This window comes from Cladophialophora immunda (assembly GCF_000835495.1).
Source record: "Cladophialophora immunda strain CBS 83496 unplaced genomic scaffold supercont1.1, whole genome shotgun sequence".
Classification (NCBI taxonomy): domain Eukaryota; kingdom Fungi; phylum Ascomycota; class Eurotiomycetes; order Chaetothyriales; family Herpotrichiellaceae; genus Cladophialophora; species Cladophialophora immunda.
The window spans coordinates 2,805,939-3,653,516 of NW_015622541.1; the positions used below are offsets into that span (position 1 = coordinate 2,805,939).

The following is an 847,578-nucleotide window of genomic DNA, read 5'->3' on the forward strand; positions in this document are numbered from 1 at the left end:
TATAAATATAATAGGACTTCTAGAGTTTAGAATTAGATTTAGTAAGTTCTTAGGCGTATCGCTTCTAAGAGATTTTAGTGGAGGGACGGTACTAGAAGGGCTAGTAATACGTATTCCCTAACTCGCGAGCTACTATCCTACCTTAATCCTATAGAAAAGTCCCGAAATCTTTAGCTTCTTTATACTTAGATTAAGGGAGATCGTTAAAGTTAGTGACTTAGGTCTAGGGGTCGTTATCTATAACTATAGCCGCTTTACTATACCTAAGATATCAATTAGGTTAGCTTTTATTTAGTCTACTTATTCTATACTCCTAATAATAGGGCGTTCTTCTCCCGGTTTTATAAGTTATATTAAACTTTCTTATATTATATCTACTAAGCTAGACTATATTAGAAGAGATCCTTACTAAGGCCGTATAGGAACTAGGACGACTAGCGGAGAAGTAGCTAGAAGGACTAGAGGGGGAGTTTAATCTTATTAAGCGATACGTATATTCTAGTGTCTTAAGGAAGTATCGGAGAGGCCTATAAGTTCTATAAGACTTTTAATCTATAACTATAGTAGGTTCCCGGTTTTAGAACGGGTAACTAGTTAGTAAGTTACTAATATCGAAGTATTTCTAATATTCTATACTTACGTATTAAGAGGGGCTATAGGTCTTAGCTTCCCTTCTAACGTAAGGAGGTTAGTATAGTTCACTAGAAGAACTCCTATCTAGTATAAGTTATTCCTTTCTATAAAACTATATTATATAAGTATCTCCCTCTACGCTAGGAGGTTACGTTCTACGCTCTAGATATTCAGATTAGGTAGGTTTCTATTAAGGAGAGTTTAGATATCACCCGTAATTAGGTAGGCTATAGCGTTAAAGTGTCTCCCCTCCTGAATTCTAGTAAGATAGGTAATTATCTCGTATAATGCGTTTTATAATAGAAGAAGGGGTAGTATATCGTACTATATAGGGTGTTTCCAGGCGAATTAATATTAATCTAAAAGGGTCGTTATATCTCCCCTATAGGGAATGATTAACTTATCGAAGAAGGCTTTAGAGGTCTACGTAGGGAGCTTTAAGAACTCACCCTTTAGTATAGGGATACCCTTCTCTTTATATTTATAATTAAAGAGACTTATATTATTTACTCTATTATATTCCGAAAGTAGTTTATTACGCATCTCTATCTGACGATTACGCCTCGTGTCAAACTCCTTCTTTCCTTTTAATAGCCTAGCGCACTTCTTAAAGGCTTCGCGGGCGTTAGGAAGGTCTTTAGTGAGGTTAAAGATACGTTAGGCTATAAAGTCGCGAATATCTCCTATCTATCAATATTTCACTTTAAGAGAGCTGTAAAAGTCCCTAACTTAATTAATATTATCCTAGTTTATAGTAACTATTACGTCTTTAAGGGAGACTTCTTAGAGGTTATTAGGATATTTAACGGTAAGAATAGACTAATTATTAACGGTTCTAGTATTAGGTACTTAGTATTGAGCGCTCTTACCGACCGTAGACATTAAAGTAGGGTTTAGATAGATTATTAGAGATTTTAGTAGTAGTGCCCTTAGATTCCTAGACATCTTACTAGTGAGCTTATAGACGTATAGAGAGAGGAGTCTAGAAGGAAGGTTCTAATGGAAACATTAAGTTAAGAGCGCGTTAAGTTATCTAAACGGTAAACTTAAAGATAAACTTATATTAAGATCCCTAACCTACGTCTTCTAGGGTTTTACTTAAAAGATAATATTAAGAGTAGGTTAAGACGAGAGAACCCTAAATAACTCGCGAGGGTATAGGAGATAGGAGATTAGGTCGTAAGACTATAGTAGGAAGAAAGGTTAGTTAAAAGGTAAGAGATAGATACTTATACCTAACTATTTAGATATACGTACTCCCTGGCGTTTCTACGGTAGAACCTTCCTATTTCACGTTTTAGATTATCACCCTTCGAACTAATCCTATACTAGGCTCTAACTCCTAGTGATAGAGTTATCGTTAGTACTATCACTAGTATATAACGACCCTACTATTACCTAGTAGTAACGCTTAAGACCGTTAAGTTATCATATCTATAACTAGTCTTTCTCCTTTCCTCCGCATATAAATCTTCGGTATATTCACCTAGTCTATCAAGGTATTCTTTAGAGTCTCACATTAGTCTTACCGTTAACAGTACTAGGCGCGGATAGCTATTTTTACCGTCCTAGGCTTCGACTAATCAGTGTACTTCCTTTTTCCCTATATAGTATATAGGTAAATTCTAACTAATTAGAGTCTACGCTAATTTCCTTAGCGTCAACCTTAAACTTTCTTCTCTAGTATACCTTTTATCTTTATCTTTTAGTTCTTTCTTAGTCTAGCGAACTACGTCATTCCCTCCCTCCTTCTTTTTTTTAATAGCGAAGTTCCGTAGCTATTAAGATTATAGAGCTAAAAGTATCGTAGTTCGCCCTCTTTTAGGAGTCCATTAGAGAGGAAAAGGCATTTCTAAGAAGTCTAGACTTAGCGACTTTCACGTCGGAGCATTACCTCCCCTACCGCTTCGCGATAGCTAAGCGTAGGGATAGTAAAGAAACCTAAGCGGTTTATATTTTAAGAGATTCTCCGAAGATAGTTAGACCGCTATATTCTCTCTATATTTATTCAGTCACTAGAGGAATTTTAACTACTATTATCGAGAGTAGCGGCATTATTATTCTATTTTAGAGTCTATAGCTACGGTAGGGGTAAGTCTCATCTAGGTCTAGGGGGTAAGAGTCCTAGTCTATAGTATCTCCTATCCCCATAAGATATAGCGGATCTTATATTACGATTCTTTACGAGTTTTCGTCATCGATAACCTCTCCTAGCGCTAAATCTTCCTTAGTTAGGAAGTCTACTAGCCTAGAATAGAATCTCTTTAAGCGATTAGTAGCGTAGGTACCTATTAGACGAGTACCGTCGAGTTCCGCTAACGTATACGTACCCTTCTCTTAATTAGCTTCTATAATTCTAAACGGTCCGAACTATTAAAAGACTAACTTCTTTTCTATAGATATATCTATTAACCCTATAGTATTATAACTAAGTACGAGCATACCTACCTTAAATAGTTTAGGATATAAGCTATGTCGTTTATCGAACTATTCCTTCCTAAGTCTTCGCATCCTATTTAGGTAAGCTACCGCCTCTTCTAAGTCTTTATTCCGCCTTTCGAGGGCTTAGGCCCTTATAGTAATTAAATCCGTAGTATTAATAACTTTATCCTAGTTTATAATATTCTAAGTCGTAATCTTAAGTTTAATTAGTAAAATTAGTCGGTCTAAGAATTCAATCTCGTATAGTATTATCTTAGTTCTAGCTTTAACGGTTATCTAGTCCACCTAAAGGACGGTATAAAGATAATTTATCTATATATCTCCTCCGTTAGTTTAACACATTTTTAAAAGGGTATTTATAATACCTTTATATCCTACCTTCACTTACCCGTTAGCCTAAGGGTAATAGATAGAGGTAATAACGTATTTAATCCTATATCTTTCGGCGAGTTCTTTCATCTATCCCTTATTTTCTAGCCTACCGTCATATACTAATTTCCTAAATAGTCTATAGCGATAGATAATCTCTTTATATAGGAACTTCACTACTATCGCGCTATTAGCGGAGGTAATACCTCTAGACTCGACCTAACTACTTATGTTACTCCGGGCTTCTATAAGGTACCTTTTTCCTTACGATAATGGTATCGGAGTATAGTTAACGCTAATTTATTCCCATTATATATTAATCGATATGAGAAATATCTTATTATATAGCCTCCTACTTTCCTAGAATTAGTATTTAGGGTAAGTCTTTACGAATACCTAGATATCTCAATACTAACCTTCCTAGAAATAGCGATTAGATACTCTCTAATAGGTCGCCTTACGTCTAAAGTATCTAGAGTTATTATATATCGACTTAAGGATCCTCTTCCTTTTAGTACTACTATCGATAACTTATTAACTCGGCTTATTTACTATCGGTTTTCTAAATAGATAACTATCTTAGATAAAAAAGTATATAGAATTCTTCTATAAGCGTTTAAACTCTTCATTACTTATCCTCTATAGATATTACTAGTCCTAGAGGTATTTCGTAAGCTACTTCAAACGTTCTAAGTATTCGTCTTTAAAGAGCTAGACTACGCGTAGTTCTCGTAGGTCTATAGTCTAATCTCTTATGCGAATCATTACCGGCCTTACTATTATAAAGTCTCTTCTAGTAGTAGTCCATTTAATAGGCCGAAGGCTCCTACGTATAAAAAACATTTAGGCTTCGATCTAATCGTTAATATCCTCCTCCTCCTTAGCTTCCTTTAGATCTTCTTTAGTCGGAGGACGTTAGGATAGTGCGTTAGTGACTACATTCTTATTACTAGGCATATATCGCACTTTAAAGTTAAATTTTCGGATCTATACTAACTACTAATTCACCACTACCTCTAGGAGATCTATAGACTACCGGTTAAGCTACGCCGCGAGAGTCATTACGTCTATCTCCACTACGAAGTAGACGGCGTATAACTATCGTTTAAACTTCTTTAAGGCCTTTAGAAGTCCTTAAGCTTCTCATTTTAAGGCATTATATTCTAGTTTAGCTTTAACTTAGATACCGCTCTCGTACTAAGTAGCTCTCTATTTCTACGTTACTAGATCGATCTATATAATTACCGCGCCCTATCTACGTCTACTAGCGTCAACCGCTAGGATAATAAGACTAGCCCATTCCCCATAGTTAAGGCTCACTAAGGCTAGAGGAGAAGATAGCGTAAGTTTAAGGGCTTTCATACTCTAGTCTTAAATCTCAGTCTATTTCTAGGGTACGTTTTTCCTAAGTAATATATATAGGGGCTTAGCTAGTATTATAAAGTATAGAATCTAGATACGATAATAGATATAAATCCTAAGGAACCTATAGAGTTTCGGCTAATTAGTTAGGACTAGCTAGGTTAGGATTTTATAAGTCTTTAATTCTTAAGGATATTATCTATCTCTATTATAGACGTACTTAACTACCTCTATTCCATTTATATAGAGCTATAATTTCTAGCCTATAACCGTAACTCTAGCTCTTTTAAGATCGAGCATTACCTTATCGAGGTTAATTAAGTACTCTAATACGAAGAGACATATTCCTAGCGCTACTTCCTACTATTAATAGTCTATCTTCGGACCCTTTATCGTAATATTATCTAGAAACGGTTAAGTACGCTTTAGGATTTATTCCTATAGAATATAGTTTATAATCCTTACGAACTATATCACTAAATTCGTAGCCTCTTAAGATAAGGTTACGTATTAAACTAACCTAATTAGAGTCTAGATAGCTATAAGGTTATAACTCTCCTTTATAAGTTCTATTTAGTCATAATTAGAGAGTTAATCTAGTAGAGAAGTTATATATATCCCCGAGAATTCTTCCGCGAAGTCATCTAATAAAGGGAGTAGATTCGTATCCCTTATAGTAACTTAGTTAATATTTTAAGCCGCGATAACTAGCTAATACTCCCCTAGCTTTTTCTTCTTAACTAGGAAGAACGAGTTTCTATATAAACCGTAGCTAAACTTAAAGAGACGCTACTAGATCTTATCCTTAACTAGTTTAATTATAACCGGTTTAAGTACCTTAGGAACTAGAAAACTCTTTATTTACTATAGGGTATAAGGAATAGTCTAAATAATCTACGATAGTATAACTTCGTATTAAACTTAGCTAATTTCATTAACGTCCTATACTAATACTCCTTCTTAATTATATAGGATTTCTAGAAGGACTTCCTTCTTAGAGAGTATTAAATCGGGCCTAATCACTAGCTTTTCTAGACATTCTAACGTTAAACGTTCTCTATGGGGGAAAGATACGAGTCTCGGCTTTATCCATTATAAAAATAGATATAGTCGTCTATTAGAGGTAGCTTATTCTCTTAAGATTGCCTATACTCTCTAGTCTGGAAGACTACTAGGCGTTAAACTATCTTACTAGTCTATATCTATAGGCTTCACCTTATCTACCTTTTTCTTATAGAGAGTATTAATTCGAGCCTTAAAAGGTCTTTCCGCTTAATAACGTTCATAACGTTACTTATTCTCCAGATCCTATCTTAACGCCTTAGTATCTACTAGCCTTAATAACCTCATAAACTATCTATTATCCTATATATCGAAAGGCTTAGCCTCGAATTATAAGTTCTAGAGGTCTTCGTTATCTAATTCGAAAGGCTTACCTACGGAAATTAGTTCGTTATTTTAGTCTACTTAGAAGTCGATAGTTAGGGTCCTAGATTTCCTCTAAGCCCTTATGGATATAAGTATGGGCTTCTTTATCGTTCTATACTCACCTAGCCTTTTAAAGATGTTAAGTATATAAGTTTAAATATCGTAGATATATCTCGATCTTCGGTAAGGTTAGGAGTAGTCTAGGTAACTATCTATACTCTCTTACTAACGTAGCTATCTATTAGCCTAATAATATAAGTATCTTTATCTTTTTCCTAGACCGACCCTTACGCTACCTTCTAGAATAGTCTTCCTAAGATAAAACGGTAGGTTAGATCTATAGTATTCGTTACGTAGACGTTTATTAGGACCTTAACTCCGGCGATACTAATAATAAAGTCTTTAATTATGCCTACGAACTTTTCTCAATCTCTATTAAACCCTACGGCGTTATAGATAAACTTAGCCTTCCGTAGATACTAAGATAGACCTATCTCTTCTATTAGGGTAAGGGTTATTAGGTTGATCTCTACTCTAGTATCTAGTAAGGAATCTTTATATCTCCCTCTTATTTTGACTAGTAGGTAGGGACATCTACTGTAATATAATCGCGGCTGAATTAGACGGTCTACTAATAGATTTATTTACACCGTACTAATCCTAGTAGTAGGCTCGCCTTCTACCTACGTAGGCCGTACGCTAATACCTCTTAAGGCATAACCTTAATAGATTAGCTCCTATTTATTTTCGTCATAATGCTAATATTTACGAGAGAACTACTCGTCTCGAACTTCCTTTATTAATAGTAAATCCCCCATTTAAATAGAGACTTCTTAGTTCAGTAGGTAGTTTATAATTCTACTAATACCGTTTAGATCTTATAATAATACCTTTTGGAGAGGTCTAGGTCCGGGCAGTCTATACGTAACCTCTTTTATAGCCTAAGGGCGTAATAATACCTAGTGAGGCTAGGAAGGCTCTAATAGATCTTCTATTACGGTATCCTAGGAGAGTAGGTTACGTAATTAGTTATCCTATATATTATATAGGGAAATTCCTAGCCTCTAATTAGTTAAGTTAATTAGTCCTAGCGAATTATCTATAATCCCGTTATATATGATCTCTTTAGTCAGTCTCGCTCTCCGCGTTATATATTGTCTTAGTCCCTCTATAGGCGGTTCATAAGCTCTAATCTAAGGGTGTTTTACCTATGCGTATCTACCTTACTAAGGGACTAGGCGCTTTCCTAGGGTATTAATATAGGCTTCGCTCTAAGGCTAATTAATACGAATCCTCTTTAAGCCTACCGCATTTGGGACTTAGGAATCGTCCTCTAAGTCGTCTAGAGTAGTATAATTAGGTTTTGATCCGGCTACGTAGACGGCGTTTATCCTTACACCTAGCGGTGCTAGGTTAGCGTCTCTCGTACCGTAAGGCTATCCGAACGCGATACCGGAATTCAGATTAATTTCCCTTATAATCTATTCTAGCCTTTTAACCTTTATCTCTTTAATAGGGATCGATAGAGCGGGTAAAGGACGGTCTTAGCCTCTAAACTTTCTAAGGGCGATTTTATAGTTAGGATTAAGGTATAACGCTCTAGTAGCTTTCTAATGCACCTACTAAGGGTTTTCTCGTAATATATATCCTAACTACCTATAAAGGAAGTAGTTACCTCTAGAGTTACTTAAGTTTAAGCTTCGCCTACTTAACTACCCGCCGTAATACTACGGTTTCTCTCCGAACCGAACTGAACGATCTTAAGCTAACTAACTACGCGAGGGCTAGATTACTTCTTAAGACACTCCTTTTAGTACTTTAATTAGCCGACTTATAAATTCTAGAGTAATAGCGTCTCGTACCTAGACTAATAGTATTAATACTCCTATTAGACGAGTTAATTCTTTCACTAATTAGTCACTATTTTTCGGGGTAGGTAGTTAATTTACTAAAGATAATAAAGCATTCCTATCTATCTTTATTATATCCATATAGTTATCCCGGTAGCATTACTCCCTAAAGTCTTCCTTTTAAGCGGTTAAAGGTTAAGTCTCCCTCTTATATACTAACTCTTAGAATTCCTTATTAAGTACTCCTTATATAAATTTCTTTATCTTATTATTAATATCCTATAGCTCCTTTACTTATTCTTAGTATTTCTAGAAGTTTAAATTCTCTAGTTTTCGGTCTATTAAGTTTTATTTCTTCTAAATCTTATCTATATAGACCTTTAGTAATCCGGATAGAAGGAGCTAATAGTACGTATAATTTATCTTAGCCCCAGTCCAAATTAAGTGAGTTATAGTCTTACGGAATTAACGGAGATATAGTTCTAGACTCTAGGACTTTTCTCGCCGATACTTCGCGAGTACCTAAAGATATTAAATACTTAATATCTACTACGTTTTATCCTAGTCTTTATATTTATTTAAGACCTTCTCTTTAAACTTCTCCTAATCTATTATATCGAACTTAGCGAGCTCTTTATAATACTCCTTCTCTACCTTTAATATAAAGCGAATAGACCTATGGATACGTTCTCTACTTACTATCACTTAGTTATATTCATATAGCTCTTCAAACTCCTCGAAGAAAGAAGTTACGTTCTTTCTATTAAAATATAGAAGATTATTACTTCTATCCGAACTCTAGGGCATTTATCTTATTAATATTATAGAAGGAGGGACGTATAGCGACTACACTATAGAATCCGGCGTTAATAGATCTTATAAGCTAACGCTTAACATTATTAGTAGTCCTAGCTTTCCTTTACCGTTTAAGCCTCCCGCGGATAATATTTCGTTATTTTTATATTTTTATATACGTTTTTTAGTGTTTTTATCGGTTTTATTAGTTATATCTTCGTAACTTCTCTCCTCTCCTTTATTAAGTCCCTTACTCTTCTCATTCCTTATCTCTACTAGTAATTTCTATCGATACTATAGCTCTACTTCCCGGTAATAGCGCTCTAACTTTATCTACCTCTACGAGCTTAGTCTTCCTATTCGTTATTACTATTCCTTAAATAATTCTACGTTTTATTAGCTTCCTCTAAGTTCCTTAGCTAGGGGTTTTTTAGGATTAAACGCTTTCCCTATCCCTCGAGGGATATATCTCTTCCTTAGTTCTTCTATATAATCTAAATAGTTATAAAGTCGTTAGTTTCCACCCTATATAGTGGTAGTAAACATATATAGCTAGTAGTTCTAAAGGGCACCCTAAGTAGTGGTCTCCATAAATAGCTAACGTAACCCGTCCTATATAGCGAGATAGACTTACTTAGCTAGTAATCCCTAAGGTATACCCTACGTAGCGGTTCTATATATATAGCTAGCGTTCTCCAGATTTAGTTAGGTAGGTAGGTAAGTAAGTAATTCTTCAGTTCCGTTAGTCTAGTCGTTTATTATAGTTATATTATCGTTTCTTCTTCTTTAGTTTTGATCTTCTCCTACCGCTCGTAAAGAGACGCCTATGCGTAAGCATTTTTCCTATTAAGCATTAGGTTCTTATTGGAGGCACTAATGAACTAGGGCGAGGCTTCTAGCCATAGGCGCTAACTCGTACGGCAGTAGGTAACAGGCACGTTCACATCTTGTTAAGCAGTTGATTGATTATCTTATTGTCTCTCTATCTACCTAGGCGAATAACAAAAGAAAAGACTACTAAGCTAAAGCGGTACCCTCGAACTGACTAATCAGAGAGTAGTAACGTTTACCTATATAATATACAGCTAAAAGTTGATTAATCACCTTACTCGCCCACCTTACATCTCAGGTCCTCTCTAAACCTTTCCCATTATATTAGTAGTTTTATAATGAAGTCGATTATAATAGAGTCCTACGGTTTATTCAGTATTTATAGTATCATAAGTAATCCGTATAGTCTATATTGTTCTTTCTTTATTTCTTATAGGTATCACATTTTCTGATGTATTCTTCAATATCTTTTCTAAGTCCTTTCTATATAAAGTCTCTTATAATTAACTCGATCGTTTTTATAATTCTAGGGTGCTCTATAAGTTAGCTATTATATCTTTCTTTTATAATATCCCGTTTTTACTCTTTAGTTAGCTCTATATCTATAATTACTAAATTATAGTTATATCCTCTATATTATAGTGTCTACCCATTAGTCTTAAGTAGTATATTAGGTTTAGGTCCTACTACCCCTATATAGTCTAGTCTTCTACTTAATATATCTACTCGACTATTTTCGGTTCCTTTAATATAGTAGATTCTAAAGTCGTATCTTACTAAAGTTTCTATCTATCTCACTTATCGTCTATTTAGATTCTTTATCGTTATCTAGTAAGTAAGGTTCTTATAGTTAGTAAATATCTATACTAGATACTTTATCTCTTCTAGGTATACTCTCTATTATTATAATGCTTCTATAATAGCGAGTAATTCTTTATTATAGATATCGTAGTTTAATTCTAGTTAAGTTATTTATCTTAAGTAGTAAGCTATAGGTCGTGATTAGCTATTCTTATCTTTCTATATAAGATATATCCCTATTATCTTATCTAACGTATCGGTTTCGAGTATTAACTCCTTTTCTAGGTTAAATAATATAAGGATAGGTATAGAGATTATCTATCCCTTTAGTCCCTTAAAGGCGTATTTACATTTATTATCCTAGTTAAAGATATAGTCTTTCTTTATTAAATTTATTAGGGATACCGCGATTCTCGAAAATCCTCAGATAAACCTCCTATAGTAGTTAATAAGACCTAAGAACTATTATACTTCTTTTATACTTATTAGTATAAGCTAGTTATTAATAGCCTAAACTTTATTAGGGTTTAGCGCTAGTCCTTATAATAATACGATATAGCCTAGGAATGCTATTATATATATATAGAATTCGTATTTACTTAATTTAATCGGTAGGTCCTTTTCTCTTAGTGCTTATAGGACTTTCCGTATATATTAGATATACTTATTATATATTTTAGAAAATATAAGGATATTATCTAAGTAGGCGACGATAAACTCGTCTAAGTATTCTCTTAGGGTATCGTTAATAAGTTCTTAGAAGGTAGCTAGTGCGTTAGTCAGTCCGAAGGGCATTACTTAATACTTATATAGGCCCTATCTAGTCCTAAATACTATCTTCTACTCTTCTCCTTCCTTTATCCTTACCCTATAGTAGGCGTCTCTAACGTTAATTACTAAGAACTATTTAGCTCCTAAGAGTTAGTCCTATAATTTATCGATTCTTAGTATTAGATATCAATTTTTCTTTATTATTACGTTAAGGCGTCTATAGTTAATATATAGTCTTAATCCTCCGTCCTTTTTTAGTATAAAGAGTACTACATAAGCTACTTTTAACTTTAAAGGTCTAATAAACTCTTTTATAAGGTGTTTATTAATATACTCTTTAAGGAAGTCTTCTTCTTTTTTAGATATTAGAATTAGTTATACGTAGTATTCCGGATTATTTTCTTCTTCTAAGGGTATCTCATAATCTTATAGTTTATATTCCGATAAGGCCGCATTACCTTCTCTTTCTTTAGCGAGGTCTTTAAAGTCTTTATATTCTAGTAGTATCTCCCTAATACTAGAGCTAGTTAGTATACGTTCTATCGGTCGCACTAAAATCGTTCTTTTTAGAGTCTTTAAGGATAATTAGTCCTCCCTTTATACGGTGCTATATTTCGTAAATGTTACTATCCTCGTTTACTAGTTAATAGTTAGGTTATGTTTTTAAAGCTAGTCTATTCCTAAAACTACGTCGTATCCTAGGATATCTATTATATCTAGATTTATTATTTCCTTATGTTTCGTAATCGTTAACGGAACGTTTTTTATTTCTATTATTACCTATCTTAATAGTTATCTATCTACTATCTTTAAGGGGTATAGAAGTCTTTTCTTCGCTTTATATTCGTATAGTTTCCTAGCTATAGTTATACTTATATAGCTCTAGTTAGCTCCTAAGTTAATTATAATAGTAATCTAAATATTCGCTAACTCTACTATAAGGACTATATAGCGATTATCTAATATAGTTATTTCTCTCAACTCCTAAGGCTTTCTAACCCTTAGGTTATTATTATAACTCCTCCACCTCGTTAAGTCATCACTTATAAGTTTTTTAGTTAGTATATATATCGCTCTCCGTCCTATTAGTACTTAGTGTCGAAATACTCTTCTAATATCTTAAATATCTTAGAGTATACTAGGATATTTTCGACGTCTAGGTCGATATTATAGATATATTAATACTTTATCTTTATATCGTACTTTTCCTCATTTAGATAGTAGAAATCATTCGTTATAAAATCTCCGTCTACTCTATTATTAACTATTTCTTCAATAATAAATAACCTATACGGATCTCCTCCGCCGTCATTACTATTAGTAAATATTATATTTAGTATATCTTCTTAGTAATATAGGTGTAATTCTCTCCTCTATTAGTATTCTTATTTATCGTATATTTAGCCTACCTCTATAAGGTTAGCGTAGACTCCTCTAGATATTAGTATATAGAGCCGTCTTAGATTGACATTCTAGTAATGTAAATAATCTCTATATTACTATTAGTAGTCTTTATCTTCGCATAAAAGTCTTTTATAGTAATAGTCTAGATCTTCGCGTTTATTAATTACCTCTCTATTCCTTAAGAGTCCTAATATTAATAGAATTAGCTTAAGAATGACTCCTTTTTCTCGCTATACTTCTTTAAGTTCGTTTCTTTTAGTAATAATTCTCTTTATAGTCCCCTCTAGAAGTCTTATTTTAACTATTACTAGTTCTATCGGTTAATAGATATATATATCTTCTTTATATTTGTACTCTTAGTCCTAGTACTATTTTATATTAATTTTCTTAAGTAGTAACTATAGTAACCTAAAAGAGTTATAAATTATATGTTAGTATAGTATATTAAGGCGACACTTAGTCTCGTAGTTATCTACCTTCTAGAAGTTAGTAACAATCTTAATATTATACTTATCACTTTCTAGTACTACGTACTATCGGTATATAGTATCCTCCCCTAGCATAAGGTTCTTATTTAGTTCTTAGATAATAACGTTATCGTTTACATAACCGTTATAAAGTGTATATATTAGTCAGTAACCTATAAGCGGGTCAATATTATCGTATAATTCTCCTATATTAGTCTACGCCTCTCTAATATACGCGACTACCTAGTAGTCCCGGCATCTTTTATAGGTATAGACTAATTATACTATTCTAGTACCTTCTAGTACTATTATTATATTAAGGCTCTATTCTTATAACGGTATGATTAGTATTATAAACGCTTTATTACCTCTTCCTATATGCAAATACATTCCTAGAATAGTGTATCCCGCCTCTATAGCCTAGTAGATCTCTATTATAATTAAAACTAGTTCATCAGCTAGCTACCCTAGATCAAATATAGGATAGAGGTACTCTACTTCTAGTCCGTAATTATCTTTATATTAGTATTTTAATAATCTCTAGTAGAGTATAACTATTATTATTTCCTTATCGTTATATTTAATTACGATAAATATAGCGGATTCTTCTAGTTCTAATATATATATTATCTAGAATCCTTATTCATTATTAGTATCCTCGTAGTCGGCCCTAAATACTTCCTAATACTTTAGTTTATTAGCTCATCTTACTACTCTTCTTTATTATTTTAGAAACTATCTACTCCTAATCTTTTCCAAGTAATAAGTTATATATCTATTATCGTAGTATACTATCTATAATAAGAGCTAATACTATAATTCTTCTTATTATTCCTATTCTTCTAAGGTAGCTTCCTCCTTAGGTTTTATATCTTATTTAGATCTACCTATCTCCTTTTGAGATTCCGTACTTAGGTGGTCCCCCTATACTATATTACTCTAGCTATTGGCTACCTTCTGAGCTCTCTATGAAGTGTCGGCCTTTATTTCTTCATAACCGGCTATACCGTCGTCCATTATATGTAGCGTTAGACCGTTCTTATAATCTTTTGTACGGTGTCCGGATTTTCCATATCCATAGTGTTAGAAGGTCTGAGTGTACGGTCGGAGGAGGTCATTTACTAGATACTAAAAGACTTGAGTTGAGATAACTATCTAGGAGGTAGAAGCGTCCTTATATAGATAATAGGTGGTAATAATAGAAGATAAAAGAAATCCCTTGAATCGCTATTAATAAGCGATCACACCACCTAGTATCGCCACTTATACCACGTGATCTAGTACTAGTATAGACTAGTAGTATCCACTAGTCACGTGATAAAGCGCTAGGCCTAATTAGGCCGTACGCCCAAATAGCGATATTCCACACATAGTATAGATTATTTTTCTTACGTTTCTCTCGCTCTAACTATAGTAATCCACGAGACCTATCGTTCCTAACCTTAGGTTATCCTCCTCGTGCTTTCTAGTGAGTGGAACTACCGCGTTAGATTATGTCTAAGTCTATTAGTTCTCCGTAGTATTGTTTATTCTTATAAGTCGTACCCCCTATAAAAGTCCCTTTTCTTTCTATCTAGCGCTTATATAACCAGTTATTAGTCTCGATAGAGAGTTCAATAAGCGATTTATACTCGTTAGGACGATCTATCCTTATCCTATCTTTAACCGAATCCTTCAGCCCCTAATAATAGGCTAAGGCGAAAGCTTTATCTTCCTAATCTAGTTTCGAAGTATAGCGCTAGAATATAGCGTAATACTACGTAGCGGATCCTATCTACTTAAGTTAATAGATCCTCTAGACTACTAACTATTCCTCTCCTAGTATCCTAAAGATCTACTTAATTCTTTCTTCAAAAACTAAGAAGTTTCTAAAGATTTCATTTATCTCTAGACTTCGCTACGCTAGTGTAGAGCCGAGGTAATCCCCTATGATAGGTTTAAACTACTCGAACGCTAACCCGCGGAGCTAGAGTCCTATAAATAAAACTTTTTCTACGTAGGTAGAGTATTTAGTACGTTATAAGGTAAATACCGCCTTTAACTATATAAGATATATACTAAGTTTACTTCTATCTCTATAGTACTATTTAACCTTAAGGTCGTCCTTTATCTTTCCGGCCTCCATATTATTAATAGTTAAAGTAGTAATACTTATAGTAGAGGTATTAGATTATTAGGTAAGTCTAGGCTTGGACGACTTAGGGTTAGAGCTACTAGATATCGTCGTTAAGTCCGCTACTATCTAAGTAGGTAGTTAATGTATTACGAGCTACTATATAATATATAAGGTATCCATAGGTAAACCCGCGGCGGTTTACTTAGTGATATAGTAGGGAGGGACGTTATAGCTAAGACTAGAAACTAAGTGTATAGTATATAGACCTATACGTATAGTAGATGATCGTGAGGAACTTAATTCTATATAACTATTATTGACTACGAGGAGAACTATGTAGCTAAGTGTGGCTATATACTACTTAGGATATATATTTAACATATTACTCTATTAGATATATTAAATATGTCAATATATTTCTAAGCCTATCTAGGTATATTACTCTATTATCCCGCTAGGTTATGCTAATATATTTACTAAGACACTAGCGTCTGACATATTCTCCTCGGTCAACCTTCCTCCTTATCTTTCCCCTTGGCCTCCTATATGGTCGGTTCGTAACACCTAGCTATTAGAACTTTATATCCCTTACACCGTATACGTCTTAACTAATTAGGAGGTAGTATTTCGCCTATACATTATATAGGTAAATCTTGACTAATTAGGAGGTAGTATTTCCTAGCGTTAGTCTTAGCGCTAGTTCGCTAGAACTAAGCCTTCTCCTAAGTTTAACCTATTATATCACCCCCCCCTCCTTCTATACTTACCTAGGAAGCCTCGTACGTATCTAGTGCGGTAGAGTCTTATAGCGCGTCGGCCGGTTCCTACGTTAGTTTGGCGTATCTAGTCTATTTCACTAGGTATTACTTCTAAGATCCTCTTCCTCTTCGTACGACTCTATCTTCTAGGATCGCCTCTACCTCGTATTCTTTATCGTCTTTAACTATCACCAGTATAGACTAGTTATTATCTGTTCTCTACGAGTCGAGAGAGTCTATTAAGGCCGTATAAAGGAGGTCTAAGTAGAAGATATTATAAATACCTAGTAGGGTATTTAGGCGGTAGCTATAAGATCTCACTACCTCCGTAACAGTATACTTCACATTCTTCTAGTCTAGTTTCTTATTAATACGCGTCATTTGTACATTTCTTAAGTTAAGCTATACCTTATCGCTAACTTAGAATTATAGTACCTATTATTATATTTAATTTATTCTCTCCTCCTACTCTTACTACGCGATAGTTATTAAAGACTACGCCTATTCTCTCGCCTCTTAGAGTCGCTAGATAATAAAGTCTACTTATTATATAGGTTCTTAAGGAGTCTCTACCGTATAAGGGGGTTCTTATATCTAAAGTAACTTAACGTAATACTTATATAGTAGGAAGAATAGGCTTACTCCTATAGAGTATGCGTCACGATTATTAATTATTAGTTCCGCTATAAGTAGGAGTTCTATCTAGTTATCCTATTTTCCATTTATAAACGTACGAAGGTACGTTTTGACTATTTAGTTTATTTACTTAGTAGATCTATCTATCTCTAGGTAATAAGCTATAGATAGTTACTATATAATACCTAAGAGTTAATAGATCCTTTTCTATAGTATACTTACGAATTAGGGGCCGTAATCTAATATAATTACTAATAATAGTCTATATTACTAATAGAACGTCTATAGGAAGACTTCTACTACGTCTTTTAACTTAATTATATGTAACGGTTCGAGTAAGACTCCTTTCCCTAATTAATCTATAATAACTATTAAGTTCGTATAGCTCTAACTTTCTAGAAGTTCTATAATAAAATCGACTAATACTTCCTTCTATAGTTAATTAGGGATTAGAAGAGGCTTTAGAAATCTCTATTTCTATTCCTTCTAGGTCTTTATCTATCTATAAACGTCGTAGTTCCGTATAAATCTTTAAATATCTTATAGTATATTTAGCTAGAAGAACTACCTTACTATTAAGACTACTATCTTTTCTTAACCTAGGTAACTAATAATCTTTAAGTCATATACCTATTAAATAATTACCGTACGGAGAGCCTCTAATTCCAATACCTAACGTTATCCCTAAAATAATAGTTACTCTTCCTTATTAAGAGTATATTCTATAATTAATACTTTTAGACCTAGACTAAAGGGGAACGTATAGGCCTCTCTTTATATAGACTTAATAGCCTCCTAATATATCTAGTTATTTTATTAAGTCAATCTCTATTATTCTTTAATTAACGGTCCTTCCGTTAATATTATATTTACTTATAGCGCCTTAGATCCCGTTCTATCTAGTATCTCCAGCTTAATAAGGCGCGCTATATAATACTAAAGTCTTTCGTTCTCTTAGTCTTAAGATATATCCTACTCCCTTTAGGAGAGGGTGTCTACTTGAATATTTTACCTTCTAGGGACGTACGAGATCGTAAAGTTATACCTCGATAGGATAAGGGACTAACGTATTTATCTCTTAGTAAGTTTTCGTACGGACATAAAGTATTCGAGATTCTTATAGTTAGACTAAATCTTAAATTTCTTAACGCTTTATAGTTCGGTATCCTATTCCTTTAGGCATTATATAATAGCGAGTATTTCCTTATCGTAGATCTTATAGTTATATTTAGTCGAGTAATTCTTCTTTAAGAAGAAGATATAGGAGCGTATAACTCCCTTATCGTCAACTTAGAAGAGCGTCCCCCTAATATACTATTTTAACGCATTAACTTCTATAATAGTCTCTCTCTCGTAATCGAATAGGATTAATATTAGGGCCATCGTAAATATCCTTTTTAGCCATATAAAGGCTTAGTTTATCTTCGTTATCTATTGAAATATCGTATCCTTCCGTACGAGAGTCATAATAGGAAGTATAATCTTAGAGAAGTCTTATATAAACTTCCTATAGAAGTTTATAAATCTAATAAAGCTTTATACTTCCTTCACTAATTTAGGGACTTCTTAGTTAAGGATCGCCTTTACCTTCTCTAAATCTATTTATACGCCTTTCTCTACTTCGATAATAAACCTTAGGTATTTCATTAACTTAATCTTAAATTCGTACTTATTAATATTAATCTATAGTCCTACCTTACGTAGGCGTTTAAGGACCTTCTAGATATAACTCTAGTACTCTTCTAATAACCTATATAAATAGATTAGGATATCGTTAATATAGGCTAAGTAGAAGACGTTAAGGTAATTACGTAAGGTCTAATTAATATATTTCTAGAACGTATTAGGCGCATTCACTAATCTAAAAGGGATAATAAGCTATTTATATAGTCTATATCTCGTATAGAATATCGTCTTCTATTTATCTTCTTCTATAATGTAAATCTAATAGAATACCGTAATAATATTAAGCTTTATATACTATTTAGCTCGTCTAATATTCCGTAGTATTTCGTAGATTAATAGTAGAGAGTACCGATCCTTCCTTATAATCTTATTTAATCTACGATAGTCTATATAGAATCGTAGTCCTCCCCCTAGCTTCTATACAAAGAGGACTAGTATTACTACTAGTGAGTTACTTACCTAGATAAACCCCTTATTAAGTAGCTCTATAAGTATCTTCTATAGAATAAGTAGTTCTTCTCTTAATATATTATATAGTAGGCCTTAAGGTACCTTAAGAGTTCTCCTATTATCCTATATAAGGTCTATTATATAGTCCACCCTCTTCCCTTAGAGCGGTAGTAGTTTATCTACTATCGTCCTATTAAATATATTAAGGAAGGAGTATAGGTATTCTAATAGCTTTATATAGGGGTCTATTATCTTTTTAACTACTAGAGCTTTATCGATATTAGCTAGACTAATAGCGAACACTTATATACCCTTCTACTTATATTATTATTACGTAAGTAGAGAGAAAGCTACCGTACTTATAAGGCTATAGTTAATCTTTAGGAGGGTCACCTTTAATTCGTTTTATATACGTATCCTCTATAGTCCTAGATATAGATAGGACTCCTTTAGGTAAAGCTATATATTATTCCATTTTATCTAAGGAAGTCCTAATATAATATCGTATAAGACTAAGCTTAGGATAATATATAGGAAGGTAGTTTCCTTATATCTATTAATATCGATCTCTAATTTAGTCACTTTTAAGATTAATAAGTTTATTAATTCATTAAATCCTATAATAGGTTAAGAGAGAATCTATATATACTAAAGATTCTATCGAGAAGTAAAACGAACGTTAATAAGGTCGTATAACGAATACTTAGAATCTATAAGTATAGATATAGAATACTCTTTATTCACTATTAAAGGTACTAAGAAAGATAACTTATTTATTAAGCCTTGAAATCCTCGCTAGACTTCCTAAATCTTCGTACACTCCTAATAGCGACTTTTATTAGGAGCTACTCGTTTTTTAGATCCTCTTTACCCTCTTCTTCTATAGTTATAGCCGTAGTTACCGTACGTCCTACTTAAGGATACATTACTAGGAGTAGGGAGTATTAGTATACGAAGTGTTCTCCTAATCTATATTGAAGATAGCGTCCTACTTCCTTTCGCTTATCTAATATTTCCTTAGACACTTATTAAGTACGCTACGTATATATAACGGCCGCAGTAATAGCGTCTAACGGCTCCCACTCTATTATATCTTCCGCTAGAGTAACCTTAATTAGCGTCGATAAGCCCTTTATTATATGGGGCTTATCCTGTCCCTTCTTTTATTAGAGGTTCTCTAAGTTAGTACTAATAGTATAAAGTAACGTATAGTACTCCTTATAGGACCTAGGGATAGGAGTTACTATAATTATATTCTATAGTTTATATAATAGATAGTTAGCTAGGAAGGTCTTCTTAACCTAGTCGTCCTAGCTAAGACCGTTAGCGTCTAGTATTATACGGTTGAATTCAGTAAGGAACATACTAAATATCTTTATCCCTTACTATATAAAGCTAAGTTTCTAAGATACTCGCTTAGTAACTTTATAGTCTTTATACGCCGTCTATAGTTACGTAAAAAGACCTTAAACTATTATCTAGTCTATTAAAGTGACTATATTTACTTAGGCGCTAACTTACATAAGGGCTTCTCCTCATAGTCTACTATATATATACTAAAATCGTATAATCTTAGTATCCTTATCCTTATTAACACTAAGCTTCGCCTTTACCTATATAAGCTATAGTCGAAATTCTATCCGCTTTCCACTAAACTTAGAGAGTTTAGGGAGTTTCTAATGTTTCTAATCTAATAATTTATGTACGGCTATTAGTTCCCGTACGTTACTATTCTTCTATAATATTAACTCAGGAGTAGAGATACTCCCGCTATTCTACTAGTTCTAGAGTAGCTACTCTAGACCTTCTATTCGCTAGTTCTATATCTAAACTATCTAATATAACTACGCTACCTACTCTAGGGGTAGAGTTAGACCTAATATAGACGATGAATCCATTTCTATTATCAATGCGTACGGAGGAGGTACGAGAAATAGGAGATTTATCCTAATATAAGGGTTTAGAAAGAGTTCTATAACTAGCTAGCTAATCTAGTAATAAGGAGGATAAATCTAAGGAGAGAGAAGGAAGGAATAGCTATCCTTCCTTTCTCCTTATATCCTCTAACGCGCCGTAAGGAGGTAACTATTATCCTCACCTCCTTACTCCTTTCCTTACGTACTTATTCTAGCTCCTTACCTTCCCTTACGTACTTATTCTAACTCCTTACCTTCCCTTACGTACGGTGTCTTAGCTGTTAGGACTTTATATCCCTTACACCGTATGCGTCTTGACTAATCAGGAGGTAGTATTTCGCCTATATATTATATAGGTAAATCTTGACTAATTAGGAGGTAGTATTTCCTAGCGTTGGTCTTGGCGCTAGTTCGCCAGAACCGAGCCTTCTCCTGGGTTCAACCCATCACACTAACTTCTACGAATTAGTATTAGGGCACCGCTCCTTATGGCTCGCTTAGTGCTCTAGCGCGCTCCCTCCACTCTACCGTGGCTCCCCCATACTCGGCCAGGCCTCCTCGATACTCGATCACGTGCTAGATTAAAGCGGCCTCTCTCCCTTTCCTGAACGAAAATGGTAATGGATAAAGTAGAGTTCAGAGTAGTTATAGATAACTTATAAGACTAGTATTAATTTATAGAGATATTTATCTAGTTTCTTTATTTTATGTGGAATATCGCCGTTTAGACGTACGGCCTAACTAGGCCTAGCGTCTTATCACGTGACTAGTTAACGCTACTAGTCTATACTAGATCACGTGATATAGGTGGCATTAAGGGTGGCGTTACTAGTAGTGTGATTTATTACTAATAGCGCTTAGAAATCCAACTACTAGGTGTTTCTAGTGCTATCTAGTAGTGTTTCCATTTGTCTATATAAGAGCGTTCTCTCCTCTCAGATAGTTAACTTAATTAAGCTTCCTAACAGTCACGTACATTACCTAATGGTACGATCCTATGAGCCAATCTAACTATCATACTCTATGTCCTCCGAACACTAAGCAGCTGGGGAGGTAGGCACTAGGAAGAGGCGATATTCTAAAGAATCACGCTATGTTGTAAAACGCTGTACCACCGCGATAGGGATGAGCTCGAAGTGAGATGATAGTATTAAGGGTAGGAGGAGATACTTAAGGTCCGAAAGAGTTATAAACGAGGTAAAAGAGTTGAATTAAAGAGCGAATTTATGTTCTTAATTGAAAAAGTATTAGAGATAGCGCGGGAGGAGGAAGTAGGGCGACCGGTAAGAAGGCTACGCCGACGACTACGTCGGCGAGTTATTATTAAAAGCGACTCCAAGGACGGGATAAGGTATTAGACTCCTTATCTAGCTCTTACGATGATGGAATTTCAGTCGTGGTGCCTCGTTAGAGAGTTTCATAATACAGGGGGTAGGATTTAGTACGTAATTAGACCATATGCGTCATTAGACCATACGGCACTCTATATATATATATATATATATATCTGTCACGCTCAGGGACTACTTCGTCATGGAATCTTGATCTAACCTGGCTGTCCTCCAATTCATGTGGCTGATGACTAGTCATTATTATTGCTTCTAGTGGTCAACGGTCCGAGATTTTGAGTGGCTGGATAGAATCTCCCTGCACGCGGGTCAGGACTGCAGAAAGTCCCAGGTGGCCGCGGCATGGACCTTCGTAACGTGTAGAAAGTCGCTGATGAGCACACATTCGTCCGCCTGAGCCACTGTTTGTCGTCAGCGCGTGCCCGTCAGAACCGTGGCAATCCACAGGGGCAGTAGGAAGTGAGCAAGAGAGGGGCCCGGGGGGGCAGAAACTTACTGGTGTTCGGGCTGCATCCATAGACGTAGGCCGGGATTCCTCGATAGCGGTAGTGTTTGCAGTCGGTGGCGCCGATCGACGGAATGGGGACCGGTCGAGGTCGATCCGACTCCGGAGCCACGAGCGCGGCGTTCTCGGCCAGGAGGCCGACCATGGGGTGATCAGGGGGCGAGAAACTGGACGGGTTGCTGTGGGCCTCGTGCACGGCCAGGTCGATCTTCGTTTCCTGATACTTGGAGATGATGGCTCTCATGCGTTCGAGAACAGGCTCTCGCGTGAGGCCGGCGGGCAGTCGAATGTCGAGTTCGGAAACACAGATCTCCGGGATCATGTTGACCTTGAGACCGCCCCTGATGGTTCCGATATTGACGGTCGGTCGACCGAGAATGGCGTGCGTGCCGGCCCCCATGATCTCGTTGGCGACGGTTTGGACCTCGTGCTTCTCAAGCTGCTCCAACAACGCCGCAGGCATGTTCACCGGCATGCTCTCGATCTCCTCGACCACCTCCTTGATGAAGTAGGCCGAGGTGCGGACAGCCCCCTTGCTGATGTTGGTAAAGGCGCCGTGAGCCCCCTTGGTCTGCACCGTGCACGTCAAGCGTAAAGTGCCCTTCTCCGCAAACCGGATGCTGCTGCGACCACCTGGCTCGGCGCTCAGCATCACATCGCCTCCCCAGCGTCGGCCATCCTGCTCGAGCAACCACCTGGTGCCCCATTTGCCCCCGGTTTCCTCGTCGGACACGGCGCAGAAGGCGACGCTACCACGCAGCATTTCGCGCCGGTGGTAAAGGCTGGCATACGCAATGAGCAGTGACGCCGTCCCTGACTTCATATCCACGACGCCCCGGCCATGGATTTTGCCATCTTCAATGTCACCCGACCAGGGGTCTCGAGACCATCCGTGGGCGTCGCCCACCGGAAACACGTCGATATGGCCATTGAGCACAACTCGTGGGCCTTCTCCTCGGCCGCCCTGGAAGTCACTCACAATGTTGGGACAGTCGGCTTGCGGAGTTAGGGCTTGGTAGGGAATCCCTTGCGACTCGAGATAGGAAGTGAGCACCGCGGAAGCGGCCGCCGTCGAGCCTGGTGGGTTGGGCGACGGCGCTCGCACAAATTCTTGGAGCATGCGGATTTGAGCCTCTTTGTCGGCATCCAGAGCCTGAAGCAGGAGTTGTTTGGCATCCATCTCGGCCACGGCAAATTCTATTTTTCGAGTCTCCTGTGATTACCAAGACCTCGAAATGGGTGGCGTCGGCGTGTCTGTATCGGAGAGTTGTACGTATCTACACTCCCTCTCGGGTTACGTTCTCGCTTGGCTTAAAAAGAATACGTATAGATGAGTATGAGTCACAAACCGAGGGCGTAAGACCTTCAAGGTTAGGATTGACTGTGAATTTCGACTCTGCGGATGAAGGCGCCCAATTGAGCCCCAGAGTCTTAGTGCCATCGGGGGAGAGCGACAGCGCGTTCTCCCATGCGGCTGGGTGGAGTGTCGAGTCCCTCCAGTCGACGAAGAGGGTAGGCCATCCCTAGACAAACTCACAGACTCATACGACCAGCTCTTGGGCTTTGAAATCTCGGGCCACGAGAGAGTTCGAACTTGATGGACGCCGGTGGTGTGGCCTCGATACGAGTGCATCCCACTTCCGCTCTCTGGTTCAGCCTTGGACCTTTCACGGCACCACAATCTGGGGCGTGAAAACCCGCGCTTCCACATCGCTGTATCATGGGGGCTTGTCGCCAAACGGACTCAATGCACGGGGACCATCATTCAAGGGGTATGCCTTGTTTTCCGATGGTACAAGACATGGGCTGTGTGTATATATATATGCACGTCTTTTCTCGACGCCACATCACGGGTGCTTCTCTTTTCTGCAGAGAGAGCCGCAATGTCTACCACCAAGAACCATCATATGCTGAACAAGCAAGGAAATCCGGCGCCTCTCGGGCCAGATGACATGGAAATCTCGACCAAGACTGACACGAAACTATCTCAGATTGTGGAAGGGGAGACGATTGAGGGTGAGATTCTCCCAATGTACCCCCTTGGTCGCAAACACATTGCCTTATAATAACCACTGCTCAACGCTGGTGAGAATGTTACTGACGACTATCTATTCCCCCCAGTGTCGCAGCCTGACGAGCCTGACATCAAGCGACTTGTACGCAAAATCGATAAGCGCATCATACCGCTGCTGTGGGTGACATATGGTATTCAACTGATCGATAAGTCTGGCATTGGCACCTACGCTACCTTCGGCCTCAGGAGCGACCTTCATTTGGTCGGCCAGCAGTACGCTTGGCTGACCACCGCGTTCTATCTGTCCTACATGGTCTTCCAGCTACCCTTGACAACCATGATCCAGCGCCTGCCCATGGGCCGCACTCTGTCCATTCTCATCATCCTCTGGGGTGTGGTGACCATCTGCGTCGGCTTCGCACAGAACTTCGCTCAGATTTTGGCCATGCGCATCTTGCTGGGGATGCTGGAGAGCTGCGTCAGCAGTGGCTTCATCCTGACCATCGGAAGTTGGTACACGACGCGTGAGCACGCCTCGCGCTCCTTGGCCTTCACGACCGGGGATTCGGGCGTGCTCATCCTCGCCAATTTCATCATGTACGGCTTTGGCTCCATTACCTTCTCACATCCGGACCTGGAGGTGTGGCGGTACATGGCATATGTCAGCAAGCCCACGCTGCCCAACTTTGGCTCTAGAACCGATTTGCTGATTTGTGACAACAACACAGTTCTTCGGCGGCCTCACCGTTGGTCTCGGTGTCACCGGTCTATTCCTCCTCGGCACCCCGTCCGAGGTGCGATGGCTGACTACGGCGGAGAAGGAGCTTGCCATCTCGCGCATCCTTTCCAACCAGACCGGCCACGATGAGACCGGCAAACAGTGGAATTGGAAGCAGACCTGGGAGGCTGTCACTGACCCGGTGGTAAGAATTCGTTAGCCCGCAGAAGTTTCATTTCCATCTCGAGTTAAAGGAAATGTAGCTCGTTAAGACTAATTTTCGACAGCTGTACTTCCATTCCTTCAATGCCTTCCTAAGTGCTGTCCCAAATGGGGGTCTGACGGCTTTTGGCTCTCTCATCAACGTCAGCTTGGGTTTCAGTAAGTGGTCCCCCGAGCGTGAAAACGGTCCACGCAAAGAACACAAAACATGCGCTTTGCTGCTGATGATTTTGGGACGACCAGGTAATCTCCAGACCATCCTGCTCGGCATTCCGCGATACAGCCTGATCGTCATCCTCCTCGGGCTCGTGGCGTTTGTCACCACCAAGGTCCCCGGCATGAGACTCTATTGCATAATGGCCGCCACGGTGTCGCCCTTCTGCGGTCTCATGCTGATGTCCCTGCTTCCGCAGAGCGACGCATACCAATGGCCGCGGTGGGGCGGGTACTTCATGACGCTCACCTTCACCATCGCCTTCTACGTCTCCTGGACGCTGCTGCCGTCCAACATTGCGGGCCGCACCAAGCGGACTCTCGTCGCCTCGGGCACGTTTGTGGGGTATTGCGTCGGCAACATCGTGGGCTCGCAGATCTTCCGCGCCGGGGATGGGCCCCGCTACATCCACGGCACCATCGGCTGCGCGGTATGCATTGGCGCTCAACTCGTCAACGCGGCGGTCTGGCGAACAACCCTTGCGCTGCGCAATCGTCGACGGATGAGGCACATACACGAGCTGGCCATCTCCGACGACGAGCGAGTATCACGCGGCAAAGAGCTCGGTGAACAAGACTGCACAGACAAGGAGAATCCATACGTAAGCCCCACCCCCCCCCGGGGAACACAACGTTGCACGAGGAGGGAGTTATACTAAAGCATCACAGTTCTTGTACACGCTTTGACTGGGGTTGGTCTTGTAGATGAGGCATTCCAGGCCTTTTGCTCGAGCTGGAGTGAAATGGCTGGTATCGAAACATGGACGCTGCAAAAGTGAAAGGTCTCGACAACAGAGGCTCCAACGAGTTAAACTTTGCAATTGTATTCACTGGCTTTTTCCCAGATATACATATATATACACGTGATCAGTCAAATGTCAACCATACTTCACGCTGCCATGCCACGCTTGATGAGCTCTTTGTTCAATCGTTGGAACAGCTCCGTATACACATCCAGAAGGCCGGACATTCCCGGCCAGCGATCGGCGCACCAACGCAGTAGCATCAAGCAAACGGGCGACATGTCGATGAAGGAGCCATAGTCAAGGATCTGCTGCGGAGTCTGGTGCGGGTCTACACCTTCGACCGGCGTGCCCTCTTCATGCCACCGACGAAAGCACCACACCTTGCGTACTCGTCCGTCCAGAGCAATCAGGACGTGGCCCACAAGCGTGCTGGCCGCCAGCCACATGTACTGTGCAGACAGAAAGGTGAGCGGGTATGAGCCTAGTAGAGACCCGTCGTGTGCTCGGATTAGACGCTGGTACGCATGTAGTAGCTCACATGCCGCCCAAAAGCTATCCGCTACGATGATACATTCCTCGGGCGACACGTCACCTGGACGGGTCTGTCCCTGTGTGGTGGCGCCCGAGTCGAGCCCGCCACTTTCCACTTGTGTACTCCGAAGGGCTTGGAGCAATAAAGGCTGAAAAAGAAAGCAGATTGTCTGGTTGTAGCCTTGGACACAGGTTATGGTCGAGAAGCCGGCAAAATCATCGCTCACAGCCAGGTCGCGGCGCCACGCCCGGATCGCGGCATATTGTTCGCATAGCCATGGCGCCTCCATCACGAATGCAGGCGTGACGGAGGGCACATACATGGCACGGTAAATCATGGAGCGAAGATAGACCAGTCGATAGTGATGGACGAACGCTACAGCCTGTAAATGTGTCTGCTCGGTATCCTGAAGCGCTTCACCTTCAGCAAGATTGCCTTGGCACACGCCACTATTGGCACTGTTTGTGCAAGGGGCAAAGGGCATGTTGGAGGCAGGCAATGATGGTCCTGAAGATATTGTAGACATCTCAGGCGTACAGGCTGTTGGGTAGCTGACGGTAATTATGGATTCTGGAAGGTCGGATGCTCGCCCAAACATTTGACCCATGATGCGCTCGAGAGCATAAAGTGCCCAAAATGTCAAGTGCCGTGGCTGCCGACGTAGGTTGGAAGTGGCTATATTTGCAGGAGGGATTGCTGAAGCAGTTTCGCTTTCCACCGATGTGTTTTGTGCATGGAGATCGTCTTTATGGTATCCAAGTTCCAGGGCTAGACGACAAGCATAGTCGAGGAGCCGCCAGATTTCCCCTTTGCGTGGATAGAAGAGACAAAATATGATCAGTAGCAGCAAGGCTTGGAGTGACGCAGGCGATGCCTCAGACGTTACTTCCTCGACACAGCCTAGCGCGTCTTTGTAATATGCCAGACTCTCAGCGACGCGAGAAGGGCGATGACGCGCTTGCGTGGCACATGCTGCCGCACACATAAGCGAGATGCGGAAGAACCGGTGAGCTGTGTCGGATTTAAGGGTTTTGCTCGAAAATTGAACCCGACTTCGTACTTCTAGATAGTCTTGCAGGTCATCGAAGACGGTGGTTTCGTCGACAAGCACATAAATGGTGTTGAGTGTGCGCATGTAGAAGCTGACAAGCTGTGATACGTCTGCCTCAGGTGCAGGTGCCATCTCCCGGTCTAGAATATCAATATCAGGCGGGTCAGGTCTACATGACTCTGAGAATGCGTCTATTGGCTTCGACAACTTCTTTAGACTCGCGTGTTGCAAAATCTGAACGACAGGTGCAAATACAGAGCTGGCACCCCAATACCGAGTCTTTGGCTCCGGTGCCATGAATGGGATGATGACATCGAAAGAGAAGTGACCCGAGTCTGACGGTGGCTGGTTGGATATTGGATCTGGCAGAATGGTCTCGATGGGTTCTGAAGAGAAGGAACCGTCTATGGGATGATTGTTGGTGGCGCTGTTAGAGGGCTGCTGTGCAGCGGTTTGCAGCCTTTCAAGCCGAGCCAATAGTGATTGGATGTGGCTGTAGTTGCAATTTAGCTGCTATTTGCTGCTCCGATAGGATGGCCAGGAGGAAATGATCAGGGAGCTCCTCACCTTCGCGAGATGACCTGTCCCGACGCATCATCAATGAAGTCACAATCCTGGTCAGCCTTCTCACACCTTCGACAGCGCGGCAAATGTGTGTCGCATCTCTTTCGCAGGCGCCGACAGCGGCGGCATGATGGAAGGTGCCGTTGAACAGTCTCGGGATTCATCGCTGGGGCGACTACGCCGCTGCGCAAGATTACTCCATAGAATTGGATGAAAGAATGAGCGGCGTTGGAGGTTGCAGCAGAATAATGACGATAAGACGAACTTTTGTCTGACGGGTTGATTTGTGACTCTCGACCGCCCCTGGAAGGAGGCCCACAACCGTGTCTAAGGATGAAGTGACGATTGGAAGTCTAAATCGACCCCGTGTGCGCGCGGAAAGGCTCGCGAAGCTACTATATGCTACACTATATGCTACATATTCAGAAGATCGCTTGGATGCTTCAGATTCTACCAGTTCTCCACCACATCACAATCTCGTCGATAATATGTCCGGTGTAGTGGGACGCCGACCCCTTATCTCCTTTGGTTTGACAATCACTCCCAGTCATTGCATATAGATACAATGATTTGTGCCACAGCTGGGTCGCAAGGATGGACTTCTACGCATAGAATATCTGAGAGTCAGTGGCTGTCCTGTTTACTACAGCATGGTGTCAAGAGAGCATATCTGCACGGCCGATGCGATTGCTTACACGCTTGCCAACCATATTCTTTGTGACGTTGTCTGCGCATCGAAAGATTCTCCCTTCGACGAAAAATTACAGCTCAGATGGGCACCAAACAAGCGGAGTAGTTTTCAAGAAGAGAATTTCATGGATACACCAATTACCTCAGAGAGTCTGTAACTCGCCATGACAGGTCTAGAAGTTCTCATGAGGATCATACGCAGTGAAAGTGGACCCAAAGTCGAGCGCTTCAGCGTTGTCCGGCAAGGTCCACTGTGAGCTGTCATATATTCCAGTTTCGTGATCAAAGGTAGGCTCGGCCAGTGATTCAAAGTCAAAAAGTTGCCAGGAAGTGTCCCAGATATCGAAATCAGGTTGCCATTCACCTTGCTCTTGATGTATATCGTGACCCAAGCGCAACTTTTCCAGCTGTGCCGGACTTGGATACAGCAGACGAAGCAGTTCTGCATCCTGCGCCGGAGAAAAGCATGATACCGCCGTCGGGGACAAGACAGGCTCGAGGAGGGTGCCAAGGAGGCGCTCGTAGATACCTGCGTAAGCAGAGACTTCTGGCCAGCCTTGGCCCGCGATCAACATAAAGTTAACCGTAAGCACCTTGGTCATGTCCAAGACATTGTGAGGAGCAAACTTCGCTCGGATAGCGTCGCATCCATGTCGTAGACAAAAGAGCACCACCATGGCGGCCTCGAGCGTGTAATGTGCTGATATCCACAGTCGCCGCAGGGAGCCAGAGGCGATTTGCTCGCGGTATGCTCCAGCTGCGGTGCAAGCAGCCTCAAAAGACACCAGGAGACTCGCTTCTGACGGTCTCGGCACCCTCGGCGAGGGTCGGTGCAAAATCATGAGCCCTCTAGAGAGTGCGAAATCAGGCGACTCAACCAATCCCGTAGTGTTGAGGCTCTGTGAGTGCCACTGTCTCAGTCTACGCTCCATATCGGTCAGCCAGCCGTCCCAGTCGAGTTGCTGAGGCAGAGGCTCTCCCTGGAAATGAATCTGCGTCATTTCCGAGAGCAACTGGTGATATTGAATTGAGCTGAGAAAGGCGACTGAGGCGCCAGTTTGGGGTAGCTGCGTATCGATGGTTGCATCAAGGGTAGTCAACGGTCTCTGGAGCGAGGAGCAAATGCTGCGATCAATGCAGTACGCCGTCCAGAACACCAAACGACGCGTCTCGTTATCGTCAAGTCCATCAAACCCCATAATACCCACAGGTAGCTCACGGTGGAGGCCAAGTTCGATGCAGGCGCGCATGGCGACGCCAGAGAGCACCCATACGTTGGCAGATCGTGGCACAATGGTTGCGTACAGGGTAGCGAGGAGGATCGCTTGAACCCAAGTAACGTCAGAAGGGCAGCTGCTGAGACTGCTGAAGTGAGCAGCGCCTTCGATGAATAATGATGCCGACAGAGACATGCAACGAGTTTCGTGCACAGCATTAACGGTGTCGACGGTCAGCGCAATAGCTAGCACCAGATATGCTATGAGGAAGTGGTGCGAGGGGTCCACAAGGCCAGTAATCCCGCGTTCATGGTTCTCATGCTGCTCCGATGGCCAACCAAGACTAAGCCCAACGGCTTCAATGTGTCGGCGAAGTGCATCAGTATCGATTAGTGGATAGTGCGGCTGGAAGGCTGAGATATACTTGCGTACGAGTCCGCGTACGATTTCAGGCGGCATACGAGCAAGGGCGCTTGCACTGACCTTGACGCCGTCGTTTCTGTGCGTTGCGACAGGACTGGTTCCTCGTTGGCCGATCTGAGACAGCGAGGGCGTCATACCCAGGCGGACTCGCATCAGCAAGTCGGTCGCGCCTGAGACACTAGGCATATACGCCGAAACCAGCGATTGCATGACAGAGCTTGATAGAATTTCCACACGTGAGAGCTCATTGTTGTCGAGCAACGCAGATTGTGTTGTTGCTGGACGAGCAGCATTTTCAATCTCATCGCCAGGCTGGCTTCCCGGGCCATACGACTCATCCTGTCCACAGACATCCTGGACCACAGAAGATGATTCTAGCCGGGGCTCTGGCGCATTGACTTCGTCCAGGCTCCTCCTCCTCGCCAAGTCGGCCTCTAGCTGAGCAATTTGCTGCTCGAGGGAGAACAGGAAGCTGCGTGGGAGCTCATCAGCGCTCTGGGAAACTCCTGTACAGGGTTTCCCGTTTCGTTGACAAGGCGAACACGATGGCAATCGCCGGTCGCACTACATAGCTGTCAGCTGGCTCGTTACTTTCACCGAATCCGTTGCTGCCCCCATCTTGGGCCTTTGCCTTGCCGCTCTCGGCAAGCTGTGCTTTGAGGAGACGAACCTTGATCTTACGGCGTCTGCAGCGCGCACATGACCGAATAACTCTCTGGCAAGACGAATTCATGGGTGGCAATGACCGAGGAGCCCACAAAGATACGTGAGCCAGACAAGACTCAAAAGGTGGGAGGCTTCGCGGTTTCGGCTTTCAGCGTCTCAGGCCTGTGGACATATCTGTATGGTCACCTGTAATGACGCCAAGAAAGTCGCGCCGCACGGAGAGACGCGCTTCATCAAATTGAACGACTGACGGGTCACCGCGACACTTCTTTGCCAGAGACCCCCTCCCTGACTTTGGTCAACTTATACGCCATAGCTCGGCTCATAACGATCTATGGGCATGGATGGTCCCAGCCGGAGCCTTGATATCGTCGGCTGGTCAGCCGGCCGGTCGTCACACGTTGGATATAGTCTGCCGATATTTCCGCAGGCTGTGTGTGATGAACCCAGCTCAACCAGTGCCGCTGTCGAATATGGCGTGAAGTACTCACGATGCAGAAACAACTCCATCCTCTAGATCCGTTGAGGCCAGAGGAAATCTCGCGGGTACGTCGAGATCAGTCTCTATTCTGCTACGAGTCTGACGAGTGGTCGAGCAGGCCTCGCAAATCCTCCGGCAATCTCAACCAAATGAGCACATTGTTTTCAGGGTCATTACTCTGCAGGAGCCGGCCAAGTCGGTACTGCTTCCGTACCTGGAAGCAGAGCACCTTCACCAACCTCTGCCACAGCGTCCACGCCGAGAAGCAATGGTGCAATTCTTTTCGGGCTCATCTGAGAACTTTTACCAAGTCATCATTGATTTGGATCGTGCCAGCATCGTTTCTGGGAAGGATCTCCGGGGCTATCACTCGTATACCGATTTTGAAGAGCAAACTCGTCTAGAGCAGTTGTGCCTATTCGATGATCGGATCTTGAAAGTGATTGAGAAACTTGCGTTGCCTGAGGGCGCCGTCATTAATGTTGAACCTTGGACGTATGCACCCGACGGGGTCGAGGATGCCATGCAGAGATTGACTATGGTACCAGTGATGTCCCTGATATCTTTTGAGAAGCGCTGATATGTATTCTGCAGTGTTACTTCTACATGAGCCTTTCTTCCAACGCTGATTCAAACCACTTTATGTATCCTCTCGATTTCTGCGCCGAAGTATCTGACGATGGGATCAAGAAGATTTTCAAACTGCCTGGCACTGCCGAGGAGCGAGTGCAAGAACTCCGAGTCGAGGATATCAGGAGATTTGATCGCCGGAAGATCCATTCAGGCAGCGAGTACCATCCTGCCCTGAAACAAGACCACCGGACCTCAACCAAACCATACCAAGTTTGGCAACCAAAAGGACCTTCATTCCGCGTGCAAGGTCAAGTGGTTGAGTGGGAAAAATGGCGCTTCAGGGTGGGCTTCAATTATCGAGAAGGACTTACATTACACGACATTACTTATGACAGCAGACGTCTGTTTTACCGATTATCTCTGTCGGAGATGTTCGTACCTTACGGTGATAGTCGAGCGCCGTATCCTCGAAAGGCGGCTTTCGATCTCGGCAATAATGGCGCTGGTATGAGTGCTAACAATCTAAAACTTGGTGGGGGTTTCAAAGTCACACAGCTGTGGAATTGCTTACTGACTGGGTCACGCAGGTTGTGACTGTCTGGGGCACATCAAGTACTTCGACGCCTACCATAACACTCTAAAGGGACAGCCAGTCGTTCTGCCAAATGTCGTATGCTGCCACGAAATCGATGATGGCATTCTCTGGAAGCATACCAACTATCGTACACAGAATGCGGTTGTCACCAGGTCGAGGGTTCTTGTCTTACAGACCATCATCACTGTGGCGAATTACGAATATATTTTCGCATTCCACTTCACTCAGGCGGCGAGCGTACGCTATGAAGTCCGCGCAACAGGCATTCTCTCCACCGCGCCAATTGAATTGAACGAACAAGTCCCTTACGGCAAGGTGGTCGCTCCTGGTGTCATGGCACCCTACCACCAGCATTTGTTTTCACTTCGTATTGATCCGTGGCTTGATGGCCAGAAAAACTCATTTGCTGTTTCCGAGTCAGTTCCCATGGCCCTAGATCCACACACCAACCCCTTCGGCGTCGGCTACACGACACGTTGCGACATTATCGAATCCGAGTCAGCCCATGACCTCGACATCACAAAAGCACGCACATTCCGCATCATCAATGAGAACTCAATCAATCCCATCTCGGGCCGACCTGTGGGTTACGACATCGTGCCCAGCCCGGCCCAAATGCTGCTGGCGCACCCGTCCTCGTTCCACAGCAGACGCTCTGAATTCGCAGATCACGCCTTCTGGGTGACTCGCCATCATGATGGAGAGCTCTTCGCCGCTGGAGATCATACCATGCAATCTCAAGGAGGTCAGGGCATCGCATCATGGATCAAAGGAGAGAGGTCAGCGGGGCCTGCAGGGCAGCTATATCATCGTCCAGGGCCCCTCAGCGTACGAGATGATGATATCGTGGTGTGGCACACCTTCGGCACCACCCACAATCCACGGGTCGAGGATTGGCCGGTCATGCCAGAGGAGCGCATGACGGTCACTCTGAAGCCGAACGACTTCTTCGAGCGCAACCCCAGTCTCGACGTGCAACCGAGCCGACAAGAAGACAACAAGAGCGTATTGGTGGTGGAAGACTCTGAATGTTGTGCAGACGCTCTGAAGTTTCGCTTGGGCGAAGGAAAGCTATAACAACTGTCGATTTTTCCATTGTCATAATTTCATCATAGAGGACCGGCAAATATGAACGCCTCCATCCACGTCGTAGCCCGGCAATGAGGGCCTGTGTCACGGCTGGCGGACCTTTATCTACTATAGTGCCTAAGAATCTGCCACTACTGGCGAGATATTCCGTCTTTTTGGCCGTAAGGCAGGGAGGGAATCGAGGCACTTATCCTGACAGCCTGGCTTCGCACGTTCCGCCAGGCCAACTTTGCACGCCCCTTGACGTAGCCAAAGCGGCGTGGTATCTCGCGAGTCCGCGCTGCTTGCAATGGAGGGATGTTCCGGGGGAGCCCGCTTCGGATCGACTCAAAGAGGACTTGCACGGTGTACCTAGACCGAGAAATGTACGAGGTATAGCGAGGAGTTCAAGGTCTTGGTGACACATTGCGGACCGAAACCCACGCGTGCTATCGGCATAAATAGGGCCCATCTCGCACTTGGTCTACTTGTTGTCCCTGTGTTGTCCCTGTGTTATCCCTGTACACGCACCAGACTATGCACGCACAAAAGGCCACTCGCGCCTATGCAGCTCGGGACATTACGCCATTAAGGAAGGGCCTTTCAGTGACTTCCTCCTCTGTCTCCTTGTCAAATAAAACGAAAGGCCAAGCGAATACAGCTCGATCTCTGGGAATTTTCTCGCATTGCTCAAAGAAACTCTTGGTGGCTGATTCGAAACAGCCAAGGTCGCTAATTTACATTGTGTAAGATCCTGTACTCTCCCAATTGAGAGATGTCTCTTTGCCCACTTGGACCTAGGGGAGGAAACCCAATCCATGGGACTTTGAATGTTGTTACATTGATTGACATGCCCTACACCACTTGTGACTCAGTTACTCCAGTATGCGCTTTCGGTCTCTGAGAAGTCCCACAAGATAAGAAGAGAAGGAATGATAGACCTAATCCTGCCAGGAGATATCACCAGAACACCGCCGCTGAAAGTACAAAGGAAAGGAAGAAAGGGGGATATTTTGAATGGCTCACTGTACACAAAAGCACATCAGACCATTAGCGCGATCTCAAGCATGACAAGAGGTATTCCGCAGAGCTGGGCAGGTGAGGGCTGGCAAAGGCCAGGATGCACACGTCGGTAATGCAGCCCAAAACAAAGACGCGCAAGAGAACGTTGGGGATGAACATGCTGGCCATGTGTCCTGAGACCATGAGGGTTGCGAACTTGAACAAAGAGGCCGACCTGGGCGGCGCAGGTGGGACTGTGACGATGTTGGTGGTCTCGCTGAAGATAGAAAAGGTGGGCGAAGGCATGCCGGGGGATGGCAGGCCAGGCGATGGAGGACCGTGGGATTGGAGTGCTGGAGAAAGGAGCTTAGCTGACGGCAGTGGGTGAAACGACCTATTCCGGGGAGGTATCGAAGTCTCATCCGCGACAACTTCTGGGAGAACTTCGTTGACGAGCGGGCTCCGTGCAAGGTTTTGCATCGACCAAGTGTCTTGCACGCCCAGAGAGAGCGATCTATTCCGTGACATCAGGGTTTCCTTGCGAAGGACAGAGCTCACCGTTGACTTTACGTCAGATAGCTCGCTCCGACAGGACACAGTGGATGCACTGAAGTCGTTCCTGAGCACTTGTATTTGCCGCTGCAGGTCGTGGATCTCATCCATGGCGTGGTTGAGTCGTTTCTGCCACACCAGTTCACTGCACTGTGCGTATGCTGGTGGAGGGGTTGAGTACTGCCCCCAATTCAACAGTAATTGTTTCCTCTGGACAGCAGAAGTTGGCGTGCTGCCGTGTGGTCTGGGTGGCATGGTTGGATAGTTCAGGTTCGCAAATGTTAGATCAGTGACCATTGGACTGCCCCAGCTCGCAGTGCTACTGCTGACGGGCGTGAACTCGTCGTCTTCGAACCGCCAAGGAATGTTTTCGAAAGTGGTCTTCAGAGATTTGATCAGCAAATCATTTGGACATGCGGTGTCGAGAGTCAGCCGGGTTGCGCGCGGAGTTGGAGGTGGCGTGTCTTCCTTGACACGCAAACGCTCCAGAGCGGATTTGACCACAGGAAGCAAATGAGTAACACCCCATTTACCGATGGAATCAATCCAGACGAGGAAGCTGCTGAAGTGATCATCCCTGCTGAGATCAAACTTGCATAGTGGCGACATGCAATAAACTTGACCATGGTCAATCCAGTGCATGTTCAGAATTGCAACTGTGTTGTCGATCGAACAGGAGAAAGCGATGGGTAATTCTGGCATCATCTGTCCTTTCCAAGCTTTGGCATACAACATCTGAAGAGCCCTGACACACCATGCACCGCCGATAGCACATTGATTATTAGCAGCCTCGAGACGATGCTCCTTGTTGCCCCATGCGCGCTCAAAGACCATGAAGGGGCAATACAGAGCGGCGCCGGGCGAGATGTACCCTGTTTCAAAATGAACAATAGTCCCTGTCGTCACCAACCACGAAGGTAGGACGGCTAGCTCCATTTTTGTGAAGGCCGAGCGGGCAAATCCACACCCGAGACCACTGCGCGGGATGCTGAGCTCGTACAGCGGGCCCAGCTGATTGATAGCACGCTCGGGGAGTGCCTCCCTGCTGAAACAAGGGACCATGCAGCGAGCAAGTCGGGGTTCATCATCGATAGGTGGTAGCAGGTTGGGAGGGAAGAGGGGTGAAGGCCCAAATCCTCGGCCATTGACGACTTGTTCGCGAAATTGCTCCTTCTGCGGTTCATACTTGGCGACATCATGTAGCTCGGATTCGATCGCCGCCAGGAGCTTTGTAGGTAGTTTTTCCTTTGATGCAGAGTCCATGACTCTGATGCGATGCTGTGCAAGCACTTGTTGACGAAACAACTTCCATGGTAGGTGGCTTCCGTCGTAGGAACAAGGGGGAAGGTCATCTTCCGTGGAAAGAGCAGTCGCACCACTGCTGGCTGACATGCTTGCCCAGGGTTTGTGAGAAAGAGAGTTTGGGGGAGCAGGGCGTCTGGATGGTAGAATGCGAACAGGGCCTTGGTGTAGGTCAAAGACCCCAGACAGTGGCGATGGAAGAAGACCTGATGCAGCGTTGGGGAGCGCGGATGGGCTTTAAGGGCTGGCCTCCGGACCAGCCATCAGCCGACTGCGAATGCATGCGTGTGAAATACTCGAAAGCGCCCAGGTGATAGAGAAAATTCGTCCAGCAAAAGTGAAACAAGCATACCCCCCTACATCGGGCTTTCTCCCTAGCAGAGGCTGCAGTAACAAAGGAGGCTGGTGGCTGAACCTTGCGTCTGTAGGCACGTGCTGTGCATATTTGCTCGAGCTTATGGTCCATTGGCGGGGGAATCTGCCCGGAATTGCAAGTCCCAACGAGAGTATGTGCGGAGAGACGACAGGTCATCAGGTCGTCGGCCTCCAGATACGCTGGTATTCTCCTGAAGACCAGGTGGTGCAGTGGAGAGAGGTGAAGCGGCAAGAGATCAGGCTCCGCCCATCGGGTGACTGCTGTTGTTCACCACTCACTATGAAGCCAGGCTGGGCCATGTCAGGTGTCCATGTGCCTTAGACGAGGATATGCAAGCAAGTCAAGCTGAGCTTCGGTGTGACTGAGCTGAAACGTGGCTGGCGCGTAATGCTGGTAGTTTGTTCGCGAGGGATGTGGTCGATATTAAGGTCAAGCAAAGCACCACCCACCGCCTCCCCGGGCGCTTAGAGAGCCACCAGTCATACGACGACAATTCATGCAGAATCCTCTTATCACACCGCAAGCGAGACATCCATCTGCAGGTCGCTGAAGACGGGAGCTGCAGTCGGAAGGGAAATAGCACATCATGCCCAGCCCTTTCTTCTAAATTGAGTTGTTCGGCGCCATGAGGCGAGCCGGGGAGAGGATACCAGTGGATGCTAAGATGCACCCACTGTGTTCTTCCAAAGGATGGCCAGTGCGCTCATCCTCTACCCAGGTCTGCACGTCACTTAGCCAATCTAACCCTTGACGTCCCAGATGTTCTGGTTGCATCACTAGCCTCAGCCTCGTCCTCCGTCCTTCCCCAGCTTCCCACCCCCGTCACACAGGAAAACACCTGTACGCAACTGCCTGCAACTCGAGGAGTCGGTCCCTCTTCACCTCCTGGCGGCAATGCGAGGAGTCCTTCAGACTTGTCGGGAAGTGCCTGCCCCCCGAAAGCCTCATCACATCACGCCCGACTGGTATCAGGGAAGGGTGCAGGTTACACTAAGCCTCGACAAGGCCAGATGTGTTGTTCATGGAATAAATCAGCTTTTGCACAAAGTCGTCGTACTCGTTAAGCGCTATCCAAATTCCTCCGCCATTTCCAATCCGATTAGACCAGTCCTGACTCCAGACAAATGCAATGCCTCCTCCAGACCCGACTAGAATGCCCTAGCCCACCGGGGCAAGCTTTCCGCTATGACGCCTTTGATGATGCTTGCACGGCTTCTGGGGGGATTTTTGAAGTTGGAAAGCTCGGGTGGGTCATATGGCACCCTGTTCTGGGCCATGTTGTCTCTGCACAGCTTCACACGCTTGTCAAACGCGCTCAACAGGTCGCTGATGGACTGCAGCCTGCAATTTTCTGCCCATACCAGGATGCTGCTGATCCGACCAGCCATGGATTCGACGTCTTTGTCGTTGTCAAGCCGATATGTTCTAATCACCGCCACAGCGTGAGGCAAGCAGCCTTCCGAGTTGTGGGTGTTGAGGCAAGCTGTCTTGCCGTTGATGGAGAGGGAAAAGGACTGCGCAGCTTTGCTCAAGCGCCAGAGGAAATTCATGTCACTATAGTACCTCTGCGGCTCCTCGGCAACCCCAGCGAAGATCATCAATGCGTTGTTGCATGTCGCTGTCGACCCAGCGGAGGCGTTTCGAGCAGCGAGCATTGATTCATCCTGCGCTTCCACAATGAAAAATGGCCAATAGACGTCTGGCACCGGTTGGGAGAGCTTGGCGAGATTACAGGGCTCGTTGTGACGGTTCGAGATGATGCCGTGCTGCAACTCCAGTTGATGCGAGGAGAATGCGCTGCTTGAATAGCCTAGAGTGATGGTGGGTTTGGGGGTTGGCATCTGCATCTTCCACCCACCCTCGACCTCAAAGTCGGGCACTTCGTCCGGTACACCATCCCGATGGAAAAGAGTGTTCGTCCGACACTTCATGATCCTGTGGTTCTTGGCCACCGAGACCAGGAGTGGTAGGAGGAGGTCTGTCATCTCTTTGGCGCTCACCGACTTCCGACTTCTGACTTGCTGGGCGAATTTGGTCGCTTCGGAACTGGGACGCTGCGTTTCGCCATATGGCATACCGAGGGCAAATGCCAACCGGCTCCATCTCTCGTCGTCCATCTGTCTGTCCTCGACAATAATGTGGTTCGGCTCGAGGGTGGTCGACCGATAATCGGACGAACCGAACGAAGCTCTTCTCTCTGACACATTGCTCTTGCTTGATGACGAGGGTTTGCGAATGTGACTTCGTAAGCTGGTAATCGTGGTTCTCGAGAGGTCACGCATCATGGGGGATGGTCGGAGCCCGCACTCAGGCTGACCTCTGTAAGTTGGAGCCTGTGAAGTTCGAATAGCTGTGGACGTATGCTCCCGGAGTGGGTGAGGCAGCCGATGAAGAGGCCTTGGGCGTCTTATATCCAGCCCTCATAATGACCGTCACCGGGCGTCATTGCCGCTCAGCCCCCTGAGGAAGCGCTCAAAGGAGGCTCTTTTGTCGGTGGATTCATTTCTATGGCCTTTAAATGTCGTGGTCGGGCGCCGTGGGGGAAGAGGGCCGCATGCTGGCTGCAGTCCGCCGAGCGCCAGACCGGCCAATGAATGGCTTCCATAAGGCTGTAGGCGGCTACGAGGCTGGCCAGGCTGTCATTCTTCATCCCAGCTGGGTAAAATTGCTGCATCTGAATTGGGATCTTCACGCTTGTACTACGGGCTGAGGTCCCTCGCACCTTTCGCCCCGTCCATCCATCTCCCCCTTGGTCGGATTCGCAATTCCTGCGGACTAAAATTGGATCCAGACACGCAAAGGGCCGAGCCCTCTCCGCTTACTCAATCCTCCACGACCCCCGCAAAGGACCAAGAAGTCTAGACCTGCGCTGCTTACACAACACCTCTGGAGTCTGCCCGGCCTATCCCAGTCGGGCGTGGCCTTCTAGCGAGTCGCGTATCGTCATATTACGGCATGGAAACCACACTGCACTCGCTCAAGAGAGCAAAGATGCATACGAGAAGCCATCACCAGTACACGGCGAGCGATCGACTATATGAGGCGGGGATCCCTCTGTGTCGTGAGAAGATTGCAGGTGCAAAAACAACCTCTCTTCTCAGCTAGGCCGGGAAATATCTGTCAAAGATTCAGCACATCAAAGACAAACATGGCACCAGACTCGACATCTCCAAAGCCGCCGAAAATCACACACATCCTCGAGACGTGCCTGATGGTCAAGGACGTCGGGGCCGCGACCGAGTTCTACAAGAACGTGTTTGACGTCGAACCATTCATGAACACGGTAAAGCTTCCTCTCCTCCTGCTTTGCCGCTATGAGGGAATGGTCTTTCTCTGCAAGCCCCCCCTTCTTGCCGGTGCTGTCTTTGCTCACGTCACAACCCTACGGCTCTAGCCACGCATGTCCGGCTTCGCCCTGTCTCAGACAACACTGCTCCTCTTCCAGCTCGGCGCCACCGCCGCGGACAGTCCCATGCCCGACAACCGTGGCACGATCCCCGGCCACGGGCCCTCGCAGGACATCCTGGATCTGCTGCTCGCCGCCGCGCCAGATGCCACCGCCGGTCAGTCATCGTCACATCATCCGACCTCCAGCCCGGTGGCAAGGCCGGGCCGGCTGAACCAGCACTTCTGCCTCGCCGTGGCCTCGCCGGCCGATGTCCAGGCGTGGGAGAGGTGGTTCGAGGACAAGGACGTCGAGATCCTCGGGCGGGTCAATTGGCCCCGGGGTGGGAAGAGCGTGTACTTTGGCGACCTGGACGGCAACGTCGGGGAGATTGCCAGTCGAGGCATCTGGGAGCATTATTAGGACAGGCACGGAAGACTGCAGACTGTGACCCTTGGCCTCATCCTTAACGTGGTCCTCGGGGTATTGCACACAGCCATCAGTCTCGACAAATTGGCTCGGCAGTTAACCATGGGTCTATCAACGTCAAAGTTTGTCCGTTTCCAACTGAGCCGCGTTCGACGCGCCACGCGAACCAGAAGAGTAGCCGTGAGCGTGACTCCAGTGCTAGAAAACATGCGAAATGCTCCATGCTTGTACTTGTGCCTGTCATTGTCCAGCAGACTAAAAGTCACTCTACCATCGAAACGATAGATTAGTCAGTCCGGTCCTAAAGTGTCTGCAGCAATTGATTGGGTATCCATTCAAAACGAAATGGCCTGTGTAGACGGGATGAAACCTTTGTATATGGCTCGCTGTAATCTACCATGCCCATCTCGATTGCTCTTAAGTATATAAACACCCTCCTCCCCAGGCAAGTCTCTCTCTTATTCAAGAACCCATCGATACACCCAGCGGTCTCTCAAACATCAAAGTCAACAACCCATCACATCACATCACACAAGCCACACAACCACATACCACGACCTCCAACACAGCAACTTGACACCTCAACAACTTCTCTCAAAACACAACACCAAACACAAAGACAAACAATACAACCAACGTCGACAACATGGGTTGCAGCAGCTCCAAGCAACAACGCAGCAGTGAGCCCGCAATTCCTGCCAGAATCACACCTCTTGCTTCCCCCACGCCAACAGTCAGAAGCACTCTATCAACTCGGCCAAATCGGCCAAAGGCCAGAAAGTGCCCAACACCAAGCTCGCGCTCCCATTACGTCCACTTTGAGCGCCACACCACCATCAGCAGCCAGTATGGCCATCCGTACCCTGAGTACGACCCCCACCCCGGTGCATGGTACTAGCCACAGGCACTGGAGAGGAGAAGTGAAGGACCCATGGGAGGATTGATCCAGTCTAGGGATCTGAATGGAGTTTGGGTTCCGGGAGATTGGAAGTGGGAAAACCCAAAGGCTGAGAAAGAAAGTCAGCAGAAAGAGGAGGGGGCTCTGCAATTCGACAGCCACCTTCACGTGGTGCAGAGCGTAAGTAGCCAGCCGCAATTGTTGGCTGGTGAAACCAAGAGCTGTCTCCCATAGTCTTTTGTAATTTGTATCGATAGCCGGAAAGAAATGAACAGTGCCAGTACCCACGGTATTCTTCCGTATTTCGTGATTGTCGATTGATCACGTCACAGCCAGCAGTCAATGCCGCCTTTGGATGTTGTTTCCCTAATGTCTGTAGAAGTCAGACATCCACCAGATTCAAATCTTGTCTTTTGACATCAGAAACATAGAGGCTGAACATGAGCAGGCGAAATTGCCTCAACAGTCGGGTCGGGGATGTGGACAGATCTGTGAAGTGAGCCTCGCGGTTTGTTGCCGTCTGATGGTCCTTTTTGGGCCTGGAAGGAGGTGTGTCCATTAGAGAGGGCCCAGTGGACCTTCAAATGTCTTTGAGACAAGCCTAACTGGTGGCATTTTGGCTGCAGCCTAAAAGACCCCCATACTTCCAGCGGTCTGAAAGTTGAATCTTGTTGACCGCCTCGAGGATAGCTGGTGTTAAGCATTGTGAAATGGCGCGTATTCTGGGACTGATCATCACATAAAATCGTCGTCCTCCACCTGGCCCTTCTCTTTCCGAGCACGCCTCCGATCTCTGATCCTCTTCTCCGTAGCCATAAACTCTCGAATGCCAATAGGAATCCCCTTGAATAGGATATCCTCCTCATTAGCCTCTGACGAGGGTGCTGTCCAGAGGCTTTCACTCCCGCCTCCATCATCGTCCATGCTTCCCGACGCCTCGTGGACTTCGGGTCTCGCCATCTCGACCTTGGGAGCACCTCGCCGATGCTTCGGCGCTTTGGCCTGCGCCTCGTGAAGTCTGGCGGCCCACTCTTCCACATCGTCTCGATAATCGTCCCAAACGCAATGCACGCAGCCACTCATGCAGCAATTGTCCGGCTCGGCAGGTTTGGGAGGGACCGCTACGCCGTTGATTGTGCGCCACGTCGAGTCGGGCGTGCTTGACGTCCGCCGTTCATATCCCGACCCACGTATTGCTCCAAATACCTTCCTTGCTCTTTCCATCTTTGACTCGTCGCCTGGTTGCACGAAGGTAGGCAGGTCTGAGTATGTTGTGGGATGCTTCTGGATTGGAGTCGATAGCAGCTCGGTATAGAAGTCGCCCAGCGGCACGGCTTGCTGCTGTTCGTCAGGTGCTTCCTGGAGCATCCGTGCGGTAGTGTAAAGGTATCGCACACCCCGTACTGGGCGGTGTTGCACCAGAGTCCCAGAGCTGATCGGGGGAGAAGCCTTGCGCAGGCTAGAGGTGGAGATCCGGCGCTGCTGGACTTTCAGTTGTTGCTGAAGACAGGACGCACAGGTCCATCTGATCCTGGGAAGCATGTTTAGAGTTGGATTGTGAAGAGCCATAGCTGTGGACACGGCTAGTAAAGACTAATATCTACAACGGAGCGCCAAAGCAAGACTGCCCGTTGCGATCGATGCGGTTTTTCCCTTGTATTTTTATCGGTGGCAGCTCTCCCTGCGGGTGATGTCACTGCTGGCGTCCTCGCTTATTCAGCGCTGCAGCCTCGTCTGTAGCGGCCAGCGGCCGGCAGCCCAGCCGACCGCGACAAGGCTGCGCCTAATCATAAGCCCGCTCGCTCTCCTTTACTCGACGGGGTAACAAAGCCTGGAGATCGCGGGTGGCACCTCGTCCCCAGCCCCTGAACGCCTCAGACGGGCCCCCTTTGGCTTCCAGACTGCTCTACCGTGTCAAATTTTCGATGGCCTGCGCGGTTTTCATTTTTTCCCTCCTTTTTTCCCGCAACGGCCTATAATTACCTTGTGTTTTGCACGGTTCCTGATCCTTTCTAGCCTTTACATTCCTTATAGACTTCCTTCACTTGTGTCCCTCGTTTGGTTCAGCGCTAGACACGTCGGTACACCATAAACAAAACACCACGCTTTTTTCGCACCCACGCACGCTTGAATAGAATCAGCAATACAAAATCAAACAAAATCAACCCATAACCAAACGAAAAATGTCTCACTTCACCATCGGCACCTTTTTCGCCTCCACGGCCACCGCCCTCGCGCCGTTCCTGATCGTCTACTACATGCCTCAAAAGGTGCAAAAGACGCAAACCCCTTCGTCGGCGCTGGCCACGCTCCCCAAACCGCGCCCTCTCGCTGCTCTGCGCGACGCGCGCGAGAACGCGAAGACGGCGCCTGAATTCAACCTCCTCTAAATGTGACAACACACAATCTGCTCTACCCTTAGAGGGGGGCGTATCGCGGCTTCGGGTCAGTTTGTGGGGTTATGCGGGATGCGTTGACGACGGTTGCACGAAAGGTTCATGACTGGGCGCTTAATACATGATGGGAGGGCTGGGGAAGGGTTGTCGCGGGAGCCAGGTCATATTCGTGTGGGACTTGAGTATAGACGACGACGGCAGCGCGTGTTTGCGAGGAAACGGGTTTAACGACATGGGGTTTTTGTGAGCAGTTGCTACTCTTCTTTGCGCATTTTTGCGCTTGTCGCAGTAGCAAAGTCGAGTCGAGGAAAATGATTATTGTGTCTTGTTCTCATCATTCCTCGTCAATGTCTGGTTGCAAGCGAATCTTTCCAGTTTTCTGCTATGTCTTCCAAATGGGCGATCAGTCTGGTCCGTTTACATTCACGACGAAGACTTGCTCAGGGTGCGAAGCAAAAGTGATCATGCTAGTATTAGGGAGAGGGGTCTCCTCTGCTATTCACTTGGTCAATTACGCGACTCCAAGATCCAATTACTGCGAAGAATCGGTGACAGATTAAGTCCGCCGTTGTCTCCTGAAAGCATCAAAGGTACTCAACACACGGCTCAAAGTCCATTTGTTCAACTTGCCAATAATCACCACGACTAACACATCTCTCCTTTCAACACACACCAGATCACTTCAGGATAGGTCTGGCGAAGTAATGCCTGCCATCCCTCTTCTCATCAAGTAGCTGTCCCGACGTTCAACTCCTCACCTGAAAATCGACGACACCTTGTCACTCAGCCTGCCGCTCAACGACCGAGCTGTTCTGCGTGTGCTCTTTATTCTCTCATGCAAGTTCCGAGGGGCCACGGCGGCCTCGAAATAGGACGGCGGAGGAGCTGAGCTGTTTCCCTCGGGTAGGCTTACATGCCTTTTGCCCGGTAGAGGGTTCGCTTCGTTCCCTGCTCCCATAACTTGCTTCTCGTCAGTCGCAGCCAAAGCCGAGGATCGCGTCTTGCTTGCGGCCGGCAGTTTATTATAGGCATTTGACGCAGGGCGAGTTCTGATCGGGGTCTGGAAAGACGAGATTCCAATCGCGGATATCCCAAACCCTCTTCTTGCGTTGACATGGTATGGTCTCTCACGAATCGAGGCAGCATGCGCAATGACGACGGCATCCCGCAGCTTGCGGAGGTCCGCACCGTAATGCTTCAGGGAATAAAGTTGCTTCACGAGCTTATCGACGCCCTTGGCATCCAAGAGCTCTTCGTTCCTCCCCTTGTCAAGATTCGACTCGAAGAGGTTGACAAGCTCCTTATATTCGCGACGATACTGTTCAAAGGCATCAAGTCGTTGTCTCTTGCCGCCAACCGCAACCTTAGATTTCTCCTCTTTGATAAGATGGTCCAGGTACTCCAGCGTGGCGTCGTTGTATGGCGTGATGGAGTGGTGCTTAAGCCAGAGGCTGAACTGAACTGCCGCCCGTTGAATCTCTTTATGTTCGTGTCTGAATTCCGCGATTGTGGCCTCTTTCGCCTTAATTGCAGCCTCAATGACAGTGGTGACCTTGGCATTTTCCTGCAGCAGCATCTCAACTTTCGGATCTTTGATGGTTCTCGTTGTCTCTCTGTGTTCGTACAGAATATGCTTGTGCTCAGTCCAGTGATGCCTGCAACCTTTACAGTGCTGCGACCCTCCGAATGCCGCGCATCTGACTAACTCTGGAGTTCCCACTCTCTCAACGGGAACGTTGGTCAAACAGCAAGGGTTGTGACAGAGACTTTTGTGTACGGTGTCCTCTCCGTTGGGGCCGGGAGTGTCAACTTTCCTGATGCATCTCGCATTAGTACAGACAGTCTTTGGGCGAGTGACTGGGCTGAAGACCACCGAATTTTGGTGCACGTCTAGCTTCTTCAGCATTTCGTCCTTGCTCAATCTGCTGTTCCGCAAAAGCTCATTATCTCGTTGGTTCAACTCGATGGTATCATTGATCTTTTGCGCGATCTCGGCCATGGGCTTGGTTAACTGAAGGATCAGCCGTCGAGCCTCGTTCAGACTGAGGGTATTCTCGACTTGATGGGGCTCTAATTGGCGGATGTAGTCGAGCAAACGCCGAGATTCTGTAGCTGACTGCTCCCAACTTCGGAAATAGTCATCGAAGCTGCCTAAGTTCACCCCTTGCTTGTGAGCAGCTAGGTAGCGGAAGCTCTCCGAATCGAAGCAATAGACTGTGTTGTGAAACAGCCCAAGATTGACATCTCGGAACTGCTTTAATACAGCCTCAAGTGGTATAAAGGTGTCTCCGGGGTGGTAATTCGAACCACGAGTGTTGGTAAAACCAAAAACCATGTTGCGAGCTGCGTTGCGATGCAAGTGGGTTAACAATTCCTTGATGCAAAACTCGAACATGACGTTCAATCGGGAGTTGTTTGGCTTGAGGAGGATCAGAATCCCATGCAGCTCCTTGTAGTTGCTCAGCATTGACAGGACGTCGGCCATGTTGGCTTTGTCCTGGTCCAGACCTCTGGTATCACCGATGCCGGGAGTGTCAATCAAGCGTACCATCACCGAATCAACGAAAATGGGGTACGTGATGGCCCTTTGTGTGGCCGACTGGCCATCAGACGCGTCGTGTTCAAACTCGTCCACTGCCCCAATTTTGATCTTTCTCTGAATAAGTCTCTTGAGAGGGTCGCTCTCGTCAATCGTCTGAGTCGCAAACGAACATGGAATGACATGCTCTATTTGACTAGAGTCCATAGCTTCTTGCAAAGTGCTGTGAGTGAGGTAGTTCACGAAGGCATTAATCCATGTGCTTTTGCCGACACCTGTCTCGCCTAGGATCAAGATATTGACCTCTTCAAACGGATCCATGGCATCAAGCAACTGCAAGAGTTGCCGATCATCATATCGCTCGAAGTTTGGTCCATGCCCTTGGCCATTGCACCTGAAACTCCAGTAACGGTACTTGGTGCGCCCGCAATCGCAATACAAGTAGTGGTCTCGTCGGCCATAGTCGATGGTAGAGTAGCATTGGGAACAGATCCATTGAAGATGTGCTTGTTGCGCACAGTCTCTTCCCGGACAGGGTAGTTTGACGGGCTTCCGATCTATCGGTTTCTTGATTCCCCATGTATCGAGATGAGCACCGTCGAAATGCATCAGACATTTATCTCGGAGGAAATCTTGGAGTTTCTTGAAGTCGTTGGTGATCAGGTTGCCATCGCGATGGTACACGATATTGGACTTCTCGATAGGGCCCCCGCTGCGGTCACAGTCCACAATCCGGACCGATTTTCGGGTGTCTCGAGACTGGAGTAAGTCGAAAATCAGCTGCGCATTAGGGCCCCATGTCGCAATATCGTCCATAGCGTTGCGGCTAAAGTAAAAAGTGTACGAGTTACCGCGCGGCGTGGGGATCCCAACCTCATTTGAAAAGTAATCTGCCCCATTCCTTGTCGCCTGGTCAATGAAAGCCAGCTTTCGGGCATAGAGATCTGCCACGGCAGTAAGCTGAACGGGAGAATATTGGCCACTCGTAAATCTTTCAAGCATTTGCGCCAGCTGTTTCGACCCCATCCGACCATTTCGAAAATCGCGCAGGGCGATGCCGTATTGCACCCTCAGCACGCCTTCTGCTTTATTTGCACGATCAAAGGACTCAGAGACTTCACGGACATGTTCCTCCGGCACGAGGGTACGTCGAAGAGAAAGATAGGTCCAGTAATCCTTGAGCCGTCTCTGAGCACTCCGAATCTCTTCAAACGTTTTCATGAAATCAGACAGGAGGTCCTCATTGGGCTGGATGACCATGACTTCGGCTGCGGGTTCAAAGTTCAAAATCAGCGAGAGCCAGTGAACCGGGAGGAGTGTGTAGATGACAGGCTGTCCCCATCCTTGGTTGATATCCAACAGTTGATTTGGTATATTTCGCATGAACTGGCAGGCGCCCTTTAAGTCGGTTTGTACCGGGTTGCTGCTGGACAGGTCTGTGTGGAGGCAAACCTGAAGTGATTTGCTCAGGTCACGGAATTGACAAGAGTCTCCAGTCAAGGGCTCCTGCTGGAAGGTATTTTGTTCAACTTTGGCATATTCCTCCCGTAACAGCCTTCTCACAGCATTCTCATCCTCGCCAGCAGATCTCTGATAGTTTGCTGTGAGAATGCTTCGACCACCCCATGTGATTTCTGAGACTACATGTGTGGCATGGCTTAGCTGTATATTCTCTCGAGAAACAGACTGCCGTATTTCCGGGGTTGCAAAGTTGACTTTCTCATGAAATGTGGTAATGACATGTTGCAGGGACATTTGCACTGTGAAATTGCTCTCGTGTCGATCGAGAAGAGAAGCCGCGGAGCGCAAAGGAACAATTAATCCAGAAAGTATGCTAGCCTCCAAGGAAGAGTGCACTTCAATAGCGTTGAATTTGTCTCTGAGACCATGGGTCTCGATAACTCTGAATCTTGAGGATGGACGTGCCTCTATGGCGACTGCAGACTCTGGAGTCCGGTCATTCAGCAATGAAAGCGGTAAAAAGGAATCGGTCCGTGCATCATATAGACTCCCCAGGGCGGCAGCCTCACCCAGCGAGACTCTTTTCAGGCCTGCGGAAGACATATTGGAGACTGGATTGAGCAGAAACAGAATGATAGCGATCGTCAAGTGCCTCTCGCAGGCAAGACGGGGAGTCGGCAGGGAGAAGAAGTAATCACAAAAAAGGAGTCGGAGTTCCTCTTTTATCAGGCAAATATGTGTGGATCAACTGACCAGGCATCGCCGGGCGTATTAGATAGAGGGGGAAGAACAGGCCCAAGTCAGCCTATCATCAACGTACTTCAACAAGGCGCAAGATCAGCATACCTCCTGCGCCTTGTGTTGGTCCGCAACAACAGGTAAAGCTGGCGTCAGGTCGCCAACACCGAATCAACCCGTCGTCACACGGCATGTGTTGTCCAGTCCCGTTGTCGTAACTAAGCCAAGAGCACTTACCGGGCGCAAGAAACTGCGAATTGGGGTCCAAGGTTGAGCGATTTGGAGCCGCTGCGGGACAGGTGGAATGCAGGGCGCATACATATGGCAACGTTAATACGGCTCTGGCATCAACCAGGCAAAGGAAGGCGTCCATGGTTCGCCCGACTTATAATGTAAAGAAGGGAACAATTGATAAGGCTAACTCATGTGGAGACACGGCAGAAGGAAGGGACTGTTCTAGGGACTTGCCTTGAACGCGGCCAAAAACGCCTAAATATGCACGAGCTTGGGTCATCCGTGTTCGGGTCTGAAGTCCCTAGTGCAGATGTATTCGATCTATCCTTTGTCTTCACGCAAAGCGAGGGATGAGGCCGGATCATTGAAAAGAGTAATAATAGAATGGTGCGGCTGAAGACGAGAACAGCGCAGGCATATTAATAATGATCCACCGTATCCTTGGCATACGGTAGATCATAGTGTCCGGCCCGCGAGTATCTCCACTACGAGCTGAAGAGTCAAGACCATCTTAGATTCTTGTCTTGGATTCATGGTGGTTGGTTCTATCTGCTGCTTCTTCTCGTTGCACAAATACTCGTTACAGATTCTTCACTCTAGTTTTGTATCAAATTCAGCTGCGCGAGGTCGTCATGGATTGCGCCTTCGAGGTCGATTTGGTGATCATCGCCGTCTAGCAGCCCCAAGTAATACGATAGGTCGCGACCGTCAAACTCTCGAGTGGCAAAGCCATTACCCAGGAATTCAAACATGTTCAATGAGTTCATGTACTCAATCTGGTAGTCCTCAAATCTGGGAGTCGCCAGAAGGTCCATATACACCAATCGAGACGCAGGGAACATTGGCAGCGGACCATCGATTCTTCCTTGCTTGAACCACGAACTACATCCCTGTGGTACGAGAGGTATCAGTGTCTCGCCTCTACATGGGTTTTAGGGTTCCACCTACCGAAGTCCAAGCTGTTCTATTCAGAAACAGTTGTGCGTGCTCTCTAAACTGCTCGGCGATCTCAGGTTTGGGGGTCAGACTCTTGATACGGTCTTTTTGCATCTTTTGAATGCACTGGATGATGTTGCCCGCAAGCGTCTCGATGATGGGTAGGAAAGACCCGTGCCCAAGGGGACCATAAGGCCCGCCCATCATGAAATAGTTCGGCACTAATCTATGAATCAGTGGTCGTCACAGCGATTATATTTAGGGGATTCATACTGTAGGGAACTCCGAGGGAAATATATGATGTAGCCTCCTTGGCCCACATCTTTGCAATACTGTGCCCATTTGCTTCGACGGGGAACCTGGGAATCCAGCTTGTGTTGAACCTGCCATGCACCAGTCAGCGAATCGATCGAGCCCAACTCATGTCCACAACGTCTCAACAACGGTCGAATGGTCAGCGCGACTGTAAGCTTACCCTGTGGCACAGATGATAATGTCCACGTCGTGTTGCTGTCCCTCACTATCGACGAAACCATTGGCGTTTATCTCTTTCATGGGCGAGATGAAGACTTGGACATTTTCTTGGTTCAAAGCTTCAAGGAAGCCGTTTCCAGGCTGAGGAACCCCCGAATCAGTTGGTGCTCATGCACGCTCTGGAACAAACTCACAGTCGGCCTCCTGCATCCCACACCGAAATTCTTGGGTATGATCGCCTCTAGGAGCTCCGGTTTCGTCGTCCCAAGCTTCTGCATCATCTCGTTTCGAGCAAACTGGTGACTCAAGTCAGTGTGTTGGGCAATTCTCTTGGTAAGCATCTTCTTACTTCTCTGGCACCTTCGGCCTCCTTGGTCCCATTCAAAATGAACTTGAACCTGACGTTCAGCTCAGACTCGATCATTTTCGAATATTTCAGGAATAAGTCTGGGTTCTCGGCAAATTTCTTTTGCTGTTCGGGAGTATCTGTCTTCAGGGTTAGAAGGTCACCGTCGCCTAACTATTAGAGGGAGACATATGATCCATACAGCGGAAATTTCCTCCATCCGGTCCAGCAAACTTCTGGGCAAACCCGGCGGTGATCCACGTTGGCGATCTGACCCAAGTGTAGAGTTGCTTTACCTGGGACGCAATCTTTGAGATGATCTGGATGCCGCTGCTCCCGATTCCAATGACCGCAACACGCTTACCGTTCAAGTCGATTTCGGGGTCGTAATTGGCGCTGTGCACGAGGATACCCTTAAACGAATGCAGGCCTTTGATATCTGGCCACTTCCAATTGCTATACACAACACCTTTGTCAGCAACGGACACGCAGCAGTCAAGTAGGGAAGAGACGCACTTCAGAATCCCACCGCCATTAACGAGGACATTACAAGTATCCACGAACTCGGTCCCATCGGGCCGTCGCACATGCACTTCCCAGACGGCTTTCTCAGGTTGCCAATACGCTCCGGTCACAGTGTGCTGGAGTTGGACGTATTTGATCAGACCGTGCTTGTCGACCACGTTCTTGAAATACTGCCATATTTCCGGCGACTCCGAGTAATATTGGGACCAATAAGGATTCCTTTCCCAGGTGAATTGATACGACGCAGAAGGGATGTCACAAGCACAGCCGGGATATCTTTTGGACGATGGTTTCCTCGTCAGCAATCTCTCGGTTTCCTGCTGCAACAAGAAGAAACATCACACTTCAGATTGAAAGGGTTCTAGCAAATACCTATTCTCGAGCCACGTTCCTCCGACGTCCTTGTTTTTCTCGTATATCTGCAACTCGACGTTCTCGCACCGTTCTTCGATGAATTTGGAAAGCGTGATTCCCGAAGCGCCCGCGCCGATGTGGATCACTCTGATCTTGCGTGGTGTTGCATATGGTTCTTCGTGGATCCTGTATCCCCTGGCATTCTGAACCATCCACCCCAGCTCGTTGAAGACCTCGCCGGTCGAATTGGACGAGAAGCCTTCGCCGTCCTTGGATGGCGCCATCTCGGAATCGCAGAAAGATAAGTGATGCTGTGCAAACCACAAGTCGGAACCCTGTTGTCGCGGTCGAGGAGTACAAAGGTTGCGTTGTATCGTGTGCTCAAGGTCTATCACCCAGGAGTGGACCTGTGAGAGACTGGGTATGTATTTATTTCAACAATCAGAACAGCGCTCGAGCGGCACATCCACCGTCTATACTCGCCTGATCCAGTCAGCAAGGGGTGTCTGTGAAGCCGTTTTTGGAGGTAGACCTCGGTACTGGGATCCATCTCCAAGGCCTTGTCTGCGGGGATCTAAGGAGCAAAAAAGCGAGCGATTCAAGTGGCACAGAGCCGGCAACGATGTGCTAAGCCGGATAACGGCACTGGCCACAAACCTTCCCTACGAGGATATTGGCTGATGGCGGAGATAAAACACCTCTGGCTCTACCTATCAGGCCACTGGGCATGTGTTCACAGCTGACTTTCTTCGACGTTCAGTCCAGTCCTCCTCGGTCCTCAGGACGGAATAGACGGACGGCCAGGGAGTCGATCTTTGAGAAGTCCGAGCCCTCTACCCCTTCCCAGCAAGATATCACTCCAGAGATTGTCATGCAATAAATGGAATCGGGGACGCTTTTCGACGGTGACCCCATGCCGCAAGGCTGTAAGCAACGTTTATTCCCTTTCTTGGACAGTGGATACCACCACTACATCAACACTGTACGGCCGAGTCGCGTTGTGTCCTCGAGGCGACCTCAAAAGTCCCCCCATAATCCTTTTCTGATGAAATGAGAAAAGCTCCCAAATAAGCAGGGCGAAGGATACAGTCAGAATTGGTGAGTTTCTTCCTCAGGGGTGTTTGTCAGCAAGGTCGTCAGAAGAGCCGGTGGGCCTTCTTGTCCTGAGTCAGTCTCATGGGCGTGCTAGAGTGTGGATTGCAACGGCCGGGGCGCGCTCTGGACATATCGTGGACATTAGAGACGTCTACATATCGCCGTCGCCACAGCGTGCCAACCGAGCTGCTGAAAGTGCTGTACTAGGTACTGTACTGAGGCATCAAGCAGCATTTCCACAACCACCGCTTACAAATGCAAAACAACCTACAGGACCAATGTGCCTTCATCCACAGCGCATGGCCCCCTTGATCCAGCCATACCATGCGCCTCAGAGGTCGCGCCTCTCGACTGTCTCTTTTACACGCTCTTATACCTGCCAAGACCTAGCGGGACGTGGTTAACAAACATATCCCAAGCGAAACCCTTTGAGGCGACTTTGGTTTGGCACGGCGAGAAATTAGAAGTAATTCGCCTTGTTAGAACGCTGGTTCGTCGGCGAGGTCAACTCGAAGCATAGTAGAGACAAGACCCCAACGAAATGCCGGGCGAAAGTAGGCCTGGAAATGAACACATAGTACAAGAGGATGGTACTAGGTAGGGCTCAGGGTGAAAGATCGTGGCTTTTGTGTTCGCTATATAATCTAGAAGGCAGCTTCAAGCCTCCATTTGGGAAAGTCCATAACCAAAGCCATGTGCGACTCTAATGTGCAACGACAAAGTTTGGACTCACCTCGAAATTCGCCGGGACCAGGGAGTTATCGTATGCGCTCTGATACTCAGAAAGACGACGCTGTTAGGCTGCTGTTCTCCAAGCCTCAGCCTTCAGCACCAGGCGTATTTCTCCTTGGCGAGCCAAACAACTTCCTCGCCCGGTCCCGCCGCCCATCTGAGACTGCACAAATGCTCTTTGTCGCGGGAAATGATCTCCACCTTGCCTTGCTCTTCTGTCCTCAGCCTCTGAGCCGAGGCAACTACCAACTCCAAAGGATCCCAGACCTCCACACCCGCAGCCATCTCCCACTGATGTGCCTCTAATTGTGCTCTCAAAAGAAGTGCCGACATTGCGTGTTGGGTATCTACTGAATTCTCCACCGAAGGTGGGATAACAGTGTGTAGGATATGCAGTTGCCACTCAGACTCCTTGGCAGCATACACGCGACACCAGATCAGAGCAAGGCCGGTGGCTCGATGGATGGCGCCCTTGATTTGGGGGAAACCTTTATTCAAGACTTTTGTCTGGAACTCCTCTCGGGCGAAGTGCCATTCAAAATGCTCGACGTCAGGACGGATTGCAATATGATTTATGCCCGGGATAGCCTCGGAAATCGCATGCAGGCGATGTTCAAGGTACTCAGCAGTGGGGATATGCTTCAGATCTTCCGTCGTTAAGTCTTCAACAGCAGGAAACATGGAACTGGCGGAAGCATAGGCACCTTGATCCATCGGAGCGAGATGAATGTGGTTGCTCGGGAACACTTTCCAGCCGAATCTGGCGTAGAACTTCTGGCCAATGTCAGAGTATAGAACCGAGAATAGATTGGTTGCACCAGGCGCTGTCTGCCACGACTCCAATCTGCTCCCCAGCTCTGCCATCATTCTGCCAGCGTACCCTTTTCCGCGGTATTCGGGACGCGTATAAACCGAGGCAATGCCATGGGCCTGGGTCCTGTCCACCACGCCATCTTTCGCCACGTATGCTTGAACTAGAAGGCTCTCACAACAGGCAAGTATGGGTCGCGAACCATCGGGGTTTGGGGGTAAGGCGTCAGACGTCAGAATCCACCCGGTGATGCGACCATCTCTTGTCAAATCGACTGCCTGGAGGATGACCTCGCGTTCCAGGTATTGATCCAGAGTGAGCGGCCCTTGCCATTCTTCAGCATTGAGATATGCCGTCTGGACATATTCGAGAGGGGTGGCAGCCACAAGTATCAGATCTGGCGACTGAGCTGGTGGTTGAGAAGCAGGGTCGATAGCGGGGGGTTTTGAGGCCGATTTAGTCGCGGTTGGGGGCACTTCTATGGAAGCCATCTTATCTAGTGTCCAACAATGCCTGTGCTAATGAGCAAACAACGAGGTAAGTGGTAGTGGAGGGCATGAAGAACTGGGGGGAAAAGTTTTCATGCGGTCCTGTCACAAGGCGCATCAACCTACGTTGCAAAGTAACAGTGTCAAACCTGGGTGAAAGGCAACAAAGACCACAAATGTAGAGTCATTCGCTTCCTGTGAGCGTAGAGAGCATCTTCCGGGGGCTTTGCAGGTGGGCGGGTAAAGATGCTCTCATGGTGGAGGGCTGAGGTGCAGTCAAGAGACAGCCTGCGGTCGCTGGGTTTACCCGAAAAAGGCCCGTGATCACTGCGGCTCCCAAACGAGGCTTAGAGAGCCTTTGAGCCTTTCGATCGACATTTGAACTCTGACTTCATCGACGGGAAAGGGATGCAAGGAGGGAAACAAGAGATGGAATTCAGTATGGACGTCGAACATAGCCTCATCACCAGCCTCGCCGCCTTCTGCCTTCCTCCCTTGCTTCGAAGCCACACCCCCAGCCTCCAGACTGGTTCATCCTCGTACAAGAAGTGAAACAAATGACAGGACGCAGGGACTCTGCTACCCCTCCTCGCCCTCTTCGCCCTCCTCCGTCGCCGCCTTGTTTGGCTCTTTTGGGCTCCTCTGACTCTCCCTCTCCCTCTCCCTCTCCGTGCGGCGCTGCCAGCAGCGTCCTTCAGTGGTTGCGGTTCGTATCTGCAACCTCCTGCGATTGATGCGCTTGACGCCCTCCGCGTCCTCCGGTGGTGCCGCCCTCTTATCCAATGGGTTCTAGCTCACCCGGTTACTGCTATCGCGTCAATTGATCCAATCCAGTTCTGCCAGCACCTGGTGGGTGCCTTGGATCGCGCACCATCCAGTTCGACCTCACCTCTTCCCGTCACTCGACCATGTCGGATCTGCGCAGGAACCAAATAAACATACAAGGCTCTCCCCATTAGAATTTTGCTGCTTCACAGATCCTTTCTTTCTGCCGCATTACTCCTTGTTCTTTTTCTTCTCTTGGCTTCCCATCTTTTACATTTGTACCATCCCACTTCGTTCACCCCTTTGGTGCATCTTCTATCCTTCCTACACTTCACCAACTGCGCCTAAGCAGTAGGCTCGATTACTGGTACGAGCGCAGGCAGCGGCAGCTCCTTCATACCTTTCTCCCTACACTCGCCCAAGGCGCCGGGTCATAGAGTTCTGTCTGAAATTCAAGTTGAGCCTGTGCAGCCCATCGTGTTGCGCAGAGAAGGCCACTTCCACGAGAACAACCTGAGAAATCGACCAACTCCAAACCCACGGATATCCAAAGGCTCTTTGCATGGGCGGACCTGGTTCACCTCGACCTCATGAGTCGCCCGTCAATATGTCCTATCAGCCTATGACCCCTCGGTAAGCAACTGTGTTTGCGTGCAGGTCTTCCCCGCTCAACTCCCTTGTCCTCTTGGAATGGCGGTCTTGGCCTGCACAATTCCCTCAGAGCCTCAACGGTCCAAAGGTTTCAGTCCTGCAAAAGTTGAGCATGTCTCCATAGTCCTGGACACTAACCGTCAATTTTCTAGGCTGGCCGATATCCCCACCGACCGGCACGACTTAGCTCGCAGTGTGACATATCGATCTCCCACACGCCTCTCGGGCATGGTAACCCGGAAGAAAGATATCATCATTGAGGTCTCTGACGATGAGTCTGACAATGATCCACCTCCTCAACAGTCGCCTAGCCAGCAGTCTCTCCGTCGACGCCCACTCAGCACAGCTTTGCCATCCATCTCATCCAGTGACGCTGATGTCTCCGATACGGAGTTCGAACTGGATGCCCGTCTTGCCCGTCCTACGCGAACCCTCAAGCGAACATGGACTCCCAGTAGCTCCTCAGCCGGTTCACCACAAATTGCTCCCGGGGATCGTGGCAAGCGCCGTGCAAATCCGCCCTCCTCTTGCGCTCTGGGTGACATGTACGGCAAAGAAGCTAGTCCTGGTCTGCAACCACAGCATCACAGATTCAGCCGAGATGGTGCTGTACCCGAACAGGCCTTTACTGGTTCAAGTCTAAACAATATTACACAACGTTACACAGAGTCCGGGAAGAAGAAGACGAAGAAGAAGAAGAAGGCGACGCAACAGCCACCTTACTATGTCGATGGTCGGCTTGATGTCAAAATGTATCGAGGTCCAGGCTACGAGCGCTTTCCAGTAGTCCTTGGCACTGTTGAGGGACACCAGGAGCTGTGTGACAGGTGGGACGCAGAAAAGCTGCTCAAACTGGAGAGGAAGGCGACCAAGTTACGGCAAGCAATTCGGACTCCGTATGTCATCCATGATTCCGATTCCGAGTCAAGCGACGATGAAGCAGAAGGTGACGGGAAAACAGCGTTCGAAAAGAAGTGTCTTGCTAGCGTTATCGATGTCTTCCCAGACATTGAACGCGCATACGTCGAAAAGAAAATTCAAGATGCTCCTCCACAACCTCAGTACTTCAACCAAGGTGACCTGCAAATTGTCGACATCACCGTCCCACCCATTGTCGAACAAATCATAATGGAAATTCTGGAGATGCAGTCATATCCCAAGCAACGTCCTACTAACCGGATGGCTCCTGCCAAGGGGGCTGCGGAGGATGGAACCGGCGTTACCATCACCTGGAACCGAGATCTCCCAAAGGACCAAATGTACACGAAAGACGCCATCATTCTGCTTGCGAAAAATTTCGTGAATGTCCCTTCCCATTACATCGCCAAAGTAGTAGAGGAGAAGAAATCCATCTTCGACTCGTACGTCACCATCCTGGGACAAGAAGATCAGTATTACTCGCTCCAGCCCAGACCCTACAAGCGTTACATCAAACCAAGGACCGAACTGGAAAAGAAATACATGCTGTCGGCAGGAGACCGCCGCATCCCAGCAGAGTACGCCAACAGAGTCAACGAACTGCAGGCAGCCAAACAATTCTTCGTTCGCGAGGGAATTAAAGAGGCGGCCAAGAAAGCTAAGGAGGAGGCTGAAGCTTTAAATTTGGCCGAGCACATCAAGACCGGTGCGATCATGGAATGCCAGTGCTGCTTCGACACAGAGACTCCCCTCAACCGTATTGTCTCTTGCATGGCAGATGTCCCTCATTTCTTCTGCTTCACTTGTGTGGAAGGCCTGGCTGACAATCAGGTTGGAATGCTGAAGTATGAGATGCGCTGTATGGATGCTGGTGGCTGTACCGCGGAGCTGTCTCATGAGGATATTGGGAGAGCAGTCCCAATCACCACCTTTGACCGTCTGGAACTTAACAAGCAACAAGCCGAGATCATGGCCGCTAACATTGAAGGACTAGAGCAATGTTCGTGCTGTGAATACAGAGCGATTTGCCTGGATGTGGTACAGGAACCCATCTTCTATTGCCAGAATCCGGAGTGTGCTCGCGCAACATGCAGAAGATGCAGGAAGGACAGCCACGCTCCAAAGTCTTGTGAGGAGAGTAATCGCGACAAGACTTTGTCCGCGCGACATCTGGTGGAAGAGGCGCGGTCGGAAGCCATTATTCGAACATGCCCCAAATGCAAAGCCAAAATCCTGAAGGACTTTGGATGCAACAAAATGAGATGCACAAGATGCAGCTGCCTCATGTGTTATATCTGCCACACAGACATAACGCATCTGGGTAATAATGCCTACTCTCATTTTGGGGGCAAATGTGTCTTGTATGACGAGCAAGGCATCAACCGGCACGAAAGTGAAGCGAACGAGGCAGAAAAGGGCGCCATCACCAAAGCCAAAGCCATGGATGCCGAGCTCGATGAACGCCAATTGCGTATCGACACTGACAAACCCAAGCAACGCCCCTCAGCCTTGCTGAATCACCCCGCCGCCGAGGTTTTCCTGCGCGATTTGAACAATCGTGCTGCTCGTCTGGACAACCGCCAGGCCCGACTTCGGGAGTTGCAAGTCCGTGTCAATCGTCTCCAAGCTTTTCGCCGAGATCCAGAGCTCGAGGACATCTTGGCAGGTATCCATCGCCTGGAAGGTGCACGTGGACATGAAGGGGGGCCACCGCCGAACTCAGAGGAATACATGCAACAGTTGCTTGACCTCCATAGGCGAGCACAGCTGAATCTCGCTCAGCATCAACTTGACTTGCATGAACAGTTGCAGCATCAACGTCACTTGGATGGACAGTTGCAGCAGCCTGCACCGGCAGCTCCTCGCACGGCAGCGCACAACCAATATCCAGCGGCTCCCAATCCAGCAGTCAACCCACCTATTCTTTTCCCCTTCACTCACTACAGGCCGGCTCCTGCCGCAGCAGCCTTCAGCGACCTTGGCCGGCCAGGTGACAACGCTCCCAACGGTACCAATCAGGGCCGCCCTTTTGGTAACTTTGACTTCAATTCTCCTGGGGTACGAGTGGCTATGCTAGATCCAATTCCCTCTAACACACTTACCGGAGTAGGCCGTGGGACTCCTAGACGGCATCCAGCAACTCAACCACCTGGGCCGCATGGTCTCTACCTTGAAGTACCTGGAAGCGGTGCTAGCTCTGCCAGACGTGAGCCAAATCATATTTACGGTCCAGCTGGTGCTGCTCTCCCTGCCCAGGGTCTTCAAACCCAAACACTACCCATTCCCGCTGCTTTAGCCGCTCACAATACCCCCCTTGGTATTGCTAGGAGCGGAGCAGGGAGCGAAGCAGGAAGCGGAGCACCAGATTTTCGTCGTCGTTGACCTTTAGCTTGGATTTCCATGACTCCTTGGTGGAGCTCTGTGGGCGACAGCACAGTCTATGCTTTAGTTGTGGCGGTGTGGAGCTGCAGTGGGTAACGCACACCTTGACAGTGCGAAGAGAGCGCTGCGGACAATTTCTGACGCTCTCAGAGAGCTTTGCCCAGGGGCTGCTCGGGCAGCAGAACTGATATTCTCCAGGCTCGTTGTTCGGCTCTTTAGTCAGCACCGCATGATCTGGGACTTTTGGCCACCTTTGCTATGGTCGGTCTTGTTTTTGCGTTCGTCTTCCTTCCCCCGAACACAGGTTGCTTTGGGGCATTGCTATGGGGACTTTGGCCCTACGGCGGTGATTCAGTCGAACAGAAATTGGTTCAAATGATGACGGCTATTGCGTGTACGGGCGGTGGGATTGTTGGCTGCAGGATTAATAATGAACGGCGATGGCGCAGCATCGGCTTTGAATGTATGTGTAAATTTCACGGATGGATGGGCTTTTGGCAGACCGTCTCACGAAGATTCGTTATGGTCAAACGTAACGAGCTGGCCCAGGGGCGAGACAGAATGAATGCAATGTGCCTAGCCGACTTGACGAGAATTAGAGGAACGGTGTGATTCTAGTTCCGTGGCACCAGGTTGATAATAATCCAATGCAACATTAACCCGTGGTACGTACCTAGGTACTTGGGCAGGTAAAACATTTGAAGCGTGTTGTAACATAAGCCATGTTCGTCTGGATGCTGTTCTAACTACCATCTACCCAGGGATTAATATCAGGAATCGTGGATCCTACTTACCTTTCCCCGTCTGTTTACCGAGAGGCGCCTCGAAAGCATAGCTCGTTGTACCGAAAGGTGGGTATACCGAACTTACCGAACTTACCGAACTACTTCGGCGCTCTAAATGTGCCGCAGCCTTGTCCTCAACGAGGGGTTGTCGCTCTCGTCCCGGTCTCCGAGGACTGGGTACCAAAGTGAAAAAAGAGTCAAGACAGTCTCGCCCCTACGGTGGCGGCACTCGCGCAGCTTCCTGCCCGCCTAATCAGGCCATCAGGCAAAGAGCATGTGGCGCTTCCAAGCAACAGTGGCAAGGAATTTTCTAAAAGGCTTTGCGAGCTTGTTATTCGGACAGAATCACTGATGCCACGTTGGGGGTGGGGGTTTTTTTGACCCTCGAACCCGTGCCTGCAGCCCCATCTCACCATCATAGCATTGAGAAGAGAATTGCAGAATCAGAGATTGTATTCACGATGCTTCTGGATGTTGAGGATAGTGACAGCTTCGCAAAGGGCTCTGTTGAGACTGCTTGCAGATACTTGGCATTTTCACTCCTCTATTTCAGTCTTTTGTATGTATTCTACGACATGAGCCAATCTGCCTGATCTTACTCTAAAGTCCTGCACGACTCGGTTGACGCTCAAGTCTGATTCCATACAGTTGCTTAGAGTGTGTAGTGGAAGCCCGGCAAACCCTCGATCACAGCCTGACCACTGTCGACTTCCTTGTTCTTCTTCCTGAAATATATCATCAAGCCAGTGACCACTGCAAGTGCGATAGCACAGGATCTACAATTCGTTAGTCCGATCTTGAAGCGGGTGACAATGGGGGCACTTACGCAAGCGAAGCATAAATGCCTGGGAGGTACTGAGGCGAATCCTGCGATCTGAAGACCAACGCGCCGACAATGCCTCCCGATGCACCTAATGTGATCAAGCTCGCGCTGGCAAAAGCTCGTTTCCACTGTCCTCGAATGTTGTTTGCCTGATATGCCATGACGGTGGGAATTGTCGAATTCGAGCCTGCACAAACCAGAAAAACCCCAAGGTACTGCGTGCTCGCAGCGGTGGACCAAGCCTGGAGACACAATCCGCAGACTGCAATCAAGGCGTTGGCAAAGATGATCGGACCCCTTATATGGTATTTGTCGCCCAGCCAGGCTTCGAAGTACATGCAGGCCGCGGCGAAGAAATTGGGTGGGGTGGACAGCACCTGCGAGACGCCAACACCGTAACCCATTTTCTGGTTCAGAATGATGGGCAGGAAGAAGGAGATCGAGTATGCCATCATGGTACTGCAGCTAGGGATTGGTGTCAGTGGTAGTCCTGAGACTGGTCGGTGGGTGGGGTTTACAAAAAGAGAATGGCAAAAAACCAAATCTTCATATCCAGCCCAGATCGAAGGAATTGACCCCAGCTGAAGGGCTCATGGTGGGCATCTCGGCGATCTCTCTCCAGAAGTCGGATCACGTATGCCAACTCGTCCGGGGTGAGGAAGTTCCTGCTGTTCTGTGCTTCTTGAGGGAAGTCCACGATCAGATAGGCTCCAATGAGGGCGATTGCGCAGGTGAGCACGCCTTCCCAGACAAAGATATACGTCCAGCCCAAATAACCGCCCACGCCTCCCATTTGCATGAATCCGTAGGCCATGACTCCGGAGAGGGAGCTGCCGACCACGCTGATAAGATAGAATGACGAGTAGCGCTTGTGCACGTCGTCTGCGAAACATCGAGAGTCAGAATGGGCCGATAGAAAGGAAGGGGCTGACTCACATCGACAGTACCACATTTGCAACAAGTACAGTGCCCCCGGGAAGAGGCCCGCTTCAAAGAGGCCAACAACCACCCGAAGGGCAGCCAGAGCTCCCCAATTCTTGACGAAGCCCATGCCTATCATGGTAACACCCCAGGCAAACGTGACAGCGGGTAAGAATATACGGGGCCCGATCTTTCGCGCCAGAAGGGCACTGGGCCATTGGAAGACGAGGTAGGGGACAAAGAACAAGAGAATGACCGTAGACTGGGAGTGTCAGCTTCAGTTTCACCGATGCTGTGCTTTGCGAGGCATACAAAACGGAATCCCACTTCCAGATGGAGTTGTTGCGCCATCCCGGCAATGTTGGCTGACCCCATGTTGTTGCGGTCCATCAACGACACAGCGAACATCAAGCCCAAGGCGGTGATGAGTCGCCGGTCGATCTTGTGCACGATCTTACGGCCTTCGGTGTAGGAGACGGGCTCAAGGCCATCCCCAGGATGGGCTAATTCAATTTGTTCAACCTTCTCGGCGTCGAGCATCTTGAACGCCATCTCCTCCGATGTCGAGGTGTCTGTCACAGTCTTCTGCATACTCACTCCTCAATGACGGTGGATGGTTTTTGGGGGGGATTGAACGGTAATGAGGGCAGAGGGTGAAAGGAAATGGTGCTGACAACGGGTTTAAATCCCTTGTTCAACTTGCAGCTCGAGCATTTCCTCCATACCGAGAGTTACCGAAGTGCGCCCCCATGGGACAAGAAGACAGTAGTGAACTTTCCTCCACAATTTCCCCAGGTCTTCGGTGGGTTGGGGTATCGACATTGGCTTCAGCCGAGCAGCTTCGGTTTTCGGTAGCTAGGACAGATCCCTTGAACTTACAGCTCTAGTGTTTCCTTAGCACTGAGAATTACCAAAGTGCGGTGCTGGGACGTCGACATCGGTCTTCAGCCGAACAGCTTCGGTCGTCGGTAGCTAGGACTAAATGAGAGGGGTCTTGAAGATGCAGGCCCATTCACACCTCGACTTGCCTCCTCGATGCTGATTATATAGCGTCGCCGTGAGGAATTTCGTAATTTTCAGTGTGAACCTCACTCACTGATATCCTGATTCACTGCTCGCTTAGGCTCGATAGGCTCCACTGCCACCGAGTATAACAATTCATCAACCATGTCGGCAGCGTGCTCTGGATCATCTGACAACATCTCCCCTTCGTTCGACGACACCGAGGACTTCACAGATGCAGACAGAGGTTTCATCACCTCGCTGAAACCATGCGTTGTCAAAAACGCTCGGGGCGACACCATTTGGAACAATGATGAGTATGATTTCGTCAACCAGCAGCCGTGCCCAACAACCGTCAATCCCAAGTTATGGCGCCAAGCTCAGCTACTCTCGAAGCAGGGATTGTATCGTATCAGCCCGTCCATCTACCAGGTCCGTGGCTTCGACATTTCGCACATCACGTTCGTCGAGGGTCACACGGGCATTGTTGTGATTGATCCCTTGATCTCGTGCGAATGTGCAGCTGCAGCATTGCTTCTCTACCAAAAGCATCGGGGCGACCGTCCAGTCAAGGCACTCATCTATACACACTCCCACATCGACCATTTTGGAGGCGCTGCAGGGATCCTAACCGATCGGCAAGCGGACGACAGCGTCCCCATCATAGCTCCCGAGCACTTTCTGGAAGAAGCCACTTCTGAAAATATTTTTGCTGGGCCAGTCATGCGCCAGCGGGCGACATTCATGTACGGCACCCAGCTTCCAAGATCTGCTCTCGGCCAGATTGGTGTTGGCCTAGGCATGGGCACCTCTCGAGGAACCACGAGCCTAATCCCGCCGACGGTTGACATCACCCACACGGGGCAAACCCTGACCATTGACGGTGTCACGATGGTCTTCCAGATGGTACCAAACACAGAGGCACCGGCCGAACTGAATGTGTACTTCCCCGACCAACGCGCCTTGCTGATTGCGGAATGTGCCACACATGCATTACACAACATTATCACTCTTCGAGGCGCTGTCGTCCGGGATGCCAAAGCCTGGAGCAGATACCTGGACGAAGCGCTGATGCTCTACTGTGAAGACGCCGAAACAGACGTCCAATTCGGTAGCCACAGCTGGCCCACCTGGGGCAACGACAAGATCAGAGGGTTCATCGAGGAACAAAGAGACCTGTATGCCTATATCCACGACCAGACGGTCCGGAGGATGAACCAAGGGTGGAATGGCACGGAAATTGCGGAGCGAATGGAGCTTCCGGCGAAGCTGAGACGGGCATGGCACACGCAGGGGTTCTACGGCAGCGTCAGCCACAACGTCAAAGGCATCTACCAGCGCTACATGACCTGGTTTGACGGCGCCGCCGAGAATTTGTGGAAGTGGCCACCGAAGGAAGAGGGGATCCGGTATGTGGCCTGTATGGGAGGAGCGCAAGAAGTGCTGAAAAAGGCCCATGCTTTCATGGACAGGGGTGATCTGCGGTTTGCCGCCACCCTCCTTGGTCACGCCGTGGCGGCTGGAGGTGAAGCAGACACTGACGCTGCCACGCAAGGGCAGTGCAGAGAAATGCTCGCGGTCGTGTTTGAGAAACTCGGCTTTGGCGCCGAGAACGCGACGTGGAGAAATTTCTACCTGAGCCAGTCGATGGATCTGAAAACGGGAAAGCCTTCTCGGGCCAAGAACGCATCTCGCCTGGCCCCCTTTGCGCCCGATCATTCGGTCGAGCAATGGCTTGGGAGTCTCTCCATTCGGATCGACGGAGAGGCGGCAGGGAAGGAGGAACGCATGCGACTGGATCTAAAAATGACGGACAGCAACGAACTCTGGACGCTCATCTTGAGCAATGGCGCGTTGACGTATCGACGCCGGGCAGAAGGACAGGACACCGATGTTTGTGGGAGTGGAGTTCGTCTGGCCCTGACGAAGGGCCAGCTGTGGCAGATCTTGAGCGGCTCGGCGAGTGTCGACGCGCTTGCAGGCGTGGAAGGCAACCTTGAACTTCTCATCAAACTGCTGTCATTTGCCTCGATCAACGTCGGTGTCCGAGAAAGAAAGTCGAGTCATATCTAGACAGCAGAGACAGGAATAGTATGGTACCCGTCTAGTTTAGCACAGAGGAGGAGTACCCGAGTCTGAAGCCAAGGTAGAATGGTAGTAGTCCTATCCATGGTACGTACGCTGGAGCCGAGAGTCCATAACAGTATATACCTGTTCCAGTGTTGGTCCCTGGATATTGAATACAGAGTTCCCGATACGTGGCAGCCGAGGCTCCTGCTTCGAGGGGACTGGAGTGGGTCAGTGGGCCCCGCGATATGGCTCCATCTGGGGCAGCCTTGTCCCTCTCCTCGTCTCTTGCTTCTTTTTTTATCGGAGCGACTGTGCGTAAATGTCCATCTCCACCGAGTGCATTTCTTCTTCTTTGGCCTTTCGTTCTTTCTTCCCCGGTGCTGTCTTGTATGGCTTCTAGCTCGGCCGAGCAGCTCAATCCTTCGAGCCCACCTCGGACGCTGCGTGACCGTTCGAGAGTCGTCTGCCACCGATGTCATTCTCGAAAGGTCAAGTGCGATCTGATCTCGCGATTGAGCACTGGCGCTCCCTGCACCAACTGCAACAAGCGCAACGAGCTGTGCCAGAGAAGACATGGCTCAAGGAAGCAAGCCACCCGACATGCACCAGATGTGCCGTCTTCTGGGCCAGCTTCGGATCCGGCCATGGTCGGGTCGCCGCCAATGGCTCCCTTGATAGAAGATTGCATTCAGAATATTTCAGAAGGCGATCAGAACGAAGGCCAGCATCACCACGCACAGCATTCCACCAACCCCGTGGGCACGATAGACGTTGGCTATCTTGGGGAGCACTCGCTCCTGTCCAATCATCCTCCATCGATGGCGGATGCTGGCGTTAGCCTGGGCTCGTTTGGCAAACCTCTCGAGAAACAGTGCTTCCAGGCGACTGAGGCGGACCGGTTGCCCCCTCAGTCGGCGATTGATGCCTCGGTCGCGGTCTACTTTCAGTTCTTGTACCACCGGGTCCCTGTCATCGACCATCAAGACCTTGAGTGCAACAGGCCCTCAACCCTACTATTGCAGACTCTGTGCTTCATCGGCTCCTTTCTTCGCCATCCTAAGTCGTCGCGGACTCTTCAGCAAACCGAGCTGCTGTACACGAGAGCCAAGATTCTGTTCTTCCTAAACCACGAGAATGAGCCCCTCGCTCTGCTCAAGGCACTGTGTTTCTTTACCCTCTGGAATGTGAGAGTTCCTTCGGTTGTTACGCTGGACTGCAGCTGGAACTGGCTGGGCCTCGCCACACGCCTCGCCACGCAGATGGGCCTCCACAGGGAGTCCACGCACTCGCGGCTATCAAACCCAAGTTGTTCCCGACGGATAGCCTGGTACGTCTATTCGATGGACAAGATGCTCTCCTCGTGCTTTGGCCGACCTCCAATGCTGAGGACAGACGAGTTCGACGTGCAGCCACTCACAGTGGCCGACTTTGATCCCACGACGCACGACCAGGCTCGTTGCTTTATCATTTACACGGAACTGGCCCAGATATCGGCCAAGATGCTGGACCTCCAACGCCGCGAAACGACAAGTGCAACCGCAGAGGTCTTGTCCGTGCTGGCGGATCTGAGGGCGTGGGCTCTCAATATCCCGACGAAGTTTGTGATTTGCGACCGTCGAGGCCGGATGATCTATCACCTGGCGCTGTACGAATTCCTTGCCTGTTATCTGACGCAGATTCTGACGTACTTCCACATCTTTGGGAAGCATTTTCAGCCATCAGTGGCTTCCCGTATCTCGCTGGTGGCGTCATCGTGCGTGATAGCCATCTATCAAGAAATCGACTATCGAGACCATATGAACTACCTAAGTGAGTTCAATATCTCGGTTCTTCCAACATTCTCCTCTCTTTCTCCCTCTGGCTTACTTTGTACCCTCGCCATATCCCTTGTATGATGATGTCTGCTAACCGAAGAATTCGAAGCTGCCATCAATAATTGGTCAATGATGGCTGCCTCTGTAGCTCAGCTCAACAACATCTCCAGGGAGAGCCAGGTTGTAAGCGCCGAAGCAGTTGCCTCTGGCGATCCTTGCGGGCGTTCATCGTCACTGCAAGAGCTCGATGCCCTCATCGACATCATTAAGCAACGGAGAGTCAAATTCCCGGGCGCGAGAGCCATTGTTCACAGAGTTGAGCAGCTGAGACAGGAGGTCCTCTCGCCCCGACAACAAAACAACGACTCCAGTCAACCCTCGTCAGCCCGAGCCTCCATCAGGCCATATCCGCAGTCCGAATCACGTCTGATGACGGCATCCGGCGCTCTGGCACCTGTATCAAACGTCCGCGAATTTTTTCCGTTTCCAAAGAGCTTGACACCCAGGCTCGAGCTGCTGGATGCCATAGAGGAAGAGTCCCTAGCTGAGACATTCTTCAATAACAGCCCCGACTGGTTTGACACGGAGAACCTCTTCGGCTTCGACGACATTAACCTGTCGGAGCTGGATGTGATCTGACTGTCATGGTTTGTCCCAATTTTTGAAGCCTGCAAGTCGTCCATTTGGACTTCAGACACGCTTTTTCGAGGCCAAGGGCAAGGAAGCGGGATTGAAAAGTTGAGGGCACTGCTTCAAGGGGACAGGAGCGTGGTCCACAACAGTACTTCATTAACCACTCTGGAACATGACAGATGGCAGAGGCTTTTGATCTGAAGGGGAGTGAACTCGCCCACGATGACAAGAAGCTTTGCACCTCAAGGAAAAGATGTTGAGACATTGTTTTGGGGCACAACAAGGAACAAAACATGCCCACCTGTATCTGCAGCTTCAGCTCCCCAATGCGCTACGTAGTGCCGCTCACAATCTCCATCCTCGACTAGATGTAGGTGCTCTGCCAAATTCACGCCGGCATCGAGTCCTCACTTGTGCCCTTTGCTGTTGATCTCCCTTCAACATGCTGTGCGCCGAGTCTGACGAGAATTGTCGCGCAAATGGGAAATTCAGGCACGTGACTGCGCGCGTCGTGTCAAAATGCACGCGACGGCGGTGCATACGTCATGATTGGCCCAGACCGAGTCTGCACAGTTCGTTCTTTTTGTCTCCAAAGTGCAAGGGAGCCAAAGCCACCATGCTATCATCGACAATCTGGCTGTCCATCCGGTCCGCTCAAAAGACCTGAGCCATCGTGCTCCGATCTTGACTGCTTTGCCCCTTCTCTATGGCCAAATTGCAGGCTGCCACCGTTTCGCAAATACCGGTCAATCGCAAACGGAAACGCCCCGCCAAAGATCAGGGACCACAGGAAACTGATCCTAGCCTCGTTCCCCCCATCGCGGCCACCACGAAAGTCCCCACGAAGACTCATGATGGAGGTTCCAAACCCAGAAGGTCGAAAGGCGTATCGACACCCGCACTCAGCCGAACAAGTTCGTCCTCAAGCCTGGTGGAATCAGAGGTACCATGGCCGGATCACTTCAAGTATCTATGCCAGCTGCACCGCGCCTTGAATATCGTATACACATTTTGCTGCACCCGGAAGCATTTTGCGACCACGTGGGACAACATCAAGAGTGCGGTGGAAGGCCACATCAAGAAGCCGTTGATTGAGGATGATGTGGCGCAGGTCAAGGCCTTGTTGCCCCGAGCCATCAATTTCGCATATGTCGACGAGGAACACCTGATGGTCACACTCATGGGCGAGGAAGATGGCGTCAGAGGTGGCAGAGCCGATCATTTTCGGTCTCTGGAAGAGGATGAGAGCGCTCCACGAGACAGGTCGGAGTTGTCCAAAGAACTTCTCCTGTTCGAGTTTGTGGATGGCGACTTGAAAAGACAGGTTGTCGATCCCAAGACGGGCCAACCCACAAAAGCGACCCAGAAGTTACGCAACGAAGATCTCAAAATACCCGTCTTCAGTCAGAAATCGATGCTCAAACTCATCGAAAAGCGAAACGCCAAATTCACATCGGCCGTCAATGCGTTCCTCAATCAATGTGCGGAGGAGCAAACAGACCCCGTTGAAAAGATACTCCAACTAAAAATGCAATATATGCCCTACCCCTCAACTAGTCGTCCTACGACACCCGGCCCAGATGCTCGCCTGCAGAAGGCGATCCCCAAGGAGCGGAAGTCAATATCGGACATTGTGAAGGAGATTAGCGAGCTCGAATGGTATACCGGTCAGATTGTCCCAGATGGACACCGTGTGTTCGATCCCCAGCCAGCCATCTATGGTGACCTGAATTTTCAATTGTCCCAAAACCTGGTGAATGCGCTGTACAACAGCAGAGGTATAACTCAGCTGTACTCGCATCAAGCGGAAGCCATCAATAATCTGCATGACGGCCACCATGTAATCGTGTCTACGTCGACCAGCTCGGGAAAATCGCTGATCTATCAGATACCAATGCTACACGAACTCGAGAAAGATCCAGAAAGTCGTGGGCTGTACATTTTCCCCACCAAGGCACTTGCTCAAGATCAGCGCAGGAGCATGAAGGAGCTCTTGAAGTACATTCCAGGATTGGAGGAGACTGTGGTCGAGACCTTTGACGGCGACACACCCATGCGGGCACGCAACCAGATTCGGGATGAAGGCCGCATTATCTTCACGAACCCAGACATGTTACACATTACTATTCTTCCCCAGGAGAGCGGTTGGCGACAATTTCTACAAAACCTGAAATTCGTGGTCGTGGACGAGCTGCATGTGTATAACGGTTTGTTTGGTGCCCATGTGGCCTTCATTATGCGCCGGTTGCGGCGAATATGTGCTGCGGTGGGAAACCGCAAGGTGAAGTTCATTTCGTGCTCTGCAACAGTGGCCAATCCAGAAGAGCATATGAAGACCATATTTGGCGTGGAAAAAGTCAAGTTGACGGATTTTGATGGTTCTCCATCCGGCAGGAAGGAGTTTATCTGTTGGAATACACCGTACAAGGATCCCGGCGATCCCTCGTCAGGCCGTGGTGATGCATTCGCAGAGACGGCGAGGTTAATCTGCCATCTCATTCTACGGGGGGTTCGAACCATTGCGTTTTGTCGCGTACGGAAGCAATGTGAGGTCCTGCTGGCGGCAGTCAAGGCCGAATTCACAAACCTTGAGAGACCAGAATGTGCTGCTTTGGTCATGGGCTATCGTGGAGGGTACTCAGCTCAAGACCGTCGGCGAATCGAGTCAGAGATGTTCGGTGGCAAGCTCATGGGGATAATCGCCACCACTGCTCTGGAGCTGGGGGTGGACATAGGATCCCTTGATGCGGTGGTTACGATGGGTTTCCCATACACGATTGCCAACCTGAGACAACAGAGTGGCCGCGCGGGTCGCCGGAACAGAGATTCGCTTTCTGTTCTTGTTGGTGACTGTTTTGCTGTGGATCAACACTACATGCAGAATCCCGACGAGATCTTCACCAAGCCTAATTGTGAACTCCAGGTCGACCTGCAGAATGAACTTGTCGTGGAAGGGCATATCCAGTGCGCTGCTTTCGAAATGCCCATCAAGGCAGACGAGGATGAGAAGTTCCTGGGCAAGATGTTGCCCGAGATATGCGCGGAACGACTGTCCTATGACCCTATGGGGTTCTACCACTGCAACGAAAGATTCCGACCGCTGCCCTCCAGATGTGTGCCCATTAGAGATACCGAAGACAATCACTTTGCCGTGGTCGATATCACGCACGGCCGGAACGTGGTGCTTGAAGAAGTCGAGGCCTCGCGAGCCTTCTTCACTTTGTACGATGGGGGAATATTCTTGCACCAAGGTCGGACATACATCGTGAAAGAGTTCTCACCTGAACGCAAAATCGCGCGAGTTCAACTCGTCAAGGTGGAGTGGACCACGCAGCAAAGAGATTACACAGACGTGGATCCAATTGAAACTGAGCAGGTCCGTCGGGTTTCAGCGAACTCCCTGACCAAAGCATATTTCGGTCGCATCAAAGTGCACGCCGTGGTGTTCGGGTTTTTCAAAGTCGACCAGAAGGGGCGTATTCTTGACGCGGTGGCTGTGGATAACCCGCCGATCATCATCCACTCCAAGGGCCTGTGGTTGGATGTCCCCAAGTACGCGCTGCAAATCCTCAAGGATAAACGATTGAATCTTGCGGCGGGTATTCACGCGGCAGAGCACGCATTGATGTCCCTCATGCCGCAATTTGTGGTCAGCATGCCTGGCGACGTTCGAACAGAATGCAAGAACGCGCTGAAGGAATTCGCAAAGAAGGAGACTCAGCGGAAGAGGCCTGCCAGGCTGACCTTTTACGATGCAAAGGGCGGGCCCGCCGGCTCCGGAATAGCGGCAAAGGCATTTGAATTCATCGACATCCTGCTCGAACGCGCCGTTGCAAGGGTTGCGGCGTGCCACTGCCTCGAGGGCTGTACGGAATGTATCTGCGACGAGAGATGCAAGGAGAAGAACATGGTCATGAGCAAAGCCGGTGCAGAAGTGATTCTGAAGTCTCTCCTGGGCATGGAAATCGACATTGATGCCCTGCCTGAGGGCGAGGAGGAGCGAGTTCCAGCCGGGGTGGAGACCGTGGTGTTTGCCACTGAGGTGATGGGTAGGGATGGGAGGAGGGTGCTTGAGAAGAACTTCATCAAGAGAGAAAAGAGTGATGACGACGCTATTATCATCAAGGATGAGCCCGAGGATTGACGTTCGTGACTCGAGTCTTGTGTATGGTATATGAATGATCATGACGACGCTTTTAAGGTTACAACGAACCAATGAATCAGGGGGTCAATGGCTCCAATTGTGTCCTCCAAATTTATCAGTCTATTTATCTATTTGGCGCAGGGGTGGGAGCATCCAAGCCCCTCGTCGCGTGTCTGACAAACGCCTCGGCCTCTCTCCTCACGCTGGCGATATTGATCGCCCCGGTCCCGTACGCCCTCGCCACGGCGGCCTGCACCTCTTCATCCTCGTACAGGCTGTCGTCGTTGTCGTCCACGGAGGTGCCGGCGCCGCCGCCGCCAGGTTCGGTCGAGCCCTCCACGGCGACCACGGCGCGCCAGTACGCGTCGTCGCGGTCCTTGAGGGCCGGGTTCCGCACCACGGCGTTGCGCGCGATCGAGTACGCCCGCAGGTTCGTCGCGGCCATCTGCAGCGCCAGGTTGGCCTGCGTGAGCAGCTCGTCGGTGCGGCGCCGCGCCAGTTCCGGGTCCGCAGCTGGGCCGGAAGAGGAGGTCGGGAACAGGTAGAACCGCCCCGTCGCGGAGGCGTAGATGCAGAGCGCCACCAGCGCGTCGAACGCGCACAGGCTCAGGTACCGCGCCGTGCGGGCGACCCAGAACGTCCCCGCCGGCGCGGTTGTGCTGGTCGCCACGGCCGGCGCGTACGTCGATGTCAGGAACAGGTCGGTGCCGGCGAGGGCGAGGGCGCCGAGGATCGCCCCGCGCCGCCACGTCGAGGCCTCGTACCCCGCCACCGTCTCCGAGGTCGCGAGCCCCAGGCACAGGATGTGGAGGAGGTGCGGGAGCACGGTGTTGGTCGGCAGGTGGTACAGCAGGTACGAGAACGGGTCGTCCGGGTGGCAGAACAGGCAGTCGCGGAGCGTCGAGGGCCCGAACCGGAGGTACAGTTGACGGAGGCTGTCGATGTATTGTGTTGGTTAGATTCATCACGTCATAGCCAACATAGACTGGGGAGGGGACCACGTACGCTGGAGAAGTCAACTTGGCCCTCAAGGCCTCGTCGGCGGCCGAGAGGACCCTGTTCTCGCGCAACAGCGCCAGCCGCTCAAAGAGCACGTCCGTGGGGATCGACAGCCGTGACTGTGTGGCCACGAACACATTGTGGTCCGCGACGTCGCCCTTCAGGGGCCACGACGCGTAGAGGAAGACGCAGATCGAGGCGAACAGCGCGTTCACCCCGCGGCTGGTCCGTTTGGGGAGCGGGCGAGGCGGCGGCCTGGTGCGGTACGCGGTCTTCAGGGCGCCGTAGTAGTTGATCGCTCGCGGGAGGACGAACGTGAAGAGGAGAGGCCAGAATGGCTTGATGCTTTTGGTTGGAATCCCCAATCGAAATGTTACTCATTTTGTACCCTTTCTCTTCCAGGCTCTGTGGTGCGACTGAACCTTCTCATTCGAGGGAGCAATTGGGGGATGAAGGGGATGAATGGTGTAAGATCGGGAGGCGTTGGGGGGAATCGACTTACCTGGTCCACAGCGTCATTGCTCCGAGAATGAACGGTCAAGCGTCACATTAGGAGAAAACAGAAACTGAGGCAGAGATTGAAAGTCTTTGTCGAGTTCTATCAACTGACTGTCTAGTGGGTTGGTATCTAGGGGTTTCGCTCTGTGAGGATGTCATGAAACTTCATTATTCGAGGTCAACCAGGGTGCGGGAAAAATAATACTCCGAGAACCGACGAGGCTGTGACATAGCATTGCAGCCTCGCAGGCCGACCAATCGTTTTTACCATATATCGAGGCACATGAAAGCCTTGCACATGCGTTCAACAGCCCAGAATTAGGCGGAAAGGAGAACAGACAGCATGACACGTTTGCCCTTTGAAGAAACAGCGTGATATACTACCGCCCTATCTGGGCATGAGCCACCGCGCATCCACCGGCGGACCACGAGGCAGCAAGCCAAGAGGCTCCCTTCTTTACGTTACGCCTTGGAGTCAGTATACGCCAGAATGCGACTAGACACGTAACAAATAGCACAGTAGACACGCCAAGTATATCTTTGCTTGGTTAGATGATGGGCGCTGGACAAGATGTGGGAGCCGCTGCCAAACTGCACAGGCAACTCCAGATTCCAAACACTCCTCGCAAAATGCGTCTCGCACAAACTCCTCGCTAAGCCTTTCAAGTCGTCATGAGCGTGGGAAGGAGCTCTTGTGGCGTTATCCAATTGCAGATCCAAGCAGCTCTTCTACCCAGCTTCAGACTGGGTCATTTACTCTTTGCATTGGCTGGCCCCGAATCGGACTTCTTGGCTTCCGCTGTCACGCGTGTCAGTAGACAGCCCCATGTATGCAGACTGCAGTGGCGTTGCGATCCCACCTTTTGCTTGTTTCTCCCGCATGATGGCCGCTTGCGCTTCTTTCGTCCGCTGAAACTCGGTGCCGGACTGCGTATTCTTCTTTTTCTGCGGCCGAACCCACGTTAGTCTAGTTCTGTAGCACTATTGCAACTGTCGAAAGGCGCAAATCTGAGGGTGAGGCGCTTCGAACCTGTCCAGCCTGATCCTTGAGATTCTTCTCGCGAGCCTTTTCTCTCTGATTCCCTCGAGTCATGGCTGCGAAAGGTTGGGGACGGTCGAGTCTCCGGTTCGCGGGATGGCGGGGGTTCGAGAAATGGAAGTCGTTGAGGTGTTGCTAAGTATCAGCGAGGAGTATGAGGAGCAGGAAGACAAAGAGAAAAAAACAGGTGGTGAGGGCCTGAGGCGTGAGATGAGCCTCGCGGAGAGCCGCAGTTTCTCGGCAAAAAGAAATCGCGCACCGATGCAGCCTTGGCCCGACAAGGCTGTGTCTTTGCCTTCTCTCATACCTTCATCTTCTTCACTAACGCGTCAATCTCTTGAACTCACGCTGATGATCATCTCTGTTGTCAACAATTGAGCAGCCGTCTGATCATCGACAGACTGCTCCCCCAGAATGCGGCATAAGGCTGTGGCAATACCTGAAATGCGCCCGGCGTCAAGGGCCGCAAAAAAGGAAACGGGCCCTCAAGCGCGTTTCAGATTCTGCCAACCCTTGACCAGCATTCAACCACAGCCACTCTTTCACCTCTCCTCTCCCCGGCCTGAGGAAGACATGGAATCTGCAGCAGCTGCATGATTTTGGACCGAATTGGGCATCACTTGACTCGATCTCTCGGGACAATGCCACAGGTGAGAGGGCCTTCGTTTCTGAAACTGGGTTTGAAGACTTCTCAGACGGTACACACCATCTGACCAATAGACACGTCTTTCCCGTGAGTGTCGCATCTCAGATACTACAGCTTCATCTCGCGCTCGCGCTTATGACGGTGGTGACTCTGAGACTTTCTCTCTCCGAGATCAATGGGTTGAAGATCAAAAAGGCCCGTTAAAGAATGCTGCCGCTACCTCCTCTGATGTTGGCCACCACTCGTCTCTTTCCATGTACATTCACTTCTATTGATGCTCCGGCTACTCAATAGCCTGCTGTCATCCTATTGTTCTATTCATCCCAGCGTTCGAGCCAGTTAATTGCGCCTACAAATATTCTTTCCAATCCAAGTCCTGAACCCTTTCGTGATACCCAGTCCTGGCAATAATCATCATTTTCCCCCAAAATCTACACCAAGGATTTCAACCGACTTAATCAAGATCCAATCCGCAACATGCGCTTCTTTGGCAAAACCCTGGCCGGCGCCGGTTACGTCGTGCTCAACATCATCCGAGTTATGAACATAATTGCCCTTTTGGCCGTCATAGCGGCGAGTTCGGTCATGCTGGTCAAGACCTTCATAGTGTCAAAATTTTTCTTTTTCGACGCCTGCGAGCACGTTCTTCGGGTCGTCATGAGTGGTATGTGCCCGCATTGTGAAGGGGCGGATGGGATGTGGTGCTAAGAGATTCCAGGATTCCTCATCCTCACCGAGCTCTCTCTCTTCAAGTCCTACTTCTCCAAGAATTGGCCTCTTTTCAGCACCCGCTCGAGTTTTGTCATGCTCGGCCTTGCCATGATCTTCCTTGGGAACAGTCTTCTTGGGAACCTCAACAAACACGCCACCAGTCAAGAAAGCCTGGGTCTGCCATTCTGGCGGCTTGTGATTGCCGCGGGGATCATTGTGTTTGTGATGGGCTTTATCAATCTCTTTGCAGTAAGTGGACTGGCTTCAAGGAATCACAGAAGTCGATGATCCTAACGCATGTTGATGCAGAGCTATGTTTTCAGAGATACCAAGGCGCATCTCACGGCTCGACAGGTGCGGTCGCATGGGGCGGTCGCATCACACAAAGCAGACGTGGAAGCGTCGACTCCGAAACCGCCGAGTCGGAAAAGTCACTATCGGTCGTTCTTCCTGGGCAAACGAGATTCCCTGCCCTCATACTATTCTCGCAAGAATACGGAGCGCGCCAACATGGCCGAGACACCCAAGATGCATCTGGCCATTTCCAGTCCCTTCCCACAGAACCAGCCCCTGACTCGCGCCGCCCAGAGTCCCGGTGCAGCCAGTTCCAAGTACAGCCAAAGTCCCAAGAGTGAGCGATATGCTATGAGCCCTGAAGTCAACCGGCCGGATTTGGCGCATCATCCCGCTATGACACAAGGCCATGCTATCTGAGAAGGCTTGCACAGCGAAGGAGGTGAGAACGGGGATCAGAGCATATTTGAGATGTAAAGATGGAATACGATGATCGTATCGATTGATCTCCACATCATTTACACTCTCGAGTCCTCCAGCACGGACGAGAGGGACCAACAATCAAGGCCGTGCATGTTTTGCTATTTTTGATTCTTGCAGCAGATACCCAGACCCAGGCGGCAAGAAATAATCAGACAGTGATGAGTTACGAAACACCGATCAATCCATGCATTGGTCAACCCGTTCTTGATGTCTTCTCCCACCCAGCAGCGGCCAGCCCGGCTGCCTGTCTGTTTGCACAAGCCTCGTTATTGCTGAGAGGCCCAGGGAGTCTGTCAGTTGTGGTCCATGGAGTTAGTCAGACGGAGAACAAAGCCGTGAAACCGTCGGGCACTGGCAGTCGGGGAACTTGCGCCCCTAGGCCTCGAATCGTCTCTCTTTGGGCGTGCGTGTTGTAATATCTGTCGTTGACTCAGACGGGCTCGACCCGATCCCCCTGCCCCTCTTCTTGTCCTCCATCTTCGCAATTTGCCACACGCTTTCTCTGGCCTTGTCCCGTCTCCCCCATCTTCCCCTCCTCCCTGCCCACCGTAACTAAGGTCCTCTCTCCTATCCCGTGCCATCTTGGAAGGGCTACTCCCTAAGCTTGCATGCATGAAGAATGGCCCTTGAGGAGCTCTCCAACTCCACCCCCTTCGCCTCCTATGGGCCGCTCGTTCTTGGTACAACTCCTGGCCCCCTCTCTACCTACGCCCGGGTTGTACGCCCCCATGCACCAAGTCATGTACCTCTCCAGATCAGGACATCTGGCTACCCAGCAAGGCAGTCTGAGCTCGATTTCATGTTCCAGCAATGCGAAATCGCCACTCAGGTGGGGTATCGGCCTCGGTCAAGCTTTTGTTGCTTGCAGGCCATCCCATGCATTGGGCTGGACAAGTTACAAGGTACAAGTCAGAAGTACCCAGTCTCGGCCAGGGGGGGGGTTGTGGCGAATGAGGTGCCACGCCTCCGCGCTTCTCTGGCAGGGAAGAGGGTGAGTAAAAGCGAACAGCAATACATGTTGTGGGTGTTTTCTTCTATCGACCTACAGTACTGACGAGATCTTTCAAGGAATTCACCCTGCGAGAGGAAATCAATCTCCCACGGACAGCGCAGACGAGGAACGGAGGATCCAACCCAGCAGCCGAGCCCTTCTTCGACAGTGTCCCCCCACGAACCAAGTCCTGATGACCCCGCAGACGCGTTCAGCTGGCCCAGCTGCCCAGGGTGAACGCTGCGAGGCAGGCAGATACGGGCGATAGAGGGAGAGAGGAAGAGCAGCAAGGCCTAGACAGCTGGCAGACACAAAGCGACGGACATGTTCGAGGTCCAGCTGCCAGGTCCAGCTCCATATCCACCGAGGCACCTCTGGCGTTCTTGTCGCCCCAATAATCACGCTCCACGGCCTCGTTAAGATCCACAAAAGGTACGTACCACCTGCAAGAGGAACAGCGTGCAGCTCGCGGGCAAGAGAACCCACTCCTACACCCCCTCGCTCGCCTCTCCCCCAGTCCATCACATTCCCATCCCCTCTGTCTCTGATTCAGCTTCCTGCACGGCCTCCCACGCTTTTCGTTCGACCCATTCACCATAACCTTTCTTTAGCACTTTCTTGAGGGGGTGGGTGTTGGTCTTGTCCTCTTTATTGGGTTGACGCAGAAGCAGAGAGTCTTCCTCCTCCTCCCCTCCATCTTTGCCTCTCTATCAGCCACCAAACCCCTCCATGGCCGCCACCACCACCACCACCACTACCGCCTTCACAAAACTACGGCTCGACCCTCCTCTCCCTCCCTCATCCCGCCTCAGAGAGCCGCATCAGCTTGCCTCTTTGCGGGTTTCCGGCTCGTTCTGCCCTTGACATGTGAAGAGGAGGGAAGACACAGGCCACACATCCCGTCCTTGGTATTTGCCGTCCCTGGAGTCCCTCTAAATGGTATCATAACATGTACCTCGTACTCCGTATCCGTTCCGCCATTGGGAGGGCAGCCCAGTCATGACCATCCACCAACGATTTTGCCACTCGTCCCCTCCCTCCCATTCCTTCCTTCAGAAGGGGGCTTGGACCTAGACTATGACTAGTCACGCACCCACTCGTACTCGCTTTGGGACTGTTCGCCACCACCACACAACAAAAAGTGTGTACTTTCTTTCTGATCGCCTGCACACTTACCTTGGACCTGAGGACCATTCCTTGTTCATCACTTCTCCTACAACGATGGCTCGTGCCGTACACACTCGGGGGAACTGTATAGTTCTGCACGACGGGTTGTTGTTCCATGTACATACTGCGACAGCTGGAACTTGCAATCTACGCAATTCATCACCCCTCACCAGCACATAACCTTTACCGGAAACAAGTTCCCCCCCAAACCTCCCCCCTAAGGATCCAGGTCTTTCTTCTGCCCGCCACCCACCCCTTTGGATTCTGGGCCTTCATGTCTCGAACAACTCAAGTTACCCGCTAAACAACCCAACCCAAGTACCTCTGAATGGTAGCAGCTGGCGAGGATTTTGTTTTCCTTTTGGCAGAGTGGGAGTCGGCCAATGTGATTGAATGGATACCTACTGAGGTAAGATAGGTATCTAGTAAGACTAAGTAATGTAGAGTGAGAGAGGGCAGACTGTTCTGCGTACCGAGCACATTCTACTCGTCCATTTCCGAGTGCCTCTGCCGGGGCGCGTAGTCCCCTAGGCCGCAGTCTGGTCTGCTGGGGAGAAAGAGCCGCATCCTCCACCAACATCCCCCTCCCATCATTCGGCTTTAATTCCTGCTACCCTCGCGATTCTGTTCGTGTACGAAGACGTGAGACATTCAAATCTCGTGGCCGCTGTGGTCTCGCATGTTACCCGAGATGATTCCTGTTGCTGGTAGTGGTTGTATTCTGTATTCCTAAACAAAACCTGGATATGGGATCGTCAATATCTGAGTGAGAGTAAAACATCAAACTATGTAGCCCTTTGGTCACCCCTGTTTGAACCTGGCGAGCGCTCCCCATATTCCACGGACCAACATAACAATGCAATTCGTTTATCTCATTACTTCGTCCCTTCCCTTCGTTGGCACAAGCCCAGGCGTCCAACATTTGTCCCCATGGTTCTCGTCGCCATCATCACAGCATTCGTTACCAGCGGCCGTTAAAACCCAGCGTCAAATCCATCACGATCGGTCGACCCGGATGCCTCCCTCCAATCTATTCCCCACCCACCTCGCTCCGTCTCTTGCGCTGCTTCTCTTGCGCTGCTCCTCCTGAATCACTCTCAAGTAAACATCCAGCTCGTCCTCCTCGCCGAGGGGCTGCGGCTCTTGCTCTTCTCGCGAACCACATACATTCTGTCTCCCTTCTTCACAAAGCCGTGGTCGTTCGGCGTGAGCGTCGTGATCGTCTTGGTCTCCTTGACGTACGGCCCCGTGATGAGCTTCCTCTCCTTAATTTTGCGCGTGTGCTCGAACAGCTCGTCCTGCAGCGAGTGATCAATGTATTTTTTGATGATGATGAATTCCTCGTCGCGCTGCACCGTCACCCAGGCGGGAGACGGAAGAGTTAGCAATGGCAACAGACATCCCAATGGGTTACACATGGCTTTTTTGTGCTCTTGGTGATGGAGCGTGAGGAGAGGACAAACGGATAAGAGCAGCGGAGACAAGGCGGAAGGTGTAACCAGGAAGAAAAAAAGTGAGTGGTACATACCGGATCCCATTCCCAGGGTAGCCCGTAATGATCGAGTGTATCCGGAAGGAGATATTTGCGGTTGACTTTAATGTAGGTCGGACGGTGGAGGTCGATTGCCAGGGTTGCACGCTCGGCTTTCTTCTTGTGGAGCACTTCGTCAATGTACTCTGGACTGTAGCCTGTAATTCCCAAAAAGAGTGACACAGATTAGCCTGATGCTCAGTCCAGAATCAACCCATTACCACGTCGACCAAACCCATCCTCCAAAGGAATGACGCTCGTCCTGGGACCACCGCAAGTCTCGTTGAGACCTGTGCGTTTTGCAGCGGACGACTAATAGTAACCGTAATAGTAGCGATGGGGTCTGCGCATACCAGCGTTCATGAACTTCTCCTTGACCTTGCGCTCAAACTCGTCCTCCTCGGCCTTCTTCTTCTCCTTCTCCTTCTGCTGACGCTCTTCTTCATCCCGGAGAATCTTCTTCCTCAATTCATCTTGCTCCCTCTTCTTCCGCTCCTCCTCCAACTTGGCCTCATAGAGGATCGCCTCTCGCTCCTTCTTCTTCCGCAAGGCATCTTCCTCCTCTTCTAGCTTCCATCGTCTCCTCTCCTCTTCGCGGTCTTTCTTTATCCGATCCTGGATCCGCTTTTCCTCCTCCTCTCGGTGTGACATGCGGGCGAAGTCGAGTTCTTTTCGGAATTTGTAAGGGAGATCGTCTTCCTCGATTGGCTGTTTCTTGGGCGGCTTGTGGCTGGAGGGACGGCGGTGTCGTGATCTGGAGCGGTCGCTGGAATAGCTGGAACTGGAAGATCCGTCGCGGTGTCGGTGGTGGTGGTAGTCGCGATGACGGCTTCGACTCCGACTGTGATCGCGGTCACGATCGCCTCGCTCGGAGAGGGCACTTGTACCTATATTGACAATGGTAGGTGCCACGCCCGCGCCTTGGCTGGAAGCACGAGGGCGGGTTTGTGGCACCTCGAGGAAATTGTTGACCTCAATCGGTGGATCATAGGCACGGCGGCCTCGTCCTCCATATTCGCTGCCTGCAACGCTGTGCACTGGCATCAACACATATTCCCGGTCAGAGCCTGACGAGCGTCGGGACCAGGCCATGGTGTTTTCAATTGCTGCCGTTTTCCCCTCCAACTAGCGCACTTTTCAGCCCTGGCACAGAAGGAACGGGAACAAATCGTCGGGACGGTGGCGGTGGGGTAAACGCCCGATTGCGATGGGTCTCTGGGGGCGCAACGGTCACAACGAGGTGGCTGAAGGACAACGTCCAAACGGCTAAACAAGGTTCCAAGCTGGCGATAAAGGTGTCGATCTTTCGTCGTCGGGGAACTGCGAGGGACAGAGAAGGAGAAAATCAGTCACCGTAATTCAGCTCGGTGGTGGGGAGGCTGCTTGCTTTTATCGTTTTCGTGCTGCAAGCCAGCGCCGCCAATTTGAGCCTGGATCGCAGCCCACCAGCCCACAAAACCAAGCTTGGGGGCCGAGCGGACCAAAATGGTCGACTGTCATGTACGGTATGCTGGCCATAGCTGAGTCAAATCCAGAACCCCGTCGACCCAATCACCGCCTGTCCAGCGAGATTTCAGGCTCGTAAAGCCATTGCAATTCGTCTGAAACAGATCACGAGGTCGTACCGCAGGCCCTGTCGTGTGTAATAGTCTGAGAAGTGTTTGAGCATTCTCCTGAACTCGAAGACCTTCAGATGGCTATGGCTGGTGATTCGAGAAAGGGGCGGATATCTATGTTAAGTACAGAGTACTCCGTATACAGAATGCTTCCAAAAGTTCGCAGCCGGTTTCAACCCCTAGGCCTTAGCAATTTGGCGGCAACGAACCGCAATCGTTTGTGGGCCTGGGGAGGCCTGAATGCACGTCTAGTCAAACATGCGTCACTCGACGTTCCTAGTTTCGGTGCAAAAGGTGATCTTTTGCTCGCCTCATAGGGTCCCAAGAGCATCCGATAGTCCCCGTGATACACCGTAAACTCGCTTTGGACCCCCCACAACTGTCAGAGTTACCCAGCGACCGTCGCCTGAGGCAAGCTCAAGCGGTGTTAGCTAGAGTATGGCGGGCGTCTTCCGTCTGCCCAGCGTTCTGTCTTGTCTGTTGGGTCAGCGGAGTGCCTGTGCTCGCCAGGGATCCTGTAAGAGACGCATTTATTCATGACAGACAAACTCATGTCTTCCGTGGCAAAATATCCAAATTTCGGCGGTCAGCACGAGTGGCGCCCATACTTATCAGGATGTAATCTCAAGTCGAGGGTTCCGCATCAGAATTCTTCTCGCGATGTTTTTGTGATTTGTGGTCCTTACGGAGACTGAGCGACACAGCCAATGGGTCCAACTCCATCCGAAGCCCGATCCTCTGGGGATAATGCCGCGCAGGAAAATGGTGGAGGAACAGCTCGGTCTGGGAATCTGCTATCCATACGACATATGAGTTGGCTTTCGGGCAATTTGGCCTTCGTAGATACCAACCATTCGCGGAGGTCTTGCTTTGATGAAGAGCATCACGATCGACCACCACCAGTCTGCAAGATCTTCTCAATGTGCTGTCGACTATTTTTGTATGTCGTCTCTTGATAATGCAATTTCTTCTCCAGCTCCGTAATATCCTTGCTCAAAGCGGCCGCCTCAGATGCCAGACGCTTATTCAGGGTTGTCGAAGGGACAGCGATGAACCTGAGTAACGGGAGGGTCAGAGAACCAGCAAGCCGTTGGGGGGAGAGTCGCATACATTTTCCCGACCCCTTCATAGACGTTGGTGTCTGGGGACAGGGATTTCAGCTCATTGGACGTCAGTTGATTGAGTCGGGCATCTCGTCGTTTGGCACTGAGTTCTGCCTGTGTCTGCGTGATTTTTTGCTGGGAAAGCACGGCTTGAGTCTCGACTTCTTGGAGCAACTGCGAGTGGTGAGCAGGAAAAAAACGAATTGTCCAGGGGTGAGAGCAGACCTTCTGCAATGCGGCATTGGGGATGGCCATGATGAACGGGCGCGAGGTGCCAGGTAGTTGAAGATGAAGTGCAGTTTTGAGCCTCAGTTCAACTAACTTAGAGGATTACGGTATCCGCGCCCAGAGATACCTACCCAGGTAGGTAACCTTTGACTACGCGCCCGTCCTACACGGGGACGAGGGGCAACTGCCGAGGGGCTGCTTGATCTGTTAGGCTTTGGCCTCCCGAAGTTTAGGTGGCGAGGGGTTGGCTAGGATCTTCCTCGGGGGTTTCGAGCCGTTCAAGCTTGGACTTCCAGGCACCTCTTCACGTGTCAGGGCAGCAAATGATCTGCCTGAGGCTTCCCCCTTGGGCCGTTTTGCTACTCCCTAGCCATGCTGCATTAGGCAAGGCGACGTCATCTGGGTGTCATTTGCCTGCCCGCGAGATAAACAAGTTTATCGCTGCTGCTCCACTGCGAACATTTTTGTGCGTTGTAAGCCCTCGCCTTGCTCAACTGCGAAACCCACCCCTTCCATCCGCATCCGTAGCCACCACAGTAGTACCGAGTACTCTGGCACGAGCCTGTACCTCTTAAACCTTGGGAAGTCCCGTTTGGTCGCTATGCAATCGCCTTGATCCCAAGCCTCGAGACCACCGAGAAATCTGCACAGCAGCTCCCCCGTTGACAGGATGCCCGCATGGCTTCCCTCCGTTCCATATCCCCCGCCAGGCCAGCCGGGATACTGGCATCCCGTCACGAGCACTCTACAGTGGTGTGAAGAGGTACGATGAATACTGTCCTCAAGGAGAAAACTCCGAAATATCAAGACTGACACGAGCAGGACTACTATGCCACCTACTACTCTGCCGAGATCATCAACACTCTGACCAACCTGATGTTTATCTACCTGGCATACAAGGGCGTTCAGAGCTGCAGAAAACATGGTCACGATACTGTATTCCAAGTCGCATATTTTGGATATTTCCTTGTTGGATTCGGAAGCTTCATGTTCCACACCACGTTGAAATGTGAGTCCATGCTGCGCACTCAACTATCTTGCCTTTCTCGATCGATAGACCTGACCCGATCTCTGTCTCCAGATCCGTGGCAACTCGTCGACGAGCTCAACATGATCTACACCACCTGTCTCATGGCCTTTGCCTCTCTGTCCTACTCGCAACCTAAAAAGACACAAATCTATCTTGGCGTCTTCTTAGTGTTATTCTGTGCCTTCATTACCGCCTATTATCACTACCTTCAAGATCCCGCCTTCCACCAAATTGTCTACGCGCTTTTGACCGTCTTCATCGTCGTCCGCAGCGTCTACAGCATGGAAACGAGTCTGCGACCTTCCTTGAGGAAGTCGGAAGAAAAACACCGTCTGGAACGAGAAAGATCGGGCCTGCCAGTTGAGGTTTCGAGAGAACAACAAGAGTATGAGAATAAAAGAGACCTGGAAATACTGAGGACCATGTGGTGCCTTGTGGCGTTTGGGGTGAGCATCTTCCTTGGCGGCTTCTACATCTGGAATCTGGACAATCAGTACTGTTCCACCCTGATCCGTTGGAGGCGGAACATCGGCATGCCGTGGGGCTTCTTCCTTGAGGGGCATGGCTGGTGGCATCTCATGACCGGGGTCGGGGCTTATTGCTATATTGTCTGGGGCATACATCTGCGACACATTCTGAACGGAGATCAAGAACACTTCCAGATGATCTGGCCCAACTTCTTCACGCTGCCGGAAATCGTGCGAGTTTCAGATCCGCCGAGAGATGGCAGCAAAGAGGCCAACGGTACTATCGCTCTCAACGGGAGTGCCAATGGGAGTGCCCATAGGACGGCCAACGGGAGTGCGAACGGAAGTGCGAACGGGAGTGCAAATGGACATATCAAAAAGAGAAATTGAGATTTACGAACATGTTAGGATACGAAAATGGAAGACTTTGTTGGCTTAGACACTGAGAGGACTCTTCTTCTCTCCTCACGTCCTATTTTTCCACCCTCCCCTCCTCCATATTGAAGTGCCGATGGCGTACCACGTCGGACCCTTTGACCGGGAATCTCGGATGCGTTCGACAAAGACATAAGACCTTGCGCTCATGTTGGGTACTTGTGTAGACCGTCATACTATGCACAACGTCACCAATCTAGAACAAAGGCTTCCGGGAAGCCCCACAGGCACCGGCGGTCCGAGTGATCTCCGGATGGACCGGCACAAGGCTGTTTATTCAACGTCCTTTATCCTCCCAGCATCCTAGCTTCTCCTGTGACGGAGAACTTGTGTACGTACAGCAGGCGCAAGACTCGTTCGGCCGGCAAGCTCAGATCCAATGGGACGAAACTCGAGCTGCCGGCCGAGCCAGCCAAGGGGAACTCGTCTAGGCACGCGAACTATATATCCAGAGTGTGGAACCCCGCAGCCTTGCGCTCGCCGTGCAAGTATAGGAGATGTGTTCCAGGCCGCCAGATGTAGACGGACACAAGTGATTACGCGCTACAGTGTGTACGGTCCCTGACCACTTCGACAGCATTACCACGAGGCAAGATGGCCAGAATGCTCTGGGGGGAGACCTACTCTTCTCCCTCTTCTGATGCAGGCAAATTGGCTTAAGGGGTGTTTGAGAAAGACGCCACTTTGGAATGGCTCTTTGGGGCGAGACATGTCTCATTTACATTGGTTCTGTGTGGCCCCTTGCCAAGTCGAAACCCATCGATATCCCCCCAAAAAACAAAAACAGAGCGATCCTCAATATCAGAAGGCGGAGAATGAAGAAATAGTACCCAGAGCTGACACATCGGAAGACAAAAATCCGTCAAACCTCAAAAACGCCGCCGCAAGTCGGAATGAGGCCCTATATCCCAGCACCATCCCCTTGCAATGTCGTCATGCCTCCTCAAAAAGCCCTCGCATACACGGCGATTGACAGCTGAGATTTGCCGCAGAGGCCCACGCTCTGCCCGTAGCAAGGCACACAGTTGGACATCAGGGTTGCGGTGCCGGTGATCGCAGCGCCGCAGTAACAATCAGCCGTGCTCCCCGAGGAGGCGCTGACTGTGCCGAAAAAGTTGGCGCCGTTCTTTGTGATGCAAATGCTGGCGCACTGCGCGTCGATATTGGCGGTCGAACTGCCTGTGAGAGTGGTATTGAAGCCGCCATTGGTGCTCGCGCTGTCGAACCCATAGTTTCCCAGTGCAACGCACGTGCCGACGGAGTTGCAGCCTTGCGCCCAACATCCGAGATAGGCGAACTGGATCGCGTCGGCGCCTTTTGGTCCTGTCGCGCCCGTCGGGCCGGCAGGTCCTGAAGGGCCAGAGGGACCCGAGGGACCAGAGGGACCGGTCACCCCTGTGGGACCTGTAGGGCCTGTTGGACCAACCGGACCGGAAGGACCAGAGGGGCCAGCGGAACCCGATGGACCGGTCACTCCCGTGGGACCTATTGGACCAGCTGGGCCTGATGGACCTGATGGGCCAGACGGCCCTTGAGCACCAGTGGCACCGGTCGCTCCTACAATAATATAAGTGAGCAGGACGCAACAAGAAGATGGCTAGGGCTTCTTAGGTATAACATCAATTCGCTTTCTCAGAGTGACTTACCGGTAGCTCCAGTTGGGCCTTGGAGACCCTGGCTTCCCTGTATTCCTTTATCGAAGCGTCCGTCAGTATGTCTCTCTTTCGATAAAGTTCGAGGAAGGACAACGCAGTCCAAATCCGTCATCAAGACCATTGATCAGGGTGTTTTTTCTGCATAGTTCGTCCGACACTTTCCGCTAAAAGTCTACTAGACAAGTGTCGAACTCGGACTCCTTCGCAGGGAGAGGGCTTCGCTCTCGTGTCATTTTGATTTTTCTGGTGTGCAAAATGGACATATATTTATATTCGACATTAGGGAATAGTACCTTGTAATCCTTGAACGCCTTGTAGTCCTTGCGCACCTGAATAGACATTGTTAGTCATCTATGAACAACGGCACACCTAAATTGCGGTGGATGAGGAGGTCTCCTTACCAGTGGCACCTGTTGGACCTGCTGGGCCGGTGGGGCTATCGACGAAAGAAAAATCAGCATAAGAACATCCGTAGGCTTATGAGTCGTTGAAGGTCGGGCGGTATTCGACATCGAATTGCTGTTCCGACCAAGGGAAGGCTGGACTCTGCTAGAGCCAGACACGGGGCAAAATTCGACGGAGACTAAAAGAGCCACTTACCCGGCCGGTCCTATGAGGCTGTCAGCAACCAAACCAGCGCTGGTGAGCTCGAATCTTACCAGATGGCCCGCTTAGTTGTGGAGCTCCTACAGCAGCGGCGCAGCTACTGACTCTTGTCATGCTCAAGCTCACAAAAAGACAATCGTCAGGCGCCAGCAACGGGTCGCTAAAGACAGCCACAATTGTATTGTCCGGAAGGACACAAAATCTCGCCCTGTTGTTGTAGAACGCAGAGTTACTCCACATGAGGTTGTTTTGAGTGTCGACGGAAAAGGCGGTGGTGATGTCTCCAGGACTTGCGCTGGCTGTAAAGTTCGCATAGGTTGTGCCAGAAGTGGTGCCGAACTGCAAAGCGCCTGCACTGGAGTTCGCAAACAACTGCCCATTGACCAGGTTGTAGACGACTGCATTCTGGCAGCTATCTGTCGCTTGGCCTGTTCCCCCGAGATAAACGTTTCCTTGCCGTTTCTTGAAGCGAGTATTTCCTTGCTGGTCGACTACCATCATGGAGAGCATGAAGGAATAGCTCTCCACGTACGAGAAGGATGGAGACGAGTGGCTTAGATAGTCAGTTAGTGGTCGAAGCAGAGTCCCCGAATACTTACGTTATGTGTGCTGGAGGAACCTGGGGAATCTGGTTCGACTGTGTCACGAACATGGAGCTTGTTCCTGTATAAATCGTGTTGATGCTTGTTGGTGCATTGGTAATATCGAGCTTCAGATAGTCGTACACCTTGAGAATCGTGTTCGCGTAAAAATAATAATCAATATGGACCTGCGATAAACGAATTAGTAGGCAGGGGAAGAAGATCCGGTCCTTACTCACGGGGATCAAGACCAAGACTTTTGTGACGAGGATTTCGACGGAACAGTTCTGATCTGCCCTGCGTGATATATCCTGAATGCTAGGCTGCGTTGAACTGTTCAAGATTCTTTCCTCTACGGCACTGGGAATATAAGTTGCGGCAGTGTTGATTGTTAGCAAGGACAGCAAAGTCAAAACCCAGACACCAAAGATGTCGAGCGGCGCCATTCTGAGCGAAAAGCAAAAGCGAACGAGTGACTGGATAGAGAAACAGACGGCAACAACGTCTAGAGAGAAAACAGACAGGAGCAAGCGAACATGATATGAGAGAATGAATGTCTTCGGCAGGAAAAGCAACAAATGCAATGCGAGGTCTGGAGCCTTGCGGACCGGACAACCTGAAGATGTGCCAAACCAAGAATGAAGTTATGGTCAATGCTGCGGCGGTCATCAATCAAATGAAGCGTGGACGAGTCTTCATCAGATCGTTGCTCCACTGCCGGGCATCGGAAAAGCTGGAATGCTTGTGTTGCGGGAGGAACGCGCAAGGGTCAAGCGGCTCGCGCCACGCACCGAAAGGAGGATGAATCATAGAAAAAGGAGAGGCAGGTTTCTTTCGAGGCCCCGGAGGCAAGATGCGGCATTCCTGTAAGTTCGCAGAATGGCACGAGAGAATAGCTCTGCCTGAGGGAGTAAGGCGGAAGATAGAATAGGAATGAACAAGACTGTGACTGACGGGTTTGCCAAGGTAAAATAATAATGGTCACGCTAGTCCCTAGGAGGCATCAGTCGAAGGCCTCGGACTAGCGCTAGTAGCCCTGCGTAAATTACTCGAAGATATATAGTTAGACAGTCTCTAGGACCTAGGTAGCATTCACTATATTCCTCTATCAGGTTATACCTCTTGTCTACTAGTCCCCCCATTAAAATTGCGCATACTATCTTTGTCACATTTTCGAGTCGCGGCATGGTAAGAGGTACTATGGTTGAAGATACCAATGGAGTCGAATTCCCCGTAACGGCTTGCTATGCCTAAAGGGAAGACAAAGAAAAGAGGCAGACCTCCTAAGTATGCGAGTAAGGAAGAAAAAGCCGAAGTCGATGTTCAGCGGAAACGGGCAAAGCGACAACACGAGGCTTCCGAAAGACGTGCACGATAGCATGATCAGCTTTACATCAATGATCAGAGGCTTCATCCGTGACTCGACTTATCGGCGAGGTAAGGAGCATAGGAATGCTAAGGACCGAGAACAGCCACAAGACTGTTTGAAACTCTTTTCCTTTTCCTTCCCTCTCTTTGACTTCTAGCGGCAATTGCCTTGGTCCTTTTGCCTACGTCGGTCGAATTCCAATTCCCTTGGCCTCCTCGAGATCGCCCGAATATCGCCCGCTTCAACCCTTCGTCCGGCTTTGGTCGCAACAACTAGATTTCTGTGAAGGGAGGCGGCCCAGCTGGTGTAACGCTTGAGAATTCTACTACACATGATCGCAACAAGGTCTTTCTGGGGCTCTAGCCCGGGCGTTTCCTTACTATGGCCACGCCATGATTGGCCGGTCCCTGGCGAACAGAGATGGTAAACCCAGTGCATTCGCGCTCCCGCATAGCTTAGAGCTACTGACATAGCGAAGGCGTGTCGGTCCTCTGCTACTACTACCGATGGATATTGAGATTGTATGTCCTGTAGGCCGTCGACACCGCTGTGTACTGGCTTTGTGTCAGGCATTCGAGGCGATCAGTGGCCATTGCCAAGTTATACCATCTCTACGAGGCACCGAGAGGACAAACTCTCGATCTTCTGGCGCACGCTAGTCGCCCGTCTACTGGCTACTACGAGTAAAAGCTTCGTCAAACCCCCCAGCCCCCAGCCGGGGGAAGGAAAGCAGAGCTGGGGGCAACCCCGCAATCTAAGTCGGTCCTCTCTACTCCTCTGGGTCACAGAAAACAAGGGCCCATGGGCCAGGACATCCCCAGAATCTTCCTCAAAGGTTCATCTTTTTCCCTTGGGTTGATTCCGAGATCTCCGCATTCTTCCAATTTCGACTAGGCATGAGAATTGCTGGACAGTGCCTCGTACAGCTAGCATCAGACAACTCTCGATTCTTCTCTCTCTGGCCAAGTAGAGATACCCAATGTCAGAACCCTCGACGCAGCCTGACCGATCACCGTTTGCATGCAGGTTTTGCAAAAAGTACGTGCCGCTCTCTCATCTGCTCGATCCACTGGCTACGTGGCTGGAGTGGTTGGACTCGCTGATGTGGATCGATCTGTGCCTTGCGCGCTTCTCCCTATTGAACCTCAAGTCCTTCGCGCTCGGTCCACAGAGAGCTAACCCGTCCTCTTAGGCGAAAGGTCAAATGGTACAGTGGACGACCACATCCAGATAGACAGATCCAGCTGATGTGAGATGCGTTCGATGCAGTGATCGCACCCTGCCCAGTTGCTCGATATGCATCAGGACGCAACAAGAATGCGACTATCCATCCGAAGCAGCAAGGCCTGGTCCCAAGCTGGGTATGCCCCGATGCCTCCAACATCCCATTTATTGTGGCGCGTTATACTCACCGATGTAGGCACAACCAGACGAAAACGACCCCGATCCAGCTCCCGGGAGAAGCATCGTGACATGTCTACCAGCACAGATTCTGCCTTGGCCTCTGGCGCAGCAGTTGAGAGCGCAGATAGCAGGACAGAAGTGGAAGCCACTACGAGTCTGGTCTCGAGTGGCAGCGCTGCCAACGGGAGTCCAACTCCCACGTCTGCCAGTTTCAACTCGGGCCCGATTGGTGGCTATCTCCTTACACCAGTTACGACACCCCTCGACGTTCGCACATTGGCCTTCATCATGCACCCCTCCCACGAGACCGCTGTGACCCTCTCTAACATGGAGTTCGTCTCTATCAGCAAGTCGGGCGCCACGCTGGGCAACGTGGACCGGCTCGCCCAAGCATGTGCCTTACTCAAAGTCCCGGCAAATGCTCTTCAGCCATAGTACGTGGTTATGTCTCTTTTCCCTTTCCAATCGTCCTGCATTGGCACGGGGCTGGTGAAAAGCTGACCCTCCGTCGTGTTCAACAGTTTAAATCTCTATTTCGACAACATGACCTCCTTTTCGCTTTTCCACAGGCCCTCTTTTGCCGCCAAGCTGTGCGCCATTGACTCGGTCCAGCAGCTCGCAGCATTGCTGGCGTCGATATTCTCGTTCTCAGCGCGATACATAGTCATCTCTGATCGAGACCCCGCTGACTTGGACGACGGCCTTGGCCCACGATTGCCGCCCAAACATTTCGAGGATATGTCTCAGCGATGCGTGGACCAACTATTGGCCGAGTACTCGGATCGCTCTCCGCCGCTTTGTGTCTTGCAAGCTCTGATCCTCAACACCTTCAGCCAACTGATCAAAGGGGTCCGCGGTGCAGCCTGGCGGCGGCTGGGTATCTGCGTCCGCGTCGCATACGAGCTTGACCTTCATCATGTTGATCGAGATAACACCCCCGAGCAGCAGGATCCAGACATCTGGTACAGCACAGAGGAGTGCCGGCGCGCCTGGTGGGCTATTTGGGAGATGGACAATTTTGCCAGCCTGATCCGGCGCTGCCCAACCGCCGTGGACGGCACCGATAACGAGACACGTTTCCCGGTCGCGGATGAAGAGTGGTTTGCTCGGCGGTTCACCCCCAGTTGCTTTCTCGAGACGAAGCCGATGGAGCGGTTGAAAGCGCTTCAACGATGCGGCACCCAGAGCCCCAAGGCATGGTTTCTCGTGCTGGACTCTCTCATGCGCGAAGGGCATCGACTCTCGAAATTTAGGAGCCCGTGCCCGGGCAAAGGGACACCACCTCCTTCAGCTTGGTCTCGGTCTGGCGAACCGTCAAAGGACAACACTGAGAGTTTGGCAATCCTGGCCAATGCCCTGCGATGCTTCAGCATGGCTCTTCCGAAACAGCTGCGTTACCGGGACGGGTTTCTGTCCTTCGCCGCCAACGATCCAGCGGTGCGGCAGCTACACAGCGCGAAGTATAGCATCCATGTGACCACACAGCTCACCCGCATGATGATCCACCATCAGGACGCGTACCACGGCGCCCAGCAAGATCTACACCTTAACGACCTTCAGGAGGGACCGGATCAAGACTCGGATGCCACGGCGGAGAACGAGTCGCTCAGCCTACGTCTCGGGCCGGCCAGAGAGGGCATGCAGCAGTTCATCGAGGCTGCCGACGAACTGCTCCGCATTGTGTCGTGGAGCTCGGAGGAACACGTCCGCTATGTCAACCCGTTCCTGGCAAGCACCATCTGGTACGGGGCGGTAGTTCACCTTGGCTGGAAAGTGCTAGCTCCACCAAGCACGAACCTCGACTGGGTTGAGTCCAAGTTTACCGTGCTACACATGATCCTGATGGAGTTTTCCGAGTTCTGGGACTTGCCCAAAACACTCCAGGAGAATCTGGCGTCGGTGGAAGGCAAGTTGCACTTGTTCAAAAACCCCAAAGTTCGCCGGCTTTCCCACCCCAATCATTCTACCAACGCGAATAGAGACAGAAACGCAACAAAGGTTACGGCGAGGACGCAGTCAACAGCCGCTAGAGATCTTCAGGCCGGTGGCCAAGTTGCAGCTGCACGATCTACTATGGGTCCCGGCCCCGTCGTTGACACAGACTGCCTCCCACCGGGCGATCAGGATGACGGTCATGTAATGGGCTCTCAGCGGTTCTTGCCGACAGGGCTGAGTATGAATCATGAGGGCGCGGCCATGGCTTCTGATCGCAGTAGTCAGGAAGGTCGCTATGCTTCCATCGACGAGGTTACCGTCCCAACATCGATGGGTGGTGATATTGGAGCCAAGGACTGTGGCGGCAACGATGACCAATACATGTTTGATGAGTCCTGTATGACAAGCACTAACCTGGTGAGTGCTGAAGGGCCCTACGCTGAGCAAGCCACGAGCAACTACCAGTCTCGCGGGCTATGGGATGACTTGGCGTGGGATCTGGATTTTGCGATGGACCCCAGGAGTTTCTTTCGAGGGATTATGGACTATAACAACTAAGCGGACCCGGAACACGTTCTACCAGAGATCAGTTCTTGCCTGATCTATGCTCAGTGAGAATCCGAGTCGAGCCAGGGTGGCCATCTCTAGAGCCAGCAGTGTTTCCTGCAAGCATTTAAGATATCTAACATTACTTTCCCCCGTCACTCCAGACACCACGCCAGCCTGTCCGGAATGCTTCGGATCCGTCTGAACCGGGAGCAATCCATGGTTTCAAAAGTCCTAGTACTCGTCCCTCCTCCATCGAGTAGAGATACGCAGCCAATGCTGCCACCACAATGGCCACCAGAATGCTGTAGAGCGTGACAAGGTTGGAGGGAGTTTTCTTCACCTTCTTGGTAGAGAGTCGAGCCTTTTCAACAGTTTCGGCAGACTGGAAACAACAGGCGACATCAGTGATGCTCTTGCTTTGTGGATGAGTGACTGCGCCGAAATCAAATCCATAGGAGCTTTTGATGGATATCAACGAGTCAATGAAGCCAGCACACATACCGTTTGATCTAACGACCCTATCAACAATTCTCGGAGCTGTGCATGGGCATCCTTTGAATGGCCGACCTCGTCGAAGGCCGCGGTACCATCCTTGCCAGAACAGTCCAAAATCACTTCCTCCCCTCCTCTGCAATCCCAAAAGGCAATCAGCACAACGTTCCCACTCCTCCAACATACCCAGGGGATACCGTCTCCTCCAGCGGGACTTACGGGTGTTCTTCGACAAAGCGGGTGACGTCGTAGACCTGGTCTCCATAGATCATGTACAAGTCGCCTTTTCTAGCATGTTGAGAGACCTGCGCCAGGCTGAATCGTTTCATGGCCTGGAAAGCGGACTACTGCTGGGTGTTTTGCCCTGCAGTCCTCACCAAGAACAGCGTGAAGGGGAAGGGAGTCGGCTCTAGCTGCGCAACGCACCGCGAATAGGGGTCGCGACCTATACCAAAGAGAAGGACGGTTTGTTCTAATGTCACACGAGTAGTGACCACTCTGAGATGAGAGCTTTTGTGGCTGAAGCCAAAATCACCATATTTCGCGTTCTTTGACTCGTTCATGGGTATCAGCACAATCCTGCCACATTTCCGTGTCAATCAGCCACCGGGGGCATTGTCGTGACCGGCCGTCAACCACCGTCTTCAAGACGGTCGACCGAACTCATTCCTTGCTGCGCTGGACGAACAGCCCACAATGCCGCAAGGTGTCAGAAGAACTGTCGCAACTTCATCCTCGGGCATTGGCATTGACGCATATCGGGTGGAGTGGAGTAGTCAAGAGAGTCCGCCCGCCATCCCCAGGAATCTGACCAAATTCGCCCGTTTTTGAGGGGGCGGGTCGCCATCGGTCGAATTATGGTTGGTTCAGGCTTCAGCAAAGTTCTCTTCACGTCGTTAGTCTCTGTGGAGACGGACACCAAGCTAGGACAGGCGAAAAGATTCACCTCGACGATGCGACTGGCTAGGGTATGTCGCTGCTCAACCCCACAGACACCATTAGATCAGGAGCAATTGCGAGGTACGTGTAGAGGGCTCTGCGGGCACGGGGAGTCACTAAGGTAGTCATTAACCCGGTGCCACCCTGGGTTTTTCCTTGAGACGCATCAAGCATCCCGCCGATCCCGGCGCGCAATTAACCAGCCTATCGATCCATTTCAGCGTCGGGTGGACGGACTCGACGAACCCAAGCATCTTCTTTACCTTTCCGGGCATACCTCGCAATAGCTTACACCAGTCGCCGTACATCAGCTGGGTCTATTTGTTCTAACCTCTGTGAACAGTAAACGCTGAACACGGGAGCACACGAAGCAAAAAGACCACGACACCGATCAGCAACATGAGCACCGGCCTTCCCTATAAACTGGACGGAACTGGACGTCTGCACCAGCGAGTTGCCATCGTGACTGGCTCATCGTCTGGGCTGGGTCGTGGAATAGCGCTGGCTCTGGCTCGCGAAGGTGCCTATGTGATATGCGCCGATCGTGTTGCCGAAGCACGCCAGGATGGCTTCGAGGAAGACAAGCACATGCCCACGCACGAAGTCATTGGGAACAACGGCGGCAAGGCCTACTATCAAAAGTGTGACTTGATGAACGTGGCCGAAATTGTGGCCCTGATCGAGTTTGCGGTCAAGGTATGCGAGCAAGCAAGCACAATCCCCCCGTTTCGTGTCGCTGGCCGGCTGGCTGGTCTAACAACGCAAATGCCACAGACATTCCACAAATTAGACATTCTCGTCAACAACGCCGGCCTGTGGATGCCGCTGCGTGACTTTGTAGAGGAGACCGAGGAGCAGTGGGACGCCATGTTCGCCATCAATGCCAAAGGCACAGCTACGGCAATGCGCGAGGCCATCAAGCAGTTCCTCACGCAGCCCATTGATCAAGTCTCTGGGTCGCGGGGGCGGATTGTCAACATCTCCTCCAGCGCTGGCGGCCGCACAGCCATCCGCCGAGAGGCTACGTATGCTGCGAGCAAGGCGGCGGTGGCCATGCTGACCCAGAACGTCGCCCTCGACCACGCCAAAGACCACATCAACGTCAACGGCGTGTGTCCCGGTGTGGTTCGAAGTGGCGCGGCCAGCATCAATTTCCGAACACCCGCCATCATCACCGAGATGCAGAAGGGCACCCCTTGGCCCAGGCTGGGAGAGCCACTGGATATCGCAAAGGCAGTGGTGTTCTTGTGTAGCGATGACGCCCAATGGATCACGGGGCAGAATCTGGCCGTGGACGGTGGTTTCACGATTGGCATACCACTGTAGTTGATGTATATCGCTAGATAGCGCTGAATAAAACTTGCTGTTGTGTATAGCGGAACTAAAACGCGAGTATCCCACCGGACGCACGGCTCCAATGCCTATCCCCGGAGTCTTCTCACAGGACTTTTTGGTGGGCACTGTCATCAAGACGGAATAGTATGTACCATGGGCATGTAGTTTGCCCGTTGAGACAATCGTCCCGACCGATGAAAATGTCGGACGGTCCATTGCTGAGCGAGGCATGGCGAACCAACCACACACATCCCCATAGCTCGTCTCCGTATTCTTACGACTCTGTCCTTAATAACAATAGCAATCCAAGCTTTGAACTTGGCCAACGCTTCCCTTAGACGGCCTTTTATGACACCGTTTCATACCCATTTGCACGCAACGCAACCATGTCATTGACCGGACTCGGACTAAAGGGGTGAGCGCAGAACTGTCCCCCTCCGACGCAACGAGGTTGTCATGCCCTAACTATTGCGAAGGGTCGTTCTCGTTACTGGAGCAGGTGGCGCTCTTGGACGGGCGATTGCTCTCCAGTTTGCTCGTGACGGGGTCAGGCGGATTGCCGGCCTGGATCTCTCAGACAAAGCACTGAATGAGACCGCTGCATCGCTGAGCGCCGAAGTCCTAGACGTGGATTTCCTGCCAATTGCCGTCGATATTTCAGATGAAGAGCAGGTGGCTCGCGCTTTCAAGTCGACGGTTGACCGATTTGGGAGAATCGACTACGCTATCAACAACGCGGCAATCGCGGCGCCGTTCGTGCCCACGGGGGAAACGACTCTTGAAGCTTTCGAAAAGGTCCAGAAAATCAACCTAAGAGGTACCTGGCTCTGTGAGAGGGAAGAATTGCGATATATGGTGAAGCAAGAGCCGTTGGAGACCCGGTAAGCGTTCGGACCAGTGACCAGATCAATCGCTTACTGTTAAGATGCATGTCTTGTCGTGCCGATTCTGACTCTCTCTCCAGCAACGGTAGAGCTCCTGCCAAGGGCTCGATCGTGGTTGTTTCGTCCCTGCTGGGCATCCGAGCCATGCCTTTGGATGGGCTGTACACCATCTCCAAGCATGGTTGGTCTTCACCTTGAGCCCCCCTTGCGTGTGCCATGGGCTGACCAGGAGTCTCTAGGGCTGATCGGCATGGTGCGGACGGATGCACTCGACTACGCAAAGCAAGGAATTCGAGTCAATGCCGTTTGCCCAGGGTAAGTCTTTCGGAGATGGCTGACATTGGCCGGGATATCCACCAACTGACCCAATTTGCCTCCTCCTCTAGATTCATCGATACTCCATTGGTGACACCTGCAATCCGGGAGTTGCTTGCTCCACAGATTGAAAAGACTCCAATGGGCCGGTTGGCAAGTCCGGAAGAGGTGGCTGATGCGGTAGTATACCTGTCAAGCGACAGAGCAAGCTATGTCACAGGCTCGGTGCTCTCGGTGAGTGGCATTCATTCCTCGTCCCAGCGGCCAGGCCGAAGATTAATGCAGAGACAGGTCGATGGAGGTTACAGTGCACAGTAAAAGCAGGAAGTGGACACCGGCGTCCGAGCTTTGACCGCCCTCAAGCTGGTCTGTTGGATTTGTACCTTGGACATGATTCTGGGAGCATATATACACCCCCGACTTCTTGGAATATTTCCTACTACTGGCCTCGCCGACTAGTGTGGTCTCATCTTCGGAGAGCCCAAGTAATGTTGCTTGGTGTAGGTGAATCATAACCAACCCATGAGGCTGCGTGCTATCTACAGGATCTGAGCGGGAAAATGGCTACATCTCAGACCCAATCTGCCAACTCCAAATCCCAAGCATGCCATCTGCAAACTCATGACCATGCGTCCTCCTGGTACTGATTGGCAACTCTCATCTGCTTGACGACAGCAGCCGCCTCGGTGAGTGGAATAGCCCTCTGCTCGGAAATTATCTGTTCCAGCAGACCACTCACGTCCTTTGCCATTGAAGCGTCGCCACAGACATAAAAGTGAGCATCTTTGGTGAGGAGCGAACTGATCTCTGCTCCAAACTGACGTATTTTCTCCTGGACATATACCTTTTTGCCAGGCGTCTGGCGCGAGAACGCCGTGATCATTCTGAAGTTGGATCCGAGGATTCGTCCATATTCCTGGACAGACCGTCAGCACGAAAGCCTTCAAGTGTGCCGTTGCGAGACGTGTCACTTACCGCCCACTCCTCCTCGTAGATGAAGTCTTCCTTTTGGCTGCGACAGCCGAAGAACAGCATGGTCAGTCCTACTGCCAAACCTGCCTTCCTTTGTTCTGCTCGCTCTTGCACGAATGCTCTGAACGGCGCAACGCCGGTGCCTGGACCGACCATGATAATCGGGGTGGTGGTGCTGGCCGGGAGGCGGAATGTGGATGGTCGGATATACAAAGCAGCTCGAAGACCGTCGTAGTGCTTGCGAGGTGGATCAATGATATAGCTGGCAGCGTAGGGGTCCTGATCAGAGACATCGTTCTGCTTCTGCTCGAGGGCAAGTAGATAGTTGGTTGCCACGCCCTTGAAGAAAAGCTTGGTGGATGCGATAGGGTGCGTTTCCACTTTTGTAGTGATGGTCAGTCGGTCTCGCATTGCCAGTGATGACGACGATATTGAGTAGATGCGTGGTTGTAAGGCTACAAGGCTTTCCAGTAGCATGCTGAAAGGTACATACTTCCATGTTACGTCCTGGGCTACGAGTTCGAGCGTCTGGGAGATATTCAACTGTCGCTCAGTGATCTGGCTGTGGAAGTAGTCCTTGTCGTTTCCCAGCTTTTCCATTTCTGCTCTGGCATCCGCGGTAGGCGCGTAACTGGAGAGCTGCTGAATAAATTGTCGTGAAACGGAGGCCCCGATCTCCAGTCTGTATCGCACGATCGTGTCATACGTGGTGGGAACAGGGAAAGCCACTTTGGCAGTCCGCTCGATGGCCTTCACGTCGACGATGGCGTCGCGTTTGTCCTCCAATCCGAAAGTTCGGAGGAATCGATCAACTTCGACGCCTGAGTTCATTGGCATGATGGAGACATGGTCCCCGGTCTCGTAACTCAGGTCCGAGCCCGTTAGGCCGAACTCCATGTGCAGGCAGTTTCTGTCTTTGGCCTTGAATATCTGACGAGCAACAGCCAGAGGAGCAGGAAAGGGGTTGTGGGAGTCAAAGGGGGCCTTCAGCACCCCCTGCAGCTGCAGTGTATTGGGCTCGCCGAGATAGACAGCCGTGCTAGACTTGGTGTGGTCGTTGAGCTCAGTGATCTCAAAGACGGGCTCGTACACTGCAGTACGCTCGGTGAGGTTCATCTCTTTGGCCAAGGCTTTCCACATGGGTTCCTTCCAGGCCATAAAGTCTTCATCTGTCGTTCTTTCTCCATCATCACCACGGCCGGCGGGCGCGATTCGATGAGCACCAAGGTTTTCCAGAGTGGCGTCAATCTTCTTCGAGACAGCATTAAAGTGCTCGTACGTGGAGTTTCCCAGGCCAAAGGACAAGTACTTCATGTTCGACAACGAAGAGCCTCCATTGTCAAACGTGACATCGTCAGCCGTGATAAAATTGTAAAAGTCTTGCGCATTGTCCGTCGGCTCTCCTTCTCCAAACGTGGCCATGATGAACATCGCGACAGCCGTGCTCGGGAACTCGTTCAGGTTGGTGCAGTCGTAGTCTTCCAGGTTGGCCAGCATGGTCCTCAGTCCAAAGCGAGAGTGGCCCTCCTTTGCGAGACGCGCAGCAATGTCCTCAGCAAACCCTGTCTGCGAGCCGAAGAAGATGACACAGTTCTTGTCGGCGGCTTTCATTTGCTCAATGATGTTTCGGCTGCCATTGTTGGCCAGCGGTTTCTTGAAGCCGGAGGATTTGGCTGGTGACTTCTTCCTTGTAAAGTCCTGAAGATACCAAAGTGCTGCCACGAGAAGGCAGACCAGGACAGTGGCAATCTCGGAGCCGCTGAGAGAGCCAATCTTGTGCATGAGGATATCTGCATTGGCGGCAGATCCAAGCTTTGCCGATGCCATTGTTGGGGGAGATGTTCTGTTGTCGAAATGTTCAATGTCCCAGCTCGTCGGAGGTTGCACAATCCATACCCCGTATACAGGATTGACAGGAAATATAACGGCCAGCAGAGAACCCTCTGTGACCTTTTGTCAAGACCCTCGCTCTGGCCTGTCTTCCACGGCGCTCGGGCTCTCCATCAGGGGGTGCATCTCCCTTGACTGGACTGGCGGACTGTGGCATGTAGCCATGGTGCTAATTGCCCGCATTTCCCTGCGTTGTGGCACCCACGGGGCAACCAGGTTATTTGCCCGAGCGCTATCTTCTGGTGTGTTCGTTGCTAGTTGTTGGCATACATCTGCCCAGAGTCGGGGGTTTCTCGGGGCATATGCTGGGGTGACGTGGAGACAACTGGCCCCCTATGTTGTCAGATTCCAATGCCCGGCACAAAATCCGGATGGTTTAGAAGCCTAGGTGATGGTTGAAGTCATACCACTGATCAATCTGGTCTAACTATACGAGCAGCATGACGTCTTGGACAGAGTGGCTATTGTGGGCCCCGCAAAAAGTGCAGGTCGAGCAGTGTGCAAGAGTCCACCGCAATTAGGCAGAGATTGCTTCTGGGTGCCGTACATCAGACAGTGCTATTCGGTCCTACTTGTTATGGTAGAGAATTCATTCAAAGTGGCTTTCTTATTGCAGAAGTAGAGAGCCATCTACATTTCTGGACATCCTCCAATCTCACTCGAATGGTGCAAGATCCTTCATCGATTTCTCATACTCGCGTTCAATCACTACAACGTGCTTCTCACTCCTTGGCTCGAAGATAACCTTGAACGGATTTGGTGCGTGCAAGAGGCCGTTCGAGTAGTCTTCAGGGTCGAGAGATGTAGTTTTGCCTGTTCTAGGGTCGATGGGTTCCTTGATTTCGAAAGCCCAGATCAGTTTCGCAACGATTCGCCATTGATTGCGCTCGGCAAGGTGGACACCAGGGCACATTCGACGGCCAGCCCCATATCCGTAGTGATGTGGAACAACGTTAGCGGAGAAGGCGTCAACGGGAGGACAGGGACTTATCTCTCAGCTTATAGTCCGCGCTTCCTGCGTAGTCATTCGCCAATTTGTAGTGATTGATGTATCGGTCGGGATTGAATTTGAACGGGTCATCGTATCCTTCTCTTTCCATGTGGTGGACAGCCCAGATGGGAAGAAAGACCGTGGAACCCTTGGGGATGAACATGCCTTCATACCAGTCATCTTCGGCGGTGCTGCGAGGTAGGCCTGTCGCCACACTGGTTTCATTACTTCAGTGGACACATTGTGCTGTGAGCTAGGGGCACTCTACTTACGCTGGTCGCCATCTCATACCCTCTTTCACGATCGAGTTCACGTAGGGCAGCTTGGAGAAGTCCGACCACTCGGGCATCCTACATCCATGTAAGTTCGGATTTCAACAGAGTCTGCCTTTCAAAAGTCTCACCGTTCGCTACCGCAGACATCAAGCATTTGCTTGTAGGCCTTCTCTTGGACCCATGGGTTCTTGGCCAGCGCTAGAATCATGGTTAACATGGAGGATGAGGTCGTCTCGGCTCCCCCTTCCACCAACTCTCCGAAGAGCTGGTCCAAGGCGTGTTGTGACATGGGGAAGCCTTTCTCGTTATACTCGTCGAGGAGCCTGTCTGCAAGAGACACCCGATGGTCACCTCTGGCACGGCGCTCGTCTACCAGGTGTCGGGCTTTGGTCCAAATGTCGTGCATGCCTTTCCCAGCAGTCCTTGCGCGTCTCTTCCAGAATGCAAATCGTTCTGGCACCAGCTTCAGGAAGGGATACTCGTCGACTGGGGGATTTGCACCTGGCTCGAGGGCTTCTCCGAACTATTCCGGTTATTGGGTCAGTGTTTGACAAGAAGAAAGAGGGCTGAGGCTTACCAAGTTGAGTGCATCATAGACAGCCTATATCGATTAGCCAGTGATCAGTCAAAGTGCAGTGTCAGGAACTCACATGACCCCAGAAGTTCTCAAAGGTTGGGCCTCTCTGACCGTAGATCAAAATACATGCAATGGATGAAGTGGTCCGTCGAACATGGTTGTAGAAGTTCTCGGGGTCCGTCAAAAGCTGATGGGTTAAGACAGTGACCCTGCAGGCGGTCAGAGACGACACAAATACTTTGTCCGTCTTGCACATACTCGGCATCTTGCACCTTGGCAGCATTCTCATCCAAGATCCTAGGCTTCTCTGGGTTTACTATCGTGTCTATGCTGGCACAAATCCAGACTCACCGAAAAGTTGTGGGTTGCGATCCGGCGCTTCTCCTTTGTCTCTACCGTGTTCGGGGCAAACACAATGCTGTCGCCGGAAGTGATGATGTCGGCAACATAGTTCTTGGGCCGTTCAGCGTAGATCAACCCCTTCTTGTCCCATAACTCGTGGATGGCCTTTTTATCACAAACAACAATTACATTTCGAGGGCCGAACTTCAGGGAGTAGACTCCTCCATACTGCAGACTCCACTCCTTGAACCTGGGCACCTGTTGTGAGTGACAAGTATTGGGTATGTATGCTTGGAAGAGGTCTCACTGCTTATAGAGTCCGGTAAGGGGGACCTGGTGTAGATTCCCGAGCAGTGGTAAGGTTGGAGGACCCGGCGGCATACGAGGGTCACGTCTGCCAATCCGCAATATCTTGAAGAGACCGGCAAGGACAACGGCAACTACGCCAAGGTGAAAGAGGGGGAATTCGTACATCTTTGTGGTGAAATGACCTGGGCCAGGCCTTCGACGGTCACAAAGTCAGTAAAGTGCAAGGAATCCTTCAAGATAAATGCTTCCTCTACCTAACGCAATGGGATTGGAAGCAATTCTTCATATAAGTACAAGCCTTGCCCAAAGGCTGTGTGCATTCCAAAGCCCTCATGTTCGCATTCACCCACCACCAGGTTATCGCGAGCGGTTGAATTCAGCGGTACGTTATCGGGTCGCCCTGACGTGCAGTGCCATATCGCCCTTGCGGAAGTGCATGGCCGCGGGGGGTTTACATCTCGAATGTGGAGAGCAATTCGGGCGGTCGGACCTCACGGACAGCAAACGGGGAGTATCATCTACACTTCACATATACAATGGCCCGTCAGAGTTGTTATGCAAGAAGCATATAATGATGACTTGATTTCACAGTAGTAGAATATCCGCCAACTTCCTTTTTTTTCACGTAAACACACAAGGGCAATAGGCAAGACATTTACTCGATATATCCATATTCTGCGTTGAGAGCTATCCGCAAGTGTCTTTGTTGATCACCATGGCTATCAACAAACCTAATGAAGGATGGTATGACGAGGTAACGGCTTCTTCCCCAGAATGACTGTACAGCTTTGACAAAGAGACAGACGGCGTACTCGACGCCAGAGGATACCTTGAAGAAGATGACCTTTCCTCCCAGCAGAGTACTCATGCCTTCTCGCAAGATGGGTTCTTCTTTATTCTGACTGCTCCCTTTCAGCTTCACAAACCCGAGCTGTATCAAGAAGAGCAAGAGATCTTGAACCACATATGCGGTTGGTCCCACGTAATGAACAAGCTCTTCCATCAGTCCATCGAGCCCGGGCGGCGTTTCTACGACTTTGACGATGCCATGACATACGATATCTACGGCTTCACCCCTCGCGGCGGAATGCTGGAACATTACAACCAGACTTTTCACTATTTTTCCAACTCGAGATTCGAAATGAAGGACCTTGAGCCCGTGGCGACCTCCAAGGCCTCGGGATACATCACCATGATGCAGCGCCTGGTGGGAGGCACATCCGATGATGGCAACAAGTTCGAGATGACATATCGCATCACGTACATTCTTGCAAAGATTAATGGAGCTTGGAAGTTCATTCATGAACATGTGTCTTTCCCGACTGATATGTCAACCATGAAGGCTGATCCCACTTGCACCATCGATCCCCTCAAGGCTTTCAGAGGGATCGCAACCTAGTAGCGACGAGTGCGGCTGGAGGGCACTGAGATAACTCTGGATGGCTGATCTAAGTCACTTAATACTATACAAGGCCATAATCATATATTCAGCTCCGGTGGAATCTGTTCACTGTTGCTGAAGTGCCGCCTCCAAGTCCTTGGGCAGGATGCCGTCCGTTGCCTTTGGCATTGGCATACCTTGACCGAAGATCAAGTTGTCATATCCGATCATGAAGCGGACTGGCCTAGCAAGCCAGTTGCCCTCGTCACCTGTAAGCGACAGTTAGTATTTGAGGTCCATGGCCCATTTGGGCGAAGCAAGAGCCCGGCCGCTGACTTACTGTTCATCTTTTCGACGTATTCTGAGCTCGAAAAGAACGCAGCAGCATCCCCGATGGATGAGACCAGAATTTCACTACATCCGTCGTAATCCAACAGCTCCATTCCCTCAACCAGAGCCTTGCCCGCCTCCTTGCACTCAGGAAGTGCATGGAACTGAACATCAACTCAATCGCAAGCTTCGGCTTTGGGGAGGTCATCATCAACTCACTTGAGTATATCGCTTGATGTTGAGCGCAAATGCCTTTGAAGCCACAGCTAGATCCGCGTGCACCTTGAATCAAACAGCAATGAGCATGGAATTAATCCATCAGATAGCAGACCGAGTAAGCTCACCGTTTCCCAATGCCTGTGGAAATCTTCATAGCTAATGTCCGGTCTTTTCTGGAAGAAGAAACTCAGCTTGACGTACGGTTGATAGTTGGGCTTGGAGTTTGGGGACAGCTGTTTCAAGGCAAAGTCATGCTGGATAGGAAAAGAGGGCGGTGACATCGTTGACAAGCTTCAAGTGCTGGGTTTCAAAAAGTTGGATTGGTTGTTGTTCCAACGAGAATAACTTGAGGAGGAGGACACCATCCGCTGATTTCATTCAAGATATCTATACAGAGCCTTTAACGGTCTGTTTTCGGACATGTCAACATATCAAAAGTGCCAGTCACTGAAGCTTTCTCGGGATATATTGACTGCGTAGCACTTCAAGGTAGAGGAGCAGGAAACCAGACGCCTAGTGGGGAGGTAAAATGCGGGTTTCCGGAAAGGTTCACCAAGAACTCTACGCGACTGCATTTAGATCTGGGGAGGGGGGAATCTTCGAACAGCACTAATTCTTTGGGTACCTACCGCCGTTGATTTCGAAGTGTTATTCGGTGTGAAAAGCCTGAGCCTCCAAGTGTTGGCGGACGGTTCTCGGATCATTGAGACTAAGTGCAATTGGGCCGAAACGGGTCGGTCTGGTCCAGGTCTAACGCGGAGTCGAATACAGCGTGGACCATGTCTATGCTTTCTGTAGGAGATGATCGCAGAAGACCTGTCACTAGAGATATATCTAGGAAATTTATTGACAGGCTGGCGCAAACATAGATTGACCCCAAATCATCCGCAGGCTACGAACAATGACGAACCAGATGGAATATACCAGGTTTGCAGCAGATCCCACGGTACTGAACTCCAATGACTGACCCAACAACAATTCAGACTTGGGACCTCAGGTCTAAAAATCTCAAAAATCATTCTCGGAGCGATGTCGTTTGGTAGTTCCAAGTGGGAAAAGTGGGTGCTGGATGAAGACTCATCTCTCCCCATCCTAGAACACGCATATAAATGTGGAATCAATACATGGGATACAGTAAGCTCTCTAGCTGACGAGGGTGGCAACAGCAGCGAACAGACTCACTCACATTGCGACGCAGGCCGACTTCTACTCTCATGGAGAGAGCGAAAGAATCATCGGCAAAGCGCTTCGGACGTTCAACATCCCGCGGCAGAATGTTACCATCCTGACAAAGTGTTATTTCGGCGTGAGCTATGACGGCAGGCAGTTACCTTTGACAGAATGTACTGTCAATGACGGCGCCATGGTGAACCGCGTTGGGCTCAGCCGCAAGCACATTCTCGATGCGGTTGATGCAAGTGTCGAACGCTTGGGCACGTACATCGATGTCCTTCAGATCCACAGATTGGACCGGGACACAGAAATGGAAGAGATCATGTGCGCGCTGAATGATGTGGTTCAGTCAGGAAAAGTGAGATATATCGGTGCAAGCAGTGTTCGTCTTCTTCCGGTCTATGGTGCATGGGTAACTCTCTAACCTCCGAGCTAGATGGCGGCGTGGGAATTCCAGCAAATGCAGAATATCGCTCAGACACGCGGCTGGCATCGCTTCATTAGCATGCAGAACTACCTCAACCTGCTTTACCGAGAGGAAGAGCGCGAGATGCTACCATACTGCAAAGCCACTGGCGTGGGCGTCATTCCCTGGTCTCCAGTGGCTCGGGGCGTTCTCGCACGACCTTGGAAATCTGCAAGAACCCTGCGGGAAGAGACAGATGCATACCTCTCGGCGCTGATCAGTCGAGAGAACGAAGCGGATAAGGCTGTTGTCGATCGTGTTGAAGAAGTGGCAAAGAAAAGGGGAGTGCCAATGGCGTCGGTCGCAACGGCTTGGATACTGAGTAAAGATGCAAACCCTATACTGGGGCTTTCTTCCAAGGAAAGAATCGACCAAGCCATCACAGCGATGAGTTTGAAGCTCTCTGACGAGGAGATCAGCTATCTAGAAGCGCCGTATCAGCCTAAACACGTCTCTGGGTATTGATTGATAGTAGGAGATGCGGTTTTGTGCGATTAGCGGTCGAGTAAGGGGCTTAAGATCTCCCATGGTCAGGTGTAAAGAAGAGCACATATCAGCTGGAGCGTCTATTGTGAGGCATAACACGAATGGACTTGTCCATATTAGACAATGTAAGTCAAAAGCCATGTTCATGTAAGGGGGGGCTGGTTTAGAGAATACTGCCGAATGATCAGACCCCCGCGGAATCACACCGTTCCATCTTCATCTCTCGGATGATCTTGCCTCAGTCCGACCGTGCTTCGGCATCCCACCAAAGGTCCAAAGCTGGCTGTTGTGGGCTGTCAGCCACAGCTGGTCCACGGGCTTTTAAATATGGAGGGACCTCCAGGAGACTCCAACTCAACGCTACCACCGTGTCGAAATGACATCGTTTACTGGAACAGTCGTGGCTGTGACTGGCGCTGCGTCAGGCATGGGCCTCGCAACTGCTAAGCTTCTGTACTCCAGAGGGGCTCTGTTGTCGCTCGCAGACATTCGAAAAGATCACTTGGACGAGGCCTTATCAGAGATTACAGGACCGAACCAACCTCCCGAAAATACCGAAGTCTTGACCTTCGCCGTCGACATTAGAAAGAGCGAGGAGGTAGACAGCTGGATCGACGCAACGGTGAAGCACTTTGGGAGACTGGACGGCGGTGCCAACATTGCTGGGGTGTTGGGAAAGTCGTTTGGGACAGGTAACTTGGCGGAGATCGACGACCAGGAGTTCGACTTCATCACCGGTGTCAACTTCAAGGGCCTATTCAATTGCCTACGGGCTGAATTGAGAGTCATGACGAAGGGGGGGAGTATCGTTAATGCATCAAGCTCTACTGGCTTGGAAGGCCACCCCAAGAACTCTGTCTACTCGGCAACAAAACATGCTGTGATCGGCTTGACCAAGAGTGCTGCAGGAGAGTTTGGCGGACAAGGTATACGAGTGAATTGCGTTGCTCCGTAAGTTCGATTTCACCCTCTGCCAAACAGCAATGGCTGAATGCAGCAGTGGCACAATAAAGACACCCATGGTGACGGCGATTGGTGGCTTGGACAAGGACAATATGTCTTCAGTTTTCGCCCGAGTGCCACTGAATCGCATGGGTGAAGCAGACGAGGCCGCAAAGGCGTTTGCTTTCTTACTGAGCGATGAGTCCAGCTACATGACCGGATCGACGGTCGTAGTGGACGGAGGGCTGTTATGCTAGCTAGCCAGTTGTGCATAGAGAAGAATGAATGCACACCCAATCATAGAGATCTATCGCAGCGTCAGAGTCACATTGGGGTCTGAGAAGCATCTGCCTAGCATGTCCTAAAGCTCTTCGACTGTTGAGCTGAGCCATTACACCTGGGAAGCCGGAATTTACCGTCGACCCTCTGCCGCCCCTCTTGTCGTCCGTCTTTTCACAACGCCTGGGCTTATGAATACTAGAGCTCGGGGCCAAGATCGCATCCTTTCCCCCAGCCAACGTATCTGGATGGCTTACCAACCGTTCTGGAGGCAAGGTTACCTGATGGATGCAGCATTTATTCAGCATTTGATCGGCAAGACACAATCATCCTCCCCCGCTATGCTCTTTCCCCGCCGAATTTCAACGGGTGGAGACGATTGTGGCACTATGAGTTCGGCTACAACGTCCAAGGGTAGAGCAAACCAATAGAAATTACCCCGATTACTTGGCTGGGTTAACTTAGATGAAATGTCCCAATTCGCCCGAGAATGAACCTCATTCCTTTCAGGCTGGGTCTCTATGGCAAAGCAGGGAGCGCCTCGGAGTAGCCCCCTCGGAGTCTCCAGGTAGTAGTAATGGTGCCGGTGATGGACATGTTTGAAAGGTTTAGTGTTACTGCCAATCAAATGGTTTGACATTGGCTTGAATCTCTTTTAACGCAGCGAACACTTCCCTTACAAGGTATCACTGTAGTCTGAAGCTCCCCAAGATCACAATGGCAGACTCACCAATCTGGTCGAAGCCTTACCTTTTGGCGGCAGTCGCCTTTGTCGTACTCGCCATCTATCGTCTGTTGCAGGTCGGCAAACGGGACCCTCGAATGCCCCCAGGGCCGCCCACTGTGCCAATTCTAGGAAACGCACATCAAATTCCTCGCACCGGCCTTTACAAACAGTACGTGTTTTCCAACCAAACGAAGTGTCAGTGCTCATCATACTCAACCATCCAGATTCCGCGAATGGGCCAAGGAATATGGACCAATCTTCAGTCTCAAACTTGGTCCTTCGAATGTCGTTGTTCTGTGCGATCGAAAGGCCATCCACAAGCTTCTGGTCGAGAAAGGCGCAATATACTCGGATCGCCCAGAGACCTACGTTGGCGAGCTACTGACTAAAGGCGATCACCTGGCCGTATCCCAGATGGATGCTCTCTGGAGAGAAAAGAGAAAGGTCATCGCGCACAACTTCTCCCCAAAGCCATTGGACGAGAAGCACTTCCGAGTTCAGGAGGCAGAGTAATCAGATTCTCCCTTCCGAGAAGTTGGCTCAAAGACTAAAGCGTCGGTGCAGAGCCACAATCCTCATGAACAACCTCCTGGCAACCCCGGAAGATTTCTATAGGCAGATCCGGAGGTATACAGCGTCGGTAGTGAGCTCAATCACGTATGGATATCGTGGCGACACCCCAGACTCATTCTGGGCTAGAGTAGGTGATATCTTCTACTCCTCGAGTACGTCTGCTAACGGGTACTTGACAGGGCGTCTATGACGTGATGGACAAGGTAAAGTAACAATCGTGGCATCATTCTTGGACTCACCTCTAACCTTTTATTCAGTGGACGGCTGCCATGGAACCTGGGGCCAATCCTCCGGTGGATGAATTCAAATTTCTCCGGTATATACCTATGTCGATGGCATTCTGGAAACGTCGGGCTGTCGAGGCTGGTGCCGTGATGGACAGTGTCTGGGGAGAGGCACGCCGCCGGATCGACGAGAGACGTGCCAAGGGCGAGCGACGAAATTGCATCATAGACACTCTCCTGGATGAGTACGAAAAGAAAGGAATACCATTCTCCAAGCATGGGTTCGACAACCTGATGGGTGAGCTTGTCGAAGGCGGTGCAGATACTACGGCGGCTCAGCTTCTTACCTTGATCCTGGCTTTTGGACTCTACCCGGAAGTCCAGGAGAAGGCCCGAAGGGAAATTGACGCTGTTTGTGGCACCGAGAGAGCTCCGCTATGGTCCGACTTTGACCGACTACCGTATATCAACTGCATTGTGAAGGAAGGCATGAGATGGCGCCCAGTGTACGTTTGCCGGTTGATCCTCATTGGCACAGTTTGACTTACCTATCTTTCGCAGCGCTGTCTCAGCACTGCCTCACAGGGCAAGGGAAGGTCAGTAATCCAGTTGTCGCCTAGGCGAGGTGTGGATCCGCAGCTAACACAGCAGTAGACGACATCTACGAGGGCATGTTGATTCCCAAGGATTCGACCGTCTTTCTACCCACATGGGCCATCCATCACTCTCCCGAAATCTACCCTGACCCAGAAACATTTAACCCAGATCGATATCTCCATCACCACAAGCTAGCTAGCGACTATGCTGGAAGTCCTGACTGGGCTAATCGAGATAAGTTCACCCTTATCGTCTACATTATGGCCTTATGAGACTAACTTCCTCTTCACATCATTACAACTATGGTGCTGGTCGACGGGTCTGCCCAGGCATGCATCTTGCCGAGCGTAATATGTGGCGTATCGCAGCAAAACTTCTCTGGGCCTTTGAGTTCTCCGAGTACGTAGATCCTCGGACTGGAGTTAAAGCGCCTTTGGATCCCGATGCGTATAACCCAGGGATTCTTCAAGCGCCGTTGCCGTTTAAGATCGCCATCAAACCCCGAAGCGAGAAGCACATTGAACGAATTCAACAAGAGATGTCGGACGCACTGGACTTTTTGAAACAATACAGCTGAACAGGCCAAGGCACAAAGATCTGGAGCAGCTCCAGGGTTGCTGCATTCGGCGAGGGATGCGGTATTTCAATGATCAATGAATGTGCAATAGCGAAAACCCGTTTCAAGTTATAGCAAATGAACTATGTTATGCCTGCAAGACTGCTACCTGGAGGACATAAGAGGTAAATTCTCAGACATTGATTCGTGGGGAGCATCGAAAATGTGGCTTAGAATAGACGACAGAAGTGATATCCGTGCCTCTTCGCACTGCTGGCGAACAATGTTCAAGTCACGCATACATTCTCAATGACCTTCTCTACTGCTTCAGGCCAGTGCACCCATCTATCAGTGACCGGAGCTGGTCTGACCGTATTTACTGCCACCAGTCCGCCAGCTGCTGCCAGAATCCACACGAAAGACCCTTTTGGTCAATGCCACCACAACATTTCTTAATAGCTTCACCTCTGCCCCGTTACGACCAGCACGAACCACCGAGGTCTTCCGAGGTCTTGTCAGGAGGATATAATTTCCAGTCTGCCAAGTGCGGTGGTCGATTATGGTCACGCTGACAGACGATCGTATAGAATGCTCGGTCGGGTGGCTGCGGGGCGCGGGCAAAACAGAGCAAAACAGAATTTTATTGACCTGAAGAGCCCTTACTCACACTTGTTAAAGATCTTCATGCACATATTGACCGTCAGAACCGCAGTAGGCAAGAAGAAGAAGCCGTTATCTGCCCGTTATCAGCCCGTGAGGAAGAGGGCTGCGCACTTCCAAGGTCCGACTCCAAGCGCAATAGTGACGAGGATGTGCCTCTTCTCCTCTCTAGCTGCAGCCTCCAGGCAAATATGAGGTAGTTTGGCGACAAGTGACTCGCTGGGCACCCTGCTGATTGTCTCGTTTCGGCCCATCATCGCTCGGATTGCCAGTGGTGAGTATTGCGTTTTAGCAAGGTTCATTTCCGAACTGGGGACCCCGCGGAACTGTCGGTGGATCTCCAAGCCTGGGGGAGCCCCGGCTAAAGCCTCAGATATGCTCCGTCTGAGACTTAGGAGCATCAAGATAGGAGTCCCATTTCATTTAAAGATGCGACTCTTGTCCATGGGCCCAGTTTGAAGGCTGGCGAATACTCCCGACCTTCCACGGACATTGTGACATTGGTGACAAGATGTTGCGACTCACGCGGTATAATATCTTGATTGTCTGCGCTGCCTGCCTCGGCGCATACTCTTACGGCTTCTCGTATGCGGTCTTTGTCACTTCCATTGGAGAACCTGGGTTTTTCAGTTATTTTGATTTGGACCGTGGGTTGATATGGACTGCCATCCTGTCTATCTCTTTGGCTAATCTGTGTATGTAGCAACCTCGGACTACACGGCTACTTTGATCGGAGCGATCAGTGGGCTCTTCTGCGCTGGAGCCGCCTTCGGAGCCATCATACAATCCTACACGAGTGACCGGTATGGCCGACGAAAAGCTCTCGCTTTCGGCGGTGCCATTTCAGTGGTTGGCTCTGCAGTTGTGGCCGGCTCTATCAACATCCCCATGTTATTCGTCTTTCGATTCATCACCGGCCTAGGAGTAGGCCAACTCCTGGCTCTGGTCCCACTGTATGTGGCGGAGGTCGCTCCACCCCATCGTAGAGGCCTTCTCAGTGCTCTGGTTGGCGTTGGATTCTCTTTGGGCTATCTCAGGTATTGAGCCTCGTCGGCGGACGTGCCGAATCATCCTCTGACTTCATTTGCAGCTCCGCATGGATTGGCTACGGCACGTATTTCACCACGAACAACACAGTTCAATGGCGCATGCCTCTTTGTTTGGCTCCACTAGCTCCCCTGGGGCTGGTGACTGTGTGCTATTGGATCCCTGAATCTCCCAGATGGTCAATTTGGGTAGGCCGCGATTCAGAGGCATGGGCAACTATTCAGAAAGTGCACCACGATCCCAATGACCCCCGAGATGCAGCGGCCCACGCGGAATTCATCCAGATCAAGAGACAAGTGGCGCACGACAAGGAAATGAAAGCATCCTTTGTCCGCATGTTCACTGTTCCGTCATGGAGGAAGCGCACTCTCCTGGCCATCTTAATCATGTTCGCCGTGCAGTCATCTGGCTATAACGGGATCACCTCCTACCTGGTTCTCGTCGCTCAATCGGCAGGAATGACGGGTGCCATGCCCCTCCTGATGTATGCCATTTATGTTGTCATTGCGGTTACTTTCAACTTTGTCAATGCGGCTATCATTGACCGGGTTGGGCGGAGAAAAATGCTGCGTAAGTTCATCCTGTTGAGTCGGGTTCCACTGTCATATAGCCCTATCAATTAATGTGTACTGCAAAACAGTCATCAGTATTGTTTGGACCGGATTATGTCTCCTTGCTGCCGCTCTCCTCAGCTGGAAGTATGCGGGTACCTCACATAAGGCTGGCAACGGTGCTGCAATGTTTTTCTTCATGATGTTCGGGCTAGGATTGGGACTGTTCCTTGATCCAACTCAGTTCGTGGTGAGTGACCTCCCGTCAAGCAGAGACAGAAACTGTTGCTGATCAGACGATACAGTGGTGCTCCGAGGCATTTCCAACCACCATTCGAGCCAAGGGTCTCACCATTGCACTCTTCACGTACTTTGTCGCGACGGTCTTGTACACAGCTCCAGCACCCAAGGCCTTTGCAAATATTGGTTGGAAGTTCTACCTGGTCTTTATCTCCTGTGACGTTGTGTGCTTCGCCATGCTGTACAGGTGGCTGCCGGAAACAGGCAACTTGACGTTGGAGGAGATAGGTAAGCTGTTTGGGGATGAAGTTGTTACCCACTTTGCCCAAGATGGCAACGGCCTAGTCGAGGTGGACGCCATGGCCGACTTCGATGAGAAACCCATCACAACGCAGATTGAGGAAGCCACAGCAGGCCGTGATGGAAAGTGATCTCGTCACCACCACCACCAAGTCCGCAGGTAGTGGCAAGCGTATGCCAGCTGGCGCTATAGTGGTGGCAGATTGTGCCCAGTTTGGTGGTAGGTGCCTCCCATGTAGCAACAGAGTGGGCCGTAAGGAAGCAGACGGGCGAAGCAGCTGCGGGTGAGCGAGTATATCTCTGTTGTCACCACATGGTGTGAATGGGCTGCAAGGTGCAGTTGCTGGTGTGACCAGAAATGAGGTGTTGTAATCAAGGAATTGAAGAGATTTGGCCTGCATATAGTAAAACTCTTCACGGAGCAAATGAGCAACAGGTATCTTCAAGGCAATATCAACAAGAGGCGACCTTAGATTGTAATCCTACAGCAGGACGAAGGCAATGTCAGCCGTTGTGGCTGCTGGGAAAGGCAGTCAGTCTTCCTGAAGAATGCACAGCCAAATGACAACCAATTGGCGGTGACGCAGCCAGCGCCATAGTCCCAAAACGCCACTCACCATCAGAGCCTCGCGTGCTGAGAGGCTCAGGACATGCCATGCCAAGTGCTCTGAATTTGCCACTGCTGCCCTGCAGCTAAACTGGGTTTCTTCCCCGTCATCGCGCAAGCGCGGTAGAATCGGGTCCTTGTCAGCATGTCAGTTGTTGGAAACAAGCCCCTGCGAAGAAAACGGAACAGACAGGTGTCCGACCATGAGCATCACCTCCAGTGCACCCGGCAGGGCGATAGAATCTCCTAGTTAAAGGGTACTGACCTTCACAACGCCAGCTGGTAGAGTCCTGACCGTGATCTGGCTCTGGGAAACCTTACAGCAAATAAGTGTCTCAGTCTATCTCGCCAGCCGTGGATTGAGCTGTCCACCGATCAAGCCAGTATAGCCTCCGATCTGAATGCTGCCTCTTACAATCAAAACGATCAGCTACCAATGATGAGCCCAAGCCATGGAATAAGTCCTGCCTAGTACCAAGATCCCGTCGCCCTGCATGCGATAGCTACCAGAGCTCGAGATTTTTTATCCCGCCTCATCGTCGACATATCCAGACTAGTCTCTGCTAGGTGCTCCATTACGGCCCACTATATTTGCATATCAAGCCAATAGAAACTCAGCTGTAGGTCATTAGCCCAACTTTAATAGGAGTCTACGAGTGAACCAGCCAATGAACGCAGCATGCATTCCATGCGGTCCCGGAACCGATGCGGGGATTGTTGGTGCCTATCTAGTGGCAAAGTGGGGTAAAGCCGGGGATTCGGGGAGAACTGGAGAGGTGCCAAGGGAAGCAAGGTCTGTACTTTCTGAATCCCACCCACCCAGTCTTCTCGCTACTGTTGAAACAACAGTCTTGCGATCCCAGGTTGCATATTTGTCTATGATACCTTTGCCCACCAATTTGATCTCATGGCTGCTGTAGACACCAAAACACGTGCTACAGCGAGGTCGGCTCTGGCATGTGATTTGTGCAAAAAGTAAGTGGCGTGCCCCAGTTTCTGCGCGATAGACCTAGGGAAGATGCTCAGCGCCGAGAAAGATACCCCGATAGAGGAACCATAGATGGCCCGGTCTGTTGTTTTCTCGTCGCGGCTTACTATGTGCCAATGACAAGAGACTGATCAGATTTGCAGGAGGAAGTCCAGATGGTCAGCAAGCTCGCCGCAGCCCCGTTCGCGCGTCGTTGCTAACGTTTGCGTGATTGCAGCGATCGACAGATTCCATCCTGTTCGTTTTGCCGAGAGACCTCCAACTCCTGTACATATCCTACGGCCCGCTTGAAACCAGGGCCTAAATTAGGTGGGTAGAATGCTGATATGACATCGTGGGAGCTCGACAGCTTACTATCATTTAGGCTCTAGTCATCGTCGTCGCTGCGCACGATCATCGTACCCTCCAACAGGGCAAGAGGTTATTCAATCACACTTCTCAAGCGCTTCTCACAACGGTGCGCTTCAACATCAACCCTCTCGGGGTGGCCTTACAACCTTCCCAGGGGAAGGTGACGGTATCCTCTCATCACCAGAAGAGTTTCCCGTCAATCCCTCTTCAGAGTCCCCGCCCAACATCACAACACGCCATGTAGCAGCCTTGAACTTCGCCAAAGCCATCAGTCTCTCCAGCATCCTGTATCCGTCTCATGAACCTTCTCTTGGCCCATCGCCTGTTCAGAAAGAACGCTCTCAACCCGGATTCTTGCTGGTTCTTGCGGGAGCCCAGGAGAACTTGGCCAAGGCATGCGAGGTGCTCCGTATGTCCATTCAACAAGCTCAGTCAGGGTGAGCGAACGCCTCCCTCTTTTCTTAGGTGTCAGGCTCGCATTCGTCTTCACATTGCGGCTGGATTTGGACTGTTCCTATCCCGCAAACCACTTCCTGCCTTGCGTGCTTTGTTGTGTACGAGTTAAGCTGACCTGCACGGGCTTGTTGTAGGATTGATCTCTTTTTTGAGATGGTGGCAGGATTAAAGTCTCTATCCATTTTTCACCAACCTTCCTTTCCAGACAAGATACGTGGAATCCAAGATCGAAATCATCTCATTGCCCTGTTCGCAGCAATGTTTTCTCTCTCCTCGAGGTTGGCGACGGAGGACAAACTCCCTCCAGGCGACAACTCTGAAAGTATTTCTCACCAAGAACTTCACTCGCTCTCTCTACAGTATATCAATTCGTCCTTGGAAGCTTGCACGAGTAATGCGCCTCCTCTGTGCATCCTACAAGCCATCACTTTGGCGGGCTTCTATAAGCTAGTCAATGGAGTATACGGACCTGCTTGGAGGCTTGTCGGCACCGGTGTACGCATTGCATACGAGCTGCGACTGCATTTGATCGATTGTAAAGGATACGAGAAAGTACCAACCCGCGACAGTGAGCTCATGATGTGGTCCTCGGACGAAGAGCGACGTCGTTGTTGGTGGGCCTTGTGGGAGATGGATATCTTTGCCTCGACCATCCAGCGCGCACCTACTGCCATCGACTGGAGCGCGAACGAAACGTTTCTTCCCGTTGCGGACGAATATTGGTTTACAAACACGTATCAGGCTTCCTGCCTTCTCCTTGGCAGTCCTGAAGAACGATGGAAAAGACTCAAGCACTCGGGCAATGAAAACTCGGCTGCATGGGCATATCTCCTGGCATCCCTAATGCACGAGGGACGGTTACTGTGCCAGGAAAGAATCAAAGGAATCACCTCGAACGCCGACCTTCCCAACGATGTCCCGAAGCTTGCCCAGTATTACAGCCAGGACTACCGGCTAAAGGCACAAGGATTCTCGGATCAGCTCTCTAGCCTCGTCAAAGCATATCAAGATGTAAGAGAGAACCTTCCCACTGCACTGGCCTACCGGGGCGAATATCTGTCTTTTGCCTTGGGCGAAGGTGACGATCCATATGCGACGCGGCGAACGAGCGCCGGAAAATACAGCATACATATGATGAGCGCTTCGGCATGCTTTATGATCTACCAGAATTATGTTTTTGCCGACATCATTGAAGGGCTGATCCCCTTACCATCGTCCCAGACTAGCCACGAATATTCTGGACGAGATACCGAGCTTAACGAAAGATCTTTCCTCGGCAAAGGGTTCAGAAACTATCTGGAAGCAAGCGATATGGTACTGCGGTTACTGTCAAATTGTCCCGAAGACCATGTGCGATATGTCAATCCCTACTACGCGAGCACTACGTGGATCGCGGCCGCTTTGCAGGTATTCAAGAGGTTCACCCTGCGCGACCATGACTCGACTCTCACACAACGCCAATACGACCTCCTGCGCCGATCGTATCTTCAGTTCAATCAGTTCTGGGAGACACCACGCGCTCTACTGCAAAACCTCGATTCTCTGCAGGCAAGGCTCGATTCTCGACACAGGGAACTCGAACTACAGGAGAGGAGCAGTAGTGCCAGGGACACTCAGATTGATGGTCAACCGTGTCATGGTGACACACAATCTTTTGCAAGCACCGAAACCATCATGGCTTCAATGTGTGGGGAGCAGCTTCTCCCGGACTGGTCGGGCCTCAAGGGTTCTTTGTGCAATACGTCTCAGCCATCAGTCGGTGATCCAAATACTAGCTACCCTGCATTGCTGCCGGAAGATGTGGAACTCCCATCAGGGATAGCCCCGAAATTCCACCCCTCGCTGGGTGAAGCTGCCTTTGCAGAACCATACCCCGATCCATGGCCAAACGAGTTGTTTTTGGACAATCTTGTGTGGTATTCATCGGATGTAATGGCGGGCCTTTCTCATGGGTACACGGCATGATAGTGCATGAATGGCTTGTCTCAACTGCAGTCTACACGAATTCTACAAACGCGAGGACTCGGCATCGAGATCCATATTACAATTCAAACAGAGCGCATGGACCTTCTTCCTTACAGCTCACGGGACTTTCAATTGGGGTCGGGGATCGGAGGCCTGGGCATGTAACCCTCTCGAGTATATTGTGTGTATCGACATACGTGGGTATGCAATTGAAATATCAACCGTTGCTCCAAACTCAACAATCGCCGAGACTGTCCCATCAACAAAAATACTCTACAGTCAACTCCGAGGCTCAGATAGCGCTGCGTCCAAGTATTGAACCAAGGACATCTGAGAGTTTTCGCTCACATGCCTCTTCACTTTCCAATGCCGCCGGAGCTCTCCAAGCAACGAAGCGATCAGGTCGAACTAAGACAGCCCCAGATTCTTCCACACCGCGAACCCGCTCCCAGTCATAGTAAACGTCTTCCCACTGCTGACGGAATCCAATAGAATGTACCGCAATCGGGATGCCGAGCTTGTCGGAGACACATTTGGCGGCTCCATACCAGGGCTCCCCACCAGCACCGGTGAAAAGGGTGAATGCACCGTGGCCGGCGAGGTCGATGGTCGACACAGGCTCGGTTGGAATGGCCCTGTTGAGCCAGACGTGGGGCAGACGGCATCCAGGATAAGTGCTCTTTTCGTAGTAAAGAATAGGATCCTTAGCGGCACGCCCAGAATGCCTGAAGGGTTCCGCTTCGTCGGCGGCGTACACGCCCGGTCCGCTATATGTTTGGTTCATCTCCACGCCGAGGCCGTGAAATTCGTGGCACGAGTTCGTGACGGCCGCTTGCAGCTGACGCCGACGGTCACTCCCGGCTATGGTCGGGGCGCGCAGTTCATCGAGGATGGCCTTACGACCCTCTACATCTGGATGAACCGCACCCAGCGCCTCCCAGATCTGAAAATGGTCGCGGAATCCATCGTTTGCCCGCGTGATGATCTGGTGGCCCACAGGCTGCCTCTCGATGCTGTAGGTCGAGAGCAGTGAAGGATCTGCCAGGCCGCGATGGACGTAGGCCAGCTTCCAGGCCAGATTGAAAGCATCTTGAATGCATGTGTTGGACCCGAGACCATTGAAGGGAGGGTGACGGTGGACTGCGTCTCCAAGACAGAAACTGTTTTGTGGGGGAACCAAAATGTCAGCTGTCAAGAACGTCAGATCAAAGACACCTGGACTTACACATTCCCTTCGGAGTACTTGACTGCAACAATCTCGTTGATGAACCACTTGGAGATGTCGATAATCTCGGCAGGCGTATCGTCACCAATGAAGTCTCTCACTCTCTGGAGGTATTCCTCTTTGGATGGGGAGATCTGAGGGTCGCAGTCTCGAGTCGGCAGTAAAATAAACATCCACTCGTTCCATGGCTTGACCATGCGCACAATCCCCATCATGCCGAATTCGGGATGCTCTCTGTCTGGCTGCAGGACCCAGTGCAAGTTTCCTCGTCGATGTTTGACCAAATGGGACAGGTCGGCCTTCACCAGCACGTTGATTGCCATGCCTTGACCCGGCTGGACCGAAAGTGGAAGATCGAGTTGCTTCACGACCTGGCTGCGTGCACCGTCGGCCCCCAACAGGGTTTTGGTCCGGATCTGGTACTCCAGGGACGAGAGATTGTCCCGCACATTGGCTGTGATCAGCCCGGTCGTGGGATCAGTTTCAAAGGACAGCAGCGTCGTATCGAATCTTGTCTTGAAGCCCCCCAGAGTGGCGCGGCGAACAAGCACTGGCTCAAGCAGTGTCTGGGGTATGTCCACCGGTGAACATGGACTGGCAGCTTCGTAGTCTCCCTGTAGGCTTGCAGTGGTTAGAGGACTGGACAATGCTTCACGCCATGTCCCCATTACTGACCTTTCTCTCAGGATCATTGCCCCACGAATAGATCCGCGCGTACTCTTCACCAGCCATACTATGGCACCATCGGGTATGAATCATGCAGTCCCCCTTGGAGGAGAGATTTTCCAAGTCTTTGTCAAGGCCAATATCTCTGAGGCACTCTTAACCTAGCTCAGTTACCACCATTCTCTTCATGTAAGGCTTTGGGCACGTACCCAATGCTGCCATGTTCGTGATATGGGCGCGGGGAGTGTTGGCTGTCCCGGGGGCATTGCTGATCATGACACCTTTCAGACCTGTGCCAGTCAGCTCTCTAGTTTACTCGAGTGCGAGGATGAAACCACTCTACCATAGCTCGTCAGGAAGGACGCCAGAGCTGCACCCGCTGGGCCTGCACCGACAACCAGGAACTCGGTTTCGAGTGGAGAGTCCCGAGAACTTTGTACTGACGAAGACATCCAGCGTATAGTACCATTTCCCAGCTTGTTGATGCCGACAGGACTGTTCGCCTTTAACCAAGCTTTGGTGTTGTTGGTGGCCGCATTACGCCTGCTCGATGTCGGTACGACGGCTCTGCGTGAGGTGTAGATCGAGCGAGATAAGCCTATGTTGCAAGGCCGCTCCAGACGTGTGAGAAGAAGTGACGGGCCCGCCGGCCTGACACGAGGGGCTCGACCCAAACGCGAGCAAAACAGGCTTGCCATGCTGTCTGTAAAACTTCACCATCAACTTCGACCCTTCAACTTTTCAGATGGGGGCGTCCACATATTATTGGACTTCAATTGCGGCGAGTCTTTTTCCATAGAATAGAGGATACTGGTTCTGATACAAGACCATCGGCTGGGGTACTGGGGTTAATCAAAGATAGCCCGAGGACTAAAGTCGGAAATGCCTTTCACTTGTAGACTAGCAACCTCACGGGCGTGTAGACTGGGGGTTTCTCCGTGAAGTCGGGGCAGCACGAAACAGCTGCTCAGAAGCTTGGTGGAAATCCAGCCGGTCAGTTGGCCCGTCCTCCTGTGGAACGGTCATACAACTTGTACAAGTAACTTCGTGCGTCTAAAGTTTTCCGAGATGTGACTCCGGACACTGAGCTGGGAATGCCAGACCGACACTGGAACAGATCAATTTTGCCACCTACTTGTCAGGCCACAGACAGGTGGTTCACCAAATGCTCGCCAACGTAGTATTCCCCTTGCAGCTATGCGAGGGATGTATCTGTACATCTATGTAAATAATGCTTTCGGAGCCTAGACTACCTAAAGGGCACCCGGCCCCTCGCCCTCGGATGTCACCATTCAAACCACGAAGCGAGTCTCTCGGCGCCTGACTTTCGTTCTAAGTTGCCGACCAGAACGGAGCAGAGACTAACAGCTCCCGGCGAATTGTCCAACGTTTGTATGGGTGAAATGTTTCCCATGACGACGTGATGGGTAGATTCAAGAGCCATCTTGAGCCAGTCTTCTCCCTGCTAGGTAACCGAATGTCATTCCCGGCCCAATGCTGGAGCCCCCTCCTGGATACGCCCCTTTAAAGACACTGTTCTGATCACAGCCTACCGCGTAAAGCCCCTTGATAGTTTGGCCATTCCGGTCTAGCACCTGCGAGTCGTTGTTTGTTATCAACCCGAACAGAGTGCTGACGTTGCCGGGGTAGAGTGGGAGCGCATAGAATGGACCCGTCGTGCAAGGTTGCAGATTCAGGTTTGGTTGCACCTGGGGATCGCCGTAGAAGCGATCGTAAGCGGTCTCGCCTCGGTGGTACTGTGTGTCGACTCCCGTATCAGCGAACGTATTATACTCGGAAACTGTCTGCGTCAAGGCTTGGACGGGAACACCGATCTTCTCAGCTAGTGCGGGAATCGTAGGCGCGGAGATCAGATACCCTTGTCGCAGGAGCTTCCAGATTGGATACGGCCAAGGCAGAGCCATGCCCATGCCATATTTGCGAAGATGCGAGCGGTCACCAATGTAGTACGCCTTCTCAATGCCCTTCTGGTGCATAGCACTGACAAACTCCTGGTACGGCTCCGCCTCGTTTGCAAATCGTCGGCCGTCGGGTCCAACAATGATAGACCCTGGCTTGGATCGATCAATCGCAAAGTGTGGAAAGCGGCGCACCGGACCACTTGGAGCAGACAGTAGAGAGATAGGAGCGAAGATGGCATTCGATGGGTTCTTGGGCGGCAGAGCACCGCCGCTGGCCACCCCAATCCGCTTGCCATCTCCTGTGTTGCCTCGCGGGCATGCGCACCATTCGTGGGGGACATACTGTTTGGCCTCCTCCGACCTGCCGAAGCCGCCACTGGCAAGGACCACTCCCCTGCGAGCGTAAACTGTTGTCTCTTTGCCTTGATGGAGAACCTGAACACCTGCGACACGACCATCCTCCATCACCGGGTTGGTGGCAGAAGTATTATTCCGCAAGTGCACCCCTTGCTGCTGCACAGAAAACAACAGCCTTCCCACAAGAGCGTTGCCATTCGCCATGTCGGTTCCCTTGCCATAGAGAGCGATATCCGTTGCATAGCGAAGCATTTTCCTGGTCACCTTGGCCAGATTAGTGATACTACCGAATGGGTTGGTCACCACCGGCAATTCCTCTGGATCCGCTTGCATCGAACCAAACGCAGAGTAGCCCTGTATTGGATAGCGAACGTGCTTGATCAAGGCACCCAGTTGACGTCCGTCGAACTTTTCCGTCAAGATGGTGCGGCCTGCCGAGGCACCCTTTTTCGAGACATGGTAGTCAGGTAGAGGGACAGGTTTAAAGCGTACGGCCGAGTTCTCCTCCATCCATTTCACCATCTCAGGAGCTGATTCGAGGAATGTCGGGATTTTTTGGGCGTCGTAAAGGTCGCCCAGCACCTCGTGAAGATAGACATCTGCTTGAGCTGCCGAATCCTTTACACCGATCGCGGCCTGATGCTTGTTGGCCGGTATCCACGCCCCTCCGCCAGAGTAGGCGGTGGTGCCACCATAGTACTGCGACTTCTCCAAGACCATGACCTTAAGTCCATGCTTTGCCGCAACGAAAGCGGCAGTCAGCCCTGAACAGCCAGAGCCGACAACAACAACGTCGTAGGTGGATTCATTATGAGAAGCTTAGCGAAGAGATCAGCGGAATCAGGGGCAACAGTGGGCACAGGCTGATTCTTGAACGTACCTCGCTGGGGGTGCACAATGCTAAAACTACGACGTGTCAGGGATACCGTGCCGTCAACAAACCGCGTCAGTCTTAACACGCGGGGAGGTCTAGAGAGGACAGACATGATGCCTTCAGAAACCCTTGTGTCACGCAACCCAGGCTCGGTCTTGTGCGAAGCTATTATAACAGTCACTAGAGCATTGATGTAGTCTAGGGTCAATAACAATAAACGGAGTCCAAGGGCGAACAAAAAGCCAAGCCTGTCATCTCAGGGAAAAACCCCCTGGGTGACCTTCACTGTCCGACTCAGGGCCTCTTTTGTTCTAGTGCAAAATTCGGCACAACATACTGAAAGACTAAAATCTCCACTTCTGAGGGAGGGCGGAGGACTGAATATGGAACCTCCGAGCTCGAAAGGTCTGGGCTTTTCATCTAGTAACAATGCTAAAATCTGCAATATCCTCCATCTCCACACCATGAGCCTGGCGGATGACATACTTCACATGATCCAGGGTGTCATCTGCCAGATACGGCTCTTCCCCTCGACCCATGACCTTGTCCCAGTTCTGGAGGAATCCCTCAGCTGTGTCGGACTTGACACCTGGGAATGTTGCAAATGTCTCCCGGGCAGCTCTGTTTGCACTTGCTGTGAATACCTCACCCGAGGAAGGACACTCTTCTGAGGCGAGACTAATGACAAACGGTACAACGCCCTATGGCGACGTCAGTCAGCATTTGCAAGCATTCGATATCAGGAAAACCCCCAAGCGTGTAGACTTACTTCTGGCTTAAAGTAAGTGCGTGTAACTTTCTTCGTGCCCTCAGATAGATCTCCCATCCTGGAGGCGGCTGAGGGCATGACGCAGTTGATCTTGATGCCATCCCGTGGTGCCCACCGACCAAGTTCTCGTGTAATGGCAAACACAGCTGCCTTTGAAGCACTATAGGCACAGTCTCCCCCAGCACCAAACCCGTAGATGGCGTTTGACGATGTATTGATGATTCGGCCGTACTTCTGTTTCGCCATCCAAGGGTAGCATGCACTGGTCATCAGTGTTGTTCCAAGAGTTGCAATCTCAAGCACTCTCATGAAAGTACCGGCATCCACATCGTCATGTGGTGACATCTTGCCAGCAATCCCGGCGTTGTTTATCAGGATGTCAACAGTGCCAAACTCCTTAACAGTATCGGCGACAATTGCCTTGGCTGCAGCTGCAGAAGAGACATCGTGGCCATCTGCAATTGCAATGCCACCGGCAGCCTTGATTTCGTCAACGACAGCTTCTGCGCGGGCGCTGGTCCCAGGTTGTCCGTCTAGAGTTCCACCATAGTCATTGACGACGACCTTGGCCCCTCTGCGTGCTAGTTCCAGGACGTAAAGCCGACCTAAACCCCCGCCAGCGCCGGTGACGATTGCAACTCTTCCTCGAACAGACATGATGAGGCCAGCTTGATGAATCCGTCGGCCGGGGGTGAACGCGATATCAGGTCTTAAACAAGCGTCCAAGCAATGAACCCAGCGCCAGCTAAGGATCCAGCAATGCGTCCAGGGAGGCGACCTAGTTTTGCTAGCTCCGTACAGCTAAACTCACGGCAGGATAAGACCGTTAGATCTTCCAGGTGAGGTCTGACACTACAAGCTTGAGAAGTAGCAGCTGATCCTACACCAACCAGGAGATGTGCATTCTCATCGTTTAAGATTGCAAACGACGACCGATTTGGTCACTTGGCCAGCACCCTGATTACGAACATGTCAGGTTGGAGGTCTGATCAAGACGAAATCATGAGGTCTCTGCCCTCGTTTGGGTGTATTTCCGAGAATTTGATATGAAGCGGCTCGGGTCGTCTTTGTTGTCCCTCGGATTACAGTGGCCAGTATTGTGGGCTTCACGGACTATATACCGGGACGATTCAAAACCAGCATAACCCAAATCAGGCTAGTTACTGCGTCGAGCCAATCATAGGGCGCCCACCGACATCCCATGACAAAACCTCGGTTAGGACTGGACAAAGTGGTAGGGACTTGCCAGCCACTCCGACTTCACTTTGATGGGATTAGAGCAGCCATATACATGGATCTCTCCTGCCATGGTGGCTGCTTGAAGGTGTGGCTCCCTCGGCAAGTCTCTCGAGAAAGCTGTGCCACCATTGGTAAGTATCTATCTGGCTGCAAATGTCGCTGCCATCTATGCCTTCCCTCACGGACACCAAACGCCCAAACTTCGTCATTCCGCTCGAAGGATGGTGGGCATCGGGGTTGTGATGTTGTATGTACTCTCCTCCAGCTTATACCGTTGAGACTAGCCATTTGTCCTCCTGAGGCACATCCTCACACAATCAAGACTGGATACAAAAAGGTTCGCTGCAAGAATATCTTGTTGTTGAAGAAGGGTTGCTTATGCTATTTCTGTCTCTCGTCGGGTTGATAGATTGAGAATTAGTTCCACTGGGACATAAAACTCATTGCGCTGGATAATTCCCGCTCAATACATGCAAGGTGTTCAGCGCTTCGCGGCACGATATCGACCTTGAACGGTAATGGGCACATCAGGATAGCCGACGTGTACGCATTCTCGTCGAGATGAATGACCTCACCAGTAACGGGATCTTTGGGCTCAGAGATCTCGAATGCCCATAATAGCTTCGCCGCAATCCGCCACATGTTACGTTCTGCCAAGTGCAAGCCCGGGCACATTCTTCGACCAGCGCCGTAGCCGTAATGATGTAGAAGCTAAAGTCAGCATTGATAAGAGAAGTCAGGGAAGTACTTATCTCGGTTCTTATAGTCAGGACTGACCGCGTAGTCGTTAGCCAACTTTGGATGATTAAGGTAGCGGTCAGGATTGAAATGGTCATGCTGTGGAAAATCTGCTTCACTGTGGTGCAGGGCCCATATCCCGACAAACACCATCGAGCCCTTGGGTATCAACATTCCTTCGTATTCGTCATCTGAAAATTGTCAGTAGTTCTCTTGGCTGGCAATGTGTATAGGGGGTGAATGACCTTGAACAACCATGTGAGGTAAGCCGGCGGGAGCTCTGGATGCGTCTACAGGTTAGTCTAACCAGAGAGTTAAGCCGATAGACAATGTCTGACTTACGTAGGTCGCCATCTCATCCCTTCCTTGACGATACAATTGATATATGGTAGCTTGTCTAAATCCGAAAACAACGGAGCCCTCTCTGTCCCGCAAACAGCATCAATTTCTGTTCTTGCCCGTTGTTGAACCTGGGGGTATTTCGCCATGGCTAGGATCAGTGTCAGAATGTGATTCGCAGTCGTATCTGCGCCTGCCTCGAGAAGCTCTCCGAATAGGTTGTTGAAAGCGTGTGTTGATAGCGGCCAACCTTTCTCGTTATATTCGTCAATTTTGGCGTCAATAAAGCAGTCTCTCTTGTCTCCGCGTGCTCTTCGCTCATCGACGATGGCTCGAGCCTTGTCCCACATTTCGTCCATCATCTTGCGGCACTTCTCAGACCTGCTCTTCCAACCTCCTGGAAGGTATTTCAAGATCGGGAACTCGTCGATTGGTGGGTTGGCCCCCGGTTCCTGAACTCGAAGCCACTAGAGTCGAGGTCAGAGCCAATTGGGAAAGACAGACGACGGAAGTTCTCACCAGGTCCATCAGCTCGTAAAAATCTTTATACCAGAATGAGTCCAGACTTGTAGCTCTGTGGCCCCATATAATAGATCCCGCTACCGAGACGGTATACAAACGGGCATAGTCGAATATTCTTGCTGGGTCCTTGAGAATATTGTTCATGAAGACAACCGCCCTGGATATTGTCAACTTAGCAGCGTGCCCCATTCCAGGCCGGCGAGGAATAGGGAAGACATGTCACATACTCTGCTTCTTGTATCTTCCAGTGCTTCTCGTCTAACGACTTGGGATTCAGATTTCGTGTCACAACGGTGCGCTTCTCTCTCCATGAAGCGCCCTGAGGCTCAAGGGTCAAATGGTCGCCATGAGTCACAAAGTTTGAGACGTAATTGAATGGCCGGTCCGAGTAGATACTTCCTTTCTTCTCCAAGAGATTGTTGATAGCTCGCCGATCACAAAGGACAACAATGTTAGTAGGGCCAACTTTCAGCGAAAAGATAGGTCCGTATATTTCGGCCCATGTCTTGAACCTGCAGTCATTAGCCACTGTCACACTTAGACGTATGCATCCACCAATCGTACTTTCTACCCAGCCCTGTGACCGGTATCTGATGGGCGTTGCCGAGGATTGGAATGGTAGGTGGCCCTGGGGGCATGCGTGGGTGTCGACGGCCAACCTGTAATAGTCTATATATTGGGTAGGAAAAGACCAGCGAAAGGACAACCAGGATAGCAAAAGGACCCATGGCCACAGCCTTGTGGATAGAAACTGACTATAGCACTAGAATGTGATGGCTTTAAGAATGGCTTCGTCTCAGACAGATGTCGAGCATAAGAGGAGGGGGGTAATGGCAACTCTTGTCCACACCGCAACGACTATATACAAGTATTCACTTTCGCCATCCTACCGCTACTATAGCCCCTGCAAGAGTCGGCAGTTTCCTTAGAAGATCAGCATCGGATGACCTATTGCTGCGCGCTCAATGCACGGTTAGCAAAACATTCATGGAGACGTGATGGAAGCACAATGAGATGTGAAATTTGTGTACGGAGCTATCGAGGATGAACACCCCATGGAGATGCCACAGAATCTAGCATATGGGGTAATCCGTGATAATTGGTGCTTTGCATGCGTCTCCGCATCTAAGCCCCGGAATATACTCCATTCGAAGCTGAAGAAGCACCGATGGGTAGGGTTCTTCCGGCATGCACGAGTCATAATCAGGCCGATATATAGTCCGCGATGAGAGTCATAGACCCATCCTAATAGTGGCTAGTGCTTCCTGTTTCAACGTACACATTGTAGCTGTGGGGATAGACACCAAGCCACCCCCTTCCTGTACTCTCCAGATCGCGAAGAGTATGGCTGGAGACCTGGAGCACTCGGGTTACAGTGAAGAAGCCACTTTTGAGATGCATCGCGATTCCCTCGAGTACAATCCTCGTTTATCGCAGCACTGCTCATTATTCTGGCCAAGAATAGGTATCCAGAGGTATTTGGCAAGACCGGCTATAGGATTGGATGGCATACTCGGTATCCAAAGTCAGCGATTTGGCCGGAATCTCCCAAATGGCGTATTTAAGACGTTTTCAGCGGCCTATATCTCCCACCAGGCGAGTCTAGATCTCCCCACATATGACAGATGCGATCTCTGTGCAGCCTTTCAATGGTCCACAAGGACATCCGTTCCCTCTTCTCCCTGGGGTACCCCGTTAAATCCCAAATTTGGGGGAGATTTTCCGAGCTCTGGTATCTGACGCCCCCAACTTCGTCCATTCCTTAGCCTTGCGGAGAGCAACAAAGATCCCGTCCCAGTCTCCAGTCTCCAGGATATTAGTAGCGAGCTAAGCGCCGATTATTCCTAAACTCATCACTTCTCTTTTTCTGCTTCTCTGGTATACATCACCTTTCCTTGTCCAGACTGCAGTTGCTACCTGCAAAGAGCTGAAACCATGTCTCCCACTACTGAGCTCGGGGATGGCCACGCCGCTTTGAAACCGCACACGACTTGGATCAACATTGTGACAATACTTGCAGCAGCAACCGCCAGTTTCAACTTCGGCTATTCTAACAATGCAATTGCTGGGACGATCGCTCAAACCTCCTTTGTTGAGTACTTCTTGATGAAGGACCCAACGTCTCGTGTGGGAGGAATGCTTGGAGCGTAAGGACTCATCCCGTTGGCTTCTTGAGTCTCTCTGACCTGACTGGCTAGGTTCTTTGGTGGAGGCTTTATTGGAAGTGTGATCCAGAGCCCCATATCTTCTCGCTTCGGGAGACGGCCTTGCAATATGGCGGCGGCTATCATTGTCATGGTAGCTGGAGCTCTCCAGGCCGGCAGCGTTCACATCGCAATGTTCCTCGTTGCCCGCGTCCTCAATGGAATTGGTGCTGGGATAATCATCGCGAACACGCCAGTCTACATGAGTGAGATTGCGCCGGCTCATACGCGGGGTGTTCTGGTCAGTTTCCAGGGGATCTCCATCACCGCTGCCTACATTGTATCGGCTCTCTTCGCGCTCGCGTTCCATTTTGTCGATCACTCGTATCAGTGGCGCCTGCAATATATAGTTCTGACCGGAGTCGCATTACTCTTGGTGGTGACCATGTATTTCATTCCAGAAAGTCCTCGATGGCTCATGGTCAGTACTATCAGCGCCTCCGCACAACGATACTTTGTTGCTGACAGCATACCCCAGGATAACGGAAGAGCCGACGACGCCTGGGCGGTTCTTCAGAAGTTGCACAAGTCAAAGAGAGACCCCACTGCGACACTTGCACGTATGGAATATATCCAGATCAAGGCACAGATTGAAGAAGAAAAGGTACGGTGCATGATTCAAAGCAGGCTCCATTGATGTTAACATCACTAGTATCTGCCATCCGGGTATTGGTATATATTCAAAACCCCTCATATGCGCAAGCGAGCCATCTGCGGAGCGATAGTTTGGGTCATGGGACAGTCGACCGGCATTGTTGTCATCGCAAACTTCGCACCACAGCTTTTTGCAGGCTTGGGATACAGCAACCTCCTTCAACTGGGGCTTTCTGTCGCCTGGGTGACAGTATGCGCGATTGGAACCTGGCTCAGTGGTCTTCTCATCGAACGAATCGGCCGAGTGAAGCAGCTTGGTGAGTGTCTTTGTATTGACACATACATCTTGCCCAACTAACACGATCCCAGCCTTGGGTGGTTACCTCTGCGCCGCTTGCCTGATTATCGAGGCAGTCCTCCAGAAGTACTACATCGGATCCTCGAATGAAGCAGGTCTGAAGGCAGCTACTGCGATGTATTTCATTTTCGTTTTCATCTTTGGGTTGCTGATTGAATGCCCCGGCTATACCTACATTGTCGAAATCTGGCCAACCCATCTCCGAAGTGAGGGTGCGACGATCGGCTTTGTCTCTTTCTTCTTGATGACAATCGCATATAACAGCCCCGCGGCCGAAGCCTTTGCCACCATCGGATGGCGATACTACTTTGTGATGATCGTGGTCTGTCTCGTGTCCAACACGTTTCTCGCCTGGTACTGTCCTGAGGTAAGATTCCACATCCCCCGGAGAAGTATTCGCTGACAAACCGGGAACAGACTGCTGGATTGACTTTAGAAGAAATTGGAGCCAAGTTCGGAGACCATGTAGCGGTAGAGATCTCTGCAATCGATGTCAACCAGGTCGAGTTTGAGAAGACTGGCGATAAGCAAGTGGAAAGTGTTGAAGCGTGAGATGGTCGCCAGGAGTAGTGAAGGTTGTGCAGAAGGCTGTGTTTCAAGGCCTACAGGAAAACATTGCACGTGGCAATCTCGATATTGTTCAAGATAGAAGAGTGCAGTAGTCTGTTTCCCGGTGGAAGAAGACATCAATGAATACACACTGTTATACAATATAAGTGCTAAGGAGGAGAGAAGTACTAACCAATCAGTTCACTAACAGGTAGACTCATTGACTTGAATGTCTGTATCACGAAATGCCTACTGACATCAACAAGCTTGTGCGCGACTGCAATGTCCTTGGGCATTGAAGATATGCCATTCGGTGTGCAATCAGAGTAATCAAATGAGAAGCAAAAGCCAGCACATTATTGGTGCAGCGCAGATATACCCACCCAAGATCAAAGGTAAGAGTCGACACCTCGAGGCTCTGAAGTTCTCTCTACTGTCGGCTGGCTTCTAGGATTGACCTGGTGACGCGTAATCTGAAGCAGACTCCAGCATCGGAAATACCCCTTGTCAAATGAGGAATTATCCTACGGAAGAGATCTTATAGGAGGCACCGGTGGTAGAGGAGCTTGAACTCTGCCCGCCACCACGTGTCCCCAAACCTTTGCGTTCTACCACAGCGCGGCGACATGGCCATATTGCGAGTGGGGCGGACTGATTTCGGCTGAATTTGTTGTAGACAAACTCTAGCGGTCGAAATGCGGAGGACACCGGGGTTTGGAAACCCTCGCAGTCCGTCAGACTCTCGCTTGAGATCCACAAGAGCGACTATTTCAATCAGTCAAGGCAAATCTGGTCGTGTCTTCCCTTGTTGAGGGCTGCAGTGATATGCTTTGCCTTGCCCGTGATCATTCTGTAAATCAGACGACTGTGCAAGGCACTCCCTAAACGCCATGGCAGACCAATCACAAGTTCTCCAGCTGATTATAGTGCCTCATCGACCGGTGCACACTGATGGCGAGATCAACAAAGACCTAGCTCCGGCCTTTGGCATATTACAAAGGTCTGCACAATACAGTTGAATCCCCATCGGTTGCATGCGAGCTTGACTGACGAGCTACGAGCAGGGCAAACGGACTGCAGGCCGTATGGAGAGGGAAAAAGCATGAAGACCGCCACACCCAAGTTGCCCTGCTCTTGTGGGAGAGCCTGGAGGCAAGTCACGCCTTCTTCACCAGCTCCGAATACACCGAGTTCCACAAAGTCATCCAGCCTGCAATGAATGCGCGGAAGATTGAATGGCAGAACCACGCGTTGATCAAACCCCAGGGGCTTAATGACAAGGAGCATTTGGCCAAGACACTTCAATCACCCGCTATTGAGGTTGCCCTGACCAAAGTCGTCGAAGGCGGTGTAAAGGGCTACTATTCTCGGTTTCAAAACATCGTCGTTCCCATCCTAGATAACGACCCTGGCTGCGACGGACATTTCATCAGTCCCTTGCTGGAAAATCCCCAAAACCAGCTGCTTTTGATCAACTGGAAGTCAGTGGATGTACGTACACCTCGCGTTTCGGTCTACTACGTGTGCAAGCTAATGGCGTTCAGGCTCATCATGAGGACTTTGAGAAAAAGCAAACATTCCGGGACTGCATTGACGGGCTCCAGGACTACTACGCAGAGTTTGTGATCCCTTGGCATATTGTGGGACTTCAGCTAGTTCAAGGTAGCCTATAATCAAAAAAGGGGATCTTTATTGCTTCTCCCTTCCGATATAAGAGCGCGCTATTCAATGCAACAGTAGTTCTTATCCTGTAAGAATGATGAACTACAGCGGCACCATGTGTAGGTTTAGTCCAGAACTCGCTCCAAGTGCTCTAAGTGTTGTTTTGTTCAAAGAAAAGTGTGAAGGACATATTCGTAAATTACTCGAAGATATATAGTTAGATAGTCAGTCACTAGGACCTGGGTAGAATTTACTATATTCCTCTATTAAGTTATATCTCGTAGTAACGCTCTAGATAGCCCTTGCTAACCCCTAGACTAAGACTCTTATAAGACTCTATCTCTTTGTGGAGACCGCGACATTGATATGAGTATAACGACAGTCTAGAGCTGGAAGATGTGGACATGGATTCCATTTGTGTAAAAAGACGTTGATGTGGTGGGAAGGCACTCGCTCAACATTCGATTGATGCCATTCATAAATGAGAGTACTGCGGTCAATCGGAGCCGGATAACCCAGCTTCAGCATTCCTACTACACTTTCGGTGAGCATTCTTTCCTTCTTGAACCCGCCTCCTTCACCATCTATCCACTTCCTGCTCGCCTCCGGAACCCGTCTCCCTGATGTGTCTTGTCAAATATGGCAGCCCTATTCCTGCTCCTGTCGATGTGTTAGGACAACAACGCCTTGAAAAGTAGCAATCCAACAGTGTAGCGCGCCCATCATCAGTCCCCCATGGGGCAGGTCTGGCATCTTGCCTTTTTATACGGCAAAGGTGTCCAACCTTTGGTGCCGATGCTCGCGACCGCCGGCCAGTCGCGTGTGACTATGCCGTATCACCCCAAGGGACCTTGGCGTAAGGGGATGTGAGGTCACCGGCGAGGCGGCCTCAGAGCTCCGTTGCGAATCAGTTGCTAATGCATGAATCCGGACTTAAGACCCTGCGATCACGGCTGGACAGGCCTGTTGACAACCACAGGACTGCCGGCAAGCATCACATGCAGAAGGAACTGATCCGCAACCGAGCAATGAGGCCGCCTCGTAGCTGACCCGACATCCCCTCACGTCCGGTCTAAGAACTCAGTCAGCGCAGAGAGAGGTGTGCAATCTTGCTTGTAGAGGAGGACAGGAAGATAGAACGTTACCGCTTGAAGCAATGGGTGGGTTAGGCCGAGTGTGATGAGGACTGCACCCAGTGCCTCGTTTCCGCCGTCAATGAGCACCGCGCCCAAGATGGCTTCGACGGTGGTCGCCATGGTCTTGTCGGAGACAGAGACCGTGCCCTGGTTCAAGATGACACAGTCCTGCAGACCATGTCTGCGGCCGACAGCGCTGAGATTGCTGTTCCCCAGCAGCGCCTGCTCGACTTGAGTCCATTGGCCTTTTACAAGATCAGCCCGAGCCACCGGTGAGGATGCGAACATTCCGACCTTTGTTTCGGCCACTGTCAAACCATCTTCGACACACGGCCGCCTTGGCTACTGCATCCCCAAAGACCGCCAGCCTATCGTTCTTGTAGACGCGGACGAAGCCATGATGCCACCAAATCGCATGGCCGGAAGCTTGAAGAGCTTGCAGACAGAGAATGGGGTCTTGGAACTCGTAATTGATGATGGATTCGCACGCGGCGACCTTGGCTTCATTCGTCGTCATTGTTGTCGAATTGTTCGAATCGTGGCCGCTCGCTCACTTTGAGGGAAGTTGATGATTCCTGGGTTGTTGTTGATGCTGCGTTCACAGCGACGAGCTTGAGTTCCTTTTATTTGTTTGGCTGCGGAAGCTTTCAGCTAGGAGGCTGGTGATTATGGCTGGGTGGCGGGCGGGGTGACCCCTCTTAAGCTAGCCTACGACTCAATAGAGGAACAAAAAGAATTCTTTAGGGTCCCCCGTCTACCTACTTGTATATGTCATTGAATAATTAACAAAGGGGTTACTAGCGCTATTCTCATGCCTTCGGCTGAAGACTAGCTATAATAGATATTATATCTGTTGGTGGTCCTGCTAGTCACGAGATGCGGAAGATTCAATCACGTGGCGATCCGCGCGCATACCACGTGATGATCTTGGCGCGTTTGGCGTGTTTTGTCTGCCTGATTTCATCCCCATGATATTGACGTGTGAATCTGACATGTCGCGGTTATACAGCTCTTCAACAGCACTGATTGAGAGACTTACTATTCCTAGGGCGAAATGCGAAGCAATATCAGCAACGGTCTGAAAAGGAAGCCAGATCAAATAGTGGCTCGCCTCTCCTCCCTCTTATCTGCTCCTCGTACTGCTTCTCGTCTCGCTACCTTAGTATACTTCAGCGCCGGACCTTCTACTCTGGGGGATCTTTGGGTATAACAGGCGGCGGCTGGGGCATCACCGCCATGGCCGGTCCTCAGCCGAATCCCACTACGGTGTCAAACTTCTTGTCTACGCGTCGTGCCCTCCTCGACACTCTCACCTCTTTCCTCACGGTTGCAACTCACCACATCCTCTATCTGCGCCGGATTTACCCTCCGGTCTCATTTCTCTCTGCAAGAGCTTACAACTATCCCGTTCGCCAGAACCGTCATCCCGCAGTCTGTGCGTGGGTCAATGATGCCGTGTCCGCAATCCGCAACCAACTCGATAAGAACACTGTCGAAAAGGTTCTACTATGCATCTATGAATGTGATGGCAATCGCGTCCTCGAACGCTGGACGTTTGATCTCCGGTCTTTCCCTTCCCTCGTCAACGATGACGTCGACATCCCGTTCGAGTCCACCCCATCAGATGACGGCGACCTACTGAACAACCAAGTCAATCTCGCTGACCTAGAAGCCAACTTTCGAGCCACCTTGTCCCGGATCAGCACATCGGCAGCCCGACTTAGACCTCTCCCCGAAGGGCCTGGTGCTCCTGAATGCAGCTTCACGTTGGCTATTGAAGTAAAGGATCGGGCTGACCGTCCCGTAGGCCGAATTGAGAAGGAGGAGCGGAAATGGATTGCTGCAGAACCACAGGCGTCTCGGACGTCTTCGACCCCAAGACGTCAAGGAAATGATAAAGAACCGACCTCTCCGTCTGCACGAACCCACCCGGTCCGTCGAGTTGAAGCAGGAGAGCTGCAAATGGAAGTCTGGGTAGAAGAAGCAGCGACCAAGTTTGAGTTTGACCCCCCATCCACGTCGCCAGGGTCGTCTTTACCCCCGGATCAAAGAGCAGCAAATATGTCATACGGCGCGGGAAAAGAGAAGTTCGATCCTGAGAACATGTATACATACGATCTCGAGCCACCGGATGTAAACCGCAAGCCGCAGGGCGGAGCCATGACAGACTATCAGCGAGGATGAAATTCGTATTTGGGAAAGATATCATTGCCACTGGATTTGCAATGGGTCATATTTCTTAGGGTGGGAGTGAGCGCGCTTCTTGACCAATTCGAGCTTTCTCGTGGGTAGGAGGGAATTGTGCTGAAGGTCAGAGGAAGTAACCTCAGTGGCCGGATACTTCGAGTTTTGTGCCGCCGCACTCATTCCATTGTCTGTGAGTTCGTCCACAAATTTTCTTTCCCACCGGGCTTCGATGCTCAATAGGAAGTCTGCATCGTAGTTCTCCGACCTCGTCGAGCGACCTCTTGGGTGAGCGTCAGCATGTCAATTTGCCCCAAAGTCATGACATCTCGCGACTCCGCTTCCTCAAATCAATCTGAAAGTCCCTTGCTCAAGCCTGATCTCTTCGTCCTCCTCCAGCATACAGCCATCAGAAAACTTCCTTGTGCAAAAACGTTTTCCCACGGGTAAGGTACCCTGTCCGGCAGACCCGATCGTATTCGCTTTGGGTCATGATTGCCAAGGCCACTGCATGCCAACTTTGGTATAAGAGCACGCGGCTTGATCTCTCATACCTCTCCGTCCATTCATACTCATTCCTCAGTATAGAATATTGTCTTCATCGTCGTCGTTGTTGTCATCGCCGTCGAGAAGGGTTCTGCACAGTATTGGCCCCGATAACCAGTGCTCAATGGCTCAAGAAGATCTTCTGTTGACCTTGATCAGCACGCCTATAGACGAGCCCATTCCACCACTAGAACTGGCCAAGGCTCTGTCAACTGCTCCATTCACTCTCGTCCCTGGCACCTTCAACACAAGAACTTTAGCTCATCCTTCCCTCCTACGAGGAGGCTTAGTCTACCGCTCCGGATCACTGTGGGACCTTACTGCCGAAGGCAAAAGACATATTGTGGAAGACCTCAACATCAAAGCAATCTTCGACCTTCGCTCAGCTGGAGAGAAGAAAGCCTTCCCCATGCCGGCCTTTCAGCCGCATCATAACGTTGAAATCGTCTCACTCGCATTCGATTCACCGCCTGCCGAACTGAACATTGCAGACTACATCCCTGACCCCTCCAGTACGGACCTCGGGACTGGTGGCTCCCGTGGCTACAGTAAACAATACCTTGAAGCCCTGTCCATCTTCAAGTCGGCCTTCCGCCAAGTGCTTACGTATTTACTCGTCCACCCAAACTCGGCGATTCTCTTCAATTGCACAGCGGGCAAAGACCGCACCGGTGTCCTTGCAGCATTGATTCTTGCTTTAGCCGGCGTTCCAGATGATGATATCGCTTTCGACTATGCTCTGTCCAGGATCGGCATCGAACCTCAAAAGGAGTTCTTGACCGCAATTGTGAAGAAGTGGAAGCCTGAATGGACGGAGGATACACCTGGAGTGAGAGAGTTTAGTAATGTGAGCGAGAAGTATATGTTGAAGTTTCTGGAAGATGCAAGAGTGCTGTATGGTAGGGGCGGTAACGGCGAAGTAGATGCAGGAGATGGGAAGATAGGAGATACCAATTGGGCCGAGCGATACGTGCTCGCCGAGCTGGGATTCTCGAAGGAGGAAGTCGAGACGCTTCAGGAGAACTTGCGAAATCAAGAGATCAATGCTTGAGATCCAAAGCCGTGGATCTTTCCGCCCGGATATAGTCACTAGGCGTTACGTCGTAGCGTTTACAAGAAATGCCTTCAGTGACAAGATAGGCGGTAAAGCATGCATTCATCCACCATTCACGAGGTGGAAAAACAAGTTTCGCCAGGGCATCGCGAAGACAACGAATGCAACGTGGATTTAGGAGCAATAGATCGAGGCCGAAGAGTTGTGAGGGTGGGGGGCCCACTACAGAGCATGTCCGCCTGGCTCAGCCCCTTTTTCGAGGTATTCGAACACAGCCTCGTTGTTCCGATCTCTGATTGCATTGAGAAGGCCCCACGGCGGCCTTTCGCATTTGGAGCAAAGGCTGTTCTCCTTTTCCCATGAAGAGCGTGTGAAAAGAGTAGCAAAACTGTCTCGGCAACTGGGAACGACCACAACGAACGACGGCCAGATCACCTCAGCGCAGCCCCCTGAAGGAACCATGGCACATTTAACACCGAATCATATTGTGGCGTTGAAGCCGGCGTGCTGGGCATCGACAGTGCAGGTGATAGAAAATCGACAGCAGGTGTTCATCACTGAAGTGAGTACTTGGACATATCGCCCGCACAACGTCATGCCAGAACTGATGCCCTGCTGCTCGCTGCGGACGGCGAGGTGTAAAAACAATTGCATCACCTCGAGTGCAACAGGGCACACCATGCAAACCGGCTTTCAATTTCGTATTGGGTCACAAGAACAACACCGTTTGCTTTGGACAACAGCTGGTTTGTTCAGATGACCATTTGTTTGATATAAAGCTCTCGACAAAGCGCCACGACAACGCTATCTCTTTCATTGTCACTCCGGGTCACAGTACCATATCTCTTTATTTCTTTGGACTGCCCTGTGACAATGATTGCTCTTTGTTCGTCGTTATAGGCTCTATATCTGGGCAGCTGTTCTGCAGGTAGGTTCCGTTCTTTCTCCATCTTCAAAGACAAACATTTGCGAGATTGCCTTTGGCCAATTTCAGCTCCAATATACCGCATATTACAACTGCAGAATTCTGCTAGCGACGCAGCCATCAAACACGAAACCCTCTCTACCAAACTTTGGAACACAATGTGGCTTGGTGCACTTGGACTCGCGGGACTCTTCATTGGAGTTTGCGAGGCTCTGCAATATCAACTCTCCAAAAATTACTCCGGTCCCGACTTCTTCGATCAATTTGACTTCTTCTCAGATCCAGATCCGACGCACGGGTTTGTGAAGTACCAGGATCTGGCCGGGGCCAACAGTACTGGACTAGCGGGCTTCGCGTCAAACGACGTTTTCCAGAACGTGGTCTATCTCGGAGTTGACTCATCCAACATTGCTCCGGACGGCAGGCAGTCTACCCGCATTCAGTCGAAAGATTTCTTCAACCAATCCTTGCACATCGCCGATATCAGACATATGCCTGGAGGCATCTGCGGATCGTGGCCGGCATACTGGCTGGTAGGGCCTCAGTGGCCGGATGACGGAGAAATCGACATCATGGAAGGGATTTCGCTGCAGCCCATCAACAAGATGGTCCTGCACACGAAAGCCCACCTCACCATCTCCAACATCTCGGATCCCAGCGTCGCGAACGCCACACAGATGCAGATGCGAGGGACATTCACGAGCCTGGACTGCAGTGCTGACATCCCCGGCGACCCCGGCTGTGCGGTGTCCGGAGCGAACAATTCTTTCGGACAGGCATTCAACGACAACGGCGGAGGCGTCCTTGCGACCGAATATGGCCCGCAGTGGATCTCGATCTGGAACTTTGCCCGCGACGAGATCCCCGCAGACGCTTTTAGCGGTAGTCCAGATCCAGAGACGTGGAGGGTGCCCGACGCCCATTTCATGTCCGCGGACGGTGGCCTGCTGTCTGAATACTTTTCCAACCTGCGGATTGTCGTCAACATCGCCCTATGCGGAGACTGGACGGATGGGGACTGGGCGACCTCTGAATGCGCGGCGCTGGCTCCAACGTGCCAGGACTATGTGGCCAACAACCCGCAAGCTTTCAAAGAGGCTTACTGGCTCATCGGAGGTATTCAGGTCTACCAGCCTGTATCCGGGGGATCAAACATCACAGCTGGCCCTTATGCGAGTGCGGGATACCGTCGTCATGTGCCTCGTACGCCAGCCCCTCGATCAGATCAAGGCTTCCAACATTGAGATCGGGCTGGGAAGAGAGAGAGAGAGGTTGGCATTCGAACAATTGAGGTGATGGGGGTACAAAGGAAAGACACCGGTGCTGCATGAATGATTCCCGACCGGCGAGTTCCGGTTTCAAGCACATATTCGTGTAGATACAGAATGATAAAGTCTTCTGGCAAATTCAAGCTGGCGATAAGTCGTGAACAGAGTGTTCTTGAGCCTGAGGGACAGGGCTGCGCCTTTGGCGGAATCACTGCATAGTTAGAGCTTCTACTCATGGGCAGTCTCTGTTTATTGTCTTTGATATCGTTATCATAAGTTTTCCTTGTTCTTCTTTGCCAGTGATGATATATCTTTCTTAGAGAGCCCATAATCCTCTTCGTTGATATCGGTTCAAAGTCCAGTTTGAGTCGCCAAGCTGTGGTTGAACTGCTCGCGGCTCCCCATCCGATCAGGAAAAGGGGTGATGCCGCCCTTGGTCACTCCCGGCTCGCGCGAGCTGGGGGAGCGATCACCCTCGACTCACCGGTCGTCGGGACGGAATTCAGACAGGATGCCTGTGCTAGAAATGAAATAATCCCAACTGTGTTGCCTTCTGATAAAACACCCTATCAATAATCCTGTCCATGACACGGATCATTTAGTATTCGAAGTTGAGTCTCCTACAAGAACCTCGCTGACAGACACCCCGTCATGGATGTTCTCCGTCAACACTATTGCCGAGACGTAGAGTTCATCATCCCATAATTCGCCTGATGTTATATGATTGGTGTACACATGCGTCCGTTGAGCAGCACGGAAAGCGGAGTTTGGACGGTGATTTGAAACGGGGACCTTCACATGCCGAACTCCGACTACGGACGCGGGTTGCAAGATACTAGCAGCTGTACCAAATAGCCTGGAGAGAGTATTTAGGGTCTACTGATAAGGCAGACCGATATGATGCACTGGGAGGGGGTGCATGGATTTGCAAGCCAGCAAACGGTGACAGCTTAGATCTGGGAATTTGGCCATGGGATCAATCAAAGAGCTTCCAGAACAAATGAGCGCTCCATTATCAGAGGTAGTCATTGTCGGTGCCGGTCCAACCGGCTTGACGTTGGCTCTGCTCCTTGCTAAGCACGGCGTCAAAGTCGTTGTGCTGGAAGCTTTGGCGCAAGTAGACCAGCGTCCACGTGGAATATCGTACGGGTCTCCTGCAGTACGGTACGTTGGAATTGTATCAACTTTGTTCTGCGCGCTGACAGACACATCTCAGAGTGTTGGAAAGAGCTGGCGTGCTCGAGGAAATACGATCACAGACCTTTGATATTCGAAACATGTCGTGGAGGAAGCTTGACGGGACCTATCTAGCGGGGATAGAAGGTCTTGCGGACGACCACAATCCCGACAGATCCTGCCTGTTTCCTGTACATCGACTATCGAATCTGCTTTTGGAACACGTCAAGAGACAATCCAAGATCACTGTGTACTTCTCACACAAAGTCATGGGGGCTGGTCAAGATGCGAACAAGGCATGGGTTGAGGTTGAGTCAGAGGTCGGACCCAAACGTATCGATGGGGATTACGTTGTCGGGTGCGATGGAGCGAGCAGCGGTGTCAGGAAATCTCTGTATGGAGAAGAGTTTCCTGGGTTCACATGGCAGAAGCAACTTATTGCAACCCACGTAAGAGCCAGGAATGGGAGAGACACTTTCGAAGAGTGCCATAGTACTGACTTGCAGACAGGTGCGCTATAATGTGGATCAATTCGGTTGGGGGGACCTACAGTGGATCATCCACCCTGAACACTGGGGCCTCGTTTGTCGACTCGAATCTGGCGGGATATGGAGAATTGGGTATGGGGAAGAATTGGGCTTCACCACCGAAGAGCTAAGGAGTCGCCTCGCACAGAAATTCGAAACCATGCTGCCAGGACACCCGAAACCGGAGGATTACGAGGTCTTCAGGTTCAGTCCGTTCGTCATGCATCAACGATGCGTCGACCGAATGCGGAATGGAAGGATCCTGTTGGCAGGAGATGCCGCACACCTGTGCAATCCAATGTGCGTCAACCATGAAACCTCGGATCTTCCTATGTTTGGGTCTTTGTTCAACATCGACAATTGGCTAATTATGGCAACAGGGGTGGCCTTGGATTGACTGGCGGACTATCGGACATCGGAAGCCTGGTCGACTGCTTCTATGGCATGTTGGACGGACTAACGGATGATTCCATCCTGGATAAGTGGGACGAGGTGCGAAGGAAGATATACAAAGAGTATATTGATCCAGTGTCGACCGCCAATCTGCTGAGAGTCTGGAAAGACCCGGACGAGGTCAAAGCGACTGACCCGTTTTTCAAGCTGATGGATGAAGCAGCGAAGGATCCCAAACTGGTAAAGGAGTTGCGAATGGTGAGTTCCAATTTCAGAAGCTCGGCAGCATCATTGAGGAGGTGAGAGGCACATTCTGACATCAATTATCTGTAGAAAGAGATGATCATAGGCCACGACATGTCGCAATACTTTTCAAAGGGAGTGTCGACTGCGCCAGCAAAGACCGTAGTTTGAGAGAGTACAAGAATGACATAGGTAATCGCACACTGGGTGCCGGTCTTCTTCTGGTATATATCTAGCATGTACGAGCCCTAGTAGTTACCCACAGAGCACTACACCGGTATATTGGTTCAGCCTTGTGGCGGTGGCATTGACCAATATTGACCTTCTTAACAGGAGAATGTCCCGTGAACAACCAGCCAGGATGTGACAGCGGCTGACTGCTGTTATGCCCGGCCTCTGGCGTTCGATGTCGTCTCGATGTCGTCTCCATACCTTCTCAGTGATTTAAGACCTGAGACATTTTCCAAGACAGTAGTACTCTAATGACCCTATATCTCCAAACTTCTCCGATACTTCTGTACGAAATCTTCAGTCCCTAGCCGGGCATGGTAGTACCTACGGAAATGGGTATATAGTGTCATTCATGCCCATATTTCTGAGGTGATTCCACATGCCATGCCTCACCAGCCGCCTTGCACTTAACCCGTGGTATCTTCGGATCAGAATGCCGCGCAACCATCTCACTAGTCCCTCTGCATCTCAAACTCTCGAGAAAAAACCTAACATCAGTCGGACTGGACTTGCTTCCACATTTCCTTCGGACCGAGTTGCGGTCCGCGTGGGCTGAACGACCTCCGATCATTCCTGCTCCTGGTCTTTTCTGCCTCTGGCAGAACCCAGGAGATCCATTTGCAGATGAACATGGCCAAAACCCCATGGGGTACATGTGGCGCCAGGTAAGTCAGCATTTCTTTCCCTTCAATCCCTTTATCATGCTTGCCACAACCCATCTCTCGCTAGCCCCGGTCTCTGGTCCTATTCTCCACCGGCTCCTTCAGAGGTAACACTTGCATGTACTGCTTCCCAGCTCACTTGAAGTAAACCTATCACCAGTATCGCTATAATGTCCGGGGAAATCAAGGAAGCTACCAGGCAACAGAATGAGCATCAGAGAGATGGGGATCCACAGGAGGCCGTCGACGCAGTCCCACATCTCCATGTGAAAACATACTTGGTCCTATTTGTGAGTTCTGACTACCCTGAGAAACCTGATGCGTTACAAAGACAGGTACAGTCGAAGCACTGCTAACCCCAGTGTTCGTCTGGTTATGGATAGTCCATGTTCATCATGAGTTTCGTGGGCGTGTTGACCTTGGCCGCATCCGGAGCGGTGAGTTCCCTACCTTTTGTGTTGGCCACGGACCCTGAGATATCTGACATGGCTGTGCGTGTGGCAGTATGGATCCGTTGTGGCATCGGTGGTCGGGGGTGCAGACAAGGCCAGCTGGATGGTCGCCGCCATCGCTCTGCCCATGGTGGTGCTTGCCACTCCCGTCAGCCAGGCGGCCGACTACTGGGGCCGGAGATGGCCTCTAATCATCTTGACGGTATTGGGCCTCGTCGGGGCGCTGATCACCTCGCGTGCGAACTCGGTAAGTTGTTCAACTTGTAGACCCGGTTCGGCGACTGCGACTGATCATGATCCAGATCGGCATGGCCATCGCAGGGCAAACGTTCATTGGCTTCGCTTTTGCAACCACAGTATGTCCCATGTGTGACAAATCTCTCCCCAGCCCCTCGGAGTTTGTTCACGCGCTGGAGAAGATTTCAACTGAATACAAGTTCGAACATAGGCTCTCTCCTTCGCGGTTGTCTCTGAGGTGTTGCCGCACCGACACAGAATGAGCGGTCAAGCTGTCATCAGTCTGGTATGAACGTCCCTTTTTGATCTGATTACATTTCAGAATCATACAAACCTCTAACGCGCGTGACCTGGAACGGACAGGGAAATGGTCTCGGTGGCATAACAGGAACGATAGCAGGCGCCTCGCTCATTCAGGATCATGGACCCGAAGGCTTCAGAATTGTGAGTGGAATGGTTTCCCATGACCGGAATACCGCATCAAAATCATCCACTGACCTCATGTATAGCTGTGGTACATCGCCGTACGTTCAAGCCCCGACTACTAGGCTTTATATGCCAGGCCAAGCCCCGAAGGGCTGACTGACTACATTGCAGGCTGCGTTGTTCGCATTGTCCGCAATGATCTGCGTCTTCTGCTATAACCCACCAAAGCGTGAGCTGCAAACTTCGTTGACATTCAACCAGAAGATCCATTCGGTATACATTTGATTCTTGTCTTCGCCATGTTTACAGCCAAGCACTAGCCTTCATGCTGACACTTTCCGCTGGGGTAACAGCTCGACTGGGTCGGTGGTACCCTGCTCGGAAGCGGGCTGACGCTGCTATGCATTGCCTTTTCGTGGGCGGACAACCCTTGTAAGCTATCAATCAGTTCATGCAAGAGACTAGATTTCCTCGACTTGTCCTACGTCTGACTGACAATGGGACTTCACCTTAGATCCTTACCGCACCGCCCATGTGTTAGCACCCCTTTGCATCTCGATCGGGATTCTAGCTGCGTTTGGTGTCTATGAATGGCGGTTCACTTCGCAAGGCATGATGAACCACCGACTATTTTCGTGAGGACCCCGGGCAACGTGTTATGTTCATTCAAGAGAGCAGCCCAGTTTGCTAAATGACCTCAGTCGAGACCGAAATCTTCCATTGGCTCTGGTTGGGATCTTCTTCGAGGGATCAGGTGAGGATCCAAAGCCACCAACATTTACGTCGAGTGGTTGTCGATGTTTTTTCAGCAGTTGCTAACCTCGACTTCAGCATTCATTGTAAATGACCCAAACCACATGAAGCTGCCACGGAACCAGACTAACTTCATTGTGTTCAGGCTGCCAACAACTACCTCGCATTCCAATTCGGCGTGCTTTATGCGTCCAGACACATCCTCATCGGGGTCAAGTGAGTTTGCGAAGCCTGAGATTGTTTCTCTTTTCTCATCCATGGCGCTCCCACTGATGGATATACGTTCAGCTTTTCCGTTTCATCCATCGCATACTTGGTCGGTTGTGTCGCAGCTGCCTTCTTCTGCTACAAATACCGGCGGCTGGTGCTTGTTGCGGCGGCCGGCTTTGGGTTTTTCATCATCTTCTATGCTTGCATGGCTACCACGACCTTGAACAGCGACACCTCGATATGGGGATTCCCGGTCATCTTCGGCCTGGGAATAGGCTTCGCTCTCAGCCCCCTGGTGGCGGCCGCACAGTTCAGCGCACCTCCCGATTTGATGTGAGTTTTCAAACACATCAGAGCTTGCTGATCGCCCCAGGTTTGTCTTATTTGATGAACCCACGATAAACTGACGGCCATTTTTCTTATCAGATCTACCACCAGTGGGTTGATGGCAACATCCCGAGGCGTGGGCGTAACCATGGGCACTGCTATCTGTGAGGATAAGATATCTCCCCTCTCCCAGCTTTTGGAGACCCAGCTTTATTGATTGACGAAATTCATCAACAGACACTACCATATTCACCGGCAAACTGACGGGTTTGTTGCCCCAAAGGATCGCCGAGGCCGTTCTGCCTCTCGGACTGCCAGAAACCTCACTCCCGCTGTTGATCCATGACTTGGTCTCTAGCGATACAGAGGCCCTGGCCGAAGTCCCCGGAATCAATCCACCCATCATCAGCGCCGCGGTTACCGGCATGAAGACAGGCTACCTCAACTCTTTTCGGTTTGTGTGGATCACCGCGGCCGCATTATCTGGTACTGGACTCATCTGTATGTGGCCGACCCTTCTTGTTCGAGAGATGCCAGAATTTTGCTGACTTCTTGGGGTGTACATTTGTCAAGGTGTCCTGTTCATCAAAGATTTCAGAGAGAATTTCAATCTGGATATCGACGCACCGGCCGAGAGCATTGATGCACTGTACGGCGAGAAAGCAAGGGACCAAAGGGGGGCGTGATTGATTCACTATGGATCAGTGTGCGATTGCTTGGGTCATCTTCACGTGCGATGGACTCTGAGTTTGTTTCCTGCCCCTTCTCACACAGCTCTATCTGCAGATCTGATGCCGGATCGATTGCAAGATTGCAAGGAGTCTGACATGGGAACCAAAAAAGCTGCTCCAATCATTAAACTGTATTTCATTTTTCCGATAGTTACAGTAGTCTTGTTGACTTTAGATGGTCTCTCCCGCCTCCTCCTGGCATTCAACTACCGACCCATGTGTCCCAGACTCAGTCAGCGCCAACTTCTGGTCCGGGATAGCTGGAACGCCAAACGCATTCCACCTCGCCCATTGCGTGTCACTCAGGTTCCTCCACAGGTGGTTGACGGCCCGCTGGACGACCATGTCGCCGGGCATCAGCCGCCTCGTCTCGCCCGAATCCAACACCAACTCGACCTCGCCCTGGAGCAGGAAGTTGTAGTTCAGCGAGATGGTGCGGTGCATGGCCGTCTCTTGGCCCGGGGGCAGGTCGATCAGTCGCGCGACACAGCCGTGGGGGAGGACCATGCCCGGGGGGTTGGCGATCAGAGACTCGTACGCGCCGATGTCCTTCTCGTCGGTGAAGTCGGGGGGCGTTTGATTGGTACCGTAGCAGAAGGCGATGCGCATCCCGTCCGGGAGGTCGCGGGATGGGGGGACCTCGGGCAAGGTTGTCGAGAAGATGGCTTTGCCCTCGCCATTGTTGGTGGTGATGAACCGGTGTGGCTGTCGAGGTCTTGCGCCAGTGCTACCCGTAGGGCCGCTGGTCATACTCATCTTTTTTTGGTTTCTTGTTTCTCTTGGGAGGTTTCCTGAGCAAAGATTTCTCCCTGCTGGGAATAACATCTCCGTGGTCCTAGGTCCAGCCAAGTTATCATATCTTGTTTCGGTTTGATCGTTTGCAAGAGACCTATTTAACGTCGGACCGAGACTGAATGCGGCGGCAAGGGATGTCCGAAACATGGCTGCGGCTTCGGTGTGCTCCTCGGGCCGCTTCACATTTGATTGTTCCTAACCAGTCTGCCGGAGCTGGATAATAACATACCAAGCCATGGATTTTCCCGGTCGAGAATCGAAAGCAAGCAACACAGTACGCCGCTCAAGTGTCAGTGGCCTTGGTTCAGCGATCGACCCATCGACTGGGCAGCAAGCACGACTCCTCCTCAAGGGCCTCCGTAGCTTCGCATCATCCAATCTCGTCAAATTTACGTTTTGTTTTACGAAGGTGGACCCTGTTCCACTTTGAGATACCCGCGTGAAGGCTTTCCGCCTCGCTTCTTCTGCGCTTCTCGAGATGGCGTCATAGGCCAGAGCGCTATCTGAGTTATATACAAGGACATTATAGCATGGCCAGTGGGTCGTAGCCTCAGGCCTTGCAGGCGAAGTCCGTACATTGCCTATTCGTCCGGAGCAAAACCCAGAACGTTATTGCCAGCCAGCATCCCGTCGTTGAGCACCATGGAGTATATATTCCACCCCTCCATGTCAAACTGGTCAGCATCAAATGATTCCGGCTGTTTGTGTTCATGTCATCAGCACTTGGAAGTTTGGACGATTGTCCACGAATGCGAGGAGCAGAGGAAATGTACTCACTGGCTGAAAGAGGGACTGAGCAGACCCATCATCCCTGAGCTCCGCCGCCGTCAACGGAGGGAGAGGTACGATGTGAGTGTCTATGGGCTGCTTGCGATTTGCTGCCCGTTCCACCGTTGCACGAGCCAGACAGGCGACCTCCCTTGCGAACAGAGATCCTCGCTGCGATGCGGTTAGATATTCCATGTGACTGTAGTGCCCAGCCGCAACGTCCAGCAATGCTACGTCCGCGAGAGCGGAGGGTTGATCGGGGCCGTTCAAAATGTACACAAATAAGTTGGTCAGACCGGCCAGGGGGAAGTAAAACGACGCCCATTGTGGTATGGTGGCGTCAATGTGCATGGACTTCGCGATGAGGATGAGCATGCGCGCGGCCTCGGCGACCTGGGTGGCTCTGATGGCCGCTTGCTCCTGGAAATGCGGGTGCTTATCAAGGCCCAGGATCGAACCGACCCAAGGGAATGCGAAGATGGCGTAGTTCGATTGAATGCCCAAGTAGTACATGACCTGGAGGTAGATGATGTGGAGAGGACGCATATTCGGTCTCAGCAAGGCTAGCTGGATTGGTTTCCCGGGAGTTTGGAAGTCGGCACCAACGCCTTCTCGCCACTCCTCGGCCTTACGACGGATATCATTCGCTGCTTCGATGATTTCGGCGGGGTTCTGTCTCAGGGCTTGGACGGAGCACAGTCGACTGCCCATGTCCGAGGCCAGCCGAGCGGCCTTGACGGCATCCGTGAAGAACTTCACATCAATCGTGCTTCCTGGGGGTGCCTGCCGGGGGATCTCGCAGCTGATGTTGTCGTCGTCGATTGCCGAGGGCCGCCCTGAGCGGAAGGATATCAGCTTCTCGAGACTAAAGATCGCCCAGAACAACCAACTGCGGTGCATGGCCTCGTTCTCCGACAGGTTCAGCGACTTGGACGGTTGTCGGTGCAGGCCTTTGGCCTGGGCCAGCCGGACGGCATTGGCGCACATCATGTATTCGAAGCACTCGTTGGCGGCCGCCTCGACGTAGAAGGCCATGGCCGTCACGGCGCGGATGGCTTCGATCCCCGACGGTCTGTAGATCAGATCCGTGTGCACGGCGAGCGCGTTTTGGAAATATCGAAACCCCTCGGCCTGCGCATCCGCGTACGGCGTGGAACCGTCCTTCAAAAGCAGCTGCCGACAACCGGCTGCGTAGACCGTGTTCCGCAGGGCGTACCAGGCCACATCCTCGCCGCTTCCGCCTCGGCCACCCGGTAAGGATGAGGATGAGGGCGCACCGCCTTGCCGAAAGTGGGCGTGCAGACGAGCCTCGAAATCCGGGCGGTAGACAACGCCGAAAACAGACTCGAAGCAGTGGTCGAAATACGCTGTGCAGTATTTCCACGCCGTCGCGGGTTCAGGCTCACTGCCGTCGACGCGGTTGCTGTTCGTCGGGGTTTTGGTATCGAATTGCCATCGTCGGTTCCACGCCGCCGTGAGTTTCTGGGCGCTTTTGGCGAAGTTTTCGCCGCCAATCTTTTCCGCGGCCCAGGAGACGCCGGGCTCCGAACACAGGGATAACCATGATCCAGGACCTGTATGTTCAACGATCAGTCCGAGGCATCTGTACTTCATGGTCGCTGCAGGCTTCCACTTACCATGATGCTCCCAGATTTGCGTCGGGGTTGAGAAAGTGTACTCGTTCGTGTCATCGTTGCCCACACTCCGGTCGTCGAGAGAGAAGGCCGAGTCGATGGTCGCAGTCTGTCCAGACCACGGTGGAGGGGTACGCATGGAAGGTGGTGGTGGAGGATGTGTATTCAGAATCTTTGCCGGCGTCCTAGGTTGGACGGCGACCGTCTCCGAGCCCGGACTCGACATCTCTTCCAAGACGTGCCGAGGATGGCCCATGATCGTGCGAGTCGTCGTCGTTGTCGTCGTCGTCTTTGCAGTCGCGGTCGACTGAGTTTCTCCGCCCACGCTTTCAGGAAGTTGCGGCAACCTAACGAAGCTGGAGCTCTGCATCATAGCCTCCATTCTTGCCATACGGTCTTCAAGCGAGTCCCGTAGCCGGGGCTTGACTCGTTTGCCTCTCTGTGACGGTGGATAGAAGCACTCCTTGTCATTATTGGTGCAATTCCTGCAGGGCGTTGTCCCGTCACATTTGACCTTACGCGTGCGACAGTAAAGACAGGCTCGCGGACAGTTGGGCACCACTCTGGCATTCGGCATCTTGGGGAATAGATAGAGGAAAGGAAGAAGCTAAAGAGCCAGCAACAAGGAAAAAAGGTACAGGCATGAAGTTAATCTTCGATTGCGGACACATATACACGCATACCCTGCCCTCGTGCTCCTCCCGCACAATTGCCCCAGTATTTCACAGATTTCGCCTGGCACGAGCACTAGAGTGGTGGCCACTGAGCACTGAGCACGCTCTGGCAGCACGCGGGGAAGTGGAGCTGTCACTGCCCAATGCTTTCAAACCTCCATTGCTGGTCGATTGGTAGTAGTGAGGCCCTGGGCCAGCCGCAGACATCGCGGGAGTGGGGCCCCTTTCCTATCTCGGTGTCTTCGGCGACCTTTGCACTCCGCACGGGCCCAGGCTGAAAGAACGAACTCCGTCAATTGTTCTTGGACGAGAACATCATGCCGGGACCTCGGTACGGAGTGCTCTTGGCCCGATCTCAATCCTCGTCTTCAGATCCTTGTCGCTCTCCCCGTTTTGCATCCTCTGTATGAGCTCTTCCGGGTCGAAATCGGTGCCGATAGCTGCAAAGCAAGACCTGGTTAGTAAATCTCATCCACGAACAGTACACAGCAGTAGCATCAGGTCCATACGGTTCTCTCCGAACAATGGGCCTTTGATGAACTCATCAGCCGCCTCCGCCGTGTCGAAGTTGTCGACCTGGGTTTCCAGCATGTTGCCGTCGGGATCCTTGTAATAGATGCTGGTGGTCGGGCCGTGGTTCACGCACCAGTGCGGCTGGATGCCAATTTTCTGTCGCTGGCGGTACGACAACAGCAGATCTCGGAGACTGGGATAGCTGTAGGCGATGTGCTCCAGGCCGCAGCTGGTGATGACTTTCGCCGACGTCCCGGGCACTCCGATGAACGCGATGCGGTGGTGCTCCTCGTCGTAGGTGATGAAGCAGATGAATTCGTTCTCGTGCGCCACGCGACCGCCCAGGAAACCAATGTAGAAGTCTCGCATCTTCTTCAGATTCCCCGTTCGTAGCACCACGTGCGCGAAACTGGTCGGTGACAACACTTTCCCATCCCAATGGTCGAAGTCGGACATGGTGGTGAGCGAAACTGGACTACAAATCTTGCACTCAGTAGTTCTGGAGTATGCAAGATATGCGCATATATACCCGGAGCCCTGATCACCTTTTTGAGGGCTTTATCAGCATCGCCAAGAATGATCTTTCTGTCGGCCTGAGACCGAGAGAGATGCACCGCTCCGATGGACTGGGCTGCGACCTCTCCGGACCGTCCGCCTCCGAATGACGGGGATACGAAGGTCGCCTCCACGCTTTACCTCCGGGCTCCAAAGGTCTTGAGATATCAAGATGATGAGTACTAGTAGGGGACGGAGGTGCGTACAGTTTGATCCATACTCACGCAGGTATCATCGCTCGCCTATAGAATCAGTTCACACGATGGAAGCGGTCCAGTGGCCACCCACACCAGTCTCGACAGAGGTCAAAGACCTGATGTCCCTCTTCTTCACTCTCATGGATAAAGTCGACCCAGCCGCTGGGCAGCCGCTTGCGGAGGAAGTGTTCACACCTGACGCATCCATATCGACGCCATTGGGGTCGTTCAAGGGCAAAACCGGTGCGTACAATCCGCGTTCCTCTAGCATTCGAAATTGAAGACATGGAGAGCTACGACCCAAACTAATCTAAAATCTTCTCTCAGCGATCGCGGCGTGCCGGAGACACGCATGGGATACCATCATATTCCGCAAGCACACCATTGAAAGAGTCTACGTTGGTGACAAAAGCGGGAAGGACCTCATCGTGGCGGGCACCGTGGAAACCCGGGAAAAGGACACAGCACCGAAATTCTCGCAGTTCGCGGCACGAGTGATCGCAAGGGGCGAGGCTGATGCCACGAGATTGAAGAGCTATCAGGCATGGGGTGGAATCGTCACCTCTGTTTGAGATCCTAACGGCATTCTTGTTACATATCCTTCGTAGTCGAGATGGTACGCCTCCGGGTTGACTGGGATGCAGTCAAAATATCCAGCCAGAGTATTTGCATCGACTTCACTGAGGGAGCTGTTCTCGCAAGGGTTCCCCGGCTATCGCAGGAGCACCTTTACCTGGATATTTCGTAAAGACAACCGGCAGCGATGCGGTGATGCCAGGACTCGATTTCCTGGTTCGCTTACAAATAGCGTTGGCGGTTAATCTCGGCTTTAGGGCGCCTTTTTCTAGCTACGGATAATTTCTGGTAATATAGAATCGGAGAAAATCTTTTACAGTGGCCAAGAATGAAGAAATCTGCAGCCGCCTCACCCCCTGCGGTCTCGGGAGGCAAGGATATGGAGTGAAGGGTAACTTATTCCATTTTTGCGAGAGGTAATGTCATTGGATTTGAACCCACATTCGATCTATAAAGGTTCAGCGCTAGAGACGGGGATGGGCTTGTCCTAGGCACAGATCAGACAGAACTTCTTGGGGAACAGCAGCAATTACTGTGGATGGAGTGGTGGAGGCGTCTTGCGAACGAATACATGACGTACCCAGCTAATCCTTGGCAGTACCCAATGAACTATTTACAGCTCCTCAACTTCAGGAACTCTAAAGTATTGTTTGGATAGACTGATACTTTCCAGCCCGAACAGTCACCAAAATCCCAGCCACCGGATGAGAATGGTGGAGATCATTTCAAGACAATCTCCACATCAAGGTCAAGCTTGTCCATAATGGAGGAAATGGCGTTATCGTATTGTCCTGGGGTGATCTCAGTTCCGGTGAGTCCGTCTGTGCGATCTCTGATGAGCGCTGAATAGATTGGAGGCGGTGATGTCTCCACGTGTCGCAGCAAGTCCGTGAGTGTGAGGGACCGTTCTGCGACAACTTGGATTTTCCTGAGTAAATGGACCTTTGGCTTTTTGCCATTTCCAGCGCGTTTGAAAAGATGAAGATCCACAAAAGAGTACGGTCGTTTCGGGAGTCCAATGATTGCAGGCTGTGGCACATCGATGTAGACAGGTGGCATTGTTGGTCGATGAATGGTGAGGAGATCCATCGAGGTCTTCCTTGAGGAGGTACTCGCGGCTATCTCCACCAAGCTGGATCTCGTAATGTCCGATGTCCAGCAAGCCAAGTCCAATGGAACACCGTCGGACCACAATTCCCATGCACCGGGTGCCGGCAGCCCATTCTTGTGGACAGCCGGCTGCGTCGCTCGAAGGAAGCGGTCGACGAAGATGGTGAGCTCCTACCCTCATCAGCTTCACCTTTCGAATTGTAGGACAGGCATCTCACTGACTTCAAAATGATATACGCTGTCAGCCCGAGCAGAAACGGCTTCATCGCTTCCACGGATCTTGAATCGAACGTGCAGTCGAGATAGCCGCAAGCGTAGCTCGAGGGGAATAGGTAGGGTCGCGGCCGCAGCGGCGGTGGTGGCCATTGTTGTCACCGACTTGAGCATCGACCTCTAGCCGGCAGGACATGGGGTGGTCTGAACGTATTTATCACCGTCAAAGTGAAGAGCTTAAACCTCAGAGAGGATTGACTTTCAATAGTGAGTCTCACTGCCTGCCAAGCTGACGTCACGATGGTATACTGGGAAGAGGTCTGCGGCGAAACGTTCCCGGACCTCGAGACATAAGGGCAACGTACTTCACCCCCGTCTTCTTCTATTGACTCTCTCGTCTTGCTACTCCAGCTAATTTTGAGATACAGTTTCCCTTACCATCGATCGAGATGTTGATCGAAGACGCTAAGCGCTTGGAGAAAATCGACAGGCTATACGAATTGCGCTTGGATCAGTATATCTCACTGCCCGTGGTCAGTTCAGGCCGTCTTCGTCGGAGGTGCTGGCTCACATAACCCAATAGCTCGCTGTCGTTGGCGACCAGTCGAGTGGCAAGAGCTCTGTTCTCGAGGGCCTCACGGGCCTACCATTGCCTCGAGACTCTGGCCTATGCACTCGATTCCCCACCCAGATTGTCTTCAAACGATCGCAGGCGAGGCGTATCGAAGTCAGCATCATCCCCTCGTCGGAGCCTGGTGAGCGAAAGAAAGTGAGGATCCATGATTTTTCACGTCGGTACAGCCAAGATGGCGATGCGTTTGATCCTCGGGACTTCGTCGCTGTTCTGAAAGAGGTATATTTATTCTAAATCTCTCGGAGGTCTTATGACTCAGTTCAATCCTAGGCTGCCGAGATTATGGAAGTCCCATCCGCAGGGCAATCCCCAGAGGACTCGTCGCATTCTTTCTCAAATGACATCTTGAAGATCGAAATGGCAGGCCCTCAGCATGAACACTTTAGCGTGATCGACCTACCCGGACTTTTTAGAAGTAAGCAAGACGCGGCGCTGTTGTGAAATAGATTAACAGAGCTGGACAGAGCCAACCCCGGGCCAAACCACAAAAGAAGATATGGTCCTTGTGAAACAAATGGTTGCTTCCTACCTCAACAACGCAAGAGCCATAATATTGTTTGTCTTCGTCACCCTCCAGATGTACCACACTGACCGGTCTTCAGAGCTGTGGTACCGGCAAACGTGGACTTGGCCACACAGGAGATTATCCAGATGGCCGAGGACGCCGACCCCGAACGGACAAGAACACTCGGCGTGTTGACGAAACCCGACCTCGTCGACCGCGGTGCCGAATCGGCGGTACGCTGCTCCAGCGATACGTGAAATTCACTAACGTTCTATAGATCATCGATCTGGTGAAAGCAGATGGTAACGTTCGTGGCCTCGGGTACACTTTGGTGTGTAATAGAAGTCAGAGCAATCTCGGAGCATCTACGACGGAGCGTGACCAGAATGAGATTGACTTCTTCAATGCGGGTCTTTGGAGCACCCTCCCTAAAGATAGGGTGGGCATCGCTGCTCTGAAGCAGAGGCTGAACGCTCTGCTTGTGGGGGTGACCCGTAACACCTTTGCAGATGTTATGCTTGATCTAGAAAATCGCATCGATAAGGTCCAGCAGGAACTCGACTCCATCGGGTCACCACGCACCAGCCCGGCCGATCAAAGGCTGTTCTTACTTCAAATCTCGACAGTTTTCCAGTCCCTAGCAACAAAAGCTATCGACGGCTACTACGGGCGAGACCTATGTTTCGAACGATGTGAAACTTTGCGGCTTGCTACAGTTGTCATGGTAGAAAATGAACGGTTTTCTCAAAACATGTTCCGCCATGGGTCACGACGCCGATTTTCCTCAGATGAGGACTCCACATCAGATGATGAGCCAGTGGAAAATGACGGCAATAAACCACCCACCGACTCAGAGAATGCTGTGAACGAGACGTTCGAGGAGCAACACAAAGAGTATCCCGAGCTGAGGACCCTGAAACCCGTATTGGCGAAGATGCAGCACCCAAAAGAGGAGTCTGTGCAAGAGTGGATTACTCGGGCGTATCGCAACTTCAAAGGATTCGAAATTGGCACGACAAACCCATCGTTGCTGCCTTCTCTGATCCGGGAGCAGACGAGTTCTTGGCACTATCACGCTGGTTCGCATACGTACAATGTCATTGTACGGATACATTCCTTCCTCCAAAGCTTGTTGCACCTTGTGTGTTCCGATACCAGCGTGTGCGACCGGATCTGGGTTAGGATCGCACCGACGTTGAAAGCGGCTTACAAGACCGCCATGGATCACGTCTCTTTCCTCGTCAATGTGGAGTCGTCCGGCTTTCCTGTGACACTGAACCACTATTTCGTCGATAATCTGAAGAAGCAGCGCCTGTCCCGGATTGAGAAGCGTCTGGGTAAATTGAAATCCTGGCATACGAATGACGAATCGAAGGAGCCCCTGATCCGACTTGCCGACACTGTGCAGAGTTATGTCAACAACGAACAGCACAGCATTGAGGACCTGCACGACATCCTCAAGTCGTATCACAAGGTTGCTCGCAAAAGGTTTGTAGATGCCGTCTGCAAGCAAGTGGTGGATCACCATCTGATATGCTCCCCGGAGGGACCACTATGGGCACTCTCGCCTCAGTTTATCGCACGACTTAATGAGGATGAACTCCATCATTTGGCGGGGGAAGATGAAGCAACTCTAATCCGGAGGAAAAATTTGAAAATCGAGCTCGAGAGTTTGTTGGAGGGCCAGGATATCATACAATTCTGACCGGTTGGGCACAAAGTGGCTATTCGCATTGCAGGAGCCTCAGAACGCACCAACGACTAAGATTTTTCTGTTACTATAGCGTCAATGCCAGAAAGTTGCAATGTGTCCGTAGATGATGGTCACTTCCGGGAACGACTACATGATACCTGACCACAGAGACTTGCCAAACCGGTTCCCTGCGCAGGAATAAACTCAGAGATCCCTTGATTTGGAAGGAAACTAACTCTACCCTCCAAGTTGCATCGAACAATCCTTGCCCGACGCGTAAAAGACCAAATTCAGCCCCGCGAGGCCTACTGTCAGGGTCGAAGACGGGAGGGCAATAATCGGAGGGGTTCGAAAGAGTTCTGACACTATCTAAAGCTATGAATGCTATTGAATACAAGACGAAAGAAGTGAATTGCACAACCTACAAGCCAGTATTTTGCCAGTAACTATGTTTTGTTTCGTATTATTCTCGTACGATTGAGCTATATATATACTTTGGTGGTGGAGCATCATGGATCTCGAATAATTCATCTGTAAAGTCCCTCGAATGCGCCAAATTTGAATGGGTCGGAGCAGACGCTAGCTGGATCGGTACTTCGAGAACGAAGTTTCCGACGCTCACACCAGTCGCTTTCAGCACAATGATGAGGCCATATTGCCTCGCTGCAATGGCGCTGCAAAAAGTGGGCGTAATGTCGTCGGGCAACTTGACGGGGAAGGAAATTTCGCTGTGCCACTGTGTTGGCAGTGTTTCGCTCTCCTTTATTGGACGGACGTTGTGCCCAATTGTGGACCCAAGGGTGCATCCTTTGCTACTTGATCCGCCAGCATTAGTGTCCACGAGTCGCCGAGAGGTCAAGGATCGATCGACCTGCTCTAATTTTAGGACTTGGTCATGGAGCCGATAAGGGCCGTTCACAGTCAGAAGAGTTTGTACAGGGAGTTTCGGGAATGGTTGAGTGGAATAAAACGTTTTCGCTCGCAGCGCGGGGATGATTTTGAACCCGATTCTGTGCAGAAATACGGCGAACGCCCCGGTATCAATGTTACTTCGTGATGCTGTGACACTGATCCGAATTATCATTTACGTAGCTTCGAATGGTTGGTCTTCCATGATCAGTGCGGGAGAAGGCTCCACAGCGGTAAGATCCATCATGTATGTCTGGAAGCTAAAGACCGACCGTCGAAGCGAACGGCTTTGTTTTGTCACAAAGCCATTGAACCAGTCTTCAGTATCGTATGGAGGGAATACCTCATGGGCGGCGCGAATAGGGGTCTCCAATTGGTGATACAATTTAGTGGTCTCTCTCCCTGCGCGAGAGCCGGACAGAGCTGCTACAACTTTGAGATTGTACTCAATCAGCGGTTGAGCGTAGGTAGCGGCGTCGGCGTCGGCGTCGTCCGTCAAGATAGGCCCGTGACAAAAGGTTGGTGGAAGGGGAAGACACTGTCTGGGAGAGCTCCCACTTTTTGGGGTCACCCATTTAGAAATAATGAAACAAAACTGAGAGGAATATACATAAACGCCAGCCTCTGTGGCATTTAATATTCCAAAACTCTCCAGGTCGAGTGACTGTGTCAGGAACTGGACGAAAATCATTAGCTGGTCCTATCTTGCTGGTCCGCGACTCACTTGGTATCTTGACTTTTGTGTTGTGATTTTTCCTTGATCCGCTTTGCAGACACTTTGTGAACTCGGAATTCCCCTATGGCGATTTGACAAGTTAATGAGACTCTCGTCGGCAACCCCCCAAACGTACACCTTCAAAACTAATTTGAACGTGCTCTATGGCGAGCGGCTCCCTACTCGTAAGGTTCACCACCCCGTTGAGCTCCTGCAGTGGGCTCCAAACCTCAATATTTGATATCTTTTCAGAGCCCCCGGCGTCGAAGGGATGGGACTATTCACTGTAATTGAAATTCGAGGTGCCATGCCAGGCCCATGCTGGGCAGGCAAAGCTTGCACTGTCGTGCGGTCCATGTGAATAAAAGAAAGGTCCAGTGGGTATTTCGCACACACTTTATTCCTGGAGGTGCGCCGCTGGAAGAGTCTTTATGTGGTCAGAGAACACACTCTTTGGTAGTTAATCAGCCTGGGTAAACAGATCGGTCCGGATGGCAGGAGACTCCAGACTTCTCTCTCGAAATGGTGGGAACTCTCACCGACTCAACCAAGATCAGCCGGAGTCGAGAAGGCATTGTGTCGAGAGATTCTGCCTTGATAGCAACGACTGGTGGTGAGTCAGCTCCTCCGTCTAATTGACGGCTGGCTTTGTGGGTATCCTAACTCGCCGTGTAAAAACTAGCTCTGTGTCGACTAGGTGTAAGGGCCATTGGCATTCGGTTTCCCTCTACTCAGCGACAGGTCTTCACCCTAGGGAGAAGGGCGAGCTGCTCTGGGAAGCAAATCAGGTGGTAGGAATGACAAATCGTGGGCTGGGGCTCCAATGCAACAAGTCTTGTACAACACTAAGCAGCGAGGATAGGTATCATGGCACTCCCCAATCTTTTTCATAGTTTTGCGCTAAATACAATTCGGGTTAAGAGACTTTAGTCAGTGCTTGCTGTTTATTGGCTCCGACTCTCACAAACTTCTAGTAGCTCCATCAGCCTGGGGCGCCGAGCACTTTGATTGAAACTTTTGTGTGCTTGATGGAATGCTATGCATGACTAACTTCCTTGTTGAGCTGATAGATCTATGGAAGATAATGAGTCGCCAGATGAAGCTACAGCATCGGTAAGGAATGGAGTAGATTATTTTTCTTCTGGCTGATACTGTGCTTGCCAATCTCGTACACTCTGTGCTCCCTGTACGTTCTCATTTCTCTGTGGTAAAGTTATAAATCGTGGGAGCGATTACTACGATTGTTGACACGATTGCTAGCCCCTAGTTTGCCACATATGGAGAAGATGGTAATGCACGGCTCATTTTCGCCCCAGTTGATCCGTCAGTTAGCGCCCACTCACATGTTGAACGCTTCCGTCACCCCTGCTAAAGAAGAGGTAACCAGCACAAGAGATCAACTTGCTTTTGCTTGACTTCCAACCTCAACACACAAATGGATCTTGTGATTGTACCCACCTGCATATGCCATTGGCGCGGACTAAGTGAGACGTTTAGCAAAAGTTCTCTCGTTCTAGCAGTACAAAATGATATATTAAGAGCTGACTATCAAACTTGAAATGCTCTTATTTACAAATTTCCGGGATTTTCTGTGAAAGTAAGATACAATTCTCCAAAATGGGTTCAAACGATCTCTCTCCTAAGGAAGCAGTCTTCAATACCAGCCCCAGCATTCGTCATACGTCCACGTTAAACATCCACGACCAGAGACGTAAGTCGTTGGCCGAGGCTGATAGGGCACCTGTTGGCTTTCCCACCTGCGAGCTGTCCTTGTTGCTGGCAATGATTTCTTTACAGATGCCTATGACTTTTTCAGCGCAAACTTCATCACCGCCATCATCGGATTGGTATATTTTCCAAGTCATAAGATTCCCACATCTGCAGATACCGCCCTCAAGCTTTCGACAAAAGCGGAAGCAGTCTTTAGTCAAGTCATCTTTGGATGGCTCGCAGATAAGGTGGGAAGGAAGAAAATGTATGGCCTGGAATTGATCATTATATTGATTGGAATATTCGGTCAAACCATAACTGGCGAGGGTCCTGCCTTTTTCTTTCGAGGTCCATTGATATTCTGGAGGGTTTTTTGGGTATTGGTGTCGGAGGCGACTGTCCTCTTTCATCTGTGATCTCGTCAGAGTTTGCAACGGTAAAATAGCGTGGAGCATTGATGAACGCGGTTTTCGCATGTGAGAACTCTTACTTCAATGGGGCAGAGGTGTACTGACCTGCTATTATAGGCAGGGATTTGGCAACCTATCAGCAGCGCTTGTCTCTTTTGCTTGCATCGTTGCTTCGAAGGATGCTTTATTACCGGCCGCCACAGCGTCGCAGTGCGACGAGCGATGTTAGGTCGTTGCTGATAAGGTGTGGCGCACCATTGTTGCATTCAGCACAGTCCCTGCTCTTTTAGCGGTGTACTTCCGCTTAACAATCCCAGAGACACCACGGTATACTGCGGATGTCGTCTTAGATGTCGAAAAGGCGCGAGGGGACGTTGAGGCATACCTTCGTAGCAAGCGACAGGGAAAAGCGGAGGAAGGTCATGCTCATATTGCTGAGGCTCGGAGAAGAACGAATCGCCCAAAGCAACATGGTCCGAGTTCTTCACACACTTTCGGCAAAGGAAACATGGAAAGACCTTGTTGGGGACGGCAGGTTCGTGGTTCTTTATTGACGACAAGTCGGTACCTGACAGGATACGAACTCTAGTACACAGAATTCGACACATCCATATCAAGGGGAACGTCATTTCCGAGTCACAGATCATGCCCAAGGTATGGGCTGTTCCCTATCCATCAACTCGAAAACCGCGAGATTCTTAACCCTGCAGCTTTGGCTTGTACCACAACCTAGTTCATTCCATACATCGTCAGGGTTGTTGCGACCACGAAGACCTGCAATGATCCTTGCGGCTTCCTCGCACGAAGTCTCTTCAGCATGGATATGAGTCTCTTCAGATGTGGTTCGGATACCACGAGGACGACAGTCGTTACCCAGGCCAGTTTCGCATCTGCGGTCACGGAGTTGGCACTCTATAGGAGCTAGAGTCTCTTGAGTTGTCGGGGGTCGGTTGCTGATTAAATTAATTTGTGATTCAACTTGTACTGGCTGTAGCGTGTCCATGCCTGTCGATAAGGTAAGTGGGGACCTGTATCCGTAATCGGGAAATTCTGGGCTACTTTCGACGCCTTGTTTCTCTTCATGCGCCCTTGTTGGTCCTGTAAAGTTGAAATCTTGGGTCGCTCTCGCCCTCCCCGCTTCCCCAGGGTTGGTTGCCAACATACAGTTGGATGCTAACTCTTCAGACACTCCAGACCTCCCCATTCTATTCCCGAGCTGAAGAGACTTTTGTGCATTAATATCCGTGGCGTTATTCAATTCGAAAAGGTATTTGCTGATTTGGTATGCGTCGACTCCAAACTGCGTTTCGAGCAGGCTTCGTAGGAGGCGATTTTCCTTCTGCACCTGCTGGGCTGCAAATTGCACTTCTTTCGTTGCCCAGACGCCTTCATCCTCCAGCTTCCGGATACGCTGCTCTAATTCTTTGACGTACGCTTGACGTCGAGTACGAAAGTTGCGTTGGTTAAGACGGTTTCTATCGACGGTTCGTCGCCGCAAAGAATCCTACCGTATTTAGCAGGGAATTCCAAGGGAAGGGGTTTGAGAATGCTGTGTCCGTACCCATGTAGCCATGCCGTATTCAGGGGGTAACAAGGCCTTAATGCTTCAGATGATCGGGGCAGCTTCCTTCGGAACAGTAATATGATTGGAGGAAGAGCGTGAGAAATAGCATTGCAAGGATATAGAGACCAAGGGCAGATATTCCATAATAGTCAGTCTTCACTTCCTCCGCGCATCTTTACAGAACAAAAAGAAAACCAAACTCTTTAGTTGTTGAGGTAGGCAGTTTAATTAGGTGGAAATCTCGAAGGTGGTCTGCTCTCCGCTTCAAAATGGGTAGGGACTTATTTGATGAATCAAGCTTCTGGCTGCCAAGTCATGCCATCCCGGAAGCCGCTTACACCGACCTGGTCAGTGACGAATGAACACCGCCGAGTGACAAAGCGATCTCGCAAACAAAAGCGTTCCAACTACAGGCGAATAATTCCCTCAATCCTTTGTAGCAGGGCACCTGGCGAACATCAAGGGTGCAGCTCCCTTCAGCGGCCTTTGAAACTGCGAGCTAACATCAATTCATGAGATGACAGCTCAACTCATGAACACTGCTTGTTTGATCACTCATGTCTTCAGCCTTGCGCAGTCATTGCTACTTCCTACCGAAAGGGCACTCAAATTTAGATACCACAAAACAAGGTAGCTACCGTATCTCGACCTCCTGTCTGCGCCAAAGCACACCATTCGCAGATACCCTCCAATATCCCCAAATCCTGACCAAACCACTGATGAATAGCGATCTCAGTAATACAGCCTCTATGCGTGTGATCGTGAAACCTGAACATCATCCTGATTTTGCGTACCGACCGCTTTCTATACCACCATCTGTTGACGAACCTACGATCCGTTCGAGATATCGACCGTTCCTGCTCTCTGGCAATATCCAACAGATACCTAGGCAGCCGAAATTTAAGAGACATAATGCTGGCTAGTGTAGATAAACTAAATGGTCTAGAACGAATGATGGCCTCTGTGTATCAGGTCCGGGCTGCGACTACTGGGCCACCAAAATGGTCTCGTTGGGAAAGCTACCACATTTGAAATTTCGACATCAGCTTTCGTTAAAACTCTGCTATCAATATCCTGTGCCATTAGTCTTGCCAATTCCAACGATTGGCGAGCCATCTCAGAAGATAAACAAGTGAAATCAAAACCGGAACTTCAATTAGCGGACCGACGGTAGTGGCCAGCGCCTCGTCACTGTTGGCTCCAAAAGTGGCTACCGCAACCGCAATTGCCAGCTCGAAGTTGTTGCTAGCTGCAGTGAAACTCTGAGTAGCTGCCAGTTTGTATCCAAACCCGATACGCTTGGTGATCAATAGAGTCAAAAAGAAGATAATTACAAAGTATACAATAAGAGGAGCGGCAACTCGGAGAACTGAGACAATTTGATGGACGACTTGCTTCCCCTGCGAGGCGAACAGAACGAGAATGGTGTAAAGAAGCCCCAAGAGTGACCAGGGAGCGATCCACTTGAGGAATGTCCGGTCGTACCAGGTAGCGTTAATGGTCCTAAGGATGAAGCGGGTCGTAATGGCAGCTCCAAGAGGTATCCCAAGAAAGACTCCGACGCTCCGGGCGACTGTGGAGTATGCGACTTTGGAGCCTCCGCCGTGACTTATAACGTTGACAAAGAGAATAGCTAGGGGTGCGTAGAGGACCATCTGTAGGATTGAGTTGAACGCGACGAGAATTGCGCAATACTCCTCATCGCCCCCAGCAAGACCTGTCCAGATTAGGACCTTCGACATAATCACAATTTCGTCAATGTATATTCAATCAAAATCTCATGGACTCGGCACGCTTACCATGGCAATGCAGCGTGCCAACCCCACGAATATAAGGCCATTTCGAAGTTCAGGTTTATCAGGGAGGAAGGCCCAAGCCAATCCGAGCTTTCTCGTTAGCATATATGTGAACAAGGATTCCTAGAGTACACCATACCATAAGAAGAGGCGCGATGATCCAGTTAGCCACGACGCTGAAACCAAGCTGAATCCAAATCTGGCGATGCGCAAAAATACGATGCATGGTCTCATATTTGACTTTGCAAAGGATTGGGTACATCATCACCAACAGACCGACAGCTAAACCGCAGAGTTCCAGTCAGCCATAGAAGGAGGAAGAAGAGAATCATTCAATCGCTCTTACCTATGGGAACGGAGACCTGGACAAATTTGCCTTTCTGGAGAGCTGGCCCAACACCGTCAACAAAATTGCCAAGCAAGATGCCGATGATGATTGCTAACAGAATCCAGAGGACGAGTAGTCGGTCCAACCACCCAAGGCCCGCATATACTGATTTCTTTTGTCCCGTTTGTTCTCGACTTGGCTGTTTCTCTGCGTCAATGTTGGTAGGTAAACCAGCGGTATGCCGACGAGACTTTCGATCGTCCCCGGTACCTAGGTCCTCGCGAAGGTATGACATTCTGACACAGGGAGAGAACCTGATGTGATTGTGTCGCACAACTATCTGAAGGTAAGGATTTCAGCCGATAGAGTAGAAAGGATTGAGCTCTGGTGAATGGTCCAGCGAGCGAGGCCTTCTTCAGCACCTTTTATTTGCCATTTCCGTCACGCTCCAGGACGTGCTAGCTTGACTAGGAAATATTTTCGACAAATGATAGGGCGCAAGTGACTAAGCCAAGACATCGTCAAAGGCTCCACATCAACTGGTGGTGGCGCTGTTTTCCTGCTGAAAGAATGCTTCTCCCGAAAATCTGATTGATCTCCCACGCAGGTCTATCCGACTCTGTCCTGCTCATAATAGAAAATACCTCCCATCTCATTTCTGTTATTTCATGTCTGACAAATCAAGGCTCTGTTTGATTCCGTGAGCTCGAGAACACTGAGTGATGGCCCAAATACCCACTTGGTACGAGGCATATCCAAAACCGCGAAACCAATCGCCGACAGCGGTTTCTCGACAAGAATTACTACAGTGGCTTCAAGGTGGAAAAGTCCCAGGGGTTGACTTCCTCCTAATCGACTTGCGCAGAACGGATCATGAGGTGAAGAGAAACGGCCATGCTGACGAGGGTCAATGGCTTACTGGTAATGTGCAGGGAGGAACGATCAAAGGTTCTATCAACCTTCCCGCGCAAAGTCTTTACCATAGCCTCCCTACTCTGTTGAATCTATGCCAGAGTGCTGGCATACGAACTGTAATCTGGTACTGTGGTAGGTCTTCGTCAAACATTTTTGCGGCTGCCGCTCACTTTCCGCCTTTTAGGTTCATCCAAGGGTCGTGGGACTCGCGCTTCTGGATGGTTTCAAGACCTGCTCGATGATCAACAAGTCTCTGGGATGACAAATGCAATCCTATTGGATGGGCTTGCCGGTTGGGCTCGAGCAGGCGATGAGTACACGCGTCTTATGGAAGAATATGACCCCGAGAAATGGTTGAATGAAAAATAGAAAGGCTTCGGTGAGAACATCCGACAACTTGGAAGGTGGCCACCAATATAACTAGATTGAGAGCTTTGGGTTAATGCCCTTGGCCATTTAGAGAAGCTCTAACTGGATCTCGCTATTTCCCATTTCCCAAACTTTGTACCCCGCCGTTTGCACAGCATTCGCACACCCCAGAGACAAAAGCTGGCGTATATATGATAAATTCCAAAATGTCTGGGTATGCAGAAAGGGCCGAGGTGTGACCAGACCTGCGAAGATGGAGCGCCACGACTTCGGAGACTTTGACCGATGGTAAGTTAACACTAAAACCTAAGCCGCAATACAGCAATGAGGTGCACGTGTAGTTGTCAGAATAACAATATTCAGTGCACGCTGCGAAGGAAGCTGCCTCAGCCCTACAACCTCACCACAAAGTGGAGTGATGATCTATCAAGGCGCTAGTGGCGAAGGAGAAGACCAAGCCACCAATCCTTGGTCCTGCCGTACTAATGCCGTCAAGGAAAACTTCTTCGAGGGAACATCCCAGAAGGCAAAAAGGAACTGATGTTCAATGGAATGTTCCGGTTGCTCGAGCCTGATGGGCTCGTGGCAATCACCATATTTCTAACAAGAAAGGAGCTTTCACAAGAACTAAAACTCGACATGGTCCAATACGTGGGATGAATCGTGGCTACAAGCGAAGTGAGAGACTACGAAGTGCATCTTCGTAACGCAAGGGTTGGTGATGTTATTCGATTTGAAAGGAGACGACGCAATGGTCGAGGTCCGACGTCTATCCTTCTCCTCCTTCAGTTCGAGTGCTTCAAACAACAGTCTACTTTCTGCATCCTAAAAAGCCTGATAGTTAGAGCAAGTCAAGTCAAGGCTAAGCTGAGGTCGGCCAGCCCTACAAAGGTAACTAAACACTGTGTTGGACACGAGTATAATATTTACTTGGCTGGTAATTTGCACTCGTATATAAAAAGCCCGTAGACAAATCCTCCGAATAAGGCGCCCCAGAAGGGAGCAACAACCGGAACCCACCAGTAATTGTCCCCGTATGTCCAAACTTCGGGTCCATAACCAGCAAGATAGCCGCGTTATCGTTAGCTTTAGGTTCAAATTATAGGACACTGTGGAGCTTACGCAAAACAACGAGGTCCAAAATCTCTAGCCATATTCATAGCGTAGCCCGTTTCGAGCCCAAGGGCACCACCGATGCAGAGGATAAGAAGAAAAACCCACAAAGGTGCCAAATCCCGTATCGCTTGTGCGTGGCCAACGTTGGAAATCGAAAATATACCCACACACAGCAGAGATGTAGCCAGGAACTCGGAGAATAGCTGACCAACTTTAGTAAGATATGGCTGAGGATAAGTGCTGAATATAACTGCTGTTTTATGAGTGCGAATGTTGTGCCCTTCCACGAAATCGATGCCGCTTCTGTAGTTGACATAAACAAGTGCGGCTCCAGCAAAGCCTCCCAAAAGCTTAAAAGGTTGGTATTTCTTGGAGAAAGAGAAAGATGGGAAGAGCATTAGGGGCTTTAGCATTAACGAAACGTACCTGAGAGATAATAAATCCAGGAGCCTTTCGAAGAGGGAATCATCGGAACACGACCAAGGCGATAGTAATTGCAGGGTTCAGGTGGGCCCCTGTGACTGGACCAGCGATCAACATTCCTAACATGACAGCGGTACCAGTAGCAATGTTTATAGACAAGTATGAGCCGTATTTTCGATCAGAAAGAGTAACTTGGGCGACGACGCCCTCCAGAAAAAGTACCATCTGCGGCCAATATGTCTTCAGCTGATTGCTCAAGTCTTTGGAGCGTGATCACATACAACTAGCGTCCCGAGAAATTCTGCAGAAGGTTCTCGAAGGCAGATGCGAAACCTACTCCATGCCGAAATCACCCCTTCATATATATTCTTGTCCACAGGCATCTCATCTTTAGTATTAACCCTTCCTCGTAGCCGACATATAAGATTACACGCCTGGCCGGTGCGTTGACCTTCGCGCATCTTGAGAACGAAATGATGTCCAAGAAAAGGGGAAAACCAACAACGTCCATTATAAATACTGTAGAGTCCGTCACAAGTGGAAAATGCCGCAATGACCTTGACCTACTCTTGTGGCATCAAACTCATAAGCGTCCCTTCTCAATCATCCTTGAGCGGATACTGATGGAAGAACAGGTCGCGAAGCCAGGGGACTCAGCCCAGATGTCGAGAGCCAATCATAAACAGGCAGTGACAATTCCCGACACTCGGTCATTAGCTCAATGCTCTAGACATCATTATATTACCTAGGAGCGCATCTAGCCATTGACTCGGCGGGTTAGACGGACGAATTAAGTGTGGAGTCACAACAACGTGCCCGGGCTAGGCAGTTTGCTTCAAGTGAGAGGAAGTAGGACAGAGAAGCTGGTGGTCATGGTGGAATAGCACAGAAGCTGATGTATATGCCCCTTTGCCACTCCTATCAGCGAGGACCAGTTTGTCACTCAAATCAGCGCCGTTACAACTTTTCTTGAACGCTTTTTCTCCTCCAGCTATGCGTCTTCTAGAGGCCTGAGGTAATATGCAAGTACTGGGACCACTTGATCCCCTCACTACCGCCAATACACCTCATAATACATGAACATTTCTTTGAACTCAACATCCAGCCGATAGTTTACCCAGTTGTAGTCGATGCCTTCACATTCATGATCTGACGATGCGCTTTCGGTTGTTGTTGGATATGTGCTCGGTGATCGTTTCATGGTGGCATCCACCTTTTTCATTACAGACCGGTCAATGAGTGCTTCTTCCAGGGTAGCAGCGCGGCCGGGAAAGCGACCTCAACCGAGAAGGAGAGCGCAGAACTTCGCCTTCCGAATGGGTGAAACACTCAAAGCTGGGAACCTTGGGACCATGTTGTAGAGGCCCTCACGGGCTCATAACTGTGCTCACGCTACTTAGGCCTCGTCTCAGGGCTCGCCAAGCTTGCTCAGGATTGAACAGCCACAGCTTAAATTGCTTTGTTCAGGCTCAGGATAAATTGGCAGGTGCTCGGTTCTTAAAACAGAAATGGTTTTCGGAGGGGTCAATGTTCACGTAGGGAATGCTCTGTACGGGTGACATTCCTATCCGCAGCATACGTCCACCCAGAAGTATTGGAGTCCATTATTTCTGGCTTGCTTGCTGTCCACTGGATTGAACTTTATTGTATCCAGCCTTGCTCTTGCCAAATCCGTGGCGAATGTCATTGTATGTAATCTCATTTTCATTCGCTCCCCATGTATGCGAGAGGATGGCGGAGATCGGGATGTTGTCCAGTGAATTCTTCGGATAAACGTAGATCGTCACCAGTACCAAATTGAAGGAAGTGCACCGAGTGACGGCTCGTCCCGAAGGTTGCGGAGCACGGCAGAAACGGATAGGAGCACAAGATCGCCCCTACGGACGAGTAATTGGAGGAGTTGCTGGGTCTCCGGATGGGTCTATCTGAGGTAAACTGTAGGAGTGCGTAATATCTGCTACAAAGCTCTGTCGAATGCAGGGTCTCGATCAATGCTAGAATAGACGTATTGAATCCGAGGGAAGCATGTTGAGGGAATCAGGTTGAGACGTGATGAGGATCGAGGTCAGCTAGTAGGCAGGCTGTTACAAACCTGGTCTGGCGCGCGGGCCACCCTTTTGAGGAACGCCAGCCACAGGGAAAGTCGAGCAAACTTCGGGTCCTGACACGGCAAGTTCTCGACGCGGCTGTCTCGCCAAGCGGCTTTTTCAGCCACAGGTCTTCTGAGGTCGCAGCTTCGCTGCCTGAGGATCTCCTCTTTCTTATTTCTGTTCAAGATTTGATCTCCCCAACCGTACTTCTTCGTGATTGAGGGCGCGACCAAAGACGACAGCTTCACTTGGTTTGGATGTGCGTCTGATTCCTGCTAGTACATGCTTTGCTAGTTTCTGCAAGAACGGTTTCCGTTGTCCAAGTAGGTATTTACTTCGCTTTAAACTGATAATTCTGATTTATGGATTTATTGACTCTGCCTAGTGACAACATTTCTTGCCCGAAGATATTGCACTTCCTAGTATAGTGACGTATAGGCCATGTATGTCACGATCAAAACATCGCAACGGACCTTTATTACCGACCCTGAGGGATGGCTAGGTCAGAGCTTATATTTCAAGGCTCTTTTCTCTGAGAAATGGGACAAAAAACAGGAGGATGGCTCATACTTCATTGAAAGTGACGCAAACATCTTCGAACACATCCTTCGGTACCTCCGTACTGGTGTTCTTCCAGTTTTTTATGATAGGCTGACGGGTCACGACTTCCCGCTGTACCAGGCTCTACTGGAGGAATCGAAGTACTTCGCCATTGATAGGCTACAAAAGTGGTTATGCGAGCGAAAATATCTAGACGCTGTTAAGATCCATTATCTCGCTACCGAGACTCAAGATCGAGGATCTTACAGAAAACACACTACCAATATGCCCGATGGTCGCACATTTATGGTCGAAGATCGCTTTGTTGAGATTACGACAAGCAGCAACACGGAGACCACGATGGTTCCCGTGACACGACAACGGAACTCATTTTATTGCCCTGACGCAAAGCATGGTAAAAGTACTGAAGAATACTGTAGGAGCTGTATCGGCCGGGCAAGGGACGGCGGAATCTCTGTCTCTGGTGGGTGGAGAACGGAGGACCAACTCATGTGGTGTATCGTGCGAAAAGAAGTCGTTTTCGACCACGATCTCTGCGTCAATGCATTTTTGGAAGATGATTAGTCCGCACACATCGAGTGGGCGGTACGACGAGTTGACACTCACGAATTGACTAGGATTATATTGAGTTGATTGGAAGGTACCGATCGGCGTAGCGACGTGGCATGAAGCATTACATCTCCGCCGCCACTAGGCTGATGATGACTTGTCTATACGATCGTGAGGTTCGAAGGCCCCAGGTATTCCTGTATCATGAATACTAATGGTAATGAAAGATCGGTGGTAGAGCTGCGATGCAGGTATCTCATATGCCACTGAAAAAAGACACTTCAAAAAGTTGGCAACAACGCGGCAACACCGGTCGCTCGAGACTGTTGTGATATGACGCTCAACCGACCATTATATCCGATAAAAGTGTTTTTGGAATCATTCTGCGTGCTTGAAAATCGTGACGAAACTTTAATATATATATGCTCTTCTGAGACCCAAGGAAGAAAAAAAAGAAGAACAATAAGAACAATATATACTTCCACTACCTTAATTCGCAATGGAGATAAGTCTTGCGGGTCTAGCCTAAGTTAAATATAGGACTCATTAGGGTCTGATATAGGTCAGTTTAGGGCGGGTTACGAGGGTTAATAACCCGTTCCTCAGCGAATCGAGTCGAGTTTCGACCTGGTTTAACCTAACTCTATTTTAGATACCTTCTACCAATTCCCACAGCCGGCATTAGAGACTTGAGTTTGAGAATCTCTTGTATCTTATATGGGTTACCGGGGCATCAACATCTCACTTTATCCAATGACTTGAACACTGTTCTTTCGCGGGCTTGATCCCTGGTTTGTTGCTGCAAGGGCTGGTTAAGCTCGACAGGAGACGACACCTTTCAATGCCAATTGGACTCAACGTCTGCGCGTAGCATCGAGCTACCCCGGACTCGAAAGCGGCTTCTTGCCATGCCAGATCGGACCTTCCCTCATGCATGCCTCGCCACGATCATCTCCACGAATTCGCCATACGTCGTCCCTTTGTCTTTATCAATTACCTCATCAAGGTCCGGCTGCATGAAGAGCGCCAGGGTGTTCCTGGCCACGTTGCTCGACCCGCTGGGCCCACGCACGAAATGCGGCACCGCCTTGAACCTGCCGTCCGTGATCATCTGCAGGGCCTCGCCGGTCTGGAAGGCGATGCAGTCGGCGGGAATGTCCACTTTCACGACCTGGTCGCCCCGAGACCGAATATAGAGTCCTGCCTTGGGGTCGGGAGACGCGGGCAGGATTGGTAGGGACGGAAAGGGGTGCGCGGCACTCAGTGGCGGCAGCGGGCTGGACTCGTCCATGTACAGCGCCGACGTCAGTGCCGTCAAACAGCCGTCGTCCAGGTGGGTGGCACACCAGGAGTCGTCCTCCGAGTCTGATGGACTGGCAGAGTCCGCGGACGGGGACGACGGTGGACTACTCTGCATCTCCGAGGGTGGGAAATAATGCAGCAAACGGGCTTTGGGCGTGTGGCTCGTCTTGACGACGTGCTCGAGATATCCCGGCTGGTAGTTGGGGATGTGCTTGCTGGCGTATAAGTCGACGGCTCGGGCCACGAGCACTCCGATCTCGATCAGGAGAGTGCACAGCTCTTCGAAGGTAGCCCGAAATCCAGGCATCGCGGATTCCGAAGGCCACAGGTTGGTCCCCGCGCCTCGGGTGGCGGGTTTGCCGGGGACGGGGACGACGGGGTGTTCGAGAAAGAAAGACTGACAATCCACATAGTAGGAACCCTTCATGGTGTCGTACTGTCCGTCCTTGAGGGCCTCTTTGCCGTGGCTCCATCCGATTTCGTAATGGGACGCCGCGTCGGTGAGGGCGTCGAGGTCCTTCTCCGGAAGTTGCGCCAGATACGATGCATAGGACAGCAGCTTCTCGCGCAACTCGGTGTATCTTGCCGGGAGGTCGTTGACGACGAGGATGCCCAGTGAGGATTCGCCGAATGCCTCCTCGAGCGCTGCAAACGGGACTGTCGCTTCTGCGAGCTCCTTGAGACTGACGGTCGTCGCTTTCATCGTTTCGCCTTCGGGTGATACCGCTGTGATGGTGGCTTTTCGTAACGTACCGTGACTCGCAGCTCTGCTCTCAGATATGATATGCAGTTCTACGCCGACAGCCCAATGGGTGGTACATTGATTTCTGACACTCCTTTTGGCGCGGTCTAGACCCTAGCATCAGCAATCGCAGGACAAGATGTCATCTGTCTCAAGAGGCTGTACTCCGTTGCTTCGGAGATGCGCGACGTTCTGCTCCAACATCCGGCAAAGGTAAGAGAGTATGTGCTCTGGCAAACTCCCAATTGACCTTCCTATATCAGTGCACTCGCTTAGTGCTGACGTGTCTCTTTATCTAGAGGTTAAGTACCTTCTAGCAAACAGTTTCTAGCTGGAGAGAGGCTGCGATACAGCCTGACCGCCTAACGCTATCAGCGCAGTTCTATAACGAGGCATTCTTCAGTCTTCTCATCTATAACCCTGCCACGAGTGAGAATAGCGAGGTCACTGGCAAGATGCGGTGTCTTTCTCTTTCAATGTTCCGTGGACGTGCCCGGGCTGGCAGTGTGGACGACTCAGCATCTCCACCGCCATACACGGTATCCGATGCCAGAGCGGCGGTGCCGGCGCCGAAGACGAGCGGCCACCGAGTCTTCTTCGGCCGCATCATCCACAGCAAGTCTCTCAAGGAGGTCGAGATCCTCCCTCAAGCTAGCCTGGGGGTCGACGACAAGGGCAGGATTCGCTTCCTGGACGGCAGCGTCGCCTCCGCCGCCGAGGCATGCGCCAAACACGCGGGCTTCGCCCACGCCGAGACCGTCACGCTGAAGCCGCTGCAGTTCCTCTTCCCGGGGCTCATCGACACGCACATGCACGCGCCCCAGTACCCCAACCTGGCGCTGGGCATGGAGGGCGACCTGAAGGAGTGGTGCGAGAACTGGACGGACCCGATGGAGGCGTCGTACGCCGACACGTCCAAGGCCCACCGGGTGTACCGCGAGATGGTGCAGAAGGAGCTCGAGAACGGCAGCACGACGGTGGCGTACAACTCCAGCATCCACCCGGCCGCGACCAACGTGCTGGCCGACGTGTGCCTGGAGTTCGGGCAGCGCGCGGTCATCGGCAAGCTGTGCATCCTGGTGGGCAGCACGCACGGCAACTGGGAGGCGAGCGCGGAGCAGAGCATCACGGACGAGGCCCAGGTCGTTCGGCACATCCGCGCCATCGACCCGGCCGGCGAGCTGGTGATGCCGTGCATCCAGCCGCGCGCCGGGTCGTACGTGCCGCCGCACCTGATGGCCGGGCTGGGCGACCTGTGCCGCTCCAGCGAGCCGGTGCGCGTGCAGGCGCACATGTGCGAGACGCCGCTCGAGGTGCAGAACATGCACGCCCTGCACGCCGGGTTCGCCAGCTACGCCGACATGTACGACCACCACGGGCTGATGGGCCCGCGCACCATCCTGGCGCACTGCATCCACCTGACCGAGCGCGACATGCAGGTCATGGCCGCGCGCCGGGTCGGCGTCGCCCACAACGCCAACAGCAACACCTGCCTGACCGACGGCTGGTGCCGCGTGCGCACCCTGCTCGACCGCGGCATCAAGGTCGGCCTGGGCACCGACTGCTCCGCGGGCTACTCGGTCTCCATCCTCAACGCCATGCGCCAGGCCAGCAACGTCTCGCGCCACCTGACCATCCACACGGGCGACCCGGCCTGGAAGCTCGCCTTCGAGGAGCTGGTCTACCTGGCCACCATGGGCGGCGCCGAGGTGTGCGCGCTCGACCACAAGGTGGGCAACTTCGAGGTCGGGAAGGCGTTTGATGCCCTCCTCGTCGACGTCGGGCTGGACGACAACGTCAACACTAACGGGTTCGAGCACGACGACATGGCCCTGTTGAAGAAGTGGGTATTTATGGGCGACGACCGGTCGATACGGAAGGTGTGGGTGGGTGGCCGACTGGTTGCGGGAAAGGATTTGAAAGCATAGAGGGGGATCGTTGGGGCGATCGAGAGCATAGGATGATAGATGCGTGCAAATGAGTGTGTAGATTCAGGATGCACTACTAGTAGCTAGCTAGCGACTTTGTCATCCAGCGTTCGTTCTCATCGCGCGAAGCGACGTTGCGAGCGCAGACGACAGGCCTTGTAAATATCACGAAAATCAATGCTGTACCCCAGACCATTCCGGTCAAGTGCCCGTACCATGTCGCTCAATCATAATAGTACAAGGTGAGGGTATCATAAAACTGAAAATCCACTTTGATCATGTCGTCGTCAGTTCATTCCGAACAAGGGCCCCCTTGATGTCGGTATACAAAGGAGGTGAACGATCCAGCCCACCAAAATCCCACAAATAATACGCCAGTCCATTCCGGACAAGTGCTTGTACAAGGTCGTAATGTTGTACAAGTGAGCGCTAAACCGAGTAAACCATCCTCAATTCTCGAGCCGCTTTGGGCTCGGAGCAGGCTTGACGTGATGAACATCGTCGTCGAGCCGGGGAACTCTCCCCTCCAAGATACCACCTCGCTGAGGACCAGTGAAATGGGTCCGCCCCGTAGTGACCCACGTAATCGCAGCAATCAGGCCGCATACGCCGACGGCAGCCGACGTGTAGTTCATGTTTTCGGCATTGACAGGGCTGACGGAGGGGAAGTTGAATACAACTGCAGCAAACGTCAGGTAGAGGATGCCGATGATGTTGAAGAACATGCCAAAACGGCCCAGAGAGTAGGCGCTGTCGATCCCCTCTCTACCCTGCAGTCGGCCCCAGATGCGGACCAGGAGCGGCATGATATAGGACAGATAGAAGCCTTCCGTGGAGATCCCAAGCACGGTGTTGAAGCCAGTGACCGATCCGAAGTAGATCGCCATCAGAGCCATATTGACCACAAGGACAGTCAAGATGCTGTACGTGGGGACATGCAGCGTAGGATGAACCTTACTGATGATCCCAGAGAAAGGTAGTCCATGGTCGCGTGCAAAGGAGAAGATAACTCTCGAGCTCTGAGCCATGAGGAAGCACAAACTGACCAAAGCGATGATGGTAATGAGGGTCGTCAGGCCGATTGCACCTCCCACACTGCCGGTGGCTTCGTAGAATATGGCAATTATAGGCACACCTGTCGAGGACGTCTCGATCGCCGTGAGGTTGCGGATACAGAAGAAGGATGCAATGAGGAAGGCGAAGCCGGTAAATGCACCAATCCAGACCGACCAGATGATGGCCTTCGGAGCATCATGCCTAGCATTGCGCATCTCTTCCGTCATGTGTGCCGTTGCGTCGTATCCAGTCATCCCAAAGGCTGCCTGTAGAATCCCCAACAAACTCGCGTACGAGTTGCCAAAGCCAGTGTTGTTGTTGAAATCCTTGAAGACGAAAGCGGCGCTCGCTTTATGCTGATCTTTTGCCAGAATAACGATGATGATGACCACAAAGGAGAGCAGGTTGAAGGTAATCATGACCTTCCCCATCTTGTTCAACAGATGGCGGCCCCAGACATTGACGGCGGCGGCGAGGATCAGAACAAGATAGCACACCAGGCAGGTGTGCCATCTCTCAATGACAAAGTCTGGATGGGCGATTTGGGCCATCCCGAGCACGAAGCTGGCGCCAATGAAGCCATTCGCAGCTCCTGCAGACAAGAAACCAATGACAATGAACCAGCCACACAAATAGGAGGTCAGTCTCGCCCATTTTGGCGGCGTCAAGATCGCGACCCACGAGTACTGGCCTCCAGCCACGGGGAAGGCGCTGCAGATCTCGGCGAAGGAGTAGGCCACAAAGAGGGAGAAGAAGGAGACCCCGATCCAGCTGTAGATGATGACCGGCGGGCCTCCTGCCTCAATGGCGGCCACTAAAGAGCCTCCCAGCGCGGTCCAGCATGTCAAGACTGAAAAGGCGAAGCCGACCATGCCGAAGAGCGAGAAGTCTCTTTTGAGCTCCTGCTTGTAGCCGAAGCTCTCCAGGTTGAGGACGTCATCCGTCAATGCTGCTGTGGTGCCGTTTGACTCGTGGGCGGCCATACTGTTGTGTTGTTGTGACTATACTGATGGGATTTGCTGCTAGACACCTCGAGTGCTCGAAGGTCTTTGTGAAACATAATTATCAATGCAAGCGACAAGAAGGTCTCGCCACGCGTTCTCCGTCCTTATCTCCAAGAGCCTGATAACATCGGGCCTAGACTTCAATCTGTCAGACTTTACCAGCTTAAGAAGGTCTCACCCCGCGATAAGCCAGGGAGCCACATGGGCATAACTCTGCTGGGAGCAATCGGCCAGTGCCATTGGCGCCAGGACGCAACGGCAGTGATACCTGCGCTAGCTTTCTGCATCCGAGATAGGAGATCGGCCGTGAATGTGTACAGAAAGCTCTGACTGGCGAGATGACACAGAAGGATCTGATGGCGCACCTAGCATTGCATTAGCGACCATTTTCGGAGTAACGCACGCGGGAATGTCCACTTGTCGAGAGTCGGGCGTGGCCACTGAGAACAGTAGGGCTCTACTGAAATACCAGGGACTAGAACCGAATCAGTCCACTTGAAAGAGAAAGCGTTGGATGATTCGCAAGCTGCTGGACTTGGGACAGGGGAGCTAAGCGAGTTATAGACATTGCCGAGATTCCAGACGAATATTCTGGAGAGACCTGGGGTGAAATCGAAGAATAGTGTTAAGGCGACACAATATGACAGACAGCATAGCTCAGCAAATACCAGTCTGGTTGGATGTTGACACCGGTAAGCCGAAGTGGTGCTCGTCTCTGAAGACGGAGTATGGTGGCTGCTGACCTCGCTCAGGGCATGATGTATGATCCCCTCCATCATAACATCCTCAAGAACATGACCAACTTGGACTGCAGGACGTCTTTGCCATTCTCATTGCGGCACATCACCCACAGTTGAAATTCCTGGGTGTCAGCTCAACCCATGGCAATGCTCCTCAAGTCCACACCACGAACAATTCAAGTGCAGTCCTGAACGCTGTGGGAAGGACAGATGTCAAGGTGTATCCTGGATCGTTGAAGCCGTTCTGCCGAGAAGAAGTCGATACTCCCGACATCCATGGTGAACACGCCCTTTTGGAGGGAAGACATGCTCAGGCGCTGACCATAACCAGGTCCCACGGGCTTGGGCGGCACGAGTCTGCTTCCACAGCCAACGACAAATATCGTTAAGGACGTGAATTTCCTGGTCGCCACTCGCGATGCTATTATGGCTCAGCCGCCTCAAACAGCGTGGTACGTGGCGACAGGGCCTTGCACCAACGCTGCTCTGCTCTTCTCAGCCTATCCTGAGGTTGCCCACCACCTTGCCGGGTAAGTCGATCTTGCTTGTAGGCCTATCGTCTGAAGAGAAGAGCTTGGCTCTAATCGTGGACTTTGCAGTGTGAGCATCATGGGCGGCGCCGTTGGAGGCGATTTTTGCCCCCAGATCTCGAAAGAGTTTGGCAAGACTCTGGGTCAAGGGGAGGGGTTTGGCAATGAGACTCCCTGGGCGGAATTCAACATCTATTGCGACCCTGAAGCTGCCCAGGCTGTGTTTTCGAACCCAGTCGTCTCAGCGAAAACCACTCTCGTCACGCTCGATTTGACGCATCAGTGTCTCGCCACCAAGGAGATCCGCGAACGGTTCTTGGGGTCCGAGAACCCAAGTCAGCTGCGCCTGTTTCTCCACGAAATCCTGACCTTCTTCGCCCAGAGTTATGTCGAGTGGTTTGATGTGTATGAAGGCCCTCCATTGCACGATCCGCTAGCGGTTGCCGCTTTGTTTGGATATTCAAGTGGCATCTACGATGAAGACGGCGATCGATACAATGTCAAAGTTGTGACAGATGGAGCACATAGCCCGCTGGATTCGGTGAGAGGACAAGTAGGCAGGACCGTCGTGGAGAAAGTAGAGGCAGGACCGGACGGTGTTGTTAGGGGCGTGCGAATACCTAGAAAGTTGCATACACATGCATTCTGGGATGTCTTGGAGCAGTGTACGAAGACTGCCGACGAGAGCATATCGCGTTGATCAATGCTTGTCGTAAGATCAATCGGCACCACTCTGTTCAAACAAAGCTCCAAACAAGCATTTCTTGCAGTAGCACAAACCCTAGACTCCGTGGCGAGTCGGCTAATAATCTTGTTTTGCTCTTATCGTTGAATATTAGGCTTTCCGTCGGCGCGTATGTATAGACCTCCTCGGACACCGGTTGAGGCTTGACCAGACATATAATCAGCCAAGACGAGGTGACTCGACACCGAGCTCACCCCTCTTTGGGCACGAGGGTGATGCCGCCCTGTGCTCACCTCCAGCTCGCGCGCACCGCTGCAACCCCGACGTTGCTCACCTTGGTGGGGACTGCCAACAGCAGTGATGATTGGTCTTCGAATCTACCTTCTGGCGATGAGCATGTCCAATGAACCCCCAGGCCTTTTCAAAAAGCAGCGTTGCTGAGTCTGCGCTTCAGGACTGGTACGCCTCTACTCTGCTTGACTTGTATGGGTAAGGTACTGCGGTAACCCCAGCCGGCACCGCCTATCATTCGCGCCGAGCATGACAAGTCTACCCACTCCTTAAGAAGGAGCCAGCATATATATTGCGAGCAAACCCTCTCGCTGCTTTCGCCAGCTACGTCCTTCCTATGTTACCCCGACCGCTATCATCCTCCCTCCTAACCTTTTGAGTGTTCGCTCTTGACTACTCCAAACCGATACGCAAGTAATGACCTATGACATACCACTGCAAGTCCATCCCACCGGCCGAGATCTTCGAACTAATGGACCCCGAATCGCCGAGCAGTCACTGACCTCTTCTCTCCCTCTCGTCCCTCCATTCTGGCGGTTTTGTACCTGCCGGAGTGAACTCTGACCCCCTTTGGTGCCTAAACGGCTGCGCCCACGACTGTTTATCCTGCATCTTCTTTACGCCTTGTCCTGGGCTATAGACGGTGGTTACATCTACCTACGCGAGCGGGGTTGTCAAACTGTCAGGCTGCGTGACTTCTCCCTAGAAGCCGCATTGTGATGATGTGGTTCTAGGGCTACAGTTGTTGATGCACGGGGGTGTGCCTGTCTCTTGATCAGCCCTCAAACTCCTGGGGCCAGAATCCAGGTTGAGTGCAACCGGGGGGTTAGTGCTGCCTACTACGTTCCCACCTTATCGTGCTATTGGGTGAGCATGCTCAGAGCCGCCTGATCTTCGATCTAATGGCAGAATCACCTCATAGCACCCTCTACCGATAAGTGAGACAGTGGATTGGCGCATTGTCCGCGGGAGAGCTACCAACGGCATATAAGGCCCGCCTACCGCCCACCTCGGCCAGAGGCTTCTTCCAGGGTGTGACATCATGTCTAACGATGTCTGGAGATAGGATGGGATGGTCTCTTAAAAACTCCAGGAAGAAACAGACAGAGGTGTCGGGATTTCGTGCGCAGTTATGCTGTGAGGAAAAGTGAAAGCAGAGGCGAGAAACTTCCACAGTCTACCCCCACGATGAGGTCATAGACCAGGGTAGCAACTCTGAAAGTTGGATCGATCTGACGTTCCCAATCATTGGTCGAGGAGACACGCAAAGAGCAGGCAACAGCATTTCGAACGCGGACGGCCAAGACTGGAAGTTTGCGGGCATATCATGGAGTAACCCTGTGAGACTCTGTACTGTACCATAACCTTTTGCTAGACATGAGAAGAGAGATTCTCTAGTTCAATGGGTCATACAGAGGAACATGAAGGCTCAGATGAGGTACGTGAAGCCTTGGGTTGAACTTGAAGCCATTACCGACGAATATTCGTACCAGCCCCTGATCGAACGTGAGAGACAGATTCTCGCACGTTATGGGAGTTTACCCAAGCAAAACGTACTCCTACGTTCTCAAGTGAAAGTACGTCTACTATCCTGGTTCGAAAATCGGCATCTTACGGTTGGAATTTACGCAGGAACGCAAATTCTTCGACTCGGGGGATTTTGCTATTTCCAAAGCCACACGAGACAGTGCGACTGGTCACCCTAAAACAGGGAAGCAACATCCTAACTTCAGCCAAATCCCTCATCTCTCCGCGCCAGTGCCCAGTGATAGCAACGTGGAATCGAATGCGAACGCCTCAAATCAACACAAGCTGAACGACGACCTGGGCAGGTCAGCCGGCGGGGGAAGCGAGCATCGCAGTAGTTGTGGAAAAGTTCAAGGCTCAAACCTGGTCCACAGCTCAGAGGACCGTCAGAGGAACGATGCAACTGCCATGCATTGAGCTGGTCGTACGAAAAAGTGAGCACTAACGTAAGTTCTGCGCACTGCTGGTCGTCGTGAATCTGTGTGCCTAACACTATGAAATAGGTTCGGGTAGGTTGATCCTCAACTGCACATTATACTGGTACTCGGATGCAAATTTACTCCTGGGTATAGAATACAGTACTTGGGCATTAAGGCATGATCGCGCGCAGAGAATTCCTTGCATGACGTACCCAAGGTGTCATGCAAGATTTATAGCGTTGCTGTGCGGAAGGAAATCCCGGCGATTATCCATAAAAGGTAATTCTGGAAAACTTAATTATCAAAGCTGGAAATTACAGCCAGTGTTGTTTAGCACGAAGGATTTCTTTATTCACGTGACTGCATTAAACAACCTAATCGGCACGTGATATTGTCATCAACAAACTGCCCACGGAGATTCAATTCGGATTCGCCGGGATACGCAAGATGAACAGCCTTCGGGGAGTGCTGGGATCTTCTTACACAAGAGCCGAATAAACCTCAAGTGGCAGCATGCCTTGAATGGAAGTGTTTGTTGGACCGAATGGACGGATTCTTTGGGGGGTGGTCACACAAGTTGTTCCCGCATAGATAAGGAGAGAACTCCAAATATCGGGATTGTACTAAACTAAGAGACTAAGCTCGAGAAGCAAAAGAGAGGAAGGTAGAATGGTGGCTCATCTCAAGGGTAGATGTGCCACCGTGCCAAACCATCGCGCTCGCTGATCCCTATAGGCAATACCGTAAAGTAGCCTTGCGCGCTCAGCCTTGCGTGAAAATGTCGTGATTTCGCCGAATCGTGACAATACGCTCCTTCAGTGCATATTAATCAACCCACGCCTCAGGTATATGATTGGAATCTTGTCCTACTTGGTCTTCCGTAGCACCGACACTTAGGCATGCCATCAGAGTCTCGTGAACACTTTGGATACGGTAATGTGAAGGACCGAGCACCTGTATATTCAATTTCAGTGAGGAAGTCATCAACTCCACAGCTTTGTCGTCCTTCCTTTGATCTTTCAGCGTATAAGCCAGATTGGCCATGCTAGTCAGTGTCGAGGATGTTCTCCCCCGAGCACCCTCAGTCTCGTCCCCATCACTTGCACAAAGAGCTCTTCTGCCTCTCTCCACCGACCCTGATTCCAGTATGCCGACGCCAATTTCGCCATGCTGATACTCGATCTTCCAAGCGGGTATGACGCTTATATCCTACGCTCTTCTCTCTCTTGAGTCCGCCATCGAAATCTAAGGCCCCTCCTCTCTCACTCCCGAAGGCCACCGAGATTCGGAGAGGGGAAGAAACGAAGAGACGAAACTTGACTTCTCGGACTTGCTGAGCTTATCGAACGATTGCCTAGTATTACTTGCCTGGTGTAAAGAGCAATGGCCTGGTATGGAGGGCATGGTGGACGCCTTTGCGAGACGTAGTGTTGAAACAATACGGAAGGTGCTGAGAGTGTAAAGAAGATGAGATCAATGCTCCTGCGTCAGAAGAGAGAAGACAGCGATAACGTCCGCCACTGCACCCAATGACTGCCTTCCAAGTCCATCTTGAGCAGGCTTCATGATGGAAGATGCGATTTACGACCTTCGACAGACTTTAAACCCCGTGCAATAAAAGCGAGTCATCTATGTTTTCATGACTTCTGTTTTGTGGAATGAGAAGTCGAACTATCTCGCCATGCAAAACGCTTGCCACTCAATATGATAAGAGTGGGATTTCCTGGTTCGAGCCGGTCGAGCTCCGGATTCGGAAGGAGGAGCTTCAGACCCTACCCTCCTCGAAGACTTTCTCATCGGCCAGGTCATTGATCGTTTCCTTTGAGGCGACTGGAAGGTACATTACGAGGCGTCTTAACTCACCGCTGGTGCGTCTCCTAAAGCGTCGGCGAAGGCCTCAATTCGTCGACCTTTCCAGTACCGGAGGTTGAGCCGGCTTCCCGTCTCTCGGGAGTTCATTAAGCAACTGCCAACTGCACTTCTTCTTATATCCCCCGCGTCTTCCAATCGTTGATGTCGGCATCTGGGTCCGTGTTGAGAAGAGGGAGGGTCTTGAGGAGTGACGCGTCGTGCGCTATGCAGATGAAGACGTCGTCATTCTCCTCGAGCTCGCACATGGCCTTGTTGCTCTGGGCAGCGAGTTCTCGGTCGGACTGTTCCCCGTGCGACAGTTCGAAGGTACTCATCCACGACCTCTCCATGTCGGGGTGTGAAGGAGGAAAGGGGGTGAATAGGAACACGGACACGGGGATGGGAATGTGGGATCTAGTGGGTCGTTGGGCGCTGGAAGTTTCACAAGTCTTGTGAATCTCGATGGCCGCAGAACCAGGCATAAACCGATCAGTGCACGGGAGGAAGTCGCTGCACATTGCCATCGATATCCTGCTTGGTTGGATATTGTTACATTGGTGATGTAAATCCCGACGTTGGTGGTATCTTGCGTGTCACACGGGGATGATTGTGTGATGAACGAAGACTTTGCTTCAGCGTTTTGAAGACATGAGAGGCTGGAGAAGCAGACTTCAGTCGTAGACAAGTTGGGGAGCGCGGCCCCTAAATAGCATTGACGCACCCTGTGAACAGTTCCCGCCCGACTGGGCTCCCTTGCTGAGTGGTGTAGTGGGCGGAGTTTGGCCAATTATCGGCCAAGTCGACCTCTTGTTTCCCCTATGCTGCCGTCCTCCCATACTTCCCTTCGAGACAGGCATCTTTTCAGGACAGCAATCCCGAGTCCCTCTATGTCCGGTGCGAAGCCGTCTTGCTCCTTACCTGGGTTCCTGGCTACGGACAGCCAATCCGCATGAACCAGTCCCTCTCTCTCACATACTCTTTCACATACTCTCTCACACACTCTCACTCACTCACGCTCTAGGAACCCGGTGCAGTGTGGGTCTGCCTTTCCTTCCGGCGTGCTCTGGTGTGGTCGCTCCACTGCCTTTCCTGGGCAGAATTGGCGGAATCCATTTCGCCTGCCTTCAGCCTGGATGTAATTTCGGGCATTTTGGCTCCACGGCCAATCCTACCGGAGCATGCCCTGCCATTCCTCAGACCTCGCGCAATGAACAACTTTCGCAGACAGAGGCTATGCGTCTCGCGGCCAGCCCACTGTCCCATCCGCATGCACGCCAGTCCCCGAGGTATTTCTACCATTGGGTCGAAGACCAGGTGAACCGCTCGACCTAGGGCATTGATTAACGTTGGACCACGGCGACACCAGCCATCCGAGTGGTCTAAGCCGTCCTCGATCTCGAATCCGGCGCGGGACTAGGGACAAAGCAGGAGCGAACCACAGTAGGGTTCGGTTAAGCAGATGAGGGAATCCAGCATGCCTTGCACGAAGGCTAGAAGTCGAGGGTCTCTTATGGGACGGTGGTTGAACAATGAATTAAGATACAATCGTCCATGACAGCCATTAAGTTCCAACTGGTCTTCAAGCCACCCCAAATCTAAACGTCTAACGTCCCTTGTGTTGCACGGAAAAGTCACCTCGCGCACGCGCAAGAGTCTCTTCCACCAGCTGTTTCCTCAGGGACGGCTTATCGAACACCTCGCCGTGATCGAGGTCCGGGCACCACACCACCTTCAGTCTGCCATCACCACTATGTTCTTTTTCGGGCACAGCCTTTTTAGAATTGTAGTCTGCCGTGATCTCATCTCCCTGAAAGCTGACGCGGTTGGTGTGTTCCTCCTCGTCTCCAAGAGTGGCTTGGAGATACTCATAAACGAGTGGGGCGTTAATAATTGAGTCTTTGCCGTTGAGGAAGACAGTGGCAGGATGGCTCAAGAGGTCGTCCTTCCACAGAATGTTCTCAGACCAGAAGAACGTGCGGGAGAGTGTATGCGCTACTCCCACGTCCTTCGAGCCAAAGTACCATAGAAGCCATTCGTTGGCGAACTTGGGTCTTCGGATAATCTGGCTTCAATGTCAGCCAATGCAGTTCATTCTCCCAAAATAGGTTTGGGAAGCTGTCTTACAAAATTATAGGCAACGTCTGGTTGATGTAGGAGGATAGAAATGGGGTCGACGAGAATAACGGCCGCGATCATGCTTGCTAGGTCGGGCGTCTTCAAAAGATGTGTGGAGATTACCGAGCCATATCTTAGGGCGACATTAGTAATGGATCTCGATAGTAGTTAGATGAGGGCAGACGTACGAGTGTGACACCAAGATATACCGTTCGAACCCATGGTGCCGTAAAGTGGCTTGAAGTTGTTGGCACATTTCTTGCTTACGAAGCAAAGGTGATGTGATTCGAGACGAGATGGGCAGGATCTCAAGTGCAAGAATCCCAATGACGCCGTCCTCGGCCTGGCGTCCCTGGTTCAATTCTTTTAGGTATTCCATATAAGGGTACAGGCCAACTCCGATACCGTGGAGGAACAGGATCGGTAACTCCGTCCGAGAAGTATGAGGGCGATACCAGTACGTCAGATTTTCGGCAGGAGCACGGTGTGTTGTCAGGAGAGTTTGCGGCCGCAGAGGGAAGACGTCGAAAAAGTGTCTGATTGAAGCACGGTAGTGGTGGAAGTGGTGGAAGCGCATGTAGGCATGCGTGACGATGTCGACGATGAAGATGCACAACAGAACGTTAGCACTAGCAATTCGAGAACAGAACGAGAACCTTACTGAGTACCACACTAGACTTCGATGGAGTGCATCGACCTTATCCAAGGTCAACCGTAGACACTTGACATCGGCACGCCCATCCTCGAAATTCAACCCAGTGCCAAGTTCGATGCTCTTCACATATTCCTCCACTTCATCGTCGTAGGTGGGATCGCTCAGGTCCGTGTTGAGAAAGGCCCATCGAAAGAACTCTTTGACGTTCTCGCGCTTGACGGCGGTCAGGGGTGCATAGAAGAACCAGCCTGACAGGTATCGGACGACATCCTGTGTGCTCTCTTGACAGAGGTGGAAGAGTTTCTGTCGCTCCTCTTGTGACGGAACAGGAGGATGTAAGGCCGGACGCTGGAGCTGGCGTCTTTGATAGAGATAGAAAATTAGACAGAAGATAGTCTCGGCTAATGCCCAATATTCAAAGAAGGCTGGAAGTCGCCAAGAGGTCGGCAGACACAAGATCGAGACGCAGTAGGCGACACAGATCGGTGCAATGGAATGTAATATGACAACCCATGACTTGACCCAGATATAGTCGAACGTCGAGGTTCCAATCATGTTGAGAGTGATTTTTTAGCTTACTACACCTGGTCGGCGTATTGTCGTTGCTGAGCTTGGTTACTTTCAAAGGACCTGAACTTCTAGGTTGAGAGAAAGGTCTAAAGTCCAGGTCCCCAGTCCTGAGATAAGTCATAGACACTCACACATGAAGAGCGACTTTGTTGGGACACGGGGGATCTCCCATGAACATCATCAAGCGTAAAAGCATGTGATTATGGAGCCGAAAATTATGGAAAAGGCTCGGGTTAACATGTGGTCCATGATGTGGATTTTCCGGAAACTGTCGGATACGGAGTACAACGCAGATCGATACAACGGCCAGCGGTTGGCAGACACGAGGATCAGGGAAAGAAAGCCGAGTGTCGCGAATGGCCCCCTCTGTGTTGCTCCGTTGACAGAGCACAGAGCGCAACAGAGCACGACGGGAATCCTCGGTCTATACAAACACACTCCTATACCTTTCCTTTGTAGTCAACTTCGTTCACGGTCATACCCATACATTTGGATGGATCATCTTCGCTCAAGTACATTGACTCACTCTGTACTCGCGCTCTCATTGATATAACCTTTCCCTATTTCCCACTTGCCAAGGTCTGTCACCTGATGTTGCGTCACCTCCTTCAGAATACTTTCTGCAGTTACACCACGTCGTCCCCGAACGATTCGTGGTAATATATCCTCTTCGAATTTGGTTGATATTGTTGACTATTCCGCGATGATGCGAAATGACCTGGGAGAAGAACGCCAACAATCCGAGAGGCATTTGTTCGAGAGATGCTGGGAATGGGACAGCCATTGGATGCATACAATGGGCTTGGTGGAATGATTGAGGCTCCAAGGAAGGGAAGAGCGGGAGAGGAAGTACGGCATGCGAAGCCCACGTGGATGGATTGAGGACAGAGTACCAGCAAGGTCGTCCCCGAGACTATGGGGTTTTGTGAGCATTTGTAGGTCTGGTGGGCGACGAGGCTGAAGTTGGATGCCGATGCACCCCACACAAGGCTGCGAACGTCGGCTCCCCCTCTCCTCCATCTTCATCCACCGGCGCGGAAAGACAGCCGCGCTTCGTCTTCAGAATGAGTCAAAAGTACGGAGTACCTAGGCATAATATTGACTGTGTCCCTCGATTTTACCTAAACTATTGCCTAATATCCGTATGTAGCTAATAGTTTAGTCTCCTTGTCAACCTCCGAAACTCGGTGCCTGAAGATTGAAGAAGTAGTCGAAGAGAAGGCGGGCGGGCATTGAGTCGCTCCAGCACTTTTGCAAGATACCCGTCCCTGACAGTTTAGCTCTATATTTTCATCCCCCCAAATCCCTCTCTTTTTCAAGAGACTATGGCTTCTGTGCAGTATCCCTCGCCGGTGCGAGCTCCGCCGCACGTCTTGGCCTTGCTGGAGCGACTGCACCAGGCCTCGCGGGTGCAGGAAGACGCCATCCAGGCCGCGGAGCTCGAGGCGCACGGGTTCGACAACTACATGCGGGACAAGTTCATCGCGCTGGACCGCGATAAGGCCGAGTTCGTGTACCAGGTCTGCCTGGCCGTCGGGGCGAAAACCGTCGTCGAGGCCGGGACCAGCTTCGGCGTCAGCACCATCTACCTTGCGCTCGCCGTGTCGGAGAATGTCCAGAAGGCTGGAGACGGGAAAGGAGGCGTGGTCATCGCGACCGAGTACGAAAAGGCCAAGGCGGACAAAGCGCGGGAGCACTGGAAGGAGGTCGGCGACGAGATTACGGGATGCATTCAGCTGCGCGAGGGCGATATCCTCGAGACGCTCAAGCAAGACCTGCCCGAGATCGACGTGCTTTTGTTGGACAGTAAGTTTTGTTTCTTTGACTCGGGCTCACTTTCCTTGAGATCACCTTGAACCTCAATTTCAGCTTCCTCGGCTGGTGGCGACTGTTCGTTGTTGTCGTCGTTGTTGTGGTACTGTTGGTTGTGCATGCGCGAAGACTGACCATCTACCCTCACCGACGCGCAGTCTGGGCTCGCATGGCGCTGCCCGTCCTCAAACTGTGTCAACCTCGAATGCGACGCGGCGCCGTGGTCATCGCGGACAACACAATCGGTTCGGCGGACAAGTACAAGGACCTGCTGGAGTACATGCGCGACCCGAGCAGCGGGTTCAGGAATTTGACCTTGCCCTACACGAATGGGCTGGAGATGAGTGTCTACATGCCATAGATGGAGGGAGCTTGATATACAGTCACTTAAGCCGTCATGCACAAATCATTCAGCATACGCCGCTGTGACTGTCTTGCTTTTCCTTGTCAACGATTTTACCTCGCGCGGGTCTTTGTTCTCCCCAACGTTTGCAGTGGCGCGTGCAGAAAACCATCAAAGTCAACAGCTGGAGTTCTTTTTTCCTTCCCCTTTTTTCATTGTTTGCTTTTCACAAGCCGACACCGTGCTCCTTGTTCGTTGTTGATGACTCGACGACCTCCCTGAGAGAGACTACCTCACCCTGTTGTCACATGCAGTCGAGGGGCTGTTCCAAGTTATTCGACTGCAACGATGAGTTCACGCCACTTCTGGCTGGTTGCCTTGTTGCTCGGCTTGCTGGGCTCTGCTGGCTTCGTTAATGCAATGCTACCTGTTGCGGACGGTGCTGCTCCGCAGAATGGAATCCAATTCAACGCCACCGATGCTGACAATCCGCTACGCGAACTGAGCGATCGCGCCGCCAACGGTGTAAGTTCTCTCTATCCCTTAGCTTGGTCCCAGGTCCTGTTGGCGGCATTTTCAATTTGACGCGCTTGAGGGGACCGCGGGAAATCCCTAGAATATCACTAACCGTCATCCCCCAGATCTACATCTGCCAACATCCGCACTGGGGAGGCACTTGTTTCTGGACCGCAATCGACCCCTCGTCCTACAATCAATGCGGTATCATCACGTCACATGGCGGCTGGGCTTCACTCGGACCTGATAAGGAAGTTAAGGTCGACCTTTATCGGTAGGTTTATGCGCTGCTGTCGACACACCCAACTCTCCTCAGACACCCTTATCACTTTGCCTCCATCTTTTTTGCTTGGGTCTGAATTGCCCTGCTGTGTCTGAGAAACTCGAGCTAAGACCCGCGACCGTGTGTGTAGGGATACCGCATGCCAGCAACCGTTCTGGGAAGGTCTGGTCTATCCAGGTTCCGACAACGTCCCTGCCCAAGTGGCGGCTCGAGGTCTTCCGGCAGTGACGGGGGACGTGTTCGGGGCAGTCTTCAGAGCGCTCTGAGGAGCCATGACGGTTTGGCACAAGATATGGATTTTCAAAAGTGGTGGTTAGCATAATCCCAATGGTGCACTGCGACTCAGGCCTCGCCAACGGGCCGCGCCTTAGGCTAGAGGTAGGGTCTATTGGGGCTTTGTCGCATTTTCAGTGAACAGCCTAGTGGCCCAAGGTAGCTGGGTCCGAGGCGGTAGCACTGAGAGCGGGGAAACATCGATCAAAAGATGATGAGCTGCGTTTCGGTGTAAGAACAGAGTCGTGAATGGATCTCAGATGCCGAAATGTAGCGAGCGGTGCGTTTTCCGCTCCTCAGACGCGCGCGAAAAGGGCCTCGACGCGTCTCCAAAAGTTGTGACGTCTTTTTTAATCGGCGCTTGCTCGCCAATGTAAAAAAGCCCCGACTCATTGACCAAACTAAGCAATTTGCTCTCTATCACTGCACCTCTTTTCTCTCCACGCTCTCTCTATATGTAACCCCCCCGTTCACGACCAAGATGCCTCCCTCCTCGGCCATCCAACAATCCCTCAGCAGCCTGCTCCCAACCCATGCGGCCAAACTCCCTGCCCCGCTCGTCCACCTCTGCGAATCCCTCCTCGCGCAGTCCCGCCAGCGAGCCTCGCACCTGAAAACCGACGAGGAGATCGCCCGGGCCTACGCATGCTGCGAGATCGCGTGCGCTAGGCTCAGGGTGAAGTGCCGGTTGCCGGCGGTCAAGACGGGAGGGGCACCGTGCAAGCCGGCCGTGTATAAGAAGTTGGTGACCTTTTTGGAGAGGGTGTTGGATGAGGATGGCGTTGCCACGACCACGACCACGACCACGCCCACGTCGACCCCCGGAAAGAGGAAGCGGACGGCGGACGGGGCACTGAAGCCGACTGCAGCGGAGAGTGGGCCGGCCACGCCGTCGAAATCTACACGACGGAACGAATTTCTGGGAAAGATCAAAGCTAGCGCGAAGAGGAGAGACGAGGGCGACAATGACGGCGAAGCACCGTCTTCCACGATGCCCTCGATCCGCAAACTCTGCAGGAATTTCTCAACGCCTCTGCTCGCCCCGCACGTCTACACCGGTACCTGCGTCGTCCTGAAACTCAGTGCCCTGTGGCCGCCGGACGAGGACGGGGCAGCACCAGATGAAGATTCCTTCCAGGAGACCGTGACGGGTCTCTTGACAGCTCTCTATCTCATGACATTGACGCGCATGCAAACGGCCAAGATGACAACGTCGGTGTACAAGTCTACGTGCGCGAGGGCGGTAGAAGTCCTCGGGTATCGGCCCGGGACGAAGGGCGTGGAGGAGTGGATCAGGCGGATCAACCGCGAGGGCTACTGTCGGGGCCAGGACTGGTGGACCAGCGTCCCGGAGAAGGTATTCCACTTTGACCCGACTGTCGACGGCGTTGGAAATCCTGGTGGTGGCGACGAAGAGGGAGAGGGAAGCCTTGACGGTCGGTTTGATGGCGAGGATGGCGATGACGATGAAGACGAGGATCCGATTCTGTCGGGTCGGAGCAGACGCAAGGCTCAACCAGATCCCGCGCGAGGGAAGACGGGCCAGAAGGGAATGGACGACGAGGATGATCCCGAAGGCGTCTTGCTCCCGGGCTTGGCGACCATGATGCAAGACGCCCTGGACCTCTTGAGCGCAGAGCGGACACGCGAGTTCGAGGCGTGGAAGAAGCAGTTCTTGCGCAGGCTGGAGAAGGTTGATAAGACGGCCGCTGTCGCCCCCGGTGCGAGAGCTGGAAAGCGCGCTGCTGCCACGGGCGCCGTTGACATTGCTGTGGAATGAAAACATGAATGGATACTATACAATCAACAGTCCCCATCCTCCGTAGATTGTGGCCACAAAGGAAGAGAGCACTGGTCTCGGGCTACAAGACTCGACGAATAGGAAGCTCCTTTGCGATATAAATAAGTCCGGAAACGTTCACTTTTTCATGCCTTGCGACCCTGTTCTTGTGTGTAAAGATGGATCCCCTGCCGCCTTCTCTTGGGTATCAATTTTGAAGTATTTGTCTGTTGTACATGAAATCCCTTCACCGTACACTGCCACGCTCTGTCACGCCGTGGATCGCCAAATTATGACCTTGATGGCCATTCACGCCCAGAACAAAGGTCGCCGACGAGGTGAAAAGCCTCTTCCTGCCAGCACCAAACCGTCATCGCATCGCTTTCTAAAACCGCCGTCCTCTACCTCGTCCTCTGTTGCCTCCTCGTCCACCGCCCCTCCAGCCACCGCCGCGATGATTTCCACGACCTCTTCCACCACCCTGACCTTGTTGACGGGATCGGTTATGATACGCCTGGAAGTCGGCGTTCTCGGGTCTCGGGCCCTGCTGCATCCTGGATTCTCTCTCTTCTTCGCTGATGTCGAATTTGTTGTCAATCCCGATCAACGCGCAGTACGCGCTCGTCTGCGGATTTGTCATCTCGCGGGGCATCTCGTCCGGTGCAACTTGGAGACTTGGGTCATAGACCGGCGCTGTCACGCTGAAGTTCTCGGGGATCTGCAGCCTGCCAGCCTTGACCACATGCTCGGTGACCCATTCCTGCTCTTTTACAATTCGGTCACGGTAGTACGACTCCCCACGGTGTGGAGGAACTTTGTCCTTTGGGGTACCGCCAAGTTGAAGCTCAGGGGCAAATACCCGCTGGATCGCGAGCCATTCGGGGTCGTAGAAAAGTTTGAGAGGACGGTGGAGCTCCTCGTCGGGAGAAGTCATTGATTGGATCTCGAGAAGCTGGAGAAATTCCTGGTACATCTCGCATTTGCCGAGGGCGAGGAAGTTGGTTGTTCTGTTGGTGATATCTTCTGGGAATGGCAGTGATGGGGAGACTTCAAGAGGTTCTTTCTTGACGAAATTTTGTGATAAAGCCGCTAGCTGATCTCTTATTTCCTGGGGCACGTCGTCATTGCTTTCCACAACTTGCGACTCCTTCTCTAATACTGGTTCAGCGTGCGAGCGTTCTGAGATACCTCCAGTACTTCGGTCGGGAAGTGGCTGCGGGTCGAATAGTTGGGCACGTGGATTCAGTTCCGGCTCAGAAGACATCCTGGAAGGGCCAGGCGAACCTTGAGAGCGATTTGCTTCGTGTTGCAGGGAAGAAATACTGGGCATCGGGGTGAAGGAAGAGGCCTGTGGATGCAGCTTGACACCACCGTCCTCGCTCTCTTCCGATAGACTCTGCGAAACATCCGGGTTCTTTATGTCATCACTGTCTCTGGATCTGGCTGTCTCGCCAGAGATTTGGAGGGGTTTGCTTCGAGGTGTAGCGGTATCTTCGCTGGCTGCTGCCGTAGTCTCGTCGTCGTCGCTCATGTCAATATCGATAGCATCTGGGTTGGCCACCGCGGGTTTTGGTGGTCCAAACAAGCTAGCATTGGCACCATCCAACTGATCTCCAGACGTGCCTGGTCGAAGTTCGCTGTTAGTCACGTCGTGGGGAGGGTTCGACGGCCCACTTTCTAGGCGTTGCCGCTTAGTCGGTCTTGAGCAGAAGCAGCCGTCGAGATTGGGGATTGGATCCGCCTCCTCTGAGTTGACCCGGCTTCGAGTTGTCGACACCACCGTACGCTCGAGGCCTGCCCCCCTGTCAATTCTGTTAAACGTCTCATCGTATGAGTATTGTGGACCAGACGAGGTATCTGTCTTGTCTTCTTGTAGCCGTTCCAGTTCCTGGTCCTCTGAAATTCTGTCTCTTTCTTCAGCGTCCGCTTGCTGAGAAAAATCATGCCATGCTGACACTTGCTGACGATCTTCCGGCCGTGGGGTGACATTACTACGTCTGCCAGCGGTCGGATTTGTGTCCTCTTCGTCGTGTGAGAACATGGCGGCAAATTTGGTGTGGAGATGTGCAGAGAACCAATAGGGCGGCCGCAGCCGATCTAAACACTGCCTAGCAGCCACGCTCCCCAACTTCCCAGCAGATGAATCGGTCTCGAAGTCGCGTCTTTTCCGGAAGAGCCATTTGTAGTCTCCATGGTATTCCACACCTTGTGGCCAGTCATGGGAGAGACCAATATCAACCTGCGATCGGAGAGACAAGAGCTTCCGGACATCCAGCTCTCGAACATGATAGATAGTGTTCATGTCCTCTTGATTGTAGGGGAGACGCTCGAAATGGGGTTTGCGATAGTCATATCCTTTCCAGATGCCCGTCAGCCCGGCGATTCTGAGAGGCCCTAATCGAATGACATTGGCAGCCCCGAGATAGTAGATGTTCGGGGCGACCCATCCACCGTGATAGAGTTCAAAGAGATGGTTGCTTGCTTCATGGTTTCCGCCGATGAAGATGGTGAGGTATGGGGCAGTTCGGGCACCACTGTAGTATTCATGGAAGTCCGCCATGCGTCTGTACTTGATGGGCATGGACGTGACATTGAGGTCATGTTGGTTCCTTACTGCCTAAAGTCCATCAGTTTTGTGGAAGATACACGCGTAGGACTACTGACCTGAAAATCACCGCCGATTATCAGCAAGTCAACACCATCCCAGCCTTTTACGCGACAAGCCTCTTCTACCGAAGCGTAGATGGCATGGAGTGTCCCATGGCCCTAGATCAGAATATTAGCGAGCCAACACCAAACCCCAACTCCACGACAACTCACGCAACCCTCGACAGCGATCCTGACGCCTCTGTTCTTCTCGTCTTCAGCTTCCGACATTTTCCTTCTCGTCCCAGCGGATCTCAATGATGAACCAACGTGGCTAATGGCTGCTGCATTTTCTGAAGTGCAATTCAACTTGGACCGTCCGGAGCCACGGTGATGAAACTCTTGGAGAAAGTACGCGGGAGGTGAAGCGTTGGCGAGTCTATTCAATAAGCGGACCCACGACGGGAATTTCAACAGCCTTGAAGAAAATAGCGGCGTGAATAGGGCTGTCTTGCGCATTTACTTGACGGCAGAACGAACCAGAGATGAAGGGGAAAAGCCAGCGACGAAAATGTTCGAAGCCGCTGTCGCCTTTTTCGCGTGGAAAATTCCGCCGCTTTTACCGCGAAGTCCAGCTGGACTGCCTTCACCCGTGACCACATGTTCGACACGACATATACCAAGAACAAGTAAACGTTCGTTACTTCATAGGAAATCCGGTGGTATATATTGCTGGAAAATATCTTCTTTTCAATTATGTCGCCGTCACAGCCATCACCAGGAAAATGTTTCCCCGACAAGGTCTTCCGACAGCTTCCACAGCTTGTCAGCCTCTTCGCCAGATATTGCTCGAGGATGCCCATCGTGCGAGATTTGACAGTCCTTGAGATATGCACCCCATCCCCCTTTGCCGTCTCTGATCTCGCTGGGGCCAAGTCTGGGATCCACCGCAGCAACCAGGCTTGTGGCAGCCCCTGCACCAAGTGTTTTGTAGGTGAACTCCCCTCTCTCAGCTCTCGCTGCAATAGCGTCCCTCTGTTCTTTCGACGAATTCCTCGACAGCTCTGTTGCGATCACCCCAGGGTGGACGCCAACACTCAATATGCCATAGGTTTCGTGCAACCTTTTTGTAAGTCCTATACCAAAAAGTACATTCGCCGCTTTACTCTGGATATATGCCTCCAACGGGATGTAAGACATATCTGGCCCATTGTGGATTCCCCACAGCTTGAGGATCGTGTAGTTCGGGCGTTCTTCCTCCGGAAGATCAGTGGACTTCTTGTCGAAATTGACGTCGGTCCATCGAATGCCATTGTACTCAGCTGCACCGGAACTGACATTGACCACACGTGTTGCTCCTTGTGGATTGGTCTTCGCTGATTCAAGGAGCTTTGGCATGATGAGGCAAGTGAACAGGAAGTGTCCGATATGGTTTGTGGCGAAATTAAGCTCAATCCCGTCTTCGTTGATGATGCGCTCCGGTACGCCACCGATGGCAGCGTTGTTCACCACAACATTGATATCTGGCACATCGCTCCACGAGAGGACTTCCTTGGCTGCTGAACGAACAGCTTTCTGACTGGACAGGTCGAGTAGCAGCAGACGATAGTCGACATCCGGCCATTGTTGTTTGAGCTCATTGAGACACTCCTCAAGCTTAGAGATATTGCGGCCAGCGATGACAAGATGAGCTGGAGACTGAGAAGCGAAAGCTTGGGCAGTGGTAAAGCCAATGCCTTTGCGGTTCACTCCAGTGACGAGGATGGTTTTGCCTCGAATAGCTTCAGGGAATGCTTTCGCAACGTCCAAGGCTTCGGTATCCTTGTTGTATTCTGGGTGCGTCACTGCAGTCATCTTGGCTTATCAGGCACAGGCAATCTTGACAAATGAATCTGGAAATGCTCCTCTGTGCTTGTCCGGTCTGGGTCATTGCCATTATTTGTGCATTGATCTCCTGTCCCTGCTCCTCTTGAAGTGCACTGCTGACAAGGCACGAAGTCGACATTGGGCAAAAGGACAGCCACTATCTCCTAACTCCGGCGTCTGGCCCTCGCAACGTTTCTCCCCTTTCAGGAAGTTCACGGCAGTCTTGCTCCCAAACAAGTCTTGTGCGTCGTCCATGGCTTGGTCCGGCTCGCCAATGAAGAACAGGCTGAACTATTGGTGGTTGGCCTTTGACGGTATTCGATTCTTCAGCTAGCTCGACTAGCAAAGGGTACCGAGAGACAGACCTTGAGCTCCATATTCATTCGCATGTGCACCAGCATCACTCTGAAAGCAGCGGATGGTCCGTAGAAGATGGAGTTTACGGTAACACGGACAGGGGCCTCATTACCCTGCATCGAAAGGATCCCCTAGCGAAATGCTCTCCAGCACAGGGCGTTGTTCATCCGCACTCTTGTTGTCTCGACGTCAGGGATCCGCTCGCCTCTCCGTGGTTCTATACATCCGTCAGACCTCGGCCCTGTTTCAACATAAAGGGTTAATATCAAACCTTATCCCGTAAATGATTCATGACTGAGATATGCTGTATCTTCGGAATCTGCAGGGGCACCTGAGAAAATACATATCTCAACACCGAGCTCTGCAATTCTAGCCTTCAATCGATCAATTTCGGCCTGTCTCCGTGCAAAATCCTTGAGCATTCTTTCGTGTTCGTTCTTCAACGCCTCAAGCTGTTTCTCAAGGGCCTTTATGTGGCTTTCTTTGCGCGCACGGAATGCTTGCTGCGATACACGATTTTGAGCTCGACGGCGCTCCTGGAGCAACGGATGAATTCATGGTCAGCGTTGACTATTGCCATGTGTTTCGTGTTTGCTTCTAGACATACCAACTTTGCCCGAGCCTTCAACTCCTCAGTGGCTTTGTCACTAGGAAGAGCCGAAGGTACCGCCGACCCTGACCCACTCCTGTTGACCGACCTTGGAGATGATCCCTGAAGGGTTGCACTCGGTGGAGGAACGGTGGATGTAGGAATCCCACGCCAATCGGGCTCAGTCCACGTCTGTGGACGTTGAGCGTGAGTTAGCACAATGACCCAACGGCATGGCTAGGAGCACAGGACTTCCACACCGTCTCGAGAGCATCAAATGCTTGGTCCAGACTCTGTGGAGCCAGGACAACGTGCATACTGTTCTCGTCATCGCTCCAAGGTATCGCAGCCACGCCATGCGAGCCTTGGCCGAAGCCACTGCCCAGCCTTGAGCTGCTCATGTCCATGGCAGGAACCGGCCTTGGAAAGCCTTGGGCCTCGACCTGTGCAGATGGATCCAGTGAGAAATACATTATGCACCGAATTCTTTATGTCCCACACCGAAGTGACTCTGGGCGCGAATGGTTCGAATACGGAGCTCGTTTGGCGACACGGCTGATGACGTGCATGCCGGGGGTGTTGGGCTTTATATATCGCCACCACCGGCGACGGCCCGGCCTCGCCCATAGGCAAAAGGCCATTCCAAGTTTCAGATGACATTGGGGTGTCCCGAGATCGCGCGTGATGGTTCATGCTGATGTGGTGGCGTGCGTGTGCTAATGGCGCAGCCAGCTACCACGCGGTCGCAAGAGGAAAACACCACCGCGTACGTCGGAACCGAGCAAGGGTGTTGGGTGTTCGATACATGCCCGATTCGGCTAACATGAGACTCGACTCATCGTCTGGGGGTTCGCGCTTGTTTGGGTTGTTACTCGTACTCGTAGGGAGGAGAAACGCCGTGGTTGCGCAGGTTGAACCGAGATCCGGGGTCAATCGCGAAAAACATGCCAGTCAGCAAGGCTGGTTTCCTTAACTAAGCCACGGTAGCCTGGCTTCTCACCGCACAGAACAGGTTGCGACGGACTTGCTCTCCGACAAGGCGAGGGCTGGGGCAGGCGATTCGTCTTTTGTGTGATGCCCATTGCCTACCGCGTCACCGGGGCTACACCCCATCTCGAAGCCCGTCTATCTCAATGTGGAAGTAACCCGCGACACCCTAAGCCAGTCGTCCGAACCCCAATCGGGTTACAACCACATATGGTGGTCGCTCTTTTCGGTGCCTATCAGCGTTGCAGTTCTTCTGTGCCGTGGGTGCAGGCCACGAGCTGCATGGGTCACAGCAAAAGAACCCATATCATTGTCCGGTTCGTACACCGCCACGTTTGATTTGTCAGGCGACTTGCGGCGACGCCTGTAAAGAGTAATTGACGCTTTGCCCCTAGCACCTGGCGGCAACGATCGCTGCAAGATTTACGCCCATGGGCAATGCAACAGCTTATTCTAACTTCATTCATCGTTGGATCCCAGAAGATTATTGGGCAAGGCTCCAAGGACCGGAGGATATCTGGACGAGGAGTCCTCTTATCACGAATTCTGTGGCTTCTTCCTCCTTCTCGCTGCCCATCAACCACCAAGGTCCAAAATCTCCGCCCACAGGGTTTTCCCTGCGGCGTCGCATGCCCGGTCCAGCCACAAGATGCGCTTCAAAACGTTTTTCTTCAGATCTTCAAACTTCTTGATCCCGAGTTGCGCAGACAGCCTTCCCAGCGCAGCAATGAACCATAGCCGCTCTTCCGCTACGTCTCGGGCTGCGGCACCACCGATGACTAGAATCCACATCAGAAGACGCTGGGCTTGGTGGGATGATGACCAGCCAGAGCGCATGTCGGACTCTCGGAGTGCGGATTTGAGCTGTCGAGCTAAGACGGTGATTGGGGCGGTCTGCGGTGGGAGGGGGAAGATCACCGTGAGGGAGTATATCAGGAGGGCAAGGCGGGTCGGTTCGTAGATGGGTCGGGGTCGATCCGCTGATGGTAAGTCTGTGTGCGAGGGAAGAGACAGTAGAGTGTGTTGGATGAGGTTGCGCCGGTCGCACAAACGCGCCAGGTCCAGGTCCGGAAGTGCACCGTCGACGAACATTTCAACGCCGTGTTCGTACCGCTGCATTGCAACCCACGCCACGGCAAGCCCAGCCGTGAGACCCAGATCAAACAGACTACTATAGGTAAACTCGTCCCGAAGCTCATTTGGGCATGTGCCCAGCATCCCCCAGAGCGTGGCGGTTCGATCACCGTCGTCTGTCAACGGCACAAAAGGAAAAACGGGTTGAGTTAATGTCCTGCTCGCCTGAATAACTCCCGAGCTAGCATTGAGAATCAACCGGTCAGCTACGGCAGTCCACAGGTCAATCATACAGCCAAGATCAGCTTACTAGGATATGATGGCGGCCAGACCATTGGTCTGGATATTTTTTAAGCCACCCCTCAGTGCGATCAACTGAACGAGGCCAGCCGCATGGATAGGATGGGCGCTGAGGAGTCCATAGACGTCCAGCCACTGAAGGCTTTTCAATAAAGGATCAAATATCGGCTGAGTTGCAGGTTGGGTTTGGAAGCGCTGAAGGGTCAAGTCCCAGGCGTTTGTCGCCAGCGCGAGGACAGAAACTATCACTGCATCTGTTATAGCATTGTTGGGGTCGCGCAGGGCTTTGTTAATCAGGGAGATGGACTCAGCCTCGCACCGCCGCATATCCATTTCCAGTTGGACAACGGCTGGGTCATCCGGCTGGGCAGAGCCTTTTAAGAGGTTCAGTCTCTTGTGGCTGAGTGCCCCGAACAAGAGCGAGTGCAGCGCAATGGTATCGTTGAGCGCCATCGGAAACCAGCCTTGGATGGCAGCTGATTCTGAGCCGCTTAGAGGCCGGGGCGTCAACCCGGGCCAAACAACCTGCAATGCTATGGCACCGCGTGAGGCACCGGTCAGCTACTGTGCGTTCACCCCTCCACGGGCGAAAATGACAAGAAGGGAACCAGTCAGCTTACAGTATTCATGACATTGCGATATCAACGACGAAGGGAAGGTTGAGGGATAGGTCTGAAAGGGATCCAACACTCCGGATCCCAATACGTGAATAAAGGGACGAGAAGCGCCGGCCGAGGCGGGAGAGAGCCCTTGGCGGAGGCGGGATGGGGCGGTGACGATAAGTCCAGCGTCATCTTCGACATCGTCGCTCGTGCTTTCTTGATCGAAATTACTTGCGCTGCTTGAACTGTCGGTATCACCAGGCCTTGCCACTTTTACCCGCGAACGACGCTGCGATTGTGACTGAGCCGACTCAACCGGGGAGAGCGAATCTGTCCGCGATAATTCCGGTGAGCTTTTTGAACTTGCACCCGCACTCGCAGCACTCTTGTTAGTACTCTCGACCTTCTGCTGATTCTCCTGCGTCCATCTTCCGATGTGTGAGCGGATCGCAGTCCGGGTCTGCCGCTTCTCAGCCTTGGTCTGGGGACGCGCATTGACGAACGAGTACCTCTGAGGAGGACTCATCTGCTAGGAGGGGATGATTGGATGGAGGCGCAATGTCAAACACAGCCCAGGATCACAGTGAAGGTTTGTTCGTCCAGATCGACCGTCGTTGGAAGCACCCAGCAATGACTTTGTCGTCGCCCGTCATCATATGAAACCGAATGTAACTGCGGGTCTGTTCCCCAAAGTCTCGAGTGTTCGAGGAGCCACAACTGACTGACCCTGCGCGGGGCCGCTTTTGTGTGCTGGGGGAAGGGGGCCAGGTCTTGGCATCAGATTTCCCTCGGACATCATCGCCCTTTGGCCCCTGGAACAAATCACCCTCCTTTCCATTATTAATAGTTCCCGTTCTCATCGCTGTTTAGTTGGAGCACGTGTCACAGACTTTTCCTTGCTGCAGACATACCTCTCGTTCGCCCCAGAGTCATTCTGATTCTAGCCTATCGAGCTTCGTCTTATCTCACTGTCAAAAGAGGCGAAACTTCATCCTTGGGACGAGTAGTGGTTCCTGCATGCGATGAACGAAGCTCAGGCTGCCCGAGCGAGATACTTGCGGCACTCGGCGCGAATGATCTTCCTCTCCGCACCCTCGACGTCTCGACAGCTGTTGCGCGAAAGCGTAGAACTTAATCACGCAGGAGCGTTGCAAGGCGACCGTAGCTCAGGGGGGGCGTGCGTGGCGTGCGGCAACCTGATGCTACCAGAATGGACAGTTTCTACAAGGATATCAAACAAGAAGATCAAGACCAGTAGGAAGGATCGTTCAGAGAAGAGAAATTCTCGGCGGAAGGTACGAGCTCGGCGATGCTCATTGTGCTACCGGATCACCAGAGACGTCGCCACAATGGACTCCAATCCCACCAGAGAGGACCGCCAGCCCCTTGCCGTCCCTGAGGAGGCGGTCAATGAACCAGCAGATCCCGTCCTGGAAAGGCCCACCAAGTCAAGCAGCAAGAAAAGGGCAAAAGCACGAAAAGACCGAGAAGGATTACAAGCGCTCCTCAACAGAAGCATACAGGCCAAAAGTACACCCAGCCTTAACTTGATGGACTTGATGAAGAAATGATGAAGACTTGGAACACATGCAAGACATGAATGAGCAACGGCGACGAGGCTGAGCGAGGCTCCGGGACCCTCGGCTGCGCAAAATCGGGCCTTGCATTAGTGCCCCTCGTTTTCCTTGGCAGACGTCGATCGTTCTGGGTCCCTCGAAAAGATTCTGATTCGAGAAGCGTCTTTTTCCGCCTGGCTTTTAAGACAACAGACAACGAATTGCGGAAAACCATCTTGAAGAGTTTAGAATACTGACGCCCACTCACACGTATATCGAAACGATTTTTCGCCGAAACCATGGCTGACACCGAAGCTCCTACGGTTGTTCACGCCGACCCCAATGAGACCGGAGTCTATGAGATAGAGAGTTTATGCATGAACTGTCGCGATGAGGTATGTTTACCAGCATGATACATGGAAGGAATATGCTCACTCTCCCAGGGTATAACTAGAATTCTTCCTATCAAAATTCCCTATTTCAAGGAGATCCTTCTCGAGTCCTTCTCCTGCGATCACTGCGGTTGGAAGAACAACACAGTCAAAAGCGCAGGCCAGATCCAAGAGAAGGGAGCAAGATTTACTTTCAGATTGGATAGCATGGCCGACTTCCAGAGACAGATTATCCGCGGCGATACGGGCATTTTCCGCATCGAAGATCTTGGGCTTGAGACGCCGCCTGCTCCAGGCCAGTTCACAAATCTTGAGGGCATGATCATGAAAATCAAAACAGACTTGGAGAGTGATCAACCAGCGAGGAAGGAGGTGAATCCTGCTATGTACAACTCTCTAGAGAACGTCATTCAAAAGCTGGAGAATATGTTACAAGGCAATGGTTTCCCTTTCACTGTTTCGCTCGACGATATCTCGGGCAATTCGTTCATCGAACCCTCTCCAGAAGACAAAGGCTCCAAATATTCGCGGACTGACTACCTCCGAAGCCACGAACAGAACGTGCAGCTGGGTCTGGTGGTTGATGATGACGAAACAGAGGACGGCGCCGGGATGGACGGCGTCGATATTGTGGATAATGAAGTTTACGAGTTACACGCTGAGTGCCCTGCTTGTGGAAAGCCATGCACAGTCAACATGAAAAAGACCAATATTCCGCACTTCAAGGAGGTTATCATCATGGCGACGGTCTGTGACCACTGTGGCTTTAGGACGAGTGACGTCAAAACTGGCGGCGCAGTCCCGGATAAAGGAAAGCGTATCACCCTGGACGTCAAGACGATTGAGGACATGTCGAGAGATATTCTGAAGTCGGAGTCCTGCGTTCTGAAAAGTCAGGACCTGGGGCTGGAAGTCCAACCCGGCACACTTGGAGGCCGTTTCACTACTGTTGAAGGACTACTTACCCAAGTTCGTGATCAGCTTCACAGTCAAATATTTAATGTTGGAGATGAAGACCTTGCGGGAGGCGACTCAATGACACCAGCCACGCGGACAAGGTGGGACAACTTTTTCGCCAAACTCGATGCGGCCATCGCAGCCAAATTCCCATTTTCCATCACTCTTGAGGATCCGCTGGCGAACTCGTTTGTGCAGTTGAACGCGGATCCTGGCAAGGATCCACAGGTCAAGGTCGAGGAGTACGAGCGGACAGACGAGGAAATGGAGGACTTAGGGTTGAAGGATATGAAGACTGAGGGTTACGAAAATGAAGGCCAACAATCATGACCAGCGGGAACCCTGGACTTCCAATAACAGATTTCATCCCTTTCATGGAAAGGGGGCCAAATTTCCCGCTTCCTTGTACGGACTGACTCAACCTCGCGCTCCGATTTGGGGACCCCGGAGACGTGACCCGGGCAGCAGGGTTTCATGGCAGAAAGAACAAGTTATCATCACTCACCTGGATCGACATGCCTCTATAAGGTTGATACGTGCGTTCAATTGAGCACTAGTCTTCAATCCCGCGGAGATGGAGTCTGTGGCTGGCAACTCGGACCTTCCTATCGGTAACGGCCACATACGAAGTTTCGGAATGGTCGCATGCCATTTACAAATGGCGAAGGGTGCATCCAATAGTTCGAACGACAGCATCTGCAAAGATACGGCTGTGAAAGGTCTTCCGCAAGTCATGTTTCTGCCCTATCTGACAAGGGATCTATCGTCACGAAAATGCTTGGGGCGGTTTTGCGCTATTTGTCATGCGGCCTCGGCCTCTCAGCTCTGAGGCGAAGCAAATGGTGCTACTGAACCTGCATCTTGACACTAAGGTTGGTAAAGGGCAGTTGCAACGTTGCTGCCCTACCTTTCCAGCGCGGCGTCCTCGAGTCAGCTGCTTACCAATGAGGACTTTCTTCCCCCTACTGCAGTGTCCCGTCTCTAGTCTCTTTTCACAAGCTGCGACATTGTCTTGGCTATTGAGTGCAAGAATGGCGTCAACCGAATTTGGCATCCTTGACCAATGGGATACGCGAATAGTTGTTCGGGGATGCTTTCAGCAAATACCATCCACAGTCTATACCTTTTATCTGGGGCGATTGCAACACCCCTTTTGTTGCAACTTCTGATAGAAGTCTACACCCCCCCATCCTCTCTGATACTGAAAACGAAAAGCATCATCCCTGCCTTGTGCGACGTACTTCATCTCTGGATTGCGCAACTGCAATCGTGCAAGCACGAATACAGTCGTTACTATTCGACCAGGAATTGCTGGGAAATAATGGTCTTGAATGACGTGGACGATCTCCTGCAGCATATGAGACCTGAAACGATGACGCCCAACGATGTTGTCAAGATCGAACCGCTACTGCCAACTGTAGCTCCGGTTGAGTTATTCTGGATCGACCAAGCCGGGAGCAAGCATCGGCGGAAGCTGATCAACACTCACACGCAGAAAAGATCGCGACGACTCAAGCGGTTGAACGACGCTTCGTCCTCCCAATCTACAGACCGGAGCCCCGAGATGCTGTCAGTGTTGAAGCACCGAAGGAACTGTAACGCGGCTGATGGCAAGACGACCCCGGGTGCAGAGGACTCCCAGCCTCCTAGATGGATGAAGGAACCAGCTTCTTCCACAAATGCTCTCAAGATGAGAGAGACTGCTACATACTGCATCCCACTCGCCCCTGAGCCATTTTCGACCAGCCTTCATCTTGGCCTTGAACCATTTGACAGTCTCTCGGTAGCATTGAACAATCAAGCCGGCACTTTGCTCAAATTTGCGAAGACTATGTCCCTGAGCACAGAAACCATATCAGCTCATTGGGGCAAATCATGTGTGGCTTCCCTTGGGCTTTCATGGTGCTTCTCGTATCCTGTAAAGCTTCTCAACCTCCTCGAGCGAGTAAGTGCTTATGTTGATACGGTTCAAGGCCTCGAGGCGAGTCCACGCACTATTTTCTGGCGTCACGCTGCAATACAGCGCTTGGCGGCTCTCATATCTAATCCACGTACGAGACATGGCGAGGAAGTATTATCCGGCATCGTTGCTCAGCTGCATGGGTATCTCCATCGGTATAGAGGCGTCCACAAAGGCTCGGCGACGACAGACGGACCTCATTCGGCCGGTCTGAGGAACTTTGTTTCGCATGTTGGAGGATGGAGTAGACTCAACCTCACGCCTCAAGTGGAAGAATATGTCAGAATGGCTATGATCATAACGAGCATTCGACTTGCATCATATCTCGACGACTTCGAGGGAGCCAGCGGCGGCAACGAAACGCTCCTCGATTGGCAGGTGGAAGTTGAGCAAGTGGCATCATTGTTCGCGCAGATGGATGCCTGGGCTCTACAGCATTACGAGGTTTCCTTCCAAGACAGTCCGAAACTGCCGCTAGACGAACTTGAACCACTGCTTTCAGAGAGCTCCGGAATTTGCGGTCATTGTCACAAGCTATTTGTTCTGGTGTGGCTTAGCCTGACGCGATGGCACTCGAGAAGAAGTCCTGGACAGTACGAGTATATCATCCACACCGTGAACCGTCACTTTCGAAGTCTGCCGCACAGGGCATTGCCGGATTTTTCATGGTCGATAGTATCCTCTCGAGCAGGGGACGAAAAGAGCCATTGGCAGACCATTGAGATCCTCAAGGTGTTGCATCGGACAAGACATTCAACGCAAGATCAAGTGTGCCGGTGGCTGTTTGACTTCATCCACGGGCCAACTAAGGATGGGTTTCTTGGGATGCAGAGCAGTTTACGCGAACAATTGTTGCGGGATGCTCTTGAAGGTCTCCCAGAGGGCTACGCCACAGGTGTACAGAGCGAGTCATAGTCGCCTGACTTGACCTTTGCCCTTTTTCATCCAGCTGTATCCGGCGGCACCGTGGTGAAAAGGCTCGTACTGGACGCTAGACCCGGGGCTGGACGCTGAATAGGCGATCTGCATTTCGCTTGCGACAGTAGCAATAGATATGTACAAGCAGAAGCATCACGGCCTGAACCATGCCCGAATAAGCGACACAATAGCTGTTTGCGGAAGGTGGTGTGCTGAGAGCTGTCTGCGTTGTTGGTCAATGTGTATTAACAGGTGCGCGATTTGCTCGTATCTGGGTCTGTCATGGCTGGTTGAGTTGGCACTGGATCAGCGTAGCGTTGGTGGCGTAGCCTAGACAGACGCGTGAATTTTCTCAGTTAGGAAATGACTTCATACAACGTAGCTTTTCGCTTGCGACTCCTTCTTCCTTTCCTCTGGCCGTACTCGTAACTGGCACGTTCTTGTGCAGAATGCTTATTCATGCATCGCGCTGAGCTACCAGTCTCACCAGTTTGAGGATTCTGTTCCCTGTCCCGGTTCCGAGTGCTCATCGTCGCCCCCAAGCATCACCACCATGCACAGTCATTCTGGGACGACAGCCCTTTCATCTCTCAATCTTTAGTCCCTCTGTGAACGCAAGGCTTTCGGATCCTTTGGAACATGTCCAATGGCAATGTCCAAAAGGTTCAGAGCTCCAAAAGGGCACATCCCACCTTTCATTTCTTTGCCGGCCTGACCTCTGGCGTCTCGAGCGCGGTCCTGCTACAGCCGGCCGACCTGCTAAAGACCAGAGTCCAGCAATCTCACTCCTCGTCCCTTCTTACCGTCCTGCGGTCGATCCTCGCTGGTCCGCATCCCGTGGCCAGCCTCTGGCGAGGGACCGTCCCATCAGCGCTGCGGACAGGCTTCGGATCGGCTCTGTATTTCACCTCCCTTAGCTCTCTACGCCAGATCTTTGCCAACAACACCGCGCAAGCGACCGGAAATGGAGCCCCTATCCCTAGAAAGAGCAGCTCGGTGCTGCCAAAACTATCGAACATACAAAATCTCATTACGGGCGCGACGGCGAGAGTCTTCGCGGGACTTATCATCATGCCCGTGACGGTCATCAAAGTGCGCTACGAATCAGACATGTATTCATACAAGTCTCTTGCCTCTGCGACGAGGTCCATCTTTGCGCAGGAAGGCATTAAAGGTTTCTTCTCTGGCTTCGGCGCCACGGCCATCCGTGATGCGCCGTACGCAGGCTTATATGTGCTCTTCTATGAAGCAAGCAAGACGCATCTGAACAAGATCTTTTCGGTACACACCATGACCGCCAACCAAGGACGAACACGGCCTTCTACATCGACGTCGGCCTCGATCAACGCCTCCAGTGGCGTTCTTGCAGCAGGGCTGGCAACAAGTATTACGAATCCGTTCGACGCCGTAAAAACTAGGTTGCAGCTGATGCCGCAGAAGTACGGGAATACGTGGAAAGCAGCGCGGTTAATGCTCAAGGAGGACGGAGTCAAGAGTTTTTTTGATGGGCTTGCGCTCAGAATGGGAAGGAAGGCGATGAGCTCGGCGCTTGCTTGGACGGTATATGAGGAGCTCATTGGACGAGCAGAGCGCTTTGTCTCGAGGCATGACGAGGAGAGGGCGGTGGTATGAGGGCACAAGGTCGAAGCCGCACACTTTGCATTCTCGCCGACAAACCACTCTGGATCCGGATCGAGTACAACGCTCTCACCTCTTGTCACCCTCAGGGCCACGTAGGTGGCCAGTGGTTAGCTCCTTTTTTTTTCTCGGCGTCGACTTACATGACCTTTCTGCGATCTACCATGTCACCACCTCAACTTGCGTTGTGATGGAGGGAAAGCTCTGCATTTGAGGTCGTCTCAGTCACTCACCACTCACAAAAATGTTGTATAATGTACCATATCCAAAAGCCAGACAGCCAAGACAGTGTATATATGTATATATCTCTAGCCCCAAGGCCGAAGAACCTAATCATCTCCCCCATAGTGCGAGGGTCTTGCATTTCTCCTGGCCCAAATCCTAACCCTCATACTCGACAGCTAGCGGGAGACGGTCCCTGATATTGATGTGGAGACCATGGACCGGGACTTCAACCGCAGAGTCGCCGATCGCTAAGCTCCTCCCCGCCCGTCGACTTGTTCCACTCCATGCGTATAGCTCGATAGTCACGGAGTATCTTTCTACCATCAGATCAACACCTTGACCTTACTGCTGAAGCCTTCCCTTCGTAGGTGGTTCATCACTATTTGTTGAGCCACCCTCTCTCTCACCGCCCAGTCTCATGCGGCTCTTATTATGAGAGCGCTCTGGCCCTTTCCATGCTCGCACAGGTGGCCCGACCATCCAGGCATGCTGTAGCACGACTATTCGATAGCCGCTGCTTGCTTCTGTTTGTGCGGGTACCTTCACCCCGGCTGCAAGGGATAGTATGTCGACCCGAATATTCTTGCTCAAGACGCATTGGCACCTCGGCGACGCACTTCCGCCGCTATCTCATATCTGAAGGCCGCACCACCACACCCCCGGCGAGCAAGTCCTCTGCGGGCTCATCCTCTTCCACCTCGTCCACTCCCAGACCCTCCTATCCCTTCTACCTGGAGACTGGCTACTCGGTCTTTGCCAAGCGGCCCTCGCGCCCTTTTCCGCCTCCATTCGTCTCCCTCCCCTCTGGCTCCTTCTCCGACCCGCTCACAACCCACAATCCTTCCTCCGTGTCGCGTGGCGCCCGCCGTCCGACCGTGAACGGGGAACCCGTGCGAGGCATAACAAACGGCGATGACGCGATCATTATATCAGCGGCTCAAAACTTCGTCGCCGTCAACGATGGCGTAGGTGCCTGGGCGCAGAAAGAGAGGGGCCACGCGGCACTCTGGAGTCGACTGATCGCGCATTTCTGGGACGTCGAGGTCGAGAAATCACTCGCGGGGCCAGACGGGAAGAACTCTGTGGATTTGGGTGATGTCGATCCAGTACAGAATCTGCAGGATGCGTACGACGCGACCAAGAAGGTCACCAAGGGCACGCTGAACAGGGATCGCGAGGATGAAGTCTACTCGGAGGGCGAAGAGGGGGATCGCAAGCGGGAAGAGGATGAAGATTCCTCTTCTTCAACTTCCCAGGAAAGCAAGGATACCAAGGACTCGACGAAAAATGACATTCTCGGAACGACAACGGCCTGTTCGGCGCTTCTCTATTATAAACAACCCGTTGGCTCGCAGTCCGAACCCACGCCCGTAATCTTCGCCACGACACTAGGCGACTGCAAGATCCTCCTCATCCGCCCCTCCCCTTCCTCATCGTCCTCCGACGCGGAAAGCAAAGAAGGTGACGGTGCCGACCGCATCCTCTACCGCTCCAAAGAACAATGGCACTGGTTCGACTGTCCGCGCCAACTGGGCACCAATTCGCCGGACACCCCGCTCCAAAATGCCGTCTGTGACATCATCGACAACGTCCAGGTTGGCGACGTGGTGGCCGTCCTGAGTGACGGGGTCACCGACAACCTGTGGGAGCACGAGATTTGCGACAACATCTGCGAGAGCATGTCCCGCTGGAATGGGTGGGGGGATCAGTCGCAGGCGGCAAATCACAAGGAAGAGCAAGAGCAAGAGGAGGCCAAGAAAGACGGCGTGATCTACGTCGCGCGACGGCTGATGAACGCGGCCCGAGAGATTGCCATGGATCCCAACGCCGAGTCGCCTTACATGGAGAGGGCGTTTGACGAGGGTATAGCCGCCGAGGGGGGCAAGCTAGACGACATCTCGGTTGTCATTGGGGTGGTGAGGAAGACGGAGTGAGGACACTAGGTCCCACTTCCTGCTTTCTGGTTCAAACTTGCTTGCCGGCGAAATATGACGGCGAGACCGGCCACGGCGCCTCTGCACCAAAAGTTGGAGATCGCACGGATTCGGGAAATACTTGCTCCCAATACCGCAGGCGATGTGGCAAGAGTCTTTACCTGGGTGGACCACTCGAAAAACAAGTACAGTGCAATGGCGTAGATACAGGGAGTCACAAGGGGGCGAGTACAAACAGGTGAATAGGTACAAAAGGGAAATCGAATGCTGTGAGGGTTATGGTGGGCAAAGGGCCAGAAATCAAGCCCTGGCACACTTTTTCCTGGTTTCATACGCCTTGATCCTCTTTTCCAGAAGATATAATGTCCGGTTCGTACAGGCCAATGAGGCTGAGAGCATGCGAAGCGGGACAAATGATTGCGTGTAATTCATGCGGAGCAATTAAGGGCACTTAGCATACCATTAATATGTATTTGTGCCCCCGCCGAACTAGCTCGACATCTAGTGTGGCCCTCAAACTCTACCCAGACTTGAACTGCAAAGGTTGGACTGGAGGCGATGAATGCGCAAAACGTAGGGGGGTAAGGAATGAAACGTGTACGGTACAAGAACAGCCGTTTGCCTCAAAAGAGAGGAAAGGAGAGGAGAGGAGACCGTCACAGACGTTGGAAGAGTTGAGTCAGTACCGCAGACTTTGCCTACGATATTGTCTGAACATCGTCAATACATAATCCCAGACTAGATGCGAGGCAAGCACCGTGACCAACAAGGGATGAAGGAGAGAGGTGAGTAAATCGTCCGTGATGGGAAGTCTCCGCCGCGTCCGCGCGAGAATTGGCAATGGCCTTGACAACAGAAGTCGAGTAAAGAGTGTAACCAGGGCAGCAAAAATCGGCTTCCATCTTCCATGCTGGCTAACATTGTGTCCAGGCTGAAAATGTTTCAGTCCAGTTCTTCGGCAGGCGGAAGCACCAGTCAGGATCAAGTCGACTTCCGACCCCCAAACTCAGCACGGACGACATGGGTCTACAAGCCCAATGAACAGACCTGATCTCAGCTTCAAACTTGGGATCAGTACGGAGTACCGGACTGGGCAGTACTGACGACCAATCAGTGTAGGCCACGTCACAGTATCTGTGTAACAATCAGGCTGCGCGTCCATAAAGGAAGAATGTGAACATTTCAAGAGGGGGATACTCTTCCATTTTTCGCTGGACATTCGTCACTTCAAAGGCTATCGATCATGAGTCAAACTCTTACACACAGCACGCGCTGCCCAAATTGCAGCAAGATAACATTTTCCGACTTTAGATGTGGTGGCCTGGTAGAGCTGCAGCCTTCTTTCACGGCCTTGAAGGAGTCTGCACAATCAGGCTGTGATCTCTGCCATCTGGCTTACACTGGCCTCACAGCCGGAAAACGGGCAGCTGAGATCTCAAAATGGGAGAATTCAGTGCGGAAAACAGTCATTTCTCTGCGTGGACTCATCTACGACAACCAACCCTGGGAAATATGCTCTAAAAAGGCCGAAACAGTCCCAGTAACAATTGGCACAGAACTCGCAGGCCAGATTTCTTCTTTTGTACGCTACTGAAGGTATGGAAAGCCTGCGACGCCAAAGCCGAACTTGAACTGACTCCAAATGCCTTAAAAGGAACTCCACCTGCAAAATATATCGTTGGACGACAGCCATCTCCGACGCCGCTCGATCCCCTTTGGTTATCTGCAATCAGGCGATGGCTCACAACGTGTGACGATGAGCATGAGAATTGCCGTGGCTCGTTTGACGACCCTCCCCTTCCGACACGAGTGCTCGATATTGAAGGGACGAACCCCACCGTGCTCGTCGCGGCAGGATTAAAGGGTCGATACGTGGCTCCATCATATTGCTGGGGCGCAAGTGGCAAGAATATTCGGCTCACTAAAAAGACATCCCCTCAGGGCACTGCAGCGACCTATGACGAGTTTACGTCAAAGGGCGTGAATTTCAACAGCCTTGCAAAAACCGTTCGAGATGCCATAACGGTGTGCAAGAACTTGGATATCAAGTACCTCTGGATTGACGCCCTGTGCATCATTCAAGACGATGACGACTCCATGGACTTCCATCTCGAGGCACCTCGAATGTGTGAATACTACAGCAACTCCTATTTCACCCTTGTCGCGGGCTCAGCTCAAGACTGCGCAGACGGGTTCTTGAATGATGTCCCCAGGCACAAGCACCTCCATGTGAACTGGAGTACGATCGGAAGAGCCTACCCGGACTTCCGGAGCCCGACATTACCGGAGTGGTCTCTCTCAGAATTCCCGATACCCTTGAGAACGAAAGAATCTTTCACCTCGCCCATCGCAGAGCGTGCTTGGCCTTACCAAGAGAAGCTTCTTAGTCGGAGGTACCTCTTCTACGGTTCCTCACAGGTACAATTCCACTGTCTCGACTTCTATGCCCAAGAAAATGGATATTTTGAAAGTGTTCTACCTCCAAAGAAGAGCTGGGATTTCGGGGATAGTAAGACAGCGTCCATTCATCATTTGCTTGATCATGGCAACGTGGAAGAAGTCCGAAAGTATGCATACGAGTATTGGCGCGGCCGCATCGGGCCATATACCTCTCGCAGTATGACCCTGGACTCAGACAAGCTTGCCGCGCTTGCGGGCACTGCCAAATATGTGCAGGGCCTCGTGCAGTGCAAATATATGTACGGACTATGGGAGGGCGACATGGTAAGGAGTTTATCTTGGAATTCCAGTGTCCCTAGTGGAGGACCAGGAAGAGGACGCATGGTCAGGCGAGTCGAGGGTCGGGCCCCTTCATGGTCATGGGCTTCAATCAACGGTAGAGTCTTTGCCGGCCTGTCGCCCCCCAGACATGCGGCTTTCGAGAATCCAAAGAACTCACGTCTGGAAGTCCTATCACATGGCAATATCTCCGGTGACCTGGACCCAATCGCGAACCCTAGAGCTATTCCAAAAGCTTTTGAGCTCCATGTGCGAGGAACAATGGCGCGAGTATGGATTTTTTCCACCAAAGCCGGACGACATTCTGGCATTCGGAAAACCCTCATTCACTATATCTAGCTCTAGAGAGCACGGGCGAGACGGGTCGGAGGACTACAGTGCTTTGGGGCAGTGGGATAGCACAGAAGACGTCGAGACTGAGAGGGTCTGTGCCCAAGAAGTGTATGCGCTTCATCTAATTCCTGGTTGGGGATTGTTGCTGGAGCACGTTGATGGCCAACGGTACCGGAGAACTGGGGATTTTTCGCGGGCGGGAAAGGGGTTTTTCGAGGGCGAGGAATCGAGGGATCTCATTCTGATCTAAATATGCACCCCCTTGCTATCGGCCTCTAGCTGAGAGACGAAAAGGTAGAAGTTCTAGTGTTCAATCTTGTCTCTGGGACTTCTGGATTCGTCGAACGCCGAGACCTGATGAAATTCAGCTGGTAAGCTTCTTCGCAATCCTTTCAAGGTCTATAGGTAAGATCTCGACATTGGTTATGCAAAATTACTGGGGAGGCCATAACCAGGAAGGCCATAAATGTGGCATTGATCTGGTGGGGTGGCCATTGTGGCTGTGGCGCTTGATTATTCCACACGCTCGCTAGGTAATTCCTTGAGCCCCGTTTCTCCTCCGCTGTCAGGGCTTCCCAGCCATCAAATCAAGGATGTTCGAGTCAATTTGGGGTAATGTACGGAGTACCTCGTATACCATGAAGCTGTCTCTCGGTTTCTCCGCATCCCAGGGGCAGCTACATGCTGGGGATGCCTCCATCCCGACATCGGACTAATGTGTCGTTGGCATTTCGGCATTCCACCTCCTGCTACTTTGATGTATCTTCAGCAAGATATCGCGGCGAACACATAATGCCCAACAGGAGAAGAATTGCTTCCGACCATTCTCCTGGGAAAAGAAGGCGGCCCTACCATCTCACCTGCACAAATTGCCGCCTGCGCAAGACTCGATGCGATGGCAAGCAGCCACGATGCATGGTTTGTCTGGCCTACAAAGACGAATGTCGATATGACACAGCTCCTCCTATGAGCCGCGTACTCGAGATGGCGAGGAGGTATGAATGTCTGGAACAAGTCATCGAGGAGCTGCGGCAGCTGGACAATGTTCATGTCCAGTCAATCCTAAAGAAAGCACCATTGAGTCCGTCCAATCCGACAGCCACCAATGCTCAAGATTCGTCAATGTCCACATCAGGCGCACCCGACTCGGTGGAATCGCGCCTGGCAGTCAAGACTACAGCTAAAGTACCTCACTATATACGCCCGTGCGAAAGCGCAGGCCTGCTAATCATAGTCACAGTCAGACTACTATTCGTCAACGTCAGCAGTCGACACTCCATCGCAGAAAATCACTTCGACAGCCGCTGGCGGAGAAGACTCTGTATCGCTCCGTACCCGGAAGGAGTCTTTGATGAGGGACTCTTTGCATTGGCAGAGTTTTGAGAATATTGCCGTCGAGATTGCTTCGATTCATCTTCATCTTCCCGCCAAAACGATCCAGCAACTGCTCCAGACCCACTGGACATGGGTCCATCCTGTCTTTATGTTTGTATATCGCCCCTCGTTTATGAGTACGCTTGGACTCTTTGCGTCAAGGATTTCGGCTAACCAGGGCCAGAGAATTTGGCAACCGGAGGGTCTGACTTCTCACCTTTGCTCTTGAGTGCCGTCTGCGCTCATTCGACGAGGTTCACAGACCAACAGTTGAGTGGCCAGCTGCTTTCCCGAGCTAGGCTCTTGCTTGGGCAGGAGATACACAATGCGCCTACAATCCAAACGATCCAAGCACTTTTGCAGCTCAGCGCGCTTGAAATTGGCAAGGGGATGACCTCTCAGGCATGGCTACTGAGCGGCATGGCGTTTCGAATGGCGACAGATATGGGGGTCTTTGCCTTTCCGTCTCAGCCGCTGGACGTCTCTATTGCCGCTACTCAGGGGCAGGAGATGAGGACTCGTCTTGCATGGAGTTGCTTCCTTTGGGACAAGTACCGATCCCTTTCGACCAATAGTCAAAGACCCGCTGACATTTGTAGAGCTATTAGCTTGTATCTCGGGCGAATGCCAGCTCTGCCAGATCCGCCGTTTGTCCAAGCTCAACTTCGTATGAACGAGGAATCCTCATCAAGAGCCAATGCTAACCTCATCTTCTAGTCGATGATACAGCCGAGACCGAGCCCTGGATCCCAATCTTTGACGATGAGTCGGTGACCAGATTCTTACCGACCCCGGCCAGCACAATCTCGTGCTTTACGAACTTTTGCCAACTTGGTGTCATACTGACCGACATCATAATCAATGTATACGGCCGGCAAGCGTCGAATACGGTGCTAGACTTCATACAACGGACGAGCGCTCGGTTATCGAGCTGGCGTGCGGCTACACCAGCCCACCTGAAGGTCACCGAAGACGCCGAGGACGGCCGTTGCCCACCGCCGCACGTACTCTCTCAGAAGTATTTGCCAATTCTCGCCCCGAATCCTTCGATTCTGACTGTTATTTAGTCTCCTTTACCATACTGCACTCATTCTTCTGCATCGCCCGTTTCAATCCTCGGCGGCCTGTAGAACAATATGTCGCAGGGCATCCGAGCAGGTTGAACAACTGTTACTGAGGCTTAAAAAGACCTTTGGGTTTACTCGAGTCACCTATCTCATGGCGTATTGCACATATACCGCCGCTACGATTGCGGTACAGGATTTGAGAGAAGGTATTGCCGGCTCAAGCCAGAGAACTCGAACCTACCTTGGTGCACTTGAAGCCGTCAAATGCTCATGTCCCGGTATCCAACGAAGTCTGGACATCATCACGGCTAGCATTGGCTCGTCATGTAATCTAGATATGTTGGAGGTCGATCTCCCCGACTCACATGCAACCCTCGATTCACAACCCATGCCGGCTTTCCCATTCTACGACCAAAATCTACATGCTGCGACTAACGTCGACTTTTCGGGACCGGATTTCAACCCACAGCATATATCAACCCTCGACTCCTTCCCAGAGAACTATATCGATCTGCCGGAAGAAATTCTCAACCAGTACTTCACCGATGCAGCTCTGAGTGGAGGCTAGGATCTCTAATGCTACTTTCTATACCCTCAACCATGTTCAAATCCTGGCTCGGTCACTGTTGTGTTCCCTCATACTTCCACAGTCTTCTTGGGTTGTCTACGAACAACGACTGAACTAGCTTCTCGTCGAAGTCGCACCACTCCAAGCACTTCTCAACAAATGCCGCATCGTCAATCTTCCGATAATCCTGATGGATGTGACGATTTCCGTTGATGTTTTTCTCTACTCCTCCCGAGTGTGGCCAGTCACTAGCCCAGACGACTTGCGTAGGAGCCTTCCGGACTATCTCCCTTGCGTACTCATCAAGCTCAGGCGTGTTAGGAAAGCGATATATCCCACTGACTTTGACCCACACAAGCCTGCGTTCGAGCAGGCTGACCAGTTCTGCATATCCTGGTTGATCAGAAGGTCGCGTGCTTGGATCGGGGGACCCCAGATGATCAATCACCAGCGGAATGTTCAGCTCTGGAATCACATCTGCGACGAGAGGGATCTGGTTGAGGGCAAGATAGACCTGGATAACCCAGCCCAGGTGCCGAATCTTGTCTGCGTACTGGAGAAGTTTGGCTGCCAAGGTTTCTTTGGACATCTGCTCGTCGCGGGTTTTCAGGTTGACCCGGACGCCGCGAACTCCCAACTGGTGCATCTCTTGCAGTTCTTTCTCGGTGATAGTGGCAGGGTCGACACACACAATTGCTCGAGCACGGCCCTCCAACTGCCGGAGAGCAGCCATCATGGAGCTGTTGTCGGTGCCGTATACCGACATGCAGATAAGGCAGACATGGTCGATGCCCAGCTCCTTCTCGAACGCTAACAGCTCGTCCAAGCTCGCCTTCTTCGGTCGGTACGGGTAATTAGGATCAAAGGGGTATTTATCCTTTGGTTGGTCAGCCACGATCTGGTGTCGCGAGATGGTACTTACCTCGTCAACCACATGGACATGAGAGTCCCACGACCCAGGAGGCAATCGGTACCTTGCTTTCGAAGGCACTCCCGTGGAGGAGACACTTGTGCCAGGTGCCTGAGTGTGAATTGCCATTGGGGGCGGTACCGAGAACAATGGACCTTTTCAGATGATCTGTGATATTCTAAGACAATGTGTCCCCAGATCAAGAATCAGGTCGTCAGGAGATCTGGTTTTGAGGAGGCCAAGCAACAGGAGGTCAGTCATGCGAGGCCCTGCTCATAAAATGCTTTCTGCCGCGTGCATTTCCGCTCAGTCGCCGCTCCCCGCATGATCTCCCCTTGTGTCAGTCTTTCTGGGGGTTCTAATATACCTTGCACAGTCTAGGGCGAGGGGCCGGCGAGGTTCCCGGACAGTTTCCGGGGACAGTCTCAGGAGATACAGTACCGTACTCCAACATATATGAACCAGCCAGTTCCTCAGCGTCTCACATGATGGCTTACCCACTTCCCACAACTCCAGAAGTCCGCCATGGCTGAATCGAAGGCAAGTGAAGTTTGGATCGACAGTGCTGGGAAGGCTGCAGACATAGGCCCCCAGAAACTGGAGGCACAAGAGCAGTATTACGCAGACCCCAATATTCAGGAACATCAGCATGTCCTCGACACTGATGGCGCTCGTGATGCTGAACGCCAATACATGAAGAAATTGAACCTCATTGTTTTGCCCACAATTTCGGCCTTGTACTTCTTCGAGTACTTGGATCGAGGCAATATAGCAGTATGTCCGTCTTTCTTACCTCAACCGTCATTCACTAACCCGAAGCAGAATGCCAAATTGTTGGGCATCGACGAAGGCCATGGCACTCCAGACAATGGTGTTGGCCCTGGAACCCAGGAGCTGTCCGCAACGCAGTGGCAAGCGGTCATCATGATTTTCTACGTTGGCCTCATCTTATTCCAGGTTCCCGGTTGTATCGGTTACCGGATCTTTCCACCTTCCAAGGCAATTCTATCTCTCTGACTGAAGGGAGAACCTACTGACTCTGGCAGTGGATCGCGTTTTCAGTCTGCGGCTGGTGCGTAGTCTGCGTCCTCCAAACAGTGGCGCTGAACTGGGCCGCTTTGCTCGTTTGCCGAGTATTCCTTGGTGTTTTCGAGGGTCTCTTCGGCACTGGAATCGTCTACTACCTGAGCATTTGGTACCACCGTGATGAACTCGGCGTTCGGGTTTTCTGGTTTCTTGGACCTACAGCCATCGCAGGGTAAGGATATACAAGATCCAGTCCTTTTCGAGGATTATTAACACCGTTATAGAGCATTCGGCGGGCTGATCGCATTCGGCATCGGCCATATCCAGTCCAGCGTCCAGCAATGGAAACTTCTTTTCATTATTGAAGGAATCCCCGGGTTTTGCCTTGGTCTTTTCTGCCTCTACTGGCTCCCGGATCGGCCGACGAAGAACTCCAGATTCAAGGGCGAACTGCAGAAAGTCGCACTTGCCCGGTATTGGAGGGAGACCACGGACCAAAATCCTGGTATCAGCAAGAAGCATTTTGTGCTGGCTCTGACCGATTGGAGACTCTATGTCCAATGTGCGCTCCTCGAAAGAGACCTTGCCATGCATCGCTAAGCATCCACTCTAGCTGCAATCTATGTCCCTACGGCTGCCTTGCTGTCCTCTATTTCAGGGTTTCTGCCCTCGATAGTCAAAAGCTTGGGATACAAGGCTACAACTTCCGCCAATCTGATGACTGGTATGGCTTCTCCGTCATTTCTAGCATACTTGTGCTCACATATACCTGGCAGTTCCACCGTATGCGTGTGCGTTTGCTTTGATGTATGTCACATCATGGCTCTCGGACCGCTATCGAAGCCGAGGAATTCCGATTTTCATTCTCTCCTGCACTGCAGCGGTGATGTACGCCTGTCTTGCGAATTTGGACGACAACCATTTATCGGCAAAATATGGCTGCATGGTACGTTCTTCTTGTGTCACGTTGGAGACGAGATTTTCTCTAACCCGTCACTTAGTGCGTCGCCGTCGCCTGTGTCTACGCAACCTATCCCCCAAGTCACGCTTGGGCAGCGAACAATTTTGGCAACGAAACCAAAAGAGCGGTCGGGATGGGCGCGTACACTGCGATCGGGAACCTAGGCTCGATCGCGGGCTCGTACTTTTATCCCTCCACGGACGCGCCGCAGTATCGCAAGGGACATTATCTGTGTTTTGCCATTTCGATTGCAACCGCAGCCATAACGTTCGCCAATACCCTGATCCTGCACAAGATTAACCGTCGACGCGATCGGGAGTACGGCACGCCGCTGAAGGGGCACTCCATCAATGTTTCAGAGGACGCCGACGCCAACCCGATGTTCCGCTACATGATCTAAACTTCGAGGCAACGGTCGGCGGCGATCACTCGGACAGAGACGATGTGAATCTCATTCAAGTCATGAGAAAAGAAGGTCAATCGCTATTGGATCCTAAAAGTTATCACCAGCAGGAGACGGTTTTCCCTAGAACACGACTCCGGTGTTTGACAGAATTCCTATCGTTACAGAGGGCGCTTGGCCTTTGTATTGCTTCTCTATAACATGCCAAAGTCTCGCTTTTTGATCCGTCATCTCGTTTCCGGACTCCTTTACCTTCGTACTGGCTTTGTATCCCTACCATCGATACTATCGAAATTCTTTAGTGATAAGCCATATTCCAAGTATACCCCCCTCTCTTATAAGTCTACGAAGCTACACATCCTCGTCCGTCGAGCCGAAAAGCAAGCAGTTCTTTCAAATTTTAAACAAGATTCAGCGGACAACGTTTTAAAGCCCTAGCTTCGCGCTGCAGCCCCATTCTTCAGCCAGAGATTCCAGCTTTTCGACCTCTTCGCGCGTGAATGGTATCCCGTCCGCTCTCCGGCGGTCCTCTGTCATCTTCTCGATCTCGCCGGGCGTGTATATCCGGTCAACCCCGGCGGCAGGCTCCGACGCCCGAACCCTTGCCAGGAGCAGATCCATCCTCTGCGTGTATTCCGCTGGGGAGTCGAGAAAGACGTCGGGGCGGAAGACCATGAAAAAGTGCCCGACCCCTTGCGGCTTGTCGAGCACGTGGTACTGGTCGTGGACCCCGCCCGCGAACGACGCCCCGGACATCAACCCGCCAAAGATGTCCATCATCATGGCGATCCCGGAGCCCTTGGGCCCCCCTATGGGGAGCACCACTCCCTTGAGGGCGGCGACGGGGTCTGTCGTTGTCCTCCCGTCGGCATCTAGCGCCCATCCTTCAGGGATGTCTTCGTTTCTTCGTGCCGCTTTGCGGATCTTCCCCTGTCGAAAAGGTCAGCTATTATTGCCTTACTGTGTCTCCATACTGGACACCGACCCGAGCGACCACGGAAGGGGACATGTCCAAGAGGAAATCGCCCTGTTGGCCCCCGGGCAGCCCTACCGCAAAGGGGCTCGTTCCGAGAAGAGGCTCCTTCGAGCCCCAGGCCGGCATGCTGCGAGATGCGTTGGTGAACGCCATGGCCCCGAAGCCCTTCTCCATGGCCCGCAGACAGTACGTGCCGCCCATTCCGTAGTGGCCGCTGTTCTTGACGGCCACGATTCCCACCCCGTAGGTCGTGGCCATCTTGATAGCCTCATCGACAGCCCTGCATCCCGCGAGGAATCCAAAGGTGTTCTGCGCGTCGATCAGCCCCATCACCGGGGTTGACGGGACGAATTGGAGATCTGGCGCGACGTTGAGGACCTTGGCCTTGACCCGGTCCAAGTACCCAGGCAGCCTGTTGATGCCGTGGGTGTCGACGCCTCGGAGATCGGCCAGCACCAGGGCCTGCGCGATGGTGTTGGCGTCTTCCCTCCGGCATCCAGCCGACTGTAGAAGCTCTCGGGCAAAGGTCTGGGCGACATCAGCCGGGACGTGAATATAGGCATTCGACATTATGGGGTGACTCGTCTGTCTTGAGGTCTGTCAGTTGCCTTCCACAGAGAAAGAGGGGGGACAGTCCTTTTGGCCTTGCATTGCTCAAGGCTGGGGAACCACATCATTACTCCATTCGTATACTGGGCTAGACCCAACCCCAACAGCATGTGGCCAACTGCCGCGGAGCATCTAAGTGGAGATGGCGGAATCTGCCCCGGAAACTGTCCGGGCCAAACTCCGGGGTCTCTTCCCCTTCGGCTCGTACTCCATTGTCTCCAACCTTTGAGCGATGCATGGCAACACGAGACTCATCTTCCGAGCGAGGTCCCAATGTACCAAACCTGCAGAAGGTTCACATGAGGATATCACGCTGTTCCACGAGCACAGCATGTCCCTCGCGGTGCCGAGCGACTATAGTCGGTTGAATTCGGGAGGAAGGGGTTTGCTGTGATAGCCTTTCTATTCCAACACTATACTAAGCGGCCTGTGACTTCCTCGCCCCGGATCAGGCTGCATAGAGTGTCGACGGCCGCGATCCCGCTTCTGCTCTGGTTCTCAATGGTAGAGGCACCAATGTGCGGCGTCATGATCACGCCGGGGTGCCTTAGTAGCGTGTCGCCGTACTTCTCGAGGCTGGGGGGTTCGACCTCCATCGCATCCAGACCTGCACCCAATATCTGCCTTTTGTCCAGCGCATCCAGCAAGGCCCCTTCGTCTACAATGCCACCGCGTGCGCAATTGATGAGGATCGCATTACTCTTCATCATCGCGAACTCGTCCTTCCCGATCAGGCCGCGGGTCTTTTCGGTCAGGGGCACGTGCAGGCTGACCACGTCCGCCTGTTCTAGAAGCTCTCCAATCTGCGAAGCTCGTTGGACGTCTTTCATCTCGTCCCAGGCACTCTCCGGGGCGTACGGGTCGTAAGCGACCACCCTCCCTTCCATGGCCCCAGCCCACTTCCGCGCAATGACACGGCCAATATTGCCGACGCCGACGACCCCCATCGTTTTGCGGAACAGGCTGTGTCCCAGAGTCTGGCTCCTGACCACCTTCTCCCCGTTTCTGACCCGCCGATCGATCTCACACACCCGTCTAGCAATGCTCAAGGCCAACGTCAATGTCAATTCGGCCACGGCTTCGCTGTTGATGCCCGGGGTGTTGCACACGATTACCCCGTGCCTCTGTGCGGCCTGGAGGTCGATGTTGTCGACGCCGGCTCCCTGTTTGATGATGGCTCTGAGGTTTCGGGCCTGGAGAAGTTCCGCTTCGCCGATCGTCGTCTCCGACCTCACGAGAATGTACGTCGCGTCCGTGTGGTAGGTTTTCGCTCGTGGATCTCCTGGCAGAATGACGGTCAAGTCGCCTTGGCTTTGGAGTTTTGTGATGGCATCCTCATGATACGGGTCGAGCACATAGACCACGGGGACATGTCCCATCTTGGAGTCCATGAGCTCTTGCTTGCTCGGGATGCTGAAGAACCAGATTTCGGTATCGGATTGTAGCAGGGTTTGGGGACGGTTCCGGCGTTATTGTAGCTCCAGTATCGGCATTTGACCCGGAGTCTGCCCGGTTCCACTGTTAAGTCGTGATACAAGTTAATTCTCCCATGTTCCTCAGGCTTTAGTATTGATGTATTCACATACTTGCGAAACATGGCTGATCAAGACTCTATCGTGGCAGCTCTCCGGCAGTACACAACGTAAGTACCCATGGGGGAGGCCGGGTCTACCCACGAACTGACACCTTGCCCAAGCTGCGATGTTTCCGATGCCTTGATGAAGCTCAAGCACCCGCACGGCGGGTTCCTACCAGGGCTCACGATGTGGTCCCCCGAAAGACACGGCGAGGTCAAAATCGTCGGCCCCGCATACACGGTGAAATATGTGCGGAACAACTACGAAAATCAGCCCAGGCCTGCGAGTCACTATGTCAGTCCTCTGTCGTTCGCCGCTTCTCCAATGCCCATTTTGGCTTGGAGTATTGATTGACCCGTCCCAGATCGATACGATCCCCAAAGGCGCCGTGGTCTTCGTGTCGTCTCCTCCGGGAATCGTCAATGCCGTGTACGGTGGCTTGATGAGTACGAGAGCCCAAGCCTCAGGTGCTGCGGGGACGGTGGTCGATGGAAGAATCCGTGATGTCCAAGAACACCGAGGCCTAGGTTACCCGGTATGACAGTAGGGTCTCTCAAGTGAAGATTGAATGATTGATCAGTGCAGGTCTTTGCCCGTGACGTTGGGACGGCCGCTCCCTATGAGGTTGTGCGCGTGAGCGAGGTATTACTCCATGATGAAAAAGGTTGTCGGGAAAGTCGTTTGACGTGCTGATCGTCCCGTGTCACAGATCAACGTGCCGCTAAGATTATACGACCTTACAATTGACGCCGTGGTGGAACCTGGCGACTACATCGTGGGTGACATCAACGGCGTTGTCTGTCTTCCGAAAGCTTTGGCGCAGAGGGTGTTGGAGCTCATTCCGGCGCAGCTGGAGGCAGACGAACGTGTTGCGGCGGATCTGAAAAATGGAGCCACCTTCGCTGAAGCCAGCATCAAGCATCGCGGGGCTAAAAGGTAGTAGAGCTTCGTCCAGCAATTGGCACGTTGTACCACAGAATAGATCTATAGAAGGTCGCTGGATGGCTACCGTACGTGTGTTAGAGGCATGTAATCCGGCAAGGGCATCGTACATATGTGTCAACCGCCCCACTAATGATGGTGAAGAGGCCTACTACGTCTTTACCGAGGACCACCACTATGCTGCTGTCGTATGATGTCAGGAGTTCGACCGCTCTTTCTCTTCACAAGTCGATTGAAGGCGCCATGTTCTCTATTTTAAAGCCCCTTTATGGTATGTAATTATCAAGACATGGCCTTGTTTGAGGCCAGAAGAAAAAACCAAGTAATGGCCCAAACATTCTCTCTGTGACGATTAACGAGTTGGATAGATTACAATTCTTGTTGATTTGCCGTTGGCTGTCCGCTTCTTCTCCACCGTCACTGTGGTGGCTTTATCGCTGTAGACGGATACGGCAGGATACACATTGTCCTCCCTTCTGGCGTTTTTCCTGCCTTCGTAATGGCGATCCTCGTAGAAGTCGTTATCATAGTGGTGTCGATATCTGTTCGACCGCTGCAAAGCATCTCTTTCATCATCGTATATGTCGCGCTCGTCGCTGCGCCTCGACACACGTCGTTCGTCCACTTCGGCATCATATATGTCGCGCACATAGTCGCTGCGCCTTGATCCGCGATACCTGTTCACGTCGGCATCATCTGTGTCGCGCTCGTCGTAGCGCCTTGATCCGCGCGGTCTGTACACGTCCGCATCATCTATGTCGCGTTCGTCGTAGCGCCTTGATCCGCGCGGTCTGTACACGTCTGCATCATCTATGTCGCGCTCGTCGCTCCGCCTCGATAGGTATACTTCGTTCACATCAGCATCGTGTATGCGGCGTCCGTAGTAGTCATTGCGCCCGGATCCTCGGCGTATGTCGTTATCAACAACGCGAACTCGTGTGTATCTGGGATGCCGTTCGGAGGTGCCATGGGAGGGGACCCATATATATCTGTAAGTAGCCATTGCCAAATTCCCTTGTTGCAGATAAACTATGATCGGGACCGCTTTGGTAAACTCTCTAAATTTATTGTTGTTGACCTCCTGTCAGACACCTGCCTCTTCGATGCCAACTTCTGGAGAATACAAGGATGGCTTTCAGGGACCGAGTGAAATAGGTAATGTGGAGTGTCTCAGGCTATAACAGTCTGAAGTATAGGAAAATTTGTCGTACTTTATAATGCATTGAATCACCGTCCAATGCACCCAAGAGCCCTTCCCGTCATTGACGTCGGCGGCTGTGTGAAATTTGGCCTTTTTGTAGATTTGGGCAGGCTGGCTACGCCATACGGGGCAGTGTGCATGCAGCCTGTAGGCCAACGTGCATACAGCACTGGAGCGTGGCTATCAGGATGTGCCTCGATTCTCTGCCTTGCGGGCAAAAGACGGAATATCCCGCCAATCCATAGGCGAATATTAGGCACTATGGTAGATAAGGGTCTCTGTCATTCGTGACAGTGGCAGAGCAGAGAACAAAAGGGCAAGCCAGGCTGCTAAGCCTCGACCGCTAAGCCCCAACAGCTAAGGTCAGCTGGCCACTCAGCCTCAGCAGCTGGATAGATCCCCGACCTCGAGCTTTGTCAAGATCTTCATTCATTTAAGGGTGCTTCACGGATGCCCTGTCCCGCAAAATACGCCTGCGAAATTGTTTTCTAAGAAATACAGTCTCAGATGTGGACAGTGGCATCTCGCACTCCTTGCAACGTTGAATCATGGCCGTCATGAGCGTGTCGGATTTCTTCCACATGAAATCGCGCGATTTAGTGATATTCTCCGAATTTGAAGGATGTAAAGCATCTATCATTGAAGTTGACAAGGTTGGGCCACATTTAAGGGCACCCCGTTGGCTGAGTGAAATCTAACAATAATGGACAAAGTTAGGGCAACCCAAAGAGTTTCGTTCTAAGGAGGTCAAGTCGCTAGACAAGCAACTAGAGTTTTTCTCGCAACCAACACCTACGGATACACATAGGGGCTCTTTACACTTACTCTTACACCGATGCACTAGAAAGAAGGCCGAAAAGGCCCCTCTACCCTTCGGAGATCAGAAGACTTTCGACACGGTGATTGAGAAGTTGAAGCTGCCGACGTGTTATCCTTATGATTACGCGAGGTGGCAGCACATTCCCGCAAGGACGACATTCTTTCGTTCCGGTGTGGGTGAGTTTGATAACTTGATAAGTGCCTTGAAATGAAATCTGATGGGGCTCAGAGGTGGTCTGTCATACTCCGAAATTCGGCACGACCTGGGCAAGCCTTGCGCTGTGGTATGACTCTGAAAGTCAGACAACGTCTGCTTTCCTGTCTGTGACTGAAGGCGAAATGGAGGAACTGATGGTGGAGACGGTGAACAGTCTCAAATTTCTGGCTAGCCATCCGCTCCTGCTGCCCATTGCGCTCTATTGGGTGACCTCTCAGATCCTTCGACGCGACAACCACGACACCCACGTGAATATGAACACCGTTCAAAAAGACACAGGCTTGTTGAGACAATATTTAAAGGTTGACAGTACGAGAGCATCCAGCACCACCGCCTCCACGACAGAAAAAGGAAACGCTAAAACTTCACAACAGAAGGCGCCTACTCTGACCGAGATTCACCAAGTTATTGTCGAACAACATGCGCGCCTCACACGTGGTCTCGCTGAATTCACTGAGGAGCTTGGAGCATCTTGCCTCTCTGCCCTCGATAGCATCGAAAGCATGGAAGAAGACGGGGACGAAGCGAAGAACGACAAGAAAATCTCGACTCTATTGATAGACAAGGATGCACATTTCGAGCTGAGGAAGCTCCTCGCCCATACGAAGGTCGGCACCAACTACGAACTACACCACCGCAAGCAGATTCTCAGTCGGGTAGAGATCCAACAGCAAGTCCTTTACAATCTTATGCAGTCCCGTCTTGGTGACGAAGCTCTCCGCGATAGTTCGGCTATGAAAAGCATAGCTGTGCTAACCATGGTGTTTCTACCGGCAACAGCACTAGCCACCATATTCAGCATCGGCGCATTCTTTGGTTCAAGTCCCGCCGATGGACACATTGTAGTTTCAGGGGAATTCTGGTTGTTTTGGGCAATAGCCATACCCCTTACGCTTCTGGTCCTGCTAATATACTTCCTCTGGGAGCAGCGAGAGTGGCTCCACAAGCAATGGCATCGAGAGAAAAGAGAAGACCAGGAAGCCCAAAAAACACCGCCGGCGAAGGGTGATCAGAAAAGAGCTCTCAAATGACAGAGGGGTCTATAGATTGGAAGGCAATCCAATTCAGGGTGAAGTCTGAATTCCGACGAGGAGATAGTGCACTTGACATTGTTTCGTGAGATGGTGTTGAAAGTCACTGAGTATTTTACAGAAAGGATGCAGTGTGAGAGAGATATTGCACTTGAATAATGAACACCGTTCTTCTTTTACCAATTTATGTCACCCCATTGCCTTACCAAAGGGCAAAATACATATCGGAAAAGCAGTGCACGAAAGGATGTATCCTTGCCCCATATGGACTAGCGTGATCTTTTAGTGAGCCGCCAAAACTCTGCACAAACTACCTACCGAGTACTCGGTACTCGTACGGTGCATCGTTACAATGTGCGAGATCGAGCTCAATCCCTTAAGGATCCCATTTTGGAGACACTTCTGACGGTTTGAATCATAGGTACAAGGAGTCTGTGCAGACGACATGGGTCACCGGTGCTTCTCACAACCACAGTGCCAAGTACTCCGTACAGCGTTGACCCTCGTCTCAACAGTAACCCCAAAAGTCAGATGCTTGCACGGCTTACCTTGTCCTTTCTCAGCTTAAAATGCCTCTGAAGGTGCCGTCGAAGTCGCTGTCCGGAGACAATGCCGGAGCTCTTGAATCCGCACTACCAAATCACAATGGATCCCTTCCCGTCTGTATCCTGGACCGCTTGCAATCTTTCTCTGATACTCTTCCAACCAACCTTCTCGGGCAAGAGGACAGTAGTATTGCCCCAGCTATGCGCCGAGTGAAGCAGCGCCCAGCCTTACAATCCAGTTCTTGTGTGCCCGTAAGACCGCCAGATTGTCCCCACGGTCTAGTAACTCTTCCTAGTAGTCTATTACGATAAGCTCTTCCAAGTCGCGGTGAGATTCTTAGAGGTGACCGTAGTTTCCGCCGAATGTCATATAGAATAGTCGCGAACTTTATAGAGCTTTTAGTACGTCGAGGTCTACAATCCACTTTCCTCTGTTGTCTATCGATACGAGGGTCTGGATAAAGAAAGCTTCTCCATCCTGGCGGCCGAGACTCCTGAGTGCGATCCAAAAATTGTAATCATTGTGTCGAAGGTGCAGAGACGTGCTCGCAAAGCTGTCTTCTGCCTCTCGTTGGAAATGAGAGTAGTCGTTGTTGGTCCACAGTTTCCGACATGTAGGAGAGTGTCGAACACTGAGAATTCTCCTTAAACACTCTTAGGAAAATTATGCCTTGCATCGGATAGTCTCAGTCAACCACAGCACACCTCATTCTGCCTGCCGAAGCCTTATAGCCTGGTCGTTGTTCGGCGGGGGTCTCAACTTGCATGAAGAACATCTCTACAGAAGGGGGCTCGGAGGAGTAACCTGGGATGGAACGGGATAGAATGATAACTTTGACCTGCGAGAGGTCTCTTCTATTCACTTTCTCCGTCTGATCTGCTCCCTTTCTTTGCCCTTCCATATGGACGTCGCCTTTCAAGTGACGGTCATCCTTCGGCGTCACCACCACCAGCACTACCTCTCCCCTGTCCGAACCCCATGTCTATCTAGCCGCCTTTTGAGAATGGGAAACACCATCTTTCTGCTACTGCTGGCCATATAGCTTGCTGAGCCGGTACTTGGCTCTATCTTTCAACCGTGATGTCGCGCCTGGTTACCGAATCGGTGGCGCCCTTCTCTTTTTCTGTTCAGTTCTTCGCCTTGCTCGCGCTTTACTCGCTTTCACATGCTTCCTGCTCGTTGAAGAAGCAGATCTCACCCACGAAATCCATGCCAGATGGTGTTCTCATTGGTGAAGTCAGAAGTACTGTCTAGAGATGTACACTGGGATCAGGTTGACTCATGTTGTATCGAATTGCATTGTTTCGTATCAAGAGCAAAGAAATCTGGTATCAGGTGTAGATGTGGTTCCTGCCAGTCAAAGCCGGTCCGGCAGGAGTTACGCCCAAAGATGCTCGAGAAATGACATCAATTCAATCCGTTGTCCTGCTCAGGCTGACGCGGGAAATTTTCAATCGAGAAAAGAGGCCTCGTTCTGTCGGTCAGCCGCTGAACTTGAACCTTGCCGCCTCCAACCTGCCCAATCCTTCACGTGGCGCCACATTCCGCCGCCGATACGAGTTTGTAAAGTCTTGGAGTAACACGCGCACTTTTCGGGCCTCGTTTTGCTGCAGCTTGTCGCTGATGCCTTTCATCAACTTGTTCGCTTCGGCAGGTTTGAGTGTGCCTGCAGGCAAAGCTTGCAGAGTCCCCTGAACCCATTGAGCTGCCGCTTGAGGTACCAAGTTGAACAAAGACAGGAGAATGCCGGAGGCATCTGGGAAGCAATCCTCGGGAAAGCTGAACATCATGCCGGTCAAGACTCGGTGCACAAGCTCCTGTCCTGTAGAACCTAGCACTTGCCTCACTGCTGCTTGGACCTCTGGTGGGTTTCCCGCTGTTGGTTCACCATTAGGCCCGTTGAAATTGGAGATCGGCGGTTGCTCGAACCCAAAATCAAGGAAGTCCCTCAGAAAGTGCAAAGTAGCTTGGATTGGTTCCAATGATTGCAGCGTCAGGGCCGTCAATGATGCATTGACCATCGGGAGGGCAAGGTTCGAAGTAAGGGCCTTCTGAGGATAGAACCGAACCGCATCAGATGCCAGGCGGAAGAAATCCTCGATAACGTCGGGAAGCTCGACGGGTTGCAGTTCAGCAAGGATCCTGAAGAAGACTGTGGCTTGCTGGGCAAAGAATCGATAGACGTTGTCGCTAGTAGCCTCGTCGACGAATTCTGCGCCGTAGGAGAATTCCCGAATGACCGCGTCTGTTGCCCACAGGAAACAGCCTTGTCGCGACGCTTCAAAGCCCTCGGCAATACTGGTCGCAAGCGTGGGTAGAAGCGGGGCTGTGGCGGTCCGGTAAGATATCACCATCGACCTCCAGCACTTGCACACCCTCTCCAGAATCGGCATGGATCGGGTGAAGTGCTTTGCAATCTGTGAAAGAGCTGGGAGCACCTCTTGGCAATATTTGACTGCCGGGTTCTCTTCGGATGGTGAAACATACGGTTGTACCCAGTCGAAAAAGACCGTCATGAGCCCTAAGTAGTCAGCAACAGTCTTCTCAGCACTTTCATCAGTTGCTTGTGCGGCAAGGGCGACCACCCTCCTCATGACTGGATCACAGAACATCTTCATCGTCTCATAAACCTTGCCAACTGGTTGTGCCGCAACAACCGCTGCGACTCCTTCGGTCACCTCTTCTTGGCTTGTCGATTTGAGCTTATCGATAACGCTTTCATAGAAGCTATGGAGCTGCGGAACGTGGTCGCCTAGCAAGCTGTGGCAGTCGGTTCCCAAGAACTTGAAGGCCAGGGCTGCCGCCTGAACAACTTCCTGGGAGCTGTGACTGAACCCAGAGATGACATAGTTGAGCTGCGCCTCAAGAGTCTCCGGATGTTGAGAAGTCCATTCGGTATAGCGAGCCAGGGCCATAATGGCTTGGAACTTCAGCTTCTCATGATCTGGCACCGTGGTAAGCAGAGGAATCACTTGTGGAAGCACTGTATCTTCCTCCGGGCTGACCATTCGGCCCATTGCCCTGAGGCTGAAGAGTGGTGCCTCAAGCTCCTGCCAATGTGGTACGGTTGTACCCGAGACCTGTGAGGCATATTTCTGTCCCCAACTCTGAATCAGGGCAAACGATTTCATCAGACACTGTGTGACTCCAATGACCTCACAACAGTCCTTGAGGACATCGCCCATGTTATGTCGGAAACTGCGGAACTTGTCTTCTGCCTCTCGATCCCCATCGAAAAGGTCCTTCTCATTCCCGTTCTCTGGCGTGGGGAATTCGAGGTGTTTGATCATGACATCCACGAGTTTCGAATAGAGGTCTGCAAGGGCAGCTCGAGCAGGCATGTATTTTTCGAGGGTGAGGGACTGCTTCAGTTCGTACCAGAAGATGAACGTGACCGAAATAGCTTCTCGGTCTTTATCGCGTACGCAACATTCGAGAACACATTCGACAAGCTCGCGGAAATCTTCCGGCATGCGTGCAATGAGTACAACCCAAGCCTCGCCTGCCTCTGCGAAAAGTCTCGTGATACCTTTCATGAGATCGTTGTCTTCCGTGGAAGCAGCTTCTGCAATCATGGGCCTCAGCTTGATGATTCGCGGGTAGAGTATTCGAATAACGCTTTGTGATTCGTCGACGTCTCGGGTGTCTCTGAACATAGTGCAAAGGCAATCCACAGCAGCATCGAAGGAATCACTGTCTTGGAGAGCGTCGATAATTTCATTCAATAGGGGGGAGTTCACAACGTCGATCGTGGGGATCTCTCGAAGCCATGATGCGATACAAGAATACAGGTGAGGATTGTGGGCGGCTTGAGCTAGAAAAAAAAAGAGGATGTCAGCGGTTCCAGTCGGACAAGAAGACAGGCCCTTACTTGATGACTGTGCGTAGGAGACCAAAAGGTTCAAGACCTGAGCGGCGTTGTCCTCTAGGAGTTCCTTAGTCCGATCGGCAAGTTCCTCTTCCTATATTGCAAATGCTGGATTAGACTGTGATCGGTTCCCAGGGTGGTGTTGCGGCAAAGTCGAGCATCAAATGCTGCGTGGTCGAACATACTGAAAGGTTGATCTTGCGGCCTTCTGTGACTTCTTCTGGTAAGATGCGCAGGAAATCGAGTAGACAGTCTCCGCCGTCACTACTGCTGCCAACAGCTGATCCCACTGTTCTTAAGACGTCTTTCCACGTTGTCAACTGTATTGCCAGGATTGCCAGGCACACGCATAATTGCGTCCGAACGGGTCGAGGACCCGAGATATAGAGTTGAAGCAAAGAGAGGAGCGAGTCTCGAAGAGGAGTGAGGGCGTCGGCTGGCAGCTGATGAAGGTCATAGGTAATCTGAACGTGTCAGTGCTGGATTTGCTAGACGGATCGGTAGTACAGACTTTTCCCTTCAATGTCGTCGCAGCAAATAGCCTGGCTTCTGCCGGGACGGCTGAATCTTGTAATATCGCATGAGTTGTGTTCCACGCTTCGAGCTGTTGCCACATGAGCACTATTGTCCCTGATGTGTGCGGGTTGGGCACAGACCGATTTTTGAAACTTCTCAAGGAATTCGTGGGCATTGGTTTTCTCTTCTTTGCCGGCGTTGCTCTGCATAGTCGCCAGAGCCGAAAGGATTGGCGCATAGCCGCTCGCAGGGTTTGCCTTATCGGCCATGGTGGTTGAGGTCGATGAGGGTGATGAAAATGAGGGGCAGCTTACAGGCGTCTCGGCCAAGCAGCGAAGGGGAATATGTGGTTGTTGTCATCCGGTGAGGAAATGAACAAAGGATTGACGCAGAAGGAGCAGATATTGATGATAGGCGCCGTCGCAAAGTGTCATGGAAGGAGAGACAGTGAGCGTAAATCGGCAGAAATCAGATGTTTTGGAAATGACCTCAGTTTCTGATTAGGTTGCGAGCCTTGTTTCCCGCCTCAGCCTTCCTCCGCATTTTGGATTTTCTGTCCTGCGCCAAAACTTCTCTCCTCTAGACCACGAAAGCTCTCCACCAACATACTCGACAGTTGCGCTCCCTGAGACTGAGAGTGTTAGAGTCCTATGAGCGGCATCTCCACCTGAACAGACGCAGCGCAAAATATACCCTTGCGGCGCAAAGTGTGCCCACAATGACTGGACGCGGCGGCGGTGGTGGCCGCAAAACTCTTCTTGCGCCTATCCATTTTATTTTCAGTCTGTTGCAGAAGCGCTCGACGGTCTCCATCTGGCTCTACGAGAATTTGCGCACGCGCATCGAAGGGAAAATCAGGGTGCGCCCTCTCTTGGACTGTGGCTGGGGATTGTGCGACTGACCGCTGAACAGGGCTTCGATGAATTCATGAATCTAGTAATTGATGATGCGGTCGAGGTACAACTAGCTACAAGAGATACCCCAGAAAAGAGAAGGCAGCTTGGTACGATCTAGCCTGGGCTTCGGTGCGTGTATAGCAGCTGATGACTTTCAGGACAAATCCTATTGAAAGGCGACAATGTCTCGTTGATCCAGTCGCTGGACTAGAATAGACAAGCGTTGGTCTTATTGCAATCATTCAGCACCAAGCGCCAGGCCTATCAGGCATCAACTCGAACGGAAATTAAGCTGTGCCAGAGGAACGATGCCGTCGGCGCATCACTCGACATCAGCAACTACTATTTGATCGACAATCCAGTCATGCTCGTCCGCGGGAATCGTCTCGCCTGGCGGCAGTACTTGTTGGCGAAGTGCAATCCCTACTGCAAGAGAGGGATTTAGTTGCAAAGCGGCTGGGAAGATATCGAGGGTCGGCCACTTACCCAAGAGCGGCATCGGTCGTCCACTTTGGCTCCCGCTGAGTGTGTCTTTGTATTTGGAGAGATAGCGGTCATAGAAGCCTTTGCCATGGCCAAGGCGACGGTGAGACTGATCGAAGGCCACCGCCGGCATGAATATTAGATCCAGACTAGGAGGGTCTTGTTGGTCTCCCGAAGAGTGGTTCAAGATCCCAATCCCACCAAGAGCATTCCTCCTGGTTTCGACTGAATCCTTGGAAAGCGACGGAATGCCCCAAGCATCAGGGCTTAACGAGTGAAAATCGTCCTTGTCATGTAGTTGCAGCATGTCCATTACCTTTGACTTTGGGGCTTCCCCTGCATGAAGATAAGGCACAAAGACACATTTTCCACTGTCGAGGGCATGTAGAACAATATCTCGGGTCGAAGCCTCCCTGCCAGGCATTGACAGAAATAGGGCCACTGCCTTCGCGTTTTGATAAGCTGGCATTTGCAGTACTTGCTCTGTGATGATGGCCGCTTTCACCATCAGCTAAAGCTTGGTATCGGTAGTGCGACGCTCCTACATTGTCTTTCTATTTGATTCGAGTCAAGTTTCTTTAGATCGCCTCCGATTCTCTGTCGCAACGCTGCCTTCTGATCCCTCAGAGCCATGGTTGTTGTGGTCTGTAGAGCTTGAAGCGACGACCACGACCTCATCGAGCAACGAACCCAAAGTGGCTGCTGCATTCGTGCATCATGGGCTTCTAGATCGAGTTCGGGACCAGCTCTTCGTAGTCCTTATGGGAAGATGATATGATTTGTGAATTGCAGGGCTGAAGTGCCGTCATATGGAGAGCAGCAGTCGGAAAGACACTATTTTTGAAACGTTGGTTCTGACAAACCGCACCAGCCTCAAAACAAGCTCCAGTCCGCATGCAAATCCGCAGCCCGAGACCCCTGCACATGCGCCTCAGCCTCCGCGTCAACATCCCCAAGGCGAGCAGCCTCAAAGGGTGAGAATCCCAGATTGAAGTGAGACAGATTGTATCAACAACCAACGACTGCAGACGTCCGCCCACTCTCTCTTTCTTCGTCCCTGTCCGCGGAACACACGACTATCCCTTCCCGTCCTACCTCGACATTCTCGACGCCCTCACACAATCCCTCAAAACAATGCCACAATGATCACCTCGATACAGACTGTCGTTACTCTTTCGCTTGGCCTGGCGGGCCTTGTGAGAGCGCAGTATGATGCTGCACTCGTGGGCACATGGACGACAAAGTCCAAAAAGGTGGTCACTGGTCCCGTAAGTGTGCTCTCCGTGTCAATGCGTGTGTCGCAGCATCTCGCGTGCGTTCATATCTCTGACCTGGTACCCAGGGTTTTTATGATCCTGTCGCAGACAAATTAATCGAGCCCGATCTGGCGGGCATTTCCTACTCTTTCACAAGCGATGGGTATTATGAAGAAGCATACTATCGAGCAATCTCAAATCGTATGTTTGGACCCCCTCGACCCAATAGATGGAAGACCCTCGATTTTGGCATCTCGAGACTCCATCCCTGGGTAAAGAGCAGGCAAAGAGACAATACTAACCACCCTCCTCTAGCAACAACTCCTCAATGCCCCTCCTCTATAATGCAGTGGCAACACGGCACCTACTCTTTGCCGGGCAACGGCTCGATCGTCCTCACACCCTTCGGCGTCGATGGCCGTCAACTGACATCCGCCCCCTGTTCCTACGACAACGCCGTCTACATCCGCTACGAGCAACCCGAACTCTTCAAATCTTACCAGGTCCTCACCGATGCCTTCCACAACGTGCCCAGATTGAATCTGTACCAATTTGACGGGAGCCCAATGCAACCCATGTATTTGATGTACAGCCCGCCCCAGATGCTCCCGACCCAGACGCTCAATCCGACGAGTGCACCGAGCGCGACGGGTAAATCGAGGGTTAAGCGAACGGATGGAGGAGACGGCGACCAAGAAGTGCTCCAGCCGTTGAACCGAGACTCGCATATCATCAAGCAACAGCCCGCCGATTTCTACAATGCTGACAGGTGGTGGTGGGCGGGAGTTGGGTTGACGGCGCTTGGGACGGTGATGTACATGCTACCAACATCCGTGTGAGGGCAATTTCAGGAGCAAAACAGAAAAGAGGTCAAAAGAGTTCGTGTCTGTCATTGAGAGGTTTTCGAGGTGTGTAGCCTTCAGGAATGGTGTTCTATAAATGCTTCAAACAAGGATTGTGAAACAAGGCACGCATTTTCGGACAGGCGTTGGGGGAGCCTTTGTGTGATATTCTGCCTCGAAAAATATGCCATGGGTAAAGTGATCATGAAAATGTAGCGGGAACCCGGTGGGGGGAGAAACAGGACGGTTAGATCAATGATTGCGAACATGAAATCCTCGTGGCTGGAGGCCACTGTCACATAGAATGGAACGGAAGTCCGTAATATCAACTTTGCTGTTTTCGCACTTGTGGACCGCACCGTTCAAATCAGATCCAAATCCTTCTGTTCGGGGTCGCGGCACGTAGCCTCCATATATGCCACCCCTAGTCACTTCTTCGCTACTCCCTTGTCTCTCGTGTAGATTGACTCCGTCTGCTGCTGAGAAAAGACCTGGAAACCAATGCCTTAAGCGTGGTCGAGAAGCACACCAGGTTTTGACAATTCGTCCTTGTTTGGGGTTGAGATGATGCGGCCGTTGACTTTTCTGTACACATGGAAGAAGCACAATCAGTATAACGTCCACGAGGAAGGATGTGTGAAGCAAATATCAATTCAACTCCAGCAATACGCCGACTCGGCACCCGCAATTTTTGCTATATTGACGCGACCACGAATTTGCAGCCAATTCGCCCAGAAATCAGCGGGATAATTTGGGAGGTGCATCAGAGGGGATCTTGATCCCTGCATTTCGTCCATCAACTTTCCTCAATTTCAGGGCCTCGACGTCGACGCCTTTCAATGTGCGCACCTAGAACCGGAAACATCAGCATCGCATGTAAGCGACAACAAGAGCGGAGGAGCAAAGAATTGTTTTTTGAGGGTCGCAGTGGTGATGGGAACCAGGTCAGGACTTGAGAGACGTAAGTCCTTACATTCAACGCCCGATTATCTGCAAAAAAGTTGGGATCGGTGCTCTTCCCGCCAATGCTCGTCCCGCAGGTCGAGCAGAAAGAATGAGCAATTCTCTCTTTCCCAAAGGTGTAGGTGGTCAATTCATCAAAACCACTGAGCCAGGTGATGTTGGACTCCAAGGGGTAGACCATAAGATATCCGTTGATGGCACAAATCGAGCCTGTACACGAGTAAGACAAGTCAGTCTAATGGTAAGAGATCTTTTGAGCCACGCCTGCAAGGCTTAGATTGGAGTCGACAAGTCGTAGGCTTACAATTGCAGCTGGTTACTGGGCCATCCTCGACCGGAGGGGAGAGCTTCATGGTGAATCTAGCATCGGTCAATAGGCCGGTGTCTACTTTGAGCACATTCACCTGCACACCTAACTCTGCCACAATGGCATGATCCTTCATATGACTTGGATTTTGGCTTTGCAGTCGGGCTAATCGGGCTGCCTAGGTCGGACATCGTGCCTTGATGTTTTGCAAACTCGAGCCTTTGTTGGTTGGGCAAGGTTAGCCGGCTCGAGAAAGTCTTCTTAATGCTGTTCTCGATAGTAGCATTGAAGACTGCATATGACACTGGGCCAACTGCTCAGACCGACTCACCTGAGGCCTCCTGTCGCGTGCTTTGATGGGATCAATACCCCTTTCGGTCACCGGCGTTGAACCACGTCAAGGTCGGCCAACGGACAAAGATTAGTCCGAGGTTAAGGGTAGCCTGACGAGTGTGGCCACTACACGTGCAAAATTGGACGGTGAAATTTGAACAGATGCCGACTTGAGATGGCCAGTCACAGCGCGAGATAACCTGGAATGGTGGAAGTTGCCCTTATCACAGATGTCAATGGGAAGCAGCTGGAGGTCAGGGGGACAAACAGCTGCAGAAAAGAGTGTGAATGGTCGAAACAAGTTGCATTAGCATCTTCATCGCTCCCATGCCATGATTGGAGGACAAACAAGCGGAGTCCTCAGTCAAACAAAAGGAGGGGGATGAAACTGGCGGACACACCACGCCCTCTTGGGACCTCAGTTCAGGCAAGGGTCTGGAAAAGGTGGGAACGTCCATCCACAGACTAAGCAGTGACAGCCGACAGGTCGCATGAAGCTGCTTGCCCTTGGCGTGGTCTGCGACCATGGCCATGCTATCTGTCTGGTCCTTTCGTCTGATCCACGTTGCAGGTTGCTCGCTGTTTATGGGACCCGTCTTCTCCATCATGACGCAGCCTGTTCCTTGTCGGAAGCACAGAGCTGATGAACAGTGGATCCAACACGGGTGATATCTGGGGGTTGTACGCGTGCCCCATGGTCTCATGAGACAAAGCTTCGGTTGTTGGCGGCGTATCTACGAAATAGTCACATTTTGGGTGGTGGAGGAAGATTGCGCTCGATGGGGGATGGAGAGGTGTAGAACTCGTTCGCGAAGTACCGAGTACATAGAGCGAGACAAGACTTCAAGATATATCTCGCTGGATCGACAAATGGCGTGGCAAGATTACTATACCTAACTGATCGATATCAAGATTTGGTGAGGGTGATTTCTGGGCGTGCTCTTCAATCCTGGGTCATTGGCACGATGGTATCGTCAACTAGTCTCCCGTGAGTAAGCGAAGCCCCCGTGTTACCCCCGTGGAGTCTGCTGCTTAACGCCTAGAGCCCAATCCACTGTGCCTCGTAAAAGCTGGGGAATAGCGAGCCTCCCGAATGCCAGAATTTTACCATGCGTTATGCTCGGATCAAGCCGACAGGGTGACAGTTACACGAGATGGTGGTGCGTGGCACAAAGTATGCGCGATGATGTGATTCGGCCCGGAGCTTCTTCTGATGAGAAATCCAACTGGAATAAGGTGCGGAGAATGTGTGGGAGGACTTGAGCAAGAGGATCCAGCTGGTTGGTTCTCTCGTCGACGACCTCTCGAGAGCCATTTAGCGTTGATGCCTTGCGGCCCTGCAAGGGTCAAGGGAGCGGCGAAAGCGTGGGGATGTCAAGCATCAGGCAGCCTCCTCAATCCGTGGATGGTGAAGAGCAGATGATCATCCAGTGTGTCCCAGATGACGGCTTTTTATAAATCCTGCGCCTTGAAAAGGAAGGCTTGACTCGGTCACTAGAGAGCGCGCCGAACGGGAGCGGAGGGATCCCTGGTGCAGGGTGGGATGTTGAATTCGGAGACTGACTGCGATGACTGCGACGGCCTTTCGCTTTGCATCGGAGTCGGGGATGGAGGGCTATCGATGGCCGGTTTTCTGCATCTTACGTTAACGAATTCGACAACTCCAAGACTTTGGAAGAACAGGGCTGCTTCGTGACCAGGCTTATCCCCCCTCTCTCCAAAGAAGCAATTGGGCGTAAGCGGTTTCTGACTTGGGGGTGAGCCGCCTCGTCGAGAATAGTTGATCTGCACGCCAGTTTGTGGCCAGGAGGGGCACCAGAAGGTCGTCTAGACTTTGCTCTAGGACGAAAACATTGGAAGCGAGAAGGGAGACGCGGTGGTTTTAGGCAGCATGTAGAGGCGGTTTGGGCAAAAGTAGCTAATCGCCTGCGTATTGCCGGGCCCCCCAGTCAGATGCCCCCCGAGGGTGTCAATGGGTGTCAATGGGTGCCAATGGGTGCCAGCAGCTGCCAACCGCTTTGTGCGCCGCCGCCCGCTGCCCGCAAGCCTCTACCCGTTCCGAGTTCGTAGTCGAGTGATGGCCCGCCCACATCACACCTAGCGCCATCGTCCTCGCACCACTCACCACCCTCCAAAAATTCCTCTGACTGTCTCTCTCGTCAGCCAGTTCGCACGAACCACCCAATTCCCCCTCCTCCTCTCTTTTGACCGCAAAACCTCCTCTCATCGTACTTTTATTCCCTCCACGCCGCACATCCACACGCATCCCGCGTCCTCTGCATCACCCCCCAACCTCCATCCCCCGTCCTCGTGCCTCTGACTGGCTTCTGCACTCCGCTCTGCACGACGGGGCTTGCCATTGCCTGATCCATATCTAGCCTAGATACTCCGCCATGCCAGTGTCGACGGAACTACAACCAGCGACCAGCATAACTGCAACCTAGACCCCAACAATTGCCCCGGTACCGCCTCCTTACAGAAGCAACGAAGATCCCGCTGCATTCGAAAGACCCTTCTCCGTATTGCTCTCCAGACCTCCAGGCTTTGTCTGGACGCCCACGCAGCACCAGACCCAGGCCCTGTTCTCGGCTGTCCACTTTTCCTCGCCACAGGCCATGAGGAGCAGCAAAAGCAATAAGTCCTCCGCTCATTTCTCACGAGCCTTACCCCCCGAGGTCACCTGAACAACGTTCATTCTGCGCGACCCGGTACCTGCATTCGAAGGAAAACTCGCTCGTGCCATTTCTGCATCCCACAACCCGTTGCGAATTCTTTCTCCCACAAACGCCATCTAGTCCATCTTAGTCTGCGCAAAGAACATCCCTTGATTGTCTATCGAAGTATTGGGCTGAGGCCGAGGGGGACACATACAAACACGGGGTACTGCAGAGAAGTCGCAACTACCTTAGGCAAGTCTACAACCGGGAAGACAGGTACTCTGCGCCAACCCAGCAATACCTCCACCCCCCACAGACCGCATAGCTGCGACAGCCCAGTGGGAAGAATTAGGAGCCTGTCTGAATCCCCTCGTCGACTTCCACTGTGAGTCTTGGCTGTGCGGATCATTGGCATTCCGATCATGCCGCATAACCCGTGATATCACTTGCCTGCATCGCCGCCTGGATCACTGTCAGGCTCTCAGGCTTGTTGTGACAACCGCACGTTCACGCATCATGGCAGAGCTCGACTCTGTGGAACAAAGGGAGCAGGATTCGCTCGCCCAGAACGGCTCCTCCGACGATGTCAAGGACGCCGATGGCGGCGGAGGAGAAAATGTCGGTGGACCACCGCCGAAAAAGAGGAGGAGAGTTGCAAAGCCGAATCCAGACAAGAAATTCGAGTGTAAACACGAAGGGTGCGGTAAAAGCTACTCTCGTGCTGAGCATCTCTATAGGCACCAGCTCAACCGTGAGTCTTTCTTGCCTGGTTTGTTCTATCCCTTCTAATTCCTCGAAGATACTCCCAAGACAATCTATCGTTGCGACTATCCCGACTGCAGTAGGTATTTTGTGCGTCAAGATCTTTGCATTCGACATCGGGAACGACATACAACCCATGGCTCCCAACTCCACAAGCGGGATGCTTTCGCCCAGTCCACCTCGAATACCCAGGTGATGCCTACGATGGCACCCCAGCACCACCACGGTCAACCTCAAGCTTATCCAATGTCTGCCCCTGACGTCAAGAGTGCCCAGGATGGCCAGCATCTCGGCCCTCAACAGGGGCATTCCGTCGACAGTCGTCACTATGGACAGCCGTCTCACATTGCCAACAATACTGTCCCTCCTCAAACGGCGTCCACCGAACCGAGATTTCATCCTCCCACCCCGCAAACCGCCGTTGCCAGACCGGAACCCCCGTTGCATCGTACCGGCAGCCTTAGTAGCAATCCTATGAGCCCACCGCAAAAACAAGAGAACTGGTCCTCAGTTGTCCGCAGACAAAGTTTCAACAATTCGGATCAGAGGAGGGACCAGGCATCTTATTCCCAGATGCAAGCAAGAGATAGGAGCTCGGGGCAAAATGTCCCGCCATCGCCCGTTCGGCAATATTCCGGGACGTCGGGACCCCCTCTGCAGCCGGTCCGATCGCACTCCGACAGTGCCATGGACAGAAGTGTATTGAATAACGGCTATATGCAGTCTGTTGACATGACTTCCGCTGCCGCGTACTCTTCGGCAGGCTATCCATCTGCCGGTGTGTCGCGGACGGCAGATGCTGCGTTTGCTGCTGCGGTCTCACATGGATTGACCCGGAATGATCCCTTCTCATACTCCCTGCTTAACACCAGTATGTCGAACGTGGACATCAACACCGGCTTCGGGTTCCCTGTCTTCGGCGGTGACGAGTTCACTCAGACGCCATTCACTGTGGCGGATGATTTTACGCAGTGGCTCTTCAACGATGCTCAGTCTGGGTCCAACGATTTCTCGCCGCCCAACTACGTCCCCGGTTACAGTGGCCATGACCAGCAGCAGGTTCAAGGTCCGTATTTTTCCCAAAGCCCATCATCATCTGGCAACAACTACTCCACAAGTACCGGCTTGCAGCATCCTATGAGCGTTACCAGCATTCTGGATTCAACTGCGACCAGCCAATACATAATGTCTGAGTCCAAACGTCACGAGCTCCTCGATCTGATGCAGACCCAATTCCTTGAACGCCCGCACGATGCAGTGAAAAAGAGAAAGGACTCCGTGTTTGAAGGTGACCTTGACAACGAGGGTCATATCTTGAGTTTGCGAATGATGCACACCTACATTGGTTCATATTGGTATCATCAACATGCGCAGTTGCCCATCCTACATAAGCCCACTTTTTCTGCTGATCGGACTCCCAACCTCCTGTTACTCATGGTCATTGCCATTGGGGCTGCGACGTTGGATAAAGCTTACGGCACGACTTTAACCGATTCTGCGGCAGAATTTGCCAATTTCGTTGTTTGGCATCTGCGCTGGGAAATTGTCCGAGATGTCGACTTCAGACCTCCTGCAAAGCTCTGGGTCTTTCAGACCCTTCTACTTATCGAGGTATATGAGAAGATGTATGCGACTCGGGCGCTGCACGAAAGAGCGCACATTCACCATGACTCGACCCTTACTCTCATGCGCCGCGGCAGCTCCCTCCTGGGTCGTTCAGCATCTGATTCCCCGCCCAGTCTACGAGGAGAGCAGGACAATGGGAGGATGTCGGTACCGTTCATGGGAGCAGAAGCCTCAAAATCCGAAGAATCTTGGCATCGATGGATCACTACCGAAGCAACGCGTCGTGCAGCTTTCGGAGCCTTTGTTCTTGATTCCATTCATGCAACTATGTTCGGTCACGCGGCGAAGATGGTCGCACATGAGATGCGCCTACCCTTGCCATGTGATGAAGGTCTTTGGTCCGCTGTTTCCCCCTCCGAGGCTGCGCGAGTTCAATCCTCGTTGCAGACCAACGGAATCAAGCCAATCATGTTTCTTGATGGTCTAAAGAGGACGCTGAACGGTCAAAGAGTACGCACGAATTCCTTCGGCCGTACCATCATCATGGCGGGTCTGCTATCCGTCTCTTGGCATATGACTCAAAGGGATTTGCAAATCTCTTCCCTCGGACCGCGAACAGCCAACTCCTTTGGAGGGCCAGACAAATGGAAAGGCGTCCTGTTACGCGCCTTTGACAACTGGAAGCGGGATTTTGACGAAGCTTTGGCAGAAGCCACACCTGCCCCGTCCTCCCCGTTGCGGACCCCCGTTGCACCTCCCCACCCAATCTTACGCCCAGTTGATGATGAAAACATCTTCGAGTCACGGACGGTGCTGCATCATCTTGCACACATTGCCGCCCATGTCGATGTTGTTGATTGCCAAGTCTTCGCCGGTGCGAACAGACTCCTCGGACGCTCAATAACCCCAAAGGATTACAGTGTTGTACGTGAGAAGATCGAGCGGTGGGCTACAAAGGCTTCGGCAAGAGACGCAGCGTTTTATGCTCTCAAATTTATTGTTCAGGTTCTCATTCCACCAGACGGAGATGGGCTGGATGGGATCAGCGGTCGCTTGTATGGCCACGCCAGCCCAATCCTTCCACAAGCATTCGAGCACAACCAATATATTGCTCGTGATGATTTCCTGTTGAATCGCCCCTGGGTGCTGTACATATCAGCACTCGTCGTCTGGTGCTACGGTTTCGCCCTTGAAGGCCCCATCAAGCCTCCCCCAACCGAAGCAGAATTCGAAACCTACGAGCAAAAGGAGCGAGACATGCGGCAATACCTCGAGAGGGTTGCTGGAGTTCGGGCACCCGATGATCTTGAAAACGTGAAAGGCAAGAACCGATGTCTCGGATTGCTCATGATTTTAAAGGAGTCCTTCGAGAGCACAAGATGGGAGCTCACCCATGAAGCCGCAGGTCTCCTGGGCAATGCCTGTTCCAAACTCAAAGGCATTGACGAAGACAAAATCGTGGGTCCCGGCAGTTTGGCAAGGGACGATCCCAGTTTGACACCCAATGGCTATTTCTACGGAAATTCCAACGGCCACACTCACTCGGGTATTCACCGTGAAAACAGTCGAGAGCATGTGACTGTCGCTAACGCGGCCAGGATATAGGCTGCGGAGCTGCTGGTACACACTGACGCGAGTTTCTTACTCCGGTTCGTTTTTCACACCAAACCCCGGTCAGGGCAGAAATAGTATAGTTTCCGGGTAGCCAGCACACCGGCTGCGTGCGAGAGCAGCATGGCACAGCACCTGCAGTCTCTTTCGGTTTCACCAGGCCGGTCGAACGTGGAGCCTTGCTTACAGGGAATAACGATCTTTCTTATTGCTACTATTGGATGCTCTTGTTGAGTGCAAAGGATTTCAAAACAGGTTCGACGAAATTTGCCTTTTTTGTTGCGTTTTGTGTTTAAGCAGGCGGCTATCTGATACCCCATCTGTTGTGACTTTTGTCACGTCTTGTTTATATCATTGTTCATGTCATGTTTGTTGTCAATTACATCGGCAAAGGCCACAGCATATATCCCTCCTAACACATCACCGAAGGGTCGGCGAGATGGCATTCGGCATTCGGAATGGGGCAACTTTTGCCACTTGGGCACCAATTAAAGGTTGGGACATTTATGCGAACATGTTTGCTTTTCCTTGTTCAGAGCTGCATGTACACGGTGCACGGAAATTGCTTTTGCGGTTTGCAAGGGTGTGCAGATGGAACCCGCGAAATTGTGGAGAAAGGAGCACATGTTTAAACAGAATGATGTCTCAATATGCATGCATACGATGCAAAGGCTGGGTTGATCAAGAGATGGCAAGTGGAAGCGATGGAATGCATCTTCCTACTTGGTCGCAGTCACTGATTTGAGCATGTTGTTCTTTCACGCGGCATGATACATCTGGACCTGGGACGATCTCATCACGCGGCAGTCTGTCTCTACCAGTCGGAGCATTTTCAACAGCGGCTGGTCATTTCTTCCAGCTGTGGTTGTCTGTCTTTACCAAACCGGATTCGTTTATTCCTTTCTTGAGCGACGGCAATCCATTTGTTGCACCACTGCACGTATGGACATGAAGAATATGTCGTCTTGCAGGCACGACCTCAGGAAGAATGAAATGGCATCAAACGTGCCAATCTACTAATGTCGATCTGTTGCGGGCCCCTGAATTTGTGGGCAAATTTGTTAGGTTTTCTCACTGTCATTATATTACGCATCATATTGGCACATGGCGGGGAGGGGACGGAAAAGGGGACAAAAATAAGCTTTATGAGGGATGGTTAGGTGGATGAATCGATGAGTGAATGGAAGGATGGATGAACAGATGATCGAGACATATGATAAACCCAGGTGGCACGGGGCACACAGGGGAGGAAATGGGCGAGAGGGGCGGCGACGAGGCTGAAATGGGTGACGGAGACGGAGAGGTGAACAATAGCTGTAGTCGAACATATGCACCTTAAATCCATACTACGTGGTGTGTCTGCACCACAGATCTTCTCGAAACACTTTTCCTGGCAAATCAGTCTAAATATAATACAGTATTCATGTACACATGCCGATACTTTAGCCCGTCTTCCTCCTTCTCCAGCTCGAATGCACCGTCGGATCCTTCACGATCCTGTCCCACTCCCTCGCCGCCTCGGCGTCGGGCCCGTACTTCAAGCGCGCAGCCTCGGCGGCCAACTTTGCGTACTTTTTCGCGCCCCTGGCGCTCCCCGCAGCGTTGTACGTGAGGGCGGCGTGGCCATAGGCGTCGTCCAGGAACGCGTCGAGCCCTTCCTGGCGGTACAGCGCGACGAGCATCTCGGCCTTCTTGACGCTGGCGGTCGAGTTGGCCGTCCACTGCGACAGCGCCCACTGCAGCGCGATCATGTCCTCGGTCGCCTTGTCCGCGTCCTCGAGCGGCCGCGCCGCCGTGTGCGTGCACCGCGCGCACGTGCACGCGAAGTGGAACGTCGACTGCAGGTACTGCTGCCGGTCCGCGTGCAGGCGCAGCGGCGGCGCGTACGAGATGGTCACCTCTTCGCCTTGCGCGATCGGGCGCACCGCGTGCACGAAGTGCGTGAGCAGTGTCGGGGAGAGGTAATATTGTGCGCTGCAAAAAAAAAAAGGTGGGAGTGTGTGTCAGTTTGTGTACGCTGCTTGCAAGGGAGCCTCGTCGGGCGCGAAGAGGTTGGCAAGAGCAAGAAAAGAGGTACAAAAACTTACTTTGGCCCACAAGCATGGTTCATCCTCGACGCCTCTGGGAACACGGCCAGATGCATCTGCCCTCCGACCTGCATCTCGAAGGCGTTCGCTTTCACCACGTCCTGGACCACGACGCTCGGCTCGCCGTAGATCTTCGCCAGGCTGAGATACACATCCCGACTGGCCGCGGGGAGTTGGTCCACGGCTATCCGGAGGAATCGCTCTCGCTCCGAGGTCGAGAGGACGTTCTCCATGTGCGCGAGCAGGTACGGGGTGTACGCCGTGATAAGGTCGCCGCGTTGCAGGGCCCGGGTGGCCAGCATGCCCACCCCTTTCCCTGGGATTGGCGTGGTGTACCACGGTCTGTCCACGTCGTCATCCAGGTTAATGCCACGGGAAGATAGAGCGGTTGGATCTTGGAAGGGGAGGAGCGACGCGAATTCTTGGGCGATTGGGGGCGTCGTAAAGATCGATATGCCCCGGCCGTTGCTGAACGTCGCGTCGGTGTAGACGCACAGTTGGTCGCCTAGCTCGTCCAAGAAGTCGGTACAGACCGGTTTATGGGACCAAGGAGAATAATCGGGAGCGGTGGAATGCTCGTCGTTGGAAGAATCAGCATCATCATCGTCGTCGTCGTCGTCCAGTTCCGCTTGACCTGATCCGTGGAGAAGACCATCACCAAGCGCGCTGTCCCCGGCCTCAGCAGCACTCTCGCTTTCAATAATTGGGCGCTCTTCCAGTGCCGAGGCCGCCTCCAGAGTGCTCGCGGCAACGATGGGCGTAAGCAAGCATAGAGCAGTAATGACGGAGACCAGCTCGGTTTTCATCTTGGCACGCAACAAACAAACAGGATTAAGAATAGACGGCAGAAGGTTAGAGTACGCAGGGCACAAAGGAGAGATGGAGTGAGAACGGCAACAAGAGGTCGACTGGTTGGCGACCGTTAGCTGTTATAGAGAGCATCTGGAGGACTTGAAACACTGTGCCCTGAACAGCGTTTCAGGTTGCATCAATCCCCCCCTGGTGTCCTACGGGGAGAAGACGGTGATGACACCTAGCTGTTGGTCATTTTCGATACCAAGGAGCCGAGAAGCAGACTTGGGTACGACGTGAGGTCTACTTGACTTTGAAGTATGGAGGTTGAGGTGCTGGTATCCATGGTGCTAGAGACGATGCGGTAGGAGGGGAGAGAGGAAGACGGAGAGTTTAATCACAAGGTCAAACGGCACGACTATTGCTTCAAGCCACAAATTGTAGTGGCATTGTCCACATATATTGACCTCATGCTTTTAATAGGACGCTTGTGGCAGATCCATCGATTTTGCATCAATAACAATGTCTCTAGAGACTCTGCCAGGATGTTTGAGCCTCAGTCCAGTCTTCCATTGATCCTTTCCTTCTAGTATACATCTACTTTTGTTTACAAAACGCATGCTTTTTCGTCAAATTCTTGTCTGCATTGGCAGACTGTTGCGCACATGTCGAGTATACGCGGCCACCACTATCAACGTGCTTCGCCTGAGCTGAGAGTGCTGGCAGGACATTCGGCAGGATGGAATAGCGATGGACGTCATTGGTTCTCGAAAGGAGGTCTGGAAGCTGCCACATCGAGACGGCCCCTACCCATCTCTCCAGGAACAGGTGGCCGTCACAGCTAATAGCAGGCGAAGTATGTGCAGCCATGACGAACGGGCGGGCAACGGGGTCGTCCTTCTCTAGTATTGCGTAATTGTCTCCTCTTTCAGTTGATGAAGTTGACACAAAATCCATGCAATATCAGACTGCCAAAGACAAAATCTGCGAACGCTCGCTCGGAACTGATTTTCGTGTTTTCCACTATTTCTCCGGTCACGCCATCGACGGTCTTGGTCGTTGACTTTTTGGCTACCGTAGATGCACCTGCTGGGGGTCTTTCGGAAGTTTGCATGCGCAATGAAGCGGTAAGAACAAATTGGCCGACGGCGGCAGAGAAGCCGGAGAGGAAGGCGTTGAAGGGCTATATTGACAAGAGTCAGCACAAGTTAGTTGGCAGCCGGAAGCAAAGAGACATACGTAGTTGCCAGCTAGCACACAGTAGAGGAACTGTAGGCCGCCCACGACGACTAGCCAGGCCATGAAGACATCCAACAACATGGTCCTGGACGGGGTATCTTGTAGATATTTGTTCCAGACATGGATGATGATGTCTTGTGGTGACGAACGAGGAGACAATGTGCTTGACGGTACGGGCTTTGTGGGGGGTGCTGAACTGGAGGTGGCCGAACCCGAGGGTTTGATGGTATGTGTTGTTGCGGCAGGAGGTTTGGTGGCGGCGACAGGAGCAGGTGTTTTCGTGGCCGGAGACTGGGCGGCTGGTTTCTTCGCCATGGTGAGGACTGTAGGTCAGGATAGACTAATTCAACGAGGGTGGTTGGTAGTGACCGGCTTCAAGATAAGGAGTTGACCTCGTCGCATGCAGCGCATGTTCTAACAGTTGTTGGAAGGCAACGTGGCCGTGTGGCCGGTATGGACGCACGGCTTACTCGTTTTGGGAAGTCGCCGGATGCCGCCCTAAGTGGCAGCCTCGGACTTTGCACCGTTCCGCCCAGCCTCGCCTGAGCCGAGCACATCGGGTGTAGTTTCACCGGCGTGAGCTTAACCGCTTCTAACTTTTCCTCCCCTGATTTTTATGTAAAGTCCGTTCCTGGCTTCCTGCGCCCACCACACCAAGCACATGCGCACATTGTTGTTGTTTTTGTTATTGTCTGCGCAAAGTCTGCGCAATCAATACTCCACCAACTCGACCCCCAGTCAATGCCACCATTCCCCTCTTGTAGTGGGCGCCTTTGAACCCTCCCGAAACCTGAGACCCTCAGACCCTGTGAACCACTCGCATGGGTTCCTCAAGATCGGCCGCCCCTGATCCTCGAGTACAAGCGCCGTTTGTTATCATCGCTTCTGTCAACTGGTCCAACCCCTCGTCGGCAACTGGGAGAGATGACGGCTGGGACGTCAAGATCAACGATTCGGCGAAACATGAACCTGCTCAAATGTGGCGCTGCCCCGGTCCACACTACTTGGCCGTCCTGGCTGAACTGGGTATGGAGCACGTGTGGGCGATTGGTGATAGGTAAGTCTAGTTGTGTACATAATTTTAAAAAGAGTGGGCTGGAGTCTTGATCCATACAGCATCATGCGATGCCAGCCTGCTATTGCGCGTTGGCTACTCCGTAGTCTCAACGGAGATGTATATCCCATGGGGACTGCTAAACTGCCTTTGTTTAGCCTCTCTCAATATGCCGTGCCATTTATCTCTGCGTCTGCCCTGCGCGTGTCCTCGTCTTCCACACAACCATACTGGTATATGCCGGACACAGCATGCGATGCTCTCTGTCTCTCGTTCTGGCCGCTGGTGCCGGGATAGCGGTCGCTGCTCCCTCTGCGCATGAATCTAGGGAATCACATCTTCGCACACGCAACATCATTGACGGCACGAGCATCGCGGACTCGTACGACTTTGTGATTGTTGGTGGGGGCTTGGCTGGGCTTGTGCTCGGTGCTCGCCTCTCAGAAGATGCAAACCACACAGTCCTTGTCCTCGAAGCTGGTGGTGACGGAGACGAGTTTCGAGAGCGAATAGGTGCGGACGCTCTTGCCGTTGACAAATTCCTCAAGTTTCTAATGGCCGGGCAGACACACCTGCGTATGCATACTACGAATCGCTCTGGCCGACTGATCTCAATTGGGCCTTCACAACAACGCCTCAACCTAACGCGAATAACTCCCAGTGCCCATGGCCGCGAGGAAAAGTCCTTGGAGGTTCGTCCCTCCCTCTCTCTGTGTCTGTGCGCCGATCCGGGAACTAACGCAGACTGGTTTTCACAGGCAGCTCTGCCATCAACGGAATGTACCTGAATCGACCGGGAGAAATCGAGGTCAATGCGTGGCAAGACATGCTTGGAGACATGGACGGCGCCGAGAACTGGTCTTGGGACTCTATGTTCGCCGCGATGAAGAAAAGTGAGACATTCAGCCCGCCTGTCGACGCTTCCATCCAACAAGAGGCTGCTATTACTTTCAATCCTGCAAGCCACGGCAACCAAGGGCCAATTCACATGTCTTACCCCGGCTTGTACGTTCTCTATATGACATGGATGGATCTGAACTGACCGCGTCTCAGTACTATGCCACTAGTTGGCGCGTGGTCCAGTACTGCCAACAACGCTGGCGTAGGTGACACGCAGGACCCCTATGGTGGTGACAATTGGGGCGCGTACGTCGCTACATCTGCCATTAACCCGGCCAATTGGACGCGTTCCTACAGCCGCTCTGGCTATCTCGATCCGTTGCCGCCACGGTCCAACTACGACGTGGTCGCCAACGCTCAGGTCACGCGCATCCTCTTCAACAATACGTCAGGCGGAAACCTCACTGCACACGAAGTCGAGTACGTGCTCAACGGAGGCGGCGCGAAACTGACGGTAGGAGTCAACAAGGAGGTCATTCTTGCCGCCGGTACCGTTGGCAGCCCAACTGTTCTGCTCTACAGCGGCGTCGGGCCTAAGGACGTCCTGGATGCCGCAGGTGTTGACGTCGTGTCTGAACTTCCTGGTGTCGGCCAGCATCTTCAAGATCACATCGTAAGTTGACGCCTGCACCCCACCATCAAGCAACTCCTACTGACAGAAACAGAGCGTCACTGTAACATGGAGCACCGATGCGGAGACTGCAGGCACCATATACGACAACAACGGGACCGAAAAGGTAGAGTCCAACCTGTTCCTGAGCAGCTTCAGACCCATTTTCTAACTGTCGCAGAACGACCCCGCCTTCTTGTCATATGTCAACAGCGCGACCGCCTATGCGAATTCCTCCGTACTGTTTGGCAATGGAGTCAGCGGCCTGCAGAGCAGCATCTTGGGCGAAATTGACCAGTACATTCCCGATACGAGCTCTGACACGGGCGTCATTTCCGGCTACAAGACGATCTACAGTACAACCGCAAACACTATTCTCACCAGCCCAATCGGACTGATAGAGCTGGTCATCGGATTGAGCACGGACGGTGCCATCCAAATCGGGGCCAACCTCCAGCATCCATTCAGCCACGGTCAGATTTCCATCAATTCCTCTGACCCGCTGGACTATCCGGTCATCAACCCGAATTATCTGAACCATCCTGCTGGTATGTGTCTTGTCTGCTATCTACCTAGAGATATGAGAGCCTCCGAAACTGACAATTCGGTGACAGATGTTGAGATACTTCGCGAAGGAGTCAAACTCGCTCGCCGCCTGGGTGAAACCGAGCCGTTAGCCAGCAGCATGACGAAAGAAACGTGGCCTGGTTCAGACGTCCAGACTGACCAGGAATGGGAGGACTGGCTCCGCGGAGAGGTGTTCACTGAATTTCATCCGTCCTCGACATGTGCGATGCTGCCTCTCGAGCAAGGCGGTGTGGTCGATGCAAACCTCCGAGTCTACGGCCTCTCGAACGTCCGTGTCGCCGACGCCAGCGTTCCACCCATGTCCTTCTCAGCTCATCTTATGAGCTCCACCTATGGACTGGCCGAACAGGCAAGTACCATTATCCGCGATTTCTACAATCAACCTGCAACGTCGACGAAGCACCACAACTCGACGACGAACAGCACTACCTCGAACAACAATCGAACTTCAAGTAACGGCAATGGAACTGCCATCCTGAACACCACGAACGTCCCTCCCACAATCAATGCCAGCACGTCGACACCCAGTGCGAACAGCAATGGTGCTACTTCTTTGGGCTGCTGGCCCCTTTCGAGTACCGTGGCCTTGCTGTGCCTGGCCATTAAATTTCTTCTTTGATGACGCAGATATATACCTATACCTATGCATATAGACAGGTGTTCACGACGGGTCCGGGAATAGCCTTGAGATAATCATAATCTTTAATTCTTCAAACTCGATTCTCGACAGGGAGGAGTCTGGCATTGCACGACATCGTTCCAATAATGATTTTGTAACGCGAGAATTGATGTCAACGGGCATAGCCATGTTCAGTCAGGTCTTAAAGGTGGAGTCGGACTCGGTGGACGGAAGACGTCAACTCCGAACAGTTGGAGTAGCCTTGCAGCACGGCATAAACATCACCAGATGACAATTGGTACCAACTGAACTCCAGAAACACCTAGTTCTCTTTCTTTGTTCTGTGCTCCAGTATAGCGGTAACTTGTCGTCGGCGTCCAGGCATAACACAACCCAGCTAGCGGACGTGAAACAGAATCCCGTCCCAAAATGGTCCGAAATACCTCCCCTCTTCCACCCCCCTCAGTCGTGTTCGACGTTCGACGTTCGACGTCCGAGCGTTCGACGGTGGCTTGAGAAGACAACTCACTAACAACCGTCGATGGGCGGCGATCGATGCAGGCTTCCGAACTGCCAGCATACATCCTCTCGGCGCTCACCTCGGTGGGCGGCATCATCGGCTACGTGCGCACGGGGAGCGTCCCCAGCATCACCGCGGGCCTGACGGTTGGAATCCTGGTACGCCATCGAGCTCCCCTCTCAGACCCTGCCCCCCCCCCTTCCTCCTCCTAGAACAGCACATGTGATGCGTTCCTGCGCCGCAGCACGACTTGACTTGACTTGACTGACACGACGACACCACGCAGTACGGCCTCGGCGGCTTCCGCATCTCGAGAAAACAGCCCTACGGCGTCGAGCTCGCGCTCCTGGCCTCCGTGCTGCTCGCCGGCAGCAGCATCCCGCGCGCCATCAAGACGGGCAAGCCCCTCCCCGCGGGGCTGGGCGTGCTGGCCGCCACGGGGCTGGTCATCTACGGCCGAGCGTTTTTGGCCAAGTAAGATATGAGTCCATGTGTGGGTGCCGGAACAGCTCCCCAGGTGTCCGAACGTGGGAGATGAAGAGGGAGGGGGGGGGATCTAGGCGATGGAAGGAGGGCAGCGGACGAAGTATGGTAATGGTGATTGAAGTACAATGAAAGCGGTACTGATGTTGTTCGCCTGGGCAGAGCAGGCCAAAAACAATTGACATTTCACGGTCGTCCATTCATGGATGGGGTATCTCGTTCATACCGATACAAAAGCTCGGAAGAAATAAAAACAGAAAACTCCCCTCAGCCCAGAAAGCTTCCAGCTCCTGGTCCGGTCGCTATGCCTCCGCTATTGCAGCCGCTTGCCTGATTTCTTGTCCTCCCGCCTGAGAGTCTGGAGTCGATTTGTTTCTCGCCTCTCGCCGGCCTCTTGTACCCCTTCTGTTTGCCTTTTTCCGCCGCTCCTCTTCCCCTTCGGCGGTCTTACTATGGTCTGCTTCATTCGATGACCGCCCTTTGGCCTTCTTTTTCTTGACGCTCAACGGGTTCGGCCCTTTTGCTCTCTTCAACCCTCTGATCTTGGGGCCTTGGTTCTCCTCCGCAAGCAGATCGTCGTCCTCATCCTCACTCCCATCTTCCTCTCCCCTCTTCCTTTTTCGAGATGCCAGTCCGATCAATCCCTGAGAAAACTTCTCCTTCTCCTGTGACCGGACGGTGCGGTCGCTGACTCCGCTCATTTCTTCCAGAATCATCACACTCCGTTTCACATACACGATGGGCACTCCCGGGATGAGTCTCGCTCTGTCTTTCACATCGATAAATCCCTTGGCTCGCGACTCCTTCTCGTCGGCATCCGCCGTGGCGAGGATGTAATGTTGTTTATTTTTGGCATGTTCGTTGCCATGAGGCTGCCCCGCCAATAGATCGAGGAGACACCGGGCCTCGCTCACCACACCCAGTTCTTGACCTTCGTCATCCTTGTGTTTGCAGTGTCGCAGGGGCACTTCTGTTGGGGGAGGAAGGAAATCCGGCCGCGGAGGGCCTCTGGCTCGACCCTCCTTTTGTTTGACCTTCTCCCAGTCGGCCATGATTTTCGCCAGAGTACACCTCGTCACAAAAAGTCGGCACTGCCCATGTAACGTATTCTCGAGGTATTTCTGCAACGGCATGTGGAAGGAGTGGCATGTCTTGAGGAAATGGGAGTCGAGGAGGACTTGGTAGGGTTCGTGGAAAGAGAAGCTCCTCTGGTAGGCGGACATGATTTTGCGATACCTCTTGCTCCGGCGGGCGCGCATTTTGGATTGTGTGCTGGACGGTAATCGACTGCAGTCGAAGAGAAGGCTGGGAGAGGGTTAGAGAGTCGTGACTCTGAGAGTCATGAAAGCGAGCAAACTGTTCGAGATCTGGTGCGTAGCAACACAGCGGACAAGCAGCCCTTTGACTTTTTTTTGGGCCGGAGAAACCTCGTTGTCAGAATCAAAGTCAAATTCGCTTGTGTCGGGCGGGTGCCGGGCGGCCTAGTAGTAGCGATTGTCCGCAGGCACGGTGGGCCTCGTTCCTGGCCCGCCTCCTCCAAAACTGGCCCCCTGCTGGCCGGGTTCCTACATGGTATTGCGGCCGGGGTCTTCTGTGTTCTTTTACAGTTCTCATAAATCTAATTTCAACCTACTCAAAGGGTATCGGTGCAGTGATGAGGAATCAGCAAATCCAAATCCTGCAGATGGATGTCACCAAGTGCTTCTGGGATTCCATAGAGGATCAATCTCCTTGGACTTGGCCACCATAGCGCCACAGTCGTCAACACCCACCAGATCTTGCAACAGCCCCTACCATGATTCCTCCCTCTCAAAGTGTTAGCGGTGTTGTCAGGGAGTCGGCTTTGCAGGCTGGATGTCCCCGCAGGCTGATATCTGCGTAACCTACATCGGCCTCCCCGTGACAATGGCCTGCTTTCATCACAGCTAGAGGTGATATGTCGAGACAGTCATAGGACCACCGAAAAAGATCAATGCCACGGTGAAACGGGAGGAAGCCTATACGAAGGTGTGGTGTCAAACTTCTCTCACAGCAACTCATCGAGTAGGCTGGAATCGTCTGATGGCCGCAGTGTCTGCACCGAATATCCTCCCACTGGATATGGTGGTGTATCCTGGCTGCTTGCCAGTCTGAGAACGTGTGAAAAGCTTCTGAGTCTCTTGGAAAACGTTCCTACAACCATACCTGGTCTTCGTTTACGGAGTATTGGCATAAAGTGGGCAGTCTGGGGTGCTCGGGCTGGCGGACCTTCCCCGTCCAGCTGAGCTGGATCTCTCGACCAGACGTGGTTTTGGGAGTGTGGCTGCCTACACAGTATGCATGCACTTCATTGATTGTCAGCTTGTCAACTGTGGGAGGTGTTTGTCCTGTATAGCTCTTCAGCCCGTCGGACCATGCTCACGCCACCAGAAGGCTTTGATCCTAATAGGCCGATTCCAAGCCATCGCTTCAGGACTCGAGATGTCGACCACGCCAAATGAAAAAGTCGAATACCGCATTGCGTGACCTGAAATTTGCGGTTCTGCCACACAATACATCATCATCTTCAACCGAACACTTAATGGTTCCAAGTCAAGTTCATTCACTCCGAACCGACCCATGGACACGGAGTCTTTATTACGCGCGGTCCTTAGAGCACAGGCTCGAAATGAATAGTGGCAGTTCGACAACATCCTCAGGGCCAAAGCCAACTTCAAGACCGAGTGATGACGAAATTAAGCTCTCCAGGACCCTGCAGGAAGCCTGGGAGAAAGCGAGCCAGCGATTTGAAGTCGACACAGGGATAAGCCTCGTGGGTCGGGACTCAGCACCACTGTCAAAGGAAGACGTCCGTGAGACTGTGAAACAATTATTTTCTGAAGATCGACAGGACCTCAGGCAGAAGCAATCGCAGCTACGTGACACCATCGATGAAGTCCTTAACGCAGTCGACAAGGTTGGTACGATTGTGGCGGATCTCGGCTCGCTGGCCTGGCCCCCTACAAAGCTATGTTTTGCTGCAATTCAGATCCTCGTCAAAGCTGGACATGACCACAAGGAACTGTTTGATGGCCTCCATGCTTTGTTCGAAGAAGTCCCGAATTTCTTCGTGACCTTCATAATTCTTGACAGGGCGGAACGCCAATACGGCCTCGACAAGAACCTTATTGCAAGCACAAACGGCATATTGGTGGCTTTTGTCCATGTGTGCAAGGATGCGATACGTGTTACACAACATCCGAAGACGGCTTCTCTGAGGAGAACCTTTTTGGGAGACGCTTGCGTAGAATCGGCACTGAGCAACTTCAAATTGCTCATCGAAAGGCACAACAAGCTGACAGTAACCCTCACCCTAGAAACTGTGTTGCGCACTGAAAAGGACGCTCAAGTCACAAACCAAACTGTCAGAGGTCTCGAAGCCGACCGGACTGAGAGCCGAAATCTCAAGGCTGACCAGGCCACGATCCTCAAAGTGCAAGGCGCCCTCGAAGTTACCGAAGCTGACACAACCGCCCCTCTGACACGGCTACGATCTTATCGAGCAGACGTGCTGAGTGTCACATTACAAACACTCTCCGAGAATATCGACTACAAAAATTGGAAGGCCTCAAATACCGGCTGCAACCTCCTCTTCTTCTGCGGAGATAGCGGAACCGGTAAAACGTGCTTGTTGAGCGCGATTGCACATGCGGTCGAGAAGAAAAGAGAGAACTTGGAGAAGGACTCCCCGAGTCTCTATTATGCGTACTACTCCTTCAGCCGCTCATGGACACTGGAAGAAGGAATGCTGCACTTCTTCACCTGGGCCTGCAAGGGACGGATGGTCAGACAGCTCGGAGAAATACAGTGTATTCCGAAAGATTGAGTGCGAGTGCACCAACGAAGTCGGCTTATGTGCCACCCATTGAAGCCATGATCGGAGAAACGACCAGCAGGACTAAAACAATTGCAGCACTTATGCAATCTGGAGGACCCGATCAGACGCCAATCCACGCAGCGTTGAGAGTGATGGCTAGCCAGGTTTCTCGGCAAAGCACAACTTATGCGAAGACTCTGCGCGAAAACCTCGAACCCGGACAGCTTACTGGAGACTTGCTGGAATTTTGGACAAGATTGAAATTCGAAGATTTCCCAGCTCCGCCACACTCTGTACTTTACCTGTTTTTCGATAACCTGCATCGACTGCAGGGTGACTTTCGAGAACTTTCAGATTTTCTGAGGTCAGTTGCTCAAGGGCGCTGTCGCACGCGTACAGGTGACAACAACTTATGTCTCAAGGTCATTCTAACCGGAAAAGAAGATGCTTGGAACAAACTGGAGGTTGAGATGCCAAAGTTAAATGTCGCTGAGCTGAACCTCCCTCTGCTAAGGGACTTTATTGTGACTCAGATGAGAATGCTGAAGATTCTCCAAGACAAGGGAGAGGAATACGCGCTTTGTAAAGAGCGTTTGATCCAACAAATACTGAAGTCAGCCAGAGGAAGCTTCGTGACCGCGATGCTAGGAACGAAGATCGCCCAGGATGCCGTGGATGAAGACCTCGACGCAGATGAGCTCCTGCAAAGGATCAATGACGAAGCTAATACCAGCCCACCTAGCGAAGGTGCGAGCATTCTAAGAGAACTCGCCGGCAAACTCAGCGTCCTGCATCAAGAACAGCTCATAGAATGCCTCATCTGGGCTTTCTATGGCGAACACGCCGTAAATCTGGCTTTGCTCGAGTCGGCACTATTCCTACAGCATCAGAGACAATCCCTCGAACCTTTGCGGCGAAAAATCAACACCCGCTTTGAGCGAGCTCTGAAAGTTCTAGCGGGTGGCCTAGTGGTTCCGAGTAAGGAAGTGGAAGAGTATATACATGAGTGCAGTATTGCAAGTGAACCCGAGACCAAGCCATCGAAGTCCGGAGTCCACATGAAAGCGGAGCATGGAGAAGACCTTGAAGTTCATAAGCAGCTTTTGACCAATTCGAAAGGTGCGCTCGCCGATGGCACGTCTGGCAGCACTGGTCGAGCTCCCGAGATTGGAGAATCCAGGGCAGTCTCCCTCAACTTCTCACAGACCAATGCGCACTTTACCATTTGCATGCGCTGCCTAAAAGCCCTGAATGATGATACAGTCCGTGACAAAGCGCGGCCACTTATTGAATACGCCGCAACTGCATTGCCGTATCATCTCAGGCTGTTGAGTGAGAAGGAAAACATCAGCAAACTCTGTCCATCTGAGAGACGAACTATTGCGCAGGGTTTGATCGAATTTTTATCGGACTACGATTGCGTCAACTCTGCTTGGTTGATTCAACCATTTTCTGGAAGTGAGTGGTTGAGGGAGACGAAGACCGTTGTCGCAATTCGAGGACTACTCACACATGATCTGATTCTTCACGAACTGGAACCGCGAGACCGAAGATGGGCTCTTAAAAACACTCAACACGTCGATGGGAAGCCCCCGTATTTCCTCGGAAGAATGGCAACAATAGCAGCCTCACAATGGCTAGAAGACCACGGGCCCGATCAAGCCCCAGCACACGAGTGCTTTGATTTCGTCGACATGTACCTTGACATCGTAAGTGACTTACCTCTACAACTCGTGTCCAACTTAGCGAAGTCTAACTTGAACAGTTTGAGCCTCCAGCATTGTTATCTGAGTTCAACGGCCGAGATAATGGGAGAGGCCCTTCAGGCTCATCCAAGCTGTCGTCGATATCACGATCAAGATCTTCGCCTCCGGCCCTTTTAACATCGCAACACCAAACATCTCCTCCCAAACAGGGAGCAATGGATGCAAAGTCCAAAAGCTCAACCCAAGCCACGGGCTCCTCGATACGCAAGGATTCCGAACGCAGATCCAAGTATTTCATAACACACTTTATGGGTGCGGAAGTCAACCAGGAGATTCGCGAAACTGAGAAATTGAAAGACCACAAGCCGTCCCCGAAGCAACGGGTTGAAAGAGCAAAAGAGTGGGCCCTTTACCATCTTGATATCGACCTGGATGATTTCGTATTCCGCCGCCTCAGCAACACAATATTTCGATATGACAAAGCCAGTGCCATCGGATACTTACAGATCGCCCAGTCATGTGACAAGAGTCAAGATCGTTTTGGAACGACCGTTGAACTCGCCTCGGCGTATTATCTGAGTTTTCAGTTTCAGAAGGCGTTTGACACTGTCGGGCCAATTATCGATGAATTGCAGAACCAGCGTAAGAACAATCTGCTCACAAGGGCCACTGAGGCCCATCTATGTGTCGCCCTCCTCGTGAGGTCACATTGTTTTTTTATGATGGAAAAGCAAAAAGACGCCATCGAGCTCATGGAGGAAAGTCTTCAGATCTGCCCGTCGCAGTCAGCCGTCCGCTACCAGCTTGTCATACAGCTATGTTGCACGGGCGAGCCACAGGATGCACAAAGGGCCCGAGAGATCTTCACCGAATGGATAATGCTGGCAGATTCGAACGTGGACAACGGTCCCGGTCCTTATTTCCTTGCCGTAGCTCACAAGAACCCAGTCCTCCTTGCCGGCCTGATTCTAAGCGCCAAGGATCCTGACATGCACGATCTAGTCATGGGCGTGCTCAGGGAATGCGTCCACGAGGCTATCGTGTCAGAGAACTTGGATGATCAGAGACTCCTCCAGTTTCTGCAAGGCCTTGGTTATCGCTCAAGTACAGATGAAGAAGAAAAGGCCCTAGCTGTCGAACTATGGCAGTCCTCAGTCGCGCGCAGCCGCAAAGTAGGTCCTGCCGAAGACTTTATTGCTTGTTGGAGTTCGCACCTGGCGGCTCAATTCTGTGTCGATAAGGCACTGGAGGACTTTCGGCGGCCCCGTGACTGGTCCGAACAGCAGAAGAAAACCCTGCTAGCTGCGCTGGATGGCAAAGTCCGCAACCTTCTGCTACCAAAGCACGAGACAATGGGGGTTTACTATACTCCGATGGCGTTTGTTGCTGCCTTCGCCAAACTTCTCGGCCTAAAAGAAGAATCCCAAAAGATTCTAAAAGAAGACATGGCGAACGCCCTCGAGATCCTGAGCGACAACGATGCAGAAAACGACCAGGCCGGCCTGGAGCAATTGTTCGAAATCCTACGCTGCTGTGGTGATTTTGAGGGAGCATCGAGTGCATGGTCTTTCTTCGACCGCCGCCCGAAGAATGCCGAGTCACAGACGTTGGGCACCGAATCCGAATCTAGGACAACTTACCACTACCGCACCATGTGCGATAACTGCGGAGACGACATGAAGAGCTGTGAAAGAAAGGAGATCTGGCGCTGCAATTATTGTCCCGACCAAGCATTTTGCGGGGATTGCATGGATGTGGTAAAAGCGACAAGTAAGGGGTTTTTCGACTGTGGGCAGCACCATGATTTTACATTATTTCAGCACTTTGACTATGACGAGGAGGAAATCCGCAACAGCAATGTTCGAGTTGACTGGAAGCTCGATCGAGGACCTGATGGTCGAGGCCAGAGGCGGGAAGGGGGCCGCATTGTGGACCTCAGAAAATGGGTCGAGATATTGAGGAAGGACTGGGACATCCCTGAAACATCGCTTGGAGGAAGAGTGCAGAAGTAACAGCGTCAATGAACTGTCTGCTGTGGGCTATCTTTATCCATATATGGATCTACGGCTAGGTGAAATACTTACAGAAACAGTTGAACAGTCGAAACAGCAAACCTCACCACACCGGCAAGTAGACTAGAAAAGGAGTCGCCCCCCCCCTCCCCCGGGTCAAGGCTGCCCAACAATGAACTGGCCGCAGATGTTGGCGCCGACAATCCCATTCACGGTCGCCACGCCCCCGTTGATGCTGATGGAGCCCCTCTTGGTGGCGTTGATGGCCGGGCCGCTTGCTCCCACCGTGACCATCGGGACCTTGACCTGTCTGAGGACGATTTCCGCGCAGGTCAAGTTGCTGGCATCGCTGTCGGGCGGCGTCATGTCCTCCTCCTCCTCCTGGGCCACACTGCCCTCGACTCCCGATTCTAGCCGGTCGCAGCATGTCAGAATCAATCTTGTTGCAAGGGTAATGAATACATGTCTTTGTTTTTTTTTTGTTTTTGCTTTTTTAGGGGGAGGGCAGGGCCTGACCTGGATGTGAATTCATGGAGTTGTCCGACTCGAAGCTCGTGGTGCCCGAATCGTGCAGGCTTCTCGTCAGGGCCAGAGAGTTGTTCACGTCGTCGGCGTATTTGGGGGCGTCGTGGTAGCCGTACCGCGCGTGGGCGTTGGCGTAGGCGGCTTCGGCGTCTCGAGTCTTTTGTACCGGGATGTAACACGTCAGTCGGTTTCCTTCCTTCACGACTATGCATCCATTACAGATAGAGAGAGAGAGAGAGACAACTTGCCTTTGGTGGTGGTGCAGTTTGCTTGGTGCGGTGATAGCTAGGCATTTTCCTTCGGGGCGGGGGAGATGATAGACGGCTCGATCCCTCAGCCCATATATTCGTGACAATCGACAGCTGGAAGAAGAGTGTGCACGGGGGGAGGTGTGAGGGCGAGGGCAGTATATCGAACAAGCAATTGGACTTTTGTAGCCTCGAAGTCTCAAGCCCATCCAAGACACATGTTGTGGGCCTTTTATGAAGTTTGAACCCTCCAAGCCTTCTCGTCCAAGCTCCCCCCGCCGGGTACTAGAACTGGAAAGGACGATTGACGGGGTTTAGAGTGTGACCAGATCTGCCTCTACCTCGCTCCCCCCAGTCGGTTGATGTACCCCCCCAGGCATCAGCTTCGGGGAGGGGGGAGGGGGGAGGGGGGGCTTTTGCCCGGCGCTTCGTTTATCACGTCGATTGGCTGCGTGCCCCCAGCCACTGAATCTTGCCGGAAGCGCTAGGGCCTGGCTGGTCAAGTTAGGTTGTACCACCTGTCTTGCGGCCGTGCGGTTGACGCAGGAAGACGGGGTTGCGAGCCTGCAACTTGTAGCCGAGCGATATGTGAACTAGAGGGTACACCGCACACGCAGTGACAGTCTCGCCTCCCAGGACTCGTCTGGCATCTCGGGCCCATCCCAGGACAACCAGGGTCGAAGAGAGGTCGCTAGAGCGGAAATGGACGAGCGATACTGAAGAAGGAGCCTGCTCTGTGCTCCTTAGCGCTTCGGCAGCGCGTAATGGTTCACAAGAATAGCAAACAAGCAACAAGGCGCAAGCGGGATTTGAGATGTACTGGAAAAAGGTGGCGCGCGCTCACCCCGAGTGTCTTCCGGAGTACCTTTTCTACCCCCTCCCAAGTCACCTAAGTCACCCTCTCTAGCCTCAATCCAGGAGCGAATGAATGAACCCAACAGACCAAGCGGCAGCAAATCATCTGGTAAGGTTTTCCTATCCCCCCCCCCTGTTCAAAGCCTGGGTGCTAGCTCAATGGTGCATGCCATGCAGGCAGAAGCCTCTGCTCGTTACGAAGACGCACTGGTGTCAATTGGCGAGGAAGGGATGATTCATCGAATCCTCGATTCCGGGTGATCGAAGCAGACAGATCTGGAATCAATGTCGAGGCCTTACAGTAAACCCCTGCCCATCGTCCAGTGGCCGTCTCAAGCCTTCCCTGGTCGGAATATTGAAGTATATATGAACACCATACCAGATGCTCTATACGGGAAGGACAAAAAGAAAAACACTCATAGCGTCGCTCGTGAAGAACCAAATCATGAATGTCCCACGTGCGCGCGGTGGATTCCGACGATGGCCAGAGTAGATAGGGGGGAGGGGCCGAATGCGAACAGCTCGTGGGCACCTGTCAAATTGCTCGGCTACCGGGCAAGTGGTCTCTGCAGGCTAGATATCTGCATGTCAGCCAAGTGTGCTAATAGGCGAGACAAGGGGGAGGAGGCACAACGACAGACTGGCGATCAGATAGATGTACTCCGTATGAGAGACCCAATCCTAGCGTTGTTGCTTCGATGATTGGACGCGAGTGGGCGGCTTCGGAATGAACACGGTTCGCCCACGCTGTTCTCGACGTTCCATTGTTGTTAATAGTCACTGCGCGCGTGCTCCAATGAGACAAACAGTATCTGTGCTTTCCTATACGATGACAACGAGGCTGCGCGGTGTACGGCACTCGCAACTTTGGCAGACCCATTTACGCCCACACCATCCACATGCCCCGGCTGGCCTTTGTCCACGCGTGAGTATTCGTCGCGAGTTTATCCATTTCCAGGCTGAGCTCTAAGCGCTTCGTTGGGAGGGTACCAAGTGGGGTTTCCCATGCCGACTCCTGTCCTGAGTTGTCGGTGAATGTCAGAGATGTCGGAGAGCTAACATGTGATGTGACGCTCTTGCCTGATTGCAGTTCGGTAGGTAGGTTCGCAACTTCACCCTCTACCTCCCTTTCGATCCAGGTGGGTACTAGACTCTGCTCAGCATTCAGCCCAATTCGCGGTCGAAATTCGCTGCGGCGCGCAGAGTCATTCCCCCCGTCTTTGAGGGCTCCTTCTCTCCCACCCATGCAAGCATGACGACCTCGTCCTCGATGTTCGGGAAACGGGGTGGGTGTGTCATTAGCTTCAGAGCGTGTCGTTTTGCCGGCTCGTCCATGGCAGGGTGGTGCGTGGTGTGTGCGACGACACTGGGCCTGGTGGCTGGACCGCAACTGGATGTGCGGCCGGACGAGCGAGGTTTCGGAAAAGAGTCGAGTCTAGAACAAACAGCCTTGACCAACGGAAGATGCAAAGTTGCAGCGGCTGGAAATATTGGCACTCTGCAATCGTGTCGAACGAGTCGAAGCAGAAGGACCCTTTTGGCTCCACGCTCCTCAGGGTCCACGGCGGGAACATTCAACGCTCGGCGCACCGCTATCCACATGGTCACCGTCCGAAAGAACTAGTCCGCGTATTTGATGGCAACAAGTTTGTAGATTCGTGGTAAATGAGCCAAGACCTCATCGCTGGATGACTCCGTAAGAAGTATGACTACCTGGTTTGTCCAACAATTCCTCACCACGCTCCCCGCTGAATCTATATATCAACACAGCTCCAGATCCAACGGCGGTGCCTATCCTCGTTGCCGAGATCATGACGGAATGAGATGGCCTATATTCTGGAGGTAGCCGTATACGGCTCTCAGAATCATAGGTTATCCACACGTTGTCTGGACTCAATCCCCAGCCCTGCCATTGTGGTTTCTGAAGCTTTGTTGCGATCGGATCCGTACATGTTAACGTTGGTTTCAGAATGAGAGTGCCGATGTTGGTGTTAAGATGTACGCCAGTAGCCTCAAATGAGATGTGGCGCAGTGGTCTGCCAATGTCCAGTGTCTGCAGGCAGACACCACTGCTCAGATCCCAGATCTTGACCGTCTTATCATATGACGCTGAGGCGAGCCGGGTAGAATCGTGCGAGAAGGCCATCGAGCTGACCGAGGTACCATGGCCCTCAAGTGTGTGTAAGCAAGCGCCACTTCTTAAATCCCAAATCTTGACTGTGTGATCCTCTGAAGCTAAGGCAAGCTGTAAGTCATGCGAGAAGGCCACCGAGCAGAGCCCGCCACCGTGGACCTTAAAAGTTTGCAGACATACGCCGTTACCTGTATCCCAGATCTTTAATGTCCCGTCAATTGTTTTTGAGGAGAGTAACGTTGAGTTAGGTGAAAAGGCCACCGAAAGAACCCCGTCGGAACCGGTAGCGCCAATAAGTGTCCGTAGGCAAATGCCACTACTCGTATCCCAGATTTTAACTGTCTTATCATATGATGCTGAGGCGAGCTGGGTCGAGTTGGATGAGAAGGCAACTGAAAGGACCCAGAAAGAGTGGCCCTCGAGTGTGTGTAGGCGAGCGCCGCTCCTGGTCTCCCAGATCTTAGCTGTCTTGTCTCTCGAAGCTGAAGCGAGCTGGGTAGAGTCGAACGAGAAGGCTACCGACTCGACTCTCGCACGGTGGCCCTTAAGTGTCTGTAGGCAGACACCACTACTCGTATCCCAGATCTTGACTGTCCGATCAGTGGACACAGAGGCGAGCATGGTTGAGTCGGGTGAGAGGATCAACGAGTAGACTCCGCTATAGTGGCCCTGGAACGTCTGCTGAGATAGATTACTGTCTATATCCCAAATTTTAACTGTACCGTCCCATGAGCCCGAGGCCAGCCAGGTTGAGTCGGGTGAAAGGGCCACGGACATAACCCAGTTGGAATGGCCACTGAGTGTCTTTAGGCATACACCACTAGTCGTATCCCAGATCTTAACTGTCCGATCATGTGATACTGAGGCGAGTCGGGTTGAGTCAAGTGAAAAGGCCACTGACTCGACCGGATCGTTGTGGCCCTCAAGTGTCTGTAGGCAAGCATCACTTCTTAGATTCCAGACCTTGAATGTGTCATCCGTATATAGTATAGCGAGTCGCATCGAGTCGTGCGAGAAGACTGCAGTTTTAAGCAGAATAGAGACCTTTTGCTCCTGTAGACAAATGCCACTGCTCAAATTCAAGATTTTGAGTGTCTCAGAGCCAGCCGACGTCGCAACTCGGGTCAAGTCAGTTGAGAAGGCCAACAGGTAGCATTCGTCAGCTTCCCATAGTGTCTCGAGGCATTCGCCACTAATAGTATCCCACTTCTTAATCGTCTTATCCGACCCTGAGAAGAGTTGGGCTGAGTCAGGTGAGAAGACCACTGAGCTGACTGACTCAAGGTGCTCATAAATGTGCAAGCAAGTGCCTTTAGTCACATCCCAGACCTTGATAGTGCCACGTTTCGACGCGGAGGCGAGCCGAGCCGAGTCGTGGGAGAAGACCATCGAGTTGATTTCCCCATAATCACCCTCTAGTGTTCTGAGGCGGGTGCCGCTTTTCACATCCCAGATTTCGACCATCCTGATCATCATGATCGGTTTTCTGCGGTCTCTGCTATTACCAAGCAATGCTGAGGCGATCCAGGTCGAGTCGGGTGAGATGGCCACCAAGTTGACCACATCGGAGCACTCCAGCGTCTGGAGACAGGCGCTCCACTCTCTCATATGCGGCGTTGCCGTAATCCATTTGGGCTCTTCGTGCTCGAAAACCCCCCTTATCAAACTGTGCTCTGGACTAAATGCAAGTGCAGACACATATACCTGCAGCGGAAATAGCTCTATTGCCTGCTTGTGAGACATGATAAATCGGCGCGCATCTCGAACTACGTCGAGCAGCGCAGATGTGGCTGCATTTGCCTAGGTAATATCAGCGTCTGCTATTAGCAAAGAGTACTGGTGAGGTAGGTTTACCTTGAGGAGAGTTTCGAGTTTCGATATTGCCGGTATCCGTTCCGGGAGACCTCTGCAAAGGCTCAGGGCCTCAAGCCAATAGAGGTAGTAGCCCTTTATGAACTTGTCGACGGATGCACCCGTACGGAGATCGTTTTTCGCGTTCTCAGAAGGATCACAGTCGAGTAGATGGTCAATCCAATAGACACATGAATATCGTTGTGAAGATAGCGGATCTGGACTGGGTCGTTTGACCTTGTCAATGGGGAATCCGGGAGCCTTTAAGCCGTAGATGTCACGTCGAAGTTGTTGGGACATGACCTGCAGTGATCGTGAGAAGATAGCATGATGTACCCGTTGTATCCCAGCAGGAAAGATCTCATTCTTTGCATCTTGGACTAAAAAGTCTTTCGCCGACTGATGAACGAAGGTGATTGTGCGTTCTCGGAGCGTCAGAAAAGAGCCACAACGCGCTATGATCTCCGACAGGGCTTTGTCTCCTCCCGGAATGCCATCGGACAAGTCTACAAATGATGCTAACTCGTCCAACGTGATGTCCCGGTACACCGCCGAAATGACAGCCAGGATTTGTTTGGAACGTTCGGCATGCTCTGACGTCTTGATTTCTTCTAACATTCGCCCATAGAATTCATTGAGTCCAGGTGGAAACGCCTCGACCCTTTTCTGAGCCTCCCACGCCGAGCTTTCGGAGAGTTTCTGGCAGACCAAAGCGACCCACAGGAAGGTGCCCTTTGCGTTTGACAATAAATATTGCTGGACATAATCCTGCGTGATATTATCATATTCCAAGCGCAAGGCTAATTGGTCGACCTTGAACTGAATGTATGAGGCAACGGCGGCAGAGACGGACTGTTCATTAAGCTCGAGACTTAGCGACAACCCCTGCGTCGTAGTGTTGAGATATCTCTCAATGCTAGGCCAGTTCCGACTTGAGACAATCCACTTAACACGAGATGACACAGACGACATCTGCACGACAAATTCCAAGAGCTTCGGCAAGTCTGTCATGCATTCATCGAGCGCATCGACTATCAGATAGGTGCTGTGCAGGCTCTTGTCTTGTAAAATGTTGGCAAAGATCGTAGACAAAGCAATCCAGGCATTGGGATCCTCGAATAGCGCTTTGCCTGCGTGAACGTGCTTTTCTTGTAAATGTGACACGAGCGACGGCTGCTGATCGACAAGCATATATAATAGACCTCGTAGCACTGCAACAGCATTGTTGATTCGCGGGTCGGTAGCCTGACAGAAGAAATAGGACAGAAGAGCCATCTTAGCTATTGATTTGTCCAGCTCATTTATTGCGCCACAGAGCAGCATCGTCTTGCCCTTGCCGGGATGGCCCTTGATCCATAGAAGTGAGCCCAGCTGGGCGCTACGCCACTGATTGAACTCGGGGTTTTCAAGGATCCATCGGTACGAATCCTCCAGCAAGCCACCCTTGCTGGCCTCAATGCGCTTTTTGTCATCGCGTGGATCGGTAAGACGTAAATGTTGGATACACGTCGCCTGATTCTCGATCTCTTGCTGGAGCCTTTCGAAAGCATTAGTCATCCCTTCGCCATATCGAAGGTGGATGTTAACGCCAAAAATGCCCAGCAGAGAGTACGCTTTATCTTCTTCGAGCTTGGTTTGGCGAGGATTACTCCAGGAGAACCGATCATTAACGCTGAACTGCGATAGCCGGGTTCCTTGAAGCGCTAGCTCAGGAATCGCAGTGATCTCGTGAATCAGTCGCTCCCTAGAGCTTTTGTCACCAAGGTACTTTCCTTCCTTCGAGAAAAACTTGACTGATCTTGGGGCGAGAAGCTCTTGGAGCGTCCAGCCTCGAGTGAACCATTTGCTTTTCCGCAGTTGAGATTCCACCGGTGGCAGATTATGCTTCTCCTTAGTGCCGACTGATCCCCGGCCAAGGAGCCACGGGAGCCCTAGTATCCAGCCCCAAAGGACCCATACCAGGAGCATCCCCTGCCAGGAAGTCCACTCCCATGCCCATGTTGTGTACGGGGCCTTATCGTTGCTGCTAGACAAGGAGATAGACACATCTGCTAGATAAACGTAGCAGTGCTCGGCATCACGGTACCAGCGAAACATTGAGTTGATAGCGTGCTGGAGCTCGGCTGCGTTCTTCTTGTCGATGCAACAGGTGTCAATCCAAAAGTACTGCAAGTCATCCTGCCTAGCCTGTTCTCCACAGAATCTGATCTTCTCATAGCCAAGCTTATCCTTCCCAGTGCCACTTTCCATCTCTTCAAAGGTAACCTCCTCGGTGTCTAATCCCCATGTGTGCGAGAGAATGGCATAGGGAGGGATCTGATCGCCGTCGCCGAAGTTTTTGAAGCTGAATTCGCCGGTCTCGCTGCATTGCAGAAGACGCATTTCTATAAGGTGAGTGGGATGCCACCGAGTGCTGAGCGGGGGCGGGGGAATCGGAGGAGGGACGGCAAGCGGCAGCTTGTTGTTGGACGAGGAGATCTCATCAGGCTGGCGAGGGTAATAAGCTTGTAGGACAAACGATGGCAAAGATTCGACTGTGCTGCCGTGTTGTCACCCGCATCTCAAGGTGATTGAGGCTGCAAAACGGATGGGCGGTAAGGCCAGCGGGCAGAATGTAGCGTCCTCACGACGTCCAGCAGAAAGTCGACGGTCGGACGGTACCTTCCTCCAGGCAGCAGCAGGGCACACTTAGCAACAACAACAACTGAGAGTGAGCCCGGAACTTGTGAAAACCCCCAGACTGGCAACCCAGGGGCCAAGTTGTAGGAACCTTCACAGCCTTGCCTCGTATGGCCCTGCTCACGATATTCACTACGCGCCTCAGGGCTCGCCAAGCCGAGCTCAGGATTGCACAGCCACAGCACAGGATGGCTCAAGTCATTCAGACACCACGTTACTCAGGACAATCAGCATCGGCCAACGAATGGCCATTCCGTCCCTGACAAGCTAGCTACTTTTGAGAAATATTGGATGTTCGCGTATGTTGCCATGCGCGCTTCATCGTCACCTGTTCAGCTATAGGGCCAATCCCTTGCCCTGTTCGCCAGCTATCGGTCGAAACGCTCATATTCGAAACTTCCTATCCATCCCAGAGAACTGATTGCGTGGATTGTCATTCGGAGGAACAGACGTCTCCTCCGACTCGGCCTCTTCAACACTTCAACCCAGCTTCTTGCGGCGCAAGCCTTTTCAGCGACGATGGAATCGCGAATTTCACGAAATTACAGCTCAGGGGAATTCTTGAATGTCCCTAGTGCCATCCGCCTTGTCTTCCTGGGTTGCTGGATAATTGGACTTCCATTTCAGGGCATTTGACCTCGGCAGAGTGAGCCGCTCACCGCCTAAATTCATGGGCAGCAACAGCCAGAGAGATGGTAAGTGGTGACAAGCAATCTGTAACAGTGGCCCGAATGCCTGCATTTCTGAACATGGAATAACCCACCTCGACAGATCCTTGTCGCCGACGACCGAAGTCATTGCGCCTTTGCCCAGGTGTCCAGAGAGACAAACCCCGCGAATCGGAAGTGCTGGCCATCTCCATGCTGCCCATCACCTTTCATAAAGCTCTAGTGCAAACCGATGTTCGAGTTGCATCGGAGCCTGCATCGCTTGGATAATGTACGTTCGGTGTGCCGGCACTCCGAGCGTGCGAGAGCGAGCGGCACTGAGTATATACCAACAGTCGAGGATTACAAAGGAACGCGCGGCAATGGGGTGGGTCTGATGGCCTCTCCCGCATTTGATAACCCCAGATTGCACGCCTATGGATTTGGGGTAGACGGCAGCAAGGGCGTGGAGGCGTTGCTGAAGGATCAGATACAAAGGCAGCTGCTTCTATCCCTTCTGGTGAAGCTCTCTGACCAAATGTAAGACTTCTATGTACAACCCAAGTAGGACACAGAAAATCCTCTTGCATGTGGCAACTGAAGGGGATGAAAGCGACCCATCTGGTGCGGTTAATATCTCGAGACCTAGCTGTGCGTTCTCCGCTCCTCGTTTTACCCATCATGTCTCGTACCGCCGTCCTGACTCAGATACGTCTCGGTCATGACTTCTCGAGCACGCCCTTTCGCGCTCCACCCCCAAGTTTTGGCGCCAAATGGAACCGCGGGGGACTCGGTTAACCTATACAGGCAGCAGAGCCCAACAGAGGAACATTCCGTGGCTCAAGAATATATAGATCTGCGTCTATACCTCGTGGCTGCCCATGTATTGGAGAGGGGAGGGGACGAACCTTCGCCATCTTTTCTTAAGGCATTTTGTGTTTGCACCCTTTTTGCAACTTCCCAAAAAAAAGTCAATAGAGAGTTTTCAACCATGGCCGGCCCGGTTCGCCAATTCAATTGGTACAACTTCTGGATATGTTGGCTGGTCTCTCTTGGCCAGATAGCCTTTGGCTACCCTGCCTCTATTATTAGCACGACCCTAGGCGAACCAAGCTTTCTCGTGTATATGAAACTGCTTAACCCGACGACGGGGCTGCCGTCCGGGGACGCGGACCAGCTCGAGGGTGCCATGTCGGGCGTTTTCCAGGTTGATACATCCACCCATGCCATCTCCTTAACACCGGTTATCCAAAAATCCAGTATGGGGAGCTGACAGTGGAGGAAAGGCAGGAGCTTTCTTCGGCATCATGATGGTGAGCTACATCATGGACAAATGGGGCCGCAAGGCCGGCGTCATTTTCTGCTCCTTTTGGTCCCTGCTCGGCGGCGCCTTGATCTGTGGGTCGAAAAGCTCGGCCATGTTCATCGTGGCGAGGTTCTTCGCGGGCATGGGAAGCTGGGGCTATCTGGCTGTCAGTAAGTGCAGATGCCGCGCAATGCATTGCCAAAAGAACGGGGTGGTGGTTCAATAAACTCATACGTCGCAGCACCTGCGTACAGCGCCGAGCTTGCTCCACCCGCGCTGCGCGGTTTCTTCGTCGGGCTCAACGGGGTCAATATCGCGGTCGGCTACTCACTGGCAGCGTATACCGGGATGGGCTTTTTCTACGTAAAAGAGCCTCAAGCTCAGTGGCGCGGTCCGCTGGGCATTGCGCTCTTCTTCCCCTTGTTGATGCTCGCCATGCTCCCCTTCATCCCGGAAAGTCCCAGATACCTGCTCATGAAGGGCCGTGAGGAGGAGGCGGAGAAGATTGTCCTGAGGCTCCACGCCACCCCTGGCGACGAGGACCAAGAATTCGCTCGCGGCGAGTTCTACCAGATGCGCAAGCAGGCCGAGTTTGATCGTACCCTGTCGGTCTCATGGGTGAGCATCCACACTGTCGCCCTCGCCGAGTCGGGGCCCACGACTGACTTTCTATCACCAGTGGGACGTCTTTTTCAAGAAGTCGTACCGAAAGCGAACCATCCTGGCAATGGGCTTCGCCTTTGTGGGCCAGTCCACAGGCGTGCTGGTCATCAACAACTACGGGCCCACACTGTATAAGAGTCTCGGCTACGGCACAGAGGATCAGCTTCGTCTCCAGTGCGGCTGGATCACCACTGCCATAATCGGTAATGCGATTGGGGCAACGTTCATGGACCGCGTCGGGCGAAAACCGCTCATGCTGTTTGGCGTCGGCGGATGCTGCTTCTGGCTCATCATCGAAGCAGCCATTGTCGCCAGCTTTGCGGGCACTGACAACACCTCCGGCCTGGCCATGGGTGTCGCGGCGTTGTTCTTGTTCGAGGTCGTCTATAGCTGTGGAGTCGACGTGGCCGGCATCGTCTTCTACAGCGAGTTGTTCCCCAACCACCTGCGAGCCAAAGGTAAGAAACGACTCTTTCGCCAAGAGCGCGACATACCGGTTTGCTTACAACGCCACGTGAAAACAGGAGTTTGCCTTTCGATGGCCGTTGTCGCCCTCACCGACCTTGTCTATCTGCAGGTTACGGCCACCGCATTTGCCAACATTGGTTGGAAGTTCTACCTGGTGAGTGACCACCCGTTTTCAGCACCGTCTCCCCCGTCGCACTATGCAAAAATAGACACGAGAGAACCCCTGAATGGTGCTCACTCCGTAATAGGTCTTTATCATCATCTGCGGCCTCGGCACCATCACCATGTACTTCGTCCTGCCCGAGACCAAGGGTGTGCCTCTCGAGGAAGTCGCCAAGCTCTTTGGCGACACCGAGACCATCATGGTCTATGCTGCAGACATTCACGTGGACCACAACACGCACGAGCTCGTCGTTAGTGGCAGAGAGGTGGTCGAACATCCTGACACGGTGGTCGAAACTCCTAAAGGCGCCGCGGTCGCAGAGAAAGGGACTGAATCGCGCCATACCGAGCAAGTGTGAGTCCAGAGGAAAGTACAACAGCAGTATCGTGCAATAGCATCTCATCCGGCCCTGTGGGGCAGCTCCCCATTGGAATAGATTTCTGCATAGATATTAGACCAGGCTTTACGGCAGTATCGAATAGAGCGTACTCTTGAACGTACCATTGTGGATATATTCTCAGGATGCAATGAAAACCATGGGTGTATAAATTCCGCGGGCACTCCCTGACGCACGCGTTCAATTGTCTGTCGCCAGTGCTGAAGGCAGTTCGTCACGGGGAGATTATACCGAAGAGGTTACACCACCGTAACATTTCTTCTCATCAAGTCCTCGCGTCCATAAATCAGGAATAGGTTGTGGGAGACTGACTTATTCAGGTGAAGAAGGGAAGGACAGGCGGAGAATAGCAAGCGAGAATAGAACACGACGAGAGCTGTCGCGCTAAGCATTTGCGTACCGCACTATACTGTTTGGGGATCTTCGAGCAAACAGAGCAAACACCGCAAACGTCATAAATCTCCGATGCCCGGGACAAGGCGCCACAAGGCTCAGGCTCCAGAGCGACGAATGAATGGCGATTCGCGAGCAGCGGTTTCAACACCTTGGCCTTTTCTGCCCACTGCCTACCCATCTGAAGAAGCCACCTATAACTACACCTTGGATCTTCCAGCGTCGATGAATCACAGATGAACATGGAGGCCAGTGTGAGGTAAGGATCGCCTCTCAGAGAGACAAGAGACCACCTGGCTTCAAATCACACACATCACATATCTCAGGGACAGGGGAAGCAACTTTGAAAAAGAAGTCTGGCTTTCGGACCATAGACCCCTTCTTTCCATGCTTCTCACCACCGCCCAGTTCGTCGCAACCATGATCGCCTCGTCCTGGCTCAAACAGTCGATCATCACGGTGCTCTGCGTCCTCGGCATCCCCTCGTACCTCTCCGCGCCGAAGCCCATCTCGGTGCACCTGGGCGGGCAATCGAGCATCACCGTGCCCGCCAATCGGGCCGTCGTCTCCCTGCACATCTACGCCGAGGGGCCCAAGCAGGACAAGGTCGCCGACGAGGTGCGCCGGACCGCCGACGACGTCCTGGCCACGCTCCGACCGCTCGCGCAAGTGCAGACCACCCAATTTCCCACGGTCAACGCGTCGTCGTCGTCGTGCCCAAGTGGCGACATCGAGGATGAGCCGGCCGTGGTCGACTTCTCCGTGACCACGTTCCGCAGCTACTCGTGGCAGAAGCCCGGGTCGCTGCTGTCGCGCGAGGCGCCGCAGTACCAGGCCAGCGTGGAGATCGAGGCCGAGTTCCGCGCCTTCGACCCGCTGGGCGCGCTGCTGGCGCAGGTCTCCAAGACGCCCGCGGCGTCGGTGCAGTCGCTGAAGTGGACGCTCGACGACGCGACCAAGCGGCGCCTGTTCGCCCGCTGCCGCTCCGAGGCCATGGTCGACGCTCTCGACAAGGTGCGCGCCTACGTCCGGCCCCTCGGCATGGACAAGGTTCGTGCCATCCGCCTCACCGAGACCCAGCAGCACCGCCGCAGCCGGCCCGTCGTGTGGGGCGACGTTGACGGCCTGCGCTTCCAGCGCCACGCCGCCCCCCAGCACGATCTGCTCGCCGCCGAGCACGACGAGCATGCCGCCCAGACGGACGGGTCGGCCGACGTCGCCGAGACGTTTGGGCTGGAGCCCGGAACGTTGGAGCTCGTCGCGCAGGTCGAAGGTGAGTTCTGCGCGTGGAAGACGGGCTTGGAGGCCTGGTTTAGGAGGGGCGGCGTCTGAGGGAGCCTTGCTTGCTACCATGTCATTCATATCACGTTTGTCGTTGTCGCGAAACCCGGGTATATAGGAAAGCTTCTCCTTATCTGCAGAGGCAACTGCAAGGGACTCAGTTCTCGGCTTTGTCTTTCGATCACAGGAGCAATGCGTTGGTTTCATTTCCTTCCATTCCTCGTGCAAGGGCCGGGATTAATGCAGAATCACTCCCATTAGCAGAGAGTCGGCGCTTTCCCCGAATCTGAAACGAATCCTCAAGAGAGGCCTTTAGAGAGCCCATTATCGTCCAATTTGTGACGCGATTGAAAGCTAGGCCAACTCAAATCCATCAATTCTAGAGTAGATTTCTTCTGGGACACGCACAGATCTACTTCGTCCAGCCAGCAGCGTGCCGCCCATTCTTGATATCCTCCGACTTTTGGTGTATGCAAACAATTGTCTTCAAAGCACGCTTGAACGCTACATCCCAAACAAAGCATAAATACGCCATTCCCCGACACCCAGTCAATTCTCGTGACGCCGTGCGAGGATAGTGCCTTTCCACGTCATGACACACATAACCATCTTGCAAGTGAAGGATGTGCACACTCACTCCTCGCCTGATTCGTGACCAAGGTGGTCATCCTCGTCCACCCCTCCAACATCCATACCTGCATCGTCTTCGGAATCCGTGTCCTCGGCTTCCTCCCCAGGAATGCCTTTCCACTCCACATAGTCCCCCTCGATCCAATGCTTGCTGATGGGCAAGTGGTAGGGGTCATACGGAAAATATCCTTCCAGCATTCCATTGTCTCCGACCCAGCTCAAATCCCGATCTGGGTTGCTGATGGTCAAGTCAGATGCGCCGCGCCAATGACCGGTGACTCGCACATGTCTGTTCTCCTCGAGTTTCGGATAGACATAGAAGAGTTGTAGCGCATGAGTCAACTTGGCGAATTGCTCGACGATGACTGGGGTGCAGACGCGCAAAGGATTGAGTGGGGAGTAGATCGCCGCTCGAAGCGATTCGCGTAGCGATTCGGCAAAATGGTATGTCTCAACCTCATCCTCGTCGAGGTCCAGGTCCGATTCGTCGTCGGAAGTGGCGGAGGCAATGTCTCGCCAGCGGAAGCAGAAAATGTACAAGATTGCTTGGAAGGCGGCATAGAAATCGCCGTAGCGCTTCAAGTCCGGACCGCGACATGTAGGCTCGTACGATTTGCGCAAGATGGTCAGATGGTCGCAGAGCAAGTCCAAGCAATCGTGCACCACCTGAGGCGAGACGTGGGCACCGCGGCCGACGAAGCCTGAGAAATAGGCAGCAGCGCTGTGTCGGAGGAGATGCGGCTGTTTCTTGTCAACAAGAACAGCGACACAAGATGTGACGAAACGATCGACGATGATAGGGTCTGCTTGGGCGAAGTGGAAGACCAAGAATTGCGGATGACGGGCCCGGTATGTTGGGAGGATGTGGGTGTGGAATTGGGAAATCAGCTGCTCAACGGCATTATCGCGAGTTTGGAGTGCGGCCGAAGTGGTGAGTTTGGCGTAATATTGGAACATAATGTCCATGATCAGGTCGACCTGCTTGATATCCTCCTTCAACTTACGCCGTCGAGCGGTGGCAGGATCAGTACCCTCATCTTCGTCCATCTCAGATTCGTCACTGGTGCTTATATCATCACTCTGATCATCAAGCCCGCCAGCAAGCATGTCCTGAGAGGAGCGCGCAACTAGTATCTGCGACGAGGACATGTGGCTCAGCAAATCGTCTTCGACATCCTCCTCTTCTTCGTCGAGGTCAACCTGAACTGAGACGTCGAGCTTGATGAGTTCTCGCAAGACACATGTCAGGATTTCCGATGTGAGCTCGGGCACATATTTGATCATCTCCATGAAGTTTCGGATGTATGTCATGCGCTCATCTGCCTTTTGAAAATCAAACTGGAGGCGGGACGCGATTCGATCGGCAAGGGCGGCGGGAGAGGAAGGAACATTGACGGTGATGTGTTGAATGGCTTGCAGAACTCGCCGATGGATCTTTCCTTGTCTGACAGCGGTGGAGTTTTCGATCCGTCGTGTTTTTTGAGGTCCCAGAAGATCTACCAGGACCGACATGATCTTGCGCTGATAGCCGCGTTGCGCAGCAGCCAGGTTATTGAGGAATCTGACAAAAATCGCATAATACTGATCATCTCTTCCCACCCATTCGCTATTCAGGACCGCATCGACCAGACCACTGCAGTCTTTATCGAGTGACGTGACATTGGCTAGGATAGCCTGAAGGTGAAACTTGAGCACCTTTGTAGACGGTGCGTTTGGTTTGTCGGGCGAGGTATTGAAATAACCCTTCACACGTTCGTATGCCTCGTCTTCTCTAAAGCGATGTCTTTCAATTGCTCTCCGCACTTGTTCTTTGACAACCAGGGGATCCAGGTCCTCGTCATCGTCTGCGGACACAATTTCGACATCGGAATCAAAAGTCACGCGAGAGCGTTTGGAGGGGCTTGAAGGCGGCTCCATGAAACTGGTTTCATCGATTGATCGCTTCAGGGTTGATCTCCGGTGCATAGGCTGAGGTCTTATGGTTTTTGAGGGAAGTGAAGGAGTCGAGATGCTGGTCGGTAGAACAGGCCGACGGGCCTGAGGTGGCGGCGCTAACATGGCCGGACAGGCAGATGCAGATGGGGGAGTGGTTTCGACTCATGGGACAAGGGAAGGCGAATGAGCCATACAAATAGGAGATAAATGTGGTTGAAGATAGCTTGGGAGCTTGAAGGACCCAGCCTTTGGCCCAAGGCAGTTGCTGGCGAACAATTGTAACAATTCCAACATTGGCTGGAAAAAATCATAGAAAATTGATATTGTGCGCAGGAGGGGCTAGCCTCTTTTGGGTTGAGGCCCGACATTTCGGGGATGCCGCCATTGTTCACTATTCACCATCCCTGCAGCCTTGTGCATCTGAGTCACTTTCAATGAGCAAGTTGACTCTTACAAAGGGAGTGAATGACTCAAATTTTGTCATGCCACCCGGGCAAAACTAAAGGTAAGCACGCTGGCTGATCTTTTCAGTGCCTTGGATTTTGTCGAAATTGGCTGCATCTTTGCCAAACAGTTCAATCCGATGTCCCAGCGCTCGTCTCAGAATCCAATCTTTGCTATTGATCTCTTCTTCAACTGCGTCCTTCTCCAATGGAGGAATCATCTCACTTCCCTCCAACCGCTTTAGCATCACGTCATTTTCCGGTCGGTTGAAGTACACCAGGGAGAATCTAGTGTGGTCTGCCTGCTCACCGGGTGGAGAGACCACACGATGTATGTTCGATCTTAGAAGACCGTTTGTAAATTTCACCATCGCATCGCCCAGGTTGATAATAGCGTGATTTGGGAGGGGTTTGACATAGCACCATTGTGCGTTGCGTCCGGGTGGAAGAACCTGCAGACCACCCAGTCGATTGAAGAGGACTGTCACACTTCCAAAGTCGGTGTGCTCACCCAACGCTGTTCGTCGGTCGTCCATAGGCTGTGGCGGGGCTTTGATAAAACGGACTTGATCTCCTGAATGCCCCTCGAGGCGATGCATGTCTTGCAAAGTGTTGGGGGGTAGTTTGAGGTGGTCGTTGAGCAATCCGAGGACCAGTGTAACGATGCCGTGAGCTGATGTCATGAACGACTTCAGAAGGGGACGTCGAGAGCTTAGGAGTTCGGGAGCGGGTAAAGGGTCCATGATCCCGAACATGTCATCTTTGGATACCTGCAAGTCGGTTAGGAATCTGCAGTGGTCACCAGGCCGGCGGCACACTCACATTGTAGAATTCATTGCGATCGAGATTACCATCGCGGTCAACCACATTGGCACCAAAGCCTTTGTAGCCAAAGTACGATCCCTTTTTCTGGAAGTCGTACTTCTTTTTCTCGTCCAGTGGGAGCTCAAACAACTCCTCACCAACTTGGAAAAGCTGGTCTGCATCGGCAAGCAGAGAATCCCCTGGGCCACTCAAGTCTAGATAGAAGAATCCGAGGTCTTCGCAGGCTCGCACGAAACGAATCACCTCTTCAGGATCCCGTTCGAGGAGTTTAGCAAGAGATAGGCGCAGGAGCGGTGCGGTTGGCACATCCTCTGGGAATGGCGGAGCATTGTCAAATGCTTGCGTCGGCGCTGTCAGCGCTTCAGGGACTGTTTGGGTTGCCATTGCGATGTTTGAGAGTGTTGATAGTCGACTGGGGTTGAACCGATGCTCGGCCCGGCTCAAAGGCGGCGAATTCGATATTAATATATTCTTTGCCTTTGGCCGAGGCGCCCATCTCCACCTCCTCTCCGCGTTTGGTGGACTGCCATGACGACGCTTTCAGACCCCGTGTGGGGAAGAACAATTGTGATCGTACAAATAGCATCGACTATTTGGCAGAGTGCTAGTAGCTCACAGTCCATCCTTCGGCGTTCGCTCGGATATTCGTGTCAGCTTCTTGGACTCCTGCACGGAATATGCTGTATAACTCCTCCAACTTCGCTAACGTCAACCCACGCATATGCCTGAGAAGGCACTCTACAACACGTTCACGGTCGTCTTCCGCCGGAAAAGTCAGCAATTCCCAGAGCCATTTTTGGGGGGTATTTCCGTGACAGTCTTGTCGAACATTGAACTGCCAAGCGTCCTGTTCGATTGATGGAATTCGTGCTGGAAACATCTTGACGATGGAGGAGATGTGTGTTCGAATGCAATCCCGTCGATTAGTCCCTGGCATCACTCTTTTGGGGTTCGTTCGCTCTGCTCCTCCCCACTTGCTCTGCTGTATCTCGAACAGAGAAACTAACTCGCCTGCGGCGATTTACCTGTGCATTCCTCCATTCAATCATTCCCCGGTGCTCGTTGATAAATGAGAGATCGATGACCTTGTAGCAGACTTCCCATTCCAGGATTGGGCGCTCTGTCGGCCTGGATTTGACATCCACGAGATCCTCCGTGTCCACAATGACGTTCAACGTTGGGAAAACCGAAACTTGTCCGTCTACTGTCAGCACTGGAATGGTATACCTCAACTTACCCGGAGCTGCTTCTGCCAGAATGGACTGAAGCTCTGAACTCGTATTCTGGAGCCCTGCGTACACCCTTTGTACATCAGACTCGGCATAAGGGCGAATGCAAATTTGGGAAAGCGCTTCGGAATTTTTTGTTCGTACACGGATCCAATATCGATGGTCCCAAAGCATCCACTTCGACCAAAGCGCTGTCTGGCGGTGATTCTGAGAAAGCTCCGCCCCGGGAGTTAGATTCACGCCCTCTTTGCCGGCTTGGCCTGGTCGCGTACTGAGAGAGAAGCCCCTTTCTGCGAGCTTAAGTTCTGCCTGACGCATTGGTGGACGCGACAGTGTCCACAGAGTCTCTCCTTCGCCCAACAAATTTGTGCTTGAATTACCCCGTTGTGGGGTCTGGAAGCTAGATCTGGCCGACTCTTTACTCACTAGTCTGGAGTCTGCTTTCTCGAGCAAGACCTGTTGTACGGTCACCCGCTCTCGGAATCGAGATCGATTCTTGTCTAGGAACTGCTCCAGGTTTTGCCGAGGTACGAGAGTTGGCTCGTCATCTCTCGGCTGTGGACTCACCACACTTGTCAGCCTCGCCAATGCATATGCTCCAGCTTCGGGATCGGACTCGCATAACGAGGCGAAGGTAGACGACACCCCTACAGTCATGCGCCCGGACCGTAGATCGAAGGTAAGCACCCTGAGTCCTTGAAGAGCCTGCTCTCCTCGCGCCGCAAGGGAAGTAACTGAACGAGAGGACGACTGTTGGAGTGCGAGGATGGAGGGTCCCTGCAAAGCCTTTGGTAAGACATAATGGCTTCGCATATATCGCACAGCATTCCGTAGTGTCAGTGTGGGATCATAATTCGTCTTATCCTGGACGTGGGGAACTTGATTCGTGTTGCAAAAGTCGATAATTCCAGATTTTGTAAATGGTAGAAGTGGGCGGTGGATTCGCAACCCGCCTGGCGCCGAAGGCGTCACATTTTTCCCTTGGTTGAGGGCTTTCGAGCTCAGTGTCTCTCTATTCATCCTGGATTCGACAGGATGCAGCCACTGACCAAATTTCTCGTAGCTTTCTTTTTCGTTTGCACCCCTGATATCTTCACAACACGGTATTGCGCTATGCTCTAACATGCCTTGGAACCCAAGAAAGGAGGTACCGGTATTCCTCACTAGACGCATTAGGATGGTTTCAACCTGGTCGTCTTGATGATGGCCCAGAAAGAGATGATTGATCTTGTTTTCAATAGCTGCATCTGCAATCAACCGATACCGAGCTCGGCGAGCCTTCAACTCGAAATCGGCGGCGCTCGCTGGGTCAGCCGTATTAGGCCATTGGATCTCAAGGACCTTGCTTTCGACGCCTTAAAACCGTAAGCACGGTTTTGTTCAGAGATAAGAGACATACCAAACCGGCGTAACTGGGATTGAACGTAGTTGGCTTCCTCAGTGCTCTCTCTGCGAGCATTGTGGTTGACGATGAAGGCGAATGGTTGGACCAAGATCTTGTGCTTCCCAGGCACTGCAGAAATTTGGTTGAGCAGATATGCCAATGCCATAGAATCAGGGCCTCCACTGACACATACCCCTAGATCTATCAGACCAGAGCCGACGAAAAGATGCCAGAACAAACCTATTGGCACCGGTCTCCTCCGATCGCATTCCAGCCCTTGCTTTTCCCAAGTGGCCCCGAAAGATGTCAGGAAGGTCGTAAGAGTCAGAGGCGGCCCTGTGCTAGCCGTCCGATTTGCTACAACGCGAGCCATAAGGCAAAAGATCAATCGGGTTCACCTCAGACAAAACAAAAAATCTCTTAATAATGCCATCATGAGTATGGCACATAGCCCGGTTCACACCAGCGACGCCTGAAGTCGGCCGCAAGCTGCGCCAGCTGTGTGTAAATGTGCTCTTCGTGAACAGAGCCCTGTAAGTATTTGAGCTCTGGTGTGGCTTAGTCGTAAATTGAGATTGCGGTGCAATTAGTTTTGTGGCAACCTGCTCCACGTGACGCGGCACGTGATACACTACACGGGTCAACCACGTGGGAGGAACTCACCAATCAACAAGAATCTGCAATCAATCCTACTTGGGGGTGAATTGGGCGATATTGGAAGTGCAGCAAGTGGTGCCTGGAAAGGATGTCATCATGTATTGTAATCTCAGGCAACCTTCCAGGCTGAGAGTAAAAAGTAGCATGGAAGGGGACAGAGATGTGGCGGTGCGCTGTGGCTGAGTGTTACACATGAAGACTAAGGGCGGAAGTGTAGTGGACCGAATACGCAGGTACTGAGGATGAATTCATTTCGTATTCGGCTTCTCTTGCTTTGTATGGAGGTGACAGCATTCACACTGCGCGGTGGTACAGCTGAAAGTAAGTAAGAACACTTGCCCGTTGATTCAAGCTTAACCAAGATGCCTCAAGCGTGCGCAAGAATGCCCAAGAACGTCCAAGCAATTAGAACTGTATTACGCCCAGCCCGCCGACGGAGGAGCTAAGGCTTCACACGAGGTGCTTCGGACCTTCAGCCATGACAGTGGAATCCAAGAGGAATCTTACCTGCTGCCTGGAGAGCTGGCTCGCAGATTTATCCCGAAAGAGAGATGCGATGGGATTGAGCCCCTATTCTTGAGGATACTACCGACCTACTCGTACTGCACCAACTAGATGGGCAATGGGTGACAGCAATGGGCAAAACAGCGATGACGCCGGGATCAGCGCTTGGGATAATGCGCCCAGGAACCAGAGGCAATCGGATGCTTCGATAGGCCCGGCTTTAACTGCAGCAGTGGAGCGATGTGGCTTGGGAAGCGGCCAGGATGTAGCTGAACAGGGGATGGGGAGCAAATTAGTTTAGGGCGTTTAGGGCATTTAGGGTATGCCCCCGTCATTGTGCATGGGCATTGGGCGCAATAGGCAGCCACTGGGAACAATTCAGTGGGCATCCCCAGCAGCTTCAGCATCACCAGGATGTCATGATTTCATATTTTCCCACTCGCCACCATCGCCAAATGCCTAGTACCTAGCCGGATGGAGACCCTCTGAACCCCTGGTTTCATGACCAGCACGACACACTCACACAACAGCGCGTTCCCGCGTTGCGATCGTTTACCGACACTCTCTTCCTAGACCATTCCCAGGAATTCATCAATCTCTCCTCCATATCGCCAAGAAGCCATGCCTTCAGTCCCCCTTTCATGACTGGTTCGGCGATGTTGGTCTCTGCCCAATTCCCTGTTTTGCATCACCATCATCATTCTTTCACTTCTCTCTGTTATTGCTTGTTCCGTCTTCCCTGCTGTGTTGGGGCTGTGCAACCTCTAATATCCTACCACGTATTTTACTTGCAAACGCCCCCGACCACACATTCCTTCTTTAGACACTCTTACTCTGACCTTCTCACCCGTCACAACGCTGTATTGTAAACATTCAGTGGTCTCTTGGACTGTTACGGTTCCGCCTTTTCGAGACAACTGAGATATTTCACTGTAGAGTGACCGGGGTTGGTGTTCTGAACGATGCGTGAGTGACACCGCAACCTCTGTTTGCAGTAGGTTGCGTTCTAACCTGGGGCGCAGACAAGTTTCGCCATCAGGCAAAAGTTGCCGCGTGGTATAATGATCCGAACGATGATGCCAATTTGCCCATCAAGAATCCCTTCGCCAAGTGGAAACCCAGTTCCAGGTCAAATACTTTGCGGCGCATTGAGAACGGGGAAGGCAATGGCTCACCCCTGACCACGACCAGAACAGATGACCCAAACCACTATCGGCCTTCTTCGTCAAGAGAGAGGGGTGAAGAGCTCGGGGCAACTCCATCAGTGAAACACGCGGCGACGACGCCAACTGCCAGATCGGCCACAAAGCCATATGCTCCTGGCGATGAAGTCGAGTTGCCGCGATCGCTGAGTCCCGTCGGTTCGGAGAGCGGGCTCAAAGACGAGTTCCCGACCGGGCCCACTGAAGACGGGATGAGCAGCGATACCTACACATATGGCAAGCCCAGTCAAACAGACGAAGCGGGTTCGGTGCGCAACCGTGGTCTCGGTGAACAAAAAACAGAGAAACATGGTATCAAGGCAATCTTCAGCCGCGAGTCCAAAGGAGAGACGGATGACAACAACGGCAAAGACAAGCCAGTCTTTACTGCGTGGAGCCAGATTCGGGCAACCCTCTTCAATTCCTGGATCAATGTCCTTCTGATTGCCTCGCCGGTCGGCATTGCGGTCTACTACGCGCATATCAATCCTGTCGCAGTTTTCGTCATCAACTTCATCGCCATCATCCCCTTGGCAGCCATGTTGAGTTATGCAACCGAGGAGATTGCGCTGAGGACTGGCGAAGTTCTTGGTGGTTTGCTTAACGCTTCCTTCGGTAACGCAGTCGAGCTGATTGTGTCCATTATTGCTCTGGCCAAAGACCAAGTCTTGATCGTCCAAACTTCCTTGATCGGCAGTATGCTCTCCAATCTGCTGCTGGTCATGGGCATGTGTTTTTTCTTTGGTGGCGTCAACCGCATGGAACAGGCGTTTAACATCACAGTTGCGCAGACGGCTTCCAGTTTGCTTTTCTTGGCAGTCAGCAGTCTGATTATCCCCACCGCCTTTGAGCAGTGGGCTCGAACTGGAAATAGCAACAGCAACACCGAGACTGCCACTACCGAGAATGCCAAACCCGGCGTGGCAGAGCTAAGCAGAGGCACCGCCATCCTTCTCCTCATTGTCTATGCTTGCTACCTGTTTTTCCAACTCAAGAGCCACTCGGCAATCTATAACGCTCCCAGCGCGAAGAACGAGACTCGGGATGTAGGCACCAAGTTGAAGAAAGCAATTCCCAACAAATTCCGCTCTAAGAAGGAGCCAGAAGCCGAGACGCCGGAGCCAGCAGATAACGATGAGCCCGAGCAGCCCCAACTCTCTATCTGGGTTGCTCTGCTGACGTTGGCAATTTCCACCGTCCTTGTCGCCCTCAATGCCGAGTACTTGGTTGATTCGATCAACGCCATCACCTGCGGCGGCGGCATCTCCAAGAACTTTGTCGGTCTCATATTACTTCCCATTGTTGGCAACGCTGCGGAACACGCAACTGCGGTCACAGTGGCTGTCAAAGACAAGATGGATTTGGCCATCGGTGTGGCTGTCGGTTCCAGCATGCAAATTGCACTTCTCGTGCTCCCATTCGTGGTTGTTTTGGGCTGGATTATCGGCAAAGACGACATGACCTTGTTCTTTGATGGCTTCCAGATCGCTGTCTTGTTCGTGGCGGTCTTGCTTGTCAACTACTTGATCAGTGATGGCAAGTCACACTATCTCGAAGGTATCTTGCTCATGACCCTGTACATCATCATAGCGGTGGCCGCCTGGTTCTATCCTACCGCTCCGGGCCTCAGCGACTGCCCGGCATGATTTCCTTTCTATGTTACGCTATTCGAATTTCCCTCTAGACCGGGTTTGAGAGCGATCTATTTCACGTCAATTCGGCGTAGGACGTCGACGAAGCTTGGTGGTTTACGTCTCAAAAAAAGGCCAATACAGCTTTTTAATCAACTTTCGTTGTGGTACATGCTTGGAATTTGGAGATTTGAAATTCACGGCTCAACAAGCCGTATCACCTCCCCACACGTTCAGTCGCTATTCATTTGAGCGACAGTCTCGATCCCTGCCGGCTATCTCGGATTCCAATTTCCTGGTATGTGACCGAGCCACATGTCAGGGTCATTTCAAGCCCGTTCAAAGGCAAATCCCGACTCAAACATTGACTCGCCTCAGAAGCGGTCACAACTCATCCTATAGCCGGCTCGGCAGGCAGACTTCACCAATATGTCAACCGAGTGGCTAAATGGCAGCCACCAAGGACCGTCTCTGGTACCGCAGATCTGGAAGGTTCAGCCTCTACAGCGATTCAGGGGCTGCCATTGGGAGTGTCTAGACGGGGGTGATCGCAAGATACATTTGGTAGCAGAGAGTACTTGGCCCTCATCTTGTTAGGAGGGCTATTGGAACGGAGGCTGTTGAGCTGTGATACTCGAAGGTTGGTGGTGGAATACATTACGGCAAAGCAAAGACAAATTTGCTTGTCAACAGCCTCGAATGAGCTCCTTTGCTCTGAAGAGAGGCCAGTGGACCCCGGATGGGAGATAGACATGAAATGTAGGCTCGTAACTTCAGCCTCCAACACAAAAAATGAAAAGACATGAAAAAGGTGTGTGTCTTGCTTCGAAATGAATGTCATCTGTGCGGGGTCTCCGTGGCAAGAAGCAAAAGGGCGTCCCAGCCTTGTCTGATGCGAGGCTGCGACAGACACCCCGCCATGATGCGAATTCGGAAGGTCGATGACCTCGGTTGACGCTGGGCTTCTCAGCTTACAACGACAAATCTATCATCCAACAGCTTATTGTTTACGTTATCAAACGCGGCCTCGCCATTGGGTCTTTGTACTCCCGTTTCCGGTAAGCGCCAGAGACCTCTGAACATTCCGTGTGCCCCATACGCGCCGCTTACCCAAACCTCGTAGCCTCGCGTTTCCCTTTGTCTCGCTTTTATTTGAGCCCTTTCTGCCTGCTGGAAAAACAGAGGGCCTGCCCGCTCTTTGGGTGGTAGCATAAGTCAGAGCACGGAGAAAACAACGCATTTCCCATCAATGGTGAGTCTCGGTGGCAGGACCACCGTAGCCAAATATCTCTTCACCCGCCTCCGCCAGCAGGGCGTGCATGCCATCCACGGCGTCCCGGGCGACTTCACCCTCAAGGCCCTCGACTACCTCCCCCAGGCCGGGGTGAAATGGGTCGGCACCTGCAACGAGCTGAGCGCCGGGTACGCCGCGGACGGGTACGCACGGGTGCGCGGCCTGGGCGCGCTGCTCACGACGTACGGCGTGGGCGAGCTGAGCGCCATCAACGCCGTCGCGGGCAGCTTCAGTGAGCATGTCCCCGTGGTGTCGATCGTAGGCACCCCGCAGCGCCGCTTGCAGGACGAGAGGAAGAACGTCCACCACACTCTCGGCGACGGCCGGCCGCGAGTGTTCGCCGAGATCGCGAGGCACGTCACGGTCGCGCAGGCCAACCTGGTGGACGAAGCCAGCGCGGCAGAGGAGATCGATCGCACGATCGAGGCTGCGCTGAGGGAGAGCAGGCCGGCGTATATCGAGCTTCCAGCGGATATGGTGGCCAAGGAGGTGGACAGCGCGAGGTTGGAGGAACCGCTTCCCTCGCAGACCTCGACTGGTGGCGACGATGAGGACCGCGAGATGAGACTTGTGGACGATCTCATGAAAAGGATATATGCCGCCAAACAGCCCCTGCTGCTCGTCGACAGCGGCGGCGGCGTCCGGCAATTGAGGAGCGAGATCAACGACTTTGTCAGCGCCTCCGGGATTCCGACCCTGTGCATGCCCTCCGGGAACGGGATGGTTGACCATTCACTCCCCAACTACTATGGCGTCCACTCTGGCCCTGTCGGACAGATTGACACCATGCCATATGTCCAGGGCGCGGATCTGGTGATTGCCTTTGGGCCCATGTTCTCCGACACGCAGACGCTGTCGTGGAAGGTCGTCCCGGAGCCTGCGAAGACGATTACGCTGGCGAAGAATTCCATCCACGACCCTACCAGTCCTAAGAGCGGGGGGACAAAGACGGACAGGATCGAACTGAGGCGGTTTCTCACGCGACTGACGCAGCAGATTGATCGTTCGAAGACTGCTTCGCCCGACGTGGCATGTCTCGGAGACTTCCGCACAGTCCAGCCGCCCGCGTTCGCCCAGGCGAGCGTCGACCTCGACGCCCCCATCGACCAGACGTCCTTCTACCTCCGGCTCAGCGCGTACCTCCGCCCCTACGACGTCGTGGTCCTGGGCAACGCCACGCCGATCCTGGGCGGCCGGGACCTGGTCCTGCCCACGGGAGCCCAGATGATCGCCTCGGGTCAGTGGTTCTCGATCGGCCACATGCTGCCTCTCACCATGGGCGCGAGTCTCGCCCGCCGACATCAACACCAACACCAGCGAAGACGCCGACCACACGAGACAGAAGCAAACAGTGGAGGTGGGGGAAGAACAATCCTCCTCGACGGCGACGGGGGCTTCCAGGTCACCGCCCAGGAGCTGGGGACCATGATCCGCTACAAGATCCCCGCGACCATCTTCCTGGTCAACAACGCCGGGTACGCGTACGAGCGCCAGATCCACGGCATGCACGAGGACTACAACGACCTCGCGCCCTGGCGGTATCAGGACCTGGCCCGCACGTTCGGCGCGAGCGAGGCCCAGCTTTCCGCCACCGCTCCACGCCGAGCGTCCGAGGAGACCGTGGATGATGGCGATGACGACTATTACCCCGTGCGCAACTACGAGGTCGCAACCTGGCGGCACCTCGAGCAGTTACTCGCCAACGAGCAGTTCTGTCGGGGCCGCGGCCTGCACTTCGTCGACGTGAGGCTGGGCAAGTTCGATGTGCCCGAAAAGTTCAAGGTCGTGTTCCAGAGGGCCGGAGAGTCGTTGGGGTAGAGTTACTCAGATCCTGGGAGAAAGAAGAGGCGGGAGAGAGGTATATATAATGTCGAGCTAGACAGATAGTCGGTTTAAATGATCTTTAGATGACAACGCGACCGGAGTATGACTACTCGTTCAAGTCTGGTCCGGTGTCGAGGCTAGCGTGGATGAGGCTGAGCGCCGAGAGCAGCCCCCTGGTTGCGTCTTCACTCTTCATTCGCTATTTGTGTGGATACTGGAGTGAGGTGTGTAGTAGCCTGGTATCGACCATGGCTCTCACGTCTCTCGACATCATTTTCGAGCTTTTCGATCTTCTTGAGGGCATCGAGGATATATCCCAAAAAGTAATGATTATTTCGGACACCAATTTTGGAACTGACACGAGGGCAGTCGTGCCCCTACGTCCACCACGAAATAACTATTTAGACGGGGGCTATACCAGCCAACACGTCACTGCCAACCATGACCGTGTGCACACCCATCAAGCTCGACAGCTCGAAAACTTCCATGATCTCCTCGGGCTTCGCGCCGTACCGGACGGCGTTGCGGATGTGCAGCTTCAAGCCCGGCACGTACAGGTGCGTCGTGGCGCAGTCGATGGCGCAGTAGATGAGTTCCTTCATCTTGGGGTCGAGGCCCCGCGACGACGGCTGGGCGTCGTCCCGGGTGCGAAAGGGATAGGACGAAAACTCGGTGTAGGCCGCGAAGAAGAGGGGGTCGAGGCGGAGGACGGGGTCCCAGCTCGCGGACCAGTAGCCGCGCCTGGCCACGAAGTCGGCCTTCAGCCGCTCGCGCTCGGCGTCGAGCGGGTCCGCGCCCGTGGTGCCGTCGACGGCGGCGACGACGCCTTCTTCCCGCAGAACCTCGTTGAGGAGGGGCACCCCGACGCTGACGGCGTGGATCCCCAGCACGGACGACAGCTCCAGGACCTCGAGGATCTCGTCCCGCGTCGCCCCGGCGTGCAGGGCCGCCGCGGTGTGGGCCTGGATCCCCGGGGTGAACATGGTGGTGCACGACGCGCTGGTGCTGAGGAGGATGAGCTCCTGCGCCTTGCGCGACAGGTGCTGGTTCCGCAGAGGGATCGCGCGCAGCTTGAGGTAGACCGAGAAGTAGCCCGGGTCCAGGGCCAGGACGTTCTCCCACGACGACGACCAGATGCCGCCATCGGATATGAATTTGGATTTGAGGGTTTCTTGTTCCGGGGAAAGCATGGTGGCTATAGATCGCGGCGACGATACTTGAGTTTCTCTTCGTCCTTCGTCTGGTACCAAAATGTCTTTATATTTGCACTCGACGTGATGCAGAGAGCGCAGGGCAATGGCGAGACGGTCAAGGCAAGACAGCGAGTAGGTTCGAGTATCTCCCCGTCAACCCATGAGGTCGGAGCTCGACCTATGTATTCTGGCTAACCACGATGCTCGTAGGGTGGGGTTCGCGTTACCCTCGGCAAGCATTCTCCACGCAAGAGGTCGAATCCAATCCAACCGCAAGTTGAATTCACAGCATAATGCTGCGTATTTGCTCCAATTTCGTCTGGTTCACGCAATTCACGGACTTTCTCGGCAGGAGCGAGGCATGACCTTGTCGTGAGAGGATGCGCAAGGTTGCGTTGATGTGACCGTCCCGATTCGGCATTCTGCTCTCTTATAACTATTCAATGTGGAGAGACACCTTTTTCCTACAACCACCCATCAACGCAAGAAGCTTACAGTGTACTGCGGCCCGTATCATGGTAAGGAGTTCCCTTCCCTGCTTCAAACATCCCTGTTGATCGGCCATCCCCTCCAAGCCGCCCTCGCGGCTTTCGATTTCCGAGGAATTGATGCTTCGATTCCAGGCTAGTCGTATGTAGGTAATAGCTCGAGTATATGTAGATGACGGACGACGTGGCGGAATTTGACTATCTGTACGAGTCCATGATTCAGCCTGACGAGAGTGAGACCGAGCGCGCCTCGAGGAGCCCCTATCTGCATCCTGACCACCTATCCGCTATTGGAGTGGAAGCTCCCATTGTCGTACCCCCGATTCCCTCGCCTGCTCCGCTGCCGCAGTCCTCTCTTGCTCCGTGACGCCCCAGGCGAAAGGTCCGTCGTCTATCACGGTCGTCCTGCGCACGTCGCGAGCCGTCATGCTCTCGGTGTATGGATTGGCACGGTGCATCGACTGCCTATGTGACCGCTTGCGTCAGCTGCTTCTATCCAGCCCCATCTAGAGCGGTGTTGCGACCCAGCAAGCGAGGACACCTTTTCGTCTCCACGCTCATCTCAAGCTCTGGAGTAAATGGTTGAGAACGCAACGCGGACAAGAGAGCGAAGAGAGTTCACATTCAGGACATTACATAACATACCGGTTATCCCACCAGACCATGTCGCCGCCGTCCAGCCATTCCATGCTGAACACGTACTTGGGCTGCGTGCACCACTCGATCAAATCCCAAAGAAGTTTTTGGCTTGCTTCCAACGACCAGCCCAGGATGAGTCTGGCGTGGGCGGCGAGGAAGAGGGTCTTGCGCCCGCCACCGGGAGCTTGCTGGACCAGCTTGTGGTACGCTGGAGGTTTGGCCGCCCGTTCATGCGGGAGAGGCTCCTTGAACGTCGTCGGGGATCCTAGGCGTCGTGAATGCCAGAGGCTTGCGTATCAACGAAGAGATCAGCCATGTGGTCGTCACATCGTGTCTTTGCTCTTCTGGGTTCACGAAAAATCGAAGAACCCATATATAGAAGCAAGAGAGTCACAAAGGGGTCGAGAGAAAAAGCCATACTCATGCTCCACGACCAGGTCCTCCAGCATGTCCTTCATCGATTGCGGGAGATCTTCATACGCCTGCCGCGTGTCGGCGAAGTGTGTCCAGGATCCGCCTCGTACCGGCTTCCCGTGCGATAGGAGAAGGGAATATTTTGAGCGTTCTTGGTGGTATGAGGAGTCCTGTCTCAACAACGTCATCAAGCTGATCATCAAAATGATCACCAACCTCATCCGCACAATCATGCGGAGGCTCAGCGCAGATGCACAGACGGCCGGCTTCCCAGCAGGTAGTTTACTCCATTTGTTTTTTCCCCATCTCACCAAAAGGAAGAGCATCCACTTACGGTATGCCAAAGCGCATTGCCGAGACTATGGTGCCACCTGCGAGAGTTCGGCTTTACCAGAGTCCCGTCACGATTGATACTGCAGTTTTCGGCGGAATCCAGTCAGCCTGGAAGAAAAAGCTCCCACCAGAGAGTAGCGGCACACTGGTAGCTACTTCTCTATAGATTCAAAACTTGGGGGAGTACTGGAGAGAGTAATATATACTTGCTGACATCCCATAGATAAGGATCTCCTATCCGGTCCTGCTCGCGGCCGTAGAAGAACGGGTTGATTTCGAGCCTCTGTCCCAGTTGCTGTGAGAAAGCGACGTGTCGGGCGTTGTCGAGGCCCGTTTTGCGGAAGATCAGCACGGCGTATTCGTCTTGCAGGCCTTTTAACTGAAGAAGTCGTCAGCTCACTCCTCCGAGACCAGAAAATATCGTGGTGGGCAAAAGTGCGAGATAGAAGCAAGCAGCGGATGAGCAGGGGTGAAAGGGAAGGATTCTTTGTCTCACCTGTTCGATCACTTCTTCCGGTACTGGCTGAGTCCAGTCTACCCCTTCCACCTCCGCTCCAAAGGGTGCTCGCAGTCCACCGCCCATCCTCGTATCATCCAGCACCGGCGTAACCGTGAGCGTTCCTTTTCTGAAAGCTCTGGGGGCTGCTGGCGTGTGTTCCTCCGGTTGATCGCGTTCTTCGGCACCTCGGAGACGGAGCGTCAGGTGTAAGTCCGCCGCCGGGGATCTGTGCGTGTATACTCTCGGAAGGCTATAGATAGCACTAGGCATGGTGGGAGTGGCCATTTGAGAAAGTGTCGAGTTGAGGCTGATGTTGATTGTAGGACTGACTTTTGGCTAATTTGCACGAGATGTCTCTTTGGATCTGTCGAGAAGATATTGATGTGCCCGAAATAGTGAGGCCCGTGTATTTGCAGGATTGTTCTCTTGGGGCACATCAATGCAATACATGGTGAAGCGTCATTGGTCGAAAGGCTGTGTCCACATAGTCGGATAGCCCGATAGCGAGCCGACATGCTATCGGCATGGAGCCGACGTTGCAGATTAGTCGCCATTACACCATCTCCTCTAGAATTTGGAAGAGGAAATAACCCATCCGATGGATGCTGCAGAGATGAAATTTGGCTCTTCTCCTTGTTCCTTGTTCTAGTCTCTCGGACGATACCACCCATGCAGCCCATCCTATATTCAGGGGGAGGACTTCATAGCTACTGCTATCGAGAATTCCAGGGAGCTGATCTGACTCGATGTTCTCTCATTTACCACCAGAAGCTCACCTAGCAGTGACAAACTGTTTGAGACTGAAATTTTGGTCTGTGTGGTGGAGTGCAGGACATCACTTTGGACTTATCTAACGGTGGAAACAGATTCTGCTTCCGGTCGGATGACTTTCAACTCAAGGACCGGTCTGGGTCAGATAGGATACGTGGCCTCATGGGATCAGTGCCTCGGAGAATGGAACGTCGTGAACATAGTCCCTAAGCCCTGAAAGTTGAACCACTGGAATGGATGGCCGCCCTCAAATCGAAGGGGTCCCGCAGATATTCCAATCCTCTGCGAGGGCTGGCCAGTCAAAGCCCGGATCCATCATCTGGTCGAACAAAGACTGCATGCCCGTCGTGTCGACCTCCTGACCGTGTGTCCGAGCCTCACAGTCCTCCGTCAACAGCAGTAGAACGCAATCCTTGACGACGGCCTGGAGCTCTTGCGCAAGTCGAAAGGTGGAAATTTGGCAGATCGCGTCGAAAAGGTCGAGGGCCAATCGTAGGAACCGTGCAAGAAGTGATATCGACCGAGGTGACCGCGGGGCCACATTTTGAGGTGAGCTTGCGGACATGAGGCGTCGCAGTCGTAGCTCGTCTGTTCATGACAAGAGTCAGTCGGTACTATTCGAGCGTGTCCTAAGATGGAGAGAGCAATATAAATACCATCGACCAGTCCTTTCACGTAACAAAATGCTAGAAAAGTCACGGCAAAGGTATACGAGACCCACATGGAGTCTACGGCGTAGCTCAGGCGCTCGAGGGTGGTTTGGTCAACAACAAATCGCTCGGCAGGGACTGTAGACGCGTCTTGCGAGCTGATCCTCCATACGTAGTCATGGCCGAGGGTTGACACACAGAATATGATCTGCATCGCTGCCGTAAGGCTAGTTTCCAGAGCTTCGAGGACCCACACATGTGATGGCTGTGAATCCTCTTGAGTGATTGAGGTCAGATAGGGACCCAGGACAGCACTGTTGAGCGCAAGGCGACACCACTGATGTTAACGTTAGTCCGCTGTATGAAGCATTGACATGAAGCTATTACCCGTAGCGAAGTGAAAGGCAGATGAACATGCTGGAAATGAGTAAATCCTATAGATACTTAGGATCGTCCAGTCAGCATCAGAGGATGATAGCTCTTACGAAGGATCGGACTCCAATGCCTGTTGGGTCGGGTGTGAGAATTGACATTGCATCAAAGCGCAGGCTTGTGAAGGCAGCTTACCTTTCCCATTCATCACACGCCACATTGAATTTTCGAAGGCTGGCAGCATTCAACCGGCGTGCTGAAAACTCCTTGTTGGTCTCGAGAGCACTGTGTGATATGCCGACGAGCTCCACCAGCGCTGCATACCGCAGATCATTAGGCTGCTGTGCGGTAGGCTGGACGCCAAAACTCCGGGCGATGCTGACGCCTTCAGTCGGGTCAAGGGTTGCGGGAAGGGCAGAAGACAGCATCAGATTCCAGTCACATGTCAGAAGGTTGTACCAGATCCTCAGCCGCGCCATATCGTCTTGAGTGGCGGCTGTTTGAGGCCTTGTGAAAGGGGCAATGGCGTCTTTTGCCAGATTGAGCATCGTCGCGTACCGGGCAGCCAGTCCAAGCACGGCCCAAGCGCTTATATCATTGTAACGACTGGAAGGTCGTTTAAATCTCCTTTCATGGTCGTGGTCATTCCGGTCTTGGTAGCCTTGCCTACTGTAAGGCATCCACTGCGCATATAGTAGCAGGACGACCACAGAGTCAAGGTGGACATCGCGGGGTGTGGGTCGTAGCAGCAGCCGTGATACTGCTTTGTCAAGCAAGACAGCCAGCTCGGAGCATTTAGGATGCAACGTTGGCCACCCGCGCGGACTACCCTCTGTCAGCGCGATTGAGGCCCATGAAGCAACTGCTGACTTACAAGGCACTTTCAGGGAGCCAGAATCGAGTTCCAATCGAGCAGAGAGCCAGGAACAACATTGGTCTGTTGGCTCTCAATAATTCCGGCTGAGATCGCAGTCCTTCGCTTAATACTGGCGCCATGGGGTGACAGTGGTTGAAGAATCTAAGCACGGGTTTGTGTCAATGTACGGCCAAATTGGTGCACAAGCCGCTCTCACATGTTGATTGCCTGGCAGGCTTCAGCCATCGTCAGGACGCCGTTGAGGATGGGATCTAAAGGCCAACGGTGTTGTGTTGGCACAATGCCCATCCCACTGTTCTGCGCATTGCTGGAGGATTCCCGAAGACTTTGATTTCCGTGCATGGCTCCGAGGCTCCGAAGTGTTGATATAGGAGGCCCTAGATCGACGGCGTTCATGTCGAGGATTCTTTGATTGGGATCCCTGGAACTCTGGTCCGTGGACGCCATCGGCCCATCATTCCTAGGCTCACCGGCATTGTAACCATCCTGACTGCTGATTGTGGATGGGCTGGTGCGTGTTAGACGTCGAGCTTCAACATCTGTATCGCGACCACTCACTTAGGACTGAGAGCATGAAGCCGCAAACCATCATCCTGCTGAAGCGGACCCTGTGCTTCGAGTTCTGCTAGGCGACGCTCGTGATTGTTCAAGCTTTTGCCATAATCAGACCGCAGCGTTCAGCTCGAGAAACAATGAGGACATTTACCGGGCTTGAATATTTGAAAGCAGATTGGCATCCGCATTCGCCCCCTGGAGGGAAATTGTCGGATCCTGCTGTTCGGTCTGAAAGGAGCAGGGGACATCATGGCGCTTGCATCGCTTGCAGGCTGCACCCAAAGAGGCATGTTCCTCAGCGGGTAAGCATCGTTGCTTTCGTGCACGACACTGGGCAAATGTCTGATATCAGAGCTGACTCCGTCCGGAAGGAGCATTCATGATTTACCTGTAAACAAGCTCGAGCAATGCGACGAGTCTTTGTTGGGGGTGTTTCTTCCAAAAGATGACTGCTGCACGTAGTTAGTCCTGCTGTTCGGCTGGTCTGTCTCGGGAAGATGAAATGCGTAGATACATTATGCTCGACCAAGTTGCACTTACTTAAAGCGGGAAGCATCTCCCTCCATCGTGCCGTCTGCTGCAGTGCCTGGGGAGTGCTACCCGCCGCGAGGCCACAAGTCCGAAATCTCAAGTCCTAGGCAATAGTGGCAGTGAAGACTAAGCTAGAGGGGGTTCTACTGTGCAGAAAATGGCCCTGGAATGGACAGGAGATGTTGTCTGTCAGGATAACGGAATTGTTATCGTAACCATCGCCCCTTATCGCGGTGGTGGGGCGGTCAGGAAGTCGCCAAAAAAAGCCTCCAAGCCTCCACTATTAAGTTGGATATCAAATGTTTCTAGTACGGGAGATATATACGAAGTATAGTTTCTCTAATGCCCTGGCACCTGTCTGGGGGAGTTCGATGGACAACCCCCATATGGCTCCAGTGTCACCTTAAACTACCTCACCGTATGCTGTTTACTCTTCTTGACGATCCTTCCATCCCTACTATTCAGGCGCTGTCTCTGATTTTCTGCCAAAGAGTCTCGTGTTCGAACTGAGGCACAGTCGATGTCAGCACAGGCGGAAGTCAAACCGAGAACAAAACTCACCACATTGCTAATATCTTCTGATGCACCCGTGACCAAATCAAAGTCCTCGTACTTTACGATCCCGCTCTTCTTGTAGATCTTGTAGCCGAAGAGCAAAACCGCAAAGAACGGGATTGGAAAGTACGTGGTGATGAACGAGGACGTGTCGAACTTGTGGATGAAAGCGCCGAAGCCACCAAAAATGAGGACAATCACACACACGGCTATTCCATAGTAGCTGAGGTAAGGCTGTAGTGGTGCACGATAGGGCAGAGACTTGCGGTCAAAGCCGTTGACTTTCAACCCTTTGTGCCAGCGGATACTGGTCCAAAGTATCCCAGACCACGAAATGATACCGCAGATTGCGGTCATATTCGAAACTGGAGAGTAAGAAGACATGTCAGAATATTGTTCGTATAGAATCTGAGTTTGGGACATACAATAACCAAATGCCGTCCCTGCTTTTCCCTTGCTAGCTGCCATGAATGACAGTAGGGAGAAGGCGGCGCCAACAAGCACAGCGACCCACGGCAAACCATCTTGACGTGTCCACCCGAGAACCTTGAAAGCGTGGCCACGAGAATAAAGGCCGTACAGTGTGCGGGACGACACAAAAAGGTCGGCAACCGCAGCAGACCATGCGCTGGTGAGAAGCGCAGCGTTTACCACCGACGGAAGGGCATTGATGCCGGCATTCTGCAGCGAAATTATGAGCTTCGTGGTCAAGGCGGAGCTGTGAGAGGGTTGCTACCTTCATTGCAATGACAAAAGGACTCTTTGCCGCAGTCGAGGACAAATCCAGCGACGGGTCGGTGGGAGAAACCAGCAGACCAATCTGTGAACAAGTGAGTATCACACCAGATATTTCTCAGATTGAACCCACCATGAAAGCGCTGATGATGTAGACTGTGGGTGTGTCAGTAGTTGGTGGTAATTTTGAGATCACATAGATATTGAGACAACTCACACAAGCAGAGACGGATCCAGACACCCTTGATCGCTCGTGGAACTGAGCGTTGAGGCTTGAAGACGTCAATATAGTCCGCCATACCCTCGATTCGGACTGAAACTCACATTTGCCGTCTCCGCAGCAGCAATGGCGGTGATTTCTGTGCCAATAAAGGCAAATGCGGCACTGATGAGCACTATGAGTACTTCGTGAGAATGTGTTCCTTGACTGGATGGTCATCGTAGCCAGCCTACCGCTAAAGAATCCCAAGAATCGGCCCTCTGCGCCAGCTGTATTTTCGGAATATCATTAACTCCAGAGGAACAGCCTGGTAGTCCCTTCATTGATGGCGACTTACGGATGCCTGCATACTGAACAAATCCGCCTGTCTCATGCCAGTATCGAAACCCGATTGCATCGTGATCAGGGCCACCTCCGGAGGTGATGACAATGCCGGCAATGATCAAGCCCACGATCGTGATGACCTTGATAGAAGCAAACCAAAACTCGAGTTCACCAAACACACGGGTTCCTGCCAGGTTGATGGCCCACTGGCAGTCGATTGTCAGAGCGAGTACCCGAGGTACAGGTAGAATAACGAGCTTACCACCACGATGAGCATTAGTCCAACCCACATGGCATTATTGCAGATACCCGTTGTACATGTCGAGTCCGGTTGGCCAGCAGGTGTCCAGTATGAGATGATAACTGCAGCTGCAGATATCTCGGCGGGAAGCACGACTTCGTACGTCAGTCCGCCGTCAAGTGTGAAGAACGTGCTTCAACCTACTAATGTAACTGTAGCCGGGTGAGTATGTGAACGCGGACAGTATGCAGAGACTTGGCCATACTTATACCAATAAAGCCAGCCCATCGCAAAGCCCAGCTCGGGAGCAACAAACCGGCTCGCCAACGCGAACTGACCGCCGGGAATGGGAAACTTGGACACCATCTCGCCCAAAGCGACCTGCGAGGAGTCAGGTACGAAGAACCGCAGAGGAGACCCTGGCACGTACCATGACCGAGAACAATAGCGAGGCCATAAGACAGTATGCGATCAACAGTCCTGCCGGGCCACCGTTCGCCAAGTTGTTTCCCGTTCCAAGGAACAGACCGGTGCCCTTGAGACATCGTCAGAATATGGTAACACAGAACGTACAACCATCGATACTCACAATAACACCGCCTATTGCGATCATTTGCCTAAGAACGTGAGTCATTCTGATGATGCCGCAAACACAGGTATCTCCACGAACATGTGACGAGGCTGCAAGATGCAGAAAACCAAAGTTAGCAATCCAGTTGATATTCCTTCGGGGCATAGTGCTAGGCCAACAACGCACCTTGAGCTGCCTGTGAAGACCGTTGACTTTGGTGTCAGTCACCGTCCCTTCTTCGGCACTGCTTGCGGGCTCATCCACAGCAACCATGTCAGGTTCCTTCCCAATGGAAAGCTTGGGCTAAAGTCGCAAGAGAGCACGTCAGAACTATTCCCTCGGTGCCGCAAACATGGGTCTCAACACGCTCACCTCGTCGGCCGCCATTGTCGTTTGCAAATGCGGACGGTGTACAGAAAACCTGAGGTCAGTGAGAGTGCTGCGCAACTGCTTAATCTATCACAATGTCTAATCAGACAGCCCCATTGATTTGCGCCAGGGGCCAAGGGATTGATATGCTATAAAGTCCTGGTCGAAAGGGCCTCGCCTCGCACATGTCTTGGTGGCCACTGTCGAAGTGTTGCTAGTCTTCGGAGACGAGCCGACGAGCCGCATCAAACAGGCGATAAGAGGACCACGCCATGAACCTCATGTTAAGGGCGTTGACAGGCGCACGAAGCTACGCGCTCTCAGGGGGTTGGATCATAAACTGGCTGTCAGAAGGTGCCCCTGTTGATTGTGTTCAATATTGGGCATTCATTTGCTGGGCGTTTTCGAGAAGCTGATAAGGGTGGACCCATGGACGGGAACACAACGCCAGCTACAAGAGGTGGCTGCCGCACAATGCCGATCTTGCTCAAATGCTTGGAGACTAGAGCTCGTTTGCGTTGTCGGTACGTTTCCGCTGATGCCGACAGATACAACAACGACGTCTCGGTGATGTGTTATGCGGGCAAAGCGTCGCGTTCAATGCATGGTCTGCATCGGCGACGGGCTGTGGACAGTCTCTTCATATTCTAGGACCCTGCTGTGTTCTTAAGCTCGTCTGTCTCAGTGCGCATCCCGACCAAACTTGGCCCTCGATTCGAACCATGCGCGAACTGAGGCCGGGGTTGTATGGCCCGTTGCCTACTTTCTTTGATGACGCTCAAGAACTCGACCTCGTCAGTTACAAGAAGCATCTCACTGGTACGGTCTAGAGCAAATTCCCTGTTGAGAAAATGCTCAGGCTGATGAAGTACAACACTGTCAGATCTGGCAACAAAAGGCATCAGTCAGTCTGCAACCCCAAGGTCTTACGATGGCCGGTGGCGATGCTGACAGGAGATATCAGTTCCTGTCTGTTCAGGCTCCCTGGGAGAAGGTGCCCATCTGGTAGGTTCCCTTCGTCCCGAGCTCGCTGCACCAAATAACTTTTGGCCGGTACTCAGGACCCATCGGAGCGGCAGACCCTGATTGAAGTCACCCGCCAGACTCTAGATGAGTTAGGCTTGACATCGACAGCCATTGTTGCTGGAGTGGGTGGGCTAAGCACACGGGAAACAACTCGGTTGTGTCGGGATGCCGCAGCTGCCGGGGCGTAAGGCTGTGTCATAAGACTGCTCCTCTCTCACGAGGTCCATTGACATGATCCAGGGACGCCGGGCTTGTGATACTGCCGGCCTACTACGCCGCAAGCCTAAACTCGGATCACGAACAGATTGTCCAGTACTACGTCGACATCTGTGAAGCATCTCCGGTACCAGATACCTCACTGAGATGGCGTTGATCTGGCTGACGGCTCCCCAGATTCCATTGTTTCTCTACAACTTCCCAACAAACGCAGCAGGGCTTGACATGTCGTCAGAGATCATTGAGAAGATCATGAGACGGGCACCAAACTTGTGCGGTGTCAAATTAACGTAAGTCAAGTCGCCCTGCCTCTCTGCCACGGGTGGATTAATCCCTTTCGTATGCAGATGCGGCGGCAGTATCGGCAAACTTGTGCGACTGAAAGCAGCTCAAGATGGATTTCCGACAGCGATACCCACCCGCGTTTTCCCATTCCTTCTCCTCGATGGCCTGATTGGAGACCTTACCGCGTGGAAGGCGTGTGGTGGCCATGGGACCGTGAGCGGAATCCCCAACTTCGCCCCACGAGCGTCCGTGAGGCTTTGGGAACTCCTGAATATATCATCACCGACGCGAGAGGAAGTGTTAGAGAAGGAGAAATTGCAAGCCATCTTGTCGCGTGCGGATGCGATTGCTGTCCCGGCGGGTATCCGGGCAATGAGTAGGTGCTCCCAATGAACGAAGCAAGCACCTCCTGACGGACCAAAATCGGGTTTACCCTGCATTACTGACCGACGGCTGCACAGAGTTTGTTTTGCACAAGGTCCATGGCTACGGCAAGGTGCCACGTCGACCTCTTTTGCCATTGACGGAGGACGAAGGGCAGTCGTTTCTCTCCGCCTTGGGCGAGCTGCTTGACACGGAGCGCGAATACCAACAACGCGCATGAAAAAGGAGACTACAGAAATAGATGAAACCTTTGAATAGATGGCATGGGCGGCTTGATCCATTGTGTTCAGGGGGAAATGACGTTCAAAAGATACAATTCAACGGAACAGGTGATGCAGAAGACCTTCCCAACTCTCCTTTAGGGTCTCTGAAGTCTTTTCGACGTCACTGATGAGGTCAGATTCGAGATCACAAAGTCACAAACCTAGGCTGCCATGATGGGATCTCGTACCTAAAGGTGGTCCCTACTTTGGGGGCGAACATATCGTTATTTCAAAGACGGTGAGGGAAGGTTTCAGATCCCAGGGACCTCTGACCACCCTCTGGCTCCAGGCCGCCTAGGGCGAATGGACCCTCATTTGCTAGTAATCTGAAAATCCAAGCACGGGCCGTATGTGGACTACCGCATGCATTGGGTATCTTCTGCAGGTTTGAATATTCGTCAACCGGTTTGTATTCTCTGCCGCAAAGACCAAAGTAAGTGGTTCAAGGCACAAGTAATGCATTCCGGCGGCAGCGTCTAGAAGCTCGTGTCAAAGCTTGCTCTCCTCTCCAGCATCCTGCCCAAAGACGATGATCTTGTGCTTCGATTTGTGCCACTTGTGAAGGATCGCACGATAGAATGGGTCGGCGTTGCCAGCAACGCTCGCGAATCCGCGTCCTCCTCCTCTTCATCATAATCGGATTCGTCGCTCGACCCCGGAACAAAGATAGCTGCCTCATCTTTGTCCATATCCTCTTGTTTCTGCAGGCGGGGCAGCTGAGCCGGCCAAATAAGCAAGGCAGATAAAAAGGAGAAGACGATGCCCATGAGAAATGTCGCTTTCAAGCTCGACGCATACGCATCAATGACCTGTTTCTTGTGCACGGGGTCCAAATCTCGGATTGCGCGGATCGATTCCCTGACAGTACGAATGATATCTTCTTTGGTGGCTGCATCCGGTGCTGTGACGTATCTGTTCAGGTATATTGGCAGCGCATTCTGCAACACCCAGCTGCTCAAGGCCACACCCATAATAGAGCCAAGGTTGCGAATGAGACCGAGTGTGGTGGTTGCCACCGCTTGGTCCTCCTGAGAGTTGAGGGCTAAGACTGCAATAGTTGCGGCCGGGAAGAAGAATCCTTGGCCAATCGAGACGAAAGGAATGAGATAAGGGACAAGCGAGGTAGGTGTGTCTGCAGACAAGCACGCTACAGCCACGGCGCCACAAAGTCCCATGATTGAACCCAGCACCATCGGAGGCTTCATCCGTCTTGTGAGAGTGATGTAAGCTCCTGCCAGGATGGCGGTGATGCTAGCGCCGACCAGAGGAGGAACGAGATAAAGGCCCGAAATCGTAGGCGAAGTTTGTCGGACCGCTTGGAGGTAGAGCGGAACATTGAACAAAACGGTATTGACGAGCATCGAGGCAATGAAATTGCTTCCTATGACATTTGCAACGGGTGTTGTCGAGAAAAGCCTCAGAGGTAGGATAGGTCGTTCGGCTCTCCGCTCCACCAGGACCAGGGAGATGCACGCGATCCCAGAGATCACTAGGCTGTTGATAACAAATGGGTGTGTCCACGTGAAAACATTGCCTCCCAAGTTCACCCCGAGAATGAGGCCAGAGACTGTGAGGATCATTCCGATCGTTCCATAAGTGTCGAAGCTCTTGAAGGCCTCGCCGAGCGTCTTCCCTTGAGTCTTCGCCAGATTTGGGCCGAGATTATCAGGGCAAGAAAATATGGCAAGGACACCATAAATGAGGATGAAAGGCAGTTGCAAAAAGAAGGCAGCGCGCCAACCGAAGTAGTCACAGAGAAAGCCCCCTAAGGCGGCGCCCAGCCCGTTGCCTGCTCCATACGCCTGGATTGATGACAGTGTTAGCAGACAAGTAGCTCAAGCTTTGAGAGCCGGACTGGGCAGGACAAGAGCGGTGGATGCCCTAGAGGTGGAACGTACCAAGTTGAAATAACTCTGATAGATGCCTCTGTACTCGATTTTGACAATGTCGCTCGTCAATATTCCACCGAGGGCAACCACGCCACCGGCGCCCAATCCACTTACCGCCCTGGCGGCGATGAAGCTGCCAATACTGCCAGCTGCGCCGCACCAAAAGGTGCTGACAAAGAACATGACGATCGCGAACAGCAAGGCCGGCCGTCGACCGACAGTGTCCGAAACGCGGCCGTACACTGGCTGGAACACCGTAGAGGTCAGGTAGAACACGGTACTAAGCCAGGAAGCCGCGTTCGAGGCTTCGAAGTAGGAAGTAATGACGGGATGGGAAGAGGCCATCAGTGTGGTGTCGAAGAATGCAATTGAGCAACCAAAAATTATGCTCCAGAACAGAAAATGAAAACGAGGGCCCGAGATGCAGTCCCGATAGTGAACATCAGAGCGGTTTGTGGGATGCCGGTTGGGAAGCAAACTTGTCGTTTCGGTCGGCTGAGGACCCGTGTGCTCCTCTATCCCGGCTTCGAGGTACGGGCCCGGCGTGGCCACCGGGTCGATCAACGGCCTCTTATCGTCACTCTTCATGGTCAGGCGTGATATTGGGGAAGTAGTTCTTCTGGGAGCAGATCTGTAGTGCAAGGAACAAACACCAGTGACGGTTTCATAGGCAGTTTATAACGATTTTGCCAGTGTGTCAGACGTCATAAAAGAACTTCGAGCGCGGGTTTTTGGTGGCCACAATTGATTCATGAAGCTGAGGGGCAACAACAGAACGCCTGTCGCGTGAGTACTAACATGTGGCGGACATAGGGCTGGAAATAATAGAATGCTGACCATGCCCCATCTGGTGTTCAGCCAGGATTACTGTGCGAATGGCCCAGGTTCTGGCAATAACATAAACAGTGTGTTCTTGCGGAGGCCCTGCTGATGTTCTGATCTCAGAAGTACCAAGGCCCTATGACTCTTCCAAGGCGGCAGCTGCGAATGGCAATGGCTGACCACCAGATTTGCAGATCCCGCTGGGGAAGGACCATACTTGTACTGCGCAAAATCACCCGGTGGCGCGCCTTGGTGCCCCTTGCATTTCGGTCGATAGCCGAGATTCGCGCACGGCCAATAAGAGCCCTGGTGCATTATCAATCAGAGGACGCCAAAGATAGAGAGGATGGAGAAGAGCGATGGGTGGAAGCGGGAGGCGAAGAGGCGATGTCGACTTCAAATGACGCAACTGACTGCCCACGGGCTCCTATATCCGCGATTAGATAATGGAAATGCCAGTTACGCCCTTGATGCGACGCTGGCGCCAATGGCGGCGGTGAAGATCTTGCAGCTTTGACTCTGCTTGAGATAGAATCTCCAGACCTGGAGCCTCACTGTTCTCGCGCGGTGAGGAGGAGAGACAATGAATCTGAAACTCTCTCGAACCCTGCGCATCGCAGTCCTTGAGTGCGATACTCCGCTACCGGAGACCAAGAAAAGGTTTCGTGGTTATGGCGGTGTATTTGAGTTCTTGCTTCGGTCAGGGGCCAGAGCCTTGGGTCGAACCGACTTGGATCCCGACAATAGCCTCGAGTTTTCCTTCTGGCAGGTCGAGTTGAACCCAGACCAGTACCCCGATCCCAATGAGATTGACGCCATTTTGATCACCGGTTCCAGTGAGTCTTGCTCGTCTTGATGTTGCTGCAGTCGTGGAGGAGGGAACGAGAGGTGGACAGCAGGGCCGACTTAGATGCTGTTCTTCTGTAGGCCCTGGGAGCGACGACCATGTAAATGGTTGAGGAGCGACTGGTGCTGATATCTGAGAATCCTTCCAGGACATGATTCCTTCGCAGACACGCCGTGGATCAACAAACTGGTCGACTACACAGCGAAGATTCTGTCAGAAACCACTGTTCGCGTAATCGGCGTGTGCTTCGGCCATCAGATCGTCGGCCGCGCGTTAAAGGCTGAAGTTGGGCGGAATCCTGAGGGCTGGGAAGCAGCAGTGAATGATGTCCAGCTGTCGGAGAAGGGAAAGCAAGTGTTTGGCGTCGATAAAATTGTATGTTGTGTAACCTGCACTAACCCTGGACAACATCCCTGCGCCGTTTTCGCTGACAGGATGACTGGACAGCGCCTCCACCAAATGCACCGCGACTGTGTCTTCTATTACCCAGAAGGCGTAGAGGAGCTTGGATATTCTCCCGTTTGCAAGGTCCAAGCCATGTATGCACCGAAACGGCTCCTGACCGTGCAGGGCCACCCCGAGTTCAACCAGGAAATCATGACAGAAATCATCAACACGCGACATGCAACGGGTATTTTCGACGACAAGGCATATCAGGAACATATGAAGAAAGTGAATCTGCCACATGATGGGTTGGTTGTCAGTCAAGCATTTCTGAAGTTCTTGTTGGAATAGTACGGAGTAGAGATGGAGCGTCTCAAGTTTGAATGCTTTGGATTGATATCGCGCCTTGGCCAATAGAAATAGACCGCCTTTGGGTTGTGAATCTACGCATTTCAATGTGCAAGCTCCACAATGATACTCCTTGTCCGTTTACAAGGGTCCCATCGAAGGACCTCCCGATTCTTCCTTCCATGTGATACATGCAAAGCAGCGGTCTTAGGAAACCATCCTGTCGGCTTCCGCTGCACCAGCAGGTATTCTGCCCTCCGCGAGATCTCTCTCGATTCGTTCAATCTCCTGAAAGCTTTTGGCATTCTGGATCATCATTTCCACTCTCTTCTTCTCTGACTCGGTCAACCTCGTCCGGACACCTTTTTGTGCCGCGGTCGCCTTGCCATTGACACCACCTGTAGAAACGTCAAATGTCCGGCTCTTCAGCCCCTTGATCTTCGTGGCCAATTCGGTGGGTGCTTCGGCAGAGCCAAACAGCTCGTTTGCGCTCTCTCGTTCTGCTTGTCGCACTTTCTGGAAATCGAGGAACCGCAGCGAGGGGATCGACCAGATGAGATAGAGTCTGTAGTGCTGCGGAATGGAATTAACAGCTTTTTCTCATCTAGATCCGTGGTCTAGACTCACCTCTTTCTTTGCTACCGGATTTTCCAATAAACTCAAGTGAGTCAACGCTCCGCAGGCGACCAAACCCTCCAGATCAGCGAGCTCCTTGACATGATTTGCCGTCAGCACGAGCGTTGTCAGGTTGGGTATCTGTTCTGCTATTCTCTTGTCCACGCTTTGTATTCGATTTCGTGCACACAGGAGCGTGTTCAATCGGGGAGAGAGGGGGAAATTGGAGAGGGTGGTAATGTCGTTGTCGGTGAAGTCGATTGCATCTTGCGGGCCTGCAACGCCCAAGTTCTCGATGGTGGGGATTTTATGGCCTATACAGATTGCACAAAGAGAGACGTGTGGTCAACTATGCTCTTGCCCGTTCAGAGAAATCAAAGTGTAGCATCTGCTCTTTTCAGACATACCTCGGAGGTCGAGTTCACGCTCTTTGAGAGGGTTCAGATATGATAGGGAGTTATGAATGAGGTCTGCAGCGAGCCTCATTGCTGCTGCGGGTGTAGTTGCTTCGGGTTGGTTCAGTCTCCCTCGTAGCAGTAAAGTGGTCGCAACTTTGACGTTTTCATGTTTCTGCGGAAAATGTCAAGAAATTTGCGACAAGCATGTGATTGGCCAAGGAAATATTTTCAGCCTCGCCCACAAGGCTGTGTGTTCCACGGTCAAGGGCCACTCTTATCACCGCTACTCTAGCCTGCTCTCCTCGGAAATCCACCTTGTACCATGGGTCTCTCCTTTACCTCGACGGACGCAATCCTGTGGAGATCTCTATTGGCTTGAGACTGAAGGTGTCCTATATCGACACCCAATAACGACAAGGCTGTGCGCACCAACGGAGAGCAAGGACCGAGGTCCCTTGGCAAGCCCGGCACCCCGCAGAAATCATTCTCCGCATAGAAGGGCGCGAGGGATGACCATCTCTTCCCCCCCTGTCAATTTGCAAATTTGTCGAATCAATAGAAAATTCACTTCAGCTCTCCGGTAGAAATATTGCGACAATGGCGACCGAAACCTCACAGACGACAGAGCAAGAGCGAGCCGCTTACCTCATGGACGCACAGACAAAAGCACTCAAACTATTTGAGGAAATCGAACAATCCATAGTCCGGCCTGGTGTCAGTGAGAAACAGCTCAGCGATGAGATCCATGAACTGGGTGCTAAGCGCTACGACGTCAAAACCCATTGGCACAAGCGGGTGATCAGAAGCGGACCGAATACCTTGTTTCCCTATGCTGAAAACCCTCCGGATCGCGTCCTCCAACCCGACGATATCGTCTTCGTGGATCTGGGTCCGGTGTTCGAAGCATGGGAAGCCGATTTTGGTCGTACCTTTGTGCTTGGGAATGACCCGATCAAAGCGAAGCTGCGCGACACTCTAGAACCTTTGTGGGAGCAGGTGAAGTCGCGATTCCAGGCCAATCCGGATATAACAGGCGAGGAACTATATCAAATTGTCTGTGATCTAGCAAAGGAGTCCGGGTGGGAATTCGGCAACTCCCATGCAGGCCACCTGGTTGGCCAATTCCCGCATGAGCGAATCGCCGGGGATAAGGTCGAATACTATATTACCAAGGGCAGTCAGAAGCCGATGAGGCGCACAGGTAAAGATGGGCAGCAACTGCATTGGATCTTAGAAGTCCATCTTGTAGATACTGCCCGCCAGATTGGCGGGTTTTATGAGCAACTCTTAACAGTTGATTGAGATTCGCAGAAACCTGCAGACAAGGAACGGGACAGGGAGGAATGGGATCTTTACTTAGGAAAGCAGATTTTCCTGTCGACAACTGAGAGAAGTTAAGACCAATTTCCGAGATTCTCTTCGCTTGGCAAGCACCGATGCTTCGACGGCGCCTGCTCTTGAATAATCGCGGTCGTGATCGTGTGGGTTCTGCGTAAGCTGGTCGAAGCTGTCGTCAAGAGTTGGAGGCATCATACGTGCCTGTAGGAATTGAAGAGTTTAAGGCGTCCTGAGCCATGTCCAGCTTCCTCCAATCACTTTTCGCAGACGTCTCTCATTCTCCCTCTCCTCCCTGCGTTTTCATCGCATGATAGTCGGCCGCAAGAGTTTGCAAGACTGTCGCGCCACGATGAGGCTTCACTTTGGAGGCAACAACGACGTTCCTGGACCAGTTCGCAAAAGGATTTTCCACAGTGCTATTCTGGCTGTTGCAATAGTGCCATCAACTGCCATTGTTCTCCCATTCTACCAATATTGGGAAGTTAGGCACGAGGAGGTAAACAAGGAGGGAGCACAAGGCTGTACCTTGTAAGGCTGAAACCAGAAAGCGGTGTTGTGCTTATGTAAGAAAGCCGGGTGGAAACACCCGACTCTGGGGTCTTTGGGGCTCCGGTTCCTCCTCGGCAGGACATGAACGAGTCAGTCCAACGTAGCTTGTTGACTGCTCAGGTTTGAGAGCTGCAGGCAGACTTCAACACCAACCTGCATGTTTACTGATGCGTGCTACATGTGATAGTCTTTTATATTGCCTGCCTCATCAATGACTGAGCTCGTCCGACCCGAGGGCGAGCCCGTCTCGCGAGATGACTCCACCGACCGCAGTATCCTCACGCGCATGCAGCGTTTCCGTACCAATCCATTCACCTTCGCGCACGAAATATCGCTCTTCGTCCGGGGCGTCGGATGGCGAGCCTATGACAATCCACTCGGACAGCCAGTTTTCTACCCGGGCTACACGGATAATGTCAAAAATGCGGTGATGGCGTCGCCTCTTTTGCGGCAAAAGATTGTCGATTTGACTGAGGAACGCTTGAAAGTTGAAGAGAAGGAATATCTTCTGGACCCCGCGAGCCCGACATATCTACCCGAGAGGGAGAAGCGAAGGCATGAAATCACATCGCAACTGATTGAGATTACGGCCGACATGTTGGATAAAATGGTCTGCAAGATGGAAAGCAAGATGTACATTAGGGCAGCTTTCTATGGAGTCACGCAGTTGCTCACTAGAGCCTACAGCGCCATCCACGTCTCTGAAGCTGAGGTCAAAAGACTCCGAGAAGTTGCAACGTTGGCGGCCAAAAAGAAACAATCGATCATATTTCTACCCCGACATACGAGCCATATTGACTATGTCACCCTGCACCTTGTGTGCTACCGCCTCGGCCTAACCCTCCCTGTTGTCGTTGCCGGCGACAACTTGAATTTCCCACTCGTTGGCAACTTCTTACAAAATACTGGCGCCATGTGGATCAGGCGAAGCTTCGGCAATGATCAGCTTTACACGACGCTTGTACAGGCATATTTGGACACTCTGCTTCAACAGGGGCTCAACCTAGAATGTTTCATTGAAGGCGGGAGAAGTCGAACGGGCAAGTTATTAGGACCTCGCTTCGGCTTCCTCAGGTTCCTTCTCGACTCTGTACTCTCGGGCCGAACCGATGACGCCTATGTTTGCCCGGTGTCGTTGCAATATGACAAAGTGATCGAGGTCGATTCATACGTCAACGAACTCTTGGGAAATCCTAAACAGAAAGAAAATCTTGCCGACTTCCTCTCGGCATCCTCTGTTCTGTCACTAAACCTTGGTCGAATCGATTGCAGATTCCATGAACCTTGGAGCTTGAAAGAGTTTATCAAGGAACAGCAAGCACGCCAGTCTCCGACCACTCTAGCGGAAGCAACTTCCTCGAGTTCCAATAGTAGAATTCGGCTGCTGCGAACCCTCGGGTATAGAGTCCTCTCTGATATCAATGCGGCTTCGGTCATCATGCCCACGGCACTGGTTGGGACCGTGCTCTTGACAATACGTGGCCGTGGGGTGGGTAAATCCGAGTTGATTCGTCGGGTTGACTGGCTCTGCCGACGTATCAGGGCGAATGGGGGGAAAGTTGCGGATTTCAGAGGCATGCCCACCTCGTATGTTGTTGAACGAGCCCTGGACGTCCTTGGGCCGAAACTCGTCGGTACAGTCGACGGCCTTGCAGAGGAGACCTATTATGCTGTTGACCGTTTTCAGCTATCGTTCTACAGGAACATGACGATTCACCTTTTCATCTCAGAGGCATTGATTGCGGCGGCCTTGTATACCAAGGTGAAACAAGGTGGAGGAAGCGCCAACCAACGTATGCCCGAGATTGAGTTGGTTGATAAAGTTACTTTCTTATCGCAACTGTTCAGGGGTGAGTTCATTTTCCCGGCAGGTCAAGGCTTGCGACACAACCTGGAACAGGCGATGCAAGGCTTGGTGCGAGATGATGTCCTTAAAGTTACAGAAGACTCTGAAAGAATGGTCGGCCTATCTGATGCTGAACGGAAGTCAGGCAGGGAGAATTACGACTTGTACTGTTTCCTGATTTGGCCGTTTGTGGACGCTGCCTGGCTCGGAGCAGTCTCTTTACTGGCATTGGTACCTCCGGCCTCCTCCTCTGTGGATTGGGTCGATATGCAAAAGGCTCAAAACATGGCTCAGCTTGCTGGCCGTACTCTGTACCACCAGGGGGACTTGTCTTACTTTGAAGCAGTCAACAAAGAAGCGCTCAAAAACGCCTACAATCGATTCCAAGAAGAAGGAATAATAGATGTTGCAAAGGGTACGGACTCGAAAGCAAAAGTCACGGTGCGGCTTGCTCCTCAGTGGACGCCCGAACGAGACCCGAGTACTGGGGAATTGAGTCCATCTGGCCGCCTATGGGATTTCATCGAAAAGATTGCGCAATACCGCCGAGAAGGGAAAAACAGGCGCGACGGCGCAGCCGTCTCCACGCGTGTGCTTTCACTGGCGGCGAGGCTGAACCAACAAATGTTTGCAGACGAGGCGGTGCCCATACCGACCGCCGATCAGACAACTGTGATGGAACGCAGGAGGCCCTCCAAGCTATGAATGTTATTCACGGAGTTGGTGCTTCGCGAGGTCCCCCATCGCACATTTTCACGGCACTTAATGCGAGGGATGCAAAGCAATTTTGCGAATGTGCGAACCCATATGCCAAAACCTTTATCGGCCAATATCCATGCCTCTGCAATGCGAGGAGTGTTTACTTTTCCAATAAGCCAGGAGCATCATTGCCCGCCGCCCTTTGACGGCTAAAGCCGTTCCATCTCAAGATCGAGATGAAAGTCCCTGCTATCTGTGTGAGTAAAAGGACTCAGTCTGTAAAATCAGAGAGCTGGTACGCCGGGATAATGGTGTGTCTCGACTCCAACTGGACATCTACATAGCTAACCTGTGCTTACAGAATTGATCAATGTTTCACCAAGGATTCGTCCACAGCAGCTACTCCCAAGGACCATCGTGCTGTGCGGTGTTACCAACGAATGTGGCCACGTTTTGAAACTTGGGCATTGAGACAACAGGTCTGTCTCCACGCTGTACAACGGACCTGGCCCGGCCTAGAACCGGGCCATCAGGCCAGACTTTACAGAGCCGTTTCGGACTATGACAACGCACCCCGTAACAGTATCCAAGGCTACGGTGGGATGTTGTACAATCCGGGTTCGCTTTAGATTTGCATGGAAAACAAATCCGCTGTGTAAGCACCGTCATTTGTGTGATTTTATTGTCTGGTTGTGCCTGGATTTCTTCCGAGGCGAGGCTGTCTGGAAAGGGGTGATTCAATAAGGGAACTCGTGTAGACGTCATGTTCTGAGACAAAGGGACGCCTCGAGCCAGTGTATTCAAAGATGTCCAACTTCTGGCAAAAATGCACAGCGAGAGATTCACTATTGCTGTAGAGTCGGCGTCTACAATCCGTTATGGTGCTAATGATACCTACCTCCAGACGACGCCCTACGTATCTGGTCTCTCCCAAGTTTGCTGCCAGTCTCCATGTCATCAAACAGTGGCAGCAGACTGATCCCGAGGAAATTGTGCGTGTCCAGAAGCTGGATACTGTTCAGCTTCACCAACCATCCAGTGTACCCGAGGAGTATTGGACACTCCCATCCTGTCCCTGAGGATCTGCTTGATTAATAGATCGGAGGTCCTGAGGCCACAAGAGATGCTTGTGTATGGCGCAATACTAGGCTGCCTAAGGCCATATGTTTCGTGGTCCAACTCTTCGTTAAGCGTATCTGGCTCCATTTGGCCACTTGCATCGACGTCCTTTGCGCATGGTCTGTGGGATGGAGTTGCAACGAGAGAAACCCTAGTGATTTCGATGAGCTGTTGTCTCTCCCAAGACATAGAACTCAAGGCCACAATGATCTAATGATCCAATCACAAGGTTTGCTACCGGCAAACGAGGTTGGGATCTGAGATACACGAAGCTCCGAGGAGCATTCACCATATGCCACAAATGGTCGTCGGCGGGGTCTCATGCTGGTGTCCCGCGTCTGTACGAGCCTTGGCCTCCGAAGCGAATCCAGACATCGAGCACCGGCGCAAGTCTCAAGTCCCAGCTAGAGGGGAACCATTAATCAGCAACTGCCTTCACGCTCACCCGGACAGAGCACGCTTCGAAAAGCGACCCAAGTCGTACGCATAAGGGCCAAGCCTAATTCTGGGGTTAGGTCGCGAAATACGAGGGCTTGAGGAACCCCCCTCTCCCTCCAAAGCCTCAACGATCAGCGGAGAAATCGACATTCGCCAAACCGATCCAGCTGTCTCAACAAGATTCGCACCCTTCAGGACTCATGCTTTGAGGGAGTTGCGCCGCCTAAGTTCCAGATTCGAATCCTTGTTCCTATACCGTTCTCTCAGGCCCGCTATTTTCATCCATCGAGAGTACCGATTAATTGCTCTAGCGAATGTGCGTGAAGCTGGCCTTTCGACTGACTGCACGGCAGGACAACCGTGATGGATAATGAACATCAAAAGTCCATCGGCCTCCTCGAACTGGGAGATGGGTTTACTCCATCACATCCTCCATCCGTGTACAGCTGGAACATTATCAACGACATTGCCCACTATCAAACAACTTCCTCGCGCTCTGCATCGTCTCTGTCCCTTTGCCGGGGTTGAAGAGTGAAGAAACGATTCGAGAGATGGCGGCAAAGCCTTTTATCACGGCGGAGAGCTTCATCACCATCACTCAGCCGGCGGACATGGTTAGCGACGAAACGCGCTTTGCCGTCGCCTCTCACACGGCCAAGGCGAGACGGCGGAGGAGACGCAAGATGGCCGACTTTGAGCCTGGGACCACCATCCACAAGTTTCTGGCTTGGAAAGCACACAACGAGCCCGCCTCGCGGCGCAAGCTATTAGACGAACCCGAGAGTCGCGACCAAACTTCCGGCGCCGTCGTACCATACAAGAGCCCGCAGGATCAACCGCTCGGTATTCTCAGCCAAGCCAGGAGAGATCCGTTTGCGCGGTATGCGGTCTCGGATATCCCTGGTCTGGTGGACGAGATGGTCGACCACGGTACGTGTTTTTCGATCTCAGCTCCACCACTTTCCCCCAAATCATGCTGTGAGAAAGGCTGACACATTGCTCTCAAGCCGTCCGGCTCTTCTGGCCGGGCTTGACTCCAGACAAAGCGCCCAATATGGTCAATCCGGTCAACGGCGCCTATCTGGAGGCCATCCGGAGTTCCCCTCTGGCATTCTACGCATACATGGTCGGAACCGCCGAAAATTACGAGCTCCTGAGCGGGAGCAACTTCAAGACCAAGGCGTTCACAAAGTTGTGCCTGGCGTATCGCGTGGAGATGATCAAGCTCGTCAACCAAGAACTCCAAGAGTTGACCGGCCCGCCGTCCGACGAGTTGCTGGGCGCCATCGTCGTCCTCGCGGGCAATTCGGCCGGGTTCATCAACCGCGCCAAAGGATCGTTTCTCAAGGTGGCGAAGCCGTCGCGGTTCAACTCGCCTCTCCGGACCGCGCAGTTCCTCCACGTGTACAGCACCAATCCGTTCCCCAGCGCCCACTCTGAAGCGCTGGTCCGGCTGGTGATCATGAAGGGCGGATGCTCCCAGATCAAGTCGCCTGGGGTTGCCAGCGTGGTTGCTTTGTCAGTTCCAAGCCTTGCTTTTGAAAAAGCCACACCTCGTCGGGTGTTGGGGAGAGAGTTGCTAATTCTTCCACAGATGTGATTTGGTCAACGCTTCACAGACCAACTCCCCACTCTATATCATTCCAATGAATCCACCCACCCTGGAGGCCTTGCAAGACTTGTCTCGCTTGATGATAACGGCGGGCTTCAAGTGGGATCTTCAAAGCACCGTCTGGAGTCACCTCCCACTCGGCCCACCGGGGAGACACGAGCTTCTTCAAGCAGTCCAGGCAATGCTGGTCATCAACACCGCGGTCGACTGCTACCTGAGCAAGAACGGGCCGGCAATGGTCTTCGCCGACATCGTCAACGCCCGCAACGACGCCCAATACCTCCTGCTGAGCCTCCTGCCAACCACCGACGCCGACGACGAGATGCACTCGACCTCGGAGACGTTCTCGGCGCACCTTTCCGAGATCACGCGCCTCGCGCTCCGCATATACAGCAACCTGGTGCTCTTCCCGATGAACCCCAGCGGCGGCACGGGCCGCATCCTCGCCGGGGCCCTGCGCGAGGCGATCGTCGAGAGCGAGGGCGTGAGCCCGTGGCAGCTCTTCCCCGACACGTGCAAGCGCATGATGCTCTGGGCGCTGATGCTGGGTGGCATCCAGGTCGACGACGGCGTCATCGATGCCGAGGCGGAGAGGGCGTGGTTCGTCGAGCGCCTCGGGGACGTCATGTCGTTCATCGACGTCCTGGCCTGGCGGCAGGTGGAAGAGTGTCTGACCTCGTTCCTGTGGTTGGACATCGTTCTCAACCCTGCCGCGGTGGAGCTGTGGGCCGACGCGAGGAGGACGCGGGACCAGGACTGGGAAGCCTTGGAGATGGAAGGCCTGGCGTTGCGGCCGCGGGAGGGTCTGTGATCCCTCTTGCCCACAATGGTGGTGATTATGAAGGATTAAGCCATAATATAATAGTCCGGAGTCCTTGGCCCGATCGACACCTCACGGCTCCCGTCGTCGGATTGACGTCGGGATACCGCGCCGCATTTATATCAGTTGGAGTGTCTTCCTGGGTGCTCAAGGCGGTGTACATATCTAGGAAACGTTCTAGAGTGCCGGGTCCTTTCTAACGGGGTCGGCTAGATACAGAATGCGGCGTGTTGTTCTGCCAGGTCCGTACTCAACCATCGCCCGGGGAGGATGAGTAAGCCACCCACCTACCTCCACCTACTTCGAGTCTTCGACCAGTTCTTGCTCTTTTCAACTCCGCAATCATCGTGATTCCTGGTTTACACACATTTGCGCGGCATAGCCTGCTCGCACTGTTGGCTGATCATATATCGGGTGTCTCTGGACCGTCACCCGCTCTCCGCCTCGCACCATCATGGCCAGTCTAACCGACGCCTCGACAACATACACGCCTCCGGCAGCACTCACCATCGTCTCCTGGGGTTCGATTGCTATCGCAGGTCTCGCCTCGTTGTGGATCACATGTGATATTGTCTTCCATAGGCGGTGGAGGCAGATGATGGCTATTATGTGAGTTTTATGTTCCTTTTGAGCGGCTTTTTGGTTTACGGGCCTGTGTCTGTTGTCCCGCTCGAGGAATGTGCTCTCATCGCGGCTCCCTCAAGGATTCCCGTCTATGTCATCAACGCGCTCTATCTGTGGCCAATTACCGCTTGGATATACGTTCAGTACGGGAGGCGGGGAATGTCGGGACCGTCAAACCACGAGGCCGAGACGATAGAAGAGGATCCTCTCTTACACGCGCTGTCTCAACCGGGTCATAGTGAAGAGAACGCCGACGCGGAACAGCGCCCACATGGGCATTTGACGGCGAATGACCATGATGACGGTGATGATGCTGACAGTGGTATTGTGGCGTCTGCCCATCTTGACGGTCGAGCAGAGCATTGCGGAGACGCGCATCACCATCACAAGCACCAGCCTCATTCACACACGCAGGCAAACCTCCCGATGTTCGCGACTGTCGCCATCGCCACTTGCCATTGCGGCGCGGGCTGTGTCCTCGGCGACCTGGTGGGAGAATGGCTGATATACACGTTTGAAGTGGTGGTCGGCGGAAAGATGCTCTATGCTGCCTTTATCATAGGTGAGCTACACGGTCCCTTTTCTGGAAACTCGATAGGTCTCGGCCTCGAGAGCACGAGCTGATCAGTTTTCCGTCCCCCCACAGACTTTGTCCTCGCCCTCGCCTTTGGGATTGTCTTCCAATACTTCTCCATCGCCCCCATGGCCGGCGAATATGGGTGGCGCACTGTCGTCCGCGCCGCGAAGGCAGATTTCTTGTCCCTAACCTTTTTCGAGATCGGCCTCTTTGGCTGGATGGCCATCTTCGACCTCTTGATCTTCGACCAGAGGCTGGAGATGAATACTGCGGCTTACTGGTTCATGATGCAAGTAAGCCATCACCCCCGAGCCCTGTGTCTTGACTATTGTGAAAAAGGCGGTCCTAATGTCGCTGTTACATATCTCTAGGTGGGAATGTTTTTCGGGTACTGGACTGGGTTTCCTATCAACTGGTGGTTGATCAAAGAAGGAATCAAAGATCCCTGTGCTTGAGTTGAGGTCCTGGCTACCCTTCCAGATATCCGAGGGACATTGACCGAGAGCATTGCGTGGGGCTTGTCGTTGCAACGAAATCGAGTCACGCGCAGCAGGGGAAGGATATTTCTATCCATGAACGCAAGGCCCGAGGGATTTGCATCGCTTGAACTGCCAAGCAGATCCGGCTTCGCCAAAGGTCCCCTTGAAACTGGCTGATCCCCATGTTCCCCTCACGCTCGTGGCACGCAGCGCGTTCTCTTACGACGGGTCCTGCTCTTGCTCGGTTATTGTTATATCACCGCCTGACCATCTCGAGAAACCCGAGGTCAGACTATTCTGCGGGGCCATACTCTGGCAAGAGACAGCGGTCGACATATAAAGAGTGGTGAAGGGCAGCATCCGGTTGGCACGGCACTCTCCTACCCCGACAAGCTTCTGGCAAGTCGTCTTGGAACTCTTGGCAGATTGTTCGGCACATCCATTGCTCTGAGGAGATTCCGCCCTTGATTTCTTGGAAGTCGCGCCGGAGTTGAGGACAGGCAACCAGAGCGCGGGATGGTCCATCAAGCTCCCCCAAGGCCAAGAATGTGTGCCACCTTATAGCTTCTTGTCCATGCAGGGGCTTTTTGTCTCTGTCGTCCAACTGCGTTCTTCCTCCCCAGCATCAACCCCAGATATGTATATTGACCCACGAAATGCCCCATTTTGCGGGGAAGATATGCGGCGTCCACATTGCAGACAGTATGAGGGCGGTCCTGTTATATTTCCTTCAAATCCTTCTCGCCCACTTTTGGCGGCGCAGGGAGTCAGAAAGGCCAGTTCTTTACAACGAAGACTTTAACCATTGCACGTCTGGCGTCTCGTCAGATCCAATACCTAAGCAACAGCCATGGGTATCAGCAAGGAGAGGGTGACGCCCATCAAGGCGAACCTCAAATGCCTTTTGATCTGCTTGGCAGTCTCCATGGCCAATTGTCAGTATGGCTTCGACACGGCCACCGTCGGAGGGTTCCAAGCCATGATCGGCGTAAGTTCCTGTGTCTCTCAAGGACTGTTTCCGGTCAACTCGATCGATCTCAGTCGAGGCTGACATGCCGTTACCAGTTTCTCGAGATATTTGGATACCGGGATCCAAAATCCAAGACTGGCTGGGGCATAGAAACACAGACCCAGCAACTGATGACCAGTCTGATCAACGTGGGCACCATTGCGGGCGTTTTCGTCACTGCGCCATTCGCACGGTACTTTGGCCGCCGGGAAGGCATCTGGGTTGCTTCGATGATCAACTTTGTGGCTGCGGGTGTCCAGGTCGGGACGACTTCCATAGGTGGCCTCTATGCTGGCCGAGCTCTCATCGGTCTCGCTAATGGGTATTTCATCACCTTCGCCAATGTTTACGTTGCAGAGGTCGCCCCTGCCCATCTGCGTGGCCTGCTCGTCTCTTTCTTTGGAGTTTGGGTCAACATCGGAAGTGTGCTAGGAGCTGTCGCGGACAATTACTCCAAACAGCATCTGGACAGATTGTGCTACCAGATCCCGCTGGCGAGCATGTTTGCAGTGCCTTTTCTTTTGAGCATATTCATGTTCTTCATTCCGGAGTCCCCGAGGTAACATATCTTCTCTCGCCTGTGACAGAGGATGTAACTAACGCCCCCTCTCTAGATGGTTACTCGTTCACAACAAGCCCGAGAAGGCGAAAAGGGCTCTCGAGAGGCTTCGGGGCAGTTCCCTGGCGCCAGAGTTTCTTCGTGAGGAATATGTCGAAATGGCCCGCGGCATTGAGGAGGAGAAGGAACTGGCGTCTTCGGCGTCTTACTTTGACATCTTCAAGGGCACCGACTTGAGGAGAACCATCATCTGCTGGGGCACCATCATGTCGCACTCGGGCGCCGGGCTCTGGCTCATCATCGGGTACGGCACGTTTTTCTTCCAAATCGCCGGGGTAGAGAAGCCGTTCGAGGCCTCGATCATCTCGACGTGCGGAAGCTTCGCGGGCGTGCTCGTGGGCCTCTACTTCACCACGAAGCTCATCGGGCGCCGCACTTCGATGCTCTTCGGCTCGGCCATGGCTTCTCTCTGCATGCTGGCCATCGGCGTCGCGTATGTCACAGGAGGCACATCGAAGCCTGCGGGATCGGCGATCGTCGCCTTCATGGTCCTGTATGGCTTCTTCTACAATGGCTTCTCCGGGACGCTCAGCTGGCCCATCGCGACGGAGGTCTGCAGTTCACGTCTTCGGGTTCTCACCATCGGTCTTTGCACGGGCGTTAATTACTTTTTCAACTGTGAGTGTCTTTTCGTCCATTTGTCGCTTTGTGTGGAGACCCAGATTGCTAACCACTACGGGCTTTCGGACAGGGCTCACGTCTTATACCGCGCCATACTTCATCAACCCGAACCAGTTGAACTGGGGCGGCAAATATGCTTTTGTATGGGCAGGATCGAATTTCTGTGTCTTCCGTAAGTTTAGCCCAGCACGGTCCCCTCCACATGTATCGTCAATCGAGGAGAAAAGGCAGCAACTTTGGCGAAGACCCTACCTTGAAATTTGACCCGTGCCCCGACAGCAAAGAAAGAAAGGCGTTGCACCTCTTACCCACCATCTGACTTTTTTCATCATCTAGTCTTTTTCTTCTTCCTGCTCCCCGAAATGAAAGACCGGTCCCTCGAAGAATTGGACGAGCTCTTCCAGAACCGCGTCTCCGTCCGCGACTTCAAGAAGTACCAGTGCGTCAGCTCTGAGAGAGCACGGGAGGTGGCGCTGAAGGAGGTCAGTAGTGGTGGTGATGGGGAAGGGACGATGAAGACTGATGTCGCCATTGAGACAGTCGAGGATACTACTGCCGCGGTGGCGTCGAAAGTCTGAAGTCTGTATCTGGGTGAATATAGCGGGATGAGATATGGGGTCGCTAGGTGGCGTAGGGGGGTGAGATGATGTCAATGCGGTAGAGGATCAATCCCGGGCATTGACGTGCTCGATTGTGAAGGGACTGTAGGAAGAAAGCACCACCATGAACAGGCCTTGCTAACAAGAGAAACATCACTGTCCACAGTCCCTGTGCCTGGCAAGTTTGGGGGCCGAGCTGCTGACTAATTAGTGCGATGATGCGCTTGGGTGGCTTCGGTTGTAGGATCAATCGCTAGTCGATGACGGCGGGGTAAACACCTGCTTAATCGCAGTCTGCCCTCGTATTCCTGGAAGCCTTGTTTTGTCACTTGCTGGGATTAGTTATCGGGGACACCCATACAATCGATTTGTAACCCGCGAGCACATCATTGCGGGGCTGGAAGATCTTGGGCGAAAAGCCAGAAGCTCTTAAGTGAAGCTCGAATGACCCAAAGGTGTCTGCGTCACTCTCTGTTTGACGATCTGCATTCCTCGGTCGCCGACCAAAGGCATCAATTGAATTGTGTTGTACCGGCTGCCTTCCAGCCTCCGTTTCTTTCGGACTTGTATGACAATAACTGCGGGACAAGCTGCTCATAACAGACTTCGACTCGAGGCTGACAGGTTGACTTCCTCTACAATGGCATCACAAAAAGCATGGGCCGTGGTTGCCGGTGTCGGCCCTGGCACGTAAGTCTCGACTCTAGCGACAGCATTGGAAGAGTGTACCGGAGTACTAACCCTTGGACAGAGGTGCCTCGGTCGCTCGTCGATTCGCACAGAACTATGCTGTCGCCCTCCTTGCTCGAAAACCGGCAAACTTTGAACCCGTCGTCAACGAGATCAATGCCGCTGGCGGCCAGGCAATTGGTATCAGCACCGATACCTCTGACAGCAAAAGCGTCAAGGCTGCCTTTGAGCAGCTGCAAAAAGAGATGGGGGGCGCGTCGCTCGCAGCCGCAATCTACAACGTGGGAGGCAGGTTTGTGAGGAAGCCCTTTCTGGAATTGACGGACGAAGAATTTGAGAGTGGGTGGGAAGCCAACGGGTATGTCGAGACAGAAAACATTTGCCAATGCAGAAGGCTCCCGTGAAAAACGAAAAGTTTGCTGATGTGACTGTCATCTGATCAGGCGAGGAGCGTTCCACTTCTCGCAGGCCGTCCTCCCACTGCTTCTCAAGAGCACAAACACAGAGCACCCACCTACCCTCATCTTTACCTCTGCCACGGCAGCCATGAAAGGCTCCGCTCTGTGCGCGTCCTTTGCAACTGGGAAATTTGCAATGAGGGCCCTGGCACAATCGCTGGCGCGAGAGTTTGGACCCAAGGGTGTGCATGTGGTCCACGCCATAATTGATGGCGTGATTGATATCGAGCGGACGAAAGACTGGAAGTTCGACCATCCCGAAGCTAAGATCAAGCCAGAAGCCATCGCCGACTCGTATTGGTACCTGCATACCCAACCTAGGACTTGTTTTACCAACGAAATCGACATAAGGCCTGCGGTCGAGAAATGGTGAGAAGCAATTGCGTGCACAACTCGGGCCGGGTGACTTTTGGAGACTGGGCCTCCGGTGGAGGTTGAAGCCCACTGGGATCCTCTCTCGGGGGGCAATATTTTGCTGGGTGGACGGAAATACGCCCGCTCTCCGCATGGAAGCACGTTTGCTGTTGTTGTGGGATGAAAGGCTCCAGAAAAGATTCCACAAACTCGCTCTCTTCGTTCTCCGAGAAGTGTCGGCTCCGAGAGACAGGACGAAGGACGTTTCGAGTCCACCGGAGGGTAGCAGCCAGGTCCCCTGCAATGACTGAGGTGGCGCTGATAAAATTAATTATATCTGCCTTAGGCTTACAGCGAGGATAACACTATTGGCCTGGTAGCCCTGTACATTGTGTAGCCCGCGTATGTTTTTCGCAAGAGGGTGTGTCGTATTCCCACTATCCGATGCACCGCAGGCTTATTCAGTGCGAGATGCGGACAGCACGGGAGCTTTGGCAGCATCTCCGCACAGGCTAAACCATTGTGAGGCTTTGCTCAGCATCTGCCATTAGTCGTTTCAGCCACTGCTCCCACCTCGTCCTGGCCAGCGGCCAGCAGCCAGCAGAATGGACAGTGCCCTCGGAACTTCGGCCAGCATCCAAGGCTACGACGGACGGACTCGACCGGGGAAGTGCCGTACGTCGCACGAACAAAAGCATGTTGGAACGTCTCGACGACAGGCTCTCGGGGTAATTCAGGACGACGCTGCATCACCAGCTGCGGTGGGAGTGGAGTCGAGCGGCACGATGGTGACGGCGTACTCAAATCATACGCAACAGACGAATTTCTTCCTCTCCACATGGAGACCCCGGCGATCCACGGGGGGAGGTTGAGTGACATTGGGACAGTCGCTGAGTTCGCTTTATCTCCGCCTCCGCCGATTCCATCCCTCCCTGCGCTGCGCTGCTGGTTCCTCGTTTAATCCTAACTTTGGCGGAAGCGATGACGCACCCCATCCATCTCTCCCACCGAGGCTGTTTGTGCCAGCTCCAGCGCTGGGTGGCGCTGTGATTGCCCTCCTCCCGGCGAATCACTCACAACGTTGCCGGACGATAGCCAGCAATGACCATCCCATACGGGATCCCGGCCTCCAAAGTCAACCTTCCTCACCGTATCCTAGCCTCGCAGCCTTTTACCCTGTGTCCCCCCTCCCCTCCCTGTTCGAAAAAGTCCTGCCCCATTAGGGAAGGCGACTCGCTGATCTGGAAAGGTGGCGTGCTTGCGAAGCTTGTCTCTGGTCAAGCAATGCCCCCTTGCGTGGCGGAAAATCTCTCCTGACAGGCCGAATCGCTTGTATTGCTTCATCATGACGCCCCAGAGCCCTGTCCCCGGCGGCTCGCGTTGCTGATACCACAACTACCGGGTGCCTTCGTTGCGGGCCTCGTCATTGACGGACCCTATCTCTCTCCAATCCACTTGTGGATTCGGTTTTCACCCGAGCGAGTTGTTGAGGAGGACCAAATGCGCACCAACGGTAGGTCCGGAATGCATGCTGGTTATGAATCAACAAAGGTGGGAACGAAAGAAACGTGGTATCGACCGAGGTCGTGGGAGCGAGGTCGTGGTCTACATCTAGGGCCGCTCACCCCAGGTTTTGAGAGATTTTTTTCGTGATTACTCTTCCATCTCGTTTCCCCAGATCGTCCTTCCCCCAGACTGCTCAGAGGCAGCATCCCCAGATTCCTGAATATTAATCACGGTCGATCCGCAAAGGGAAGACGCACCGCAGCCATGGCCAGCGACCACCCGCCCTCGTTAACTCGCCAGCATACGCATGACATTGAACTCGGTGTCTCGGAGGTCCTCCAGCGCCATATCACTCGCCATGTGGTTGCGCCAAAGCCTGTGTCCCAGCGAAAGCTCAATTTTGAGCATAAACGACCGCGGATTCTGCGGGAAATGATGGCAGAAGCGTGAGTAGCTACGGCCCCAGTTTGATTATTTGCGCCAAATCTTTTATTTGCACATGTACACGTTTCCCAGGTGTGATATCCGATGCTAACAGCAAGTACCAGCACCGGCGTGTTCTTCTACGTGTTCCCCGGTATTGCGTCTGTGGCCTCATTCACCCTCGCAACTACCAATGGTGTCGGAGCCGCGGTTGGAATCCCGGTCTTTGGAACTCTCTTCCAGATTGGTTGTGCGTTCGCCATGGGTATCGCGTTTGCTATCATAACCTGTGCTCCCACCAGCGGTGGGCACTTTAACCCGGCTATCACCATTTGTTTCGCTATCTGGCAAGGTAAGTCGCGCTTTTCAATGTCTTTGGTCGCGACCCGGGGCAAATTTTCGAAGCAACCAGATTTTGCTAACATTGCCCCAACCATTCAGGATTTCCATGGAAGAAAGTCCCCCACTACATTTTCTCGCAGATCTTTGGCGCCTTCATGGCCGGTTTGTTCCTGATGGCGTGCTACTGGCCCCAGATCCAAGCGGCGAAAGCCATCGACATCAAAGAGCACGGTACCGCGGTCTACAACGGCGGCGTGGCCAGCATATTCTGCACGTTCCCCAACCCGGACCAGCACAACCAGGGATACCTCTTCTTCCAGGAGTTCTTCGTGGACAGCTACATTGGCATTTTGATCTGGGCATGCCTTGACCCGGCCAACCCCTTTGTCAGCCCGACTTCCGCGCCCTTCACGATCGGCCTCGTCTACGCGACCATGGTCTGGGGCTTTGCCGGAAATAGCATCTCGACCAACCTGGCAAGGGATCTGGGCACGCGCATCGTCGCGGCCATCTTCTTCGGCGGTGAGGCCTTCAGCTTCGACAACGGCTACTCGTGGATCTCTATCCTGGTCAACATCCCCGCCACCATCTTCGCCACCGGGTACTACGAGTTCCTGATGCGGGACAGTCTGCAGAAGATCCAAAAGGGTCACGCCGAGCACGAGGAGGGCGAGGAAGGTCTCTCCAGGTACTTGTCCAAGGTCACCGGGATGGATGTGCCTCCGCCGCCGTCCGAGCGCGGTGCGATGAATGCTGCCAACGGCATTATAGAGAAGCAATTCTGAAGGGAAAGAACAGGAGAGATGACTTGTGGACGTGATGGGCACAGCGTATAAGAATGGGAAATGGTTCACGGCGACGACGTGTGTTCTAGGACCGTCGTGTGTATAGATTCCCCCAAAACCCTCGATTGTGTTCATGAGTCGGGTATACAGAACTATGTAGTGGCACAGAGTGAACAAGGAAGTTTGCCTCACCTCACGGTTTTCTACGGAGGACGCGGTACGTGACCTGGTATATTCGTCCGTGGGCTCCACAATATCGCCAAGATCTACTACTAGCCAATAATAAAATACTAAGTTCTTTTCCGACTCGTCGTGGCATGGTAGAATCTTCGCCTCGCAGTGTGGAGATAATGTGCTCATGCTTGCATTTGGCGTTAGTCGTTGGTGGTTCTCTCGTAGGTGATTTATATGTAAACCACCTTAGCTATAACGGTAAGTGAGGGTATGCTCCTGGGGCGTCGAAGCTATTGTCCACGACTAGCTCAGCACGAATCCCCGGAAATGCACCGGGCTCCTTGACATGCGGGCTGTCCTGGTGCCGAGAGATCACGGGGGACGAATCTCAAAAGGCTGATCTGAGGAATTGACCCACGACGGAATACCAAAATCGCGGAAACAGAGAAAATAGATAGATAAACAAGGAAATCCATGACGTGGAGACCGGGAGGGGGGAATTGTCCCTCGCCATCAAATCCTGCAACTCATTGGATCGTATCCTTGTAGACAGTCTGCCGGCGAGCTTTCCATCCTCTCACAAAAGGAGAAGGGAAAAGATGATTGTTCAATTTGCGCCAGCCGTATACCTTGGGTAACCACGGGAAGATCGGTAGACAAGGAGATAATACTGGCAAAAAAGTCTGCAAAAATCCTGGAGCGTCAAGGTTCGGAGAATAGGAGGAGGGGGGAAACATGCTTCTGCAAGCATCGTTGAAGAAATGCGGGTTGACTTGCAAGCTGGAGCGAAAAACGTCTGCCCCTTGACCTGTTCTTTTCGAATGATTTTGCTTCGTTTTTCTTTCCATTCAAGCCCCGAATGAGACGTCCGGTCTTCGGGTATGTATGACGCCCCTCACCTCTATCAACTCATGTCGTTGATAACTATCCTCATGGAAACCGTCGAGGAATGCTCCGAGTCCGATTGAATGGTTTTCCTGCTCACCCCGTGCATTGGGAAAAATCCAGTATCGCCAGCTCCCCATGACAAGGACATGCGCACGCTCGCTTTTTCCTCTCTCTCTACTCCTTCGACTTGACGGCCTCTCTTCCCTTGCCGATCCTCTCCAGGATCTTCTCTCGGTCCTTGTCGAGCTTGAGTTTCGTCACAACAACTTTGCTGGGATGCACGCCGATCGGGACGGATTGGCCGTTCGACTTCTCTCGGGATACACGTTCGATGTGGATGAGGTATTTCAGTCGGTAGACCGAGGTGACTTTTCCCTCGCGGCCCTTGTTGGAGCCTCGCACGATGGTGACTTCGTCGTCTTTGCGGATGGGGATGCTGCGGACCTGTTTACCTCGTAAGACCTGGGCTCTCTGCGGCCAAATGCGCACAGACAATGTTCTGTGCGTAACCGTGGGAGTCGTACATTGTGCTTTTCTCTTAGTTCCTTGCTCAGAGGAGCGCTCATGATCGTTCGTCGCACGCTGGACGGGGCGCCGAAGTGAAGTTTGCGAGACTTGCGCCTCGACGAGGCAAGACCTATAGGGAAAACGTCAATGTCGGTCTCTTGTGTTGTGGAAATTTTCTTGATGAGAGGAGCATTCATACCATGGTTCGTCTTCGTCATGGTTGGGCGATTGTGGGCGTGAAAAAGGAATGTCGAACAATAGGCAAGATCTGAGGTCTCAATATGCGTTTCCCGAATTTTGGCAATTTTGCGGTGGTGCGAAATCCGCGGCTGCCAAGAAATCCACTTCGGTGGATCACTCGGCACGGTTAGCGCAGTTCGGGGGGCTGCGCTTTCTCCATCTGCGCATCAGTGCGACACCCACGACTTCTGGCGACGAGGCGTCGTGGGCGTCTTCTTTACCTCCTTGGATCTCAACCCTGGTAGGGACTCGAAGTCGTACGGCAGGACCGACACTTAGTCCACGAACAAACTTTCCTGACAGGCACAAAATCGAGCCTCTCATGCGCCATCACCGGTCGCACATGTCAACACGGGTGGTGGATGGGTTCAGGCGAAGAGGCAACGGCATGAGAAGGAGGTGGCTGGCTGGTTGCTCTGAATGGACCATATTGGAAGGCCTGTGATGTCTTATCATTTGCATACGGGCTTCGGTGGATCTTACAATTCGCAAGAAGAGAACATCAACAACTCCTACAGTTCTGGAGGACATGAAAGTGCGAACAACCGATACCCCACTCATGCGTCCTATCCCAGGGATATTCGACAACCACACGCCAGTGCCTCCGGCTATGATTGGGCTGTACAACACCAGCAGAACTTTCCGAATAGCGCGGACCAACGAACGGCGTATAATACCAACGCCTGGGACGATAGGAGGACGCAAATCACACCTGACGACGACCGGACCCGGCAAGGCCAGCACGCGACACAGGCTGCGGCAGGTGGTGGCGGCAGCGGACACGCTTATTACAATCCTACACCCTCAAACTTGGCGGGGCAGAACAACAATTCACGTTTGAATAATCTGGCATATGTATCGGGATTGGATGACACGGCTTTGCAGCGACACGAGCATCACCAGCAACACTCAAGTACAGCTTCGACTGTAAACCATCCTTCAACTGCGGTGAATCGCGTACGGTCCCCAGCCACAACTCACAGCACATCGCGGTATGAGAACGCCCAGCCTTCAACGTACGGGTATGGGAGTGGTCTTCCCTCCCAAAATCAGCAAAACCCATTGTTAGGAGCACTAACAGCGTTTGATGGGGCTGTTAACGCCCGCTTTCAACAGGGCTCAGCCGCAATGGGAGGTCATTCGTCAACTTCGCCAGTGATGGAGAACTCTAGTTCGAGACAACAATTCTCCCAGAGAGCGGCCTCACCGTACTATCAACCTCAGGTCACCAAGACGCAAGCCCAGGGTTGTCGGTCCTCTACCACGTCCCAGGCCAACTATGGGAGAACTACCTCGGCAGCGTCGACTACTCAGGAGAAAGCCCGGCAGATTGCAAACATCAGTCAGCACAGAAGAGGACCAAGTATGGAGTCCTCGCATGGCAATGCGCAACCTCAAGTTCAAATGGTAAAGAGTATCTCGAACCTCCTTACTCTCTCGGCGGAGGAGCCGCCGCGGAGTCAACATTCGGCAGCACTTGAACCGCAGTCGATGCCGAATTATATTGACCCTAGCCAGGTATTCAATCCGTTCCATAAGGAACATGAGAGGAGGCGGAGAGAAATAGCTGCTCAAGCTGAAGCCGCAATGAGGCGAAAGGCAGAAGAAGAAGTTGCCGCGAAAAGGAAAGCCGAAGTAGAAGCGATATCTACAGCGGAGAATCGAGAGCAATTGACCAGAGCTCCAGCTGCAGTTACAGCTACTCCCAATATCACTAAAGCCAACAAAATGGCGAATCAGACGAAACAGACCAAAAGAACCACTTCTCCGGTCCAGAAACCTTCTGAAAATGAACATCAGCCCGATAGACAACCAAATTCCATGGACGGCGAGGCGGATATGGCGGCTGGACTTAAGGTTATGATGGAAAAGATGCAAGAGTTTCGAAATAAAGATCCTGCCCTTTTTCAAAAGCTCTGGGACGATATGCGAAACACATCATCGGTCCCGTCAGTCCCGTTACAATCTCCTTCCCCTCAGATAAGAACACAGCAGGCCCTTCCGACCACCCAAAGCCGACCTAGGCCGAATGGATACCGAGTTGTCGTTGAGAACAATCCGGAAGGATTGCCTGACTTAGGGCGCTTCCCTGCTGAACGACGTATCAGAGGGACATACAATAACAAGACCTCGTCCGAAACTGAGACCGCGACCGTTAAAGAAGCCAAATCGACCGGACCTATCCCGATCTCCAAACAAGAAACTATCACAACTCCTGCTGAGCAACGAACTTCAACTCCAGCAGTACCGTCAATTAAAAAGACAGTCCTCCTCTCACAAGGCTTCCCGCCTCCTCAGTCAACCGGGGAGACTATGTGGCCCGAAGATAAACGGAATACTCTCGCACAAGTAGCCGTCAGATTTCTCAAAGCTAGCCCCGAAAATAAGGAAAGCGAGATCACCACTGAAGACATTCATACGATACTCGAACAGAATCCGAGTTATACTGATTTGTGTCTAATGCTCGAGAAAAAGGGCCTTAAATTTCATCGAGGTCAGTTCGCGAGACAACTTCTAAGCGACGTACCACAGCTGAGAGGGCCATTGAAGACTCCGCTTCCTCAAGCTCCTCCCGCTCCGTTGGCTTCTCAGGCCCCGGTCCCGGCACCAGCTCTCGAGATTTCTGCCGCTTCAGCTCAGTCAGCTGTCATGCCTCCGGGGCCGTTACCGGTCAATACCCCCGCTCCTCCTCCTCATATTCCTGCTTCTGCACCTACTCCCGGCGCTGTTCCTGTAATAAAGTTCAACACCGGGTTTCAGGCGGCAAGACAATCTCCTTTTCGCGGCCACCCGCCCGCTTCTCTACATGGTCAAATGCAGCGACCAAAGCCTACTAGGAACCACCACCAACCTCGCGCAGAACCCACGCCCGGTTCGAAGGAAGCAATGGCACGAAAACGTGACTTCTCGGAGTTAGTCGATCTGACAGCATTGAGCGACAACGAGGACTACGTGATGTCGAAGAAACAGGCACGAGTCGACAGCCCTTCTCCTGAACCGACAGATCTATTTCAGAAGCATCAGGACCAGCCCTCACATGCACACCCACCTCCGCTTCCTGTCCCATATACGGGCCCAGGGTACCCAGCTCCACTTCGGTTTGACCCCAGATTCCCTCAACAGCCACAAGGTTATGTTCCATTACCTCATTATCCACCACCTCACCTTCCTGCGCCCTCAGTTGCGCCGCCACCACCGCCGCAGCCACATCGGCCCATCAGAATACTTGCTAAACCTATCAATAAGCAGGAAGCCCTGCGCAAGACCTATTATGACGCCAAGACAGTAGCTAGGGACGTTCTAATTGCTGCTGGCAGACATCCTACTGAACGGCCACTCAATGCGCACATGGCAGGTCTTCTGGGGAAATATGTTGAATTTGACTCTGATCTAAGCACCTTTGACTGGAACGCAATAGATCCAGGTGGACCCCTAGCACCCCAAGTTCCCTACGCCGATGTCCCGACCGAGCCTCCTCGATTTCGTCTGGGAGAAGCAGGGATCCGGCGTAGAGGCCAAGTCCCGCCTCCGCAGTCTGAGACTGTCCAGAAAGGCTTGTTACCGGATCAGGGAAAGCGCAGAATGTCCCCGCCTGCGCTCGCACCTGTAACCGCGACCGCGACCGCGACCGCGACCGCAACGAGCACAGTTGGACCTCCTGCACCAAAAGTCAAGACAAGACCTCCGCAGCCCCCGTCTCCTACATCACTCTCGCAAGTCAGCACGAAATTGCAAAGTCCTCGTGTGTCCCTTCGCTCTCAAGCTAGAGAGACGGAGAAGGTGATTCCGAAGTCGACTCCGAAGTCGGTAATTCCTCAGAAGCGAAGGCAGAGCCTCATTTCCTCAAACAGCTCTCCTGTCTCAGATCGAAGGCAGTCGACTCGATCTGCGTCAACTCAAGTGCCTTCGACGGTGGAATCAAAGACAATGAGCACTGGCGTATTTTTCTCAAGCGGGAAGAGACGAGGGCGGCCTCCTGGAGCCAAAAACCTCCAGCCTACCGTTACAACGATGAAGAAGGCCGCAGTCCAGGAATTATCTTCGATTGAAGTCACCATTCCTTCACCTGCTTCGCCAAGCCTTCCTGTTTTCAAATGTCGATGGCGGGGTTGTAAGGCACATCTTCACAATCTCAAGACGCTCCAAAACCATATCTCAAAAGTCCACCGACCGACGGCGGAGGTGCTCAAAGAAGACGGCGGTTACATCTGCTGGTGGAAGAGGTGTGAATACCTTGTAGATGACGGCGAAGGCTCTCTTCGTCCCTCTGAAATATTTGACAACCTGAAAGACTGGCTCGGACACATTGAGGAGCACATGAAAGAAGTGGCGTCCAAAATCGGGGACGGTCCAACAACAAAGATCATCGGTAAGGAAACCAGTGCTGCACCAAAAACCTTTGATGTCTCAAGATTCGTCTTTGATCCTCCCTCACAACCTTCTTCGACTTCCTTCACTAGAACAATTTCTCACACAGATCCTCAGACCCTCCTCCGTGACAAAGTCCGCTACCTATCAGACGAACAGGGGAGGATAACCACTCCTGACGTGTCGGTCAAGTCCGTACAAGACGCCTTGGAACCTGACACGATGACGCTACTGAAAGCCGAACGCAGCGATGCAGAGAAACAAGCCCAAAAAAGTTTTATGAAGACACACCGCACGGAGAAGAGTAGCCCGAGGGCCGTCGCTGAAGAAACTCTGAAAGCCATGGCAGCAAGAAAGGCGAAAATCGGGCCTGGGATCGACCGTGGTGGGTGTATACTGGTGAACGAGGCGAGGAGGGCCACGTTGATTCAAAACCCGGGAATCCAGAGGGTGGTCGATGGGGATTATTGACGACACATCACGCAAGTCACGAAGATGAAGGAGCATGTCGCCTCCCCAGCGCAGCGCGCTGCTTGCGATCTGCAGGGGTTAGATAACATGGTTCCTGTTAAACGACGACACTCTGCAAACAGATATGCTTACTTCGACGAGATGTGTGGCGAGACATACAGTGGGAAAATCGGCCCTGGTGGACGAGCCTCTACGCCAGCACAAGTCGTCTTGTTTGCCTCGTCTATCTCTATGCCATGGATGATCTAAGAATGAGCTCCACATGAAATGTGGGACACCCAGTCGAGCAAGCTTTGTGTCTTCTCCAACCCAGGCTCGGATGTTGAAAAATAGCTGAGGTGCATAATCACAGAAATTGGTGCTGGTGATCCATTTGCGGCACAGCGAAAGCATGGTAAACTTAGGGCTTATTCGTCGGCTGGTATGGATACAGTAGCTCAACGTGCTTTTCCCAAGGGTTCCTTTTTATTTTTGGTCTGAAGGTCTCCCAGTGCCGTGCAGTCGCGCGGGAGTAGTAATACATATTTTTACATGAGGACCGTTAGGAACTAAGATTCGATCTCGTCCACTCTTTGCTTGGGCATTGAGTAGTCTGCGGTTTTGGGCTGCGGAGTCCCAGTTGTGGACCCAGCTGTCTGCTTTGCTTTGCTCTTGCTCTGTTAAACCATTGAATATTGCAGTGGGTAAACAGCGGGAGGTAGATATCGGATGGAGTTGGTGTAGCTTGGTACGGTCGTGACGAAGGACCTTGCACAACCTCATTCTCCTTCTCCTTTGCCGCCGTTTGTGCATGGGTGTTCAATACGTCCTCATGGTCGCCATTCCTCCGTGTGCACTCGTTGATCGACCTCTCCTCCGTTTCCCGCATGTGCGAGATTGTGCCTTTCGATTATGATGTTGCAGTTCCCTCAACTTTGAAAACCCCATGCACCCTGCTGGTATTCCCTTTCAGCATCTATCTCTCTTCAGTCGTCCTACTCTGGTATATCATCGAGTCTCCTCGCCAACAGTCGGGGGTTTGACGGCACCGACGCCGGCCTTCTCATCTCTCAGTTCTCCATTCAACTTCGAGTCATCCTGCGCATTGACCTCGAGGAAATGGTAGAGCACAATCAGCAACATCGCCGCGCTGCCGAGGAAAATGGCGAGGCTGTACAGTTGAGCGTCTGTTATCATTTTTGTTTCTTTGATTTCTCCTGCTCTTCCCTCCTTGATCCTTCTCCCTCCTGAGGGTCGGAATGTCGGAGGCTGACGCGGCGGTGAGGGTGGACCGCAAAGGCTGAGCCCGGTTGCGGAACTTTGCAAATGTCGCGGCGTGCGCTGCGGAGAGACTCTGGCGTTTGCAGGAAGATGGTACGAAGCAGGTGGGCTTGGGTTGGCCAAGGATATTGGGAGGTGTGTCGGATCGGATTGGTGGTAAAACCAGGGAGCTGAAGTGCAATGCTGGTGACGGTGGGCTGGATTCTGTCCAAGAGCGAGAATGTAAGACTGTACTTCCCTGTCCGTCTAGGTTTCGCAGGGAGTTAGAGAAGTGATCAGGAGTGGCTGAGATGTGAAGTCAGGGAAATAGAGTGCGAGGTGGACAGGATGCAGTTGCCAGCAGCATAGCCATTGAAGACAAAGGTCGCTTGCTGATTGGTCAGCCTTGTTCACGTCTCCCGCCTCTCTTTTCAACTTATTCGTCGAACTTTCACCTTTTCAACCTCGATTGCCTACGATCATCTACCGCACGCATTTAATGCATATATACTCTATCTGTCAACAATACGTGGCATCCGAGCTGCACAGTACCTATTTGGGCTGCTCCTGCGTGGCATTCGGCCTTGGTGTGGAAGAAAGGCTGACTACGCTAAATCTCTCAAGGCAAAGGCTACCGCTTCGACTACACCAGAATGCCATGAATTTCTTGACTGTCTATCATACATTCCAACTTGCTTTCGCAGATACGGCAGAGCGGAATCCAAACTCCTGCGATTGAGTACCCAGTGTCCCAGGAGGTCGAATATTACAGCTGGTGACTCGCCCGCGTAACGCATTTGAAATTACCTCAAATTAGAACAGCGCACTCCCCTCCGCATCTCCCTCGAAACTGGCGCACTATCGGACCCCCTGATCCAGAGGCGCCAAACCACGCTTCGATCTAGATCAGGATGGTCAGGCTAATAGATCAGAGCAATTTCCCCATGTCGTCTCAATTGGAAATGGTTCGAGTTTGCCCTTATGGATGAACCCAGATCGCCAAGGAGGCCTGAAGGCCGTGAGATGCTGATTGCAGTATACCTTTTCGTGTGTCGTTTCCATTCCTGTCAAGCCAGGTCCATTCTACAGTAACAGTGTTATACTTGCTGTTCCATCCTCTGATCTTTACGACTTCCTGGAGCACTTCTCTTGTCCGCAGCAGCCACCGTGCCTGCTAGGGAATCTCTCATGCTCTCACGACTTCGGCTGAGAGTCAGCCTACTGACACCATTATTATTCTTGAAACGATCGAGTATATAATCTATTCGATTATCTCATCTGACATTCTATCCACATCTCGATCTTTCTCCAGGGTCAGGATTCTCAGGGCACTGCAGTCATGAAGACGGCAGCACTCATTCTGGCAGCTGCAGTTACTCTGCGGTCGATGGCTACAGGAATACGTCTTCCGCCTTCCACAGGACAGGGTTCGGATCTGGCTCAATATATGTCGGTAAGAGGTGACAGGGAAAACTGCTCTTACACAGATGGCCATTGCTTATACAGCTTTCCATAGCGTCCAGACCTTCGCGCCCCGCTATTGAGGTTAGATACGTATGAAGCCGACGCGATCACGCCAGGATACTGGTTCCTCTCCCCCTTCAAGCATCTTGTGGTTGGGAGAATGGAAGACAAATACATTCCATACCAGAATGGTCCCCAGATCTACGATCACCGAGGGGTGAGTCACTTTGGTATCGGTGAATGTCTCTGTACTAATCTATCAGGAACTCGTATGGAGTGGCAGTCCCATGTTCGAGTATCGTAATGTCTTTGATTTCCGCATTGGTGAGGTCAATGGGTCACAGGTCTTGACCGCAATAGTCGATTCTGCACGCCTACTCGAATCAAATTACTCCATGGGCCAGAGCGGGTTCATCATCAACGAGAAATACCAGGTCGTCCAAGAAATCACGCTTTCCAGGACTTACAATATGCACGAATTCAACAGTGTCGGCAACAACCGAATTCTCATTGCCACCAGCGCCGATGCAAATGTCGACCTCACGGACATGGGCTTGCCGAACCACACGATCCGAGTTAAATCAGGGGGATTCCGGGAGTGGGACATCACTACTGGGAGGAGCGTGTTTGAGTGGGTGATTAAGACCACGTCTCCGTGGACGACTCGGTCATGAAAATGCCAGAGGATCTCTATAGGTCATGGGACGCCTTTCACCTTAATTCAATTACGAAAGATTCGCACGGTGATTATCTCGTCTCACTTCGCCACACGAGCACCGTCTACAAAGTCTCTGGTACAGATGGCTCTGTTATCTGGCGCCTGGGGGGAAAGTACAGTAACTTCCAGCAAAATTTCAACTTCTCTGGCCAGCACCATGCTCGGATTTTAACGGAGGACGATACCGGAATGACTATTACCCTATTCAACAACGCTGCCGACGACCGTGGAGCCCAAGAGGCCACCGCAAACGCCTCTTCTATGCAGGTGATCAGAGTTTATGACAGTGAGGAGCCACCGCGTGCTGTGCTTTTGGCCCAGTACGTCCGGCCCGACGGCCAGTTGACCGACAAACGAGGCTCCGCTCAAATCTTGGAGAGCGGAAATGCCTTTATCTGCTGGAGTGCCAATGGGTATATCAGCGAGCACACCCCCGATGGCCGCGTTGTGTTAGAAGCACGTTTCCTCAGCGAGCGTTTTTCCACGTATCGCGCGTACCACGTCGCCGACTGGGTTGGACGCCCTACCGAACCACCAGCCTTGATGGCGTACGCTCACGTCAGTGCCTCGTCTCAAGCACTTCCCTCGACCGTCCTGTATGTGAGCTGGAACGGCGCCACCGAGGTAGCTTCTTGGACTTTCTATGGTGCATCCGGCATTGACGAGAGCAACAAAACCTTCCACAAACTCGGCAGCGTCTCGAAAGTAACCTTCGAGAGCAGCATGGCAGTTGAGGGATATTGGCGCCATACCTACGCCGAGGGGTACGACGCACATGGAAACCTCCTCGGCACGTCGGAAGTCAAGGCGACCATCCTTCCTGAGCAGGCGGGAAGCCAATTTGAGCGGTACGACAACGAGGGTGGGATGCACTACCTCACCGCCAGTCTTTCTGCGGCAGAAGGCACGCTCACACTGCAAGCATCGAAGCCGGTCGCCGGCTTCGCTACTTTTGTCTCCTTGGCCTGTGTTCTTTACACGGTCATTTCGCTGTCATTACGGGCTTGTGGGCGATGCCGCCTACGGTCTGGTCGCAATCCTTCCCGCGGACGGCAACATCACGAAAAGACACTGAGCGATGATGAAACCCACGCTCTTTACACATACCCAGACAACCGTTGGTTCGAAAACGAAGAGGATATGGAGATGGACCACGATTGTAACAGCAAATTTCGATGACTGAAGGGGTTTGGAAGCAATGGATTCTAACTTTGATTGGGGACGTATGTTTCGTTGCACATTTGCCCCATGAACCGTGCGGCGTTGAGGACAGGGCGTTTAGAACGTGTTCAAGGACTCTAAATTGGCCGTTTTACTCCCTTTTGCTCTGACTATCATCCCTGAATTGGACAAATGTGAGTTTAGAGCTCACAAGGGCTGAAGGGAAATACTCAAGACGGAATAGCACCGGACAAAGATTTTCAACTATTAATGTCCTATGTATCCCTCAGGCACAGAAGAATATGGATTCGCTGCCACCATTCACATCGACTCGAAGGACATCAATACCGCTGGTCACGTACGAAAAACATAACTGTTCCATCCAGACCCGTAGCCAACATTGTTTCCTCCAAACCCCCCCCCCCCCTTTTTCCCCACCCACCCACCCAATCGGCTCCGCCTCGGCCTCGTTGGTCCGTCTAGGAACTTGAACTCGAGCCCGCGATCTCTGGAATGGCCGCATCAATTGCGCCACAGTAAGCGTTACCCATGGTAAGGGTGCCCCCGGGAGAAGTTATGGCCGTGGACGGGTTCGTGGCTGGATCGGGACACGTGCCGACGGTCTCGCCGATGTAACAGTTGTTTGGCCCTGCCCAGGCCCAGACTGACACGTCTCCAAGCGTGACGGCGGCAACGCAGCAATCTAGAAGAGAGGGGAAGAGCATATTGTCAGCACGGTTTTTTTGACTTGTTCAGGAGTGTGTGGAAACAGGCTGCCTTGGTTCCTTAGGTCCAGCCTTGGGAAGGGGAAATTAATGGGCACTCATAGCTCCCGGGGGATATGGGCGAAATATACGCAGGGAAAAGAAAAGGGGGGACGTACCGTAGGCATCATCTGCGGTGGTTGTGAAGACGTTCGAGAACCCCTGTACCACTTCGATAATACCTGTACCCAGATATTCATCTAGAAAATAATGCGCGCCGTCAGTATCAGTTTCTTTCTGAGGATCGTGGAGATAAAATGCGGCTGGGTTCGGGTTTTATGTCCCCCACCTCCCCTCGAGTGGAGGGCTCCAAACAAAGACCTCGATTGTATTCGAGAGGGAAGGCTCCCCTGCAAGATTGTTGGTTGCACAGGCAGCATACAAGGTGGTGGTTGTGATGTACTCGGTGGCTGTCGATGTCGAAGTGCTAGTGGAGGTCTGGGTGATAACGCTGGTTGTAGTCGTCGTTACCGTGCTCGTGGATGTGGTGGTGCCCGACGGATTCACGGTGGTGGTGGTAGTCGAGGTCGAGGTCGAGGTTACAGTTTCTGCCGTGGCGGTGATTGTCGATGTTGTGATGGTAGTCTTTGTGGAGCACGTCTCCGAGACCGAAAGATGGCAAACGACGCCCTGGGGGTATCGCCACTCGCTGAGACCCGGTTGGGACAGTATTTCCTTGTTACTACTGCTGCTGCTGCCCCAAGCCTTGGCTTCTCGCTTGCTGATGGGGTCAGGGCCGCCTGATCCGCTGTAAGTCGAGCCTGGGAGGGAGGTCTCGACCGGCGTGAAGGTCGCTGGCGCAGCTACAGTTGTCGTCGAGGCCGAAAGCGTGATGATTGTGGTCGTTGTCGTGGTTGTATCTGTTGTCGTGGTTGAGTCAGTGGTGCTAGTGACTGTTGTAGTCTGGATGGCGGTAGAAAACGAGGTTGATCCGGTTATGGTGGCAGTACTGGTGACCGTAATGGTGGATGTGCTTGCAACTGGCGTCAGAGTGGCCGTAGCAGTCGACGTGAGAGTGCTGGTACAGAGCTGGTACCGGGTGCTCCAAGTCGTTGCAGCATTCCAGAGCCCGCTACTTGGGCCCATTTTCGTATAGCATTTTATGCTAAGTAAAGGAGACGATGGAGGCGCGGGACCTTTGCTCGGTTGTCGACCAGGAGGAGCAGCAGCAGTCAGCGCAATGTACGAGGCCAAAACGGCCAAGATGTATACCGGGAAATACATCACTGCCGGCCTAGAAAAATGAGTGACTCAAGTTAGAATTGAAATTCAGAAAGCGAATGGAACTGGGCAAGCAGTGCTATAGAGAGTGACCGAACTGTACAACCATAGAATACTGAAAAAGATAACATAGGGACAGCATTTACTATCGCGAAACTTGGAATTGTCGTCCGAGTGCTGGGTATCAAATTTGGAGCCTACCATTCCCTGGATCGAAGCGTGTGGCGTATGGGGCCCGGGAATTGAGAGACTCTCGATTCGCGCCATGGCTGAAATAAAACTAAAAAACCCCGATCCCTCGACTGGTGCACCTCTAGTATTCTTTGGCAGAGTGGACAAAAGGAGCTACCCTCCCCAAGTACAAGGTGAATACCATCCCGAGAGATCGTGGAAGGTCTCTTTCGACCTTCGCGTAGGAGAAATTGCGCGGAATACCTTGTCCTTCAACGTCTTTGCGTGAACGATGAAGCCGTCATAAGGTTGCTCCAGCCAACTAAGGCCACGAGCTTGGTGAGCTTAGCTTGTGCCCTTATCCACCGGCCGAGTCCCCTTTCGTCTGGGGGTCACAACGTCTTTCTGGGTGCGGCCAAAAGCGGGCGAGGTCGTGCCTGGTTTGGCAATTGGGCTGGCAGCGGGACCATTACGACGCGCTCACGACTCTGGCTGACCCTGGATCACCCTGGATCACCCCGCCTCATCTCACATCGCGTGCAGAAGGTGACCAGAGCGGCACTGAGGAAGAGGAGACGAATCACGAACAACACACAAATTGCTATACCAAGCTCATCGCGAACGTGCTTCCCTAGACAACCAATGCCAGGTAATGACCAAAGCGCCAACAATCGATACAGTCTTTCAACAGGGTTCTCGCAGCGTGCCCACGTAGGTTGCTCCTTTCGATTCAAGACAGGAGGGCGCTCTGATGTTGTTCTGCCCCTTTTCGTCCTAAGACTAGCCAGGCACGCCAGCATGGGGTCAGGACAGGCTAGCGCAGATCAGAACACTTGCCCAAAAGAGATCGGGGCTGGTATGATGCACTAGAAGTCCAGGCAATGTAATGACGGTAAGGCTAGGTTCTTTGTATAGGGGGTCGTGGGGGTTTGGACTGCGCGAGTTTGTCCCTTTATGGCACATGTCATTATTACTCGAGGACGAGTATCCAAATTACCCTATTTGGTCTCGCCTTGGATAGCGGGACGGTGAGTGAAAGCTGTTCTAACCCGAGCCTCGACTATGCCATTGACTGACTACCAATGTGTGCCCAGAGAAGCACCCTGTGAGCGATATGTTGTGCCTGAAGAGAAGCAGGGCCCCACACGGGATTTCCTTCCTTATTAGGCATGGTCCACATCTTTACCCCTCCGCCGAGTTCCGAGCCGGAGCGAGAAGCCTTGTGACAAGGAGAAGGAGTCCAAGACAGTCAACATGACCCGATGGCTGGCCCTGGACATACTCAGTCGCTCTCGGCTGCTGATGTTCCCTTGCTAAGAACCAGAGAGCACTATCGACGGTTTTACGGCGATTCCATGAAGGTATAATCTTCGCGCCCGGGGCAAGGAGAGTTTCAAAACAAGCCCAGATCAGCCTGCTCCAATCGATATCCGTGCTCGGCTGATCGATTTCGGCAAGATAGAGATGAATGGCCCGACCAACATCACTGGCAAGTCCGAGCCGCGGCGACAGATGCATTCGTGCGATACGTGCCGCCGTCGGAAGATCAAGTGCGACTCGGTGAACAAGTCTCGTTGCAGTGCGTGTCACAAATCCGGAGTGGATTGTAGGTAAGCCGCTCCATTGCCAGGCACTCGTCGGAAGACGAGAATCCGTACGCTGACCGCGTCTCGAAGCTTTACTGTCAAATGGAGGAGACTGGACAGTCGGCGGTCCGAAATTTCGAGGACACCGGGGGAATCCTCTGCAGATACCCTCCCCGCGCCTCCGCGCTCTGATGGCTTGGGAGACACCATCCCATTCACCGACCTTTCCACAACCCTTGACAGTGGTCGGGAGGAGAGCGAACCGCGCTGCTATGCCCAAGATAGTCTCTCCCAGTTCTTCCACAAGAGCGTCTGGTCGTCTGGATGGGCCGAGTTCGACGACTACGAACGCCTGCGCCTGGCCTACATCGGGACTCCTGTCTCGAATTTTGCTCACCTAGTCAATTTGAACCAGAGAGGACAGCGGTTCTTGACCTACCCGCATCCTCGCATTCACCCACATCTCCCTTGGCAGCCCAACCCTGAAGACTATCTGAACAGGGCCCCGACCGTAGACAGCATCCGCCAGCTGAGCTCGTTCCCGGCCAAGGAGATCCGCGACGAACTAGTCGAGGCCTTTTTCGAAAAGATTCACCCCTGCTTTCCCGTGTTGGATGAAGCTGGCTTTCGTATCCTGTACAATGATCCCAACAATCCCCCACCTTTGATTGTTTTCCAGGCGGTCTTGCTAGCAGGGGCGCATGTCTGCGACCACCCCAAGGTAGCCGATTCGCGACAAACGGTCAAGTCAATTCTCTACCGTCGAACCAAACTCCTGTTTGATATGCGATACGAGAACAATAGGCTCTACCTGATTCAAGCTGCCTTACTTCTCACATGGTATCTTGAGGATGCCGATTCTGTGAGTCTCAACAGCTATCACTGGGTAGGAGTAGCGTGCCGGATAGCATTTGGCATTGGACTGCATCGCAATCTTCTGAACGACCCAAACACTCCTGATCGGATGCCTTTGTCTGACCGGAGGCTATATCGACGGGTGTGGTGGGTGCTGTATCAGGTCGAGATCATGTCGGCGCTCGAGCACGGAAGACCGTCGCTGATTCACTGTGACGATTTCGACCAGCCTCCATTGGAGCAGAATGATCTGCGTGAAGTCAACGGCCAGATCAACCAAAAGATCAATTTTGAGTATTGTTCCAAGAACATTGAGCTGTGCCGTATGATACTCGACATCCTCAGCGCCACGTCTCCTGGGGCTCTCCTTCGAGGCGAATGTCCAAACCTTGAATCCCTCAACGCTGGCCTCGTGAAATGGGCTATATCAGTTGCGCCAGGCAACACCTTCCCGAGTCTTCAACTGCAACTCCACTATCAGACCGTCATCCTTCATTTGCACCGGCTCTTCCTCGACGGGGATGACCGGATAGCCATGTCGCCAGATTCCAGTGATCAGTGCAACGCCGCAGCACAGGCGATTTTGTCCATCTTTGATGCCATCATTCGACTCGGTGTCTTGAAACAGTGCTACTTTCCATCTGTCATGGCGCTCATTGCGGCGGGCGTCAACATATCTCGGGTTATCGAGAAGCTCGTCGACAAAGGCTCGAAATTGCTCACCTTGAACGCCATCCGAAACCTGGAGACGGTGGTTCAGACCGCCGAGCTGTTGAAAAAGTCATGGGCCAACGCTGAGGGTGTCGAGAAACTATTCCGGATCTTGGTTGACCGGTACAAGGATTGTCTGCACGGAGAACAATACAGTCAAGACGTCCCTGCAACCACCGACTTCTGCAACTTTGATTGGGAGGCTATGCTGCTTTTCGATCCCCAGCCCGGACTGCCAGATCTAGAATGGATGGACGCCGGACCAGACCATTAGGACACTGTGTACGGTTTCTTCGTGAGATGACGGCGTGCTTCTGGCCTGAGTTTGCCCCCTGTACGTGGATCTTGCATGAGGTGGCGCAACTTCGGAGCACGTCCGCGGAGGATGAAAATATCTGCGTAGCAATGGAAAGGATCAGATAGGCACCAAAAGCGAGACCAATGTGTTCGCAAAGGAACAAGTCAATCAATCATTTCTTTGAATTGATGTCTAATTTCCCTAACTGGATGGATGATCTTGAACGCAGACCATAAATGTCCTCTCCGCTTAGTTGTCATAATCTGTTGAGCAACTCAAGTGCTCGTACTTCTTAAAGTTCTCTCCGTTCTCCTGGAGCTTCTTCATGACGAGATTGTACGAGTCGGGTCCGATCGCAACACGCATGGGTGGGTCTTTCATCACGGCCAACTCGTACATAACACGGGCGCCCTTGTCGGGGTCTCCCGCCTGCTTGCCATGGCGCTCGTCCATCGACTTCTTGGTGTCGATATGGTCGTAGGCAGTCAGACGGGGGGCGAATGTCATGCTTCGGCCTGTCCAGTCAGTCCGAAAACTCCCAGGTTCGAGGCAGGTGAGTTTGATGTTCCATTCCGGCTTCATTTCTTTGTTGACGCACTCGGTGAAGCCTTCCACCGCGAATTTACTCGCACAGTAGAGACTGAAGCCGGCCACGCCGCGCTGGCCCCCGATACTGGTGACCTGCTGGATCACGCCGCCAGGCGGAGTATTCTTGGTACGCATGGCCACCAGAGCCTCGCGCGTCACATCCAAAAGGCCGAAGAAGTTGACTTCCATTTGCCGCCGGATCTGAGACTCGTCGTACTCCTCGAAGCAGCCTGCCAGGCCATAACCGGCGTTGTTGACCACCACATCAATACGGGCGAACTTGTCCAAGGCCGTCGCGAAGCCGTTGGAGATTGATGTTTGATCCGTGACATCGAGCACCAAGGGCAAAAAGTTCTTCTCGGTTGCGTTCTTGAACGACAATAATTGATCCATGCTCCGAGCCGTGGCGACAACATAATCCCCGCGATCGATGACCTCCTGGGCATATGACTTTCCCAGACCAGTGGAGCAGCCCGTGATAAAGAAGACTCGTGGCATGGTTACTGCTTTGATAAAACGGTTGTATGGATTCCCACGGCAAAGAATTGGAATATCGCAGCAAAGCTAATCAATTCTGCTGCTGGCCTAGGTGGACAGAGATAAACACAAAGATCGGCTGTGGTAAGAAGCAGAGAAGATGCTCAGCACTTTTTTAGGTCGATTTATCCAGCAATCTGACCCAATTGTCTATCTGCATGTGGCCTGTTTGTGAAGACGCTCGGAGGACCACTGCCCGGAGGCACTTCCTGGCCTTCGGAACTCGGACTTTCTGCCTTACTTATTCCCCTCTTTGTACACCCGAAAGCACCTGCATTGTGTCATGAGACTGTGTGTATGTCCAAATGTGTTCGATCTGGTGTCATACGAGGCGAGAGATTGTCCTGTTCTGGGATAAATTGAAGCTGCTGCGGCGAGGCCCTGCAGGTTCTTCATTGCCACGAAGCATCAGCAGTGGAGAATCGAGATCGACAACCAGCCTCATCTCCAGCTTGAATCGGCTGTGGTTATTTCCTGCTACAACATGAATTCCTTCTTGAGGAGCTCGTCGAACGTTCAACCTATCAACCCATATCGCTTGTTGGGCAGGGGTCCGATCTCATCCCATGTGGCTACCACAACGGCCTCCTCGCGAATCATTGCGACGGCTGGCCAGGTCGGGGCTGATGAGGAAGGATTATTTCCAGGAGATGCAGAGGTCCAAATTTCCCGTGCTATTGCCAATCTCAAGCGCTGTCTCGAGGCTGCCGGTGCAACACCCCAGGACGTTTTCAAGCTGGTGACGTATACGGCTGTGGACAACACCTCGACTCACACAATAAACAGACATCTAGCAGCATATCTGAACGGGCATCGGCCTGCAATGACCTCCGTCCTCGTCCCTAGATTTGCGGCCCCCGAATGCATCTTTGAGGTGGAAGCGTATGCCTCGGTCAGTCAATGCTCTACCGCAAACCCTGTGGATGTGATCATCATAGGTGCTGGACTTAGTGGGCTCAAGGCAGCATATGACGTCCAGAAATCCGGGCTGAGTTGCTTGGTGATCGAAGCGCGAGACCGGGTTGGAGGCAAGACCTGGACCGTCGATCCTTTGGACAATGGCAGCGCGGTGGACGTTGGGGCCGCGTGGATCAACGACACCACTCAAAACAAGATCTACGAGCTCGTCAGCTCTCTCGGCCTGGAGACCGTCGTACAGAACACCAAAGGTAGTTTGGTCCAGGAAGATTTAGGTGGTGGTCTTCAGCTGTTTCCGTACGGTGGTGTTCCTAATGTAGGTTTCCTTCCAATGCACCCCTGGGAAGGCGATCTCCTAACATTTCAGCCAGGAGCTCTGCGAGCCTGGAGGCCTCGAGAGTATGATTCATATACGAGACCTCGCCGAAAGCGTCTGTCAGACGCTGGATATCCACGACCCAGTCGCTACGGGAGGCGACCTTGATATGTGTACGTTTCAAGAATGGGCGGAACGAAATGGAGCTGGCAAGACCGCTGTCGCATCCATATCGGTCTGGACGCGGGCCATGCTCGGCCTAGAGCCTTCCGAAGTCAGCGCGCTTTTCTTTCTCAACTATCTCAAGAGTGGTGGAGGTCTGATGAAGATGAGATCCGATTCCAAAGATGGCGGACAGTATATGAGACTAGTAAAGGGTATATTGTCTTCCCTTCCTGCACGCATCAAGGAAACACGAAACTGACTATTCTGCTTTTTTGGGCAGGAACGCAGTCGATATCGATCGGACTTGCTGAGCTCTTGCAGCCTGGGTCCATCGTTCTAAATTCGCCAGTGCGGGCGATCAGACAGACAGTCAACGGTGTCGTTACCGTGTCCGCCGGTCGTGGGGAGTTCACATCTCGAAAAGTCATCGTGTCAGTTCCGACACCGCTCTACCAGGAAATCAATTTCTCCCCGCCGCTTCCAGCCGCTAAGCAGCAGCTTAGCAAGGCAAACACTCTTGGATATACCTGCAAGGTGATGATATTGTTCGCCGAGCCCTGGTGGAGAGCCAAAAACCTAACAGGAGTCTTGCAATCGTTCGAAGGCCCCATTACGGTCACGAGGGACAGCAGCGTCGACTCCAAGGGATATTACTCCATGACCTGCTTCCTCGTCGGCCAGGCCGGCCGTGACTTGTCGCGAAAGACTCAAAGAGAACGCTTCGACACGGTCCTGGCACAAATTGAACGGTGTTTCGGCTCCGTGATGGGAGGCCCAATCCCCAAACCCATTGCCATGACCGAACATGAATGGGCGAAAGATCAATGGGCCCAAGGCTGTCCCTGCCCGGCTTCCCCGCCAGGGATCATGACCGATTTCGGCCACGCGTTGAGGACAGTCCACGGACACGTGCATTTTGTGGGCACTGAGACTGCGTTTGAATGGAAGGGGTACATGGACGGTGCCGTCCGTTCGGGCGAGCGAGGAGCAAGGGAAGTCATTCGTGCACTGAATCCAGCCAAGTTGTGAGTCCTAATAGGCAGAGGCAGGGTGGAGTGGTTCAATTTTATTCATGGGTCGAATTGCTTGCTTTTCCACCTAGGAGAAACAGAAACAGAAACGGGAAAGACGATTTTTGATGCTCTTTACTTGATACTGGGAACTTGGGGTCTCCTTGTGCAGAGCACTGACTGGGTGAGCAGTTAATGGACTCGCTGGGACGATGGTTGATCATATGCCATTTGGCGATTCGAGTCCCGATGTTCGTTTCCTATTTTTTCTGCTGTTCCTGCAGCTGCTGCATCCACGCCAGAGCGCCACCGGCCGAACACACCCTCTCCACACTGATGGACATGACCTCGACGACATTGCCCCAGGGGTCCTGCATGTACACCCCCTTGTGGCCCGTCAGGCCATAGCGGCCGTAGTCCATCCACTCCCCGACCTGCCGGCCGCCGTCCTGCACGACCGCCTGGAGCAACGCCTCGGGGTTCGGGTCCGTGACGCAGAGGTGGAAAAACCCGGGCCGGGCGAATTCGAACCCGCCCGCGTCGGCGTCGAACGTGCGTGCGGCGGGCGCCGGGTCTATGAACTGGAACACCTCCAGCCCGACGCCGTTGCCGCTCGTCAGCATGGCAAACTTCAGCTCGCGCATGCTCGCCGGGTACGACGTGAAGATGGTCGTGAAGGCCTCGGGCGTGCGCCGGCGGCTGAAGTGCCGGATCTGGCCGATGACCTGGAACCCGAGATGGCGGGTGTACCAGGACACGAGACCTTCGAGGTCGGTGCAGGACACGGCCACGTGGTTGATGGCGCGGTTATATGGGACCTGGGAGAGCCGATGGTTACTTCATGCTCGACATATCATTTTCCCGAAGAGTTTGACCAAATGTTAAGGCAGCGGTTTCTGACTTACGGTTTCGGCCATGGTGACACCGGGGAGGCAGTCACGACGAATGTGGGCGAGTGTTTGGTTCTGGGTCCAGGAGCAAGGAGGATAAAGGATGTAGAAGCCAGTATTTAGAGACTTGAGTTGCGGGTATTGTCAAAGTCGAGCCTCCAAGAATTTATCAGCGCTGGACAGAGTCGACAGAGCACGGAGAACGGAACGGCCATGGAGAAAGCGGTACCGTTGACCTATTTGGGAGATACAATCAGCTACAGGTGCAGGAGGGGTTCCAGTCGAAAGACAATTTGTTTGGGCGTCGGAAGAGACGCATGGTAGCACATAGCATCGCTCTATACGTAGTTTTTCGTACTGTACTAAGATAGCATAACTACTAGCTGACACAGGGTTGCCGCCCACTCATGCCACCGGACAGGTCGGTCAAAGAGTTTGATAATTCTCGGTTGCCAGCCTCGGGTTAACATATGACATCTCATTCCACGTTCCTTGCTATGATACTTTCAATCAGGTTCTTGCTGGATACTTCGGCACCCATGAAACGATCGATCGCATCCGATAATCGACCACCAGCCACCGTGTCGGCTTCGAGAGCTGAGGCCAATATTTTCCCGCTCTCGGCCAAAAGGTCAAGCTCGGTCAAAGGCAGTGGCAGTGGTTGCGGTTGATCCGCAAAGGGAGCAGCCTGCGACTTCCCAGAACCACCCGTGTATTTCGTGATGCACAACTCTGTGAAAATCGCGGGCGTCACGGTCGCCGAGTGGCACCCGAGTCTGGCAGCAGCATCGACTTCCTTAAGGGATCGGAACCTGTTTAGATACATTAAAACCCCAAGTTCGAGGCACAAGAGCGATTTAGACATACGCCGCCAGTTTGATCAGAGGTTGTGTCTGCCCTGTTTTCTTTTCTAGGTGTTTGTACAGGCCCACCATCTGAGCTAGCGGTCGGGAAAAAGGGTGCTGTGTCGCTGGATCTTCGACATTGGGCCACAGTGATGGATCTCTCATGGAGCGAACCTCTGCGTGCCTGAAGGTTAGTAGACGTCCTGGCCTCGGTCGAAGCTGGGGTCTCTTGACAAGCATACCGTTGAAATAGGGGCTGATGAAGAGACATCTGGCCTGGCTGCATGCGACAGCCTGTTCCACTCCAAAGACTGCCGTGCCGAGAGTGTCAATGCCTTCGCTCTGAAGGATTCTGGCCGCATTCAAGCCCGGACCCGTGGCGAGGATCTTGATGCAGAACCGCTCCCTTGGGACCCCCAGCCGATGAAACTCTTTGGTGTATAGCCTCGCGTGTGCCAGAGTCTCCTCCATGCTGTACGCCGCAGAAGGGAGTGTCTGCACCAAGACTCGGCCTCGAATAAGGCTCAAATTTCTCTCCAAGATTGTAGTGGCCTGTTTTTTGGTCAATGAATACGCAGCAACACGTCGAATCCCGTGACTTCACCATTCTTGTATAGATGGCCACCCACCCTTCCGCGTGGAGCTCTTGGGCCACGCTATGTAACAGATCGCGGTTCGACTCATGGCCTATCTGAAGGCCAAGCAGATACGGATTGCTGGTCTGGTCGAAGGGGCTGACAGGCAGCGACTTGATACATTCGAATTCTGGCCAGTCTATGTCTAGGTTCACTGCCTCATCTTAGGGCCAGGTTCCGATGATGTCCAGTAAGGAAAACAGGGTACTCACTCTGTTTGGTGACATGTTCTTGCCATGTCTCTATGCCCGCGTCGCCCATGGGTAGTGCCAACGACACGTGAACGAATCAGTTATAGGATGCTAGGGACTTTAGATGCTGATGAGAAACAGTTGAGATCCCGATTTAGCAACAACGCTCTGTCCAGGCAATGCCACACATCTGTATCACCCAAAGAACACCGGCTCTTTAAGAGGCCAGAAAATGTGGCTGTTGGCGGTCTCGGTTGGCATTCTGGGAGTGATGAGACCGATTGAACGATGGTCACGGCTCTGCACCGAGTCTGGCCGAGCCGATGTCCGTTGAACCGCCAGGAGTCATTACCATGAAGCCTTGACATGGTGTGTTCTTTGACAAGTCTCTAGATACCGTTCATGCGGTTGCCGAGTTCCGAGATGCCCCCAGCCAAGTACCCACTCGTCCGGGATGCAAAATGACCCTGACTCGTGGAGGAGAACACCATCTCTATATTTATGTCATTAGGAGACCAAGGTAGTAAGTGAGTGCAACTGCGAAGTAAGGAATCTTAATGAAACAACTCGAGATGGAGGATGCATGGAAGAAGGACTGTGCGGAAGCGCGACAGGCGCTGATGGACTCTATTCCTCCCAAGTGGCGTCTATCCAACCGCCCCAGCGAGTCACAAACGGACGTACGCTCTGTTCCAAGAACCTGTGGCCTGCTCACCGAGCGACAACTGGAGATCACGGAGCAGAATGCGAGTGATTTGATGCCGAAATTGCTCGATGGACGCCTATCATCGGCGGAAGTGACAGAAGCGTTTTGCGCACGAGCTGCAATCGCTCACCAGTGTGTAGGTTGAAACTAGAGGCAACTGCAGACTGGATTGCATAATAACAAAACACAACTTGAGCACAGGTGAATTGCCTCACCGCTTTTTTCCCAGACGAGGCTCTTGCACGAGCAAAAGAACTGGACAGTATACTGGCAGCAACCAAGACGCCAGTGGGACCTTTACATGGGCTGCCAGTTGGAATCAAAGCAAGTCCAACATCCGTGATCGCTGGTTGTCAGAGCTAACAACGGGTAGGACATCTTTCACATGAAAGGCAAGATGCTGACTATGGGCTTTGCGGCCTGGCATAACAACAAAAGTGATCAGGACGCCGCAATTATTGAGATATTGAGAAACGCAGGAGGTAGATGTCTCTTCTTTGGTAAAGACTGTTCATCGAGGACTGATGCGTTTGCAGCTGTCTTCTATGTTCGAACAACCATGCCCCAGACAGGCATGTTCCTCGAAACTTGGAGTAATCTCTGGGGCCGGACGGTGAATCCATACAACACCGCCTTTTCTGCTGGAGGCTCGTCCGGAGGCGATGGTAGCCTCGTCGCCATGCGAGGTGCACCGTTCTGCCCATCAACAGACATTGGAGGCAGTATCAGAGCGCCTGCAGCATTCAACGGAAACTACGCGATCCGACCTACGGGCGAGAGGACTGCGCGACGGGGAATGGGGGCCTTAGCCAGCGGGCAGATTTCAGTCAAGGTGTCCTCGGGTCCGAACTGCCATAGCATGGGTGATATCAAGATGGCGAGCAGGGTCTTGCTTACGCATTATGGACTTCCCTTCGAGACTACCGCTATCCCCATACCATGGAAAGATGTCGCGCCCAAAAATGGGAAGCTCTGCTTCGGACTGATGGCTACAGATGGCTGCGTCGAACCCCATCCCCCAATTCGCAGGGCGTTGAGAGAAACGGAGGATAAGCTGCGGGCCGCTGGCCATGAAGGTATGTATAACGATAGGCCCTGAACGGAATCGAAGGTCGACCAACTGACATTGCATCAAAAGTCATTGGCTTCTCGCCACCTTTCGACTGTTGGGAAGTTGCGGATACCACGGTAAGTCCAGCGTCATCCTCCTGTCTCTACGCTCTTGTCTATGCTTTCAGCTGACAGTCAGGAACACTTATGCAGTGGAGATTATGGTTCCAAACTGGAGCCAAGGAGTGCAAGAGCCTCGTGGCGTCCGCAGGGGAACCATTATATCCAACTTATACTTGGTACCTGGACACATTCAATATCCAACCGTTATCGGTTCCTGAATTGTTCAAGGTCGGATGAATGCCCATCTATTGTGGCTTTGAATTTATCTAGCTGACTAGGATATCTAGTTAAACACGAAACAGAGCGATTACCGATACAAGTTCGCGGAAGCGTGGTACAACACCAAATTTCAAACCGGGACTGGACGGCCTATTGACGCCCTGATCTGTCCCTGTGGTCCCTCTTCAAGCTTTCCCCATGGTTTCCCCGTGTGGTGGGGGTATTTCAGTTTATGGAACATACTCGACTACCCCAGCATTGTGGTCCCTCTGAAAGACTTCCATGTCGATCTGGAGAAGGACGGCAAAGATCTCGATTATCATCCTCGGGAAAATGTTTTTGACAAGATGAACCACGATATCTGTAAGATCCCACATCCCCGCCTGGAGCTGACAATATGTTTTGTATTGACATCCACTGATCTCCTGCTTCAGATGACCCAAAGTTGTGGGATAAGTTACCCGTGACCATACAAGTCGTGGGCCGGCAGTTTGAGGATGAAGAGCTTATTGCTGTGACGGAGTGCTTAGATCAAGTGTGCAACGACTGAGTTAGAATGTCCGTAAGACTATAGAGGTGCCATATCGAGCTAATTTCCCAACTTGCTGGTAGCCCTGCCTGCGTGCTTTTGACGTCAGTATCAGACTGTGGGCGAATGGAGCACTCTCAAGAGCTAGAAAATGAAAATTATGCTGGAATTTTGGATGAAGATCTCGAGGTCTCAAAGTATTCCTTGATCAGAATATTTTAGGTTCATCATCCAACTATGCAGATGGTCGACAATGCCTTGTCTAGGTAAACGGAACTCGGGTCCGATGCACATGGAGCCGCCCTGACACGGCGTTATTCTCGGTGGCGCAACCACGGAACTCATTAAGCACATGGCGGACCACGCATCGAGCGCTCTCATGATATAAGGGCATACGTCGAGCAGCCCTCAAGTGCAGAGTACCACACCACCGGCACGATTTACTTGTCCTAGCTTCGGCTCCACGAAACTCATTTTGCAGATTTGCATCGGTCGAGAAAAGCAAACCATGGCCTCGACCAAGAGCCAAATCACCCTTCTGAACCCAAGCGACCTCTTCGACTCGGCACCAAGTTTCTCCCACGTCGCGGTCACCCCGTCGTCCGTCAGGATGGTCTACTGCGCAGGCCAAGTGGGCGCGGATGTGAACCGGGAGCCGGCCAGCGGGCTTGAAGCACAGGCGAGACTCGCGTTTGGCAACGTGCGCTCGTGCCTCGCCGCCGCCGGGGCGTCCGTGCACGACGTCGTCAAACTCACATACTATGTGGTCGGCTGGGCGCCGGAAAAGGCGCCTCTGTTCCGCAAGGCGTTGATCGAATTTCTCACCGACGACACCGGCGCCGTCCACCGTCCGCCCTCGACTTTGATATCAGTCCAGGGGCTAGCCGATCCCCGGTGGTTGGTGGAGGTTGATGCAGTGGCAGCAATCAAGGGGTGACAAAGTTGAACAGAGCTGTCTTTCGGCCCAGTCCCTCTCCTCGGATGGTCGGAGATGGCCAAAACCAACCATTTCAATACGAAAATCAATGCCACTTGAGGCCGCGAGCTAGCAATTGCAGTCATTCATTTGTCAGCTCCATCCCCTCTTTCTCTCCATCCTTGATAAACAGGGTCTAGCAGCCACTTACCTTCGCCCTGCAAGGTACTATGATTCATAGCTCGGCGGAGTCGTAGAGACTCGCAACACTGTTACTCCTCCGGCGCGATTATTGCACGGTCGTCTGTCTCAGATGTCTAAGCTAGGCGGACTTAGTCTACGAATAGGGTATCATATCATTTCCATATTCAGGTTGTACTGTTTACAGCTATATAACCCTCCTCTAGTCGTCTCCTTTTATCCGCAGGAAGCTAGTGCACCCGAATTTGTTGTTCTAATATCGCACCGTGAAATACAGCCAAGGCGAAAGGAAACAAATCTATCAAACTCTTTCTTACCTCTAGTAGTCATAGCTAGTTTGAATACACACTTGCCCTGTCATTTAAAGCAGCATGGGTTGCTACATGTCGACCGATTGATTGCTGGGCTTTGGGGCTTTGCAAACAACATCCAAACTTAAACCGTTCTGCAAGACATAGACATTGTATTTCCTGGTCTCTGTCCATCATGCTAGCTTTAAAATCTTGCCTGTGCTCGTCGTACATTGTTTAGGATCGGGTAGAGAACGCTACAATCCGCTTGTATATTCATGAGGACGGTATGGAAGATAACGGGGCCCATTGTCCCTCGGATCTCAAAACGGAGCGGAGACAATTGCCCAAAATGGTCATTATTGCCGAGACCGGTGGATATCGGTGCTGAAGCTGGCCATATGCGTTTGGTATGGGTTCCGAGAGCCTGGGCCTCCTCTCATTTGGACGGTATCGCCAATGAGTATGTCTTATCAGGCAGTAGGTGCTCCAGCCCTGGACACATATATCCTCAGGGGGAATGAGATTTCTCTGCAGTTTATGTTCACGCTGCTCCCTCACTAGAAGAAACCGAACCCGCGCGAGTCTTTGTTTCTGAAAGTGTGAAGGATGCCTACCGAAGAAATATCCATTGCCGTGAGCCGTGAGCCAGACATGACCATCATGGCGTATGAAGGAGGGCAGAAGCTTCATATCTCGGCTGAGGAAGCTGCATTGAGGGTGAAGGGATCGATGCAGGTCAGGATAAACCACACCACTCACAGCTCCACCGATGTATGCAATACTGATCTTGTTGCGTCAGATGCCCAAGAGCTATCACATCTGGGGCCTCACGATTCCGGCGTACCGTCATCCTCGCGTCCAAGTCGTCGTGCTGGGATTGGTCATCTTCATGACCGCCGGCATCTATCAAGTCATCACCGCATTGGGCGGCGCCGGGCAGCAAAGTCCACATCTGGCGGACTCGGCCAGCATTACTCTTTTTTCCGTCTTCATGGCCTTCACGCTGATGGCGCCCGCCGCGTTGAACTACTTCGGCATCCGTTTGACCCTCAGCTTCGGGAGTCTGGGCTATGCAGCTTACTCGGCCAGTCTGTGGTGTTACAATCACACCCACAACCAACCGTTCGTGGTCTTCGGGGGTGCGTGGTGTGGTCTCTCTGCCGCTTTCCTCTGGGTCGCCGAGCGTGTCGGGCCTGTGGCCTACGCTGCGGAGGAGCAAAAGGGGTCGTACGTCGCGACCTTCTGGACCGTCTACCAGGTCGGCACCATGATTGGAGCCGCCATCCCTGTGGGTCAGAATTGGAATGCCGGCATATCAAACAATTCGACCGTTTCGGACGGCACTTACATTGGCCTCTTCATCATCATGCTCTGCGGCGCGGGGGTTGCGCTCCTGCTGTGTCCGATGGACACGGTCATTCGCGAGGACGGAACCAGAGTGGCGTTACCAGTAAGCCTTTCATGCCGTTGCGAATTATTACCCTTTTTTGATCGTCTTGGGTGGGCACCACAGGCTGATCTTCCCGCTTCTGACGATAGGCCGCGCTATCTTTCAAAGAACAGTTGGTCACCTGTGCCCAAGTGGTGCGCCAAAACTACTGGATCATGTTGGTCTGGCCATATTCGTTCTCGGTCTACTACTACGTCGTGTACCAGGCCAATCGCTTCAACGGAGAAGTGTTCACCGTTCGGGCCAGGGCTCTAAACAGCCTGATGAATTGCGCCACCTCCATCATCGCCGGCTGGGTCATGGCCTTGATCACGGATAAACTGCCCCTCAAGAGACGGCAGCGGGCGTACGTCGGATTGACGTTCAACTTTTTGCTCGTCAACGCGGTCTGGCTCGGGGGATATTTCGCCATGATCGAAACAAAGCCTGATCTGACCGAAGCCGAGAAGCTGGACGTTTACTCGCACGGCTATGGGGCCAAGGCCTTTTTGTTCGTCATGTACGGCTACATGGACGGCAGCTACATCACTTACCTTTCGTGGTTCTTCGGGGCCCTATCCAACGACGTCAAAGTTGTGAGCACATCCCTTTTGAGACGGATGAAAGCCTTCGAGATTGTCACTAACGCCGCAAGCTGTCGGTCTTTGTCTCCATGTTAACGTTCTGGTCTTCTGCATGCCAGATCGTGGCGTACACGATGGACTATCATCACCTCAGCACGAGATTCATGTTTGGGAGCAGCTGGTTTGTACGTCGCTTGGCATCGCCTCACCACGATCAGGAACGTCACTGACTATCGATTGCGCAGACTATGGCTATCGGTCCTCCGTTCCTCCTGCCCATCATCATGTTTTGGATGAAAGAGACTACGGTCATCACGCTCGAGGGGATCGAAACCGAGGATGGAGACGCTATCGGCAATGAAACTGAGACTGAGCCTCGATCCAAGGAAGTCTCGACCTCGGTCGCCAAAGAAATATCTGTGGGTGCTTGATGATCCAATAGCCGGACAGAGAGCAAGTATGGTAGCCTGGATCACGGATCCACAGGCTACAACGCTTGCAGCATGTTTGAATATTAATGCAAGGTTTTGGTCACTGCAATTGCTTGGTGGATTACAGTTTCTGGATCGAGGAAATGGTATAAGCCTCTCAGAACGTCGGCAGTATAGTCCCGTGGTAGTGCGACGTCTCGGCTCCATCGCGCTTTAACAAATCACGATCTTGTATAATCTCTTGAATTCCATTCTAAAGAGCCGCTTTAGTCTATGTGGGTAGTCTTGCTAGTGCTCAAAAGCAGTACCGAGTGCCGTCGACGATGGGGGCTGTCCTTCGTCCCAAGCGGTTGAGATTCGGCACCGAGACGTTTCCACAACATTAACCCAAACCCGTTTGATCTGGTAGGATGCTCTATCTGGAGCCAATCGTGCCTCGGACCTTGTGATGACTCTGATGATTGGGCTCTTTGAACCAAAGCCCTTCTGTTGGTAGCGGTTTTTGGTCTTCCATTCTCGACTGGTTCTGAAGTCACTGCATCCCCGGTGTTACAAAGTACATACCTATTTCCTATCTGCGAACAACTGGTCTGGCAGGGCGCACTCATTTCCTCCGTCTGGCGCGTTGGCTTTTACGTCCTAGTTACACCATGGCCCTGGATAAAGTTACGGACACAGTTCCCTCTCGCTTACCGATCGAGCAGATGCTCGAGCTCACCCGCTTAGATGTCGATAGATCTGACATTTTCACCAATGCACATCAACATTGGCAAGCTCCCTGGGCCCGAGGAGTCTTCGGTGGACTCCCCGTTGCACAGTCCCTGGCCGCCGCGCAGGCCACGGTACCGTCCACGTTCACGGCACATAGTATGCACTGCTACTTCCTGCTCGCGGTCGATTCGCAGAGGCCGATACTCTACCACGTCGAGCGAGTCAGGGACGGCCAAAGCTTCATAACCAGGACGGTCCAGGCGCGGCAGCAGGGGCGCCCTGTGTTCACGGCTTCTCTGTCCTTCGTGAAAGACCAGGCGGGAAGCGGCGCGAGGCTGGTCCTCCAACATGGAACCTGCTTGCCGACAGAGGTGTCGCCTCCGCCTGCGGGAGTGGCAACCTATCCTACATCTCCAGGCAGCGAGGTCCAACTGTTCGAGACCACGCGCTGCACCGTCACTCCCGGAGCCACGCCCTCGTCACGCAAAATGCGCCTGTGGATGCGTGCTGTCGATCCAGGCCACGGTCGCAGGCCCCATACACGGCAGGAAAAGGCTCCACCCGAACATTCGAGCGAATCCCACGAGATAAGGAAGTGCCCATCACATCTCGTTGCGCTCGCTTATATGTCGGACAACTACTTCATCGACACGATTGTACGAGTGCACGGGCTCACCCCCTTTGCCAACCAGCGAGGCACCAAGACGACGTCGGACAAGAGCCATGGCCGAAGTATCGGTGGCAAGGCGCCAAGTGATTGTGAAGGGGGCGTTGTGGCCGGCGACGTCATGGAGAATCCAGTGGGCGGCCAACTCGAAGCCGGTGGGCGGGTTCAGATGATGGTCTCGCTCAGCCACACGATTTACTTCCACAACCCCAAGGCCGTTCGTGCAGATGAGTGGATGTTGGTCGACCTAGAGAGCCCCTGGGCGGGACATGAACGGGGCGTGGCGGTCCAAAGGATCTGGTCGAAATGTGGTGTCTTGCTGGCTACCTGTGTCCAGGAGGGGCTGGTGAGGCTGAACCAAACCAGCGAGACCAGGCTATAGAACAAGAAAGGCTGATAGGCGAGATCACCTGGAAAGCCGTAGGTGAGCAGTGGGCAAGTAAAGCGGCTCAGTGAGAATCAAACCGCACCTCCTAGTTATAGGAGGACAGTCTCGCCAACTTAATCTAGAGATAAGAATAAGCAATACTATTACGCGGATATAGGCCTCTGATACATTTTCGTTTCTGGTCCGCGCTTTGTGAAGGATATAAGGTGCCATGTGTAGCACTCCTGCCTACCCTGCACCTACCTTTGCGAGTATGTAGGATAGCGCCTTGGCACCTCCGTGCCTCTAGACAGCAGAGAGCTGGTTGCTCTCTGGATAGGGATGGTCCAGCATTCAGACAGATTCTTCCAGGATGTCCACACCATGCCACTTTACTAGTCAGCAGTTTGACGTGGGGAAGGCTTGGGCAAGATAGCCGCCAACGTAAGGTAGACACAGGCTAGGTGGAGTCCATCTGATGGAGAATACCACCGTGACAATATGTGGGATTTGCCGACCTACAGTGGCGGGCTCCAGATTGAGGCCATCAAAGTCTCATGACTCTTGTCACAGACTCACTCCGCCATCACCACTGAGCAGCATACTATAAACGCGGCTTAAGGCGCTGTTTCATTCTTTAGCACCGACCTCGCACTCCTCTTGCCTGACCAGGTCGTGGCCTCATAGAAAAGCCACCATGTCTTCTGTGCCCAAGCCACCAACATTGGATCAGAAGTATTCCGGTATACCTGAGCGTCTGTTGGAGAAAGCAACCAAAGTCAAGCAACAGACGTATGCCGCCCTTACCACTGATGTAGCCCAGCAAAGGGCTGCTAGCATCGAGCTGCCTGTTATCCCTAAAGGCTACCCAAGAATTCGCTTCAATAAGGCAATAGAATCTATTCAATCCCAGATCGGCGCAGTCAACGTTGAATTGAACACAGGGGCTTTGGTGGACGGCTGGTTAGTATCTTTGATCCTGCTTCGGTAAGCGACTGTGCAATAACACTGATTTGCTCAGGTACCTGGAGCGTATGGCACATGTGGATCCCATTTATACATGAACATATTGACCAATTTGATCAGACCCAAATACCCACGATGCATTCCACATTGTCGAGCAAGACGAACTCGTGTCTTCCGGGACTGTGTACCCTGGCTCCACTGAGGAGGTCGTCCATGTTGTTAAATGGGCCAATGAGTACGAAATCCCCATCTACCCAATTTCAATGGGTCGAAACTGTAAGTCTGTTCGTAGAGAGACCTTACCCCGAAGCTTTACACTGACTGCGACACTTGAATAGTGGGATACGGTGGTGCAGCAGCCCGCGTGAAGGGCTCGATTATCGTTGACCTGGGCAAAAGAATGAATAAGATCTTGGATATTGATCCAGACACTTGCACGTGCCTGGTTGAGCCTGGAGTCTCATTCTACGCTCTGTACGAAGAGATTCAAAAGCGAGGCTATAACCACCTCTGGATCGACGTCCCCGACCTTGGGGGTGGTTCTGTACTAGGGAACACTATCGATCGCGGCGTTGGATACACGCCTTATGGGGACCATTTTGGTGCACACTCTGGAATGGAAGTTGTGCTGCCGATGGGTGAGGTTATACGGACAGGAATGGGAGCCTTACCGGGGAACAATACCTGGCAAGTTTTCCCATACGGCTTTGGGCCATACGCGGAGTACGAGCAGTCTTCTCAACAGTGTCGAGTTTTCAATACTAAACGTGAAAAGTGGCATCTTCACGCAGTCCAATTTTGGCATCGTCACGAAAATCGGTATGACACTCATGCCGAGTCCTGGCGGAGCCGAGGGATTTGTAAGTACACTTCAAGGCAGCCTTGTGCCATGAAGCGAAATGGATGCTGATTTAGTCGCTGATAGATGTGTACTTTCAAAGAAGAAGATGACCTTGCCTGTATTGTAAAGAGACTCCCCAACAGGAAAACTGGACTAGCAAACTGACAAATACAGATCGAGGTTGTTCGACCTCTGAGAATTCGCAACATCCTCGAGAATGTCGCCCAGTTGAAGCACGTTGCTCAGGAGGTGACATTACTGGGCAGACCACGATCGGAAGTTTACCAGGGCAAAGGTCCCGTCCCACTGAAGACTATCCGCAAGATCGCCTCGACGTTGCCTTGTGGAGACTGTAGCTGGGTGTATTATGGAACGACATATGGGTGAGTCAACGCCTCTCCCTGACTGTTCGAGGATGGAACGCCGTTCTTTACTCACAACACATTTTATAGGCCAAAGGAAGTTCGAGCACAGAAGTTGAAGGTAGTCAGAGAGGCGTTCGAGAAGGTGCCTGGTGCTCGTTGGATTCCTCGAGATTCGCTGCCTGATGATCATTATTTCTTCACCCGTGAGAGGATTTCAAGTGGAGTGCCTGAGTTTGAGGAATTGAAGTGGCTGAACTGGGAGGTATGCCTGGAGCTGGATGTCCTCTCTTCTACAGCTTTTACGGTGTACTAACCTCCACAAGCCCAACGGATCTCATCTATTCTTCAGCCCGGTTTCTGCACCAAGAGGAGAAGATGCTCTCAAACTGTACAAGGTAAGTTAGTCGTTGTTATTGGAGGCATTGAGACAAACGGGGTAACCATCTTTCAGATCGCGAAAAAGTGGCACGACGCGTGTGATTTAGACTGCTTCCCAGCTGCCTGCGTGGGCTTGCGAGAGATGTACTTCATCATCAATATGGTCTATAACCGCGCAGATCCCGTCTCCAAGGCTAATGCATACAGATGCATGAGAGGTATGATCAAGGACGCCGCAGCGGAGGGCTTCGGCGAATACCGAACTCATTTACTTCTGCAAGACCAAGTGGCTGGAGTCTATAACTGGAACAATAGCTCGATGATGAGGTTCCAGGAAATGCTCAAGGACACGTTGGATCCTAATGGGATCCTTGCACCCGGAAAATCAGGTATTTGGCCCAAAAAGTATCGTGAAAAGGGATGGGAGTTGGGCGAAGGCGACCTTGACTCTCGCTCCGAGGGGCATGCAGTTTCGCATAACACTAAGCTCGTCCGGACAGGGTCGAGATTGTGAGCTGATGGAATTGACTTTCCATGGAGACAAATGGTTCCTGGGATTGAATAAGTAGTCGGACATCCTGGCTAAAAATCGTGCTGGACTTCCGGTCGGGCCATCACTCGGCATTATATAGTACTTTCATCGTTTGTTTTGATCGACTAATGTCAATACATCCTTCGTCGACAGCTTGATATGTTCCGCAAAAGACCTGAACCTCTCCCAGAGATCCATCTGTACGTCCACTTTATTCACAAGGTGTATCTCCAACCTTCGATTCCGTGGATGATCTTGTTCTCGCGGTCGGCCTGACGACTCTTACACGCGAACGCGGCTATGCTACCGAACGTAAGAACTATCATCAGCACTTGCAGGGTGACGACACTGTACAGCCCAGGAGCATAAAATGGTGCATCCTGAGATCGGAAAATGGTGTTGCCAATAATACCGGAGATTGCTCCACCACCAATATTTAAGGCGGAGAAAAGCAGACGCTTTAAGCTGCCGACGATGTTGTTCTGGGCGAATGTGAGAATGGTAATTTGGTTGCCCATGACACCCATCACCGCAAGGAAAATGCCTAGATAGCGCACTTCACTGCTGTAGAGAGGTCGCACGACTGTAGAGCGACTTGAGTCAGTGAAAAATGATACGATCAATGTATTACGCGACAAACTTACGTAGCATTCCAGCCAAAGTCATGGCATCCTGGATGATGGTTAACGGCCCGCGGACCTTCAGCTTGTCACCCAGGTAAGAAGAAAGGAGCAGCATTCCCACGGCTGCGGCGTACAGTGGTGCTGAATGCAACGTGGCTTGGACGCCTCTGTAGCCTAAACCCTAAGAATCTATCAGTAAGGAGCCGTTGCCGATGAGGTTGAAAAGAATTAGAACGAGACTAACAGTGAGAATAGTAGGGGTGAAGAAGCCAAGTCCGTACGTCGGGACCACCACGCACGCGTATGTAAGTGTGCTGGCCCACAAGAACCAATCCTTGCAATGTTTCTTGAAGAGGCCCCATCAAAGCGACTCGGTGGTGGCGTTGCCCATGTCTTCCCTTAGTTCATCCTGAACATGTTGTCGCTCGTGAGGCTTAAGGACTTTGGCCTTGTCAGGAAAATCGGAGATGAAGAAGTAAGACCCTAGATCAATGACCATGGTCGCAGCGCCCTCGATCTATGAACGTGTCAGAACAAGTTTTTGTAAGGGCAACGGTGGTACAAGAGCGTTCGCGCAATAAAGACCCATTGCAGCCGAGCATGTTTCGATCACCAGACATGTCGTTGATCCCGGAAGCTAGGAGGCCACCAAAGGCTGACGCCATGGTCGACACGGCATAAAAGCACGATAGTCGGCGATGGAGCCGGTACCGCGGTACCAGGAGCTCAGAAGGAAGAGGCATGCCGGGAATATGCCTCCTTCAAGCAAGCCGAGCACAAAGCGCAGGAAGGCAAGTATTTGCCAATTTGGTACGAATCCCATGCACATAACGCAGAGACCGAACCCAAAGGTCAAGAAAGATAGCCAATCATCTGCCCCGACCTTGACAAGCATCATGTTGGAAGGGATCTCGGCAAGGAAGTAGCCTAGGAAGAAGATGAGCAGGCAGACAGAGTAGCGAGCGCCTTTGGAGACCTCGATGTCGTCGTCCATCCCGAGAACCTTAGCCGAGCCAATGTTAATTCGATCGATGACTGATACTGCGAGGATGATGGAGATCATAGTCACAACGTGCAAATCGACCTTGAATTTCAAGCGGCGCTGTTGCTTGTTGCTCAGAACAGCAGCCAGGGTATGCTCGATGTTCTCGGCATTTTCAACAAGGATCTCTTGCTTTTCTTTCTCGAGCCTGAGACTCTGGTCAGCAAGGGACTCCATAGCCTGCGTATGTGAGAAGTTCGAGGTTCTGTCAGGGCGGGTGATAGGGTGATAGAGCTTGCGATATTATGAATGCCTAATAGAGACTATGGTAAGCGATCCCTATTTTTGCCAGAATATCGCACCAATACCTCCACAGCTGTACTTTTAAATCTGTTGGATGTATCGCCGAGGACGCAGTCAAACCGCTACTTCCCCGTGGAGTGGTCGACAAGCTGGGGGATTCCAGAATCAGACCCCAGATTAACAGTAACGCCCTTTGGTGTAACTGCTCATCGTAGTCGGCTATTGGCCGTTGACAAACAACCACGAATTGTCTTCCTCGGGTCTTGGGCACATTCCCCCACATTGTATATCCCGGGCATATCCACAGCCTCGCCACATTTCCTGGCTCTGGGGAAACATCGCTGGAACAACCCCGAGGCATCATCCAAACACACGTGAATATTTCTCAGATCTTGAGATAGATTCTTGAAAAACCACTCGGCGTATCTGACTGTCGAAGACAACTCAGCATGGCGAGTCACGGGAAGACTCCATTGAAAGTCGGAGTGATTGGCCCAGCAGGATTCGGCGGCTCACATGTGTGCGTCGAATTGATTGAACGCGGGCATACTGTCGTAGGTATATCTCGACATCCCGAGAAGCTGGGCCGTCATCCTCGTTACGAGACTCGATCGGTGAATCTGGAAACCGCCACCATCGAAAACATTGCTGCACTGTTTACCGGTCTGGATGTGCTCGTCAACGAATACGGCCCCCATTCCGCAGGTCATGAAGCTCTCCAATACAGTGCGTCACCCTGAGAAACATGGGCAGAGCCGTGCTGATAGCGATCACAACAGGCCCTTTCCTCGAGCTCACCAGGAAGATTGTACTTGCAGCGCGGTCAGCCAAAGTTGGCTACTTCGTGATGGTGGGTGGCTGTGGAAGTCTGTACCTACCGAATCGCGGACACATGTGTGCGGTGGAAAGCAACGATTTCTGGATCGCCTATCGCAGAGGCATCGCCGATAGCGAAGCACATACCGTCTACATGGAAGAGCGCCTTGGTCCAATGGGTGCTGATCTGCGATCTTACAGGAATGCACGCCGCGAGGAGAAGGAGGGTCGAGCCTCAGCTACCACTCAACGTACCATCGATGAATACGAAGACTATGTCAGCAAATCCGACAGTGCGAAGATATTTGTGACGGCGTGCCGGACGAGTTTCATGTTTTTCGACGGCAACACGTCCTTTGACTGGACATTTGTGTCGCCCAGTGCACTGTATCGGCCTGGAAAAAGGACTGGTCAATGCAGGGTTTGGTTCGACAGGCTCCCCTTGAAAGGAGATGAGAGCGATCCCACAAATCTAGAAGGGCGGCTGCTTGGTGTTTCAGCTGCCGATATGGCCATTGCAATTGTTGACGAGCTGGAGAACCCTACGAAAAAGGGTCGTCATTGGAGTGCCACTGGAGATCTCTCTGATGACACTCCCACTCCATCGTATGCAATGCTGAAACAATGACGAGATACAACCCCCTCGATCATAACTACGCGGCTTATTATTCTTGGTCGTTCCCGGCTCTGCTGCCCATTGCTTAAGTATCACGCGCAGCTTGCTTCTTCATACACGTTTGCCAATTGAAGAAGTACCCATCCCATGCGGGGACATACTGCAGGAGGGATTGTGTGTTAGAAAGATCATATTCGGGTAGACCTTTTAGGGATTGATGGTTCGATTTGATGCAACTTACCACTCCAAACCCAGGTATCCGTGTAGAAGGTGGCGCGCCAACGAGCAAGCTCTGCTGCCAGTGATGTTTCTGATGAGACCAGAACATCTGCCTCCGCGAGAAGTTCCTTCAACCTCTGGATGAGGCGCCTCTCGGATGAATTCAAAGGATCATCTCGCTTTTGACGCATATCCATCGCGTGCACCCACTTGGTGACCAAAAGAGCTGGCCAAATCTCAGCGCAACGAAGGGGAATAGCTGGAGACCAACATACAACTGTCCCAAGAAGCCAACACGTGTTCTATGCTCCATGTCAGAGCTGCAGTCTTGCGGATCAGAAGCGTACCGGCGCGGACTGGAACGAGGAATCCGTCCAAGGCTCGAGCCACGGCGTTGGTGGTGAGGTCGTCTCGGCGCTGAGGTTTGGTGACGTGGCTTCGTAGGATATCCATTACCTCGGTGGCATCACCTTTCAGCAGCAAGGTCGGATCGATCGATGAGAGGCTGGTACATGAGCGACAGTACGAGACTCGTAGGATGGCAAAACAGTTGAACAGGAATGGGCCCTCAGCCTCGCTCCAGGCGAATTCATGTTCATTCCGACTTTGCAACAACATCTGTCGACATCTCGCTAATGCGGCCTCGGTCTGCAACCTCGCCGTTAGTGGGTTGTCCATGCCCTCCACGTCAGTGACAGCATTGTCGGCCCACAGGATGGTGCCCTGACTGCGGTGCCAGATTTGAACGGCAACTGCATGCATTGTAACCAGCGTGGCAAAAGGCGACCAGCTGCGCCACTCGTCAGGAAATCTTGTCAATGTCTCGCCGGAAACCAGCAATGATACTGCACCGCGGATGGTCATGGATTGACCAATGTCCTTGCTGCCAATAGCTTTCCGCCACCCAGACTCGCTAGAGGCATTCCAACGAATCTCGTCACTAGGCATCTCGATATCTACGTCCTGAACAACGTTGAAAGCAGCAGGTAGGCCATAAGTGATAGTGAGAAGATTGGTGAAGACGAAAATACCACAAAGTAGGCTATGCGCCTCAGCAAGTGTTTGCTCCATGCCAGCACCTTGCTTACGAACTCACCGCTTTGTTTTCTCTCGCTCGACCCAGGCTGACCAAGAAGTTAGACGACTTCTTGCATCGCCAACCTTGACAAGCTTCAACCTTGCTCGGTAGTCCTGATTCATCGATTAGTGCATGACCGCTGACACTTGTCACGATCGAGCTTACATTGGTTAGCCAACCGACTCTCTCCACTGCAGTCCTTACAACCGCCGGCGAACCCGTGAACGTTGCAAAGAAGGTAAGAAGAAGACGGGTCTGGCTGAGCCACAGCGGGTGGAGAGATTCAGCCTGCGAAGTTGTAGTCGGATTGACGCAGTCTTCCAGGAATCTGGAGTGACCGATGAGGTGTAACAACTCGTTATCTTCAACGGAAAGGGCCTGCTCGGCAGTCCTGTAGAGAGAAGCCGCCACCCTTCGTTCCAGTCTGTAGAGTGCGCCAATGGAACAGATTGCCAGGATCAGAGGGGCCGGAGTCTTTTCGAGATCGAGTGATGGAATATGAAATAGGGGGAGATGGATGTGAAATGCGTTGAGGTACGCCTTAATGCACTTGTCTAGCGACGTGGTGCTAGGAATGTATAGTTTTGAGCTCTCAGAGCTGAAGCGAATTGAAAGGTCTTTAAGCATAATCGACCGAACAGCATCAGTGACGGTCGGACCAGAAAGCTCAGTACGATTCGAGTGAACGTCTGGCGGAGGTCGTTCTCGGGTAGAGGCTGCTTGTGATGGCCAGTCACGACCTCGGGCGAGGGAGGAGCTCTCCGAAGGAAGATTTGATCCGAAGTCCACGGCATGCTCCGGTAGAAGCTCAGCGGAAACGAGAAATTGATCTGCATCTAGCCCCATCAATGGGTCAAAAAGATCAAAGCAAATCTCATCAGTGGTATCGAAGGTGTCTCTCATGTTTGTACCGTCCAAACAGATGGAATCGAGGAGTTGATTGGATTGTTGTGGTCGTGGTAAGGTTGGGAGCCGTATGCAACTATCGATTGTCTGCGATTCAGCAGGGCGAAGCACAGACGTGGATTGCATCGTCAACTGATCAGAGATGCTCCTCGGTGAGCTGTTGTCCGCGGGCCTCAGTGAATCGCACCAAGTGTCAGAAATTCCTGAGACCAGGGTCTGTGGGCCGACAGCAAGGGACAATCGTTGTAATTCAAGAGGGTTGGCAGACTCTTGCGGCGCATTTTCACGGGAAGCACTGCTATATGGTAGAGGTGGAAAAGTAATGGCTTCTGTGTTCGCAGTTGAGGCTGCCGTGACAGCTGCGATTCTGTCAGTGTACTTGCCAATATGCAATTGAAAGTATCGACACAATACATAGGTCCTTTTTGCGGCTTGTGTCTCCTGCACCCCCGGATAGGCGTGAACTCGGAGCCTGAATCAATGATTCTTCTGCCGCATGGATAGTCCTTTTATGTCTTACTAGCAGATCACTTCACCAGGGCAGATTAGCAAGAATCAAACTATTTGGGATCTATGGATGACGACTGTGACGACCAATCATCAGGTCGTGTGTAATAGACATACCGGCGACCATAGCGTCGACGACAATATGGGCACGGGAATGGCTTCTCCTGTGTGTCTTTCCCATAGAAGTCAATCTCTTGCGATGGGCTTTGAAGATGGTCACACTCACGGCGGCGATGGTGTCTGATACAGTGCTCGTTTCGAGAAAACGCCCTGGAGCACACAGAACACACGTATGACTTCTTAGAAGGAGCCCCTGCTGATGCAGATTTGTCTCGCGGTTGCACGTCCACAGCCATCTTCGTGGGCTTTCACAACAGACATTCACGTGTTGGAGCTGTGCGTGTATGGGATTGACTCGTTGATTGTCAAATGGGTAGTCGATAAGGTCTGAGGAACTATCAGAGGGCAGCTCTCCCAGCCACGAAACGTGAAAGGCAAAGCCGCGGCAAAGTCCCCGCGCCCACAACAGGTGGGATGGTCCCGGTGTCGGAAGAGACAAGTTACCGGGCGCCAATGATAGACCAGCTTTACCTCCGTGGCTGTGCTTCGCTGGAGGCGATTTTTAGGGCCAGGATTAACAGGTGGTCCTTTAAAGACTGAAGCGAGTATGGGGAAACGCTGAACAAACAGCGCTTGAGCAAGATCATGAACTAGTCTATCTATCTGTACATAGTCTTAGGCCATACCTAATCGTTTATATAAAAATCGTAGTGCCTAGAGAAGGCTTCTCCTGAATCCGACTAGATAGATCTCTTAGGGGTACTATACAGGATGCCGTTTAATCGACGTCCCTAAGGCGAGCCTTCGCCGGAGATCTTCAGGAGGATTGTCGACAGGAAATGCATCCACCCGCATGGGATGGGCAAAGAGGGAGTACTACCTGTAAACACTCAGCTATTCTTTCTTGTAGACTCGGCCCTGACGTTGGCGACTAAGCCTTTCGGACCACGTCTAACATTCCTTGTGATTGATCGAGACCATTTGCGGCAACTCTCGAAGATTCACCAGTGTTTGGTTCCATCTTGCAAAAAGTCATCGAGATGATTACTTCAACCCGCACCCCAGACCACAGCCATTGGACCAGTCAGGTGTCTTCCACTCACTTCCCCAGATGGTCTCTCGGGTTCCTTCAGTGCTGAACATGTGGCGAAAATGTGGTGAAAAGCCGAAGCTGGAGACCAACGCCACTTTCCCCACACTCCACACACATACGCCACAGCTCACTTCTCGACTACTACCCCACCTCCGCCTCCAGCTTCCCATTCTCTTCCCCCTTTTACCATATTTTGTGCAGACGTAGACAATGGCCAGAATTGAATGTGAGTGCCTTCGGCCTTAGATAGTACTTTCCATAGAGATTGGAAGGCCTCTGGACTCTTGCCAAACGCGCCTTCTTAGCATTCGTGGGGTTCACCGTAAGAGGTTGACAAGCATAAGTCTATCGACACGGCATTAGAACTCGAAGGGCCTCCCGCCCGTAGAGGAATCCTCTTGTCACTGCGTAGTGAACCGTCATGGCTTGGTCACCGCATTATCGAAAGCCAGGAGACCCAGATCCCGGCTGCTACATTACCCATCCAAATGGTCAGACGTCCTTCTACCATCTCGATAACTTTACGGATCCTTGGGTGCCACTATCCCAAAAACAAGTGATTCTGATCCAACACGGCTGCGCACACACGAGCGAGTTCTTCTACCATTTCGTTCCTCGGCTTTCGAGGAACTACGTTGTGATAAGACGTGATGCCAGAGGCCACGGACGGTCCTCATACCCCAAGCGACTGGCGCCTTGGAGCGATCAGACCAAAAATGAATACGAGAACGGATACAAGTATACGGATGAAACCATTGTCGACGAAATCGTGGACTTCCTCGACCAGCTAGGAGTTCAGAAAGTCCACTTTCTGGCCGAAGCTACCTCTGGAGAGATTGGAATGATATTCGCCGCAAGATACCCAAACCGAATCACTTCTCTTGTTACAATGTCGTCCCCATCAATGCTGCCACCAGCCGCCATTGACCTTTTCTGCGTTGGTCGACGGTCATGGCCGGAGGCAGTGATCGAGCTTGGTCCTCGTGGCTGGGGTGAGGAGATGGCAAAACGTCCTGGTACGCTACCAGTCCAGCTAGGGAAAGACTACCTGAACTGGTGGTACAAGCAGGCGGAGGCTATACCTGCGGAAGGTCTTGCGGGCTATGTGATCTTCCTCACCACATTGACGGCTCGACCATATCTCAAGAAGGTCAAGTGCCCAACGTTGATTCTGGCTCCCACGAACAGTGCAGCTGTTCCCATGGAGGAGTCCCGATTCATATCGTCCCAGATTGAAGGATCAAAGCTTGTGTCGATTAATGCTCCAGGACATGAGATTTATGTTGAAGCCGCCGATGCTTGTCTTGATGTTGTGATTGAGTTCTACGAGAGCCTGGGGGCAAAGAAAGGATACGAAGTGACCGCGAATGGTGACATGAGTGACCATGAATAGACGGAGTGCTTGTTGACATTCTGAAATCTCATCCAATCGACGAGATTAGAAGATGTATTGTCGCGTGGTGTGTAGCAGGGCTTATCCCACCAATCCGACAATTAGATACTTCGGATCGTGGCTTCGTTCTCACAAACTTGATCCCTCCACCCGCGAGGCAATGTGGGGGATTGCTAGCGCGAGAAACCATTATTGGAGCAAGACGTATTTGCATACATCCAACTCATGTGCTTGATCTTTAATGTATTCATTCACACCGTCTGCAAAGTGCCTTGAAGCGAAAGCTCACTCTGTCACACTATAAGCAAGACGTAGTAAGCAGCCAAGATGAGTGATAATTATCTTTTCGTTGGTAAGGAAGCTCTCTACGTTTGACGACCGTGGCGCTGATGCCGATTGTTGCGTAGGATTGGGCGCAATTGGGTATCCTATGGCCAGTAACATTCGTAAAAGAATACCGAGCACTTCAACGCTCTACATCTATGATGTGTATGTCCCGACACTGGAGCGGTTCGTGGCTGAATATGGTGCCCTTGGTCCCATTAAGGCCGTCAAATCTGTCAAGGAGGGAGCAGCCGACGCAAAGGTGGTCATCTCGATCGTCCCGACGGCTGATAATGTTCGACAAGTGTACCTGGATGAAACCTCCGGCTTGATTGGAGCTGGAAAGGAACCGGAGAGATTGATTCTGGAGTGCAGTACCATTGAGTCTGCGAAATCGAAGGAGATCGGCGAGAAGTTGAAAGAAGGTGGATATGGAACTTATGTCGATACTCCCGTCTCGGTGTGTCATGCTCTCCTTCTGACAGTAATTGTGTTCACCCAAAGTACTGACTGGCTTCAATCTATAGGGTGGCGTCATAGTTGCCGGAGCAGGGACACTTTCATTCATGATCGGTGCCGCAAAAGGTTCGTCTGGGCACGAGAGAATTCACGAGGTCCTCTCCATGATGGGTTCACCAGCGAAGTTCTTCTGGTGTGGAAAACTGGGCGTCGCCCTTGCAGCAAAGATTGCCAACAATTATTTGTCCTGTTCGTTCCTCCTGCTCATCGTTGAAGCCTTCGCTATGGGCGTCCGCTGTGGCGTTGACCCACATATTCTTCATGAAGTCATTCAGAACTCCAGTGGACAGAGTTTCATGGGTGACCACGTCTGTCCAGTGCCTGGAGTGGTCTCCCATGCACCAAGCAGCAATAACTGGAAGCTGGGGTTCAAGACGCAGATGATGATCAAGGACGTCGGGTTGGGAGCCGAAGCTGCGAGGCAGGTGGGGATTGAACCAAGGATGGCAGATACGGCGATCGCGATCTGGAAGGAGGCAGCGCAGGATCCAAGGTGCGTGGATAAGGATGGATCGAGCATTTGGCTGCGTATAAACGATATCAAGGACGAGTAGATAATAAATGACGCGAACGACTTCTCACTCTCGATTGAAGGAAATGTGCAATACAGACTTCCTTGGGTCGATCTATTTACAACCACGTTTGACAATTATACAACCAGCTGGAAGCACTTTTCAACGCACGAGCCGCTGCCCGAAACCAACAGTCATCTTTCCTGAGGGTGAAATGTTGTAGCTCTCTGCCGCTCATAGCTCAAGATAATATGAACTCAATCTCCACCGTTGTCACTGAATGGGGAAGACAATCGACTCGTAGCACACGACCATCGCAAAGTTTCGTGACTCAGATTCAATATCGGTCATGACTACTTGGATCGCCACTCAGAACGAGTAGCAGAAGTTGTTGTTGTTGTTGTTGTTGTTGTTGTCTGCTAGACCTGTAAATGGTTGTCCTGTCTTCTGCGGTCTGTGTATCGTATCTCTGTGTGCATTGCGGACTGCCTGTCCGGCGAGGATTGCATAGACCTGGCAGATGATGATACTCACGAAAGAAGAGCGGTAGTGGCACTGTGCCTTGAAGAGGGGAGAACTCACGATGTTCCCTGCGCAGTATGCCACAAACACCATGGAGTTAGTCGCCGACTTCTCGGTGTGCCCCGAGGCATTGGCGGCCAGGGAGGCGAGGATGAGATTGGCATACCCGACGTAGAAGCTGTTGAGGTAGTACCTAACCGAGAAGATGCTGGTACTGCTGCGTGAAGTACAGAAGATGACGGAGCTTCCAATGACAGAGACGGCAATCATAGCTGACTAGGAGACCGATCATAGCCACAGCGCCGTTGGACGACCACCAAAATGGTGACCCTGAAGGCACTCTCCTGCTGTGTATACCGCTGACCGCAGGTAATGACGAACGAGGGAGCAACGTCGGGATCGATACGTTCGCTTGAAAGAATAGTCTCATTTGAAGAACAAATACTCACCTCGCAGAAGCCCAGGAAGAACTGCTGAATCAGAACACTGGAACAGGCCATCGTACTGGAATAGTCAGCGAAGCAACGCATTGTACTCATGCGTGCAAGGCTGTCCTCGATCCCCCAAGTCAGAAATGTTAGCCAGTCCTTCTCAACAACTTCCTGATGAGACATCTCCAAATTTGCCCACACTATGTAATGGCGGTAACCCCAGATGCTCGGCAAGTTCTGAAGGCTGCCATCTGGCGGCCGGAACATTCAGTCTGCGTTATTGCACGAACGTTACACAATAGAAGAAAAAGGCGAAAGTTTTGAAGCACGGCTGCTCTCGTTTGTGGCGCATCCTACCCTGAGAGAGTCGAATGCTCCATATGTTATAGAAAGGATGCCGAATCAGAGATGTGGAATGTCTTCGAAGACCAGAACCAGACGTACCACAGGAAATGCGAGGCCGAGGGACAATAAGATACCAGATCAATTGCCTAAAACTCTACTTGAAGAAGCACACCGTTCTGATCTCCACACTTTCCCTCGGCTTTGTCCCTTCCACGTCGTTGTGGAAGGCGCAGTGAGGCACCCGCCACGGTCTTTCCTTGTTGGAGTCGTACAGCGTAAACAGCATCACTTCATCCTTGGCCATGTTGCTAAAATATGTCCAGTAGTGATTTGGGTTGTACGTGAAAAGAGAGCCCTCAGGGTGCATAGGGTCGTAGGGCAGATCCTCAGGGAGGTTGTCGAGATCGGGAATCTTGTCGCAGTATATCAGGTGGTTGACGACCCCTTCGGTGTCACTGATGGAGTCGCCCCTGCACAAAGCCAGAGGCCAATTCTGCGGACCGGGACTAGTAGCACGCCAGAGGTTGATCAGTTTGTACCGCTTGTAGTCGTTGATGTCCAATCTGTTCTTCTTCGCGAAGTCGGCGGCTAGGCATTCCGCGCGGATTGGAGTGTAGTCGACATGGACGTCGGACGCGGGAGGTTGATCATTCCATGCAGAGTCAGTCTTGTTTGGATCTTTGTCGTGCGTGGTGCGTCGGACAGGGGCAAATACAATGACCTCGTCGGCGCCGGTCAAACTCTTGGTCAGCTCACGGATTTCGTCTGTGTAGGTGGTGTTGAGCTCCTCCATATTAGACCAATCTTTGACCTACCGCGTCTTTGTCAGCCCTTAATTTCCCCCAGGTCACAGGAAGACATGATCAACGTACTCCGGACTCATGGCTAACCAGCTGATAGCCCGTTGTTTCAAGGGTGTATTTGTCCTTCTCCGGGCGTATATCGTGGACCAGGACCTTTTTCGTCTCGTATTTCCCAGTGTTCACCTCACTACCGGCTGCCATATATCTCCTGTTAATCTTTGAGTCGGGCCGGATGTATTCCATGGTGGTGAACCGGTCCGTTGTATGTGTGGCTGTCATGGTTGCGGTGGCCATTTTGGTAAAATCTGGAGCTCCGTCACTAAAAAATCAAGATCGTGTTATGCTTTTGAAACCTCATGAAAGGATTATAGGTCGCTGTCGATTTCTCGCGAGCCATTCTCCTGATGGTATAAAGTTATATAGCCAGACTTTGCCAACTGATGCGCGTTCAAATTGAGGACGGGGTTCGGATGTGGATTTTCCCGACCGGGCAACATGCCCTCCCCCACGTTCCCCCTTGCACAGGTGGGCGAATCTGGGGTTTATCGACACAGGCCCGACGCCTCGCCACTTGGTGGCAGATCATGAAACCCAGTAGGGAGGATCAGCCACTTGTAGGTCTCAACAGTTGTTCCCTCTATACTGCACGCGTCAGTAAGTAAATCCTCGGCCTCGGCGTCCATCAGAAGCACTCTAAGCTGCACGAAAGGTAGTGTGGGCAGTGGGATGCGGTAGTCAATCTCGAAGCCGAAGGTTCTATATCCGGTAGCCTTGATATAATCTGGTACAACGACGTGTGCGTTATACTCCGTTGACCGTGCTGGGCAGTGGAACACGACTAACATTTCTTTTACTCATAGCAACTGCGCTGCCCAGCGACAAGTATAATGGAGCCTTCTCAGGATCTCCCTGCCCTACCGAAGAGTTCCGGATCAGTCGAGGTACAATTGCTCGATGGTGGGAGCTTTACAGCAAACTATGCCGTGGTACATGCCGACGCAGCCTCATCTCCATTTCGATGCCACTCCTGGGTTTTCTATATACACCACAGACCCAGCGGACGGCATGTGATTTGGGACGTTGGTCTCAGCGCAGTGAGCGAAAGGTGAACCCTGGGCTTATCGTCAGACACAAAACTAATTATGCAATTAACCCAGAACCCGTCCGAATACACCACGTGGAGTATCAAGCATAATCTGGAGGTTCTGCAGCCGGTATCAGCGAGCGTAACTCTTCCGGACCAACTCAAGAAGAGAGGTCTCGACCCTGACAAGGTAGACACCGTTCTTTTCAGGTATGTGAAGATCGGTTCATCTATTCATCGATCCCCAGCGGCAGACTGACGAAAGACAGTCACGCTCACTGGGATCATTGTCGGCCCATCAAAGGGATGTTTCCCAATGCAACAGGGTACTTTGGCCCGGGGACTTTTGAACACTGCTCGCCGGGCCAGTTTCATGATGAAACCTACGACATCAAAGGTAAATGGGATGCCAATTTCTTCCATCCCGAGTGGGCTTCGGAGAATGCGGAAGAGCTGAGGGGCAATTGGCAGCCGTTTGGACCGTTTGAGAAGGCTCTCGACTTTTTTGGTGATAGGAGTCTCTGGATTCTTCAGGCACCTGGGCACATGGTGGGGAATTTGGCTGCTGCTGCGAGGCTCTCCAATGGTGAATGGGTGATCATGGGCAGTGACTGCTGCCACTCGAAGTAAGGATCTTAAACCCCCACAGAGAGTGAACGCTTGCCCACCTAGCTCACACCAGGCAATAGGGCTCTCATAGACGGCACTGCCGATTTCAAAACCTGGGTCAACGCGTGTGGGCACATCGAAAGCCTTCACGAAGATCTAGAAGCCGCCAGACGGACAGTGAAGAGGCTCAAGTCACTTGAAGTGGACTATGGCGCCCACATAGCCCTGGCACACGACAGTTCATGGATGTTGGCTGGGAAGGACGAGGTATTGATGTCGCTTCTGGACGACAACTTGCTGGAATTTGCCAAAACCAGGCTGCCTGTAGGGGGATTCCCTTGACACAAGTGTCCTATGGCACGCTGGAAATTAGTGGCGAAGTCCTAGAAGCAAAGTCCCACAACCGCCTTCCAGCCTTGCGTTATCAATGTCCGATAATTAAAACATGTGTTGTTTTTCCGAGGGATCCGCTTTTAGTGCCTTGACTGGCGTTCTTTACGCATCATGCATCCCAATATAATCGTGTCCATCTCCTCGTCTTCAATGTTTTCATCCGACATCTCCTGGATATCTCCCAGTTGACGGTCCAAATTCTCTCCCGCTGCGCTTATGACATAGTCACTGTTTGCATCCAGCTGACCGTCGTCCATCAATGTCGTCAGCTTCCTCAACAGGCGAGGAACCTTCAAGGACCAATTCCCGTTGATTGATACTGGAGCAACATCGAGGCCTTTCGCGCGTCGATTATGGTTCATCAAGTTGCCGAGATACCAATATGCCAACGCTCTGTCACGGTAGAGACCTTTAGACGTCATCGACCCAGGGCTATCCACAGTTCTTGCCCAGTGCTTCCTCCACAGCCGTAAGGCGTTGTTGGTGACCTTGGACTGTGCGTCTGCAAGATGCTCATTCATCCTTTCTTCGACTGGATCTTGAACCTCTCGAGGATCCCTCCGTCGGAAGATGAGTTTCTGCTCCCACATGTGCAGGAGAATGCCTGGTTCATGATGAGCAAGGTCTCACCAATGTCATAGTCGAGTTTGGACTTACCATGGAGCACGATAAAGGCCCCCATGACGCTGAAGTCGAGCGGCAAATCCATGGATGAGTGGCACAAAAAGAGAGACAAGATCGCTGGGAACTCCATCCGGGTCACATTGTGCGCTTTGACGTACAGAGCTTGCCACTCGTCTTCGGTACTGGCTGCAAAAATGTTTTCGTCACAGGGCAGAGGTAGTCGAAGTTCGTACGAGTGGAGTTCTGGACGCTGGTCGAACATGATCGCTCGAATAGCATCAAAGAGATACAATATAAACGCAGTCCTGACAGAGTGATCAGCGAAAGAGTTGCTTAGCTTAAAAGGGGAGGAGGTCACGGCCATGGTCAAGGGGAAAATAGTAGGGCTCACCTGATCCGACATTCTTGAGCAGACCAATCTTCCCATTTCATTTTCCAGGGGTCGATGCCAGGCTGGACGTCGACGAAAACTCCCGTATTTCTAGCCTCATTCACGAGCCGTTTCGTATCAACAGGTGCACGACACCGTTTGAAAGGGAGATAGAATGCTTCCAGCAGAGTGACGATATAAACGGAATGGATGGTATCAAGCTGGGCGGGACCTCCGGCCTGTAGACAAGGATCACTGCTCCACGCAAAAGCCTGGGCCATGTGACAGAGCCTCCTGGCATCAGAGCTGTTGGCCTTGAGGTCGCCGGAGTATACCGCACCTATCAGAGTCATGGCAAGGATGAGTCTCGTACTGGTGATTGAAATGTTCCAGAATGGCAAGTGTAGCAGCGGGGTATGTTGATGAAAGGACTCGAAGTATGAGCGTAGGAAGCGGGACATGTTGTCCATGCTGAACCAGTGATCCCACCGCCGCGAGCCTTGACTAGCCTCTCTGAGGTACTGTATAATTAGGGAACAATGGGCTTCCAGTGGTGATATTTGCATCAAACTCATGCCAGATGGCAGATTCATGGGCGTAACGAACCGTGCTGCATTGTCTCCGAAATCGTAGGGGCTCGCAGTCGCTTCTGGCGATATGGTTTGTTGATTCGACGTTTCCGAACAGGTCACCACCGTGCCGCTGTCATCTCGGTGGGCAACGAACGAATTGTCAAGGATACCCCAATCCAGCAGATCAAGGTTGAAGAACGTGTCGGTACCGACACCCATGAGGTCAAGCGTAGTTTCAGTGTTGAAGGTATCTGTCAATAAGCTGGAGTTATGGCCGTCGATCGCCAGGTGCTCTGGAGGTAACTGCTGCGGAACGACGATTGACCTCTGTATCTGATCGCAACCAAGTTGGCCCGGGATCTCCTGCGGAACAGAAAGATTTGGGGCCTCCCAGTTCACAGGAGGTATGGTGGTATCTAGCTCCTGACGTGGGGAGAGGTTCTGTGACTGGTGATCGTTCTGGGCTTGTCCCGGGCTCACAACATATTGCCCCAGCTGAGACATGGCGGTTGATGGGGTATTCAAACGGTCGGGAACGCTCAGAAGTCTGGATTTTCGATATGCGATATGGCAGAGCTCGCTCTGACCGATATTGCGACACCGCTCACAGGGATGGCCACCGGAACACTTGAGTTTGGAGTGCCTACAGGAGCTACAAGCTCGGTTGATACCGCGAGAGACCTCAACCGTCGACTTGTCAGCGTTTTGCACTGATTTGCAACTCTGGTAGTGACGGCGAAGAACATCGCTGCAGAATTTTATCAGCGTCCTCGGCGTATATGAGGTGTAAATGTTGCAGCAGACAGAATCAGTCTCACTCACCTCCGCCCAAACTTCTTTCCGCAAAATGGACACGGGTATGCCTTTTCCCTGCTGTGCATGGCTTGATGGCGTTTCAGATGTCCCGAGCGGCTAAAGGCTACCTTGCAATGATCGCAGCGGTACTTTGAAGTGAGGCTTTTCGCCAGGGCAGCATTTGGCTGCTGCGCTCCTTGTTGTTCAGAAAGCATCAGCAACCTAGCAATCGCTATAGGTGAGGAGCAAGCGGGCGCAGCAAGCAAAGAGCTTCGAGATAGTAGAGCAGTGATTTTCATACAGCGGACTGACGTCGGTAGCATCAGAGTCTAGTACAGTGATCAAAGAGGATTCGGGGTGTGATTGCTCGAATTCTTCGGGGTAGAGCCAAGAAGACTCTCACTTCCGGGACCAGGGGGTTGACGGACCGACGAGTTCCGGGCTGTCGCAGGGTGATTGACGGAGCAGTCTCCCCAGCGTGGTACTGAGGTGCCTGTGCCGGCAACGCTCAATTATTGGCGTGATGAACTGCTTTCTCCAAGTACGTAGCGCGCACAGGCTCTAGCTTTCCAATCCTTTCTCGATTTTCTCTTTACTGAACCGGCTGAGGAGGGAGAGTCAGATGCGGGTGGTTGTTGAGGCGGCTGAAAGCATCTCCACCCCCGCTTAGCTATCGGCTGGGCTACTGGCCGTCGATGGCGACCACGAATAAGGCGCTGGCAGTCTGGCGACCGGTGGTAGCATGGGCTCTCCACGGGCGTCAGTAGCCCATCAAACGAACTCCGGGGAGGCGCTGATCCGCCCCCAGAAAATCCAGCTCCTGAAGACTGAGGGCCCGTGGCTGAAGGATTAAGGAGTCTCAGAGTTTCTCCACATACAAGAGCAGCCCTCGCTTTTTCCCACATACCCATGAAACTTGACCTGTGGCACTTGGGATTCACCTCGGTGGGAATGGTCGTTGTATTTTGAGTCTAGGTGCCAATATTGTGAGAATGTAGTACTGTTGCTTTGCTTTGAAGATGCGACCTCGTCTTCTGTTTGAATCCTGATCAGGGATATCTCTTCTGGACAAAGAAGACAAAATGGCAGGCTTGATCCCTAACAAGAGACTGGGAAAGGCTACAATATTGCCCGCTCCTGACCTCTAACTCTGCTCGAGAGAAATTGAATCCCGAAACGCCTGTTGGAGAAAGTTCGTAGAGCGAAGAGGTCAGTCTGTCAAAACCTCGCCAAAGAAACAACAAGCAATCGCATTCGGCTACCTGTGATCTCGGAGGGTATCACGCCGCCGTTGTTTACTGCCTCCATCAATGAGCTCCAGGGCCAGTTGGGAAAGGAGAATGTCGTCGCGAACGAGTAGCCTCTCACGTGGGTTTGGCAAAGACTGTAGGGTTGGGGGAGTCTCTGATAAACACCTAGATACATGAAACATAGGCTGCGAGAGACGGAGTCTAGTCACTAGCAATGCAAGCTAACAACGGCGACAGATCCAAACACCCACGACGCTTTCAACCTCCTTGATGCCGAAGACACTGTTGCGTCAGCCGTCGCATATTCAAGCAACACAGAGGAAGTGCAGCCCACTGTGATTTTCACAATCAGCAATACTGTCGTCATTATAAGCGCTGCCGGGTCCAGTGCCAAAAAGTCCAGCTACTGTCTCATCACGTTTGCCAGCAATTCGCATATACATCGATGTTCTTACCAATACCCAAGGTATGTGGGGGAAATCCTAGGCCCCTTTCCTGCGTATGTGGGGTAAGGGGTTACCTGGTTTTGCGGGGGTGTGTCAACTCCGACCAGATGAAAGTCACGCCTCTGCTTACAGCGTCGAGGACGAGATTACGGGACCTCACGCCATCGAATATGCTATGGGCCCGTCTTGAGATATATACAAAATGGAATTCCGAGGGTCGTGGTCTTGATCACATTTACCTCGGCCCCAAGTTGTACTTACTGCACCCAAGCCAGACAACCGACAAAGAATGAAGGTAGGGCCATCTAGATGTTCACTGGCAAATAAGGCAAGGCTAACCCATATACTGCAGCTTCTCATCGTCGGATCAGGTCCCTCCGGACTCTTACTAGCTCTGATGCTCGCCAAAAAGGGCGTTGATGTGACCTTGGTCGAGAAATCGACGGAGCTCGACAAGCAGCCTAGAGCGACTCACTATGCTGCTCCTGCAATTTATGAGCTCGCCAGAGCCGGAGTGCTTGACGAAATGTACGAAGGGGGTTTCGTCCCCAACGGTGTCAGCTGGCGGAAACTCGACGGGACGAGGTTGACAGGTCTCGTGGCCAAAGGAGTGATTCCAGACGATTACCCCTACAGGATGGTTTGTTATCCTTTGGACCGACTGGGACCATTGCTGTTGAAGCACGTCCAGAAACTTCCCAACGTACAGATCTTATGGTCACACGATGTCACGAGTATAGGACAGGATGCCGACTCCGCCTGGGTCGAGGCCGAGACTCCTGGTGGGACCAAGCATATCACCGCCGACTACCTCGTGGGCTGCGACGGAGCAAACAGCATTGTTCGAAGGCGACTTTTCGAGGACTTTGAGTTTCCAGGATTTACCTGGGACGAACAGATCGTTGCTACAAACGTACGTGTTGTTCTCTCCTTTTTTTCAAACTGTAAAGGGTTCTTTCGGGCCAGACTCGCCTGGCTAACATCTAGAAATTGCAGACATACTACGACTTTGACCAGTTTGGCTGGACAGACGCGAATTTTATCGTCCATCCCGAACATTACTTTATGGCAGCACGTATATCTCCTCACCAGGGCAAGGAGGCAATGTGGCGCGTCACCTATGGCGAGCTGCCAGGGTTGACGAGGGAGCAGATGATCGAACGACAGCCCGACAAGTTCAAAACCTTTCTCCCCGGCCACCCGGAGCCGGATCAGTACAAGATTGTCAACTTCAGCCCGTACAAGATCCACCAAAGGTGTGCCAAATCACTCCGTGTAGGACGAATCCTTCTCGCCGCTGACGCCGCTCATCTGTGTAATCCATTGTAAGCGTCTACTGCCTCTGAGTTGGGCGAATATAACTATTTGTATAAACTGACGAATGATTCTAGCGGCGGCCTCGGCCTGACAGGAGGTATAGCAGACATCGGCGGGCTCTACGACTGCTTGCTCGGCATCCACCAGGGCCTCGCGGATGACAGCATTCTAGACCAATACGACCGCGTCCGGCGAGAGATCTATGACAAGGTCATCAACCCTATGTCCTCGGAGAACTTTACCCGGTTGAACAGACAAGATCCGGAGAAGGCGATGGAGAACGATCCTTTTTTCCAGCTCTGTCTGAAGGGCGAGAGCGATAAGGAGTTTTCCAAGAACATGCAACTGGTGGGTTTCTGCGTCCCTCCCACCTTATCCCTGATCGGTCTCCATCTGTGCTAATGTTTTCCATTGTCGGAGCAGGCCGTCAAGGATCTCTTACAGCATGACTTTACACAATATTACAAGAAAGACGTGGCGGGTGCAACGGCCATACCTTCATAGTGAACACTCAACGATAGCTCCACCACAAAAAGAATTATAGGCCATCTTTCTTGAGGAGTCGAGCTTGATTCTTGTGAATTGTGAGAACGACCGTTCTTGCATGTCAGTTAACCTTACGATCCTGTCGATGACACAGCCCACCAAGGTTGACGAGCACAACGGCAAATTCAATTTTCCTTCCTGATGACCGTAAAGCATCAGCCATGTCGAGAGTCCTATGGTCATGACTATACTAGTCAAATTTGACTATAGTCATGACTAGTCAAGGAATTGGGAGGAATATCAATCATTCATTGGCTGGGGTAATGTTTTTCCGCTGGCGGCACAACTCGCTTAGCTCTTATGTACCTTTCTAATATAGTATAGTGAGGGTGTGCTAATAAACACGCTAGTCTGTAAACGGTTGAATATGTTTCCAATAGCTTGACCAGTCATTCACTACAGTCATGACTTATAGTCAAGTTTCCTAGGTTGAAGATAGTCAGACTAATAGCTATAGTCTCGACACCGCCACACGTTAAAACAGCTCCATGACTTTATCGAACGCCGTCGGTCAGTTCCACATGATGATATATCTCCCTAACCCACATGTGTATCTCTCACCCGTTTTCGGAGATGGCGTTTACATTTGTTTGCAACTTCATGTCATCGCAATGCTCCCGTTGATACTACGGAGAGAGCATAACTTAGTGGAATCTCACAACCAGCTTGGACGTAGGTTGATCTCGCAGCTGAGCCTCATCCAGCCTATCTATTAGATCCTGTTCTCGAAGCCTCGATATAGCTTTTCAGGGTAGTCAACGATCCTTGCTCGTAAAAACTCTGCTAGTCCCTATTTTTGACGATCAACGTGTCAGCCATATTGCTCCAAAGAGCAGTTGAAGGACATGGATCGGGACTTGGAGGGACCCTCCCTTACCTTTCCAAGGCTGTCAGGTCTTGACGTGTCCGTCACACCACCCCCTAGCATGCCGAAGAGAACGAAATGGACGCTCTTGATGTTGGGAAACTCTACTCTTTCCACCTTCGACACGGTCGGGGCATCGTCGCCCAGCAATTCAAGAAGCTTCTTGGTCGTCAGTGTAGATCGTAGCCAGTCCCATTCTTCCTGCGAATCTCCCTGAGGAAACAGACCAACATTGATGTTTGCGCCTTTGTCTCCTGAGCGCGCAAAGACCTGGTGTCCCAGCGGTACCTTGATCGTGGGCCCGAACGTCTTCAGGTCCACAGAGTTTTGCGGCTCGTAATTCTCCTGCGCGACTGAGGACGGGTCACTTAGCGTTCCGGTAAAATGGTGCACTATTTTCACGTCCTCCGAGTCAAGCCAGTGTACCTCCATCTCGACTTTGGACCGGTCGATCAAAGCCGGAAAATACGCTAGGTATGGACGAGGCTGAGCGGTGCGTAAATACTCCAGGCTCGGCGTAAAGCCTGGGAAGGATGCTCCGAGATTCTGGATGATTTTGTACTGAAAGTTTGCTGTGGACAGTTGCTCCTTCTCCTTAGCTTGGACGAACACACGGATAACGGCAGTAGAAGCATTAGAGGACTTTGGGTCAGGCGCGCCATTGCCGATGAGCTGGACCTCGAGCTTGCTGAATTGCATCTTTCCCGAATCTGCGACAAACTCCCTTCGCACCTGTTCCTCCACCGACTTGGCCTTCTCTTCGATGTCCAGCCCCATGGCCCAAATGATCATTTCAGCCTGGAAACCGGCATACGCTTGAATGGCGACCTTTAAGGTCTTTGGAGGAGGAAGGCCCTTGAAGCCGCTGACATGCACGCGGTCAGGCCCTTCTTGCTTCACCTTCAGCGCTGAAAGGTCTGCAACCACATCCGGGTTATAGTAATATCGCCCTTGGATTTCGTACACCAGCTGACTTCGGACAGTGTCAATGTTCACCAACCCGTTCTGGCCGGGCTGTTTGGTAATGATGCAGTGGCCGTCATTATATATCTCGGCGATCGGATAGGCCAGTGAATGATACGGCTCTATGACTTTGAAGCCGCAGAAGTTCCCCCCGGTCTAGAGTAACGACATCAGCGCCAGAGAACTCGAGAAGGAATTTGACATTATCCCGCACATACCACATAGTTGCCACACTCAATTATATGGCCTGCAATAAGGCCATGGGCATGATTGTCGTAATCCTGTTCGCACCAATCGTAATACCACGTCGTGAGGGCTTGGACGGCACCAGCGTCGGTTGTCCTGCCAGCGAGAACGATATCCGCTCCGCCCTTCAACGCCTCCACGAAGCCAAACTGGCCTATATATGCGTTGGCAATTACCGGTTCAAACGGCCACACATTCAGGGTTTCCGATGTGTTCAGGTTGTTGATCGTTTTCTGGGTTTCGCGGTCGCTAACAATGCTCAGGACGTTGTCGCCAGTGATGTAGGCTATCCTTAGTGCTTTTCCAGCGTCTCCAAACTCGGAAACGAAGAATTTCTGAACGTTAAGTGCCAATTGACGCGGGTTGAGGGCACCGGCATTCACAACCAGCTTCGGGAAGGTCCCAGCCCTGAGCCTCTCGCCCAGCTGTTTCGACGCGGTCTGCAAGGTCTTGACGAAGATAGGATCTTCTCCACTCGTGATGCCGTGCTCCATCTCTGCCTTGCGCCATGACAGATTCATCTCTGCCAAGTAATCTCCCACGACGGCGTCGACTTCGATCGGACCGGTCATGACTGTGGCAAGAGCGTCAAGTCGATCTCCTGAGTAGGCAGAAATCGAAGCAATCCTGATGGGTCTTTTGTCCACATGATTGTTTCTTTCCATGATGGCCGAGACGCTCAATGGTCTCAATGACTATGTTATGGCATATACACCAGTTGTCCCAATTGCCGAACACTATCGAGTTCAATTAAATTAATCAATTCACGTTCCCTGGAACAACCCCGCCAGGACAACTACGAGACTTCGCCGAAGCAATGCTCCGCTTCCCCACATCGAAAATACATAATAATCATACATCCGGCGGGGCTTCGACACACTTGTGACCGTCTCTACAGGGCTCAGTGGACCTGCTCCTGTGGCATCTTCACGCACCGGCAAGTGATGCTGTTAGCGCGCCCACGGAATTCTTTGCAGGGACGCTCTTGATTCCCGTCTTCCAGTTAGACGGCTATGGCATATTCTTCCCGCGTCTTGACACCCCTGTCGAATGTCACGTAGCTTGGAAAAGGCGTATCGTCTTCCAACTCGGCCCACGCAGTCCAATGCTTCTGCAGCCCAAACTTCGACTCCGCGTCGTCGGCTACTGCTCGGACGAAATCAACCGTCGAGATCCCCTGGAGCCTGCCCTCAATGTCCTTAGGATCGTCTTTGTACCACCCCGAATAAAATCGGAGATCAGGCATCTCTCTCAATGGTATAAAGCCTTCTACGACGTGGTAGTCCTCACCACCACGGCATGGCCGGTAGAGCGCTGGGGGCGACACAAACGACCAATTCCAAGATGTGTCGCCGTCGAAGAACAACCACGTCACTCTCCCCGCCTTGACGAAGGTTTGGCTGTAGTCTCCATCAAAAGCGTTCTGCAGATACTCTTTGATGAACGCGACATCTTCCTCCGTCGCTGTTCCGTCTCTCACTCTCAGGCGAGTGGTTCGTAGCTTGCGCAGCCCAGACCCCAACAGTCCTAATCGCTCCTCCATGTATTGGATCTGGGCTTCAGAATCAGCAAACGCCTGGCGGAACTGTATACCATGATCTAGTTAGCCTGGGAGATCTTCATTCGGAGAGGTTTTGGGTAATATGTTCGCACCGCTCTCCAGAAATGCCCCGAGTCAGCTGCGCAGAGATGAGGTTCGATCTTTGGCAGCTCAAGACTGCCTGCTCCTCCAACGTTGATAAAATACTGCGGTCGAGCGATCTTAGCTGCCCGGAAGATCTTGCGGGTGGTCTCGATATACGGCACTGCTCCTATGTCAATTAAATGTGCCCATCTGCACGATTGAAACCCATGATGTCCAAGACGTACTATATGTCAACGCTGCCTGGCCTTCGGAATGGGGGCTAAACATGCTGTTTCGCTCATCAACGTGCGACCTCAGTGGTATTAAACACAATTTCAGATGGATCTTACTTGACAATCACATCATACCCTCGGCTAAACTCCTCGATCAATTCCAAAAATGGAGAGTTGACCACATCGAATACCTTAGGAGTGTACAGGGGATGAGTTCCGAGTTTCTCAGGCCGCCTCGCCATGCCCGTGACAAAGTGGCCCCTGTTGACGAGCTCCAGGGAGAGATAGGAGCCTCCATGTCCTGTGGCACCAACGACCAAGACCGACAATGACTTTCGAGAGCTTTCACCCTCGCCATTGATAGTAGCGGCCATAGCTAGGGAAGTGGTTCTGCAAGTCTCACAGACATGAAGCGTTTCCTCGATGCCCATTCCCATATTTTGGTCCTCCAGACTCGTGGGGTGTTCCGAGCGGGGCGCTTTCGAGCAGAGAGGGGGTAGTCCGCCTCCACACTGCACCACCTTCAAGGCTGATGAGGCTCCCGCTATGCAAATGCTGGGGTACACAATAGTTACGTGCTCGCCACATGCTTCGACGTCGCTGTTGTGCTCCTACGGACCAGTGTTTTCATCCCGTGAACTGCTGTGAGTTGTTTCTATCCCAATAGTCGAAGATGTCCATCTGCGTCAAACGCGGAGAGGAGGGCTACGACACCTTCAGAACACGTTACTTTGATGCTCAAGTCCCAGATTAGATACCCTCGGAAATTGTTTGTCCTACAACCACCGCGGAAGTTACAGAAGCAGTACGCCGGGCTACTAAAAGGAAGGAATGCTTCGGAACTGCGTTGCTGCGTTCTCAAATTCAAAAAGTGGCTTTTGTCTCGTCAATTTTCGCACGAAAGATCAAATAGACAGGCCCATCTGCCTGCAGGTTGAGAGAAGGGACGGTTGGGCTGGAGGTCCAATCCGAGAAAACAAACCACAGAATCCTCCTGACGATCGTGGGTTCTCGAAGGCTCAATAACCCAAATTCCCACAGACCATTATTTCAGTCCCAAAGACTGAACTGCTTTTCTCAATTCACTCGGCACCTGCATGGTCTGTCTCCAGATGCAGCCATTTCAACGCATTGTGATGGTGCCAGAAATAGCGATACTTCTTGCCGTACACGTACAGCGGAATCGCAAACAGTGAGAACGCCCCTGTGATTCCCGCCATGACGCCGGTCAATTGGACCGCGCCACGACTCAGGTACCAATCAATCACGTAGTTTGTTAATCTGTATCGATGTGTTTGTCAATGGTTGTCGTCGCTGGGTCGGAGAAAGAAACAGATGAAGAGGTAACAGGGAGGGAGATGGGGAATGCAGTCACTGACCCGTAGTAGAAGAAGTTTTTGAAGACCATGTTCATGACGAACACCTCTGTGCTGTTCTGTCGGTACGCATCAAGGGCCCATTGGGTGGCGAAGGTCGCAACAAGCGTAATGCCAAACAGAATCAAGCCCCAGATGAAGCACACGACGTAGACGCTGGCGAAGTTCTTCACTGCGAAGCCCCATGCGACAAGGCCGCCAACCACGGGAAGTGCGCAGAGCAGGACCGGCAAGAGACAGAACTCGGGCTCGTAGACGCCCTTGTTCCGACGTGTCAGGGTGCGGACGAGCGGTTCGGAGACGAAGAAAGCCACCACGGTAGCTAGGAAGCCACCGATCAACGGGCCCGCAGACATGTACCCGACACCGGCGGCGCTGAGGAGGTAAGGAGGCGACGCGAAGATGACGCCCGATGTGATTGCGATGGCGACGTACCAGGCGACGATCTGGCCAGTCATAAGGACTTGGTAGCATGCGCCGATGTTGAGAAGGATCGCGACGGACGCCACGACCATTTTGACGACCGAGTCCTCGACGAAAACGCCGTTGTAGAGGGAGAGTTCCTGGATGAAGGATTTCTTTGCGGGGATGAGTCCTGAGGTAGTCGACTGAGTAGTCGTCTTCTCGAGATCCATCGCAGTAGCTGTTGAGATATCGGCCGCGTCGCCACCGCCATTGTGATTCTCAATGTGCCTTGCAGCCCTGGACTCGACGTTCGCGAGTTTCTCAAGATCCTCATCGGACCCTGCGGTGTCGATCTCGTAGATGTGCGAACGCCGGTACATGGTCTCGGGACAAAAGAAGGTGACCAGAATCAGCTGAACCACGGCAAAGGGAATGCAGATGTGGAAGTTATAACTCCAGCCTAGGTTGGCGGTGATCACGCCCGCGATGATGGAGACCCCGTTTGAAATCGACGTAAGGAGGAACATAACTATGGCGACGCGGGAGCCTCGCTCGTGCACGAAGAATAGATCCCCAATCGACGCGATGGCGAGGGACTCGTATGCCGTGACGGCGATACCCTGTAGAATCCGACCCGCGAGGAGCGTGCTGTATGTCGACGCGGTCTCACAGATAATAATGCCGACCGTGCCAATGACTGACGACAGGACATAGAGAGGCCGTTTCCCAAATTTACGACCGAGTGCAGAGACAAATGGACCAGTGGCACCGGTGGCAAGCATCAGGTAGCCGGAAAGTTTAGCAATATCGGTGACGGTCTTGTTAAGATCTATCGAGATGACCACGATACCGGCGTTAAGGAGGGGCGACTAGCGATAGTATCGGGTCAGGATATACCGGACAGAAGACGAGCGTTCACCAGGGGGCAGGCTCGGGATTCTCAACTTACGGGAACGACGCCGTGGATAATGGTGCCGAAGAAGATAACGAACAGAACCAGGTGTTTCTTCAAAAAGGACCAGTTCAGCGGGTCGTTGGGATCTTCTGAAGGCTGTGGCGCTAAAATGATATGCGTATCTTTGCCACGGGCATGCTTCAGTCGCCCGGTCTGCTGTTCTGAGTGTGCTGCCTGCTGGTCCAGGAGGACCGTTCCCGGTACGTGGTTGAGGGTGTTTGGCTCGAGGATTCCTAGACCCATGGTGACTAACTAGAGTGAAGATGAAGACGAAGATGAGGATGATGAGTGTTCCGGTGATGTAGAATCAAGAGTTGTCCCACAATGACAGAGGAAATGGCCTGGCTTTTAAAGAACGTGCGCACATATGTATTGTGGACTGCCCGGTGCAGTGGACACAACCCGGGGTCCCTATTTGCTCCAGAACTATAGAGACAGCTGCCGCGCTCTATTGGCCCAGACCCTAAATGGTCAAAGCTTGGTGTGCACAATAGCATGTCATATTTGCTTCGGCGTTATCCCACACCCTGAGGAGCCAGGGCTCAAAGGAGTCAAGCCTCAATAGGCCTTCAGCCAAGGCCTGAACTGTAAATTCCCATTTCCCCACATCGCATCTGAATCAGTATGCGGGCTCGGCGGCTGGGAGTTGTCCTTTTTCTGATGAAGCGCGCTCGTAGAGACAGAGTATTTGTCACAACATTCGAGAGGAGTGTTTCTGCTTCGAAATCAAGTTGGTCACCAGCAAGGTTCTGATCCGGCCAGACTCCACTTTCCGGGATTTCAAAAGGCGGTTCTGAGGCCAGCTTGACTGGGTATTGAGCTCTTCCCCGGTACCACAGGTTCCTGTACACTTCAGTTGGAAAAAGCAACACCAATACCTCGGCCATGGCTATTCACGGTGCCTTTTTCGAGCAAGAAGGGTATTTCGTGACGCTCTCGAATGGCCAGAGGGACCACTACTTCGTCGATTCCTTCATTGACCCCTGGAAACCCCGGGCGGAGAAACAGGTCCTTCTGATCCAGCCCGGGTTTGGTCGGAGTGCCAGATTTTGGTACCACTGGATTCCTGCCCTCGCTCGGGACTACATAGTCATCCGCCGTGACTTGCGCGGTCACGGGGAGTCGTCTTTCCCTAAGCGTCTCTCGCCGTGGTCCGAGGGGGCGTCGGGCAAATACGAGAATGACTACGCGTGGAATATCGAGACGATCTGTGCCGAGATTGTGGATTTCCTGGACAAGTTGGGCATCGACAAGGTCCATTTCCTCGGGGAGTCGACTTCCGGGCAGGTTGGGCATGCGATGGCCGCCCTCCATCCGGACCGGATCGCGTCCCTGATCACTTTCTCGTCTCCTACACACTTGCCTGAGGACAAGTGCCGTTTCCTGGCCATGGGTCAACCGAGCTGGCCGGAAGCCATGGTCAGCCTGGGCTCGCGGGCCTGGGCAGTCGCGCTATCCGGGCAAGCCGGAACCTCACCACGACAGGATCAGGCGTACCATGAATGGTGGCTTAACGAAGTGGGGAAAAGCGCGGCAGAGGGTTTGGCAGGGTATGCGGTGTTCCTGGAACAGTTGAACACCCGGCCGTTCTTACCCCAGATTCGTTGTCCGGTTTCTATTCTGGCGCCAACAAGAAGTGCGGCGGTGCCGATGGAGGAGTCCCAGTACGCAGCAAGCCACATTCCAGGCGCGGAGCTCAAGGTCGTGGAAAGTCCAGGGCACGAAATCTACGTAGAGTCAGCAGATGTGTGTGTGGAATTGGTTCGAGACCATCTTGCAAACTTCGGGGGCTCGCGGGGCTGGTCTGACAGGCCTAGGAGGGCATAGAACACCTCACTCGGTGCCCCAGCAGCTGGGCTACGGACATTGTGCCCTCTGTAGATGCCCTCGTATGTGTTGGGTGTTCTGTCAGGGCGAGGCTGCAATGGAGGTGGCGTATGTGGTGACGATATGTGGGGTTCGTTAGAGTAGCTGTTCCAGACATTCGATGGGGAAACAAAAAAATCAATACAAGATAGCCAGCCATGTTGCATGATCTGTCTTGCTAGATCAAGTGATATCAAACGCCGGCCGGCTCTGTGATAAGGATGTTCGTCTCTTCCGCACGAAACCTGGAAGCTAGTCTCAATTCCAGAATCCTCACTTCCGCTGGGGGAGTTGAAATCCCGGCGTTAGGACTGGGAACCTTTGAGCCTGGCCCACTTGGAACTGGCCGCTGCAGCACCGCCGTCAAGGCAGGAATTCAGGCGGGATATCGACATATCGACACGGCGGCGTTGTACGGCTGTGAGGAGGAGGTGGGAGAGGGGATCCGAGCCAGCGACATCAAGCGAGAAGAGCTCGTGGTGTGCACGAAATTGTCAGTCTGAGTTCTTGAAACCCTCCAAGATATCCCCCTGAATAGTCAATAATGAGCGCGCACCAGCTGGCAACAATGGCATCAGCCGGAGGATGTGGTGAAGAGCCTAGAGGACAGTTTGAGTCGGATGAAGCTCGATTATGGCAAGACTGAAAATGGATGAAAGAGTGTTTGCGGGGGGGATACTGATACGATGACACAGTTGATCTCTACCTCATGCATTGGCCGCTGGCTTTCAAGCGCACAGAGGAATACTATGAATTAAAGGGGGAGGACGGAAAGGTGAGAGTTCTAGAACATTGAGAGCTAGCTCTATCTGATCCCCTTCACCCGCGGTGGCACTTTTGAATTCATTCTGATCGCTCGTTCTTTCAGCCGATTGTCGACCACGAACTCACCGAAAACCATGAACCGACATGGCGAGCAATGGAGCAACTCGTCGACGCCGGCAAAACACGAGCAATCGGTGTCTCAAACTTCAGCATCCCGCAGCTCGAGAGGCTCTTGTCCTTCGCCCGAATCAAGCCTGCGTGTAATCAGGTCGAGGCACACCCTTGGTTTCCCCAGAACGAGATGCTCGACTTCTGCAAGCGCAACGGCATCGTATTCGTGGCCTACTCTCCGCTGGGAACGCAGCCAGGAGGTATGCACGAGATCAAAGCGCGGTTGATGGATGACGAGGACGTCGTGGCGGTCGCTGAAAAGAACGGGGTCGATCCTGCTCAGGTTCTGATTGCGTGGGCTCGTAAGTAAATTAAACCTCCCTTCATTTAGCTCTGTAGGTGGTGTTGCTGTGACTGAAAGGGCGGCTTCCAGTCCAACGGGGCACGGTCGCGATTCCAAAGTCCTCGACTCCCAGCCGCATACAGTCGAACTTCAATGGTCCGTCAGTGCGTGTCTCATTTCTCAAGCCACCGCCACTAATAGCAAACAAAACAGTCCCGGAATTATCTCACGAAGACTTCCAGCTGATTGACGAGATCATCGTCCGAGATCCGAGCAAGAGGAATCGATTTGTGAATTTCGACCCTATTTGGGGGACATCACAGTTTGACTACGACCCTTGACGGCCACTTTGAAGCATGGGCATTCAGTAGTGTTAACAAGAAACGTGGGGTGTATGAATAAAACGGAGTGTGTGCATACACCCAACCCACCCCTTTCTAGATAAACAAAGCAGAAAGTGGTGGAGGGTTCCTCAATATCCATACATAGCGCGGAGACGTGTTATAACAGAGACCTGTTAAGACAGCCAGCCGTGATTTCTCCATAAAATAATTGCTATATGTTTAACTTGTTGTTCTCTCCCACCTACGTATATGTGCCCCTTAGCCTCAGGTGGTTTCGTTGTGGGAGATACCCGATTTCTCCAACCATCTCACCAAACCAGAGTGTGTGGGGTAGTTTAAAAACGGACATATTCTTGAGCCATGCATTGAGTTCCTGCTTCATTTTCGTTCACCTCGATAATAAGAAGATGGGAACACAGTTCGAAGCAAATATCACACAAGCGGTCAATGATGATGTCGTGGCGGGAGTGGCAGTCATTGCAGTGGATAAGAGAGGTATGAATGCTCACTGATGAAAACAGCTTGCTGTATTCATTTCTGCCCCTTTGGAAATTATCTAGAGGGGAATTGCCTCAATTAGTTTCTCTCTCTCTCTCTCTCTCTCTCTCTCTCTCTCTGATCATGAGAATTATTCAGGCGTTTTGAGATATGCCAAATCATTCGGAACAGCATCAATCGATGACACAAAAGGAGAGCGAAAGCCTATGAGGCTGGACACTACCATGTGGTTGGCTTCATGTTCAAAGGTAAGCAATAAAGCACAAAGTCGAAAATCAATCCCCAAATACTCTGTCAAACGCAACGAAGAAGAAAAGCGAAAACATCCTTCTCTCGTCTTGCTCCATAGACTGATCGTCCAGATCGCCACGGCTGTGGCCTGCATGCAATGCGTCGAGCGTGGTCTCCTGTCTCTCGACGAACCCGTCACCCAGGTCCTACCTGAACTCACCGCCCGACGAGTCCTTGAGGGCTATGACACCCGCGGCAACCCGATTCTTCGCGACGCCACAAAGCCTATCACGCTGCGCCAGCTCCTCACGCATTCGGCAGGCATGGCGTATCCGGGCCTCAGTCCACGCATGACCAAGTACCTGGTCTCTATCGGTCAGTGGCCACCACCGGCAAGAGGTCTTGGGACAAAGAAGTCCATCGTGGACGACTACGAGAGCTTGCCTTTACTGTATGAGCCCGGGGAAGGATGGGATTACAGCCCGGCCATCGACTGGGTGGGCAAGATGGTGGAGCGGGTCAACGCCGGGTCCACGCTGGAAGAGTACATGCGCAAAAACATCTTCGAGCCCTTGGGCATGGCGTTGACCACGTTTCGCCCGAGTCGAAATCCCGCCGTCTGGGAGAAGTTGGTTGGCCCTGTGTTCCGCACCAGTACTGGTCCAGACGGGACCCTTTCCTCGACGCCGCCTCCCGGTTTCCTCTGGAAGGACGATGAAGCGGCGGAAGACTTTGGCGGTGCCGGTCTGCACAGCTGCGCCAAGGACTACATTAAAATTCTCACTTCGCTGTTACTGGACGATGGGAAGCTGCTGAAGTCGGAGACGGTGGATGAATTGTTCCGTCCGCAATTGCCAGACCCGAAATACATGCAGGCAATCATGGATACCCCCGAAGAAGCGGCCTTTCTCGCGCCAAGTTTCGGCACGTCGGTGAAGTGGAATCATGCTCTTGGGGGGGCGGTGGCCGTGGACGGTGTGCCAGGCCGGGCGGACGGGGGTATGATGTACTGGGCCGGTATGCCAAACTCGTACTGGGTAAGTCTGGACAACAAAGAACACTCCCCTTCCGAAGCGGGTCGAAGGATGACGGACTGATGTATTCTCAGTGGATTGACCGGGCGAGAGGCGTCTGCGGCGTGTTCGCAGACCAAATCTTTCCCCCGGCAGATCCTCCAACGCAGAGGCTATTCGCCCAATTCCAGAGGGACATCTACAAGATTGTCGGCAACTAGAGCACTGGACCCTCACGTGGTGTTGCTATAACTAGTGGGTCGGATAGGTAAAGCTCACCTGGATTACTCGAGAACGAAAAACTTGATTGCCATATACAGTTTTTGGTCCCAGAGGGTGAGCGAATGCCGTTGTATCTTGAGCTTTAACTGAGTTACAAGACTTTTGAGGTTTATTTTCAAGCCATCGTGGCCCTTTTCCTTTCTATTCTACCCTTCTTGACTTCGCTTTTGCCCCTCCTCCTCCTTTACACAGCAGTGTATGCAGGGTGAATACGACTGAAGGTCTTCTGCAGGCGCTCAACCAAACGCGATGTCTCGGCATTGTAACCTCTAAAGCAATAATCTCCCCGTCTAGCTTCGAGCTGCGACATGCATCTGAAGAATGGGTTGACAAGAGCGTGTTAGAAGAGGAGAGCCGTCGAGCCGGCTTTGTCGAGTGTCAAACGGTGCCCAGCTTTTCAGCCCAGCAAGGCCCGCCAGGTCCTTCTATTTCCTGCAGTCACACATTGTATTGCGCTATATGAGCTTTATCTATCAAAATAACCCAGACTCATCCGTTGCCAAATCGCAGTCACAGACTCATCTCAAAATCTATTATCTCTTGCATGCGCGTGCTAAGAGATTCGCTTGCTGCGGTCGAAGGACCCTCGAGGGGCGGCCGTGGAAGGCCTCCGTAACCAAAGAACCTTTCCAACACGTTCTTGGTGGCCCCTATCCCAGCAGCAGTATGTGGCCAGTCACCTTCTGCCAGCAGAGCTTGTAACTTCATGGCCTCGTCTAGCCGACCTTCGTTGAAGAGATTGTACACCTTGCAGCAAGTCTTCGGGAGGATGTTGCCTCCCCCAGCTATTACCCCTGAACCCCCTACCACCAAGGCTTGGAGAATGAAATCTGCCAATCCAGCGACGGCCCAGTAGGTTTTATGTGGCTGAGTTGCGGTCATTGCGCTCATGGCACGAGCAACACGTGCCAGCTTCCCCGTATCAGCACAGGTGAACTTGGTACCGACGATGTGAGGATGGCCTTGGGAGATGCGGATCAATAAATCCGAGCTCATCTCTATTCCAGCAGTAACGGCCGGGAAACTGTAGAGAACGATTGGCAACGGCGACTCCGCGGCAACGGCCATGTAAAAGTTATATATCACGTCCTCGGTCATGGCCGCTTTGAAGTAGCTCGGTGGAAGGATGAGGACATGAGACCCGCCCGCTTCTGCCGCGTCTTTGCATAGTGCGACGGTCTCTCTGACTGATTGACCAGACGCTCCCACGACCACTGGCGCGTCTTTTTGACCAGCTGCTGTCAAGGCTTCCTTCGTCGCCCGGATCACCTGTTTTCTCTCCTCGACGCTCAAGTGCGGCGCCTCTCCGTTTGAGCCTAGCGCAATGATTCCAGTCACTCCCGCGGCTGCCAGGCGCGCTATGTGCTTTTTCAGGGTCGGGGTGTCAAGACCATGAGACTGAGGATCAAAAAAGGTCAGCGTGGCTACATAAACGCCTGGCTGTAATTGAGGAGACATCGGAGTGGTTGGCTCTGATCTCTGTTCACGAAGTACGGCCCTATAATGCACACTCCACGAAACGCACCACCAGGTTGCCGCATCGGGAAGACCTGGCATAAGTTCTGTTTTTAATATTGGTCTGCATGGTGCTCCTCGCTTACGACATTTCCACTAGATAATTGTACTCCCGGTTTCGCACGACGCCTAGCAAGCCGTCCTATCTCAGGCACACCTCTTGCGACAGGACAAGGTGCGCGAAAATGCAGCTACCCCACATCACCGCCGCATCAACAAGGGGTAAAATGGATCCGCAATTTTGCACTCAGTGTCACAGGGGCGGGAGTTGCAACTCGCTCATGGGCATACACACACATTTCCAAACGGGATAGTGGGCTCAAAGATGCTCCCGGGGCAGCACTATTTGGTCCGTCCCTGCAAAGAAAATCGGGAACTTGCAATGTTTCACATCCAGCTTGAGGCGAAGGCCGCTCCTAGAAAGCGTCACAGTCGGAACGAAGCAGAGGTTTGTCAAGGTTAAGTGGTCAAGGCAAACGTATGTCATATAGCACTTATTGTCCAACATGTCGACATTACAACCAATCTCCGACACAGAGCTGGCCACGCTTAGAGGTCGGACCGTCCTCATCACAGGAGGTGCTTCTGGCATTGGACGTGCTCTTGCCGTCCTCGCACACTGTGAGCACGGCAGTAGCATGGTCTTCAAGTTAGAACCAAATGCTGACAAGACTGGTCCAGCCGCCGGTGCGAATGTCGGCATCCTAGATGTGGACAAAGAAGCAGGCAAACTGCTCGCAGCCGAACTCGCCGAGTAAGTTCTGCCACGAAACAAACATACTAGTACTGCAAGTCAGAATGGACAGAATTTTAACCTGGTCATCCATAAGACGGGCGCTGTTCATATTCACAGACGTATCTAGTTGGCAATCTGTTCTTGCGGCCTTTGAAACCGTCTCCGAGACCTTCGGATCGATTGACTCGGTCTATGCCAATGCCGGAATCAATGCCTTTGACACACTATTCGACGAAGAGTTCGACGACGAGGGCAGGTTGAAAGCGCCGACCCTGAGGAACCTCGACGTCAATCTCGGTGGCATTCTGTTCACCACAAAGGCTGCAGTCCATTTCTTCACGAAGCAAGGGGGAGACAGACAGTATCAGCTGGTGCTTACAGGGTCTGCCGCGAGGTCAGTTGTCTGTTTGCTCGATGCGAGGGTGAAATTCCACAACAGCCTGGTATTGATTCTCCTTGTCGTTTCAGTCTTCTCGACACGCCGCCTCTCTACATTTACTGTGCCGCAAAGGCTGGTGTCTTGGGGCTGATGCGCGGTTTGAGATCCAGATTGCTGGACAAGGGGATTAGTGTAAACATGATTGCGCCGTGGATGACCGGTATGTCCAAAGTCTGAGTCCCTAAGCTCCTTTATCTCGTGTTACAGGTTCCCCTCTAATCTTTTCCCCCTCCTATTCAGTAACCCCCATGCTTCCTGACTGGATCAGAGACTTATGGGGCACCCTTCCGGCAAACAGCCCCGAAGGCGTGGCAAGGGCTCTGATTATCCCAGCAGTGAGACCCGAGTTGAACGGTCGCACACTCTGGGTGGCTGGAAATAATGCTATTGAATTGGAAAGTGGGCTATACAACACGCGATCTCAGTGGTTGGGAAAAGAACTCTCGGAGGCGGTTGACGAAGGACAAAAGAGAATGAATATCGCTCAAGTCGTCTAGTCAGTGCCAACCCAGTGTTGGACTGACCAGCTTAGGGTATTTAGGGTAGCGATTTCGTTACACTTGTGCCTCCGCCGGAGGCAGTGCCGCTCAACTCTGGCAGCACAAACTCATCCTCCGTGGTTTCATTCATCACCATAGCCATCTTCAAATGCATGGACGGGTCATTATTTAATGCGTTGAACAAGCCATTCCTTGCTGCCTCCACGTCAGGGTGAAATGAATGGACTCTGAGCTTGAAGTCGATCGACTGGACATTAGTAAATCGGATCCACGTATCTCTTCGGACCCGGGCGTATCGTTCCAGCAAAGGGTCAGCCTGCTCATGATTTTGGAAGACCCGGATGAAACAGTTCCCCAGAGCTGCCGCATCAAGGAGCCCCGTAGTCAGGCCCAGGCCGCCGATAGGGTTGTTCGACTATAAGAAACAGCCAGTTCGTTATACCTGCTCTGGTCAAGTATCATCTGGGAAGTTGCTAACTTACGTGTCCGGCGTCACCACAAAGCAGGATTTTACCAACTTTTAGGGTCGCAGCCACTCGCTGATGCGCCCAATACGGGTTCGCGCTGACCAGCTCGTACTTTAAGGGTCTTGGTCCGGGGAATAGCCTCTCGAACTTCTCCGGAAGCTGCTTCAAAATCTCAGACTCTGGGATGTCGGTCCTCACACCAAATGCAACACGCCATGGGTCAGTTTCGGGTCCCGTCCGTGCGATGACGGCCCAGTCCTCCTCGTCCACGACCATATTGGCCGTGGTGAAGCCGTAATTATCAAAGTCGTACTTGACATTGGACGCCACAAAGCGAAAGTCCGGCCAAGTGAAGCCCTCAAAGGGAATGCACAAGGAGCGTCTCACGGCACTACTGGCGCCGTCTGCACCGACAAGATAATCGCAACTGAAGAATTTCTCGCCAATGGGACCAACACAAATGACCTCGACAGGATCCGGTTCTGACCCCTGCCGCGAGCCCACGTAACGATGACCCCAGCGGATTCGGAATTTTGGTTCTTTTGTGCAGTGTGACAAAATGATTTCGGTAAAATCATGCTGGCCGAGGTGGATGCCGGCAAAGTCATACTTGACAGCGCCCTTCGGCACTTGGGACATCTTCATTCGTGCCAGGACATCACCACCTTTCGCGTGGCATTTGCGGAAGGTGATTCCTTCGGTGTTTTTATATCCTGCGCCAAGAATATCACCATAGATCCCGATCTTCTCCAGCTCGTTAAGCACAATGGGCATGTAGCTAGGGGTTTTTAGTGCGTGAAATAAGCGTCTGGGTCAGTGGGAGAGCATACGTCGTTGCGCGAGGACTCTGGGATACCTGGGCCTCTGCCTCCAGCACGAGAACGTCCACTCCTGCTTTTGCCAATTTCAATGCTAAGAACAATCCCACCGGGCCAGCGCCGACGATAACGACCTGCGCGTGTTCAATGGAGATTTCATCCGCCGGGGGAATGAGACTGGAAGTTTTTGTTGCCATCTTGGGCCGCAGCTAGATTGTGTTCTGCTGTCTGTGTGATCAAAACTTTGAGTATCCGTTCTTGTCTTGTGAGGACTTCAGGCTACGTGAAGGCCCGTTTGCACCTGGAAACTGGGGAATGAACCTGTGTTGAGGACCGCCCATGCGGAAGCTTTTAGTCCCGGACGAGGACTCGGTAGTTCCAGTAATAAGAGTTGCCGTTTGGCCAGGCAGGCTCTGTGCCCTGATTTCCGTATGAGTATAGTGTATGTTCACAGCTGATTGCCCACCTTGCCTAAAATGGTAATTTCCTTCCCCCACCCGCAACACATTGATTACCCCCTCAAACCGCCACTCCATCAGAAATACACTCACTCGGCGATCCCCAGCAGCTTGGCCGCTATGTGGGCTAGATTGAGGGTCAACCGTTCTCGCTAATCTAGTGTTTAGCAACACGGCGCCAAAACCAGGGAAGCTGGGGAAATTGATGAAATATCATTTCCTATCGAAAGTCAAGAGATCCGCAATGCAAATATCGAGTCTCTATAGACCTTGGTCGCTCGAGCGCTGGCAAGAAGAGCCGTCAGCAACATGAAGCCAGATTTTGGCATAGCCTCGGGTAGCAAGGCTGTCTGCGATAACGTGACCTCTAGGAGAGGTGGTTGTGATGTGCTTTTACGGGTCCTTAGTTACCAAGGCATGTCCAGGAATAAACATGTGAAAGAAGCTAGGCATATGGTCCGAAGGCCGATTGAGAATGCAACCAAATTCTCCGACTAGAATCTCGGAACGATATGCTCGACCATTGTTGCAGCAGGGCAGCAGGGTAGCATCGGTTTATTTTTGCAGGAATCTCAACGCAGAATATAGCTACACTTGTTTCCAGATGTCTCTTTGTAGTCAACTGCGTCCATGATCATGCCAAGACGTTCCAGGATCGATCATCGCCGCTCTTGCACGTGGAGATGCTCTGTATCCGGTGCTTCCATTGACACATCCCCCATCGTGGACTTCTCACACGTGAGGCAATCCACGTGCTGTGGCACCTTTATCGAAGCGGCGTGTAGCAAATAGATGCATTCTTTTTTTGCTGGCTACTGACAAGTCTCCAGAGAGAGAAAGGCCTAGCTACCACGATACAAGCCAGTAGTAGTTTCGTCTCAAAGGTCCTATAGCTGATCGATAGTCTCCTTCAGAGCACATGTATGTTTCTAGTTATCTCGCTACATTGACACCACTCAGATCTTACTCAGTACATCGTGAGCATGCCACCAAGCCCTCAAACGTTTTCCAAACATGTACATCGGAATGACGGTCAAATATAAGGCGAGCTGGATACCGCCGATGGCGTTGAAGAATTTTCTGGGGCCCCAGGCGGCCACCCAGTCATTGAGGAAGACTGTTGAGCCATATTGTCAGTGTGTGTTGTTGGACTTGTCTTCAGCAGAGGGTGTAATATTGGACTTCATGCTTACAGGAGAACCCAAAAAACAAAAAGTTCTTAACGACCATAGAAATAATAAAGACCTCGACACTGATTTTTCGGTATGCGTCGACCATGTAGTTACCGATAGCGACCGCCAGGAACTGAAGGGCCGCAAGGACCAAAGCCCAAATAGCGGCCATTCCGGCGGCAGGCTTACCTTCCTCAATCATGCCACCAAACAAAAAGTATCCGAGGACTGATAGGATGGTCGAGGGGATCATGAGCGTTAGACGGAATTCTGGCTCGTAAATACCCTTGTTCTGGCGGCTGATGTACTTGGCGATAGGGTCAGCGATCCAGCCAGCCACAAGACACCCAAGGGTGCCTCCTACAACCGGTCCAGCTGATAAGTAGCCGAGTTCCTCCGTGTTGAGTAGATAAGGCGGGGCGCTGAAGATTTGAGCAACGACAAAACTAAACCCCACCAGCCACAATGTCGGGAAAGCAATTGAAATGACGGACCAAAGAACGGCCGGATTGAGGAGGATGAAGAACGGTCGGATGACCATTTTCAAGATCGACTCTTCATTGAATGTTCCTGTCACGGGTATCATGCGCTTGAGCAAAGAGTCTCGCTCGAACGTGTCGGCAATTGAAGGTGTAGCAGTAATCTCGAGATTTGCCGTCTCCTCAGTGCTGCCGGCCTGTGTTCGGTTGGCTTCGAGGTGTGCGCTATGTGCCTTAACCTCCTCAATTACTTCGATGTTCTGCTCAGAGGATCAGTGAGAGGTTGTGGACATGATTGAAGAGGTTCAACCGACATACCTCTTGGGAAGAGGTGTCAATTTCGTAGATCACATTGCGGTTGTAGGCTGTCTCCCAGCCGAAGAACACGACCCCAACCCATGCGGTGCCGAGGAAAATAGCCAGAAGCCAGAAAACCCAGCGCCAGCCCAGGTCGGTGGTGATTTGCCCAGCAAGCATGGCCGGCAGGTTCGCGATGCCTGAGTTCGCAGTTACGTAAATGGACATGCGAGAGCCTCGCTCGTGGACGTAGTAAAGGTCGCCTACGACAGAGAACATGACACTTTCGAACATAGCAACACCAAGACCTTGAACCACACGGGCACCAAGTAGTGACCCGTAGGAGTTGGCGGCACCGCCCCAGAGGGTACCGGCAAGGGCACATGTCGTGGAAAACAAAAGGCAGGGCCGTTTACCATACTTGCGAGCCAGCGAGGAGATGAATATGCCGACCGCGCCAGTTGCGCAAAGGCTGTAGCCGGTAAGCAGGGAAACCTGGGTGAAGCTGATCCCGAGGTCCTGGATCAGGATGAGGGCCATCGAGGAGAGGATTGGGCCGATTCTGCATCCCCGTTAGCACATGTCTTTCGCAAGAGCGGACGGCCTAACCCTCCAATGCACAATACAGTGGCATAGCAGTACAGTAGGAGAATAAGGTCCCGCTGCCACAGCGGCCAATTCAGCGGGTCATTGGGGTTGTTAGATGGCTGTGGCACGAGAAGGATATGGGAATTTTTCCCAGTGCCCCTTTTCAAGTGCGTTGACTGGTCTGCCCAGGCAACGTCGTGGGTATCGAGAAGATTGGTTCCTGGTACATGCTTCATGCCACTCCTGGGCTCGAGGATGCCGCATCCCATTTTGGAGTGCACTGGGTATAACTTGTGTTATGCAACGAAAAGTTTACTGTGAATTGGTCACCCAAAACCAGAGGCACACGTGTGATGTGATCGGCAGACGAAGACGACCTAAATCGCAAAATGACGGGCAACGCTTCTTCATATGTTTGGAATAATAGACTGCGAGGGAATTCTTGGTTCACGTCTCGTGGCGACGCTAGTGCCAGTATCCTGTTACCCCGGTTGTGGACCTGGAATCGGATGTGGGGAAATTAGTTGCCAAAACAGGATGACTTTGATGGGTATTTAATACCCATTTCTCTCATACCCGCCACGGAAGTATGCCTCCGTAAATGCTGCTACGGTGTGGGTAGTTTTACAGTTGGAAAACTAGACACTCTTTGTGGTCTGCCCTGAACTCTGGACCTTGGGTCAGCCGTCCAGAGGCTAGACTCTCGCGAGGTCCAGATGATGGGAAGAAGACTTAGATTCCTTTAGTTTCTGCATGTGATCGGCAGGCACTGGATTGGGAGGATCAAAGTCGACACACCTGATCAGCTGTCTGTGCGTGGGACACTTGGTGCTACGGAGGACTGTAGGAGAGGGGGAAAATGCTGTGATGGCGCTTTTTGTTGCGCGGAAGCACGTCGAATTGTTTACTATAGCCGTCTCTGAAAAGAGAAAAAGACCGTACGTAGCAGACCCTGATTGCCTAATGCGAGAGTGCCTGCCAACTAGACTTCATAGGCCGTCTACAAGATAGCCTATGAGTAATCTGGACATGTCCACCGAGCATGTCCTCGCATTCTTTGTGTTATCCTTCACAGAGAGCTATGTATTGGCCCCAAATGTCTTTCATTTCGATACCTGGCGGGAATCCTTTCCTTCTCTCTAACTGACAGGTCCCTCCGAGACACATATTAACCTGTCAAAGTTTCGACCAATCATGGTATAAAGCGTGGAGCGGATGGTGTCGAGGCTTTCGGCTTCCTCAGCTGTCTGCCGGGGTTTCTGTTGGTTTGTTTCCAACCAGTCAAGCGGACAAGATCCTTTCTAAATGGCCGTGCGGGGGCCCCGCCTGCATTGTTGCATCCAGGTAATGAATTTTGTGATCGTCTCGTTGCACACAACCACCCTTGTTTAGTGACCCCTTTTAATTCAGTAACACATCTGGAACCTGTATTTGAGTTTCGGTGATATGAGTGTGCATCACTTGTCCTTGTTTCCCATAAGAGCCTGGAACTCGGCAGCGCTAGTTCGAAGAGACTGCAGGAGCCAGCCCTTTCTCCTCGAACAGACTCTGCCAAATGGAGTCAAACATTAGTCCTCAGATTCCTTTGCGAACACAGGTCCTCATTGCCGGCGCGGGGCCTGTCGGCGCCTTTACTGCGTTGATATTGGCCCGCAGTGGGATCGAGGTCACTCTGGTCGAGGCCAATGCCGATATCGACAGCTCGCCTCGTGCAATGGCTTTCCAGCCCTGTGCACTATCGGAGATGGTTGAAGCCGGTGTGTACGATGAAGTGCTGGAACACAGTGTTAAGAATGCGGTCATCTCTTGGTGGCGGGCCGGCCTAGGCGTCGAAAAGGAGCACATAGCCACAATTGCAACTAAAGAAGGCGACGAGCCATTTCTGACCGGTCTGAACTGTGCGCAGTCTGTGGTGACCAGGATCTTACTTTCACATTTGGAGACAGAACCAGCCGCAACCATTCACTTTGGACATCGAGTGGTCGACGTGGTCGCAGAAACCAACGCGAAGGACGTGGTCGTGACACTCCAACAAACTACATCCAAATCAAGCGAGAAGATGCTCAAAATCGTCGCAAGCTGGCTCGTAGGCGCCGATGGAGGGCGCAGTACCGTCCGAGCAGCGGCCGACATCACGTTTGAGGGGTTCACATGGCCAAAAGAGGAGTTCGTGGCGACCAATGTTTATTACCCTTTTGAAAAGTACCAGTACACCAACCGCAACTTCATTATTGACCCGGTACATTGGGCCATTGTCGGAAAGATCAGTAACGACGGACTTTGGCGCGTAGCCTACGGGACGAGGCCAGGACAGACAGAGGCTCAGGTGCGAGCAGAGCTTCCGGAGCATTACAAGTACATCCTTCCCGGCCCGGGAACAGACTACCATGTGGAACAGGTAAACACATACCGGCCTCATCAACGTTGCGCTGCCACTTTCCGCAAAGGTCGCGTACTGCTTGTCGGAGACGCTGCGCATCTGAACAACCCAATCGGCGGCTTAGGTCTGACCACCGGCATCTTGGACGCAGGTCCGATGGCGAGAGCATTGACTGCTGTAATACGAAGAGGTGCACCAGAATCGTTACTTGACAGATGGAGTGAGCTGCGGCGAAATTCATGGTGGGAACAGACCAATCGACAGTCCATTGAGTTCAAACGCATCGCACAACAAGGGGGTTACGGATTGGATCCAAACGGAATCTGGGATGTTGACGAAGTGGCTGAAAAGCATGGTATGACGCAACATATCGCCCATGCAACCCCAGACATGAGAGAAAAAGATGAGGCGTTGTACGAAGCCCTTAAAGACCCTGCTAATCAGAGGGCTGCGAGGAGGCGGGTCTGGGGCCTAGCTTTACCGCCAGACTGGATGGCGGATTTTGAAGAGGCGGCGGTTGTAGAGCGCCGGCGCAAGCTGCGTCCCGAGTGACCTCGTGAGTATATTCTGACATGTCGGCTTATGAGGTTCCAATACAAGGGATCGACAACTTGGTGACCGTGTGAACGGTGGAAGAAGAAAGTCGTGGCGACCGGTGAGTGTGAATTCGGTAGTCAAAATTCTGCCAATAAGCGTAACCACTTCAACATTACTCCTGTTCTCGATCAACCCAACTCTTCTGACCTGTCGTTCCGCCGGCTTGGAGATTGCTGGAGTCTAATTTCCATCTTATGCAGCTGCTCAGCTCTTGTACTGGCGACTTAGGACATCATGTCAGCCATAGGACAGTGAAGGAGTTGGAAACAGTGGGGAGCTTACAGCCCCAAACCCATCCACTCTCCATCATTGAGCGCAGTGCGCCAAGCGGCGCAGCCGCGAAGTCCGCCCTTTGATAGGTCGGATCGTCCATCTCCTCCATGATCTCACGAACAGCCGACCGTAAAAATAGTGTATCTGGATCAGATCGTTGCTGCTTGATGGCTGCGGACATCCAGAACGCAAGTAAGATAGCTTTAAAGGTTAGACAAGCTAGCAGAGTGTACAGGATGTGGCATACCTCCTTCAAAACCAGCAACCACGTAGTGGAAGCCCATCTCCAGAGGGCCTACACGGGCAATATGCTTGAAACCCGCTTTGGCCCTAAGCAACAGGTGCGCAGCAGCAAATTTGGCAGCACGGCAAAGAGTGCTCCACTGCGTCTCCGTTCGTGGCATCAACATATCATGAAGAGCTTTGTCTGATGAGAGATCTGCCACTGGGGGCGACGGATTTATGAATTGTCGTTGAGTTGATGATAGTTGGGCTTGCATGAAAGGCAACTGGTTCCCCAATGTCTCGCAAAGACTTGCCTTGAGAAGCTTGAGCCTTCGAAAAGCATAAGTGTGGTAATAGGCTATCATCAGCAATGGAATGCAGTCGGACATAAGCGGATCTTCGTTGAAGTAGAGCGGATTTGTAGCACTCTTTGGGTGACTTTTCCATGTTCTCTCGCATGCCTGAAGGGACTTTTCCATATTTTCGACCCACGGTGCTTGATCGACATCTGCATCAAGATCAGGCAAGCGCATGGTGGTGGTGCGCTCCAGGGTGACAACGTGGATCACAAGACCGCTGATTAGCAACAGCAGGCCAAATGGGCTCACAGGAGCAGTGATCTGCGTACCCTGGAGAAGCATAGAAAGGGCTGGGTAAAATTCCAACTGGGCGAGAGGAGCCTCCTGGGCTTTTTTGAAATTGGTGTCCCAAGACTCTTCAGATTTTGCGACCCAGACATCCTGGGGACTTGGGAGAATCAGGTGGAACTCTTCCAAGTTCGGAAGAGGGATTGGAGTGGCTTGGCCATCTGCGAGGAAAGTTGCACAGAGCACCAAAACCCACAAGCTCGCCCTGAGTGCATCAGCAACATATAAGAATATACCATGAAGCAAGGTGCTACCTTCGATATGACTCAACCTGGATCCACTCATCCCAGGAATGATGCTTTATGTTCCTACGCATTCCAGATCGGAACATCTAGCACTCCCAATTAGCCGGCCGAGCCCAACAAGTGGTGTAACTTTCTGAGGATGGATTACATACTAACTCTGCCTTCAAAAGGTGGCTAAGACCGGCCTGATGGAGTACATTTGTGCCATGGCAGACGGCAAATTGAGCCAATAGCACATGAGTCTGCAATCTCCATACAAGTTCGACAGTATCGCAGTCGTCGAGATCGGTGGGGGCAATGTTATTTTCGTGCTATTGAACGAATAAGTACGGTACGAAGCGCGAGGGGAGGTTTCGAGTGTGTACCGCATTTAGCAGCTGACTGCTAACGTTGTACAGAGACATGGCAGTTTCTTGTTCGCCCGCGTACAAGGCGCCGATGGATAGGATACTAAGCGTTAATGGAGCTATCAGAATAAGTCAATATTCGGCCACCCTGGGGAAGGAAAAGAGTCACTAACGAGAAGTCCTTGCGGGTCGAAAAGTTGCAAAATGGATTAAAGGAGTGTGGGGGTCGAAATAGCGGACGTACGCCGTAAGATAACCACTGACTCTGTGTCTTGACGGCGGTACAAAATCATTTACGTCTGTTGTCAAGGCTGCAAAGGAGTGCACGCTAGCCATGAATTCGTTGATATCCATCTCCATGCTCGCCGGCGGAGAAAGCATACTCTCCATTCCGCTCTGGGACGAAAAGGTAGAGGCAGCGTCACCTACGTCCAATCTCGCCGCCGTGGCAGCGTCCGGCATTGCCTTTGGGCCCGGTGACGGTTGTACAGTTCGAGGAGGCGGGATTGGATGATGTGCTTCTAGAAATTGGAAGGGCGAGCTTAAAGCCATATTGAGATCAAGCTCAGAAACGTGAAAATATTCGTCGGCAGTGTTATCGGAAAGCCACAAGTCACGTCTATCGCCGAAGAAAGGATCGATAGAATGTGAGAAATTTCCCGTTGCCATATTTCCAGGCTCATCAGAGGCGGGGAGTCCCTCTGGAAGGTTGATGTCGTCCATATTCCCACCGGGTTGATTCTCACTCTGAGCGAGCGTTCTGCTAGCAGCCGCAAGCTGTTGAATGTCTCCACGATGCGAGCTGGCTGTGGACTCTACTGAAGCAAGGCGTGAGTCAAGAGGATCGGCGTCGTGGGATTCTCGTGTCTCTTGTGTCTCTCCCGGCTGATCGACAGGGATCTGATCTTGGCTGGCTGTGTTGCTGTCGTTCGATGACTTGGCCACTGCTTCCACAGGATTAGATCTCGTCGACAAGTCGGCGATGGCACAATTAGAAGTCTGCTGGTTGCTGTCTGACGATAGAGAAGGGTTATCTGCGGCTGGTGGCCGAACTGGGTGGAATTTGCGGACATGGCGCAGCAACGTATCACTCCGTGTGAACTTGCTCGAACATTGCTGGCAACCGTGTAGCCGTTCGTTCCTGTCTGGCAGAGACGGGCGAATTAGCCAGCGATTGCTCCGGGTCTGGAGCGGTAAACCGAACAGAGGCCACCGCACGATTGACTTACGTGACTGTTCATGGCGTTGTAAGTGTTCGCTGCGCGAAAACTCCTGCCCACATATTCCACACGTCCGCCTAGCTCTTGGCCGCCCGTGAAATTTGGATCTTAGGCGTAGCGTATCGTGGTCAGACCTCTGGGAGAGCGGTTCTAGGGGCGACGCCAACTCGCGAGCTGGGTGTTGCCCAAATTGAGCGTGGTGCAGACTCTCGGATGCAGCCATCGAGGCGAATGCAGGCGACTCTTGCCGGCAACGACATAGACACCGAAACGAGGCTGAGTTATTGAATGTCGAAGACCGATGACACGAAGACAGAAGAGGTGTTTTGTGAAGGATTGTTATGGGTTGGTTGCGCAACGGATGGAGAAAGGCAGCCGGAACCCGGATTTACGGAGATTGTGGGGTTTCGGGGAAGCATGCAAACTGTTACAAACAGAGCCAGTAATGCATAGAGTGCCAAGCGTCCCTAATGCTTACCGACACGACACGGGTCATCCTACGAGACAGTATGCATTTGGCAGCTATTGGACATCTGACTATCGAGTACGCTAAGCCGGCTGCCCGCCACGGCTTCAAAATTTCTGGAACTTGGCTTCTTTCAGTCGCTCTGGAGACTGAATGCGCCTGCAGATGTCCCTCCATCATTCGGCAACCCCCCCAGGAAGTCCACCTTGAGGACCTGCAGATCGTTCTCTATGATCTCCTTCGCAGCCTCACGGCTGACGAATGGCTCCAAGTCATGCTCGCAGTCGATGTATCTGCCCCTTAATGAATCTTTGACCCTACCTGTCGCTACAAAAACACAAACTGCCGCGCACAAATTTACAGCCGTTCGGTAGCTTTTGAGCCGCTTTGGTCGGTTTGTTGCCAGATGCGGATACGCCCCCGCAATCACTGGATCCATGGGACCTGGTCGCTGATAGTCAGTAATGACGATGTCAAGCGAGGAGGAGTGACGCACGATTGGACAACCTGGTCAAAACAGCACCTGGGTGACAGCAGTATAGCTGGATCTTGTCCCCAAGACCGTCCGCGTCGAGATCTTTCTGGATATTCTCGGTTGCTTTGATTACACTGGCCTTGGAAATCGAGTAGCCAGCAAGATATGGCACAGACACAGTCCCAGCACGCGACGCAAGATTGATGATGCAGCCATTGCCGCGAGCTTTCATGCTGGGAAGGACGTTAAGCATCGTCAGAAGCACCTATGCATAAAAGGTCAGTTCGACTGTGCCAGAGAATCATGGGACCACCTACTCCTCCGAGATTGATCTCTATCTCTCGCCAGATGGAAGCGAACGAGTCGAGGAGAATGGGTCTAGAAGTACAGACCCCGGCGGCATTGATGAGGATATCAATATCTCCGAGCTGTTCCTTTACATCCTTGATCAGTCCTTGCACCTCAGTTTCATTGCTTATGTTGCACGCAAACGGAACCACTTTCGCTCCATGTTCTCGGCATAGTGCCACCGTTGATTCCAGCTTGTCGAGCGTAATATCCGTCACCGCGAGAGTGGCGCCGGCCATGGCAAAATGTTTGGAGATCTGCTGTGCAATGTCTCCCCCCGCTCCGGTGATGAGTGCAAGCTTTCCTTTGTGTGCATCTTTGAAATTCTTTGGTGATATGAAAGGGTAAATGTCTGGGTAGACTTTTGGTGGATCGTGTGGCATGGTGCGCAGAGTTGCAAATGCTGATGGCTGGCAGAGGAATGGCGTTATCAGCTCTACAAGGAGTCCTCACCGAAAGTGCCTCTCTTCTATAATCAATTCTCGGGTTTCACAACGATTTCAACAAAGCCTCGGCGGCCTAACGTTACTTCTCTACATCTCGCACCACATCAACGAGAAGTACCCGCCCCCACCTCGCCAGGCACGCCCCCGCTCCAGTTTCGATGAGTTGTGAAATGTTCTCCACAGCCCACTCGCCAACATCCGGCGGGGTTGGTAGGCGACATGAAAAGCAGGCTGGACTTTGACCCTTCGATTGGGGCTCTAATCAGGGAACTTTGGGCTAAATCAACATCCTTGTTTACACATTCACCATGGCCAATGTGAAGGACGAGACGCGCGAGTTGGCGACATTTCTATCCCAGCTTACCTACGAGCAGCTACCTAAGGAAGTTGTCGACATTGCAAAGGTGTCAATCCTGAACATCATCGGCTGCGCAATAGGTTCCTCAGACGCCTCACCCCGGCGCAAAGCCATTGCAGCGTTACTACCTGATAAAGTATTGGAGAGTCCGTCGGCAGCAGATGCAGCCACTATCTGGGGCCGCCCAGAGCGTACAGACGTTGAGACGGCGACAATTCTCAATGGAATAGCTGCCACCGCCCGAGACTATGATGACACCCTGCTTCGAACTGTCATCCACCCCTCTTGTACCGCTATCACGGCCGTGCTACCATGGGCGGAAGTCCATCACTTGTCCGGCAAGGAACTGATCCTGGGATTCGTGGCAGCGTTCGAGACCCAGGCTGCGGTCGCGAATGCAATTTCTCCATCCCACTATGACAATGGCTGGCGAGTGACATGCACATGTGAGGGGTTTCAGGGACTGACTCGGACTCAGGCATATTACTGGCTCAACCGGGGCTTTCAGTGCCGCCGCAGGCATTTCGAAGCTCCTACGACTCACTCCGGACCAATTTGCTGCAGCGCTGGGCCATGCATCAAGCATGGCTTCAGGGATACGTGCCATGTTCGGCACCGACACCAAAGCACTGCACGTAGGCCATCACGGGCGTAACGGTATCGTGGCAGGCAAGCTTGCCAAGCACAACTTCGGTAGCTGTCCTGCGTCCATAGAAGCTTGGGCACGTCTCGTGTCTACCACGGTCGACACGAGTCTCATCGGTCACCTGGCTAGGGGCGGACCGTGGCAAATCTTGACCAACGCATTCAAGCCATACCCTTGCGGTATCGTGATCCACCCGCTCATCGACGCCTGCCTCGAGGTCTTCAGATCGTTTTCTCTCAAAGACAGTGCTAAGGCTAAGGAAGGGCCTCAAGACCTGAACGACCTGGCCGAGATCCAAGTCACTGCGAATCCACAGCTTGTGAGGCTGTGCAACGTACGACATCCCCGCACTGGGCTAGAAACCATCTTCTCCTTGTATCATGGTTGCGCCGTCGCTCTAGTCTACGGCCGGGCCACGCCAGCCGAGTTTTCGGATGAAGTGGCAGCGAACGTTCCTCTCGTTCACATTATCAGAGACCGTATTTCGGTCCAGACGGATTCCAAGTTACGTGACGACGAAGCTTACCTAACTTTCAGGTCGTCTACGAGGGCGGATAGCCTCAAGACAGTCTACATCAAGCATGCCACGGGCTCGATAGGGAACCCTATGTCTCAGGCTGAGTTGGAAGAGAAATTCTTCGACCAAACGGAGAAGTATCTGGGCAAGGAGAAGGCTAGAAAAATAGTGGAGACTTGCAGAAATTTGGATTCGGTAGTGGATGCTCGCGACTTTGCTAAGTTGCTTTCTACATCACAATGATGCATATGCTAGAATCATCGCTAGAACATCCTTGGGTCACCTGGGATAAGACTACCATAGAACAACTTGAAACCCATCCTTGTCTTGGGCTTTTCTTGAAGTTGGTCTTAGTTGTCGATACCTTGCGGTCTATTGAACTTAACTGAGTCTCACAACTACTGCGTATCTTTTGGCATTTGACATCCCATGGCTCAGGCTCGAAGGCCTTTTGCCCTTCCACGCGATGCGCAACTATTTACTTTATTTATCACAGGGTATGGTATTGATTGCCCATCTCTGCTCGAGAACCACAAGCACAGCGTCCGTGGCAGCTTCAGGTGATACACTAAAATCAAAGGCGGTAACAACGTTGCACTTCATGGCTACGAAACTCATGTACCTAATACCATCGGTCCTAATACTTCGTCTCTTGCTTGTAATCAATGTGAGACAACTCCAGTCCCGTCGCCTGAGCTTCCTCCCAGTCTCGACGCAGCACCTCAGCGTGATGCGGGCTCCGCGGACGGATATCTAATTCACCACGATGTCAGCACATGGAACAACTGCCCATATAATATGCAGGCGAGTGTTTCGATTCGACTCACCACAAACGAAAGGTTTCGCAATGGCCATCCCGCCCGGTAGATAGCCAGTCGTGAAACTTGGGTCGACGGGGATCTCGCGACCGTTCTCGTCCTTTGCGAGTCGTAGGTTGAATCCCCACATCAGACGGGCGATGTTGATGAACAGACTCCTTTCTGCGACGTGCATTCCGGGACAAATGCGGCGCCCGCCGCCATAGGCATAGTGGTCTCGCATGTTTGGGTCTGCTACTGTGGTCGCCTCTGCCGCGGATAAAGGGTGGTTGAAGAAGCGCATCGGCTCGTACTGGACAGAAAGAAAGCAAAAGTCATTGCAATTAGCACCGGATTGCACTCCTGGTCATACTGCTCTTCAACGTGGATCTCTTTTCTTACCTTTTCCGGTTCGGGGAAGCGCTTCGGGTTGTGATGAATGCCCCACGTGTTGATCATGACCACGCTGCCCTGTGGGATGAAGTATCCTTTGTACCAACCATCTTGCATGGCGTAGTGGTTCGTTCCGAACTTGTTTATGGACCTCCAACGCATGAGCTCCTTCACCATGGCCCTGATGTATGGCAACTTCTCCTCGTCTTCGAAGGTCGGGGTTCTGTCGTTGCCGATGACCCGGTCCAACTCCTCATGGGCGCGTTGTTGAACCTCTTTTCCGCGTGACAGCACGCCCACGATCAAATTGTTGAGTTGGATGCTGGTCGTCTCCGCACCGGCTTCGATCATGGTGCCCAACACGTATGCCGCTTGGAGCTCGTCAATGCCCTTCTTCTGCCATTCGCTGGTCATGAAGGCTTTGCCGAAACTGTGAGGGGCTGTCCCCTGGTCGATCTCTGCCTGCATTCGACGCCAGAAGTACATCCATACCTCCGAGTCTTTACGGTGGATCTCCGCTCCGAAACTCCTCCAGTTGCTCACGAGGTCGAAAATTCGATAGTTTGCGAGTGCTGGGAAGCTGTCTACCAGCCAATTCCCAGGACGTCGGATGTGGCCAAATCTTTGGAGGACCTCGAAAATCTTCATGAGGTCCGGATGTTCCCCTGCGCTAAAAGTAAGGACTAGATTCAAAAAAGGTATTATTCAAGCACACGTACATTGTGGGAGGCGCTGGCCATAAGTGATCTGCATGATCAGGCTAGACGTATACCGGCGGTTATGCATATAGGTATCTGCAAAGAAAATATCGGGTCAGAATGACGGTCGCATCAGTGCAGGTCTAAGGCCAAAAAAGCCAACCTTTAGGATTGTCCAGGATATCGACTGAGAGTTGTTTTGCTTCGTACAACTGTGCGGGAGCGTAGGACTTGGACATATTCGGAGTCAGAAGACGATGAATAATGGTTCGAATGGTCCTCCAGCGGTTTCCATGCGGCATGTTGACGACTCTGCGCCCTCCGCTCGCTGATTCAGAAGCCATTGGTAACGGTGGGCGGCTCGAGTAAATGACGCTCTTGCGGTCGATGATCTCCTTCACAGCCTCGGGAGAGTTGAGCCAGATGAAATCGGTGGCGCCCACTCTGGTACGGTATATTTCGCCATACTGGCGCGCCCACTTGATAGCGTTAGTGATGCCATCGTCTTTCATGTGATAGAAAGAGTGGTTGATGATGGGGAATGCTGGGGGCGCCGGCGGCATGTGTTTGCGGCGTGGATCCGAGAGAAGGGTCGTCCCAAGGTATACGAGAAAAACAAGGATCAGGACCACCAGGGCCAGGTAGACATTCTGATACTGAGCGCTATGGATGACTCTTAATAGCAGCTGAGAAACATCTTCGACACTGATGGCTGCTGATTCGGCCATTCTTCCCGAAGCTGGACTGATCTATGGGAGAGAAGGGTACCAGGATTGAGTGACGGCTTGGGTTCTGCACATTAGATAGACTTATCTAGTTACGTGAGATTTCCTCCGAGGGCTATTTAGCTATCACAATTAAGAGCCGTAGTAATCTCGTATTCCAGGTCTAAAAATCCCTAATGCAATATGCTATAGGACTTGGCCGGGGTCTTGCACCCCGCCTCAGCCTTAAGGTCACACCCCCGCTTAAGGTCCAGGCGGGGCGTCCTGTAGAAGTGGGGTGGTCAGTGGAATCGAAAACGTTGTGCATCTTGCCAGCTAAATGATCTCGGCATGGTATTGGGTTGGCTTGAGTCCATGTGACCATGTTCGATTCGAGATCAGGTCTAAATGGTGAACACCTGCAGGCTCCCCTTGCTGAATGGACGAATCCAAGAGGACAATAATAAACACTACTCTTATGAATTCTCCGCTGCCAGGTGCCAATTTCTGGGTTGAGAACGGCGGAGACCAAGCGGGGGTTATATAGATTACGGACCTTGGGAACCTGTGGGGTGGTGCAGAGGAACTTTCAGTGTGGATGGTATAAAGCAGAGGAATATCTTTTGCCGCACCAGATCTCGAAGTTGTTGACAGCCAGATAGACCGTTCCAGTCAGACCTTCTACGTGGCTCTGATACTCCCAAATGTCTAATACTACTGTGATCACGCCTCAGCCCCTCGAGCCTGATGATAAAATGCAAAAGTTGGGTGGATCGGAGCATGTCGACCTCTGCGATCTGCCCGAGGATGAGAAGCATCCTAGCAGCGACAATGCCGTTAGTGATCCTAGCATGATTGCAAGAGAGAATCGTCTTCTGCGACGCGTTGATCTCCACCTTTTGCCAATCCTGGCAATCATATTTGCCGTATCCATCATTGATCGCATCAATGTTGGCTCCGCTAGAGTTTTGGGCATGCAAGAGGACCTTAAATTGGCCGGAAACCGATACAATGTGGTTCTTCAGACCCTCTTTCCAGCCTACCTGCTGGCGGAGCTGCCTTCGAACTACATCCTGGTCAAGTTCAGCCCCAAGATCTGGCTGTCTTTCCTCGTGATCGCGTGGGGTGCGGTGCTCACTGGTATGGGCTTTGCAAGCAATTGGAAGGTCGTCGCCTTCCTTCGCTTCTTGCTGGGTGCCTTCGAAGGTGGCGTCCTCCCAGGAATAGTATACATAATCAGCTGTTGGTATGTAATCCATCGTCGCCGGGCATGGACGAGATGTGGCAAACTGATGTTGTCTCTGTCTAGGTACTGTCGCTACGAGGTGCATCGACGTCTGAGCTGGGCGTACTCGGTCGGAGTGCTCGCGTCCGCGTTTGCAGGTGTACTCGCGTACGCGCTTGGGTTGATGGACGGTATCCGCGACATGAAAGGATGGAGGTGGATCTTCGCAGTACGGATACTCGGACCAGAGTAGTTATACCACACGAAGCTAATTCATTCGAAGCTCGAGGGTGCCACGACTATGCTGATAGGAATCGCTTCCTGGTTTGCTATACAGGACTTCCCGGAGAACTCGACACTCTTCAATTCCGAGGACAAAGAGCTGTACACGGCCCGACTGCTGCGTGACCGCAACAACGCGAATGTGGAAAAGATCACGATGCCAATTCTCAAGGAGGTACTTAGTGATTGGACGAGTTGGTTCCAATTCCTGCTATTCACATTCACCAATACGTCGACATATAGCCTTGCATTCTTTGTGCCGACCATCCTCACGGTATGTCCTTGGATCACTCGATACCGTATCACCGCTTCTAATAACAATTCGCAGGGAATGGGCTACACTGGACTCAAAGCAAGTCTATACTCGGCTTGGCCCTACCTGGCCACCATGGGTGCCATGTGGATCTTTGCCTATGTGAGCGACAAGACCAAGATGCGCACGCCAGTCATTTGCACCCAGAGCATCCTCTTGCTGATCGGCCTCCTTCGTAAGTTGCCCTGTCCTCTGACTTAACTTGCTCCTCCTGATGATTTCCGCAAGTTATCCGGCCCAACTATTCCAATGAGGTCCGGTACTTTGGCGTATTTCTGGCTACGATCGGCTGCCAATGCAATGTTCCAGCGCAGCTGTCTCTCGCGCAATCCAATGCATCGGGATCCGCTAAGCGATCCATCATGGCCGCTGTCGTGATCTGGGGTGGTCCTATTGGTGGCATAATCGGCAGCAACATCTTCCGTGAGCAGGATGCTCCTACATATGTCCCCGGTTTGTATACCACAGTTGCCATGGCTGTGGTGATTACTGCTGGCAGCGTTTTTCTTGCATTTATCTATCATAGGAGAAACCGAATCGCTGAGAGGACCAGCACTCTTGTGGACGGTGTCCCAGGATTCAAGCACTCGTTGTGACTTCTGTGCAACGATTTTAACGAATACACCAACGGTAGAAAGCCGGTTTCATGTATCTAAAAGAGGGTTCATCAAGTTTTATTGATTTGCAAATCTTAATGTGAGTGGAGGACACATACATAAATCTATTGCCTTCGAGGGGGTCTTAATAGTGTCGCAGAAGCATGTAGTTATCTGTTTCACTAGCACCGCGCACTCGGCATCAAGGGCCGTGCTGTCATTTCTCACTCTTTGTACACATAGGAGAGTCGTTTGCCACCCTGTCTTTGCCAACAAGCTCACTGTATGCTCAGAAGTCTTCACTCCACGATCCTTGCTTGTTCGAGACGAAAGAAACGAGCGTACCGTGGTTCGGTGCAGGGCCTGTAGGGCACCTTCACCGAGTGCATAGATAGGATGGTGGAGTTTGGGCTCAAGAATATCGACCTAGCCAACTTAGGCACACTTATTAGCTCCTCCAACTTACAGCATACGGCGAAGTTGTATTAGTGACTGACTATAGACACTGCAATTCTAGCAGACATTTTCGGTTCTTCGGCGAGGCGGGAGCTGGCGTAGACGGAGTTTTTCCGACACCGTTACTGTAGAGACCCCGATGTCTACGGTCAAGGCTCCCAACGTGATTTTTCTGACACGTATTGGTAGCTTGAGGCCTCACAAAATGCGTGGTTAGATCACATGACCTAAGTGGTCATTGAAGTGTAGAAAACTGTGGTCGTCATATTACTGTTATTTGTCATTTATCGCATCTTTCTCCGCTCCCAAAAGAGCTAACATCTCTTTCAGATGCCGCGACTTCTCGCGACATTAGTTAAAAATATCCCGTATAGGTATCCATAGTCCTGGTAGGCAGCAATTCCTACATTAAATATGGGTCCGTGTGTCAAGATTGCAAGTGAAATGCCTCGTGCCGCCAATTTGACTAAAGAGAACTATTCTTCTCATAGCTACTTTGCTATTGTGACAGTGAGCAGCGACTGGTTTAACCAGGCCCAAGAGATCAACCAATACTTAAACGTACGATGAAATAATTAGGAAGACTGAAAAGCTGATTGGATGGAATTGGACAGGCGTCAAGCTGAGCGTGATAAGGCAGACTGGATTTGATACAATATGGCGAGTCTACAGTAAGATATGAGAGGGAATTTGATTTATCGCTGGCGCTTTTGCCATGAAAGGGGCGCGAATGGTGCACTGCAATAGCCATAACTAATGATTAGATCTCATTCCTGTTCAAATTAATCCGTTATAGTATTCTTACCGTGTTCGCACCACCACCGTAAATCGTGGTTGCTTTGAGGGTACTCACAATGGTTATCAAGATCCCACTAATTCGAATTCGTGGATGTATCCCAAAGGTTCAAGTCACGGGCTCTGGCAGCAAGGCCGAGGGAACAACACAGGCCCCAACGAGGCTAAAAATTCGTGCATGCAAGATAAATTTGTGCATGTAAGATAGACCTTGTCTATGGAACACGACAGATAGCTCCAGTAGTGGCAACCTGCATATTGCTAGTAATGGCGAGAGATTTTGAATCTCGAATGATGGCGGCAGATCAGAGTGATGAGCAAGTTAGGGCTGGCATAAAACGTGCTTTCAACCAGTATGCTCTGACGTGGAGAGGTGCCATGTGTCGGACAGCGGTCACCAGACCGATAGAAGAGAGTATGTAGGTAAGACTTGGCAGCTCGTAGTTCTCATATGCCACTCTCATATCTTGCAGACTCACCGTTTCGTCTCGTCCTGACGTGCGAGACTGTGGACTCACGTCAGAAGTCTTGACCAGTGTCGACTTCGCCGATGAATAAACTGATCCAGCATTTGCGGAGAAACTAGCCATCAGAAAACTCCTACCCCCTTATTGATTTTTGTACTCCACAGTATGGGTGTACTGTATGGCCAGGTGGCCTTGGAGTAAAGACTCTGAGGATCGCTTGTAACAAGTTCAAATTTTTACTGCACATCTCTTAGTTCCAGTCGCAGGTCTGGATCCCACCGTGCAGTTTCCTGAGTGTCTGTCGACGAAGGGGGAAAGGCTTCACGTTCTCTTGCGTTCCGTTATGAGGCAATATAACTTGAGCATTTGAGGTCGTACGTAGTTGAAGTTGATTGACTCGTCGGATGCACACCGGACGAACAATCGAGACTCTCCTTAGGTGGGGTGGTTCGGTCGTTGGGGTAGGTTATGTGAGCAACCGCCTCTCTAGCGCCAGCGGCCTCAGGGGCACGAGGGGAGAGCCCACGGACGCCGGTTCTCGGGGTGGGCTGCGATAGATGAATTTTGACACTTAGTAGATCTATAAATTGATGTGCTATATGAATGCTAGAGAGTCGTGCTGGGCTTGCTATATTCAATATTTCAAGAATCGCTTTCGCCATGGGGTCCTCGAGCCTCAGTCCCGCCGAGCGTCTGCGCTCCCAGCTAGCAGATCCAGATTTCTTGACAGTGTCTCTGGGGGTCTTTGATGGTTCGCACGACCATAGGCAACACGAAGCTACACAACGAGGTCCTGCTAATTCCATTCACCAGGCATTTCGGCTCGCACAGCTCTCGAGCAAAATCCTCCAGCCTTGTACATGTCCGGGGCAGCCACTGCCGCCAGTATGCTAGGACAGCGTGCGTTTAGCATTCCAAGCACTAAATGGACGTAGACAGATGGCTGACGACCACCCTCACAACAGCTGACCTAGGGATTGCGACTCAAGAACATTTCGTCCAAAACCTACACATGCTGACGTCTATTGCTGGTGGTACCCCAGTCATTGCCGACGCCGACACGGGATTTGGATCGGTTCTTAATATTGTTCGTACCGTCCAGAGCTATGAGAAAGCTGGAGCTGCTGCACTGCATATCGAAGATCAAGTCATGTAAGCTTTCTGTCTGTGTTCCGACTCACTCATAGGCCGTCGTATGTGAGATCTAACTTATCCAGGCCGAAACGGTGCGGACATCTAGGAGGAAAGGAGGTGGTGTCCCGGGAGGAATGGAGAGCGCGGTTGAAGGCGGCAGTCTCTGCGCGCTCAGGCAAGCCCTCGGCTCCTTTGATCATTGCACGCACCGATTCTCTTCAAACGCACGGTTTGGATGAGGCAATTGAACGAATCCGGATCGCCGCAGACGTGGGCGTCGAAGTCGGATTCGTCGAAGCACTCTTGACCAAGGAGGACGCACTCCGCGCTATTCGAGAGCTCGCTCCTCTACCGCTTGTGCTGAATTTGCCCACATACGGCGCCACCCCGAATTTCACCAATGCTGAGGCAAAGGAGATGGGCTTCAAGATCACATGGCATCCCCTCGCGGGAGCTGTATCAGCGGTACACGCTCTTCGGAAGGCTTACGGAGAGGTCATGAACAAGGGCACAGACGTTGCAACCGCACAGGGAATGGGTCCTAAGGCGTTCTTTCAAGGTAGGTTACATTCTACTCTCTATGGTATCTCCAGATCAAGGTGGCTGACTTCCCCTTCAAAGTTATGGGCCTTGATGCCGCAATTGAATTCGAAAGCGAGATATCCGGAGGAAAGTTATACAGCAAGACCTGATACTGGAACGATTCCCGAGAGTAGAGATCCACCTCTGCAGGCTTCGACAACCATATCGCCTTGCTAAAAGTGCTTGAAACCTCTTCCCACATCATTAGTAGAACATGTGATCTGTTCTGTAAGCCCAAATTCCAACCTATCTCGCGAATTCGATGAGTAGGGTGTCGATCCCCACAGTTAGAAGGGGGACCGAATTCATATTGCAATATCAAGGGCCATATTCTCAGCGTTTGAATTCGTTCATCGAAGGCTAGAATTCCTCTCAACTTCTTTAAGATGCCGGAACGCACCTCAACAGCCCATTATCTCTAAAAGGGACCCCAGGTAGTTGGTTTATTATTTCCCCGCTGGGCGAAAAAGCCGCAGGTTTCTCGCTAGATTCTGGCACCCGGTGGGGTAAGAGCTGGACGATACTGCATTCCCTTAAATATCGCTACATCGACATCAGTCAAGCGGACCTCACCCATATACATCCAACAAAATTCTTGAGATTCGATGGCCCACCTCGTAGATGTGATAAAAGCATTTCTGGGGAAAATTTCTCCCACTACGCTTCTTCTCATTGTTACCATTCTAATTCTATGGCATATACTCAGCGCTCGGTATCTGACACCGCTACGAAAGATCCCAGGTCCGTGGCTAGCAAGCGTTACCAGATTATGGAAAGTCCACAAAACCCTGCAAGAGCATATGGAATGGGAAAACATCAGATTACATCAAAAATATGGTACGCTACGGGGAAACCGGTGTCTGCATTCTGCCGTTGCACCTACTAACGGGAAAAATCTAGGCCCAATTGTCCGAATCGCTCCCAACGAGGTGAGCATCGACGATCCTGAAGAGAGCCTCCGAATCATTTATGGCCCTGGGTCCCAGTATAAAAAGGTGCTCCAAATCCGCTGTGGTGCTTGCTCCCTTCTTATTCAAAGGCTAATGTTAGAATGTTCCCGTAGGCGCGCTGGTATGAAGCGTCTGATCCCCCAGACGCCTATTCTTTGTTCACCGATTCCAACATCCAGCGCCACGCCCACGATCGCCGAATGGTTTCCGCCGGTTTTTCCATGACTGCAGTTACAGAGATGGAAGATTTTATCAGCGATTGCGTGACTCTATTTGAGACTCGGTTGGGAGAGTCCGCAGACAAACGGGAGCCTATCGACCTGGCACACTGGCTGCAATGCTATGCATTTGACGTTATCGGGGAGATCACGGTACCTAATGAACTCTCTCAACTCCGCCTGCCTCATTTGCCACTAACATGGCTCAGTTTGCAAGGCGTTTCGGCTTCCTTGACAAAGGCGAGGATGTGGGAGATATCATGAAAACCTTGGATGGCTTTCTCTCCTTCTCTGCTAAAATGGGGACGATTCCCGAGCTACATAGGCCTTACACTACAGTGATGTCATGGCTTTTCCCGGGCAGCGACCCTTTCAGAAGTCTGAAAGAGGTATGTGATCTATACCCTGGCTGTCCATTCCAGCATCAACCACTCTCATATTCCTAACAGCGGTTTCGGTTCTGGCCACCCCTAAGGCACACGGGCTTTTACTGAAAGACCACTACAGTTCAGCAGAGTCAGCGTGGAGACTCGCGTAAAATGTGGCGCTCAGCACCCAGACTTCTTATCCCGGTTCATTGAAACCCACAACCAGAAGCCGACCGATTTTCCAATGAGTGAAGTCTACAAAATGTGCATGGTACTTGTGTATGTATCTCCTTTCTGAGGACTTAGGCACCTGGGCGCTCACAAGGGTCTCGCTAGGGGAGCTGGATCCGACACAACTGCGATCGCTTTGCGAGCGACCGTTTACTTTCTGTGCAAGAATCCTGATAAGCTTGCCAAGTTACGAAGCGAAATCGACGAGGCGGATCGAGCGGGCGGACTTTCGCCGGTCATTAAGTACAGCGAAGCGTTGAAGTTGCCGTATCTACAAGCAGTATTGAAGGAAGCGATGAGGTTGCATCCGTCGACCGGCTTTACTTTGGCGAGAGTAGTGCCAAAGGGCGGAACAGTGTTGCTGGGATATCCACTGCCAGAAGGAGTAAGTGACCAATTCCTGCATCCTGACTCTTTTGCTTTTCTTTGAAAGCACTATTCTTTTAGCTAATCTGACCCATTGTCGTAAGACCACTCTTGGTATCAATTCCTGGGTGGCACATCGCAACGAGAGTGTTTTCGGCGAAGACGTCGAATCATTCATCCCCGAACGATGGCTTGCATCAGAGGAATCAGCCAGGAAGATGGACCGTTATTTTCTCGAGGTAAAGTTCTGACTCTCCTTTGTGCTCGTTCCCGAGGATTGCAATTCTGAAAGCTGTGAATGCTGACCTCCTGTCAAAATCCAGTTTGGCCTGGGGTCACGCACGTGCCTGGGGAAAAATATCAGCCTTATGGAAATGTCCAAGGTGATACCGCAGATAATTCGCGCGTTTGATATTGAGCTCGTGAATCCTAAAAAGCCATGGAAGACCACGAACTGGTGGCTTGTGAAGCAAGCGGATATGGACTGCTACATAAAACGGAGAGTGAAAACTGAGGATTGATCAAAAGTGAAACAGAAAAATGGGATAAGACATGTTAAAGACCCAGGGAGAAGGAATAAAAGGAACTAAGAGTGGAAAATGGAAAGAAATATATTGATCCGGCTTCTCCAGAAAGCTATATATGGCATATTCCTTTTCCAAAATTCAAAACTTGCCTGGCAAAAACTTTTCGCCATTTTTCAGAGCCCATTCCTGATCATGCGCGAGGACCACCTCGAATGAGAAGTCATCGTCGGCGTCTCTTACCATGCTCCTCATATTGGCAATGTGCCTCGCTGTCGCGACATCATCCACATGGACGCTCTTCATTGAGCCATCAGCCTGTTGAAACTTGGCGATGGTGCACGTCCCGTCCAGCAACGACGGGAAGTGGCACGAATCACTCCCCAAAAGAATGAAACGTTGGGGACCAATGCGTGCGAGGCCGTTGATGTGCCCCTCGACGTGACCTGGCGCGCTGATGATGTAGAAGCTGCCGTCGCTGAAGATGTCAAGGGCATGAGGGAAACGTGCCAGCGGTTTCCACAGAGGAGTTCCGTCTTTGAGGAAAGTCTGGTCTGGGTCAGGCAACTCGGTCACCCGGCTTTGGTCTGATGGCAGCAAGGAAGGCAAGAACCAGGTCTCGTTCGGGTCGCCGTAGACTTCTGGCCTGAGCAGCTCCATCGTGCCATGGCCGACCACAAAGTGCGACTTGGGAAATTTGTCCGGATCGCCCGTATGGTCATAGTGGATGTGGCTCAGGATCACCAGGTCGATGTCGTCGGCCGAAACACCGCCATGCTCGAGTGACTCCCTCACGTCGCTTGGGACTTCGACCAGACGTGTCCCATCTGTCAGCCGTCTGGCGACCTTGGGAGGATAGTTGTGCACGTCCCGCCGAAGTCCGAGGTCGTAGACAATCATGATACCTGTTGGGGGATGACGGATGAAAAAGGCCAGGGATGGACAGCGATGGACAGCCTGCGGATCGTGAGGGTTGATGAACTCTCTCTCAGGTAGACCTATGTAGCCTGCGTCCAAAGCCGAGAGTTCGACGTAGCTTTGTCGAGGGCCATCTTGGGGGAATAATGGGGATGTGGAATTGCCACTAAGAGTTTCTGGGAGGACGTCTTTTGGGGGTCCTGAAGGAGATTTGGTGTCTTGAGTCGCACCGTTCTCCAAAATCCATTGAATGAAAGGCGGATTCCGCGTCCCTTTCGCTGGGGGTTGAGGTTGAGGTACCGCCATGGTTAATCTTAACTTTGGCTCGAAGCTCCTTCACTGACCTTTGCTTGTTCTCTCATCTCATGAGACAGAGATACTAATGCCCTATGTTCAAGAAGAAAAGGGGCAGCCGGTATTCGGTGTAGCCAAACAGCCCCAATCCGGCTTTCTTAGAGAGACTTTGACGCTCAGCGTCAAGTGCACTCCGGGCTCCACCTAGGTTAATCCAGATATCTTCAGAGCCGTGCCGTGGCGTCAGGTTCGCACCAGGCGAAAGGATCCCTCCGTTCCACACTACTTCTCCCTCCTCCATCCTCCATAGTTCCCCACTCCGGTTCAGCCTCAGTTGTCCGGGTCATTTTGAGCTGGGTCTGGATTATTCTGTATTAGACAGGAAGAGCTAGAATTTGCATCCGGTTTCCATATCCTTGTCTGCTTCATTAGCGTTTGCCCATCGTCGCTCATTGTGGCGCACCTGTTCCACCTACCATCGGCCACCTACCTTGGAGGTAGGTGGTATGGAGGCAGGAGCGCCAGGGGGCACATGCCTCTTAGCACATCCCAGTTAGATAGGCAGAGCAGAGCATCCACATAGTTGAATACAAGCAAGTATTGTACGCATTTCACGTTGAGGCCACCACACTCTTCAAAGACCGGCTCGACTCGTCCCTGCAACATCCATCGAAGGCCATTTGCATCTATCAAGTTGATTCGAACAAGAGGGGAATATAGCACAGACTCAACGCACCTGCACATAGCCTTTCACCGGGGATATATTTTACTGCCGGCTGACCTAAATCTTGCCACAGGCGTCAGACAAGCACCATGAAGGTTTGGGTTTTCGACACCAGAGTGTAGTGTGGGGAGCGCAACCTTGCCGCTTGTGAGACAGAGCCGAAACCAAAGTTCCCAGGACAAGTGAGATGGTCGGTCAACCAACACAATTCTTTTTTTCCCTTTCAGTAACGCTTCGGATCCTCATGTTCTCCATCCGGTCCAGGACTTTGGATATGATTTGCGGTTTCTGGGAATCGGGTGCTCGAAGTCAAACTCACCTGGTACATTTTCACTACGGTGCAGTAACATAATGCTTGTGCTCCGCGCTAGGTCAAATGCAGATAGTTGTCATGGTTGTGGGTTTGGGGACTCCGGATGGGGAGCAAAAGTGGAACAATCCGGGGCACAAGACTGAAGATTGGTGTTGGTTGGACTTCCTCCTCCTCCTCCACCTCCTTCTTCGGTGTGAGCATATAATCTTTGTAAGATACCGCCTCAATCATTCCCTGACACACTGCCAGCTCCTCCCTCTGCTATTTTCAAGAGCGTCAAATATACTAAATTCCTGCTCAGCTAGTGTCAGCAGGATGCAATCTACTGGACAAGTTACTGCAACTACTGCAGCTCTGGCGGAAAAGTCCACCGTCCAGCAAAATATCGAGACTCAACATATTGAGAAATCGCCAGTTGCCGTGGGTTCTATATGGCACCACCGCAAGGGCTTCGCTATCGCTTGTCTCGCGTGTTTGGCCACCACGCAGTATGGTAAGTTGTGGAACCGCCGATGGGCAACGAATGAGGAAGGGTCGTTTTAACCTGTCTCGGGGCCACAGGTATGGACTATGGCTTGATAGGTGGTCTGCAGGCCATGCCAGGCTTCCTCAAGGTATTCGGATACAAAGACCCTACCTCATCGATCGGCTGGGGAATCGACAGCACCGTCCAGCAATTGATCAACTCACTTATGACCGTCGGTGTGTATCGCCAGTGCCGGCTACATGGCTATTTGCAGCAGCCGACTGACGGGTGTATGGACAGGTGCATTTGCCGCGTGCCTCTGCATCGGACCGCTAGGCAAATTTATTGGACGCCCGGCGGCTTTATTCTTGGGCTGCATTTTTAACCATGTGGGTGGTAAGTGGGATCTTCAGCTGCATTTCTGAGGGACGGCAAACAAAAGCTGACTTTGGCGTCTAGCAATCCTCATGATGGCATCGACCAAATTCGCCGCCCTCTACGCCAGCCGAGTTGTCATTGGCCTCGCCAATGGTCTTTTCATGGTGCAAACACAGCTCTACATCCAAGAGACTTCGGTACCACAGATCCGCGGTGCTCTTCTCGGCATGTACCAAGTCTGCGTTGCATTTGGAAGTATCCTGGGCTCGATTGTCGATAACTACACTGCACCCCGCCCAGACCGGTCCGCCTACTTGATTCCCTGCGGCTGTCTGTTCATCATTCCAACATTCCTCATGTTTACCTTGCTATTTATGCCGGAATCCCCCCGTTGGCTAGTCGACCACGACCGCTATGATGAGGCTCGCAAGAGCCTGGTTAGGCTTCGGCCGTCCGACACCGCTGATCGCATGATCGACGCTGAGCTGAACGAGATGATTGAGGCCGTTCGCATCGAGCGCTCACTGGCAAAGGGCATCAGACTGGTAGACATGTTCCATGGCACCAATAAACGTCGTTCGATCCTCTCGATATGCCTGGTTCTCTCGCTCTCAGCCACCGGCAATCTCTTCTTCATCGTCTACGGTACATATTTCTTCGCTATTGCCGGCGAGAATAAACCCTTCGAGGAGACTGTGGGTATGAACTGTGCAGGTCTGGCTGGGGTTCTCATCTCGCTGTATCTGATCACCAAAATTGGAAGACGTGTTCTGCTGCTCTCCGGTGCAGCCGGCCAGGGTATTTGCATGCTCGTCATCGGCGCCACGTACAGTTCGGGCAACAACTCCCTCGCCGCCAACCGCTGTCTGGTCGCCTTTGTCATCCTCCACATCTTTCTCTATACCATGTGCACCGCACCATACCTGTACTTGGTGGCTGGAGAGATCCCCTCGAATAGATTGAGAAGTTTCACCCTCGGAATTGCCAACGCCGTCGGATATTTTGGAGCGTGGCTCATTTCCTTCACCGTTCCTTACTTCATCAACCCACAGGATCTCAACTGGGTAAGTCTTTCACGTCACTCAGCTCCTCTATGCAAGTCTTCACCGCACTGTATGATTGTATACTAACTTTATATATTTGTCACTTTACTAGGGTCCAAAATACTCTTGGATATGGTTCGGGTCCAACTTCGCCTACTTCATATTTATATTTTTCTTTATGCCCGAAACGAAAGACCGCACCTTGGAAGAGATTGATGAAATGTTTGAGAAACGTGTGCCGGCATGGAAATTCAAGAGTTATGTCTGCCTTGAGGTCAATGAAGCTAGGGCAGCTGGACCCGTCGCAGTGCAGCAGGCCGAGGAGAAGCCGCGGGTGAGTCAGGATGAAGCAGTGGTTTGAAATCACTGGTCTTTGAGAGGAGGGGCACTAAGAGGTGACTTTGTCATTTGCACCTGACTAGAATGCTCAATTATTCTGTGTGTACGCGCTGCCAGAGAGTACGACATGTTCTTGATGATGTGAATATCTGGTTTCGATTGGGGCTAATTTGCTCAAACGAGAGGATAACAGCGCACAAAGCCTCTTCATGCGCTCGTCAGTACGGCGGAAATTATAAGGCAATAACCATGAATTGTATTGCTATCGATAGCCATTTAGTCCTCCGGCCTCGAAACGTCCATAGAGTTCATCATGTCATCTTCCATGGTTTTACTTTTCTTTCCCCCTTTGGTTTTCAACGTCAGTGGCAGGAAGTAAGGCTGGTTTCGTGAAGTTAGTGATCTTTGAATCCCATGACTCCTACCCCGCCAGTGCAGGAAGTAGATTTAAGAGTGTGGTGGGGTGAAGCCAACCTCCGCTCGCTAGAGTTTCCCACTCCTTTTTGCTTTAACTGCCCTACCCCACCCGACCCCACACCCAACCACGCGAAGGATCGGTGTTTCCCTCCGCTACCGTTACGACTCCGATCTCCAGAATTGACAGCATGCTACGGTACATGGACATCTATTCGAAAAAAGATTTTGTGCTGCCGACCAGACTTCTAATTGGACCCCAAACCGAGTAGTTGGACCTAGCAAGAGGGGGTTTCTGAGCGTGAGTGTTTCGGGCTTCTTGGCCGGAAGTCGTGAGCCAGACGGAGTCCTGCCGGCCCATGTGCGACGGAAATGAACAGCAGAACAAATAGAAGCCCTAACAATCTCCTTAGTCATCTTCGCAGGAGATAAAACGGCGATGGATTGGTGAGTACTATCGAACGTTTTGGATCATATCTTAGCTCTCCCTCGCTTCCCGCCCGGAGGGCAAGTGAATCGAGAGACCACCCGCATATTTCATAAAAGGAAGGAGCCGGATCATGTGAAGCCGTGTTTGAGCTGGTCTACTTTGTACTCACCGCAAACAGTGTGGTCGAGATTTTTACAGTTGTTTTTGTAAGAAAGTGCTTTTCACCTCCCGAGTTTCAGAACCGAGAAATCAGCGACACGTTCAAGTGAAAACGCGCGGGCCGAATTGGAGCTCCCGACTCTCCCCCCCCCCCCCCTTCTCCTTGTCTTTACAGTCGAAGAGACCGAAACTTAAGATAAAATTCTTCGAAGAGAAGGCCCGGAGCAATGGAGGACTGGGAAATCGAGCCAGATTCTCACATCCCACCTATTAAGATCTACCCAGACAAATACGCCGGACAGGTGGTGATGATCACAGGAGCGGCCCAGGGGATCGGAGAAGTGACCTCGAAACTCTTTGCACGTCAGGGCGCCACGGTGGTCATGGTGGATCTTCAAGAAGACAAACTCAAGCAAGTCGCCGTGGAGATCGAGGCAGGCCAATATGATGCCAAAGCAGAAGGCCCTCCAGCGGGAAAAGGGAAAGCAGAAATCCGGGCCTGCAACGTCGCCGACGAAGCCAGCGTCGACTTGATGGTGGACGACGTGATCCGGACCCATGGCAAGATTGACGTCCTGATCCAGCTCGCCGCCGTGTACCCTTTCATCCCGATCGTGGGCCACTCCAGCGACGATTTCAAGAGGGTCATGGACGTCAACGTCACGGCGTGTTTCTACCTGACAAAGGCCGTGCTGCCACACATGCAAAAGACAGGGTACGGACGACTCATAAATACCTCGTCGGGAACCTTGCAACTCCCTGACCCGGGCCTGTTGGCGTATGTGACGTCGAAGTCCGCAATTGTCGGCTTTACACGCTCCATTGCCATCGAAGCCGGATCCGGGGTGACGGCGAATGTCATCTTGCCCGGGTTGATTAGGACGCCTGCGGTGTGGAAGCTCCATGGCCGGAAAGACGGGTCGCATCCATTATTTGATCGGTTGCTGCAGAAGCAATGCGTGAAACGTCACGGGAGGCCGGATGATATTGCACATACGATCAATTTCATTGCCAGCCCAGAGGCACAGTTTATTACAGGTCAGATATTCGATTGCGGTGGTGGAGCGACGTTCCACTGAGTCTTATGGGCATAGCTAAGCAACCGGAGCGCCGGTCGACCCTTGGTAGTTGGCGCGTTCGGAACAAAACTGAAAGTCTCCAGTATTTACAGGCTGATGAAGATGATTAAATTATACTTGTTAGGAAAAGTCAAAGTCCAAATCTGTCATCAAGTGGTCCAAAAATAGATCCGCTGTCACCGGTTCCAAATTCTCGGTCCCGTCAAAGTTGGTCTCAGACCAGTTGTGATGATTATGGTCGAGCCCATGGTCAAATTCATTCCCGTTCATACCGAAGGGCAGCCCTATATTGTCGCCCTCCCGCATTGCTCCGGACACCATCAATCCTGCTTCGTGGTCTGCTTCGGCCGTCTCATTCATTGTTGGACCTCGTGGCGACCGTTTCCTCGTCTCCGTTCGTGTTCGTAAAGATTCGAAATAACTTCGACATCGGGTCACAACGCCATTGACATCACCCAGGAACCGCAGATAGTCCAAGGCGCCATCGACGGCAGAGGTCACGGCTTGGATGTCGACGTGTTGGGTAATCGTGGCTCTCATCTGGACGGCAAAGAGGATTCCGAGGGAGGTGAACAAGACTGTCATATCCTTTGTTAGTAGCTTGCGCTTGAACGAATGTTCTCAATTAGGAGGCTTCTCTGAATCTTTTTGGGAGGGTCCGGAGAGTGTTGGCGGCGTAGTCAATCTATGTTCGAGGTTCGAAACGAATGGTAGGAACTCACACTGTACATTGTACCACCATGGTCCCATGTTCTGGGCTGCAGCCGAGTTCTTCACCATCTCAGTGATATCACACGCGCACTGGGTACATGTGCGGATACTTCCCATGACCACCGTTCGCAGGAAATCGTCTTCGAGCGAGTCGATTCGTTTACGGTCACACTGGATCAAGGACAGAAGGTTTTGCCTGTGCGTCATGAGTCTCGTGTGCAGGTAGCGGACCCGAAGCATGCTCTGCTGTCTCCGGATCTTCTCGCTTTGATGGACTGCCCCGAATTTCAGGTGATCGGGCAGGTTGTCAAGCCATGACCGGAGTTTGCCTTCTTGTTCCATCACGATTGCCAGCTGAACGATGAAGTGGATTGGATCCAAAGCAGCCGTCTCTGCGGCATTTGCGTTGCGGCCCGGAAGGGACCAAGGCGTGTCTTTGGAAATGGAAACAAGGATTGATTCGGCGATATGGGCCAGCTGGACCATGGAATTGAAAAATTGAGACGAACAAGGAATTCCGCTGTCCAGGGCCAATTCCATTATGCCTGTTTCGGTAATTTGCTCGTCTTGTACTACAGCTGGCGCCTCGACCGGTAGGGACTCAATGTTGATAGAGGGAGGACGGCCGCACTTCAGACTGGTAAATCTGCGAGCGAGAGGGTCAGCCCAAAGAATCTTCGCCACTCCTGAAGGGACTGCTGATGTACCGATCCAGGGAATAGATACCCCACCATATGCGCCTTCGAATCTCTTTCTCGATGGGACTAATGCGCCATGATCCAGGGTCCATGTGCAACCCGAGGCTCTGGGCCACGCGATACAGAGTCCCTATGCTTGTCCAGACTCTCTGGTACTGCATATTGCTCTGCAGGTGGCAGCTCAGCAGTAGTAGTGCCTGGACGACTTCGAGCGTAGTTGTGTCGAAGCAGACAGAGAGGATTAATTCTGTGGCATGCTGCAGAAAGGACTGGCTCATTGTATAAGTTTCGGCAAGGGAGAGGTCCAAGTAGTCGGATCCGAATGCAAAAATGAGATTCAGCGTGGCCTGCCAAGGGACATCGATGTCCCGTTGCCCACCGCTGTAGGTCTCGTTGAGGCGCTGCATGAAGCTTGGCCGATGAACAAAAGGATACAGAGGGTAGACATGCTCAAAGAATAGGTCCACGAGTTGACTGGCAAGGGCAACTGGCGGAAGATCGAAATTGTCGGGCTGTAGCTCGCTTAGACCCCGAATCACGCTGTTGATTCTGCTCTTCTTGCGGAAAACGTCGGACCTTGAGCCTGGATCTGCAGGCTTGCTGGCCAACCCCATGGCATAAGGCGTAAGCCCGAAATCACCAAGAGCGGTGTGCATGGTTGCCTGGTCTGCAAAGGACACGGTCAGCTCTACTGTCGCTTGTCCGCATGATACACAAAAGCTGCACACCCACCATGCTCCACGATATCGAGAGATTCGGCTTGAATTTGCAGGTCTTCGTCGCTATCATAGCTGCGTGATGGAATTGATCCGCCATAGCTATCATCGGATGCCAGAGCAGGCAACACGTTGCCTTCCAAGTCTCCTGAAGTCACATTTCCTGGAAAAAGCTGGGGAGCCGCTTTCTCGCCGTCCAGGCCCTGGGATGTCGACAAATCGGGCTCGAGGCTTGAGCGCTCTTCGTCGACTGTGACGAGACCTCTGACATGCTTCAGCAACGTCGTCTCGCGAGTGAATTCGTACGCATTACCTCTTCTCAGCCGCCGACTGTCTTCGTCTTTGGGTGGCGTATGAGCATGGCAAATTCCTCTTGCTACAATAGTCGCACTTGGGCTGTGCTCCATCGCAGCGGCTCTTACGCTTCCTGCACCCTAGACATGCTCGACCGGACTGCAATCTCTCGCTGGCCGAGCCGCTTCGGGCTTTCGACAGTGATTCGATCGTGGTGGACACCCTTTCCATTGTCGGGAAGAAGTCATCAGGGCGGAGGTATCTACCTTTCTTGGAACAAGATGAGCGTCCAGATCGCCAGGGGGGAAATAGCACAATAAATGGGACTAATCTGCCGAGGCTCAACGTTCACCAATCGTCCTGTGCTGCATTGGGTAGTTTGGGGTTCAGAGAACAACTGGCAACGTCTTCCCCCGCTCCCCACTCCCCGCTTCCTACTTGCCCCTCCGCAACCCCCTAACATTGTCGGTCGTTCTTTACAGCCATTCCGACTGGTTACTCTTGATAGAGCTATGACCCTATCATTTTAGAGGCGGTAAAGTCATGTCGCTTAAACCCTTTTGGAGGCCAGAATTCAACATTTGTTTTCAATGATCCTGCATAAGCAGCCACTCAACTTATCCTTTTGGCTGTCGAAGCTAATCATCCTACATCATGCTATCACCTATAGGACGCCATGGGGCCATCACAGCGACATTCCACAACTTCCTCCACTAGCCTGCTAGCGTTCGGATCAAATCATGTCGCCGCCACCAACTTCTCACTTTCTTTCCAAAGAAGTACATAGGAATGGAAGTAGCGTAGATTCCCATAACAACGGCACCCTGGACGTCAAAATACTTGGTCGGACCCACTTTGGCGATCCAGTTGTTGACGTAGTAGGACAGAGAGTAGAAGAAGAAATTCTTGAAGATCATGGCTATGATCAGCATCTCAGTGGACTCTTCTCTGTACGCATCAACCACGTATGAGTTCATGACAGCACCAGCAACATTGACCGAAAACCCGTAGATGCCGTGGAGGACACTGCCGACGTAGTAACCTTGGCCCGCTTCGATCATGGACCCAAAGAGAAAGAGGCCGATGGCGCCTGTCACAACCGCGATCACAATAGGGTAGATGCGGAATTCGGGCTCATAGATGCCGCCGTTCTTGCGGGCGACCCAACGGGAAAGAGGGTCCGATGTCATCACCATGAAGACGACGCCGAGGGTGCCACCGATAAAAGGGCCAGTGTAGAGATAGCCCACCGCAGCTGCATCGAGGTTGTAGGGCGGGACACTCCAGATTTGCGCCAACACGAACGATGTCGCTACCCACCAGGCCGAGCTGATCCCTTGCGTGAGGCAGCCCCAAACGGTGGCAGGGTTGATTAGGACAATGAAGGGGTCAAGGATGAGCTTGAGTGGACTAGTTTTGGTGAAGCGCCCGTTGTAAATGGTGAGCTTTTGAAGCCACGTCTTCGGCTGAGGCAGTTCTTGAGCGCCAGCCTCTACATTCTCCACCTGGGCGTCGGCTCGCTTAGTACGATTCACCTCCCCAAGCTCCTGGACATTCTCGGTGGATGTGGTGTCGGTATTGTAGATCGAGCTGCGGTTGTATACCGTTTCAGGCAGGAAAAAGAAAGCCAGAATCAACTGGAGGCACAGGAATGGTTGAGCGATATGGAAGATGTAGCGCCAGCCCAAATGGTCGTAGATGACACCCGAAATAATCGGCGCAAGGACCGCGATCGTGTTCGACACCAGCTGAAACAGAGTCGTACGTGATCCGCGTTGGTGGACAAAGTACATATCTCCTACAAAAGCGACGATCAAACTCTCGTAAGCAGCGACACTGAATCCTTGAAGAAGACGAGCGCTAAGGATGGTGTTGTAATTGTGTGCACACTCGCCTACCAGGGTGCCGATAACGCCCAGAAGCGAGGCAAGCAAGAATTGCGGCCGCTTTCCCCAGAGACGAGACATTGCTGAGACGAAGATACCAAAAGATCCGACGCAGAGGAGACAGTAGCCCGTCAATTGGGCAATAGCCTTGAGGCTGGTATCGAATTCGACAGACATGGCATAGGTCGCGGGCGTGAGAATGGGTACCAAAACGCCAGGAAAGAGCAGTGTGCCGAGGAGCGCAACGAATAGGCAGAGATCCTTCCGCCATAGAGGCCAGTTCTAGACGAGATTGTAAGTTAGCTGAATATTATGAAAACAACAGGAAGAGTCCACGTACTAGGGGGTCATTTGGGTCCTCGGATGGCTGAGGGACTAGGACAATGTGAGAGTACTTGCCCGTACCGTGCTTCAGGCTCGCGGTATAGGTTGGTTGCAACCCATCGTTCAACAGGGCTGTTCCAGGAACGTGTTCGAGCTTGTAGTCTTCAAGGATCCCGAAGCCGCCCATGGTGTCCAATACTTATGCCAAGGTAAATGAGATATAAGTTGGGTCTCACAAAATATAGCCCTGAGTTAACAGATCCAACAGGTAGGGACTCCTGGGGGCTTAAATGTTTGAGACAGCTGAGGGCGAAGAAAGCTCTAACCCCAGTGGTGAATAAACCCCGGTTTTTGTGGAACTGCAGTGGAGGTCCTAGGCTTCCTGGGACCAAACAAAAAGAAGAGAAGAGACAGAGTGCTGTGTTGGATACTTACCCCAACCTCCTCTATGTCCGTGTCCCAAAAGCCTTTCTGATTAAGCTGTGCTCCCAGGTGGTGGGGTCCTGTCCCCGAGGAACCAAACACTGGGCCTCTGGCGACGGTTCGGAAGTTGGTCGGGTATTCACGATTGGTGAGACTACCAGATTGATGGCGAAGATCACTCCTGCAGAAAGATTGCAGACCAATGTGTCTCTCCACGGCAGACACTGAAGAGGCACATAGGAAGCTGTGGAAACATCTAGCGGTCTGAGTGAATCAATTAGAATCACAGTCGGGGTGCGGGTCCCTGGTCAGAGAGGGACCATATTGCAACAGAGGAAATGAACTGTTATAGGGAGAAATAGGATTTACACGATATACAGTCAGTCGCGTCACGTTTCCGTCATGGTGGCTCCGATAATTGCTACAAGCCCCTGGTCTATTCTCCCTCGCCTATACTACCTCCTCTCTACCGAACAGGACAGCCTTTGGAAACAACAAGCCAGCACAATGCCTGGCAAGTGTGCTCCCCGGTTTACAGCTTGGCGCGCAGCATAGGCTTCGTCCAAGCCTTTAACTTCTTGCCGCTGAAGTCCCCCGTCCTATGTGTCTGGCCTGGGGGTGGGATATTGCGTGGAACATACTCACACCCGGTCTCCACGGCGTGTGCTGCGGTTTCGAATTCCTCGTAGGCATAATCTTGCGGATCGTGGCCAAAGAGCCAATCCGGTCGAGGCATTTCCAGCAGCTTAGGGTTCTTTTTGACTGCTTCCCAGTCCGTCTTGTGCCAGGCATCGCGTGTTTCAATTCCGATCCGTTGAGCAAGCGTGGCCCGAGCATACCTGAGATAGTAAGCAAAGAGTGAAGAGCACACGTCATTTGTGAGATGGATGCTTACCGAATCTTCTCCGACGTCCGGAGAGCGAGAGGAACCCGATTCCTCCCAGCTAGCTCAAGACAAATGGCAACCGTGGCAGCGTCCTCGACAGCCTGACCGGCACCTTGGCCTGAGGTGGGAAGGAAGGGATGAGCCGAGTCGCCAACGAGTATCATCCTGCCATGTCTCGACACCCATCCCGGGAGGGGATCCCTCCAGAGTAGCTTGTAGTCTACCAGCTGATCTGGTGGCGTCTTACTGATGACCTTGGCCACCTTAGGGTCCCAGCCTTCTACCACCTTAAGCGCTTCTTCGATCTTGCCCGGGAATGACCATGACTCAGCAATGTCGTACGTGTCTTTATGGGTACAAGTCCAAACGATATCCCTGCAACCTCTCCCAGTCCCTATGATACAATGAACGTCAGGTCCGATATAGGTTTCCATTTTGTCGTGGGGCCCTTCGACGAGCCAGGCCAGATCAGGGTCTTGGGACGCGTTTTCGCCATTGAACCATGCTCGATAGATAGCATATCCCGTGGAATGAGGAGAGTCGGGCTGTCCGATGATGAACCCGCGGGCTTTGGAGTGCACACCGTCGCAGGCGAGCACACAGTCGGCCGAATACCGCTTTCCATCAACGACGACACCGGCTTCCTTTTCGCTCTCGAAGTACTGGGACACCCGTTTACCTAGGTGCACCTCGATTCCCAGCTCAATAACATGGGAGTAGAAAATCACCGCCAGATCGCCTCGATTCGCAGCATAGCCGGAACCGGCAGAATATCCTAGCATCGTGTGGCTCCAGAGACGCTCGCCTTGGGTGGTATAGATGTTCATGCGAGCATAATCTGACAAGAAAGGCTCGATGCGTTCGTGGACCTTGCCGTCGCCCCATTTTGAGATGATCTGGGCGGCATTACCCGTAATGCCAATGACATCGCCTGAGAACTAACACGTGAGTTGGTCTGAACACTTCCTTGCATATGTTCCAACACCCAAAGGACGTGGTATACTCACCTAAAGCTTTGATTTCGGCTGCCTGTTCAAAGACGATGACCTTGTGTCCTTTGCGATGACATTCCACAGCAGCGACAGCACCTGCATATCCGAGTCCAATGATTATCACCGTAATCCCGCTCGAATTGGGTCTAGCGACACCGTCTGGTCCAGTACCTCTATACATATTCTACATTCAACTGCAGCAGAAGTCACGATTCTGACAAGGTCTCAAGCTCTGAAACACAGTGTCTTATCCCAGATACGAGTCGCTCACAACTGCAGAACACATAGGTCTTAACGTCTACACATCTCACTCTATCCCGATATGGCTATAGAGGTCCTCCGGCAAAGTCAAGGGTTCTACGGAGCCGTAATGGGGGTTACGGTGGGGAAACGGGCAGAGCACCATCCGACGTCCCTTTGCCGCTAGATCACAGGAGAGATGCGCGCCCACCAACCATACAGACATCCGTATTTCCGTCCGGAACAGAACCTGTCGTATGAAAAGAGCAAGGTCCGATCAGATGCTAACTTATTGTAACAATTTTCGTTGACGAAAGAACTCTTGCAAACCCACCATTGCGGTTTCTACCACAGCCGAGACGTTCTGTCGCCAAGTATCATCTCCATTCCCAGCTTTCCACCCAAACGATGTCGTTACTGCGTAATCTACTCGTTAATATCTCCAAACAGGGCGACATCCTTCAACAATTTCTCGGTGATGACATAGGCCACCTATTCGAGCCTACACCATGGAAGACATATGACAAGGAACTTCCACCCCGAGGGGCCTGGGAAGCTTCTCAAAAGATCATAGCGGACTGTGAAGCACTAATCGCCTTGCTCACGCCCACCAAAATCAAACTGGTGACCGAATGTGTCGCGAACAACAGTACCGTTGCGTTGGGAGTGGCGGCGGACTTCAAAATCGCAGACAAAATCATCGAAAGTGGAGGAGAATCGTCGCTCAGCCACCTCGCCAAGGTGTGCAATACGGATGAGCACAAATTGGGCTCGGTCATGCATCTTCTTTGTCATCGCCATATCTTTGTTGAAGTTGCCCCGGATGTCTTCCGTAACAATCGGCACAGCTACGAGTTGCGGTCTGAGACGGGGGCGACTGGAATGATGCTGATAGAGACCGAAGAGGGCTATCAAGCGGGCCTCGGCTGGGTCCCTGCTATGAAAGACCCGATCAATAAGCACGACATTGATCCGGGGAAAGGCGCGTTTGCAAAGGCCTTTGGTGTTGACATCGGCGTCGTCCCATGGCTGAGCACCCTCGAGGGCTCGAAGAGAATGGAAAAATGGGCAACTGGTGTCCCGTGGTTGAGCAGCATCACCGTTGTGGCGACCCGGACAGACTTACCCTGGGATTCTTACGGGGCTACTCTCTGTGATGTCGGGTGTGGCCCGGGGAGCGTGTCTTTGGACGTAAAGAAGAAGTATCCTCACCTCAACATCGTTTGTCAAGACCTCGAGCCCATGATCCCTGTCATAAAAGAAGTATGTCTTGCCACGTCCCTTGTTAGCCCGATATAGGAATTCGACTGACGGATCGACCAGACATTCAAAGGCTATGAAGACGAGATTGCGGCTGGTCGGATCAAGATCGAAGCCCACGACTATTTCACCCCGCAAACAACCGTCGCTGATGTCTACTGGCTTCGTGGTGTCGTGTAAGTGGCTCTCCACCTTCCCAACTACCCAACACTGATGAATTTCTGTGTAGTCGTGACTACGAAGACGACGTCTCAGCCGAGATCCTGCGTCAATTAATCCCGGCCCTTAAGAAGAATCCTAGGGCTCGAGTCCTCGTGAATGAACTTATTGTCCCCAGACTGATCACACCACCAAGTACAGCCAATGCTCCAGCCTCTCAACACCTCCCGGCAGAACAATCGGCATACCCAAGTACCTGCCACGTGATGTCGCTAAGCACCATGGTGTTGATGGGTGGCAAGGAGAGGACATTTTCAGACATTGTGAAGATCGGGGAGAAAGCGGGACTGCGTTTCCGCCGATTCCACCAATTCAGGATGTTTACTGGAACGGTCGAATTCGAGTTGGCCCGAGAGACCGGAAGGAGGGGGTCACATCTGTGAGTAAAGGAACTCGAAGCGGGTTTCTTGGAGACTTTTGCTGGAAAACACGTATTGGGCTGTTATGAGGTGGAAAACCGGTTCAATTGAGTCTAAAAAGGATGGGAGAGTAATCCCAACCATACAGGCTAGGGATTTGCCACTCAGGGGCTAAATAGGGGTAAAAGGATTATGCCAACAACTTTTCCTGCCTACAGTATGAGGTACTTTGATAGAGAGCTATCCACTTCAAGGAATCATTTCTGCCCAAGTCGGCTGTCGCCCAACTGCAGAGCCTTCCCCTGCAGAATTCGGGCCATATCCATTGAACATGGTATAGGGTCACGAAACTCGTCGGATTGAAGTTTGGAATGAGCAGGCAAACCACAAGGCCATGGAACAACGAGGGAGGCCGTGGAGCTATGATACCTCGGAGGATGTGACGCTCATCACGACTTTTTCCGGATCCTTGTAAGATACCAGTCATTGCAGGAGCAAGTCCAGAAGCCGCGGGAAGTGTCAGATGATTTGGCTATCTGCGACAGACACAAGCTACCCCACCTCCCTCCAGTCCAGAGCTTCTCCCCCACCCCATAGTCCAATCCCGTGTCTACATTTCGCTCACTACTCCGTACAGCACAACCGGTAACATGGTGATTGCAGCTTGGTTATTACCATTCTTGGGGGACTCTTGCCGGCGAGTCGAGCGGGATGGACTTCGCCATTTTTATCCTTAAACCCTCTCAGTAACACTTTCACGAGGAGCCTCATTTTGTACCACTGCTAAAGAGCTCCATCACTAAATCAGCAGGGAAGAGGTAGTGATAATGGCAACCCCATTAGAAGTTAGTATACCCACACTCCATGTTGGAGACCAAGCCTGTGCCTTTTAACATCGACTAACAGTCCCAAAAAATGGAAAACAATAGGACAAGACGAGAGATACACATGTTCTCATAGTTGGCGCAGGCCCGGTTGGCATGATGTGTGCCTCAAAGCTATCTCATGCCGGGATAAAAGTCACGGTAATAGAGTTGGTAAGCACTCCTCTCATCGATTCCATCATCTTGATTGCCCTACTCGACCAGAGGCGGCTTCAATAGCTGATCTCTTTTGGAGATGAAGATTTGTTTAACCTTTCGAGAAACACGATAGGACAAGGAAATCCCACCGATTCCCAAGGCTTTGACTTATACGTAAGTTTCCCTTCGTTATCCAGGATGGGGGCAGGAGCTCGTACTGGTTTAAATCTTCTACTGTTTTTGAAAATGGAAAGAAGAAAGAATATGTCGAAGCGAGCGGAGAACTGACATATTGAGTTCCCTCGAAGACAGTGCGCCCGTTCTCTCAGATCTGCACAAACTCGGCGTGCTTGAAGAAGTGAAGAAGGTATGTTTCGCCGACGAACGAGCCGTTTGGGGATGGCGGAAGCTAGGAGGCGAGCTTTTAGCCGAGATGCATTGGGGATTGCTGTCGAAACGGAACGACCCACGACTGGTCAAACCCTACACGCTGCAATGCGGACAGCACCTCCTGGCGAAAGTGCTGACCGAATATTGCTCACACTTCCCCACCACAACGGTCCTCTTCGACCATGCACTCGTGGGGCTGACTCAGGATGAATCTTCCGTAGCGGCCCAAGTGTCTCCGTCGGGCGGCGAACCATTTGAGATCAAAGCTGACTGGGTTCTGGGTTGCGACGGCGGACGGTCGGCGACGAGGAAATTCATCGGCCAATCCCTCGAGGGGTTCTCCTGGCCTGAGAGCTTTGTCGCCATGAACATCCATTTCCCCTTCCCCAAGTATGGCTGGGGGGCGGCGAACTTCTTGATTGGAGGGAAGGAGTGGGCAGTTTCTGGCCGCACAGGACCGAGCAGTGACCCTTGGAGAGTGGCGTATGCGACCGACGCAGGCAAATCTGATGAGCAGATCCTCGAGGAGGCGCCTTCACGCCTCAAGAAGATCCTGCCTGGAGACGATCCTTACGAGATCGTCAACTGTTCTCAATACCGAGTACACCAGCGCCAAGTCAATGAATACAAAGTTGGGCGCGTGATATTGGCCGGAGACGCGGCGCACCTGAACAACCCCATCGGCGGATTTGGATTGACCACGGGCATGACAGACGCAGGATGCATCTCCGACGCTCTGATACTGGTCATCCAAGGTAAAGCGCCTGAAACACTGCTGCAGAGAGCGTGCGAGAAACGAAAGGAGGTCTTCGCCACTGTGAGCAACCCGGGTTCTCAACGTTTTAAGCGCCTGGCAGAGCAGGACCCTGACAACATGTCGGAGGAGGACAAGGAGTTCTTTCACCGTATCAACACAGACGAGGAATTCCAGGTTGCTACTCTTCTTGGGGTTATGCGCTTGTATACGCCCGTAGAAGACTTGTTGGAGGACGAGCTCGCTGACAAGGAAATGGCCGTTTAGGGAATATAGCAATCTAGCCGTTCAAGCAATTAAAAGTGGATGTTCTTTGAACTCAAAAGGATCTCGATAGAGGAGGCCATGTTTTGAAACCCAACGGGGGAAATTTTCTTACCCCTTCGTAAGATGACACCCCGTCTAAACCCCTTCTAAGGTAGGGAGGGAATCTTGTCCGTTCAATTTACACTTTTTCACCTGCAAGGAAGTTTTTTCTCAATAATCTCAATTTTGATTGCATCTTAGCCAAAGTGAACTATGTGAAACTAGTAATTCAGCTATCCCCGTCTGTCTATAATGCAATCAGATTGGGAAGGTGGTGTTCTTCCATTCCCTCAGGATCAGTTCTTTATGTGCCTCACTCCGAACGCTGACCTTAGCGGTGAATGGTGGATCGTTGGCCTTCCCCGGAGGGGGAGTAAGCGGGATATGGTATGTGTCGATCGGATCGTCCTGAGGTAGTAGGTGCTTTTAGTGAGGCAAGTTTCAACAAAGCAATGGGTCGCAAATCAACCGGACTCCGGACATATATAGCATATGACACGAGCGACGGAAGGGGTTGCTCGCATCGGAGAAACAAGAAATAGGAGATGCCGCTGTAATGAAAGAGGGAGTTTCTTACCTTGTCTTCTTCCACGTCAAAGCAATAAATAAATCGACTGAAGAATATGAACATTGAATTTTGCGCCACTTTTACTCCGGCACACGTCCTCCGCCCGGCCCCGTAGCCATAATGGCCCTTGGTAGGATTCCAGAGATCATCGTTCATGAATCGATCAGGATCGAATTGTTCCGGGTTGGTATATTCCTCAGGGTTCAAGGAAATGGCCCAGTTGTTGATGGTCACGACGGTTCCAGCAGGGAAACGATAGCCTTCATATTCGTCGTCACGAATTAGAGCGTGAGGAAACCCGGTAGGGTTCACATTTGGCCGCCATCTCATCGTCTCTTTGATGATCGCCTGGATGTAAGGGAGGTTCGGCACATCGTCAAAGGTAGGCAGTCTTTTCGCATTTGCGCCACAAACGGCGTCGAGCTCCCGACGGGCTTTCACTACCCAAGTGTTTGGGTCACTCGCCATGGCCGCTATCAACATATTGAGTTGATTCTTGGTCGTGTCACTTCCGGCCTCGATTAGGCCTCCCGTGGTAAAAAGTTTCTGATCGAAGTCGAATTTAGGGCCGCCCTCGGCGTCGCTCTCTTGATAGAACTTGGTCGCGAAGCATTCCGCCTGTGTCCCATTCTTGATATTTTCCTGCATCATGTCATAGTACCCTTTGAATGCATCGCGGGTGAACCGATACAGCTGCTCCCCATAGAGTCGCCACCACTGTAGCGGCTTCGGCAGGCGACGGAGTTGAGGATAATCGTCGACGAGCCACGTGCCAGGAACGTTGTTTCGCAAAAACTCATCTTGAGCGTCAGAAACTTTCTGGAAGATATCAGAGCGTCCATTTTGTCGAACGCCATACACCATGCCAATGGTGACTAGCGGCAACTCGTGTCAGTGTATTGGGCTCCTGACAATTGGCAAAATATGGAATGGAATAGAGTCTCACAGGAAGCTGCGAACCGGATCGTGTGTAGGTACCACTCATCTGGCTTCTGGAGCATTTCGTACATCGCTTGACGAGATTCCATATCTTCCAAGATCCGGTAAGAGTCTGCCGACCGTCCGGTCAAGAGTATATGCATGACTTTGCGCAATTCTCGCCATTCTGGCCCATAAGGCTGCAGTACCAATCGCTTCATTCTCGATATGACCTCTCCCACCATGGCAAAAACAGGACGGCTCGAGTAGATTGACGATCGCTTTTCCAACAAGTCTTCCACCACACGAGACGAGTTCAGAAATACCCAGTCGACCCCTCCGAGGCGAAGGTACATCATTTCCGTTCCTAATTGATCGGCTGGGGTTGGAGACTTTCGTCAATATACCATACGCCCTGGTGGGTGCAGCAGGGAGATGGACAGTTGGCCGAACTCACCCCATTCTTTCGCTTTATCGCCATGAAATTGCTTGGGGAAAACCCAGGAATGGCCCACAACAGGCAGTCTGCCAGGCGGACTGGGAGGGAACTTGTATCTCCGATGCCATTGTACCGCCCTCAGCGTGGAGATACTGACGATGAGAGCAAATATGACGACGATTACCAGAGCTGTTGGTTGCAAGCCTTGAACATATTGAGTCGAGATGTTGATCGCCATCATAGCTTGCTAGCAGAGAACGAAAATGCCTTTGGTCAGAAAGCTCACTGGGTTGTTTCTTTCGACGTCGGATCTCAGCAAGGGATAAATCACCCTTGGGAGAGCATTTCGCTCACCAAGACTTACTGTTGAACGGCCAACCCACCCAATAATGTTCGGAGCTGAGGTTCCAGTGCTCGACAGAATCCCATACTCCCGGGGAAAGACTTCATCCTCTTTGGCAACATCTTCTGACAATCGGCGCACTCCTTGGTAGAGGCGGCAAGCTCCAAGATGGTGGGCGCTCCCCTTCTCCGCCCAGCATCACCTCTATGCTAAAGGCGAGCAATACACTCCGTGACCCCGCCACCCCGCCACCAGCCCCACGGTGGGGAATGCTCGCCATGATTTCTCCGCCTGATAAAATTCCTCGGGAAACCACCACGACCTCTCTTACTCCACCAACACCGCGTCGAGCAAAACTCTCACTCTTCCCTGGTTGCCCGTTCACCTGCAGCCGTAGCAGCATATTGTCACCTAGCCCGGAGGCTTCAAATCGCCATGCTCTCTGCAATGAGATGGATTCCGAAGTCTGCAGCGTTTCCGACTATCGAGGTCAGGCCTCGCGCCCCTCGCGCACTCTGTCAAGACTCACGAACTCCATCGTCCAGTGGCCGAGCCGCCTCGAGTCATGCCACACAAGTAACCCCTCCGGCCAATGCCACGGTCGTTCCAGGTCCAACGGTGGCAGGAAATTGGTCAAACCCTGCGTTGGAGTCAAGGGACGGTCAAGGGCGTCCAGGATCCCCCGCTGAGGAACATCAGCACGGAGGAACTTCACCCAGCGTTCGAGCTGTGAGGCCGAAGCGACGCCACCGATGTTCGATTTGTCCACAAACCTTCTCTCGCGCTGAGCACTTGATTCGCCATGAAAGATCCCGTGAGTCCTCGGTAGTCGCGGAGTAGGAAAGTTTTCACGCCAATACCTGACGGTACTCTACAGACCGCAAAGAACGACCCTTCTTTTGTCCTCACTGCGAAGCAACGTTTACGAGAAAAGATCTTATCAAGCGGCACATCGCACGCAAGCACCCTGAACTCATCCCAGCCTCCGACCGTGATGTCACTGCAGGCCCATCGCTTTTGTCACGTCAAACCGAAGTTGAGGGCAACGTCGAGAGCCCAAACCCATCCCCGGCAGGAACTTCACTGTCGCAGCCCCATACAGTAACACAGCCATCCTCAAAACCATCCGCCTTGACTTCAGTGGGCGGCGAGACTACCACCCAGACAGTCCTGCAATGGGGCCAACAACGACAGGATCGCAATGCCGAGATCAGTACACCTGCTCCTCCAAGAGATTCCGTGGATAGGATGTCGAAGCCTCCACGACTTGAGGACTCCTTGGATGAAATGTATTTCGATTCGATTCCTTCTATCCCCATCCAACCGAGCCTTTCCAGGGAGAGCCCGTCCGGCTCTCCAACGCTAGGCGGTCTGGACCTCGGATTGGCCATGCCCAACCACGATGTAGGGCCTAACGCCGACTTCCAGCCCGCAGCCCCGTATTCTGGGCCGCAAGTGGACATGCTTCCTTTCACTGAAACTGAAATGCCAGGATTTGGGCCTAGTGAGTCGAGTCCACTCTCCGATGTTCGCCTGCAGCAGTTACATGTCTCTGCCGTCTTCACCGTCACCGAAGCCAAACGCATGGAGCTCATCCATGAAGTCAAACATGTGTTTGCATCGGTAAGGCCCCCGTCTTGCCTCACTTGTACTTGCTTACATTCAACGGATCAGGCGAACGTCGACACGGATATGACAATGCCTTCTAGGATAGCCTTGGAGCGCTATATAATGGCCTTTTTTGACTCGTTCCTCATCCATGTACCATGCATACATATCCCCACCTGGCAACCTCAGACGACTCATCCTTCGTTATTGTTAGCAGTTGCCGCCATCGGAGCAAATTACCACGATGAACAAGACGTTGCCTTACAGCTTTATCGTGCTGCACGACTGTCCATCAACAACTATGTATGATGACCCCCGCTCTCGGCCCAGCCCGTATGCTCGCTTCTGACATGACGAAAAGCTCCAAGATTTGCCTTTCACAACAACAAGTCGACCGCCCTGGGTGATCCAATCTCTGTTTCTCATCATGGCGTTTGGAAGTTGGAGTGGGAGATTTGATACTGTCCAAGAAGCGATAACATATCAGGCTACCATCGGTCACGTAAGAACCATCTCTTACGCATTCCTGGCGTAGGCTATCTCACTCATTGAACACCTTACAGATTGTTCGCTCGGCACCTCATCCAACAAATCGCTGGATTGACGGAAGCCAGGATCTCCAAGAGTCGTGGAAAGAGTGGGTTAAAATTGAAACTGCTAAACGGCGAGTATCGCTCAGCCTCTCCCGTCCTAGCACCGTATCTGACTTTCATCTCCCTTAGGACGAATTTCGTGGTCTATTGTTTCTTCAACACCTTGACCATTGCTTATAATGTCCCGCCTTGCCTGGTCAATTCCGAGATTGACATGGACCTCCCCTGCGGAGAAGTTGAGTGGCTCGCAGGAGAAGCACACGCTTGGGATGAGAGCAGAAAACGAAGCCCACCGACACCGTCTTTCGCAGAGGCGTTCCGCTGCCTCGTTTCCCCGTCCGAACCACAGGCTTTGCCCTGCAACAGCTTCGGAAAGTATATCATGCTGAGCGCAATCCTGCAGAACATCTGGCATCTTCGACAGGCGTGCATCGGCCAGGAAGAGTCCGCGGGGCTGGCCCGAATTGCATATTCGCTGCAAAAGTGGCAAGCCATAGGCGACTCTAGCAAGACGCCATTGGCGTCTCTACGCATGACGGATGGGGTCAAATTTTTCAATTCGGTCGCAATGTTACCTGTTGCGTATACTGGACTCTGCGTGAGCTCCGGGCCCATCAGAGCCGCTTCACGGACCCAAGACCCCAGAACCATTGCAACAGCGATCGCCACGAAATATGACGACGTTCAGAGGTCTAAGACCTCGACAACAGCGGCAATGTGTGCCATTCGCTCGTTTAATATACTCGTGAGGATTGGAATCAACCTCATAGGACGGACGGGTTCCTTGATGTGGAGTGTGCAATTACATCTTCACTCATTCGAATGCTGTAAGGATTCCTCCTTCCCTCGTTTCTCTGTTTAGATGCCCGCAAGTCATCCATTTCTGACTTGGTGTTGTGTTGACATTTTTATCAAGGTATATTTCTCAGCAAGTGGCTCGAGACACTCCATCGAGCGTCGACCAATAGCCGTTGGACCAGCGAAGAAAGACGAGTCGAAAGCATAGTTCTAGAAACGTTAGCCGAAGTGAAGTTGCCGGCCAATTTGGCTGATCGTCCAATTTATGCTCGCGTCATTTATGCTTGGGCTCTGATGTTTGATGGGCCTGTCCTGTGGGGAATAGTTCCGGTACTGGGTAAGGCGCTGCGATTGTATGCGGATGGCTTACGATACTCGATTTGAGACGGTGGCCGACATATCCTTCTTAGCTTCTCCTTTTCTCTCTGCTGTCAGAGGGAATCTGATCCAGCTTGAGACTCTGGAGCTGTTGAACAGCCTCCAGCAATAAGACGAGTGGCCCGAGTAATTTCGAAGCCTTTTCGTCATCCAGGGCACAGGTCACTTAGACTTCAACCCTCAGATCGGGACAGTTTGCACAAGAGGCTTATAGGACACAATGTCGCGTTCAGACATCTAGTGACGTAGATCGTATAGATCAATTTTGTCCGCCCAAAGCCCAGTCCCCAGGGAAGCTACCTCCGAACTAACCTATAGCCTAGGCACAAGCAGATAGCTCTCAGCGGCAAATTCCTTACCCAGATGAATATTGTGCATGCCCTTATTAAAAACAGGTTCCTGGTGCTTAACATGTGGATTGTCCCACTCCGGAAGTGCCATCGTCTTGCCGGATATCTGAAGCCTTAAACCCTCGCCCTTGTCATAGACCACTCCCATCGGCCAGATGCCAATATTGAGCTCGACCACGGTTCCGAGAGGCTCGACGTATTGCGTTCGGAGATGGGGGTGGAAAGGCCAGTAATCGGTGGATTTTTCTGGGTCCATCTCGCGGTGCGAAGCTCGGAGGATACCGGTGGGACCCAGGTATTTGACTGGATTGACGTTCTTTACATCCTTGACGCTCTTTACCTCCGGTGGTAGTTCGTGTAGTGGGACGTTGGACTGCTCCATAAGCTCTCCATCGACTGAAAGCTTACGCAGCATCACGTAAATATCGAGGTCGTTATGCTCCTTGCACGATACGAAGATTCTGAGCTTCGAGAATCCAGCCAGAGCTGTCTTTTCGGTGAATGTGTAGTCATAGGTGAGCATATCACGAGTCGTGGAGTTGTAGGAATGAACGGCTGTCTGGTTCGCGTCTGACATATCAGGCTTGTCTGCCAACTTGCGATCTTGAGTCAGAAATAGCTTGGTGTACTTGGTCCGGGGAATAGGATAGTCGGTCTCAATCTGATCGTAAACAGGGTACTGAAGATCTCAGCATCAGCATATATCCGCTGCCAAGTTAGAGGAACATACCTTGTCTCCATAGCGGTACATCGAAACGCGTACTTTAGGAGTTGCTTCCCAGCCGTTTTCCTCGCCCTTCAGATACCTTGCAAAAAACCGGTCTAGATCCTCGACGGACGAGTGATGGTAGTCTTCGTACCATTCTTGATGTGGGTGGAACCGGAGCCACTTTTTGTCGGTATTCGTATCTCGCCACGCTCTCACGGCCCCTACTGTATGTAGCATCGAGGAGTACGAACCGAGGAAGTAGGATGGAATGTTGATTTTGGAAAAATCAACACGTTTGTTCTCCCAGTACTTGTCAAAAAATTCATGCTGAAAGGCCATCGTTGGCACATCCTCTTGCCTGCCTCGACCTAGTCTTGTGAGCCCATCATTTCTTTCAAATGTGTCGCATTAAGAGTTATCAAGGGATAGATTTCGACGAACCTGGTACGCCCAAGAGAACCCACTTCAGGAAGGGAGCCCAAGGAATCCCACCGCGCCTCATCATGTCACGGTACAGGTCACTGTAGCCTTCCCAGGGAGCAATTGCTTTCAGATGGGGTGGCTGGGTCATCGCAGCCCAGTACTGCGAGATCCCTAGCCACGAATTTCCCGCCATTCCCACTGCACCGTTGCACCAATCCAGCTTTGCTGCAAATTCAATGATATCATAACAATCCTCACCTAGACCAGGGCATGTTAGTAGCCAGCACGAGACTCGACACTTTGCAGAAGCCCTCCGGAGGTTTGTCTGAACTGCTCCTTGACAAAAGGCGAGGTGAGGATACACACCGTCTTTAGGACCGAAGAAATACAAATCACCCTCTGAATCGAATGACCCTCTTGCATTAGGGTCCAAGATCGCGTAACCACGTTGGCACCACTCATTGGGGTCGGGACTATGGGTGTTATCAGCCAGGATCACACGAGCTGCAGAAGCTGGGTTTCGCTTGCTGACCCTTCAAATTTCTCTAGACCACTCTGGCGGCTTTTTGGCACTCCCACTCGATACGGAACAACATCCATCAGGTTTGCTCCTGCACCTCCCTTACCGTAGGGTGAGTACGCCACAATAACAGGAATCTTCTTCGCTTCAGTGTCCGCTGGACGATAGATATCGGTATAGATTTTGACGCCATCCCGCAGGATAATTTCGACATCTTTTTCAAAGATGATGTCGAGTTCGAGTGGTTTGTTCTCTGGCGTCTTCTGCCAACCTCGGGGGAGAGTCTTCTTCTCGTACCCCAAGGGTATATAAGTCACTGGAGGATCTCTCTCTGGCTCATCGGGCGGTAGGGCATCCTGCCATGCCCAATCGATCCCTAAATTGGGAATTTTGCCCTTGGCGTATCCGGGCCACGATTTATCGATCGGCATGCTGATCTATGTTGAGAAAGCGAAGATGGTGGTGTTGCCAGTCGGAATTTTCAACACCATTGACTGCGAGAGAACATAGTATTTGTATCTGGCATAGGCCGAGACGTGGTATTGGCTTACCCCAACAACATAGTCTTATCGCAGATGCGGTCGATCCGTGTGGGGTAATCAAGGGTGAAAACTTCGCATTCTCTCCGGGTTACTACTCGCCGAACTTAATGACAGCCACTTGGGAATGGGCTGATGCTTACCGCCCCGCCCCCCCCTCCACCGATTCCCTCCTCCCATCCTCACCACCTACTTCACCCATTCCTTAGCTGGCGAGTCTTTCGTCAGTTCGTGGTACTGTAGGTATAACGCTTGTGCTAGGTGCCGAATCAACTTCCAGACCTTCCCAGTCCGTGAACGTCTTGATAAAGACACGAGTAACATTCAACTAGACTTCTACTATGGAACACAACTACCTACAATCGTTCATATCGCCAATGAGCAACTCAACTGAGGTTTCATTTCTGGAGGCAAGTTGAAAGGTGAATGGCCCTACGACTTCGGCTGCCAAAAAGGACTTAAAGTGCGACCGGCGCGGTCCAAATCAATTTCAGCAACAGTACATGTGATTCAGTAAATGGACAGAGAAAAATATTTGACAGATGTTTGTCATTCCTCCCTTCCAAAAAAAAAAAGGGAAGCCGCAATTGTCACGTACAAAAGCCGGTTGCTGTTCTCAACAAGTTTGCCATGTCCTGATAGATTGTCCCGATTCAACAAAGCGAAGGACTTCCAGTAGATAGCCTATCCCCTGAATAGCTTGAACAATTTTTGCACACAATAGGAAGACCGCACATAAGACGATTTCCCTCCGACGAGTGGTCGCTGCCGTTCGAAGTTAGGACTAATTTAACAGGGTAGAGAAAGAAGCATACCTAGAATTGCTCTCCTCCACAGGTCGAGGCAGTGAGGCTTCATCTTCCAACCATATCAGATATTCTGTCGCCTGGTTCCGTATCCTTTGACGGCCCTCCAGAGGTATACCTGCAAGGTCGATCGAAAAGCTAGGCAGGATCCCACGGCCTTCCTCCAGCATCTGGTAGCGTGTCATGTACGCCCAAAGACACAATGCTCAGCATTGAAATTGTTCTCTCACTGTTGCTGCGGCATATCACACCGTCAGATGAACAAGGCCTTCGACAGTGCCTACCGACCGCTTCAGCCGCTCATGCATTGCCTGATCAATCGTGGTCCCTTGAAGTCTGGTTTGTAACCGCCGACGTGGCGCCGAGGAGATGGGGCTCCAACTGTGCGTTCTGTGCTGCCAAAAGTCTGATGAACAGCTCGTCATCGACCGTCCTTCCGCCATAAATGCTTCGAATGCGACCAATTTCTGCTTCGAGCGCTCTTCTTTCCTCTTCGATGGTCATATTGCAAGTTCTGTCTTCTTTCAATTTTGCTAGATTGGGCTTCCATAGTTTTGCAAACTTACCCGGGGGCATACTTTCGTCTGGCACTAGTCTCCGAAGATTCATTGAAATAGGCTGGTGGGCTTACAGGGACTGTGCAGGTCCGGGACTAATGAATCAAAATAGATAGAAGGAAAGAAAGAAAGAAGAAAAAGGGGAGTCCACTGGGTTAGTTCGGACCTCCCTCCTAGTATGGGTGGCTCCGAGCACTGAAGGGGATGTAGTAAGATGTGAATGGCCCCTTGCAAGTTTATGTGCCGGGGTTAATTGGATATACGATAAGTGCACCTAGAAACCAGGCCTTGAAACGGAGTGCGCCTTTTTGTGAACATCTTTTCACGGTAAGGTCTATGGGAAGTGCATGGGCCACGAAGGATGGAATCGTCATGTTCTTGAAGCCCAAAAAACCCCCTTAGCCTTCGAGGGGAACGGAAAGACATGACTGTGGTGGACGGCGAAAATTGTCTATGCTTCATTGTGGTGATTGTTTTCAGGATCTCGGACCCCGACCATCACAAAGATCCCAATATTTTGCAACTGCCAGGAAGCCAAAGCCTGCATAACACTTTGAAACATATACCCATGGTGTCAAGTTGAGCCTTGTGAGGGATTTACACGAACAAGATCAGCAACTGTCTCCCTTCGATATCTCTACTATAGCTTCAACAGATCTTGATGGACCCGCTCCCGCACTTTCCTGCAGGCACTAGAAGACTTAAAGGATTTTGCGTTTCGGATCATACTGCAAAAAGGGAAACGATCATCAGCTCATTCTACTATGTGGCATGTGGATAACGTCAATGAATGGCCCTCCTTCCCTCTCTGGCAGCCTTTGGTCCGGATGAACTTTGTCCACGTTCTTCAAGCATATGATCTTTGGCCTCGACGGAAATCTTTCTGCAGGAACGCGATTTTCCCACGTCGCGAATTTCAGTGCCAGCGAAGCAGACCTGCAGTGTCGCGACACGAAGTGGTGCCACCAACAACATTGGACCACCATTGATGTAGGCTCCATTCAATGCGCGTGATTTTGTGTCTTCGGTGCCGTATTAGTAACAGGTTCGTTTTTGAAGTTTGTCACGACGCATCACCGTCTCTTCCAAATTTTGCAAGTACTTCACCGCGTGTCACCTACGATGAAGGCTTGCACCAAGTCGGCAAACTTCTGTGAGATGCCATTTGTTGCAAGGCGGCGAAGGGTCGATTCCAGAACACAAAGGGTGCTAGCTTTCATCTCGGCTAGACCCGCTCTAAGTATATGCTTCAGGTCCGAAACTGCTTTAATCAAGACACCGGATTGCGGGTTCGACGTGTAGCGCGCCTCGCAAATCAGCCGAACTTCCGGTAAAGCCATCAGATGCTCAGAGATATCTTGGTCTAAAACGGCCGACGAAAGAGCCGAAGAGTCCTCAAAATATCGTAGATAGTGTATGTAGCAACACCAACAAAGTGCGGCGGAGAACAGGATTCTCGGTGTATACATGGCTGCTGCGGCATCGACAACTGCCGCAGCTACCAAGTGCTGCATGCACAGAGCGTGAAGAAGGCATCTCTTCGATGCTGGGGAGGAAATCCATGATTTGACGTACTCTAAGGTCACAGGTGCGATGTTGGTACCTTCCCGGCCCACGGCCAGCTCCAAAAGGTCAAAGTCGGTGGTAAGAGCCATAAAGGTATGATGCCACAGCGGTATTAGGCAGAAAGGAAGTTCTTTTCGCTCGAGGCTGCGACATCGTGGTCCCTGACAACAATTTCTGGAAGAGGTAAACCACTCTGCAAGGTCAGTCTCAAGCTCTGCGACTCTGCGTGAGGACAGGTCTTTCAAAGACCGATATTCGCAGATTGTGCCGCCTGTGCCAGAGAGTGTGGCCCAAGATATCAACATCGAGCTTTCCGATGCGTTGTATGTCCAGTGGTCCTGATCCTGAAAACGTGCCTCTGGATGCAAACGGCGATTGGGCTGATGCACTTGAGTATAAGGTTGCCTTGATTCTCCGTATGACCTATACCTCAACGCCCATGTTGCGGCATCTGGTGCTTGAAACAGATCCGGAGGAGCAAGTGTAGGCAAATGTTGGGACTTGTGCCGAAATATCGGTTCTTGCCCATAAAGAGCGGCAATCTCAGCATCGTGAATGTGCAAGATTATTGCTGCCCTGTGAGTGTGGCGTTAACAGGTCATATATGTATATCACACCTAAGAGCATCTCCAACCAGTGCTTACCGTTTCATTTCTTCATGAGCGGCCCATCTTGTCCACGCGTTTTCCACCTGTTCTGCCGAAAGTCCATCAGGGAGGTCAAAGTGGGTTGTCTGTTGGAACAATCTCGCATGCCGCGCAATCTTGAAGGAGTCAGCCAGCTTGTGGCAACATGGCGTTTGGGGACTGGTACAGAAATAAGCCCACCATGGTAGGCAGCTGCTATTGTACGATGGGCGGGATCAGCTGACAATAGTGCAAACGTTTGACCTATCGTCGAGGTTTTGATGACATTTCTCGTCAGATGTGGCTTTTCCAAGAGTTCTCTCTCCCAAGCCCCGCCATTTCCCACCTTGTTAACGCCTTCAAAGAGCATCGCTCCCATGCGTGTGGCCGTGTCGGAATGTAGTGTCATAGTTCCAGCAGCGCAGATCATGAGGACCAACATCACATTGTCTGAGCGTGCTCTGAAGGTCGGCACGTGTATGAGAGGTATTCCAAGGTTGAAGCGGGTGAAGAATAAATGTATACAGAGATTCTGCCAGATTCATCAACAAAAATGATAGGTGTAAGAAAGAGGTGACTTGCCAAAACATCAATCGACGGCAACGGTTCGAAATGGAGCCGTGACCGAAGTTCGTCGACCATGTTGGTACGATATACCTCGTCAATGTCTCTTGCCACTTCCCTCGCAGGCCCCTCGTTGTCGACACCGGGGTCATCGATGGGCCGCCGAGTTTTAATGTACCATATCTGGCTCAGGTCCAGCCTCCATGTCCGCACTTTGCTGCTCTTCCTCGCTATGGAAGAAGACGGCGGCCTAGAATGCGTTCGCCGAGCAGAACTGCGTAGTCTATTCCAGGCTAAACCGTCGTTGCCAACGTCGAACATGTCCACAAAAGTATCATCCAACAGCCAATTGGAGGCATCGAAGGGAGAAAATGGATTGGTGATGACTGCACGACTTGTTTCAGGATCTTGAACGTTCGTAGCTTGAATTTGGAGGGGGATACCATCGGACAAGCCTAGATCAACCGACGTGGTAGCTGATCCGTAGTCGAAGACTTGGCCGTCAGCCCAAGGCCTGGGGCCTGTGGGAGGAGAGTGTGAATCTTCGATGCCATTGTTGCGTTGAACCGCTCCAGAAGATGTTGAAGCGACATCCTCTGGACCATTACTTCCAATTGAGTCGACAGTGACACCGGCGGGTTCGAAGTCGACTTCCTGTGGTGCTCTCTGTGAGAAAAAAGGGCCGCGCGCGGACGTTTCGTGGATCAGTTGCGATGGTGAGGAGACTTGGTTGTTCTCATGTATATCATTTGCGCTGGTCGCCGAAGGTGACCTTTCATCCTGCTGTCTGAGCCTGTGTGTTTTGACGTGGCGCGACAACGTGTCGCTGACTCATTAGATTACGTCTAAGCATCAGTCAGGCACTTACCGACGCGAGTAGAATTTTCCACATATGTTGCACCCGAAGGGTCGTTCGTTTGTGTGTGATCGAACGTGGCGATTGTAATGGTCGGTCTTGTGGAATTCCCTCGAGCAGTATGGACAATATCGTTTCCTTGCGGTCGTCGGTATCCCAAGCGGAGGGTCCGCGGAACAGTCGACTTCCGGGGGATCTGGAAGGAAAGTTGACATTGATCTCTCTGTGTTCGCTGCAGCGCATCGAGTTGCATACATGGAACGGAAGGAATGTTGCCTCTGGACAAAGACTTCCACAATTTCAGGTCTGCTGAGTCAGCCACAATTCATGCCATTCTACGCACGCCTGAGGCCTGACTAGCAACAACCCTACCCGGGATAGTTTTAATGCCACTGCACAGCCCGTCAGGAAATGACTTTGAAGGCCATCTCCATCTAGCGCAGTCCGAGGTCGCGATCAACGGGGCCAGCAGCCCACCACCCTCCTGGTGGAGAACAGAGGGCGTTGGTGGTGGGCTGCTGCGCGGCGGGGCAGCTAAAGTACGCATGCCAACCAATCTGAGGGCATCAATGAAACTATGCTCGTAACAATGACAAGATAGATCGGGTATACGTCGTGCCGGGTAAGGCTCGGTGCTGCATGTCTGCGGGGCTTCTCTGTCGAGGCCAGTGCAAAGGAGGCAGACCTTGAGTTCGAACCTCAACGGAGCACCCGACTGTCACACGCACCATTTTATTCTTATCATCCTCTCGCCCTGCCTAACCCTTGAACGGCGATCTTGATTGGAAATGGCAGCGATATCTCTGAAACTGGCTGACGGGACCTGGTTAGATGGGCGAGAGTATCTGGCATCAAATCCTGTCTTCCAGCTGTCCTCCGAGTCGGTGCCGCTGTTGGTACTGGTGCATGGCGGCTCCTACGACTGTGACTTCTTCGACATCGACGAAAAACTCAGTGTGCGACAATGGGCTGAAAGACTCGGGGTGCCAACAGTAGCGCTCAATCGTCCGGGCTATGGGAAGACCCCTGCGGTGATCAACAGCCGCGACAGCGGCGGCACAGAGACCTATATCCAACGCCACGGTCGCTGGTTGAACGAGCTCGCTCTCCCCGCAATTTGGAATCATTACTCGTCCACTCTGCCTGTGTCGTCAATCGTACTTTACGGCTCGTCCGTGGGTGGCGCTGTATGCACCGTTGCAGCAGGGCTGTGGGGCAGAGACTCATCGCCGCGCTACAAGATGGCCGGCCTTGCCCTGTCAGCCATGGGCGCCACTCCGAATGCTGGACCGCTTAAGGACTTCTACGGGCCTCTCATGGGGAGCACCGAACCTCTTGTTCTGCCCCGAGAGGTCCAAGAAAGTCTGGCGGCCGGGGAGATGGCAAGCCTGTTTGATCAGTCCATTTTCGGGACCAACAAGGGCCAGCATGCCACATCCGGCGAAGAGCTGTACGACATCAACATCGAATGGCCGACATACTGGCGCTCGTATGCCGCCAACATTCGAGTGCAAGTTCTGTACACACTGGGAGAGATTGACAGGCTCTGGCATGTGAGCCCGACCAAAATACACGAGTTTTCGAGCGCATTTCCAAATTCCCCTTGGGTTGAGAGCAGACTGTTAATCAATGCGCCACATGTTCCGGAATTCTCTCGACAATGTTCTGGTTTTCTGCTGCGGGTGTTTGGTTTCGCTTTGGAATGTGCAACCTGCTTGACCATTCAGGAGAGTAAGCAGGGAAATAGAAATTCTGTGTGATGGAATATGACTCTCAAGGGAAGAAAATATTGGGTGCGATCTAAGGAGTCAGCCCGATCAGTAGACTATAGATTCGAGAATCCTCAAATTCCAAGCTCATTTTGTCGGTGTGATCAGCATGACATTCGTTCGCAGTGAATACTGAGAGCATAACGAGCGAGGTGCTAAGAGTTGTTGAAGTTACACGTACGACGTTTTGGTTGTCGACGCGGTGATGCTCGATGATGGAAAGAGAATGTAATCCACATAGTCACTTGGATCATTTGCGTGAACTTCTCAAAGTCCTAGAAAATGAGTCCTAATAGCGTCGAGGCGGAATGGTTCCTATTGTAGGATTGACTACACCCGTGCCAAAATGGACGAATCAGGGCTTTGTCTCTCACTATTCCTATTGGGGTCATATGACCTCCGGCACGCATTCCACCTTGGGATGGGCTGCCCACCTACTTCTACTGCACCTGACGCAACTCTCCCCCCTCTCCTTCTGAGATACCTCAGAGATAGCCCAACACTGCACACACGCCATTAAGGCAATTGAGTCAATACGACTCCTAGACCATGGTGGCCTCTTTCCTTTTGTTCTACTCTTCGCTCCGCTCCGATCCCAACAATTCCGCACCTGAGCAGTTACAACGATCTTGAAAGCCCAGCGGGACTGTACAAACCCTCTATTCGGTCGCACAAGACCCTCGAATGGTTGGCTAGAAACGAACACTAGCCACACCCGAGTCGCCCTGATGCATCTCTAAATCTTGCGACACATTCCCGTACTTGACTCTCAGCGTGTCGATGAAATAGTTGGTCCTCCCCCGCCATGGCCCCTTGCTTCCAGCCGTTGGCATATTGCTGGTTGCTGACAGAACGTAGGTGGACTGCAGCGCTAGCAATGGCCTGGCCACTACAGAGTCGTCGCGGGGTATGCGAGGGACGAGACTGGTGATCCTGTGTCTTCGCATGCCCTTTACAAGGCGGTAAAGCAGAAAGGCCGTAACGTCAGCCCCAAGTGTCCATGAAGCCATGGTATAGCCTATGATTAGTACCGTATTAGGTAAATCTTGCAGCATGGCGTTGTGCCATATGTATTTGCCACCAATACAATACTTTTGTCCATCCACTGTCAAGTCGATTCCACCTGCCCATTGTAGTTTTAGACCGGTTGCAGTAACGATGATATCGGCGCCGATCTTGCCTTTATTTTTGAGAATAATGCCATCTGCAACAACTTCCTCGATAGTATCGGTCACAACTTTTGTCCGGCCATCCCGAATGGCCTTATAAAAATCGCCGTCCGGAGCAAAACAGACACGCTGGTCAAAAGGGTTATACCGAGGGCTGAAATCTGGATCGACAGGGTAGTTCTCTGGTAGCTGTTTTGCGGCGCTTCTTTGAATTGCCTTCCTGGACGTCGTGGGAAAGAGCAGGCTGAAGTAGTAAAACAGTAAGGGTAAGACCATGAACTGCATTCGCTTGAGTAGAAAGAGTGTCCGCGAGGGTAGATAAGTCTGCCGCCAATTGACAGAGCCAGAGTTGGGTAACGATAGGATATAGGACGGACTGCGTTGCAGCATTGTGACGCTAGAAGCTGTCTGCGCCATGGCCGGAACGAGAGTGATAGCTGTCGCACCGCTGCCAATACAGACCACCTTTAACCCTAGAAGGGCATTGTATTGAAAGCAGTTCCACAGGACAAAAAAGGGCGTTTATTTTCCCCTTACCTGTATAGTCAAAGTCTTTTGGCCAGAATTGGGGGTGGACGACACGGCCCTTGAAGTTACCCAGCCCTGGAATCACTGTCGTCAATGCTTGCTGGTAATCATAATACCCCGTGCCGAGAACTAGGAATCTGGCTGAAGCCCGTTTAATTCCTGATTCAGATTTCACCGTCAACTGCCACATCTGAGATTTGCTTGACCAGTTCGCGCTCTTGACGCAGCAGCCGAATTGAATATGAGGCTCGATACCTTCGGCGGTAGCCGACGCCCTCATGTATTGCAAGATCGACTTCACACTGACGATTGGTTTATTCGCAAGCCACGGTCGCCACGAAAACTCAAAGGTGAATAAATCTGAATCCGAACGTAGCCCGGGATACTTGAAAAAGTCCCATGTTCCACCAATTGCGTCTCGCGCCTCGAAGACGGTGTAAGTGGTGCCAGGAAGCTCGGACTGAATGCGATAGGCAGTGTTGATGCCTGATATTCCCGCCCCTACAATGACGACGTCGAAAATGTCGATGTGTTGATCGAGTTGCTTATTGTGCTTTGTATCAGCTGCGTCCTTCATGGTTTCCGCCCCAAGCTTTTGAAGGGATCGTGATCGTCTTCTGCGAGATTGTCGGTGAAGACCGAAGGGCAGTATAGTCCAGCAGAGTTGATCTTACAAGTAAATAAAGGCAGCCTCGCGGACAACCAGGTCCTGTGCACATGACTGCAACTCCGAGACAGCCCCGACCTGGCTTCCATCACAGAGAAAAACCAGCGAAGGTGGTGGGCGGGACGTGGAGCGGTGGGCGGAGCGGCGGTGGGAAATCCTAAATGGAGACATTCCCCTCCTTCCCCGGTTCTGGGCTCCTTCTCCCTGACAGACGAAGTCGCCAGTAGACTTGATCTCTTCTCGAGGCCTTCAAATAGGGGGTTGCCTCTGGATTACTCCGACCCTTTTACCCATCCAGTGTCACAAGCAAGATGGAAAAACCTGAGGTCACGGAGTCCGGCGTCTCCAAGCACGTCGAGCAAGCTTGTTCTGTCCCGGAGCAGGAATCGAAAACGAGCAAAACGACATGGCCCACTCTCACGGATGAGGCTGCTCACGCTCTCAACAATCAGAAAAGCACCAAGGCAATGCTACTATTCTCGATTTGGATCGCCTTCGCAGCCTGGATGGTGAACTTCGACCTGGGCTACCAGGGCGCAGTCTTGATTATGCCATCATACAACAGGGCCTTTGGACGCTGCGCACCAGTCCCTCACCCAGCGACTGGAGCAACCATGGAGCTATGTTCGCTCTCTGCCCTCCAGCAATCACTGATCAGCCTACAAACACTTTTCTATGCGGTTGGAGCCGCAACTGCCGGACCGGTGGGAACATGGCTGGGCCGAAGACATACCATACAGGTAGCATGTGCGTTATGCATCATTTCTGCCGCTGGCATGTCAGGTACTGCCGGGAGTTTTCTGGACTACATGGTGTGTAAATGTATTGGTGGTGTGGGTATCGGTCAGCTCCAAGCGGTGGCCATCGTGTACGGTTCTGAATGTACGGCCGCTAATAAGCGTGGCCTGCTCCTCGGTCTCTACAACGCTGGTTTGTCTTTAGGGAATGTCACGGCGGCCGCTGTCACCGCCGGGACGTCTAAACTCGCACCGAATTCGAACTGGCAGTGGAGAACACCTATTCTTTGCCAAATTCCCCTTGGTCTTATCCTCGCAACCGGCACGCTCTTGTTCCATGAATCACCAAGATGGTTGATGATTAAGGGGAAAGAAGAGCCGGCGAGGGCCTCCTTTGCGGCATACCTACAATCAGCTCCGGATTCTGACATTGTAACGGCACAAATCATCGACGTTCAGCGTCATATCAACATTGAACGATCGAGCCTTACAACATCTTCGTGGACTGAGATATACGGCCCGGAAAATATTCGCAGGACCCTTACGTCTGCCTTGATCCTAATTGGTATAGCTATTACAGGTATTCAGTTTGTTGGATACTATGCAGCATTGTTTTTAAGCGGAGTCGGAATCAGCAATCCCTATGTCATTAACGTGACTCTTGGATTATGTATCTTTGCCGGCACTTTTCCAGGACCCTTCGCGACTGAATATCTTGGCAGACGACTTTCAATGCTCATCGGCTATGGCGCTATGGCCTCCTTCATGGTCATATTTTCATCGGTCAGTACTGGCCTCGGACCAACTAATCCGACTGCAAAAACCGTCGTGGTGGTGTTTTTGTGTCTCTGGGCATTTGTGTTTGGAGCTCTCATTGGACCCTGTGTATGGCTGGCATCGGCAGAAGTGCATAGCGTGCGTCTGCGGACCTACGGACAAGCTAGCACTACGGCACTATACAATATCTTCGCCTTTGGAGCCACCTTCTGGACGCCATACATGCTGAGTCCAGATTACGGAAACATGGGGGCTAATGTTGGGTACTTCTATGCCGCTGTCACGTTTGTCTGGCTTGTGCTCGTGTTCTTCTTGGTACCGGAAACTGCCAAGTTGACTCTGGAACAGATTGACGATCTGTTTGAACCAGGCCAACGCGCGTGGAAAACTTCTCTGTCCAGAAACCAGAATTCTCTCATTTCAAACTAGCGGGCGACGCGCCAGCTGTGGAAGAAGACTCCCGCGATCAGAGATGTGGTAGGCGGAACACAGTGTTGTTGTTATAGCGGTGCACGCTGGCGTTGTGTCGGCGGGTGTGACCTATCGGTCTCTGCGTTGAAGATGGATTTGAGAACCGTGCCTTGGAGCCGGCCAAAGAAGTGCAGACTACACGTGACTCACAAGCCTCAGCATAATTGGATAGTGTTTTGTAGGTTTAGCTAGCTAGCCTGCAAATGCTGTCCACGACTGCGCCCTAAAACTTCTGTTCGCATTCTAGACACCGCTTGGAGTGTGTTAGCTCGAGCCTATCACCATGATTCAATACCATATTGACACTTCCTTCCAGAAGTTCGACGGACGACGCATCAGCGCCGATCTCCTCACTCCTTGTTCCAAGATGCACGCGTCACATGGCTGGGCTCGTGATGAAACACCTCCGACGAATCTTATCGGCCTTCCGCCTTTAGAAACGTGGCCCTGGTCTATTTTTCCGAAGCCGTATTGAATGGCACCTTAATCAATCCACAAGTGAGGAAGTCTAAAGTCTCTCCGAGCGAGCACGATAGGATGACCGGTTCTGTGAAGTAGACCTCATCACGATCTGCGGTCAGCCTTAATATTAGAAACGGACCTCTCATACGACCAGAGGGCGGGATACCCAATGGAAGGTCTACCGGCCAGGCGGCTATAGTATATAGTCACGCTCATTACCCTTTTATAGTTATCTTTCCCTCGTAGCTAATTTATAATAAGTACTGAATCTACTGAACTGGGGTAAGGCTTACAACCATAGGCGCCAACTCGTACGGCGGTAGGTAATGGAAGCGTTCACATCTTGTAGACCTATTGATTAATTGTCAGGAACCTCTGACACACACCGCAAAGCTGCCAAGAGGCTAGCTAGCCCAGATAGAAACTCAGCCTCCTCGCATGAGACTCGCAGGCTTCTCTCATACTTCAAGTCTTGTATAACCTGGGCGGTTCGGTTGCTATCACCCTTAACCTAACCTAACCTAACCTAACCTATGTTAGAGCCTAATCATAGACAATACCTTTTGGGAACGGACGGTCCCGTTTGGGCGTGGACCGATGGACAATGTAGGAACTGCGATCAAGTTTTGTGTATACAGAGGAGGCAGCTACAAAAGAAAATAACGACTGTAGATGAGCTATACCAACTCCATTGATTGCGAATATATCGATGGTGCTATTGCGATGTGCTTTAAACGCCGGTGTGAACCTCCAGAGCCCTGAGAATCGCTTTTCTTTCCAACAGCTTGCTTGCCCAGGCTGATAAATGGGGGAAATCAACTCCCAAGCTCGCAATAAACGCTCCCGCCCAGCGGTACAACACAAATAGATAAGCATCGACGGCGGTAAATGAATTTCCCACTGCATAAGTCGTCCCAGATGCACGCATTTTGCTTTCTATCAATACAAAGCTCTGTTCGAGGTTCTTTATCGCCTTGTCTCGGATGGCAGAGTGTAGCTTCGGGTCATCGACGAGTCTTTCCGGCCGATAGAGTCCGCCATATGCTTGGCCATGTACCACTCCTCCAAGGTAATTGAGCCACTCATATACACGGATAGTGTCCAAAGTCGTTTGTCCAAGGAATTTCCGGTCAGGGGCCAGAGATGAGATGGCAGTTACGATCGCCGGAACCTCCGTGATAATCTCGTCGTTCATTTTCAAAACCGGCACTCGCTTTTTCGGATTGAGAGCCTTGAACTCGTCCGTGAACCGCTCGTCTTTAGCCATGTCAACTTCGGCCAGAACAAGTTGAAAGTCGAGCTCAGCCTCATTGAGCAAAATATGCGGCGCAATAGAACATGCTTGGGGCGAATACCAAAGTGTTAACGAAGGTGCCGAAGCCATTGTACTGATCCAGGAAAAGCTTATGAGTTACGAGACAACGGCGAATAAAAGTTTGTGTAAGGAGTTTGCAATCTTGCATGAACTTCGAGAATTTCGCGTATTTATGATTGAGCCATGAACCGCATGACGAAGGCACTTGTGGCAGTTCATCGTCATGTAAGCATATCGCAAATGCAGGACTCACATGTCATGTGCAGGGCGCAGATGCCAGATCTCTCTTCCTATCGGCTCTTTTGACCCAGACTCCCTGGTGGACTTACTGCGTATTCGATTTCCAGTTTATCAAAGCCAAGGTCCTTTTCAATATGTCTAGAACCGCGTTGCTTCCAAAGTGTCCAATCGCAGTACTGCACGAAATAAACACCCTGCTTACCAAACGACTACCCTATTCGGTAATCTTCCCACTTTAGGGTCGGCTTCATATCCCGCTTTAGATGTTATTATCAACTTCTGAGATATTGTCGGTCAAGGTCTCCGCGGAGGGCAGTCTCACATACGTATCGTTGGCGGTAGTATATGGAGGGTCTTTTTCAATATGTCTACAACCACGTTGCTCCCAAAGTCCCAAAGTGTCCAATCGCAGTACTGCACGAAATAAAACACCCTGCCCACCAAAAGACTGCCCCATTCGATATTTGCCGACTTTCGAGCCGGCTTTAGATATTATTGTCAACTTCTGAGATATTGTCGGTCAAGGTTTCCACGGAGGGCAATCTCACATGCATATCATTGGCGGTAGCATATGGTACGCTTTGGTCCAGCTCCAGGCAGCGTCAGAGGCTCCCTTATCCACATCTACACCGCTACGTGTTCGTCATGGTAATTAAGACTGTGCCGAAGAGAGCATCTCCGAGTTGAAGAAGAAGAAGAGCACGCAAGTACAAATACGCCGCGAGATCCTTGGGAGGAGGATGAAATGTGCCCATCAACACCTCAATCAATCCATTTCTCTCAAATCGCACTGCCAGCGTGAAACACCATGGTTCACTCAACAATCCAACCCGCCATCTTCTACTGGGGCACGCCCGTTGTGCTGATAACCACACGAAATCCTGATGGGACCTCGAACATTGGTCCCATGTCATCAGTATTCTGGCTCGGCAATCGCTGTATGCTCGGACTTGGGGCGTGTTCGCAAACTACAATCAATCTGCTCCGCGAGGAAGAATGTGTGCTTAATCTGCCGTCAGACGACATGATCCCGCAGGTCAATGCATTGGCACGCACAACGGGCTCAAAGGAGATACCTAAGGTCAAAGTCATGCTCGGCTACCGTTACGACAAGGATAAATTCAAGACTAGCGGTCTGACACCAATGAAGTCTGAGCTTGTGCGTCCAGACAGAATCAAGGAGTGTCCCGTGCAGATGGAAGCCGAGCTGGCAGGGTACCACGAAATGATGAGCAGTCTCCCGGGAAAGGTAAAGGGATTCACCTTAGCGATCGAAGTTAAGGTGAAGAGGACGTACGTGGAAGAGAAATTGCGCTTGCCTGGGCATGAGAATCGCATCAATCCAGACGTCTGGCGCCCCATGATCATGAGCTTCCAGCATTTGTATGGGTTGTCGAACGGCGCGCGGGAGAAGTCCTCGTTGGCAGATATTGAGGAGGAATTGTACAGGTTGCCTGTTGATTAGGACCTAGAGTATCTCATTCCACTTGAACAATAGAAGGTAGAAATGGAGCAAAACCCTGATTCACAAACCTTGATGAGAAGGAGTGTCTGACTTTTACGGGCCGCACGTGTTTGACTGGTAAAATGCGAAAGCCGGCACAAGTTGCCATGTTGCTTAAGGAGCGCTCCGTGATGCTCAGCCAAAGGTTCAGTTAAAGCTCAGGTTAAAGCGGCCTTCGCTAACCCTCTAGGATCAACCCGTAAATGGTAATTAGGTTTTTCGTTCTCGAGTAATCTAGGTAGTATATCGACCCTCCTTGCGTTCGTTGCCGTGAGATTGGCGTTTCTTTGTGCTCTTGACATCGAGTGGAAGCGCGTTCGAGCCCGCGAACGAGGGGAGCAGTGGCCTGTCGACTCACGGCAATGACATGCGCGGAGTTGAGGCGTTCGAGGTGCTATTGCCAGCGATATACGGTCGAAGGCACCCATTCTTTCAAAGAGTCACCGGTTCCCTTCCTATTTTCGAACGGGACAATACCTATTCCCTGGGATGCCTTTAGAATGAGGAGACCTCGGGATCATTCATGTGGAATGGAGCGATGATTGGCCGGACTCGAGGCGTGTTGGTTTGCGATTTGCGGCCGTCAAAGGGATGGCGCGAAATCTTCAGCTGCCACTGCTGCTTTAAGGTCTCGGCACATCATCTGTCTCTGAGGTCGCGCCAGACAGAGAACCCTATTCAAAGACATGACTATATCGGTCCTTGACACGGAAGATCGTGACCGCCAGCTTCATCAAGTTGTCATACACCAATATCTTAACCAGGAATCCTACAACAACAACAGCCAAAAGCTTCATCGTCACGGCCAACGCTATGGCGTATGCCTGAAATGCTTGCTCTCGGAGCGGTGTCTCTCGCAGCAGCCAGCGGGGACGATGAACGTAGACGTAGTATGTTGCGCAGGCGGTGAGCCCGTACATGAGACGGGCAGCGGTGGGCAGAGTCAAACTCCAGTAGAAGCACTGGAATAACAGAGACTCTTGCTTGCTGAGCTGCATCTGACAGGTGAAGGAAATCACCTGCCACAGCATGTAAAGGATAACAATCCCAACAACCGCCAGCATTGTAACAAACGCTGTATCCCTCGGCGGTGTGGTATCGACATCAGTGAGGTTGTTTTTGGCATTGCTGTCGTGAGGGACTGAGTCTGGATCGAGGGACTTTCTGGCGCTTTCCTCGTGCTCCAACGTCCTGTGTCCGGACTGGCAATCTTCAGCAGCGAAAAGAGCCGTTTTTTCGTCGACAAATTCGAGAATGTGGAGAGGGAATTCGCTCAAGAGGGGCGTCGCAATAATACAAAGAAAGTATTTGATGACTGGCCGCATGTTTGCGGTCGTGAAGGTTGCTATTTCATCAAAGGGAAGAAGTTATGGCCCTCGACTTCCAAGGTTGCTGTTCTTTATAAGGCGCTTGTTAGTCGCTGGGCAGGGCCCGGCCGGCTTTTCAACGCGACTAAGAGGTGACAGCGCTTAATATGTATGGCTTGGCACAGCATCGCCTCCCAAGCAGAGCCTATTCTAATTTAGATGGCATGAGCTAGGAACTGCCACAGTCTACCCAAAGCTGTCCAAAACACAAGGCACGGCGCCTGATTGACTCGACTTCGGTTTGAAGCGCTGTGCTCCGGCCAGTCTCCTGGCCGGGTACACGAGCAGCTACTAGGCAGGTCCAGGATCACGTCATGCTCCGTATACGACTTCTCAAATACAACTCTCTCCTTCTGGGAGACAACAAACAACAATCATGAATTCAAATGCTCGCAACTCTTCAGCAGTTGTGGATGCTGTTCTTCTTATTGTTTGCTAGATATCATGTCCTCTGTTCATTTAACCAAACTGGGGCTTCTCTATGTTTTGGTTAGACCTAATGTCGCCATGGATTCTTTGCTTCAGCTCGAAACAGCCAGGAGCTGGCCTTCCGCTTGAATAGCGCTCACCACGGCTAGGCCGCGAGGCAGATTCGCCCTTAGCAACAGTCACTCGTATGGGCGACATCCAGGTTATACGCATCTGAATGTGTATCTATCTCTCTCATCGCAAGCGGAATCCTCCAGGTTATTGGGCCGACGCATTTGCCTGGCCTCGTCCTGCGCCGCAAAGTCCATAAAGGCCCCTTCGTCTCTGCCGCATTAGTGTTCTGAGTTGTCGCGCGGCTCTCATTATGTGTGCAGTGCCAGATGGTCTCTCGCAAATGACCTGCACAGCTTTAGTGCAGACCGGACGGTAGGCGGTACTGGAACGTATATAAGGAAGGTTCATTTGATTCCAGCCGTTATATTCACCTGCTGTGAACTCCGAATCAATATCGCATACAATATAAATCTCATTTCTCACCGTCTGACATTACTCATCTTAAATACCATGCTGCGTTCCTCTCTTATTTCTCCAATATTTGTACTTCTATTTTTCGGCAAGAGTCTGGGATACGGAGGCCTTGCTGCGAACGCTGTGGGCGGCGGATCTTCCTTGCGGCGGAGACAATATGGTACCATGGGCCATGGGGCATATGGCATGTTTGAGGGAGTGGAATACAGGTGGCACCAGATCTATGATGGTATGTGGGTCGGAGTAGACCCGAGTGAATGGGACGACACCGTCCACACGCAGAACGACGCACCACCTCCATGGGTTGGACCTACAACGGAGCCTACCACCAGCACTTCTACTCTTAAGGAGCGAGATCTCGTCGCAAACATATGCAAAGCTGGCAACGCTTGTTTAACCGCCACTCAGAATGCGGCTTTTAACATCAGAACAGCTGCGACACAATTCTTTACAAATCTTGCCCAAACGCAGCAAGCACAAGCGGTCCTGAATTTCTTGTCGAAACCAGTTATCCAAAAGGTCACCATCGGTTTGTCTCCCCCTCCGACAACCCAATCCCAATCCAAAAGTCTCTTCTTTTAGTATGTGCTGATATTGGTATTACAGAGGGCGTTCTTAACGGTGCCATTTCCGGCCTAGTCGGGGGATTCGTTCAACAAGCCGCGGCCCCTAACGGCCCACCCACGCTGACGGCGGGAGTAAGCGAAACTTCCGTCTGCTCTACAGAGAAAGACGCGTTAGATGCCGTGATTTCGCTGCTACAACAACAGGCCACTCAATTCGGGCAGATGAACTCGGCTTTGGATTCGATTGCCCAAGAGCTCAGTGCCATCAAGATATCCATCGGCAGCGCGGTCAACGGTCAGGAGTTCATAACTGTGACTGTGGCTACTATCGAATGTGGGGAAACTGTCAGTCCTACCGCTGCTGGTACTTGTGATATTGTGCTGAACACTTGCTGAGCCATTCTTCTGCAACAACGTTATCCGTTTTGCTAGAAATGATCTTTTGTGTTGAACTGAGCACGGTTGTGGATGTATGAGTGTATTTATTGTTCTATCTGCTTGTTTCCCCCCCGGTTCAGAGAGTGCTTCCCATTTGTATGTACTGTTCGGTCCTCACAGGAAGTGGTGCTTGACTGTCTAAAACCAACTCGAAGGAAGTCTGGAACCCTGTCTGTAGCAGCAAGTGCCTCCTTTCGCCAGCATTTTGTCTCCCTGTAGATGTTCCGAAGTTTAGTCTTGTACGAAGTTATTTCTAGCCTAGTTCTCTTTCGCTCTCGAATGAGAGATTAGTTTACACCAGAACTCCCTGTTACCTTCGAATTTGAAGTATTCCATCAGACACCGGGGTAGCATATACCCACCATAAAGTAGTCCGAGCGCGATGGTACATCGAAGGGCTGAGGTATCTAGTAGTGCTCCATACTGTTCGAACGGCAGTGGAACATAGAAGTGCTTCTACGCCTACATGCCTGTATCACAACTAGGGATGATTGCCGTGCAAACCACTCAGCGGCTCTCGCATGATTGTGCGTTGATTATATCCATCAAAACGGGAGAATATGTTCTCTTGGTGAGGTGAATGCTCGCAAAAAGACTCTTGTCTCGACCAGTCCTGCCTTTGTGGGTATTCAATATATGCAATTAGACTAAAGAATGCTTCTCGTGACCAGGTCGAGGAATTCAGGCTCGGGAGACGGCGTTCAAAGAAGAGACGAATGTACGTCGCCACTCGCACCGAATACTTCCATCAAGCTTCACGTCTTTTTTTTTCCATTGCATAGCTTTCACCCTTGGCCGCAAATCTGTCCATCACGTCAGTGAGTCGCTACTCTTCGAGGATAAGGATCCGGGAAACGAGAATGTTCGTCGACTTACGGCTCCAAAGTCGCAGCCCTGGGATGTACAGCCCGTCACGAAGCACTGATCCGGCTCGTTCAGGTCACAGGTCTGCCCGATGATGCAGTCCACAGTGTCGGTGAAGCCGGCCCCGCCGGTCACTGGGTTCTGGAAGGGGAGGTCGACCTCGCAGGCGAATTCGCCGTCGCTCACGGACGGGCCGACGCAGGTGCCGACAAACGTCTCCCCCTGGCGGGCGGCGAGGGCTTGACGGCGTGCCGCTGGGGAGGCGGAGGCTGCTGCTGGGCCAAGGAGAAGGACCACAAGGCACAAGGCGGTTGGGACGTGCATTTTGATATGGCTTAGGTTCGAAGATTCCGAGACCCTTTTGCGCGGATTTTTTCTGGAGCGAAGACTGCAGGCAACGGTTGTACGATCAAATGGCGGTCGTGACTGACGCTAAAGGCATTTATTTCCTGTGCGGCACCACGCTTATGAATAGGTAGGTGGATTGGGTCCGCTCTGAATAGATATCCCTCCCGACTGACGTTTTGCTACAGGGCCATTTTTGGTAATCAAATTTCTGGCCTGGACTGGCTTCGGACCTATCGCACGGGGACTGCGGAGATGGTATGACGATATGACAAATCCCGATAAGCTGAGCTCGAACGACACATTGTGCACATTGAGGTGACGGATTGATCTCTTGAGTGAAACAGGACCCGTTGGAGCCCAAGGATTCCAGCCCCTTCCTTCTCTCTATCTATCTAGGAAGACGGTGACGGGCTTGCCTCGCCGTTCCATGCAAAACCTCACAGCGGTGTTACGACAGCCCTAGCCTCACGTCAGCGAACCGGCATGGATTGCGAAGACCAGGTGGTCATCTCATCAACACCCCCGACTTGTGGGGTCGAACAATGCATGCATATCCCAAACCCTTGGCGACATAGTCATATTACTACTCGAAGGAATACGAGTATCACTTCCACTTGGGCCAACGACACGACGACCTATCAATATGATCCATGACAAGTTTCTCAGAGTCTCCCTTCCATGACCGCTTTGGCCATCTTTGGAGGTGTTTCTTCGAGTGCACACACACAGCCAGCTCAGTCTCCCTCCTATCCCCGTTTTGTTTTCCCTTTTGACCGACAAATACAAAGAATATTCGCCGTCATGTCCATGAATAGACGCCATGCACGCATTCTTCAGACCATCATTGGCGCCATCCTGCTCTCCCTGGGGGTTTGCTACTTGGTGACCGAACATTCAGCTCAAGCGAAAGCCCAATACGTGGGGGAAGAACCAGTTTCAGCTCCCGACGCGGACACTGCGCCCACCGTCGTCTTCGTGTGTACAAGCCGCGACGACACGTCCTGGATCGAAAGGGATTTCTCCTTCTTCCTCCCTCGATCTCGACGGATCGTCTATGTCGCCGACGACACGTCCGCGCCATTCCACCCGCCTCTCAACCACGGAAACGAGGCCATGTCCTACCTCACGTTCCTGATCGACCACTACGAAGCTCTTCCCCCCGTCGCCGTCTTCCTTCACTGCCACCGCACGACTTATCACAACAACGTCCGCTTCGACAACCAGACGGCACCGCAAGTGCAACGCATGAACTACTCACACGTCCACAAGCACGGCTACGTCAATCTTCTCTGCGACGAAAACGGCTGGCCCAGCTCCAGCTGCGACGTCGCCCACGGAGCGAGCTTCCCTCTCTCCAGATTCCGCGAGTCCGAAGCGGATTTCAGGCGGCTGGTGCCCTCTCGGGTCAAGAGATCATTCATTGCACAAATGAACTACATCCTGAACAACGTGCTTCCGGACCAGAAGCTTCCGGCCGTCATTGGCGCTCCGCGAGGGGCACAATTTGCATTGGCGCGGGAAGCAGCGCGGCGTGTGCCGTTGGAAACGCTGCACTGGCTGAGGCAGTGGGTGATCGATTCTGCCGGGCACCTCGACGGCCATTTCGTGGGCCAGGTGCTGGAGAACCTGTGGCACGTTATCTTCCTCGGCGCGGCGAATGGTGTTTTGTGTCCGTCGGAGGATATCTGTTACTGTGACCTGTACGGACTGTGCGATTGAATTGTGCGAATCACAGCGAGAGCAAGACAAGTTTGGTGCGGAATCCGGTATGACGCCCCGATATCCATCACAGATGGCTCCGGGGCCGAGAACAGTCAGTCCCAGTGATGGTCCCGGCGATTTTCTGCAGCTCGGGAAGGTGGTTTTCGTAGACGCCCCGCGGGGTCGTGCGGTGTTTGTGGCACAGGTGAGCCGCCGCCGCCGTGGCGATGGCATGCTGCCCGCCGTTGCCCATGAATTTCGTGTTGGACGAGGCCACGTGGGTCGCGCTCATGTGTTTGCCCGCCATCATCAAGTTCGCGACGTTGACGGAGTACAGGCAGCGGAAGGGGATGTCGTAAGGCTTGCCGTCCCGCTCGTCCCATTCCCACCACCGGAGGCGGAAGTCGTACCTCTCGTTGCCGGGATAGTGCAGACAGAACGCGCCCTCGTTCTGCACCACCGCGTCGCGGAACGGCTTATGGCTCCGGATGTCGTTCTCGGTCAGGACGTAGTCTCCCTTGTATCTCCGAAATTCCCCTTGCGCGGGGACGTAGGCGACCCAGTCGAACTCGAGGTTGGCGTAGGTCTGGGGATCCCTCGTCTTGACGTTGGAGAATGTGCCGTAGATTGCGCGGAGCAGGAAGTCGCGGATGTGCTCGCCGTGGGTATAGGGGTCGAGCCACTGGCCGTACTCCCAGAAGTGCGTGAGAGGTCGCGTCATCCGCCGGGGGACTTTCGCCTGAGATACAGAGCTGCTCGGAGTCGTGACCGCCGGTCCAGGACCGTTTTCGATCCCAGGTCTGGTCAGCTGGCCACCGAGGTCGGAAAAGTCCTTGGCCACCTCCGTCGCCCAGGGGACGGGCGGGAATCCAACGGGCGAGTCGGCCATGCGTGTGCGGAAGAACACGGTGTTGCCGTGGTGCATGGCGTTGCCCTCTGCCGGGGCGAGCTTCTCCCCGTACTCTGCCTGCGACTCCTGCCCGAAGAGCGTCTCGGCGCCTGCGAGCAGCCCTGCGATGGCCTTCCCCGAGCAGTCGATGAACACCGGCGCCGTCAACCGGACCTCTCGTCCACTGCGGGCATGGCGGGCATCGACGGCGACGATGGTCGAATCCCGCTTCACCACGTTGTAGACGGCGTGCTCCAGGAAGACTGTGGCGTTCGCTTCTGCTTCGAGGAGCTCTCTCGCGCAGATGTCGCCGTTGGGCTTGCGCTCCGAGATCTCGTCGATCAGCGGCCCCGTCACTCCGCGCGGGCGAAGCCCGATTTCCACACTGGCGTTGCCCCCAAGGTACGGCCGATCGTGAACCAGCGCGACGCGCTCTCCGAGTCGAGCAGCGGTGAGAGCTGCGGCCACGCCAGGCACCCCGCCCCCGATGACCACGACATCAAACGTCCCCGCGTCGACAGGGTCCTGTGGCAGTCCGCGGAACCTCCGCCGCCACGCGCGAGCTTCGGCGTTGACAGCCCGAGGAGGCGCGATGCCGTCGCGGCTGAAGAAAACCGCATCGCAGCGTCCGCAGAATCCGGTCAGGTCGTGGAGCGCCAGCCGTGTCTCACCGGCCGGAAGCGCCACCTGGCCTCCAAACTCCCAGGACCAGTCGAGGTCGTTCGCTCCAAAGACCGTCTCCAACGCGCTGCCGTTGACCGCGAGCGTGAACCTGCCCGGATGGTGACCCGGAACCCAGTCCTTGGCACGGACCCAGACGTTGTATGTGTGGGCTTCCGGGATCGAGATGGTGGTCGTGGCGTCTGCGACGGGGCGCCCGATCCCATGGGCCAGCAGGTAGGGCGAGCCCATCTCGAGATCGAACTGGGAATCCAGGACCCAGCCCCCGTAGTCGTCGAATTCCTCGGCCTCCACCAAGATGCCTGAATCTGGGAGTTTCTCCATCCTGTGTGTGCGGTAGCTGCTGGCAATGCTTCGTCGAGTGGGAAGAGCAGGCGGCACACGGTGAAGGAAAGGAGGGACTACGGTCCTGTTTGTAGTCGATCGCAGGGCCTCAAAGGAACTGTGTGATGAGAAAAGAGGCGTCCTAGCCCGCCTTGTTTAGTAACCTCGCCCTAATATCCTGTCCAAGCAACCCAACGAGCAGCGAATCGGAAGAATCCCACAGCAACGAGGCCTGATGACTGCTGCGGAGTATTGCTTTCAACGATCATCTCTTGATTACTCGTCACGACCTCGACCTCGGCGACAGCCCCGAGCTAAGTCCGGCCGATGAAGATTGCCAATGCCTGCAGCGTGCGAACCGGGATAAAGGTCGCAGAGAGCGCTGCTGTGGAATTATTATATACTTTCGGCCTCTCTCGTTTCGGGGCTGCATTCATCACGTTCACATTCGGGCAAATAGGCACTGGCCGGGGAAGCTTCCGGGGTAAGGCTGAGTGCCAATAGGGGCTCTCTCTGTCTCGCTTGGGTTTACTGCTCTAGAGGCCTCTCCTTTCCCGTCACAATCCTCCCTCGCCCGTAGAAGAGGGTAGATGGATCTGATATTCATGCCACTGCATCAATGCGGAATCCCTACAATATCACCGAGCACTGCGGGAACGGAGAAGTTGCTTTGACGCTGATTCTCAAGACACCGAAGGGCTGGATGGAATGAGAGCTGTGTCCGCAGTGGTGCTGGGCTTGTGAAACATTATAGTCGAGTATGGATTATGAGAGCGATTCGCACTCAAGTCACACACCATTAGATGCCAATACATATGCGAGGCTACTACTAATTACGTCCGAGTCATGGATACCCAACATAAATGATAATCACTATTATGTTGCTCGTCTCCGGCTTCAGCCGTACTGTGTATGGTAAAGGAACAAAGTTTGATCCAGCTCGAAGTCGTATCCGCGCCAGAAGGGCATCAAAGCTCAGCCGCTAGAAGCGATGAGACCGCGATCTGAGAGAAACCGAAACCTGCCTTCTTGCACAGATAGAACTGCACCTAAACCTCTCCCAGGAGGAGGACCCAAGTACCGCAATTGTGTGGAACGATAGAGAGCGATCTTCCGTCAAAGGTTGAGGAGCCTGGCAGGATACCCCAACCCAAGATTTGACAGCAACTTGGGACAGCGGCCACAGCAATCGGGTCCGTAGCTGCTTCAAAGGGCGCTCGCTCTAGTGCCTGATCTGGACGGCGATTCTGTTCGTCATGTACTTGGAGATATCTCCAATCAGGAGACACCCGACGATGGACAGAGCCCCGAACGGAATGCTGACATACCAGACGTAAGCCAAGGCATCCGAATAGGCCCAGCGAGTGCCGATGGTCGCCGCCTCGATAATGGCCGGCGTGACCCCGGAGACATCGGTGGCGTTGGCAGGAGCGGTAAGAAACGTCTGGACGAATGCGGCCGCCGAGGACTTGGGAAGACCGGCGTCGAGGGCAAAAGCCAGCACCCTCTCTGGAAGCTTGTTGGTGAGCTTCTCGCTGAAGACATTGTAGTAGATGGAGTAGCCGATTGAGCCTCCAACGAAGCGGATGGTGAGTGTCAATGCCGTAGCTGTGGCGATCAGGGAATCGGGGCAGGCGGTCATGGCAATCGTGGCCGATGGGACGATGACTCCACCAATCCCAAACCCAGCAACCGTAGCCAGGCCCACAGCAAGTCCGGGATTGTTCGGGGTCACTGCAGCCATACTGCCAGTGAAAGCAGCTTTGAGATCGTATGTCAGCAGGGTGCAACATCCAGGCCACACCATCCACTTACTCATTAAGACGCAGGAGATCAGAAGGAGCTCACGGTTGTTCCCTTTGAGGATCGTGAGCAGTGCATTCATCACTGTAGCGCCGACCGTAATGGCAATCGAATAACCAAGGCCTTTCACGCCAACTTGAATAGGGCTAAGAGATGTCAGCAAGATACCAAGAGGAAGGCGGTGCAAGAGCGCATACTCAGGGTTATAGACAGTGCTGTATGTCAATGGTGCAAAGTTGATCATGGAGTAGAAGTTCATTCCCGACACAAAGGCAACCGCAAGCGCGATGGCCACGACTCGCTGGCCAACAAAGAGGTCCCTCGGTACCATGGGATATTTGGCGCCTTTCCATTCCCACATGACGAAGGCGATTATGAGGGCTGCACCAATGAACAGCATGCAAAGGACGTACGCACTCGTCCAGGGGTGAGATGAGCCCCCTGACTGCAGAGCAACGAGGCTGCGCACAATCAGCTGGGAACTTCGATCACTTCTGAACGTGCTTACAATAGGATGACTCCGGTGATGGAGAAAAAAGCGCCCACATAGTCGATTCTCTTCGCGATTTCTGCCCGGCTCAGGTCGCCCTTGCGCAGAAGGTGGGAGTCTGGGAAGTAGAAAAGGAGCACCCCAACGAAGAAGATTGCGTTATAGATGCTTGGTCTTGTAAGCGCAAGGGGGGTCGGTAAAGGCTTTCATGTGTTCTTACAAAGTGATCCACAGACCCCATCGCCACGTCGCATGGGCAGAGAGTAACTGAGAGTACAAAACGTACGGAAAGAACGGGCCTTGACGTAGGGTCAGCATGTGTGCGGGAGAGCTGTTAGATGTAGAGGAAATCCACCCACAGATGAAAAAGGTGACGCATGCAAGGTAGATGCCACGTTTCTTCACAGGGACCAGCTCCGCCGTTCTAAAGAATCAAGGTCAGCGAGTGTCCAGGTTCAGGACTTGGTTGTAGGGGCCACACTCACCCAGCCAGCGCTGTCAGTTCTCCAATAGCAGCGCCACCGCCCGCAATGGTCATACCGACCACTCCCTGAGCAAAGGTCTTTGCGGTTGCGGTGATCAAGACGCCAACCAAGATCATGACGGATCCCAGGATGGAAATGTTTCGTTTGCCGAACATATCTTGAAGATAGCCACAGAACGGACAGACGGCGGCAAGAGCCAGGGAGTTGGAGACTGGGAGCCAGCCAGTCGAGGCTGACCCCAAGTCGGCTGCGATGTAGCTGAGCGACCCTTTTGCGTGTTAGTGCCTCTGATCGAAGCTGCAAGGAGTCGGCCGTGGGTTTACCTCCGACGAAATAGAGCGGGATTTGTGATCCTAGTGAAGATAACTTGGTCAGCAAGCTGATCTGAAGGTCCAAGTCCATGGTCGGCGTAGGTGGTAACTCACCCACGTATACACCACACAGCGACACAGTGGCAACGACCTGTTTCCATGTCCAGTTGACGCGTCCGTCGGAGTCGTCACCTTTGGCGACACGGGTCTTTTCATCGTCGGGATCGACGACTTCGTGTCGTGTCACTGTTGGGCTCTCTTTCTCTTCGAGTCTGGACTCGACGTCCTGGTCTAGGTCTTGAGTGCTGCTCATCGTGTCGGACGAAGTGCTCACGGCTTAGCAATCTCGTGGTAGTGGTATTGGCGTGGCTGAGGAAGACTTGTGGGAGTGCTCGGAGGGGGGCATCCTCCCCATATCCCAGGGACATTCCGCTTGTATATGTACTATCCAGTGCACGCCCTCAAGCCCTCCACGCGTAATGCCCTTGCGTTTCCCCATGGGGTCAAGCCCGCTTGATAGTGTCGGGAGGCCTTAGCTTTAGACCACGAGGCTGGAACGTAATGGAGACAGTCGCCGGGTCCCATCCTAGGGCGCATGGCTTTTACATGAGCCAACATCGGATAGACGTGGATCCCCAACGCATGCAAGGGCTTGAATCTCTGGGTGGAATATGCAGATTGTTGGATGTCTCGTCGGCGAAATCTCTTCGAAGTCCCCCGCGACGAATTAGGCGCGAGAAGCAACTTCGTTGTTCCGTTCCGAGATCAATCTGGCCAACGACAGTTCAGGAGAGGCATCGAGTCAGATCTGGCTGACACTGGGGACCCTATCCAGCTTCAGAGGTGAGGCGTGGTAACAACAGTGAAAAGGCTGACTAGACCCCCGGCCCCCTTCTCCACCGCTGACGGTGAAAAGGCTCACTGTCCCTTCCCCACAAACCATGTGGCTTCGAACGCGCCCCAGATCCGATATGCCCGAGGCACGAAGCCTGCTCCCAATTCGGATGTTACTCGAGTCATTGTCCCTCCGGCCCAACTCACGCGCTCAGCATGGGTTGCAAATATATCATCGAGTGGCCGTGTCGCTCGTCTTCCCCAAATCTGGGGGGGAGTAGATGCAGTTAGTGCGGAACAGGTGTACTAAAAGATCCTGATACGCGAAATCGCTCGGAAAATGGCGTCCTTCACAGGCAAAAACATCGTTGTGACCGGGTCCGCTTCGGGCATTGGTCTTGCCATTACGCTGACTCTGGCAGAGCGAGGCGCGACAGTCTGGGCGGTAGACCTGTCCCCGACTCCCCCGGACGAGCTGAAACCGTGGATTGAGAAAGGCAAGGTGCACTTCGAGGGCGGCGTCGACGTTGGTGACCGGGCCAGATGCCGAGCATACATGGCCAAGGTCGTCTCCGCGGCTGGCAGGTTGGACGGCCTGGTGAACAATGCTGGCATCGGCCTGGCTGAAGGCCCCATCGCGTCCGACGAGGCTTACGACCGAATGATCTACGTCAATATCGGAGGCGTCTGGAATTACGGCACCGCCGCGCTCCGGGCGATGCAAGAGCAAGAGCCGCAGGGCGAATGGGGCTCGCGAGGCAGCATCGTCAACATTGCCAGTGGCGCTGGGCTGAGAGGTGTGAGCGGGCTGGCTGTCTACTGTGCCACGAAACACGCGGTGATCGGATTGTCGCGGGCGTGGCAGGAAGACTTTGGAAAGTACGGCATCCGGACGAACTCTGTCGCACCAGGTAGGTTGACACCCCGTTGATCCCGGAAGCCTTGGGAATTGTCTGATGAAGATCCGTCCAGGTGCTACGGCGACTGCTGCCTTTGTGAAGCGGGCTGAGGAGGAGAAAGGTTTCCTCGACACGTTGCCTAGTAATCCACTGGGGAGAGTCGCCAAACCATCCGAGATAGCTTCGTCAGTGGCCTTCCTACTCTCAGATGAAGCCAGCTATGTCGCGGGGGAAGTGCTCTCGGTGACTGGAGGTCATGCATGAAGGAAGGCGTCGAGGCGGGAGGGGACAGGGACCTCTTCTTCAATAACCAGGCCTAGGAGCCTGCTTCTAAAAGCTCATAAAACCCCTACAGTCTCCAATTCCACGATGATTCCCTTGCATTTCAGTTGCGTGTAGTGATAAACAATAGGAGCAAATGCGGTTAAGCGCTAAAATGCATAATGTGCGTATCATACAAACCCGAACTTGTCCGTCAAGGTCTCGATGTATACCAACATCTGACTCAATCCTTGCAAGCCGGCGGGTGCGTAGACCCCAGCTTACTGACGGACAGTGAGTGGTCCTAGCCTTGGGTTCCCCGGCTCCCACTAGTCATAGACAGATCTTGAGCAGGGATAGTAATTCATCTCTGACCATACCCTGCGAGTCAGCAAGTCCTGACATCCTGCCGCGGCCACTATCGTATCACTGGCACGGCTTAGAACGAATCTTGGAGAACGTCAAGCCTGGCCTATGACTGCCCACAGAAGACGTCTGGGATGAGTGTCTAAGCACCTGTTTCACTTCGAACCTCTGGTGTCCAATGGCAAGGCAGCTTCGCACCGTCAGGACACTTCCGAGTGCATACCAAGCTGGTACAAGACCGAGGCAACGTAGCCCGCATGGAGCAATGCCATATCGTCCCGAGGGAAGGAGGGTCTGAAGTACATACAAGTCTCGGGATTTCCACGTTAGGCGGGCTGTGAAATCTGAACAACCCTCTTCAAATGATTTGAAATTATTTCGTGCTTTGTCTTATTCTTTCTCCGCCTGGTACAGCCAAAAGTGTGTGACCGCGACGCCACTCCTGCCTTCCCAAGATGATTGCGAACCTACTCGACGAGTACGAGGTCCTCGATCAATACCACTCGCAGCCCCGGAAGCTCAAGATCATCCACGTCGGGGCCGGTGCGTCGGGGCTCCTGCTGGCGTACAAGGCTGAGAGGCAGCTCCGCAACTACGAGCTGATATGTTATGAAAAGTATGTCGAGACAGCAACAACTCCACAACCTCCGACAACCCCTTAGACATCACCGTTGCCGTACATGTGGGAGGGACTGACTGACGCCTTTTGGGTTCGTTGCAAATAGAAATCCAAGCATCGGCGGAACGTGGTGGGAGAACAGATACCCCGGATGCGCGTGTGACATTCCCGCCCACACCTACACGTACACCTTCCGTCCCAACCCGGAGTGGTCGGGCTTCTACTCGCGCTCGGACGAGATCCAGACGTACTTTGAGAAGTTCTATGACGAGTACAAGCTGGAGCGCTATGTGCGGTTGAACACCGAGGTCGTGAGCGCCACATGGGTCGAGGACAGCGGCGAATGTGAGTCTGCCGTGCCGTGTTTCTGCAACGTTTTCGACGGAATGGAACTTTGGCCCCTTTGTTGGAAAACAGAAATTCTAACACAGAAGCGTAATGCAGGGGAAGTCGAGCTCCGAAGTGGAGAGAGGACGTTTACGGATCGCTGCAACGTCCTGATCAACGGCTCCGGGGTCGTCAACAAGTGGAAATGTGAGTGCGGAAGTCGCTCGACCGAAGTGAAAGACGCGCGGTTTGTGGAGGATCAGAACGGCTGACCTCCCACAGGGCCTGCTATCGAGGGCATTTCTTCGTACAAGGGCATCCTCGCCCACAGTGCCAACTGGGACACGTCGATTGACTGGCAAGGCAAGAAGGTGGCCGTGCTGGGAACAGGATCCAGCTCCATTCAAATGGTGCCCCATCTGGCTAGAGGTAACAAATTTCGGTACGTTCTCGACGCCGGGGGACATCTCCACTGAACCGTCGGTGTGGCAGGATCTGAGAGCTTGACCATCTTTGCTCGAAACATGACCTACATCGCCCCCCAGGTCGCCGCCGACGACCAAAAGATAGACGAGAACAGCCAGCCGGCAGCCGCGGTCGGGAAGCACTACTACATCGAAGCCGAGAAGCAGAAGTTCCGCACGGACCCGGAGTTCCACCTGCAGTACCGCAAGAGGTTGGAGTCGGCCCTGACCGAGATGTTCCCCATGTTCCTGCGCGGGACGAAGCTGAACCTCCAGGCCCGAGAGGCGATGCGAGCGAGCATGCTGGCCAAGATCGGGCCGGGCCACGAAGAGCTGAAGCAGAGGTTCATCCCGCAGTGGTCTCCCGGGTGTCGGAGGCTGACCCCCGGCGAAGGGTACCTGGAGACCCTCATCCTGGACCACGTCAAAGTGATCCACGACGAGATCGTGCGGTTCACCGAGACCGGGCTCGTGACGGCGGCCGGCGAGCAGTTGGACTTTGACATCATCGCGTGCGCGACCGGGTTCGACATCGCGTACACGCCGCACTTCAAGATCACGGGCGTGGACGGCGCCGTGATGCAGGAGGAGTGGAAGGAGACGCCCAACATCTACCTCAGCATCACGGCGCCCAAGTTCCCCAATTACTTTGTCGTCAACGGCCCAACGGGGAACTGGGGCCAGGGGTGTGCGCTGCCTTCGGTAAGCAAGCCATTTTGATTTCCCTCCCTCCCTCGTCTCTCGAGAATCCCACCAGCCAGCCCACTTTTCCGCGGAAAGAGAGAAACCCGGCATGGGGTTATATGTTGTTAACGTCTCACGTGTCCTGCACAGCACGAGGTCCAACTCGAATACGCCCTGCAATGCTGCCGCAAGATGCAGGAGGAGGGCATCCGGGCGATGGAGCCGCGCCAGGGCCCGACGACGCAGATCAACCAGCACCTGGACGCGTGGCACAAGAAGTACAGCGTGTGGGCCGAGGAGTGCCGGTCGTGGTACAAGGACAACAAGCCCGACGGCCGCGTCTACATCTGGCCCGGCAGCCTGCTGCACCACCTGAAGACGCTGCGCACCCCGCGCTACGAGCACTATGACCTGCGCTACGACGGCGACAACGTCTGGGCGTTCCTGGGTAATGGCCGGACGGACCTGGAGTGGGAGCACGACAACGGCCGCCCGGTCGATCTGGCGCCGTATATCCGCAACGACGATGTGCCATGGAGCTTGGACCTGCCCGTGCCCGTGAAAGGCGCGGAGCCGCCGCAATAGGCGTAATGCAAATGAGATGAAGATGATTCTGAAACGTTCGTGGTGACGCTTCTTGTTCACTTTTAGATGCCCTTGTTCCGAATGTGAGAGATTTTGTGCGGGCGATGAGGAGAGATTGGCGATAGACACGCTCGTGCAGATTTTGTCGTTTCACCCCTGGATGATCCCCCATCGTTTTGCATCGTTTTGCCAGAGAGAGACAGAAAATGTTGTTTATCAGAGCAAAGAACCAGATGTCCTTTCAGCCTACTCCAGAACCTGTCGATAAGAAGCTGCTGCTGCTGCTGCTGCTGCTGCCGCCGCCGCCGCCTGACCATCCTGATAAGACGCACATCTGCGGTACCAGCTCATCGCGACGTCGTCCAGGGGCCGCGGGGCAGGCCAATAGACATTGTTGCGTGACCGCAGCGGCACGCCCTGGGCGATCTTGAGACTCGGCTCGTAGAGGTGCGGGTACTTGACGAACAGGCTGGGGTCGAGCAGGTACTCTTCGACGCCCCGGCCGATCTTGAGGCGGCGGTACATCTCATGCGCGTACTCCCTGGTGTGCAGCAGGGTGTAGAGGTCCGGGGCGGGCAGCTTGACTTCGAGCTTGGGGCCGATGAGGGCGGTGCTAGTGGAGGCGGCGGAGGCGGCGGTGTTGTCGCTCAGCCACGTCGGGTTCGTCTCCATGCCGGAGATGATGTCGTGGATGTTGAAGTAGACCACCAGGGGCTCCGCGCCGAGCACGAACTCGGACAGGTCCGCCTGCACGACGTACGCGAGGCCGATGTCGCCGCAGATCTCGTCCAGGGCCGGGTCCGAGCAATGATACTGGATCAGCTTGTCCCTCAGAAAGGAGAAGACACACCAGTCGATGACGGGCGGATGAGGCACCGCCGTCTGCAGCGGGGTCGGCTGCATCGAGGGCGGGATGGCCGCGAATGTTTCAGGGCCCGGCGATATGCGCCACGCCGCGAGTTTGGCGAGCGTCTCCTTGCCGTTGGTCCATTGGATCCAGGACTCCATGCCGCCCCAGGCGATCTTGATGAAGGCGGACACGAGGCTTGACACCATTCGGTTGAGACTGAGGCACTCCTTTAGCAGGTTGATCAAAAGCGTGGTGAAAAAGATAGGGGACGTACCTGCTTATATCAGGGTTGCGTCTGTGGCCCAAGTAGCCAGTCACGGCGCACATCTCATACGCATGAATATGTTCCGAGTAGTTGGAACGCGCCATCACCTGCAGGTTGCGATAGATAGGGAATGTAACCGAGGTTGGAGGATTGTGCCGTATCGACGGTGTCGTCGATAATGCTAAGGTTCCCTGACCGACATCCCAGTCGACGTCCTCTCCCAAGGACTCGTCGTTGGACGAAATCACCGCTTGAGGCTCTGCCGCATACATTTCTGTGGTAGACATTTCGCTGGATGAAGAAGCCACAGAGCCCGAAGCAGGGCGTGCAATTGGGTTTGATATGGTGTCGAGAGGCGCTGACAGTGGTTCGATGTCGGCGTGGACAGAAGGCATGTTCAGTTCGGTTGTCCACGAATCCACCCCTTCGTCATCGTCGTCGAGTCCGCTGGTGTGTGTGTCCTTCGTAAGAATTTTGTTAGGATCAGAAAGAAGGCCCGGAATGGCACGGGCTGGGCCAGAAACGCGATGTGCTTGAGGACCAACTCCAGGACTTACAAAGTTGTTCTCCCTGCTCTCCACCATGGTATCAATGATGCCCTTGAGGGTGGCTTGAAGACTTCGAAGCTTCTTCTCGGACTGCCATAGTAGCTGTCTTAGTCTTCGATTTTCCTCCACTAGTCTGCTGTTGCGGTCGCTCTCTGAACCGGAGAAGAGAGCCAGCCGCTGCTTGAGCTCGTTGATCTCCAGATTCTGCCGGGCGCGAAATGCTTGCTGGGAAAGTCGATTGCGGAGCTTTCTGCCACGGATAGGGCGGTAAGCATTACGAGCAGGAATCAATGGAACGACAACGTCCAGTGGCTTACCGCTTTTCTGTCGCAGCACTGGATTTCTTCTGTGGTCCAGTGCCAATGCCGGCAAACTCCTGAGGTGAGGCCATAATGCTCGGTATACCTTTAGCAGATCGAGCTTTGTCGGTATTGGTCTTATTGTCCTGTAGTCAGGAACGTCAACGCTTACAGATTTTGGACGTTAAAGAGAAAAATCCACCATCTCCCGCATTCCAGAAGACGCTATAGAGATAGCATCCTGGGGGGATTTGCGGAGACGACAAACTTGTTCGAGTAAGCCAACCCACGTTGACCTCGGCTTCGTTCTGAACCTCCTATATTGGTATGGTGCGATATGGACGTCGAGTCATTGTCCTTAAGAGCAGCCAGATTTCGGTCCATATTTGGACTCTCCGCCTGACCTTCCCAATAGGTCTAGTCCTACAGGTCGAGACATCTCTCTGGCCGACTTGACGCATTGTAGAAGGGATGGCCTGGCTCAGAGAAGGTCTATACGTGTACACGCCAATTGATACAGGGGTAGTATCGAGCGACAAGCCTATCGTCGGTGATGCCCTTATAATGAGCCCCTTTACCGCGCCTGCTTTCTGAGCGACCAATCTTGCAGCTACTGGTCAGTACTCCGAGCAGCATGACGCGCAGCCAGATGATCGAATATCATGGTGATTCGTGACGGTGGTTTTCCACAGAGTCGACCGACCCCGTTGACCGCCAGTAATGGCCCGACCCAGAAGAAGGATGAGAGTCTTCGCCTTGCCGTCAAAAAGTTCGCCAGGTCCTCGTTGCCAATTTGAGCCATCAGGTACGAGAGCTATGAGGGCCAAAGGATGACCTGATCACTTGCGCCTTACCTTGTTCACGGACCTGGAAAGGCCTTTAAAGAGAGCTTCCGTAACCCTCCGCAACACTTGGAAAGTAACAGGTATCGTCATATCGTCATAAGTGGTGAGCCGTTGTGCTGGTGGAAAGAGGTGGCTGGGTTGTTTACAGTTCCTCATCGAAGTGCGACAAGCCCTAACTATGTGCATCATCTTCCAGATCTCGAGGTGAGAGGCACTATCGATGCGGAGCACAACTGATCTCCAGGTTGTCAGTGGAAGAGCATGACGTTCTTTCCAGCAGCGTCAACCGACATTGTCAAGCTTGAGATGGTCCTGTATGGTGAACGAAGCGGGAAGTGCCATCGGGGCGATCCAAAGGAGAAACAGTCATGGCAGCAAGAAGCAGTTCGTTCGAAGGGAGACCTACTGATCTTCCGTACTCCAAACTGACGTCGCTGAAAGTGCCTTCCTCGTCCCTTGCCCCCTGCGATTCTGTTTTGGCATTGCGTCCACAAACACTTGGTCAATACGAAAATTAAAGTCTTTTCCCTTGGCGGTTTTCTCTCGGGTGAATGGAAATAGCACGACTGCCTTGCCGTCGCACCAGGGGGCAGCTTGGTAGCCTGGGTGGAAAAAACATCCTGCTTGCAGTGGGCCGCCGCATTTGCACTTGAAGTTTGCCCTCGGGGATCGCGAGGATCTGCCTCAGGCATCGACAGGAAAAAGGAAAAGCAAACTCGCACAATGACTCCTCGCCACTCTAGCAGAAAATTGCCTGGCCGGAAACTTGACCTCTATGGAATGACGAAGGGAGATATATCCGATCGCTTGAGAATACCCAAAACCGAAGCCCGGCAAGGATTCGTTTGTGATGTGATGCCATGATCGTCTCGATACGAAGAAGAAATCTTTCAAATCCTGAAATGGGTGGCGCGTGGGTGCAACACACTGCAAATCGTCTGCGTCATATTAGTCACCCACACACCACACACCCCGAACGCAAGTCATGTGGATGGAGTGGCTGAAGGGTTGTGGCGGTGTTATCTCGCAGCATCTTCGGCAGTTGGAGCGTTGCGTGGCTGGTGTAATAATGAGATGGCTCTGGAGAGACGAAACCCAACCAATTGGACCAGTGCTGGAGTAATTGCTCGAGGCACTTTCGCGGGATTCCGCGGTCCACCATTGACCAGGTGTGGGCGAAAGCCACTGGCTGGTGCTCGCTGGTGGTGGTAGCCTCTGCCACCGTAGCAGTCGAAGAAGATTCTCTCACCTCGGGTGCTCCATCGACCCCCCGTTATCCCACCCACCTACCCAGATCGGTAGTCCACCCACCTGCTGTAGTATGCTTACCACACGCAATTTGCCATGTGGTAGGTAATAGTAGCGCCAACCCCTGCGTCTAGCATTTGTGGCATTCTCTCCCCACTGCCCATCTGTGGCGATCGTCGTGAGGGAGGAGGACTGCAGAAGCAACGCTGACAGCGCAAGGTGGTGGTGGGGGAGGCACCAATCTCGAAACGCGTGGATGCTTTTTCCCATGCTTCAATATTCGCAAGACTGTCCCAACAAGGATATGAGTCGCCGAAAAATCAACCCCAGCAGATCTCGGGGTGGTCACAGACCGAAGCATGACGAATACGCCAGACATCCCGTAGCAGCTGAGTTCTGACTGTGTTCCACCATTCGCCTGCGGTTGCACAGGGACGAGCTACAGGCCAGGTATCCAAGGACGGCAAGTGTTTATCCAGCCCTGAGAGTTCAATACCCGAGGCCGTAGAGGTGATGATTCACCCGCGCTTGGGGGTATCACTTCGAGAGCTGAGTTTCCCCAAGCCGGAAAATGTGCGAACAATAGGTTGCCGAAGTTCGGCAGAACTCCGTACGACAAACAATCATCTTGGGAGGACATGATTGGAGGCTGGCGCAGCGGTCGTGGTGTTCTCGGAAACTCTGTTTGAGGGAATACCCGATGCTCGGAATCAAATGCGCATCCTGGTGAGGAAGAGGAAGAGGGAAAAAATCTGCAAACTTCGGATCGCCCAAAAGTCAAAGCATCTGGAGCGAGAGGATTACTTGTACTCCGTAGGGTTTTCACAAACAAACACCGCTGAAGCAGCCGGAGCGAACCCCCGAGTCATCCATCCAACACTGCATTTGCGTTGCGATGGCGAACTTCGGCCATCGAGCATGGGAGGAGAGAAAAAGGGGAAATGGTACGGGTTGGTGTTGGATAGTTCTTGATGAGTCAAGACCTCCCCTGCTCGCCTGGAGCTCGTGGAAAACCCTGGCAAGTGGTGACGACCGTGTCTCGTATGTAATCAGCCTGAAGGCCGGAGTACGCAGAAAGGTAGGAGCTGCCCTCCGAGCGAAGGCGACGGTCGCCCTGGGTCCTGGGCCCTGGAGCTTCTCATTGCAACATGCTTCAGTCCATCGGAGCCGCTTGGTCGGTTCGACCGTCCGATGATTGACACCCTCCCACTCAGTCCGCGATGGAGGACGTCTCGACATTATCACCATCATCCTCATTAGAAATCGAGAGAGCGTTAGAGTCCCGTGAATGTCTCGAGCAGCATCATGTGAAAGTGGTGCGGGATTTGATCGGTCCATCGGCGGATTTCTTTTCCCCAGGATTGATCGGCGGATTCTTTACCCCCGCGAGTTGTACCGAGTACCTGGGGGATGGAGAAAGTCGCATGGTCGTGGCCCCTCGTTATGTGCTGCCCCTGCATGGACGTTGTCGTTGTAGAGAACAGTGTAGAAGGCCCCCTGATGTTCTTGGTGCAGCCACAGACATCCGATGGCTGCAGGTCGAGGGTAATGGCGGGGCGTCGACCCAAAGGTACATACCTGCCTGTCTTCACTATTGACCCCAAGAGATCAACCGGCCAAATGGGAGATCCGCGGGTACATCGAGATTTGTAGCTTCAAACACAAAGGGGACGGGGAATGTGTCAGAGAGACTTGGGTTGTTGCAACCAGCTGCTTCGCCGCTGGGCCCGACGCTCCTCGACGTACACTGGGGGAAGGTGAGTCATTCAAGGCGAGTTAGCCACCACGGGAAGGTGAATGATAAGAGGAAAAGAATGCAATGTTGATGTGTTCAGCAATAGATATATTAAGCTAATAATACTAATCTAGAGGACTCTTGGAGTTCGGAGGTTCCTCTATTAGGTGAAGAGGGAGTCATACAAGTGACTCAACCATATTCATATCGTATCCAATCAGCCATATAGGCGGGGGTATCGTAGGCCGTGTCCCATGCTCTCAAGATATGCAAAACAAACTGGTCGAACCGAACCAGTATGCAGTCGCTCGCTGAAAAGATGCGCTCGCTAAGACAAAAACACGTAGATTGATGTGACCGGGGGCCAGCCCCAGACTCATCCTCCTCTACTGAGGGCCATTCAGGCAACTCGTGCCACGTCGTTGGCTGGTCTGACGTCTCTTGAGGGCACTGGCGCTGGGTCGGCGTGACTTGCTTGCGCTGTTGGTGTCCTGGTTGGCGAAGCGCACAACTCTGCGTTTCGCCTCGGCGTCTCGTGCGTAGGGAGCTGCTGCCTGGGGTAGATTGGCGGCAGCCTCCTTCTCCTGGAGTTCCCGGAGGAAGGCGATTTGCTCTTCGGTGGTGAGTTCCTTCTTGGGTGCCAGTGCCGGAATGGTCTCCACAGGAAGGCTGAGGTCTTCGGCTGAGCAGAGGAGGTCATCGTCAGAGAGGTATGAGCTGGGCTCGGCGCCGAACGATGACATGCATGACCTGTATGGGCTAGGCATCCAGGTCGAGTTGCTGCTGTCGCGACGCATGGCAATGGATTGTGTTTGCGACGAAGACGTCGAGTTGGATGCATTGCTGTCTGTGCGTGCAAGGGCTTGAGAGGTTGGCCACGCTGAGGTGGGTGACGCGCACACGAGAGCCGTGTAGGCAGACGTGGGCGCGTAGGAGTACGTGTTGGACGAGGTGGAGTCGCGCGAGTCTGAACGCGACATAGCCACCGATGTCATGGCTGGGGTGATGTTGGAGGTGGGTGACGAGAAGAACATTTTGCTGGCTGTGCGAGGTTGGAAGGGAGGAGGATGTTGTTGTTGTTGTTGTAAGACGCGACGGGGGTGTCGGGTTTGATATACACGCACAGAGTTTGGGGGGCCCGTGATGTTATTATGATGGGTGTTGCTAGTCGCCAGATCCGGGATTCGGATTCCCAGTTGCGGGAGGGTGGCGATGGGATGGGCTGGTTGCGGGTGGTGATGCAATGTGCGAGTAATATGTTTGCGTCGAGTCAGGGCCCACGGATGTGAGTCGGCTAAACGACCTGGAGTTCAGGAGAAGGCCGGCGAACGGTGATCCGGCGTGATGGGAGTTGTGATCGGTTGACTTGCCGCTGCTGCTCGCCTCGGTGGTTGGCCCGGTTCGGTCAGCGTGGAAGTCAAGGGAATCCCAGTGGTCAATATATGCCTCGTCAGGGCGGCTGTGCTGGCTGCGCTGGGGGGGTGCCAGTGTTGCGAAGGGGTTTGTAGGTTGTACCTGGAAGTGTTTCGAAGATCCAAAGGGGGAGGGAAGAATCCTCGTTATTAATGTTTGTGCCGGGCGCGAGGGTGGTAGAAGTAAATTAGTCGTATCACTGTTTTGCCCCTTCCCCGTGCTTTTCCTTCTTCTTTTTCCTTTTGGGCTTATGGAGAATGGCGAAAACCCGATGGAGCGGTGCGACCTCGGGCCTAGGGTGGGAAAAGTCACAAACGGGGTTCGGAGGATGGGCCCCTTCTGTACTATGGGTCGTACGTTGTAGCGTTTTTTTGGTCTGCGTTCCGGGTTGTGGGGGGTGGGAGGGCAAGCGGCAAAAGGTTTGTCGGCTTTGGCACCGTGACGATGGGTTCCGCGAGAGGCTAGCGATTTCGCGTCTGAGTGGCTGGTTTCAGACACGTCGGAATTGGCGGACCGTTGAGGTGATGGGACGCAGGGGGTTCGATAGCAATGTCGATTGTCGATAGTGTGATGCGGTACCGGTTCGATGAGGATGGTTCGAGGAGTGCAGGAGGGTTTGGTGATGGGTGTTCTGAGGCAGAGGAGAAAAGTGGTTGAACGCGGACAGGGAGGCAGAGGGAGGGCAGAAAGGCAGGATTATAACAACACAGTCAACAGGACGAAGGCAAACCCCCAAACTGGATGATTTGTTGTCCTTGTCCGCAGCGCTGACTGTCGGTCAGTAGACCGCCTGAAAGAGGGTTGGATTCTGATTGTGCGTGAAGGGGTGAATGTGACACCGAGTCCAGCACCCTTCAGCCAGGCAACCGAGGGCGAGTGACGAGCTAGGCTCGAGGCGCAAGCCACGGGGGTTAGACGAGAAGCAAGCACGGGGGGTCGAATGGGAGAATCCCAGACAAGCCACCAACGTGGGTTGGACGAGAATGTTGTGTCTTGGAAGCTGAAGCCGGCAATGAATCAAATTCGAGCAAAAGGATCTGGCGGTGACCAGGGGGGGGAGTTGCGGCGAGGCGGGCGTTTGGACCAGAGAGAAACGGAGCTGAGGAAAAGATGGAGCCTGGGTCTAAGACGAGGGAGCTCTGGTCGCAGTGGTTGGTGGCCGTGCGGGCTCAGCGGGCTCACGGAATGGGGGGCACTGACTCCTCTGCTCGACGCCTAGAGAAGCCGAGATCGGTCCCGATGAAATCCCTACAGCCCCATAACGAGACCCTAGAGGCCCTGAGAGTCTCCCCCGGGTAGCCAGACTCCCAGGCTTTCAGGCTTTCAGGCTTCCAGGCTGCTGTCCAGGCTACCCCACGCGCCCGGGCCCAGTGTCTGACTCGCCAACAAACAAGTCAAAGGGGTCACAGCTGCCCCCGGCTAAAAAGCACCTCGGGCCAGTACCACTCGACAGATGCAGAGCCAGGTCGAGATTCGTCGGGTAAAACGGTCGGGTCCCTCCTATCATCACACAGAGATGCTAATTCAGGAAGTCAATTTGCGACAACGGGCAATAATTCGAGTGATAGTGATGGCGGCGGACAAGGAATCCCACGACGACTACGAGGACTTGCACAGTACGGACGCATAGTCGTAGGGAGACTCGTCGCTGTCAGACGGACTTTGGTGGTTGATACAACAGTCTCCCTCACTATGTTCCCGATTTAGCCAAAATGAAGCACGCAGCATAATAGTCACAGCCAGCGACGGCCAGCAAAGCTGCGATGACTCAGGCACACATTGATGGTGCTATAGTCGTAGTATAATGCCGCATTCGGACATCCGATGATGATTGCAGAGCAGGGATCGGGTCATCTTTGTGGCTAGGACTCTCTCCCTATACCGCGTACTCAGTCACAGGCAACACCACACCAACCCCCAAATTTAGCTTCGGTCAACTCTTTCCATTATCATTACCATCACCATCATCACTATCACCGTCTGTCATCCCTTCTAGCCCCTGAGTAAGAGGGCATTAGCCATAGCAAACACTTGGTTGTTTGCTGGCAGTCGCCGGAAACGATTACTTCAGCCGGCAGCAACCCTGGCCAGACCCCAAGCGTTGGGATTACCGGATCGGGCAGGCACTGGGCCTCTACAAACAAAACAAAAGGCCCAGAGCGAGGTTGAGCCGTCGCCTAAACTCGCCTTTGTTGTGTGAACCGGTTGATTACCAGCCGGCTGTTACTGTAGGAGCTAGGGACGAGAGCCTGAGTAAGGCTTGATTATTCTCCCACCGTGTGTCTGGTATACGACGACACCAAGCAAACCAAACGTCATACCAAACGCATTTGCTTCATCCCACGCTGCCATGGTCAAATGTTTGTTTGTTTGCTATTACTCTTTGCTTTACGAGAGTCGTTGGGATCCTTGCATTTCTCCCGCCCGACCAATGCCATAGCATCCGTCTCCCTCACCGTGATCTCTCGGCAGATGCCACTCCTCCCCTCCTCACGGCCAACACATCAAAGGAGATATGAGTCAGGCCAGGAAGACTTGTTGCTTCTCCAACTCTGGGGCCGGGCGCACACACCCAAAGTTGCTGCCCAACTCGTCCACCGAACAAAAAACAAAAGCTTAAAGGCAGCCACTCACCGGTGCCTCCAACACTCCCTTGTCGGTCGTTTCCGGGCGCCAGAAAACGAAACTGGATTTAACTAAGGGGACCCCTTCGCGGGGCCCAGCTAGGGCAGTGGGCACTCCTCGTGGTTGTAGGCAAGGCGACGAAACTTGCCGGGCAGTTGTACCCCCGATGCCTCGGGGATGGATGCCTCAGGAAGTGATGCGTCCAGTCCACCTTTGATAGTTTGGGGTTTTTCACACACGCATTCGAAATTGTCAGTGCCTGATATGTCTCTAGATGCCTGGCCTGCAGAGACGAGAAAAGCTCGAGTACGGAACCGAACAGGGTCCGTGATGTCCTTGTCTGCTCCTGCGTTGCCTTGCCGCGCCTCATTCGGCTTCGTCACCGTCGTAAATGCTGTGGAACTAAGATTGGGGGGATGGCATTGCCTACTCTAGCAACTATCAGACAAGCAATCTATTGCAGTCTCAGTCTTCCGCTACCACATGCACAGGTAAGGAGTACGGAGTCTAGGGTCTCTCCCCTCGGCGCCCACCAGATCGGCGAGTTTTGCGTGCTTCAAACCATTGGGGAACATGGGAACATCCAGGTTCCCCGAGACTAGCCCCAAGTACCTTCCCACCAGAATTTGGCTGGGGAGGTACCTTCACCGCATCTGGAGATACCTCGGCGAGTCCCAAGCCACACTTTTGTTCTCCATGTTCGCCCTTTGCCTCTGCCCTCGGTGTCTCTCTTCGACTGTAACTCCAGCGAGTCCACATTAAACAGTACAACTGTAGAGGTCTCCTCTCTCGGCTCCCCCGTGTGATGGGTACTTGCAAGTGCCGTTCTCCAAGAGACACCTTACAGTGGCAAAGACCCAATCTTCCAGAAGGATTTTGGAACATTGTCCCAGGTTCACTGCAACGACGGGGAACGAGATGGTGGATCAACGGCGCAAGCAATAATCCCACCTCTTCAACTGACTAGAGAACGAACTCCATTCAGCCTCCTGGGTAAAGTCCCCATAGTCTAAACCAGCCAAAAGACCCATAAGCCGGTGGTACTAAAGTGCCCCCGAACGCCACCAGTTGCGCCTCCATCAGACCCATCGCAAACCTGGTCAGATAGACTCCACCGCTCGTCGTTGAAGGGGACCCATCATCAAGCCCAGCTCTCCGGGAAGGGATGAATTGCTTGCACAATATCGAATCTCGCTTGTCGTCCAATGAACATCCGCCACTGTCTGCTCGAGCTCCTCCTGAGGCTTCGCTGTGAAAACCTGTTCCGAGTTTTCTTCATTCCGGCAAAGTTTGGCTTTGGTTTTCGAGTTTTCATGGCTGGAAGTTCCCGAGCACCACTTCGTCTCCTTTACTGCTCGTTGCCTCAGACCGAGGTGCCGAACGGCATTCTTCAACGCCAGGCCCAGCCCTTCTAACCTCGACTGTTGGCAGCACGGTCCGTTGTCGGCAGTCAACCAGACGATCAAAAACCCCACTGGCAAGCTCTACCTTCGAAGACACTGATTGGCTTTTTGCGTTACTGTATGCCTTTTGATCGGCCGTAATCAGCAAATCCATGAGCATGGCAGGTGAGATGGAAGGCTTCCGTCCTGGGCGTGCAACATGGCCAGACTAACACGACGTGAGCCCGACAAGTAGGAGGCAAAATACAAAACAAGACCCAATAGGGAAACACCTTTTTGCCAGTTACTCAACATGACTGCGCCGCAATTCATCCGTCGGGTTGTCAAAAGTCCCTTGGTGGAATGGTCAGCCCGTTCGCCAACGCAACACGGCCCGGCTCCGACAAACAGGTGTTTATGGTCATCCCGGCCTCGTATCACCCTTTTGGGCTCAAGATAGCAATGGCGTGGGTGACACATGGTCCGCATGCAGCTATGTTTGTCAGATATGCAGGGTCCCCCAGCCCATCTCACACATGTCCAACATGACTTGCCGCTACAGCCCTGCGAAGTGCTCCAGCTGACACTGGCACGAGCTGAGCCTCGTTTGCAGGCGTGGTCGTGTGCATGTGCTGGGCGCGCCCGCATGTGACGCATAGCATACGACTCTGACCTGCAGCAAGGAATTGAACAACTGTCGGTTCGGGCATCATCCTGTCTCAAACGGCGATTCGAGGCGAGAAACAATCATCAATCGTAATATTGGGCCCCTTTGTTGTCTGTTGCTTTGTCCGAGTCAGAAAACGACCCGGACGGCCAGTGTCCGCAACTCAAAGGGGCCTCCTCCACGCGGCTTACAGTGTGCTTTCGTGCGTAGCGAGGCCAACACCCTCCATTCGCGCGCCTATGCATCTCTCCGGATTATTCTCTTGAGATGCGGAGGCGCTCTGCGAGATCGAGGGGGTAAAAGGAATGGGCGGCTCCCCGCTTCTCCAGGCCGAGCCAGACCTGCAACTTGTCGCCAACACTGATCGACCGTGCGAAAACCCCCCGCAACTCACAACCGCGGCCAGCACGCCTTGGTCGGGGTTGGGGAACCATCCTCCGCAACGGAACAGTTCTCTGCCTCTCCCAATTCATCGTCGATGGAGGTTCGCATCGGGTGTACGTCGCCTTGGAACCTTGGGGCTGCTTCCGATGGATTTTGGCTCGCCCTATTCCGAAGGGAACAAACTCTGGTTTCTCATCGCAAAAGATGGTCCGTGAGAAGGGCGACACGAAGATGACCGCGAACATCGGCCGAACATCGCACGGACCCGTCCATCGCTCGAACGAACCGTCGTGGAAGATCAGCAGCGGTCGACAAACAGGATCACGAGGATCAGCCCTCAGCTGTGCTGGAAGCTGGTCTGGAATGCACTGGGCTGCCCGGCCGTCCAAGGAAGCCTCAGCCATCTGCACCAGTCATACGATCTTGGGCGAACCCCCACTGCACAGTCCACAGCCTAGAATGTCCTTTTTAAAAGGAGGGGGCCTAACGATACCTCTCCTCCCTCCCGCGGACCATCATTTTATTCTCACGTGTTTTCTCGAGCAAAGACGATACCCATGCGGATCTTGATCTTTGGGTCGTCGAACCCGCTCTGATCCAGGGCATTCAAGCCGCACTCTACAAATTCCAGGGTCCAGACTCCAATTTCATTGTTGGACATTGAATGACTGCAACCGTTCACGCAACACACAGCTGGTCTCGTGATTTCCTTGTTTGCAGAACCAACTCACGCGACGAAAGGATCGAGACAGGTCGCCAGCCGTGTCTCGCTTGGGCGAGGTTTGTGGATTGATGTTTGCAGCGGCCATGTCACAAAACCCAACGCAGTCTTCTGTACCGGCCAGATGATCAATCAGGCCGCCTGGAATGTGCGGTCAAGCTCCCTGACGGGCCGAGCACGGGCTTGCACACAAGCATCCTGAGACTTCCTGTGCTCAACTACTCACCGTTCCGGCCGCTTCCAGCCTGATCAATCTCTCGACAGTGCTCTCGCGCATATACACGGTCACGTGCTTCGTTTACAAGGGCGCATTTTCATGGCTGCCTGACAATACTCCCGTGGGCATAGGATGTCGACACGGAACTCTCATGGCATTCGCTGTCGTCGCTTGATACTAACAGACATGATTTTGGAGGATGATATCATCGGTATCTCACAGTCTGAAATCTCTACACCATCTGGCCCCGAGGTGCGCTTGCTAGAAGCAGACCCTCTTCCACCAGGTAAGTGGCATACTCTCGGAACGTGCACTCTTGCTCCCTTGAGATGAGCCACATCGTCCGAGGGTAGGTCGCCCACAGCCTGAAATTCATCCGTGAGGCTGCTGAGTGTGAGTGAGTGGTGAAGCCAAGATGTATGGCCTGGTGCTCAACAAGAGGTATGTTTTGGTATCGGCCGTAACGTGACTCGTCATATCAGTCCGCGTCGGTGGTCTTGACTTGCTTGTGACAACGGCCGTGTGAGTGAGGACGATGTTCTCAGCGCATCTGCTTCCAACCTGTGTGCACCATTTCACGCGCTGAGGATGAGGGTGAGCGTCTGGTTGGACCCTGGATCGAGGTTTCTGGGGCGTTAGAATGTTCATGTACCTTGAGGTATCCCTGTCCAGCGTTCTCGAAGAGGCCTTCTCGACATAACATCGCTATCTGATAGACATTCTGCACATCTACTATCTTAGAGGTTCTATCTCTGACATCCTCATCGACCGTTTTCAAATTGCTCTCCCGTAAAAAGGTCCAGGTATCATAGATCGCGCATCCCCAATTGTTTCCACCCTGTCCAGAGTCGTCCGAATGCATACACCGACTGGGGATTTCCACCGATGAGCGACCCTGTGAGCCCGTTTCTCGACATTCACCCAGTCGCTGCACAGAAAATCGCATTCGACGAGGGCCCTCGCGGAAGCTTGGCTGTCTTGCCGCTTTTGCAGGTGCACGAGTCATTCGTGCTGCATGCTAGAGCGGCGAGAAGCTTTCTATGAGAGCGCTGCTTTAAGGTCGCCGCACCTCTCTTAGTTTCCCTTCCACTCACACTTTCATCGGTTTCCCGATCAAAGCCTCTTTCATGCATCTCGGCCTAGATTGAAGAATATACCTATAGATGGTCGCACCCGCAGCACTGAAAAGATGTTCGCGAATCAAACAATGACGGCAATCGAATTCATCAAGGCGACGCTCGAGCTCGGCTGCCCGCCTACAGTGTTGTGGAACACTGGTCTGAGGAAGAGGCATCTCAGCATCAGTCCTTAGGGTGGCAACTTCTGGAAACTATTAATATGTTGCACACGCAAAGCTTTTGGAACTGCAGTCTGCTGCTCTTCATTGACTCAATCGCATCTCACCGTGCATCATGTCGTCATCCGCCATGAGTTGTGCTTGCGCAGCAGTGGAACAACCGCTGTGATCGTTTGCCAATCTGCCACTTTCTCAGTCTCCCAGTCTTCCAACAATGTAGGCACTCTCCAATTTGTCCCCTCTCGCCTGTCCTTGGGGCAGGGAAGGGGGAACCAGGCTGGAATACCCCAGCATATTGAACGAGTCCTAATGTCCCAAGTCAATGAACGTCAGTGGTGTGAATATCAGCGACAGAGGAAGCGGAAGGTGAGCCGAGGGTAAGTAAAGGAAAGAGCGACAAGCATGAGCAGATGGCCAGATAAAGTAGCAAGCCCGATGATAAGATGGAGTAGTAGTGGGAGAGGATCTGAGGGAGGAAGTCAGATAAGCCGTAGTCTCTTCCATCGGATGATCAGATAACCCAGAACCCGTCACGACCACGGGTGCTTCTTGTGGGTTCAGGCGACGCTGCAGCAGTCGCAAGAAGAGCAGGACGCGTGGGTGCCCAGTCGTGATCCTGGAGCAGGGGGACTGGGGCAGCACACTGACGTGAGGTCGGACAGCCTCGTGTCAATGGTGAGAGGTCGAGAAGGCTGAACGGCAACTGGAACTTCCATCTGACTGTCCGCGGAGCCCGTGGTGCGCGCCCCGGATGCACATCTCGGAAAGGAATTCGAGGAGATACGAGATCACGTGGCTTGCACTTGCCCAAACGGGACTTATGCACGGATAATGAGCGAATAACTTCGGGACCGGAACAAGCGACGGCTGCACAATGGCCCCCTATTCCCTCAGAGCATCTGGGCATCCCGGGTGTGGGGATGGCTCCTTCCGGGCATCTGGCAGCCGGTTGGCGGCACCCAAGAATGAGCGTGCTGGTGCCTGGAATGCCTGGAACGCAGCCCCCAGCCGAGCCGCCAAGCAGCCAACCAAAGCGCCCCGAGTGGCTCTGGGTGGCCACTGGTGGCGCCTGGTGGCGCCCGGTGGCCCCTAATTCACGGAGCAGCCAGTCAGCGCCCGCGGCCACGGACATGCAAGCGGGCTTTAGGCTCGTATTCGACGTATACCATGCCCGCACTGGTGATACGCTTTGCCTTGTCCCGGCAAAAAGCGATAGCCTACGGTGCGAGCTGCTGTGTCGAGATTGCGAACAGCACAAAGCTGCCCATCGGAAACTAAACTAAGTCGGATTGCCTTGTCGTCACTTGTTGTTGCGTTAATGCATGGCATTTTCTTGTCTCACGTCCCCTGTTCCCGCGACTTCGACCGAAATCCGACACAGGGCAGGAAAAAAATAACTGTCTCTACCACAAAACAACAACATCCATCCTCCGTGATACCACTGTGCATTTGTCTGCTGCATCCTTCCACCGTCTTCTCGGTCGTTCCCTTTCCCTTCCCTATTAATCTCACCGGTTTCCTTGTTCTCTTCTGCCTGATTGTTGGGGTTATATGAGCATTGGGATTTCTTGGGCCCTACGCCACCACCACCGACTGCCACCTCCCAACTTCACCCGTCTCTTCCCTCGAACCGCTTCCCCCATTATTGTTATTGTCCATGCCTTGACACAGTCCCGCGAATCATGACGACTCCTCTCGTCGGCAACATCACGACAAACTACGATCGAAGTCGTCGAATGTCCGGTGCCTCTCCCGACAACCAGGCCACGGACTTCCCTTATCTGGACCGATCAATGTCTTCAGGTGGTGGTGCCGTAATCGACGAGAGCCAGGATGCCAACAGGGAAATTCAAAACCTCGCCCGCCAATATTCCCGCGTCTCGACCACTGCGGAGCCTGGATACCAACCGTTCGATGAAGCGAGCGCCGGTACCGAGATTGATCCCAACTCGGACAACTTCAATGGCAGGGCCTGGACAAAGGCCATGCTGAGGCTCCAGAAGCAATCCGGCCAGAATGTCGGTCGCACTGCGGGTTTCGCCTTTCGCAACCTCTCGGCCTTTGGCTACACCAAGGGCAGTGACTTCCAGAAGACGGTCGACAATTATCCTCTGGCCCTGATGGACATGCTGCGAGGCATCTTCGGCCACAAAGGCCAACGCGTCGATATTCTACGCAATTTCGAAGGTGTGGTGCAGCCGGGCGAAATGCTCGTCGTCCTAGGACCTCCTGGCTCGGGTTGTTCTACCTTCCTCAAGACCATTACGGGCGAGACGCACGGCTTCAACCTCAGCGACGATTCCTATATCAACTACCAGGGCATTAGCTACAAGCAGATGCACAATGACTTCAAGGGTGAAGCCATCTACACGGCCGAACAGGACGTCCATTTCCCCATGTTGACGGTCGGCGACACGTTGCTCTTTGCGGCTCGGGCGCGAACACCGCAGAATATGAAACTGCCCCCAGGCGTGACCAAGGCAATGTACGCAGCTCACCTACGGGATGTGGTCATGGCCGTCTTTGGCATCAAGCACACCATCAATACCAAAGTCGGCAATGACTTTGTCAGAGGTGTCAGTGGTGGTGAAAGAAAGAGAGTGTCCATCGCTGAGGCAACATTGAGTAATGCTCCTCTCCAGTGTTGGGATAACAGCACGCGAGGTCTGGATTCAGCCAACGCCATCGAATTCTGCAAGACCCTCCGGACCTCGACCGACTTGAATGATACCACTGCGGCTGTGGCCATCTACCAGTCGCCACAAAGTGCCTACGACTTTTTCGACAAGGTCCTTGTTCTCTATCAGGGTCGTCAGATCTTTTTCGGTCGCACTACCGAAGCCCAGAAGTACTTTGAAGATATGGGCTTCGAATGCGCCAAACGCCAGACCGTCCCGGATTTCCTGACCTCCATGACCAACCCGATTGAACGCCTTGTCAAGAAAGGATTCGAGTCGCAGGTGCCTCGCACACCAGACGAGTTCGCCGAACGATGGCAAAACAGCGAAGCGCGACAGAGAATGTTGCAGGAACTGGATGCTTTCGAAAATGCCAATCCGATTGGTGGTCCCAACCTGGAAGCCTTCAAGCAATCTCGTCGTATCCAACAGTCCAAAGCTCAAAGGAAGTCTTCTCCGTACACCTTGTCCTACGGGGGCCAAATCAGATTGTGTCTGTGGCGAGGCTTCAAGCGACTCATGGACGACCCTGCCATTACCCTCACACAGCTTTTTGCCAACTGTATCAACGCTCTTGTGGTTTCTTCCTTGTTCTACAACCTACCAGCCGATACCGACTCACTCCGATCTAGAAGCTCCCTCATCTTCTTCGCGGTCTTGCTCAACGCGTTTGGTAGCGCTCTTGAAATTCTCACACTCTACGCACAGCGCCCGATTGTGGAAAAGCATCAACGTTATGCACTTTACCACCCGTCGGCCGAGGCCTTTGCATCAATGCTCACAGACGTCCCCTCAAAGACTCTCAACGCCATCGGCTTCAATTTGATCCTCTACTTTATGACCAACCTTCGACGGACACCTGGTGCCTTCTTTTTCTTCTTGTTCACCTCTTACATCCTGACCTTTACCATGAGCATGTTGTTCCGCTTCATCGCGTCTGTATCGAGATCGCTCGTGGAAGCTTTGGTCCCGACAGCTGTCTTGATGATCGCCATTGTTGTGTACACGGGTGAGTAAACATGCTGCCCTTCCGAATTTCCGACTTCGAGATTTAGTGACTGACTCACGGGTTAGGTTTTGTTATTCCTGTGGACTATATGCATGGGTGGGCACGCTGGATGAACTACATCAACCCGACAGCATATGGGTTTGAAAGTCTGATGGTGAATGAGTTCCACAATCGTGACTATCCGTGTTCGACCTTCGTCCCTCCGGCGCCTCAGTTTGGAAATGGCTCGACCACGTCCCAAATCTGCACAGTCGTCGGATCCGTGGCTGGCCGAACCTTCGTCGATGGCGACGCTTACATCAACATCTCCTACAAATACTTTGCGGGCCACAAATGGCGGAACATTGGCATCTTATTCGTGTTCATGATCGGACTCTGTGTGATGTACTTGGCTGCAACCGAGACCGTGACCGCCAAGAAGTCCAAGGGTGAAGTGCTACTCTTCCGACGAGGCCACAAACCGGCATTCTTGAAAGAGCAAATGTCTGATATGGAGTCGGGAGGCTCCGACCCGAACCTCGTTGCTCTCGAAAGGAGGCAGACAAAGGATGAACAATTGACGCGACAAGTCAGTGCGGTGATTCAGAAGCAGACTGCCATCTTTCAATGGAAGGACGTCTGTTACGACATCAAGATCAAAGGCCAACCGCGTCGGATTCTTGATCATGTTGACGGTTGGGTCAAACCAGGAACCATGACAGCTCTGATGGTATGGCTTCGCTGGAAATCTTCAGGTCCCATTTTGGCTAATATTGCAACAGGGTGTTTCGGGTGCCGGCAAGACCACTTTGCTCGACTGTCTCGCAACACGTGTGACAATGGGTGTTATCACTGGCGAAATGCTGGTCGATGGACGACAGCGCGACGAGTCCTTCCAGAGAAAGACAGGTTATGTGCAACAGCAGGATTTGCATCTCGAGACAAGTACCGTACGAGAAGCTTTACGTTTTAGCGCCCTCTTACGACAACCGAGAGACACGCCGCGACAAGAAAAGATCGCCTACGTCGAAGAGGTTATCAAATTGCTGGACATGCAGGAGTACGCCGACGCTGTAGTTGGAGTTCCAGGTGAAGGTATGTGCTCCCTAGCCTCGCTCTATCGTCGTTCTCAAGTTCTGACTCTCAATGCCATAGGTCTCAACGTGGAGCAGCGGAAGCGGTTGACGATCGGAGTAGAGCTCGCTGCTCGGCCTCAACTCCTTCTCTTCCTTGACGAGCCTACGTCCGGTCTTGATTCGCAGACTTCCTGGTCCATTTTGAATCTTCTCGAGAAGCTCACAAAAGCTGGCCAAGCTATCCTCTGCACCATTCATCAACCCTCCGCTATTCTATTTCAGAGATTTGACCGACTCCTGTTCCTTGCGGCCGGTGGCAAGACTGTGTACTTTGGTCCGGTGGGCAAGGACTCCCATATCCTGATTGACTATTTCCATAGAAACGGCGCTCATGACTGCCCTCCTGGCGCCAACCCTGCCGAATATATGCTCGAGGCCATTGGTGCAGCGCCCGGATCTCATTCCGATATCGACTGGTTCCAGGTCTGGCGCAGCTCACCAGAATACCAGGAGGTGCAGCGAGAATTGGAAGAGATGAAAGTTGAACGATCTCAAATGGTGGCTCCAACCTCGGCGAACAAGGCAGATTACTTCGAGTTTGCCGCGCCTTTCACACTCCAATTCTGGGAAACGCAGAAACGGGTTTTCGAACAGTATTGGCGAACCCCGGAGTATGTCTACTCCAAGCTCCTGCTGTGCTGCCTGACGGTGTGTATTGCCCTCGTGCTTTGACTTTCCATGATGCTGACCGTGTCGCTAGGGTCTATTCATCGGTTTCTCGCTCTTCAAGGCCCCGAATACTCAACAAGGGCTTCAAAACCAGCTCTTTGGCATCTTCATGCTGTTGGTCCTGTTCTCGCAGCTTGTGCAGCAAATCATGCCTCTCTTCGTCACACAGCGCAGCCTGTATGAAGTACGTGAGCGACCTTCAAAGACCTACTCATGGAAGGCATTTATGCTATCGAACATCCTGGTCGAGCTCCCTTGGGCAACCCTGGGAGCTGTGATCTTGTTCTTCTGTTGGTATTATCCCATTGGACTATACCGAAATGCAGAATACACCGACTCCGTGGCTTCACGTGGGGCAACGCAGTTCTTGTTTGTGTTGGAGTTTATCCTGTTCAGCAGCACCTTCGCGCACATGTAAGTATCTCGACAGCGAACCCTTGCTAGGGATCCGCCTCCCTCAAATGGTACTCTGATGCTAACGGCCTTGCAGGATGATTGCAGGCATTGCAACAGCAGAGACGGCCTCCAATATCGCAAACGTTCTGTTCTCGCTCTGTCTTCTGTTCAATGGTGTCTTGGTCGGCCCCAAGGCGATGCCTGGGTTCTGGATCTTCATGTACCGAGTGAGGTAAGTGGCAAATCATCCTGTGGAGTTGAAAACGGAAGCTGACCCGTGAACTCCAGCCCCTTTACGTATCTAGTCGAAGGGCTCTTGAGCGTGGGAATCGCACACGCACCGGTTGTCTGTGCAGCCAATGAATACCTCCATCTCACCGCGCCGGCCGGCCAAACCTGCGGCGAGTATCTCGGCCCCTTCATCAAGCAAGCGGGCGGCTACCTCCTGGACTCGAACACCACGCAGTGCCAATTCTGCACCGTCAACAGCACCGACACCTTTTTGTCACTGGTGAGCATCTCGTTCTCGCACAGATGGCGCGACTTCGGCATTTTGTTCGTGTACATTGCGTTCAACGTGTTCGCGGCGGTGACTATCTACTGGTTGGCCCGGGTGCCCAAGGGCAAGAAATACGCCGGCGGCAAGGACGCGGACAAGAGCAAGGCGCTGTTCAAGACCCTGAGCAACGCGAGCCAGGGACAGCACCAGCAGCCGGCAGCCGGCGGGAACTACGAGAAGAGTCCCGCCGTGCTCGGAGCGTCGTCGGAGAAGGACCGTCGCACGACGACTCCATCGACGGACGACGACTCGAGCTCTGAGAGCGATCGGTCGATTCGGGAGAAAGACCCAGAGAAGAGAGAGGCCGTCAACGTGCAAGAAGCGGAGAAACCACACCAGCCTAGCCAGAACGAAGTCGCCGCCGCCGCCACCTCCGCCGCGGCAGAGAGGCCAACCACGGAACGCTTCATCACGGCACCGCAGTTCTAATCTAATGGTGCGTTGTTCGCGGGAGGCCTGATTTTTGCTCGATGTACCATATCACTCTATTCTTATTCCTATTCCTATTCCCATAATAGCCGGAGTTGTGCTGTTGTGCGGTGTGTTGTGTGGTGTTTCACATCTTGCTGGACCAAGCTTTCATCTCTTGAATATCATTTCACACACGCCGAGGGCGAGGGCGAGGGCGAGGGCGAGGTCGAAGGTGAAATGGGAGCTGGTAATCTCTTTTGTATCGAAAACCCCCTCTCTAGGGCAGGAACTTTAAAAAGTACCTCACTCATCTGAGGTGCTCGAATAGAATTTGGTTGGGAACCTGGAGTTTCATTGCTCGATGGATGGATGCATGGATGGTTAGATGAATAGATGGGGACAGACTGACAGACAGACAGACAGACAGATGGATGGATGTAGTTATTTACCCTCCGGTGGTGGTGGTTCGGGATTTGCGATTGTCAATGTGAGTCAGTGTCAATGTCAACGATGGGCGTGTAGGACATACATATAGATGTTACATGGGGGGGCCGGGCGATATGGAGCACGAGCAAATCCCTCAACTCAATCATGATTCATACGCGTATACACACACACCCTGGTGTGGTGTGTGACTTGCTGCTTAGAGGTTTTCCTTTCTTCATGAGAGCCCAAAAGGATAGAGGACAGACGTGTGGACTGGTTACAGACTGCACTAAACAAAGTCGTACCATCATCACATTTATTCACTTCTCACTTTACTCACTCACCCGCCCGCCCACCTGCCTGCTAGCCCGCTAGCCCAGGCGGATCCGCGTCCTGGTCTTCTTCAGATCCAACGGCCTGAGGAAAGGGGGGTGCTCCTTCTCGGGGCTCTGCCGTCGGATCCGCTCGCACTCCTCGTCCCAGACGCGGTGGGCCAGGTTCACGAACCCGACGCGCTCAGCCGTCGCCGCACCAGTCGCGCCGGCGCCGCCTGGCCGTCTCTCGATGACCACGACGCAGAGGTCCGTGAACGGGTTGTCGTAAATGCGCTGTTGGTCGCCGACGCTGCGTTGATACGCCAGCCGGCCCACGACCAGGCCCTCCCACGCGGACGAAGAGAGCTCAGTCCTCCGGGAAGGGTCGACGGGCCCGGAGAGCTGGAACGGCGAGTAGATCCCATAGGTCTCGTGGCAGCGGACGAAGAAGCCGGCACGATACGGGACATCAGGCGCATAGGACCACGAGTTCCGGGGCGGGTGGTCGAGCCACTCGAAGCGAAGGGACACGGTGTATACGTCCAGCTGGAGGAAGTTTGACAGCTTCGTCGGCGGTGGCAGGTGGTCAGTCACGATCAGGCGGCGGAACTCCTTCCACGGGACGAGGGTGCCGTCGGCCACCTCGACTGATGCGTCCATGCTCTCCGCAGTGAAGGCTGGGTGGTACGTGTGCTGCACACCCCGGAGCTCAAGGTACGCGACCTCGCCGACCCAGCCGGCCCAGGACCAGCTGGGAAAGCCGGGCCGTCGGGTGGAGGTTTTGACGTGATACCAGAGAAAGCTGTACTGCAGGGCGCCGTCGTCGGAAGGAGATGCCTCTTGGGCGATGACCGCCGGAAGCAAAGCGCCCATATATTGGTACAGGACCTTTGCGTGCGCCATGGCGTTGAAGAGGCCCTGCATGGCTTGGATCACGTCCGAGGAGAAGGAGAGTTGGCGTCTCGAGTAGTCGCTGAGCTTGTAGATCTCGTTGAACGCGCTGGAGAGCGAGCTGTGCGTGTCGATGCGTCCGAGGTTGCTGAAGGGGTATTCCCCCCAGGCCTCGGCGCGGAAGACATTCCACCGCTGCTCCATGTAGACCTGTAGATCAGTAAAGATCAGGCGCGACCCGGAGAATACCATTTCCTGGTACGTCCATGCTCGGGTATTCCATCTCGATTTCAGCACCAGCGCCGGTCCGTCCGGCATGGTCCACGTGAGCAGGTGCTTGCCGACTTTGGCACAAGGCTGCCGACCGGCTTTCCTCTTTCTCGAAACGCCCGGGAGCCCGTGGTCTGCCCCGTCGCCCGCCGCGGCAAATATGGTGAAGGAGGCGCTGCTGTAGATGGGATCCATTTTCTTGATCTGCGTGGCCTTTTCCACGAGATCGGTTTGCGAAATGCAGTACCGATCGACCCACAGGTAAGGGATGCCGACCTTTTTCGCAACCGTGAGAGCATCCTCGATCACCAGTGGTAACTGCTTCGGCAGCCTATCGCCATCTGGGACAGACTCGTCCGATCGTCCCCAGACGTAGCTCAGGGTGGCGAATGGACATCCCTCTGGGGGCTTGACGATGCGACGCGTCGAACAGTCAATGAGCTTGAAGTTGGGGTTATCCTTGAGAGACAGCCCATCCCAGTCTCTGATATTAGTCATGCCGCCTCTCTCTATCCAGCTCTTGACAAAGGCAAAGTCGACATAGTCTCCTACCACCCCAACAGAATGATGTCCCACCGAACTGTCGGCTTTCGGAACCGCGCGAGATATAAAGCCTGACGAGGAACAATCTTCGTCCAATGTGTCGAGAGAAGGTGTTGGTAAGACTGCCAGCCCGGTCGCTTTATAGGACCTAAATGCGCGGAGGGCGTAATGGGTATTTGCACCGTGCTCTGCAAGCTTGTTGTGGTGTATGGTCATGAACAGATAGCAAAGAGCGCAGCGAGTAGGATTCCAGGTCCCGGGCGTACCCAGGGCAGCAACTTCCCAGTTGGTGTCTCTGGACCTATAGTCGTCCTCGATCTTCTTCAGACGGGCGAGGCTGTCGCTGATGCCTTTGCGCAATCCCAGGCATCGACCACAGAGGTCTTGCGCTTTGGGTGGAGTCCCTGGGATAGTTGGGGTTTCAGGATGGTCCTCGCAATAACGGATCCAGCGTCGATACGTGTGATTCATGGCTTCAACGACCTGGTCTGGGTCGGGAGCGCGGGAAATTCTCTGAGCATTCAGAGGAACAGCAAAGGGTTGCGAGATCAAAGGAGCATTTCAGCTCAGAGACCAGAGACCACCTTGAGTCAAGCTGTAAGAGAAGATGCAGCAATTGGGCCACAGTACGTACAATGCGGAGCCCGGTTATCCTATCACTCCCGTCCACGTCAATGGGGCTGACGCATCGTCGCGACGGCCACAACAGAGTCGAGAGGAAGTCGTAGAGACGGAGGTTGAAGATCGAGGAAGAGATTCGTCGATACAATGCATGATGAACCAACCAGTTTGTCGACCAGCGACGCCATATTAAGGCTTGTCCAGCAGGCCAGAGACGCGGCAGCTTGAGCTGAATCTGCGAAGCGTCATTTGAGCGTCATTTGAGCGTCATTTGACCGAATTATAGAGGACTGAGGACCTCGAGGAGTGGCAGGCAACTACCCACCGAACCACCACCGCAGATAACAACTATTCACCCTACATGCAAGGATATTGGACACTTGCGTATTGGTGCACTCTACTCGGTACTCCCTCCAGAAATCATTCCCTCAGAGCACACCACGATAGCCAATCTCGTCAAAGCGGAGCAGCAGAACAGCAGAACAAAGCTCAAATCACCGTGGACGAACGACAAGCCACACCGTTCTCCAGCGTCGGTGCTCGTTCTCCCGACAACTGGGCTTGATCTTCCAAGACACTTGACGCCGGGAGCTGTTTTCGATCTCTCGGCAACCCACGACCATCTTTGCTACATGGGGATTTTCGAAGCGAGAGCTCGGAACGCGGGGTAGAGGCCGCTGCGACCTCTGTCCTGATTCGGGTGGAGGACATGACGACGTCGCAGTCTCTAGTCGACAGAAATCCGGCTCAGAGCCCGAAGATATATGCGGAGAGGGTTACACTTGTGCGGCAATCTGTTCGAAGTATCCATCATGATCGACAGCGACCGCCATCTCCAGTGCAGCAACACGCCCACCGGGCAGATACAAATGCCGTTACCGTCCACAATGAATCCGAGAATGTGTGAAGCAAGTCCCCAACCTCCTCCACGTCCAATATGGCATCCTGGATAGCTCTCTTGCTGTTTGGGCTGGGTGCAGCCACGGCGCAACAATACTACATCCCGGTGTCAGGCATATCAGCAAGACCTCAATGCACGGCCACGCCATCCTACTCACAGCCCACGTACTCACCATACTCTGCGTTTGCGTATTCCATGACAGAGACAGTACGGACTGCCACATCAGTACAGCCGGGCCCTACCACGACGTATGCGCCACCCGCCGCATCGCTGACAAGCCTCATCTCGTCGCTGTCGTTCACAACGTGGGGCAAATGGGATCCTAACGCTACAGTCTCCGCTACGGATACGGACAATCCCTACGGAGATGCGGCGTGGACCGCACTGTGGAAGATGGCCAATCCTCCCAACTTCACAGAGACGTCAGTCTTCAGCACAACCGTCTCGCCAACTCCCATCCCCACAAGCGAGCTCGTACTGCCACCTTCAGACTACTTCGGACCGACGGACTGCTATTACTTCCCGGCCGATTTTCAGTTTGGCGTTGCAGGGTCCGCTGCTCAAATCGAAGGAGCAACCGCTGACGAAGGCAAAGCCCCTTCGCTCATGGACATTTTGATTCAGGATGATCGACCAAAGGACTATGTCACAAACGAAAACTATTACTATTACAAGCAAGAAATAGAAAGGCTAGCCTCGATGGGCGTCAAGTACTATTCTTTCAGTCTTGCATGGAGTCGAATCCTGCCTTTTGCCCTACCTGGAACCCCCGTCAATCAGCAGGGTCTCGACCACTACTCTGACATGATCGATTTTGTGCTTGAGAAGGGCATGATCCCTGCGGTCACCATTCTACATTTCGACACTCCGGCGCAGTTCTTTGCCGCCAACCTGTCGGCGGCTCAAGCGAAACCGGTGATAGGCTATTCAAACGGTGGGTATCAGAACGAGACGTTTGTCGACGCCTACGTCAACTACGCGAAGATTGTTATGACACAGTACGCCGACCGCGTGCCCATCTGGTTCACCTTCAACGAGCCTTTCATCTACTCCTTCAATGGCCTCTCGGTCGACCATGTGCTCAAAGCCCACGCGCAAGTTTATCACTTCTACAAAGAATCGATCAACGGGACTGGCAAAATATCGCTCAAGTTCAACGACAACTTTGGCGTGCCCCGCGATCCTGCCAATCCGAACGACGTCTACGCTGCGGACCACTTCAACTCGTTCCAACTGGGGATGTTCTGCAACCCGATATTTCTGGGCCAAGACTATCCAGACAGCTACAAAGACACAGTCCCCGATTATGTGCCGCTTACCCCAGAGGATTTGAGCTATATCAACGGCACTGCCGATTTTCTTGGTATTGACCCATACACGGTGAGTCTCGTTCTCAATCCACAACAACCATTCTTTCTGGTGGTCTGCCCATCAAACGTGTCGGTATGACCAGAAGCAGGCTAATTAGACCTGACCGAAAGGCCACCGTCGTCTCCCCACCAGTCGCCAACTCGACCGACTCGATCCACGAATGCTGCGGCAACATGTCCAGCACATACTTCCCGTACTGCGTGAACCAGAGCACCCTGACAACGACGGGCTGGGACATCGGCTACCGCTCGCAGTCGTACGTCTACATCACGCCGCGCTACCTGCGCCTGTACCTGTCGTACCTGTACAACACGTTCCACACGCCCATCGTCATCACCGAGTTCGGCTTCCCCGTCTTTGGCGAGGACGACCAGACCGCCCTGAGCGACCAGCTCTTCGACATGCCCCGCTCCGTCTACTACCTCTCGTACATGACCGAGGTGCTCAAGTCCATCTGGGAGGACGGCGTGCACGTCGCGGGCGCCTTCGCGTGGAGCTTCGCCGACAACTGGGAGTTTGGCGACTACACCGCGCACTTTGGCCTGCAGACCGTCAACAGGACCACGCAGGAGAGGCGGTACAAGAAGAGTTTCTTCGACCTGGTCGACTTCATGAACACCCGCACGATGCCCCAGCAGGAGGGGTGGTCGGGGGGATGGAACTTCTGAACCAGGTGCGATCCGGGCCCTGGACGTGTCGGTTTCGAGGAAGCGTGGATGATCAGAAGCTACCGCTTGCACATGGACGACGCGCGGAAACAATCACGTCCCCACGTGCGGGATCCGCCCAACTATTGTGCATACTATCCCAGCCTCTTGGCAAAAGCCCTGATCATACGTTCTGCGGACGTGGCTTACAATGCACCTGTCCGGGGTCACATTTAAAGGGCCGGCATGGCACATCCCAGGGAAGGAGCATAAGTCTTAGTCACGTATGGATATCATTCCGGGAAAAGAGTTCCATATCTTGGGCGATTATTCGAGGTAATGCAATTCGTATGCTAGCCTAGAGTAAGCTTTGTGAATATACAAGGATGCAGTTTGACGACATTCTGAATGGCTCCTTTTTTCCGCCTTTCTCCCTCTCCCTGTTGGTTCCCGTCTCTGTCTCTGGACCACTTCTTTTCTGGCATATCCAAAAAAAACCCCCCCCGTCCTTATCACGAGCCTTGAACGCTCCATCCGACTCGATTTGAGAGAACTACATTCACAGTGGCAATTTCGGGTGTTTCGGCGGCTGGCAGCTGGTAGAGACTTTGTTTCCTCGGACCCGATCAGAAGACAGAGTGGACCGCAGCCTTTGCCCAGTCCAGGGCTCCCTTCTTCTTCTGCTCCTCTTGGAGTTCCATGATACTCTCCCGGCGCTGTTGGTCCGAGACGCCAGGCCCGGAAATGAGTTCGACCTGTCCCTCGCGCATTCCCGTGTAGATGTCGATGTCCTTGATTTTGACATAGAGCGGGCGATGCTCCTTTTGCATGAACCAAGACCAGAGCTTCCAGCCCAGGTACAGGGCGAGAAGGAAGGGGCCGGCAAGATAGTCCTGGAAGAAGATGGTGGCGTTGAGATTGGGCCCGCCGACCGGGTACAGGGCGACGTAGAACTGGGCGGCCAAGCAGACGAAATTCAGGACGGCGCAGACGTAAGAGCCGTAGATGCCGAAAGCGGCTTTAAAGGGGATTTCATCCAAGCTGTGGCCTTGATGTTTCCTGTGTGAAACGTCAATTTTGGTGGGCGAGGACAAAAGAATGCGAAGAAACGGAAGGACGACTTACCATGCGGCCCGGAAGCGGATGTGCGCAATAGCGATGCTGCCGAAAATGAAGAACGAAGAGAGACCGGACAAGGCCAGGAGCCAGTTGAAGACGTTACCACCTCCATTCTTGTCCAGGTTGAGGAACGCCAAACAACCGAAAAGGAGTTGAAGGATGGTGACGACGACAGGGCGGCCCTTCTTATCGACGTATGCGAAGAGCTTGGGTCCCATACCTGTTGCAAGTGGTCAGTGTTGATCTGATAAGCCCTCGACATCAAATTTCTTACCATGTTGAGCCAACGCCTGGAAAGTTCGAGTAGAGGCAAATGTACAGGAGTTGGCAACACTCATGACAGAAATCAGAATCATGGCGTTGAATATCGAGGGGAGTGCTTTGATGCCTGCTAGTTCGATAGCAATCACAAAGGGGGAATGTCGACTTTCGGCTCCCGGACCGCTGTAGAGCGGACTGTCTGCAGGGACAATAAGGCCGACGAGGAAGAGATTGACGACGTAAAAGATGCAAATACGCCACACGACTTGTCGCGAAGCCCTGGGAATTTCCTTCCTAGGATTTTTGGCCTCGGCAGCCGCAAGTCCAGTAAGTTCGGTGCCGCCAAAAGCAAAGGAGGCCGTGACAAAGACGGTACAGAAACCGTGGAAGCCATTGAGGAAAGCACTCCATGGAGAATGCCTATAACGAGGTGGCCCGGTCAGTGATTGTGTGAGAAGCTCCTTGAACATAGCCATACCAGTATCTGGCTCCGATGTAGCCTCGATGATCGGTCGGGACACCTCCACAGTCGATGATGATTCCCAGGATGATAAATCCAATGCAGGCAGTGACTTTCATTGCGCTGAGGATAAACTCGACCTAATCTGGTCAGCAGCCAGTACTGATGACCGATAGATGGTCACTTACCTCTCCATAGCCCCTGACTCCGAAGTATTGGATGACGGTCAGAGCGAAAAGTAACGGGATGATCCAAGCGCAATCATTCACGTTCTCTACACTTGTCCAATAGTGGATGATCTTGCTATGGCGTCAGCTGTGATGCAGGATGGCCAGGATCATTCTTACATTGCAAGCTGCGGAAATTTCGAATGGAAGCACCGTGAGCCAACCAATGCCGTATTGCCAACCACAGGCAAATCCCCACGAAGGGTCAATGAATCTGCAGATGTACATGGTAAATGCTCCGTTGATGGGGTACATGACAGCCAATTCGCAAAGCGCTTGCATCATGAGATAACTGAACAAGATAGTCAGAATGTTTTCACGTCAGAGTAGGACTTTCATGAAGCGTACACCATGAAACCTGTTTTGAAGCATTAGACTGGTCAGTTTGATTTGGCTTGTTTCGCACTCACCGATGATCATGAAGCCGATGAGAACGGCGGCAGGGCCTCCAGTTTGGAAAGCACCACCGCTTCCAATAAAGAGACCAGCACCGATGGCACCACCACTGAGCGAAAGGTCAGCAAATGAATTAGTACAAGTCTTCAGACGAGAAAAGCATTCATGTGTTGGTAGTAGCCAACACCACGGCGTAGCGATGAAGGGAGAATTCTCCCCAATCAAGCAGACTTACATGGCAATCATCTGCATGTGTCTGCCTTGCAGATTCCGGTGCAGCTTGCCCTGATCGGTCTCAACAATGGCAACATCGGCGGCGTCGACACTGAATTGGCGGCCATGCAGGTGGTCGGCCAAACTGGCCGGCTCGACCGCATCGGACTTGGCCAGCTTCTCTGGGTCCTGCAGGCTGAGACTTTCTCGACGTTCGCTCATCTTGGAAGTTGGGGGGAAGAGCGCGTTGCAAGGTGAAAATCAAAGAGAAAGAATGGAAGTGAGACGAGGTCAGTCGAGAGGGCTGGGCCGCGCAAGATAAAGCACGACAAGCATGGAGGCTTGTATGCTGATAAGCACGTCAAGCTCTACCTCGTTTTGGCGATCTCGAGATAGGCGTTCACGACGGGCGAATGGGCGAGGATTTTAAGGTGCTGGATGTGGTCAAGGCAGGTAACTTAGCCTCATTTTTAGCATTGGACCCCGATCTTTCTTTGGCGAGATTGCTGTCCAAGTGATTGGGCATATGCACTCTCACAAGAAATCGCTCTTCTAGAAGGCATGTCTTACTGGGTGCTATCTCGCGAGGGTGGTATCAGATGCCGGGGTGCTTGCTTGGAGTTGCGAGATATGGTTAACGCCTTCTAGTGTGGCGCTAATGTTGATACGGAAGGTACCGTCCATCCGAGTTAATCGTGCAGTGGCCATGCCGTAGCTTGCTCACGGATGCAACAAAGGTGCGTCTCATGCAGCTGAGCGCGTCGAGTTGCTGTTTCTCGAAGCAGAGGTGCACATGTGTAAGGTGCAGGTAAGCCAGTGGGGAGCGAGGAGGGCAGATGTGGGTAAGGCTGAGGTGACTTCGAGCCTGGTCACCTGACACCCGAATCAAGGGGGGCTAAGGAACATGGCCGTGGCCCCAGAAGTGGCTGATAAGCCGGGCAGCGTACCAAGGAGGGTGATTGGTCTCGAATATCTGAGGTATCGTGCCAAGGTAGTAAACAATCTACAGAGCTTGACGAATAAGGTCCAAAGTCAAGGTGGTAGTTTGTAGCAAGAAGCCCTTGTACGGAGTACTCCTGGCCCATGATAAGGATTGCACTCCGGTTATACGAGGAGAAGAAATGACCCACCGATAGATCGTAACCATGGGCAGTTAGGACCTTGCTGATTCACCTAGGTCTCTATTCGTAGATACCATATAAAGACGTGAGAGCAAAGCGCTAACAAGAGGAGAATCAAAGGATCATAAGAAGACGGAGCAGATGATGATGGTGATGTTAAAGTCCAAGACAAATTAAGCTTAATCGTAATCCTCTGTAATTAAGGCGAGTGCTGAAAGTTACCTGGTACGTACTATGGAGAAAGCAGCGTGAGACGCTCGGCGCCAATCTACCTTGTTCCTGAGACTGCAGGCTACAACCACGACACCTTACGTGTTGCTTGTCAATTCCCAACCACAGCGCAGCGAATCAAACAATAATAGCCTGCGCGACCATCTTCTCACACCGGGTGAGCTTTGAGCGTATTCTGTCCACGGTGACGGGCGTTGGGCCACTCTCCTTCTACCACGCTTCTCCTCCGTACTTCTCTGGTCGAGTCGCTGCCATGGACCCAAGAGGTCTGACCTTGCGGAAGAAACGCAAAGACCGCCCAACCATCAGTGCACCGCAAAATGCCTCTGGGCCCGGCATCGGCAGACCAGGGCTTCCGTCTCAGAACAAGGCCGGGAACACCCTGACTGTACCGCGAGACCGTAATGCCCCGACTGAGACATCTGATCTGGTCAAACGTCGATATTCAACAAGATATAATCAGCTCCCCGACTTCAGTAACCTCAGCACTCCCGCTGTTCCCGCTCTCCCGGGGTCCGGTACCCTCAAGCGTCGCTCTGGAGGCGCTTCTCCGCGTCGGCCAGGGGCAGGATCGACCTCTCGCCCGCTTGTCGTTGACAACGACGTCCTCCGAGACCCAAACCTTCAGCACGAACGATACGTCACTGATCTCCTCGCCAATGCCTCCGAACAAGATATCCAAGAATACCAGAACAATTTGCAGCGGCTCAAGAACCGCAACTCTCAGGAGCTGCAGCGGAGCGTCTATCAGAACAGAACACAGTTCATCAAGATCAGCAAAGAGGCGGAAAAGTTGAAGGCCGAGATGGGCATTCTACAGGGCCTCATGTCCGAGCTGACTGGCACTCTGGGAACTGGGAATGCAGCATCTGCAAGCACTCCTCTGTCGCCCGAGGCCAATGGGACTTCTCTGTCCAGGAGAAATACAAACAGGACGTCGGTCGCGAATTTGGAGCACATGTGGAACATCCAACTACAAACCCTGTGGAAGAATATCGAGAAATCCCAAAAGTTTTTACCGGCTACACCTGGCCGCCATATTGTCGCAGAGACAGGCAACTGGATCGAGCTGGATTCGGCCACTTGGAAACCAAAACGGCCGGTTCACATCGTCCTTCTAAACGACCATCTTCTTGTTGCATCTAAGAAACGCAAGCGGGTAGACCCGAACGCACCTCAACAGGGTCCTGCCCCGACCAAATTGGTCGCCGAGGAGTGCTGGCCACTCCAGGACATTGAAATCATCGACATGTCCGCCAGTGTGGCGAATGGCGGGACCACGACACCAGCTGAGGAAAAGGTCATTGCCTCTGCACTGACAATCCGATCTGGTGGTCGGTCGCTCACCTACCGACACGAGAAACGTGACGAAAAGGCCAAAAACGGTCTTTTGATGGCGCTCAGAAAGGCTACTGAGGACGTCCGGAAGGCCGCCAAAACACAGGAAGAGCAAAGCAATCCACTTCAAACCGAAAGCCTAAACTACTTTGCGGCTCGCGATCCAGCGTCGGCAAAAAACACCGAAATCATCGAAAGCCTCAACTCCTCCAAGGAGAAACCCGACATCCTCATCGAAGTCGATGGCCGGCAACAGAATTTCCGCTGGGTCGAGGGACAGATAGATGACCTGGACATTGAAATCTCCCTACAACGATTCGACGAAGCCGTCGAAAAAGTTGAAAAACTACGCAAGATTGCCAAGAGCTTAAAGGGCAATTCGGTCGCGCAAGAACTAATCAGCGTCAAGGTAGATGAGCGCGCGGGCAAGCTCGCCACGGTGCTCAGTCGAGAGCTGGTCGAGACGCCATCTTTCATGGAAGCTACGAAACGCAAGGTCAGCTACCTCATCCGCCTCGGATTTGAGGATCGCGCAAGAGAAGCCTACCTCAACGCCCGGAGTGAAACGCTCATCAAACGAGCCCGCCAATGCGTTTTTGAAGGTGATTTGCATCGCTATGTCTTCTCCATCTCTTACGTCTACTTCACTATCGTGAAGAACACTGTGCTTATATATCAAGCTGCCTTTTCACCATTGACCATCAGCGCTTGTGTCAAATGGGCCGATATGCATTTGGAGACATTCAATACGCTGCTAGTGAGGCAGTTGAGTGCTATTGAGAAGCAAGGGAAGTTGTGGCGAGAATGTATGGATGTGGTGTGGCAGCATGAGAGGGAGATGTTAGGGGATTCGGGTCTAGATTTTAGAGAGGTCATTGGCCGCGAACTGGAGGTCAGGGATCTTCCGAGCACTGCAAAGCCAGGAGGCAACACTGGGGGGTCCGCAGGGAGTAGGGAGAAGAGCCGGTCCAAGTCACGAACAAGGGGTGCTACATGAGAACGGTGCAGGGTGAGCGGAGAAGGCAAATAGATTGGTACTCCATCAAATCTACACAAGGTATATGCAAAGATGCACAACAGACTCCCGGCGCTTTTTGCTCATGCTGGAATTGGAAATTTTCTTCAGCACTGCCCCATTTCGCACGGTCGCAAGCTTGGTGTTGACACGCAGGAGTACTGCGATGATGATACATGGTGTACAGATGATGAGTCCATGCTTTCGATGCTCGTCGAGCAGCGATTTGTACTTGTCTCAGGAGCAGGACTCGGAAACGGGGAGGTATCGCAGGCGCGTTTATTCGTTGATCTTTGCGAGAAGCCTTCACACCGTTAGCATATGATTTTCCTCTTGGCCAAACCTGTGACATTTGAGACATACTCATGATCCCGGAACAGATGGTACTCCTCCTCTCCCACTTTCACCGGGCTTCCACCATACTGAGGGATCAAAACCTTGTCACCCTCCTGGACGCTCATTGCCATTCTCTTGCCATCTTTGTCGAATCCACCGGGTCCGACGGCTAGCACCTTTGCTTCGTTCAACTCCTTGACGCTGCTTTCCGGGAGGTAGATACCAGCAGCTGTCCGCGACTCAGCCTTGATTCGCTGCACTAGAACGCGGTCGAGAAGAGGGACAAGGGATCGGATGCTCTTGAGTGCGGTAGTCTGCGCGAGGTGTTTGTCAATCGACTGAATTGCGAGCGATTGCGGTGCGACGGCGCCTCCCGAAGCTTCTGTTGAGGGGAAAATGACTTACCATCTTGACTTGATTGGAGAGATTCAGCGGGAAACTGGATGGACTTGGTGTAGGAGGAATAGATGCACGCAAAGGTCAGTAAACAGATGATCACTTTTCAAGAGGTCCCGGGGACTTTTTCTCGAACCATCCGCTCGTTAGACTTTCCTCGGATGAGCTCCGATAATGATTGGACAGGAAACGCCGCAAACTTTCCAAGCTGCATCGCAAACAAAGCAAACATGGCAAACAATCTGCGCTGGTTTACCTCGTCGCCAAATACCAGCCTCCAGCACATCCCTTTCCCCCACTTTCAGTGAGCATTACTCGGGCTGTCAAGATGATGGACTCGGACGAAGACGATATCTATCCGGATCACGATGAGTCGAACGGCCAGAAACACCAAGGTGAGGTGAAGATGGAGGACGCCGACGACGGTGAAGAGGAAGGCGAGGAAGTCGAGGAGGAAGAAGACGATGATGTATGAAATGCGCCTCAAAAGGAGATTGCGAGGAACTGACTGTTTACCAGGATGATGTCGATTTTATCATCGACGTCAAGGATGAGCCCAAGCCAGAGCCAGGCTCTGGACCAGGTTCTCAGACAAAGAGGCTTCCTGGACTCGGACCAGCTGGTGCAGATGTGCGGAAATCATCATCAACACCGACGCCAGCAATGAAAGCAGGCACACCCGCAGATGTACGAGGCGGATCGCAACCTCCGAATGATCGTCCTGGCACCGACTATCCAGCGCGACACACGTCCAAGATCGATCCGAACGGTAACCCCGTACACCCCGCCACTGGCAAGCCCATCATGTCCACCGACTTCGATGTTGATTTCCCCTCGGAATCGTCAAAGCCCTGGCGCAAGCCCGGGGCAGATATAACGGACTACTTCAACTACGGATTTGATGAATTTACGTGGGCATCTTACTGCCTCAAGCAAGAGCAGATGCCAAAAGAAGTGAAAGAGATCACACAACAAGCAGAACAAATGAAAGCGTTTGTAGAAGGTATCCCTGGAGGTGGCATGCCAGGGGTGCCTGCGATGCCAGGTGCACCGGCAGCTGATATGTCACAAATGGCAATGCCCAATGACGCACAAATGCAGCAAATGTTCGCTGCAATGACGTCTCAGGGTCTGGATCCGACAACGATGGACCCTGCTCAGTTTATGCAGTTCATGGCAGGCGGAGGAGCGGCCATGATGGGACAACCCCAGCCGCCCACTGGTCCCTCTGCTTCGTTTGCAGGGGGTGGAGGAGGAGGGTTTGATCAAGGGGGAGGCGGCGGCGGCGGTGGCTTTGGTGGCCGCGGAAGAGGAAAAGGTGGGAGGAGAAATTGGTAGAGACAGTTTCGTCATCCGGACTCGCCCGTCCATTACTGATCACAACTTGCTGTCTCGGCCAACGAGCCTGACCGCTTCCGGCTCTATCATGGCCAAAATTGACGGAAGGCTTTGAACCTGCGGCACCGAAATTCCACATTTCGCTTTGCTCGTGAGTGCCAGTGACTTCAACGACTTGCCTCAACAGCTTGAGGGCATCTCATATAGGGCGCGACGGCTCAACCGAGCAATGAGATGAAATTCTAACAGAGTCTGGTGGACATGTTGAAGCAAGTTCAACCACAGGGCATTACTACCTACCGCCAGAGGACGACGGCGGGAGCAGCTCACCTGAACCATCTTGCTTGGTCTTATTTGGCTCACTGTAACAGAAGCAGGACGCAATCATGCACGTACACACACACAATCGACTTCATGTTAAATTCATTGCATTGGCTTACGTTTTGGTGTTTGTAATATATGCTCGACTCCTGAACAATTTCAGCCTTGCGCCCCTCCAAGGCTGGCCAAGCTACAACCACCCACATCGTGTACGGGTACCTGCCTGTCGGCGTATCGCAGCCGCAGGAGGCGGTATGGCCTCTGAATTGGCTTATCCATCACGCATAGTCGACTGTTCGTTGGTGGGTAAGCTGACTGGGCCGGCCATTATATGATTTGTTGCGCGAGGCAAAGGCACCAAGTCTACGGAAAGCGGGAGTGCGACGAGGCCCCCGATGGAGACAACTCGAGATGCCTTACCGCAAGGAACATCACCCCAAATCTATCCAAGTTGCCCCTTTCAAATACGTAACGCTGCTTGTCTAGGCTGATGATCGCCTCGTATGTTGACGCCCGTCCTCTCGCGGACCTTGGTTGGACGACATATCTGTGATGCCGCAGATCTGCTACTGCGCAACCACATGGATCAAAACGATCACGACCTTACTGGTAAGAGTTAAATTCCCTGTAATCATAAGCTCAAGGTTTCGTCCCGGTATGTCTACGATGTCAGCTCCTTTCAGGCCCTTTTCGCGCTCCCGCAGAAGAATATGGTAAAAGGGTTAAAGAGAGAGCAGCAGAGCTCGTGTCTGGGACCTACCTCACTCAACTCGATACTTCTTCTATCCACACCCTCTGTCTCTGTGTGAGACACCGAAACCACCGACAATGACCGACCCTCTAGACGAGCAGCTGGACCACCTCCGCTCGCTGCTCTCCGAGTCAGAAGTCATACTGCCGTCGTCAGAGCTCTACGCAGCACAAACGTCGACATGGGCGGCGCAGAAGAACCTCCATCCACGCCTCGTCGTCCGCCCGAGCTCAACGCAATCGCTCTCAAGAGTCCTACGATACCTGTCGACCACGGACCTGGACATGGCAGTGCGCAGCTCCGGGTACGGCTCGGCCTCAGCCCGGGACGTGGTCATCAGCATGGAGTCGTTTGACGAATTCGAGTATGATGGTGAGAAGGAGATTGTGACGTTGGGCGCGGGACAGCTGTGGAGGGATTACTACGACAAGATGGAGAAGGTCGCTCCCGACCGTCACGGTACATTTCGAACCTTCCAACCCTTCCATTTTCCACGATGGTGCCAGCAATGCTGACTGTCCTTTCCGCCCATCTCGTGAGAAATAGTGATCGCTGCACGAACCCCAGCCTTGGGGATCGGAGGGAGCATCCTCTCCGGGGGCTTCTCGTGGCTCGCCCGGCAGCACGGCAACACCTCCGACCCGGACAACATGCTCGACGCCGAGGTGGTCAAGATGGACGGCACGATCCTGTGGGCCTCGCAGGAGCCGGACCTGCTGTGGGCGTTGCGCGGCGCCGGGGCGAGTTTCTGCGTGGTCACCACGTTCAAACTGCGCGCCTACCCGTGCCCTCAGGACATTTACGCAGGGCCCATCATCATCCCGCGCGGCCAGCTGCCTCTCGTCGCCAAGGGCGTCGCAGCCATGAACGAGACGCGCCCGTCGCAGACTCTCTCGGCACCACCGCCGCCACCACCACCGCAAGTCTCGATGGATCTGTACGTGGTGAGGAAGGAGCAGGCGGCGCACATGATGGGCAGCGCCGTCCCGGAGGATCTGCTGATCGTGCAGGCCTTCGACGCGCTGGGGCCGCAGCACGCAAGGTCCGCGGGCGGGTTTCAGTGGGCGCTCGAGATCCCCGGCGCGGTGGACATGACCCGGGTCACCAACCTGCGGGGCGTCTCGCAGATGCATGGTACGTTTATGATGCTTTCTCACAAGGTCAAGCCCAATCCCAATCCCAAGCCCAAACCAGGAGCAGGACTCCCCACGGAACTGTCTGTCTTCTCCAGAGCACCCAACCAGACAGACCACAGTCCCCCCCAAACGGAAAGACACACGAGAATGAAGAAATAGCAAGAGCTAACCGATGCCGCGCCCGTGCACCCGTTCCGGTGTGCTGGGTGACCCGGGTCCGCAGAACAAGTCACCGCCCTCAAAGGCCGGTTCAACACGTTCTGGCAGCCCCTGACGGTGACGACCCTGACGGAAGACACCGTCCTCAACGCGGTGAACTGGTTCGACCGCGTCGGCGCGGCCGGCGGCTCGGTCGCCAACAGCGTCCAACTCGTCTTCGAGTGCCTGTGCACGCGGGACCCGGCGAGCGGCGCCGCCTCGGGAGCGTCGGCCTGGCCGCGCCCAAGGGGGATGAAGAACACCATCATCTGCGCGGCCGGGTGCGATGCGACTGAAACCAGTACTGAGATTGAGACTGGAATTAGGCCTAGAGGCCAAGGCACAGAGAAAGCCGGTGGAGGTGCTAGCGGTGACGACGATGTTGAAGACGAACTCGCCACAGCGCGACGACTCTGTCTCGAGGCACCGGGCGTGATCCTCGGACGAGATGGCCAGCAGGGGGTGCGATACGCCCCGAACGCGCTGGAGGAGTACCATGACCTGAAAGACGTGAGTTGTCTAATTCATTTTCCGCCCGCGTTGTTTCACTGGATATCTGAACGCCGAGTAAAAGCCATTTGGTGTCCATCCGTCTGCTAACCTCCATATGACCGTTCTGCGGTCCCTCGTTGTTATACCGACAGGTCTTCGCCGAGCATCTCCCGAAACTCCTCGTGTTGAAGAAGCACTACGATCCGCGGAACAGGTTGAAAGGACCGATCAATCTCGCGCAGCCCCCCTCCGTCTAAGAGGAAGGCATGGCGCTATCATCTTCAACGCCATTCTAACACCAAACATCCCAAAAAGCCAAGCCACAAGAACAGATTTCTTTCTACCAATACATTGATTTGTCTACTTGGCCTACCACGTTGATGGAGCACGCTTGTCATGGACCGCCTCGTGCCTTTGTAGATGGATGAGGTTGTGTTGGATAACAACTCGAAGCCCGCCTTCCAGCGCCTTGTGTCAGTTCTCTCGTCACCAACGGCCTCATAATAATTACATTTAAAACACCTATCGGTATTGTCTAAGCTGGGTATGTTTACCGCTATGGACGGCATGCTCTTAGCTGCCTCGAATTTGTAAAGTTCCGGCAAAGCATTCTCAGAGCAATCTCGACAGAGCGGAACCATTCGTCCATGGTTCCACATGCAAATATTGAGCGAGTCCTAGACGTTGAGAGCACATGTCTAGCAGACCATAAGCCCAGGGCCGTGTAGCCCGTACAAATCCACCAGCATGGATTCAGAACAAAATATGACGTTTTGCAAAAACCGTAGAACAGCTCGTACCGAGTCGCTCGAAAGGGAATCAATCTCCATCGTAAGTTGCAATCGTGTGGGCTATTCTGCGATATTGGCCAGGGAACATCTCCGACCGTCAGCCGGTGGCCAATGCATTCGAAGAATTCCAGAGACCTTCTCTCTGACTCTCCTTGAGGGTTGGGACCGGCTTCTGGTGGTAGGCTCTGAGTTTGCTCTGATAAATCACATCTTTCCCGACTCATTGCATCTTCGAGCTCGTCCCATTCACGTTCTAAAGGCGCCAGTCGTGGCATTTGCGGTCGCAAAATTTGGGACCGGACTCGCAGATCCTTGAAGCCGAACGGTAGATTAGAATGCCTGAGGGCCAGGGTTGAGTCAGCGGATCCCAGTCAAGCCATGGCTCGACGTCAGGGACGGTAGCTGCGAGTTCTGCGAGCCAGAGGTAGCCTTTCCTGTCGAAGTTCCGGACGAACGATGATAACAAAATTGGGTTGGTGAAAATGACTTGAAGCCGTTCCATCTTGGCTTCTGCGCTGTTTCAGACTCAGGGACTCAGGATTCCTTAGCCTTGGCTCCAGATGAGACAAACTGATGAGAAGGTAGGCTCTTCATGTTGATCAGATTCATCTTGAGAACTTCATCCGTCGCCTCATCGAGATGATAGAGGCGCTTCTAGAGGTGATCTGATGGCCCAAAGAGAATAAGGATAGCCGCCGGATGATTCTGAAACTCTCGATCGCTTTGCTCGATCGCAGGGCACGATTTCCTCGTCGAATGAGACTTACCACTTGGCGAGAACAGTCGGGAAAGGTGCGATGGACGAAAGGGCTTCAAATGTATGCTGTCGAACAATCGTGAAACCGATGGATGTCACTGAAGAGATAGACCGAGGAACCGATGGAGTTGAGAGACCTAGGCGGAGGTGAGATGCATGACCAAAAGCCACCTGTTCTATGGAGAGGACTGCTTCGACATCTTCTCAGGAGAAGTTCGCATGACTTGCATGCCTTGGTCATATCTTAAACCTCGTGTAAACTCAGGCATAGCCAGCTGAGTACGGTGCAACCAAACCTGCATGATCTGCACTCCGTCGCGGCGCATGTATGATTTTGTCCACGTTGCGTCAGTTTCTAATGTACAACGAGGAAGATCAGACCTACCAGCATACTTGTTGAACCTCGGGCCCAAGTCTATTGATCCAGATGTCCCTGCTCGGCCCACTTTCATGCCTGAACTAATTGCACTGTAGCTCAGGGTGGCATTGGCAACTTTACTCGAGTGGTTGTGCTGGTGACGAGATGATCCCAGCAGGTGATGGCTATCTGGAAGCGGAGAATGTGAACCTGTTGCTGGAATACCGGATTGGTTGACTCCTGGACGAGGCTGAGCTGGCGAGGCTGTTCGTTGCAAGGGTGTTCCTGAAGTGGCCACCATGTTTGCTACGACAGGTCAGCACAAGCAGATCGTGATTCAGGGCTTCGTACGAATCCTCAACATCCGCAGCCTCTCCGGTGGCAGCATGCCTCTCTGCTCGCTCCTTCCACTAACAATGCTCCCGGACCTCTGATGAGGATGGAGTCGTTCTGGACCCTCTTGAAGCCGGTTATATCTTGGAGTTGGCCGTTCTGCCATCTGGAGATGGTCTGGTGGACGAAATGCTTGTCTTGAGTCCGTTGCTGGCTGCCTCATCTCGGATTGAGGCAAGGCAGAGATGGATTGTAACGTCTGGGTTACGTCGTTATCGGCAAGTGGTTCCATTTCCTCCAGCATGACTTTCTGCTTAAGAGTATCGTAAAGCTTCTGGGTTTGTGCTTGCTTCTTGCTCTTTTCTTGATACTGATCCAAAAGCTGGGCATACTTTTGATCGAGTGACTGTCGATCGCCAGTGAGTTCTTTGCGGTGGTTAGCAGGCTCTTCGCAATCATACCAGTTACAATTCGTACCTTGATTACGTGTCTCCAGAGCTTGGATTCGAGTGTCGGCATCATTCACAATCCTCTCGACTTCTGCATTCAGCTGGTGGTACCTCTGGGTCAGGTTTCTGGCAATGTGTTGCTGATACGCACTGTCACTCTCGTCAGATGGATCACATGGCAGACAATGCGTTCCACGTCACTGTTCCTGAGTATTTTGGTATGTCCAGAAAGAAAGCGCTCGCTGAGCACATTCCATGATAGTCGCGGGGTCAAGGCCACAGAGGACGCTGGCCTTGAAGTCCTCCGCGGGGTTCACCAGATTACGGACAGCGTCGTGGGGATTTGGTAGGTTTGTTTTGCAGACAGGACAACGACGCTGGTTCCGGGGTGCCGTGGATAAGCCAGTCTTTTCGGCGCAGGGTATGCAAAAGATGTGTCTGAGACAGGTTAGAGTAACGATGGGAAGTTAAATGGCTAGGGAGGACATGCGCGCAAGTTGTGACAATTGCCTCCGCCGTGAGAGCAGCTCGACAACTGCCCCCATGTTGGCTGTTGCACCGCAGATGTTGGTCCATTGCCCTTGCTTAAGGAGACAAGGTATGACAATTGGCTGAACCGTGGAGTGGAAATGGGCGGAGGAGAAATCACAGTGTCGATTCGGGAGGTTGGCAGCTTGCACAACCGGGAGACGATGGAGATGACGACGAGGCTCAGCCTGTCCGCACTTGCCCCATGGCCTCGCAAAACACCACCTCATCTTCCGTGTGACATTCATTCAGGCGGATCCATTTCTACCTTGCTTCGCTCTGCCGCAGAGTCGTGTCCATATCAGCCAAAGAAAAAGGCATTGCCTTGGGCATCCCTTCTGCCTCCCTTGGAGATCTCCTCAAACTCCTTGCCAGCCTTGAACTCTTTCCATACACTCGCCGGATAGATGTGTTTGTTCCTCTCATACCACCGTCGATCCACCACTTTCATCCGCGTCGGGTCGTCATTATGCCCTTCTAACGCCTCTTGCTTCTTTCCAGGCACCCGTAACAGTGCGCTGGCGTCGACATCTTGTCCCACCGAGCCAGACTCTCTGATATCCGCTGTTCCAGAGTACTCGAATAGCAACTTGCCTTCCCTGCTCGGATCAGGGATCTTGTTCGCAATGAAATAGTAGAACTCATAGTGATGCGGCACAATGACTTCGCCCCTCACAAGCATCAAGTCATCCACGCCCACCCGTGCCCACTGTTTTCTCGAGTCCTCCCTGCTCTTCTTCTGCGCGGCACCACTCGGGCCACCACCAGACCCTGAGCCAGAGCCGGAGACACCAAGTTCTGCGCCGACCTTTCTGCACCTCTCCAGGAACAACCACACATGGTCGCCCTTTTTCACTTTCACGCTCCCGCCGGGGACATTCGCCCCAGCCTCGTAGAACACAAAGGGGATCTCAATCTCCGTCTCCTTGACCCGTTCTTGAATCTCGAGAAATTCCTTCCGGAGCCTTTCTCGTTCCAAAGCGTCCGCCGCCAGTGCGGCTTTTGTGATTGCACGGGGTGGAGGGAGTGTCGAGTTGGGGTTGGGGGTCAATTTGCGAGTGATCGTGGATGGCTCAGGCGACGGTTCGGCCGATGTTCTCAAGCTTCGCGGCGCTGGCGTTGAGGCCGCACTTCTGCCCTCCGCATCCTCGTCTTCGTCGCCTCCAAACGATAATAAACCCTTCGCCGCAGTCTTCTTCTTCTTCAACTTCTTACTTGGAGGACCACCTTCGTCGTTCTTTCGTGTCGCCGCCGCACTGTGCTTTGCAAATTAGCCCCGCCCGCGCAGACCGTCGTAGAAGAGAACTCGTGAAACTTCAACAAGCAGCGCAAGCGACCACTCTCCCGGGGAAGAAGGGGTGATAAACCTACCCGTCACTCTCGGGCGTCCTCGTTCTCGACCCCGCCGCTTCTCTTGCCTCCTTTTCTTTCAGTTCTAACACATCGGCTCTTCTCTTGCGGAAGTCCGCCAGGTTCACCAGGCCGACGGTTTGCGATTTCAGCAGGTCTTCCGCCGTGGCGGACTGCGCGGTGAAGGCGCGCGGCGTCGACGTTCCGGACGGAGGGTTGGACATGTTTGCGATCTGTAGGTGAGATGATGAGGTAGCAATCAGGCACCTCCTAGGCTGGAAAGTAGATGTGCATGCGGCTCGGTCCCAGAAATCTACGTCGAATTGATGCCAGCCAATCAGAACTCAGACCTCTCAGCCTTCCATATTTTGAGAATGGAGACCGCGAATGCTTCTCTGACATGAATTTACGACTTCAACCCAGTTTCGATGCTGGGAAAGATTGCATTTCGTCTGCAGTGTCAACAATGGTATCAGTTATGGATTTCACAACCACCAATCAAGCCTTCAAAAACTTTTCCTACTGTACAATAACCAAATAGCGCCATCATTCTTTCGTCAAGAGTCTCCGAGATCTTCTCCAGTACATATGTCACAGTCAATCGCATCCCACCCCGTGAGCCTGTTCACCTCTTCCGAAACCTATACGCGCCGATCAGACGACAATATACTCGCCCTGGTTGTTCTCCATTCTCATAATAGTCGTAAATCTGAAGCCGGTTTCGTCATCCGCAACTCCATCGAAATCCACGCTCTTGCTGCTAGCCAGATTCTGTTTCCGCTTGTCGTCATAATTGCGCCACACCTTCTCCAAAAGCTCCAAGCAACTCTTGTTGTTGAGAAATCCACTGTCCTTTTGGATGTCCAGACATCGCTGGCGGATCACCTCACGATCGAGGTCATCGACGCACTCGCTGCCGGTGATGAACAACGGCCAGAGGAGGTACACGTCCGACCTGACGGCTTTGATATACTTCAGGCATTCTTGTACCCACCCGCGGATGGCCGAGTCCGTACTGGGGGCTTGCGGATGGGCTAGACGCTCCGTATATAAGAGCGCGGAATATCTGAAGGACTCGGATATGTTGCCGAGATCAAGACGCTGCTCATCGGTCAAATAGGGCGCTCCGGGGTTCGGGCAGTCGAATATCGAGGGATCCAGCTGCCAGGCCAACAAGGCATGTCGAATCTCCTTCCATTCTCGCCAGAACTGCGTTTTGACATCGGACTCGGTTACTTTGTCGTTGAACAATTCGTCGTCCTCCGCAATCCGCGTCCAGCCATTGCCATCAAATTTGCTGTAATCAAAATGTAATGCAGATGGCATTGTGGGCAGTGGTCGAGACACAATAGCGGGACTTTCTTCAACAGATCTGCCTTGGCTCAACACGTTCAGCCTGCCCAATTTAGCGATGATCTTGAACAGATTCCCATCACACCCAGCAAGATTCTCCAATGCCCACTCCTCATCGGAGAGGGCAGATACATCGAGATGGTAGCCCTGGAGCTGTCCCTCGCGATCATTGACCGTGGCAGTCATGGCATCAAACCACGTAAACATCCGAGTAAACCATTTGGCTTCCCTCGTGTTCAGCCCTGGATCATTCTTGCGTAAGGAAAGGAGTTTTTTGACACCGGCGAACTGTGTGCGGAACTTCGCAACTCCAGAATCGCAAATATGGAATAGACACAAGATAAGTAGTGTAGCCAGAATCGAGTCGTCCATTCGCTGGACTGGGTTAGCAAGCTGCAGGTTGAGGGATTGGATGGCAATCCCTTTATGCAGTGATTCTTCGCGCGCTTGCTCTTGCGGAGTCAACAAGCCCGTCTCTTGCCACTCCTCTTTCGTGAGAGTGAGATGGGCCATGGATGACCGCCTCGCAGGATCTGTCTTGCACGTAGATAGCCCTGTTTCCCGCCGCTGTCTCAGGTTACTCGCCGCCAATGCGGCTATCGCGTGTTGGAGAGTTTCACTCCTTCCCGCTAGCCTCAGAATTTGTGTTCGATATGGATTGGAAGGCCCGTCAAAGGCTACGATCACAGGCGAAATGACCTGGGTGTAGTATTGTATGAGGTACTGCATCCGTGGCGTTGCTCCAATAGCTGTTACACCAGCAAAAGGCGAGAGCGAAAGACTGTAGTCGTGGAGTGACCACTCGGGAAAGCCTACCGCAAAATCATCTTCCACAATGGCACATTCACTCTCAAACGGGACTCGAGGGACTTCCTCAACCTCTCCATCAACCACTTCGTCGATGCTCTGGGCCTGGGATGGTTCCATTTCTTGCGGCAGGAGTGCCTGAGCAGCTGGCTCGTTGCGGAAAGGGGAATCGTCCTGTCTCTGGTAAATGGGAAACTGCCCGGTGTCGGGAAATGACCCACCAAATGGGGAGGTAACTCGAGGCGATTCGGGATACGGGGGCAAGGTGACCGGCACACCTGTCGAGTTGGGGTTCAAGACTCGTCCGAAATATGCTGATTCGGGCGATGGGGGGGAATGAGACATCGGTGATACTCGGTCGCTCCCGCTGTATGCAGCACTAGGTCGTCTAAGCCCAGCACCAATAGAAGCACCGCGGACAACGGATGGTGCCCAGGACGGGGCTGGATATGAAGAGACTCTCGGCGCTATTTTGACGCCGGGAAGTTCTGCCGGTGGGCTCCATGAGCGAGTCGTCGTGGGATAAGAGGGTGGAATATGAGGAGGATGGGATAGCCCAAAGTGGAACGGTGCATTGTTGGCAGCGGCTTCTGGAGATCGCATAGCCGGAGGGGGAACCGGGAGAGCTTCTGGGGCAGCATTCAGAATGTGTTGTAGCTGAGGCAGCCGGGACGGAGATGGCGGCGGCAACGGTCTCTTCTTTGGCCTGGGTGGTGAAGTGGGCGCGGAGAGCTTCTGAGTGCCAGCAATGGGCAGTGAAAGGCCACGCAGCTTGCCTCTACTTGCCACTCCATTTCCCCAGGTCAATTGAGTTTTGTAGCCGGCACAGTCTTTGCCATCGTCCAAGCATCGGGAACAGTACGGTCTCCGGCGGTCGCAATTGACACTGCGACTGGTACAGGTGAAACAGTCCACAGGTGCACCAGCAGCAGGTGCGCGTTTCCTCCTCTTTCGTGGCGGGATTGCAGTATTGCCATCCGCCGGCGCGGGCGCCGCGTCCTGCTGCGCGGTGAATTGGGAGCTTGACATGACTTTATCAGCGATCGCAGATTCGATGGATAAGCTGATGACAGAGAGACAGAGCGGTGAGACGGAGGATGAAAAGACGTCATGCGCAGGCTCGAGGACTTTCAATTGAACCTCATTCGAATAGCGGGCGAATTCCCCAAGGTCCGCATTCCGGGGAATATATCGGCCAGGTCATGAGATGAGGGCGATGCGTGCGATTGTAGCAAAAGTAGCGAGGAAAGGAACAGGAAACCACAGCAAGCGGAAGGTGATCATGAATCCAAGGACAGCCGGACCCCCATGAGGAATAGGTGTGCTGCACCAAGAAAAGATCTACAATGCAGAGAAGGACAACGCCGGCATGGAATCGAAGGCGTCGAAGGCGTAGAAGGTCGAAGGTGGGAAGGACAATGGGCAAACTGGAGAGGAGGTGGTGCGGGAGCGGGTGGTGCGAGGGACCCCAAGGCCAATCAAGCTGCCTGTAGGGCAGAGTGTGCCCTCCCACGGCGTGTGCTAAACCCCTCCTAGATGCCTCCCCGCAGGCCCCTATCGCCCTTGCTGCCACCCTGGAGAAGCCACCGATAGGCGGTGCAAGCCCTCGAGCCCGTGTCTAGCCAGTCGGCAGTTAATTATTTTGCATGTGTGACCAGAAGGGCAAGACTGCCGGCGGGGAGATAAACCCCCAAGAGTCTCTCTCCTCACAAAGTCATGATGCCATAATTACCCCTCGAGCCTTCTGCCAACCCCCGTCTACCCGTCGTACGCACGAGGTGCGTTGTTCCTTGATATTCTCAATCGCTTAAGCCCTGGCACATCGGCTAGGCGGAGGCAACAGAACAAACCCTCACTGGGTGTGACGCTGTTATCTTGCAGAAAACCGTCCGACAGGGCTGGCCAACTCCTCCACCACTAAGATTAGAGCCTCGAGAGCTCACACCACAAGACGAGTATTGGTGGAATCTTCCCTAGGCTCACCAACTGCTCTCTCGCGCAAGGCTATATTCCGTGGTTTGGAAGAGCCTTTCCCACGAGCATTTCCATATCCAAGCGTCCTCAGTGGAAAGGAAAGCAAGAAGCCAGCCGTCGCCGAGGCCAAACCCCGACCTGAATCCCTTCAACCACAATGTCTTCTGAAGGCCATTGTGCCTTTTTGGAAGTGCCGAGCCACCCAGGACGAGTTATGGACGATTGTTTTCGCGATCTTGTTCCTCCTCTAGCCCGCCCCGCCGGCTCGAGAAAGCCGTCAAGCCCGTGTGCATGCATGGTCCACTCCCAAGACGGAGTCTCTCAGACACAGTCCACTTCTTTGTGCGCTATCCGGTGCCAGGATCCCGGCTAATGTCTTGTACTTGTAAAGAGATGGGGACGGAGATCAATTGCGCCGTGTTTCCACTGACATTGGCCTCCGGTACAAAAAAGAATTGTTGCCAATGATCTAGGAAGGCCACACATTAACAGTGGTGGTCACCAACATGCGGGCGCCACTACCTGATTGGTCCATGGCCGTGCTCATGGCTCGATCTCTCATGTCACTGAAGCCACAAATGCTTCCGGTCAATCTTCGAAACGTCTGGCGTCTGGCTTGTAGACGCCCACTGCAAGCCTCAACAAGAGCCCCGCTACAGCCTCGAGCCCTCATCAATCCCATGGTCCATGCGCCATCGGTGCCATCAGGCTGTCAGCGCCGGTGCCAAACGTGGTGCGGCCGGGGCACGAAATTGCCGTCCGGGGTTTGAGTTGGGCCATCCCCATGTGCAATTCTATTCTTGCAGGGGTCTGCCCGCCATCCCAAGCCTCGTGGACCTCGCTTGGCACTTTGGTGAGCACATTCGTTGCGTTTCTGTTACATCTGTTTGTGTACTGTGCTGAAATGTTTACGCCTCATACATGCTCGAATGCTACGAGTGAGAACTTCTTGTGCCCCACTTCTGGGAGAGCAATACTGTAACAGCTTGTTGACAACAGCCAAGACGCTAGTACCCCTATCAGGCTAGGTATTTGAGTGCCAAAGCGGCCTCGAGACAAGATGAATGTGGCTACTCCGATACCGAGTTTGAACTCGCCGAGTGCTCGTGCTCTCATGGTTCTACACCCCCAGCATCGTATGGAACGGCATCGCTAATACAAAATCCTGGCCCTAGCTGCATCTATTCAACGTCAAGGCCTCAAATTGGTTGGCAAAGCCTCCTGTGTATTCACTCCTCTCCTCGGCCATCATTTGCCGCTCCCGCTCCGCAAGCTGCCTGCCGGCCACCCTCGAGAAGAGCGAGCCTTGTTCGTCAGGTAACGTCTTCTGCTCTTTACCAAGGAGGTCCTCGATCTTCCAAGCTATCCTTTCAGCTCCTTGTCGTGCCCCGGCTAGGTTGGCGGCGCCTGGACCAAGCCGCAGCCCTGCAAGACCGCCGGTCAAGAATAACGGGAGGTCGTCGCGCCACATCAGGTCATTGTTAAGTCTAGGTAGCCCGTTGATACACCCGACGGGGTATTTCTCCAGCATTTGCTGCAGAAAGGACACTTTCTCAATGTTCGGAGCCGCTCCGGTAGCATATATAACGTGATCAATATACCTCAGGTCGTTCTCAGGCCCAGGCGTCAACCTGATGGACCATGTCTGGCTTTCGGCGCACCACAGACCGTCTTCGATACGAGTGTGAGTCAAGACGGACAACCGGCCATTCAAGACGTGCCGTTTCAGAATCCTGTCGAACTTGGGTGTTATGCTACCTCCGTTTCGGGCTTCTTTGAGCAACTCGAAGCGCTCTATCCAAACATCAGTGACCGATTCTCTCATTTCAATGTCGACATACCATCATCACTGTCTGCCGACCAAAACACTGACATTTGTTGGTTGCGCACCTTTGACACCCACTCTAGGTCGACGTCAAAATGCTTGAGCTTATAGTCTCCCCTGACCAGCAACCACACCTTGGTGACGCCGCAACAAAGGATCAGGTCAGCAATTTGAGCGCTCGTAAGTCCGCCACCGACCACCACGACCGAGGTTGGTGCTCCTTGATCGATCTTTCGCAGAACGTGCTCTGGAAGGCAGTGTTCGCTCACGGAATCGAAGCAGTGGCAAACGCTTCCGGGCTCCGTTGGCCGCTGAAGTTTGCTGTCGAGGGGAATGCAAGGCTTGCTGCCAGGGCCGATCGCGAGGACAACGATTCGGGAGAAGATTGCTCCTTGGTCGGTGGTCAAGGTAAATCCTTCGGTGCTGGTCAACCCGCCCAAGTCGCCGTACTCGACGTTTGCGACTTTTGCTCGTATGACCAGGCTCCGAAGCCCGTATCGGTCGACAATGTCGCCGCAAAAGTCACGGAAGAGCGCCGCCGACGGCGTGAAATAATCTATGCGGTCTCGGTCGTCAATGCGGAGGTGCTGTGCGATCCTTCTTCAGATATGTCAGTTCCTCACAAGTCACATTGGCACCACATCATAGGGATCCTCGGTACTCACTTCTGACGCTTCTTCTTGATTCGGTGCTTGCTGATCTCCTTGCCAGCCACGTTGGGGATTTCCTGCAGCTCGTCCGTGCGGCCGTGAAGATGCGAGAAGGCCAGAAGGGAGTCTCTGTCCCTGGGGTCGGGGTGGAAGAACAGCGGACTCCGAAGATGGTCGATCTTCAACCTGCGGAATCTCTCTTGCCATGCGGCCATCCACTCGTCGGAGAGCGCATCCAGCACAATGATCGATTTGGCAGAGGTGGACTTGTGGCTTCGCTGGTCCAAGTTGGTTTCCCCCCTTCGCTGGAATCTGCGTTCGTTCTCAATAGTCTCGCGCCGATTGAACCTTCGCCAGTACCTGGCATGCTCGTCGTCGGTGAAGAGCGCAGAGGGAGTGGCTTCTCGCAACCTCGCTGCCACGGCCAGCCCACAGGGTCCCGCGCCGATGATAGCCACATCGTACACCATCTTAAAAAATGCACGATCAAAATTACAATATCAGGAAAACGGGACACAGAGAATATGATCCGAGCCAGCAGAGCCATATGAGGGAGATATGAGGCGGTCACGGGCTTTTGACTGGTCGACTCCTGCGTGACTTGATGCCGTCCATTTACTGTACCTTAAGGTCCTCGAATTAACGATTGATCATCCGAGTCAAAACCGGAGCAAAATGAGGACCGGACAAGCTCTCCCTACGCAACAATCAGCACGCGGCGACTTCTCCCGCTTGCACATGAAATCCATGCGACAGGAGGTGAGCATTCTCTACCGAAGACTTGGTTATCCCCGTGGACACAGAATGGACGGGTTCTCGAAGGGTGCATATATATATCTAAATGCCCTCTTATGTCGGGAGCTGACGACCGTAGTGGCGCAAGTGGAACGCACTCTCTACCACCCTCTTCCAAGTCATGGTCATACGATTGCAACATGACCCACGGTATATACATCTGCAACACAAACTGTTGCTGATTTTGAGGGGGCGCAGTACAGAATTAACCCTTAATGGTTGACCGTTTTGGAACTGTAGAAATATCGGCTGCTTTGACTTTTGTCTGCCCCATCAAAAGTCGATTCTTATTAGGTTTGCTATAATGGAAAATCAAAGGTGTCCTGGTCTCAGCGATATCCTTGGTTTACGTGGACCGACACGCGTGGCATCCCAGGTTCAATCCGCGATCACAGGCTTTCTCGCCGTAATCAAGTGGGCGACCCAGTCCCATCTGATTTCGCCCGAGCCGTACTTCTGCGCCACATACCTGACCAGCGTCTCCTTTGCGCGCTCACCATGGGCCTTGGCTTGGCCCTGAGACCAGCACTTGTCAATAACATTCCCCAAGGTCATGGGGACGGTGATCATGAATTCGTCCATCCCGTCCAAGACACTCGTTCGCGGCACCGTCTTGATCTGGACGTCCTCGAATCCGAATTCCCGTAGCACCGTTTCGATCCACGTCGGCTGGCTCCAGTCACTGTCTGGGCTGAAGGCCTCCAGGAGCTCCTTTGCACTAGGTCCACGAGGCAAGGAGGGGTCGCTGGCCAGCGCAGCGCGGACATCAGGCAGCCAGCCGCCGTCACCCCAGGTAGACATTGCGGCGAGTCCGCCGGGGTGCAACATGCGATGGATTTCGCGCAAAGCCGCTCTCCAGTCGGTGATGGCCATGGGGCCGAAGCCGAAAAAGACGTGTGTGAAGTGTGAAGAAGGCAGCTTTGTGTCTGTTACGTCACCCTGGAGTGTTCGGAGTGCCTTCAAATTGCACCCTTCTCGTTGGAGCCGTCGCTCTGCATATTCAAGCGACGGCTTAGCAATGTCCAACATGGTGAGGTTGGTCACCGCCCTGGTTTTGTCGTCAAGCATATGGAGTAGTCGTGAGGCGATTGCGCCCGTTCCGCAGGCTTCGTCGAGGACGACAAGTTCCGCAATATCTTTGCTACCACTGGCTGTTGTAAGCTGGTCCATTTTCGCGTGCTGCAGCAAAAAAGCCGCATATTCGCCTGTGATTTTCTCTCCAACTCGGGCCATTTGGTCCACGAATTGAGGGTCCATGGCTGCTAGTTCTAGTCTCTCTGCTTATTTCGCGCAGGGATATGTGTAGGCAGCGAATGCTCTGTTGCGAGAGCGGGACGTAAATGGTCACTGAACACACGGCTTGCTGGGTCTTATCTGGGAGGGGACATGCTTAATATTTGCGTCTGTTTACCCGTTAGCACAATTTTTATACGAAGGGGTCTCTATTAGGTGTCGTGGGCGAGCGACTCAAAAGCAGGAGAAATGGAGGACACTGAATGGTCCTAACTCTCGTGTACCGGCACTGGGGTAGATGTCGTCTTCATATTTCCCCCCGGGCTGGAAGCTCATATGGTTGCCGGCAAGGCAAATTGAGGACCTTAAGGACTCGGAGACCAGCTGATGCTTGGAGTCTCAAGTCTGAAGAGGGCCCAGTCTGAACCGAAATCTACCTCTTGAGACTGGTCAGCGGTATGAGAGGAAACACAGTAGTCCTTCATGCCGTATCAATGCCATTCGTAGACCCTATTGTTCGGGAGAGACGAGTGGATGTGGTCTCGGCCTCTCTGAGAGTTGCCACTCTGTGACCCTTTGACGAGGCTCTTACCCATGCACGGTTCAACCATGCCCGCTAGGCATGTCCTTTGTCCATTTCCCGAAGGAAGACAAAAGCGGCGCGGCTTGTGCGAGTCGCGTGTGAGATCCGAGCAATTTTTACTCATCCTTCATGGTGAAGTCATCGAGTTTCGGGGCCGCATCGAGTCTTCGCGAATTGCAACCCGCAAAGTTATTCTGCTACCCAACACAGCCTTGGGCGCGTGAGGCCGGTGCAATCTTGAGGCATTGAAAGACTCAGAACCTTCTAGGTGTCTCATCAAGGCTCCGCCTTGTCGTTTTCAAGTGGTTGTCTGCGATCAACAACAGTCATCGATGCGTCAGTACGCCCGGTTGATACCCAAAATGGGTGCAGCTAGCGGATCGGGGCGATGCTGGCTTTTGGACCCGAACCCACGCGAGGTTGCCTCATTCTCAACGCAAATGGATCAATGGGAAGAGTGCCGACTGTGCAGATGCAGGCGTGAAGCAGATGGGAATGAGGCGGTAAGAAACGAGGCACTGGAGTGGTGGAAGACGATGACAGTGATGCCCGAAGCCAGCGCCAAGGCTAATGTAAAGCTGGAATGCGCTGGCACTCGCTCACTCGCTCGTTCCACTCAACACCACGGCCAAGGCCAGCAGAGGAACCTTGGAACCTGTGCATGCTGAAGGAGTGTCCCAGCGTAAGGTAATATTCAGAACTGCTTCAATACCGACGATACTGAACCTATCGACAGGACCCATCATCAAGCCCAGACCACGGCCGCACAGAGACCTGCTAGGCACTCCCGGTGCCGCCAGTGCGATGTGAAGAGTGCAAACTGGTGGATGGATGGACGATTCCTCCGGATAAGATATCGTGACAAACAGGCTCAGAAGGCCTTGATCCCCTGACCACCGTCCCTAATGGATTCGAGCTCATTTGCTTCATGCACGTTGCCGCACCACGGGACAGACTCGACACAAAGTCACTTTCCTCCCCTTTCGTGGGTCTTTGTTACAAGGTTGACTGCAGGACGGGATTGAAGGGTGATGGGTGTCATCTGCACTCGAGTGGACGGCAGCACAACATAGACACGAGTCACATTTGTTTGTGTCATGTCAGCTTTTGGACGAGAAGCTTTGTGAGCCAATCGAGGTCTCAAAAGGAAGTGTTTCATGGGCATACACTCCCGTACGAGGTCTTAGGGCACCCTACGAAAGACATTTGGGAGGGACATCCGGTGGTGTGTCCTCCCGTAAGGGTCGACTTCAGCCTTTCAGCTTCACAAGCACAACAAGGCCAGGTGGGCTGGCGAGGCCTGACAAGGCTTGGTCGTGCATATTCTCAGAGCGATTGGATCTGATCGCCCGTGAATTTCAGCTGGGTTTGACCGACAGACTGGAAAATAGCCTCTTGTAAGGAGAACCATTGGCTAGGAAGGTCGCCAATCAGAGTCGGTTTGGTCAAGAATTGGTCTAGAAAAGGGAGGCGAAAATCCTCCCCAAGAGATCTTTTGATTTGGATATCTTAGATCCCGTTGGCTCGCAAAACGGCGAGCTGAACATAGCCGAGTGACCCGCATGGATCTGAGACTCTCGAGATTGACATATCCAACGTAAAACTTGACAAACCCTTGACCTTGTCTGCTGGACCCCAATCTTTACTTCGGTGGGTATTGCTTGTGTTGAGGAAGAGATCCCCTCTTAGCACTCACAGCCACGAGCCAACAGAAGACAGGGAGGAGTTGTCGAGTAGACACGCGTTCACAGAAGGCTGCGGAGAGGAGCTACTGGAGGCATCGCAAGGAAGAGGCGTCATGAACGACGGTGATGATGAGGGATTGTCTGCATGATGCTATTTATGAAGGATCGCACAAGGGTATGGTCGCAAAAACAAGTAGATTCGGGTATAGCGACGGTCAATGATCGGAGTTGATGTCTTGCATTGTGTGTTCCATTGGGCTTGAGGGATGAATTGCGCGAGGGCGATGAGGTATGACGGACAGTAAGCTTACAATGCATGGAAGCGGGCGCAGTCCCCGTGACTCCCTCTTGGGGGTCAATGGATGATGTCGGTGGGCGCTCAGACGTTGGTCCGGGCCCCGGGAGAGGGGGTTCCAGGCATGTCTAGCCCCTCCCGCAGGCTTCCAGAAGGGAAAAGGGAGCGCACTCGGGCTTAAGCAGCGGCTCCTAGGGATTCAGTGGCAGTGAAATACGCAACCTCCGGACTGGGCAGGTGTTGATTAAGTGCTGAGAGGTTTTGGGCATGGGCTGCGCTGAGATCATTAACCAACCTGGTTAACGTGGTCAAGCCCAAGCGACCACGATCAGGTAAGCCGGAAGCCTGCCAGCACTCGCAAGCACTCGCAAGTACCTACAAGCACCTATGACGCCCGGAGTGCCGCCTTATACGTCCTTAAAGGCGCCGCATCAACCAAGACTCGGAGCGACCATCTTCCGCACACCCATTGTCTTTCTTTCTTTCTTTCCGTCTTCCAAATCATCTCCAGGTTTCTCGCCACTGCCATCGCTGGCGCTTCCATCATCTCTCTCGTTTATTCATCAACAGACGGAAGAGAAGGGTCAGGAAACCCCGAATTGATTAGGCTTCTGTCAAATCCACGCCATCACAGTGTGATTGTCCACTCATTTCACTCACTCCAAGTACAAGTACAAGAACTTGCACACCCTCTTTTTTCGCCTCCTTCTTCTCACATCCACCATCTTCGTATGGTACCAGTATTTACCGTATATTACCTGTACCGACTCCCCTCGTCCTTTCCAAGACCACCAAGTGGGCATCGCTGGCCTCGCCCTTCTGGGTCCTCTTGCTCTTTTCCGCTTTTCCTCTCGTCCTCTCGTCCCCCTCGCAGCCTCTCCCGCTCGCCAGGGGCTTCCTTCGCATCGCGCTAGACCGGCGCATCAACCCTTGATCCCTGCCACACGAGCCATCAGAAGTTGGGTTCACGGCACGCCCAGGAAAGAGCATGGACCAGCCTTAGTGTGAAAAGCCATCAAGCCATCAAGCCCATCCGCGCTTCCACCGCATCCTTCTTTGTCACTTCGACCCCTTCGATACCATCGAAGCTAAAAGGGCACCCACTCACACTTGGGCCATCGTCTTCCTCTCCCAAAAAATCCATTTTAACGTTAATTGCCCCCCCTGATTTCCCTGCGCTGCTATCAATTTCCCTTTCAACAACGATCTTTTCAATCCCTCTGCTACGCGGCTTATTGGCCACTTTTGAGCTTTTTGGCTCCAGTTGGTCCCATTCCCTTCTACCAGCTTCGACACTAGTCCAGCACCGAACCGGCAAAGGCACAGCCGCGTTCACCATCTTCAGACGCGCGGACACGGATTCCCAGTTTCCAACAAGAACAGCCTTCTCGTTCATCGACCCCCCCAAGACCCATCAACCGACCCTGGTGTCCACCCGTCGACTCATCGTCCAAAGTCGACTCACACCGGCTGCTTTGCTCCGCGACCCCCTAGTCAGAATCCACACAAACTTTGGGGCCTGGTCAACCACCTCGAGGGAAAACCAACATATAGGTACTCGCACCAGATTTTACCAGCCTTCGAGTTTTTTCTCTTCTTCCTCACTTGCACCACCTTTTCGCGTCATCGCAGAGCCTGCACACTGCAGCAAACGAAGCTTATCCACTTTTACTGTCCCAAATTGAGTCGCCAGACTCAATTCAGACTTGCCCCAGCCACCCGTTCGAGGCCAACCACGCTATGATATTCAGCCAGTCCAACATCTTCCGGACACACCTTTTCTCTCGCCAACACATTACACGACCAGAACAGTCAGACATAGACCCAGATCGGGGGGAAGATTGTTGCGGACAGGGGCAGGAGTGAGGAGAGAGAAGAGTTTGAACGCCCCGAGTCGGAAGCAGAGCCTCGACCATCAGGATCAAAATGAGTTACCACTACGGCGTTCCGCCGTCCCACTACACCAAATACTACGGCACCTCGTCGCCGTACAGCAGTGGCGAGTACGTCCACTACGCTCCCCAGTACGAATCAACACCGAAGAAACACGCGCGGAAGACCAGCTACACGCCCTCCCCTCGAGTCGGCGGTTGGTATTCGCCTGCGGGCTCACCACCACCCCACCATGAGCCCAACGTCCAGTATTCTGCACCGCGGGATGATGTCTATGTGAGTGAGGCAAGGGGCAAGACCCGCAACTATGAGAGCTACAGCACCTTTCCTAGCTCGAGATATCATACCCGTTCATCATCGCGCAAGCAGAATCAGCCCATCTACGTCTACGACGATGAAGCTGAAAATGCACGAATGCAGCCAAACTACGTCTACCGAGAACCAAAGTCCAAGCTGAAGCATGCGAGGAAGCCAAGCACTGACACCTACTTTTACTATGGGCAGGAGCAGATCATTGACGAACAGCCAAAGCGGTCGAGGGCGCGACGAGCCTCGACCACCTCGAAACCCACCCCCAAGTCCAAGCCCAAGCCAGCACCGCAGGCAACCGAGGAGGACGCCATCCGCGCCGGCATCCCCGCCGGCTACTCCATCAAACACTGGGATCCTACCGAGCTGCCCATCATCTTGCTGGGCAGTGTCTTCGATGCCAACTCGCTTGGCAAATGGATCTACGATTGGACCGTCTTCCACCACGGTGCCTCCACTCCCATCGCCGATATCGCCGGCGAACTCTGGCTCCTCCTCATCAAGCTGGCGGGAAAGATGAAGCGGGCCGAAGAATGTGTGGACCGCATCCGCAACCCCGAGAAACAGGAGACGGTCGAGGACTTCATCATCAGTGGCAAACGCCTCTGGGAGAAGTTCAAGGCGCTTCTCAAGGATTGCGAACACTTCATGCTCAAGGCCGCCAAACGTGACGGCTCCAAAACGATGGGTAAGAAGGCAGGCACCGAGTTTGTCGACTCCATCTTCGGCCGCGATCGCCACCTCGAGGCAACCGAGAAGATCATGAACCAGATCCGTCTCTGGAACATGCGCTTCGATGTCAACTGTGAGGAGACGTTGCGCCGACCCTCGGTTGCCTAGACTTTGACTCGGGCAATCCGAGGACATTCATCAACGGCAAGCTGGGAATCAAGGAATCTCGACGGTGGCAAAAGTTTGATGCAAACTCCGCCACACTCTACTCACATCGCCACACACACAAACAACCAATCAACCGACCATCAACTCGACTCACCATCTCTACTACTACTTCCATCTCCAAGTCATGGCCTCTGCGAGGTCATTGGCGCTAATGGGTTAGGCAACCTGTAACAACATTCATCCTGGAGCGTTGCATTGGAGGCTTTCACTATGAGTCATTCATTTTCTTACGGCCCAGCTAGGGCACAAATGTACACTCGTTGGAGTTTTCTTTCAAGGGACACCAAAAGTTCTATCATGAAGCCATGATGGACGAACACATGACCACAGAATGACTCTGATCCCTGTATCAACATGTTACGGACGAGGCAGTCAAGGTTCTGTTGGCGTACTTCCTGTTTTATCGGCACAGAGATACCCCCTCATGTACGGCTCATCAGCTTTGGTATTGGTCTACTATTCAACATATTGCGGCTTATCGGGAGTTATGGGAATATCCGGGGACCGATCATTTGGCTTTTCAATATTTTGCAGAGAAGCCACGTGGTCCCCAGGATCAACATTGCTGGAGGGAGTTTACCGGAATTGGAGTTTTGGAATCATGGGCATTTTCATCATCACAATGGAGGATATACTTCAAGGACTCACGGGACCTTGGAAGATTATGGACTCAGCGGATACATGGGAGTTTCTTTTAATCACAGGCTTCTGTACTAATATCATTTGATTTGCGGGCTTTTGATATGCTTTCCTTTCCATCGATCGTCTTTGTTATGCCCGTATTCCATGCGTGATCATCTCAATTCTGGTGCATTTGGTCAATTGTGCTTGGCGGTTGTGTATATACCCTGTTGGGTCCATCACCACTATCACCCTCCTTTCAGCAATATATGTTCTGGGAAGTTCCTGAGACTCTCTATTTTGGTCGAACACAGAGTGAGAGCGAGAGCCCGGGCCAGGCTTGATTGACCGACAGAGGTTGTATCTGCCACCCATGATTCAAACTCGTTACTCAGTCAGTTACAAGTAGTTTACTCAGCAGACTAAGAATCCCGGACCATGTCACCAAAAAAACGTCTTACGACATTTTGCATATCCTCTCGCAACCCGTTCATCATCTGCATGCACGGTTTGTCAGGCACGCGACGCGGGGAGTTGGGGGGGGAGGTGAGTTAGCCGGTTAGTTAGACGGGCCTTGCCTGTCTTTCTTTGCGGTTTTGTCTGTGTGATACCTATGTAGGACTTGCTGTCATGCGATCACTACTCCGCGTCGTCAGCAGCATCAGCATCGGCATCATCATCATCATCATCGTCATCTATGTAGTAAGGAGCTAGGTAATCAGTATCATTGTGGGAATCGCTTGGCTGGCTGGCAGTTGGTTTTCCATTACGCTGCTAATACTACTACTCGTACTGTGCGAAGCCCGAGGCTTTCTTTGGAGAGGGCGTCACAGGCCATTTGATGCCCCGACACTACACATGCCTAGGAGTACCGTGTACATTCATAAGATAGGGATCCTCACACATATCAACATGTACCGTTCATACGAAACCTGTGTATCTAAGTGAGGTTTACGGAGACTGACACTGCATTTTCCTGTATTATTTGATCCATTCCAACACAGAGCGCTGGCCGGCGGGGGGCAATCAATGGCTGGCTGTAGGCATGGTTTTCGGCCTCGAGTATACTTACCCTACCCCTACTGGCAACGAGTATTCTGAACCTAGACAAAGTTTCAAAGAGTTCGAGTTAATGACTTTGAGTTTTTGCGGGCTTGCCGGTTGGGTTGGGCCAACCCCCCTCCCTCCCCCTCCCCCTCTCCTCTTCCGATCAATAATACTCCGTAGGTACCACACCCTAACAGACCATTGCTACTTTGTGATTGAGTTACGGGTTATGCGTGCTCCGTAACAGGGCCCAGAAACCTACCTACCTTCGGTGGTGACACACTGGAAGGGGGAACTGGGTCACCAACCAGGTGTGTCTCTGCGGGCGACTCGACTCGACTCAGCTCCTTCGATGTGACTTGGGGGGCGTTGGATTCAGCCCAACCCAGCCCAGCCCAGCCCAGCCCAGCCCGGCTTGCCCTCAGCTCAGCTCGTCCAGGTTCGGAAAGGGGGGATGGGATGGACACCGCGAGTACGAGGAAGAATACGGACTATGTACCCAATACCGACACACAGACACGCGCAGCGCAGGCGAAGAGACATGCGATGAGCACAAAGGACAAAGGGAGACAGACTTTGGGTGTTGTGCCCGGTTCAGCTGCCCAGCGGGCGTCCACCACCATCACCGCCCATCGTCACTATCACTGTCCATAGCGATCGTCATCACAAGTGCCTGCCCCTCCCTCCCTCCCTCCCGTGCGCGCCCGTGCGCGCCCGTTCGCGCCGCATCCGCCCCCTCGCCGAAAAGTGTAATAATTCAACAACAGACAAACAAAAACAATGTAGAGGAGATGGAGTACTGCTCTAGGTAAAGTAGGCACATCCACATCCACACACACACCCACAGAGAGAGAGAGAGAGAAAGAGAGACTCACCTAGTATTGGGCCTGAGAGAATAATTGCCTCACGGTTCAGGCAGCCAGTTTCTCTCTCCAGCTAGCCCGCTCGGTCGCTGTACAGGTCCGATCAGGTTCTTCGGTCCAAGAAAGAAAACGACGTACTCGGGTTCAAAGGCCCTGCCACTGCACTGCACTGCACTGCACAGCCAGCACCGCCAGCACGAATTGGTAGGTATCGAACCTTTCGACATCCATCCCGCGATCTATCTATCTCCACATATACGTACCTTCTAGGTAGTTGGGTAGGTAAGAGCAAGAGTGGCAGTGAGCTCAACGGTAATGGGCTGTCATTTGTAAAGTCAAACACCAGCATTACCACGAGGTAGGTACGTACCTCATCCCTCCGAGTATCTGGCTAGAGACAACACTGGTGCTGATGCGCTCGTGATTCCCCCCTCCCCTGTACAAAAGATGGTTCGCCGTCTCCACGAGGGCGGCAAAACGTCATGAAATCACAAGATAGTCACCACCAGAAGAGGGGGCCGGAGACCTCCCATTCTTTGTCTACCCGGTTAGTGAGTGGTAGGGAAAGCTAAGTGTGTGTTGAGTAACACGCCGTCCAACTCGGTTCCTCATCAAGGTCGGTCTGTAATGGAGGTGCGGGCGAAGAAAGATATCGGGGCGCTTAGTGAGCCCCCTTCGTCAAAAGCTCTCAATCTTTCAGCCGTACGGGTGGAAAAAAATGCATGGAAGCACTCGTGGAAGTAACCCCATCCCTTACAAGTTTCTCCCTCTAGTCCCCAATTGTTAACCCGAGCAGCCAAACGGGAAAGGACAGAATGAGCTGTTTTTGGACTTTGCCCCCCTCAATCCCTGGCCGAGGACAGCTTGTACATGCAGGCCATCGTCAGCGGCTGCAAGAAAGAGGGGGAGCGAGGGGAGTGATTGGGCGTCCAAGGGGCCCCGTTTCCTCCCCGTTGGCTCGCTTGTGTAAGGGCCTGACCTCGGTGATAGGACGGGCAGGGAGAAAAAAGGGTACATGGAGGAATGGGGGGGAGCACATGGTTCACGGTGTCCCGTTCGGAGTTGCATGTGAGGATTAATCAGATCTTAGCATCGGGTCCATATGGCACTTCATTGGTGGCCATATCAGGGATCCCAAGGGCAATGCCGCGGTTGTAGGTAAACCCGCTGAATCCGCGTGACGTTGTGTACGTGACATCTCTGGCGACGTGCCTGGAGAAAGATGAGAACAGGACGAGTGCTTGGTAGCTAAGTTAGGATCACCGCTGAATCACCTGTGACATCCGACTCCCAGAAGCAAATAACAGGCGGCCCGTGGTGGGGGAAGAAAGCGAATGACTGCCGGCACATGCTGGAGCAGACCAGACCCGGACTCAAGCTTGTGTGACCCACGGCTTGAACTCTTCCAGCGACGTGCATGAACTACTGATCATGGCTGCTCGGTTCCCATCGTAGTGGTGGGTGTGATAGTTGTCCACTTGTAGATTGTGAGGGTGGGAGAGGCCATCACGCCTTGTTCACATGTCCATCGCAAAAGGCAACCTTGAGAGGTAGGTAGATGCTGTACATCGATAACAAGTATACTTCCAGAGACAATAGCCCCCCAGTCCGGTGCGTATATCAGGCCGTCCGGAGGGGGCTGAATAGCGTCGGCGTCCGGGTTGATTGGTGCTTTTCGCGCCACCCACAATCCAGGGCGTTTGTGGCAGAGAGAGAGCAGCCGGCACACGAGATGGTGAAACAGCACCGCGTAGCTATGTAAAGGACGTCCCCTTGCCGCCTGGACTTCCAGCATGGGTCAAGCCTCTGGACTGGATCGCTCGTATCTTGTTGCCTTCCATAAGTCGAGATGTCGACCACTGTCACTGGAGCAGTGTTAGCCAATCGCTTCCCTAAACCAACAAATGGTTGACCTTGCACCTGCGCCAGGCAAAGGCGGGAGAAGCGCCCATGAGAGGAGGCCAGACCTCCGCTTGAGGCACTTGAAACAAACGCCCCCTGAAGCTAATCGTTGCCTTGCATCTAACGGGGGAGGACATCCTCATTGCCCCCTTCCCCCCCCCCCCTTCAACGAGCTGCGATTGACTCGTATCATCGAAGGCGGCTCTTCTGCAATCCATTCAACTTCGTGCGCTTTTTTTTGTTAGGCTGCGATTCAATCGCGTCGGTAGGCTGCAGCACTGCTGCCTGCAACCGGACTGCGACCCGTGCTTGATTTGATGTCTCTTTTCCGTGGGAACTTTCGCCGTGCCCTCGTTTTCGACCAGCCGTAGGCGACCCCATCATGGTTTCACATGAACGGAAGCTGAAAGCCCGAAGAGGAGATCATGCACCCTGCCGCCTCGCACACGGCTTGCGGTTTTGTCAAACCGGTTCTTTTGACGTGTTGCATCAAACTTGCTCTCACCGCCAGTGGCCATCGATGCAAGGCTGGCACCATGCAAGGAAAAGGGGCCCTCGTGGACGTCAAAACAAGCGGTTGGCGCCCCCCCCCCCCCCCGGAGACTTCTGCAGGTACAGGTAGGGAGGCTCCAGGGGCTTCCCGGGCTGCCTATCCCTTCTGTCGCCCCGTTCCCGCTCTAGGCGGACCCTTCACCGCTCTTTGCCCCTCCGGTCCTGTAAGGGTTTGGTAAGGTATTTGGTATTCAAAGGACATACAGAAACGACGGAGGCCCTTGGAATCAGGAGTATCTCGTCGTGGCACGCACATGTCACTTCCCAAGTGGACGGATAACGCTCAACTCGCAGCTGATACCCTCCGAAGGCACGATCAACGGCAGCAAGGGGCAACACAGATCGGGTAAGCCCCTTCCTGCTCGGCTGAGACCCGAACAATGGCTGTCTGGAAGGGCTCTTCGTTGTCCTCCTTGCAGCGCTGGTGCTTTGACGGGATCAGGAAGCACGCAGTGTTGTTGAGCAACAAGGATTTGTTTCGAGGACGGATCCGTCTCATCGGTACCAATAAGCTTCCGAGGCTGTCGATGCCCTGGTCTGGAGCTCACTGGTTCGATATGAGGACAGATGCAGCTGTTGGACGGATCCTCCAAGTGCGAAATATTATCGGTTGCGATCAAATATCCCGGAGCTGTCATTTGAGCTGTGCCCGAGAAGCGATACGGCTCTGGCTATATGTTCATTTGCGACTGGCGCTTGGTTCCTTACACTTGCACTTGGAGCACGAATCAAGCAGGGAGGGGATTGTGAATGGAAATATAGTATTTGTTTATGAATTTAGAGATTTCGTTGTTGTTGATATGATTTCCGTTGGGGGGTGATGGACATCCCTCTGTACCCAACCATTAAAGATCAAGCCTTTTCCAAATCTCCAGGATATCTGCTCCTTGTTTGCACTGTGACGAAGAGCTCTGTGATTGAGACGCAAACATGTGAACATGCGCATTTGATATGGGTCATATTTGTCCGAGCGGCTTCAATCCAAGCCTTTCACAGGCTCCTCGAGAAGCACAAGCACAGAGGTTTCGGGTCGCCGCACAATGTACGCTTGCTCCATTTATGACAGCATGGACTCAGGATCATGCACGTCCTCTCTTGAAGGCGTCCTTTGTTTGAAGAACTCGGCGCTAGGCACAGGTGAACAGCAACAAACCTCGCGTTGATCAGGCTCGACAAGACTGAACAAGGCTGAAGGGTCGACGACTCCGCTAACTTGAAATGGTCACGCTTGCCGAAATATATCACGTGTGTCTACGTAACGTGTACGTTGTTGATTTTGTCGAAACACCACACATGCATTCTGCAACCTTTGAATCGTCTCTTTCGCTTTCCTGCAGTATCGACTGTAATCCGCCTTCTCTATGTGCCTTCAATACCCTACACCGGCTCAGGCACTCCTACGGCTCTCTTTCTAGTCTTCAGCAGTTGGCTGGTTCCACTCATAGACGATCACTTCAAACATGAGATGAATGCTATCCAAGATGGGCGACAGGCCTGATAAACGGTACGGAGTAGTCCTAGATGCTGGTTCATCTGGGACGAGAGTTTACATATACCGATGGCTCCCTAACTCGGTCGCTCGACTTGATCACACCTCCCTGCATGCTTTACCCGACCTGGAGACAAAGGACAAGTGGACGAAAAAAGTGCACCCGGGAGTGTCAACCTTTGGCGAGACACCCGACTTGGTCGGTCCAGATCATTTAAAACCCCTCCTCGAACACGCCCTCAAATATATCCCTGAAGCTGCAGTCCCTAATACGCCCGTTTTCCTGCTTGCGACGGCCGGCATGCGCCTACTCCCTAATCAACAGCAACAGAGCCTATTGCGAAACATCTGTTCCTATCTAAAATCCGAGACGGAATTCTCAATCCCAGACTGCGATGTCCATGTACAAGTAATATCCGGGGAGACAGAAGGGTTGTATGGGTGGATTGCGGCGAATTATTTGCTTGGGGGATTTGACGAGCCTGAAGACCACGATCATGGCAAGGGACATCATACATACGGCTTTTTAGACATGGGCGGCGCGTCTGCTCAGATTGCTTTCGCGCCGAATGCCACGGAAGCCGAGAAACACGCCAACGATCTCACCCTGCTGCGCCTCCGGACAATCAATGGTGTGCCACAAGAGTACAAGGTGTTTGTCACGACGTGGCTGGGTTTCGGCGCTAACGAGGCACGACGGAGATATGTGGAGGATCTCGAAGAATCATACGCCATCGACGGGATCCTAGAGGTCCCCGACCCATGTTTGCCGACAGGATTGCGAGTAAACTTCGACGGTACCATCATATCAGACGACGGTCCCTCTCTTTCGAATCATTATCTACGGGGAGTCGGGAGATTTGACGAATGCCTCAGACGCACGTTCCCCTTGCTCGAGAAGGATATACCCTGCCCAGACGAACCGTGCCTGGTTCATGGAGTCCACGTTCCCGCCATCGACTTTGAGGTCAATCACTTCATTGGCGTAAGCGAGTACTGGCACACCACGCACGAGATCTTCGAGATGGCGCACAAGGATAAAGCATATGATTTCAATACCTATCAGAAGAGGGTCAAGGAATTCTGCGAGCAAGACTGGTCAGACATCCAGAAGGGTATCGAGGATAAAACGTGGGGCGACAAAGTCGACGAAAAGAACGCGCTGGAAGTGTGTTTCAAGGCTAGTTGGCTGATTAATATGCTTCATGACGGTATCGGGATTCCCAGAGTCGGACTCGAAGACACGGAAGTCTCATCCCACAACGGCACGAAAGAAGTCCTGGAGAGCGCCAAGGGAAAAGGGTTTCTCGATCCTTTCCAAGCTGTGAACAAGATTAAATCCACAGAGGTCAGTTGGACTATGGGCAAGATGCTGTTGTATGCATCTGCAGAAATTCCGCCTGGCTCGGATGGGGATTTGCCTGTTGGCTTCGGCAGCAATGTGCCTGGCATCCCCGAAGACTTTCAGTATCCTGGTGGAGGCTTGCTCCAAGCCGCCCCGGACTACCACGCCGGAGCACCTGCCACCGATCTACAAGGGACCACTGGCGGCGACGACGGAAACAGCCAAAGCATAACCGACCACATTCACGACACACTCTTCAACTCTGACGCCCCACACCGCCTTCCGGGATTCATCTTCTTCCTCCTCATCTTGATCATCGCGGCGTTCTATCTCTGTGGCCGCGAACGACGTTCCAGGATCTACCTGTCCCTCCGACCGTCCTCCCCGACCGCGCCCTCTGCCTTCTCATCCTCGTCGACTCCGAAGTTGAGGACCCCGTTCAAATTTCTCCACGCGCTCCTCGGTCGCCGCAAGGGCGCCTTCCATTTCGACAGAGACCGGGACCTCGAGGACGGAACGTCCCAGCAGCTCTACGACCCGAACGACTTCGAGCTGGACAACATGTCCGACGATGACAGCACGGCCCTCGAACCGGACGTGGCTTTTGCCAAGTCGAGCCCTCCCCGACCGACGTCACAGGGCCGAACCTCGCCTTTTCAGAGCAAGCGGCACGGTTCGGAGAGGTTGAGGCCGAATCCAATCGACCGCGCGGGACTGGTGGTCCGGACAGAGAGTCGCGAGAGCCTGGCCGGCGGGGACGCGGGCGTGAACGGGCGGTCCAAGAGCAGGAACGGGAGTCCGACCAGGATGATATGATGTGGTGAAGCCGAGTCCCTATTTTCCTGCTTGCCTAGAAAAGTTTTCTGTCGGGTTATTGCAGAGGAACAATGAAACATGGAATATTGTAATGCTCTCCACCTCGAAAAGAATCGTGAACGTCTACCCATGTAGGAACCCTCACGAAAAGCGAGCTGAGTGGGCGGGGCCGAGTAGCCACGGCTCGGTATTGTACCTGGTATAGATAGACAGACGATGAAAAGCTAAACAAGGAAGCTCACAGTGTTTTGACTTGTTTGCGTCAAAAGTCATCGCGCCGGCGAAGGGTAAATCCTCCAACTTCAAATTGGTAATACATACATACACACATTACAACAGTACAATGGCGCAGTGGTCCGGTGGTCGGCATATACATACATGGGGAGTAAGAGTAGGAGAAGTAGGGGAAGGAGGAGGAATTGCCATCAATCACCACGAGCGCACTCACTCATCCATCCATCCATCCATCCATCCATCCATCCGTCCGTCCTTAACGTGTCCGAGCGTCATACCATCATCGACCTCAACATGGATCACGTTTGAACCCTCCACCTCCATCGTGAAAATGTAAACATAGCCTGGCTTTCCCCTGAGGTAGTCTGGCATAAGTGGCATGGTCCGTCACAACAGCGTGTTCAAACACGGTCATTCGTCCTCGATTCGACGGTTGTGTGGTACAAACACAACAATCGCGACAAGATGTCAGATCAAGGGTTCGTCGTCCCACTGGCGCCACCCGATCCGGAGCCAGAACCGGGGCCGGAGTCAGTCGCTGTTCCAGACCCAGATCCAGATCCAGATCCCGATGCGTCCCTCTTCTTCAAGCCAATGTTCAACGGGTCCGGTAATCTGAATTCCGGAATGCCCGTCTCCGCCTCGGGCTCCCTGATCGGCCTGAGCAAGCTCGAACCCGTCCCTGCGGTTCGGTACCCCCTATCCCGTCCCACTGATGCTCCGCCTCCAACGTATCTCTCATGCTCTCGGTCGCGCTCGCGTTCTCTCAGCGCGGCATGCTGGGCCGGCAGCGTCGCGGTGACTTCTCTGTAAAATAGATCCAAGCACGCCTTGTCGCCGCAAAAGGCCTCGAGGTCGTCCTTGATCTGTTCGGGAGTGACGTAGTGCGTGAACCCCGACGCAATGAGCGCCCGGCGGGTGCCGAGGACATCGGCCGTGACCTTGGGCGTCGTAGGTGGAGGGGGCAACGCGCCGGAAATTGAGGTGGTGGTGTTGGATGTTGTGGTCTCTGTCCCTGCCAGAGAAAGAGGAGGAGGAGGGACGGGAGTCGATGCCAAGGGTCGAACGAGTGGTGATGCGTAGGGTCCGGCGTGGGGAGATTGGACATTCAATCCAATGATTCCTGAGGCTTGCATGCTCGGCGCAGAATGGGTCGAGGATAATGTTTGTGGACGCAGGAGCATGGAGCTCGAGGCATTGGGTGTAAGATCCTTCTTGCTGGCGTCGAATTTGGAAGACGTGTCTTTCGCAGACGCCTGACGGGAGTTATAGAGCCTGTTTGCGAGGAGGAGGATGTTGCCTTCATCGGTGATCTGGGCGAGGACGACTCCTGAGCGGTGGACGAATTGCGTGTAGCGATAGTCGAGATCCCCCCAGGAATACTTGATCTCAACGTTTTCCGGAAACTCTGAGGGTGCTTCGAGATCGAGGACGAAATTGAACCGCTTCAGTAGTGCCTTTTGGTAGAAGTGAATATCAGGATTGAGGGGCGCTTGCGGTCCAAAGGACACCGCCGTAAAGTACATGGTACTGATCGAGTTGCGGCGGGGAGGCTCGAGAGCAAGCTTGATGTGGTAGGCAGCACGAAATGGCTCGTGCTCTGGGACCTTGAAGGCTTCTGCAATGGGAACTTCGACAAGCTTCAATCCGTACTTCTCGGCTTGCGTGGTCCAGCTGACAATAGCGTCGTCGACCAATTTCGAGGTGACGTTGAACCAGGCTAATTCGAGATGATAGCAGTTCTCCGGGTTGTGGAGTCTGTCGTAATGCAGGTTGACGATTTCGGGTCTGTTGGACCGCCGCCTCGTATCGACATCGATTCGGATCATCTTGCTCAACGTCACAGTTCGTCTTTTCTTGTCTCCCAGCGTTTTCGCCAGTTCAGAAGCTACTTGCGCGTGGTTGGCAAGGTTTGAGCCTGAGCGTGACCTACCAGTGATCAACTCTCGAGTGGGATGCTCGGTCGCAGGGGTGGGCGGAATCGATCGATCCGAGCGTCGGCTCGCGGGAAACCATGACTGCCTCACTTCTGCTCGTTGGGTGCGAAACTCGGGCTTGATGGAATAGAAATAGTTCCCGTCCTTGAAATTGTGCTTGCTGTTGACGTGTTCGAAGAGATTCTCCTTCATGAGGTCATTGCCCAACTCAACGGCCTCCTCCCGAGTATCGATGTCCCTGAAATTGTGCACCAGCCAGTTTGTCAGATCCTCGCCCATGAAGCAACTGTAGTAGAGGCGCAAGTGCCAGCGCCGAGTCTTGATCTCGATCCCGTTTTCGCCTTGCAAGGCTTGGGCTAGCTTCGGGAGACTGAAGGAGTCCCTTTCGAACTGCTCGGCTTCGGGCAGGAGCTGTGTGGTTTGTACTTCGCCAGCCTCTTCAGCCGCGATAAGCTTATCAAGCTCCGTCGCTACCAACTCGGATGGATTGAGAGTTTCGAGATTGATTCTCAATGGATTTCTGTCCTTCCCTTTCATGGTGCTGGGCCGGGTGTGAGCTGGTCTTCTCTCGTCTGGCGGCACATATCGTGCTTTTTGCCACATTTGCGTCAATGCCCGAATACCGCGCAAATGGATCTCTTCTTCGCTTTCTTCAGCTTCGGACAACGTTGGCCTCCAGGAATTGACCGGTGGCGCCACTGGGATGAGGACAAACCTTGCCCGCCAGAATCGAAGAGATGTGACATCTATATCATTTTGCTTCCTGAAGTCAGCCAGGTACCTGTCAGCCGCTTCCCATGGGTACTGCTCAGAAAACCCGTTGAACCGCATATCTCGAATCTTGTATGCTTCTGAGAGAATGGTCCTGATGTTGGGATAGTAGTGGATCTCCTGGGGATAAGGAGGCTGGACACTTGGTGATCTCCGGATATACCTGGTCACCTGGATCCGATTTTTCACCTGAAGGGACAGCTTCTGTATCGTGTTTCCCATCGACATGACAATGAAGGATCCATCAGGGCGCACAAGATTCGGCGTGAAGAACGAAGACGTGTCGCAGGTACCGGGCCCAACAGCTTCGAGCAATGATGGACCGACTACGAGTTGGTAGCCATGTGCAAACCTCAGGGCCAACATCTCGCCAAGGAGTATGTCGCGCGACTCGGTTTCTTCGAGCATCTCGTTAGGATTGGCCAATATGACGTGGTAGTCTTCGGAGTCATAGTCCATCTCAAGCTCATCCTTCGTTGGGAAATCCTCCGTCGTTAGAGGAACCGACGCAGGAGTGCACAGAGACTTCCATTTCACGGTAGCGGCACGTGGTTTCCGAGGATATAGATGTTGCCACCTGCCAAAGAACGACTCTCTTTCAGGATGTCGCTTCAAAGGATTTGATGCGTTGACATTGCGCACATATGGGAGAGTACTTCTGGGGACAGAGCTGGCGACCGACATGCCCAACTGGCTCTCACCCGGCTCCACGCTGTCCGAGTCGTCTGCCCCGTCGCTACCTGAAGAGTGTGACGACTCGCTGTCTGCCACTTTGTTGTATTCGAGTTCATCCTTTGAAGCAGACATATGGCCTTGAACCCGCCGGGTTGTGGAGCTCGATCTTTGAGATCCAGCAAGAATATCATCTTGAACCTTCCGCAACGGGGTATTTATTGAGATTGGTTTTGATGGAGTGTCCTCTAGTCGACCGGATAATCGAGAATTTGACCTCTCCACGGAAGCAGAGTTCTCTTTATGCTTCTCACCGAGCACACTGTTCGTGGACACCGAGCGTATGCTCGCGGCTGACGTTGACACCGTGGGTCGCGAGTGGCCAAGGTTACCGAATGGCGAGTGCGCCTCGACATTGGTAATGTTCACTTCGGTGCTAGCAACAGCACGAATGGGTGGAGCCAGCCCTCTCAAAGAATAGTTAAGCGTCCGGTTGACCTTTGATGCTTCCCGTGGTTTCTTGGTTATTAACAGGGAGCTTGAAGCATCGGCCGAAACCAGAGACGGGAGCTGTGGCCGGAAAGGCGAATTCAGAGACTTGTTGGTGAGCACCTTGGTCAATCCGGATCCCGATTTTGGTGCTTCATTTTCTGGTTGAACCTTACTTGGCTGGGTTGAGGAGGCTGTATCAGTCCTTACCAAACTACTACTTGTTGTCTTCGTGGCTTTGGATTTGGTCTCTGCGGTTGAATGTACTTCAAACAAGAGCGAGTCATATGCGTCCATACGGTCGAATATATCTCCCAACGCTTTGGCATTTATCGATAGCAACCCCTGAGCTATTCGTGTTGGTTCTGGGCCGAGACGGCTCTTGCGTGATAGCGTCGGCGAATGTGACAGACTCCTGCTTCCGGTTGCTCGTCTGCGTTTCGAGCCCGTGCGTTTGTGCGAACCTGTGAGTGGTGCTTGAGTTTCGGTCATGAACGGGATGATCATATCTGCCATGCCAAGCTCCATGAGTCCCATCATTTGTATCTCGTACATCCTCACTCGAGGCAAGAAAGGTCCCTTCTTGCGTTTCGAGGTGCCATCCGCATCTTTCGGTCCATCCTCGAGAAGTCTCATCTCCGCTGGCTCGCCCTCGGCAGACCAGTATGACAGGTCAACCCACTGCGGGATGCCGTAACTCCACCCCTGAGAAGTCTCGTGACTCCGCCCTGAGATAAAGCTCGCAAAGTACTGCGTGCTATTCGTCGCTGCAGATGAAAGTGCCGGGGAGAGCTTGCGAGGCTGGCTCGAATCGAAAAAGCTTGGCCCAGATCCGTACCTGTGCTCAGGGGCAGTGAATTCCTCAACCACCGAAGACAGAGACGATTCCTCAACTCCAGAAGTCCGGTATTTGAACAGAGGTACGGAGTGCAATGGCATCCTGGACAGACAAACTATGTCAATTCCCACACCATTGTTCGTCAAATTCTGCGACGTTAGGTTCAACAAATCCCGGTTGACTTCGAAAACGCCAGTCCCAGCTGTGACGACCACGATCGAGACACCAGTTCGAATCAGGTCTCGATCCTCGAAGTCATGAGCGAACTGAGTGCTGGCAATATTAATAGCTTCCAGTATATTTCCCTTGAGTGCAGCGCTCGGCCTGCCAGCAATGCGCGTCGGCGGCTCCTTGGTGTCTTCTGATATTATTTCCTTGGTGCTCGAAGTGTGTAGGGAGATATCCCTCAAAAAGACACGAAAGTCCTTTTTAAGCTCATCCAAAATTGTTGTCCATTGCGCACTGGCCATATCTGTGACGACCACCCTGTAGAAGTCCTGGTATTGGCGAGCCGTCATGTTGGGCGATCCTGACATTGGAGCCGTTTCTAGTCTTCTATCTTTGTTCCGCGCGAGTTCAAAGCGGTCATACTCCAGGCGCCCAAAAAGAACGATGCTGACAAGGTGCCGAACATCCAGATCGGTCCATCTTTTGAAAAGTTCGGGAAGGAAACCATTAATGACTCGATTGAACATGATCTCACCATTGCCCTCGGAATCGAAATCCCACATTTCGCTGGACATCTGTATAAAGAGCACGTACCGCGCCGCTTCGCTGCGGAAGACTGGGATCGTGGTCCCGGCAAAAAAAGCAGTAGGCGCCTTGTGATTTCGAACATGGATGGACTTGACTGTGAGCTTGATGCTCCCCAAGTACGTGATCTTCTGCCCAACGTAAACTGTCGTCTCGGCCAGCTCTTGCCCAACGAGCCGCCACATGTCCGACCTTGCGAGGTATGTATCCCTGAAGCTGAATTCCACATGGGATGCCGTTGATTCCTCGAAGGAAGCAGGAAATATGTAGACATGCGAGCGCGGTCTAAATCCGAACGCTGTCGCGATGTTACTCTTGATCGAGACTTGCAGGTTGGCCTGCTTTGCCTTGAACTCAGAGGACGCGAACTTGGCAATACAGAGGTAGTAATCATCCCTGCCAGATATATCACCAGTCTCAATCAAAGAGCCCGTGTTGCGCCTGGAGTCAGTCTGTTCACTGTTGGGCGACTGAAAGTCTCGGACGTCTGAAGCCTCGGTAGCTGGAAAGATCTTGATCAAGCCGCCTTCCTGTATATCCGAGCCTGCTAGGATGGCTTCATTGATGAGAACGTGTTCGGATGAGAATGCGTCGTCATGTACCCAAAGCGATGCGCGAACTGAGACGGTATCTGAGCTATTCTGGGCACCAGGAGGCAAGCCTGTCTGAGATCCCCCAGTGGCTCGGACCGTGGAACCACTGCTGGTTCTCCGATGCAATGCAGTCTGATTCATATCGGAGGCTAAGGTGATGGCGTGGCTCTAGGAATTGTGGGCTCTCAAGCTGTTGTCTTCATCTCCCAAATCGAGTTGCCAGCTCCGGCGAGATGGCCCACTCATCCTCCACAAACACAGGCGCAAACGCATTGGAACTTGTGGGCATATGGCCTGTTGTCAGCGCAGAAAGGGGTTGCGTGGTCGATTTTCTCTATATGTCCTGATCAAATGCTGTGAGGTATTGGCGAAGAACAAGATGGAACCTTGATCCGACGTCGAGAGACGGGAAACTGTGCCAAGACAAGCAGCCGGTTCAGGGACAATAATGATGCCGCCCTAATTCTACCTGCTTGATCACTAAAGCGGCAAGACGAGCCATTGGGAGAAAAGACCTACCAACAGTAACTATACAGAGTCCTCAAGCAGTGCATCAGGTCACGCAACGAAACGAACCCTATAGCGAAGCGGCTCTCACGATGGAATTACTTCAATACTCCGTCCTCCCAAGATGGCGGACCCTATTTACCAACACCCTACTCTCGTCATGTACGAGAGGGCTAAAGCTCTGATTGCCGCTAAGAAGGTCTAGAAGCGTCGGTCGACAAGTGGACGAAGAAATCATGCTTCATGTCAACTTCCTTCCCATCCTTTCGCAATGGATAGAATCTCTATCTCTACACTACCGAGCCGCAGCAGATCCGAAGTGCTGCGAACGGGACCAGAAGAACAATGCAGGAGTCTTGAACAACCACAGAAGGAATCTGAAGCGCTTTGCAAGGCTTGCGAAGCCCTCGACTTTGATGTTCTCTTTGGACAACGAAGAATTCGAACCTTTGATGAACCCAGTTCCTATAAGGATTTAAGGGTTCATGTCAACAATGTCGGGGCTATTCTGCGGAATAGAGGCTGCAGCTTTTGCAAATTGCTAAGATTTGTGATATTTGAGCCCAACCCATTCCTCCCAAGAGAGAATGGCGATTTGATTTGTCGGAGGGGAAAATGTCCTCCAGAACCCATCGATTGGAACCTCATCGATTGCTACCTTGTCCCTTTCCACACACAACTCATCAATAGGAGTGGAAGCTTCAGCCGCGAGGCTGCTGAGAAGTATGCCACATGCCTATGGCTCAATTTGATTCACCCGACGAAGCCTAAGCTATTCGAGCACTACATTCTGCACAAAGGTCCCAAGAAATCAGGCTGTGTCGGAGAAAGAACATGTTACTTGAAGTTGAATTTCGACGAGACAAACGTCGATATCCTCAAAGAACGACCTCTGCTGAACGGAGCCAAGGCCCACGAGAACGGACCGAATTTTGACGTGATTAGGAAATGGCTTCATATCTGTCAGAAGGGTCACGCCGACACGTGTAACAAACGGGAAGGTACCTATTCTAGGGAGATGCTCCATTCTTTCCGTGTCGTCGACGTCGAAAGCCGGAGGATAGTGCATGCAGATCTCGCGAAAGACAACTACGCGGCATTGAGCTACGTCTGGGGCGCTGACCATCATGAATATACGAATCACCTATTCGACCTTGAAAAAACAGGCGAGCCTCCTGAATCCACGAACCCTGATTGGTTCTGTTTTCCCACCAAACTTCCCAGGACCGTAGAAGACGCGCTGGTTGTCTGCAAGGAGATTGGCGTCGAGTACCTTTGGGTTGACCTGTTCTGTATCGACCAGCAGAATGCACAAGATAAGGCCATCCAGATCGAGAACATGGGATACATTTATTCCAATGCCGTAGTCACCATTGTGGCGGCGAGTGGTGGGAATTGCAACAGCGGACTAAGCGGCTTGCGAGGGCGTTTTCACTCCGAGCAGCCTCCCTTCAGACGTCAAGCTCTGGAGAAGGTCAAAGGCCGCAACATCACAACCACCCTGTCAGCAGATATGTCGAGGATGCTGGGCGAAAAGGTAGCTTGGTCGAAGAGAGGCTGGACGTTCCAAGAAGGGATGCTGTCGAGAAGGTGCCTGGTCTTCGCCGACGAAGACGCCATCATGCTCTGCCGCAACGGTTCCTTTCGAGACTCATGCAATATTGGCACGGCAGCTGGCGGCGACTTGGGCGACAAGATCGCTTTCCCGCAGGACCAGAAAACAACATTGAATCTCTACATCTGTAGCTCCGTCCACTGGGAAGCCGCGTTTTCCATGCTTTACTATGGGCATTGTGTCTTTCAACTGACCATGAGACAATTTACCAGGGAGAACGACATCCTCAATGCCTTCCAAGGGTACCTGAGGATCGTGCAGGAAGCCTCGCAGATGGAGTTCACCTTTGCGTTGCCAAAACAGCAAATCTTGGACGGTCTTTGTTGGGTGTCCCTGATCCCCATGGAGCATTCCCGGCTGGCCGAGTTTCCTTCGTGGAGCTGGATAGCCTGGCGGTCGTCGTCTTTGTCGTCGTCGTCGAACACCTCGAACGAAACGGAGCATGAGGACGAGGCAAATGCCTGCGGGATGCTCCGACTGTTCTACCCGTTCGTCACATTCCCCATGAAAACGTCGCGTGCGCGCGAAGAACTGCAGGCTCTCATACCGGGCTACCGACACCTGGACTGCAAAATCGTGAAAGTGATCCAAGATAAAGGGCCGCACTCGGAAGTCACGCCCAAGGGCCTCGTCCTGCAGTACGGCGCCAACGTCTCCTTCGAGCCCGGGACGGACGACCGCGTGCTCGTGCTGGAGTCGGAGGTGGCCTCGTTCCGCTTCGGCATCGTGGACGCCGGCCCAGCATGTCCGTGGCCCCGGGTCTGCATCGTGACCACGGACGGCCGCCGGTATCCCCAGTGGTGCTCCGATCTCGATGTGGCCACGCTCGCGAAGCCCGCGGATCCCACGTATGCATCGTGGTCGTGGGCCTTCGAGCAGCCGGTCCAATGCGTCTTGCTTAAGTACTGGCAGACCGCCACGGCAACTGAGCAATCGTACATCCGCATCCTGGCCATGCCCTTGGACAATAGGGCCGGGACTCGCGAGGTGCGGCGCACGTGCGCGCTGTTCTTGCTCCCCCTTCCCGTCTGGGAGTCTGGGGAGCCCCGGTTGAAGACCATATACTTGGCTTGATGGCAGCCCGGGCTCGTTGGCCAACGAGGCATTAGGGTTTGCAAGGGGCTAAAGACCAGGCTGGGGCAGCAAAGGTATCGAAAGCGAACCGAACAAGTCTAATTGTAGGTGACTATTGATTGTTACAATCACCTTCGTATAGTTGTTGGTACGTCTAGATTCTAAGACGCTAATAATACATGCGCTCTAAAGGGTATCGTCGCTGTGGGCAGGGGAAGATCGTCACTCATCATATGTCCATCCCTGGCATCCCTCCAGTACTCCTACCACACACTCCTCGTCTCGACATTGAGGAGCCACCTCTTCACTCCCTCACGTAACACATTATCCTGCTTCATTTCCTGATTCAAAGCATCACCGTTGATCTTGACGTGGCCACCAGCGTCTCGTCCTCTGCTATACTTGGACAAATCATCATTGACACTCTTCACCACCTCCTCGAGAGCACCCACCACTACTTGTCGACAATCTGACTGCGACAACGGGGTTGTGCGAGACCAGTCCCTTAGCTTGCCGGGGCCCGAGATCTCCAATGGCAGCGACTTCACGGAAGATGTAGTGGCGGCAGACACAGTTCGAGAGTGTGTCCTGGTTGGAGCTACCGACTTCTGTTTTCCCGGCTCTGTCTCGTTCAGAACACGTTCGACTGCATCAGTCAGTGTTGTATCGAAGTCCATAACTATCTCACTGTCAAACTGTTCCAACTGAGTCACTGACTCTGGCTGGACATTGGATGATGCCCCAGGAATTCCCGAGTTGTTTTCTGTTCTTGACTGGCTCTGCGCGCCTGTGGCAGGATCGCTTCCAGTTCCCCGTTTTGCCAATCGCTTTAAAGTCAGACGTTGAATGGTAAAGTTCCGCAGGTCGGCAAGTAATGTGGTGCAAACGGTAACCCACTGTTCCGTCCCGTCTTGCGCGTCTGATGGCGAAATGGATATGTCATCAGAAGGGGTCGGCTCTCTTGACATGCTTTGCCTGATCTCGTCTTGAAGCTCGGTATACGGCTTGACCCCCTGTAGGATAAAGTCTTCATGAAATCGTTTTAGATAACCTGCAACGTTTGAGGTTTTCGATCCTGTCAAATCGGTGTGACGCGAGTGCGAGCTGTACGTCGAGCCCGCTTCATCCACACTTGCAAAAGACGGCGAACGATGATGCAGCCATGATGGGGGAGAAGAGCCTTTCCCTTCGTTCCAGCCTATAAAACCAGGAATGTTGATATCCACATCAACAACTCCATCCCTCTCGTCCACTGTGAGTCGTGGGGGGTGTACTTCGCTCGGGAATGTTGATGGTCTATACGCGCTTGCGAGATCATCGTCTTGGCCTAGGATTTTACTCTTTCGCAGGCGCCCGGCTTCATCAACCATGGCTTCCAGTGGGCTTGGCCGTCTGCCATGGATTGGGACTGATCTGGGAGCAAGTCTGCGACGATCGCTCAGGCTCCCGGAGCCAGGCGAACTTGTGATTTCATTCGTTGAAGCGGTGGAATCTTGTCTTCTGTTCCACAGACCAGAAACGTTGCTGATCAACGAGCCCCAATTCATACTCGATTGATGGGACTGTGATTGACTCACGCTGTCGCGCCTCAGAATTCGAGCAAGGTCAGCGCTAGCACCAGTCTCTTCACCGTCCATGACTGCACCTTCCGGAAAGTAGCTGTCATCGGCCTTTGTCGCAAAGTGCGGTACAGGTGTGCCCATACCGGGTGTAGCTGTCGAACTAGTGGCATTTGTCTTGTGGAGGGCACCGCCATTATCCGCCGGAGAAAACACGGGCGTATGTCTCATGCCTAGGGTGAGCTCAGCATTGGTGAATCTCGACCGAGAACTCCTGCGGAAGGCTTTAGCAATGCCACTGGCGCTCTCGGTCGATGAGACGCTACTGGACAACCCAGCACCATCGCGGCGACAAAACATGGCGTTTCCGTCTCGGGACTTGTTATGAGCATGACGACGAAGGGATCCTTCGTTGAGGATCCTTTTGACTGGCGAAGAGGAGTTGATATCGGGCGTGAGCAGAGGCGACATGACCTCCGTAGGGAACTTCGTGATTGCGCTGCGCGGCAAGAATGAGGCCAGTAAAAAGATGATGCGGCGAGCCATTGATCGGTTTTCGCAGACTATGACTGTCCGAGACGCAACGTTGTTAGGTTGAGATTTCCCCTTATTCAAAGTCCTGAATTGTCTTCGGTACCACTCTGGCCCTAACCTTTCAAGCCATTCAGTATGGTTTCCGAGAAAAGCAGTCAAGAGGTTGAAAAGAAAGAAGTTTTGCTGTTTATTTCCGCATACTCGGACAAGATACCGTGCTTCGTCGAGCCAATGGCCTCCGTTGTCAAGCCCTAGGCCAGTAAGAACCCGCGGAATACGCAGTGCGTAGGAAACTCTCCATAACGTATGCCTCACTGCGCGTTGCAGCTCGGACACCTGCACCAATCTGTTGGGAGACCGAAGATAGACGTTACGCTGGTTCGTACGTTGCTCCGACGGACCTTTTGGTGCCTTTGCAGCGGAAGTGATCAGCGCCAGATTCACTTCCTGCAAAAGCTCGCCAATCTCGGAACGCGCTAGAATCTCAACAACCGTAAGGCTCCTCAGAATAACTTCCCAGTTTCTGACAATGATATCAATGCCACGATCAGTCAGCTGGCTGGAAGCCTCGTCGGACCACAAGTGCTCGGGAATGGCATTCAGGAATGTCCAGGAAGAAAAGGAGCCTGATCCATAGGAATTTGGGGTCGATGACGGCGTAAACGAGGCTCTTGATGATGGGCGGGCTGATGAAGTGTTTGGACGCACGTCGCCAGGGCGCGGCAAGTAGAATAGCAAGCCGATGGCAAAGACTGGGGTCTTTTTCTCTACGAGTTTCGGCTTCTTGCTTTGCAGCGGCGAGCCCATCTGGTGTTCAGGACCATGAGAAAGCGGATTGATTGAGTTGGCATGTTCAGCAGAAGACCTTCGGCGCTGCCTTAGATCATCCTGGGCCTCAGGAAGCGTAACCGAAAACATGCGAGTGACCAGAACGGCGTCCCGCGGTTCCGGCTCGGATTCCTTTGAAGGGTTGTTTTGACCCTGGTTGTTGACAGTAGTCGTAGCAGTCCTCGCTCGCAAGAGGGGAGCACGAGAAGGCGCCATGCCGGGTAAGTTTGAAGATGGCGCCCGTGAACTTAGGTCGCTTGCAGGACTTCGATCGCCCGGTAGGAAGTGTAATTTTGTACTGGATCCAGACTTCGTAGCACTGCTGACGCCAAACATACAATCTAGAACGTTGCCGAGGTGGTCCGTGGGCTCCGACTCCTTATGAGGGCGTGCCCAAGATGCCGACACTCCTGAAATAGTAGAACTTCGATTCCTCACATGTCCCAGGATGGGAATCCCAGAGCCTGCACGGTGAGATGTTCCGGCGGCGGCAGGAGAGGGGACGTTTGTCCGTTGGCACAAGTTGGGCTCCTTGGACTCGACATATTGGGTGTCAAAGAGTAGCAGAGGGCGGTCGTTCGTTCCGAAGGCATCTTGGGCGACAATCAACCTCAAGTCCTTGGACTCGTTCAACTCCAGTCCAATTCGATCATCGAAGGGCGAGACACGGGCCGTAGGAGAGCCATATGGAGTAGTCGGTGGTGACAGAGATCCACCACGTCCATCCGCATGCAGTTCTGGCCAGAGCAGACTGCGGGTGTGTGTTTCTTCCGTAGCACTCTCAAGCTGGCTACCTCTGGCGTAGCCTTGAATCAATCTCCCCAGCATCTCAATACAATGTTTAGAGACTCAAGTTTGCGGTAAAGGCTCATTCCACGAAGTTCAAGGCGCGGTGGTGGACTGAACCGGATGACGGGATATCGAGTGGGCGCGCAGGACAGGGTTCGGAGAGGGAAGGGCGAGAACGGGACGACCTAGACGCAGACATTGAGACATGTTGTGAGTCGCAGAGGTCGACCGCGCTTGAGGACGGTGTGCAAAGGCGAGGGACAGCAAGGCAGAACAGTGCTTGCTGATGTAGGAGCCTGAAGGTTGTTGAACTGTCTGCGTTTGGGCTTCGGCATTCCGTTCTCGCCGTCTTCAATTTGGAGAAAGGGGACGAAGGGGGACGAAGGGGGACGAAGGGCACCAAAGCAGCGTCATCTCCAACTTACGGTGAGCAACTGCGCACTAGCCATATCCGGCAATCCGCTAAACCGACATCATCAATTCCTAAATCTTCCATCCGGCTTCCTCCTGCCCACACTCTACAACTTCAATGCCCGACACCAGCCTTCTTTGGCACCCAGATGCTCGCATACTGATGACCTGGTCACCTACAAGGGTCGTGTGGATACATACGCTGGCGAATGCGTCTTCCTATCTCGTGCTAATCTAAGCAAAAGGGGCAGTTCGACAGAACACCTCGACTACAGCTTCTCCAGCCCACGAGACTCGGGCTCCTCTGCATCAGCCTCCAGATTGACCACCCTGCTAGAGGGAAGACTACAGGATGGAGGAAATCGCGTACACCAGAAGAGTTGTATCCTGCGATGAAGACACCGGAAGCTCGCCTGGTCCAGTCCAGCCTGAAGTAGCGATGGTCACCACGGGCACCCGCCATCCAACTCATTGGCAAGCTCTCAGTGTTTGAGAACCTTTACCTCTTCATCTGTACCTCAGATCGACGTCTACCTGTGTACTCAAGGCTGTCACCTGCGTGAACACCACGACGCCCACCTCTCTTTTGTTCCAGTCTCATCCTCAGGTTTGTTTTCTATTACTCGACTGCTCTTGGTGTAACTTAACTGCGCCTGCCTTGGAACCCACATGCGTTGTCACCGTTGCTTCACTCTACGATTGGAGGCAGCTGAAGCCTTGCCAGGCCTTTCTCTGGCTATAAGTACTTTTCTTCACATCTGTCGTCAGTCCAACAGGTTTTTTTTTTTTTTTTTTCCCACGTCTCTTTCTTCTTCATGTCTTCCATATCTGCCAATCTTTCATCCTTATCTGTGTTCTGAACCCGCCTATCTCTTTTCTATTTGTTTCTTCCCGCATTTGGCGTTTCTGCAGAAGATCTTATTCTACGCAAAGCTCACCCAACGCGGTACCTCACGACTCGCTCAGAGCAGCATGCCTCACTTGGCTGGCTTCTCTGTCACTCCGGCGAATGACGTTGTTGATCTCACCAACGACTCAGATGACAACTCGTTACCCGAGATTCAAGCGGTCGTACCAGTCGTCCCATTGATCAAACACGAACAAGATGAGCAACACAATGAGGTTGCCCATCACAACAGCGACCTTAATAATACCGCGTTTGTAGAGCCTGTCATCGAGACGACTGATGATGAGCTTGTTGAGCCCAAAGACGACCACAAGGACGTCAGAGGCAGCGAGGCAAATGACGAAACGATCGATGTCAAGCCGGTTGAGCTCAACCGCAAACCAGCATCAATCGCCCAAAAACAGTCTAGCAATGGAACAATCGGTATGCCACTTGCTCAGTCCACTGAGAAAATGAAAACAGCCCATTTCAGCCTCAAGAGCGAGCAGATTGGTGTCAATTTAGTTGATACCTTGGATCTCGGTCCAATTGCACACTTCGACGCCGCCCATCTCCACGCCGCACCTACAGCGCCGACCGATCCTTTTGACGACTACCCTCCCAAGGAACCCCTAGAAACGTTGGATTTCGGGGGACTGCCGGAGCTTTTCCCGCTACCAGACGAGGACTTGGACATGCATGGTCTCGAAGCTCTTCGGCAGTATAACCAGAATAAGAGCGACTTCAATGATGATTGTAGTGTCGTCAAGGAATCTGCTCGGAACTACGCAGAGCAGTCAAACATGGCGGTGGTAGAAAAGACAGACGAGATGGATTGGAATGCTGTCCTCGACGAGGATTCTTCAGCGGCGAATGAATCCGCCGCCGCCGCTTTTGCAGTTCGAAAGAAAGAGCACGAGAGAAAGGCAGAGGAAGGCTTAAACACTACAGAAGACAATATTCGATTCGCTGCGGATGAGGTGGCTGAGCATAGGCGCCTCCGGGACATTGCCAGGAGCAAAATGGTCGTGAAAGAAACTCCAGAGCAGAATGGCATACCGGCTGGTTATGAGGAGGCAGATTCACTCTTTGTTCCGGAGGTCCCTGAATTGCCGGGTTCTAAGCCCAAAAAGAGAGCAGCGCCAAAATCTCGCAACTATCTCTCCAAGAAGGAATTGCAAGATGCTATCTCTGCTGGCATCGATGCCGGATTTGGGGAGGGTCGAAAGCCAAAGCGAAAGGCAGCAACAGACAGCGAAGATCGGCAGCCCAAAAAGAAACGAGAAACAAAAAAGGACGGCGGCCCCCCAAAGTCGGTGCAGAGAAGAGGTCGGAAGCAGCGGCCCAATCTGAGCAATATCCAAAGTCTCGGACGAATCAACATTGTGGACGCTGCCCAAGCCAACGCTTCAAGACCTGACATGCCCACTTTCACGTCCTCGAACAAAGCCAAGGCACTTCAAGAATTAATTGCCAGTATCCCGTCAGCCGAGCGAGGCACTGCCAGTTCCGACCGGGCAGCCGTTTTGGAAGCAACCAAGAAATTCAATGGGCGTAGAGCCATCAGATCAGACAACCACGGAGGATGGAGGCTTCGAGGCATGGAGTCTTCACTCTACAACCATCAGCTTCTCGGTGCTGCCTTCATGCGGGAGCGCGAAACTGGAGACTTGAAACCCAAGGGTGGCCTTGTGTGTGATGAAATGGGCTTTGGTAAAACCATACAGATGATGTGAGTGACGTTCTTGTTTTCCCTCGGGCAGGGGCTGGTGTGGCTTGCCGTTACTGACTTGAGCAGTGCGAATATTCTTGATGGCAAGGCGGACGAAGGAAGTGCTGTCAAGACCACTTTGATCATCGCACCACCCGCACTCCTCAACCAATGGATGCAAGAAATGGACAAGCATGTGAGCGGGAGTGCCCTGGGTCGCATTCTCCGTTACCACTCTGGTTCTCGTCTTCACAGTAACAACATCGTGGCGGATTTGACGGCTTATGATGTGATTCTGACGACTTATAGTGAGGTCCAGAAGAGCTATCCTCTGGCAGAGCCGCCCAAACATCTCGCGTCCGACGACAGAAAGAATGAGTGGTGGAAGAACTACTTCCTCAACAACGTCGGGCCTCTTCATCAAATCAAATTTCACCGCATCGTCCTGGATGAAGCTCATCATATCAAGAGCCACACATCCAAGACCTCGATTGCTGTGCGCGCGCTCACGGGCAACTACAGATGGTGCATTACGGGAACTCCTATCTTGAACTACATTGAGGAGCTCTTTTCTTACTTCTCGTTCCTGAAAGTTCCCCATACTGGCGACTACGGGACATTTTGCCACAATTACTGCAATAATCGTGTCAATAAAGAACCGGTGCATATGGGCAGAATTCACAACATCTTGAGGGCGATCATGCTCCGGAGGACTCACGTGGACACTCTTTTCAATGCTCCCATCGTCAAACTCCCTGGAATTACGCACAATACTGTGACGGTCGAATTCAACCCGGTGGAGAGGAATATCTACAACATGGTCAAGTCAAGATACATCCAGCAGATCAATACGTACTCGAAGTCTGGCACTCTGAATTCGAACTACAGCAACATTCTAGGAATGCTAGTGCGGCTCAGAATGCTCTGTTCACACATCATGCTCTGTCAAGACGTTATGAAACGGATGTTCGTCGCAGCGGATATCGAGGCTTTGTGGAGACTGACGGCCAAAGAAGTGCAGGCTTCTCAAGACACCGCTTCAATGAACATGATGAAAGCTCTGAGGAAGATGCTGGCAGCCAATGAGAACACACTCAAGACATGTCAGACCAAGGAGCTTGAAGCGACCCATTGCAAAACCCCAGATATCGAAGGTGACGCGAACATGGAAACCGGCTCCACGTATGGGCTTTCCTTCAAGTTCAGAAAGTTCCTTCGCTCGCTGACCACATCCGAGACTTGGACCGAAGTGCATCTTCGCTCAGTCTGTGCCAAATGCCGCCTTCCACCTGACGAGCCGGTATGCACCTCATGCTTTCATGTGTATTGCCAAGAGTGCATCATTGCTATGCACGAGGAGCGAAAAGCTAGTGGGGAAGAGAAGACAGCCTGTCTCGAATGCCAGACTTTATTCGAGGAGACATCTCCTTGTGCCGGTCTGAAAGAGCTAGGCTTCAACACTCGGGAGATGGCGGCAAAAGTTGAAAAGAAGAAAAAGAAGATGGCAAGGCTCACACAGAAGGCCAAAGGAATGAGAAGTGCCAGTCTCAATCGCGGCAGCACTGTTTCCGAGGAAAACAGCGAGGACGATGAGGAAGAAGACCAGGACTGGCTGGAACTCGGCGGTGCATTACTACCCTCTGCCAAACTCGCGGCGACGAAAGCTGCTATCCTCAATTGGAAGGAGCAATACCAGGGGCAGAAGATCATCGTCTACACTCAGTTCCTCGGCCTTGGTCAGATTTTCAGCAATGTTTGCTCTGCGGAGGGATGGGGCCATGTACTTTTCAACGGCAAAATGACCATCGAGGCGCGAGAACGGGCAATCGACAAATTCCGGGACGATCCCAATATCTTCATCATGATTTGCTCCCTGAAGGCCGGTGGCGTCGGCTTGAACTTGAGCATGGCGAGCAAGGTTATCATACTGGATCTGTGGTTCAACTCTTCCATCGAAGCTCAAGCATACTGCCGCGCCTTCCGCATCGGGCAAGAAAAGCGTGTCGACGTTCTGCGCTTTGTGGTCAAGGATTCCATCGACGAGGATCTCATCAAGATGCAAGATCGTAAGGATGTCGAGGTCACGAGTGCGATTGGGCCGGACAGTATGGGGAAACGCGCCACCATCCAGCAGTTGCTCGAGTTGTTTGGCGAGGTGAAGGAGCAGGGACAGAATGAGTTCATCTTGGTGGAAGACGAGAACGAGGGCAAGGGTGACGAAGACGACGACGACGATGTCGACCTTACCAATAGGCTTCCCCCTCGCCCATTCTGAGGAATTTGCGGTTCCATGCCCTGGTCTGGCTCATTTTCGCCTCACGTCATCCTCGGTGAACAGCACGGAGTGTCTCACCAGCTATACATTTGCCACGACTGTTCCACGGGGGCACAACAACACGGCGCCATCGGAACCTCACAAAACGAACTGTCAAGATTCCGAGCTGAATGACCACAGGCACCAATTTGTCTCGATCATTAGAACCTGGACAAATTATCACGACTCCCCTCTTTCAACCAGAAAAAAGAAGACCTGAGCAGAAACCATAAAAAAAGATCGAGTATTTTCAAGCCAAGGAGGGAGAGCGGTTCAGAGAAGAAGAGAACAAAACAGAACAGAACATACCTGCAGCACCACGCCAAAATACAATGGGTTTGGTAGAGAGCAGAAGACATTGATATCAGCATATGATGATGGGGCTGCCCATCTACGGATGATCCAGTTGCATAACCATGTGCACGGCGGTAGATAGAACAGCAGCAGCGTCGCTTACTTTGATTACCTCGTCTCAGCCAGTCAATCAATGAAATGGCCTCGAGCTCAAACACCTTTTCCCTGCCTTTATGTTCTCAGTAGACACTAGAGATTCCTACTCTTCAACCCACCCTACGCTACACTCGTCTCCTGAGCTGGTAAAACGACACGTGCACAGAGATATCGCTAGCTAGAAGACGCAAACACTCCCTATTCCTCAGCGATGCCCGTTCTCGTTGTCGGGTGGCTGGATGCTGTGCCGCCACAATCAGACGAAATGGATTACAGACAGACAGACGGAACGAGTCCAAAGAGATCGATCAAGAATGCGCTGCTTGGTATTGATTTGAGGCTTGAACTTTTGCCATTTCCATTTCCACTTGCATTCTCTTATTCAGCGCTCTCTTTCCACCCTCACTTTTTTCTCAAATGGTGGCCTGGGGGTATCATGTAACATGCGTACAGGTAACAATAAACTTGCCGAAAAGGCAAAGCAAAAAGCAAGTGACAACAAAAGAAAAGTCGTTGCGTCTTTTTCAACCCTTTGGTCTCCTTCTGTGCATCTGACCACATGGGTCGGTCTGCTAGATGTGGGAGGAAGAACCGCCACCGGCACCTCAGGGCACACACTCTCGGTCAAGCTTTCCTCGTGTCCTGCGCAGATTCAGATTTCAGGAGAGGCTCTCCGTCACCTGAACCGAATTCTTTATCCTGATTAAACTCCAAGCTCGAGTTCCAGCCCAAGACCCTCCCGTTCTTCGTCCTAACCCATTCTATCTCGATCGAGGATTGCATGTGATGTCCTCCTCGTGATTGTATAGTTTTTTTGTCTCTGTTTTATTCTTCGACCTGTGAGCTGTAATGCTGTCTGCATTGGTCCAGAACTTGCCAGGTATAGGCTGGTGGTCTCGATGTTGCCATGGCCTGCTACATCTTGCGTTCACCTTGCTGAAATATAGTCGAATAGGAACACTACTCATAGTATCCGCTAATCGTCTTTGGCACTCATGGTCCCAACTCTTTGATAGCCTGTTTCCTCCTCTCCAACACTTCCTTTCTTACTATCCTCGTTCTCAGCGCCTCACTTGCCTGCACCAGCGCATCAATACTGATGGCGTGATTCGTCATATTGTGGTTGATATACGTATAAACCTGCGCAGCCGAGTCGAGTGCGAGGATGGCATTTTCATTGAGTTTGAGTAAAGCGAGGGCCAATTGGAAGAGGAAGGGCGACGAGGTACCATCATGCTCGTCTGAGGAGTTGTCGCCTGTGAGGCTGGATTCCGTTTGGGGGTGCAACGGCGTCACGGGTGTGGATGGGCCGCTCGTCAGGCCGAGGGAAGGCATCTCCACCGTGAGGGTGGTCTTGGACTGGTTCAAGGCCTGTGGAGGGGCGTCGGAACTGTTGAGACAGAGACTGTGGTGGTGAGATTGGAGGGTTAGTAGAGCGTTCCAGTAAAGTGTCAAGATTCAAGACAGAAGACAAACTCACATAACGTCCCAAACGCGATATAGAGCCTCTCCACCCGTCAACACGCCCGTATATAACGACAAGAACCAGTGGAACGTACACGCCTCCAGCTCGACACCCAAGTCATCCAGTTTGGCGCTCAGTTTCGGCAGAACTTCTGCAACATACTGGCGAAGAACCACTTGATCAGCCCGAGCCACAAGTAGGGTCGAGCTGAAATATTGGCTTGGAAGAATGACATCAATGATGGCAACGAGAAGCCAAAAACAATCTTCTGCCGTCGCGCAAATGAGCAGCAAAGAAGCTGTGATCAGATTCATACCTTGACAGTATCCAATGCGTGGATTGTGCAAGGAATAAGCCCTCAGCAACTCTTCCAACCGCTGAACGCCAGGTCCGTGCCGGAAGAACACATTGTCCGTGAGCGTCCGGTGAACATCCGCCTTGATTTGGCTTGCAATGTCCGGGTCGATGTCGGTACCTTCTTGCGATCTGGCAACGAGGTCCTCATAGTAGCCAGGGATCCTCAAAGCACTCGCACCAGAACATTCGGCCCAAATCTTTGGCCGAAGGGTGACGGGTATGCCGGCCAGAACCAGTGACTTGAAGTGCATGTACTTCGCTTTCGTCTTGGTCGAGCGCCCAAGGGTTGCTATCCCTATGAGTTCGCCGTTGAGAAGGTCTGCTTCAGGGGTGTTGGTGTTGCTCGCGCGATCGACGTTGTTCGCTCTTTCCGCTCGGACTCTGCGCAGAAAGTCATTCCACCGAACAGCTCTCTCTGCTTGGAGTGCGTCGTGCAACTCTGTCAGCTGGTCCAGAAGCAATTTTGCGGGGCCGGAGTCGGCCGTGGCTTCGGACTCTGAATCCGGCGTAAAGTCTGCGGAGGTTGCCGTTACCGTCGAGGGTTGTGGCTCCATCACCACACTAGTCGTTGGAAGAGCCTTTTGCGAAGCAGCAGAGACCGAAATGGAGGTCTCTCTGCTTCGGCGTGGCGGCGTTGTAGTTCCCGCGACATCGACCGTACTGACAGTAACAACTGCACCAGCAGAGGGTGTATGTGAAAGCAATTCTTTTGGTCTTCCCGAAGACAGAGCCGCGGGCACCTTAAGGTACTCTTGCCACGACTTTTTGGGTGCCTCCTCATCTACAGAAATCGGTGTGGCTGGTCTTTCGACAGAGAGTTCTTCAGCTTGTGGGTTTTCACCAGCTCTGAAACTAGCAATGGTTTCGGCGCCACTCAGCTTGTTTCGTCTGTGTGCTCGAACCGGGAGGCTCTGTCGTTTCCGCCGTTTCTGGTCGTAGATGAAGCCGAATCGGTCTGTCAATAATCCAGTACTATCCACGTTTTGCGTTGTCATGGTGGGCGGCAGTTGGGAACTTTCAATCATAGAATCTAGCTCGACAGTCGGAGGGAGGCTGCTTGCGTTGGATTCTTTCCGCGCGTGATTCGGACTGGCGGAAAGTCGCGTGGCAGTCGGTGTACGCTTTGCTGGTGGGCGGCTTTTGATTGTCCCAGTCGTCGGTAGCGACGCCGACGATTTGGTAGTGGTTAGAGGTGGATTGTTGCGTGGTTTCGGAACACTTGGTTCGGCCTCGCCTGGTGCATTCTGCTGTCCCAGCGATGATGCCCTAGATCGACCGGGTTGGGACTTTCCACCGAAAATTTGGGTCCATGAGGCAAAAGAGCGAGTAGACTGGCTGGACCGTACACTAGCTTCGTCGCTGGCTTTGGGCTTCCTCACAGTCTTGCCGCCAATGAAATAGCTCGAAGATTGTGTTGGAGGTTGGAAGATGCTTTGCAGACCAGATAACTTTGAGGTGTTTGAGCTTGATACCCGCGGACGCAAGGTGGCTTCCATGTCCTGGCTGCTGTCGCTGACACTGCTGTTGGCCCTGCTAGGGGTTCGGCTTGCCTTGGCGAGACTCGATGCCATGGAACCAGCCCTGCTGCGATTCGCGTCCAGGTCGACCTGCAAGGCTGCTGGCGTGCTTCGAGTGTCTGAGGCCTGGCCGACAGGGAAATCGCTGTCCAAGGGGCTGCTGACCACAATGCCATCTGCCATGGCTTCGCTCATCATCCCGTCTAACAACGCAGCACCTCGATCCACAGAGCCAGATCCGACGCTTGAGTCTGTCTCTCCCTGCTCCAGTCTGAGAAGCCTCTTCTCCACCTCCGCCGTCGGGACATTGGCCTCACGCAGGATCTTCTTCAATTCTCTCTCCCTGTGATCTGCTCGGATCCGTAGAGCTGAAATTTCCGCATCCCTTTGAGCAAGGTCGGAGGCATACTGACGGACCAGCTTGACCGCGCCAGTCCTGGCAATAAGTCTTTCTATGTGGTCGTCGCTGGCCAAATGCAAGGAACCGGGGATCTCCAGCGATGATCGCGGAGAGTCGTCGAACAATGCATTTTGTCTATTGAGAGAGGGAGATGCACTTGTCAAGCCCGCAAGAGTGGCCTTCCTATCCCTTGCCTTCTGTGATATTGTACGTATGGGTTTCGGCACCACCTCTTGAGCAATGCTTGCCGACTTCGTTTCGGTCTCTGGAGAGAAAGAGGGAAAGGAGGTCAGGGAAGGGTCGTCCTCTTCAAAGGATTTGGAGGAGTGTTTCGAGCCATGACGCTTGGGGGCTCCACGGATAGTCTTAGGTTTCTTGAAATCGGCGGACTGGGCAGAGGTCTGTGAGGAGGACCGTCTCGACTCGTTGCTGCCATGTTCGGACATTTTGAAGCCGACGCTGGCCCTATCGACTCGTCGATCTCTGCGTTGATCGTCCAAGCACTGCCGCCCGCATCTTCACACTTCACAAACTGGCCGTGAGTAGCGTCGGGTTGCGGAAGAAGAGGACAGAAGTCAAAGTCGCAGGTCAGGGGATCCGGCCATGGTCTGAGATTCGATGATGCTGCTAGTAATGACGTCTGTCGTGAAGTGAAGACTAGATGATGGAGGAGGAGAGGGCAGCTGCTTTGTCGCGGAAGAGGAAGAGGCGGTGGTGGACAACACAGAAGGAAGTCCCTGATCTGACCGGACATCAAACGCACACTGCCTGAAGATTGGTAGTATGGTTGGGCATCTTCTGGCAGCTGGCAGAAACAAAATGCTCGTGTGATATGACGAAACCCACAAGTAGCAGCAAGCCGGCGAGCGGGTTGGTGCCGGGGGTTACAGGGGGTGGAGCTTGTTCATGCCACACACACATGCGGCATTGGTGAGGTTCAATCAAGCAAAAGACGCTGGTGGCCCTGGCTGGCTCTGGTGGCTTCTGGTGGCACCAAACGGAGGGAGGAGGTGCAGGTTGCAGCAAGGGCTGGTGAGGCAGAGGCGGGAGAGTCCGCAGCCTGGAGATCCAATCATGTGATCAGAGTAGTGCCTGCAAGGGCCGATGACCAACAACACCCTCTCTGTATGGAGCACACGTCCCTTTCCACCAAAGGAGCATCAGACATCCAGTCAACTGCCCCAACACCGACCTCGTCCTATGCGTAGTCTTGTCTTTCAACAACAGCCTGCACATCCTCTGGACCCCTCCTGAGCTGTCCAGATCAGCATCGCCTCATAGTCGTCCAGACGAAAGTGGCACATATCAGGCATCTGCCGTCGCGCTCTCCTCGAGTCCTCGACATATCAATCATAACTAGAACAAAGCAACCATCATGGACGCCGAAACATCTTTACTCTCTCCTTAACTGACGCAAAGACCTGCTCTCGGAGCCTCTTTACTCCTAATCCATCCCCCAAGGAGCCACTCCAAGGCATCTCGGTTGCCATTCAGTCAACATGGGTCAAGGCTACTCTATGACCACCCTTTCCGCGGCATCCGCCAGCATAGATGTCCCTGAACTTGCGGACCTGGTGCACGAGAAGACCCTGGCCTCAGCCCGTTTCATGAAAAGCGTCCGCGCCAGGAGTCAGCAAGGCTTTGTGTTTGTCAAGGCGGTCATGAAGCCATATTCGTCTTTCCAGGTCCACGAGTATATCCGCCAGCTTACAGAAGAGAGGAGTATTCTGGCCGACATCCCCAATGCCCTGGGCTATCAGCGAATCATCGAGGTGCCTAGTGGTGGTTTCCTCGTCCGTCAATACATGTTCAGCTCGGTATACGACCGGATGAGCACCCGGCCCTTTTTGGAGGATATCGAGAAGAAGTGGCTCGCGTTTCAGCTACTCTGCGCGGTTCGCGATTGCCACGCGCGCAACGTGTACCATGGTGACATCAAGACAGAAAACATTCTCGTCACCTCGTGGAACTGGCTCTATCTCACCGATTTTTCCTCCTCGTTCAAACCTGTGAATCTGCCAGAAGACAACCCAGCCGACTTCTCGTTCTATTTTGACACTTCGTCGCGACGGACGTGCTACATTGCTCCAGAAAGGTTCACGTCGGTCAATCTGGAAGAGACGCAAGGAGAACTGAACTGGGCAATGGATATCTTCAGTGTCGGGTGTGTTATTGCTGAAATCTTCCTAGAGGGACCTATCTTCTCCCTTAGTCAGCTGTTCAAGTATCGATCCGGAGACTATAGCCCCGAGCATACCCATCTCAACAAGATCGAAGACCCTGAGGTGCGGGCAATGATTCTCAACATGATTGAATTGGATCCGGAGAAGCGCTACAATGCCGAACAACATCTCTCCTTCTACCGGTCCAAGATCTTTCCCGAGTACTTTTACAGTTTTCTTCATCAGTATATGCTCAACCTCACCAGGCCTGCTACTGCTCTGAAGCCAGTGGAACTGAATCTGGGGAGCCTGAGCGAATTCGACGAGAAGATTGAACGAGTCTATTATGACTTTGATAAGATCTCGTTCTTTCTCGGTTATGGCCCGAGTTCCACAAAACTATCTTCGCGGTCGCCATTGACGATGAAGTCCAGCAACAAAGTCAAAACCCCGGATGCGGATCCTAGCCTCTACGATGGCAGCCTCCTTTTCCTCACCCTAGTCGAGTCCAGTTTAAGGAATACGGCAAAGGCATCAGCACGACTCAAGGCGTGCGACCTTTTGGTTGCTTTTGCCGAACGACTTCCAGATGAGGCGAAATTGGATCGAATCTTACCATACATTGTTGGCTTGGTCGCCGATCAATCCGATGTGGTCAGGGCTGCAGCAATCTACGCAATGACCTCAATCTTCGAGATGATTGAAGTTGTCTCGCCCATAAATGCATATGTCTTTCCAGAGTATATCCTGCCGCGTTTGAAGCATTTTGGATTTGGCCCCTCGGGCGAGCCCAGCGTCCTTGTGCGCTCCGCGTATGCGTCCTGTCTGGCTTCGTTGGCATTGTCTGCTGAAAGAGTCCTCGACATGGTCCACGCCATCCGGGCAGACGGGCGTCTGTCCGCATTGCGAGAAGATGAATTGGCTTCCCAGCAGTCCTTCGACGCCCTCTATGATTATGGCCGGCGCGAAATCGTACCTCATTTTGAAGAATCGACTGTTGCTTTGATAACCGATCCGGAAGCATCTGTCAGGAGAGCTTTGCTGGGGTCAATATCCCGACTGTGCGTCTTTTTCGGCAGTCAACAATCCAGCGATGTGATCCTGACACACCTTAACACGTATCTGAACGACAAGGACTGGATATTGAGGTGCTCGTTTTTTGAAGCGCTTGTTGGAATCGCATCCTACATTGGAGCCACGAGCCTCGAAAAGTTCATCTTGCCGGTGATGGTTGGTTCTTTGACTGACCCCGAGAACTTTGTCCTAGAGAAAGTCTTCCGATCCTTGGCCCGGATGGCCGCGTTAGGTCTGTTGCAAAAGAGTACAACTTGGGAGCTTGTGGGTATCGCTGCAAGGTTTTCGATTCATCCCAGCATTTGGGTGCGGGAGAGTGCTATACAATTTATTGTCTTGTCTGCCAAGTACATCCCTGCAGCAGACCAATACTGCATCGTCCTCCCGGTCATTCAGCCATTCTTGAAAGGTCCCATCTCTGCGTTGACGGAAGAGCGAATATTGGACAATCTGAAGCGGCCGTTGCCAAAGATCGTTTTTGACTCGGCCACCAACTGGGCAGCAAGGAAAGGAAACAGCCTGTTCTGGACAGCTGCAAGCCGAGACGGTGGATTGACGTTGTCTGATCCCTCAACACCACAAAATCCATCAGCACTCACCAAGCGACTCTTGACCAGGATACCTCCCTCACAGAAAGACAAAGATGACCAAATATCTCTGGAGAGTCTACGAAATCTCGGAATGACTGCGGATGATGAGATCAAGCTCCTTGCGCTTCGCGAGTATGTACTGAAAATTTCTAGGCACAAACCGTCTGAGGATACAGACGAGAGATACCGCATGTTGAATAATATCATCGCTCTGAATCAGATCGATGTTGCCCCGCAGAATGTTTTCTTTGATTCCCGTCAGCCGATCAGAGAGAACACGAGTGGACCTAGGAGGGCACAGAAAAGATCACGAATGGATGAGAGACATAGTCTGGCAGACGCTCTTTTGGACGCATCAACCAGCATTGACGACCATATGTCGCGACGGATTTCGTCCGCAGAGCAATCCAGCGGAACGGCAACACCAGCTACCAAGCCCATGGATATCCAAAATCGCAGGCCGTCGGAAATGAGGACCAATGGCACACCTACGATTGCTGTAGAAAGAGCGAGTGTGTCCTCCAGGCCAAGCATCACAAATGGAGGGACTTCCATAAATGGAGACAGACTGTCTCTGCGCCGCAATACCTCGCTCGAACTCAGACGTCGAAGCAGCGGTCTGAACCTGATGAATCGAACGGATTCTGCAAAGGCGGACGCCGAAATCTCCACCATCTCGGAGAACGCGTTTGGCAAGGTCGAGGTTGATGGGCAATTTCATCGACGAAGTACCGCGGGCCCCTCAGCGTTATCAGTGACGGCCAGCGTGGCCGCAAAGTCCAGATCTGTTTCACCTCGCGGCAGTGGCGCGAGGACGCCGCTCTACGAGCCTAACCACTCCTACCAGGGGAACGATGCCAACGTTTTGCGACTGTTGGACCATCACTTTTTGGAAAATTTCCCCATTGATCAAATGGACTTTGGCGGAAATCGACCTCCTGCCGACACTAGAACACCCATTCGAAGACCTACCGACGTCTTGCAACAGAGCGGCGGCAAAGCGGCGCAACAGGAAGAGAAATTCCGCAGTGAGCCATGGCGCCCTTTAGGCCAGCTGCTGACTCAATTTTCGGAGCATACGGCTGCCATCAATCGAGTGTGTGCAGCGCCTGATCACGCCTTTTTTGTGACAGCATCAGATGATGGAACCTGCAAGATCTGGGACACGATCAGGTTGGAAAAGAATGTCACGGCGCGTTCGAGATATACGCACCGGCGCACTGAGGGGGTGAGAGTAAAGAGTCTCTGCTTCATTGAGGAGACGCATACCTTTCTCAGCGGCGGCGACGATGGAAGCATTCATGCTTTACGGGTCGACTATAGGAGTGTCGACGGTGGTGAGACTTCGCGGTACGGCAGACCGAGCCTCGTGCGGGACTACCTGATACCGTCGAACCGAGCTGTGGACAACGTCGGCGGTCCCGAGGGTAGTGCTGCTGGATCCGTGTCAGAATACGCCGTGTGGCTTCATCACTATCGCACGCCAAACTCCCAATCTATCTTACTGGCAGCGACCAACAGATGTCGTATTCTTGTGATCGACATGAAGAACATGGAGATCATCCACAGCATGAATAACCCGGTACATCATGGGACACCGACTACGTTCTGTGTCGACAGGAAACGCCATTGGTTGCTCTTGGGGACGAGCCACGGAATCTTGGACCTGTGGGACTTGCGGTTCAGGTTGCATTTGCGTAGTTTTGGCATTCAAACCGACTCACGAATAGATCGGCTCCTGATTCATCCCGCAAAAGGTCACGGGAGATGGGTCATGGTGAGCGCTGGCGGGGAAATCAGTGCCTGGGACATTGAAAAGATGGTCTGCCGAGAAGTTTTACGACCGAGCACATTCAGTCCCAAAGGTGGGCAGACCCGCCCGTATGAAGCGTGGTCTCCAGACGAGGAGAGCAGTGAAAAGATTCTGTCGCGATTTGCCAAAGAGGTCTCGGAGAACGACAGCCTCATCGGACCGCAGTTTCATCGCGCTTCGACCACTAATGAGATGTCGGACGGTTCACCTGTGAAGAGATCGGCTTCGTCATCCAGCGCGGCCTCGCCTTCGACCTTTCCGATCCTTGCAATGTATGTCTTCACCGACTACACCCAGAGCTCGAACCCAGATAGTCCCAACAAACACTCTATCCTCCTGACCGGAGGTGTTGATCGAGCCTTGCGATACTGGGACATTGGTCGACCGGAGAACAGCTTCATTGTCTCCGGCCCGCAATTGCACGATGCAAACGAGGATGGCTATGTGTCGCCTGGGAGCATCAAGTCCAAATACAAATACGAAGTCTCGCATCCGTTGAGCTTGAGCGCGGGAGCGCAGATCGCCCTCATCCAGGAAAAGGTCAACGTTAGTGAGGAAGCCGCCACGCCGGGGCAGTCGCCGAGGAAGACATCATCTTATACCCGTGCTTCGAGAAATGCCACGACTCATGTCGCTTCCACTCCCACGAAAAGATCGAATACACCTACGCCAAATGCGACGACGAGCAGTCAGCCTGGCACACCGAATGTACACCGAAACTCCGGGACAGGCACTGCGTCCACGCCTTCAACCCCCCAAGCAGTCAAACCCCCTCGTAATACAATCATCAGCGCGGCACAGCAGCAATTGCTCCGAACGCACTTGGATTCCATCACCGACGTGGTAATGCTGAGGAAACCGTATGGATGCGTGGTCAGTGTGGACCGAGGTGGGAACATCTTTATATTCCATTGAGTTGGGCATCTATCGCTGGGCATGGGTCTGAAGAATGGGTCCTCGTTCTTCCCGAATGACGAGATCGCGAGTGTCACTCGCGTTGAATAAACCCCCTGGGCCTGTGGTCGAGGGACTTATTTCCCTGGCCATCCCTTTCGAGAGGGGGCTTGCAGTGTAGTTGCATCGAAAAGAAAGAGCAATACCCATAAATGAAATCCGTGAAGCAAGCATAGATCCCAACACTTGGTCAGTCATCGACGGTGCCGAAGCTGACCTTTGGGACCTGCTGCATGTATAGAACCACATCTTCTCTACCTTCGTCATTCGTTCTCCTCCTGTGTTTGCCCTAGTCGAATCGACTCGCCGATGGCCGGAGTCATGCGGAGCAACATGAACAGCCCCGTTTATGTACCGACTTCTTTTCGTCCTTTCAAAACTTTCCGGCTCTCGCTCGAACTAGCTGTCCTGTTTCATTCAACAACCCTTGACGCTGCTCGATCCCAGCTGACTATTGGCTCAGGTACTGTGAAGACACATTGTCAGGGCGGTTTTGTCGAGACATAGAGAATAATACTGTGGTGCGAGAGCATTTGTTTCCGCAGGGACAATTGGCCTCGGCTGTTTCCGAGTGTTCAAGTGCGGGCGACCGATCTTGCGCGAAATCGGTGGTCCTGATCTGCATATTCCTGGCAGAGAGACCGTAGGGCCAGGAAAAGAGGTTTATTGAACAGAGGCGGGAGCAGAGGAAGGAAGGGAAGGGAAAGACAGAGGAGGTGAAAGACGAAGAGGAGAGGATCTATTGATCGGTGCGCAGGAGAAGGTCGAAGCAAGCTCAACCCACATCATCATCATTTCAACCACCAACTTCAACGAGATCGCCTGAGGAGAGACGAGACGACGAGATCACACACAATACTATCACCGTCCTTTTCTTTCTGTCCCATGACATCTCGCCACCATGCCCTCCTCCCAAGAACCACCCCCTGAGCCCGCGTCGGCTACGACGACACCGCTGCCCCATGGGACCGAGCACATCGCACTGATCGGCGTCGGCGCTATAGGCATCTCCTTCCTGGCGCTGCACTTGACCTACACGGCCGCGCGGGTGTCGGTGTTCGACCCGCGCCCGGACCTGCAGGAGCACGTCGCCGCCATCTTGCCTCTATATCTCCCGTCGACGTCGTCGTCCGCAGGTGCCGAGGAGTCCCGTCCTGAGCTCTCGATCGAGCAGCTCGCGGCGTCGGGCCGGCTGAGGTTCTGCACCTCGCTGCGCGACGCCGTGCAGCACGCGACGGTCGTGCAGGAGCAGGGGCCCGAGAACCTGCAGTTCAAGCAGCGGACATGGTCCGAGGTGCTGCGCTACGTGAGCCCCGCGACGCATCTGTGGTCGTCGACGAGCGGGATCCCCGCGAGCCAGCAACTCGCGCACCTCGACGCCGCGAGTCCTGCGCTCTCAGAGGAGGCCATCGCCGCGGCCCGCGCGCGCCTGCTGATCGTGCACCCGTTCAACCCGCCGCACCTGATGCCGCTGCTCGAGCTGGTGCCGTCGGCACACACGTCGGGGCCCGAGACCGCGTTCGCGCGGGCGTACTTTGGCGCGCTGGGCTCGATCCACCGCCCCATCACCGTGCACAAGGAGACGGCGGGCTTCGTGGCCAACCGCCTGTCGTTCATCCTGTTCCGCGAGGCGTGCCACCTGGTGCAGGCGGGCGTGTGCTCCGTGGCGGACCTGGACGAGATCGTGCGCGCCAGCCTGGGCCCGCGCTGGGCCGTCGCGGGGCCCTTCAAGATGTACAACTTCGGCGGCGGCCCGCGCGGCATGCGCGGCTTCCTCGACAACATCGGCGAGAGCATCGACGGCGTCTGGAAGGATGCCGGCGAACTCAGTATGGATGACGACGCCACGGGCGGTTGGAAGGATACCGTCGTCGAGCAGACCGCCGCGGCGTACGGCGTGCCCACCGCGGAGGAGATTAGGAAGAGGGACAGGGGGCTGAAGGCGGTCGTGAGGGTCCAGGAGGAGCTGGAGCAGGGAGAGGGACAGGCCATGCCATGAGAACAGGGCAAGCAAAAATCCGGATCTACCCAGAGAGACGGGCATAGATGGAGCAATTGAAACCGAAAAAAAAAATACGTCCAGAGACAGTCAGCGTCAGATGGACATCGCGACCACGAGGAAACAAAACACCAAAGAGAGCGACGCAGTTGACTCGAATATTCAAAACGTTGATACGGATGGAACTCTGCCTCTCTGTTGTGGTCTGATCTGTCCTAGTTTGCTCGACCTTCCCTGTTTCAACGGGTTTTCAGTACAATATCTAGATCCTCAAACACTTTGTTCTGGTTTCCATTTTTCCAATGTCAATATTTTCTCTCTTGCAAGGCCATCAAAGTCAAGTGTCATGCCTGAACTGGGCAATCCAACTGGGTTGTCATGAATATAACTGGTAAATAACAAAAAAAAGCAATCTCGCACCATAAAAGCCCGTAAGCAGTAGCAGCCGCACCAGAATTACAGATTAACCTTCAAAGAAACAAAAGTCGGAACATGTCGAACGTCGGACAGCGAGGACAAACATATTGCCCCGACACGACGACAACAAAGGGGTACCATGTTGTTCGTGCCGCTTAGTTTCCAAGAGGTATTGCGCCAAAGCTCCTTGCCATCCCAAATTCGATGCAGATCCAAATCCAAATCCATGGTTATGCAAAATGATGATCTTCAGTCTGGTGCCCTATGCCTCCAAGACACGGCTGAGAACGGGACCTCGGCCAGGAGGCGGTTTGACATTTTCCTCGGACACCGAGTCTCCTTTCACGCTGCCAGTACTGCTGGCAACATTCGCGTGGGCTCGCTCGGCATCTTCATCCTCAACAATCTTCGTACGGTCAGGACCTCGAGTGTTGTGGTTGAGCGACTCGCGAGCCGTGTAGTTTGTTGGCGCCGTGCTTGCCATGCTCAATGCAGTGCTGGAACGTTGGTGCACCAAGTCTGGTGTTGGGGGGATCGAGCTTCGTTCGCTCTGAGGGGTCAAGTGACCTGTGCCTGCGCGAGAATCGTTGGCAGTATGATCGACGGGAGACAAATTCTCGCTGTCTTGTCGAACATGGCCTGTTGAGGCCGACATACTGGCTTCGTCCGTCTCGGCCTGCTCGTCCTCTTCGACATCAGCCGCTTCGTTGGCGAGCTGAAGCCCCTCGACAGCAGCGGCACACTGCTCACTGATGTTGCGGATGATATCAGCAATGGCATCAGTCTTGTCACGGAGATGACGATCGGCCACATCAGACATGCTGAGCTCTGAGTAGCGTTTGCTAGCTCTCTTATTGGCAGCCAGGAGCTTGTTTTCCATTTGCGGCGTGACGTCTTGGCCGTCAATGGAGCCAGATCTCGATGGTCGTTTGCTAGGCCTGGCGTTCTTGAGTTCATCACCATCCTCAGCAATCTCATCTTGTTCTTCTTCATCTTGGTCGCCTTCTCCCTCTTCTTCATCCTCCTCTTCGTATCCTTCGTTGATGTACTCTGCCAACTCGGAAGCTGATCCAATGGAGCGGACAATGTGTTCCATATGGTGCGTTTGGCCGGTGATGAGCGATCGGAGGTGGAGAACGACGCGCTGAGCTTCATCACGTTGTCTCTGCAGCGTCTGATTCGTATGTTGCAGAGCCGCGATCTCCTTGCGATTGCGAGCACGTTCTTTCTCAAGGTCTTCGGCAATGCCTTGCTGGAGCACCAACGCCTCTAAGGCGTTGTCACGCTGTCTCTCAGTGCCAGACAGACGGAGAGCAAGACGGGCAGCATCATCCTTCTGTTGGTCGATAAGGCCGGTAAGTCTGCGGTTCTCGCGCTTGTGAGACTCAATCTTGACACGAAGCTCTGCCAGCTCCTTGTTGAGAGACTCGACGAAGGCTTGGAATTTCTGGAACTGCAACTTCCATGTCTCAACTTCTTGCTCAAGGTAGTTATTCCTCTTTGCAACCTTGGCAAGCTCTGTGTCCATGCGGCCCTTCAGGTTGATGAAGTCCTGCCATGCTTCAAGTGCGTCTCTCGAATATTGGTTACGTTCTCGAACAATCTCATTCATGTGTCTCATTGAGATCTTGGTCATCAGGGGTTTCTTCATGGTACCGCCAAAGATGGCCTTGACACCAGTATTGCGGCCAAGCTTCTCGCAGACATGGTCCATGACTGCCATCACAGCGTCCTGGTTCCACCATGAGGGGTCCTGAACACTTTCCACCTCACCGCGCAGAACAATGATTTGTCCGGCGGGGATGAGCTTGCCACCTCCATAGGCAGACTTGAGATGCTGGGGGACACCGCTTATCTCAACGTCGCTGTTCAAGGCTTGTGTCAGACGGTTGATCATCTTGGTGCGTTGGCCAGCGGTCAAAATGTTCGGTGGATGATCCGTGATGACGAGATTCCGGTCCAGGTCCACCAGGAGAGCATCCTTGGGAGGCTGGAAGAGAGATCGACATTCAGTGGTGATGCCCAAGATATATGGTCCAGGCTCTTGCACCATTTCGCTGGCATTGCGAGCATGGACAACGGGCACATACAGGCCGCTCCATTCGTATACGCGAACACAGAATCTGATGGTTTCGGCTGCGATTGTGAGCATGGCTGGGTGGTGGCTGGTGAGAATGATACGGCGAGTAGGCGAGACAGAGGCCTCGATGAGGCCTACAATATTGGGAATGCTCAAACAGCAGAAGAGCGGCCACATGTTGAAGTTCTGGAATCCGGTGGGCGAGGACGGGAATTGGTAGCAGAGGGCATAATCTTTCATATCGATCCGTACAAGGTCATTCAGTCGTGGAGCAGGGAAGCTGAGGATTCTGGAAACCTCCTCGGCGTGAAACAGGTTGGTGGCCTTGTTCCAGTGAATCCACATTCCTCGCAGGTAGTCGCCCAGGAGGTTGTAGAGAGGATATCTGGAAAGAAAGCTCAGGCAGTAGGGAATCCAGTAGGTCTCATCGGCGACATCTCTGTAATCGGATTCGGTCTTGCGGCGAAGGTCGCGAATGGTTTCGGCTCGTTTCTCATCGGCTCGTGACCAAACTCGCAGAGCAATACCGTACAAGGTGTGTTGAGAATCTTGCTGGAGGACGAAAGAGTGATGAACGCAATGTGGCTGACTTCTGCCAGTGCAGATCTCGACATCATGTGGAAAGCACGCCTGTCTCGTGGTCAGTGGTTGTAATCAAAGCGTGGGGAGCAACAGCAACGAACCCTCATGGCACTGTGCAGAGCTCTTGCAATTTCATTGTCACTCTCCAGCCTGGGGCTGCTCCCCAAGATCTCGGGAAGCCAGAACTGGCCCACAGCTCCCTTCATATGTTGAATCTTGCCGTGGGATGGAGGTGGTGCTTTGACCCATTGCGACGGCTCCCTTCCCACGCCACAGACCATGTAGGCATGGGTCAATGTCTTTGGAGTCGGTCGATTGTTCGACTTTGCGAGGGTCGAGGGGAGAGGTTGGGTGATTCGTGAGTGGAGAGATGAGGTTCGGCTGGGAACCATGGCATTGTCAACTTGCTGTTCTCGGGTAGCAGGGCGATTTGTATCGCGGGTCTGAGGTCGAGCAGCCATTGAAGTCATTGAGGTATGACCTCTGAGTGAGGGACCCATGCTGTCGGTTCAAAGGTGGCAGGGAGGTTAAGCCTGAGCAATTCAGTCGTGTGAGCTTGGATATCAATCCTCCAGCAATTCAACCCAGAACCAATGGCGAGCTCCAGACAGCCCTGGAGCCTTTGAATCTAGGGATATCGTCGCGGAGAGTGCAATTGTTTTCTTTTCTCCTCGAGACAAACGGAGGGGAAGAGGACGTGGCTCAGAGACAGCCCCCGCGGTGTGAAGAAAGAAAGAAAAAAACCAACGGGCTCCGACCGTTGGGAGGATAGAAAAGCACCACAGGTACTGGAACGGCGTAGGTGCCAGGAGAGATTGTTGCAGGGCACAATTGAAGCTCCATAGATTTCAGGAGTCCATCTGGCATTGGAAGCGAGAGGAAGCGCAGCATGAGGTGTCAGGCCAAGCCCACCGGAGGCACATCAAGTGCCAGGACTAGCAGTGGTGGACTCCGGATATGCAGCTAAGAAGATGAGGCTTGCAGGGGTTAGAAACCACTCTCGACCGTGGAGCCCATAACCGAGAATGGGTGCCCATCTCCATGTTCCTCGTACCTACTTGTAGGTGCGAGCCTGCGAGGTACCTGGGTTTCCTCAGCTGTCTTCGCTCCTCGTCCTCTTGCCATGGTGCAGCAGCGCAGATCAGCCACAAGATTGAGGGAATCTGGTGAGTTTCTTCCTCTGTCAAATCTGTCTACTCACGACGTACCAAAAGACTCTCAACTCCTCCTCCTCTCGCACGAGCACAGAGTTTGCCCCGTCCAGGTACACAAATCCGAATGGCGAATCTCTGCGCACTAGCCTCTGCCTGCGCCTGCGCCTGTCCCTGTGCCTGAGCCGTGCCCGTGGGCCCCTGTCGCAAATCATCCAACAGCCCAAAGAGCTATCTGTCCCATCGCCCCCCAGGTTGGGTCTAGCCAGGAGCTGAGGGACACACACCATCCAAGTCGAGCTGCCCTCCCACACGGAACCACGCCGGTTTGGGGTTGGACGTGCCCCTGGTGTCCTGCAGGACCCTGGCTCACTGTTTTCCCCGGCAGCCCTCAATTTGGTTGGCAACCAACAATCCTGATCCACCTGTCTGTGATGAGCCAGGAAAACTTGGTTGATGGCCTGGGTGACGGACGTGTGCCTGAAGCCCCGACCTGTGGCAGACCTTTTTTGGCCACTTCCATCACAGGCTGGCTGAGGCTTTCACATTTTCTGGGGGGCAAGATGTGCCTCATACTGCTCCTCCCCATCGGTGACCCATCTGCTTGTGTGGGCTTTCAGGGGGGAGGGGTCAACTTTCTCGTTTGGGCTGCTCTTCTTGCTTGGACGTGGCTTGCCTTCCTGAGCTTCTAGGCTTTCGTATAGCGGGTACCTATGAGGCACAGACTTCTCCATACCCCTCTTCGCCCTTCCCGCGTGTACGGATTCTCTTGCTCGGCTCAAAAGAACTGGCTGCGTTGCAGGCACGGGCTATTCCTTTCAACCCATTTGGTGGGAAGTCGCCGAGCACAGATACGAATAACTTGCAGGCCACCGTCGCGTCTTTCGGGTTCCAGCCATCTGGCCACATGGGTTTTATGTAAAGGACAAGCACGCAATTGGCCCTGTTGCACTCAAGGTTTCTGCTACGGACTGCATCTCGTCGAAATTTTCCTGCCAGGACGACAGTGATGAATCATGGAGTCTGCGCGTCCGCGACACAAGAGTTACGAGTACGCACGGCACGCGGGAAAGGAGATGACTAGGAGAAAGATTCCCGTCTGGTTCGCAATTCCAGACCGCATTCGGATGTGTTTCACGTCAAGGCTGATAATCCAAGCCATCAGATGCATTTACACTTCCGTCTTGCATGGAGAAGCCTGCTCCTGTTGGCCCGTTGCCGCGCATCAAGGTTTTCTTGTCATGCTTCCAGAAGTAACGCTGCACGCCTCAGGGGTTCATCTCATGTACCTACTACTCCATCGAAAGGAATCCGCGGGGTTGCCGGACGGATTGCGCCCAATCGCGATCTTATGACACGATCCGCTGGATCATTATTGCATGCCACTGCACGCAAGAAGTGACAGAACACTATCTAGGTTTGCCAGGATGTGCTCTGTATTGCGAACTTTGACTGCAGGGAGGGAATTGGTAACGGTAATTTAAGTTGGTGCGTTACCCAATGAACTGGCCGTCCTGCTCATCTAATCCCACGTGCGTGTTGGGTTTCCGGCGACCAGCGAAGTGACCACAACATGAGCCAACAATGAGAAGACAGAGAGAGGGTAGGGAAGTGAGAGAAAGAGAGAGGTATAGCCTGAACCTGCTGCTCTTGACTTCTCTCGCCTCTCGTTACCCCCGTTGCAGCAGCCTTGGCCAACTCAAATACCAGATTTCTGACTTGAAGCAGACTGCGGTGGTTCTAACATGCGCAAGACAACGCGGATTTCTAATTCCAATATTGAGTCTGATGTCCTCTGTCGAAGCTAAGGACACCTCCCAGCAGACTAGGAAACCTTCTATCATCCACGGCCAGTTCTTTTAGGGGAAGATCAAAGATATCCCAGTCGAGTCGAGACTGGCATTGATAGCCACGTGCTTTTGCGTAAAAGGTCTGGAATTTGGGAGCGGTTTACAGGCACCTTGCTGCCGATGTCGCTGGTTATGGTATCTAGCGGATATCTGCATTTGCATCGATCCTGCTCTACTTGGTGACTGCACTAATGCTGATGCTGGGACAACTCAAAGCCAGGTACGAACGAGGAGAAGTATGAACTCAATGTTCCCAGGAACTTCTGGGGTCTGGGTAGTAGAAAGCCTTGTCAGTTGCATTATTCTTATTTCAGGAAATGGATCGTAGTATTAGTCCAGCCCTTCACCGAGGCTGCAGCGTGACGTCGAGATTATCCCTCACTCGGTATGAAGTGCCACCTTCGTTATCGATAAGGAAAAACCGCAGACTCTGGAAGTTTTGAAGGAACTCCTGCGCCATACTCGATGGATCCCATCTACGACCTGACTACCCGCATCCGCAGATTCATGTCTCGCTGAGATTGACGATGCTATGCAGGAAACAGTTAGCGACGTGCTGTTGACTGATCTCTGTGCGATTTGGTAAGCTTGAACCCGTCCCTACCCTTTGCAAAGACCAAATCCCTGATCTCGACAGTCACGTCAATCCCATTAAGTACACTTGCCCTCGATGTGGAATCCACACATGCTCCCTGCCATGCGTCAAGCGTCACAAGTCCTGGGCACAGTGCTCAGGCATTCGAGACCCTACCGCCTACCGGAAGCGAGCTGATTTAGCCACACCGGCCTCTGTCGATCAAGATTTCAACTTTATTACTTCCGTCGAAAGATCCCTGGCGCGCGCAGACGAGCTTACTCAAAGTAAGGGGATTGACTTGGTCCCCAGTGGTATCGTACGAAAGGGCCAGGAGGCTAGACGAAAGTTTGATGCCGAGCTCGAAGAGAGAGGAATATGCTTGATCAAGGCGCCCAAAGGATTGTCGAGAAACAATCAGAACAAGTCGCATTGGGCGGGCCATGGAAAGTGTATCATGTGGACGACTGAATGGTTGTGTCACGATGGCGACAAGAGGATCTGCAATGTGCTTGAGTCGAGGACCGTCGAGGAAGCATTTCTGGGTGCATTTGGGAAACACGCCGTCAACCGCAAGAAACGCAAGCGAAGTGATGCTGAAACAGGGTCAGTCTCAGCTCCTCACCCCGACGATCAACCTACTCGGCCTGTCACTGCCGGAGAAATTGATGGAGGAACCTCGCACACTGGGAATGTGGAAGGAAATCCTGCAAATCCAGAATCCGAATCGGCCGCCCTCGAACCTGTCACGGACCAGACCGACACCGACACGACTCATGGCCCGACACGAAGGACTGGCCAGCATCCGCAAACTTCGCGTTCATCACAGAACCTCAAGTTTTATCTATTGAAGCCGAACACGATCTCGAAAGTGAAATGTTTGATTCCTGTTGCTTCGGACTCAAAGCTGGTTGATGCTCTTCGCAATCAGACCATCCTAGAGTTCCCGACTTTCTATGTTCGACAAGAAGCCCCCCAGGATTTGCCTGCTCCTTTCATCACCGAAAAAAATTATGAAGAAAAGTATGGGACAGAATTATCGATCAACCTGCCGACCTACGCCAGCGAGGACAAAGCAGATGAAGAACACATTGTTTCTTTGGACAACATCGACGAGAAGAAGGTACTGGAAGTCCTTCAAAAAGACCTGGATGGCTGAGTCCACTTTATCAGATCTATGAATATCCTCAACCCAGTTTACCTGGGACAAAAGGATGTCCAGCACTCAGTCCACCGCATACGGCCCAGGCTTGGCCATTGACATAGCTAGCCTCGTCACTTCCCAAGAACAAGGCGACTCTAGCAACCTCGTCGGCCACCGCGCCTCTCTGCAGCGGATTCAACTGGCCAATCTTCTTCTCGGTGCCCCGGCCTCGTGCTGCATCATACATGGGTTTGGTCATACCAGTCTCGATCACACCTGGGCAGATGGCATTGACCCTCACGCCTGTCCCACTTAACTGATAGGACATCGTCTGTGCCATCGATACCACGGCAGCTTTGCTGGCCGAGTAGTCCGTGCCCCCAGCATTCGACCGGATCCCAGCCACCGACGCCGTGCCAATGATGCTTCCTCCAGGATATTTCTTCTCGGGAGACGTCTTCTGCATGGCAATGGCGGCATATTTGAAACAGAGAAATACACCCAGTGCGTTAACCCTCATCGTCCTCATATATGCCTCGCTCGAAATATGTTCAAACGTATTGGGGACACCCGAGATGCCAGCATTTGCAAACATGATGTCCAGTCTGCCGTATTTTGCCAGGCATTGATCCACAACGGCTTTCACCTGAGATTCTTCGCCGACGTCCATTTTCACACAGTGGACCTCGCATTCGGGATATAGGGACGCCAGTTCCCGCTTGTGCATTTCCAAATACTTGTCATCGTAGTCGCAAATATAGACCGCCTTTGCGCCGTTCTGGGCGTATTGGTGTGCCGACGCTCGACCAATGCCGATGGGAGAGTTGCATCCTGGAAACCAAGTACAGTGAGAATCCGTTTCTTCGTGGTAGTCAAGTGCTATAATTTTTCGGACGTACCAGTAACGATGACAACCTTGCCCTTGACTCTTGGTCCTGTTGAGCTGTCTGCGACATGTCTAACACGAGGGATCTCCTCAAATGTGCCCTCGGAAGGTATGCCTTCCGCAAGTTGCTTGGACAACGCCGCGAGGCGTCTTTTGGGAGCAGCCGTCATTGCTGTGTATGTTTTTCAATGTCTGGAAGCTTGAGTACTGGAGGGAAAGTATTCGGGGTCACAGGTGCACTCGATCGCGAGGGGAGGGTGTGTAGCACAGCGAGAGTTGGCCTCTTTCAATGCGCTTCAAGTCGCAGTCGGCTAGTAGTAAAGACAGGTATGTAGGTACAGGCGATTGTGTGAATGTTTGATGAGTCTGGGGCGTAAAAGATAGGTATAACAACCCGACTCTCTTTCTCCACCGCCGGAAAATCTCACGAGAGCGCAGTCCTTTATTTTGAGCTGAGTACGCAGTTTTGAACTGAGTGCAGGAGGAGATAATAGCTGTTCATAGGATCCCCATATCTGGGGGCGGGCCCCTACAAGAGCCGAGGCTTACTCTACTAATGTGGGCAGCAGAATCACCACCTGTCGGGCCCGGTAATGAGGCGGCTATGCCTGGATCCTCACCTTGGAGAATGGCCTTCCACCGGAGAACCGTCTTGGTACCACAGACAGGCACTCGTTGCCCCCTATACGGAGTAAGTCATGCACAACCGGAAGCAAAGGTGCAAATGGCTGTCTTAGCATCAAACATCCCACTCCTGCACGTGATGACGCGTTACATAAGCATCTTTTTGGAGAAAAAAATAATATCGAAATTCATGTGCGGAGAGAGAAATGCAGATTTCTTGAGCGGCAATGAGTCGTTGCCTTACTTGTGACATTGTGAATAGAAGCCTCGAGTGCACAAGATGTCGAAAAGAACCGCGGAGAGCCAGGAAAACCTAGAGTCCCTCAAAGCAGGGCAACGGCCGGATTCGAGTGCAAACGGCGACCCCACCCTCGACTTCGAAGACGAATTCGAAGATGAATACGAGTCAGAGGACGAGGTCATGGAGGCGGGTGTCGATGGGAGACCGGACGCTGAAAGAGAAGCAGAGCAGGCACAGGATGCTATGGATGTCGACTCGAAGGAGCAGACATTCATCCCAGGCCGATCGATATTGCAACCTGGAATGTCGCTGACACCAGACCCTTCCACCTACGAGATGCTTCACCTTATGTCGACGACATGGCCCTGTCTCTCCTTTGACGTTGTACGAGACAATTTGGGTGACAATCGCAAGCAATATCCCAGAACGGTCTATGCGGTTGCTGGGACTCAGGCGGAGTCGTCACGCGCCAAAGAGAATGAGTTGTACATTTTGCGGTTGAGCAGCCTGTCGAAGATGGATCGCGGCAATCAGACGGATTCGGAGAGCGATAGCGACGATGGTGAAGATGACGAGGGCTCATCCGACCCTGTGCTCGAGTCGAGGTCGATACCACTTCCAAGCACAACCAACAGAATAAGAGCATTCCAACCAGCGTCGGCCTCTGCCGACATGACTCAAATACCTCAGACATTGACAGCTACATCCCTGGAAAATGGTCAGGTTCTGATTCATGACGTATCCCCGTATCTCCATTCTCTCTCAACTCCCGGCTACACACTGCCTCCAAACGCGGCGAAGCCTCTCAGCACTCTCCGAATGCACAAAACGGAAGGATACGCATTGGACTGGGCGCCAACTTCGTCACATCCAAATGGTCGACTTCTCTCCGGTGACAACGCTGGACAAATATTCAGCACGCAGCGAACCGAGGGTGGCGGCTGGGTCACTGACACCAGAACATTTGTCGGCCACACCGACGCAGTAGAAGAACTTCAATGGTCACCCAACGAGAAATTTGTCTTTGCCTCCGCAAGCTCCGATGGCACTGTGAAGGTGTGGGATGCGCGAAGTAAGAGTCGCAAACCAGCCGTGGATGTGAAGATCAGCAGCACCGATGTCAACGTGATGTCGTGGTCGCGCCAGACGTTCCATTTGCTTGCCACCGGTGCTGATGATGGTGAGTGGGCAGTCTGGGATTTGCGGCAGTGGAAACCTCAGTCAGGGGCGCCACCCGGCGCGCAGATCAAACCCAGCCCTGTTGCCGACTTTCACTTCCACAAGAAGCCCATCACTTCCATAGAGTGGCACCCGACGGATGACAGCGTGGTGGCTGTTGCCTGCGCAGACAACACAGCAACTCTGTGGGATCTTGCAGTCGAGCTTGACGATGAGGAATATGGCAGAGAGGCAGGCTTAGGCTTAGGTGAAGGTGCCGAAAAGGTTCCTCCCCAACTATTGTTCATCCACCACGTTGAGGACGGTAAAGAATTACACTGGCATCCACAAATGCCTGGTACGGTCATAGTCACCGGTGGAAGTGGTCTGGGAGTATTCAAAACAATCAGCGTCTAAGGGATTGACGGGGCGCCGGCGTTGAAGAGTTGTCAGTGATGAATCAACGAACGACCATTATGCGCAACACATTGGTTATTGCCTTCATGTTGCCACTACAAGCGGATCTTCACAGCGTTTCACCTGTTTCTTAGACGAAAGATGTCACTTCAGTTGCCCACATGTCCAGCCTGGAGTCAAAAGTACACTCTCAAATTCTCCAAATGACCTTTCAGTCAGCTTCTTGATTCAACTAGCCGTATATTTGATGCCCCAGACAAGATCCGGCTTACAGGGAGCGTCGACGGCACGCTCGACGACTCGTGGTTTCACTCTCTTGCTGCAGGACATCCCTTTCCAGATCTGCTTTGTTTTCCTCGTCACCGTCATCGGTCCGTTGTACCTCACTGTCTGGACCATAGACATCCTCCTAGTTGCCCTCTTGAATAAGATCTATTGCGGTCTACAAGCGATTGGCCTGGAAACTCCCGGTGGTATGGAAGGAATGGACCGGTTTACTCGCACCAGAGAGCACTACCAGCGAGGCTTACATCGAAGTCGACAACAAGAAACGCCTCCGACTCCTCCAGCGGCCGACCTCGTCTTCGATTTCGATTTCAAGGACTCAAAACTTGACCTCAACTTTGATATCGGACACCCTGTCGTCCAGAATGACTTGATGGTGAGACATCAGATCGATCCTAGCGAGAACATAGGTGTTGCTCTTTCAGATGGGCCCTTCCAGCAGCGAGGACGACTCGGCGGTCCAGTCACCATGGAGGACGAGCACAGTTGTTTACAGCAACAGAACGAGTGCCTCTCATCTGTTCCAAAAGTCCCGAGTGAACCATGTCTTAGATTCTCTACTCAATGCGAAAAACCCTCCAGAAATCTTCCACCTTGTTCCATCTACTCCAGAGAATGGAGAGAGCGTGTGAGACGAACGACAACACCGCCTGAGCCAACAGCGGACCTTGTTACGACAGTGAATGTAATCCCTTTCTCCGAACGAACTTCCACCGACGATATGAATGGATCACACCGCCCGAACCCAGCGAATCGAAACCAAACTGACCGAGAGACGTCACCACCATTACCATCACAGACGTGTCCGAAGAACCCAGATGATGGAAGCGAAGCGCAGGCCCTCCAACCCGATTTTATGCTCGAGGAAAGCACCAGCCAGAGCAGAAAACGTCTTTCTAAGATTGGGAAGTGGCTTCTGCGGCCGAGAAAGCACTGGGACAAGAAAGCAGCTATGTCTAGCACTAACATGAGCGTCGAAAAGATGCTCTCAAATACACCAACTCCTTGTCCCAGCTCTGTTCAAGACACATCAAAGCAGCATCAGCATCGGAGGCTTGGCGACGCTCTTCGAACGCGAGTGGCACAGAAGCAGTCCGAAGCTCAAGATCAAATCTCTCAGCCGCGGCCCCTGACCGCGTCTCTGCGCGGTGGAGGTAACTTCAACTCCGTCAATACAGGTCGTCGATGGGACAATGATCAGGATACCTACAATCGTCGCAGACGTGGCGCGTACCGCCATAGTTCCTCAGGCATTTTCGCTGTTCACAACAGTGTCGTCATCTTTGCTGAGAGTGAGGATCGCCTTGACGATATCCACCGTCCTCATTCGCCCTCACGTCGCCCGATTCACCAACCTCGTCGACCTAGGTCTCCCAGAGATCCACCTCCGTGGCTTTTCCCTCGGTCGCCTCAAAACCGGAATCATGATGGGGCTGATAGCCTACGTCCTGCTGGACAAACACCCCCAGGAAATTCGCAGACCCGCATTCAGGTACATCGAAGGCCAGGTCGGCGGACACTGAGCCACGAAGATGGCAGAAGAGGGCGAAGACCGGAGGAACGAACACGCATACCCGGTGGGCGAAGACCTGAGCATCGCACACAGGGAGAAGGAGAGCATGGATGCTCTGGAATCTCGCGTTCGACTCCTCCAAACCAGACTGATAACACGACCCCTCCGAGGCTGTCTGCCGAGAGCCAGAGCTCCCAGACGTCTCCTCCAAAGCAGCCCAGTTCTACGGGTGAATCGGCTTTCCACCGTCCTAGCTCCCATCGTAGTACCGCTTCAGGACCACCCGCAAAATGCAACAAACGACCAGAGGCAGGAGACGAGCTATTCCAGGCCTCCTCACCAGCAGGACCTTCTCGATCGCAACAACACACCGATTTCGCGCGTGGAACATCCATCCGCATCTCCTTGAATGATGGCCGAGTGCTCAGCACGACAGAGTACAAGGCCCTGCAGGAGAAGAGAGCGGGCAAGGCAGCTGTTAGACTCAAGAGTACGGACGAGAATCGGACGATATCTTCACCCGGGGTGAAAGGCACGGGCGAAGAACAGCCACGTGGACAAGGTCCTGCAAGCAAGGAAGGAAGCAGGAGAGACAAGCCGATATCCGCAGAACCCTCTCCAAAGGAAGTTCAGATCCCGCCTGCGTCTCCGCTGGAAGTGCCATCGGGCCAATCCAGTCCACGGCGAGAGGCCTCGGGATCCCAGCATGGGGGAACGGGAGGCAAGACACAATCCAGGAAGCCAGAATTGGCACAGTCAAGTGCGAAGAGATCGTCACTTGTGGCTGACACCAAAGGACATTCCACCGGGCCACTCCTAGCAACCGATCACGGAAATGAAGCTATAGCAAGTGCCAAAGCTGAGCTGAATGAGCGCCCGACAACTATTATTGCCCGTGCATCAAGTCTGACTCCTGGTTCAGTCTTTTCGACGAGCCAGCAGCACCGGTCAACCGCCGCTGGTGTATCAAGCCAGCAGTCTCCTCCTACGAGCTCCTTGCCCAGAGAAACCTCAGGCCTCACCGGCCCAGCAAGTCAGCCGCCAACAACCCGTATCGGGAAGATCTCATCAGTCGTCGATTCGCCACCTGCGCGGACGTCGGGCAAGCAGGGCACAGCCCTTTCCAATCGACCCGCAGCGCGCTCCAACCACCTCCCAAGCTCTGACGACGGCAACAGCCCGCAGGAAATGAAGGCGAGGAACCACGACGCTGGTGATGCCCCGGCTGAGACCGGGACCGAGGGAGAGCCGACCTGGAGCTTTGCTAACCTCAAACCTTAGAGCCCAGCATTTGCTTTGTTTTTGCTTTTGCTTCTGCTTCTTTGCTTCAATGAGGGCTCTTTACCTCCCTGGAGAACGAGCTACAAGGTCGGATATGCAGGAGACAAAGGAAGGAGACGAGCTTTCTCAGGAGCTTGGACGTCTACATAGCCAAGCACATAATGACCGATGAGCTGCATGAGGTATCTCACCCCCACCATTCCAGGGTTTATGCATACGGCACCTGATTCATGACTGGCGGAATTGAAACGTTGGTTCCCTGGTTGGTTCGGTGAATGGTTCGTCTAGATATCCTCCGCGCATAATACGTGAGCAAAGACTTGCCTCGTCTCAGTGTTACCAGTAACCGAGATGAAGGGACCCACGGGGATCGGCTCGCCATGTCATACCCAGTCCGCGCACGCTGCCTCTCATTCCATTCTATAAAAAGTTCCATGCGCTGTCGATCGAGTTCCTGTGTGTCCCCCAGGTCTCATCGACACATTTTGCAGGCGTCCGATATTCGGGGGGGGGGGGGGGGGGCCTCAAGCTCTGTGTTCGCACGGTGCAATCTTCGGGAAAACCCATTGGGACAAGTCGTCGACCGCTGGCTGGCTGCACACCGGGCGGACCAGGATTGCGTACGCCGCCTGTAGAGCACCTCTTGTTTTTTTATCGGGTGGTGTTTAACAGGGCAAAGCGACCAGGTACGGTATTTCGAGTCGCCAATCGCTTTGCGAGAGCCTCGCATGTTAGATCAAAGGGTTTCGAGGCGTCAGGCACTGGTGGGCGGCTTTGACTGGCTTCTCGACGCAGATCAGGTCTCCCACTCCAACGCCTACGCTCGCATAGATCACGTGTTCCTCGTTTGGGGGTGTCGGGCTCTTGATACCTGGCCATGAGGCAAGCCAAGCGGTTGGATAACCTGGCGTGACTGAAAGCTAGGTTGTCAGGCCTGCAGCAGAGACTGAGAAGAGGTAAGGGACGGTGCGAGCGTTGTTACGGATACACCATTCATTGGAGGCTCAGATCTGGCCCTCAGAGGTGATTTGACACAGAAGGAAGACAGGGATGTGGTACATATAAGACTCCTCCAGCCCCTTGCGATATGTCAAAGTCTCATCACTTGTCCAAGAGTGAGCGAGCTCGAGATGGCGTCTAAACCGGTGATATTCATCCTTCACGGAGCATGGCACGGTCCGGCACACTTCGAGCCGGTTAAATCTAAGCTCGAGACGCGTGGGTATACCACCATCTGTCCCCAACAGCCCTCCACAGGAGCAGATCCCGCGACGACAACCTTATACGACGACGCAGCATATGTCCGGACTGAATTGGAGCAATTCGTCGAGCAAGGGGAAGAGGTTGTATTGGTGATGCATTCGTATGGCGGTATGGTGGGGACGCAAGCTGCCGCCGGGTTAGGGAAAACTGAGAGGCTGAAGCGAGGCCAGACAGGCGGCATAGTCCGTTTGTTTTATGCCTGTGCCTTTCTTCTGCCTCTGGGAAAGTCTCTAGTTGCTGGGCTCGGTGGTCTGCCGCCGTGGGTCAAAGAAGAGGCAAGTATAGGCGTTGTCTGTATTCCTCCAACAATCCTAACTCTTTTGGGGTCTTCAGGAAGACGGTAGCACCAACGCCACCACTCCCGAGCAAGTGTTCTACAATGATCTGCCAGCGGAAGAACAGAAGCGTTGGGTGTCGAAGTTGAGACACCATTGCTGCGTCGCGACGAAGACGCCGTTGACCCAGGTCGCATATGCCGGTATTCCAGTGACGTACCTGTACTGTGAAGATGACCAAGCTCTCCTACTCCACATGCAGGAGATGATGGTGAAGCAATCAGGTTTGGACGTGCAAGAATTTAGGTGTGGAGCGGGACATTCGCCCTTCCTTAGCCAGCCTGATATGTTTGTAGACAGCATCATCAAGTCAATAAATGCTTGATGCAGATATTGTGGTGTCATGAAGATCAGACCATAGTCTCGACTGAACCTTCCTAAGCAGATGCGGAGGTCACGCAATAGAACTCGGGGTCGGTATACCGGTCAGTGGATGGAGGCTAGTCGCATTGTTCTGTTGGGTTTGCAGGACCGGTGTCCCGTCCGACGGAGAAGGGTCGTCATTGTGGTGTGTAAATAAAGAGTCTTGGGGCGGCATGTCCGTGACGGACAAGGTAACCTCTGTCCATAGCTTTGCCACCGGCTCTGCAAATATGTAGTCCCACCACAGATATGTCGCCATAAGACTTGTGTAGGCAGTCCAGTCGGTAGCATATGGCCATCGGACCACGTATTCCTGCATCTTCTGAACAAAGTATCGCTTGTGGGGTGTGTTTAGCGCAGCAAGACCTCCGAGCATCAACGCCCACATCACCAGACAGGTGTAATCCTCTGTTTTGGTGCTCTGGTCAAGATGAGCAGTTTCTTCTGCCTGGAACACCTCGAAATTTTCCATTGCAACGCGAAGCTCTCCAGCCATCCGAGGTCTGGCACCGGTCGTGGGTGGCAGGGGAAACAATACCAAATCGCTGTAGATGAGACCAGCCACGCGGCAAAGATTCCACAAATAATCGGCCTTTTGCGGATCGAGAGTTATCCTAGGCCTAAGACTTGATAGCTTGTGGTGAGCTTCATTCGCCGCATTGACTATATCAGTCAGATTCGGGCCGTTTGGACGGCGCTCTTGGTAATGGTCCAGAGCGACAGTGACATCGCCTACAGCCCTCAAAGCGTTTGCCAGCTCCATACCTATTGGGTCTAATTGTTTGAAGCCGGTGCCCACCACCATTGACATCATGACGGCATCATGGTCAGGCTGATACTTCGGTCCTTTGAGAATGGAGAAGGTTGGAAGCACCCACGGAAAAGAAGGTGGCATACCGAGCCTCGAGCTGACCATCAGGTCGGCGCTAACACCAACATTAGCGAGAGAATAGGACAAAACGGACGGAAATGCCGACTGACAATTGAAGAAGTTGTCGGAGTCCATATTGTTGCATAGCTTCTATCCCGCCACGTTTGACGACAACTTCCATTAGTGCTTGGATCATAGAAGGTATCACTGTAAGTCTAGCATAGAGGTGTAGATTTTGAGCAGTCGCCAAGGGAGAGGGCCGAAACGTTTCTGGAAATTGGGCCGGATTGGGGTCGGTCAGGTTTGCAACCATGATCAATGCCATGATCAATGAATCGGGTGCCGGACCTTTGAGGTTCTGAAGCTCCTTCGTAACCAGAGCTAACCCACGAGCCTGGTGTCTCAGTCGCAGCACCTCGATCTTGTTGGGAAATCGCTCGTTGTCAGCGCCTGCGCGGACGAGGTTCGCCGCAGAAGCAACTTGCAGGTGGAACATCAATGGCCACTCTTGTCCGATGCGTTTCCAGGCTATTTTGACCGTCGACACATCATTCACCGAGGCGACAGTTATTAGCTTCGGGTGTATACTCTCATAGGCTTGCAAAAGCCGGTACATCAGCTGTAGTGAACAATTCGCAGGCTGAGTGTCAACTCACCGTAATCAAGAATTGATTGCAGATATCTCGGCAATGCGGTGTGGGGGTTCGATCCGAAAGGGTCGACCTTGTCTTGCGAAAGGTATGAGAGCGGGCTGATCTTGAATTCAGTTACCTGGACCTTGTCTTTCTCGGGCTTTGGAGTGTTGTCTTCATGAGAGCCGGAGCCCTCGATGATCCATTTGACAACGGTCTGCCCACGCTTTGCTTTTCTCCTCGAATGTGTTACTCGAGCGGCGTGAGCCCGTGCTCGGGACTTTTCTAACGACTTCCGGGCTGCGGCATTCGAAGGATCTTGAAACGCCACGAAATGAAAGGTATCCTTTTCCTTTTTCTGGTCAGTCATCGTGATATCCTGAGCGAACGCGGCAGCCTCGATAATCCTTTTCGAAATTGTCGAAGAAGAGCTTGTCGGGTTGAAGCAACAAAATCAATCCAGACTGCATAAGCGGTGTTGAGGTGGGTGCTATATCTGGAACAAAACGGAGGGGCCTAGGCTAGACGCGTGTTGCTAGCGTGGGCCGTCTGTCAGAGCCTGGAATGAAAAAAACCACTATTCGATTAATGTCTTCCATCGATATGCATTGCTCTGCCGATAGTTCGGGAGCATGCTGAGGTAACAGAGATGGGCCTCGACGTAGAAATAAAGTGTCTAGAAGAAGCAGCAGACAGCTGAGCTCTGGCTACTCCGAAGCTGTCGCGTAGACTGGTGGGCTGCAACCCGCATGCACACTTAGTCATCTTTGCTGCTAATCACAAACAGAAAATGGTGCCCGAAAGAAGCAGATGGTGACAATGACCCGTGCGAATGGCCAAAGATCCGAATAATCCATCATGAGCGCCTATTGGAGAATCGTGAAGGGTGGTGAACATGGAGAGGCAACCCGTAAGCCACCCGAGCGTAACAAATCCATTATATAAACCATGCCGGTGTCAGTCAGCCAAAACATTCCCGACGCGAACGCCGGAGATGTGCATATCTGGAGTGCCGCTGACAAAGTTGATGTATCTTGTATGGCTGAACAATAATACAGCCAATGGATAGGGACCAGTTTCAGAAAGTGAGCATCCATGCTGAGCACACACGATACTCTGCGAGGTCGGGAGGAACGGCCTCAGATTCATCCCCCGTGCTCCCCGTGCTTCTCGTGCTCAATTTGGCATCACAATCAAAGTCACGTCTAGTGATTCTCTTAGAGGAATAAAAAGTATTTGCTTTGCCTCGGAACATGAACATCGAGCGGTGATACATGCCTCTTCTGGGATGAGGGCCCGTTGGCGGCTGATCCGGGGAAATGAGATGGGCAAGGGGCGAACCTACTTGAGCCGCCGCACGCCAATTCGAGGGTGTTGTGCCGAGGCTCGACTGAGGACTTTAACGAGGGCTTCGGATCCAAGAGAGTGAGTACAAAGCACATTGCAAGGCACAGAATCACATAGGGCATAGCATAATTCGACCTGAAGTAAGAGGGAATGAGAATGGTGGGCACATCTAAGTAAGAACCAAAGTGAAGGAAAATGGCATAGACAGCGAGGAAAAGTGAAATCCCGCTTTTTAGTTGAGCCATAGACGCTAACTATCTTGGGAGTAGTGCATTTCCTTGTGCCAACGTCCCTAAACATATGATTGGCCAACAGCGTCTCTCCTCTCATTTCACTTCCGCACTGCCATTCGACCTCTTCCTCCACCTCCTCGAACCTGATCGCGTCCTCCCTCAACTTCATGCAACGCTTCGCCTCTGGCGCGATTTGCCTACAGTTCTTGAACTTGCTTTTCCTGTTGGCCAGAGCACTATCGCCCATCACACGCTCTTCGCACGGCTCATTTACTCCACGTGGAAATGGCTGGCCGATCGAGGGAGCCAACCAACATCAGCTTGGCCGAACGTGGCTGGCCAAATTCCCTATTTCTACCCGATCCTGATTCCTCGAGATTACGTCTCCTTCCTCGGTCTTTCAGCCTCGACTTCTATCGCCTGCCAACCCTGTTCAACTACTGACTACCTGCATTAGCTTCAAGGTCGATGCGCAAGCTTGTGGGGAAGATGCGGGCTCTGGTATCCATTACCTGTATCGCTGCCTCAATGCTGTGTTATCCCTAGGAACTCGATACTTCATATGAAGCATCTGCCGCCGACCTCGTCTCAGTCTATTATTCATTCCTCCCACCAGCACGAGACCTTCCCTTCCCGGTCGTGTTTCGTTTCTTTCATTGCTTTAGTCTCTCATCCGAGTGCTTCCTCTGCCGAAGCCTTCCATTCTCTTATCGCTATCGCTCCTTGTACACCTTTATTCATCCCCTAGCTGCACCTTTGCCTCTCTGGGCTCACGCTCGCTTCTCTGTGTCCTTACTGTCCAAGGACTTTCATTCTTTTCCCCAACATGTCTTTCGCTTCTATTTATGTACCGATCCTTCTGCTGTTAACCCTCGCCAACGCCGCACCGTTTGCGCTTCAAAAGAGAGGTGTTTGCTGATCTCCATGAATGAGAGGTATTCGCGCTGACATCTTCCTTCAGCCATTTCCCAAGATTTGTTCAACCAACTGTCGTTCTTTGAACAATACTCGGCAGCTGCATATTGTCCGAACAATAACGTGGCCTCTTCCACCTCCAATATTACGTGCGCAGCCGGGAACTGCCCCCTTGTTCAAACCGCCGGGGCAGAGTCACTACTTGAATTTCAAAAGTAGGCAATGTCCATACCCTCCATTCTGTTCTGCGGTGGATATGAGCAGGGCTGACGTCTTTCTCCTCACAGTGAAGGGCTTGCGGACTCAACTGGATTCGTTGCCGTCGACCACACAAACCAAATGATAGTAATGTCCTTTCGAGGCACTACATCATTCGGAAACATTCTCGCAGACATCAATTTGGTGATGGTCCCTTGGGACGTGTGCGACTTGTGCACTGCACACTCTGGCTTCCTCGACTCCTGGCAGACTGTCAAGCCACAGATTCAGGGAGTGCTCGCCAGCGCCAAAGCTAGCTATCCCTCGTACAAAATTATTGCTACGGGCCATAGCCTCGGCGGTGCAGTAGCGACGCTGGCTGCTGCTGACCTGAGAGGGTCAGGCTACAGCATTGCTTTGGTATGTCGGCTTCCGCGACCGACCTAAATCCGCGAATCATTAGACTAACTTTGGCTCAAAGTACACATACGGTTCTCCGATGGTTGGGAACTACTTTCTGGCGACATTTATCACGAACCAGTCGGGTGGCAACTACCGCGTGACCCACGCCCAGGACCTCGTCCCCAAGCTGCCAGGCTACCCAATCTTCGCGCACGTTTCGCCCGAATACTGGATCACGTCACCCACCAACGCAGCCGTGACGGTGAATGACATCCAGGAGAGCTCCGGCGTGATTGACTTGCAGGGCAACCAGGGACAACTTGACAGTAGTATTGAGGACCATGGTTGGTATTTCAATAGCATTGCAGCCTGTTCGCCGGGACTGGGGTCGGAGTTGGTCAGGTAAACGATAACGCGCGGTGATATGGGGGTTCTTGGCATGGTAAGAGCATCGCTTTCACAGTGATGCCCATGGTTCACTAGGCGTCAGGCGGATCTCTTTCTTTTTGGCGTGTTGGGCACACAAAGGCTGTTAATAATTCCGAGGCGTGGCCTGAGACTTATACAAAATGAGATATCTGCCCCAACCACTTACCTCTCTCTCATGGAACAAGGAGTGAGGCCGCTGGTTTGCCATTTTCAGGAGGTTGCTCTTCTGTTCTGCATTGCATGTGCACCCAGCGTGCGCCGGCGTCGGGGTCGATCACTAATGTTCTCTCCTAAATCCTCGTCCAAGGTGGTATTCGAGGGTGAGAAGCCCCCTTGTTGCTGCCTGATATACGCCCTTCGTCGACTGCTTGCGGCCCTTACTCGTAGGTCCAGTCAATGAGGATTCGACGGCCGCAGCTGAGTAATTGACCTCTCTGGGATAGAAAGGCAGCAAGATTACGATTCCATTTTTGCGGCCGCCGGCATGCGAAAATTCGTTTGCCATTTGAGCTCACACAATTGGACGATAAGACACCTCACAGTCTCGGCGAGAGAAAGACCAATCGGGCCTCTTGAGGGCAAGCGACTGGAACGCCTTAGCACGGACTCTCTCCTTGGGTTGGGAGGAGAGGAGGAGGAACGAAGCAACAATATTTTACCACGAGGCTGGCTGGGACTGGGGGTGGAAGTAACATGCGCTATTCGTGACTGAGAGCCTCTCAATGACGTCCTTGTCCTCTTCATAATTCTAGTCTCTTCCAACAAATACGTAGGATTAGGGAGGTGGGAGACAAAGCCTGAACGAACCCCGACAGCTCGGTTTCTCCAGAACCAAGGCCAAGGGACCAATGAGGCAACCCCGGTTATATACAGTTGGCTTGGAAGTCGGCAAAGTGTGGGGTTGAACGCCCGGTCTATGAGGGCCGCAACTCTCCACAGCTTGTTGATCTCTTCCCCCTCCTCCTCTTCGGATCCGTGATGACAGGAAGAGGAGGAGGACGGGTGAACGGGACAACAATTGCGCCTGGCTGGAGGCGTAATCTGGGAATTAGTCAACCGGGGGTTGAGACGTGGATTAGCAAACCCAAACAACTACCCCGCCTCGTAACGAACAGACTAACCGGTGCGAAATGGGCTATGTACCCGGCGTGGGAGTCCAAGAGGTGTAGGTATGTGCGTGCATGATATAACCTCGCTCGGTCTGTAGACTGTTCTCCGTAGATAAACCATCAAGTGCCATCAACTCCACTGTCGACGACAACATCATCACCAGCAAAGCACCCAGCACCTACTTCAGACCATGGCGTCGTCTAATATCGCGGCCCTGCTCACGCAGGCTCAAATCCCAGCATTCAAATGCCCACCGGGAACAAAGATGCATTTCTTGGATCTCGGCATCCTCCAGGGTGATGAAGGATGGTAAGGAACCCCATGCAATGTTTGGGAGGGCATTAGAATGGCTTGTTGTCTTTGGATCAACCCAGGTCCTGACTTTTTTGCGACAGGCTGCTTCGTGGCGCAAACACCAGCACCTTGAGCAATAAGAACCCGGAGAACAAGCGTCGTGATTTGATTGTTTTGGCGGCCTTGATCGAATACCCAGGTGTCGGATGCATTCTCTTCGAGACGGGGTGTGCGGAGGATCTTCAAATCGTACGTGTCCCTTTTGGGCGTCTGATGCTTGATACATACGAAGTATGATCGATGCAACTCACCATCAACGCACTCGACCACAGGCATGGCCGGCGCCCCTTACCGATGTCTTTCCCCGGACTGTGTATGACGAGAAGCACAAACTCCCGGCAGCCATCAAGGCCACCGGCAACGACATCAAGGACGTGAAAGCCGTCGTGATCGGCCACTTGCACCTGGATCACGCGGGCGGGCTTGAGCATTTTATGGACACGGATGTGCCCATTTTTGTGCACGAGGAAGAATTCAAGCACGCCTGCTGGGCTGTCGCCACGGGCGCCGACCTGGGCGTCTACCTCCCCGGATACATGAGCCTCGAGCGTCTGAAGTGGAACACCTTCACCGAGGACCATCTGGATTTGTATCAGGGCATCACGCTCCACCATTCTCCAGGCCATACACCGGGTCTTTGTATCATGCAGGTCAACCTCGAGCAGAGCGGGACATGGATCTGGACAACGGACCAGTTCCATATTGCGGACAACTATGAGCTCAGTCATCCACACGGCTGGCTGGCCCGGGATCATAACGCCTGGATCAAGAGCTTGAAGATGATCCAGCGGCTGCAGAGGCTCTTCGATGCAAAGCTGGTGTTCGGGCATGATATGGATGTTGCCAAGAAGTATATGGGGAAGTCATATGAATGACCTCGCTTCATGGAGGCTGGACAAGTAGGCATCGGAACGACCTCAATCGAGTGAGCAGGAGTCATGGTGTGGAGGAAGCATGGGACAAGGAGCAAGTCGCTGGGCGGTAGGAAGTGTATAGCATCGGTTTAAGATGCTTGTCCGCCATAGTCCTGTATGAATGATGGACAGAAGAACACGAAATCATTGCATCAATCCGAGGCATCTTTTGTCTTGTTCGCGAGCAGAAGCTTTGAAGACAGGCTTATTGGGCAATGATTTCTTCTTAACCCAGCACCGGGCTGAGCGGATGCGAGAAGGATTCTTATGGTGGTGACCACGGATGAATACCATGCTCAGCTCCGATAATTGAGGCAAGTACCTCGTCTCGTAGGCTCATGAAAGGTGGAAGGCCCAGGTATTGGCATACTGGGGTAGGAAGATATTGGCAAAGTGATGCAAGATGCTTGATTCCCATCATTCGCGTAGTCAGAGCACTGAAAAAGGGGCCATCACGTGACGTAGATGCGGACTTGGATCGCTACGACACGTTCCGAGGATTCCTCTACATCAAGTCCATTGTAAACTCAACATCTCATCTCAGAGCGGCTGCAGAGGGACAGCCTTCGGGCGTTGAGGGCCATGAACAATGTTGGAACGGTAGCTCTGCGAATAGCCAGAATTGGCGTACAAGCCTCGCCCTCCCACTCCCCTCTCAGGCCCATTTCGCGGGCATGGCTGCTGGCTTCATTTTCCTGTCATGGCCAGGAGTCTCTTGCATACCAGCGATCGCGCAATCCACTGCTTGAACCTCCCTTACTGGGAGTCCAGTTCCGCACCTTCTCGCAGTCTACGCGATGCAGCTTCCGCCAGTCTTCCATGGTACAGAAACTCAAACCGTATGGAGCCGACAACAAGCCCGAAAAAGGCCTGAAATTTCAGGACGCCGACCTCAGCAGAGAGCAGATATTATCCATCTTCGGACGCCATGCCCCTCCTACTCAATTTGCGAACCGATTGCTCCGGGTCCTCCACGGCCGCCGCCACGACGGAACGCTGGACCTGCCACTCCCCAAAGACGTCGAGTCGCAGCTAGGGAAATTTCCTCATGCTGTCGAGGACAGTCTACACTATTTAAGACAGGCATATCCAATCGACGAAGATGAGGCGATTTTGTACCGTATCGAACGGGAAGAGGACGAACTTGAAAAGGACCACCCTTCGGTTCTGATGCAAAGGGGACAAGATATTGGTCTGTACAGAGCACATACAGCACCAGAAGAATCATATTACGGGCCCCAGAGCGGGCACTATCAGGCTGAACTCAGTGAAAGAGAAGGCGACCCATACGGAAAGAGTGAGCTGGACAGGATCCGCGCCGAAAATGAAGCCAGACGTGAAAAGGAAGAGGCGGAGTTACAGGCACAAATCGACAAGGAGATGGAGAAAGCCCAAAAGGCCCAGATTGAGCGATCCAAAGCCCTCGCTCAACGACCGGAACAAGGGTTAGAGACGGCCAAGGAGCTGAGACCGCCCAACAGTTTTGAGAAATGGGTGCTAAGAGCTCGAAACCGAGCGCAGTCAAAGCTGACGCTCGAATCGCCAGAGATCGCTCAGATGTCTATGTTGCGACGTCTATTTCCCTCACTTCTCCTAGTGGCCCTGTTATGCGGTGGCTCCTACATCTTTGCCCAAGCCTGGACTCGACCAAAGCAGTCCGACCGACTCTTTCCGGATGTGTCGCTTTCATTTGCAACCATTGGCACTCTGATTGCCATCAACACCGCCGTCTGGCTTGCTTGGAAGTTCCCGCCTTGCTGGTCCATGCTGAACAAGTACTTCTTGTTTGTTCCCGCTTATCCTTATGCACTCAGCATGATTGGAAACCTGTTTAGCCACCAAACACTATGGCACTTGACGATGAACATGGGGGCTTTGGCGATCTTCGGTCTTCCTCTTCACGAAGAAATTGGCCGCGGCAATTTTCTGTCCATTTACTTTACTTCAGGGTTGATAGGAGGCTTCTTGAGTTTTGCGCGCCACCTTGCTCAACGCAATCTGGCAACGTCTGTTCTTGGGGCGAGTGGGTGCGTGTATGGCATCATATCTGCATATCTTGCCCTTCATTCCCGGTAAGGACCAGTTCCCGCGCTTATCAGAACTCACTGACCCGCCCGTGACAGTGACAACTTCTCTCTTATCTTCATTCCCCACGACTGGACGGATAAGTTGTCTTTCAGCGGCCAGACAGTTCTGGTACTCCTCACTGCGAGTCAGGTTTTTGGAGCACTGGGGCGTTTGGGAAGGTACGACTACATTGACCACCTAGGAGGAATGGCGGTGGGATACGTCTATGCTCGATGGCTGCAGAGTAACGGGCACAGGCGAAGGGAAGACACGACCAGACTGGGTTCATGGTGGACGAACCTGGTCGGGAAAAAGCCGTGAGGATGTATGCTCAACCTGGAACTGAAGCCCCTCGACTTCATTCGCAGAACAGCCAAAACCGCGTTCGTATTCAGTGTTTATTACTCTGACCCGAGCTGGACATGAGAGGGAGAACTCCAAGTACTCCCATTCGGATCCGGAAGTCTTCACATGGACATTCAACGACCATTCTGGACAAGGCCGGTTCCGAGACACTGATTCACAAATTGCGCAGTCGTCCTCACAAAGACTGGCTCACTGGCGTTTGTGAAGGTCATGCTGCTACAGATGAAGATGTATTGCAGCAAGATGTCGATATCCCGGTTGACTCCTGTAGCGCAGCACAGCCCCCGGGCTGTGGAGGTTGAATAGAGAATGATTCCACTCATGTACAAGATGTCACCATTAGCTACCAATCTAAGGGCCTTGAAACGGATGCCATTGTTGTCCACTGCTTTCTTCCTCAGCCCCTGTTTTGACGACTGTCAGTTCAATGTAGTCTCCTCCCATATCTCGAGCATTCTGAGGGACGATGGATGATATCCAAAGGCCCTTCAAGCCGATCGCGGAGTCTGCGTCGGGCGTCCGCCCCGCCGACGTCACAGGCTCCGATTCGTCAGAGCAAGACAATTTGGACAGATTTCCGCCATGAATATCACCATTTCCATTTGCTCCAACATCCCAAGTATCCCACTTCTCACGCCGCAATTTTTTCTCTTCTCGCGTGCTTGCGCCTGGCCCTTGGCGCTCGAAGCCGCTCCACTGCAGATTCAGGCGCCGTCAGGGCTCGGCCTCACACCACCTTCTCGGTCTCACACATACACGCATCCCTTGCCTCCAATGGCGGGCGCGTCTCCCTTCCAACAATCACCGCCTGTCCTGTCCCTCTTGAAAACCCTCCACCCCCCGGGCGCAGGGGCGAGCCGATCATGGCAGTCGAGCCCGCATCCGGATCCATCTACACCGCTCCTTGCAACGGGGTCCGCAGACAAATCTGTCAACGTCTGGTCACTGCGGGATTTCTCCCTGGTCTCGACGATAAGCGGGGGACATAAGAGGAGCGTGAGGACAGTCGCGTGGAAGGATTTCGGCGGCAGCACCAAGGTCAGGACGAAGACGGAGAAGAAGAAGCCCGTGGTGTTGGGAACCGGGAGCTTTGATGCGAACGTCGGGATCTGGGTGTGGAATGATGCTCGGAGGTGGGCGGCCTTTCGAGACGCAGACGATCAACAGAATGGAGGCGAGCGAGCGCCGCAGCATGAAAGGAGCATGTCTTCTGACACGGACGAAGTCGACATGACCAACGACCGATCTGGCGATGACGATGATGAAGAGTGGCACTTTTCCACCCTGCTCACCGGCCCCGACTCTGAGATCAAATCCATTGAGTTCGCCCCTCCTCATTACCCGACTAACCTCTTAGCGACCAGCTCAAGAGACAAGAGTGTTTGGATCTGGGAAGAGGTGGAGCCCGAAGAGTGGGAGACTATTGCCGTCTTGAGCGAGCATACGGGCGATGTCAAGTGCGTGGGTTGGTGCCAAGGGGCAAGAAGGGGAAATGGCCGCAGATCAAAGAGAAGAAAACTAGGAGATGTAGGAGATCAGGACGGAGATGTCGACATGGGCGACACAGGGGCGCGATCCAACGGCATCGGTCCCGGCACGACGAGAACCCAACAAGATATGGACGTCGACGAAGAAGACGAGGTCGATATTCTCGGCTCTCGCCCCATTCTGGCGAGTGGTTCATACGATGACACCATCCGCCTCTGGCGCGACGTGGAGGAGGAGGGCGACTGGATCTGCGTCGGCGTGATTGACGGCCACAAGGGGACGGTCTGGGATCTCAAGTGGGAAAAACACATCAACTATTCCCTCCTGGATCTGTCGCAGTGTCTCAACGACCGAGACCGAGAAGTTGCTATCAGGGAATTTGAAGCAGACTGGATGCCTCGCATCATCTCTTGCTCCGACGATCTAACCGTGCGAGTGTGGAGGAGGGAACTCAGCGAGGCGGAGAAGGAGAAAAGAAGAGCACAATCGCAGCACTCCGCACCCATGGGCTTTGCGTCATCGCGGATACCCAGCGTGATCCGTCCGATGAGCGCGATGGAGAGATGGGTCGAAGACGCCACGCTACCTGCCGTGCATGTCCGGAGTGTGTATGCGGTGGATTGGTCCAAGAGGACGGGGATGGTGGTGAGCTGTGGCGGAGACGGTACGATTGCCGTGTACAGGGAAACGCCTGCGCCCGCATCTCCAGCTGAGAATAATAATAATGCTGCCGCCGGGGGAAACGCGGGAGACGACGTCGTGATGAACGGCACGCCATCGCTGGCCCCCTCCAGGTCTGCAGAGCACAACAGCGCCCCAGCGGACGCGCCGTACCGGCTGCACGCCCCGAAGTGGGGGGTTGTGGCGCTCATGGACACCGCGCACGACGAGTTCGAGATCAACCACGTCTGCTGGGCCGAGCGGCGCGACAAAGATCGACGGGTCGACGGTGAGGAGATGATCGTCTCGACCGGCGATGAGGGCGACGTGAGGATATGGACCTTGCCTGACGACCTCCTGGCTGAGTTTGACTGAGTTTTGTGGCAGGAGGCCCTTATTGGGGGCGGATGGATGCCGTCTACGGCGTATATGGGAGAATACTTGGAACCTTGACACGAGGCCTAGAAAGTATAGACAGACGGCCCATGACGAGAGACGAAGAAGTGGGAGTTGCGATGCCGCTTGTGCTTTCTACGACTATTCTTCTCTTGCTTTCCCTCAATGACTCTGCGTAAGCAACGCCATAGACTGTGCCGCTCCAAAACGTGTTCGCCGGCCGTTTCCCAGGTTCTGCTGTGCCCAGAACCAGTGAGAACATAGTGTCGATATGGACGAGATCGTCTTTCTCCCAATCTCTTGTCTGTTCCCACCGCTCGTGGTTTTCTCCGTCAGACAGATATAGCTCAGTCTCATGACATCAACATCAATCTCTTCATTGATCAGAGACTGGAGGTGGACGGTAGTACACGTACAGGACAGGGTATATACTACAGGAGGCAGATCATGTACAGTACAGATGTATCGGAGCAGAGATTTTGAAAGCTTGCCTCGTCCGCATATACGCAAGGAGACCTGAGATAGCTCCAGCCAGAGAAAGAGAGAGTCGCGCATGTACCAGGAATTGAGACGAATTGCTCCCCGAGAAGACCTTCCTTCTCTGGCCCAAGCCCGTGATCGACTGAGGTGCGTGAATCCCTCTCAGTTCAGCCTTGTCATGTGAAGACTTCCTCCAGGCTCTTCACATCGCAAGGCTGGGCCAACCCACTCGCCCAGGTCTGGTCCAAACAAATCAGACATATCATATTGAAACCCGCATTTTTCTCCCACACCAAGACCCCCTACCACGACTAGGGCGAAGCCGATCTGACGACTTGACCTACCACACAATCCAGGTCCTGCTCGGTGGAACTGGCACCCGTACCAGTAGCCAGCAGGACCTCGATTCGAACCACACTTCGAACACTTAATCTAGGTCCTGTCAGGTCAAACTAACACCGGGTTAGCAGCAGCAGACCTCCCTTCTGCCCTTTCCTGCCCCTTCTGCCCCCTCTCCCCTTCCCCCTTCACCTGCTCCGGGAAAACCAACCCGAAAGGGCGAGTTTCGCTTATCACGCTGCATCTCAACTCAGAGTTGAGCTGCCTTGTGCTTAAGTTTTTGCACTTTTTGACGTCCGCACATATTTCTTTGCGATACCCGTGACCTCATAGAGCTTTGTGGTTGTGGGCGTACACGCCTGGCGGAGGTGTGATATTGACATGGCCGTCGCCAAGGCAGCAGGTGAAGAAGAGGTATCCAACGTGTGAAGTTGTTTCCTTGGCGGTGGGATGAATTCAATCGTAGTTCAGTCTGCTTCCAGGTAGGCTTCCTTCTTCTGCTGTTTCGCGGCTTTGCGAGCTTGGTTCATACTCCCACCCAGGAACTCCAGCTGGCGTGTCCGCTCAGCCAATGCATCTTCGGTCACATCGTCCAGCACAAATTTGCCCATTTGCCCGCTTCTCCATTTCTGCACAAACTGCAAAGCCGAAGATTCAAAGTCCGGCACCCCACCCTTCTTCAGACGGCCCTGTTTCCTTGCAAGTCCCTCCAGCACAACAAAAATGTCGTTCGTTGGCTCGGAAAACATCTCGTACAGGGCTGGGTCTCGAAGGTTGAGGTGGTACAAAAGATAATCAGCGATGGTTGTTGGTGGGATAATCGTGTCTTTGACATTTCCACAAAGGGCGAGCTTCAGCATACTCTCGGCGTCGGGGACGTAGGGAACGAAGACACCTGGAGTGTCCAGAACATATACAGCTTCTCTACCATCTTCTGCCTCGATTATTTTGACATCACTGCCAATCTTCCTGGTTACTCCGGGCTGGTCTCCGGTCCTTGCAGCCTTCCTCTTGCCCAAACTGACGTTTCGCAAAGCGTTGAGAAGAGACGACTTGCCAACATTGGGCATGCCCACAACCATGAGACGGGTGCCGAAGAGGGAGGTCGACGCATTCGCGTGCGCACGGGCAAAGTCGAGGACTCGGTTGATGGCAACCCGGGATTTCACATCTGCGAAGAACGAGGTGGATGGAGCATCCCATTTCTTGATGATCTTTTCCCTCTGGTCCACGTCAGAAGGTCACGCACAGCTCATTCCCGGGCTGCCCATACCTGCTTGTCCTCACTTGTGAAATTACTCCCCAGATCTTGCTTCGTGTACACTATCAGTCGTGGTCGTTCGCCGAGGTTGGCTTCGAACAACGGGTTACGAGATACAAGAGGCGTCCGATAGTCCCGGCACTCGATGACAAGATCGATCTGCGAGATCATGGATTTCATCTTCGACAAACCAGCCGCATGGTGGCCAAGGTAATAGGATCTAGGTATCGACCCGAGGTGAGGGTACATTCGGCGAGGCACGAATGCGCCCATGGTGGATGTATGTATTTCGCAGTCGAGTGCATAGGTTTCCAGCCATTGTTCTCATATTACCTGCTCTATGTGGAGTCGGAGCATGCTGGAGGACTTGGAGATGAGAAAATGTTAGTTTGTGACATTGAAAAGTGCACATGGAGGTGGAAGTGCCCGCTACGGTGAAGCGTTACGGGGCGCAGGGCAATCTTCCTTTCACTCACTATTCCTACGAGCCTTGCAACGACACCAACTTCCGCTCTCTATACCACGCAGCCATTCCATGCGGCCGGGTCATGATAACGGATGGACCCTTGGATTGATTATGTGTGGCTCGGCGATCGCACTATTCCCTCCGCACACCTGTTAATCCTAAGGGAAAGGACGCAGTTGTCTCCTAGGAAAGCCTTCCATCCAGGACAATGACTACGGAGGCAATGGAGCGGGATGCGAATCAAGTCCAGAGGGTCGGGGCGAGTCCTGGGACCTTGTTAGGTGCGTCGGCGCCCGCTTCGCCCTTTTTCATAGCACCGAGATCTAGAGGCTTGGAGCTCTCCCAGCGATTCGATACTCCCATCCAGCATGCCTCGACAAAGGCTTGACTTCAGTCCACCACTTCGCTTAATCACGGTTCTTGCGGTGTACACACGGAAGACGGTGTCGAAATTGCATATTCCTCCAGCACAACATTGCACTGCATCATTTGCTTTGGACTCTCAGACCCCCTCAGTCGCAACGGGAGTGTAGCACACCGTCGTTGGACGCAAAAGCTTGCGCTGTACGACAATTCTCTTTTCAGTCTAACAGGATCTTGGGAGCTCCGGCTTCCGTCCGTGTCAAATGACTGCGCTGCTGTCAACTGGAGAAGGTGTCCAACCTTGGATTGCCGTCGGTCGGCGAACCGACATCTTCTGTGTGCGGATCTCTACCAGGTTCTGCAAGGAGATTGGGCTGCGAAGGTGTCAAGATGGTTATCATCGCACTTGTCCAGTCTTTTGCCTTTTCTTTCATCTCTGTCGCAGTGCAGATGTTCTGTCCAGCTCTTAATGCTCAATGGCTAGCTTGAAGGCACAGCCAGCGTTGCACCGAGTCTCACACTTCAACAAGTGTTGCCCAATGTCCGCACAAAGCAAAAACTTCCTTGCGACTTGCAGAGAGGCTTTCCAAGGCTCCATGTGTTGGACACTCTCCCTTCCTTCGAGAGGCGACCATCACTTTGTTCTTTCGCTTCGAGCAAGGGACTGGGATCCTGTTTGTGGCCGCACTTCATTCAGTGTATTTGCGAGGAGGGCTTTGGAAATTGCTTCGTGCGCCGAAGATCATGCACTGCAGACAATCCGACGCAAGCGAGCCAGGAAGTGCTAGCATGTTTGTGCTCAAGGAAGGAAAGACTGAATTGAGAGAATTCCAACGCACAAAATTCAGGTTGTTGCCCGCATGAGGGCGGACACCAAGCATTATACTGTCCTTCATCAATCCTTAATCGGGTCTGAATTTCCTCAAGGCTGTCCAAGAATAGGATCTGCGCGGGTCTGGACTGATATCGGGGATCCTGTGGCATCGCCATTAACCGAGTCCTGGGGTGCCATATCTCCAAAACGCAACCAGGGCCTCAATCTTGGAGAGCTTGCAACATATTCGTGGGTTACACCATCGTTTACGCAGTGAGGACGGCGGTTCAGGTTACCGTCGCACTAGAAGGTATAGAAGGCGCGTGTCGCTTGATATCAGCGTCCAGATTACCCTGTGTCCCTTCTCCATGTCACCCACGAGTGGTGGCCTGTACAAGCAAGGTTGAGGTTGAATATTTTGAGCGACGAGGGCCGATAACAAGAGGCAGGATCGACCAACACTGCGGCGCAAAACGCACTCACGGATCTGCTTTGGATGGTAAGGAGCCGAGACTATCATTTCGAAGTTCACCCTGCCTTATAAGGCTGGAGGTCAAGCCCCTGCGATGTTGAAACTGAGATCACGCCGGGAGAACGGACGACAGCCCGTCACCAAAAACGGGTGAACCGAATGGCTGGGTACAAACCTGAGAAAGCTGTCCTACACACGGGCTGAAAGCCAGCGACTTGCCATTGCCAGCTCCACCTGCAAGGAATTCCAGTTGTTGCTTTACGCGGCTGCCGAGTCATCAACAACACGCGCCCCGTTGTCCAAGCAACTGGCTCCTTTCACAAACAGCATAACCGAGCCATTGCAGATGACCCTTTCACGATCAGCAGCCCAGAAACAGATCGGTAAGCATCCGAAGGGATGGTGGCCACGTGTGGACAACTTCAGGTGATTGGGCGGCCAACTGGAGGAGGGTTGCACAGGTCATTGTGCTACGCCATGGCCCTCTCCATGATTGCTTCGAGAACTCGACCAGGCTGATGATACAGGCACAGAAGATGAACGTGGCACAAGAGGAGCAAATGATGAGCAAGATTGGCTGTTCTTGTGCCCATAGGACAGAGAGGTTGCACCTTCGACTTCAACTGACTCGCACGGTGAGGGCTGTTCTCGGAACCGTTTGTCTTGTCGTCGTCAGGCGCGGACGCCAGGGCGAAGGAGCTCGAGAGGTCAAGGCCGGGATAGATTTGCCCGAAAGAGGAACAATCGAAGGATGGCGAAAGTGGGGGTCGCGGGGTCAAGCAGCCGCCAATCAGGGCTCGCCAATGGGTCCAATCCGTTATCGCCGTATCAATCTGGGGCTAAACCCCTTGCGGCAAGGCTGTCCGTGCAGCCAACCGCCGGCCTTTGCATTCTGACGACCAGCATCGTCCCTCGCTCCATCTACCTGCTTGTTCGGATCCCTGGATGGCCAGTCAAGTCGGCCCTGGATCTGGCTGCCCTCTGCCGATCCGTCCTCTTCTCCTTTGGGCTCATGCACCAGCCGTTCTGCGAGGGCCACCTTCTGTAGGTAGGTTGCTCGCTGACCTGTCACGAACCACTGCGATCACCCTCGTCGAGGATAGGCTCCGCCCCCCGGTACCTGTCAAGCCATTCTAACGGTCGTTGGATTCAAAGTACCTGGTCTGAGCTATCTGGGCTGATAGCTCTATACACTCGCCAATGAGCGGTGGGGTTCACAATTGGCCACAGCCGCGGTCCCTGCTTGCTCTACGCCCATTTGAGCTCACTTCTCCCTACAGACAACATCATCAAACCCCCCTCTGGTTTCCCCAATTTCACATCGCTTGCTGCAAGCTCAATCTTTCTAACATTTTACCTGCCCTTCCTGCGCCTTGATTCTACAATCAGGTCCTGTCTTACCGCTAGCCTGAACGCTGCTTAGCCTCGGTGGTGTGACTTGACCCATTATCTTTATTTTTGCTTGCATTTTGTCCTGTTCGGGAGATCTTCAAGGTCCGCGGTCGATATTTATACCAGCGCCATTTCGCCGTCCCTGGCATTGATTGTCAACAAGCGGCACTTGGCTTTTGCGCGCTTGTGGTGACATACGCCGCTTGGCTATTGTTGGTGGTCGTGGCTTCCAACTTCCCTGAGACGTCAAGCCCAGCCTGTTCCTGCCCCAGATCGATCTGTCAAGTGGCCGTTGGTTGTACATATACCGCGCGCTTCCCTTCGCCCTTGCACTCGGTATATCTTTCTCAACTCGTCAGAGATGGGGTCGTTCCAGGATGAGCGAACCCTGCTCTACTTGGGTCTCGCTATTTGCGTCGGCATCATCACCTACCTGAGCCTCAGTCAACGTCAGAAAGAAGTCGTCTTCAGAAGGTTGGCGTTACGCGGTCGTCGTACGTCAAGTGCAGACACGCCGCCTCGTTCCCTCTCGCCAGAGAAGAAGGAACCCAACAACTCACCACCCAAGTCTTCCGAGTATGTCAACACCTTTCCACCGTTGACCAGAGAAAACCTTCTGGAAGCCGCTGCCTCGCTACCCGAAGTTCGCCGCCTGATTCTGCAGAATGCGACATTCGACGAGAAGAACTGGACGAAATCCGTTCTCGAGTTTGGCGAGGACTTCCGCAAGGCTGATTCCGACAAATATGTCTTCACTGGCTACAAGATCGAAGAAATTCGAGCGCTAGGAGATTTCCCCGATTATGCTGCCCTCAGTGGTGTCCCACTCCCAAAGCCATACCATGATCACGACGTCAATAAAGCACTTCCACGACCATACCGACCTTTCCGATGGGCTTACCACCAGACCATGTGTCAGTACCCTCGTCCATTTTGATTTGTATTGCCAAGTTGACTGACTGCCCCGGCACAGCACTTACCAAGATGGAGCCAGACTGGTGGCTGGAACTGGAAAACACCTACGCCACCCGAATTGCTCAGCGTAAAAAGCTGTACGCCGAACATGGCGAGGCGGTCCTCCAGTGGCTGCCTGGTTCCGAACTGGCCTGCAAAGAACTCATGGAAATGGCTCTCCAGTTCCTTTGCGCCCGGTACCCACAGTACTTCCGGCTTCACTCTGACAAGAAGACGTTTGAGAACAAGATCCTGGGCACCAAGCAGGACGTCTCGGCCAAGCATCCTCTTCTGGTCCTACTGGACAACGTCCCCGAAGACTTCGCCATCACGCTGCGAAACCCAGAGACTGGGTACTACCACTTCCGGGCAGGAATGATCTGCTCGGCACTGGGGTGGAATGTCGGGACCAAGATCGGATTGCAGTTGCACCAGATCCACGCGCCGATCCCCGACTACAAGGAAAAGATGCAATTTAGCATGGATCGGTAAGCCCGCCCCCAAACTGTCAGCTCTTTTCTTTCAATTGGTGGCTAACACGTTGGCCCAATAGATTCTTCACCAAGATGCCCTCGCCCAAACCCATCCAGCGGGGCTCCTGGGGCCTTGAAGTCGACCAGCCACTGTACATGCCACCGGGCGACCCGCACGAAAAATACCGCGACTTCCAATCGCCCGACCTCGACCTGTCACGCATCCATCTGCGTGTCGACTGGCAGACGCTCCGCCGCCTACCCCTGTCGGGTGGCATCGTCTTCAACTTCAAGGCGCTGTTCACTCCCGTGTCGGAGTTCCGCGACGAGCCGTACATCCCCAGCCTGGTGCTGAAGGTGCTCAAGGACGGCAAGGAGAACCTTATGAAGTACAAGAACACGTGGCACGTCGAGCACGTGGTGATCCCTGCGCTGGAGGAGTACGAGCGCGAGCAGATCCAGAAGGGGCTCGTAGAGAAGGATTGGCAGCATCACACGCTGGACGAGAGCCCTTGGTTCCCGGGCTGGAAGGAGAAGTGGGTGAGGCAGCAGGGGTTTGGAGATGTTGAGTAGCCAACTCGAGGGGGTTACCCGCAAGATGTGTTGTTGCTGTGGACGCGGCTGTCTATTAAGGAGTGAGGCACAACCTCCAAGGACAAACGCGAAGAATATAGAAACGCCTGCAAGCGGTTGAAGAAAGAGGGGGAAAGATGGCAACCATACCGACACCAATGAGTATATCCAGACAGGACCCTACACAACGACACAACTACCACCATCAACCCCTACGCACACGAAACACAGACATAAAAGAGAAGGCAAAATGATTTAGAGCTCATCGACATGCGATACGGATACTTTGGAGGTTGAGATTTCCACTTCTTCCTCCCTTTTCTTCATTCATGGCTAGGAACTGGGGAGCGAACCATTCTTTTTCCTTGGTAGCATACCTATCTACCTACATACATAATCCGCATTGCGAACGAAAGTTGGCGCGCTATGGGCATAGCACAGTACCTATCTATTATCTTTGGTGTCATTTCCCTGCAAGAAGGAGGTAGGTCTGTAGTTAGTTAGGATGGGTGTATGTGGTGAGAAGTTTCACGGCCGTTGGCCTATCTCTATCCTGTACCTACGTATGTAATGTATGTGCCTGCCTGTTTGCCTGCCTGTTTGCCTGCCTTTGTTGCCTATCTGGTCAGCTACCTACGAGTATGTATGTGTAGCATTCAAGGAAGCCTATATACGTCCCCACCGAATTCGCAGAGCCAGGAGCTTCACGGATGCGTACGTATGTGCAATGTGGACGAGGCGGTCAGAAGATATGTAGGCTCCTATATCATTGGGAGCGGCTTTGTGGTCCGAGCCGTAGATATGTATCGCCCGCGATCCCTTGGCTTCGCGATCCCGTTTTCCTCGCACGCTGAGTCTGTCCGCTGAAGCTCGGCTATTTGACACGTACGGGGTCTTTACGAGGGAAACGGGGTCTTTGCTGCCGAGCTGTTGAGCCGTTGAACTGTTTCGCTGTCGGGCTGTCTGGGCGGCGTCGATCTCGAAAAAACGTCAACGTACGTCAGCGATTGTCCACCAAGGGGTGCCAGCCCGGGCGCAAGGAGGGGGGGGGAAGAGCAAAGCGAGGATGGACGGAGGAGCTAGCATGTGATAATTTTGGCGATCCTAATCATCCCTACATACGTAAGGACATATGTATATATGTAAAGTATACTTGAGCAGGGGATTATCTTGTTATCTTGCAAGTCTGATTCTTTTCGCTGGTTGTTTGTGAAGCACTTTTTTGTATGTATGTACACAGGAGAGGTATACATCCGGAGTGTATGCGCACATATACCTAGGTACTTAGGTGGGTACATGCGATTTGACATACAGTACACATACCGTCTGGCATCCAAGATCTAACAAGCGACCTCTGACGCAATATCAGGATTCGCGATATTAGACTCTCCAGCGTCTACATACGACTGGGACAACAGTGCTGTGCAAGAGTGCACGCACGCATCGCGGTTGCTTTACTACGGGACCAAGATCGCCGACAAACTCGCAAGCTTTATCGCGGAGAGTCATCCTCGGTGAGAAGACGATGGATGTACCAGACTCAGGCGCACAAGCTCCAAGGAGCATCCTCGACTTACCGGGATGCCTCGGGGTCACGGTGGGCGATGTCATTTCCGTGGGCGAAGAGGGCAGAGCGACCGAAGACACAAACGCAGCAAATCCCGGTGCCGGGATCCTCCTCGTGGCCAAAATATGTGACGCCCTGTTGAACTGGGGTGGCCATGGAGACGACGACGCCCGGAAGGTCGCCAGCCTCGTCGCGAGAAACTTGGTCACCTGCGAATCGTCGCACGTCAAGATTGAGCCTGGGGTCAATATCGACGAGCACAACGACAGCGGGGGTACAGGAATAGATAACCCAACGAAGTTGGTCACCTCGATGCTCCAAGCGCTCCTTCGTCCTACCATCTCGCGTTCAAGGCAGGTGCGCATCAACTCCAATGAGCCCGTGTTGCTCGTCAATTTCGACCACCCCAGAGACCGGATCAACGACGTGATTGACGCAACGGTCGAGCAGCTGCATCAGCAGTGGAACATCTGGCCTGTCCGCGTGTATGGCCATGCTGGCGCGTGCACCACCCCAAAACAAACTACGACCGGTGTCGCTGCGAGCTATGGAGATCCGCGCGGAAGTGGTTTTTCCATAACATTGCTGAATGTCGTTAACACAGACATTGGTGGCCCGAGCATGCCCCAATTACTCGACGCTGCATGTAATGCTCCTGAATGGAAGATGTATCTGAGACGGGAGGTATGGAGGGGACGGGACCTCGTGATCCGTGAGCAGGGCGAGGGAAACTGGGCTCAGCAGGAGGATGCTGCCGCACATGACGACAATGCGTCCGAGCGATCCTTTAGGAGTGAGAATGGCGACGACGATGATAAGTCTGTCGGCTCAGATGCTGCTAATTTGACGGCTTCGGAAAGTTCAAGACGGCCTGAGTCGCCAGGGTGGGAGGATGATGCAGTTGAAGAGCACGAAGTAGTAGCTCTGGACACGGGTGCTCACGGGCAATCCCAACACTCCGCCCAACTAGACGAGAATGCTGTCAAGACCGACATTGACGATGATGACAATGACAGCGACACGACTCGACCCACGACCCAAAATGATCCGCCGGCGCATAAGTTCAAGGCGCCTGAGAGACACATTCAACATCCGACGTGGGCACGCCACGATGACAGCACATCTCTGATCGACCTCATCAGATCCCAGGCGTCGCTGATTGCACCATTCGGGACAGAGGATGCAGGACATGGCGTCGGTGACGTCGAGGGTGAGGTGGCCAAGTTGAGATCAGAGGAGCTCGAGTCACCATCGCCCGGCGACGACGAGTTTATCGTTGTTTGAGGCCACATATTTCAAGTGACCTCAAGCTCTGGTGTTGTTGCAGACCGTGTAAATGCGCGGTCCCGGTTCAATCGCTGATCGAACGAGTCCTGCTCCTGCTTCCACTCCTACTCCTGCTCAACGACCTGGGACTCCTTCCATTCTCAGAAGCCGTTCCGTTCCTCTCCCCATCGCCCATTTCCTCGTCCTCATCCTGTTTCTCGCTGTTGTCCTCCTCTTCTTCCATGGCATCCAGCTCCGCCTGTAACGGACTGACCCTCTCATCCAGCTGTTCCAGATCCTCCAATAACTGCCTAGCAGGCATTTTCCACAAACTTGTCCCGCAAACTCGGTCCTTCATGAGCAGATTATCCACAAACTCGTCCATGTGTATCAGCACATAAGACTCCTTCCTCCTCTGCCGTAATTTTCTCGAGTCCTCCAGGAACGGCTCCAGAGTTTTGTAGACATCTGCAGGCTCGAACGTCAAGCGGACATAGAATGCCGCCAGCGCTCTCAGATACTTCCACTCTTCCCCTCCGTTTTGTAGATATTCGAGCACAATCTCCCGGTCGGGGACGAGGGTTAGGAGTTTGAATGCTAGGCAGATGAAGGGTGTAGGTTTCATGGCTACGCCGTAAGTGCCGCCGATGTAGGTGAGTTCAACGGCTCGGTCGCACAGAGTGGCCGCGTTCAGTCCGAAGCATTGTTCTTTCCAGTAAAGAGAGTCCGTAATGCGGTCGCGCATGGCCGTTTCCAAGAGGAGGGCAGGATTCTGGCCGCGCACCAAAGGGCCGCTGTAGCCACGGTTATCGAGTGTATTGGAGGCATCCGCGCGGTGCGTCATAGTGGCTGTTTATTCACTGATTGGAGAGAGAGGAAGACTGTATCGCTCTCTAGACAACTTGATCCTGGAAGAGGGTGGCGTGGGTGAACACCAGAAAATGTTTCTTGCTCCGGTTGGCAAAGCCGCAGCGACGTCACAGAGCCATCACGCCGCTTTCGGCTTAGGGTGGTGCTGCCCTATGTGAACTCCAGCCTTGCACAGGTCAGGCTGAGGGTGGCGAGCACGACTTGCTCTGGAGAAGATGGACGACGTCTAGGAAGGAATATGATTAATGAGAGTGAAACCTATCTACCAAGATCTTTAGATGACCACCGAACACGGAGTCGCAATAACCTCCCCAATGAGAACCTTCACCAAGCCACACAATTCAGTCTGGTACCGACCACGCCTCATACTCTTTCAGCACTTGTTCTGACAGGAGACCATCGTCGTATTCTGGATCCGAATCTGTCAGGCTCTCTGTAGTCGGCACGCGAGTAATGTTGTATGACGACCTTGAGGGGCTGGGCTGGATGGTAGGTGACAATGGCAACGAAGCTGCAGCCTCGCTCGCAGCTTCACGACGCCTTGCCAGTTCCTGCACTCGCTTCTGCATTCTCGACGCTGCAGGTTTTGTCAGTCCAATCCGACGTCAAAAGTAAAATGTTGCCGGGAGAATATTTACCATTTCTCTCGTGCTCCACGATAAATTTGCGCGGAAAGCCGCTGATGGGGTAGTCGCATGTATGGACTTTGTTTGGTTTCGAGTTAGGCTGCCTGAGCCGGAGAAGGATGTAGACTGACTCTTCGCGGTCCCGGAGCTCAATCTCTGCATGGTAAGTGCCCTTGAATACTTTGCGAGTATACATGTCGTCGAGGAACTTTTTATCGAGATCGAAGATCTGCACCACAATTTAGCCTCGTGCTTTCGCAAGGTGATGCACCCGAGGTTGGAAGAAAAGTAATGGTGTACCGTGAATTCTTCCGAGGAAGTCAGACGCTTCTTCGCAACAAAGCTGGGAACAAAGTCTCCGATGATATGGTTCTGGAGAAATTCAGCTAGGGTTTTGATGCTCTGGTCCTGGTGAGCGAGCTTGCAGCGGATATGTCCTTTTCAAACTTATCAGCTTCTTCCTTTCCGAGTCATCTGCACTCACCTGTGCACACAAACGCCCGGTTTTTCTTGTCGCCATAGACATGAGACTCGTCCTTTTTGAAGTAGAAGGTGCTGGCGACGAGAGCGTTGGCAATTTCCGTAACCTCGCGGGACAATGGAGGCTGTCTGAGCAGTTTATGTACCCTCCCCCGAAGGTTATCCACCTCGTGTTTCGCATCCAACGGTGGTGGCTTTTGTTTAAGGTCAGGGTTGATGCGGAAATAATGGGACGCAAATTCCGTTGCCCACTGTTCGCCCACCGTATCGCGATAGAACTCGTGCCAGGACCATTCAGTGTCGAGGATGTTGTCGATTTTGTCGACCTGGAGGAGGGCGGTCAGAAGAGTTGGTGATCACTGGGAGGACTAGGTTGGCGCAATGATACTTACCAGGACGCTGAAATAGTTTTTGATGCCTTTCACGGCTCGATAACGCTTTCGAGAGTCTCGTGGTGCTTCTTTCTGCTGCTTTCTTCGTAGGTGATCCTCTCTGGAATGACCAGAGAGTCTCTCCAGTTTTCGGCTCATCTCTGTTGCATGCTGACCCGTACCAAGTGAGAGAAAAATATCTGGGTGGCGCGATTCGACATCTGGCCACAGCAACCTTCGCTCTCTTTTCGCGATAATCACAGGATTGTTGTGATTGATGGCGCCATCAAGGTAAGTTCTTCCACGCCTCACAAAAGGTTTGAAATATGACGGAGCAGCCGACGTCGCCGCGGCAGCTTCCCAGACATGAAATGCTTCGCTCGGGGCCCTGGCGGTCTCCAGTGTGTATCCGGGATCAGATGCTTGCTGTCGGTTGTAGTTGGCCATGATCAAGGCTCGGTTCCCCGTGCCTGACGTAGACACCACAGCTACCTTCGTGGCGTATCTCGCGGCGTTACTCTTTCCTCCAAACAGAAGGTCGTCACCAAAGGACTCTTGCAAAACTCTATGCAATGGTGTCGTCCTATATTTGCTCCCGTGGTTCAACGTCGCCAATTTCTCGAAGACCGTATCTGCAAATTCCCGTTCGGAGAATGCTGTTTTGCAAAGAGACCTGAATCTGCGCGTGCATTCGGATACGGGCCACTGAGCTGCTACAAGACCGAGGGCGACGATACCACCGGTGCTAAGCGTGTCAGGAATTCGCACAAGGACGACCGCCGGCCCACTCACCTAGTTCCAACAATCAGGTCGAACAGCTGCTGGATTTGGATTCCAGGAGTTGAATGATAGTTGTTGATGCAATTCTCAATGGCGGCTAGAATCTCGAGCTCTACGATTCCACGTATCCCTCCCCTTCGCCGCCATGATTAGTTTCTTACAAGAGGCTGCGGAGACGCACTTACCCGTCCAGGCACAGAATCCGCAGGCCTGCAAATTCGGGTTTTTTGGCTATTTCCCAGTTCATGGATCTCTTTCCTCCGTGTAAGGGACAGCTTCCGACCAGAGTTATCAGATCGTCTTGTTCCTCTCCGTGCTCTCGAATGCAGGAATCACAGAGGATGTGGCCACATTCCAAGGCATGTTCCGGCGTGGCCATGAGGCACCGAAAGCAGCTCAGACAGCTAATGAAGTCTCGCGAGGATTTGATCTGAGACGAGAAGAACTCGGCGAGCTTCTCCTCATGTAACCTGGAGACTACTTTCATGTCTGTCGAGATGGAGCCTTCGTCGTCGCCGGAGAGATCTGTTCGAGATTGCTTGTGGAGTGGATACCTTGAGCTGAGCTGTTGTATGAAAGTGCTATTGAGCGACTTCAGCTTGTCTTCAATCTTCTTCAGCCAGACCTTCTCGTATGAAGAAGCCATGAGAGAAGACTTGTACACTCCAATTTCTCTCTTCCCCTTCTCGTTCTGGTGTCCCTTGTCATGGGCCGATTTGACATTGAAACAGTGCGGAATTTTCTTACTTGTGTATTCACAAGGCATGACATCGTTGCAGAACATGTGTAGGGCTGTCCTGCAGAAGGGAGCGTAATCTTTCGGGAAGTAGTCAATCACAGGGCCTGCGAGGATGTTATTGGGAGATCTCAGCATCGTGGAGCATAGCACGGACTCACCCTGTAAGTTATTCCGGACGTAATCCAACAGAATGCACGATGCTATCAGCGAACACAGGCCACCGAGGAGCATTTTCGGTTGGAGAAGCTCGTGACGAGTGCTCTCGTGGATTGTTCTTGCCAACGTCAAAATGTGATCGCCAAAGTCGTGGGCAATGAGTTTATTACGCGTGGATACCATTCTGAAGTCAAAAGGTGTTTCAATGTCGTTGGCAAAATGCTCGAAACCTGCTTGTAGATATTGCTGCAAGTCGTCGGCGTTGGCCAACCGGCGTTTGATGCTTTTCTCGTAGTGAGCGGTCTGACAGACGCTGACGATTTCCTCTCGGAGTTGTAAGATTTGATTGTTGATCAAGTTGTACGTCTCGGAGCTTTTCGCAGGAATGCGAATGACACGAATAGATCGATAGTAACATTCAAGCAACTCTCGGGCAGATAAGCTGGGGCGATCGCCTTCGGGAGCGAAGCTCCTCGCGAGCTCTTTTAGATCATGTTCAGTGGTCGTGATGCTTTCAACGTCTCGGAAAAAGCTCTTCGTCGCGTCCTCGATCGTCCATCTCTCCTCTTTACCAGCCACTTCAACGGCGTTGAGCACCACTATTGCGCTGGGCAGAATAGGCTGATTGAGCGATTTTTCGACGCTGCGCTTTGCCCAATCGACAAGATACTTGTAGGTTATGTGAAGTTGGCTTGTGTGCGTTAGTATGTACTCTTCTCGAGTGAAAAATACTCACTTGGGATTTCTCTGGACGAAAACAATGGCGTCAGAGAAAGTATAGAGAAATCTAGGGTAAAGATTGGTGACAGCGTATTCCCGGGTTCCTTTGACAGGATCGTTTGCCTTAGTCCACTCAATGGGGACCGATCTCCCAGGCATTCTCTTTCTCATTTTCCTCGGCCCACTTGACTCTTTTGTGGTCCTCCTAGAATGGGACGACTCTTCCACAGCGAAAGGGACTTTCTCGCCCGCATTTAGGCCCTCACAATCAGCATAAAGGATAGGCATCGCAACCTCCAGATGCTCCGGATCTGCGTACAAGTGTACGCCTTCGGACGTCGCTGTTCCTTCGTTGGCTCTGGAGCCCGGAACAGGGGTGTGGAAGGAGCTTCGGTCGGCCTCTGTGGATACCAGACCGCCATGAGATACCAGCGCTTTCACGATTGTACTTTTGCCGGCATCTTGCCAATGTCAGAGAGTTCCCAGATAGCACATCTGAGAGGACCTACATGTGTCTCCGATGAACGAGACGAGTTTTGGGTATCTCGCCGCGCCGCCGAGTGGCCGGCTATCCAGCATCAATTGAGCGTAGCGGCCAAAGTCGTGAAACTCTGACTTTCTGCCGTCTGAAGACTTGACAACTCCGAACCACCTTGAATCCTGATCTTTGTCGTGCAAATTCCTGATCTCTTGGGGATCCATGGGCGGTTCCAGGATTGAGCGTATCATCATTATCGTGGCCTTGTCTTCTTTCGCATGAGCGCGATTACCGAGATTTGTGGTTTTTGCCTTGTGGGCAGCCTGTCTTGGCCAGCATTCGTCGCAGAATGAAATACCGGAGCAGGCTGAACAGAGCCAGACACGGACATGAGCCCGCTCACAATCAGCACAGACATCGCCGTTAGCCATGGCCAACACAATCAAGAGGTGAGTTGGGGTTCTTGGATCCGCTGAGGGAGGAGAAGAAAGACCGCTGCGATCGTGCGACACGGGAAGATATGGCTTTTGCTCAAGAAAAGGAGGGGAGGGGCTGAATTCGAACATCAGGCTATAGCCTCACTCTCAACACGGGCTCGATGGAAACTGTCACTTCTCACCAATAGTGCCACACATTGTGCCCGGGTAGCTGCTGCCGCCGCCCAGCCCAGCTGTCGCCTGAATGAGGCTGGCCCATCATTGCTCGTGAAAAGGGCGACCAAAAGGCAGTGGCCCAGACATGCAGATATACTAGCCGTAGAGAGTTAGAAGCGATGCCTCAGGCAGTCTGGTCATATGTACAAAAACTTCGCTAAAACCTGTTCGCTTCGAAGTTCCGTGTAGATGCAAGGCGTGCATTTGCAGGGATGATTCAAGGCAGACAAACTCTTGTCATTGAAATAAGGGCATGCCGCTGGACCCGGAAACGCCTCGTGCAGATGGCGGCTCAATTGTGGCCATCTTCTTCTGATACGGAGGTAACCCCGAGATTGAGACGGTGCTTGTATTTGTGTGAAGTTCGAAAGACAAGCCTAAAGATCCGCATGGAAGTAGTCGTTCAATTACTGATTGAAAGCCTGCCTGAGGAGCAAGTCCAGAACGGGCCAGACCTACTGACCGCCAAGTTTAGGCCTTGGTGGGCCTTGAGGCCTCGGCGGCATATACGAGCAGACAGTGTGCATGTAGGGCGTGAGGAAGACCCAATAGAACGGCCGAAGGCGAACGCAGGGGTCGAAGGAGGAGCAGACATCCGACGAGTGCGAAGTGTGAGAGGCGGGAGGAGGTGGAGGAGAAGAGTTGGGAGCGCAGAGCCGCAGGCAGCTCGCAGGTCAATTCCAAAGGCGGCGTCGTGCCAAGAAACCTTGTTGTCCCTCGCAACGAGGTGGTAAACACAGCTGTGCAACTACCAGGCCGACGGGGTTCCTTACACATGAGCGGCCTCATCCGAAGCCATCTCGCACGAACAGAAGAGAACTCACCAGTATACCGAGATCCAAGAAGATCTAACCTTCGAAGTTAGGGTCGGCCAAGAATCTTCTTCGTACCACCACCACGGTACCTACCAGCTGCATGAACACACCTGTATCTCGGATCACGAATTGGTCCTTGCAGGGCAATGGTCCTCCTAACCTCCTCGACCGTCTCGGTCATCATCTCTAGCGGTGTAATCTGCATGTTTACATTCCTGCTATTCCTCTCGGGATACGTGCTACAACAGCAGTCGGTACGGTCGATACAAGAAGCCATTCGAAGACCACCCGAACGAAAGCCAGTGCCGACATTGCCCCCTCAGTTCCAACATGAAGACAATGATACTTTCCCGACAGTGTTGGAACCTCCCCAAGATGGCTCGCAGTCTGTTATGGTCGTCGAGGGTAATCAGAAGCCAGGAAGCGAAGCAGGAGTGTTGGACTCGGTCCAGGTGCCAGTAATCATCAATGGCCAGAATCAACCTCCCTTGGACTCTTCTCCAGAACTGTCCGAAGCAGCTTCGAGAGACGAAACGCCGCTCCAACGTCTCGCCTACATGTTTGCCCTCCTTGAGCCACACCATCTGTGCTCGGCTCTCCTTTTTGCGAAACAGCAGCGGTCATCATCACGGTTGTCCAAAGAACCGTCGATCGTACTCCTCTACCCATCCACATGGGAGACGGAATTTTCTCCTCTCCACACCTCAACCTTGAATTTCATGCGCGAGATCCAGGAGCTGCACAGCCTCATCTATCACCCAGTAAGGATATACGAAGCATGGGACGTCAGGTCGCAATTACTCGGGGAGCTGCAGTGGGGGCGGTGGGATTATGATCAGGCATTGTTCTTGCGTTCGCCGGGAATGGCTCTCAATACCCAGGTGCTGGACACCGCATTGGCGTCTCCCGACACAAGAAAGACGTGGGCACCATTGAATCCATCCTCGGGAGATGATCCAGAGCTCTTGCTTGTCACTCCAAGCGGTCTTCAGAGCCCGAGAAGGGAAACCAAGAAGCTGGTCTATTCGGCGGCCGCAAATATAGCCGATACTGGTGCCAACGGCGCGGCCATACGGGAACCGGGTCAGGAACCCGCTTATGTGTTGCTTGATGGTCAAGTTTTGAGCAATGAAGAAAACGGTGTATGGTACGGCGAAATAAAGCAGAAGTTCGGCCAGGGGACAAGCAATGTTTGCGGAGGTAGCGGGCTCTTGGAAGAGAGCTTGAAATTGGCGTTGCAAAGGTCTCTGTAGATAGTAAGCACAAGTGGCTATTTAATGACGGGAATAGAAATGCCAGATACCATTGTTCAGCATAATTCTGACACCATCACCGGGTGCCCCTTCGCTGTTGACTCGTGACGTTGCCTTGGTATGGACAATCGCTGCTAATAACTTTCGCTCGCAGTCTTGACGAAGCATACTCTCACGATAATCCAGCCTTGGAAGTGCCACACCACATACTGCCATGCTGTCGCAGCAAGTAAAATCGTCCCATACTCCATCCAATTCAACCCGAGGGCTCTACCGCGGAAACCGAATTGTGTCGCCCCCTCAGCGTCGCATTGAGCAAGCTTGCTCTCGTACTGTGACCAAGCATTCTGCTTGCATGCATCACACACAACCGCCTTCTTGGCGCGAGTGTATTGCAGGTAAGGCAAAAGCAGAGCGCAGAATGCTAAGACAGAGAGGAGCTGGACGGTGATGTGGATTGTATTCGGCGTAAGAAAATGTCTGAATGAGCAGGATTCGGTCGATAGGTTTCCACACCACTGAGCAGTGGAACGATCAGCGACCTGCCGAAGCATCAGCTGCGCGTAAGACAAGTCGAGATCGTTCCCCTCGTACCATAACAGCCTTGGCCGCTGCTTCGGTTGTATCGTCCTCAGGAGGTGTTTGTTCATGTTGTAGCTCATGCAGCGCCTGACCGTCCTCTGGCTCAATATCAGCGTCCATGACAGAGACGGTGGTGCGCAGGAGATCGTCCTGAGCTTTGACGGTGATAAGAATGCGCATCGAGAGTCTTGTCTGTCACTGATGCTAAGAAATAGATGCAGAATACAGTGGAGGTAGAGGCGCAGGGAAGTGAGGTGAGGTCAAGTGAGGCGCCTTCTCCATCAGCACTGATGCAACTGGCACTGCTTGCCTTCAGTCTGCGCATTTTCACTCAGACCTCCAACTCAATCCCATCATCTATCCCAAAACGCGCTTTGCCCTTCAACCCTGGCCTCAAAGCCTTGTTCCTACCTTCAACCACATCGTCGATGAGTCAATTCTGCCAATCCGCGGTTCAGCGCAGCGGGCAGCTCCATCGGGCGCAGACAACGATCGACTCCTATTAGGCAGGCGGAGTCCGCCTTGCAGCTGTCTAGATTCTGCGGTGGCATTTCGCCTCACGGAATTCGAATGGTGAGCATGTCCACGCCCACGAACTCAACGACCGCAGGCCGCTTGTTTGTATCGTCACTTACCAGACGAGGGCTGAGGAAGATACTGAAGAGATAGTTCTATCCGATCGCAATCACCCTCAGCGAAGCGTACTCGTTTGTGCGCGTTTCCAAATACCTTTACGGCCGAGCACCCACAGCGGGCCTGGCGAGCCTGGGCGGAGGCTCGCCCTCAGTCAAATTGCATTCCAAATAGCACCCAGAAGGCGACCCATTGCCCTAATTCGCTTGGCTCCGCGGACTGTAAACCTTTCCAGGCCAAAATCTATACAAGAGAGGGATGGTTGACAAGAAGGGCTGACTAACATTGACAATCACAATCAAAGCACCTCGCCGAGTACGGTGGCTGGACATCGTCTTTGATGAGTAAGTCAACGTGAGTGTCGCTTCTCAAGAGGCGCTTTGAAGTTGAGTTTGACCAGCAGGGGAGGATGACAGTTTCACAAACGACAAGCCGAGGAATCCCTGGAAGCCCTTCCGCAATAGGCTCTATCTGGCTTAAACGCAACGGCCGTGGCGGCGCGGTGTCCACTTCTTGCATGACGTCTGACCTCTAACTGTCGCGCCCGTTAAGCATGCGGACCGGGGTAGAAGTCAACCGAATGACCTGGTAATGCAAGCCACATCCATGAATAAAGATTGATAGGAAAGGTTTGATGTCTGGTATACGAGGGCTCAGAGAAAAGTATATCATGAGAACTCCCCTTCATTTCAATCCGAGTTTCTCCTCATCAGCAGCGCTACTTCAGCAGCAAGATAACTTCACAGACAGGTCGAGTACCTCTACAACACACCACCACTTCTCAGCTGCGCCTTCACGATGTCTACCTCTAAATCCGCTTCCTCCTTGATTCCCGCTGACCCGGCGAAGGTCATGGTCATCCGGGATGTCACTCCCAATATCACAACGCTCAGTGTACCTTTTCTGCGGTTCGGACACATCAAGATTGGCGGTCGGGCCACATTGGTCAAGCTACAGACAGGCAATGTAGCTGTCTTTTCTCCCGTTGCGCTCACACCGGACGTCAAGGCCAAAGTCACGTCCATGGGTCCCATCAAATACATCGTTGCGCCGGACTTCGAGCATCACATATTCATCTCTACCTGGGCCAAGGAATACCCCGAAGCAGAAGTGATTGGCATGGAAGGACTGCCAGAGAAGAGAGAGGGAGATCCGGCCACAAAAGGAACAAAATTCGCACATGTTTTCTCCGCGAAGAACAAGCTCGACATGCATGTCACTCCCGAATTCGACACCGAGTTCTCGTACGAATACTTCGACTCCCACACCAACAAGGAGCTCGTTTTTCTCCATAAACCCAGCAGGACCTTGATCGAGGCCGATCTGCTCTTCAACCTCCCTGCCACCGAGCAATACTCCAAAGCCGGAGCCCACCCGAATTCCGGGCTCTTGACCAAGCTCTTTACAGGTATTATGAACACCAAGGGTGATATGACCTGGCAAAAACGCTTTCTCTGGTACGCAGCTGCCGGGAAAGACAGGAAGGGCTTTGCGGAGTCGGCCAAGAGAATCAAGCAATGGGACTATGACAGAGTCATTCCTTGTCATGGGGATGTTATCGAGACTGGCGGAAAGGCGATTGTCGACAGGGCGACTGCGTGGTTTACGGAGGGCAAGCATTGATCAGCAATGGTGGAAGGTGGTGTCAATATTCAGGTGGGGTTTTTGATTCACTTATTACTTTTGCGGCTCAGAGATACCATTTTAGCTTGTTTGCATCCTCTAGTTCAATAATTATTGGTGTTCAACGAACTGTGTGCTACGTTACACGCCTATGCCAGAACGTATATCCAACCTGTTGATCACTTGGTGAGAAAATGAACAAGATGAGCAACAGTGACGCCTAGAGGTGAAGCTGCGGATTGCGGGAGAGTGTTAACTTTGGACGGACAAACCACTTTAGGGATCAAAAGCCACCAACTCTCATGTATAGCCGTCGGGCGGGAGGAGAGTAGGATGTGGAATTATCCTCATCAAGGTACTCAAACACCACACTGCTCGGTCCCCAACGTACCACCTAACCATAGACCTCTCAGCTCAGTAGTACAGCGATTTCTGCCACCAGCGGCAGCGGTCGTTGTCGTTGGGATCCGCGATCACATCTATCCCCGTCACGTTCAGGTCCATGATTTTACCCTGTGTCGCTACCGACGTATGGTAAACTGGCATTGTGGTCGCCGCTGCGTCGCTCTTACGGTTCGGATTACCGGTGAGTGCGAACCGGGTCAAGACCTGCTGCATGAGGAGTGCGATAGTGGCGTTCACGCTCGGACTGGCCGTCGAGGGGTTGTAGTATGTGTAAGCGACGTCTTGGCCGTGGTAGGCTGGCGGGACACTGAAGCGGTACCCGTAGCCTGCCGGTATCGATTTGGCTTCGCGGTTTGCCGTCTGGAGGAAGAACGTGTTGCATGTGAATGCGCTGTCCTGCAGCGTGAGCTCGGCACGCTCGTAGAACGAGCTGTACGGATAACTCCCGTTGAAGATGGGCGGGTAGAGCGTCTGGGCCACGTAGTCTGCGACCGAGGGCTGGATGCCCGGGAACGTGCCGGTGATGCTGGACAGGAAGACCGAGTTGTTGGTGCTGTCCGGGTCGGTGAAGTACAGCGTCTCGTGCGCGTTGAATCCCGTCATTATCTGGACCGATGTGTCGTAGTTCCCCTGTGCGAGCAAATTGCCTGGCAAGCTAGGCACAAAATCACCGTCGACCGCCGGCGCAAATGTAAACGTTCCGTATGGTGAGGAGGCGACGAGTTCCACGTTGGCGGCAGAGAGAGCGGCAAAGGGGAGCTCGCGAGCTTCTTGGATCGTCGACACATTGAGGAGTCCCAGATACTTTTGCAGAAGATTGTCCTGCTCCCAGTGGCTGGGGAATGGTTCAAAACCAGGGGATTGCAGGATTGCCCTCTGAAATGGTGCCGGTCCCTTCGAGCCCGCGTATGCTGTAATCTGATGCATGATGGATCCTGCTCCAGCGGACTGCCCGAAAACGGTGATTTGCTTCGGATCGCCTCCAAAAAGATGGATGTATTGCTGCACCCACTGGAGCGCCATACGCTGATCAAGCAGGCCAGCGTTAGCCGTGCCATTGGACTGGACGTTGGGACCTGACAGAAAACCAAAGGCACCGCCCTATACGTCTGCGTCAGATGTGTATAACAAATGTTCAAGAGGAAAATGTACCCTATAGTTGAATGTGACATAGATGACGCCCTTGCCGCTAGGGTCTTCTTCCCGACTTCTCTGGATGAGTCCAGCAGGATTTCCATCCTGATATTTCTTGCTAAAAGTGAATCCGCCTCCATACACCCAGACCATCACCGGCGCACCTGTAGCATGTTTCGTGCTGGCGTTTGCGAAGATCTGTTTCGGGACTATGACATCCAGGAATAGGCAATCCTCTTGTTCCGTGGGTTCGGGTTTAGGGATCAGGCTTGCATCGCAAGCATCGGTGGAGTTGATGGAACCGCTGAGCAGAGCAAGGCCACAGAGATACCAAACAGGGTATGATTGAGGACAGGTACCTCCAGAGCTGCCGTTCTGAACAGCTCTGTTCGTCAAAGGAGGCTGGGGAGCGGTGAAGCGAAGACTGCCAGTTGGAGGCCGAGCATATCGGATGTTGGAGAAGTTGTAAAAGTCCAAACTGTCCTATAAACGGGTCAGTCGTCTCACCAACAAACGTGCAAGTGATCTTCGCCCACGTTGTATGTTATTGCTTGGTGGAGGGCATACCCAAGGTCGACAACAGGCAACTTAGCACTCTGTGCAAGCCCACTGAAGGCAAGAATGGGAGCTAAAAGCACTGCGAGCAGCATGTTTTCGGTGAGGAAACCTGAATTGAGTTGCTGGACAGTCTATGGCTCTTGATGCAGCAAGGATAGCCACTGATCTTTTACACGCGAACATTGTTGATTTCAAAGAGCTGCCTTCTATTTGTAACAAGCAGAGGTTCTTCTTTTGAGACGGACAAAGGAGCCGAAATGGACAGGTTAATTTCGAGAAGCACATCGCCGTTAGATCAAGTGGCGTGCTACAGAGCACAGCTATGCCGGTTCGACTCGAGTATAGAACGGTGAGCCTGAGAAGACCAGTCCGGGATTGGTTAGCTTTGCGGAGCAGCCAATCAAGGCCTGTGAGTGGAGTGTCGTAGATGCATTCACAATCGCACTGAACAAGGTGAACTAGGCATATAGGTGATTGGTCTTCCGGAGGGGTTTTCGGCACCAGATATCCGTCATGAGTCCCCATCTGTCAATGCAGGATTGAAGTCGTCCATTTCTTATACCTCATATGTTGGCCTGGTCTCAACGGCAGGCACCTTCGGCCCGGCAATCACCATACGTCCACAGCTCGCTGTGTGAGAATGGAATCGTGTCGCTCTCGTGGCACAAGGTCTGGCACATTGAAAGCGCCAGTCCAATGCCTAGGCTGGTCCCAATCCGCCTTAGGTGATTCGAGATCCAAATTCTTCGCTCGGGGGTCGTAGTAGGCAACATGCCGGCCATGAAGAGGGGCCAAACAAGGAGTTCGCCTCCTGGGATTGAGTCTGTACCTAGTCGAATCTGGTGACCACTGGACTTGTATGATGAGACATTCGGACCTGGTCTCAGATGGTAATTGACGCCCAGGCAAATTTCAGTGCTCATCTGGTGCAGTAGGTTGATGGTCGTGCGCAGTTGCTTGCTGTCGATTACGGTAGTCATAGAAGTGGAAATTGCCGTGGACAATAGCATTTCGTGAATCAAGATGCGAGCACCACGATAATTATTCCAGAGTGAGGCAATGTATAGATCGGGATACACCTCAAAGGGCCGTCCTTCGAAATGGCTGTGTAAGGAACAATCCTCAAAACTGCAAGCAGGATGAGGCACGGGACGCCAGGACATAGGGAGCTGATCCTGCCAGCTCTGAAGCATGTTGTCGATTGGCAAAAGCATGTATAAGATGTCACCAATCTCCCCTGTCTTGGATGCTTTGATCAGGGATCGGACAGATGCAAGCGTTTCGACAATTTCCGAAAGACGGTTAGCGAGATGAACGACCTCACAATTCTCCCCAGCATTGGCACATTCTAGCCACGTCGACCACTTCTTCAGGGAGAAGGGCACGGGTTTCTGTAGCTGGTAGGCCGAGAGGACCTGTCACAGTTAGTTCAGCAAAATCCTTCTGCAAGCATCACACGCAAGGTGAGGTAAGATGGCGCTTACTATGAGGCGTCGAATCTGCAGGAACATTTGAATGCTAGATCTGTCCTGGAACTGGCTAGGACCACGGAAATCGATCAGAGCTGCTGCGCCAAGCATATGCTGACTCCATGCCTTCATTGCTTCGCGGCCTTTTAGGGCGAGAGTCTGTAAATCACAGGTTACTTTTCGCTTGGATTCACCTAAGCTTGCAAAACTTACCTCGTAGAAGCCTAGCAGCATGATGCTGGCAAGAACATCGTCTGACTTTGCTTCTACTGGGTTCCCAAGCGCAAGTCTACATTTCAGAATGCCCAGCCCGCATAAACGGTAGCTTTCCAGTGTCCAGCTGGGGACATTTCCCACATTGGCATAACTGGCGAGCGCAGCAGCGTGCACGATTGTGACCAGGGGACCGTCAGGATCACCCTGTGCATACAAGGACGGCAGATATTCGAAGGATCCAGGTTGGAATTTCTCGGACGATGTCAGAGAGTGGTGAACATACTGGGAGAAAAAGAACGACACTGCTCGCGTCTTAAGATCCATGTTCAGCCCGCGTGGTAAATCGTCTGGGACCAGGGCGTTCGAGATGGGGGAATATCGACTGGAGCTTCCGTCCGGTGCAGATATGAAAGGGTGCCTCGATCGATACGATTGATATTTGCGGGTGACGCCTTTAGTTTCATCGCGAAAGTAGAGGTCGACGGAGGGCCGATAGCCAGGACAAGACCAGTCAGCCTTGACACATTGGGTACATGCCGGTCTGCCTTGATCACACTGACAAAAGGTGTTATGTACGCATTCCGCGAATTTGCCGGAGGTGGGATTAATCCTTCTTACCTTGATCTTTCTTTTCAGGCAGTTGGCGCAACCTTTGCTGGGGAAAACCATTATTCATCCTTGCCGGGGCTTCGAGTGTTTCGGAGATCGGTCAATCGAGCTTTGATATACGCCCAGCAGTGGCTTTTGGGGGGTCTTCGTGTCCCAGCGGACGGGAAGACATCCTCATGCTGTAGGAATGATAGAATAAAGCAAGTGCGGGCTATTGAGCCGACACCCCAAGAGGATAAGGCGAAGGCATCGTAATTAGCCCAGAAGGACTCGGTACTTCATATCCGAAGGCATCGCAAAGCCAATGCCACTCGTTAGTCATCTGGCCATGGCCTGGGGGGCCAACTTCCAGGGGTGTATAAGTAGCGAGTAGGGAGCAGGGGAACCTCATTTACGTGCGTAAGTCTGCCCTAAAGAGCGGGAAATTCCTGCGGTGCAACACAGCATCGTTATGAAGTACCAGAAGGTGTGTATCGTAGATGATATACAGCTCGGCAGCTATGTAGACACACAGAGATGTCAAGAGAAGAACACCACAGTGCGTCAGTGCCAAGTTTTGCCTTCCCTGTCGATCTTTCACAATCCCAACGCGTCCCACGCGTGTCAGGCGCGACCTGGGCGCAGCTCCTCCTCACCGCCATGTGCTCTGCATTGCTGGCGTCAGGTGCATGAGCGACTATCCCTACCCACCGCAGGTATTATTTTTGCCGTCTCTGTATCATCCCTATCTCTAGGACGGATCCTGTGTTTGTGCTCCCGCTCCTCAGCTTGATCATTCTCCGCCCACTTCGGTTCCTCAAAAAGATGAGTGCCCCTCCATCACCCAAAGATCGGTTTGACATTGCATCCCAACATGCAGCTCTAATTCGAGCTCTCCTCTCGCACCCATCTATGTATCTTACCTCTGAGGGTCTTCCCGACCGTGCCAAAACCCACCCGACTCTCTTCAACGTGACAGATTTCGAATTGAGAACCTACAAGGACTACCTCCTCCCTATACTGCCTCCAAGCGCCGAGAAGATATCGCAAGCTCTGGCCATTCGGCAAGTAGAAGTCGAGAAAGAAATCCCAGAGCTGATGAGCGATGATATGTATCCACGCATGACAGTAGGCGGGTTCACGGAAAAATGGGTGGATGCGATAGGGCGTGGAGTGATGATCACGGACATCATTCTCAACACGGGCAGACAGATACTGTTTGGCGGGTCGTTTGATTTTGGGGATGAGGTTAAGGAGAAGGCCAGGGCAATGGAGTGAACAAGCAGGAGAGCGAACACGAGACTAAGGATCAGAAATACGGCATGTATGGATCGAGATAGACGTGTGTGTTTCTCAACAGGACGGCGAGGTTCCAAAGCAAGTAGCCTGAGGCACGGCACATGGCTTGCCACTGGGCACACAGAGGACACCATTGAGGACTTCTACTGTGCACATTCGCTCAGTGACACCAAAGAGGTTGGAGTCAATACAGAGACCAAAGAGAGAGAAACACCGGCGCAGATCAAGGCTGAGATTGACAGCCTCGCCCTACGTCATGGGTGCCTGTGACCCCGTCGATGGGCTTGATTTCCGGGCTGCGGCTTCTCGCTTACCAGTTTCTGCTTCAAACCAACTCAGCCTTCCCAGCAGCGTGTAAATCCTCTCTGATCGTCTCCCCGTGGGGTGCGCAGATTGGTGAGGCTCAAGCATTCTGCCCAGTTTTGGTAGCATATTTTTCTATCCCAATTTTCCTCGATGACGTCGTACCATATCTCCCCTTCGCGTTTTGCTATCACGCGCCATTGCCTATCGAAATCCCTGTCCGGGCCAGGGTTCTGGTAGGACAACACTCAGTCTGGCGTGGCACAAAATCAAGGCAAGACGTGGCCATGGCTCTCCTGCGCAGGGAATGCCACGACACCAAGGTGAGGGCAGGGTGGTGATGCTGGTGGCTGGCAAACCGAGAATTCCTGTGTCGCCTTGTTAAACGCCCTTGTGCACTGGGCACCTTTCATTCTTAAGGTGCTGCTTCACCCTCCTCGCAAATCACTGGCAGCTGAAATTCTCTTCACCCACCTTGTCCCTCTCCCTGGTGACTGTACCTGTTCTTCTTCAAGTGTCTCTTCTCTCTCCCTCTTCCAGCAAAACTCTCTCCCTTATCAACCAGCTATCGAAATGCCTGTCCTCTCCAGAATCGTGTCTATGGGCCTGCGGGTCTGCGAGCTCGCTTTCGCCGGTGTAAGTGCGACTCCAACCGATCCGACCGTCATGCCCTAACTATGTTCAGGTTGTTGCGGGCATCGTCGGCTCCTACCTAAATGACTACCGCCACGGCAACGGTTGGCCTCTCGCGCGCTTCATCTATATCGAGATTGTAGCTGGGATATCTCTTCTTCTCGGTCTTCTCTGGTTGCTACCGTTCGCAGCCGGCTTCTTTCACTGTACGTTCAAGCAACGCAATGTCGTGCACAGGGAAATAAAAGGTCTGACCACTATTACTCTACTTGAACAGGGCCTATGGATACCTTCCTCTCCTTTGCCTGGTTCGCCTCTTTCGGGCTCCTCGTCGAATGGGCGAACGGCACCAGCTGTGATGGAGATACGTTCGACTGGAACCAAATCAGCTTTCATGGGTTCTGCGGTCGCTATCGATCTGCTGAGGCGTTCTCTTTCCTGTCTGCCATCATGTGGATCTTGAGCGCCCTGGTGGGCATCTGGTTTGTCCATCGCGAGAGGCGCAAGGCTGTCGCGGCTGCTCCCGCGGAAGGACCGTAAGGTTGACCACACGACTTGATGGGAATCAGCGTGCTTACCAATGCTGCCAGATATGTACGCCGCCGCTGGTACCGGCGCAGTCGCGTCTAGATGGAGAAAGTGGTGAATTCATCATGGTGAAAGACAGGATCTGCCCCTCAACATTCAGATCTTGGATTAACACGGAACCAGCTGGCGAAATGGCGAACTCTTTTGTCCTCTATGTCTCGAAGATACCCCCTATGTAGATTATGATGCGCTTAGCCCTCGCAGACGGTGGTAATGATGGGCGAAATGGCGAATTGATGGCGAGATGTTCAATCTAATACCAAATCCCGGTCAACTATGTATTATGAGTGCTTCCTATATCTTGTTTGTGCAGCCATTAAGTATGTGGACCTGGTCACCTTTGTCAAGGTGCAAACAACTGAAGTACGGTGGTCAAAGTGGAGGCGTCACCCACTGCGTGAATTCAGACTCATCTTTCTGTCGCTCCTGGACACTTCTCTTCACTTCGAACTCTTGACTGCCTGGCTTCGGCCTACATATTTTCCGCGAGCGTTCTCGTGCCTCATGTCTTCTTTCCTGTCCATCACCGCCTCCTGAACTCGTATCAATTCGTTCGTCCAAACTGCTAGACTCCCGATCCTCCTGCCAGAGCGAAATCTCAAGACTCACTTCCCGCCATCATGGCCCTGATGCCGCCGCAACAGCCGCCAGGGCAATCCGGAGATAAACCATGCGCGTTCCTCACCATTCCGACAGAGTTACGGATCAAGATCTACGACTTGGTCTTCGATAAAGTGGAGATTGAAATGCGACCAGAGCCGATGCCCTTGATATACTCCAGGGGTGAATCTTCCGTAGCCTTCAAATCCCCGTTTCCTTTGGCTCTGCTACGAGTCTGCAAAAAGGTCAGAGAAGAGGCTCAGCCCATTGCCAACAAATGTCCCATCTTCTGCAGTGGCTCACAACCCCCAATTGGAATTCCAGCTTTCAAGGGAAAGCCACAGAAGTGGATGCAACGGATCACCCAGATGACAATCTCAACTTTTGAAGTGAACATTGAACAGTGGTTGGACCCTTTAGGCCGGCCGTTCTACCCAGCATTGAAGCTTGTTCTGCTTGGAACCTATCCAGATGGTAAATGTATTGTGCGACCCTCGTTGATACCAGGCACGACATACATCACGGCAGTGCTCAGCGGCAGATCACAGTCAAATGAGACCAACATTCTTTCTGCGGCACTGACCAGCCGCTGGTTTACGAGACATTTGAACTTGGACAAGACCAAATCCCTCATCGAACGATGCCATGTCACTGTCAAGATCCCCTGTAAATTAACTATACATTCATCTCATCCAAGAACCCATCAGAGGCATTATGCTGATGTCGCAGAAGGAGTGAGTCACCTTTACCTTTCATGTCTGACTCATAGCTCACTCTCTCGCAGGTGATGGTCTGCAACGCGAGCGGCATAACCTTGAAGGAAGTCCGAGATCTCAGACGGGACAGCGAGAAGTGGTGATGGCTTGATGGTGACGGCCGTGACACGGAAGGGTGATCTGAACTGGATTGGATTGGTATTGGCGACGGTTGCAGAAGGCTGGTAACATCCCACTGGAGGCTGGCTGAAGACGTGACACGGGATCCCGTGCTATTGGCAGAAATCACTGGGTTAATGGGCAAACAATCGTATCTTGCAGAAGGAGGGATCAGGCTTTGAAGCTCTCCGAGTCCACCTCGTCAGCCGATTCCAAGGAGTCGACGAGATTAGACCTTCCCAGCTTAGGAACAACGTGGAATCAAGCGACAAAAACTCAGAATAACCCAACAGCTGAATCAACAAGTATCTCTCCTTGCGTCCTTGAGCTTCTGAAACTCCTGCTCTCTTGACCGTCTCCAGGAGGTACAGGTATCTGAATCCCTTGTCAGCCCTTCTCGGCCGTTGTGCCGGATTGTATCTTCGGCGTCGACGTGAACAGTATGTTATGGTGCTGAGAGTGTGGTTGAAGGACTGGTGCGAATCCGATCCTCCATCTTCGTCGTCTATTCTAGCCATCACATTCTGCAGTCGATATTCGGGGCAGATTCCAGCTCTAACCTGCGCCTTTGCCGCAATGACACCGCTCTCAACCGTCTTCTCGTCCCTCTGGCCAAGAGTGACGTAACGTCTCAGGCATCCAAGGCTTAGCAGCCCTCAAAGGCTGACACGGTCGGTTCAATATCCCACAGGAAGAACTTCCAGATCCCGCCGAGCAGGCCAAGGCTGATCTCCGCCCTTGGCATCCACCGGGCACCTTGGCAAGGCATTCCCGCTGTTACATTCTTGGCCGGCATTCATCTCCTTTCCTCCACCTTAGCATTCCCCGCCGCTGCTGTATGTCTGGTTGAATTTCTGATGGCGACTGCCAGGCCATCCACAATATTTGCTAATCTACTGGCAGAAGCGACAGTGACTGCTGGGGAGCCGAGCTATTCCTTGAGGAGGCTTCCGTCCAGGCTCTTTCAAAGCTGCTGACCGAGTCCTCACGTTGAGCTCGGTATTCGACCCTTGATAGCCCACGAGCTCATTCCGACACTTGAATCGGCCTATGGCATCATTCACTGCAAGGTTATTGAGACGCAATTCTGGGCAATGTCGAATGACATCTGCCAAACTCCACCCGCATTTCTTGCTCTTGGTGTGGTGGAGATTTCTCCGCTGCCAAGGGCTTTGCCTGCAGGTGGAGGGTTGCCCACAGTGCTTGCAGCAGAGAATCTGCCCTACAGAAGCACAATACCTGCCACTGAATGGGCGGATCGGCCCCCGACCTCACTGGGGGCCTCGACGCAAAGTTTCTGTGGTTCAAGAGACGATGTCACCGCAGCCTGTATGCATTTCTGTGGACTTGATCGGCGCGCGGGGTTCTCGTGACTGAACGGATGGTCGATGTATTTGAAACAGACAGGCCCCAATGCTCCCTCTGGTGAATTCCTCAATCCTGAAGTATCAGGGAGATACACGTACAGTCTCGGACCGCTAACGCACCAACATGTCGGACCCCAAGAGTGTTGACAGCTTCGACAACAGGCGCAGCGTGGATCACCATGAGAAGTCTCCAGGCCCGGAACGCCGGCGCTCGTCCATAGCGGATCTCAACAGAAACAAGAACTTGGATGCAAAGTACGCCGCGCTCTTGGTGTTCGGATCTTTTGGCTAAGCTTCGACAGGATCTCAAATCCTCTCGCTGATATCCCGCAGGAAGAGTTGTTGGCTGACGTAAGGAACCTCCGTTATTCAGTATCAGCCACAACTGACATACTGTGACCTCCAGGTTGAAGATTTCGCAAACCGTGCTGGCCTGAGTTCCGAAATCGAGCTGATCAAAAAGGGCGCCTTGGTCGCCCAGAACCCCGCCCAGTTTGAGAATCTCGCTTTTCTTACCGAGGACGAGAAAGACGCTCTTCGTACAGAGGTCTCACGCAAATGGAAACATCCCTGGAAGCTCTATATGACCGTCATCGTCTGTTCCATCGGCGCCGCCGTCCAAGGCTGGGATCAGACCGGAACCAACGGTGCCAATCTGTCGTTCCCGGAAGCCTTCAACCTCGATACACCAGAAGGGCAGCCCGGCTACGAGAGAGACTTCTGGATCATCGGGCTCGTCAACTCGGCGCCTTACATCGGCAGCGCCTTTCTGGGCTGCTGGCTGTCTGATCCGTGTAACTACTACCTAGGCCGCCGAGGCACCATCTTCACCTCAGCTATCTTTCTGATTGCAACCCCGATTGGTGGTGCCTGTTGCCAGACCTGGGAACAGTTGCTTGCCACGCGGATCGTCATGGGCATCGGTATGGGTTTGAAGGGTGCCACGACACCGGTGTTCGCTGCTGAGAACTCTCCCGCCGCCATTCGAGGGTAAGTTTCTGTCATTCTGAAAGACTGGATTGGGGAAGCGCTGCTGTCGGGTCAGTCAATGCTGGCATAGCTCCTGTAGCTGACGTTTGGTCACAGCGCCCTTGTCATGACATGGCAATTCTGGACAGCTTTCGGGATATTTCTGGGCACTGCGTTCAACCTGGCCGTCTGGGATGCCGGCGATATCGGCTGGCGTCTTCAGCTCGGTTCCGCCTTTATTCCTGCCATTCCTCTTGCTGCTATGGTCTTTTTCTGCCCGTAAGTCTACTCCCTGCAGCCTTGTTTCTGACGCTACCCGAGCTTTCACGCTCTAGCTCCGCTTGCTTCCCCCCAACGAATCTAACACCTCACTCAAATAGAGAGAGTCCGAGATGGTGCATCAAGCACGGCAAAGTGGGCAAAGCATATCAATCTCTCCTCAAACTCAGGAACCACCCTCTCCTCGCCGCGAGGGACTTGTACTACATCAGTACCCAGATCGAGATCGAGCATGACATCGTCGGCGAATCGACCTACGTCTCGCGATTCATGCAGCTGTTCACCATGCCTCGCGTGCGTCGCGCCACCCTGGCTTCCTTCACGGTCATGATCGCGCAGCAAATGTGCGGCATCAACATCATGGCTTTCTACTCCTCGACCATCTTCCGCGAGGGCGGGGCGTCCGACTTCGAGGCGCTGTTGGGCTCCTTCGGTTTCGGGGCCGTCAACTTCCTCTTCGCCATCCCGGCGTTCCTCACGATCGACACCTTCGGTCGACGCGCCCTGTTGCTGTTCACGTTCCCGAATATGGCCTGGACGCTCCTCGCCGCAGGGTTTGCATTCTACATCCCGCGGTCGAGCAGTGCTCACCTGGGCGTCATCGCACTGTTTGTGTACCTCTTCGCCGCGTTCTATTCGCCTGGCGAAGGTCCCGTGCCATTCACATACTCAGCCGAGGTCTTTCCGCTGTCGCATCGCGAGGTGGGCATGGGCTGGGCGGTCGCGACGTGCCTCTTCTGGGCCGCGGTGCTGGGCCTAACATTCCCCAAGATCCTCGAAGCATTCACTCCAACAGGCGCCTTTGGGTTCTTTGCAGGCCTGAACATCTTGGCCCTGATCATGATTTTCTTCTGGGTCCCCGAGACAAAGGTAAGCTACGCGCCCTGAGATCCCGAGACCCTTAGCCGCCCCCTCCCCTTAAATGCATTCCGTCATGAGCCAATGAACCCTGTATGACGTTTCATGCTTTATCGCAATCCATCCCGGGAGCATTGTGTCGCTAATCACCACGACGTTTTTCTTTGCGCAGCAACGCACGCTCGAAGAACTAGACTACATCTTCGCCGTCCCCACCCGCCGCTTCATGTCCTACCAGACGAGCACCTGGCTGCCGTGGTTCATCAAGCGCTACGTCTTCTGGCAGAAGTCCGCCGAGCTGAAGCCCCTGTACACCTTCGAGGCCGGCATCGTCCGGGACATCCGCCAGCAGCGCCGCGACATGCGCGAGCACGAGGAGGTGGAGAGGGCGGCGAGCATCTCGCGCGAGGCGGCCAAGACGGCCTGAGTCGGCGAGACAAGACGGGGTTTGGTTCAGGATGAGGCCTCATGGGGTGTTGGCGACAGTGGGATGGATTTCGGGGAAAGAAATGGAAGTGGGTTTTCCAGTCTCTGAATGGTTCTGCACAGCACAGGATGTGTATCTTTGTATGTTATGTGCTCGAAGCAAGTGATCTCGGCGCCAAGAGCGGTGGTTTCATGCATCATCGCGGCTAGCTGCTCGTGCAGAGAAGATGTATTGTCGAACGAGACCGAGAACGAGAACGCATCACCATATTTACATACAATGTTGAGTTTTCTTGAACTCTTTCAGATGAAACAAGCAATCAATCAACGCAAAGGCCAAGCATATTGCGCTTCTGGACTCAACGGCTCCAAGCACAATGCTGGAGATGTACTCCATATATATATCTGAAGTCGCCGCAATCTCAGACACACTGCATGGGATCGTCCTGACCTGGTACGGATCGGACTGGAAGACAGGCGATGATTGTATTCCATTGTGAGCTATGTATAGTGGTTGAGCAAGTCAAATGAAAAACCCAAAAAGCAGCACAAGAACGAGTCTCTCCCTCTCACTCTCACACCGATCCTCCGACACCCACCGTGGAAAGCTCTTCGCGACCGATCGGGAGCCGAGCAATGTGTTTATTCTCCACCTTCCTCCTTGACGGCGTAGACGCTCGCCTCGCCTTTGGCCATGTAGTCGAACGACTCCTCACTCGTGGTGGTCGCGGGGGGACTTGGGGTCTCGTCGCCGCCGACCTTCTTGTTGTTGTTGTCTCCCATTTCCACGCCGAGATCTCTGGAGTCGTTGTCATCATCTCCTTCAGCTGCCACCGCCGACGAAGTCTGCCTTCCTTCCCACAAGATACCATCCCCAAATCCCCAGCCGAGCCCCTTCTTGGTCCGGCGGACTTCTTCTTCCATCAGCGGTAGTCCGGATCCGCTCACGGCTTTCCCGCCGGTGGCTGTTGTCGTCGCCGTCTTCAGAGGGAGATTCCGCTGGTGCCACTCCCCCAGGAACATGCCCTCGGGGTCACTTTCGTCCCTGATTTTCATGAACTCGCGCATATCGTCGCCGTACGCCTTGGTGATATACCCGCCTGCCGTGTCCGAGAAATTCTTGGCCCAGTGCGGCTTCCCGCCTAGCTCGCGCATGAGGTATTCAAAAGCTTCGTAGTACGTGGCGTGACAGGGCGGGTCGCGGCCGTAGGGCCGGTATAGTGTGGCGTTCAGGTATAGCGTCGGGCCGTCGGGGACGGTAGGGTCGAGGTACGGTCGCACGCCGGAACGATTGGGTATGTCCTGGCCGGTATGGGCGACGCGGACTTCCACGGGGCAATGCACCCAGATTCCTTTACTGGAGACGGGGATGCGCGCGGCGGCATCGTCATGGTTGATCCACGCAGAGAGCCGGGTGATCGCCTCGGGGCCCTTGTCCAGCGGCAAGGCCCATTCGTTGACAAACTGGGAATAGAGGCAATCCATGAGCAGGCCCTCGCGGGCGGGCTGCACCGCGGACATGACAAAGCTGCCCGGTTTGAAGCCATATTGCATGCCGAAAACGAACCATTCTATCCACGGCAGAATGCGCGGGAAGGTGTTGGACAACCAGAGCAGATTATGATAGACGTAGTAGCCGAACATACCCCCATAGAAAGTGGTGTTCGGTGGGCGACTGGGGGAATCGGTTCGTGAACCGCGCCAGATCACGGCGCGATCGAGGTAAGGAAGCCACCAAACCCGCGTAAATTCGTCCTTCGTCCAGAGATCCGTGTTCCACGAGTCCAGAACGGAGCTCAAGGTGTGAAGGGATTGAGACCAGGAAATCTTGAAGTCTGGGACGGCTTGGACCGTTATCTCGACGATGATACCCAAGGCTCCCAGCGAGAGAAGACCGGCCCGAAAGAGTTCAGGATTTTTGGTCGCCGAGCATGTGACTAGTTGCGAGTTGGAGAGAAGGATCGTCAAGGACGTTATAGATTCCGAGATCAAGCCGTGCTTGAGACTTGAACCGTGCGTCCCTGTTGATATGACTCCCGCGACCGACTGGACGTCGATAGAACCCAAGTTGGGCATCGTATAGCCATCCTTGGCCAGTTCGGTGTTCAAATCATGCAGGGAGATGCCAGCCTGGATGCGATAGAGGCCGCCAGTGCCATCGACTCCCTTCTCCAAGACCTGATTGAGGTTGTCGAGGTTAACTAGCCAAGACGACGTACATGTGAGGTCGGATGGCGAGTGCCCGAAGCCCGTCACACAGATGCGTTTTCGACATCGTCGCGCTAGGGTGACGATTTTCTGTAGCTCGGGGACTGTAGCTGGCTGAAAGTACAGCTCCGGGCGCGAGAAGAATGTCTGCGCCCAGGTGTGATGCAGATAGCGGGCTTTGGGGTTGAACGGGACGGAGTCATTGAGCCGAGACAGCTCGCGCTGAAGTTTGGGGTCCAAATTGAGAGTGGCGGTGGGACCCTTGGAGACGACAGAGGTGTTGGGTTTCGTCTGAGGGAGATTTCCAGCCGCCCAATCCATGGCTATCGGCACAAGGCGGCACGAAGACTTCTGAGAAGTCAGTGGCAAGGAATCGGTGCCTACATTCGAGGTGGTTTGATGCGACGGGCAGAAGGAAAGAAAAGATGCCAAGCAGCCTCGGGAGGAATCTAGACTCCAATGACGAATCTCATTACCTAAGCACGCTGCGATTGGACGACAATTGACGACAACAATCTCCATTGTAGTACGGGGAGTTCACCTTTCCCCAAGTTCATGTATCAAGCACATAATCCTCCGATCGAAAGTTGGCCCGTCCTCTTCACCTTGGGACGCATCAATTGAAGTCTGCCAGAACTCCTCGTCATCCAAATGGCAGAAAGCAAGTGTATGCCATGAGCCCGAAGCAGCGCCCCCAAGATTCGTCCGAATGATCGTCCTCGAAGAAATCCTCCTCAAATCCCAGTCATCAATCCGCCGTCATCCGTTTACACGGTGATCCCCAGTTCTTGTATCACTTCATCAACTCGTACGCACACTTGTTCGTCTCGAGAAGCTGATCTTTCCGGCCGCCATTTCCGGAAGACCGATTTGATGTTTTCCGGAGGATCTCCCATCACCACATAACAACTAGGCAAAAGGGGTCTATCCTGAACAGAGGGAGACAGAACAGCGATTTCCTGCGCGACCTGTACAGCCGTCACGAACTCGGCAGGCTTTTTGGCCGATCCACCAACGAGGCTGTTATAAATGTCAGCACAGCTCTCAATTGGGAAGTAAAATGCGACCGAACTTACACATAGAGCTCCCCATAGGTGTCAAGGATGTGGATGTGGTTGGCGTCAAGGTCCTTCTGATTGAAAGGGGCAATTTCGTCCACCAAGGCCCTGACAGGTTGCTTTGGCGGGGATGCCGCCCTCAAGCCCCAGAAGCCGCCGGACGATTTCGGGCGGTCGTGCTCGACGCGGTATAATCTGGGGGCATGACCGCAAAGTTGGCTTGTCTGGTTGCGTGTTCGAGAGGCCACCCGCTTGCCCGGACGTGGCGGGAAAGCTTCCCAGAAGCTGGCGGGCTCTTCACCTTCCGAGACTTCTTCAATCTCGCCCGTGAGGCCCATGTCCATGCCGATCAACCTCGCGCATCCCACATCTTCTGGGTTACTGCCTTTCCCTTTCCAGAGATAAAGTTTCCCGAACTTGGCGGATATTAGAAACGGTAGCCCGGAAGCCAGGCTGTCAGCAGACAAATCGACCTCGTCGAAAGCAACATGTCCAAGATGTCGTCTGCCACACAGCATATATAAAGCCGCTGACTTGTTCTTCCGGACTATGACGATCCCGCCCAGAGCTTGGAAAAACTCGGAACTCTCTTTGCCTTGCTTTACTACCTCAAGTTTGGCGTTGTTTTCGCGAGCCACTTTTCTGCAAAACAGCTGAGCATCCTCCACAGCAGCCTCGGGGACCTCGTCACCACACCAGAGATATACTTCGGCACATTTTGAGCCGCTGGGTGATTCCATTGAATGTACACAGAGGTACATGCAGTCTTCGAAGAGTATGTGTTCCTGTTGAGGGGGCATGGTTGATCTCTTTCCATCGCCGGATACTTCCCAAATCTGCTTGCCCAGAGTCTTGGACTTTTCTGCGGTATTGTTCTGAGAGGACAAGAAAGCGTGTGTGTCAAATTCTGCTTTGTCCCTTGCTTGGGGCAAAACTCCAAAGAAGCTTTCAAAGTGGGGTTTCACCGAGCGCGCAGACTTTGTGGGGGACGCAGGACTCCTAAAGGATGTAGCTGATTTGGTCGTTGCGGTCTCTGGCTCAGGCGGAGGCGTTAACTCGGGTGTAGCCGCTGGCTTCTTGGAGGCAGACGCAAGCTGCAGGCCAAGGCCATTGGCTCTAGACGAAGTGAATGATGATGGCTTTCTCGAGCTGTCAACTTCAGGCTTTGGTTCTTTGGGCGTATTGATCTTGAATTTGTTGGGCGTCAAGGGTGAATTCACCGCAAGTGGCGGCGAAAGCGGTCCATTCTTTCTTGGGCCATCAAATTGGGACGGAGGCGACACAACTTGTGCACGGTCGGCTAGAACTTCGAACTTCTTCGGCGTCGAGGGTTTGGCTTGCGGCGGCTGGTGAACATGCTTCGGTGGCAATACAGGATTTGAAACTTTTCTTAGCTCTGCAGATTTATCGGGCTTAACTGGAGCCGGCTCATCGGTCACATGAGCTGACAATGCGGAATTCGATGTTTTCCTCAACTCTGCAGACTTGTTGGCAACAGCTGGTTTTGGTTTTGGACTCACGTCTGACTCTACCACAGGCTTCGGCCCAGCGGGAGCAGACTCTCCGACAGCTTTTTCAGCTGGCTTCTGCTTCTCCAATCCAGACCTAGGCTGCGATGGTGAGTCTTCGACGGGCACACTTGGCTTCTTCTCCTCGACTTCTGTCATGGGCTTGCTGGAGATCGACCTCGATTGAAACGGCCGCAGGGGGACAGTGCTGCTTGTAACAGAGAATTTTTGGTCGGACGAGATTGAATGTGGGACGGTGGCAGCACCGGCGCCAGAGCTCAATGCAGGCGTTTGAACACCAGCTGCAGCGGGCCTTTTTGAGGATGAGCCGCTCTTGGGCGCTCTTCTCTTCGGGCCCTTAGCCCGAGCCTTTGTCATATGGGTTAGCTCCGAATCATGGTCATTCGTGCTCTCCCGTGGCGTCGTGGTAGTATCTCGGGCTTGTATTACGCCCGCTCCATTGGATGACGCCTCACCGGGGGGTTTGGGACTACCACTTCGCGATAAAATGCCAGCAAGTGCAGGATTGAGGCGAGCAGCAAGTTTGCTATTTTCTGGTGCTCTTGCTTTAAAAGCTGACTCTATCGCAGGGACGACCTCAGCTGAAGATGTGTCCGCCTTTGGCTGACTGTTGTCGCTGCGGGTTTCTGAGGTTGCCTTGACCGGAAAGACAGTCGTCGAGATAGATTCAACCTTCTCGGGTTTGACCATAGCCGGTTTCTGTACCGAGATCGGGGCAGGAGGCGTGCGTACAGATGCATTCTCCTTCTCTGTCGCTGGCTTGGCAGAAACACTCTGAGGTTTCGACGTGGAAACCACGGGCTTGACAGGTAGATCAATCGGTTTCTTCACCTCGATCTTTTCACTGGACGGACCGGTTTTATGTAATGTCATACGCCTTGCCAGTGCCTCAGGGACGACCTGAGCCGGCTTTTCAAGAGGACTAGGCGCGTCCGGACGTTTTCCAATCGAACCGCCCCCGGTCTTCATAGCCTCCTTCTTCTGCAAAATGCTTTCTTTGAATTCATCAACCCGCTTGGTCTTCTGTGGCCCGCCTGTCAGAGTCAGCCCCGCCTTGCCTTTGGTGATATTGTCTTTCAATAAGTCGGGAGCGACATAATTCTGGGTTTGCGTCCTCTTCAGTTTTCCGAAGACGGCTTTGAATTCGGGTTCTGCGTCACTGTTGCTCGCTGGCGCTGCTTGACGCGACTTCAAAGTGGCTCTAAAATCTGTCTTTGGCGGCGTCTGTGGTTTTGGCTTCAGCATTGGTGGCTTTGCGTCGGGCGCTGCATCTGCCTGCACTGCGTCGACCGAAACTTCCTTGTTTTCGTTTGATGCTGGCGCTGCAGCCTCGGGTTTGCTGTTCGAACTTGTTACATTTGAAATAGGCGTGACATTTCTCTTAGAGGGAACCGCTGGTTTGTCATCCCTTTTCTCTATCTTAGGCCGCTCGATCTCTGAGGTAGGTTTGTCTCGCGGTGCTAGTGATCCAGTTCCTAGGCTCTTCGCCTGGTCTGTCTCGTCTGCCTCTGGTGTGGACTGGCCTTTTTGGGCTACCGGTTCACTCGACGTCATAGACTCCTTCAGTGGAGGTGAAATGAGGGGTTTCGGCACCACAGCTGGCTTTGCTGGCAGGTTATCAACAGCTTCGGACGATCGCTGTTGCTGCTCTTGTTTGGCACGCTGCATGCTGACCATCCAAGCAGGTGTATCAGGTTTAGCTGGAGTAAATCTCGGAGAATCCGGCTTGTTGAGCGCACTTTCGAGCCAACTGGCTTTGGTGGGACTCCAGCGACGAGAATCCATGGTTTTGGAGGGGCTGCGAGACAAGAGCGTTTCGGATGGTGGTGGGGTGGTCGGTCGGCTCTGATGCTGTACTTTGGGGGCTTCGTGGCCGGTTTGGGTATCTCGTGCGCTGGCAGCGTCAGGCTCTGAAGGTGCCGTGGGGTCGCCTCCCGTCCGGCTCAGCGGACGGGCTTTGGTAAGAGGAATTGTTTCAGTGCCGTGACTCGAAACAGGCCTTGAACCTGATAGTGGCGACGAATTGCCTTCTCGTACACCTCTGACATCTCTGGAGGGACCACGGCTGTGTCCAGGACTGAAACCCGGCGCACCAGGAACTTGGACCGGACGAGTTGTGGCAACAGAGTCACCTCGCTTCAAGCCTGCATTCGCCTGTACGCTCCATCTCTTGCTCACACTATCCGATCTTTTCATCATTGCGCTCTCAACAAACCCGCCCAGACCCTTGGTAGGTGAAGGGGGGCGCCCGGCAGACGACAAAATGCTCGGGGTCCTTCCCAGGCCAGGTGTGTCGGCCCCGAACGAAGTATTCAGATCTAAGGGCTTGAAACTTGGCAGGTCCAAAGCAGGAGGCTTTGATGGCGACAAAGACACCATGGATAGTGGTCTCGTTGGTCGTGGGTCTTCTTGCTTTGACAATTGTTCCTGGTCGAGTGGCTGAGCGAATGATGATTTCGGAGGGGACGGTGGAGGTGTTGCTTTCTCGGGATCATCCCTCGAGCGGTCCATAGGAGCCGCGAAATCTTTTGACATTCCTGGGAGTCTCATGCTCCGACTCGAGAATGACGGAGCTGCCTCTGAATCTGGCTCATTCTTGCGGTACGCGGCCGAACCAACACCGCGATCAGGAGTCTGTCGGAACCAGGACGGGTCTCTGGCTCCTAACGAAGCAGCAATATCTTTCCTCGACATATCATCATCATCCTTGGGCTGAGCAGGACTCGGAGCCAGGGCTGAATCGGGTATGGATGCCACGGAGAGCGGCCGTGATCTTGAGCCCCTCCCCCTCGATGAAGGCCGCTGTTGCCACGATAGGGTTCCGCTCCTGGAGAGAGCTGTGACATTGAGAGACGGGCTGGGTGTGGAGGGCTTTTCGCTTGCAGGTGGAGGTGGCAGAGGTCGAGTGAAGTCCAGCCCGGGAGCCGCAGCTCGCTCCGGTCTTGGAGATATTGAGTCGGAGCCACCAACCGTACGCGACTGCAGAGGAGGAGGCGTCAGGGCTATAGGAGGGTCAATTCCTTGTGTGGGTTTTCGAGGACTCTCTCCGGCAAGTCGCAAGGACGGCGTAGGACCGGTTTTTGAAGGAGATAGGGACCGAGCGCGTTCTGCATATAATCAGTATCTCCATTGCCTTTGTGATATGAAGAGCACTCAATATATACCTGCTCTTCTAGCCTGTCTCTCTTTTCTGGCTTGCAACATTTCCTCCTCCATCCTTCTTGATCGCTCGGCCTCTTCCTGCCCTTGCTTTGAGCTCAGACTAGCGATTCGAGCGAGGAATTGGTCGACGGACTCGGAGCCATCATTCGACGCGTCCATGTTGACTCTTCCGCAAGCGTTTGAGTCTCCAATCGGTAACAATCCGTGCTAAAGGTGAGGATTATGCCGCACTCTGCATTGAGATTGACGAAAAAAAGAATGGCCACCCGCTAGAGTGTGCAAATGATAAGCGAACAAGCGAGCGAAGGCGAAAAGAAGGTGTTGTAGGCAAGCGACAGGCAAGAATGGTCCGGTGAGAAAATAGTAGTACAGCCCGCAGGATAATGGGGGATTGTGTCAATTGTTGATGTTTGATGCGTGGTTGCGGGAGGCAAAGAGGAGCGGGACTTCGGGAACACGCGCCCAACACGTCTCCGCAGTCAAATCCAAAACCCAGCCAACGGTTGTTTTGTTTATATCCCCCTCTTCTTCTCCGGCGACCTCGACTCTCGTTCCGTGCCTTCCTCTCGGATGTCGTTGAAGCTCGACGCGGCGATGATGAAGAGGAGGTCTCGAGGTGTTGGAATGGAACAGGGAGGGACTAGGTAATAGGGCTGATGCTGCGACTGTCCTGGTTGGCCTCTTTGGTCTGGCCGCGCAAAAGGCCAATTTACGCCCTGTGCACTCATTATTGGACTTGCAGGGGTCCCATGTGGCTTTTACTTCGCCTGTTTCAGCTGTTCGAAACACACGGGAATTGCTTAAATATCTCCATAGCTCAACGGTGGCCTCGCTTCCTCGTTCCCTCTTGTTCTAACCATTGCCAGTTGTCATTCGGTACTTTTGATGGTGTGTCAGTATAGGAACAACCGATCCCGGGCATCCTGCACCACCCAATCCAGACCTTTCTCCAGATTCTCGCCGGTCATCGCACTGCAGGGAACGACTATCCAACGATGAGTCAAGATTCGCTTGAGGTCAAGCAGCTGCGTGACCTCTTCCTTGGTCATCCCCCCTGCGACATCGGTCTTGTTCAAGAATACCAACAGACTTGCTCCGGCCAGTCGCTTGTCCTTGTCAACAGCTGTAGTGTCATGGTGAACGCTGGCGTACCTCTTCAAGCAGCAGTCCCTTAAGTTCGGTCTTGCAATCATCCATGCGTAGCCGGTCTGTCGCGTCCACCACCCAGATGAGGGCGTCAGTCTTCTCAAAATAGTTTCTCCAGTATGATCTTATCGTCTTCTGGCCTCCGACATCCCAGATATTGAGCTTGTAACTGCAATGTCATCCATCAGTGTTCCCTGCGCAATGGTATCAATGCTGGAAGTACCCCTGGAAATCAATAGTCTTGATGATGAACCCTAACGTTGGACTGACAGTGTTGACGTCTTCATTCATGATCTTTTTGACAATGGTGGTTTTACCGGCGTTGTCAAGTCCTCTGGAACACATATCAGTATCTCGTCATTGCAGAAGGACCGTCCTTTGTACAGCATTAGGATACGCATCTCCTTGTCCTTCAACCGAGCCTTGCGAAGTATGGAAAGCATGGCGTTCAGATCTCCGTGCCTGCTGCTGGCTGTCGGACTGCGACTGTGTTGCTTCCATGCAGTAACGCCGGCGTTTATCGGCCTAGAACAAGCCTGGATCTGACTTGATGTCTCAATGCATACGGATCACCGTGTGCTTGTAGATGTATGTCCATTCGTTGTCGTTCTTTTGTGACGGGCTGGTTGCCGGAGTTTCTCTCGATGTTTGTGTTCGTTCACAATAACCCGCCGCTTTACAATCCGGCGACAACGCATCATGGTGGCGACTGCCGATTGGCTGAAGCGAAGACCATCCTCTGGGGAAGGTGGAACGAAGCGGTCACGCGGCAACCAATTGACATTGTTGCATTCCTTTATGATGATCAACGCTTCACTTTGGTGAGACAATGTTGCTCCTCTATCACCTCAAGCAGTCACCATCTGCTTATTTCCCAGCCATATGGCGGAGGCTCGCTTGTCCGTGGCTCTTATGTTCCGCTATGGGAGGGTTGCGAAGAATAGCCTAGCAGTTCTTCACCTGCAAATTACCTTGATGTCTCTCAGTTTGTAGTATCAGGCAGGGGAAGGAGACGTTATTTCTGCCCCAGCCTTGGGTGCTTCGATTTGTCAATTTGATCTGTCACAAGACTCTCACCTCTACTCCAGTTTAACACTTGATTCAGCTGCAGCCACCGCACGTGCTAGTGACAACGCTCGAGTCACAGCACGTGTTCAACACCCCTCAGAAAAGGTAAGCCTCCTAATCCCTTTAAATATCCGTCTATTTGTTGTCATCTGTTACGTTTTGTCCATTTTAACAGCTACCGCAGTCGCTTACTCCTTGCTTTCCTCTCCAAGCGGCGCCATGGGCTTTCATCCAGATCGATATGGGTGTCCCACAGCCAAGAGGAGGTTCAGTGATGCCGGTCAAGACCAGTCTTCGTCAGATTGCGACCCAGGTTGGTACCCACTGCTGAAGACACCGGATAGCCAACAGTCGTCCTGTGTGTCACCATCTTCGGCCCAAAGCGGAGTGTTGATCCAAAGTGGGAATGATGCAGTATCGAAGGATACAGGCACATCTTCAGCCGTGCAAGCAAGCGGAGTAAAGCCTCGAATGGAAGATCTGGAAGAATGTGGGCATAGTGAGGCAAAGTCTATCTCGAGTGTCAGTATGCCTAGTCCAGCACCGGTGGTCATCAACATCCCTGGGTTCGACAAGAAGGCCTACGGTGATCCAACCAGAAGAAGCCCCGGTCAGGCAGCGACTGCCACAAGAGAAAGTGAACCAGACCTGAGGTCTACTTCTCGGACCAATTCAGAGACTACAGTCGTGTCGAAGACTCCGCCAAATCCAAACTTGGACCACCTCAAACCCGCAGACAAGCCTCAAGGTCCTCAAGCTTCGTCACCTCCCGTCACCTCTCATTTAACCTCTTCTCAGCCCCCTAGCACAGACTCCGTGAGATTTCTCCCAATAACGAACGGTATGATGACTGAAAAAGCTGCCGAGCACCATAGCTACACAGTGACAGCGATCAGTCAAATGAATTCTGCCAAGAAATCCGGCTCATTGCCTCGCGCTGAGACCTTCGAGACTCTGAAGCAAGGGAGTGAGACGCCAGAGCAGGTAATTGCGCGCCTTCAAGCAGAAGGGTCTCGTGAGGCATTTCAGCGTATCAACCGGAAAGATCATGGCGAGAATGTTACTACCACGGCCCTCACTACCCTAGACCTCCTCCGAAAACCGCTCCTGCCCGAGTCAGATAGCATTCAGCAGAGACTGAGCAGTTTCCAAACGAGCTTCTCACCTGATCCCATTCCAAACCACCCACGACATCAATCCATCCGCAATGGAGGCGAATCGTCCGTCGTCAGCGCCACAGTGTCAAAGCAGGACAAGCAGGGTAAGAGAGGGCCAGACATGAATAAAATGAATCCCATACAATGGTCCAACGATGAAGACTGTGAAGAAGCCGGAAGTGATAATGACTCAACTAAACCCATGGCCAGCGGTTTTGGCAGACTCATTCGTCGTCGCCACACTCGAGGGGCCGAGGATGATCTTGCAGGATGGGACGGGAACTTTCAGCCGCCTCCCCTTGATTGGGAACATCGTCCCAGTTTCTACAACAACACTCCGGAATACATCAGCGGCTTCGACAACTGGCTTGGTGCAAACACCACGAGGACCATGTCGAAGGGTCCGGAGGTCGACTTCTCAGCCATTCCCCTAGAAGAAGTCCAGAACATCGACAATCACGCTGATGGGATTGGTTTTGCACCAAAAGAGACGGTCATTGGCACAAACAATGCAGACCGCTATGGCTTCACCATCGCTGATATCAGGACGCCGCATGCAGTGCAACCCCCGGACTTCGACGGCGACGCAAAACTAGATCTCTCCGACCTTGAAAATGCTCGTTACAGGGATGAAACCGCGCAGGAGTTCATTGATAAACGCATGGAGTACCTGCAACGGGAGCGGAGGGAGCCAAAGGCAAATGTGGTGGTGCAAGTTCCAGTCGAGCCTGAGAGCGGTACGGTTGGCGAGGAAGAAACCACGCAACAACAGGATGCTCCAGCCCCGATAACGGACAAGAATATCTATCTTCGTCCGGCTGTCAATGCGGACATCTCGGGTATGAAAGCTATTCTCAACTGGCACATTGCCCAAGGCGTTCGTCCCTCGGAATTGGCAGAGATAAATGACGATGACATGTTCCAGCGGCTAGACCTTTCGACGCAAGCTCGTTTGCCATTCATCGTCGCCGTGGAACGCAACCGCAAAAACACCCGCCCCAAATCTCGCAAGGGCCCGAGAGTCAATCCCAACCATCCCATCCAAAACATTGATCCTGACTACGATGGCGTGGTGAAAGACGAACCCATCGTTGGTTGGGCTTCCGCCACAGACTGGTCGGCCTGTGATTACGTTGAAACCATTACGGTGGAACTGGAACTGTATGTGGCGCCTTCTCACCGCAAATCAGGCGTGGGACGATGCTTGATGGACGCTCTATTAGATGCTACGGATCGCGGATACCTGAAGAAAGGCGGCTATGAATTTCGAGTTGCGCCGGAGATGCGGCATATGTACAGCGCCGGCGGTGGACGCGATCTGCACAAGTTGATCTTTCAGGTGCGCAGCTTCAACCGACCAATGTCCCCGCAGCTGCTTGACCGCATTCGTGGAGCAGGTCAGGGACAGGGTGATCTTCCTGTCACTGAGAGTGGTAGGGATAGTCGCCGGGGAAAAGGCTCCAGCGGGAATTCGTCCTCCGCAAAGGCTCGCAAACGAGGAAAGCAAAAGGACTACTCCAAAGGCGCAAGACTCGATGACCGAGAAGACGACTACGAAATGTGGCTGAAAGACTGGCTCGAGAGACAAGGCTTCGAAGAGGAAGCGCATCTGAAGAAACTCGGGACGAAGAAAGGGAGGTTTGTGGATGTCAGATATTTGACCCGTGAGACTTGCTGGCAGCCTGCGGATCATCGACTCCCGGACTTTTCGCAAGGTCTTTGAGGACCTCAAGACTCAACGTGCAGCATATGAAAATGAAGGAGACGAAGCTCGAAGAATCTGGACCACCATCGTCCACAACGAGACGGTAACCGGGCGCTTGCTTCCTTCCGACAATCCAACGGCCAGGGTTTATTCTTTAGTCCATCTTTCCAGTGGCGGTTGATACTCCCTTTTCAAAGTATTGCAGACGTGGAGGCGTCTCACTTCAGCAACACACTACACCGTCAGCACTTTTAGATCAGAAAGACATCTTTCCGCCTTGTCCGAGCCCAAAAGAAGAATTGACGACTTACGCCTTGACACTAGCGGCTGAAAATACCACGCGAAACATCAGTATTTACAAGATTCTCGGCTCATTCAATCCGCAAATATACACAATTTCATGCGTCTGCGTCCAAAAAGTCTCTTTCAAGCACTTTTGTCGATTTTAGACCTGCTCAAACATCGGTAACCGACCTGGCTCAGATGGACGTTCTGTGCCCTCCCCTTGGCCGAATACAACGGGCCTGGGATATACCACGCGTTCGAGCTGCACAGCAACCCCTTGCTAGTGAACACGACGAGATGCTGGCGATGGCAGAGTCGTGCCATTTTCATCTTCGCCTTTTCTTTATTTTCATTGGCAAATGCATACACTATCCATAAGACGAAGATGACACGCACTCGTCAATTAACGAAATCATGACGGAAATCGAACGAAAGGAATGATGGCACAGATCACGACGTGGGCAAGGGGCTGGTGACTTAAGCAATTGCATCGAAAAGGGTCTTTATCTAGGTTCAGAGCTGACCCCTGACAGAAACATGGAGAGGGACATGCAAGGAGGTTTCACGAATCCATAGCACAATCAAGCGCACATAGCTCGAACATCCATAGAAAATTCAAGGGCTCGTTTGTCACATCAGCCCAGACTAGGCCGTGCAATGCAAACAGATTTACACGAGATCCAGAAAGGTTGCGGTGCAGGCCGTGGAACAAGAAAGGGTGTAGTGTGTAGAGAGTCCCTGTCCCTGACCCCGGCTTCGAGCCTGACCAACAATTTGGCGGATGCATTTGCGATCACAAGGAATCCAGCCCGACGCTTCCATGAGAAGGCAGCAAAGGAGCAAACAGAAAGAGCACAACACGGCTGGAAGACACACCTCACTCGTCTTCCCCCCCTGCCACGACCTACACCACTTCCCCCGTCCTTCTGTTCAATCAGGTCGCTGATCAGGGCTTCCGAACAAAGGGTGCGACAGCATCCGAGCTCGGTCCAAACTGCTTTGGGGAAAGGTCCGCAAGCCACCGACGCACCCCCAAGCGCAATTGGATCTGCCAAGCGCAAGAAAGGCCGATGGGGCCGGGCGATTGCGGCAAAGCGCTCCATGTTCTTTTTCGCGATTTTTTCCCTGCGCAGTCTAGATCGTCAAGAGAATGCAATGTGACCAGGGGAGACGATGCTGGAAGGTGTCGTTCTTTGTTCCACGGACACGGCGTAGGGTGGTGGGTGATGGATGAGGTGGTCTGTCCTGCGCCGATCTCGTATCCGATATCTCAGTGTATCTTTGGCCGGAAGCTTGGGCCACGTCCACGGTCAGTTAGGGTTCCCACCACTTTTGCCTGGTGACTCCACCGAGCCCGATGACAGGCCAAGTTTCTTGCATCAGCGGGCCATTTGCTCGGCTGAGATTTCCGAATGGTTATTGGGCTCTTCTTGGAGAACGTGAGACCGTGATCGAGGCTACGCCCATGACTTGTTGCGCCGGACTCTGCGTCAGCATCGAATTCTTTCGGGCCTCGAGCATTCTTCTCCGGCCCCAAACAGTGTCCCTGACCTGCACTCAAACATCGGTGGGGAGGTGTCTGGTGTAACTAAGGGATCACCAAGAGGAGGACGGAGTTCGAGATAGGCGAGGCCGCGGCTGGACGATCGGTCAACTTGGGATTGTTCGGGTATGCAGGTCATCGCATCAATTAAGGCGCATGATTGGCCTGCACAATCCTGCTGGAGGCGCACGATGGCCTTGGGCATCAACAAACACGTTTTGGGATGTCTTTGATGTTGCACAAAACCTGGCAGTGATAGCTGTCAGCGAACAAATTGTATCCATCCAAACAAAGAGGCCATTAGCAGGGTCTCGAAGCCTGCATTTTGAGGAGAACCGTCCCTCGCTGCAACATCCTCTTTTTTGCAAGTGTAGATGCTATCCCGGGCAAGGATTGAGTTTCGGACAGGGCAAGAAAATGAGGGAATAGGCTTTTGTGGACAAGGAGTTCCAAGCCCACCGGAGTTGCGCATCGGCAAGCAACATGCATGTTGACCCCTCGAAAAGTGATTGTTTGGCCATTTCGTGTGTCGCGGCAGGCTCCTTGATGGCGCGAGATCAGGGCGTGTTGCGGGTAGACGGACAAATGGGTGTTGAGAAGACGGTCCTTTCTGACAGGGTCTCGCGTTGGTGGCGTAATCCATGGCGCGCATGGCTAGAATGGTGTCTACAGTAACTAGCAGTCTGGGGCTGGGGGACTTCGGAGCTGAAGGTGGGCATGGTGAAGGGGGGGGTAAAAGGATGGTTGTGAGCTGGGGAGCTAGGAGAGGGACAGGGGTGGTTGATCCTGCGACGGTTTACGAGGTACGCTGTGGTGTGTGGGATGTGGTCAAGACAAGGCTGGTCGTTGACAAAGGCAAACAGGATAAGAAACGGCGCAGTTTGGATGGTATAGAGTTGGGAGCGGGAAGAAGATGAGCACCTGCGGATGGAGCAGAGACTTCTCTCACTTTGCGGTCATTATTCTCATGTCATCGAGCGAAGAGTTTTCATGGGTTTCCCGTCATCATCTGTTCGCCTAAATATGCCCCCCCAAGCTTTCAGGCTCACTGGGCTTCTGCATCCCCCTTCTGGCACCTCTAGGGCTCTAAGCTCAAACCTTAGCTAGCTGCACCTTAGCCTTCAGTGGTCCTTGGGTGGCCCTGAGTAACCCCTCGCGCCCAACCCACACCCACCCTCGAAGGGCCCTGCACAAGCTCAACCCCCCCCGACCCGGTTCTCTGCCTTCTCTCGCTGAGTTTTAGTCGTGCTTCCCGCACTTTTCCTTGGACTTCCCACTCGTCTTTCTTCTCTGCCTCACCCCTCCATCTTCTCGACCTCTCTTGTTCCTGCGCGCGTCTCTCTTAATATCGCAGTTCTGCTTCTGCTTTCCTGCTTCCATTGGCGCCTGCTCTTCTCGGAGTTCCTCACGTTTGCGTCTGGTCTGATCTGTGGCTTGCACTGACATTTTTGGCCCCATCTAACCACTGCGCATTTGATCCGGTATGTGCAGAAGTCCCTGCTCCTCCCTTCCGCCTTTCCCCTTCAAACCTCCCTCAACCCGTGCGCAAACACAAGAGACGGATTTCGGGAATAGCTGTGTGGGGGAACATGCTTCCTCTCAGGTCGGCGTGGTAGATGGAAGTCGCAAACCCTAGTGAGACAACAGCACGAGAGACAATTGAAGAGCACCACCACTGCTCAAAGATCAACCCAGTCGCACTAGTCGCAAGAGCTACAGTCGCAAACCCATCTAGAATCTCCCCAACCTTGGACTGCACTTCACGTTGTGGCGTTGGCGAAGGCTCCCCTACTTCACTTGTCCGTGACAATCGCCGTTGTTCATCGAGGGAATCGCATGCGCTAACTTATCTCTTTCTGCTAGACTTCAGAACAACCTTCGATTCCCAAAGACTCTTTGCGATCGCTTCGTACCCTGTTGCCTTGGACATTCGCCGTTCGGGATATTCTTGTGCGACAAAAGTTGGTTGAGTTGTCAAAAACAGTCCACATAATTCCTTCGATATCCTTTTCGCGGCAACCTCTCTAGCAAGAGACCTCTGTCCAGTCGATCTTGGTACGTCCAGCTCACGCCCGCAGATGTCCTGACGACCACGCCGGCTGCCTTGGACAGCTGCTGGGTGGAAGATTCGCGGGAGGTCCGTCATCAAAACCGGGCATGGAATCTGACTCATCTCACAGGAAGTGTACTTTAGCCTTCAAGCTCGTCATCTTGAATTTCGTCCTTCAACATGTCTTTTCCTGAATACGGTCAATTCCCAAACACCCCGCAGGAGGGCGCCCCGGGTCAAGTTCCTACTCCTCAGGATGGAGCTGCTCCGGGCCAGCCAACCGACCCTTCCGCTCAGCAACAGATGCCATTCCCGAACCCGGAGGTAAATGCCGCAGCACAGGCTGGTGCAGGCGCCGAGGGAAAGACCACCCTTTGGTGAGTTGAAAGACAAGTCTCATGCTATCTTGTGCCATGTCACTGACCTCTTCGGTAGGATGGGAGAGTTGGAGCCATGGATTGACGAGAACTTTGTCCGTAACCTCTGGTTCCAAATGGGTGAGCAAGTCAGCGTCAAGATGATTCGTGACAAGTTTTCAGGGTGAGTTCCGGCAAAGCCATCCCCCTCCCTCGCACGTCTCTGAACTCATGGTAGCAGCAACGCTGGCTATTGCTTCGTCGACTTCTCGTCCCCTCAGGCTGCAGCCAAGGCTCTTCAGCTCAGTGGCCAACCCATGCCCAACTCCAGCCGCCCCTTCAAACTCAACTGGGCCTCTGGAGGTGGTCTCGCCGATCGACGCGACGACCGTGGACCCGAGTACTCGATCTTCGTCGGCGATCTCGGCCCCGAAGTCAACGAGTACGTCTTGGTCTCGCTCTTCCAGAGTCGTTTCCCATCCTGCAAGTCGGCCAAGATCATGACCGACCCTCTATCCGGCATGTCCCGCGGATACGGTTTCGTTCGCTTCTCGGATGAGGGCGACCAGCAGCGTGCTCTTAGTGAGATGCAAGGCGTCTACTGCGGCAACCGTCCCATGCGCATTTCTACAGCAACCCCCAAGAACAAAGGTGGACCGATGGGAGGAAACATGGGAATGGGTATGCCTGGTGGCGGCCCAATGGGCTACCCTCCTATGGGTCAGCAACCTATGCCGTTCTACGGCGGCGGCCAGCAACAGCCACAACCCATGAACCAGTTCACCGATCCCAATAACACTACAGTGTTTGTTGGAGGTCTGTCTGGATACGTCACCGAGGACGAGTTGCGCTCTTTCTTCCAGGGATTCGGGGAGATCACCTATGTCAAGATTCCACCAGGCAAGGGCTGCGGTTTTGTGCAATTCGTCCAACGCCATGCTGCTGAAATGGCCATCAACCAGATGCAAGGCTATCCCATTGGCAACTCGCGAGTCCGTCTGAGCTGGGGACGTAGCCAGAACAACTCTGGCCCCGCGGGCACGCCCTACCGCCCTGCGCCTCCGCCGCCGATCTACCCTTCGATGGGGATGCCTCCTGCTCACTCATATGGCAACTTCGCGCCTATGAAGGTTGGTCACAGTCCTGTGCCCACTCCACCCATGGGGCGATACTGACCTAGAGGCAGTGAAAACCTTTTGACAAACTCGGCGCTGCAGGCGTTTCGTCCATGGGCATGCTTTTTCCTGTTGGGGAGCGGAAAAAGCAACGTTTTCATTTGTCAAGTCATTGAAAGCAGCGCGCAAAATCGAAATCTTAGCGTCATCATCGTTGGTATGGGAGGGTGTTTGTCCAAGAACGACAGAAAAGTTTCTTTTCATTTCACATTTGCGATGACCCCTGACCACCCGACTGTCTTCGACAACGGCAGCCGGCTGTGTACAACACGATCGAACAAACATGGCATTCGCTTTTTGGTTGAGAGTGACGATACGATACCAACGAAAACGAGACATTAGCATGTGCTTGGGAAGCACTCACGGCAAGGGAGCGGAAGCATGGACGGATCGTCGCAAAAACGGCACCCGGGGTGGTGATGACACTCAGTTGACAGAAATGGTTCTTTCTTTTTTCCCTCTCTCTTTCTTTCACTTCAGTCCCTCATATGGGCCAAGAGGTCCCCATGAACTCCCTCAGCTCACATGGCAAAAGAATGGGGACATACTAAGCAACGATGGGTATTGGATGGCTTGAGCTGCTACGAGGGAGAGATGTGTTGGTTCACAGTGAGCGGACCAACACTAGACGATCCTTGACACTGAATTCTTCTGCAAGATCTTGTTTGTCCGCTGCCCTTCTTTCCTTACTGTTTCATTCTGCGTTTGGCTGGCCTCCCTTCCGTGAAAGGCTGGATTCCGCCTCTGGCCTTGTATGTGACTATCTTGCCTCTCCTTGTAAACCGGCCTGGAGACACCGGATTGGTTCTCCGCAGCCTAGTGAGCCTCGGCGCCAAGCATCCGAGACCTCGGGATTTCGGCGGCTTCTCCAACTCGACGTCGGTCCATCGTCGAGCAGAGCAGCACGTATAATTCCACCAGAGCGGGATGTGACTGCTGTGCTGTCGAAGCTGAATGGGCTTCAGTAAGCAGGCTATACTGTTCGTTTCTCTCATCAGCTATCTGGCTACGGTTTTGAAAGGGGCAAATCTCGCCTTGACCAAGGTACTCAGTCTTTCTTCCCCGCACCGCGAGGGCCATACATAGTGAAAGCCTCCTGCTCTGCCGAAACATCCAAGCTGGACGTCTGATAAATTTCGAGCCAAGGGCCAAACGCTATAGAGCAATCCAACATGGCCTCCAGACCAATCCGTATAGCAGGCAAGCCAATCCCTCTCCGCCTCTCCCCGGCCATGTGCTACCCTTCACGGTTGACCCTCTAACATTCTCTACCCCATGAAGGCGCGTCCGGCTCCGCCTCCGACCGCCGCCATGCCATGGCTGCTTTTGCGAAGGCTCACGCCTCCGATCCCGTGGACGTCATCATATCAGACTACATGTCCGAGGTGAACATGACGATCGGGGCCGCCAGGAAGGTCGACTCGGCGCAATTGACCGAGAACATGGGCAACGCCTTCGTCGGCGCGGGCCCTGCTTTTGAAGCTTCGTTCCTCGAGGCCCTGGAACCCGCGTTGGAAGATCTGGGCAAACACGGGATCAAGGTGGCCGCCAACGCGGGAAACGCGGACGTGCAAGGCCTCTATAAAATCGTGGTCGAGATGGTCCGGAAGAAAGGGCTGGAAGGCAAGATCAAGGTGGCGTGGATCTCGGGCGACGAGGTCTTGCCCGCCATCAACGAAGGGTTGAAGACGGGGACGTCCAAGTTCAAGAACATCTACACGGGCCAGGTCCTGGAGAGCTGGGAGTTCGACCCCATCTATGCGCACGCCTATCTCGGCGGCATGGGCATCGCCGAGGCCTTTCGCCAGGGTGCGCAGATTGTCATCTGTGGCCGAGTCGCTGATGCGTCGCCGGTCATCGGCGCGGCGGCGTGGTTTCACCAGTGGACGAGGGAGAACCTGGACCAGTTGGCCAACGCCTTTGTCGCGGGCCATCTGATCGAGTGCTCGACCTATGTCACGGGCGGCAATTTCACAGGGTTCAAGAGCCTGGAGGCTGGGGATCGATGGATCGACATTGGATACCCAATTGCTGAAATCTCCGCAAACGGGCAAGTGGTCATCACGAAACAGAAGAACTCAGGCGGAACGGTGACGGTCCACACATGCTCGTCGCAGTTGCTGTACGAAATCCAAGGACCCTGGTACTTCAACAGCGACGTCACCGCCGTCCTGGACCAACTCTGGTTCGAACAGCTTGGCCCCGACCGTGTCGCACTGCACGGCGTCAAAGCGCTCCCGCCACCTCCGACCACGAAAGTCGGCATTACCGCTCGCGGCGGGTTCCAGGCTGAGGCATGGTACTTCATGACGGGGTTGAACGCGGCCGAAAAGGCCCGCATGACTGAAGCACAATTGCGCAAGAGTCTCAAGAAGTACTCGGACAAATTCACGACGTTGTCATTTGGTGTCCTGGGGACCCCAGGCGTGGATGCGGACAACCAAAATGCCGCAACCTGCATATTTCGGATATTCGTGCAGGGGAAGGAAGCCAGCGACATCTCCACCACAAAGTTCCTCAGACCGGTCATCGACAACATCATGCAGGCGTACCCCGGCGGAACATTCCACCTGGACTTCCGTCAAGGCATTCCGAAACCATACTTTGAATATTATGTTACCTTGTTGGATCAGTCAAAGGTGTCGCATGTGGTTCATTTCAACGGCCGCGAAACACTTGTCCCGCCACCTACCGTGACCCAAGTCTTCGCGGAGAGGCAGCCCAGCCAGCCAGAGACGCAACTGCAGGTCGACCTCTCCAAATTCGGCCCGACTGAACGGGCTCCTATAGGATCCATTGTGAACGCCCGCTCTGGCGATAAGGGGTCGGACTGCAACTGCGGCTTCTGGGTCGCGCGGGAGGACGAATACGTGTGGTTGAAGAACCTACTCTCCGTCTCGACCATCAAACAGCTCTTGGGCAAAGAGTACGACGAGACGAGAGTGCCCAAACTCGAGATCGAGAGGTTCGAGTTGCCGAATCTGAGAGGCGTGCATTTCTTGTTCCGCAACCTCCTGGATCGAGGCGCCACCAGTACGAGCACCGTGGACTTCCTGGGCAAGAACTGCGCCGAGTTCTTGAGAGCACGGTACGTGGACGTGCCGGTGAAGTTTTTGGCCAGAGGAAGGTTGTGATTTCTGCGGCAGGGTCTTGCAAGAAATCGGGCCGGGTCAGCATTGGGCTGGTGGGATATGGGAAGGCCGTTCTCAAATGGGCTCAAAAAGATAGACTCGATGCTTGAAGATTTGCGTTCCATTTGTTCTTGTCGATGCGGGATTCTGTTCTGACAGCCGTCCGTGCCTATCGTGCCCTTCCCAATACTAGACATTTCCTTTGCCGTCATAGCATTCGGTGCTCTGGTATAAAGCGAGACGGACCAACTTCTCCAACCAACCCAGTACGTCGTGCTGTCGATGTACCAGCGCTCAAGGCTTGAAAAGTCCGTGTTCTGAGGCAGTCGGTTCTTCCTTTGCCGAGCGTTCTCAAAGCGAACAATCCCAATGGTGAGCCCACACATGTTGAGCTATTGAAAGGTACATCATGCGATTCTGATCTTGCTGGCCGCAGGAGACAAGCATCGTCGATTCCACCTCTGATTCCAGGACTTGTCAGCAGCAAAACGTACGCATCCTCAGGCTCCCGTGCGCGAGCTCTCCCACCAGTACAATTCCTCCCTTATCGTCGAGCCCACGCCCGGTGCAGCGCACGGGAAGCCTCTCACGCCTTCCTCCTCCCATCCTTCTTCTTACCGCCTTTCGCGTTCTTCCCTCCAGCTCCCTGCGGCTGCCGCGGCGGCGGCACGACCTGATATACCCTCCCATCCTCCCCGACGATACCCACGCTCTTGCCCTGCCCGCCACTGCCGACTGCGGCGCCGCCTGCTCCCTGCTGCTGCTGCTGCTGCCGGAGAAACTCCAGTCTCGCCCGCGCCTCCTCCTCCCTCCGATCCGGCGTCCCCGTGATCTTGCGAAACAGGCCCTCCAGGTGCGGCCGGAAGAGGACGTACGTCGAGATCGCGACGACGACGCGTAGGAGTGCTTGCAGGTTCTGCCGGGTGAAGTACGCCTGTAGCGCCGGGGGAAGGTACGGTTCGAGCAGGCCCGGGATGTCGGGGAAGGAGAAGTTGGACATTATGATTATATTTCCCCCCTCGTTTTTTGACGATTGCCGGTTTTGGCGTCTCGGGGGTCCTCGCGGGTTTGGCTTGTGTAGTCTTGAGGTCTCTGAGGATGTGAGAAGTATCCGGGGTCACGCTTCAGACCTTGTGGTTTCTGATAGAGAGTGATTTGGAGTGGAGGCAGGAAAATTCGAGCAGTGGGAATAGTGATAGCAGAATACCTCCTGCCAACCACTCCCGGCTCGCCGGGTACCTACGGGTAAACACTTCGCCGTACCGGAATAGACGAATGTACGTCGAATCATTCGCTCATCTCCAATTCCCTTGCAGCCTGCACATGAATCTGTCGATGCAAAGGATTCTGAGAGCAAAATGCCTCTGCCCTGCATCTGTGGACTTTCCCGTTCAATTTTGGCTGCAATGACATGATCTCTACACTTCCCATCTTACACCTCTGCGCCAGGCTGCTGGTCACTTCGGTCTTCACAACAGTGTCGGCTTCCTAATGATCAGGAACCCGTAGAAAAGTTCCCAGACAATTAGGCAGAAAGCTTTAATTAGGTGTCAGCGAGCTGTTGGCGATGCAAGCGGGAGTATAAACGCAATCGCCAACGAGCTTCGGGGTGCAAAAAGACGAAGATCTGACCGAGCTATCGAAAAAAGGCATAAAAGACCAATCGAAAGCATAACAACTGACCAAGACGTGGGGAGGATGGATGTGACCCCGACGAGGGTATTCCTCCTAACGCACCCTCGAACCGCCTCAAATCTAGTCACCCGGATCCTAAACTTAGACAACCAACCAGCCCTTTGTGGTCCAGGTACCGACGCTCAAAAGTCCAACAACAATGGGTACTTTTTCCTGCCGACCGTGTCACGCCGGCTCGAGCTGGCTGATCGGCGGTCCGAGGATTGGGCTGAGGAAGAACGAGCAGACATAAGCCGTTGTCTTGAAGCTTGTACCGCCCGACTCGTCCAGCACGCGGAGTCGGCAGAAGCTGAAGGGAAGGGTGTCTATGTGAAAGAACACCTCATCTGGATGCTCTCACCAGCAGCAGAGGACCTGGCCAAAGGGACAGACCTGACGAGGGACCGCGATTGCAACATTGTACAGCGGAAAGCCGCGAGAGAGGAGGGGGAGGGAGACACGGAAGAGCGGGAGGCACAAAACCAGACCGTCCTACCTGATGCATTCCTGCGGACGTGGACACCCACATTCTTGATTCGACACCCTGCGTTAGTATTCCCGTCCCTTTATCGAACCTGTGTAGACCTGGAAGGGCCAGAACAAGCCAGAAAGAACGCTGATGGGAGCTTTCGAATCGAGATGACCTGGAGATGGAGCCGAAATTTGTGGGAGTGGTTCAGGAGGCAAGGTAATGATGAATCAACGTCTCAGTGGGTCTTTGGGGATGACAAGCTATCTGGCTCGTCATGGCCGATCATCCTAGATGCGGACGATGTTATTCTTCAACCAGATGTCATCAAAAGATACTGTCAGATTGTAAGGTTGGATCCAGACAGATGCCAGTTCGAATGGGAGTCAGCCACCGCCGAAGAGCAGCAAAGCTTGCATGCCGTGGAGAGAAGGATGAAATCCAGCCTGTTGTCGTCGACTGGTTTGATCAAAGGCAAGACCGCGGTGGGATTAGATCTCGAGCGTGAAGCACAGGAATGGAAGGACGAATTTGGGGAAGAGGAAGCCAGAAAGCTTCTGTCGTGGGTCAAGGATGCAATGCCAGATTATGAGTTCTTGAGAGAGAGGCGACTGAGATAGGGAGTAGTAGATAGGCTCCTCCGTGATGTCCATGTCAGACGTGAAGTATCCTGTCACTGCTGTTGTTCTGCTCTGCCGTTGTGCATTTTCTAGGCAAATGGTCGAACGTAATATCTCGCTGACGCGTCACGCGTCGCGTCCACTCCTAAACGACGCCTTTCCATCACGCAAAGTAGTCCTGGCACCGAGCATGCTCGAAGGGTGGACTTGCTCAAACAACTTTGAAGAACACGCCTGCACCTGATTCTTTGTCGTCCGTCCGCTCTTATGGCTTCATCGACCGATGCGGAGGCGGAGTCCCTGCAGAAGGTGAATTGCTCAAGTCTCTTTATCACATCGAGAGCCAGAGAGGATTCGATGGCTAGCTGTGCCAGAGTGCTAATACTGCATAATCCCGTTAGAAACTCCGCTCTGCGCTATGGTTCCAGATCGGAAAGATGGTCGACGAAGAAAGTATCAACCTGGGAGTCAACGCAACGCCGCAGTTCATCGGCAGTCTGATGGAGCTGGTGTGGGCACAGATTGGTACGATAAGATTCACCCATCCGGCTGCCTGATGGAGATGAGGTTGTCCAACTAACAGCAATCCTCTTTCAGGGAATGCCGCCATCGACCTCGAAGCATTCGCCAAACATGCTGGGAGGTCCACGATTAAAACGGACGATGTCATGCTGCTTGCTCGGCGAAATGAAGGGCTAGAGCAGATTCTCCGCGACGAATTGAAGCGTCTCGAGCAGGCAAAGTCCAAGCACGATAAGTCTGGGTGAACGAATCCAGTTTGGACTGTCCAGAAGAACGGAAGATACTGGCACCGGTGAGAGAGCAGCGATTGGTGCCAGCAAACATTGCCCACAGGAGAACGCCGTGCTATCGATCTACTCGAGCTTTGATCAAAATGTCAGACGAGAGTGGCCATCCCCGGTGCCCAACTCAGGTCAACAAAGCCTTCGAACGAGTCACTTGCCCAACAGGAGGTACCCTGGCTAACTACCAGCTTCGGAAGTACTAAAACTGCTTTCCTACGCCCACGGAAGAGCCTCGGGCTAGACAACAAACCTATTCACGTCAGATTCGACCTCCCTGAATAAGCTTAGAGCGACAGAGTTGACTAGAGTTCTTTCGAATGCGACACCAGCCCGCAGCGCCGACGAGTGTCTCGGGGGCTCAAAAGCCAGATGGTCACGGAGGGGCCACCAGAACGAGATATATTGGGAGAGATAGGAGCCTCACGGCAGTAGAGGAGCGGCAAGTGGCACGATTCACGCCGATAAGGATTGCGGGATGGTTCACTGCCCACCAGCATAGACAGCGATTCACATCGTGGCTACTTCGTCAACCATTGGATCAACGGAGCATTTCCAAACCCTGGTCTTTCACCAGACCAGACAGCACTTCAGGGTTCCCTCTCATGCGCCAGCTGATTGCTTCCATGACGCCTCGCCCTCACGGAAGCATGGAAAGATAAGGCTTGCGGGTGTTTTGTGACGTGTTCGTGTCAGCCAGGCTGCGAGATGAAACGTCGAGAAGTCAGATGCAACAAATGTCAGCGAGCACAATGAAACAGCGCCCTTCCACCATGATTTTCGGTGCAGCCACAACCGAGCAAGTCTTGTTTTCTCACGCCTCGCTTGGAAGAAATGGCACAGTCTGACACAGAACAGACGCTTTCCTGAAGAGCAATGTCGTGTGGGCTACCCGATCCAACATACCCTGCTTATCTCGCTCGGCTACGGCTCCACTGCCGCCGGCCCGAAAATGACGCCACGAAGACCATATGGTTGGCCTTAACCAAATCCCGCGAACTCTGAGGCTCAGCCTGCGCAATTTAACCCTATTTTAGAATCCCAATGTTCTCGGACACCGTTTTTGTGTTTGAAATGCCTCAATGCACATGGGGAAAAGTCTATTCTTCCTTATCGACAAGGACGCTCAATGCACCACTGCAAGTAACAGTAACTACGAGGAAACCGACAACACACTCGGATAACGACCCCCATTCCAGAATGGTGCCAATCCTACGCGGCTCGTCTGACGTGACCTTGCGCCACTCTCGAGTGATTTCCCTCGAGATTGGATCTGACTTGTCTTGTTGCTCTCCCTGCGAGATCTTGTTCGACCGCGCACACGACCTGCTGCTAGGGTGCTCCACGATCCCTTCTTCCCAGTCCTACGGCGCCCCACCACGAAGCGGTTCAATGAGCACAGGCTGATGTTCTCTGAGATCTGCAGATCTTGAGATGCTTTCGTCTTCAAGGATGCTACTGATTTAGGCATTCGAGAGATGTCGTATGGCTGTCCATATCTGTTGTTACCGCGGTATTCACCATTGTGTATCAGACACGAGCGCATTCTTCCTTGGCCCTTCGACACGAGGACGAACAGTCAAGACTACCAGGTCAAGTGGTCCACGATCAGACCACAGGGGTGCCAGCTCGGAAAGCCTTGATGCAGCAACCCTGAAGGACCATCTAGATGACCACAAATGCGTAATACATTCAAGACCGTGGTGGATTCAACAATCTATGGTCAATGATGACACGATGGTCACCTGGTTATTGCCTGAAGTCGCCATCCGTCCTTTCTGGCGGATGACCTGATCAAAGCATACCAAGCTACAACATACTCTCCCGATCCCGTGAATCAAAACGGCGGTAACAAGCTGTACACACTCGAATTACCACTCTGACTCTGCCATCTTAGGTCTAGCTGTGGTTGTCGTTGCTGTACCTGGCCATAGGTTCGTGTCCTCCAACCTTCGTTGCAGCCTCTGCAATGCTGCCGTGTTGCAACATGAGACTCCCCGGTGGAACAGAAGAGAATTGAATTTGTGACTCTCTGCCAAGTCCCACAATGCTCACTTCGCCCCAGGCTCGACCTTGATCCAGGTGAGCTTCTGTTTCTCTTTCTGCTGGGACGTCAAGTTGCTTGAGGCATCGACCAGCCCGCCGAACATGCACAAAGGGAGCACATCAGCCCTTTCTGCAAGTACTTTTGCGAGTGACGCGGTGGAGTGCTCGGTGGTCCTCTGATTGCCGGGGGATGGCAGTTGAGGATCATTCTGAGGTGAGAAGGAGTCACTTGAAGGCGATGCTGAGTCGCATGGTGAACTGGAATGCGACGACGATCTGTTGGGAGAATTCATTTGGGTCCGTGGGGTGGGATTCGTCTGCGACACGGATTGGGGCCAGAGCGGCTTGTGGTCCGGCTCGGAGCAATCAGTATTCCACAAGCGAATCGGGCTTATTCGACCAAGGCTTGGGTCAGGGTCAGCGGCGAGGCTGAGGGGGCTCCTTGTGGGGATGACTTGGACAGTGATTTGGAAACACGTCTATGTGTCGATCACGAATTGCTGGGTCCAAAATCCAGTGAACAATACATCAAGAAGGAGGAGGAAGGATATTCCCCATCTTTGGAAATGAGGGCCGGGAACATGGGAGATATACAACAGAAAATTACCACGAATACAGGCGAACGATTAGAGCGTGTATTGAAGAGCAATGCCTAACAAGCGAGCAGCCGTACCACCATTGGGAGGTCGACTGCGTGTAGTCAGGAAGGCTACGGGAGTCTACGATAATCGAGACCATATACAACACCCTAGGAGACGTCTGGGCATTCGGATCACTGTGACGCCTGGTAATCTCGTTTCATGATGAGCATAAGTCAGCTGTCCCAGTATGTGAGAGGGAAACAGGACGTGCAAGTGGAAGAGGGAGGGACGAGGCTGGATATAGAATGATTACACGGCTTCTGTCAAGCCCGAAGTTGCCCGGCGGCGGCGGGTGCTCGATGCTCTGTCATCCTCTCATCTTCCTCTCATCGTCCCCTCTTCCCTCGTCCCTCCCAATTCTCTGGCTGCGGCTGAGTCTCGTTGGCTCACGATCGCTGCGCCATCTAACCTTGCCAGCTCTAGCCGCAGCCCTACGGCTTAGAGGCTTATTGGAGTCCGGTGGTAGGCGTGTCAGCTCGCGTAATGCCTCCAGATGAGGAACAGCGCAGCCATGGCACCGACGGTGGCTCCGGCGATCATGCTCGTCTCAACCCAAACACCCCGATTCAAACACATTCCGGACTGGGAAGTGGGCAGGTCCGCTTTGAGGCGTCTGGTGGTGAATGAGGCAGACGGGGAGACGAGCAGATGAGGCCGGCGATGTCTTGGGCCTCCCTCGTGCCGTGCGCGCGACGGTACGACAATGACAATCCGTGAATATCACTCTCACCCCGATGTCATATGTCATTGCCAATTCACTGATCCTGTGCAGAATCCCCGGGATGCTACCTTTGTCTATAAACACACTCGCCGGCAGTGCAGGTACCTCCACCATGACTTCTTGGTGCTTATGCTGCAGCGACAATTATGGTTTGCTGCCATTATCACCGCGGAGGATCAAAGACCACAACGACACAAACATCTTATATGCCAGGCAGACTCGTGCACCATGTCCGCCACAAGCAGCTCTCCCAAGCCTACTTCCCACAACACCTCGCAACCAGACCCAAAAGATACTCCCTCTCTCACCGATACCACGCAGTCCGACATGTTCAAACAGGAGCGGAGCGGTGCCGACGCTGAACAGAATGCCGCGCTCATCAAGGAGGCTCCTCATCCCAAATGGAGGCCATCGACAACAGAAACCCTGGTCATGGTGACCTTGGCCATCATCTCGCTGATGGTCAGCCTCGACGCCACTGTCATTGTCACCGCCTTGTCGGTCTGTACCTCTTAGCCCTCACCACTATCCTTCTAACCTCTGGCATAGACAATCGTCCAGTCCCTCAACGCGACATCCACTCAAGGCTTTTGGATAGGCACTTCCTACCTTCTGGTCGTCGCGGTGACCATGCCATTCACCGCCTCCATCAGTGACATTGTTGGACGTCCACAGACCCTCTTCACAGTCTTGTTGAGTTTCACTGTTGGAACCATTCTTTGTGCCACCGCCCACAGCATCGGCATCATGCTCGTTGGCCGTTGCCTGCAGGGCGTCGGTGGCGGTGGCGTCATTATTCTTTCCCTCGTCATCTTTTCCGACATTGTCCCTTTGCGGTTCAGACCGCAATACGTTGGCGTTCTGTAAGTTCCCTGCAAACCGTTTTCTCAACGAAGATCCTCTGGCCTTGACCTCGTTTACTGACGTCAATTCAACCCTCTAGTCAAGGAGCATGGGCCTTGGGAAGTGTCATCGGGCCTATCATCGGCGGCGCCTTTGCCAGCCCGACTCGCTGGCGCTGGGTGTTCTATCTGATGTTGCCCTTTTGCGGCGTGGGGTTGATCTTTGTGCCGCTCTTCGTGCGGCTCAGGCGCCCCGAGGCCACCCTGAAGGAGATGCTGGGCCGCGTCGATTGGATTGGTGGGGTCCTCTTCATCTCCTCCGCGACCAGCTTCCTCATCGCCATCTCTTGGGGCGGCACGACGTATGCCTGGAATCACTGGAGAACCCTTGTGCCGTTGTTGGTCGGCCTGGCGGGCCTGGTGGCCACCATGATATGGGAACGATTCGGCGCCAAAGAGACGGCGTTCTTGAGACACTCGCTATTCCACGTGTGGTCGGCTCATGCGATCTACTTTGGCGCGTTCGCCCAAGGCCTCATTGTAAGTTTCATCACTCTCCCTCCAAACTACCACCTGCTGACAACCTTTCCTCGTCGTGTAGCTTTATGCACAACTCTACTACATTCCCTTCTTCTTCGAGTCCGCCAAGCTGTACTCTCCCATCCGCACCGGCGTCTCGCTGCTTCCCGTGCTGCTGACGCTGGTGCCGGCCTCGGTCATCGTCGGCGCGGCCATCACGCGCACCGCCAAGTTCCGGTGGGCGATCACCACGGGCTGGGTGCTGGCGACGCTGGGCACGGGGCTGAGCATCTCGTGGGACCGGGGCACCAGCACGGCCGTGTGGGCGGTGGAGATGATCGTGCTGGGGTTCGGGCACGGGCTGAACCTCAACGCCCTCAACACGGCGTCCCAGGCGGCGTGCAAGCCCGGCGACGAGGGCCGCGCGGTGGGCATGTACGCCTTCCTGCGCAGCTTCGGGATGGCCATCGGCGTCGGCGTCGGCGGCTCCGTGTTCCAGAACGTCATGAAGTCCAAGCTCGCCGCCCTGGGCCTGCCGACCGACATCGCCCTGCGCGCCGAGGCGTACCTGGAGGTGCTCAAGCAGATGCCCGCCGACTCGCCGCAGCGCGCGGCCGCGGTCGACGCCTACGTCGCGGGATTCCACGGCGTCTTCGGCTTCTTGACGGGTCTCGCTGGCTTGGCCCTCCTCGTCGGCCTCTTCGTCAAGCACTTTGAGATCAACAAGGAGCTCATCACCGAGCACAAGCTGGTGGACGAGTCGCGCCTCAGCTGGCGCCGCGCGAGCCAGGGCACGGGCACCCGCTCGGGCCTGTCGACCGCGGACCACTCGCGCATGCCCAGCCCTGAGCGCGGCCAGGAGGTTGTCGCAGAGCAGGTCTAGACACGCTTGTCAAGACACGCTTGCCACTCGCTGCGTGCATTCATCCAGCCAGCCATCCATCGACCCATGCATCCAGTCATCTCCACGCCCTCTTACTCCCAGATTTCGGAAATCCGAGCTTCCAACACCGAAAAGGCTGATGAACGACCCTTTCTATCTCTGCCGTGTACCAACAGCAGCCATACTTCCATGTACTATTACTATCACTATGATTACCACCACCACTATTATTATTATTACTATTACGGCTCCACGACCCTAGAAAAGCGAGCACCACGGCCTTTGGATACCAGGCAGGCCAAGAGGAAAAATGCACGGCGGCGGCCACAGAACCCGCGCGAGATGGGAAAGATGTCAGGGGTAATGATCAATGACAATGCGATAATGACGATGAGGACGAGGATGGAAAGGGGAATGGCAATGATACCGGATTCGAGACTTGGATAGACAAAGATAGACGGATGAACACAAGGCAAAAAATGGACATATTTATCACAAGAAAGCAAAAAAGGGGGGCTTTTGTTCTTTGTCCCACTCGTCGCTCCTCTCCATCTCTCCATCCTGACATTCTCGCGGCGTGCCATTGACATCCATCCTCGTCTTCGTCTGGCTCGGTTGGTTGGTTGGTTCGAAGCCGACACGCGAGAAGAAACGTAACGTAACGGAGCCGACAACTCACTCATCCCTCCCCTCCCTCCACGCAGTTTGAGCGTTCTGGAATCTCAGCAAAGCCCGCCTGTCCTCCTCATGCTGGGCCTTTTGCTGCTTCGAGTTCGAGTTCAGGATTGCGCTCCTCGGATGACAAGGCCCGGTCCAGCAAGCTGCGTCGTCACAATGTATCCCCTCTCCGTAGTCCTTGTCTTCTTCTTCCGCATCTTCCACATCTTCTCCCTTTTTTGACGCCCGCGATGTGATCCACGACACCCGTAGCCAGCAACGAGCAGCCCCACCACTGCTGGGATCCCTTAGATGCCCGCCCCCACATCCACCAGGATCTTGACGTGGTTCTCCTTGTCCTCGATCAGGGTCTTGAAGCCTTCCTCGGCGACCTGGTCCAGCTTGATCTTCTTGGTGATCATCCCGGCGGGTTTCATGGCGCCTGTGTGGGAGGGTCAGCCTAAGAGTCACACTTCACTTCACGAAGAAGAGGTCAAAGGGCTCGTGAAAAGGGAGCCCAAAAAAAAAGAGACTGTCTCGCGGAGTGTGTTCAGAAGGATGGTGCATTTCGCCTAAGGGACTGGGGAATGGTGGACAATGCTGGCGGAAGGTTTTTTTTTTGACTGCGCAAGGGTAGGTTTGAAGACGGGTACGAAACTCACCGGTCGAGATGGCGTTGATGACGGCTTCAAAGTCGCCTAGCGAGTAGGTCGCTCTGCGGGCACGGTCAGTCAGGGGATCTCGTCTCCGAGACGGCGGGCTTGAGAGGAGCAGTCTGCCAGATAGGGGAGAGACGGATCTGAACTTACACTCCCATGTACCCCCTCTCCCGAAATACAATGTCATTCATCTGCAGCGTCGCCCGCTTCTCCCACACGGCGATATTGACCAACGTCCCTCGCGCCTTGATCGCCTTGAACGCAGTGTCCACCGCGACCTGCACGCCGGCGGCATCGAACCCGACGTCCGCGCCCTCGCCGTTGGTCAATTTCTCCACCTCGGCCACGACGTCGGCCTTGACCGGGTCAATCACATGGTGCGCACCGAACTGCGTGGCGAATTCTCTCCGCCGGCCGCTGACCTCGCTCACGATGATGTTTTTGCACCCCTTGCCGACCAGGGCCTGCACGACCGCGAGGCCGATGGGGCCGCCGCCCAGCACGAGGACCGAGTCGCCTTCCTTGTACGGGGAGATGTCGACCGCGTGCCACCCCACCGCCAGGGGCTCGATCAACGCGCCCACCTCCAAGGGGATGTTGTCCGGCAACGGCTTCACGCAGCTCTCCGGCACGACCATGTGCTCGCACAGGCCGCCACCCCATCCGCTCAGGCCGACGAAGCCGTTCTTGTCGCAGCAGTTCACCAGGCCGCGTTTGCACGCCCGACAGCTGCCGTCGTAGATGGTGGGCTGCACGCAGACGCGGTCGCCGGGCTTGACGTTCGTGACGCCCTCGCCCACCTCCTCCACCACGCCGCTGAACTCGTGGCCTAGCGTCAGAGGCAGGGTCTCGCCCGTGATGGGGTGCGGGTGGCCTTCTGTCGGGATCAGGTTCGCGCCGCCGAGATACTCGTGCAGATCTGAGCCGCAGATGCCGCAGAACTTGGGCGCGATCTTGACCTGCCCGGGCTTGACGGAGGGGACGGGGATCTGGTCGAGGCGGATGTCGCGTTGGCCGTAGAACCGGACTGCATTCATTTGCGACATGGTGGCAGGTCTGGGAAAGAAAAAGGAAGCCTGATGATTGGCGTCTCTGCGTTTGAGTGAGAAAGAGGTCAAGGAATGGTGAGATTGGCTCTAATATAGGAGAGGGGAAGGGAGAAGGGAGCGCAACACAAGAGCCACCAGAGCAGCTCTCCAACAATCGTCATGCCATTCATTCCAAGCGGCAACTCCGCTCTGCTTTCGACCGAAGACGATCCACCATGGAAGTCTTCAATCGCATGTGGCATCCCGCGACGGTGGCAGCGAAGAGTCGCACATTGCCAGCCATCATCTGCCCCCGCTCAGTGCCCGCTTGCGTGAGACCACAATGCATTCATCTCATTTGTCTCTGGAGGCACTCGTCCCCCTGTTGTGCTCCCCACTGTCCATCTCTTTTGCCTCCATGGGTTCCTCCTTTAGGAAATCCCGAAATGAGGGGCAAAAGATGGAGGTGTTCGAGCAGGAGTTCGGGATCGTCGAGTCTGGGGAAAGCTACAACTCTCAGGGCGGCTCGCAAGGGCAGGTTGACCGAGGAGGACGTGATGTCAATGTCGTATTCGCGTTGCAAGTGGCGGACCTGTCCTCTGGTTCGTCAAATCGACAAGGGTATAAGTGTTTGCTAGCAGGATTGGAGGACTGGCAAAATGGCGTAGGGATTGCAAGAAGTCCAGGTCCTTGATTGGCTGTGTGCAAAGCAATCCCTGTGTCTATCCCAGGAATCTGTCTGCCTGAGCCTAGTCCCAATCCTGAAGACAGCTGTTGTCCTGGGGTATTGCAGATATATTATATAAGGATCAAGGCATTAACTGACGCGCAAGGAACAAAGCACGCTCGAGGTTGTGCACACAGCGTGAGAAACAGTAGCAGTAAGCATCTCCTCATTCTTGTATGTCCCCTGTGGACAATGACACAATGTCTCCATCATCCCCGGAACTGTTGTCGAATTTCCTCGCCGGCAAAACCATTCTCGTGTCTGGTGGTGGCATCGCTGGACTGACATTCGCCGTTGCGATCGCCCAATTGTTTTCAGAAGAATCTTCGGTGGCGGCGAGGCCTCAAGTCATCATATACGAGCGGGATAGCTATGAGGACCGCATCGGACGTGAAGGGTATACTCTATCCCTGAGAACAGACAACGATCCCGGCGCCGTTCAGGTCTTGGATCTCCTAGGGCTGTACGAGCTTGTCAGGAGCGTCAGTGTCAACTCTGGAGGACTTCCAGAAGAGAGAGGCTCTTTCAACCTCTGGGATCCTCAGTTTCGTCCCTTCTTGCGCTTCGCGGCACACCCAGTCGGACCCAAAAAGCTGCTCGGCATGAGAATCCGCCGCAATGCCCTGCAGAAGGTTCTCGCCGAGGCCGCTGTGGCATCGAAAGCTCAAATCCACTGGGAAACGGCTGTAATAGGAGCAGAGCCAATCGAGGACGGCAAAGTGCGAGTTACCCTCAGCACCGGCGCAACGGCGGTGGGTGACATTCTCCTAGCTGCCGATGGATCCCGAAGCAAGTTGCGCTCGCTGTTGAGGCCAGACCACGGCCTCAATTATGCTGGCGTGTATCTCTGGTCAGGCATCGCCAAGTTTGCGAGACACGACGACATTCCCAAGCCCCTGGATCGTGACTGGGGTGGTGTGCTGGGTGGAAACGGAGTCGGGCTTTTTGTCTCTCCTGTGGACGACAAATCCGCGCTTTGGGCCATGAGTCGTCCCAGTCCCGTTATGAAGGAGGCATTACGATACCCTGTTCCTCAAAAGCGCCTCGACGAGTTGTTGGAAGAATCAATAAAAGTGGCGGCAAACTTTGCTCCTCTGGTGAAGAATCTGGTCTCCGCGACGGATCCAACCACGATCATGCAGTTCAATGCAATGGATCGGCCCCCTTTCCCACATCAGTCACTGGAGCACGGCCCCATAATATGGATCGGAGATGCAAACCATGCAGTTAGCCCCTTCGCAGGCAACGGTGCCAACATGGCAATAATGGATGCCTGGGATCTTGCTAATGCATTCAAGAAAGCTTCAACCGTTGACGAAGCCATCACGGTGTATGACAAGGTGGCCATTCCTCGAGCCAGCAGGGTTCTGAAGTCGTCACATTGGGCGATTGACGCTTTGCATGCCACAGGAATTAAATTGCTCCTTTACAAGGTGGTTCTTCGTGTGTTAGGATTCCTGACCGGGATCGCCCGAAGTCGTGATTGACGACTTCCAGGGGTTGGATCTTTCTGGACACGCCTCTCGGTGAATTGCAGCAGACGGTTGGCAATGAGATTCAGAGAGGCGCTTTTCTCTTCTCAATGTGATTAGGCAAAGGGCTGAAACAGACGTGGTCAAGCTGTAGCATTATGCGTCAAAGGTGACCTTGGAATCCACACTCCGCCATTTCCAATCAATTTGTCCTTCATGGTCGCTCCCTCTGTCCGCACTCCCAGACGATGGACAGGGACTCTGTCAATCTGTTTCTGTGTGCTCTGCCTGAAATCAACATATCGCTCAGTCAAAGATCGGTTGGACGAAGCCGACTTGACGTGCTCTAATGTGGCGTCTGCTGCCCAGGCGGGTCGAGCCAAACTTGCGTTCGTAACGGCGACATCTTTGTAGAAGTCAAACAGTTGTGCTTCGACATCCGGCTCTTGGTTCGGTTCGAGCTCTAGAGCTCGCAAATAACCCATCATCAGCACAGACACTTTGGCGTCGATGAAATCGACTGACTGGAAATCATGGATCAGGTACACTCGGGCAGTGTTCTTTTCCACCACAGTTCTCCTTCCATATGGGTCCGGCGAAATGAAGATAATTGCCTGATGCCATTCATCCGAGATGTTTTTCTCTGCAGCGAGCTTGCTGGGCAGGTTCACCGCAGCCCACCCGAAGAATACCCCTTTGTACCGCAAAAGAATGTCTGCAGGAATGCCCGTCAGGTTGGCCGTCGGCATGTTCAATGCTGCTCTACTTCTGCCAGTGCCGGCGACCACCTTTCCATGAAACCGAACGGGAAATGGCGGCACTGGGCCGGACGGTGGCCCGATGACATCTGGACGAGCCAAGGCATCGTAGCCATCCAGGTCGGTTCGAGTGTAAGACTCATCTCGGGCAGTGTCATACTGCTCATTCATATTGTCAAAGCGATCCTGAATCCCACTCTCGTCATAAGCGGTAGTAACAGCCTGCTGAGCTAACGCACTTGGTTGATAAACCGAAGTCAGCTGATTCGTGACCGTCTGCCTTGCAGTGTCGACATAAGGGCCAGCAGTGGCCGTGACGAATTGTCTTCCGACAACTGCCGCTAGCTTGATGCCCGCCTCGAGTGGCATGGTCTTGAGAGACGAGCCTCTGATGACACTAGAGTCTGTTGACGAGGACGCTAGTCGGAACACTGGGCTACCGCAAAGCGTCTTTTTTCCGTCGGCAGAGCAGAGAACCACCCTCAGATAGCCATCGTCGGCATCGCAAGGAATGCGGAGGATGTCGGTTTCCCGTGGCCGATGAGCGCGAAGTTCTTTCGGAGCTTTCTTCAAAAACTTCTTGATGTCTCTCTGCCAAGCGCGTTCGTCGGTGGAGTTGACTTGCTCCGGCGTGGCCCTTGTGGATGGGGTCACATCAATCCAGGTACTCCTGGCTCCCAGTAACCCCCCGATCTTCAAACCGGTCTTGCCGGAGAAGCCTCTTCGCTGTAGCCACAAAGTCCGATCGGGAGGTAGCTCTCGGTCGGAGAAGACGGTGATGGCTAGATTTGTCGACGAACCGCTGTAGTAGACTACGCCAAACGAATGCCGCAGGATCGTGTAGTGCTTGGTGGACTCGTAGGGATGGCTGATCAACCCCCCTGCAAAGTGTCGGACATCCTGCAAAGCTGATACGAATTTCGACTGAGATGGGGAGTTCGTGGCTGGCGGGGAAAGAGGTGTGAGGGGGGTTGTGGGAGTAGATGTTGAACCTTGGCTTTGAAAGCTGAATTCGGTCGAAAGACTGGTAGGCGACTGAACAATGCCAGGAGAAGGATGGAGCGGGAGAGGATGAGGCGACTGGATCCCGGGAGGGGACTCGAGGGTCATTGCCTGGAGGATGGCAGTCTGCTCCTCCAGGCTCAGATCCTCGCCTCTGTGAGCGCCTGTGAAATGGCCGAGGTCATCCGTCTGGACTCCTCGAAGCGGAGGCCTATTGCTGCTCTCTGCCCCCGTCTCCCCAGGACGATGCTTTGTCAATGGCATATTGGAACTTCATCAAAACACATAGAAATCGGACAGCTTCACCCACATGGCATAGCGCCCGGTGGGGAACGGCTAATTTGCGCCCATCTTGGATAGACAGCGCTGCTCAAAAGGGATATGGCCTTTGCAACAGACCAAGGACAGATGTGCATGAAGAAATTTGGACGAAATCAGGATTGGCGTCAGGATATATTTCGGATGCTATCACGTGTTCCGCGCATTCCGTGCAGGGGTCGAGCATTCGTTCTCCGGATTCGCTTCTCTTCCGCCTTCACGATATCAAACTCGAAGCACCCAGAGTACTGAGGCCAGGCTGGGCTGCTACTTGTAAAGGTCAAGGACTCGCAGCCTTGGTATCCGGATCCCTTATAAGTTGTCCGACCTTCAAGGGACCATAGGAAAGGCAAAGTGCTTGCCCAGTTCTTGAGTACTTGGTTTCTTCGACAATCTCTTCCGGTCTATGGCCCGAGGTTGAATGTATTCCAGATTCTCTCGACCTATCGAAATTCTAGAATCCTCATCGAGGGACAGGTTGAGCTAAACAGTCTCTCAACTCCTGCTGCTGTTGTGTTCATCTCTCGTATTCGTCCATCTTGATCCGCAGCCTGGGCTCTCGCCCCTGAGTCTTATCGAGACCGAGTTGTACCTGTGAGACGGACAGCGGAGGGTGGGAGGAGAGGCGAGGACCGGTGCGCGCTGACGCGAGATCTGTCGAACGTATGAGGGAACTCTCTGCTGTACGAGGACTCGCAAGACTCAGTGGCATGGAGGTGTGGCGCAGGCGATGGTACGCCTGGTCCCTGGATCTTGGTGTCTCCACATCGAAAACCCCAATGGAACTGGCGGGGCGACAAGGAAATTTGTTGACTGGCCCCTTGCATGACGTATCACGGTGTCACCGAACTGGATAAGTGTGATGCAAACTACCCAGAGGTTGACTACGAGTGCACATGTCTGCTTGTCGGGAAGAGGGAAATTTCTCATGCGAGTGCAAGATGAGCAAAACAAGGTAGACGGCTTGAATAAGAGAATCTCCCGCGAGTATGATTATTACCTAGCTTGTAAGCTATGAAGTACAGACGATTCTATCATGATATCGTTGTGATTCCCCGAACCTCTCTCACTCCTTCAAAATCGTGGCCAGTGCTGTTGATACAGATTGGTATAGATGCCGTGACCATCTAATCTATCCTCCACTAATTGGCTCTTGGGTGGTTGTCATGAGATCAGTGGCATAAGGGAGGGTATGCTTCGCTCAGTTCACACTGACTAGTAGTTGGTCGCGGGAGCCGAGTAGCCCTGCATACCGTATCCTGGCTGACCATACTTCGGCTCAGAGGTAACAGGAACATGGCCACCTTGCATCGTCGATCCGGTCATACCAGTCTCGTGGCTGGGGCGGTAAGCTCCTGTGGGCGTGGTCCCTGTCGCCATCTCCGCGTCGCGGGTAGTCCCATTTGCACGGTTGCGCTTCCAGAATGGTCGACGGCCGAAGCCCTTGGTGTAGTTGTTTGCGGGGCTAGGTCCATAGCGCTTCTCTTTCTTGTGGTGACGGGCCAACATCATTTGCATGCCCGCAGTGATCAAGAAAAGGAAGATGTTCAAGACGGCCATGGCGAAGCAAGCGGTGTTCAGACTGCAGACGTAGCCCCAATCACCGGCACCGGGTGCGGCCTCGCTGGAAAGGCCGACACCCAAAGGAGTATTGACGAAGCCCTTGCATGAGTTGGCGCCGTGGCGTGTGTAGTAGGCGATGGCGGCAAAGCAGCCCACAAAGCAGATGTCGAGGATGACAGCAAGCAGGGCGAAGAAAGAGATGCCTCCCAGGCAGAGGGTAAAGAGGACGCCGAATATGGTGTACAGGACTGCTGCGCCAGACATGCCTTCAACGGCTTTCTCCCATCTTGGAATGAAGATGTTCTTGTCGGCCATTACGGCCAGGAAGTAGCTGTAGATACCGAGGATGATGGCCGAGGATGCAAACTCGAGGAGGCGCAGGCCTGTTTGGCCGAAACGAAGGAGGGCGCCGCCGAGAGCCATGGTGTTTGGGCGTCGATCGAGGGTTGAGTATCAAACGGAGGGCTTGTCGCGTGCGCTGGAGGATGATATGTGGAAGACGGAGAATACGAAAGAGAGTTGGGGGCTATCAGGGCCTCTTGTAGTTTCACGCAAGGGGTCAAAGGGTCTTGGGAGCATCCTGGTCTGTGATCGTCGTGAGCAACAAAACATGGGCAGAGAAAGTTGGCGGGTGACGTGGTGGCGTCGATCATCAGCTGGCACTGGCATCACCTTCAGGTGCTTTTCTTTCTTCCAGACGCAGAGCAGGGAACAGTGGCGCTCGCAGCGGGGATCTGGTTGGCTGCAGACTCTGCTGCGCCACAGGAATGACCGAACAGCAGGTCCACCGCATTCTTGGCGCTCCCACCGCGAATCATTTTCCCGCGACGCCATTGGTCCGATCACCACCACCTCAATTTTCGATTGCTGGATTCAAGGATTTTCACCCGACCAACAGTCCCAAAGGAGAAATGTGTGCGCCACAACACACGAGGCGTGAGGCTTGACGAGAAAACTCCCCTTCCGTCAATGCCCGCCACCTGGGATGCGTGCCACATTGGCCCAACCCCCTGCGAAACACCTCGATTTCAATGGAAAAGCGCTGGATTGGAACAAAAAGGTTCTTCTGGATTCATCTAATCATCATTATTAGCACGTCTTATGGTCTTTTAGACTTCGGCCTGCAAAGTCAATGGCAAATATGTCCATGAAGAGAACGTGAACTATGCCTTCGGTTCCTTTTGCAGATGCAGTGGATGAAGCCTGGATTCGAAACACAATCGACGTATGATACGCATTCCATCCCCTGTCCCATTCACTCTTCAATCACAATTGCATCACTAGTCCAGCAGTCAAGGCGCCCAGGATAAGAGATCCGAATCTCATATCGTTCACCTTTGCGGCTGCATTGGTGTTTGTGGGCTGGCTACCGGCCGTGGTGGCACTGGGCGACGAAGATGGAGTGCTGTTGGGTGTGCTTCCGCTGGTGTTGTTGCCTGGCAAGTTGCTCTCATCATTGGGCAGAATGGTAAGTTGGAGCCCGGTGATTTCTTGGCCATCGACGTCGTACACGGTTTGTGAAGGCTTGGTGTTCGTGACTGATGAGGTGCCTGTCGGGAACTTGCCAGAGACGCCATTCTGAATCAACGTGTCGACGCCGTCTGGGCGAGTGGGCAGGTCGAAGCTGGTGCTAAAGTTGGATCCAGCCAGCAAATCAGCGGCACACACTGGAGGCGTGAGCGACGTTGCCGTGGCATTGGCTCTCTCGAGCGCGTTGACATCCAGCGAATCGTACTGCTGTCGAAGATTGTCGTAGTCGGGTAGAATGGACACGGTTCCGTTGTCATTGAGATTCACCAAGCCATAGTTGTTGGGTTCCTCGCTGTACTCGTAGATGAGACCGCCAGAAAAGACGGGTGTCATGTTCTCCGAGTAGAGGACGGGGACTTCGGTAAACAGTCGTGGAGTAACCAGGTTGCAGCCGTACTCGGAGAAGAAGACTGGGATTGTGGTATTACCAAAGTCGCCAACCAGGACGTCGTATCCAGAAGACTGGAAAGTGGCATTGCCACACCAGGAGTAAGAGTTGAGGCCGAAGAAATCAATCTTGGAGCTGGTGTCATTGTCCAACCCGCAAGACAAGTAGTTGAATGTGCCCATAAGCAGGGGACGGACATCGGCAGCAGAATAGCCAACAGGGATTGATCTTGGTGCTTGTTTGGAGATGTAATCCTTGAGGTCTCTGGTGACTGCCCGAATGTAGGACGGCACCTCCGGGACCGAGTCCTCATTGATGACCTCGTTTCCACTGAAGAATCCCAAGGTGTTGTTGAAGTGCATGAAGGCTTCCACGACATCAAAAACACGCTCCAGATACGCAGAAGTGTACGATTCCCAGGGTGCGCCGCGGTTGAGAGACTGGTTCGGCAAGGGACTGTTGACGTCAAGGATCATGTAGATACCGGCGGCGTTGAAGATAGAGGCGCAAGCAGAGTGGTCCAAGTCAGGGTCGAGGTTGTAGACGCGGATAGTGTTGACACCCAGGCGTTGCATGAGCACGGCATCTCGGAGGCAGATATCAGCATCGCTCAACGGGTCGAGGCCAGAGCCGGGATTGAAACCCGAAGAACCACCAGGTTGATAGCTGCACAACTTGTCAGTATGTTGTTGACAGAGAGATCCCTTCTCTTACGCAACACCAATGATCTGGAAACGCGTGCCATCAACACTGTTGACGAAATCGGAGCCCTGAACAACGAGCGGCGAGACAGCCAAGGCGTAGGATGCGAAGAGGGCGAAGAGGGCCAAAAAGGCAGTTTTGAGCTGGCGAGAGGTCAGTATTCGTCCACGAGTAGATGGCAACACTTTACCTGAGCCATTGTGACCGGTCAGTTGAGCTTTGGATTATGCAAAAGTGGTCAAGAAGAAAGTGAACGGTAGAACACGATGAACGGAGCGAGGGGACGGCTGGAGATTACTATGCCAGGCGCAGGTGAAGTTTCCGGAATGAAGGACGCCGCTTTGGGGGAAGAAGGCGCGAAGGACGAAGTGAATGCACGCCGTCGATTAAACAACCGCAGGCGCGACTCTCATAGAGAGAAAAACGAAGGTGGTGATGAAGGGACTGATAGAGCAGTTGGAAGGAGACGGGAGGGAGACGACATACTCCATCGAGCTCATGTTCGTTTCTCGACGGACAATCTGCACCCTCTATCAGTGTCTGCATCCGGAGTCCATGCACCTACTCCAGTTTGGGTATGGTATGACAGATTTCGTGGGTATCATTCGCGATATGCGCCTCCACTTCAGGCCTGCTTGCATGCGGCGTCCAGGGACACCACGGCCCACGGCTCTAGCTGCTGCCAATCATTTTCTCCTCTTGAAAGTGGCGGACCTCCCCAGTGCTAACGGGTCTGGAGATTACCCGACGAGCAAGCCGGCGCGGGCGACGTTTGATTGCATTCCTGGGATGGGCTTCACGCCAGGCGGAAACGTGGGATGTGCTGGGAGAGACATGAGACGCAAGCGCACTGTGACGCGCAATCTTGATGATACATCACGAACGGAGCACAACGTCTACAGACAGGATAGATTTGCGGAGAGATGTGGACACGATGAGCAGCAAACAAGTCTTGTGGAACTGAGATCTGGCAAGGGAGGAAGGTCAGCCGATGTCATACTGTGAGTGAGTTCCTGCGGGCGCATGTGGTTTGTGTACAAACAAACAAACTCAGCAGCAAACGATGCCATTCTCTCCCTTCCCTTCTGGATATTTCTAATATGGCTTCCTCACAGAAAGCGACTGTCTCTGGACCGCGCGAGAGGCGAATTGTCTTCTTCCACCCAGATCTGGGGATTGGTGGTGCCGAGAGGCTGATCGTTGATGCCGCAGTCGGTCTACAAGAGCAGGGAAACAAAGTCACGATCTTTACCTCGCACTGCGACCCCAATCATTGTTTTGAAGAGGCGCGAGATGGTCAGTCCCCCGCCCTTCGCTTGCGATCCCGCCGTAGCTAAATCATTGACAGACCGGTGAGTATAGGCACCCTCGATGTCAGAGTCCGCGGAAACACTCTCTTTCCTCCCTCTTTCCTGAACCGCTTCCACATCCTCCTTGCGATCCTGCGTCAAATCCATCTTGTGTTCCAGATCGCACTTTGGACCAATGAATTGAGCACACTGCGACCGGACGTCTTTGTGGTCGACCAGCTCTCGGCCTGCATTCCGTTGCTCAGATGGCTCTACCCCCATCGCCAACGGACCCTGTTCTACTGTCATTTTCCAGATCAACTACTTGCCGATCGCCGAGCCTCTGGCCTGCTTGGACTTGCAAAAACAATCTACAGGTTTCCCTTCGATTGGTTTGAAGGTTGGAGTATGAGTGCGAGTGACAGGATAGTCGTCAACTCCAAGTTCACAAAATCCGTTGCTTCGAGAGTCTGGCCTTCCCTGGCGGAGTCGTTAGGCGTCATATACCCCTGCGTCAATGATGGATCGAAAGAGGCCGAGGCCGATGTAGACGGGACTACACTCTGGGACGGTCAGTTCAAGATTCTCCTCAGCATAAATCGATTTGAGCGAAAAAAAGATATCGGCTTGGCTGTCCGAGCATATCATGAACTGTCTCCTGCGGCCCGTCAAGGTACCCGGCTGATCATAGCGGGGGGCTACGACCAAAGGGTCCATGAGAATGTGGAATATCATAAAGAGCTGGTAGACTTGGCCGAAGGGTTGGGTCTATCTACTGCCACTGCCAAAACAGTACCAACGGCTTTAGGCATTCCGAGCGGCATACAAGTCTTGTTTTTGCTGTCCGTGCCAGGATTCTTCAAAGAGACTCTCTTGAAAAACGCTCGATTGTTACTGTACACTCCTTCGAATGAGCACTTTGGGATTGTGCCGGTAGAAGCCATGCAGCACGGGCTCCCTGTTCTCGCTTCAAACACTGGTGGGCCGTTGGAGACCATCGTCGAGGGCGAGACAGGTTGGTTGCGTGACTCATCCAAGGTGGAAGAATGGACAGCAGTTATCAACCAAGCGCTGCATGAACTTAGTACGAGTGATCTCGAGCGGATGGGTCGGAATGGGCGAGAAAGAGTCCGCGGGCACTTTAGTAGGAGTACAATGGCAGGGAAATTCAACCACGAGATGACCCAGATGCTGAACAGCAAGAGGAGCACCTTTCTGGAGAGGAAAGACATCGTCCTGGCCGTCTGGCTCACGGCAGCGTTTGCAGCAGCATTGCTGGCCACAATCATCAAGGCCAAGTACGGGCGGGGGGATAGTAGGGCCAGTGAATTCGCCCGCGCCAGGAGAATGAACCCCGAAGCAGATCCCCAGCTGAAACTCTTTGATGGCAGAGTACAATAGGTAGATGACGAGTAGACAAAGATGAATTGAACAGTCCTGAAATGCACTTTACGCGAGAACGACGCGCGACGTTTGGATGCCAAGCTTGTTTGGGCTTTTCCTGATCGGGGTTTCCTCAGTCATGACAACACCTGCACCTTGTCTTGAGCTTCGTCGTTGTTAACCACACACAATTGCTGCTGGCAGATGATGCGCTCCCTTGGTGTCAATGCCTTCTTACTCTGTGCTTGACATATTTGGCCTGCAACAATGACTGAGGTGATTGTGCTTCTGTCATCATCACCCCCCAAAAGCCCCCGAGCCACGAGGGCTGCTCCTGTAGCGTTTGGCGCGAAGACATGGCTCGACGACGAGATTGATTTCGAGATCGACAAATTTGATGTGACTGGTTCGATTGATTTCGAGATCGATAGGCCTTATAAGAGACGCCGAAGCCCCGTTGTGGGTTTGCCTTCAAAATCTACACGAGCCAATATTGCCCCCGAACGACGCTCACCGGTGCCCTTTGAGATTCTCTCCAGTGACGGGCTGCAGGAAGAGCCCAGACTCAATGTTGGTGCGCCTGCTTTCTCACGCTCCTCGGAACGGAGGAAGGCCGAATTTTTCGATGAAATTACCTTTTCATCGTCCGCCCCAGAGCCATTGACCACGGAGAAAAGGAAGAATGTGGGCTTGTCCTGGACCTTGCCATCTGACGGGTCAGAAGACCATCTTATCGACGACCCATTGAGTCTCTCGCAGCGAATGAAAATGGGCTACGACCACAGGACGACGAATCTTCTGGCCACCCTCAACCCAGAATCCGCCGAAGAAAAGTGTATTGGATCTAAACCCTCCAAAGCTAAATCAACGCAGAACTTGGCAAGCGTGAGGGTAGCACCTAAAATCTTCGATGACATTGAATTCTCGTCCAGTCCTATGAACGTCAAAAGCACAAAACCTCCCAGATCACCTCAAGCCGAGAAGGCAGGCAGGACCAACGAGAGGGCACCAGAGAAGACCGCCGGGATAGCAGAGCGACAGGCTCTAAAAGAGGCCGAGAAAGAGAAGAAGAAGTTGGAGAGGGAACAGAAGGCGAAGGAGAAGCAGAAGGCGGCGGACCTTGCGGAGGTCAACAAATCACGGACTAACAAGAAAGACGCAACCCCAGAAATGATCTTGGATATGTCGAGCTTTCTCAAGCATACAAGCGTCGGCAATCAAGTCGAAGAGCGTATGAAGAATGTCCAGGTCGACGTAAACTATGTCGACGAGCAGGTCAACTTGGTTGACGACGACGGTGAACAAGTGCAACACGGAAGCATTATCACCTGGCGCCGTAAGGTGAAGTCAACGTACAACGACGAGGACGATCTGTGGGAGCCCACGTCCAGATGTCGTATCGTGAATGAAAACCACGTTTTGATCCATTTACCCGCCGCAGACTTTGTTGCCATTGCGGCCGTGTCGAGGTCAGGATTGGTGTCCAGCGTGGTGCGGGAGGAGCAAGAGCTCAAAGCGAACTTGGACGCACATGTTTCGTCGATCCGCCGGCGTTTTGGCAATTGCGTTCCAATCTATCTTATCGAAGGACTCCGGGGTTGGCTCCGGAAGAGCGAGAATGCGAAGAACCGAGCATACACGGCTGCTGTCCGAGCTCAGATGTTGGAGGCCGATGGTGCAAACTCAGCGAACACCGATCCTCCATCCCAGGCTAGAGGCCGAAAGAGGAAAAAGCCTGCAACCGAGTCACTAGACTTGTCTGGCGTGACGTCTGACATCGTCGACGACCTGCTTCTCCATCTTCAACTGGCTCATCAACCAATACTGATCCATCACACATCGACGCCAGGGGACTCGGTGTCTCAGATATGTGCACTGACGCAGCATCTTTCCACCCGGCCATATCGCTTGGCGCAGCTTGAGTACAACCTCAAATCTGCGTCGTTCTGCATGGACAGTGGGCAAGTCCGGACAGGTGACGACCCCAAAGACACATTTGTCAAAATGCTGCAAGAGGTGCAGAGAGTGACTCCCAGCATGGCCTACGGCATCGTCGAAGAATACAAGAGCATTCGAAAGCTGGTGAAAGGGTTCGATAAGCATGGCAACCTGTTGCTGGAACATGTTCGCAAGACGGTGAACAAAGACGGTGGATGGAGTGACAAGAGATTAGGTCCGCAGATCAGCAAGCGATTGTACAAAGTGTTTATGGGCAGGGACCCTACGTCGACGGATGGGATGTCATGAAATTATTGCCGAAAGCCGTATTTGGGTATAACAGATACGGACGGCAAGACCATTATGGATAGACGCATACTTCAGCATTGGCTATTCATACAAGGGACGAGCGGGAGTGATGAGGAAACAGAAATGCTGGACCGATGAATCAGGCAGAGACAGCCCAAAAATCAAACATCATGCTCAGTCGAGTACGGAATACATACCCTTTGTGCCTCGAACTGCGACTTCCTGCATGATGCCTTTCCTCGTCCGTCGCCGGGTCGAACAATGAAGGCAATACAGAATTACAGCCGTCGAATGCTCGCCACACCGCGTCATCAGGATTGTCTCCTGTTCGATGAGGCTCGGCAGGCCCTTCTTTCCACTCAGATTTATTCCAGGAGGACTGCAGCAATGCATTGCATCAAGTCAACTGCGGGGACCGAACGACAATCCTTTATCTCCCGATGAGGATCAAACCGACAACACCCTCGGACAGCTGCCTCGCAGACCGAGCGAAGACTTGAAAATGAGTTCTTGCTTTCAAAGTAATTTCTGCAAGAGATATCTCCAACAGTTGTCGAGCTCGCACCGAGGGTACAGGGCAGTCGTCGGCTTCCCCATGCTGACAGAGAGAGCCCATCGCAAGTCGTGGTAGGATCGAATCAATCGGCTCAATGTGACAATGCGGAGTTGCCCATGAATCGTGAGAACATCACACTCCCGACAAAAACGCCTGCCAACACGCTCAGGAAATACCCAACATTCATCGTCATGACGGCAATCATGCTCGTTAACGTTAGTATCCATCTATCAGGGACCCTTTCTGGCGCTGATACTCACAGTAAATATCCCACTGTCGCAAGTACCAGATCCATGAATCCTGTGACAACTGCATCTCTTGCTCGCCAGGCACGCCGAGGCGACTTTTCGTTGTCATATGGCTCATATCCCAAGCCACCGTTGCGGCGAGTATCGAAAGAAGCCAACAAAGGGTAGAAGTTGAATCGAATTGCCAGCAGTGCCCGGAAAATTGCGGCAAATGCGATCAAGAAAACGCATGTGCCGGCGTACTGGCCTTTAGTGTTCGGCGTCCAAGTCGTTGAGAAGAGCGGCGTAGTTGAGGAGAAGAAGAAGGTCATTGCCATAGAGTCCATGCCCGCCATGGTGGAGGACATTGGCATTGGAGAACTGGTTGAGCTGCCCATGGCCATGCCTGATGTCGTGGTGGACGCGGGCATCGACATCGACATCGACATTGACATGGCGCTGGATGCAGGCATTGACATTGACCCCATTGAGCTCATTGTCGACAAAGTTGACGCTGTTAACACTGACTGGTCGAAAGTCTGGGTTGAAGAGTCCGTTTGGCGGATATGTCTCGATGTGCTCATCGAAGACATGTATACTCTCTCGGTGTCCTCTCAATCATCGACTTCGACGGCAACCGACGTGGATTCATTTCTTGCCGCACCATCTCAGAGAAAACTTGCTCAAAGAAGTTCATTCCCGGTCCTCATTGGCTGTGGTTGTCGAACGGCCTCCTTCTCGTGGGAACGGTCTCCGCATGAGCACGTTTCCTGCAACATCCTCAACCAGCACCACAGAGCACCACAGAGCACCGCGACGCAGAGTCGTCTGTTACCGCGGTCATCTCCTTGAACTTGCGATGGCATTACACGACATGGGACGCCGTTGGGCCCTTAGCGAGCCGGTTGAGCACAAAATGGCGGCCAAGCGAGCCATGAAAATTCTTCCCAACGCTTCCTTAAAACGCGCCTCGAGGATGATCATCATATTCGCGACTGGTCTGTGTCAGAACTCTCCCAGAATCTTTGAAGCATCCTCCTTCGGCATCAGGACAAGATGGCGGCGTGGCTATACCAACCTGTTGTGTTCATGTCCAGCCGCGAATTCGACTGTGAAGGATTCACACCCGAGCAATGTGCATTCTACAAACATTGGCATAATTGGTGAGCCTCGTACCCCACGAATGATGCTGTGAGAACTTGCACTGACCAGGATTTAGGTATATCGCCGACTGGGCGTTTGCGCTGCCAACTGTGGCATTTTTCATGACTGGGATTGGCATCTTCATCATCGGCTACGTCCTCACCCAATTGCTCGCTCTATCGCGCCGACCTGGGCTTCCTATGTGGCGAAGAGTGATTGCCGCAACTCGATACTTGTCGTATCGAGGGTTTCATGTCAAGTCCATGGGGTGGAACTCTGCTCCTATCGGAGTGCTTTTTCTAGGAGTTGTAGCCACCATATATTTCTTCTGTGCGTCAGAGAGCGCATCTGATCTCCCCAAAGGAATGGATAACTGACTTTGGCAAGGCATGGAATTGGTCCCGTCTCCCTACTATTGGCCCGGTCCCGATACGGTCTGGGGCAACTCACCTCCTCTGGGTACCAGGTCTGGCTGGCTGGCTTTGGCATGTATGCCATTCCTCTTGTGCGTCCAGCCGGTCGACAATGCCTCAGCTTAGTTATGTGCTAACACAAGGCAGTGCGACCGCGAGCAAGTCGAACTGGATCACACTGGTGACAGGGGTTGCACATGAGAAACTCCAGATCTTTCACAGGTGGATCGCATATGCCTTTATGGTCACTGCGCTGATGCATACATTTCCCTTCATTGTTTGGCACATCCACAACCACGATATGGTCAATCAGTTCTGGGTGAGCAACATCTTCGAATACTGGACCGGCATTGTCGCTCTCCTGTTTCAGGCGTGGCTCACTTTCGCATCCTGGGGCCCGATCCGGTGAGTGATCTGTGTATACACCGTTGCATCCGAAGGGTGAATTAATTTCTGCCCAGAAACTTGGGCTACGAATTCTTCAAAGCTGCCCACCTCTTCTCCGCCGTCGTGTTCATGGTCGTTTTTTTCTGGCACTGTGGCGGTACGCTCACATCATGGTATGTTCTCGGTGCCCAAAATCGAAGCCACCTTTAACACCTGTCCAGGAACTACTTTGTGGCAACGGCAGCAATCTACGTACCTTGTTGGACGTACCCGTGGCTCCGAACACTGTTCGAATACGGCACTGGTCAAAAGGCACAAATTGTCGTCGAGGACAACGACTTCATCCGCGTCACTATACCTGCCCGCTTCCACTGGCAGCCCGGCCAACACTGTTTCTTGAGATTCCGCAGCTTCGGTCTTAGCGCTCTCACGTCTCACCCTTTCACCATCTGTTCGCTACCGTCGACATCGCCGGATAGGGCATCCGAGATTGTTTTCTATATTCGCCCGCGCAGCGGCTTTACAGGAAGGCTCTATAAATTTGCGATGGCGAATCCAGGTGTACAGGTACCAGTGTTTGTGGACGGTCCGTATGGAGGTATTGACAATCAGAAATACTTCAGCAGCGATCGTCTTATTGTGGCTGCTGGTGGCTCTGGTGCCGGGTGGATGCTCCCGTTCGTTGAGCAGTTTCTACACTACATTTCACTTGCAGAGCCTCAGAATCCCCAAGCTTCTGAAAAGGAAATGCGCGAGAGCACACAAGCTTCCGACGAGCCGACTCGACAAGGGGTCTTGCGTGGACCTCAATCTTTGCGTGTTATACTGGCAACACGAGACATGGCAACCCGTACATGGTTCCACTCTGCCTTGAACAATTTACTCTCAACCTACAAGTCACCGGGGTTCACTTATGATTTGAGCGTCGAAGTCCATTTGACTGGAGAGGCCGACCGGATCCTGCTACCTCCAATCAAGGCTGGCTCCGATCCAGAGAGACCCGACTCTTCATTGGAAAAGGAAACCCCTAGTACGCAAGGTCAGGATGGGCAAGAAGCACCTGATACAGTTGAAGTGCCAGAAGAAACGCGCGGTCGTCCCGATCTACCGGCGATCATTCGGGAGGAGGCGTCGGCAGCGGCAAGCACAGGGCGAACAGTCGGCGTCTTCGTCTGCGGACCGCTTGAGATGCAGGACGATGTGCGCAATGCCGCAGCGGCTGAAAACTTGAGGCTCTTGAAGAACCCGAGACCGGGTGGGATGTACTTGCATCTCGAGCATTTCTCGTGGGCATAGTCAGGTGCAATTCGAACCACTTCTGCTCTATGAGCTACTTTTCGGCATCTCGTGCCATCGAGTGCTTCTTGTAATCGAGTTGATAGTCCTAGCATGCTGGCGGCAGTGGCTGCCCGGGACATGTACAAGGCTGGCGGATTCTGTTCGAGGGTCGCGCGGGCCGAAATGCCTGGGGGAGACGGGGTGTGGACTTAGCAAGAACCTCTCTCGTTTGCATAGCCTTCTTGTTGGGTTTGTGGGAGGGGAGGGGGACGTGGCAAACCATCAAGGACGCCCAAGGACACGGTCAAGAAATCGGGATCGGCCAGCTGGGAGCGCAGACGCTCGGCGGGACTGATGCTCGAGGAACCCATGGTGAAGAAGTCGAAGATCGGTGCAAGCAACGCCTCTCCAAGGGATCGGTGTCTCACGAGCAGCTTTATAGATCCATTAACCGCAGGGTTGTCGTCTCGTTCATATACTCGGTACTCCTTACAAGGTACTTAGGTGGCTACCCGAACGAGAGGAGCAACTTCCCCCAACTCCAACTGAGGGACGGTGTCGATGCATCCTTCAACGTCCCATCACCAATTGAACTTCTGATAGAACTCGATTCGCGCTCCAATTCCACCTCGTCGGTCCGCATCAAAGTGCCAAAAAAAAGGGCTAAGAAACAAAAACAATCAACAGTCAGGATTCCCACCTGGTCACCCACGGTAGTACTAACTGACCGGCATGTGGCTTAAGTACGGCTGAGCGAACGGGAAGCCCTGTTTTCCACATCCTATGGTCGATTGCGAGAATGAAAGCGTTACGATAATCTATATACCTTTCTTTATTGGCGAGCCTCACTCCTTTTCCACCACCAGGATCCCAAAGTCCGGATACTCCAGCCAGCGGTCAAAATACCCCGGCGCCACCGGCTGCTTCATGTAGCGGTTGATCTCGTCGTAGTCGGGCGGCAAGGCGACGGCCTCCCAGGTCAACGCGCCCGTCATGCCGCCCTGGCGCGCCGCGGCCTCGTGCACACGCTTGGGCAGGTAGTAGTTGCCAAAGTCGACGGGCGGGGCGGTGTCGAAGAACAGGTGCACGTAGTACCCGTGCGGGACGTCCACGAGGGCCTTGCGCACCTCGATCCCGTACCCGTACCCGAGCGCGCGCTGCGCGTTGACCTGCGCGATGCACACCATCGGGTCGTCCTCCGGGTGCGGGAGCACGCTGACCAGCCGGCCGCCGGGCTTGAGGTGCGTCGCGATGTTGCCGAACATGGCGGCCATGGACGCCTGGTCCGGCGCGTAGTTGAGCAGCCACGCCGCGAAGACGAGGTCGAAGCCGCCGCCGTCGGCGGAAAACGGCGCGCTGCAGTCCGCCACCATGAACCGGTACTTGCCCGCGTGCTCGGGCTGCTTCGCCGTCTCGGCCTCGGCCACCGCCACCATCGCCGGCGACACGTCCACGCCCACCACGCTCGCCGCGCCCCAGTCCAGCATGTGCCGCGTGAAGAAGCCCGTCCCGCACGCGAGCTCCAGCACCCGCGCGCCCCGGATGTGCGGCCGGATCAGGCGTTCCACGTTGACGACGATGGCCCGCGAGATGGGCAGGTCGTTGACCGAGTCGTACGCCGTCGAGATGGCGTTGTACTGCGTCTTGGAGAAGTGGGCCATTGCGTTCAAACAAAAAAAAAAAGGGAGGCTTGTCCTTCAAGATTTACCTACGCCGTAAATGTAGAGCGAGGGGGGGATAGATGTGGGAGTGGGAATGGGAGCATTGGTGAGAAGGGGGGGATAAGACGATGATGATGATAAGGGCTGGCAGCCTTGCCAAGAAAGGGGACGAGATTCATCGCGCTACTGGAACAATCACGACAACGGTAAGAGAAGAGCATTTATGAAACGAAAAAAGAGTATTTGGAACTCGTGCATTGTGCTGTTATCTTCAAACCATCAACATGTCCTGTTGTGAAGCTTAGAGGTGGCTGTAATACCAACTGTCGCCGTTGAATATGGTTGAGACAGCCTAGCCACTCATCTCACCTTGTTTACGCTTCTTGTTGGGATGCTTTGACGTGACGAACACTTGTTCGAGCCGGACGTCTGGAACTCCCATGCGGAAACCGTGTATCCAAGCTTTCTGGAAAGCGGCCGGCCAGAGCCACAGTGGAAGAATCGACTCCTCAGAACTTCGTTGGGGGAGCAGGCCACCTGTTGCTTTCCTGAACGTTGAGTTGAAGTCATCTTCATCCAGCCATGCTTTGTGTGATTCACACGCACGCACTACCATCTGACCGGGACCACTGAACGCCGTGTCAAGGTCGGTGGTGATGCCTCTGTTGAAATCCTTCCAAAGGAGAGTAAGATCCTTCTCGAGTCGAGGGAATTCTTGGCCCGTAAGGCTGCTACCTTTCAGGGACTCAAACTGTTTCTCGAGGGCTTGGGCATGGCTCTTAGTTCGTCGCAGAAGGCTTCCCCCGAGATCATTGAGTACCTCGCATTGTAGCTTGAATCTTGTGTCAGATTCAAACTTACTGAGGCGGCCCTCCAACATATCGCTTCTGTTTGTCTGTCTGAGCACAAATTGAATGTCTCTCTCAACATTCAGCCATTCCTCCAAGAACCATTGGGTGTAGCGGCTCGCTTTCTTCCAGTCCGACATGTTGATGTTGTGGAATTCAATGCATTTACTGATATGCGCCTGCGCTTCTTCCAGATACTTAGGACGCAATCCCGGGTGCTTTCGTTCTTCGGCAGTAATCTTGGTGCAGTCGAGCGTGCTCACATCGACCCTTTCGCCATTTACCACAAGTACCGGTAGCTTCGGATCTTGTAATTCGCCTACTGACCGTTCACATCCGAAAGCATCTTTTGTTGGCTGTGCTATTGATTTTGTAGGCGGCTGCTCGTGCGTGGGCGGCTGTGGTTTGGCATCATACCCTGAGTTTGGTATATGTGGGTGGTGATCGACACCACGGAAGCCATCGTCAACGGTTTTGGGCGATAGCGGCTTGAATTCGTCCCCACTTGAAACTGGAGGCGGTCGACCAGTCTTTTCAGCGTCTTTTGGGTTAATACGGGCCTCCACTTTCGGACGACGTCTCTTCTCTCCGGGGAAATCTCCTGGATTAGGGGACCACATGTATGGCCTATGGTAGGCTGGATCGTAGTTGGGCTTTGGCCCCTTGTTATGCTTCGAGAGGAGGAGTTTGAGTGAGTAGTGGATTCCCTTGTCAGCTTCAACCAGGCCAGCGTGAATGCCCGTCTTGCTGTACGCAGGTGGCAGGTCCGGCCAATCGGTGCTACCCTTTGAATATGTAGGCTCGTAGAAGCATATCGGGAATGGAACCTTGTTCGCACCAGGAGGCCATGGTCGTAGGTACTGGCTGTAAGGTTCATAATATCGATTTTCGATGGCAGGGTTGTCGGGCAGATCTCGCCATTCACCCAACCCACATTCTGCCACGTTATGGCCCTTGTTTCGGCATTTTGTGCACGGACCCATACCTAAGCCTTTTTCTCTCCAGGCTTCAAACATGTGGATGGCCGTGTAGTGCAGCTTGCTTGGGTGTCGGTAGCTGCAAATATTGCATGTGCAGTTCGGAGACACTTTCATGCGGATTGTGCCGACCTTGTTCCTGGTTCTGGGCCAATGATCTTCTGGCCAGACGCTCTCCCGCAAGCGATGGATGGCATTTCTGGCTCGCCCGGGTTTTGGGTTTGGAAGCTCAGAGCCTCTCGGTAACTTCGACCTGAGGAATTTACACTCAAGCTGAGTGATGCCTGGCCAGACACCCTCTGGGTTTTATGTTCCACCTCTTCATTGTGTTCATGCCTTTGGGGACCTTTCTGGGGCAGTGGCTGCTTATGTTGTATTGTTTGGGATCTTAACCGGGTTAGGATATCGCACTCCTTTCCACTCGGCACGGAGCCAGTTTCTTCTTTCGTGTCTTTGCTTGGGATTTTGTTATAAACTTCCATCGTTTTTTCTTCAAGGTCCTTTTCCATAGTCTGGTACATTCTTTCATCCATCTCCAGGAGCTCCTGTCGCGTTGGAGCTGTAGATGCAGATGGTATGGTAACAACAGACGCGAGGCCCGTGTCCACGTTCTCATACCTGGCACCAGGCCGCACAGGTTGAGTCATGTTCTGATTTCCAGGCTGGAAAGGCACAGATGAAGGCAGAGGTTGGCTTTGGGGGGGTTGATATCGTAGACATGGCCGAGCTTGGTTTCCAGATTGATTTTGAAACGCTCCCTGTAAGGGGGCGTTTAGCGTTGGAAACCCTGCACCGCATTGGTTGCAGAAGCGACTGTTTGGGTCCTCATTGAAGAAATAGCAGCATTGGCACTGCATGGTGGATGGTGGAAGTGTCGTGTGTAGATGAAAGCAAGAAGGAAGAAGGGCGAGGCAATGTGAGAATTGAAAGAGGATACACGCGTGCGCCGCAGGCAGGCGGCGCTTGGCGGCAACAACATATACACCAACATGACGGCGGATGGGATGAGAAAGTGAATATCCCATTCGTTCGTACACCGGGAAACCCCATGCTCATCACTTCGTCTGGTCAATCTGGCTCCCTTCATCGTCTTTTCATGAACGGCATGCGCTCACTCTTTCAACCTCTCCCTAACCATCGATCCCACTTACCATTCCGATCGTCCTAGCTGATACGAAACATGTAGATCAGTCTCAAGTAGGATCTGGACACGCACGGTGTCTTTGTGACACCATGCATACTTGTGTTCTCATGCGGACGTGTGAGCAAGGGACCAAGATTTCTCGCCAGTGAAGCGGACGTTAAAAGGAGGCGGACCGGCGAGGCTGGGCTGACGTCAATGCAGCCTCGTCAAGTCAAGCGGTCCGCCCTACGTATGTACCTAGCCGATATATACTTCCCATACTCTCTTATGCACTCATACTAGCTACGGCTCGGCTACGCGCATCTGCTTGCCCCGGTGCGCATTACCTCTGGCATTTCAGGCTGTATTTCTTTCGATGCTGAGCCGGTGCTGGCTGCTACTCTTCGCGTGCCATGTGCCATGCAAAACGATTGACAGGGTTTGAAATGATCATGAAAGACTTTGCATTCACACCGCTGGCGAGTTCCACACAGTATTTATGACTATTTCCTAGCCTTGGACCATCGGCCTTTCAAGATCTTCTCCAGATGGAGTCGACATCTTCCAGAAACAGAACAGTCTGGGACAATCCCTCACGATCTGAGCCAATCGCCGCCAGTGCTCTCATACCATTGCACCTAAGCACTAAGCACTTCTTGCAGCCACGTATTCCTTGACATTCGGACGCTCCGAGATGGCAGCCTTCAGCGCCTTGAGGCTGTCCGGAAGCGATTTCTGGGAGAGAGCTAAGTGTTAGCACAGGGAGCAGGTGAAGCCATGAACCTGGTCGATGGCAAGGAATCTATGACATACAGGACCCCAACCGAGCACCTCGTCATTATCCAACGCCTGGAAGACGGCAAAGTCGGCATATGTGGGGGTATTTCCCAGGAGGTACGGGCCGGGTTTTCGAGAATAGAACTTGTCCCAGATGCCGTGGTAGAGAGGCACCGTCTCGGTCTTGTATGCAGGGTTGTTCTCGGTCAAATTGGCCACCCACCGAAACTGCGTCAAATCTCAGTGCCTCTTCGAAGCCACCACGCAGGTGTAGCAGATGCACGGGCGGTACGTACCCTCCAGTCAATGTAAGTGTCGGCAACAGCATCCACCAGCCACTTCTCATAGTTTGTGGTTCCGTCATAGGCACCCACGGAGCGTGAGAGATATCTCAGGATCGGGATGTGCTGTGCTAATGTTTAGACAGACATACACGGCAGGCCGGTCATGCGACCTAGCACCGGGACCCATCACAAAGGGAGTGCCTGAGGGTTTCTCTTCTCACCTGAGACAGAATCTGGCCGTCAATATCCAATGACGGCAGCTTCCGGGTGACGGTCAATCCCTTCTCCTCGAACTCCTTGCCGATCTTGGCCCAGGTTTCGTCGTACGCATAACGCTTGTCCTCGTAGTCGATGCCGAGTTCCCTCAGGAACAGCCTGCTCTCGGGAGTCAGCTACCAGGCGCGACGAACATCCACCCAACGAGAAGGTTTCCCAGCAACATGCTACTGCTTCTACCTACCTGACAACCTCCCCACGACCTTTGCTTCCGAGGTCAAAATAGTAGAGGATGGGCTTCTTCGCTGCGGCCATTGTATCAAACACTTTGCAGGACGATGGATAGTGTCGGAGACTGTGAAAATCGCTGCAATATACCAGCGAGGGAGAAAGAAACCGGGTGAAGGGTAGACGGTCTATATGAAGGGGACAAGCATACTTTATGAACCCCGAGCGAGCATTCAGGATTACGGCATCTTCCCCTCGGCGACACCCACGTCCTCCAAACTCAAAGGCCTTCCGTGGCCGTGAGATCCAAGATCCTCATGCACCTGTCATAGCCCGTGCCCAATCAGGACGCAGCTGCTCTTGTCTATACGGGAAACGATCAGGCTGCGTGGCTGCTTTTTCGATTTGGAAAAGCGGCGTCGGCGGGCCCACATTGCCCAGTGTAGAAATTCCTGCCTAGACGGGATATTACTAAACAACATCTCAGACAAAACACACTTCTCACTCCCATCCCAGGGTTAACGAATGTCGGGGAATCGGTGGAGCCGCAGGACGAGTATTCGTTCATCAACTGTTCCTTTCGACCGCTGGCCCGGGGCCGCATGGCGCAACGGCCTTCAAGGCCAGTCAGTTGCTCCCTCCGCATTTCCCACTCAGATAGACAGGGATATGGAATGGAACTGAATGAATTGAACCAGCGAGTGAGTGAGTGACACGGGCCAAGGCGCATCCAGTGTCGAGTCCACATCCTTCGACTTCACGAAGCCACTCGCATTCCCGGCTCTCTGACTGTGCATGCATGGATAAGTACGAGTAGGTACCGAATTGAAACACTGAACTCGCCGTGCTGCTTTAGGGGGACTCTGAAAGCGCTGCTTTACCTGTGCATGTGTATGTACATGTACGCGTGCATATAGGATCGATCAGGCAACTGATACTTGTTCTATCAAAGAGACTCCCACCGCCTAGAACCTGTCGACACCAGTGCGTGCTGGTATCCTTACATGTGGCCTAGAAAGATGGTGGAACGGGCTTCCGCCTCGCTCCTGGTGTCTAAATCACTCAGCCAGGGCGGTTAGCTACGTTAACCAACCGTCCTGCTGGTGGCCGAGGCGTTCTACGAGTATGACGACGAAAATGAGTGCATTTAACCATGTCTCGATTCATGGCCCGCCCGTTGCCCGCGTCTATGTACCTGCCGAGAGCCTCTCTCCTATCCCAACAAGACCACCAATTCCCGGAGCTCCCTATTCACGCCGGGTCCCCCCCTCCCGCTGCAACGTCGACGGCAACGCCCTTGATGACGTCGCTGGCCCTCTCGGCCACGGCGTACGCGACGGCCTGCAAATGCGCGCCGGGGATGACCGGGAAGACGGAGGTGTCGACGACCCGCAGATTGCGCGTGCCGTAGACGGTGAGGTTGGCGTCGACCACGCCGCCCAGGTCGAGCGGGAGCATGGCGGCCGTGCCGGCGTAGTGGAACTCGGTGCCGACCCCGCGGCGGAGGAGGGCTGAGATCTGCTCGCGCGTCATGTCGCGCGGGATGCTGCCGTTGGGGAACGCCGGCTCCAGCCCGCCCTGCAGGACGGCGCCCGTGGAGAGGATTCGCTGGTTGAAGCGCACGGCGAGGAGCAGGGTCTCAAAGTCGACGGCGTGGCTGAGCCAGTTCGGGTTCACGGCCGGGTCGTCTCGCGCGGCGGCGGACGTGATGTGCACCGTCCCCCGCGACAGCGGGCGCATCAGCGCCAGGTCCAGTCCGCCCGAGTTGTCGTTGAGGATCTCGTACGCGGGCGTGGTGTTGAGCAGGAGGGACTCTGCCACCATGTTGTGCTGCATGCCGTACCCGATCACGACGCTGAGGCCGCTTCGGTCCGGATTGCTGTATTCCGGCGGTAACGCGGACGGCTGAAGTCCGAAGCACTCCATTGCTTCCTGGATCAGAGAGATGTAGCGGGTGGAGTTGGTCACTTGGGCGAGAGAGGGGAACGCGACAGCGGTGGAAGGCTTTGCTGTCCAGGGGCCGGTTCGCGAGGAGAAATAGGTGAGTTCCGCGGCGGTGTCGAAGCTCGAATTCGTGAGGAGCCAGGCTGGGGTCGGGATAGATGTGTTTTGAACTGTTGTGGGTTAGGCAGAGCTGCACGTAGGTATCAAAGCCTTCAAGGAACCAGTGGAACAACAGTAGAGATCATGAGAAGACTTACAGGGATAGGACAGATGTATCATCGCGTGATCCTGCAGATTGTTGCCCACCCCGGGTAGATCTTGGACAACAGGGATTCCGAGAGACGACAGCAGGCTTGCATTCCCTATGCCAGATAACTCTAGAATCTGTGGGGTATGAATGCCGCCAGCCGCAAGGATCACTTCACGGGTCGCTCCGACCGACCACGTCGTGTTGCTGAGAAGATCCCATACCTGTACAGTTGTCAGCCCGACCTGGAGTTTTGACACATCAGATCGGACATACTTGGACGCCCACTGCTCGAATTACATTAGGTCCTGTCGAGTTGCTATCGAAGAGGATCCGTTCGACCCGAGCGTTCGTGATGAGATGATAATTCGGACGGCCAGCAGCCATGTCGTGGTATACACGTCGTGCGTCAGAGCGAGTCTGATTGACTGGGTCTATCGACGATGGCAAGAAGTAATTCCCGGCGCACAGTCCTTCGTTGGGGTCGAAGCAGGTCGGGATATGGAGAGCATCAAGTGCCTCGAACCAGGTGCCTGTATACTGTCAGCCGGAAGCTCTCATTGGGCCAGCAGTAAGCCTAGGATGTCAATGTTTACTTGTCTGTGGCCAGAAGTATTGGGGATAAGAAACATTGACCGGGCCGGAGGAGCCGTGCATTGCTTCGACAAATGTGACGGGCTGATTCTGGACGCCGTCGTAATATCGTGGTGTGTACGTCTCGGACTTTTTGAAATAGGGCAGCAGGTTCTCCCAGTCCCAGCCTGGATTCCCTAATGCCGCCCAAATGTTGAAATCGTTTTGAATGCCGCGATTCCATATCATGCCGTTGATGAGGCTGCCTCCACCAACGCCCTTGCCCATGACGACCACACGCGACTTGCCATCGAGTTGGTTTTGTGGTGTCGTGTTGATGTCCCATTCGTATTTGGCAGGCCGCTCGCCGATGTAGACGGGGATTTCGACCGAGTCCTCATAGTTGTCACTGTCGTTGTCAGCTCAGCACGTGAGGCGCGAGTGGATAGACCTACAGAGCGCCAGCCTCGATGCAGACAACAGAGACGGTTGGGTCTTCGCTCAGCCTCGCAGCCGCCACTAGGCCAGCAATTCCACAACCGACCACCACATAGTCATATGCGTCTGCTGTCGTGTTGTCTGGAGTATCGTGTGAAGTGGATGGGAAGCAGGTGATGAACCGTGCAACAAGAAGAGACAGGAAAAGTACGAGTTTCATTGTGGATGTTGCTCGCGGCTTTATGCTCAAGAGTCGACAAGAGGAGATGAGAAGAGCGTGCAGACAGGGCTTTTGATTTGGATAAAGGATGATACCGAAGTCCTGCGTGCTTATGGATTGAATTGGGAAGACAATGAAAAACTCAGTGACAAACAAAAGATGCAGAAAGGCGCACGGCAGAAAAGACAAACAATGTACCAAGGTGTCAGTCGTGTCGATGGCAGTCGCCGCAGCGACAGTCATTTGGTCGCGCGACTGAAAACGCAAGATGTAGAGACAGTCAGGATCGGATCCACAACTGGATGTATTTATGAATAACAAGATCTGACTCCTACCCGTGCGGACAGAAGTCATTACCCAAGGCCGACGACTGTACCACCTCGCTAGCAGGACCGCTGGCCTTTGCGCTTTCTGGCTGCTCTCTCGAGTCGAAACGCCGCACTCTGGTGATCAAGCATGCTGGGACGCTGCAACAAATCAATATTCTGCCCGATCGCTGTGGTCGGTATGCTCGAAGTCTGTACGTAGGATTCATGTGGCTGAGAGATGTGCATCTGATTCATCGCGTCAAGCACGTGGACTTGGTGGGCAGCAGGAATGTAAGTGACGGGAAGGCCTTTCGGGGAACTCAATTCGTAAGGAGAAACTGTATCAGTAGGGCTGATTCCGGGTCCACTGCCAGCTTCAGCAACCCCGTAGTATTCCTGGGGTGTATGCCCGAATCCTGACTGTGTTGGGCGTATGACTGGTGTCTGGGGAACATGAATCGAAACAGAGTGATTCAGGGGTTGTGGCAATTGAATGTATTGCGTTTGAAGCGTTGGAGCGTTGAGAGTCTGCGCAGAAGGGCCGGACAAGTGTGCGGTCCAGCTGGGCAATTTGTCCCCAGTGAACGACATTCCAAAATTGTGGAGGTTAGGAGAGCTGTGGCGCCATTGACGTTGTTCCATTCTTTCCATGTCTGCAAAGATAGTGGCCAGTCTGGCCTCGAAAGCCTGTCGATTCTTCACGCATCTGTTCAGGCGTGATCTCTTCTTTCTGATGATCCTTTTCAAAGACTTGGCCAACTCCCGGGAACCCTCAGTTTTCCGCACTTCCCCTAGTTTCGCTTGTGCCTTTGCTATCTCTGCAGTCAACTTTCTGTCAAGGCACTCTGCGGCACTTATACGATCCTGAATATACTCTGCCTCTTGACGGACTTGGGAGTGCAGAGCCGTGACCAGCGTTGGTCTCGAGGAGCCGAAAGGTGCTAGATTCTGGAAAGGGGGCATGTCGGATCTGTTCGAACTTGAGTGTCGCAGGAAGATGGAAGAACCAGATTGACTTCCGCGCACGGATTTGTGTGAACACCGTCTTTGACTTGTTGGCTTCACAAAGAAGCAAGGCTGACGAATAGCACCGCGCTCAGCAAAAATAGGCCAGGAATGTGGGTTTTCATCGCACAATGAAGCTTTGGCCACACAAAGCCCGCTCGTCTTGACACAATGGCTGATTTCGCGACTTCTCTGGTTGTCACTAGACTCTGTGAAGGTCGTTCAGATGGCTCACCGTGGTTCCGATCCCACCGTGGAGGACAACAATGGACTCACCAGAATGGTGAAGCTTCCAGAGTTCAAATATTCCAGCCACCATGTCTCGCTGGCTCAGCAAATCTCCAAAGCCCAGCATCTCTTGCTGCCTTCTGCACAACGCCGACCTCTTCATTGTTGACTGCGCGGTTGATTTCCGGATATCTCTTGCTCGAGCTCCCTGACTTGGTGCCCCTTTTCTCCTTGCCGACATGAGCAGTAGGAAAATACTGCTCCATGATATTCACAAAGACATCTTTTCCCAGTGCCTCAGCCAACCAGTTCATGATCTGCACTCCTTCCTGTTCCTTTCCCGGCATGACAAGATGACGGACCAGCACTCCTTTCTTCGCGATCCCGTCGGCGGTGAAGCACAGATCGCCGACTTGCCGGTACATCTCCTGAATGCTTTCTCTTGCTGTGTCCGCGTATGCGTCGGCCTTCAAAAGCCGCTTGCTCGTTTCGTTGTTCCAGACCTTGAAATCGGGTAAATAGATATCCACCAGTCCGTCCATCAGCTTGAGACTTTCCAGGCTGTCAAATGCGCTAGTGTTGTACACGATTGGCACGTTGAGCCCCATCTCCCTGGCAGTCAAAATAGCCAGTGCGACTTGGGGCACGACGTGCTCGGGCGTCACCACGTTGATATTATGTACATGACCCACCTCCTGCAACTTGACCATCCACTCCGCCAGCTCCTCCGGAGTAAGATCAAAGCCGACCTTCTGGTGCGCGATGTCGTGATTTTGACAGAACACACACCTCAAATTACAGCCACTGAGGAATATAGACCCAGACCCGTTATGCCCTTGCAGGCACGGCTCTTCTCCAAAGTGAGGCGCGATGGTTGACACCTTGACCGTTTCCGCGCCGATCAAGCAGTGACCGGTGGTCTCGTAGCGGTTGACATTGCAGAGACGTGGACAGAGGTTGCATTGACGGAGGTGAGCGTATGCGGCGGAACGCTTCTTAGCTGCCTCGGCAGAGGAGAGCAGATGATAGCGAGGAATGTAGTCATCGAGGAGGAAAGGGGGAGCGAGATGGAGCTTTCGCTTGGTGACCTGGTGAAAAGCAACGACTTTGGAGGCGGGTCGCGAAAGGACCTCAGGCCGCACTACGGCAGACCTAGCCAGGAGTGATTTGAACATCGTGCTGCTGAGAGCGTGGAATGTCTCCCATCATCAAGGTTCTGCCAGAACAGGACGTGGTCGCCTTGGAATTGACGGAGATGGATTGAAACCGTGAACTGAAGTCAGAAAGGGGGACTCGAGGACAAGCTGCAGCCAGACGTCATCTCTCGCCGAACAACTCGAGCAGCACCTTTCTTAGTAACTCAACAACAAACGCACACATAATCTCTGTGCAGCTGTGCGACCCTGTGCGCACGCAGAGCTTTGATGAGCATATATATCCCTGCATACCTAATCTCTCTTGCTTCGGTCACCTCCCAACCCTCGAGATGCGTCCCATAATCGCACTTCCCGTAACCCTCCTCCTCGTCGTCCGCGCCTACACCCGGCGCTCCCTCACACCGCTGGGCATTCTGAGCGCAGCACTCACCGCAACAATCCACGCCCTTCATCCGTCCGCCCTCCCGTTCACCTTGCTTTGCGTATTCTTCCTGCTCGGCACAACGGCCACGAAAGTGAAACATGACGTGAAAGCCACTTTGACCTTGTCAAGTAGTGGAGCTTCTGGTGGAGAGGGACCGCGGACGAGTGTCCAGGTGGTCGCAAATAGTGGGTGTGCGAGTTTGTTGTGTTTGGTGCATGTCTGGTTGTACGGTATAGGCACCAGCGGGACCGGGGAATGTTTTGGTGGACGCCGAGAGAGCGATACCAAGGTGGCCGACTTGTTGCTGTTGGGGATCATGGCCAACTATGCTGCGGTGGCAGCGGACACCCTGTCCAGCGAATTGGGCATTCTCTCCAACAGTCAGCCAGTGCTCATCACAAACCCACTGCGAGTCGTGCCGCGAGGGACCAACGGCGGAGTGACACTTGGCGGGCTGCTCGCTGGCGTTGGAGGCAGCGCTGCCATTGCGGGCACGAGCCTGTTATTCCTACACTTCTGTGTTGGATCGACCGCCGATGCTCTTGGTATGTTTCTGTTGGTGTCAGTGCTCGGAACGATTGGCACGCTTCTCGATTCACTTTTGGGAGCGATGCTGCAGGCATCGGTCATTGATCGACGGTCAGGAAAGATCGTCGAAGGGCCCGGTGGCGTCAAGGTGCTCACGAGGCCCAAAACTACAACTCCAGCACACGTCCAAGGGCGTGGCCGAAGGTTCAGTGGTGAGGAGAGCAGCCGGTTGATCAACTCCGGCAACGACATACTGGATAACAACCAAATCAACCTCCTCATGGCTTCTATCATGAGTATATCCGGGATGATAGCAGGAGATCTTTTGTGGGGATAAAGCATAGAAAGTGAGAAGATGGAAATGACATTGAATCTTTCACGTTGATTATACGTATCTGGTTCGGTTTTGATCCTTCATTCGGTCCATGTCATGGACACTATTACCATTTTCTGTTTCCCAAAATACATCCTCCTTGTTTCCCATCCTTCCAGAGAGAGCTCTGCCCATGGAGCAACTCCAATCAATCAAATCGTTAATTTATTGCGGGTATCATGATCGTACCAAAGTCCGAGGTCAACATTTCCAGCAAATCAGTCATCATTAGACTAGACATTTCCCTTCCCAATATGTCAAACATTTAAAACTCCATCGTATCGGTTCATTTCGAGTGTTCAAAGAACAAGCCATCCCAAAGACAGAACGAACAGACAGCATCGCAGAACGACCGGCAGACACGTCCGAGATGATGCCGCGCTGGCGACTGCCACGGACTGTGTCGGAGATGCAGTTGCAGATGCAGATTTTGAACTAGTCTTCGAAGCCTGAGTTTTGGGTGACGACGCTGTTGTGGGAACAATCGTGGTCGAGTCAAGGCCGATTCCACCCGGACCAAAGGACACCGACACATGTCCGGAGCCAATGGTTGTCGTCACCTGGGGTGCGTTGGATCCAATGCGGTATGTCGTGCCACCGACAATGGCCTCAGTGCCATCGACCGAGAAGGTCAAGCCATCGGCGGTGTATACGACAAAGGGAGAGCTGGGCGGTCCACCAGGCGCCAACGTCGTGCTGGCCAGGCCAACGCCACCCGGCCCGAGCGAAACCGATACATGTTGAGGCCCAATGGTGGTGGTGAGCTGGGGAGCATTCGATCCGATGCGATACGTGGTGCCGCCAACAATAGCCTCAGTGCCATCGACTGAGAAGGTCAAGCCCTCCACAGTATAGACAACGAAGGGCGTCGCGCCTCCAGGCGCCACAGTAGTGCTGGGTAATCCAACGCCAGCAGAGCCGATAGAGATTCTTGTTCCATCAACGATGACCGTCGTGGCTGGTGCACCCTGTCCGATTCTGTAGGTTGTTCCAGAGATGATCGCGACCGTGGGTCCGACGGTGAGGGTGAGGTCGCCAATCGCGGTCGTAATCGTAGCCGTAGGAACTGGCGTAATGGTCTGCTCATGCTGAAGCTGCGATATCGTTATGGTCGTTGAAGGAGCTATGATCTCGGACGGCTTCACGGTGAACACAGCACCAGAGGCTTGCACGGTGGTAGGGACCAGGTTGGGAATCGCCACGGTCTGGCCCCCAATCACGACACTGGAGGGCTGTACTATGATCGGGACACCGTTAACTGTGGTGGTCAGAGGGGCAGCTCCAGAAGCATGACCGGTCGGCGAGGCGGTCGCAAAGGGCGAGTTGATGATGGAAGCAATGATATTGCCCAGTCCTGTGGTCTTTGGGGCCCCAACCGTCAAACTACCGCCAGTTGGACCCTGGATGGTGATTGAAGGGAAACTGCCTCCTCCATTGCTAGTTGCTGGAGTTGCTGGAGTTGCTGGAGCGTTGTTGTTTCCACCGCCGCCACTATTGTTGCCAGTGTTACCCCCACCACTACTGCCATTTCCACCATTATTGCTATTGCCGTTACCGCTGCCTCCTCCGCTACTGGGAGGAGGGGTCGGACTCTGGGAGGGGAAATTGAAGTTGATGTCGATAGAAGTAGTGGGTGGGACCACCACGGGCACTGGTGTCTTTTTCGTGACGACCACAGTACTGGTATAGTCAACGCTGGAGTAGACAGCAGAGGCAGATGACGCCGCCGGTGGGGCAGCGGTCGCGATAGCAGGCGATTCACCAGGCTGAGAGGAAGGTGCGGGAGCAATGAGTGGATTGTTGGTACCAAACTGAGGAACATCCGAATCGGTCTGAGTCACGCCTTGACCGCTGGCACTTGCGTATGTGGCATATGACGCCGCGAAGGGCATGATCGTCGCTTCACAGGCGGGCAAGGGAGTGATCAAGGTTGGTGGCTCTGTCACGGACTCATTGCTGGCTGTCACCGTCACGTCGAATCCCTCAGTCACCGTGACGTAGACGGTGGGTGGAACGGATCCGAAGTAGGTGATTGAGCCGGTGCAAGTCGGGGACGTCGTTGAGGCGTTCGTGGGGGCGGAGAGATTGAAACTCAGGGTGACGTTCGTGAAAGGACGTGTGATTGATGGCAGTGGTGGAGGAGTCTTGAGAATGGGAGGCGTAGGTCCATTGGTAGGGGTGACAATGTTGCTGGAGGAAGAAATAGATGATGTGTTGGTAGACGTGGTGACCGATGTAGGGTTCGAAGCGACTGGACCGAAAATCGGCGGAGGGTTGAGTGTAGCGATTGTCGTTAAGCTGGGGCTTGAGTTCGGGGATTCTAGAATCGGCGGAGGATTGATCGTAACGATTGTGGAGGTGCTGATACTGTTACCAGTGGGAGGAAGGATTGGTGGAAGGCTGAACGGCGCGATTGTCGCGAGGCTCGGACTCGTGTCGGCGTCGGTGGAAGCCGATGTAGAACTAGATGAAGCGATTGTCGATATAGTGGACGAGGCCGTCTCACCAAGAACCGGAATAGATGTTGTACTGGACGAAGTGATCGTGGTGACCTCGGAGGCGAGGTCTAACTGGGACGACGAGGTGTTGGAATAAACGAGGTCTCTGCGCATGAACCTGAGGGGCGTCTTCTTGTCCAAGCTCAGGGCCAAATTCAGATTCAGATTGAGCGCATCTGACAGCGCAACGGATAGACAAACGAGCGTCCACAGGGTATACATCTCGTCTTCGGAGAATTGTCTGCCCTGCTCTTGCGTCGCCCCCCCAGGTTTCAAGCGAGCGTTGGGTCCGAGGCTGTATGAGAACGAACGACTGTGCGATAAAACATTCGACGATGGACCCTTCAATCCCTCATGATAGCGAAAGGCGAGCGATTAAAGCTGGCGAGTTGCCCCCTGCTGTCCACGTTTCCCAGGTCGATCGTCGACGTGGAGTGATAGCGAATGTCGGAAATCCGAGAGGCATCAAGAGATATAGATGGTTCGGAGAGACTCAGGACGCAGGAACAAGGGCCGATTTCGCGACTCCTGTCCCCTGGCAGCGCGAGGAAACAGTGACTTGTTGAACGAAGGACAGGGCCAGCCGAAGTGGAAGTTGACAGTTGGATTGATGCGCAACTGAATTCTGCGGTTCTGTGTAAGGAGTGGTTCGGAAGAAAGGCGGAGATGGACAGAGGGGACAGGGGGGTATCAAAAGCGACAGGGCCTTTCAGCCAGTCCCTCACAGCCTCACCAGCCTCGAGCAGTCCGAGTGGCCCTGTTTCCCAGCATGTTCCAGGCTTTGAGAACTGGCAGTCCGGGTTTTGCATCTGGCGTCTTGCAGGTTTGGCTGGCTGGGGACCCCATCAAGGGTGCCCTCATGCGGACAGTGCTGCAAGGGCCTGATAAGATTGGCTGGAGCGTCGGATTGAACTGCAGCCACTGTCGCAAGGTCTCGGTGGTCGCGATGTCCACCGGGTGCCCATTGGACGCCTATCAATGGAGACGCGAAAGCACCAAAGGGGTCACCCGCTGCCTGGTGAAGCCTGACGGGGAGAATTTCTTAGCTAAAAGCCCTCCTTCCACAAGGGCCAAGGGTCCGCGGCCCCGCCGGAAGACACGCCGTCGAAGCCATCACTATCTTGTCGAATGCCTCTGCACGAAAGAATTGCGTCCGGGCTGCTCACTGGTTGTCCTGTTGATCTTCAAATCATCTTCATCTCCCCGCTTACTTGACAAGTGTTCCCCTCCAGCTCTAGTGTTTCTTGGGAGGTGGTTCTTCTCCCGTTTGCCCAATCTACCGTGCATAATGATGGGCAAACTCAAAATCATCCAGTGCCTGGGCAGCATCTCCTGCACGCAACCCTAACCTGAGACACGCCGCTGTCCCATCGCACACTGATATACGAGGAGCGTTTTCCCTCTTGCTGTCCCTTGTCTCGTCATGGCACTCCCAAAGAAGGGGAGCACATGTTACACGGCTTCCAATAAGCCCCCCAGGAGCCAAGGTTCTGGACTTCAGAGCATGAACACCAGAAGCAGAGTGCCACATGTTCCGAGAGACTTGATGTCGGGCTCCACCTGTCTGCCTTGTGGTATCAGAATCAATCATCCTCCTCGTGTTCGGGGATGCAGGTCCAGGCCAGAGCGTCACACCAGGCCGTTCGTGTGGGACAGATGACATGACCATGATGAGGCTCTCTTTCACTTGAACAACAATACCAGGTCGCCGATGCAGGCCGCCGTTCAGACATCCCCGAGAGACAGGTCATGTGTGACTCTGTCAATTCGACAGCTTTTTGGGGCCGACACGGTCCAAATCTCAGAGGGAAAGTTGCGTGTCTTGGATACCATTTTGTATGTTGCCGTGCCAAGCAGTTTCAAATGGGGACTTGGGGGCCATGACTCGGCGAGATTCGGTCTGGCGAACACTGTGTTGACTGAAGGGAATCCTCACGCTGGCAGAAGGCCTTGCTGAGAGGGCTGCTTGGAGGACAGACAATCGTCCATGAAAAGATTCAACTTAATCACAAGCCCTACCGCAGGCAGGCTGTCTGTCCATTGTCCAAGGTGGTGCCAAGTCCCTCAGATTAGGGCGAATCCATCGTCTCATTTGTTCTGCGTAAAGTAGCACTCGCATCGGAGGGGAGACGCAGGAACCTGAGCATCTGAAGATCGGAGCCCATCCATTGGAGCAGGGCCAAAATCTCCTTCTCATCAACTCCTCACACACGAGGAGGCAAGTTGCGTCCATTTTATTCCGCTCCAGGAAAGTGGATAGAATGCTCTTTGGCGAAGATTCTGACAGGCAAAGAGAGCGAAGACAAGCAGCGTTCGTGTCGTGATTCGTTCCAAGCTGTAACACCACCCTAGTTTCTAGGTACAATACCCGGTTGGTTGGTGCCGGGACTCACTTCTCCTGCTTTCGGGTTGGTCTCCCAAAAGTCGGCTCCCCAGGCTGCTACCGAGGGTGGGCGCAGACAGTTGGTTATTGCTTCTCTCTTTTCGCTCCCTTGTGGATGAGACATTGTCCCCTCGCCGTTCTCACCATCCTCCTGTGTGTCGCAGACGTCCTCTCGTTCTCAACTGCAATTGCCATCCACTCTCGTTCAGCAGTTCTGCTCGTCGCAAACCTGTACCACCTCCTTGCAGGCCCTCAATCAAATCTTCGAGCGCGATTGACGTTCAGACAGCTACCACGCTATGAGGAACGTTGACTTCGCAGCACGATGCGCTCTTCAAACCACATTCGCTTGATGCCTTTTTCGCGGTCGTGCGGTAGCGATATCTTGATTGCCGTCAGTCTTGTACTATCACTTTGCCCCGTCGATGCCTCGGAGCCTGCCCCGATTGTTGCGACAACAAGTACCGACTTTTTCGGCTACGATGGCCTGTGGTCCGCCATCAGTATACGGGTCGGGTCGCCCGAGCAATATCTTTCTGTTTTTCCTAGCACACTGAGTCAGGAGACGTGGGTGGTAGGCCCCGCCGGCTGCGATGGAACCTCGATCTGTGAGAATAAAAGAGGGGGTTTGTTTTCCGCAAACGAGTCGTCTACCTTTAAGGCTCGAGGCTTTTACGAGCTCAATTTTGATCCTCAGCTGGGCGGCAGCGGGTACGGATATTATGGCTTGGACACTCTTTCCCTCGACGATGCAACCTCTGTGCCTGATCAAATCGTCTCCGTGGTCAATTCAACCGACTACTGGGTCGGAACCCTGGGACTGGGAGTTCAGCAGACTCGCTTCAGTGGCTCCGAGGCCATTTCGCCGCTCTTGTCGAGCCTGGTACAGAAGCGCAACGACATCCCGAGCCGCAGTTACGGCTATACTGCAGGAGCAGTCTACCGTGTGTGCCCCCTTCAAGCCCTCATCCAAGCGCAGTCTGCTAATGCGACTTCCAGGCCTGAAAAGCGTGCCAGCCTCATTGACCTTGGGAGGGGTTGATGCCAACCGATTCGTACCGAACGAAATGAGCTTCACATTAAGCCAGGACTATTCTCCGATCGTCGCGATCAACTCGATATCAGTCTCATCGGGGGCCGAATCTTTGCCTTCTAATTGGGACTCCAATCCTCAGACGCTTCTGGACATGTCTCAAGCCGACTTATTTACCATTGACTCATCCACTCCATTTCTATGGCTTCCGGAACCAGCTTGCGACGCTTTTGCAAATGCTCTTAACCTGACCTACGACGACACTTTACAGCTCTACCTCTTCCCATCGGATAATTCATCATCCCCCAGTGCTCTCAGCGCATGGAATTTGACTTTCACATTCACGTTGAGCAATTTGCCAGGCTCGCCCGACCAGCTTGAACTGAAATTGCCATACGATGCGTTCAACCTGCAATTGACATACCCATTCCCGAACCTGGCAGCAAACTTTACCTCTCCTCCCACAAACTATTTTCCTCTGCGCAAAGCAGCCAATTCCACACAGTATACCATTGGTCGAGCCTTCTTACAAGAGACGTATCTTACCGTCGATTACGAACGCAATAGATTCTCCATCTCACAAGCAGTGTTCACGTTGGATGCCGTTAGCAATGTCAACCTCCTGGCGATCTCCCGACCCGAAGGTAGCACATGGCCAGGACCTCCAGGAACTGGTTTGTCAACAGGCGCTAAAATAGGGATTGGAGTAGGAGCTGGAATCGGGGCGTTGCTTGCATTGACACTGGCCTGGTGGTTCTGCTTCCGCAAGAGGAGGGTGACAGGCAGTGCTGGGACGGAGAAGGAGAAGAGACGGTCATTGCTTAGTCGGCTACAGAAGAACCCCGACTCGAAAACCTCTGTTTCTGAGTTGCTGGGCGACAAACGTCAACCGACTGAGGTCCCTGCAGATCCGTCAGTTAGTCGGTTCGAACTTTCAGGCAGCACGCCAATTGAAATGCCGGCTGGCCCCGTTTCGCCTAGTTTCTTCGAGAGCAACGACGGCCCTCGGCGGGGATCGGCGCTCATGAGGAACGATCCAAGAAGACCAGCAGAGCTCGAGCAGCAGCAGTCGGCCAACAAGGCAGCGGAAGCGGCAGCCAGCGAAAGATCAGGCTCGCCGGTCCCCCCATATTCACCCGCGGAGATCAATCATCGCTTCAGCAATAGTGTCAGCCCCTACAGTGTCAGGCACAGTCGTGCATTTGGGACTGTGTCCTCTGATGACCAGGGCATCAGTCCTGTGGGTGCCAGCCACGGCGGTCATTCCGGGCGATCCAGCAATACCAACAGCAGAAGCATGTCCAGCCCAATATCACCAGAGGTCACATCAAGATCACAAGCGCAATTTTCGCCTGGAGGAAGTACCAGCCCTACTACGAGCACCAGCCGTGGCAGCCTTTTGGTACCACAGCTGAATGGACGACCTCCATCGCGCTCGCCCAGTTCTGGAAGCAGGTTTGTCGAGGAAGGACTGGGCACCGTGACGGAAGAACGTCCTGCTGGCCCGCCTGTTCGAACGAATCCTCCAGAAGACAGATTCAGCTGGGAGCAGTGAACGTGCGGGAGGCAGATGGCGGATTGATGACCTGTAATGACCCGAGATGCTTGTCACGTTATTGCTCCTGTTCGAGCATGGATGTATCCCAGTTGGAAAAGAAAAAGCGAAGGACTGTATAGCACTGGACAGGATACCAGTCTCATATACCTGGGTAATATGTAAATAAATTGTTCAAAACCTCGATAGATGTGGCCAGCCTAGCATGTGGATCCACGAAGCCAACCCACTTAAGGCTTGTGAGGCTGCACTCGTTGCTCCAACTTCTCGACGTCACCAAGCGCGCGTTCTGCGACAGCACCTTCTCATCTCACGACCATTATTACGGGCGGAACCAGCAAAATGATCAACCTACATTGACTGCCCTATTTACCCTTGACTAGCATGGATTTGCGCGCAATCCTGGATAGGTCTTTGAGGTGAGGAGTCATGGCGCTTACCAGCTGGAAATCCTTCCCGTTCTTCGACGTCTCCCAGATTCCTGTGCCCGCAGACGAAGACGGCTCATATGTCTTCGACGTACGTCTGCCTTCTCGATAGGACTACACTGAACTTTTCGCTGACTGCAGTTGCAGAACGACGTCGTGTCACTCACCACCGGCGCGGATTCTCTGTTCCTCGGTACTTCGGTCGGTTCAGTGCGCATTCTTTCCCGCGCCTTGAAGGTTGTGCGCTCCTTTCAAGCTTCAGACGCCTCCGATGCTTCGATCACCCACCTCCGACAAGTTCCCGACACTCCTTTCCTCGTAACCGTCTCAGAGAATCTCTCATCGGAGCCCTCCTTGAAGGTGTGGGCGTTGGACAAGATCGAGAAAAAGACGGGAGCACCGAGATGTCTTTGTACGATTGGAGTGCAGAATGGCAGGAGACAGTTTCCAGTATCTGCACTCGTGGTGCTGGATGACATGACGCAGGTGGCCGTGGGGTTTGCCAATGGATCCGTCACCGTCATTCGAGGCGACTTTATACACGACCGGGGGACCAAACAAAGGACAGTCTTTGAGTCTGAAGACCCGATCACCGGCCTAGAAGTCCGTCAAGGGGCGACGAAAGTCCTTTACATTGCGAACACGGCCAAAATCTGTAGCCTGATCATATCTGGGAAAGGCCAGGGTCAACCGGTCCGCACCGTCGACAACCGCGGTTGCAACGTGGGATGCATGACTCAAGACCACGAGACCGGGGACATGGTGATTGCCCGAGAAGATGCCCTCTACTACTATGGCGCCAACGGCCGTGGCCCTAGCTATGCCTTTGAGGGTCCGAAGAAACTTGTCAAGATCTACAAGGAGTACGTTGGCGTTGTGTGTCCACCGCGGGTGGCACAGGTGTCCAAGTCCAAAACATTCCGAAGGCTGGGTGGTGAAGAGATTGACGAGCTGTTCAGCAACTCATCCTTTACATTGTTGGATACTGATCTCAAATACCTGGCTCACTCGGAGTCGTTGCCTGCTCCAGTCAAAGAGGTCTTCGTGGAATGGAATGAACTCTTCTTGCTGACCGTGGACGGAAAGGTACGTTGCCGAGCTTGGTGGCTTTGTCATTTCACTGATCCAAAGTAGCTTTATAGGTACCAGGAGAAGACACTGCAGCAGAAGCTCGAGATCCTGTATGAGCGGAACCTGTATATCTATGCCATTAACTTGGCGCAAAAATTGGGCGCCGACAAAATGCAACAGAACATCATCTTTCGGAAATACGGCGATTATCTGTACCAGAAGGGTGACTACGACACGGCCATGCAGCAGTATCTGAGGGCCATTGACAACACGGAGCCTTCGCAAGTGATCCGACGTTTTCTGGACACGCAGAGAATTCACAACTTGATCGACTATCTCGAGGAGCTACATGACCACGACCGAGCCACTGCAGACCACACGACCCTGCTGCTGAACTGCTATGCGAAACTCAAGGACACAGACAAACTGGACGCTTTCATCCGCACACCGGGGACGGCAAAGTTTGACGTTGAGACGGCCATTGCCATGTGTCGACAAGGCGGATATTTCGACCAGGCGGCTTACCTTGCGACCAAGCATGGCGAGAATGAACTGGTGATCGACATATTGGTGGAAGACTCCAAGAAATACGCAGAAGCCTTGCAGTATATTTGGCGTTTGGAACCTGATGCGGCATATCCTGTGTTGATGAAATATGCCCGCAGCCTCCTGGAGCATTGCCCCGAAGAAACGACCAAGCTGTTTGTCGAATACTATACCGGGAAATATACTCCCAAGAAGGATGTCCCGGCGGTGTCCGATGTCCAGGCCCAGACAGGGGGTGGTGCATTTCAAAGCCTCTCGGCTCTTTGGAGCCTGCCGTTCATGAATCGATCCAGCGCTGTTGATTCAGCACCGGCTGCGAATGAAAAGCCTGAGCACGACGAACCCGACCCTGACGGCGAGGTCGAACCGGCTCCAACGTACACTAAACCGCGTCCGCGCAGCGCCTTCTCTTCATTCCTCGCCCATCCCTCAGAGTTCATCACCTTTTTGGAGGCGCTGATCTTGCAAGAAAATCTCTCCAAAGAAGACAGATCGGACTTGTCGACCACGCTGTTTGAGATGTACCTCGAGGCAGCAAACACTGCAACAGGCCCGGCAGAGAAGGAGAAATGGCAAGTCAAAGCAACCAGCTTGATTGCCGACAACAAGACTGCTTCATTGGATTCGTCGACGATTGACACCTCGAATGTCTTGCTCCTGTCATCGCTCTCCAAATTCCCGGCAGGAACGACATTGGTACGGGAACGAGAAAATCTATATGCCGACATATTCCGGTCGTTCACATCTGCCAAAGACACATCGGGCGCCATATCTGCACTCAGAAAGTACGGTTCCAAGGACGAATCGCTCTACCCGCTTGCACTTGGCTACTTTTCTTCGTCGGAAGAGGTCCTCAAAGCACCTGGGGTCAGGGAAGAACTCCAGTCCGTTCTGCGGAAGATTGATCGGGAAAACCTCATGGCCCCGCTTCAAGTGGTCAAAGTGCTGTCGCAAGGTGGCTCGGTGACGATGGGAATGGTCAAGGCGTATCTTTCGGACAACATCTCTCGCGAGCGCAAGGAGATTCAGGCTAACCGACGATTGATTGACTCCTACCGGACCGAAACGGCGTCGAAAAAGGCCGAATTGGCGGACCTGGGCACGAAACCGGTCGTGTTTCAGGCGCGACGCTGTTCGTCGTGTAATCGGAACCTCACCTTGCCCACGGTGCATTTCATGTGCAAGCACTCGTTCCATCAAGAGTGCTTGAATAAGCCCGGAATTGGCATGGACGAAAACGACAGCAAGGTGGAGTGCCCGCTTTGCAAACTCGGAAACGATACCATTCGAGCAATTCGGCGACAGCAGATTGAAAGCACGGAGCAGCACGAATTATTCAAGGCTGCGTTGGCACGAAGCAACAATCGGTTTGGGACCGTCAGCGAGTTCTTCGGGCGCGGAGTCATGGGGACGGCCCCCACTGCGGACTGATAGCGTGATCAACAGCGATGCGTCTACAGGCGTCGACACAGCCTTGATCTTGGTCGCCGTCCGTCGTTCAAGACGAGGATATATAACAAATACCTGAGAGTGCTCAGGAAGTCTGACATCCGGGAAGTGGAGCAAGACCCGGAAAGACCAGCCAAGGCTAGCAAGGCATTGGTGGAGGAGGAGAGTTGGACATGGTTGCACTTTTGTGCGATCGGGAAGCTCAAATCCGAACCCTTGTCTGACACTCTGCGACCTGCTTTCAGCCGCATGAAGCATGCGTTGTGGGATGAGTCCACAGCCCGCTCCGATATGTGTGTGAGATGGGTGGGCGCAAGGCCTCTTGTATTGGGTATCCCTCGGCCGTTGCCAATGGACAGTCTGCAAAATGAAGCACCCATTAGCAGAGATTGAGGTTTCTATTTGTAGGCCTTAGGGCTGGATGTAGGTTGGCATGCGAGACTAACTAAGTGGCTGGACAAGGACAGGGCAAGCTGGCGCGGCGGGGGAGGCAGTTGGCGGGGAGAAGACGGCGGCGGATGAGGGGTTGCGCGAGGGATAAGTACCGGAGAGCCATGTCCCTGCCGGAGTCCTTGGTATGGGCTGAACAACCGACATCAATGATGCGGGCACTATGTCCCAATGGGGCGTCTCAGCTTACCAGGACAAGAATCCAAATGTCAGAAGGGGAGGAGAACCGGAGCCTGGAGGCTGGACATGGACATGGACAACAGCGTGTTGTGTGATTGATTGCAAATACGCTGTTGTGTGGTCGATGACGCGGGTGTCGGGGAGGATGAATCAACGAGGAGATGCCCCAATGCGCCTCCCAGGCTCCCATCGCGTGCTCTGGTTTGTTGCCCTCCGAACGACTCACTGTTTAGGCGCTGCTGTAGCCAGGCTGGCCCCTCTGATGGCCCCCGGTTGCCTCTGACCACAGCTGCATGTGGAGGGGGAATGGGTACCTACAGAGATACCTAGTAGGCAGGTAGAGGACCAAGAGAAAACCCCAGGGGATCGTCACACTCGAGTTTCACCATCATTGCTTGTTTATTGTTTCTTCTCTAGCACTACTACGTCACGGCCAATCTGCTTGTCCTCGGTGCAGTATACTTTCTGTCCTGTCTATCCTTAGTACTCGGTACTTGGTACCCGTCGAGCGTCTCATCTCCTCAGCACCGTGGCAAAGAAAAGAAAACACCCGAGACCGGGAGGGAACCACGGCCAGAGCGTGGCGGGGTCCTCGTCTTCAGCCCTCGCAGCACGCAGAGCGAAGTGGGCGCAGTCGCAACTGCAGCTGCAGGCGACTTTTTGCAGTCACCACCCAACGGCCTCCCGCACAGCCTGAAAGCCTGAAAGCCTGCACTTGAACCACCCACACAATCCACGCAATAAAGTATCCACCGCTCATCACTGCACTGCATGTTTGTCCTCGCTAACACTACTACAACAACCTTAGCCATCATCACCAAGTCCTGACGCTACCTACGACATTTTCCAAGGCCCCGTGAGAAATCCCTCCGCTGCGAAAGGGACTCCCTCTTGTCTCCCTCTATCCTTCGACCGCATTCTTCCCTATCAATTCTCCCCCTCGGGCCTGGTCAGACAAATGCCCCTCCAGCCTCGACACGGGCTCGTGACATCGCACTTCTGTTCACTCTGAAGGCCGCAGTTGGCCATAACTCCACCACTACACCCTCTCCTTCCGTCTCCCTCCTCGCTCCTTCGTCATTTCCTCCGCAGCCATGGCGGACCCCGACCAGGCCATCGCCGAGGTCTATCGCAAGATCGAGCGAGAAAAGGCTCTTATCAATGCCGCCACTCACATGCGACAGTCCACCAACAACGCCGCGGTCCAAGCACGTGTCGACAGCAACATCCGGGACGGCAGGCGAAACATTTCATACCTGGAAGAAAAATTGGCAGAGTTACAGCTGAGACAGCGGGGTCACAATGAGGGAGTTGCTCCCCCTCCACCTGCCCATGGGGGCTCCGGGTATCAGACTCCCTTAGATCCCCGTATGCAGCAGTCGCGATTCCAGCACGGCGGGGGACCGACTCCTCCTCCCAAAGATGAGCGAGGCTATTTTCCCGGCGAGAGAGGCGACTATGGTGATCCTGGTCCAGGCGGATATAGCCAGGGCGGCACCGGCATGATGCCTCCACGAGCTCCCTACGGAGACCCTCGTCCTTACAGTGCTCCGGTCCCCAAGGCACGCCCGAATTTCTCGAAACTAGGTATGATCGCTTCCAGCCACTTGTGAATGAATCCCAGGATCTACTGACACGATATCTGCCTCGCAGACCTGATCAAATACGACACCCCATATCTCGGTCCCAAAATCCAACTCATGCTCTCCCAACTCGAGTTCAAACTGTCAGTCGAAAAGCAATACAAAGCGGGCATCGAAAAAATGGTCCGCCTGTACCAAGACGAAGGCGACAGAAAGAGCAGACTAGATGCCGAGGGCCGGCGCATCGAGAGTAATCAGAAAGTGCAGTTGTTGAAGCAGGCCTTGAAAAGATACATGGACTTGCACGTCGACATCGAAACGTCGGATGGTGCTGACGGTGAGTGGGACAAGTCCCGGTGCGTATTTTTCCCCCCTGCAAGGCTGACTTGCGTCGTATAGATGACAGTCTCAACGCCCCCAACATGCGAAAACCCCTGACCGGTCACCTGGAAATGCGTATTCATGCCATTAAGGATGTCGACCATGCAGCCTCGTCACGCTTTTCAAGAGGCCCCGAAACGTTCGTCATCATGAAGGTGGAGGACAACATCCGGGCCAAGACTCGGGCGACTCGCACAGATAAATGGACAGAGGAAACGCATCACGTCGACATCGACAAAGCCAACGAGATCGAGCTGACGGTCTATGACAAAGCGGGCGACCGACCAACCCCAATCGGGTTTCTCTGGATCCGTATCTCGGATATCGCGGAAGAAATGCGCCGGAAGAAGATTGAATCGGAATTTCAGCAGAATGGCTGGGTATCAGCAGACAAGATGGCGAATGGTGGCAGTCCGGGTAAACCAGGCCCTGATTTTCAACCAGCAGCTTTCATGCCTCCAGGAGACGCTGCGGGCGCCGGCTCTGCCGCGGGTTTCACTCAAAATCCTCAGCAGCAGTTCCAACCTGTGATGATCGATTCTTGGTTTTCTCTGGAACCAGCAGGCAGGATCCATCTCTCAATGAGCTTCCAGAAGCAGACGGGCGGCAAACGGCCGTTTGACATCGGCCTGAATCGCCAAGGCGCCGTGCGCCAGAAGAAGGAAGAAGTGCACGAAAAGCAGGGCCACAAGTTCGTCAAGCAACAGTTTTACAACGTCATGCGCTGTGCTCTCTGTGGAGATTTTCTAAAGTACTCGGCGGGCATGCAGTGTGCAGATTGCAAATACACCTGCCACACCAAATGTTATCCGAAGGTGGTCACCAAGTGCATTAGCAAAGCAAACTACGAAACGGATCCCGACGAAGAGAAAATCAACCACCGCATTCCACATCGTTTCGACAATTTCTCGAACATCGGTGCGAATTGGTGCTGCCACTGCGGTTATCTGCTGCCATTGGGAAGACGCAATGCGAAAAAATGTTCGGAGTGTGGCCTGACTTGTCATGCCCAGTGTCAGCACCTGGTTCCGGACTTTTGTGGCATGTCCATGATCGTCGCCAATGAAATCCTGGAGACCATTCAGAGAACGAAACACCACAACAAATCCTCCTCCGTGAGCTCGGGCATGAGCAATCGAACCCTGAGACCGAATTCCGCAGCCAGGCCGGGTCCCACGTCTCCCACGCAGAGCTTCGTTTCGGACAACACTACCCTAACGCCACAGATATCAAACCAGTCTTATGACCAACACCAGGAACAACCGAAGCCCTCTGCTGCCGCCATGAGCGCTGCGCAAAACATGATGTATAACCAACCCCAAGCGAGCCTGTCACAACCACAGCAGCAACAGCAACGACCATTGCAGCAAAAGGCCGTGTCTACCGCGGCGGTGCAGGCAGCCGCTGCTGCCACGACTCGACCGCCGTCTCAGCAGTACAGCCAATCGTTCAATGACTACAGTCCTCAGAAAATGCCCGCAGACCGTTACGCGAACGCTCGACCCCCCGCGCCCGAACAACCACATGCTTCATACGACCCTCGCGCCTACCAAGGATACGACCGCCAACCGGTGCAGCAACAAATGCCGCAACATCAACCGCCACAACAAGCCATAATTCAATCCCCACGACCTCAACCTCCGGCGGCGGCAGGAACAGCAAGCTATTCGCCCGCCCCCATCAAACCAGCGCCGTCGTCGCAACAACAGGTCGCCACGCCTCCATCTGGACGCGGATCCGGGCCTAGAATTGGCCTTGACCACTTCAATTTTCTCGCGGTACTGGGGAAGGGCAACTTTGGCAAGGTCATGCTTGCAGAGGCTAAGAGCTCAAAGAAGTTGTACGCCATTAAGGTCTTGAAGAAAGAGTTCATTATCGAGAACGACGAAGTCGAGTCGACCAAATCCGAGAAGCGCGTCTTCTTGGTCGCCAACAAAGAGAGGCACCCTTTCCTGCTCAACTTGCACGCTTGTTTCCAGACAGAGACTCGAGTGTATTTTGTGATGGAGTATATCTCGGGTGGCGATCTGATGTTGCACATTCAACGTGGACAGTTTGGCCTTAAGCGTGCTCAGTTCTACGCTGCCGAAGTTTGTTTGGCTCTCAAATACTTCCACGAAAATGGCGTCATATATCGAGATTTGAAGTTGGACAACATCCTGCTCACCCTGGACGGACACATCAAGATAGCGGATTATGGGCTGTGCAAGGAGGACATGTGGTTCGGATCGACGACCTCCACATTTTGCGGTACACCTGAATTCATGGCGCCCGAGATCCTTTTGGACAAGAAATACGGCCGTGCCGTTGATTGGTGGGCTTTTGGTGTCCTCATCTACCAGATGCTACTGCAACAGTCTCCGTTCCGTGGCGAAGACGAGGACGAAATCTACGACGCGATCCTTGCAGACGAGCCCCTATACCCCATCCACATGCCACGTGACAGTGTTTCGATCCTACAGAAGCTGTTGACGAGGGAACCAGAGTTGCGGCTAGGGAGCGGACCGGGAGACGCGCAGGAAATCATGAACCACGCGTTCTTCAAGGGCATCAACTGGGACGACATCTATCATAAGCGGGTTCCCACACCGTTTAAGCCCACCATCAAGAACGAAAAGGATACGAGCAATTTCGACCAGGAGTTTACGAGTGTGACACCGGTGCTCACACCGGTGCAGAGTGGTGAGTTTGAGTTCGGAATCCATTTTGGGTCTTTTGAAGCTGACACGTCGCTTTTCCAGTGCTTTCACCTGCCCACCAGGAGGAATTCCGTGGGTTCTCGTATACAGCCGATTTCATCTAGGAGAAGAAAACACAAGGAGGGCCAAAAAGCCACAGCGGCAGTGAGGTCGAGTCCAGCACAGAAATTCAATGCTTCGAGGAGACAATTCCTGCCGAGAACGCCGATCTTCAACTCACGGGCAAAGGACCGGTTATGCGCCTTCGATTAGTCACTTCCGAAAAGCCAGCGTTTTGAGCAGACCACGGAGTGGGAAGCAATGCGGTCGGCGCAGTGGACCCAAGTACAGCCAAGTGTGGTCCATCAGGGCGACGAGAAATTAAGCATTGCTAACGCAGCGGCGCTTGTGCCACTGAGCAGGGGTGGTCAAGAGCAAGCATCAGAACTTTGCTCCAGGACCGAGAAACGTGTGGAATAGAATTGCATCTATGTCAGGGTCAAGGTCACCCCTAAGATAGCCCTCTGGAAGGTTTTGAAGGACACGATGTGTGATGAGGTGACATGAAGTTGGTTCGGGTTGGACTGAAAACCCAAGCGAGTGTTTGGAATGAAGCCGCCCAGGCACGAGAAACGAAACATGACGGAATGGAATAAGAGACCAAATTGGAATCGAAACTTGGATGAGAGGCAGACGAAATTCCAGACCGGCCATGACTGGACAGATTTAGAGAGAATGACAGGGAGGCCAGACCATGCAGAAAGACAATCGAGATGTATCATTCAGCGCATTATTGGGTAAAATTCGCTCCATGGGTTTCTGCTACCGCCACAACATGGCATTTTCATGATCATGGTGAGCCCCATATACGACCTATGATAACTCTGCCGTGCGCATAGCTTGACCCCCTGCCCGAGGTCCAATAAACCTAGACAAACACAGCCATACATCCACTCACACAGAGAGAGATAGGGGGAGACGCGGGATCATGCCTCCCCTCCCACCTTCAAGGTCGCGTGGAGGACACCCGTGGCATCCTTTCTCTCCAAAGACTTCTTGACCGGGTGGGGGTCCTCGAAGATTTCGTTGATTTCTTCCAGCGTGCGGCCCTGCAGGCGTGGTTAGCATCCGCCTTTCTCTTTTCTCGGACGGTGGCAGGGCTAGGGACGGGGAGGAAGAGGAAAGGGTAAGGAGACAAACGGGGAGACGAAGTGTGGAATAGGGACTAGGACTGGGACTGGGACTGGGACTAGACGTGACCATGAATATGAACAAGATTCTACGTACCTTTGTCTCGGGGAAGAACAGATACGTGATCAGCACTTCGAAGCAGTCCCAGAAGACAAAGACCAGGTAGTAGTAGTACCCGATGTGGCTGATGGCGACGCCCGTCGTGTACTGGCCGACGACGCCGGCGATCGAGGCGACGATCTGGCCGAGCGCGTTGCCCTTTGCGCGGGTCTCGGTGGCCAGACACTCGGAGATGTAGAAGGGCTGCAGAGGGGTGAGGCAGAATGAGAAGACCACGCTGAACAGGTAGATGAAGAAGATGCCCGCGTGGCCCGCGGCGGCCCCGCCCGACGTGACGGAGACCTTGGTCAGGCCCGTCACGACGGCCAGGCACAGCGCGCAGCCCGTGAAGCCTCCCAGCAGCAGCGGTCTACGGCCGACGCGGTCGCTCAGCAACGACCCCAGGATCGCGGCGATCCACGACACCACGGGGTTCAGCGCGTTGAGGAGCAGCTGCGTGTGTGGGTTGGTGATGCCCGTCTGCTCCACGATGACGGGGAAGTAGTACGACACCAGCGCGTTGCCGGAGTACTGGCCGAACCAAGCAAAGCCAACCACGCAGATCAGCCGTCGTCGAGCCGCCGGCGTCATAAACAGGTCGCGGTAGTCCCACCAGCGCTTGTCGGAGCCGTCTGAGGAGATCTGGGCGCGCATCTCAGCGAGTTGGAGGCGGACGAACGGGCTGGAGCTCGACCCTTCGCCGTGGTATGTGGCCAGGACAGCCTCTGCTTCTGCGTATCGATCTTGCGCCATGAGCCAACGCGGTGACTCGGGGCAGAAAAATACCCCCAAGACGATATATCCGGAGCTGACCATCTGCAGCCAAACCGGAAGGCGGAATGAAATAGTGCCGGCCATGTAGGCGGTTCCATAGGTCACCCAGGAGGCAAGGATACTCCCGACAAAGTAGTTTGTCTCGAGGAAGGCCGAAAGAGGACCACGCCAGTAAGGATGTGCCATCTCACTGACATAGGTGATCCCGGCCACGTTGAGGAACCCCTGCCCGAATCCGACGAAGAAGCGGCCGGCCAAGAACATCGCCCGAGAGGTCGAAGGAGCCTGGATGCAAGTGCTGAAGATGACCAACGCGGCACCGGTAAACATGCCCCATCGTCGCCCGAAAGTGTCGTTGATAGGCCCACTAATTGGCAGAGCCGCAATGGCTCCGATGTTGTAGATCGCAAAGACCAGGCCGGTGGAAGAACTCGCAGATTTTCTGGAAGACAAATCAGCATAAAATTTAAGCAAGACATACCCAGGTGTCCGTGCCAGACGGCGCGACAGAGCAGAAATCAACAGTGAAAACAAACCACACTCACAATCCGTAATAATTCAGATACTGAGGCATCGCATTGATGGCACCCATCAGCGAGCCATCGTAGCCCTGGAGGATGATGCAGAAGTAGCCGATGGACAGGATGAGGTAGAGCCTGAACATGGTAGGAGTAGTCGCACTGGGCTTGACGCCCTGGATGTCGTTGGCCAGGTCGAGGACGTCATGCTTGTGTACAATTTCCGAGCCGCCTTTGACGACTTCCACCATGTGCTCCTCAGGAGCGTCCATCTTAGTCGACATCTTCTTGATACCAAGCAGGAGTTTGAGCTCAGTGCTCGGCCGGTGATAGTATTGGGTTTGTGAGAAGGAGGAAACCCGGTATGGTAGTTGAGAATGAAGATCGAGGGGTGAAGCCACGCTCTTTTGTACCTGTGCCTGCAACGTTCCAGGCTATATGCATTCTCCAGCTTCTCTCCAGATTCCCAATGCCCCATGTGGAGATACCCTGTTCGTAGCCTTGCATCGTTTCTGGCAAATTGAGGCAGGTTCGAGGGCAATTCGCTGGTCTTTCTGCCGATATTCTCTTAGGGCGCTCGCCCGTTTGCTTTCGCTCAAGATCCTCCAATGAGGGCAATGCCGCCCGAAAACCGCCAAAGGCGCCTCATAAACCGCCTCTAGATTTCCCGACTAGAAGCCGAGAGGACCTCAAAAGACTTTGCCCCTGGTGTAGTGCCCCACCGTGAGACAGAACGGACGAATGATTCTTGCAACGGCATTGGTGGCGAAGGTTGCTGCTCCGTGCTTGGACAGGTTTACGGTAGTTGCGCATTGAAGACGCTCAATTCAAGCCTGTGGTGGCGGAGAGCAGCCAAGACACGCTAGTCTACTTTGGTGCACTGTAAAGCGGCTTCCTCCATATTCCAACTCGGCTAGTTCGAATCATGCCATTTTAAGCTTCTCGTTCTGTGCTCTCTTTCGACGTCCATGAATCCTCCAGCGCTGCTAGTTGTGCATTCTTGCATGAAACGTGGCGAATTTCGCTAAGACTCTATTATGCCTACCTTTAGTTCGATCAAAGCGGGTGGGCGTGCTTCCGCAGTGGACATCTGACTATCCTCCGTTGCAGTCAATCCCAATACCATGTTCAGAGAACGTGGTGTGTCAACATTGAAATACGGCTGCTTATAGTTGTCTAGCGTATAGGTGTAAAAGCCAGGAGCCGATAATGGAAACCCCAAAGAGAACAAGCAACCGAACTACATGCCGATGGTTTTCTGGCTAAGCAAGAGATTCGGTCTCGCCTACTTCAGCTCCATCATGAACCCAAAACTGGCTTCGACGGGCTTCACAATGTGTTCTTCCCGTGTAGCAGGGCCACAGGCGCCCGTTCCTACACCGCTGACTGCTACATCCAGACGGAGCAAGGTGGCATCGTCCTCGACGAGGTCACAAGGATGCGCAGCTCTCTCGAGCATGTCGGCAGAGTACCGCGTCACTGTAAAGTTGAATTCTGGCTGCGGCGCCAACGGTGGTTGAATTGGCAGATGCTGTGTAGCATTGGCAGATCCAAAAGGAGATGGCGTATCAATCCCGCTCACCCTCACAACCGGCCCTCTTCCTTCGGCGGCCAGCTCTAGCCAGCGAGTATCCATGCGGTTTCCACTCTCCTGTGGAACGTCGTAGAGGGTCTGCAATCGAGCAACATCATCGACTTCCCAGATACCCAAGCGCTGACTGCTTTTCTTGTCCGGATACGACTCGCCAGGACCACGACCAAACCACTTGACGTGGCTGAGAGCCTTTGCCAGGACAACATCAACTCCCATTCGAGGGAGATGCTGAGGGACATTTCCTACCGGCTTCTCCAAGTGGATGAAGACTGACACCGCGGAGCCGTCCGGCTGAATCTGGTAAGTGGTGGTTGCATGCCAACCCCAACCCAAGGAGGGCGGAGCGATGTATGTCTTCGTCATCAAAGTGAGACTGTGAGATCGGGACTTTTGGTCCAGCACCATAGAACGAAGTTGGGAAGTTATCTTGTCAACACCGAAAGAGCGCCAGTGGGGAAGAGCTCTGGGCATGTCGTTGTCCGTAGGAGGGCGCCAGAAGCCAGGTATCAGAGAGTCCTTGCGGTCTAGGGACTCTGGGATAACTGGACCGCAAGGAGTGGTCCAAGATTTAAGAAGACCGCGGACTCGGCTGAAAGTGAATGTGGACTTCGGGGTGGAGATTGTCAGGGTAGAATTGTTATGGTGGATCACTGGCAAGGACGTCCCTGAGTGCAAGGAGATTGGAAGACGGCATCCCGGGGAGAGTTGGTGCTGGAACCAGGCAACTTCATACCCCTTCTGTGCCCAACTTGCGCCGTCACCCAGTCGAAAGCTCATGGTGAGTAGTAGCTCGAACTGGGACTTTTGCTCGAAGACAGCGTCAGGAAGGCTCACAGCTTTTTTTGTACCTGGCGCAACAGGAGGGAGTTTCAGCGGGCCGGCCACGAGTATATTGGCGCTGAGAAACTTATATCAGCAATGTTGAACTACAAGGAGTCTCGGACACCGAGAAATCACTTACCTTGGGCCAAATTCCTCAACTTTGAATGTCGCCTCCAAATATCCGAGGTCGACAAAGTCGTATGTGTTCTCAATGATCAAATTTCGATCCACCAGATCAATAGAGACGGGCTGGTATACTTTCTTCAGTTCTGTGAGTCCCGGCGTGGGCTCATGCTCGCTATCGCAGAGCCCGTCCATGACAAAGGTCCCATCATGGACCTTCTGACCGAAGTCCCCACCGTGTGCATAGAACTCTTTGCCGTCCGGGCGAACCTGGTGAAGGCCGTGATTGGCCCACTCCCAGACGAAGCCACCCTGAATGCGTGGGTGCGCGCGAAACACTGCCTCATAGTCCTCAAGCAGACCAGGACCATTGCCCATGGCGTGGGCATACTCGCACATTATCACCGGCTTTGTGAATGTGCCGTCCGCGGCGATATCTCTGGTCGAGACCCTCTCGACAAGGGCATCCACAGCCGCGTACATGTACGAGTAGATGTCCGTCGTCCCCATGTTTGTGTCTCCCTCGTAATGCACCAAGCGACTCGGATCAAGGCGCTTGCAGGCCTCGTACATGGCGACGTGATTCTGCCCGCAGAATGCCTCGTTGCCGAGCGACCAGATAATCACGCTGGCGTGGTTCTTGTCTCGCTGCACCATCTGGACGGCGCGATCGACGTAGGCCTCCTTCCACGATGGATTGTCCGATAAGTATTTTCTCGCTTGCTGAGATACCGCGCCAATCCACCGTTCGTACGAAGCTTCTCCGCCGTCCCAGTCTGCTGTATTGGTGGCTACGACTTCGGAGAAACCATGACATTCCAGATCCGCCTCGTCCATCACCCAGAGGCCAATCTCGTCGGCCAGCGCATAGAGACCAGGGTGGGACGGGTAGTGAGAGCAGCGTACGGCGTTGATATTATGTCTCTTCATCAACTCCAGGTCGTGGCGGACGAATTCGAGTGGTATTGCGCGACCGAGCCGAGGATGGTGGTCGTGGCGGTTGACGCCACGGAATCGAAGGACTTTTCCGTTGACCGTGAGTAAGCCATTCTTCAGCTCGACCTTTCGAAAGCCGGTAGCATGTTCGACGCGGTCCGCGTTGCTGCCATCCGTCAAGGTAATCTCGACGTCGTACAAATAGGGAGTCTCCGCCGTCCACTTGTTTGGATTGTCCACACGTAGCTCAAGGTCGACTTTAGGAGCCTTGGCCCCAAAGCCAGTCTCGGCCCTGCCTACGGTCTTACCTCCACGATCGGTCCTTTCGCGCAGGACAACAGCCACAGTCCCGCCTTTGGGGCAGTGGACATCGACTGTAACGCGGAGAAAGCCATGCTCGTAGACGGAATCAAGATCGCCTCGAATGAAAAAGTCATCGATCCGGCATGTTGCTGGAAAGGCTATCAGATGGACATCCCGGAAAATTCCTGCGTCACGTTAGCAAAGCTTTTGTTTTGGACAACAAGGACATTGTCATACCGGAAAGCCACCACTGGTCCTGATCCTCTATATACGAGCCGTCTGACCACTGGTAAACGCGTACCAAAAGCTTGTTGGGTTTGTCACGTTTTACGGCGGCCGTAATGTCAAATTCAGCGGAGTTTCGGCTTCCTTGGGCGTATCCAATGAAGTCATCATTAAGCCAGACGTGATAGGCACTGTCGACACCGTCGAAGCGCAGCCGCAATTGAGTACTGCGGTCCCAATCAGGAGGCACAGAAAAGGTCCGCCGATACGTGCCCGTGGGGTTCTCGTCCGGAAGATGTGGTGGACAGGCTGGGAAAGGGTAGACAATATTGGTGTACTGAGGCTGGCCATGGCCTTGAAGCTGCCAATGACCCGGCACTTGGATGGTGGTCCAGGAATCTTCTTGTCCGCGATCGAAATCAGCGGCTTCAAGGGGACTGCCGGCGTAATGAAAGTCCCAGGTCCCGTCGAGTGACAGAGAGGTCTTTGGGATCCAGTAGGACCGTGGCGGCAAAGTATTTCGGCGGAAAATCGCCTCGTTGGCATAGTCTGGCCTGCATTGATCTGTCTGCTGTTGTACAGAGGGCCCTCCCAGACCTAGACCGTCTATTGATTCAAGCATAGTTGTGGCAGAAAGCAGCTGCAAATACAACAAGAATAACCTCGCCAGCAGAGACACGAGTTTTGAATATGGGAACAACGAGGGTGAAATGATCTTTTGCGCGCGCTGAAGGCGAGGCGTGACATGTAGATCCCATTGCTGGACGCCGGATAGCTCATGTCGGCGCAAGTGATTGCGATGTGCCCGACCCAATCCATCGTGACCAGCATTGGGTAGGCCGGAAGGTGCTGGAGACTGGACGACGTACCCCTTGGCGATCAATCAAAGATGGGGTTGTATTCTCTCACAGGAGACTGGCTGCATATTGGTGAGCAAATGAAAATCGCATGTAATCCGCGTCCAAATCCTACAGAGGATCAACTGCCTCCCCGCAAATCGATCAAAGACGAATCGGAGCGCCTTTTTCTCCGCCAGCTTTTCCGCCCTCAATCCAGCTATTTCATAGTGGCTGGCGGCTAGTGCACACAGAGCACTACAGCAGCCAGATATGTAGACGTTTTAAGTTAGTATAAATATCCATCTTGCCGCTACAACAAGCAGATCGAAGAGGTCGTCAATCCGCCAATCACAGCGGAGACCTCGCTGGTCACATGAATCTGCTTCATCTTGTCATGCACCTCCTCTCTACCACATGCTGCTCCATATCAGCGACACCAATGGCGAGAACAATTTGCTAGAGTGGATGCTATCGGGCCTCCAAAACACCGACATATGTCCTGGGACCGCGTCCCTCCACCCGGCTGCTGATGAGGCCCAAATCAGCCTGTGTCGTCTGTCGGTAAGTTGCGACGCCCGTGATCCAGGAAGTCCAATCGCTCAGCTTGACTCGTAGGAGGCGTCGCAGGAAATGCATACGGTCGTACCAGGGAACAACATGCGATTTCTGTACCGAGAGGAATCTGCAGTGCATTGTGAGTCAGGAAGCCGACTTTCCAGAAGATGGCTACGAGCCGATCGTGCCTCGACGGATCCATGCTCTAACGCACAAGTCCAGGCTCCTGCCGCCCCTGGACTTGTGCGAGGAGCTGATCAATCTCTATTTCCGCTACATCCATGTGTCGTTTCACGTCTTGTTTCACAAGCCGTCCTTTTTGGCCGCTTTCAAGAACGGCTCGCTGTCGAGGATCCTCCTTTTCGCCGTCATCGGCATGTCAGCCCGCTTTTCGCAGCACGAAAGCCTAATCAAGGCATCACCTCGGGAGCGAGGCAGACCCTTCACCAAAGAAGCAGAGCGTTTATTGAATCTACACGACATCTCCCTCACCACCATCCAAGCTTGCCTGTTGCTGGGAGCGTCCGCCGTGGTCGAGGGGGAAGGGGCGACAGAATCTGTTTACTTCAGTATTGCTTGCCGCATGGGAATGCTTCTAGACCTTCCTAACGCACCGGTCACAACGCGAATCCAGCAAGAGCTCAACTTTAGAGGTTAGGGAGCCGATGGCATACCGTACAGGTCTGGCAGTGACTGACTGGGCTACAGTATGGTGGGCGTTGTACGAAACGGACACATGGTCATCGACGGGAGTGCGATTGCCGAAGATGATGCCGTTGCGCAATGTGCCGCTCCCGATGGCCGAGAAGAGATTCCTCGAGCTTTCGTCCACCGCACCCCCGAACCGAACTTACATCGCCAACCGCGGATCCCCAACGGCGAAATCACCCATTCCACAGGACTCGCTGATAGCACATTCGGTGATGGTAAACCAAATCTTCTCTCAGATCGACGAGGTCAACTCACGAGCCGTCTCCGGTGAGCTGCACGGCGCCGAGCTCACACAGGCTGTCGAGCGTGTGTCGGTGGAGCTGAATTCCTGGGCCTGTAGCCTTCCGGACAGGATGGTCAACACGCCGGAGAACCTCGTGTACTGGACAAGGCAAGGTTTCGGTAACATATTTGTCGTCCTGCACATGGACTATTGCCACCTGTGCCAGATCCTCTTTTACCAGTTCCTCCACGGCAGCGCGAATCAAGCATATCACCACGAGGACCAGGACCAGCATCAGCTGAGGAGTCAGTACGCCCAGAAATGCCGCAAATACTCCACGGACGTTTGCAATCTCATCCACCTAGCGAGCGAGACCGAGGGGGCCGAACTCCTCAACTCGATCGTCGGCCACGTCCTGACCATCGCCTCCACCGTTCAGCTGCACATCCTGCTCTTCAGCGACGATGCAGCGGACGTGCACAGTGCGCGCAGACTGCTCGAGCGCAACTTCGAGCTGCTCACCCGCTTGAAGACGTTCTGGCCCTGCATCGACATCTCGTTTGCCCGGTTCGAGGCCTTCCACAAGGCCTGCCTGCGCTGCCAGGACGACTCGCACTTCCAGATGGATCAGTGGATGCTCAAGTTCATGCTCGAGTTCGCGGCGCCTCTCACTGAGAGATATGAAGAGGAAGGAGGTGGCGAGGAGAATTTCCAGCGCCCGTGGTCTTTGATCAGCACTGCAATTTAGCGGGATACACAGAAGTACAATGTGCTGAGCGCTGTGGGACAAACTACGAGATTGTATGCGACAGGTTCATTTGTTCAGATCAAGCCATGCCGGATGGAAACAGCAGCCACGAATGTCCCAGCACCAGATGTCCAGGGAGGTGTGGGAGAACGACGTTTGATCGAGTTCAGTCCTTCCAGCGCCCGATCCCTGAGCGCTTTGTGGCCAGGGTCTTGTGAGTTCTCTCCAGGTACCCGAGACGTCTGTATTTCTCGGTCTCGCCGCTAGCTGCTGACCGCCCAAAACTCTAGATACCCTTGGCCTCCCCGGAACTTTGCTCCAACACCCCGCGTGCCCGCCGATCTTAGTTCTAGGAGGGGATCCAACTTTATCCCGACTGAACTGCAAAGTCCTGGAGACCATGAGGAGTTTCGTAAGCGGGCGTTGGGGGGTTGGGTGCTTAGAGGGGCTGAGGACCACGTCTAGCAATCAGTGAGAGGGAACGGAGGCAGGGTCTCATCTGAAAGAAGCGGCACAAGTGGTATTAACACGGGTAGATGCTGCCCTTCTGTCGCCTAGCATAAGAACCACGATAGGGCTTGCCACCTAGTTCGAAGGCAACACACCATTCAGCGGTTTGAAACTAAAGGAGCGTGTTCCACCATCCACACGAGCTGCCGACCATATTTCCCCACTGGATGATCATCCCACAACTGTCCCAGGCGACAGCTCCGCACCTACACGTCGAATTGTCCATAGAGCACACGCTCCGAAACAGGCCTATCCCCCAGATTCAAGTTACTGAAACCTGCGCGAAGCCTCGCCTGTGCTATGGCCGCGTCATTTTGGGCGGAGAATCGCTTGTACTCCGGGTCAACGTCCTTGACGACTTTCTCCGGCTGCTCGAGGTTCTCGAGAGCTAGGTCCTGGCGCTGTATCGAGGGCGTTGTGTATTGGTCGAGAACTGTAGCGGTGAAGACGGACTTATTATCTCTCTCTCTCTCTCTCGCGAGGTGCATTGCAATGTGGTTGAGGAGGAGGGGATGCAAGGCCTCGGGGGACGGACATGCACTATCAACCATGGTCGGGTCAGGGGGGAAGAAAGCGTCGTGAAGACGATCTGGACGCTGGGTCCCCGCCTGTCGGGCATGTCGGGCACTCACTGGAGGGATCTGAATGCTAGCGAGGGTGCCCGTGGTTTCGGTCGCGCAACCACAGATGAACGCCATGACGAGCTCGACACAGTGCAGTATGACTTCCCGGTTGTCGAGCTGGTCCCACGGGTATCTGGTGCCGGTGAAGTAGGCCGTGCCGCCGCTGCTGACCATGAACTTCCAGGCCAACTGCCTGGTCTCCCTGTTGGTGTCGTCCCTCTCCAAGACGGCGGGATCAACCTCCTCGCGGCACATGAATAGGTAGCAGCCCTGCGCGAGTTGATTGCGGTTGTCGTTGCCGGTCACGCCGGCCCAGACAGGGTGGTCCTCGAGTATTCTGGACCACAACTCCTCCCTTGATTTTGGGGGAGGATATGAATATCGAAAGAGAGACATGGCTCAGGTCTGCAAAGCGAAGAAGCGTACGGAAGAAGGGTGAAGGAGAAATGTATGCAGAAGGAGGAAATGAACCTAGGGGATGCCCTATATATATACCTCGACCCTCCTGCCCAGAGTCGAGCGGGGGAAGCGAACTTTGCGAATGTGACGTATACCCCGCCAATGGCAGCACAGTCCCAGACTCAGCCAGCGATGGTCCATGAGCCCACATCTCACTCCCGCTGGACTTGAACACTTGGATCGCCAATCACGTCCTGCAGCACTCGGGCCAGTCGATGGTCATGGCGGCTGGGTGACAGCAGGGTGACAGCATTGACAGCCCAACAAAAAGAGCAGACCAAACAGAGCGCTGATCGAAAGGAAAGCGGTGGGAGGAGTGGAGAGTTGTCTCAAGGGAAACCGGAGGCGAGGGAAAAGGAGGATGTTGAAGCGGGTGGGATCGACACAGCAAACATGTCTGGCCATTGCAGGACGCACTTGGAAAAGGCAAAACGAGTTGCTGGGTGCCTGGTGGGTTGCTGATGTCTATGGACAGAACTTTTCTGATTGCGTTGCCAAATGAACCGTCTACTGAACCCAATCTTTGCGCTGGTTCGACCAGTCCTCTCACAGCCTTGCCAATCTCTGGCGCCATTCGTGTCTAGGAAGGTTTGAATCAGCCGTGGGCCCCAAGCCTAATCCATGTTGCGTGTATGGTACGGGCGAGAACTTGCTCACTGACAGAGGCAGTGGCTGACAGAGGCCCTGTGTCAACAGAAAGACCCGCCTACCTCGATCTTCCAAAGGAGGCCGGCGCGGCGGGCTTGTTGTCCAGGATCTCCTCGATCTCCTCCATGGTCTTGTCGTCCAGCTTCTCCAACAGCTTGAGCGCCTTGCAGTTGTCCACAATCTGCTCGACCTTGGTGGCGCCGAGGATGACCGTGCTGACGTTGGGGTTCTTGGCGCACCAGGCCAGCGCCAATTGTGACATGTTGCCGCCCAGTCGTTCGGCGATCTGGGTCAACTTCTTGACCTTTTCAATCTTGGCCTTGCCTTCGGGTTTCTGAAGCGAGTCGATGGTGCTGCCGAAGAAGTCTTTGTGGTTGGCGAACCGTGAGCCCTCGGGAATGCCGTTGTTGTACTTGCCAGTCAAGAGACCAGATGCGAGTGGCGACCAGATGGTGGTGCCGTACTTGTACTCCTGGTACAGCGGCGCATACTCGACCTCGAATCTTTGGCGGTGGAAGGCGTTGTACTGAGGTTGCTCGGCGATCGGGGCAATCAGGTTATACTTCTCAGCAATCAACGTGGCTTCCGTGATCTGGGTGGCCGACCACTCGGACGTCCCCCAGTAGTAGGCGAGGTTGAGATTTCGGATGACCTGAGTGAAGCCCTCGACAATCTCCTTCATCGGAGTGGCATAGTCAGGTCGGTGGGCCAGCACAATATCCACATATGGTTGTTGGAGACGCTCCAGGGAGCTCTTGAGACCTTCGACCACATGCTTTCGTGAGAGGCCACGGGTGTTTGGCTCTTTTCGCCCTGTGCCGAAGAAGATCTTGGTGGACAAGACATACTCGTCTCGGGGCCAGTTGAGCTCCTTGAGAGCGTTCCCCATCTCAATTTCGGATTGTCCATTGGCGTATGTCTGCATTGGCGTAAGTATTGTACCCGCGAGAGGGTGGTAGTGCTCACCTCTGCAGTGTCGAAGAAGTTGATGCCATGGTCCCACGCAGCTTGCAAGCATCTGGTCCGGCTTGTCAGCATGAGCTTGACGACGCGCGCACACGACCTACTCCTTGACAATGTTGCCCTTCTGGGTTCCTCCGTATGTGAGCCAGCCACCTGTTCACGATGTTAGCCATCAGAGCACCTCCGGCCAATGCGCCTTTCCACTTACCCAGCGACAAAACTGAGACCTTTAGACCGGTAGGGCCGAGGTGGCGGAAGACCTGATTGTGCGGTGGACGTCAGTAACCATATTGTGGCGGCGCAAGTGCACCTCAATGCCGCTGGATGGAGGAAGACGCACCATGTCTTTGGGGTCGAAAGCGGATCGGACAGCCATGTCTGCGAGTGATCTGGAACGAAACTGCGACGGAGGGTTGAATACACTTCTGGCTAAGCTGTAGATGAGTCTTGGGGAGCTTGATCGCAGCAGCAATTGCATGAACCAGAGGGTGGAAGGAAAGTGTCGTGAAATGCGGAATTGGAGAAGGGAGGGAGAGAAAAAAAGTCGCAGAGGAGGGGCCACCACGGCCACGTTATCATGACGTTTGAGATTGGTTCCTCTCAACGCTGGCTATTTACCACCACTGTCGCTTCCTACAAAATTACCCCTCGATCCACGTCGACCACACGGACATTAGCTATCTACACTCCATGGTGGAGTTGCGGGCTTGCGACATGGAGAGCATTTCCTGAACCTGGTAAGCCGAAACACAGATCGGACAATTGCCGGTGGCCAATCCCGTCTCGACGGATCACTAATTGGCTGGGTTCCAAGGTGCTTGCGCTTCAGATTCGCCATGATTAAATCATCCTCGAGATCACGTTATTGCCAGAGGCGAGCGAGTGGGAATGCGACACACGGCTCGACGGCCTTCGACGGGCGGTACTGCCGATGCCAGGCACACGAGGAGGTCTCGGTAGGTTATTATCAATATGTCAACACCGACAAACACAGGATCTTCCCGGTGGCCGCTTTGTCACCAGTCTAGGAGTTAGGTGTTAATGAGGCCCTTAAGACCCTATCGTTGCGCTCGTCAGATCCCTAGCCACTGTTCACACACAGGAGAACGGTGCGCAGAAGAATGGCTTTCCATGTTACGAGAGGAACAGTTCTGGCAAGGCTCCCTTCCCTTCTACCTCAACTTCCTTGCTGTCCAGCTGGATCGCCAGCAGCCTCACCGGCTTGGAGTCACTGGGGTTCCTCCACATGTGCATGGTCCCTCGCTGGACAAAGATGTCTCCTCTCGCCAGGCGCCTCTTCTCACCAGAGTCCAGTTCCAATTCCACCTCGCCCTCCAGCACCACGCCATAGTCAATCGAAACAGTGCGATGCATGGGCGACTTCGCACCAGGACCCATATCGACCACCCGACACACTGATCCGCCCTTGATTGTGATGCCGGGGTGTTTCTGCTGGTACCCGTTATAGACGTCCAGGTCAGCATTGCCGTTGAAGTCGGCCGGGATTGTGTCTGTTGCGTATGCGAGGCCGAACCCCGAAGTAGGGAAATTCGACCACGTAGGTTCTGGAGAGATTGAGCCTGCGGCAGAAGAGCTCGGGTCGGCAGGGTCAGCAGTTGCGAATATTGCTACGCCGTCTGCATTATGAGTGGTGATGTGTCGGGAAAACTTGGGCAATCCCTCGACCTTGGTCGCTGGTTCTGTCATGGTTTTTCTGTTCACGGCTGGATGTCGAAGCTCTCCGGCTTCTCACTGTTACAGACAAGCGATGGACGACACGGCAAAACCAAGCCTAGGTAAGTTTTGTCGAGAACATCTGTCAGGAGATACCCTAGACATGTGGACGTTATATCGTTCCTCATCATGATCCGCAATGGCCTCTGTGAAGCTGACTGCCGAACAAAGTGTGCGGGAGACGCAATTTCAAGGAAGCGTGGGGCTCAGGATCGTGGGGAAGTCCTTCTTGCGAGCTATACTACGTACAAGAGGTGGCAGCCGATGTCGAAAATAAGTGACACAGTCTGACGAGAAATTATGTAGAGAAGTGATTTACCACTGACTCCTAGGAATTGTCTTTTTTAAGTGTATTTATCCTGTTCTTACCTAGGTATTCCTGTTAAGAATACTGGCTATACCTGATCTGGCGGCTGCCTCGTCGCTGTCGAGTGACCGTCTATTCTCTGCCAGACTCTTTGTCAGATGGTGCTATTTTCTTCCAGATAGCCACCAGGAGCCAGATTCGGCTCAGCGCCTGCCACCCTCGGAGTGCTGGCCGCCAGTGACCATACTCGTTGTAGGTGGCAAACCTTTCGCTTAACTCGGGCGATGGAGTAGTCACTATTCGTCGGTCAACGCTACGAGAGGTTGCCGAGCACTTGATGTTTTGATATATACTTCGTACTACGTGAAGACATAATCGTCATTAGCTATGTACCAGGTACCGTTCGTCGCGGGCTGAGCATGAAGAAGCCACAGTGGCTGGCCCTGCCGTGTTGTTGGGCAGACTGTCCTCACTACCACGACTCACCTATTAGTCTCACCATGCCTGAGGACCAGCCACCAGCTCACGAAACTTTCTTGGTACAAACTTCTCCTTCTTTGTACACATTTGGCCTACTTTTTATTTCATCCCTACGGCATCTTCATGAGCCGATTTGCGGCCGTGGACCACCTGCTGCTAACATTCTTATTCTTGTCAGACTTTGGCCGAGAACATGAATGCCCTTCTCTCGCTTTTCAAGTGGATCTCATCACGACGACGAGGCTCGGTGACAGTCGCCCGTGAGACATCACGTCCAGGACAGTTCCAGGTCAGGCGAACCTCGACCTTGGAGACATTACCAGCAGAAATCCTGCTGCATATCGTCTCCTTTTTGCCAGCCAGTTCCGTGGCCTGTCTGAGTCTGGTTTCCAAATCGCACCACGAAGCCCTTGGCGGCCAGTTTGATCTCAAATTGCGACATGACCCGACAGAAAAAGCACGTTTCCTTCGGGTACTGGAAGAGGACTTACCCGAGATGATGGCATGCTGTGTCTGCAACATCCTGTACCGTTGGGACCAGTTTCCGCGGTGGCGCTGTCCTAATTCTCATACCCATCGGTCCTTAGCGCGTGGTGTATTCTGGTGCTTCTCCCACGACCCCGCCCTGATCTATCGCAACACGGTAGATGTGTTCCTGAGAGGATTTGCGAAAGGCGCGCGATACGGTCCACAGCTCCATGAACTAATCACCACTGCACACCCAACCACGCCGCGTCTTCTCACAGTGGCGGATATATCGACAGCAAGAGTCTGACCGCTCGGGTTGTCAGGGACAAGCTGTTGATGCACAGTGTCCACAAGATGTCGGTACTTTTATCAGCTCAAACACTGGGTACTCCGACTTCGCAAGTGAACATCAATCAAATTGTTCTGGACCAATTTGTGCCTGCAATCAACAAGTTCAAGTACATCGGCTGTGCCCACTCTGACGAAACACTCCCTGCCGTGATTTTAGATGCATTTCAACGACGGTCGGGCCACTCCAGCGATCGATCGAGATGCTTGGATCTCTTGAACTGCGGCCACTGCGCCACCGACCTGCGAGTCCGGGTGGAGTTAGCAAATTGCGCCGGAATCTGCGTCCACATTGAAATAGAGACATGGCAGTCCTTAGGAGGTCGAGAGTCTGACAACAGAGACGAGACGGAGGACGCGCATTTCCATTTCGGATACCAGCGGCAGGAGCCCTTCGATATCAATCCTCCTGACCGCAACCTGGAGGAGATGTTCAAAGAGGGAGAGGGAGTCGAAAGAGAGCGTGAGGATTCCTCCGACGAATCTCGACGGGGTCAGAGCTGGATCCAGCTGTGGGGCTGGTACTATGACACTTTCACGGCTCAATTGTGCAGATACAGCGGTCCTTGCGATGGTGGAGGGGTGTCAAGTCGAATTCCGGAGCAGCCACTGTCCTTGCTGTATGCGACCCATTGAGCTTGCGTCAAGGGCGTGGATTCAATCGATGGAGCCTGGGTACAATTGAAGAGTGGGATCGAATCCTGTTCAGTGAATATCTATCATTCACGACCAATACAGGCAGAGACCGGTGAGCTTATCTATCCCTGACCCTCATTCTGTCACATCCAAGCCCTGGATCTTTGCACTTCGGGATTCCGCCATGCCAAAGTTGTCACTATTCAAAACACTACCGGCCCGCCGATGCAGCACTCTCTAAGCCAGAATTGCGCCGGGTGGCCCTTAGAAGTCTATCTCAGGGGTTCTTGGTCCTTCGCCGCCGCAGCCGCCTAAGGAGCACCTCCGCCTTCATCGACCTTGAGCACTCCATATTGCGGCGCCGCGCCAGCAACGCCGACCTCCTTGCAATACTCGTCCCAATGCCTGAGCAGCTCCTGCAGCTTGTCGGGGTGCCTTGCGCCCAGATCGTCCGTCTCGCCGGGGTCCTTCTCCAGGTTGTACAGCTGCCATCTCCCCGGTCCAAAGGGCTTCGGAATCATGACGGCTTTCCATTTCCCCTTCCGGAGAGCCTGGCGGTCGAATAGCTCCCATCCCATGACCGAGTCGTCGCCATGGATATGGTGTTGTTTCGCGGGGTCGGACAGGTACGGAACCCAGGATGTGCCGCGCATACGGACGACGGCGCGGCCTTTATACGTGGTTCCCGGATGTTGAGTGCCAGCTAATTGCAACAGAGTCGGGGCAATGTCCATCACGGTCGCAAAGGATCGATCAAGCTGCCCGGCCCGTGACGACGTCAATGGAGGATATCTGAGAATGAACGGCACCCGAATCCCGCCCTCTGACGAGAAGGACTTGTAAAGTCTCAGCGGGGCCATCGCCGCAGACGCCCACCGCGGACCGTACCAGATGTAGCTGTTATACCGGCCCATGTTCTCATAGCTATTGTCGTAATATCGATCGATGTGGTCGAAGATGTTCTCCTTCACCACCGGATACGCCTCCAGCAGCAGGCCCTCGGCGCCGTTGTCGGACATGAACAGGACCAACGTGTTATCGTACTCGCCGCTTGACTTGAGATAGGAAATGACACGCCCAATGTTCCGGTCCATGTTCTGCACCATGGCTGCGAACACCTCCATGGTCCGCGAAGAGAATTTCTTCTCATCCTCAGTCAAGTCCTTCCATTCTTTGCTCAGGGGCTTATCGAGAGGAAGGGCGAATACCTCGTGAGGTTTGGTCTCTGGTGAAATGATCCCGAGTTCCTCGAGACGTCGTAGCCGCTTCTCTCTCAACACGTCAGGGCCTTCATCGTAGACCCCTCGATAATCTCGGCGGTCCTCTTCCGGTGCTTGCAAGGGCCAGTGAGGCGCGGAGTAGGGCAGATAGGCGAAGAAAGGCTTCTGCTTTTGCTCCTCGCTCCGCTCGTCGAAGTACTGCAGAAGCTTCGACGTGAAGGACTCTGACGAGTAAAACTCCGGACCCAAGCCGGCAACTGGGACCGGCTTGTCGTCCTCAGCGTAGAAGGGGCCGTTGCGCTCCAGCAGATCGGGCACCTTCTCCTGCACCTGCGGCTCCCACCCGTAATGATTGGCACCACCCTGGGAGATTGTCAGCTGGCAGCTTGATGACCGACTACCGACGTGCCGCGTACGGGAAGTAGGCTGAACGACCGGTCGAACCCTCTCCTGGACGGATAGCGGTCCGGCGTCATGCCGAGATGCCACTTGCCCGACATCAGAGTGAAGTAGCCGGCGTCGCGAAGAAGCTCGGGCAAGGCCGCGACCCGGTCATTCAGGTATCCTTCGTAGCCAGGCTGTCCCACCTGGAACTCTTTGATTGCCTCGATCATCGTCCCCAGCCCGGCAATGTCTGTGTATACCAGGGGGGTTAGAACCTGTGTCGCCCACGGGCATCTTGGGTTGGGTACTTGCGATTGTCTGTGCCGCTCAGCAGCATGGACCGCGTCGGCGAACACGCCGCGGCGGCATGGAAGTCGGTGAGTCTGAGCCCGCCCCGAGCCAGGCCGTCGATGTTGGGCGTCTTGATCTCCCCGCCGAAGGCGCCCACGTCCGAGAAGCCCAGGTCGTCGGCCACGATGATCAGGAAATTGGGCCGCGGGCCTGTGGCTGGCTTCGCAGATTCCCCGGCCATGATGCAGATGCTCGATGCGCGACAGGCGGTGGTCCCATCAGCGAATCGAGGCAGGCAGGACGTTCTAGAGCCACCAAGTCTAAGAGACGAGAAGGGGTTCAGGCGCTCTTCCGTAGATTGCGTACGACTGCGGTCAGTATGTCACTCGGGGAAACGCGGCGTGTCGTTTTTCCGGCTGGCTTGGACCCCCCTGAAGATTCTGCCGCGTCCATTCATCAGGCACTGTGGAAGCCCCAGAACAGTCACATGACGCCACGACAAAAATTGTTTAGTTTATGATTTTGTCTTCTCAATTTATCACTAGATTTGCCAAATTCTCTTGGTCCAATTTATTACGTTGACAATCTGGCCGAGTGGTTAAGGCGGCAGACTCGAATGGCCTATTCTCTTAGGTCTACTGTTATCTGCTGGGTTCGCCCGCACAGGTTCAAATCCTGTGGTTGTCGATTTTGTTTTTTTTTTTGTATTTTTCGCGAGAGGTGTCCTTTTTGCCACCCTTCCTTTGTGCCCCATACTGGGAATAGGGAGCTTGGGGAAGGAAATTGGTTTGGTAGTGGTACTGAAGCTCAGAGTGGAGTGTAGTGAATGGGTGCAGAAAGCCGGAAAGCCATCAAGTGGCCGCTCAATTATATAGAAGACCTCAGAGAGAAGTGAATGGTATTCGCTATATACGCAAGTCCCCAGTGCGTCCACTGGAGACGACTGCTATTTTTGATACCTCATCTGGCTAGCCGACCAGCCAGGAAGGGGAATGAATGGCAGAAAGCACCCTTCAGCCTGAAGAGCTGGATGGAGATTGCCCCCCGCACACCAATGCTTTCTGCTCGCTATATTCGAAATCATGGCAAGGCTGCCATTTCTAGGAAAGAGTACTTGTGCCACGCAGTGACACGCATGTCTTGGGACAATCGTGTGGATGAAAATGTGCATCTTAGAATCGAAATCAACAGATGGGGCAAAGGAGACATCTCGTTGCGTTATGCCACTGCGCCGTTGAAAAACCGGGGAAGCTCAGCATCATATCAAGCAAGTTCAAACGTCCACCGCAGGAATCACAGTCAGACATTGGGCAAGAAGGCCGTCTTGGACGGGCGTTCAATGGCCCTGACGCGAGGGCATGTCGAAGATGATATCGTCCGAAGGCGCCTGCGGCTTGCGTGCCGCCATTGCGAGTGAACCCGCGATTGAACGACGCATGGGTACAATTCGAGGAGACATCTTGACGGGTTTCAATAGAATGTGACCCAAGGTTTTGTCGATATCGAGCTTGGGGTTATGTCCGCAAGGCATAGAGAAATGGCACTCGTCTACTGGACGACGCAGTTGTACATTTGGGCAGACATATTGTCGGTGGTTGACGGTAAGCGCTGGGCTTGTCTGTGTATTGGGGAAGCTGAAGGAGTGACTTGTAGTTGGATATGAATGAAAGTGTATGCGGGAGAGGCAAATCAGTCAGATAGGAGTACGGTATAAATACCTTGCCTAGAATTGCATAAAGACCAACATGCTGAAAGCAAATAGAAAGAGATCATGTTCTCGTACCCCATTCGGTCGCCGATGGGTGAGAGTCGGCGGCAAACAAAGAGCTCGCGGCAAGGCTGAGCAGAAGGGGACGAGGCTTGATATTGTTCTCCTTTAGTATTGTTCTCCCACACAAAGCATCGGAATGCTGAAATGTTCCCACCACCAACGTATTTCCGGCATAGGAGGAGAACAAACGAGTCCTGACAGTGGATTGCCGGGCGCGGCATGACCTTGTCCACACCCACAACGGTATTTGAGCTGTACCAGGTCGATGATGCTTGCCGATGTATGTTTGGTATCTAAAATCGGGTAAATGGCAGCCATTTTCCTCGGAGGGTGATTTTCGCCTGCATCAAATCAGCTCAGAGCTCTAGTACACTGTGATTTGTGTCTTACCCATGTATTGCCGTCCTTGTCGACCTCTTTTTCGACGTGGGTGGAGAAAGAAATTGCGCTCATGATACCGTCGCCAAACTTCTCGTTCAGGACGGCCTTATATGCATATCCGTAATTTTGCACAATCTCGTACAAGCGGTAGATCAGCGGTTCCTTGGGAGGCATCTCCACGCTCTTTCCACGGTCTGGGAACCCGCTCATTTGTGCCTCGAGGGTGGCATGGTCAATGCCAAAGTAGGCCGACAGCTTCTGGATATCTTCTGGGGACGGCTTTGCTTGTCCGTAGAACAGAGCTGCCACCGCGACCTCGTCCCGGCCAATCTCCTTGCCAATCGCCTCAAAGGTCACCTTCTTTTGCGCCTTCGCCTCGAACAAGGTTACAGAGGATTTGGGGAGGTTGGGATGTTGAGATACCTGGTCCTGTTAGCTGCCACGTCGAGCTTGTCCTTGAGGTGGAGCAACTCACATCCAGAGTTGCGAGAGACATGTTGGATGCTGGTCGGGTAAATTGCAACGAGGTCGGTCTGACGTAGCACAACGCAGGACGAGGCTTTGACCTGAATGCTGTGGAGGTTAGACGTTGCAGAGGACGTAGAGGTAGAGACATGATGGATGCAAATGACACCGAATATAAATAGCCAATCCAAAGAGATCCGTGGAGATGTGCACTCGTCAATATTTGTATCTCCTGCTTGGTAGAGGGGCCCTGAAGCTCTCCTCCCCGCATCAACCATCATCCGGGCGAATTGCCGTCATCCCAGATCGCGCAGGTCGGCATCAGCCCTGGCCCGAGAGAGATGGCTCCCGCCTAGCTCTTCGAGAAGCTGCAAGACATGCTGAGGGAGAGCAAAGAGCATGCGACGAGTATCCATATCCGGGATGTGTCTGTGCCAATACGAATGATGGGATTCTGCGTGTCGATAAGGAAAAGGCCTGGTGCTCCCAGAAGCAGCATCTTTCAACTGCCTTCCGCGGCGAGGGGCATCTTGCCAGGGGTATTTTGTTTTTTCGCGGGGCGATGAGGCGCAGCAGCTGTGAGGCCAGCTCCTTATTGGGGCCACGGTGATGTGGAGGGTGTCGCGAGGACGTTTACCGCAGTGTGGTTGGTTCGACCTTGTTCCCAGGCGCCCTCGTCTCCAGCTTGGCATGTGCTTCACCTGGTTGACATGGCATGAATCAGCTGAAACGTCTGTCACTCGCCATGGCTGAAACGAATTCCTCCATGACCGTCGACCCCGTTTGAGTTCACCGCCGGGTAACCCTTATCGTTGCTCGAGACTGAGTGCGGTTCTCCAGTCGCCATCTGTTCTCTCTTCCCTCTCCTCTTTCGAGTCCAGCTCCGGTTCGAACTAGGGTTCCCGCCATGTCCTACCCACAGCGCCCGGAAGACGACGGGCTCGCGTACGGAGACGACTATTCCCAATCTCGTGGAAGCGGTGGACAGGATGGAACTGATCGATCGCTGCTTGGAGACACTTTCAAAAAGTTCAAATCCGAGCTGGACAAGTACAAGTCGAGTTCTTCCTCGTCCCAAAATTATGGCTACTCCGCCTCCGGCGCTGGCTCCAATCAGCAGTATTACGGGCAGCAAGGTCCCAATACTGGATATCCTCAGATAGGCCAATCTGCTTACCCGGGAGGCCCGCCTACGCAACAATCCCAAGGTCGACCTGATCTCGCGTCCAAACTGTTTGGTGGATTACAAAACACTCTCCAGAACATCGGCTCAGACGTCACAAATCTGCTGGGCCCAGGAAATCGGCCTCCTTCGCAATATGGGCCGCCACCGCCAGGACAGACTGGTTATGCCGGGTATGCTAATGTGCCCGGTCCGCCAGGCATCCCCTCGGCCCCAAATCGCTACGACAGCTTTGCTTCAGAGAAACCAGGCAACGACGTCAAGTGGTACGTTGACGGGTGTGGCTACTTCTGGGCGGTGAGTCAAGCGCTCGAAGGAGCAAAACACTCGATCTGGATATTGGATTGGTGGCTGTCACCCGAGCTGTATCTCCGCCGGCCACCCTCTCAGAACGAACAATGGAGACTGGATCGAACGCTGCAACGGGCAGCACAACGCGGCGTCAAAGTCAAAGTGATCGTATACAAAGAGGTGACCCAAGCTTTGACTCTTTCCTCGGCACATACGAAACACGAACTCGAGAAACTGCATCCTAATATTGCGGTCTTTCGTCACCCGGACCATCTACCAGATGCTCAAACTGCTCAGTCGTCCTTGGTATCTTCTCTTCAAGCTCTGAAGCTCGATGCTGCGGGAATTTCTAAGCTTGGTGCGGATACGCTCAAGGGAATATATGGCGTGACGGACGACGTCATCCTGTACTGGGCACATCATGAGAAGCTGTGCTTGATTGACGACAGGATTGCGTTTATGGGCGGCTTGGATCTCTGTTTTGGGAGATGGGATACAAATCAGCATTCAATCGCTGATGCACATCCTTCCAACATCAACGATATCGTCTTTCCCGGTCAAGACTACAACAACGCCAGGGTCATGGACTTCAGCGACGTTGCACAACCGTTCCAGAACAAACTTGACAGGACCAAGAACTCGAGGATGGGATGGTCCGACATTGGCATTTGCCTGCAAGGATCTTGCGTCCAGGACCTTCGTCACCACTTCGTCGATAGATGGAACTTCATCTTCGACGAGAAATACAACGTCCGCAAGGATCAACGGTACTACAGGCTCCTGGACGATTTCCCTCACCCACCGACTGGCCCAGGCCAGCGACCCCAATCGCGCCCACAGTCACAAGGCCACCTTCAGCCTCCTGCGCCGGTTGGTGGATATGCACCACCCCCAGGCAGTCAACCCTACACGGAACCGGCGTGGCATACAACCAGCCGGCCGCACACGCCGGTCGCCGGCCAATACCAGGGTCAAGCAGGAACAGATACTGGCGCATATGGCGCTCCAGCAACCCCTTCTGTCCCGGGCGCTCAGATTCACTCGCAACATCCTGAAGCCCAGTATGGTCAAACTGCGGCCTCCTTGGATCAAGCAACCCCGGCCCAAGCACCAATGCCGGCTCCGCCTCAGACCTCTGCAACTGCCTATGGCCAAGTCCCTCCACCTCCACCACAAGCTCCCATCCAGACTTCTGCCGGAGTCTACGGCCAAGCTTCTGCGCCTCCACCACAAGCTCCCATCCACACTTCTGCCGGAGTCTACGGCCAAGCTTCTGCGCCTCCACCACAGGCTCCTCATCCACCTTCTTCTGATTCTTACGGTCAAGTGTACAGCCCTCCGCCACATGCAACTCCCCAACCTGCCACAAGCGCTTACAGTCAAGCCTCCAGCCCTCCGCCGCAGGTAGCCCCAGTCCAGCAACCAGTGAGCACCGGGAGTAGCTATCAACAACCCCCAGCCCAGACATTCCAGCAGAGCTTTCCTCCTCCGCCTCCTGGGCCACCTCCCCAAACATCAGCGGCCCCGGCACAGAGTTATCCGGGATATCCCCCGCCCCCGAGCGCAAACCCTCCGTACGCGCCCTACCATCAAGGACCGACGGAACTTTCGACGCAGCAATCACCTCCTCAATCGTACCAGCATCAAAATTATCAAGCTTATCAACCGGCCGATGCAGGGCAAGCTCGTGGTTTCGACGAATATGGTCAAGAGTCTAGCAGGGGCTTTGATGATTATGGACCCGGAGGCGAATCCGAAAGAGGCCTCCGGGGAAGATATGACCAGTACAAAACGGAGGGGAAACTGTTGGGCCAGCAACTTTCATCTATTGGCAATGCTGTCTCAGGTGGCCTTGGGGACAAAGCGCACCAACTTCAAGGCAAATACTTTGGGGGTACGGACTCCTATGGGCGCCCGTATGCTCAGCCACGACCGGTTATGACCTGTCAGGTTCTTCGGAGCTGCACAACGTGGAGCAACGGAACTCCCCTCGAGCATTCTATCCAGAACGCGTACATCGATGTGATTCGGAACAGTCAGCACTTCGTCTACATCGAGAATCAATTCTTCATCACAGCCACCGGCGATCAACAGAAACCTGTCACAAACTTGATCGGTCAGGCTATTGTTGAACGGATCCTTCGGGCGGCTCGAAACAACGAAAAGTATAAAATCATTGTGGTCATCCCGGCAGTGCCAGCATTTGCGGGGGACCTCCGGGACGATTCTTCACTGGCCACCCGAGCGATCATGGAGTTCCAGTACAACAGCATTAACCGCGGTGGACACAGCATCATGGAGAAGATAGCGCAGGCAGGCTTCAATCCCATGGATTATATTCGATTCTACAACCTCCGGAATTACGATCGAATCAACTGCAGCAATTTCATGCAGCAAGTCGAACAGCACAGTGGAGTGAGATACGAAGATGCCCGGAAACAACACGATGACGCTGTCGGAGCCGGCTATGGGCAGTACGGCGAGAAGACAGGGACCACTCAACTGTCTCAAGCCTCTCAGTACCAGCAATACCAGACCGCCGCGCAGCAGATGGCCACTCCTGGGAGCGGCCGGTGGGACAGTGTGGCGGAATGCTACATGCTCGGCGGCCAGGACATACGCACTGTACCCTGGGACGGCCCTCCTGAAGCCGAGTTCGATGCGTTCGTTAGCGAAGAGCTGTACATTCATTCAAAGGTAAATGTCGCTACTCATATGAGTTACTGAGTATCTAATCAGTCGCAGTGCCTCATCGCCGACGATCGAATTGTCATTATAGGATCTGCCAACCTGAATGACCGCAGCCAACTAGGATCACACGACAGTGAGATCGCCCTGCTGATCAACGACTCTACGCCCGTCCAGTCGTACATGAGTGGCCAGCCCTACCAAGCAAGTGGTTTCGCAGCGTCTCTACGCAGACAGCTGGTCCGAAAACACGTCGGACTGATTCGGCCTCAACACTTCTTCAGACCGGACCCGAATTTTGACCCAGTCGGGGTGCCCAATGTGTATGACTGGGGCTCCCCAGAAGATAATGTCGTGGCAGATCCTCTCAGCGACACTTTCCAGGCACTGTGGAACAGCCGAGCACGGACGAACACCGAAGTCTTCCGACGAGCGTTCCGCGCTGTCCCCGACGACTTTGTGAATACCTGGGCCGATTACAAGGAGTTTTATGAGTACTTCTATCGGCACTCCGACGCAGAGGCTCAAGGGAAACCAAGCAAATTGCCGCCACGGGTCGAGTATGGACATGTTGTTAGGGCAGATTTCCCGGGAGGGGTCGGCGAGCTCAAGGAACTCCTGAGTCAAGTCAAGGGCACCCTGGTGGAGATGCCGTTGTGTTTCCTTCAAAGTAAGGCAATCCTGTCCCTTTTAAGCCACGACTAACATGCAGCGCAGACGAAGACATTGCTAAGGAAGGGCTGTCTCTAAATCCGCTGACTGAAGAAGTCTATACATGAGCTAGCATTGACAGCTGAGCTATGACTGAATGATTGAATGAGCCAATTCATTTCACCTGACCGCCCTTCATTTCCGTGTAACCGCGTAAGGTGTAAGGTCCGAGATCAACTCTCTCGTCGGCCGAAGTGGTAGCAGTTCCTTCACATAAAGGGGCTGCGCAAAGCGCGTTTTATGCCTGACCGTACAGACCCGCTGGACAAATTCGGCGAAGCAGATGGATCCTCGCGCTGCTCAAGGAAAGCTTCCTTCATGCGCTGTGTCACTTCAGACTCTCCTTCTTTTGAGAGTTCAGCCCTTTTCTATGGCTGATTTCGATGTTGGTGAAGCTCACTACCGCTGGCCGAGCTGCCATACCAAGCTCAGCAACCTAGGAAGAAGGAAGAGAGTTTGAGAACCAGCGGGATCGCCTCACCTCACTGGCGTCCTCGCCAAACCGTCTGCGGGAACCTGCTTGATGTCTTCCCCGCTTGCTACTTCACTTTCTGGTACTTAGCGACCTTCATCCATCATCCTCTTCACCTCTGCTTTGTTCCCTCCTTTCTTCCTTCACACAACAGTCTCTCTTAGTTTCCTTCTCTGGACTGTAATAGCTTTGCTCTTTTGAAGGTTGGAATCTGACGTTGCCCCTCCACCCTCTTGCCCTTGGTCGTCTGCTAACTCCCACCCCTGACCCTGGTACACCAACCTCAACATGAAGATCAAATGCACCTACGAAGATTGCTTCAAGCAATTCGACTCTCGGCAGGCCATGGTTCGCCACAAGGAAAAAGATCCTGGACACTCGTACTGCAAGCTCTGTGACGTCGACTGTGCTAATGACATGTTCCTCTTCATCCACCAGCTTGGAAGCCCTGCGCACAGTGAGTTGGCTTGCCCGCCCGCCTCGTGACGGCTGTTGGCCACTGACAGTGTCGTAGTCTGCTGCCCGATTTGCGCATGCGAGGTACTGAGTGAACTCCCGAAGAAACGTATAGCCGAAGCTGACCCACGCAGTTCAAAAGTACAATTGCCAGGGATACTCACATGGAAACTGTAGGCACAAGTGTCAGATCTGAATCGAACACTAGCTGACTTGGGATGGCAGCAACATCGTTCCAACCAGAACATAGAGTGTGCTGGTTGCGGACAGAAGTGCGGATCAGCGTCGCAACTGATGCAACACATCGAGCAAGATGAATGTGAAGTCATCAAGCTCCAAGATTTCCAGATGCAGCGAGCCGAACGCCAGGTTCAGAAAGATGCGTGGGAGGCAGAGACGGATCCATTCGCTATCAATCCACCCATCTGGGATCAGACGAGTGCTGCCAGCAACAACGCTGGCCTTGATCTCTTGAGCAGGGCGACTCATGGCTCGGGACGATCTCTCAATGACGCCCTGGGTGAGCCAATCTCCACCGCATCCCACGAACAATTCCCACCACTCTCGCAGTCTCGGGACTCGAATGCGGCCAGTGCCAGTGCGGCTCCGCAGCAGTCTAGCTTTGCGGTCAAACCCACGAGTAACGTCCTCGACCTCGACGACGCCTCTGCAAAAGACATGTCCAACTTGCACATCTCCCAGCCGGCATGGGGGATGCAACAAGACGTCGACACACCACAGGGGAATGCCAATTCTGGAATGGTCGCAGGGTGGCTTAACACGGTCGCTGCCACGGCGGAACCACCATCCAACGGCTCGAGCGAAGTTGCCTCAATGTATGACAGAAAGGCGTCGTCGTCTGACTACCCTGGCAAAATCCCACCGACTTCACAGGCAAAGCCGAACCAAGATTCTTCTTACCAACACATTGTCCAGATGCCCGCCCACTCTATCGTGTCGACGAGGAGGCGACTCGAAATCGAAAAGTATTGGGACTCCATCCGCCAAGTGTATTCTTGCCCGACCATCAAATGCAAACGTCAGTTCAGGACACCAGCTGACTTCAGAGCACACCTCCTGTCCTCAGCACACATTGGTGGTCAGGTCACTTGCCCCTCGTGCTTGAAGAGGTTTGCGACCACCGCAGCATGGGTCGCCCACACCGCTTCGGCCAGCAAGCGTTGCGACATCCGCAACAGCGCCAATTTCAATCAGGTTATGCGAGAAGTCACCGGTGGGCTCCTGGGCACACAAGGGTACAACGATAATGGCTCGGTCAAGTTTGTTGCGCCGAGGATTGAAGATTGGTAAAGCGATTGGGAGGGAGTCGTGGCTTTCTTGAAGCCAAACCGCACCCCATCCTAGGTATGACTTTGATCTTGATATTGGGTGCGGCACCAACCTAACCCCTGAACAGATTTTCCAAAAGTCTACGTGACGAAGATTGATGACATCTGCAGTACGACCCGGGCTTGATATTGCCTCCACATTCTTTTTTAGACAGTATTGGCTCATTTCCTTTCGAGTCCTCGCGCCCGAGGCGCGTAAAAATTGTCATGAGCACGAAGTCGCACTGAGCTGGGCGCTCCTTTGAAGAACTTGGCGCAGGGAGATATGAGATATGGATCCAGTGATACCCTTGACGAAGAACAGCAAAACAAAACAAAACAAAACATGGCGCCTGGCATTGAAGACGGGACAGTGCACAGGTTAAGCCGCACTATGGGACGAAAAAGGATTGTGGATACGTGCTCTGGAAATTACAACAATACACACAGCTCTACTGGTCCAGCGGCAGCAAAAATCATGCACTGCAGATAGGTGTAATATGCTCACACAAATAGATTTGGCTTCATAGCATGCGACAGAAATATTACAGGGCGCTCAATCCTTTTTTTCAATCCCTCTCGTCCTTTCACAGTCTGCTGGCAAACCCGTCCCGATCGACCTTGCAGAGGTAATCTCTCGTGATGTCCTTGACGGTGGTCACGCCTGCTAGGCCCATGCACAGCCTGAACTCGTCGCTCAGCAGCCTCAGACACAGCTCGACGCCATCCTGCCCCTTGTACGCTAGCCCCCAGAGGATGGGCCGGCCGACCCAGCAAAAGTCTGCGCCCAGGGCGAGGGCCTTGAAGATGTCGGTGCCGTGCCTGATGCCGCCGTCGACGTGGACAGGGACGCGCCTCTTGACCGCGGCCACGACCTCCGGGAGCGCGTCAAGGGTCGCCAGCGCGCCGTTCAGTTGGCGGCCGCCGTGGTTCGAGACGATGATCCCATCGCAGCCGTGGCGGACCGCGAGCTCGGCGTCCTCAGCCGTGGCGATGCCCTTGACCCAGACTTCCATCTCAGGCCCGCACACGTCTTTCAGCCACGGGATGGATTCGTCCCACGACAGGGTCGGGTTGGCCGCGTGCGTGTGGAACGTGATGGGCCCGCTCGGTGGGATGCGGCGTTGGCCGTCGTGATATCCTGCCGTGCTGGGACGGCGTTGGCGGGGCATCTTCGGCCGGCGAGAGGACGGGGTTTTCTTCTCGTCAGTGGCCGTCGTGATTCTACTGTGCTCCCTCCCCACCGCTGTGTCGGTGTCCTCGTTCTGTTCCGCGAAGTTGGCTATAGAGAGGTGGGCGGGCAGTTTGAATTGGTTCCTGATCTCGAGATTGCGGCGGCCGAGCATCGGCGTGTCGACGGTCAGGAGCACGGCTTTGTAACCGGCCTTTTTGGCGCGGTCTATCAGTTTCAGCGAGTGCTCGCGCTCTTCAAACAGGTACAGTTGAAGGACGTGCGGGTTGTCCCCGCTGGCTTCGGCGACGTCTTCGAGAGTGCTGGTGGAAAAGGAAGAGAGGCCCATGACAACTCTGCGTGAACGACACGCTCGTGCCGTTGCGATTTCTCCATCCGAGTGTGCCAGCCGTTGCATTGCCGTCGGCGCTACGCCGAAGGCAGAGCTGTTCTTGTGTCCGAACACCTGCACTGTAGTATCTATCTGTGAGATGTCTCGCAATACCCTCGGACGGATACGATATTTCCCGTAGGCTGAGATGTTCTCGGAGAGGGTGCTTCCGCAGTCGGCTCCTTCATTGTAGTAGTCTCGCGTCTGCTTGTCCATACGTTCATAGGCGAGGGATTCGAGTTCCGAGATCGTGAGGCAGTTTAGGTCGTGCGGCTCGGCCTGGGGCGCTCGAGGAGCGGAAGGGTCAGGTTTAGAATCGGCCTCGGGGGCCATCTCGTATGAGAGGGGAACAACAGGCGAGATGCGGACTGTAGCGATGTCTTGGATGCTGGCCGGGGATGCGAGAGAATCCAGAATCGATGCAAGCTGGTTCCTTTATGGCGAGAGAATCGAGAACACTGGTATGGAGGGATAATGGGTACTTACTATATCAATCGCACTCACCTGCGCAACTCGGTCGGCCTAGCATGAAATCGACGCAGATGACGCTGTATGAGCTGTCGGATCTGGGGTCTGGGGAGCTCCTTATCGCGTATGAAATCAGAGATCGACGAGCTGGATTGAGGCTTGCTGGAGCATGACGTCGTAGAGATGAAAGAGGGAAGATGGGAGGAGGAGAGGAGAAGCCACGAGTGCGGGGAGAAGAAGTGGAAGACGACGAGTTCCGAATCGGGAACGGGGAAGGGGACCTGGTGTTTTGTCGCGTCTCGCATAGAAAAAAAATAGGATAATAGCCTGATTTGTCTCGGACTGGAGAAAAGCCACTTCTACGCGTCGCCCTCGAAGGTGATGGAGATGATGATGATGCCAGATATATTATAGCGGAGAAGAAATCCCCTTTCGACCCTCGCACTGACGGACAGTTTCCCTGTCCACTTGCTTACTCGTTCTGAGCTGCAACCATGGACCTCTCCATAAAGACCCTCCGCGGCCTCGTCACCGAACCCACACATACGAGATGGATAGCACCGTTGATGCTCCTCGGCGAGGCCGCGCTCTGTGGCCTCATTATCTGGCGGGTGCCGTATACCGAGATCGATTTCACGACGTACATGGCCCAGGTGCGCATGTTCCTTTCCGGCGAGCGAAACTATGCAAAAATCACAGGCCCTTCGGGCCCTCTTGTCTATCCGGCCCTTCATCTCTACATTTACTCGATCCTCTACACCCTCACCGAGCAGGGAACCGACATCCTACGCGCCCAGATCGTCTTTGCCGGGTTATACCTCGTGACGCTGGCCGTCGTGTTTGCGTGTTACAGGCGGGTGGGCGCACCACCGTGGCTTCTGATTCCGTTGGTGCTGAGCAAGAGAATGCATTCTATATTCCTACTGAGGCTTTTTAATGACTGCTGGGCGACGCTGGGACTTTGGCTTGCAATATATTGGATGCAACGGCGGCAGTTCGGAAGGGGAGCGGTCATATGGGGACTGGGACTGGGAGTGAAGATGACTTTGTTACTAGCTGCACCCGCGGTGGGAGTCATCATTTTGCAGGCCCTCGGAACAGGCGATGGGCTTTTCACAGGTCTATACGTCTTTGTCCTCCACGTTATCATGTCTATGCCCTTCTTCGGCGAAGGGACAAACTTCTCCTACGTCCAACGCTCATTCGATTTTGGGAGGCAATTCCTGTACAAGTGGACGGTCAACTGGAGGTTTGTTGATGAAGAGACGTTCCTGTCTCGCAATTTTGCCATCAGTCTCCTGGTCATCCACGCCTCCTTGCTGCTCCTGTTCTTCCAGACAAAGTGGATCAAGCCCAGTGCTTCGAACTTGGCCGAGTTTGCGAAGAAGTACCTAGGGGGCATGAAAGAGGCGGAGGAGCTGAGGATCTCCAAAAAGGTCACCCCGAGCTTTGTGATGGACACAGTCCTGGGGAGCATGGTGATTGGGATGCTGTGCGCCAGGAGCCTGCACTACCAATTCTTTGCATATCTCGGCTGGGCGACTCCATATCTGCTGTGGAGGGCTGGTGGTGGCCCTGTTTGGGTCCTGTTGAATTGGGCAGTGCAGGAATATTGCTGGCTGGTATATCCAAGCACCAACGTCAGCTCAGCGGTGGTGGTGGCAGAACTGGCGCTGCAGGTTATGTGCGCCCTTGTTGCGCCACCCGTGGATCACATCAGTCTTCCACCAGCAACTTCGGAGGATTTGAGGAGCTGAGAGGCACACGCATCATCCACTTTCGTCCTCACTGTCCGAGGGCGGCAGCTTCCCCACCCGCGAGTCCTCGTCATCACTGTCGGCCGATACGGTCTTCTTGACGAACTGTTGTGGCCAGAACGGTTTTTTCCTCCAGGCCTTCTCATCGCCCACGATATTGACTATTTCCCCTTGGATCTTGTTGTCGCGATCGGCCGTGGTGGTGGTGTCGACTAGGACGTAGCCGCCGCGCTTGACGAAGATGGTGGACCTGAAACGGGCTTCGAGTTCGACGAGAAACGTGGACGAGTCGGGCGCCTGGACAGTGTAGAGATCTTTGCCGTTGGTCTTGACCACGCGGGCAATCAACTGACCGGGAGCCAGAGAGTCCGGGGGCGTAAGGGTCTCTTCGGCGGTATTGCGGATCTTACGGCGCGACATGGCACGAGACTGAGCAGGCAGTATGGGTGTCAGGAGTGGTTCGACTTGGTGACAAAGAAGTGACCAGGTGCATGGCAAGTTGCGGTGACTTTTTTTCCTCTGGACATTTATGCAGGGCGAGCGGGGGGTGAGGGCGCAGGTCCTCGATGGGCTGCGGGCCGCGCTGGCGTCGTTGTTGAATCTGGAAATCTTGCCGCAGGCGAGTGACTTTTGTTTGATTCCCACTCCTTCGCTGTCTCCGCCCATCAACCATCATCGACCATGTGTATCCAACCACTGCGGCATTCAACCCTCGAATCAACAGTGGCTGTTGCGTATCTTGCGCAGAAACCTACTTAGCAATCGATCAACAAATGTCCAGGCCCACAATGAGTCAAAGCCTCAAATTCAGCCATCTCACACTACTTCTGCACGAAGCTACAGTTGTCTCACATCTAAACATCCTGCCTACCTCTTATCAATGCAATCTCGCGCCAAATATGGCATGATCTAAATCAAGAGAGAGGTATATGTATATTTTGTCCCACTTCTGTGTTCGCTGCGATTCTATGCCCACCTCTGCATCTGTCTCGTCTCACTTCGTTTCGCTACCATGACGACAGCACAAGTATTCGGTGCCTTCATCACCCATGAAAGTGAGCCTTCTGCCGTTGTCTCTGGGCCCGCGCCCGTCATCCATCGAGACAACATCACCGCTGTACCGCCCACAGAGTACGAGCTCGACGGACTCCAATGGGGCAGACGCCTGAATGGCCCGCGCAAAGTGCCCTCTCGCGATTCATCACCTGTCGGTCGTTCTCTTCCTCAAACCCCCGGCGAATTGGAGCAAAGCCAACCTCCCACCCCAAAGCGAGAACAAGCGGTCGATGCCCTCGTTCAGTCTATCTCGAATCCACCCCAAAATCGTTGGCGGGTGGCGGCGGCGGGTGTTATGTTCTTTCTGATGGGCATGAATGACGCCGCTACTGGTGCCCTGATCCCATATTTGGAAAAAGACTACCACATCGGATATGGCATTGTCTCGTTGATTTTCGTTACCAATGCCCTTGGTTTCATTACAATGGCGCCAGTCATCCAACTTATTGAGTCCCGGCTCGGCCGGACTCGCTCCTACATCATCGCAACCTTGTTGATGACCATTGGCTACATTGCGATTGTCTGCTCTCCACCATTTCCTGTCATTGTGCTCAGTTTCTATTTCCTCGGTTGCGGGATGGCATTGTTTCTAGCCATGACCAATGCGTTCATCGTGAACTTGCTCAACGGGACTGTCGTCCTAGGCTTTTGTCACGGCTTATATGGGGTAAGTCAGGACTGGCTGGCACGGACACTGACCGAAGCTAATTTCTACCAGCTGGGCGGTATTGTTTCTCCTCTCATTGCGACTGCCATGGTGTCGAGTGGCATCCACTGGGCCCATTTCTACTTCATCACGCTATCAATATCTGTGCTTTCGGTCTTCTGCTTGGGCTGGTCATTTAAAGGCTTCGAGAGGGATGCTGCGGTCCAGCTCCTTTCGTCTCTCGAACGGACCGCTTCACGGCAGGGTGAAGCCACCAGGGCTCAGGTGCTCAAAAGGGCTGTCAGAAACAAGACCACGCTCCTTGGGGCGACGTTCATCTTGTAAGTTACCTGGTTCAAATGACGATGCACTGATTTGACACGTTCTCCTAGTTTCTATCAAGGTGCAGAGGTGGCTATTTCAGGCTGGGTCATTTCTTACCTGATTCACTTCCGAAGGGGTGATCCATCCCATGTCGGTAATGTCACCTCCGGATTCTGGGGAGGCATTACTGTTGGACGCTTCGTCTTGACCCATTTCGCTCACAAGATTGGGGAAAAGGTTGCTGTCTTCCTCTTGATCGTTGGAGCTGCGGTCTTTCAACTTCTGGTTTGGCTTGTACCAAACATTATCGAAAACGCCGTGGCAGAATCCATTGTCGGCTTATTCCTTGGACCCATCTACCCATGCGCCACCGCCGTCTTTGCCAAACTCTTACCCAAGAGCATCCAAATCAGCAGTCTGTCAGTGGTGACGTCGATGGGAAGCTCTGGTGGCGCACTAGTGCCTTTCATCACTGGCATATTGGCCCAGAAATTGAGCACGGTGGTCCTGCACCCGGTGGTTTTGATTTCTTTTGCGTCGATGACAGTTAGCTGGGCTCTGTTGCCACGCATTGGGAAGAGGACAGAGTGAAATATCATCACGTCCGAAGCAGAAATATATTGTCATGGATCATCCAAATCAGCTTCACACCTTTTTCATCTTCGCTAAATCGTCATTGGACCACGACTAGCACGGCTGGTGCTCATATTCAACCATCAACTAACCCTCACTTGCCATTGGAGGACTCCAGTGCAATCGCCTAGGTATGGGCACGGTGCAAAACACTTCTGAAACAGATTTCAAAAGTTGTGACCTGCGACATCTCACTTGGCCCTCAGATGTGGAGTTTGTCACGCATGCTATCATTTGAAGCCACGGTGACACAGTCTTCGATCTCGTATCACACACGACTACACGTTCGCAGCCAAACAACAGATCCAGCACCATGGACCAGGCAACAGAGGAACCACAACAACCTCGGGGGTTCCGCAGACGTCTCTACCAATGGGCTGGTCAGGCGGTCAACCAATTGCTTGACGTTAACATGGGGCCTGCTGCTGCTCTCTCAGCTCCAAGTTATCAGACAGGCATGATCTCTACACCGAAGCCTTCACATGACGATGATGGCAGTGACGTCTCAAATCCTTCTGCATCATCTGATCCTTGCCTCTTGTGGTTCAAGGTGCGTGGTACTCTCGCAGCACTTCTTCTGCCGTACCCTGTTTCGTCTCTTGAATACACTGCGAACAATGCCCGGTTGATGGTCAGCCGCTATTGAGGTCCATTTGCGTCACTTGCTATTGTACTCAATTCGCTGTCTGCTTTTCACAACCGATCTAACGGTCACTTACGCAACACCCTTGCGCGGTTGACTGTTCGTCTGGGGATATATTGAAAATGCAGAATCCCCCAGTCGAGCATTTTTCTCTCGCGTTCCGTTTTCACAACAGGAGATTGGTCTTTCGTGGCTCAAGATATCTAGCGATGCCAAAATCGGCCTCCATTTACCCATGGATCTTCGTTTCTTGTTTGCAATGTACATATTTTCCAACCTAACATCTCTCCTCCAGGCCTCACCGCTGCCGACAACCACTGCACCGATCTCCGTCAACACACCGACCCCAACACCACCTTGCAAGCCGTATCCTCCCAGTATAGACATTGTCTGCGTCGACCCTATCGGGAACGTTCATAGTGCCACAACGTACGTCAAGCGTGACCTGGGGTTTCAAGGTCAACTCGGCCAGTACGTCCTCCTCAGCTACGGCGACACCCTATACAGTGATGCCAACTACAGCGATACGTGGCGCGGCATGACGAGCGACTCAGTCGCGATAGCCACGCAGAATCCGCTCGTGGTTGTGGATCCTGTTCTCGACTCGAACGGCTACCCGCCACAATTCTGCCCACTAATATCTTCCTTTGGAGAAGATGCGGCCACATGCGCCTTAGGCATCACCAATGTGGTCGAGACCACTTCGCCGAACGAAGGCGTCATGTTCTTCCTCCTCAACCACCGTCCCAACGGAGCAAACAACCTGATCGGCGCTGGCGTCGCTTCGATCACCCTCGACACGTCGGCATATCCTCCTGTTCCGCAGATAAGCCGTCTGCCTCCGCAATATTGGTGGGATGCTACGTCTGAACCTTGGTACGGGGATGTTTGCGCGCTGGGGTGGAATGGATATGTCTATGCATACGGTCACGGCCCCCAAGGCAATCCTTGGGTATACTTGACTCGAGTTCGTGCAGAGGAAGCCACCAACGTCAGCTGTTACGAGTACTGGAACGGCGAGACATGGCAGAGCGACAAACTCGATGGGAAAGCCATTGCAGCGAAGGAGAGCGTGTTCTGGCAGATCAACCAGGGACAGGTGGTCTGGTCCAACTATTTTGAATGCTTTCTCTTCGTGTACTGCGGTAAGTCGCACTCATTCTGTATGGAAGAGAGGCAGAATCTAATACTGTGGTTGTGTTCCCCTGGCTAGACAACTGGATGAACTCAAAGGTGCTACTGAAAACTGCTCAACAGCCCGAAGGACCCTGGTCGGATCCGATAACACTGTATCAAGCGACGCCCATCACTCTGGGCAGTTCAATCTACGCTGCGGTGCCGCATCCCTACTTCGATGAGACAGGAAAGACGCTGGTTGTCACTTTCACGAACCATCCCAATACCGTGCAAGCTGTGCGAGTCGTCTTTGCCTGAGGCAAAAGCAAAAGCGAAGCGTAGTTCGAACGATATCGAACGATACCGAGGGGAGAAAGGCGAATATATCCGAGGGCCTGCATACAACATTTCGGCTGATAGGATCAATTCGATCTTGGGCAATCCCGACATGCCCAAAACACAATGTGAGCCGCCTTTTATACAGAGTGCGCACGTTTAGGTGCTGCATCGACGCCAGACTCGGAGATGTGCTCCTCGCTTGTCCAACACATACAGCCCGACCTCTCATTGTCCGAGTGTCCCAACCCTTGAAGGTCATCCGTCCAGCTAGGATACCGGAACATGGGGACCTTGCAACAACGACCCGAGCTATCTCTCTACCTCCCTCATTCGTCAGCTTGCTACAACTAAAGCGTTGATTGAAATGGCTGCTGGCGCGAGTCCGGGTGTATTGCGTGCTGACCTCGCTGCACGACGACCTAGCTGAGAGGCGATCTGATAGCAGGCGGGAGATAGGGCCACACCAGATAACACCTGCAGCTTTTTCAAACTGGACACGAAGAGCATACGGACTCAAGTGCAAGACAGTGCAAGATAACTATTACCATGGCTATTTTATTTCCTGAGCAGCCAATGCCCAGCTCTTTTTCTCGCCTTCCGTATCATGTGTACAACTCTCCCTAGCCACTGAGATGCGTACCTAGATTTTGATCGTCCCTCGTCGCTGCTCGTGCTCCAAACTGTCATCTAACGTCTACCTCTCGATCGGTCCGTCCTCCGTGCTAGTCCCTGTCTCCCGTCCACACAAACTCCTGCTTGACGCTCGGCTCGCACAGGGGCCTCAACGCGTACCCGTAGTCCCCCCCGTTCGGGGTCCTCAGCAAGGTGTGGATGTGGAACTTGGCAGGGTCCTTGTTGTTCAAGAAGACGCCGCTGTGGTGGTCGAACTCGACCAGCACCACGGGGCTCTGGATGCGGAAGTAGAACGGGTCCGCGTCGGCGAAGCCGCCGATCCAGCAGAAGTGCGTCTCGGGGTAGAAGGCCCGGCACTGGTCCAGGCGGATGGAGCGCGCGGGCTGCGGGAGGTACAGGAGGTACTGCTCGAGGATCTGGTCGACGAGGCCCTGCTGGTCCGGCGTGAGCGCGGACACCAGGACGCCCTCGTAGGGGACGACGCGGTTGTCCCGGTACGCGCCGCACAGGTGGCGCTGGTCGTCGTGGTTCCACCGGCCCTCGGGCATGGCCGGGTCCTTCATCTGGGTGTAGATCTGGGCCGCGCGCTGCTGGGCGGGCGGCAGGGACTGCATCAGGCGCAGGCCGAGCCGCTCTTCCTCGTGCAGGATCCGCGTGCCCTTGTACGGCCCGTCGTCGATGAGGTTGGGCTCGGCGCCCGTGAACCACGGCGAGGCGACCATCTGCGTGCGGTACAGGAAGACGTTCAGGCACAGGTGGTGGCCGTAGAAGCTGAACCCCCAGGGCGCGGTGGTGGACGGCTGCCCAAACAGCACAAAGTTGTACGAGTACTCGTTCATCACGGCGGTGCCCTGCACCAGCTCGCCCAGGAAGCCGTTGATGCGCATCGCCGCCACGGCCTTGTCGTAGCCCTCGGGCGACAGCGCGGCGCGCAGCACGCCCATCACGCCGTCCCGCACGGCCGGCGCGAGCTCGTCCAGCCGGACGCCCTTGTCGCTGAGCAGGAACTCCGGGTTCGACCAGGTGCGCCACTCGGGCGAGTCGATGTGGTGGGACAGCTTGCCGAGCTGGGCGGGCGTCAGCTGGCCGAGCAGCGCCTGCGCCGCCGCCACGATGCGCGCGATGGGCACGCCTTCGTCCTGGACCTTGAACAGGCCCGGCCGCACGGCCCCGTCGTGGGTCACGCCCTTGAACGGCTCCTGGAGCAGCTCCCGCCAGTGCAGGTACAGCGCGTGCAGCCAGGGCGGGATCCCAGACTCCTTGAACGCCGCGGCGTAGACGTGCGCGTCCTGTTTCGCCATGGTCGTGAAGCGCGGGATGCTCAGGTCCGGCAGGTACTGGCGGTACTCGCTGTCGCCCTGTGAGGTTGCCATGGTCGTCGGTGTTCAGCCTCTGGTTGAGCCGTATCTTTCCCGTTCGCGTGGAGAGTCGGTCCGTGAGACGAGGGCGCCAATGTCGACAATCTGCTGCCTTGGTTCAGTGGGTTTTATATTCTCCGGTTGTCTCGTCGTCCGCAAAGGGATGGTAGTCACCGACGTGTTATACCTGAGTGAGATATCCCCTACTTATCTGAAAAGGGACGCATTCCGCTCTACCGTTACGGTCATTGCAGCAGCAAATCTCGATACTGCCCATCCCTCAGACGTCCCCACGAAATGAATTTGTGGCGGGGCAGCAGATGTTGAGCAGCTGAGCCCGTCAGTCCATCGGAAGACGCACCCAACGGCACCCACACCACTCAGCCTTCGGCGTATCGATAGTCCGACCCGATATGCTTCCCGACTTTCGCTCGTCTCCGCAAAATACATGATCCTCCCCCCCCTTTTTGCTTCTTGTACGTGTGTATATCAGGCCAGGATCAGGCCACGGGTCCATGGAAAGGAGGGGACAGAATGCTCAGGAATATGGCTGTTAACGTGCCTTGGAAACGTGAGCTAGATCCCCCGTCACGGTTGAAGTTCCACTGGCCACTCACTCTGCGACAGGGCTGGTCCGTTTCGTCCCTCGATCAGATCCGTCTCAGGTCCTCATTGGACAGCCCCAGGACGACGACGTCGATGTCGGTATCGCTGTGCGGCGAGGGTTGGACGTCGCTGTCGATGTCTTCTCCGGCTCATCCGTCCTGTCGCCTGGCAGGCAGACCGGGACCAGCGCCATTATCGACCGAGTCCTGTCGCCTCTGGCGATGTCCGAGGTCGGCACAATTCGATGCATTGGGCTGAACGTGAGCGCACCCCTGGTCTTCCCATGCCGCGGCTGAATAATACATGCTTAACCGCCCTTTTGAAAAAGTACAAGCAGCACGCCGCCGAAGTCAACATGGCCTTGCCCACCGTCCCGACCGTGTTCATGTGAGCCCACACTTTGTTCCCCTATTAACCCATTCCCACGGTGCTGATGGCGGAATAAGGAAACCAAGCACCTCGCTCGGCGACCCGTGGCCGGCGCCGACCGTCCTCCCCAAGCTCACCCAGCACGACGACAGCGGCGACTACGAGGCCGAGCTGGGCGTGGTCATCGGCGCGGCGGCCAAGAACGTCGCGGAGGCCGACGCCCTGGCCCACGTGCTGGGGTACACGGCGTGCAACGATGTGTCGAGCCGCGCCGCCCAGTTCGCACAGAGCCAGTGGTGTTTCTCCAAAGGCTTCGACGGCGCCTGTCCCATTGGGCCGACGCTCGTGTCGCCGGCCCTGATCCCGGACCCGGCCAGGCTGCATCTGAGGGGCCGCCTGAAGAAGAAGGACCAGCACGGCGACGGCAACGACGTCCCGCCGCTGCGGCTGCTTCAGGACTGCGGCACCGACGACCTCATCTTCTCCATCCCCCAGCTGATCAGCTTCTTGTCCCAGGGCACGACGCTGCTGCCGGGCACGTTGATCATCACGGGGACGCCCGCGGGGGTCGGCATCGTGAGGAAACCAAAGGTCACGGTCAAGCACGGCGACGAGTTCCACGTCGAGATTCGGCCGTATATCGGCACGTTGGTGAATGTGTTTGAGAATGAGACGTGATCATCTGTCTGTCAGGCCGATACATTCGAAGGCGGAGGACGGATCCAGAATTTTATCTCTGTGAGCGAAAAAAGGTTGAGGCTAGAGGACCATTTTCTTGGATTCTGGCTATCGAGAACTGCATGACGAGCTTGGATAGACCAAGGCAACAGCTAGTTGAGGGTGAAATGTGGGCCCAACTGTTCACAATTATCCATCAACCTGCCATTTGGAAATCGATGTGAAGATATAAAGATGCCGGCCACTCTTGTAGCCAAACATGCTTGCTTGTACATCAGTCAGTCCCTCGACGCCACTGCCCGGATTTTCTCGGGACTCAACTCCCCTTTCCTCCCCCACCCCCCCTGTCCGCGCTGTACACTCGGCCGGAATTCCTCGTACATGTGGAAGGCCTTTACATTAAGCTCTTTCTCTTGGCCCTTCTTCTTCCATGACTTGATCGCCTCCTCCATGGCACGCTTGATCCTTTCGTATCCACCCCCCTGCCCAAATTTGGCCCTCAACAACTCCTCGTTGGCCTTGTGTGGCTTCCCCGAAACAATCGCGCCGTCGCCCTTCAACAACAGCCTGAATCGCATGACGTTGACTTCATCGTCCGCGCCTTCCTCGGCGGCTCGCTTCTTCCTCTCCTTCTCAGCTCTCTCGGCCGGGTCGTCGGATGGCTTGTCGATCAGTCCGATCGCCCGGCCCTTGGAGATGGCACATAATGTGGAGATGGCAGAGCCGATGCTCAGATGGGTACTCCATGGCAGAGCAGGGTAAAGCGCCTGCGAGACACATGCAGCCCAGAGCTGCAGGACTGGCGCCCGATTGATCACCACGGGTTTGCTGGTTTGCGCCGGTGGCAGCTTCTCATCAGGCTTGATCGAGGTCTGCTTCTGCTTTTGTTTCTTGGTTGGACGCGCAACTTCTACTGCAGCAGTCTGATCATCGGATTGCTTGCGTTTGCGCTTGGAGCGAGCTTCGCTCTCTTTCTTTGTTGTGGTTGTCGATGAGCGCTTGGACTCGGGCTTTCGCGAATCGGCTTTGTTCTCCTCTTCGGTGTCGAAGTCTTCTAAGCGCTTTTGCTTCTGTTTGCCCTTGCTTCTGGTGGTCACAGGCATGGTCGTAATGCTCGCGGCATAAATGTAACAAGATGAATGATGGTTCGAGGGCAAGGCTGAGAAACACTCAAGTCGGTGATGGTGGTATGATGGTTGGATGCTTAGGATGCGTGACGTCAGGTGAGGATGTGAGGCCCGCAAGGGGCAATGTGTGGGGCAGGGAACATGTGCATTCAGCCTCGCCAGCCTCGCCAGCCTCTCGATGAGTTGATCAGCCTGCTCGAGCTTCCAACATTTCGACTCAACTTTTCCTAGACTTTCTTCTATCCATAAAGATCCCTCACTTCTTGGATCGCCTTGGTCAACAACCCAATAGGCCATCAGCGGAAGTTCGCAGTCCGCGTTGGCCGCAATTGCGAACATTCGCGCTGTCTGGGTTCGATATCGATTTTCCGTAGAAAACAATATTTTCCCAAAATAATCGTTCAGATCCTTAGGAGTCTCGTGTAACCGATCCTGCAGCTCCTTGATGCGGTCGGAATTCGTCAGTCCATCGAGGAAGGATCGAACAACGAGAAACAACCAGAGAAAAACACCAGCGCCATCTTTCACAATGTTTTGAACATAGTCAGGGCATGATGGTCCTCTCTCTGAAGCTGACGGATCCTCGGATCCTCGCCAAGCGTGTCTTGGACGTATAAACGGATATCATCCCAAGTAAGGTCATGCATTTAGAGTTTCCAAGGAGAGTTGTTGCCAAAACCATCCTCAAATTCGTTCCAGGGCCTACTCGAGACGCACGTCTTGACATTTTGGAACGACTTCAAGATATCGATCAGTTCCATGATGTCGGCGGGTCTTCCGTCGTACTCGTCAAGCCCGTCTATAAAGAAGCAGAATTTCGTGTAAGAGGCCGTCGAAGTAGATATCTTAATGTGTTGAGAAGGGCTGGTACAGCCAAGAGCTCATCACGCGACTCTTTTACGACTTTGCCATTGGATTTCATTGCAATCCACTGGTCGGAATAAGCCATCTGTATCAGTTCTGGGCACTGACGTAGGATTTGATAAAGGATCGTTCTCAGCAAGCCCTGCTCTGATTTCTGCGAACGGTGAGATGAGGCGCTCCAAAAGAAGAAGTTTGCGGTAACGAGCTTCTTGTCGCGAGCCCATGCTTCCAAATAGTGTTTCGTTTGCTCGTTGTCAGCCACAAACTTCATCAGGGTTGATTTGCCACTGCCGGGTTTTCCTGAGACCCAATACACGCCGTCTTCTTCTCTCAGCCATTGGGCAAACTTAGTTGATGAATTCTCCTCAAATATCCACTGGAATGTTCGTGAATGCTGCTCCGGGACTGATTGGTGACGAGAATCAATGGCTGAAAATCTGAGGCTTTGGAGGACTACCTGCTCTGCAAAGTATGCCTGTCCACGACGCGCAGTATCCGACAGGACTAGCCAAGCTAGGTACTTGGTCTTCGTTGGCCTTCGTCGCGATCTCTTCGACTGCAGAATTGAAGTCTCGACGAAGTTTGTCAATTTCCTGAGTGCGGTTGACCTCGAGGCGGCTATTTTCGACCGCCATCTCACGAACCCTTTGATTGATTTCCTCGAGCTGTTCTAAATTCGTGCTATCCACTAGCTGCTTGCTGATTCGATCAAGTCTTCGTTGGAGGCAATCGATGTGGTCCTGTTTCCAGACAGTTTTCACTGCTTGAGCAGCGCTCTTCAAAGGCTGCCCTCCGCCTTTGACTTTGACCGAGTCCAAGCATTCTAGCAACTCGTCTGCCACTTCGCTGCATTGTCGAGCAAAGGTTTCTAGGCCTAAACCTTTGGCATAGCTCAGCCTAAATCGATCTCCCTGCGGGATTCCGGGGGGTCGGTTTCTAGTTTGATTGACCAGGGCCTTCAAATCCTTGGTCAGGCTTTCCAGTTCATCGTTTTCTGCCGTCGCACCGGTAGCCGACTGGTACAGTTGCCTTGCTCTAGAGGCGACCTTGGTTGAATAATCGACAATGTTTATGATATTTCCTGCCAGTCCAATTGCAGATTATTTCTGATAGGCAAGGATTCGACGGGAGTTGCAGGTAGGTCAGTCAGTGAGGTTCGAGCAGCTGCGCCGTGAGGCACGTTCAATGCAGGCGGTTCCAGCACGTGAGCGTCACAGAGACGAAAACCATCAACCAGGCTGGACCGTCCACTTCACTTGCTTCTTCAAACCTCCCGCCAAGTTCACCCACCACAATACTACATCCCACAACGCACGAATTGAGCAGCTAGGAGCAGCCTAGGCCAAAGCCAAAAAAAAAGAAAGAAAGAGCAGCGAAAACACACAAACTTCTCCGGAGCAAAAACTCTCGCCGAGAGAAACCCTCCTCGGTCCATTCGAACCTCAGGTTTTTTATTTCATGACGGATTTGAATGACTTGTCACATCCTTTCTCTCTACCTTCATCCCTCTACAAGAGAAGAGAAGAGTGGGCAGATGCTGGAAGATCAGATGATATTGAGACAAGCTTCAGGTCAATGGCAATCCAGACGCCAGTTAGTCAGACGAGCTGCTCCCTAACTGTGGGACCCAGAGGGCTGTCCTCAGATTGTTGGGAAAGAATAGGTGACTTCAAATTGATAAAGGCTCGATTTTAATACTGGAAGTGCTCCACTACTGCTCGTGGCAGGAAAGGTCCGGTAGTGAAGAGAACGAGAAATCGGGGGCGGGCTCCGGCCAGCTGAGATTGAAGAATCCAAGGCTGCTACAGGCGTGCCACGCACGGAAAGAAAAGCATCGAGAACGCACTTGATTGGAATTCGAGACATCGCAAGGGTTGCTCCAAGTGGCATTGCTCAGGCACATACATAGACTGCATCTATCGTTCTCGTCCAAAGCAGGCTTGCTTTTACAAGGAGCGTCACAACGGAGGAAGTATGCAAACCAAAATCCCAGCTCTTGCGCCATATGCCTCCAGATACCAAACCCCTTAGGAGATTTTGGGTGCTGGAAGACAAGACGAATGCACCACCTTTCCGGATACCCAAGATGAGCACTGCCCGTTGGAGCCTCCATATCCGGCTTTTGCCATTGCCTCATTCCAGTCTGGAGCTTTGTTGTTGAGACTAAAATGCAGGGTTCATGGTTAGCGAATCCATTCTTGCAACGAGCAACGGACCACGCAACCGACAAAGGGAAGCATCCTAACTTACCAAGGCGAGTTCGTTCCTTGAGGGCATTGCCTGCATTTGATCGACGCTGGCTTGTCATAGTTGTTGTAGAGGCTTCCAAGATTCGATGTGCCAGGGTACGTCAATTTCCCATCCGTCATGCCGTTTGTCGCTGCGCAGTTTTTGGCATAGTATATCTTGCACTGCCAACCAACAGGGGGCTGAAACAGAGGATCAGGGTCAGCAGAGGGAACACAGAATGCCAGAAGGGTAAATATTGGCGGGAGACAGGAACATTCCACCTACCCCAACAGAGGAGCCGGCGTCTGAAGGAAAGTCCATGCAGCTCGAGTCGGTGAGCTTGTTCCAGCTGCACGGCGCCATCCAGTTCTTGTTGTTGCAGATGTACACGCCGGCAGGCGGAGTTCTCTTGGCCAATCTCGCCCCTTCCGAGTCATCGACGAAGTACTCATCCTCCGGTGTCAGCTCAGGAGTCGACGTCTGCGTCTCATCTTCGCTTGGGGGAAGGACAGCAGGCTCGGTGATTTCTGGTCCGTCTTGAGCTGCAACGAGGCTTGAGAAGGCCACAAGGGCTGCGACGGTGGTTAGAACAAAGGTTAAAGCGCGCATTTTGGGATACCCGCAGGCGAGGGAAGAGCCGAACTGTGGTAGGCGGTATGAGATTGTGGGTGAAGCAAAAGGCGAGGGAGGGAAAATTTGCGGTCTCTGGCCTTTTCTTCTTAGGGCGTCGCCATATAAAAGAGAACCATTGCCGCTGGCTATCCGTTTGCGGATTTCATAGGTGTGGCTCTGCTGGTATTGCCTTTCTTTGTGTTCATAATAACAAAGAGGTTCATTCCGATAGCGGGCCAAGGTCAACGAAAAGTTCCGTGTCTCCAAAGAACTGATTGTCCCGTCTATTAAGACACAGCAGAACAAGCCAGAGCAAGTGCATTATGATGTTTCGAGAAGATGAAGTGGTGGTGCTACACTACTGTTAGTCAGGGATTCTTGCACCCTGGAACATCCACATGAACGGGAAAACCCAACAGGCCACTTGTATTTGGATGGAATTGTCCGTGCACACCCAGCCACCATGAAAGGAATGCAACACCATCGAAAACTGCAGTGAGGAGCACCGACCCAGATCTCCGGGAAAGAAGCGTGCAGCTTGGTTTCATCTTGCTCTGGGTGAGGAGTTAAGTCGGTCTCACGGTCTACGGAGAAACAATGATGAAGAACGACAAAAGAAGCAGAAACCCTGACGTGGTCTCCATGCCTGCACCAACATGATGCCTCACCTTTTATTGTAGCCCTTACATTCGCGGCTTGCTAGCCCGGCCGGCTAGTCGGAAAATTTGGAACACCCTTCTTTCGTCGATGGTTGGACTAAAAGCCCATAATCTCGACTTCCTAGCGGTGCTGTGGTGATGTCAGATCAGGCAACCAGCAAAACCCTTGTCTTGGGTCGTAGAAAAGGCATTTCTGGGTTGCCACCGTGGGCTCACAGTATTGTATAGTCCACTCCAGTCCAAGGACAAGCATAATGGTCCATAGGCGCCGATATCAGTTCAGCGTATGGAGAGACGCGCGGGAACACGCCAAGGCAAGGCTGGTGACCCCTTTTCCTCGAGTGAGATGTTCCGCCTCCGCCTCCCTCGTATCTTGTCCCTCTTGAAAAGCCGCTCGATGGTGCGTACCGTTGCCGGAGCTCCAAGTCCCATGGAACTAAATGCCCATTGATGGCCCTCTCACCAGCGTGTCAACAGTGCCAACAGTGCTGTTATTGTGCATCTGGAAAATTCGTAAACTAGTAGGACGGAGCTGGTCTCTCGGATCTTCGTCGGGAGGTAGCCACGGCGGGAGACACGGCGGGAGAAATAGAGCGTTGCTCCCTGTGATACCACATTGCGCTCTCGGATAGGGATGTAGTCGACATCTAGCCTTTCAATATGTGACAACTCCGTCTTCAATTCTGAGAGATCATGTTTCTGGTCTTGAAGTCGCGTTATGTAGCCATGGAGAATGGCACGCCCAATTCGCTACGACCCGGCGCGGATGAGGAACGTGCGGCCAATGAATTCTATAACTTTATGATCGTCTCGATCTAACTGATCGGCAGTAAAGAAATGCAAAACAGTGATGGTTTGCACTACCGTCGTGTAGAGAAAAGACAAGTGGCGCGAGTGGTTCAAATGCTGCGTCAAAGCACTCTCCGTCGGAGCATTCGACCGACCGCGAAGAATACTCCGAAATGTCGAGGATCTTTTGACTTGAAAATACTACTACGTACATTCAAAATGACGGCGCTGTGGACAATGCGCGACAGCAGCAGCTGATATATACTCCTCGCAGTTCTCTTCGCTCTTTTTTCATCGCCGTCATGGCGCCCTCCGAATCCGACCCGGCGCAGGACCTCGCCCAGCGTCACAGACTCTTCGACGACTACCGCAGCTTCCTGAACGCTTCGACGCTCGCGGCATGTTTCCTCGCGCCCGCCCTGATCGCCCTCCCTCCTCGCAAATTGGACCTCTTTACCTTCTCGTTGACTGGCGCGTTTGTCGCGGCCGCAAACTACCAACTCCGAGAGCGCACGGGGCTGGGGTTCATGGGCCACGCTTCAAGGCGTTTTCACATTAGACAGATGCCTCGGCATGGTCTGGAGGTCACTGCTTCGACTAATGGAGATCAACGTCTACCCTTTGAACATATGGTGCCGGACACGGCGCGGGAGAGTGGGGGATCCGCTCTACAGGATAAAGCTCGTGGAGCCTGGACGAGAGGGCAGAACGAGGACTGGAAACAACGCCGGTTAGAAGAAGAGCAGGAGAAACTTGAGCAGGGTGAAGGTTATGGGAGCATGATTGTCGACCAGATTTGGGAAGTCTGGAACCAAGGCGAGAAGAAAGTCGACGAGCTGAAAGAGAGGGACGAGGAAGCTGTGCAGAAGCGAAAGGACCGGGGCTGAAGAAAGGGTTTCGACTTTGCATCCCAGCCCCATCACGGCCGTGAGCTATGAACCCGAAGTGCGATTTGAGTGACAAACCGAGATCTGAATCCGGATATGGGACATCTCTTGCGACACAAGGCGCATCTCCCTAGGTGCCATGCACGGGTCTCGGCAGACCGCGTTGGTCTTTCAACACAACCGCACAGCTCGTTGAAACTCGACATGAGGACCGTCCACTAACACCTCTCACACCATCTACTCGTGCTCATAATCCGATCTCGGCATGCTCTGACCAGCGCAGTAAATGGCACAGCCTCTCTCGTATCTCCTCGCATCCACCTCAGCCTGGAAGTCCCGCACTTTAACGCCGTGTCGGAGCACTTCATCACGCGCCCTCTCGCTGTGTTGGGTCTGTTCGTAACGCTGGTTCGCCTCGCCGTCGGTAACAATGATGGGAACGCGAACAGCACAGGTTCGTCTGTGAAGTGGTGTCATTCGAGGCCTATTCGCTGAACTGGTGGTCACACTGGCCATATCCACCTTTGGGCTGGTGGCTTTTATTGGAGGTGGAAAATTCCGGGCTGCGAGGCGAGATTTGTGCGGTTCGCTCATGTCTGTTGGTGCGAGGCCTTTCAGTTGAAATGGTGTAATGTCTGCTCTGCCCGTGACAGATAGCTTGGAGACTGACCAGAAAGTTCCAATTTGTTGTCCGAACGATGGGTGTGGACTAATCAAGTCGTCCGAGGGAGCGTTGGGTTCGTGTAAGCATGGCCCAGTCAGTCGCATGAAAATCGCCGTTCAAATCTAACGCCTCCGTGTTCTGACTGCTGTTGATCCTTGATAATGGTTAATGTTCAGGCAGTGAAAGAAGGGGAGAATTTCGAGCCAGGATGTACCTGGTCCAGAAACCAGCTGGGCTGTAGCTGACATTCCAATCCCGACCAAGCAGCCATTTTATGCCGATTGCTCAGGTAGTACAACACAACGGGAGCACGGAGATTGGACCGGTTGGTGGTAGGGAGGGTATGGTGTCAAGTTCGGATTGGGTGACACAGCATGAACTTATGCTGCGAACCGCAAATTGAGGCATGTGCAGAGGTGCATGTTGCGATTGTTCATTCGTGGGAATGGCCACCGAAAATGCGTTGGCATTTACTTGCTCCTCAAGTCAAAACAAGCGAGTAATATAGCACTCTCTTAGACAAGTCCGTTGCACCTAATTCTTTGACCCTCGGCGTTTCTTCTTGCTCGCTCGTCCATTTGTGCCATCGTTATTTGGTTCGGTGTGTGGTCTCTTGCCATTCTGCACCTGCGTGCCCGCTGGAGGTGCCGCAGATGGTGCCGCTGTAGCAAGTTTTGGTTCCTGCTTTTGTTTCTGCTTCTTGTTTTTCGGACCTTTGGCACTTCCTGTAGAGTCACCGCTCTGTCTTTTACGCTTCTTGTCTGACCTGGCCTTTTTGCGTTCTTCTTTCGCCCGCGACCTTGCCTCGACTTTCTTCAGGAATGAATCGTCCTCCTCCTGTGGGACCGTCTCTTCTCGCTCATGACCCTGTTTCGGTTTCTTTCGCATGCGCTCGCTGTCAGACACAAGGTTTGGAGGAGGCTGCTCTCCAGAAGCTTTTCGCTTTGGACCATCCTTGGCTTTTACTGCGATTATAGGCTTCTTGTAAAGTTGCTCGATCGGAGTTGGATTTGTGTCGACCGCGAAAAACCCGCTGGGATCCAGCAAAGGCTCGGCAGCCAGGTTGGACTTCGGTTTCGATGCAGTAACGGGGATTGGGACGTTGAAAGTTTCCGGTTCAGGTCCTTTTGCATTCTCCTTAGTGACTTGCTCTTCCCGTTTAGTGATGTCCGTCAAAGACTCGGTAGACAGTTTGAAGGTTGCGATCAGACTCTCCGTGGTATTTAGACGTTCTTGCACTAGGCTCATGGTAGCACTATTGTCGAGGCAAAATTTCCGCATTTCTGCCAACAGTGAAGCGTGGGAGTCGAGTAAGGTCAGGAGCGAGTTGTGTTGGTCCAAGAACTGCGGCGTCTGTCAGTATCTCGCCTGCGAACAAGTTTGCCTGGACTATACACATACTGCTTCCCATGTTTTATCACCAATTTCGGTCGCCATTTTGACGATATACTTCCTCCTTCAATCGAAGAGGAAGTGCGAGGCTGTGTTGTGTTTTTTGGGTACACGAAATCGGCTGAACAGTCTGCGACTTTCTCCAAATTTTGAAAATGTGGAGAGGCAATTGAAGATTCACCGTAAGAATTCACCTCGATGAACTCGTTCGCGTCGCGTACGGCAGAGCATTCATCTGCCAGCCGCTCGACTGGCTTATATTTGACTACAAGTCATCCCTTCGTCACGCCTTCTTTGTCCAACTGCCCTCGATCTCAAGTTCTTCAGAAGTCGAGCTCCACGCCGCCAGCTAATTGAGGATATGGAAAGGCCATTCCGCTCGACGGGCCGTGCTAGATGCTTCCTGGGCCATGTATCTACAAGCTGCGGAGGACATTGCGGAGGAGCGTCACTGTTCCTGATGCCGAGTTGATGAGGTGAAGGCCGAGAGGACAGAGGCTAACTGTGGTTTTCATAGAGAGCACTGGCTCATGCCGCTGTCAGTATGGCAGAGATCTAAGTCTCTCTCTCGAGGCCGTCAGGATGCCCTCCCTAGGAACTTGATGTCGTTGTCTCCAGGAGGCGACTCTGAGTTGAGTTGATTCAAGAGGTGTGGCAGCATTGAATGGCTCCCTATTGATGCGCTCTGAGAACACGACTTGAATGTGCATTGAGGCCTATACGAGCAAGACTATTGCCATTGATTGTGCTGAGCCATTCAGAGGTCGAAGTTGCCCAGCTGCCAGCCTATTGTCGTTGCTCCTGCCGCCGAGGCCACGGACGCACCCGCCTCAATGGCCTCCCTCCTACTTCTCTCTTTTCTATCCACCCACCTCATTTCCTTCTTCCTCCTCCCCTACTTCCTCTACTTTCTTCTTCTCACTTCTCTTAATACAAAGGCTACAGCTTTGCTTGCACAAGTCCCCGGCTGTTAGCTCCTCCTCCCTCTTATCATCCATCCAGCACTGCATCTTGGTTGCTCATTCTCATTTCCCCCGTTTGCTGCTCTATTCATTGGGCTCCATCCCATTTCTACACCCCAAAATCTCAGAAAAGTCACTGAGAGGCGTGGTCTGCAGCTGCTCTTGTGGCAAGATTGCGAGTGAGTTCACCGAGACCGTGAGCTGCTCGAGCACGGTGCACCTCCTCGCTATCAGAAGCATACTGACTCTCGAGTACCAGAGACCAGCAGGCATGTCTGACAAACCTGCAACCCAATCTGCCTCAAGCACTGCCTATGCTGGCTATCCTCAGTCAAGAATGCCGTACACTGCATCGGGCTATCCACAGTACAATGGAGGTAAGAGCTGGAATCACATTCAGAGGCACCGCTGCTCACCATGCAGCAGCCATGAACATGGCCAATTCCAACCCCCTTGCCAGCATGCAGAACCTCAAAGCCACCTTGCCCTCCTCTGCTTCTGTCGAGACTGAGATGAACGCAGTCAATCGTCCAGGATACAGCAGCCCCTTGATGATGTTGCCATCCGGCCAAGCCGTCCCAATGTCCAACTTCTACGGCCAGAACCAAACCTCAGCTGGAGATAGTGCTTCCCAACTGCCTTATGTCCCCACCGGAATGTTTCCCAGCTTCATTGGCAACACCAGCTTGGCCACAAGTACTCTCCCGGGATATGGCTGGCCCTACAATCTCACTTCCAACGTTGCTGGGTTTGATCCAGGTCGTCGAGGGTCTTGGTCTTCAAACGAAGAGAATGCTTCCAACAACCAAAATGTCACACTTCAAGGTCAATCAGACTACTACAACTCCATGGCATACCTGTCGACTGCACCCGCCAGCCAACACTACATTGCCGGACCCATTCAACCCATGAAGTGTCAAGACAACAAGTCATACGAGATGGTTAATCTCGATGAGCTCGTCAACCGTGACCCTCCGATCCCTCGTGCAGTGCCTGCTATGTGGACCAACCAGGAAGAACTCAGCCTGGCCAAATGTCTTCAGAATCCTGAGGGCATCACCAATGTCTACATTCGTGGCTTCATGCCGGATACCACTGATGAGGATCTAGAACGCTGGGCTTCTCGCTTTGGGGAGATTGAGTCATGCAAGGCCATTATCGAACAGGACACTGGCAAATGTAAAGGGTACGCTGCCTCACCCAGTTGATCCGTTCTCGCCGTTAACAATATCCAGATTTGGGTTCGTCATGTACTATTCTCCCGCCGCAGCAGAGAACTGCATCCGTGGTTTCTTCCATCTTGGCTTTCAAGCCAGCTATGCCCAGGTTGGCGGCACTACTCTTCTGCCTCAATGTCGTCTAACGCTCCCAGAAATCTCGCAACTCTCGACTCAAGGACCTTGAAGATAAGAACTCCACCAACATCTACTGCACCGGGGTCCCCATTGACTGGAATGAATCGGTTCGAGATCTCCTGCCATGTTTGCAGCTTTGACTTACCAACGCATCCAGGATCTGGCCAAACACTTTTTGCCTTATCACGCCGTATCCACCAAGATCTGCCGCGATGCTCCGTCCGGCGTCAGCAAAGAAGTCGGCTTTGCCAGGTATTCAAAGATGTGTGATCTCCCTGGCTTGCAACGTTGCTGACCGTCCCAGATTCGAAACACGTGAAATTGCAGAGCGTGTCATCAAAGAATTCCATTCCGTCCTCAACGAACGTGATTGTATCAAATTGTTCCTCCGCTTCGCCGACACCAAAGCTCAGAAGCAACTCAAACAACAGAGCCAAGAGCGCCGCAACTGGCGCAGCCGAGAGTACAGCTATTCGGTTGAGCACACTCCATCTCCCACTCTGTCTCGACTGCAGAACATGAACAATCACATCAGTCCGAATGGCAGTTACCAGTCTCCTGCTGGAACTGCCAATGGCTTCACTCCAGCGACGTCAGTCTCTCCGCCGTAAGTTTGGCCTTACTGCCCAAGGTCCTTCCTCTTCCAAGCCTACTGACATCGTGTTCTGCAGTGAGCTGCCCAGTGTCAACAACAAGGCTCCGAGCATGATCCGCAACTCCACTTCGGCATGGCCCATGCAGGGGGGCCTGCAGTCGATCACCAACACTACCACTGTTCGAACCAACCTTCCAGTCAGTGCAGCAACCCACCCTTACATCGAAGTCCCACCAAAGAATGCTGCTTCGATTGCCATCATCCCGGACGGCGGTGACCCCAGCAAGAAGACCAAGACTCCAAGTCCCAAGAAGGTCACCATTAGGATTGAGCCAGCCAGCGGCAAGGAGAACTACACCACCACTACTCCGCAATCCAGCAAGTGAGCCAGCTACACCACAATTGCCAAGGACACCCATTCCCGCATGCTTCCAACTATTTTTGGCGTGCATTTGTTCTTGGTCCGCTGGTACTACCCATCTTGATTTCCTTTTGCTCATTCTTGCCTTGAGCATGCACAATCATCCCCTGGAGCATGCAATTTTGTCACCACCAGCGCATATTTAGAGCATGAAAAGAGATGGCATGCATTATCCATGTACAGCAAGACATTGATCCTTGTGTATTGATGGAAGAAAACATGATTGTGGCAATATGTTGATATGGCAGGTGTAGGAGGAGAGCTGGACGGGTTATGTCTTGACAGTTTGCATTTACTAGCTCAGCATGTAGTTACTTGAGAGATTGATCTCACAATGCATCAAGATTAATATGCCGGTCTGCGTCTTGTTTCGATCCGGCTCACATCGTTCTGTGACAGGGAGCGCCCGGTGACTGCGGCTTCGACTCACCTGGGTCATCTTTTCAAGTACCAAGCGAGGCCCTAATTTCACGCCTTGAACTGTGTAGCTTGTGCAAGTGCGCAACAATGGACGCTCAGTAGTGGTTAGGGTCAAGGGCAAACTGCTTGCCACCTGTCTGTATTCTGGCAGATCGACAACCTCTGTCTTGTGGTTGTAGAAGCCTCGTTGTCTGGGCTGGAGGTGCTTTGAAGTGTGTTGTCAGAGGCGGAGCGATGGAGCGGACGAGGCTGGGGTATAAAAGGGGCCAACCGGTCCACCCCCACTTGAGTAGCCGATAATTGTGCAAGAGGTGAAAAATGCAAACACCATCAACGCCACTGCCGACAATTTTTTTTATTTCTTCCAAAGTCATGACAAAACTTCATCATTTTGCGTAGCTTATTTGTCGTTTAATGTATTGCAATGCTGATGCGAATGCTGCATATCTGGCCAGCCTCATAATATCACATGTTTCCCCTTTGGGAGTCTCCTCAGAACCCAGCTCGCTTGAGATCAAAGGTATTTTATGCTTCTCGCGTTCAAGAGACCAGAAATGTTGACTCCTCTGTCCTGAAGTCGATGTGCGCGGACCGTCAGTTCCCAGATGCGTGAGTTTCAGTACTTCCGCAATGGAGGCTCGTCAGCTTCCACTTCCATTCCTATCGACGAGGAAGGCGTTTGAGTCTCAGAGCTGTCCCATATCTCCACGTCCTTAGTTTGAGGCCACTCGTTCCCCGTCCTCATCACTGCACCCCAATCCAACTCTTCTGGAAACCACTTGTCTCTTCTTACTGTATCCTTGGTCCCACCCTCTAAAGCTGCCCTCGCTGCCCTAGTACGTCGCTGTCTCTTTATCCCGTGCTGACTTGCACCGTGCAACTCGTTTCGCATTTGTTGAAGTCGCTGATCATGTGACACGATGTAGCGGATGTAGGGGGCAACTTCTGTCACGAGTGAGCTGGCGGATGGATTATCCAGCGAGGGCGCTTTACGCCCTGGAGAGCTGGGTAGGCCGATACGGGATTCTTCTAGAAGGGGCTCGAATGCTTTGCATATCGATGATTGAAGGAGCTGGGACTCGTTGAGCTCACCGAGGTATAGACGGACGACCTCGTTTCTTTGGGATGTGTAGGCGCTTGGGGCAGCAGCAGGGTTGGATAGTTTCCATAATGCGCTTGCCACCATCGGTGTTGCTGTGTCATCGATCAAATCCATCGCGCTTCTCGCCTCAGAAAGGATCAGCATGTCGTTCAGCGTTGAGAGACGGTCCGACTCGGGGCTGCCTGGGCACACATCGTTCCGGACCCAATCCACTGCCCGAATGCTCAAACTGTCCTGAGAGAATTGGATCAGGCCTTCTGGTTCGATAAAGTCCGCAGGCAGTAAATCAAGACCACTGATAAACGTATCTTGGCTGACAATTCGCGTCACCGAGCCATCTGGCTTGGGCTTGATCCTGTCATGGTACGGGAGCATCCAATCCAGACCTCCCTGCTGCGATCCAACCGTCATCTGGCACCACAGATTCAGCTCCATGATTGACGCACGGAGATCCCGGCCTTTGGTGAGGTAGAGGTTCTGCAAGCTTTCCTTGCTTAGAAGATGTCCTTCAGCCGCACATATGGATCCCAGAAGCTGTACAGCTGGTCCCTGTTCAGGACAGCCATAGTGCAAGACGGCAAAGAGATCTAGTTCGGCCAGCGGAACGGAGTCGACACTGTTGCAAGTGAGGATGACCGGCCGCTTTGAGGTCCTGATAAGTGACTGGACACCACTCCAGAAGCCTTTGTCCTCCTCAAACAGAATGTCGACCTCTTCAAACAAGACGAGAGATTGCTTCTGTGATTTGGTCTTGGGTTCTTTGCCCTCCCTCCTTTCTGAAATTTTAGACTGTTTGCCACCTTTGCCGGGACCCATGAGATTTGCGATAGTGTTGGGGTTTTCTAAAAGCCCAGGAGTAGTAGAGACTGTGTCTCTGTCATCGACTGAGATGCTTGATCTTCGACTAGGGGTGTCCGAGTGTTGAACCAGGTGGTTCTGTGTCATGTCGCCTACCTTGTCCTGGATATCTTTTGCACTTCGTCGCATACCTGGATGGATCTCAAACACCTCGAACCCTAATTGTTGCGCAACCGCAAAGACGGAAGCGGTTTTGCCCGAGCCTGAAGGGCCCACCAGTAGGATTGCATTCTTTCCGTTCGCGGTCGAACGAGCATCATCGTCGTCCGAATATGCAATGAAGTCGTCCATCTCATCTGATTTCCTCTTGCGTCGCTTTTTAGGAGTCGGAGGCTTTGCCTTCGATTGTAACTTGCCAGTCTGGACCTGATGCACCTTCAGATTGCTTAGCCAGTCATGCAAAGCTTTCCCCTGTGGTTCCAAGACCTCTTGCCAACAAGTGGGTGCGTACTCGTGACACCATAACTGGGGTCCGGCGGCCATGCCCTTGTCGAATGAACTGCGAGACGATTCGATGATTGCTTCTAGACGTGTAATCGAAGCTGGTTGACAAAGCGATTGATCATCTATCCCGTATAGTGTTTCTGTCAGTCTTGCGAGTTCTTTGCCGCTCATGATCCGTCGCTCTGGTGTGCGAACGAGAGAATTATCGACTTCCTGCTTCAAGTGCTGAGAATAGTTCCAAAGTACATCTTCATCTGCATTGACACGCAAAGCATGTTGTTTGAACTTAGGTCGTGATAAGGGGAGTGTCCCAACTCCTGAATTACTTGGGATCTGAGTCGGCCGTACATGTTGGATGTTGGTCGGAGGCCAGACGGGAGGCAGCGCAGGCGCATTTTTGTTCTGGAACGTCCTCTTAGATTCAAAGATAATATCTTTCCAGGGTTTTGGTGCCTTAGATCTTGAGGTGATCTCATCCTCGGAGGCTGCTGCAATGGAGGAGGTTTCACTTGTTAGGTCAGACTGCTTTTGAGTATTTCCTGGTATTCTTCCCAGGAAGAATGGGTGGGTTGTCTTGCCCACCAGAGGCTTTCCCCGTGCAGCCTTTGCCTGAGGTGCCGGGGTTTGAATGGCGCCCTCTTCGGACTTGCTGGACAAGATGTCGTTGATCTTCGCTCCGGAGTCTGCTGCCGAGTAGGACAGCGTAACCCGCAACGAAGAAACCAGCCTCCCGTTCTTCATCTCCAGTTTCTTAGACCTATTGGTGGTCTTATCTGCGTCACTGGTCTCAGCAGCAACAGTCCGTGGCGCTCGTTTTGGCGATTTCTTCGGTGAAAAGATGAGCTTCCCGTGACCGGTTCGCAACATTTTGTCCTTGGGAGTAAGGTTAGGCTTGCTTTCCTTGGATAACTGATCATTCACGGTGTCGTCGGTTGGTCGAGGGTGAGGATCAGGGGATATTGTAAGGTCGATGTCAACTGAATGTGACGAAGCATCAAGAGACTGAACAGGGGAAATTAGCCTTCTCGATCTAGAAGAACCATCTTCAGGCAAAATCGGTAGAGACGGTTGACTGGCACTGTCTTTGTCACTCGAGGAAGGTTGACCTGCGAGTGTCTGATCCTCAGCGCAATCCCGGTATGTCTCAACCCCCTTAAATATCTGTACTGCAGACTGAGGCTGGGCAGCCCATGTCATGTGGTTTGTGTTTGAAGTCTTCGTTGTCTCAGTGGGTAAATGCTTTGGACTGGCAGAGACTCTTCGTCTCTTTCTTCTGGTTGTTTTGTATTCAACACCATCATCTTCATTCACTCTCCACGACCCTATGGGGGTGGCCTCGGCTGTCTCTGTGTGTGTGACATGGCCAGAGTCTTCCTCGTGGTTCGTAGAGCCGTCTTCAACCGTGCCGTCCAATCCCAGTGTTCTAGAGGGCGGACGGTTGGACGGGGGATCGTTGATTACGGACGCTATAAGAAGTGTCAGTGAGTTGAAGCAGCTCTAGTTGGACATGCTTGTGCACCTTTCCTGAAGAACGGATGCATATGGGATTTGTGTTCTGGACCAGCGCCATAGTCGAGCAGCGTTGCCATTGACCTGCCAGTCAATCTTTGGTGTGTTGTGGTGTCATGAAGTCTGCATTCCGTGCATGATCTTTATATCGAGTGAATCGATGGACAAGTATGCCGCCGAGAGATCCACTGAGTCTTGTCGAGGCGCTCTCGTGAGATAATTCAGAATTGATGTTGGAGTGTCATGCGCGTGATCATGAAGTGTAGCTGAATTGGAAGAAGCGCGTCGGTGACGCGATTGCCATGCCCAGAAATGGGAGGCTCGGTCGGCTGCATCTGCCACCGCCTGCCCGCCGCTGATAGGCTTGCTTGGGCGGGAGATCAGCCGCTAAGTAGGCCCTGTTAAAGGAAGTGCTTAGCGAGCCTAGACGGAGGAACTTCGCAGCCTCCGCAAAATTTTGTGGAGCCCGGGTATTTTCAAAACTTTTTGTCTGCACACCGAGTTCTAGCAACGCTCTGCAAAGTCTCATGTCTCAATGATGGAGATTTCAACTCCCCATATGCTGGCAAGACTGCCTCGTCCTGCCAGGCAAGATGCTGCTACTCGTTTCGGCACGGTGTATGCTGTACGCGACGGCCTGAAGAAGCGGAGAAAAGAAATTTGCGTGGGTGTGGACGGCGACTCCCTTGGGCTGTATGAGGTACCGATACATTGTATCCGTGCACAGGACAGTATGCTCACAAGATTTCAGATCCAAAACGGGAGCATTCTCGCCTCTTATCCCGTACCTCCTAACTCCCGTTGCCTTGGGCCTCCCTGTTCGATTCGCGAAGAATCACAAGGGCAGATCCGTCGAACGACTTACTGCGCCATAAAGCGAGACACATTACGGATCGAATCCTTCCAGACCTCAGGAGATGACGCATACCGCGCGGCGTCCTGTGCAAGTGGAGCATTGGATGAACAAGAGAGCCCCATTCTACTACTTGAAGTGGTGCTGAAAGGCACGGAAAAAGAGCTGGTAGCAGTTCAGCAAAATGGCGACATCGCAATTTTCTCTGAAGAGTTGAACACCACGTTGTCCAAAGGAACACTTTGTTCCAGGCGCTATCCGAACATTAGGATCTTGGCCGTTCAACATCTCACAAGTTCGGAAGCACAGAAAACAGTATTAAAGCAGAGACCAGATCTGCTTAGCGAGGCTACTCCCGAGAGCTCCTACTTGGTGGTTGCATACTGCAAAACCGAATATCACACAAACCCGAACAGTGTGTTCTACGGTGTCTGGCCAGTTGGCGCAATCGACCGGAACGTTGCTGCCCATGGAGCACCGATTTACCCATTGTTTGACCATGAACTATCGGCAGGAGAGAACAAGGCAAAGTCAAGTTCGTCCAAGGACCGATCTTATACGTTCAACTCCAAAGCTTCAAACCTATTCCTTCGCGCCGGAGAAACCTTTTACTCGTATGATTTGACTGGTCTGGTACCTTTCTTGTCTTCGGCACTATCTACTGGTTTGAACTGCTCGTACGAAATCATGGCCATCTCATCTGCGTTTGCCATATGTTCATTCGAAGAGTCAATCCGGCTTTATGACCTCAAATTTCAGTCTGTGCAGGCTCAGATCGATGCGAAGAAGGGCAATCTCAAGCGGAAACGCATGACAATGGCCGCCCAAGACCGGAGTGGCCCCGTTGAGTTTCTCGCTTATTACCCCCAGTCTGCGCGTGTCATCGGACGGAGGCGTCATCAGCTGCTCGCGATAGATATTTCTGCTATATCATCACGGCAGCTACTGGAAACTGGGAGCAGTCTTCTCCAAAATATCGGACGTGGTATCAGTAGTCAAGTTACGACGATTGGTTCTTTCGATAAACGGTTATCGTCCATCGGTACTGCGACTATAATTCCAGGATCCAGCGTGGATTGGCAGTCTGTGAGGCAACGACTCGATCACCTTGCTGAGACAGGTGATGTTGCCGGCTTTGAACACACTTTTGTCAACGACATTCGACAGACTACGATGCAGTCACCGGCTTTTGAAGGGACGAGCGAAGATTTGCCTCTTGATCGTATAGCAATCCCGGACTTCAAAATCAACTACCTTCTGACAAAGATCTTTCAGTTAGGTGCGACGCCGAGTACCCTAGACAATACACCTAGCATCGCAGAAAAGGCGTTTAATATCCGAGTTCCGTCATTCAAACTCATACTCTGGCTGTGCCGTTTGGGATTGCTGTCCGCCCGAAACTTGCAAAATGCAATCTCGAACTCTCCTTCTGGGACAGGATTGACCGTTGTTGGTATACACGGTGTGGCGCAAGCTCTGCTTGAAGCCGATTCATCATATAGCTTGCTGGTAGAGTGTCTCGAAAATGGGTTCAGTCCATACGTGGAGGAACAAGCAGCCGTGGTGCAGCTACTCATTCGACAAGCTCTAGCTACATCTTCCGAAGCAGCCGTTGCTGGAACAGACCGCCAGACAGATTCAATGGAAGTCGACACTCCCGCGCAAGTCCAGCCACTCTCGGTATCAACAACAGACACACCGTGGTTGGCCCCTACGCTACAAAGAGCGCTAATTGAGGCGCTCGACAGACTCGGCACTGCTGCAACTTCACTCATCTCCATTAATTTGAAAACTCTGCTGTCACAGACAGAAGCGCTGGCTCTTATTCAGTTCTTACGACAACAACTCTTCCAGGGGGGTCATACTCGGTCATTTCAAAACCTCCCCGTGCAAACTGAGCCATTGCCGACTGTCAAGCTTGCTGCGAGCATCAAGATACTTTCAGGCTGCGTCGATGCCATTGGACCTCTTGGCTTCTTTGGGGCTTTGGATCACGAAGATTTTATGGGCAACATCGTACCTGATCTGGTGACGGAGATCACACATACCAAGCAGAGTCTGGAGGATGTAGCAGAGTTGCAAGGGATTCTCCGCGAGACGTTGAGATACCAGGAATCTATGCGAAAACATCAGGCTGCGGGGGCCCGTGTTCCTGTCTATGGAAATGGATTAGGGATCCCTGACCAGCGTCCAGGAGCCATAGTGACGCTGTACTCGGAGACTGTCGAGGGAGAAGACGATCCGCAGCCTGGCCCAGGTCTTCCTCTCAGCCTGAAGGTCGAGAATGTGGTCAGCGCCGTAAAGATCAGAAAAGGTGGGGGCCAGTTAAAGCATCGGTCTATCCGACAGAAAAGGATGCTGGAAAGGATGAACAAAGGCCAGTACTCATTTGAGCGACTGGCTTTATGAGGTTGGTAGCTGCGCAAAATGAAGAGCGGATCCGAGTCTCTGAATAATCATGTCTTGTAAACCTTCTCACCGATTCAGGCTGGACTGGAGCAGAAGCGAGATATCAGATGGCCGGAATGGGACGAAAGCGTATGCAACGGACTCGGCGTACTATTGGCTATGGACTATTGGTGGGCCTAGCCTCGTTCAGGCCCCGTCACAGCCCCGTACATACGCATGCTCCGATCCCATGCCGCCCTCGAACCTCCCTTTCACGCAGTCTTCTCCAATTTGAACGCTTGTACGAGGCAGTCTTAATACCGAGACTCCTCTTTCTCGTCTAGAGCGCGACCGAACGTCCCTGACCTATTGAACAGACGTTCGAAGATTAGAGAGAAATCCTCCTGAGAGAGCCCTTCGCCGCGAGCCCACTCCGTACTGCCCCCTTCTAGCCGAGACGACGGAAGATTCTTCAACAACCCCAGAAGGGCAAACCTTGAATCTGCAATCAGAAAACGCTGCCGAGCACGTACTCCTCACTATATCGACTGCCGAGTCCCTATCCTGCCCCCGAGCCTTCATGTGGCTGGGGTGTGAGGACTGAAACCTAATCCTGACCCAAGCGCCGAAGGTCAATTGGATCTTGACGCAAACACCATGGCCTTCCCCAGCGGAACTACATACCACGCCGACTCTGATGCCGACGATGAATATGAGAGAAGCGTCATGACTTCGCCCACACAGCTACACACCGATTCAGAGACCTCTTCTGAGCCGCCCTCTAACGAGCACACACCGACGACGTTTGACAACTCGGGGGAAGATCCAAGTCTACCCAGGACCATAATAACAGAATGGACACCAGAAGAATGTGCTCAATTTGTGTCTAGTTTGAACTTGAGACAATATTGTCATGCTTTTGTCGGTAAGCAGCCTCGCAGACAGACATGGCCATTGAATGCAGCGGCACTGACTCTGCGCAGAACATGGCATCGAAGGGGAAGCGCTCGTCGCACTTAAACATGACGAGTTGAAAGAGATGGGAATTGCCAGTGTGGGACACAGGTTGACAATTCTCAAGAATGTTTATGATTTGAAAGTCAACCAGGACATCCCCGTTGAACCAGATGATTATGTCCCTCCAAGTAGGCAATTGGTTTCCCTCCGTCCAGTGGTATCTCTCTAATTTCCCTCTCAGCGGCCGAGCAGAATCCTCAGCATGAAATGGCCACCAAGGAAGACATCGATCGACTCGCGAGATCAATCCTCCGGTTACGGGATGAGCGAATTGCTCAGGCGGAAGCGCAGTTGACCAGACTGGCAGATGACTACCGCAAGTTACGCCAGGAGTTACTGCCGGTTTTCAAGATGGCCAAAGAACGATCAGAACCTCTCCCTTACGCCCCCTATCAAGGCGCCACCATTACTCCAGAGGTGTACCAGCAAGATGTCGTCTCACCTCCTCCCGCGACCCAGCCGGTGCCCGAAAAGACTAGTCTCACACGCACATTCTCAAAGAAGCTGGGGCTCAGCTCAACACCCAAGAACAATTCTCCGACACATATACCCAGTACGATCCATGAGGGTAGGACTTTCGCCGAAAGCAACTCGCTGGACCCTTCCGCTGCAGCGAGTCTAGCCTCCAACTCGCTAACCGCACAAATGTCAGGTGGCGCAATATCGCAACATCCCCATCCTTCTCCAGGTGTCCCCTCTCCGACTTCGCCACTCCCCTACCAACATCAACCACTCGCTCCGCGCTCCTATCAACGTGAAGCAGGAACTGTTACCAGTGCTATCCCTCGCTACGACGGTAGCGACGACCGGCAAGTCACCATTGAACGTGACCGTGACCCTCCCACTTCCGCAAAATCGGCCTCCGGCAAACTCAACCCTACGAACAGTACAATCTCTAACGCCTCCACTCTTATACCCTCTAGAGAACTATCCGCTTCGGTGCCGCCCCAGCTCCCCTCGAGCGCCAGCGTGGGCCACACTCCGCATGGCAACAAAGATGGTGGTGGCGGAGGCGATGCCCCCTCGGTGGAGATCTTCAAATCGTTCCGCGTCGGGCTAGAAGATCCATGCTATAAAGTTCTCCCAGCCGCCCTCAGAAAATACAATATTCAGGCCGACTGGCGACAGTATGCTCTGTATATTGTGTATGGCGACCAGGAGAGGTGTGTGGGATTGGAAGAAAAACCCCTCGCTTTATTCAAGGATTTGGATAGAGAAGGGAAGAAGCCGATGTTTATGCTGAGAAAGCTGGGGAACGTAATGGTTGGTGACATGCCACCGACCGCAGGGGTTGGGATGAAACCGCCCCTGGGCGGGCTGGGTGGGAGTGGAGGGACTGCTGGAGCAGGAGTCGCCCCTAGCAGCGCTGCGAGCGTGAGGACAATACCAACAGCGCAGACGTTGCCCGGCGGTGTTCTATGAAGTTGCTGCCTGTTTTGTTTAGATACGTGGGGATTAGCGAAGGCTTCAAAAGCGATTTTCATTCGAGTTCGAAGAGGCAGGTTGTTTCCCTTTATGCAACGATCCTTGACGAGCACACATGCACCAGCCAACAGCTCGAAGTAGAGCGAGGTATTCCACTATAGCTGTGGTCCTTCCACCATCTAATATACCGTACCGAGGCCCTTCCACTATCTCAGCAACACTGAACGCCGCTCGCTATGCCAAATTATACACAAATATCCAACCCGTAGCTTGTTTGCGAAGTGAGATCGTGCTAGTCGCTATCGTCGTCGATCGGCTCGACGACATCCTTGATCTTCTCTTTCAAAAAGTCCACTCCTAGCTCAACAGTAATTTCTGGAATCCTTACGTCTGGCAGCCCATCCGGCCCGCCGGACCATTCTTTTGAAAGCGCAATGGCATTGTTGCTGTTCACCCCTCCGCCATTCAATGCTGCCGCTGTAGCTGCACCTCCAGCCCCGGCGCCTGTCGTTGTAGGCGTGCTCGTACCATTCGTCTTCGCATCCTTGCTTTCCTTCTCCACGGTTTGGTTCTTGCCATCCTTGGGCATCTTCGCCCGCCGCATGACTTCGCTCATCAACTCCGGAAAAGTGTCGCATGTGCCATTCCTGAGTAACTCGAGCGCGAGGGCGCGGACGCGGTCTGTCCAGCCCGTGCGGGCGAGGCTGTCTGCTAGGAGGGAGCTGAGGTCGGGTATAGCGCCAGTCTGTCGGAGGTGTTGGATGAGGGCTTGGGAGGTCGCCGGCGGTAAGGAGGGAGTGGAGCTGGTGAGGGAAGAAGGGATGGGGATTGCCGTCGCTGGCTCAGTGGAGGGCCCTGAGGTCGCCATATTGTTTTCCACTATATTCAAGGCGAGGAAGTGGAGGTAGATGTGCGCCGAGGTGAATTGAGCTCTGAATAAGTCTTTGGTGGTGGGGACGTCGCTGTTTGCAACAATTCGAGATCCGGAGACTTGGGACCCCGGTTATGCGGAAGTAGCCAGTTGCTGTTGTTTTTGGACGACGTCTCCAGCGGGCTGTCCAGCAGCGCTACTCGAAAGGAGGGTGTTGGTGGCCTATAGCAGACTGAATGCGGGTGTTAACCGTGGACGAGAGGTAGGCTAGGTACTGAGAATCTTTCCGCTCCGCATTCTGAAAATTGGAGGTGCGAAAGGGCATGGGCTGGCGGGGCGGGAATATGCTACGAAATCAGAGCGGAAGTTTGCACCGGACCTGTTGTCGGCAATACTTGTACGTGATTGTGCAAGCTAATCGATTGATCATCATGAATGAGCTTTTTTCCCATTATTCGTCATGGGCGGCGAAATTGAGCACAGGATCGTACCCCTCTGGCAAGGCTACAATTCAGCCTCGCCACCTGGAAGGCCGACGGGGATGAGCAATGCATGAAATGCGAAAAGAGGTATGCTGTAAAACAGGCCAAAATAAAACTTGGCTTATCTTACTTACCACAGGCAGGCATCAGGGAGTACTTTGTAGCTATTAATTAAGCGCTTGCAGTGAAGCCGTGGCAAGGTAAACGTTGGGCTGTATGAGAAGATTCGACAGCCTTCTCTTTCGTAGGCTGCCAGAGGCAACGTATGTTGCTCGGGCTTGAATGACCGTCATTTCAATTCGCCAAGACGGGGCTTTCTCCTGCGCTTCAAGTCCTCTAGAAGTTCACTCATCACTTCCAACAATCGCTTTGCCTGCTCTCACCCTTGTGTTGCCATCTCTTCTGTCCGCTTCTCAAGGTTCTTCTTATAAGGAGCTCCTTGACATCAACTCTTCTTTTCCTCTATCGTCCTTAAACTACTGTTGCGAGGATCAGCGCTTTCGTCCCTGGTCTCTTGAACCCACGTCAACAAACGTCCGCATTCCACTCTCAGACCCTGTTTGATCTCCTGAAGGACCTCAAGATGTCTGCAGAACCTGATCACACCCACGATAAGAAGAAGGTTAACCTACAGTATGTGTCACGTTTATGGATTTCGCAAGATACGCCGCTAACTCAAGCTACAGTGATGCCTCTGGCGCAGAGAAGAAAGAGGTATGGATTACACCCAGGGACCTACAGGGTGACGAATTTCAGACTGACAGCGCCGTCCAGGAGCTTGATACCGCCACAGCCATCCTGAAAAAGAAGAAGAAGCCAAATTCATTGATGTAAGTTGGACAGCAGGGACGACTTCAAAGAGGCTGACAAATGACGCAGCGTGACCGACGCAACGAACGATGACAACTCCATCATTGCTCTCTCAAACAACACTATGGAGACGTTACAATTGTTCCGAGGTGACACTGTCCTGGTTAGAGGAAAGAAACGAAAAGACACCGTCTTGATCGTCCTGGCCGATGACGACCTTGATGATGGCAGTGCTCGCATCAACAGAGTGGTTCGCCACAATCTCAGAGTCAAGCACGGCGATATCATCACTGTCCACCCTTGTCCTGACATCAAATATGTACGTCCCGTCTCATTTACTTGTTTTAGGGGCAGCACTAACTCTCCGCAGGCGAAACGCATCGCTGTCCTTCCTATCGCAGATACCGTTGAGGGTCTGACCGGGTCTCTCTTCGATGTCTTCCTCGCTCCCTACTTCCGCGAAGCCTACCGGCCCGTCCGACAAGGAGATCTCTTTACGGTCCGAGCCAGTATGAGACAAGTCGAGTTCAAAGTGGTCGAAGTTGACCCCCCGGAATATGGCATTGTGGCACAAGACACCGTCATTCATTGTGAAGGAGACCCGATCCAGCGTGAAGACGAGGAAGGAAACCTGAATGAGGTTGGGTACGACGATATTGGTGGTTGCAGAAAGCAGATGGCTCAGATCCGCGAGTTGGTTGAGTTGCCATTGCGACATCCGCAGCTCTTCAAGTCGATTGGTATCAAACCTCCCCGAGGTATCCTCATGTTTGGCCCTCCGGGTACTGGTAAGACTCTGATGGCTCGGGCGGTCGCCAACGAAACTGGTGCTTTCTTCTTCCTCATCAACGGCCCCGAAATCATGTCAAAGATGGCCGGTGAATCAGAATCCAACCTCCGAAAAGCTTTCGAGGAAGCCGAGAAGAACTCTCCCGCCATCATTTTCATCGACGAAATCGACTCTATTGCACCGAAGCGAGAGAAGACCAACGGCGAGGTTGAGCGACGTGTGGTTTCGCAGCTACTCACCCTCATGGATGGTATGAAGGCTCGGTCCAACGTCGTCGTCATGGCCGCCACCAACCGACCCAACTCGATTGATCCTGCCCTCCGACGATTCGGTCGATTCGATCGCGAGGTTGACATCGGTATTCCGGACCCGACCGGCCGCTTGGAGATTCTTCAAATTCACACCAAGAACATGAAGCTGGCTGAGGATGTCGATCTTGAGTCGATCGCCGCCGAGACCCACGGTTACGTGGGTTCCGATATTGCATCACTCTGCTCTGAGGCCGCCATGCAGCAGATTCGAGAGAAGATGGATCTCATCGACCTGGACGAGGACACAATTGATGCCGAGGTGTTGGATTCGCTCGGAGTGACCATGGATAACTTCCGGTATGCTTTGGGTGTCTCCAACCCCTCTGCTCTCCGCGAGGTCGCGGTGGTCGAAGTTCCCAATGTTCGCTGGGACGACATTGGTGGTCTTGAGGGCGTCAAGCGCGAGCTCATCGAATCCGTGCAATATCCCGTCGACCATCCCGAGAAATTCCTCAAGTTTGGTCTTTCACCCTCTCGTGGAGTCCTGTTCTATGGTCCTCCCGGTACTGGTAAAACTATGCTTGCTAAAGCCGTGGCCAACGAATGTGCTGCAAACTTCATCTCTGTCAAGGGTCCTGAGCTTCTGAGTATGTGGTTCGGCGAGTCTGAAAGCAATATTCGAGACATTTTCGACAAGGCACGCGCCGCAGCTCCCTGCGTTGTCTTCCTGGACGAACTTGATTCCATCGCCAAGTCTCGTGGTGGCTCTGTGGGCGATGCTGGCGGCGCGTCTGACCGAGTCGTCAACCAGCTCCTCACCGAGATGGACGGCATGACCTCCAAGAAGAACGTGTTCGTTATTGGTGCGACCAACCGACCTGAGCAGCTCGACAATGCTCTTTGCCGACCTGGACGTCTGGACACTTTGGTTTACGTTCCTCTTCCCGACGAGACGTCCCGTGAATCCATTCTCAGAGCGCAGTTGCGCAAGACCCCGGTCGCAGGAGATGTGGACCTCAAGTATATTGCCAGCAAGACTCATGGGTTCTCCGGTGCCGACTTGGGATTCGTCACGCAACGTGCTGTCAAACTCGCCATCAAAGAATCCATCGCCGCAGATATCGAGAGACAGAAGGAACGCGAGGCCGCTGGCGAGGATGCTATGGATGCCGACGAAGGGGAAGATCCTGTCCCAGAGTTGACTCGACGCCACTTTGAAGAGGCCATGCAAGCCGCGCGGCGGTCGGTCAGCGACGTCGAAATCCGCCGCTACGAGGCCTTTGCTCAAGCCATGAAACAGAGCGGCGGCAGTGCTTTCTTCAAATTCCCCTCTGCTGGTCAAGAGGCCGATGCCGCAAACGGTACTGGTTTCGGTGATGCTGGCAATGACGACAGCTTGTACGACTAAAGTGGTGGTGGAGATTGCAACAAAACTCATTGACACTGAGTCGGCGGGCTGGGTGGAAAGCGCTATTCTACACAGACATGAGGCGCAAAGAAAGTGAACGGCGTCAAGAACCATGCCCACATGTGGCTCACCGAACGCACGGACAATGGTGCTGGAACGGGTGCTCTACCTGATGGGTCGTGCTTAAAGTATGTCCATCAGACTCATCAAATGGCCTGGCAAATTTGTATTCTACCTTCTACTTAGACAGATGAGATTGCATGCAAAATAATAGAATGGTTGACTAAGGCGTCGTGGAATCATGAGTGATTGTGGTATCTGGTCCATCCACCGTGACTTGGCTTGAAGCCTTTTTAATGCAGCCTGATGCAGCCTTGTGCATGATGATGTAAACGCAACGGCTGGCGAGGCGTTCCGGGGATGCCGCTTTTGGGTGGCTGTGAGTGGGCTCCCTTATTTCTCGTTCTCCAGCTTGTTTAATTTCCCGCTCGTTGCCGCCCTCCATTCCTTTCTTCTCGCGTGACTTTTGTCGACGGTAACGACTGTATCTTTCTGGTTCCTTTCTAGCAGTTGCATTGACTATGGCGAACTATGGCATTTCCGCGCGCCTGTTGCGCCTGGCCCGTCCAAAGGTATGACAATGGCACCGAGCCTCGAGTTTCTTTCCTCAATGCTGACTTCTGGGACAGCGCTTCTTCTACACGATGACGCTCTCGACGGGCGCCAGTCTCATTACCCTCTCGATGCTGGTCAACAAACTTGCCGGCCTCTACGGCATTCTTGCGCTGTTCACAGGCTACCACCTCTCGCCCTTCCAGCTGTCCATGTACATCTACTCCACCATCGCACTCGTGCTTACCGCATACCTGGCGCGACATATCCGAAAACAGTCTCCTCTACAATGTCTTGCGCTGGCGTGGTTCTATGTTCTCGACAGTATCGTTAACGCCGCATATACCGCTGTCTTCGCTGCGACATGGTTCTTGGTGCTGGCACAGCATGATGCGGGGAAGAGCGACAAGAAAGGACCAGGCGCATCGACCATGGATGAAGTATCAGGATTCACAGATCCCCAACTCAACGTTTCAAGAGTCGAAGTCGTTGCTACACCTCAACCTCCCTTGGCAGGTTCTGGTCAGGACGCTGTGGCCGGCGGAGTTCCTGCCGCCAATGCCGCGAGCAGCGGTAGCAACGGCGCATTGCAGTCCGCCGTGCTAGACAGCCAGAACATGAACTCTGTGGGTGTCATCATCGCCATGTGGACCATTCGCGCGTATTTCTGCCTGATCATGCTCGCCTTCGCTCGCATGGTGATCCGACAACATATCGCCTCTACCGGGTCCAAGACGAGCATTGATTACACCGCGGCATCAACAACCGCGCAGTTAGCGGAGAACCCGTTCTCAGAGAGCAGACCAGAGGGAAAGGGCTGGCGAGGCAAACTTGGTCGATTTATGATTGGCATTGGCCGAAGTTACTGGTTGGGCAGTGACGAGGATGATAGCTGGATGTATGGCATGGGTGGGAAGTTCCGAAAGAGTGGTGTCGCTGGCGAGGACAGTGGGTTCATGCTCAGTAAAATCGAGAGTGGGCCTACTGAGAGGGAGAGGAGAAGACGATCGGGAACGGGACCGCCAGCACCGGCCTCGGGTGTTGTCCCTGGTGTTGCTACGGTGGAGGGAGACAAGATGACATTGCAGGTTCCTCCGCAGAACGTGTAGGGCTACAGAGTGCTAGCCGAGGAGCGGGTGTGCAAGAGAATGACGCTACAGGTTGGAGAAAGAGATGGTTGTGAGGTCGCCCCGCGCATAAGGGGACCCATCAAACACGTTGTATACAATCGGTATCAGGGCGTTACTAAGGGCACTGTTTCAACTGGCAGGGAACATGTTGGAATGGCTCGCAACGACGAAGAGCAGTTGGGGACGCATATCTATAGATCTAATGGATGTCGGGTGCGCAGACACAATGAACAGCCGAAATTCTTGCTGACCAATATGGACGGGATCGCCTCGGACAGTTTTACGTCTTCCTTTGCATGTTATGCTGCGGTGAAGCAGAGACCGTGCTGCAGGTCTATAATCAGACGTAAAGAAGTAGAGGTCGATATCAGGATGAATGGGCGTCATTTGAATGTCAACTTCTACAGATTTGCGTAGACGAACGTGTCATTTGAATCGACAAGCACAACGCTGATCAAACCACCAGGGCGCAAAGGTCTACACAGTGATACCACGACCTTTAGGGTCAACTTGACCTTCCACCACAGCTTCTCGCTCTCTGGCATCGACCATGTATTCTCCGTCAGCCCTTCGTCCATGACTGGGCGGACGAAACCCAGCCGCTTTCATCAACATCGCGTCTCTAGATGAGGTGTATTTGCTGTCTCAATCCCAGCGTCTCAGAGTATCAGACAGCCTGAAAGACTCGTACAGCTGGACTCCTTGCGATGTTGGACACCTCAGACGTTGCAGTCGCCAGTCCTCCTCCTCGTCACTATCAGTTTCCACCTCGCCCTCTACGGGACATGCCTTCGGTTATTCATCCGACAACATGATGGTATGATCAACATTCCCTGACGGCGAAATCTCCTATAACTGCCTCCCAGCCGTGACAAGAGTGGGACTCAGCGCCTGAGACATCCTTGCAAGGCACGCTCAGCAAGTTTGGCAATGCACCAGTGTTATGTCTACTACAAAATCTACAGTTTCTCGTCGGAGATGACCACTTTAAAAACATGCCTGCCGTCCTTCGCCTTGACCTCATGGACGGTCTCAAACGCTTCTCGACTCTGCTCGAACGGGAAAACGTGGCTGATGAGGGATTTCATATCGACGAGGCCTCTGTCGAGCAGCGATATGGCGTCTTCGAAGCAATTGGTGGTGTATCTCCAGGTCCCTGTAATCGTCATTGTTAGAGCCACGAAACACTTTATATCAATTCCGGGAAGCATCACCTCGGACGTTGAGTTGCTTGGAGCAAATATCCATTATTGGGAGTCGAGGCATCTGGCCATTAAGCAATCCGACTTGCACGTCTATTAGGAGACACCTCAGGTTAGCAGGAGAACACCTTGGGCTTGACCTCTTCTGCAAAGGTTGGAGACGCTTACAAGTTCCTCCAGGCCTACAGACTTGCATTCCGATCTGCATGCACTCTTCCGCGCCCGCCGCTTCCACCACGACGTCGAAGCCACGGTGGAGCCCATCTACAGAGCTTAGGATGTGTTTAGAAACTCTGCTGGAATATTCTTCCGTCGTCTCATTCGCGTGGCGTGGCGGATTGACGAAGGCCTGATCCGCGCAATACGTCTTTGCGAATTCTGCCCGGTGAGGTTGCACCTCAAAGACAACTACTTTCCTTGCAGCATATCTATGAGGCTGTGGTCAGCATGCACGCCTATCGCCTATTGTGTTGTCAGAACTCACGCTTTCGCGATTGCCCCCAGCAGCAACCCGATACACCCGCCCCCCAGTATCAGCACAGTTTGATGCGCTTTCAGCCCAGCTTGCCGAGTCATCTGGATAGCGATGGCAAAAGGCTGTATCGCGCCAGCCTCGACCCATGAGATCTTGGGCGTCAGGCGAGCCAATGCGGTGACCGGTACGATCTTGTACGTGGTGAGCAATCCATCCTGTCGGCCGGGCGCTGGAACACCATAATACTCTATCGAACTACAGATGTTGGAGTAGCCGGTTGTACAATCGTCGCAACTGATGACACATCAGCATCGTGGTCAACTTTGGATCCAAGATACCCTTACGCCAGACAAGGGAGACAAGGTTTGATCGCGGCGCGGTCACCTGGGGCCCACGATTTGACATCATCAGCGACCTGAATCACTTCCCCAGCAGCTTCATGCCCGATGATGAACGGCTCCTTGATGATATCAGGGCCTGCACGGCCCTCTTTCCAGAAGTGGATCTAGGAAGCTTCGTCAACATTTCATCTAACATTGCCAACTATCAAGGACGAGATTGCTCACGTCTGAACCACAGATCCCGCCGGCGCGGATGCGGACAAGGGCAGTACCACTCGGCAAGGGCGAACCGGGCACGTATAGCGGGCTATCTCGATACGAATCCAGCTTCAGAGGCCAGTCCTGTACGGTGATATCATCGATCTTTGAGAGGATCACCGCACGGTTCTTGATTGTATCCGCCTTGACCGGCACGGTGTTCCCATTACTCGTCGTCGCCGAGGGAGTCATGGTCGAGAGGGATGAAATTGCCCTGAGAAGTTGAGAATACTGGATTGGATGGTTGCTTGCTGCGAGACCTGTGCGGGCGTAAGCTCCTCGTTGAACAATCATGTGCACTTCTTGTGCCGGACTCTTACTCTATGGGTTTGTGAGGGCCTGTCGCTCGTCAAAGAAGGGGAATTTTGACTGTGGCCAGGCCGAGGGGTGGGCGAGGCTGAAGTATTCGAGGGTTGCCAGACGCCGTTAGCGTACAACCTGGAGCGGGGAAATAAAGGGCGCAAAAGGGGAAAACGGGTTGGAGACTCCCAGCTTGACCTCGGGAGACGGCGCCGCAACGACCGTGGCCCAAGCATGGATTGCCTTTTTCTCTCAGCAGGGCCCGTTAGGTACCTCGTATAGGATGGTTTCTACCTGAGAAGTTGGGCTCGCGGTGCCCGAGCAAGGTCGGAGACCTTCCCGCCCTCGGAGATGATTTACCGCAATTCTCCCACTAGCTATTCCACAATACCTGGGAGAAGGTCCATGCTCGTTACAGTCAACTACTCCTTCGACCTGCTCTGAACGTTGTTACTCCCCTCAAAGGACGGGGAGGAGTCGAAGAGTTTCTCGACGTGTATCACGATTATCAAGCGCTGGAGAGAGAATGAGGTGCGATTGTCGAGCTCTCGGATTCTGTTGCCCGTTTCTTCAGATTGGAGATGCGTCTCTAGAAATAGAACTATGACTCCCTGCTTGCTATACGCACTATATAGTATTTACTCTTCACGCTCAATCTACAATTGACCCCGACAGACTCAGCTGTGGCTCCATTGTCCACCTCGTTTGTTTCCCAATTCCAGTTCCCATACATTATTAAAGCCAGCTGACCACGTGAGGCTTCGTTTGTTGCTGCGGACGAAGTTCGATGCCTCACTGGCCTAGCTGGAACACTCACCGTCTTGTATCTCCCATACGTTTGATTCGCTTGCACCGCTCTGTTGCTCGTCGTCCCTGTGTCTCTGCAGGGTCATTATCTTCGCTCGAGGCTGGGTGTCCGGTGCTGCTACATACCAATCATACCTTTGCAGAAGGCTTTACCAAGCGTTTTTGATCCGTGAGACCGGTAAGATCGATGCCCAAGCTCGCTGTCCCCAATAACTATGACTTGTCATCCGGACGCGCGCTTTGCTCCGCCGGCTCTTGAACCGGCTTGTGCGTTCGAAGGCACCAGAAGACGTAGTCCTCGAGGGGCAGGAAGTTCTTCATGAAATGGTTGCATCGCAGCGCAAAGAAGCAGATCATGCCTCCCGCCACGGCGTCCAAGATGAAGTGATTCGCCGTCGCGATGATCGCGATCAAGATCGAGAACGGGTACAAGAAGCCGACGAACTCGCAGAGCAATTTGGGAAGCGAGGGGATCCGGACGACGAGACCAGTGTGGTTGGATTTGAGGAATGGAACGGCCGGGATGGACATCCTGTAACGTCTCGTCGGCGGGGCGAGAGGAAGTCGCATAATGGAAACTCCGATGAGCAGCGAATATCCGAAATGCAGTGAGGGCATCGCAGCTAGATAGGAATCAGCATCCTTTCTCGACCACAGTATAGGTGCCCTTCCTACCTAGCTGGTTGGTCCATTTCCTGGTGTTGAAAACGCTGGCAGCTCCGTCGCGCGAGTGGATCGTGTCGATGAAGCCAAAGCTTCGCGCGAGCTCACCCGGCTCGCCTGGCAATTTCGAGTCCCCCAACAGACGAGGAGGCATGCATGGCCAACTGCTGAAGACGCAAAATGCAAAGAGGTTGCAAAGTGCCAGCGCCCGACGCCTGGATTCGTAGAGTTCAGTGTCGATCGAGCTTCGTGCCTGATCAGCCGAGTGCCCACTGACGTTGGACCGGTTGCGCGTGATGGCGAAATAGTACAAGCCGACCAAGAAGGTTATCGTTGCGGGGAGGTGGACAAAGCTGTAGATTCGGTTGATCCACCACATCAACCTGGGGAACTGGAGGAAAAATTGCTGGATGGTCAGCTCCCAGAAGATATGCAGCCGCTTCTCTAGTTTGATAACAGCCAGGGCATGATGGCAAGCTGTGTTGACAGTCTGGTCGACCAGTCTAATAGCCAACTGGCCTCGAGCAAACTGATAGACCTGCCCAAGGAGTTAGTCGCCTACCTCATGACACAAGAATGACCTCGACTGACGCCGTATATGAGAGCCCAGTAAACGATCTCTACCAAAAAGGGGAAGCGCAAAAGCACCTTGCTGAACATCCTGTCTCGAAAGACGGCAGTATTCGGTGTCTGGATTGTCGTTTTCAGCCCGAAGAGAGACAGCTCTCTTTCACGCCAATGTCTCTGTCGATCGACGTTAGGGAAAGATGCAATGGATATGTCTCCTGAGCCCATCGGGCCCTGGGCCTCAAGTCCCATCTCATGACCGACATCTTCCACGAGAGCGACGTAAGGCTGCTGAATCGGTCGTATTATCGGGGTAGTAAAATCTCGGTTGATCCATGCTCCCAGGAAGATGATGAGGGTTCCCCAGGATGGCTCGCCCAAACCCAGAAACCCCATTATGTATCCTCCGTAGCGGCGAGCTGCCAGATAGAGTTGCGCACATCAACTGACTCGTCAAAGAGTCGAGAAGGGATGAATCTGGCCTCTCAACCGTCGCGTCTGTCACCCCCAGATCTATTCCAGTGACAGCCCTCAACGTGGTCTTTGGCAGTCGTCCACAGCTGAGTCCACGCAATGACCACCTCCAAGTGTATCTTTAGGGCTCCAGCTCTTAACCTGATTGGAGGGGCTACACGAGCCTCTCGCTCAGCCAGATACCGTCCGTCACACAGCCAAAGGATCGCAAAGGGAAACAGTGGTGCAAGAGACACGCAGGGCATACGCAGCAAGGACAAGACCAAGACCTGCGCAGAAACAACAACGAGCAAAATCAGGTTGAACAGCCCGACGCAGGTGCCCAAGGGACACCCCTCGCTGACGGAGTTGCCGGAACACAGACATTTTGAGTTGGTGAGAGTGGCCTCATGTGCCAGATTGATGATTCCCATTTCGACAAGCGAGGCTCCACGAGAATTGGAGATGGGCATCCACGGGCACGCGACACAGGCACAAAAGAGATAAGATCCTGGCCGTGTCGACGGAATTGCAAGGCTCCGTATGGACATGGAGCATAAGGCTCGACGGCCCATACCACGTCATCCGCATCCCAGGGCGTCCGACTGGATGAGAAAGGCGTGGAGCGATGGACAACGGGACGCCCCATAGCCAGAGAAGCGGGCTGGATGTGTTTGGTTTCCGAGATGCGAAGGGATTGGTTGAGGATGAGAGCAAAGGGTGGACAATGGTCATGGCCTGAGGGGATCAAGGCGATTTATGCACTGCATGATGGCGGTTGGCCTGTTACCGGATGGGGTTTAGCGCGGCCAGCAACCAAGCACCTCATAAGCAATCAACCGCCTCGTCCTCCTCACCCTCTCTCACCCTCTCTTTCCGTCAATCTACCGCTTGGGACAGCTGCCAATGACCTTGAGCTCGTTCCTCGACTTCTGCAGACTTCGGCTTGCTGCGACTTCTTCCCACCAAGAATGCCTCTGTTGTCGCTTGCCAAAAGATGTGTTCAGCCGCACCTGGGACTTGTCTTGCGCGATCAGTGATTTCCGTCTCGCTGCAGAGGTTGGCTGCTATCGATGCTCTCTGCTGGCTAAGTGCATTGCGTGCTATGACCCTGATGTTCTCGCTCGTGACGGTTCGTTGGACGGATCCTGGGATTTCTGGTTTGACTTGACCCTGGATGGAGATGGAGCCAGTCCGGACGAAAATCTCCAGCTTGACATCTTCTCTCCTGGCTGTGAGTGCGCTTACTGCTCTGAGGGCGGGATATGTTCTCAAGAGCCCCAAGCTGGATTGATGCCAGGATGCTCGGTTTGAAATACTGACACATCCGGAATATCTAGCGGAACCTCGAAGGCGCCCGGGCTCAAACAAAGTGAGGCATCTGCTTCCTGGAGATACGTCCTCAGAGGCAACATTTGACACGATCCGGGCCTGGATGAAAGACTGTGTGAACAATCATACAAACTGCCCCAACCCCCACGCTGGCAATAGTAACCCTACACCGCCACTCCCTCGCCGGCTTCTGGAGGTCGCGAATGGCAAAGTAGTGCTCCGTGAAGATACTGCGCAAAAGAAACATCCTTATGCATGCCTGAGCCACTGTTGGGGTCCTTCCCCACGACGTCCGGAGAGCACTATTCTCAAATCAAAATGGGCCACGATAGAACAGTTCAAGGTTGAAGTGCCGTGGGCAGAGCTTACTAAAACGTTTCAAGACGCCATAGACATCTGTCGCCGGCTCGGCATCGATTTTCTGTGGATCGATTCTCTCTGCATTCTTCAAGACAGCAACGACGATTGGTCTTTGAACGCCGCTGAGGTTGGTTCCATTTACGAAAACGCTCTGATCACCATTGCTGCCTCAAAATCCAAGGAAGGCTGCCAAGGTTGCTATACCACAACTGATGCTCGCCACCTTGCTCGCCTGGTTGACGGGAGCAAGGATGTCTATGTACGGCTAAAACCCCCAAGCTACCCAGTGCACGAGGTCCACCTGGATCTAGAGAACTTCCCCCTGTTGGACCGCGCCTGGGTGTATCAAGAGATGCACCTGTCGGTTCGCGTGCTCCACTTTTGCTCCCAAGAGGTAATGTGGTCCTGCCGGCAGATGAGGAGAAGTGAAAGCGGCGTCAGCGATGAGGACGCGACGGACGAATTCGTTCATTTGTCGGATCTGCACGGTTGGGATCCTTCGTGGAAGGTCCTGGGCAAAATCGGGCATGAAGACCCAAGGGCACTGTGGTATCGAACCGTGGAAGAGTATACACGTCTGCATATCTCGTATCCAAGTGATATTTTCCCAGCATTGGCCGCTTTGACTCAAAGGATGCAAAAGCTAAGACCTGAAGACAGATTTCTGGGAGGTCTCTGGAAAGAAACTCTCCTCCTGGATCTAATGTGGCGGACTTCGGCCGGGCCACAGTTTGCCAGACCAGCCAAATGGAGGGCTCCGAGTTGGTCCTGGGCCTCTGTCCAAGTTCAAGTCGCGTGGGACCTGAGGCTGGATTCCGTTTATGGAGGGGTCGAATTACTGGACGTCTATTGCGATACCAAGGGACCGCCGGAGATGGGCAACTTCTCCACTAGCCAGGACGAGGTTCGAATTGCCCTTCGCGCACCTCTTCTCAAAGCAACTTGGAAAAAGCCATGGATCCGGAGTCGATGGCCTGAACTCACGAGGATCGCGGGGGCGGAAGATGGCAAAATGGATGTGAACCGGTACTATCCGGACTACGACTACGATTTGCCAGGCGAGCATCGTATACCATGGAATTCGGAGGTCTTTATCGTGCCGATCGCGATACTGACCTTAGTTCCTGATGAAGATGGCGGCGAGGGGCCAAACAACAATCTGCATCTGGCGTTGGTACTGCGACCAAATGGAGGAAGTGGCATCTATGAGCGTATCGGCTATGTTGAACTTGTCGAAGATCATATCGTGGTGGATTGGAGCCGTGAAGGATTCCAAGCACGCTTTGACAGAGTGGATGCTATACTGAGGGCTATTCCGCGGCAGGACATTACTATCGTCTGAGGGGACCATTGTCCCTTGCCCAGAGACTGCTTAGAGGTGCCATTGTAGACGTGGTTGGAGGCTCTACTCGGTATTGCCCCCGTCGAGTACTCGGTACTCTGGATAGATGCTAGAGCCACCATGATTGGTAGCATATTCTGCGCGCTGTGATTGGCTCCCTGTCCTGTTGTGTTGTTCTCGTCGGGCATCGGCCATGGAATGTCGTCCCCCTTTTTAACCCAAAAGTTCCATCTCATCCCACAAACTCCCTTCTCCTTCTTTCTTCGATGTCGCTCCCAGCAGTGGCCGTCTCGGCACCAGGCAAGGTCCTCTTCGCGGGCGGATTCCTGGTCCTTGACCGCCGACATACGGGGCTTGTGTTTGGTCTCAATGCCCGGATCCACGTAGTCGTCCAGCCGTGGCGAGACGACGCGCCCGACGCGCTGAGCGGGCCGCATGTCCTGGTGCAGTCGCCGCAGTTTGTCGGCGCGAAATGGCTGTACCGAGTCGACGGCTTCGCCGAGGGAGGAGCGGACGGAGCGGTCACGGTCGAGCAGGTCCGGGAACCAGAAGGGTCCGGCTTCACCGCGACTCCGAACCGATTCGTCGAGACCACGTTGCGATATGCGCTGACGTATCTCTCGCACGCGGCCGGCGCGCACGATGTCTCGAGGAGCGTCAAGGTGACGATATTGGCGGACAATGATTATTACTCGCAATCGCAGTCTCAGGCTCAGGCTCCCCAGTCCGCACCGGCCAAGTCGGCGAGGTTTACGAGCTTTGGAGTCAAGTTGAGCGATGCGCACAAGACCGGGCTGGGGTCTTCGGCGGCGTTGGTCACGGCGTTCGTCTCTGCACTTCTCGCATTCTACTCAAAGAAGGATACTGTTGGCGAGGGATCGCAGCTGAACCATCAAACGATCCACAACCTGGCCCAGGCGGCACACTGCGCGGCTCAGGGGAAAGTCGGCTCAGGCTTCGATGTTGCCGCGGCGGTTTACGGGTCTTGCCTCTATCGACGGTTTACACCTGCGATTCTAGAGAATGTGGGCGAACCTACGAGTGCTGGGTTCGGCGAACGATTACACCGCTGTGTGGACGATTTGGACTTGGACGCCAAATGGGATGTCGAGATTGCGAGTCAGGCCGTGCAAATTCCGGAGAGCCTCTCACTGGTCATGTGCGATGTGGACTGCGGATCAGAGACGCCGGGGATGGTGAAGAAGGTCTTGCAATGGCGCAAGGAGAACGTTGAGGAGGCGACGTTACTGTGGACTGCGATACAGCAAGGTCAAGAGGAACTGTGCCGGGAACTGAGGCGGCTGGTCGAGGTCCAAGGAATCGAGGATGATTTTACAGCATTGGGGGACATCATTCTCACCATCCGAAGTCTTGTGAGGGAAATGTCGGTCAAATCCAAGGTGCCAATAGAACCCCCGGTGATTACCGAGTTGTTGGATTTCTGCACGAGCTTGCCTGGGGTGGTGGGAGGAGTTGCGCCGGGCGCAGGAGGCTACGATGCCGTCTCTCTGCTCGTGAAAAACGACGTCGAAACCCTCAAGACCCTACAAGCCAGACTGGAGGGGTGGAAGAGCCAAGACGCGAGCGGAGCGACCATCGGGCACGTCAGATTGTTGGGCGTAAAGCAGGACAACGAGGGCGTCCGAGAGGAGGACCGGGGGCAGTATGCGGCGTGGCTGTAGAAAGTGTGCTGTAATCAGACCTCAGAACAATGTCATCATCCCGCACCTCACCACCGGTACTTTTGGGAAATAGGAACAGGAACAAGGGACAAGCACCAAAGGCAAAAGAGAACGGAGCGGGTGGTCTGATACACATGCGAGAGGAAAGTGTCCGGTACCGGGTTGTGAGGTTGCAACAACTGCGGATGATGATTATTACGAGTTGGTTGAGTGGCGGATCACAAGTGTGGGAGAGGGACGAGGCGGATAGAGCAGGAGGGCTGGAGGGAGCCGGGAGGGTCACCCGCTTGGAGAGTTCAGGCCTAAAGTTTCTCAGGTACGGACGGAGTGCCTCGTGTTCAGGTATAGGGAGACCTAGCCTGGTTCTAGGGCCTAACTACTTGTAGATGCTGCTACTGTCACTGCAGGAGCCAGCCCCCGACCGACCCGCACTGCACCTAGCGATATAGCCGACGGGCCCCCATTGCAATAGGCACCCCCATCCCTCTAGGTAGGCACCGCTAAGTGTCTAAGGTGCTGCCCACCCCCGGGAAATCCCACCTGCTCCCATGTTCCTCCCTGATTCATTTGGAATCCGTCCTTCCGCCCTCTATCCTTCCTTCACCATTCGCTGCGCCTCTGTTCTTCTTCACCACCCGTGACCAAACAAGCAAACGGTGCTGCACCGAACATAATATCCCTCTCGCTTCCCAGATCTGTTGTCGGAGTGCTTCAACCGTGCATTGACCCGGGCTCAATTGTGTCTCAGTTTCAGAAAATCTCCGGAGCCGTCCGTTCCAGGTCCCAGTCCGAGAAGGGGTGCGTGGTGCGTGCTGTGCTGCGTGCTCCGTGGCGGTTGTTGGTCTGGCCCTCCTCTCTTCCTTTTTCCGCCCGTTCGAGTGACTCTTGCGACACCCTCTGCTGCACAGGCGCGCACGGGCTCAACTCGGAGTCTCTCTCAGCTCGCATCATCACTCATCAATTCGATCTCCCGCCAGTGCCATCCTTGACCCTGTTTCGCTCCAGAAACTTGGCATGGGTTTCCCATTCTAGTCACTTGCTTGACTTGAATGCATTGACTGCTTTCCTCCCACCACCCAATTCCATCTGCTCACGCCTCTGTTGGCACATCTGTTGGGTCTTGCGATTCTGTTTGCGCCTCAGATGAGGTGACGACCGCACCCTCCAACGACAGCGCTGCCAACGACTCAAGCGACTCAAGCGCACCCGTCCAGGCCTCTAGTCCGCTAGCCCCAGATAGTCCTCGGCTGCAACAGCAATCTCGTGCGCAACAACAAGACCTCTCCTCAACCACACCCGTCGAGATGTCGAACCCGTCTTCGAACCCTGCTGCCTCCTCCGACGCTCAACCGACCTCCTCATCTCCTCCAGAAACCACGTCCTCGCCTACGCCCGAGCCTCCACTGCAGTCCTCGCTGGGTCCCCAAAGAACCGACACAAACACCGCCATGGTTCAGGCGATGGACCCTCCTTTGCCTTCTGCTGCAGTCGCTGAACCCCAGCAGAAAATATCGAGACAGTTTTCAACCGCGATTGGCCCTTCCTCAGACGAGCCGACGCCCACGGTCCCAGCCAAGGACGAAGCACCAGCAGCCACCGCTGCAGGGCCCACGTTAACGGTGACCCTGCTCCTCACTTCGGGGGCACGACATCCTTTCAAGCTGGACAATAAATATTTTGCCAAGCGCAACGTCGAAGTTCCGGAGAATGATCCGTTCAACCTAAGTGTCTACAAGCTGAAGGAATTGATTTTGCGCGAATGGCGAGAAGAATGGGAGACCAAGCCGTCCAGCCCGACTTCTATTCGGCTGATAAGTATGGGCAAACTGTTGGATGATAAGGCATCCCTGAAAGGTGAGCAAACAGCCCCCGTGAACGGACGAAATGTAGAAGCCTGCGATTGAGGCCGTTGCTTGTTCACTTCAGAACTAATTTTTCGCTCCCCTTGCGGCGTACACAACAGATTACAAGTTCTCAGTCGACGCACCGAATGTGCTGCACATGACAATCAAGCCGCAAGACTACGTCGAGGAAGATGACGCCAAGGGCGGCAAATCCACCTATTCAGCACACCGTGAGAGTGAGGGCAGAAGCCCTGGCTGTCGGTGCATCATCATGTGATGTCTCTGCCTCACTTCATCACATATGTTGTGGCCTAAATCCCATCTGAAGAGGCTATGTTATAAAATATGAATTGGCTAAGTACTAGTCAATGGAGAGAGCGCGCCTGAACTATGGTCAATTTGCGGCGAAAAGACATCTTGGTCCCTTCTAGTCGAGTGGTCAGAAGGATCTATGCGCTCGTCCAAAAAGCAAGGGTGGCCCTTTAGCTTCATCCAGACTTCTTGTGGAAGACATCTTTTTCTTGTCCCAAATTCATGGCATGGCGTTGGTGGAACAGACCGGTTTTTGTGTTTAGTTTGGGCAGGGACTGCGCATGGACCGCGACGGAGGTCCTTATTTCATCCACCACTTTGGTCTGCAGCCGCTTGCAGACGAGTATTTCAGGGGCCCTTCACGAGGAAATACGCCGCGTGGATCCAGGAAGCAGGAAGGAAGATGGAGAAGCTGCCGAGACAATGGGGCCGAACGATGAAATTGCTTCTTGCACACACAGCAACTGAAAGCATCAGAGACGAGTTACATCGCAGTACGCAAGTCGAGACTTTGCCGTGTATAGACGGACAAGAACAGGCTGTCCGGGCGATGGGTGCTATGCGTCCAATGTGTAGCAGCCGGGATTCGATGGATGAGGCTCTGGCCAGGACACGGGCAGGCTGGTTCTTGCAGCATTTGCAACGGAGTACATATTGCACCGGGCACGAGGAATACACATTTTTTGCGTCCCTTCATCTGAGACGAAGTCGAATTCAAACTTGAAGTCGCTAATACTGCTACAGTATGTGCCATTCGATAGGGTTCTCAACCGTCTGAGCGCCTACCTCACTTTGACGACGGCACTGGGATAACCTGGCACGCAATCGCCCTCGCGTAGAGTGGTAGCCTACTTATGTGCCCGTCTTGTATGTCCTTGAGCCTGGCTTTCCGTTCCTCTGGCACAAGTGGAGGATATCGAGCGAGTGATATACACATCCATAGCTGGCTAGTGACCGCAGACTCGATCTGGAGGGGTTGAGGATGTGCACTCCGAGATGTGCACGCTGTAGAAACTCCCGAGAGCATATGCCTGGAATGATGGATACGTGCATCGATGGACAGTTGCCTGGATTGCTAGAGGGACGAAGGTATAGAAGGGTAGCTGGACGGGATGCTAAGTTGGGCTCAATTGAGATAGACACTTTCTCCTTGAACCCCAGGCTTGATGAGGTATATTGCTTTGCACACATGCGTGCAAAAGGAATCCTTCTTTGGTTTTCTTGTCTTTTCTCTCTTTCGGGGTATTCCCGTCCCAGTGCGCCGGTACTCCGTACACCTACCGATTGGTTTCCACACGAGAATGGAAAGGTATACACTGCCCGCCGAGTATGGAGCGCATTGTTCCCGTTCGCAAGCTTGGGCAGTGTCGAAAAGCCAGACGGAGGCCGACTCTGTTTCTTCGAGTTCCATTCTTCCTGTTGGTCTTTTTCTTCTCGGCTCACAAGACTGGCCTCAACGGCATCCGGCCACGATCACCACTTGCCCATCCCGACCTTCCGCTCCATCTCCTCCATCCACCCAGTGCCTTGTCCGTCCCCGCCCTGGACAGCTAATCTCATCCCGTCCTGCCCGGCATACACATCCTCCCAGGTGATCTCCGCGTCCCGCCCCGTCAAGATCTCCTCGTGCACGCCCGCCGGCCTGCCCAGCACGGAGGGCCGGAACGAGTCCGCCTCCCGCACCATCTTGAGTTCCATGCCCCGGCGCAGCGGCTCCGCGATGCCAAAGTTCCGGCGCAGGAGCTGCAGCCGCGTCGCTTCCTGTGTGGCTTGCCAGTTCGCCAGGCGGGATTCCAGTGGGTGCGACGACGTCACCGTCTGCGTGCTCGGCGTCGATTGAGGGTACAGCGAGGCGCGGAGGGTGTCGTGCAGGCCCGGGGCCGAGGGGGCGCCGCGGTCGAGGGCGTCTTTGGGCTTGGTGCTCGTCGCGGAGAGCTTGGAGGCGCTTGTGTTCGAGGTGCTGGTTGGGTGCGTTGCCGGAGGTGCGACACGGAGAGACTACAGAAAGATCGCTGTGCGTCAGTAGATGTATTCATGAAATGAAAGACGTTCCCTCTCATATCAAGTCCTTGGATCTGCGAGGTGTTTCTCTTCCAGGGGGAGAACTCACCATGATGGGCAAAGCGGAATGTGAAGAGGTGTGGTTGAGGTGCGAATGAGGTCCGATCGTATGTTGGGTCACCGATTCCAAAGCAGAGGAGCTCTAAGATCGTGGGTCCAAAGACAGATTAGATCGTATAGGGGAATCAATATCGTTTGATCGTTCCTCGAAGTTGAGAGATGGGAATGCTCGTGGATTGTGTTCGAGAAGTAAATCTTATTGAAAGGTCGGGCTGCAGGCACGCAGTGGATGTCGCGTTCTTGATACTGCACTTAGTAGCTTAATGCTCCGCAGTATTGATTGTCTGGTGGAGTTTAACACCTCTTTGTGCCGCTCACATTCAGTGCATGGACACGAGTCCATATACATACAACGCAGGCCAGTTTGACTCTTCATCTTCGATTCATCTTACACGTCCTAGCTGGGTATCTGAAAGCGGGACATATATGAAGTCTCCATCCTCCCATCATTCTAGTGGTCGATCCAAACCACCCCGAGCAAACCTGCTTTCTGAGACTCTCTCCTCCTCGATATTGTATGACAACTCTCCCGACTCGCGCCTTTGTCGAAAACAAGGAACCATCCTTTGGCATCTATACAGCTGTATATTTTCTTCCAAGACCAGATCTAGTCAAATCTCTAAGCCCTTCCGAGCCAAATCTTTGAGTATGTTGAGCCTCGTGAACATACATCGCATGCGAGCTAATTCTTCCCGTGGTCACCGCCCCACTCCTGCACAGCATGTTGGAGACCACTAACCAATTTATTCTCTGCCTTGAGGAGTGGATTGCGCGCAGTTGTGCCAGGTTGGGCTGATTCGGGCATGTCGTAGGTGCGTGTGGGGTGAAGAGGCGAGTCGGAGGCGAGGGTGGAGGCCTCGTGCGCCTCTTCCACAACATGCGGCTCCAGCTGCTTCTGTAGGTCCCTCTTGCCATGATCTGGGTCCTTTGTCTCTTCGTCCACGGGCACCTCCAGCGGTCTCTTGACAATGCTATTCTTCACTAGCATCTTCGACTCTTTCGGGATGACAACTTCGGAATCCCCTCTCTCTGCGAAGTCCTCCACTTTCTCACTACCAAGAGGAAACACATCACTTCCAACCATGTGCGTGATGCTGCCTACATATGGGTGTGGTTGATCCGGGTGTGTGCAGCCAAGAGCCAGGCACTTGATCCGTGGACCGAGGAAGTCTATCGTTTTCACTGGGGCAGCTGCGGTGAGGTAGATGGCCAGTACCGAGGTCGCAGCTAATTTGTAGAATGTCACCATCGTGAAGCCAGCTATTCTCCCTTCCGCGATTGAAGACGTCTCAAGTATCGGCGAGCCTTTGATTTGAAGAGTATGAACTTCGAAACGTGGGGATGTCGATGGAGCACAATGTCGACTGCTGGAACCGGCATCTGAGCGTGTCTTGGGTGGTAGTCGTCAAGTTCTGCCGGATCGAGATGGTTGATAGGATAAGTCGGTGCTGAAGAAAATATCAGAAGAGAGAAACCCGGGAGGCATTATATATGCTTTTGAAGGTCTTCTTCATCCAGGGTGTGAGGATATTTGGATGTCGCGATTCGTGCTCCACCCGAACCACAGGTCTCCGACCTTGTAAGCTCATAAAATCCAGAGGTTTCGACGGTGCCACGGGGTACGTGTCCATGTACCGTCGGATGTGTCGTCCTTGCGTCTTCACAGTCTCCAAATCCATGGGTCTTGTTCGAGTCGCCAAATCAGCAGAGATTCCAGCTGCGACTCATTAAAATGACAAGCCCAGCTAACAGCCGAAATACCTCTCTTCCATCCACCTCTTCTCATTATCCTCGACAATCCTGGCCACTACCACCTTGATCTTCGGGAAAACTGTCATCAGCCTCTTCAGACCCCGTCGACCGGCCATGCAGGTGACAAACACAATTCTTTCCTCATCAGCCCCGTGATCAACCAAAACCTTGACGGCCATCAGGGCTGCTCCGCCGCTCGACATCTGCGGGTCTAGAAGCATGATTGTTTCGTGCTCAGTAAGATCAGGGAACAGCTTGAGATAGTGCAGTTCTGGTTCACCGGTACGCATGTTGGATTGTATTAGCAGTCGACCGGTCAGACAATCTGGAATTGTTCGCTTCAGCCCTGTCTCCATACAGCTTCCGCCTCGCAGAATGACTACGGCAGAAACTTTGCCGGCTGATTTGACACCAGAATATTTATCGCCTGATGGAGTTGTAATGTCCGTCGCGACATAGTTGTGGCAATCGAGAGCTTTTTCGATCAGAAGTGCGGTCAGTCTGTCGAAGTAGAAGACGAAATCGACCTGGTCAGTTATTGGGTTTCGTAGAATCGTTGACACGCCGACAACTTGTGGTGTTTCGCCGAGGACCATGACATTGTCGGAGAGGGTATAATCTTCGACCTGCTGGCCTAGCTTCTCTAACTCTGCGTTATGCCTGATGGACTTCTCCTTCAAGATCTGTCTGGTCTGGTTGACGATCATCTGAATAGCCATCTTGTTCTGCATCCCACGAGGCACTATAAGGTCGGCAATCTCTCTTTGTGGGTCGACGTATTTCTGGAAGACGGGCTTGACGTATTTGAACCACTGTTTGATGACACCTTCAATGGTTCGACCCCGCTCTCTCACATCACGCACGATCCTCCTCGACAGGCAGACGTCCGGATCTGCTTCAACGAAGATCTTCATATCCAGTAGGTCCAGAACGCGTGGATCGTTTAAGGCGAGAATCCCTTCGAGAATCACAACATGCGGCGAGTATATCGAAACGGTCTTGTCCAACCTCTGGTGTTGCTGAAAAGAGTATACCGGTATGTCGGTTCGCTTCCCTTGCTTGAGATCTATCAGTTTCTCCACAAGGAGATCAAAGTCGATCGACTCCGGCGAGTCGAGGTCGTACTCATTTTGGTGTGCCAACGCGTTTTGCTCGGGCGTTAACGACTTGTAGAATGAATCGATAGACAAGATGATGACCCAGGGAAGATTCAAGGACTGCACGATCTCCACCGCTAGACTTGTCTTGCCAGAACCCGAAGATCCAGCTATTCCGATTATGCTCATGTCCGCCCATGGTGGGGAATAATGTGCTTTCTGAGGTATCTCTCCAGCAACTGCCGCTTTCCGGGCTTCTGCAAGGATGGAGAGCTTTCTGATATCTGTTGAACCCGACATCTCGTTGCGCAACGCTTGTCTAGGGATTTTAAACGTCTCAATGCAAGCTGCAGGCGAATCCAAAATCTCTCAGCAGGATATTGCCCTCCCGATCGGAGGAAGATGACGACCTCTGTGGAATACCAGAGGACAATGACGAGCTAATGAAAGCTCATTCACCACGTCAACGCCAGTCGCCAGTCAAATGCAAGTTGCAAAGAAGCTATGAAATCACAGATATCGTGCGCAATGGAATAGGCGTGAACAGATACCTAAGTATTGGCTGGTGAAAGCTGTTCGAAGTGTGATATTGGGTGGTGGGTGACTGGAGTGTGAGTGATGGTGGAGCCCGCGAGGCCGCAACGGAATAATATTGTTCCCCCCGACTCACAATATCTCGGATCGTCTTCCACACATGTTCTCCGCAAGCTACTCTTTCTTTCCCTTCGGATGCTCTACCTGCCAACAATGGTTCCCTCTAAGTTGCTCTGATGTTCTGCGATGGACCTCAACAACTTGTCAGCAAACTGGAAGAAGTTGCAGGCGACCCTAGGTACCAAGGCTAACAGCACCCTCACAAAATCGTCAAAGCATGGCGTGAAACGCAAAAGGGAAGTCGTCCAGCACATCGCGACTCACTCTCGCGCAGAGAACCCGAAACCCAGGAAGAGATCACGCCCCTACACGGTTATGGCTCTCGATGGCGACGGTTCCACCGAGCCACTCTCAATCCAAGAATTAGAAAGCCGCGAGAACCTTCCCCGTCCACGTCTTCCCGCTCGTTCATCGTCGCAAAAGGTCAACACTGGGCTGTCTCCCGAGTATGTTCAGCATTCCCCTTGGATGCGCTCTCCTAACCAGCTATTAGAGTAGAAATCGGCAGGTACGTCGCTCTCGATTGCGAGATGGTCGGCGTTGGACCGAACCCGGACAGAGAATCCGCACTCGCTCGTGTCAGCATCGTCAATTACAATGGCGACCAAGTTTACGATTCCTACGTGCTTCCACTTGAGACCGTCACAGACTACCGAACACATATTAGTGGAATATCACAAAGTCACATGAAATCTGCAAGACAGTTCAAGGAGGTTCAAATGGAGGTGGTGAAGATTCTCAAGGACAGAGTCCTAATCGGACACGCCATACGGCATGATCTAGAAGTATTGATGATCAGCCACCCTCATCGAGACATCCGAGATACTGCTCGCCATCCGCCGTATCGAAAACTAGCAGGAGGCGGGTCGCCGCGATTGAAAATTCTTGCGTCAGAATTGTTAGGTTTTGAAATACAACAGGGGGAACATTCAAGTGTAGAAGATGCTCGGGCTTGCATGCTATTGTTCCGAAAGGACAAATCTGTTTTCGAACGAGAACATTCAAAGCGATGGCCAGCGCAGCCTCCTCCTGAAAGACAGGAGGACGCGGAGGAGCAGAAGAAACCTCGCAAACATAAGAAAAAGAAGAAGAGAAAGCATTAACCAGAGCTGCCACTGATTGAAACGGGCTATTACGGTTTCTGCTCGGTGCATGGAACAATGCGTTGGTATGTCCTAATCCGACTTACGGTGCTTCCGTGCTGCTGTCATGATCATGTCGCCCCGACCTTGATATCAAATGTCGCCTCACAATAAACGAAAGATAAACGGCAATTTCACAAGTGAATAAAACCTGGCTTATCGTGGAATTGCTTGCTTCTTCCTGGGACTGCTAACGATTCAATTTCAGGAAAGGTGATAACTCACGCGGTCTTCTCAACAGTCGTATGGTACAGCCGCCCTTGCTGATACCACTCTTCAAGGCATAATCCGTGGCTTTGGATTTCATCACCCTGTCTGACATCCACATTCTGTGCGTCCTTCACGGCCCTTTCGCTCGGGATTTGAGAGATGTGCTTTCTTCAAGACTGTCTTTGGACGACCGAATGTGACACCAGTTTTCTCCTAGCTGGGTCATGTCAATCACGGTGCATGAAACCGCTTCATTGCAAGACAACACCACGGTCGTGGTGCGCTTGTCCAGTAACGGGCTCAAGATATGTATATAATATAATTGATGAGCTACACGCATATGGTGCTACGCCACACATTCATGGGTGAATTCTCGAACTATCAATAAGATTGTGCTGCCTTATGCCTTTCTATTCGATATGACCGGCGACAAGAGTTTATCCGATGTTTATCCGGCCTAATTGAAAGGGTTTCTTGGACGCGTCCTTGCATCTATCAAGACGCGTCTCAGCTTCGAACCCAAGCCTTTCAAATCGATCCCACGCCACGACAACCTGTAAGACTTCGTATATTGAATCATTGAGAGCATAAGCGGAAATGCTTGCACTGCAACGACCCGGAAACTCTGGAGATAAATGTGTCGCCAACATCCTCCCTTGCCGCATCCATCATAAGGGCCCAACCAAGGTGACGAAGAGATATTGGTCGCCTCAAGTTGAGAGAGGTGCTTCCTGGTCTCTGTTTCTACAAATCGAGAGAGTATGCTAACATTGGTCTGCAAGATGGCACGGCGACGTCCTACTTTCGGGGTCGCCGTTTACGAGGCAAACCCTTGAAAGTACCTCTTGGGTATCAAGGTAAGCATGTCCCAAGCATGTTCATCAAGTTCGAGATTGATACGTTGCAGGTGTCGTCGCAAAAACAACGGACCGATTCCTCCCACAGCCTTGCAGAACGCAACTTGGCCCCACCTATACCGTGGTGGATGAAGACATTGAGATCGTTGATGATGCAGACGAAGACGAGCCTCCGGAACCGGTCAAGGTACTCGAGGAATTGTCAACCTTCGAAGACGTTATAGTCTGGGGTCATGACGCGGTGCCGACAAACGAAGACATCTTTGTGAAGGGCATTGAAGAGTGGATTGCCTTTGCCGAGGCGATCCATGGTACTCCCACGAAGCTTACCCGGCAGCGTAACACCGAGAATGAAAAAGAAGATGGTCGAGACGGATGTACGACAACGCGTGTCTCGACTCCCTAGTCATGATGGACCTTTGAATACTGTTGTTTGGCACTCGACCACTCGTTCTTCAATCGAATGTACTCCTCCGAACCGATACACCGTCTCCAATAACCCTTGAAGATCTCGCTAGCCTCTTCTTTCTCTCTCCTCTTCCCATCCACATCTTCTTCAGTCCATTTTGCCAACTGCTTCCCACCGGCACCATATTTGCGGCCTCCTTTATGGTTGGCATATCGACGGGCGCGCGTCATCCCCATCTGGATGAATTTGCGAGTCATGTCGGCGCCAACCAGATCTCCGCGTTCCACGTACGATTCGAAGATGGACCACAAGATCTCTGCTGATTTCTGTGCAAGCGGGACGGTGCGAAAAACCCAGTAGGGCAAGATGAGGCTTTTGTATGGTTCGAAGGACAAGACGCCCATTTCTCCTCGTGCAATTTCGTACGAGTATCGCAGCTGTAAATCATCCAAAGCCGGCGCTTCTAAAGGGCGGCTTGGCGGTGCCAGGCTTTCGAGCGTCGACTTGGGCATAGCGGTTGTGAAGAGCCGGAATGCTCACTTCTGCAGGGGTTGAAAGTAGTTGGACGTTGAACAAGAAAGGGCACAAAGATGCAAACCACTCATGACGACATGCGGCCTGGATGACACGGGCGGCCTCCGATCTGCTCGAAGTCTGTTTTCCCCTTTGCTTTTGGGCCAACATTCCTACAGAAACTCGTCTCCGCGCGCAAGAATCAGAAATACTGCACACCAGGAACAGACACCGACAAGTTCCTCAGCCACGATTGAGAAGTTACAAGTCAATCTGTTAAGAGGCTTACATCATGATGCCGGCGCCACGTGGCTCGACTCCCGCTTGGCCGGGCCTTTACTCGCCCTTCGCTAGGTGGCTAGGTACTTTCATCCACAAACCTAAAGGGTCCGAATCCCTCGTTTGAGGAGAAATCTGCCCCCACAAGTACCTGCCTAATCAAGGTTCAGATCTGGTCGATCGTGCTCGATGGCGACGCGTCAGCCACCTCTGCGAAATAGAACAAAGGGCCCTTGTCGCGACCGTGGTCCGAAAGAACCGAGACCCCTGTACACGAGATATCCAGGAGTGTGTCGAGGATTGTCATCGCAAGGGCCAGAACCGTCACGTTGTCTGTGCATAGGGCTGCTGAACAACTACCTTGGAAAATACGTATACGAGCGAACAAACCAACAAGGCATATCCTTCAAAGGGTCTGCCGCGGCTAGCGAACCCGCCAGCGCCGACACGAATCATGTCTTCTCCCTGTTGGCTCTACATCGGGTGGTGAGAGACAGCGCAGGTCGGAAGAGTGGTCTGAAATGCGGCCCAGGCTGGCCAAAACGCCGCAGGCTTACAAACAAGGTGACTACTCGTACGAATACAAGCGTTCAAAGCGACGATCGTCAAACTGGTACTCCCTACAGCCTTAGGTAATTTATGCAAGCCACAAATAGCCGTTTTGAGACAGCGACAAGGGCTTGCAGGTAATATCGAAGATCTTACAGGTTGCCCAAGCCGCTTTCCACACACGATTGCCCCTGTTCAGTCCACACCCTATGGAAACCGAAACAGTCATAACCGACCAATACCTAAGCATGCATCCACGGTTCTCCGTAACCAACCAACTCGGTGATTCACATCACACTATTCGCCGTTACCATGCAAGATACCAGTTGTCTGCTGCTTGCTCCAGAACGAGTGTTAGTAAGCGCTCACACTCGGCAAAGTCAGCCAGCCTTCACCATTACCTCTTATTACTGTCCTTTGCATTCCACCTGGCGAGAGGCGCACTTGGCGACCCGCTTCCACGCCGTGCCAATCAGGTCTCCCTTGGACTTCCGAATGAGGAACCGGCACTATCCTTAAGCGTGGCAGTCTCGGGACTTTTGCGGAGCATAAACCCCACAACCATTCTTGGTGCTGAGGCTGGCTCCTGCAGATTTTCCTCGCCACTGAACGGGTAGAGCAACCGTTAACTACCTGAAAACCGCTTTTGTAAGCACAGACCTTTTACTGGATTTGCCTAGGACCGACGTGTCCGATTCTATTTGCACTGCGACTGGAAGATGAGTACGCTAAAGCAGCGAGACTGCTCGCGAAGTTTGCCACAGAAGCGGTTCGCAAATTTTACATGCGCTGTTATGACCACGACAGACAGGTCTCTCTTGAGGCAAGCGAAGGCAACGTCGCCATACAGGCTACATTGATATCACCTGAGGCGCAATCTAGCTTCTGAATGGCCTGGTGCTCGCCCGGTGGACAGTGGACTGCCCTATGAATGAACAACGGGCTTATCCGAACTCCCTGGCGCTGGATTCAGCGGTTTACAAGGACACACAATTTACATCATGTGAGCAGCCTCCAGTACTGTCCAAGGCTGCGGCATCATGTGAAGAGAGCTTCGCAAGACGACCATTCAACAGCCCATTTCGAGAACGAAAAAGTATGAGTCCACACCTCAGTGGCCTCTGGTTGGTATGGCATACGAGTAACCGCCATGGAACTCCGTGCATCCCTGATTGAATTAAGTCACTAGTTGGGCTCATTATTGTAGTTGGAACTCAATTGTACAGACACTACAGGAACTCTTCTGGCCAGGTTCGGTGTCAGCACCCTCGCTCTCGTTCCGAGGTGGCATATCTTTACCACGCATTCTATTTCCGGCCCTCGCTGAAGCCAACGCAATCAGCCCCTTGCGCGCTTCTAATAACTGCGCATGTTATCAACATCCTACAAAGTCTCCAATGGTTATGGGGTACCCGAGCTCTCTTGTTGTTGCCAATACAGTTCTGCGGGAAGGGGCGACATGAAACTCGGACTCTCGAGCATCCACCCATTCCGCTCATTCAATTCATTTATGTTTGGACTTTGCGCCTGTTTCAGGAGCTGATTCTCTGCCTCTAGCTGAAGAATTATGGCTTTGAGTCGCTGGATCGTGTCGAGAAGCTCGTGGTTATGATGAGTCAATGTCCGTAGCTGTGAGTTATTCGCAGCCAAGGTCGACGATGCAGCCTTCAGCTGAGCTTCCTTGCGCGCGCGGTATGCTCGCTGGGCTTTTCTATTTTGTGCGCGTCGCCGCTAAGTGACTTTGTCAGCCGGTACACCTCGGCATCGTCACTTTGATCACACGTACCTCGCCCCGAGTCTGAACCACTTCGCATTCCCTGCCATACTGGTCCACTACAACAAGATGCATATCACTAGTTGTCCGACTTTGCGGTGCTATTGATATTGGGAGACTTTTATTCTGAGGAATGGAATTTGTTGGTGACAAGGCGATCAAGGAAGGCGTGTCGGAGGAAAGGGGAGACCCTGTGGCCGTCTTCTGAGAAGACAGAAGAGTCAGTCTACATCATACGCCAGAGCTCAAAAGAGTCAACCTACTTCGTTCCAATCAGAAACCTCGGCAGCGCATGTTTGGTCAAAACCTAGCAACTCGCTCTCATTGAGGAGATTGATGTTATCCATAAAATGAGTGGTCGCCTTGTGTCGCCTCACTCGGGCGCATATCGGCGGCGAGCAACGAAGGTCCATGCTTCGAAGCTGTCGTTCTCGCAATCTTTTATGGTGCTTGTTTCCGTACTCCTACACTTGGGATCGTGATGACCGTGATGAGCGACATATAGAGCATCCCACTCCCGGCTGCGGCGAGTCATTCGGCTGAAACGGGTTCTTGGACCCAGGGTCGTCTCGACTCACAATCCACGAACCAGCAAGACTTGTCCTGTTCTTTTGGCTTTGATAACCACCTCCGTGTCTCTTGGCGAGACCAAGGTGGCAAGCGTATGCTAGCTCACGCCATGCGAGCGCGGGATCAATAGAGTCTGCCCGAATTGGGGGTTACCAACAACAACGGCCATGCATTCGGGTGGCGTTCAATCGCAGATTCCACCGATCATTTACTCAACAGGGACATGGTGTCCGAGCCAGGAGATGTCTGCGCTGACCATCGCCTGGGCTAGGTCTGTCCCTAGTGGGAGCGTTAAAGTGGCATGTGGCTGTGACATTACCTGACGAGGCTGCTAGCTAAGCGAGGCCTCTCGATTGCTGAAAAATTTACTGCCTGATGAGGACTAGCACAAGAGGTTGCTCCGCAGCGGGCAGAGCTTCAAGATCCCTGAAGCTGCCCGCCATGACCTTTCGTGGAACTCCATACCTTGTTCGAATGTGGTTGCTCAAGACCGTCTCGTGAGTGGCTACGGTATCGTCACTTGGACTGTCTTCGCCAGATTCACCAGAGATGTCTCCCGCAAACAAATCACATGCACGCAAGCGAAAGTTACATACATTACCACCTGGGAGCACGGAACAAGTGCCGTGGACCAGGATACTCTACATCTTCGCTTGATCCGGATGGCACAATTGCGAATTGTATTGGTCCTAACAAGACATGCATCTTTCAAAAGATCCCGTCCTGCACCTAGAGATGAGACCGTTGCTCTCTGCAGCCACCACCGAACGCAGGAAACCCCAGCTCCACGCGTGTCTCGATTCCTGACTAATAATTGAGGTCATCATGATGTCTGCTCATCCCCGTCACTCACTTGTACAAATGGGCTCCGGAGCCTCTTCGCTTATGGCATCAAATCAGTCACCAAAGGACGTTTGAAGAAAGTGGTCGGTAGACTTACAAGATGCCCTACCGACGAGTGTTTGTCTGCTATACCCATCCTTCACAGTTCCAAGACAGACATCACCGCAGACAGGTCAAGTCATATGTGTCCACAAGAGCATACTGGATAGAGCAGCGCATCGGAGTCGGCTTCAAACATGGTTCTACCCGAGAGATCCAAAGGGAGAGAACAGAGAAGGCTCAACTGGAATCGGACGGAGTGACCTCCTCGCTCAATTCCATCAATCGTAAGTCTATGTTTTGACTTATCTGGTCTGATGTTGTTCTGTAGCCTCATGACTGATTGTGATGCTATAGGTATGACCGAGTGTCAAGCACCTGCTGAGAAGCGGCCGAGTAATGTCGCCGGAACACAGCTCAATCGCACAGTGATGGCGAGAAGGGATTCCTCTCTGAAAACCAACCAAGACGAAAAGTTCCGTGTCTCCTGGGCCACATCACCACTCAAACCGATAGACTCTCTGCCGGGGATCCTGCACCGGCAATCTCAAGGATTTGCTACGGCGAATGAGTTCTGTAGGTTCATCCACTCACGATGCGTCCTTGCCGTACTCATTGGTGCTTGCTTTCGCGCAGATCTCGAGGCGGTGGATGCCAACTACACACCTATCTTTCATGTCTTCGACGTCGTAAACATACTCGGAAATGTGAGCCATCTTCTGCTTTGCTCTGTCTTCGAATTTGTAGCTACTGTAGCATGATTCATTGCCTCAAAAGCACCACAATGGAACGCAATGCCTCAGCTGCTGGAGAGCCCGATGTTTCCAAGGACCCAGTCTATGCTGCCTCATTTACTAACGTGGTTGTTATGGATAAACACGGAACATCGTGACACATACTCACTGACCCGAACAGAACTACCACAGACAAATGCAAGATGAGGATGCCCTTCACGCGGGGGTGGCTGCTATGCAGGTCATAAGAGGCACCTTCTTGTCCTCTTGCTCACAGAACGGACCTTCTGAAGAAGTTCTGCGATTCGTTCAAATCGCCATCTCAAAGTTACGGAGAAGAATCGCAAGACACGATTTCTGCAATGATGATGCAACCATCATGACGGTCTTGTTCCTGGCCCATCTGGCTGTATGTCTCAATCCTGGTTCTTCACACCATCTCTAACATTCGAAGATGGTATTCCGAGATATGGACGCGTTCCGGATGCATCGAAGAGCGATTAGGGATATGGTGCGGTCAAGGGGCGGTCTTGACAAACTGAACCAAGATTTGTGGGTCAAGTCAAGCGTGAGACAGTACGTCGCCTAAGCACCAGCATAATATCATGAATACAGGCGAATTGCTTACTATTGTCCAAGGTTCGAAACCTGGTGGAGCCAGTTGCATGGAGATCCTATGTTCGCAGAGCACAAGGCTACCCGTCTCATGTTCTATCCAAAGCCACCCTTTACGGCCGAGATGCGAAAGATCGTTGACAAGATCCCACCAGGCTTCCAGAAACTTGCCAGCAATGGTAGGCTCTCAATGGAAATGATCATTCTCCTCGGGAGGATTTCGCACCATCAGAGACTGGGCGAAATCGACCAATCTCTGCTCAGCGGTGTCTTTTCAGGGAGCAGGACAAGTTCGAGACGGCATAACGACTTTGACGAAGCGTGTCCGTCACTTTGCATACCTGGACCGAACTTTGAGAAGTATTTGAGCTTCGCCCTGTTACTCTATTGTAGCATCACTTTCAGTCCGAAGAGATCTCTTCTGGAAGCATGCCATTTGGTTTTTGGCATCCCGCGGTCTCTTTTAACTGGGGAGCTTGCCTTGTTCTCTGCGAAATCTCCACACGAAACCAAGTGCTTCGCCTGGATGTGGCTGGTGCTTATCACCTCTTGGATTGTTGCGAACAGGACACGGTCCATCTCGGGGACTTCTCTGTCCCGCCAACTGATGCAGAAGTATCCTGAGTTGCGTGCCTGGACAGCTGTGAAGGACATATTGCGGGAATTCTTCTCCTCTGAGGCATTGCTGGAGCCCCTTCAGCAGCTGTGGGAAGATCTGAAGCTGGAAGACGCTGAGGTATAGCATTGGTTGAGTCAGACATGATTGTCTCCACTTGCGATAGCGATTTCACGAGTCTTTCTCCATCCCCCATATTTCCTCCTGTCTTACCTTCGCTAACACTTCGCGCTTTACGGCACAAAGTAAGCGTTGTGGCATCGTCGTGCACAATTAATAATAAACATGTGGTTGACCCCCTGTTTGAGATCTGTGGCATGTATAGCTCCCCCATCCGGAGAATCGGCACCACAGCCGAGGCTTAATTTGGAGATTCCAAGATCTCTACCAATCACGGCGGTGAGCAGGTACCGAGGGCTGTCGATGGGGGGGAATAGACTGACTCTGCACTCTTTTAGATCGCCTACAACCAGCCTAAGGCAGAATGGACAAATTGCGTGACTCGGGACACGAGTCGAGAACGACTTGTCCCCTCAAGAGACACGGAACCCCCGTCTGTAGGTTTCTTGTCTTCTTACACCACACACGATGACCAAGGCAGAAGGTGATCCAGAAGTCTCCCAGACCGAATGCCCCGATCAAAAAGCTCTCGGCGTGGTGGCCCAAGATGGCACGGTCGAATTGCAGGAGAAGGCGGTCGAGGTCCCTGTGGCAGGGCCGCCTCTAACCCACAGCTCGGTCCCGTTGATGGATTTGGAGCGGGGGATCGTTGGCTGGGATGCGGTAGACGATCCTGCTAACCCAAAGTGAGCGAGCTTATGCCTCTGATGGCTGTTGGGTTCGTTTGTTGACCTCGAGCATTCAGGAATTGGAAACGGAAGAAAAGGGACCTTCTGATGTTTCAGATGGCCACCATGGCGACGATCAGGTGTGTGTATTTCTAGAGACCCAACGAGGGACCGGAGCCGGGCAATGTCAAAATACTGATGGCTCGTGTGAACCTGCAGTCCCATGGCATCCTCACTGTGCGCCCCTGGCATAGAAAGCACGATGAAGGACTTACATGAGCCGTCTCGGGTGCTCGGGTCTCTCATGATCACCATCTACGTCCTCGGATACGCCATAGGCCCGCTGTTCCTGGCACCCCTCTCTGAAATCTACGGTCGATACCCCGTGGTCATGGTCTCTTCTTGGATGTTCACGGCCTGGCTCCTGGGATGCAGCTTCGCTCCTGACATGTCGAGCCTCATCGTCATGCGATTTCTGGCCGGGGTGGGCGGGTCCGCCATCATCACCATCTCGCCGGCCGTTGTGGGAGATCTCTATCCTCTGGAAAGACGGGCTTTTGGCTCGGCGATCATTGTCGGAAGTCAATCTCTCGGTCCCATCGGTAGGAAGCCATCCTTAGACGGTTGTAACGAGTTACTGATGCAAGTCGCAGTGGGGCCAATATGCGGAGGGTTCATCACGGAATATCTCAGTTGGAGATGGGTACAGCGTCCTACCTCCTTGCTGAAGACTGGGAAAAATGTTTGTTGACACCGACACAGGCATACTGGATCCTGGTGCTCTGTGCTGGATCTACCACCGCGGTAATTACCCTCTTCATGAAAGAATCAAACTCAGTCGTTCTTCTGGAGCGAAAAGTCCGAAAGATGAGGAAGACGCTGGGCAGATCTGAGCTGGTGTCAGCAGTTCAACACCGGATGTCCGCTCATGAGCTGTTGAAAGTCAGCTTGGTCAGGCCGCTGAAGTTAAGTCTAGACGAGAAGCCGACCTGAATGCTGGCTGATTTTGACCTTAGCTGCTGGCCAAATCTCCCATCGTCTTATTTATAAGCATTTATGTTGCCACAGCCTATGGTTTGCTGTGTGAGTATTCAGATCTCCGACTGCGGCTAGACACTGTTCGCTCCTGGACTGACCTTGGCGTAGATCTCATGTTTACGACCCTTCCAACTGTTTTTCAGGATTCCTATGGCTGGTCTCTCCAGCTCACGGGCCTCTCGTACCTTGGACGTGAGTTTGCCACTTGTTGTCCATGCCTAGTCACTATCCGAGAGCTGACCATTTATGCAGTCGGTATTGGGACATTTGTGGGCATCACCTGCTTGAGCCTCTCTCGAGACGTCTCTCTGACACCTCATTAGATTGCTTTGTTTGCTTTGATCAGATACAACGACGCACAAGTCGTCAAGCTCATGAAACAGAACAATGGAGTATTCGAGCGTACGAACATCGTTCCTCCACACTCTCCGCTCTCACACTAACTACGTTCAGCTGAAATGCGGTTGGCCACGACAACATATTGCGGGATCATGCTGCCGCTGTCGCTGATATGGTATGGCTGGACGACAGATAAACATGCTCACTGGTAAGTGTTCTCCAGCATTGAAGAGGGGCAATCATGCACGTTCAATGGCTCATTCACGCTCTCTGACCAGGCTCTCGGCTGTTGCTGGCACGTTACCGTTCGGTATTGGTATGCTGGGCATCTTCCTGCCATTCCAGACCTACATGGTGGACGCCTTCCCCCTTCATGCGGCCTCCGCGATTGCTGCTCCGACTGTCATGCGTTCACTTTTTGCGGCATTTTTACCGCTTGCGGCGCCTCCCCTTTATCAGAGTTTGGGCTTGGGATGGGGGAATACCCTGTTGGGCTTCGTGGCCCTGGCCATGATTCCCATTCCAATGGCATTCTTCAGGTACCATGCCCGTGGCATATCTTGGTGGCCTTCACTAATCTGATCAATAGGTATGGCGGTAAAATCAGGAGGAAATTCCCGGTCCATTTGTGACTGGGCGGTGTTGGGCAGGATATGAATGTTGTCGCAAAACTTCCATAGAGGGAATACCCAGGGGTATCTGGTATGGCTCAACCTGAGTCAGAGCATGCGCTAGAACAAAATCTTCCTTATAGAGATTCAGGGCAATATTATAGGGGGAGAAGTTCGAGGTCCTTACGAGAGAATTGATTGTAGTCGCGGGGGATCATGAAAATATCAAGTCAGAGCCAGATCTATCGATCGGCACTGGGAAGTTTGAACATGTGCCTCTCCAAGACGGCCTCTCTCCTCCCGCCGAGGAGCTGTTCTCGCGCAAGTGAGCTGTAGGTCTCAATATCTCTCAGCCTCGCAGACGGTTCACCCCGACCGCGCCGCTTTTATAAACACTCACCTCACCCGTCATCCTCCTCTCACCTTCCTCTTACCTTTCTCTTACCTTCCTCCTACTTTTCACTCCTTCTTAACTCACCCTCGGCGCAACGGTCCCGTTCCTCCTATAGTTCTATCGTATACGCCCGCGCCTATACTAGAATCTAAAATTAGCGTTAGGCGATATAGGACTATTTTTAGGGTCCTATAGTGGTCCTTCTCTCCCCCTTAGGCTCGATAGCTATAGTTCCCCTCTAGATCCGCCTTAAGCTACTCCTTCCCCCTTCTAGAGTATAAGTTAGAGCTAAGTCCGTATCCTATCCTATAGGTCTATAAAATTCTCTCTAGTACTATACTAACGTTAATGTCGTTACTGTGAGGGTTTGGAAAGAGTTCTACAACTAGCTAGCCAACCTAGTAATAAGGAGGATAAATCTAAGGAGAGAGAGAGAAGGAATGGCTATCCTTCCGTTCTCCTTATATCCTCTAAATCGGAATGGCACTTAGACCTTCTTCCAGAACCTCCCATTGGCCAAGTACATCTTGGTCGAGAAATAAAAGGCCGAACCTGTAGCAAGCATAATTCCCGTAAAGATTTGCAGCTTCCAATAACTCCCTCCGGCTGCCTGGATCAGGGCGCCTCCAACAGGACTTCCCGTCAACGCGGCAACAGACGTACATGCGTAGACTGTTCCGGATCGTAGACCAATGTCGCTAATCGGGGAGATCTGGGCCAGAAGAGCAGGAGTGAGGGAAGTGTAAGAGCCAGAACTCATTCCAAACAACGCAGCATACACAATGGCTGTCGCGTGTGAATGGCCTGGAAGCCATACCGCAAAGGTGAGAATTCCGGAGAGACAGGCGGCCGAAGTCGAAACATTGAAGTTCCCTACTCTGTCTGCGATGAAACCTGGAAGAATGCGGCCTATACCACTTTTTTGGGAAGAGGGTTATTAGCAAGGTCCGGTGAGGCTTCGTCGCAGGAGAAAAGCTATCAACTTACCTTGCTCCATTGAAAATAGGGACCAGATATCCCGCGAGACTAGGGGGCATACCCACATGTGTTCCGTATGTCACCATGAACGTGATGGGAATAAACATTCCCATCGAGTAGAAGAATCCTGCCAGCGCTGTCAGAAGAAACGCCGGATCTGCAAACGGTCGAACGAAAGCCACTAATCCAACACTTCGCGGCCGCGGAGGCAGCCGCGATTTGACGGTAAGATTGGTCACAATCAGCATTCCAAGCATGACAAATGCGCAGATTCGCATGGCCCATCCGAAACCAACATTGCCAATAGAGCGATTGACGAGGATTGGAAGTACCAAACCTCCCAAACTCGATCCAGCTGCCACAATGCCCATTGCTGAAGCCCTCTTCTTTCGAAACCATGTTGCCACACAGGCGAAGGACGGATAAAGAACCATGGCTTGGCCAATTGGGCTGCATATGGCTTGAGCCAGAATAAATTGATAATACTTTGACGCCTGGGATGCCATCATCAGCCCGAAAACGTGCAGAAAAGAGCCCGCCAGGAGAAGGTGTCGTGGACCCCAGTGGTCAAATGCCCTTCCAACAAACGGCCCCTACGTAGACAGGAGTCAGCCATAACCTATTGGATATTCCGGGGGAACGTGTGGGAATGGTACACGAACCAGGATGAAGATAACGAACATGGATATGGAAGGTATCCAGGATATCGTGCTCGGAGATAGGTCTTTGAGCTGATGAGTTTCATAGTAAGACTGGAATACTCCCACACCTAATAACCAGAGCGTTAACTCACTTCGGGAAGAGATAGGTCCTGTTCTTACAATTTGTCCAGCCAAAACTAACAAACAGTCCGCAGAATGCACCCAAGACAGTCAAGCAGGCCTGGGTGCCTCCATCTGGAAAGTCTTGCGGTTCGGGGGCCGAACGTCCACCAACAGTTTCTGCTTGCGCTGCGTTCTCAGACGAGGTGTCTGCGGGATCTCTTTTCTCCATGTTGGCGGCCACCAGGTACGAACATTCGATGGGTTAGATGGAAATTTGACCAGGGCATTCATGCATAGAACCGAACAGAAGCCGACGATCGAGAGTTCCATGGTGTTATGTACTGTTTCCGTCTTATATAAGTCTCTTCCGACTTACCTAGTGAGTCACGAAGCCAACGTCTTCCTGTAACTTTATTCCACTTTGCAAAAATTCACTGTGAAGCTTGTTCTCGTTCAAGTTAATGTCGTCGGCATTATAATCGGACGTCCGCGGGTCAATCTCATGGGGTGCTGTGGCTCTGGTGCCAGACCGTGTTCATTGGTTTGCTGGATCGTTGCGAAAGGGATTTCTGCCCCGTTTCGCCTCGGCCTTTTCGGGGGTCCGAGCTGGAGCCCAGGAATGTGGGAGATCGTGTCTTCGTGACTCAACCAAGCAATTTGCGAACACTTCGAACTTAGACCCGAGCAGTGAGAGAAGATCCCTCCGTCCATTTTCTCTCAACCATGAAGCGATCGCATGTCGACAGCCACACGCCCAAGAGAAGTGCCTGGCAACAACCGGCATCATGCGAATTCTGCCGGACGAAGAAGATCAGGTGCGATAAAAATCGGCCATGCTCCAGCTGCGCTTCAAGACAACTGTCTTGCCAGTACATTGTGGGTAAGTGCATATTTCTCTGCCGTTTCAGAGGTCGAAGAAATGGGCCTGCTGGGTTCTCATTTCACCGTTAGCTCCGCCGACTTCTGTTCGACGCTTCTCCCGCATCCAGAAAGGAATTTTTCAAAGAAGTCTGACCATAGCCCAAGCTCCGAAAAACACAGAAGTCTCTCAGTATGACGATGAAACGCATGCCAGCCCTATGAGGATCTCCTCGTTAGAAAAGTCTGTATGACGCATGTGCTATCGGGCATAAATATCAACAGGGACTAACTACGAATATGAAGGCATATCGCAGATATCTACGGGCGTCTGAGGAGGTTAGAGGAATCTGCTCAGGCTGTAACAGTCTCATCTGTAAGGACCACATATCCCAGCCAGATGGGGCCTGGCAATGAGTGCATAGCAAACGAAACCAACAACGCCAAACAATGGGAAGATCTTGAATCCACCGCGGCAAGCTCAACACCTAGCCAGGCAATAGCACTAGGCCGGATAACAATCGACTCGCATGATCATTTCGACGTCTCACTGCCAGATCCGGTAGCTAGGAGAGACCGGTTGGAGAGAGCTCCAAACCCTCATTTGAAGTCCAGCTCCGATGTCAGCGATTTGATTTGTCAACTCCCAACCATTCACACGGCACGATTGCTTTTCGATCACTATATCCAGATCGTCGATTGTTTGCATCGGGAGCTTCACGTCCCTTCTGCTCGCGCTCTGGTTGAAGAAAGCTACGCGCGACTCGCCAACTCTCTCGAAGTCTCGACGGACGTTCTTACCTTCTTGTTTTGTATCTTCGCATCCAGTTCGTTCCATGTATGTCATGCACACATCCACCACACGCCAAAGGGCCTCATCGACAGCGCCAGGTGGGCCGTTGTATGGAAGATGACCGCAAGCGACCTGATATTTGACAAAAGAGCCATGTTTTCTACGTCACTATTGTCTCTTCAGTCCGTGTCGATCATGCTTCTCCTTGCATGGAACTCTGGCGGTCAGTCGGCAGAATTCCAGGCTCTCAAGAGCATTGCACTCCAGAAAGCAATACAGATGGGAATATACAAGTTAGATGCCGGGTACGGTGCTCAAGACGGCAATGGCATAGAAATGGAATTGAAACGACGACTTTGGTGGCATCTTGCAGCTTCAGATTGGTGAGTATCGTGCCAACTAGGGAGAATGACTTCGTGCTTACGTTCTCACTACTTAAGGCTTGTAGCCAGTGTTCCTGGTCTCCAAGAGGGCATATACTCTGTGAACCCAGCACATGCCCGAGTCAACTATCCTGCCAACCTCGACGATAGAGGTCTTGGGTCAAATACTTCCCTCCCATTGGGATTTCCCGAAGATCAACCAACTTCCACATCTTTCTTGATTCAACGGGTCAAATTTGCCGAGCTCTGTCGCCAGCTCGTGGACTCTCTACAAAACGTCGCTGTGACCGAGAAGTCCCGTCTCTGCAGTTTTATCCGTGCCTTCAGCGATCGACTGAGGCACTTCGAACAAGGCCTGCCCTGGTTCTTCCGCATGGATGAAGAAAGCATGGACAAAGCCAATGCGCTCTCGATCAATCACCCCTACTTGATACCACAGAAGTATCTCTTGTTATTTGGCATTTATTCTCGAATCGTCCGACTGCATCGACCATTCCTCTCGATGAAGCTACCAGAACCCGACTTTTCTGCATCTCGGACTGTATGCATCCAGTACGCGGAGAAGATCCTGAAGCTTCGCAGCAGTATTGACCTCGCAGAATTTTGCCGCTGCATACACTCGTACAGCGTCGGCCAACACACCTTTGGCGCACTGCTTCTTTTGTCAATGGACAGCATGCTCGAGACCGATGTGTTCCGAGCTCAAGCTCGAAAGGCCGAGCTGGTCGAGATCTGCCAGACCTTGAAAGCCAAAGAAATATCATTGAACACGTCTGGTAGTGGCATTGTGCGAGGCATTGACAAATTAACTGACCTGCTGCGAAAGCCTGATTTGAATACTCCAGGCTCCTCGAGTTCATCGGCAGAGAGTGCAGTCCAAAGGAATTTGCAAAATTTAAGCGAATTGTCCTCGAGCGGTATGAAGGCCCCGGTCATAGCTGGCAGCCATGCTGTGTCTTCGTCGGAGCCAGGCCACACTACCTTGCCGATACCGATATCGATGCCACTATTTTCTGACGACGGGACTCTCGATGAATTTCTCAACCAGATAGATGGCATGCAGGGTTTTAACTGGGAGGAGGCATTTCTAATGTGATTACCTCAGTTGCCTAGGATATGCAGTCGTCTGTCAGAGATTACACAGCCTTGGCTGAGTCTGATTTGAAGGGTGCTTCCAATGAAGACGCAGTGCTGAGCTTGAAAACTGAGACTCGCGCATTCGGCAACAATGGCCGCTTGTTGGACAACATCCCCATTGGTCGAAACGCCGTTCAAGAGGTCACAATTCAGGAATTAGCGGCGCAAAGGCCTCTGGACAACTACAGGGATGACTTCAGGATCGGGTTTGTGATCTCGTAGGGTGGAATTGGGACCTCCGTCTCGGCGATGCCTGACGCGATGTTTTTGATCCGACTCAGAGCGTCGTAGGTAACACTTATATGTCAATACTACGCGATATAGTGGTCTCGTGGAACTAGTAGCCCTCCTCTTTCCCCTAACTCAGTCCTGCTGCAGAGGCGAGTTGCGATTTACGAGCCTGTGTTGAGGGGGTTAATGCACAATAGTGTATATGCGGTATCGCAATAGTAAGAGAGCCGGTGGAGCTCAATGGCCGCATTGAGAGGCATTCCTTTTTTTGAATGAAGGGTGGCCGTGTTGACGTATAACTATCTAAAATGAAATAGACTCGGCTGGCCCCGCGCGAAGAGATCGGACAATGACGAGGCGAGCTGCGCAGCCACAACATCCCGCGTCCGGGCGTACGAGCAACGTCTAACCAGCTTTTCTGTGGTCAATAACTCGACCCTGAAAAGCAACCTGAAACCCCATCGAGAGTATGATCTTCGCGAAGCGTAGTCCACTCCATGTCCGACACGTTGGCTTGTAGTAGCGGATCAACCGTAAAGGCAACAAACTAAGGCGGTCGGCGATACGACACGGACTCCGGCTTTGAACTTCTAGGGAGACGTTGTATAGTTCTGAGGTCGAAATGTCGTTCTAATGTCAAATTACGCTCTTCGTGGCTGGATCTGGGCACACTGTTGATTACTGAGAAGACCAGAGCCCAACAATCCGCTCGGAAATTTAATTGCGTGCTCGTATCAATGCAGCGGACCGCACTTCGGGGGGGGCTAGGTGGATATCAGCGGTGACCCTACTAACGCGGGGGTAGTTTTGAAGGCGGCAGCTAAGTAGCCGGTTCGATCCGCGCAGCGTAGATGGGAGCTAAATTTCTTAAGAATATGTTGAATATCGGAACCTTCTCAACGTAGCACAGAATGGGTTTACTTTTCTCCTTGTTGAGTTGTGCCATTATGGAAGCTTTTCGTTGCTTGCGCGGGGTATCCGTGCGAGCACGCATGGCTCTCCCGCCTCTCGCCGCTATAACACTATGTCGTGAGCCTTACGACTCATAGTGTCTCCTTGATCCTCGAGTCGAATTACGAGCCTCAAAATCAAGCGCCGGCTAGACGTCGGCAACGGTCAAAGCCCGCACGGTTCAAATCCCGACCTCGCATCATCGCCCGGTTACTTCTGGTACCATGCATCACCAGCGTCGATGTTTGTTTTTCTTCTGGCGAAAGCCGTAGTAACGTTGGTGGCATCCTGGTTGCAAGAAGTGTCGGACCGCAAGTCCACTGAAATTGTGGTCAATGACGCGGTTGGGGGCTGGAAGGCAAAGAAGGGTTTCTGCTGGGATCTACTCGGCGCATGTACTAGAATGCTTCCATCGAAGGTTCCAAATGGCCTGATCAAGGCTCCCCAGGCATCCGAGCCTTGTCGCCCCAAGAATCCACCAACAGCGCGAGTTTTACCCGCACCCCGAATGAGGTGATCTTTTGTATTGAGAAGCTCTTGGTTAGTGTTCCTATAGAATCGACTCCGCCGTATCTGGTAAGAAGTCGAACAATTTCTTTCATTTTTCTTCGCGTCGCCGACAACGCTCTTCTGATCTGCTGTGCCAATGGCAGTCCTCGAGTATGTTTGTGGAGACACCAGTCTCTGGCTCTTAAGCTTTTTGTGTATCCATACAGTATGTCGTAATTCCAATTTACTGAAGCCCACCTATTTACCATCTACTATACATGTGCACAAATTGCTACCGCTATCGAGCCGTAATTACATCGTCCTGAAGGAAGTTCCAGTCCAACCAATTCAGTGTTTGATACTGTTCGTTCATCGAGGGAGCAAAGTCAAATGTATCTGCGAGAGCGTTCCCTGCCTGCGTCTGCAGGAACGGTGGGTAGAGCGTGGCATTTTGGTTGCAGCCCTCTGGCCCAGAGACCTCGTGCAGATCCTCTCCGGCGCCCATCTGCTGGTGCGTCGTCGTCTCGGTTAACTGGGACGGGCTGGGATTTTCGCAGACGACGCCGTGGTTCTTGGCCTTGTCAACGACCGACGAGGCGATTTTGGCAAACTCTCCACTCTGCGTCAGGAGGATGGTGCCCGAGGAAACGTACTCGATTCGCCCAAACAGGCCCATCACGCACTGAATCAGGGCGATATCGGCTGTCGCCGAGGGTGACAGCGGATTCGTGACGACGTGCGAGAACAGGGTGATGATGGCGGTGAGCGGATAGTAGATGACCAGCCAGTTGGGCGTGTAGCTTTCGATATCAATCTGTTGGGTCATCAGACACATCGATCGGGCGGACTCGAGCGAGTCGGTGGCCAGTTGGTCCAGAGGATTGTGCGGCGTTTGCTGCGAGCCCCTCCCCCTGCTTGTTTTGCTCGAGTTGTGTAGCGCGTCCTGAAGGCGGCAGGCCTTCGAGAGCGACAGGACACAGTCGTGGTAAAAGTATTCAAGCATGAGTTTCTGGTAGAAGAGAACCGTCGTTGAAGTCAGCTTGGTCTCGCGCAAAGACGTCCAGCTGCTGAACACGTCTTGTCCCGCGCGGGCAGTGGTGGCGCGCCACTGCTTAAGCTCGTCGTACAGCTCAGCCACAGTTCGAGATCTAGACTCGGCAGTCTGCATGAGCGAGGTAGTCGAATACAGGTTCTTGATGATGCGGGAGCAGATTCGCGAGTATCGGGTCACGCCGAGGAAGAAGTCGAATCGATCTTCGGAGGCTTCTTCACCCTCACCTTCGGGTCCAAAGTGGCGGAAAAGGTGGCGGGGAAAGGGGCATGCGATGTCACTGTCATCGAGCAGTGACGGCCGACCGGTCCGGAAAGCGATCGTCTTGTCGAGACAGTATAAACTCCAGAAGAGCCGGTTACGGTCCTCGATTTCAACGTCGGACAGATTCAAGGCTTTGGGCGAGTATTTGTGCAACCCGAGTCCGGTAGCCAAGCGCACGGCGATTGCGCAGTATATGTATTCAGGCTGAGGGCCACCGACGCCCTGCGCGAAGACAGTCATCAGGGCAAAAGTCTGCACAGCCTGCAGAGAGGTCTTCTGATACATCAGGTCCGACTGTACCGAGACCGTGTTGTCGAAGTAGCCCCACGCTTCCTTCTCCGAGTCTTGGAAAGATTTGGGCGTGCCCAAGGAGACGCACGCTCGACAGCCAAGGGCGAGAATCACATTGTACAAGGCGTACCACGTGTTGTCGCAGCTGGACGGGTCGTTCCAAAACTTCTCACAGCCTTCTCGAAAGCGCGATTCCCGGATGATCGGCCACAACCACTGCCTAGCAAAGTACACCTCGAAGTACTTTTTGGCGACGCTGATAGGGGGAAGATTGGATTGCAGACGACTGGGTCTGGTCCAAGGTCCGTCGTAGGAACCTCGTGTCGGCAATTTGAGTTTCGACAAAGTATTATTCACCATCTCTCGCAGCTTGTCAGGACGGACACTATCGTCTGCGTTTTGCGAGATCCATGGCAGATCGGCATCGGATAGGAGAGACATGCCGCAAGACGGTCCCGCATACTCCTGTCCATGCTCTCCAATCATAAGGCCAAAGCTCTCGTCGTGGAAATTGCTTGCAGTGCTCGAAGACCACAGAATTTCGTCCACCATGTCCATCTTGCCAACACCCAGATGCGAAGGGTTCTGGCGCTCAGCCGTGTCACTACCAGACGCGACATTTGGGGCTCGGCGACCAGGAGTCGAGGGTCGGATAATCTCAGATGGGCCATCGAATGTTTCCGAAGGCACGATACTGAAATGCTCGTCCGCAACGGGCTGAGAAGGACCTCTCGGTGAGGAGGAATATCTAGGGTGGTTGGACACGTCGAAAGAAGTCCATCTGCTGCTTTCTCGTTCATGGAGACTCTGGATCAAGCCCTCCATACGTAGAAGTCGTGCGTCGATATCTGGTTTACTCGCCTCAGTTCCTCAGACGTTCCTCGGCCGCTACCAGCCTATACCATGCTAATCGGAGACTCCTGGCAAAGGAAAGAAAGGTAGCAAAGGTAGGCAACAAGAGGCTCACCATCTCTATCATTGGATCTCGTTTTCCGTTTAGCTCTTTGCCTATAAGTGCATTGTAGACGATGTTCCTGCGGCGGAGTCAGTCGTTAAATACTTAGTAACTGTCTTGCATCGAGGAAGCTTTCTCACCATGCAGTATCTACATGTTGGCTTCGAGGAATCACCTGCAACCAAAGGCAATAACGGTCAGTCATTCCAGTTGTGTTTTCGAGTAAAAAGGAGGTGCCCGAACATTTGACCTTCTTTACCTGGCACACTTCACAGGCCATTCCGAGCGTTTCGCGTCGACAAACTACGAGTAAACAGTTCAGATCTTCAAACCATGAAAACAACGGCAAACTGAAGAGTGTTGAGCGCAGTTAGCTCGGAGGCCGCAGGGCGGGTCTGGGGAGCAATGAGAGGTCGTTCAATTGTTGGCGACGAGCATCCCTGGACGCGGGGTCCCCATACCATCCAAAAGGGTGACCTCGGCCCAGTGACTCCGCTCTCGGAAGAGAAGATGGTGGGACCGTGCATTGACCCGGTGGATCCCTTTTAGTCTATTGGGGCTCATGGAGGTGCAAGAGGTCACCCACGGCTAGAGTCGGATCTTGTGATAGCTTTGCCAACGAAACTTCACCCAGGTCATGGAATGCTCGTACAATCCCGCGCTATCATTGACTATTTTAGTCACTGTGTGGCAAAAGACTGTTCGAAGAACGCTTCAGTGTAATCTCCATTCTCGTCAAGCATCTTAGATGCATCTACCCATTCCCTCCTGATGATTGCACCTCGGTCCTTACTGCGCACCTTGAACACGGCGCTGCAAAAGTCAGCAGGAGTCCCGTATGTAATCGGTCTTTAGGGTCACCAAGAGTATGAGAATGGAATTCCCTGTGCGAGGTAGGAGCACAAAAGGTGAGACTCACTCGTATTTGACTGGCATGACCAGGAACCCTGGTGTCAACGCATCGGGATCCAAGGGGGGCATGTTCCCGTTCTCGTCTCGAGGGCGCGACATCTCAAACGCCCAGAGGAATCGGGACATGGCAGTGAACATGCTTCGTTCGGCAACGTGGATGCCTGGACACATGCGTCGGCCGGCTCCAAATGTTGTGAACGGTCTGTCAGACAGATCTGAGCCCTTTGGTTCCCCAACTGGGGGATATTTTCCTGGCAGATGCCGGGTAGGATCAAATTGTCTCGGGTTGGTGCGATCGTTATTGATGGTCCATGCCTGTCAGGTTGATAGCAGTCAGCGACACGCTCTGACAGACTCGCCACTCATTCGGACACGAACATTGTTCACGATGGCAGCTCCAGCGGGGATCCGATATCCCATGTAGAAATCTTCTTGTGTCGTTGCGTGAGGTACTCCACCTCCTATCGTTGTTGGCATCCCTGGAGTAGGTGAGCTTCCTATTGCCAAAGAAGGCGGTGACATGATCAAACGTACATCTTACTGATTCTCTCACTACAGCCATAGTGTATGGCATGTTTGGGGAATCGTCCCAGCAGGGGAGTCGATGACTCCCAACAACTCGGTCAATTTCTTCTTGAGCAGCCCTCTGGACTTCTGGAAATAATATCATGGCCTGAATGGCATTTTAGTGGTTCGATCATCCGGGTCTGATTATATCAATTACCTTGATAAAACCCATCAGGGTGCTGTATGTAGTGTCTCTGGTGTCGAAGTCAGTTTTGAATATATCACTCGTGATCTCGATGAAGATTCAGCTTACGCAGCTGCAGTCCAAGCATGTCCAGCCGCAAAAGCTATTTCTTCTTCACTCAGAGCATCCGCCTTGTCAATCTTCTCAGATTCTGCTCCCAGGGTCAGGAGCATGTCGCGGCTAAAACCTAGAAGTATTCTCTTGTCAGAGATTTTGCAACTCTAAACAGTCTGGGACGAACTGACTAGGATGCATCTTTCCTTCATCAATAAGGGCAATCGCTTGCTTGATGAGCCTCATCCACAGTCCCCGTTCCATGTCTCTAAGCTCACTTGCTTCCTTCAGGAAATCACTCACCCAGGACGGCAGTCGCAGAAAAAGTGGCTTCAGTATAGGGTACCAGTCTGCGAGCTGACTTCTTTCCTGAAGGATAGAAAAGCGATCAAGCCACTAACAAAGAATTTGAGTAGTCAACAACGATGTTCTCAAATTATATATACAAAGCAGATACCCTGTGTAAGTGCTTACTTCGAAGAGCGTCTTCACCGTTGGAGTATTCAAGAGGGGGGTTCTATGGCCATATGTCACCGTGGAACCGATGCTGGTGGTGTACCTCTTGACATGATCCCAGAATTGGTGCGGACCGTCCAGCATTTCGTTTAGGAGTTGAAGGCTTTCGAATTCCTGTGTTAAATATCAGTCAAAACCACCGGCTTCCCATGCATGGCACAAAACTAAAAGAGAAAAAAACAAAGAAGAAAAAGGCCTACTTGATAGGGAATGTATCTGTTTGCAGCAGTGACATTCAGTCGTAAATGATACATTTTTCGGAATCGCCTCCACAGGTCGTCATTTCTTCACACATTTCAGCCCTGTGTGACCTCCATTCATTTCAAGAACTTCGCGACTAGACTTACGGTCTGAAAAGCAGATTCCAGTTGTTGCCAAACTCTGCAACAAAGTTGCCGGGTTTGGACGAATAAGTCGCACTTCTCTTCTCAAACAGGTCCCGAATCGTCTCTTCGGTATTCAAGACGACCATAGTCTGAGTTCCGAGTTTGAGAGAGAATATAGGTCCATCTGGACACGGCGTGAACATGGGCGGCGAATGTGATGACAGAGTCCCGACTAACATTCCTTTGCCAATTTATCGAACACTTGGTAAGGTCTAGCGGTCATCTGATGTAGATTCCCGATAATTGGCAAGGTAGGTGGTCCTGTTCCAAATCAAGTCAGACCAAATTATTTGGCATCATGGGTTGAATTCATTGACCTGGTGGAAAATCCTTGGGGCGCCTCCCAATCCGCATGAGCCTTGACCCAGCGAGCAGCACCACAACTAGTACCACTGCTGCTATCTGCCAGCTATCCGAGGGACCTGCCATTCTGGAGAGGGTTGGAATCAGTTACTCGACAGCTAAAGCGGGAATGAAGAGAAAATCCAAGCTTGCAGGTTTTCACTGCTTGCTTGGAGAACAAGAATTACATGCTTCACAGGAAGGACGTTCATACTACTGAGGCACTGTAAAAAGCCCTCGATGATGTCCAATTCGGCATCCCAATCAGAAAGCGGGTATTAGTCGACCATCCCCCGAATTGTTGCTTCAGCTTGAACAGATGAGCGAGCTCTGCCAAGGTGGCACCCCGAGCTGCGTCGGGAGCAAGTCAACGCTACCCCGGGGGATTTACGCTTCTTCAGGCTTTCTCCACACTTCGGTACTATAAATTGGTCCATCCCCGTTCGTCGTTCGATGGCGTACGCGGTGCCAGGCATTCTCGTAGATTTCGTAAGCTGGGTCCCACTCTTAGCTCCAACACGTGAATTTTTACACCGTTTTTACCCTGGTCATACCCCAGTCTGGGGCTTTTGTACTAGCGAAATTTACTCAAATCCCTGAGGCCTCGTAGTCGTACGAGTAGGTTGGAAAATTCCAGCTCTTAACCGAGCCCCCGCTGGGGTTGACGAGGCGAAGAAGAACGATTACGCCACGTTCAATGGTACTGGTGGACATTCGGGATCCCGAAATCCCGGGTCTTTTTTTTACCTTTGGCCCGGGAATTGCTAAGGGCCTGGAACAAAGGCGCCAAAGCCGCCAATGTTAAATCCTAACGCCATTACTCAATCCATTGCTCAACCCGTTGCTCAGTCCGTTGCCGTTGCTGATGGGCGCAAAATTCTGAGGGTTTCGCTCGGCCACAGCCTCCCAAGCTTCGGGAAAGCCAGCCCATCTCAGCCATCTTACAACCACTCGCTGGACAAAGGGATCAAGCTCCGCAGCGTACTCGTAGCCGGTCGTGCCAGCATTCGGCATCTTGAAGTCTGGGCGGTCCATTGCTTCAACCGAGTCCATAACCATATGTGCAATTTTCAGGAAGTCGCCAGTTTTCAGTTTGATCCCTGGGGCTTCCTCAAACCCGGCGGTGGTAATTTCACCGTTCTTGATGGCACGTATGAGTTTTGAAGTGTGGCCGTCGTCTTCATATGCTGCTGCTCGGGCGAATATCGACTCCCACCCACCTGGCTTTTCGGGCCTGTAGCCATTGAGGTCTTGAGGGCGAAGTTTGGGTCCTTTGGCAGAGGCATACATGAGCAAGTGCAAACGGCCCATGCACTCGACAATTCTAGCTTTGGCTTGCGTCGAAATCCACGGCATTTGGTTAAATACCGAGAAAAAGTAGGATGTGTTGGCGCAGTGCATAAAGAAGAAATCGAACTTGACAGCCTTGTCGGCCCGCTGCGCAAGGGCAGTCATGTATACTGCGACAAGAGAGGCGTTAAGTTAGGGATACGGGAGACAAAGAATGCATCGGCAGAGCCAAAGGGGGTACATACATCCAGCATTGATCATCTCAGCGGTCTTCTGCTCCAGCTCTTCTGGCGCCACTTGCCACCGGGCGGCAACTCTGATCATTTCATCCGCGGCTCGTTTATATAGGCCACCCGTCACTTTATTGGGAGGATCAGGCCATTCAACCGAGTTCGCCAGTTTGGTATTTGCCCTAATTTCATCTAGGATCTCGACCAGTGTGCGTCCGGCCGGTTTGGATAGGTTTTTGGCTTCTGCCTCAGCGCCCCAGAGAAAAGGCCCGGGCCAGTCCTCGTGTATTGCTGCTTGTGCCAATGCCTCGGCGACGATCACAGGCTGGTTAAACTCGAGACCGTAGCCGAGATGTATGATAGGATGTAAAAACCCTTGATATGCGTGAATACAGGACCTTGGGAGAATGACGCCAGGGAAAATTTACCTGAAAACATCCTAGCCAGCATGTCATCCGCTCTTGCGTCTCCTCGAAAGACATATTCGTTGACAACCGCTTCGACTCCGCGCTTCGAGATCTCTTTCTTGAAAAATACCACATAATCTCGATAGTGTTCGCAGTTACCGAGATATTTTGCGAACTCTTTTTGATCGCTTAATGTTTCAATGGTTGCTGGATCGGCCGGATATGGAGGGATCTGATACTCCGTATTGTTCCTATATGCCTTCTCAAGTTGTGATGCTGACGCCCCGAGGGAATAAATGCAAAGCAGATGGTGGACGATGTGATCTTGAAGAGTTTATTGGTTAGACGAAGTCCACAGCTTCCCACACTTTTCACTGATATCTGCACACAGGCCTCCGCATTTCAGGTTGATTCCAGCCGTTGTAAGACTGCCAACCAGGGTGAAGTGTTGTGAGGACAATCTGGCAAAGACTTGACTTACTGTGAAGACCCGCGTTGTCAAAATAAATGTGATGCTGCTCATGATTTTGCATCAGTAGGGTTTCCGTAGTCTCTGCACTTTTAAGCGAAAGTTCACTTTGAGTGTGAACAAAGCCAGAGTGGCAAGGAGAAAGTCGTAATCGATAAGGTGTTGCCATCTTGACGGAGTATATGGGGATTTAGTATCAAAGAGGTGCGTTCCAATTTTTGACAAGGCATAGGCGTTACACCTCGAAACGGTCGTCAGGGATTGCTCGCTTTTTAGACCAATGCAAGGCCTTGCGACTGGCAGCAGCCTTTCAGGAAGATACCTGAGCCAGTGTCTCTTTTGCCATCTAGACCTAGACATTGATGGATCAGCGATATACTGAATTCCCGATGGCACCGAACGGGGGTCTTGTCCCCGTAATGCCGATGACCACGATCTGCCTTGGACGCCCTCCACTAATACCCCGTACTATTCCGGGAATGTTCACAGATCCGTGCTCTTTTGGGAATCTATGGATTTGAACCCGGGTATATAGGAACTTTGATTCATGGTGATCAGGCCACTCCTTTGCTCCCTCGACTCGAGCCCGAGACCCAACCTAGGCGTCCAGAACGAAGCAATATCAAACTCCATTTTAAGGATACACAAAAGGTTTGTCGCGTATAACTATACCTTTCAAAGAAGATGGCGCCCGGAAAGGTCAGCTTTGAAGGTACGATTATGCAAATGCCTCCATTTTCGAAAGCTGATGGACTTACGACCATGGGTAAAGAATGGCAGGCATTGTCCGAAATCACCTATGAATGGGCAGATAGCTACGATGCAAAAGTAAGAGATACGAAAAGTATTCCCCCTTACAGTCTCTATGCGCTAAGTTAGCATCCTAGCAATGGGACAGATTGGAGGCCATTGTCGCGCCTCACATGACTGTAAGTGAGACATCCTCATATCAAAGCCGCACAATGCTGAGGGCATATTGTTTCAGCTTGACTACACAGAACAATTCGGCACCAAGTTCGACAAGATTCCCAGAGCCGATTTCATGAAGATGACAGTCAGACCCGATAATCTGGGGGGCTTGTTAGACTGTATTCATATAGTGGGAGGTTCAAAGTTCGAGAAACACTCGGATGACAAGGCAGATGGGCATCATCAAATCTATGTCGTTTACAAGCGCTGGACCAATATGGAGAAGAAAGAAGTAGAAATGGAGACCGAGGGTCTTCTCATCATGACCCATCACTATACCAAAATTGATGGAGTGTGGAAATTGTGCGGAACAACACCACATACACGCCTTGGAAACTTCAGGGCTGGCGAGATTTTCCGACCATAGTCGATTTACGCAAAACTCATCGAAAGGGCTAGCGAATGGCTCCTTGGAAAGACGCATGAAATGGAGACATAGCCGACACACATGGCTCATGGTCAGCAATTTTGCAAGCCAACAAAATCTCAAAAAGAAACTGGTCTATAACAGAATGAATTCCACTACCGCCTCCAAGTCTAGCTGTGGCTTCCATTTGTGACACTTCCATTTGTGACACTTCCATTCGTTGCACCACCATACGGATAACGTTCCTCCAATTTGTAGTATTCGTCAAATCCGACACCACGGCAAACCTCTTGGAAACTGAGAATCTCTGGTGGTTTCCCAACTGTCAGAGATGATTTTAGATTCTCGAGTGCTTCGCAGATGCTTCTCAACTTTGCCGCCACCAAAGTGAGAGGGTAGCACACCGCACAGTACCCCAAGGAAGCCAGGTCTTTTGCTGAGATGTTCTCGGTCTTGCCACCTTCGATGATGTTGGCGAAGCAAGGAAAGTTGATGTCATGGCGAAGACGTTGCATGGTTTCCCGATCGGGCATCGCCTCAACAAACACACAATCCACACCAATCTCGATGAATTTCTTAATACGAACTAGAGCCTCGTCATAGCCATGAATAAGACTGTCCGTGCGTGCCAGGATCCAAATATCGAGGCCTTCATCGCGTGCATCCACGGCCGCTTGAATTCGAGCAAAGGCTTCGTCACGTGCAACTACAGCCTTGCCCCTCGTGTGTCCACATCCTAGTGAAGGAAAAAAAGTAAGCGAGGGCAATCAACGCCAAAGACACCAAAATTCCTTACGCTTAGGCCATTTCTGATCTTCGATCATAATTCCTGCAGCACCCGCAAGGGCAAATCTGTCCAAGATAAACGGTTATGACACTGTCCTAGCCCGTTCAAGATGGCCCGCGGCCGGTATACTCACCCTTGAACCGTCCGCCTCACGTTCATCGGACTTCCGTAACCAGTGTCGGCGTCTGCAATGATTGGCACTTTAACTTGCCTGACTGTCTCCTGGATGCGTGAAGCCATCTCCTGGAATGCTATGTATCCCGTATCAGGCAGGCCAAGAGACGACGACACCGGAAACCCAGAAAGAAACACAGCTGGAAAGCCTGCATTTTCGACAAGCTTGGAGCTCAAGGCATCGTAGCTGCACGGAAGTGCTAATATTCTGGAATCATCGGCATGAGCTTGTAGCATCAGTCCTCGAAGCGTTGCTGCTTGAATTGATGGAATTGAACCGCGTCCATTGGGATACGACTCGTGCCGTCGATAGCCATTTGATTGGCAGTTTAGTTTGGTAGGGAAAGGAAACAGAGATGAGAGGTTGGTATTGTCCACAGAAGTCTCAGTCATTGTGCCAGTGGCCGTAATTTCCTTCTTGGTGTCCATTGCTCGCGTTCGGCACGGGGATTAACGGGTTGATAAGCTCGATTTATATCTCGTTGTTGCCCACTATGTAGCAGGAGCGGGACTTCATACATCGTGGTTCCGATATCGCTTTGTACGTGAACTTGAAGATTCTCTATCAACAGCATCACTCGTACGCTCTTTCCGGGCTTACCTTGTTCTTGATCGATAAGCTACTGACGGGATTAACGAGGTTTGACCGGAATCCGTCCACATCATCATCGTCGCCTCGAGCAACGATAAGTGAAATAAGCTAGCGGGCTATAGCGGAATCGTAATGCCGGTTGGAATAATCTGGTTCATTACTCCGAACCCGGGGCTCGGGATAACTTTTCCAGGTCAATGACCACCTTGCCCAGGTTGATTTTTAAGGTCTAGATCTTGCTGGCAACAGATTGTCGACGACGAGCGGTAGAAAGAATCTTTTCGCACAAACAGCCTGACTGTGCTTCACCTAGCCCAAAATTGATCTCAACACCATGGCGGCTCCAGGCAAAGCATGTTGCTCGTGAGTCTACCATGACCCAGATATGATTAAATAGCGTAAATCTGATACTGACTGTGCCAGAATCCCCCCTATCATCTCTCAGGGGTACAAACCGAAAGGAGAATATGTGACTTTGAATGGATTGAAGACATGTAAGATAGATCCCTCCGGTCCACAGAGTTGAACCAAGTTGCATGCATTAATCAATATTCTTCTGCCCCCCAGATGTTGCTGGTCCAAAGGATGCAAAACACGCCGTCTTGGTCATATACGGTAAGGCTAGGACCGTCGAGTCTCCTGAAATGGAAGTTTGCTAAGCAGCACCGCCACTAGATGTCTTCGGATTCTTCGACCAGACCATCCAAGGAGCTGATATCATTGCGAGCTCTGATGAGAAGCGAAAATATCGCGTCTTCATGCCAGATTTCTTCGAAGGCAATCCGGCTGATATTTCATGGTATCCTCCACAGACAGAGGAGCACCAGCAAAAACTCGGAAACTTCTTCCAAACCCAAGCCGTTCCACAAAAGACCCTAGAGAAAATTCCAGGAATAGTCTCAAAGGCGAATGAGACAACAGCCTCTGGAAATTTTGAATCTTGGGCGATTCTGGGTCATTGTTGGGGAGGCAAGATCGCAACCCTGGCCGTATCTGGCGACAGCAAACTGTTCAAGACAGCTGTACAGTGTCATCCGGCCATGTTGGATCCGAGCGATGCAAAGAATGTGACGGTTCCTATGGCACTTCTGGCTTCAAAAGACGAACCTGCCGAAGATGTCAAAGCATTCGAGGCCAATTTGACTGTGCCTCACAAGGTAGAGACATTCCCCACTCAGATTCATGGATTCATGGCCGCGCGATCAAACCTCGAAGATGACAAGGTGCGCAAGGAGTACGAGCGAGGCTATCTAACGGTGCTGGAATTCTTGAACAAATACACTTAGATGGTCTGATGGAGCAGTATAACTCATATAGACTTAATAGAGCTGACTAGATTTGTCTTCCAACGCTTTCTGTCACCATTTTCGTACTCTCATTGTTTGAAATGATTGTAGTGATGTAGGGACGGTTGTTGTGGACAAACTGCAAAGACACTTGTGGAGCAAGAAAATTTGAAGCCTTTCCTTTTTTGCAATTACATTAACTGTATCAAGATATAGACCTAATGTCTATACTCGATACGAGGGCGCTGCAAACGGGGGACACCACTCACACTTTGCAGCCTCTCCAGGAAACTCGAACTTTGTTGGTGGTCGAACCCGGCCGTCGCCGCTTAGCTTTACAAATAGCTTCTCCCGTAGCGGTGCTGAAGGGGTGCAATATGGAATCTCGGGATCCCGGAATCCGGCGTGTCAGCACACCCTGAAGGTCGGGATTTTGCACCTTTCACCTCTGACCTTATCTCGTAGCCACCGGAAATTGCTTGGACCGGCAGCCAGGAAAAAAAGCGTCGGGGGACAGGTTGGACCCAAGAGGTGACATGGTCCGACGCCGGTTCTTGACTGTGTCGATCTCTCGCCAGCTGACTCTCTCTGGGATTTCGTTTGCACATATTAAAGCCCTGGACAGTTCAGGGCCCCCTCAAAAAGAAAAGGTCTACCCTCTGGTCCGGACTAATACGCGGCAAAGCTTTGAAAACCCGCCAACATGGTACGAGACAGCCCAATCGAATTCATCGTCATTGGCGCAGGTTATGCAGGCCTGACCTGTGCCATTGAATTGAGACGGAAAGGATGCGAGGTCCATGTAATCGAAAGAGAAGAGTCATTGTCTAAATTAGGTCGGTACTACCAACAGCCACATCTAGCAGGAACTGACAATATTCCAGGCGATGTGATCATGCTTACCGCAAACGCCACTGTTGTTCTGGAGAAATGGGGCCCGGTGATCGAGGATATTCTTGCGACATCCTCCAATCCTTCTCACATTACGATCAAGGATGACAAAGGTGTTACTCTTCTGGAACAGCCATGGAGGCAAAGTCATAACGGCCATCAGAACGTATGGACCAACCGTGGCCGCACGCAGAAGATGATGTACGAAGAAGCAATCCGACGCGGAGTCAAGTTCACGTTTGGCGCAAAGATTACGAAGCACTGGGAGGACGGAAACAGAGCCGGAGTCTATGTCAACGACGAACTAATTACGGCAGATGCCGTTATCGGCGCAGACGGCGTCTACAGCAGGACCAGAGAGTATGTCACAGGAGATCCTGACAAGCCAAAGCGTAGCGGGTTTGCCGTTTATCGCTCCTGGTTCTCGCTGGATAACCTTCTCAATGACCCTTTGACCCATGACCTCGCGAGCTCGGGCAAAGATCGAACGATGGTTTGGATAGGTCCAGACACCCACTGTATTTTGGTCATCAACTCTAAAGTGCGCTACATGTCAGCTTTCATTACCCACAAGGATACTTATACAGTGGAAGAGTCATGGAATTATCCCGGCACGACGAAGGATATGTTGGCAATCATTGAAGGCTGGGACCCTGTTCTGACTGCCGCGATTTCCAAAATCCCAGAGGAAGTCATTTGCGACTATAAATTACTCTGGAGAGATCCGGTAATGAAATGGGTGTCGGACCAGGGCAGAGTGGTGCTAGTTGGGGACGCCGCACATCCGCATCTTCCAACATCAGGCTCAGGGGCAGCACAAGCCATCGAGGATGGGGCCACCCTGGCTGCTGTTGTTGAAAAGACGCGAAAAGTGGATTTGCCGGCCGCATTGAAAGCCTTTGAAAGACTTCGGTAAGCTTCAAGCCTTATACCATCCAAACACCTTTTGCGCAAGCTAACTTTCCCATTCCAGCTTTGAGAGGACAAGCTTGACGCAACGCATGGGATGGGAGCTGCGTCATCGATGGCATCAAACAGACTGGGAGCACGTCAAGAAGAACCCTGATTTCCTTCGACTTCCACAGCCGGATTGGCTCTATGGAGCAGACGCAGAAGCATACGGTGTCCAGAACTACGATGCAGTGATGGCGCAGTTACATGAAGGGAAGCCGTTTAAGAATACCAATCTACCTCCTGGGCATGTTCACCAAGACTGGAACATTGAGACGATGATGGAGCTGGATAAACAGGTCGGCCATGAACGCATGTATCTCGTTCAATAAAGTGCAGCTAGAAATAGAGGTACCCCATAAACCTCCTACTAATAAAAGCAACGTCAATGTTTCTCGGTTTATTGCTTGGTTTTTGGGCAAGAAATTCCCAGTTAGGGACGAGGCTCTACCTCGGTGTACGTCTTTATAGTCCCGCCTAGTTTCCATCCCACAGCCTATCGTCCGAACTCGAATCTGGGTTGAAGAGCAAGCTCTTCTACCTCATGCCCATGTTCGACACTTTGGCTAAGCGATCTACGTAGCTTGAGAAGTCCGTTGTCGCTCGCTAGAGAGCTGACATTACAGATTCCAGAATATCCCAAGGGAAATATATGTATATATGATGGTAGGGAGACTTCGCCAATCGTCCGACCCCTGTTGGGACATCGATGAGTAAGTCGAAAGCATCGAGAGGCTGGCGTCGCTATTCTCAAACATTTACGAGATATATTCAGGCTCTGATGTTTCACCATCTCATGTCCTTCAATAGTCTACAGCATGGCGAGGAAAATAATTTGTAATTTATTACCATTAATATATCCTTCAATAGTCTACAGCATAGCGAGGAAAATAATTTATGATTTATTGCCATTGATATTATCATGCCATTCCTGCATTTCCATAGACCCCTAGTTAAGGAGCTGGGCAACAGAAGAAAGCCTATGGAAGAATAGACCTATGGAATCCGAGCAGCTCATCACCATCGACTCGAAGGACGGGCCCAAGGCTAATGAGCGCAGGGATTGCCGCAGGGGGTTAAAGTGAAGTCAAACGACATATTAGCTAAGTAAAGGGGAGGAGAAAGCGTTGTTTGGAATGAATAGTTTGCCAGATGTGGTTTCGCCGCTAGGCTGGATCAGGCTAGCTAATATGGAGTTATCCACAATCCATGTTCGGGCTTTCGGGGCCAAAAAATCCGATCAACAGATGCCCTCCTTCGTCAGCGGCCGGGTTGTATCCCCTGTTCCCCTGATCCCTCGCAGCATGCACAGTTCCCACGTGGGCTTCTACCGAAGCTACGGCTTGCGTACGCTGGGCGACCAAACAACCCCAGACGGGGACAAGGTTTGGACTATGGGGTTATGCGGACAAGAAATTCTGGTGGATGAACTATTCCCGGACTTCCACCTCATGTCAAGTCCGGCCCACTTCTGCTGGAAAGCATAAAGCTTCGGCAGTAGCTTCTGGAGTCTACGTTTGCAAGACTCTGCTCACCTAGTGCAAGGAACCTCAGAAAACATGGCCGAACGAGCATCGAACGAGGTGGCTGAGAAGTCAGTCCATGATCCCACCGCACAGGTCCTAGAGGTCGAAAGGGCAGCGGATTCTGAGCAGGAAAAATTCCACTTATCTCAATTGAACAAGGTGGTGTGGCCTGTGTCGCTGGTGAGTTCAGCCTCGTCATTATGGACATCTACCCGCTAACACAGGATGAAGGGTCTCCTGTTTGCGTGGACTGCTCAACAAGAAATTCCCACTGTTATCAACCCCATTCTTGGTCCCCTAAATGCCAGCCTCGGACCATCAGAGACATATACTTGGATTTCATCCGCCTACAACATGGCTGTAGCCATTTCGTGGTGCTTCGTTGGTACGAAAAAAAGAAATCTTCCCCTGGGGAACTGAAAAGCGCAAAAAGTGACGTGGGAGCAGGTCCGTTATCTGATGCTCTCGGTCGACGATGGTTCTTCCTCTGTGGAGGTGTTCTGGGCATTGTAGGGGGAATTGTGGCCGGTACAGCAAAGAGTGTTAATACTGTCATTATCGGCATGACCTTCTTGGGTGTAGCCGCGGCAAGTCAACAGGTCTCTGCTGCTGCTGCAGCAGAAATCTTCCCAATGAAGTGGAGAGGTTATGTCCAAGGTATAGATCGCGCGCCCCTGTTGGATTGCCCACTTTTTGACCTTGAGTAGCGGCGATCGAGGCGCTGCCGTTTGCATTTAACACTTTTGGATCTCTCATCGGATACTCCATGGTAAAAAGTGCCACGTGGCGCTGGGGGTTTTACATTAACATCATCATCGCCGCCATCTCGACACTGCTTTTGTTCTTTTTCTACCATCCGGTATGTTTCTACCGTCTCCCCTACGCTTCTACGGGTGCTGATGAAAGATAGCCGGTGCCTCAGAAGGAGCTCTCCCGCTTTCAGATTCTCAAGACCATCGACTTCGTCGGCTGCGGTCTTTTCATGGTGATATGAATTCTGAATTTCGTCAGAATGACCATTGCTAATAATTATCCCTAGGCTGGGCTTGGAGCTTTTCTACTCGGCCTGACTTGGGCTGCTGGATCATACCCTTGGAAATCAGCACCGGTGCTGGTCCCAATGCTTCTGGGAGTCTTACTTCTAGTTTTATTTGGCCTCTACGGCAAGTTGACCATAACGATGCTCCCTTTTAAGCCTCGCACTTTACTGACTGTCTCGGATAGAAGCCTATGGCTCGTCAAATCCTCTTTTTCCAGGACGGTTATTCAAAAGATCTACAGGGTGCGTTTGCTCAATTTAAGAAACTCGGCCTAGCTGACGCAATCTATTATCACAGGATGATCAGCCTGACCATCGTTGTCTTCATCGGCTCCATCCCGCTCTATGCCATGCTTAGCGGCTGGGCACAGGAAGTGACAATCCTGTTTACACAAGACTCTCTTAAAATCGGCATTTACGGAATCCCTCAGGGAGTAGGGCTGGAGTTTGGCGCCGTTTTTGCTGGACTTCTGGTCAAGATCATCGGGTATACGCACCTCCAACTAACGGCATCAGCTTTCTTTACAACGCTGTTCGTGGCTCTCATGGCGGTCTTGACACCTAAGAGTATCAATCCCGCGTTTGCCTTCCTGCTGTTGGGCTGTATGGCCATGAACTATCTCCAGGTTACTGCAATGATCATGGCACAACTTGGAGTTGAGCATCGTGATCTGGCCAAAGCAACTGGTCTCCTGAGCATTGCCCGCAACGCTGGTGGCGCTATTGCAGGTAAGTTCTTGTTCCGCGGTGCTGCTGACGATCCTGTCATAACAATTATTATTCGATAGTTGCCATGTTTTACTCGATCTTGCGGTCTCGTGTCAGCGCCAATCTGCCTCCAAGAGTGACTGATGCAGTTCTGGCCTTGGGTCTCCCAGAGTCCTCACTGCCTGAGGTATTACAAGGCGTGGCTTCTTTCAATCAGACTATGATCAACGAAGCTCCTGGAGTGACACCAGCCATTGCAGAAGCCGCCGTCTATGCCGGCAAATTGGCATATGCCGCTTCCTTCCGGTAAGGGCTGATCATTTCACAACCCCCAATTCATCGTGTGTCGCTGACAACAAGTTATCCAGAGTGATCTACTATGTCGGTCTTGGCTTGGGTGTGGTCTCGATCGTCGCAGCCTATTTCACTAACGATGTGATATCTCGCATGACCGACACTCTTCAGGTCGACCTGAACGAGAAAGATCATGCACACCTCTTCAAACCTACTCAAGTCGAAGGGGTCGTTCGTGATGAGCCATAATCACCACCTGGTTCTGCCGAGATCTGTGGTAGCTCTCCACTGCTGGCCAAGAACGATATGAAGGATCAAGTTGCGCTCTTGCGGATCGTAAAACGTTGCAGTGCCTATCTAGATATGCGAATTTATCTTCTTTCCATCTCTCAAGTGCGTTCTCCAAGCATGCTACTGTACTGGATGTGGTGACTCGATCGAACTTGTAATTGTGAATTTTGTCCATGTTGATAAAATTCGCGTCCTCGTATCTCGCCACTGGTCCATTGCGAGACATCGAACGACCCTACACGATCATCCACATTACTGTCCAGCGGCGTTAGTTATTGAGGTATCCAGCCTAAACGGCCTTTGCTGTTTGTCCTGTTGTAAACGCCCTCGGCACACTTGCTGATCTTTTTTGGTGTGTGGGGGATGGGATTTTCGCTCGCCAGTGTACCGTACCGTCTGATTTGGGGAGATATGCTTGTGGCTAGTGCCAATTGACGGGATGACGGGAAACCTCTACAAAGTGCCAAACTAACGAGGCCGAAACGGAAGTTGGGGTTAATGGAGCTGGTGCCATTCTCTGGTCTCTGGGGGAACCAGGGGACCCACCTGCAGCCTTGTGTCCGGTTTTCCGGGGTTCGGGTTTCCAGACAACAATAACCCCGAATAGTATTCAAGGCAGTCCGTTTCAAACTAGAATCTAGACCATGGACTAAGTTTCTCCAGCTTTTTGTTTCTAGGGTCGGTCGAATAGGTCAGGAAACCCCGGGCATAGTTCCCCATTTAGTCATCCAAGGCCCAAAGGGAGTTGAACTCTTTAATTTAGGGAGTGCTCGCGGGCGATGGGTGATATCTGCTCTACGGTTACGAGTTTAGGAGTTTCTTTCGAAAATCTGGAATAAGCATTGGTTGTGAACAACATCCAGGACGGGGGTGAGAGGCCTTGAACAAAGGATAATTTTGTTATATTATTCTACCAAACTCTTTTCGTAGGCACGCGAGAAAGAAAAAACAAAATGACCGCCACCAGACGCACCAAGTTTAAACTGAACACCGGGGCTGAGATCCCTGCCCTAGGCTTTGGAACATGTAGGTTTCGCTCATGCCTTACCAAACGCGTAACCACATAAACTGATTGGACGTTTGTCCAGGGCAGGACGAAGGGGCTCAGTATGAAGCATGCTTAAAGGCACTCGAGGTTGGCTACCGACACATCGATACAGCTAGAGTGTTCGTCCTTCCAGGGTCAACCCACAAGTTATGATGCTCTGTTAATGTTAACTGATAGTCAGATATGGTACCGAAGCTGCGGTCGGCAGAGCCATTCGTGACAGTGGTATTCCACGGAAGGAGATATTCGTGACAACCAAACTTTGGAACACTGATCATCACCCGGACGATGTCGAAGTTTCTCTAGACGCCTCGTTGAAGGATCTGGGAGTTGATTATGTCGACCTCTATCTGCTTCATTGGCCCGTTGCCTTCCAGCGGGGTGGCAAACCGCCATTTCCGGTAGACGACAAGGGCAAGGTCATTCACGAGAATATTGATTATGTGGATGTATGTGTTCTTAAGAACCTGCCCGAACCTGCGAAAGTCGACGTTTGAATACTGACCTAGTTTCGTGACCTCAGACATACAAGGCTTTGGAGAAATTGTTTGCTACCGGGAAGACCAAAGCCATCGGAATATCCAATTTTTCCAGAGCAGAACTCGACCGCCTCCTTGAAAAGACTAACGTCGTTCCCGCCGTTCATCAGATAGAACTCCATCCGTGGCTTCAACAAACTTCGTTCCACGAATTCAACACCAGCAAAGGCATCCACGTAACTCAGTACTCGTCCTTGGGCAACCAAAACGAGATCTACAGTCTAGGAAAGACCACCCCTACTCCAAGACTGATCGAGGATCCCACCCTTGTGGAGATTGGCAAGAAATACGGCAAGACAGCTGCCCAGGTTGCACTGGCATGGGGTATCGCCCATGGGCGCAGCGTGCTGGCAAAGTCCAAGACACCATTACGTATTGAAGAAAATCTACAAGGCGACTTCACGCTAGACGCCGAGGACGTGGCGAGGGTGGACAAGATTGATAAGAAGTTGCGATTTGGAGACCCATCGAGCATCTTTGGCTGTGACTTGTTTTCTGACCTGGATGGCAAGCACAAAAACTAAGTGCTTTCGTCGGTCGAACGTCTTATGAACAGTGGTATGATGATATGTCGTTCTATAAAGCAAAAAAGATTAAATCATTCCGACAGGACCTGTGTGTTGTGACCTCGCTTTCCCTAGTCAATCGCTGGCTGAGCTGGTCCTTCTACCTTGATCTTGAGCTATCATGGAAGACTGTTAGGAAAAATCAATGCTCTCGGCTGCCAATGTTGCCAGTAGGATAGGATTGGGCAAGTGTGTGTTCGAAGATGTCAATGTCGTGGATGAATGTAGTCATCACTCTACTTCGCACTTGTTGATTCTTTGCCGCTTTGCCTGGGACTTAAAATACTTTAAACCCCCCCCCCCCTCTTCTCCCACAGGTCATCTCCAATCGACGGGGTCCAATATCTGCTTCCTATTAGCAAGCCTATATCTACGTCCTCCCTACCACTTTTTCTCGTCATCTCTACCTCTACTTAGACCATGCACCCGCTGATTAGTGTTACTTGCTCAGAGGCAGTTCTGTGTACTCAAACACATGAACGAAAAAGCTATTGATCTTACCGAAAGGGGCAAATACAAAGACGCGGAAACACTGACTCGAAGGCTGTTACGGCTGAGCGAGCAATTTCTCGGCGGGACGCATCGGCTCACCATGACAAGCATGAATAATTTGGCAACTCTTTTGTGTAGGCAAGGGATGTATGCGGAAGGAACACAAGCAAGAGCGGCATCACCACAATGATACAGCCCTGAAGATAGTCTGACGAGTGGTGGTAGTACTGTAGCAGTCCACGAGACAGTTGTGTATCTGGAGAGGACTGCAGATGAGCCGGTGCTCCGCTTTTCTATCTTTTACTCTTCCAGCTCGCCATCATCGAACCACCCTCTCTTATCACAACTGCGGAACTACAGGCCCCTCCGCTATTATTAACTTACGTGGTAAAGTATCTCCTTTATCTATTAGCGGTAAGGGAAGCTGGGTGATAGGTGATAGGCAGGTCAATGGAGGTAATAACACCTCGTATTTGTAGCTCTAGCCCTATATACAGAGACTCAAAGCCTTGAAAAGGGTTTGAGTAGGGTGCGCGCCGCATGCGCTCCTTGTCTGTTGTGCACCCTCGGCCTGGCTTGGCCTGTTTGCTGTGTTTGAGGAGGCTCCCTACCAACCCTTGGCATCACACCGCCTGGGGCATTTTCATCTTCCCTCCCGCCAAATGCCTGCCCCGACACGTCGCAGGCTTGACGGGATCAATCAATAGACCATTCACGTTCTTGGCCCGTGTATCTAAGCCTTCGCGCCCTTCGAAGACACAGAAGCCCTACTGCGTCCCGGGCATTTGCAGCCCTGTGCCTCAATCAAGAGACAACAGGACGTGACACCCAGCTCTTTGGAGAGCGATACTCGGGACCTTCTTCTTCAGGTAATGCATCATGTCCACAGCGCAGCCGGAAACCAAAGCTGAGGCCGAAGCACTTGTGCCTCAGTTCAAGCTCGAGAGGGTCCTCAATCAAGGTGAGATGCGACCAGCTTGGTTACCACTCTGCTACTAACCAGTGCTTTTGAATGTGTTGCTTGCTATCCACCTGGTCACACCCATTCTGACTCGAGATCTTGAGGTAGACCAGAATGGGCGCCGGATCTCTCTGCTTGGCAGCATCGCTGACCTGCCGGCACTCATCACTCTCGAACGGGCAGCGTTCCCAACGGAGCCGGAGCTCGTGTCGTCGCTTCTGAGATCTCTCGTCAACACCACCAACCTCGGCGCCAACGACATTTACCGATGGTACATGGCGAATCGCTCCATCGACTCGTCTTCGTCCTCCACCAGCGCCTCGTCAACATCATCACTTGCGACCTCACCGCCCCCAGCCGTCCCAGACTTCAAACTCAATCTGATTTACCCATGCTCACCACAGCACATCCGGAAATACTCGGCCCAGCGCCTGCGCATGGTCACCGAAACGCCGCACATCTACTCTGCGCACATAAAACCATACGTAGCCCGTCAACGCGCGGCCGGCCGGCTCGACTGGGTCTTCAACATCCTCGAAGGGCGCACGGAGCAAGAAGACGTGATCGCGCGCGTCGACTGGGACGCGCCCTCCAACACGGGCTTCCTGCTCCTACCGGATCTGAACTGGGACCGGAATACCGTCGAGGGAATGCACTTGCTCGCGCTCGTGCAGAGGCGGGACATCTGGTCCCTGCGAGACCTGAAGAAGAAGCACGTCCCCTGGCTCAAGACCATGCGCGAACAGATCGTCGCCGCGGCCATCGCCAAGGTCTTCCCACCAGGCCAGGTCGAGGCCGACGAGGTCAAATGCTACCTGCACTACCAGCCCACGTATTACCATCTCCACGTCCACGTGGTGCATGTCATGCTGGAGGCCGGCACGACGCAGAGCGTAGGCAAGGCGTTTGGGCTGGGCAACGTGATTGCACAGCTGGAGGGCATGGCGGGGGACGACGAGGCGGGCCTGCACGAGGTGGATCTGCACTATTTCCTGGGCGAGGAGAATGAGTTGTGGAGGAAGTGTTTTGGTCGGCTGAAGAAGGGGGAGGGGGTAGATTTGAACGTTTGAAGCCCCGGAAGGGTAGCTCGGTGGTTTCAAGATCGTGGACTTGCAAAGACACCCATCTATGGAAAGCCCCTCGGCGATTGTGCCTACTGAGCCATATCGATTTCCACAACTCCTCTAAAACACCCTATATCCGGCAGTCCCGAAATCAAATCTCAGATCCAGGGCCCCTGATGAGCCCTCTTTGACTTGTCTATTCCTCTACCCAACGATGCAGACCGCGTTCCTCGATGTCCCGCCCATCACATTCGTCCACCCCTCAAAACCCTCGCCTCTCATTCAAGCGAAAAGGAGTACACATAGTGAAACCTCCCAGAGAAGTTCTGGGCGGAGAGAAAGGCCAGGGATTCGATGATTCTTCTCTCCTCCTTTGTTCCGAGGCCAGCCGCTCAGGTTTGCAAAGCTTCAGGCCCGCACCTCACTCTTGGCCGGCCACTTGACCCTCCTCTCGGCGCGGACGTAGAGATTCAGCGGCCGGATGAGCTGGAACATCGGGTCGTACTGGATGGGGTCGTCTCCCTCGCGGCTGAACTTGTACCGGTAGATCAGCTTGGGCAGGAACACCTTGACCTCGAGCAGGGCGAAGTTGAACCCGATGCAGCCGCGCGGGCCCATGGCGAAGGGGATGTACGCGGCCTTGTGGCGGTTCTTGACCGAGTCGGTGTTCCATCTAACCCCCGGGCAACAAAACACGGGTCAGCTCTTCCATGCTGCAAGCTGGAATCACATGGCTTTTGAATCTTTGGGGGCGGGGGCTCACCTGTCTGGATCGAACTTGGTCGGGTTGTCCCACAGTTCCGGGTTGTTGTGGATGTGGTGCAACGCCGGGATGACCACGCCGCCGCGAGGGATCTTGAAGCCGCCGGGCAGAATGACGTCTTGTTGTGCCGTCCGTCCCCTAAAGCAACAGTGAAGTGTCAGAAAATCCATTCGTTCCCTTGTTTTGTGTCTTCCTCCCATTCTCTCTCCAGTTTTTGACGGCGGGAACTCACGGCTGGAAACTGGGGTTGTGGCGACGCTGCATCTCCTTAACATAGTTCTCCAGATATGGCAGCTTGCCGATGGTGTCAGCGTCGAAGACGGTGTCCTCGTCAATGTCGTTGTCGATCAGCTCCTGAAGGAGGCGCTCCTGTACGCCTTCGTAGCTGACCAGTCCAAAGATCAGCCAGGACAACAGGCTGGAGGTGGTGGTAAAGCCGGCCGCGGTGGCCACCACCAATGACGATTTGAGGTATTCCCGGGGCAATTTCTCGCCCTGTCGGTCGATGGCGCGCATGGCGTAGTCTGTGTCATTACGGCAGTGTTAGTTCTCGCGGAGCTGAAGAACAGGTGGTGGATGGAGAGAGAGGAGAGAGTGATATATCGCACCAGCAATGCACGACGCCTTCAGGGCGGCATCCTGCAGGTCGAGATCCTCGACGCCATTGGGGGCCATCTTGTGCAGCGCATCCTCGACCAGCTCGTCAATGTGCTTTCTGCAGTCGCGCAGCGCTTTGGGCTCGCCAAACGGAAGGGAAGAGTACCAGCTCCCCTTGGAAGTGACGCGCTTGTTCAACTCGAGCAGCTCGGCGATGAGCAGCACGAGCCGGCTCAGCGGCGCGTCCACCGCGTGAAAGTGGTTGAAGTCCACGCCCAAGGTCAGCTTGCCGACCGCCTGCGAGCCCAGCTTGAGCATGTACGGGTAGACGTTCCACGCCTCGCCGCGCTGGTCCAGCTCGTCGAAGACCTTGAATGCCGACTCGACCGTCTCTTGCATCTTGGGGGCGTAATGGCGCACCGCTTTGGGCGAGAAGGCCGGCGGCAGAAACTTGTGCGCCAACTTCCACGCCTCGGTGTTGGTGTCTGCCAGGAAGACGCCCGCCGTCTGGTCCTTGATGCCGTAGAGGGGGTGGGACGGCGTGATCTCCTTGCTGAAGTACTGCGACTCGGAGAACACCAGCTGCGCGATCTGAGGGCTGTTGGTCTCGTAGACCGTGCTGCCCATGTTGGTGGTCTTGAAGATGGAGCCGTACTGTTCAAAGAGCCTGGTTTGCCGGAAGAGGAGGTGTTTGGTCAGCCTCGATTCTTTTTTGGGGGGGCCATGGACAACGCACCGTTGATGGTTTCCCAAGTGGTCGGGATACACTTCATAGTAATTGCCTAGGTACGGATACCCCTTGGGCCCCGGAACATCTCTGATACGCTTGCCGTCGATGGAGATGGCCATGGGTGTTTTCGCGCCAAAGACGTCGCCCACGTCCGTCAGAGTCTCGCCATCGATGGACAGATCGACGCCTGGATGGAAAGTTAGTTGTGCTGTATCGTCGAGCTCACATATGTGCTGTACCTGAGGGCTCGATGATTGCAAATTCGTCAGCTATCAGGCGACGGATGTCTTCGTATTCCTGCTGGAGCTGGGGATCGAGGTCTACCTCGCGCGTCTTGGAGGGATCCTCCCCAAAGAGGTAGAAGTGCTTGACGGCCATTTTAGTTTGCTCAGTGGAAGTTCGACAAGTCCCTGCTCGACCGGTCCGAGCTGATGTAGATGCAGCTGAGTAAGGAGACCGTGCTGGATAGAAGAGCGTCCAGAGCCCTTGCCGCCCAAAGAGTATATGTACTTCCCGCTGAACAGACAAACAGCCCCGGCACTATAGGCAAGCAATATCACTCCCTTATCCGGTCCTCCATGGGTCGCGCGGCTTCTTCAAACCGAAGGGCCCCCCTTGGGACAAACCCCACTGGCCCGAGATAGTCCTCTTATCGCATCTCTGAGGGAAATAAACGATTGCTCAGGCCTTCGTCGTAACCCAAGACAAGTTGAGAAATTAAGTGAAAATCCCATCGCGGGCGGAGAAACATCCATTCCATTCTTCTCCATCGCGTCGTATCCTAAGTAAGTGCGAAGTCCCATGAAACTGGGCTGCTAGGATAGCCAGCTAGTGAGTGTGTGTGGAGCACATCTCATTACTACTGCACAAGCCACGATGATGGATGCGTGCATGCATGCCGACATTCCTCCGGTCGTAGTTGGTCGTCACTGACGGCTCCCTGGCCAGCTACTCCATGCCTGGTTGAAAAGGATGGCCAATGGTGGAGCCTCGTCGTATAGAAATATAGCGTGATGATGGCTCCACCCTTTTTTTTTTAACTCGGCGCTCGGCCCGTCTGGAGATTCAGCCACCGACCTCAAAGATGCCGATTGATATTATCGGGCTGGGATGAACGCCTGCATCGCTGAAACAAATCCACAGCTCGCCATTCGCGGTGTCTGGATCTGCGAGGATCCCGTCGATCCCGAATCTCCAGGCCCCAATTGCGACGGGAGGACGGACATGACGCCTTTCCTTGGCGCGTGGCGGTGGATTGTGCATCGTGGATACAGAATGCCATGCAGAGACGGAGCGAACATTTGACATTAGGGACTGACGAATATGAAGAGACGCCACACAATACGGTGTCGAGGGCTTCGCTACCGTTGTACGCCAGCTGTGAGGACTGTCGAACACAAGGTCAAGAGAAAAGCACATGGCATTCAAAGAAACTTGGATTTTGATTCGACCACTAGAACTATCGTGTAGCGCCTCTATCCCCCAATACCCGCCCAGCCTTGTCTACATCTCAGAAACAGAATATGTCGTCGGACATCTTACTGACCGCGCCGGGCTTCTTCCAGCCCAGGTCGACGAGGTTGTTCTTGGTCGCGTTGATCATGCCCGGAGGCCCACACAACAGGACCTTGGACGAGGCGTCGGTTGACGGCGCGGGCATGCGGTGCCTCAGAATGTCCTTTGTGACGTAGCCGGTGCCGAACTTCCACCCTGCGGGGGCGTTGTCCAGGAGATACCACACCTTGAGGTTCTTGGGGTAGGCCTTGGCCCAGCGGTCGAGGTCGCCCCGGAGGAGGATGTCGTCCTCGGTGCGGTTGGCGTAGATCAAGCTGACCTCGGTCGTGTCCGTGTCATCCTCGCAGATGGCCCGGATGAGCTGGTACATCGGGGTGATGCCCGTCCCGCCGGCGACCATGCCAATCTTCCGGGCCCAGCCCCGGCGGTACTTCATCGCGCCCTTGGGGCCCCGGAACTCGACCTCGTCGCCCTCCTGGAGCGTGGAGAGGTAGCCGCCCGTGAGCAGGCCGTCGTCGTAGATCCGGATGACCAGCACCAACACGCCGGGGTCGCGGTCGTTGGAGGTCGGCGTGTACGAGCGCGTGACGACCTGGTCCCCCACCTTGGCCTTGATGGCGACGTGCTTGCCAATGGGCAGTCCCAGCACCATTGTCGGCGTGGGCAGCTCGAAGGTCAACCTTACGAGGTTCAGCCCGCTCAGCACTTCCTTCTTGACCAGCGGGAGGCCCTGGTACACATTGGGGCTCAGGAACCCCTTGGGGTGGTGCTTGGGTGTCCCCACGGCCTTGATGTGGTTGGGGTAGCCCAGAAAGCCGGATTCGATGCTAGCGGCGTGGGAGACCTTGACGGCCACGCCAGCAAACACAGCCAGAGACAAGGCCAAGGCGACCACAAACCCCTGCGCGAAGCCGCCGTCCCCGAGACCCAGGAGGTCGGGCCGGTTGAGCTTGATGGCCTTCACCACGCCCAGGTTGAGGTGTCGCAGGCTCCATTGCGGCATGTTTCGACTGGCCACCAAGCCGAGCGCAAGCGGGCCGCCGGCCACTGGGAGATATTTGAGTCTCAGCAGAGAACCGGAACCACCCTCCTTCTTCTGTTGTGTTGGGGGTTGCTTTTGAGGCACCGCGGCCGGCCTCTGTGGTCTTGGAGCAGCTTGCGACGCGCCTTTCATGGTCCCGACGAGGAACGGAGCCATGATTTCCTTCGCGTCCTCGGAATGGCCCACGTCTTCGTACGCTTCTGTTGCATCTTGGCCGGCGACTTCTATGAGGGACTCGATACCTCCAGGGTGCTCAACGAGGTAGTTTGTGATGTCGTAGACTACAAGTTGCGACTTGGTTAGCACAACATCACTCAAGAATACGGGAGTTGGTGGATAGGGGATGGTAGTAGCTACCTTTGCCGTGGATTGTGATCCATACATCGTCTTTGGTGTTGTGCTTTGCTACCTCTTTGACCGAGAACTCCTTGAGGCTTGCACCGCCATTGCCGTCCCTTTGCTGGACCATGCTTCCAGAGTGTGCCGAATGGTTGAAAAGTGTTCTACAACAAAGCGAATGATTCGGAGACCGTAAGAACAATGGCGGTCGCGGACCAAACTCGACGAGGACGGGGAGAAGTACTCGATGGGCGATGTTCGGAGACGCATGGCTGTTTCCTTTTATTTTATATCGCATCTGGCGAACAGACAATCGGCGCGCACAAGGACACACTATCGCTCTCCTGGTCCGAAGCAGTTTCATCCATGCCTGAGGCGACACTGCTAATCCGCCGGTGGAGAGTCGTCGACTTTGGCAACCAGGCCTCCGGCACAGCCGTTCGCTCCTCGAAAGATTCCAGGGCCCGAGATAGCAAATATCCGGATGTGGGATCTGGACGGAAAATCGAGTTGGCGTTGTCTTGCCGTTCCCACTGTGGGTTTAGTGTCTAACGGGCGTATCGTATAGATGGCGCTAGGGCACTAGGAGACTCAATCTGCTTACGCAAAGGACCCACCTTACTAAGAGGTGGAATCTCAAGGCTGTCACCCCCTGTTGGCCCCCTTCCGCTAAACTTCTCTCGAAAGGATGGTTGTGAGTGGTTCCTGGCGTGTCCCTCAATCAAAGCACTGCACGGATCTCCGGCGATAACTCACCGCATTCCAGGTTCCGAGAGGCTTAACCTGCACCGCTCCACCGTCTATCTTCATGAGGCATTATGTGTACCGCGACACCGCCGGCATGGGTTCCATTTAAAAGACGCCCAAGGACGACGGAAATGGCACTCCATCAATTCACAGCACCTCTCTTTCCATCAAGAAAAAGATGTGGAATCCTCCAAAGAACTACGAGCATAGACCTGTGACCGTCCTCGGCGGCGGAGTCCTAGGCAGGCGAATCGGTGAGAGAGACCTGCACATCACTTCCCGTTGATTGCGCTGACACGATGGGAAGCATGCTGCTGGGCAGCGGCCGGGTACAATGTCAACGTCCGAGACCCAGGCGCCCAACAGCGCAAAGACGCCGTCGACTACGTCACCGAAAACGTTCAGCAATACGCCGAGTTGACGGGAAAGACGCCAGGGACCATCAAAGCGTTTGCCGACCTGGACCCCGCCGTCAAAGATGCTTGGATTGTGTTCGAGGCGGTTCCGGAAAGCCTTCCACTGAAGATCGAGACCTTCGCTTTGCTCCAGACGCTGGCGCCGGCGGACTGCATCTTGGCATCGAACTCTTCCTCGTACAAGTCAAGCGAAATGCTCGACAAAGTCGACGAAGAGACGAAGCTGCACATCCTCAACACACATTATTTCATGCCTCCAGGCAACCGCCTCGTCGAGATCATGACCGATGGCCATACCCATCCAGAAATCCTCCACTTTCTGGCCGATCGTCATCGTGAAGCTGCTCTGATTCCTTTCATCGCTCGCAAGGAGTCGACCGGGTTTATCTTCAACCGTGTCTGGGCCGCAATTAAACGCGAGGTCCTCACTGTTCTGGCAGAGGGGGTCTCGACACCCGATGAAATTGACAGCATGTGGAACCTGTTTTGGGGCTCGAAGATATCTCCATGTCGAATGATGGACCGTGAGTTGGCGTTGCGCCAGTATGCTTGTGCGAAACATCTGCTGACTCCGTATGTAGAAGTTGGGCTCGACACAGTCTCCTTCATTGAACAACATTACGTCCACGAGAGAGGTCTTCCATCGGACAAAACGGTCGATTTCTTGCAAGAAAACTACCTCCAGCACGGCAAATTGGGCAACAAATGCTCCAAAGGCGGCCTATACCCCTCAGCACCTCAGGGAAGTTCCGAAGGTGGAATTGTGTTGTTGGACTTGGGCATTCCAAGCTCCCTGAAAGGAAATCCAACGGTCCAGGAGATATCGGGCAAGGGCCGGCTGGTGAAAGTCTCTGCGGATGGCAAGAATGTCAAGACGCTGGTGTCCGGGGCCGGCTTCCCCGATGGGATTGCTTTCAATTCTTTGGATGGACGTCTGTACTACACCGACATGGGCTCCTTTGGCAGCAATGACGGACGTGTGCTATCGTGTGATCTTGACGGAAACAATGAACAAGTCATCGTTCCCCGTGGTCGGGTCCACACGCCAAAACAGATCTCGATCGACGAGCTGGCTGGGAAGCTCTACATCTCCGACCGGGAAGGACTTCGTGTTGTGAGAGTCAGCCTCGACGGATCCAACTTCGAGGTCATTGTGCAGACCGGAGTCTGGGAGAATCCTGAAGAGCAGTCCGACCAGACCAAATGGTGTGTGGGCATGGTCGTCGTTCCTAAGCTCGGAAAATTCTTCTGGACTCAGAAGGGGCCACCAAAGAGCGGAAAGGGACGCATTCTCAGTGCCAACCTTGACCTGCCAGTCGGTCAGAGCCCAGCCCACCGTGCTGATATCCGAGTCGTCTTCGACAGGCTGCCAGAACCCATCGACTTGGAGTTCGACGAGGAGTCGAACAGTCTGTTCTGGACTGATCGGGGAGAAATCCCTTTTGGAAACAGCTTGAACCGCTCCCAGCTGAGTGTTGCCGGTGAGACGGTCAACGGCGGATATGCTCGTTTCCCGAAACGTGAGATTATCGCCAGGGGATTTCATGAGGCCATCGGCTTGAAGCTGGATCGCAAGAATAACGCCATTTTTGTGGCGGATCTGGGGGGTACTCTCTGGAAGACCGACTTCAACGGTGCAAACAAAGTCAAGGTGTATGAAGACATTGCGGGCACATTTACTGGCATCACCCTCCTCCCTTGAACATTTCAGGTTCGACCAGGATTGAGGGAGCCGTGAAACTAGCTTTGAAAGGTAATCAACGACTCCACCGCAGTTACATTCCGGCCGGGGGCCACTAGGATCTTGAAGGTCGCGCTTTCAAGGGAGTGCATTGGTGCGCTGGAGTTGGTATCGAGCTCAACAGTTCCGAGGAGCTGACTCTTAGAGTCTGTATATCCGAAATCTCAAGGATGACACCAATATCATCTGTGAAACACATACCAGATGAAGAGTTTGGAGTCTGGGAG

At 52.7% G+C, this 847,578-nt stretch overlaps 225 protein-coding genes and 2 non-coding genes across 241 annotated transcripts; 115 read left to right on the forward strand and 112 right to left on the reverse strand.

Moving 5' to 3' along the window:
* Positions 1–22,302: 22,302 nt before the first annotated feature.
* On the reverse strand, positions 22,303–23,749 carry PV07_00829 (uncharacterized protein; the record flags this gene model as incomplete). Its single annotated transcript, XM_016387315.1, has 2 exons — positions 22,303–22,465; positions 22,561–23,749. 2 exons carry the CDS (start codon positions 23,747–23,749, stop codon positions 22,374–22,376), a joined length of 1,281 nt encoding a protein of 426 aa, XP_016254243.1. The 3' UTR covers positions 22,303–22,373.
* Positions 23,750–31,927: 8,178 nt separating this feature from the next.
* On the forward strand, positions 31,928–34,351 carry PV07_00830 (uncharacterized protein; the record flags this gene model as incomplete). The annotated part of the gene is made up of 4 exons (XM_016387316.1): positions 31,928–32,171; positions 32,225–32,647; positions 32,701–33,184; positions 33,267–34,351. The coding sequence occupies exons 1-4, from the start codon at positions 32,118–32,120 to the stop codon at positions 34,349–34,351; spliced, it is 2,046 nt and encodes a 681-aa protein (XP_016254244.1). The 5' UTR covers positions 31,928–32,117.
* Positions 34,352–35,010: 659 nt separating this feature from the next.
* On the reverse strand, positions 35,011–37,466 carry PV07_00831 (uncharacterized protein). The gene has a single exon (XM_016387317.1). It carries the CDS (start codon positions 37,286–37,288, stop codon positions 35,393–35,395), a length of 1,896 nt encoding a protein of 631 aa, XP_016254245.1. The 5' UTR covers positions 37,289–37,466; the 3' UTR covers positions 35,011–35,392.
* A 963-nt stretch (positions 37,467–38,429) lies between these two features.
* PV07_00832 (uncharacterized protein) lies at positions 38,430–39,944 on the reverse strand. The gene has a single exon (XM_016387318.1). The coding sequence runs from the start codon at positions 39,857–39,859 to the stop codon at positions 38,723–38,725; it is 1,137 nt and encodes a 378-aa protein (XP_016254246.1). The 5' UTR covers positions 39,860–39,944; the 3' UTR covers positions 38,430–38,722.
* A 460-nt stretch (positions 39,945–40,404) lies between these two features.
* Positions 40,405–41,702, forward strand: PV07_00833 (uncharacterized protein). The gene is made up of 2 exons (XM_016387319.1): positions 40,405–40,857; positions 40,969–41,702. The coding sequence occupies exons 1-2, from the start codon at positions 40,612–40,614 to the stop codon at positions 41,380–41,382; spliced, it is 660 nt and encodes a 219-aa protein (XP_016254247.1). The 5' UTR covers positions 40,405–40,611; the 3' UTR covers positions 41,383–41,702.
* On the reverse strand, positions 41,697–43,937 carry PV07_00834 (uncharacterized protein). The gene has a single exon (XM_016387320.1). The coding sequence runs from the start codon at positions 43,853–43,855 to the stop codon at positions 43,022–43,024; it is 834 nt and encodes a 277-aa protein (XP_016254248.1). The 5' UTR covers positions 43,856–43,937; the 3' UTR covers positions 41,697–43,021.
* A 532-nt stretch (positions 43,938–44,469) lies between these two features.
* Positions 44,470–44,676, forward strand: PV07_00835 (uncharacterized protein; the record flags this gene model as incomplete). The annotated part of the gene is made up of 1 exon (XM_016387321.1): positions 44,470–44,676. The coding sequence occupies one exon, from the start codon at positions 44,470–44,472 to the stop codon at positions 44,674–44,676; it is 207 nt and encodes a 68-aa protein (XP_016254249.1).
* A 5,574-nt stretch (positions 44,677–50,250) lies between these two features.
* On the reverse strand, positions 50,251–52,573 carry PV07_00836 (uncharacterized protein; the record flags this gene model as incomplete). Its single annotated transcript, XM_016387322.1, has 9 exons — positions 50,251–50,544; positions 50,603–50,811; positions 50,864–50,973; positions 51,066–51,205; positions 51,259–51,360; positions 51,414–51,550; positions 51,613–51,866; positions 51,927–52,211; positions 52,308–52,573. 9 exons carry the CDS (start codon positions 52,571–52,573, stop codon positions 50,251–50,253), a joined length of 1,797 nt encoding a protein of 598 aa, XP_016254250.1.
* Positions 52,574–53,995: 1,422 nt separating this feature from the next.
* PV07_00837 (uncharacterized protein) lies at positions 53,996–55,671 on the reverse strand. Its single transcript, XM_016387323.1, has 2 exons — positions 55,542–55,671; positions 53,996–55,440 (listed from the first exon to the last, which is right to left on the reverse strand). The coding sequence occupies exon 2, from the start codon at positions 55,416–55,418 to the stop codon at positions 54,210–54,212; it is 1,209 nt and encodes a 402-aa protein (XP_016254251.1). The 5' UTR covers positions 55,419–55,440; positions 55,542–55,671; the 3' UTR covers positions 53,996–54,209.
* Positions 55,672–56,597: 926 nt separating this feature from the next.
* PV07_00838 (uncharacterized protein) lies at positions 56,598–60,622 on the forward strand. The gene is made up of 2 exons (XM_016387324.1): positions 56,598–56,813; positions 56,984–60,622. Exons 1-2 carry the CDS (start codon positions 56,743–56,745, stop codon positions 60,129–60,131), a joined length of 3,219 nt encoding a protein of 1,072 aa, XP_016254252.1. The 5' UTR covers positions 56,598–56,742; the 3' UTR covers positions 60,132–60,622.
* Positions 60,623–68,779: 8,157 nt separating this feature from the next.
* PV07_00839 (uncharacterized protein) lies at positions 68,780–72,417 on the forward strand. The gene has a single exon (XM_016387325.1). The coding sequence runs from the start codon at positions 68,886–68,888 to the stop codon at positions 72,321–72,323; it is 3,438 nt and encodes a 1,145-aa protein (XP_016254253.1). The 5' UTR covers positions 68,780–68,885; the 3' UTR covers positions 72,324–72,417.
* PV07_00840 (uncharacterized protein) lies at positions 72,340–73,962 on the reverse strand. Its single transcript, XM_016387326.1, has 3 exons — positions 73,825–73,962; positions 73,329–73,667; positions 72,340–73,258 (listed from the first exon to the last, which is right to left on the reverse strand). Exons 1-3 carry the CDS (start codon positions 73,839–73,841, stop codon positions 72,448–72,450), a joined length of 1,167 nt encoding a protein of 388 aa, XP_016254254.1. The 5' UTR covers positions 73,842–73,962; the 3' UTR covers positions 72,340–72,447.
* A 611-nt stretch (positions 73,963–74,573) lies between these two features.
* PV07_00841 (uncharacterized protein) lies at positions 74,574–74,913 on the reverse strand (the record flags this gene model as incomplete). The annotated part of the gene is made up of 2 exons (XM_016387327.1): positions 74,574–74,765; positions 74,851–74,913. The coding sequence occupies 2 exons, from the start codon at positions 74,911–74,913 to the stop codon at positions 74,574–74,576; spliced, it is 255 nt and encodes an 84-aa protein (XP_016254255.1).
* A 282-nt stretch (positions 74,914–75,195) lies between these two features.
* Positions 75,196–77,164, forward strand: PV07_00842 (uncharacterized protein). Its single transcript, XM_016387328.1, has 3 exons — positions 75,196–76,169; positions 76,224–76,465; positions 76,526–77,164. The coding sequence occupies exons 1-3, from the start codon at positions 75,983–75,985 to the stop codon at positions 76,928–76,930; spliced, it is 834 nt and encodes a 277-aa protein (XP_016254256.1). The 5' UTR covers positions 75,196–75,982; the 3' UTR covers positions 76,931–77,164.
* Positions 75,761–77,906, reverse strand: PV07_00843 (uncharacterized protein). The gene has a single exon (XM_016387329.1). The coding sequence runs from the start codon at positions 77,605–77,607 to the stop codon at positions 77,287–77,289; it is 321 nt and encodes a 106-aa protein (XP_016254257.1). The 5' UTR covers positions 77,608–77,906; the 3' UTR covers positions 75,761–77,286.
* Positions 77,907–80,248: 2,342 nt separating this feature from the next.
* Positions 80,249–81,774, reverse strand: PV07_00844 (uncharacterized protein; the record flags this gene model as incomplete). Its single annotated transcript, XM_016387330.1, has 3 exons — positions 80,249–80,500; positions 80,680–80,840; positions 81,036–81,774. 3 exons carry the CDS (start codon positions 81,772–81,774, stop codon positions 80,249–80,251), a joined length of 1,152 nt encoding a protein of 383 aa, XP_016254258.1.
* Positions 81,775–83,181: 1,407 nt separating this feature from the next.
* Positions 83,182–83,656, reverse strand: PV07_00845 (uncharacterized protein; the record flags this gene model as incomplete). The annotated part of the gene is made up of 3 exons (XM_016387331.1): positions 83,182–83,353; positions 83,409–83,575; positions 83,627–83,656. 3 exons carry the CDS (start codon positions 83,654–83,656, stop codon positions 83,182–83,184), a joined length of 369 nt encoding a protein of 122 aa, XP_016254259.1.
* A 432-nt stretch (positions 83,657–84,088) lies between these two features.
* On the forward strand, positions 84,089–85,568 carry PV07_00846 (uncharacterized protein). The gene is made up of 3 exons (XM_016387332.1): positions 84,089–84,392; positions 84,452–84,638; positions 84,711–85,568. The coding sequence occupies exons 1-3, from the start codon at positions 84,300–84,302 to the stop codon at positions 85,514–85,516; spliced, it is 1,086 nt and encodes a 361-aa protein (XP_016254260.1). The 5' UTR covers positions 84,089–84,299; the 3' UTR covers positions 85,517–85,568.
* Positions 85,569–86,365: 797 nt separating this feature from the next.
* Positions 86,366–88,849, reverse strand: PV07_00847 (uncharacterized protein; the record flags this gene model as incomplete). Its single annotated transcript, XM_016387333.1, has 8 exons — positions 86,366–87,118; positions 87,208–87,244; positions 87,510–87,545; positions 87,618–87,735; positions 87,817–87,826; positions 87,876–88,375; positions 88,422–88,591; positions 88,643–88,849. The coding sequence occupies 8 exons, from the start codon at positions 88,847–88,849 to the stop codon at positions 86,505–86,507; spliced, it is 1,692 nt and encodes a 563-aa protein (XP_016254261.1). The 3' UTR covers positions 86,366–86,504.
* Positions 88,850–116,032: 27,183 nt separating this feature from the next.
* Positions 116,033–118,099, forward strand: PV07_00848 (uncharacterized protein; the record flags this gene model as incomplete). Its single annotated transcript, XM_016387334.1, has 2 exons — positions 116,033–116,115; positions 116,269–118,099. Exons 1-2 carry the CDS (start codon positions 116,090–116,092, stop codon positions 118,097–118,099), a joined length of 1,857 nt encoding a protein of 618 aa, XP_016254262.1. The 5' UTR covers positions 116,033–116,089.
* Positions 118,100–132,537: 14,438 nt separating this feature from the next.
* PV07_00849 (uncharacterized protein) lies at positions 132,538–133,987 on the reverse strand. The gene is made up of 2 exons (XM_016387335.1): positions 133,548–133,987; positions 132,538–133,498 (listed from the first exon to the last, which is right to left on the reverse strand). The coding sequence occupies exons 1-2, from the start codon at positions 133,768–133,770 to the stop codon at positions 133,179–133,181; spliced, it is 543 nt and encodes a 180-aa protein (XP_016254263.1). The 5' UTR covers positions 133,771–133,987; the 3' UTR covers positions 132,538–133,178.
* Positions 133,988–134,392: 405 nt separating this feature from the next.
* PV07_00850 (uncharacterized protein) lies at positions 134,393–135,607 on the forward strand. The gene has a single exon (XM_016387336.1). The coding sequence runs from the start codon at positions 134,490–134,492 to the stop codon at positions 135,435–135,437; it is 948 nt and encodes a 315-aa protein (XP_016254264.1). The 5' UTR covers positions 134,393–134,489; the 3' UTR covers positions 135,438–135,607.
* An 11,367-nt stretch (positions 135,608–146,974) lies between these two features.
* On the reverse strand, positions 146,975–149,177 carry PV07_00851 (uncharacterized protein; the record flags this gene model as incomplete). Its single annotated transcript, XM_016387337.1, has 3 exons — positions 146,975–147,091; positions 147,171–148,735; positions 148,799–149,177. The coding sequence occupies 3 exons, from the start codon at positions 149,175–149,177 to the stop codon at positions 146,975–146,977; spliced, it is 2,061 nt and encodes a 686-aa protein (XP_016254265.1).
* Positions 149,178–149,437: 260 nt separating this feature from the next.
* On the reverse strand, positions 149,438–150,458 carry PV07_00852 (uncharacterized protein). The gene is made up of 2 exons (XM_016387338.1): positions 149,979–150,458; positions 149,438–149,909 (listed from the first exon to the last, which is right to left on the reverse strand). Exons 1-2 carry the CDS (start codon positions 150,436–150,438, stop codon positions 149,785–149,787), a joined length of 585 nt encoding a protein of 194 aa, XP_016254266.1. The 5' UTR covers positions 150,439–150,458; the 3' UTR covers positions 149,438–149,784.
* Positions 150,459–151,965: 1,507 nt separating this feature from the next.
* On the reverse strand, positions 151,966–152,786 carry PV07_00853 (uncharacterized protein; the record flags this gene model as incomplete). The annotated part of the gene is made up of 2 exons (XM_016387339.1): positions 151,966–152,591; positions 152,643–152,786. The coding sequence occupies 2 exons, from the start codon at positions 152,784–152,786 to the stop codon at positions 152,031–152,033; spliced, it is 705 nt and encodes a 234-aa protein (XP_016254267.1). The 3' UTR covers positions 151,966–152,030.
* Positions 152,787–153,082: 296 nt separating this feature from the next.
* On the forward strand, positions 153,083–155,647 carry PV07_00854 (uncharacterized protein; the record flags this gene model as incomplete). The annotated part of the gene is made up of 6 exons (XM_016387340.1): positions 153,083–153,166; positions 153,217–153,486; positions 153,538–153,682; positions 153,732–153,822; positions 153,870–154,005; positions 154,050–155,647. The coding sequence occupies 6 exons, from the start codon at positions 153,083–153,085 to the stop codon at positions 155,475–155,477; spliced, it is 2,154 nt and encodes a 717-aa protein (XP_016254268.1). The 3' UTR covers positions 155,478–155,647.
* A 3,059-nt stretch (positions 155,648–158,706) lies between these two features.
* Positions 158,707–159,215, forward strand: PV07_00855 (uncharacterized protein; the record flags this gene model as incomplete). The annotated part of the gene is made up of 2 exons (XM_016387341.1): positions 158,707–158,800; positions 158,887–159,215. 2 exons carry the CDS (start codon positions 158,707–158,709, stop codon positions 159,213–159,215), a joined length of 423 nt encoding a protein of 140 aa, XP_016254269.1.
* A 637-nt stretch (positions 159,216–159,852) lies between these two features.
* PV07_00856 (uncharacterized protein) lies at positions 159,853–160,993 on the reverse strand (the record flags this gene model as incomplete). Its single annotated transcript, XM_016387342.1, has 2 exons — positions 160,771–160,993; positions 159,853–160,713 (listed from the first exon to the last, which is right to left on the reverse strand). The coding sequence occupies exons 1-2, from the start codon at positions 160,780–160,782 to the stop codon at positions 159,853–159,855; spliced, it is 873 nt and encodes a 290-aa protein (XP_016254270.1). The 5' UTR covers positions 160,783–160,993.
* Positions 160,994–168,251: 7,258 nt separating this feature from the next.
* Positions 168,252–168,935, forward strand: PV07_00857 (uncharacterized protein; the record flags this gene model as incomplete). The annotated part of the gene is made up of 1 exon (XM_016387343.1): positions 168,252–168,935. The coding sequence occupies one exon, from the start codon at positions 168,252–168,254 to the stop codon at positions 168,933–168,935; it is 684 nt and encodes a 227-aa protein (XP_016254271.1).
* A 913-nt stretch (positions 168,936–169,848) lies between these two features.
* On the reverse strand, positions 169,849–170,925 carry PV07_00858 (uncharacterized protein; the record flags this gene model as incomplete). Its single annotated transcript, XM_016387344.1, has 1 exon — positions 169,849–170,925. The coding sequence occupies one exon, from the start codon at positions 170,923–170,925 to the stop codon at positions 169,849–169,851; it is 1,077 nt and encodes a 358-aa protein (XP_016254272.1).
* Positions 170,926–171,144: 219 nt separating this feature from the next.
* Positions 171,145–172,892, forward strand: PV07_00859 (guanine deaminase; the record flags this gene model as incomplete). Its single annotated transcript, XM_016387345.1, has 2 exons — positions 171,145–171,185; positions 171,296–172,892. The coding sequence occupies 2 exons, from the start codon at positions 171,145–171,147 to the stop codon at positions 172,890–172,892; spliced, it is 1,638 nt and encodes a 545-aa protein (XP_016254273.1).
* A 5,686-nt stretch (positions 172,893–178,578) lies between these two features.
* PV07_00860 lies at positions 178,579–179,725 on the forward strand. Of its 3 annotated transcripts, XM_016387347.1 has the most exons (5): positions 178,579–178,636; positions 178,692–178,775; positions 178,831–179,171; positions 179,229–179,234; positions 179,298–179,725. In XM_016387347.1, exons 1-3 carry the CDS (start codon positions 178,601–178,603, stop codon positions 179,140–179,142), a joined length of 432 nt encoding a protein of 143 aa, XP_016254275.1. In that variant the 5' UTR covers positions 178,579–178,600; the 3' UTR covers positions 179,143–179,171; positions 179,229–179,234; positions 179,298–179,725. The 3 variants fall into 3 exon arrangements, with proteins under 3 accessions (XP_016254275.1, XP_016254274.1, XP_016254276.1); XM_016387346.1 differs by having other exon boundaries at positions 179,229–179,725; XM_016387348.1 differs by having other exon boundaries at positions 178,716–178,775; positions 179,229–179,725.
* Positions 179,726–179,969: 244 nt separating this feature from the next.
* Positions 179,970–180,188, reverse strand: PV07_00861 (uncharacterized protein; the record flags this gene model as incomplete). The annotated part of the gene is made up of 1 exon (XM_016387349.1): positions 179,970–180,188. One exon carries the CDS (start codon positions 180,186–180,188, stop codon positions 179,970–179,972), a length of 219 nt encoding a protein of 72 aa, XP_016254277.1.
* Positions 180,189–182,470: 2,282 nt separating this feature from the next.
* Positions 182,471–184,568, reverse strand: PV07_00862 (uncharacterized protein). The gene is made up of 3 exons (XM_016387350.1): positions 183,299–184,568; positions 183,120–183,243; positions 182,471–183,057 (listed from the first exon to the last, which is right to left on the reverse strand). The coding sequence occupies exons 1-3, from the start codon at positions 184,318–184,320 to the stop codon at positions 182,599–182,601; spliced, it is 1,605 nt and encodes a 534-aa protein (XP_016254278.1). The 5' UTR covers positions 184,321–184,568; the 3' UTR covers positions 182,471–182,598.
* Positions 184,569–185,434: 866 nt separating this feature from the next.
* Positions 185,435–186,661, forward strand: PV07_00863 (uncharacterized protein). The gene is made up of 2 exons (XM_016387351.1): positions 185,435–186,141; positions 186,306–186,661. The coding sequence occupies exons 1-2, from the start codon at positions 185,661–185,663 to the stop codon at positions 186,506–186,508; spliced, it is 684 nt and encodes a 227-aa protein (XP_016254279.1). The 5' UTR covers positions 185,435–185,660; the 3' UTR covers positions 186,509–186,661.
* A 1,299-nt stretch (positions 186,662–187,960) lies between these two features.
* On the forward strand, positions 187,961–189,489 carry PV07_00864 (uncharacterized protein). The gene has a single exon (XM_016387352.1). The coding sequence runs from the start codon at positions 188,044–188,046 to the stop codon at positions 189,340–189,342; it is 1,299 nt and encodes a 432-aa protein (XP_016254280.1). The 5' UTR covers positions 187,961–188,043; the 3' UTR covers positions 189,343–189,489.
* On the reverse strand, positions 189,436–192,458 carry PV07_00865 (uncharacterized protein). The gene is made up of 3 exons (XM_016387353.1): positions 192,163–192,458; positions 192,007–192,108; positions 189,436–191,959 (listed from the first exon to the last, which is right to left on the reverse strand). Exons 1-3 carry the CDS (start codon positions 192,445–192,447, stop codon positions 189,728–189,730), a joined length of 2,619 nt encoding a protein of 872 aa, XP_016254281.1. The 5' UTR covers positions 192,448–192,458; the 3' UTR covers positions 189,436–189,727.
* A 244-nt stretch (positions 192,459–192,702) lies between these two features.
* PV07_00866 (uncharacterized protein) lies at positions 192,703–194,166 on the reverse strand (the record flags this gene model as incomplete). Its single annotated transcript, XM_016387354.1, has 1 exon — positions 192,703–194,166. Exon 1 carries the CDS (start codon positions 193,780–193,782, stop codon positions 192,703–192,705), a length of 1,080 nt encoding a protein of 359 aa, XP_016254282.1. The 5' UTR covers positions 193,783–194,166.
* Positions 194,167–196,153: 1,987 nt separating this feature from the next.
* Positions 196,154–198,375, reverse strand: PV07_00867 (uncharacterized protein). The gene is made up of 3 exons (XM_016387355.1): positions 197,722–198,375; positions 197,112–197,634; positions 196,154–197,042 (listed from the first exon to the last, which is right to left on the reverse strand). The coding sequence occupies exons 1-3, from the start codon at positions 198,227–198,229 to the stop codon at positions 196,304–196,306; spliced, it is 1,770 nt and encodes a 589-aa protein (XP_016254283.1). The 5' UTR covers positions 198,230–198,375; the 3' UTR covers positions 196,154–196,303.
* A 1,183-nt stretch (positions 198,376–199,558) lies between these two features.
* Positions 199,559–200,938, forward strand: PV07_00868 (uncharacterized protein; the record flags this gene model as incomplete). The annotated part of the gene is made up of 2 exons (XM_016387356.1): positions 199,559–199,654; positions 199,703–200,938. 2 exons carry the CDS (start codon positions 199,559–199,561, stop codon positions 200,936–200,938), a joined length of 1,332 nt encoding a protein of 443 aa, XP_016254284.1.
* Positions 200,939–201,671: 733 nt separating this feature from the next.
* On the forward strand, positions 201,672–203,483 carry PV07_00869 (uncharacterized protein; the record flags this gene model as incomplete). Its single annotated transcript, XM_016387357.1, has 1 exon — positions 201,672–203,483. The coding sequence occupies one exon, from the start codon at positions 201,672–201,674 to the stop codon at positions 203,481–203,483; it is 1,812 nt and encodes a 603-aa protein (XP_016254285.1).
* Positions 203,484–203,863: 380 nt separating this feature from the next.
* Positions 203,864–205,484, forward strand: PV07_00870 (uncharacterized protein). The gene has a single exon (XM_016387358.1). It carries the CDS (start codon positions 204,126–204,128, stop codon positions 205,116–205,118), a length of 993 nt encoding a protein of 330 aa, XP_016254286.1. The 5' UTR covers positions 203,864–204,125; the 3' UTR covers positions 205,119–205,484.
* Positions 205,485–205,619: 135 nt separating this feature from the next.
* Positions 205,620–207,636, forward strand: PV07_00871 (uncharacterized protein). The gene has a single exon (XM_016387359.1). It carries the CDS (start codon positions 205,805–205,807, stop codon positions 207,281–207,283), a length of 1,479 nt encoding a protein of 492 aa, XP_016254287.1. The 5' UTR covers positions 205,620–205,804; the 3' UTR covers positions 207,284–207,636.
* Positions 207,637–208,240: 604 nt separating this feature from the next.
* On the forward strand, positions 208,241–209,578 carry PV07_00872 (uncharacterized protein). Its single transcript, XM_016387360.1, has 2 exons — positions 208,241–208,879; positions 208,938–209,578. The coding sequence occupies exon 1, from the start codon at positions 208,527–208,529 to the stop codon at positions 208,875–208,877; it is 351 nt and encodes a 116-aa protein (XP_016254288.1). The 5' UTR covers positions 208,241–208,526; the 3' UTR covers positions 208,878–208,879; positions 208,938–209,578.
* A 1,761-nt stretch (positions 209,579–211,339) lies between these two features.
* Positions 211,340–213,364, forward strand: PV07_00873 (uncharacterized protein; the record flags this gene model as incomplete). The annotated part of the gene is made up of 6 exons (XM_016387361.1): positions 211,340–211,540; positions 211,596–211,866; positions 211,914–212,280; positions 212,329–212,396; positions 212,447–212,747; positions 212,797–213,364. 6 exons carry the CDS (start codon positions 211,340–211,342, stop codon positions 213,362–213,364), a joined length of 1,776 nt encoding a protein of 591 aa, XP_016254289.1.
* Positions 213,365–214,799: 1,435 nt separating this feature from the next.
* PV07_00874 (uncharacterized protein) lies at positions 214,800–216,758 on the forward strand (the record flags this gene model as incomplete). Its single annotated transcript, XM_016387362.1, has 8 exons — positions 214,800–215,048; positions 215,097–215,231; positions 215,321–215,532; positions 215,585–215,862; positions 215,914–216,024; positions 216,077–216,246; positions 216,302–216,642; positions 216,722–216,758. The coding sequence occupies 8 exons, from the start codon at positions 214,800–214,802 to the stop codon at positions 216,756–216,758; spliced, it is 1,533 nt and encodes a 510-aa protein (XP_016254290.1).
* A 4,362-nt stretch (positions 216,759–221,120) lies between these two features.
* PV07_00875 (uncharacterized protein) lies at positions 221,121–221,771 on the reverse strand (the record flags this gene model as incomplete). Its single annotated transcript, XM_016387363.1, has 1 exon — positions 221,121–221,771. The coding sequence occupies one exon, from the start codon at positions 221,769–221,771 to the stop codon at positions 221,121–221,123; it is 651 nt and encodes a 216-aa protein (XP_016254291.1).
* Positions 221,772–222,478: 707 nt separating this feature from the next.
* Positions 222,479–224,036, forward strand: PV07_00876 (uncharacterized protein; the record flags this gene model as incomplete). Its single annotated transcript, XM_016387364.1, has 3 exons — positions 222,479–222,622; positions 222,683–222,965; positions 223,018–224,036. Exons 1-3 carry the CDS (start codon positions 222,518–222,520, stop codon positions 224,034–224,036), a joined length of 1,407 nt encoding a protein of 468 aa, XP_016254292.1. The 5' UTR covers positions 222,479–222,517.
* Positions 224,037–225,252: 1,216 nt separating this feature from the next.
* PV07_00877 (uncharacterized protein) lies at positions 225,253–229,454 on the reverse strand. Its single transcript, XM_016387365.1, has 5 exons — positions 229,107–229,454; positions 228,962–229,054; positions 228,636–228,914; positions 228,454–228,544; positions 225,253–228,396 (listed from the first exon to the last, which is right to left on the reverse strand). Exons 1-5 carry the CDS (start codon positions 229,233–229,235, stop codon positions 226,064–226,066), a joined length of 2,925 nt encoding a protein of 974 aa, XP_016254293.1. The 5' UTR covers positions 229,236–229,454; the 3' UTR covers positions 225,253–226,063.
* A 43-nt stretch (positions 229,455–229,497) lies between these two features.
* On the forward strand, positions 229,498–230,779 carry PV07_00878 (uncharacterized protein). The gene is made up of 3 exons (XM_016387366.1): positions 229,498–229,825; positions 229,879–229,969; positions 230,021–230,779. The coding sequence occupies exons 1-3, from the start codon at positions 229,685–229,687 to the stop codon at positions 230,071–230,073; spliced, it is 285 nt and encodes a 94-aa protein (XP_016254294.1). The 5' UTR covers positions 229,498–229,684; the 3' UTR covers positions 230,074–230,779.
* Positions 229,904–231,145, reverse strand: PV07_00879 (5-formyltetrahydrofolate cyclo-ligase). Its single transcript, XM_016387367.1, has 3 exons — positions 230,891–231,145; positions 230,349–230,843; positions 229,904–230,288 (listed from the first exon to the last, which is right to left on the reverse strand). The coding sequence occupies exons 1-3, from the start codon at positions 231,051–231,053 to the stop codon at positions 230,185–230,187; spliced, it is 762 nt and encodes a 253-aa protein (XP_016254295.1). The 5' UTR covers positions 231,054–231,145; the 3' UTR covers positions 229,904–230,184.
* A 97-nt stretch (positions 231,146–231,242) lies between these two features.
* On the forward strand, positions 231,243–232,834 carry PV07_00880 (uncharacterized protein). The gene is made up of 3 exons (XM_016387368.1): positions 231,243–231,613; positions 231,688–231,802; positions 231,917–232,834. Exons 1-3 carry the CDS (start codon positions 231,488–231,490, stop codon positions 232,438–232,440), a joined length of 765 nt encoding a protein of 254 aa, XP_016254296.1. The 5' UTR covers positions 231,243–231,487; the 3' UTR covers positions 232,441–232,834.
* PV07_00881 (uncharacterized protein) lies at positions 232,680–234,306 on the reverse strand. The gene is made up of 5 exons (XM_016387369.1): positions 234,045–234,306; positions 233,819–233,932; positions 233,711–233,766; positions 233,417–233,616; positions 232,680–233,292 (listed from the first exon to the last, which is right to left on the reverse strand). The coding sequence occupies exons 2-5, from the start codon at positions 233,902–233,904 to the stop codon at positions 233,182–233,184; spliced, it is 453 nt and encodes a 150-aa protein (XP_016254297.1). The 5' UTR covers positions 233,905–233,932; positions 234,045–234,306; the 3' UTR covers positions 232,680–233,181.
* Positions 234,307–236,242: 1,936 nt separating this feature from the next.
* On the forward strand, positions 236,243–242,024 carry PV07_00882. Of its 2 annotated transcripts, XM_016387371.1 has the most exons (3): positions 236,243–237,454; positions 237,503–240,577; positions 240,637–242,024. In XM_016387371.1, the coding sequence occupies exons 1-3, from the start codon at positions 237,220–237,222 to the stop codon at positions 240,660–240,662; spliced, it is 3,336 nt and encodes a 1,111-aa protein (XP_016254299.1). In that variant the 5' UTR covers positions 236,243–237,219; the 3' UTR covers positions 240,663–242,024. The 2 variants fall into 2 exon arrangements, with proteins under 2 accessions (XP_016254299.1, XP_016254298.1); XM_016387370.1 differs by having other exon boundaries at positions 237,503–242,024.
* Positions 241,977–243,615, reverse strand: PV07_00883 (uncharacterized protein). Its single transcript, XM_016387372.1, has 2 exons — positions 242,730–243,615; positions 241,977–242,616 (listed from the first exon to the last, which is right to left on the reverse strand). The coding sequence occupies exons 1-2, from the start codon at positions 243,533–243,535 to the stop codon at positions 242,085–242,087; spliced, it is 1,338 nt and encodes a 445-aa protein (XP_016254300.1). The 5' UTR covers positions 243,536–243,615; the 3' UTR covers positions 241,977–242,084.
* Positions 243,616–243,907: 292 nt separating this feature from the next.
* On the reverse strand, positions 243,908–245,177 carry PV07_00884 (uncharacterized protein). The gene is made up of 2 exons (XM_016387373.1): positions 244,761–245,177; positions 243,908–244,704 (listed from the first exon to the last, which is right to left on the reverse strand). Exons 1-2 carry the CDS (start codon positions 245,073–245,075, stop codon positions 244,450–244,452), a joined length of 570 nt encoding a protein of 189 aa, XP_016254301.1. The 5' UTR covers positions 245,076–245,177; the 3' UTR covers positions 243,908–244,449.
* A 658-nt stretch (positions 245,178–245,835) lies between these two features.
* Positions 245,836–248,761, forward strand: PV07_00885 (uncharacterized protein). The gene is made up of 7 exons (XM_016387374.1): positions 245,836–246,327; positions 246,381–246,506; positions 246,573–246,819; positions 246,868–247,327; positions 247,380–247,451; positions 247,506–247,872; positions 247,939–248,761. The coding sequence occupies exons 1-7, from the start codon at positions 246,066–246,068 to the stop codon at positions 248,529–248,531; spliced, it is 2,127 nt and encodes a 708-aa protein (XP_016254302.1). The 5' UTR covers positions 245,836–246,065; the 3' UTR covers positions 248,532–248,761.
* On the forward strand, positions 248,744–249,843 carry PV07_00886 (uncharacterized protein). The gene is made up of 3 exons (XM_016387375.1): positions 248,744–248,963; positions 249,093–249,209; positions 249,338–249,843. The coding sequence occupies exons 1-3, from the start codon at positions 248,961–248,963 to the stop codon at positions 249,527–249,529; spliced, it is 312 nt and encodes a 103-aa protein (XP_016254303.1). The 5' UTR covers positions 248,744–248,960; the 3' UTR covers positions 249,530–249,843.
* On the reverse strand, positions 249,669–250,961 carry PV07_00887 (uncharacterized protein). The gene has a single exon (XM_016387376.1). The coding sequence runs from the start codon at positions 250,791–250,793 to the stop codon at positions 249,837–249,839; it is 957 nt and encodes a 318-aa protein (XP_016254304.1). The 5' UTR covers positions 250,794–250,961; the 3' UTR covers positions 249,669–249,836.
* A 168-nt stretch (positions 250,962–251,129) lies between these two features.
* On the forward strand, positions 251,130–257,178 carry PV07_00888 (uncharacterized protein). Its single transcript, XM_016387377.1, has 2 exons — positions 251,130–255,078; positions 255,135–257,178. Exons 1-2 carry the CDS (start codon positions 253,279–253,281, stop codon positions 257,085–257,087), a joined length of 3,753 nt encoding a protein of 1,250 aa, XP_016254305.1. The 5' UTR covers positions 251,130–253,278; the 3' UTR covers positions 257,088–257,178.
* Positions 257,067–258,198, reverse strand: PV07_00889 (uncharacterized protein). The gene is made up of 3 exons (XM_016387378.1): positions 257,861–258,198; positions 257,604–257,769; positions 257,067–257,497 (listed from the first exon to the last, which is right to left on the reverse strand). Exons 1-3 carry the CDS (start codon positions 257,903–257,905, stop codon positions 257,244–257,246), a joined length of 465 nt encoding a protein of 154 aa, XP_016254306.1. The 5' UTR covers positions 257,906–258,198; the 3' UTR covers positions 257,067–257,243.
* Positions 258,199–260,393: 2,195 nt separating this feature from the next.
* On the reverse strand, positions 260,394–265,428 carry PV07_00890 (uncharacterized protein; the record flags this gene model as incomplete). The annotated part of the gene is made up of 2 exons (XM_016387379.1): positions 262,704–265,428; positions 260,394–262,649 (listed from the first exon to the last, which is right to left on the reverse strand). The coding sequence occupies exons 1-2, from the start codon at positions 265,080–265,082 to the stop codon at positions 260,394–260,396; spliced, it is 4,635 nt and encodes a 1,544-aa protein (XP_016254307.1). The 5' UTR covers positions 265,083–265,428.
* Positions 265,429–267,333: 1,905 nt separating this feature from the next.
* Positions 267,334–268,984, forward strand: PV07_00891 (uncharacterized protein; the record flags this gene model as incomplete). The annotated part of the gene is made up of 5 exons (XM_016387380.1): positions 267,334–267,502; positions 267,574–267,950; positions 268,012–268,453; positions 268,520–268,617; positions 268,712–268,984. 5 exons carry the CDS (start codon positions 267,334–267,336, stop codon positions 268,982–268,984), a joined length of 1,359 nt encoding a protein of 452 aa, XP_016254308.1.
* Positions 268,985–269,594: 610 nt separating this feature from the next.
* On the forward strand, positions 269,595–271,020 carry PV07_00892 (uncharacterized protein). The gene has a single exon (XM_016387381.1). It carries the CDS (start codon positions 269,804–269,806, stop codon positions 270,746–270,748), a length of 945 nt encoding a protein of 314 aa, XP_016254309.1. The 5' UTR covers positions 269,595–269,803; the 3' UTR covers positions 270,749–271,020.
* On the reverse strand, positions 270,854–273,541 carry PV07_00893 (uncharacterized protein). Its single transcript, XM_016387382.1, has one exon. It carries the CDS (start codon positions 273,383–273,385, stop codon positions 271,331–271,333), a length of 2,055 nt encoding a protein of 684 aa, XP_016254310.1. The 5' UTR covers positions 273,386–273,541; the 3' UTR covers positions 270,854–271,330.
* A 220-nt stretch (positions 273,542–273,761) lies between these two features.
* On the reverse strand, positions 273,762–274,914 carry PV07_00894 (uncharacterized protein; the record flags this gene model as incomplete). Its single annotated transcript, XM_016387383.1, has 2 exons — positions 273,762–274,475; positions 274,528–274,914. The coding sequence occupies 2 exons, from the start codon at positions 274,912–274,914 to the stop codon at positions 273,762–273,764; spliced, it is 1,101 nt and encodes a 366-aa protein (XP_016254311.1).
* Positions 274,915–275,453: 539 nt separating this feature from the next.
* Positions 275,454–277,516, reverse strand: PV07_00895 (tRNA(Ile)-lysidine synthetase; the record flags this gene model as incomplete). Its single annotated transcript, XM_016387384.1, has 3 exons — positions 275,454–277,114; positions 277,159–277,338; positions 277,384–277,516. 3 exons carry the CDS (start codon positions 277,514–277,516, stop codon positions 275,454–275,456), a joined length of 1,974 nt encoding a protein of 657 aa, XP_016254312.1.
* Positions 277,517–278,876: 1,360 nt separating this feature from the next.
* On the forward strand, positions 278,877–281,996 carry PV07_00896 (calcium/proton exchanger). Its single transcript, XM_016387385.1, has 2 exons — positions 278,877–279,270; positions 279,327–281,996. The coding sequence occupies exons 1-2, from the start codon at positions 279,267–279,269 to the stop codon at positions 281,150–281,152; spliced, it is 1,830 nt and encodes a 609-aa protein (XP_016254313.1). The 5' UTR covers positions 278,877–279,266; the 3' UTR covers positions 281,153–281,996.
* PV07_00897 (uncharacterized protein) lies at positions 281,990–284,342 on the forward strand. The gene is made up of 2 exons (XM_016387386.1): positions 281,990–282,195; positions 282,261–284,342. Exon 2 carries the CDS (start codon positions 282,387–282,389, stop codon positions 284,247–284,249), a length of 1,863 nt encoding a protein of 620 aa, XP_016254314.1. The 5' UTR covers positions 281,990–282,195; positions 282,261–282,386; the 3' UTR covers positions 284,250–284,342.
* Positions 284,343–286,223: 1,881 nt separating this feature from the next.
* On the reverse strand, positions 286,224–288,091 carry PV07_00898 (uncharacterized protein; the record flags this gene model as incomplete). Its single annotated transcript, XM_016387387.1, has 6 exons — positions 286,224–286,401; positions 286,582–286,863; positions 286,996–287,255; positions 287,324–287,402; positions 287,529–287,701; positions 287,819–288,091. The coding sequence occupies 6 exons, from the start codon at positions 288,089–288,091 to the stop codon at positions 286,224–286,226; spliced, it is 1,245 nt and encodes a 414-aa protein (XP_016254315.1).
* Positions 288,092–297,045: 8,954 nt separating this feature from the next.
* PV07_00899 (uncharacterized protein) lies at positions 297,046–299,613 on the reverse strand. The gene is made up of 2 exons (XM_016387388.1): positions 298,665–299,613; positions 297,046–298,568 (listed from the first exon to the last, which is right to left on the reverse strand). Exons 1-2 carry the CDS (start codon positions 299,241–299,243, stop codon positions 297,243–297,245), a joined length of 1,905 nt encoding a protein of 634 aa, XP_016254316.1. The 5' UTR covers positions 299,244–299,613; the 3' UTR covers positions 297,046–297,242.
* A 330-nt stretch (positions 299,614–299,943) lies between these two features.
* On the forward strand, positions 299,944–301,128 carry PV07_00900 (uncharacterized protein). Its single transcript, XM_016387389.1, has 3 exons — positions 299,944–300,313; positions 300,473–300,699; positions 300,772–301,128. The coding sequence occupies exons 1-3, from the start codon at positions 300,061–300,063 to the stop codon at positions 301,057–301,059; spliced, it is 768 nt and encodes a 255-aa protein (XP_016254317.1). The 5' UTR covers positions 299,944–300,060; the 3' UTR covers positions 301,060–301,128.
* PV07_00901 (uncharacterized protein) lies at positions 301,080–302,233 on the reverse strand. Its single transcript, XM_016387390.1, has 3 exons — positions 302,079–302,233; positions 301,684–301,985; positions 301,080–301,629 (listed from the first exon to the last, which is right to left on the reverse strand). Exons 1-3 carry the CDS (start codon positions 302,155–302,157, stop codon positions 301,264–301,266), a joined length of 747 nt encoding a protein of 248 aa, XP_016254318.1. The 5' UTR covers positions 302,158–302,233; the 3' UTR covers positions 301,080–301,263.
* A 365-nt stretch (positions 302,234–302,598) lies between these two features.
* Positions 302,599–303,468, forward strand: PV07_00902 (uncharacterized protein). Its single transcript, XM_016387391.1, has one exon. It carries the CDS (start codon positions 302,667–302,669, stop codon positions 303,369–303,371), a length of 705 nt encoding a protein of 234 aa, XP_016254319.1. The 5' UTR covers positions 302,599–302,666; the 3' UTR covers positions 303,372–303,468.
* Positions 303,469–304,058: 590 nt separating this feature from the next.
* PV07_00903 (uncharacterized protein) lies at positions 304,059–307,414 on the forward strand. Its single transcript, XM_016387392.1, has 2 exons — positions 304,059–306,812; positions 306,863–307,414. The coding sequence occupies exon 1, from the start codon at positions 304,168–304,170 to the stop codon at positions 306,505–306,507; it is 2,340 nt and encodes a 779-aa protein (XP_016254320.1). The 5' UTR covers positions 304,059–304,167; the 3' UTR covers positions 306,508–306,812; positions 306,863–307,414.
* A 610-nt stretch (positions 307,415–308,024) lies between these two features.
* On the forward strand, positions 308,025–310,780 carry PV07_00904. Of its 2 annotated transcripts, XM_016387394.1 has the most exons (4): positions 308,025–308,349; positions 308,412–308,988; positions 309,066–309,576; positions 309,653–310,780. In XM_016387394.1, the coding sequence occupies exons 2-4, from the start codon at positions 308,610–308,612 to the stop codon at positions 310,479–310,481; spliced, it is 1,719 nt and encodes a 572-aa protein (XP_016254322.1). In that variant the 5' UTR covers positions 308,025–308,349; positions 308,412–308,609; the 3' UTR covers positions 310,482–310,780. The 2 variants fall into 2 exon arrangements, with proteins under 2 accessions (XP_016254322.1, XP_016254321.1); XM_016387393.1 differs by having other exon boundaries at positions 308,025–308,988.
* Positions 310,781–310,944: 164 nt separating this feature from the next.
* PV07_00905 (uncharacterized protein) lies at positions 310,945–312,545 on the forward strand (the record flags this gene model as incomplete). The annotated part of the gene is made up of 4 exons (XM_016387395.1): positions 310,945–311,099; positions 311,195–311,676; positions 311,761–311,984; positions 312,063–312,545. The coding sequence occupies 4 exons, from the start codon at positions 310,945–310,947 to the stop codon at positions 312,144–312,146; spliced, it is 945 nt and encodes a 314-aa protein (XP_016254323.1). The 3' UTR covers positions 312,147–312,545.
* On the reverse strand, positions 312,277–313,147 carry PV07_00906 (uncharacterized protein). Its single transcript, XM_016387396.1, has one exon. It carries the CDS (start codon positions 312,693–312,695, stop codon positions 312,390–312,392), a length of 306 nt encoding a protein of 101 aa, XP_016254324.1. The 5' UTR covers positions 312,696–313,147; the 3' UTR covers positions 312,277–312,389.
* PV07_00907 lies at positions 313,013–315,166 on the forward strand (the record flags this gene model as incomplete). 2 transcript variants are annotated; one of them, XM_016387398.1, is made up of 5 exons in its annotated part: positions 313,013–313,158; positions 313,236–313,738; positions 313,794–314,416; positions 314,490–314,591; positions 314,756–315,166. In XM_016387398.1, exons 1-5 carry the CDS (start codon positions 313,021–313,023, stop codon positions 314,995–314,997), a joined length of 1,608 nt encoding a protein of 535 aa, XP_016254326.1. In that variant the 5' UTR covers positions 313,013–313,020. The 2 variants fall into 2 exon arrangements, with proteins under 2 accessions (XP_016254326.1, XP_016254325.1); XM_016387397.1 differs by having other exon boundaries at positions 313,013–313,738; positions 314,756–314,997.
* Positions 315,167–315,306: 140 nt separating this feature from the next.
* Positions 315,307–317,007, forward strand: PV07_00908 (uncharacterized protein). Its single transcript, XM_016387399.1, has 3 exons — positions 315,307–315,708; positions 315,770–316,066; positions 316,152–317,007. Exons 1-3 carry the CDS (start codon positions 315,587–315,589, stop codon positions 316,537–316,539), a joined length of 807 nt encoding a protein of 268 aa, XP_016254327.1. The 5' UTR covers positions 315,307–315,586; the 3' UTR covers positions 316,540–317,007.
* A 1,117-nt stretch (positions 317,008–318,124) lies between these two features.
* Positions 318,125–319,755, forward strand: PV07_00909 (uncharacterized protein). The gene is made up of 3 exons (XM_016387400.1): positions 318,125–318,472; positions 318,575–318,801; positions 318,891–319,755. The coding sequence occupies exons 1-3, from the start codon at positions 318,291–318,293 to the stop codon at positions 319,574–319,576; spliced, it is 1,095 nt and encodes a 364-aa protein (XP_016254328.1). The 5' UTR covers positions 318,125–318,290; the 3' UTR covers positions 319,577–319,755.
* Positions 319,756–320,215: 460 nt separating this feature from the next.
* Positions 320,216–321,431, reverse strand: PV07_00910 (ribosomal protein L24). The gene is made up of 3 exons (XM_016387401.1): positions 321,345–321,431; positions 321,163–321,275; positions 320,216–321,082 (listed from the first exon to the last, which is right to left on the reverse strand). The coding sequence occupies exons 1-3, from the start codon at positions 321,361–321,363 to the stop codon at positions 320,813–320,815; spliced, it is 402 nt and encodes a 133-aa protein (XP_016254329.1). The 5' UTR covers positions 321,364–321,431; the 3' UTR covers positions 320,216–320,812.
* A 146-nt stretch (positions 321,432–321,577) lies between these two features.
* On the forward strand, positions 321,578–326,784 carry PV07_00911. 2 transcript variants are annotated; one of them, XM_016387403.1, is made up of 2 exons: positions 321,578–325,754; positions 325,871–326,784. In XM_016387403.1, the coding sequence occupies exons 1-2, from the start codon at positions 321,806–321,808 to the stop codon at positions 325,882–325,884; spliced, it is 3,963 nt and encodes a 1,320-aa protein (XP_016254331.1). In that variant the 5' UTR covers positions 321,578–321,805; the 3' UTR covers positions 325,885–326,784. The 2 variants fall into 2 exon arrangements, with proteins under 2 accessions (XP_016254331.1, XP_016254330.1); XM_016387402.1 differs by having other exon boundaries at positions 321,578–326,784.
* PV07_00912 (uncharacterized protein) lies at positions 326,690–327,016 on the reverse strand (the record flags this gene model as incomplete). The annotated part of the gene is made up of 1 exon (XM_016387404.1): positions 326,690–327,016. One exon carries the CDS (start codon positions 327,014–327,016, stop codon positions 326,690–326,692), a length of 327 nt encoding a protein of 108 aa, XP_016254332.1.
* A 195-nt stretch (positions 327,017–327,211) lies between these two features.
* On the reverse strand, positions 327,212–327,400 carry PV07_00913 (uncharacterized protein; the record flags this gene model as incomplete). Its single annotated transcript, XM_016387405.1, has 1 exon — positions 327,212–327,400. The coding sequence occupies one exon, from the start codon at positions 327,398–327,400 to the stop codon at positions 327,212–327,214; it is 189 nt and encodes a 62-aa protein (XP_016254333.1).
* Positions 327,401–328,802: 1,402 nt separating this feature from the next.
* On the forward strand, positions 328,803–330,824 carry PV07_00914 (uncharacterized protein; the record flags this gene model as incomplete). The annotated part of the gene is made up of 4 exons (XM_016387406.1): positions 328,803–328,916; positions 328,980–329,144; positions 329,191–329,558; positions 329,624–330,824. 4 exons carry the CDS (start codon positions 328,803–328,805, stop codon positions 330,822–330,824), a joined length of 1,848 nt encoding a protein of 615 aa, XP_016254334.1.
* A 3,602-nt stretch (positions 330,825–334,426) lies between these two features.
* PV07_00915 (uncharacterized protein) lies at positions 334,427–336,388 on the forward strand (the record flags this gene model as incomplete). The annotated part of the gene is made up of 2 exons (XM_016387407.1): positions 334,427–334,572; positions 334,639–336,388. The coding sequence occupies 2 exons, from the start codon at positions 334,427–334,429 to the stop codon at positions 336,386–336,388; spliced, it is 1,896 nt and encodes a 631-aa protein (XP_016254335.1).
* Positions 336,389–336,661: 273 nt separating this feature from the next.
* Positions 336,662–337,498, reverse strand: PV07_00916 (uncharacterized protein; the record flags this gene model as incomplete). The annotated part of the gene is made up of 1 exon (XM_016387408.1): positions 336,662–337,498. The coding sequence occupies one exon, from the start codon at positions 337,496–337,498 to the stop codon at positions 336,662–336,664; it is 837 nt and encodes a 278-aa protein (XP_016254336.1).
* Positions 337,499–341,314: 3,816 nt separating this feature from the next.
* On the reverse strand, positions 341,315–342,577 carry PV07_00917 (uncharacterized protein; the record flags this gene model as incomplete). The annotated part of the gene is made up of 5 exons (XM_016387409.1): positions 341,315–341,648; positions 341,704–341,857; positions 341,924–342,233; positions 342,286–342,470; positions 342,529–342,577. The coding sequence occupies 5 exons, from the start codon at positions 342,575–342,577 to the stop codon at positions 341,315–341,317; spliced, it is 1,032 nt and encodes a 343-aa protein (XP_016254337.1).
* Positions 342,578–343,079: 502 nt separating this feature from the next.
* Positions 343,080–345,155, forward strand: PV07_00918 (uncharacterized protein; the record flags this gene model as incomplete). Its single annotated transcript, XM_016387410.1, has 7 exons — positions 343,080–343,349; positions 343,587–343,695; positions 343,750–344,289; positions 344,352–344,401; positions 344,477–344,614; positions 344,674–344,968; positions 345,040–345,155. 7 exons carry the CDS (start codon positions 343,080–343,082, stop codon positions 345,153–345,155), a joined length of 1,518 nt encoding a protein of 505 aa, XP_016254338.1.
* A 4,483-nt stretch (positions 345,156–349,638) lies between these two features.
* PV07_00919 (acyl-CoA thioesterase II) lies at positions 349,639–350,748 on the forward strand (the record flags this gene model as incomplete). The annotated part of the gene is made up of 1 exon (XM_016387411.1): positions 349,639–350,748. One exon carries the CDS (start codon positions 349,639–349,641, stop codon positions 350,746–350,748), a length of 1,110 nt encoding a protein of 369 aa, XP_016254339.1.
* Positions 350,749–354,030: 3,282 nt separating this feature from the next.
* On the reverse strand, positions 354,031–355,657 carry PV07_00920 (uncharacterized protein; the record flags this gene model as incomplete). Its single annotated transcript, XM_016387412.1, has 5 exons — positions 354,031–354,398; positions 354,460–354,619; positions 354,683–354,752; positions 354,810–354,955; positions 355,088–355,657. 5 exons carry the CDS (start codon positions 355,655–355,657, stop codon positions 354,031–354,033), a joined length of 1,314 nt encoding a protein of 437 aa, XP_016254340.1.
* Positions 355,658–357,247: 1,590 nt separating this feature from the next.
* On the reverse strand, positions 357,248–359,355 carry PV07_00921 (uncharacterized protein; the record flags this gene model as incomplete). Its single annotated transcript, XM_016387413.1, has 5 exons — positions 357,248–357,315; positions 357,397–357,600; positions 357,650–358,416; positions 358,471–358,565; positions 358,618–359,355. 5 exons carry the CDS (start codon positions 359,353–359,355, stop codon positions 357,248–357,250), a joined length of 1,872 nt encoding a protein of 623 aa, XP_016254341.1.
* A 3,383-nt stretch (positions 359,356–362,738) lies between these two features.
* PV07_00922 (uncharacterized protein) lies at positions 362,739–363,808 on the forward strand (the record flags this gene model as incomplete). Its single annotated transcript, XM_016387414.1, has 3 exons — positions 362,739–362,763; positions 362,819–363,195; positions 363,263–363,808. The coding sequence occupies 3 exons, from the start codon at positions 362,739–362,741 to the stop codon at positions 363,806–363,808; spliced, it is 948 nt and encodes a 315-aa protein (XP_016254342.1).
* Positions 363,809–364,135: 327 nt separating this feature from the next.
* PV07_00923 (uncharacterized protein) lies at positions 364,136–364,558 on the reverse strand (the record flags this gene model as incomplete). The annotated part of the gene is made up of 1 exon (XM_016387415.1): positions 364,136–364,558. One exon carries the CDS (start codon positions 364,556–364,558, stop codon positions 364,136–364,138), a length of 423 nt encoding a protein of 140 aa, XP_016254343.1.
* Positions 364,559–368,033: 3,475 nt separating this feature from the next.
* PV07_00924 (uncharacterized protein) lies at positions 368,034–370,023 on the reverse strand (the record flags this gene model as incomplete). The annotated part of the gene is made up of 3 exons (XM_016387416.1): positions 368,034–368,557; positions 368,611–368,882; positions 368,969–370,023. 3 exons carry the CDS (start codon positions 370,021–370,023, stop codon positions 368,034–368,036), a joined length of 1,851 nt encoding a protein of 616 aa, XP_016254344.1.
* A 2,276-nt stretch (positions 370,024–372,299) lies between these two features.
* PV07_00925 (uncharacterized protein) lies at positions 372,300–373,831 on the forward strand (the record flags this gene model as incomplete). The annotated part of the gene is made up of 5 exons (XM_016387417.1): positions 372,300–372,305; positions 372,363–372,923; positions 373,007–373,335; positions 373,402–373,675; positions 373,751–373,831. 5 exons carry the CDS (start codon positions 372,300–372,302, stop codon positions 373,829–373,831), a joined length of 1,251 nt encoding a protein of 416 aa, XP_016254345.1.
* Positions 373,832–374,684: 853 nt separating this feature from the next.
* PV07_00926 (uncharacterized protein) lies at positions 374,685–376,612 on the reverse strand (the record flags this gene model as incomplete). The annotated part of the gene is made up of 2 exons (XM_016387418.1): positions 374,685–375,857; positions 375,920–376,612. 2 exons carry the CDS (start codon positions 376,610–376,612, stop codon positions 374,685–374,687), a joined length of 1,866 nt encoding a protein of 621 aa, XP_016254346.1.
* A 338-nt stretch (positions 376,613–376,950) lies between these two features.
* PV07_00927 (uncharacterized protein) lies at positions 376,951–378,178 on the reverse strand (the record flags this gene model as incomplete). The annotated part of the gene is made up of 4 exons (XM_016387419.1): positions 376,951–377,532; positions 377,601–377,752; positions 377,817–377,860; positions 377,922–378,178. 4 exons carry the CDS (start codon positions 378,176–378,178, stop codon positions 376,951–376,953), a joined length of 1,035 nt encoding a protein of 344 aa, XP_016254347.1.
* A 3,247-nt stretch (positions 378,179–381,425) lies between these two features.
* On the forward strand, positions 381,426–382,367 carry PV07_00928 (uncharacterized protein; the record flags this gene model as incomplete). Its single annotated transcript, XM_016387420.1, has 1 exon — positions 381,426–382,367. The coding sequence occupies one exon, from the start codon at positions 381,426–381,428 to the stop codon at positions 382,365–382,367; it is 942 nt and encodes a 313-aa protein (XP_016254348.1).
* Positions 382,368–383,325: 958 nt separating this feature from the next.
* PV07_00929 (uncharacterized protein) lies at positions 383,326–383,966 on the forward strand (the record flags this gene model as incomplete). The annotated part of the gene is made up of 3 exons (XM_016387421.1): positions 383,326–383,644; positions 383,716–383,781; positions 383,839–383,966. 3 exons carry the CDS (start codon positions 383,326–383,328, stop codon positions 383,964–383,966), a joined length of 513 nt encoding a protein of 170 aa, XP_016254349.1.
* A 12,585-nt stretch (positions 383,967–396,551) lies between these two features.
* PV07_00930 (uncharacterized protein) lies at positions 396,552–401,068 on the reverse strand (the record flags this gene model as incomplete). The annotated part of the gene is made up of 10 exons (XM_016387422.1): positions 396,552–396,655; positions 396,722–396,913; positions 396,960–397,789; positions 397,839–397,915; positions 397,982–398,140; positions 398,195–398,295; positions 398,350–399,120; positions 400,184–400,306; positions 400,359–400,602; positions 400,655–401,068. The coding sequence occupies 10 exons, from the start codon at positions 401,066–401,068 to the stop codon at positions 396,552–396,554; spliced, it is 3,015 nt and encodes a 1,004-aa protein (XP_016254350.1).
* Positions 401,069–413,892: 12,824 nt separating this feature from the next.
* PV07_00931 (uncharacterized protein) lies at positions 413,893–414,975 on the reverse strand (the record flags this gene model as incomplete). The annotated part of the gene is made up of 1 exon (XM_016387423.1): positions 413,893–414,975. One exon carries the CDS (start codon positions 414,973–414,975, stop codon positions 413,893–413,895), a length of 1,083 nt encoding a protein of 360 aa, XP_016254351.1.
* Positions 414,976–420,428: 5,453 nt separating this feature from the next.
* Positions 420,429–425,124, reverse strand: PV07_00932 (uncharacterized protein; the record flags this gene model as incomplete). The annotated part of the gene is made up of 6 exons (XM_016387424.1): positions 420,429–420,886; positions 421,031–421,665; positions 421,727–422,384; positions 422,450–422,773; positions 423,485–424,895; positions 424,954–425,124. 6 exons carry the CDS (start codon positions 425,122–425,124, stop codon positions 420,429–420,431), a joined length of 3,657 nt encoding a protein of 1,218 aa, XP_016254352.1.
* A 2,762-nt stretch (positions 425,125–427,886) lies between these two features.
* PV07_00933 (uncharacterized protein) lies at positions 427,887–431,749 on the forward strand (the record flags this gene model as incomplete). Its single annotated transcript, XM_016387425.1, has 4 exons — positions 427,887–428,741; positions 428,802–428,914; positions 428,968–429,336; positions 430,636–431,749. 4 exons carry the CDS (start codon positions 427,887–427,889, stop codon positions 431,747–431,749), a joined length of 2,451 nt encoding a protein of 816 aa, XP_016254353.1.
* A 3,184-nt stretch (positions 431,750–434,933) lies between these two features.
* Positions 434,934–437,439, forward strand: PV07_00934 (uncharacterized protein; the record flags this gene model as incomplete). The annotated part of the gene is made up of 6 exons (XM_016387426.1): positions 434,934–435,679; positions 435,731–435,967; positions 436,026–436,166; positions 436,228–436,328; positions 436,387–437,084; positions 437,174–437,439. Exons 1-6 carry the CDS (start codon positions 435,305–435,307, stop codon positions 437,437–437,439), a joined length of 1,818 nt encoding a protein of 605 aa, XP_016254354.1. The 5' UTR covers positions 434,934–435,304.
* Positions 437,440–442,440: 5,001 nt separating this feature from the next.
* Positions 442,441–445,164, reverse strand: PV07_00935 (uncharacterized protein; the record flags this gene model as incomplete). Its single annotated transcript, XM_016387427.1, has 5 exons — positions 442,441–443,479; positions 443,548–443,666; positions 443,717–444,061; positions 444,118–444,919; positions 444,962–445,164. 5 exons carry the CDS (start codon positions 445,162–445,164, stop codon positions 442,441–442,443), a joined length of 2,508 nt encoding a protein of 835 aa, XP_016254355.1.
* Positions 445,165–452,204: 7,040 nt separating this feature from the next.
* On the reverse strand, positions 452,205–453,084 carry PV07_00936 (uncharacterized protein). The gene has a single exon (XM_016387428.1). It carries the CDS (start codon positions 452,911–452,913, stop codon positions 452,260–452,262), a length of 654 nt encoding a protein of 217 aa, XP_016254356.1. The 5' UTR covers positions 452,914–453,084; the 3' UTR covers positions 452,205–452,259.
* A 347-nt stretch (positions 453,085–453,431) lies between these two features.
* On the forward strand, positions 453,432–454,616 carry PV07_00937 (uncharacterized protein). Its single transcript, XM_016387429.1, has one exon. The coding sequence runs from the start codon at positions 453,893–453,895 to the stop codon at positions 454,547–454,549; it is 657 nt and encodes a 218-aa protein (XP_016254357.1). The 5' UTR covers positions 453,432–453,892; the 3' UTR covers positions 454,550–454,616.
* A 646-nt stretch (positions 454,617–455,262) lies between these two features.
* Positions 455,263–455,913, reverse strand: PV07_00938 (uncharacterized protein; the record flags this gene model as incomplete). Its single annotated transcript, XM_016387430.1, has 1 exon — positions 455,263–455,913. The coding sequence occupies one exon, from the start codon at positions 455,911–455,913 to the stop codon at positions 455,263–455,265; it is 651 nt and encodes a 216-aa protein (XP_016254358.1).
* Positions 455,914–459,929: 4,016 nt separating this feature from the next.
* Positions 459,930–460,847, forward strand: PV07_00939 (uncharacterized protein; the record flags this gene model as incomplete). The annotated part of the gene is made up of 1 exon (XM_016387431.1): positions 459,930–460,847. The coding sequence occupies one exon, from the start codon at positions 459,930–459,932 to the stop codon at positions 460,845–460,847; it is 918 nt and encodes a 305-aa protein (XP_016254359.1).
* Positions 460,741–462,723, reverse strand: PV07_00940 (uncharacterized protein; the record flags this gene model as incomplete). The annotated part of the gene is made up of 1 exon (XM_016387432.1): positions 460,741–462,723. The coding sequence occupies one exon, from the start codon at positions 462,721–462,723 to the stop codon at positions 460,915–460,917; it is 1,809 nt and encodes a 602-aa protein (XP_016254360.1). The 3' UTR covers positions 460,741–460,914.
* An 8,177-nt stretch (positions 462,724–470,900) lies between these two features.
* On the reverse strand, positions 470,901–472,905 carry PV07_00941 (uncharacterized protein; the record flags this gene model as incomplete). The annotated part of the gene is made up of 3 exons (XM_016387433.1): positions 470,901–471,917; positions 471,976–472,764; positions 472,832–472,905. 3 exons carry the CDS (start codon positions 472,903–472,905, stop codon positions 471,098–471,100), a joined length of 1,683 nt encoding a protein of 560 aa, XP_016254361.1. The 3' UTR covers positions 470,901–471,097.
* A 3,821-nt stretch (positions 472,906–476,726) lies between these two features.
* Positions 476,727–478,748, reverse strand: PV07_00942 (uncharacterized protein). Its single transcript, XM_016387434.1, has one exon. It carries the CDS (start codon positions 477,673–477,675, stop codon positions 477,028–477,030), a length of 648 nt encoding a protein of 215 aa, XP_016254362.1. The 5' UTR covers positions 477,676–478,748; the 3' UTR covers positions 476,727–477,027.
* A 3,095-nt stretch (positions 478,749–481,843) lies between these two features.
* Positions 481,844–484,805, forward strand: PV07_00943 (uncharacterized protein). The gene is made up of 2 exons (XM_016387435.1): positions 481,844–482,247; positions 482,315–484,805. The coding sequence occupies exon 2, from the start codon at positions 483,317–483,319 to the stop codon at positions 483,680–483,682; it is 366 nt and encodes a 121-aa protein (XP_016254363.1). The 5' UTR covers positions 481,844–482,247; positions 482,315–483,316; the 3' UTR covers positions 483,683–484,805.
* Positions 484,806–486,712: 1,907 nt separating this feature from the next.
* On the forward strand, positions 486,713–492,803 carry PV07_00944 (uncharacterized protein). The gene is made up of 7 exons (XM_016387436.1): positions 486,713–489,034; positions 489,100–489,743; positions 489,796–490,108; positions 490,169–490,797; positions 490,850–491,232; positions 491,309–491,446; positions 491,503–492,803. Exons 1-7 carry the CDS (start codon positions 487,030–487,032, stop codon positions 492,200–492,202), a joined length of 4,812 nt encoding a protein of 1,603 aa, XP_016254364.1. The 5' UTR covers positions 486,713–487,029; the 3' UTR covers positions 492,203–492,803.
* On the reverse strand, positions 492,804–495,340 carry PV07_00945 (uncharacterized protein). Its single transcript, XM_016387437.1, has 2 exons — positions 495,263–495,340; positions 492,804–495,212 (listed from the first exon to the last, which is right to left on the reverse strand). Exon 2 carries the CDS (start codon positions 495,097–495,099, stop codon positions 492,982–492,984), a length of 2,118 nt encoding a protein of 705 aa, XP_016254365.1. The 5' UTR covers positions 495,100–495,212; positions 495,263–495,340; the 3' UTR covers positions 492,804–492,981.
* Positions 495,341–495,885: 545 nt separating this feature from the next.
* On the forward strand, positions 495,886–498,309 carry PV07_00946 (uncharacterized protein). Its single transcript, XM_016387438.1, has 2 exons — positions 495,886–497,530; positions 497,632–498,309. The coding sequence occupies exons 1-2, from the start codon at positions 496,187–496,189 to the stop codon at positions 498,187–498,189; spliced, it is 1,902 nt and encodes a 633-aa protein (XP_016254366.1). The 5' UTR covers positions 495,886–496,186; the 3' UTR covers positions 498,190–498,309.
* Positions 498,310–498,565: 256 nt separating this feature from the next.
* On the reverse strand, positions 498,566–501,111 carry PV07_00947 (uncharacterized protein). The gene is made up of 9 exons (XM_016387439.1): positions 500,867–501,111; positions 500,646–500,740; positions 500,584–500,593; positions 500,356–500,527; positions 500,197–500,307; positions 500,027–500,148; positions 499,562–499,968; positions 499,294–499,507; positions 498,566–499,227 (listed from the first exon to the last, which is right to left on the reverse strand). Exons 1-9 carry the CDS (start codon positions 501,064–501,066, stop codon positions 498,795–498,797), a joined length of 1,764 nt encoding a protein of 587 aa, XP_016254367.1. The 5' UTR covers positions 501,067–501,111; the 3' UTR covers positions 498,566–498,794.
* A 1,146-nt stretch (positions 501,112–502,257) lies between these two features.
* PV07_00948 (uncharacterized protein) lies at positions 502,258–504,680 on the forward strand. The gene has a single exon (XM_016387440.1). The coding sequence runs from the start codon at positions 502,450–502,452 to the stop codon at positions 504,529–504,531; it is 2,082 nt and encodes a 693-aa protein (XP_016254368.1). The 5' UTR covers positions 502,258–502,449; the 3' UTR covers positions 504,532–504,680.
* On the reverse strand, positions 504,545–505,411 carry PV07_00949 (uncharacterized protein). The gene is made up of 3 exons (XM_016387441.1): positions 505,291–505,411; positions 504,913–505,199; positions 504,545–504,853 (listed from the first exon to the last, which is right to left on the reverse strand). The coding sequence occupies exons 1-3, from the start codon at positions 505,291–505,293 to the stop codon at positions 504,829–504,831; spliced, it is 315 nt and encodes a 104-aa protein (XP_016254369.1). The 5' UTR covers positions 505,294–505,411; the 3' UTR covers positions 504,545–504,828.
* Positions 505,412–505,545: 134 nt separating this feature from the next.
* Positions 505,546–507,059, forward strand: PV07_00950 (uncharacterized protein). The gene is made up of 2 exons (XM_016387442.1): positions 505,546–505,750; positions 505,801–507,059. The coding sequence occupies exons 1-2, from the start codon at positions 505,610–505,612 to the stop codon at positions 506,617–506,619; spliced, it is 960 nt and encodes a 319-aa protein (XP_016254370.1). The 5' UTR covers positions 505,546–505,609; the 3' UTR covers positions 506,620–507,059.
* A 4,701-nt stretch (positions 507,060–511,760) lies between these two features.
* Positions 511,761–512,462, reverse strand: PV07_00951 (uncharacterized protein; the record flags this gene model as incomplete). The annotated part of the gene is made up of 2 exons (XM_016387443.1): positions 511,761–512,355; positions 512,407–512,462. 2 exons carry the CDS (start codon positions 512,460–512,462, stop codon positions 511,761–511,763), a joined length of 651 nt encoding a protein of 216 aa, XP_016254371.1.
* Positions 512,463–512,809: 347 nt separating this feature from the next.
* Positions 512,810–514,350, reverse strand: PV07_00952 (uncharacterized protein). Its single transcript, XM_016387444.1, has 2 exons — positions 514,105–514,350; positions 512,810–513,994 (listed from the first exon to the last, which is right to left on the reverse strand). The coding sequence occupies exon 2, from the start codon at positions 513,413–513,415 to the stop codon at positions 513,035–513,037; it is 381 nt and encodes a 126-aa protein (XP_016254372.1). The 5' UTR covers positions 513,416–513,994; positions 514,105–514,350; the 3' UTR covers positions 512,810–513,034.
* Positions 514,351–514,516: 166 nt separating this feature from the next.
* Positions 514,517–517,628, reverse strand: PV07_00953 (uncharacterized protein). The gene has a single exon (XM_016387445.1). The coding sequence runs from the start codon at positions 517,270–517,272 to the stop codon at positions 514,738–514,740; it is 2,535 nt and encodes an 844-aa protein (XP_016254373.1). The 5' UTR covers positions 517,273–517,628; the 3' UTR covers positions 514,517–514,737.
* Positions 517,629–519,971: 2,343 nt separating this feature from the next.
* On the reverse strand, positions 519,972–521,162 carry PV07_00954 (uncharacterized protein; the record flags this gene model as incomplete). Its single annotated transcript, XM_016387446.1, has 3 exons — positions 519,972–520,011; positions 520,059–520,642; positions 520,708–521,162. Coding segments are annotated over 3 exons (1,077 nt in total), but the record flags the coding sequence as incomplete, so codon positions are not given.
* A 703-nt stretch (positions 521,163–521,865) lies between these two features.
* Positions 521,866–522,744, reverse strand: PV07_00955 (uncharacterized protein; the record flags this gene model as incomplete). Its single annotated transcript, XM_016387447.1, has 1 exon — positions 521,866–522,744. The coding sequence occupies one exon, from the start codon at positions 522,742–522,744 to the stop codon at positions 521,866–521,868; it is 879 nt and encodes a 292-aa protein (XP_016254375.1).
* Positions 522,745–523,396: 652 nt separating this feature from the next.
* PV07_00956 (uncharacterized protein) lies at positions 523,397–525,360 on the forward strand. The gene is made up of 2 exons (XM_016387448.1): positions 523,397–523,990; positions 524,040–525,360. Exon 2 carries the CDS (start codon positions 524,232–524,234, stop codon positions 524,646–524,648), a length of 417 nt encoding a protein of 138 aa, XP_016254376.1. The 5' UTR covers positions 523,397–523,990; positions 524,040–524,231; the 3' UTR covers positions 524,649–525,360.
* A 359-nt stretch (positions 525,361–525,719) lies between these two features.
* On the forward strand, positions 525,720–529,129 carry PV07_00957. 2 transcript variants are annotated; one of them, XM_016387450.1, is made up of 2 exons: positions 525,720–527,452; positions 527,681–529,129. In XM_016387450.1, exons 1-2 carry the CDS (start codon positions 527,210–527,212, stop codon positions 528,323–528,325), a joined length of 888 nt encoding a protein of 295 aa, XP_016254378.1. In that variant the 5' UTR covers positions 525,720–527,209; the 3' UTR covers positions 528,326–529,129. The 2 variants fall into 2 exon arrangements, with proteins under 2 accessions (XP_016254378.1, XP_016254377.1); XM_016387449.1 differs by having other exon boundaries at positions 525,720–529,129.
* A 5,529-nt stretch (positions 529,130–534,658) lies between these two features.
* PV07_00958 (uncharacterized protein) lies at positions 534,659–537,450 on the forward strand. The gene has a single exon (XM_016387451.1). The coding sequence runs from the start codon at positions 534,840–534,842 to the stop codon at positions 537,018–537,020; it is 2,181 nt and encodes a 726-aa protein (XP_016254379.1). The 5' UTR covers positions 534,659–534,839; the 3' UTR covers positions 537,021–537,450.
* A 28-nt stretch (positions 537,451–537,478) lies between these two features.
* On the reverse strand, positions 537,479–543,652 carry PV07_00959 (uncharacterized protein). The gene has a single exon (XM_016387452.1). It carries the CDS (start codon positions 543,446–543,448, stop codon positions 537,728–537,730), a length of 5,721 nt encoding a protein of 1,906 aa, XP_016254380.1. The 5' UTR covers positions 543,449–543,652; the 3' UTR covers positions 537,479–537,727.
* Positions 543,653–543,866: 214 nt separating this feature from the next.
* PV07_00960 (uncharacterized protein) lies at positions 543,867–546,611 on the forward strand. Its single transcript, XM_016387453.1, has one exon. It carries the CDS (start codon positions 544,086–544,088, stop codon positions 546,501–546,503), a length of 2,418 nt encoding a protein of 805 aa, XP_016254381.1. The 5' UTR covers positions 543,867–544,085; the 3' UTR covers positions 546,504–546,611.
* Positions 546,582–550,580, reverse strand: PV07_00961 (uncharacterized protein). The gene has a single exon (XM_016387454.1). It carries the CDS (start codon positions 550,250–550,252, stop codon positions 546,767–546,769), a length of 3,486 nt encoding a protein of 1,161 aa, XP_016254382.1. The 5' UTR covers positions 550,253–550,580; the 3' UTR covers positions 546,582–546,766.
* A 5,670-nt stretch (positions 550,581–556,250) lies between these two features.
* On the reverse strand, positions 556,251–560,714 carry PV07_00962 (uncharacterized protein). Its single transcript, XM_016387455.1, has 2 exons — positions 557,466–560,714; positions 556,251–557,390 (listed from the first exon to the last, which is right to left on the reverse strand). The coding sequence occupies exons 1-2, from the start codon at positions 560,168–560,170 to the stop codon at positions 556,979–556,981; spliced, it is 3,117 nt and encodes a 1,038-aa protein (XP_016254383.1). The 5' UTR covers positions 560,171–560,714; the 3' UTR covers positions 556,251–556,978.
* A 300-nt stretch (positions 560,715–561,014) lies between these two features.
* PV07_00963 (uncharacterized protein) lies at positions 561,015–566,536 on the forward strand. Its single transcript, XM_016387456.1, has one exon. It carries the CDS (start codon positions 561,224–561,226, stop codon positions 566,276–566,278), a length of 5,055 nt encoding a protein of 1,684 aa, XP_016254384.1. The 5' UTR covers positions 561,015–561,223; the 3' UTR covers positions 566,279–566,536.
* A 173-nt stretch (positions 566,537–566,709) lies between these two features.
* On the forward strand, positions 566,710–568,616 carry PV07_00964 (uncharacterized protein). The gene has a single exon (XM_016387457.1). It carries the CDS (start codon positions 567,219–567,221, stop codon positions 568,314–568,316), a length of 1,098 nt encoding a protein of 365 aa, XP_016254385.1. The 5' UTR covers positions 566,710–567,218; the 3' UTR covers positions 568,317–568,616.
* On the reverse strand, positions 568,471–572,253 carry PV07_00965 (uncharacterized protein). Its single transcript, XM_016387458.1, has 2 exons — positions 571,497–572,253; positions 568,471–571,443 (listed from the first exon to the last, which is right to left on the reverse strand). Exons 1-2 carry the CDS (start codon positions 571,893–571,895, stop codon positions 568,996–568,998), a joined length of 2,847 nt encoding a protein of 948 aa, XP_016254386.1. The 5' UTR covers positions 571,896–572,253; the 3' UTR covers positions 568,471–568,995.
* Positions 572,254–574,857: 2,604 nt separating this feature from the next.
* Positions 574,858–576,941, forward strand: PV07_00966 (uncharacterized protein). The gene is made up of 2 exons (XM_016387459.1): positions 574,858–574,978; positions 575,034–576,941. The coding sequence occupies exons 1-2, from the start codon at positions 574,929–574,931 to the stop codon at positions 576,127–576,129; spliced, it is 1,146 nt and encodes a 381-aa protein (XP_016254387.1). The 5' UTR covers positions 574,858–574,928; the 3' UTR covers positions 576,130–576,941.
* Positions 576,051–577,476, reverse strand: PV07_00967 (uncharacterized protein). Its single transcript, XM_016387460.1, has 2 exons — positions 577,014–577,476; positions 576,051–576,945 (listed from the first exon to the last, which is right to left on the reverse strand). Exons 1-2 carry the CDS (start codon positions 577,168–577,170, stop codon positions 576,158–576,160), a joined length of 945 nt encoding a protein of 314 aa, XP_016254388.1. The 5' UTR covers positions 577,171–577,476; the 3' UTR covers positions 576,051–576,157.
* Positions 577,477–577,904: 428 nt separating this feature from the next.
* On the forward strand, positions 577,905–579,440 carry PV07_00968 (uncharacterized protein; the record flags this gene model as incomplete). Its single annotated transcript, XM_016387461.1, has 1 exon — positions 577,905–579,440. One exon carries the CDS (start codon positions 577,905–577,907, stop codon positions 579,438–579,440), a length of 1,536 nt encoding a protein of 511 aa, XP_016254389.1.
* Positions 579,441–579,687: 247 nt separating this feature from the next.
* PV07_00969 (uncharacterized protein) lies at positions 579,688–582,519 on the forward strand (the record flags this gene model as incomplete). The annotated part of the gene is made up of 1 exon (XM_016387462.1): positions 579,688–582,519. The coding sequence occupies one exon, from the start codon at positions 579,688–579,690 to the stop codon at positions 582,517–582,519; it is 2,832 nt and encodes a 943-aa protein (XP_016254390.1).
* A 933-nt stretch (positions 582,520–583,452) lies between these two features.
* PV07_00970 (uncharacterized protein) lies at positions 583,453–586,523 on the reverse strand. Its single transcript, XM_016387463.1, has 3 exons — positions 586,008–586,523; positions 585,462–585,948; positions 583,453–585,406 (listed from the first exon to the last, which is right to left on the reverse strand). Exons 1-3 carry the CDS (start codon positions 586,351–586,353, stop codon positions 584,512–584,514), a joined length of 1,728 nt encoding a protein of 575 aa, XP_016254391.1. The 5' UTR covers positions 586,354–586,523; the 3' UTR covers positions 583,453–584,511.
* Positions 586,524–588,389: 1,866 nt separating this feature from the next.
* On the forward strand, positions 588,390–589,484 carry PV07_00971 (uncharacterized protein; the record flags this gene model as incomplete). The annotated part of the gene is made up of 4 exons (XM_016387464.1): positions 588,390–588,471; positions 588,525–588,693; positions 588,766–589,096; positions 589,158–589,484. 4 exons carry the CDS (start codon positions 588,390–588,392, stop codon positions 589,482–589,484), a joined length of 909 nt encoding a protein of 302 aa, XP_016254392.1.
* A 2,922-nt stretch (positions 589,485–592,406) lies between these two features.
* PV07_00972 (uncharacterized protein) lies at positions 592,407–594,707 on the forward strand. The gene is made up of 2 exons (XM_016387465.1): positions 592,407–593,957; positions 594,009–594,707. Exons 1-2 carry the CDS (start codon positions 592,468–592,470, stop codon positions 594,271–594,273), a joined length of 1,755 nt encoding a protein of 584 aa, XP_016254393.1. The 5' UTR covers positions 592,407–592,467; the 3' UTR covers positions 594,274–594,707.
* Positions 594,708–594,822: 115 nt separating this feature from the next.
* PV07_00973 (uncharacterized protein) lies at positions 594,823–597,333 on the forward strand. The gene has a single exon (XM_016387466.1). It carries the CDS (start codon positions 594,901–594,903, stop codon positions 596,839–596,841), a length of 1,941 nt encoding a protein of 646 aa, XP_016254394.1. The 5' UTR covers positions 594,823–594,900; the 3' UTR covers positions 596,842–597,333.
* Positions 597,079–599,314, reverse strand: PV07_00974 (uncharacterized protein). Its single transcript, XM_016387467.1, has 2 exons — positions 598,955–599,314; positions 597,079–598,904 (listed from the first exon to the last, which is right to left on the reverse strand). The coding sequence occupies exons 1-2, from the start codon at positions 599,213–599,215 to the stop codon at positions 598,149–598,151; spliced, it is 1,017 nt and encodes a 338-aa protein (XP_016254395.1). The 5' UTR covers positions 599,216–599,314; the 3' UTR covers positions 597,079–598,148.
* Positions 599,315–599,463: 149 nt separating this feature from the next.
* On the forward strand, positions 599,464–604,873 carry PV07_00975 (uncharacterized protein). The gene is made up of 3 exons (XM_016387468.1): positions 599,464–603,363; positions 603,423–603,891; positions 603,957–604,873. The coding sequence occupies exons 1-3, from the start codon at positions 602,811–602,813 to the stop codon at positions 604,447–604,449; spliced, it is 1,515 nt and encodes a 504-aa protein (XP_016254396.1). The 5' UTR covers positions 599,464–602,810; the 3' UTR covers positions 604,450–604,873.
* Positions 604,874–605,636: 763 nt separating this feature from the next.
* Positions 605,637–608,243, reverse strand: PV07_00976 (uncharacterized protein). The gene has a single exon (XM_016387469.1). It carries the CDS (start codon positions 608,124–608,126, stop codon positions 607,368–607,370), a length of 759 nt encoding a protein of 252 aa, XP_016254397.1. The 5' UTR covers positions 608,127–608,243; the 3' UTR covers positions 605,637–607,367.
* Positions 605,975–607,300, forward strand: PV07_00977 (uncharacterized protein; the record flags this gene model as incomplete). The annotated part of the gene is made up of 1 exon (XM_016387470.1): positions 605,975–607,300. The coding sequence occupies one exon, from the start codon at positions 605,975–605,977 to the stop codon at positions 607,298–607,300; it is 1,326 nt and encodes a 441-aa protein (XP_016254398.1).
* A 138-nt stretch (positions 608,244–608,381) lies between the features above and the next one.
* On the reverse strand, positions 608,382–613,284 carry PV07_00978 (uncharacterized protein). The gene is made up of 10 exons (XM_016387471.1): positions 612,534–613,284; positions 612,041–612,485; positions 611,307–611,995; positions 610,595–611,252; positions 610,422–610,544; positions 609,651–610,374; positions 609,263–609,584; positions 609,079–609,215; positions 608,791–609,007; positions 608,382–608,729 (listed from the first exon to the last, which is right to left on the reverse strand). The coding sequence occupies exons 1-10, from the start codon at positions 613,066–613,068 to the stop codon at positions 608,494–608,496; spliced, it is 4,086 nt and encodes a 1,361-aa protein (XP_016254399.1). The 5' UTR covers positions 613,069–613,284; the 3' UTR covers positions 608,382–608,493.
* Positions 613,285–613,917: 633 nt separating this feature from the next.
* On the forward strand, positions 613,918–615,276 carry PV07_00979 (uncharacterized protein). Its single transcript, XM_016387472.1, has one exon. It carries the CDS (start codon positions 614,117–614,119, stop codon positions 615,221–615,223), a length of 1,107 nt encoding a protein of 368 aa, XP_016254400.1. The 5' UTR covers positions 613,918–614,116; the 3' UTR covers positions 615,224–615,276.
* On the reverse strand, positions 614,692–616,359 carry PV07_00980 (uncharacterized protein). Its single transcript, XM_016387473.1, has 3 exons — positions 615,818–616,359; positions 615,274–615,765; positions 614,692–615,217 (listed from the first exon to the last, which is right to left on the reverse strand). Exons 1-2 carry the CDS (start codon positions 615,983–615,985, stop codon positions 615,358–615,360), a joined length of 576 nt encoding a protein of 191 aa, XP_016254401.1. The 5' UTR covers positions 615,986–616,359; the 3' UTR covers positions 614,692–615,217; positions 615,274–615,357.
* Positions 616,360–616,467: 108 nt separating this feature from the next.
* Positions 616,468–618,304, forward strand: PV07_00981 (uncharacterized protein). The gene is made up of 2 exons (XM_016387474.1): positions 616,468–616,782; positions 616,839–618,304. Exon 2 carries the CDS (start codon positions 617,237–617,239, stop codon positions 618,059–618,061), a length of 825 nt encoding a protein of 274 aa, XP_016254402.1. The 5' UTR covers positions 616,468–616,782; positions 616,839–617,236; the 3' UTR covers positions 618,062–618,304.
* A 171-nt stretch (positions 618,305–618,475) lies between these two features.
* On the reverse strand, positions 618,476–620,250 carry PV07_00982 (uncharacterized protein; the record flags this gene model as incomplete). Its single annotated transcript, XM_016387475.1, has 3 exons — positions 618,476–619,567; positions 619,619–620,083; positions 620,137–620,250. 3 exons carry the CDS (start codon positions 620,248–620,250, stop codon positions 618,476–618,478), a joined length of 1,671 nt encoding a protein of 556 aa, XP_016254403.1.
* A 489-nt stretch (positions 620,251–620,739) lies between these two features.
* Positions 620,740–622,167, reverse strand: PV07_00983 (uncharacterized protein; the record flags this gene model as incomplete). The annotated part of the gene is made up of 3 exons (XM_016387476.1): positions 620,740–621,573; positions 621,643–621,786; positions 621,841–622,167. The coding sequence occupies 3 exons, from the start codon at positions 622,165–622,167 to the stop codon at positions 620,740–620,742; spliced, it is 1,305 nt and encodes a 434-aa protein (XP_016254404.1).
* Positions 622,168–623,256: 1,089 nt separating this feature from the next.
* PV07_00984 (uncharacterized protein) lies at positions 623,257–625,296 on the forward strand (the record flags this gene model as incomplete). Its single annotated transcript, XM_016387477.1, has 5 exons — positions 623,257–623,705; positions 624,624–624,669; positions 624,719–624,872; positions 624,944–625,202; positions 625,257–625,296. 5 exons carry the CDS (start codon positions 623,257–623,259, stop codon positions 625,294–625,296), a joined length of 948 nt encoding a protein of 315 aa, XP_016254405.1.
* A 427-nt stretch (positions 625,297–625,723) lies between these two features.
* PV07_00985 (uncharacterized protein) lies at positions 625,724–626,918 on the forward strand. Its single transcript, XM_016387478.1, has 2 exons — positions 625,724–626,588; positions 626,639–626,918. Exons 1-2 carry the CDS (start codon positions 625,875–625,877, stop codon positions 626,711–626,713), a joined length of 789 nt encoding a protein of 262 aa, XP_016254406.1. The 5' UTR covers positions 625,724–625,874; the 3' UTR covers positions 626,714–626,918.
* A 1,036-nt stretch (positions 626,919–627,954) lies between these two features.
* On the forward strand, positions 627,955–630,963 carry PV07_00986 (uncharacterized protein). Its single transcript, XM_016387479.1, has 6 exons — positions 627,955–628,351; positions 628,399–628,447; positions 628,503–629,086; positions 629,183–629,344; positions 629,446–630,214; positions 630,375–630,963. Exons 1-6 carry the CDS (start codon positions 628,221–628,223, stop codon positions 630,627–630,629), a joined length of 1,950 nt encoding a protein of 649 aa, XP_016254407.1. The 5' UTR covers positions 627,955–628,220; the 3' UTR covers positions 630,630–630,963.
* A 139-nt stretch (positions 630,964–631,102) lies between these two features.
* PV07_00987 (uncharacterized protein) lies at positions 631,103–633,238 on the reverse strand. The gene has a single exon (XM_016387480.1). It carries the CDS (start codon positions 633,155–633,157, stop codon positions 631,271–631,273), a length of 1,887 nt encoding a protein of 628 aa, XP_016254408.1. The 5' UTR covers positions 633,158–633,238; the 3' UTR covers positions 631,103–631,270.
* A 70-nt stretch (positions 633,239–633,308) lies between these two features.
* Positions 633,309–639,220, reverse strand: PV07_00988 (uncharacterized protein). Its single transcript, XM_016387481.1, has 3 exons — positions 638,588–639,220; positions 633,913–638,530; positions 633,309–633,856 (listed from the first exon to the last, which is right to left on the reverse strand). The coding sequence occupies exons 1-3, from the start codon at positions 638,742–638,744 to the stop codon at positions 633,604–633,606; spliced, it is 5,028 nt and encodes a 1,675-aa protein (XP_016254409.1). The 5' UTR covers positions 638,745–639,220; the 3' UTR covers positions 633,309–633,603.
* Positions 639,221–639,237: 17 nt separating this feature from the next.
* On the reverse strand, positions 639,238–640,339 carry PV07_00989 (uncharacterized protein). Its single transcript, XM_016387482.1, has 4 exons — positions 640,116–640,339; positions 639,955–640,065; positions 639,738–639,900; positions 639,238–639,691 (listed from the first exon to the last, which is right to left on the reverse strand). The coding sequence occupies exons 1-4, from the start codon at positions 640,172–640,174 to the stop codon at positions 639,479–639,481; spliced, it is 546 nt and encodes a 181-aa protein (XP_016254410.1). The 5' UTR covers positions 640,175–640,339; the 3' UTR covers positions 639,238–639,478.
* Positions 640,340–640,558: 219 nt separating this feature from the next.
* PV07_00990 (uncharacterized protein) lies at positions 640,559–644,611 on the forward strand. The gene is made up of 2 exons (XM_016387483.1): positions 640,559–640,904; positions 640,984–644,611. The coding sequence occupies exon 2, from the start codon at positions 641,019–641,021 to the stop codon at positions 643,677–643,679; it is 2,661 nt and encodes an 886-aa protein (XP_016254411.1). The 5' UTR covers positions 640,559–640,904; positions 640,984–641,018; the 3' UTR covers positions 643,680–644,611.
* A 2,078-nt stretch (positions 644,612–646,689) lies between these two features.
* On the forward strand, positions 646,690–649,848 carry PV07_00991. Of its 3 annotated transcripts, none has more exons than XM_016387485.1 (6): positions 646,690–647,288; positions 647,353–647,544; positions 647,670–647,916; positions 647,975–648,079; positions 648,134–649,025; positions 649,082–649,848. In XM_016387485.1, exons 3-6 carry the CDS (start codon positions 647,720–647,722, stop codon positions 649,082–649,084), a joined length of 1,197 nt encoding a protein of 398 aa, XP_016254413.1. In that variant the 5' UTR covers positions 646,690–647,288; positions 647,353–647,544; positions 647,670–647,719; the 3' UTR covers positions 649,085–649,848. The 3 variants fall into 3 exon arrangements, with proteins under 3 accessions (XP_016254413.1, XP_016254414.1, XP_016254412.1); XM_016387486.1 differs by having other exon boundaries at positions 646,690–646,970; XM_016387484.1 differs by having other exon boundaries at positions 646,690–646,970; positions 648,134–649,848.
* A 1,875-nt stretch (positions 649,849–651,723) lies between these two features.
* Positions 651,724–652,587, reverse strand: PV07_00992 (uncharacterized protein; the record flags this gene model as incomplete). Its single annotated transcript, XM_016387487.1, has 1 exon — positions 651,724–652,587. One exon carries the CDS (start codon positions 652,585–652,587, stop codon positions 651,724–651,726), a length of 864 nt encoding a protein of 287 aa, XP_016254415.1.
* Positions 652,588–653,673: 1,086 nt separating this feature from the next.
* On the forward strand, positions 653,674–654,964 carry PV07_00993 (uncharacterized protein; the record flags this gene model as incomplete). The annotated part of the gene is made up of 1 exon (XM_016387488.1): positions 653,674–654,964. The coding sequence occupies exon 1, from the start codon at positions 653,900–653,902 to the stop codon at positions 654,962–654,964; it is 1,065 nt and encodes a 354-aa protein (XP_016254416.1). The 5' UTR covers positions 653,674–653,899.
* Positions 654,965–655,231: 267 nt separating this feature from the next.
* PV07_00994 (uncharacterized protein) lies at positions 655,232–655,731 on the forward strand (the record flags this gene model as incomplete). Its single annotated transcript, XM_016387489.1, has 3 exons — positions 655,232–655,273; positions 655,366–655,489; positions 655,562–655,731. The coding sequence occupies 3 exons, from the start codon at positions 655,232–655,234 to the stop codon at positions 655,729–655,731; spliced, it is 336 nt and encodes a 111-aa protein (XP_016254417.1).
* Positions 655,732–658,076: 2,345 nt separating this feature from the next.
* Positions 658,077–658,469, forward strand: PV07_00995 (uncharacterized protein; the record flags this gene model as incomplete). Its single annotated transcript, XM_016387490.1, has 1 exon — positions 658,077–658,469. The coding sequence occupies one exon, from the start codon at positions 658,077–658,079 to the stop codon at positions 658,467–658,469; it is 393 nt and encodes a 130-aa protein (XP_016254418.1).
* Positions 658,470–659,038: 569 nt separating this feature from the next.
* PV07_00996 lies at positions 659,039–661,923 on the forward strand. Of its 2 annotated transcripts, XM_016387492.1 has the most exons (5): positions 659,039–659,167; positions 659,227–659,676; positions 659,725–660,038; positions 660,119–660,557; positions 660,619–661,923. In XM_016387492.1, the coding sequence occupies exons 2-5, from the start codon at positions 659,305–659,307 to the stop codon at positions 661,417–661,419; spliced, it is 1,926 nt and encodes a 641-aa protein (XP_016254420.1). In that variant the 5' UTR covers positions 659,039–659,167; positions 659,227–659,304; the 3' UTR covers positions 661,420–661,923. The 2 variants fall into 2 exon arrangements, with proteins under 2 accessions (XP_016254420.1, XP_016254419.1); XM_016387491.1 differs by having other exon boundaries at positions 659,039–659,676.
* PV07_00997 (chlorophyll synthesis pathway protein BchC) lies at positions 661,830–664,225 on the reverse strand. The gene is made up of 3 exons (XM_016387493.1): positions 662,886–664,225; positions 662,739–662,791; positions 661,830–662,518 (listed from the first exon to the last, which is right to left on the reverse strand). The coding sequence occupies exons 1-3, from the start codon at positions 663,779–663,781 to the stop codon at positions 662,385–662,387; spliced, it is 1,083 nt and encodes a 360-aa protein (XP_016254421.1). The 5' UTR covers positions 663,782–664,225; the 3' UTR covers positions 661,830–662,384.
* Positions 664,218–668,784, reverse strand: PV07_00998 (uncharacterized protein). The gene has a single exon (XM_016387494.1). The coding sequence runs from the start codon at positions 667,984–667,986 to the stop codon at positions 666,106–666,108; it is 1,881 nt and encodes a 626-aa protein (XP_016254422.1). The 5' UTR covers positions 667,987–668,784; the 3' UTR covers positions 664,218–666,105.
* On the forward strand, positions 664,602–666,156 carry PV07_00999 (uncharacterized protein). Its single transcript, XM_016387495.1, has one exon. It carries the CDS (start codon positions 664,667–664,669, stop codon positions 665,975–665,977), a length of 1,311 nt encoding a protein of 436 aa, XP_016254423.1. The 5' UTR covers positions 664,602–664,666; the 3' UTR covers positions 665,978–666,156.
* A 216-nt stretch (positions 668,785–669,000) lies between the features above and the next one.
* On the reverse strand, positions 669,001–670,273 carry PV07_01000 (uncharacterized protein). The gene has a single exon (XM_016387496.1). The coding sequence runs from the start codon at positions 670,024–670,026 to the stop codon at positions 669,256–669,258; it is 771 nt and encodes a 256-aa protein (XP_016254424.1). The 5' UTR covers positions 670,027–670,273; the 3' UTR covers positions 669,001–669,255.
* Positions 670,274–670,537: 264 nt separating this feature from the next.
* PV07_01001 (uncharacterized protein) lies at positions 670,538–672,777 on the reverse strand. Its single transcript, XM_016387497.1, has 3 exons — positions 672,414–672,777; positions 672,236–672,366; positions 670,538–672,187 (listed from the first exon to the last, which is right to left on the reverse strand). Exons 1-3 carry the CDS (start codon positions 672,420–672,422, stop codon positions 670,870–670,872), a joined length of 1,458 nt encoding a protein of 485 aa, XP_016254425.1. The 5' UTR covers positions 672,423–672,777; the 3' UTR covers positions 670,538–670,869.
* Positions 672,778–673,275: 498 nt separating this feature from the next.
* PV07_01002 lies at positions 673,276–674,945 on the forward strand. Of its 2 annotated transcripts, none has more exons than XM_016387499.1 (2): positions 673,276–673,519; positions 673,572–674,945. In XM_016387499.1, exon 2 carries the CDS (start codon positions 673,921–673,923, stop codon positions 674,911–674,913), a length of 993 nt encoding a protein of 330 aa, XP_016254427.1. In that variant the 5' UTR covers positions 673,276–673,519; positions 673,572–673,920; the 3' UTR covers positions 674,914–674,945. The 2 variants fall into 2 exon arrangements, with proteins under 2 accessions (XP_016254427.1, XP_016254426.1); XM_016387498.1 differs by having other exon boundaries at positions 673,586–674,945.
* A 143-nt stretch (positions 674,946–675,088) lies between these two features.
* PV07_01003 (uncharacterized protein) lies at positions 675,089–677,409 on the forward strand. Its single transcript, XM_016387500.1, has one exon. It carries the CDS (start codon positions 675,163–675,165, stop codon positions 677,140–677,142), a length of 1,980 nt encoding a protein of 659 aa, XP_016254428.1. The 5' UTR covers positions 675,089–675,162; the 3' UTR covers positions 677,143–677,409.
* Positions 677,410–678,279: 870 nt separating this feature from the next.
* PV07_01004 (uncharacterized protein) lies at positions 678,280–678,777 on the forward strand (the record flags this gene model as incomplete). The annotated part of the gene is made up of 1 exon (XM_016387501.1): positions 678,280–678,777. One exon carries the CDS (start codon positions 678,280–678,282, stop codon positions 678,775–678,777), a length of 498 nt encoding a protein of 165 aa, XP_016254429.1.
* A 204-nt stretch (positions 678,778–678,981) lies between these two features.
* PV07_01005 (uncharacterized protein) lies at positions 678,982–681,164 on the forward strand (the record flags this gene model as incomplete). Its single annotated transcript, XM_016387502.1, has 6 exons — positions 678,982–679,088; positions 679,145–679,398; positions 679,456–679,573; positions 679,629–679,886; positions 679,943–680,041; positions 680,090–681,164. The coding sequence occupies 6 exons, from the start codon at positions 678,982–678,984 to the stop codon at positions 681,162–681,164; spliced, it is 1,911 nt and encodes a 636-aa protein (XP_016254430.1).
* Positions 681,165–681,821: 657 nt separating this feature from the next.
* On the reverse strand, positions 681,822–681,937 carry PV07_01006. The gene has a single exon (XR_001622138.1). It is a non-coding gene; the product is annotated as a 5S ribosomal RNA (ribosomal RNA).
* A 1,222-nt stretch (positions 681,938–683,159) lies between these two features.
* PV07_01007 (uncharacterized protein) lies at positions 683,160–685,279 on the reverse strand (the record flags this gene model as incomplete). Its single annotated transcript, XM_016387503.1, has 2 exons — positions 683,160–684,711; positions 684,765–685,279. The coding sequence occupies 2 exons, from the start codon at positions 685,277–685,279 to the stop codon at positions 683,160–683,162; spliced, it is 2,067 nt and encodes a 688-aa protein (XP_016254431.1).
* A 5,786-nt stretch (positions 685,280–691,065) lies between these two features.
* On the reverse strand, positions 691,066–691,953 carry PV07_01008 (uncharacterized protein; the record flags this gene model as incomplete). Its single annotated transcript, XM_016387504.1, has 1 exon — positions 691,066–691,953. The coding sequence occupies one exon, from the start codon at positions 691,951–691,953 to the stop codon at positions 691,066–691,068; it is 888 nt and encodes a 295-aa protein (XP_016254432.1).
* A 341-nt stretch (positions 691,954–692,294) lies between these two features.
* Positions 692,295–693,398, reverse strand: PV07_01009 (uncharacterized protein; the record flags this gene model as incomplete). Its single annotated transcript, XM_016387505.1, has 1 exon — positions 692,295–693,398. One exon carries the CDS (start codon positions 693,396–693,398, stop codon positions 692,295–692,297), a length of 1,104 nt encoding a protein of 367 aa, XP_016254433.1.
* A 196-nt stretch (positions 693,399–693,594) lies between these two features.
* Positions 693,595–694,727, forward strand: PV07_01010 (uncharacterized protein). The gene has a single exon (XM_016387506.1). The coding sequence runs from the start codon at positions 693,710–693,712 to the stop codon at positions 694,667–694,669; it is 960 nt and encodes a 319-aa protein (XP_016254434.1). The 5' UTR covers positions 693,595–693,709; the 3' UTR covers positions 694,670–694,727.
* Positions 694,676–698,059, reverse strand: PV07_01011 (uncharacterized protein). Its single transcript, XM_016387507.1, has one exon. The coding sequence runs from the start codon at positions 697,423–697,425 to the stop codon at positions 695,005–695,007; it is 2,421 nt and encodes an 806-aa protein (XP_016254435.1). The 5' UTR covers positions 697,426–698,059; the 3' UTR covers positions 694,676–695,004.
* Positions 698,060–698,279: 220 nt separating this feature from the next.
* On the reverse strand, positions 698,280–699,407 carry PV07_01012 (uncharacterized protein). The gene has a single exon (XM_016387508.1). It carries the CDS (start codon positions 698,870–698,872, stop codon positions 698,480–698,482), a length of 393 nt encoding a protein of 130 aa, XP_016254436.1. The 5' UTR covers positions 698,873–699,407; the 3' UTR covers positions 698,280–698,479.
* A 214-nt stretch (positions 699,408–699,621) lies between these two features.
* PV07_01013 (uncharacterized protein) lies at positions 699,622–702,402 on the forward strand. Its single transcript, XM_016387509.1, has 2 exons — positions 699,622–700,530; positions 700,586–702,402. Exons 1-2 carry the CDS (start codon positions 699,912–699,914, stop codon positions 702,172–702,174), a joined length of 2,208 nt encoding a protein of 735 aa, XP_016254437.1. The 5' UTR covers positions 699,622–699,911; the 3' UTR covers positions 702,175–702,402.
* A 46-nt stretch (positions 702,403–702,448) lies between these two features.
* Positions 702,449–706,678, forward strand: PV07_01014 (uncharacterized protein). Its single transcript, XM_016387510.1, has 3 exons — positions 702,449–702,693; positions 702,750–703,688; positions 703,737–706,678. The coding sequence occupies exons 1-3, from the start codon at positions 702,604–702,606 to the stop codon at positions 705,648–705,650; spliced, it is 2,943 nt and encodes a 980-aa protein (XP_016254438.1). The 5' UTR covers positions 702,449–702,603; the 3' UTR covers positions 705,651–706,678.
* A 3-nt stretch (positions 706,679–706,681) lies between these two features.
* On the forward strand, positions 706,682–711,756 carry PV07_01015 (protein kinase C-like). The gene is made up of 4 exons (XM_016387511.1): positions 706,682–707,885; positions 707,952–708,218; positions 708,281–710,944; positions 711,004–711,756. Exons 1-4 carry the CDS (start codon positions 707,393–707,395, stop codon positions 711,063–711,065), a joined length of 3,486 nt encoding a protein of 1,161 aa, XP_016254439.1. The 5' UTR covers positions 706,682–707,392; the 3' UTR covers positions 711,066–711,756.
* Positions 711,757–712,999: 1,243 nt separating this feature from the next.
* On the reverse strand, positions 713,000–714,301 carry PV07_01016 (uncharacterized protein). Its single transcript, XM_016387512.1, has 2 exons — positions 713,550–714,301; positions 713,000–713,446 (listed from the first exon to the last, which is right to left on the reverse strand). The coding sequence occupies exon 1, from the start codon at positions 713,998–714,000 to the stop codon at positions 713,596–713,598; it is 405 nt and encodes a 134-aa protein (XP_016254440.1). The 5' UTR covers positions 714,001–714,301; the 3' UTR covers positions 713,000–713,446; positions 713,550–713,595.
* A 4,477-nt stretch (positions 714,302–718,778) lies between these two features.
* PV07_01017 (uncharacterized protein) lies at positions 718,779–721,296 on the forward strand (the record flags this gene model as incomplete). Its single annotated transcript, XM_016387513.1, has 4 exons — positions 718,779–718,925; positions 719,014–719,572; positions 719,628–720,815; positions 720,892–721,296. The coding sequence occupies 3 exons, from the start codon at positions 718,779–718,781 to the stop codon at positions 720,599–720,601; spliced, it is 1,680 nt and encodes a 559-aa protein (XP_016254441.1). The 3' UTR covers positions 720,602–720,815; positions 720,892–721,296.
* A 21-nt stretch (positions 721,297–721,317) lies between these two features.
* Positions 721,318–722,130, reverse strand: PV07_01018 (uncharacterized protein; the record flags this gene model as incomplete). Its single annotated transcript, XM_016387514.1, has 1 exon — positions 721,318–722,130. One exon carries the CDS (start codon positions 722,128–722,130, stop codon positions 721,318–721,320), a length of 813 nt encoding a protein of 270 aa, XP_016254442.1.
* Positions 722,131–722,739: 609 nt separating this feature from the next.
* PV07_01019 (uncharacterized protein) lies at positions 722,740–724,180 on the reverse strand (the record flags this gene model as incomplete). Its single annotated transcript, XM_016387515.1, has 6 exons — positions 722,740–722,773; positions 722,904–723,760; positions 723,808–723,859; positions 723,909–723,957; positions 724,013–724,064; positions 724,145–724,180. The coding sequence occupies 6 exons, from the start codon at positions 724,178–724,180 to the stop codon at positions 722,740–722,742; spliced, it is 1,080 nt and encodes a 359-aa protein (XP_016254443.1).
* Positions 724,181–727,829: 3,649 nt separating this feature from the next.
* PV07_01020 (uncharacterized protein) lies at positions 727,830–730,026 on the reverse strand. Its single transcript, XM_016387516.1, has 3 exons — positions 729,694–730,026; positions 729,414–729,631; positions 727,830–729,360 (listed from the first exon to the last, which is right to left on the reverse strand). Exons 1-3 carry the CDS (start codon positions 729,911–729,913, stop codon positions 728,089–728,091), a joined length of 1,710 nt encoding a protein of 569 aa, XP_016254444.1. The 5' UTR covers positions 729,914–730,026; the 3' UTR covers positions 727,830–728,088.
* Positions 730,027–730,252: 226 nt separating this feature from the next.
* Positions 730,253–730,359, forward strand: PV07_01021. Its single transcript has one exon. It is a non-coding gene; the product is annotated as a tRNA-Ser (tRNA).
* A 739-nt stretch (positions 730,360–731,098) lies between these two features.
* Positions 731,099–732,800, reverse strand: PV07_01022 (cyanate hydratase). The gene is made up of 3 exons (XM_016387517.1): positions 732,300–732,800; positions 731,834–732,247; positions 731,099–731,784 (listed from the first exon to the last, which is right to left on the reverse strand). The coding sequence occupies exons 1-3, from the start codon at positions 732,558–732,560 to the stop codon at positions 731,737–731,739; spliced, it is 723 nt and encodes a 240-aa protein (XP_016254445.1). The 5' UTR covers positions 732,561–732,800; the 3' UTR covers positions 731,099–731,736.
* A 220-nt stretch (positions 732,801–733,020) lies between these two features.
* PV07_01023 (uncharacterized protein) lies at positions 733,021–737,230 on the forward strand (the record flags this gene model as incomplete). Its single annotated transcript, XM_016387518.1, has 3 exons — positions 733,021–736,460; positions 736,509–737,121; positions 737,169–737,230. The coding sequence occupies exons 1-3, from the start codon at positions 733,197–733,199 to the stop codon at positions 737,228–737,230; spliced, it is 3,939 nt and encodes a 1,312-aa protein (XP_016254446.1). The 5' UTR covers positions 733,021–733,196.
* A 692-nt stretch (positions 737,231–737,922) lies between these two features.
* Positions 737,923–739,401, forward strand: PV07_01024 (uncharacterized protein; the record flags this gene model as incomplete). Its single annotated transcript, XM_016387519.1, has 4 exons — positions 737,923–738,091; positions 738,149–738,174; positions 738,225–738,263; positions 738,316–739,401. 4 exons carry the CDS (start codon positions 737,923–737,925, stop codon positions 739,399–739,401), a joined length of 1,320 nt encoding a protein of 439 aa, XP_016254447.1.
* A 442-nt stretch (positions 739,402–739,843) lies between these two features.
* PV07_01025 (uncharacterized protein) lies at positions 739,844–741,632 on the reverse strand. The gene has a single exon (XM_016387520.1). It carries the CDS (start codon positions 741,311–741,313, stop codon positions 740,006–740,008), a length of 1,308 nt encoding a protein of 435 aa, XP_016254448.1. The 5' UTR covers positions 741,314–741,632; the 3' UTR covers positions 739,844–740,005.
* A 310-nt stretch (positions 741,633–741,942) lies between these two features.
* PV07_01026 (uncharacterized protein) lies at positions 741,943–743,205 on the forward strand (the record flags this gene model as incomplete). The annotated part of the gene is made up of 1 exon (XM_016387521.1): positions 741,943–743,205. The coding sequence occupies one exon, from the start codon at positions 741,943–741,945 to the stop codon at positions 743,203–743,205; it is 1,263 nt and encodes a 420-aa protein (XP_016254449.1).
* A 28-nt stretch (positions 743,206–743,233) lies between these two features.
* PV07_01027 (uncharacterized protein) lies at positions 743,234–743,625 on the reverse strand (the record flags this gene model as incomplete). Its single annotated transcript, XM_016387522.1, has 2 exons — positions 743,234–743,253; positions 743,283–743,625. 2 exons carry the CDS (start codon positions 743,623–743,625, stop codon positions 743,234–743,236), a joined length of 363 nt encoding a protein of 120 aa, XP_016254450.1.
* Positions 743,626–744,217: 592 nt separating this feature from the next.
* On the forward strand, positions 744,218–745,822 carry PV07_01028 (uncharacterized protein; the record flags this gene model as incomplete). Its single annotated transcript, XM_016387523.1, has 3 exons — positions 744,218–744,928; positions 744,980–745,248; positions 745,300–745,822. The coding sequence occupies 3 exons, from the start codon at positions 744,218–744,220 to the stop codon at positions 745,820–745,822; spliced, it is 1,503 nt and encodes a 500-aa protein (XP_016254451.1).
* Positions 745,823–746,177: 355 nt separating this feature from the next.
* PV07_01029 (uncharacterized protein) lies at positions 746,178–747,941 on the forward strand (the record flags this gene model as incomplete). The annotated part of the gene is made up of 3 exons (XM_016387524.1): positions 746,178–746,495; positions 746,803–747,652; positions 747,721–747,941. The coding sequence occupies 3 exons, from the start codon at positions 746,178–746,180 to the stop codon at positions 747,939–747,941; spliced, it is 1,389 nt and encodes a 462-aa protein (XP_016254452.1).
* Positions 747,942–748,480: 539 nt separating this feature from the next.
* Positions 748,481–749,968, reverse strand: PV07_01030 (uncharacterized protein; the record flags this gene model as incomplete). Its single annotated transcript, XM_016387525.1, has 1 exon — positions 748,481–749,968. One exon carries the CDS (start codon positions 749,966–749,968, stop codon positions 748,685–748,687), a length of 1,284 nt encoding a protein of 427 aa, XP_016254453.1. The 3' UTR covers positions 748,481–748,684.
* Positions 749,969–750,440: 472 nt separating this feature from the next.
* PV07_01031 (uncharacterized protein) lies at positions 750,441–751,873 on the forward strand. Its single transcript, XM_016387526.1, has 4 exons — positions 750,441–750,524; positions 750,581–750,819; positions 750,888–750,946; positions 751,006–751,873. The coding sequence occupies exons 1-4, from the start codon at positions 750,488–750,490 to the stop codon at positions 751,604–751,606; spliced, it is 936 nt and encodes a 311-aa protein (XP_016254454.1). The 5' UTR covers positions 750,441–750,487; the 3' UTR covers positions 751,607–751,873.
* Positions 751,874–751,884: 11 nt separating this feature from the next.
* On the reverse strand, positions 751,885–756,435 carry PV07_01032 (uncharacterized protein; the record flags this gene model as incomplete). The annotated part of the gene is made up of 6 exons (XM_016387527.1): positions 751,885–752,685; positions 753,638–754,072; positions 754,119–754,626; positions 754,802–754,894; positions 755,848–756,026; positions 756,112–756,435. The coding sequence occupies 6 exons, from the start codon at positions 756,433–756,435 to the stop codon at positions 751,885–751,887; spliced, it is 2,340 nt and encodes a 779-aa protein (XP_016254455.1).
* Positions 756,436–758,104: 1,669 nt separating this feature from the next.
* PV07_01033 (uncharacterized protein) lies at positions 758,105–759,887 on the forward strand. The gene has a single exon (XM_016387528.1). The coding sequence runs from the start codon at positions 758,189–758,191 to the stop codon at positions 758,771–758,773; it is 585 nt and encodes a 194-aa protein (XP_016254456.1). The 5' UTR covers positions 758,105–758,188; the 3' UTR covers positions 758,774–759,887.
* Positions 758,583–760,976, reverse strand: PV07_01034 (uncharacterized protein). The gene is made up of 2 exons (XM_016387529.1): positions 760,839–760,976; positions 758,583–760,781 (listed from the first exon to the last, which is right to left on the reverse strand). Exons 1-2 carry the CDS (start codon positions 760,872–760,874, stop codon positions 759,972–759,974), a joined length of 846 nt encoding a protein of 281 aa, XP_016254457.1. The 5' UTR covers positions 760,875–760,976; the 3' UTR covers positions 758,583–759,971.
* A 900-nt stretch (positions 760,977–761,876) lies between these two features.
* PV07_01035 (uncharacterized protein) lies at positions 761,877–764,519 on the forward strand. Its single transcript, XM_016387530.1, has 8 exons — positions 761,877–761,970; positions 762,051–762,168; positions 762,218–762,977; positions 763,027–763,117; positions 763,164–763,253; positions 763,304–763,398; positions 763,451–763,753; positions 763,818–764,519. The coding sequence occupies exons 2-8, from the start codon at positions 762,063–762,065 to the stop codon at positions 764,125–764,127; spliced, it is 1,755 nt and encodes a 584-aa protein (XP_016254458.1). The 5' UTR covers positions 761,877–761,970; positions 762,051–762,062; the 3' UTR covers positions 764,128–764,519.
* A 444-nt stretch (positions 764,520–764,963) lies between these two features.
* PV07_01036 (uncharacterized protein) lies at positions 764,964–768,756 on the reverse strand. Its single transcript, XM_016387531.1, has 2 exons — positions 768,506–768,756; positions 764,964–768,452 (listed from the first exon to the last, which is right to left on the reverse strand). Exons 1-2 carry the CDS (start codon positions 768,573–768,575, stop codon positions 765,199–765,201), a joined length of 3,324 nt encoding a protein of 1,107 aa, XP_016254459.1. The 5' UTR covers positions 768,576–768,756; the 3' UTR covers positions 764,964–765,198.
* Positions 768,757–768,992: 236 nt separating this feature from the next.
* PV07_01037 (uncharacterized protein) lies at positions 768,993–771,857 on the forward strand. The gene is made up of 2 exons (XM_016387532.1): positions 768,993–769,195; positions 769,247–771,857. The coding sequence occupies exons 1-2, from the start codon at positions 769,031–769,033 to the stop codon at positions 771,755–771,757; spliced, it is 2,676 nt and encodes an 891-aa protein (XP_016254460.1). The 5' UTR covers positions 768,993–769,030; the 3' UTR covers positions 771,758–771,857.
* Positions 771,858–772,011: 154 nt separating this feature from the next.
* On the forward strand, positions 772,012–774,404 carry PV07_01038. Of its 2 annotated transcripts, XM_016387534.1 has the most exons (4): positions 772,012–772,661; positions 772,720–772,881; positions 772,935–773,321; positions 773,406–774,404. In XM_016387534.1, exons 1-4 carry the CDS (start codon positions 772,394–772,396, stop codon positions 774,173–774,175), a joined length of 1,587 nt encoding a protein of 528 aa, XP_016254462.1. In that variant the 5' UTR covers positions 772,012–772,393; the 3' UTR covers positions 774,176–774,404. The 2 variants fall into 2 exon arrangements, with proteins under 2 accessions (XP_016254462.1, XP_016254461.1); XM_016387533.1 differs by having other exon boundaries at positions 772,935–774,404.
* PV07_01039 (uncharacterized protein) lies at positions 774,217–775,541 on the reverse strand. The gene has a single exon (XM_016387535.1). The coding sequence runs from the start codon at positions 775,044–775,046 to the stop codon at positions 774,471–774,473; it is 576 nt and encodes a 191-aa protein (XP_016254463.1). The 5' UTR covers positions 775,047–775,541; the 3' UTR covers positions 774,217–774,470.
* A 337-nt stretch (positions 775,542–775,878) lies between these two features.
* Positions 775,879–779,105, forward strand: PV07_01040 (cell division control protein 48). Its single transcript, XM_016387536.1, has 5 exons — positions 775,879–776,164; positions 776,218–776,245; positions 776,306–776,361; positions 776,411–776,660; positions 776,712–779,105. Exons 1-5 carry the CDS (start codon positions 776,115–776,117, stop codon positions 778,788–778,790), a joined length of 2,463 nt encoding a protein of 820 aa, XP_016254464.1. The 5' UTR covers positions 775,879–776,114; the 3' UTR covers positions 778,791–779,105.
* A 166-nt stretch (positions 779,106–779,271) lies between these two features.
* Positions 779,272–780,915, forward strand: PV07_01041 (uncharacterized protein). Its single transcript, XM_016387537.1, has 2 exons — positions 779,272–779,422; positions 779,480–780,915. Exons 1-2 carry the CDS (start codon positions 779,372–779,374, stop codon positions 780,509–780,511), a joined length of 1,083 nt encoding a protein of 360 aa, XP_016254465.1. The 5' UTR covers positions 779,272–779,371; the 3' UTR covers positions 780,512–780,915.
* Positions 780,916–781,025: 110 nt separating this feature from the next.
* PV07_01042 (uncharacterized protein) lies at positions 781,026–783,730 on the forward strand. The gene is made up of 2 exons (XM_016387538.1): positions 781,026–781,846; positions 781,915–783,730. Exon 1 carries the CDS (start codon positions 781,463–781,465, stop codon positions 781,832–781,834), a length of 372 nt encoding a protein of 123 aa, XP_016254466.1. The 5' UTR covers positions 781,026–781,462; the 3' UTR covers positions 781,835–781,846; positions 781,915–783,730.
* Positions 782,550–783,000, reverse strand: PV07_01043 (uncharacterized protein; the record flags this gene model as incomplete). The annotated part of the gene is made up of 2 exons (XM_016387539.1): positions 782,550–782,714; positions 782,776–783,000. 2 exons carry the CDS (start codon positions 782,998–783,000, stop codon positions 782,550–782,552), a joined length of 390 nt encoding a protein of 129 aa, XP_016254467.1.
* PV07_01044 lies at positions 783,650–786,070 on the reverse strand. 2 transcript variants are annotated; one of them, XM_016387541.1, is made up of 4 exons: positions 785,170–786,070; positions 784,591–785,116; positions 784,042–784,538; positions 783,650–783,989 (listed from the first exon to the last, which is right to left on the reverse strand). In XM_016387541.1, exons 1-3 carry the CDS (start codon positions 785,539–785,541, stop codon positions 784,129–784,131), a joined length of 1,308 nt encoding a protein of 435 aa, XP_016254469.1. In that variant the 5' UTR covers positions 785,542–786,070; the 3' UTR covers positions 783,650–783,989; positions 784,042–784,128. The 2 variants fall into 2 exon arrangements, with proteins under 2 accessions (XP_016254469.1, XP_016254468.1); XM_016387540.1 differs by having other exon boundaries at positions 783,650–784,538.
* Positions 786,071–786,747: 677 nt separating this feature from the next.
* On the forward strand, positions 786,748–788,759 carry PV07_01045 (uncharacterized protein). The gene is made up of 2 exons (XM_016387542.1): positions 786,748–786,832; positions 786,939–788,759. Exon 2 carries the CDS (start codon positions 787,034–787,036, stop codon positions 788,630–788,632), a length of 1,599 nt encoding a protein of 532 aa, XP_016254470.1. The 5' UTR covers positions 786,748–786,832; positions 786,939–787,033; the 3' UTR covers positions 788,633–788,759.
* A 109-nt stretch (positions 788,760–788,868) lies between these two features.
* PV07_01046 (phosphomevalonate kinase) lies at positions 788,869–790,809 on the forward strand. Its single transcript, XM_016387543.1, has one exon. The coding sequence runs from the start codon at positions 788,899–788,901 to the stop codon at positions 790,312–790,314; it is 1,416 nt and encodes a 471-aa protein (XP_016254471.1). The 5' UTR covers positions 788,869–788,898; the 3' UTR covers positions 790,315–790,809.
* A 125-nt stretch (positions 790,810–790,934) lies between these two features.
* On the forward strand, positions 790,935–793,180 carry PV07_01047 (uncharacterized protein). The gene is made up of 2 exons (XM_016387544.1): positions 790,935–792,168; positions 792,278–793,180. Exons 1-2 carry the CDS (start codon positions 791,619–791,621, stop codon positions 792,433–792,435), a joined length of 708 nt encoding a protein of 235 aa, XP_016254472.1. The 5' UTR covers positions 790,935–791,618; the 3' UTR covers positions 792,436–793,180.
* A 17-nt stretch (positions 793,181–793,197) lies between these two features.
* PV07_01048 (uncharacterized protein) lies at positions 793,198–794,776 on the reverse strand. The gene is made up of 2 exons (XM_016387545.1): positions 794,581–794,776; positions 793,198–794,468 (listed from the first exon to the last, which is right to left on the reverse strand). Exons 1-2 carry the CDS (start codon positions 794,581–794,583, stop codon positions 793,944–793,946), a joined length of 528 nt encoding a protein of 175 aa, XP_016254473.1. The 5' UTR covers positions 794,584–794,776; the 3' UTR covers positions 793,198–793,943.
* Positions 794,777–795,273: 497 nt separating this feature from the next.
* PV07_01049 (uncharacterized protein) lies at positions 795,274–795,840 on the reverse strand (the record flags this gene model as incomplete). Its single annotated transcript, XM_016387546.1, has 1 exon — positions 795,274–795,840. The coding sequence occupies one exon, from the start codon at positions 795,838–795,840 to the stop codon at positions 795,274–795,276; it is 567 nt and encodes a 188-aa protein (XP_016254474.1).
* A 496-nt stretch (positions 795,841–796,336) lies between these two features.
* PV07_01050 (uridine kinase) lies at positions 796,337–797,740 on the reverse strand (the record flags this gene model as incomplete). Its single annotated transcript, XM_016387547.1, has 1 exon — positions 796,337–797,740. The coding sequence occupies one exon, from the start codon at positions 797,738–797,740 to the stop codon at positions 796,337–796,339; it is 1,404 nt and encodes a 467-aa protein (XP_016254475.1).
* A 411-nt stretch (positions 797,741–798,151) lies between these two features.
* On the forward strand, positions 798,152–799,659 carry PV07_01051 (uncharacterized protein). Its single transcript, XM_016387548.1, has 2 exons — positions 798,152–798,540; positions 798,588–799,659. Exons 1-2 carry the CDS (start codon positions 798,221–798,223, stop codon positions 799,195–799,197), a joined length of 930 nt encoding a protein of 309 aa, XP_016254476.1. The 5' UTR covers positions 798,152–798,220; the 3' UTR covers positions 799,198–799,659.
* Positions 799,660–799,954: 295 nt separating this feature from the next.
* On the forward strand, positions 799,955–801,010 carry PV07_01052 (uncharacterized protein). Its single transcript, XM_016387549.1, has 3 exons — positions 799,955–800,170; positions 800,229–800,303; positions 800,354–801,010. Exons 1-3 carry the CDS (start codon positions 800,044–800,046, stop codon positions 800,707–800,709), a joined length of 558 nt encoding a protein of 185 aa, XP_016254477.1. The 5' UTR covers positions 799,955–800,043; the 3' UTR covers positions 800,710–801,010.
* A 19,229-nt stretch (positions 801,011–820,239) lies between these two features.
* On the reverse strand, positions 820,240–825,085 carry PV07_01053 (uncharacterized protein; the record flags this gene model as incomplete). The annotated part of the gene is made up of 15 exons (XM_016387550.1): positions 820,240–820,372; positions 820,479–820,786; positions 820,850–820,950; positions 821,006–821,144; positions 821,196–821,232; positions 821,292–821,409; positions 821,468–821,672; positions 821,751–821,906; positions 821,993–822,077; positions 822,140–822,302; positions 822,356–822,439; positions 823,342–823,980; positions 824,056–824,415; positions 824,469–824,771; positions 824,929–825,085. The coding sequence occupies 15 exons, from the start codon at positions 825,083–825,085 to the stop codon at positions 820,240–820,242; spliced, it is 2,988 nt and encodes a 995-aa protein (XP_016254478.1).
* A 13,010-nt stretch (positions 825,086–838,095) lies between these two features.
* PV07_01054 lies at positions 838,096–840,193 on the forward strand. Of its 2 annotated transcripts, XM_016387552.1 has the most exons (3): positions 838,096–838,305; positions 838,370–838,397; positions 838,506–840,193. In XM_016387552.1, exon 3 carries the CDS (start codon positions 838,673–838,675, stop codon positions 839,465–839,467), a length of 795 nt encoding a protein of 264 aa, XP_016254480.1. In that variant the 5' UTR covers positions 838,096–838,305; positions 838,370–838,397; positions 838,506–838,672; the 3' UTR covers positions 839,468–840,193. The 2 variants fall into 2 exon arrangements, with proteins under 2 accessions (XP_016254480.1, XP_016254479.1); XM_016387551.1 differs by having other exon boundaries at positions 838,096–838,397.
* On the reverse strand, positions 839,870–841,929 carry PV07_01055 (uncharacterized protein; the record flags this gene model as incomplete). Its single annotated transcript, XM_016387553.1, has 6 exons — positions 839,870–840,134; positions 840,225–840,362; positions 840,457–840,748; positions 840,833–841,488; positions 841,558–841,738; positions 841,791–841,929. 6 exons carry the CDS (start codon positions 841,927–841,929, stop codon positions 839,870–839,872), a joined length of 1,671 nt encoding a protein of 556 aa, XP_016254481.1.
* Positions 841,930–847,578: the final 5,649 nt, after the last annotated feature.

Bases quoted from the DNA above. Each gene is read 5' to 3' on its own strand.
- PV07_00834 (XM_016387320.1), bottom strand. From the start codon at position 43,855: ATGGCTCTTCACAATCCAACTCTAAACATGCTTCCCAGGATCAGATGG.
- PV07_01054 (XM_016387551.1), top strand. From the start codon at position 838,316: ATGTCCACAGCGCAGCCGGAAACCAAAGCTGAGGCCGAAGCACTTGTG. The intron at 838,398-838,505 runs GTGAGATGCGAC...ATCTTGAGGTAG, and splicing joins CGAGAGGGTCCTCAATCAAG to ACCAGAATGGGCGCCGGATC.
- PV07_01036 (XM_016387531.1), bottom strand. From the start codon at position 768,575: ATGGCAACGCTGCTCGACTATGGCGCTGGTCCAGAACACAAATCCCAT. The intron at 768,453-768,505 runs GTGCACAAGCAT...CACTTCTTATAG, and splicing joins GCATCCGTTCTTCAGGAAAG to CGTCCGTAATCAACGATCCC.
- PV07_00950 (XM_016387442.1), top strand. From the start codon at position 505,610: ATGATGGACTCGGACGAAGACGATATCTATCCGGATCACGATGAGTCG. The intron at 505,751-505,800 runs GTATGAAATGCG...ACTGTTTACCAG, and splicing joins AGGAGGAAGAAGACGATGAT to GATGATGTCGATTTTATCAT.
- PV07_01000 (XM_016387496.1), bottom strand. From the start codon at position 670,026: ATGGCTCTCGGCGGCGCCCTCCTTCGTTTCGGCCAAACAGGCCTGCGC.
- PV07_00871 (XM_016387359.1), top strand. From the start codon at position 205,805: ATGCTCGCACAGGTGGCCCGACCATCCAGGCATGCTGTAGCACGACTA.
- PV07_01040 (XM_016387536.1), top strand. From the start codon at position 776,115: ATGTCTGCAGAACCTGATCACACCCACGATAAGAAGAAGGTTAACCTA. The intron at 776,362-776,410 runs GTAAGTTGGACA...CAAATGACGCAG, and splicing joins AAGAAGCCAAATTCATTGAT to CGTGACCGACGCAACGAACG. The intron at 776,661-776,711 runs GTACGTCCCGTC...AACTCTCCGCAG, and splicing joins CTTGTCCTGACATCAAATAT to GCGAAACGCATCGCTGTCCT.
- PV07_00909 (XM_016387400.1), top strand. From the start codon at position 318,291: ATGGCCAGCGACCACCCGCCCTCGTTAACTCGCCAGCATACGCATGAC. The intron at 318,473-318,574 runs GTGAGTAGCTAC...AGCAAGTACCAG, and splicing joins CGGGAAATGATGGCAGAAGC to CACCGGCGTGTTCTTCTACG. The intron at 318,802-318,890 runs GTAAGTCGCGCT...CCAACCATTCAG, and splicing joins TTGTTTCGCTATCTGGCAAG to GATTTCCATGGAAGAAAGTC.
- PV07_00849 (XM_016387335.1), bottom strand. From the start codon at position 133,770: ATGACGACGAATGAAGCCAAGGTCGCCGCGTGCGAATCCATCATCAAT. The intron at 133,499-133,547 runs GTCGGAATGTTC...ATCTTGTAAAAG, and splicing joins TGACAGTGGCCGAAACAAAG to GCCAATGGACTCAAGTCGAG.
- PV07_00973 (XM_016387466.1), top strand. From the start codon at position 594,901: ATGAATATCACCATTTCCATTTGCTCCAACATCCCAAGTATCCCACTT.
- PV07_00860 (XM_016387346.1), top strand. From the start codon at position 178,601: ATGGGTCATACAGAGGAACATGAAGGCTCAGATGAG. The intron at 178,637-178,691 runs GTACGTGAAGCC...TATTCGTACCAG, and splicing joins AACATGAAGGCTCAGATGAG to CCCCTGATCGAACGTGAGAG. The intron at 178,776-178,830 runs GTACGTCTACTA...GAATTTACGCAG, and splicing joins TCCTACGTTCTCAAGTGAAA to GAACGCAAATTCTTCGACTC.
- PV07_00970 (XM_016387463.1), bottom strand. From the start codon at position 586,353: ATGACTGACCAGAAAAAGGAAAAGGATACCTTTCATTTCGTGGCGTTT. The intron at 585,949-586,007 runs GTGAGTTGACAC...GGCTTTTGCAAG, and splicing joins GCAATCAATTCTTGATTACG to CCTATGAGAGTATACACCCG. The intron at 585,407-585,461 runs GTCAGTCGGCAT...TGTTGGTGTTAG, and splicing joins CTCCGACAACTTCTTCAATT to CGCCGACCTGATGGTCAGCT.
- PV07_01037 (XM_016387532.1), top strand. From the start codon at position 769,031: ATGATGGAGATTTCAACTCCCCATATGCTGGCAAGACTGCCTCGTCCT. The intron at 769,196-769,246 runs GTACCGATACAT...ACAAGATTTCAG, and splicing joins ACTCCCTTGGGCTGTATGAG to ATCCAAAACGGGAGCATTCT.
- PV07_00897 (XM_016387386.1), top strand. From the start codon at position 282,387: ATGGTGAGTCTCGGTGGCAGGACCACCGTAGCCAAATATCTCTTCACC.
- PV07_00989 (XM_016387482.1), bottom strand. From the start codon at position 640,174: ATGCTTTCCATACTTCGCAAGGCTCGGTTGAAGGACAAGGAGATGCGT. The intron at 639,901-639,954 runs GTACTTCCAGCA...ATGACATTGCAG, and splicing joins AAGACTATTGATTTCCAGGG to TTACAAGCTCAATATCTGGG. The intron at 639,692-639,737 runs GTACGCCAGCGT...GACAAGGACAAG, and splicing joins AGGGACTGCTGCTTGAAGAG to CGACTGGCCGGAGCAAGTCT.
- PV07_01044 (XM_016387541.1), bottom strand. From the start codon at position 785,541: ATGGGGTTTCTGGGTTTGGGCGAGCCATCCTGGGGAACCCTCATCATC. The intron at 785,117-785,169 runs GTCAGTCGAGGT...CTCCTTGGGCAG, and splicing joins ACTGGGCTCTCATATACGGC to GTCTATCAGTTTGCTCGAGG. The intron at 784,539-784,590 runs GTAGGAAGGGCA...ATTCCTATCTAG, and splicing joins GAAATGGACCAACCAGCTAG to CTGCGATGCCCTCACTGCAT.
- PV07_00964 (XM_016387457.1), top strand. From the start codon at position 567,219: ATGCCCTCCTCCCAAGAACCACCCCCTGAGCCCGCGTCGGCTACGACG.
- PV07_01010 (XM_016387506.1), top strand. From the start codon at position 693,710: ATGCGTCCCATAATCGCACTTCCCGTAACCCTCCTCCTCGTCGTCCGC.
- PV07_00884 (XM_016387373.1), bottom strand. From the start codon at position 245,075: ATGGCGAAGAAACCAGCCGCCCAGTCTCCGGCCACGAAAACACCTGCT. The intron at 244,705-244,760 runs GTATGTCTCTTT...TTGTCAATATAG, and splicing joins GTGTGCTAGCTGGCAACTAC to CCCTTCAACGCCTTCCTCTC.
- PV07_00872 (XM_016387360.1), top strand. From the start codon at position 208,527: ATGAGTCAAACTCTTACACACAGCACGCGCTGCCCAAATTGCAGCAAG.
- PV07_00904 (XM_016387393.1), top strand. From the start codon at position 308,610: ATGGCGGCAAAGCCTTTTATCACGGCGGAGAGCTTCATCACCATCACT. The intron at 308,989-309,065 runs GTACGTGTTTTT...ATTGCTCTCAAG, and splicing joins GGACGAGATGGTCGACCACG to CCGTCCGGCTCTTCTGGCCG. The intron at 309,577-309,652 runs GTCAGTTCCAAG...ATTCTTCCACAG, and splicing joins GTTGCCAGCGTGGTTGCTTT to ATGTGATTTGGTCAACGCTT.
- PV07_00979 (XM_016387472.1), top strand. From the start codon at position 614,117: ATGGTCCTCCTAACCTCCTCGACCGTCTCGGTCATCATCTCTAGCGGT.
- PV07_00862 (XM_016387350.1), bottom strand. From the start codon at position 184,320: ATGATTGGAACCTCGACGTTCGACTATATCTGGGTCAAGTCATGGGTT. The intron at 183,244-183,298 runs GTACGTCTGCCC...TGTCGCCCTAAG, and splicing joins TATATCTTGGTGTCACACTC to ATATGGCTCGGTAATCTCCA. The intron at 183,058-183,119 runs GTAAGACAGCTT...CATTGAAGCCAG, and splicing joins CAGACGTTGCCTATAATTTT to ATTATCCGAAGACCCAAGTT.
- PV07_00946 (XM_016387438.1), top strand. From the start codon at position 496,187: ATGGCATCCTGGATAGCTCTCTTGCTGTTTGGGCTGGGTGCAGCCACG. The intron at 497,531-497,631 runs GTGAGTCTCGTT...CCTGACCGAAAG, and splicing joins TTGGTATTGACCCATACACG to GCCACCGTCGTCTCCCCACC.
- PV07_00944 (XM_016387436.1), top strand. From the start codon at position 487,030: ATGACGACTCCTCTCGTCGGCAACATCACGACAAACTACGATCGAAGT. The intron at 490,798-490,849 runs GTGTGTATTGCC...CCGTGTCGCTAG, and splicing joins TCCTGCTGTGCTGCCTGACG to GGTCTATTCATCGGTTTCTC. The intron at 491,447-491,502 runs GTAAGTGGCAAA...CGTGAACTCCAG, and splicing joins ATCTTCATGTACCGAGTGAG to CCCCTTTACGTATCTAGTCG.
- PV07_00976 (XM_016387469.1), bottom strand. From the start codon at position 608,126: ATGACGCACCGCGCGGATGCCTCCAATACACTCGATAACCGTGGCTAC.
- PV07_00953 (XM_016387445.1), bottom strand. From the start codon at position 517,272: ATGTCAAGCTCCCAATTCACCGCGCAGCAGGACGCGGCGCCCGCGCCG.
- PV07_00880 (XM_016387368.1), top strand. From the start codon at position 231,488: ATGATCACCTCGATACAGACTGTCGTTACTCTTTCGCTTGGCCTGGCG. The intron at 231,614-231,687 runs GTAAGTGTGCTC...CCTGGTACCCAG, and splicing joins AAAAGGTGGTCACTGGTCCC to GGTTTTTATGATCCTGTCGC. The intron at 231,803-231,916 runs GTATGTTTGGAC...ACCCTCCTCTAG, and splicing joins CTATCGAGCAATCTCAAATC to CAACAACTCCTCAATGCCCC.
- PV07_00980 (XM_016387473.1), bottom strand. From the start codon at position 615,985: ATGCGCATTCTTATCACCGTCAAAGCTCAGGACGATCTCCTGCGCACC. The intron at 615,766-615,817 runs GTACGAGGGGAA...ATGCTTCGGCAG, and splicing joins CAGCGGCCAAGGCTGTTATG to GTCGCTGATCGTTCCACTGC.
- PV07_00882 (XM_016387370.1), top strand. From the start codon at position 237,220: ATGGCAGAGCTCGACTCTGTGGAACAAAGGGAGCAGGATTCGCTCGCC. The intron at 237,455-237,502 runs GTGAGTCTTTCT...AATTCCTCGAAG, and splicing joins CTATAGGCACCAGCTCAACC to ATACTCCCAAGACAATCTAT.
- PV07_00961 (XM_016387454.1), bottom strand. From the start codon at position 550,252: ATGCTGGGGAGATTGATTCAAGGCTACGCCAGAGGTAGCCAGCTTGAG.
- PV07_00902 (XM_016387391.1), top strand. From the start codon at position 302,667: ATGGCGACCGAAACCTCACAGACGACAGAGCAAGAGCGAGCCGCTTAC.
- PV07_00999 (XM_016387495.1), top strand. From the start codon at position 664,667: ATGTCCCCTGTGGACAATGACACAATGTCTCCATCATCCCCGGAACTG.
- PV07_00887 (XM_016387376.1), bottom strand. From the start codon at position 250,793: ATGCGCGCCCGCCGGAGCAAGAGGTATCGCAAAATCATGTCCGCCTAC.
- PV07_00831 (XM_016387317.1), bottom strand. From the start codon at position 37,288: ATGTCAGCCAGCAGTGGTGCGACTGCTCTTTCCACGGAAGATGACCTT.
- PV07_00948 (XM_016387440.1), top strand. From the start codon at position 502,450: ATGGACCCAAGAGGTCTGACCTTGCGGAAGAAACGCAAAGACCGCCCA.
- PV07_01003 (XM_016387500.1), top strand. From the start codon at position 675,163: ATGACTGAGGTGATTGTGCTTCTGTCATCATCACCCCCCAAAAGCCCC.
- PV07_00991 (XM_016387484.1), top strand. From the start codon at position 647,720: ATGTCTTTTCCTGAATACGGTCAATTCCCAAACACCCCGCAGGAGGGC. The intron at 647,917-647,974 runs GTGAGTTGAAAG...CCTCTTCGGTAG, and splicing joins GAGGGAAAGACCACCCTTTG to GATGGGAGAGTTGGAGCCAT. The intron at 648,080-648,133 runs GTGAGTTCCGGC...AACTCATGGTAG, and splicing joins ATTCGTGACAAGTTTTCAGG to CAGCAACGCTGGCTATTGCT.
- PV07_01031 (XM_016387526.1), top strand. From the start codon at position 750,488: ATGCTCAGGAATATGGCTGTTAACGTGCCTTGGAAAC. The intron at 750,525-750,580 runs GTGAGCTAGATC...ACTCTGCGACAG, and splicing joins TGTTAACGTGCCTTGGAAAC to GGCTGGTCCGTTTCGTCCCT. The intron at 750,947-751,005 runs GTGAGCCCACAC...TGGCGGAATAAG, and splicing joins ACCGTCCCGACCGTGTTCAT to GAAACCAAGCACCTCGCTCG.
- PV07_00945 (XM_016387437.1), bottom strand. From the start codon at position 495,099: ATGAATCACACGTATCGACGCTGGATCCGTTATTGCGAGGACCATCCT.
- PV07_00901 (XM_016387390.1), bottom strand. From the start codon at position 302,157: ATGAGGCTCGCTGCAGACCTCATTCATAACTCCCTATCATATCTGAAC. The intron at 301,986-302,078 runs GTATGTCTGAAA...CAATCTGTATAG, and splicing joins GCGTGAACTCGACCTCCGAG to GCCATAAAATCCCCACCATC. The intron at 301,630-301,683 runs GTGAGTCTAGAC...TCCATTCCGCAG, and splicing joins ATCCGGTAGCAAAGAAAGAG to CACTACAGACTCTATCTCAT.
- PV07_00959 (XM_016387452.1), bottom strand. From the start codon at position 543,448: ATGAATCAGACTGCATTGCATCGGAGAACCAGCAGTGGTTCCACGGTC.
- PV07_01016 (XM_016387512.1), bottom strand. From the start codon at position 714,000: ATGGGGCATTGGGAATCTGGAGAGAAGCTGGAGAATGCATATAGCCTG.
- PV07_00943 (XM_016387435.1), top strand. From the start codon at position 483,317: ATGGTCCGTGAGAAGGGCGACACGAAGATGACCGCGAACATCGGCCGA.
- PV07_00988 (XM_016387481.1), bottom strand. From the start codon at position 638,744: ATGGACGCGTCGAATGATGGCTCCGAGTCCGTCGACCAATTCCTCGCT. The intron at 638,531-638,587 runs GTATATATTGAG...GATTATATGCAG, and splicing joins GAGACAGGCTAGAAGAGCAG to AACGCGCTCGGTCCCTATCT. The intron at 633,857-633,912 runs GTAAGTTCGGTC...CATTTATAACAG, and splicing joins ACCTATGGGGAGCTCTATGT to CCTCGTTGGTGGATCGGCCA.
- PV07_00937 (XM_016387429.1), top strand. From the start codon at position 453,893: ATGGTTCACTCAACAATCCAACCCGCCATCTTCTACTGGGGCACGCCC.
- PV07_00967 (XM_016387460.1), bottom strand. From the start codon at position 577,170: ATGACGGCTGCTCCCAAAAGACGCCTCGCGGCGTTGTCCAAGCAACTT. The intron at 576,946-577,013 runs GTACGTCCGAAA...CTTGGTTTCCAG, and splicing joins CAAGGTTGTCATCGTTACTG to GATGCAACTCTCCCATCGGC.
- PV07_00962 (XM_016387455.1), bottom strand. From the start codon at position 560,170: ATGTCCGAACATGGCAGCAACGAGTCGAGACGGTCCTCCTCACAGACC. The intron at 557,391-557,465 runs GTGAGTTTGTCT...TCACCACCACAG, and splicing joins TATCGCGTTTGGGACGTTAT to TCTCTGTCTCAACAGTTCCG.
- PV07_00870 (XM_016387358.1), top strand. From the start codon at position 204,126: ATGTCCAATGGCAATGTCCAAAAGGTTCAGAGCTCCAAAAGGGCACAT.
- PV07_00963 (XM_016387456.1), top strand. From the start codon at position 561,224: ATGGGTCAAGGCTACTCTATGACCACCCTTTCCGCGGCATCCGCCAGC.
- PV07_00842 (XM_016387328.1), top strand. From the start codon at position 75,983: ATGCGCTTCTTTGGCAAAACCCTGGCCGGCGCCGGTTACGTCGTGCTC. The intron at 76,170-76,223 runs GTATGTGCCCGC...AAGAGATTCCAG, and splicing joins TCTTCGGGTCGTCATGAGTG to GATTCCTCATCCTCACCGAG. The intron at 76,466-76,525 runs GTAAGTGGACTG...ATGTTGATGCAG, and splicing joins GCTTTATCAATCTCTTTGCA to AGCTATGTTTTCAGAGATAC.
- PV07_00900 (XM_016387389.1), top strand. From the start codon at position 300,061: ATGAATCTGAAACTCTCTCGAACCCTGCGCATCGCAGTCCTTGAGTGC. The intron at 300,314-300,472 runs GTGAGTCTTGCT...GAATCCTTCCAG, and splicing joins CATTTTGATCACCGGTTCCA to GACATGATTCCTTCGCAGAC. The intron at 300,700-300,771 runs GTATGTTGTGTA...ATGACTGGACAG, and splicing joins TGTTTGGCGTCGATAAAATT to CGCCTCCACCAAATGCACCG.
- PV07_00843 (XM_016387329.1), bottom strand. From the start codon at position 77,607: ATGCATGCAAGCTTAGGGAGTAGCCCTTCCAAGATGGCACGGGATAGG.
- PV07_00879 (XM_016387367.1), bottom strand. From the start codon at position 231,053: ATGCAGCAGCCACTTTGGGTTCGTTGCTCGATGAGGTCGTGGTCGTCG. The intron at 230,844-230,890 runs GTAGGAGCGTCG...TGATGGTGAAAG, and splicing joins GAATCAAATAGAAAGACAAT to CGGCCATCATCACAGAGCAA. The intron at 230,289-230,348 runs GTAAGTGGCCGA...CCTCTCTTGCAG, and splicing joins ACGACCGATGCCGCTCTTGG to TAGGGATTGCACTTCGCCAA.
- PV07_00906 (XM_016387396.1), bottom strand. From the start codon at position 312,695: ATGGACCATCCCGCGCTCTGGTTGCCTGTCCTCAACTCCGGCGCGACT.
- PV07_00877 (XM_016387365.1), bottom strand. From the start codon at position 229,235: ATGGCCGATAAGGCAAACCCTGCGAGCGGCTATGCGCCAATCCTTTCG. The intron at 228,545-228,635 runs GTATGTTCGACC...TTTGCAATATAG, and splicing joins GCCGCAAGATCAACCTTTCA to GAAGAGGAACTTGCCGATCG. The intron at 228,397-228,453 runs GTAAGGGCCTGT...TTTTTTTTCTAG, and splicing joins CTCCTACGCACAGTCATCAA to CTCAAGCCGCCCACAATCCT.
- PV07_01022 (XM_016387517.1), bottom strand. From the start codon at position 732,560: ATGCGGGGAGGAGAGCTTCAGGGCCCCTCTACCAAGCAGGAGATACAA. The intron at 732,248-732,299 runs GTGAGTTGCTCC...TAACAGGACCAG, and splicing joins TGTCTCTCGCAACTCTGGAT to GTATCTCAACATCCCAACCT. The intron at 731,785-731,833 runs GTAAGACACAAA...GATTTGATGCAG, and splicing joins ACAAGGACGGCAATACATGG to GCGAAAATCACCCTCCGAGG.
- PV07_00987 (XM_016387480.1), bottom strand. From the start codon at position 633,157: ATGGATTGGGCGGCTGGAAATCTCCCTCAGACGAAACCCAACACCTCT.
- PV07_00981 (XM_016387474.1), top strand. From the start codon at position 617,237: ATGTCTACCTCTAAATCCGCTTCCTCCTTGATTCCCGCTGACCCGGCG.
- PV07_01038 (XM_016387533.1), top strand. From the start codon at position 772,394: ATGGCCTTCCCCAGCGGAACTACATACCACGCCGACTCTGATGCCGAC. The intron at 772,662-772,719 runs GTAAGCAGCCTC...GACTCTGCGCAG, and splicing joins ATATTGTCATGCTTTTGTCG to AACATGGCATCGAAGGGGAA. The intron at 772,882-772,934 runs GTAGGCAATTGG...TTTCCCTCTCAG, and splicing joins AGATGATTATGTCCCTCCAA to CGGCCGAGCAGAATCCTCAG.
- PV07_00892 (XM_016387381.1), top strand. From the start codon at position 269,804: ATGCTTCTCACCACCGCCCAGTTCGTCGCAACCATGATCGCCTCGTCC.
- PV07_00986 (XM_016387479.1), top strand. From the start codon at position 628,221: ATGTCGGACCCCAAGAGTGTTGACAGCTTCGACAACAGGCGCAGCGTG. The intron at 628,352-628,398 runs GTACGCCGCGCT...AAGCTTCGACAG, and splicing joins AACAAGAACTTGGATGCAAA to GATCTCAAATCCTCTCGCTG. The intron at 629,345-629,445 runs GTAAGTCTACTC...TCACTCAAATAG, and splicing joins GCTATGGTCTTTTTCTGCCC to AGAGAGTCCGAGATGGTGCA.
- PV07_00997 (XM_016387493.1), bottom strand. From the start codon at position 663,781: ATGTCGCAAATGAATGCAGTCCGGTTCTACGGCCAACGCGACATCCGC. The intron at 662,792-662,885 runs GTAAGTTCAGAT...CCGTGCCCGCAG, and splicing joins GAGAGGGGGTACATGGGAGT to AGCGACCTACTCGCTAGGCG. The intron at 662,519-662,738 runs GTGAGTTTCGTA...CCTCCCACACAG, and splicing joins CATCAACGCCATCTCGACCG to GCGCCATGAAACCCGCCGGG.
- PV07_00910 (XM_016387401.1), bottom strand. The intron at 321,083-321,162 runs GTACGACTCCCA...CGAGGTAAACAG, and splicing joins AACTAAGAGAAAAGCACAAT to GTCCGCAGCATCCCCATCCG.
- PV07_00972 (XM_016387465.1), top strand. From the start codon at position 592,468: ATGAACAATGTTGGAACGGTAGCTCTGCGAATAGCCAGAATTGGCGTA. The intron at 593,958-594,008 runs GTAAGGACCAGT...CGCCCGTGACAG, and splicing joins TATCTTGCCCTTCATTCCCG to TGACAACTTCTCTCTTATCT.
- PV07_01025 (XM_016387520.1), bottom strand. From the start codon at position 741,313: ATGGCCCCCGAGGCCGATTCTAAACCTGACCCTTCCGCTCCTCGAGCG.
- PV07_00966 (XM_016387459.1), top strand. From the start codon at position 574,929: ATGCAGGAAACAGTTAGCGACGTGCTGTTGACTGATCTCTGTGCGATT. The intron at 574,979-575,033 runs GTAAGCTTGAAC...TGATCTCGACAG, and splicing joins ACTGATCTCTGTGCGATTTG to TCACGTCAATCCCATTAAGT.
- PV07_00974 (XM_016387467.1), bottom strand. From the start codon at position 599,215: ATGGGCGCATTCGTGCCTCGCCGAATGTACCCTCACCTCGGGTCGATA. The intron at 598,905-598,954 runs GTATGGGCAGCC...GACGTGGACCAG, and splicing joins TCACAAGTGAGGACAAGCAG to AGGGAAAAGATCATCAAGAA.
- PV07_00885 (XM_016387374.1), top strand. From the start codon at position 246,066: ATGCGATGCTCTCTGTCTCTCGTTCTGGCCGCTGGTGCCGGGATAGCG. The intron at 246,328-246,380 runs GTGCGGACGCTC...ATGGCCGGGCAG, and splicing joins CGAGTTTCGAGAGCGAATAG to ACACACCTGCGTATGCATAC. The intron at 247,452-247,505 runs GTAGAGTCCAAC...TAACTGTCGCAG, and splicing joins ACAACAACGGGACCGAAAAG to AACGACCCCGCCTTCTTGTC.
- PV07_00908 (XM_016387399.1), top strand. From the start codon at position 315,587: ATGACAATAACTGCGGGACAAGCTGCTCATAACAGACTTCGACTCGAG. The intron at 315,709-315,769 runs GTAAGTCTCGAC...ACCCTTGGACAG, and splicing joins GCCGGTGTCGGCCCTGGCAC to AGGTGCCTCGGTCGCTCGTC. The intron at 316,067-316,151 runs GTATGTCGAGAC...TCATCTGATCAG, and splicing joins AGTGGGTGGGAAGCCAACGG to GCGAGGAGCGTTCCACTTCT.
- PV07_00863 (XM_016387351.1), top strand. From the start codon at position 185,661: ATGGCTTCTGTGCAGTATCCCTCGCCGGTGCGAGCTCCGCCGCACGTC. The intron at 186,142-186,305 runs GTAAGTTTTGTT...ACCGACGCGCAG, and splicing joins CGACGTGCTTTTGTTGGACA to TCTGGGCTCGCATGGCGCTG.
- PV07_00899 (XM_016387388.1), bottom strand. From the start codon at position 299,243: ATGAAGAGTGACGATAAGAGGCCGTTGATCGACCCGGTGGCCACGCCG. The intron at 298,569-298,664 runs GTACGTTCCACC...TCATCAATCCAG, and splicing joins ATCAGAGTTATTTCAACTTG to GCGTATGGAGCAGGCAACGG.
- PV07_00998 (XM_016387494.1), bottom strand. From the start codon at position 667,986: ATGCCATTGACAAAGCATCGTCCTGGGGAGACGGGGGCAGAGAGCAGC.
- PV07_00952 (XM_016387444.1), bottom strand. From the start codon at position 513,415: ATGCTTGTGAGGGGCGAAGTCATTGTGCCGCATCACTATGAGTTCTAC.
- PV07_01002 (XM_016387498.1), top strand. From the start codon at position 673,324: ATGGCTTCCTCACAGAAAGCGACTGTCTCTGGACCGCGCGAGAGGCGA. The intron at 673,520-673,585 runs GTCAGTCCCCCG...CGGTGAGTATAG, and splicing joins TTTTGAAGAGGCGCGAGATG to GCACCCTCGATGTCAGAGTC.
- PV07_00840 (XM_016387326.1), bottom strand. The intron at 73,259-73,328 runs GTACGTGGTCCC...ATACATCGACAG, and splicing joins GCCAAGTTGACTTCTCCAGC to CCTCCGTCAACTGTACCTCC.
- PV07_00865 (XM_016387353.1), bottom strand. From the start codon at position 192,447: ATGCGCAAGACAGCCCTATTCACGCCGCTATTTTCTTCAAGGCTGTTG. The intron at 192,109-192,162 runs GTGAGTTGTCGT...ATTCTGATCTAG, and splicing joins GGATCGCTGTCGAGGGTTGC to GGCCATGGGACACTCCATGC. The intron at 191,960-192,006 runs GTCAGTAGTCCT...GATGGACTTTAG, and splicing joins TAATCGGCGGTGATTTTCAG to GCAGTAAGGAACCAACATGA.
- PV07_01034 (XM_016387529.1), bottom strand. From the start codon at position 760,874: ATGGCGACCGAAATTGGTGATAAAACATGGGAAGCA. The intron at 760,782-760,838 runs GTATGTGTATAG...CAGACGCCGCAG, and splicing joins GTGATAAAACATGGGAAGCA to TTCTTGGACCAACACAACTC.
- PV07_00911 (XM_016387402.1), top strand. From the start codon at position 321,806: ATGGACCATATTGGAAGGCCTGTGATGTCTTATCATTTGCATACGGGC.
- PV07_00888 (XM_016387377.1), top strand. From the start codon at position 253,279: ATGGACACTGGAAGAAGGAATGCTGCACTTCTTCACCTGGGCCTGCAA. The intron at 255,079-255,134 runs GTAAGTGACTTA...TAACTTGAACAG, and splicing joins TCGACATGTACCTTGACATC to TTTGAGCCTCCAGCATTGTT.
- PV07_01042 (XM_016387538.1), top strand. From the start codon at position 781,463: ATGCACCAGTGTTATGTCTACTACAAAATCTACAGTTTCTCGTCGGAG.
- PV07_01001 (XM_016387497.1), bottom strand. The intron at 672,188-672,235 runs GTAAGAGAAGGG...CAAGTTGTGCAG, and splicing joins TTCCAGATCATTGGTGTTGC to CTATCAACCTGGTGGTTCTT.
- PV07_00996 (XM_016387491.1), top strand. From the start codon at position 659,158: ATGACAATCCGTGAATATCACTCTCACCCCGATGTCATATGTCATTGC. The intron at 659,677-659,724 runs GTCTGTACCTCT...CCTCTGGCATAG, and splicing joins TCATTGTCACCGCCTTGTCG to ACAATCGTCCAGTCCCTCAA. The intron at 660,039-660,118 runs GTAAGTTCCCTG...TCAACCCTCTAG, and splicing joins CCGCAATACGTTGGCGTTCT to TCAAGGAGCATGGGCCTTGG.
- PV07_01035 (XM_016387530.1), top strand. From the start codon at position 762,063: ATGTCTGACAAACCTGCAACCCAATCTGCCTCAAGCACTGCCTATGCT. The intron at 763,118-763,163 runs GTTGGCGGCACT...TAACGCTCCCAG, and splicing joins TTCAAGCCAGCTATGCCCAG to AAATCTCGCAACTCTCGACT. The intron at 763,254-763,303 runs GTTCGAGATCTC...CAACGCATCCAG, and splicing joins CCATTGACTGGAATGAATCG to GATCTGGCCAAACACTTTTT.
- PV07_01047 (XM_016387544.1), top strand. From the start codon at position 791,619: ATGTCGAACCCGTCTTCGAACCCTGCTGCCTCCTCCGACGCTCAACCG. The intron at 792,169-792,277 runs GTGAGCAAACAG...CGTACACAACAG, and splicing joins TGATAAGGCATCCCTGAAAG to ATTACAAGTTCTCAGTCGAC.
- PV07_00833 (XM_016387319.1), top strand. From the start codon at position 40,612: ATGAGGCGGGGATCCCTCTGTGTCGTGAGAAGATTGCAGGTGCAAAAA. The intron at 40,858-40,968 runs GTAAAGCTTCCT...CTACGGCTCTAG, and splicing joins TCGAACCATTCATGAACACG to CCACGCATGTCCGGCTTCGC.
- PV07_00889 (XM_016387378.1), bottom strand. From the start codon at position 257,905: ATGCCTAGCTATCACCGCACCAAGCAAACTGCACCACCACCAAAG. The intron at 257,770-257,860 runs GCAAGTTGTCTC...CCGGTACAAAAG, and splicing joins AAACTGCACCACCACCAAAG to ACTCGAGACGCCGAAGCCGC. The intron at 257,498-257,603 runs GTCAGGCCCTGC...GCGACCGGCTAG, and splicing joins CTCCATGAATTCACATCCAG to AATCGGGAGTCGAGGGCAGT.
- PV07_00942 (XM_016387434.1), bottom strand. From the start codon at position 477,675: ATGTTCTTCTCGTCACCCACCTCCAACATCACCCCAGCCATGACATCG.
- PV07_00949 (XM_016387441.1), bottom strand. The intron at 504,854-504,912 runs GTATGTCTCAAA...AACGGTGTGAAG, and splicing joins CATCTGTTCCGGGATCATGA to GCTTCTCGCAAAGATCAACG.
- PV07_00893 (XM_016387382.1), bottom strand. From the start codon at position 273,385: ATGTTAGCGCCGCCACCTCAGGCCCGTCGGCCTGTTCTACCGACCAGC.
- PV07_00883 (XM_016387372.1), bottom strand. From the start codon at position 243,535: ATGAAAACCGAGCTGGTCTCCGTCATTACTGCTCTATGCTTGCTTACG. The intron at 242,617-242,729 runs GTAAGTTTTTGT...TTTTTTTTGCAG, and splicing joins AACCATGCTTGTGGGCCAAA to CGCACAATATTACCTCTCCC.
- PV07_00867 (XM_016387355.1), bottom strand. From the start codon at position 198,229: ATGAGTCCTCCTCAGAGGTACTCGTTCGTCAATGCGCGTCCCCAGACC. The intron at 197,635-197,721 runs GTAAGCTGACTG...GCGGTGCCATAG, and splicing joins ATCGCAATGTCATGAATACT to CATTGCAGGTTGTTTGGCCC. The intron at 197,043-197,111 runs GTAAGCTGATCT...TCTCAATGCTAG, and splicing joins CTGGCCGCCATCATATCCTA to CTCGGGAGTTATTCAGGCGA.
- PV07_01041 (XM_016387537.1), top strand. From the start codon at position 779,372: ATGGCGAACTATGGCATTTCCGCGCGCCTGTTGCGCCTGGCCCGTCCA. The intron at 779,423-779,479 runs GTATGACAATGG...CTTCTGGGACAG, and splicing joins TGCGCCTGGCCCGTCCAAAG to CGCTTCTTCTACACGATGAC.
- PV07_00947 (XM_016387439.1), bottom strand. From the start codon at position 501,066: ATGAGCGAACGTCGAGAAAGTCTCAGCCTGCAGGACCCAGAGAAGCTG. The intron at 500,741-500,866 runs GTAAGTCTGCTT...CCTTTCGCTCAG, and splicing joins CACATGCAGATGATTGCCAT to TGGTGGTGCCATCGGTGCTG. The intron at 499,508-499,561 runs GTAAGAAATTTG...CACTTGCAACAG, and splicing joins CCAGGCGTTGGCTCAACATG to GTATGGGACCCAAGCTCTTC.
- PV07_01039 (XM_016387535.1), bottom strand. From the start codon at position 775,046: ATGGCGACCTCAGGGCCCTCCACTGAGCCAGCGACGGCAATCCCCATC.
- PV07_00936 (XM_016387428.1), bottom strand. From the start codon at position 452,913: ATGGCTTCGGCACCTTCGTTAACACTTTGGTATTCGCCCCAAGCATGT.
- PV07_01020 (XM_016387516.1), bottom strand. From the start codon at position 729,913: ATGGCCGGGGAATCTGCGAAGCCAGCCACAGGCCCGCGGCCCAATTTC. The intron at 729,632-729,693 runs GCAAGTACCCAA...TGGTATACACAG, and splicing joins GCTGAGCGGCACAGACAATC to ACATTGCCGGGCTGGGGACG. The intron at 729,361-729,413 runs GTACGCGGCACG...ACAATCTCCCAG, and splicing joins GGTCGTTCAGCCTACTTCCC to GGTGGTGCCAATCATTACGG.
- PV07_00886 (XM_016387375.1), top strand. The intron at 249,210-249,337 runs GTACGCCATCGA...GACACCACGCAG, and splicing joins GCCTGACGGTTGGAATCCTG to TACGGCCTCGGCGGCTTCCG.
- PV07_00852 (XM_016387338.1), bottom strand. From the start codon at position 150,438: ATGTCCGACTTCGACCATTGGGATGGGAAAGTGTTGTCACCGACCAGT. The intron at 149,910-149,978 runs GTATGGACCTGA...CTTGCTTTGCAG, and splicing joins CCCATTGTTCGGAGAGAACC to CTATCGGCACCGATTTCGAC.
- PV07_00837 (XM_016387323.1), bottom strand. From the start codon at position 55,418: ATGGCTTCCATAGAAGTGCCCCCAACCGCGACTAAATCGGCCTCAAAA.
- PV07_01051 (XM_016387548.1), top strand. From the start codon at position 798,221: ATGGACCTCAACAACTTGTCAGCAAACTGGAAGAAGTTGCAGGCGACC. The intron at 798,541-798,587 runs GTATGTTCAGCA...ACCAGCTATTAG, and splicing joins AACACTGGGCTGTCTCCCGA to AGTAGAAATCGGCAGGTACG.
- PV07_00965 (XM_016387458.1), bottom strand. From the start codon at position 571,895: ATGGGTCCCTCACTCAGAGGTCATACCTCAATGACTTCAATGGCTGCT. The intron at 571,444-571,496 runs GTTCGTTGCTGT...ACCACGAGACAG, and splicing joins CTCTGCACAGTGCCATGAGG to GCGTGCTTTCCACATGATGT.
- PV07_01046 (XM_016387543.1), top strand. From the start codon at position 788,899: ATGTCGCTCCCAGCAGTGGCCGTCTCGGCACCAGGCAAGGTCCTCTTC.
- PV07_00878 (XM_016387366.1), top strand. From the start codon at position 229,685: ATGACTGGACGCGGCGGCGGTGGTGGCCGCAAAACTCTTCTTGCGCCT. The intron at 229,826-229,878 runs GTGCGCCCTCTC...ACCGCTGAACAG, and splicing joins GCATCGAAGGGAAAATCAGG to GGCTTCGATGAATTCATGAA. The intron at 229,970-230,020 runs GTACGATCTAGC...GATGACTTTCAG, and splicing joins AGAAAAGAGAAGGCAGCTTG to GACAAATCCTATTGAAAGGC.
- PV07_00990 (XM_016387483.1), top strand. From the start codon at position 641,019: ATGGGCTTTCATCCAGATCGATATGGGTGTCCCACAGCCAAGAGGAGG.
- PV07_00957 (XM_016387449.1), top strand. From the start codon at position 527,210: ATGAGTTACCACTACGGCGTTCCGCCGTCCCACTACACCAAATACTAC.
- PV07_01045 (XM_016387542.1), top strand. From the start codon at position 787,034: ATGAAAGACTGTGTGAACAATCATACAAACTGCCCCAACCCCCACGCT.
- PV07_00958 (XM_016387451.1), top strand. From the start codon at position 534,840: ATGCTATCCAAGATGGGCGACAGGCCTGATAAACGGTACGGAGTAGTC.
- PV07_01012 (XM_016387508.1), bottom strand. From the start codon at position 698,872: ATGGTCATGTCATCTGTCCCACACGAACGGCCTGGTGTGACGCTCTGG.
- PV07_00956 (XM_016387448.1), top strand. From the start codon at position 524,232: ATGCACGTTGCCGCACCACGGGACAGACTCGACACAAAGTCACTTTCC.
- PV07_00850 (XM_016387336.1), top strand. From the start codon at position 134,490: ATGGCCGGTCCTCAGCCGAATCCCACTACGGTGTCAAACTTCTTGTCT.
- PV07_00846 (XM_016387332.1), top strand. From the start codon at position 84,300: ATGCCCGCATGGCTTCCCTCCGTTCCATATCCCCCGCCAGGCCAGCCG. The intron at 84,393-84,451 runs GTACGATGAATA...TGACACGAGCAG, and splicing joins CTCTACAGTGGTGTGAAGAG to GACTACTATGCCACCTACTA. The intron at 84,639-84,710 runs GTGAGTCCATGC...CTCTGTCTCCAG, and splicing joins GTTCCACACCACGTTGAAAT to ATCCGTGGCAACTCGTCGAC.
- PV07_01033 (XM_016387528.1), top strand. From the start codon at position 758,189: ATGGCGCCCTCCGAATCCGACCCGGCGCAGGACCTCGCCCAGCGTCAC.
- PV07_01015 (XM_016387511.1), top strand. From the start codon at position 707,393: ATGGCGGACCCCGACCAGGCCATCGCCGAGGTCTATCGCAAGATCGAG. The intron at 707,886-707,951 runs GTATGATCGCTT...TCTGCCTCGCAG, and splicing joins CCCGAATTTCTCGAAACTAG to ACCTGATCAAATACGACACC. The intron at 708,219-708,280 runs GTGAGTGGGACA...TGCGTCGTATAG, and splicing joins AACGTCGGATGGTGCTGACG to ATGACAGTCTCAACGCCCCC.
- PV07_00903 (XM_016387392.1), top strand. From the start codon at position 304,168: ATGACTGAGCTCGTCCGACCCGAGGGCGAGCCCGTCTCGCGAGATGAC.
- PV07_01014 (XM_016387510.1), top strand. From the start codon at position 702,604: ATGGCGCTTACCAGCTGGAAATCCTTCCCGTTCTTCGACGTCTCCCAG. The intron at 702,694-702,749 runs GTACGTCTGCCT...CTGCAGTTGCAG, and splicing joins ACGGCTCATATGTCTTCGAC to AACGACGTCGTGTCACTCAC. The intron at 703,689-703,736 runs GTACGTTGCCGA...GATCCAAAGTAG, and splicing joins TGCTGACCGTGGACGGAAAG to CTTTATAGGTACCAGGAGAA.
- PV07_01011 (XM_016387507.1), bottom strand. From the start codon at position 697,425: ATGTATACCCTGTGGACGCTCGTTTGTCTATCCGTTGCGCTGTCAGAT.
- PV07_01052 (XM_016387549.1), top strand. From the start codon at position 800,044: ATGCTTGCACTGCAACGACCCGGAAACTCTGGAGATAAATGTGTCGCC. The intron at 800,171-800,228 runs GTGCTTCCTGGT...TTGGTCTGCAAG, and splicing joins GTCGCCTCAAGTTGAGAGAG to ATGGCACGGCGACGTCCTAC. The intron at 800,304-800,353 runs GTAAGCATGTCC...GATACGTTGCAG, and splicing joins AGTACCTCTTGGGTATCAAG to GTGTCGTCGCAAAAACAACG.
- PV07_00838 (XM_016387324.1), top strand. From the start codon at position 56,743: ATGGGCGGACCTGGTTCACCTCGACCTCATGAGTCGCCCGTCAATATG. The intron at 56,814-56,983 runs GTAAGCAACTGT...TCAATTTTCTAG, and splicing joins TATCAGCCTATGACCCCTCG to GCTGGCCGATATCCCCACCG.
- PV07_00975 (XM_016387468.1), top strand. From the start codon at position 602,811: ATGGGGTCGTTCCAGGATGAGCGAACCCTGCTCTACTTGGGTCTCGCT. The intron at 603,364-603,422 runs GTCAGTACCCTC...GCCCCGGCACAG, and splicing joins GGCTTACCACCAGACCATGT to CACTTACCAAGATGGAGCCA. The intron at 603,892-603,956 runs GTAAGCCCGCCC...TTGGCCCAATAG, and splicing joins ATGCAATTTAGCATGGATCG to ATTCTTCACCAAGATGCCCT.
- PV07_00832 (XM_016387318.1), bottom strand. From the start codon at position 39,859: ATGATGCGTGACCTCTCGAGAACCACGATTACCAGCTTACGAAGTCAC.
- PV07_00978 (XM_016387471.1), bottom strand. From the start codon at position 613,068: ATGTTCGAATTCAGCCCCTCCCCTCCTTTTCTTGAGCAAAAGCCATAT. The intron at 612,486-612,533 runs GTAGGTCCTCTC...GACATTGGCAAG, and splicing joins CTCGTTCATCGGAGACACAT to ATGCCGGCAAAAGTACAATC. The intron at 611,996-612,040 runs GTGAGTATTTTT...AACGCACACAAG, and splicing joins TTCGTCCAGAGAAATCCCAA to CCAACTTCACATAACCTACA.
- PV07_00960 (XM_016387453.1), top strand. From the start codon at position 544,086: ATGGATAGAATCTCTATCTCTACACTACCGAGCCGCAGCAGATCCGAA.
- PV07_00839 (XM_016387325.1), top strand. From the start codon at position 68,886: ATGGCCAAATTGCAGGCTGCCACCGTTTCGCAAATACCGGTCAATCGC.
- PV07_01013 (XM_016387509.1), top strand. From the start codon at position 699,912: ATGCGCTCTTCAAACCACATTCGCTTGATGCCTTTTTCGCGGTCGTGC. The intron at 700,531-700,585 runs GTGTGTGCCCCC...TGCGACTTCCAG, and splicing joins TACTGCAGGAGCAGTCTACC to GCCTGAAAAGCGTGCCAGCC.
- PV07_00985 (XM_016387478.1), top strand. From the start codon at position 625,875: ATGGCCCTGATGCCGCCGCAACAGCCGCCAGGGCAATCCGGAGATAAA. The intron at 626,589-626,638 runs GTGAGTCACCTT...ACTCTCTCGCAG, and splicing joins ATGCTGATGTCGCAGAAGGA to GTGATGGTCTGCAACGCGAG.
- PV07_00881 (XM_016387369.1), bottom strand. From the start codon at position 233,904: ATGTCCGACCTAGGCAGCCCGATTAGCCCGACTGCAAAGCCAAAATCC. The intron at 233,767-233,818 runs GTGTGCAGGTGA...GACCGATGCTAG, and splicing joins TGCCATTGTGGCAGAGTTAG to ATTCACCATGAAGCTCTCCC. The intron at 233,617-233,710 runs GTAAGCCTACGA...ACTCGTGTACAG, and splicing joins CCCAGTAACCAGCTGCAATT to GCTCGATTTGTGCCATCAAC.
- PV07_00864 (XM_016387352.1), top strand. From the start codon at position 188,044: ATGCCTCCCTCCTCGGCCATCCAACAATCCCTCAGCAGCCTGCTCCCA.